Raw genomic sequence first — 1,024,941 nt, 5'->3', positions numbered from 1 at the left:
CGCTGCTCGATGGTGCCAGATGGCTTAGGCCGAAGCAGACACTGCCCGCATGTCCAGGGTGGCACTCGCAGAAGGTACTCCCCAGGGTGGTAGCTTGGTCTGAGAGAGCCCTGCCTCAAGTGCAGCTGCCTGAGGGGTGTACCGGGGCCCAGGAGACGCAGCCCTCAGCGGTGATCACTCAGTCCCCAAAGGAGTCCAACGATGCTAATAAGATTAACACCTTTCAGAAGCTTCTTGGTTTACAGGTCCCGTCATGTCCTCATCCAGTGAGATGTTTACCCAGGAAAGGATTATAGGTGTCCTGGGAGAGGCCAGAGGTGTTTAGAGACCAGTCTTCCAAGGTAGGTGCTCTATCTTGAGTTCGGAGATGGAGAGGTGGATGCTTCTACAGGCAGTGTGCGTACTGGAGTGGGATACCCCAGAATGTGGAAGAAACTGACTGCATGGTGTGGGAAGAAGGGTGTAGCAGACAAGAGCAGCTGCCTCCACAGTTAGCCCAACCAAGAATTTCTGCAGACAGAGGGGGCGGAAGCTGACAGATCAGGGAAGGTTAGAGCAAGGGGGCTCAGGAGCAAAGAGGTGAGTAAGAGCTGGGAGATCCTGAGGAATAGACCACACCCAGGATGTACATTTTGGATAGAGGAATAGTGTGCCACCCAAACTCGATTAAACAAATTTTTATTGAGAGGCTGCTGAGTGCCAGGTGCAGCCCCAGGCACTCCGGGGGACACTGAGAAATCAGACATAGAACCTCTTTCCAGGGAACTCACACAGAAGTGAGTTGTGACTGCAGGAGGGTACACCACACTGTCATCCCTAGGATGAGACAGTGACATCCCTAGGATGAGGACATGACATTGAGTGAAACCTTGGAGGCTGGGTTGGACAATACTATCATACCATATCATATCATTACTGCTTCCTGAGCACCTACTATGTGATACACACACTCTCCATTCCTCACAACAAACCTATGACAAGAGACTATTATTATAGATAGCGACTGAGTGCATGGACTCTGGAGTCAGGTTACCTGAATTCAAATCCCTGTCAAGTCCTAGCTGTGTTACCCTGGGCAATTTACAAAACCACTCTATGCCTCAGTTTGCTTATCTGAAAAATGGGGATAAATAACAGTGCCTGCCTCAAAGTTTATACTGAAAACCAAACGAGTTTAGTCTTGGGCTGGCTGTCTGGCTCCGCTGGTGGAGGGTGCAACTTTTGATCTTGAGATTGTGAGTTCGAGTCCCATGTTGGATGCAGAGATTGCTTAAAAATAAAATCTTTAAAAACAAAAAACAAAAAATGAGTTTGGTCTTTTCAACAAATGGTGCTGGAACAACTGCATATCCGTAGGCAAGAAAACGAATCTAGACAAAGACTTCGCATCTTTTACGAAAATTGAAATGGATCATAGGCCTAGATGTAAAACACAAAACTATAAAACGGATAGACGATAACATAGATGGAAACCTATATGACCTTGGGTATGGTAATGATTTTTAAAAAATTTTAATCCCACCATAGTTAACATACACTGTTATATTAGTTTTGGGTACATAATACAGTGATTCAACAATTCTGTACATTTCTCAGTTCTCTTCATGAGAAGTGTACTTTTAATCCCCATCACATACTTCCCTCACCGCCCTCCCCGCCTCTCGTAACCGTCAGTTTGTTCTCTGTAGTGAAGAGTCTGTTTTTTTGTTTGTCTCTTCTTTTTCTTTGTTTGTTTTGTTTCTTAAATTCCACCTATCAGTGACACCATATGGTATTTGTCTTTCTCTGACTTATTTCACTTAGTATTATGCCCTCTAGATCCATCTGCGTTGTTGCAAATGGCAACATTTAATTTTTTAAGGCTGAGTAATATTCCATTGTACATATGTACCCACCTCTTCTTTATCTATTCATCTATTGATGGATACTGGGACTGCTTCCATAATTTGGCTATTGTCAATAATGCTGCAATAAACATAGGGGACCATACATCTTTTCAAATGAATGTTTTCCTATTGTTTGGGTAAATACCCAATTGTGGAATTACTGGATCATATGGTAGTTCTAGCTTTAATTTTTTGAGGAACCACCATACTGTTTTTCTGGAGTGACTGTACCAGTCTGCTTTCCCACCAACAGTGCGTGAAGATTCCTTTTTCTCCACAACCTTGCCAACACTTGTGTTTTCTATTTTAGCCATTCTGACATGTATGAGGTGGTATCTCATTGTGGTTTTGATTTGTATTTCCCTGATGATGAGTGATGTTGAGCATCTTTTCATGTGTCTGTTGGCCATCTGGATGTCTTCTTTGAAGAAATGTCTGTTCATGTCTTCTGCTCATGTTTGAATTAGATTATTTGGGTTTTTTTGGTGTTGAATTGTATAAGTTCTTTATGTATTTTGGATACTAACCCTTTATTGGATATGTCGTTTGCAAATATATTCTCCCATTTACTAGGTTGTCTTTTAGTTTCAATGATTGTTTGCTTTGCTCTGTAAAACTTTTATTTTGATGTCGTTCCAATAGTTTATTTTTGCTTTTGTTTCCCTTGCCTCAGGAAACACATCTAGAAAAGATGTTGCTACAACCAGTGTCATGGTGATGATTGTTTACATACAACATCAAAGGCATGATTCATGAAAGAAAAAATTGATAAGCTGGACTTCTTAAAAATTAAAAACATCTGTTCTGCAAAAGACAATACTAAGAGATCACAAGCCACAGACTGGGAGAGAAAATTTGCAAAAGACACATCTGATAAAGGACGGTTGTCAGAAATATATGAAGAACTTTTAAATCTCAACAATAAGAAAGCAAACAGTCCTGTTTAAAAATGGTCCAAAGACTCGAACAGACACTTCACCAAAGGAGACGTATCGATGGCAAATAAGCATTTGAAAAGATACTCAACGTCATATGTCATAGGGAAATGCAGATTAAAACAACAGTGAGATATCACTGCACACCTATTAGAATGGCGCAAATCTAGAACAATGACAACACGAAATGCTCACAGGCATGTGGAGCAACAGGAACTCTCATTCATTACTGGTAGGAGTGCAAAATGGTACAATCACTGTGGAAGACAGTTTCGCAGTTTCCTACAAAATTAAATATACTCTTACCATATGATCCAGAGATTTCACTGTTTGTTATTTGCCCACATGGGAACTGAAAACTTCTATCCACACAAAAACCTGCATAGGTGTTTATAACAGCTTTAATATAATTGCCAGTATATAAGCAACCCAGACATCCTTCAGTACCTGAATGGATAAACTGTGGTAGATCCCGACAGTGGAATATCATTCAGCACTAAAAAGAAATGAGCTATCAAGCCATGAAAAGGCAAGGAGGAACCTTAAATAACTATGTGAAAGAAACCAGTCTGAAAAGGCTACATACTGTATGATTGCAACTCTATGACATTCTGGAAAAGGCAAAACTATGGAGACAATAATAAGATCAGGGGTTGTCAGGGGCTGGAGGAAGGGAGAGATGAATAGGCAGAGCACAGAGGATTTTTCGGGCAGTGAAACGATATGATATGGATACATGTCATTACACATTTGTCCAAACCTGTGGAATGTACAACACCAAGAGTGAACCGTAATGTAAGCTATAGACTTTGGGTGATGATGGTGTGCCAATATCAGGTCATCAGCTACAACAAATGTGGTGCAAGATGTTGATGGCACGCGGTGGGGGGGAGGGGGCTGTGCCTGTGTTGGGGCAGAGGGTATATGGGAACTCTGCACTTTCAACCCCATTTTGCTGTAAACCTAAAATTACTTTTAAAAATAAAGCTTCTTGGGGGCGCCTGGGTATCTCAGTCAGTTGAACATCCAACTCTTGATCTTGGCTCAGGTCATAATCCCAGGATCATGGAATAGAGCCCCACACTGGGCTCCGTGCTAGGTGTGGAGCCTGCTTAGAAGTCTGTCTCTCTCTCTCTGTCTCTCTCTCTGCCCCTCTACCCACCCTGCTCTCTCTCTCTCTCTCTCTCTCTCTCTCTCTCTCTCAAATAAAAATAAAAATGAAATGTCTTAAGTTTGAAATAATGAAATGAGCCAATATATAAAAAGAAGAGTGCCCAGCACATAGTAAGCATTCTATAACTATTAGCTTTACTATTCACATCTGTCCTAACTCATAGCTATCGAAACTGAAGCACAGACAGATTTGTGACTTGTACACAGCCTGCAAGTGGCAGAGTCAGGATTCAAGCTGAGGTCCCCAAGGCTCCAAAGCTCATGTTCTTCCCCCTACAACATGACAGTGAATGAATAGGCATATTAACATGTATCTTTTGGGGGCACCTGGGTGGTTCAGTTGGTTGAGCGATTGACTCTTGATTTCTCAGGTCATGATCTCGAGGTTCGTGAGTTCAAACCCTGCACTGTCAGTGCAAAGCCTGCTTGGGATTCTCTCTCCCTCTCTGCCCCTCCCACCCCATAAATAAACAAACTTAAAAAAAAATGTTTTGTTTATGTGTGTCCACATCTAGGCACTGTTGGGGTAGTATAGAGTATTTTTTTTTTAATGTTTATTTATTTTTGAGGGACAGAGCACAAGCAGGGGAGTGGCAGAGGGAGGGAGACACAGAATCCAAAGCGGGCTCCAGGCCGTCAGCACAGAGCCTGAGGCAGGGCTTGAACTCACAAACTGTGAGATCGTGACCTGAGCCAAAGGCTGACGCCCAACTGACCGAGCCACCCAAGCACCCCCTAGCACTGGGTATTCTTAAGAGCTCCTCTAGCCTGACCCAGGAAGCAGTTTCAGAGACGGGGTAGGTTTGAAACACCAAGGTAACATCCACAATGACTGGTGGGCTCATGGTCTCGTGGTTTTTAGTCTTTTACTTCCCAAAGAAGTAATCCCTGTCTGGGCTCTGTGTGAAAGTAAAGCACCTCTCTCCCCCTTGTAGAAAAATGTCAGAGGGGTGTCCACATAAAATAGCCCAGATGACCGTGGAAAGGCCAGTTGTTTTTTTTTTTCCCCAGAAGATTCCTGAGCTTCTAAAGCAATCTGACTTTAATCAAGGATCCCCCTCAGAGAGAAAACCTGGTGATAACAGTCGCTTACGTCAGCGGAGCCCTTACTATGCAGTCGGTGCTGTTATTACCCCCATTTTACAGATTAGAAACCAGGCTTAGGAAGGTGAAATAATCTGCCCAAGGCCACGTGACTAATACATAGCAGAGCCCGGAATGCTTGCTCTGATCACACTCTGTTGGGCTGTGTCCCGGGTGCAGTGGAAAGCGCATGGGCTTTGGAGCCACACGGCCGGAGAGGACACTTGGTCTAGCAGCTGCTAGCAAATTCCTTAGCCTCCTTACGCCTCAATTTCCTCCTCTATAAAAAGGGGATAATAACAATGCCTGCCTCACAAGGGTATGAGAGGATAAAACAAGCAAATTCGTTTAAAGCAATTAACCCAGTACTTGATACATAGTAAGTGGTTAACAGATGTTAGCCCTTATTAATCTCTCTGAACCTTTAGTTCCTCATCTGTAAAATGGGGGCTGATAATAGCATGTAGGTCACAGAGTTATTGTGAGGCTTACGAGAAATGGCAAATGATACGTGAGATGAGACTGTTATGGTGGCAAACTACCATACCATGGCCGTCCAAAAAGGGTCGCAGATAAGCAAGCCAGCTTTTTTAAAAAGCCCACAGAATTACAAATCTGCCTGATAACAAGTGCTATTCAGATGACAAAGGCACACCTTGAATATTTTCCCTCAAAACGCATTTATTAGCTTAAGATCCTTTATTTCTTTGCTTCAAGGCTTGGAGTGTGGGTGGAGAATGCTCTCCAGGAAACTTAAGTCTAAATTCTTTTTCCTTTTTTTTTTGAGAGAGGGGCACAGGGAGAGAGGGAGAGAGAGGGAAGCGGGGCTCACCTGAAGCCAGGTTCAACCTGAAGTGGGGCTCACCGGAAGGGGGCTTGAACTCACCAACTGTGAGCTCATGACCTGAGCCAAAGGCAGATGCATAACAACTGAGCCACCCAGGCGCCCCTTAAATCTAAATTCTTAGAAGACAGTACTTGCAGAAGTTCAGTCCAAAATAAAGGAGCACATCTCTGATATGACACGCAAATGTTTTATTTGAGGAAAGTTCAAGCATACGAAACTAAACAATAATATAACACACACCATCCCCGCCCCCCCCAGCCCCGCCCCAAGTATCCATTGCACAACTTCAATAGCTTCCAACTCAAGGAAAATTTGTTTCAACTATACTCCCTCCTACCCAGTAGAGATTTTTTTTAATGTTTATTTTATTTTTGAGGAGGAGGGGGCAGACAGAGAGGGGGACAGAAGATCTGAAGCAGACTCTGTGCTTATAGCAGACAGCCCTATGCGGGGCTTGAACTCAGGAACCTTGAGATCATAACCTGAGCCCAGGCATCCCTACCCAGTAGAGTTTTGAAGCAATTCCCAGATATCATATCATTTCATCTGAAAAGATTTTAGCATAAATCTCTAAAAGATAAGGATTATTTTAAAAACAAAACCACAATACCATTATCACACCTAAAGATTTTAAACAATAATCACCTAAAGGGTGACTGGGTGGCTCAGTGGTTAAGAAACTGACTTCTGCTCAGGTCATGATCTCGAAGTTTGTGAGTTTGAGCCCCACATCGGGCTTTCTCCTGTCAGCATGGAGCCCACTTAGGAACCTCTGTCTCCCTCTCTCTGCCCCTCCCCCACTTGTGCATGCACACTCTCTCTCTCGAAATAAATAAATGTTAAAAAATTATTTATTTTATTTTTTTAATCTTTTAATGTTTATTTTTGAGAGAAAGAGTGACAGAGAGAGTGAGACAGAGAGCGACAGAGAGAGCATGAGCAGGGAAGGGGCAGAGAGAAAGGGAGACGCAGAATCCAGAAGCAGGCTCCAGGCTCTGAGCTGTCAGCACAGAGCCTGACGTGGGGCTCAAACCCATGAATCGTGAGATCATGACCTGAGCCAGAGTCAAGCGTCAGACGCTCAACCAACTGAGCCACCCAGGGATGCCCTCCAAAAGGGACGCCTTTTTTAATTTTTTTAAATGTTTTTATTTATTTTTGAAGGAGAGAGAGAGACAGAGCATAAGCAGGGGAGGAGCAGAGAGAGAGGGAGACAAAGAATCTGAATCAGGCTCCAGGCTCTGAGCTGTCAGCACAGAGCCTGATGTGGGGCTCGAACTCAGGAACTGTGAGATTAGGACCTGAGCCGAAGCTGGACGCTCAACCGGCTGAGCCACCCAGGCGCACCCCCCCCCCCGCCCAAATTTTTTTAAATAAATGAACAATAATTGCTTAGTATTGTCAAATAATCAGTGTTCAAATTTCTAATTGTCTCCATTAATGTCTTTTTTAAAAAACTGCTTGTTTGTTTGTTTGTTTGAATCAAGATCCACATGTTTCAGTAAGCTGAAAACTTTTAAGTATCTTTTAATCTAAACTTTTCTCTTTTCTTTCTTTTTTCTTCCTGCAATTTATTTGTTGAAGAAACTAGGTCATTTATCCTATAAATTTTTCACAGTCTGGACTTTGCTGATTGAATCCCCATAGGATAGTTTAATATGATGCTCTGATCTCTGTATTTCCTCTAAATTGGTAGGTACATCTAGAGGCTTGGACAGATTTGAATTTAATTTTTTTGGCAAGAATACTTCATAGGTGGTATAATCTTCTTTTCACAGGAGGCACATAGTGTCCCGTTGTCTCTAAAATGACACTTTAAGACATCAGAAATATGATTGTCTTTACTAGAAGTGTAAGAATATAAAAAGAACCCACCCATCCATAGACGAATGGATAAACAAAATGTGACATTTACATACAATGGGATATTATTCAGCCATATGTAATTGAACTTTGAGGACATTATGCTAAGTGAAAGAAGTCAGACACGGGGGACAAATACTGTATGATTCCACTTACATGAGGTATATAGAATATGCAAATTCATAGAGACAGAGAGTAGAATAGAGGTTACCAGGGGCTGAGGGAGGGAAAGAATGGTGAGTAGTTATTTAATGGGTACAGTGTTTTGGTTGGGGATGATGAAAAAGTTCTGGAAATGGAGAGTGGTGATGTTTGTACAATATCTTAATGCCATGGAATTGTACACTTAAAAATGGTTAAAATGGCGGGTGCCTGGTTAGCTCAGTTGGCTGAGTGTCTGACTTCAGCTCAGGTCTTGATCTCGCTCATGAGTTCGAGTCCCACATCTGGCTCTGTGCCGACAGCTCAGAGCCTGAAACCTGCTTCGGATTCTGTGCCTCCCTCTCTCTCTCTGCCCCTCTCCCACTCATGCTCTGTCTCTCTCTGACTCTCTCTCTCTCTCTCTCCAAAATAAATAAACATTAAAGAAAAAAATGTTTTTAATGGTTCAAATGGTAAATATTATGTTATTCATATTTTACCACAATAAACACTCCCACACAACAGATAAGTCTCAAATGTCCACGGCAGACATCACTCTAGAGGCTAGCCTGGAGCTTTCACCGTCTCGTGCAAATATCCCAAATGAATCATGTCCAGAGCCAGATGTACGACCTTCCTCGATGACTCCTACCTTCAGCTGATGACCCTAATCCTTGGTAGGGGAGCCAACAGTGCGTTCTCCTTGCCTCCTCCTCCCTCTGCCCCCATCCACTCAGGCATCCAGATCTATCGGTTCTACTCCACAAATAGCTCTCCAATCTGCACTGTTTATCTCCACTGCCTTCGTCTTAGTTCAGGCCTCGTCAGCTGTCGTCTGGACAATTGCAACAGCTTTCTCATTCCAACCTGTCTTCCATATGCCTGGCTGCCAGAAGGATCCTTCTAAAATACACATACGATCCTGTCACTCCCTCCCTGGCTTGGAATTCTTCAGAGGCTCCCAATGATGGCCTAGCACAGGGACCAGCAAACTTTTTCTGTGGAGGGCCTGATAGCGGATATTTTAGGCTTTACCCTCAACTGCTCAACTCCACGACTATAGCACAAAAGCAGCCACAGACGATATAAAGACAAATAGGTATGACTGTGTTCCAATACAAATTTATTTATAAAAACAGGTGGTGAACCAGATTGGGGCCCGAGGGCTATAGTTTGCTGAGCCCTGGCCTAGAGGATAGAACCCAGGCTTCTCTGCATCACCCAAAAGGCTACTGGCTACCTCTCCTCTCAGGACCTCGGCATCAATGGCCCGAGGCCCGAGGAAAACAGCTTCCACGACAGCAAGCAGGACTCTAATTAGACTTTGGGAAGAAGTTAGCTATTGAAGGATTGTTAAGATTGGCCCAAGTTGTGGAGGGAGGTGGAGGAAGGCCCATCTCTCCTGGTTTTCCGACACGCCCTGTCTGGACCCACGCCTCATTCTGTCCTAAAGATCAAAACAAAATTAAATTGGTGTGTATGAGGGAGCCCCCATTCCATACAAAGCACCCCATTGCTATCCTGTCTGCCACGGAGGTGCAAACCCCAGCTGGAGACACTTGCAAAGTTGCAGCAGGATGGATTTAAATAACAGCTCCAGGCGGCAGTAAAGGGAAGTCACAAAACAGTGCATGACTAAGTATCAGATGGAGTCTTCAAGGAGGCTCAGAGGAGCGAAAAACAAAACAAAACAGAGGCGGGGTCGAGGAAGGCTTCATAGAAAGAAGGTAGGGTTTGAGTCCATAATTGTAGAATTTATGATAATCACGGCATCCACTGCTTGCTGAGGGACACTGTGTGCCCAGTACTTTATTTATATTGTCTCGTTGAATCCTCACAACAACCTAGTACGTAGGTATTATTAGTCCCTTTTGTTTTGAGAGAGAGAGAGAGAGAGAGAGAGAGAGAGAGAGAGAATGTTAAGCAGGTTCCACGCTCAGCAAGGAGCCCAACACGGGGCTCCATCCCACGGCCCTGGGATCATGACCTGAGCTGAAAGCAAGAGTCAGATGCTCAACCGACTGAGCCACCCAGGCACCCCTATTAGTCCTTTTTTTTTTTTTTATACGGAAGGAAATTGGACTTCAAAACACCAAGCAGCTTGCCCAAGGTCACATAGCTGAGCAGGATTAGTTTGGCTCTGAAGCCTACCAGGTTGGAGCTGCCCAGGAGGGGCAGAGGGTGGGAGGGATCTGGTGCAGGTCTGGGGCACAGGTCCTGATGTGGCTGGCCTGGGAAAGGGCAATGACCAGGTTGGAAAGGGAGGTCTGGGCTGGCTCATGGAAGGCGCTGGATGCCAAGCTCAGGAGCTTCAGGTGGTAATCACGTACGGGTTGCAATGGAGGGAGGGGGCAGCGCGGGCACATTCAGCAGCAGCAGGGCAGTGAGCACGCAAGTCTGTGCCAGACGGATGCTGTCGGGACCAGCAGGAGGGGACAGGTATAGGAGAGACACAGAAGGAAAGACTCATGTGGGGACACAGCTACCAACAGCTGTAGGAGCAGGTGAGGAAGGAGTTGCCCATTCATCCAGTTCTGGGTGGACCGGGCAGCAAGCAATGCCCTAGACTGCTAAGGTTAACATGGTGGCCGAGGTTCCCTATGACTCTCTACTACTACTGGTAAGCCCTTTACATGTACAAATTCATCTCATCCTCACAGCGTTCTTACGAGGCAGGATCTATTATTATTCCCATTTTCCAGGTAAAGGAACTGAGGCACAGAGGGGTTAAGCAACTCATCCCAAATTACACAGCAATGGCAGAGCTGGGATTCGAACTTGGGCAGCCTGCCTCCAGTCGCCTTGCTCCTGATCCTTTCATTATACTGTGTCTATTGAGGTAATGCCTTCAGGAGGAAGCAGGGTTCCCCACTCCCCTCCACGTTCCCCACCCTCAAGGATCAAGCAGGAGAGGGACGTCAATGGCAGGATTTTTCACTAGGTGGCCCTTCCCAGTAAGATCTCAGGTCTCTGCTGCTACCTTGAGCCAGGTGTCACTCACCGTTGGGCAGAGGTCTGTGCTGGGGCCTGAACTGTCCAGGCACCGACCGGCTGGAGGGAACATGGAGCCCAGTCCTGTCCTCATCAGAGTAGAGCAGGGGAGGATGGGCAGGCCACCCCCAGGAGTGGCAGCTGCTGAGCCACAAACAGGGGAAGGAGCCCAAGTGGTGCAGCTCCACCGGGTTCAGGAGGAAGTATCCCACCCCCACCCTGAACTTGAAGTTCAAGTACATCATCTTCTCCCTGGCCCTGGAAACACGGTGGTCAGTGCTGGTGGGCCAGGGGTAGGAATGTCAGTGAAACTAAGGAGCATCAAACCTACACAGACGGTATGGCCCCACCAGGAGGGCCAGCCCCACAAAGGTCCTCAGCACATTGTGACAACGGAGATGGAGATAACCCTGTCTGACCTCAGCGTTGGAGTCTGGGCTGCAGCCCCAAGGCATTTGGGGAGATTCCTCTCTGCCACCAAGAACTGTCCCTCTAGGAAGTGAGAACACCCGAGGAGCCGCAGCCTGGGTCCCTGTGGCCAGGGGGCCAATGAGCCACCTTAAACAATTAATGGATGTCGGGCTAGGAATAGGGAAGGAAAGGGGTAAAGACATAGAGCCCCAGCAGCCAGACATTTGCATGACTATTTCTGGATCACAGCAGAGAGCTCCGGTTCCATCTGTGCCTGCCGCCCAGGCGTGCCACTCGCTGCCTGACAAGGACAAGAAGACGAGCTGGCAGAGAAAAGGACACTGAGGAAGAAAGGACGGAAGCAGCGACTCTCACAAGGAGCCCTGATGCAACCCCACATTAACCAAGACCATCTGCACGCTTACGCTGCAATCGGGCTTCCGCTGAAAGGTTCCTAACTAAATGGGCTTTTGAACCTTCCAGGGCATTTTTTTCAGACCTACGTAGCACGAGGCATGTTTCCCCCAAGGTGCCACAGCAGACTATTCTTGGCTTAGATTGCTTTTCCTCCAGGTTCCAGGGTAACCTGTGACTTTTGGTCACCATGCCAGGGGTTGGAAGAGAGAGGTCTTACAGCCCCTGGCCTTGCCCAATGGATGTTCCTTAAAGGCATCGTGTTGCAAAAATCTCATCTCAGTTTACATTTCTGTTACTTCTTTTTTTCTTTTAATTTCTTTTTAAAGTTTATTTCTTTATTTTGAGAGAGAGAGAGCACAAGCAGGGAGGAATAGAGAAGAGGAGAGAGCAAGAATCCCAAGCAGGCTCCCTGAAGAGCCCGAAGCAGGGCGCAAACCCACGAACTGTGAGATCATGACCTGAGCCGAAATCAAGAGTTGGACGCTTAACCTACTGAACTACCCAGGCGCCCCTATATTTCTGTTGCTTCTGATCTCGGGAATTACTGCAAATATTTCCAAGGCATAGTTTGGAGGGCATTTACACCCACTACCTCCGTCAGCACCGTCTTTCAGCCTCCCAAATACATATACAACCTAAATAGAGCAGTGGCATGCTTATGGTGTAAACCCAGGGTCAAGACAAGACCCCAGCCTTTGCCACTGACTTGATTGACTTCCCTAATCTCCTCCTAAACAGATTCCTGGAGCTGCCACTGGAACACCCCCCCCCCCCCGCCTCCCCTTAAATTTCAAAGAACCAGACCCTCTTGATTCTTATCTCCCTGGCTGGTCAACTTGCCTGTTCCTCAACTCTCCTGGAGGTAATTTCAACCTCTTGCTGATCCTGGAGGAAGTGGTCTCTTAGAATAGCCACAAGCATCTCCAACTCAGCATGTCTGGATTAAACTTGTTCCCTCGGGAAGGAGTGGTATTGTGGCCACAGCACTGTTTTGGATTTAGATGTCCCCAGAACTGTGTGATCTTGGGCAAGTTGCTTAATCTCTCTCTGCTTCTGTTTCCTCATTTGCATAATGGGGACAGTAACAGTATTTACCTCATGGAGTTGTATGGGTTTTCTGAGTTAATATATGCAAAGGACTAAGAGAAGTGTGCATACTGTTTCATGAGTATTACATTGTGTGTGTGTGTGTGTGTGTGTGTGTGTTTAAGATTTTATTTTTGAATAATCTCTACACCCAACGTGGGGCTCAAACTCACAACTCTGAGATCAATAGCTTCATGCTCTACGGACTGAGCCGGTGAGGTGCCGGGAATGTTGGGTATCTTTATCTTTCCCCCAAACCTACTCTTCTTCCTGTCTTGGTGAATAGCACCATTACCCAAGTCAGAATCCTGGTTGTTACCCATAATTCCTCCCTTTTGCTTCCTATCCACTTAACTTTTTTCTTTCTTTCTTTCTTTTTTTTTTTTTTTTTTTTTTTTGAGAGAGAGAGAGAGAAGACACGAGTTGGGGAGGGGCAGAGGGAAAGGGAGAGAGAATCTCAAGCAGGCCCTGCGCTGAGGTGGGCTCAATCCCACAACTCTGGGATCATGACCTGAGCTGAAATCAGGAGTCAAATGCTCAACCAACTGAGCCACCCAGGCACCCCTCCTATCCACTTCTAACTGCTGACTGAATCCCCTAAAAGCTACCTCCTTAATATCTCCCACATCCATTGTCTTCTCATTAGTCCATGGCATAGCCTTAGTCCAGACTTTATCTGGACTTTTTCTCTCCCCAGAATTGTTATAGTCCTAGAGATCCTCTCTGCCTCCAGTTTTGGCCCTCTGGTCTACCCACTCAATGGCTGCATTTCTAAAATTTTTTTTTTCAACGTTTATTTATTTTTGGGACAGAGAGAGACAGAGCATGAACGGGGGAGGGGCAGAGAGAGAGGGAGACACAGAATCGGAAACAGGCTCCAGGCTCTGAGCCATCAGCCCAGAGCCCGACGCGGGGCTCGAACTCCCGGACCGCGAGATCGTGACCTGGCTGAAGTCAGACGCTTAACCGACTGCGCCACCCAGGCGCCCCAATGGCTGCATTTCTAAATGGTCATTTCATTTCCCTGCTTAAAACCCTCCAAGCCACCCATTGCCCTCAGGATAAAGCCCGCCTCCCCTGGGATGGCATAGACCCTCCCTGATAAGGCCTTTGTCTACACCTCCAACCCCATCTGGGCCCTTCCTACCCTTCAGCCCTCAGAATTCCTGGAAATCTAACACATCCAGGCAGCTTCATGCTTCTGAGCAATTACTCACCCTGTTCCTTCTGCCTCTCCAGCCCCACTGCCCTTCCAGCTAATTCTTATCTTTCAACATTCAGCTCAAGCAGTACCTTCACTAAGAAATTTACCTGACCTTATCCCGGGAAGGACTGACTACACTCTGGTCTCATACTCAGTGCATTGACTGCTGTACATAATGTCTGTCATTTCCATTTATTTACATAAAATCACATTTATTTACATAAAAACTTATCTCAATTACTAGATGGGAATCATTTGGTGACAGGGTCAATATCTTATTTGTCACTGCTCCTCTGCTCAACACGAATTAGGTGCTTGATGTATGTTTATTGGATGAATGAGAGCGAGGTCTGGGTTTAAACCCTGTCTCTGTCGTTTGCTAATTATGCAAGTGTGATGCAGCTTACTTACCTTCGGGGGCAGTCCTCCCATCTGTGAAGTAGAGATTGCAGATTACGGAATTGCAGAGACATAGTGATGCTTGGTAGATTATATATTCAAAAAGCTGCATGGGGCACCTGGCTGGCTCAGTCGGTTAAGCGTCTGACTCTTGCTTTCAGCTCAGGTCATGAATTCATGGGTTGTGAGTTTGAGCCCCAAAGTATAATCTGTGCTGACAGCTCAGAGTCTGCTTGGGATTTTCTGTCTCTCTCTATCTCTCTGACCCTCCACTCATGCTCTCTCTCTCTCTCTCTCAGAATAAATAAAAATTTTCAATAAACAAATAAAAATAAAAAGCTGCTTGCCCAAAATTCCCAGAGGCAGAAATCAGAATGGATTCCAGGGCCTAGGGGAGGGATGAATGGGGAATTATTGTTTAATGGGTACAGAGTTACTGTGTGGGATCAAGCAAATGTTCTGGAAACGGACAGCCGTGCTGGTTGCACAACATTGTGAATATACTTAATGCCACTGAAGTGTAAACTTCTAAATGGTTAAAATGGTAAACTGTATGTTATATTTTACCACAAAAATATTTAGATCTCCGGACGCCTGGGTGACTCAGTCGTTTAAACATCTGACTCTTGGTTTTAACTCAGGTCATGATCTAGTAGTTGATGAGTTTAAGCCCCTCATCGGGCTCCAAGCTGTCAATGCAGAGCCTGCTTGGGATTCTATCTCTCTCTCTTTCTCTCTGCCCTTCCCCTGCTCATGCTCACTCTCTCTCTCTCTCAAAATAAATAAATAAACTTAAAAAAATTAGATAAACAAAGGGAGCTAAAACACCCTTACTTAGTACCTGTCACCTGGTAGGTACTCAGTATAAATAGAAGAAGATACAGGGCACCTGGGTGGCTCAGTCAGTTGAGCGACCGAGTTTGGCTCAGGTCATGATCTCACGGTTCATGGGTTCGAGCCCCGAGTCGGGATCTGTGCTGACAGCTCAGAGCCTGGAGCCTACTTCGGATTCTGTGTCTCCCTCTCTCTCTGCCCCTCCCCTGCTCATGCCGTGTCTCTCTCTGTCTCTCAAAAATAAATAAATATAGGGGCGCCTGGGTGGCTCAGTCGGTTAAGCGGCTGACTTCAGCTCAGGTCATAATCTCGCGGTCCGTGAGTTCGAGCCCCGAGTCGGGATCTGTGCTGACAGCTCAGAGCCTGGAGCCTGCTTCCGATTCTGTGTCTCCCTCTCTCTCTGGCCCTCCCCCGTTCATGCTCTGTCTCTCTCTGTCTCAAAAATAAATAAACGTTAAAAAAAAAAGTTTAAAAAATAAATAAATGTAAAAAAAAAAAAAAAAAAAAAAAAAAGATACTGGAAACTCCCAGTCGGGCTATTCAAACTCCCTCCAGGAAATAGGTGCCGCCATGCAACTGGCAAATGTCTGCCTCCTCGGTCAGGAGGAGGCACCTGGGAGACAGAAGTGTCTGGAAAGTGTCTTCTCCTGTTGACAGCATAGTCAGGATTTGGTAGCAAGAGGAAACCATCTGTCCTCCCATCTTCAAATCCAAGAGATGAGAACTGAGCTCCATCCCTTTGGTTTGAACCCTGGCGGGAGAAGGGTGGAAGAGAAAGAAATCAATGAGACATAGAAATAATGAGGGGGGGGGGGAATGCCAGCCAGCCCAAGAAGAGTGTGGGGACTGAGAAACTTATTTTCTATCTCCCTTAAAAGCTAGAGGGGGGGGAAATAGTTTCCCAATAGCAATATGGGTGAATGAAGTGAGATGTTTCTGGTTGCCAGGGCTTTAAGGCAATGGATGAAAACGTAGTCTCTCGGGAGAGCTTGAAAATGGAGCAGAGATCTCTCTGTGCAGGCCAGGATTTCTCAACCTCAGCAATGACATTTTGGACAGGATAATTCTACATTATCGGGGACTGTGCTGTGCATTGTAGGAGGTTTAGCAACCTCTCTGGCCTCTATTCACTGGATGCCAGGGGCATCCAACCGCCCTAGTCATGACAATCAAAAATGTCTCCATTGTCGCACACTCTCTCTCCCTCTCTCTAAAAAATAAATAAACAAACATTTAAAAAATTTGGGAGGGTTGGTGCCTTGGTGGCTCAGTTGATTGGGGGTCTGACTCTTGATTTCGGCTCAGGTCACAATCTCACAGGTTGTGGGATCGAGCCCCGCGTCGGTCTCTGCACCGACAGAGCTCCTAAATGGAACCTGCTTAGGATTCTTTCCCCCTCTCTCCGCCCCGCTTCCCAGTAAATAAATAAATAAATAAATAGTAAGTAAACAAACATTTAAAAAAATGTCTCCATTGCCAAATGTCCTCTGGAGGACAAAACTGCCCCCCCACCCTGTTGAGAACCACTGGTCTAAGGTAAGCAGAGTATTTTCCTGCTTGGAGGCAGAGGATGAAGGAGTTGACATGGAGATTCTAGGATCCAAAAAGGAAAAACTCCAAAAAGGATAAACAAGGTGCTGTGACTGGCTAGCAGTCAGGGAGAAGACCGTAGACCCCCTGTATCATAGGAAATTGAGATGCGCTCCAGCCAGGCACCAAGGTCATGCAGCAAAGACCTTGCAGGGGCAGGAGTAGTGAATCCTCAGGTTTTCAGCAGCCACAGGCCTTATGCCAATCAGGTCCTGCTCCTCCGTTGAGCTCAGATCTTCTGGGATTGAGGTAGACCGTTAGGGAGACTTCTCTGGGCCTTCCTTGAAGCCACACAGATCATAAAAACCTGCAAGAAAAGCCAAGGCCTGGAAATACTTTCAGCTCCAAATCTCACAGTATCCCCACCCTCCCTAGAGCCCCAGAACACAGCCAGAGAGAGGAACCGATAGCAGCTTCCTTAAGTTCCTCTGGTCCCACATCAATATTACGGACTTTTCCTTTTGTCTCAGGCTCCAAGGTGGCCGGGCACAACACTGTTACTTACCTGACTTTACAGAACACATTATTTTGTTCAACATAGACTTTTTTTGGCGTTAGTTTTAATTTTTAAAACATTGCATTAAGATATTCTTTAGCTTGATTACTGGCTGTGAAATCTCTTAAATTTTGTGTCTGGGGCTAGTGCCTCACTCACCTCACTCTCTCTTCCTGGCCCTGCTCATGGGGTTCCCAAAAGGACAGCCCATGAGGCACATTGTGAAGGCACAGGTCACAAATGAGAGCCCATAGGCCGAATTTGCACCTAAATGTGTTTTGTTTGGCTAGCTCTGTATTTTTTAAAGTGTCTTGATTTGTTGCCAATTTTTTTTAACATTTATTTATTTTTGAGACAGAGAGAGACAGAGCATGAATGGGGGAGGGTCAGAGAGAGAGGGAGACACAGAATCCAAAACAGGCTCCAGGCTCCGAGCGGTCAGCACAGTGCCCGACGCGGGGCTCGAACTCACAGACCGCGAGATCATGACCTGAGCTGAAGTGGGACGCTTAACCGACTGAGCCACCCAGGCACCCCGATTGTTGCCAATTTTTTAAAGTCAAAAGAATCACATAAAAATCGGATGATCTGACAACACTCCATACCACGCACATGAACTGCCAGGATCTGGTGAGTGGTTTCCCGTTTAGGGTAGGGGTGATGTCGCTCAGCCACACCTAGCCCACTTCTCCCGATTACGAGGACCGCCTGATGTCCTGTGCAGCCAGCATGGCTGGTTCCAGCTCACAAGAGCTGACTATCAAGTTTCCAGAGTGAGTTGTTGAGCGCAGCCATTATTAAAAAAATTGAATTATCTAAGCTTAAAATTAAATAGATTATATTCAAATTTTTAAAATGCTTATTCATTTTAAAGAGACAGAGCATGAGTGGGGGAGGGCAGAGAGAGAGGGAGACACAGAATCTGAAACAGGCTCCAGGCTCTGAGCTGTCAGCACAGAGCGCGACCCGGGGCTCGAACTCACAAACCGTGAGATCATGACCTGAGCCGACGTCCGACGCTTAACCAACTGAGCCACCCAGGTGCCCGCCCCTTTAAAAAAATTTTTTTTAAATAATTAAATAGATTATATCCAAAACAAAACTCCCAATTTCCTAATTATTTTCTTTTAATATTTATTTACTTTTGAGAGAGAGAGAGAGAGAGAGAGAGAGTGAGAGTGGGAGGCAGGGGTGGGTGGGGCAGAGAGAGAGGGAGACACAGCATCTGAAGTAGGCTCCAGGCTCCCAGCTGTCAGCACAGAGCCCAACTTGGGGCTCAAAGTCCTGAATCATGAGATCATGGCCTGAGCCGAAATTGGATGCTCAACCGAGCCACCCAGCTGCACCCCCAACTTCCTAATTATTTTACCCCGTGTTACTATCATCTGTGCTCTTGAGGTTATATACAGCCGTTGCACCGTAGGGTGGAAACGCGCATACGGATTGGTGTGCTGCGGCATGTCCCGTCTCAACTCTGTGTTCAGTTATGTCACACTGGTCCCACCGCAGAAGTCAGCAAATGCTGCAAAACAGGGCTTGCTCTGTTGTTTGGTTGATGGTCTAGACCTGAGGTATTGAAGGAGAAAATGTTAATAATGCAGATTAAACTCGATAGCGTGTCATGTCTACAGCAGTTACATTGTGAAAAGCACGACAATCTGGAGAAATAGCCTTCCAGTATTTGACAACTACAACGCAATTCAGCAAAGAAATTGACTAACTGACGAAATCACTGACTAATGCCTGAGGTTCAGACAAGAACCTTCATTGTTCTGCTTTCATCTTATGCCTTAACTTAAAAACGTCAACCAGGGGCACCTGGCTGGCTCAGTCAGTGGAGCCTGCAACTCTTGATCATGGGGTCATGAGTTTGAGCCCCACACTGGGTGTAGAGATTACTTAAAAATCAAATCTTGAAAAAAAAATTAACCAACTTTCATGTCAAAACTATATTTATCATCTGTGGCCTAAGGTTGGTTTCTTTCTTTCTCTCCTTTTTTTTTTAATTTTTTAATGTTTATTTATCTTTGAGAGAGAGAGCATGAGCAGGGGAGGAGAAGAGAGAGAGGGAGACACAGAATCCAAAGCAGGCTCTGATCTATCAGCAGAGAGCCTGATGAGGAGTTTCAACCCACAAACTGCGAAATCGTGACCTGAGCCGAAGTCAGATGCTTAACCGACTGAGCCACCCAGGCTCCCCTAAGGTTGGTTTCTGATGCAGGGATCCTCAAAAACCAATGAAAGCATTTTGTAGATATTAATTGGCTCTATGGAACTTACATTAAAGGTTATTATATTTTTATTATTAGCTGTAAGTTATGTGCTACACATTCTTTATTCAAATAAAAAAAGTGTAATAAACTATGCATGTATTCGTCTTTCCAGGGAGCCAGTTTTTGAACATTTGCCAGCACGCTGCTGCCTGTTTGCATCCATGTTGGTACTCCTACTCTAAAGTTTCTGGACTAAAAATACAGTAACGGGGGTGCCTGGGTGATTCAGTCGGTTAAGCGTCCGACCTTGGCTCAGGTCATGATCTCGCAGTTCCTGATTTAAATCCCCACGTCAGGCTCTGTGCTGACAGCTCAGAGCCTGGAGCCTTCTTCAAAGTCTGTGTCTCCCTCTCTCTCTCTGCCCCTTGCACTCTGTCTCTCTCTCTCTCTCAAAAATAAATATTAAGATAGATAGATAAATAAATAAATAAATAAATAGGTAGTATGTTTCTCTTCTGTTTCTCCCCAAATTCCTGTGCCACATAGTCCCAGGATGGGTCCCCAGGAGTTCCTCAACCAACAGAAAATCTCTCAGAATCTACCCTCCTTCCAGGAAAGGAGGGGCAGCAACCACCTGTCCCATGCCAGGCCATTCACACACATTCATACTTAAGTCCTTCTTCCCAACAGCTCATTAAGGGAGATGTGATTATACCCATTCTGCAAATGAGAAAACTGAACCACAGAGCCAGGATGTCAGTCTAGGTCTGTTGCCCCCAAAGCTTGTGCCCTTTTTGCTGTGCTGCCCCTAAAGGAGACACAAGCATGGTTCAGGGGTGGAAAAACACAGGAGAAAAGCCTGTACATCTCTCTGATTCCAGGGGGAAAATACCATTGAATCAGTCCTTATAGAAAAGGCCTGCTCTGTGGGAAAAAGGGGCAGAACGTCTATTTGAACAAATTATAGCTGAGAACTTCCCTAATCTGGGGGAGGAAACACATTCAAGTCTAAGAGGCACAGAGAACTCCCCTCAAAATTGACAAAAACATACATGACATAGCATAGTGAAACTTGCAAAATACAAAGATAAAGAGGGAATTCTGAAAGCAGCTAGGGACAAAAGGTTAACCTACAAGGGTAGACACATAAGGTTAGCAGCAGAGACCTGTCCACTGAAACTTGGCAGGTCAGAAGGGAGTAGCAGGAGATATCCAACGTGCTGAATGGGAAAAATATGCTGCCAAGAATTCTTTATCCAGCAAGGCTGTCATTCAGAATAGAAAGAGAGATAAAGAGTTTCCCAGACAAACAAAAAATAAAGGAGTTTGTGACAAAACCAGCCTGCAAGAAATTTTAAGGGGAAATGTCTGAGTGGAGAAAACAAACAAACAAACAAACAACAAAGCAACAAAGACTACAAAGACCAGAGAATATCACCAGAAACACCGACTCTACAGATAAAACAATAGCATTAAATTCATATCTTTCAATAATCACTCAGGATGTAAATGGACTAAATGGTCCAATCAAAAGATATAGGGTATCTAAATGGATTCAAAAAACAAGATCCGTCTATATGCTGTCTATAAGAGACTTGTTTTAGACTTAAACACACCTGCAGATTGAAAGTGAGGGGATGGAGAATGCTCTATCATGTTAATGGATGTCAAAAGAAAGTCAGGGTAGACATACTTATATCAGACAAACCGAATTAAATTTTTTTAAAAACATTTATTCATTTTTGAGAGAGCACGAGCTGGGGAGAAGCAGAGAGGGAGACAGAGAATCTGAAGCAGGCTCCGCACTGTCTGTGCAAAGCCTGGCATAGGGCTCGAATCCACGAACCACGAGATCATGACCCGAGCTGAAGTTGGATGCTCAACCAACTGAGCCACCCAGGCGCCCTGAGACAAACTCAATTTTAAAACAAAAACCAAAATAAGAGATGAAGAAAGACATTATACCATAATTAAGGGGTCTATCCATCAAGAAGATCTAACAACTGTAAATATTTATGCCCTCAACTTGAGAGCACTCAAATATATAAATCAATTAATCACAAACATAAAAAAATTCATTGATAATAATAGCATAATAGTAGGAGACTTTAATACCCCACTTATAACAATGGACAGATCACCTAAGCTGAAAATCAACATGGAAACAACGGCCTTGAATGACACATTGGACCAGGTGGACTTAACAGATATATTCAGAACATTTCATTCTAAAGCAGGAGAATACACATTCTTCCTGAGGACACATGGAACATTCTCTAGAATAGATCACATACTGGGTCACAAATCAGCCCTCAACAGGTACAAAAAGATCAAGAACATATCACGCATATTTTCAGATCACAACACTATGAAACTTGAAATCAACCACAAGAAAAAATTTGGAAAGCCCTCAAGTACATAGAGGTTAAAAAACATCCTACTATGGGGCACCTGGATGGTTCAGTCGGTTAAGCTTCAGCTTTGGCTCAGGTCATGATCTCACAGTTCATGAGTTCGAGCCCCGTGTCGGGCTCTGTGCTGACTGCTCAGAGCCTGGAGCCTGCTTTAGATTCTGTGTCTCCCTCTCTCTCTGCCCCTCCCTTGCTTACTCTCTCTCTCTCTCTCTCTCTCTCTCTCAAAATAAAAACATTTAAAAGATCCTACTAAAGAATGAATGGATTAACCAGGAAATTAAAGAAGAAATAAAACAATACATGGGAGCAAGTAAAAATGAAAACATGACAGTCCAAGCCCTTTGGGATACAGCAAAGGCAGCCCTAAGAGGAAAGTACATTGCAATTCAGACCTATCTCAAGAAGAAAGAAAGGTCCCAAATACATAGCCTAACTTTATACCTAAAGGAGCTAGAGAAGGAGCAGCAAATAAAGCCTCAAGCCAGCAGAAGAAGTGAAATAATAAAGATTAGAGCAGAAATCAATGATATAGAAACAAACAAGCAAAAACAGTAGAACAGACCAATGAAATTAAATTCTGGTTCTTTCAAAGAATAAACAAAATTGATAAACCTCTAGCCAGACTTATCAAAAAGAAAATAGAGAGGACCCAAATAGATAAAATCACAAATGAAAGAGGAGAGATCACAATCAACATTACAGAAATACAAACAATTATAAAAGAATATTATGAAAAATTATATGCCAACACACTGGGCAATCTGGAAGAAATGGACAAATTCCTAGAAATTCATGTACTACCAAAATTGAAATAGGAAGAAATAGAAAATTTGAACAGTCCCATAACCAGCAAAGAAATTGAATCAGTTATCAAAAATCTCCCAACAAACAAGAGTCCTGGGCCAGATGGCTTCCCAGGGGAATTCTACCAGACATTTAAAGCAGAGTTAATACCTATTCTTCTCAAACTGTTCCAAAAAATAAAATTGGAGGGGCACCTGGGTGACTCAGTCAGTTGAGCGTTCAATTTCAGCTTAGATCATGATCTCATGGCTCATGAGTTCAAGCCCCATATCGGGCTCACTGCTGTCAGTGCAGAGCCTGCTTGGGATCCTCTGTCCTCTTCTCTCTCTGCCCCTCCCCCACTCATACTCTCTCAAATTAAATAAACATTAAAAAAATTTAATATTAAAAAAATAGAAATGGAAGGAAAGCTCATTCTATGAAGCCAGCATTACCTTGATTCCAAAACTAAAGACCCAAGTAAAAAGGAGAATTACAGGCCAATATCCCTGATGAAACTGGATGCAAAAATTCTCAACAAGATACTAGCAAATCAAATTCAACGGTACATTAAAAGAATTATTCACCATAATCAAGTGGGATTCATCCCTGGGCTGCAGGGCTGGTTCAATAGTCACAAATCAATCAGTGTGATTCACCACATTAGTAAAAGAAAGGATAACAATCATATGATCCTGTCAATAGGTGCAGAAAAAGCATTTGACAAAATACAGCATCCTTTCTTGATAAAAACCCTTAAGAAAGTAGGGACAGAAGGAACTTACTTCAACATCATAGAGGCCATATATGAAAGATCAATGGGGAGAAACTGAGAGCTTTCCCCCTAAGGTCAGGAAGATAACAGGGATGTCCACTCTCACCACTGATGTTCAACATAGTACTGGAAGTTCTAGCCTCAGCAATCAGATAACAAAAAGAAATAAAAGGCATACAAATCAGCAAGGAGAAAGTCAAACTTTCACTCTTTGCAGATGACATGATACTTTACATGGAAAACCCAAAAGACTCCACCAAAAAACTGCTAGAACTGATCCATGAATTCAGCAAAGTCACAGGATATAAAATCAATGTACAGAAATCAGTTGCATATCTATACACCAATAACAAGGCAGCAGAAAGAGAAATCAAGGAATTGATCTCATTTACAATTGCAAAAAACCATAAGATACCTAGGAATAAACCTAACCAAGGAGGTAAAAGATCTGTATACTGAAAACTATAGAGAGCTTATGAAAGAAATTGAAGAAGACACAAAGAAATGGAAAAACATTCCATGCTCATGGATTGGAAGAAAAAATATCGTTAAAATGTCTATATTACCCAAAGCAATCTACACATTCAATGCAATCCCTGTCAAAATAACACTAGCATTCTTCACAGAAGAGAACAAACAATTCTAAAATTTGTATGGAACCAGAAAAGACCCCAAATAGCCAAAGTAATATTGAAAAGGAAACCCAAACAAAGCTGGAGGCATCACAATTCTGGACTTTAAGCTGTTACAAAGCTGTAGTTATCAAGACAGTATGGTACCAGCACACACACACACACACACACACCAGACATAGATCAGTGGAACAGAATAGAGAACCCACAAATGGATCCACAAATGTATGCCCAACTAATCTTTGACAAAGCAGGAAAGAATATCCAATGGAATAAAGACAGTCTCTTCAGCAAGTGGTGCTGGGAAAACTGGACAGCGACATGCAGAAGAATGAACCTGGACCACTTACACCATACACAAAAATAAGTTCAAAATGGATGAAAGACCTAAATGTGAGACAGGAAACCATCAAAATCCTATAAGAGAAAACAGGCAGCAACCTCTTTGACCTTGGCCACAGCAACTTCTTCCTAGACATGTCTTCGGAGGCAAGAGAAATAAAAGCAAAAATGAACTATTGGGACTTCATCAAGATAAAAAGCTTCTGCAGAGTGAAGGAAACAATGAACAAAACTAAAAGGCAGCCAACAGAATGGGAGAAGATATTTGCAAATGACATATCAGATAAAGGGTTAGTATCCAAAATCTATAAAAATCTTACCAGACTCAACACCCAAAAAACAAATCATCCAGTGAAGTGGGCAGAAGACATAAAGAGACACTTTTCCAAAGAAGACATCCGAACGGCTAACGGACACATGAAAAGATGCTCAGTATCACTCCTCACCAGAGAAATATAAATCAAAACCATGAGATACCGCCTCACACCTGTCAGAATGGCTAAAATTAACAACACAGGAGGGGTGCCTGGGCAGCTCTTACTACACTTGATCTTAGCCGAAAGGCTAAGAAGCGATTGGGTGGCTCTTGATTGAGCACCCAACTTCAGCTCAGGTCATGATCTCCAGGTTCAAGAGTTCAAGCCCCATGTCAGGTTCTCTGCTATCAGTGCGGAGCCTGCTTTGGATCCTCTGTCCCCCCCACCCCCCGTCCCTTTTCCACTTGTGCTTTCTCTCTCTCTCTCTCTCAAAAATAAATTTTTTAAAAAAAGGAAAAATTAACAATTCCAGAAACAATATATGTTGGCAAGGATGTGGAGAAAGGGGAATACTTTTACACTGTTGGTGGGAATGCAAACTGGTGCAGCCACTCTGGAAAACAGTATGGGGTTTCCTCAAAAAGTTGGAAAATAGGGGCGCCTGGGAGGCTCAGTAGGTTGAGCATCCGACTTCGGCTCAGGTCATGATCTCGCAGTTCATGAGTTAGAGCCCCGCGTCAGGCTCTGTGCTGACACCTCAGAGCCTGGAGCCTGCTTCAGATTCTGTGTCTCCCCACTCATGCTCTGTCTCTCTCTGTCTCTCAAAAATGAATAAACGTTAAAAAAATTTTTTTTTAAAGTTGGAAAATAGAACTACCCTACAACCCAGCAATTGCACTCCTAGGTATTTATCTAAAGGGTACAAGAATGCTGATTCAAAGGGGCACGTGCACCCCAATGTTTATAGCAGTGCTATCAACAACAGCCAAATTATCGAAAGAGCCCAAATGTCCATCGATGGATGAATAGATAGAGAAGAAGTGATATATATATATATATATATATATATATATATATATATATACAATGAAATGTTACTTGGGGATCAAAAAGAACGAAATCTTGCCATTTGCAACAAAGTGGGTGGAACTAGAGTGTATTGTGCTAAGCAAAATAAGTCAGTCAAAGAAAGACAAATGTCGTATGATTTCACTCATACTTGGAATTTAAGAAACACAACAGATGAACATAGGGGAAGGAAAAATAAGATAAAAACAGAGAGGGAGGCAAACCATAAGAGACTCTTAAATACAGAGAACAAACTAAGGGTTGATGGAGGGAGGTTGGTGGGGGATGGACTAAATGGGTGATGGGTCTTGAGGAGGGCACTTGTTGGGATGAGCACTGGGTGTTATATGTAAGTGATGAATCACAGGGTTCTACTCCTGAAACCAATACTACACTGTATGTTAACTAACTTGAATTTAAAAAAATACATTAAAAAAAAAAGAAAAAGAAAGAAAAGGCTTGCTTTGGAGTCTTATCCTTCTCCCCGTCAACAAGGGATTCCTTCAGTCTATTTGAAATCCCTCCTATCATGGCTCTGGATTCTGGAGACCCTCAGAGCCAGGACCACCACCCTTTAATCTGGAAAGGAATAATTGTCACCAGGATATGGAAGCAAAAAGAAATCTGCCTCCTGCTCAGGGATGCACACCAGGAAATACACAGAACAGTGCTGTTTATCCCCAGCCTTGGGGCCTTGCAGGAGGAAGTCAGAATAATCTGGGGGACACAATGGGCATCCCTCATTCAGAGCTTAGCATAATAGAAGCAGCAAGAATCCCCTCACTCTCCAACATTCAGGAGCTAGTGGTGGGCCTAGCCTTCTAGATTGGGGAGAAATTCCCTCCCCAGGTGTGGATGCCCTGAGGGTCCTACCTCCTCATTCATATGCAGGGGTGAGGTGAGACCTGGCCTGGAAACCACTAGGAAGCTTCTCTAGTTTCTGGGGGGAGCCCCACCCTCCTAAACTTACCCCACCCACTCAGTTGGTTAAGAGTCTGACTTTGGCTCACATCATGATCTCATGGTTCGTGAGTTCGAGCCCGGCGTCAGGCTCTGAGTTGATAGTGCAGAACCTGCCTGGGATTCTCTCTCTCTCCCCCCTTCTCTCCGCCCCTGCCCCACTTGCTTGCTCTATCTCTCACTCTCAAAATAAATAAACACATTTTAAAAATAAACAAACTTACCCCACCCAGCTATCACTTAGGATATTTTCCTCGAATTGCCAGTCTCTGCTCAGAGGACTTTCTATTCCCCGGGAAGCCAAGGTTTCTGGAGAGTTAGGCCAGAAAGCAACTTTATTTCAGAGGGATCATCCCCTGAGGCAATGAGCACAGGACACCCAGCTCCTTGAAAAGAAGGTAGTGGTGGGGATGAGGTGTTAAACTGCCAGTAGAAAAAAAAATGGGTAAGGGCCTAAAAATTTACATCAAGGGGCACCTGGGTGGCTCAGTTGGTTAAGCATCCAACTTTGACTCAGGTCATGATCTCGAGGTTCTTGAGTTCAAGCCCCATGTCGGGCTCTCTGCTGCCAGCACAGAGCCTGCTTTGAATCCTCTGTCCCACTCTCCCTGCCCCTCCTCCACAGGTTCTCTCTCTCTCTCTCTCAAATCAATAAATAAAAACTTAAAACTTTTACATCAATAATCATGTACAAACTTATTACTATTCTTTTTCCCAATTCTTCTTCCCCTGGGGGCAGAGATGTTTTAGTCTTGCAAGGCTTGGTTGTAGTAATAGCAACAATAAACAAACAAACAAACAACAATAATAATAATAGCTACTATATGTAGAGTAGTTATTATGGGTCAAGCACTGTGATAAGTGCTATCCTTATTTCACTTAATTATCATAAAAATCCTACGAGGCCGTTCTTATTATCCCCATTTTACACACAAGGAAACTGACCCTCAGAGAGCCTTGCCCCCAGGATCACACAGCTTACAGGTAGAGAGCCTGATTCTCACCCAGTTTTCTGACTCCAAAGCCTGTGCAGCAACCACTGAGACACATTGTCCAGATGCACCCTAAAGACTCGCTAGCAGGAGGACCAGTGTCACTCAGGCTGCCCCTTCACCAGCACTGAGAAATGTTGTACATGAACAAGTGCCACAGGCACCTCCTGCGCGAGGACGTGATGGAACGTTGGTGTGAACTAGTTTCATTATGCAGAAGGAGGAAGTTGGCTTGGAAGGAGGTTACTCCCAAGTACCAAAAGACCAGACTGTAGGTCTTGGCCCCCCTGGCACGGGCTCCCCAGGCCAGGCTCGGAAGCATTGCCCCGTGTTCCAGGCTGGAGCCACCTCCTGCTGTCTTCCCTCTTGTCTGGAGGATGCTGGGAAATCACCGCCCTATCCAGGTCCCCTCATCCACCCAGGATTGAAGGTAGGTACCAGGAAATAGGTATTAGGGGAAACAGGTGCCAGCAGCCTGGCCCTGGAAGGCAACAGGTCAGGTGGGACCAAAGCTGAACATTCCAAGCCCAGCTGCTTCCTGGATATGGGTGTGCGCGCGCACACACACACACACACACACACTCAGTGACAGAGACTGCTAACCTTCTCCTACTATGAGATTGCATCTTTCCTATAGTGATAGAAGTTTTTATTTATAGTTGGGCAACTTCCACCCAGAATAAAGACCTCTTTCCCAGCCTTCTTTTCAGGAGGGGTGACTATGTTCTGATTAATGTATATGAAGCAACTTCGAAGCCGGGCTCAGGTGGGCAATTTTTTTCCCCTTGTGCCATTGACCGAAGTCGCCCGGCGGTTTTCAGTCGGTGCACGGGTTGACTTGGAGGGTCCAACACGGCTCCGTTCACATGTCTGGCATTTTGGTAGGAACAGCTGAAAGGCTCAGCTGGGACTGTCAGCTGGAGCACCCACCAGATGCCAAGCTTGTGGCCTCTCCAGCATGATGGCCTCAGGAGAGTTGGATTTCTTATATGACAGCTCAGGGCTCCAAGAGCAAATGATCCAGGGATCAAGACAGACACTCCAAGGCCTTTTGTAACTGAGCCTCAGAAGTCACTCGACATCACTTCTGCCTACTCCGTTGGTCAAAGCCCAACCAGATTGAAGGAGAACTTTTCGATGGAAGGAGTGTCGAGGAATCTGCAGCCTTGTTTTAAAAACACAGCGCCAGCCTGGGGGCCACTTAGGTCTGGACTTGAAGTCTGAGAAAAAAAGACACTTCTGTCTTATTTAAGCCACTACTATTTTGGTTATCTGCCACTCACAGCTGAATCCAATCCTAACAGACACACACATGTACACAGACACGCTCACAATATGCGGTGCACATACAGCCCACAAGACACAGGGGTAGGTGGATACTGAAATCACACAGGATTAGGCGTACTCACCCAGAGGCACTCATTTAACGCACCAAGTTCATGGCTGTCTTTCTCTGAAGTTCTTACCTCACTCCGTTCTTCCCTGTCATAACATTTACCATGATCTATTGTAATTACCCATTTACCTGTCCATATCACCCTGGCTCTGCTCATCTCTTGGCCATGTCTGTCTCATTCATCGTCATTCACTTACAATTGAGCAGAGGACCTCAATGAATATTTGACCAGTTTGCACCTTGCAGCCTGCAGGTGACGCTTAGGACTGCTGGGGACGAGATTGAGCAGAGAGCAGTGAGACTGCAGTCTGTAAGTCACCTGAACAGGATGAGTCCCTGGACTGAAGTGCCAGTGATGGGAACAGGGATGGAATGGAGAGAGAGCAGGAGATGGGATTGTCAGGCTTTGGTGATGATGGGTGAGAGAGAGGCCGGAGTCAAGAATGGCATCCAGATTTCCAATCTGAGTAATGGAATAACAAATAGCGGCACCAAAAATATTAATTGATTGATTGATTGACTGATTGAATCAGCAAATAGTGGCACCATTTGCTGCAAGAGAAAACAGAAAAAGAAAGCCGACGACCCGGACGAGGGTAATGAGCTCAGTTTTGGCTGTCTGCATTCCAGATGCCTGGGGGACATCCAGGTGGAGTAGCTGGAGGTAGCTGTGAGCTCATAGTCCGTGAGTTCCAGCCCCGCGTCGGGCTCTGTGCTGACAGCTCAGAGCCTGGAGCCTGCTTTGGATTCTGTGTCCACCTCTCTCTGCCCCTCCCCCACTCATGCTCTGTCTGTCTGTCTCTCTGTCTCAAAAATAAATAAACTTAAAAAACATGTTGGATGCTAACTGACTTGGATGTAAATTTAAAAAATACATTAAATAAAAAATTTTAAAAATAAATAAATAAATGCTCCCACCTCCAAAACAAAGAAACAAACAAAACAAGTGTTGGAAGAAGCGGGGCCAAGGTGGGGCGCTGGGGTGGAAGCTGGCAGACCATATTCCCATCTCCACCACCACCTGATTGTTGTCTTGAGCAAGAGACTCTGCCTTTCTGGCTCGTAATTTTCTGCTTTTGTTGTAAAGATGAAAGGAATGCCTTGGACCTGTTTCCTTCCAGCTCTCACGTGCCATGATTCTTCATTAAATACTTGAAATAGGGGCGCCTGGGTGGCGCAGTCGGTTAAGCGTCCGACTTCAGCCAGGTCACGATCTCGCCGTCCGTGAGTTCGAGCCCCGCGTCGGGCTCTGGGCTGATGGCTCAGAGCCTGGAGCCTGTTTCCGATTCTGTGTCTCCCTCTCTCTGCCCCTCCCCCGTTCATGCTCTGTCTCTCTCTGTCCCAAAAATAAATAAACGTTGAAAAAAAAATTTAAATACTTGAAATATTTGAAGTTCCACCCTGGACGGCACATCACTATGCTAGACACCGACCCCATTCGGCTCTACCCCCAGCAGCCATTTTCTTAAAGACCCACCAGGAATAGAAATGATCTTCATCGCTTACACCTGTGTCACACTTTGCATTTCTACTTCCTCCAGTAGAAATGACATGTATTGCACAGGCACCACGTGGTAGGCAGTGGGCCAGGCTCTGAAGCCCTGGGGGGAAGAAGGCATGGCCCTGCCCTCCTCACAGAAAGCAGGGAAGAGAATTAGCAATGCAATCCGTGAGACCCACTGGCGCTGTGGAGGCGGAGTGTGTGTGTGTCTGCGTGTTCAAGAGGATCTTCAGACGCTGTGAAGTTTTCATGAAGGGATCTGACAGACCAGTTAGCTCCACTCCCTCGTTATGTATGTGTAGACAGGCCCAGGGAAGTGAAGTCACTTGCCCAACGACACATAGCAAAGCCTAGCCTGAGATCGTATCCCAAACTTCCTCCAGTTCGCATCCATCATGTTCTTGCCACCTCACCATACTCCCCCCGGGTGATTCAATAATCATGGTCTATTAAGCTTCACAAGTGCCAAGATACCATCAGGCGCCATGCTGAGCTCTCTACGTGGATTGTCTCATTTATTACTTCCAGCAGTTCTGAGAGTTAAGTGTGCTTTTATGATCTCCTATTATGATAACATTGAGGCTTAGATTAACTGACTTGCTCGAGGTCACCCAGATAACATGTGACAAAGTCAATATTTGAACACAGGTAGTCTGAATAGAAAGCTATGTGCATGGGGGGGGGGCGGGGAGAGAAAAAGAAAAGAAATCACCTTGCAACCTTGTTTACCATACAATTCCCAGACTCTACCCCCAGAAAGTCTGATTCTATAGGTCTAGGGTGAACAACCCGGAGCCTATATTTTAACCACGCACACTAGGGAATTATGATTTGGTGGTCATCGGACCACATCCCCAACAACCCAATTCCCTTGCTTCTTTTTTTCTAAATTCAGCGTTTTCTGGCAGAGCCCGTCCTTTCCTTAGGACCCTAGGAAGTGTCCCCCAGGAACTGGCTTTGGGAGAGTAGGAGTAAGGGTGCTCTAGGGACGGGCGTGTGCCCCCTGGTGGTCAGACATTAGAGGTCCGGAGCCGCACTCCAGAGGCCCCTGGTCAAAAACCACAGATGTGAATTTTTCTACAATTCTGTTGAGCCAGTATTACTGGGGCACCGCTATGCGCCAGCACTGAGCCAGTGGAGCCCAGGGCAGACTGGAAAGAAACAAGACTTTTGGGAGAATTCTTCAAGGTGACTGACACAAAGGCATTCATTTCAAGCTACAGTTGGGCGAATTTCATCTGGGCCGAGTAGTCCTATTTGACGATACACGGCTCTGCGGTTTAGGTCTTTAGAAAGGCTGCAGAAGAGTTTTTTGAAAAAGGCTGAGCCCGCACTCTGGAACGAGAACACAGACACGTATTTGCAGCGCAGCGTGAAGAGCCTAGGCTTTGTAGTCAGGCTGCTGCAGCTCTGGCTTCTGGCTCTGGGGCCCCGGGGACAGTTATTTCGTCTTTCTGAGTAGCAGGTGCCTCACCTGAAACCTGAAACAATGCGAATACCTCCCTCATAGGCTTGTAATGAGGGTGAAATGGCCTCTGAGAACAGTGCCTGGCACATGGCAAAAGCTCAAAAAATTGAAGCGTTTTTGATATACTTAGCAGTGATATATCATGAAGTATAAAAGATACAAGCCAGGAGTTCTGATATCAGTCTTGATTTAGTCTTTGAAAGGAAACGGTGATAATTCTCAATCCCGTGGAGTTGAGGGACAGAAATCTCTTTCCGAATTCTCTACTATGTGTGTGGACTTGTGAAGACGTGAAGTCCGCTCCAGACCTGGTGGGGGCATAAATTAGGATGACAACTTTGGGAAACTGTTTGAAGGTGACTGACAGCACTGAGCATAGTATGACGCAGCACTTCTACCCCTGAGTAGATTCCCCCAAAGAAATGCACTTATACCTTGGGGAGCCTGCGTGGCTTAGTCGGTTAAGCATCTGACTCTTGATTTCAGTTCAGGTCGCGATTTCCTGGTTCGGTTCGTGTTGGACTCTGCTGAGCATGGAGCTTGCTTGGGATCTTCTCTCTCTCCGCCCCTCCCCCACTCATGCTTTCTCTCTCTCAAAATAAATAAATAAGCTTTAAAAAAAAGAGGGGAGCCTGGGTGGCTGACTCTTGACCTGGCTCAGGTCATGATCTCGCGGTTTGTGAGATCAGGCCCTGCATCGAGCTCTGCACTGACAGCATGGAGCCTGCTTGGGATTCTCTCTCTCTCTCTCTCTCTCTCTGCCCCTCTCTCTCTCCTTCTCAAAAATAAATAAATAAACTTCAAATATAAAATTAAAAATAAAATTAAACCAATAAAAAAACAAATGAGTATATACATTAACCAAACACCTATGTAAGAATGGTCATAACAACACTATTTATAATAACCCTCAAGTGGAAACTACACAAGTGTCTGCTAATACTAGAATGAATTTGGGGAGCCTGGGTGGCTCAGTCGGTTAAGTGTCAGCTTGGGCTCAGGTCACGATCTCATGGTTCGCTGTGCTGACCTCTCAGAGCCTGGAGGCTGCTTGGGATTCTGCCTCCTTCTCTCTCTGCCCCTCCCCTGCTCGCGTTCTGTCTTTCTCGCTCTCTCTCAAAAATAAGTAAATATTAAAAAAAATTTTTAATACTAGAATGACTTTTCAAAATGCGATATTTTCATAGAATAGACTATCATACAATGAGAGCTACAAATACACGCGATGACGTAGGAGAATCTCACAAACATAATGATGAGAGAAAAAGCCAGACACTGAGGAATACGTGCCGTATGATTCCGTGTATATGGAGTACAAAATGGTCAAAATGAACCTAATGCTGTTAGAAATTGGAATCGTAGTTACCTTTCAGAGGAGAGTAGTGTTGTGCCCAGAGTGGTTATGACGAGGCTTTGGTGGAGTCTGCCAATAAGTTCTATATCTTGATCTGTGTGGCAATTATCTGTGTGGCAATTATACAATTATACAAGACTGTGTGCACAGTCTATAAAAACTCATCAGGCACTTCCCTCCTGATTTGGGTGCTTTTCTGTAAGTATGTGGGATTTCGATGAAAAGTTTACCTAAAAAATTCTTGATGGTCCCTCATGACCAGTCACAGAATACACTCAGCCCTCGCTTATCACAAGTGGAAGTCCAGTGTTCTATAGGGTATCAGAATCAGGACTAGCATGTCCCTCTGGGGATGTGAGATGTGGCCTTAGTCCCATGAGCCTGAACCAGGTTTCTATTCACAGCCAAGAACAAAAGAGCTGTCTTACAGATAAACGGTTTCTTCTCTTTTTTTAAACATGTTTGTTTATTTTTGAGAGAGAGACAGACAGACACAGCATGCGTGGGGGAGGGGCAGAGAGAGAGAGGGAGACACAGAATCCAAAGCAGGCTCCAGGCTCTGAGCTGTCAGCACAGAGACCGACGCGGGGCTCGAACTCACAGACCATGAGATCATGACCTGAGCCGAAGTCAGATGCTTAACCGACTGAGCCACCCAGGTGCCCCCAGATAAAACTGTTTCTAAGAACACTGCACGATGGGGCCATGGAACACAGCGAGATCACTGTGTGGGTGGAAAATCAGAGCTCTAACACTGCCAATGTCAGAGCTAGCACCTGAGGACATGCTACATGCTTGCTGGGTGGGAACCCCAGTCCAAGAAATTAACAAAAATTGGTCTGGAAGTAGTGAAACTAGCATAGAGAAACACAAAATAACCCCTACTGGAATTCCTCCAAAGCTAGAGAATGAACAAGACCGTGCCCCCTTAAGAAATAAGTAAAAAAGTAAATGTCATGATAGAGAGATGACGGATGCAATGAATGAGAAAATTCGTAACCCAGGATTTACAGGTAAAAGGACAATCTGAAAAAAATTGTTTCAATTCATGAAACATGAAAGCTAAATTAAAATAAATATGTTTAAAATGTTCAAATAAGTAAAGGAAGAAGTAGAATCCATTTGATAAGTGAGATATGGAAGGAAAGGTAGGTTAGAAAAAGAACCAAATAGGAATTCTAGAAATGAAAACCATGTAGACATTGAGGCTTTGAAAAAGAATTTAATAGATTAAGCAGTTAACTAGATCCTGCTAGAGAGTGAATGAATGAATTGGAAGACAAATGTGGGGAAATCATTCAGGATGTGGCACAAGGAGATATGGAAATGGAAAATAAGAGAGAATATGGGGCACTTGGCTGGTTCTGTTGGTAGAGCATGTGACTTTGGATCTCAAGATTGTGAGTTTGAGCCCCACATTTGGGTGTGGAGCCTATGAAAGAAAGAAAGAAAGAAAGAAAGAAAGAAAGAAAGAAAGAAAGAAAGAAAGAAAGAAAGAAAGAGGAAGGAAGGAAGGAAGGAAGGAAAGAGAATAAAAGGCATGGGGTATAGCGGCACCTGGCTGACTCAGTCAATGGAGTGTACAACTCTTGTTCTCATGAGTTCGAACCCCATTTTGGGTGTGGAGATTACTTAAAAATAAAATATGTAAAATAAAATAAAATAAAATAAAATAAAATAAAATAAAATAAAATACATAGGGTATTAGAATGAGAAACTCCAAATAGGAGTTCAGAGGGGAAAAATAGAAAATAATGGAAGAGAGAAGAAGTACACAAACCAGTAGCAGTGGAGAAGATTCATGAACTGAAGAAAGACCTGAGTTCACACCAATTGAAGGAGCATAAGTCCGGAACAGATGTTTTGAGTCCATATCTAATACAGCCTGGAATTGTGGAACATCAAAGATGAACAGAAAATCTTAAAAGCTACAAAAGGGAACAGACTACTTACATAAGAACAAGAATCAGATGGTGGATTTCTCATCATTGCTGATGTTTCCAGAACACAATAACATAAAATTATCAAAATACTGAGGGAAACAACTGTCAATCAAGAATTTTATTCCCAGCTATCCTTACATTCAAAAGTAAGGGTGATGGGGTGCCTGGTTGTTCCAGTTGGTGGAGCATGCAACTCTTGATCTCAGGGTCATGAATTCGAGCCCCCCATTGAATGAAGAGATTACTTAAAAATAAAACCTAAAAAAAAAATTAAGAGTGTAAAATAAAAAGTTAAAAAAAAAACTGTTTTGGAGGCACCTGGGTGGGTCAGTCGGTTAAGTGTCTGATTTCTGCTCAGGTCATGATCCCACAGTTTGTGAGTTTGAGCCCTGCATCGGGCTCTGTGCTGGCAGCTCAGAGCCTGGAGCCTGCTTAGAATTCTGTGTCTCCTTTTCTCTCTGCTCCCCCCTGCTCACACTCTGTCTCTCTCTCCTTCAAAAATAAATGAATAAACATTCAAAAAAATTTTAATATGCTGTTTTAGACATACAAAGATTTTTAAAATTTATTAGTTATAGCAATTTGCTGACAGAACAATTAAAGGATCACTTTAGTAACAAGGAAGAGAAATCCAGAAGGAAAGAGTAAAATGCAAAAAGATGTGATAGTAAATAAATTGGTAAATCTAAATAAGCATCTATTACTAAAACAGTAAAATAAGGAACTAAACAGTAACATAGAAGATGGGAATGAAAAGTTTAGAATGAAGATCTTTATCTTATTCAGAAGGATAGAGAAGCTGGATACATTTAAGATTAAAATATAGGGGTGCCTGGGTGGCTCAGTCAGTTGAGTGTCTGACTTCCAATCAGGTCATGATCTCACAGTTTGCGAGTTCGAGCCCCGCGTCGGGCTCTGTGCTGACAGCTCAGAGCCTGGAGCCTGCTTCCGATTCTGTGTCTCCCTCTCTCTCTGCCCCTCCCCCACTCATGCTCTATCTCTCTCTGTCTCAAAAATAAATACACATTAAAAAAATTTTTTTTAAAGATTAAAATATAATTATAGGGGCACCACCATAGGGGCACCATTGGGTATAGGGATTACTTCAATAAAAATAAAACTTTAAAAAGTGTAATTATAGGGGTGCCTGGGTGGCTCACTTGGCTGAGCATTTGACTTCAGCTCAGGTCGTGATATCGCGGTCTGTGAGTTCGAGGCCCGCATCAAGCTCTGTGTTGACAGCTCAGAGCCTGGAGCCTGCTTCAGATTCTGTGTCTCCCTCTCTCTCTGCCCCTCCCCCGGCTCATGCTCTCTCTCTGTGTCAAAAATAAATTAACATTAAAAAAAATTTTAAGTGTAATTATAAAAATACTAAAAATAGAATGCATACTTTTCAAACCAGTGGAGAGAAAAAAAGATGATTTGAAAAAGTCAGTCAGAAGGTAGGAGTGAGGGTAGTGGGAAGAAGCACAGAAAATCATGATAAATAGAAAACACAAAGACACAAAGTCAGAATAAATAAATAGCACAAAGTAAAATTGTAAGTTGTTGTACTTTCTTACCATGGAATATTATACAGTGCATAAAATGAGCGAACAGGATTTACATGTCTCAACATGGACAGATTTCAAAAATATATAAGGTCGAAAGGAGAAGGTGATTTGCAGGGATGCCTGGGTGGCTCAGTCAGTTAAGCGTCCGACTCTTGGTTTTCAGCTCAGGTCATGATCTCACTCGTGGGTTCCAGCCCTGCATCGGGCTCTGCACTGCTGGAAGTACAGAGTCCGCTTGGGATTCTCTCTCACCCTCTCTGTCTGCCCCTCCCCTTCTTGTGCTGTCTCTGTCTCTCTCAAAATAAATAAATAAATTAAAAAATTTTTTTTAACGTTTTATTTATTTTTGAGACAGAGAGAGACAGAGCATGAACAGGGGAGGGTCAGCGAGAGGGAGACACAGAATCTGAAACAGGCTCCAGGCTCTGAGCTGTCAGCACAGAGCCCGACGCAGGGCTCGAACTCACGGACGGCGAGATCATGACCTGAGCCGAAGTCGGCCGCTCAACCGACTGAGCCACCCAGGCGCCCCAATAAATAAATAAATTTTAAAAAAAAAGAAGGTGCTTTGCAGAATTTATGTCATGCACATTTACATGTATACAATTTGCCTGTATATTATTTATATATATTTTTTTTACAAAATACACACACAAAAACTATGCATATGTTTTATAAGTATGTAGGAAAAATAGACAAACATAGATGGGAGGCATACAGACTGGCTTCAGGATAGTAGTTGCCTCTGAGGCGAGGAAGGGAGAATAAAACTGGGGAGAGGAACAAAGAAATCTTCCATTTTATTTGTAAGGTTTATTTCAAAATGAAAAAGATCTGAAGGAAATATGACAAATTGTTAACTCTTGTTAATTCTGGCTCATAAGTCATGAGATTTGGATACTGGAGGCTACTGGAAAAATTCTTCCTTGCCTTTCAGAAAGCCACAGGAAGCCACTCTGTCTCTCTCTCTCTCCTGATGGATGTGAACAATGAAGCACACAGCCCCAATTGCTACTGGAAAACATCCAACAATCATGAAAGCAAGCAGGCTTAGAATGAAGCCAGCACTGAAATCAGTAGAACAGAGATGGAAAAAACCCAGGCTATTGAAACATCACTGGGTTAACCAAGCCTGAAGATTACCTTACCGCATTGTTGTCTGCTAAGTAAACTAAATAATTTTCTTATTGTGCAAGACAGTTTGCATTATTAGGGTTTTCCATTACTTGCAGACAAACTTAGAGTAACTGATACAATGGGGATGGTGAAGCAGGGATTTATAGAACTATTAGGGAGGTAGAATTAGCGAGATTCAGCCAAAGGCTGGATATGAGGGTAAGAACGAGAGAGAAGACAAGATCAATTACCAAATTTTTGACGTGGACAAGTGTGGGTGGTGGTACCATCTGTGAGACAGGGAAGAACAGAGGAAGATCAGGTTGAGGGTAGGGGTGACAGTAGAGGTCATCTGTACAGCTTGGTTACATTGGGTTTGAGGGATTGGTTGGAAGCCATCTAACTGGAGATGTCTAGGAGGCACCAAATACTCAATACTGGAGTTGAGTAATGAATAGTGTCTTTCCAGAATTCATGTCCACCCGGAATCTCAGAAGTGTGAGATTTGGAAAGAGTCATTACAGATGGAATTACATAAATTAAGATGAGATCATATTGGATTAGAGTGGACCCTTAACCCAATGATTGGCATCCTTATCAGAAGGCCATCTGAAGACACAGAGAGACACATAAAGGAGAACAGACGGAGGCAGAGCCTGAAGCGATACACCTACAAGCCAAGCCAATGACTGCTACGAATTGCTAGCAACTACCAGAAGCTCTGAGACAGGCATAGGACAGTTTCTATTTCAGAGACTCTGGAAGGAACCAACCGTATTGACATCTTGATTTTTTTTTAAACATTTATTTTTGAGAGACAGAGAGAGACAGAGCACGAGTGGGGGAGGAGCAGAGAGAGAGGGAAACACAGAATCCAAAGCAGGCTCCAGGCTCTGAGCCACCTGCAGAGAGCAGGGACTCAGAAGAGAAGTGAAAAGAGAGTTTCTAAAGAAGGATATGCTTTTTTTTAAGATTAATTTGTAAGGTTTTATTTATTTCTTTGTAAGTTTTATAATGAGCTTTACTATCAGTAGTGTATCTATGTAAAACTAGAGCTTTCCCCCTTAAAATTATTAAGTTCCTTGGGTTCGTACTTTGCCCTAAAGAAAGATATGCCTAACGGGATGGATAGTGTAGAGAAAAAACAAGTCCATTGGGTGTGACAGTACGGAAGTCCCTGGTCTCCCTGGCCAAAGCAGTTTTGGAAGAGTGGCATGGACAGAAATAAACATTGCTGTTATTGAAAGTGAGAGGGGTGAAGATGTTGAAATAATCACTACTTCTTTAAGGCCTCTGGCCATGGTGGGAGCAAGGGGTGATGTCCAGAAGGGCAAGCGGAGTCTTGGATGGTCTTGGGGTTTTGTTTTGAGATGAAGTCTTAAGCGTATTTATAGGCGGAGGAAAAAGAATCAGGAGGAGAAGGGTTAAAAATTATAGGACCAGAAGGGTGCCTGAGTGGCTCAGTCAGTTGAGCATCCGACTTCAGCTCAGGTCATGATCTCACGGTTCGGTTCGTGTCAGGCTCTGTGCTGACATCTCAGAGCCTAGAGCCTGCTTCAGATTCTGTATCTGCCTCTCCTCCTCTCTCTCTCAAAAATAAACACACATTTTTTTTTAATTAAAAAAAAACCTGACCCCTACTTACTCCTCAAAACTGTCAAGGTCATCAGAAGTAAGGAATGTCTGAGGAACTGTCACACACACAAAAAAAGGAGCCTAAGGAGACATGACGACTAAACGTAATAAGGTATCTATGCTGGAATCTTGGAACAGAAAAAGGACATTAGGGAAAAACTGAGGAAATCTATGTAAGTATAGACTTTAGTTAATAATAATGTGTTACTACTTGTTCATTATTGTGACAAATGGACTATACTGACGTAAGATGTTAATAATAGGGAAACTGGGTTTGGGGCATATGAGAATTCTCTCTACTGTCCTCACAATAATTCTGTAAATCTAAAACTATTCTGATATTTTTTTGAAGTTTACTTTATTTTTTTAAAGTTTATTTATTTATTTTGAGAGAGAGAAAGAGAGCGCATGTGAGCAGAGGGGGGGGGGCAGAGGGAGAGAGAGGGGAGAGAGAATCCCAAGCAGGCTCCACACTGTCAGCGTGGAGCCTGACTCAGGGCTCAAACTCACAAACTGTGAGATCATGACCTGAGCCGAAATCAAGAGTCAGACACTGAACCAACTGAACCATCCAGGTGCCCCTCCTTTTTTCTTTTTTTAACGTTTATTTATTTTTGAGAGAGAGAGAGAGAGAGAGAGAGAAAGCAGGAGAGGGGCAGAGAGAGGGAGACACAGAATCTGAAGTGGGCTCCACTCTTGGAGCTGACAGCACAAAGCCCGACGTGGGGCTTGAACTCATGAACTGCGAGATCCTGACCTGAGCTGAAGTCAGAAGCTTAACTGACTGAGCCACCTAGGTGCCCCTACTTTACTATTTTTTTAAATTTTTTTTTCAACGTTTATTTATTTTTGGGACAGAGAGAGACAGAGCATGAACGGGGGAGGGGCAGAGAGAGAGGGAGACACAGAATCGGAAACAGGCTCCAGGCTCTGAGCCATCAGCCCAGAGCCCGACGCGGGGCTCGAACTCACAGACCGCGAGATCGTGACCTGGCTGAAGTCGGACGCTTAACCGACTGCGCCACCCAGGCGCCCCTTACTATTTTTTTAAAGTAGGAACTTTATTCTGTTCTTTGCTGTATACCTACAATTTGTCTTGGTTTTGTTTTGTTTTTCTTTTTTTGAAAGAGAGAGTGAGTGAGAATGGGGGAGAAGTGCAGAGTGAGAGAGAGAAAGAAAATCTTAAGCAGTCTCCACGCTCAGTGAGGGGCTCAATCCCATGACCCTGGGATCATTATCTAAGCTGAAATCAAGAGCCAGATGCTCAACAGACTGAGCCACCCAGGTGCCCCTAAAAAGTTTACTTTAAAAAAAGGGAATGGGGGCACCTGCCTGGCTCACTCTGTAGAGCATACGACTCTTGATCTCAGGGTCATGAGTTTGAGCCTCATGTTGTGTGTGGAGCCTACTTAAAAAAAAAAAAGTGAATGGAAAATGGTAAATATCGCAACAAAAAGGACAGTCAACTCTAAGTGAGGGCAGTGAGCAGAAGCTTTGAAAAGGGCCTGGAATTGGAGGCACCAAATACCCACAGGAGGCTGGGTTCTACAAGGAGGCTCAAAGCAGGACTTTGTGATGATCTATAGAAAGAGTAGCTAGGTTTCAGTTCCCCCACCTTCCCACTCACAGCACGGTTAAAACCCTTCAGGAGATAAGACCGTCTGGACTTTGAATCCGAGGGACTGCAGGAGACAACGCACTAGGCACGGAGGGTGGAAGTGAGCCGCTGAGCTGACATCAGTAAGAGGAAGTGAGAGTTCATTCTACACCTGACCCCTTGCACCTGGCTCCAGAAAACGAACAGCCAGAGAGATCATCATTCTCAGCAGAAACTGAAGCACCCCAAGGAAAACACCTGTAGATACTGATCCCAACAAAAGAGCCAGTTGGCCACCTCTTGTCCTATAATGAAACCCACCGGCTGACGATCTTCACTCAAACATCCAGCACTTCTAATCCGTTTTTCGCAATCCGCTTCCAGCCAGCTTTTTCTTTTCTTTTTTTTTTTAACTTTTTTTTTTTAACGTGTATTTATTTTTGAGACAGAGAGAGACAGAGCATGAACGGGGGAGGGGCAGAGAGAGGGAGACACAGAATCTGAAACAGGCTCCAGGCTCTGAGCTGTCAGCACAGAGCCCGTCGCGGGGCTTGAACTCACGGACCGCGAGATCATGACTTGAGCCGAGTCGGCCGCTCAACCGACTGAGCCACCCAGGTGCCCCAGCCAGCTTTTTCTTTCATAAGAAAGGACATCCACAGATCATAACACATTTGAGAAGAACCTCCAACATAAAGTAAAATCAAAACACACAAACAGAAGGAAAGGAACCCAAAAGGAGCAGAGATAATGTAGAGAGAAGAAGAAAACTTCAAAGAAGGTACAATGTCCTCAGAGAAATAAATGAAAATATTGCATCTATGAAACAAGAATAGAATGCTTTTATTTTACTTTTTTTTATTTATTTTGAGCGAGAGAGAAAGAGAGCAAGCACACATAGGGGAGGGGCAGAAAAAGAGAGAGAGAGAGAGAGAGAGAGAGAGAGAATCCCAAGCAGGCTCTGCACTGTCAGCACAGAGCCTGACTGGGCGCTTGAACTCATGAACCATGAGATCATGACCTGAGCCAAAATCAAGAGTCAGATGCTTAACCAACTGAGCCACCCAGGCACTCCTGCCTGCCTTCTTTTTTTTTTTTTTAAGATTTTTTTTTTAAGGTTTATTTATTTTTGAGAGAGAAAGAGTGAGCAGGAGAGAGGCAGAGAGAGAGGGGGACAGAGGATCAAGCAGACTCCATGCTGACAGCAGAGAGCCTGATGTGGGGCTCAAACTCGCAAACTGTCAGATCATGATCTGAGCCAAAGTTGGATGCTTAACCAACTGAGCCATCCAGGCCCCTCTAAGACTTTATTTTTAAGTAATCTCTACACCCAACATGGGGCAAGAACTCACAACCCCAAGTCCAAGAGTCACAAGCTCCACCGAGGCAGCCAGCCACCCCAAGAATGGAATGCTTTTAAAATGAAACAATCAGAGATAACAAAATTGGCTCCTGGACATTAAAAATGTAATAGTGAGGGATGCCTGGGTGGTTCAGTCCATTAAGCATCAGACTTCAGCTCAGGTCATGATCTCGCAGTTCGTGAGTTCGAGCCTCACGTCAGGCTCTGTGCTGACAGCTCGGAGCCTAGACCCTGCTTCGGATTCTGTGTCTCCCTCTGTCTTTCTGCCCCTACCCCACTCGCACTCTGTCTCTCTCTCCCTCTCAAAAATAAATAAACATTAAAAATTTTTTTCAAACAAAACAAAAAATATATAAATAAAAATGTGATAGTGAAAATGATAGATTTGATAAAAGAGTTTGTGGTAGAAAAAATGATAGCCCTCCAAAGATGTTCCCCCTCTAGCCCCCAGTGATCCTACATGGCAAAGAGACTTTGCACATATGATAAAGGAACTTGAGATGGGGAGAGCAGGCTGGATTGTCTGGGTCTGTAGTCACAGCGTCCTTGTGAGAGAGGCAGGCCAGAACATCAGAGGCAGAGACAGAGAGAGAAGGAGAGAGAGAGATCTGAAGATCCTATGCTATTGGCTCTGAAGTTAGAGGAAGGAACCCTGAGCCAAGAAGTGCAGGCGGGCTCTAATTGCTGGAAGAGGCAAAGAGACACATTCTCCCCGAGTCTACAGAAGGAACACGGCCCCACACAGAACTGTGAGGTCCTAAGTTCTCTCCTTTGAAGCCACCGTGTTTGTGGTAATTTGCAATAACAGCGATGGGAAACGAATACAGGATTAAAAGCTAAAATCAAGGAAATCTCTTAGAGGTCAGAACAAAAACACGAAGGGACAAAAATAGAATAGATCTATCAGAAAACCGGAGTATCAGTTCAGGAGGTCCAACATCCAACCAATAGAAGTTGCAGACAAAGAGACATTTGAAACAGATGTGAGAAAATGATCAAAGAAATAATACAGGAACGTTTCTAATAATTGAAGGACATACGTTTCCTGAAGGTGGAATCTACCAAATGGGAAAAAAAGGAGAAAGATTTTCATCAAGGCACAGTCTCAAGAAATTCAGATTACTAGGGATTTTTAAAAAAAGTCTCCAGGGGCGCCTGGGTGGCTCAGTCGGTTGGGCATCCGACTTCGGCTCAGGTCATGATCTCGCGGTCCGTGAGTTCGAGCCCCGCGTTGGGCTCTGTGCTGACAGCTCAGAGCCTGGAGCCTGTTTCGGATTCTGTGTCTCCCTCTCTCTCTGACCCTCCCCCGTTCATGCTGTCTCTCCCTGTCTCAAAAATAAATAAACGTTAAAAAAAAATTAAAAAAAAAAAGGCTCCAAAAGCTTCTAGAGAGAAAATAAAAATTCTCATATAAAGGATCAGGAATCAAAATGGCATCACACATGGGGCGCCTGGGTGGCTCAGTCAGTTAAGTGTCCAACTCTTGGTTTTGGCTCATGTCGTGATCTCACGGTTTCATGAGTTCAAGCGTCAGGCTCCATGTTGATAGTGTGGAGCCTGCTTGGGATTATTGGTCTCCCTCTCTCTGTCCCTCCCCCACTTATGCTGTCTCTCTGTCTCAAAATAAATAAGTAAACTAAAAAAAAAAAAAAGGCATCACACATAAAAGACAAAGGAGAAATGCCCTCTCAATTTATAGAGAACTAGTACTCCAACATTCAGCCAAACCTTCAACCAAATGTGACTATATAAAAATACAGTTTTAGACATTTTGATCTTAAAACGTTCATTATTTCTCAGAATGATATTGGTGAATGTGCTTTACCCACTCAAAAAGGTAAACCATGAAGTTTGCCCATCTGGCTCCGTTGGTAGAGCATGAGCCTCTAGATCTAGGGTCATGAGTTCAAGTTGGGTGTGGAGCTTACCTAAAAAAAAATGAAAACAAAACAAAACAAAACAAAACAAAACACAAAGTAATCGATGAGAGAGAAAGATACAGAATTCAATCCCAGAGCATAGCACAGGAAATTCCCAGGATGTTTGCCAAGAGAAGTCTCTGGGCAGTACCTGTGCAGTAGCATAGAAAGAAATTTCTTGGGGCACCTGGGTGGCTCAGTCGGTTGAGCGTCCAACTTCAGCTCCGGTCATGGTCTCACCGTTTGTGAGCTCAAGCCCCACATCGGGCTTGTGGCTGTTAGCCTGTCAGCACAGAGCCTGCTTTGGATCCTCTGTCCCTCTCTCTCTGCCCCTCCCCTGCTTATGTTCTCTCTCTCAACATAAATAAATAAATAAATAAATAAATAAATAAATAAAACGAAGAAGAAGAAGAAGAAGAAGAAGAAGAAGAAGAAGAAGAAGAAGAAGAAGAAAGAAAGCCCTTCGTACTGGAGCAGGACAACAGAGGCTTCCAGGGGAAGAGATGGAGCCAGTTGATTATCTGACAGGGTTGAGCAGAATATTGTATTAAGAGGTATTTCATGAAGATGCTGGAAAACTGAATCTATGAAAAAACGGAAAAGCAAAACACGGTTCAAAAAGAAAACGTTATCATGCGTTACTTGGTCCAGTACTAAACAACATCTACAAAGTCACAGAAACAGATTCACGGAATATGGATGCAAGCAGAATTTGTAATATATCTATAGAAGGATGGGGAGGGGAAAAGAGCTAAAATCCTCTCTGCCAATGTAGGAAATCTGTATATAACATCTAAAATCAATGAAAGAAAAACTAAAAGAGTTGACAATGAGAGCCTCTGGGGAGTAGGGCTTGTGAGTTTGTAAAAACAAACAAACAAACAAACGTGTATTATATATCTTTTATTAATATATGACTTCTTAAGTTACATATACTTCTATAATAAAATATAGAAGTTACTTTTTAAAATACTATAGGGGTGCCTGGATGGCTCAGTTGGTTAAGCATCCAACTCTTGATTTCAGTTCAGGTTATGATCTTACAGTTTGTGAGTTCGAGCCCCGTGTGGGGCTCTGTGCTGACAGTGCAGAGCCTGCTTGGGATTCTCTCTCTCTCTCTGCCCCTCCCCTACTCATGCTCTCTCTGTGTCTCTCTCAAAATAAATAAACTTTAAAAGGAAGATAAATTTAAAAAATAAAAATAAATAAAATACTATAGGGGTGCCTGGGTGGTTCAGTCAGTTAAGCAGCCGACTTCAGCTGAGGTCATGATCTCGCGGTCTATGGGTTCGAGCCCCACGTTGGGCTCTGTGCTGGCAGCTCAGAGCCTGGAGCCTGCTTCGGATTTTACATCTCATTCTCTTTCTCTCTCTGCCCCTCCCCTATTCATGCTCTCTGTCTCTCTGTCTCTCTCTCAAATAATAAACATTAAAAAAATTTTTTTTAATTAAAAAAAATACTATAGACAAGAAGGGACTAATTGACTACATGAAGTCCTTAAGAAGGGTGAAAGTATGTTACCCGGGACAGGAAGCAGTGAGCAGCCGGGGCGGGTAGTGAAGAGGTGAGAGCTATGGAAATAGTGGTGTTATAGGTACTGCAGGTTCCAGGGGCAGGAAGTGAAGAAAGGTCATGGCTGATGAAACAGGATGTAAGATGTCCCGCTGGGAGGAAAGGGAGTACAGGTGGGCGAACAGCATGAGGAGAGCACAGAACAGAATGCACAGATGTGGACATTTGGGCTGAGACGTTAAAGTAGTAGTCGTATGTGACAGTTATGGGACCGACCACTCCGCAGACATTTTGAAGGTGTTTGAGAACTGATTTGGTGGCTCTTAGCCCTCCCTTTTTACCGTGAGGATGTATAGAGTCGGAGAGATTAGAGACAGAACTTGGAGACAGTGTTGGGAGTAAGCTGTGCTGTGAACCCCACCACCCTTCAGGGGAAGGAGTCAAAGAGTTTCACCTCAAGAAAAGGAGAGGGCTCCAAGATCCACTTGGAAAGCTTGCTGTGTGTCCCTCCAGTTCAAAATCCAATGGTTAGACGTTGGGCTGGACAACCACTGAGGGATGAGACAAAGCAGGGAAGGCTGAATACGAATCCACCTACACACCAGAATTTTCCCAGGCAGAGTACGCACAAGTGTTTGGCGTGGCCCAAAAGTGGGTCATGCCTCACAAAGATCTGGCATGGGGCCAGAGCAGATTTAGTCTGATAGAAGTCCTGGAGGATCAATGAGTCCTTGTCAGAGTGGATCTAGGGCCGTAGTGGAGATGCATAGACCTAGGTCAAGGCTACTACAGGTGGGGGCCCTCCCAAGAACCACTACGTGCCCACCAGCCAAGCAGCTTTGAAGAGTTTCCGGGTACGGAATGTGAAGCCATCTTACCCCAGGACCATCAAGGAAGAAGTGTCCTGTTCTCCTTCCTCTCCCATTCCCTCTAACCCTGAGAGGATCAGAAACCAGTGCGTAAGTGGAAGAAGAAAAAGAATGTACTTTCCCTGGTTGCAGGCTTTCTGCCTAAAGCAGGTCCTAGCTAGGGTGGCAGAGAGAAGACTTTCCTCTGAAAGGAGATTGAAGTTTTGGTTACCGTGGTGGACGGAATATTCTAGTTGAAAATCAAGACTGTCTTTGGTGATTGAAAGTAACCATCCATGTTTTTATTACCTAAAAGTGACCAGAAAATTCATGAGACTGCCCAAGTTTACGTCCAGGACAGGGGAGGGAAACCTGTGCCGCTGAAGGAACGTACAGGAGCAGAGGAGATGGAAATAAAGTTGCTTCTGTGGCTCTTCCCCATGAGCCATGCTTGTTCACACAAGTGAAAGGTAACATGGTAAGAGCAACATGGTAAAGAGTATAGATTTTGGTACCAAAGAGAATTGAGTTTGAATCTGGCTGAGCCACCTCCTAGCTATGTGACCTTGGGTAAGAAACATGACCTCTCTGAGTCTGTTTTTTCTATTATAAAAATAGTTGAGCATATCTCACAGGGTTATTTGGGAAGATTAAATAAGATAACATTTGGAAAGAGGGGCCTGGGTGACTCAGTTGAGCGTCCCACTCTTGATTTCAGCTCAGGTCATGGCCTCATGGTTCCTGGGATCGAGCCCCGTGTCGGGCTCTGTGCTGTCAGCACAGAGCCCGCTTGGGATTTTCTCTCTCTCCTCTCTCTCTGCCCCTCCCCGCTCATGCTCTTTCTCTCTCTCTCTCAAAATAAATAAATAAGCTTTAAAAAAAGAAAAAAGATAACATTTGGGAAAATGCTTAAAGACATACTTTCTTCCATTCTCCTCTTTGTTATGAGATGTGGGTCTGGGGGATGCCAGGGAAGGTTCCCTGAAGACAGTGAGATTTTGCACTGGCTGTCTTCTCCAGAGAACGAAAGAGACACAGAGAGGCAGAGGGGTGCTCCAGACCGAGGTGGAAGGAGACTGGGTTTGGTAGATAAAATGCAGGACGTCTGGTTAAATTTGAATTTCAGATAAACAACAAATAACTTTTAGTATTAAAAAAATGTTCGGGGCGCCTGGGTGGCTCAGTCCCTTAAGACTCTGACTTTGGCTCAGGTCATGATCTCACAGTTCGTGGGTTCAAGCCCCGCATCGGGCTCTGTGCTGACAACTCAGAGCCTGGAGCCTGCTTCGGATTCTGTGTCTCCCTCTCTCTGCCCCTCCCTCGCTCATGCTCCGTGTCTCTCTCAGAAATAAATTAACATTTTTAAAAAATGTTCGGAACCTATTTATACTCCAAAATATTCACTGCTTCTCTGGAATTCATATTTAACTGGGCATCCTATACTTTGATTTGCTAAATCTGGCCACCCTCAATGGGACAGGGTTGGACCACTGGGCTGTGGTGAACAGGGGGGCTAGGTGTCCCCCAGCAGGATGAGGCCCATCCTCGTACATATTTTCTACGTGTTGTAGGGTTTCGGTTGAGAGGAAAAGACTTGACCGGCAGCCTCCAGAACTTGAGTGAGACTGAACGGAACTGAAAGGCCGTCAAGCCAGCTCCACGCCCTGGCCCTCAGCACAACAGCATCCCGAGCAGGTGGGTGTCTTTTACTCCTGGCCGCAGAGGAACGGATGCCCAAAGCAAGGGCTTGGAAAGAATTGGAGGCTCAGGATGTCCCCAAGTTCTCTCCCAGCACTTGGGCCTTCCCAGGCCCAGCCAGGCCCTGGCTCTCCTGCTGGGGCTGGGGTAAAACAGGTCCCCCAGAAGCAGCCCCTTGTGGGGGAGGTAGGTGCTGGCCGAACGCTGACTGGGCCCTTTGCTTTGTACCCATCCTGCTTATTCCCAAACAACAGAAGTGCTGCTCAGCCGCCTGGTCAGCCCCATTATGCTCTTGCCACAAAGTGCTGAGTCCAGGGGCTGCCCGGGCCCCATGACCTCACCCCTCCTGCACTGGGCCTCATCCTGTGAGGCTCCCTGGGCCTAGAGGGAAGGCCAGGGGGCCAAGCCATCCATAAGATTCTCCTGAGCATCCACCGTGCTTGGCAAGTAGCCCTAGTCTTGAGGAGGTCAAAGTTCAAACTGACCAGGTGACACGCAGGGGGGCTGCCTCGTTCCCCCCCAAGGGCCATCATCGCCTCCAAATCGACAGCCCGTTCCTCCATTTCCCCACCAGCTTGTGCAAGGAGTATGTGGGCTGAGAACAGAGTTCACAATCCACGTCCACCGTAGATCAGCGGTGCCCTCAGAGGATTTGACGGACTGTACTGCTAACATCAAATAAAGAAAAATAGTGGGAAAAAAGAAAAACTGAATGAACGTGGGCTTTTCCAAATTCAAAGAAAGCCTTTTTTTATCGGATAAATTTTTCTAAGATCTTTGCAGCTTGGTCCCACTTGTCTCTATGAGAATCTGGCACGAGACGGTATCTGCTTTGGAACAATCAATAACGTAGATGCCATTTATTGAGCTGAATCCCTAACGCTGCCCTGAAACTTACATCTACCTCCGTCTGACAGCAGTGAGTCAGATAGGTAGTATCATCCTACTGTAGGCCAGAGATGCAGGGCTGCCCAGAGGAAGGAATATGGTCTTTGGAGTCAGACAGACATGCATTCAAAAAGCTGCTGGGTTCCCTGGGCCAGAACGTGGCCCCTCAGAACCTCAGTAAACTCGTCGGTAAAATGGGTATTATAATAATCTGCTTCATGGGTTATTGCGAAGATAAGGGAAGTGCTATCTGGTTCACAGTAAATGCTCGGTAAACTGCAGTTATTATTAAGGATGAACAGGAGAGGGGCGCCTGGGTGGTTCGGTCAGTTTGACGTCTGACTCTTGATTTCAGCTCAGGTCATGATCTCACAGTTTGTGGGATCAAACCCCATGTCAGGCTCTGTGCTGACAGCATGGACCCTGCTTGGGATTCTCTCTGTCCCTCCCTCTCTGCTCCTCCCCTGCTCATGCTCACTCTCTCTCAAAATAAATACATAGACTTAAAAAAAAAAGGATGAACAGGAGAGACCCAATCCCAGCTTGGGAGAAAGAATTACAAACTAAGTGCTCCCTCATTTCCACTCCTGGAGTGGCTCTTCCCTGACTTTCCTGGAAAGAGACGGTGGTGGGGGCCAAAGTGCCCATGCTGTAACCATCATGGGGCATGTGAAGCCACAGTGCCAAGCAATGCCAGAGGGAGACTTCTCTAGAACGTGGTTAAAAATCATAATAGGGTGATATTTGGAAAGCATACCAGTTAGTTGGATTCCTGGTAATTCTTCTCCAGCTTTCTCGGATTTTAGGTAGTTGAGGAAAGCAGAGAGAAGACAGGCTAGGGCTGCTCATGACTCCAAGAATATTGAATGGATATTTGTAAACTGTTTGCACAGTAACCCTGGTCCCCCTTCCATACACACGTGATAGTTTTGTGCGTGTGGGTTTGAGCTTCTTGACCAAACATAAAAGCCCACTTTTCTGTAAAAATTAAAAACGGGCTCAATCAGTCTTCATTATACTAACACTTAAATAGGGTGTAAAACTCCCACATTGAGGTGCTGAGAGCATATGAAGCACAAAGACAACATATGCAGGTCGTTTGTCGCTCGGGTAAGGACTATATCAGAATTACCTCTGTGCCTCCAGAGTTGCAAAACCTCATCAGAGGATGTCATTCATTTATTTATCCGATCACTCAAAATGTATTTATTGAGCTAGGAGTTATGCCCAGAACTGAAGATACAATGACAAACAAGACGGATGAAGCCCCTGCCCTCATAGAGCATGAAATCTAATAGAAGAAGCAGATACTTAAACAATCAGCTTTTTTATTTTCAAAAATAGCTTTAATTATCTTGATAGAAATTGTGTCCACATTGTTCGAAACCCAAGAAGTACAGAAAAATATACTGTGAAAAGTTTTGTCCTCTACTTGAGCCCTGAGTGCCTCAGTTTCCCTCCTTGGAGCCCAATATTTCTAGTATCTAAAGTAATTCCTACAGCATTATCAATGCAATACTTAGAGAAGTACAGGGTGCATGAGGGACCACTGCAGGGTCCCTAAGCCAGTCCAGGGGGTAGGGAATGAATGAATGAATGAATGAATGAACAGATGACCAAGTAGGTATTTCCCTAAGACCCCAATTCCGCGGAGGAAGAGAAGGAAAAGTGAGGAAGGACCACCAGCCATGGACAGTGGGTTCCATAAGCCCTTGCATGGTCACCAGCTGGCCAGAACCTACCATGATCCCCAAGTCAACTCTGTCCCTTGCCAGCCCCTGATCCAGACATCACCAATTAATCCAGCAGCAGAAACATTCAGGGTGGCACATTGTGTTTAGCATCAGACCTGTATGTTTGGAATGTTCTACCCAAATCTGCACATACTTGTGTATATATCACAACTTGTTCCCTGGTTTTTGGTTCTAAGATAAAGCGGCTCCAAAGAACCTTGAGTCACAGACTAGAGAGATTGGCAGAGGGATTGGGAGAACTTTACTGGGAAGAGGTCCTTCCTCTCTCCAAGCTGCCATGGAATTTTTCTCCAGTATCTGTCACCAGAAAGAGAGTAGAGTAATAAGCAATAATAACCCCATAACGTGTCAGGTAGATACTATCTCCTTTTGGGGGGTTGAGAGACACTGAGTGACTTTGCCCAGAATCACCTAGCCAACAGAGCTGGGATTTGAACCTGTGTCTGCCTGCCTCAAAGCCCTCCTCACCCACTGCAAGCCTCTGCTCCTCAGAGCAGCTGTGCTATTTGAGCCACACATCCTCCCCTCAGGGCTTCTGGGGAAGCCAATGATTCCCCTACACTAATCTCACCAAATACCCCGAACTTCCAGAGAGAAATCATTTGAATCTTTAGGATATTATAGGCATAGTACCTCGGGCCTGTGAGGTTTCCAAGGTCCTGAAACAACGTAGTCACAGCCCAGAAAGATATACTGGCTCCAAATTTTTAAAACAAAAGCACAAAATTAAAAGGAATATTTAATAAAATAGCTATGGAGAGATTCCTGTCTACGAGTCAACCATAACTGAATCCAGCCCTTACATATTTATACATAGATCTAGTATAAGAAAGATTCCTGAGAACACAGTGAACCTTCTTTTCTTTGTCTTAATGAAGTTCAGAACTGTTATAGGCCTTTCCTATTTTTTAACAACAAAAATGTATATCCTGTATGGGAAGTGAGGTGCGTTTTGATGTGTCAGGTACGACCTGGGTCTTAGGAAGTTCCCAGGGTAGCGTGAGGAGCCTGGAGAGGGGTTAGGGGACAAGCACTCACACGGGGGCCTGTCCTCACCTCACAGCTGTTCTGAGATCAAGACCACGGCAGCCAAGGTCTGCAGCCCCCAGCCTTGCCCTCAGCAGCAGGGCCTCTCTGGATTTCTGTTTCCCCAGTTTAAACAAAAGCCTGAGGGATGCCTGCCCAGCAGGCTGAAGCACCAAAGCTCTGGGGATCAGGGGGAACAAAAGCAGAGGGAAAGCAGAGTGCTGACAGGGCCAGAGGCCATCGGCCACAGGGCTATAAAGGGCAGGGCTGCAGAGGAAGTGGCACCAGATGGAGACCCAGACTGTGCAGCAGGAGCTGGGTGAGTAAGGCCCTGCAGGTGTCCTGGCCCTTCCATTCCTTCCCCTGCAGAGACATGCCCAGGAGGGGCCCTGCTTTTTCTGTCTTGTGGTCAGAGCCTCGGAGGATGGCTAGAGGAGAGTAGGGAACACGGGGAGTGGGGAGGCAGCCTGCTCTCGCCACCCCAAGAGGAGTGGCAAGTGCCATTTATATGGCAATAACCACTGGCCTAGCAGTTATGGCTGGGAGGGGGCATGGGGCTCCAAGAAATGAGCAGCTTCCTGAGGCACAGGGAGAAGCCATGGGGGGCAGGAGCTGGGAAATACTTACTCAGAGGTTCAGAATGGAAAGATAGATCACAGAGTTTACATGCATCAGTCCCTGGGCCTAACACTGGCCCCAAAGAAGGGCCGTGAATGGCTGTTCTGAGCCATGAAAGCTGCCTGTCTCGTTCCCTCCTCCCCTCCCTCCTATCTTTCCTTCCTTTTACACTTCCTACCATCTTTTCTGTCGACCTAACCTCTATGAGCCTCAGTATCCTCATCTGTAAAATGGGGATAATGATAGTACCTCCCTCATAGGCCTGGTGCAAAGCTCAAATGTATTCATGCATATCAAGCATTTAGAACAGAGCCTGGCATAGAGTGAGCCACTGTTGGCTATCATTACCCCCTTTTCTTGCTCACTTTCCTTCGGTAAGTCTTTTTCTTTTTTTTTAAGTGTTTATTTATTTTTGAGTGAGAGAGAGAAAGGGAAAGAGAGCATGCGCCGGGGAGGGGCAGAGAGAGAGGGAGACAGAAGATCCCAAGCCGGCTCTGCACTGAGAGCAGACAGCCCGATGTGGGGCTCGAACTCACAAACCCCGAGATCATGACCTGAACTGAAGTCAGACGCTCAATTGACTGAGCCACCCAGGCGCCCCTCAATAAGTCTTTTCCGATGCCACCCATCCTCCCCCACAACCCCGTACTGCCCGGACTTGGGGCTCAGCACGGTACCACATCGATCAGTCAGAGGAGACCCAGACCCTGCCATTGAGATGTTCACCCAGGACACATTCGATAGAAAGGTCGGTATTCTTATGAGTGCCAGAAATCAGGAAAGAAAGCAATTCACCACAGGCTGGAAAAGCAGCAATGTCTCTCTGAGGAGGCCAGGCCAAGGCCAGGGAGGCCTAGAAGACAGAGACGGAGGGAGGGAATGGTGGCCTGGTCATGCATGGCTGGTTGGCTGGAGGCTGTGTGGAGCCAGGTGGGAGGGGACCACACATTGGTAATATGAGGGTCTGGGCTAGATGCTTGCCAAGGAGTTTATACTGGGGTGCTTGAGACCTAGGCAATGCTGCTCCCCATAGGGGGGTTCCTGGAGGCAGTCAAGAGGGCGACAGCCACACTAATCAAGAGGTCATGTCACCTGTGCGGTGTTTCACCTGTATTACTGCTAATCCTTTCAATAACTGCACACAGAAGCTTTACTGATGGAAAACAACTAGTGAGAGGCAGAGCCAGGATCCTAACCAAAGTCTATCTGTTGGACCTGATGCCCCCTTTCCTTTTCCTGTGCTCTATCACCTCATCCTCTCCCCATGAGGTCAAGTCACTGATTGTGTTTTGTCTTCCAGAAGCCCTTCCAACCACCAAGATGGCTCAAACCAACCCCATGCCGGGGTCCGTGGGGCCATGGAAGGTAAGCTCCCTGCCATCACATGGAATATTGAGTAGTTCCACAGAGCAGAGTATGAGATCCTGCCACAGAGCAGGCCCCAGGGCTGTGTTTTTTCCACGCAACAATGACCGATCAATAAAATGCCAGTTTTAGGGGAAGGGCCTACCCACCGTTGAGATGCTGTCTCAGGATGGATCTTTCAGAATACCCCATTTAGACAGAAGGATGATCCTGGAAGCCCAAATGATACCTAGTTTTCTAGGTCACCTCTCCACCACACTACTAAAGTCATCTTAAAATAGAGCAGCCCAGAGTGGATTATGATGCCATGCAGAAACCGGGGGCCCAGAAATGAAGAGATCCCACCAGATCCCAAACCAGGACTCCTGACTCCCAACCTGAACTTGATTGCAACCATTTCCTGAAGTGGCTGAAACTCAGCTTTTCACTGTTTTCCTCAACATCCCTTCAACTGGGTCAACTCTGAGGACAGCTCACAGCTTTGAGGGTCGTCCTCTAGCCAAGGTTCAAGAGCCGAGTTCTAGTACAAGGTATAAAAGGGGTTTATCACAACTCTCTCTTTATACCTTCCATTTCTGTCGAGGATGTGGCTGGAGAAGATAAGAAATAATCCACAGGAAGGCCTGGGACCCAGAATCCTTGCCTCTGGGCCACACTTCTGCAGGGAGCATGGTGGAATGACTCCACAAGGCCTTGGTCTGTCCACTGGGCTAGCTATTGTCCCTGGCAAACCATTCCCATCATAAGCAAAACCCCACAGTACATCCCTGGGCATGTAAACACCACCAACCAATGGTATTAACTCAAATTCCTTCCTATCCTGTCTATACCAGAAGAGACCCTACCAGGCATCCTGGGCTATAGCTAGTGATGGAAAACAAAGGGTCAGACAGAAGTTAAGCTCTTGACCTGGGCCTCTGTTCTTCCTGAGGTACCATATTCTAGCTCTTTCCCTTTCAATTCCATTCAGATAACCATCTATGACCAGGAGAATTTCCAGGGCAAGAGGATGGAGTTCACCAGCTCCTGCCCAAATGTCTCTGAGCGCAGTTTTGATAATGTCCGGTCTCTCAAGGTGGAATGTGGCGCGTGAGTATGGACCCCATAGTCCTTATTTGTGGTCTCTGCAGATGGGGTGTGGAAAGATGTTCACCCAGACTCTAGTCATTTCTTGGAGACAGGCCTCCCTATGGAAGTAATCTCAAAAGAAATCACTACATGTGTAATTTAGTAACGCAAAGCTAGAAGGAACAGGAGGTTCCTAGTTGCTTGCTAGATTGGAGAGGGGGTAAAAACATGCAGACCATGCGGTGGGGCAGTGACAGTCGTTAGATCTGTGCCTCTAGAGCCCATAGGCTGCTACCCAGGATTTTCTCAGAATAGCCACAAGACCCTTTAGTTTTTCTTGTCTACAGAAAATAGAGAGGAAACTGTCAAGCTCTTTACAGCTAACTCCTTTCCTGCATGTCCCAGGGCAGCCACTACTGGCTAATTTCTCTATGTGCGAAGGAACTCAACCCCAGAACATGAGAGCCATATGAGTTCCCAGTGAGTCTTTAGGAGTTTCTTGTTGATGATTAATATCTTTGGCAAGTTAGACTCTTACTTCCGGACTCTTGGCAGGGAGGTTGAGGCCTTTACCATCAGCCTGAAAACATGAGGAAAGGGCTCTCCTTTGGCCTAAGCAAAACTGGCTCTGCAGTGGATAGGCTTCCACAAGTTGCTCACCACCAAATTGAGTTAACCCTTTAAAGGGAGTAAAATACTTTAAGGTATCATCGGTAACAAAATTGATCTGAGGTGTTTTAATAAACAAGGTATAGGTGTGTGACGGTAGGAGAAAACCCACAAAGTTAAAAGGAAACAAGAGACTAGTAATCCATCAGCTGCCTGTTCATCCCTTTGCTTCCTTAGGAAGAAGCCAATAGGTTTGGCTGGAGCCAAAGCAATAGTCAGTCACTAGATCCTGAACCTGGAGCTCCAAGTAGAGAATAAGGTAACCTGGAGAGAAAGGAAATAAAACTTGAGACTGACTTTGCTAATACACATTTCTCAGGTCAGTGAAGTAGACCCTTTCAGTGGAGAATCCCAAAACAAATAGTCCATCTACAAACTTGCTTAATGCAGCTGCCAAGCTCACTCCCCGCCTCTTGTGATAAATATTATCACTTCGTCGTATGGCTCTATTGGAATTGGCTTGATAGTTTACCCCACGGTTGACACCTAAAACAAAAGATGCCTTCTCCCTGAGGCCATGCAGGCTCTGAACACCATGATCAAACGTCACTACTTGTCTTTGGCAGCTGGGTTGGTTATGAGCACACCAGCTTCTGTGGGCAACAGTTTATCCTGGAGAGAGGAGAATACCCTCGCTGGGATGCCTGGAGCGGGAGTAATGCCTACCACATTGAGCGCCTCATGTCCTTCCGCCCCATCTGTTCAGCTGTGAGTCTCTGAAATGTTCACTTCTGTGCATGTTGGGGGGACGCGGTAAGAGAGGGTATACAGATGGATTGACATTTAGTATTACTTCTCATCAGTTATGCTGAAATGCAGCAGGAAGGATAAAAGTATAAAAGAGAAGACACTGGTCCAAGTTTGCCATTTGTTTTTTTCCCCACTAAGAGGCATTTTCATTAAGCTAAAAGCAAGGGTGGCAGGAAGTGGATACTCAAGAGCTCAGATCTTCTACAGCGCAGTAGGATAACTGACAGCTAGTTATGCCTGTGTACTTCATACGGGATAGTCTCAGCCTTAATGTTTGTGTAGTGTTTATATCCCCTACTGGACTTTAGGTTATTTCCAACACCATACACACACAGGCTTACTTGTTCTATTAATTTCTGTGATCTTTTCTCACATTAGTGAATATTAATCCCTTGGTTGGCTGTTTGCTGCAAGTACTTTTTTCCCTGCTCTTATTATATTTTCTTCATGTCTTTTGTTGTCCCAAAGTATCACATCAGTTATTTGTACATTTTTTTTTTAATGTTTATTTTTGAGAGAGAGAGTGCGAGCAGGGGAGGGGCAGAGGGAGAGGGAGACAGAGAATCTGAAGCAGGCTCCACATTGTCAAACTCAGGTACCTTGAGATCATGACCCGAGCCGAAGTTGGAAGCTCAACCGACGGAGCCACCCAGATGCCCATTATTTGTACATTTTAAATATTATGGTATTAAACTGGATCGGGCAGGATTCTTACCACCATATTGCCTGCAATATTCTTACAATCAATGATCATGTACTTCCTTCTGTAAACCAGAAGTGTTTTGAATTTGAAAAATATGGTAATTAAAGAATTAAGATGACAGCCATAACGCTTATGCCAAATGGTTTTTAAAAATTTCTGGGTTACAGAATCATAAGGAGTCGAAGATTACCATCTTTGAGAAGGAAAACTTCATTGGACGCCAATGGGAGATCTGTGATGACTACCCCTCCTTGCAAGCCATGGGTTGGCTCAACAACGAAGTTGGTTCCATGAAGATACAATGTGGGGCGTAAGTGCAAAAACAGGGTTGGGGTACATTTCAAAGTAACTCTTGCAACTGTAAGCCTTGTGAATATTAATACATCTATGGTTACATCTTATCAGATTTCATACATTAGATCATAATTGGTATGGATGGCACATTGTAGTTATTACTAATATTCAAATTTCAAGTTGTTGGCCCTCTCAAATATTCCTCTGTGGAAGCACTTATGCTGACTACTCTTTTGCGTTTTTTCATGATCAAGGTTCATTTTCAACTAGCTGTAGCCATATTATGCTCATGAACAGTGCCTGGCACATTTAGGATGCCTATTGTTTTCTTAACCTACAAGCATTCTCAATCAGTTGTGTTGAGAAAAGAGGCTCCTGGCCAGGTATTGACCAGGTTCCTAATTTTATTTTATTTTTTAATTAAAAAAAAAAAATTTTTTTTCAACGTTTTTTATTTATTTTTGGGACAGAGAGAGACAGAGCATGAACGGGGGAGGGGCAGAGAGAGAGGGAGACACAGAATCGGAAACAGGCTCCAGGCTCTGAGCCACCAGCCCAGAGCCTGACGCGGGGCTCGAACTCACGGAACGCAAGATCATGACCTGGCTGAAGTCGGACGCTTAACCGACTGCGCCACCCAGGCGCCCCCCTAATTTTAATAACCTAATGTGCTTTGGATTTTCTAGCTGGGTCTGCTACCAGTATCCTGGATACCGTGGGTATCAATATATCTTGGAATGTGACCACCACGGAGGAGACTATAAACACTGGAGAGAGTGGGGTTCTCACGCCCAGACTTCCCAGATTCAATCGATTCGCCGTATCCAACAGTAGTGGATTAAAAGCCCCAAAGTAAGAGAAACCTTGCTAAGCAATCTAGAATGAGTTTTATGTTAGCTGCTGAAATCCACAATAAATGTCATTAAAAACAACAACTGTGTAGACTGAACTACCATACTTTTATATAAATCACGCTCGTGGGGCTGAGAATTTATAAAGACAAGCTTCGGTAAAACTCCGAATTCCCTTTTGTATCCTTGCAGGTCACTCACCAGACCAGATACAATTATCCTAACTCAAAGAACATAAAAACATATGAAGTCTATCAGTCTACATAGTGACAGACACACTTGTAAATGTTCTCACATCTCTTCTCATTAGCTACTCTAATATGTTGGTGTCAGCATTGATTTTTTTCAACTTGTGACAAATCAATGCTAAACAAACTCAGGAAGTTTCTCAAGTAGGCATTGCCATATATTTCTACATAAAGTTACAAATAAACCCAGAATCTTGGCAACTTATTCTAGTTGCTTAATTGCTGAGCTCAATTTTGGCTTATTTCGATTAGAACATATGGCTCAATGGCATGCAAAAAAACCAGGACAGCTGTTCTCACGGCTGATTTTTCAGTAAATACGCCAATTCTAAGCACTTTGATAACCTGTATGATTTGTTTTAAAGCCATGACATACGGTCATGGTACACTTAAGATGTACATCTGACCCTTTGAAAAAATTGTCATTATCAAGGCAATAATCTTAAAGTACACAAAAGATAACGCAAACACCACTGAAACTTTAAAATTTTTTATTCAACAATGTACACTTATTGTCTCTTAATTTGATCTACAAATTTCTCAAGTTTTTTTTTTCTGATAAAATAAGTAAATCTGGGTATGGATGTAGAGTGTTTGTAATTTATATTTTTAAAACACTGAACATGGAGTAAGACATCAATAAAGGAAGATCATAGTGTAACTGACACTTCCTCAGATTCCATGACATCAGAAACAGCTATGGCAAATACCTAAGCAATTAGCAAAGGGGTAAATTTCTGGCCACTGTTCTTTTATCTAGAAAAGGCCTATCTTTTTTGACTGGGCAAAACAAACACTGAAAAAAAGTCTTAATTGGGAGAGGGAAGGAAAAACACCCTCCAACATAACTGTAGTCCACTAAGTATCCTTTCCCCCATATCAAGAAGAGGTAACTCAGCTCGTTAAGTGCTGATGCACACAAGACACAGAAATTATTTTGCTCCTTCAGTACATACTGAACATAAGTGAACTAGTGACAGATGCTGAGGAGTAGCCATATCATCTAAGATGATGCTACACTTCCCCCATTTATGCCTTTTAAGGCCAGCCATCATGGGTTACTTTTCCAATCTTGACTACTAGATTTAGTTTTTAACTGTCACTTTCAGAAGGATGGATTTTGCGGTTTTCAAAGTCAACAACATACAGTAAGAGCATACTTGATGACAGAGAAGTAACCCTCCTCTACAGGTAGGAAAACCCTTACAAATCAGAAATATTTCTTTTATATTGAGGAGCATGGGGAAAATACCACTAGCATTATCTTCTACTTAAGCTTATTAGCCTCTTCTATAAAAGCCCTAAGGAGATTACAAAACAATGTTTTAAAAGATGATTTGACAAACCTGGCCAGTACATCTACACAATCTTTTAAGTACACATACATGTGAAGTAAAGCTATTTAGTACATGCAGACTGCAGCAATTTAACCAAATTCGCCCAATTCCTAAACTTATTCTAATCAGCTTGGGCAATTTTTAAAAGATACACATTATCTTTAAAACAACCTGTGCTTTGAACTTTAAACAGTTGAATGATTCTAATCTCAAGTCATTCACTCAGTAAAACCAAACGTGCTAAAGCAATAAAGGTAAAAAGGCTATCCTACCTTTAAACCAGGCTTAAGACAGAACTGTCACAGAACTCCATGTGGCAAAGGTCCTTCCCTCTTATTTGTTTGAATTACCTTCCATTTCTGTTTGACCAAATAAACCAAAATTTCCACGAGGAAGAGCATCCAAAAGTTTGTAAAGCTGATAAAACTGCCCTGTTTCAAGAAAAGCCCTTTAGTAGATACAAGTCCAGCTCTCATTCAAACTGGAGTTTATTAAAATAGGTGCCAGTTTTCCTCTCTTCTAGTTCCGCTGATGAGCTAGCCCAGAACTATTACTTTGAGCCATGTTTCTAAGGATGGTAAAGCTAAGAACAGCAAAGTAATAAGGACAGGTCACTTCTGGTAATGACACACAAATTAAACTTTCAAAACATGTGCATAGCTTTATTCATCTACTTAGATCTAACCTTTTCATGGAGCTTCAGCAGAATCCGAGTGTGCAAAATGCATTTCTAAAACGTAATGCAAGCAAAGCTTTTCACATTTACACTGGCAGGAAATACAGAGAAACTAACAAGTCACATTAGGGAGAGTTCAGATTTTTTTTTTTTTTTTTTTAATGACAAGAATTGCACAGTTCATTATTTTGAGACAATTGTTGCAGACATAAATATTTAAAATTTTCTAAGCCAAGGTGCTTTAACAATAAAAATTTTTAAGTTGGAAAGAGCCAATAACTTGGATCATAGCTCACATAGAATTCCAAATTAAAGTGGACTCCATTATCTCCCTAGATTTTGCAAACAATGCTTTTCATAACACTTTTTTTTTTTTTATAACACTAAAGGAGACAGCAAGCTGAAACTTTTTTCAAAGCACACAAGAAATGGTGTCATCACATTACTTGAAGAAGGTGCTGAGGGGGTAAAGGGAGTGAAGAATCCTTTTTACTATTTCCCACTACAGAACAGCCACTAACAGATTAAGAAAAAGAAACAACAAAAAGTAAATTAAATCACTTCCCCAGTTTATAAAACAGTTCCAGTTTGTGACAAGATCTATAACTTTAAACAGAGAGCACCAGTTGGGCAATAGAATGAGCATTTCATACTGCATAAAAATTAGTGAGGTGGTGGTAAGAACCATCAACTATCTCAGGCATTACTACATGGCCTTTCCAAACTTTTTTAATATACATGCAAGGCACATTGATATAAAAATAGATCTCTGGCCAACAAATATATTAAATAAGCAAATTAAAATTTTGGCTTGGCAATATTGGCAACATCAAAATATAACCAGATAGCTTTGGACCACATATCTCATATTCCTCCACCCCATTTGGTGTTTCTTCCTCCATTATTTTGGGTTCAGTCTCCTCCAAGTCTAGGTATGTGCTTGAGAAATGACTTTTCCTCTTGTCAAGTAGCATTCCTACTATATGTAAGTTTATCTTTGCTAAGTAAAAATATACTAGAGAAGCAGAATAGCTGAGTTTTGATGGATTTGATTACACGAAATCTGATTGGCTCGGGATGGCATTATTTCTCCTCTGAATACAAACAAAAAATAAGTCCCCAGCTTATGTAGTAAACAATTGTTTTCTTCCTAAAAGATAAATCAGCAACAACCAATGAAACTTCTTTTAAGCTACTCTTCCCAAACCCTCTTTTTGAGGCAGAGAGAGGGAATAATAGAAACAAAACTAAGATTTAAAAGATTTTCAGTAGTAGAAGACATTTTAAGGCCAAAAAGCGTAATACTAACAGAATTTTTATTTTCCTAAGTTACTGCCCTTCATAGGCCAATACCATAAATAGTTATTTGTACTGATTCCCTCCTGAAGAAAAATTCTAAATTCATTCACTTTTGTTAGTGGCTGTGCTACAGGAAAGGTATTCAAAGCAACTTAGAAAGGTATGGTATATAGTAATGTAAAAAGTGCATCACATTCTTGATTTTCAGTTTCTCATAGCAGCAGCAGGATTAATCCAAGACAGAAAACAGTTGTATTTCCACTCTAAAAATGCAACAATTCCTAATGAAATGTATTCAAGGTTATGAAAGGATCCTCCTCTACAGACGATAATTGAAACAAGACTAATATGACAAACAGGGGCAAACTAAAGGCATTCATTCATATTTACATATTAAAACCATTTTTGTTAACAGCAAATCTTTATGTCTAGCAAAAGAAATGTTTACGAATAAAAGACATTACTAAAGCAGTATCCGTTTTTTGGAGCCTTTGTTTAGCACCTGAGGAAAAAAGGATATATGGAAAGCTATATAATTTACCTCAAGTTGGTTTCTTGGTCTGTAGAGTGTAACTTTGATATACAACAAAAGTGAAACTGAACTGGAAAATGTTTGTAGCTATTTTAATAAGGCTGTAGAAAAGGGATACTGCATTGGAATATGTTTGTAGCTATTTTAGTAAGGCTGTAGAAAAGGGATACTGCAGTATTATAAAATGGCTTTAGAACTCTGGACATAAGCAAAATTGTATGGATAAATAGAGAAGTTTGAATCAGCAATCCCATCGCATGTGAGGATGGCTGTTCCATAGGTGTCTTGCCCATAACTGCTATTGGACACTCCCAGTAATGCAGAAGCAACATACCGCTCATGTTTCCCTGGGTGTTTCTATTATGCAGACAACTTAAAATTCTATTTATTCATATGGAGTAGCAAAACAGTGTGAAATTTAAAACTCAGTAAAGCAGTGCATTTGAGGGGGGCCAATGATTTATCATTCTTTAAAACCAGCCCAGGGGGGTCCTGGCTCTCAAACATGTGAACACATTTAAGTATATTTAAAAAGAGACATTTTAAGATATTCGAAGTATAAGCCCATCTTTCTCACCATAAAATAATCCTGGTGCTCTGCTGATTAATCACATTAATAAAAATAACATCAGCATTAAGAACTAATGATACCCCATGTATCTGCAAACTTCGAGCAGCTATCATACATACTTCTAGTCTTGTCCTCTGCCCCTCTAATCTTGGGGGGAAAAACAGATGAGCAAATCCTACCCTCTTTCAAAACCTAGCAGGTTAAGTTATGGGTAGGACTGCTAAAGAACACAGCCCACCCGAAGAATCTAATTCAACTAGTACCACATCAACAGACCTGATCACAAAAATTATTGTTCATAACATGCATCTGTCCTGCTACAGCCTGTTGTGCAGTTAGCATAGGTATACAAGAATCATGTGTTGATATGGCCCAATGGCATAAACTATACTCCTAATCCTTGGAAATGGGACTTTTATTAATTTAGTTCTCTGAAGAAAGCCTTGACTGAATGATTCTCTCCTTATTTAGAATTTAAAATCAAAGTCCTCTTCCAGTTTTCCTTGCCTGTGGCCACTGGGTAGGACACAAAATTTCACACTAAATGGCTTTCCTGTGTTTAAAAGTTTTCATTAAAAGATAGACCACTAGATGCCTCCAATTGGGTTAGTCACAAGATTAACAACCAAGTATGAAACTACCGCTGCTATGTAGTGTTTTGTGAAAAAACACATTTTGTACTGTGGACAATACTCCTAACTGAGGTTTGCCAGATTTTGCCTAGAAACTGTTATTTGAAAAACCAATGCAGCACTTTTTTTTCTTTATAAAGTTTTTGCAGATTTTGAATGACTGTGTAAGCAGATGATTAGGGGAACAGCAAAATTCTACAATGGAGAGAACTTCTCCAGCCATTTATTCCGAGAGAAAACAAACTGGCATTAACAAATTTCCTAATTATTGTCTATCCCCTCCCAGAAAGGAGGAGGAAGGGCTAACTACAGATGCTGTAAATATACTTCATGTGAAAGTTCATTACTAAGAAAGTCAGAGGAAAGGCTATGCAATTAACTTCAGTTCAGCAAAGTGGGGGCGAATAAAGAGAAAGATAAATACACCCTGTCTTTTGTGGGGAAGGGGAATTATTCAAGACATCTACAAGAGAGTGGTATGTGACACAAAAGCCTACAATCAAGACAGATTTAAAAAGAAATCTTCACCCATAATTAGTATCTTCATAGCTATTAAAAAAATAGGTCATGATTTCATTCTTAGTGCCATTTTTCAAATACTACCCTTTTTAAGATTAAAACCACCTGACTTTTAAATTCTGTGTAATGAAAACAAATGGCACAAAATAAATACAAGTTCATTCTCTGAATACTAATATAATGTCTTACACACATTCATTTACTAATTTTTACTATCTCCATCTGTCCCTCATACACACACACACACACACACACACACACACACGCACGCACGCACGTGCACGCGCGCGCGCACACACACACACACACACACTCCTTTTTCAGTCTTTATAATGGAGGGATGTTAAAAATCCCCTCTAGACTGTATTTGGTTTATGCTACAGTACTAATACTCTGAGTTGAAGGAAAATTCTGTATACCAAACAATAACACATTAATGTTATTTAAATGTGCTAAATTAATCACAGCTGAAGTTTGTTTAGAAGCTTACACAAAAATAATCAGAAAACAAATCAACTCTTAAGATTTTTTTTTTTTTAATAAGTGCTCTGTAAGGAATTGTGTGAGGACCTAAGGAGAAAGACTGCGACAAGTAGAGTTAAGTGTTACCAAACAGCACAAAGGAGATTTGTCCCAAAGTCCTGCTTGTACCTAGGCAATTAAGTCCATTACCCAATGCCCAAAAATACTGACAATATGATGGGGCACTAGGGTTCCCAGAAAGAGACATTCCTAACTATATATCTCTAACCATATAATCAAGGAAATTTCAGTGGAGAAAATCAGGGTGAAATGTTGCATTGTTTCATTTAGAAGTGAGACTCTCAAAAACCTTTGGACAAACAGATAAGGGATACATTCTTTTTGGCTTCTCTAAACATGGAGGCCTGAGGGCTATGGGAAGGGAAGTAGAAAAGCAACAAGAGATTTCTAAAGATATTTTTTAAGTAAGTGTTGCCTCTAAATTAAAAAGCCCAATTTAGACAGGGACTGTTTTGTTTTCTTTTTTAAATATATATTCATTCAACCTCTATGTCACAAACCCAGAAAGTTTCTTGTGAGTTGTGAGACAGAAGAGCTTTTAAATTCCAGGCAAGCAAAATGGACATTTTAAAAAAAGAAGGGGGGTGCAGGGGAATCTGGCCCTAAGGCGACAAGTGGTTACACAAGGCAATTGAACACACAGCAGAACTTTAAAACCTATAAAACAAACTGGAGTCTTTTTTTGTCCTTTAATCAACCTTATATCTTTTTTTTATAACTTTTTGAAAATTTTTATTTAAAAAAAAAAAAAACACAAAAACACAGACTTCTTTCACTTCAGTATGTGGTATGTTGCATTTTCCAGTTTGTTCAATGCTTTAAAGCTCAAGGATGCCTCTGCTTTCAATTGTACATGGGCCTGAAGCATCCTAGCTTTTGGCAAGCAGGCAGGAGACTCAACAAAAATCAAAATAGGAACAAGGCAGACTAAATGCAGGGCACATCTGTAAACATATTATACATTTGAAAATTACAATATCAGTAAAAGTGATACAGTTTACAGGTGAAATGAAACTATCTGGAACTGGCCTACCACAAGTTTCTGAACCTGGACTGATACAATAAGTTATTATATATATATATATTATGTATAAAAAGTTTTGTTTACATCAAGTGGAATTGGCAATCCATGCTTATACTTTTAAAATCTAAGCAGGGCAGAAATCCAGACTAAAGATATTTTCTCTACTCTAAGTTGAGTCCAACAGCTTCTTTCACAACTACTTGTTAAAAGTCTCAAATAATCAACAAAACAAGAAAACTCATCCATACTACAGTCGCTCAAAACTGGACATTTCTTAAGCAAAGGGTTTGAGCAAAAGTAGTTACCTTCTCCCCCAAATACCCCAGGGGATCCAGTCTACTTTTATTAGAAGACTACACCTCTCTCTATATAAACGCCCTGCTTTTTTTAACCTGTATTTGACATACATGGATATACTAATTTCTGTGTGTGTGTGATGTGATGCTATGTCAGGCCAGAGAACTTGTTTTTATGCCACTAACATCACCCAATCTTAAATTGGACCCTTAGTTTCTGCACACACACAAAAAAAATTTATTTTAGCATGCTATATACAAGCTGCAGTGCAACAGGATGGCAATGTGATGATAAGACAGGGCTAATGCTCTTCTCTGCCCAAAAGAAAATTTCCAGAATTTCACATTATTTTCCTTAAAAAACCCATTTTGCTCTAGTAATAAAATATATTTATTAAGATATAATTAGAAGCTAATAAGCTCAGAAGTATAGTTTGCATGGAAACACACCTTCTGCAGGCAGGGTTTATCACCTCCTCACTGGCTAAAAACATGAAAAGTCTTCTAGTTTTCATGGAGTTTTTTCTTCCCCTTTTAGATATTTCTGAGAAATTAAAAGAGAATTTACAGAAAGGTACAGAAGTTTCTCTTTCGATGTTCAATGAAAAACAAGGAAAACAGCACATTTAGTGTTAGTGACAGAGAGCAAGTCTGGAGCACCTACAGTTGAAAAGCAGAGTATATTTTTGCTCCCACTTATACAATTACATTAAAATATGGGCAAAGGAATATTTTTCCATATTAAATATCTAAAGCCAATTGTTTGTTCTGTAACTTTTCTTTAAATGACACTCATGGATTCTTCACTTGTTAAAGTCCAATATGTAACCAAAGCCAAGTGAACTATGTACCACCAACTATTCCAGAATTATAGAACTTCAATGCCCTCCCCTATCCCCACCCCACAAAAAATAAAAGGAAAGAAAGAAAATTTTCCCCAACACCCCACAGAGGCTGCTTAACTCCTGGCAAGACATGCAAATCATATTCGCTAAAAAAAATACACCCCTGCAAACTTCAAGGCATTTATCCAGCATTCTCGCAGGGCTCAAAGTATAACCAAAAGATCAAAGGAGTGGGGGAAATGTTGAATCATTCTGGGTTCCCCGTGATTAGTGTATCACTTTAGTCACAGAACAAGATACAGAGATCTTTTAAGTGGATTTGCCTTTCCAGTGGGTCATTTGTTGCCCAAGTTGATGACAGCAGGAACTTTAGAACCACGCTTGGTAATAAGTCTGTATTCATTAATCACTTGCATTCACACTTAAAAACAAAAACTAACAAAAGAAAAAAGAAAAAAAAAACAACAAAAAACTATTCAGTACCGGAGATTAAATAACCATGTGTAGTCTCTTGAAATAAATTTTGATTCCTTATGAAGTCTAATTACTTTCAGTTGCCTTTTTTTAAATAACTATATATATATATGTATATATATATATTTGTATATATTATCCTGTGATTCTACTTATGGTTCCTCTGCTGCGTTGAAGATCTAGGAGCATAAAAGCCTTGTGTCCCCCATGAACGGTGGCTCTAATGCTGCAGAAAGGTTACAAATAGGCAGTCTGGTCCTTCATTGATCTGGACTATCCATGGCTTCATTGTAAGTGATTATCCTTTTGGGATCTGGAAGGAAGGTTAAAAAATAAATACATAAATATAAGGTTTGGAATCCCAAAATGCCCATGTTCCACAACAAATTCCAAATAACCATCATCATTTTAGCTGCCTCTTTTTTTTTATGAAAACAATTTAAAGACCACTTCTTTGTAGTAACACATGTGTGATCACAACCCAATAGTCTGGCATATCCAGCAACAGGGTCCTCTAACCAGTGAGGGCTTCAACTCCTACAGATTAGAGAGGGGTTGAGTTCAGTTAACAAGGGTTATTTCAATGTGTTTCTCCCAATTATAAAAGCAGTACATTTGAAAAAAGCAAAAAACAAAAAACAAAAACAAAAAAAAGCTTCAATAATCAATAATCTAATACTAAAATAAACACTTGGATTTACTTATTTTTGTTCTTAGCAAAATGAGGCCAAAATTTATTTTAACCATAGTGGACTGTCTACTAAGGAACTGTTCCAGTTGGTATCTAGCATGAAAAACTTCAGGTTAAGTTTGGCAAAACTATCCGTTCAGTTCTAAACATGACTTATTTCTTCCTTCCTCCAAATTTCACATAGAACCACCAGTCTTTATTCTTACCAGTAGCAAAAACCTGTGATCACCTGGGTTCAAAGTATAAAATAGTCAGAATATGTCTAGGCAAAAATTCCACTGTTCTTCTGAATTCCAATTATTTAGCTGTATGCCACACCCTCTTCTGGAGAGGCAATGATTCTATTGCACACCATTTCTGCCTATCATATGAATTTTTAAAAGTATACATACTTTTAATAAAAATTAGGAAACCAATAAAACATGTCACCTAACGGAAAAGTATATAAAGACCCAAAAATAATATTAAAGATCTCAAGCTCACCTCAGCTTAAGAGTCAATCTAATTTAGTGCAGAGATAATACAATATCCTTTTTAGGACTGCAACAGCCATGCTCTAGCATCCTGCCATGAATATAATGCTCATTCTTAATAGTTAATAGCCATCTTACAGTCAATATAGGTAGGTCTACTTTTGCCGACTGTATTTTCTAGTTCTACCTTTTTTTCACTTGTATTTGAACAAGAAAGCACACAGAAAGCAACTCAAAATAATTTAAGAGCTTGCTAGTTATATTCAGGCCACAGCTGTGTTAGACAAAAGACCTGGCCTAAGTACAAGAGAGAGGTGGAAGGAGGAACAATGCTGGGGGGAAATCAGGGAAACCTACGTTTAATCTTGCCACTTTCTAGCTTACATAATAACATCTCTCACTTATATTAACTAGCAAAGTAGATGGGAAATAGGATGCAATTCAGCTACAGGGTTCTGAAAGCCCAAATGTATTAGCTATTAGTTCTCCAGACTAAAACTTACTTTATTTCAGGTATTCCAAAGCTACCACATTTTAATATTTGGAAAAGCACACAATAATTATAACCAATTTAAAATTTTTGAAAATTCCAAATATTCCAGATGTGGATTATTCAGTCCCTTTGCCTTCTTGCTATTCACATCTTATACTTGTAGTTTATAAAGGAAGCTAATTTGCTATTCTTAAGATTTTTTTTTTTAACGTTTATTTATTTTTGAGACAGAGAGAGACAGCATGAACGGGGGAGGGGCAGAGAGAGAGGGAGACACAGAATCGGAAGCAGGCTCCAGGCTCTGAGCCATTAGCCCAGAGCCCAACGCAGGGCTCGAACTCACGGACCGCGAGATCGAGCCCAACGCGGGGCTCGAACTCACAGACCGTGAGATCGTGACCTGAGCTGAAACCGACTAAGCCACCCAGGCGCCCCAAGATTTTTAACCATCTATTATTTCAGAGAATATACAGACCAAATAAGGTTTCTAAGACACCTAGTATTTTTCTGAACCATGAATTTCAGTTCTTGGGCTACCACTTGTCTACCACACAAAACAGATAAAGACTGGCTATACGTGGAAACACTTATTCATGTTGGTTTCCTAGATTAAAAATATTTATGTTCTTACTTTCACAGGAGGGAACAATGTAGTTTCTTCACCTAACAAGTAAAGAGTATTTTCATATATTCTTGTTTCACTTATAGTGTTTCCCCAGATATAAATAATTCAAAATACAAAGACTGTTCACTTGGTAGGTGAGCTATTCCATGTTATTACCACCCAAACATAACCCAATTAGTCATTAGTACTAACATTTTAGGTAATCTAACTATTCTTACCTTGCTTCTGCAAATTCCAAACAGATTCCATTTCTGCAAAGAAAAAAAAAAAACAAAACAGGCAGGTTATTTTATACAGTACGTTTTACAAAGCAAAGTTTAAAGCTATGCTTTCCACTTTAAACCTAAAAAATCTAGACTGGTTATTGCCGAGATAGAGGTAGGGTTGAAATAGCACAGTTCTGCTAAATCTCAGACATGACATTCTTATTCTCTTGGAATTCTCAAGAAGTATTCTTCAGATTACCTTAAGGGTTGATTATAGATAGTCAATAATTATCTGAAATCAAACTACCAAGAGAGCAATTCTGTCTACACAAAGAGCAAAGATATGCAGAAGAATTCTATAGATAAAATATTTCCTACAATAGCTCATTATTACTAAAAACGAGGTTAAAAAAATTTTTTTTAATGTTTACTTATTTTGGGGAGAGGAGAGACAGAGTATGAATGGGGGAGGGGTAGAGAGAGGGAGACACAGAATCTTAAGCAGGCTCCAAGCTCCAAGCTGTCAGCACAGAGCCCAACATGGGGCTTGAACCCATGAACCATGAGATCATGACCTGAGCTTAAGTCGGATGCTTAACCGAGTGAGCCACCCAGGTGCCCTTGAAGTATTTTTTGGCAACCCTTCATAACCCAATGAGCTACCCAAGTCTTCTGAATGAAGCATCCAAATTTAATTAAGTATGATGCTTAAAACACCTTATTAAAATTTTACCTAACTCTTTGCTATAGGCAAGTGGTTCTGTTCTTCAAACTACACCTACTCTTATTTTCTTTTTTAATTTTTTTTTAAGTTTATTTGAGAAAGTGAGCGAGCATGAGCAGGGGACAGAGAGAAAGAGAAAGAATCACAAGCATGCTCCACGTTGTCAGCACAGAGCCCAACACGGAGCTTGAACTCACAAACCCTGAGATCATGACCCAAGTTGAAACCAACAGTCAAAAGCTCAACTGACTGTGCCACCCAGGCGCTCCTACCCCTACTCTTATTTTTAACCCATAAGGTCAAAATGCTAATCCATACTCCTTTATTAGTAACACACAATCCTCATTTGCTCCAATTCCATTCAAATATGATTATCTACAAAGTGCTTATTACTTTGATATCCCACAGCAAAGAAAATATGTACATGACCAAACTGTAGTGACAGAAAAAGCAAGAAAAATTGTATCTGGAAGCATACCAGAAAGCTTCACAGATGGCTTATTTGAAGGCTTGATGCATAAGACAGAAGATGACTATTATACCACAAGCACCTAAGAATTGGGACTTTGAAAGGAAATACCCTATTAAGAGATTTACAATGTAAACAAAGACAACTTAGTAGTAAGAATGAACTATAACTATGACTGAGAATAAGTGCTCTTCCCATGGCCATACAACTACCATTTTAAAAGACAAAAAAGTGACTTTATTCTCTATTACTGGATTCTGTGTAATTGTTTTCTATACAATTTATCAGTAACCAATTACAGTTAAAGAAAAATAAAACTGAAGCTCATTAAGATAGGATATATCTGGACATAGGTTACAGTTAAGGTACAACATAATCCCTCCCCAGGGCTAAAAGTATATAAATCTAAAATTATTTTTTTATTTTATGTTTACGGTTGGAGGCAAAGAATGGTAGAGTCACATTCTCCCTACTTCCCTGTACTCCTCATCATATTCACTCCTAAAAACACTTTTAAAGTTTTGAAAATTTATCAGAATTGGATGTTTGGACTAATAGGTTAATTATTCAAAAAAGTCAAAGTAATTATCCAGATAAAATTGCATTCAAATTATAGGGGCGCCTGGGTGGCGCAGTTGGTTAAGCGTCCGACTTCAGCCAGGTCACGATCTCGTGGTCCGGGAGTTCGAGCCCCGCGTCGGGCTCTGGGCTGATGGCTCAGAGCCTGGAGCCTGTTTCCGATTCTGTGTCTCCCTCTCTCTCTGCCCCTCCCCTGTTCATGCTCTGTCTCTCTCTGTCCCAAATATAAATAAACGTTGAAAAAAAAATTTTTTTTAAAAATAAAAAAAATAATAATAAATAAATAAATAAAAAAAAATTATCACAAGTGCCTGATAAAACAAAAACCGGGAAGTACTTCACTAGTTGTCACTTGGTCCAAGAGCTTAGATGGATGTTATGGGCTTTAAATCGCTGGGCAGAGGCCCATCCAAAGATTGGCAGGAAAAATCTCCTAGGTCTAAGGAGAGAGAATTGTAATCAATCTAATCAGGAAAAAAGAACATAAATCAGAAAAGGCTATTCGAGTCATGGCACTCATATCTATCACTTTAATATAATTTATAATTCTATTAGTGTCAGACAATTAGGAATAGTTGAAATGGTCATTAGAGCTGTTATCCTACAAATTTCTGTACCTCAGAAGAGCTTTAAGTCCAAAGACAAGTAAGCCTTTCCTTTGTTGACCTATCTTCAAAAAAACTAATTCAACAAACATATTTTTTAGTGAAAGTACAGAAATCTCACATTTTGCAACAAATTCCCAAGTTCTGTATGCATCAGTTACCTGATGCTCATTGTTAAGTTTGCTTAATGTAAAAATATATTATTTAGTTGTATGTTTAGAAAAACAAAAACTTTTCATTTTAGCCCCCTAAGCTGTAAAATATGCTTTTCTCTTCCCCACCACAAACCTCAACCTGCCCCTTCCCCTCCCATCTTTTTTTTGGGGGGGGGAAGGGGACAACACTCAAGATTGTCACAGTAACAACTATACTACTTTAAAGGCAAGCATATAAATGTTAGAGTAAAAATGAAAATAACTATTTGCAGTCACCCAATTTCTTTATTGGATTGAAGACGTTTCCTTAGCTTAAACCAGAACATTCAGCTTTAGGTTTTAAATATATAGATTTTAAATGATTTCTGGTAAGAAAGTTTTATTACCTTCAAACAGGGCTCTGGAATAGTGAATTTGATTATGCCTTTTGAGAAGAGGAAAGAGCCATATGACCTAGCTAAAAATTAGCCATGGGCCAACTTAGCTTCTGGCCAAGAAATAAATCAGCATTATCTTAAGTGTTGAACTGAAAAATGAATGCAATTCCCCTTCTAGTTATTTAATATTAAATACTTCTATAACAAGTAGCAACTTGATTTCCTTGATTAGAATTACAAGTTTCCATGAATCAAAAAGAAAGGGAAATAAATCAAATACTATTTGCATGTTTACTTGCTACCCTTAAACAACCTTACTAAGGCTAACAAGAAGCTAGTAAGAGAATATATAGGAAAGAAGTAAATTACATTTTGCCCTCTTTTAAATTACAAGTCTTAATGCAGATTCTAAGTATAAAATGAGTTATTCTGTGTAACTGTTTTAATTACCCCAACAGAAAGAAGTTGAAGAATAAGATACATCCAACTATACAAAATCATTACACAGTAATTAATCTTTCTACTTTTAATAATGCTCCCCACCCCTGGTCTTTAACTTCCCAGTTTTTGTTAGAGTTGGATCCCAGTACCCAATTATGCATATAGTTACTGAAGAAAATTTAACATTCAACTTTCTAAAGCAGATTACTTTCTACAGAGCTCCCTACCATAAATGTCCAATAACCTAAAAATCCTAAATTCTAAGTGGATTAAAAAGTACTATTTAGGGGCTAGGAATATAGACGCAAAAACAAAGGCTCTGCCTCTGTAAACTTCGTAGAATATACAACTTTTCTAGGTAGAAGCATCAGCATGGACAAAGCTTGGTGATATTGAAGTATGAGGTGTGCTAAAAGCAGGGGGTCAGCAAAACTGACTTCTGTCTTTGCAAATGAAGTTTTATGGAAGAGAGCCACCTCCATTTTATATATTACCCATGACTGTTTTTGTGTACAAGGCAGAATTAAGTAACCAGAATTCCAAGGAGAGACCCTATGGCTCACAAAGCCTAAAATATTTACTACCTGATCACTCACATAAAAAGTTTACTGATCTATGCTTTAGTGGTCACAATTAATTTAGTAAGGCTGAAGTCACTAAGACAAAAAGATTTAGAAAAAACACTATTCAGGAGCAGAGCTGAAAGTCACTAAGAATGAAAGATTTACACACAGATAAATGCTATTCTGCTATTCGGGGGACAGCACAAAGGCACAAATGAAGGAAAGTTTACTGTTTAATCATATAGGTGAAGGAAGTCACTGAAGAGATCTGAGATTATTGTATTAAATATTAGTAATGACTGAAGTTTCAACTAGAGAGTATGGATGAAATGACAATACAGTAGTCCTCTCCCTTATCTGCAGGAGATACATTAAGACCCTCCCCTCCAGTGGATGCCTAAAACTGCAAATAGTATCACACGCTATATATACTAAGTTTTTTCCTATACCTACATACCACATGCCTATGATAAAGTTTAATTTATAAATTAGGCACAGTGAGAGATTAACAGTAAAATAGAACCATTATAACAATACACTGTAAAAAAAGGTTATATTGAGTGTGGGCTCTCTCTCAAACATTGTACTGTACTTACATTCTTCTTGTGATGATGTGAGATGAAAAAATGCCTACATGATGAGATGAAGTGAGATGAATGACAATAGGCACTGTGATGTAGCATTAGACTACTACTGACCTTCTGACGATTCAGAAGGATCATCTGCTTCCAGACCACAGTTGACCGTGGGCAACTGAAACCGCGGAAAGCAAAACCACGGATAAGGTGGGACTACTGTACAGAAAAAGAGCCCAGTAAATGTTACTGCAAAAGTGAAGAAATTAGGACAGCTGTATTAGAGATGGAAAGGAAAAAATGGGTATGTTAGAGACAGGATCTATATAACCTAACAATCAGGGTTTGGAATTCCATTTCATATACAAAGAATTGGGAGCGGTGATGCTGAATATACATGGTCTGAACTCAGAGTAAAAGCAATTGAAGTTTCGAGCTTAACACACAGCAGCAGAATTGGATGAGATTACCCAGGAGTTTGAGTAGCATGAAAAGGAGACCAAAAGAACATAAACCTTTGAGGAAAAGAGAATGATATAAGGAAGGTTATGCTGAAGATGTACAAAGTAGGAAAGTGGGTTGTTAAGGAAATGCAAATTAGAGAATTTAGGGAGGGAGTGTTCAACTACTGCAATCCTTACTCAAAGTTAAGACACTTAACTTTCTAGTCACCCTCTTTTTTTCTAGCCAGATGTCACTGCCTGGTTCAAGCAACGGTATCTTACAGAACATTTCTGCAGTGTAATCTTTTAACAGGCCTCTCTTGCCCTTAATTGGGCCTTACCTTCTATCTTCTACACCATGGCTAACATTCTTTTCCTCTAAAACTACAAACCTGAGGGGCACCTGGGTGGCTCAACTGGTTGAGCGACTGACTTTGGCTCAGGTCATGATCTCACAGTTCATGAGTTCAAGCCCTGCATCATGCTCTGTGCTGACAGCTCAGAGCCTACAGCCTGCTTCAGATTCTGTCTCTCCCCCTCTCTGTGCCCCACCCATGCTCATGCTCTGTCTCTCAATAATAAATAAACATTAAAAAATTTTTTTTAAATAAATAAAAATACAAACCTGAAAGTGACCAAAACACTTCAGTGGATTCTCACTGCCTACCGGGAGAATGAATCTGTTTGTCTTGTATTACATTTCTAGCACTGGACACAGGTGTACATCAATAAATTGGTTCCACTTCTTCTGAGTCTTGACTAGCCTACCCTGACCCCACCACCCACCTTAAGGGTTTCTCTATGTTCCAAATGTATTTTATATATTTTTTCTACAGAGCCATCACACTAGTAATATATTTCTTTCCATGTATGTTTCCCTATTAGACCTTAATGACATGAATCCTTATTTCATCTAATTATCACGATTGCTTTGCACAGAGCGTGGTGCCATATGTGAATATTGATTTTGAATGAAATACCACTTGTAAATCAGTCATCAGGAAGTAATAATAGAACAAAGTAGTATTAGGTAGGCCCATTTGAAACTGATATTCAACCTTCTGTGACCTACAAAAACAGTCATTTCATATGGTCCAGTCAAAATTTCAGCTTTTAATTCTTCAAAGAAAAAAGACAAGCTAAGAGGGTTAAAGCCAACTTGAGGCTTATTATTATTTTTACTTTTAAAAAGCACAGGTTCCCCCTCACACACACCAAAAAAACAAACAAACAAACAAACAAACAAAATATATAAGGTCAAAAAGAAGACTCCCATAATTAAGTATCCCCAGATCAATTTACTATGGATCTTGCCTTCCAATCCTTATTCAAGCCATTTAGATCAAATTCTGTAAAATTCAGCAGGGGTAGGGACATTATTAAATTCTACTTTTCCCCCTTCTATTCCAGATTTACCCAATTTTTGATGATTACTGGCTATCTCACCACGTTTTTTGCTCTTCTGATTTCCTTTCCCAACCAGTCCACTGTACCTCCCTATTCTTTTGCAAAGAAGGCTGCCAGAAACTTCTCACCCTTTCCTTTTCCATTTTGACTATACCCATAGAGAATTAACAGCTTATTTTCTTTTTTAAAATAAATTTTAGAGGTGCCTGGGTGGCTAAGTCAGTTGGGCCTCCACACTGACAGCAGAGAGCCTGCTTGGGATTTTCTCTCCTCTCCCCAACTCACATGGGATCTCTCAAAATAAATAAATGTTTAAAAACTTAAGTAAGGGGCACCAAGGTGACTCAGTTGTTTAATCGTCGACTTCAGCTCTCAGATCATGATCTCAGTTTTTTAAGTTTGAACCCCACATCAGGCTCTGTGCCAATAGCACTGAGCCTGGAGCCTGCTTCAGATTCTGTGTCTCCCTCTCTCTGCCCCTCCCCCGTTTGCACTCTGTCTTTCAAAAATAAACAATTTTTTTTAATAAAATAAACTTTAAGTAACTTCTATTCCCAACATGGGGCTCCAACTCATGACCCTAAGGACTGAGGTGCATGCTCTACCAACTGAACCAGCCAGGCACTCTGGTAACAGCTTATTTTCAAGTAAATTTGACTCAAGTACTTAGTTAGAAGTCATCACCTTTTCAGGAGATGCTTAATGAACTCTTCACCCCATCAATTTCAATCTTACATTCCCAATTTGGAGCTAAAGACTAAACAGAACTGTCTTGACCACCTCTAAATACATACGTTAGAAACTTGGAGCTTGAGGGGTTTTGTTCATTTCTACTGCTATACTTATGCTAATCCAGTTTACTTTTAAGGTAAAATATCAAATTCAAGTTGCTTGGAATGAAACTGCTACTACTAAGATACTAATAGACAATTTCTGCTGTTATAGCATGGATGGTTACTTCCCTCACCTTCAGGAGGTAAGCTACTAAAATCTGAGGATTAAATTTTACCTTCCATAAATTCCTGGTAAGCTACCTTTTTGACTAATACCAAAGTAAATTCATAATTATTAGTCATAAAACACACTTAATGAGAAATCAAGCATCTTATATAGATACTAAAATGGTTAAGTCACTGGCAAAAGAAAGGATCTCACAACCATATTAAATTACTTGTTACAAACATTCCTATATGTCCCATATTAGAGAGAGGACAGAAAAAAGGATCCTTCCCCAATCTAGGAAATTGAACTAGGGCTGAAACCAAAGTCAAATCTGCAGGCAATTGTTAGTAAGATTGTAAGATAGCTGTGATGCCATAAGCAATCATGGAGCAAAATGCAGTAAAGGTGAAAATATTTCTTCAGCATTGTGTTTAAAGGAGAAAATTTAGTATTCAGATTCTATGAACAAAAGTCTAAACTGTATACATAATCCCCCTCTCCCTTTTATGGACTAACCATAACTTGTCTCCTGTCTCATCACACCCTGTACATATAAGAGGTATTTACCAGTTTCTTCATTCATAAACCCAAAAACCTTCTTTTTAAAAAGTGAATGTTTATTTTCAGGTAAATAATACATTCACATTGACTGCAAATACAAAAGGGAAAACCTTTTGTCATTTCTCTGCCTGAACTATTTATTCCAAGAGTTCATCAGAAAAATGACTTTCAATATACCCAACAAATTGGCCACAATAACCTACCAAAAGCAGATCTGTAAGTCAATTACTTAATACTAACTCAACTTTTATTTTTATTTCTTAAAGTTTACTTTTTATTTTGAGAGAGTAAGGGAGTAAGCAGGGGAGGGGCAGAGAGAGGGAGAGACCGAATCCCAAGCAGGCTCTGTGCTATCAGCAAGGACTCCAGTGCAAGGCTCAAACTCATGAACCGTGAGATCATGACCTGAGAGTCGGATGCTTAACCCACTGAGCCACCCAGGTGCCCCTCAACTCAATTTCTGAAACACTGTAGTACAATCTGATAGAATAAAACAAAGACTGATATACTTATAAATTAGGAAACCCAGGCTTAAAAATGACAACTGATCTTTTCAGGTACACAGGAAGTGGGAATAGCAGTGTTAAAATCCCTGTGTTTAAGTTACTTCCATCTCACCAGCCTATCACTGATATTGAGCAGCTCCCCCACTGCCTCCAGACTGATCTGATGATCTGGCAGCAACTTACCTTCCTTCTCTTTTCTATTTCCTCACCACATCCAAAGCGGATCCCTTCCAATATTTACATCTACTCAGGTTCTCCAACTTATCTATTATCTTCCTCTTCTTTGCATTTCCCCACCCATCAAAACCCAGTTTAAATGATGCTGCGTCAATGAAAACATACCCTGCCTGCACTTACTCTTCCCACCTTTATTCCATTAGAAATTCTCCCTCCATTGAAAGCTTCAGTTATTTATATCCATGACACTCAAATCTTGCCTTATAAACTTGTGTATTGTTTTCTCCTCTACTTAAGCTCTTCAAAGAAAAAGACTCACCCTGTCAAAATCTTCCTCAACTAAGCAAAGTACTTTGCCTATAATAAGTACATCTTAAGGGAAAGGAAAACACACACACACACACACACACACACACACACACACACACAATTATTACTGCACAACTGTGGCAGAGAAAAGAAAAAAAGGATTAAGCTGATGAAAGCTCTCTAGACTCAGGAGTTCCCAATCCTAGCAGGCAATTAGAACCACCTAGAGTTAAAATACATTTTTATTCCAGGGTGTAGCCTAGATCTAGTGAATCAAATAATTTATGCCAATAACCTATGGAAGTAACAGAGAAATAAATTTTTAAAATTTCATGTAGTAGCTTAGTGTTACCTCAGGGATATTTTATACTAGATAACTTTGATGTTAACTCACCTCAACTATCAAGAATTATATCTTACCATATTCATCTCCCTCGCATCTCTATATGCTGGGTATAATTTACCTATCAAATTATCTTTTTTTTTTAAGTTTGTTTATTTATTTTGAGAGAAAGAGCAAGCACGAGCAGGGGAAGGGCAAAGAGAGTGGGAGAGAATCCCAAGCAGGCTCTGCACTGACAGACCAGAGCCCAACACAGATCCTGAACTCAGGAAAAGCGAGATCATGACCTGAGCCGAAACCAAGAGTCAGACACTTAACCCAGTGAGCCACCCAGACGACCCTCAAATTATTTTTTAATGAATATTCCAAAATAGCAAGATGTTAACATAAATACACACACACACACACACACACACACACACACACACACAAATAAATGCTTTTTGAATGCTTGATAACCTTCAGTGCAGTATTAGGCATGATAAATCAACCCGTTTAAACGAACACTTTGACCAAACACACAACTCACATCAACCTACCTTATTTCAACAGACTTGGCTTCAAATGACTTTTTCAAATCAATGACTTCAAATGATTATTTCAAAATCAAAGATTCACCTCAAAAAGTTAGGGTCTAATGTTAGAAGCCTTTGAAAGTAAATGTTTTAAAGAAGGCAACAGTTCTGTCTTGGGTATGTGCATTAAAAGCCATCACTCTAACATAACTAAAGTGTCAACTAGCAAAATGTTAGGATACCGGGAATTTGTTTTTGAAACTCCTACCAAAAGAAGTGTGAAGGTAGATAGGTGAAACAAGAATGACAATGCTATTTAAATGTTCAGGCTGGATGAGGAGTCCACTGGGGTTCGTTACAGGTTCCACTTTAGAGTACAAATCTTTTATAATCAATTTAAAACTTAGAATATAATTTTTTTCATAATCAACTTAAAAAGGTATCACTTTAAAGTTTGCCTCTTAAGTGCCACTTGAAATCAAAAGAAAATAGGACCTACATCTCACAGTCAATATTAATACTGCTATGTAATGGTACACTATTCCCCCAGCTAATAGAAAGATTAACCCTCTTGTTTCTTAAAACTTTATACCATAACGTGTCAAAAGGTAAAAGAAAAATCCCAAGAACTAGAATTCTCATCAATCCCTTTTTTATGCCTCATTGTATCTTTTTTTCATCTCCTCAATTATACTGAACAGATTTTTTAAAAATCTGCAGTACTTCTAAGGCTGCAAATAATGTTTAACCTAAAAAATGCAGTATTCCTACAGAACTGATACCAAGCACGTTCTTACCTATTTCCAAATAAAATTGAAGGACTTATTTTTGAAGTTGGGAAGTATGCAGAGAACTTCCATTTCTAAGCTTAACTTTAACCAAGAGATTACTTTTGAACATTTAAAGAAAAGACTACACTGAAGGTACAAGAAAATACAGGTGGCCCTTTTACAGGATATTCCAATAAGCCCAACTGATTATTACCTCCTTTAGAGTTTAAGACAACTTAAAAATAATAAGCCAGCCTTCACTTATGAAAAAGATCTTCAGATCTTCAAAAGGTTGTGATTTAAAACAAATTCAAAGAAAAGAGAAATTAATGACCTAATGAACCATCCACATTTGGCAGTAATTCAAAGAACCTGCCACTTTGGGACCTAACTGAACTGAACATTATTTGTTGGGGGTGGGGGGGAGGCTGGGCAATCAATATCAATTTAATTTCAATATCCAAATATAAAAGTCAAATTGATGCACTCAACTAAAGCAAGTATTTCAGTAATGCCAGCAAAACTAAATATAAACTGCATCCACGTTGAGGCATTTAGCTTATCCAAATACCACTGATTTCACATCTAGTTAGCCCATCTATAGGGAAAACGCACACAGAATACCTAGTAATAAATAGAAATTAATTTCCCATTTAAAAAGGCCTGCAATTCTTCACAATAAAAATCCATATAAAACCACCAACCAACCATTTAAGGGAACCTGTCCCAGAATTTTTCGCATGTTGTGGAAGAACGTAACCAGATATCCTCTCAGGTTCACACAATGACCACCAGTACAAAATACACAGGTAAAATTTCCCAATGGTCTCTGGAGGGCAGATGGCACGGAAAATAACACCAAAAACACCAACTCCCCCAGCAGGATTTAACTTATAATTAACCACGAGTCTTAAGAAACTAAGCAATTGTTTTGCCTTAACTTTCCTAAAAACATCCATTTCCTGGTTAACTCATTTACTTCCAAACAGCAGTGCTGGAGAAAAAAGTTAAGACAGGTAATTTCATCTGCCAGGATTTCTGCCCCTAAACTGCCACAAGGCAATACTACTACTTACTCCCATTTTTTAAAGGAAGAAAAATAGAAAAAGTACATCTGTTCATTTTACTAAATGTCTTCCAGTCTGCAGATAAGGAAAGGTATGAAGAGAGGTAATTTGCTTAAAAGTCACATAAATAGCTTTGTTATTCATCTCTGAGGCAGTGATTCTTCCAGGGAAAATATGGGAATTACCTCATCTCCACTTAGCTGATATGCTGCCCCTTCCCTGCAGTTCCAAGTCACTGCCTAAATGAGCCACTGTTAAAAATTGGAATGTGCAGCATGTATTAGGTGTGTGTCTGCACGCGTGGGGTATAGATTTCTATTAGAAGAGGGAGAGATGAAAGTGTTCCCAATAGCACTGAGGTTTTAAACATCATTCATTAAACCTCATTATTTGCTGTAGGGATTTAAATAAGTTATACCATACAGCAAATCTTTAAGATACAAATAAACCATATTCTAAAAAACGTATTCGCATGGAACTTGAAAGATACCGGATTCCTTTAACATAGGCTTGGGGCTATGAAAAGTACATACCCCAAGAGCCTGGTTCCTACAATGCTCATTGGGCTTGCCACTGCAGTTGTCTAAATTATTTTCTAGTTCCCATTCAGCACCCAGAAAAAATAGTTTGACACTCCATCTTTTTGGACTCCTCCTCATTTTACACAAATTAGAAAAATCAAATGAGCTAATAAAGAAGTGTATGATATAAAAAGCAAAAAAGAGGGGACATCTGTTCAAAGAAGTTTTAAAAATAACAAGAGAATATATAATGTCCTCCCTTTAGGCACCACCCCATTCCTCTTCACTATTTGAAACAGGTAGGAAGTCAACTATACTTGTAAATATGAAAAGAAATGTTTTAAGTCGAAAAAGTGAACATTCCTTCTAAATAGTACTATTTCCAAAGACCCTGAATAGTTTATCAACTGCTTATCCATGGTTATTCTTAATTTAGTTCTAAGTCTTGAAGAATCTCATAGTAATTTCCAAAATGCACCCTTAACACAATAGCTTATAAATGTATACTAAATTGAGCAGTAAGAATCTTCATATAGGAACAAATGAGTTACCTTTAGTGTGATATACAATAGCAGCCCTCAGGTCAAAAGAACCCCAGCTATCATTTCTTTCTAGGCCTCTCTGGTATCTCTGTTCTTTGGCGGAGCCTAACAAAGTGTTCGTAGGAGACGCCAGAGGATTTTGATTTTCTATCTCGTAGTCCTTTGAGAGAAACACTAAAGCACCTTGACTACTGGTGTCTGCTTTTTGCAGATCACCTATATGACTGGGTTCCAAGGATAAGGCTCCACTCTCATTAGTAGTCCCAGATTTTAAAATGCTACCCAGAACTTGAGGACTAGTCCGTTTTTCCAGCTCATAAGCCTTGGGAAACACAGGATGCTCAGTTCCTGAGGGGATTATTTCAGCACCCTGTGAAACCAAAGTGGCAGGATATTCCCCTTGAAATGTCACCTCCATCACTTTATGATCTGATGATTTCCCAATAACAGTCTCAGGGCCAGCACTGGGCTCATTTATAAAAGATAAACCCCACTGATTCTGGAAGATATCCCCCAGGTTTTGCTGATCTGTCTGAGAGGGTAGATCCACTTGTGCTGTGCTCAACAGCACAGTTTGCATATTTGAAGGATAGATGAAAAGGCTAGATTTAATTTGTTCAACAGCTGCTGAAGTCAGACTCATGTCCTGGAGAACTGAATCAGTCCCAGAAGAGATGGGTGTTAGAGTATTAGCAGCAGTAGTTAACAGTGGCTGACCCCCTGGAGAATACACACTTGCATCAGTCCCTGCTAAAACAGGCCCATTAGAAAAGTTGGCCGAAGTAACAGATTTCAGCGCTGACATTGGGACCTGGGATAACCGACTTGAAGACTGGGTCTGAGTTTCCCCAGCAGATGACGAAGAGGATGAAGATGAAGATGGTGACACAGAAGAGTTCTGTACAGTTTTGTTGAGGTTTTCCTTAACTTTGCTTGCATAACTTATTTTAGGAACTATTTTAGCACTGCTATTGTCCACTGGAAAAACTGGGGGTGGTTTAAATAGGGTCCAAGAGTCCTCTTTGGAGGTAACAGCAGAAGCGTGTTTTCCTTTGGGCCGATCATCAAACTTTTTGCCGCTCACACCGGGTTTAATATCAGAGCTTTTCCGCAGCATATCACCCACAGCAGGTTTTCCTCGATTTGTTCCTCCAGGCCCAGTTTCATACTTCCAAATGGGCTTCGAACTATCTACTCGATTTCCCTTTTGTTCACTGTAGTCAGGCTTGAAAGTTTCAAGTCCCTGTTTTAAGGTTGGGACACTGGTCTCTTGTTGCATTATTTTGTCCTGCACTAAATTAAGGTTTTCACATCCCTTGGCACTATTGCGCCTAGCTTTCCTTTTTTTAGGAGTGGTATATCCGCTCTCAGATCCACTACCATCATTATCTGCTCCTTTGCCCATATAACCATTAGTAATATAGCCAGAATTACTTGTTACAACACCATTTGGAATTGCTACAGTATCGGTCTTCTCTACAGACTGGTTCTCTCCAGATTTATTTTCGTAAGACTTCCCATTCTTTTTGTCCATACTGTTCTTCTGAATGAAATTCCTGGTTTTAATTCCTGCTTTCCCAAAGGTGTTGGCCTTTACAGTCTGCTTCAGATTAGTGTCTACAATTTGTTGGTTGCCATTGAGGACCCTGGAAATAGGGTTGGTAGCTTCATCAGAACCCAGGCTCTTTAAAGATATTTCTCTTTCTCCAGCATTACCATTTAGTTCACCATAGCCTAGAAAAGGGGAAAAAGAAAGGTTTTGATTTACAATTACAAAACATAAATTACAGTACTACCTGACATTTAAAGACTATTTACTATGTGCTAGACACTATGCTATGAGCATTGGCTTTACTATGTTTATTATTTCACAACTATGAGAACACTTGTCACCCCATATTACCGATTAGAAGTCTGCCAAGCAAGAAACTGAACCAGCTGGGATTCAAACCGAAGTCTGAGGTCAGAAAGAACAAGACCTCTTAAGCAGTATGCCATAATATCTCTCACCTAACAAAATCAACTTCCCCACTGTTCTCACAAGGCTGCTATAAAAATTCCTTTACAATTAACATCAGAGCTACCCTCTGGGCACAAATCAAGTTATACTGATACAGTAACTGTATGTATTTCAGGGAAATTAAAGAATCCCTTTCTATGAAACCACAAATGACTGGCAGTCACCACAAGCAGTTTCTACTGCATTCTGCTGAACAAAAATCTAACAATTGTGAACTTTTTCTAAAGTAGTCTTGAATCTATTTTGACAATTCCCAGACATTAGATCATACTGTTAATGTATGAAACTAGACCACCTATGTACCAATATTTCTAACTCCTCTAAGATATATTTTCTTCATTTTACATCTGGGTAAAAAAACTCTCAGAGAAATTAACTTGCCTAAGTCAGATAACTGGAAACCTGAACTCCAGTCAGCCTGGAACATGGTTTTCTATCACTAAGTAATACTTCCTACACAAGTGATGCTGTAATAATTACTAACAAAACTACAATGAAAGGTATCTAATTTAAAAACTGCTACGTGTTCAAGCGTAATTTAAGACCTTCAATGGCCATAAACAGTTCATCACTCTACATTATTCAATTGGTAACAACCATTCCCATTTCCCTACCAGTAAAATAGAGATATTACTTATCTACCTTTTTATGAAATGTTCCCAAAAGCATTTTGAGGTCATTAGAAACAGATAAATAGAAGGATACATATTCATTTAAGGCAGCTTTCAGAAGGGTGTCCAATAAGACCAAGTTAATTTACATTTGTCACTTTCATTCATCCTTGTGGTCCTTTAGCCTATGAAGGCTAAAAGGCATGTGAACTTGTATAGTCTTATTTTGAAATTTTGTTTTAATTCCCAATTTGGTATAGATATAACCCATAAAAGCTCTTTGTGCATTTTAAAAGCATAAGGGATCTAGGGGCGCCTGGGTGGCTCAGTCAGTTTAGTGTCTGACTCTTGGTTTCAGCTCAGGTCATGAGCTCACAATTTGTGAATTCAAGCCCCAAGTTGGGCTCTGCACTGAGCACGAAGCCTGCTTGGGATTCTCTCTCTTCCTCTCTCTGTTCCTCCCCGGCTTGTGCTTGCACCCTGTGTGCTCCTTCTCTCACTTTCAAAATAAATAAATGTAAATTTGAAAATAAAGGGAAAAAAAGCATAAGGAATCTAAGATTTTTTTTTTTTTTTAAGTTTCAGAATCACTGCTTCAAAAGAATGTGATAAGGAACAGAACATAGTCTGGGAAGATTCACAACAGGATTTACTATTAATTTTAAGGCACTCATTTTGTATCAGAGAAAGGACACTAAAAATGAACAAATAAAGGCATTTTATTCCACTGTATTAACTTTCAGAAAATAATTCAAGAAAATATACTTAAGGCATAATCATTCCTAAGTCTGAACCATATAAAACTTGTACCATAAAATAATTTTGTTTTAAAATTTGTTTTAGAGACAGGGAGCATGCGCAAGAGAGCAAGCGCTCGCATGGTGGAGTTGGCCAAGGGAAAGAGAGAATCTTAAGCAGGCTCCGCCCTCAGAGTGGAGCCCCCATGAGGGGCTGATCCCACAACCCTGAGATCCTGACCCAAGCTGAAATTAAGAGTCAGACACTCAACTGACTGAGTCACCCAGGCACCCCCACCCCCGCCAAATATAATAGAATAGAATATAATAGAATATAATGGCTGCTGAAAAGAGCTTTGACAGTCAATCAAGTCAAACTTTTGGTGGAAAAATTCTAACCACACAACTACTGAAGAAAGAAACTACTAAAGAAGAAATCTCTGCTTAGGTAGGATGTTTTCTGAAAGGTTCTTTTTTCTTTAGAGAAGCAGCAAGTTCCTAAACAGGAGCTCTCAACGTTAACATATACAAGTTTACCTGTACACAACTCTAGACCAAAAAGAAAAACATACCATTTAACATGCTAACAAGCTAAACAAAGTTTTGTACTCTTGAGCCCATTAGTCATAACTTTCTCAAAGGTAAGTAAACAGTCTTAAACACAAAAAAATTCAATGTCCAAACTGACTTGGACCAAAGCCAAGATTTTTAAGTGAACCAGGATATTCTTTCCTAAAATTACTAGTATTTAGTGGCTCCGATATCAGAAATCACCAATTTTGTAACAGCTCAGAGCCACTATACTCCCAAGTTTTTTTTTTTTTTTTTTTTTTTTTTTGACGTCTGATCTTATTTATTTGTTCCGACAGAGCATGAACGGGGGAGGGGCAGAGAGAGAGGGAGACACAGAATCGGAAACAGGCTCCAGGCTCTGAGCCATCAGCCCAGAGCCCGACGCGGGGCTCGAACTCCCGGACCGCGAGATCGTGACCTGGCTGAAGTCGGACGCTTAACCGACTGCGCCACCCAGGCGCCCCTATACTCCCAAGTTTTAATAACAAAAAAACATTTTTTCATTTAACTACTTAAAATTTTCTCCATGGCAACTTTGTTGGTATGCAAAAAGTGTACCAGAGACATTTTCTTTTTAAAACTTAGGTATTTAAGAGAAATGCGACCACCACAGAATTACTGAGAGAAATCACAGGGCTCTTTGCACTTTTATTATTTAGGTTTGCCATGCTAATACTACTTCAAATGGACTGTGCAAAACTTGAGTCCTGAAAAATCTCGCTTTTGGATTAGAAACCGAAATTAGTGAACACATTTGGCCCTCTCTTGCGCCCTCTTCTGGATAAAGAAAACAGGTTCCTCTTTATAGGTTTGTGGGTAATGGGTCATAAAAGCCCACTTCAACATACAACAGATATATTTCAAAAACGCTCCTAAGTTTTCTTAGTAAATTAGCATCATACATGTTGAAGCAACAGTATTGTGACCAGGCCACACATAAAAAACTGTTCATCCCAAATGGTTTACATTCTCTCAAAACTGCTAAGCCCAGTTTCCCCTCTTTATTCTCTTCCAGGACAAGACCTACTGATTTGAAGGATGCCACCTTGAATGGTTCAGGGGCTGCTTCTATACGTAGAGACAACAAAATAAAATTTTCGAATCTGAACAGTAATACTGTTTGATCTTCCAAGCAACGATAATAAAGTAAGATTTTCTTATCTCTAAGTTGAAAAAGACCTAGAGTTAAAAGATTTAGTGTTGTACACTTTCTAATAGTTTTTAAACTGTTCCAAATCCGTTAAGATTAAATACTGAATATATTTACATGTTCATTGCTACAGCACGCCATCATCAGTCCCTACCCCCCAAAGTGGAAAGTCTGATATTCCAATTTCAGTCTTTAAATTAAAGCAATTTTCCTCCAGCTCTCAGTAACTGCTTGCATTAAATTTGATAGCCTGGGTTTAACATCCATTTTCTTATTACTCCCTTCATTTTTATAAAGAACCTTCAATTTGGTAAAAATCTGCCTGGCAACAAACTTTTAAGTTCATTTCTTCTCAGATGTTTTCTAAAATGACTTTCACCCTCAATTTAACATTTGTTAGAACCAAGCATTTGGGGTTCGGTATCAGTTTAAAAATAGAAAAACACCTTTCCTTTTAACATGGAAAAAAAAGCCTCGTCCGAGACAAGATGGTAGTGAACCAACCTCATGGATGGGCCACCGCGGTTCTTCCTTAAGGACAAGAAATAGGGGTCAAAAAACACCTCGCCCTCTTCCCCTATCCAATCATTTTCCTAATCGCTCTCCCTGAAAGACTACTTAGGCCCAGAGGGTAAATGCTTGGGGGCTGGAGGCCGCCGGAACAAGCCTTTTTTTTTTTTCTTTTTTTTGTAAAAATGAGCTGCTAGAAGGAAAGGGCCCAAGTGAAAGCCTGAGAGGCGGAGTCGTGAGCGAACCTGGCAGGAGACGAGGTTCCTGTGGCAGAGAAACTCGTGACCGGGGAGCCTGGTTCCCGCTGGGTACCCCACCCGGCCTTCAGGCACCGCCTCTACCCAAAATGTATCCCCCCCCACCCCACCCCCAGCCCTCCTGCCCCACGGAGCGCCGCGGCCACCGCCCGCGGCCTCCTCCTCCCGCGGCTCCACTTCGAGGCCGGCTCCCCGCCCGGACCGCCCGCGCCTCCCGCCGCACCGGGAGCGGGAAACGCGGCCGCCGGCGCGCGGGGCCCGGTGCAGGCCGCTCCCCTCGTGGCCGCTTCCCTCCCCCACCCCAACCGCCCCCGCCCCTCACCCCAGGGACCCGCCCGGGGCCGCGCGGCCGCCACCGGGTTACACAACCCGGCCGGCGGCGGGGGGAGGGGCGGCCGCGGGCCGGGGGCGACTGCGCCCCCGCAATGCGGGGGGCAAGGCGACCGCCGGTGGGGATCCCGAGCCCCCCAGCTCCGCCAAGCCGAGCGCCCCTCGACACCCTTCCCCCTCCGTTCTTCAGTGGGCCGGAGTCGGTGACAGGAATCGGCTTCCAACATGGCGGACAGGAAGCGGCCCCGCGAGGAGGAGAGAACATTCCAGCCGCGCCGGCTCTGGGGGGAGCGGGCCCGGGGCGCCGGCCTCGGGAGGAGGCGCGAGGGCACACTGCCAGATCCGGTGCCCAAAAGGGGCGTCTAGAGGTGGAAATAACCCAAGAAACGGGGGGTCCCGGCCACCCCCCCCCCCAGACGGGGAACCCCAAGGCCACAGGTGGGCTTGGGGTGGCGGGTGAGGGAGGACACTTCCTCAACTCTGCCCACCTACCCTCGCCTCGCCGCCTGCAAAAGGGTCTCGCGACACCACCCGAGTCGGAATTAGGTAGGCCTTCTTGAGAAACACCCCGAAGGCTTTTTGGTGGGGGGGGGGGAAAGCTATGTTCACCCCAACTCAGGGCCACCAAATTTAGGTTCCTCCAGGGCCTCACGAAGGTAAACGAGAAAGGAATAATGAGGCCAGATTTCCAAGGCCGACCCTCCGGGTCTCCCTCTGGCCCGGGCGGGGGCCGGGAAGGTCATACTGGCCTGGTTGGGCCTCTCCCATGCTGAGGGGAAGGAGAGGGCGCTGCAAATCCCGCGGCCTGGCTCGGGCTTTGGGAGAATGGAAGGGGGCTTCCCCAGACCCGCAGGGCACAGACATACACACACACATACACTCCGACCGCGTCCGCGCTTTCCAGATCCAGCCCCACCCCCATCTTCTCTACCCCCCACCCCCATTCCCCTTCCCCCACTCGTCCTCCCTCCCAGACCTGTTTTCTTCTTCGGCGTTTCCTGGTGCTGCTGGAGGGCGTGTTTCTGCTCATGTTTCAGCGCCTTTGGCTGGGCCTTGGGGCTGCCCTCGGCTCCATGCTGCAGGTACTGGTGAGGCTGCTGGTGATGGTGGTGGTGATGGTGGTTGTGGCTGTGGTTGTAGAAATAATAATGGTGGTGGTGGTGCGGCTGCTGTTGCTGCTGCTGCTGCTGCTGCTGCTGCTGCTGCTGCTGCTGGGGGTGATGGTGCGGATGGTGGTGGCTGTGATGGTGCTGAGGCTGTGGCTGGCCGGGCTTCTCCTCCATTGAAAGCGGCTGGGACTCCCTGGCTGAGGCTGCGGGCTGCTGCACCGTCAGGATCTGAGACTGCTTCTCAGGGCACACTCAGTATATCTGAGCGCGTCTAGCCAGCGCACTGGTTAACCGAGCGATTCTGCGAGATTGGCAGCGGCGCTCCAGCAATCAGGAGACAGGCTGCGCCGCAGGCCCCGCCCCTAGCCCAAATCCTCTTTCCTTCCCCTTCGCCACTGCCTCCTGGCCAACGCCACTTACCCTGTGCAACCTCACAGGGCCGGGCTTTCAACGTCAGCACTATGGCTCTCTCTTCTGTCGCTTTCTCTCCTTCACCGCGCATTCTGCGAACAGCACTTTCTACACTCCTCGCCCGCAAGCAAACTCACGTCGAGTGTAGCAGATTCCACTGGCGATTCCACTGGCAATTCCACTGGCTCTGGGAGTCATCTGTTGGTTTTGCAGCTCCTGGAATCTGTTGGCTTTTTTTTTTTTTTTTTTTTACCCTTTTCCGGGTAACCAGAGGGGAAGCTCAGTTCCCTTAACCCTGAGACCACTAAAGGGGCAATACAAAAAGAGGAAATAAATGCATTTAAAAAAAAAAAAGAAAGAATACAAGAGCTTCACAATCCAGTAGATCATTTTGTATTCTGGATTCATTTTGCTTTGTATTCATATGCTAATCTCTTCCTTTCCACGAAGGGATTATAGGGTTCCACAATGGGGTATCTGTGTAATTTTCTAAAAGGGCACAAAGGGTTTAAATCATTGTTTCTTTGTAGTTGGAGGCAAGGGAGAGCGGGAGGAATGAAAATCTAAAATCTACAGTGAAGTAGTTTTGTTGTTGTTGTTGTTGTTGTTGTTGTTGTTGTTGTTGTTTTTAACTCTGCAGGTGAGGTCAACTGTAGAACCAAGATAAGTTTTAGAATATGTGGTTTCAAGAGCGAAAGACAGGGGAAAGGGCACTTTAAACGTTATTGAGTTAAAAATAATTGCATGTATGGAAAATATTGGAATTTTAAAAAAATACTCTATTGCTTTTGTAATGTTGATTTAATTTATCCTGCATTATTACATCACAGCCTGATTTTTTTTAAAGCAAATGTTAGTCCGGAACATTGTGACAGTGATTACTCAGGAAGAAAAGGGTTTTGTTGGGAAGGGGCACACTGGTACCCTTTGATAATATTTTATTTCTTGACCTCGATGGCGATGATCCATATACTTGCTTCATAATTATTTCTTAAACTGAACATATATATATATATATATATATATATACATACGTATATGTATAATACGCTATTCTCAGTGTATGTTCTTTGAGCGCATTTTTTTTATTTAGCATAAAATGTGTATGATTTACCATTTTAACCATTTTTAAGTTCACTAGAAGTAGGTATATTCGCATTGTTGTGCAACCATCACAACTGTCCATCACCAGAACTTTTTCAACATCCCAAACTGAAACTCTGCACCCATAAAACAACAATTCCTCCACTCTCCTCCCCCATTCCCTTTTAACCAATATTTCATTTTCTGTGTCCGTGATACCTTATACCACAGACAAGTGGAACCACACAATATTTATCCTCTTGTGTCTGGATTATTTCACTTAATATGTCTTTGATGTTCATCTCTGTTGTGGTATGAATCAAATTTTCCTTCCTTTTCAATGCTGAATGATACCCCATTGTATGTATATGCCACATTGTGTTTATCCATTCATTTGGCAATGGGCACATGGATAGTTTCCTCAATGTATATTTTACAGTTTTTAAAACTGGCTTAGGGGGCAAGTGGCTGGCTCAGTCAATGGAGCATGCAACTCTTGACCTTGGGGTTGTGAGTTGGAAACCCACATTGGCTGTGGAAATTACTTAAAAATATAAATAAATACTGGGGTGCCTGAGTGGCTCAGTCGGTTAAGCATCTGACTTTGGCTCAGATCCTGATCTCACAGCTCTTGAGTTTGAGCTTCGCGTCCAGCTCTGTGCTAACAGCCTGGAGCCTGCTTTGGATTCTGTGTCTCCATCTCTCTCTGCCTCTCCCCACTCATGCTCTGCCTCTCTCTTTCTCTCAAAAGTAAGTGAACATTAAAATATAAATAAATAAATAAATAAATAAATAAATAAATAAATAAAGTGGCTCGACTTCCCATAGCAGGACAATATTAAAGGAGTAAAGAGGGGTGCCTCGGTGGCTCAGTTGGTTAAGCATCTGACTTCAGCTCAGGTCATGATCTCACGGTTTGTGGGTTTGTGGGTTTGTGGGTTTGTGAGTTCGAGCCCCACGTTTGGCTCTGTGCTGACAGCTCAGAGCCTGGAGCCTGCCTCAGATTTTGTGCCCCTCTCTCCCTCTGCCCCTCTCCCACTTGCACTCTGTCTTTTTCTCAAAAATACATAAACATAAAAAAAAATTTTTTTAGGGGCACCTGGGTTGACTTCGGCTCAGGTCATGATCTCACAGTTTGTGGGTTTGAGCCCTGCGTCGGGCTCTGTGCTGACAGCTCAGAGCCTGGAGCCTGCTTGGGATTCTGTGTCTCCCTCTCTCTCTGCCCCTCCCCTGCTCATGCTGTGTGTCTCTCTCTGTCTCAGAAATAAATAAACATTTAAAAAAAATTTTTTTTAAATAAAGGCATAAAGAAGCTTTAAAGGAAAAATTTGTGCTCTGAAATTAATGAATGTCAGCACAAAAGCATAATTAGAAGGTAAAAGCCTTTTTACAACAGCATATGTCACTGAATCCAACCATGACCAGCTCTTGACTTTACAGTAAGGATTGGCTTTGCCTTGCAAAATTTTGAAGAAAGACCCCTTTGGGGTGTGGTGGGGAGTACATTTACCCAAATTTGAGAGCTAAAACCCCAATAATAACATCATAACAAATAAGTCTTTGCCATTGAGCAATATTCCACCACTTTCTCATCTATTAAAGAAGAAATAAAAAGAATTATGTATATAAAAAGTATTATATATAAGTATATGTGTGTGTATATATATATATATATGTAAAAAGTGTATATAAAAAGAATTATGTTGATAGGGCTTTACATTCTTTGCTAACTTAGACTTTTAGTTGGAAGGCCAGAATTCCTGAGTTCTAACTTCTCTTTCTACATTTTCCACATTACAGTTGCAGGCAAACCAAAAGCATTTATTCTGACTTATCACACCTTAGCTGGACTTACTTTCTTCACATACACTGTATGAATTTTCGGAAATTAAGTCTTGCTTTCAGGTGCTTTAGTTACTGTGAATGTTGCCTTAGTGGCATGTAGTAGTATGGAGAAAGGCTTGTGATATAATGTAAGAAAAAATGCAGAATATTAAATTCTATGTACACTAGCATCATAACCTTGTAAAAACATGAATATTTTAAAATAAGTATGGAAGGGGCACCTGGGTGACTCAGTCGGTTAAGTGTCTGACTTCAGCCCAGGTCATGATCTCATGGTTAGGTTCATGAGTTGAAGCCCTGCATCGGACTCACTGCTGTCAGTGCAGAGCCTGCTGGGGATCCTCTGTCCCCCTCTCTCACTGCACCCCCCGAACTGCTCACACTGTCTCTCTCAAAAATAAATAAACATTAAAAATATAAAGTATGGAAATATAACAGGAGAATGTGTACCTTCTCTTCCACCTGATTTTTCTAAAAGTTTTATGTGAAATATTTGAGATTTGACATGTATTTGAAAACAATAATGCCATAATATCAAAGAGAATAATTGTAGGGCTAACCTCAGTCAGTTGAGCATCTGACTCTTGATTTTGGATCCTATGCCCCTCTCCCCAGCTAACACACTCTCTCTCTCTCTCTCTAAAATAAAACATAAAAAAAAGAGTATACTTAATTCATTTTTTCAATAAAATGCTTCTGCATTAAGGAAGAAAATATACCAAGTCTGGTAAAATTATGGATGCTTCTTTTTCCTTTTCTCTATTTTCCAAATGTTCTGTTATGTAGTTATTACTTTTCATAATAGCATTATTTTTATTTATTTTTGTTTTTTCAATGTTTATTTTTGAGAGAGAGAGAGAGAGAGACAGACAGACAGACAGAGCATGAGTGGGGGAAGGGCAGAAAGAGAGAGATACACAGAATCTGAAGCAGGCTCCAGACTCTGAGCTGCCAGCACAGAGCCTGATATGGGGCTTGAACTCACAAACCCATGAGATCATGACCTGAGCTGAAGTTGGATGCTTAACCAACTGAGCCACCTAGGCACCCCGCATAATAACATTATTTTTAAAAATTAAAGTAATAAAAAATTGAATCTGCACCATCCTTTGAAATTCATTTTACAGTATATTGTACCTACAGTCAATGTGGGAAGTTGTAAGGAGATAGGAGGTTCCTATGTGTGGTAGGTTAATGTTTTAACTATTGATATAATCACAGTTGCTAATATTTATTGAGCATTTACTATGTGCCAGGAACTGTACCAAGTATTTATCTTGGTGTTCATTGTAAGTCTTAAGGTAGATATTAAGCCCATTCTACAGATGAGGAATTTGAGGCCTGAAGACATTAAGAGACTTGCTTATAATTAAAAGCTACCAAATTTATAGCAGGGACTGAAATAGCTTCCAGGTTGGCTGGATAGAAAGAATATCTAACCCTATCAAAGTGTGATGTACATTTCTAAAATTTTAGTACGTCTCTGAAAAACATTCAAGTTATATCATAACCACCACGAAGATGGTATCTGGTTAACAGAGGCAGATCCATACTGCAAAGCTAATGAAGATTCACAGCCCTTCAATGCACAGGCCCATCTAAGGCCCTGGAGGGGGCCCTAGAAATGGCCTTTTGAAAGAGCTAGATATTTTTTCATTATTTTGTAAAATTTGTTAAAGCAATATATTTTTGTATTTTATTCCTTAATGAGGAAGGGCTCCCCAAACCCAGGAGTACCCAGGTTAACAGTCATTTGGGAATCTGACTCAGAAGTGTTGTAACTTCAGAGGTATTTTGAAAGATTATAGTCATATTTTATAACAATATGGAGAAATGTTGGCAGTATAACTCAAGTGCAAAAAGCAAAGTAACAAATTATATGTACACATTATTATTGCATATAAAATATGAATTCAAGGACTATCAGAGAACTTGAAAAATGAAAGCAAAAAGCCTTTTATTCATTTGTTCATTCGCAAATATTTATTCATTGCGCAAATATCGCAAACATTATTATTGCATATAAAATATGAATTCAAGGACTATCAGAGAACTTGAAAAATGAAAGCAAAAAGCCTTTTATTCATTTGTTCATTCGCAAATATTTATTAGGCACTTTTTTTAAAAGTTTGTTTATTTTGAGAGGTGGGGGGAGCGGGAGAGAGAGAATCCCAAGCAGTCTCCACGCTGTCAGCACAGAACCTGATGTGGTGCTCAGTCTCATGAACTGTCAGATCACGACCTGAGCCAAAATTGACAGTCAGATGCTTAACCAACTGAGCCACCCAGGTGCCCCCAATTAGGCACTTTTGAGGTACCAGGAATTATGCTTTTTGTTATTTGGGTGTTGTTTGCTTTGTTTCGTTTCATTTTGCTTTGTTTAAATGTTTATTTATTTTGAGACAGAGAGCACGAAAGAGCAAGCTACAGGCCAGGGGGAAGGGGGGAGAGGTGGGCAGAGAGTGAAGGAGAGAGAGAAAGAATCCCAAGCAGGCTCCACACTGTCAGCATGGAGCCTAATGTGGAGCTCCATCTCACACATGGTGAGATCAAGACCTGAGCCAAAATCAAGAGTCGGACACTTAACCCATTGAACCACCCAGGCACCCCTCATTCTGTTTTTTTTTAAGTTTATTTATTTATATATTTAACTAATATCTGCACCCAAAGTGGGGCTCGAACTCATGATCCCCAAGATGAAGGGCCACATGCTCCTCTGACTGAGCCAGCCAGGTGCCCCTTGTTTTGTGTTTTCAATCCATTTCTCTTATTAACACAGTTTTGCATCTTGGTTAAATATATTTGCAAGCCTGTCTTAATTGTCAAATGGAAACCACTTTTTACATACCTTTAATCTTACATTTTGTGTGCTATGACAACTTTAAGAGATACAGAAATATTTAAGTCTCTGGACCTCAGTTTTTTCCTGTCTAAATTATGGAGAATGGGTAAAGAGGCCTCCAAATTTCTTCCCACTCTAACATGTCATGATCATAACTCTGCACTTTCTTCCCAGATTATCCCTTTATTTCATTATAATAAAACTATACAACAGCAGGAAATTTAGCTGATAAAAGTTAAGTTTTCAACTGTAACAATTGATTATAACTTTACAGAAATTATAATCAGAAACAATATTATGTCATTTTATATAAATGGAAATTGGCTCTCTGATGATAGTTCCAGTTTCAAAATGGGGCAAATCACTGGTAACATCCACTGTTTTATTTCAGCAGGGAAAGAATTTTATTCATGTATATTTCCTTTAGATCTTAATATTTTTGCCTAGAGACACTAACTTCAAAAAACTTTCAAAGGAATTGAACAGAGGTATGGGTAAATTAGGTTAGTCTTTTAATAACTGGAATATGACAACTTTTCCAAATATGAAAGTTTTCAAAAATGACAGTTTGCTTTTATGAAGAGTATTATGAGAAAAGTTTGAGGGAGAAGCTATAGCAGAGTGGTATAAGTTTTGTAGTCAGAAATGAGATAGGATCCCTATTCTGAAACTGCTTAGATTAGTGACCTTGTTTGGGCAAATTATTTAACCTCTTTAAACCTTAGTTTACTCAGCTGAAAAATGGAAGTAATATTAATGCCTAACTCACAAAATGTAGTGAACTTTAAGTAAGATAATATAAACAAAGTTGTTGAGTATAGTGTTTATAATATTAGTAAGTGGTACTAAATATTAAATGTTACTGATACTAAATTATTAAATATTCGATATATAAAGGTAAACTCTCAGATATATTTCGTTAAAGAAACTGATTTTCAGAGAATTCAGTTAGCAAGTTAACCAAGAATAGAGTGTTTTCCCCAATTTTTGAAAGGATAGGCAAATAGCCCTGTTGGCTCTCTGAGCAACACCATGGCAGTAGGCAAGAATAAGCACTTTAAGAAAGGCAGCAAAAAGGTTGCCAAGAAGAAAGTGGCTAATCCATTTTCTAGAAATATTGGTATGATGTGAAAGCACCAGCTGTGTTCAATATAAGAAATAAAAAACACTGGTCTTGAGAACTCAAGGAATGAAAATTGCATTTCATGGCCTCAAGGGTCGAGTTTTTGAAGGAAGCCTTGCTGATCTGCAGAATGATGAAGTTGCATTTAGAAAATCCAAGCTAATTACTAGGATGTTCAGGGCAGAAACTGCCTTACTTCCATGGCATGGATTTTACCAGTGCCAAATGTGCTCCGTGGTCAAAAAATGGCAGACCATAACTGAAGCTCAGGTTGATGTCAAGACTATCGATGGTTATTTTCTCTGTCTATTCAGTTGGTGGTTTTACTTAAAAACTCAATAATCAGATTTGGAAGACCTCTCCCGCTAAGCACCAATAGGTTTGCCAAATCCAGAAGAAGGCGATGAAAGTCATGACCTGAGAGGTGCAGACAAATGACTTGAAAGAAGTGGTTAATAAACTGATTCTAGGGGCACTGGGTGGCTTAGTCAGTTAAGTGTCCAGCTCTTGACTTCGGCTCAGGTCATGATCTTGCAGTTGGTGAGTTCGAGCCCCACACCGGGCTCTGCGCTGACAGCCAGGAGCCTGCTTGGGGTTCTCTCTCTCTCCCCCTCTCTCTCTCTGCCCCTCATCCTCTTGTATGGTCCGTTTCTCTCTCTCAAAATAAATAAATAAACTTGAAAAAAATATTGATTCCAGACAGCATTGGGAAAGACATAGAAAAAACTTCCCAATTGTTTTTTCCACTCCATGATACATTTGTTAGAAAAGTGAAAATGTTGAAAACCCTAAAGTTGTACTGGGAAAACTCATGGGGCTTCATGATGAAGGTGGTAGTTCTGAAAAAGCTGCTTCAGATGAGACAGATGCTGAAGTTGAACAAGCTAATAGCAATAAGCCACCAGTCCAAGAAGCTGTTTAAAATTCAGACTTTTGGGGCACCTGGCTCAGTCCATAGAGCATTTGACTCTTGATCTCAGGGTCGTGAGTTCAAGCCCCACATTGGATGTGGAGCCTACTTTAAAAAAAATTGTTAAAAAAAAAACATTAAAATTCAGACTTTTAATGTGACAAAAGTCATTAGTAATGTTAAAACAATAGATAGGCAAATGCTGTCAACTAAAAGTAGTAGTATATTCAGTCTCAATAGCAGTCCTCTCTGAGCAGCAGGCTCAGAACTGACTTTCATTTTCTTCTCTTTTGCTTCGCTATTTTCTCTAAATGTTATATGTTGAGCATTTATCCCTTTTGTGAAAAGAAGAAAGTGTCTTTAAAAAATTAATGAATTCAACATCCAACGATAATGAACATTAATCCCCCCCAAAAGACCAAGAGAATTGATATGCCATTTTGGATTCCTTTTTGAGTCCCCAGTAGATGAAACGAATTTAAGTTTGAAATAATCAATACATCTGCAGTTGTCAGTATGTATACTCAGTTTGTTGGAGTCCATAATTAGATGCATCCAGAAGTTGTATAAAAGGTCACTCCCTAGGGGAGCCTGGGTGGCTCAGTCGGTTAAGTGTCTGACTTCAGCTTGGGTCATGAACTCACGGTTTGTGAGTTTGAGCCCTGCATCAGGCTCTGTGCTGACAGCTTGGAGCCTGCTTTGGATTCTGTGTCTGCCTCTCTCTCTGCACCTCCCCTGCTCATGCGCTGTCTCTCTAAAATAAATAAATGTTAAAAAATAAAAATAAATATGGGCACCTGAGTGGCTCAGTCAGTTAAGCGTCCTACTTTGGCTCAGGTCATGATCTCACAGCCCGTGAGTTTGAGCCCCGTGTCGGGCTCTGTGCTGACAGCTCAGAGCCTGGAGCCTGCTTCAGATTTTGTCTCCCTTTCTCTCTGCCCCTCTCCCATTCTCCCCCCCACCCCTCTCTCTTTCTTTCTCAAAAATAAATATTAAAAATCGGGGTGCCTGGGTGGCTCAGTCGGTTGAGCATCCGACTTCAGCTCAGGTCATGATTTCACCCTCTGTGAGTTCGAGCCCCGCGTTGGGCTCTGTGCTGACAGCTCAGAGCCTGGAGCCTGTTTCAGATTCTGTGTCCCCCTCTCTCTCTGACCCTTCCCCATTCATGCTCTCTCTCTGTCTCAAAAATAAATAAACATTAAAAAAATAAATAAAAATAAAATTTTAAAAAGGTCACTCCCTGAGAAAAAACAACTGGTAAGACTCTGCATAAATTGGATGAAATTAACCACTAATAGGGAATCTAGTCAGCATGATTAGAATGTCTAAGAAGCTATAAGAAAATAAATAGAATAGACATGAAAACTACAACATATCAATTTTATTCCCCCCACCCCATTCTCTTTTGGTGTTTTAAAATTAGTATTTCAGAAGTTATATAATTGGTATTGTGTTAGTTACATATTGCTGTGTAACAATTTACCCAAAACCTAGTCGTCTTAAAACAGGCATTTATTATCTCATCATTTCTGAGGGTCAGGAAATCAGGTGCTGCTTAGCTGAGCGCCGGCTCACGGCCTCTCCTGAAATTGCTGGGAGGTTCTGCTTCCAAGCTCACTTACGTGGTTCTTGGTAGTATTCAGTTCCTCAGGATGTGTTGGACTGAGGACCTCAGTTCCTCACTGGCTGTTGCCTCTCCATAGGCAGCTCAGGACATAGCAATTGTCTTCCCTCAGAATCAACAATAGGGGGCGCCTGGGTGGCTCAGTCCGTTAAGCGTCTGACTTCAGCTCAGGTCATGATCCCACGGTCAGTGAGTTCCAGCCCCGCGTAGGACTCCGTGCTGACAGCCCAGAGCCTGGAGCCTGCTTAGGATTCTGTGTTACCTCGCTCTCTGTTCCTCCCCGGCTCATGCTCTGTCTCTCTGTCTCAAAAATAAAATAAAACATTAAAAAAAATAAAAAATAAATAAAAAGAATCAACAATAGAACAAGAGGGAGCCCTCCAGATGAAGCCACAGTCTTTTTGTAACCTATTCTCAGAAGGGACATCCCATCACTTCTGCTTCATTTTATTCATTCGACGTGAGTTCAACCTACACAGAAGCGGGGAGGAACACAGGAGGGTATGAATACCACACTCTCATTGAAGGTCATCTCAGAGCCTGCCTACTGCAGAGATAAAAACATCCATCAAACTTATTCTGCTTGCTTTGATGTCATCACCTAGCTATATTCTGAATATAATCTCATATTATATATGACTTGCCTTTAAGGTGAGAAAGTACACTAATAGCACACACAAGTTCCTCATTATCTTTACATTAGTAAATATTCTTTCTTTTTTTTTTCAGTTTATTCATTTTGGGGGGGGGGGAGAGAGAGAGGGGGAGAGGCAGGGAGAGAGAGAATCCCAAGCAGGCTCTGCCCTGTCAGTGTAGAACCTGATGTGTGGGGCTCCATCTCATGAATCGTGAGCTCATGACCTGTGCAGAAACCGAGAGTCAGATGCCCACCAACTAAGCCACCCAGGCGCCCTAGGTATATATTTTAATAGAGCTATCACTGTAGAATTTGATGCTGTGTTGGGAGAAATGTTTCCTATATCTAAGTTTGCTGACACCCAAGTAACTCAACCCAAGTTAAGTTACCTGCCTGGCCCATGAAGGCATTTTATATTTGCATTCCTATTTTCCAAGGAGGCTTCCTTCCTGGCAGCTTACATTGGCCCTCTCAAGACAGGACTATAGCCCTGGGCCTGGTCACAAGTTTTGGTTCAGTACTTAGTAAATTAGTAAATATTCTTAACCACTTGAATTTTGTCATTTGCTCAGGTCAGGAGCTCACAGTTTGTGAGTTCAAGCCCCACACTGGACTGTCTGCTTTCAGCGCAGAGCCCAGTTCGGGTCCTCTGTCCCCCTTTCTCTCTGCCCCTACCCCTCTCACACATACACGTTCTCTCTCTCTCTCTCTTTCAAAAATAAACATAAAATATATATATATATATATATATATATATATATATATATATACATACACCTATTTACCTTAAGAACTGGGGAACTTAATTTCTCAGTCTAATATCTGCCTTCAGTTTAACTAAAAGATAATCTGATATACACTCTCAATCCTCAATCCTATCTTTTCACATAAGGTAATCTTTACTCTTTTGCCAGGTAAGATGCTATTCATAGGTTCCAGGGATTAGGACATGTACACATCTTTTTGGAGACGACCATTCATCCCACAACAGGACATTGTAAAGAATTTTAAAATAATAGTAAAACTGACTAAATGTCAGTCTACTTTTTATTATTACCATGTGCAGGCAATTTCAAGCAATGTCAGTGATAAAATACTCCCCATGGGAGCAGCCCACTCCCCATACCCCCCTACTTTTGGTGGGCCACCATTGAATAGTTCAATGTAAGCTATTCAGCCTGCCTTAACTTTTCAGGACCAAGCACCGCATAAAACCATTTGGTGGATCATCAGTGGCCAGTCGCACCCCCTCATCTTGGTATGACTGACTTAGGAATCAACTTAAGCAAATGTCACCTACTCAAGGAACATCTCCCTAAATATCTAGACTCGAAGTACCACCTCCCACTTATTTCCTGTATTTGTTCCTTTCACAGCACTTGCCACACTTTGTAGTTATTTCGTTTGTAGATTAATTTTTTTTTCCATCTCCTTTATTAGTCTGTAAGCCCCAAGTCCTGTATGTCTTATTCTTTGAGTTATCCCCAGAGCCTAACACATTGGTAGGTGCTCAATATATGTGTAGTTACCACTGCATTCTCCCCAGCTCGTGGGCTACCAGTAAAGCGGACTCGCTAAACATTGAACAAATTATTCTTTCTTCATTTCACGCCCATTACTAAAAAGAAATAGCCACTTGTCTAAGACTCGTGACATAGAGAACTATTTATCTCCATAATTCAGAAACAGCTGCAGCGTCATGGATCTTAGTAGAGTTTTCTCCTCTTCCAAACTCGAATTCAGGCGTGATTAGGAATGTTTTATTCTGAAAAATTCAGAGTTATCCTAAGACTGAATCATAGAATAAGATACAAATACAGCACTAACATTATGAAGGGGACCTACACATTTTGTCCCAGCGGCACACTAGAAATGACAAGAATCCAGCTAGTAGCCCAAACTTACCAAGTTCCACAGATAAAGCATCCATTTCCTCTTCAAACCACTTGCTCCTCTCAATCTCCTTCAGTATTTCTTTTAGTAGCACAACTATTCACCTGGCTAGTTCTCCAGGCTTAATCTTCAGCTCTCTTTTCTTCTCTCTTTACACTGTCTTCCTAGGAGATCTCACCCATCTCCAAGACTTAAACAATAACCATCAGGGTTATTCCTGATGTATGGCCTCAGTCCTCTCCCCTGAGCTCCAGACACACAACTGCCTACTTGTTATACCTTCTTCATTATACCACAGGCATTTCAAGCTTATCATGTCCAAAAGCAAACTCTTATTTTTTCCTCCAAGCCCCTTTCTCTCTGAGCTTCTCCATCTGTAGTGACACTGCCATTCACCAGTGGCTGAGTCCAGAAACCCAGGCGTTTCTGGGTTCTTTGACTCCTCTCTTTCTCTAATCCCCCACAGTTAGATCATTCACAAGTCCTATGAACTCTGCCTACAAATATATTTGAATTGCATTTACTTCTTTCCATCTGTACTACTTCCTAGTCTAAGCTACTGGTCTCTCTACTTCCATTCTTAGCAAAATAGGTGGGGTAATCTTAACATATAAATCCCATCATGGCATTTCTTTCCAAACTCATGTTATGTCATTCTCTGCTCAACCACTGTATTATAACCATCCATTGTGCCTTTCAGTTCTTTGCACAAGTCAGGAACCTCAGCACATTCTGTTTCTTCTGGTGTAATTATTTCTCCTCCAGCTTTTCCCATAGCAGGTTCCTTCTCATTCTAAAGCTGAATGTCAGCATCACTTCATAGATTCCCTTCCTGGCCTATTGAAGCAGATCTTTCCTCCTCTACTCTTATTTGTGTTTACTTTATCCCATACATTTCCTTCCTGGCACCTTCTCCCAATTAAAATACTTTATTAGAGGGGTGCCTGGGTGGCTCAGTCGGTTAAGCATCCGACTTCGGCTCAGGTCATGATCTCATGGTTCGTGAGTTCGAGCCCCGCGTGGGGCTCTGTGCTGACAGCTCAGAGCCTGGAGCCTGCTTTGGATTCTGTGTCTCCCTCTCTCTCTGCTCCTCCCCAGCTTACGCTCTCTCTCTCTCCTTCAAAAATAAGTAAAAACATTAAAAAAAAAATACTTGATTAGAGAAAAGTGGGGGGGGGGGGTCCCTGGGTGGCTCAGTGGGTTAAGCTTCCGACTCTTGGTTTTGGCTGAGGTCATGATCTCTGTTGGTGAGTTTGAGCCCCGCATCATGTTCTGTGCTGACAGCATGGAGTCTGCTTGGGATTTCTCTGTCCCTCTTTCTCTACCTGTCCTCAGCTTGCTCTCTCTCAAAAAATAAATATGGAAACACAATTTTTAAAATTAAAAAAATAAATAAAATAAAATAAACTTAAAAAAATAAAAAAAAGGGGCGCCTGCGTGGCTCGGTTGGTTAAGCGTCCGACTTCGGCTCAGGTCATGATCTCACTGTCCGTGCGTTCGAGCCCTGCGTCGGGCTCTGTGCTGACAGCTCAGAGCCTGGAGCCTGTTTCAGATTCTGTGTCTCCCTCTCTCTGTGACCCTCCCCCGTTCATGCTCCGTCTCTCTCTGTCTCAAAAATAAATAAACGTTAAAAAAAAATTTAATAAAAAAAATAAATAAAATAAAAAATAAAATACTTGATTAGTCTTCCCCACTAGATTTGACACTACATGAGGACAGGAACTGTGTCTTGTTTACTGATGTATCTCTAGCTCCTAGTGCAGTGTCTGGGACGTGGCAGGAGATGAACCAATTGTTGAATAAATTAAGGTGTCCTATTCTATTTTGGTCTCTGTGTTACAAGTGTTATTTTGCACAATGTTGCCCAGAAGGGAGAAATTCTTATCCTTCCATTTCATGTCCATTACTTAAAAAAAGAAAATGACAAATGACACAGAAGGCCATTTATCTCCATAGTGCAGAAACAGCTGCAGTGTTATGGATCTTAGTAATGACAATATTTTTTCCCATGATTAGGAAATTTCATACTGAATTTTACAGGAATTGCATAAAGAAATTGAATCAGAGAGGCGCCTGGGTGGCTCACTCGGTTAAACATCTGACTGTGGCTCAGGTCATGATCTTACGGTTGGCGAGTTCGAGCCCCGCGTTGGGCTCTGAGCTGTCCTCACAGTTGTGCGGACAGCTCAGAGCCTGGAGTCTGCTTCAGATTCTGTGTCTCCCTCTCTCTCTGCCCCTCCCCCCGCTCACACTCCGTCTCTCTCTCTCTCTCTCTCTCTCTCTCTCTCTCTCTCTCTCTCCGTCTCTTAAAAACAAGCATTTAGGGGCGCCTGGGTGGCGCAGTCGGTTAAGCATCCGACTTCAGCCAGGTCACGATCTCGCGGTCCGTGAGTTCGAGCCCCGCGTCAGGCTCTGGGCTGATGGCTCGGAGCCTGGAGCCTGTTTCCGATTCTGTGTCTCCCTCTCTCTCTGCCCCTCCCCCGTTCATGCTCTGTCTCTCTCTGTCCCAAAAATAAATAAAAAACGTTGAAAAAAATTTTTTTAAAAAAACAAACAAAAAAAAAACACAAGCATTTAAAAAAACTTAAAAAAAAAAGAAATTGAATCATAAAATACAGAAAGAATTAATAGTGTAAACAGGTAGAAGCCGGAAAGTTTGGCCTGGGGCAACAAGATATTTTCTTTAAGCTTCTGAGGTAACTGTACCGATGTTTCCTTTTGCACACTTCCAAATCATCTCGGAAAGATAGACAACACGTGCTGTCTATTCTGGCCAGAAGTACTAAAGTCATTTATTAAGGCATGATTCACCCACCAAGAGGCCTTCATTTTCGTGAAGAGGAAGGGCAAACTAATTTCAGATAAGTCTTGAATAGTAATTTGACCTAACAGAAGTGTGGGTCCACATTTACCACTCTCTTGGGGCTTACACTACATGACAGCGTCCAAAGCAGTGTTCGTTCCTTCCCAGCTACACTTCAGAAATGCTTTTCATATCTGAGCTTCCCAGCAACCAGTTCTCATTTGCTATCCCTCCCCCAGACACTCTTTGGGCTAGCTTGAAAGTGCTCAAAACTATAATAGCATTGAAACAGCAACAAACAATCAGATTTCCTTAGTGTCTGTCTTTGAGCAGTTCATTCCACATTTGTTTTTTTTTTTTTTTCTGGTGCTTTCCCTGTCACACTATGACGTAAGGAGATCTGAGATTAGAGAACCTGACGTTCAAATAGTTTGTTCAAAGCCACAAGTGAAATTACCTATCACAATCATCAAATTCCATCCTCCTGACTCCCACACGGGGTTTGAGACCCTTTACTAAAACTTTCAAGACTACGTACAATTATGAGTCTTGAGCATTTTTTTATCACCCTCTTCACATAAAGAAAAAATATTATTTTGTGGTTTCTTTAATAAAATGTCTTTATGAGGACAAGGCTTCTAAATCACCTCATTTTAAGTTTACGTAGAAAAGATCGAAGGAATAAACATAGAAGAAAAGTCTTCCACGTGCCAAAAACTTTGAGGAACTTCTGCTAGTTAGAATATAAAAGGACTCAATTACAAGGAAGGGCCAGTTCAAGATTCCACTTCTGTAAAATGTACTATCACCCCAATAGAAGTCCATGAGCATTCCCTTATTTAGGATTGAAGGCCAGGTGAGGGCAGGTGGAGACACAGTCAAGCCTTACGCTCAGACCCATTTCAATCTCTAACTGAACCCACTGCAATTCCTACTTAAATATTAACCAAAGCTAGACACACATAGACCTCTCTATGTTAAGATGAGCAAATGGAGAAAAACCAAAGGACTATTCAAAGATGTCTCAGTTTGGGGTGCCTGGCTGGGTCAGTTGGTAGAGCATGTGACTTTGATATCTGGGTCGTGAGTTCAAGCCCCACACTGGGGGCACAGTTTACTTAAAAAACACATATACAAAGATGCCACAGTTCAAAGTATGAGGTTCCCTTGAAAAAAAACAGAACAGGGACGCCTGGGTGGCTCAGTCAGTTAAGCATCTGCCTTTGGCGTGGGTCATGATCTCGCGGTTTGTGAGTTCGAGCCCCGCATCGGTCTCTGTGTTACAGCTCAGAGCCTGGAGCCTGCTTCGGATTCTGTGTCTCCTTCTCTCTCTGCCCCTCCCATGCTCATGCTCTGTCTTTCTCTGTCTCTCAATAATAAATAAATGTTAAAAACAATTTTTTTTAAAAAAAGAAAAATCAGAACAAAAGCGGGTAATATATAGAGCAGATTCAGGAAATCCAATCAACAAAAATGTAAGCATTTGCATTCCCTAATAATATTTCCCCACTACTGAAAATTGTGTCTAGGGGCGCCTGGGTGGCTCAGTGGATTAAGCGGCCGACTTCAGCTCAGGTCATGATCTTGCAGTTCATGAGTTCAAGCCCTGCTTCAGGCTGTGAACTGTCAGCACAGATTCTGTGTTTCTGTCTCTCTCTGCCCCTCCCCTGCTCACGCTCTGTCTCTCTCTCTCGAAAATAAATAAAAAAGCATTTAAGAAAATTAAAAAAAAAAAGAAAATAGTGCCTACCATTAAGTAGTTGCTCAATAAATCTTTGTTGAATAAGCTGACTGATTACATTAGGAATCTGGTGGAGGGGAGGTGTGGGGGGATGCTGGCTGGCTCATTTGGTGGAGCATGCGATTCTTGACCTTGGGGTCATGAGTTCAAGCCCCACGTGGAGGGTAGAGATTACATTTAAAAAAAGATCTAAAAAAAAAAAAAAAAAGAATCTCAGAAGGGGGAAACAGGGCAGGAATAGAAACAATAATTAAATAATTGTCCCCAGACTTAAGCCTGCTGGTAAAATGAATGAAAAGAAACCAACATCTAGACTAACCAGGTGACATTATTAAATATTTCAAGGATAAAGAAAAAAGCCTTCAAGAATCCAGCCAGGGAAAAACAAAAACAAAACAGTTTATCTCCAAAGGAACTGAACTCAAGCTGGCCTCAGAATTCTGCAACGCTGTAGGACACAAGTCAAAGCATATCCCACAGAATTCTCAGGGTAAATGTTTATAATTTAAGAATTAAGTGTAGATTTAGCCAAGTTGTCATGCAGTTGTGAGAGCCTCAAAAATAAGTGCTTGGGCTTAAAGTCTCAAAAATTAAACCACCCAGATTATCTGTTCTGAAAGAAAAAATGGCTCAAACACATACTGCTGAATTAGAACTCAAGAAGAGAGAAGAAAGTCATGGCATGAAAGGACTTATGCTTAAAAGATCTTTGAATGTCAGGGGCGTCTGTGTGGCTCAGTTGGTTGGGCGTCTGACTTTGGTTCAGGTCATGATCTGTGAGTTTGAGCTCTTCATTGGGCTCTGTGCTGACAGTTCAGAACCTGGAGCCTGCTTTGGATTCTGTCACCTTTCCCTCTGCCCCTCCCCTCCTCGTGCTCTGTCTCTCTCTCTCAGAAATAAACATTAAAAAATTAAAAAAAAAAAGATCTTTGAGTGTCTAAAATGAGAGAAAATACAGAATATAAGAAAAAAGAAATTTGTTTTTCCAAGAAGAATAATCAAGGTAGAAAGGGCCAGGTTGCACTAAAATCAAGCTGGGAGAGGTGGAGAATGGGAGGTAAAGAATGAGGGGAGGACACCTGGCTGTCTCAGTCAGTAAAGCATGAGATGTCTGATCTCGGGATCAGGAGTTCAAGCCCCATGTTGGGCATAGACCTTACATACAGGAAGGAAAGAAGGAAGGAAGGAAGGAGGAGGGATGGAGGGAGGGAGGGAGGAAGGAAGGAAAGAAGGAAGGAAGGAAGGAAGGAAGGAGGGAGGGAGGGAGGGAAGGAGGGAGGAAGGGAGGAAGTAATAAAAAGAAAGAAAGAAAGAAAGAAAAAGAATCGGGGGGATGCACCTGGGTGGCTCAGTCGGTTGGGCGTCCAACTTCAGATCATGTTGTGATCTCACGGTTTGTGAGTTCGAGCCCCGTGTCGGGCTTTGTGCTGACAGCTCACAGCCTGGAGCCTGCCTCAGATTCTGTGTCTCCCTCTCTCTGTTCCTCCCCTGCTGTGCTCTCTCTCTCTCTCTCTCAAGAATAAATAAAGATTTAAAAAATTTAATAAAAAAAAGAATGAGGGGGAATAAAGTGTGCTAAATACTGCATCTTACACTGGAGAAATCAAGAGCTGTGATTTCACTGTGATATTGAAAAGAAGTCGTTTTCTTTAATTTAAAGGTAGGCAAAAAAAAATAATAATAAAGTAAAAATAAGTGTAGATAATTTTAGAATAAAAACAGGATATATAACTTCCAAATCATTAAACAGACTTTAAAAAGCAAAGAAGGGCACCTGGGTGGCTCAGTCAGTTAAGCGCTCAACTCTCGATTTCGGCTCAAGTCATGATCTCGCAGTTTGTGGGATGGAGCCCTTCCACAGGGCTCTGTGCTGACAGTGTGGAGGTGTGAAGCTGACTTGGGCTTGTTGTCTCTCTCCTTCTCTCTCTGCCCCTCCCCCTCAAAATAAATACACTTTTAAAAAATTAAAAATTAGAAAATAAAATAAAAAGCAAAGAATACATAGTCCAGACAGTAAGAGACAAGAAAAAGAGAAAATTATGCAGAATATGAAAAAAAAAAGATTAAGAAAATAAGATGAGGGGCGCCTGGGTAGCTCAGTCAGTTAAGTGTCTGACTTCAGCTCAGGTCATGATCTCACAGTTTGTGAGTTCGAGCCCCGCATCGGGGCTCTGGGTTGTCAGCTCAGAGCCTGGAGCCTGTTTCAGATTCTGTCTCCCACTCTCTCTGCCCCTCCACTGCTCACTCTCTGTCTCTGTCTCTCTCTCTCTCAAAAATAAATAAACATTAAAAAATATTTTTTTAAAAGAAAATAAGATGACAGAAAAATTCTAAAACATCAAAGTATTTATCCAATCTATCCTTGACTGTTTATGATAAACAGTATTTCATTTATTCACTTATTATTTCAGTAATCTTATGGAATATCATAAAGCCATTAAAATTAGGTTAGTAAAGGGGTACCTAGGTGGCTCAGTCAGTTAGGCATCTGACTTTGGCTCAGGTCATGATCTCACCTTTCCTGAGTTCGAGCTGACAGCTCAGAATCTGGAGCCTGGTTTGGATTCTGTGTCTCCCTCTCTCTCTGCCCCTCCCCTGCTAGTGCTCTCCCTCCCTCTCTCTCTCAGATATGAATAAACATTAAAAAATAAATGCACAAACATTAAAAAATAAATAAATAAAAATTAGGTTAGCAAAGTATATGGAATGTTATACAAAATATAACAAAAAGCAAGATCAACATTATTTCTTTTTTTTTTTTAAGATCAACATTATTTCTACAGTAATTCCAATTTAATTGAAGATATAGAAATAGACAGGCAGTCCTGCAGCATAATGGTTGATTATAGACTTTAGAATTGGATCTAGATTTGTGTCTCAGATCTACCATTTACTAACTGATGACCTTAGGCCAACAATTAACTCTCATCCTCAATTTACTCACCTGTAAAGTGAGAATGATAGTATCTTCTTGGAGAACTACTGAGAAGATTACAAGAGATAAATGTATAAAAAGGAAATCGAAGTAACTGGCATACTCAGTAAATGATAACTAATATATACATGTGTGTGTGTGTTATATAGAGACAGAGATTATACAGTATACAGATTATACATGTATGTATGTACATATATTGCATATGTACACTAATATATAGTTTATATCATGTGTTTATATGTTATGTATAATAAGTCATATATAATATCTGTGTGTGTCATGTTAACAATGGTTATCTCTAGGTGGTAGAATTTGGGGTGATTTTTATTTGTTTCTTTATACTTTTTATTTCCTCTTCCTGCTTTTCTGCATTTTCCAAAATTTCTACAGAGAATATGCTTGCTTTTGCAATTAGAAAAAAGTTATCATTTATAATTATAATATATAATAAAAAGTTTGTAGGGTATCAGTACAAGTAGAAAGAATATATTATAACCATCCAAAAGCAATATCCATTCTTAGATACCTAAAATGCACAAAATTATCTGTAAATGCAGCAGTGTCTCTCAAATAGTCTGAGTTCAGTTTTAGCAAAACAAAACAAATGTCTTTTTCTCTGAATGGTGAATGCCTTGGAGTTACTCCAGAATAATATTGAATTATTCACATTGAATGGTGAATGCCTGGAGTTACTCCAAAATAATATGAAATCGAACTTTATTTCAGAAAGGATTTTTAAGCCTAAAATCCTACAAATTGAATCAGTCCTGGTATGTGTATCTGTTCCAAAAACCAGTCTCCAAATTTACAGAGACTAGGTCTGGCACTAGGAGATTAAGATGTACTAGACAAATACTACTTGACGGTGAGGGTAGAGGTTTGGGGGGCAGGGAGAGTAGAGAATGTTGAAGCCCACCACCAATCATTAAAGTGTTATTAGTAACATCCATTTCCACTCCAAGCGATCTTTACCAGGTAGTGTGTGAAACACGACATTTCATTCATTCATTTAGTCTTTCAGTTAATTTTTATTTCTGAGCCTATTGTTATACATGCGGCACTGTACTAGGGAGTGGATTTGCAGTGGAGAACGGGGTCCCTGCTCGCATAGGGCCAAGAGCCTAGTGGAGAAGACAAATACTTATACAAATGGACATATAGTTGCAAATTGTGATGAGGATTACAGAGAAGAGTACAGAATATTATGAAAGATAATTGGGGGAGGGGATATTTTAGGGTAGGAGAAGGGAGTGGTTCAACATGACCTCTCTGAGTAAGTGACGTTTCAGCCGGAACCCAGATGAGTAAGAGTTAGGGGAAAAGATGGGGAAGAGTGTTCCAGGAAAAGAAAATGGCATATGCAGAGCCCATAAGGTAGGGAAAAAAAAGTTTGGAGCCTTGGGGTAATTGAGAGAGGATCAGTGCAATCTCTTACGGAAAGGCATGTCTAGGCTCCACTGTTTCTAATCTCAGTAATTGCAGAGCACAGTGCAGGATACGAGGCACAGGTCTTACTCAGATCTGTCACTTAGCTGCTCAACTTTATTGCTGAGCCTTGTTTCGACATCCTTGAAATGAGAATTATGAGTTTCCTTCTGGAGCTTCTTGTGAAAGTGCAATATATTTCATCTGTAAAATACTTGCCCTTTTTATTGTATTACTTAAGCGTATTTATAATGGAATCATCAACAAAATGTGGCATTTTCACTCTTAAAATGCCCATTCTGAGAAAAAGGAGTAGGAACTCTCCAGCAGTTTAGGAAAGTGAGAAGAAGGAACAATAGTCACTCATTTGCAATTGTCATTCAATTCCAGAAGGCTAATTATGATCATGAGCTAGGTCATCTATTTTTGTAAAAGTAAACTGTTGTTTACAAGGAAATGGTCTATTTGAACCTTAAGGGGAATCCGGTGGCTTAGCCTGAGAGTTTCATTGTGAAATTTCTAGATCTTCATGGTTTTCACTCAAATATATTCCTGCTTTTAACCATGTGGTACTTAGATACGTGTCACAATCAAAATGACAAAAATCTATCCAAAGTCTTCCCCTCCATCTTACACTTGTCCTAACTTCCATGTGCCAGGCATAATGCTGAACGCTTGCACGCAATAGTTCAGTTAAGCCTTGCCGTAACAGCCTTATGAAATCCAGTCTCATTATTTAATTATATAGTTATTATAAATAACAATTCTCATTATTTACAGTAGTTATTCTATAATGTGGAAACCATTGCTACTAAGGTAGATACCAGATTAGGTTCCTGTGAACCTCTGGTCATAATATTTTTTTCAGCTGATCAACAATACATAACTTTGTTTTCTGTGTATTTCTGCTTAAAGATACCATATTTAATATATACTGACTCCTTAACATTGCAATCCTAACCAACAGCACTATAATTCGCGCCTGAATGAAGCTTATCCAATACGTGTATTTTCTCCATCGTCTCCTTGGCAGCCTTTTTGTACTTGGGAACAGTAGACAGCACTTCCCCAATATGCTTGGAGGCCATCTAATTGGTAAAATCAACAGAAGGCATAAAATGCAAAAAAATGTAACACTATTTAGTGTTAGACCACACTATTTAGACCCCAAAAAGGACACATGTTTACAGTGTGAGAGCTGAAGCAAGAAGGCAGATCTCAAGCTGGGAACTTGCAAGGTGGACAACTCAAAATTTTCACTGCCCTGGGAGCGACTGGGTGGCTCAGTCGGTTAATCATTTGACTCTTGATTTCAGCTCAAATCAGGATCTCTCAGTTTGTAAGTTCAAGCCCCACATTGACAGTGCAGAGCCTGCTTGGTATTCTTTCTGCCCTTCCCCTTCCCTTTCTCTCTCTCTCTCTCAAAAATAAATACATTTTTTTTATTTTTAATTTTTTTTCAACGTTTATTTATTTTTGGGACAGAGAGAGACAGAGCATGAACGGGGGAGGGGCAGAGAGAGAGGGAGACACAGAATCGGAAACAGGCTCCAGGCTCTGAGCCGTCAGCACAGAGCCCGACGCGGGGCTCGAACTCACGGACCGCGAGATCGTGACCTGACTGAAGTCGGACGCTTAACCGACTGCGCCACCCAGGCGCCCCTAAATACATTTTTTTAAAAATTAAAAATAAATAAAAAATAAATTTTCACTGTTCTGCACGTGTCCACAAAGAGGCACAAAAGCACCACAAGTACTGATTTGGGAATTACAAAGAAATTTTAGCAACCAGGCAAATTTACAAATACAGAATCTATAAATAATGTGGATCGACTGTAGGTTTATGATCTTCATTATTCAGATGAAGAAACTGAAGATCAGAGAGGTGAAGTCACTTTCCCAAGATCATTCTAATAAAAAGTGTTAGGGGTGCCTGGCTGGCTCAGTCAGTGGAGCATGCAACTCTGATCTCAGGGTTGTGAGTTCAAGCCCCATGTTGGGTATAGAGATTACCTAAAATAAAATCTTAAGTAAGTAAGTAAATAAATAAATAAATATATAAATAAATAGCGGTAAATATAGGATTCAACAGTTCTGCTCAACTCCAAAGCCAAATGCTTCCAACCACTATTATCTCCTAAAGTCTATTAATAGGGAAACAGTTAAACAAATTATAATAGTAAAATCCTACAGAAAGTTATGTAAGGTGATGTATAGGTGATACCTTAGTACTACATTCCTATTATTTAATGAGTTACCAAATGAAATAGTAGATGTTCTACAAAGATCTTTCTATTCATTTTCTCACTTGATTCTAATAATCACCCTGTGAGGTAGGTGCTGTCTGAATCCCCATTTGATGGATTTGAAAATTGAGACCCAGAAGAGTTATGTAAGTTGTTTAAGATCATACAGCAAATAAGAAAAGCCTATCTCAAGCTTTTAACCACCATATTATTCTAAATCCAAGAATGAGCACGTGACCAAAAGAGCAACAAAAAGACAGAAATTGAACATTGGGAAAAATCTGATAAAACAAGTAAAGATTAGGGGCACTTGGGCGGCTCAGTTGGTTGAGCGTCCAATTCTTGATTTCGGCTCAGGTCATGATCTCATGGTTTTATGGGTTTGAGCCCTGCATCCAGCTCTGCGCTGACAGTGGAGAACCTGCCTGGGAGTCTCCCTCTCTCTCCCTCTCACTCTGCACCTTCCCTGCTCATGCTTTCTCTGTCTCTTTCAAAATAAATAAATCAACTAAAAATTTATTTTAATTTATTTAAAAATAATTTTTTTAACGTTTATTTATTTTTGAGACAGAGAGAGACAGAGCATGAGCAGGGAAGGGGCAGAGAGAGAGGGAGACACAGAATCTGAAGCAGGCTCCAGGCTCTGAGCCATCAGCACAGAGCCCGACGCGGGGCTTGAACTCACGGACCGCGAGATCGTGACCTGAGCTGAAGCCAGACGCTTAACCGACTGAGCCACCCAGGCGCCCCTATTTTATTTTATTTAAAAACATTTTTTAACATTTATTTATTTTTGAGATACATAGAGAGACAGAGCATGAACAGGGGAGGAACAGAGAGAGGGGGAGGCATAGAATCTGAAGCAGGCTCCAGGCTCTGAGCTGACAACACAGAGCTTGATGTGGGGCTCGAACTCACGGACTGCAAGATCGTGACGTAGGCTGAAGTCAGTGCTCAATAAACTGAGCCACCCAGGCACCCCTAAACTCAAACATTCTTTTAAAAAAAAATAAGTGAAGATTATTAAAAAAAATAAGACAGAAACACAAAACTTTTTCAAGCACTCATAGTATATGACTACGAAGGAAGGGTAAGAGAAAGATGTGCTTATTCAATGAGAATCTATTTAGTATGCAGTTAACAGAAATTTTTACAAAATTTTAATTTCTGACCCTTACATAAAATTTTATCAACAGATTAAGGGATGAGAAAGAATAAACAATAGCATATATCATTGGGAATATGCTAAAGAATGGAATGTTCCATATAAATCTTTACAGAAACTTTTGTTGTCTAGTAAGCAAAACAGTCCAGATTGTGGGAAGTGTTAAATCAAAAGCTTATATTCCAGCCAGTGCAACGCCATTAGGTTTTCAGAAACAGCATGTCAGGTTTCATGTGTGAGCTACATAAGTGTTCAGGTAACTGTCTTTTTCCGTGAGGGGTCTTCAAACTCCATTCAAATTTGTGGGAATGGGGTACATGTTAGTTTACCTAACCAGAGGGCAACGAGGTCTATCTTGGAAAATCTGGGGACTAAAAATTCCTCTGGGCTGTCTTTCTCAATTAAGCTGCTTTTGGTTGCAAGCAACAGAAAACTCCAGCTCAAATGATTTAAGTAAGGAAAATTTAGGGGCGCCTGGCTGGCTCAGTCAGTAAAGCGTGCAACTCTTGATCTCAGAACCTTGAGTTCAAGCCCTACGTTAGGGGTTGGAGTTTACTTAAAATAATAATGATAATAATAATAATAATATTAAATAAGAAAAGTTATTATCTCACATAATAGACGGGAGGTAGTGTAGTTACTAAGATGTTTAATTTAGCAGCAGATGACATTATCATGGATATAGGAGGTTTGATGGGTTTTTTTTTTGTTTGTTTTTTTCTCCCTTCCTTCTCTGTCATCTTTAGTGTGTTGGCTTTTATCCTCAGGGTTATCTCCTCATGGTTGTGTGATGGCTGCTGCAGTTCTAGGGTATCACATGTAGACATGGCCACATCAAAAGAAACTTTTCATTCTGTATGTCTGTATCTTTCCCTAAGGGTCTCTCACCCCAAAATACCTGTTTCATGCATCATTGATTAGAATTATATTACATGCCCATGCCTAAACCATGATTGGCTTAGACCAAATAAAAATTCACCTCCTGGAGATAGGAAGGACCAAGGTGTCCATATCTCAATAAAGTTGGGGTTCTGTTAGCAATAAAAAATAGAAGGGAGCAGCAGTTGGGAAGGCAACAAACAGGGTCAACCACACTACTAAATAGTGATTATTTAATGTCATCACACCCATAGGCTACAGCCAGAAAATATACTGTTTGGATAATAATATCCTGTATACTTAGGTGTTATTAATTGAGCTCTTTAATAAGTCACTTCAACATCCTAAGTATACTTTTTTTTTTTTTGGTAAGAATAATATGAGTAACTCCTCCCCCACCCCAATTCATTTGGGTGAAAGTTGCCAACATGATGTCCCATTATCCACAAATACTTTAGAATGTAATTCCTACAAACATGGATGTTCTCCTACATAACTACAATCCATCATCAAAACTGATACGTGACTACCACCTAATACTCAGAATCTATTCATATTGTCCCAATAATGTCCTTTGTAGCTACGGATTAGATCTAAGGTTTTATGTTGCCTTTAGTTGTGACCTTTAATCTGGAATAGTAGTTCTTTAATCTTTCCTTGACTTTTAATATCTTACACGTTTGAAGACTGTTGGCCAATGATTTTGTAGACCGCCTCTTAAGTTGGGTTTGACTGATGTTTCCTAATGATTAGATTCAGGTAAGGCAGGGATACCTGGGTGGCTCAGTTGGCTAAGCATCCAACTTTGGCTCAGGTCATGTTCTCACAGTTCATAGATTTGCGCCCCGCATCAGGCTCTGTGCTGTCAACTCAGAGCCTGGAGCCTGTTTTGGATTCTGTGTCTCTCTGTCCCTCCTCTGCTCACACTCTCTGTCTCTCAAAATAAATAAACAATTAAAAAATTAGATTCAGGTAGTGCATTTTTGGTAGAATTTTCACAGAAGTAACATTGTATTTTTCTCATCGCATCCTATCAAAAGGTACGCAATTTCAATTTGTGCCATTACTGGTGATGGTAACTTTGATCACTTGATTAATGTTGTATCTGCCAGGTTTCTCCACCCTAAAGTTTCTCTTTTTCACTTTGTAATTAAGTATTTTATGGGGAAGTATTTTGAGACTATGTGAAAATTCTGTTCCTCATCAAATTTTCACCCATTAATTTTAGTATTCACGATGTTTCCTGGCTGAATTAACTATGGCTACAATGGTTGCCAAATGGTGATTTTCTCATTCTAGTCTTCTTTCTGTGGTTATTAGTTAGCATTTGAATGTAAAGAAAATCTTTCTAGTCCTCCGGTTGGTTTATTCATCTATTTATTTATATCAATATGGACTTATAGATTTCTGTATAATACATTACTGTCATTATTTGTTTTATTTATTTAGTCCCTTTGAGCTGATTTCTGTGTCCTTTTGACATACCCTATCATTCTTTTGAGTACTTTTTTTTTTTTTTTGCCAGAGTAAGATGTTCCAAGCTTATTTTATATTTTCCATATCCCAGCCTTGGAATAAGCTATTTCTCCCAGCATCCCTGATATCTTTTAACAGAGAGTACTATTTAGAAACCAAGATATGGGTACTGTGTGCTCATTGCTATTGGGTTTTTGCTGTTCCCAGACCCTCTAGAAGCTAAGGGTTGTTTATACATATATATGTATAGAATTTATGCTGTGTACAATATATAATATTGTTTACATGTATATATTGTGTACATATATGTGTATGTACATACACAGATATTTGCATCTATAATATTTGTTTTTATGTCCGTTTCTATACACGTTAAACCTTGAGTTCACACTGTAAGTCCAATTCTAATATAATATTAGAGGGCCATTCTAGTTTTCTCCCTTTCTGTATCTGTGACTCCCACAGCGAAATATCCTCGATATTTACTTATTGAATTAATTCTCCCTCATTTTGCAAAGTGGCTAATCACCCATATCCATGATGCCTCCTCCCCAGGCAAACACTCTCCCCACCCCACTCCCACTGCAGCAATGTTCACCCAGTTGACACTGCCCTTTATGTGGACACCTGCTTTGCTCAGCGCCACCAAATGGCTTTTGGACTGGGTTATTTAGGAAGAGAGGGAGTCAGGAGGACAGGAAGGCAAGCAAGAAGACAGGGAGGCACGTTTGCCTTTTTTTTTTTTTTTTAGATTTTTTTTTTAAGTTTACTTATTATTTTTGAGAGAGAGAGAGCTCATGTGCACCCGCAAGCCAGGGAGAGGGGTAGAGGGAGAGAAAGAGAATCCCAATTCATGCTCAGCGTGGAGCCCGACACAGGGCTGGATCCCACAAACCTGGAATCATGACCTGAGTCGAAATCAAGAGTTGGACACTCAACTGACTGAGCCACCCAGGTGCCTCTAAGATTTGATTGTTTAAGTAATCTCTACACCCAACGTGGGGCTCAAACCCACAACCCCAAGATCAAGAGTCACACACTCCACCGATGGAGCCACCCAGGCACCCCCATATGTTTGCCTTTGAATAAAACTTTTAGGAGACATATTTTAACCCAAAGGAGAACTATAGTGAAAAATGTTGGATGCTCTGACAGGCCAGTGGAAATTTTATTTTGGAGGAAGCAGATCCTCATGGCAATCATTAAGTAATAAGGTAAGTATAAATACAGTTTAATGTGAATTCGGTTTTTTTCTCTTCTACAGATTTATGTTCATCATTTTTACATGAAAATAAATCATACCACTTAAGCTAGAGCGTTGCTGCTCAGTGTGACCCACAAACAGTTGCATCAGCGTCTTCTAAACACAGAATCGCAACCCTGCCCTGGAGGACTCAATCAGCATCTGCATTTAACAGGATCCTCCAGGTGATTCATCTGTACATTAAAATTTGAAAAGCACTGAGTTTGAACACTCACCAGTTAGTAGCAAAATCCATCCTGGTCTCATCTTACAAAATGTACATAGTAAAAGTCGATCTTCACTAGCTCCAGAAGTTAAAGATAAAAATACTGTATCTTGCCTCCTATACTATTATTTTTATTCCCTTACTTCTTTCCTCTCTTCCTATCTGCCTGTCTGCCTCCCTCCCTTCCTCCTTTCCTTCTCTCCTTTTTGAAGTCTATTTCCCCTAAATAGTTGGTAAACACCTTTAGAATAGGAAGCATTTGCCCTGTAAGTTTACAGTTTAGTAGCCAGATACCAAAAAGTCTGGCTAGTGATTCACCAACTAACTTCTGAGGGAACTTTATTTATTTATTTATTTATTTATTTATTTATTAAATGTTTATTCTTGAGACAGAGAGAGACAAAGAGTGCGAGTAGGGGAGGGGCAGAGAATGAGAGGCAGACACAGAATCCAAAGCAGGCTCCACTCCAGGCTCTGAGCTGTCAGCACAGATCCTGACACGGGGCTCAAACTCACAGACCATGAGATCATGACCTGAGCCAAAGTGGACGCTTAACTGACTGAGCCATCCAGGTGCCCCAGAGGGAACTATATTTAAAGACTATAGTGGAATCAAACCCAGTTAGATGGCTCTGCTCTCAGAGTTAGCTTCAAACGAAAGAACTGAATTATTTGCTATTATCTTCCTTATTGTGAAATGTCAGCATTTCAACTGTGGAATCAACCTGGATTCAGTCTGAGACTTGCTGGCTGTGTAAACTTGGGCAAGACTTTTAAACTCTCTGAACTTCCATTTCTATTTTTGGAGAGCTTAAGCTCATGGGCTTTGGAATAAGAAAGCCTAGCTTTGAATCTTGCTTCTTCCCATTCTGCCCTATATAGACTAGGGCAAGCTATTTAACCTCCTTGATCCTCAGTAAAATATAGAACCACTTTGCCACAGGAAAATGCATGCCAAATGCTTACCCAGTACCTTGGCATGTTATCTGTATCCAATAATTAAGTCTATGTTATTTTTCAATTTTGAAATAATGATAATCATCTGCAACAAAGGTTGTTGGGATAGCTTAGATGAGATAACACAGGGTCTGAAGAGTGTCCGGCACAAAGTAAGCACTCAGTAAATATTACCTACAATCGGTTCACAGGGTTGTTGGGAGGACCCAGGGGAATAAGACAATGTGACTCGTAACCCTTATTGTTTCCTCCAATAAGGGATAATTCTTCTTCTGGGTCTTATTTTATTTTATTTCTTTAAAAATTTTTTTAAGTTTTATCTACTTAAGTAATGTTTACACCCAACATGGGGCTCGAACTCACAACCCCAAGATCAAGAGTCACATGCATGCTCTTCAGACTGAGCCAGCCACGCACCTCTTACTCTGGGTTTTAGAGCGTTGTGGTTTTTGCTTTTGTTTTTTGTTTTTAAATTTTTTTTAATGTTTATTTATTTTTGAGAGAGAGACAGAGACAGAGCACGAGAGGGGGAAGGGCAGAGAGAGAGGGAGACGCAGAATCTGAAGCAGGCTCCAGGCTCTGAGCTGTCAGCACAGAGCCCAACGTGGGGCTCGACCTGAGCAGAAGTCAGACGCTTAACCAACTGAACCACCCAGGCACCCTTGGGTTTTAGAGAGTTTTGACTATAGTGTCTATAACCTGCAAGTTGTGTGTATGTGTATATGTGTGTGTGTTTCTCAAGCCATGCCACATTTTACTTAGTCCCTATACTTACCACTTATTTATACACTGGGATGCTACAGAAGGCAGCAGCTGGGCATTTCCACTAGGATCTGGCTGAGTAAACCTCCTCTGTACTGAAGATCCTTCTCCTGAAATGGCCAGTACCATCCAGTTCTTCCCAGATGAGTGGCTGGATTTGGACTGCTAAAAGGGAAAGGGGAAAGCAGGAGGCAAGAAATGACCCCAAATCTTTAAGATAAACGGCAAGGACTACATCCGCCTAGGAAATGACTTCTTTAAAGGCCCTGCAAAGGATAAAAGGAGGAACAGTGGGAAGAACAGCATCCAATTGCTATGGCAACTGGAATTTTGCAAATAAATACTTCAGCATAGCTTGTTTCTCAAACAAACTGACCTATTCTTTCCGTTATTGGGTCCCCCTCCTGTTTCCTTATCCTTCCTTCATTAGTGTACACCCATTCCTATCTTACCTCAGAATTAAAGGAAAAATAATACTCGTTTTTGAGCCTATTTATCTACCCCCCTGCCAAATTCAATCTGGCAATACATTGTTTATACACTGAGACAGGAAGTGTCCTTATTATAAATCAGGAGCTCTGTCCCTTCACATGTGTCATCATACCAAGGTCCTGGGAGCGATGGTAAACCAGGAACCTCCCCCAAATCCTGACAGTCAAAACAATAAAGGTCTACTAATGACTTGTGAGTCACCCGATTTCTCTAAGCTTCCCTTTCCCGGTGTGCATGAAGGAAATGCTGCTCTGAAATAGCGGAAATGTGGGCAAGATCTGGGTCATTTGTATTCATAGTCAATTGACCCAGTTTGGACCCAGATTCCCTTTCCAGCCTTAGCTCTCACTGGTCTCCTGTGCTTTAGCCAAGCACGTCTACTTGTTCCTGGCGCACACGCTTCTGTGCCTTGGCTCATGCTATTCTCTCTGCCTGGAATGCCCTCTCCCCTTTTCTCCATTTCCTCCTTCTATTTTATCAACCTCTCATCTGTTTTATATGTCTCAAATCAAATAACACCTCTTCCGCAAAGCCTTCTCTGATTTCCATAGCTGGTATGGATCTTGCTTTTCTTGTTTGTGTTCTTTTCTGATATCTGTAGTTGTTTATTTCATCTGTATCTTTCATTCCACAGCCCCGCCCTTGGAAGAAATGAAGCCTGTTGAGAGCAGAGACCATATATTCCCCTTAATTCCCCACAGTCCCAAACTATAAATGGACTTTTTACTTATATGTAACCCTCCCCAGCCAGTGCTTGACTTATAAGTTCTTTAAGACCAAGGGCCATGTCTTATTCCCTATTATAGATCCAGCATCTAGCTTCTTACTTGGCACATAGTTGGTACTCAGAACAAAATAATGGTTGAATTAATGAATAAAAGTAGATGCTTTTTTGGTAATGAATTAGATTAATTTGTAAAATAAAATTTTAAATTATTGGGGAAACTGGTTCATGGAATTCATTCATTCATTTAGTCAGCAGTGATGAAAGCAAATGAGGATCTGGACATCATGGAGTTCATGTTTTAATGGAACATGCAGAGAATTAACACACAAAGAAATAAGATAAATTCATATTATGGTAAGTACTGTGAAGGAAATAAACATGGCAATGAAATAAAGCCACTTTAAACAGGTAATAATAACAGGATGTTATTTGTAGGGTTTCTCAACCTCTGCACTATTGTCATTTTGGACTGGATAATTCTTTCTTTCAGGGGGCCGTCCTGTACATTCTAGAATGTTTAGTAGCATCCTTGGCTTGTACCCACTAGATAACAGTAACATACAACCCCTCCAGTTGCAACAGTCAAAATGTCTCTGGAAGGGTTCTGGGTGGCTCAGTCGGTCGAACTTCCAACTGTTGATTTTGGCTCAGGTCATGATCCCAGGGTGGTGGGATTAAGCCCTGCATCTGGTTCTGTGCTGAGCATAGAGCCTGCTTAAGATTCTCTCTACCCCTGCCCCTCTGGAGTGCCTGGGTGGCTCAGTCAATTAAGCCTGGGACTCTTGATTTCAGTTCAGGTCCTGATCTCACAGCTCATGGGATGGAGCCCTGCATTGGGCTCTGTGCTGACAGTGTAGAGCCTGCTTAAGAGTCTCTCTCTTTCCCTCTCTCTCTCTCTGCCCCTCCCCTGCTCACACGTGCTCTCTAAGGAAGAAAGAAAGAAAGAAGGTAAAAAGAAAAAAAGAAGTAAGTTTGAACAGAAGAATGGGTTGAAATCGAAGTTCAACCTAGAACATGGGACCAGAAACTAAAATAGCTTGGAGTAGCCACTAAGTGAAAGGAGCGGATGGCAAGTGGGCAAATATTCTGACTCCTAATTCCTGAAGATCTTAATTGTATTTCTGGAAATATTATTTTGCCTGCTTTTTAAAAAATGAGATACAATTGACATATGACATTAATTTTAGGTGCACAACATGACTCAATATATGTCTATATTGCAATGTGATCATCACAATAACTCTAGTTAACGTCCACCATCACACATTCTTACAATTCTTTTTCTTCTGGTGAGAATGTTTTATTTTTTTTTATTTTTTTTAACGTTTATTTATTTTTGAGACAGAGAGAGACAGAGCATGAACGGGGGAGGGGCGGAGAGAGAGAGGGAGACACAGAATCGGAAGCAGGCTCCAGGCTCCGAGCCGTCAGCCCAGAGCCCGACACGGGACTTGAACTCATGGGCCGCGGGATCGTGACCTGAGCTGAAGTCGGACGCTTAACTGACTGAGCCACCCGGGCGCCCCTCTTCTGGTGAGAATGTTTAAGTGATCTACTCTCTTAGCAACTTTCTGGTATACAGTAGAGCATTATTAACGGTAGTCACCATGCTGCACATCACAACCTAATAAGGACTTACTTATTTTATTTCTATGGGTTTTGTTTTGTTTGTTTGTTTTAGATTCCATATATAAATGAGGGCATACAGTATTTGTCTTTCTCTGATTTATTTCACTTAGCATAATACCATCAAAGTCCTTCCACATTGCTGCAAAGGGCAAGATTCCTTTCTTATGGCTGAATGATATCCCATTGTGTGTGTGTGCATGTGTGTGCATGCGTGCACCTGTGTCACGTTGTCTTTATCTATTAATACATAATGGACACTTAGGTTGCTTCCATCTCTTGACTATTGTAAGTAATGCTGCAGTGAACATGGGGGTGCAGATATCTCTTCAAGCTAGTGATTTCCTTTCTTCTGGATGAATACTCAGAAGTAGAATTGCTGGTACATGGTAGTTCTATTTTTAATTTTTTGAGGAACTTCCATACTTCCACACTACTTTCCAAAGTGGCTACACCAGTTTACATTCCCACCAACAATGCACATGTGGGTTCCCTTTTCTTCACATCCTCACCAACACTTGTTACTTCTTTTCTTTTTGGTAATAGCCATTCTTTTTTTAAAAATGTATTTAATGTTTGGGGCACCTGGGTGGCTCAGTCAGTTAAGTATCTGACTTCGGCTCAGGTCATGATCTCGCGGTTCGTGGGTTTGAGCCCCGCGTCGGGCTCTGTGCTAACAGCTCAGAGCCTGGAGCTTGCTTCGGATTCTGTGTCTCCTTCTCCTCTGTTCCTCCCCTGCTCATGCTCTGTCTCTCTCTCTCTCAAAAATAAAGATTAAAATTTTTTTTTTAATTATTTAATGTTTATTTATATTTGAGAGAGAGAGAAACAGCGTGAGCAGGGGAGGAGCAGAGAGAGAGGGAGACAGAATCTGAAGCACATTCCAGGCTCTGAGCTGTCTGCACAGACCTCGATGCCGAGCTCAAACTCATGAACCGTGAGATCATGACCTGAGCTGAAGTCGGACACTTAACTGACTGAGCCACCCAGGCTCCCCAGTAACAGCCATTCTAACAGTTGTGAGGTGATATCTCATTGTGGTTTTGATTGGCATTTCCTGGATGATTAGTGATATTGAGCACCTTTTCAGGTACCTGTTGGCTATCCGTATGTCTTCTTTGGAAAAATGTTTATTTAGAACTTCTGCTTATTTTTTATTGGATTGTTTGCCTGTTTGTTTTGTTTTGTGGCTATTGAGTTTTATGAGTTCTTGATATATTTTGAATATTAACCCTTTATTAGATATATGGCTTGCAAATATTTTCTTCCATTTCATAGATGGCTTTTTTGTTTTGTATATGGTTTTCTTTGCTATGCAAAAGCTTTTTAGTTTGATGTAGTTCCACTTGTTTAGTTTTGTTTTTGCTGCCTTCGCTTTTGGTGTCAAATCCAGAAAATCATCACAAAGACTAATGTCAAAGGGCTTACCATCCACATTTTCTTCTAGGGATTTAAAAATTTTTTTGTAATTGTTTATTTTTGCAAGACAGAGACAGAGCACAAGAGGGGGAAGGGCAGACAGAGAGGGAGACACAGATTCCAAAGCATTCCAAGGCCCCAGGCTCTGAGCTGTCAGCACAGAGCCTGACATGGGGCTTGAACGCACAAACTGTGAGATCATGACCTGAGCCAAAGTTGGATGCTTAACCAACTGAGCCACCCAGGCATCCCTCTTCTAGGGATTTTATAGTTTCAGGTCTTACTTTACAAGTCTTTAATCCATTTTGAGTTGATTTTTTGTCTATAGGGTGAGATAGCAGTCCAGTTTCATTCTTTTCTGTGGCTGTCCAGTTTTTCCAACACCATTTATTGAAGGAACTACCTTTTCCCATTTAATATTCTTGGTTCCTCTGTCATAAATTGATTTACTATATATGTGTGGGTTTATTTCTATGCTCTCTATTCTGATCCATTGATCTATGTGTCTTTTTATGCCAATACCATAGTGTTTTGATGAATATAGCTTTGTAATATAGTTTGAAATCAGGAACTGTGATGCCTTTGTTCTTCTTTCTCAAAATTGCTTTGGCTATTCAGGATCTTTTGTAGTTCCATGCAAATTTTAGGATTGTTTGTTCTGTTTCTGTGAAAAATACCATTGGGATTTTGATAGTGACTGCATTGAATCTGCATATTGCATTGGGTAATATGGACATTTTAGGTATATTAATTCTTCCTATCCATGGGCAGGGAATATTTTTCCATTTATTTGTGCCTTCCTTATTTCTTTCATCAGTGTTTTATTGTTTTCCATGTACAGGTCTTTCACTTTCTTGATTAAATTTATTACTAGGTATTTTACTCTTTTTATTCCATTCGCAAATGGGATTATTTTCTTAGTTTCCTTTTGTTTTTTTTTTAATTTTTAAAATGTTTTTATTTATTTTTGAGAGAGAGACAGAACATAAGTAGGGGAGGGGCAGAGAGAGACACACACAAAGAATCTGAAGCAGGCTTCAAACTTTGAGCTGTCAGTACAGAACCTGATGTGGGGCTTGAACTTGTGAACTGCAAGATCATGACCTGAGCCAAAGTTGGATGCTTAACCGACTGAGCCACCCAGGTGCCCCTCTTAGTTTCTTTTCTGATAGTGTGTTATTAATATATAGAAATGCAACTGATTTTTGTACATTGATTTTGTATCTTGCAACTTTACTGAATTCATTTTCTAGTTCTGATGGGTTTTTTTTTTTTTTTTTTTTTGGTGAAGTCTTTAGGGTTTTGAAACATAATACATAAATTGACACCAAATGACTGATGAAAGTGGACACTCCAGAGGCTTTGGGTTTGTAACTTTTGAGAATTTTGAAAATGCTCAGAAAGCCGTCAGAGGCAAACACTGAAAAATCCTTAATAGAAACCCGTTTATGCCGGTAGGGCACAGAACGAAGCAGAGAGACAATCTGAATTAAAGCACAAATTTGAGCAAATAAAACGGTAAACCCACCAGGTGCAAGGGTGCTAATCTTTATGTGAAAGTTGTTGAAGATGCTATTGTTAATCAATGGCTAAGAAGAGAATTCTCCCACTTTGGCACAATCACTAGTGCCAAGGTCACTAGAGAGGCTGGCTGCAGCCAAGGCTTCAGCTTCACTTGCTTTACATCTCCCGAGGAAGCAAACGAGCCATCATGGGAATGGATGGAAGAACTCTGAGCACCAAACCACTGCATGTGGCCATTGCACAAAGCAAGGAGGAGTGCCAGGCTCTCACCAAGCACTAAATGGAGAAAATGGAGACTATAGGAATTGGAGGTAATGCTATCATCAACTCTCACGGGCAGCAGCAACATCAAGTAACTTCATGCCAATTGTCCTTCAGACAACACGGAAGTGCACAACTCTGCAAGCCTGTGGTCAGGGCCAAACCTCATCTATCCCAATATATGCAGTGTTATCCCCTCAGCAGCAGCAGCAGCAGCAGCACCTAAATCATCATTTAGCACCTGCAGACCACCGCAAGTTCTAGCAGTCAAGCCAGCCTATCAGATCACCAGTCCAACAACCCAGACCTTGGCTATTCACCTTCTAACTTCTGCCTCAAGACCATGTCTGACTCAAGGATTCAAAAAAGTTGCAGGTGTTTCAGGTGTTCACAGGCCTCTAAAGTTTAAAGTAGAAAGACCATCATCCATCCAGAAGCCTAACCCTGTTTGTAGACAAGGTCATGATATGTTGAATGTATCTGTGTTAGCATCAGCTATTACTCAGAAGATCTTGGGTGAGAAGCTGGTTCCTCTGATTCAATCTGTTCACCCAACTCCGGCTAGAGAAAACTCTGGCATATTATTGGAGATGGATGATGCTGAAGTTCTTCATATGCTCAAATGTCCTGAGTCTCTCCATGCCCGAGTTGATGAAGCCATCCTTATTCTACAATCCAACCGAACTCAAAATACTGCCCTGAAATCTACTAACAGCACTCCCAGTATTCGACCTGTGTAAGATGAAATTCCTGCTGGCAGAAATGAAAATTCCAAACAACGAAAAAACAGAAAGATTGGAGGAAATGATGAGAACAAAATATTTTTTAAAGAAAAATAATTTTACACTTTACCAAGAAATATCAAGACAATTATTGATTGTCTTTTTTTTCCTTAATAAATTTCCTGTAGCAAGCAAGCAGAAGCAATAAAAATCAGTCTAATGACCTTCAAGCTGTTTCTAAAATTAGAAGCTCCATAAATATTGTGGTTGATGACTATGGCATTTCTCCTATGGAAAGCATATTTTAAAATAATGGCTGATCCAATATTTTCCCTTTCACTTTCCTCTTTCTGTGCATATGCAACTCTTGGATAACAACTCATGCCAATTACCATATCTCATATTCCCCTTAACTCCCCTAACGCCCAAATTGGTTCAGGAATGGGCATATGTCCCAAGACAGGATATGCAGGGCTAATAAGACCTAAGTTTTGGGACTGTTGTTCCAGCTATCAGGGAAATCTTTTCTGCCAGATAGATGTACATAACTCCAGGACCTGTTAACAGCTGGCTTGGCACCAAGAAGAGAGAGCCTGCCTGAAAATGGAGTCATCACCAAGGAAGTAGACATTGTTTGAGTCCTGGATCAAACTCTATCAGAAGCAAGAAACCGTTTGAGTGGTATGTGAACCAATAAATTTTTGTTGTTTTGTTTTATATTTTTGTTTAGGCAGTTCTGGTTGAATTTTCTAACATTTGCAACATAGAGTCCTGTCTGACACAGACAAATTCTAGCATACAAAACTACAGTAACCATGTTTCTTTTTTTTTTTTTAAGTTTATTTATTTTCGAGAGAGAGAGAGTGAGCCCGGAGGGGCAGAGAGAGAGAGAGAGAGAGAGAGAGAGAGAGAGAGAATCTCAAGCAGCCTCTACACTCTCCGCACGCAGAGCCCGACGCAGGGCTCCATCCCACAAACTGTGAGATCATGACCTGAGCTGAAATCAAGAATCCAGCCAGGCGCCTCCAGTAACCATGTTTTATAATCTAAAAACCTATACTGCAACTAGGTATAGAAAGATACAATTTTAGGGGCCCCTGGGTGGCTCAGTCAGTTAAGCATCTGACCCCTGATTTCAGCTCAGGTCACAATCTCACTGATCTCACTGTTTATGAGATCAAACCCCATGTCAGGCTCTGTGCTTGGGATTCTCTCTCTCCCTCTCCTCTCTCTGCCCCTCCAACACTCTCTGTCTCTCTCTCTCTATCTCAATAAATAAATAAACTTAGAAAAAGATATATTTTTACCCTATGACCCAGCAATTGCACTACTAGGTATTTATCCAAGGGATACAGGTGTGCTGATTTGAAGAATCACATGCACCCCAATGTTTATAGCAGCACTATCAACAATAGCCAAAGTATGGAAAGAGCCCAAATGTCCATTAACGGATGAATGGATAAAGAAGATGTGGTATATATATACAATGGGTATTACTCAACAATCAAAAAGAATGAAATCTTGCCATTTGCAACTACGTGGATGGACTAGAGGGTATTATGCTTAGTGAAATTAGTCAGAGAAAGACAAATATCATATGACTTCACTCATATGAGGACTTTAAGATATAAAACAGATGAACATAAGGGAAGGGACACAAAAATAATATAAAAACAGGGAGAGGGACAAAACATAAGAGACTCTTAAATATGGAGAACAAACAGAGGGTTACTGGAGGGGTTGTGGGATGGGGGATGAGCTAAATGGGGAAGGGGCACTAAGGAATCTACTCCTGAAATCATTGTTGCACTATATGCTAACTAACTTGGGTGTAAATTTTAAAAAATAAATAAAAAAAGAGAAAGGGGAAAAAAAAAGAAAGAGGAAGCAGGGAATGCACATATATTAAAAAAGAGAAACAAAGAATAAACATATACGAAAAGAAGAACACGTCTTGTAAAAATATAAACAGTTGAAAAGCCAAATGAAATCATCTTTAGCTGCCATAGACCAAAATAATATATATATATTTTTAAACATTAACTCATAGAATTCTTGATACTTTTTTGACGTGCCATCACTCCACACTTTGATGAAAAACTATCAAAAAATTTTCCATGTCATAAATACAGATTTTAAATATCTACTCAAAAAAATCTATTCAAAAACAATTTTGCCTTGGGGCACCTGGCTGGCTCAGTTGGTGGAGTATATGACTCTTAATCTCAGTATTGTGAGTTTGAGCCTCACGTTGAATTTAGAGGTTACTGAAAAATAAGGTCTTTGAAACAAAACAAAACAAAACAAAACAAAACAAAACAAAACAAAACAAAAAAACAATTTGGCCTTAATAAAACTAAATAACAGAGCTCCTGGCTGGCTCAGTCAGAAGAGCATGCGACTCTTGATCTCAGGGTCATGAGTTCAAACCCATGTTGGGTATAGAGATTATTTCTATTTTTTAAAGTTTATCTATTTATCTTGAGAGAAAGAGAAAAAGGATGAGATGGGGAGGGGCAGAGAGAGAGGGAGGGAGAGAGACTCTCAAGCAGGCTCCACACTCAATATAGAGCCCAACATGGAGCTTGAACTCACAAACCGTGAGATCATGACTTGAACTGAAATCAAGAGTTGGATGCTTAACTGGGCTTGAACCCACCAACTGCGAGATCATGACTTGAACCAAAGTCAGTCTCTTAACTGACTGAGCCACCCAGACACCCCTAGAGATTACTTTAAAACACACACATGCACACACAAACCAAACAAAAAAACCCAAAATGACTATATCCCAGAGTCAATTAAATAATTGCGAAAGATAAGAGATTTCCTTCCATTTTCTGTGCTTTGCTTTCAACCCCAACTCAATTCAAATATAAACATGGATATTTTAGGGGAACCTGGCTGGCTCAGTTGGTAGAATGTGCCACTCTTGATCTTAGGGTTATGAGTTTGAGCCCCACCCTGGGCATAGAGCTTACTTTTAAAAAAAGAACGTGGGGGTGCCTGGGTGGCTCAGTGGGTTAAGCATCTGACTTCAGGTCATGATCTTGCAGTTCATGAGTTCGAGCCCTGCATTGGGGTCTGTGCTGATAGCTCAGAGCCTGGAGTCTGCTTTGAATTCTGTGTGTATCTCTCTCTCTCTCTCTGTTCCTCCCCTGCTCATGCCCTGTCTCTCTCTCTCTCTCAAAAATAAATAAACATTTTTTTAAAAGGACATAGAGAGGCACCTGGGTAGCTCAGTCGGTTAAGCCTCCTACTTCGGCTCAGGTCATGATCCCATAGTTCATGAGTTGAGCCCCAAGTTGGGGTCTGTGCTGAGAGAGAGCTCAGAGCCTGGAGCCTGTTTCAGATTCTTTGTCTCCCTCTCTCTCTCTGCCCCTCCCCCACTAGCTCTCTGTCTCTGTCTCTCTCAAAAATAAACATTAGAAATTTTAAAAAAATTTTTTTTTTCAATGTTTTTTTAATTTATTTTTGGGACAGAGAGAGACAGAGCATGAACGGGGGAGGGGCAGAGAGAGAGGGAGACACAGAATCGGAAACAGGCTCCAGGCTCTGAGCCATCAGCCCAGAGCCCGACGCGGGGCTCGAACTCACGGACCGCGAGATCGTGACCTGGCTGAAGTCGGACGCGTAACCGACTGCGCCACCCAGGCGCCCCAAACATTAGAAATTTTTAATAAAAAAGAACATACATATTTTAAATGGTACATTAAAACATTTGCTAAGATTAATATAAAATGGGTGTCTGACTTCCCATATAGTATTGTGCTTCCTTCTAGAAACAAAGAAGTAAAAAGTTAAAAAAAAAAAAGGGAGGTAAAGATAATTCTTAGATAATAAGCATTGTTAAACTGGGTGGTATAATATAATAAGTGTCATAAAAGGAGTTTGGGCAAAGAGCTTTTGGAAGCACAAAGGGTACAGTAATTTTGGCAGACTCAGAGAGGAAGTGACATTTGAGCTGTGTTTAAAAATGAGATGGAGGGGCTCCTGGGTAGCTCAGTCTGTTGGGTGACCGACCCTTGGTTTCAGCTCTGGTCATGGTCTTGCAGTTTGTGAGTTTGAGCTCCACGTCAGGTTCTGTGCTGACAGTGCAGAGCCTGCTTGAGATTCTCTCTCTCCCTCTCTCTCTCTCTGCCCCTCCCCCCTCTCAAAAATAAACATTAAAAAAAACCCTTTTTTAAAATGTTTATTTATCTGTTTTGAGAGAGAGACAGAGAGAGAGAGAGATAGCACAAGTGCGGGAGGGGTGGGCGGAGGGGGGGGACAGAGGATCCAAAGCTGTGTTGACAGCAAAGAGTCCAACAAGGGGCTCAAACTCACAAACCATGAGAGATCATGACCTGAGGTGAAGTTGGATGCCCAACCAACTGACCCACCCATGTGGCCCTAAAAAAAGTGTTTTTTAATGGGATGGAATTGGGGTGCCTCAGTGGCTCAGTCGCTTGAGCATCCAATTTCAGCTAAGGTCATGATCTCATGGTTTGTGAGTTGGAGCCCCGCATCCTGGCTCACTGCTGTCAACCAAAGCCCACTTTGGATCCTCTCTGTCTCCCCTTTCTCTGCCTCTCCCCCAACTCACACACTCTCTCTCAAAAATGAAGACACCTTAAAACAATGAGATGGAACTTGTCAGGCAAAGGAGAAAAAAAAAACACAGTATTACTAGGTATAAGTAAAGTCATGTCATTTTGAGAGTCTATTATGTGGTTAAACTTTCTCCTGTAGGTCTTAGAAGCAAACAGCAGAAAAATTATTTATTATTACGAGAGTCTAGGGTTGATATCTATGGCAGCGATGTGGAAGATGGGTTGGAGGACGGAGATTCTAAAATCCTGGAGATCTGTGATGATATTGTGGTCGTCTGGGCAAGAGGCACTAGGAATCTGTTGAGCAGCGGGAAGAGAACAAAGCGATGGAAGAAGTTGCCTATGGGCTGTAGCTGTGAGCAGTGGAGACTGGTTAAAGATAACTCTCTGGTCTCTGGCTTTGCAACTGAATGGATGGTACTGCCTGCCATTCTCCAAGCTAAAGAATATAAGAGAAGCAAGTCTGTGGACAATGAAGAGAATATATCCATTTCTTTTGTTTTTCAGCCTATATCTAGGAAAATGAGTATTGCCCTGCAAGTATTACCTATAGTTTAGAAAGTTGACTTTATCTATAATATAAAATTTAAACTTTACCTCTTCTTTTTGAAAATGTTTAATTGGTGCATGATGTTCCATTGTATGGATGTTCCCTAACTCATTTCACAAGTTCCTTATTTACAGTTATTCATACTGTTGTTGAAAGATAATTTTAAGGGGCTCCTGGCTGGCCCAGTGAGTGGAGCATACAACTCTTCATCTTAGGGATGTGAGTTCGAGCCCTACGTTGAGTGCAGATTACTTAAAAAAATAAAATCTTAAAAAAAAAAGATAATTTTAAATTTTAAAAAATAGTTGCTTGCCCACATTTTCTGCAATAGACATATAGCACTAATTTAGTTTTTAATGATTTTGTTTTTGGGGGTGCCTGGCTGGCTTTGGTTTGTGACTCTTGATCTTGAGGGTTCAAGCCCCACACTGGGTATAGAGATTGCTTAAAAATAAAATATTTTAAAAAATTTTTTATGTTTATTTATTTTTGAGAGGGAGACAGAGAGACAGAGTGTAAGCTGGGGAGGAGCAGAGAGAGAGGGAGACACAGAATGCAAAGCAGGCTCCAGGCTCCGAGCTGTCAGCACGGAGCCAGATTCAAAGCTCAAACTCACAAACTGTGAGATCATGACCTGAGCTGAAGTCAGATGCTTAACCGACTGAACCACCCAGGTCCCCCCACCACCAATTTTTTTAATTTTTATTTATTTTTGAGAGAGAGCACGTGTGCAAGCAGGGGAGGGGCAGAGAGAGAGGAGGACAGAAGATTCAAAGTGGGCTCTGTGCTGACAACCCAGAGCCCAATGTGGGGCTTGAACACATGAATCGTGAGATCACGACCTGAGCTGAAGTTGGACACTTAACTGACTGAGCCACCTATGCACCCCAAAAATAAAATCTTTTAAAAAAAAAGGAAAGAGGAAGTCAGAATGATGAACCCTTTTATTTTGGACGGGCTGAGAGATGCTGGATTAGGAACTAATGTCTTCGGTTTGGAATAGGTTAAGTTTTGTTTTGTTTTGCTTTTATTTGTTAATTTTGAGAGAGAGTGTGTGTGTGAGCAGGAAAGGGGCAGAGAGAGAAAGGGAGGGAGAGAATCCCAAGTAGGCCCCACACTGTCAGCAAAGACCCCGATGCAGGACTTGATCTCAGGAAACGTGAAATCATGACCTGAGCTGAAATCCAAGAGTCAGACACTTAAATGACTGAGTCACCCAGACACCCTGAACAGGTTAAGTTTTGTACACTCAGAAAAATCAAAACATAAAACGAGACTTCAGGAGAGACTTAAATGAAATATACAGATTTGGGGTCATCCACAGAGCAAGAGTTGCAATTATAGAAAGGAGAGAGTTGTATGGAGGGGAAGAAGAGAGGGTAAAGGAAAAGAGAGAACACACACACACACACACATGGAAGGCAAGGAAACAACATGAGAGTTGTTGCTAGTGTGAGTTCAAATCTAGTTCCATAAATTACCATCTGTTCCAAAAATCACTAGCTAAGAGTCTTTGGACAAATCAGTTAACGTTTTATTCCTTCACTTTTTATTTGACCTCTTCACTGTAGCCTCCTCTCTACATTCAGCTATAGAGAATCTGTTGTGCCAGTCTTTGGGTTATTCTCTGGTTATCTACCCTGATGTGGGTGCCTCCTAGTTGTATCCAGGGGATGAGGTGAGCCCAGAATGCCCCGTATTCCGTCATCCTCCCAGTTAATATTTCCAAACCTCAGTTCTCTCTTTGGTAGAATGGGTGTAAATAATACCATTTACCTGAGTGCTGTAAAAAACAGAGGAAATATAGGCAAAGTATTTTACTAGCTATTTTTTGTTGGTCAACAAACTGCCCCAAAATTTGGTAGCTGAAACCAACTATCTATTATTTCACGGTTTCTGAGGGTCAGGAATATGAAAGTGAGTTGCTTAACTGGCTCAGAGTCTCTTGTGAAGTTGAGACCAAGATGTCAGTAAGGGCTATAGTTCCCTGAAGGCTGTGGGAACTGCTAACAAGAGGGTTCATTCATATGGCTGATAGCAGAAGGCTATCAGGTTCCTCCTCAAGTCAAGTTCTCCATAGGGCTGTTTTGTGTGCCACCTCCCACAAATGCTTCCTCAAGTGATCTGAGAGAGAGCAAGGAGGAAGCTGTAATGTCCTTCATGATCTAGTCTCTGAAGTCAAACACCATCACTCCTGCTATATTCTGTTCAATAAAAGCGAGCCACTAAGTCCAGCCCACATTCAAAGGGAAACGGATCAAGCTTGAAGAGAGGAGTATCAAAGATTTTGTGCATATATACATATATATATTTTTAAGTTTATTTATTTATTTTGACAGAGACAGAGGGACAGCAGAAGCAGGGGAAGGGCAGAGAAAGAGGGGGACAGAGGATCCAAAGCGGGCTCTATGCTGACAGCAGAGAACTTGATGCAGGACTCAAACTCACCAAACATGAGATTGTGACCTGAGCCGAAGCCAGAAGTGTAACCGACTGAGCCAACCAGGGGCCACTGTGGATATATTTAAAAAACACGACAAATATCTAGCACACTGTTGCTTCCTGAGGCTTGGTCCTGGACCTTCTTTTCTTTTCTATCAGTCTTGATTTTCTTCCAAGTCTGACCTTCCCAGAGCTTGTCCCTTCTTAGTAAATGACACTACCATCCGCTCAGTTACTAAAAGCCTGAGTCATTCTTGATTCTTTTCTTCCTCTGAGCTTCCACCCCTAAGAAATTCATCAAAAATTCTACTTCTACTTCTAAGGTAATGTATATATAAACTTCTAAGGTTCTATTTCTAAGGTAATGTATATATAAAAGTTAGGAAATTGAGGTAGCAGGGATCTACTTGAAGGACAGGGGAACAGAGGTTGGGTATGGCTCTCCTGCCTTCCCTAAGGCAGCTCTGTAAATGTACAAGTGTCTGTTAAAGTGTGAGTGTGAAGGATTGGGAGAGAGGGGGAGATCAGCATTGCAGAGGTGTGGATTGCTTGCTAGCATAAGACCAGCCACCTTTTTCCTCCATCCGTATTGAAATACAATTGGCAAATGCATTATGTAAGTTTAAGGTACACTGCGATGATTTGATATACACATATATTGTTAGATGTTCACCACAATAAAGTTAGTTAACCCCTTCCCCCCCCCTCCCGCTTCACATAATTGCCATTTTGTTGTGGTGGTGGTGGTAAGAACAATTACGATTTAGTCTCTTCATAACTTTCGAGTATACATGACAGTATTGTAATTATGGTCACCATACTATACCTTAGATTCTCAGGACTTATTCCTCTTATAACTAGAAGTTTATGCCCTATGACCACCTTCACCCATTCCCGCCCCCCCCCTCCCCCTGGCTACCACCAATCTACTCTCTGTTTTTGAGTTCAGCTTTTTTAGATTCCACATGTAAGTGGGACCATACAGTATTTGCATTTCTCTGTTTAACTTATTTCACATACCATAATGTCCTAAGTTTCCATGTTGTCACCAATGATGGGAATTCATTCTCTTTCTATGGCCAAATAATATTCCATATCTATATCTATATCTATATCTATAATCTCACATTTTCTTTATCCATTTATCTGTCAATGGATATTTAGGTGGTTTCAATGTCTTGACTGTTGTAAATAATGCTGAAATGCACAAATAGCTCTACAAGATAGCAATTTCATTTCCTTGGGATAAATATCCAGGAGTGGGATTCCTGGATCATATGGTAGTTCTATTTTTAATTTTTTGAAGAACCTCCATGCTGTTTTCCACAGTTTACATTCCCACCAGCAGTGCACAAGGGTTCCATTTTCCTCACATCATCGACAGCATTTCTTACATCTTTTCTTTTTAGGAAGAACCATTCTAACAAGTGTGAGGTGATACCTCATTGTGGTTTTGATTTACATTTCCCTGATGATTAGTAAAATTAAGCATCTTTTTAGGGCTCCTAGCTGACTCAGTCAGTAGAGTATGTGACAGTTTTTTTCTAATCTTTTTTTTTTTTTAAGTTTTATGCATTTAAGTAATCTCTAAACCCAACGTGGGGCTTGAACTCATGACCCCAAGATCAAGAGTCATATGCTCCTCCAAATGAGCCAGCCAGACACCAGGAGCATGCAACTCTTGATCTTGGTGTCATGAATCTGAGTCCCATGTTGGGCATAGAGATAACTTAAAACTAAAGTATATTTTTTATACCTAAGCATATTTTCATGGTTTTTTGTTTTTTGTTTTTTGGGGTGGTTTTTTTTGCCATTTGCATGTCTTCTTTGGTAAAATGTCTATTCCTGTTCTCTGCCCATTTATAAATCAGATTATTTGGGGGTTTTTTGCTACTGAATTTTATGTCTTCCTTATATATTTTGGGCATTAACCCTTTATCTTACATATGATTTGCAAATATTTTCTCCCATTCCATAGGTTGCCTCTTTATTTTATTGACTGTTCCTTTTGCTGTGCAGAAGCTTTTTAGTTCAATGTCATCCTACTGGTTTACTTTTGCTTTTGTTGTTTGTGCTTTTAGTGTCATATCCAAAAAATCATTGCCAAGACCAATGTCAAGGACATCTTTCCCTATGTTTTCTTCTGGGAACTATATGGTGCCAGGTCTTACATTTGGAGTCCTTAATCCATTTCAAATTAATTTTTGCAACTGGCATGAGATAGGGGTCCAATTTTATTCTTTTCCATATGAATATCCAGTTTTCCCAACACTATTTATTGAAGTGACTATTCTTCCTTCGTGGTGTATTCTTGACACCTTGTCAAATATTAGTTGACTATATATGCCAGGCATCTTTTATGAAGCATTTATTTTTTGCCTTGCACTACACCAAGTAGTTTGCGTGCATTTTCTTATTTAATTATCACACCTTTCTAAGAAGTAGCTGTTACTATTGCCCATCTGACACCCTTGCTTAAAAACCTATTTTTCACTATGATAAAGATAATCCGCCTTCACATATATACTTTTTTATTCTTCTGTTGAATTATTTTCATAGGAAAATTTTCAGAAGCAGAATTACCAGGTCAAAGAATATAAAGATTTTTAAATCATCAATAACTTTTTTCTATTCTCACTTGGAGGACTTGTCTACTCCCTCCCTTCTATTTAGCTTTTCTATTACAAAAGAAAAGCTGGGGGCGCCTGGGTGGCTCAGTCCGTTAAGCGTCTGACGTTGGCTCAGGTCATGATCTCACGGTTCGTGAGTTAAAGCCCCGCGTCAGGCTCTGTGCTGACAGCTCAGAGCCTGGAGCCTGCTTCAGATTGTTTGTCTCCCTCTCTCTGTCCTCCTCTGCTTGTGTTCTGTCTCTCTGTCTCTCAAAAATAAATAAACATTAAAAAGAAAGAAAGAAAAGCGGGTGCTTACAGGGCAGAATAAACATCTTGTTTTCTAGGGCAAAAAAGAAAAGTGGGCTCCTTTACTTCTTGATGAGTTGCCCAGCCTAGAGCCTGACAGAAAGTAGATAATAAATATTTATTTCATGACTATTAAATACATTTAGAGTATCTGATCTAAAAGCCCATCTAGGGGCGCCTGGGTGGTGCAGTCGGTTAAGCATCCGACTTCAGCTCAGGTCACGATCTCACGGTCCGTGAGTTCGAGCCCCGCGTCGGGCTCCGTGCTGACAGCTCAGAGCCTGGAGCCTGCTTCCGATTCTGTGTCTCCCTCTCTCTCTGCCCCTCCCCCGTTCATGCTCTGTTTCTCTCTGTCCCAAAAATAAATAAAAAACGTTGAAAAAAAAAATTAAAAATAAATAAATAAATAAATAAATAAATAAATAAATAAAAGCCCATCTAAGAAAAATGACTAGCTCTGTCTTTAATGGAGATTCCAGGATGGGGCTTTATGGAATCACCTTATTTTATAATTGAACTCAATTCATTCATCTATAGTTTGTCTTATTGCAAAGAGAACTTAAGGTGGCTTAGAAAGTTGTGAAAGCCAAGAGCAAGACAAAATATATTATATATAAGGGGCACCTGGGTAGCTCAGTCAGTTAAGCCTCCAACTCTTGATTTCAGCTCATGTCTCGATCTTATGGTTTGTGGGTTCGAGCCCCATGTCAGGCTCCGCGCTAGCAGCATGGAGCCTGTTTGGGATTCTCTCTCCCTCTCTGCCCCTCCCCTGCTCACGATCTCTGTCTCTTTCTCTCAAAATAAATACATAAACTTAAATATATACATATATATATGTAAAGTATATATAAGAAAGGTGAAGCAAAGGGCATATAAGGGGAGGCAAGTAAAATAGAGCCAAGAATGAGGGAATTACAAAAACATGCATACCATGAAGTTCTATGTGCTTGCTAATAAGGTCAAAAACAACTTTTACTTTAAGCTCCTTGGCAACTAACAAAAAGATGAAAATGTGATAAGTTACAACAGTACTGGCAGTGTTCACAGGCAAAAGCAGCCTTGTTTTTAGGAAAATCACTACTTTTCCTGAAGATAAGGCTTGACATCAATTTTTCCTGTGTCTTCTCTGATTGCAAATCTTGTGAGCAATGTCACCTTCAACAGCATCCTCCTTATGGTAAGCATGGAGATCAATTTTGAAGGGCTGTTTCTTACAGTGCCTCTAATAAAAGCTGAAAACATTACAGCCATATACCATTCAGTAAAAGCAAATAATAATAATAATTTTAATTATTAGTATAATTTAATAATTATTGTATTAATTACTACATTATTATTATTATTATTATTATTATTATTATTTTATTTTTATTCTGCTGCCCAGAAGATAAGCAACTCTCTTCTGGTTTTATTAGATCAACGCTTCTTTAGTTTAAAGGATTAGTGTAAAAGTTCTTGAACTGGGGTTCATGAGCAACATTTAAGGTATTCTAAATTCTCTAGAATTGTATACAAAAATACTGTGTCACTTTGAAGGTTTATGATGTGTCAGTGTGGATTCAATTGCAACATATGTACCACTGTGGTGGGGATGTTGGTAATGGGAGAAGCTACGTGTGTGGGGGCAGGAAGTATATGGGAAACCTCTGTATCCTCCATTCAATTTTCCTGTGAACCTAAAACTGCTCTAAAAAAAAAAGTCTTTTTTTTTTTTAATTTTTTAACATTTAATTATTACTTCTTAGAGACAGAGCATGAGCGGGGAAGGGGCAGAAAGTGAGAAAGGGAGACACAGAATTGGAAGCAGGCTGTAGGCTCTGAGCTGTCAGCACAGAGCCCAATGCAGGGCTTGAACTTGCAAACTGGTGAGATCATGACCTGAGCGGAAGTTGGACACTTAACCAACTGAGCCACCCAGGCGCCCAAAGAAAGTCTTTTTTAAACAGGGGGAAAATGTGTCCATGAGTAGATGTATTTTTCTGTGAGGGGAAAGTCTAGAGCAGTAGTCCTCAAATTTAACCACACATTAGAATAACCTGAGGAGCTTTTAAAAAATACCAATGCCAGGGTCTCCAGACATCCTGATTTAGTCAGTCTTAGGGAGCCTGGATATGGCAATGTTTTAAAAGTTCACAAGGTAGTTCTATTTTTTTTTTAATTTTTTAATGTTTATTTATTTTTGAGAAAGAGAGAGACAGAGACAGAGTGCAAGCAGGGAGGGGCAGAGAGAGAGGAAGACACAGAATTTGAAGCAGGCCCCAGGCTCTGAGCTGTCAGCACAGAGCCCGATGCAGGGCTCAAACCCACGAACCGTGAGATCATGACCTGAGCTGAAGTTGGACACTTAACTGACTGAGCCACCCAGGTGCCGTTATGAGGTGATTCTAATGTGCAAAGTTAATACGATACCAAACACCTAAGGATTTTGTTAAAATGCAGATATTGATTCAGTATAACTGGGGTTAGGCCTGAGAGTCTGCCCTTCTGACGCCACTGCTGATCTTCAGAAAATACTTTGGGTAGAAAGCCTTCGGAACAGTAATATTCAAAGTGTGATCTGGGAATCTTTGGGGTAGGGGAGAATGGTTTCTATGCATATATTAACACCAAGATGTTGCCATTTGCACAAATGGTGGGTAAAATTGCAAATGCCTGGCACCTGGCTGGCTCATTCAGTTAAGCATCTGACTCTTGGTATCTCAGGTCGTGATCTCCTGAACGGTGCGATGGAGTCCCCTGTCAGGCTGTGCATCTCTCTCTCTCTCTCTCTCTCTCTCTCTCTGCCCCTCACCCCACCCTCAAAATAAATAAATAAACTTAAAAAAAATTGCAAATGCTTTAACACAAATCAAGTGGTGACACCAAACCATACTAGGGCTCATTGTATTCTTTACTGCCATCTACTTGCAATTTTTAAAAAAAGGATGCTGTTTTACTTAAGAATATCCTCTATGAAGCAGTGAAACTTATTAATTTTATTCAGTCTTGACCCTTCAGGAACTGTGCCTTTAACTGGTCTGTATGACGAATGGGAAGGATTTATGAGGCACTTGCGCTGCATGTGTAAGAGCAACTGATGGCTGGTCTGGAGGAAAAATAGTTAAGTGATTCATTGAGTCGTGACCTGAGGTAGCTGCTTTTCCTATTGACTACCATTTTTACTTGAGACAATGACTAACAAACTATGGCTGCGCAGACTTGGACACTTGGCTGAAATTTTCTCAGAAGCGAACAAAGTGAGCCTGAACTTCCCGAAAAATCATTGACAGCCTTTCCTGTCAATGATAAAATTTGAGTTTTCAAACCAAGATTAGAATTTTAGAAAACTTATTTCGACCACCATGAGCTCAACAGCTTCCCCGTACTTAAAAGATTTTTCTGATGATGATACATTTGTTTTTAAAATATTGTGTGGGGCACCTGCGTGGCTCCGTCAGTGAAGCCTCTGACTCTCAATTTTGGCTCTGGTCATGATCTCGCAGTTTGTGGGTTCAAGCCCCACGTTGGGCTCTGTGCTGACAGTGTGGGGCCTGCTTGGGATTCTCTGTATCTCTCTCTCTGCACCTCCCTTAGTCTCTCTGTCTCTCTCTTTTTCTCAAAATAAATAAAAACTTAGGGGCGCCTGAGTGGCTCAGTTGGTTAGGCATCCGACTTTTGATTTTGGCTCAGGTCACGATCTCACAGTTCGTGAGTTGGAGGCCCGCTTCGGGCTCTGCACTGACAGTATGGAGCCTTCCTGGGAATCTCACTCTCCCTCCCTCTCTCTGCCCCTTCTTTACTCGTGCTGTCGCTCAAAAATAAATAAACTTTAAAAAATGAATAAAAACTTTAAAAAAATACTGTATAATGAAGGGGAGCCTAGCTGGCTCAGTTGGTAAAGCATGTGACTCTTGATCTTGGCGTCATGAGTTCGAGCCCCACATTAGGTGTGCAGATTACTTAAAAATAGAATCTTAAAAAAAATAGGAGCACCTGGGTGGCTCAATTGGTTAAGCGTCCAGCTCTTGACTTCAGATCAGGTCATGATCTCACGGGTAGTGAGTTGGAGCCCTGCATCCGGCTCTGAGCTGACAGCGCACGGCCTGCTTGGGATTCTGAGTTCCTCTCTCTCTGCGCCTCCCCCGTTTGCTTTCTATCTCTCTCTCAAAATAAATAAAAATAAACTTTAATAAAAATAAATAAATAAACAAGCAAATAAATAAATTAATTAATTAATTAAATAAAATATGGTATGATGAAATGTGTCAGCATTTGGAAGCTCTTCATAACCCAGTGAACTCATATTTTCAAATGACCAATTAAGGTGTAAAAGATCCATTCAAAGAACAAGAAAGACCAGTGGATTTTAATGAAACAGAAAAAACAAAAAGCTCATTGATATGATGGTTTCAGATTCTACACTGCCACTAAACTTCGAGAAATTACCACCTGTTGGGGCACGTGGGTGGCTTAGTCAGTTGAATGTCTGACTCTTGGTTTCAGCTCAGTTCTTGGTCTCACAGTTTGTAAGATGGAGCCCCACGTGGGGCCCTGGGCTGACAGCACGGAGCCTGCTTGGGATTCTCTCTCTCCCCCTCTTTCTGCCCCTCCCCAACTGCACTCTCTCCGCCTCTCAAAATAAATAAATAAACATTAAATAAAAAGAAATTACCACTTGTTAAGTTTCCATGTAGTATCAAAGAATAACCACAATTTTCTGAAAAATCTATTAAAATAATTCCTCCTTTTCCAAATGCATATCTATATGAGGCCATATTTTCTTCATATACCTCAGCTAAAAACAACATATTGCAACAGACTGAATGTGGAGGCACATATGAAAATCTAGCTAAAGCAGACATTAAAGAACTTGGTAAAAATATAAAACATTGACACTGTTTTTATTACATTTTTTTGTTGTTTTGGAAAATATAGCTACATTTCATAAAAAATATGTTATTTCTGTCAACAAGCAATTCGTTTATTCTTATTTTAAAATAAAATAATTATTTCTTTATTTTAATTTCTAATATAGTAATTATTGGTAGATATAACCCACATAAACAAAAGCTCATTGATTTTTAAGACTTTTTGGATTGAGAACTCCTGCTTTCATTAAATTTCAAAGAGATCCAAGACCTCAAAAAGTCCTCAAAATGATAAATGGATAAACTTGTATATTCTCCACAAAGGTTATTTTTCCCAGCTAAGCTTTTGAAAAGTATGGAATGGCAGTGAGTTCTAGACTATATTTCTAACAAGAACATGGAATACAACAGCTCTGGGTTGCCAGTTAACTAGTGAGCCTTAATATAAACAGGTTGAAAACAACTCTTAGAAGCTCAGATCTAATTCCCTAATAGGATGTGCAAAAGCAACTTTATGAACTGTGCTTTACAGGAATTAATCCATTTAATTCATGACAACTCTATATGGTAGGCACTCTTATTGTCTCTGGTGTGTACATTTTGTTGAATAAATGAATGTGTGAATGAGCAAATACATGAGTAAATAAAATTAAGAGTTTGTTTTGTTTGCTTTTTAAAGATTTGTCAATTTATTTTTAAATATTTATTTATTTTGAGAGAGAGAGAGTGCGCGTATGTGCGTGCGCAGGAGAGAGGCAAAGACAGAGGGAAAGAGAGAATCTCAAACAGGCTTCATATTGTTAGCACAGAGCCTGACACGGGACTCAATCACACACCCGTGAGATCACGACCTGAGCCAAATCAAGAGTCAGATGCTTAACTGACTGAGCCACCTAGGCGACCCAAGAATTTATTTTTATGCCATCTCTACATCCAACACAAAGCTCGAATTTACAGCCCTGAGATCAAGAGTTGTATGATCTACCGACTGAGCCAGCCAGGCTCCCCTAAAATTAAGGTTTATTACCCATATACAAATCCAATTTAGAAAAGAGAAGTGTTCTCAATACAGCTAGAATCTAGAATCAATACAGCTATCATCATCCAACTAGTGCTCATTTCCTATCTTTTTTTAGTCAACAATTTGCCTATCTGCAGTTTCCTTCTGTGTTTTTATTGCCACCTAGCTGTTGTGTTTGATCTCAAAAATCCCACAGTTAATTCCTTTCCTTCTTGGGGTTGGAGATCTTCTCTTCCCTCTAAATCTCCATGTACCTTTTGAAAATAAATACAAATACCACAGTCTCTATCAATTTGCCCCACCTCACTTACTGCACTCCAGCCTTCAGGCCCCCGATGTGGACCATGTGTTCATCCTATCAGGCAGATCTCCTCACACCATCTTCTGATAACACTAATAATAACAAGAACTAACATTCACTGAATAATCACTATGTGCTCTGTGCTTTATTGCATGACCTTACTTAGTCTTCATTGGGTAGCTACAGTAAGTACTATTTTTATCATCCCTATTTTAGAGATGGGAAAATAAAGGTTTATGCTATGCAGTTGGAATAACTTGTCTACGTCTCACAGCTAGAATCTAGAAGAGCCAGGGCTTGATTTAAACATCTTTTTTTTTTAAACATTTTTTTTTTATTTTTTTTCAACGTTTTTTATTTATTTTTGGGACAGAGAGAGACAGAGCATGAACGGGGGAGGGGCAGAGAGAAAGGGAGACACAGAGTCGGAAACAGGCTCCAGGCTCCGAGCCATCAGCCCAGAGCCTGACGCGGGGCTCGAACTCACGGAGCGCGAGATCGTGACCTGGCTGAAGTCGGACGCTTAACCGACTGCGCCACCCAGGAGCCCCCCAGGGCTTGATTTAAACCTCTGCCCTGCCGAGGGCACCTGGGTGGCTCAGTCTGTGAAGCATCCAACTCCTGACTTTGGCTCAGGTTATGATCTCACGGTTCCTGAAATTGAGCCCTGCCTCGGACTCCACACTGACAGTGCAAAGCCTGCTTGGGACTGTCTCTCCCTTCCTCTCTGTGCCCTTCCCCCACTTGCTCACACACATGCACTCTCTCTCTCTCCCTCAAAAATAAACATTAAAAAATTTTTTCTAATTAAATTAAAAAAAAACATATTTCTTGAAAACTGATGCTGTGGAAGATATAAAGATGAATAGGGCAAACTGAAGTTTATCATCTAGTTAATCATGTAGTATGATACAAAGATACAGGTCCAAATAATGCAAAAGTATATCCTCTGCAACTGTGCATTTTTTTAAATGTTTATTTATTTTGTGAGAGAGAGAGAGGGGGAGAAAGAGGATCCCAAGCAGGCTCCCTGCGGTCAGCATAGAGCCTGACTCCGGGCTGGAACTCACAAACCGTAAGATCGTGACCTGAGCTAAAATCAAGAGTGGACGCTTAACTGACTGAGCCATCCAGGCATCCCCTGTGCATCAATTTGTTTAGCTATCATTTCTTGATCATCTCCAATGTATCAACCACTCTGTAATTGCTACTGTTAGAGGGAGAATAGAGATAAATTTCTATTTCCTCATAGCAAAATGAAGGGGAGCAACAGGTAATCAAACATTTTTAATACAGGGGCGCCTGGGTTGTTCAATTGGTTAAGTGTCCTACTTCGGCTCAAGTCATGATCTCCCTGCCCATGAGTTTAAGTCCAATGTCAGGCTCTGTACTGACAGCTTAGAGCCTGGAGCCTGCTTCAGATTCTGTGTCTCCCTCTCTCTCTGCCCCTCACCTGCTTATGTTCTCTCTGTCTCTCTCTGTCTTTCTCAAAAATGAAAATAAACATTTAAAAAGTAATACAATAACAAATGCTGTAACAAAGGTAGTTCCAAGGTGAGGATCACAGAGAAAAATGTTAACATTATGTCACCAAAGAGAGGACTTTGATTCGGTTCTTTATGAAAGAATATTAGCCAAGTGAAATGTAGGGCTTCCTGGCAGGAATCTGGCCCATCTCTGGGTTTTTCTCTCATCAAAAGGAAGTCAGACTGTCAAAAACCTGATCCAGTTTTGGACAGAGTAAAATAATTAGGGCACCAAAAATGTCCTGGTCTGACCTGGGTTTCTGGGAATATTGGGATAATGTCAACAATAGCACTTCTCCTCACTTTTTCCCATCTTCTGGACCCGTTTCCGAGCTTTATCCTCTGAGTTTTTAGAAAATGAACAGTTAGTAGAAAATAAGGAGGGTAGAAGGGCATGAGTACCGGATAAGAAATGAACCTCTAGAAAAAGGCTCTTTAGCAATCTGATTTCTTCAAGCCTCAAGGGGTAGCGTATGAGCCTGAGGCTCTGTGTTGTTTTTGGGTTTTTTTGGTTGTTTTTTTTTTGTTTGTTTGTTTTTAAAAAAAATTTTTTTTAACGTTTATTTATTTTTGAGACAGAGAGAGACAGAGCATGAACGGCGGAGGGGCAGAGAGAGAGGAGACACAGAATCGGAAGCAGGCTCCAGGCTCTGAGCCATCAGCCCAGAGCCCGACGCGGGGCTCGAACTCACGGACCGCGAGATTGTGACCTGAGCTGAAGTAGGACGCTTAACTGACTGAGCCACCCAGGCGCCCCTGTTTTTGTTTTTTTTTTTTAATGTTTATTTATTTTTGAGAGGGAGACAGAGACAGAATGTGAGTGGGGGAGGGGCAGAGAGAGAGGAAGACAGAATCCGAAGCAGGCTCCAGGTTTCGAGCTGTCAGCACAGAGCCGGAGGCAGGTCTGGAACTCAGGACTGGCGAGATCATGACCTAAACTGAAGTCAGATGCTTAGCCAACTGAACCACCCAGGCACCGGAGGAGGTTCTGTATTGTAAATAAGGTTAATTGTCAAATTTTTATTTCAATTCTAGTTAGTTAACATATATGGTAAAACTGGTTTCAGGTGTAGAAGAAGTTAGTGATTCATCACTTACATATAACACCCGGTGCTCATCCCAACAAGTCCTCCTTAATGCCCATCCCCCATGTAGCCCATCCCCCAACCCACCTCCCCTTCAGCAACCCTCAGTTTGTTCTCCGTATTTAAGAGTCTCTTATAGGTTGCAAGGTTAATTGTTACCAGGTGTGGCCATTAGGGTTTTCTTTTTCTTTTTTTTTATTTTTTTTTAACGTTTTTTATTTATTTTTGAGACAGAGAGAGACAGAGCATGAACGGGGGAGGGGCAGAGAGAGAGGGAGACAGATTCCGAAGCAGGCTCCAGGCTCTGAGCCACGCGGGGCTCGAACTCCCGGACGGCGAGATCGTGACCTGAGCTGCAGTCGGACGTTTAACCGACTGAGCCACCCAGGCGCCCCGGGTTTTCTTTTTCTTTAACGAAGTATAGTTGAGATACAGTATTATATTAGTTTCCAGTATTCAACATAGTGATTCAGCATTTATATATATTACAAAATGCTCACACGAAGAGTGTAGTTACTGCCTGTCACTCTACAGTTATCACAATATTCTTTACTATATTTCCTACACTGTACTTTACATCCTTTGGCTTGTTTCTTGTATAACTGGAAGTTTGTACCTCTTAATCTCCTGCACCTATATCACCCACCTCCCCATCCCACCTCCCCTCTGGCAATCATGAGTTTGTTCTCTGTATTTGTGGGGCCGTCTCTGTTGTTTTCTTGGTTTGGTTTGGGTTTTAGATTCCACATATAAATGAAATCAGATGGTATTGGTCTCTCTCTGTCTCACTCATTTCACTTAGCATAGTATCCTCTGGGTCCATCCATGTTGTCACAGATGGCAAGATTTCATTCTTTTTTTATGACTGAGTAACAGTCCGTTGTATATATACATACCACATCATTTTTATCCATTCATCTATTGATGGACAGCTAGGTTGCTTTTATATCTTGGCTATTGTAAATAATGCTGCAATGAACATAGGGGTGCATATATCGTTTTTAATTTGTGTTTTTGTCTTCTTTGGATAAATACCAGAAGTGGAATTTTAAAACTGTTAGGTTTTTAGGTCCAAAATGTCTGCCCACCTGTATTTGGTTTTAGCCCATTATGACTTTTATTTTAGCATTGGAGGGCCTAATCTGGAAAAAAAAAAAAAAGTGGCTGATGTCCAAGGAATCAAGTTAAGTATGAATAATAATATTAGTCTTGGGAATTGTTATTCTAAGTAACTAAACAGGAAGCTGTTTCTCCTGCCATTAACATAGTGGAATTAAAAACATTCAGATTTCAGTCATAATTTCAATCCTGAGTCTGAAACTTTGGTCAAACGACTTCACTCTTCTAAGTCTTAATGTCTTTATCAGAAAAAGAATGCATCTTTAATTCATTATTGAAAATTAAAGGAAGTGTCTAACACCCTGTGGTTATCTACTTGATGATGGTGATGATAATGCTAATATTGCTATTACTCCAATAGCTATCATTTATTGAACATTTGCTATGTGCCAGGCAGTGTTAGAAACAGATAATATTGGGGCACCTGACTGGCTCAGTCAGTGGAGCATGTGACTCTTGATCTCAGGGTTGTGGATTCGAGCCCTACGTTGGCTGTAGAGATTACTTAAAAATAAAATCTTTTTTAAAAAGAAAGAAAGAAAGAGGAAAAGAAAGAGGTGGTTTTCACTTTGTAAAAAAAGTAACGAGCACTAATTTTCTTAAAGACTTAGCAGTCAGCTCAAGGAGCCCTGATTTCACCCAATTTTCACTTCATTCCTGGATTTCTCTGTTTTTTCCATATGGGAAGAATATCCAAAGAGAGTCTTCTTGAAGATTTCTGTGGCTTTTGAAGAGAAGAACATACCACCTGCCTTTTCTCAGAATACTATCAAGTGTCTTTTTACTAGTTTCTGGGACAAGCTTTGAATTTCTTTTAGAGGTGTTCTGTTCTGGCTTTATTAATTTGATTACTATATATTGACTGTATACCATGCATCAAAAGCTGTGCTAGACGGTGAGGATTTAAAGAAAACAGGGGCACCTGGCTGGCTCACTCAATGGGACATGTGATTCTTTGTCTCAGGGTCATGAGTTTGAGCTCCACGTTGGGTGTAGAGATGACTTTAAAAAATAAGAAAGAAGAAACAAATCCTTTATCTCTAAATAATTCACTCTCCATGGTAAGAGACCCACACAAGCAACAGATAAAATGTGGAAACTTCTTTATTTTTATCTTTTTTTAAATATTTTTTTAAGTCTTAAAGAGAGAGAGAGAGAACACACATATGTGCACACATGCACGGGAGAGGGGCAGGGAGAGAAGGAGAAAGAATCCTAAGCAGACTCCCTCACTGTCAGCACAGAGCCCGATATGGAGTCCCAACTCACAAACCATGAGATCATGACCTGAGTCGAAATCAAGAGTCAGAGGCTTAACTGACTGAGCCACCCAGGTGCCCCAAATGTGGGAACTTTTATGTAAAAATATTGTGAAAGGCTTTGAGAATGCTTACAAGGGAGTGGGTTATTATAGGCTATTAGGAAAAGTGGAAGAGGAAATGTGCCATTTGCACTGGCAATATGATAACAAGGGCTGGGAAGTGGGTAGAGAGTAGGTATTTCTGGCAGAGAAATAGCATGAACAATGAACAGAAGGTGTGATAGTTGAGTGTTCCAGGGGCACTCAAATGTAGGGCATTTAAGGAAATTATGAGAATTTTCCTCATTAAGGAAGTGAGACTAGGATGGCAATTTGTGGTCAGATTTTAAGGAGGTGGAGATTAGAGGGGCACCTGAGTGGCTTGTCAGTTAAGCATCCAACTCTCGATTTCAGCTCTTGTCATAATCCCAGGGTAATGGGATGGAGCTCCTTGTTGGGCTGTGCTCTGAGTGTGAAGCCTGCTCAGGATTCTCATTCTCTCTCTCTCTCTCCCTCTCCCTCCCTCCCTCCCTCAAAATAAATAAATAAACAAAGAAAAAGAGGTGGAGATTAGAGAAGGTAGTTTAAAGAGAATCTGAAGCAGCCATTTTACAGAATGAGAAAGGGAGTTCACTAGAAATTATATCAGTTACCAGTTATGAGCACTTACTATATACCAGGCACTCTGCTAAATGCAGGACATGCATTGATGAACTAAGCAGACATGGTCCCTGCCTTCATGGAGCCTCCAGTCCAGGTAGAGAAGTCAGACCACAAATAGGTATATTCTAAAAATATGTAACATTATTGGGGCACCTGGGTGGCTCAGTTGGTTAAGTGGCCGACTTTGACTCAGGTCATGATCTTCCCCTTCATGAGTTCAAGCCCCAGGTTGGGCTCTGTGCTGACAGCTCAGAGCCTGGAGCTTGCTTCAGATTCTATATTTCTGTCTCTCTCTGCCCCTCCCCTGCTCACACTCTGTCTCTCAAAAATAAATTTAAAAACATTAAAAAATTTTTTCAAATAATAAAAATGTATATATAACGTTATAATTTGGGATACATGCCATGAGGAAACAAATGGAGCCATGACAAAGAATAATGGTTGGAGGCCAGGTTGGAGAAGGGAAATAGCTTCAAACCAAGACTCAAAGGATAAGAAAGAGACCATGACAAGAGCAGAAGGAAGAGCTTTTGCTAAAACCTCACAGCAAGAGTTTTGCATTTTCCAGGAATTGAAAAGAGGCCAGTGTGGCTGGAGCACAGCAAGAGGAGTGGCGTAAGATGAGAGTAGATATGTGGGTAGAGGCCAGATCACTCAGGGGTTCTTCTAAGCCCCGGTAAGGAATTTGAAGTATATTCTTAGAGCAAAGGGAAGTTAAGGGCTGGTTTTAAGCAGGGGAATAACATGATTTGCTTTGCGTTTAACATTATCTTAGTTACTAAATGGGGATGGATTGCATCAGGGCAATCAGGAGGTCTAGGGAAATTTCAGACAAATAGTGCTTCTACCAAATAGAATACTGAAGGAAATTAAGAACACAGTGGGGTTTGGTGAAGAAGGTGACAACATCGGTTTAGATTTTATTGACTTTGGGGTGATAACACTAGTTACTTCTACCAAGGCTCTAAGTTGGACTGAGGTAAAGAAGATTTACAGATTGAGTGCAGAGAATTCCAGAGACTGTGGGTATCTCTAATGCAAGGATAAGGAGGGTCAGAGAGGTCACGCCAAGAGTGGAGTACAGAGAAGCCAAGGTACGTTCTTTACACGGATCAACTTCTACAGGGGTATCACCTCACGTCATCCTGTCGAAAAAACGTTCCACAGATATCTGGACTGGAGTTTAGGATAGATGTCTGACTGGACCAGTGCGATACACATCGTAGCACACAGCAAGAAGTTAATTAATATTTATTGAACAAATACGATTGATGTGGTAGGTGTTTTTTTTTTTAATGTTTATTTATTTTTGAGAGAGAGACAGACAGAATGTGAGCAGGGGAGGGGCAGAGAGAAAGGGAGACACATAATCTGAAGCTGGCTCCAGGCTCTGAGCTGTCAGCACAGAGCCTAACATGGGGCTCGAACTTACAAACTGTGAGATCACAAACCGTGAGCCCAAGTCAGAGGCTTAACCGACTGAGCCACCCAGGCACCTCTGATGTGGTAGTTTTCTATCTAGCAGAGATTGTTGGAGGTACAGGAATGGATGAAATTACTGAGGGAGATGGGTCGCCTGGGTGGCTCAGTCGGTTAAGCCTCTGACTTGGGCTCAGGTCACGATCTCACAATTTGTGAGTTCGAGCCCATGTTGGGCTCTGTGCTGACAGCTCAGAGCCTGGAGCCTGCTTCAGATTATGTGTTTCCCTCTCTCTCTGCCCCTTTCCCATTTGCATTCTGTCTCTCTCTCTCTCTTTCTCTCAAAAATAAATAAACAATAAACATTAAAAGCAAAAAAAGGAAGAAATTACTGAGGGAGAAAAGAGAGAATAGGAAAAGAGAAAAACCAAGAACAACTAATTTTGGATTGAAACTGATCTGATAGAAAATAAATGGTGTGACTATAAGAGAAATTTGGGTTGGACTCTGAAGATCCTAAAGCTGAAATTTTTGATAAGAATGGAAGAATATCAGGGCGCCTGGGTGGCTCAGTCGGTTAAGCCTCCAACTTCAGCTCAGGTCACGATCTCACGGTCCATGAGTTCAAGCCCCGCGTCGGGCTCTGGGCTGATGGCTCAGAGCCTGGAGCCTGCTTCCGATTCTGTGTTTCCCTCTCTCTCTGCCCCTCCCCCGTTCATGCTCTGTCTCTCTCTGTCTCAAAAATAAATAAATGTTAATAAAAAGAATGGAAGAATATCTATTAAAGAAAAATGATTTGGGGCGCCTGGGTGGCTCAGTCAGTTAAGTGTCTGACTCTTGATTTCAGCTCAGGTCATGATCTCGTGGTTTGCGGGTTTGAGCCCTGCGTCAAGCTCTGTGCTGATAGCACAGCCTGCTCAGGATTCTCTCTCTCTCTCTCTCTCTCTCTCTATCTCTCTCTGCCCCTCCCCTGGTCTCTCTTTCAAATAAACATTTTTTTTAAATGTTTAATTTCTGTCTCTTATGCCCAAGGAGATTTTAAAGAATAGATAATCAGATAAGTAGGATCTCAAGAATTTTGTGTTGATTTCAAGAGATTAGTATATTTTACATAGGTCTCACCACGACCAACTAGGAGTTTAGAAACAACAGGATATTGAATAAAACGGCATTCATTCATTGAGAAATTGTTTCTTGTACAAAATGGCTAAGTAGTGTCTCTGTAAAGAACTGTAATTAAAGGGGAGTGAGAACAAATTATTTGCTTACAGTTTCAGTGGCTTTAATTATAATGTATTTAGATGGATGAGCCAGGCCATTTCACATGCAATATGTATCTAATGTATTTGAATTTCGAGTTCCAGCAAACAAATCCAAAGATACTAGAATAGCTCAGTTATTCCTCTGCTTTTCTGTAGGAGAGACAGTATAACTTTATGGTTAAGATTCAGAGCATTAATGTTATGCAGACCTGGTTTTGATTCTTGCTAGCCCTGTGACCTTATGTAAGTTACTCAACATCCCTAGGCCTAGTTTTCTCATCAGTGCTACATAGAAAGTGAAAGGGCCTACTTCAAAGAGTTATTGTGAAAATCAAATGAAAAAAAAAGAAAGCCTTTTAATTTTTTTTAATGTTTATTTTTGAGAGGGGGCAGAGAGAGAGGGGGACAGAGGAAACGAAGCTGTCAGCACAGAGCCCAATGCGGGACTCGAACTCACGAACTGTGAGATCATGACCTGAATCGAAGTAGGATGCTTAACCAAGTGAGCCACCCAGGCACCCCCAAAATTAAAGCTTTCAGGGCAATCCCTGACATATTCCATTAGAAAGACATAGTAGAAATAATATAATACCCAACGCTTATTATATGGCAGCTACTGTACCTAAGTGCTTTCAATACATTACCTCAATCCTTTGAGATAGGTATTATTTCTTATCTGAATTTCACTCCTGAGGACACCGAGGCTTAAGGAATTCCATGTAATCAGACAGTTATACAAATACCTAGTTAGCACAATCACTTACTTCTAGGTATGCACAAGTAATTTGGTGCAAGAATACACATGCATACACATGCAAGGATATTTACGAGCCACCGTTGCCAGTCCCACAGTTCCTGGCACTTTTCTCTGGAATTGGTGGTGCTGGAATAGCACAGTGGCACGAGTGGGAACGGCTGGCGGAACACCCGTCCAACCAGCATGAGTGTTTTAATGAAAAGGGTGACGCATTGCAAAGAGCACCACTCTGACGCTAACTTGCCCTTGGACCTTCCATTAAGTTATTTAACTTAAGTCTTTGGGCCTCAAATTCCTCATTGGCAAAGTGAGAGGGGTTGGCTCAGTTCTAGAATCCTCTGAATCTAAGCGGCCCTCAAGGCCACCACCTCGTATAGGCAGTTCTGTACAAACACTGGCCCCCATGGCAACGGCCACTCAGCTCTCAGCAGCACTGGTATGTGCTCTACTCTAGCCAGCAGTACTATTTCCATCGCAAATTCCTGGATGAATAGAGGGCTTGAATGGGGGAGGGAATCTGTCGGTCAGAAATCTTAAAGCCCCTGGCTTTAAAAGAAATTCTGGAATAAATTATCTGTGGGTGGTGTGTATCTGCTAGATCAGAAAAACAGCATCAACGTTTAATTCACAAAATCACCCTTTTAGCAGGTAGAGGAGCTGTCTTAGCTGAGATGAGACTTAAAAGGGTCGCTTTGCCACTAAGTGCTGAGTCAATGAGTGGAGGAGACTGTGGCCCGATTCGTTAGCACATTGGCAAGGATGCCAAAGGAACATTGCCAGAGAGTGTTTAAAATCAATCTGGATTTTTGAGAAGTGATTCCAGTTTTTATTTCTAAGGTCCATAGACTAATAAGACTGCCTTATATTGTGATGGTCATTATCAGAACCTCATCTTAGAAGCACAGGGATCCTAGGGCAAAGAGACAAGGATATAGATATGAGAGAAGGAGAATATCTCTTTTCAAGGAAAGCAGATGTCCTTGAAAAGGCTACCCTATATCTGCCCTACTCTCTGTTCTCAAGACTGTGAAGAGTTGTTTTCCGGGGCCTGTTGCTGGTAATGGTGATGATGACAATGCTGGATTCATGGGGAGGAGGAGTTCCTGCTTTTTCTTCCTCCACATTTCTTCCTTAGATTTGAACCAGAGAGTAGAAGGGGGTACTATCCTTTTTTTTTTTAAGTGTTTATTTATTTTGAGAGAGAGAGAGAGAGAGTAAGCATGAGCTGGGGAGGGGCAGAGAGAGAGGGAGAGAGAGAATCCCAAGCTGACTCCAAGCGCTGTCAGCACAGAGCCGGAAGCAGGGCTCCATCTCACGAACAGTGAGATCAAAACCTGAGCCGAAATCAAGAGTCGAATGCTTAACTGACTGAGCTACCCAGGCGCTCGGATCCTTTTATAAGTAGAATGTAAACGAAGTGGATGCTCAATAAAACACCAAGTTTAAAGAACTGACCTTCTGAGAGGGAACGGTTGCAGGGGAAAAGCAATATGCACTTCACTAGGTTGCCACCTGAGGGCAGCAGTGCTGGCCTTTGCCACCTCCATAGGGCTGCTTACTGAGAGAGAGGCAGTGTAGCACCAAGTGCAGCAGTCCGCGTGGGAGCTTGGGGACTAGGCTAGTGAGAGTTCTCAGAAGAGGGTTCTCCGTAGTCGGAGACAGAGTGGTGTCCATGAAGCTGGCGGAATCCTGGAATGAATGGCTGGTCTCTGCTGAAGACTGAGCAACAGAACTTGCTGAGAGGCGCAGGAGCTGTGACACTGAGGGCAGATCGAGGGGGCTGCCCCTTACAAACCTGTGGAGTTGGGACTTGCTGGTTTTCCTCTGGCCACGAGAGGGCAGACTGTGAAAAGAAGATTTGAGCTTTCTCACCCTCTCAAATTAGCTTCCGTAGCCCTGGAGGAATTCGAAGATTCAGAAAGGATAAATCTTGATCTTGCTAACATGTGTATTTGGTCAAGCCATTTTCTTGCTTACACATTTTCAATGGCTCCCTGAAGTCTCCAGAATAGAGTCTGAGCTGAGGAGGATGGCATACCAAAGCTCTTCCTGAGCTGTCATTGGTCTTTTTTTTTTCTTTTAAGTTTATTTATTTATTTTGAGATAGGAGAGAGAACCAGCCGGGAAGGGGCAGAGACAACGGGGGACAGGATCTGAAGCTGGCTCTGTGATGACAGTAGAGAGCCTGATGCGGGGCTTGAACTCTCAAACTGTGAGATCATGACCTGAGCCAAAGCCAAGAGTCAGACACTTAACTGAGCTACCCAAGTGCCCCTGTTGTTGGTCTTCTTTTCTAACTTTACCAGTTAGCACCCCTCCCATACCCCCCTGTCCCCACCCCCACTCCCAGCTCCCCACCTGAACATACACAATCCTAGGAGAGCAATGAGGTGGAAAGGGCGAGGATGTTGGAGCTAACCTCAAGCCAGTAAATCATCCCAGACTCCCCCTTTATCATCACCCTCATATTCAACTCCACTAATTCCTGTCTCTTCTCTCTCTCAGATAGACTCTGAGGGTGGAGACCACATCTACTTTTGTCATTTTTGTGTCCTAGCACTCTTTTAGGAGCTCATTAAACATTTATCGATCAAGATAATAAATGAATGAATTCATCTACCTCACTGTTACCATCCTAGTCCACCAGAAAGGAGTCCATCTCCTTTCTGCTCTGCAGCAGGAACCCAAGTGGTCTCCTTACGTCCCCCTTGGCTCCTTGCAATCTGTTTTATATACTCTGTAGCAGCGAGTGATCTTTCTGAAATGCAAATTTGCTTAAAATTCTTCGTGCTTCCCATTGCTCTTAAAGGCCATAATCCTTAATATGATCCATAAAGGGGGGCACCTGGGTGGCTCAGTCGGTTGAGCGTCTGACGTCGGCTCAGGTCATGATCTCACGGTTCATGGGTTCAAGCCCCGCATCGGGCTCCGTGCTGACAGCTCGGAGCTTCGAGCCTGCTTTGGATTCTGTGTCTCCCTCTCTCCCATCTCCTCCCCTCCTTGTATTCTGTCTCTCAAAAATAAAAAAATAAACATTTAAAAAAATATATGATCCATAAAGGAAGTGTAACTTAGAAGCTTGGGTACCTGCTAGGTAAGGGATCAGAGGAAAGTTACTAAATCTCACTGAGACTTGGTTTCCTCATCTAAAAGATGTGAGCGATAATTACTCCTGCCTCCTAGGGTTGTTGGGAGGATTACATAAGCTACTACACATAAAATAGTACAGTGTTCAGGTCTGTGTTCAATAAATGGTAACTACAATTATTAGGACCTGAATGATGTAGTCCCTGCCTGCCGCTTACTACCTCCTCTCATTGGAAGTCCATTAAGCTACTTTCAGATTCCTGAATGTGCCATACTCCTTTTTATTTCTACTCTTCTTTCTCGTCCCAAAGTTGGGTTTCCTTCCTCTAAGAAAGCTTTCTTGGCACCTCACGTCTGGTTCAGGTGGCCCTGCAATGGGTTCCCACAGCACGCTGTAGAACATGGATCACGGATGTGTTACCTACTCCTGGCATACTGACTGACATTTAACAATGCCTCAATAATTGTGTTGAGTCAATTCCACTGTATTTCTCTTTTCCATGCTCTTTGAATATATTAATACTTCTTTCTGTTCTAAACCTAATGTCATGACTGCTACATCCATATTTCCATTCTTTTTTTATTTTTTTTAATTCTTTTCTTTTTTTAGTTTTTTAACATTTATTTATTTCTGAGAGACAGAGCACGAGCAGGGAGGGGCAGAGAGAGAGGGAGACATAGAATCTGAAGCAGTCTCTAGGCTCTGAGCTGTCAGCACAGAACCCAATGTGGGGCTCGAACTCACGAACTGTGAGATCATGACCTAAGCTCAAGTCGGTCGCTTAACTGACTGAGCCACCCAGGAGCCCCCTTTTTTTTTTAATTTTTAAAAAATGCTTATATTTGAGAGAGAAAGAGAGGGAGAGGGACAGTGCACAAATGGAGGAGGGGAGAGAGACGGAGACAGAATCTGAAGCAGGCTCCAGGCTCTGAGCTGTCAGCATAGAGCCCGACGCGGAACTTGAACTCATGAACAGCGAGATCATGACCTGAGTTGAAGTTGGACACTTAACCGACTTTTGATACCGGCTCAGGTCATGATCTCACAGTTGTGAGATTGAGCCCTACATTGGGCTCCATGCTGACTGCGCAGAGCCTGCTTGGGATTCTCTCTCCTCTGTCTGTCCCTGCCTGTCTTGCACATGCATACTTTCTCTCTCAAAATAAATAAATAAACTTAAAAAAAATATTGAGATAAATGGAATGAGTTGTCCTCTGCCACACAGAGTGCCTAACTGATAAACCATTTCTCTGATTTAGGAAAACCCAGGCATCCTTCAGGGCTGAATTTCTGGCCCCCTTCTCTGTTCCTTTCTCCATTTAGAGAAGCACTTGTCATGTTATCTATAAATATTGGTTTGTCTATCTTTACCATGTGGATATCAGCCTGTGAGCTCTTTGAGGACAAGGTAGCTTCTCCGTGTTTCTCTCCAACGTACTCTGTCTAGGGACACACTTGATATACAAAACCAGGTACTGATCTAAATACTTCACATATTTTAATTTATTTAATCTTCATGAAAGCCCTCTGACGTGGATACTATTATTTTTACCTTTCATGAAGGGGAAAGTGAGACAGAGAAAGCCTCATAGAAGGTAGAGGATAGAGAAGGGATTCAAAACAGGAATTTTGGACCAGAATCCATGAGCTTAACTCCTATGCAATATAGCCTTGAGGTAAAGGGTTTTGTGGACAGGGGATAGTAGTTAATATGAATATCTGAACACTCCTATACAAAGTACTTTCGCCATATTATATGAGAACACCAGGAGTCTTCTCGCCCTTGGTTGGAAACTAGCCAGCAGTTCTAGCCCTGAAATACCAACTACCCAGATACTTCCTACAGGCACAGGAAAATAGAATAAAGAGCACAGGAGTCGTATTTTGTAACCATGAACCCTTAGAGATGCTAATACCCAGTAGGTTGTTCTGATTACTGGGCTAGTGTGTAAAGAAAGGATTGCATTAAAATATGAAAACCTTTCGTGGGGGCAAAACAGCCACTGTCTTAGCTATTCCAAGAACTAAATCACTCCATAAAACTGACAATTGGCGGTAGGGACCAATTGGTGTCACCAGTTGGTGACAATTGGGTACGTAGTGTGGTGGGGAGGGGAGATAGTGGTGATCCCACTTCCTACTATTGTTTTTAAGAGTCTGAGATTAGGGAGCTCTTGCAAACGCCTTTGTTGGCAGCTTCAGCCTGTTCTCCCAGGTTGCCATGACAACAAGAAGCCAAACTTTGGGGGCTGTTTATCGGTGAGAAGGAGCCAACTGAAAGGAAAAGTCTTTGAGGAAGCCTGGGGTTGTTTGGAGTTGGAGGTAGAGCAAGGTGTCTATGTGTTGGTCTGGGGTAAATCCAGGTGACTCCCGACATGATGCACGAGTAGCTTCCTCCTAATTGCCTGTATCTCAGAGATCTGAACAAGTAACCAGGGGAGAGTAACCAGGGGAGCAACGGTTCAGTCAGTATTCATGGTATCATGTCAGCACAGGAAGTCTGGTTTTCTCCCAAGTGAGGGAACAGCGGGAGATGCTTGTACCTGAGTAAAATTCACCAGGGAAGTGAGTGATATTTGTGTTTAGGCTGAATTCCTGGTGACACAGCCATATGGCTTTTGCTGACTGCCATCCTCCAGACGGTATATTCCTTTTGTGGAGCAGCTAAAGTATATAAAGGACTGTGACTTCCTGTTGCCTTTAATCCCTCCCCCATCATCAGCCAGAACGCTTAAATAAAGACTCAGGAGCCCCTACCTATCTCTGTATCCTGAATTCCTGCCCAAGATCAAGGATCTTGATACTTCTCCACATCTCTGATTTTGTCCCTAGAGTAGGAGGCTCCAGGGGACCACAGCTGACTCCGCCAGGCACAGAGGGTTGAGTCATCCTGCAGGCGTCAGAGCTGTTAGCAACAGCTCTGCTGATCCGTACACAGCTCCGACTCCCTCTCCAGTTCAGAGTTTTGGAGCCGTCTTGTTCGAAAGTAAAGAACAGAACACAGATGGCTGGTAACAGGATCCCACAGGGGCCTCCTTTCCCACTGAGCCCATCCTGCTAATCCTTTTGTAGAAGAAGAGAGCATAAATGGTGAATGGAGCAAAAAAGGAGTATCAGCTTCTGCACCGTTCTTTGGGTGTAGGTGGAAGGCCTCTGAGAACAACCTCCAGCTACCCATTACATTTCCCAGGAAACTTCTCTTCCTGTTCCTCCTTTCTTCTTCCACTTCTTTTCCCCTCCTTTCTTCCAATTTCCACCCGGGGTCCCTTTTCTCTGTAGGGGCTTGGAACCTGATGGAGTGTTTTGCTGAATGCCTTGTACTTAATTCTAATCCATACATGTGTAAGAAAGTCAAATGCACTAGAAGTTCAGAGTGGCTGATTGTATCACCTTTATCTCTTGGGAATCCCTTTAGTTTTTTCTCTTCTGAGGTAGAATAATGCATTACAAAGAACACAGACCTTGAAGCCTGAAAGAAGCAGGTGCCAAGCTCTGTCCTAAAAAATAAATAAATAAATACATTTACAATTTTTTAGGGTAGGGATCCTGGTTGGCTCAGCCGGTTGAACGTCCAACTTCTGCTTAGGTCATTTGTGGGTGCGAGCTGTCAGTGCGGAACCTGCTTCAGATCCTCTGTCCCCCTCTCTCTCTGCCCCTCCCCCTCTCAAAAATAAACATTAAAACCATTGTTAAATACATTTTTTGAAGATTTTTAAAAATTGGGGGGGCACCTGGGTGGCTCAGTTGGTTAAGTGTCCGACTTTGGCTCAGGTCATGATCTCCCAGTTTGTGAGTTTGAGCCCTGCATGGAGGCATCTGGTGTCAGCACAGCGTCCACTTTGGAACCCCTGTCCCCCCCCTTCTCTCTCTGCCCCTCTCCTCTCTCAAAAAACATAAACTTAATTTTAAAAATTTAAAATTGTTTATTTTTAAGTAATCTCTACACCCTCTGGAGGGTTCGAATTTACAACTCTGAGATCAAGAGTCACAGCTCTACCAACTGGCCTAACCAGGCGCCCGCCCCCCGCCCCCAATTTTTTTAAATCCGCTTTATCATTTACTAGCTGTGTCATCTTGGGCAGTTTACCTAACCTCTCTGAGCTCCGGGTATGGCATCTGAAGTTGTATATAGTAATATCTACTTTGTCAGTTGGTTTGTAGATTAAATTAGAGGCAAAACACAGTATCTAGAATGTAACAGTTGTATCCAGTAAATGTTAACTCTCTTTCCTCCCATCTCCAGAGGCTACAAGTACCAGGTCCTTTATTTTCAAGATTTTGGGGGAAAAAAATTCCCATTGAGAAATTTAGCATCCTTGCTCAGGTGCTGCTGATACAATTGAAGCAAGTGGGAAGTGTGAGTGAGTGTTTTGCAAAAGTAGAGGACCAAGATTTGGTAAAAACTGGCATGTGAATACTCTAATGTTGCTTTTCCCCAATTTAGGGATTCTTGGTGAAGATTGCTGGTTTCCTCACATTGCCACTACAGCATGGTTGCTACAAATTTATTTTCCTTGGAAGATAAGATGCCGGGTTGCTGATTGGCCGTGTGACTTTGGGTAAGTTATCGTCCCTTTCTAGGTCTCACGAGAACAAAGGATCACTGTTCCTCTTCGCTCCAGGAAAGGAGGAGGATTGTTTGAAGTTTGTGTAAATTCCAGGAGAAAAGTGAACATGGTCTGGTAGTATCCTTGGCACTGAGAAGATCGGAAGTGCTCATACAATCAGGTCAAATGCCACTGTTCAATTTCTGTGATTACCAAAGACTCAGCTGACACAGGGCTGTGGTTTGACATGGTTCCTTTGTTCCAGATAATAAACATGTGTAATGTCAATTATACTAATGTGCTTTGCTCCAGTTGAAACAAGAAGGAGGTTGATGACGGGGCAGGACACTGTACTTCATTCTCTCAGACGGGGAGCTCTCTGACAACATGTTTTTCCTGTCTCTCTTTGTAACTGCTAATTAGGTTCTCAGCTGGGCTGTCAGAGCCTTGACAGGTTTCACAGGCAGTCACCACCTGACAATTTACAACTATGGGCTTTCCACAGCCGGCATGTTCCCTCGCAGGGAGCCAAAGTTGCTCAGTCCTAGGTTCCTCCTATCATTCAAAGAGTCTGATCTGAGAGGAAAGCTAGCTTTCACGGTACATTATCCAATTCCAAAGCAGAACGTAGTGGCCAGTGGTGGTGATGGGAAAACCTCTGGATTCGTGTCTGTCCTTAATGGTAAGGGCTGACTCTTTGTTTTGGAAGTAGAGTGGGAATGATCCAAGCCAGAAGTGGCATGGGACTATGGGAATTTAACGTAGCCTTAAAAAATGTTATTACTATTATTATTTTTAGAGAGAAGGTGAGAGAGAGAGAGAGCACATGCTAGAGAGCACATGTGTGTGTGCATGTGAGAAGGGGAGGGGTAGAGAGAGGGGGAAAGAGAGAATCCCAAGCAGGCTGAATGCTCAGCACAGAGCTGGACACTGAGCTCGAGCCCACGAGCCATGAGATCATGACCTGAGATGAGATCAAGAGTTGGACGCTGGGGGCACCTGGGTGGCTCAGTCGGTTAAGTGTCTGACTTCAGCTCAGGTCATGATCTTGCAGTTCATGAGTTCGAGTCCTGCATCGGCCTTTTTAAGGCCAGGCCAGAGCCTGGAGCCTGCTTCACATTCTGTGTCTCCCTCTGTCTCTGCCCCTCTCCCGCACTGTGTGTGTGTGTGTGTGTGTGTCTCAAAAATAAATAAAACGTTAAAAAAACAAAACAAAACTAGATTGTCTTGACCAGACTCTTAATAGATCTGTAGCTGTTACCTGCTGATGAGGGCACTGAGGAAAAAAAGCATATTAAAAAAAAAAAAAAGATGGGGCGCCTGGGTGGCGCAGTCGGTTAAGCGTCCGACTTCAGCCAGGTCACGATCTCGCGGTCCGTGAGTTCGAGCCCCGCGTCAGGCTCTGGGCTGATGGCTCGGAGCCTGGAGCCTGTTTCCGATTCTGTGTCTCCCTCTCTCTCTGCCCCTCCCCCGTTCATGCTCTGTCTCTCTCTGTCCCAAAAATAAATAAACGTTGAAAAAAAAAATTAAAAAAAAAAAAAGAGTTGGACGCTCAACCCACCGAGCCACCCAGGTGCCTCCAACACAGCCTTTAATAAAGTTGCTATTTATTTTGTTCTTAAAACGATTACTCCCTCGGGGCATGTGGGTGCCTCAGTAGGTTAAGCCTCTGACTCTAGATTTCGGCTAAGGTCATGATCTCATGCTTCCTGGGATTGAGCCCTGCATTGAACCCTGCCCTGACAATGCAGAACCTGCTTGGGATTCTCTCTCTTTCTCTGCCCCTCCCCTGCTTGTGCTCTCTCTCTCTCTCAAAAATAAGTAAATATTAAGTAAATAATAATAATAAATAAAAAGCTCAACCTCTATACATCCAAAACATGGAAAGCAGGGACTCAGACACTCCCATGTTCACAGCAGCAGCATTCACAGTAGCCAAAGGTGGAAACAACCCAAATGTTCATTGGCAGACAAATGGCTAAGCAAAATATGGTATATACATGCAACGGAATATTATGCATCCATAAAAAGGAATGAAATTCTGACACCTACTGCAACATGGATGAACCTTGAAGACATTATGCTAAGTGACATAAGGCAGTCATAAAAGGACAAACACGGTGTGATTCCTCTTGTATGAGGTTCCTAGAGTAGTCAAATTCATAGAGACAGAAAGTGCAATGGAGAATAGCAGGGACTGGGGAGGTGAAGGTAGGATGGGAAGGCGTTGTTTAATAGGTACAGGGTTTGCATTTTGGAAGATGAGAAAAGTCCTGGAGATAGAGAGCAGTGATGGTTGCACCACAGTGTGCATATACTTAATGCCACTGAACTACACTTGAACATGGTTAAAATGGGGGACACCTGGGTGGCTTAGTCGGCTAAGTGTCTGACTCTTCATCTCAGCTCAGGTCTTGATCTCGGGGTCATGAGCTCAAGCCCTATGCTGGGCTCTGTGCTGGGTATGAAGCCTACTGAGGAAGGAAGGAAGGAAGGAAGGAAGGAAGGAAGGAAGGAAGGAAGGAAGGAAGGAAGAAAGAAAGAAAGAAAGAAAGAAAATGGTTAAATGGTAAATTTTGTTATGTGGATTTTACCACAACCACCTTTGGATGAGGGAGCCTAGGTAGTTGAGGCAATACAGTGGAAGACCTGAAGATGAAATCAGAGCCTTTATGGGCATGGAACTAACTCTGCCCGAAGCCAATCTTAACTCTGGACTGTTTAGCTTGTGCGAACCAAAATATTCTCATTTTTCTTAAACTACTTTGGGTCTGGTTCTCTGCCATTTGGGACCAAAGAGTCGTAAATGACGTAGAACTGTTTATGTGTTGGTATTTTCCATTAGGCGATGATCTCAAGAATGGGAATGGTATCTTATTCATCTGTATTTCCACAGAGCCTAGTATAATCCGCGTAATTGACATCCAATAAATGTTTGCTATCTTATCAATTCAGTATTCCATAAACATTTATTGTGAGTCGTCTATATGTCAGAAATTGGTTTAGGTGTGGGAGATGGAAATCAGAATGAGTGAATACGGATGCCTGGCTAGCTCAGTCGGTAGAGCATGTGACTCTTGACCTTGGGGCTCTGAGTTCAAGCCTCATGGTGAGCATAGAGCTTACTTTAAAAAAAAAGAATGAGGGGCATCTGGGTGGCTCAGTTGCTTGAGTGTCTGACCTCAGCTCATGTCATCATCTCATGGTTCAGGAGTTCAAGCCCCACATCAGGCTCACTGCTGTCAGCGCAGAGCTTGCTTCAGATCATCTGCCCCTCTCTCTCTATCTGCCCCTCCCCTTCTTGAGCTCTCTCAAAAATAAATACAACATTTAAAAAAAAGAATGAGTGAATAAAAACTGTTATCAGGGAGTATGTGGAAGAATAGCTAACTACAAAGGCTGGTGTGATAGAGAACTCTAGGAAAAGATGCATACATATGCTGTGTTCCCAGGAAGTTGCTGTCACCTTGGTACCAAGTGCCTGACTGATGGGCATCTCCTGGGCTCCTGCACATGCCAGATATTTTCAGGATTGTCTAAGGCTTTGAGAATGTCTGGAAGGCACCTGCCTCCCAAACTGGTGTACATGTAAGATTTATACCTGATCCTGTCCTGTGAACCATGTTTCTTTCTTTTTTTTTTTTTTTTAATTTTAACGTTTATTTATTTTTGAGACAGAGAGAGAGAGAGCATGAACAGGGAAGGGGCAGAGAGAGAGGGAGACACAGAATCTGAAACAGGCTCCAGGCTCTGAGTGGTCAGCACAGAGCCCGACACGGGGCTCGAACTCACGGACTGTGAGATCATGACCTGAGCCGAAGTCGGATGCTTAACCGACCGAGCCACTCAGGCGCCCCGAACCATGTTTCTTTCTGCTGTGCTTCTTAGTGTTGCCTGAGTCTCAACAATATATTCTGTAAAATGAGTGTGCCCTGTCCATTTCTCAGACTTATGGTAAAGGTCAGAAGACCTCATAGATATGGAAGTTCATTGTATCTAGGTGATGGTTGCTTTCTTGTACCTGACCGTAGCAAGGGTTAACACATTCTACTCTAGCATCCTCACAGAGCCATATCGTTTGGCCTCACCAGCAGTTCTATTCTACTTGTAGTGAACATCTGTTGTTTTTGTCTGTCCATAATTGCTCCCTCTTCTTCTGGCAAAAGGTACCCTACATTCCTTGGGGAATTTCCTCTCTATCTATTCCATTCCAACCACATCAATTCTATGTTGTTCTTGTGGAGCTGTTACTCTGAGCCTCACGCCACTGGGTGGACACAGAATCCCAGCTAGGGCAATCAGAATGTCTCATCCTTTGGTGAAGCTACTAGCCCACAAAAGAGCCCAAGCTGGGCCGCCTGGAGCTGTTCCTTATATTTTATGTACTCTGAGAGAGCAAGAAGCTTCCCTTTGCCTTTGAGGTCATTTCCCTTTGCTTCTGTGGCCATTTCTCCCACTCCACTCTGCCCCCTCTCCTGGTCCAGCATCCTTCTGCTGTATGACATAAACTAGGATGGAAATCGACCTTAGTAGGATCTATGTGAATCTTGCTTAAACTTCTCGTGGAAACATGTGTGTGACACATAAGCCCCATATTCTGATCTGTTCATCCTCACAAAGTCCCAAATGCCTTCAATGTCTACATTTGCCATATCGTAACATTTCAGTATTGAGAATATTTATGAAGAGGAGAAAGAAAGGCTGAGGTTCACGATAGCCATTGTATGGTGCCATGTGATAAGTAGACTAGACCTCTGTCCCCTGCTCAGGGGTTTTTGACAGCTTATGTAGGAAAGATCACACAGCAGGCAAGTTTGAGTGAATGTATACACCTGAACTTTGGGACAGGGATTCCTGTCACTAGTGATCATAATACAACCTATCAGTAAGGGAAGCATCTAGTTAAAACCAATGTTAGAAAACTCCTTGATTCATTTCCTGTGTGTTGACAGTAGCAATGGCAGCATTCAGTGCTGGGGTATTTTAAACTAGGTGGCAGCAGTGGAGAGCACCTGAACCATCAGCTCTACTGCTCCCAAAACAAACACAGACACCCTTATGACAAAATCCAGCCTGTAGAGAAAAACAGGCAAACAATTGGGAGCTGGGATGATGTGTGGAGACACAGAAAAGGGGGGGGGGGGGAGGCCAGGCACCTAACAAAATTCTTTTAATTCCTGAGACACTGGACCTTTCAGTTATAGGGTCTAATAAATTTCCTTTTCCCCCCCTTCTGAAACTGATTTAAACAGTCACTTTAAACCAAAAGACTTCTTACTAGTATAGTATTACTACCTAGTAAAGAGAAGGCTAGAGAGGAGACACAAAGACAATCCCAAGCCAATAAAGCAGCAACTCCTTTTATATTTTGATTGCCAGCTGTTTGTTTTAATGTTTTTAATGTTTATTTATTTTTGAGAGACAGAGCATGAGCCGGGGAGGGGCGGCGAGAGAGGGAGACACAGAATCTGAAGCAGGCTCCAGGCTCTGAGCTGTCGGCACAGAGCCCAAAGCAGGGCTGGAACTCAGGAACCGCGAGATCATGACCTGAGCCAAAGTCACTTAACCGACTGAGCCACCAAGGCGCCCCTACCAGCTGTTTGTTTTATATCCTATGTGGCACGACACTGGTAGGAAATAGTGTAGTGGGTTTTTTTTGTTTTGTTTTGTGTTGTTTTGTTTTTAATCTTGGCAGATGTCAGCCAAAGAGAAGGGCATGACAAAATCACCAATTGGTCCTGAAGATAAATTCCAAAAACCTCTCAGTCCACAAACATGCTGCCCAACCCTTCCTACATTCACAGATGTCCCAGACAATCATGATGCACTGATCATGGGGTGCCTGCCAGAGGGTGGCGTCACAGCAGTGGGTTGAATATTTACGTCCTTAGGCATATGTAATAAGAGCTAACACTTGAACAAACAAGCTAATGCACACAACTCAAAACGTGTGTTTTGTTTGTTACTTAAAAAAATCTAACTACATCACCCTTTTCAGAAAGATCCTAAGCATGGTCACCTATCAGACTGCATTCAACCGTCTAATTAAAAAAAATTTTTTTTTAATTTTTAAAAATTTTTAAAAATTTCCTTATTTGATTATTTATTTTTGAGAGAGAGAGACAGAGAGCAAGTAGGGGACAGGCAGAGAGAGACAGAGACACAGAATCCAAAGCAGGCTCCAGGCTCTGAGCTGTCGGCACAGAGCCGAATGCGGGGCTCGAACCCGTGAACCACGAGATCATGACCTGAACCGAAGTTGGACACTTAACTGTCTGAGCCACCCAGTTGCCCTCAACCTTCTAATTGTTAATTTCCAGGAATTCTCCCAGGGAACATCTGAGTCCCCACCCTATTTACTCAGTTCATGAAAATTGTATGTTTGTCTCTTTGGTTTTTTCCTTTTCTTTTCACCTCTACCTCCAGTCCCAGAAATATGTTTTGTAATTCCATGTGGTATAAAACTGAAAGTAATCAAATAATGAATTCTTGTTATATCTCCCACTTAGACATCACCTAGGTAAATAATTTACAGTTCAACCTCCCCGAGAAAGGTAGGAGAAGTACAACACTGATACTGCCTCCTCTAAGGAAGCCTTCCCTGAGTGTCTCCCCCACGTTGGGGCTGGATTGGGAGAGATTTCATGTACTCCCAAAGCATCCTGAGCTCACTCCTGCTGTAGTACTTAGAACACAATATTTTTTTAATGTGATTTTTTTTTCTTCAACTTTTTTTTTTTTTTTTTTTGGGACAGAGAGAGACAGAGCATGAACGGGGGAGGGGCAGAGAGAGAGGGAGACACAGAATCGGAAACAGGCTCCAGGCTCCGAGCCATCAGCCCAGAGCCTGACGCGGGGCTCGAACTCACGGACCGCGAGATCGTGACCTGGCTGAAGTCGGACGCTTAACCGACTGCGCCACCCAGGCGCCCCTAGAACACAATATTTTAATTGTCTGCTTACTTGCCTATTTCTCCCAATAAAATCTGATCTCTTTGAGGAAAAAAAAAAGAGCTAACCCTTTAAATGGGCTAGGAACTTTTCATGTTATATTTAATCCTCACACAACCCTCTGAGGAGGGTAATTTTTTATTTATTTATTAAATGATTTTATTATTTTTAAGTAAGCTCTATACCAACATGGGGCTCGAAACTCACAACCGTGAGATCAAGAGTCACAGGTTCCTGGTGCCTGGGTGGCTCAGTCAGTTAAGCGTCCAACTCTTGATTTCTGCTCAGGTCATGATCTCAGGGTTTGTGAGTTTGAGCCCTGCACTGGGCTCAGTGCTGACAGTGCTGAGCCTGCTTGGGGTTCTCTATCTCCCTGTCTCTCTCTGCCCCTCCCCTGGCTAATGTCTTTGTCTCTCTCAAAGAAATAAACTTAAAAAAAAAAAAAAAGAGTCACAGGTTCTACCAACTGAGCCAGTCAGGCTCCCTTGAGGAAGATAATGTTAACCCCATTTTACAGATAAGGAAAGGAATACTCAGTCTGGTTATGACACTGATGCAAAGTAGCATAGTTTTGACACTAGTAAGTGATGGAGGTGGGACTCCACAGTCAGTGTTTACTGCTGCTGTATCTTCCCATCCTCTGTTTGACACCTTCAGGGTTGGACTTCTTTTCTTTAATTTTTAAAAAATATTTATTTTGAGGGGCGCCTGGGTGGCTCAGTCGGTTGAGCATCCGACGTTGGCTCAGGTCATGATCTCACGGTTCCTGAGTTCAAGCCCTGCGTTGGGCTCTGTGCTGACAGATCAGAGCCTGGAGCCTGCTTCGGATTCTGTGTCTCCCTCCCTCTCCATTCCTCACCTGCTCATGCTCTGTCTCTCTCCCTCAAAAATAAACAAAGTTTAAAAAAATTTTAAAATATATATTTATTTTGAGAGAGGGAATGTGTGCATGCATGCGTGCATGGAGGAGGGGCAGAGAGAGAGGGAAAGAGAGAATCCCAAGTTGGCTCCACGTGCAGAGCCCATTGCGGGGCTTGATCCCCTGACCTAGAGATCATGACCTGAGTTGACATCTAAGATGTTGGACACTCAACCAGCTAAGCCACTGAGGCACCCCAGGGTTGGACTTCTTTGAGACTCTGGAGCAGCTGATTTAACTTATTCATGGCTTGCTTCAGATGCTTATCTGATAGTTACCTGAGACCGAAAGGTTTCTAGGTCAGGACTTTATGGAACTGAGTTATATTCTACTATCCTTAAGGGTACCTTGGCCCAGCATTTATCTATTCCTGTGGGTTAAAATGGAAGAACCAGCTGTCTCCACATGCAGGGCATTTTCAAAAGATTGGCATTTTTCAACGATGTTCACAAAATGAACCCAACTGTATGGGAGTGAAGAGCTCAAGAAACCACTTTACACATGATGAGGTTTATTTTCCAGCCTATATCAGACAGCCTTATGTAGATAGGTCTGAGTGAGGTATGAAAACCAGACTTAAACCTGCTTTAGTTGGTTGGTCTTAGAACCTAAAGACAAAATCTGTGGATGAACCAATAGGCCAGGATGCACTGAATGGGCTTCCAGTAACATACTTATTTATTGATTTGTTGATTATCAGTTTCATGGAGTGTCTCACTACAGGTTTCTACAATGGAAATTCTAAGACACATCCTTCTCACCAACTACCCTCTCATGCACTCAGCTTTAATGTTTTTTGCCGTCTACTATAAGGAAATAGAGGTTTCCATAAATAATCACAATGTAATTGCAAAACATGTATACACTAGTTAAAGTTGGTGGAGATATCATCATGACTAATGCAATTCCCCCCCAAATTTTAGTAGGAGTCTGGTAAAACACCCAAAGAAGCTTTTTTCCTTTCTTCTTCTAAATATGCATATGTGCACATGCGCGCGCACACACACACACACACGCACACACTTTGGAATTCAAATTATCTGTACATATTATTTGCATCATTCCTATAATTATAGATTTTTGAACTAAAAGAATTCCAGAGATCATTTTAGTCTATTGCAGTTAGATAGGAAGTTGAAGCCCAGAAAAGCATAAATTAAGGTCTGGCTCAGTGTATCATTTGCTTACAGGTTGTTTTGCATTGGTATTTAAATGTTTTGTGCAAGCAGATCTCATCTCTCTAATAGGATTTTGAGTTCCTAGTCTGGAAAGAGATTTGAGAAAGGGGACCAAAAGGCAGTGAGAAAAAAGGGGGCTCATGTTGAACCTGTAGTGTAATTTTAGCTCTCCACTTAACAGCTAAGTGATGTTGCACAAAGTTATTTAATTTTTCTCAACTTTCTTCTTCTGTATTGGGAGTCATCACAATCATTATCATCATCATCATCATTCTTCTTTCAGGGCTGTTGGAAAGATTAAAAGGATAATGAGGGGCGCCTGGGTGGCGCAGTCGGTTAGGCGTCCGACTTCAGCCAGGTCACAATCTCGCGGTCCGTGAGTTCGAGCCCCGCGTCAGGCTCTGGGCTGATGGCTCAGAGCCTGGAGCCTGTTTCCGATTCTGTGTCTCCCTCTCTCTCTGCCCCTCCCCCGTTCATGCTCTGTCTCTCTCTGTCCCAAAAATAAATAAAACGTTGAAAAAAAAATTTTAAAAGGATAATGAATGTAAAACACTTGCTTCATACAGTTTTTGGCACAGAGTAACTTTATAAACATTAGTTCCATTTGCCCCTTCTGTATTTTATTTAAGGCTAACATCATACAGTAGGAATTCAGCAAGTATTTGTTGTTTATTTGTTTTTTTTTTTAATAGGCTCTACATGCAACACGGGGCTTGAACTCATGACCCTGAGATCAAGAGTCTCATGCCCTACTGACTGAGCCAGCCGGCTGCCCCCAACAAGTATTTGTTAAATTGAGTTGAATATGACTTGGTCTTTTACTGAGTGACAACACTGAAAAGACAGTTTAATTGGATAGACACCAGATCAGTCAGTGTACTCACCTACACATTGTCAAGGTGCCTTTACACACAAAGATACATGCATGACAAGAAATACACTGACATTACAGATGGTCAGGCATGTCTTACACATATTAAAAATATGTGCATGGCATCAAGCTGTCCTCGGTTGATGGTGCCAGGAGTACAATATGTTGGAAAGAGAGTGTGGTTGAGATTCACTCACAAGTGGGTTCAAATTCTAGCTCATAACTTCTTAGTTGTGTGATCATGGGCAAGTGACATAGCTCTCTGAACTGTAGTTTCCTTACCTATAATATGGAGGTAATAATAATAATCGAACCTATCTCACAAGTTTGTTGTGAGGATTAAATAAGACAGTGTATGGAAAGAGCTTATTCTTGGTTTTGCCACTGCTTGGGTAACTTTTCTAACAAGGTCGAGACATGGTTGGTACCCATTCTTTACCCTGTAACTTTCTTTCCTTTATTTATTTATTTTTTTTGGGTTTTTATTTTAAGTAATCTCTATGCCCAACATGGGGCTTGAACTCAATGACCCCAAGATCAAGAGTGGCATGCTTGGGGCACCTGAGTGGCTCAGTTGGTTAAGCATCCACTTCTTGGTTTTGGCTCAGGACATGATCTTACGGCCTGTGAGTTTGAGCCCTACATCAGGCTCTGTACTGATAGTGCAGAGCCTGCATGAGACTCTCTCTCTCCCTCTCTCTCTCTGCTCCTCCCCTGCTCACTTGTGCTTTCTCTCAAAATAAATAAATAAACTTAAAAATTTTTTTTAACTTTTTTAAAATTTATTTTTGACAGACAGAGAGACAGAGCACAAGCAGGGGAGGGGCAGAGAGGGAGACACAGAACCTGAAGCAGGCTCCAGGCTCTGAGATGTCAGCCCAGAGCCCAACGCAGGGCTTGAAACCAAGAAACATGAGATCATAACCTGAGCCAAAGTTGGATGCTTAACCTACTGAGTCACCCAGGCACCCCACTTAAAAAATATTTTTTTAATATTTTTTAATACTCTTCACAGCATATTAGCAGTTAGCAGAAGAGTGAATAATAGTTCAAGATAGTGCAAACATCCTAAATAAAGCTAGAGAGGTATGCAGGGTTTTGTCTGGATTTTATCTGGAGGGCTTTGAGGAGCCATGGAAGAGTTTTAAGCAGAGAAATGATACATTCAGCTTTTAGAAATGATACATTCATCTTAGGAAGATTGAAACCACTCACCTCAATATAGAGAATGGGGCATCCTGGGGGATGAGGAGAGTAGTTGGAAGGCAATTATAGTACCCTAAGTTAGAAACTGAGTTATGGGGGCGCCTGGGTGGCTCAGTTGGTTGAGCGTCTGACTTTGGCTCAGGTCATGATCTCATGGTTTGTGGGTTCGAGCCCCACGTAGGGCTCTGTGCCGACAGCTCAGAGCCTGGAGCCTGCTTTGGATTCTGTGTCTCCCCCTCTCTCTGCCCTTCCTCTGCTTGCATTCTCTCTTTCTCTCTCTCTCAAAAAATAAATAAAAACATTAAAAAAGAGAGAGAGAAACTGAGTTATGGGGGCGTCTGGGTGGTCAGTAGGTTAAGCATCCAACTTTGGCTCAGGTCATGATCTTACGGTCTATGAGATCCATGTCAGGCTCGCTGCTGTCAGCACAGAGCCCACTTTGGATCCTCTGTCCCCCTCTCTCTGCCCCCCCTCCACTCTCACATGCTCTATCTTTCTCTCAAAAATAAGTAAACGTTGGGGCTCCTGGGTGGCTCAGTCGGTTGGGCGGCCGACTTGGGCTCAGGTCATGATCTCGCGGTATGTGAGTTCGAGCCCCGTGTCGGGCTCTGTGCTGACAGCTTGGAGCCTGAAGCCTGTTTCAGATTCTGTGTCTCCCTCTCTCTGACCCTCCCCCGTTCATGCTCTGTCTCTCTCTGTCTTAAAAATAAATAAACGTTAAAAAAAAATAAGTAAATGTTAAAAAAGAAAAAGAAACTCAGTTATGAACCACCATAGCAGAGGCAGTGGGGATGAAGAAAGAGATGGATTAGAGAAATGTTTAGGAGTTAAATCACATAAAGTGCAACATCTGCACTTATTCTAAGTATTAACTTATTTTCCCACCATTGATGAGTGTAATTCTCTTGTTTGCATACAATCTTAGAAATTAAACAACTGATACGTTTTGCAGTATCAAAACTGTTAATAAGCCCATGTGTATGTACACAGATTTTGCAACTGGCCAAGTCCAGAATGTGGAAAGTTCTACAGGTATCTGATTTCATAGCCAAATAAACTGCGTACAAAAAAGAAAGAAAGAAGGAAGGGAAAAGGAAGGGGAACCGTTATACAAGAAAAGAGACATGAAAGACATCGCAATAAATCAAATGCAGAGTGCAGAACTTCAGATCCTGGTTCAGATAAATGGACTGTAAGAAGACATTTTGGAAACTATAGGAAAAACTGAACATGGATTGGGTATTAAATAATAAGAAGTTATTGTAAAGGTGTTCTAATGATATTGTGGTTATGTTTACAACAAAGGTATTTGTTAGAGACACATATTGAAGTATTTACAGGTAAAATGCTATGATGGTTTACTACAGATTTACTTAAAAATACATTGGCGGGAAAAGGTAGTGGGAGAATAGGTGAAACAAAAATGATAAAGTGGTGTTAATAGTTGAAGCTAGGTGATGGACACATGGAGGTTTATTATTACATCCCACTCCTTTTGTGTATGTTTGAAATTTTCTATACAAAGTTAAGAACAAATGTTATATAGAAAAGCCTGTTTCCATTCCTAAATGTATGAAATAACTAGAACATTCTTGCTGTAAATTTCAGAAGAAGGGATCAGGTTTGGAAGGGGATCATTTGAGGGTAGGTGGAGGAAGAAGGGCCCTAAGGACAAGAAGGTATTAAGAAAACTGGTTTTGAGTTGTGTTGAAAAACCAAGGAGGAACACAGTTTCAAGATGGAAGGAGTATCAACTATGTCAAATATTGCAGATGTCAAGAAGGAAAGGATTAAAATAAACTCCACTAGACACAGCAAGTAGGTCATTCTTGACCTTGGTAAGATCAGCTGCAGTGAAGGTGGGAAGACACAACTTTTCCAAGAAGCTTGGCTGTGAAGGGGAGGAGAGATGAAGATCCTAATCCTTCTTTTCCTCCCAAAGAAACTAGGGCATGTTTTTATGTTGAGGGGAGGTTGCCACTTAATAGCTGTTGACAATATAGGTGAAAAGAGTAATGACTGACTGACAGAGCAAAACCCCTTACTCCAAGAAAGCATATTTGGAATAAATTATATGTATAACACACTAAAGTGGATGTCTTGTTTTTCTGATCATAGCCAGTTTACTTTCCTAGTTTGCTGTAACTTCTAGTAATTGTTCTGGAGTACATTTTTATGCATAAGTCTCACATATTTGTCTCACTGCTTACTAGTTGAAGAATCAAGATTTTTTTTTTAAGTTTACTTATTTATTTATTTTGAGATTTTTGAGATAGAACCAGTGGGGAAAGGGCGGGGAGGGGTTGGAGAAGATCAGAAGAGGGCTCTGTGCTGACAGTAGAGCGCTCTCTTGGATCTAGAACTCACTAACCATGAGATCATGACCTAAGCCCAAGGAGGCTTAACCTACTGAGCCACCCAGGTGCCCCAAGAACCAAGATTTTTTTTTTTTTTATAACTGCACTTCAGGCACACTTTTTGGTTCTTGAATAAAACTGCTCTCTTTATAGCCCACTGAAAGGAGTTCCTCTAAAAAATTTTTTCACCACACAAAAAATTAAAAGCTCTATTCGTTTCTTGCATCAGGACCCGTAGGACTCTTTGTTTACTGCTCACGTTTCAACAACTTACCTTCACTCAACCTACTAAAAACTTCTCAAGAATTTGTCTCTTTCCTACCATTACCAACATACAGGGTGGTTTAATCTGTATTCGCAACTCTTATTACCGTTCCAAAAATTACTGTAAACTTTTAGACTCTCAAATACTAAACTATATACTGATGACGCTGACCAGTTTACCTCTGCATTCCACGGAGGGGTTGAATTAAGATGTGTAAGAATGGGATGTTCTACATGTCAGGGCAAGCTTCTTATTCGTAAGGTTATGGCGGGGGGGGGCGGATGTTTTTGGAAGAGAGGAGAAGGTGAGCAGATAAGCTCTTCTTAGATTTCAGGGTGAAATGAATGCACCTGACACCCGCGTGGCAGAAGAGTTCAGCCAGCTGAGCGAGACAGGGCTGGACTAAGGCTGGGACTCTGGGCCACCCGGGAAGACTCCGCCCAGTGCAAGCACTCGCGCGCTCCCGAGAGGGCGCGCACGCGTACGCAGTCGTGTCTCGCGCAGGGTCGGGCCTGTCAGGCGGGAAATCTCGCGAGATCGGAGACTGGGATGACTGTCGGGAGGAGGGGAGTGGTGTCGGGGAAGGGGGGGGAACCTGGGCAGCGGCCGGGCTCTGTGGCTTCAGGGCTTGGAGAGAGAGAGAGGGAGGGTGGCAAAGGTAGTGAGTTGGTGCCGCCGCCTGTCTAAGGAGAGAGGAGGGGTCCCGCTTGCCTGCGCCCTTCACGGGCCGAGAGCGCGAGGCACCGGCGAACCTCTGAGGCCTCCCGGCCCCTGGGGACCCCGCCCCGCCGCCGGCCGGCCGGCCCGCGGCCTCTCTTCCCTTTGTGAGCGCCCCCTTCCCAGGGGTGGTGGTGGTGGCGGAGGGCTGTGCGTGGGCCCGCCCGCCGAGGGGCCGCGGCGGGGGACGAGGGGGCCTCGGCTGTGTGAGGACGGAAGGCGGCCGAGGCCCGGGCCGGTTCCCCCGAGGCGGCGGCGGCGGCGGCTCCCAGCACTTCCCCGCGCCATCTTAGCTGAGCCCAAGCGCTGAGGGCGCCTCCTCGACCCCGGTCGTCCCCTCGCCCCCTCCCCCCCTGCCCCTTGTCGCAGAGCTTGGGCTGGGCGGCTTGCTGGGGCTCCGGGGGGGGGGGGCGGCGGTCGGTCGCCAGGCCCCCTCCTCCTCACTCCTCGCCCTCCAGCGTAGCGGCTACCCGAGCGCTGCAGGGGGCTGCGCTTGCCTACTCCGCCCAGACCTGTCGGCGAAAGGGTAAGGGCACCTCTGCTTTGGGAAAGGGAGACATGGAGGGGGCGGGGAAATTCGGCCCACTCGGGCCTCTCCGAGTAGAAGGGATGTGGGGGTGGGGTAGGGAGAGAGACAAGGAGGGTCTGTGATTCTGTGGGTGGGGTGAAGAAGCTGGTGAGCTGGGCGCCCTCCCGTTTTGAGGGGCAAGAGCAATTACATTTCTCTTTCCTGAGGGTCACCGGAAGGGGTGGTGGAAGGGGATGTCTCGAGGAAGGTGTGGCTCTCATGGGGAGACTGGGTTGCTGTGCACCCCGATTTAAAGGCGCGAGGTCCCTTTCCTTCTCTTCTGATCCCTCTGCTCCTCCCTCTCCTCCTTTGTAGTGTCTGTATTCTTGGGAAGGGTAGCCTGCTGGATGGATTCCACCCCCGCTCAGGAAATCTATACTCCTGTAGGGGTGATGGAAGCGTTTCTCCCCCCTACCCTTCCCCCTTCCCCATCCTTTAGTCTACTGCAATGCTGCAGAAGTCCAAGGCAGTTTCTTCATACACAGGCCCGTGTATACACTGAAGGGAGGGGGAACAGGAGTGGGAAGTAATGGCGCTTCCCTTGGAAAGGTTACCCTTTTCCCTTGGTTTTAAATCGATAACAGTACCGGTTTAATATTCTTCCCCTGAGATCTGTCCCTGGGAAGTATATCTGTTCCTGTTGTTATTGTTGAGAAATATGGTCTCTGGAGAGGGACCCTGCCATGTTTGAACAGTTTTGATGTCTCTCTCTCGCTTTCTTTTTAAACACTAGATTGACATTCTGTGTGTGTGTGTGTGTGTGTGTGTGTGTGAACACATTGGGTTTTCACTGGGATTCAGATGAAATAATTTTGTACTCTTTCATGTCCCTCTCTTTTTTTCTTTTGTGACTTTTGTAGTTTTTGAAGAATTATTAAAGATTAATGCATACAGGCAGGCCGTTTAATGGACCTTCGTTCTCTTTGAGCTGTGAATTTTTAGGGTTAATGCTATTTGTATAACATTGAAATTGGAATTTTCTGAAAATGATTAGGTTACAAACCTTTCTGTGGAGATGCTTTGTTAAGGAAATGAAAAAGAAGACATTAATTTGCCTAATTATTCTGTGAGAGGATCTGTGTTATGTAGTCATTTTCCACTTCTTTTGCTTCATGTCATATTTATTTAAAAGAAATCATCTGGTTTACAGTAGTACTTGTTTTTAGAGTAGAAATAAATAAAAATAAAAATTTTAACATCCTGGAAGTGTGTTGCAAAGTGCTTTTTGTGATCAAAGAATAGTCTTGAACTTTTTTTCTTTAAGTGTTTAGATTTACTGATGAAATGATTTAAAAATGTCTCATATATAAAAGTTCGTAGAATTACTTTTTTTTCCCAAAGCAGTGAAGACTAAAATATGTACAGATATGAGTTGTTTTGATATTTTACTAACAAGTTGCATTTGGTGTTTAAGCTTTGCTTAGTGGGTGACTTATTTTAAAATACCTCTGGATGTCATCTACATTTAATGTTACCCATCAGACTTTTTTGGTGTGTTTGTTGCATTTTGAAACCTGTTTTAAGACAGGGATTTAAAGATGTTAGTAGTAGTAGTTTTAGGCAACAATTTAGTTTCTGTCATTTCATGATTTTGATATGAGGCACATTAATGATATGTTAAATCAGTTTTATTATTTTTCTTCGGAAAATGGCATTCTCCTTGCTTTCTTTATTTCGTTCTGATTTTTATCTAAATTTATTTTGACTTAAACAGCACTTCTCATTTGAATTTTTATTTCATGGCACAAAGCTGCCATGTGTGTAGAGTTTTGGTGTATAGAGTTTCTCCCTATATGGGAAATTATGCCGTAAAGTTTAATTCTGTATGTTGTTGATAATTCATATATATTGTCACGTATAAACCCAAGCATAATGCTCAGCAGAGAATGATTATGTTTTCGTCTTGGAAAGATGCAGGCAGAGAAGATTTGTCAGTGAAGGCTACAAAACTTAGAGAATATACACAGAATGAACGTAAACTTCTTGCTATACTTCAGCATGCTAGAACTAAGAGAGACTCTTAAGAACAAGTAAAAAGAAACCCCGTTTTCCATAGCTGGTAGGAATTCTAAAAGTGGTAAAAGTATCTTCTTTACCAATTAGATAAGTTCATTATTAAGGAAAAACTGCCTGAGGGTTATTTCGGCTGACCTCTGATGCCACTGTCAGAGAATACTGAGAGCTGGGTTTGGTTGATTCCAGTTTAGTATGGTACTTAGGTTTCTAAATAGTTCATCTACAAAATGGCAGTGTACATCACTTCCTGTTCTTTCACAACTGACTCTTTCTCTGGATTCCCTTTTAATGACTTAACTTTTGGCATTCTGATATCTGATTTGTTAATTTCGTTATAATTCTCATGTTTTATAGATGGAAGAATTTCTAAGAATCAACTGGGTTTAATAGTCTAATATTATCTTGACAGTAACCTACCTTCCAAACTAAAAGATAGTTTCTCAAACATATTTAAACTCTGAGAGGTTTTAGAGAAATAGAACAATGTACAGAACAAAAGTATGAGTGAACTGAATAGAAAATTATTACTGTATTTTCTATAGTATAGATTTGAGGAGAACTATGGATATGGCAGTTACTTGAATGTGTGTTAATATTAAACAACCTTTCTGTATATCGAGGCACATACATATTTGGTCCCATGTTATGTCAGTCCATTAATAAGAAAGAAGCTGATTAGTTATAGAACAGCAGGAAGACTAAATGCTGTTATTAACCATAAAGAGAATAATTTATTTTAGTAATTTGCTCATACTTAGTGGATATAAATACTTAGTAACTTCAGAAATTTTCTAGGGGCCAACAGTTGGCATTGAAATTAGATTTGAGATTAATCTGTTATTCACATTACCAGGAAATAAATTCTGGGTTTTTCATCTGACTGATTTGTGTATTAAAATCAGTTAATTTTTTCTTTGTATCACTTTTGGTTATCAGTAGTCTCTATTATAATAATTGCATTCATACTAGTTTAACCTTTTAGAAATTAGGAGGTTTTGGGGCGCCTGGGTGGCTCAGTAGGTTAAGCCTAGAGGCTTAACTCTTAACTCCTGATTTCGGCTCAGGTCATAATTCTCACTCCCCTTCTCTCTGCCTGCCCCCCCCCCCCCAAACTAAATAAACTTAAAAAAAAAAAGAAATTAGGAGGGTTTTTTGGTATGTATTAACTGATGTTCAGAATCATGTATGAATGAGTCTTTTCTTAAAAGTGTTATTTCTGTAGTCAACTTCTTGCGAAAAATTGAGATTGATCTGTTAAACAGAGTGCCAACGTTACATTTATCTGCTTTTAGGTTTTTATACTTGTTATGGCTGGATTTTAAAAAATATTCTTCAAGATTTCTGGGGCGCCTGGGTGGCTCAGTTGGTTAAGCATCTGATTTTGGCTCAGGTCGTGATCTCACGGTTCGTGAGTTTGAGCCCCACATCGGGCTCTGTGTTGACCGCTCGGAGCCTGGAGCCTGTTTCGGGTTCTGTGTCTCCTATTCTCTCTGCCCTCTCCTGCTCACGCTCTGTCTCTCTTACTCTCAAGAATAAATAAACATTAATTAAAAAAAAATATTCTTCAAGATTTGAAATTCTAAGATGTGAGAAAGATACAAACCTGTATTATTCCATTCCATTCCATTGTTGGGTTGAAATATTTTAATTTTTAGTGGTAAAAATTGATGTTTAATTTCATTAAAGATGTCTCAGACCTTCTAAAAAGTCCACATGAATTAAAAAGTTGTATGGAGGGACTAGAAACAGTTCTTAAGAAGAAAAAAATTTTTTGACATTGTATTTTATTGTTTTGAGAGACAGATTGCTGAGTAGGGAAGAGGCAGGGAGAGAGGGGGAGAATCCAAAGCAGGCTGTGGGCTTTGAGCGGTCAGCATAGAGCCCCATGCGGGGCTCGAACCTATGAGCACAAGATCATGACCTGAGCCGAAGTTTGACGTTTAACCTACTGAGCGACCTAGGCACCTTATTTTTTTTTTAAGTTTATTTATTTAGAGAGAGAGCACACTTGTGTGCACATGCACACCAGTGGGGGAGGGGCAGAGAGAGGGAGAGAGAATCCTAAGCTGTCTCCACACTGTAGTGTAGAGCCCAATGTGGGCTTGAACTCACATAAATACCTGGCATGTAAATAAAAGTATAGATATATAGCCTATTAAAAATGCCAATGTCAGTGTAAACAACTCATTCTTTTTAGAGTTGTATATTTAAAATTTTTTCCAATGTTTATTTTTTACTTCTTTTAAATATTTATTTTTGAGAGAGAGAGACACACACACAGCACAAGTAGGGGAGGGGCAGAGAGAGAGGGAGACACAGAATTTGAAGCAGGCTCCAGGCTCTGCACTGTCAGCACAGAGCCTGACATGGGACTTGAACTCATGAACCCTTAGATCATGACCTGAGCTGAAGTTGGATACTTAACTGACTGAACCACTTAGGAGTCCCAACGTTTATTTTTGAGAGAGAGAGAACAGGGAAGAGTCAGAGAGAGATGGAGACACAGAATCTGTAGCAGGCTCCAGGCTCTGAGCTGTCAGCACAGAGCCTGATGCAGGGCTTGAACTCACAAACTGGGAGATGATGACCTGAGTCGCAGTTGGCTGCTTAACCAACTGAGCTACCCAGGCGCCCCTAAACATAACTACTTTTAAGTGGCCTCTAACATCTTTAAAGTTGAAAAGGAGCTGATTTTTCCTTTTGACAAAATGCAGAGTTAGAAGAAGGTGAATTATTCTATTTAGAAAGACATGCGCGGGGGGTCTGGGTGGCTCATTCGGTTAAGTGTAGGATTCTTGATTTTGGCTCAGGTCATGATCCTGTGGTTTGTGGGCTTGAGCCCTGCCTTGGACTCTGCACTGATGGGTTGAGCCTGCTTGGGATTCTCTCTCTCTGCCCACCACCCTGCTCGTGCTCCTCATGCTGTCTCTCTCTCTCAAAATAAATAAACTTTAAAATAAAAAAGAACTCTTAGAAAGATATGCAAAATTTAGTTTCTGAGAAAAGCAGTGACAAATAATGGAATGGAACAAAATATTCTGATTTGCAACCACTGATAATGATAAAACTGGCACGTAATATATCTTAATTTCACTTAATAATATTAGCTGTGTAATTACTTTATGTAACTTAAAAAAAGTTTATTTATTTTGAGAGAGAAAGGGGAGGAGGGGCAGAGAGAGAATCCCAACAGGCTCTACACTGTCAGTGTAGCACCTGATGCGGGGCTCAAACCGGGAGATTGTGACCTGAGCCAAAATCAAGAGTTGGTCACTTCCAACTAAGCTACCCAGGTCCCCCCCCCCACCTTTATGTGACTTTTTAAGCCTTACTTTCTTCATCTATAAAATGAATATAGAACCTGCTTTACAAGGTTGTTAGGTTTAAATGGGATAACTTGTTAAGTACTTAGCATATTGCCTGATACATAGTAAGTGCCCAGTAAGTTGTTGGCTATCACACACTAGCTGTTTAATAAATGTTTGCAAATGAATACAGGGAGTCTAATATTTAACACTGAAGTGCATTCCATAATTTTGATTTGGATTAATACATTTGGAGCTGGACATACCTTTTTGAAAGAAATGATTAGAATTTTTCTTTTAAGTCAGCTCCACACTGAGCCTCGAGCCCAACTCAGGACTTGAACTCAAGCCTGAGCTTCAGAGTCGGATGCCTAACTGACTGAGCCAACCCAGGCGCCCCTAAATTATTAGAATTTCTAATTCTAAGAGTAGCTTACAAACTTTTTATACCTATAGTGGACTACTAGCTAGTTCTACAAGAGATATTCTTTTTCCTTTGTGGATAAACCTTTCCTAAATAATGAAATTTTTTTTCCCTTTTCTACTTCATTTGTTTATTTAAGAGTCATTTCATGTCACTCTTCCACATCCTGGAGCTCTTTTCACCTTCCTAGCTTTGAAGGCATCCAAAGTACTCCTGCTCTCCTAAGCTTATCTTTATATGTTCCCTTTGTACATCCTTACCTTGAAAGTGGTTTGTATTCCACAATATATTAATTAACAGACATTAAATGATGATCATATGCCAGTAAGACATGATACCTGCCCTGGAGGAATTCTGTCTTTCATTTTTTTCCACCTCCTGAATATTTTCTTAAACTAGATACTCATGAAAGCAAGGAATTGTCAGTTCCTTGGGATTGTCAGTTCCTCTAAGCTAGTGTTTTTCAAACTTTAGGTTGTGACTTAATAATGGCTAGTGAATTCAATTTAGTAAGTTACAATAACAGTTTTTTTAAATGAAAAATAATAGGAAATAATCAGAATGTGGTATGTAAGGGTAAGCATTCTAATGAGAAACTTTTTTTTAGTGTTTATTGATTTATTTTTAGAGAGAGAGAGAGAGAAAGTGTACTCACACGGGGCAAGGGGGGCAGAGAGAGAGGAAGAAAATTTCAAGCAGGCTCTGCAGGGCTCAAGCTTACCAACCATGAGATCAGGACCTGAGCCAAAATCAAGAGTCAGATGCTTAAGAAACTTCAGAGTTGGGCATCCCAACAAACTTTTTTTTTTTTGGCTGTATCTTTATGTGCTCTGGATAACCAGTTACATTTTTAAAATATGTACATTCAAGTTAGTTACCCAGTTACATTTTTTAAAAATTTCTTTTTCAACTCATCCTTTCTACCTTTTTTTAATGTTTACTTTTTTTGAGAGAGCGTATTTGGGGGAGAGGTAGAAAGGGGGGGCAGAGGATAGGAAGCAGGTTCTGCACTGATAGTGAGCGTGATGTGGTGTTTGAACCCACAAACCATGAGATCATGACCTGAGCCAGAGTTGTATGCTCAACCAACTGAGCCATACAGGCACACCCCCTCCCCCCCTTTTTTAAAGTGTATATTTATTTATTTATTTATTTTCTGTAATCTCTACAGCCAAGGTGGGGCTCAAATTCATGACTCTGAGATCGGGAGTCACATGGTCTTCTGACTGAGCTAGCCAGGCGCTACATCATCTTTTTATGCCTTTACTTTATGTATTTACTTTTAATGCCTCTGAAGTATAATATACTTGTTTTTTCTTTTAATAAGTCTACTTCCAGTGTTTCCTGATTCTAGTCTCTATGCATATTTACCTTTATTAGGCTGCACATCTTGTTAGGGTACTAAGGACTCTGTCTAAAAGATCCTGGTAAGGGTACCAGCCATTTTGGGTGTGATGGTAACTTTTGAGGTGTTTATATTGGGGAACCTATGTTATTACATATCTAGAGTCATAGCCTGTGTGTATGAGTGCAGTTTCTTAGGAATTGCAAAATTTATTTTTTAAGGAAGGAAAACTTTTTATTTGGAGCATATTGAGAAAATGTCTTTTATTTTTATTTGGGGTATATGTGGATTTTAAAAATATTGCAGCATATATTTTAACAGGATTTGTAAGGTGACTATTTAAATATATTAGATAAGTATATCAAGTATATTTTTAAAATTTCAGTGTGCTTCAGTGCATGACATTTTACCATATCCTTATGTTTTGGTTGATGTTTTTAGTCCACTTGTGGTAGCAGTTATGAGTCTCTAGGCTGTATTTTTTACTGATTTCTTCAAATTTATTTCCACTGAGACTGAGAAAGAAATTTCAGAAAAACTTGATGAACAGCATTGCTAAACAAGGGGAAGGCTTTTCCTTTGGGAAAGCTTTCTCTCTTTGCTAAAAGCATCTATATTGTTGATTGGAAAGACTAAAGTTACTTATTTACCTGTGATTATACTTGATAAGGAAACTTTATTGTTGCATAGAAACTCTGTATGGTATGTGTGATAGTATTTAACATGTAGTGTTTCAGTAATCTCATGCTATGTAAATGATAGATGATGACTGTGATGTTTTATAATAATGGATCATCACATTATAGGAATATGGTGTTTGTTGGTTTTGTTCCTTAGAATTTAAGGGTTCTGAGTCCCAGAGGAACAATATAATGTGCTTGTTTTCAAATTCTTTACTTTGACATATATAGTTGTTAGTGCTGATTTTTCCATTATTGAGAAAATAGAGTAATGAAAAGATCCTTCCTTTTATCTTCATTTTAGGTACTGACAAAATGTTTTTGTGTATTATGTGTGAATATTCAAGTTCTGTAAAATAATGCTGTGAAACTTTAGAGTAAAAGGACTTCAAGAAGGAAAAGATGTGAAAGTTTTCTATTTAGAAAAGGAATGTCCTATAATAGACTTGGTTGCTAGCGATGGAAAGTATAGAATTTGGGTATCTCTTCGTTTATGTGACATTTTGGTTGAACTAATTACACATCTACATACAAATATATAGTGAATTGGTCGAAGAGAACCACTATATTCAAGAATAGCATGGTTTTAGAAGAAAATAAAAATATTGATATGTGAATTTTGTTTTTGTAATATGTATTAGATAATACAGTAAATTAGAAGAATAAGTTTTGCAAGAGAGGCTTATAACTATAGTAAAAGTTGTTATCCCAAAATCCTAAATAAAGGATTGTTACCAAATGAAATTTTTTCTGTCACTGGTTGAATATATAGGAAGTAAGTGCTATTTATTATTTAATAAAAAATAAATGATAAGGGGGATGGGAGTATTTTGGTTTGTATTTTACTTTGTTTTTGCATTTGGTAGTTTTAGTATTGGAATTGAATTAGATTTTGTGCCTGTAAGGAGGGCCAAAATGACATTTGAAAAAAACATGTTTTTAATCCACAAGAATGGACCTACTTTGAAAGTTGTATGTTTTGAGAACTTTGAGTAGGAATCAAAGAACTTTTATTTACCATATTTGGAATGTAGATACTTCAATAATGTATCATTCTTTCAAAAATTTACCTTCAGTAGGATAATTAGCCTCCTGATATTTTACTCTAAACAACTAAATTTAACAGGTCATCTGATTCATTTAAAAGTCTTGAAAGTGCAGATCTTCATTCAACCTTCTACGTGATGGTGTGGAATATATTAGGGTAGGAATGGTAAAACAGGTACAGTAAGCAAACACCTAAAATATGTCTTATGACTCTTTGAGGTGGTACATCCAGTCATTAACAATAAAATTCTGTTTTTGAGATATGAAATGTTTATTAAATAATAAAAATGTCTATTTTTGACATTAATTTAAGGTGCACTGTTACTCTGTTAATATAAATTATATTGGATTAAAGTTAGGATTCTGGAATGGTATCCTTAAATTTTAGTATTAAATTTTTTATTTATATTTTTAAAATGTTTTATGTTTATTTTTAAGAGAGAGCGAGGCGGGGGAGGGACAGAGAGAGAGGGAGACCGAGAATCTGAAGCAGGCTCAGGCTCTGAGCTGTCAGCATAGAGACTGATGTGGGGCTCAAACTCACAGACTCTGAGATCATGACCTAAGCTGAAGTCAAGATGCTTAACCGACTGTGCCACTCAGGCGCCGCTTTTATTTTTATTTTTAAGTAATCTCTACAACCAGCATTCAGGCTTGAACTCCCAACCCCGAGATCAAGAGTTGCATGCTCCACCAACTGAGCCAGCCAGTTGCTCTGGTATTCTAAATTTTAGTATCCATTATTTTACTTTGTCTTAGGTGGTACTGTGTGATAAGATGAAAACATTTTTTTGAAACAGTGTTTTTTTTTATTCCTTTTGATGCATAGTGATTAAGCTATTTGGTATACTCATGCTTATCTTAGTATGGAAATCAATTTTCACTTAACACTTTTGAGATACTCAGGTTATAACTTTTGATTTGTTGATATATACTACGAAAACACCAAATCAAAATAGTAATTGATGAAATTTGAATTTAAAGACTACCAGCTTAGGGCACCTGGCTGACTCAGTTGGTAGAGCATGCAACTCTTGATCTCAGGGTTGTGAGTTTGAGCCTGTGCTGGGTGTGGAGCCCACTTTAAATAAATGAAAAAATATCTTTAAAAGAAAAAAATAAATAAAGACTACCAGTTTAGCTTTAGGTTTATTTTAATTAAAATGAGATTCATTAATAACACATGTATTTATTATATATTTTGAGTCCTATATTCTAGGCACTGTGTTTATCATAATGACATCTATTTATTATACATTCAAGTGCTATTTGCTAGGTGCTGTGCCAGGATACAAAAAATGAGTTAAGACTGGATTCCTCCTGTAGTTCAGTTTAGTTAGGGATATAGACTTGCAAATAGGTATATACAATAATTCAGTGCAAGATTTCTCAACCATGGCAGTATTGACATGTTAGGGAGGATAATTAATTGTTATGGGGGGGGATCTGTGCTGTGTATTATGATATTTTGCAGCATTTCTGGCCTTTACCCATTAGATGCCAGTAGCACTCCCTGCCACATGTGACAATCAAAAATGTCTAGACATTGCTAGATGTCCCCTGGGGAACAAAATCACTTCTGATTGAGATGCACTGGTTTAGTCAATGCTAAGGTTATGGGAAGTGGAATGTACAAAGAGCTGTTATAGCAAAAGTAAAGGTAGAGTTTAATGATGTTCAGAAAGCTGGAATGAGCCCTGAGGGAGTGTGATTTTATCTAGGTCTTAAAGAAAAGTAGGACTGGAAAGGATATCGAATACCTGAGAGTATGAAAGATCAATATCTAAGAAAGGGATTCATAGTTTGTGGCTATAGGTTATTTATAGGGTTAGGGATGGATATTTGGTAAAAAATTACTTTGGGGCCATCTTAGTTCTTTTAACTGTTTAATTGAGGCATAATTAATGCACCAGACTGCATAAATATGAAGTGTAACATTGTTGAATTTTTGCAAATGTATACAGTCATGTAATCACCATGCAGAATATGAAACATTTCTAGCAGTTCTTATAGTTATTTTTTGAAGGACCATTTTTGCTGATGTGAGAATCATATAAAAGCAGGAGTGTATTAATCAGATTTGTGTTTTGAAAAGATTACTCTGAAGGTATTATGGAGAATAAATGGGCAGAAATTATATGTAGGAAGATTGGTTAGAAGGTTATTACAGAAGTCTAAATAAGGAGAGCTGACATGATGGATTTGAGAGACATTAAGGCAGAAAAATTGATAGGATAGGGGTTTACTAGAGGTAAGGGAAAGGATGTGTTGAGGAAGACTTTGTTTTGTAAGCAAACAAGAAAGAGTGATTTTGGCTTTGGTTGTGTATTAGGAGAGACTAGGTTATGTTGTGGTAACAAACAGTTCAGAACTTTTAGTGGCTTTTAACAGGACATTTTTTTGCTTGACATGCTGTATGTATAGTGTGGGTTGGTGGGGGCTTCTGCTTGTTCTTGCTATGCAGGGTCTCAGACTGATAGAGGCTCCATTTTAACACATTGTTCACGATCTCCATGGCAATAGAAAGGAAACTTGCTAATAACTCACTGGCTCTTAAAGTGTCTAGAAGAGGGTCATGTCATTTTGGCTTATTCATTGGCCAAAACAAATCCTATGGTCTTAACAGATTACACAGAAGAGGTAAGGAAGTGCAGTCATACTGTGCATTCTGAAGAAGAGAACTGAAATATTTCAGCCATAGTAAATATTTGCCATATGTTGAGTTACAGCTTATTTAGTCTTTTAAATAGTTAATTATGTTGAAATTTATGATAAGAGTTTTAGTAGTAGTAGAGCTGCCAGTTACTGAACATTTATTTGTGTGTGTGATACTTTAAGATATATTTTTGTTTTAATCTTTTACAACATTTCTGCAAGGTAGGTGGCAGCCCCATTATATAGTGGGGAAACCGATGCTTGAGGTTAAAGAACTTACGATTGTGTAGCCAGTAAGTAATGGAGCCAGGAGTATGTCTGTAAAACCTGAGCTAGTTGTACTCTACCAGGTTAAGTAGAATCTACATGGCAGTAAGGTAAAGGGAGGAAAAAAACTTTTTGACTAATCAATCACATATTGCTAATTAGACTTAATTTTTGGAAAAGATTTTGCTTTTAAGTAATCTCTACACCCAGTGTGGGGCTCAAATTCACAACCCTGAGATCAAGAGTTTCACGCTCCACTAGCTGAGCCAGCCAGGCAGGCACCCCTAGACTTAATATTGTTAATTAGACTGAAGTGAATTAGCAGTGGTGTTCTTCCTGTAAATGACATTTCTCCAGAATGTTACTGAGATTTCACAAGTTTAGAGTATTTCACTACATTTTAAAGATTCAAAGATTAAAAGCTGCTGTTTTGTATTCATTAATTCTCTCTTTTTACCACCTTCTGATATCTGCCTATATCATAACAGTTATTAATGTTTGAATATGAAAATTTTTCATCACTTCTTGTACGTGAAATACTAGTGTATGCAGTTTATTTCTCTATTTCTCTTCCTTAGTGAGAATTTCCTTTCAGGTATGGGAATTACTAGTCTTGGGGTCCTGATAATTAGAATTAGAGGGAATGTGGCTGTTGGGAATAGAAAAGTCAAGGAGAAGGCTGAGTCAGGATTTTATAAAAAAAACTTTAGTAAAGATTAAAGGAAATAAATCTGATTTGTAAAACTGTCTTCCAGCTTCTAATGAGGCAAAGAAAGAGCTTATCTTTTAGAGGCTAATAGTACTTTTACATGAAGTTAATGGACAGAGCTAAGAGCTAAGGCTCTCTATAATGGCAAAGGCCTGTGAGAAGTAAATTAGTCAAAGTATTTCCATCATACTTGCATCTTGGCACCACGGTTGTCTTTGGGAAATCATCAGCTTTTGCCTTAAAGTTGGAAAAGGCCTTAAATAATGGAAAGAGGTTAAGTTATTTAGAATAAGTTATAAATGTTCATGGTATAAAATTTAGAATATACAGGGGTGCCTGAGTGGCTCAGTCGGTTGAGTCCGACTTCGGCTCATGTCGTGATTTCACAGTTCGTGAGTTCAAGCCCCACATCGGTCTCTGTGCTGACGGTTCAGAGCCTGGAGCCTGCTTGAGATTCTGTGTCTCCATCTCTCTCTCTTCCCCTCCCCTGCTCACGCTCTGTCTCTCTCAAAAATAAACATTGAAAAATTAAAAAATAAATATACAAAAAAGATATACCATGGAAAGTAAGTTATCCTTCCATGTCTATCCCCTTCCCACACTGTACCCCTTTGTACAAGCAATCATAATTTCTTATCTATCCTTTCAAAGATGGTTGGTATTAAACATTTGAATGGTGGATTAAGCAGGAGGAGAAAAACCTCCTAGTATGCATGTCTGCAGAACAGCAGTACACATTTACAAGCACTTCAAGTGAGAGACATGAAAAATTTAGAGTTTAGGAGCATCTGGCTGGTTCAGTCGGTAGAACATGCAACTCTTGGTCTTGTGACTATAAGTTCCAGCCCCATGTTGGGTGTGGAGACTACTTAAAAGTAAAATATCTTAAAAAAAAATTTGTAGTTAGTAAATTACCTGTATGGTACACATGGGAAATATAGGATATGTAAATGTTATTGGTATTTTTTAGCAATTTAGTGTGTGCAAAAATATGCAAAAAATTTTCTAAGAGCATAAATATACCGGTGATCTTAGTCCTCCTGATCTTGTTTGCTTTTTTAATATTTTAAGTGCCAAAAAAACATCAATTTTTTTATTAGGTCGATTTTCAGGGAGCAGGACTTTGAGTTTAGAGAGAGACTCGGGGTGCCTGGGTGGCTCATTCGGTTAAGCATCCGACTCTTGGCTTTGGCTCAGGTCATTATTTCACGGTTCATGGGTTTGAGCCCCTTGTCCAGCTCTGCTCTGACAGAGTGGAGCCTGCTTGGGAGTATTTCTCTCTCCCCTCCTCTCTCTCCCCCCTTCCCCCTCTCTGCCCCTCCACCCCCAATAAATAAATAAACTTAGAAAAATGTTTTTGAGAAGTCTCAAGGAGAATAAATATTCATGTGTGGTTCTAAATGTCTTCCTTGTAATGCTTAGTGCTATTTATTGTCCCCTTCTTAAAAATTTTATTTTACTGGCCCCTTACTCTAAATGTCTCCAAATGCCTGCCTGAGATGTCTTGTATTTCTTCGATATTCATAGATATGCTAGTTTCAACACATATAAATGAACTCATCTTTTTCATTTCCCCTTGCAAAAGGTTCCCCTTATTTACCAGTTTCAAAGTTAATAATGTTTTTTAATCAGCGTTACCAAAGTATAATTTACTTGCAGTAAAATTCACAAATTTTTAGTGTTCAGGTAACCGTCACCCTAGTGACAACAAAGAGCATTTTTCTGTTCCCTGGAAATTCCCTATAACCCTTTGCAATCACTCACTCTATTCCTAGGCAGCCACTGATGTGATTTCTATTACTATGAATTAGGTTTGTCTTTTCTAGTTTCATAGAAATGTAATCATACAGTGTGTATTGCTGTTGTTGTTTGTATTCTTTTGGCATAATGTCTGTGGTATTTATGTTGTTGCATGTATTATGGTTCATTTCTTGTATTCCTTAGTACTATTCCATTGTTTTGTTATACCATAATTTTATTTATCTGTTTACTTATTGGTATTTGAATCATTTCCAGATTTTAGCTGTTACAAGTAAAGCTGTTATGAACATTTGTGTGCAAGACTTTTATGGCCATTTATTTTTATTTCTGTTAACCTTTCTAAAACCTTGCAAGCTAGAAACTTTGGGATTGTTTTTGATTCTTTTAACCTCTATTCTCACCTGTATTCATCCAGTAGATTATGAAGTTATGGATTTTTTTCCTTTGGAATATGTTTTATTCTTCGTTCTCTTTTCCAAGTATCTTTAACATTCTTGTGAGAAAGTAAGTACTTTTTATTTTGTGAAGCCTTATTTCAGAGTAGAAGATCAAGGGTGATATAGATGGTGCCTTTCTGGGTGAGGTTTATAGTTAGGTAAGATTGCAGACTGAAATTGGTGAGAGGATGATGCTGACTTTGAAGTTTCATGATGGGGCAAAGAAATGTTACTGTTGGTCTCTGGTTTTGTAGAAACCAAAGAGAATGCCAGTTGTGAGAATGCCAGTTTTAGTGAGAATGCCAGTTGTGAGAATGCAAGTTTTAGTTTGTCTTCGTTTTTGTTTTGTTGTATATTCATAGGTATGTATGTTATGGTAAAAAAAAATAAGTTTATTATCATGGGGAAAGTTCTCATTGCTGTGTGACCTTGAGCAAATTACTTAACCTTTTTGGGCTTAAGTTTCATCATCTGTAAAATGAGGATAATAATAATACCTGTCATGTAGAGTTATGAGAAGGATTAGATGCATTATTATATGTATAGTTAGTTCTTAGAACAGTACTTGGTATAAAGTGTTAGTATTATTACCTTGAGTCCAAGTTACTTTATTATTTTATTTTAGAGAGCGCACGAGCAGGGGAGTGGGGCAGAGGGGGGAGAGAGAGAGAGAGACAGAGAGAGAGAGAATCTTAGGCCCCATGCTCAGCGTAGAGCCTGACGTGGGGCTTGATCCCATCCCTTTGGGATCAAGACCTAAGCCGAAATCAAGAGTTGGATGCTTAACTGACTGAGCCACCCAGGTGCTCCAATTCTAAATTACTTTAAGGGCTATTTTTTCCTTTCCCATTTCAGTTCCTCTTACATATTAGTGTGATTTATCTCCTGACAGACCACTCTTCTGTTAACTGTTCAAACCTACAAAGGCACTGTATTATGTGGCAACTATTTGTGGGTCTTTCTTTCAATTGTGGTAGAATATACAAATGGTTAGTTATACAAATGAAGTTTTACAGATGTACCTATCACTCAGATTAAGCTAGAAAAAGTTTCTAACATTCCAGATTATCATAAATTACTTTTGCAAATATATCTTTTTTTAAAAATTGAAGTATAATTGACATATAACATTATACTAATTTCAGTTATACAACATAATGACTTAATATTTATATAGCAAAATGATCACCACAATAAGTCTGGTTAACATCTGTCACCATACAAAGTTACAAATACTTTTTTGTTGTGATGAGAATTTTTAAGGTCTGGTGTCTTAGCAACTTTTAGATATGCAATACAATATTATTAACTATAGTATGCTGCCTTGATAACCACCAATCTGTGCTCTGTCTCTGTAGATTTATCTGTTCTGGATATTTCATATAAATGGAATCATATAAAACCTTTGTATCTGGCCTTTTTCATTTAATATTATTTATTTAAAATTTTTTAAGTGTTTATTTATTTATTTTTTTAATTTTCTTTTTTTTTTTTATTTTTTATTTTTGGGACAGAGAGAGACAGAGCATGAACGGGGGAGGGGCAGAGAGAGAGGGAGACACAGAATCAGAAACAGGCTCCAGGCTCCGAGCCATCAGCCCAGAGCCTGACGCGGGGTTCGAACTCACGGACCGCGAGATCGTGACCTGGCTGAAGTCGGACGCTTAACCGACTGCGCCACCCAGGCGCCCCTTAAGTGTTTATTTTTGAGAGAAAAAGAGAGCACAATCAGGGGAGGGGCAGAGAGAGAAGGGGACAGGGTATCCTAAGTGGGCTCTGCACTGACAGCAGAGAGCCTGATGCAGGGTTTGAACTCATAAATCGTGAAATCATGACCTGAGCTGAAGTTGGACACTTAACCAAATGGGCCACCCAGGTTCCTCTTTCACTTAATGTTTTAGAGGTTCATCCACACTGTAGTTTGTATTAGTACTTTATTCCTTTTTATGGCTTAATTCTACTCGATTGTATGTACATACTACAGTTTGTTTATTCATTCATTTGTTGGACGTTTGGGCGATTTTTACCTTTGGTTGTTGTGAATAGTGCTACAATGAACATGTGTGTGTGCACATGTACTTCTTTGAGTACCTGTTTTCAGTTCTTGTGGGTATATACCTAGGCGTGAAATTGCTAGGTCATATGGTAATTCTGTGTTTTAACTTTGAGGAACTGCCAGGTGTTTTTCACAGAGACTAAACTACTTTATGTTTCCACTAGCAATGCACAGGGATTTTGGTTTGTCCACATGCATTCCAACAGTTATTTTCCGTTAAAAATTAAAAAAAAATTATAAGCCATCCTACTGTGTGTGAGTGCTACCTCTTTGTGGTTTTGATTTGCATTTTCCTACTAAGGACATTAACCATCTTTTCATTTGCTTATTGGCCGTTTGTATATCTTCTATGGAAAAATATAAAACTTTTGATTCTCAAAGAGGTATGCTTAAGTTACCAAAAAAAAAAAAAAAAAAAAAGTCTGGGAAGATACAAAATATTTGGTGTTACTATGTAATTAAGTGCCAAACTGTTTGGTACAAATACAAAGTACTATGGGTAGTTAAAAAGAAGAGATAGTAAAACAAAAAAGAAGGGATATGGTGACACTAGTTTAAATTTTCTTAAGAGTATGACTCCTTCCAACATTATATATAATTAGAAATGTTATCATATTTTATTTTTAATTTAAATTTAGGTAACGTACAGTGCAATATTGGTTTCAGGAGTAGAATTCAGTGATTCATCACTTACATGCAATACCCAGTGCTCATCACAACAAATGCCCTCCTTAGTACCCATCACCCGTCTAGCCCATCTCCCACCCACCCACCTCCCTCTGTCAGCCCATAGTTAGTTCTCTATCATTAAGAGTCTTTTGTGGTTTGTTTCCCCCTCTTTTTATTTTCCTCCCCTTCCCATGTATTCATCTGTTTTGTTTCTTAAATCCTACATATGAGTGAAATTATATGGTATTTGTCTTTCCTCTGACTTATTTCACTTAGCATAATACATTCTAGCTCTGAGCACGTCATTGCAATGACAAGATTTCATTCTTTTTGATGGCTGAGTAATATTCCATTGTGTATATACCACATCTTCTTTATCATTCATCAGTTGATGGATATTTGGGCTCTCTCCATAGTTTGACTATAGTTGCTAATGCTGCTATAAACATTGGTGTGCATGTACCCCTTTAAATCTGTATTTTTGTATCCTTTGGGTAAATACCTAATAGTCTAATTGCTGGGTCCTAGGGTATTTCTATTTTTAGTTTCTTGAGAACCTCCATACTGTTCTCTAGAGGGGCTGCACCAGTTTGCATTCCCACCAACAGTGCAAGAGGGTTCACCTTTCACCATATCCTTACCAACACCTGTTGTTTCTTGTGTTGTTAACTTCAGCCATTCCGACAGGTGTGGGGTGGTATCTCATTGTGGTTTTGATTTATATTTCCCTGATGATAAGTAATGTTGAGCATCTTTTCATGTATCTGTTAGACATCTGGATGCCTTCTTTGGAAGAGTGTCTATTCATGTCTTTTGCCCATTTCTTGACTGGGTTATTTGTTTTTTGGGTGTTGAATTTGATAAGTTCTTTATAGATTTTGAATACTAACCCTTTATCAGATATGTCATTAGTAAATATCTTTCTCCCATTCCGCAAGCTGCCTTTTAGTTTTGCTGATTGTTTCCTTTGCTGTGCAGAAGCTTTTTATCTTGATGAAGTCCCAGTAGTTCATGTTTGCTTTTGTTTCCTTTGCCTTTGGCAACGTGTCTAGTAAGAAGTTGCTGTGGCTGAGGTCAAAGAGGTTGCTGCCTGTGTTCTCCTGTAGGATTTTCATAGTTTCCTGTCTCACATTTAGGTCTTACATCCATTTTGAATTATTTTTGTGTATGGTGTAAGAAAGTGGTCCAGTGTCATTCTTCTACATGTTGCTGTCCAGTTTTCCCAACACCATTTGTTGAAGGGACTGTCTTTTTTCCATTGGATATTCTTTCCTGCTTTGTTTGAAGATTAGTTACCATATAGTTGTGGGTCCATTTCTGGGTTTTCTGTTCTGTTCCATTGATCTGTGTGTCTGTTTTTGTGCCAGTACCATACTGTCTTGATGACTACAGGTTCGTGATATAGCTTGAAATCTGGAATTGTGATGTCTTTTTCAGGATTACTTGGCTATTCGAAGTCTTTTGTGGTTCCACGCTATCTCAGGATTCTTTGTTCTAGCTCTGAAAAAATGCTGGTGGTATTTTGATAGGGATTGCATTAAATGTGTAGATTGCTTTGGGTAATATAGACATTTTAACTATGTTTATTCTTCTAGTCCATGAGCATGGAATGTTTTTCCATTTCTTTGTGTCTTTTTCACTTTCTATCATAAGTGTTCTAGGGACATCTGGGTGGCTCAGTAGGTTAAGCGTTTAACTCTAGATTTCAGCTCGGGTCATAATATCACAGTTCATGGGTTCAAGCCCCGCGTGAGGCTCCCTACTGTCAGTGCAAGAGCCGGCTTGGGATTCTTTCTCCCTCTCTCTGTCCCTTCCCTGTGCTCGCTTGCTCTCTCAAAAAATAAACTTAAAAAAAAAGGGGGGGGAGTCTATAGTTTTCTGAGTATTATAATTAGAAATTAAATTTTTTAAAATGTTTTATTTATTTTTGAGAGAGAGAGACAGAACATGAACAGGGGAGGAGCAGAGAGAGAGGGAGACACAAATCCGAAGCAGGCTCCAGGTTCTGAGCTGTCAGCACAGAGCCCAATGAGGGGCTCGAACCATGAACTGCTAGATCATGACCTGAGCTGAAGTTGGACGTTTTTAACTGATTGAGCCATCCAGCCGCCTCTTTAAATTTCATTTAAATCCAAGTTAATTAACATGTTAGGTATGTGTTTTGCAAATCTTTTCTCTCAGGCTTGTTTTTTATTAATATTACCTTTCAGAGAACAGAAGTTTTCAATTTTGATGAAGTGTAGTTATCAGTTCCTTTTTTTTTTTTTTATTAAAAACTTTTTTTGAGGGGCGCCTGGGTGGCTCAGTTGGTTGAGCATCCAGCTTCAGCTCAGGTCATGATCTCGCAATTCGTGAGGTCGAGCCCTGTGTCGGGCTCTGTGCTAACAGATCAGATCCCAGAGCCTGCTTCGGATTCTGTGTCCCCCTCTCTCTCTGCCCGACCCCTGCTTGTGCTCTGTCTCTGTCTTTCAAAACTGAATAAACATAAAAAATTAATAAAAAACTTTTTTTTTAAGTTTATTTATTTATTTTGAGAGAGAGAGAGAGAGAGCACGAGCAGGGGAGGGGCAGAGAGAGAGAGAGGGAGAGAGAAAGAATGCCAAGGAGGCTCTGAACTGTCAGCGTGGAGCCCAGTGCGGGGCTGGAACCCATGAACTGCTCGTGACCTGAGCTGAAATCAAAGTCAGATGCTTAACCAACTGAGCCGCCCAGGTGCCCCTTGATTTCTTTCTTTCTTTCTTTTTTTTTTTAAATGTTTGTTTATTTTTGAGAGACAGAAACAGAGTGTGAGTGGGGGAGGGGCAGAGAGAGAGGGAGACTCCAGAGAGCATAATTAGCACAGAGCCTGACGTTGGGCTTGAACCCACGGAACCACGAGATCATGACAGAGGCGACGTCGGACTCTTAGCTGAGTGAGCACCCACGTGCCCCTAGGTGCTTTTCTTTTTAATTGTAAGTTTTAGAATACGTTTGTCAGTTTCTTAAAAAAAAAAAAAAAAGACCATTAGTCTTTGAGATTGTATGGCATCATGGAAAGCGTTTTGGAGAGCATGAACACCTTAACAATATTGAGTCTTCCGGTCTACCAGTAGAGTGTATCTCTCTGTTTATTTAGGTTATCTATGATTTCTGTCATCAGTGCTTTGTAGTTATCAGCATACAAATTTTGCACATATTTGTTAGATTTATTCCTAAGTAATGATTTTTGATGTTATTGTAAATGTTTACTTTTTCCTCCAAACTTCTGTTTGCTACTACTGTGTAAAAATACGTTGATTTTTGTGTATTGGACTTTGTATTGTACAACCTTAAGAAATCACTTACTAGTAAGTTTGAGAAGCTATTTTATAGATTATTTGGGATTTCTAAGTAGACAGTTTTGTTTATGATTAAAGATAATTTTATTTCTTCCTTTCCAATGTGAATGCTTGCTTATTTATTTATTTATTTATGCATGCATGCATGCATGCCTTATTGCACTGACTAGATCCTTCAGGTACAATCTGGAATAGGTGTGGTGAGAGTGGATATCCTTGCCTTGTTCCCCATCTTATGGGAAAAGTACTTAGTCTTCATCATTACATATGATGTTAACTGTAGGGTTCTTGTGTCTTATAGATATTCTTTATCAAGTTCAGGAAGTTCCTTCTATTTTCAGTTTTGCTGAGTTTCTGCCATGAATGAATTGAACTTTGTCAATTTTTTTTTTTTTGCTCTACCGAAATCATATATTATACTTTTTAAGTCTATATAGTGAGTTATATTAGGTTGATTTTTCACTCCAGGGATGAACTCCAGCTTGGTGATGATACATTATATTTTCATAAGTTGCTAGGTCTGTTTACTAATACTTTGTCAGAGTTTTTGCATTGATATCTAAGGGAGATACTGGTCTGTAGATTTCTTGTTCGTATCTGATTTTGGTATCATGGTATTGTTGACTTCTTAAGTTAAATAGCTAAGTGTTTATATGCTAGAACTGTTTATTTATAACTGATGTGATTTTTTTTTTTTAATGTTTATTTTGAGGACAGTACATGCAAGCATGAGCAGGGGAGGGGCAGAGAAAGAGGGAAAGAGAAGAATCTCAAGCAGGTTCTGCACTGTAAGCACAGAGCCTGACCAGGACTGGATCCCATGAACATTGAGATCATTACCTGAGCAGAGATCAAGAGTTAGATTGCTTAACTGAGCCACTCAGGTGCCCTGATGTTATTTCTTTCTTAAATATTTGGTAGAATTACCAGTGAACCATTTGGGTTCAATTTTATTTGTGACAAGGCATTTAAATTCAGTTTATTTAGGAGCACCTGAGTGGCACAGTTAGTTAAGCATCTGACTCTTGATTTGGTTCAGGTCATGATCTCATGACCTTACATCCGGCTCTGTACTTCTAGCATGGAGCCTGCTTGAGATTCTCTCTCTTCACTCACTCTCACGCTTGTGCTGCACACACACACTGTCTCTCTCAAAATAAATAAATAAACATTAAAAAATGCAACTTATTTATTTATTATTTATTTATTTTTAAATATTTTCTCTCATTCCTTTCATTCTCTTTTTTTAATTTTTTTTAACATTTTCTATTTATTTTTGAGACAGAGAGAGACAGAGCATGAACGGGGCAGGGGCAGAGAGAGAGGGAGACACAGAATTGGAAGCAGGCTCCAGCTCTGAGCCATCAGCCCAGAGCCCAACGCGGGGCTCGAACTCACGGACCGCGAGATCGTGACCTGAGCTGAAGTCAGACGTTTTAAACCAACTGAGCCACCCAGGTGCCCCGTAAAAAATGCAATTTATTAAAACAAACATAGTTAGGTGGCACCTGGCTGGCTCAGCCAAAGAGCATGTGACTCTTGATCTTGGGGGTCATAAGTTCAAGCCTCACATTTGGTAAAGAGATTACCAAAAAAGTAAATAAACTTAAAAAAAAAAAAAGTAAAACAGTTATTTAGGGTGTCTATTTATTCTTGAGTTAACTTTGATAGTTGTTTTTATCCAATTAACGATAAAATTATACATAATATTCTCTTATAATTTTATTTAAAGTATATTTTTGAGTGAGTGACGAGCATGTGTGAGTGCGAGAGTGGTGGGGAGGTGGGGGACAGAGGATCTGAAGCAGGCTCTGCAATGACAGCAGAGAGCCTGATGTGGGGCTTGTACTTAGGAAACCATGAAGATCATCATCTGAGCCGAAGTTTGACGCTTAACTGACTGAGCCACCCAGGAGCCCTGTCTGTAGGGTCTGTAAGTATAGCCCCTTTTTAATGCCTGATCCTAGTAATTTGTATCCTTTCTCTTTCTTTTTGGATCACCTTGGCTTGAGATTTATCTATTTTACCTTATTCAAAGAACTGGATTTTGGTGAAATTGATTTTTCTCTTGGTTTGTTTTGTTTTCAATTTCATTGGGTTTTACTCTTTATTATTTTCCTCCTTCTGCTTTTATTGTATTTTAATTTGCTTTTTTTTCGTTTGTTTTTGTTTATTTACCTAAGCTGGATGCTTATGGTGTGACTTTACATCGTTCTTGTTTTCTAATGCAGGGAGTTAATGTTACAAAATTTCCTTTTAATACTTGTTTAGTTCTGAACCACAAAGTTTATCCTGTTTCACTTTTTATTCAATTCAAAATATTTCTTATTTTCCCATATGCTTCTCTTTGACCTACCACATGTTTTTTGTTTATTTGTTTGTTTATTTTTTACTGTTCAAGTTTATTTGGTATTTAATTGGTATGACTCTGGATGTTGGTTGCATTGTTTACATGTAGATCTTTTTTTGTTTGTTTTGTTACAGTATGGCAATGTATACTATTCTGATATATGTAGTACACAAGATCTGTTGGAACAGTTTCTGCACAATATATGCAATATTGAATGTATACTTTGGATCCCAGGATGTGGTTAACTGGAAAAAAAAAGTTGTATGAGGCATGTTGGGTGAAGAACCAGGAATCATATATCACACACAGTAAATACATATGTGATTTGAAGAACAACTGTAACATATGCAGCAATGTCACTGGTGCCTCTGAGGTGGTAGGAACTATTTTATATTTTACATTAACCAATTTAGGACTACACAAGATAGGTATCATCCAGTATCAGCATATGCTGCAGGGTTTTATGAGCTATTCTGTTTGCAACTTGAGGAAACTGAGTTTTTCCTAGATCATTTAATAATTACTAGAGTAACATAATAAGGACAATATATACACCTCCAACTAAAATCCTGTTGTAGCCTAAACAGTGAAGTGGTACAATAGTAGAAAAACTTTAAAACTGCAGTTCTTTTTGGATCCCCCTGAAGTGTATCTGTACTCTTCTTCAGTAGGCCTCTTCCTCAGGAGTCAGATTCACCTTCACAACATCTGAGATTCCATTTCTGTCTCAAGGAACACAGAGGAGGACATCATGTTCATTCCATAGAATCCCTTAATCATGGTGGAAATTGGATGCACCCACCTAAGATTCTCCATTATACTTTCTGCCAAATCTGCCACAGGAGTGTAGTCTTTCCGTTTGATGACCTTATACGCACTGTCAACACCTGTTTCTAAGCCTCTTTCCACTGTTACTTATCTGCATTAGTGTCTCTGTCAGGGTGCAGATACTTCTGGGAGACACCAGCAACATTTGCTCCATGCAGGTACACTAGAGTCCTCCATGCTCACCAAGGACCCACCCATGACAGCTTAATGGCTGAACTCCCAGCCTTTCCCCCATTAGGTAATGGAGCCAGACTGAATCCAGATTGCAACCACTTCCAATAACACAGTGTTTTTGGAAAGGTGCTATCTTCCAAGCCACACGTGTCAAGATATCCACAGGATTGGAAACAACAAGCACTTGCAGTTTAGGCTCTATTTTACAATAATTAGAAATGATGAATTTAAATATGTTTGCTTTACGCTGGACAGTCTCTTGCTAATAGGCCCCAGCTGTGATAATAACCAACTTGGAGTTTGCAGTCATGTTACAGTCTTTACCAGAGGCAGTTTTTGGTGTTCTAAGGAAAAGGCTGCCATGTTGGAGATCCATCATCTGTCCCTTCAGTTTGTCTTTCATGATATCAGTAAGAGCAAGTTCATTTCCAAGTCCTTCATTGAGAGACTCATGGCAGGACCCTGGTTAAATTCTTGGTTTCTGCTCAGGTCATGATCTTCCAGTTGTGAGATAGATCCCCTTGTGGGGCTCCGTGCTGAGAGTGGAGCCTGCTTAAGATTCTCTTCTCTTCCCTCTGCCCCTCTACCTGTTCACAAACTCTATCTCTCTAAAATAGAAAAGAGACTGATGGCACAGGCCTGCCAACAGCACCAACTCAAAAAACTGTAATCTTACTCTTGGGGTTATGGCCTGCCTTCCTTCCTTCCTTCCTTCCTTCCTCCTTCCTTCCTTCCTTCCTTCCTTCCTCCCTCCCTCCCTCCCTCCCTCCCTCCCTCCCAAGCTGATCCTTGAGAATTGCCACATTGGATTTAGAAACCAAAAGGAAATTGAGGGTTCTTGTTAGGCCAGGTGGGTGTGCACATGTGTGGCATTGGATCTAGACTTGGTGACAGTGGCTTCAGTACCCCCGCTATATGTTATTTAGAATTGTGTTGTTTTGGGGCACCTGGGTGGCTCAGTCGGTTAGCGTCTGACTTCGGCTCAGGTCACGATCTCGCGGTCCGTGAGTTCGAGCCTCGCGTGGGCTCTGGGCTGACAGCTCAGAACCTGGAGCCTGCTTCCGATTCTGTGTCTACCCTCTCTCTCTGCCCCTCTCCCGTTCATGCTCTGTCTCTCTCTGTCTCAAAAATCAATAAACGTTAAAAAAAAAAATTAGAATTGTGTTGTTTAATTTCCAAATATTTAGGAACGTTCCTGATTTAGTTTCTAATTCTGTGTGGTCAGAGAATACACTCTGTATGAATTTAATTCTTTTGTATTTGTTGAGACTTTTTTTCCTTAAAATTATTTTTAATGTTTTTATTTTTGAGAGAGAGAGCACAAGTGGGGAAGGGGGCAGAGAGAGAGGGAGGCACAGAATCCAAGCAGGCTCCAGACTCTGAGCTGTCAGCACAGAGCCTCACATGGGGCTCTAACTCATGGACTGTGGGATCCTGACCTGAGCTGAAGTTGGATGCTTAACTGACTGAGCCACCCAGGTACTCCTGTTGAGACTTTTTTTTTTTTAAAGGTTTGTTTTTAAGTTATCTCTACACCTAATAGGGGGCTGAAACTCAACCCCAAGGTCAAGAGCTGCAAGCTTCACTGATTAAGCCAACCAGGCACCTTGTTTTGACTTGTTTTATGGCTGGGTGTATGTCTGGTTTGGTTAATGTTACATAAGCATTTGAGAAGAATGTGCATTCTTTGTTAGATGGAGTGCTTTATAAATGTGAATTAGGTCAAATTATTTGAGTGTTAAGTTTCTGTATCCTTATTGATTTTCTGTACTTGTTTGTTTCAGTTATAGAGAGTAATTTTGGAATGTTAAGTATAATTTTTCATTTGTCTTTTTATGTTCTTAATTAAAAAAATTTTTTTTAAATGTTTATTTACTTTTGAGAGACAGAGACAGAGCACAAGCAGGGGAGGGGCAAAGAGAGAGGGAGATACAGCATCCCAAGCAGGCTCCATGCTGTCAGCAGGAAGCCTGATGCGGAGCTCGAACCCACAAACTATGAGATCATGACCTGAGTCAAAGTCAGACCACTCAACCAACTGAGCCAGGTGCCCCTCATTTGTCTTTTTAAAGTTTTGTCTGTTTTTCTTCATGTATTTTGAAGTTTTATCAGGTGCATATGCATTTAGGATTGTGGTATATGTTTTAATGTTTATTTTTTGAGGGAGAGAGTGTGCATGCAAGCCAAGGAAGGACAGAGAGAAGGGGGCGGGGGTGGACAGAGGATCCGAAGTGGGCTCTGTGCTGACAGCAGCGAGCCCATTGCCGGGGCTTAAACCTACGAACCCTGAGATCCTGACCTGAGCTGAAGTTGGAAGCTCAACTGACTGAGCCACCGAGGCACCCCCATGCTGATATGTTTTTGACATGACAGTTTTAGATGTGAATTCTACATTCTTCTTATTTTTTTTCTGTAGGAAATATGTCTTTTCTCTGACTAGTCGTAAAGCTTTTTATTATTGGTTTTTCAATAAATTGACTATAGTGTACCTTCATCTTGATTTGAGGTTATCCTGGAGGTGTTTATTGAGTTTCTTGAATCTGTGGGATTAAAGTTTCCATCAAAATTAAGAAATTTTTGGTCATTATTCTTCTAATAATTTTTTAGTTCATCTTCTTATGTGGTACTCCAGTTGCATATATGTTAGACCATTTAATATTGTCCCACAGTCACTGTGATCCTACACATTTTTCTTTTTTAATTGTGCTGTTATATGGTTTTTTATTTTCATGTCTCCATATTAGTAGATCTTTTAAAAATTTATGTGTTTTCTTCACTGTCCTATGTCATATTAATCCCGTCTAGTGTATTTTTTGATTTCTGAATTGTATTTTTTCATCTTTTGAAGTTCCATTTTGCTCTGTTTTGTTTTTTTTCCTTTCTCCTTTCTCTCTTTGTTTTGTATATGTTTTTATTTAAATAATTGTAGATATTTAGAATAACTAATGCTCTTTTTTGCTAATTTCTCTTTCATTCTGAGATCTGTTTTTGTTGACCAAGTTTTCTGTTGGTTATGGATAGCATTTCTTGGGTTTTTTTGGTATGTCTTTTTCTTTTTTAAAAGATTCTATTTTATTTTAATTTTTTTAAGTTTATTTATTTGAGAGAGCATGTGTGTGAGAGTGGGGAAAGGGCAGAGAGAGAGCGGGGGGGAGAGAGAGAATCCAAAGCAAGCTCTGCACAGTCAGCATGGGGCCTGACATCAGGCTTGAACCCACAAACGGTGAGATCATAACCTGAGCTGAAATCAAAAGTTGGACACTCAACTGACTCAGCCACCCAGGCTTGCCTAAAATATTTTATTTTTAAGTAATCTTTACATCCAATATGGGGCTTGAATTTACAACCCCAAGATCAAGAATCACATGCTCCACCGACTGAGCCAGTCAGATGTCCCTGCAGTTTTTCCTTTTTTTAAAAATATGGAACACTTCACAAATTTACATGTTCATCCTTGCATATGAACCTTACTAATCTCCATGTCATTCTAGTTTTAGTATATGTACTGCTGAAGTCAGGCAGTTTTTGGTATATCTTTTAATTTTTGATTGAGTTTAGTATGTTCTCCCCCTCTTTTTTTTTTTATTCTGAATTTTTTGCTTATCTTTTTTTTTTTATTTTTTTTTTTCAACGTTTATTCATTTTTGGGACAGAGAGAGACAGAGCATGAATGGGGAGGGGCAGAGAGAGAGGGAGACACAGAATCGGAAACAGGCTCCAGGCTCTGAGCCATCAGCCCAGAGCCCGACACGGGGCTCGAAACTCACGGACCGCGAGATCGTGACCTGGCTGAAGTCGGAACGCTTAACCGACTGCGCCACCCAGGCGCCCCGTTATCTTTTAAAGACCATTACACTTTGTCCTTGATGGGCACTTGCTTGTGGATTGCCTTAATCCCTTCAGGAATGCTAATTTAGCTCTGCTGGTAAGTTATGACCCTTTTGGGGACTCTACTGAGTTCTCTAAGTCTCTAAGGATTCTCCACCATGGTTGAGTTGGAACTGAGACCATCTTCTAGCCTGTGTGACCTCTGGGAGTTTAGCTCCCCGTAGGTTGTTCTTTGCCTGGCCTTACGGAGTTTCAGGAAACCTGTGCATGTGCAGCTTTGTATTCAGCCAGAGATACTGGGAGGCATCTGCTGAACAGTTCTGAAATTCTTTCTCCAGAAAGTCTACTTTCTCTATTTCAGTTGGCTTGGACTTCCTAAACTCTGATCTGTCTTTTTTTTTTTTTTTAATAACTTTAAAATTTATTTATTTTGAGAGAGGGAGAGAGACTGTGAGCAGGGGAGGGGCAGAAGAGAGAGGAGAGAGAGAATCCCAAGTAGGCTCCACACTGTCAGCACTGAGCCCAGTATGGGACCCGAACTCAAGAACCATGAGGTTATGACCTGTGCCAAAACCACGAGTTGAATGCTTAACCAGTCGAGCCATCCAGGTACCCCTGATATTTGTCTTCTTTGCTCAGAGACTGCTGTGCTTTTCTTGGAATCTCTTTGCCTATACTGCATTCTAGAAAGTGTTTCTAGGTAGAAAGCAGTAACCCTAGAACTTACCTTGTTTCACTTCTAGCAGAGATTGTGGTCATGTACTGCCTCTTGTGCAGTGTCTAAAAAGGAATTTTATATTTTTCCAGCTTTTCAGACCTTATGACAGGAATATAAATCCTGTCCCAATTACTCTATCATCACTCAGAAACAGAAGTTGATCCTGAAATTGCATATACCAAGTTTCAAAACAGTTTGATTGGCTTAAATTTTGTCATAATATGAATAGCCAATATTGTGATATTCTTTTTTTTTTTTTTTAAGTTTTATTTATTTAAGTAATGTCCTACATCCAACATGGGGCTCGAACTCATGACCGTGAGACTAAGAGTTGTGTGCCCCTCTGATTGTGGCAGCCAGGTGTCCCTGGTGGTATTATTTTTGATTGAATTGTGTCAGCACATACTTGACGTATTTCCACTCTTTCTTTTGCCTTTGGAAGAGTTAGTGGGGTCAGTGGAAGAATAACTCATACAGTAGTAAGTGAATGCAGAATATGTAATAAAATAGATACAAGTTGCATGAGGATTTTTCTACAGTATCTATTGTGTTAGTGGAATTGATGAAGACTTACATACAAGATAATAATTGAAGTATATTTGGAAGGGTGGATAAGATTTATAGGCAGAGATGGTGCGGATAGCATTCCAAGTGAAGAAAATAGCCCTAATATACATGATGTCATGGTGAGAAATAAGCTCACAATATCAATTGGACCCAAGTTGGGAGAACTGTGAAAAGTCACTCTGGAGAAGATTATAATAGTGAAAATTTGTGGGTTCATTTTAAGTTTTTGAACAGGAGGATTGAGTGATACTTTCGAGGTGCTTTAGAGATCTGAATGAATCAAGAGTGCTGTATTCATTATGGTCTTTGTTTGCAAGCAGAAAAGTGATGGTGACTATCTTATGGAGAAATGAAAGTCATTGTAAGGCTACTAAATTGCTCATAGACTCAAAAGGAAGGCTAGAGAGCCAGTCTGGGACATTTCTTGGGATCTTGATATCAGGAATGAATTGACATTCTAAACAGGAGGCCACCAGAATAAATTAGTGCCATCCATTTTCCCCCCAAACTTTTTTCATTTTGCTCAGATTCCAGACTCTGAAAACAGAGAGTGGGGTTGGCTTAGCTTGGTTCATGTCCAATCATCTGTAAGAGCAGAAGTAGCATATTATTTCTTTTGGATTTAATTTTTTAAGTTCTCACTACACCCAGCATGGGCTCAAACTCACAACCTCGAGATCAAGAGTCGCAACATTCCACTGACCTGAGCAGCCAGGCGCTCCAGAGTAGGCCTATTTATACATAGTTTTGTCTAGGCAGAGGAGAGGTTATTTCCCAGAAGGAAATCCGTACCTTTACTAAAATGTGGGTATACATTCTGGAGGCCCATATGACTATGGGTGTATGTCATAATGGATTAAGGGGGAAAGACGAGATTAGAATGCTTGTTTGGGAGGCTTTTTTCTCTAGACCAGACAAGAGGTGACCAGAGACCTAAACAAAAGGTAGTGGCTATGTGATTGGCAGTAAGGGTTTGGAAATGAAGAACACTGTGGAGGTAGAATTTTTAAAATTTAGTAACAAATGCTACTTACTCATTCAATACACATGAATCCCTAAAAGTACCTAGGTGATTGGCAAAAGTCAATGATGAGGTATAGTGAAAACCATGTGATAGGCAAATTACTTCGCTTTTCTGAACCTCAGGTATAATTTAGGTTGATAATTATTTTAGGACAGTTGTGACAATTCAATAAAATAAGGCAAATGCCTGGAATATAACAAGATTTTCTGTTAAGCAGAAAAACAGGGAGGATTTCTTTTGATTGTATTTGGTTGGGAAGTGCTTATATGTTGTTATAAGCTATAAGGAGGTGCTATATGTTGTTCCTCTGAATACACAGTATTAGAATCTAATGCCTTTATGTTTAGCGAATTTTATGCAAACAGAAAGGAAGCATCTGGATTAGAAGTTAGTTTTAGATTTAGGGGTTCCTGGGTTGCTCAGTCGGTTTGAAGCTCCAACTCTTGATTTCGGCTCAGGTCATGGTCTCAGAGTTCATGGGATCGAGTCCCAAGTCAGGCTCTGTGCTGACACCACGGAGCCTGCTTGGGATTCTCTCTTTCCCTCTCTCTTTCCTCTTCCCCTGCTTGTGGGCATGCTCTCTCTCAAAATAAATAAATCTAAAAAAAAAAAGAAATAGTTTTAGATTAGAGTTTTTTTAAAGTAAGCCCTTTTATATTTATTTTATAATTTTAGACTTACAGAAAAATTATAGCTAGTGCGGGTTCTCATGTACCTTTCACCCAACTTCCTCTAATGTTAACATTTATGTAAGAGTGGTCTATTTGTCAGAATTACCAAAGTTAATATTAATACTGATATGAAACTGTAAATTATTGACTTTATTCAGATTTATCCAGATTTTCCCACTGAAGTCATTTTTCCTATTCCAGGATCCAATTCAGGATATTACCATGCATTAGTAAATTTAGATTTTTAATTCCATGTCTGTATTAAGTGGTGACCTTAGGCAACCACTGAACCCTTCAGGCCTCCTCCATAATGTAAATATTGACTTAAAGGATATCTAATTTTAATTTTGTAGTTTTAATTTCTGAGTCTGTTTATATCTGTCATACAGTATACTTTTTATTTTGAAAGAGATTTTTAAGATCTGATCAATTACACCAGATCTTGTTGACAGTAAAAAAAATTCAATTTTTATCTTGTAACTTTAGCATTAAAGGAAAACTATATATTGAGATTTGGGAGGAAACTCACAAGAGCTTTTTCTTCTATTTGAACAAAAATGACCCAAAAAGGTAGGGTTTGTGTTTTGACTCATTTTTCTCTGTAAATACTAGTTAACAGATTCTTTATTTAGTATGTACTGATTGAGAAAGGAAAGTCCAAAAACATTTGTATTGTTAAACTGTCTCATTTTGGGAATATTAGGGAGGACACAAAGCTAGAAATGTACCTTGAAGTAGATCTAATAATATAGTAGAATTTATGATGAAGATAATTGAGAACAGATATATCCTAAATACAGTTAAACTTTGGATTGCAATAACTTGTCGGTGAGTGTTCTGAAAGACGAGCAAGCATTTCTAATAAATTTTAACTCAATAAACAAGCAATGTCTTGCAATTCGAGTAGTAAGTATGCAGTGCTGAATGTCACATGATCACAGCTGAGCCAGTGGTTCTTCTATCTCTCTCTCTCTCTCTCTCTCCTCCCTCTCTCTCTTCTCTCTGTCTCTTGCTGTGGGATCATGGGTGATTGTCTCCCATTTTTGGATGCTTGGTCTCAGGCTGCGGTGTTTGACAGAAATCAGTGATTTTTCAGAACTTTGGAAGGTGCCCACAACTGGCACTAGTGTATTTTTTGTAACTTCAAAGCACCTACGGACAGACAGTCCTTTGCATTTGCATACAGGAGTAAGCTTAGGAATGTTTGCTTCATTCTAGGTCAGGCTGCCTACACATATAGACCCTTTCCTCTACTGCCTTATTGCCAGTTACATTAAATACAGTATATAACAAGTTTATTAATACTGTACTATATGAACATCCATGCGAGTGTATACAATGGCCCCTGTGCAGAGAAAGATTCTACTGAACCAATAGATAGCAGTGATTCTGTCAGTGATAGTGAAAGTCGTCTTACACAGTAACCCTTCTCTCCCGTGCTACCTCACACCAGCCATGGAGGTTTTCAAATATAAGTGCAGGTTAATTTGTTTATTTTTCTTTATATTTTGTATTTTATTATTTTGTATTATAGTGTTGGAAATCATTTTTATATGAGTATTTTTGGGTTGTGGAGTTTCCATTATTTCTTATGGGGAAATTTTTTTTGATATACCTAAGTGCTTTGGATTAAAAGCATATTTCTTTTTTTTTTTTTAATGTTTATTTATTTTTGAGGGAGGGAGGGAGAGACAGAGACAGAGACAGAGTGTGAGCTGGGGAAGGGGCAGAGAGAGGGAGACACAGAATCCTAAGCAGGCTCCAGGCTCTGAGCTGTCAGCACAGAGCCCGATGTGGGGCTCGAACTCACAAGCCGTATGATCATGACCTGAGCTGAAGTAGGTCGCTTAATCTGAGCCACCCAGGTGCCCCTTAAAAGCATATTTCCAGAGTTAATTATACTCTTAAACTAAAATTTTACTCTAAGTAGTTCATTTTTTGTTGCTTATTAGTGCTTCTCAGGTTTGGGCATGATTTGAAAAATGTTAAATTGTTTATATTTTTAAGTTGTTGCCCCTTTTCACTTCCATACTAGGTTAAGGAGAATATCCTATTGGAAATAATCTTAAGACAGTTGTATTTTATCTCTTGGATTCTCCTATTCAGAAATGTTGAACACAATGTACCAGTGGCCTTGACTTACAAATAATTGACTCTGATTCAAAAGTAGGTTCTATTAAATGACTTCATTACTTTTAAGGACCTTGAATTGTAATATTTGACTATTGTATTATTCATTTTCTTTTTTTTTTGTATTATTCATTTTCTTAAATTTACATTTAGTAATTGTGTAAGGTCTCATTATTTATTCTAATCCAACAATTCCCAACCTTTGGTTTACCAAAAAATGTATATGAAAATTGTAGATAATATAGGTTTGATGAAGGGCCCGGGAGTATGCATTTAAAAAAAAACTAGGCAGTTTTTTGCAGGTGGCTGTGGACTACACTTTGAAAAAACATAACTGTACATAAAGAGTTTTTATTTACTGTCACAATTCTTGTATTAAAACCATATTTTTTCATTGTTTACCTGATTTCTGTATTGACTCTTACATTTCTTGAATGCCTGCTATGAGAGATGTTGTATTAGGTATATCAGATCAAAGATTAATAAGATAGCTTCTGCCTTTAAGGAACTCAGTAAGTCGTTGGGTGAGATTGGTAAACAATTCAGAGCAGTCAGATGAGTGCTAACTGGGTATAAGCAAACCTTATGGAAGCATCTCACACACACACACACACACACACACACACACACACACACACACACTTTGCCTGGAAGAATTAGGGTGGGAAAAGTTTCCCAGTGGAGATGATAACCAGAGATTGAAGAAAGTAGAGGAGTTTAGATAACATCAAAATAAAAAGCTTCTGCACAGCAAAGGAAACAATCAACAAAACTAAAAGGCAGCCTACTGAATGGGAAAAGATATTTGCATATGACATATCTGATAAAGAGTATCCAAAAATGTATAAAGCACTGATACAACTCAATACCCCAAAACCAAATAATCCAATTCAAAAATAGGTGGAAGAGGGGTGCCTGGTGGGCTCAGTTGGTAGAGCTTACAGCTCTTGATCTCGGTCATGAGTTTAAGTCCGATGTTTGGTGTAGAGCTTACAAAAAAAAAAAAAAAAATGGGCAGAAGACATGAACAGACATTTCTCCAAAGAAGACATACAGATGGTCAACAGACACATAAAAAGATGCTCAACATCACTTGTCATCAGGGAAATGCAAATCAGAACTACAATGAGATAGCACCTCACACCTGTCAGAATGGCTAAAATCAAAAAGACAACAAGTGTCGTCAAGGATGTGGAGGAAAAGGAACCCTAGTGCACTGTTGGTGGTAATGCAAACTGGTGCAGCAGCTGTGGAAAATAGTACACAGGTTTCTCAAAGAGTTAAAAATAGGGGTGCCTGACTGGCTCAGTTGGAAGAGCACATGACTCATGATCTCGGGGTCGTGAATTCAAGCCCCATATTGGGCATAGAGATTACTTAAATAAAGCTTAAAAAAAAAAAGTTAGAAGTACCCTATGATCCAGTAATCGCACTACTGGATATTTGCCCCCAAAACACAAAAGCACTAATTCAGACTAATGCACCCCTAGGTTTATTGCAGCATTATTTATATATTTATTTTAAAAAAAAGTTTATATTTTGAGAGAGCAAGCACGGGTAAGGGAGGGACAGAGAGGACAGAGTGAGAATCCCAAGCCGACTTTGGACTGTCAGCACAGAGTCTGATGCAGGGCTTGAACTCACAATCTGTGAGGCCATGACCTGAGTCAAAGTCAGGTGCTTAACTGACTAATGCTGCCCCTATTGCAGCATTATTTATAATAGCTAAATTATGGAAGCAGCTTATGTGTTCATTGATAGATGAATAGATAAAAAAGAGGTGGTATATATATACAATGGAATATTATTCAGCAGTGAAAAGGAATGAAATCTTGCCATTTGCAACAACATGGTTGGAGCTAGAGAGTATAACGCTAAGTGAAATAAATCAGAGAAAGACAAATAACATGATTTCATTCATATGTGAAATTTAAGGAACAAAATAAGCAAAGGAAAAAAAAGTAGAGACACAAACCAAGAGACAGACTTTTTAAAAAAATTTTTTTAATGTTTTTATTTTATTTTGAGAGACAGTGTGAGCGGGGAAGGGGCAGAGAGAGGGAGACACAATTAAAAATTTTAAGTAAATAAAAATAGTAAGAAAAAAAAGGGGGCACCTGGGTGGCTCAGTTGGTTTAAGTGTCTGACTCTTGATTTCAGCTCAGGTCATGATCTCATGGTTCCTGGGATTAAGCTCTGAGTCAGGCTCTATGCTGACAGCATGGAGCCTGCTTGGGATTCTCCCTTTCTCTCTGCCCCTCTCCCATACATATGTTTCTCTTTCTCAAAATAAATAAACATTAAAAAAAAGTAGAGGAATTTGGCATGAAATGCTTACTGGTTATGAGCACTATGTTCTCCACACAAAATTCATTTAACCCTCACAAAATGACATAGGTATTACCATTTCCCCTGTTGTAGAGTTGTGAAAAATTTGAGGTCAGAGAAATTAAGTTGCTTGCCCAATAAGTTACTGCCAAGAGTTGGTATGTTGGCAGATCCAGTTTTGGGATTTAGATATTATAATTCTAGAACCTGTGTTTTTAGTTACTGTGTGTTCAAGGCTCTGTGATAAAAGGAGCATGGCAATAAACTGAGAGGTCTGTGTCATCAGAGCACAGGAAGTAGGAGTTGAGACTAACGAGGTAGGGTGGGACCAGATAATGTAATTCCTTTAATGTTAATGATTTTTGTTCCAACTGAAATACAATGTAAAGGGATCGAACACTTAAGTAGAGGGAATGACATAATCAGATTTGCATTTTGAAAGGTCATTCTAGTTGTAGTAGACCAAATGGATTGGAGAAGGGCCACGAGTGGATCCCATGGCACTATTTAGGAAGTTGTTATAGTAAGGCAGCCCAAATGAGATAAAGTAGTAGCCTAGGTGGAATAAGGAGGAAATTGTGGAGATGTAGGAAAGTGGGTCAATTTGAGAAAGATTTAGGAGGACAGATCTACAAAATGTGATGATGGATTAGGTTATGGGTGAAGGAAAGGGAGTTGTTGAAAAATAACTCTTAGGTTTCTGAACTGCTGAATTGAATATATTAGGTTGGCTCACTGTTTTATATAGTCACAGAATGATTAGTTTGAGTGATTAGACTATGTTGAGTTAGAAGTGCCTTTGAAATATTAAAGTGGAGATGTCAAATACATAGCTTTATACCTTTGAACTTTCTGTATAGTAAATAAATGAGGTGTCCGTTATTTTGTCCCTAATAGCATAGCTGATTGGTACTTTTTCAGGGCTTTATCATAGTTGTTATCTCTTGAATCACTGGTAATAAAAAAGAATGTAAATAGGGGCGCCTGGGTGGCACAGTCGGTTAAGCGTCCGACTTCAGCCAGGTCACGATCTCGCGGTCCGGGAGTTCGAGCCCCGCGTCAGGCTCTGGGCTGATGGCTCAGAGCCTGGAGCCTGTTTCCGATTCTGTGTCTCCCTCTCTCTCTGGCCCTCCCCCGTTCATACTCTTTCTCTCTCTGTCCCAAAAATAAATAAACGTTGAAAAAAAAAAAAAGAATGTAAATAGAGTTTGGCTGTCAGTAGAGCTAATAAAAGAATGTGAAAAGATTCTTCAATCTAGAAAGCAATTAAGACAAGTATGTTAGGACAGTTCTCCTTTGGATAATGGCAGAACTAAGAATATACCCTGATAAGAGACGAGGGAAAAAGAGGGCCAAAAAAGGCTAATCTAAACCTAAAATGACAATTTAAGAGCAATCTAGTTTGAATATTGAAGTTACATATTTCCTTCCTTTTGTTAATAACGGAATTATTCTTGACTTACCTAAACTACAATTACCCAAGTTACTGTAGATGTACAGTGGGAATAGTTATACCAGAAGCGAAATGTTTTTTTTCTTCATTTCTCCATCATAGTCATTTGATGCTGTGCTGATAAATCAGCATAGCATTACTTTATACATTCAGGCATATTGTATATTTTAACTATTCACTTTAAATTTTCTTGAAAAACAAGAGGTCTGACTAATATTTCTTTAAGTTAAAGCTATTCTCAGATTATTAGATTTTGTTTATTGAGTTTAGAGCAGTAGTTTCCCTTTATCAGAAAATATTGCCACTCTTAAAAGTATTGTGATACTGGACAAGACTAAGCTTTTGATGAAGATTTTTATCTTGTAGGTATTGTAATGTGGGTTTCTGTGTTACTAATATTTTATTTATTTTGTAAGTTTTTTTTTTTTTTTTTTAAGATTTTTCTTTCTAAGTAATCCCTATACCTAAAGTGGGGTCAGACTTAACAACCCTGAGATCAAGAGTTGCATGTTTCACCAACTGAGCCAGCTAGCCAGGTGCTGTTTTACTGTTATTTTAAAGTTCTCTGGAAAAAATAGTTTTAAAGGTAATTCATATATAGATATAGAATATTTGGAAGATAAAAGCCATCACTGAATTTACCACCTAGAGATATCACTGTTTTGGTGTATTTCCTTTACTGTTACTTCTCTGTATTTATTTTTATTTTTTTATTGTTAAAAAAATTTTTTTTGTTAACGTCTGTTCATTTTTTTTTTTCAACGTTTATTTATTTTTGGGACAGAGAGAGACAGAGCATGAACAGGGGAGGGGCAGAGAGAGAGGGAGACACAGAATCGGAAACAGGCTCCAGGCTCCGAGCCATCAGCCCAGAGCCTGACGCGGGGCTCGAACTCCCGGACCGCGAGATCGTGACCTGGCTGAAGTCGGACGCTTAACCGACTGCGCCACCCAGGCGCCCCTCGTCTGTTCATTTTTGAGAGAGAGAGTGTAAGCAGGGGAGGGGCAGAGAGAGAGGGAGACACAGAACTCAAAGCAGGCTCCAGACTCCACACTGTCAGCACAGAGACAGATGTGGCTCTCAGACTCAAGATCTGTGAGATCATGACCTGAGCTGAAGTAGGACCCTTAACTGACTGAGCCACACAGGTGCCGCTACTTCTCTGTATTTTAATGTACAGACCATGTAGAGTGTAGTAGTTAAGAATGGAAAGATTCTAGAATTAAATCCCATAGGTTCAGATTTCTGTCCCACCACTTATTAGCTATGTGATTTTAGCAAATTTATTTCTCTGAATCTTGAGTTTCAAAATTTGTAATATGAGGATATAAAAGTAAATACTACTGTTTGCTGTGTGCCAGTTGCTTTACTAAGTGAAAAATCTGAATCTTCATAACATCTCTATTTAAGAGCCACTTAATAGTGCCTTTATAGGGCGTCTGGGTGGGTCAGTCAACGACTTCAGCTCAGGTCATGATCTCAGGGTTCATGGATACGTGCCCTGAGTCAGGCTCTGTGCTGACAGCTCAGAGCCAAGAGCCTGCTTCAGATTGTGTCTCCCTTGCTCTCTGCCCCTCTCCTGCTTGCTGTCTCTGTCCCTCTCTCAAAAATAAACAAATGCCTAGGGGCGCCTGGGTGGCGCAGTCGGTTAAGCGTCCGACTTCAGCCAGGTCACGATCTCGCGGTCCGTGAGTTCGAGCCCCGCGTCAGGCTCTGGGCTGATGGCTCAGAGCCTGGAGCCTGTTTCCGATTCTGTGTCTCCCTCTCTCTCTGCCCCTCCCCCGTTCATGCTCTGTCTGTCTCTGTCCCAAAAATAATAAACGTTGAAAAAAATTAAAAAAAAAAAAACAAAACAAATGCCTATAGAGGATAAATTAAATAATGGATGTAATGTACTTAATATAGTGCTTAGATAAGAGACTCTTAAAACTGAGAACAAACTGAAGGTTGATGGGAGGTGGGAGGGAGGGGAGGGGAGGTGATGGGCATTGAAGAGGGCATCTTTTGGGATGAGCACTGGGTGTTGTATGGAAACCAATTTGACAATAATTTCATATATTAAGAAAAAAATAAAGAATGTTAACCCCCCCATAAATAAAAATAAAAATAGTTCCTCCAGTGTGTATATCTTTGACAAGAAAAAAATAATATAGTACTTAGGACATAATAAATGTCACTTATGTATATTTTGAAAATTGCATTGTACAGTTTATTAAAGCTTTTATTGTGGCCACCTTCTCATGCCATTAATACTCCTTGAATGAAACTGGAATTTTTAAAATGGCTTACAGAAATTCATCAAATGGATTCATTTACTCATTTCTCTAGCAATAGACCTTTAGATTGTTTCTAGCTGTTTAGCTCTTAATGCTATTATGAACATATTTGTTATGATCTTTTTTTAGTTTCCAGAGGTAGAGTTGAGTTAAAGGGCGGGAGTATATTTTTATATTGATATCTAGCCCTGCATTGCTTTCCTGAAATGCAGATTGGTGTACATTCTTTTTCATGTTGTTTAAATAGTTATTAGCTTTTCTTTCTTCCTCTATTTTTTTTTTTTTGAGAGAGTGTGCGTGGAGGAGGGGCAAAAGGAGAGGGAGAAAGAGAATCTTTCTGAAAATTATTATTTATTTATTTTTTATGTTTATTTTTGATAGAGAGAGAGAGACAGAGCATGAGCAGGTGAGGGAGAGAGAGGGAGACACAGAATCTGAAGCAGGCTCCAGTCTCCAGTCTCCAAACTCCAGGCTGTCAAGCAAAGAGCCCGACTTGGGGCTTGAACTCCTGAACCATGAGATCATGACCTGAGCCAAAGCCAAGAAATCAGACCAACTGACTGAGCCACCCAGGCGCCCCGGGAGAAAGAGAATCTTAAACAGGCTCCATGCCCACTCAATGCCGAATCCTTTGGAACTGTTTGCGCTGGGCTTAATCCCACAACTGTGAGATCATGACCTGAGCCGAAATCAAGAATAGGCCACTTAACTGACTCAACCACCCAGGCACCCCTAAGATTGTAAGTAATCTCTACACCCACCCTGAGGCTCATACTTCCAACCCTGAGATCAGCAGTGGCATGCTCCACTGCCTGAGCCAGCCAATTGTCCCTGGAGTATAAAGTCTTTGTTGGGCTTATCACCCTGAGCTCCATAGAGGTGGGCCGCAGCTTTAAGCACAGAACTGTCATTTTTACCTCCTGCGCTTTTCAGATCCTCCGGAGTGGGCAGCTCTGGTATGATAGTGGTAGTCTGCATCCCTAGGAGGCGCCCCAGCTGCGTTGCCCCCATCTCCTAACTTTTTTATTTTGAGAAATATAAGATAGATTGGAAAGTTGCTAGAATTGTGCAGTGAATACCCAATGTACTCCTTATGAACATTCACCAGTTGTTAACGTATATAACTATTTTCACCAGTTGTTAACGTATATAACTATTGCTGTATTACATAGATACTGACTTGATTCCCCTGAACTATTTGAGTTCATTGCAGACGTGATTGTAAATACTTACGCGTTTATTGCATAAGAACAAGGTCATTGTCTCACTAAACACAATAAAAGTGCCACAGTCAGGAATTTTAACAGTACAATACTCTTATCAAATATACAGCCCATATTCAGGTTTTTCTAGTTTGTCACAATGATGTCTTTTAAGGATGGATTTTTCCCCCCAATCGAGGACCTACATTGCATTTATTTGTCATATGTCTTTGGTTTTCTTTAACTTCTGGAACATTTCCCTGGTCTTTTTGGTCTTTCATGATATTTTGAAGAATGCAGGTTAGTTTTTCAACTAATTTCCATTTTGACAGATTATCATCTTTGTGAGATTTTAAAATTTGTTAATATGGAATTGTAGATATCTAAATAGTTTGGTAGTCTTTTTTTCTTCCCTCCAAATCTTGACCCAGTAATTTTTTATAAGAATGTTTTTCACGGGTGCCTGGGGGCTCAGTCAGTTGAGCATCTGCCTCTTGATTTCAATTCAGGTCATGATCCCAGGGTTGTGAGATCGAGCCCCGCGTCTCCCCATCTCCCCTGTGCACACTCTGTCTCTGCCTCAAAAAAAGAAAAAAAAGAATGGTTTTCAGTGTATGCAAGAAATTTTGAAAAATCTAAATGAAAATAAATCTCCTTTGCAAAGTTGTAACACTTGTAGATTTTGAGTTATACTAAAACTTAAATTTCTGCATCATTCCTACCTGGCAAGTTTCTAGCACTTTGAAGAATCATTGAAATTCTAATGTTTTTTATTTGCATTGTAAAAATTCTTACAAACTGCATTTGTTGAAAGAACTAACTAAAAATGAAGAAAGCAAAATGAAGAAAATAAGTGTATACGTTCTAGGACTCATATGTAATAGCTGTCAACATTTTAGTCTATACGCTTCCAGTCTTTAGGGAATCAAAGTGTATGTGTGAGAGACATTAAAAGAATTTTGTATCAGGGTGTCTGGCTGGCTCAGTTGGTAGATCACGCAACTCTTGATCCTGGGCTTGTAAATTCAGCTCCCACATTGGATGTAGAGATTACTTAAAAATAAAATCTTGGGGCGCCTGGGTGGCACAGTCGGTTAAGCGTCCGACTTCAGCCAGGTCACAATCTCGCGGTCCGTGAGTTCGAGCCCTGGGCTGATGGCTCAGAGCCTGGAGCCTGTTTCCGATTCTGTGTCTCCCTCTCTCTCTGCCCCTCCCCTGTTCATGCTCTGTCTCTCTCTGTCCCAAAAATAAATAAACGTTGAAAAAAAAATTAAAAAAAAAATTAAATCTTAAAAAAAATTTTTTTTTGTATTGTAACACGGTGCTGTAATTTGCTTTGCCCTTCCTTACTAGTGGTTGCATTATTTTTTTTTCTTTTTTTTCAACGTTTATTTATTTTGGGACAGAGAGAGACAGAGCATGAATGGGGGAGGGGCAAGAGAGAGGGAGACACAGAATCGGAAACAGGCTCCAGGCTCTGAGCCATCAGCCCAGAGCCTGACGCGGGGCTCGAACTCCCGGACCGCGAGATCGTGACCTGGCTGAAGTCGGACGCTTAACCGACTGCGCCACCCAGGCGCCCCTACTAGTGGTTGCATTATTAATGAAAGAATGGACAAGTAGAAGTGTTATATGATCTTATTAATGGGAAATAACTGGAAAGAGCGGCTCTTATCAGTCAGCATTTAGATTCTTCCTAAGTACTGTAAATAATTCTTAATGGTTGTATCATACAGTTGTTTTTCTAGTTCTCAGAATATCTGTTGATTGGGGATGAGGGGACATTAGAGAGGTGAGTGCTTGTGGAATTGCAAATTATGAAAATCTTAAACTTTATTTGGAACTTTCATGTAAGTGCTATGGCCAGAAAATGAATTTCTTACCTTAATTTTTTTTCAAAAATTTTTTAACGTTTATTTATTTTTGAGACAGAGAGAGGCAGAGCATGAACGGGGGAGGGGCAGAGAGAGGGAGACACAGAATCCGAAACAGGAGTCTGAGCTGTCAGCACAGAGCCCGATGAAGGGCTCAAACTCACAGACTGCGAGATCATGACCTGAGCTGAAGTCGGAAGCACAACCAACTGAACCACCCAGGTGTCCCTCTTACCTTAATTTTTAACATTTGTTTTTAAATAGGTAAAACATTCACCATTCAAAAAATACAAAATAGTGAAAAGTCTTCCTCTCATTTTTGTGTCTCAGGCTTTTGAGTCTCTTCCTTACATTGGCCACCAATGTTACCAGTTTCCAAGTATCTTTCCGGAGATAGTTTTTGTATGTACAAGAAAATTTGTATATGTCACAAGATACATTTGAAATGATTTGATTATTTTAGTCTAATTTCCTTTAATAGTACTAACATTTATGCAGCATTACCTCAGAGATATTGTGGGCTTGGTTTGGATCACCACAGTGAAATGAGTATTGAAATCAAATGAGTCAAATGAATTTTTTGGCTTCCCTGTGCATATAAAATATACTTAACTATTTTGTAGTCTACTACATATTGCAATAGCATTATGTCTTAAAAATGTACATACCTTAATTAAAAAATACCTTGTTGCTAAAAAATGCTAACCACTATTTGACCTTTCAGTAAATTGTAATCTTTTTGCTAGTGGAGGATCTTGCCTCTATGTAGATGACTGCTGATTGATCAGGGTGGTGGTTGCTGAAGGTTAGGGGGACTGTGACATTTTATTAAAATAAGACAACAATGAAGTTTGCCACGTTGATGGACTCTTCCTTTCATAAACATTTCTCTGTTGTATGCAGTACTGTTTGATAGCATTGTACCCAGAGTAGAAATTTTTCAAAACTAATTTTTCAAAACTCTAAAGTCAGTCTTGTCAAAAGTCTAAAGTCTTGTCAAACCCTGCTACTCCTTTTTCAGAGAAATCTGTGGAAAATTTTAAATCCTTTGTTGTCATTTCAACAGTCTTCTTAGCATCTTCCATAGGAGTAGATTCCATCTCAAGAACTACTTTCTTTGCTCAGCCATAAGAAAGGAACTCCTCAACCATTAAAATTTTATCATGTGATTGTAGCAACTTAATTATATCTTTAGGCTCCACTTCAAAATTTAAATCTCTTGCTATTTTCATCACATCTGCCATTACTTCCTTCTCTGAAGCCTTGAACACCTCAAAGTCGTTCATGAGGATTGAAATCTACTTCTTCCAGTCTCCTGTTAATGTTGATATTTTGACTTCTTCCCATGAATCGTAAATGTTGTTAATGGCATCTACAATGATGAATCCTTTTCAGAAAGTTTTGTTTACTTTGCCTAGATCCATCAGGCACTGTCCATGGCAGTTATAGCTTTACAAATTGTATATTTATTTATTAAAGATTTTATTTATTTTATTAAACAAATTTTTTTTAATGTTTTATTTATTATTGAGAGACAGATATAGAGCATGAGCATGGGAGGGGCAGAGAGAGTGGAGACACAGAATCCAAAGCAGGCTCCAGGCTCCGAGCTTTCAGCACAGAGCCCAACACGGGGCTCGAACTCACGAACTGTGAGATCATGACCTGGGCCAAAGTCAGTCACCCAACCAATTAAGCCACCCAGGTGCCCCTATTTATTTTTTTAAGTTCATTTATTTATTTTGAGAGAAAGTGTGAGCAGGGCAGGGGCAGAGAGAGAAGGAGAGAGAATCCCAAGCAGGCTCTGCACCACCAGAGCAGAGCCTGGTCCGGGGCTCGAACTCACTTGCCATGAGATCATACCTGAGTGGAGATCAAGAGTCAGATGCTTAGGAGCGCCTGGGTGTTTCAATCAGTTAAGCGTCCATCCTCGGCTCAGGTCATGATCTCATGGTTTGTGAGTTTGAGCCCTGCATTGGGCTCTGTGTTGACAGTGTGAAGCCTGGAGTCTGCTTTAGATTCTGTGTCTCCCTGTCTCTGCCACTTCTCTGCTCATGCTGTGTCTCTCCATCTCTCAAAAATAAACAAACGTTTTTTAAAAATCAAAAACAAAAAGACGCTTAACCTACTGAGTCACCCAGGTACCCCTAAAGATTTAATTTTTATTTTTTAATTTTTGTTTTTTAATTAAAAAACCATTTTTTTAAAGTTTTTTTATTTGAGAGAGAGAGAGCACAAGCAGGATAGGGGCAGAGAGAGAAGGAGAAAGAGAATCCCAAGCAGGCTCCACACCATCACCACAGAGCCCCATGTGGGGCTTGGACTCAGGACTGTGAGATCATGACCTGATCCAAATCAAGAGTCAGATGCTTAACCACCTGAGCCACCCAGGTGCCCCAAATTTTTATTTTTAATCCAGCGTGGGGCTAAAACCTGCAGACCCTTGATCAAGAGTCACATACTTCGCTGACTGAGCCATCCATGCACCCCTCAAATTTATTTCAAATCTAAGACTCAAAAGTTGAAATTACCTTTTGGTCCATGGGGCTGCAGAATGGATGTTGTATTAGCAGATATGAAAACAACATTAATCTCATTGTACATCTCCATGTACTTGGGTGACCGATGCATTGTCAATGAGCAGTAATATTTGAAAGGAATCTTGTTTTTCCCCCCTTGAGCAATAGATCTCAACAATGTGCTAAAAGTACTCAGTAAATCATGTTGTAAACAGATGTGCTGTCATCCAGGCTTTGTTCCATTTATAGATGACAGGCAGAGTAGGTTTAGCATACTTCTTAAAGGCATTAGGATTTTCAGAACAGTCCATGAGCATTGCCTCAACTTATAGTCACCAGCTTCAACAGTCCCTAAACAAGAAAGTTAGCCTGCCCTTTGAAGCTTTGAAGCCAGGCATTGACTTCTCCTAAGTATGAAAGTCCTAGAAGACATTATCTTCCAATATAAGACTGTTTACTTGACACTGAAAATCCGTTGTTTTTAGTGTAGCCACCTTTATTAATTATCTTAGCTAGATCTTCTGAATAACTTGCTGCAGCTTCTACATCAGCAGTTGCTGCTTCACCTTGTACTTTTATGTTATGGAGATGGCTTCTTTCCTTAAACATCATGAACCAACCTCTGCTTGTTTCAAACTTGTCTTCGGCAGCCGCCTCAACTCTCAGACTCTACAATTGAAGAGAGGTAGGGTCTTGCTCTGGATTAGACTTTTGCTTAAGGGGATGTTGTTGCTGGTTTGATCTTCTATCCAAACCACTAAAACTTTCTCCATGTCAGGTTAATATCCAAAATATATAAAGAATTTATACAACTCAACGCAAAAAATCCCAAATAATCTGATTTAAAATGGGCAGAGGAACTGAATAGACATTTTTCCAAGGAAGGCATGCATACTCATGCCAATAGACACGTGAAAAGATGCTCAACATCACTTATCATCAGGGAAATGCAAATCAAAATTATAATGAGATATCACCTCACACCTGTCAGAATGGCTAGCATCAAAAAGACAAGAAATTGGGGCACCTGGCTGGCTCAGTTGGTGGAGCATATGACCTTTGATCTCCGGGTTGTAAGTTTGAGCCCCACGCTGGGTGTAGAGATGACTAAAAATTAAAAAAAAAAAATGAAAAAAGGCAAGAAATAACGAGCGTTGGTGAGGATGTGGAGAAAAAGGAAGTCTTGTGCAGTTGGTGGGAATGTAAACTGGTACAACCACTGTGGAAAACAGTGTGGAGGTTCCTAAAAAAATTAAAACTAGAAATACCATATGATCCAGTAATTCCACTACTGGGTATTTACCCAGAGGAAATGAAAACACTAATTTGAAAAGATATATGCACCCCTATGATTATTACAGCGTTATTTACAATAGCCAAGATATGAAAGCAATCCAGGTGTCTGTTGATAGATGCATGGATAAAGAAGATTTGGTATACAATAGGATATTACTCAGCCTCAAAAAAGAGTAAGAGCTTGTTCTTTGTGACATCATAGGTGGACCTAGAAGGTATAATGCTATGTGAAATAAGAGAAAGACAAATACCATATGATTTAACTTGTATGTGGAATCTAAAACATAAAACAAATGAATAGATAAGTAAACACAAAGCAGAAACAAGCCCATAAATACAGAGAACAAACTGGCGGTTGCCAGAGGGAGGGGGTGATGGGTTAGACAAAATGGGTGAACCAGAGTGGGAGATACAGGCTTCGAATTATGGAATGAGTAAGTCATAGGGATCAAGGATGTTACGTAGAGGATACAGTCAGTGGTGTTGTAATAATGTTCTTTGGTGACAGATGGTAGCTACACTTGTGGTAAGTATAGATTAATGTATAGACTTGTTGAATCACTATGTTGTACACCTGAAACTTGTGTAAGTATGTTAACTGTACTTAAAAAAAAAAGAGCAAAAATAGTATACAAAAAAACCCAAACCACCTTTCTTCATATCAGCAATAAAGCAGTTTCTCTTTCTTATCATTCATGTGTTCACTGGAGTAACAATTTCCTTCAAGAACTTTTCCTTTGCTCTTATAACTTGGCTGTTTGACACAAGGTCTCACTGTTAACATTTCTTTCAACATGCCTTCCTCACTAAACTTAATGATTTCCAGCTTTTGATTTAAAGTCAGAGAAGTGTAATTTTTTCACTTGAACACTTAGAGGCCCATTGTAGGGTTATTAACAATCACACCCAGGTAATCTATGCAAGGATACATAGAAATAGGTGTACTTGGGAGACTTAGTTTTTCTTGTTAATTCTTTCTACCTTTCAAAATTTTTGTTCCCCAAATACATATATTCCTTTTTTTTTTAATTTTTAAAGAGAGATAATGTTATGTTCTTTTCAAGAAGGTCCTTAGTTATGCAACCTTATCAGTTACCATTTCATTTTATGTATGTGTTCATGTTCCAATTAGACTGAGTAAGGGGGCAATTTTTCTCTCTCTAAAGGGATTGAATGTTTGACTGAGTTGGCTGTTTTCTAAGCCTGAGCCCTCTGATTAACAGATGTAGGGAAAAGGGCTTTATGGTATTGAAGCAGTTGCTTAAGACCAACAATGTCCTTTTTGTGAAAATCTGAAGGTTCTTAAAAGATGGAATAGCATGACATCATCACTGTTCATCCAAGGAGCATTCCTCAAGTAATACTGAATATGCTTTGATTATCAGTACCCTTCCCCCATCTTCTTTCTCTTGCTTTGACTGATGTTATTGTCAGCTATTTGACTATATTTTACAAATGTGGAACAGTTACTTAATTCTCAAATCCTAATTAGGTCTGAGATTTTAAAATAAATTATATTGGATTTTTTATTCTAGTTTAATCAGCTTTCTTAGATGTATGTTTTAGGATTAACAGACTGGTACCACCTACAAAAATTGTTTGTCTTTTACATTCAACCCTAAATAATCTAATAAATGATAGGCTTCCTTGGCCTATTTTTGTAGAACCAGGCACAAATTAGATCTCAATTGCTGTTTATAAGACTGTTAATTTCATTTTACTGTTCTCTTTTAGTAAGAAGGATATCAGTTACTCTAACGATATTTATGCTCTGAGAATAGATATTTAAAAAATATAACCTAACAGCCTGTTTTTTTTTAAAGTGTATTTATTTTGAGAGCGAGAGAGAGAGAGAGCGAGAGAGCAGAAGGGGGTAGGGGCAGAGAGAGAGGGGAGAGAGAGAATCCCAAGCAGGTACCGCAGTGTCAGCACAGAACCTGGTGCTGGGCCCGAACTCACAAACTGTAAGATCATGATCTGAGATGAAACCAAGAGTGGAATACTTTTAACCAACTGAGCCACGGAGGCGCCCCTGGTTTTTTTGTTTGTTTGTTTTGTTTTTTATTTAATTAAAAAATTTATTTTAAATATTTATTTTTGAGACAATGCTAGAGACAGTGTAAGCAGCGGAGGGTCAGGCAGAGGGAGACACAGAATCTGAAGTGGGCTCCAGGCTCTGAGCTGTCAGCCCAGAGCCCGACACAGGGCTGGAACTCACAAACCATGAGATCATGACCTGAGCCGAAGTCTGATGCTTAACCGACTGAGCCACTCAGGTGCGCCCCACCCCCCGCCTTTTTTTAAAAGAAGATTGCATGTACAGTTTAATAATACCTTTAAGAACTTATTGTAGATATTTATATCTTTTAAGCCTGACTTGTAGTTTATCTAGCTATATTAGTCCTCTATGTTAGTTATTCATGTGCCTAATATTCATTTTTAGCATTCTGCAGAAATTATGGAGTTTATGAGTAGGGTTGCTGTGAAAGCGCCTCTGTGCTGTTTATTTTCTATAGTTATTCCTGACAGATTTTTAAAATGGACAAGACTCAAATCAAATGTCTTTGTCAGTTTTAACATTGATGACTCTGTTGTAGCAATATTCTGAATGTGTGCAAGGCAACCAAGATGGTGCTCATTTTTATAATATACTTTACTTTTGGGAATTTAAGGATGTATAGAAAAGCAGTTATGCAATGTATACTGTAAACTCTAGCCTAACAGTATAATGGAGTGTTTCAGGGATTTTTAACATTTGTATTTATTTTAATTTTCATTTTTTTCTATCTTCTAACAGCCCAAAGAACGTGCACACATGTTAGATATTTTTTTGTTATCTTTTTTCCTGGTTGTGGAAGTTGAATGTATGATTATTGTTGATAATTAGAACATAAGGAAAGTATTGTCTTGTGAATGTTGTCTGTAATACTGGCCATAACTACCTAAATATAATTCATACCACTTTGTTGTATTGCCTTCTTTGCAAAAACTACAGTATATAATTTCTGTTTTCATTCTTTTTTATTATAAAATCAAACAGATGGAGAAAATTCACAAAACAAACATATAGGTTAATTTATTATTAGAAATAAAATTCCCATGTAATCACTAAGGCAAGAATAGAACTTCACCAGTCATTCTAGAAGTTCCTCCTTATGTCTCACCCCAATCACAATCACTCTTTTTTCCTAAAGTAACTACTATCCGGCGTTTACTATGGTAATAACTTCTGGGAAATTTTTTTATAGTTTCATCATCCAAGTGTGCATTCCTGTATCCCATTATTGAGTTTTGAGAGTTCTTTATATATTTTGGATACAAATCCTTTTTCAGGTACATGATTTGAAAATAATTTTTAGCAGCCTGTGGCTTATTTTTTATTTTTTTAAGGTTTTATTTTTAAGTAATCTCTACACCGATTATGGGGCTTGAACTCACAGCCTTGAGATCAAGAGTTGCATGCTACACCGACTGAGCCAGCTAGGTGCCCCTTGATTTCATTATTTAAAAGTCTTATTTGCAAGAGTAAAGGCTTTTAATTTTGGTGAAGTTCAAATTATTAATTTTGCCTTTTTTTTATGGATAACACTTTCGGTTTGTATCTGAGAACTCTTTGACTAACCGAGGTTGCAACAGTTTTCTCCTGTGGTTTCATCTGAATGTTTTAACATAAAGTGTTACTTTTTCATTGAGATAATGGACTATTTTGAATTAATTTTTCTTAAAAAAATTTTTTTTTGTTTATTTATTTTGAGATAGAGAACACGCATGTACCAGTGTGGGGAGGGCAGAGAGAGGAGAGAGAAGAGAGAAATCCCAAGTAGGCTCTGCACTGGTAGCAGGGCTATCAGTGTGGTCTTGATCTCAACAAACCACGTTATCATGACCTGACTGAGATCAAGGCCATACACTTAACTGAGCCACCCAGGCTCCCCTGAATTAATTTTTCTATAAGGTATGAGCAAAGTTCACTTTTAATTTTTATTTTATTATTATTTTTATGTTTATTTTTTCTTTTCTTTTTTTTTAAGGAGTTTATTTGTAAGTAATCTCTACAACCCATCATAGGCCTCAAACTCAGCCCTGAGATCAAGAGTTGCATGCTGTACCAATAGAGCCAGCAAGGCACCCCTCGTTTTTTTTTTTTTTAATTTATTTATTTATTTTGAGAAGAGCGAGAGAGCAAGCAGGAGGAAGGGCAAGAAGGAGTGAGAGAATCCTAAGCAGGCTTTGCACTGTCAGTGCAGAGCCGGATGCAGGGCTTGAACTCGTGAACCATGAGATTATGACCTGAGTCTAAATCAAGAGTCAGACACTAACTGACTGAGCCACCCAGGCCCCCCGTATATAAATTCTATTCAGAATATTAACATTTTTTAAAATGTTTATTTAAATTTTTAAATGTTTATTCTTGAGAGAGAGAAGACAGAGCAACGAGAGTGGGAGGGGCAAAGAGGGAGGGAGACAAACAATGCAAAGCAGGCTCCAGTCTCTGAGCTGTCAGCACAGAGCCTGATGCTGGGCTTGAAACCCATGGACCTTGAGATCATGATCTGAGCCAAAGTTGGACACTTAACTGACCTGAGGCCACCCATGTGCCCCATAATGTTTGTTTGTGAGTGGGAGAGAGAGAGAGAGCGGGAACAGGGTAAGGGCAGAGAGAGAGACATAGAGAGACCAGAGAGAGAGACAGAGAAAGAACCCCAAACAGGCTCTGCACAGTCAGCACAGAGCCTGACTTGGGACTTCATCTGAGGAACCATGAGATCATGACCTTTGTTGAAATCAAGGATGGGATGTTTAACCGAGCACCAGGCGCCCCCTCAAATATTTTTAGATATATCTGAATATTTTTTTCGTCTTTTACTGTTTTGTATATTCCTTGGGGTTTTTCAAATACACAGTAATGTCAGCAACTAGTTTTATTTCTTCCTTTCTATTATGTATTTCTTTGCTTTGCTTTTTTATTGTATGGGTTGGAACCTCTAGTACAGTGTTTAAGAGGAGTGTTAGACAACCGTACTTAGTTTCTAATCATAAGGGGAAAGCTTTTAGTCTTTAATCATTATGATGTTAGCTGTAGGTTTTTTGTAGATACCCTTAGCAGGTTAATGATGTTCCCTTCTATTCTTAGTATTTTGACCATTTTTATCATAATGGATGTTGAATTTGTCAAATCTTTTTCTGCCTCTGTTATATGATCATGTGTTTCTTTTATCTTTAGCCCATATAGAATGGTGACTTAAATTCAGGAACTTAAAGCTGGTTTTCTTTCAGTTTTCTAAGAGTACGTAGTAATATTTTCCTTTTGATTTGTGTTTTTGCTAATTATGGTCTGGTTCTTATTTTCCTTGGTTAGTTTGGCAGAAGTGTTTCAGTTTTGTTGACTTTTTTTTTAACCCAAGGAACCATCTTTTGGTTTTATTGAGTTGTCTCCATTGGCTTTTTGTTTTCTAATTTCATTGATTTCTACTCTGTTTCTTTAATATTTACTTTTTTATATTATTTTTGGCTTTAGTTTACTTTTCTATTTCTAGTTTTTTTTGTTTTGTTTTGTTTTGTTTTTAATTTTGTATTAGAGAGCATGAGCAGGGGAGGGGCAGAGGGAGAGAGAGAATCACAAGCGGCCTCCACACTGAGCATGGATCCCAGACCTTGGGATCATTACCTGAGCTGACACCAAGAGTTGGTCAACCGAATGAGACACCCCTGTTTCTAGATTCTTAAGATAGAAGCTTAGATTATTTATTTGAAATCTAGCCTTTTTTTTCTAATACAGATTTAGGTGCCTTAATTCTTGTTTTAAAATTTTTTGTTAAGTTTGGGGGCACCTGGGTGGCTCAGTCAGTTTGAGCATCCAACTTCGGCTCAGGTCATGATGTCTCTTGCGTTAATGGGTTTGAGCCCCACGTCAGGCTCTGTGCTGGCAGCTCGGAGCCTGGAGCCTGCTTCCGATTCTGTGTCTCCCCTCTCTCTCTCTACCCATGCCCTGCTCGCGCTCTGTCTCTGTCTCTCAAAAAGTGAAAAAAAGATTAATAAAAAAATTTTTTAAGTTTATTTATTTTGAGAGAGAGAAAGAGCAAGCACAAGTTGGGGAGGAGCAGAGAGAAAGAGAGACAGAATCCCAAGCAGGCTCCGCACCATCCGTGAGGGGTCTGATGTGGGGCTCAAACTCACAAACCATGAGATCATGACCTGAGCCAAGATCAAGAGACTGACACTTAACCAACTATACCACCCAGGCACCCCGAGTGCCTTGAATTTCTATGTAAGCACTGCATTAGTTGTACCTTACAAATTTTGTGTTGCATTTTATTTTCATTCAATTGTATTCTTTTCTAATTTCTAATTTCCCTTGAAGCTCCTTTATCGGCCCATGGAATTACTTAGAAGTGTGGTGTTTAATTTTCACATTTTGTGGGTTTTATAGATATATTTCGGTTACTGATTTTAAATACACTATGGTCCAGATATCATTAGTTTGTATGAGTGAAATTTTTTACACTTGTTAAGATTTTTTTATGTCCTAGAATATAATGGCGTTGTGGGAATATCATATGTGTTTCTTGTAAAGAATGTATATCTGTTTTGTCAGATAGAGTATTCTAGAAATGTCATTAGATAAGTTGGTTGATAGTGTTGTGTTATATATTTTCAGACTACTTTTCTTTGAATTTCTGAGAGAGGAGTATTGGGAGTCCTCCCAGTATAATTATAGACTTGTTATTTCTCTTTTCTCTTGCATCAATTTTGTTTCATGAATTTGAAGCTCTTTTGCCCGTGAAGACAAATTTGGATTTGGTAAAAGTAATCGTATCATTAGTAATATTCGTCTTTATCACTTGTGATTTCCTTATTCTGAAAGTCTATTTTGTCTGATATTAATGTAGCTACTCTACTTTCTTTTGGTTAATATTTGCATTTCTTTGGGATAAGTCCTGCTGGCAACAGATTCTTTTTGTTTCTACCATTTAAGATCCCCCCCCCCCCCCCGGCCGCCCTTCATTCCTGTAGAAGATTTCTACTAGATAAAGAATTCTGTTCAGGGTTGGTAGTTCTTTTCTCTTTTATTGCCTTAAAGATATTTCACTTTCTGTGGACTCCAGTGTCTTTTATTCAGAATCTGTTGTCATTTACATTGAGTTTATTTCGTTTATTAGAATTTTGACTAGGTGTGTCTACCTGATTTTCTTTGAATTGTCCTGTTTGGGGTTGGTTGAGCTTGGTTGAATCTCTAAATTTATGTTTTTGTCAAATCTGGACGTTTCAGAAATTACTAAAACAGTTTTTTTGTCTCCCAATTTATTTTTTCCTCTCCTTAACAATACCAGTGATTTGAAATGTAGACAATTTGATACTGTCCGAGAAGTCACCAAGGGCTCTTATTTTTTCAATCTTTTTCCCTCTCTTTTCTTTAGTTTCAGTAATTGCTGTTGCTCTGTCGTAAAGTTTACTCCGTTCCTCTACATTTCTGTTGTGCACTTAAGGCCATGCAAGGAGGTGTTTGTTTGTTTTAAGTAAACTCTAGTGTGCAATGTGGGGGTTTGAACTCAAAACTCCAAGATGGAGAGTTACATGCTCTACAAGACTGAGCCCAGGCAGGTGCCCCTCATTTCCTGATACGTATTTTCAGTTTTGAATTTTTCATGTTTTAAAAAATATTTTGTATTTCTCTACTAAGAACTGATGTCTTTTCAGTTGTTTTGCAAGTGTTACCATTACCTCATTTAGTATGATTATGATAACTGCTTTCCAAGTCTGTGTGGATTATTCTAAACATAGTCATCTCAAAAATAGGCATCTGTTGGTCCTCTCTTCCCTTGAATAATTTGTCACATTTACCAGTTTTGTGTGTGTGTGTTTATTTATTTTGCATGTAGGATAATTTTGGATTTTACCCTGGACATTGTGAATATTTCTGAATCATATGAATATCCTCTAGAGAATGTTGATTTGTTTTCTTGTGTTTTAGTAGGACCACCAACTGGTTTAAAATGGAAGTTCTGTCTCACTTTCTGTTGGTGGTAGTTCCAGTAGCAGTTCTATTTTCAAAATCTTGACTGTGCTCTTTGGATTTGCCCTGTGCTATGCCTCTCAGTGTTGTATGAGACTGGCAGTGGTGTATAATATAGATTATTTCCCTTTAGTATAGTCCTTTGCTCTGCTTCTTTAAGGTGTATTTTACACAGTGCAAATACAGTATTTGTTTTGGCTTATACCAAAACAAAAGAATTAGGGATCTCTTTTCCAGCTCTCTCTTCTCCATGATTGTCCTCCATTCTTTTCAGTTTCCAATGGTTTTTCTCGGTTCGTCGTCGTCTTTTTTTAATGTTTATTCTTGAGAGAGAGACAGGGTCAAGTGGGGGGGGGGGGCGGAGAGAGAGGGAGAGGGAGGGAGGGAGACACAGAATCCGAAAGCCGGCTCCAAGCTCTGAGCTCTCAGCACAGAGCCCGACACATGGACTTGAATTCATTGAACCGTGAGATCATGACTTGACTGAAGTTGGACGCTTAACCACTGAGCCACCCAGGCGCATATTCTTTTTTTTTTTTTTAATGTTTATTCTTTTTGAGAGATAGGAGAGACAGAGAGAGAAGGAACACAGAAATCTAAAACTCCCTGTTATTTTGATCAGAAAGACAGGTTTTCTATGAGCTTTAGACCTGTGCATTGTACAGTTCTCATCACTGGGGCTACTCTAAGTGAAGTGGGGAAAGGAGAGAGGGGTTTAAAAAAATAATGGGAATTCCCCCTCATACTTTTGGACCAACAGTGGCCCCTGTTTCCATTTTTTCTGTTCAGAGAGAGGTTTTCTCACAGTTTTTTTCTTTCCTTCCCTTCCCTTCCCTTCCCGCCTTCCCCCTTTCCACCTTCCCTTCCCCTCTTTCTTTCTCTTTTTTTTTTCTTTTTTTTTTCTGTTGCTAGGGCAGTGCATTTCTGTGACTGAGGACGAGAAAAGAAAATGGCTTTCCCCCCTATAGTCTTTAGGTTACGGATTTCCTTTTTCTGCTCCTTTGGGCAGAAAGAGGGGATTTCTTTAGAGTTTCCTTGTCAGCACCCTCAACATAGTTCTGTAACTCAGGCCATTCTTAGTCAAAGCCAGGAGTTAAAGGAGGAAAACAGAATTAGGGAAACTCATGGCTATTCCCATCTTCTTCACTTTTAACTTTTCTCCCCAGTAATTTTTATTACCTAAACTGTTTATGGAATGCTGATGTATATCCTCTGGTGAGTTAGCTACTTTTCTCTGATATCTGTGTATTTAAGGATATTAATTCTTAATTGTGTTTTCTCTGGATGTTTCAGTTTTTGTGTTTGACTCATTTTTTTTGACATACAAAATTTTAAAATGTATTAGTCTTGGGGTACCTGGGTGACTTAGTCGGTTAAATGTCCGACTTTGCTCAGGTCATGATCTCAGGGTTGTGGGTTTGAGGCCCACGTCAGACTCTGTCCTGACAGCTCAGAACCTTGAGCCTGCTTCGGATTCTGTGTCTCCCTCTCCTCTCTGCCCCTCGCCTGCTCACACTCTGTCTTTCCTCTCTCTCAAAATAAGTAAACATTTTAAAAAAATGGCTTAGTCGTTTGTGAATTAAAAAAAAAATGCTAATAGCCTTTTCGATGTTCTTCTGTTCAGAAATATGTAGTATCGAGTTGTAAAAAATGTTCTATTTTATTTTTCTCTAATTTGAAGTACAGTGTAAAGGTAAAATTTCTTAAAATTATAAAAACAATTACTATAAAAATTCGATATATGGATTCTAGATTAGCAAGTGATGTTTTTCTTCTTCTTCCTGTTTTTTTTTGTTTGTTTTTTTTTCTTTTAAATTTAAATTCAATTTAGCATACAGTGTAGTCCTTGGTTTCAGGAGTAGAACCCAGTGATCGTCTCTTACATACCACATACTCCCCCATACCCATCCCAGTACCATGGATCTATTACTTTAGACTAGTTTTGCCTATTGAGAATGTATCAGGGGAATCATCAAGTATGTATCTTTGTTTCTGGCTTCTTTGCTGAGTGAGCATAATGCTTTTGATGCTCATCTGTAGTGATTGCTACAGGTATTGTTAGTTTATTTCCTTTTATTGCTGTGATAGTATTTCATTGTGTGAATTACCACAATTCTATTCTACATTTATTTGTTGATAGACCTTTGTATTATTGTGCAGTTTTGGACTGTTATGAATAAAGCTACTAGTACAAAGTTTTTTGTGTGCCTGTGTTTTCTTATGACTGAATAAAATGACAGCTAGTTCAGGAATTGCTCCTTCATATAGTAAATACTTATTTTCGTGATATGCATCTGCTAAACAATTTCCAAAATGGTTGTAACTATTTTAACACTCCCATGAGCACTGTAATGATTTCCATTCCTGACCTTGTACATTTATCATTTCTGAATGTTTCTAGAAGTACCTTTGGTATAGATTCCGTAGAGTGTATTTTGTTTGAAAATGGTCAGTGCATGTTTTTGCTAGATTTTCCTCCATAGGTTTATATTGTTTTTTTTCATTACCACTGCTAATGGATGAGTGCATACATACTTCCCTTCTAACCCCACCATCAACAGGTGGTCAATTTTTGCCTTTCTGATTACAAATGAAATCTTAGTATAGTTTTAATTTGTCTTCTTTTACTTGGAGTGATTTTGAACATATTTTCATATATTTAGTGGTTGTTTCCTTTTTTTTTTCTTCTGTGAATTACACATATCTGCTGGATTCTTTTCTATTTGCTGTTTTCAGAAACTTTTCAGATATTAAGTATATCAGATTGTTGTCTTTTTTCTTTCCTTTTTTTTTTAATGTTTATTTATTTATTTTGAGAGAGAAAAAACGTGAGTGGGGAGGGGCACATACTGATGGTGTGGAGCCAGACACAGGGCTTGAATCCATGAACAGTGAGATCGTGACCTGAGTTCCAAGTCTGACGCTTAACCAACTGAGCTACGCAGGCACCTCTCCCCACTCCCGACACACACTTTTTTTTAAAAGCTCTTTACATATTAGGGATATTAACATTTGTAAACATAAGTTTCAAACTTTTTTCCAAGTTTATTTTTTGTCTTTTTGTTTAGGTGCGTCTTTTTCCGTGGCTTCTCCTCCCAAGTTGTCTTTTATATTGTTAAATATGTATTAGTCTTTGTCATTATTGTTTTGGATTTGGAACAGTTAGGAAAGTTTCCTCAGTTCCTGATTATGGAGGAACTTAACCTGTTTCCTTCTACTACTTGTATAGTTTCATTTTTTAAAATTGTACTTATTTTACGTAATCTCTACATACACCCAGTGTAGGGCTCAAACTCACAACTCCAAGATCAAGGGTCACATGCTCTTTCAACTGAGCCAGCCAGGTGCCCCAGTTTCATTTTTTATGTTTGTATTTCCCATATGTCATTGCCATATGTTGTATTTATGTTTGTATTGCCTGTGTGTGATTCTGTTTAGTTTGAAGAACAGGTGTTATTTTATTTTTTTTACCAAATAGTTACTGGAGTCTCCAAACATCACTTGTATATATCCGATTCCTTTTTTCCTCATTTACTTGGGATACCTCTATAGGCCAGTAATGTTTATGTAAGATATGTGATAGGGTTATAATTTTTATATATTTTTTCTGAATGTGTTCTCAGTTTTCTCTGCATTTATTTCTTTTTATAATTGTATGCTAAATTCCAAGGTACACATACATTGGTTTGTTTCTTGACTATCTTTTAGATTATTAATTTGCTTGTCCTATTTTTAGTATTCTAATGATGCCATTGTTTTGGCATTCTGTTTTGATATTGGCAGAGGAAATGTCCCTCATTAGTTCTGATTTCTCTGATTTCCCTGAGGGATGCTATCCTATGAAGTATGTTATTTCATTGTACAGATGAGGAAAATGAGGGTACCAAAGTCCACAGTTTGTAAATAGTGTTGTCAGGATTCATGTCCAGGCAGTGTCATTCCAGAACCCAGAGGTTCTGAAGCTTCTCAGTTTTTAAATTTTTATTTAAAAAAGTCTATATTTTAAAAAATATCTATATTATCTATAATCTGTATATGTCATACTCTGGTATAAAGGAACTGATAACAGAACACCAGGGAATTACTGGTTGCTGTAATATCTACTTATCTAATGATACAGATTTGATGAAGGCCATATTTTAATGTGAATCAGATTTATGAGGGAAACAGTTGTCTGTGTGAAATTCATTACTTTCTCCCATTGTGTTTTTTCTTGGAATGTCTGTATCAGAGTTGATTAAACAATGGTAAATGGTATCTTTTCAGATTTAGGAACTACTGTACTAGTAGACCACACCTCCATCTCAGTGAAATTCTAGGCCGCAGATAATTTGTATATGCTGTCAGAAAATGATCTTGTAATTATTCTTAGTGTTTTTTCCTGACTTTTTTTTCTCTTATTTCTCTTCAATAGTTATGCCAGCGTGGCTTCATTCATACAGATGAACCAGGGATTGGGATAGCAGTATAAAATTAGAATCAGAGAACTGATTGCCCAGCAGGATGCCATCAACCAACCGAGCGGGCAGTCTGAAGGACCCTGAAATTGCAGAGCTCTTCTTCAAAGAAGACCCAGAGAAGCTCTTCACAGATCTCAGAGAAATTGGCCATGGAAGCTTTGGAGCAGTATATTTTGTAAAGTGTTAAAGGCTTATATGTCAGTGACCGGCATTTACTTAATATCTAGTCTGGCAGAGTAAAAAAAAAAAAATAATAATATAAAGAAACATAGGCAATAGTCCATTTTATAATCACTTACATAGATATATTGTTAATGTAAAGTAGATAGTTTTATTTATTGAGCTTCTTGGATTATTAAAAAAATGGGAAAACAATATTATTTTGCTTTAACTTACATGTTTAGCATTTTAGTACAGTGGTTTGAAGAGTCTATGACTTGCATTACTACAGAATTAAATAGTGCAGAAGAACTCTGATTTCTGTTAAGGTCTCATACACAGTCAATTTTAGTGTTTTAGAAATCTAGGATTATTATTTGACAGAAAGGATATGTACCAGTCTTTTTTTCTTGTGTGTATATGTGTGTGTGTGTTATGCTAAAATATCATCAAATTTGCCATTTTAACCATTTTTAAGTGTACAATTTGTGGCGTTTAATTACGTGCACAATGTTGTGCAACCAGTACCATTATCTAATTTCAAAACTTTTTCATCACCCCAAGCAGAAACTATGTATTTATTAGCAGTAACTCCTTCCCCCTCTACCCAATCTCTAATCTACTTTTGTTTATGAATTTGCCTATTTTAGATATATCATATAAAGGGAATCATGCAATATTTGTACTTTTGTGTATAGCTTGTATCACTTAGCATAATGTATAGCATAATCACTTTGCAGGTCAACCATGTTGTAGCATGTATCAGTACTTCATTCCTTTTTAGAGATGAATGAATATCCCATTGTATGTGCCATGGTTTGGTTTGTCCATTCATCTGCTGATGGATACTAGATTGTGTCCTCCATCTTCTGGCTATTGTGAATAAATGCTACGATGAACATTGGTGTACAAATATCTGTTTGAGTCAGTGTTTTCAAATTTGGGGTGTGTACCTAAGAGTGAAAGTACTAGATCACATGGTAATTTTATGTTTAACTTTTTGAGGACTGCCAAACTGCTCCATAGTGGCTGTACTGTTTTCCATTCTCACCAGTAATTTACTGGAGTTCCAATTACTCCACATCCTCACAAATGCCTGTAATTTTTTGTTATTTTGATTATAGCCATCCTGCTAGGTGTGAAGTAGTATCTTGATGTTTTGGTTTGTATTTCTCTATTGACTAACAATGTTGAGCATCTTTTCATGTGCTTATTGGCCATTTGTATATCTTGTTGGAGAAATGTCTATTCAAGTCCTTTGCCTCTTTTAAAATTTGGGTTGTCTCTTTGTTGTTGAGTTATAAGGGATCTTTATGTATTCTGAATATGAAGTCCTTGTCAGATACATGATTTGCAAATATTTTCTCCCATTCTGTAGTTTGTCTTTCACTTTCTTGATGATGACCTTTGATATACGAAAGTTTTAAATTTGGATGAAGTCCAATTGGTCTATTTTTTGTTATTGTTGCTTATACTTTTGGTGTCATGTCTCATTATCCATTGCCAAATCCAAGGTTGTGAATAGTTACCCTTATGTTTTCTTCTGAGAGTTTTATGGTCTTAGCTCTTATATACAAGTCACCGATTCATTTTGAGTTGATTTTTGGATATGTTGTGAGGTAGAGGTCCAACTTTACTCTTTTGTGTGTGGAAATCTAGTTGTTCAGTGTTCCAGTGCCCTCTATTGAAGAGACTGTTTCTTTCTCTGTTGAATTGTCTTGACATCTTTGTGAAGTCAATTGATCATATTGTATAGGTTTGTTTCTGAACTCTCAGTTCTGTTCCTTTGTCTATATATCTATCTTTATGCTAGTATCATACTGTTTTGATTACTGTATTGTCGTACTAAGTTTGAGATCAGGGACAACTTTATTATTCTTTTTAAGGATCGCTGTGGCTGTTTGGGGCCCCTTGCCATTCCATATGAATCTGAGGATTAGCTTTTCCATTTCTGCTGGTGAAATTTGTTAGGGATGTTTAAATTTGTTGATCATGCTTGGTAGTATTGGCATCTGACCAATATTGAGTCTTAATCCATGAATGCAGTATGTCTTTCTAAACATTTATTTAGGTCTTCTTTAATTTTGTTTAGCAATGTTTTGTAGTTTTCAGTATACAAGGGTTCTAATTCATTGCTTAAATTAAGTCATCAATATTTATTCTTTAGATGCTATTGTAAATGGAATTATTTTCTTAATTTCCTCTTGAATTTATTCATTGCTGGTATATAGGAACAGCTAATTTATGTGTGTTGGTTTTACACTACAATTTTGCTAAATTTATTAGCTGTAGTATCTTTTATGTGGATACTGTGGACTTCTGTATATAAGATCATGTCACCTATAAACAAGATAGTTTTACTTCTTTCCAATTTGGATGTCTTTTTTTTTTCTTATCTATTTGCTCTAATTGTAACTTTGATGGCAGTGATGAAAATGAGCATCCTTGTTCCTTATCTTAGGGAAAAACTTTTTCAGTTTTTCATAATTGAGGATGATGTTAGCTGTGGGATTTTCATAAATGCCCCTTATCATATTGAGGAAGTTTTTTCTGTTTCTAATTTTTTGAGGTGGTTTTTGTTTGTTTGTTTTGTTTTTCATGAAAGGTTGTTTGCATTCTGTTATATACCTTTGGATGTCAGTTAAGGTGATCATAATGGTTTTCTCCTTCATTCTGTTAATGGAGTATATTGCATTACTGATTTTGTTACATTGAACCACTCTTGCATTTCTGGGATAAATCACACTTTGTCATGGTTTATAATCATTACAATCTCTATTCATAAGGGACACTGTAATTTGTGTGTGTGGTGTGGGTGTGTGTGTGTGTGTGTGTGTGTGATTTTCTTGGTGTGGTGTTGGTATCAGGCTAATACTGGCTTCATAGAGTCAGTTAGGAAGTGTTCTTTTTAGTTTTTGGAAGAGTTAGTGAAGAATTGGTATTAATTCTTCTTTAAATGTTCGGTAGAATTCACCAGTGAAGGCTTCTGGTTCTGGACTTTGTTTTTGATTACTTGTTCATGTTTACTTGTTATAGGTCTGTTAATATTTTCTTTCTTTCTTTTTTAGTGTTTTTAAATTTATTTGAGAGAGAGAAAAAAAATAGCATGAGCAGGGGGAAGGGCAGAGAGAGAGAGGGAGAGAGAGAATCCCAGGCAGGCTCCATGCTGCCAGCACACAGCTGGTTGTGGGGCTCAAACCCATGAACCATGAGATAATAACCTGAGGTCAAAATCAAAAGTCCAATGTTTAACTGAATGAGCCACCCAGGTGCCCCCATCTTTTGATGTTTTTCCTTAAGTTACTTTTATTTGTGGGTTCTAGGAATTTGTTTCATCTCGGTTGTCTAATTTATTGTATACAGTTGAAAATAGTATGCTCATATGACCCTTTTATTTCTGTAGGTTGTTTGTAATAGTCCCTGTTTCTTTTCCTGGTTTTAGTTATTTGGCTTTCTCTCTTTTCTTTTTATTGGTATAAGCTCAGTCTGTTTTCCCGCCTGAATTTTAACTATAATTCTATTTTGAGATTTTCAATAAAAGACTCTTTGTAAACTTTCCTTGTTCATAGAAGATGTATCATATCACCTTTAACACTGAAAAAAGAAAAGTGTACAGGAAACCATTACTTACAACTATTTTCCCTTCAGATAACCCACTGATATTATTTCATTACATCTGTTCAGCCTTCAAGAATGTACATATATCTAGGATTACTGTTACCGTCAATTGAGCCAGGACTTTTCCAGTTTCAGTGGTGAAAGTCCCATGTCCTAGAAACCCCATAGCCCAGGTCAGATGAGATGATTATTCATCCTACATATATCTGTACCACATAATATTTATAACCTGAGCCACCCAGGCACCCTGCCATTTAATTTTTAAAATTAAAGTGTATAGTTTGTTTTCATAAATTTTGCAGTACTGCTTATTTTTCTTATGAATAAGTGTACATGTATAACAATGGCTATGTCACATTTTTGTCATGTATCTATTTGATATATCATAATTCACTTTATCATTCCACATAATTAGATATTAAGGTTTTCAACCCTGCCTGGTTTTTTTGCTGTTAAAAATAATGCTGTAATGAACATCATTATGTTTCCTCTTAATGGACATGTTTGCCAGTTTGGAGGGAAAAGAAGGAGAATAAAGCAATGTGAATAGCCTAGAAAATAAAAAGAATATCCGGAGACTAGTGAAGGGATCCCTGAAGTACCAAATTTTTAAAAGTTTAGTTATTTATTTTGGGAGGGGAGGGGCAGAGAGAGAGGGAGAGAGAATCCTAAACAGGCACTGGGCTATCAGTGCAGAGTCTGATACAGGGCTCCTGAACCGTGAGATCGTTACCTGAGCCAAAAGCAGGAGTTGGGCACTTAACCAACTGAGCCACTCAGGTGCCCCAAATTGTCAGTTATTAAAAAACTATGACACAGGGGTGCCTGGGTAGCTCAGTGGTTAAGCGTCCTGATTTCAGCTCCTGTCATGAATCTTGTGGTCAGTGAGTTTGAGCCCCGTGTTGGTCTCTGTGCTGACAGCTCAGAGCCTGGAGTCTGCTTCAGAATCTGTCTCCCTCTCTCTCTGCCCCTCCCCTGCTCGCTCTCTCTCTCGCTCTCTCATCCTCTCTCTCTCAAAAATGGATAAACATTAATTTTTTTTAAAAAACAACTATTTTTCTAAAGCAGTTATAGTTAGGCTCACAACAAAATTGAAAGGAAGGTACAGAGAGATCTCATAAATTCTTATCCCTTGTACATGCATAGCCTCCCCCATTATCACAATCCTCCACAGAATACGACTGATGAACCTGCACTGACATAATCACCATAGTTTACATTAGGGTTCATCCTTGTACATTCCATGGGTTTAGTGTAATGTATAATTGACGAATTCCCATCATCATACAGAGTATTTTCACTGGCCTTGAAAAAAACCTCTATGCAGCTTTTTGGTGTTTTTTTGTTTGTTTGTTTTTTTTAAATTTTATTTATTTTTTGAGAGAGAGAGAGTGAGAGTAGGGGAGGGCAGAGAGAGAGGAAGACAGAATCGGAAAGCAGGCTCCAGGCTCTGAGTTGTTAGCACAGAGCCTGATGCAGGATTTGAGCTCACAAACCTGTAGGATCATAACCTGAGCCAAAGTCAGATGCTTAACTGACTGAGCCACCCAGGTGCCCGTGTGGATATGTTTTTAAACTCCTTTGAGTAAATACCAGGGAGTACCATTACTGGATTGTATGGTAAACTATACTTAATTTTGTAAGAAACGACCAAACTATCTTCCAAAGGGGCTGTACCATTTTCCATTCCCACTACAATGATGAGAGTTCTTTTTGCTCCACATTGTCAGCAGTACCAAAGGGTACTGTCAGTGTTCTACATTTTGGCCATTCTAATTGTAATTTAATAGTATCTTATTGTTTTAATTTCTATTTCCCTGATATTGTGAACCATCTTTATATCAGCCTATTTGCCATCTGTATATTTTCTTTGGTAAAGTGTTAGGGTGTTTGGCCCATTTTAAAATCAGGCTGTTTGTTATTGTTGAATTTTAAGAGCCCATTGGGTTCCAAAGCTTTGCTTTATTGGGAAAATTTTATTACTGATTCAATCTAGTTACTACTTACAGTAAGTAATAAGTAATAGTATTCAAATTTTCTATTTTTTCATTATATAGTCTTGGTAGGTTTGGTATTTTTAGGAATTTGCCCTTCTCATCTAATTTGTTGGCATATAGTTTTTCATACTACACTTATAATCCTGTTTGTTTCTGTAGAAATCAGTAGTACTGTCCCCTTTTAATTTCTGATTTTAGTAATTTAGTAATCTTTTCTCCTTATCCACCTACCTAAAGGTTTGTCGATTTTGTTGTCTTTTTGAAGAACCAACTTTCGATTTCATTGATTTTCTCTATTGTTTTTGTGTTCGCTGTTTGATCTCGCCTTAATCTTTATTATTTCCTTCCTTCTGCTAACTTTGGGTTTAGTTCTTCTTTTTCTAGTTCCTTAAGTTGTAAAGTTAGGTTGTTAATTTGAGATTTTTTTTCCTTCCTTATTATTTTTTTTAATGTGTTTATAGCTATAAATTTCCTCCTGAGCTCTTCTTTACTTGGTCCCGTAGTTTGATCTGCTGTATTTTTGTTTCATTCAACTCTAGGTATTTCTAATGTTCATTGTGATTTCTTCTTTGATCTGTTGGTTGTTTAGAAGTATATTGTTTATAATTAACACAACTTTGTGAATATCTAGTTTTCCTTTTTTGTTACTGATATCTAACTTTATCCTGTTGAGATCAGAGAAGATTCTTTGTATGATACCTATCTTTTAAATTTATTGAGTTGATTTGTGGCCTAACATATGGTCTAATCCTGGCAAATGTCCCATGTACCATTGAGAAGAATGTATATTCTGTTGTTGGGTAGAGTGTTCTTTATATGTTTATTAATTTTAATTGGTTAATTGTATTAAGTTCTCTGTTTCCTTGCTCATCTTCTGTCTGGTTGTTCTCACCATTATTATGAATGGGGTACTAAAGTCTCCAGCTATTGTAGAACTGTTAATATCTCTCTTCAATTCTGTCAATCTTTGGCTTCATTCATTTTAATGATCTGCCGTTAGGTATTGTAAATGTTTATAATTGTTAAATCTTCTTGCTGTATTGAACCTTTATTAATATATAATATCTTTGTCTCTTGTAACTTTTTTGACCTAAAGTCTTTTGATTTACAAGTCTTTTTGTGGACCCAGTTTTTCATTTCTTTTAAGTAAATACCTTGGATGGAACTGTTGGATCATGGGGCAGGTACATGTTTAGTTTTTATGACCAGTTGTCAGACTTCTTCATTAAGAAGTAGAAATTTTATACTTTCATCAACAGTATATGAAATTCTCTTTTCTTCATATCCTTTCCAACATTAGGTGTGACAGTCATTTTAATTTGAGTCATTCTGGTAGATGTGTAATAGTATTTCAGTAAGGGTTTAACATACATTTCCCTGATGATTGGTACTTTTCATAGATTTAAAGGCCATTCACGTATCTTTGGGAAGTTTTTATTCAAGTGTTTTGCCCATTTAAAAAAAATGGGATGTTTTCTTTTTGTTGAGTTGTAAGTTCTTTGTACATACTGGATACTTACCCGTATTATGTATTTGTGAATATTTTCTCCTGGAACTGGAAAATTACATATATTGTGGTCTTTGTTGGGTATAATGATCTATGCATGTCAAGTTGATAACATGCATTGATTATGTTCTTCAGATCTTTTGCATCCTTTCTCATTTCATTTGTTTTGGTGTGCATGTCTGTCAGTAACTCAAAGATGTATACTGATTGTGAATTTATCTGCTTTTCCTTTTAGCTCTCTCTTGTTTTACTTTATGCATTTCTAAGCTGAATTACTAAGAAGATACAAATTTTGGATTGTATCTTCTTGAATTGTCCATTATCATTACAAATTTCACTGTTTATCTTTCATAGTATTTCTTGCTTTAAAATCTACTTTGGCGTGTGCTTGCGTGGCTCATTCAGTTACGCTTATGACTCCTGATTTTGGCTCACAGTTTGTGGGATTGAATCCCGCTCCCGTGATGACCCCTTGGAGCCTACATCAGACTCTCTCTCTCCCCCTCTTTTTCTCTGTCCCTCTCACAGATATGCACACACCCTCTCGCTCTCAAAATAAACAAACATTAAAAACAAATCTACTTTGATGTTAGTCAGACATCTTTCTTTGGCTAATGCTTGCATGGTATTTCTTTTCCATCCCTTTTTTAAATTTTTTTTTTCAACGTTTATTTATTTTTGGGACAGAGAGAGACAGAGCATGAACGGGGGAGGGTCAGAGAGAGAGGGAGACACAGAATCGGAAACAGGCTCCAGGCTCCGAGCCATCAGCCCAGAGCCCGACGCGGGGCTCGAACTCACGACCGCGAGATTGTGACCTGGCTGAAGTCGGACGCTTAACCGACTGCGCCACCCAGGCGCCCCTTTCCATCCCTTTTTAAAAAAAATTTTATTTATTTATTTTGAGAGAGAGAGTTCATGTGTGATCAAGAGAGGGAGGGAGAGAGAATCCCATGCAGACTCTGCACAGTAGTGCAGAGCCCCATATGGGCTTGAACCCATGAACTGCGAGAGCATGACCCCGAGCCAAAACCAAGAGTCGTACACTCAACCAGCTGAGCCATCCAGGCATGCCTCCATCCTTTTTCATTTATTATTTCTGGAACCTTATATCTAAAGTGTTTCTTGTTTTTGTTGTCTTTTCTCCCCCAAATTTCTTTCCCACCTTTATTGTGATATGATATGATATATATATGTTATCATATATATATTGCGATATGATATCATGATATATCATATAATAAAATATATTTATATGACATTGTGTAAGTTTAAGGTGTACGGTGTGTTGATTTGATACATTTATATATTACAAAATGATAACCACTACATCATCAGCTAATACCTCTTTCCTGTCACATATTATCATTTCCTTTTGTAGTGAGAACATTTAAGATCTACTCTGTTAGCAACTTCCAAGTATATAATATAGTATTATTAGCTATAACCATCATGCTGTACATTAATTCCCAGAACTTGATAACCTTATAACTGAAGTTTGTACCCTTGACTGGTATCTCCCCATTTTCCCCACCTCCCAACCCCTGGTAATCACTACTCTACTCTTTTTCTGAGGTTTTCTTTAGATTCCATATATAAGCAATAATATATAGTATTTGCCTCTTTTCTTTTCCTTTTAAGTTTATTTAAGCAATTTCTACACTCATCGTGGGGCTTGAACTTATGACCCTAAGATCAAGAGTCACTCGCTCTTCCAACTGAGCCCGTCAGAGCCCTGTATTTGTCCTTTTCTATCTGATTTATTTCACTTAGCATAATGCCCTCAAGTTTCATCCAAGTTGTTTGCAAATGGAAAGATTTCCTTCTTCCTCATGGGTAAATTAATATTCCATTGTATTTCTGTGTATGTGTGTGTACATCATATTTCTATCCATTCATCCTTTGGCAAACACTTTAAGATATGATTGTTTCCATATCTTGACTATTGTGAATAATACTGTGGAGGCATCTGGGTGACTCAGTTGGTTAAGTGTCCTACTCTCAATCTCAGCTCAGGTCTTGACCTCAAGGTTGTGAGTTCAAGCCCTGCACTGGTCTCCACACTGGGTGTGGAGCCTACTTATGGTGATGATGATGATGATGATGATGATAATGTTGCAGTGAACATAGGGTGCACGTATCTTTTCAAGATCCTGAATTCAGTTCTTTTATATATGTACCCAGAAATGGCATTGCTGGATCATACAGGCATTCTATTTTTAATTTTTTGAGGACTCTCCATTTGTTTTCCTTAGTGGTTGTACCAATTTACATTCCCACCAGCAGTGCACAGAGTTCCTTTTTCTGCATACCCTTGCCAACACTTATCACTTTTTAATTAGAAGCCATTCTGACAGGTATGAAGTGTTATCTCATTGTAGTTTTGATTTGAATTTTCCTGATGATTAGTGATATTGAGTACCTTTTCATTTACCTATTGTCTTTTTGGAAAAATGTCTATTCAGGTACTCTTCATTTTTAATCGGGTTATTTTTAGCTAAAACTGTTAAATGTTTTGGATATTAACCCCTTATCAGATACATGATTTACAAATATTTTCTTCCATTTCATAGATTGCCTTTTCATTTTGTTGATTGTTTTGCTGTGCAGAGCTTTTTAATTTGATTAGTCCCACTTACTTATTTTTGCATTTGTTGCTTGCACTTGGGTGTCCTATCCAGAAAATTTCTGCCAGAGCAAAGCAAGGAGATTTTTCTCTATTTCATCTTAGTTTTAATTGAGGTGTTTTGCCCACTTATATTGATGCAGTTACTATTTATAGTTGGGCATAAATCTGGTTTTTTTTTCTTATATGATTTCTATTTATCCTATCTGTTCTTTGATATTCTTTGTTCTTGCCATCTTTTTTTTTTTTTTAAGTGAGCTCCATGCCCAGTGTGGGGCTTAAACTCATGACCTCAACAAGATCAAGAGTCACATGTTCTATTGACTGAGCCAACCAGGCACTCCTCTTCTTATCATCTTTTAATTAGTGAAGAGTTTATTGTTGCTGTTATTGTTTTAAATATAGGTTTTACTCAGGCATGGGGAGGCCAACAGATCAGGTAAGAATGGCCACTGGAAAGGTGGTTTGTTATACTGAATAGATCCAAGTGAGAGGGGCATGCCACGCCAAAGTGGGGCACATGGGGAAGTGTTGGTGTCAGTGAGGAGGCAGAAGAAGCAAGGGAAAAACATGGGCAGGAGCATTATTGTGGTTTCTATGGGAAGAAGCAAGTGAGGCAAGGTAAGCAAGTTAAGATTATCTAGGGTTTTATTTTGTTTTGTTTAGATTTTATTTTTAAGTACTGGGGCTTGAATTTACAACCAAGAGATCAGAGTCACATGCTCTGTTTATGAGTTAGCCAGGAACCCATAGGATTACTCAGTTTATACGTTTTCACTAGGCTCTGGGATACAGGAGTTATCCCTAATTGTCTAGTGTTTGGCCCTGTGGTAATTAAAGCAGAGAATAGGGAACCTAGACTGTGAGGTTGTTGGAGGTAAGGGCTCTGGATTAGTGATTTGTTTGTGAAAGATGTGCTTGTTTGCTGTCTCTGTGAATTAGCTAACTCTGGGAGTGGCAGTCCCTTCATGTTAGCAAGGCCCCAGACAACAGAACTTCAAATTACAGCAAATAAAAAGACATGAATATACATTTTCCCCCACCATGGAAAGATACATATATGTATATGTGTGTATATGTATATATCTATATCTATATATAATTTTCCCTTGTAATAACATTTTAGTCATGCATTCTTTTATTATTTAATTGTCACCCCAGTATAATTCTTATTATAGTTAACTTAGCACTTTTGCCACTATACAATGTGAAAACTTTATACTATTTCAGCTGTTTCGTGTTCTTTGTGCAATTTTTCCAAATGTCCATTTGATTCTTTTATTTATTGATTGATTTAAAAATTTTTCTTTAAATGTTATTTATGGAGAGAGAGAAAAGAGTGTGAGCAGGTGAGGAGCAGAGAGGGCAGGAGGCACAGAATCTGAAGCAAGCTCTAGGCTCTGAGCTGTCAGCACAGAACCTGACACGGGGCTTGAACCCATGAACCGTGAGATCATGACCTGAGCCAAAGTCATATGCTTAACTGACTGAGTCACCCAGGTACCCCTGATTCTTTTTTTGTTTTAAGATTTTATTTATTTTTAAGTAATTTCTACACCAAACCTGAGGCTCAAACTCAACAGCCCCAAGATCAAGAGTTGCACGCTCTAAACCACTGAGCCAGTCAGGTGCCCTTTGATTTTCTTGTGTGTGTGTGTTTTAGTTTTTTTTTAATGTTTATTTACTTTTATTTTGAGAAAGAGAGGGAGGGGGAGACACAGAATCCGAAGCAGGCTCCAGGCTATGAGCTGTCAGCACAGAACCTGATGTGGGGCTCAAACCCACAAACTATGAGATCATGACCTGAGCCAACCAGGCGCCCCTTTTGTGTATGTTTAATCTCTGTCTGGTAATCCCAGTATTTGAGTCCTCATTGGGTCTGTTTGTAGTTTCTTTGCTCTTCAGTATTTGATCTACTTTTATCAGGCTTTATAATTTTTGATTGGTCACTCTATATCATAGAGGACAATTTATAGATATTTTGGGTGATGTTATTTTCTTCAAAGACAGTTGCATTTTCCTTTTTTTTTAAATTTTTTAAATGTTTATTTTTGAGAGAGAGAGAGAGAGACAAAGCACGAGCTGGGGAGGGGCAGAGAGAGGGATAGAGAGAGAGAGAGAGAGAGACAGAATCCAAAGCAGGCTCCAGGTTCTAAGCTGTCAGCACGGAGCCTGATGAGGGGCTTGAACTCAGAGTCTGTGAGATCATGACCTGAGCTGAAGTCAGACACTTAACTGACTGAGCCACCTAGGTGTTCCCAGTTGGATTTTCTTTTGGCCAGCTAATGGTATATTGGTGAATCACCTTGAGGTTTGGTTTTAGGCTTTGTTAAGACTAGTTGGTATCAGTTTTGCCTTTGTTACTAGGCCTGATTCTTACTCTTAAAGCAAGGCCCTTCTGGGATTCCAACTGAATGTTTGGGTGTTTATCAAGGCTCAGTCATTTTGGTGGGGTTTGAATTCCAATCTCCATCTCTCCAGCACTTCTTGTGTTTTGACAGCTTTGCTGATTAGTCTTCCAGCTGCTATTTTCTGCTGGGTTTCTGGGAGCCTTATGCAGCTATGTGCTTAGAAATTGATTATTTACTTGAGGATAATTTGCAGATTTTTGATAATTTGCTGCTGCTTTTCAGCTTTGTTTTCTGAGATGATGCTTTGTAAAGTCTTACATTTTGGAAACTCTTATTCTCTGGCCTCTGTCTCCGCCTTAGCTTTCTTCTTGGACTCTATTTTCCTGTACCACGTGTTCAGGGATGAAGCTGGAGTAAATTTACATCTCACTTTGTATTTTATTCTTCTCGCAAGCATTCTAATTCTCGTCTCTAAAGCCTTGCCTGCATTTGTTGCTCTTTAAACAGTTTCATACAATTGCTTTGCATATACTTCCTGTTTTTATGGTTGTTTGGGCAAGAAGTAGTAGTGAGATTTTCCTAGGTTAAATTTTGATATTATTTGTACTTGTTTGGGCTTTTCATATATCATTCTGTAAATATATGTGTTTTTGGAGCAATTGGTATTTCATTGTTAATAATGAAAAGTATAGAATTTCCGTAGATTTTCTCTTTTCTTTAGACCTGCCTGTATGATCTATCCATTGGGGGAAGTAATGTTATTATCCTTTTCTTACATTAAAGGGACTGAGTTAAATCACATATTAGCAAAATATCAACGATTTAAAAATTTTAAATCTATAAAATTGTATTACCCCAATCCATAACTTGTCAGTAGTCTTTGTTGAAGTAAGTGAAGCAAGTAGGTTTTGAATTAAGGTTGCAGTCGGGACTTGAGGATGTATCAGAGGAAGGTAAAAAGGAAAGGCAAGCAAAGGCTTTTGAAGACAGCCCCCTACCCTGTACTCAGAAATGTAGGCTAGGGGCACCTGGGTGGCTCAGTAGGTTAAGCGTCCAACGTCGACTCAGCTCATGATCTCAGGGTCTTGAGTTTGAGCCCCACATTGGGTTCTCTGCTGTCAGCACAGTCCACTTCAGATTCTCTGTTGTCCCCCCCCCCCCCCCCCCCCGCCCCCACCCTGCTCACGTTTCTCTCTCTCTCTCTCTCTCAAAAATAAAGAAACACTAAAGAAATGTAGGCTTTATTCTGAAGTTCTGAGGGAACCACTGAAGTGCAAGAGAAATATTGCATTTCCATTTGTTATAAAAAGTGTGGAGGAAAGATTGGCATTGTCAAAGATCAAAGAAGAGAAGCTTTTGTAGTAATGAAGCTTTTATAATAATTTATGAAATACTGAGAGCTTAAACTAGATAGTGGCACTGAGGGTAGAGAGGTGAATACACTTTTTTTTTAATTAAGTAAGCTCTACACCCAATGTGGGACTTGAACTCATGACCCTGAGATCAAGAGTTGCCTGCCCTACTGACTGAGCCAGCCAGGTGCCCCATGAATACATATTTTTGAGCTCAAGTTTAAATTGATAGAATAAGAGAACTTGTTTTCTGATAAGAGGGTACACATTGTAGTGCCTCACCCATGGAAAAGAATTTTGTGTGTGTATGGGGGTGATTCTCTAGTGCTTAGACTTCCTTATGCAATAGTTTTTGGGATTGTCCTAGGCAGGCTAGAACATTTCAGAGAGCTGTGTTTGGGAGAGAAAGTTGCATAGTTCCCAAAGTAAGGATCTCATGGGACCAACTAAAGCAAATTGGTTTAAGCTGGATATCAGGAGCTGGCTTAGAAGAGACCCAGTTAAACACAATATGTGATCAGAGATTGGAAAATAATTCCTATAGAGGACATTACTAAGATAGTTGGTGAAATTTGATATGGACTATATATGCACTAGATAATAGTATTCTATCAATACTAAATTTTCTAAATTTGATAATGTATTGGGGTTATTCAAGAGAATGTTTTTGTTCTCAGGAGATATATGAAGAAGTACTTTGGAACCAAGGGTGAGAATATGTATTCTCAAATCCTTTTCAATGATAAGTAATGACAATATGGTGATAATATGTATTTTAGAAAGTTTCAAACCAAAATGTGGAAAAGTGTTAACTAAGGATTAATCTATAGTAGTGTCTGGGAAACGATAGCCCATGGGCCAAATAAATCCAGCCTATGAACCACTTTTGCTCAACTTCCAAGTTAAGAATGGTTTTTACAGGGACTCCTGGCTGGCTCAGTCAGTAGAGCATGCCACATTTGATTTTGGGGTTATAAAGTTTGAGCCCCATGTTGGATGTAGAGATTACTTAAAAAAAAAGGAAGAAGAAGATGCAACAGAAAAAGGATAATATATGTATTTGGCTCAGAAAGCCTAAAATACTGATAACTAATATTTCTTTATAGAAAATGTGTGCTGACTTCTGACTTATTGGAAGGCATAACAAAGATTCACTGACCTATACTAACTTTACTGTGTGTGTGAGGGAGGGAAACCAGAAAAATGCTGTTTTAGGAAGTCAGGAAACCTAGGTTCAGATTAGGACCACCCATCAGGAAATGCATGGGTACATGCATGAAAGCCTCAAGGAGTCAAGGGCAACTACTCATATCAGTGTTCTTTTCTTTTCTTTTCTTCTCTTTTCTTTTCTTTTCTTTTCTTTTCTTTTTTCTTTTTCCTTTCCTTTCCTTCCTTCCTTTCCTTTCCTTTCCTTTTTCCTTCCTCCCTCCTTCCTTTCTTTCCTTTCCTTTCCTTTCTTCCCTTTCCTTTCCTTTTTCCTTTTTTTTTTCCTTTCCTTTTCCTTTCCTTTCCTTTCCTCCTTTTTCCTTTCCTTTCCTTTCTTTCCTTTTCTTTTCTTTCCTTTTCTCTTCTTTTCTTTCCTTTTTCTTTCCTTTCCTTTCCTTTTCTTCTTTCCTTTCCTTTCTTTCCTTTCTCCTTCTCCTTTCCTTCCTTTCCCTTTCCTTCCTTTCCTTCCTTTCTCCCTTCCCTTCCTTCCCTTCCTTCCCTTCCCTTCCCTTCCCTTCCCTTCCCTTCCCTTCCCTTTCCTTTTCCTTCCCTTACTTCCTTTCCTTCCTTCCCTTCCCTTCCCTTTCCCTTCCCTTCCTTCCCTTCCTTTCCTTCCCTTCCCTTTCTTCCCTTCCCTTCCTTCCCTTCCCTTCCCTTCCTTCCTTCCTTCCCTTCCCTTCCCTTCCTTCCCTTCCTTCTTCCCTTCCTTCCCTTCCCTTCCCTTCCCCTTCCCTTCCCTCCCTCCCTTCCTCCCTCCCCTCCCCTCCCCTCCCCTCCCCTCTCCTTTCCTTCCCTTTCCTTTCCATTTGTTTTGAGAGAGAAAGAGGGTGAGTGGGGCATGGGTAGAAAAAGAGGGAGAGCAAGAATCCCAAGCAGGCTCTGTACAGTCAGCATGGAGCCCGATGGCAGGGCTCCATCCCATGAACCATGAGATCATGACCTGAGCCGAGATCAAGTTTGATGCTTAACGGGACTGAGCCATCCAGTGGCCCCAAAGCAGGTGTTTTCTGTTAAATGTCTTGATGTATGGGAAACATGTATCAGAGTAAATGAGCAAAGTTTGAATATAGCCCAGAATTGAATATTTTTGCCACAGTTACATTTCTAGGTTACTAACGTTCATATTTCGTGGTATCAAATAAACCTGTGTATGTGTATATGTAGCATGTGTGTGTACACATGAATGCATGCTTTGGTTTTTGTTTCCTGTCACTCCTACCCCATGACAGAGCTTAATGTGTGGTGTCTATCTATAGGGTATATAGAGGAAGGACCCTCTCATCAAATTTTTTTTAGATGACTAAAAGTACTTTGTATAATATTTCTGAATTTTCATTAATTGACCATAAGGATCATCTTAAGTTTAAATATACTCTGATTGAGCTAGCTGTGCTAGCTGTCTCATCAGGCAGGTTAATCAAGGGCTGGTATCTTAAGTATTTGAAACCAAGCCAAAGAGTCAGATGTCCAAAAGGACTATCTCTGCATTGCCAGGAAGATAAAAATGTCTTGGGCACCTGCATGGCTCAGTCAGTTAAGCATCCAACCTGAGACAGATCTCAGGTGATGATCTCACAGTTCTTGAGTTTGAGCCCTGAATCAGGCTCTCTGCTGTCAGCAAAGAGTCCACTTCGGATCCTCTGTCCCCCTTTCTCTCTGCCCCTCCCCCGCTCACACTTTCTCTCTCTCTGTCTCTCTCAAAAATAAACATTTAAAAAAATATTTTCTCTTTTAGTTTCCAGTATCTTAAATATAAACAGCATGATGTCAGTAGATGGGCTACATTGCACTGGCTTAGGAGCCAACTAACTTGCCAACAAATAGGGCAGACCATGTATGATTCTAGCAAATTCATTTATTTATTTTTAAGTATGTTCTTTGTTTTAAAAAATGAGATGTAATGTTTACCTCTTTTTTCTAGTGTAAGGTTTTGTGAATATATATTCTTTTAGGAGCTTGGCAAGTTTTATATTTTCAGTGGCTATAGCAAATTGTTTAATGTTAATGAAAGATATAAATATACAAAAAAGATATAGAAAGACTATTTACACTTGGTGGTGATTTCAGATCATTGTTAATTGGTTCATTAAAATGGCTCCCAAGTGGATCTTCACAGTTTTATGGCTTCAAACAAAATGATTAGTTGTATATATTTTTTGTTGTATATATATTATATATACATACATATGTATATATATATATAGTATATATATATTAGTTGTATATATATATTTAAATATATATATTAGTTGTATATATTTTTTTCCTACTTTTTTTTTCTCTCTTTACAGCATTATCTTGTCTTTAGGCCTATAACCAGTTTTGTCTTTACCTTTATTCTCAGGCGGTGAGAATAGATGACATGAAGTATTGTACTCTTTTTTTTTTTAATTTTTTTTTTAACATTTATTTATTATTGAGAGACAGACACAGAGTGTGAGCAGGGGAGGGGACAGAGAGAGGGAGAGACACAGAATCCAAAGCAGGCTCTGGGCTCTGAGCTGTCAGTACAGAGCCTGACGCGGGGCTTGAATTCACAAACTGTGAGATCATGACCTAAACCGAAATCAGTTGCCCAACCAACTGAGGCCACCCAGGCGCCCCAGTATTGTACTCTTTAATTACTTACAGTTCATTTATTTCTGTTCTACATAGCATTTGGTTATGTGTATATACAAACACTTAAAACTTTTCTATTATTTTCTTTTTTTTTTAATGTTTGTTTGGAGAGAGATAGAGGGAAGGAAGGAGGGAAGGAGAGAGAATCCCAAGCAGGCTCCTTGCTATCAGTGCAGAGCCTAGTGGGAGGGGAGGGGCTCAATCTCAAGAACTGTGAGTTCATGACCCTAGCCAAAATCAAGAGTTGGACACTTAACCAACTGAGCCACTCAGGTGTTCCTCTATTATTATCTTATTCTCTACAAGAAGAATATCCCATCTTCTTTTCAGTTTATTTGTTAATATTAATCACTTCAAGGAAAATGTAGAAATTATGTACTCCTCCCTATATCCTTTTTGTAGGGGCACCTGGGTGGCTCAGTTGGTTAAGCGTCCAACTTTGGCTCAGGTCATGATCTCATAGTTTGTGAGTTCAAGCCCCACGTCGGGTTCTGTACTGACAGCTCAGAGCCTAGATCCTGCTTCAGATTCTGTGTTTCCTTCTCCCTCTGCCCCTCCCCGGCTTGTGCTCTGTCTCTCTCAAAAATAAACAAATGTAAAAAATATATATATATATGTATATATATGTATACATGTATATTTATATAATATATATTTTACATACACAGTGTATATATATGTGTATAAATATATATATTTATATATACAAATATATATATATTTTTTTTTTTTTTTTTTTTTGAGAGAGAGAAAAACCCAAGCAGGCTCTGAGCTGTCAGCGCAGAGCCCAATGCAGGGCTCGATCTCACGAACGAGGAAGTCATGACCTGAGCTGAAATCAAGAATCAGGCACTTAACCAACTGAGTCACCCAAATACACCAAGTAATCTCTATACCCCATGTGGTGCTCAAACTCACCACCCAAGATCAAGAGTTGTACAATCCACCAACTAAGCCCACCAGGCACCCCACATTTGCATGCATTATAAATCTAGAATTCAGTGTTAACAATTTTTGCTTTAGTCCTATATATTTTAAAGAATCTAAGAGAAAAAATAGTTTTAAAATTTATCCACATATTTACCGGGTTACATACAACATGATTATTTACTTTGGAAATTCCCAAACAGTTTACAAAAGGATGCCCGGAATTAATAGGTGGGTTTAGCAAAGTTGCAGGATACAAGCTCAATATACGAAAACCTATTGTATTTCTGTATGTCTGCAGTGAACAACTGGAACTTGTTTTATTCTAGAAGTACTGTCTGTAATACCCAGAAAATGAAATAACTTCAGTTTAAATTCAACAAAAAATGGACAAGATTTGTATTCTGAAAACCATAAAACATTGAAAAAATTCCAAGGAAACCTAAATAACTGAAGAGATATACTGTGTTGATAGATTGGAAGACTAAATAATGTTATGCTGTCAGCTGTTTCCAGATTGATGTATAGATTCAATGCATTCCCAATAAAAATCCCAGCAGGCTTTTAAAATAGATATTGACAAGCATATTCTAAAATTTGGGCGAAAGCAAAGGAACTAGAATAGCCAAAGCAATTCTGAAAAGTGAATAAGTTCAAGAACTCAAACCATCTGATTTCAAAAACCTACAGTAATCAAGATAATATGATATTGTTGAAAGGATAAATTCATAAACAAAAACCTAGAGTCCAGACATAGACCCATACAAATGTAGTGAACAGATTCCTGGCAAGGGTGCAATGGCAGATCAATGAAGAAAGGATAGATTTTTCAACAAATAGTGCCAGAGCATTGGACATGCATGTGCATAAAATAAACTTTGAGGGACACCTGGCTGACTCAATTGGTGGAGCATGCGACTCTTGATCCCAGGATTGTGAGTTTCAGTCCCATGATGGGTGTAGAGATTACTTAAAAATAAAATCTAGGGGTGCCTCAGTGGCTCAGTCAGTTAAGCGTCCAACTTTGGCTCAGGTCATGATCTCACAGTTTTGGGGCTCTGCTTGGACATAGAGCCTGCTTCAGATCCTCTCCACCACCACCCCCAAGCTCTCGTGTCTGTGCTCTCTCTCTCAAAAATAAGTAAACATTAAAATAATGACAAAATCTTAAAAGAAAAAGAAAAATAAACTTCGACTTACACCTTACATAAAAATTAATGCAAAATGGATTGTATTGCTACATTTAAAGCCTATGAAACTTCTTAGAATAAAATATAGGAGAAAGTTGTTAACACGAAAAGCATTATCCATCCAAACAGATAAAACTTATAAATTGAGCTTTATCAAAATTAAAAACTTTTGGTTTTTGAAAGATGCTTTAAGAGATGAAAAGGAAAGCCACAGACTATCAGAAAGTGTGTTCATGTTACATATATGACAAAGGATTAGTATCCAGAACAAACAGAGAAGACAACTTAATAAAGGTTGTTAAAGCCCCTAATAAACATAGATAAGAAAACAACCTAATAACATTGAGCAAAAGTCTAAACAGACACATTACCAAAAAGAAAAAAACAAAAAAAAAAAACAGATGGTTAATAAAAATATAAAAAGAAACTTAGCATCATTAGTTTTAAAGGAAATACAAGTTAAGACCACAGTGAGATATCACTGCATGCCTGTTAGAATGACTTAGAAATAAAGATGAGATGAAAGAAATATATGCCAAGTACTGGTGAACATGTCAAGCAATTAGAAATCTCATTTATTGCTGGTAGGAATGTAAAATGGTCTAGCCATTGTGGAAAACAGTTTGGCAGTTCTTTCTTTTTTTTTTTTTTTTAAACATTTATTTATTTTTGAGACCGAGAGAGACAGAGCATGAGCCGGGGGGGGGGGGGGGGGGGGAGGGGGGGTGTCAGAGACAGAGAGGGAGACACAGAATCCGAAGCAGGCTCCAGGCTCCAAGCTGTCAGCACAGAGCCCGAGGCGGGACTTGAACTCACAGACCGTGAGATCATTACCTGAGCCAAAGTTGGATGCTTTAAACAGACTGAGCCACCCAGGCGCCCCAACAGTTTGGCAGTTCTTAAAAAAAAGTTAAACATACTATTGTGTTTAACAATCTCACTCCTAAATATTAATCCATGAGAAATGAAAACTCAAGTTCACACAAAAAACTTTAAATGGGGTGCCTGGGTGACTGAGTTGGTTAAGCCTCTAACTTTGGTTCTTGTGATTTGTGGGTCTAAGCCCCACATCAGGCTCTCTGCTGTCAGTACAGAGCCCGCTTTGGATCCTCTGTTCCCCTCTCTCTGCCCCCACCTGCTCACTCTCAAAAATAAATAAACATTAAAAATATTTTTAAAAACTATAAATGAATGTTTAATGGTAGTTTTGTTGATAATTGCCAAAAATTGTAATCTACTTCACAGTGCATGCCACAAAGAGTGAATTTACCAGTTTATTAAATGTTCATTAATGTTGATTTAAAAAAAAAAAAAAACTATGTTATGGGGAAACATAAATGGACTACAGACTATAGCAAATGATCCTTACTGTATTATAAAGTTTGTTTTTGAGAGACAGAGACAGACATCCATGAGCAGGGGAGGGGCAGAGAGAGAGAGGAAGACACAGAATTTGAAGCAGGTTCCAGGCTCTGAGCTGTCAGCACAGAGCCCAGTTCGGGGCTCAAACGGATAGACCGTGAGGTCATGACCTGAGTCGAAGTCAGACGCTTACTGACTGAGCCATCCAGGTGCCCTGAACCTTAACTGTATTATAAATGAATAACATAAACACACAGAAGTGGGTGGGAAAGAAAAGAACCTACTCTTAAATGATTTTGGAAACAGTATTTTGGCTGAATAAGACTAAAGGCAAAAGGAACTCTAGTTTCTAGTTTCTCACAGGGTGTATGGTTTGGCAATTCTGAAACTATATTGTAGATTTGAATAAGTAAATGTATTATAATATTATAGGTAATGAAAACCAGTTTTCTTACTGAGAAGTTACAAATAAAGGGGGGAGGCTAGGTATAACCTTTTGGCGTTGGATTGGAATTGTGAAGGTATTAGTATTTCTGTCTCACACAACACAAAGGTGTGTGTGTGTGTGTGTGTGTGTGTGTGTGTGTGTGTGTGATGTACACACACACACACACACATAATGAAAATTCCTGTTATTAAATGTAATATGACTAAGGGAAATAATTGTTGCAACCAGGATCCACTGATAGATGCAAAAATTAATGGATTAAAGTCTGAGGAGGAACAGGATATATGCATAATCTCAAGTATGGTCCCAAAGATATTTATTAATTGAAATGGGAAAATCAGTGGATAAATCTGACAGACTGCCTTAACTAAGTGATCAAGGTTAATATCACAGTGTTCACATCATGTACTTCCGTCTCTTGACATGACACTGAGGACACATCATTTCTGTGTTGTTCTTATTAATCTAATCGTGAGGAAGTAAACTCAGTTTGGGCACTGGTAACAAAATACCAATAGTCTTTCAAAAGTGTCAAAGTCATGAAAGACAAAGAAAGGTTGAGGAATTGTCACAGGCTGAAAGACACTAAGGCAACATGATATCCAAGCAATGTAGGATCCTGAAACAGAAAAAAAGGTTTTAGTGGAAAAATTGGTGAACTTCAAATAAAGTCTTAGTTTAGTTAATAGTTAATAACTTGTTAATTTCCTAGTTTTGATAATTGTACTGTACTATGAAAGATATTAACATTATGGAAGCAGGGTGAAGGATATATGGTAACTGTACTATTTTTGCAACACTTCTATAAGTCTGTAATTATTCAACGTGAAAAAAAATTTTAAGGCTCATTTGTAACCAGAAATTGACTTTTTCTAAAAAAGAAAAGGAAGTTTCTCTTGACTTCAGAGAAATAATGTACGCTTCATAAATAAAAGATTCCAGGTGATAAAATTGGTAGCTAAAGAAACATGTTTATTATTTTTAAGATTGTTATTTTATTTTATGAGTGAGCATGAGCAGGGCAGTGGGTTAGAGGAGGGAGAGAGGGAGAGACAGAGACAAAGAAAGAATCTTAAGCAGGCTCCAGGCTCAGCACAGAGCCAGATGTGGGGCTCAATCTCATGACCCTGGGATCATGATCTAAGCCAAAATAAAGAGTAGGATGCTTGGGACACCTGGGTGGCTCAGTCAGTTAGGGCATCTGACCCTTGATTTTGGCTCAAGTCATGATCTCCCAGTTTGTGAGTTTGAGCCCCGCAGCAGGCTCTTTGTTAGTTTGTGGCAAAGAGCCTGCTGGGATTCTCCCTCACTCTTTGCCCCTGTGATCTCTGTCTCTCTCAGAATAAATAAACTTAACAAAAAAAAGAGTATGATGCTCTCAACCAGCTGAGCCACCCAAGGCACCCCTAAAAATTGTAATTTTAAAAGCAAACCAATGGGGGCACCTGGGTGCTCAGTGGTTAAGTGCCCAACTCTTGATTTTGGCTCAGGTCATGATCTCGTGGTTTGTGGGGGTCGAGCCCTGTGTTAGGCTCTGCTGACAGAGTGGAGCCTACTTGGGATTCTCTCTCCCCTTCTCTCTCTGCCCCTCCCCTGCTCATGCTGAGCTCGCACACGTCGCTCTCCTCTCAAATGATAACAAATAAATAAATAAAAGCAAACCAATGAACTACTACTCTAAAGCCATAATAAAACATCTCTAAGAATTCCTTTCTTAATCTGTAGGGGGAAAAACTCCATTCACATTCTTTATTTCTTCTTCCTATTAAAATTGCTTATTTTCCCCTCAAGCAACAAATGTTATATAGATGTTTAACATTTTGACAGTTATTATGGATTTAATTTTTTTTAATGGGCACCTTTGGAATAAAATCACAATTTAAAATATTATTCCCCTAGAGAAAATTTGTTTCAAATTCTTAACAATTTGAACTTTTGATTTATATCCCATTTGTAAGTTGGACACAAAAAGAGTAAAGAATAAAAACTCCATCTATAATTTCACTACCCAAGGACAGCTATTATTAACAGTTAGGTATATATCCTTGAAGAATCTTGTTATGTACACATGTCATAAGTGTGCATTTGATGTTGATCCCATTTGTTTACTTTCCAGATTGGACACTAGTTGAAGGAAGAGGGACCTAGAAAACAGATTATTTCAAAACAAGCTTTTTTTGTATTATATTTTGTCTGATTTATGCTTGTTCCTCCATATACACTAGTGTGGAGAAATACAGAACACAGGAAAAATACACATAGAACTTAGAATTGGGCCCAGTAAAAGAACCACACGGAGAAAAACCCTGACTTGTGGACATTCATGTGCCAGTAGTATTTTTTAAATTGACTGTTTTTATTGAGTACAATTTATGTACATAAATACAGATATTAATTGTATATAGTTTGATGAAATTAACAAATTATGCCCCTATACAACCAACAATTCAAGATATAGAATGGTGACAGTTGTGGGGGAATAGAATGGAAGAGATAGAGGATGGAATGATCCTTGTTTGAATTCACCTCTTTGGGTAATAAATGTTTTACATATTTAAAAATTAAAATTTACTCAGTATGTGAGGGGGGGGGCATGTCATTGAAATCAAAGGAAAACAAGAACAATGAATCCAACTGTATTTCAGGTATAACCACATTGGAGGACAGAATAGAACTAATGCACGTAACTTTTGTACACAGTATTTTAACTATATACCCTCAGTCTTGGGAGAAGGAAACTGGAGACAATTTTCAACTCTTAATACATTTCTTACATATTCAGATGGATGTGACAGTTTCTGAAACTATGTGTTAAAGGATTGAGCAGTGAATAATACTGATATTATTTAAAATTTTTTTAACGTTTATTTTTGAGAGAGAGCGAGCACTTGGGAGCTGGGAAGGGGCAGAGAGAGGAAGATAGGATCTGAAGCAGGCTCCAAGCTGTGAGCATAGAGCTCGAGGTGGGCCTTGAACTCACGACCGTGAGATCATGAAGAGTCAGCCACTTAACAGACTGAGCCACCGAGGGGCCCCAATATTGATGTTATTTAGAGTCAGGATCCTAACTTTGAAAGAAGAGAGAAATATGGAATCAGGGGAAAGTAAGGAAGAACCCTGTGGGATTTGATAGGATATATCTTCTTTGTCTGTCTGTCTGTCTGTCTGTCTGTCTGTCTCTACCTACCTACCTACCTACCTACATACCTATCTACCTATCTATCTGCTGCAAGAAGGTCACCACAGTGATACCTCAGTACCAGAGAATATTCGGATCTTGAATTCCTCACTAAACCGAACAGAGCTCCTTGGAGTAATGGCTCATTCTGTTTCAGGGCTAGAACATTAAAAGATAAGCCTTAGAAAATCCTGTGCCAGAAAGTTAAAAAGTGCTTTAGAAAAAAAAAGATGGGGCCTGGCAAAAGGACATGAAACCAGAGTGAGGGGGGCTCCCACTGGCCAAATCTGGAATTATTTGAGCATCAATATAAAATGGTAAGGATTGGAGTACCTGGTGGCTCAGTCGGTTAAGCAACTGACTTCAGCCCAAGTCATGATCTCGCAGTTTGTGAGTTCAAACCCAGCAGCAGGCTCTGTGCTTACAGCTCAGAACCTGAAACCTGCTTCGGATTCTGTCTCCCTCTCTCTACCACTTGTCTGCTCACTCTGTATCTCTCTCTCTCTCTCTCTCTTCTCTTCTCTCTCTCTCTCTCAATAGTAAATAAACATTAAAAAAAAATTGTAATGGTAATCGATTATAGCCTATTGAATAAAAATAGGAATCCATCATTTCCATGACAGATAATAGGTGGATGAATAAAAAGGGAGGGCTTTTCCCTATGTCTCTCTCAAAATAAACAACATTAAAAATTAAAAAAAAAAAAAAAGGAGGGCTTTTCCTTATAACAGAATGCTAACTGTTAAATGTGAAGGGAATGGTAGAGTTGGAAAAAATCAGCATTTTGTAATCATCATAGTGAAGATTGTTTGGGGCTAGAAACTTCAGTGGTTGGTAATCTAGGGGAAAAGTTTTTGGAGCAGGATGTTTACGTGATTTAAAAGTATCTCTCCACAGTGGTGCCTGGGTGCTCAGTAGTTAAAGCCTTTGACTTTTGATTTGGCTCAGATCATGATCCCACAGCGGGCCCCTCCCTGACAGTGCGGAACCTGCTTGGGATTCTCTCTCTGCCCCTCCCTGCTTGTGCTCAGTCTCTCAAAATAAATAAATAAACTTAAAAAAAAAAATCTCTTCACAAATTCCTTGTTAGATACAAGGTAGAAAATAGTAACTCTAACTGTATACATTGGAAAAGAAGAGACAGTGCTTGAGTGGGTTATAAAAATTAGTAACATCAAGGAGGAACAGACAGACCTTGTATACCTACAGATATGAAACCCTGAAAATCAGGACACGATATTACTCTTGTAGTATTTTGGCCAAGGACGTATAACCAGAATCTAATCTTGAAGAAATGCCAGACAAGCACAAATTTAATAACATTCTATAAAATATCACTGCATATTTTTAAAAAAAATGACAGTGTCATAAAAGACAAAGGTTGAGGAATTGTTCTAGATTAGAGGAGACTAATAAGGCATGATGAGGAAGCACAACATGTGGTCCCAAAGGAGAGAAAACATTTGTAGACATTACATATTTTTATTTTTAGACATAATAGGCAAAGGATCTCATTTTGTCATTTAATTTTAATGTAATCATTACTAATAAGTTTGTATTTTAATAAATTATACTCATTTTTTAATTTATTTAAGAAACTTTTTAACATTATTGAGAGACAGACACAGAGGCGTGAGCAGGGGAGGGGCAGAGAGAGAGGGAGACACAGAATGCAAAGCAGGTTTCAGGCTCTGAGCTGTCAACACAGAGCCCGATGCAGGGCTCAAACTCACAAACCACAAGATCGTGATCTGAGCCGAAGTTGGATGATTGAGTGAGCCACCTAGTAGCCCCTTTAATTTACTATTATAAAATATCTTAGCATTGCAGAAGATTTGCAGTTACAGTAAAGAGTTTTTCCCTGTAATTTTCTTTTTTTTTTTTTTAATTTAAAAAAATTTTTTTAACATTCATTTTTGAGAGTGAGAGAGATCATGAGCAGGGGAGGGGCAGAGAGAGAGGGAGACACAGAATCCAAAGCAGGCTCCAGCTCTGAGCTGTCGGCACAAGGGCCCTACGTGGGCTTGAACTCACGGAGTGTGAGATCATGACCTGAGCTGAAGTCAGATGCTTAACCGACTGAGCCACCCAAGAGCCCCTTTCCATGTAATTTTCACCCATTTCTCTTAATGTTAACATGTTATATAATGTTTTATCAACATTACCTTTATCACAACTAAGAATCAATATTGATCAAATGATACTATAAACCAGATACTCAGAGTTTTCCAGTTTTTAAAACTACTGTCTCTTCTGTTTTTGGAATCTGATCCAGAATATTGATTTGCATTTGGTATACCCTCTTTTATTTTTTAATGTTTACTTATTTTTGAGAGAGAGAGAGAGAGAGAGAGAGAGAGAGAAAGAGAACAAGCAGGGGAGGAGCAAAGAGACAGGGAGACATAGAATCTGAAGCAGGCTCCAGGCTCTGAGCTGTCAGCACACAGCCCATTGCGGGGCTTGAACCATGAACTATGAGATCATGACCTGAGCTGAAGTCATATATTCAACCTACTGAGGCCATCTAAGCGCCCCTAGTATACCCACTTTAAATCAAGCTTTATCTTAGGTTAATTAAAAAGTGCAGCTGTTTAATGCAAAACAGTGAGATTGGATCCTTCATACCATATGTAAAAATTCAAAATGGATCAAAGAGGGGCGCCTGGGTGGCTCAGTCGGTTAAGCCTCTGACTTTGGCTCAGGTCATGATCTCTCGGTCTGTGAGTTCTAGCCCCATGTCAGGCTTCGTGCTGACAGCTCAGAGCCTAGAGCCTGTTTCAGATTCTGTGTCTCCCTCTCTCTCTGACCCTCCCCCATTCATGCTCTCTTTCTGTCTCAAAATAAAAAATACACCTTAAAAAAAAATTTTTTTTCCAAAATGGATCAAAGACCTATATGTAATAGTTAAAACTATAACACTTTAGAAGAAAACATAGGGTAAATCTGCACAATCTTGGTTTTGGCAAAGGATTCTTAGATATGACACCAAAAGCAATGAGCGACAAAAAAAAAGTAGATAGGGCCGCTGGGTGGCTCAGTCAGTTAAGCGTCTTGACTTCAGCTCAGGTCATGATCTCATGGTTCATGGGTCAAGTCCCACATTGAGCTCTTTGCTGTCTACACAGAGTCCACTTCCGATTCTCCTGTCCCCCTCTGTCTCTCCCCTGCTCACATTCTCTCTTTTCAAAAATAAATAAAACATTAAAAAATGTTTAAATACAAAAACTGGACTTCATCAAAATAAAAAAAAAACTTCTGTGTTTCAAAACTTTGAAAGACAATCTACAAAACAGGAGAAAATATTTTTAAATCACATATCTGATAAGGGATTTGTCTAGAATATAAAGAACTCTTATAACTCAGCCATGAAAAGACAATTTAAAAATGGGTAAAGGATCTGAATTAACATTTCTCCAAAGAAGATACGCAAATGGCCACGAAGCACAAAAAATGATGCTTAACATCATTAGTCATGAATCTTGAAAACATTATGCTAAATGAAAGCAAACACAAAAGACCACATATAGTTCCATTAAAAAAGTTAAAAAAAATTTTTTTAATGTTTATTTTTGAGAGAGAGAGAGAGACCAGGGAGGGGCAGAGAGAGAGAGGGAGACACAGAATCCGAAGCAGGCTCCAGGCTCCCAGATGTCAGCACAGAGCCCAACACAGGGCTTGAATTTAGGAATCATGAGATCATGACCTGAGCCGAAGTTGGACACTTAATCGACTGAGCCACCAGGCGCCCCCCAAACAGTGTCTTTTTTAAAAAGTTTTTAAAGCAATGCTGTAGAGGTATAATTTCCATATGTGCTATTTATTTTTTTAACAAGTTTGAGGCATGAATTACATACCGTAAGTTCACCAACTTTAATTGTGCATTCCAATGATTTTAGCAAATAGGAGTTATAGCTGTCATCATAATTAATTTTAGAGTATTTTGACCTTTTGGAATTTTAAAGTCTAAATGAAGATCATTTCTTCCACAGGTGATTTGAGATGGTCTTGACCCTTTTATGAACTCAATCTGTGTGTGTGTATATACATATAGTAAGAGTTTGGCCTTCCTTTCCAAGAGTTAAAAATTGTCTTTCTATTACATTTTTATTACTTTTTCAGAAGTTCCATAAGAATGGTAAATAATTGTGATATCATTGTAGCATTCTAATTCTGATTAGCAGTTGTTTACAATAGACATGATTTGTCATGTTGAGGAATTACCTTTCTCATCTGGGTTTTCTAGGAATTTTACCTTTCCTGCAGCTGAGTACATTTAGCATTCGGCCTTTCCTGCATTTCTAGCATTTATTGAGCATTTACATAATATTTTTCCCCTTTAACTTAAAAAAAATTGAAATGATGAAGTGTTTTCCTATTACCAGAGTCTTTTGCATTTATATGATTGTAGTATATTTATCCAAATGAAAATTTCTTTTAATGCCATGTAATATTTGGTTTCTAAATTTTATTTAGAGCTTTTATCTATATTTTCAAACAAAATTGGTACTCTATTTTGTGCTATTTGTGAGGTTTTAGTTATTGGGTTATACTGCCTTCATAAAACTAATGGGATATCTTTTCCTTTGTTCCCACTTATATCTTGGAAATTTCCCCTGGTAAAACTATTTTCCACTTAAGGCTATTTTAAAGATAATTAATTGGTATTCAATCTGCCACCATTGTTTTTTTTTTACATTTTTCTTTAGATCAGTTTTATTCTTACCTAGAAAACTGTCCATTTCATTGAGATTTCAAAATTGATTAGCATAGACTTACATATACTAACTAGTCTTGTTTTCTTTCTGTTTATAGTACTATTAAAATTTCTATATTTTTTCTCTCAAGTAGGTCACTAAAAATAAACTTGCTTTATTTTTCTTTCCAAAGTATGAGCTCCTGGATAATTTGATAAGTTTTCATATATATTTATTATTTTTTAAGGTATTTGAAAGCACTTTTGATGTCATTTTTGACATGATAGGTTATAAATGCTTTATGCTCAGAGAGATAAATAATTGCCCAGATTTATTGTGTTCATTTTCACAACGGTCCTTTATTTTTTTAGGCACGAGATGTGCGCACCAATGAAGTGGTGGCTATCAAGAAAATGTCTTACAGTGGGAAGCAGTCTACTGAGGTGGGTGAAATATATACATTCTTACTGGTATGTTAGAGAATGACATACTGGTTTTAATTAGGGGTAGATGGGAATTCTTTCAGACACGTAAAACGTACCTAAAGAAAAGTGTAAATATTAAGTGTGTATCGCAGTGAATTTTCTTTCAGAAACTAAATATACCCATTAAAATTGTGCCTAGGGGGCGCCTGGGTGGCGCATTCGGTTAAGCGTCCGACTTCAGCCAGGTCACGATCTCGCCGTCCGTGAGTTCGAGCCCCGCGTCGGGCTCTGGGCTGATGGCTCAGAGCCTGGAGCCTGTTTCCGATTCTGTGTCTCCCTCTCTCTGCCCCTCCCCCGTTCATGCTCTGTCTCTCTCTGTCCCAAAAATAAATAAACGTTGAAAAAAAAAATTTTTTTTAAATTGTGCCTAGAACCTTAAACAGGACATTTGTGGCATGCCAAAAGCCTTCCAGCTTGTGTCCCTTGCTTTTAATTTTTTAGTATATGTGCTGCTGAAGTGAGCTTATTACTTTTTTAAACTGTGGTTTAATACATAACTCTATCATAGACAAATTACCAGTTTCTGAGGAGGTAAACTAGAGTAAGATACATTTAACAATAAATTATATTGAGTATAATTTTTTAGTGGTTTAGAAATTGTGTAAGACTTATTTTAAACAAACTTTAATAATCAACAGGCAGTATAGTCTGAAAAATGGGCAGTGTGTAATAATTTGAGAAACAAAAAAATAAAATTACTGATTCTACATTGATACCACTTTAGTTCTCTATTACTCAATTAGTTCTTGTCAGATTGTATTTATTCTATTTATTATATGAATTCATTTTATAACATGTAGTTTTTTAAATACAGAATCTTTAGGCTTTAATTTTTAAATTTAGTTATTGTAATTGCGATACAATACATTTAACAAAATTTAACATTTTAACCATTTTTAAATGTACAGTTCAGTGGCATTGAAGACATTCACATTGTCATGCAGTCATCATGGCCATTCTTCTCCAGAACTCTTTTCATCTTGGAAAACTGAAATTCTGTACCCACGAAACAATAATTCCCCATTCTCTCCTTCCCTTGGAAATCATTACTCTACTTTCTGTCTCTAGGAATTTGACTACTTTAGGTGTCTCACATCAGTGAAATCATGCAGTATTTGCCCTTTTGTGAGTGGCTTATTTCACTTAACATAACGTTCTCAAAGTTAATCCTTGTTATAATATGTGTCAGAATTGCTTCCTTTTTAAGGTTGGATAGTTGTCTGTATGTGTGTATAAACGACCACATTTTGTTTATCCATCCATTCATTTGTCAGTGGAAACTTAGGTTGCTTCCACCACTTAGTTATTGTGCTGCTATGAACCTGGATATACAAATACTTCTGTGAATCTCTGCTTTCCGTAATTTCAGGTGTATGCCCAGAGGTGGAATTGCTGGGTTAGTCTTCACTTTTTAAACATTTTGGTTTTCTATACCTTTGGAATCTCTATTTTATGGTAAATCAGGGTTTTGTGAAGATCGTACAATGGGTGTGGTAACACTACTGATTATTTCATTCTTCCATTATTTTGATACCAAAAAAAAATCTTCTAAAAATTCCTAAAACTCCTAAAAAAATTCCATTTCTTATAAGTTCAGTCTAATTTTATTTGCCATTTCTATAGCACAACTTCAGAAGTAGTTTTCACAGCAGACTGGTACTGTGTTGGAGTCTGTTTGATTAGTTACACCTAGAAGAAAGAATCATTTTAGTGTATCATCTTTTCACATCTAATACTCCTTCAAGAATGTTAGGAATAGTCCTCATGAAAGTCTTTTCTCTTTACAAATACAGGCTTTGTTGTGTTCTGAATTTGTGTTCCAGAGCATTCAAATATGAAATTTAAAGCCCATGAAATATTTTCTGAATTGAGAATCTTGTATCATACACATTTTATATAAAACACTGTACATATTTCACTGTATTTTGTTGAGGACTTGTGAAATAAAATAGGAAATACATGATCTTAAATTTTAGTACAAAACATTCCTTAAAGTTTTCTATTATGCTAGTTTCCCTGCCTTAAGAAATGTGGCCTGTTAGTGAAAAACCTTGAACAAGAGCCGAAAGCAGATTCCTAGTTTCCTTCCCACATCTACTAAACCCTTAGATTCTTTGATTTTTGGACCCAAGGACCTGTTTTTTCAGAGTTGTCTGGTTGCTTCTTAAGAGTAAGTATGTTTAGGATATGATGAAAGTGTCTAAGGTTGTCTTGGAGTAGCTTATGTCCAAAGATTTATCTGTATTTCCTCATAGCTGTCAGTGAAGAAGGCTCTTAAGTAAAATTTGTAAGAAAATGTTTTCATACAGCTTGCTTTTTCTGTGAACTTTCCTACATAATAACAATTGTTTGCTAGCATTTAGCAAGTATACATTTAGGAATTTAAATAGAACAGTAATTATTTGAGTTTTAAAAACAAACAATCTTAATATTTGGTACAAGACATAAGCCAGAAACACAATAGATCACCTTTATGAGATGTAAATTATATGTTAGTAAAGCTGCAAATAAGAAAGGGGAAGCTGAACTGAAGAAAAATCACTAAATATAGCATGTAATTTTTATCAACATCCTTGGTGTGTGGTTGTAAAATTTTAATGATACTCATTGATGATAAATTTTATCAAATTAAAATTTGTTCTACCTTGAATAAAATACTTTTATAAATTATATAATTGAGTTTAAAGTATACAAATGTGATTTCTTTTAAATTTGTTAGTTTGATATTTAAATATTACAAATAAAGCATTAACCCTGCTTACTCTAGTTATTCCTTTTTTTCTTATATAGCTTTCTAAAGGAAAGCAACTTTTCATAATTCTTTCTTTTATTCCTTTTTTTCCCCCAGAAATGGCAGGATATTATTAAGGAAGTCAAGTTTCTACAAAGAATAAAACATCCCAACAGTATAGAATACAAAGGCTGCTATTTACGTGAGCACACAGCATGGGTAGGTGTTTTCTCCCCTTGCTGTAATTTAGTTGGTTTTGGTTTAGAATTAATTCAAGAATGTTTCAAAATGGTTGTGTAAAGCCATGCAAAAACACCTTGAAATGTTAGTTCATTCTGAGAGAGGAAGAGCAGCTTTTCTTAGAACTCCTTGGCAATAAGAGATATAGAACTTTTGCAAGTTTACTACAGGGATTTAACTGACCTTTATGTGCATGGTAAACTGCTCTCTGACATTTTTTAGTAGCATCATTTTTCAAATGGTTTATCAAACATTGTAAAAACAATCCTATTATTCAATGATGAAAGTTAGCATACCTTTTTGACATAAATATTGTAATCTATTTAACCACAAATATCTTGGTGAAGTCTTAGTGACTCTTGGTGAAGTATGAACTGATTATAATTCCTTGGCTGAATAATACTAACTGTAGAGAATTGAGACACTTTATTACAAAGGGTAGAGATTAATTTTGTGTTGTTACCATTGAGGTGACAAAGCAGTAATCCAGCAGTGATATAGGCATAGTAACTGCATCTTTAAAGAGGAAAAGGCCACATTTTCTTTTAACAGAAATGATCCCCAAGGGTAATAATAGGGCCTACCTTATAAGGTGGTTGTGAGGATTAAATTAGTTAGTGTACGTAAGATACCTGACCCACAGGAGGTGCTCTGCGTTTGCTTTAAAGAAACATTTAAACTGTAACCTAAACTTTGTGCATATAGATCCAGAGGACAGTTTTCCATTTCCTAACAGTAATTCCTAACAAGTAACTATATTCCTTTATAGTTTTAGTTAGTAAGTATGAATGAAATACACATCTTATACATGTGATTATATGTTGGCATAAAAAAATTAATGTATCGTTGGCTTAACTCTATCATTTAACAAATTGTTAAATGTATAAATTTTTGTTTTTTAAGGTAAATGATGACTAGTGTTTGCTTGACATCAAACCATGTTCTTGATCTCCTTGGTGAATTTTTTTATCTCAAATAGAATCTTTTTACTAATTTAATGCTTTTATAATTTTTCTTCCTATGTAGCTGGTAATGGAATATTGCTTAGGATCTGCTTCAGATTTACTGGAAGGTAGGTTTCCTTTAATTATTAAGGGTAAAAATTATTAACAAAATAAAATGAGAATTCCATATGATTTTATTAAATACTATAAAAGCTTTCCACAAAGAGTAAGAACCTTAGCCTTCTGTAGGTTCTTAGCATGGTATGCACTATTCTGTAGTAGCAAAACTAGGTGAGTTTTCTTACATTATGACTTTGTAACAAGCATTTTTCTTCCTTCTTTGTCATTTAGCTTAATCTGTCCCTTCTGTTCAGAATGAAGATGTGTGAGAATAAAGGGAGAACTTCTCTTCTGTTACTTTTGTTTTTGTAATCAACTAATTCTTACATGTTGTTAGCTTAGGGGAAAATTGGCTGTGAACTATTTACTTAACAGCTAAGCACAACTGTAATACTAATTATAAAGTTCAATAGCCTTGTTTTATTGTCTTGGGAAGTAAATCTTCTTGTTAAATGTTAGTTTTCAAAAATAGCCACATATATTAGATATGTTTATCTTTTTGAACAAAAATATTCTGTATAGTAATTATTTTCCAATAAATTCTTATTTTAAGTTCACAAAAAGCCATTACAAGAAGTGGAAATAGCAGCAATTACACATGGTGCTCTCCAGGGATTAGCCTACTTACATTCTCATACCATGATCCATAGGTAAGCACTTTAAAAATTATTATGTATTAGCAGCAAATGGCTTATTGCGTTTATCAACCCTGTAAGTTGTGTTGGTTGTAGCCAAATACAAGCATTTCAGAATCTTAAAAACATATGTTTTTTAGGTTGTCCTACAAACATTTGATCTCCCTTTAGGTTTATTTTTATCTTTGTCTGCATGTGTTACTGGGTTTTCGGACATATGTGCACTTTATAGATTGTGGTAGGAATTTAATTGTAGCATCATTTAATTTGTAAAATGGAAAAGACATTGGGGATTATATAGTCTTACCTTTTTTGATTTTACAAATAAAGGAATTGAAGCCCCAATTCGTGACTACTTTTTCCGAAGTGCTTACAAAGCCAAATAAACTAGACTAGAACTAAATCTAGGTGTTTTGTCCTTCCAGTAACTGATAATGCTAGAGTTGTGCCATTGATCCCACAACATAGACTGAACACTCTTTATGCTGTTGAGCGTTAATCCTTGATAATCCATAATCATGGGTAATACTTTAAGATTAAACAAACTATTTTAGGGCAGTCTGGGTGGCTCAGTCAGTTAAGTATCTGACTCTTTTGGCCCAGGTCATGATCCCACGGTTCGTGGCATCCACCTTCGTGTCAGGCTCGAGCTTCCATCGTACCACCGGGCTTGTGCTGGCACTGGGGAGTCTGCTTGGGATTCTTTGTCACCTCTCTTTCTGTCCTTCCATCCACTCACATGCTGTCTCACTCTTGCTGTCTCAAAAAAAAAAAAAAAAAAAAAAAACAACTTTTATAGTATTTTTAGCATTGATTTAGGTTTTGTCTATTTTAGAAGGAAACTAGCTCTTTTTTTCATATATGTGAACCAGACAATACATATTAAACTATATAGTAGAGTCACTGTGAGTTAAATGGCTTATCATTTTTTAGATGAGGATAGTAAGGTCCAAGAGAAATCCACATGCTAATAAATAAGTGAATGGAAGAGTTGGAATTAGAAACTAAGGTCTTATCAACATCAAAGTACCTCTCCTCTTTCAAGAAACAAGTGGAAGGATGGTGTACTGGGGTGGTTCAGTTGGTTAAGTGTCCAACTCTTGATTTTGGCTCAGGTTATGATCTTCAAGTTCTTGGGTTCCGAGCCCCATGTCCTGACAGCATAGAGCCTGCTTGGGATTCTCCTTCGCCTCTCTCTCTCTGCCCATCCCCTGCGTGTGCATGCTATCTCAAAAATAAATAAATAAACTTTAGGGGCGCCTGGGTGGCTCAGTCGGTTGGGCGTCCGACTTCAGCTCAGGTCACGATCTCGCGGTCCGTGAGTTCGAGCCCCGCGTCAGGCTCTGTGCTGACGACTCAGAGCCTGGAGCCTGCTTCCGATTCTGTGTCTCCCTCTCTCTCTGCCCCTCTCCCGTTCATGCTCTGTCTCTCTCTGTCTCAAAAATAAATAAACGTTAAAAAAATAATAATAAATAAATAAACTTTAAAAAATAAGTGGAAGGAAAAAGATTTATTAATATTATCCATTACAATACTATAGTAAGAATTGACAAGTGCTTGGAATTTTTTTTGAAAGGTTAAATGTATGTTATGGTGCCAGTTGGACATATAATCCCATTATAAATACTCATAATTTTCTTATTTTGCATGAACAGTATGTTTGCTGACTTTAAAAAGTAAGCTTGGAAATAAATTTGGGATCTTTGGATACTATATTATCTGTGTGCTTCAGTTTTCATTTCATGTTTAGTTAGGAGAACTGCTAAGGTTTGGAAATGAGAAGAATAACCTTTAAAAAAATTTTGGGTGTGAAATTTTCTTTCGTTCATTAAATGGTGTACTCAAATTATATTATTATATTATATTATATTATACTATACTGTACTATACTATATATGTATAGTATATATTATTATGGAGTGGTCAGCTAATTAAATTCCATTTTTAAAACCACTATTTGCAACAATAAACGGGAACTCAAATATAAACTATGCTCTAATTACTTGATTTTTCTGTCTTGTTTTTACTGCCATTTGTGTTCTCTTTTAGAAAATGTTACTGTATATTTATTACTTCCGTATTTCTTGTTTTCTAATGTGGATCTTACATCTCCTTGTCCTAATTGAGAGATTATCCAAGGACTTAATTATTTTGATTTCCCTTCCCTATTTTAAAAACTTTTATTTGATTTTTATCATCTCAACATAATCTAATGAAGGAAAGAGAAATAATTTTCTGTGTTCCTTAAACCCAGAGATATCAAAGCAGGAAATATCCTTCTGACAGAACCAGGCCAGGTGAAACTTGCTGACTTTGGATCAGCTTCCATGGCATCTCCTGCCAATTCTTTTGTGGGAACGCCATATTGGTAAGAATAATCCTATTTGCTATTGATCCTCATAATTGAAATAGGCGATGTGTGGTGATACTTTTCAGATGTCTTATCTTTTTCCTGGTAATATGTTATTTTGGACATCTTAACTTTAAACCTAGTTAGTTTCAAATACAGATTTGGAGTGCTGCCCTTGGATCTCCTGTTTTTTCATTTGTCCTCTTGATATTTTCTTCCATATTATAACCTGCATCATATTTTGGGTGTGGGAGTGAAAAAATTCAATGAAATCCAAGTGAGGAGAAGATAGAAATGCTAAGTGGAAATTTCTGTGTGTTCTTTAGATTGATACTTACTGTGTCTTCAGACTAGGAGTATCTGAAGGCTGATAGCTGATTTGGAGTTTTTTGGTTTTATTTTTAATTATGAAGAATTTCACATACTCATTAAAGTAGACAAAAGTGTAATGAAGCCTCACATACCAGTCACCCAACCCAATAAAAGTCCTGCCCTATGTACTCATTTCTCTCTCCTTCCTCCCCACCTCCCCCCCCTCCAGTTATTATGAAGCAAATTCTAGGCATCATCTATTTTATCCGTAAATAATTCGTTATTAATGTCAGCAAGTTTGAAGGAAATAATTGTCCAGATCTTCAACTCCCACATGTTCTCTGTGTATGGTGAGAGTGATGTCTTAGGTCCACTACATCTTCTTTACCACCCACTTTCCAAATCTCCCTCTCTCACTTTATAAAGGAAGGACTTTTTACCCATCCTGAATATTACAATGATGCGTTGGTCTGGGATGTAATAGCCTCAAAGCAATAGCAGAAGTACAATTTGAGAGAATGTATAGTAATTATCAGAAATACTGAAGAGTCAGGATACAAAGTCTTAGCAAGCCCTTGTCCCTTTCGAGTCCTCTTCCTCCCCTTCCTTTTACTCCTTGCTTTTTCTCTCTCCCCAGTTATCTTCTCTCCCTTCTTTTTTTCTAGTGTAAAATTCATAACTGAGATGGCTGTCATAGGGACACATTAACATGTTGGCATTGAAAATGAAGTCAGACTTTTTGACAGAAAGTGATTCTGATTTGACTGATTGATAGGACAGTGAAGACTGGTATTGGTAATTTGGCCACACAGCAGTGTGTTGTTGTTACTGCTTTTTAATAAAACAACTCTGTAACTCCACGTTTTAAATATCTTTAAATCACATATACAATAAAAGATATACATAAGCTGCACATTATATCCTTTGTAGCTATTAAATTATAAAATATAGAGAATGTAAAAGTATACAAGGGGATAATAGATTTCATAATTCATTGGAGGAAACAAATTAAAAACTTGAAGAGTTTGCTCTTCCACTGCTCTAGATGATCAAAAATTTCTTATGTAGAACTCTAGTTTAGATAGAGTCCATTTCCCTTCTATAAAAAAGGGTTCTGTGAGCAAATAATATTTCTTAATGATTCTGTTTAGAAATTAATGATGAATATTAGATACTAAAAAAGCCCTGAAAAGTTCTACAAATAAAAAACAAAATTACCCTGTTTAGCTCTCCTTAACTTAGTAATTTCCCAGACTTACTTCAACATTTTAAAGAACACCTTGGAAACACTCTTCTATTGACCATTGAAAATTTACTTTATTACATACTTGTTAATTTGTATATAGAGAATTTGAGAAGAGGAAAGACACCACCAAATTTCTTCCCCTCTCGCCGCCGCGGTACATATTTGGATGTCTTTACACTTACACGCAGACACACTCTCACATACACTGGGGTGTCTGGTGACAATCCTACTGAACATTAGCAACTGTTCTAAGGGTCAGTCTGTGCTTAACACCAAAAACAGATGAAGTATAATACCATCAAAAAAGTTTAGACTCTAAGGGCGCCTGGGTGGCTCGGTCAGGTAAGCGTCTGACTTCCGCTCAGGTCATGATCTCACAGTTTGCAAGTTCAAGCTCTGCCTCAGGCTCTGTGCTGAAAGCTCAGAGCCTGGAGCCTGCTTTGGATTCTGTGTCTCCCTCTCTCTCTCTCTCTGCCCTTCCCCACTCACACTGTCTCTCCCGCTCTCTCTCAAAAATAAACATTAAAAAACAGTTTAAAAAAAGTGTCTAATTGAAAACATGAATTAATGTTCCATTTTATAACCAAGACACCTACCTGTAAGGTTGATAATTGTGTAATTGTCTTCGTTATGAGCTACTCTAGCCATGTGTATCATGGAGCACTGTTCCTATTTAAAAGGAAGACTGACAAACTATTGTTATTCGGTGTTGGTTATTGTGGCAGATATTTTCTTAAATGCATGGAGTGAGCTTGTCACATGAAGGAAAACAACTGACAGTATTGTCAATGATGAAATTCCATCTTTCAAGCATAAATCAGACTTTTGTAGTGGGATCCTGAGGTCAAAATAGTTAAGACTTACTAGCCCAAGAATTATACAATGTTACAGTATGCAGCCCTGCTCTGGGGCATCCTTTCTTTAGGATGCTGTTACATGATCATGACAAATGGGGAGAGTGAGTCTCACATATATGCAATGGTAAAATTTACCTGACAGCCTGTGGTGCATTTATTTCTCATTATAAAAATTCTTACATCCAGACATAATGTCTAGAATTCGTCTAGAATTCACACAGGTGTTCTCTATGTAGATGGTCATTATATTTTAAAGAATACATATGGGGCACCTGGGTGGCTCAGCCAGTTAAGTGTCAGACTCTTGATTTCGGCTTGATGACAAACTGTGATGACAACTCGGAGCCTGCTTGAGATTCTCTCTCATCCTCTCTCTCTGCCCCTCCCCTGCTCGTTGGCTCTATCTCTCTAAATAATAAATAAACATTAAAAAAAAAGCATAGTATACCTTTTTTTGCTTTTAATTTAAATGTCATTTTATGTTTTAGGATGGCCCCAGAAGTAATTTTAGCCATGGATGAAGGACAGTATGATGGCAAAGTAGATGTATGGTCTCTTGGAATAACATGTATTGAACTAGGTAAGCATTGTTCCTTAGGTATATTATATTGCTTTGTTAAATTGCCTAAAATAATTTTGCACTGTGATGCTAATTTTCAGGTATCTATGTCCAATATTTAATGAGTATTTGTTAAACATGTAAAATATGTCTGATTACTATATTTACCTTAGGTAGAAAGTGTCTAAAGCATTTATGAATTACTTACCTCTGCCTAGGATACTTCTTACTTTGAATTAAGTATGAGGGTTAGATATTGGACCTCATGCCATATTGTAACAGTTTGATTTTCTGCACACATTTTATTCTGTTGCCCATAAAGGGAGCTATGCTAAAGGTAGTGTACCATCATTCCCAGGGTGGGACCTAACATTCCCAGTGTAAGTGAGCCAGGTAGATAATTGAACTGTGACTGTAATTGATGATGATGTCCATCTTCTTGCTCTTGATTCTCCATGCTTCTCCCCTTCCAGTCCAATTTCTTTCCTTTTTTTCTTCTTATAAAAGTATTCCAGTTAACTTTAAAAAGTGGGAAGGGGCACCTGCGTGTCTCAGTTGGTTAAGTGTCAGACTCTTGATCTTGGCTCAGGTTATGATCTCCTGCTTGATGAGATTGAGCCCCGCACTGGGGTGTGTGCTGACAGCTCAAAGCCTGTTTGGGATTCTGTCTCTGCCCCTCCCTGCTCACGTGCGTGCTCGCTCACTCTCAAAATAATATATAAATTTAATATAATGGAATCATTCAAAATCATGCACCACCTCTTGAGAAAATGTAACAATGATAAAAATATGTTTTACTTCTTGATATTCCTGCCAAAGATGTATAACTCAAATTTAATCATAGGACAAATTCAAATTGAGGAACATTCAAGAGTCTTGTACACTTCAAAATTGTCAAGGTTGTGACTTCAGCTATTACCTTAAGAAACCAGAAAAAGAGGAGCAAGGTGCACCTGGCTCAGTCAGTAGAGCATGCGACTCTAGATCTTGGGGTCATCAGTTCAAACCCCATGTTGAGTGTGGAGCCTACTTTAAAAAAAAAGAAAGAAAAGAAACAGAGTAAATTCAACCCAAAATAAGCAGAAGAAAGAGAATGTAAAAAATCAAAGCAAGAATCAATTAAATAAAGTCTCTAGCCAGACTGATCAGGAAAAAAGAAGACACAAATTACCAATATCAAGAATGAGAAGTGACATCACTACTACAGGTATTAAAAGGATTATAGGAAGGTATTATGAACAATTTTATGTTAATTTAACAATTTAGATAAGACTCACCCATTCCTTGATGCAAATGATCAAGGCTTGCTTTTGCTACAGAGGACATTATTGGAACTTTGATTGAAATTTGAACGGGGGTTGAGGATTAGAGGATAGTCCTGTATCAGTATTAATGGTCTGATTTAATTGTGGTGCTTTAGTGGAATGTTCTTATTTATAGAAAGTATACACTGAAGTATTTAGGGGTGGTAGGGCATTAAGCCAGCAACTTAGTATTAAGCCAGCAACGTAGTGTAAATTGACTCACTTGAAAAAGTTCTTTGAGGGGCGCTTGGGTGGCTCAGTCGGTTAAGCCTCTGACTTTGGCTCAGGTCATGATCTCGCAGTTCATGGGTTCAAACCCCACATCAGGCTCTGTGCTGACAGCTCAGACAGACACTGGAGCCTTCTTTGGATTCTGTGTCTCCATTTCTCTCTGCTCCTCCCTCGTTCATGCTCTGTCTCTCAAAAATAAATAAAAGTTAAAAAAAATTTTTTAAAAAGAAAACAGAAAAGAAGAGCTTCTTTGAGCTCTACTTGGAAATTTTTTTGCTAAGTTTGAGACTATTTCCAAAAAAAAAATTTTTTTTAACAGTATCTGCAAGCATGCCTCTATATAACAGGCTCATATTTATTTTTTTATTTTATTTTATTTTATTTTATTTTATTTTATTTATTATTTTTTTTCTTTTTAATAGGCTCATATTTTAACAGGAAAATTTTCTTTCTTTACAGCGGAAAGGAAGCCTCCTTTATTTAATATGAATGCAATGAGTGCCTTATATCACATAGCCCAAAATGAATCCCCTACATTACAGTCTAATGAATGGTGAGTATTGCTTGGACATATGTTACTCAACATTGTATAAATTAAATACTTTTTAAATAATGTTATCAAATGATTTAATTCAATTAGGTAAAGTGTATTACTTGAAGAGATATTAAATTGGTTTGTTTTACCCTTACATCATGTTTATCCTCTATATATTCTGCTTTTGTAACTTATGTGTAACTCAGTTCAGAAATAAAGGATAGATGAGGCCACAGAGAAGCAAAAAGTATTGCTTTTTATAAAATTTTAAATTTTATTTTTTTCTTTGAACTTTTGGAACACATATAACCCTGATTATATAATAAATAGCTTAATTTAAACAGTATTTTATAACTAAAATACATAGATTGCCACAACTTATAGTGGTATTTTGGGGGGAATGGTTTATAATTTATGAGGTTTAAAGCATAGATAAAATGATTTATCAAAATTATCAGATAATTCATAACTTTGCGATTGTTCTAATTGTTACTATGATATTTATATTTAGAATGGTTTGTTATTCCATGTTCTAGTGCTTCCTTGATTTGATAAAATTAGCTCATTCATGTAAAGAACTTTATAAAGGACAGATTGACAGTTTTAGAAAACTAGAATTTTTACCATTGATAGAAAATTTTAGTGTATGTATCTAAGTATATTCAAGTATATCTAGCATTTAAAAACTTCTGGGGAGATATCTAAAATGCTAAATACTTTTAAATTCGCAAGTAGTTACATAAATTAGTGAAACTTTATTTTTTTTAAGATTATATATTTAAGGCAGATTTGTAGATCATTGTTACCTGTTTAGAGATATGTAGAAGGAATCTTCTGGCACAGAGTTTACCATCATGGTATATGTTAGTAATAAATATATTGAACACAGACTATCGTTACACTCTTTGATACATAGGAATTCAAAAAATTCTTGCCTTCAAGGAATTTAAAATCTTATGTGAATATGGAAAGACAAACATTGATTAAGTAATTATTACTACCTTCCTCACCCTCATCAGTAACATTGTATAATAATATGTTGCAGACTTCTAGAGCACCTGGGTGGCTCAGTCAGTTATCATGTCTCGAGCTCATGGTTCGTGACCTCATTTAATCCCTGTGATGTTAGCATGGAGCCTGCTTGGGATTCTTTCTCCTCTCTGCCCTCCCCGGCTCCACCTCCTCCCTCTCTTTTTCTCTCTGTCAGAACAGTAAGCATTTTTTAAAAATACATTGCAGACTTTTGATGTTTTACAAAATATCTAAATTGATTTTCTGGGCTTAATGGAAGTTTATGCACTTATTTAGGAATACTAAATACTTAGGTGTAAAACTGCTCCCTCCAAAACAAATAGATTGATGTTCTAAAGTTGCAATAGAGAAGATGATCCAAGAGGCAAACAAGAAAGAGAGATGGCAGGGCGCCTGGGTGGCTCAGTCGTTGAGTGTCCGACTTCAGCTCAGGTCACAATCTCACGGTCCGTGGGTTCAAGCCCCGCGTCAGGCTCTGGGCTGATGGCCCGGGGCCTGGAGCCTGTTTCCGATTCTGTGTCTCCCTCTCTCTCTGCTCCTCCCTCGTTCATGCTCTGTCTCTCTCTGTCTCAAAAAAAATAAACGTTAAAAAATTTTTAAAAAAAGAAAAAAAAAAGAGAGATGGCTTAGAGAAAAGAAACAAAAAATTGAAAAGAATGTTATCTTAAATTTGAATGCAAAGAAGAAAGATTGGCTTCCCTAATTTTGCCTCAATATAGAACAAGTTATGATATTTAAATATGTGGGAGTAGGATTTTTTTTAAGTTTTATTTAAATTCCAGTTAACATACTGTGTAATGTAAGTTTCAGGTGTACAATATAGTGATTGAGCATTTCATACATCACCCTGTGGCTCATCATGACAAGTACACTCCTTAATCCTCATCACTTATTTAACCCATCCCCCCACACACCCCCCTTTTGTCAACCATCAGTTCTCTATAGTTAAGAGTCCATTTCTTGGTTTGAGCCTCTCTCTCCCCCCTCCCCCCACTCCTTCCCTCTCTGCCCCCCTTTGCTCGTTTGTTTTGTTTCTTAACTTGTGGGAGCAGGATTTTTTAAATAATCTGTGTAAATTTGTCCTTGGAAAATGGTAAAGATTCATTGGTTGCTTTAAATAGATTTTCATAGGGGTGCCTGGGTGGCTTAGTCGGTTAAGTGTCTGACGTCGGCTCAGGTCATGATCTCATGGTCTGTGGGTTTGAGCCCCGCGTCGGGCTCTGTGCTGACAGCTCAGAGCCTGGAGCCTGCTTCAGATTCTGTGTCTCCTTCTCTCTGACCCTCCCCCATTCATGCTCTGTCTCTTCTGTCTCAAAAATAAATAAACATTAAAAAAAATTAAATAGATTTTCATAGATTTATAAAATATACAATATATTTTATCTGCTTTTTTTTTGATAATTCCTTTTCCATTCCCCCTCCCACCAGTAGGCACATGCCTTGATTTGTGGATGTTTTTCTTTAATTAAGTTTTCATTTAAATTCCAGTTAACATATCGTGTAAAATTAGTTCCAGGTGTAGAATTTAGTAATTTGACACTTACATACAACACCTATTGCTCAGAAATATGGAATACTTCATGAATTTGCATGTCGTCTTTGCACAGGGACTATGCTGATCTTCTCTGTATGGTTTGTGGATGTGTTTAAAAGGAAATAGCAATATGTTCACTTGATACTTTCCTTTACAATAGGTCTGATTATTTTCGCAACTTTGTAGATTCTTGCCTCCAGAAAATCCCTCAAGATCGCCCTACATCAGAGGAACTTTTAAAGGTCAGTTTTACTTGGTCTTTTCTACCCTTAAGAAATTAAATACTTTAAAGAAGGTTTTATTCTTTTTTGATTTTGTGTCAGTATAAAGTATGCTCTACTAATTTTTTACTAAAATGCTCATTTTATATACTCTTCTCTTTTGGAACTTTTCTTAGAGTTTTTTCATTTGTTTTTCCAAAATTAATTAACTGCTGTACCGTGTCTGAATAGAATATATAGTTGTATATTCCAAATACTACCAACTGGCCATTTGTAAGTGCAAGAATATATTCATGAGTTATAACTCCATATTTTAATTCATGTGGAACAATGTCATTTCAAAGTTAGTAAAACAAAGTTTAACTTTGGATTTAATTTAAAAAAAATTTTTAATGTTTATTTATTTTTGAGAAAGAGAGAGGGTGTGAGTGGGGCAGGGGCAGAGAGAGGGAGACACAGAATCCGAAGCAGGTTCTGGGCTCTGAGCTGTCAGCACAAAGTCCAACACAGGACTCGAACCCATTAACCTTGAAATCATAACCTGAGTAGAAGTCAGATGCTTAACTGACTGAGCCACCCAGGTGCTCTCATTTAAGTTTTATGTCTGCCACACTTTATATATTTATCAGTTGTATATTAAAATAATATGAAAGAAAGAGAAATGGTGTATAATATATCTGTATAATTATTGTGGGAGAAAAGAGCTTTTAAAAGAAACTGTTAAAAATGCATATCATGTTTCTGTTTCCTTTTTGGAAATAATTTTTCTTTTCTTTTTTTTTTTTAAATTTTTTTTTTTTCAACGTTTATTTATTTTTGGGACAGAGAGAGACAGAGCATGAAGGGGGAGGGTCAGAGAGAGAGGGAGACACAGAATCGGAAACAGGCTCCAGGCTCTGAGCCATCAGCCCAGAGCCCGACGCGGGGCTCGAACTCACGGACTGCGAGATCGTGACCTGGCTGAAGTCGGACGCTTAACCGACTGCGCCACCCAGGCGCCCCGGAAATAATTTTTCTAACTTGGCAATGAAAATATTCTAAGAATCATGTAAATTCTATTCGGTTTTCAATGTGTTGGTTACTTAGTTTAAACACATGATTAGTGTATGCTCTTTATTCTCAAAAATTGATTATTTTATTTGGAGGTTGGCCATGTTATTAATAGCAATAATAACGTTGTTGAACTTAATATAGTTCCTAAAACATCTAGATAAAGCAGTAGTAGATAAACATCTAGATAAAGCAGGATTTGACTTTCTTGTGCCCCTAAAGGATATTGTTGATTTTTCACTATAAGATTTAAGTAGACCATTTTTACATGAATGTTCTATAATTTCAGAGAGGTTTAATTTATTTTCACTAACACACATCAAAGATACAAAGAAACTGAAATTTGATTGTATTATTTAGAACCACAGTATGTAGAAGAACAATATAGTTTCAGTAATGATTGTGGCATTTGAGGCAGTAAGTTCATTCATAGTCTCAGAAATGAAAGCCTAGGTAAATAGGTATTTATAATAGTAACAAAAGGCTTAGTATAGCTAGAAATTATGTTAGTGATAAATAAGCAAGATTTAACATTTATTTATTTTTGGGAGAAAGAGAGCATGAGTGGGAGAGGGGCAGAGAGAGAGGGAGACACAGAATTGGAAGCAGGCTCTAGGCTCTGAGCTGTCAGCACAGAGCCCGATGCAGGGCTCGAACCCACGAGCAGTGAGATCATAACCTGAACTGAAGTTGCATGCCCAACCGACTGAGCCACCCAGGTGCCCCTAAATAAGCAAGGTTTATATGTAGAAAACTATTAAACTTAGAAATTTAAGATTATTATTTTTGGATAAGAAGACCAAATATTGTAAATCATGATACCTTAACCTTTCTAAGGCTCAGGAAAAAGAATCTGACTGTCTTCTTATACTATATGCAAAGAAGTGATTTGGTGATGATAACCCAACCCATGAGATGAGACCTGGATATTTGGTGGTTAGATCCCAAGTCTGCATACAGTATTCATTTTGCTAGTTCATAGCATGTATTGGCACAGCCTTACTGAAAATGATAGGAATTATCTATTTGGTACTTTCCCTTTGGTCTAATTATATTCTGTTACAGTTCATCATAAAAAGAGCTAATAGAAAAAAATTTTAATGTATGAAGCTATCTCAGAATTAAAAATCTATAGGCCTCGTGTTTATGAGTTTGAAATAATACTTACGACAGTGAAAGTAGAATAAAATATCATATAATTAAAATTCTTTACAGAAACTTTTTCCTCCTCTGGGGATGGTGTCTTTAGGCATTCAGAATGGTCCAGCATTTGACATACTGTCATAGGCTGTCCTACATACAATATAGGTTCTAACAAAACTAGGCTGTCCTGAACCCCTGGTAATAGAATCTTCTTTATACAAAGAAGGGTGCGAAAGCACCAAAATCCCCATGTGATGTGTGCCCAGACTGACTTTGAGGAGTTTATGCTGTGACACTTACAGTTCTTATGAGATTATCTAAAACGAAAAATACATCAGCAGGGCCTATGGTGTGCTATATGTGTTTGGGACAGGATCAAGTGTGCTCTCCTGTTGAGGAGCAGAAAATCGTTAAAGTGTTGAAGGCATAAGCACAGAATCAGAAAGCTAAATAAAAAAAATGAAGTTTTTTGAGTAATAAAAAAATCAAAAGGCAAAATTCTTTAAAGAAGAAATGCTTTTGAACTAACGAAGGTAAAAAGTATTACAAGAATTCAAGGACATTTCACAGAACTCAAGGCAAAAGGTGTCTTTCTGCAGTCTGTATGCTGTGTTTCTTTTTTTTTTTTTTTTTTTTAATTTTTTTTTTTAACATTTATTTATTTTTGAGACAGAGAGAGACAGAGCATGAACGGGGGGGGCAGAGAGAGAGGGAGACACAGAATCAGAAGCAGGCTCCAGGCTCCAGGCCCCAGAGCCTGACACGGGGCTTGAACTCACGGACCGTGAGATCGTGATCTGAGCTGAAGTCGGACGCTTAACCGACTGAGCCACCCAGGCGCCCCTGTATGCTGTGTTTCTATAAATCAAAATTTATACATAGAAAATTTCTGAAGAAATATATCAAAATGTAACAGTGATAATGATAGAATTGTTCTTTGTACTTTTCTGTATTTGATAAGGTTAAATTTATTAAATGTTAGTGGTAAAAATCACTATACAATGGCTTTTAATCAACTGCTAGTGTTTTATGCAGTGTTGTTTATACAGCATATAAAGAAACTCATACTATCCAAGTTTATGTTACTATAAAATCATTTTTTATTTTAACCATAATTTACCATAAAATCGTTTCTGTTGAAACTTAATACAGCTTAGAACTGTACATGCCTTTTCTATGAAATCGGTTTTAAGAATATGTAAACCTTTTTTAGCCTTTATTTAGGGCTCTGTTGAACTTAATTCTTAGTGTTTAATTGGACTTTTTGTTTATTTCAACTCTGCATTTTCATTTAGCCAACAAAGGTATCATGTTTCTATTAAATGCACAGAGGTAGTTAAGTATGCATAGAGTGTGTGTGTGTGTATGTAGAAGACAATTTCGTAAATTAAGAAGCCAAAAATGTAGTAGAATTAGATAGCTATAGATTATATGCATTATCTCTTATGATTAATTACGATAGTAACTACTGTTTGAGAAGGGGGTACATTTGTACGCATTAAAAATATATATATAAATTTCAACCTGACTTTCACCTTCTGCTTTTATCCAGCACATGTTTGTTCTTCGGGAGCGCCCTGAAACAGTGTTAATAGATCTCATTCAAAGGACAAAGGATGCAGTAAGAGAGCTGGACAATCTGCAGTATCGAAAGATGAAGAAACTCCTTTTCCAGGAGGCACATAACGGACCAGCAGTAGAAGCACAGGAAGAAGAAGAGGTAATAACTTAGAAATGACTCAAATATTGAGCCCTCTTTATTGGCTTCTTTCCTTATGCACCTAGTCTTGCCATGAATGTTTTATATTAGTGGTTCCCAGATTGTGTTTTTTAATATTGGTCCTGTAAGAGGAGGGAAAAAAGGTTTTGCATTCTTTAAACCTAACCCCTTCGTAGTACACAATGACCTGATAAAGCTCTGCAAAGTCTTTTATTAAAGAAACTTATTCAACTTTAATCTAGACTCCATCAAATTTTTTGGCTACTGAACCCTGTTTGCCTTATTACCTGATTCCATGGGACATGCTTTTGGAAGTATTTGAAATTATAGACTCTAGAAATTGACAGTACTCATTCAGAAGTCGTTAGAATTACAAAGCATTGTGCTCTGTCACCAGGGATACTTGAATCAGAAGTTCTATATAATTTTCATTCCATCTGCACAGTTCTAAAGTACCAATTTTACAGATGAGTAAAGCAAAGCTCAGTGGTTAATTTCTCATAGGTTCATATGGGTTCAAATTCACGTATCTCTCACTCTCAAGGCCAAGTTCTTTCCATGTTGCCTTTTGTAGGGTATGGAAATATAAATTTGCAATAGAAATGTTATAGAACTTCCTCACAAGGAAATCTACATATTTGTGGAGCTATCTTTTTTTACTCTAAATATTTTCATTTTTCTTTGTTCCTGTCAGAATTTGTTGATTCTTTTTTACTACTTTTCAGAGAGATCAGTTTGCATTCTGAAACCAGGAGCAATAGTTACTTACTTTACTTTTTCTTTTTTAATAGTGCTACATAATTAATGAACTAGAAAATACAAGACTTTCTTAACTTACAGTTTTGGTGTTGTTCATTTTGTTTTTTAGTTCATGCAGTGATCACTAGAAGATTATTTTGAGCTTTTTTAGATATCTGAAATATTTGAGTAAAGTTGTAAAATTAATAAAATTCTAATGTAGTTAAATCTATAACAGCATCTCTTTTAGGCTGGGGATATATATATATATGTATATATATATATAATCATATGTCTGTGTTAAATTTTGCGTATCTTACAGAATTTTGGTGCCCAGATAACATGGCTTGCCTGGTTACTTCATAAAACATTCTTACGAATGTGATTAAATGTATAGGTAATACATAATTTTTAATTTACAAAAAATAGATGGGAATTAATACTAAATTGATGAAAGAAGGATAGGCTAGATAATATATTCTGAGGAAGGAAAATATACTTAAAAGGCTTCCTTAAAAATAACTAAAAGGGGTTATTTATAAAATTAAAAATGATTGGTGCGTATTTTAAGTATGGGAGTTATTGAGAAATGAGCAAAATTTTCTCTATACCCCATGAGATGTGTGGTAGAAATAGATTTCAAAAGTGACAAATTAGAGAAAATGCTACACTGTGGAAATAACCCATAAATGATTAACTGAATTTTTGACATGGTTGGGCTTTTTGTTATTTAGGTGTTGGTCATTTTTATTTTGTTTGTTTTTCAGCTGCTAAACTTCCTTCCTGGTCTTGGCAAATACAGGGAATTTCTCACAATAGACCTCTAACTTTCTTTTAAAGATTGTGTGCCAAGCACTGTGATAAGTGATTATAAGTAGCAATTCAAAAGAGATAAAGATACTTGAACCTAATGCTTTTTTCCCTTAGGAACAAGATCATGGTGTTGGCCGGACAGGAACAGTGAATAGTGTTGGAAGTAATCAGTCTATTCCCAGTATGTCCATCAGTGCCAGTAGCCAAAGTAGTAGTGTTAACAGTCTTCCAGATGCCTCAGATGACAAGAGTGAGCTAGATATGATGGAGGGAGACCACACAGTGATGTCTAATAGTTCTGTCATCCATTTAAAACCTGTGAGTATTTGGGTTTCAGTGAAAAAAAATTTCAGCTTTGGTAAATAATTTTCTTTATCTGATTAGTTTAATAAGGAGCTTGTCTTGGATGTTTCAGAACTTTGGAACATTTTTCGGTAACGTATTTTAAAGTGACATTAGGCTTGTTAATTCCCAGTATAATATCTGCATTTGGGAACCTATTGTTTTGAGAATACAAAAAGAATATTTTAAAAATCTTAGAAGAAAGACATATATAGAAGCACGAGGTAATATATAATTTGAAGTTAGTTTCATGAAAAATAAAGTATTTAAAATATTTACAAATAGTAAGTATACACTTGAAAGTCATGATAATGGTTGTCTTTGGGGAGTAGGAAAAAGGATTGCAGTGGGTAATGATCAAAAGTGACTTGCATTGTCTGTAATGTTTACATCTTTAAAATAAAGATGTGGTTCATATATACAATGGAATACTACTTGGCAGTGAGAAATACTACTTGGCAATGTTGCCATTTGCAGCAATGTGGATGGAACTGGAGGGTATTATGCTAAGTGAAATAAGTCAGTCAGAGAAAGACAGATACCATGTTTTCACTCATATGTGGGATTTGAGAAACTTAGCAGAAGACCATGGGGGAAGGGAAGGAGAAAACAATAGTTTCAAACAGAGAGGAAGGCAAACCATAAGAGACTTAAATACAGAGAACAAACTAAGGCTTGAAGGAGGGGGCAGGGCGGGGGGAATGGGTGATGGGCATTGAGAAGGGCATTTGTTGAGATGAGCACTGGGTGTTGTATGTAAGCGATGAATCATGGGAACCTACTCCTGAAACCAAGAGCACATTGTATATACTGTATGTTAGCTAACTTGACAATAAATTATATTTAGAAAAAAAGGAAATATGATTTTTGCTACATTATTCTTCATACTTTTGAGTGCAAAATTTTTAATTTTCTTGAAAACATTTGAAAGTCAGGTAACTTGTTTTTAGTAACTAATAGGAATACTTCCTTTTTAACTTCACAGCTTATAGTATTACCTAGAAGCTTATTAGGCACAAGAACTAAAAGGTAGAACTAACCCAAGTATTCATCAACAGATGAATACATAAATAAACCATGGTATATACATACAATGGAATATTATTCGGCCATAAAGAAGAATGAAATTCTGATATGCTACAACGCAAGTAAACCTTGAAATGTTAACATTAAGGGGTATTAAGCCAGATGCAAAAGGAAATATTGCATAATTCCACTTACATAAAATATCTAGAATAAGCAAATTCGTAGAGACACAAAGTAGATGAGTGGTTACCAGGGACTTGAGTGGAGGATAAAATGGAGAGTTTTTGTTAATAGATACAATTTCCATTTGGGGTGATGGAAAAGTTTTGGAAATGGTGGTAGTTGTGTAACATTGAGAATATAATTATTGCCACTGAATTGTACATCTAAACATGGTTAAAATGGCAAATTTTATATATATTTACTACACTTACACAAATAGTGCTTAGGAATGATTTAGTTGAGTGGTGGTATTATTCAGGACAAACTCATGTTTAATTTTTGCATCCTTAGGCAGTAGAATCAGCAGTAAAATAAGATTATTCCCACAATTAGTTGGTTGCTACTTAATTTACTTCCTCTTCAGTTAATGAACTAAGCTATATATAAGGAAAGACATCATTTCTTAAAATATTTACAGTTACTTTTTGATTACTTACTTTGGACAGAAGGCAGAAGTATTATAAAAGTATTTTTAAGATATATTATTGTTTTCAAAACAAAAAAGATGTATTATTGTTTTCAAAACCCAAGAGCCTTAGAGTAATTAATTTTTGACTGCTGTTTAAAATTATTAAACCTTTTCCATTTTATATATAATAATTAGGATATAAATCTAACCTCATATTTCCTTATCCTAAATCTGTGTGCTGTTTCATACACTCAGGGAATAATGTTTCCTGATTCTAATTATATTGAAAATAAAATGTCAGCATTCTCAATTTTTGTTTTTACTTTTTAAAATTATTTCTTTAAGATAAATTGATCACGTGGTCTCTAAATTTTCTTGAAAGTTCAAGTGAACTGTATTTGTTCACCTCAAATAGTATTGTCTCCTTCTTTGCTTAGGAGGAAGAAAATTACAGAGAAGAGGGAGATCCTAGAACAAGAGCATCAGATCCACAATCTCCACCTCAAGTGTCTCGTCATAAATCACACTATCGTAATCGGGAACACTTTGCTACTATACGGACAGCATCACTGGTATGTTCTTCCTTGAATTAGAAATACATTTCTCAGGGACGCCTGGGTGGCTCAGTAGGTTAAGCATCCAACTCTTGGTTTTGGCTCAGATCTTGATCTCACGGTTCATGAGATCAAGCTCCATGTTGGGCTCTGCACTGACAGCAAGGAGCCTGCTAGGGATTCTCTCTCATCCTCTCTCTCTATGCCCCTCCCCTGTTCATGCTTGCATGTTTGCTCTCTCTCAAAATAAATAAATATTTTTTAAGAAGAAATATATTTTTCATTTTGGATTGTGGCACCTATACTCAGGTTATGACTATGTCTTATTTTTTTGTATCTGAGGATTATTTTATAAAATACCCATTCAACATTTAAGTGCCTTTTATAAGATACTATATAGAATACTCTGAGAGACATTAAACTAGTAATGTCTTCACGGTGTACAGAAATAACTAATATTAGAATATATCAAATGCTTAAGAGGGCTAGAAGGTACTAAATAGGAATTCAGATTATTTTTGGTTTGTGGCATAAAGGAAGTATTTATAAAAGAAATTGTTTGAGATTTTAATAATTAGTTGGTTTTAGGCACAGAGAGGAAGAAAAAGTTATTTCTACAATATAAGAATTAACAGTAAGGAAATAACTGAGGCTAACCAAAATGGGGGAATGTTTGCGAAATGGCAAGTAATTCAGTTTGATGTATTCAAAATATAGTTCTGATTTCCCAATAACAATAAAAAGTGGATTATGGGGGTGCCTGACTGGCTCAGTTGGTTAAGTGTCCCAACTCTTGATTTTGGCTCAGGTCATGATCACAAGGTCCGTGAGCTTGACCTCTTCATTGGGCTCTGCACTGACAGTGTGGAGACTGCTTGGGATTCTCTCCCTCCTCTGCCCTGTCTTTCTCTCTCTCAAAATAATTAAATGAACTTAAAAAAACTTAAAAAAAGGATCATATATCAACAAGGATGTTGTTGTAGTGGGGTGCTTATTACCCTTATCAGTCAGATTAAGTAGGACCAAAACATGATAAAGGATACACTGGATAAAAAGAAATTACATTAAGATATCATATGAAAAGTAGGCTGTTAGAAAATATGACAGGAAGTAAAAAAAGATGTATCTGAGGAAAAAAGTTATCTGAGTTATCAGCTACATAAGCAGACTTTATAAATCCCATGCAGTGGCCCATGAATCTGTATGACATGTGGGGTCAAGAATGCCATCACCCACACTGAGTGTAGAGATTACTTACAAATAAAGAAAATTTTAAAAATGATTAATTTTATACTATGTGAATTTTTAGCTCAATTTAAAAATCCAATTTATACATTTTTTTCTTTATAATCAGTACCTTTTGTATCCTGTCCAGGAAATATTTGTTACCCAAGTAATGATGGTTAGTCCCATGTTCTTTGCTTTATGATTCTGAGTTTTATGTTAGGTCACATGCTTCTTTTCAAAGTAATTTTTGTATATGGAATGATATATGAGCCAAGGTTTATTTCTTTATTTTTATACAAATAACCAGTATGTTTCAGCAGGATTTTTTTTTTTTTAGAGAGTGTGAGCTAGGGAGGGCAGAGAGGTGAGAATCCTAAGCCGGCTCTGTGCCCAGCACCAGAGTCTAACTCGGGGATCGATCTCCCAAACTGAACCGTGCAATCATGACTTAAGCCGAAATCAAGAGTCTGAAGGCTTAACTGACTGAGCCTCCCAGGTGCCCTTTTTTTTTTTTTTTTTTTCCCGTTTATTTATTTTTGGGACAGAGAGAGACAGAGCATGAACGGGGGAGGGGCAGAGAGAGAGGGAGACAAAGAATTCGGAAACAGGCTCCAGGCTCTGAGCCATCAGCCCAGAGCCCAACGCGGGGCTCGAACTCACGGACCGTGAGATCGTGACCTGGCTGAAGCCGGACGCTTAACCGACTGCGCCACCCAGGCGCCCCCCAGGTGCCCTTTTTTAATTAACTTGACTCCTTGGTAGAAAATCCAATTAACTATGTGTGGCTCTGTTTCTGGATTTTATTCTGTTCCTTTGGTCTATTCAGCCTGTCCTTATACCAGTACCACACTGTTTTGGTTGCTGAAGTGTATGCCTTCCAATTTTTGTATGCTCCTCAAGATTGTTTTGGCTAAATGGGATCTTTTACATTAATTGCCTGCTTAGTTAATAGCAGAGTGGTCTTAAAATGCTTTTGAAAGAAATTGTTGCTTTATTTTATTTCTTTTTTCGCTATTGTTTGTATGTCTAGGTTACAAGGCAAATGCAAAGAACATGAGCAGGACTCTGAGCTTAGAGAACAGATGTCTGGCTATAAGAGAATGAGGCGGCAACATCAAAGCAACTGATGACTCTGGAAAATAAGCTAAAGGCTGAGATGGATGAACATCGCCTCAGATTTAGACAAAGATCTTGAACTCAGCGTAACAATTTTGCTGCAGAGATGGAGAAACTTATCAAAAAACATCAGGCTGCTATGGAAAAAGAGGTGACTGATTCAGTATTATTAATTTGTGACCATCCCAGAATTAACCAAGATAACATTTTGATATTAGAGTATCTTTTCCTCAGAACCAAACAAATCGATTGGAGAAAGGGAGGGACATTTATATAAACTGTATAGTATGAAGTACTGTTCTGGGAACCAGTAGACATGGGATTGTTTCCTGATACTTGATAGGTTTATAGTGTCACGGTGGGTAAATCATTCAACCTTTCTGGCCCTCAGGTACTCTGGTTATCTGAAGAGTTTTGATAAATCACCTATCAATAAGGTGGCTCAGGTCTCAAAAAAAATCATTCATGATTCTCTTCCCTTGTGATTTTTTTGGAAATCTTCCTTAAATTTAGACCAGAATTTTTATATCAGACAATAATTAAAGATTAAGAGATTCAGATTAAGGTTTAGCCCATTTGTTTATTTACAAATAAGTGTCATTCTACTATATGATAAAAGTACATTTTTTAGTATTAATGTTTTGTGAAACCTTTTCTTCTAAAGGTTTTTGTTGTCCCATCAGTTTCATTTTATTTGATAGTCAAATTTGTCAAGTACAATGTAAGCTTCTCAGTAAATTCAACAGAATACCTTCGGATATGTCTGATAGTCCACATTGAGGCATTATTTATCATAGCTACCCTATTCACCCTTCTTCTCCCCCCAAAAAGAACCACTATCTCTTTATCGTAGTGGCTTATAAATAGAAATTTATTAATTTCCATATTAATAAATATTTATCAAAGTAACTATTGATTTTGAATAATTTGGTGAAAGAAAACTATCCTATGGGCGTTGGGTAGTATTTTCAATAACTTAGGAAGAGGTAGATTCTAACATACTTATTAGGAAAGCAATTTATGAAACAGGATGTAGAATATGATTACAAATTTGTTTTAAAAATATATATGCTTAGAAAAAGTTAGGAATATGTACCAAAATGTTTATATTGGTTACTCTGGGTGCTAAAATCATGGAAGATTTTCCTTCTTTGTGTTTTTCTGTACTTCATAAATGTTCTACAATGTTTATGCATTGCATATATAATCAGAAATAAGGTGTGCACATCAGTCATTAGAGCGTGCAACTCTTGTTATAAGTTGTAAGTTTGAACCCCATGTTGGGTGTAGAGATCACTTACAAATAAAATCTTTAAAAAAAAGAAAGATAACAATATGATGCATATATCTGATATTTAATATTTTCATATTATTTAATATATAAATAAAAGGTCAAGGTTTAACTTGAAGAAGTCAACCAACCTAAGAAGTCATGATTTTTGGTCACACAAAGTCACACATTTGTAGATAAGTGATATATAAATGTGTGTTTTGTTTTACTGGGGGGAGAACACACTCCTGTTAAATGGGGGGGAAAAGGTATAAACATTAATCAACATTTTATTTATTTTTTACTTTTATTTTTATTTTAGAGAAAGCATGTGAGCGGGGGATGAGAGACAGAGAGAGAGAGAGAGAGAGAGAGAGACGAGAGAGAAGAGAGATAGAATATTAAGTAGGCTCCATGCTCAGCACAGAGCCTGCCATGGGGCTCCATCCCATGACCCTGGGATCATGACCTGAGCCAAAATCAAAAAGTTGGATGCTCAACAGCTGAGCCATCCAGGCGCCCCAAAGATCATCTTAAAGACAGATTCCATTTTATGGTTCTCTGAAATTCAAATATGGATGCTGAGTAACAATTATGAATAATTGGTGGGGAGGATGCTGGGTGGCTCACTCAGTTAAGTGTCTGACTCTTAATTCGGCTCAGGTCATGATCTCATGGTTAGTGAAATAAACCCCATTTGGGGCTCCTGTGCTGAGCATAGAGTCTGCTTGGGATTTCCCTCTTTCTCTTGCCCCTTCTTCGTTTGTGTGCATTTTCTCTCTCTCTTTCTCTCTCAATCTCTCTCTCTCTCTCAAATAAATAAACTTTAAAAAATTAATTTGTTGGGTATTCTCAATTTTGGTAATACTTAATGCTGATTTTCTACACTTGATCTTAGCCAAAAGGCCGAGAAAGCAATGTTGATTTTCTATTTTTGGTTGAAAATTACCTCCTTGGTAATGTCTTATTAAACTGTTGCTTTGAATGTATCAACTTAACTAATTCGATCCATTTTCTAAATTTCTATAGGCTAAGTGATGGCCAATGAGGAGAAAAAATTTCAGCAACATATTCAGGCTCAACAGAAGAAAGAACTAAATAGTTTTTTGGAGTCCCAGAAAAGAGAATATAAACTTCGAAAGGAACAGCTTAAGGAGGGTACTTATTTTATAAACTTTTTCAAGCCAGTTGTCTGCTTACTGATTGTATGTGATGTTGATCAACTCATAGAGCCTCTAAGATAAAATTTTTGTTTGTTTTTTGTCACCAATAAAATGTATATCAGTTTGAATGAAGACATTGATTATAATCAATTACTCTTCAGTGGATTGAGATTCTCAGTTGAGTAGGGTCTAAAAAGAATCGTCTCCTGCCACAGAAGTTATTTTATTTATAATAGCTTTTGTAAGCACTTATTAAGTAACTGAATGATTAGAAATAAAAATATGTGAGCTGTGAAACAAAAAGCCGCACATTACTTTCTGTGTAACAGGAGTCAAACTCTGTACTAGAACATTGGGTTTGAAAAGATTATAAATAGGATTCCCAATTGTAAATAAATATCCAACAGCATGCAGTTTCCCAGTGCAGTAAGAGTTGAATGTTAATGGATATATTAGTTTAAATAATCTTTTAGGTGTATAACTTGTGTATGTATGCCTGTGTGTGTTGTGTGTGTGTGTGTGTGTGTGTGTTCATTTGGAATAGTGATTCTCAGTGTAGAGGAAGGGACATACTAGAGTTTTGGTGGGGAAGTTTCCTGGCAGAAGATTTTGAGAAAGACACCCTTGGTATAATGTGGCCCGTGTTCTCCTTGTCTCTTTCTATACTGTGTGTGTATATATGTCCTCTTTGGAGAACTACTAATTTATGTGTTGTTTTTATGTGTTTGAATATCTTGTGAACTAAAGTTAGAAAGAATTGGTCTCTTTCTTGAATAACAGGGGAAGGACCATAAGGTTAGTAGTCTCTGAAAAATCAACTTACACTTAGGAATGATGGCTGATTTGTATTCTCTGCAATATTGATGTTTTTTTAGGTTGAAAATATGCTAGTATTAACATCCTAGGGTTTGTCTCATTGAGTGTATCATGAATGTTCTCATCTTGCCCAATATAAATGCAATTTCATTTAGATAGTTTCTAAGATGATATTTTAAAATGCTATAGAGGGACACTTGGGTGGCTCAGTCGGTTAAGTGTTCTGACTCTTGATTTCAGCTCAGGTCATGATCTCACTGTTCATGAGTTCAAGCCCTGCATCAGGCTCTGTACTGACAGTGCGGAGCCGGCCTGGGATTCTCCCTTTCTTTCCCTCTTTCTCTCTGCCCCACTCCCTCACGTGCACAAGTGTGTTCTTTCTGTCTCTCAAAAATAAATAAATTTTAAAAATAAATACAGTGCTGTAGAAAAGCCTTGGTTTTTATTTGTTTAGTGGTATTATAATGCCAATATTAAATACCTACTCATAAAGAATGTCTCTGTTCTCCCCTGGTTTTGTTGATTTTCCATTTAATTTCCAAGTCTTTTTATATTGAGTACATCCGTAATCTTGCCAAAAGCTTGATATTTAGAATGTCAAAAACCAACTGAGACATAACTGTATTGTAGCCCTAACTTTAATTTACATTTGATTTTCCCCTGAAAGCACCACCTTCTGTCTATTCTTGGGATGGATTTAAAGAAAGATATGTTTTACCTTCATTTACCAATTATTATGTACTTTTGAGTCATCATACTTGTAATTATGCAAAACCAAAAGGTATGCATGTTTTCTAATGTATTTTTCTCTTTTCCTGTCCTAATTCACCGGTAACTCAAGAAAAAGGAAACTATTTACCTAACTCCTTAAGGTCATTGCCCTGTTTGAGCATTAGAGAGAACACAAATTCAGTACTTTTATTTAAATTTACCAGCTACCAAATATTACATTAACTACTTTCATGTAGTTAAGTTTTATGTTTTTTTCTCTTTCTTTCTTTTCTTTCTTTCTTTCTTTCTTTCTTTCTTTCTTTTTAATATTTGTTTATTTTGGGAGAGTGCATGTGAGGGAGGGGCAGAGGAGAGAGGAGGACAGGATCCAAATGGGTTCTGCTCACAGGCTGACAGCAGCAAGCCCAATGTGGGGCCTCAAACTCACAAACCACTAGATCATGACCTGAGCCGAAGTCGGATGCTCAACTGACTGAGCCACCCAGCTACCCCAATTTTTATGTATTTTGAACTGAGTTGTTTTTTTGTTGCCAGGAACTGAATGAAACCAGAGCAACCCCAAAAAAGGAAAAACAAGAATGGCTTTCAAAGCAGAAGGAGAATATACAACATTTCCAAGCAGAGGAAGAGGCTAAATCTTCTTCGACGACAGAGGCAATACCTAGAGCTGGAGTGCCGTCGCTTCAAGCGAAGATGTTACTGGACGCCATAACTTGGAGCAGGACCTTGTCAGGGAGGTATGTTTGAATGATATGAAATCAGAAATAAGTCCCATCACATCTCAGTTATAAGGCCTTTGCACTCATTAATTCTCTCTGCCTAAATCCCTTCTTCCCCAGATACCCCAATCTATATAGCTAGCTCTCTCTCCTCTCCCTTCTTTAAAATGTTCTTCTTTGTACTTTTTTCTCTTACACATACACTTTTTGGGGGAAGTCTCTCTTCCCAGCTAGAATGGAAATTATGTGAGTCATAGGTTTTGTACAGGTCTTTGTATCCCTAGGTCTGGCCCATAGTAGGCATTCAATAAATATTTATTAAATAAATACTATTTATTATTTATCCATGATGAAGTATTAATTTTTAAATATGAGAAAATTAATTGGATGATTTTATGCCTTTTGATCTGAAATGAGTGCCATGAATTGTGTGTTACCACTTAGCACATGTTATAATCATACATTTATTAACTGGTCAAGTGTAGAAAACTCTTATCAAAATGAAAACAATTTTTTTTTCTTATCAGGGATAACTGTGAACATAGATAAATTTATTTCCAAGATGGCTTAAAATAAGCTTCAAGTATAGCATAACTGTTCAAATTCAGTAATAATTAAAGAAATTGAAATTAAAACAGTTGCATCAATTAGATAAGAACAATTAAAAAGACTGGTAACATGGGGAAATGGACAGTATTGGTAAGTATAAGTATAAACTGATACTGCCCTTTTGGAGTATAATTCAGCAATAGGTTTTAAAATTTATATGCATCTATATTTTTACCAAATCTACTTCTGGGACTGTATCCTAAAGAAATAATAACATTGGGCTCCTGGGTGGCTCAGTCGGTTAAGCGTCTGACTTCGGCTCAGGTCATGAATCTCGTGGTTTGCGAGTTCGAGCCCCACATCGGGCTCTGTGCTGGCAGCTGGAGCCTGAACCTGCTTCAAATTGTGTCTTCCTCTCTCCCTGCTCCTCCACTGCTCATGCTCTGCCTCTCTCTCTGTCTCTCAATAATAAATAAACGTTAAAAAAATTTTTTTTTAAAAGAACAGTAACATGGTTATATGATGTATCTGTCATGCCATGGATATTTATTGAAAATTTGTTTAAAGCAGAAAAATGGGAAAATTAGGAATTGCAAAGCAGTAGCTTACTTTGAAACTTAAAAAATTTTTTTTAATGTTTATTTATTTTGAGAGAGACGAACGTGGAGTGGGGAGGGGCAGAGAGAGAGGGAGACACAGAATCTGAAGCAGGCTCCAGGCTCTGAGGCTGTCAGCACAGAGCCTGATGGCGGGGGCTCTAACTCATGAGCCGTGAGATCATGACCTGAGCCGAAGTTGGACGCTTAACCAGCTGAGCCACCCAGGCATCCCTTACCATTGAAACTTAAAAAAAAAAAGATCTTATGTACTGATCTGGTCAAGATGTATGTCCCATTATATTTTTAGGTGAAGAAAGCACATTACAGGCCTATAATGTATATTGGTATTCAGTTTTAAAACTGTAGGTTTTGTATAACAGATGTGTCATGATAAGCATGGGGGATATTTCGGAAACATTTGCACCAAACTGTGGCTTCTGGAGAAAGGGCAAAGGAGGCAAGTTTCACTTCTACGCTTCTACAGTGGTGTGGGTGTGGGTGTGTCTGTTGTATGTGATACACTTGTTCCTTTTATTCTGAAAAAAATTTATTGAGCATGATGTGCAGGTATTATTCTGAGGACTTCGCATTTATGAACTTGTTTCATCCTCGCATTAAATCTACGAAATTGCTATATTATCTTCGTTTGAGAAGTGATGAAGCTGAAGCCAAGAGTTTAAATAACTAACCCAAAGACTTACTGCTCATCAGTAGCAGAGCTATGATTTAAAATACAGGCAGCCTAGCTCTACAGTCCATGTTTTAACCACTACACTACATTGGGTATACTGCATGTAATAGACTTGAATAGCATACTCTGAAAAAATACACTGGATGACTTGTGAACCCTCTTCAAATATAAACTAGAAACAATAAAGAAAGGAAAGAGGGGAGGACATTAAACCTCTTGAGATAGATTGGTACCTTTTAAACTCACTGCATGAAGTAGTGTTAATGAATAGTAAATGAACAGTGTAAGGAAATGTGCTAATTGTTTATTTACTACAACAATATTATAAAACTCTAATACGATGCAGCCATTATTACATCAGAGGATTACATCTATTTCTTGGTTATTCTGTTTCTTAGGATTTTTTTTTTCCAGGCATCATACAGCAGTAAATTATCCTTTTGCTTTTTGTGTTGTGGATTAGGAGTTAATAAAAGGCAGACTCAAAGGACTTAGAGCATGCCATGCTACTGCGACAACATGAATCCATGCAAGAACTGGAGTCCGTCACCCTCAACACAATTCAGAAGATGCGCTGTGAGTTGATCAGATTGCAGCATCAGACTGAGCTCACAAACCAGCTGGAATATAACAAGCGAAGAGAACGAGAACTAAGGCGAAAGCATGTCATGGAGGTTCGACAACCAGCCTAAGAGTCTGAAGGTACCCCTTTAACCTAAGCTTTCTTGATAAAGGGGGGAAAAGAGATAAAATGCATCCATGTAAACTGTAAAAGTCTAAGAGGTCTGGCATAAAGAATTTGAATAAACTTTTTTCTTTTCATTTTAAGAATGTTTGGTTAGTTTTAATGTGGAGTGTCCATAGCTGTAGACTTTTTGCTTATGTATTTTCAGCAGCGTACCAAAACTTTTGACTGTGGGAAGTACCATAACATGAATCAAAATTCTTATTTTAAATGTACGCAAAATGTGCAATGCTGATATTACAGTCTACATGTCAACATTGGTAACCTGTTGTCTTCTCACTGTTGTCCCAAAGTAATACAGTTTTGGAATCTTATTTCCTCTAAATATGATTTGTTTCCAGAAAAGGCACTAAGTTCTTAATCAGCACAAAAGCAATGAATGAAAACTGCTTTTTTATCCCCTCTCCCTTCATTATCTATACTTACTGTAAGAGGAACAAGGGAATCATCACAGTGTTACCCCCAGTCTGCTTGCTTGCTTCTTTGCTTGGTAGTGTAGGTAAAACCATGGCATAGGTAGTTGAGGTATAATATTTTTTTTTAATTGGCACATCAGGGTAAAGCAAATTGTTATATGCCTCCCTCTCCAAAATAAGGAAAAACAAGTGTTGGTGATATATAATACAAAGGACTTTAAATTTTGTATTTATTTTGAATACAGGAACTCATTCATATAATATGAAATTCAAAATATACCAAAGTATATTATAAAGATTTCCCCCTCTCTGCCTCTCCAGCCAGTTGATCTAGCCCTGAATCAACCAGAGTTAACAATTCTAGGATGTTTTCAATTTTGTAACTTGTAATAAATACTTTAAAGAATATAATCAATCACATTAATCTTAATGAGCAAAAACAAAACCATCTACTACATAAGCTGTTGTCTATAGTAGTACCTCAGTTAATTTTATTTACATCCATTAAGGCCTACATCCCACAGTATTTCCTTTTTAAACTTTACCCTGACCCCTTTTATTTGATAATTTAACTATAGAACTGTTCTTTGTCTTACCTGAGTAACTGTCCTGGAGTGAAGTGCAGTTCATTCACAGAGGTAATCTATGTTAAAATCTATACCCAATCATAACTCTGATTCCCACCCAACTCCATTCTAATAGGCTGTCTTGAATGAGATATAGAAGCAGATTAAAGGTTTTACCCTTTCCTTGTGAAGGATAAAATTTCACTTTGCTATGTCTTCAAAATAACTAACATCAATTAAAGAGTAACTTGTGTTGACTACCCATATAACCTTCATTAGTCATTGCTTAGAAAAACTGGAATTCATAATGATTTTTCAGCTTGTTTTGTCTTTGTAATGAAGACCTTTGTCTTCAGAACAATTTCCCACCAAAAGATTTTTAAAACATGTCTGTAAAATTAGTTTACCATTTATTTAGTTATTTTAAATGTTTATTTATTTTGAGAGAGAGAGACAGAGACAAGCAAGGGAGGGGCAGAGAGAGACAGGGAGACACAGAATCCAAAACAGGCTCCAGGCTCTGCGATGCGTGGGGCTAGAACTCATGAACCACGAGATTATGACCGGAGCCAAAGTCGGACACCCAACCAACCGACTGAGCCACCCAGGCAGGCACCCCAGTTATCATTTTAAAGTCAGCCGCAGTACCCAAAAAGTAAACCAAACTGAAAGCTTGTGAGTTTTCTATAGTCATACCATAAATCTGTTATGACTGCATTTCATTGAGACTTGGAATAGGTAGTTGTTTGATATTTAACCCTTCCTTTCTGTTTCCTCTTGTTGGAGCCTTTTCAGTTTGAAAGCTTATAAACACTAGATTTGATTTTTACAGATACTGTACAAAAAGTGAGGAAAAAGTTAGTATTCATAGTCATGGACTTTGAATAGAAAGCCTCCTTTTCTTTATTTTTTAGAGTTAACAAACTTGTGTGCAAGCAGGGGAGGGGCAGAGAGAGAGAGGGAAAGAGAGAATCCGAGCAGGCTCCACACTCAGCACCAGAGCCCGATGTGGGGCTCAGTCTCATAACCGAGAGATCATGACCGGAGTCGAAATCCAGAGTTGGACACTTAACTGACTGAGCCATCCAGGCATCACTAGAATGATTCCTTTAAGACCAGTGAGCTCAAGATTTTCCATAAAGGAAATCATTCTGTTACATAGTAGGGAAGAAAATCACGATACTTTCTTAGTTATATATATCTATCTACTTGCTCAATTTGAACAAATCAGACTAGATTTTAACACTAAGTCATTCCAATTTTATTTGACTAAATCATAACAGTTGTCTCTTTCAGCTTTCTTCAAGACTTTAATGGGGGACTAGGGGGACTTTAGTTTGAGTACTTATGTAAGTTGGAGTTGGGGTACCATTTCTGTAAAATGGATTGGGTAAACAATTGCCTACTCGGCTGTTTCTTCATCTGTCATCCAGATGATAGTGTTAAATGATTAGAAACAACTGTAACTATGTTCTAGTTTTCATTTGAGTTTAGTATTGAGGGATACGTTATTCTTGGTATAAGTATTAGTATTATTCATGTGAAAAAATTTTCAAGTTCTTTTTTCTTATTAGGCTAATATAGAATGATAATTTTCTTGATATAATATTTTAAAACTAAAAACTTTTAAAAGAACGAATGTTATACAGAGGCAGGAGAGAATGTCTAAATTGTATGTTTGATTCCTAGCTAAGTTGGAAGAATTTTGTTAACCAACGACAGCATTTAAGTGTGGTTACTACCAAGCATAGAGTTTTGCTTGGTCTCTACTAAGCAAGAGTTTTGCTTTCTAGCTAGACAATTCTTGACCCTTCACAGAATAAAGTATATGGAATGACATAGTGCCTCAGTTGGTGTGAAATATGGAAAAGGTCCTGTTTGAGGTTTGTAGTATTACAAGGGGTGGTGAATAGTTCCTTGACAAGTGTTTTACTTTGGTGTAATACGTGCATTTGTTGCACACTGAATCAACCAATCAATATCTAGCAGTATTTATATTTAGGTAAAATAATTTGAAGTGTAGTTTCTGCCTTAGTGTAGTAATGAATATATTCTCATTTACAGGCTTACTCAGTATACTTTACAGAATTATATCTCATCTTGTTAAATCTTATTAAACCTGAGTTCAGTGATTAGCAAAAACTAAAGCCAAAACTCTCTGTCTCCGAGCTCAATTATTTTATCTCAGAAATATTTATGTAGCCTCATGGCTCTTATCACTCCAAGAAAGGATGTCCTCTCCCTTGCCCCATGACTTTATTTTTTTAATTATTTTTTAAAATTTTAAAATTTTATTTAAATCCAAATTAGTTAACATATAGTGTAATAATGACTTCAGGAGTAGAATTTAGTGATTCGTCACTTACATATAACACCTAGTGCTCATCCCAACAAGCGCTTTCCTTAATGCCCATCACCCATTTGGCCCAGTCCCCCCCCCCCAACACCTCATCCCATAACTTTTGTTTGACCTTTAAAAGGTTAGTTAACTTGACTGACTTTCAAGTTTTTGCTAAGGATGTTTCTACCTAGTTTATTTCCTTAAGGAAAAGAATTGTATGAAGCATATTAGTCTGTTACTAATACCCTGCTTTTGTGGAATCTGTCATACGCTATGTAGTTAGAGTTGAGGTTGTTATTAAAAGAAATTGAAGCAAAGTGTTTCAGATATGGAAGAGAGTAAATATGCTTATTTTCTGCTCAGAGATTTGATAAAATATTGTCTGGCCAATAAAATACTTTGCTACATGTAATCAATGAGAAGAAATTTGATTTTCTGTCATTAATATATACCATAATCAAAGCTAATTTTAATACCTGCTCATCACTAAATTACTAACAAAATAATGACTATTGCTTGAAGTCCTGTGATAAATGAGGTTCTTGATATTTTAATGTTTTAAATTAGAGCTTTTGTTATAAAAATGCATAGAATCCAGTGGTTTGACCCAATAGCCAAGTGTAAAAGTACCTGCAACGTTATGATCTGACCTTTTTGTTTTCTCCCTTTCTCCTACTAGCCTTTCTTTTAATGAAAACCTAAGGTATACCAGATGCCAAATGTTAAAATATATGCATCTATTTTTTTCTTCCCAGTCTAAAGAACTCCAAATAAAAAGCAGTTTCAGGATACCTGTAAATCCAAACCAGACAGTACAAAGCATTAAGAATCACCTACTGGAGACTACACCAAAGAGCGAGCACAAAGCTGTTCTGAAACGGCCTCAAGGAGGAGCAGACCCGGAAGTTAGCCATCTTGGCTGAGCAGTATGACCACAGCATTAATGAAATTGCTCTCCACACAAGCTGTGAGTTTGTTTTATTTAGACAAAATAAATTTAGTGCTCCTTTCTTTCTACCAGCAATGAAATCCCAGCAATTAAATACTAGTTAGAAATGATACTTCTCCTGCAGCTTGGGAAATAATGGTGATGGTCCATATTCTTCCTTCTCTGAGCATTGCTTGGAAGTATGCATGATGTATGCAGAATTCTTATTGATACATTCAGACATGAAGTTTTATTTATTTATTTTTAAATCTTTCCAGGAGGGGTGCCTGGGTGGCTCAGTCAGTTAAGTGTCTGACTTCGGTCTGGGTCATGATCTTACCATTCCTGTTCCTGAGTTCAAGCCCCGCATCAGGCTCTGTGCTGACCTGAGTTCAAGCCCTGCTTCGGCTCTGTGCTGACAGCTCAGAGCCTGGAGCCTGTTTCAGATCCTTTGTCTTCCTATCTCTCTGCTTCTCCCCTATTCATGCCCTGTGTGTGTCTCTCTCAAAAATAAACAAACATTAAGGGGGCGCCTGGGGTGGCTCAGTCAGTTGGGCATCTGACTTCAGCTCAGGTCATGGTCTCACGGTTCATCAGTTTAGGCTCCGCATCGGGCTCTGTGCTGACAGCTCAGAGCCTGGAGCCTGCTTCAGATTCTCTCTGCCCCTCCCCAGCTCATAGTCTGTCTATCTGTCTCTCTCTCTCAAAAATACATAAACATTTTAAAAAAATTTTTTTAATTAAAGTCTTCCCAGAGAAGTTTCTCTTTTTTTAAATTTTATTTTGAGAGAGTCAAAGAGAGAGTACATATGCGCATGCGCATGCAGACACACACACACAACACACACACACACACACGCACGCACGCACGCACGCACACACGCAAGTTGGGGAGGGGCAGAGAGAGAATCCCAAGCAGGCTCTGAGATTTCAGCAGATCCACCCCCCTCAGAGCTGGAACTAAGGAACTGTGAGATCATAACCTGAGCTGAAATCAAGAGTCAGAGGCTTAACCAGCTGAGCCACCCAGGTGCCCCAGACATAAAATTTTTTTGTTTTGTTTTTAAGTTTATTATTTATTTTGAGAGAGAGAAAGCACAAGCATGAGTGGGGAAGGAGCAGAGAGAGAGAGAGAGAGAGAGAGATAGAGAATCCCAAGCAGGCTCTGCGCTATGGGCACAGATGCTGATTTGGGGCTCAAACTCACAACCCGTGAGTTCATGACCTGAGCCGAAGTCAAGACTTGAATGCTCTATTGACTGAGCAACCCAGGTGCCCCTAGACACTAAGTTTTAAAGAAGCTCTCTGCCAGTGCCTCTTAGCACATGCCTGTTGAGGCTTATCCAAAAAGCATATCAAGATTGGAACAGCAGCTTTGTTAAGTAGTGGGCAAAAAGTAGTACTATATTTGGAATCCAAATGGTAACATTTGAATAGAAATGTAAAATATTTTCTATATAAGTTTTATAAACATGTTTTTTTTTTGGTATTTTAGAGTCTGTAGGTCAGGAAGCAAAATTGAGGATATTATGTGGATACTTATATAGCTATTTAAAATGTAACTACTTCAAATGTAAAAACCATTCTTAACTAGTGGAGTATATAAAAAAATGAAAGCAAAAAAACCCAGCTGCTGCCCAGATTTGGCCAGTAAGCTGTTTGCTGGTCCCTATGCTGTAGTTATTTTCATTGGAGAGAAAACATTCAGAGTCATACATATTACCTGATCAGATTCTAGATTTTTCTTAAGAAAACTATGGTTATTTAGCCATCTTCCAAAGAGCTGATGATAGCTTAACCTTCCTAAAGATAAAGGTTACTAGACCTTCCTTTTTCAGAGATGTTCATTCCACGACATGAGAGAGAACAATTGTATATCCTACAAAAGAGTAGTCTGTCTTCTTTCACACCTCCTTTCCATAGGTCAGGAATAGAGAGCTCACAGTTGGATATATTTGTTTTCCTTCTCTCTTTCAGCTACGTTTGGATGAAGCACAGGAAGCAGAATGCCAGGTTTTAAAGATGCAGCTGCAGCAGGAACTGGAGCTATTGAATGCATATCAGAGCAAAATCAAGATGCAAGCCGAGGCACAACATGATCGGGAGCTTCGAGAGCTTGAACAGAGGGTCTCCCTCCGCAGGGCACTCTTAGAACAAAAGGTATAAGTAATATGAGGAAGGTAATTGTGCTAGTGTTTGCTTTTTAGCAAAAGCATTTTATACATATTTTTCATATTGACAGAGGTGGCATTGGATTGTTTTCATAATACCACATTTCCTTAATTCTAGTTTTGGTAGCGTTTTGCTTTTTCTTTAAAATTATTGATTTGGGTGCTTGGATGGCTCAGTTCGTTAAGTGTCTGACTCTCGGTTTTGGCTAAGGTCATGATCTCAGGGTTTGGAGTTTGAGCCCTGCGTTGGACTCTGCTCTGAAAGCGTGGAGCCTGCTTGGGATTTCTCTCTGCCCTCCGTGGTTTGCTCTCTCTCTCTCTTAAAAAATAAACACTTAAAAATTAAAAATAGGGGCGCCTGGGTGGCGCAGTCGGTTTAAGCGTCCGACTTCAGCCAGGTCACGATCTCGCGGTCCGTGAGTTCGAGCCCCGCGTCGGGCTCTGGGCTGACGGCTCAGAGCCTGGAGCCTGTTTCCGATTCTGTGTCTCCCTCTCTCTCTGCCCCTCCCCCGTTCATGCTCTGTCTCTCTCTGTCCCAAAAATAAATAAACGTTGAAAAAAAAATTTTTTTTTAAAAATTAAAAATAAATAAAATTATTGATCCCATAATTAACCTTATAATTATTGAGTTCTAAACATCAAGGAAATATAATTAAGTAGTAATTGCTAGAAAAAGGAATATGGGGTTCTGTGAAGACAGTTGAATTGGGAGAGAGTAGTTCCGGCTCCGTGTTCCTCACTTCTTTGTGTACCTTCTCTCGTTAAGGAGATTGGTGAAAAAGGAGATTGGAGAAAAACTTGGATAGTGAAGAAACAGAACATTAGTAATTGCCTGGGAGAAGCAGGAATGAAGCATCAGGAATATATACTTGTATATCTTGGGCCTGTAACTATACAGATTGGTGGAAGATTATTAGAGGGCAGGAGGTAAAACCAGTTCCACACAGGTGAAAAATCAGGCTGAAAATGTTTACTTCTAGATGTATCTTCACTTACTTATTTTTTATTTATTCTTTGTCAGGTATATTAAAGAACAGAACTATAATCTCCAAATTCATTTCATCCTTTAAGGTAGTAGAGCTGTGTGTGAGTATTATGTATGTTTTAGGGAAAGGGTGATGGGCAGAATTTTGAGAGGAAAAGTATTTGTTTTTAGAAGTATAGTTAACCCTTACGCAGGGGTTAGGGGTTGTGACAACCCATGAAGTTGAAAATTGTGTATAACTTTTCTTACACATTATAAAATTGACCGGAAGCTTTACCGATAACATAGTCGATTAACACATATTTGTATGTTATATGTATTATATACTGTATTCTTACAGTAAAGTAAGCTAGAGAAAAATAAAATATATATTTTTTTAATGTTTATTTTTGAGAGAGCGCAAATGGGGGAAGGGCAGAGAGAGAGGAGACAATGGATCCGAAATGGGCTCTGTGCTGACAGCAGCAAGCCCGAGGTGGGCTTGAACTCATGAACCAGTGAGATCATGACCTGAGCCAAAGTTGGAAGCTCAACCACCTGAGAGCCACCCAGGTTCCCCGAGAAAAAAAATATTATTGAGAAATACATTTACAGTACTGTACTATATTTACTGAAAAAAACCCACATGTAAGAGGATCCATGTCATCCAAACTTGTGTTGTTTAAGGGGCAACTGTAGTAGAATATCAGTTATATCTAGGATTCAGAGCTATGTTCAAGAATTCCTGGGCCATAAGCTCCCAACAGCTGGTAGAGTCTTAGGTCCATTGTAAGTGAATACTTTTCTAATGGTCTTGCCTAATGAAAGTTGTCATTGTTTCTGGATAAAAATACAATGCCTTCTTATGTTAAAAAATAATAGTCTCAAAAAATCCACTAAGATGTTACTATTTCCCTGGTACAGCTGTCTTTATTGCTGGCTTCTTTGAGAGGTATTTGCTTCTATAAATTATCTCAGTTATGTTTCTCACTCAAGATGAGAAACATAGAACACATATAAAATTTGAGAAGAATCTAGTTTGGGGATAAGCAGGTGGCTCTGTTCGTTAAGTGTCTAACTCTGGATTTTTGCTCGGGTCATGATCTCACAGTTTGTGGGTTTGAGCCCCACATCAAGCTCTGCTCTGGATTCTCTCTCTCACCTCTCTCTGCCCCTCCCTGCTTGTGCTTTCTTTCTCTCTCAAATAAATAAACTTCAAAAGAAAAAAGAAAAATCTAGTTTGTACTATGTACAGATTTCATAAATATGATTCCAATTTGAATATTTAAAATTCACTGTAAAGTTCTGTCTCTTATGCTTCAAAATTATCACTAAAAGGAAAACTTCTATAGTATTGTAGAAATAGTGTTGTGAGAGAAATATAGGTACTATTATAATATATTTGTGTTTTTATAGCTCCACCTAGTGGTTGAGAGTTAAACAGTGCTAATTAGTATCTTACTTAGGTACAGTCTTATTTCAATATATGAACCAAAGTTTACATGTTCTGCAAAGCCTGGTGTAAAACTGTACCCACTGGTAAAGACACAGTGGTACTCTCCTACTGCGTAGGAGTACTGCTCCTACTGCGTAGGGGGACTGTTAGTCCATTTTGAAAAGCAGTTTGGATGTATATGTTGAGCTTTAGAATTATTAAGTATTTAATATTTTAAGAATTTAGTCTAAGGAAAAGAAATCCAAAATATAGGGGGGAATATACATAAAAATTATCACTATAACATACTTGATAATGGTTTAAAACACCTAACCATCTAGGTTACTGGAAGGATGGGGGCTCAGGCAGGGGTGGAGGCTGGATTAAATGGGTGATGGAGATTAAGGATGGCACGTGTTGTGATAAATCACTAAATCCTACATCTGAAACTAATACACTGTATGTTAACTAATTGGAATTTAAATAAAAACATGGGAAAAAAAAGAAAAAAATAAAACACTTAACCATCTGAAGTAGAGATATAATTAAGTAATTATGGCCAAGCCAATGAAATCTTCTTACTCAGCCATTTAAATGATGGCTACAAAGACAGTATTAATATGGGGAAATGCTATGATATGTGAATGAAATAAAAATGACAAATTATACTTAAAGTTAATTGAAAGAATGCTAGTAGTGGCAATATTAATACAGAGATTTGAGTGATTCTTCTTTTTTTTATTATTTGAGAGAGAGTGCCCGCAAGCGAGTGGGGGAGGGACAGAGAGAGAAGGAGATAGAAAATCCCAACCAAGCAGGCTCAGCACTGTCAGTGCAGAGCCGATGAGGGCTCGAACCCACCAACCGTGAGGTCATGACCATGAGCCAAAATCAAGAGTCAGACACTAAACCAGCTGAGCCACCCAGGTGCCCCAATTGGTTGTTTTTTATTTTTAAAATATTAACTTTGATAATGGAAAGTGCTTATGATAATTTAGTATTAATAATAAAAGAACAATAGGGTGATAAATAGTGCTTTGAGTTGCTGCTTGATTTTTAGGGCTAATGTTTACATTTCAAGTGAAGTGCATGACTATAAAGTAGTTGGGTCATTTGGCAACTACCAAGTCCATGTACCTTCTCTACAAAAACTTTGAAAATTTTTAACAGCTATTTTTCTGCACTTTGTACCTACTGGTTGTACAGATAAGAAACAGTCATCTGAGAATAGAGGTGAAATCAGAGTTGTTCATAGATGAATAACAATTCTCTTTGAAGATTGCTTTCAGCCTCCAAATGAACCAAAAATTGTTCCTTTAGGTTGTTGAGACACCAACAATGTAAGCTGCACTTGACTCACATGAGGTCTTATTACAACTTTTCTTGCTCTTCCTTTACATAAACAGCAAGATAACATAACTATAAATGTTAAATTCCATGTGAATTTTATACATGCATGAAAAGTGGCAGTGTCTCTGAAGTATAAATGGGCTTTTTTATTATCATTGAATTTTCTTTCAGTATTTCACAGCATCAACAACATGGTTGGTAGGTGTTTTTTTTGTTTGTTTGTTTTGTTGTTGTTATTGTTGTTTTTGTTTTTATAATTTTTTGAGGGGGAGGGCAGAAGGAGAGGGAGAATCTTAGGCTTCACACCCCAGTGCAGAGCCAGACGTGGGGCTCGATCTCGTGACTGTGAGATCATGACCTGAGTGGAAACCAAGAGTTGGAGTTCAACCAACTGAGCCACCCAGGCACCCCTCAGTATGTCACAGCACCAACAACATGGTTAGTAGTTTTTTAAGTAAGAATCGACAATTGGAATATTTTATAGGACCTTTCTTGTGGAACATAAAAATAATCACATTTAATTTCAAAGGAGATGGGTTGGAAGAGCCTTCAAAAGTCTTAATTATGGTAATCTTATCTACCCAGTGAAACCACCTTTCTAATTTTCAGAAATAACTAACATCTTTTTTTTTTTTTTTTTTTTTAATTTTTTTTTTCAACGTTTATTATTTTTTGGGACAGAGAGAGACAGAGCATGAACGGGGGAGGGGCAGAGAGAGAGGGAGACACAGAATCGGAAACAGGCTCCAGGCTCTGAGCATCAGCCCAGAGCCCGACGCGGGGCTCGAACTCACGGACCGCGAGATCGTGACCTGGTGAAGTCGGACGCTTAACCGACCTGCGCCACCCAGGCGCCCCAATAACTAACATCTTTTAAAAGAAATGGGAATTAATATAGCCCATCACAAATCTTAGTTTTCATTTTTGTTGAAAAATGTTCTAAGTGACAAAACTAATCAAAATTAAAACTGTGCTTACTAGATAAAAGATTGAGAAACATTAATGTGTAAAATATATATGTATATATGTATCTGGTTGCTGTACCCCAACCAGACACATAGATACGTATATATTTTTAAGTAGGCTTCACACCCAGCACAGAGCCCAGTGTGGGGCTTGAACTCATGACTGTGAGATCAAGACCTGAGCTGAGACCAAGAGTCAGATGCCTAATGAACTGAGCTGCCCAGGTACTCCAGTGTGTTTAATGCTTTTGTCATGAGTTTCCTTCATAATATGCAAGACATCTGGTCAGTTATATACTTAGCACATTCTCATCATTTATTAGATCCCTTGAATTAAAATAAATGCTTTTAGCAAATGGATTTTTGAAAGTTTTACATAAAAATATTTAAAAGAAAAATTTGAAGTTCTTTGAATCCTTAGAGATATGTAAATTCTATATGAATCGGGTATTTTATATAAAGAGAGTAAAAGTGGAAAATTATTTTACAAATTCACAATCATTTTTCTTAAAACTTGACAAGCTTAGGGGCACCTGGCTGACTCAGTAGATCATGCGACTCTTGATCTCGGGGTTGTGTGTGAGTCCAAGCCCCATGTTGGGTGCAGAGATTACTTAAAAATAAAACCTTAAAAAAAAACTTAAAAAAACAACTTGACAATTTTAGGAAAACATAAATAGAAATTAAGATGTCTTTAGTCCCACCATTCAAATCACCACAGTTAACAATTTGATGTCTTTCCCTCAGAAAAAGCATTCATGTGTAATCTTAAGTTCTTCTTCAGCCTTGGTATGAAATGCTTACTGTAAAACTTTGTAACACTTTAGTACTTAGAATGTTCAATCATTTTCATACTCTTCTTACTAGAATCCATCTGGCCATAATAATTATTATTTTATCATTTTCTCGTGCCCTTACACGTGTTCCTTCTGCTGAAAATATCTTTTCCTCCCCTTTGTCTTCCTGGTAAATCTGTTTTCTTCCTTCAGAATCCAGTTTCTGCCACCTCCTCTGAGAATACTTTGCGCTCGTCTCTCTCCCTTATAGAGTGAATCACTCCATCCCTTTTTATTTTTGTACCTTATAAATTCGTTATTATGTCTTACCACATTCTATTGAGATTTTGTATTTGCATGTGTCTCCCATGCTAAACTTCATATTCTTTATAAAGGGTACTTCTGAAAACTTGATACATAAGAACTAAACATTTGTTGAATTAAAGTTCTGCAGAGAAGTGACTATTGGCTTAAATCATCAAATACCTTGATATCTGATTTAATGCTCCTTTATCTCTTTTTATCTTTTAAAAACTGTTTATGGAAATTTTCAAACATACACAAGTAGGAATTAGTACAATGAAATCCCCAAGTACTCACCACCCAGCTTCAACAGTTATTGATATTTTGCTAATTTTTTCTTATCTATCCCCCTGCTCCACACGCACAGCTTTATGTGGTGGAGGCAGGAGGTGGGGAAGAATGTCTGGAGTATTTTAAAGCAAATTTCAGCATACCATCATTTGACTCCTAAATATAGGTAAAGACTTTTTGAATTTAACGTAATGATAATTCCATTGTGATATCTAAGAAAATTCATAAAAAATTTTAATATTGTTTAATACTCAGTCCATGCCTAAGTTTCCCCTTTTATCTCAAAAATGTCTTAAGTTGGTTTATTTGGATTGGGGCCCAGACAGAGTCTACACATTGCATTTGGTTAATTTTTTTTTTTAAGTTTTTAAAATTTATTTAGAGAGAGAGAGAGTGAGCTGGGGAGGGGCAGAGAGAGGGAGAGACAGAATCCCAAGCAGGCTCTGTGCCACTAGTGCAGAGCCTGACATGGAATTTGAACTCCTGAACTGTGAGATCATGACCTGAGCCAAGACCAAGAGTTGACTGCTTAACCAACTGAGCCATCCAGGCACCTCTGGTTAATTATCTTTTAAGACTTTTAGTCTGTAACCACTCCTGCCCCCCCCCCTTTTTTTTTTTTACTGAGGATTGGATCATTTACTCTGTAGGAATTCTCACATATGAATTTGACTTATTTCATTTTTGTGGTGTCATTTAATGTATTCCTGTCTCCTTTACTTCATATTTCCTGTAAACTGGTAATTAAATCTGGAGGCATGATAATATTTAGATTAAACTTTCTTTTCTTTCAAAAAATTTTGCAGGTAATTTTCATAAGGGTTACTGTGTACTTCCTTTTGCATCACATCAAGAGATACATAATGTCTAGTTGTCTCACTTTTAAGTGATATTAATATTGATCAGTGGGTTCAGGTTTTGTCCATCTGATCATTCAAGAGTTCTCTATCAACCTTTTTTTTTTTCATTATCTATGGACTATTATGTATTTTTTAATATTAAAAAAAATCATATACAGCCAACTATCTTTATTTGTAATACCTTCCAGTTTTTCAGAACTGATGATGATGGCTACCCAGCTATGAATCTTTAGCTACATAGAATCTTCTAACTTTTTAATGAAAACTTTTTAGGTTTTTTGGTTTGTTTGTGTTCACTTAAAGTTTTGGTCTGTCTAGAATATGGTATTAAGATGGGGTTCCATTTCCTTCTAGATAATAGCCAATTGTGCTTGCATTATTTTTTTTCCCATTAAATTAAGTACTGCTTTTGTCTTGCATTAAAAGCCTGCAAACTGAGATCTTCATTCTATTTTACTAATTATCTGTTTCACACCAATACCATATTTTATTAGAGTGACATATGGGATGTCTGATAGGGCTAGTTTCCCCCTTACCCACGTTTTTTTTCATTCATTTTTTTACCTAATGAATTTAATAGCCATTTATGATAATTACCTTGATTTATTTTCTTAAAGTAGTGTCTGCACCCAGCATGGGGCTTGAACTCAAGAGTCACCTGCTGTACTAACTGAGCCAGCCAGGCACCCCTGCCTTTGCTTTTAAGAATTTGACTTTGGGGTGTCTGGGTGGCTCAGTCAGTGAAGTGTCTGACTTTAGCTCAGGTCATGATCTCATGGCTCATGAGTTTGAGCCTTCATCGGGCTCTGTGCTGACAGGTCAGAGCCTGGAGCCTGCTTTGGATTCTATATCTCCCTCTCTCTGCCCCTCCCCTGCTCACACTCTGTCTCTCTCTCTCTCAAAAATAAATAAACATTAAAAACCAAATTAAAAAAAAAAAAAGAACTTGATTTTAACCTGAAACTAATGTAACATCAACTATATTAAATATAAAATCATCTAATTTAATTAAAAAATGTTTTTTGAATGTTTATTCAACATTCAACAGGCTCCAGTCTCTGAGCTGTCAGCACAGAGCCCAACACGAGGCTGAACCCATGAACCGTAAGGTCATTACCTGAGCTGAAGTCAGACACTTAATCCGACTAAACCACCCAGGCACCCCTAATTTAATTTTTAAAAAAGAACATGATCTTACACATTAAAAAAAATAATTGTACATGATTCCTAGAGTACATTTCTTTAATTTCTTTATAGAATTTTGTTTTAAGTTTTTATTTATTTATTTTTAATCTCTACATTCAGTGTGGGTCTGGAACTCATGACCCTGAGATCAGGAATTACATACTCTTCAAACTGAACTAGCCAGGTGCCCCACATCTCTTTAAATTCTTAAATGTGCAGGGCATCTGGGTGTCTCAGTTGGTTAAAAATCTGACTCTTGGTTTCAGCTCAGGTCATGATCTCACCATGACCTCATGAGATCGAGCCCTGCATTGGGCTCTGTGCTGACAGCGTGGAGCCTGCTTGGGATTCTCTCTCCCTTGCTTTTTGTCCCTCCCCCACTCACATGCATGCTTGCTTGCACTCTCTCTCAAAAAAAAAAACAAAAAAACTTTAGGGTGGCTCAGTCAGTTGGGCATCCGACTTCAGCTCAGGTCATGATCTCGCGGCTCGTGAGTTCAAGCCCCACATCGGGCTCTGTGCTGACAGCTCGGAGCCTGAAGCCTGCTTCAGATTCTGTGTCTCCCTCTCTCTCTGCCCCTCCCCCACTCACACTCTCTCTTTCCCTCAAGGATAAATAAATGTTAAAATTTTTTTAACTTTAAACATACATCCATAAAATAGAATGAACTATTTTATGATTCACTTCAAAGCTGAGTAATTACTGTTTCCTCAATTTATAGATTTTCTTTTAAATAAATCACCTTTTTTTTTTTTTTTTTCTTTCCTCCCCAACCCCAAACAGATTGAGGAAGAGATGTTGGCTTTGCAGAATGAACGCACAGAACGAATAAGAAGTCTGTTGGAGCGCCAAGCCAGAGAAATTGAAGCTTTTGACTCTGAAAGCATGAGACTAGGTTTTAGTAACATGGTCCTTTCCAATCTTTCCCCTGAGGCATTTAGCCACAGCTACCCGGGAGCTTCTGGTTGGTCTCATAATCCTACTGGGGGTCCAGGACCTCACTGGGGTCATCCCATGGGTGGCCCACCACAGGCTTGGGGCCATCCAATGCAAGGTGGACCCCAACCATGGGGTCACCCTTCAGGGCCAATGCAAGGGGTACCCCGAGGTAGCAGTATGGGAGTCCGCAATAGCCCTCAGGCTCTGAGGCGGACAGCTTCTGGGGGACGGACAGAGCAGGGCATGAGCAGAAGCACGAGTGTCACTTCACAAATATCCAATGGGTCACACATGTCTTATACATAACTTAATAATTGAGAGTGGCAATTCCGCTGGAGCTGTCTGCCAAAAGAAACTGCCTACAGACATCATCACAGCAGCCTCCTCACTTGGGTACTACAGTGTGGACGCTGAGTGCATATGGTATATTTTATTCATTTTTGTAAAGCATTCTGTTTTGTGTTTACTAATTGAGATGTCATAGCATTTGGCTGCCGGGTTTTGTTTTGTTCTTTAACTTCTGGAAAAATTTTGAAAGGGGAATTGTGTGTATGTAAAAAGAAATTGGCTAGATTGGGGGTAATTTTTGAACACTGCAAAAATAGAATACAACATAGTGGCGTGAGTCATCACTTTGGGGCTACTGTATTCTAAGAAATTTGTGAAAAGATCTAAAGCCTTCCCCACACCCCAAATTCTTATGAGCCACTCACAGCAGGCAGGCAGCATATGTTGAGCCAAGTGATTATGGAAACACACCTGTATCCCCTCACCAGTGTATTTTCTTTATTAAATTGGTCTGACTTCTCGGCCTCATTTGGAGTAAAAGAGTAGAAATTCACGAACACTAAAGAGTTGCATTGACTTTTACAGAGAGTAGAAAACAACTTAGTTCTTTTTCTGAATGCTGCATAGGTTTGTCAGTTTTTGTTTTTGTTTTGTCCGTTCAATTGTGCCTTCTTTGTGGCATGGTGAGATGGAGGTGCTTCAGGAGATCACAAGTTGTGTGGGAATTGCATCAACAAACCTGTGAGCCTTCAAAGGGGAGACTGGAAGGTGAGAGAGGCCCCTGAAAGTTCATGTGGTGGGTATGTTCAGCAGCAGAGTGAGGAGATGAAGCCTATATATCCTAATGTTTTATTGCTTTTACTGTGATATCTCATCCTAGCTAAGCTCTATAACTCCCAAGACCCCAAACAGTACTTTTACTTTGTACAAAAACAGACATATAGCCAATATAAATCAAATGCCAGAGGTATTTGAAGGATGCCATATTTGCAAACTGCCATCCATTGGAATTCTCATTACACTACATAGACATAATTTGATTATCCTCCCCCTTTTGGCTTATGGGATTTCCTGTTTACAAGTAGAATAGCCAATTATTTAAATATTTAGTTGCCATAGTGAACCAGGAGTCACTGAGCCAATGACTTTACCAGCTGCTGACTAATCCTCATCACCACTGTAGATTTTGCTGCATGTGCAGGTCCTTTTTTTTTCTTTTCTCTCTCTCTCTCTCTCTTTTTTTTTTTTTTTTTTTTTTTTTGGCTGTTTTTGTTGCTGCAGTACTTTACAAACTTTTAGTTCCTTGAGACTTAGTGACTATTTGGCATCATGTTAACATCACACAGTAGGAAACACCACTTCCAGAAGTCTCTAGCCTCAGTGCTAAAGTACTACTGAAAAGGAACTATCAAGTTTGGCAAATTAAAAAAGACAAAAAAAAAGGTTAAGTAAGTTATAGTGGTCAGGGAATCTCTTAATGAAAGCTAACTTTTTTTTTTTCCCCAGAGAGGGGCATGTTTTGTTTTGTTTTATGTTTTGCAATGAAGGATCAACCCAACGCTAAAAGTCAGATGTTCCTTGGCATTCCACACCCAGTGTGGAAATTGAGTTGAAGGTGGTTAAGGAGCTATGAGTATGACTTGAAGGAAAAAAAATGTCCTTCCCAGTGACAGATCAGAGTTTCTTACAAGTTATTGCCCTGCCCCCTCCCCAGTTGTCTTGAAGAACCCTTGCTACTAACTCTGGGTCCTCATTTTCATGTGGTCAGAGGACTCCAAGTTAGAATTCCCTAAGTCTCACTCAGTGACACCTAGACCTGAGTGATGACCAAACAGTAATCTATCACTGTTGAAATCTTGGTTTTTCTCAACCAAATTTAAGTCTTCCCCAGGTATGTCAGCCCAATCTCCATGAAGCCTCCCCTTTAGGAGTTTCTGGCATTCATTTAAAGGTAACTGGAAGAAAAATTAATATTTCAATGTAAATTTTTAAAAAACCAAGGTAACAGTAGAATTCACACTCAGTTTAGGCAGTGTTTCAGATAACACTATGATACATTGTCCTTTTGACCATGCTCATGATCACTAGTTATTAGGTGAATATAACATGCACTTGTCCTAGCTAATGAAAGGGGCTTCTGATTTTCTGAATCTCTCTTTTCTGGCATTAAAATATTACCATATTTCAAACAAACTGAGATATATACCTGTTTGGAGGAAAATGATAGGAGAGCTCTTTAGAATTAATTAAATGTCCAAAAATGTAATGGAATTTTATATATTTCAAAAAACTATCATTCAGTCTGGCCAATCTGTACTACTGGAGGGGGTGGAATATGGAAGCAGATCAGTTTTGCGTACGAAACTCTTTAAAATCCAAAATACTACCCGTGATACATGCTAGAGTCTACTTGTGGACTTAGTCAAATCGAGTTATTGAGTTCATATATACTTTTAAAATCGTGATTGAGTACTGACTCCGCATGTCTGTCCAGTAGGGCTTTGTATCTATCTGATTGAATTGCATGACAGCCAGTTTCACATGTAGGTCATGACTATACCTGGATTATTCCATTAAGTTAATTTAATTAAAATATTTATAGTTTGCAAAAATAATTTCACTTAATTGGTTTGTGTGATCTGACTTCTGAGGAATCTCATACATGGTAGGACTCATCAAAGAGTAAAGCTTGTAGCAGGAAAATATGAAAAGTTTTGAGAGATCCTAAAGAAAGAAGCAGGCACTTTCTGAGTCAGTGTACAAATGTCAACATTTGATCAAATTAATACTACCTCCTCCCCAGTGTTGGTGTTCACTTGGTATATATGTATTTAAGAAAATAAAAAGTATGGGAAATTTGTCCAGCATATCAGAACGTTGTAAATGCTATATCTGGTATCCAGAGCTTGGCAGTAAAAAGTTTCTTGTGTTCACTGTCTCTCCCATTTTTTAAGTTAGCATTTTAAAAATGCAAAACCTCATACCTTGAAATATATTATTCCTAATTGGGTTTCCTTCCTTTTGCACATACTTTTTCTCTTCTTATTAAAGTTAGCTCTAACCCCAAATTATAGGATCTGAAAGTATTTTCATGATATAGAGAATGTTAGCTGGAAAATGTGTTTATATTGTTTTTACTTAGAGCTGCCAGTCCTTTTAGTCCTTTCTATGCCTAGAGATGAATAGTCCTGCGTTTGAACCACCCCCAGGTATAATATGCTTGGTACCCAAGGCCAAGGGTTTATTGATAAATTGAACTTTTTAGCAAAGTCATTATGATTTTCAGCTACCTAGACATCAAGGCCATTCAGTACACTAAAACTGTCCTTGACACTCCTCCCTATTTTTCCTCACCCCCCATCCCCAAATCGAAAACTCTATGAGTATCTTTCTCAGACCGTAAGGCTGACTTTAGTAACTTTCTACTTCTTTAAGTACTAAATGTCTGGCATTTTAAACTTTTATAGAATACATTGTGTTGGACACTGGAATAATACTGTTTATTTTCACCTGTGAAAAAATGACTATTGTACTTGAAACACCTCCTTTGCATTTCTCCATTTGTGCCATTCACTAGTGGAAATAAATTGTATTATACCATGATCTACTGGCTTTTTAAAACTGTGTTAAATATGCACATTTTGGTATAGTTATTATCATTTGTATGTATATACTGTATATACATATGAGTGTCTATATGTGTGTATAGATAGATGGATGTAATTCATACTGTACATTTCCATCAGGGTGCTTAAGGTTCTGTTATTTTGTTATTTCAGTCCTCAGTTAAGGCAAGAATGCATGTGTTTCTTAAGAATGAGTATTCTGGGTTGATATTTATGAGAAGGTGGTCATTAGATGCAATCTTTTCTTTTTTACTCCCTTCTTAGCACTTGTGTGGGTGGAAAGAAAGTTAAGTAAATGTGGAACCATAAGTTGCAATGCAGTAAAATAATGCCAGGGGAGGAGCCAGTTAGTGTCTCTGTGAGTTTGTGTTGTGATGCAATAAACGATAAGTGGTGCAGAGAGAAATGAACCGTGGAAATTACAAACACTGGTGGTGATTCCTCTGCCAAGATGATGAAAAGAACCAGTAAGTCACAGTCTCCATGTGCGCGATCTCGGTGTATTTCTTAGTAGTGATGCCATTGATCCTCTTGCTCTTTTTACTCCATTGATACTAACACTTACACATTTTGCTAAGGACCAAAACAGCCAAGAAAGGAATTACTGCTAAAGCATCTAAGGTTCTCCTAAACAGTGAGATCAACAGGAAATGGCCACTGGGAGAGAAGGATATGGTATTGGTGTGGGGCTTTCTCCCTTGAGCTGCCTCTTCTTGCTTGCCAATAGTTAAGTTCTTCATGCACCTTCCAGCTCTTCTGAGCCACTACTATTCAAGCACAGATTTGGCCCAACACAGCAACCCTTTCCTGGGAGGTTTATATGGTCCTGCATTCTGTCCCATGCTTACAATGTGAAGTGTGTAGTGTGTATTCAAGTCAGAAAATAATATATTTAAGGTATAGAAGTGTGAATCTCCTATAATGATGGAAGAAGAGGTTCTTGTTTCTTAGATAGAAAACTGCCTTCTCTAAGGAACAAAGCCAAAACTTGGGCTGTCATCTTTGAGCTGCTTACCAAAATACAGATCATTATTAAAGAGAGACAAAGTTTCTCTTCTTTTCCCTCACCTAACATGATAGTGCCCCTGAGGTTGTAGCATTGCCTTTGAGAAGGCGCTCACTTACTCTTAAGTTGAGAACTGGAAATTTCCCATCCTCAGATTCCCTAAAGGATGAAGGCTGTGCTGTACACTTAGCAGACTTGCCTCTTGTATGCAAGGACTACTGATTGAAGTCTGTCTTGCTGTGTGTGTGGTTATGTTGTCTGCACTTTTATGAAATCACCACAATAGGTGCATTGGAAATGACTATTAATTTGTAAGGAAGTAAGTTTTATTTAAACATTGTCTAGAAAAAGAAAGTGAAGCTGAGAACTCTTCCGTTATTGTGCATTTATATTTTTCTGCTGAATTCCGGTAGCCCCCTTTAAAGTCACGTTGACTAAGTTTTCCCTCGTTTATATTCAAATTTCCAAAATTTCACTCACACAAAGGAAGAGAACCTGTTTGGCCTAATGACAGTCTTCAGATTACAAGAAATATAAATTAATATGCACCTTATCTGCCTCTTGTGGGTTTCTTAAACTTGCACTTCCCTCCCACCCACCCAAAAATAGATATCTTTAAAGAAAATACAGGCGGAGAATTAAAACTGGGGAGCCATTTACTATGTCACCATCACTGTTAACTGTTTCCCAGCAATCCTAACTTTTTGAAGTTGCGGAGAGATTTTTTTGCGTGTATGTATGTGTCTGTCTGTGTCGGGTTTATTTTTTGATTTTAAATATACAAGAAATTCTTCTTTAATGTAGACAAAAGTGAATCCTCTCTGAAACAGGATGCCCACTGGATATACCAACCTGGACATCTGTAGGTAGTTTGCCATGGAAAAGTGGAGAGAAGATGAGATTTCTGAATGAATGAAAAGGGTGTCTTGATGCCCAAGGAGCCCTCCCCCCGCCCCCCAAGTACGGGTAATTCAGCCTGCACAGTTTCCTTTTCACTCATAGTTTTTATCAATTATGAGTGAAAAATCATGTAATTATCTGTAAATATGTAGCTAACAAATTGACCTAGTTTCTGTATTTTTTTGTTTTTGTACTAAAGTTTATAAGTCTGTGCCAGCTAGAGAGGAGTTGCTGTCATTGCCAGTTGTGGTCCTAGCATCTAATCCTGAAACCATCCTAGGTGACATTTTTAGAATTAATGCTTAACTGTTGTTGAACAGGGGAAAGTGAAGCTTAATCGGTCAGGTTTTACATCTTTTGAAGCAAAGTCATTTTATTTAATATAATGATTACATGTTTTCGATCATGAATGAGGTAGGGAGCCTCCCTCCCCCAGTGGCCATGTTTACAGACGTGTGTTTTGTCTATAAAGTGCAAGAGTTTTAATGTTTATGTAAATTATGCAGGTGATAACATTATGGCTTGGAACTGTTTATTGGGCTCTGTAGCTGAACTTTCAGTGAAATGAACTATGTGAATTGCTGGCACATTGATCCCATTTCTGGAGTATTTTTCTATTTCCAGAATTGCATATGTTCCTTTGTCATTATCCCCACTAAACCTTTCTCTGAAATGCCTTGTAGCCTAAGGTATTACAGGCTGGTAAATATAGACGAGGGAAATGCATTTTAAAAAACCCGTGAACCGTCGTTTGTATGCATTCAGTACTGATATGTTTCAGTGGCAACTCTGAGGTCAGTGGAGTTTAGCAAAATGAGATACCAATGTTAATGAAAAGTGTGTACTCTTTGCTTTTGCATGGCTTGGCTTAGCTTCAAAGGTGTATTAGGGCCACTTGAAAGCATGAAAACCAGTTGTATGGGAACAGGTTTCTCTCAGTGGCACATTTTGCTTTTTCTGAGCCCTCAAGTACATTGCCTCAGCATGAACATTATTGTTACTATAAGTTGCACATGGTCATGGAGTGAATTACGTGATTTAAAAAGATGTAACTGCTTAATGTTTTCAGATTCTGGCTGGTCCATGTGACTATTTGGCACATATCAAACAGTGGGAGAGGGGTGTCCTGGACCCTTCTAACCCCCTTGTTGTCATAGACAACTATATTTAGTTTATTAAGATGTTGGCTGCCCCTGGTGTGTTGCCAGATAGCTCTTTTTTGGTGCCCATTCCAAATGTGCTTCCTTGCATTTCATAATATCAAAGAAACCACCACCCTTCTCCCTAACATTTTATGTGTTACACATTTTCTTCCACATTAAATGGGAATTGTGCCTACTTAGAGTGCCCCTCCAATTAATTACATGTATGTGTCCTAAAATAATCCAAGCCAGAGACACAAGGTGGAAGAATTTTTTTAAAAAGTCCACTTGAGGCCAGTAATTTATCTGACAAGATATTTTACCACATTGTCTTGACACTTGATATATGAGCCTATTAGGAGTTGCAGGTGGTTTCATAGGGCAAAATCCAAGTGGAGAGGATATGTGGGGTTTCTATTAGAAGATAATTTTCTTCGTATTTTACCTTTCCTTTTATGATCCTTCTGTGCTAGGTTAGAATAGGTTAATGCTCCAAATTTATTGAGTTTTGTTTTTTATCTTTTAGAGAAATTTTTACAAAAGCAATGGTCTGATGTAAATAACATTTTAAAGTAATAGTGCACATACCTTTCCCAGACTGTTCCAACCAGATAATTTGTAAATGCTTTAGAGTTTTTTAAATTAACACTTGTGTTGCTAAATCCTATTTATGTAAGTCTGCTAAAATTTTTAACCCATTTAAAACTTAAAACGAACATTTAAATAATGGATGGGTTACTCTGAGCAACCTAGCTTTCAGAACCCCCTTGTTTTAGTGTATGAAAAAGCCTAATGCGCATTAATGAGGTTGGAGAGACTTTGAGAAATATGTATAGTGTATATTTTAAAACAGCTTTGCTTGTATTGTGAAGATTTAAAAACAAACTTGAGATTTTTAACGTAACTATTAACACAGTTTTAACGTAAGTTATCCCACTGGGTTTAAGAGCATCTTGAATGTATAATCCTTTTGGTAACCCAGGTTGGTTTCTGCTTTCACCAGTCATCCAAACATATTATTTATGTTTTTAGTTTTATATACTCATTTCCCTTTGTTTTCCTCAACCAGCATGATTTTTTTGCACATGTATTGTAGAAATTTTTAAGAAAAGTTAAAATACGTCGTTTTCTCTGAATTTCCTTCACTTCTCTCTTCCTTTCTACTAACCCCTTACCTTACAGGCCACATCGCTCCATTTGCATCATTTGTGCAAATGCCAGGGTTGGTTTTTATTTTTATTTTTGCTATTTACCTAAAAAAAGAAAAAAAAAGAAAAAGAAAAATGCTTCAGTCAATTGCTTTTTTATTTAAAAAAGAAAAAAGAAAAGAAAAAAAGCTGTAACCTTATCATTTCCGAGTAGACCATTGAGAGATGAATGCACACCTGTAATGGCCCAGGACCAGCTCTGGTGGCTAAAGGGAATATGTTAACTAAGCAAGAAGTTCTTTTCTAAAAGTGGTTTATATTATTCACGATCTCTTTCCGTTATTCCCACAAGTCAGGGGTCCAGATAAAATGAGGGTTATCAGCTAACTGATATGTTATCATTGAGGTTCATCAATGAATTTGTACATTTCTACTTCCCTTTGGTGAAGGGAAAAATGATGATTTTGCAAGACCTAGATTTTGGCTTGGTTTCTTGCCTCCTTTTTTGGCAGCCTTCATCTTCTCATCTCCCAAAGCCCTTGAGCCTGTAGGGTTTTCGCGGTAGACAAAGGACTTGTGGTCTTTTAAAACTAGGACTGATTTTTTTGGTGAGAGATTATCATGTTGAAAGTGATGTTCTGCCACTTTACTGATGACTAATTTTAAATATACACAGTCCTCTCAATTTTCGGACCAAACAGATGCCCACAGTGGAGGCTTATCAAGGGTTGCAATGGGGAAGAAGCCTCTCCCTCACTGTCAGCACCAGCTGGTAAAGGTGACTGTACAGATGTGCATTTTCCTTTTGGTAGAAATGGTCCGCAGCACTAACTGGTAAGGCTTATTGTACAGTATATTGTCAGTATTCTTCTGGTTCAACATACCTTATAGTTCATATATAACCTGTATTAATTGTATAGATTGTGCATTTAAAGCTGTTACCAAGTTGTCAGAACATAAGAGCGAAAACAAGGTCATATGTAATATTTTGTTTGTAAGTATCCTTTGTATCATAGCAAAGGAAATGTTTAAAAAAATCAACTGTAATAAAGTAATTTTAGTACACAGAGTGTCTGCTTAGTTTTTTAAAGTAATTTTATTTCCAAAAGATCAAGTATATTTCAATTAAGTGACTGTTAATCTCAGGCACAGTGCTAGATGTTGGGGCTATTACAAAAATGTGTAAGATACAGGGAAGAGTGAACTCCCTGATACAGACATAAACCCTCCAGTCTAATGGCCTCAGATTCTCTTTGCCCAGAGAATGAAGTCGCTGATTGTGTTGTGGGTGTGAGGTGGTCCTCATTTAGGTTCTGATGGTTCAGTGCAGGTTCTGCGGTTTTATACAGACCCATGTTCTAGTCTGTGTAACTGCAGCTCCTCCCACCACACACAGACACATGAATGTATGTGGTTCATGGACCTTGTACAGAACTTCAAAAGGTCATTTCATCTGGGTGGTTTTACCTTCCCTAATTTGAAAATTCATATTTTCTGCCCCTGTTTGGGGCAAATTTCTAATCTAGCCCCATTGCTTAAAACACTGTTAAAGTGACTATTTTTGCCAGAGGCTAATTTGGGGAGAGGGAGTTTCATGTTTTTTAGTTAGAAAACATTTTTTTAAATGTTTATTTTGAGAGAGAGTGAGTGAGCAGGGGAGGTGCAGAGAGAAGGAAAGAGAGAGCATCCCAAGCAGAGTCTGCGCTGACAGTGCAGAGCCTGACACGAAGCTTGAACCCACAAACCGTGAGATCATGACCTGAGCTGAAACCAAGAGACGCTTAACCCGATGAGCCACCCAGGTGCCCCTAACTAGAAACTTTTAAGTGTCATTTTAAAAAGTAGAATTGTAACCTGCTTTATTGAAGAGAATACTGTCTGAAAAGTACTTTTAACTTTTTAACACAGCTTTTTAACTTCTAGTGTGTTGATACTGAGCTATTTCTACATTAACATTTTATGTAGTGTAATTATGCAGGAGATCCAAGATTAGATCCCAGATCTCTTATGGCCAGCATTTCCAACCTCCTACTTAGAATTTGGAGGAACTCAAAAAAGGTTTAAGAAACAAGAGTTCTAGGGTGCCTGGGTGGCTCAGTAGGTTAAATGTCCGACTTAAGCCCAGGTCATGATCTCGCAGTCCTTGAGTGCAAGCTCTGCATCAGGGTCTGTGCGGACAGCTCAGAGCCTGGAGCCTGCTTCAGTTTCTGTGTCTTCCTCTCTCTCCCTTCCCCACTCACACTCTGTCAAAAATAAACATTAAAAAACATTAAGGAAAAAAAAATTCTTCATTCTCCCCACATTTGGGCTCTTCAAACTGTAGTGGAAAGAGAGTACTGTAAAACTTGTAGCTTATGTATCCCCTGTCAACAGCCCAAATGTCTAATTTGTCATTGTCTAAACACATCAGAGATGCTCTAAGCTATGCTTTAGCTGTCAAAACCTATCCTGACTGTAAAAGAATTTTGAACATAAATAAAAATTTGCCATAGCGTTTGGCTAGCTCCACAGCCACAGTGGCAATAAGCTAAGGCTATCACTTGCATCTCAGAGATACCAGCTGGAAAATGAGGGTCTCTGTATGTGTAGTGGCCAATTAGTGACTTTAATTGCTACTATATCTGCAGATACTTGTTCTTAATGGTAGAGGAAAACAGAGTTGCTGAGGGCGTTGAGGGTGTTGAGGCTGTGCAGGCTATGCAATAAACAACCTTACGGGTGCCATTTATAGATTAACGTGTGTGGTTTCCCCGCAGAGCTGTGCACTAAGCAGCTCTGAAGACGAATTATTTCCCCTTTCGTTACCATGCTTTATGAAGTCTAAAATGGGCATTATTTACTGTCATCTCAGCCAGTGATAGACTAGAAAAGGCAAAGTATGGCATAAACAGCACTGATTTGGGGTCTGGGCTTTAGCCCCATAACCAGTAATGATGAGATCTTAAAGCCACGTCTTTTCTGACCATTTATAAGAACTAGGAAAACAGTTTTGGGCTGGAACAAATGAACCAATGTGCAACCTGTTAGCTATAACATGGTTATCAGAGAATGTGTGTGTGCACTCGTTGTTTGGGCAAGGGGTGGGGAGAGTTTGCCCTCAATTGAGCAGCCCAGGACCCAGCTCATGCAGGCCTTCCTAGCTTTACCATGAAATTAATAACTGGAACTTCTTGGCCTTGTAAGAATTGGAGAACACATCCCGTCTGAAGGCAAATGCCACCTCATCCTAGAGGTAGAGGTCTTTGAGCTCTGGTTGACAAACTAAGTAGACTTGGACAAGGGGACCTACCTACTTTTATTATTTTATTCTATCCCAACAGACCTTCTGAATTAAGGCCTATTTACAGTCTCAATCTCTTTATGTGGAACAACTTGTAAAATAACTTTCCCAAAGTCCTATGAGTCACAGATAAAGTAGAAAATAGAACCCACATCTCCAAGCTACCTCTTCAGTACTCTATTCCAAGTTAACTAATTGCTCACTGGAAAATATCTCTTTGTGTAGGTATCATTGATTGGGGAATTTTGAGTTTGCTGGGAAATTATTAGCCCAGAGCAGGAGGCCTGGTTTTTGATTAAACAGAGCTGCCACTGGATGTGCCTGAGAACACAAAGCTAGATGTACAGAAGTGAAGCAACCGCCAGCAAACAGAATGTGCAGCGAGGCTCTGTTAACTCTGCAGGTGGGTAAGCAGGCATGGCTCAGTACACACAGGACTTCAGAAGACAAACAGAGCCTTTGTTTCTGGAGATTTAAAAAATAATGACATTCCATTGTTGCAGGGAGACTGCAATTTATTATTCAGACGCAAACAAGTTAGAAGTTTTTGTTCGGCCACAATGGTGATAAGTACTAGGGTATTACGTCATTACACAGGAAGGCTGGACACGGAGGGGTTAGAGACATTTATTTTTGATGTGTTAGTGTCTTGTGTTTCTTTTAATGAAATTCCATTTTTCTTTCAAACTCTTAGTGCTTCCTGGATACTTTAGAGTATAATTGTTGGGTATCTGAAAAACATCCTCGGTCACTTTGGCAAGGTTATTATTTTTTTAAGATTTTATTTATAAGTAATCTTTACACCCAACATGGGGCTCAAATTCACAACCCTGAGATCAAGAGTTACATGCTCCACCAACAGAGCCAGCCAGGTGTCCCTTGGCAAGGTTATTTTCATTAAAATCTTTATGTCCTTTTACAATTCCCAGAATCTGGAACAGGTCTGTGATCTTGATTCCAACCAACAAAAAGTCTTTGCAACTTACCGAGCTCATTACCATTATTTCAATTCACCACCTGTCAGATGAGAAGAGACTTTATATCTAATCTAGACCACCCTTGGGCCACCTGGCTGGCTTGGGGCAAAGTCGGTAGAGCAGGCAACTCTTGATCTTGGGGCTGTGAGTTCAAGTCCCACATTGGGTGTAGGGCTTACTTTAAAAAAAAAAAAAAGTGGGTCACCTGGGTGGCCCAGTCATTTAAGCATCCGACTCTTGATTTCGACTAAGGTCATGATCTCACGTTTTAGAGATCTCACATATTCTGCTGTCAGCACAGAGCCTGCTTGGGAGTTTCTCTCTACCCCTCCCCTGCTTGTTGTCTCTATCTCAGAATAAATAAACATTAAAAGAAAAAAAAAAGAAAACTAATTTAGGCCCCCCCTTATTTCTCAGCACATGTCCCCTCTCTGATGTGTGCCAAATGGCAGTCCAGCTTGCATGTCCCACCAGTTTCGTGGGACTTGCTGCTTCCTGAGGCATTCATTCCATCTCCAGGCCCTCCCTACATATAACTTGTCAATCTTGTCTCAAAAACTGTGATAACTAGGGAAGGTTTCTTATGCCATCCATTGTGGCTTGACTATAGAATCACAAATACTCATTGGCATTGTTACCAAGTCTTACCAAAGTGGCCAATTGTGTCTGCTTGTTTAAGCAGAGAGAGGAATGCAGGCTAAAGTTCATTTCTAAAGGAAGATACCTTAGCGTTACTAAGGGTGGCTGACTGAAAAAGGCTCTTGTGGTCTGGGTGGAAAGTAAGTACAGAGGAGATCCTGACTCTGGGGTAATTTTGAGGTTATATATAAGGCCAAAATGATACTTCCTGTGTCATGACTTTTTCTAACAGTACTCAAATCTTAGAAAGGATACCTTCACCCAAAACAGAGATGATATCTCCTCAAAGTGAGGATTTGGTGCTTTGTTTTTCATACTGTCTCTGGCCAAGCCCCCCTAGACACCTACGTATAAATACATAAAATACTAACTCTTTAAGAGAATCAAGTTCTAGCTAGCACAGTCTTAGGTATCAGAGATCATAACTCACTACTGAGAACTCAACCTTCCGAGTCAACTGTTTGCTTCCTGGCACTCTGATCCAATGTGAGGAGACAGAGGACTCAGTCTACTTCTGAGATCGTGCCTCCTTTAAGCCATGGGGTTTTGGGGAATTTTTTGTTTCTTTGTTTTCTCTTACCATTTGAAGGTGTTAATAAATAATGAAGAGACCAAAAGGAAGGCAAGCAAGTGAATGAGGGCCTGAGAGGATCATGTAAGACTTGAGACCTGGAAAACTCCCAACTCAGAGGTACTTCCTTGGGTTGTCTCAGTTTTTTTTGTTTGTTTTTGTTTTTGTTCTGGTGCCCTCTCTGAGGCTAGTTTTGTTTTGTTGTTTGGTTTTTCCTTCCTCAACCTCATAACTTGGTATTTTGTTCAAGGATCACATATTCTCTCTGGGGTTCTTCTGGCTGGTTTCATGTAATTAGCTATTAACCAAAGCAGAGCCAATATGGGCGATTCCTTCATTGTTACACTGAAGGACAGGGTCACCCAAACCTGCCCCGATAGGGGCTGCACATTCTTGGCAAAATGAGCTGAAAAAGCCGTGATGGGAAGATGAGAAAGAAGTAGCTTCCTGAGATAGGTTATAAGCACGTGGGGCGCAAGGGACACGGAGGAGAAATACCTTAGGGTTTAGGTATTAGGGCCCTGGGTCGAAGGGAATTAATGAAGCCTGGGCTACAACTGAAAGGAAATTTTTATATGTATGTACATGCACCCCACCCCCACAAACTTGTTTTCTTTTCCTTTATTATAAGAAAGTAAACTACAATTTCTCCAAAAGCTATTGTCTTAAAGAACCAGAGTCCCATGGCCAGATACCAGATATCAGAAACAATCCAGAGTTCAGCCCTTGGGGGCTCTGGAAGCCGTGGGCTTAAAAACCACTGGGCTGCTTCCCATTTTGCAGGCAGTTCTGAATGATCCTAGGTCCTGCATATGGGACTGCAGGACCCTGACTAATTGAAATCCCCACTATACCAGATGCTGGGGGAGAGGGGTGGCCAGATGTCAGTAATTCTTGCTCAGCAAGCCCTGTGCCGAGGCTGATAACCAGCAGTAGGACGGCTCCTTTAGATTTCAGTTCCTTGCTATTTCTCCTGCTCAAAAATGGTGAAAGAATGTTAGATGAGGAATGTGGAGGAGGAGGAGCAAGAAATGAGAAAGAAGGGAAGACATTTTTTCATGACAGGATAATGTGCTTTCGATACAATTGAGTGTTGTCTGCATTTCGGGTGAGATTCTTGGATAGTTCAGAGTTTCTTCCTATTTGATCTAGAAGAAGAAGGCTGGACTAAGATCTTCTAAACCTGAAAATTACGGCCCCAGGAATTCCTCATATCAAGCCTTAAACATCTCTCCTCTTTAAAATTGCTTTGCTATTTGTGAGGCCAGGACGGAGCTTCGGGTCAAAGCAGGTGTCTTCTTTCTTGATGACAAAATAAAACTTCAGGGCAAAGCTCTTAGCAACACATAGAACTAGATGCCTGCCCTATTGTTTAATGGCCTAATCCAAACCAGGATGTGTGGATCAATCTGTACGATGCCTTAGTTTACTCTGATCTTCAGCATTATTCCTCATGAAACCAAACACCATAAAACCAGTCACTGAGTGGCCAGATCCAGGAGGAAGTTTTTTCTACATCTAGACGGATGGCCTTTTGAATAAATTGACCAGAAAAACTTGGTAATGGGAAATATTCATAAATCACTGGGTCAGCACCAGCCAACCTCTTGGAACTTTTGCTTTCCCTGGCCCCAGGTGTCTCTCCAGGCTCTGGAGAGGAAGAGACTAGTAGTAGGGTCAGAAAAGAGGGCAACTAACCAAAAAATACCAAAGATACAAGATTTATACTTTTTGCCACTTAGAGAAAGCCCACGTGGCAGAAGAAAAGTAGCTCTGGCTAAGGTTTTCCGGAATAACCTCCAGGAACGGTACTGGAGGGAGCAGCTAGAGTACCTAAGTGTCTGGCTCTTTGAACCATGGTCTGGCAGACTGTGTGTGAGGACTTCCTCTTCCTAGAATCATCGATCTCTCTAGGCTTGAGGTCCTCGCCTGAAGCCCCAGATCTGCCCAACCAAGATTTGCAGAACTAGTCCGGAAGACAGGACCTCAGTCTTCCAGGCACAGACACATTCACTCCATAACTTAACCTCACCACCCCAGCCTCAGCAAGCATTCACTGCCTCTGCCGCCTTTCTCACACTCACGCAAGACTGACGCAGCCACACCGCTCTAGGAGCTTCCACAGCTGCCACAGCATGAAGTCAGCAGAGAGCCACAACCACAGAACCGAATGAGGGAAGTGGGACTAAGACACAAACATCCTGTCCTCACTGCAGTGAGTGGCTCCAGATCAAGAATCAGGGTCACAGAGCCGATTATTTATGTGGGACACAGCTCCCCGATGACATACATAAACCCATTTTCTCTGTAGTCCTTTTGAGTGAGAGAGTATTTTCTCCTGAATCCATGGCTTACATGGTGCTATTCTTTGGTTTAGGAGGTTGATGACAGGAGACAGTGACAGCCCAGCTGCTGACCAGGAAGAGCCAGGATGTGTTGAGCAAAGCCTGGGGCGGGAGTGTTCTCCGGGTAAAGTGAGCACCAGCTTGCTGGAAGTCCCATGTCTTCCCACGGACCAGTTCAAGAGAGAAGGGGCTGAATCAGTGATCAAGAGCTGGGACCGCCTGCCGCCTTCAGTCCTCACTACCTTTTCAGGACTCTGGCGTGCCCAGCCCTGCTCTTCTGTGCAGGACTAGGGATGTTCCTGGGCCAGGTCTCACCTTGTGTACGATCGCTTCCAGCTAAAGATCTCCTCCAGATGGGAAGAGGGAGAGACCTCCTGCTTCTGCAGGGTTCCCCAGCGACGGCGGCCCCCTAGGAATGAAGCTCGGCGCCTGCTCAGCCCCTTCATCCTCTCTTCCATTCGGAAGAACTCAGTCAAGGCCCGGAAGTACTCCAAGATGACCTCATGGCTCCAGGCTGGCAAGGGCTCCTGGCGCAGGAAGCCACAGTGGCCTCCGTGGTGACTGAGCAGGAGGAAGAAGTAGGGGTTGCTGTGAAAGAGTTCGGTGGGCAGAAAGTGGTCTGGGGGCCCACACACGGGGTCATCAGCACTACAGATACACAACACGGGCACGGCGGCCTCGTCCACATCCCGGAGGGGGTCGTTGTGGTCCCAATAGGTGTCCCAGCTGATGGGGAAACTCTTGGTGTGGCAGAAGAGGGTCTCCTCAAACTCTCTCAGGGAGCGGCTCCTGAACAGTTTGTGGGTGTCCACTGTGTCCTGCAGGGCCGAGGCGTACCTGGCAGCAAGAAGGTGAACGGGGAAGGTAGGAAGGAGAGGGAAGAATGAGAAAACAAATTGATAGCAGAAGTAATGGGGAGGCGGGGGAGGGGGGGGAGTTCACAGGCCAGATTCTGGCCACAGAAACCTTCTTTGGCCATATAATATTTTTTAAAACTTGCATTTCATTGTCATCATTTAAAGATTTTTTTTTCTTTAAAGTTTTATTTAAGTAATCTCTACACCCACTATACGAGTGGGGCTTGAACTCATGACCCCGAGATGAAGACTCCTGTGCTCTTCCAACTGAGCCAGCCAGGCACCCCTAAAGATTTTATTTTTTTAAGTAAACTCTACACCCCAATGTGGGGCTCAAACTTTACAACCCCGAGATCAAGAGTCACGTGCTCTGCCGACTGACTAAGCCAGGTGCCTCATCATTGTTTAAAACCAGGAGGTTTTACATAAAAGGCAGCTACTTGGGTTCTCGAGGGAAATGGAAAGGTCTGGCAACGTGGGCTGGCATTCCTCAGGGCAACAAGCAGTGCATCTCTTCCCTTTTTCCTGTGTCACAGTTCCTACCAGGCCTGCCACTCTTGACGTTACCTGCCCAGCCCTGGGGCAGCAAATGACTTTACAGCCAATGATCCATAGTGTGACAGCTCTCCTCCTGATCACAACTTCTGATCCTCTGTAGGGAACTTGCTTTGAATTCTCACCTCCTGAACCCCTGCTAGAGCTCCCTGGCTCAGACTATCCAAACCAGCAGGTGACATCCCCCATCGTTAACATTTTACTTTAGGTTATATTAGCCTTTTTTTTTTTTTTTTTTAAGCTAATATGCTGGGGGCGCCTGGGTAGCTCAGTCTGTTGAGAGTCAGACTCTTTTTTTTTTCAACGTTTATTTATTTTTGGGACAGAGAGAGACAGAGCATGAACGGGCGAGGGGCAGAGAGAGAGGGAGACACAGAATCGGAAACAGGCTCCAGGCTCTGAGCCATCAGCCCAGAGCCCGACGCGGGGCTCGAACTCACGGACTGCGAGATCGTGACCTGGCTGAAGTCGGACGCTTAACCGACTGCGCCACCCAGGCGCCCCGAGAGTCAAACTCTTGATCTGAGCTCAGGTCATGATCTCACGTGAGTTTGAGCCCCGCCTCGAGCTTGGGATTCTGTCTCTTCCTCTCTCCACCCCATTCCCCTCAAAATAAATAAACTTTAAAAAAAAAAAAAAAGCCTAATATGGTGCCCAGATAATGGCAAATAAATGTGACCTTGAGCAGTGATGCAGGTATTCCTAGAGAGGGCCCAGCAGCAGAGGAAGTGGCTGGGAGTATCATTACTTTACAGGGTAAGCTCCCACAAGGGAGCCTGAGAGCTACTGCTCTGGGGAAGAGGGACATTTTTGCTGCTTCCACCTCCATGGAGACAGCCCAGCACCCTGACAAGGGGGCCAGGACAGGCAGCTCAGTCTTTTGGGTGGTTCAGTCCAAACTTAAGCCAGTTGAATTTGGATGTGCGTCTCCTACAAACATTCAAAAAGATTTGCCCTTTTTTTCAATCCCAAATTTCCATGGGCAGGGCAGATCCTAAAGGCCCAGACTTCCTCTCCACTTCTCTCACCTTACTCCAGCTGGTGCCCAGAGTCGGCACTGGTGGTGGTCATTTGGGGATGGAAATTGGCAATTAAGCCATATAAGAACACCTTACCCTTGGACTCCTCACAAGTTCTGGGTTGCCATGACAGCATTGGGCCATTGTGGAGCTCAGGGATTGGCCTTCTCACAACAAAATGGGGCAAGGAAAGAAAGAGGGGGCACCTGGGTGGCTCAGTTGGTTAAGTATTTGACTGCAGCAAATTCAAGCCCTGCATTGGGCTCTCCGCTGTCAGCTCACAGAGCCTGCTTCAGAACCTCTGTTTCTCCCCCCACACATATATTTCTGCCCCTCCCCTGCTTGTGCTTTCTCTCTCTCTCTCTCTCAAAAATAAACATTTAAAAAATCTATTTAGGGGTGCCTGGGTGGTTCAGTGGGTTGAGTGTCCGACTTCAGCTCAGGTCATGATGTCGAGGTTCATGAGTTCAAGCCCCGTGCTGGGCTCTGTGCTGACAACTCAGAGGCTGGAGCCCACTTGGGATTCTGGGTCTCCCTCTCTCTCTCTCTCTGCCCCTTCCCTGCTCGTTTTCTCTCTTTCTCTCTCTCTCAAAAATAAATAAAAACGTTAAAAAAATTTTTAAACTAATAAAAATTAAGAAAAAAAAAAAAAAGAGGAAAGAGAAATCACAATTGCCACCACTTTTTGAGCACCTACCCAGTGCTAGGATTTGAACCCCAGTAGTTCTGACTGCAAATCCCAGGTCTTTCTGCACACCACACTTTCTGCTATAATGTCTTTGATCTCATTTTGCCATTTCCTAGGAAAGCAACGGTGCATGCTGAGATGTGGTTATTTGCTGTGGGAACATCGATCAGGCCTTCTCAGTGCCAAAGTCTCACCTGTCACAATAATGGTAGATTGCTCTCCTTTTGGAGACTTTTTTTAAAAACTATGTTGACATATTCTTTAAATTTTGGGATTCAATATACCTAGGAATATGCAAAACATTTGTCAAGTCCAAAGAATGTTAAAAATCACGTAACACCAAATTTGTGATTCCTATCACCTCCAGTCTCAGACACTGGAAGGAAACATTCTAGATAATCATTTGTAATTGCTTCCAGAGGCCTCTTTGCTGATTTGACAAACTGTGTGAATTAAGTGGTAAATGTCAGGTGCTGCCTCTGCTACAGGTGGGGCAGGTGATCAGGTTGCTAGGACACGCTGGGGCTGAGGTGAGGCCACTCGCTCTAGGCCAGGAGTCCCTATTTTAGCATAACGATGCGAGCCCATCTATGGCTTTTAAACCTGCTTCCCTGGTTCTGTGTAGACCAGAGGGTTAGGGCAGCTTCAGAAATTGTGTGAGGAGAACTTTGCTCAAACTGCCCTAAACCTATTTGATTCAATACTAGGCAGAGATGTTTCTTGGTCAGCCTAAGACCTCTATTGCCCCCTTGCCCGGCTGGGGCCTCCGTTACCCACCTGCTGAGGGTGATCTTCTGGTGGAGCAGAAAGCCCCGCTCGTAGGGCCAGGGCAGGCCGGCCTCAAACCACTCGCGGCAGCGTAGCACCGGCGAGATGCAGGCGGCGCCGGTCACATAGCTGGAGGAGCCGCACTCGCCCAGGTAGGAGAGCAGGAGCGCTGAGCCTGAGCCCTCGCTCACCGCGAACAGAGGGGCCGCCGGGTGTCGGAAGCGGATGTAAGTGACCGCCTCCTTGAGGTCGGACGGGTCCCCAAAAGGCTGCAGCCGGGGACTGACCAGCGGGCAGCCGTGGTGACCGCGGCGGTGGAAGATGACCGGGTAGTAGCCGCGCTCCAGGGCGAGCAGGCAGAGGCCGAGCACGTTGCGAGTGAGGCGCCCCCATGCATTGGGGATCACCAGCAGCACCGCGGGAAGGCCCCCGGCGTTGGTGACCCGCCGACCCCGGGGGCAAGGTCCCACGACCCAGTCTAGGGCCACCAGCCCGTCGTCCGCCAACTGCAGGTACTCTCGGGCCAGCTCAGGCCCCGGCCCCACCGGCAGCACAAAGTGGCAGAGGGTCTGCAGGTGGGGCCCGGAGAGCCAGGAACGCGGGCGCGGCTCCAGAGCTGCTGAATGTCGTAAGGCGCTCAGCAGGCACTGGGCCAGCGCCGACGGCTTACAGATGAGCCTGCACCCTCCGGGCAGCGGCTCACGCCCGTCGCTGAACTCGTCCGCGGCGCCTCTGCCGTCCACCTCCTCCTCGTGGTCCCGGCCGCGAGGCCCGGGCAGAGTCCTCGCTCCGACGGCGCGCCGCAGCCGCGGGGCGAGCAGGCCGAGCAGGGCGAGCGCGGCCAGAAGCAGGGCGAGGGCGGCGCCCCACGGCGGCATGGCAAGGCGGGAGAGCCCCCGGCGGATAGCGGGCGGCGGGTGGAAGGCAGCGGGGCCGTCCCCTCGGCGAGCTCCCCGCTCTGCCCGCGGCTCCGCCCGGCGGCGGGCAGCTGCCCCAGGCTCTCCTGCGCGGAGGTGGGGGGTGGACGCTCCGGATTGGCCGTGGCCCCGCAGAGGCAGCCAGTTCGGGCCCGGCTCCCCTCGCCCGCCCCCCACTCCCGCCCCTGGCCCTTTGTACAGCGATTGCGACAAGCTGAAGCAGAGGGTGAAAGGAGCCTAGGCCACAAAAAGGGAGTGAGGACGCGCCAGAGGGCCGGAAGGGAGTGGGGAGGGCAGCGAGCCGAGGAGTGGGGTGTTGTCGGCAGACAGTGGGGAGACTCGGAGACCGAGGATCCGGACTCAGGGATGAGCATCAGAGTCCGCGCCGACCCCTCCCCTCTGCCCCGCTTGGTGTGTAGCTGCGAGGGTAGACCCTGAGTCGCTGCGCCCTCAGGGGCCGCAGTTGAGAAGTAGCAAAAGGGAGAAGTGCATAAACCACAGCTCGGGGCGCGGGCTCTCCCGTTCCCGCGGGGCGGCTGCAGCCTGAGCCACCAGCCGCGCCTCCCTCCCGAGGCTCGGCCGCGCTCTCTGACCTGTGTGTTCGTCTCGGCCCCGCGGGCACCCTCAACTGCGCGAGAGCCCAGTTGGGCGGGGGTCCGGCTCAGCGCCAGCGAGGGCTGGGCCGGCGTCCCTCCCAACAGCTGGTTTGCTGCAAGGGGCTCGTTCCCTTGCCTGCATCAGCGTGCGGTCTCTATCCCGCCCCCGCCCCCACCGGGAGCATAGGGTTCCCCAGGAGCCTGGCTTCAGATAGAAGAAATCCTCAACACCGCTCCCTGAAAAAGACCTCCCCAGAAGCAACAGCCCCAAACTCGGGGAAAAGACGCACTCGGGTGCCTTGCGAGAAGGATGCCTGTCACCCTACGATGGGGCCATGGCAGGGGATAGATTGCAGGCCCTTCATCGGTTCAGTAACTGGCAACTGGGGGGGGGGGGGACGAGGGATGGGTAAGAAATCCCCCTGTAGGTCACGTTCTTGCTCTATTTAGAAATAACCCGTTCTCGCCCTACTTCTAATTTGAGGCTGGGCAGTTCAACCCTCATCCTCCACCCACGTTCCCTTCTTTCGTCAAAATTCTGAGTCGGGCCAAGGAGAAGGGCATTGGAAAGAAGACAGCAGAACCGGCGCCCCCCTGCAGGGGAGGTCCGGCCAGCGCTCCATGCTGGGGGCGAAGCCTGTGACTCCATCTCACGGTGACAGATGTCTCCCTGGGCACATGCCAGCCATCGGTGAACTAACGACGACAAGAGCGGAGGCGGGCATGGGGGAAACAAAGCAGCCCCAGGCCCGGCTTCAGCGTCCACGGACTTCTGGGCCTAGGGAGGGTGGTGGCCTGAGACCCTCCGAAGCTCCTCTGGGTTCGGGCCCTATTTGCGAGGGCACGAGTGGAATGGGCTGAAGGTGAAGCTCTAGAGCGGGGACGCTCTTCCTCCCGCAGCTCGGACTTCGTGATTCTGCCCCTCTTCTAGTTGCAGGTCACACTGACGTGTATGAAGCGGGTTTGCGGGAGGAGCGTACCCGTCTTCCCTCCTGGGCCACTCGGTCCACTGGGATCCCACTTCCCGCCCTTCGCCTGGCTCCATGATCCCACCCAAGCACTGAAGCTGCCCTCCGCAGGCCGTGGAGACGCGCTGGGACTGAAGCGCGGGTGAAGGAGAGGTCCCCGCCTGTGCTGCAGCGCTGTGCGCCTGGGCAGGGTTCCTACGCAAAACTTTTCCGGCTTCGGGCTTACGACGCGTGCGCGCAAGGTCGGTGGTTGTGGGCGGGTATTGGGGCGGGGCGGAGGCGGGGCGAGAGTAGTACGCAGCTGCGGGGGCGGGGCGAGGCGGGAGGCGCGCGATCTTGGGAGTCGTGTGCGGGTGGGGGCGGGAGGGTGCGCGCGCGCGATCCCGGGATCTACGTGGGCGCGCGCGGGGGCGCGGGGAGGGAGGGGGCGCGCGTTCCCTGGCTTGTGGGACTTCGGGCCGAGCCCCGGGCCGCCGGGATGGCGCCTCAGCCGCCTTCGCCCCAGCTGCTGCTTCTGGCAGCCCTTGCGGGACTCCTAGGTCCCAGTGAGGTAAGGCGACCCGATCTTGAGCAGGCTTCGGCCTGAGATCTCAAAGCGCTTTGTTGAAAGTTGGTCCTGGAAGGAGTGGCGCGTGGAGGGGGAACTAGGAGTCCTCCCCTGACTGGCTGGGCCTGGGAGGGAGAGGGCAGGGCCCACACCGAGGCTAGTTCTCCCGGTTCTGTGCCTTGGACCCACAGGTGGTAGCTGAGCCAGAGGAGGAAGCGGGGGCCAGTTGTCCCGAGGGCCCGTGGCCTCTGCCCCCACAGGTAGGAGCTTGGCGGGGGATGGGAGAGAGGGGTGTGAAGGGGTAGTCCAGCCCCGCTCTGGCCTCGCTGCACCCTCCACCGTCACCCTCTGAGGACCTCTGCCGGTTCCTCTGGCCCTCAGTTGCCAGCGTCTCCATCCCAGCCTGGCCGGATGGGGCCTGCTGTCCCCTCCCCACCCGCAGGCGGAGCCCCAGCTGCTCTAAGCCCTCCTTTTCCCCTCGTGCATAGGTGTCACCAAGAGTGACCTACACGCGGATGAGCCCATGGCCGGTAAGTACAAGCAGGGAGCCATCCTTGGTGTCTGCCCCCGGAACAGCGAGCTCCTTGCAGGCTTCCTCCGCTTTTTCTGCTCACCAGCTCCATTCTTCACCAGTTCCCTCAGTGTTCGTAGGCCCGGGACAGTGAGCCACAAGCCTCTGTCGTCTGCAGTGCTGTGTCAGGAATGCTGTCCAGTAGCTGTCTGCCCGTGGGCAGGAGGCTGCAGGGGGAACTCTGGCCCTAGTGGCAAAAAAACAACCCATGCCCCAACTCTGCTGTGTGACTGTGGAGAGTCTCCTGACTTCTCTGAGCCCCAGTTTTCTTAAGAGGGGCTGTTAATAATGTCCCACCTCCCCAGGACTAAATGAAATGTGTGTGATAGCACTTTGAGAAGTAGGAAGCTGTATGAGGTAAAGAGTGTGCCTCAGTTACTGGGCACCAGACCGTGGCTTCACCTTGCGTGGCTGCCTCTCTGTTTTCGAGGCCAGTGGTCAGATACCTTCCCTGTCCCTTTGGTTTTCCTTTTGAAATATCTAACTTTAAAAAAAAAATTTTTTTTTTAATGTTTTTATTTTTGAGACAGAGCATGAGCAGGGGAGAGGCAGAGAGAGAGGGAGACACAGAATCTGAAGCAGGCTCCAGGCTCTGAGCTGTCAGCACAGAGCCCGATGCGGGGCTCGAACTCACAGACTGTGAGATCGTGACCTGAGCTGAAGTCGGAGGCTTAACTGACTGAGCCACCCAGGCGCCCCTAACTTTTTTTTTAAAACCTTGTAATAGCTTCTGGCCAAGAAACCTCATGCCACCCACCTGATTCCTTCCCTCAAACAGCCCTTTCATTAAGTCATTCCACTGTTTGGAAACCTTCAATATCTTATTTCTCGTCTTATCATGGTCATACCCAACCGACCCCTCGCTCCCACCCCCAGCTTTTCAGGCCTTGTCTGACCTCCCCAAATCTTTGGTTCTTCTCCAGTCATCTTGGTCTATCCACCACACGTGTGAGTGTCAGGCTTATTCCCACTGCTGTACCTTTAATGCCACTTAGTCTCCACACCTGGCCTATCCTGACTAGAAGCTGGAGTGGGCAGCTCCCTGCCCTCCTGCCATCCATCCCATCCACCTCCAAAGCCCAGTGCAAGAGTCAGCTCTTTCTTGAGAACTTGCCTGATCGCATCAGCCCGTATTCATCACCTTCTCCAAATTCATGTAATGCTTACAACTTCTCTCTTACAACTTAATGGCTAATCACTTTGAGTTCTATTAGTTCTTTCATTTGCATTAGTTCTATTGCCCTGAGTTTCCTCTACATTTCCCGCAAGCAGAGTCCAGGTGTTGTCTTTTGGCATCTCCTGTAACATCTGGCACAGTGTGGAGCATTAGGTCAGCACAATCAAAAATAATTAGCAATTGATGAAGTGTTTGCATCGTGGAACCGTGCACCTGCTGCCTGAGTGCCCTGCATTTGGATGTTTGGGGAAGATTGAATATATAGGTAGATCAGTAGATAGGAGACCTGTTCTCCATTTGGGGGATGCTTACAGTCTAGACTGGGGACCCGTAGAGCCACTGTCACAGGTGCAGAGAGATACAGCTGAAGAGTGTGTTCTGACAGCGTTAACCAGGCTTGCTGTCATGGAAGCTGTGAGCTTTGAGGTGTGGCATTTGAGGGAGAGGAGGGGTGAAAATGCTCAGAGGCAGAAGGGAATGCTCACCAGTACCCAGGGCTCTTTGTCCTTTCCTGAGCCCTGAAGGTGGGTCATCTGGCTGCCTTGGAAATCCCTTTAATAAAGCTGGTCTCCAGGACGGGAGAACTTGGGATTCTCAGAGAGTCATCTGGCCTGGCTTAATGTCTCCATGCCATTACTCCAGGCTGAGGATGTCACCTTCCTCTACCACCCCTGTGCCCACCCTTGGCTGAAGCTCCAGCTTGCCCTCCTGGCCCACGTTTGTGTGGCCCAGCCCTCACTGGCCCCGGACTCCAGCCTTACTCAGGAGCGGGTAAGCAGTTGATGAAAGGTCGTTGTTTCGCACTGGCAGAGGCTGCAGCCCCATGTGCAGGAAAGGAAAATTCAGGGACTTCCTCTTGCTGGCTCCCCACCTTCAACTTAGTTCTCCTTTCCTAGCCCTTGGTGCTGGCAGCATGTGGGGTGGTGCTGGAGATGGCATGGATAGAGCCAGCCTGGGCTGCCCACTGGCTGAAGAGGCGGCGGCGGCGGCGGAGGAGGCTGAGGAAGGAGAAGGCATGGTTCTGCTCTGACGGTCTTTCTGGGTCTTCTCCCTTGGTGCCAAGACCAGGTAGAGGGAGGCTGTGCCGGAGAGGGTGTCTGCAGGTGAGGGGTGCTGGGCTTGGTTGGTGGTGGGGTCCTTGGGTTATCTGGGCAGGAAAAGGGTGACTGCTGTCTCTCTCCCCAAAGGCCCCAGCTTTGGCTTTTACCCTGCGGAGCTGGCGGCCCCCAGGTGTGGAGGAGGCAGCTGGAGGGTCCGGGCACCTCTCTGCTGGCGGTGCCAAGAGGCGTGGGCCGCGGGCCGCTCTCGGTCTCCAGCCCACGCCCTCAGCCCTGAGGCTCCCCCCTGCCTCTCCACGGAGCTTGGAGGCCAAGCAGCCCATGCCGGCAGCCCGGGGTGAGGGGAGTGATGCCCCATCTGTGCCCACTCTCCCCTTGATGCATGAGGGGCCCAGAGGCAATGCCAGCTCCAGGATAGAGGCTCAAGTGCTCAAAGGGCAAAGCAGCCCAGGGGACTGTACCTGTCCAAGTGAGGCTTCCCCAGCCCCTCGGGCAGCAGTGCCCCCGCGGGTAGCCCGGGGCCCTACCCCGCGCACGGAGGAGGCTGCTTGGGCGGCCATGGCCCTGACCTTCCTGTTAGTGCTGCTCACTCTGGCCACGCTCTGCACACGGCTGCACCGAAACTTCCGACGGGGGGATAGCATCTACTGGGAGCCCACAGGGGACAGCCAGGACACGGTGGCTGGTGAGAAGTTAACCCTCCTTACCCACCCAACCCAGCCCTGGACCTCCAGGGCATCCCTGCCGATCACCGACCCTTCCCCACCCTGCCCGTAGCTGTGCTGAAGCGGAGGCTACTGATGCCCCCGCGCCGGGTCAAGCGCTCCCGCCGGAGACCCCTCCTCCCGCCCACGCCGGACAGCGGCCCGGATGGGGATAGCTCCGACTGACTTGACCCGAGCCCTGCCACTTTGGCGGATTTGGTTTCGCCGCGCCTGGTGAGGCCGCGACCTCTGCCACGTGGACCCTGCGCAGGACCGCCCCCTGGTGGCCGGATGGAGCAGTCCTGCCTAAGCATTGCAAACGGGCTTGTTCTTAAGGTGTGGTTGGCTGGGGGCGGCGGGGGTGGGGGAGGGATGGGCTGTGTTTCTAATTAAATTATTTTGGTAGAGTTTGGAGTTGAGCTTGTGTCTCTGCCACACAGACACTCCCAGCCAGGACACTGTCCTCGGCCACTTAGGTTTTGTTTGAAGTGGGTGCTTACAAAATCAAGTTAGGCACCCACCAGCCTGCCTCCTCCAGCCTTCCTGGCCTCAGCCAAAGTTTTAGGAGTGTGGTAGGACCAACGGTGGGGAGGGAGAAAGTGGTGGTGGTGGTAGTTACTGACACTTTTATTTCCCAGCTTCTTTTCTAGAACACAAGGGCTTTCCTTGCAAGTTCCAGGTCTGGAGCAGCTGTAGTCTTCATTTGTTTCATGCTCTTGCCAGGTCTGTCTTTGTCCCTTTCATGCCTGTCACCTCCCCACCCCCAAATTCTTTCAACACTAGCAACAGCACATGGTCACTTATTTATTTTTGATACAAATGTACATGACACACGTCTTGACAGCCCACCCACCACCACCACACAGGTACAGCCTGGCCCCTAGGGCAGAGGCAGGACAGAGAGAAGGGCTGGTAGGCACCGCCATCTGCCTCTCCAGCCTTCCCAGGCTGCTGCCCAGATTCCAGATACCCAGAGACTGCAGGGCAGGTGCTGGCCTCTCAGAGGTTATAGGAGGGGGCTCTCAGCTGAGTCAGGGACCCCGGGGAGCCAGCCCCAGGCTCAGGTGCTCAGTTCTCTGCCCCAGCCAGCACAGCCCCCTCCACAAGGGAGGGGGGGGGAGGAGAGATGCAGGGAAGTGTTTTTTTTTTTTTTGTTTTTTTTTTTTGTAAGTTCATAGAGAAGGGGACCGATGGGGGAAGGCAACGGGTAGGACCCCAGATGATTTACCAGCAGTCCCTGGCCCCAGGATGGGAGAGTGGGGGACTGACCCCTAACTCTGGTCCTGCTGCCCTGGTCCCCTCACCCTTCACAAAACTCCAGATGGGCCAGGCCTCCGGAACGGCACTGCCGCCCCGCACACGCACACACAGGCACGCAGGGACACTCAGTTACCACAATGTTAAAATTAAGGGGTGGAAGAGGAGAGAAAAAAAAAAAAAGATTTTCCAGTGTTTGCTGCTAGGGACCCTGGGAACACAGGTTTGGGGCCTGTGCCCTAGGCAGGGGCCGTTTGGCATTAAAGGAGAGCAGCAGGGGGGTTGGTGGCTACAGGGCAGGGGACATCCACAGAGATTATGTACAAAGGAGGGGATGCCCCCGGCTCAGCCCCCAACAGGGCTGAACTGGCTCATGGGGGTGGGGTGCCTGTAGGGGGAACTGGCCTCACTTGGAGTGTCCCCACCCGACCCTTTGCTGAGGGTGCCCCAGAGGGGAAGGGGCTGGGAGTGATGCCTTAGAGGCCCCTGCACACTAGAAGGGGGGGATGCTATGTACAGGGGGAGGTGCATGGAATGTGGGGGACAGAAGCTCCTGCCACCCCACCTCCCCATCCTTGGGGACTTGAGGGGGGCGGGCACCAGGGCGCCTGGCTGCCAGGGGACAGTGGCAGCACTAAGGGCACTTGTGCCAGCGGCTCCGTTGGGGTGGGGATTAGTGTCTGGAGTGGCCCAGCTCCCATGGCCAGTGAGGTCCCAGTGCAGGTGAGGGTGCAGGGAGAGTGGTCACTGCTTCTTTTCTCGGGTGGTGATGGTGACCAGCTGCTTGGCAGCCTTGGCGATGTCATAGGCGCACTGGATCACCTGCTGAGTCAGCAGCTGGAAGTCCACAGGGGCGCCAGGCTCCGGGGGCACTGTCTTCCGGCACTCACTCTGCAGCCGGTAGGCGCTGGCATTGAGCAGCCGCAGTGAGCTGCGCACAGGCTCCAGGGCTGGCCTCTGGAGGGAGGGAGGAGGGAGTTGGGCCTTGGACTTCAAACCATGAGCCATGAACATGGCCCAGTGTGTCCTCCCTTGTCTCCACCCAGGTAGTGGTCACATTCCCTACACCTGCCCCACCCTGAGAGCCTTCCATTCCTGCTCTTCTCTCTGGCCCCTGTACCTTTGGGAAGAGAGAGGCCATCTCCGTCACAGCCAAATGGATCTTCTCCGAGCAGGGCACGAAGCTGTGGGGGCAGGGGAGGGGAAATATCGGCAGGGTTTGCAGGGACAGAACATTGGTCACCCCCCACCCCCTTGCCCTCTGCAACACCCAGGGGCTGCTGTGAGCCCTTTACCTGTCATGCTTGAATTCTTGGGCAGCCCGCAACAATTCCTGGATGTTCTTGGTGACCTGTTCCGTCTTCAGGATGACATCCTCTGTGCTGGGAAGCCCAGGGTCAAGGTCTCCATCCAGGCTTTCCAACTCTGGGTGGAAGTCTTCTTCCTTGCCCAGCTCAAGAAACCTCTTCCCCTCCAGTCTGAGGTCAGGGTTAGAAAGAGACATTCCAGTGGTAAGCCGCTTGCCTGTACCCTCACAGATCCTCCAGAGCCCAGTCAGCCTTCTTCCCTGGGGTGTCTCACCCAAGCAGTGGGTCCCCGCTTTGCGTGTTCTCATAGTCACTGTCAGCACCACTGCCGTGGCGGGAAAGCTTGCTCTGGAGGATCAGGGAAGGGGTAGTGGGTGAGGTTCACATTCACAGACCCACACAGCCCATCACCTGTCCCCTTGGGCCCTTGGGGATTGGAACATTACCGTATGGCGGCTTCCTTCCTGGGAGCAGGACAGTAGTGGGGAGGAGGGAGTGAAGGGCACGGCTGAGGCTGACACCCCCTTCCGGATCTGAAACCCAGGAAGACTGGAGTCAGTCTCTCCTCCCTGCCACCCGCCTTCCAGCTTCCCGGCAGTGAGGGTAGGGACCACGTATATCTAGTCATTCCTGTGCCCAGCAGCAGCACAAAGCCTGACACCCACTGGGGCTCAAGACCTATCTGCGGAAATGGATCTGCTTCCTCCAGGCCCTACTTACCCGGTAAAGGCCAGCAGGGACATGCACTGAATAGACAGCATCATCCTCCAGCTCCTGGGGATTGGCACAGGTGTCACGGAGGGCCCTGCGGCAGCCCCAGCCCTCTGTTCCCCCCAATCCTTGAGACCCACAGGCAACTCACAGTGCTGTGGAAAGGCTGTAGCCGGGTAGAGAGCTCATCCCCAGGCGGGGCCCCAAAGGGCTTCAGGGCAGAGCCTGGTTCATACATGGAGAAGGCCTGGCGGTCCCTGCGATGGGCACTCCCGCCAGGCCCCATGGGTGTGTGTTCTGCCCGCTCGCTGGGCAGTGGGGGTGTGGGCACTGGCCCGGGTGGCTGCCGGATCTGCAAGTTCTCTGCCTGCAGCTTGTGGATCTGAGAGTGGACAGTGATGTCAGAAACTCCAGAGGATCCAGGCAGCACCCCACCTCTGGGAGCGGAGGATCCTCTCCGACCTGGGCACTCCCACCAATGCTGCAGCCCTTACCTCCCTCTGCAGCCTCCGGAGCTCATCACTCAAGCTGCTGTTGACCTTCATGAGCTGTTGCACCTTTGCCTCGGAGGTAGCCAGAGCCTTCTTCAGCTCCAGATATTCCTGCAGCGTCACGGCCCCATCGGACAGGTCTGAGGAGTCCATGCTCTGCAGAGTGAGACAGAAGCTGGTTAGCCATCAGGGGCAGGGGGTGAATGCCCACAGAAGACTGTTCTCGAGGCCATAACCAGCCCACTAGTCCCTGAAGCCCTGGGCTACAAGGGGATAGAGCCGGGCCTTAATGGAGGCCCGGGGAGGGGCAGTGCTCAGACCCGGGCACGGTTGTTCCTAGTGGCACCGGCGCTGCGCAGGGGCTCCTGGTCCGTGTCCTCGTCTGAGGCCACACTGTCGTAATCGTGCTGGTCGTCGAGGTCACTCTGGCTCCGCGCGGACAGCTCAAGGTTGTCTGAGGACATAGTCCAGTTACTCGGTATTCTGCCACACGACCCTTCCATCATGCCACCCCAAAAGGGAGCCATGAAAGAATATACTAGAAAAACGCCCACTGCCCTCAGCCCTAGCCACACCCTTCCCACCTGTGGGGCTGCTCAGGCTCTTGCCCTGCTGTCTCCGCTTGGCCTCGCTGAGAATGTCAATGATCAAGGTGGCAAACTCTCGGGCATTGAAGCGGGCCAACTTCTGTCGCCCCTGGTAGGCAGAAAGAACCCAGCCTGCATGACGGGCCCCCTTACAGCTGATAGATGGGTGTGGGAACAAAGCAAGGCCGTCCCCTGCTACCTGGCTCACCCGGCCAGATTCTGGGTGCCTGGGGAGCTCCCAAGAAGAGGCTGGAATGTCCCCCAGAAGCTGCTCACGAAGAGCTTAAAAAAAACCTTTCCCCCAAATCCCAAATCCCAGTGCTAGCAGGGCCCTGAGAGAGGCCTAGGCCAGGGGAGGAGAAGAGCAGGCCCAGGCAGAAGCCCACACAACAGCCGGTGAGGAAGGGCAGGGCCCGCGAAGCTGGCGACCCCAGCAGGGGAGGAGAGGCCCCTGTCCGGCCCCCTCACCTGATTCCGCGTGGCCGAGTACTCGGGGTTCACAGGCAGGAAGGGCACAGCGCTGCGCTCCGTCACCAGGGTGCTGTGGTTCTGGGTAGCCAGCCACACTGGGGGAGGAGGAGGAGGGGGGGAGGAGCAGGGAGCAGATCATCCAGAGCGTCCACGGTGGCCAGGCCCACGGGGTGGAGGTGGGGATGTGCTGAGCACAGCCTTCCTCAATCCTCCCCACGTCCACCAAGTGCTGGTGTTCAAACCAGGGGTGGTCTTCAGACACCGGAGGCAAGGTTGGGTCAGGGCAGGGCTGGGCGAGGCCAGCAAGACTGGCCAGGCCGATGACGACGAACAGAATGAGGCGACTCCTCCTTGCCAGGCCCAGCCCAGGGTTTGGGCTGGAATCTGGCTGTGGCCAGGAAGGAGTGATGTGGGGGGGGGGGGGGGGTGGAGTGGGACTGGGGAGTGAGCCAAAGTGGGAGGCAGCCAGAGCAGAGATGAGCCCCAGTCCAGGGGTGGGGGCGGAGGAGCAGGCTGGCTGCCTCCAGCTCAGCACGCTCCGCCTGGCTGGGGAGGCTGCCCGGGCTGCTCACAGCCAGCAGGGGTGGAGAGGCAGACCTGCCGAGCAGACCAACCTCAGGCCTCCCTTCTTAGTCCCAGCAAAAGGCCCCAAGAGCCACACCAGGTCCCAGCCCTTCCCCAGCAGGTGGGTAGGTACCCGTGTCTCATCCACCCTCAGCCTCAGATGCCCTCTTGGCTCACCAGCGTCATTTTCTCTTCTGTCTACCTCGTCGTACACATCCATGGCAAGTTCCTCAAAAAGCCTGTTGCTGAGCTAGAGACAAAAGGGGGACCCAGTCTTTGTCAAATCAGTTGGTCCCCAGTGCTGACAAGGCCAGGTCAACCAGGATGTCCTAAGATGTGGGAAGTGGCTTGTGTCCTTTATGCTGCCCAGCCCCCACAATCTCAGAACTGGAAACTGGGGCAGGGGTCTCTCTGCCAAGCTCCAAGGTAGGAGAGGATGGAAGGGAGACCAGATCAGACCAGTTAGTGCCCTGGTAGGTCAGAGGTGGAGCTAGGGCCCAGGGAGCCTACGGAGGGCAGAGCCAGGGTCAAAGACCAGGGGTGGGGAGGTGGGGGAAAGAGAGCAGGGAAGACAGAGTGAGGGGCAGGTCAAACCCTTGGAAAAGGAGACCATCAGAGGAAGGAGGAGCAATCTTAGAGGTCGAGGCTCAGAGGTGAGGACAGCTCCAAGTAGTAGGAGCCCATCCAAGTGGACTCACCGCCTGCAGCTTCTTCTTGGCAGCTTTGGCCAGCTCGGACAGGTCTAGGCTGTGGAAGGAGGAGGGAGATGAGAATGGGCAGACAGGAGGGGTGACCAGGCCCCCACTTGTGACTCCCAAACATGCAGGGATCCCAGGAAGACAACATCCCAGATGCTGCACACCAGATGCCGCCCCCCACCCTGCCCCCAACCTCCAGAGCCTGCTCCCGAGGCAGGCACCATATACCTCTGAGACATGCACTTTTGCCGAGATCTAAGTCCAGAGAAAGGCAGCAGAGGAAAGAATAGGACAGAGGCAGCGATTACCCAGGAGCAGGGCCCCACGTGCCTTCCACGGCAAGCTCAGACCCATCTCCGTGTATACGCCAGACCCGGAGGGTGCAAAACGAACTCCTCTCCCCTCCCAACCTGCTCCTAGACCAGCCTGCTCTCTCCCTCTGTGACCCACTCACCCAGCACCAGCGTCTGCTTCTAGGAGTCACCAGAAACCTCCCTCACCCTCAGGCCCCAGCCAAGCTTTCTCTGGTTCTGCCATCGATCCCTCTTTGCCTGGGCCTTTGCAAGTTTCTTCATCCATCTTCCCACTTCCAGTCTTGCCCCTACAACCCTTTTTTTCCACCCAGCAGCCTGGGTCATCTCTTTGACACGTTGGGCCACACTACCCCTGGCCTTAAAAACATCTTAATGACAAAACACATGTATGGATACTTCAACCGTACTTTAATAAAAAACTTCCTTAAAAAATATACTACGTGTTTAGTGTGCATTATCTTATTTTAATCCTGTCAACAGCCCAGAAAACGTAGGTACTGTTGCCTTTACTCCCAGGAGGTAACTAAGCCTCAGAGAGGTTAAGTAGCCTGCCTGAAGTCACACAGCCAGTAAATGGCAGAGCTGACATATCCGGGCTTGGAACCTCTCTGCTCTTCTTGGGGCTCACAGGACTCGCCATTCTCTCGCCTGTTTCCAGTCCAGTGCTGCTCCTGGGATTCCCTGCTTCTCACACTATGCTCCAGCCACATGACTCCCTGCAGGTCCTGGCACAGCATTTCTCACTTATACCATTTATGCCTTTACTTCTGCTGTACTCCCCACACTGAACTACAGCTATCTGACCAGGCTGCCTCCTTCCCTGGACTGTGAGCTCCTGAAGGGCAGAGATCATATCTGAGTTACCCGTGTGTCTCAGGGCCAAGAACGGCAGCTGGCACCGGGCAGGTGCTCGGTTAGCCCTTTATTGAGTCCATGCCCATATGTGTTTAAACACATACACCAGACACATGCAGGTACACACACCCCGCAGAATAAGACCAGAGAAGTAGGAGGGAATCTTGGAGTCTCAGAACAGAGTAAGTCTGGGTTCAAGGATTCAAGACGCCTAGGCCTGGCAATCCCTGTCTGCCCACACTGGTCTTTGGAGAGGGAGGGAGCCTCCTCTCTCGGATCCAGGCCAGCAGGCACAGGTTGGAAAAATGGCCTTCAGATGTGGCCACCAGGTGGCGCCAGCATCCATCTTGTGAACTGGGTACGTGTCCCCCCACAGCCTAGGCGCGCTGAGGCTTTTCAGGTCAGAGGCAGAAACACCTCAGCTGTGACGGGCCCTGTCCCCACCTCCCACCCCTCCCCAATTTCTGAGCACACCACGGAGGCCCAAAGTTAGTCAAATCCCTGGAGCCCACCATCTTTTCAATGAAGAGCAGAGGCTCGTCTTAAGATTTTACAGTGGGGTGAGTGCCACTGGAGCAGAGCCCAGTGAGCCACCCCTCCTGGGGCAGGTGTTTCTTGTACTCAGGCCTATGTGTGATGGCCTGGGGCTCAGGCGGTGCTTGGCCATGTGCTGAGCTGACATCCCTTCCCTGCCATAGGGCCCAGCATTAGGGAGTGAGGATCTGACTGAAATGTTTGTACACCAGACCTGGGGTGGGGTCCCTAAAGCCCAGGGACTGGGAGGGGTAGAGGTTCTGGGGTTCAGGCACCCACATGGTGTCCAAAAGCCCCTGGGAAGGGGCATCAGGTGGGCACTCACCTGTCAGCCATCTGTGGGATGATGTAATGCCCATTCTTGTGATCTGAACAAAAATAAAAATGCCAAGTCACTGGTGCTGGGTGGCCTTAGCAGCTGGGAGCCCACCTCACTGCCACGAGCAGACCTTGGCACCCAGAAGTGTCAGGGGACAGGGATGAGGGCAGGCCACCCCCAAGAGCCCTGGGAGCTGACTGGAAGCGATGCCCACCCCCCACTCCCTACCCCAGTGTGCTGTAGCCCAGAGCCGTCATCAATTTCACGGGAGCCAGTTGCCTAGCAACACTGTTCCCCAGCCGGCTCGGTCACCATGGCACCTGCTGCTGGGGTGTGTCTGGGTCCCACCTGCCTGGCCGAGCCAGGCCCACCCCGCGTTCTGCTCACCCGGCTTGCGTCCACAGAGATAGAAGGCCAGCCGGTCAGTGAGCTCATACTGGCATTCGACTAGCCTTTCCGCCAGCTCATGGTGCCCCGCCTGCCTGTGGGGAGGGGGCATGGCTCAGCCCTGCCGCAGCAGTCCACTCCCCCCACCCGCCCAAGCCTCACCCATCATCCGACCCTCACCTGGCATAGTCAATGGGCGTACGGCCATTAACATCAGGGGAGCCAGGATCAGCCCCATACACTACAAGAAGCTCAGCCTGCAGTGTCTGCCCCGCCTTGGCAGCCACATGCAGAGGTGTGGTGCCCTTCTCTGGATGGAAGAAGTTGGCCTGGGCACCCAGGGACAGCAGGCGCAGACATGTCTCCAAGTTGCCCGTCCGCACGCTTGAGTGCAGTTGCTGCAAGGAGCAGAATGTGCAGCGAGTGTGTGTGAGCACCCCCACCCCCCCACCCCCAAGCCGTACCAAGTTAGGCAGCTGCTGGGACTCCTACCAGCTCCAAGGGCCCGGCTGAAGTTGGGTTGTCAGGGAGGACAGAGGCTTTAGCGCCAAATACTAACAGCTGCTATCAGTCACCATCTACCTGTGCTATGGGCTCTGCTTGAAACAGGCATTATCTATGAGGGAGATGCTGTTGCTTCTTTCCCATTTTACAGAGGAGGAAACTGAGGCTCTGAGTGGCTAAGAAACCACCTCAAGTTTTCCCGGCTTTTGGATGGCAGCCTGTTGTGTCCACCTAGAGGCGGAGGGGCCTTGGCCACATGCAGCTGACCACGCAATCCCCATCCCCTGCTGTGCCCAGGATCCTTGCCTGACCCGGCTGGCTGCCTTTGGGGCCTAGGGCTCGGTGGTGATGGAGAAGCCCTCGGGGTGCTGTGGGCAACAGGAGGGGAGGCCCACCCATCTGTCCACCATGGGGCCCCTCTAACCTTGCTGAGGTCTTTGGCAGTGACCCCGTCATCTTCCCGGCAAGGAAGCTTGTGCACAAATGCCAGCATCTGGTACTTGGCCCTGATGAACTCTGACTTGATGGGGCTGGATGGGGCACAGAGGATGAAATGGGTGGGGGGCAGAGTGGGAGAGGCTATTCCCCCCGCCACCTCTCAGACCCACGTCCCACACCACGCAGCCCCTGTCACCACCCCTCCGGCACAACTCACTGGACTTTGTCTTGGGGGTTGGCTTTGCGCCGGCCGCTCTGTACTTGCGCGGGGTCCAGCAGGGAATGCTCCCAGATGGAGTTGGCCCCGTTGCTGGCGAGCGTGTGCACCATCTGCAGAGAAGAAGTGCCAAGTGAGAGTGCCCACTGTGCACTGGGGGAAACACCTCCAAGCGCTGGCCGCAGCCGGTGTGGCTGCAACCAGTACCAAGGGGCCTGTTGTGTGCCTGCCACCATCACACCTCCATCCAGCCGGGCCGCCCAAGCACATGGGTCCTGGTCAGCACCTCAGGTTGTATGGCGAGTGTGCCAAGGCTCAGAGAGATAAAGCAACTTGCTCAGTGCTATGTGGCCAAGCTAGTAAGTGGCGGAGCTGCGGAGAGAGCCCCAGTCTGCGAGCCCCCCCCCCCCCCCCGCCATCTGCATGGCAAACACAATGGATGGAAAGGGTCAGGGTTAGGTTCTGCCCCAGGTGGGTGCTGCCCTCTGGAAGCCGCAGAATCCAGAGCAGCGTGTGTGGGTACGGGGGAAGTGTGCCCACGCGGCCTGGCCCCGTACCTGCAGCAGCGTAGGAGGCCAGGCGCTGTGGCGGAGGTGCTTGACAATGGAGATGTGGCGGCCCAGGCTCCGGTGCACACTGCAGCACTCGTCACACACCAGCACCCCCCTGCTGATGGAGGCCCAGCCAGGGTCTGCCAAAGGGGGAAGCCACAGTCAGCGGAGGCCAGGTCGTCGGCAGTGCGTGCCGGGCACCTACTCCGGGCCCACACTAGCACTTTGCTCACACACTTCAAATACCTAGAAGCTGGGACCGCCGGGACACAGGTTGCTGAGGAGGAAGCTGAGCTATGGCGTAGGAGGGATTTCCCCAAAGGCTCGCAGCAGGTGACTGACAGCTGGGCCCCTTCCTACACATCTTTGCCTGTCTGGGGGGTGAGGGGGTGGGGGGAGGAATGTGTGGTCCCCAGGGCCTACTCAGCGGGTATGTCCTGCAGTCTTTCCCAGGGAACAAGACAGTTGGCCCAGGCCTTCCCCAGGGAGGCAGGAATCCTCTGGGGGATGTGACACCGATGCTACATGCCAGACATCCTAGACACTCCTGTGTCTGGGTCAGTGCCACATCTCTCCTGCACCCAGGCTTCTACTGGAACCACTGGCCACCCGCCTGACCCACCATATCCTCCATGGGCTCCTCCCTTTGCCCTCATCTTGGCAGGCAAGAGGCTGTTTCATGCTGAGCCTCCTGCCACCATCACTGATGGGCTGAGCTGGAGCCCCTCTTAACAGGGATGGAGAGGGCAAAGGAACTAACATTGGATACCCACTGTGTACTAGATAGACCTGTATGTACGAGGTCTCCCACAACTGTCAGACAAGGCAGGAAATGCTATCCCTGCTTTACCAATGAGGAAATGGTGGCTCAGAGAGGTTAGAGCAGTTGCTCAAGGTCACACAGCTGATGAGCAGGATTGTTGGGATGTGGACCCAGGCACTTTAGACACCAGAAGCCACGCCATGTTCATACTCACTGCTTTTCCTCCGTTCTTGCCTGGAAGGGGTCAGGCCCAAGTGGGCAAGGGCCCTGGAAGCCACTCTTTACTCCCTGGGGAGCAGCAAACTTTGGAAACAAGAAGCGGGGCCAGGATAGGGTGGGAGCTCCTTGGGTGCTTCTCAAGGGCAGGGGAGATGCCACCCATCCCAGGCCCCTTGGGAGAGGGGGAGGAGACAGCTGCACACAGCTTAAGCTGTGGAAAGGTCACGGGGGAGAAAGCAGCCATTGTGTGCCTCCAGAGAGTGGGGGCAGGGAGCTTCTCTCCCAGGACACTGTGCTCTGCCCCGGGCCCCCCACCCCAGTCTCAGGAATCCCTGTGCTGGGTGGGGGAGCAGGGACTGGCTATCTTCCTTGCCTGGGAGTGCTTAGGGAGTCCAGAAGTGGGCCCCCCAGGGGAGGGACAGGCTTGGGGTAATGAGAGCCTCTCCAACCAGAAGGCAATTCTCAGGCCCTTCCCCACAAGGACTTCCATCAAAGTTTCCAGGAGAATTGTAAGGAGACCGAGTCAGGGTGCAGCCTTTGTTCTGCCTACAGCAAGTGTCCCCTCCATAGGGGACAGGAAGAAACAAAAAGTGAAAGAGGGGGTTCAGCTCTTTGGGTCTGAGCTTCTTTAGGCATCTACCCAAAAACAGGGCAACAAGATGCCTGCCATACACCTTCCTGGGAGCTGATTCCAGGGGCCCACGAGGAAGGGATCCACCATCTGTGCCAAGAGGGGGAGCCCAAGGACACTCTTTAGTACTGGCTTTACCCAAACAGTGAGGCACCCCAGTGAGGCACATGGAAAGCTCCCTCCCCCCACTCCCAAATCACTGGGGTTAGGGGTCTGCCAGCCACCAGCCACCTCCGGCAGCCCAAGCAGGAAGCTGGAAATGACGCAGCCTAAATTCCTCTTGTTGAAACGGTGGGGTTTCCTGTAAATGGGGAGCCGCCCAGGCCAGGATCATAAATGGGCCGCCTTGAGGCCTCCAGCCCAGGCCCATGGCTCTACCGGAGAAGCAGGGCCTGGGAAAACTGCACATATATCGAGAGCCAGACCAGACATGGTGAGACTCTGAACATGGCAATGACCAAGAAGAGATCAGGATTTGGGGAATGTAGTCCAAGGCTTTGCTAGCCACTCAGCCTGGGGGAGGGGTCCTCCCTCTCCTCCACAATGACCTGAAACAGGAAGGTTGAGCAGGGGGCACTGTCCTGGCCTGGGGAACGCTGGTGTCAGCTCACTGGGCTACACAGATGAGAAGCCCACTACCTACTTCTTACATGCCCGAGGGGCCTTGCGTCTACCCAAGCAGGAGCCCCCAAGCCCCACTTAGGCCACTTCCTAAGGCCAGGTAGAGTTTCTGAAAAGTCAAATGGCTACTGTAGCTGAAGGTTAAGGGACTCTTGCCCCCAAGAGGCTCCCTAGACTAAACTTGGGGTGGAAGGGACAGGGACATAAGGAGTTTTTTGTTTTAACAGGCTCCATGCCCAACTGCCAAGTGTGGGGCTTGATCTCATGAGATCAAGAGTAGTATGCTCTACTGACTGAGCCAGCCAGGAGAGAAGATGCGGTGACCTCCTCAGTATCCTGCCAACACTCCTGGCAGCTTCTGCTTCAGGGTGGGGGTCTGGGAAGTGTGGGCAAGTGGTAGGAGGGATCCTGGGATAATGTTAACCATGCAGGCCTCTACTAAGATGAATTCATGTCATCACCCAAAGCCATTAGTAGCCTCTAGGTCTGCTCTAAGGGCCAGTGTCTCCTGAGCAAATTGTCACTAGGCACGAGGGAGAAGCCCACCATCTTGAAAGCAGCTAAGAGTAATTAATCCAAGGGGATAAAGGTCAGAATGGCGGTTACTTTTGGGGGCTGTTGAGTGGGAGGGGGCAGAAGAAAGGTCCAGAGAGTGATGGAAATGCTCTACCTCTTGACTGGAGTGGTGGTTACGCAGGTATATAGACATGTAAAAACTCAACAGGCTAAACAGTAAGGTGCAGGAACTCTGCTGTACCTAAATTAAACCTCAGTAAAAGAGGAAGAGAGCCCACCATTCACCCTACCCAACAATCTACATTGTGAAGAAACAAATGCGCCTGCAGGTTTCCAAATGTCCCCAGCCAGTGGCCATCCATGCTCATCCAAGGTGCCACCCGAGGCACTCCTGTGCCACCAAAGTGGAAAGGTTGAGATAGAGGCCCATGGTATGAGGAGCAGGCTCTTGAGCTGGGCCAGGACTGTGTGGCAGAGTGAATGGAGGGGGACGTGGGAGGAACACATTCTCCAGGGTTCCTGACTGCTGCCCCTCCCTTGCCTCCATGGCAGGCAGGTACACATGTGGGGCCTGATGAGGTAGTACCACAGCAGCCAAGCCATGCCCAGCTGTCTTACAAAATCCACCTGTCACTTATATGCCCAGGCCTGGGAGCAGAGGGAGGATGAAGACCTTTGGGGTCAGCCTGCACTTCACCTTTCACCTCTTTAACCTCCCCAAATTAACCAACCACAAAAAGGCCACGGCCCCACCCCTAGGGCTGGACCCCCCCCCCCCCTTTCACAGTGAGAGAAGCCTATGACTAGGTAGGAGGCATACACCAATGGAGTCCAGACTGTTGTTTACCCTCGAGCCTCATACCTGGACTGCTACAGTCCCACACCGGGGATGCCCCTCCCTGCATCCTACAGTGGGGAAATGGGGTAGCCAGCTGGGTTCCTGACAAGCATCCAAACACTCAGGGAGTGCCTGCTGCCAGGTGCTGGGGTAGGGTGATGTGTAAAGACTTTGTCAGCACCCTGCCCACCTCACTCCTCACCTTCTCACCACCTGCCTCTGCTGACCTGTATTCTGGATCAGGGGAAAAGGAGGTACCTGGGGCAAAAATGCCTCTGTGGGACAATGACTATGGATAGGAACCAGACAGTCCCAAGATATCAGATACATACCACTCCTTCCTGAACCCACTGGGCACCCAGAGGCTTCACACAGCCAAACGCAATGAAAGAAGGACAACTGCCTTGCTGATTCTGCCCTATGTCCCTCTGGCTGAGAATCAGGACCACAGACTTCAAGATGGGATGGTCCTCAAAAACCATTTTTATTCCAACTTCTTTACCTCACAATTGAGGAAACTGAGGCCCAGAGTGAGGAAAGTCTTGCCATGGTTCACAGGGTAAGCTGATAGGGTGTCTGCTAATCACTCCCCACCCCCATGCTATGCCTGCCCCACATAGGTATAGACCAGCCTGGGAGAGGCATAGAAGGCAAGCTATCCTCTTAGCCCTTCCATCCCCAGACGTGCATGTGGTTGGGGGAAGGAGATCACAGTTTCCAGCTCACTAGGGTAAGGACACATAAGCCCAGATAGCTTCTTCAGGGTCCTCTAGACCTGAGAGGAGTCACAGGGTCACAACCACCCACAGAGTACCATGTCTCTTCCAGGCATCCACAGTGCCAAACTCTCTAGCCTGGAGGCATCAGAACCACCAGAGTATCTGTGGGTCCCAACCTGTTGGGGCCCCGGGCCTGTCCAAAGGGTAGCTAGAAGTTATGGGCCCATGAAACAGTACTTCACACTCTCACACTTAATTGTGCCCACAGTCCCCCTGGAGTTCACAGACACACTGAGCCTTCCCAGAGGTCTCCCAGGGAGATAGCTCCTTTTTAAAAGAGAGGATGGACAAGAGCCAGGGCTTCCTTCCCCAGGCCAGCTGCTGAGCCCCATCACTGGCAGTGTCCTCCCACATCATAAGATAGCAGCCTCTCAGGTCACTGCTCCTCACTTCCTCAGGTCAGGGGTGGGGGCTTCGCATCAGCCTGGATCTGACTGTGCTGGGAAGAAACACCACGGTAAATACAGCCAGGAGGCAGGCGAGGAAGCCAGATCCTGAGAACCTAGGCGCCCTTGGGTACTGTTCCCTACCCATTTCTGGTCAGACTGGGCTAGAGGGCTAGGAGGGGTCTGTGCCCAAGCTGGGTCAATGCTAAGCCCCCTTCCCAAGCAGGCCTTACTGGTGCATAGGAAAAGCCGAGCTAGTTGCTCCCAGGGATGCCTCAGAGGAAGATGCCCAGACTGTACTGGCCCTCAGCACCAGGCCCTGCAAGGAGCCCCCGCCTTGGGAAGTAGGGGCAGGGAGTCCTAGGAGGAGCCACCCCCTCGTCTGCTCACGAGGAAACACTATCCAGGCCTTCCCTGGCCCATCTGCCCGGTTCTCTGCCCCTTGACCTCCGCCACCTCAGCGGGCGCGCAGACCATGCGAGCAGCAGGTGCAAGACGCGGGGGTGGCACTGAGATGACACAAAACCACACTCACCCCCACTTCCTAAACCTTGCTGGCCTCTGCCACAGCCCTCCTGCCACCCCACCACCCCAGGCTGGCGCTTCCGTTGGGATACAGAGATGGAAGGTGGTGGCGGGCGGGGGGTGGGGGGGGGAGGGCAGCTAGCTGCCTGCCTCTCTCAGACTGAGGGGTGGGATGTGGCGCCGGGAATGTCCTTCCTTGCTCGTCCACGGACGCGAGGGACTGGGGCCCCCAGCCGGCCCTCCCGCCAAGGACGCGGCTCCGCAGTGGCCCGGGCGGGGGCCGAGGCCGGAGGCCGCAGCCCCCAGCCCCGCCCCGCCCTCCGGCCCCGCACCGCGCTCCCGCCAGGCCCCGGCGCCTGCCCGGCGGCCTCGCTGCGCGGTCCCGCCCCCGGCCCGGCCCCGCTTACCCGGGGCGCTGCAGTCCGCACACACCTCCGCCCGCGGCCCCTTCCGGGACATCCTCAGCGGCGACGCGGCCGCAGCCCTCTGGGCCAGCGTGGGGGGCGCGGGCGGCGGGCCCGGGCGGCGGCGGCCCCTGCTGCCCGGCCCCGCTCCGGCAAGGCCCCGGCTAGGCTCCGCGCGCCCGGCCAACCGTCCGCCCCCGGGGCTGGCCCGGAACCCGCCGTGCCCGCCTGCCCGCTCGCCCTCCGGCGCCCTCCGCCCCGCGCCGCCCCGCGCCGCCCCGCCGCCGCTCGCCGCTCGCTCTCTCCGCCCCCTGCGCGGCTCCGGGCCGCTCCTGCAGGAAGCGGCGCAGGCCCTGCCCACCGGGGGAGGGGCAGCCTGCACTCCCGCCCCGCCGCCCGGCCCTGCGGGCCGCGCCTCCCAGAGAAAGGAAGCCGGGAGCGCGGGCGGGAGGGGGCGGGGGTGCTTAAAGGGGCCGCGCGGCCTCCGCTAGACAGGCCGGAGAGGGCAGCATCGCCTTCGGCCTTGGCCTCTGCTCTGGCACTCTCCGGCCCCGCGGCAGTGTGAGTTACCCTCACAGCCCCATCCGCTTCGCTTTCCAGGTAGAGGGTGGTCCAGGGGGCTCGGCCCCGGGGACAGTGACCCTTGGGGAACAGGGAAGAGAGTAAGGAGCTGGAGGCCCAGGCCCCCTTCCCCGTCAAGAGGCTGTTTGGGGTACCCGCCTATGTCTGGCTGGGGTAGCATGTGTGTCCTGGTCCCCCATGTGTCCTCATCTGTGGGTCCAGGTGTGTGTGTGTGGTCACACCCTTGTTGATTATGCACGACACCAACAATATGGACGCCCAGGTGTTCCCCTGCCTCCCAACTAAAAATACATCTGTACCTCATCCATGCTTCCATCCCAGGAGGAAAGAATCTGGGCACTTTTAAGGACCTCCCGAGGAGTGACCACTGTGCCTGTGTGCAGTAATATCCACTTGGCATTTCGTCTTGTATATGTCCACGGTGTTTCTGGGCCACCGCAGGTTTGTGTGTCCAGGGCGTGTGCACATAACACACAGGGACCTTTTCTTGTGGTGGCCTTTCTTCCTGGACTTCACACAGAGACTTGGCGTAGGTGGGGGGGACAGGAAGCGGAGGCGCGGGCCGCACGTGGGTGCACCCCTGCACTGAGCATGCTCCCCCATACACGTGTGCCCCGCGTGCACCCAACCCCCATCCCTGCAGCAGCAAAATGCCAGAGCACTTTGCTTGTGGGGACAGGGCACGGGTGGCCAGGACGAGGCCTGGGGGCCAGGTCGGTGGTGACAGAATTAAGGGAAGATTCCCAAGGGGGTAGGGGGTACTGCTCAGTAACAAGGAGGGAGGAGGGAAAGTCCTTGGGCAGGGGTTCGGGGTTGGTCGATTTTATCCCAGCGGTGCCAGAGCAGCAGTGACTTGTGGGTGGGCAGGCTGCTTCCCTGGGGGAGACAAGTAATGCTCATGAGTCACACCACCCGAAATACAAGCAAAGCTGCCTCCATCGCCTTTTGCTGCAGCCCAGATTGACAAGTTTGTTTGAAATCGCGATCCACGGGGTATATTTATAATCGCACCTTAAAAAATTTTTTTTTGCAGGCTTCCCCTCCCCCCACAGCCAGCCGCTCAGCTGGCGGGGTTTCTGCAAGCAAAGGTACCTCGCTGTGGGGGTGGGGGTCGGCGGCGGGGGGAGCACCACCTGCCGCCCCATGCTGCACCCGCACCAAGCAGTCAGTCTGTGGGCTTGATGGCCCTAGGCTGGGCGATGAAAAGGAGCGGCTTGGCCGCTCTTTACCGGGCGCACAGCCCACGAGCGGTGGCCGCCCATTCACCCCCGATCGACCCCCAGCTATGGAATTTCATTTATTAAATGTCGAGGCGGCTACTGGCAGCCCCATCGCTCGGCTGTCTTTGTTTCTCTGCTGTGTGGGCGCGTCTCGAGCACGTGGCAGCTGGAGCGCGCAGACCGGAGGAAGAGCGACCCGGGTTTAGGCTATGGCCGCCTGGCAAAAAGAGGCCCGGCTACTAAGGGGATAGGTCCCCCAATCCAGGCTGAGCTCCCCCTCTCCCAGAGCTACAACGCTTTTCAGGATGATTCACCCCACTGCCCCCTCCCGCCCGCCAGCTCCACCTCTCGGTGGCCCAGGGACTACCTGGGCGTGGCCTAGGCTGAGAGGCACTGTCCAAACTTTGTTCCGGAAGCCCCCAGACCCACCACTGCAGACCTTCTGGGCCTGGGACTAGGGATAAAAGGTTTTCAGGATTTCCCTTGGGAGATGTCGCCAACTCAGGGAGCAGGACAGTAAAAAAGAAATCTCAGACAAGGTTCTAAAAACAGTTTAATGAGGAAATGTACACGCATTCTCCCGGCCACTCCTAGCCGTCCCTACCCCGCTCCAGCCCCCTCCCCAACTCTGGCCGCGGCCACAACACTCTGCTGACCCCTCGCGGTAGAGGTGGGCAGCGGTCCTCGGTTGCCCGAGGTGCCAGCTGGCTCCTCCCAGGCTGGAGAAAGGGGCGAGGCAGTCCACTCCTCCCTTATCCTTTCCCGCCTAGGCCTGGCACCGCAGGGTGTGGAGGAGGAAGGAGAGAAGACCACACAAAGAAACCTGAGAGAGGCGCAGAGAGTTTGCAAGCTTTTGCTAGCACCTCCCACACAAACACTTTTTGGATTGTTCTATCATGAGCTGGTATGGAATCCCTAATTCCTGTCCTGTTCTAGGGTGGACTCAAGAAGGCGCTGTGCCTGGTCCCGCCACCTGTCTAAGTCCGCCTGATTGGGGGCGGGACGCGCCGTTTCCAGGGTAGTTACTATCCTTAGCTCACCCCAGTAGGTAGTATTTCGAGTCTCATTTTAGAGGTGAGTGGTCTGAGGAAGCAGAAAATTTAAGCAATTTGCTTCTGGTCAGGTGGTTAGTAAGGGGGAATTCAGACTGCTCTAAAATCCCAGTCCCCTCTCCTTCAGGTCTGGGCCACGCCTCTAGATCCTTCCAGCCCTTGCAATAGGCAGCCCCAGAGGTCAATTCCATTTTTACCACAGCGTCTGCAGGGACCCTTCTGGAAGGACCTTTGTGCCCGGGGGTTATTCGGGAAGGAGACAGTCTCTGGAATCAGTCACTTCCTCTCTTGAGGGGACCGCATTGGGTGGAGGTGGGGAACTGCCACCTGCTGCTTTCTCTGCCCAGCCCCACTCTGGTCCTTGCAGAGGACAGCAAATGGGGGGGGGGGGAAGGGGGGAAGGGACTGTACTCCCAGCCTTAGTGGTCATTCCCTTTCTAATGTCAAGTGTGGAAGATGGAATTTAATAAGAGCGCGGGGAAGACTCCTACATAATATTTCACGTGACAGATCCCTGGTTGCGCCAACGACCACTGGTCCTAATGCCCCGAACCTTTCTCGGGATTCTCCCCCATCAGCCACTCTAGGAATCTGGATCCCATCTCACGTTCCACTGGGACCCAAACTCAATCCTGAAAGCCACGCTGTCCTGTGCCCCCAATGGTGGAGCAAGGCCTGTAGCCCCCTCCCTCACCAGCAAAAGGCAAAACGCCGGTGGGTGGGGGTGCGCCCCAGCCCACCTGGCGTCAGGACACTGTCTCCATTCCTGTCAGGCCTGACTCCCTCCCCATCCTCTCAGGGGATCAGGGGGACAGAGTGGGGCACTCTCCGGCCGCCCGCCACCCCCAGTTCTACGAGACGGACTACATGCCCCATGATGCCGCGGGGCCGAGCTACAACAAGCTCTGCCCCGGGCACCCGGGTCCCCCTCCCCTCTTCCCCGCATCCCCGCATCTCTCGCCGGCCGCTCGGGCTGAGGGCCGGGCAATGCAGCTGCGGGGAGCCGGGGGCTGCGGGCGCGCGTCCCTGCGGCGGCGTCCCCGGGGTTCGCGCCCCGTGCGCCCCCGCTGCGGGAGCCTGCTCCCTTCGCCGAGAGGCGTCTTTGTGTGCGGGGGTGTGGGAGGTGAGGCGCGAGTCCGCGCCGCGCCGCCGAGCGCCCGCTCCCTCCCCGGGCGGGTGGGGGCCTCTCCGCGCCGCCCGCCGCCGCCTCGCGAGGACGCCCGCGGCCCGCGCCTCCCGCACAGCGCCGGGCGCGCCGCCCCCGCCCGCCGGCGCCGCTCGCACATGCCCGAGCCGCAGCCCTGCGAGCAGGCAGCGCCGGCCCCCCGCCCCGCGGCCCCGGGCCCCGGCTCCGGCGCCGTCCCCCCTCCCCGGCCGGGCGCCGCGGCCCTGGCATGAGGAGCGGGCGATGATCCCAGCCAACGCCTCCGTCAGGAAGGGGCCCGAGGGCAAGTATCCGCTGCACTACCTCGTGTGGCACAACCGCCACCGCGAGCTGGAGAAAGAGGTCCGCGCCGGCCAGGTAAGAGCGCCGTCGGGGCGCCGCGGGGACCCCACGGCCGGGCACGCCCGCTGGGTGTGGGGAGGGGGCGCGGCGCGGGCTGTCCCGCCTCCCCGGCGAGTTTGCAGCGCTTCTTTGTTCGCAGCGGCGGCTTTTGTGCTTGTTGACCGGGAGAGGGTGATGGGAGCGGTCCCCGGCCGCTCCCCTCCGGCTCGGACGGACGGCCCACACGTGTTCTGGACCCTCCCAGGTTGGGGTAGGGGACGCTGTGCCCCTCCTCGGCCGGGGCGGATGGCTGCGGGGAGGGGCTGACGGGTCGGTCTGTGCTCCATGTGGTGAGAGAGTCCGCGGAGCAGCAGAGCAGCGACACCTCCCGCGTGAGTGTGCGGAGGTGGGCAAGGCCTGCGTCGGGAGGGGGTCACAGGTCAAGGATCAGAGAATGGGCTGTGGCACTCCAAGGCATCCCAGCCCCACCCAGTGCCCTCTACCCTCCCGCTGAGCTCTTCATCTATTTGCTCAGATTGAGCAGAGCCCCCGGGTCCCACAGACCTCAGCGCCCGCTCTGGAATGGAGAGTGGGGAGAGACTCCCTGTGGGGAAGCCCTGAAGGGCCTTGTCCAGGTGCTGAAAGGAACTCTCCTGCCCTCTGGGGTTGGGGCCTGGCTTCTTGGGCGCTGAGGAAGCTAGGGGCCGCTGGCCTCAGGATTTGGGGTTCTGTACACAAAGTGGGCCCCCTGGTTGCTGCTAGTCTGTGAGAATGAGTGGGTCAGCCAGCTTTGGCTGGGCAGTAGCCTCCAAGAAGACCAGGTAAGGGATGGGGTCTCCTGGTCATTCTTCAGGACCAAGGCAGGCACAGGTCACAGGTAGCTCCGACTCTGCCCTTAGTCCTCAGGCCACAGATGGGCCCTTGGGGTGTGGACAACTCACCCTCCAGGGTGGGGAAGCATGAGCTAGTGCTGGGCCCAGCCTGCTCTGGTTTGCCTCGGGTTGAGGCCTGCAGACTTGGCCCGGATCTGAGACCCCAGGGCCATGGGAGTGGTTTGCTCAGGAGTGGTCCCCTTTGGGAATATGCCTTTGGAGGGCCACTTCCTGAGTCACAGGAAGTTCATTTTGAGGAGCTGCCTGCTTCCCAAAGGACGAGTGAGGGGGGGAGCAAGGTGAGGGTTGGGGAGTCTCTGAAGTCCACTACTGAGCCCTCAGAGTAGCAAGGCATCTGCCTCTGCAGAGCAGTCCTAGGAAATGTTGGGGTGACCTGAGCCTCCAAGCTTCTGGGCTGGTTGGGGTGTCCACTTACTTTCCATCTCTGCTTAAACAAGGGCACTTCAAGTTGCTCCTCAGACCATGCCTCTGTTTTATCCATCATAAAGGACGTGGTTTGCAACCAGAGAGCCCTGGTAAAGGAAGCGAGGCCTGAGTGGTAGGTCCTGGGGGACAAAGATGAACAAACCAGTCACATCCCCCGCTCTCAAGGAGACCCCGTTCTGGTGCTGTGAGTGTGAACCAGGAAATAGAGTATGCTGTGCTGGGTGCTAAGACAGCTCAGTCTCTTCTGACTCTTCTGTTTTCCTCCCCTGAGGGCAAAAGAAGACAAGCTTCTGACGGAGGTTAAGGCTGGAGGGATTTAAATCTGATCTGAGAGGAACTTCCTGATGGGGTGATAGATGATTGGTCCAAGGATTGTTAGGCAGAAGGCTAGTGGCTGAATCTCCAGAATGTCTCAGTTGTACTCCCTTGCCTGAGGGGTGGGTGGTTCTTTTCTTGCTGAGATTGGAGAGAGGCAAAATGCCCTGGAAGAAAAGACTCTCACCTAGGTCTCTCTGATTGATAGTACTCCAGTCAGCAGCCATCTTGCTGAAGTGAGGTCGAGGTGGGGAGCATTGGAACCCGCTGCAGGTAGGGGTACTTTGGGGCTGATGAGTGTGTTCCTCTTTCCCCTCAGGCTGCCACAGAAACTAGGCACCAGGTTCACCAGTATCTCCAGCCTCCCATCCCTCCCACTTCCCTGGTGTGTTTGTGTCTCCTTGAAATGGACACTGCCTACCCTGATCCAGGGTAGCAGGAATATAGGGCAATGGTTGAAGTTAACCCTTGTTCAACCACAAAGGAGTCAGGCCAGTCCTCTGCCTTGCTCCAGGGTTGCCAAGAAGGGGAATGCCAATCCTGCATGGAAGAGGCCCCTGGCTGTATCTCCACATTAGGGCTGATGCAGAGTGGTCCTTGCGTCCAAATAGGCACTGCTCAGTCCTCCAGGCATCAGGGTCCCAGGGGGAGCTGAGGGTGCCCAACCCAGCCCTTTACTGCTGGGGATAATACTGGGGGCAGCGTTCTAACATCATAACGAAACCCCATAGACCCTAAGCATTTCCATCCAGCGGGGGTTCCCTGACCTCTGGTTCTCCTGGCACCAACTGTCACAGAAAACACCCAGGCTTTGCTCAAGCACATACCAGCTGGGTTTCCCTGGTCTTCACCTGGCATAGCTGCCTGTTCTTCGCTCCAAGAAAGCCCCGCAGAGGCCCTCCCATGGGCAGCCTTGGCAATGCTGGCAGGCTGGGGAGGGAGATGGAATGGCAGGTTTCAGAGCAGGTTCATTGGCTTTGCTTAGGGCCACCACCCCCATAGCTCTGTTGGGGGCTGGAATCAGGGAGTGGTGGGGAGACTGGAGGTGCTCATCAGGTGTTTTGGTGACGGGAAGGATCTATGACCACCCCTAGTTGGCACCCAGCAGTATGATGGTTGCTGGGTGCCCTTCTTCCTGCTATGCACACACCCTGCCAGGTTGGGAGGGGGCAGGGGGCTGTATGCCAGTGGATGTGCTAGTTTCCCCTTGGCTAACAACGCCCTGAGGTTGGCACAGCCAGCTGAGCACAGCCCGGGTTCCTGAGTCAGAAGTCCCTGGTGTTCCCTGCGGGGCAGGAGGTGGAGGTTCGGCTGTGTGGCTCCCTGTGGGAGGGCCAAGGGGGGCAGGGTTCTTTCCTGGCAACAGAGACTCTGGAGGGGGCCAGACTGTTCCCAAGGAAACATTTCTTTCTTCCTGGGGCTGCCTCCATCATGGTCTTCCTTCCTGCTTTCCTCAGTTCATCCTTCTAACCTAGAGGCAGGCAAGATGGGACTGTGGGGACTCAGACAGAGGTTACCCCACCCAAGATACCTGGTGTGTCCCAGAACACCTGTGATCCCCTGTCGCCTAACATAGGCAGCCCTAGGTGTGGGCCATCACTACATCTGGTGAGTGGGGAAGCTCAGGAGAGGGACCCACAAACCCCAGAAACCCCAAATCAATGTGTCTGAGAAGCAGATGGGGAGGGGCTGCGTGGGGTAGGGTGGGAGGAGAGTGAGCAGGTGCCACCCTCTCCTATCCAACTCAGCTTGAGGAAGCATCCAGCCTCCCTGCCCCTTGAGTGAGCTCAGGCCTACCTGGTGGAGGCTGGGGGGCTCGGAAGTAGTGACCACACCAGACACCGGTTGTCCTCTTTCTGGCTGGGGGAGGCGAGGGAGCAGGGAAAGGAGATCAAGGCTGAGCATGCATGGCTCTATGCGCTGGGCCCTTCACCTTTCTTTTCCGGCTCTATACATTTGGTGTGCCCTTGTAAGGTTTCATCTAACAAAAGGATTCTGCTAATGCTAAATAAGTTTGAAAAATAACCTGCTAGTGCCTGTGGGTTCAAGGGGTATGCATGTGCCAATAAGCTGGCAGCAAACTTAGGTGTGACCCCTACAGATCCAGAAGGCAACTGAGCTTGCAGATGTTGGTACACTTATGGGAGCACATGGACCCTCAGTGTGGGGGCAAAAGGAGTGGATTCTTGTGGATTCCTATGGTACCTGTTCACGTGTGCGTGTGTGTAGGTGTGTGCCTGAGTGGAAGCAGGGAGTCTCTCTGCCCAGGGAACCTCAGCCCCTGAGCTCAAAAGACCCCTGCTTTTGACTCCAGCTGAGGCCTGCTGGGGTGCAGAGTTTCATTCTCTTGGTGGTGAGGTCTGGGTGTTAGGTTTCACAGGAAACCTTTTCATTCTAGCAATTAAATAGCTGCAGGCCTTTGCTGAGGAAATTAATGAATTCTTCCACCTGGGCCTGGGGCAAGGTGCCACTTTCACTGCAGGCCATGCTTTGAGCAGGTGTGGGGAGCTTCTTTGAGGGGTTGGCTGGGTGTATGTGGGGGGGGGGGGGGGGGGGGGGTGTGTTAGCCCTGGAAAACAACAGGGCCCTGGGGACCCTGGGGAGAGCTCCCAAGGAGTGGAGGTGGGGAGGGGCAGCCAGGCCCAGCTAGCAGCACCAGCCTCTCTCTGGGTCCTGGAGGTGAGGCACCTGAGGGGGAGGGTGGCAGGCAGCATCTGGATCTCTGGGGCTGGGCGGGGTGCCCTGTCAGCTCCCTGGGGCCTTGTTAGCAGCGCAGCAGTAGTAGCATCTGGGACAGGGCTGGTGGGACGCATAGACACATAGACTTTCAGCTGCTGCCCCATGGGAAGGCTCCTCCTGACTTCCCTGGGCTCAGGGTCTGTGGATCCTGCACTCCCACCCCCAGACTCAGGGCCCCACTTAGGCTGGACGCAGAGGGGCTCAGCCCATCCCATAATAGATGAAGAGTAAAGAACGCAGTCCTTGTTGTAGGGGAGCCAATGTAGAGGAGCGTAAGATGGGGTGGGGAGAGGGGCGCTTGGATCTCTAAGCCACAGCTCAGAACGCCACGTGGGCTAGGTACATTTTTTTTTTTGAGGTTCTTAATATATTTAAAAATGAAGAAATGGGGGCGCCTGGCTGGTTCAGTCATTAGAGCACGTGACTCTTCATCTCAGGGTCGTGAGTTCAAGCCCCATGTTGGGCATGGGGCCTACTTAAAAAATTAAAAATAAAGAATGAATAAATGCCAACACAGGGTTATTAAAATCGTATAAGTTACTTAAATTATTCAAAATGTCTTGTTTCTGACAAAGGAGCTAATTCTCATGTTTTAAAAAATATTTAGCTGTTGCTAGAAGAATTATAATGAAAAGCTGTAGTCCTCACTTGCCGCCCTCATTCCCTGGAGGCGACCAGTTTGGACTTTAGGCTGTTCTGTTATTTACCTCCAAGATTACAAACAATATACATCTAGAACTACCTCTTGGCTTATCAGTTTTACATTGTATTGCTTTCCCCTCCCCAGGTCCCTTAAATATAGTCATTTATGCATCTGTTGAACAAATATTTATTAAGCACCAGTTATGTGCCAGGCACTGTCTAGAGACTGGGGATGTAGCATTGAACAAAACACAAGGACCCTCCCTTTGTGGGGCTTACAGTCTAGATGAGGGAGACAACGAACAAATGAACAAGTAATTTAATGTTGGAAGAGAACTAAAGCAGGATCAGGGGCAACAGATAGACAAATAGCAAGTGTCATTTAAGATGGATGGTAAGGGCAGGCCTTTTTAAGGAGGTGATATTTGAGCAGCCACCTGAATGAAGTGAGGGAGAAAGTGCTGTGGCTATCTAGGGTATCCAGCAGAGTGGAATTTGGAGGAGAGGTGGGAGAGCACATGAGTTCAAGGAGACATCCAGGGCTGCTGGATTCTATTCTAAACAGGATGGGAGGCCTTGGGAAAGTTTTGAGCTAAAGAATGTCAGGACCTGAGGGACATTTCACAGGATGATGGAGGCTACGATGGGTCATGTGGAGACTAGACCTAAGAAGCCAAGAGAGGAGTGAAGAAACCAGTGAGGGGCCCACAAGGCCACCAGGTGAGATAGGATGGCTGCCACCAGAATGGTAGCCTGAAGGTGATGAAAACAGAGAACAGTCTGGATCTGTTTTGAAGGTAGAGCCTTCAAAAGGCTCATAAGAGCCTTCATAAGGTCAGCCTTGCTGATGGATTTGATATAGAGGGTGAGAGAAAAGGAAGAGGTAAAGACAGTTACAAAGTGTTTTTTTTTTGGGGCGCCTGGGTGGCGCAGTCGGTTAAGCGTCCGACTTCAGCCAGGTCACGATCTCGCAGTCCGTGAGTTCGAGCCCCGCGTCGGGCTCTGGGCTGATGGCTCAGAGCCTGGAGCCTGTTTCCGATTCTGTGTCTCCCTCTCTCTCTGCCCCTCCCCCATTCATGCTCTGTCTCTCTCTGTCCCAAAAATAAATAAACGTTGAAAAAAAAATTTTTTTTTAAAATAAAAACAAAGTGGTTTTTTTTTGTTTTGTTTTGTTTTGTTTCTTTTTACCAGGGTGCCTGGCTGGCTTAGAGCATGACTCTTGATCTTCGGGTCATGAGTTTGAGCCCCACATTGGGGGTAGAGATTACCTAAAATAAATAAATAATTTAAAATAAAGTTTTATTTTATTTTATTTTTTTACCAAAAGGGGGAGAGAATTGAGGTAATGTTTCCTTTTAGGGGAGAATTGGGGCAGGTGTAGCTGTCCAGGAATGGCTGGGAAGAAGGCAAAGGGAAAGACAAGAAGTCATGGGAAGTCAAGGTGTCTCTTCTTGTTTCATGAATTCAGTTATCTTTTCATATATTTCTGAGGATATGAATTACTGTTCCCCCCTCCCCAAAAGTGTTCTTGTATTTCCTGCATTGACAGTGTATCCTCTAGGTTTTTAGCATCTATCTGCATGTTTTGGTCTCTTTCATATTGGCAGCTTTCCTCAAATGTCCAGGCACCCTTGGCTGTCGGGGCATATTTAAGAATGTGGGTGTAGAGCTCATTGATGCATGGGTGGTATTACTGTCAAACGATGGGTGCAAGCTGGCCTGCTTATTGGAGGGTCCCCAGAGGTCCGTACCCAGAGGTTTTCGGTGCCTCTAGTTTCTCCAAGAAGAATTCTCCAGTCTGCTGCTGGGGTGGGATGGGGCAGTTGCGTGTACTGTCAGGCTGTTAGTGGTTCAGGACCTGAGGCAGGAAGGGACTGGGCTTTCACCGTTCACTAGTTTTCAGCCCCATGACCTCGTCTTCAGACCAGTGTCCCCAAGTCCAGTGGGTCTCAGGCTCAGTTTATACAGAGAATAAATTTCTGGCATCCTATGGAGGGGAAGGGGGACATCTCCCAGCTTTATAAGATTGGGGAGGGGGCCAAGGGTTCTCAATTTTAACCAGCCTCCCCCACCCCCCTGGATTTAGCTCTGAGCCTCACTCATACCTCTGCCATTCCCACTGCCTTCATGTTCTGGACATTTCAAGGGTGGTCTGGCTTGACACTCACTGGGGTTCCCCTATGAGTGTTTGGGTTCTAGTACCCTCTGCTCCACTGAGTCGGTTGTAATGCCCCAGCCACTTTCTATGTTCTAAAGATGTGTTAACATTTCTCATCTGCTAGCATCTCTTCTCTTTACTCTTGTGGGTTTTAAATATTTTACTGACATTCTTACACTTACTCACAAATTTTCCTTTTGAGGTACGCTTCATTCCTTTGTACAGATCTAAGTTTCCATTGGTTAACATTTTCCTTCCACCTAAATAACTTCCTTTAACATTTCTTGCATGTCTTCTGGTGATAAATTCTCTTAGCTTTTTTTGTTTGTCCACAAAAGTCTTCATTTCCCCTTCATTTTTGAAGGATATTTTTTCACAGGACAGAGAATTCTAGGTCAACATTTTTCCCCCCAGCACTTTAAACATTTCATTCGATTGTTTTCTAACTTGCATGATTTCTGTTGAGAAGTATGCAGTATTTCCTGTATTTGTTCTTCTAGACATAGTGTGTCTCATTTCTCAAAATGATTTTATTATTGTTTTTTTAAGATTTATTTATTTTTGAGAGAAAGAGCGAGAGAGCACGTGCACGCAAGTAGAGGAGGGGTGGAGAGACGGGACAGAGGATCCAAGGTGGGCTTCATGCTTACAGCAGCGAGACCCATGCGGGGCTCGAACCCACGACTAGTGAGATCATAACCTGAACTGCAGTCTCACCGCTCAACCAACTGAGCCACCCAGGCGCCCCTCAAAATGATTTTAAGATTTTCTTTTTATCACTAAGCTTTCAGCAGTTGATTATGATGGGCCTGGGTGTAGTTTTCTTGGTGTTTGTCTTGGTTGGGATTCATTGAGTTTCTTGGTTCTGTAGGTTTATCATTGTGTTAGCTTGTGCAGAAAATTACCACAGATTGGGTAATTTTATTCTTTCATTCTTTTGGAGTTTGGAAGTCCAAAGTCAAGGAGTCAGCAGGGCTCCACTCCTTCCAAATGCTTAAGGGGAGAATCCTTCCTTGCCTCTTCCAGCTTCTGGTATCTCCAGGCATTTTTTGGCTTGTGGCTGCATAACTCCAGTCTCTGCCTCCTCTTTACATGGAACTTCTCCTCTCTCCATGGATCTCTCCTTTGTAGGTCTTATAAAGGCAGGTCATTGGATTTAGTTAGGGCCCACCTGCAAAATCCAGGCTGATCTCATCTTGAGATCCTTACCTTAATTTCACCCACAAATACCCATCACTCACAGGTTCTGGGGGTTAGAGTATAAACATATATTTTGGGGGGACACCACCATTTAACCCCCTATAGTAGCTTTTTTAAAACAACAAATTTGGAAAAATGTTGGTTGTTATCTCTTTAAATGTCTTATTTCTCCCACTTTCTTAGCCTAGCCTCTGGGACTCCAATTACATATATGTTAAAATGCCTTATAGTGTCTCACATATTGTTGAGGCTCTTTGAATGTTTTTCAGTACTTTTTCCCTCTTCTGTGCTCCATTTCTGTTCTCTGTGCTATAGTTCTATTGTTATGTCTTCAAACTCACTGATTTTTTTTTTATTCTTTAGTGTCTAATCTTTAAAAAAATTTTCTTTAGATGTTTATTTATTTTTGAGAGAGAGAGAGATAGAGTGTGAGCGAGGGAGGGGCAGAGAGAGAGGGAGACACAGAATCCAAAGCGGGCTCCAGGATCTGAGCTGTCAGCACAGAGCTCGATGTGGGGCTCAAACTCATGAACCATGAGAGCATGACCTGAACCAGTCAGACATTTAACCGACTGAGCCACCCAGGTGCCCCTATAGTGTCTAACCTATTTTTTTTTTTTAATGTTTTACTTATTTTTGAGAGACAGAGAGAGAGAGTGTGAGTAGGGGAGGGGCAGAGAGAGAGGGAGACACAGAATCTGAAGCAGGCTCCGGGCTCCGAGCTGTCAGCACAGAGCCCAACATGGGGCTCAAACCCACGAACGGCAAGATCGTGACCTGAGCCGACGTCTGATGCTCAACTGACTGAGCCACCCAGGTGCCCTGTCTAATCTATTCTTAATTCCATCCTATGAATTTTTCATTTCAGATATTGTACATATCTCTCATTTCTTTCCCCATGAACATTGTGTTCATGTTTTTCTTTCAACTCTTGAGCACATTAAACTATTCATCATCTTTATCATTTCTGACTATGTTTCTGTTAAATGATTTTTCTCCTGATTAAGTGTCATATTTTCCTATTTCTTTGCATGTCTGATAATTTTTTTCTAGTAATTTGTAACTGGATGTTAGATACTGCAAACATTGTAATGTTAAGCATCTGGATTTTATTGTCTTTCTTTAAAGAGTGTAAGGCTTCGTTCTGACAGACTGAGTTAAGTTACTTGTAAATCAGTTTGATCCTTTTGAGGTTATTTTTAATCGTTATTAGATTGGGTTTAGGTGAGCCTTTTCTCTAGGGATAGTTTAATCCTACTACAAAGGCATCACCATTCTTGGGTCTCTGTTGAATACCTTGTGCAAACAACAAAGACCTTCTATTCTAGCGGGTTGGAGTTTGAATGTCTCCCTGCCCTGAGACATGAGTGCTGGAAATTTACCAGCTTATTGCTCCTCTTCTGTCTAGTATTGCTGAGTTTCACTCTACATAGGTGAGGTTTGGTATTCTGCAAAGACTCAGAGGAACCCCATGCAGATTTTCTGGAGTCCCTTGTTTGCATATCTCACTCCTTCCTGGAACTTGGTCCTGCAACTTCTTGCTACCTCAGCCTCCCTGAACTCCTCTGTCTCCTCAACTCCTCAGCAAGACTACCATGCTCTGCTAGGGATTCCCTGCCTCCTGCATTGCTGTCTGGAATGATACTCCCAGGTAGAAATCTAGGCAATCATAGGGCCTACCTTATTTGTTTCTCTTATTTCAGGGATCATAGTCCTGGACTACTTGTTGCCTAATGTCTGAAAACAATTATTTCATGTATTTTGAAGTATTTTTATCTGTTATAATGGGAGGGTGGTTTCAGGTATCTCACTATAGTTGGAATAGAAGCCATTTACTGGCATTTTAATCAAGTTTGGGGAAGGAGAAGAGGAGTTACATGCATGTGGTCAGTTCATTGTATTTAGCTAGAGGTCTTAGACTCCTGAAATATATTTAAATATTTATGTTTTTATCACACAACAAAAATCTTATGCAATATAATTATGCTATCCACAAAACAATAATAGGATTTGTAAAAAAAAAAAAAAAAAAAAAAGTGTTAATACATAGTGTCCCACATATAAAGGACATGGGTTTGAAGTTGTACCATATTCTTTCATTCCTATCAATGTATTACAGCAATTGTTTGTTAAACCTCACTCAGTGATAATGTCAATGATCTAAATTGATAGCCCTTCCTGAAAGTGTGGTCTTGGACCTGTAGGATAAATCTAGTCTCAAGTGCTCTCCTTGGCCAACAGCCTGTCTCGACCACCCTTCAGCTCTGGGATTATTCTTCAAAGTTAGCCCACTGGGCCTTGGAAGAGTGAACCCAGTCAGGGGACCGAGGTGGACAGGAAAGGAGGAAGGTCCTTCCTTTCTCAGGGCTACTTCCTGCCCTGTCCTACAAGCCTCTTTTTACCCACCTGACCCCAGCTCATTGTGTCTGTCTTTTCCATTGCCTTGTAAGGTGAGCAAGGCAGGGCAGCCAGGTGGTTGCTGCTTCCCTAGAGGCTGTTGGGCTCAGATGGGCTGCCTCAGAAGTGACCAGGGATACGTCTTCACCTCCTTCTCCAGGTGGACATCGAGCAGCTGGATCCCCGTGGGCGGACGCCCCTGCACCTGGCCACCACACTGGGACACCTCGAGTGTGCCCGTGTGCTCCTGGCACACGGTGCAGATGTGGGCAGGGAGAATCGCAGCGGCTGGACAGGTGGGCACCCCTGCTCACCCCAGCCCCACAGCCAGCGTCTCCCAGCTTCATATCCTCACCCTTGGTTTGCTGACGGGGGCCACAGGCAGGGTCCTGACCTGTGACTTTGCCTCTTCCCCCCACCTCCAGTGCTTCAGGAGGCTGTGAGTACCCGGGACCTGGAGCTGGTGCAGCTGGTGCTGAGGTACCGGGACTACCAGCGGGTGGTGAAGCGGTTGGCGGGCATCCCCGTGCTCCTGGAAAAGCTGCGCAAGGTGAGGGCCAGCCTCTCAGCCTCCCCACAATGCATTTGAACCCTGTCTCTAGCACAGGCTTAGCTACTCTCTTTTTCATCCTCCAGGCCCAGGACTTCTATGTGGAGATGAAATGGGAGTTCACTAGCTGGGGTAAGGGGGCCGATGGGGGCCTCTCTGGGCATTCTCCCACCTCAGGGCTTTTGTACCTGCTGCTCCCCTGCCTGGAGCTCTATTGCCACAGCTCTTCCTGTGGCTCCTTCTCATCTTTTAGTTCCCACCTCAGTGCCAACTCCTTGGCTAGGCTTTTCCACACTGCCTCAGACACTGTCTTGATTCCATGATTATTATTTCCTTCACTTTGTAATGATTTGCTCATTTGTTTGTCACTTGTCACTCCTTGCCAGAAGGTAAGCTCCAAGAGAGCATGTTCAGTGTTCTATCCTCATTGACTAGAACAGTGCCTGGTACACAGTAGGTATTCAATAAATATTTGTTGGGAGATTGAAAGGTTGAGTGAATGAATTAACAAATGGTGGCTGTTAGGGACTTGATAGCGGCTGAGACGTGCTCATCTTCAACTTCAGGTTGCTTACATCTGAGTGACGGGTCTCCATTCACGTGGGGGGAGTTCGGAAAGGGGCTGCTCTCCCACTAGCTCTGTTATCCTTGCCTAGCCACAACACCGACCCTGACCCCTATTGCCCTGAGGTGGCCCAGGTTGGGTGGACCAGGCAAATTGAAGCCACTCTGACCTTCCCTTCCACCTAGTGCCCTTGGTGTCCAAGATCTGCCCTAGTGACACCTACAAAGTGTGGAAGAGTGGGCAAAACCTGCGGGTAGATACCACGCTCTTGGGCTTTGACCACATGACGTGGCAGCGAGGGAACCGCAGCTTCGTCTTCAGGGGCCAAGGTCAGGCAGGGCAGGAGGTGGGGCAAGGTGGGAAGGCTGGCGACAGCTCCACGCCACCCCTGACCCCCCCTGTGCTATTCTGTGGCTGGCAGACACAAGCGCCGTGGTCATGGAGATTGACCACGACCGCCGGGTGGTGTACACAGAGACTCTGGCACTGGCTGGGCAGGACCGTGAGCTGCTGCTGGCTGCTGCCCAGCCCACTGAGGAGCAGGTGCTGAGCCGGCTTACCGCGCCCGTTGTCACCACGCAGCTTGACACCAAGAACATCTCCTTTGAGAGGTGAGTGGGCGCAGCCCTCGTAGCCTAGAGCCAGGCTGCTGGATGCCCCCTCACCTGGACCACTCTGCTTCCCCAGGAACAAGACTGGCATCCTGGGCTGGCGCAGTGAGAAGACAGAGATGGTGAATGGGTATGAAGCCAAGGTGAGGCCACCGCTCCCTGGTACCAGAACTCTTGCCTGCAGTGCCCTGGGCAGGGGTTTCCTGACCACTCTTTTTCAGCCTTGGAGGTGCAGAGGCAATGCAGCAAGGAGGGAAGGGCACTAGACTAAGGAGGCAACTGATGAGAATGGCCCGAGTTCAAGTGCTTACTATACTCATGTTCGAGACTGTGTTCTGATGTTTTGTATGTATGTGTGAATACATATGTACACACACACACATACTCATTTAATCCCAACAACCTTTTTGGGTAGGTGTATTATTATTCCCATTTTACAGGTGTTTGTTGAGCCTTTCCAACAGGAACCTTCTGTGGGGTTGGGTATTGGCCCATTCTGTGATGAGGAAGGAGGCTTGGAGTGGTTCCATGACCTGTCCAGGGTCACACAGCTACAGGTGACAAAGCCAAGGTTTAGACCTTGGCTGCCTAACTCCAAAGCCCGACCTTTACTCCTAAGAATACCGTGTTGGTCACGCTGGGACCCCTACATCACCCTTGTGGGGCCACATGGTGCCGCTGGTAAAGGAAGGAACTAACAAATACTGCCAGGCTCTGCATTGTGTCCTGGAAGCCTTCCCTGGCCCTGCAGACTGCGTTAAGGCCTCTGCTTTTTGTTCCCAAAGCCCTCTGCAACCTTCACCAGAGTGAATCACACTATATTATAACTGCCCATTTCCTTATCTCTTCAAATAGTGTGTGAGCCTCAAAAGGGTGGGGATTGTCTCTAGTAGTGCTTGTTCACCACTGAGTGGTGCACGTTCATCACTGTCCCTGATGCCTGCCTCAGTGCCTGGCACATAAAGTCTCCTCACAGAATGTTTGTTCAATGAATAAGAGAATGGATGAATGACTTCAGATATTTACTTGCCCAAAGGCTGGGAGATGGAGCAAACAGCTCCCCCATCCCCCAATGGACCCTTCCTTGCAGGAAGTGTTCATAAGGCCCTTGGCGGCTGGGAATAGGGTACTGGAATTGTCTTTGAGCCCTTTCCTTATCTGTCGCCAGGTATACGGGGCATCCAATGTGGAGCTCATCACCCGGACACGGACAGAGCATCTTTCAGAACAGCACAAGGGCAAGGTCAAAGGTAATGAAGCAGTGGTGGAGTGGCAGGGGAGGGGTGGTGTAAGGAAGCAGCTCCCACTTGAGTACCTCCATCAGTATTCCCTGTGACATCCCAGCAAAAGCCAGGATAGTTTATTCACGTAAATAGGTTTCAGTTCAAGTGCCAAGTGCTAATAATTGGGAGTGACTGTCTGGAGTGCAGCTAGGAAGATTCTAAGGCAACATCTGGGCTCAGTGGGAAGGAATTCTACAACTGGTAACTGACGTCTGCCTTGGATTTGGGAGTGGAAATGTCATGTATGCTACTTATTGGCCATTCCAGTCTAGTGGAACATACCCTAAGCAGAAAGTCAGGGGGTGTGTCACTGATGCTTTGTGCCTCTTGATACTACACCTGACTCTCTGGGCACTGGTTAGGCTGCCTAAGGTAGGAAGACAATTCCTACCTCACAGGGGAACAAAATGAGGTAATTAAGATGGAAGTGCTTGAAGGAAAACACACACATACACATACATCCCCTAAAACTGCTCACCGAAAGCAGGTATTTTTCGTCCAGTGTCACCAACCTGGACACTTTTGGAAGTTTCTCCTAAGCCCCAGGCCTACTTTTATTCCCACTGTGCCTGTAGTGTTCCTCGCCCCGGCCTTTGGAGTCCTCAGTCACCTTCAGATGAAGGTGCCTGAGAGTTTGGTGTGGGTGAGCAATCCTCCCTACCTGCCAGGAACCAGCCTCCTCCTTAGATCGGGGGTGCGTCACTTCTGAGGGTTGCAGTGTCCTCTGAGATGCTACATTTCTTGTAGGCTGTAAGACACCTCTGCAGTCGTTCCTGGGAATTGCTGAACAGCATGGGGGCCCCCAAAATGGGGTGAGTATGTGCCAGGGGTGCCCTTGTGTGGAAGGGTGTGGATGTGGCTCAGGAGACCTGGGAGGCGTCCTGCCTAGCATGGCCTGAGTGGAACTACCTTCCACAATGCCCGAGGCCGTGTCAGCTCCACAGTGGCAGGGGGGATAGCTCTGGGGCCCATGATACCAAATGGCTGGCCTGGCATCAGAGACTGACAGGCTCATGGGCACTTCCTCATGTGGTACAGACCCTGATCACTCAGACTCTGAGCCAAGCCAACCCCACTGCCATCACTGCAGAAGAATACTTCAACCCCAACTTTGAGCTTGGCAACCGGGACATGGGCCGCCCCATGGAACTGACCACCAAGACACAGAAGTGAGGCCCCCTGCCGGTGCTGGGGAGGGGTGGGTAGGCCAGGGCTGGACGGGGTCTCCAGAATGTACTGGGTGGGAGGCCATGGCTTCTACTATGTCCCTCACCCCTTGGGATCTGGGGGGGGCAGGTTCAAGGCCAAGCTGTGGCTGTGTGAGGAGCATCCCCTGTCCCTGTGTGAGCAGGTGGCCCCCATCATTGACCTCATGGCTGTCAGCAATGCACTTTTCGCCAAGCTCCGGGATTTCATTACCCTGCGCCTGCCCCCTGGTTTTCCTGTCAAGATTGGTGAGACCCCACCCCCATTTCTCTTCAGCCGCTGTTGGCTGGGGGGGGTGGGGGGGGGTGGGTAGGGCTTAGATGAGGTAAAGATTGGGGATGCCTAAGGTGTGAGAAGGTGGGTGGTGGCACCTGACAGTTTCTTCATCCTCAGAAATCCCAATCTTCCACATCCTCAACGCTCGCATTACCTTCGGGAACCTCAATGGCTGTGACGAGCCAGTGCCATCGGTGCGAGGCAGCCCCAGCAGTGAGACCCCTTCCCCAGGCAGCGACTCCTCCAGCGTCAGCAGCTCCAGTTCCACGAGTGAGACCCCACCCTCTGCACGCTGCCCTTACGTCCCTCCCCGCCCTTGCCCACGCCCTTTCCAGGTGGGCCGAGGGTGGGGCCGCCCGCGCTCTGACGCCCAGCCTGGCACCCTCAGCCTCCTGCCGCGGCTGCGAGATCTCCCCCGCGTTGTTCGAGGCCCCGCGCGGCTACAGCGTGCTGGGCGGCCAGAGGGAGGCGGCCACACGCGATGACGACGATGACCTGCTTCAGTTTGCCATCCAGCAGAGCCTGCTTGAGGCGGGTAGTGAGTATGATCAGGTGCGTCCCTGCCACCGCGCCACCCCTGCCCGGCTGCAGCGCCACCCTGGCTGACTGGCCCACGTCCCTCCCTCCAGGTCACTATCTGGGAGGCGCTAACCAACAGCAAGCCGGGCACTCACCCCATGTCCTACGACGCTCGCCGACAGGACAGGTCAGTTCCGCCAGTCCTGACTTGTCCTACCTCCCCCGAAATAACACATGCACATGTACCATGGTGCCCTGTCCCAGAGGGTGAGGATACTGCTGGCTGGGCAGCTCTTCTTGGCCCCAGGAAACCATGGTACCCTCTGTTGGGCCCCTGCTGGTTTCCAGAAGGCTTCAATCCCCACCCTTTCCTCACTCTGAGTAGTACTCCAAAAGCAGCCAGGGAGCAGGGGACAGGCCTCAAAGGCCTTCAGACCCTTACCAGGCAGGATGTCGGGGCTAGGGTTCTAGAAGATGCATGCCCACATGTGCTGGTCCACCGTCAACTGGGAGGATGGGCTTTGTAGGGGCTGAGATTTGTCACATCTGGGTGGGAGCCAGGGAGGTGATGCAGGATTCATCGCTTCCACCGGCGGGTGACGAGCCCTACTCTTTCTTCGGGCCTCCACGCTGTCTCCTGGCCCCGCTTACGGGCAGGTGCGCCCGGAACCCTCGACGTATCTTACCCGCCCCCAGGAGCGCCCCGCCTACGCCGCAGCGCCAGCCTGCGCCCCCCGCGGCCCTGGCGTCGGTGCCCAGCCCTCGGCCCAGCCCGCGCCCCGGCCCAGGTGGCCATGTGTTCCGGAGCTACGACGAGCAGCTGCGGCTGGCCATGGAGCTGTCGGCGCAGGAGCAGGAGGAGCGGCGGCGGCGCGCGCGCCTGGAGGAGGAGGAGCTGGAGCACATCCTGCGGCTCTCACTGACGGAGCAGTAGCGCCCACTGCCGGGCCCTTCGGCCACGCCCCGCGTGACCCGCCTCGGAGCGAGACTCGCGCGCGCCCGCGCGCCCGCGCGCCCGCCGGGCTGCGGCCGGAGACTGACTGGAGCCGCAGCCTCGGGGGCATAGAGGCGCATCCGGCACCATGCGGGGAGGGGGTTCGGGGGACCGCGCGTTACCTGTCCCGGCCAGGGCCCTGTAGGCAGCTCGCACGGCCCGGTCCCCTGCTTTGCTATATCCTGACGCCCACCACTCTATCCTGGGCTCAGACTTGTCCAAGGGGGCCAGGCCGTCCTAAGGGGGAGCCGGGTCCTTAAAGGAGCATTGTCCCCATCCCTTGCTCCTTCTGGTCGGTCCTCCTTTTCTGCTCACAGAACCCACTGTAGGACACTGTCCGTGAAGCCTTTGCATCTCCGCTCTTCACCCCTGGGGGGCAGCTGAGCTCCCCACGTGCTGTGTTGCTGCTTTGTCCCAGACACAAACCAGCACGTCAAGGGCCCAGCTCCTCCTTCACCCCGGCATTTCAGCGTCAAGTGCACTTAGCGGGGTGCCCGGCTTCCCCAGCCCCCCACACCCCTCCCGGGTCTCAGGGTGGTCCCAGTTTCTCCTTGGGCGGCCAGAGGTTGTAGTCCCTATCCCCAAGGCACGCTTTTTGTGATCAGGAAGGGTGCCCAAAGTGGCCCCCCGGCCTGGGCAAGGCCTGGTTCCTTCATGATGTCTTGGCAAATGGGGGGCATATTTGGGCTGGGGGCAAGCACTAGACCCTGTCCCCCGGCCCCGCTTATGGGCAGGTGCACCATGGAGCCCTCTCACCCGCTCAGGGCCCTGGCACCACCACCCACCCCTTCCCACCAGCTGCTGCTAGCCCTCTGTGGTCGTGTGTCCCACCTGCCCCCACCCAGGGGCTGACTCTAAAACCCTTCATCCAATGGTGCTAACCCCCGGCTCTCCCCTGCCCCACCCCACCCACCCAGAGAAGCACAGACCCCGCTAGGGGCAGGGGCCCACTGCACACCCTTGTCCACCTTCTCAGGCTGGCCTTCCTGGCTCAGCCAGTGAGGCTCAGTAGGGACACAAAAGGGATGGAAGAAAAGAACAAAGAGAAACTGTTCCTCTCACCTCCTTCCCTGATGCCAGGGGCACCAGACTGACTCTGAGGCACAAATAAAAGAGGCTTCAAACCCAAGGCTTTTCCTAGCTGGCTTTACTGGGGAAGAACGCCCACCTACGGGTTAGGGGTTCTTTCTGAAACTCAGTGTGGGAGGGTTTTGAGGTAAAAGAATGCCTAGTGGGTCCTGAGCATTTGTCAGCACTGCCCCCCCCCCCAAGCCTGGGGACAGCATTTACAGAGGCTTGGGTCTCGCCCCCCTCATCCCCACCCATGCAGGAGGCACAGACTGAGCACTTAGTAAAGTATTTCATTCCGTACGTCTTGTTTTCCTCCTAGGGTCAAGGCCACAGCAGAAGGCTGGGGGCAGTGGGGGGCGGGTAACGGGGGGCGGGGGGGGGGACGTGAAGGAGGGTGTGAACCTGCTTCCATGCCAGTTTTCTGATTAGTTCTCCGGCGGGGGTGCAGTGAGGAAGCCGCCCTCTCCCCTGTGGGTGAAAAGAAGGAAGAGAGCCCTCTGCCATAGACTGCTGGGTGTAGCCGGTGGATTCGGCTCCACAGCCAACAGGTTGTGTATGTCTGTAGAACTGGGGTGACACCCATACGTTTTACCACTTAGGGTAGTGAAATCAAGTGAACTGATTAGAAAGAGAAGCGTAACTCAACCCCAGTCGGTCTGGGGAGACCCATCGAATCGCCGCCACCCCTTTGAGGTCAAGCCCAAGCTCCCAGATATCCCCAAGAATAGCGCTAATACTAAGCACTTCCCCTGCCCTGACCGGGGGACAGAGGGGACACCGCTTCGCCGTGCAGCACCATTGCTGAGGTCCCTGTCACCCCGGGTCTCCCAAGGCCAGCTCCTGCTGAGTCTCGGACGAGGCACGCAGCCTGGCGGGTGCCAGGCAGACTCGAGTCTCTGCGACGCTCCATTTGTCCAGGACTCCCGCGAGGGGCGGAGTTCCCTTCCCAGTCCCGCCCCCGGCCCCAGCCCAGAGAGGCGGGGTCCGAGTTCCAGACCAAGAACCAGGGCGGGGCCAAGGGTGCTCCCGGTCCGGCAGGGCCCCCCAGGCTCGGAGCGTCCCCCCCGCGCGCTGCACTAGTCCGTGCCGTCCACCAGCTCGCACAGCATGTTCTCCAGAGCCGTGATGCGCTGCTCCTGGGCCTGCACCTGCTCACGAAGGGCTTTGATCTCCTCCAGCAGCGTCTCTAGAGTGTGCTGCTGCTGGGGCAGAGGAGAGAAGAGGCTGTGTCTGGAAGGGATCGGTAGTGGGGGATGTGTTGACTGGGCCGGAGTGGAGCTAGGCCGCATCTTACCGACAATGGGGCATCGCTGGCCGACTGGCTGCGGCGGGGGCCTGAGGGAGGGCGCACGTCCAGAATATTGCGCTTGGTGACCCGAAGCTCGCGGTGCTTGGGAGGTATGTAACCGTCCCTCAATGAGATGAGCACGGGTTCCGCGTCCTGGCCAGATAGCCATTCGTCAGCTTCTAGGGCTGGCTCAGGGCCAGGCGTATCTGGGTATAGATCGTCCTGGAACAAGTCTGACTGCGGGCAGCGTGGGGAGAGAGGAGGCCTAGTGTTAGCAGAGTGCCTGGCCTGCTCCACTCCCTTCCTCCTCGGAGCCTTCGCTCAACCCCTCTTCCAGCCTCCTCACCTTGCGGGGCACAGTCATGATGATGGGCTCACATTTTCTTTCGTGCAACTTGTAGAACCTGGAAGGGAGTGGGGTTCAACACCCCCGCAGGCTCCCACCCCCTTTTCTGCCTGGGATCAATGGGTTGGAGACCAACACTTGCTGAGCCCCTATCATGCTCTGTACTTCAAAACACATTATTGGCCCAGCTTGTAAAACATCTCTGATGGGGTGTTTATATTATTTTACAGATGAGGAAACTGAAGTTTAGAGAGTGTTAAGCTAGTTAATGCTGAGACTGGCACCGAAACAAGCCTGTTTGACACCCCCCCCCCCCAAGTCCCTGTGTCTTCCTCAATGGCTAGTGGGGACAGACATGGCAAGCGAGAAGGCTGCTGACCGGGCGATCTCACACTTGTTGACTTCCAGTCCCCGCTTGGGCATGAAACCCATGCCCCTCTGAGGCTCCTTGCTGCTGAACGTGTTCAGGTAATGCACGAAAGGTGGTTCGTCTGTAATCTCAAAGTACCGAATGCTGCTGTCGCCCTGCAAAACCAGTCGGGTCAGAGACTCTCCCAGGCAGAATTTCAACATCTCGGTCAAGCCCTTGTACTTCCCTCCCGGCCGCAAGCACCTTGCCGCATAGGTAGACGATGCTGGAGTCGGGATCGTAGAAGGGCAGTAGGACCCCGTTGCTTGTGTCCATCTCCTGCAGTGCCACTGGTTCCTCGAAATTGTTCTGCCCGAGCACAGGAGGCGTGACCAGCCCTGCCCTGGCCACGTGCCATTTCTGGATCCCCTGAAAGCCCCTTTAAGCTTCCTACCCGCTCCAAACTCCAAGCGTTCCCAAGGCAGCTCTGGAGAACGCAGCGCCCCCCCCACCGCCCCCGCCCGCACATATACCCCTGCGCCGCATGCAGTCACCGCAAACCACCCCCAGGGACTCGGCATCACCAGGTGGAGGTGCCAGCGTGGGCTCCTTCAGGCGACGCAGCAAAACTGGGCAGAGGGGTGGGTGTGGGGATGGCAGGCGCTGCAAAGGGGGCAGCAGCCTCCAGCCCAGTCCAGGTGGGCATGCCCTGCGGGTGGGGGGCGCCTGGCCCCTCTCCCGTGATGCCAGTCCCCGGGGCACACACCCCAAGCTTCCAGCTGCGTTACCGGGTCCCACAGGCCCAGCTCTCGCTGGCTCATGCGGGTGAAGCCCGTGGTGAAGATATGACCCTGGCGCGTGAAGACGGCCCGCATGGGCCTCATTCCCTCGTGGGCCGCAAACCTCTCCTGGGGGAAGGGGGGAAACAGGGAGAGGCGTCACCCAGTTGCCTGCTCTGGAGAGCCTGGAGGGCCGAGCAACCAGCTTGCTGATTTTGGTGGGGAAGAGACAGGGTAGGGGTGGGGGTTGGAGACATAAGAGGGCCTAACTACTCAGCTTCCTGGGGGGGCCCTGGCTGGCCGCTGGCCTGAAGAGAGTCTGGGCCCAGAGAGAGAGGGAGGCGCGGGCCTCTCAGCAGATCCCGAGCCCTTAAGCGCCCTCAGAGGCTGATCCCTAGAGCAGGGGATGTCTGCCGGCTCCCCGGGTCGCAGCGAGGCTTTTCCCAGACAGGAGCTCCTCGCTCCGCTTCCGCCTTCTTGGGCACCGGCCGCGGCCTGGGAGGGCGCTCCTGGCAGGCCCAGCGAAGGAGCGAGCGCGTGTGCCCAGCGCGGCCTGGCCTACCGGGTCCCAGAGCGCGAGTTGCCGCTCACTCATCCTGCTGAAGCCGGTGCTGAGTAGCTTCCCGTCTGCAGTGAAGACGGCCCGCAGCGGGCGGGCGCCCTCGTGAGGCCGGGCTCGCTCCTGCTCGCGGGGTTAGTGGGTTAGAGCGCCCGCCGGCCCGCCCCCGCCCCGGCCGCGCCCTCCGCGCTCACTCCGCGCAGACATGCACGTGCCCCACGCACCCGCACCCCGCGTAAAATTGAGGCTGGTGAGGCAGGTGCCGCCGCCCTGCCAGGGTACCGAGCTGGGACTAATGAGGCACGAGGGTTGTCCCCTCTCTCCCTGCCGCCCAGTGGGTTGACTAGGGCAGAAAGGGGCCTGCCAGAGAGCCCCTGTAGGGCTCCAAACCCTGGAAGATGGCGCTGGGTGCCAGCTGAGAGGAGAGGGGTGAGGGAGGTTTCATGCAGGTTCTGGTGGAGGGATAGAGTTGGCAGCTTCTCGCTCAATTACAACTGAAAGAGCACTGCTCTGAGCTTCTGAGATGCAGGGGAGTGGAGGGAACAGGAGCGGGGCAGAAAATTGTGGACTGTGGGCTTACTTAGGGCTGGGAGCAGTGGTTGCAGACACTGGAAGGAGGGTGGCCTTGGGTTGGGGTGGGGAGGCGAGAGCTGGGACTAGGGGCTCAGAGGATTAAGGGTACAGGGGCCTGACAGCTGGTTGGGGGATGGCCACGCCAAGCACTCACCGCCACCACCTGGCCCTTGCGGGGGTCTATAATGCGCAGGGTCTTGTCCTTGCAGGTTGTGGCTAGCAGGCTACCATTGCTGTTCCAGCAAACACTGTGGATGACGTCCGGGTGCATGTCATCTAGACTCAGGAGCACCTCCCCAGTGCCCACATTCCAGATGATGATCACATTGTCACCACCTGTCCAGAGCAGCCAGTCACCATTACTTGAGTCCTGCCTTTGCTTGCCCCCCCACAATCTACAGTAGGGACCCCTCCCCCAGGCCCCAGACCTGCACTGAGCAGAACATTCCGGGCAGTAGGGTGCCAGCAGAGGATGCCCACACGTTTGGAGTGGCCCTCGAGTGTAATGATGGATTCTGTGATGTTGCGCATAGGGGTATAGTCTGGAATTTGCCACACCTAGGTGGGGAGGAAAAGGCATAGGGTAAGTGGGATGAGGGGCCTGCTTTGTCCCTCTACTCCTCCCTTATTCCGCACCCCAACCCTACAGGCTCTCTTGAGTGGTAAAAATCAAATGCAGGGCAAGATGTAATGGCGCCTGCCCCAGGCAGAAGCAGCTGGGAGCCAGGAGGGGGCACTGCCAGCTCTCCAGAGACCTCTCTATACACCCCAGCAGGGAGACTTCAGAGCACTGCCCCCTTGCTCTTCAGGCCTCAAGTTGGCCATGGCTATAATTAGTCCTAAGAAGTGCATCCTGGGAGCCGGTGGGCATGTGGCTAAATATAGCCTGGGAGCTGGGTAGGGTAGGGCCCTAGGACCTAGCACCTCTTTTACCACCTTCCCTAACACAGGTGAGGCAGCCCTCCCCCCTTCCCCTGCCCAACTGCCCTGAAGCATCCACTTGGCTCCTACCATGACCGTGGTGTCGTCTGAGGCACTGGCGATGACGTTGTCATTATGTGGGCACCAGTCGATGTCCAGCACTGGAGCAGTGTGCCCAGTGACCAGAGGGTAGTTCTTATCCACTCGTCCTGTCTGGAGGGGTCAGAGAGGGAGCTATAGGGTCACTTTCCTGTGTGTTTTTTGGGGGTAGGCAGTGGACCTGTTTACATCTCAGTACTCTATCACCTATTTTCTCTTTGCAAACCCCTTTCTGCACCTTCAGCCCCATCCAACTACTTCCTGTACTTCACTGAAGGCAGAGTTGAAGTCATTTAATATCTCAGACACAGAGAGGTAATGACTTAGCCAAAGACACAGAGCAAGATACTGGTTGAGTCAGTACTTGAACTCTCAGTCCAGAGCTCTTGCAAAAATACCTATTAGGAGGAGGCTGTTCTTGGGCCTGTTCTCCCAGTGAGAATGTCTATAGGAAGCCCCTGGTAGAAGAGGTCAAGGTGAGGTAATATGGAATGCAGTGGCCAATAGCCCTTTCTTTGTCCCCCTTGGCAAGTCTCCCCCTTGTCACTGGTTTGACCTTGGAACCACAAGCAGCAGTTACTCCTAGTGCCTGAGCTGGCGCTCATCTACTTTGGTCCTTATGGGCTTTTTATGGGGGCTCTGAAGCCTTTGCAGGGGCTGGAGTCAGTCCAGACCAGGCAGTAGGGGAGTGGGGTGGCTGTGTAGCATTGGAATGGCAGTTGTACTGGGTGAGGAAGTGGCTCCAGCTTGAAATTTGAGCCCTGGGGATGGTGTCCTTAGATGATGTCTGCATTGTCCCCAAGTGAGTCACTGGCTATTGTCAGGCCTCTTTCTGACCCTGCCACCTGTGGAGCCTCCCTTAACAAGGTAGAGGGGCCAGATCCAGGTCAAGGTCATGACTTCAGGTGGCCATCCTGGGGGGTGGAGATTTCTAAGAGGCTTGAGGCCACTCATCAAAGGTGGCAGTCACTGCTGGCCTCCATCCCTGGGGTAGGGAGGGCTTTGGCCTTATGTGTCATGGCCCCTGCCCTTCGTTCTCATTCTATCCCACTGTAAGAACCACGGTGGGGAGGTGGCCAGGGACTCTTTGGAAAGAGCTTGACTCTGTCCTCAGTGTGCTGCTCTGGGGTGTGATTTAATCCAATGATCACCCTGCTCTGGGGAGAAAGATCCCACGCCCAAAACATGAGGAGGCGTGGCATTAGGAGAGATGGGGACAGAGTCTGGGCCAGGCTCTGGCTCCACTGCTTCCCAACTATCTTCATAATACTCTTCTGGTCCCTGCTGGCAACAGGGTGCTGCATGGAGTGAGGGATGGGCTATGAGTGGGTGCAGGGCACTGTGATGCTGCTGCTCTGTGAAGGGTGAGGGAGCCTCCCACTTGGTCCCCAAGGGCTTGGGGAACAGGGAGCAGCCAGTGGATACAAACTGCCCTCCTGACTGAAGGAGGGGTCCCCAGGAGCTACAGCCAGTGTCTTCCCCACTGCTTTCTTCCCTTCATCCCTCACCTTGGCCAGAGGCAGGACAATGAAGGCACCTCCACCTCCAGCCTCCACAATAATGGCCAGGAATTTGGGGTTGACAGCACAGAAGGAGCTGTCCCACGTGACCTTGGACACACGGATATCCTCGTAGGACTGGTCAGCCTTTGCTGCCTGCCCAAACACATGGCGGAACTTGCTCTGCCGAACCACACGCCGGCTCATAGCTGTGGGTAGAAGTGGAGGATCTCAGTGCCCAGAAATGCCTTTGGTCCTTAGTCCTGTGAGCTGTGGGAGGAAGGAAGAGTAGGGAGAGGATGGCAAGTGAGAAGGGTTATCTGGCCACAAGTCAGGTCCTAGAAGCAGGGAGCTTTCTTCCAGGTGATTAAAGTATGGGAGAGATCTTTGCCACCTATAAAGTGCTGCTTAATTCAAGAGGTTAGGATTTGGGGACTGACTTTTTTGAGACCCAGGTAGGAGACAGTGGAGTTTGGGACTGAAAGCTTCCTGGAAGTTGAAGTGATTTTGGGAGGAATGTCCATGCCAGGCTGCCCTCCTGCTGTCAGCCTTGGCTGAGCATCTCTTCAGGAAGTGTTTATCTCCCAGCAGCACCTTGTCCAGAATCAGAGGCCCTGGTTGTGGGATCTTGGCTCAAGGCCAGCTATGGGGCTAAGATTGTAGCCCCCCCCAAGATCCCCAAACCTGTATGTCTAACAGTTCAGGCAGAGGGACTTTTGCCTGTTTCTAAAAATATGCCAAGGAGAAGTTCCTCCTGTCAGCTAACCTGAGCCTTTCCTGCTACTATTTTCATCAATTTCCTCTCATCCTGTTGGGGGACACAGTGTAAGTGGATCTCTCCTCTTTCCACGCTTCTCTTCACTGGCTTCTCTAAGAGGTTTTAACTATGGTCTGGCTTTTGCCTACCACACTTTGGTCCCGTTCTTCTATGCGTCCTCTCTCCTACTCAACTTTCCTGGGGTGGGGTCCTCAACGCCCAGGCTATGGCCAGATTTGCAGGAGTGGGGTGGGTGAAGTGGGGAGGGTGAAGATCCTTTTCTTCAAACAGGGTTTGTGTTGTGCTCTTCCCCAGGGGGCTCACCGAGCTTTTCCAAAGCCCCAGCCACGGACTCCTGCCCCTCCCCAGCCCCAGGCTTCCCCGTGCCCTTCACGCCGCTTCTATGGCCCCAGGCCTGACGCCCGGCCTCGGCCTCCCCGCACCCTCCTCGGGCCTCCTGCCCCAGCACTGCGTTCTTGGGAGACGAGGTGTCAGTGCCCTGCAGGCGCGCGGGCCGCTGTCCGGCCAAATATAGACACCAAGTCCGCCCCGCCCGGGACCGAATTTGGCGGCGCGGGGGAGGGGGCGCAGACCTCTGCTTCTCCGGAGACCCCGCCCGCTCCGCTGGCTGCGGTGGCAGCGTGTGTGTGGGGGGGTACCTGGTCCTGAGTGGGCCGAGGGGCGCTCACGCTGCGACTCCTCTGCAGTGGGGGCTAGGGGTGCGCTGGGGGCCGAGGGAGGCGTCAGGGCGCCGGAACTGCTTCTCCGGGTGTCCGCGGCGTCTGGGGCCCGGGTGTTCGTCTGAGCGCTCCAGCCACTGCTTGCGGCTCTCTGAGGCCCGGCGTCGCTGCAGTCCCAGCTGCCGCTGCCATCAACCTGCGGAGGCGGGGCCTGTGGCGGGGGCGGGGCCAGAGCTGCCCCGCCCCTCCAGCGGCGGGAAAGTTGAGCGCAGTGGACTCCGCGCCACCGTAGCCAGTCCACTGGCCAAAGAAAACTGTCAAAAGTAATTGAGGGGCGCCTGGGTGGCGCAGTCGGTTAAGCGTCCGACTTCAGCCAGGTCACGATCTCGCGGTCCGTGAGTTCGAGCCCCGCGTCGGGCTCTGGGCTGATGGCTCAGAGCCTGGAGCCTGTTTCCGATTCTGTGTCTCCCTCTCTCTCTGCCCCTCCCCCGTTCATGCTCTGTCTCTCTCTGTCCCAAAAATAAAAAAAAAAAAAAAAAAAAAAGTAATTGAATGTGTACACGCGGGTTGTGCGCACTCCTTCCCGCCCTCCGTGCCTCCTGGGTGGGCTGGGCATACCGCGCAAGATTAGGTGCTTTCGCGCCGCATTTCTGCTGCAATCGCACTCCCAATTTAGCCTGTCCCGGCTGGCGGTCCCGGTCTTCGGGACTGAACGCCCAGACCCTCCTGGGGAGAGGTCCCACAAACTGCTTTGAGGGAGTCATTTCAACCCTTGGATGAGGGCCTAGGCTGGCCCAGGGCAGCTCCAGAGTACCTGACAGGGGGCACTGATATTACTGTCATTGTTGTTATTAATGGCTGTAACAACCACTTGAGAACCTAACACGTTGGCACTGTAGGCATTTCACCCTTTTAGAGAGGATTCCATGGAGCAAGGCAGAACACAGCCTAAAGACTGGGTGGGGGAGTGAATCCACCTTGACCCCATGGGAACACCAGAGGCAAGGAGAAGCAGCTGCCACAGGCCTTCAACAACCAAATTTTAGACGCCCAACCTGACTCCTAAGTCTTCCGGGATTTGTTTGAATTGATGGCCAGCTGTGTTCCAGGGAAGTCCCAGCCCTCATTCACTCCCGCTGGGATCCATGGATCTGAGTACGGATCAAGATTAAGAAGGAAATAGGGGTGCCTGGGTGGCTCAGTAGGTTAAGCATCCACTTGGCTCAGGTTATGATCTCACGGTTGGTGGGTTCAGCCCCAAGTCGGGCTCTCTGTGCCCACGGCTGAGAGTCTGCTTCGGATTCTCTCTCTCTGCCCCTCCCCTGAACATGCGAGCGCGCTGTCTCACTCACAAATAAATAAATAAACATTAACAACAACAACAACAACAAAAAGATTAAAAGGGGCATCTGGGTGGCTCATTAGGTTAAGCATCCAATTCTTGGTTTCAGCTCAGGTCATGATCTCATGGCTCATGAGTTTGAGCCCCCTGTTGGGCCCTGCGCTGTTGGTGCAGAGCCTGGTTGGGATTCTCTCTCTCTCTTTCTTTCTGCCCCTCCCTCTGCTTATGCTCTCTCTCTCTCTCTCAAAATAAACAAGTTAAAAAAAAAAAAAAAAGACTAAGGAGGAAATAAAAAGAAACCTAATCAAAATACAGCCAGTGAAAAACAACTAGTCCCTGAAGCTGCTGTACACCCAGTATCCACCCACTGCCTGGATTTCTTGCTCTGGATCATAAGGCCCTTGGAGGCCAGCATGAGGCCAGGTATTACCTCTTCTTCTCTAGGCACACCTGGAGATCAATGGAACAGCCCTGGGGAGGGAAGATGGTGGAAAGCTCAAAGGCCCACACAAGGGTCCTTCTCAGGAAGATTCCAAGTATCCAGTGGCTTGTAGGGTAACAGAACCAGAAACTGTTACAGGTGCTCCAGAAAGAATTCGTGGCATGGAGGGCCTTAAGGGCAATGAGTCTCCCTTTTACCTAAAGATTCCAGGTACATGATTAGGAGGAAAAGACCTGAGTGAGTCAGTTGCTCCTTAATAACAATAGCTCACACCTATTGTGTGCCAGACACTGTTCTAAGGTCTTTACACATATTAATTACATTCTGATAACAGTCTTCTGTGATAGCTATTATTATTATCCCTATGTTAGAGGTGAGGAAACTAAGGTACAAAGAGATTAAGTAGCTTACCCATCAGTCAACTGGTAGTTGGTGGAGCTGAAACTTTTATCCAGTGGTCTGGCATCTGGGTCCATGCTTTTCAGCACCATACATTTCTGCCTCCTCTTGAAGGATAATGCTACTTTATCTCACAAGTGCTGATCCTGAGAGATACTCTCTGTGGCACAAAGGATGCTTGGACTAACTAGAAAACTGGAGCTCTAGCCCTGGCTCAATCACCCCATTTGTGCAGTTCTCTGAGCTGTAAAACAAAGAGAGCTGGGTCAGGTTCTTTCCAACTCTGCACGACCTGTTGGCAGAGAAGGGATTTGATATGTCACCTTCTACCTTGAAGTGACCTTTTCTTCCCTTTCCTTTCCTCTTTAAAGAGCACTCCATTCTAAAGCCCCCTCCCCTTTTTTCAAGTTTATTTATTCTGAGAGAAAGAGAGAGCAAGCAGGGGAGGGGCAGAGAGAAGGAGAGAACCCCAAGCAGGCTCCACGCCAAACTTGCAGAGCCAAACAAGGGGCTCCATCTCACAAACTGTGAGATCATGACCTGAGTGGAAGTCAAGAGTCAGATGCTTAACCGACTGAGCCATCCAGGTGCTGGGAGCACTGCATTCTAGACACAAGAGTTTGAGACTAGGAAGCAGGATTCTTTTAATCCATCCTGCCTTCAGTTCTATCATCTGAGAGGAGGGGTGCTCTCCAGGTACAGGAGCAGGGAGTTGCAATAATTACCTGGACCAGGCATGTGTCAGCCCTGCCCTCTGGCTTTCTTCAGAGTGCCAAAGACTGACAGAGAGCTGGGTGGGTGGAGCCAAGGCATAAAGAACTAATTAGCAGGAGAAGCCACTGGGTTTGGTGCTTTCCTGTGTGGTTAACCATTTGAACTATTAGCTGAGCTCTGAACTACAATCTGTAGAAGACAAGCATGGATTCCATTTTTCATAAAGCCATTTTCTGGGAGAGGTGGCCTGGGAACTTAGACATGATTTGGTTCGTTTGCTTTGGCCAGAAAGACTGAGCTTATCTAGACAGGTTGGTGACTCTGGGAACCCCTAGAAAATCTGTGAAATGACCTTGCCTCCATTATCATGCATTCTGGCACTCCAGCCAGAGCCCAGTGATGTGCCCTTTCTACTTGATTTGGATAATTCAGAAAGCAGCAGGCAGACTTCATCTTAGTTCAAGGCAGTGTTTCCTCTGGAAACTTCAGTACATTGTTAGCAATTTGGAAACTGAGCTTTCCCTAGACAGTAGTGCTTCCTTGTATATGATGACTGGCACCACTAAATAGCTCCTGAAGGGTCTATGGAGGAGTGGGATTAGTGGAGAATCTCTCCTCCCACACCCTGCCTGTTTTAGAGAACTGCCAGTTAACCTCATCTCCCTTCCTCCACTATTGACATTCAATGCTTCTAATTGCAGGAGGGGGTTAAGAGCTTGTACTTCGTTAGAAAGTCATACCTCATTTCTGGAAACCACTCAGTGAGCTGAGGTGGCTTGTGCTCAAAGTCTGTGAGCTCTATCTCACTAATGTCCAGCGGTCAGCCACCCAGAAAATCTAGTCCCTGATGGGGCAGGTCACAGCAGCTGTCCCAGAGCAGTCGCTCTGTACCACACATGGCAGAGGAATTTTTGGTTCCTTTGCTTATTCATTCTCCTAACATTCAGGTGACCAGGCCAAGTTCCCGCTTGGTCACTTGATTGGAGGCACAATGTCTGAAATAATCTTTAGTGATTCTATTGCCCATCCAGTCTTTACTTTGTGGGAGGTAGAAAGTTAAGATCCATACCCTCCCCCCCCCCCACCACTGAGTTCAGCTGTTAAGGATGTGCATGATGGAGATCAGTGAGAATCGTTCCATGTTTATCATCAGTGTTCTCTTCCAATCCCTTCACCTGCTCCAGCACCACCCCACTTTTGTTGATCAAGTACACATTTCATCTTCAAAATAAAAATTTATTTAATCTGTAACAAGAACATTGAATCTGCACATTTGCGCACAAGTTCACATTTAAAAACAGCAGAGCACATCAGTAATAAAAAAAATCTATAATACAAGTGGAACATCCCAACCACCAGGAAGATTAAGGAAGGAGATGAGACCACTCTATATTCTGCTTCAAATGCCTCAGAAAGGTCCCAGAGATTCCAGGGAGCACCTGCTTTATTTAATAAAATGTGAGCATAAAAGTTTGGACTGGCCTGGGGCAAAGGTAACAGTCAGTGGGAGAGTCTTTTGGACTTATTTCCTACATTTAAAACAAGTCCTACCAAATAAAGTACAAAGAAAGAAAAAAAAGGCACCTCAAGCTATGCCAGGCAAACCAAAATCCAATAAAACATAAAAACCAAACAATTCCCTGTGGGCCTGTTGATTGAGAATCATTTCAGGGCCAGTTACCCAGTTTCCAGATTGGGTCATCAGCTTGAAGTAAGCCCTGGGTATTAGCTCTGCATGTGTAGAGGACACTGCCACCAGTGTCGCTGTGAGGACACAGATGGCAGCACTAGTCATATACCCTCTGAGGCATCTTGAAGCCAATGAGGGATGATTCCAGTTTAGAAATCCTGTCCTAGATCTCTGGGGCACTGAGAAAGTGAGGCTGGTTTTCTTTTCATAGCAGGAGCCAGGCCCGGTCACCCTCCACTTCCAGGCTGGAAAAGTACAGAAGCACCTTGCAATAGCTCTCCATGGCATCAAGGAACCCCAAAGCCCTGGGACAGGGTTAGGAGTGTGCAGCTTCCTGCTCTGGTGGCAGGCTTTTCCTAATGTGGGTGTTAGAGGAGTTGAGGCAGCAAATACATTTATGCCTAATACATGCCTTGACCTTTTAGTCTGGAAGGGAAAACAAGGTCCAAGATACTTTCAAGTTGGACTGGTGCTGAAAGAGCTACAATTTCACCTACCATCAAAAAAAAAAAAAAAAAAAGGCAAAACAAAACTGGACAAAAATGACACTAGCCATTCACTGTTATAACCATCACTGTAAGACACACCATCACTGACTGAGGAAATGACGATTTCCATACAGAGTGTTAAACAGGAGTGTGGGACACAGATGGAAAAATTAGCTCCAGGTCCTCCCCATGTACCAACCAGTGGGCTGACCACTCTGGCCTTGCTTTGTGTGAGGACTCACAGGACAGCCAGGGCTGGGTGCCTGGAGGAGGATACTGAGTGGCTATCAAGCTGATGCATGTTTTAATTATCGCAATGTAAACAAAGTATCCACAAATAGTTGTCAAAAAGAGCCAAAGAATGGCTTTATTTAAAAAATTTTTCAATGCCCTTAAAAGTGACCCTCTTTGCATAATGCTTTCTTAAAAGAAAACAACTCCCACAAAAACATCTTTACCAAACATGCTTAGATCACTTTAAACTGAAATCCTCAGATGGAACGGGTGAAGATTTCTGTGAGCTGCTGTCTCAGAAACTTCAGGTCTATCCAAAAGTAACTGTCTGGGGTCTTTCAGCAGGAGTGGACCTCAGAGCCTGGGCTGTCTTCCTCAGGCTGTCCTTGGAGTGCTTGGTAGTTCCCCAAATGAGAAAGAATTGGGATAAAGGTATAGAATCAGGAAAATGATAAAGAGCCTGAAGAGCCCGGGATGCTAAGAATGATCCCGAACATTAAGAATCTGAAAGGCAACCAAAATGAGATGATGATTACTCCACTACAGTACTATAGTTCTACTATAGTATATACCACTCCTAAGTGTTTCTAAAATCCAGAACGGGTTGGGGTTTCTCTCCTTCCTACTGACCAGGTAACCCTCCAGATTACAGCTCTAAAGTGTGCTCCTGGGGCTTTTGCCCCCTGCACCAAAATGTTATTTTATATTTGCACGTGTGCACGCACATACACACTTACTCTCTCCTCCAGAGTAACTTGAGAGCCAGACTATGGTGGCTTTCAAAATAAAGAGAGCAAGAGGTCAAGACTTTTCCTACTCCTGTCCATCTACCAGACCTGCTGTTCCAGGTCTGAGTTTTCCATGAACGGAAAAGAGAAATAGGCCACCCAAGACTATCAGAAAGTTTGAAGACAAGAAAGTCCGAGAAGTCCTTGAGAGCGCTCATCATGTACTTCCCCTGGACCTCGCTCAGCTATGCAAATAACACAAGAACACTCAGTTGTGGGAGTTTTGAGAGGGCTGGCAAAACCCCATGGCAAGGTTGAATTACAGGCCCTGTGTAGAAGATGTTTATTTAAGCAGGTAAATTAAATGATTAAAAAAAAAAAAAAAAAGGAAGGCAGAGCAAGACTATTTCCTTTTCCTTTTCTAAAAAGACATCTTCACAGCATTAGAGGATCTCTTCCCCATCTTTGTTCTTACTTAATGCAGGGATAGTGATCGTTCAACACGACTGCAGGGGAGTAGAGAGAACAGTGCAATACTGTTGATCCTGCTTGTACTTAATGTGAGGGATGTCACCATTTCAAAGGGTTAATGAGCGGGCGCCACTCTCTTCACCTCTCACCCCACCACAATTTTCTGTCTTTTCTCCATCAATAATGGCGGTGGTGGAAGTGCCTCAACAAGACAGGGCCGTTTAGATGGATGAGCCCTGGAAATTCATAACCCTGTCTTGCAAGCCTCCTCACACTGGTACATACCACCTAAAAAAACGCTTCATAACATATTAAATATCCAGGAACCACAAAGCCATGTGGATGATACATGTGAACATGTAAGGAAACTATTTAGGGACAGCACAGGTACACAAAATTACTACATCATAAAGACACTAGAGCGGGAGGCTTCTGTCCAATCCACCTCCTGGCAGCGATGTCAGACCCAACCATGGCTTCCACACAGCGACTGGATTCACAGCTCACCTGGAGCATCTGTGAATGGCCTCAGTCCACCTCTCTGTAGCAGGTCACCCTGCTACCTGCCCCCACCAAACTCCAGCCTCTGACATTCCCTTGACAGTCTAGGTATCCACCTTTTCCTCTCAGTGCTGTGATGAACCAAAAAACCAAAACTCAACTCTGTACTTGGTCAATCTCTCAGCAAGGTGGACATCAACCAGAGCCAACAGAAGCAAATGTGCAAACCTCTTCAGTTCTGATGAGCTGCAGAGGGTGTTTCATTCCAGGCTAAATGCTTCTTGCAAGCAGCTGAAATAAGCTTGTTTATGGCAAGTGCTCCTGTGTTAAGGATCTCCACAATAGCAGCAAAGCAACGGCATCCTAAATGGAGTCATAATGGGTGCCTGCCCTTGACAGGGGGTGGGGGGGCCTCCCCACAACCTTTCAGCCCAATCCACATGAGAAGCTTCCACCCTGGGCCAGCAGTAACACTCATAGACTCCTTGGCTGTGGTTCAGCTACTAGCAAACAACCTACCCTGGGATTTCAGTCTCAAAGAGAAATCAGACTTCAGTCAAACTGTGATCTAATGGGAGCCTTTAGGGGTTTCTCTGAGGAGGAAGTTACTAACACATAATTTGGCAGGAGCTGGCGATTAGAAGTCTCCATTTAAACAATTAAAACCACCATCAACATATTCTGCAGATTCCTACCAACACCCATCAGTTTTATTTCTGTGCTGTGTGTTTTCTCCAGTTGCAGCTTTACTTCTTCTTAAAAAGAATAAATCAAAAAGATCCTATGACATCAACAACAAAACACTGTAAGAAAGTGACAACATTATGTACATAAATACTGTGTATAAGCTAGAGAAATGACAAATCTTTCAGGAAAATAAAAAAAACAACAACCCATGTCAAGTGTTAACAGTGATAACATTGGTAAGAAAACTTTGCATTCAATGGAGGTTATACATAGGTAATGTAACAATTCAAATATCATCTATGAAAAAAAAAAGGCAGCATTGAAGAAACAGCATGAAGGAGGAAAGTAAACTGGAAAAAAATATGGCCATTAAACTCAGAAGGCCCACAGAATTATTCAAGTAATGGAAGTGTTAAAACCCTATGTAATGTATTCATTTTACAAGAACACACTGACTTCCAATTGCTGTTTTTCAAACCTGTCCCTATTACGTTTTGGTTGAAAGGATCTTGCATTTCCTGGCAGGGAGGGCCAGGATGACCACCTAGGTGGAGCCCACTGATCCAGCCTCTCCAGACTGCGCCTCCTCCTTCTCGTATGCGTTCCTCTACACAGGACCCCTCGGGTTTCATTTGGGGTTCACTTTGAATTTAAAAATTATGTGTTTGGGGGGAAAAACCCTATTTGCTTGCTAAGTTTACAAAGCCAGCCACTATTGTGCCTTTCTGTGATGATATACTCTGGAATACCAGAAGAAGTGGATTCTGGAAGACCCCTTCGAAAGCACAGCGGAATTTGCCAACTTGGGGAATTCCTGGTGGGCGGGGGCCCAAGGCTCAGAGACTTGTGGCTGCCCTTCGGCCCAATCTCAGGCTTTGGGTCTGAAGACCAAACCATCATCACACAGGCCCAGGGGAAGAGGAGCATTTCCAATTCCCAGCTTCCTCCCCACCCTCCCCATCTGCTTCCTTCTGCAAGCAAGCAAGCAAGCAAGCAAGCAAGCAAGCAAGCAAGCAAGCAAGCAAGAGTGCTTTTTCTCAGAGGGCAAAAATGAGGAGCCGATGGGAGCTGATTGAAAAACAGCAATTTGCCTTTGATAAAGGTGCTCTTTGAAAATGAGTATTTTTTGAGGTTTGATTTTTCGAAAAATAAAAAAATGATAAAATGGTCTTGCTGTCCAAATCAATCTCTCACGCACACATACACAGAGAAAAAAACCCTAACCCTGCATGCGCCAGGAACAGTAAAATGACCAAAATATTATAAAATTAACCAATAAAGTGCATGTTCTTTACATATTACACCTGCCCCTTTTACAAACATTTCTTTTAGAAAGTCACATGTGTAGGCTCAGAATCACATGGTATTATAGAAGGGGTTGGTTGTCCGTTTTTTATCATTTGCTTTTTTCAGTCTCCTAAGGGGGTGAGTTCTGCCGTGCTGCTGACGGGGCGCCACAGCCAGCTCGGGAGCCGGGCCTGCACGCTGAAGTCCCTGGGGTTGTAGCAAAGGAAGGCCTCCTTCAGAACTAGTCAATTTGGGTTCTGCCCTGGGGAGCAAACACTGCTGACCGTAACCAAATTCTTTGGCATACTGTACGATAGGCTTCTCCACTGGCTTGCTCTGAGCGATACACTCTGTTGTTTTGAGTTGCTCTATAGAATACTTGGTGGGCTCTAGGTTCTGGGGGGCATCTGGGTTTTCTGAGGACTCCTGGGCCTCCATGGCATGCATGCCTGAGTCTGTTCTGATGAAGGGCTGAAGCAGTTTGAGATGAGAGGGCTCAGAGGAGACAGGCTCTCTATCTGATAAACAGTCTTTACAGAGGTCCAAGTAACCTAACTTGGCAAGGGAAGCTGAATGCCGCATTTGGGCTGTTTTGGTGAGTCCTGCCTGGCAGATCGCTCGGGACTCGATGTCTTTAGTACGCTCTTTCACCACACTGAGGCTATGGCTGACACTCTTCATACTGTCACTACTAGAGCTATGTGGGGGTTGACAGGCTGCAGGTAATGGGTCCAGTTTTTCTTGTAACTCCCCAATATTATCACCAAGTTTGCTTAGGTCTTCACTCCTTAACAGAGAGCCCTCATACGGCACTTCACTGCCACTGGAGAGTGCACCATCCAGACCTTCTTCCCAGCCGCCCAGCTCCAAAGAGGGCTCGTTGTCTGTGGTGCTGCTTTGCTCTGTGAAGCCTTCCAGGTGAACTACGGTCCGGGAATGTGCGTAATCCAAGTTGGCAGATGGTACATGGGTTGTGTGACTGACAAAAGGTGTTCCTGTCTCCAGTGCCACTGACAGGCTGTTGTCCCAGTCTTCAGGGCTGCTCAGGGTAGAGGTCAGGTTGGTGGGACTGTCGTGCTCAGGAGAGGAAGAATGAGGCAGAGGTAGCAGTGTGGGGTGTAGAGCAGGCTGGTCGGGGCCCAGAGTCCTGTTCAGATTTTCATCCAGTGTACAGAGGACGGTGATGGAATTCTCCCTTTTCACGCTCCTCAGTCCTTGCTCCCCACTCTTTTCGCTGGTGGCTCTTTCACCCCCTTGCTCAGTGTGACTGGGTGACATAATGATTTCGATCTTCTTGGGAAGGGAAAGAGGGACCGACTGTGTCTCAGATCCCTGGCATGAAACCACAGTCCTCGGATCCTTCAGGACTCCTTCCAGCTTTGTTCTAATATCTGACCCTGGGTACTCTTGAAACTCCAGCGGCTCAGGTGCTGGAACAATGGCATTTTGCTCGGAATGGGGCAGCAGGCCAGCCTCAGACCCACTGCATTTCCCTTTGCCCTTGTTAATCTCTGGTTCCTTGGGGACAAAAGAATGTTCTAGGGTAGCTTCATCACTCTTCCCTTTTGGTGCTAGGTCTGCCACAGAAGACTCATTCTTGGAATTCTTGCGGATGGACAATGAGGTACCACCAGGGGCAGCACCATGGTGCTCTTGCTCCTGTCGCAAGCGTTCTTCAAACTCCAAGGTGGCTCGCCTCACAGACCCAGGGAACCACTTGGCACCCGGGTGCATCCCTGGGCCCCAGAGTTCTTGTTCCTCCTCAGCTGGTTCTTCTTCTTCCAACTCTGTGGTGAATGAGTGTGTAGTCAGGCAGCCTTCTAGGTCCCACTTCCCTGAGTCTTTGGCTAGTTCAGGCTGGGCTGTGTAGGAACCTTCATTCTGCTCCAGATTTCCAGGTTTGTTCTCCAGGGCCTGGGCCCTCTCCAGGGGCAGCTCATGGATGGTGTGCTTCTTTGGTGTATGGCATGGGTTGGATAGGATGTCTCCTTTCAGCTGAATCTGTCCAACTCCTTGACTGATGGATTCGATCTCAGTGACGATTTCTTTGACTGAAATTGCATTTTCTGAGTGAGATTGCATGAAGATATCTGGGCTGACCAGCTCTGAGATTGCCTAGGGAGAAACAGTGAGATGGTTATGGCAAAGTGCAGTCTAATTAAAAATGCCAGATGTTGTGCTTATTAATCTTCTAATCCAGGAGAACCTTCTGGCTATGAGGACACAAATCACAGAGTGCCTGGGACTGTCCTCTGGCCATCTGTTTTGTCATACAAGAAAAAAACAGACTCATTAAAGGCAGAGATACAAAATTAGTTACAGGTTGAATCACTGCCTACTAAACTTTTGTTCTGTTTACTCAGACAGAATTCTGACCCAATATCTTGTTCCAAAAATGAACAGCAGATAGCCTTGGAGGTTCCTATAATCCTTACTTTCCTAAGATTATTAGCGTTCAGGATTTAGGCCATATTGGGGTAGATGAGATTTTTCTTTTCTGGCCTAGCAACTTCCAGTTGGTTCTTTTTTTTTTTTTTTTTAATGTTTATTTATTTATTTAGAGAGAGAGAGAGAGAGAGCGCGCGAGCTAGCGAGTGCGGGGGAGGGCAGAGAGGAAGACACAGAATCTGAAGCAGGCTCCAGGCTCTGAGTTGTCAGCACAGAGCCCAACACGGGGCTTGAACTCATGCACCATGAGATCATGACCTAAGCCGAAGTCAGAAACTTAACCGACTGACCCACCCAGGCGCCCCTCAACTTCCACTTTGATTCTAACCTTATTTAAGAAAAGGAGTTCCATTCAAGGGCTCAGTGGCCACCTTCAACATGCCCAGTGATAGGGCGAGATGGATGAGGTTATCATCTAATGCCTGATTTGGAGACTCACTGCTCCCTTCTCTCCTCTGTCTTGCCAGCTTTCCTCCTGATCCTCCCGCTGCACCTCCTGGCAGTAGCATTCCAGCACACGAGGGCAGTCTGCACCTGATCACACAATTTCCAAGTTTGACATGGCTCCTTCTGGGAAAGGTTTACTTGGCTTATGCAGCCATATGCCTGAGCAACTTAGAAACTGTGACTCTCTGACATTTTACTGTTCTACCAGTTACAATTCCTAGATGGATTTAGAACAAGGCAAAAGAAAACTGGCCAATTCAAAATCAAGTCCTATGGGGGGGGGGGGGAAGATAAGGATTTCAAAATCTGGAAATGGCCATTGGACATCTCTTAAAGTGGCATCATGATAGCCATCAATCTGCTTTGTTAACATTTTTATAAGTCTTCAACATATAATATTTCCATAGGAATTGTTTTGGTCTTTCTCCTTCAAGAGAAAGTCAGAACTAGTACAAACTAACAAGGTCAGTTATGCCTTTGGGAGAAATCTCCTGGGACATTAGGCAGAGGTAAACTAGCCAAGACTGGGAGAGAAGCCACAGTGAGCCCAGTGTGTGCATGGGCTGTGGAGAGTGCTCATATGACTAGGGACTCTGCAGAAAAGCTATTTCTGTCAGAGCTGCTACACCCACTGGTCCAAAGGAGAGCTCAAGCATTCTGATTTTCCAGTAGAGAGAAGACAGCAGCAGAGGCAATGAATGTCCTGGGATAGCTGAGATAGAGAAAAGATAAGTAATGGACAAGGTGGTAAATATAAGTAGATAGATATCAGGAGATATCAAAATGTAGTCACTCCCACTGAAACCATTAAGTGAAATTTGGCAGGTGAGAGTAAATCTGTCATCATTTACTTCCCAACTACTGTATTATATTGATCTAAGATACCATTATTGTTTTTAAGATGCATCCCAATTTCAGAAGTGTCAAAATGAGAATAAGTGTGAGTCTTAGCATTGATGATACACAGTAATTCTTTCCCTGGGCTCCTAAGAGTTCATATGCTACAGAGAAGAATCCAGGGATTCTGTCTGCTCTCAATCATTTCCTCAAACCATCCCCCAAGTCTTGGATACTACAGGGTCTGAGATGAGGAACAATCCAGAAACATTATTAATAGCATCATCATCAAGAACTCAGCATTGGTTCCTACTCTAACAACTATTCACACATATCTAGTCTTTGCATTTTCTGAGACAGAAAGAATTTCCCAAACAAATCCATCTCCACAAAAAGGCCTTACTCATTATCCCAGACACTTCATTATTGGTGAGATCTGGTCTGAACTGCAGAGGATCAGGGAAGGGACCTCTCCTTGTGCAGGCAGGACATTCATTTTGACTAATCCCTTCTTCCCACATCCCCTCTCAGAAGTGCTTCTAAAAACACCAAAAATCTGGAAAGGTAAGTTTCTCAAAAGGCAATGGATTAAAAAAATTTTTTAATCCTAAGTTTTTAAGGCAAGTCTCGGCTATAGTCTCTCTCCCGTACTGCCTTCCTAAATCTTTAGCAACGTCAAAAACACAATGAACAGAGCAGACTCCCAACTATTTTATCTTCAAAGAGAACTTCATTAGGTAGAAAACTATAAAGACAGTTTTTACCTTTGACTGTTCCTCATCTATTGAAGATTCTTCAGATGCATGGGGAGTATTACTCAAAGAGCTGCTTCTCTGGTCGTCGGCTGTCACTTCAGAAGGGGTTACATCTACCACTGAGAGTCGACAGGTCTCACCCCTTCCTCCACCCAGTTCTTCCATCCTTGAGTGAGAAAAAGATCGAGACCGGGTTTCTTGGGAAAGCTCTACAAACTTCTCTAGGGCGCTAAAAAAATCAATGCGATCTGTACTGAAATCTGAGACTTCAGCCTGGCAAGTGGTTTGGGGGCTCGGTGATTCAGGATCAGGGGACATGGGAAGGTCTTTCAGGCGAGATGTCAATTCTTCCAGAGGCAGTAAGTGGACGTTCACATCTGTTTTCAGCGCATCTGTCTCCAGATCTTCCACTGTTAAGTCTGGGAACTTGTTGGCAATTTCTGGGGCCTGTCCAGGTTGGATTAAGGCTTTGGATGCATGGCAGTTGTCAAGAGGGAATTTTGATTCATTGAGACAACACCCTGATGAGCATCCATTGATGTCATTTAGGTTTAATTCATCTTCAATCTGTCCGGCATGAAATTCCCTAGAAGTAAACTCCAAGCAGATCATTCTTTCTTTGGTACACAGGCCCTTCTGATTTTCATCTTGTGGGACAACATGTTCCACAAAGACGGGAGGTATGGGTGGGTGACTCTCCATGGTCTTCACCTCGGCAATCTGGTCTGCTGAGGTGGTGATCTCCTTCTTGTTGAGTTCTAGCCCTGGTTTGCAGATAGGTTCGTGGTGGTCTGAGAGGTCGCTATCTGAATGAGATCTCCAGAGCTTGTTATGTCGCTGTTTGCTGTGGAGGACATACACAGGAAATGCCTCACTCTGGTTTGTGAAATCAACCAACACCCCCCCAGGAAATCGCTCCCAGATAATATTAAATCTTAACCTGCAAAATGCTTTGTTAATACCCAGTGGAAGAAGTAGGCAATAAACATTTGTAAAGATGCTCAATTTGGGGCACCTGGGTGATTCAGTTGGTTGAGGATTCGACTCTTGATTTTGGCTCTGGTCATGATCTCATGGTTTGTGAGATCGGGCCGCAAGTCAGGTTTGTGTGTACAGCCCGGAACTTGCTTGGGATTCTGTCTCCCTCTCTGCCCCTCCCTAACTTGTATCTGTCTCTCTCAAAATAAATAAATAAAGTTTAAAAAAAGATGCTCTATTTAACTAGTAGCAAAATACAAAAACAAAACAACAAAAATCAATATGATATCTGATTTTTTACCTATCAGACTGACAAGAGCTAAAATGGTTAACAGCTAGTGTTGATGATGGCATAGCCAGACAAGCCCTCTCACATACAGTTGGTAGGAATGGGAACTGTAAAATCTTGAGTACAATCTGACAATAGCTCTCAAAATTTAACCCTTTACCCAACAATCAATTCTTTTAAGGATTTTTCTTGGAGAAATACAACTACAGGTGCACAAAGATACAAAGATGTTTACTATATAATACTATGGTACTAAAGGATCAGACACGAAAAAGAAAGGATTTATTAAAAAAACTTTTTTTAATGTTTATTTATTGATAGATTTTTTAAGAGAGAGACAGAAAGACAGACAGACAGACAGACACAGAGAGACAGAGTGAGACAGAGTACGAGCAGGGGAGGGGCAGGGAGAGAAAGAGGCACAGAATCCGAAGAAGGCTCCAGGCTCCAAGCTGTCAGCACAGAGCCTGACGCAGGTTTCAAACCCATGAACCGTGAGATCATGACCTGAGCTGAAGTTGGATGCCCAACCAACTGAGCCACCCAGGCCTCAAAAAGAGGATTTATTTGAATTACAGTCCATATACCCACATGCTACAGGTACTTTAGTAGAATGTTGTCCAAGATGAGTGAAAGAGCATGCTGACCACATTTGGAATGGTCAGTTCCCAGGTTAGTAAGTACAGGAAAATATTTGGAGGTACATCATCAAATTGGTAACAGGGTTTCTTTCAAGGAAGGCAGAATACTTTTGGAGAGGGCTTTACTGTCTTTACTCTGTATTTCTATAAGTTTTAAAATTTAAAAATGAGCATGTTTAACATTAATAACCGGGGAGGGGGAAACTAAAACAAAATAGCACCTAAACAATACAAAGAGAAATATTCTATTGGAGCTCATTCCAAGTTCTCATAATTTGGATAAAGAGCTGATACACAGTTAATCACTGAAGTAGAAATGTGAGGAGGGTGGTAATCTTTCTTGAATTAGAAATCAAAGATGAGGCTAATAAATCCACAAAGGTTGGTAACAGAATGGAAGAGGATATGCATAAAGTATAGGCTTCTTCCATAAGGATCTCTGGATAAAAACCATCAAGCTGAGGTGACACCTGGAAAAGCAGGTGGCCCAAAGGAAGATCACACACACAGATCCATCCTTTAGCTCATTTTACAGAGAGAAGGTCTGATGGGATGAAATTTTAGTTGATACCATATTCTCTAACAAGGGAGCAGTTTCCAAAGCCCTAGCCAAAAAGAAAAAGGTGATGGCCCTGTGGCTGGTCAGAATCACCTGCCCAGGAAACAGGTCCCTTATTTAGGGGTGTGGTTTCCATGACTTACAAGTTGATGAAGAATTACCTAACTGCAGGGTGGAATGGGAAACAGCCCAAAACAATTTACCGCCTGCTCAGGGCCACGCCTGCCTATGAATCTCTGCCGAGTCATGCGCCTGCACTAATGTGAACCCCTGTTTGTTCTCAGCTCTGCACCTGCTCTCAGCTCCCCCTGTCTGGCTGTGGCTTGGGTGGGGCTCTGACTCAGGCCTGCACAGCAGAAGAGTGCTTTTCTGAGTAGGGAACAGGTCATTCTGTTTATGAAGACAAGCTATAATCAATAGCAGGGAGAAAGATAGGGTTTTCACCCTTTCCAAGCTGCATGAACTCTAGCCACCCCTAGGAGGAGACAACATATCACACTTCCCAAACAAGTGAGTGACTGTGGGAGGGGCAAGCTGAATGGTTGGATAGGTGGGGCTTAAATTGTACATTGTGATCAACAGAGGCCAATGTGCTTCCCTTTAAAGTTTCCTTTGTATCTGGACACTCTTGTTTCCTGACCTACATATGGCTCTGTTCTCCAATTTCTATCCCTCACCCATCATGATGATGTTCAAACCTGCACCAAGACCACTCAGCCCCCATGGCAGGACAATTCCTGTGATGCAGATGACTGGGAAGACAGGGAGTAGCTGTTCTCACCTTTCTAAGAACAGCTTATCTTATCAGTCAACAGGCAAATGGGATTTTTCTCATGATCCCAAGAACCTTCCAAAGTATGATTTTTTTGAAACTGCCTGCAAATCACTAATCAATCAGGAGGGAATGAAACTAAAATTACACTAATAGGTACCAACAGCGTATGTTTCAGAGGAAGTGGCTGATGTTACAGCTGCTTTCTTTGCCCAGCAGGGATTTCATTCTCTTCCTGGGGGGGATAATCATCAGAAAATATTAGGTCAGGGCTCTGGAATTAAACTGACACCTTCTTGTAAAGGAGAAAGAAAAATCCCAATCCAAAGATAGGTCTGATTCCACTGCCTTTTTCACTTTTGCAATAGCACCTGCAGGGAGAGTGGTGGGCAGCTCTTTGATACAAACAAGGCACTCATTACCATGGCCTTTGGAGCACTGCTACTCCAGGGCCCCTTCCTGCTCCCCTCCCTCCTCCTCCTCCCACCTCAGAGGTTAGTAAACTCTGTCCTGAATTTTGTACTTATCATCTTCTTTCTTTATAGTGTCGACATGTTGTGTTTTTGTAAAAATTTTTTAATGTTCATTTATTTTGGGGGGGGGCGGAGAATGAACACCTGAAGTTGGAAGGGGCAGAGAGAGGGAGACACAGAATCTGAAGTAGGTTCCAGGATCTGAGCTGTCAGCACAGAGCCTGATGCGAGGCTTGAACCCACAGAATGGCGAGATCATGACCTGAACTGAAGTCAGACGCTTAACCGCTGAGCCACCCAGGTGCCCCGACAGGTTGTGTTCTTAATACACTGCCTGGTTTTGTATGTTGTAAACTTATATAATGAAATCATACTCTATGGATTCTTCTGTAACTGCTTTTTGCCTACACTGTTTCTAAGATTCATCAGGAGCGCCAGGGTGACTCAGTGGGTTGAGCTCAGCTCAGCTCATGATCTTGTGGTTTGTGAGTTAGAGCCCCGCGTCGGGCTCTGTGCGGATAGCTCAGAGGCTGGAGCCTGCTTCAGATTGTGTCTCCCTCTCTCTCTGCCCCTCCCCGGCTCCCACTCAGTCTCTCTGTCTCTAAAAGAAATAAACATTAAAAAAACAAGATTCATCAGTGTGTATAGCTATAATTTCAGCGAGTATGATGAATATGCCACGGTTTATGTATCATCTGTTGCTGAACAGTTTTGGCTACTACAAGTAGCACTGTCATGGACATTCCTGTACTTGATGCATACTTTGGTTTCTAAAAGATGCTATATATATGAGAAGAAAAGGTGGGTCATAGGGCATATGTGCATCATCAGTTTTACTCAGTAACACCAAACTGTTTTCCAGTGCTGCTTTTTCCAAGCCAGCTTATTCTGATGCTCCATCACTGGTAGGATAGATGTAAGACATTAGATTGTATTTATTATTTTAAACTGTTAATGTTTAAATTCAGCTGACTCCTTCCATCTATTTCAGGTAGGCACCAAGTAAACAAGTTGTCAAAAGGAACTTCAGAGTTGGTTTGTGGCCTGGATGATGCAAAGAAGTCTCAGGTTCTTTTCTCCCCTGAGTGACCGTGGGCCTAAATTTGTATTCACATAAACATACTGACACACACATAAGATGACTGGGTCATTCTGGGCAAGAATTTGGCCTTTTACTTCATAAATGAATAGTAAGGAAATCTAATGACTGGACGCATATGATATCCCATTCTCTTGCCTCTAATTTGCTTTCTTCTTGTTACATGTTTGGTAAAGCACTAACCTACCTTGTTTGAGAAAGGTATATAGAAGAAAATACTGCTAAAAATGGGGTATCGGTTATAGTAAAATCAGAGTGTTTATGGTTACTTTTTAGGGCATGAGGCAGCCTGAAGAAAGGAGGAAGAAGAAAGAGAAAAAGCACCAACCGAGCACGTTCTGTGTGGTGTGCATGGTCGTAAATGCTTTAAGATTATTTCACTGAAGGGGCACCTGGGTGGCTCAGTTGGTTAAGCATCTGACTCTTGATTTCAACTCAGAACATGATCTCATGGTTTGTGAGTTTGAGCCCTGCACTGGGCTCTGTGCTGACAGCGCAGAGCCTGCCTGGGACTCTCTCTTTCTCTCTCTCTGCATTTCCCGCTTGTGCTCTCTCTCAAAAATAAAACAAAAACCTAAAAGATTATTTCACTAAAAAGCTATTAAGAAAATCCTTTAAATCTCAATTGTGAATTGGGTGCATTTTTGGGTTCCCTTCTGCTGACTGACCACTGTGCACCAGCTAACTAGACTTCAATGTGTCCACCAGCAAAGCTGGGGAGTGTAAAAGACACCTCTGCCTCTTCTGGCCCTGGTGACAGGGGCGTTCAAAGAATCAGAACTGACATCCATGAAGACATGTGGCATGAACTCTCCCTGGCTATAACCCAGTGTTTCTTCTCTGCTCTTTGTACACAGGAACCTAATCTCATAGACACATGGTCCAGCTTGCAAATGACTGAAATCTGAACTTGTCTAACGGAACATAAATCTGCCAGATACCTGCATGATCAGAGTACAGAATAACAAACAGGGATGTTGGCAGTTTAATGGAGGGTTTCAACACACACGTATACACATACACACATGCGCATGCGTGCACACACACACAGCCTCTTCCTGTCTCACTCTCATCCCCCAGCTATAATAACAGAAAAAATAAAGTTAGATATAAACAGTTACCAGTGGCCTTATGATACCCTCACTTTTAGGTCTAAAGGATTATATTAAATATTAGTCTTCCCTAGGCTCTTAAAGACATACTGAAATATGCAAAAAGTCCCTTGCATTTCAGACAGGTGGTCACTGTTAGTCCCATACCCTCACATCTGATCAAGAGACTATAACCAATTCATAAGTCACTTACCGGGGCCTGGCATCACTTTGGTAAACTTCACTTCTACCAAGACATCAAAGTACTGAGAGCTAATACACCCTCAAACAGAAGGCTGCCACCTCAAGCTAAGTACCCAGTGCCTCCCTAGACAACCATGGGGCTAGAGAATGCTAGGATCAGGGCTCTATCTTTTTGGGAAAACCACCACGTACTTCCTGGGAGAAGATATGGAATACAAGATCAAATCCACAGGAAATGGATTTCTTTGCAAACACAATGAATGGAATTTTTCGAAGGACTTTCCTCTTCTGGCTACCTAAGCTGCCAGGTAACTGATAGAGCTTCAGGCAGTTCCAGGAGTCTGGGGCTTTTCTCTCTTTGCTCTTCTAAGCAGGCAGGTCCTAGAGTAGCACTTTACAGCTGGGCAAGAGTCTGCTGGGCCCAATTCACTTGGCAGCTAGCTCAGCAGTAGTCTACAAGTGCTGTTTCTTAACAACACACCAGAGACTGCAGACCCTAATGGCTGTACACCCAGCAGGCACTCCCACTTTTTCCTAACTTGCAGAGGCCTGATTTGGTTTGGGTATTCACTGTTCCATGGGAGCCCCAGCAGGAGACAGTCTGGAGGGAGAAGAGTAGGGACAGGCCACTTATTCCCCTAGCTCCCTCCCCACAGGGCCACTTCAGGCTGGTGTGTCCCTTGACTGAAGGTTATTTCTCCTCTCTGAAGGTACCTCTTTTTTCAGGAGTCTCCTTCTAGGTTCTAGTAACTGCTCCCTCCCTCTTTGGGCCTAGCAGCTATTACCAAACAGCTCTGCTGATCCAAGTCCCTTGATTCCACCACAACCCCACACCTCTGTAAAAAGTAGCTTTATAAAAAGCCCTTCTCAAACAATCCTAATCCGAGTATGTGGTTTCTTGTTGAAATCCCAAGTGACGGAGGTATTTCACTACTTGCAGCTAAAAGCAATTTGTATGATATTCCTAGAACTAAGATTCTAGTTCTTAAAATCCAGGAAATATCACAATATAGGAAATTCCATGACCGCTTCCTAATCTAGTTTTTTTTTTTTTAATGTTTAATTTTATTTATTTTGGCGGGGGGAGGGGCAGGGAGAGTGGGAGAGAGAATCCAAAGCAGGTTCCTCGCTGCCAGCACAGAGCCTGATGTGGGGCTGGAACCCATGAACCATGAGATCATGACCTGAGCCGAAATCAAGAGCTGGATGCTTAACCAGCTGAGCCACCCAGGCGCCCTCCTATTCTAGTTTCTAATGGACTTACTGTGTCTGTGGGTGGTAGAAGGAGGATGAAATAAATGGCACATGTATATGTCTGTTTTCTGGGAGCCTTGGAGAAAGGAGATGATGGGAATCCCATCAGAATAACCCTTACCAGCATAGAGTATACATTTATACATGTTTTTATTTACAAAAACCTTGTGAGATAGGGTTCTTGATTTTCATTTTGTAGATGGGGTCAGGTGAGGATCACGACTGTGAAGTAACTTCTCAAAGTTCCAGCAAGGGGATGAACCAGAGATGGAAACCAGATCTACTGACTCAAATTCTGTGGTTTTCTCATTCCTCAGGGCTTGCCTCTCCCTCCATGAATCAAGCCCAGAAAGGCAGGATGGGAGAGAAATGGAAAGGAAGAGGCAGTTGTGATTTGTGGATTTATGCTGCCCTTCTTATCCTCATCTAAGATTTTTCTGAAGTTCCTTTAACATCTAAGAAAAACCACATATGCTAAAAAAACCCAACCCAACAGCTTGCAGTAGCCTGGGATTCCAGAATAAATACTGAAATTGGCAGGACACATAGTATCCTTGCTCTTGATGGGTCACGTGAGGACACTGCCTAACATCCGTCATGTGTGTGTCTGGGAACATACAATATTTATGTCTCATCCAGCACTCAGATGCCTCCTTCTTGTGCCAAAAAGAACTGCTGTGTCCTACCTTCTGATCTAATCTAAAAATGTCATCAAAATCTGGCCCCAAAGACCTATAAATTCTTTTTAAGTGGAGGAGACTTGAGTATCCTCCCAGCCTCCTAAAAGAATGGCTCAGATGAAATCATGCCAAGTACTGAGTAAACGGGAGGGGTTTTTTAGTGGAAACCATAATGCTACGCTGTGGCTGCATTTTCACAATACTTCGGGGGTGGGAGGGTGGTCCCTCTGCCTGGATAGGCTGGAAGGCTATTTAACATTTTGTTCAGGGGAAACACAGCCCAGATTCAACAGTCAAGACCAAGTCATGAGACTCACTAGAGGCAAACTCTGGCACCAGCCCCAACTGCTTCTAGGCAGCTGTGCCTTCATTTGAACAAAACCACCTAGAACATGCCCACATGGAAAAAACAAAGCAAAATCTAGCACTGCACAGAACTTTAGCATGTGGCATCTCAGGAAACTGATGCTTAAATCCAGTTTAATACATGAATCTTTTTCTCTGAAAGCAATGAAGATGGTATCACTTAGATGTGTAATCTAAAAAAGCCAAACAGAGAAAGAGAGAATAGAGTGGCGGTATATTAGGGGGTAGAGGATGGGGGAAATGGGGTGATGCTGGTCAAAGGGTACAAACTTCCAGTTATAAGAGTAACAAATTCTGGGGATCTAATGTACAGCCTGGAGATTATAGCTCATAACACTGTATCATATACTCCAGCGTTGCTAAGAGAGATCCTAAATATTTTCACCACACACAAAAAATGGTAATTATGTTAAAGGGATGGAGATGTTAGCTAATGGTACGGTGATAATTAGTTTGCAATATATAAGTGTATCAAATCAACACAGTGGACACCTTAAACTTACACAATGTTATAGGTCAATTCCATCTCAATAAAGCTAGGGTAGGGGTTAAATGATGGCTAAGCAGTATAACTGTTGAATATGTGTTGCTATAGTTATAAAAAAAAAAAAAAAAAAAAAAAAGAAAAAGAAAAAAAAGACCGGTTATTAGGTGAAGAGGTAGACTGAAGAATAGCTTTTGTGAGAAAATATCCATCAATATATGTGGTAAGACTTGGAGAACACGTAAGATAATGTTGATTGCTGTATGTGGATATTGAATTTATAAATGATTTTTCTCTTTGTATTGTCTGCATTTTTGCAAAGCATATATATAAAAGCAGAGGAAAGATTTTTAAAAAGAAAACAAGAGAGCTATTTCTGGGAAGTGCCTTCATACCCCAAATCAGATTTGTCACGTGACCAAAATTTTGAAGACGACTCACTGAAACCAAGCACTGAAAAAAATAATGCCAAAAATTTCTAAGAATTTCATCTATGCTTAGCACTTCTTTGGGAGCAAGAAGTACCCATTTTGATAAGGTAGCTGTATCTGGCCTTAGATGATGTTGAGAAATGTTTATGATAATCAGCACCTAGTTGAGAACTAAAGTAAGAGAACAGTATTTCCACCTTTCAGTTTAAAAGTCTTTAAACACCCAATCTTCCATACTAATCTTAAATGCTTGTACTTATTTTTTAAAAACTAGATTGAGAGAAGTTTCAATTTTCAAAATGTATCACATATCCAAATTAGGTTGAAAACTAGCTGCAGGGAAGGACATTTTACCTTGGTCCAAGGAGTATAACAGAGGGAAGATCTGAGAAAGTCACTGCAGGACTCACCTGGCCAGCAAGATGCCCTGGTACTCTTCCAGTTGTCTCATGAAGCTGGGGTTGGGCTTGGTCACTGTTCGCCTTTCCTTCACGTAGTCATAGGCTCGGTCCAGATTCCAGCCATATTCCTTCATTGCGTACGCAATCACAGTGGAGGCTGAGCGACTCACCCCCATTTTGCAGTGCACAAGGCATTTAGATCCATGTTTCCTAGGTTGGGGGATTGAGGTACACAGAAAAACACTATAGTGAGTACATTTTAAAAGCTAGGTTCTAAATGTTTCCAAGTCTCCTGTCGCCCTTCCATTTTCTTTCAATCCATCCTACCTTAGTGTACTTGTATACATGTATAGTCAAATGTGCAGGGAGGGTAGGCAATTCTAGTGTACTCAAACAATATTCAATGTTAATATTAATTTTTAATTTATTCAAGCAAACATTTACCAGGCAACCATCATATGTAAGACAATGTACAAGGTCCTGGGATGCAAAGATAAGTAAATCTTCTAAAGGGTAGGGGGTTCAGTGGGAGAAACAGATAATTAAAATGGTAACTGCAATGACAGTTGATCACAGATTGTGAGGGGAAGAATTTTCAATTTAGAGACTGGACTCCACTTTATGTGTTTGGAGGCCAGTCCCTGCACCGCCTCAGGGACATGTTTCAAGGCTGGCACACTCTTGAGTTAAAAGTGTGACAGTGATTCATCTAATTCATCCAAATGTTCGGAGTTGCTTCTAGTTCAAGTTCCAGTAAAGGTTCTGCCCCTGGAGGAAAGTACAAAACAAACGAAACTAACCCTCCTCTTTACTCAGATGTAGCCCTAGATATTATTTTTCACCACACTACCACCCTGTTCGGCCTAGGGGCTGGCTAGACAATCTGTGAGGTTAGATGGGACCATGTGATGCCCTATGTGACTTTCTTAGTGAGGAGGGTGGAATGATTAACTACCTGTTGTTTTAATGGAGTGGAAGACAAAACAAAGTTACCATAAAGGACACTAACAAACAAACAAAACCCTTTAGTCTTAACATGCCAGAGCTCATTACGCTGGATATGAACATTACTCAGTTATGCTACTTCTCTAATAACACAATGTGTGACACAGAGTAAGTCTTCAAATATTTACCAAATATATGAACAAACTTAGGGGTGGTCTGCTGTTAGAGCTGTCAGCTGTTAAGTAAAAATATTTTAAAATATGGAAAAAAGAATGGTTACTCTTTTTACCGGTATACATGGGCTAAAAAAATCCTTCCCAAGTGGCTATTCCAATAAGTTAAAAAAAAAAAAAAAAAAAATAGTTTCACTAAAAGGACCAATTTAAAGATGACATCAACAGAAGGGCCAGAGAAAAATTTCACTGTTTAGAGTACCATAAAAGTAAAGTAAAAGAATGAGAAGGCTTCCAAACCCCACTACATGTCTCCTCGTCTTCAGGAAGAAGAGCTCTCTGTGCTCCGCCCATGTGGGGCAATTTCTATTACACAACTTTCAAATGTCCACCTTGACAACTTAAGCATTTCATTCAGAACTTCTTCCTTCTCTTATTATTATTTCTTTTGCAGCAGCTTAGGTTTATTTTCCCTAATTTTGTGCTCAATGGAAACAGTCAACATGAGGTGATCTTCTTCCAGGGGCTTCATCTACTTACAGGAAAAGAATGAAGTCTCTAGTCAACTCTTCCCTAGGATTAAGGAATCTCAGTGTCCTTTTTCTCTTTACTTCCTTCTCCCTGAGTATAGTCAAGCAGGTTATCTATAGCTTTAGGCCTCACCCATGGATGGTGCACAAGGAACACAGGTCAGAATATGTGTGTGGGACCATTACTCACTTTGCTTTAGAGATGAATTTGTAAGTGTCATTCCAGTAAGCCAGGAGATCCGTTGCCTCTTCGTCATATACGCGGATGTTATGATACTCAAAGACTCCTGGGAAGAAGTTATCTATCTCTCGAGTGACATTCAAGATATAGCGCACCCTGTGAGGAAACCAAGGGAGAATATGGGCTCTACTACTAGGTTCCTCTTGAGTTGTTAAAATTACCAGAAACATAGTTTATTCTTTGGAAGTCATTTGTATTAAATCAGGACTATTAACATCTACCTCAAGGAAAAAAAAAAAAAACAGGAAAGGGAAAAATCTCCTTTACCTTTCTAAATGTCAGATTTTGCTCTATTACTCTCTCTAAACTACAAGAAAGGCAAAAAGAGTTGAGGGATGGGAGGGTCAGAGGAAAGTTGGACCTGAAACTCTCTTAACTCTCTAAGCTGCATTCCTGGCCACGACAGCAGGTGATGTGTCTGAGTTCTCCCATACCGAGAGGCTTGCAGAAAAGGGTTTCTGTATCATAAATTTCTTCTGCTCTCTCTCTCACTGCACAACTTCAATAAATGCTTGGGTCTAGTTTGCCACAGGGTTATCTTTTCTCAGTGCTGTGTGGACTTAAACATCACTGGAGTTTACTCCAGCAACACAACACAGACTTACTTATTTCTCTCTGTAGAAGCTGCTTCCTTCTTAGAACTACACATGGGTTCTTACAAACCCAATCTCTGAAGTCAGAGAAATGACTACAGAGAGAGAGAGAGTCATAGTTAACCAATTCTGTGGTTAAGTTCCAGAGATCAAAATTTTTCTGAAACATTTGAATCTTGGCATCAAAGTCCATTACTACAAAGAATTTTTTTCCTTTTTAATTTAAAAAGCAAGCATATGCTATTGTGGAAAACAGTATGTAGAGTTACTCTACAGCATATTCCTCTCTGAGGTATAAATCCAAAAGAAATGAAAACATAAGTCTACCCCAAAATTTGTGTGTGAATGGTCACAACATTCATACATTAATAGCTAAAAAGTGGCAACAACTCAAATGTCCATCAACTGACAAATGTGGTATTTCCAAACAATGGAACATTACTTGGCAATAAAAAAGGGAACGAAGTTACTAATACATGTTTGAACATTGATAGATCTTGAAAATATAATGTTAAGTGGAAGATACTATTCTTAAAAAACCACATATTATATGATTCCATTTAAATGGAATGTCCAGAATAGGTAAACGTATAGAGACAGAAAGTAGACTGATTAGTAGTTTCTAGAAGCTGGGGGAAAAAGGGTACAGGATTTCTTTTTTGGGTTGAAAAACTGTAAATTAATACCATGGTAATAAATACCATTTAAGTGTACATTTTAAAGTATATTTATTTGAGAGAGGGATGACAGAAGGCAGGGGAGGGAGGGAGGGAGGGAGGGAGAGAGAGAGAGTGAGTGTGAGAGAGAGCATGTGCAAGCTGGGGAGGGGTAGAGAGAATCCCAGGCAAGCTTCTCAGTGTCAGCCTGGAGCTTGATGTGGGGCTCGAACCCATGAACCATGAGATCATAACCTCAGTTGAAATCAAGAGTTGGACACCTAACCAACTGAGCCACCCAGGTGCCCCAAAGTATACATTTTAAATGAGTGAACTATATGTGAATTTTATCTCAATATCATGGTCAGAAAAAAAAAAAAAGGAAAGCACACTTATCTTATTTAAAATAAAAATGGAACCACCTCCCACCTCTAATCCCATACTTTAGTAATAGATTACGGCAGTACAAGGTTTCCCAATCCTATTCATTACAGAACTCTACACAGCCACTACCAATTGAGAACAGCACCCCCTGAAATTTGTTTGCCACCTCTATATGGAGTAGCACTTTACTTGGGGTTCTGAAGTCAGTAAGATTGGGTGAAAATATGTCAAAATTAAACTCGAATATCCCTTAAATCATCCACAAGGGGCAGTATACATGTTTTGTAACTAATTCTTAATCCACAAGAGTTTAAGAACCAGTGAATTTATGAAACAAGATCTAAGTAGATGTCTAAGCATCTAACTATACTGTTTTTTAAGATAGATACATCTGTGTTTTATAATTTAGCATTTTAAGCAGTAAATGAGATGAATAGGTATCATCTCCATTGATCTTGTCAAAGTGTATTCTAAACTCAAAGATGTATGCATGATGTAATTTCAATGCATTTGCCAGGCAACAGCTGCATCAAGTCTCAGATTCCATATTAAATACTGTATCTCTGTGCTAGTTTCTGGCAAGTCAGTCAATTTTTCTATTATTCCTTCACATTTACTGAGCACCCTCTTGGTATAAAGCTCTGAGTAAGGTAGACGTACGTTTTACACAAAACTAAGATACAGTCTCTATTTTCAAGAACTCTAGACTCAATTCTAATCAATTTAAAATTTCTAAGTTCTCTTTATTTTCATATCTTAAATTAAGTAATAACCAGATTCACAGGCCCCCTTCTCTAAACCCAAGAACTCTTTGTATAATTCTTTGGCTTAAGTCTTGTCCCAAATTCACTTTAACAATTAGGATATATCTTTCTTTTGAGGGAGAAGTAGGGAGAATGTATCTAATCATGTTAAAGATAACCAGAAGGCTGACTTACAGCTGAGAAAACAGGCAGCCATCACTACTTCTGGGTTTCAGTAGGTCTGATCGCTGTCCACAAATCAAGTTACATGTGGCCGATTTTCAGACATGACTTTCTCTTCTTTTACTGGGATAATTTGGCCTCCTAAGGCCAAGTTCAATGAAACATTTAGGTATTAGCTAAGAAGTAAAAAGGTTAGAAGAATGGCAGCTTTTTGGTTGCTGAATGTTCATGGTCGTCTCAACAGCTACAATCAAACTCAATAACCATGCTGCTCAGGGGCACATTTCTTAATACAAGGTAGAATGTATTCTTGTTCAATTTCAGAAGCTTGTCCACTTTATATTTAAAACCTACTTAGGGGCACTTGGCTGGCTCAGTCTGTGGAACATGCAATGCCTGATCTTGGGGTTGTGGGTTTGACCCCACATTGGGTATGGAGATTGCTTAAAAGTAAAATCTTAAAAACAAACAAACAAAAAACTACTTAGACTTCAAGCACCTTACTAAAAAAGGATGGGACTGAGTCTTATTTTTCTTTGGATTCCTAGTATCTAGCACTGTACCTAGTCCACAGAAAATGATCAATAAATGTTGATGAGTAGCTGTGAACCCAACATATGCAGTTCTGTGTACTCTTACATAAAAAATAGGAACCAAAGGTAAAACTATGAAGTAAAAAGATCAGTGGTTGCCAGAAGTGGGAGTGGGAATAAATGGTCAGAACAGAGGATTTTTAGGGCATTGAAAATACTCTGTATGATACCATAATGATGGATGCACGATATTATACATCTGTCCAAAGCCACAGAATGTACACCACCACCAGTGAACTGTAAAGTAAATACGGCCTTTGGGTGATTATAATGTATCAATGTAAGTTCATCAATTGTTATTAACACATGCAACCCCTTTGGTGGGGATGGTGTTAATGGGAGAGGCTATGCATGTATGGGGGCAGGGGAATATGGGAAATCTCTGTACCTTTCCCTCAATTTTGCTGTGAACCTTAAACTGTTCTAAAAACAAACAAAAGGGACCAATAACTACATTTGGTTTTAAAACAGTGCAAAAGACATGCACATCTGTTTTGGAAAGCCTTTCCATTGAAACAGAAGATCTTTCTTAGGAGGTGTTGGACGAAACAGTGGGATAACAGCCACTTAAATTTTTATTAGATTCCACCTGATTAGAATCAACTGGAAGCAACTCTTAAGCTTAAAGTTACTCATTGACACCATATTTAACAGGAAAAAGTAAAGAACAAACAGCGATTTCAGTCATGGGGTTGAAAGCAATTGCTGTGTGTGCTTACCCTCGGTTTTGTAAATCCTCTAAATTTGAGGCATTCCATTCAGAGCCCTGTGGAACCAAAAAAACAAGGTTAGGGAGTATTAGCAAATGAACAAAATACAATATTTGAAAAGGTGTCCTATGAGGGAAGAAGCAGATCCAATAACATCTATCGCATTTCCTCTCTGTAACTCAGGTACTCCGTATGTTATAACAATTAGTTTTCACAAATGAAAGTGTAAAAAAGTTATCTTCATTTTTACAGATAAGAAAACCAACTCCCATAGAATTCAAATAATTTTTGCTCAAGATCATACTCTGGAAAGCTGTCTTTGATCATACTCCAATTAAGTTAAATGTCATCTGTTTTGCTGGTTTATAGTATTCTGATTTCTTTCAAAGGTATGTATCACAATTTCTACTTGTATATTTATTAGTTTCTTTACTACCTCTCTCCTCCACTATAATATAAGCTTCCTGAGGACAGCTTGTTGCCTATGGAAACCCCTGAACAGTGAGTGCCTGGTACCTGGTAGGTACTGAATAAACATGTGTTAAATGAACAAAGTGGCATTATTATGAATTAAACCTAGATTTCATTCTAAAGCCCACATTCTTTCTAGTGTATTATATTACATCAAAGGACAGCTAAATAGTAGCTTCTGTTAAATGAGGGAAACATGATAATGCAAAACTTAAAAAAGGGAGGGTTGTACAGATTTGGAGATCAATTTTTCATATTTTACCACATTTGCTTTCTCTCTTCCCTTCCCTTTCTTTCAGTATATATCATACTTTTTTCTCCTGAACCATTTGAAAGTAATTTGAGCATTCATGACACTTCAATACTTGACCATGTATTGCTTATGAACAAGAACATTTTCCTATTCCCATTTTTACAACTAAGACAGAGAACACTAACACAATGATATTCTAATACATTATATTTGAATTTCAAAAATTGACCTCTCAAACTATCCTTTATATTCATCCAATCAAGAATCATACTTTACAGGGGGTGCCTGGGTGGCTCAGTTGGTTGAGTGTCTGGCTTTGGCTCAGGTCATGATCTCCTGGTTTGAGCACCGTGTCGGGGTCTGTGCTGACAGCTCAGAGCCTGGAGCTTGCTTCAGATTCTGGGTCTCCCGCTCTCTCTGCCCCTCCCCCGCTCATACTTGTCTCTCTCAAAAATAAATAAAACATTAAAAAAATTATACTTTGCATTTCGTTGCCATGTCTCTTTCTCATTTAATCTGGCCTTGGACAGTCCACCCGGACTTTGTTTTTCATGATGACATTTTTGTAGACTACAGGTCTGTAATCTTGGAGAACTCTTCACAATCTGGATTTGTCTGATTTGTTTCCTGCTGATTAGATTCAGGTCAAACATTCTTGGCAAGAATATTACAAGGATGATGCTATGTATTTCCTATTGCATGAAATCTTGAGGCACACAATGTCAGTTTGTCTCATTATTTGTCATGCTGAGTTTGAATTCTTGCTAGGTTCCTTTGTATCTGCCACACCCCACTATTGTAAAGCTTCCTTTACAATTACTAGTTATCTATAGGTATTAATGATCTTTTTTTTTTTTAATGTTTATTTTTGAGAGAGAGAGAGAACAAGCGAGTGAGTGAGCATGAGTCGGGGAGGGACAGAGAGAGAGGGAGACACAGAATCCGAAGCAGGCTCCAGGCTCTGAGCTGTCAGCACAGAGCCTGACGTGGGGCTTGAACCCACAAACTGCGAGATCATGACCTAAGCTGAAGTCTGATGCCTCACCAACTGAGACACCCAGGTGCCCCAGTATTAGTGATTTTTGAAGTCATGTGAATATCCTGTTTCACAATAATCTCTTACTCTATAGTTTTGGCATCAGCTGCTGACCTTGCCCAAATTACTTTACTGGAGGTTTACAAAATGGTGGTTTTCTAATTTTATCATTCCTTCTGCATTCTTCTGTAAAGGAGAGCTTCACCTAATCATTCCTTCCACACTCAGAACTCTTGAATTCTTTTTGCATTTAGAATGTTTTTATCCATTGCCATTTTTTTTGACACTCAAATTGTCTTGAATTGGCCAGTGGGAATCTCTTCAAGTAAGCAAGCTCCTTCTGATATTGACCCCACTAGTCTTTGACCCCACTACTTCCTTGCTTCCTAGTTTAAGAGTTGTTCCAGAATCACTCTGTGAGTGGAATTAGCCATTTCCCCGAGGAGTCCTGGTTTTAGCAAAGAAGGGTATTTTGTAATCAAGATCTGGACATTAATTAGATATGTTTAGAAGTATGGATCATTGCTTCTAAACTTTCCAGTGGACAGATCTAGGAAATATTTTTAAAAAAAATATTGAATTTACATTGGTACCTCCAGTTCAAATTTAACACCACAAGGTACTTCCTTTCTTTCTTGCCCCTTTGCCATCATTTATAGCTCCCTATTCCACTGGGATAACCTTGGTTTCCAACAACTCATTTGCTCTATTTACAAAATAGTTTCAACATTATTTTTCCAATACCAATTACACCAATTACAAACCCATTAAGTTCAAATTTTCTGGGGTGTCTGGGTGAATTGGTTGAGTAAGCATCTGACTTCAGCTTAGGTCATGACCTCATGGTTCGTGAGTTCAAGTCCTGCATTGGGCTCTGCAATGACGGTGTGGAACCTGCTTGTGACTCTTTCTCCCTCTCTCTCTCTGCCCCACACGGACTCGTGCTCTCTCAAAAATTTTTTTCTTTCTTTGCAGTTTTTTTTTTTCCTCTTCCCATGAAGAGGTTAAGTCAGAATATTATGCTGAAAGTTACTTGAATTAATTTCTTTCTGTGAAGTTACCCGTTTGATATACATTTGGATTCATTTGCTCCTGTTTGTATTCAATTTTAGGGTGTGATTTTTCCATTCTTTTCCATTTGATTTTGAATATGCAAAACTTTCATAAGACTGCAAGTCAAAAGTTTATTAAAAGGTAAACTTGAACCCTCACTCCTACTCCAATCTCCCCAAGAGAAACCACTGTAACTAGTTTCTGGTTTATTCTACCTATGTTCTAAGCAAATACGCCCTTATCATCACTTGTTCCTTATGTAAAAGTAGTATACAATACATATGTTTGTTCTTTGCTTGCTTCACTTGACAATATAGCCTCAGAACCACTCCACAGCACAGTTCAGAGACCTTCCTTACTCTTTCTTACACCTACATAGCACTTCATTGGATAGTCATAGAATAGTTGATTCACCTAGTCTCCTGTGAATGATGTTTCATATCTGTGGAAGTGAGACTGTTGAGCCAATGAGCAGTTTTGTTGGGCATTGCTCAATTCCTCTCCACAGAGAGGCTGAGACAATCTGCATTCCCACAGCAATGTAGGGAGAGTGCCCCTTTTTTCCCCCAGAGCCTTGCCAACAAAACCTGTGGTTAGGCTTCTGAATTTCTGCCAATCTGACAGGTGTGAAATGTTACCTCAGTGTAATTTCAATTTGGATTTCTCTCAAAAGTGAGCAACTTTTCAACGTTTCAGGCTCATTTTCTATCTTTGGACTATCTGTTCATCTCTTTTGAAAAGGCAAACATTTAAAATAATTTACCTATTTTCGAATTATGTATTAAATGGAATTTAGCATTAGAAGACTCAGGTTCAAATCTCAACTCCCCATTCTACTGTGGGGCACTGAGCAAACTGCTTAACCTGTCTTCACTTTCCTTATCCATAAAATGGAACATTCCTCCCACCCTAGTCCTATATACCTAATGGGTACATTCTCAAATTATAAAGTTTTTCCTAATTCCTTCTGCCATGTGAGAACACACAGAGAAGTCAATGACCCAGAAGATGGCTGTCGCCTGACCATGCAGGTGCCCTGATCTCAGACTTTAGCTTACAGAACTTTGAGAAGTTTCTATTGTTTATAAGCCCCTGTTCCCCCCCATCCTTGTCAAAACAAAACAAACCCAAAACGTTTCGCCCATATTAAAATGGAAAAACTCTCTTTCCATCATGAATTCTTTTCTAGACACTGTCCTTTTTTCCCTTCCCTTGCCAAGATTCATAGAAATCTAATCCCTTGCCAACATTCATAGAAATATAATCTAATACCTTCTTTGATTACTCATTTCCCATAAGTCTCAACCCACAGCACTGTGGCTTTTGCCCTCACTACTGTTGCTAATGCTACTAATGACCTCTTCTAATTGTCTAACCCAGGGGTCACTTTTGTGTCTTTATCTCATTGGCCTTCCATGAATATCTATCTGATAGGATTCATTACTCCCTCCTTGTAGAATTAAAAAAAAAAATTTTTTTTTAATGTTTATTTATTTTTGAGACAGAGAGAGAGACAGAGCATGAACGGGGGAGGGGCAGAGAGAGAGGGAGACACAGAATCGGAAACAGGCTCCAGGCTCTGGGCCATCAGAGGCTGTAGGTGTCATGTAGGTGTCAGCCCAGAGCCTGACGCAGGGCTCGAACTCACGGACCATGAGATCGTGACCTGAGCTGAAGTCGGGTGCTTAACCGACTGAGCCACCCAGGCGCCCCTCTCCTTGTAGAATTAGATCAGACTGCACAAATATCTAGCCTCTTGTCTGGTACAAAAGAGAGGGTCAACAAATATTTGTTGAATGAATGATCAAATAAGACAAATAAATGAAACACCCTGAAACTGTAAAGTGTTATGCAAGCACTATCATTGTATTACAAGTGATATGTAATTTAATTTGGCTGTTGAACTGGGAGACAGATCAAGGAGGCTGTGAAGGTGCATTTAGGTAAATGCATTTAGGTCTACAGACCAGGGCTCAGCTGACTTGCCTTAAAAAAATATGGGAGATTCTGAAGGCTCTGTGCTCAACCTTAGGAAATAAGCTCCCACACCAAAGAAAGAGGTTAAGAACTATAAAGGATTCAAGGAGACAGAAGCAAGCCATGAGGGTTGAGTGGCTAAACGGTAGCCAGGGAAATGTGACCACTTCACTTCTTAATTTAGAAATCTAAATCCTCTGTGGAACTCTGTCCAGCTAGATGGAAATAACCCTTACGTGATGGGAAAAGTCCATGGTTTTCATCTACCTGTCCAGAGAAAATTCAATCTGACAATCTGAAATGGCACATATCCAGAAACAAAAGAAATTAAAAGCTTTGGCTACTGACTGACTCAGTGAAGTCCATATAATGTGACTTGGGTTGTGCTTAGGGTTGCTTCAGGTTCAACCTGAAAGAAAGAACTGGAGTCTATGTGGTGTAATTACTTTTCTGTCCTCAATATAAATGCCATGCATATTAGCCACCTGGGGCCCTCCACAGACTCCATCTATTTTTTTCCTCCATGCTTCTCAGGGTTACAATGACACAATTCCAAGGGGTTTTTCCACTATGTTCTATGTAATTATGCAAAGTATATTCTAATCTTACTGAAGTGTAAGATGAAATCTTGGGACTATAATACATTCTTAAGTAAGTTCATTTCCATCTTTCACTCTTGTTCCCCTATACTGTGCCATTCCCAAAGACCCAAGTGATTAATTCCTTTCTTTCTTTCTAAAAATATGTATTTTTTAAGGAGGCTTCACGCCCAATGTAGGACTCGAACGCATGACCTGAGATCAAGTTGCACGCTCTACCAACTGAGCTAGCCAGGCGCCCCCAAGTGATTAATTTCTTCTCAAATGTCATCCTCAGGAAATAGCCTTGTGAGGGTCCAAATGTTCCAAGCAAAATAGAAGAGAGCACATTTATAGCACCAAAAGGAAGACTGTATTGGGGTTCTGCTAGGATCAGTATAACTTGATATCATCTCCAGGGATTGGTATCCTGTCCATATCTTCTCTTCATCACATGACACCTACAGCCTCAATATTGTGAATCAAATTGTTGAGACAACCAGGCACAACATCTCTATTAATTTTTCCTTCTGAGAAAAGTTTATGCTATACATCTTCAGGTGAGGGACAAAATCATGAAGGATTAAAACAGCCCATCTGTTTTAAGTTCTGTTCATATACCCTCCATTTCTCTGCACCTACAGAAGTAACTACAATTTGAGGCTTAATTTTTCTTTGGAAATGAAACATTATTTTAAAAGGAGCTGTAATGTCAAATATTGAAAAATATTACGATCAGCAATAAAAATCGACTAGTTTTTTATTCATGAACAAAATTATTGGTTGTGCCCAATATTCCTGTTTCCCTTGTTCAACTAAGAAAGCTGCCTGCCTTTCAGCAAAGGCTCTCTGTTCACATTTAGCTTTTTCTCAGCCAATGGGACAACATCCAGGAGAGCTGTTGATATTAAGACTTGATTGGGCAAAGGCTTCCAGCTCAGAGAAGTGGTACACTCTTAAGGATGTGGAAGAACTTTTTCTGGAAATACCCTGGCTTCCAACCAATCAATCCTCTCTTCTTGCGGAAGGTTTTCTTTAAACTATGCTCTATACTTTTCTCCATACCAGCTGGACACCTTTCTAAATAAACATCTCTGTGCAGTGCACTGCAGAGCTGAGCATTCTTTTGAAGGGAGGGGAAAAATCCTGCTGCCTCCCTTCACACAATCTGCTTTGCACTCCAGGCATGGCAACTAAGCACAAGATGAAATGACTTTGCAGAAAACTAACACCACCACTTGCAGCTTGGATAAGACCTTTTTCCGTGTCAATTGCTGGAAAAGCCAGCAGAGCACAGACTCACTGGAGAAGAGAGAGGGGTTTGGATATAGGATATGGTGGTTCAAACAAGGGGAGGAAGCCATTGGGGAAGAAGTGTTCATGTACCCATTTTGTGCATAACAGTTAAATTTCAGAATTCTCCAGTTGAAAGTTTTTCCCAAATAAGAGGAATATTCAGAATGGAGAGAACATGTCCATTTTCTAGAAAATGGAATTATATGTGAAGCTGAGTAGATTTTCCCTTTTTCAAAAATCTATAGATACATATTAAAAAAATAAAAAAAAGACTAATATAACAAAAGATATCAGTGCTTACCTCTTTTGGTGATGAGCAAATGTTACGTTATTTATAGCTTTCTGAAATTGTCTAACTTTTCTACAATGAACGTGAATTATTTTTGTAATGAATAAAAAATCCAAGACAGAAGAATATGCCAATAATCATGCTAAGTGAAATAAGTCAGAGAAAGACAAGTATCATATGATTTCACTTATATGTGGAATATAAAAAGCAAACAAATAAAACCCAACTCAAATACAGAGAACAAACTGGTGGTTGCCAGAGGAAAGCTGGATGGGGGGATGGGTGAAACAGATAAAGGGGATCAAGAGTTACAAACTTCTGCACCTGGGTGGCTCAGCTGGTTAAGCGTCTGACTTCAGCTCAGGTCAGGATCTCATGGTTTGTGAGTTCGAGCCCCATAGGTTCTCTACTGTCAGCACAGAGCCTGCTTCAGATCTTCTGTCCCCCTCTCTCTGCCCCTCCCCTGCTTGCTTTTCCTCTCTCTCAAAATAAATTAATAAGCTTAAAAAAATAGTTCAAGAGTTACAACTTCCAGTCATAAATTACAGACATGAAAATGTACAGGATAGGAAATACAGTCAATAATATTGTAATAATGTCATATGGTGACAGATGGTGACTGCAGTTATTGTGGTGAGCACTGAGTAATGTATAAAACTGTCGAATCAACAATGTTGTACACCTGAAACATTACATTGTATGGTAATTAAATTATACTTCAATAAAAAAATAAATAGAAAAGAATGGACTTTGTGTAGCTCACTAATAAGCAGTCTAAGCTTTCTATAATGATCATGAATCATTTTTATAATAAGTAAAAACACCCAAGACAGAAAGATATGCCAATAATCACGAAATAACAGGATCAATATACTGGTAGAAATACTGAAATGCATTTGTACTTGACTAGGGACTCTAATCTGGGAAGAACTGGATTGTTTTTTCTGCTAAGAGTACTATTAAATTTTCTCTATTTGTCCTAAAATAAGCCAAGGAGAAGGTAGTTCTTGAGCGGGTGGCATCAGAGACACAGGGAAGTATACCTGAAGTTAAACAGGTTGAATAGTCAGATATTAATTATATTTCATAGTCATCATGTCTACATCCTTTTGGTATTAAAATATAAGCTAATGGAAAAGTGACTTCCAAGTTTATAGCTCTGGTCACTTTCTAACATGAGCTATTTTTGGCTACAGGCACTTGCCCTTCATAAAAATTAGTCATGTTACATAGACACAGTCAGGGGCAGGGTCCATTTGAATGAGTGACTCATAAGTTTTCTATAGAGAACACAAAAATTCTTTCCAATAATACAACAGCAGGGAACCCTTGTGGAGGTACACACAAAAGACAACAAAGTCAAGTGCTTTGCAAATGGAAAGGTCAATGACAGCTTTGTAGTATGATCTACACTTAGACATGGCAACACACATTGGTCAAGTTAAAGTAATGGAAAAAAGTTCCTTTTCCAGCTCACAGCTTTTCATGAGTAATTTCATAGCTATACACCACTGTGAATCACTCTACAAGCACACACAGAGCGTCAAAAAGTTAATTCAGGGCACAAGCCTTCAATGGCATAAAATCTGACTGCTTGGTGACATAAACTCTTGAATATTCAGGGTGAGATGATCCAATTTAGCCAGTTGCTGTGCATTTATTCCTCTTATCTCCTGTTTCTCAGCTTCTAGTCATTTCACAAATGTCCTTACTGGAGAAAGGAAGTGAAATGCAAACCAAATCAATTTAGTTTCTGGTTATTAGCATTTTTGGTCAAAGTGTGTGGGAAGTGGAAACAAAACAAAGTTTTGACGTTCCCCACTGATTTTAATGACCCTTCTAACCTCATTCCCACTACCATGTATAGATGAAAACTAAAACTCTTAACATTTGGGAGGAAAATGGGTCTTAGGATTGTAGAAGGTTTCCCAATCCATCAGTCAGAAAGGTGTCCTTGGGCTAACTGCAGGTCATTAAATGTTCAGGAACCACGAAAACCAATTTTAAGTCACTGAAATTTTAGCAATCACAAAAGTATTTGGCGAACTCAAAATGTGGCTATAAGGTTCCAAATGTTTAAAAGTCCAAATAGCATCTCAGTTATAAGTAGTTCCCACCTGCTCTGCTCAGATATATTAGACCTTAGGCAAATTTGGCAGATTTGAAAGAGTGATGACCTCAAAGGATCATTCTATTTGGATACATTGTATAAAACTATTATGGACTATTTTTTTTTTTTTTTTTGAGAGAGAGAGAGAGAGAGAAACAGTGCGCAAGTGGGGGAGAGGGGCAGAAGGATAGAGAGAGAGAGAATTTCAAGCAGGCTCCACCCTAAGGCTCCATCTCATGACCCTGGGATCATGACCTGAGCCAAAATCAAGAGTTGGATGCTCAACCGACTGAGCCACCCAGGCTCCCGTTTTGGACTTTTGACTGTCATGAAAAACAGACGAGATACTTAACAATCGATGGGTGGAAGAAGGGCATGATTTATAGCATTTGCCTACTTCCTTGGTCTAAATTTTTCCACCCATTTAAAAAAATTTTTTTTAGTGTGTATTTACTTTTGAGAGAAAGAGACAGAGTGTGAGTGGGAGATGGACAGAGAGAGAGGGAGACACAGAATCGGAAGCAGGCTCCAGGCTCTGAGCTGTCAGTACAGAGCCCGACACGGGGCTTGAACTCACATGTGAGATCATGACCTGAGCTGAAGTCGTACACTTAACGGACTGAGCCACCCAGGCGCCCCTCCCACCCATCATTTAAAAGATTTATTTATTTTAAGAGAGAGAGAGGGAAAGCATGCACATGAGCAGGGGAGGCACAGAGAGAGAGGGAGAGAGAAAATCCAAAGCAGGCTCAGCGCTATCAGTGCAGAGGTGATGAGTGGCTCAATCTCACAACTGGGAGATCATGACCTGAACTGAGAAATCAAGACTTGGACGCTTAACTAACTGAACCACCCAGGCACCCCCTGACCAGTCAATTTTAATCCACCAGCTTGATGTCACTGAATGAGGAACTGGGAAGAGATGAGCACAAGCACACTACTAGATAACATTTCCACCATACAACAGATGTAAATAATCTAAGAGCACAGATAACAGTAAAATGTAGCAAAAAACTAGGAAGTAATGAAGTTTGAGTATTTATTACCTTTGTTTTAAATTTAAGTTACATTTTATTTAAATATAATATGGACTAGATTCAGCACATCACTTAAAGCAGCCTGAGACTTACCAAGAATACATGCTCAAATATCTGTGTAGGACTATCCATCTGACCAAGGATCACTATCATTTCATTATCTATAAATTCCTTGAATTCTCGCAAGTTACACACCATTTGCATTTCCAACTCAGTTCGTATCTGAAACAAAGAGGACATATTTTACTTCTCTGGAAAGTGCCTCTGTACTTCCAACCACTATTTCTTTTTTTTTTTTTTAATTTTCTTTTTTTATTTTTGAGAGAGAGGCAGAGTGCGAGCAGGGGAGGGGCAGAGTGAGAGGGAGACACAGAATTGGAAGCAGGCTCCAGGCTCTGAGCTGTCAGCACAGAGCCCAATGCGGGGCCTGAACCCATGAGCTGTGAGATCATGACCTGAGCCGAAGTTGGACGCTTAACTGACTGAGTCACCCAGGCACCCCAGTCATTCACTATTTCTAACCCCACACCTGCTATTCCATTGCTAGCCTTGGAACAGGAGTTCAAGGTTTCTTACCTCTTTGGATGTGATATTCTCCAAATCCTTCTGCATCATTATCTCCCTTAATTTGGTTTTAATTAATCTTTCTGTTCGCTCACGTTCAGTTGGTCTGAGAAGAGAGAAATGGTGATTTTTTTCTTAGGCAGGCATTTGACTAGCTTAATGAACATACCATTTGATTACGTTTCCCAACTGGCAGACCTTCCCTCTATTACCCTCAAAAATTTATATTCTGAAGGTATGGTAAAAAAAAAATGTAATTGAGGAAACTTTCTTTGCACAATGTATAGAATGTAAACATGTATAGAGAGGCTGTACATGTAAAAGCCCTTAAATATATTCATAATCATCTATGAAGGAGTAAAGACAAATAGGCTATGCTGTGTATGCTACTTTAACACAGAACCACAGCCATACTTCTCCATCAAGTACCCCTGGCTACCGCCTGCTGTGCTAGAATACCAAGCTGGGTAGAACAATGCTGTGACCCACTATGGAACTGGGTCTTCTGTAGGTTAAAATGCCACCTAATGCTGATCATTCACTGCTTGTTGTTCTAGAAAACAGGAAAGACAAAAGAATGATTTCTGCCTTATTCAATGAGGCAAATTCTTTCCAAAATGGGTTTCCAAGAATTAACTACCCAGAGGACTTCCATCCAAAATGCATTCCTTTTCATGAAGGTTCTCATAACATCTCTGTGAAATTATTATCCCCATTTTACAGATGAAGGAAGCAAACACAGTTGAAAGGTTAAATGACATATCACAGATCACACACCCTGGCAGTTGAACCAGCACTCTCAGCCCAGCCTAACACCCTACCTGCAGGATTATGTTACTTCCCTTAATCTTCTGACTCTCAAAAATAAAATTACCCCAGGAACTAAAGGAAATTAAACTAGGAAGCTGACTCTCCAATTACTAGAAAGACATTGGTTCAATGTAACTGGATGCTTCTCTCTAAAAGCACTATTTCATATTATGCAGAATTTGAGTGAGGCTGACAAAGAGCACTTTCCATCTCATCTTTCCCTCTTACCTACTCAAGAAGGTATCTGCTCTGTACGTCCTTATTTGGAGATGGAAATGGACTAAGCCTTCAGGCATCCTGCCTGCCTTTGCTGCCTAAAGCCTTATCACTGGCTGCAAAAATAGCTTCGGTAATCTCCAAAGATGGATGCTCTGACCTCACAACCTTGGGGCTCCCTACCACTTGGACTCTTAGTTTCTCATGAGCCCTGCAGAATACAGATAATACTGGTGCCATTTCCCTATCCATCAAGGCATCCCTGTCTTGACCAGGATTAAAATTCTTAATCATGCTCCCCACGATTTTTCCTAGACACAGCTAATGGTAGGAACTTATATATTTCAGTCTTTTATTAAAAAATATTGATAAAAACAAATTTTACCACCTATGTTCATGAGTTAGATTCCCTAGTTTAGTAATCTTTCTCCTAATCCTTCACAACACTTGGATCAGAGTGGTTTGGGAGCAGATACACCTGGGTTTTAATCCCAGCCCTGCTACTTACCAGTGGTACAACGTTGAACAAATTCCTTCCCTTTTCTCAGCAGGTTTCCTTTTCTATAAAATGAGGACAATATCTGCCTCATGAGATTCTTGAGGATTAAATGAGGTACCATGTATGAAGTGGCTGGCATAATATTTGATATACACTGGAGGTACTACACACGTATGTTCCCTTCTTCCCCTTCCTTGGATTTCAAAATATAAACTGTATTTGCACTAGAGCACTTCAATCTATTTTGGCACACATTCTCCCTGTATGCTCAGCATTCTTTTTTAGGCTTTTCTAGTCAATTTAGGGAGGAGGGAATGGAAGAAACATGACAACACAGATACAATTTCTTGCTCAATTTCACTAGAGAAAAATTTGGAAAATACATAAAAATGCAAAGAAAAATAAAAATCACTAAAAATCCCTGCATCAGAGATAATCATCAATACTCTGACCTATAGCTTTCAGTCTCTTTCTAAGGCAGATATATAAATATATCTTAAAATTGGGGTTACGTTGTACATACCAAGAACTAACATTTAATGAGCCTCTACCATGTGCCAGGGACTACACTTTACATTATTCTTTTTGCTTGGGGATATATATAGATGGAAAATGGCCAATTTCCTTTCCTTCTCTTTCTCTCTGCTCTAATACCCAAATTTTCTCCAATAAATCATGAGAAATGAGAAGGGTTTTCTCTCTCTCATGCAAGTCTGCTTTAGAATGTCCAGTTTTGAGGGGCACCTGGGTGGCTCAGTTGGCTGTCTGACTTCGGCTCAGGTGATGATCTCGTGGTTTGTGGGTACGTGTCCTATGTTGGGCTCTGTGCTGACAGCTCGGAGGCTGCTTGGGATTCTCTCTCTCTCTGCTGTCCCCGCCACCTCTCTCAAAATAAACTTAAAAAAATAGAATGTCCGTTTTTGAGTCAGATGAGACATCCATCCCTTTGATACCCATCAACCAGCTATAAAGCATGAAATCAGTAACATTTTCCAAGATTCTGAAAGCCAGACTAATCCTTATTTTTTCAGTTACTGTGGGATCGTCAAAGGATTAGGGATAATGAAAAAGGAGGTCCTATTATCAGTAACACCCTAGGCAAAAGAGCTTCCACCGCTTTTTTGACTGATCTGTTCACACAATTCTTGGATATTTTACCTTTTCTAGTAAAAATAAGTTCACATTATTATCTAAATTAAGCATTTTCTTAAAAAACAAAAGAACTCCACCCCCCTGAACTATTTTGATAGGACTTTAGGAATCTGAAGGTGAAGGTTTATATGATCAGACAGTAAGTGACTACTCTTTTTTCCTAGCTGTAGAATACCTTGGAAGTGCTGAGATCAGTTCAGAGCAAAATAAACACCTTTTTTAATTTCCAAAATAGTCACATAAGTTTCAACACATAGACCTAAAAAGGAAATAAACATCACCTCCACCTCAGGCCTTTATCCAACTCAACAGTACACCAGGGAAATTTAATAAAATCTCCCTGACAAAGACCCAAAAAGGCAAAGGTGGGGCTGATTCCAACACTTGAATTATAAATTATTTTTTGACAAACGTGAACAGAAATCAGTTTAAAATTAGCATAACAACCTAGGCAGTCTTTTAAATTGACTGGAAACATTAGAAACATCCCTTTAAAAGCTTCTCTATGTCATTAATTTGCTTACCAAATGCTTCTTTCACAGATAATGCAAAGGCAGACTTCAGCCTACCTCCCTTTACATTTTTTTATTTAAAAAAAATTTTTATTTTAGAGAGACAGCGAGCAAGCACGTGGGAGCCAGGCAGAGGGAGACAGAGAGAATCTTAATCAGGCTCCACTCTGAGCGATCCACTGAGTGTGGAGCCTGACATGGGACTTGATCTCATGACCGTGAGATCATGACCTGAGCAGAGTTGGATGCTCAACTGACTAAGCCACCCAGGCGTCCCAGCCTAACTCCCTTTAAATTCAAATTTCAAATTAGTGGAATCTGAATGGGATTTTATGGTATTGCAGTTTTTTACTATGGAGATTCCAGTGTGCCCAGGAGTGAAACTCCTAAAGCCTTTGCAGATGGAAAGAATAGGGTTCTTTGTATGGCAGATGTGTAGTGTAGACAATGACTAATATCACTGGTAAGATTAATTCTCCAAGAGGAGAGATTAGGGAGGAACATGTTGCTTACGACACTTTGGACACAGTACAGAAAAATTCTGTGATCCTAAGTAAACTGACTTACATGTCTGTGAAGAGAGCTGGAGAGTCGGGCCGGTGGGACTGCACATCCTGCATAGCATTCCATTCATTGACTGATGACTGATCTGAGTTGATATGGCTCTCGTAATAACTCACCCAGGTGAGAAACAGACTGCCTGGATAGTAGTTATGCATTCTGGCCACCTCACAAGCCTTGTGTAAACTCTGTAATGCAGACCTGAAAGATACATTGGGAAATAAACACTGTAGAACTGTGGGGATACCAAAAAGCCAATAATCCATGTGTACCCAGAATTCTTTCAATTTTTAGATCCTATAGAATTTGGCCTCTGCAGAATCTATTCCCTGGAATTTAAGATTCTCTGATTCTGATTATACTATATTACCTATTCATAGCATTCGGCTAGATACTTCTTGCTGAAAGATATGATGCATTATTAAGGTTGGGTTAGAGATGGGGGTAGGAGAACTGACAACCCATCAGTGAAAAACAAGTACCTATGGAGCTCATGACCCTGTGGTTGGAACATGCTATCTATGGGTGTACTATGTCACTACAGAACTAAAGATCTCAACCATTTACTACATTAACTATATAAAGATTGGTTTCCTTTGGTGCAGAATCATCTTACAGCATATATTCCCTATGATTCTCAGAGGGTCCACAAAGAACACATAGCTAGATGTCCCTAAGCCTTGAGGACATGTCCTTTCATGCCCAGGAAGGACTAATCTAATGACATTTATCATTCTTTTTTTTTTTTTTAAGGTGTTAGAACCTTTATTTTTTATTTTTAAATATTTAATTTTAATTTTTGTTTTAAATTTACTCCAAATTAGTTAGTATATAGTGCAACAATGATTTCAGGAGTAGATTCCTTAGTGCCCCTTACCCATTTAGCCCATGCCCCCTCCCACAACCCCTCCAGTAACCCTCAGTTTGTTCTCCATATTTATGAGTCTCTTCTGTTTTGTCTCCCTCCCTGTTTTTTATATTATTTTTGTTTTCCTTTCCTTATGTTCATCTGTTTTGTCTCTTAAAGTCCTCATATGAGTGAAATCATATGATTTTTCTTTCTCTGATTGACTAATTTCACTTAGCATAATACCCTCCAGTTCCATCCACATAGTTGCAAATGGCAAGATTTCATTCTTTTTGATTGCTGAGTAATACTCTATACACACACACACACACCCCACATCTTCTTTATCCATTCATCCATTGATGGACATTTGGGCTCTTTCCATACTTTGGCTATTGTTGATGGTGCTGCTGCTATAAACATGGGGGTGCATGTGTCCCTTCGAAACAGCACACCTGTATCCCTTGGATAAATGCCTGGTAGTGCAATTCCTGGGTCGTAGGGTAGTTCTATTTTTAGTTTTTTGAGGAACCTCCATACTGTTTTTCAGAGTGGCTGCACCAGCTTGTATTCCCATAATGACATTTATCATTCTTGCTGCATAAGTTTCCCAGTCTCTTTAAACCATTTATTCATATGCTTGAGCTACTTTCTAAGAATAGCTCTGGTTATACTAAGACTAATTAAATCTCTGACTCTGAACTTAGGAACCCAAGGGTAAACAAAACTGAAAAGTACCTTTTTTTTTTTTTTAACTTTTATTTTTTTATTTGAAAAGTACCTTTTTGGTTATATACTTGGGAAAAGCTAAAGCCAGAAATGCTAGGAAGTCAGTTACATAAAAGCAGGGATCTTTCTACATTTTGTTTACTGACATATTTCAAGTACCTAAAAGAATGTCTAGTTTATGGTTGGAGCACAGTATTTGCTAGAAGAAATGTCTTATTAGCTGTTAGCTAATGCTGGTCTCCTGTGGGAAGAGGGCAGTATGAGAAAATTCTATAGGCAATCTATTTACATCTTACTTCTAAAATTTTGCCTCAAAACAGAAGTGATCCATGTTAACTTTAGAAAATTTAGGGATCTTAAGTATAAGGCAGAAATAGCCTATAATCTGGCCACCTAGAAATAACCACTGTTAAGGTTTTAGTATAGATCTTTTCAGTTTTTTTGTTTATGCATAGATCTATAATAAAGATATGATCACATTCTATATACCTTTTAACTTGATTTTACTTTGTACCTTCTTACCAACGTCTATGTCAATATTCTTCAACCAGATTCTTTTTTAATTTTCAAAAATATTTATTTATTTTTTGAAAGACAGACAGAGTGCAAGTGGGGAAAGAGCAGAGAGAGAGGGAGACACAGAATCAGAAGCAGGCTCCAGGCTCTGAGCTGTCAGCACAGAGCCCGACACGGGGCTTGAACTCACAAACTGCGAGATCATGACCTGAGCCGAAGTCGGACACTCAACCAACTAAACCACCTAGGTGTCCCATCAACCAGATTATTCTTAATGGTTGCATTATATGTAGTAACATGGAGGCACCATAATTTAATTCCTCCTTTTCAGACATTTAAATTGTTTTCCATTTTTTGCTATTATTACAACACTTATGGTTAAAATTTTTGTACATGCCCATGGTTATCACCTTAGGATAAATTCTTAGAAGAAGAATTACTAGGTTAAAAGGGCATGCAAAATGGTAAGGCATATTGGCAAATCATCCTTAAGAAAGGCTGTTCCAGTTTATTCTTCCACCAATAGTAAATGACAACGTCTGTTCCTTAAGTCCTTGTCAACCCCATATAATGTAAGTTAAAAAAGAAAATAGTTGCCAATTTAATAAAGGAAAAACATTTCAGTCCATTTTTATCAGGGAAACAAATTTTTCCCAAAAACAAAGTTGCAGAATCTTTTAAAATGCTTCCTATTACTCAAAGTAAGCCAAATTCTCAAGAGAAGTTTGTCAGATTCTGATAATTCTCAGTGAATTTCAGTGTCATTACATAGATTGGAAGGTAAGGGCCAGCTGGGTGCAATGTACAGGATATTCAACACATGTTTTCTTTATCCAGGAAACATGTGCTTCAAAAGCATATGCCACAAGTGTCTGGGGCAAGTGCCCTAAAATACACTCAAGGCTTATTAGCCACCTCAGTTATTTTAGCTGCATACAGGATTGGGAGGCTGCAGTAACCATCTTCTCTATGAAGGAAACACCTGGTCTAAATGCTGCTTTGATCCATACATCTTTTTTTTTTTTTTTCCTGTGACTTTCAGTTCACTACTCCCCATGTGGTACACCGAAAACTTTATTCTACAACGAGCTAACAGAAGTAGGACTAGTCAATTTGCTTTAGAACATCCCAGATTGAACTAGGTTATTACTTGAATCTTCACTGTCTTATGAATTAAGACTGCTTTGTACTCCTTTTCAAAATATAACTAAAAACACTGTCATTTTTGGGACTTACACTGTTTGGTTTTACTTGGGACCTAGGAACAGATATAGGTCAATTGCCTTTAAAGGAGCCTTCGTCAGAGAAGGTAAGTTTTCCGTGAGAGATTTATCTGTGAAATGTGCCCTAAATCTAAAAATCTGGCTTAAACACATAACTCTGTTCTACCTCAATTACTGCATGAAATGGTGACTCTTAAGCTCATTTGACTCTGTTTTATCCACCTCGAGTCTATCAATCCTGTTATTCAGGGGCAAATGAGCTCTCTGGAATCTTTTTTCAGGCTCCTTTATTTCCTGTTGGCTTTCATTCTGTCCATTCTGTTCCTCAGGGGGACTTCTACTACAGAACAGGCAGCTGAATGAGAAACTAAAATTCAAACCCCTGAACTCGGGGACAGACTAAATCTTAGAGTCACACCATTCCCTAGTTATATGAGATCATTTTTCTACATAATCGAGAATAAGTAAGAGTCGATTCTGTCTAAATAGAACAGATACTCTCAGGCCAGTTATGTAACCTTTCCAAAACCTCAGTTTTCTCATCCATAAAAAGGAGCCACTAATATTATTTTGGGGAGTTGGTGTGATGACTAGATATAATCCACATAAAGCACACTGTCTGACACATAGTTAAGTAGCTCCAAAGCATCAGTACACCAGCTGATGGTTATTGACAACTATAATGTGTAGGCTTTATTTGTATTATGCAGTCTTGCAAACAGTCACCAGCAATTTAAATGGAAACTTATCTACCTATAACTCCATCAATAATATCCCTGATTACCTTAAGAAATTCAACACTAATGCATTGTAGTACTGCAATGTTGTAGATTTGGCTCTAGACTGTTACTAACTTAAGTCAATGTGTCCCTGTAAAACTCTGTTCCAATTGGCAATCTAATCCATTAAGTGTCTTCCAGAGTCTAAGAACATCTCTGAATTTTACTTGTTTACCAATGCTTAAGGCCTTCCACTATGATAATTTGAAAACTGAACTCTTAGGTCATCTTTAACTATGAGGACCACATGAACAGATCACACAAAATCTTAAACACACAGATCATATAGCATTTTCATAGAGAACTGTGCTATTTCAAATACTACTACTCACAAAATATTGCCCTAATTCTATATTTAAAAACTTTCATAGAGACATTAAAAGTCCTCTTACCACATTGCCTGTACAGATACAGGTTTGAATATGTGCACTCTGTTATCCGTTGATACACTGAACCCACTAAGGAAAAAAATGAGACAAAAATCCACAAATGAGAGTAGGTTATTTCAGTTTTGAGTTTTTGAGGTCATTTCCCAGGCTCACAACTGCTGGCTTGGTAGAAGAAATCACCAGGTTCATGTAGAAGTTAACTGGAGTATAGTTAACTTGACTTGAAAAGCTTGACTGAAAAGCTTCAACAAATTGTCTGATTTTATCTACCAAGCAAAACGAATGGACTCCCACACTGGAGTTAGGAAATTGCATATAGTTTCCCAGCTGTAGCTACAGACAAACTGTTCTGCTGTATATTTCTATTTGGAAGTCTCGTGGGTTCTTAGCAAACCTGACCTGGGTTTTATAAACTGGAGCAAACATCTTGGTCTCTTGGGGACACATTCTAAAAACACCAGGAGGTGGGGGTGGAGGGTCACTGGAAGGAATTGGCACAGGAAAGGGGTTATACTGTAGGCTGACAGCTGGCAGAGGCAGCAAGAGGTTATTTGAAACAGAACATATCATCCTCTGGGAGAGCATTGCAACAGTCCCACATGCTCAGATGAAAGAGTGAGCCAACAAACTAGTTTTTCTTTGTTTGGATTCTTACCGTAGCCAGCCTAGAAGAACAGAAGTGAGAGGCCCTGGCAAGTTGTATTTTTACTCCACTTTACAAAACAGAAGTTTAAAAGGACTCACTGAGTTGCTGACATGACAGTTCACTTGGGCACACTGGGCCTCCCATTCAGCTGAATGAATGGGCACTAAGATGGAACCCATCCCTTGGCTTTCTGTAGGAGAATAAAAAGGGAAAGCTCTTACCCATCACCATCCAAATGAATTAGGGTGTCACTCCAGAGAGGCAGGACTAAGCCCATGGTACAAGTGCTGCTGCAAGACAAGAAACAGTCCACAGGTTAATAATGCCTATTATTCTAGGAAGCAGTTCTTTATTAACTCTTTCAACACAAAGGATAAAGCCCCTCAACTCTAAATTCTGGCGTGTTAGGAGTGGAGGAATTTCTATCATATTACTATCAACCTAATGCATGTGCTCTGGAGCTGTATCAAACAGGTGGTTAGTTAGGTCCTTACATATTTAACAAAGAAAACTTATTGACTGAGCAACTTGTATTGCAATCTCGAAAGTGGCCACTGTCTAAAAATCCACATGCTGACTTGTGATTGGCAGGTTTCACCCCAAAGTCACAACACCTAACACAATAACAAAAAAATTTCTTTTAATATTTATTTTTGGGGGGGGGGCAGAGAGAGAGAGAGAGAGAGAGAGAGAGAGAGAGAGAGAGAGAGAATGAATCTGAAGCAGGCTCCAGGCTCTGACCTGTGAGTATAGAGCCTGACAAGGGGCCCGAACCCATGAAATTTGAGATCATGACCTGAGCTGAAGCTGGACGCTTAACTGACTGAGCCACTCAGGCACCCTCCAAAATTTTTTCTAATGCCAAGAACTACTGCTGGTTGCTGAAGACCTCTGAATATATAATTTGCTCAAATTTAATTCTGAAGTTTATGTAGATTTACTAAACATCAGAACACATTCAATTGTCTAAAAGAGAAAGGGAATTAAAATATGTAAAAAAGTAATTGTTAATGGTTTGTGATCAAGTTAGAGAGAAAAAATAGACACAATACAACTTAAATAAAACAGAGCCTGGTGACAGTGCACTGAACTAGACCAGTGCTGCTGAAATGCAGAGCGAATAGGAATGTTAACAAACCAACAAAAGGACAGCCCTAGTATACTGAAATCCTATTTAAGTCACATATTAACTCAGGGAGGAAATTAGCTTTAAGTTAAGGGAATAGGTTGGGATAGAAAGCCATAGGTTCTCGGGGTGCCTGGGTGGCCCAGGTGGCTGAGTATCCGACTCTGGCTCAGGTCATGATCTCACAGTTTGTGAGTTTGAGCCCCATGTTGGGCTCTGTGCTGACAGCTGAGGGCCTGGAGCCTGCTACGGATTCTGTGTCTCCCTCTCTCTCTGCCTCTCCCCCACTTGCGCTCTGTCTCTCTGTCTCTCTCTCTCAAAAAAATAAAATGTAAAAAAAGAAAAAATTAAAAAAAAAAAAAAAAGAGGGGCACCTGGGTGGCTCAGTCGGTTAAGCGTCCGACTTCAGCCAGGTCACGATCTCGCGGTCCGGGAGTTCGAGCCCCGCGTCAGGCTCTGGGCTGACAGCTCAGAGCCTGGAGCCTGCTTCCGATTCTGTGTCTCCCTCTCTCTCTGCCCCTCCCCCGTTCATGCTCTGTCTCTCTCTGTCCCAAAAATAAATAAAAAACGCTGAAAAAAAAATTAAAAAAAAAAAAAAAAAAGAAAGAAAGCCATGGGTTCTCAATTGTGTCTCTATTGCAACACTTCTCTGTAGTCTTCCCCAGACCTCTGCCACTTTTTCTCCTTAAGGTTGCCATAAGCCAACTTCCCCTTCCATCCAGTCTCCCAAAGGCTTTGACGCCCTCTCTCTGCCAATGTATCTAGAAGAGCAGCATGGTATAGAAGGAACCGTACACATGGGAGGCAGAACAGCAAATTATGGTTGAGAGCACGGGCTCTGGAGTCACATGGGCTCTGGAACCTAGATTCTGGCACTAACTGTATAATTTTAGACAAATTATTTAATTGCTTTATGCTCCAGTTTTCTCATCTATAAAACCAAAAACACCTTCTTTTGAAGATTAAATAACACACTAAAAATGTGTATCACAGTACCAAAACATAACAAAACACTTACACTGTATCAAAATATCTGGATTTGATCTCCTTCGGTATTTCAATTCTTTTTGGTAAGTTATTTACCCTCTCTCAGTCTTAATTCCTTCATCTTAAAATGCAGGTAACAAAACCTACTTTCATAGAGTTATCATAAATATTTTAAATATTTAAAGTGAAACAATACATATGAATAGTCACATAAAACAAATGTTGAGTATGAATTTTTGGTGAGTGTTCTAATACAACTGAAAGTGGGGGCATGGAGAGACAGGAAACATCACAAAGATGCAGTGAAAACAACATGAAGAATATCAAGCTTTGACTGTCGGGAGTCAGTGCAGGGCTGACCAAGGCCATTCCCTAGGTGGGCTGTGTCTAATGCTTTGCACTGTGCTTGCTGGTCTGTGTTACTCAATGCTCCCTCCACTAATGATTCCAGAGTTCAGGAGAGTCAAATCAAGATTGCAACAGCTTATCCACATTGGAAGGCTGGGCCTGAACTCCAGACACACAGCTATCATGCTAGAGTCCGGGGGGAGGAAGACAACTCTACCACTCTTTTCATTGAGAAGATGAGATGAGCACAAGTAAAACTTGTTTTGAAAATGGTGTCCTCAGATGGAGTGGGGTTATTTTCAGAGTAGTTCCTTTTTCCTTCTTTTCTTTTTCTTTTTGAAGTGAGTGCCTAGCCAGGTTCTCAGCAACAAGTATAGTTTGGGTATAAACACAAAACGTTTATAGCCTAGTGACAAATCTTGACATTAAGTAACTACAGAAGAAGATGCAGAGGTCTAAAAGAGTGTGATATATGAGCTTGTGATCAAACACCAGTTAAACTTTGGACAAGAGGCAGTGATATGTAGGAATCAAACATCACATTTTCAGCTTATACTCAGGCCAGGCTCCTTCTTTACATTAAGAAATAGCTTTTTCACATGATAGGAAAGACGGGCCTGGATTAGGCACACCTAGTATTTTTTATCTAGTTTACCTTGAGTTTCATGAGATTTTTCTCCTTTAGAGTATAGGTACTTATTTTAGTACTCATCCCATTCAACAAATATTTATTGAGTGCCTATTTGTAGCAGACATTTCAAGGTGTTGGGGGTTCAAAGAAAAATTACAAAATGACACCAAAAAGCTCTATTATTTTATAATTTGAAATATATTCAATGCAATTTGGAAACCCAGGTTACCTGTATATTAAATATTTGTTATGTTTTCACTCTTTTGTGGATCCTGAGAAACTTAACAGAAGACCATGGGGGAGGGGAAGGAAAAAAAAAGAGAGAGGGAGAGAGCCAAACCATAAGAGACTCTTAAAAACTGAGAATAAACTGAGGGTTGATGGGGGATGGGAGGGAGGGGAGGGTGGGTGATGGGCATTGAGGAAGGCACCTTTTGGGATGAGCACTGGGTGTTGTATGGAAACCAGTTTGACAATAAATTTCATATTAAATAAAAATGTCTTCCTTAAAATATAACACAAGACTCAAAGAACTTGTAAACAGGCTAAATGAATTGGCATATCATATCTTGGGAACTATTTGGGAAGATATGTCTGTCATAAACAATCTGGGTTCTACTTTCGTTTAGTGCTATTTTGAAACATGAACTTTTTATATTCTCTGATATAAAATGATACAAATTCCTTCAACAGCAGTTGAGCTAGAAATGATACTAGATTACCTGAGTGCCAGTATTCTGAAGTGGGCAGCACTTTTTTTTATTATCCAAGGAGATTAATCAAACAGAAGATGGGAATTCATAATACTGAGGTTACCAAACAGAATGAAAACTAGTTTCTATAGCTTTTCACATCACATTCTGTCTTCCATAAAATAAAATTTTCTTTTGTTAGATGTGATTCAGGCAGGACCATTACTGAAGACAGATGAAATTCACTGAGGATAAATTATTGGGCACCCATATTAATAAGCATTCTTTATGATTTCTGGGAACATTTGGAACAAAGTAAAAGAGATAAGATTACACAGCTCATTTCTCACATGCTGAGTCAGGAGAATCTGAAGTTGTTGCCTTGTATCCCTAGGGGAAGACTCAAGTATAAGTTTCCACGCAATCCCAGTTCCTGTTTTATGGGGTTTCTAAGAGAAGAATCAGGAAGAACCAAAGGAAATAAGATACAGAGTAGCACTGCCCAACTGAACTTTCTGCCACAATGGAAATGTTCTGTACATGTACTGTCCAATATGGCAGCCACTAGCCACATAATAGCCAAAGTACTTGAAATGTGGCTAGTTGTGACTGAGGGACTGACATTTAAATTTTGTTTAATTTTAACTTATTTAAATGGTCACAAAGTGGTTAGTGGCTACTGTATGGGACAGCACAGATCTAGAGAGAGAAAAGTCCAAATCAGAGGTCTTAAAATACTAATGATGTAGGCAAGGTAGGTAGTTAAAAGGATAAATGCTTACTTTCTGAAAGGTCTATTGCTTAGCTAATACCAGAGGTTAAATCCATGCAGGAGAAAACCGAAATGTGGTTTATAAACCTGTGTAATTTCAGAGCATACAATTAAAGGCTGTAAGAGTTATACAAGGTAACAACTCTGGCCTCGTGAAACCACAAATAACTTTCAGGTTGACTGTACAAGTGTAGGTAAACACTTGTTTGGGAAACCTAATGACAAATGTGATTTTTTTCTTCCCAACATCAGGACAATTAGAATCACTCCCTGTCTTCTCTTTGTGGCTAAATTCTCCCAGGCCCGGATCACACTGCCAGCTACTGCACAGTTCCATTCTAGTCCTGAACCAGGAAGTCAATGCTTTGAGACATCTGGCAGGATTTCCTGAGGCTTATTATCTGGAGTGCAAAGATCTGCTTAGCCACATTCCACAGTCTTCTCAAGGTTTCTCCAGAAGAAGTGGGAAAATAAAAAAGGAAAGCAATAAACCTTACGGACACAAAAGAGCCAGGTTCTGAGTGGTGTATGGTATCTTTAAATGAAGGATGCAAAGTACTGCTAAAGCCAAAGGTGCAAGATTATAAAAGGTTCTGTTCTGAGTTTAAAGAATCAATTCCTCCCAACCCTGCCCTTCTACCTCAGAAGCAGGAAAAAGGAAGTAAAACATTTGGTAAAAGCAAGGTGTAAGGCCAAGAATAAATAGAAGAGATTGCAGTTAAAGTGGGCTCTCTTTGAACCCAAGACCCACTGGTGCACTATATTAAAGGGTGCGTGCCCTAGAATCAGCAATGTGAATCATTACTGCTTAAAATAAAGTTAACTACAAAGAAAAGGTAGCTTTTTATTCCTGGAGACTGAAGTTTAAATCATTTGCTTTATATTTATTACCACCTAAGGGTAGAGGAAGGTGAGGAATAGGTGATAAATTAGGAACACAATCAAAGACATTCACTAATCATTTTCATCCCTCAAAATTGTATGGCTAAGATAACTTTTGTGCTCCCTAGTTTTAGGCATTGACCTTTAAGAATAGAATTGGCAAAAGATGTTTTTGTAATAACTCAAAAGGCAACCGGAATAGGTTATTTAAAAAGGAGTCTTCTCATCCTCCCTTTTGGGATACTGTACCTGTCATTAGAAGAGAAATCCATTCCTAGGACGATGCTTTCTTCAGTGTCTTGTCTACCATTAGTTGAAACCACTACCATATAGCGTGTTCTATTCTGGTAAGTACTTTCTAGTCTTACAGCCTGGAAGATAACAAACAACAGATATGTTAGGAAATTTAGAAGGTTAGTTGTAGATCATTCAACCTTTTTTATATCAGCATCTTACAGCATGCTCAGGAAGACTTAAATTCACATCCCAGCTCATGTATTAACTATGAAACCTTCAGTAAGTTACTAAATTAATTGGAGGGAGATATAATAATACCTACCCCCATTGGATCATAAGAATCACATGAAATAATGCATGTAAAACACAGTGCTTGGCATAGAGTAAAAGCTCTATAAATACTTGCTACTAGCATTTATAATAACAACTACCAGGGCATGTTCTAAAGATCGAAGAGGGAAATGTGAGTTGTATGAATGTGAGCACCGGACTCATAGATGCAAGTTGCAGAAACAATTTCAATACAAAGCAAGCTATTAATATATAAGAGGAGTGTACTCAATTGAAAGATTATACACTATGAGATTTCCTTCTTTAGTTTTAGTGATAAAGACATTGCTTTTTCAGAGGCTTATATTATTTTTTTTGTCAAAAATTTTATTTATTGCTTGTTTATAGTACTTTATTTATTTATTTATAATTTTTTTTTCTTTTTTAACATTTTTATTTATTTTTGAGACAGAGAGAGACAGAGCATGAATGGGGGAGGGGCAGAGAGAGAAGGAGACACAGAATCGGAAGCAGGCTCCAGGCTCTGAGCCATCAGCCCAGAGCCTGATGTGGGGCTCGAACCCACAGACCGTGAGATCGTGACCTGAGCTGAAGTCGGACGCTTAACCGACTGAGCCACCCAGGCGCCCCTATAGTACTTTAAAAGGGCCTTCCAAAAATTTGAATATGGACAGGATATTAAATGATATTAAGGATTTACTGTTAGTGTGATAATGGCACTGTGGTTATGCTTTTTTCTTAAGTATCTAGAGTAAAATGACATGGTGTCCAAGTTTTACTTTAAAATGTTCCAACAATGGGAAGCAACCAAGATGTCCTTCAGTAGGTGAATAAACTAAATACGTGCAGACAATGGAATATTATTCAGCACTAAAAAGAAATGAGCTATAAAGTCATGAAAAGACATGGAGGAATCTTAAATGCATATTACTTTGTGTGAGGAGTCAATCTAAAGAGGCTACATATTATATGATTCGAACTATATGACATTCTGTAAAGGGCAAAACTATGGAGTCAGTAAAAAGATATGTAGTTGCCAGAGTGTAGGGGAGTACAGAAGTTTTTAGAGCCATGAAACTACTCTGTAGGATACCAAAGTGATGGATACATGTCATTACACATTTGTCAAAACCCATAGAATGTACAACACCAAGACTGAACCCTAAGGTAAACTTTGACTTTGAGTAATAATGATGTGTCAATCAATGTAGGTCCATCAATTGTAACAAATGGGGCAGGCTATGAAAGAATGGAGACAGAGAATATATGGGAAATCTCTACCTTCTGTTCAATTTTCCTAAAACTGCTAAAAAAAAAAAAAAAAAAGGCCATTAAAATTTTTGTTAAGAGGGCACTTCTTGGGGCGCCTGGGTGGCGCAGTCGGTTAAGCGTCCGACTTCAGCCAGGTCACGATCTCGCGGTCCGGGAGTTCGAGCCCTGCGTCAGGCTCTGGGCTGATGGCTCAGAGCCTGGAGCCTGTTTCCGATTCTGTGTCTCCCTCTCTCTCTGCCCCTCCCCCGTTCATGCTCTGTCTCTCTCTGTCCGAAAAATAAATAAACGTTGAAAAAAAAAATTTTTTTAAAAAAAAGAGGGCACTTCTTGGGGCACCTGGGTGGCTCAGTCAGTTGAGCATCCGACTACGGCTCAGGTCATGATCTCACAGTCTGTGAGTTTGAGCCCTGCATCGGGCTCCGTGCTGACAGCTCAGAGCCTGGAGCCTGTTTCAGATTCTGTGTCTCCCTCTCTCTCTGACCCTCCCCCGTTCATGCTCTGTCTCTCTCTGTCTCAAAAATAAATAAATGTTAAAAAAAAAAAAAGAGGGCATATCTTATGTTATAACAATAAATAATAACAATTATTATAATAAAAAGGGTTGGGGGAGACTTTGGGAAATGACAGAGATGTTTATGGCATAGATTGGGGTATTGGTTTCATGGATGTATACTTATCTCCAAACTCACCCAGCTGTACATATTAAATATGCACAACTTTTTGAAGATCAATTATGCCTCAATAAAGCAATTTAACAAAATTTTCTAATAAAGATGGAGGCCTGGCTGGCTCAGTCAGTAGAGCATGTGACTCTAGATCTCAGGGTCATGAGTTCAAACCCATGTTGGGTACAGAGTTGAAGCTTAAAAAATAAAAATTCCAACAAAGAAAGAAAAAAATGTGGGGGTGAGGTGGGAAACAGATGAAAAAAATGGCTTCCAGTTAACATCCATTCAAATATTACTGTACATTTACTGCATATATAATCAGAGCCAAGTGCTGAAGATTCAATGGTAGAAGAAAGATACCGTCCTTGCCCTTGCCGAGTGCACAGTCTAGTCTGCTCTTCTCTTTATCTGTTTTAATAAAAAACCAGGAAACTGCACTGGAGGCAATTTACTCTGTATAAAATACCCACCATTCCTTATCTTTCCTTATCTCATAAGAGACACAGAGTTCCAATCCCATCAACTAGCTCAAGATATCTGTCAGAAATTTGACAGAAATTTCTATTTGGGATTCTTTCAGTGCTTCTCTTGGAGTTTCCTTTCCCTCAATTCTGTCACTAATCCAAAAGTAGCCATGCAAAGAGAAAAAGAAATGCAGTCACACAGCTTAAGTGAGCCATTTAGCAAGGCAGAGAGAGGTAAGACTCACTGCCATTGGCTATCTTTTTGTCTCTAATCCGATACAACTAGGAAAAGTTAGGGAAGCACAAATGGCAAAAGTGGCCATATTAAAGCTTGTTTCTAATAAGAGCTGATACAACAAGAATGTAACGTCCACCATTCTGATTCCAAGTATGCAAGGTTGAGAGAGCTGTACTGCTAACTTTATGTTCCACAAAGCAACAGAGCATTTCAAATCAAATTCATTTGTGAGAAGCTAAGAACTAATACTTAAATGGACAAAGGTCTAACAGAGAGCTGGGCCAAACGAGCATTATACACATATAGCTATGGATAGGAGTAAATGCACATGAGGAGACTGGAAGGCAGCATCAACACTCTGATTCTAGGAACACAACACAGAATATTAAACTAATCAGAAACCAGGTGCAGGTAAACTAGAATTTTTTATCAACAAGAGCTCACATATTATTACATACCTAAACTTGGGCTTGCCTTGGCAAGCTCTGAGCTAACTGTTCAGTTTCCTGAATATGTTAGAGGCTCTTTCATCCTCTGTCAAGGCTCAAATACATACAGAATGGGAACAACTGAACTGTGCTCCTGAAATTTATCCACAGCTTCTACACCAACCAGTGGCTAAGCTGAAACAAATAAAAGGAAAAAACAAATAACCTCCACAAACATTACCTATCATACAAGTTATGAGACTAAGTTAGCAGGTGGGCAGCAAGAGTTTCTTTGGGATATTCAGGGTAAACATTAGTTGTCTTAAAAAAAATTTTTTTTAATGTTTATTTTTTGAAAGAGAGAGAGAGAGAGAGAGAGAGAGAGAGAGAGAAAACACACAGGCTGGGGAGGAAGGGAGGGAGGCACAGAATCTAAAGCAGGCTCCAGGCTCTGAGTTGTCAGCACAGAGCCCGACAAGGGGCTCAAACCCACGAGAAACAAGGTCATGACCTGAGCTGAAGTCGGACACCTAACCAACTGAGCAACCCAGGTACCCCATTAGTTCTCTTTTGTAAATGTGAGGGGTTTATTTATTCATAACATCAAGAGCATTTCAAACATTTGGCCTTCCCTTGCTTATTAATATAATCATAACATCAGACCCCAAAACTAATGGGAAATGCTGATTTCCCATTTTATACTGATTTAGGATTAAGTAATAGGTACATCTCAGATTTCTTCAATTCTAGGCTTTTTAGATGGCAGAAAGGCACTTAGAGGCCTTAGGGTTTGATCTCGGACCTCTAGAGAGTACCTGTGTAATTGCTAATACGTTTTTGTTTGTTTTTTATTTTTTTGAGATCTACTTTTAGGCAATCTCTACACCCAATGTGGGGTTCAAACTTACAACCCTGAGACCAAGGGTTGCATGCTCTATCGACTGCGCCAGCCAGGTGCCCCAACTAATTCTTACTAAAAGGAAGTGGTGCTTTAATCAGGAAGTCAGAAGCCATTAACACTTATATACTCAAGAAGGTTGAGATGAAAGCTTTTATAGAAAAAACTGCAATGCAAGGTTTTAAATTTCCTTTCAAAGTTCAAGATTCTAGGTTATGGAATTAAAAATTTAAGAGCCACAGCATAAAGAAAAACCCAATACCCACCTGGGTTTGAAGTTTATTTCATATTCTTCTGTTGGGAAGAAGATTGACAAAATCTAATAATCTAATTTAACCCAACAAGTTAATCAGAGAAATGTAATTTAAAATGGCAGTTTTTTACATAATTCCTTAATATTGGAATCGGCAGTAATTCCCACATTTCCTTAGTTTCCAACATTTACATAGAATAGATGACTAGAATAAGACAACAATTCAGATGCATTTGATCAACTAAAGTTCTCACTGAAAAGAATACCACTGAAATTTATTCTAATTGTCCAGCCAAAACAATATTTAAAATTTCGAAACGTGGCAATAGTAGCAACTGAGAAAATTATTCCAAGAAACTCCATTTATTGCCTAAAGTTGAAATCTTGTTACAAGTTTCAGGTGAACTGGATTCAGCAATCTGAGGACTGGGGTAGGTCTGAGAAGTCACCTGCCTCTGCTTTATTTCTGAGAGATAAGAACTCAACCTGTTTGCAAAGCTCATCTATCAAAGAATGATGTTAAAATTTCTCTCAGTAACTAATTTAAATTTTTTTTTTTTATTTTTTTTTAATTTTTTTTTTTTCAACGTTTATTTATTTTTGGGACAGAGAGAGACAGAGCATGAACGGGGGAGGGGCAGAGAGAGAGGGAGACACAGAATCGGAAACAGGCTCCAGGCTCTGAGCCATCAGCCCAGAGCCTGACGCGGGGCTCAAACTCACGGACCGCGAGATCGTGACCTGGCTGAAGTCGGACGCTTAACCGACTGCGCCACCCAGGCGCCCCTAAATTTTTAATCTCATTATAAGCAGTTCACAAACACCACCTGGTAAAATACTTCTGTCCTCAGTATCATCCAACATCAAGAAATACTATTCCTTAAGCTTATACTGCACCTTTGCCTTTAATTTCTTTTTACTAAGAGTCTTACATCATGCCACTGCATGCAATGTTTATCCTCAAGGAAGCCACATTATAAAGTCCCAATGTCTAGACAGGCAGCTCACCCAATCCATCAGAGAGAAAGGTTTCAAAAGTATGTAAATATTAAATTCTAGCCAAAAGAACAAAGCAAAGTCAATATATAAAATTAAAACAGACTTCAGATGTGATACTAATAAACTAAAGAACACTGTTTTCAAAAGAAACAGAGCTTGAGGGAGTCTCAGGATTTTATTCCTTCAGTCTATCTCTATGAAATTCTTCAATTAAAAAAATCTATGTATTATATTCTTTGTAGCCATTAAAAACAGATTTATTTGCTGACACGGAAAGATATCCATAATAAAGTGTGAAGAAAGCAGGTTATAAGACAGCATTTATATTTTTTCTATTTCATCTTTAAAAATGTTTATTTATTGATTTTGAGAGAGAAAGAACGCAAGCAGAGAAGGGGCAGAGAGAGAATCCCAAGCAGGCTTGGCACTGACAACACAGAGCCCAATGCAGGGCTCGATCTCACAAACTGAGATCACGACCTGAGCTGAAATCAAGAGTTGGATGCTTGACCGAGTGAGCCACCCAAGGAGCCCCTTATCTCATTTTTGTAAAAAAAAAAAAAAAAAAAAAAAAAAAGGTGCTTTGACATACACTCTTTTCTCCTTTTATTATTATTGTTTTTTAATGTTTATTTTTGAGAGAGGGAGACAGAGTGCAAGAGAGGGAAGGGCAGAGAGAGAGTGAGACACAGACTCCGAAGCAGGCTCCAGGCTCCAAGATGTTAGCACAGAGCCTGCTGCGGGGCTCCAACTCACAAACCATGAGATCATGACCTGAGCTGAAGTGAGATACTTAACCAACTGAGCCACTCAGGCACCCCTCTCTTTTCCTTTTAATTCTAAGCTCAGATCAAGTGTAAGAAGCCTTCATTGTTTGTTTGTTTGGTTTTTTAATAGTTTTCTTTTATTTATTTTGAGAGAGAGAGAGAGAGAGCGCACGTGCACAAGGGAGGGGCAGAGATAGGTGGGGAGAGAGAGAATCCCAAGCAGGCTTCATACTGTCAGCATGGAGATGGAGCCTGATGCAGGGCTCGAACTCATGAATCGTGAGATCATGAGTCAGATGCTTAGCTGACTGAGCCACCCAGGCCCCCCGAAACCTTCATAGTTATAAAGATCAGTAGTAAAACCTTTTCATTGCTCAAAACTGATTAGCCTTTCATATACACACATTTCCCCTAATTTCCTTCATCCATGAGCAAGTTGTCAGTTATTCAGTCACTTTTTTTTCAAATGTATTTATTTTGAGAAAGAGAGAGAGACAGCATGAGCAGGGGAGGGGCGGGGCAGAGAGGCAGAGAGGCAGAGAGGCAGAGAGGCAGAGAGAGAGAGAGAGAGAGAGAGAGAGAGAGAGAGAGAGAGAGAATGAATGAGAACAAATGAATCCCAAGCAGGCTCCGTGCTGCCAGTGCAGAGCCTGACTCGGGGCTCAAACTCACAAACTGTGAGATCATGACCTAAGCTGAAACCAAGATCACATATCAGGGAGACTTGTAGGTTTTCTGATACTCAGATTTGGCTATTTTTATCATTGATCCACTTCAGCAAGAGCAGAGTCAGAGAATCTGACACATACTTTTATATATACACATAAGACTGGAAGGATGCTTATCCAAATTACTAAGAATTGTTTTTTCAGAGTGTAAGATACAAAGTGATTTTTACTTTCTTCCTTATACCTTTCTGTTTGTATGATTTTTAAAACTTTTGTATTTAGAAAAAATAAACCCATTTTCATTTTGAGCAACTATCAATGAACTATAAAAAACAAAACCAAAAAACTCCTTATTTTCTTAAACTCTTCTACAAAGTGAAAAGTACTAAAAAACATCTCCCTGTTATCTTATGAGCACCTTACCTCTAGTAAAGAACATTGAACTTACTTCAAATGTTAAGAAAGTTTTTTATTTCCCAGTCTGTTTTTTTTTTTTTTTTTTAACGTTTATTTATTATTGACAGACAGAGAGACACACAGAGTGTGAGCAGGAGAGGGGTAGAGAGAGGAGGAGACACGGAATCTGAAGCAGGCTCCAGGCTCTGAGCTGTCGGCACAGAGCCTGATGTGGGGCTTGAACCCACAAATGTGAGATCACAACTTAAGCCTAAGGCAGATACTTAACTGAGCCCCCCAGGTACCCCCTGCTCCAGTCCATTTTATGTTAAATGGGTCTTTGATAATGTGCAAGAATACCAAAAAACCCACTGTCTTTATTTTATCAGCTACAGTTTTCCTAAGTACTGAAGTTAATGCTTGAGACTGTATTTGGAATGCAGAGCTTCCCTGAAGGAAAAACTGGTTCAGTCTTATTTTCAATGCTAAAGCAAAATGTGGGATTTGGTGCCTCTATTTGTTGTTTGGTTACTGAAAAAATAAAGGCAGGGCTTTCAGTTGACTATCAAACTTTTAACCTTATGTACAAGTCCCAGGATGAGAATTTTAGCATTCCAAATTTAACTCAAAACAAAAGGCCTTGCTTTGAGTCTACAAATGCTCCTTTCAGTTAGAAAAGTGCTAATTTGTCCAAAGTCACACAATGTATTCACTCATTTTCTTGAAGATGACTCACTCAATAATCTGAAACATAATGACTATGTGTTTGTAACAATTCAAAACAACTGTAAAATGGCTGGTCATTTAAACTGAATTAATTCAGAGGCATCAGTTACATTTTCTGAATTTGTATTTTATAAATGTAAAGCAGCTGAAGTTGCACATTTTAGCAGGGGAAGAAAAACAGTTAATTGCCAACTCTGCCTTCCTAACTGCTTCCTTAATGCTCTCCTGTGGTTAAAATCATTTTAACATTTAGAGGTACATTCTAAACTCCAGAAGGTTATCAAAGAGAAAAAGATAAAGTAAGTGCTGACAGACCTCAACTTTGGCTCTACCAAATCACACAAGTTTTGGAAACTATAAACAAATATATCTAATGGACATCTAGTACGCGCAAGTGACCATTATTATGGGTTCTAGAGGAGGTGTTCTCAAAGTGTGACTCCTGGATCAGCAGCATCAACATCGCTCGAAAACTTGTTAAAAATGCAAATTATCACTGCCTACCCCTTCCCAAATCAAACACTGTGGGTGGAGTCCAGCAAATGGCAGGTCAACAAAGCTTTGCAGGTGATTCTGATGGGCTCCAAGGTTTGAGTATCTGCTTTCAAGCATTTAAAAAATTTTGTTTTTACATTTATTTATTTTTGATAGAGACAGAGCACAAATCGGGGAGGGGCAGAGACAGAAGGAAACACAGAATCCGAAGCAGGCTCCAGGCTCCGAGCCATCAGCACAAGCCTGACATAGGGCTCGAACTCAAACCACAAGACCATGACCTGAGCCGAGGTTGGACGCTTAACTGACTGAGCCACCCAGGTGCCCCTGCTTTAGAGCATTTAAAAGTATATAAAAATATAGACAGGATTTACGTAAGTGTATCATGTGATTTTCAGATTAGGATATAAAATAATGATGTAAGGATTTATTTCATATTCTTTAAATTTCAAAGGAAGTTTCTCAAAAAAATTGGTGGTCATTTTAAGAAGGTGACAGAGGTAGCATCTGAGAGGACAAAATGACCTAATTTAAACACAGAACAAATAAGTGAATGAAAAATCAGTTAATCACTATAGAGTTCAGAGATCTGATCATCAATTTTCCATTTACTCTTGTATTCTACTTATTATCTCTCTCCCCGTTCAGACAGCAGAGATCAACTATTTGAACTGAACGTGCCAGTAGAAACCCACTTTCCAAGTTACCACCCAACCTAGAAAGGCCCATCATCACATGCTTGGATTACTGCAATAACTGCTTAGTGGCCCCCCCATGACTTAAATGGCTTCCTCCTCCCACTATTCTGTATTAGATTCTGAGGAATCTCTCTCTCTCTCTCTCTCTCTCTCTCTTTTTTAGATGTAATCTCTACACCCAATGTAGGGCTCAAACTCAAAACCCAGAGATCAAGAGTCAGATACTTTACTGACTGAGCCAGCCAGGCACCCCTCTCAAATACTATAGCTGTTCCATCGAATTCCTTGCTCAGAACCCTGTAATGTTTCATTACTGCTTACTGAGGTACTACCTCCAAGTATTAATCTAGACAGTCAGATAGGGAATGTAAATGAGAGAAGGAGGCCACATGAAAACTAAATGGGTAAAAATGCTCTTCACTTTTCTTTTTTTTTTTTTTTTTTTAATTTTTTTTTTTCAACGTTTATTTATTTTTGGGACAGAGAGAGACAGAGCATGAACGGGCGAGGGGCAGAGAGAGAGGGAGACACAGAATCGGAAACAGGCTCCAGGCTCTGAGCCATCAGCCCAGAGCCCGACGCGGGGCTCGAACTCACGGACCGCGAGATCGTGACCTGGCTGAAGTCGGACGCTTAACCGACTGCGCCACCCAGGCGCCCCATCTCTTCACTTTTCTTAAAGAAACATACTCATCCCATTTTTGTTTTCCTACTTGAATTAAAGTTCTACACTACAAGAAAACAGTGAAGATATGATGACAAATGGAGACACCTGGCTTCAGTGTCTAGAAGACCACAGGATATGTGGGGATTCGGTAAATTAAGAGCCTGGGCCATACCAATGCCTGCTCCTCCAGGTCTAGCAAGTTTTGTCATGTGAGAATAAGGTTCCAGTGTTGCCAGATTTTTAGATTTTTGAGGACAAGCTTCAAGTATTGATTTTTATGTGAAATCATTCAACTTTAAAATTCTGGCTTGGAGTCAAAAACACTACCCCTGTGGTCCAAACAAAACATATCTGCCAGTTTGAGACCTCTAGTATGGAGCATTAAGGTCCTATTTGCCTGCCTTTTTTCTGGTATCTTATCTTCCTTTTATAGTAACAATAATCCCCAGATTTAGGCAGCAATAAGCTTTCACGTCTACTTGGTCCTCTTAACTGTGAGAGGCAGAAAGGAGATGGACTCAAACAAGCTAAGTAACTTGTCCAACATCACGTGATTAGTAACAGCCGAAGCCCAGGTCTCCTGACTCAGAGACCAGCACAAATCCCTGGTCCTTTTACTCTCTCCTTGTCCCTTCTTAACACGTGTGCTTTTGCTTTGTCATGTCCTCATCTAGAAGGACTGTCTTCTTTTCTGCTAATGTAAATCCATCATCATTCAAGACCCAGCTCAAGCTTTACTGTATATGTAACCCCCCCTCTTTTTTTAATGTTTAATTATTTGAGAGTGACCGAGAGAGAGAGTGAGCAAGAGAGTGAGCGAGAGCAAGCACAGCCAGGGAAGGGGCAGAGAGAGGAGAGAGAGAGAATCCCAAGCAGGCTCCACGCCCAGCACAGAGCCTGACGTGGGGCTTGATCTTACAACCATGAGATCATGGCCTGAGCCGAAATCAAGAGTTAGACACTTAACCAACTGAACCACCTGGGCACCCCTACATAAAAACCTTTCTAACTAAGCCAAGTCTCCAAGTATTCTTTCTTCTGAAATTCAGTTGTTATGGTCAATAACTCACAAACTGGTGCTTATCAACAGCTCTGACTCATCAAATTATTTTGCATCATTTCACCTTAACTCCTATCCCCAATTATATTCTAAGCTTGCTGATAGTGCAGACATGTTATTCTTTTTTTTGTTCCACATAGTTCCCAGCACTCTGCTGGTACATAAAAATGACTGTTTAATGTTTGCTATCTTGGAAAGTCTTTTGAGGAAGAGTTTTAGTAATGATAACACTAACTTACCAGCCTGATGTTGTCTTCTGGGCGCAGTAATATGAACATTGCTTGGAGATGCTGTTGGAGATCACCTGGTTAAATTGGTAAAACAAAACAATAATTATTCCTCATTGTAATGTCAACAGAGAGGATTCCTTCTACCTTAATAACCTGTGTAAAAGAAAGTTCTGGGTCACTCAAGGACTGTAATTAGAAATTAAGTGAATGTCTTAATATGATTAACTTCTTTTTAAGTGAAAAGACAGAATGGCAGACTGCATCTCTATATATTTACTTTTAGCCTGTACTATATTAAAATTTGCTTTGTGTCTGTCCAACGGAAAGTGCACTTGAGAGCAACCTCTGTTCCATACTGCAGTGGGTGCTGAAAAGAGCAACAGTGATATATGTCCAGGCACAGACACCACTGGCTGTGCTCTCAGGCACACTGAAGGTAGCAAGGAAGGAATCCTGAAAATGAGGTGTGTGACTGAGGTTAGAATTATCCCTAACTTTAAAAAAAGCTAGCCATTTTGCCATTCTTATTCCTGTAAATCTTCTGTTGCATTTAACCTAAGAAGATTTTTAGATTTCCCATAAAATAATATCAATAGTTAATGATTTCCATATTAGTGGCTGATATTAAAATAAGAGTTCTCATTAAATATAGCAGATCCCAAGAAATAAATATTCCACTGAACCTATTATTAGGTACTTTAACACAGCCAATCAGTATTTGAAAACATACTTGTTCCTATACATTCTATAAAACTAAGTTGAAATTTTTTTGTATTAAAGTATTAGAAAACCTGAGGCTTTCGCTAGTAGAAGATAATTAGATAACATACTGGTTTTTTTTAAATTTTTTTTTTTTAACGTTTATTTATTTTTGAGACAGAGACAGAGCATGGACGGGGGAGGGTCAGAGAGAGAGAGGGAGGCACAGAATCTGAAACAGGCTCCAGGCTCTGAGCTGTCAGCACAGAGCCTGACGCGGGGCTCGAACTCACGAACCGTGAGATCATGACCTGAGCCGAACTCGGACGCTTAACCGACTGAGCCACCCAGGCGCCCCGATAACATACTGTTATAAATAATGACAATCAGAGAACAAAAAACTTCATTCGTGCCCATCCAGATCTGTCTCTTTTTTAAGAGTCTAAAGATTCTGATGTTCTCACATTATCTTGAAATCTGCATACAAAATTTTCCTCCAGGTTAACTTCAACTCTTAACTATGAGATGAAATACTGATATATGCAAGAAGTGGTGAGGGGGAAGAAGGAAAAAGTAGGTTAGCAAACAGGTATTTGTCTAAAAGGTCAGCAAGTCTGGGGCAACCAGGTGGCTCGGTTGGTTAAGTGTCTGACTCGTGACTTTGGCTTAGGTCATGGTCTCACAGTCATGGGATCAAGCCCTGTGTCAGGTTCTGCACCAGGCATGAAGCCTGCTTAAGATTCTCTCTTTCTCTCCCTCTGTCCCTCTCATGCTCTCTCTCTCTTTCTAAATAAATAAATAAATAAATAAATAAATAAATAAATAAATAAATAAATAAAGGTCGGCAAGTCTGAAAGACTTTCCTTTTTCTTTCCTTTTCTTAAAGAATAGTTTTCTTGCCTCACTCCCACCCCACCCCTATTTCAGTGCTGGCTTCTGACCAATTCCAGTATTGCAGAATCTTTTAACTTTCAAAATTAAAAAACAGAGTCATTATGTTTGGCCAGGTCTGTTCTGCTACATTTCAAACCCAGAGACACAATCTAAGTCTCATGTGTAAGAACCAATATGGGCTCATAGGTATAAAACCAAGAGAAATTAAAACATGTCCACACAAGAGCTTATACATATATATTCATAGCGGCATTACTCATCACAGCCAAAAATGGAAACTCAACTGTCTATCAACTGGTGAATGGAAAAATAAAATATAGTATATCCATACACTAGAATATTATTTGGTCATAAAAAGGAATAAAGTAGTGATACACAGTATAATGTAAATGACCCCTGGGCACCTGGGTGGCTCAGTCCGGTTAAGCATCCAACTTTGGCTCAGGTCATGATCTCATGGTTTGTGAGTTTGAGCCCCATTTTGGGCTCTGTGCTGACAGCTCAGTCTGCTTTGGATTCTGTGTCTCCCTCTCTCTCTCTGCCCCTCCCCTGCTCACACTCTGTCTCTCCCTCTCAAAAATAAATAAGCACTAAAAAAAATTAATATAAATGATGCTTGAAAACATTATGCTAAGTGAAAGGAGCCTGTTTCCAAAGAGCATTTATATAATTACACTTATATGGAACACCCAGAACAGGCAGATCTATATATAGAGAAAGTAGATCAGTGGTTGTTTAGGATTGGCAGGGAAGGTGGGGAATATAGGGAATGACTGCTAATGGATAACTGGGTTTCTTTTGGGGGTGATGAAAACATTCTAAAATTAGAGCGATGGTTGCACAACTCTGTACATATGAAAAAAAAAAATCACTGAATGTATACTTTAAATGAGTAAATAGAGTGAATTATATGGTATGTGAATTATATCTCACTAAAAGTGTTTAAAAAAAAAAAAGAACCAGTGTGGGGAGAAGACAAAGTGTTAGGAATAAACAATGAAGAGTGACTTAAGTTTCATGTTACAATTGAGTTAAGCAGCTGAGGCTTTTTAAAAATTAAGATTTATTCTGTTCTATCAGGACAAATAGCCTGAGGAAAGGATTTTTAGGATGGAGAACTTGTAGAGGAGAACCATTTCTGGGCAATAGTGGGCCTAAGTCCCTACTCTAAGTGCTACTGGCCCCAAGATCCAGATGGCTTCTTTGAAGGTCAGGCAAAAGTCAGGGAGCCCTATCCCCACTGTAAGGCTTCTTATGTGAGCTGGGTATATGGAAGTTCAGGTGTGTTAGCAGTGAAAAGTACTGCCAGTAAGTAAACTGGGTGTATTCTACCGGGAACCTTCATTGCTAAATCATAGAAAAATTCATTAGAGTATATTTGTACCTCAGTATTTGTCCAACAAAAATTTACTGAATACCTACTACATATATAAGGCATTCTGCTAAGTGCCAGAAAAATAGTGAGAATGAAGGAAAAGTGATTATAGCACAGTACAATTCTTTCCTTCACTATCACAAAACTGTTGGAGAAATGGGAATGGGATAGTCAGCCTTGTAGAACAAAACAAAAGGCTAAGAAACCAAGAAAGGAATGGTATACATGGAACTTTACCTGCATGCTTGTTGCGTCTGTGGCTGATTCTTGGTGTGGATGAGCCATTTCCCCGTGGCAGAAAAAGGGCAGCACCTTTGACAGTTAGAAAGCTCTCGCTGATGCTGTCAGGAAAAAGTCAAAACAAAACGAATTATTTAAGGAAGGAAATCAGAGTATGATGGAGATCCATTTTGGGATTATTCTCTCTCCCATCTTCCAAAGTCCCAATTTCAAGGGATGAAGTAAAAATAAAATCAAAAGAGACCTTGATTATTTGCAAAGTCATTTCTACTCTAGACAATTTTTCTGAAACATAACTTACAATACTCTCTACATATTACATGGTAGTAGTTAAGAGTGAAGGTTCTGGAAACAAAAAAGAGGGTGAAGGCTCTGGTGCCAGATTGCCTGGGTTTAAATCCTGGCTCTGCTACTTCTTACCTGAGTGAATTTTGGGGGCCCTAAATTTCCGTATCTGTAAAAACAAAGCTGTCATGAGGAGCCAATATAAATACAGTTTCTTACAGTGGTACCCTTAACAAATATTAGGTATTGTTATTAGATCTATGATTACCAATACGTGTTTGATGAGTGTCCTAATCAGATGTAAAGTATAATACTTTAACAGGCTCAAAGTTTGCCAAAAAAAATTATTATTTTTTGTTTGTTTGTTTAAAATACACCTACACTGGGGCGCCTGGGTGGTTCAGTAAGTTAAGTGTCTGACTCTTGATTTCAGCTCAGGTCATGATCTCATGGTTCGTGGGTTTGAGCCTCACATTGGGCTCCACACTGGCGGTGTGGAGCCTGCTTGGGATTTTCTCCTTCTTTTCTCCCTCTCTCTGCCCCTCCCCTGCTCTCTTTGTCTCAAAATAAGTAAATAAAAAACTTAAAAAAAAAAAAAACTTAAAAAAAATACACATACACCACACTAAAGTGTTACTCAAGATTTTACTTTTACAGACTTGTATTCCCATATGCCTGAAAGGAGTAAGGCACAGGAAATGTGTTTAACCTATGGAGCTGGCCATGTTAACACCATCCTTCATGTAAATGACAGTTCAACGGAGGTGGAGAATTACTACTCAGGATAGCAGTAATATAATCACTAGTGAATATCCGCAGAAAACAAAATATATCCAAACTATTTCATATCAACAGACTAAGACTTTTAACGTTACCCACAAATCTGAAAAGGTCTAATAGAACTTTTAAAACACTAATGGCAAAATTCAGAATGGAGGGTTCCAAGTTTGCTTATAAGCATGTTATGCAGAGTTAGGTAATGTATTGTGAATTACACTCCCTACTCAACATTTCCACTTGGAAATCCAACTGGCATCGCAAATTTGCATTGCCAAAACAAAGCTCCTGCGTCCCTGCAAACCTGATCCCTATTCTCATCCACCCAAACTGTTTGGGCCAAATACTTAGCAGTCATCCTTGGTTCCTCTTTTTCCCTGCAACAACATGTATCCTAATCCATCAGTAAGACCTAGGGGTTTTACTTTCAAATATATCTTGAATCTGCCCACTTATCTCCATTACCACTTTGACAATGTCCATAGCACCACCATTTTTCATTTAGACCACTATTAAAGTTTTTTTTTTTAGCTTTTTATTATGGAAAATTAAGGGCATAATATAATGAACCCCCATGTTCTCATCATTTCAGCTTTAACTGAAGGCCAATCTTTGTTTCTTCTACATCCTTACTCTATTCACCTGGTCCCTGAAGTGAAACTAAATCCCAGACATTCTATCAGCAAAAAATTTCTTAACTGGTCTGTCTGCAACCACTTCTGCACCACTGCTATCCACTTACCAAAGAGTAACCAGAGTGATTTTACGTATATAAAATACACATATATATCACATAATGCCACTTCCCTCCTTAAAACTCTCCAACGGTTTCCCTTTGTACTGAACAAATAAAAGCTGAAGTCTTCAGACTTCAAGGCCCTGTAACATCCGATAATACATTGCTTCTCTAATTTTGCACTATCTCCCCTTTTGTTCACTGTGGTCTGGCTGCACTGGTCTTTTTTGTTTCTTCTATATTTTAGGCCCCTTCTCAGGGTCTTTGTGCTTTTTGTTTTCTACTTGGGACACATTTCTCCTGCCCTGCCGCTATTTAAGTCACAGCTCCAAATAGATCACCTCTCACCCATCCCAATCATACTCTGTCCTGTTGTTTTATTTCCTTCAGGATATTTATCATATACTAAAATTACATTTACTTACTTTGTATACTTAATGTGGTTATCTCCTTATGACAGAATATATAAGCTCAATGAAGAGCAAGGATTTTATTTTGCTCTGCACTATATCCTCAACATTGGAAATAGTGTCAAGCACACATTAGATGTTCAATAGATATTTGACAAATGAATGAGTTCATCTCAGGGTTTTTTCCACACTGTTTTATCTGTCCTGTCATTGCAGCAGGAACTATAATTTAGGACAAGAACACAAATTCTGTAATTTCACATGCAAAAAATAATTGTTACAGAACTGAACAGATTTGGCAAATTAATGGATTGTAACTACAAATGTTTGACGATAAATTAATTGGCAAACAATTAAATCACCTTTATAATGTCACTTGTTGACTCAGTTTTATTCTTTAATTAAGTGGCATGAAGCTGATAAACTTTTGAGCTAACTTGCTAAATAGATTGGAACATGTCTTCTAAAAACAAACAGAAGAATCCACAGATGCCACTTTAAAAAAAATCTGCATGCTGGCTAGGAGGGACTGCCTTTATTTTGTTTTGTTTCCATCTTTAAATAAAGCGTTGCGCTCTTGTGGTCTATTGCACAAGTCTTGTCTCTTGTTACATTCGTGGCATGCACATGTCACCCTGCTGTGGGTCACTGTGTTTCACTCACATTACGGGAACAACCTCAAACAAAATGTCTTGAGTGACAGGATGAGTGGGGTACACCACAGACAGGAAATGAAATTCACACTTCTGCCAACACAGCAAGTCTGCTTTATCAAATGAAAATATTTTAAAAATATAGGCTAATATTCTACCTAACCCAGACAAAGTTACAGGTGTGGGCACTTTGGTTTCCAGTAAACAAAGTGGTTTCAGTATCTTCAAAAGAAGTATATGTAGAGAGCTTAAAACAACAAAGCATATTTCAGTTGTTCCTTTTGAGACAGAGGTAGTTTCTCTTTGACAAACACTAATCTAAGAACTAACTTCCTCGTTTGATACATTTATTGCTGCTTATGCTTTAAAGCAAATCTAAGTGTGCTCTTTAAAATGTAGGTAGTGATGGGCACCTGGGTGGCTCTTGGTTGAGCGTCCGACTTGGGCTCAGGTCATGATCTCACCGTTTGTGAGTTTGAGTCCCAGGTCAGGCTCTGTGCTGACAGTGCAGAGCCTGCTCCGGATTCTGCGTCTCCCTCTCTCTCTATCCCTCCCCTGCTTGCGCTCTATCTCTTTCTCTCTCAAAAATAAACATTAAAAATTTTTTTTAAATGTAGGTAGTGCTTTTCACTAGGGGAGGGTTGGGGTAGGGGGCAAGGGCCCTTGGTTAATTCAAAGCTACTTGGAAAATTCCTTATTATAAAATAAAAGAAAGACCAGGAGTCAAACTTACATCTAGTATAAGAGAAAAGATGCCTTTCTATTTAAATCATTTACACAAATCTCAATGAACTTTTCAGAACAAAATGCAGAGCAGAAACAGCTGGGCCAGGAGACTACCATACTAGGTGCAGCACAGAATCCCAGAGAGTCATGGCAGACACGCGCTGGATGGTACAGTCAATCCTCTTTATGCTGTGGTCCCAGATTGTGACCCCCCAGTTAACACAAAAGTGGCATATATTGTTGGTCACTGGAGATCCGGAATAAAAGTGTGGATGATTACAAAAATCCTTTATCATCACTGAACAAAAGTCAAAGCTCTGTAAGTGCTATCAAAGACGGGATGGCAGTATGATGGCACAGAAGTGAAAAAATAAAATTCACAACCAACAGGATTTAGGTGGTTCAAATTCAACTTGAAAATTAAATGCCTTATTTACATATGAATAAAATTATATGTAAATTTAATCACAGGTACTTCAGTGTAAGGTAAAAGCTTAGTATATTTTGCTACAACAGCAAGAAATTCATTGCTCTTTTTGAAAAGCTTCCTGAAGATTCAATCAACATAGAGTTCATTTCTACTTAAAAATTTAGACAGGCAGGTGAAACCTTTTACACATTTTCTGAGTTGACCAATTCTGGACCAGACACAGGACTTCTCCAATAAATCTTACGGAGCCATCCATAGGTAATTACAGATGCCTAAGGTAAACACAAACCCAAAAGGACTCCAGAACCTCTATATTAAGGAAAACACAAGATAAAGAGAATACCATTCTCTCGATCTAAAGACGGATTGTGATTAGGAAGTGATTAGGTGCTTGATAAGAAAATGACACAGTATCATGTTTCTAACAGAGTGACCATGAAGTTCTCCAGTCTATCAGAACACAGTTGAAGTTCATCTATTCTTCACTTGCTCAACAAAGAGAAGATCATTCCTAGTTAGACACGAATAGCTAAGAATAACTAATGTGACTAGAAGCCTAGTGTGTGTGCAAGGCACTAAGCTAAGCACGGGACATTATTTCATTTAATCTTCATAACAACTCTATGAAGTAGGTACTATTTTTTACCCCCAATTTACATGTAAGAGACTGATGGACTCAAGAGATTCTAAGTTATTTGCCCAAGATCACACAGCTAGTAATACTCAGAGCAAGAATTCAAACCAAGATTTCACTTGGAAGTTCATGCTCTGAATTACTACTCTCTCCATTAGGCTGTTCTAGTTTTACGATATTATGTAGGATGAAATATAATGTTTTCCCACAGAGTTTTCAACAGAATAGAATTTAAAATAGAGTACAGGAGTGAAAGAAAAGACTGAAATAAATCCAGATCTCAACTCTTCTCATGCCTTTTTTGTTTCCCTTATCAAGGCCAGGAGCAGAAAGACTATACTGAGGGGAATCAAGAACATCTGGCTGAGAGAGATGAATCCAAATGGGATGGACAGTAGAGAAGAGAACTCTAACTTCTGTTGGGAATGGCAGTAGCATTTCAAAAGTCTCGAAAATGTAGGAAAGACTATTCTGCTTTAAACAGATTTGGGAAGCACTCCATACCACTACCTCCTGATCAAAGTCACTTCCTAAAGCATGAAATTTGTTAACCGGCAGTTAATTTTCAGGCAAAGTATAGAGAAAAAGGTCAACTAATGGAAGAAAATACTTAACTCTTCTAAGGCTGGAATGATTTCTGAAGAATGTGGCCAGGGCGATCATCCATGACCAGGAGAAAGGCCAAGGAAGCAAAACAAAGCAACACACCTGGCCAAATTGCAGGATATCGGCTGGACACATATTCTTCTGTTTTATATACAATACACACGAAGAACTGGATTATTTACTATGGGAAACTGGGTTTCAGAAAGTGGATGTAATACTTGTATTTCAACATTAAAATGAAGGAAGGAGATTTTCGTGTTTATAGTGTTTGTAATGTTTGGTATGTCTGTATAACGCTAAAATTTAAAGGTAAATTATATTTTACCTATAAATTGCACAAAGTGAGATGGTTAGCATTTACATAAAATTAAAATACACATAATCTAAACTGTTATATTTTTGTCTTGAGGAAGATTCATCTACTGGAAAGTTTCAAATATATTCTACCCTAATATTCTCCCTTTCCTGGTAAGTGTTCTCCGCTTATTTTAAAGTTGTTTAATTTTCAGATTCAGGGCAGTAGGGTAGCTTCTATAAGTTTCTTAGGTGGAAAAGAATTCATGTCCCTGTTTAGCATGACCATTATCAAACAGAAAGGAAATTTCATAATAAAAAGCTTCAAATATCAGACGAGAGGTCAAAAACCAAAGAGCTACCAAAAACTACAGAGCTCCCACTGCCTCCTCAAAAGTTTGGCTAAATCCAAAAAACAGGAAGGAAAAAGTCATTGTGCTTTCATGTTGAAACATGGCTGCAAAAAGTCAAAGCATACTTCTAGGCAGTTGAGAAAAAGTTTGATTCTGTAATCCTCAAGGAATTTAGGGACTACACTACAATGGGAGAAAGTCTTAAATCCAAATATCATATGTAGTCTTCTCTGTAATTAAACATTTCCCAATCCCATCCCCACCCCCACCATACATGGCCATATGTTCAAATGATAGTATTAGGACAGCAATCACTATCTGTTGGAACCCTCTCCCTCCAAGGTATAAATTCCAGACACATGCCTATGAATGCAGGCAGCAGGATTATTTCTCTCATCAGCAGACAAGTAGAGGTTGGGTACATTTCTAGACCAATTATTGGCAAGGTGAAGAAGAACTTAGGACTCCTGTTCTTACTCATTAACTATAACCATCAGATCATTTTAGTTCCAGCAAATCTTCCACTTAAACTCTCTTGCACAATATCCAGCACAACTACCCTCAGATGCAGCTATTTGTTTTACCTTTTTCCTACTTTTCCACAATCTAAGAAGAAAAGAAAGGGTCTGTTTAAGACTGAGGAACAAATTCCTTCAGGACTATCCTCCTGGTCTTTTCCCTATAAATCATAAATGGGAGAAGAAACAAACCCAGAAAATTCCTTTTATTTTGTTCATTTTGAATGTTCACTTACTTGGTAAGATCTTGTAACAATTCCATTTTGCCTCAAACATGTGCATCTCAGAAATGTTCAGACAGAGACATAACATAGGATCAATAATTTTGCCACTGACCATACAACTCAACCTTCTAACTTCTGTAGACTGGAGTACATCTAAATTGACATCTGTTATTTTTGGCTGTCTGGAAATAGATCTATCCTTCCTAATCTCACTCTAGTCTCCAAATGTGCATGGTCTTGGTGGCCTCTAGCTCTGGAACTGTAAGGGGCTTGCAGGAACCTGGCATGTGGTCTAGGCTTGGCGAGTTGGAAATTCTCCCTGGATCTTAGGCAAGTGACCCAAGGGAGCAAGAATAGTGGGGAATGGTCACATTCACTATGGGGAGAATGGCAAGGTATAGACCAGACTACTCCTACTCCCTGGCCTTCCTTTAATGCCTTTGGCTCCTGCCTGTTCTCTAAGCCTCCCTGTCCATATGGTGAGCTCTGACCTCCTTCAAACAAAAATTTTGTTTAAGATAGTTAAAATTAATTTCTGAGCTTGCAATAGAGAATCTGATATATCAGTTGAAGTTCAAAGAATTTAATGACTGGGATGCCTGGGTGGCTCAGTTGCTTAAGCATCCGACTTCAGCTCAGGTCATGATCTCACAGTTCGTGGGTTCGAGCCCCATGTCGGGCTTTGTGCTGATAGCCTGGAGCCTGCTTCAGATTCTGTGTCTCCCTCTCTCTCTCTGTTCCTCTCCTGCTCGCACTCTGTCTCTCTCTCAAAAATAAATAAACATTAGAAAAATTAAAAAAAAAAAGAATTTAATGACTTGTTGCAAGTCACACAGCTAGTTAGTACTGGAACCTAAATTAGGCCCCATGTCATCTGACACCCTGGGCAGCACTTTAACCCTTTATCCAGAGTTCGATGTTCCTACATGTTGTGGACCTAATAATTTGAAGCAACCAGCAGTTAAAAACACATCTGGTCAGTTCATCTAAAGAGAACAAAGACAGGATTTTAATGCAAAGCCTGGTGTGATATTTGTTCTATTTTTCACAGCATCCTGAAGACAAAGTTGAGGTTCGAGTGAGGAAAAGCTTAGACATATTCCCATGAGGCAAATACTTTCATGCTGTTTCTTAAAGTTGTTTCTTTTCTTTTTTGTTTAGTAAGTTTGTTGACTATTAAATATTGCTTTAAAAATATCAAAAACTAGATGCCAAAAACAAAGACTATGGGACCTAGGAAGGAGGGCAAGAAAGACTACTTGACAAAAGAAGTGGATGCAAAAGCAAAAGAGGGAGGACTCAATAAATCAGAAATGAAAGAGGGGAAGTAACAACCAACACCACAGAAATATAAAGAAAAGGATTATATGAAACTAGTATGAAAAACTATGTGCCAACAAATTGGAAAGCCTAGAAGAAATGGGTAAATTCCTAGAAACATACAATCTTCCCAAACTGAACCAGGGAGAAATAGAAAATCTTAACAGACCAATTACTAGTAACAAAACTGAATTAGTAATCAAAACACTTCCAACAAACATAAGTCCAGGACCAGATGGTTTCACAGGTAAATTCTACAAAACATTTAAAGAGTTAATGCCTATTTTCTCAAACTATTCCAAAACACAGCAGAGGAAGGTAAGCTTCTAAATTTACTCTAGGAGGCCAACATTACCTTGATACCAAAACCAGACAGAGACATTACAAAAAAAGATAACTACAGGCCAATATCCCCAATGAACATTGATGCAAAAATCCTCAACAAAATACTGGCAAACTGAATTCAACAACACATTAAGGGGATCATTCACCATGATCAAGTGGGATTTCTTCCAGGATGGTTCAACATCTGCAAATCAATGTGATACATCACATTAACAAAATGATGGGTAAAAACTGTATGATCATCTCAACAGATGCAGAAAAAGCATATGACAAAATTCACCATCTCTTCATGATAAAAAATATCAATAAAGTGGGTGTAGAGGGAACATACCTCAATATAATAAAGGCCATATATGAGTGGGAGTCTTATTCTCGAGAAGGTTCTCCTCTAAGGAGAGGAGAAAACTGCCTCAGCTCAAAGGAGCCCATTCCCTTTACAGGCCGAATTATCAAAGCTCCTCGGTCCTGTGGCTCTAAACTCTAGGCTTAAATACTTTTTTTTTCTAAAAAGGTTAAGTTTTAAAAGCTGTTTGGACCAAAAAGTAAATGACCTGAACAGTTCTTTCTCAGTATTCAAATTGCCAGGTGTACTGGTTACCAAGATATGACCAGTATTACTTGGGACCAAATTTAAAATAGTTGGTGGGAATAGATAAAACAAAAGGATAGTAACTCAGAAAAACTGTTCAGCATTTGAAAAATAATTTCATCTGCATGATTCAACAAATGCCTTTCCAGGTATTTAAAACACACCTGCAGAAGGAATGCAAGCTGGCTCTTAAGCACTTGGCCAAATGTCCAACCCTGTTTTCAGATTTCTCTTTCGCTCTAATGCAAAGGAGGCTCAGGTCATCTTCTATTCTTTGCTTGCTGTCACCTTCTGACACCCTTGTCACCATCTTTTATTTAATCTAGCTCAATCATCTCTCTTTTCACTTATTTACTTAAAATGTATTTATTTTTGAGAGACAGAGAGAAAGAGAGAGAGGGAGAGAGGGAGGGGAGGGAGGGAGAGAGCACAAGAGGGAGGAAGGGCAGAGAGAGAGGGAGACAGAGGATCTCTGTGGATAGCAAAGAGCCTGATGCGGGGCTCAAACTCACAATCTGTGAGCTCATGACCTGAGGTGAAGTCAGATGCTTAATCAACTGAGCCACCCAGGCTCCCAGTAAGGCATCAGATCTTGATGGACTTAACTTCAGAAACAAAACTCCCACTTCTCGACTACGATCCCCACTCTTATGACTCTCATGTGTTTACTCTCTTCACCACACTCATGGCCATTCTGTCCTATATACAGATGACTTCTGACTACTTATCTATTGCTGAATAACAAATTACTCTAAAATGTAGAAGCTTAAAACAATAAAGAACATTCATTATCTCCCAGTTTCTGTGGGTTAGGAATTCAGGAGCAACTTAGAGGGGTGGTTCTGGCTCAGAGTGTCTTATCAGGATGCAGCAGACATCTGAAGCCCCGACTAGGGCTGAAAGATCTGCTTCTAAAAAGGCTCCCTCAGGATATGGAGAAAGGGGAACTCTCTTGCCCTGTTGGTGGGAATGCAAACTGGTGCAGCCACTCTGGAAAACAGTATGGGTTCCTCAAAAAGTTAAAAATACAAAGAACTACTGTAGATCTGGCAATTGCACTACTAGGTATTTACCCCAAAGATACAAAAATACAGATCTGAGGGGCACCTGGGTGGCTGTCAGTTAAGTATCTGACCTTGGCTCAGGTCATGAACTCAGTTCGTGGGTTCGAGCCCTGCATCGGGCTCTGTGCTGACAGCTTGGAGCCTGGAGCCTGCTTTGGATTCTGTGTCTCCCTCTCTCTTTGACCCTCACACTCGCTCTCTCTCTCAAAAATAAACATTAAAAAATAAAAAAAAATACAGATTCAAAGGGAATCTGCTAGGGAAAGAGCCCAAATATCCATCGACTGATGAATGGATAAAGATGTGGTACACACACACACACACACACACACACAATGGAGTATTATTCAGTCATTAAAAAGGATGAAATCTTCCCATTTGTAATGATGTGGATGGAACTACAGTGTATTAAGCTAAGCGAAACAAGTCAGAGAAAGACAAATACCATTATGATTTCACTCATATGTCGAATTTAAGAAACAAAACAGCTGAACATATCGGGGGGGGGGGGGAAGAGAGGGAAACAAACCATAAGAGATTCTTAATGAGAAGAGAAAAAACTGAGGATTGATGGAGGGAGGTTGGGTGAGGGATGGGCTAGATGGATAATGGGTATTAAGGAGAACACTTGTTATGATGAGCACTGGGTGTTGTATGTAAGTGATGAACTACTGAATTCTACGTCTTTTTTATTAAAAAAAATTTTTTTTTCAACGTTTATTTATTTTTTTGGGGACAGAGAGAGACAGAGCATGAACGGGGGAGGGGCAGAGAGAGAGGGAGACACAGAGTCGGAAACAGGCTCCAGGCTCTGAGCCATCAGCCCAGAGCCCGACGCGGGGCTTGAACTCCCGGACCGCGAGATCGTGACCTGGCTGAAGTCGGACGCTTAACTGACTGCGCCACCCAGGCGCCCCTGAATTCTACTTCTGAAACCAACATTGCACTGTAAGTTCACTGACAAGAATTTAAATAAAAATTTGAAGAAAATAAAAAAGATAAAAATTAAAATAAACAAAATGGCTCCCTCAGATGGCTATCGACAGGAGGCCTCAGTTCTCTGCTATGTATACTTCTGCACTGTCCTACTTGAGAACTCTTGTGACATGGCAGCTGTTCTTCCCCAGAGTGACCCCAGAGAGAACAAGGCAGGAGTGCAAGGTTTTAGGACTTAATCTTGGAAGTTCACCATAATTTCTGCAACATACTATTATACAGGTCAACCTTATTTAAAAAGATTTTTTTAATGTTTATTTTTGAGAGAGACGGAGCATGAGTGGGGGAGGGGCAGAAAGACAGAGGGAGACACAGAATCTGAAACAGGCTTCAGGCTCTGAGCTGTGAGCACAGAGCCTGCCACAGTGCTCAAACTCGGGAATGGTGAGATCATCATGTAGGCCAAAGTTGGAGAAGTTGGATGCTTAACTGACTGAGCGCCCAGGTGCCCCTTATTTAAATAAGGTCATCCTTATTTAACATAGGATGAGACTACATAGGGATGTAAACACTGGAAGTCAAGCATCAATGGGAACCATCACAAAAGCTGGCTGCTACAACTTCCACAATGGTTCTGGAGCTCAGATCCATCATCAGAGCCCTAAACCTGTACAATCAGCTGTCTACTGGATAGCTTTTTGTTGATAATAATGCCAATAGCTTTACAAGTATTTCACATACTTTTATTTGTGAAAACTTGCAATCTGGTACAATGACATATCCATCAAAATGTTCTCTTTGGGAATTGTGTCATGGTGGTAGAAGTGGTTAGGTGTTGCTTCTGAGCACTATCAAACAAGCTTAAGGAGGATGTTGTAATTATCATTTATTGAATACCCACCCTGTGTCAGACATGATGTTTAGTGCTTCATATCACTATCTCACAACACCTCTATGAAAGGAAGGCATTCTTCCCATTTCATAAAGAAACACAGATGAGAGAGATGAGAGTAACTTGTCTAAACTTACCAATTACACAATCAGTATGATAGAGCAGGAATAAAAATTTAGGCCTATTTCTTTTTTTTTTTTTTTTTAAATTCCATTCCATGGCTTCTTTAGCAGTTTGAACTTTGTGTACCCTACCCACCAGGGTATCTTTACTCTCTAAAGGAGAATTCTCAAATATCAGAAAACTCAGGGTCTGGTCTGGTCTTGTCCATCTGTCTGTTCTTTTCTTTTTTCTTTTCTTTCTATATGAGTCAGTTCAGTGCTACATTATTGTATGTAGTCTTAGAAGTAATTTTCAAAACTCACTGGCCATAGACATTTAATACAGTTGGTAAAACACTAGTCTGTCAATTTTCCTTATCAAATCATTTCTCCTAGAGTTGTTTTCTACCTTACTAGGCTAAGAAAATGAAATAATTTGCTAACAAGTATTCTTAAAAAAGTCCCTCAAAATGCTAATTCTTAAATATCAAAAATACAAATTCTTTTTTATTACTTTAAAAAAATTTTTATTTATTTTTGAGACAGAGAGAGACAGAGCGTGAATGGGGGAGGGTCAGAGAGAGAGGGAGACACAGAATCTGAAGCAGGCTCCAGGCTCTGAGCTGTCAGCACAGAGCCCAAAGCGGGGCTCGAACTCACAGACCGTGAGATCATGACCTGAGCTGAAGTCGGAAGCTCAACCCACTGAGCCACCCAGGCACCCCCCAAATACTAATTCTTAAATATCAAAAAAAGGGGAATAGAGAAAGGCATGGCAAGGTATGTTGAATATCTTCTGCCTGGTTTTCTTTACCATCACCTTACTGTCTTTTTATAGTCCTTGGGCAAACCCTTATTCTCATAACTGTTTTGATGCATATTACAGATCCCCTTGGCCCTGTACTGATTCACAATGAAATCTAGGAGGAACAGGGTTGCCACTGCTTAGGTTCTGACACTTAACAAAAACAGCGAACTTTTGTAAAATAGTGATGATGATGGAGGAAGAGGAGAAGGAAGAGAAAAGAAAACTAGCTAAAGGCAAAGTTCAAAGGGCAATTTAAGGAGTTGCCAAAGGAAAAAGAGAAAGCAAGTGGCAGTCTCAGGCCTTAAATAGCTCACAGTTTTTAACCAATTCCAGTGTTCCTTGCTTCCTACTCTCTTCCTTCTTAATCATTACTGACTCATTGTAGACTTGTACCACCAGTACAGATGAAAAGTTTACTCCACTGGTTTCTTGAAAATTTAATTTATTGAATTTTCTTGATGCCTGATGTAATGTTTATTTTTCAAATTTACTAAATGCACATTTTAGATAAATTTATGAAGAAGCAATGACCCAAAGCACTTTCTTCCCTATTTTCCAAATACTATTCATAAGAAATCAGAGAGCTAGAGACAAAGAGATCATACAGTAGTATTTTGCAACACTCTAGAGTGCAATGTGAAGCAATGAGAATTCCAAACATTTTAGTTAGGATTTGGATACAAAAAAAATATTCCAATCAAACTGATCCAAGAGTAAATTTAAATTTCATATGTGTTTACAGGGCTCTTGGGTGGCTCAGTTGGTTAAGTGTCACACTCTTGATCTTGGCTCAGGTCATGATCTCTCAGTTCATGAGATTGAGCCCCACATGGGGCTCTGTGCTGACAGCGTGGAGTCTGCTTGGGATTCTCCCTCTCTCTGCCCCTCTCCTGCTTATGCTTGCTCTTTGTCTCCCTCTCAAAATAAGTAAACTTAAAAAAAGTTTTTTTAACTTAAAAAAAACTTTTTTTTTTTCTTTAAAACACATACGAAACATTTTTAAAAAGTTAAAACATCACATATTTTCAGGGCACCTGACTGGCTCAGTCAGTGGAGCATGTGGCTCTTGATCTTGGGGGTGTGAGTTTGAGCTCCACGTTGAGTGTAGAGATTACTCAAAAATAAATATCTTGAAAAAAAAAAAAAGTCACATATTTGCTCCAGTGTAGGAGAAGACAATCCTGTACAATCCCATACCTAGAATGGTTTTAGGTTCTGTTGAGCTAGGTCCTATAAACTCACAAATGGCAACTCAAGACATAGGAAAACGTAAACAACAAAAGGAAATGATTTTAACTGTCAAAGGCAAAATTTTTGTACAATGACTCTAAGGAAAGCTGCAATCCTAAAGAGCGTCTTTCATTTTTTCACATGGTAGCAGACAGCTGGCATGGCTCTATCTGAGTTTGGCAGACTTGCTTAGTCATCATCAGAGGACCCTACACACCCCAGAGATTCATCCTTTAAACATCTAAGCACAGGGCACACAGTTTCTAAAAGGAAGGTGGCTGAAGATATTCCATTTTACCAAAACAAGAAGATATGGCCCATTTCATTCTTTTTCATCAAAAAAGAAAGGAAGAATAATGAGAGACATGGATATGGCCTCACTCACCATTAGAGAACAAAGGGGGAGATGTACAGACGGCTCTTGATAAGGTTACAAGTGAAGCATGGCCACCAAATAAGACTAGTGAGGTACTGGGAGAGTTGAGGCTTGTAACACACACGGGACAAAAGATACAGACTTTTTTTTTTTTTTTTTTGGCTGTATGAATTGGTAAGTTTATTTATATTTGCTGTGAATACTGACATGTGGACTAATTTGTGTTTTCTATTTACTTGATTTTTCTCATATATTTTCTTTTATCTATTTTCTTGCATATTATCTTTTATCTATTCGTGTATGTTAAACTTTATTCTGTTTAGTGAGATGAATACTCCTAGGTCTACACTATTTGCTTTTTGTGTCAGGCAATGAAAGGAGAGTGCACTTTATTAGGGTAAAAAATAATATATATTCTATTTCTACCTTTACATGCATATCTTAAAACTTTAATAAGTATATTTAATGCAGCAAATCAACAGTTCTACATTGTAGACACGTTTTTTTTCTAAATAAGGCTGTTCTGGAGTGGGCCTAGTAACGTGCCTTGAAAAATCAATGTAATTTAAAATACCAGTTTTTAAGTGTTAAAGAAATTAAAAATCCTACACATAAATGTCTTACTTTTAAAATTAAAGGTTGGTGGGGCGCCTGGGTGGCGCAGTCGGTTAAGCGTCCGACTTCAGCCAGGTCACGATCTCGCGGTCTGTGAGTTCGAGCCCCGCGTCAGGCTCTGGGCTGATGGCTCAGAGCCTGGAGCCTGTTTCCGATTCTGTGTCTCCTTCTCTCTCTGCCCCTCCCCCATTCATGCTCTGTCTCTCTCTGTCCCAAAAATAAATAAACGTTGGAAAAAAAAAAAATTTAAAAAAATAAAATTAAAGGTTGGGTCTCAGCCATACTCTAAAAACTAGAATACTTGGGTCTATGAAAGGAAAATAAAAACTAGAACTCACTGACAAAATAGTGATAAAGTTGCAATGCCCTTTTGGTAACTCAAGACCAAAAATCAAATGAGGCTAGAATCAGGAAGAAAATAGGGAAGTGACTGTATAACAAAGTACCTGAACTTCTGCTTAAGAAAAAGGACATAATCAGGCAAAAAGCTATGCATGTGAAGAATGGGAAAGTAATATGGCAGGAATGGAAATGGCTATTAGCAAAGGAAGGTGGCATTGTGGGTGATAGTTTTCTGTTTTGCAAATTTCTCTTTAACGATGTTGTTACACTGGGTTTTCATTTTTTTAAAAAAGGACAAAAAAAAAAAAAAAAAGCCTAACAGTACAGGAAAACACACCGTGGGAACAGAGTCAAGCACACAGATGTTTTGCGTAAGCTGCATTTTCAGAGACATCTGCCTTTGTGCAAGACTTGAAAAAGTAAAGCTGTTGTCAACAAGTTCTCCAAAGTGAGGGGTGGGGCCTGAGAGAAAGTGAGCTGTGAAGAAACCAACAATTAGAACCCTGAGGGCTGAGAAACACATAGTTTCTTAGACTAAGTTCCTCATTTATGAGCCACCTCTCTGCCCAAAATGCTTTGCCATCAGCAATGTCTCCTACTGAAACAAAGAGGACTCAAGCTGCCCATGTCTCTACTCAAGTGACTGAGGTTCTCTGTTAGCAGTGCCACTCAGCTCTTTGCAGTGGTTGCCTAACTCTGTGGTAGGAGAGATAAGGCAGAGTCTCCTATGTAAAAATCTGAGCGGGAAGCAAGATGCCCCACTCCTCCTTTCTTGTTCCAACTCCAAATAAAAACACTTATTATGTATGAAAAAATTCATGTAAAAGCAAAGACAATAAATACGTTCATCTGTTCTATTGCCTTGCTTTCGTGTAAGTTAAACTTTATTCTGTTTAGTGAGATGAATACTCCTAGGTCTACAGCGTTTGCTTTTTCGTGCCAGGCAACGAAAGGAGAGTGCGTTTGCACTTGCTTTACGTACTGCCCAGTCTAACACCACGTACAGAATGTTTAATAAATGTGATCGGAAAATGATAACAGGGATGATGCTGAAGACTCAAGCATACTTCGGAGGATAATAAAGGAGGAAAATCACTGTATGAAACCTCTTCTCTGCTGTTCATGTAGGAAGTGCCTAAGCCCATATGTCTGCAACACAGACCACAGGGAAAAGCTGCCTTACTTGTTCTTGTTTGCAGCCTTCCATCATGCCTGATGTGAGTGGGGAACTTCTACTCAACAAAAGAACTTTCAACTTACTTGCAAAGTTCTTACAAAGTTCTATGTAACGTTCGGTCTTGAACTTCCCTTTTCTGAGAAGTTGGGTGGGTTGTATGGGTTATTGTCCTACATTTGCCTTCTGGGCAAGTTGACTGCAAAAGATTTTAGACACCTCTTGTTCAGGCACAGGAGCTTCTTCTAGGTCCTATAAAAGCTCCACTTACTGTTAACATGACAATGTCGCTAATAATCTGTAGGTTTATACAAATTTGTTAGGATAAAGCTACCCAAACTGCTAATATAATCTCATTATATTGTGAAAGAGTGGTGGCAGGTCTGCAGTAAAGACGGGGAGTGGTAAGCTGGGCACAGATCTGAAAGGTCTTATACAACTTGCCAAAGGATTTGGATTTCACTCTGATAACACAGATCCAAAGTTAGCATTTCCAGAAAGATTTCTCCAACTACAAATGCAGAATGGATTGGAAGGGGTTAACACTTAGAAAAAAAGGAAGATAGATGTTATGTTAGTATTCCAGGCAAGAAAGAAGGGTGGTCTGATCTGAGCTGATGGGAATGAAGAGGACATGGATATCTTGGGGATATTTGTCTGGTTTACTTTCTGGTAAGATGGAAAATATGTCCATAAATAAATTCAAATTGTAAGAAAAATCCGAGAGAAAAGCTTTGATATGTGCAAATTTCTTGCACTCAAAGAACGTCTTTTTCTGTGTACCTCCTGACTTTCCAGACTGATCATCTTTTCCCTTTAATAAATTCCAATTGTGACTCTCACCCAGGAGGGTCAAAGAAAGAAGCATATTTACATGGCTAACAGCCTTCATACCACCTGCTTTGTCCAAACTTTTCTCAAAATAGGTTTCTTTCTCTTAAGTTATACTTTGTTAATCCTCAGATTTCGACGTAAAATCTGTTTTACTCTGCCAGCTGACAGCCAATCATCCTGGACAAGTCAGGGAACCTTACAGGCAATTTTTGTTCATGTCACTTTGTTATCACACATGTCTATATCATTTCCTGCCAGGCACCAAACTTCCAGCATCAAGGAAGAACAGCGGAGGAGAATGCTTTTACACAAAGGATTTCCCTCCTTCCTTATCCCCTATTCAACGGATATGACAATATACTGAATGATACAGTGAGGGCTCAAATGAAATGAAAGATAATGCAGCTAAGTTCTGAAATGACCATTTTAAAGCACTCAAAGACAGAAAACTTAGTTGTCTGAAAGTAATAGCAAGCAAGATGAATCAAAACCTGAAGGTACTTCCATCAAAGGAAAGCAAATGAATTTTATAAATTCATTTGTATTACATTAGAATAGGACATGTAGGGAGGAACTGCTAGGCAGGTAGTACCAAATCTCTTTGGCTCTCCATTTTTAATAACAGATATTTTAATTTAGCTATCTATTAGAAGACAGTTCTCATAGATAATTTCTCCGTCTCTAAAATCAGTAGTTGTGCAAAATGCAGCTGTTTGAGAATTTTAAAAGAATTTATTTTACAGATGAACCACAGGCTATCCAGATGAAAGGACTGGAGCAAGTCTGGGGAATAAGATTTGATTCAATACACATCTATGATTTTTTTTTGTAAAGTAGACTTCATGCCCTACGTAGAGCCCAATGAGGGGCTTGAACTCATGACCCTGAGATCAAGACTTGAGCTGAGATCAAGAGTCGGACGCTTAACCAACTTAGCCACCCAGGTGCCCCTCAGTATATATCTAAATTACAGTACAGTTGCCATGCTATAATAGGCAACTATCTTTGCTTCTTCTCTTCTACAAATGAGATCATAACACTAAACAAGATGTTTGAGTGAAACAGGATGAGAAGTATAAGGTGGCTACATCAAACCTTTCCACAAATAGACTTCCAGTTCTCAGATCACGTTTTCCCTGACTTAGGGGAAGCAGTAAACAGTAGGTGCACATTTGGCTAGGATTCACCTGACCCGTGTTTTCTTTTTTTTTTTTTAATTTTTTTTTCAACGTTTTTATTTTTATTTTTGGGACAGAGAGAGACAGAGCATGAACGGGGGAGGGGCAGAGAGAGAGGGAGACACAGAATCGGAAACAGGCTCCAGGCTCTGAGCCATCAGCCCAGAGCCTGACGCGGGGCTCGAACTCCCGGACCGCGAGATCGTGACCTGGCTGAAGTCGGACGCTTAACCGACTGCGCCACCCAGGCGCCCCAACCTGACCCGTGTTTTCTAATCTCACTTTACCTATGGCTGGATGCTTCTGAGTCAGTTTTAACATGCAGGCAGATTCTCTATTTACAAAAGAGAAGGTTAGTATCTCACTTCTTGCAGGGAAACACAAAGGTAGGGAGAAAAGCATGGAACTGACAGGTGACCTGGAATTCTTGTCTGTCACTAATGAATCATATAAAATGAGGTGAGACAATTAGATCTCAATTTTCTGATAGAACATTATAAACTCTCCAAGTTTATGATTTTTAAAAGATTACCACTAGGAACCTTAAAAGCACTCCACTAGTTCAAGATGAAATCATCACCATATTTTAAGAGTATTAAAAAACAATGAAAAAATACAACCAGGTTTCTCACAGAAGAGACGAACTCTCAACGCTCCCAAAAGTTATGTCACAATGGGATGGACTATTCTGTAAATATGACTTCAATCCTATAGGTTTCTGTTCAGTTAATTTGTTTACTAGATTCCAGCTTCCACTGGAAAGTTTTTCTACAAGTGGAATCTCATCCCTCCCCAACCCCAGTGTTGGTTAATTAAGAAAAAAAGGGATGGGAAGATCATATGGGTAGTTTTACACTCAAAAAAGAGGGTAATAGATGGCTGTTTAAGCTAAAGGGTAGTATATTGGAATTACCTAAACTGGCCATATTACCGATTCATTTAGCCCTCTAGAAAATCATTATATCTTGCTTTATCTGAATTTCTTCATCTGTAAAACAGGAGATCAGATTGATCTACCCTGTCCTGCATGCTTAGGGATAAAATATCCTTTTTTCTTGGTAGACAAAAGCTGGTGTAAGCTTTCTAAAATGCAGCAAGTATTGGGACTATATAAATGCAAGTTATTATTCTAAAGTACATAAAGCTTAGGCTTTACCATTTACATCTTGAATAACCGTTTTTTTAAATTAAAAAAATTTTTTTACATTTATTTATTTTTGAGAGACAAAGCACAAGTGGGCGAGGGGCAGAGAGTGAATGAGAATCTGAAGCAGGCTCCAGGCTCTGAGCTGTCAGCACAGAGCCCGATGGGGGCTCGAATTCATAAACCATGAGATCATGACCTGAGCCAAAGTTGGACACTTAACTGACTGAGCCACCCAGGCGCCCCCTGAATAAATGTTAAGTTTAGGTCAATTAAATGGAAAAAGAAATCACCCTCTAGGCATGTTTTCATATGGAATTAACTCTCTGAAGGGACTCATGTTAGCTTTTAAAACAATTTATTGGTTTGGTACAGAAAGCTTTTTACCTAAGGAAGCTGAGCAGTTGGAAAGAACATCTAAGCCTATAAGCAAAACTAGAACACTGTCCCTATTTCTTTAAATTTAGTTGTTAACACTAGTAATGAAGACCAGCTAAGGTCATTCTTCTGTCTCTTACCATATCAGCCAAGTCCACACCTTGCTATATTTAGATAAGTTATGCCTATCCCATTAAAGACAGGAGATTCAGATCTACGCATAGGATCACAGCAGTGGGGTTTTACCTCAGCTTAGGGGGGAAAGACGCTAACAAAAAAACTGTATAATGATGTATTCCTTGGCAACCAAGAGAACAACCAATGCTCAATTTTATTTCATTCTTAACAGACATATAATCTCTAGGATGCATACAGCAATCTCTACCACAAACTCTGGCATAGTCATGACTAAAGCAGAACCGTGAATATCTTTTGGGTAACTCTCTTGCCATGACTGCCTGTCATGTCTTAGCCAGAGACAAGGAACTGCCCAGGTTAACAGGGTAAAACATTTCAACAGTCTGGTCTCCTGGGAATTGGAACAAACAGGTTTACAACTCAGGAATCACCATTATTTTAAAACATCAGGGTCTGGCTGGGTACAGCCCTGTAGCAGTGTCCAGCTGACAGCCAATAGGACCCAGCATTCAAAAAAGGAAGAACCGGGGCACCTGGGTGGCTCGGTCAGTTAAGCGTCCGACTTCGGCTCAGGTCGTGATCTCACGGTCCGTGAGCTCGAGCCCCGCGTTGGGCTCTGTGCTGACCGCTCAGAGCCTGGAGCCTGTTTCAGATTCTGTGTCTCCCTCTCTCTCTCTGCCCCTCCCCTGTTCATGCTCTGTCTCTGTCTCAAAAATAAATAAACGTTTAAAAAAAAAAAAAAAGGAAGAACCAAATGGAGACAAAGCTGACTTATGTATTTATAAAAAAAAAAAAAAGTTATGGAACATGGATTTTATAGTAAAGGATGTGATGAAGTGAGTCAGAGACATGGTAGTGCAGGTAATGGGGAACCTGCTTGGATGAACATATTTCCTTAAGTGGCCTCTAAATCTGGAATCAAAAGAATGTATCTTAGGAAAATTTCTGAGGAAAATATCTTAAAGAAAAATAAAATTGCCCTCAAGAGAAAGCTAAGAAAACTCCAGTAACAATCAGATGTTTTGGTACCTCCCCAACTGTTGGGGTGGGGGGGGGGATTAAATACATTTAAAGAATGTAGGAAACATACTTCTGAAACATAAGTATAACAAACAGAAATCTGTTTATCTTTATTCAAAGGAAACTGCAATTGCAGTTATGAACATTTCCACTGTAGGTAAGATAAGCAGATGTTGGATGTTTTCCCAAAGTTTCTCTAGTGTCACTGAAGAGGTTTATGAAATCTGCTTTACATTTTTTCAGTTAACAGTTAATGCTAAAAAGGCAACATTCTGAATGTTGTTTTTCTCTTCATATTTTATCATTTCTACAGAGACATAGTTAAACAATAGTTACCAAAAAGAAAACAAAACATATAGTTAGACATTATACTTGTATCTTCATTTTCCAATATTTACTTCTAAACTAAAAGTTACATAAATAGTTCAATATTTCAAATAGAGTGAATTTTTAAAATCCCCATTTTCTGCTTCCTCTGCCTCAAACCCCACTTAAAGAAAAATACCTATGTCTAAGTATTCTCAATTGACACTGAAAACTGAAGTAATCCTCTTAGGGGAAAAAGTCCTAAGACAGATAAATAAAGCTGTTTTTTTTTTTTTTTTTAATTTTACTTTTTTTTTTTTCTTTATAAGGTGTTTAATTTCTAAGAGAGCTAAACTGGTCTGAGTTTTCTCAAGTCTTTATATGCAAAACCCAGATTTTTTTGCCACAGCAAATAGGTATTGGATTAATGCCTAAATAAATAATGTGAGATGGCAAGAAAGCAAAAATGGCACCTAAAACTTGACTGGTCACACTTCTGAAAATTTATAACTATATGTGGTAGGCTGTAGAAATTGGTCTTAACAGCAAAGAATGGTTTAATAGCTTAGAGAATCCTTGACCTTCAGTGCACAACTGAGTTCGATAGCACATTCATTCCACTAAATGTCTAAGCCCCGGGCAGTGTCTCCCAAACCTCCCAACAAGCCCTTTATAATTAATTTACTAAGTATCTGGATTAAATGAAATTAGAAATTCTAATTCCTCTCATAACTTTTTCTTCAAAGTAACAACTTTAAGTCATTTTTGCCTTCTAGGATATAGTTCAAAGCACCAGAAATACTTTACCCAATATTGCTTCTCTTTACACTCATCACATAGGTTGTGACTATTCGTTGAAGAACACACAATATTCAGCCTTTACAGTAATATTCCTAGTTTTTCTTAAGCAAATTCCATTTCTGGAATATCTACTCCAAGATTATTATGAGAGTGAGAGAGATGGGGGGGGAGAGAGAGAGAGAGAATGAGAATTCAAGAGGCTGCACAATCCTTCTCAATAGTGAGAAAATGTTAGCTCAGGATCTTTCAGAGTTGGGAAATCATGAGTGATTGTTTAAAAATGGATAAATGAATCTCACTGGTAAGGTCAAAAAGCTTAAAAAGAGTTCTGACTTGGGGTGCCTGGGTGGCTCAGCTGGTTAAGCGTCTGACTTCGGCTCAGGTCATGATCTCTCAATTCATGAGTTTGAGCCCTGCATCCCGGCTCTGTGCTGACAGCTCAGAGCCTGGAGCCTGCTTTGGATTCTGTCTTCCCTCTTTCTGTCCCTCTCCCACTCCCACTTGGTCTCTCTCAAAAATAAACATAAAAAATTTTTTTTTAATTAAGAAAAAAAGAGTTTTGACTTAATTTCTAAGTCAAATGCCTGAGACAGTCTATTCCAGGTTCTTAATTTGGGGCATGAGAAGGGATTGGGAGGGAATGTCACTAGATTCCTTTGACAGTTTGATGAAAGCTATGGCCTCTCCTGCAGAAAAATAAGTGTATTAATCATATACAGACCCACTTTTGCATGTGATTTCGAAGTATCCATGAATTTCTTAGTCTAAAACTCTGGATTAAAGGAACCTGGTAATTGCTTTAAAAAAACTATGGGCAGCTGAGAATTAACAGCCTCCCCACTATTACCCCTCATCTTTTAGCAGCTAACAACTCCACTTTAACAAGAGGCAAACACTGATGATCAATGCTTGGATTTAACTTTGAAACCAAAGGAAACACACATCAATAGATAAAGTTTGGGACTTTCTAAGGGTCTTTTTTTATTAATACTTTGGACTCTTTCAATTCTAAAGCACACAACAGGCAAATCGAATGAAAAGATCCTCTCTCTCTCCCCACTATGCTGCCCCCATTTCTCCCCATTTCTGAAAAATCCCTCTCCGACAAACACATTTAAATTACAAAGATCCCCAAGCATTAGGTGAAACTTCACTCACTGAACCCCTGAAGTACTAGATATAACAGAATTTCAGTACAATAAAAAATTCTGGACAAGATTTTGAAATTCATTAAAGTTGAATCAGACCAGCAAATGAGACTTTACATTTCTTTTTTTTTTTTTTTTTAATTTTTTTTTTTCAACGTTTATTTATTTTTTGGGACAGAGAGAGACAGAGCATGAACGGGGGAGGGACAGAGAGAGAGGGAGACACAGAATCGGAAACAGGCTCCAGGCTCTGAGCAGTCAGCCCAGAGCCCGACGCGGGGCTCGAACTCACGGACCGCGAGATCGTGACCTGGCTGAAGTCGGACGCTTAACCGACTGCGCCACCCAGGCGCCCCGAGACTTTACATTTCTTAAACCTGATGGATGCTCCAGAAATTTTAACAGCTACCCAGAGCATGCCATTCCATGTACCATGCTGCTACAGTACTTATTTTCGAGGAGTGTGAGAAATCTAGTATCACTAATACATTAAACATTGCTTTATTATGGTAAGTGATTCATCATGAAGGAAATGACTAGGTTTCGAACTTTATTGATCTTATGATTTTATAATCCATGTTACACGGGAAAGGAGATTAAATGCAAAGTGTAACTGTTACTATAAAGGTTAATGTTTATCACAGTTAACAATCCTCCTCTATTGCCGTTATGTTCATAAATGCAGTGGCCTCATATTGTTTAGGTGATTTTTTTATACCTAGAAATTGATTTATACAATACACCAAATATTTACACTTCAGTCTGTGGCTCAAACAATGATTTATTGGGTTGCTGACCATTTTTTCTAAAATAGGATCGCCTACTCCCAGCTTACTTTTCATCTCTTTGTACTGCTTTTTCTTTACAGCTAATTTATTATTTTTTTTAATTTAATTCCAAGTTAGTTATCATATAGTGTAATAATGATTTCAGGAATACAATTTAGTGATTCATCACTTACATATAATGCCTAGTGCTCATCCCAACAAGTGTCCTCCTTAATGCCCACAGCCTATTTAGTCCATCCCCCCCACCCAAAACCCCTACAGCAACCCTCAGTTTGTTCTTTGTATTTAAGAGTATCTAATGGTTTGTCTCCCTGTTTTTATCTTATTTTTGCTTCACTTCCCTATGTTCATCTGTTTTATTTCTTAAATTCCATACACGAGTGAATCATTTTGTCTTTCCCTGACTTCTTCTGCCTTGCATAACACACTCTAGTTTCATCTACGTTGTTGCAAATGGCAAGATTTCATTCTTTTTGATCGCTGAGAAATACTCCATTGCGTGCGCACGCGCGCACACACACACCCCACATCTTTATCCATTCATCAGTGGATAGACATTTGGACTCTTTCCATAATTTGGCTATTGTTGATAGTTATAGCTAATTATTAATAACAATTTATTTATATGAAGGAATGTAAGCTGTAAGAGCTGAGACTTGAGTCTTTTTGGATCACTGATGCATTCCCAGTGCCTAAAACATTATAGGTCATCAATAAATGAATGAAAAGATATTTACTAAGTACAGATTTGAAACAGAGCCAACCATGGCACAGCACAAAAGCATGGGATATGAAGTTACAAGATTTGGATTTCAGTCACTGCTATTGCACTTATTGTTTATAGAACCTTGAACAAGTCACTTATCTCTTTGAATCTCAATCTCTTTCCTTTAAGATGATGCTAAAATATTACTGCACAGGGTTACTGCAAGTATTACAGAAAATAACAGAAGTAAAAATGTGTTGCAAATATTCGTGATTGTATCTAAGAAGTTATTCTTGGAAAACTGGCAGAAAATTCTGTAAAACAGATCAATCTCGAGAAAGCAAGTTATCTCAGGTCACCTTATCCTTGGTCTTGCAGAACTGTAGAGGGAGAATGAAGTAGTGAGAAAGCCCTGAGTTAGAAAAGATGGGCTTGAACTTCACTTACCAGCTGGCTGACCTTGAGAAAATCTCTTAACCTAAGGCTTAATTTTCTAATCTATAAAATGAGGGAAAAATACTGCCTCAAAAGTGTAATTGTTTTATTCAAACGTTCCATTATGAAAGCACTTTTAGAATATAATGCAGAATATGTGTTTTTATTAAAATCAATTAACTGGCATTCCTTAAAGAAAATCCTAATCTTATTTGTTCCACCAGTCAAATAGAAGGTTGTGTTATTCAAGAATGTGATCACATAGACTACAGGCAGAAGTATACCTACTCCCAATTCTTGCTGCAGGCTCTCCAACTTTGGTGAGAGGATGGAACACAAAAGATAATGATAGAATAGGAAGATAGAGAATGGGAAGAGAAAACAGAGATTCAGAAAGACGTGAATAAGTAGCAAAGCTCTGATCAACTACAGGTCTATTTAATTTCACATCCCACAGGCAGGGCCAACTTCAGGGATGTGTGATCTGTGCAGCTGCACAGGGTAGGAGCTCGCAGGGGCCCTGTACTCGGTTTAATGCTGTTGTCGCTGTCTTGAAATTCTCAGTTCTTTTTGAACAAGTGGTACCACATTTTCATTCTGCACTAGGCCCTGCAAATTATGTGGCTGGTCCTGCCCATAATCTTTCCACTAGAGGACAAGAACAAGAGCTTAGTCTCAATGACTCTGTATACAGGAATCACTGCTAACTTAAAGGGCATTCACTAAAAAGGAGACCTTAAAACATGTTGGTGATCACGCATTTATAATACTTGAAGTATTTTGAAGTGAGCAAAATACTTCTTAGAAGCCAATTTAATTAAAAAGCATTAGCCCCAATTAGAAATACAAACGCCATATGCCTTTCCTATTTTTGTGCTCCATCACATCCTAATAATGAGCCAAAATGTGATGAGTAAATGGAATACCTGAATCTAATCAAATTGACTTTCCATTCTGAAATCCAACAAAAGACCCTATAATGTGGATTGTCTTTGGTTTTGATTTGATATCTGCTATCTCACAGTAAGCCAAGTAACATTACCACAGAAATCATCTCTGGAATGATATCCTTAACACAACCCAATTCAATGAAATCACACCCTTTAAATAATGTTTTGTTTATTTCTGCTCCTGCTGACTACAGACAGTTGGTGACTGTTTTTCCTTGACTGAAACGGAAAGGCTGAAGCTGATGAACTGAACATTTCCCAGGCTGCAATTCAGTTTTTGATGTCTGCAGGCCAAAAACATGCCTTTTCCTCTGAAATCCAGACTGAGCCTATACTAGTCCATTTTGACCTTTAGATTCCTTATCAGTCACCTTTGGTCTCTGACAGTGGTTGGACAGGCCAATCAACAGAGGTCCACTCTCCATGAACAAAGGCTGGTTATGTAAAAGAGGTGAGCTGTGGGCAGAGATACGATCTGAAGAGAAGGTGCTGAACTCATCCTCTGTGTTCCAGCAGCATGTCCAGGACTGCTGTCACTACAAAAAGTGAAACTTCACCCAAAAACATTTTCTCTGCTGGTGATTTAAACCCACACCTTCATTAAGGAAGCAGCTGGATTTCAGAGAGAGGCAGGCAACCACCAATACTGAAACCAGCATGCAACTGTGGTCTGTACTCTTAACATTCCTTTCTCTTTCCTTTTTTTTTTTTCCCCCGTTAAGTCTGCCAGAGGACCCCTTGGTTACTATATATATACACATATAGATATGCTGGTGACATTTCAAGGTTAAGATTTTTTTTTTTTAAGTTTATTCATTTATTTTGAGAGAGAGAGAAGGCACAAATTGGGGAGGGGTGGTGGGGGAGGGGGGAGGGTGGGAGGGGGGAGAGAGAGAGAGAGAGAGAGAGTGGGAGGGAGAGAATGAATCACAAGCAGGCTTCACACCATCAACACTGAGTTCAACGTGGGACCGGCACCCATGGACCCTGAGATCATGACCTGAGCTGAAGCCGGATGCTTCATTGACTGAAACACCCAGGCACCCCATCAAGGTAAGATGCTTTAAAAGCTTTAGGAAATACACCTTTCTCCTTTCTCCATTACTCAATACTCATAGAGACTCTAAGATGAAAACTTTTATTCCAAGAATTTAGCAGTTTGTTCCCTAAAAACGTTAACCTCCCCAACTCTGAGAAATACATCCACTGCTTCCTATAGATAGAATCTGGAAATTCTAACTTCATCAGTTAGAACTGTTTACAAACTAATGTGTTTGATCATCTTTTTAAATTTCACTATCCTTAGAGTAAAATGGTACTACTGGAAATCTCAATGCTGTTTAACATTTCCTAAACAGAAAACAACGAAATGTTGCTCAAGGTCTGAATTAATTTGCTGCAGGATTCTAGGTAAGCTGGATTTCTCTGAAATCCAGCTGCTTCCTGTAAGTTTATATTTGGGGTCTAAAATTCTCTAAGTCAAAAATGGTGATGATTTTAGAATAAAATGAAAAAGTGGGGAGCCAACTAAAATTCGCAAATGCTACATATATACTCAACAACAGCTCAGGATAATTAGTTTATTTTGACCTCTGACCAACAATAATGTATTGATAATACATTATTATTTCATCTTCCTATTAGTTCTACTCAAGTAGTTCACAAATTAAAGCATTTTCCATTAGTGTTTAGGTATGAAATAGCTTCCTGATAGAAAAAGGCAAATGAGGATCAGTTTTTCTAGGTCTCTAAGTAGTTCAGATGAATTAATGAATAAAATTCTATTTATCTCAATTTCACTTATCATTTCAGGAGTGCTATGAAAATGAATTACCAAAACTGCTGGTGGCAGTGAGACTGGTATATTTCTGGTAAGCAAACTAGCAATCTATCAAAAGTCCTAGAAATAGGTATACACTTTGGTCTAGCAACCCTACAATTGAGCTTTAGGATAGTTCTTTTATGCAAAGATTGCATAAGACATGTGCAAAGATTTAGGCACAAGGATATTCATTCAGTGAGGCTTTGTTTATAACTGAAAAAAACTGGACATAATCAAAATGTGCAACAATAGGACAGAATTTGAATCAGTTCTATGGAAAACAAACAACTCTGAACAAGGATATGAGAGAAATGAGTTTGAGGACAATGGCAGGATGTTCGCAATATGCTAAGTGAAAAAATCAGATTACAAAGCAGTAGATAGAGGACAATCCCATTTTTAAAAGTATATACATATATAGAAAAAGCCTGGATGATGTTAATAGTAAGATCTTTAGGAGATAAGAATGAGTGTAATGCTTTTTGTGGGGGAAAAGGAGTGCTTTAGTATTTTCTGTTTTTTATATAATAAATGTACATTATCTGCAAATATTAAAAAAAAATAACTGGGGCACCTGGTGGGTATCTGACTTAGAAACTAAGAAGCTGAACATTGTTTATAGAACACTAAATAAGTTGAGCCATTAATAGGCAACCAGGCCATTAAACTGGTAACCAAGCCAATAAGAACAAGGGCAAATAGTTATCAGCACACTCCACCCCTTATAGCTCACTCTACTGTAAATATTACAAGCGCTCTGTGCCATGGGAACCACCTTGCCTACCACATGATGCTGATGTAATAATATCCAGAGCTAAGCACCTGGAGGAAGCAGAGAAAGGTTTTGCTTTGAATTACTTGAATGCATTTTTCTTTTTCTTTTCTCTTCTCTCTCTCCCCCCCTTTTTAAACCATAAAGCTTCCACTAGCAGATAGTGTAATGATTTCTATTCTTATGCTGCCTGTGGGGATTTCACATTATGCTCCCAGCCACCGGTACTGATTCATTAACAGCCTTGTAAAATTGGCAGCCTTCCTAAATAAGCTATGTAAAGTCTGCAAATGTTACTGAGCTGTGTACTCAGTGGGTACTCAATAAAACTTGATAAATTCTGCCCATGATAGATCCAAAATAGTCTCATAGCAATATCCCAAAGAAAATCATCAGTCTATACAAAAGCCTTTCTGGATTCTTCTGCTAACTACAAATCATTAATAGCAGTCCTTCACTGAAAAGTAACTATTGTAATATGGTGATAACATCCGCCACATTCATCTTCCTTTTCTCTCACCACTCAAGTCCTTTACCTCTGTTTATACAAATCAAGACATTTAAGACAGCAAGAAATAAAGGTCAGAGCCCCAGCTCAAATCCTACTGTAATGCCTTTGCTAACTGGCTCATTGATGATACCTTTCTGTCCTCTGAATACTTAACATTTGTACCATTCATCTGACACTTAGCACCTGTTAAATTGTTTTCTTAGTTATCCTTTTATTGACCAGTTCCTATATCTTCAACAGACTGAGCATCCTGACTGCAGAAGAACCATGTCTTGTGTTTCTTTGTATCTCCCACCCTTTGCCCAGAATAGGTGCAGTTATTACAATGATGCAAATGATAGGATTTTACCATCAGGCAGGCTCACCACTCTGTGTTCTAATTCTTACTCTTATATTTCAGCTTATGTCAAAAGAGCAAAAATATTAGCTACCATTTACTGAGTGCTTACTATTAGTAGTACTTCACACATATCACATTTAATCCAAATAGGTATTACAAGCTCCATTTTATTAATGAGGAAAATAAGGCTTACAGTGGTTATATAATACATTCAAGGTCACACAGCTCATAGGTGATGAAACTCTGAATGGGACTCACTATTAGCAACAAGAACAAATGGCAAGTAAAATCCTGAACATGTGACCAAGAGACCTTTTGAGACTTTTTAAAGAGAATATTTAAGGAATGGGATACTTTAAGAATTGACTGTGAGGGATGCCTGGGTGGTTCAGTTGGTTAAGTGTCCAACTGAGGCTCAGGTCATGATCTCGCAGTTCGTGGGCTTGAGCCCTGCATCAGGCTCTGTGCTGACAGCTGGAGCCTGCTTCAGATTCTGTGTCTCCCTCACTCTCTGCCCTTCCCCTGCTCACGCTCTTGTCTTTCTCAAAAATAAATAAACATTAAAAAAAAAAAAAGAATGAAATTTTATTGGGGATGGATAAACATCACAGAGGTGGGATGTCAAAGAAGTTCAGTTTCACATACTGTTTGTCCTATTCCATTCATCTCCTAGGAACAGAAATATACACTGAGAATTTATATTCTCCACAGATGCTGCAACTTTTCAAACTAAAGCGCTCCACAATAGAAAATAAAAAATTAATAATAATAGAAATTAAAATATTTTTGGTGTTGTGGGAATTTGGTATATCAACCTTAGGAGAAACATTGTACAGGTGACCAGTATGAACAGTATGGGTCTGAACTGCCTAAGTCCACTTATGTGCAGATTTTTTCAGCAAATATATTGGAAGGTATTTCAGAAAGCTGCAGCAACTTGAAAAAATTAACAGATGAACCATGCAGCACAGAAAAAGTCAGAAGTTATTATAAGAATATAGTATATAATACATATGACATACAAAATATATATTAATTGGCTGTTTATTTTATTAGCAAGGTTTCTAGTCAACAGCAGACTATTAGTAGTTAAATTCCGGGGGAGTTAAGTTATACACAGATTTTTCTATGAACAAGAGGGTCAATGCCCCAAACTCCTGCTTCGTTCATTCAAAGGTCAACTGTAATTCTAAGTCTTCTACATTTAAAAACTAAACTGTTACAACTAAACAAAACAAACAAACAAAATCAAAAAACAACCCTAACACTCTAAAATACACTAACCCAGAGGTTTCTCTTAATTTGAAAGTAATTCGAGCCACTGGATTCTGTTGCTTTAACAGACATAACTAATGCCCAATCCCTCAGGTTACTAAAATAAGGATCACAATCCTCTAGAAACAGATTAATGCAGAAAACAAGAGTTGCTCAATTTGCACAAACCTGCAAAAAATGAAGTGGGCCCATATTTGCCCTTTGGTGTGTAACACTAGCAATCTATTTATAAATAATTTGCTACATCCTTTCCAAATCACAGGAACACCCAGAAGTCCTTGATGTTCTTAGCACATTTCTTCAGGTTAAACCTAATTACATTACTGGCAGCAACATCCTGCACCATTCAACAAAGCAAAGTTAATTTTAACCCTGTCTTTTTTTTTTTTTTTAATTTTTTTTTTCTCAACGTTTTTATTTATTTTTGGGACAGAGAGAGACAGAGCATGAACGGGGGAGGGGCAGAGAGAGAGGGAGACACAGAATCGGAAACAGGCTCCAGGCTCCGAGCCATCAGCCCAGAGCCCGACGCGGGGCTCGAACTCACGGACCGCGAGATCGTGACCTGGCTGAAGTCGGACGCTTAACCGACTGCGCCACCCAGGCGCCCCTTAACCCTGTCTTAAAGTAGTTAGGATACCAATTTTTTTTTCTTTCACCTTAGAAATTCAGAAACATTATGGGATAGCATCTACACCACTACTCTTTAGCACCAAGGCAGTTTAACATAATTAAGAGGACTCACAGTTACTGGAAAGACCCAAGAAGAGATGTGAGCAACATGATACATAGAAGTTTGGACCCTTCTATTACTCTGAGGTCCAACAGCTCTTGGAAACAGAGAATGACAACATCCTTAATTACTTAGCTTTGGGCAGTGGTTTCTCAGTGTTAGTCAAAAGGAATTGCTCAATTTCAGGAGTGATTACACATAAGCACACAAACAAAAAGCAGTAATTTAGGGGAAAAAATCCACTCTAGATTTATCAAAAAGAAATTTTGACTTGAATGTATTACAACCTCACCATTCCTGTTCATCTTCATTGTGCAGATTTACTCTTTAGTTAACCTGCTTAAGTAAGCAAGGTTCCAGTAAAACCAAAGTTGAGAGCTCTCTGTTTTTTTTCTCCTTGGTTCCTAGCCAATTATTGCTCTGGCTTCAAACACACACAAGTGTGGATAAAGTCACATAAAATTATCACCACCAATGAAAACATAAATATACCTTTATACTGTGACAGATCATTAACCTTTCCTTCATATTTGAAGGCCAGAACACCTAGAAGATTCACTAGATGTAAATTTACTTGATCATCTTTTAAAGGCATTACACTTTTTAAAAAATTTTTATTTTTTGTTTGTTTTATATTAGAGAGTGAGTGGGGGACAGGGTACAGAGAGTGAGAGAAGGAGAATCCTAAGCAGGCTCCACGCTCAGTAAAGAGCCTGATGTCGGGCTTGATCCCACAACCCTGGGATCATGAACTGAGCCAAAATCAAGAGCCAGACGCTCAACTGACTTGAGCTACACAGATGCCCCAAACAATCCGCTTTTTGAGGCTATCTTCTCTGCATAAGAATCTGATAACTACAAAAAACAGTCGGTAGTAATTTAAAATCAAAGAAAAAGAAACATCCTATGCTTCTTTTAACTATATTAGTTTCTTTACCCACCAAAGAGAGAAAAAAAAAGACCTTAAATTGCAAATAAATGCCTGGTTTCAACCCATTATCAATAATCAATTATTCTAATTATGTTTGTCCATTTCTGTAAAATACACGATTTAGATTTAAAAAATATCACGGAGGAGCACCTGGATGGCTCAGTCGGTTTAACATAATTGGCCAACTTTAAGTTGCCAACTTTAAGTGGCCAACTTTAGCTCAGGTTGTGATCTTATGGTTTGTGAGTTTGAGCCCCACATTGGGCTGTGCACAAAGCCCACCTTGGATCTCTGCACAAAGCCCACCTTGGATCCTCTGTCCCCCCATCTCTCTGCCTATCCCCACTCATGTTCTCTCTCAAAAATAAATAAAACATTACAAAAAAATAAAAAAATAAAAAAACATCATGGATGAGGGGTGCCTGGATGGCTCAGTCTGTTAAGCGACTGACTCTTGATTTCGGCTCAGGTCATGATCTCAGGGTTTGTGAGTTCGAGCCCTGCATTGGGCTCTGCTTTGACAGTGTGGAGCCTGCGAAGGATTCATTCATTCATTCATTCATTCATTCATTCATTCTCTCTCTCTCTCTCTCAAAATAAATAAACTTAAAAAAATATCATGGATGATAACTATACTTATGCAATGAGAACAAAGAAATTTAAAAACTTGAAAGGCAAAAAAAAAATTCATAAAATTATAACAGAGAGTAGGACTTCTTGGTTCCAGGCTTGTCAAATACAGGTAATTTTTGCTAAAGAACTGTTTCAGAGCTAGAAAAAGATGGAAGGCTACACCTAAATTATTCTACAAATCAGACATAAGATGGACAAAGACTGTATCAAAGATTCAACAAATACTCAAAAGCAAAAATCGTAAACAATAGTAAACCAAATCCAGCAATCTCTTAACAAATAATGCAAATAGCATGTAAGGATGATTTAACTTAGTAACTCAATATAAGTTGCTGCACTACTGGCAAATGGGGGGAAATATTATCATTCCAATAGATGTCCAAAAATCACTTAAAAAATTCAATAACTATACCTAAAAATCTTTGATTGGATATACAGCTGACCCTTGAACAATGTGGGGGTCAGGAGAACTGAGCCCCCATGCATTTGAAAATCTGCAAATAACTTCTGGCTCTCTGAAAACTTAATGTCTACTGTTGACTAGAAGCCTTACCAGTAGCATAAATAATCGATAATACATATTTTGTATACATATTCTATAGTGTGTTCTTACAATAAAGTAATCTAGACAAAAGAATGTATTAAGAAAATCCTAAGAAAATATATTTATAGTATTGATTATAAAAAAATCCATGTATAAGTGGACCTACAAAGATAAAATCCATAAAGTTCAATCCTCAACTTGAGAAATGGCCTATGCCAGAACCTACAGCACACAATACATCTGCTAACAAAACATAAGAAGCATTCCTTTCACAGTGGAAAACAAGATAAAACCATTAGCACTGCTATTATTTAACATTCCACTAAAGCCCTAGCCAAAGCAATGTTTCAAATAAAACTCATTTACAGATGATATAATGATGCATGGAGAAAAGTAAAGAAAATCAACTTAAAAATCTATTGGATATTAGGACCAAGCAAGAGTTCAGCAAGGTGGTCTGATATAAAAGCAAATATAGAAATTTTTATTACACAGTTACAGTGACTAATTAGAAAGTGTCATGGGAGAGAGCTCAAGAAATACATTAAAACAAGAGCAACAAAAACTTTAAGAAACACCCATGAATATACCTAATAAGACACGTGTAACTACTATATGAGGAAAAGTAAAATTTAAATGAAAAGCATTTAAAATATAGTAAACACACACACCACATTACTCACTGGAAAGGCTCATTTCATAAAGCTGTTAATTCTCTCCAAAACCAGTTCAGTGCAATTTCAGTCAAAATCCAAATAGGACTTTTGTTTGTTTATTTATTTGGGGGAGAGAGAAAGAGTCCCCCGGGTGTATGCAAATGAGCAGGGGAAAGGGGGAGAGAGACTCCCAAGTAGGCTCCAATAGAGGAGAGCCCCATGCAAGGCTTCACCTCAGTAACTGTGAGATCATGACCTGAGCTGAAATCATCAAGATACTTAACCAACTGAGCCACCCAGGAGCCCCCTTAACAGGATTTTTTTTAAAGTGGAAATTGACAAGGTGTTTCTAAGACATTTGGAAATAAAATAAGAATAGCTGATACATTAAAACATAATAATGAGGCAAGCCTTGCCATACAAGATATCAAAATACCCACTAAATTCCTATAGTAAGTACACAATGTGGTATTGGTGTATGAATAGAAAAACTATCAATAGGACTTAATTGTACAGAATCAACTCCAAATATCTATTAGAATTTAATATACAATAACTGTAGTGTTTCAAATCAGCAAAGTGAGAATGGACTAAATAAATGATACTGGGATAAATGACTATCCATTTGAAAAAAAGGTAAAGTCAACACCCCTATCTCACATTATAAATTCCAGATATTTTAAAGAGTGAAATACTTAAGTATGGACTTATTAGAAAAAACATAAAAGAATACTTTTATAATCCTGAAAGTGGGTGGGAAGGGTTTTTTAAACAAGATACAAAACTCTGAAATCCTAAGAGAAAATATCAGATTTTATTAAATAAATATTAAAAACTTTTAGGAGCACTTGGCTGGCTCTTTTAGAGCATGCAGCTCTTTTTTTAATTGTATTTTTGAGAGAGAGGGAGAGAGAGGGAGAGAGAGAACGAATGAACAAGCCAGGGGAGGGGCAGAGAGAGAAAGAGATGGAATCTGAAGCAGGCTCTAGGTTATGAGCTGCCAACGCAGAGCCCTGTGCCTTGCTCGAAATCACAACCCATGAGATCTTGACCTGAGCAGAAGTCAGATGCTTAACTAAGCCACCCAGGTTCCCCTGAGCATGCAACTCTTGATCTCAGGGTCACAAGTTCAAGCCCCCTCTTGGGTGTGGAGATTACTTAAAAATAAAATCTTAAGAAAAAAAATTAAAAACTTTCATTTTTTAAGTTTTTAATGTTTTTATTTTATTTTTGAGAGAGAGACAAGAGTGCAAACAGGGGAGGGGCAGAGAGAGAGGGAGACACAGAATCTGAAGCAGGCTCCAGGCTCTGAGCTGTCGGATCAGAGCCTGACGTGGGGTTAGAACTCACAGACCGTGAAATCATGACCTGAGCCAAAGTTGGACGCTTAACCGACTGAGCCACCCAGGCGCCCCTAAAAACTTTTATAACAAGATGAAAAATTAAAAGACACATAATAAACTGGTAGAAAGGGTTTTGGGTTCTTTTTTTTTTTTTTTTTGGGCTACATATTAAGATTATGTAGAGTACATCAAAAAGAAACAAATACCAACAGAAAAATAGTCATAAGTACAAACATGCCAATTACAGAAGAAAAGTGAAAAAGACCAAAAAAAAAATATAAAAGGATACTTAAACCTCTATAGTAATAAAGGAATTGCGAATAGAGAAATATTTAAGAGCAGGCCCTGGAGTCTGAATGCCTATGTTTGCACCCTGGCTATATAATATTATACAAGTAACTCAACATCTCTGTGCCTCTCATCTGTAACTGAGGAGAATATCTAACTCATAAGAAAAAAGAAAGATAATATGAATAGTATTCAAAATAATGCCTAGTACATAGTAAGAGTTCAATAACATGCTATTTAATGTTATTATTAGTATTACCAGGATTGGTGAAGGTCTATTCCTACAGCTGGTAAAAGCAAATTAGCAAAGCCTTTTTTGAAGGCAATTTGGCAGTATGTATCAAATTTTTAACATATACATACCATTAGACCCAGAAATTCCACTGCTACAGATTTATCTAAAGAAATGTTTCCATATGTATACAAAGATAGCAGTCCAGTACAGCAGTGTAGGAGCTCTGTGTTTTGAGACAGGAAATGCTGGTTCTAGTTTCAGTTCTGCCAATAACAAATCATGTAACTGCTATGCAAAAATCACTGCACCATTTCAATTTTTTTTTAGTTTATTACTTCATAAAATGTGGATGAGGACTTGCTCAATCTACCTCAGAGGAATACTTTAAGGATGTTGTTGCCAAGTGCAGCCCCTGGACCAGCATCATCTAGGAACTTGTTAGAGATACAAAACACCTTTCAGTTTCACAAAAAGTTACATTTTGGATAATTATCTGGATATGCTCTCCTGTTGTTAAACTTGAGCTTTAGAAAGCATCCATGTATAGCTTCGAAATCAAACTCATATATGAAATCAAATACTAAATACAAGTATTTTAGGTCAAGGATAAAAAGCTCAAGGTAACCCATTTCACAATCAAGCAATGTTTCAAGCACTTAAGTTCCAAGATTTCTGATCAGAGGTTTTCATAATGGGAATACTGTTTTAATGGTAGCCTCTGTCAGCATTTTGTCTAATAATTCTTGATCTTTTTCTGATCTTTTTTTGGTAGGCACAAAAATAGCCACCTATTTGATACGTTGTTTGGCATATACCAATAATGCTAGAAGACCCCTTGCTTAGTGGCCACCTCTCAGGGATTGAATGTTGGCTCTCGAAACATAACATAGGCTCCCATATTTTTCAGAAATTCTAATTTCTCTTTTATTAAAAAAGTATGTATAGACTCTTAAAGGGCATGTAACTTCTCATGATTATTTGAGAAGTCTGATTTAAGACTCCTGAAATTTGATCCTATGATGCTCTGGGTTGCTCACATATTTTTTTCTAGTAGGATTTAAGCTTATGGCAGGGACTATTCTTAGTTTCTGGAGTGAATTTAATCACTTCTTAATGTTCTTCATTGATACTTCAAAATTAACCCCCTATTTGGTGAGTTTTATGCAATGACAAAGGGAGACCATAATCTAATAATGATGATATAATTTCCAGTAAAATACAGTAATACCCTAGTTATTCTCTAATTTCATCTATATATAACAGTTGAAACTCAAGAAATTAGTATGAACCTGTGAAATCACCAAAAAGGTATCTAAACACCATACTCCAAAGGTCATGAACTTTCTCCATTGGACAGCCCCAAGGATCTCAGTCTGTTATGCTAGCCTTTTTCCTCTGACACAATTCTCATAGCATTTGTTACTTGGTTTCTAAACCCACAGCAAATCCCAGGCAGCAAATAAGAACAGAATAAAAATTCATGAGTGGGTTCTCAGCAGTGACAAGAGAATTTCCTGGCTAAGAGTACACTTGTGTCAAGGTATCCCCTTCCCCAAACATACACTTCAAATTTTTTTTTGAGTCAGTCTCCACTTATGATCCTAAATCTTAATCTTTTAGTTACTCCCACTAGTCGCTATTTATATATCTGGCACCACCAGGGAAATGCTCACACCAATTGAGCTTTACATTATCAAGCCTTAGAAATAATACTTCCCTTTAGGAAAGAGATTAACTTTTTATAAGATCACATTAGAGAATCTAATTTTAAAAATATATTTATCTATACAACATTTTCATATGACCTTAAGGAGTTCACTTTTTTTAAGTCTATTTATTTATTTTGAGAGAGACAGCACAAATGGGAGAGAGCGGAGGGAGGGAGGGGAGGAGGGAGGGAGGGATGGGGGAGAGCTTTCTTCCCTCTGTTTCTTTCTTTCCCTCTTTTTCTCGTTTTTTTCTTTCTTTTTTTTCTCTTTTTTTCTTCTTTTTCTGTCTCTTTCTGTATATGCGAAATAGAGGATATAGAGAATAGATAGGATAATAATAAATAGAGATTTAATATCCCCATCGCTTCATTCCACCACGCAGAGCCCCACGCAGGACTCAAACTCACCTGCTCATCTGCTCAAATGACCTGAGCAGAAACCAAGATCCAGACACTCAACCAACTGAGCCACCCAGGTGGCCCTAGGAGTTCAGTGACCTTCTAAAGCCAATCCATAAAACTCTAGGTGACCATGGATCCCAAATTAAGACCTTCTACATTACATGCCAAAAATGTGTGTTTCAACAGAATTTTTGGTGTGTTTCAACAGAATGACCTCTAAAGATTCTTAAATAATGATGAACTGGGGAACACTATAAATGCAAAATAAAAATGATGGCTGGTGTAATCCTAATGAATATACTTTAGATGAAGTGAATTTGGATATTACATCTCTTATAAGAAAAAAGGGTAGCAAAAGACAAAAATTAAAGAGATATTCTGCAAATTCTTTAAAAGACTGTCTACGTTAGCAGCAAATCTTAGTGTAGCAAATACATTTTTTTATTGCTAAGTTGAAGATGTCAGCAGTTAAAGACAATTCGTAAGATTAAGTCTCAAAAGTGACCTTGCAACTCCTCAGAATATAATTTTTATAGTGGTTGAAAGCACCAGTCTAGGAAACGGCTCTGGATTCTAACGACAGTTTTATCATTTACTAGCTACATGGCCTTGAGCAATTAACATCGCTGAGTCTCAGTTTCATTGTCTGTAAATAGAACAAATTGGTTCATAGAGTTGCTGTTATGATTATATGAGACAATACACGTTAAACTCTTAGCACGGTGACAAGAGGTCAACAAATGGCAGGCATTAGTTATTAATTTCAATTAACTCATTTTTAATGTAGGTATTTATGGTTTGCAAAGTGTTACTGGCACATATGATCTCTTTTGATCCAACCTGGGGGTAGGAGCCTCATTTTACAGTGGAAGAAACTGAAGTCAAATGATTTACTCAAAGGCAATAATAAGTAGGAAAAGAAATTTGGGCTTAATTTGATTATACTAGGAACTAAAGTGCAAAAGCTGAGAAGCTCTGCCTTTTAATGTTTTTTAAAAGTGTAGTTCAATATAATAAAATTTGCCATTTCAACCATGTTCAGTGGCATTAAATACATTCACATTGTTGCGTAATCATCATTCATCCCTAGAACTTTTTCTTCTTTAAAAAAAATTTTTTTTAATGTTTATTTATTTGTGAGACAGAGAGAGACAGAGCATGAGTGGGGGAGGGTCAGAGAGAGAGGGAGACACAGAATCTAAGCAGGTTCCAGGCTCTGAGCGGTCAGCACAGAGCCCAACGCGGGGCTCGAACTCACAGACCCTGAGATCATGACCTGAGCTGAAGTCGGTTGCTCCACCGACTGAGCCACCCTAGTGCCCCTTTTTCTTCTTTTTAAATGAAATTCTATCAAACACAAACTCTCCATTCCCCCTCCCCCAAACTCCTGGGGATTTCTTTAGGTGCCTCAAGTGGAATCATGTGGTATTTGTCCTTTGTCATCGGCTTATTTCATTTAGAATAATATCTTCAAAATTCATTCTTGTTGCAGCATTTGTCAGAATTTCCTCCTTTTTTAAGGTTGAATAATACTCAGTTGTACTGCATACCACATTTTGTTTTATCCATTTATCTACTGACGGACATGTGGGTTGCTCCCCATGTTGTTTTGTTTTTTTCAAAATATTGTCAACACTATTGATACAGGTTATCCAGTTTCTGATTATTCCCTCCTTTCCTTCTCTTTTATTCCATTTCTTTTTTTAAGAAAAAAATGCAAGTAAGTGGCTGATTTAATTCTGTAGAGTTGATATACACACCACTAAAACCACTTTATTTTGTGGCTATTTTTTGTAGGAGCTCCACCATGAATCAACACAAAGAAAAAACCTGAAACTCAAATGAGCTTAATTTGATTTGGTAGGAGAGCAAACCATCAATTAAAATAATAAATTATGTGTAACATTATAAATCACTTCACATGCTATTTTAGGACTTTTAATAAGAGATAGTGGAAAGTTTCTGTTGTTGGACATTAAAAAAAGTTTTTCAGGGTTGACCTGGGAGGGAGAAAGAAACATTCCCTAAGTATCCAAAAGTGGAAAAACCTCAGTAGCTGACTCTCTTGAAGCCACTCCGGAGTGAGTGCTAACACGCTACGAAGACCAAACTGCTGCTACACAAAGTAACCCTCGCCTTAACTGTGAGGCGAGATTAACCACAAGCTTCGGCACACAGTTCTCAGAAATAGCTCAACCACAATGGAAGGGAAGGACGACAACTCTAGAGACTTCAAAAAAACAGCGACGATTTAAGATGCGTTGAATCTTGTACTTTCGTGAATGAAGGTGTGCATGCAGGCTTGGATTTTGAGTACGTACTGGTACAAGGAGGAGATTAAAGGAAAAACAGCCAAATTACCGAAATCCAATTTTCTTAAATAATTCCAGACTACATACAGCCAGCGGGAGCGAAGAATGGACAGCCTTCTTTTGTGTGAACGGCTTTCGAAAAGAAACCTATAGTCACACGCAAATTTATTTGAAACAGCAACCCCAAAACAACAAACACGGGAGCTTGATCTCCAGCAGGACCCGCGAGGGAGTCCAAGCGTTTCCGGGCGACGGTTCAGAAGCTACAGACCGCCCTTCACCCAGAGCCTCCCGGCTCGGCTGTCACTCGGTCACCATAGACAGCTTCCAAGGGAGGACTGCACTTTCAGCTTCCCTCAAAGTTTACCAGAAATTCTCGCAAAGGGTTCTTTAATCCGCCCAACCCCCAGGGACACTTTCTGCCTCCAAGAACTGCTCCACAGCTTCACCCCACTATATCCCCGGACACTTCGAGACCTCCAAGCACGCAGGGCGCGATTTCGCCCTCGCTTGCTTGCTTGCTCCCCAGGATGCTGGGGAAAGCGGCTCCGGAAAAGCAAACTTTCCGAGCTTTCGCGGAGGGCGGGAGGGCGCGCCGCGAACTCACAGCTGGTTGATGGCGTTCTGAGAGATGACCGCGTTGGCGGAGAAGTAAGGGATCATGTCGGGGCTACCGAGGTTGCAGGTGCAGGCGGGAGACGCCTTCCTCTCGCGGGCCAACGTGCTCAGGGTCATGAGGCCAGCTCAAGGCGCACAGCTCCGCATCCTGGCCCCTCCCGGCTCGGGCACGAGGCGATCGCGTAGGGCTCCGCTGGGCCAGAGGCGCGGGCAGCTCGGGATCCCCGCGTCCAAACTGGGCCCGCCGGGTCGCGCGGAGGCAGTCGCCGCAGCCCTAGGGCTCGGCTGTGGAGTCCCGGCGGCCGGGCGCCACCAACATCCCACCCCAACCCGCGTCCGGGGCGGGGCGCTGCGGCGGGGCGGGCCGAGCCGAGCGGGCGGGGAGAGTCCTAAGAGCAGAGAGGGTCGGCCCTTTCGGGCGCTCCGCCCCTGAGCTCGTGGCACCCACCGGATCACGCTGCGTGCCTCTCGGCGGGGGGAGTGAGAGAGGGTCGGCACGAAGACATCGCGGCTCGTGTGAAGGAGTGAAGCGAGCCTGGGGTGAGCAAGAAAGGCTCGCGTTTCTTGGGAATGTTTCCACAGAAAAGTCCTGCTTATCTTGAACGGCTCTATACATTGAACCTCAAATCCCATTTTTCAAATGATCTTAAAACTTTAATAAAAGGTCGTACATTAACAAATGTAACGAATACTTACCAGCGGTTTTCTAGGTGTTAAGGGCTAGGGAAATTCGGTAATAAACTAAATCTTTTTTTAAAGCAAAACATCTGAAGTTATAATGGGGAAAAAAACCTATTTACATTGTCGATTACATCTGCTAACCCTTGTAAATAAATTTATAAAAGGCTTTCCTAACCATCCTCCAAACCAAGGACTCATAGCGTTAGCTGCACATACGAATCACCTGTGGGGATTTTAAACACTCCAATACCTGGCTACACCACAGACCAATCAAATCAGAGTCTCCTGAAGTTGGGATCCTAAACATCAATATTTTTTCAAAGCTCCCTGGGTGATTCCAATACGCAGCTGTGGTAGATAGCTATTGTGCCAGATGATCTAGGAGAGGGAGACAGGCTAGAGAATATAACCTTACTTTACAGATGTGGAAATAAATATAAAGGGTCTAGCCAGATAACCTCATTTGTAAGTGACATCACTTAGATAGGAACCCTAGTTTTATGACTTCTGATCTAGGTTGGGCTTTTCCCACCAACCCTATATACCCTGATGCCTTCATGAATTTAATCCTTTATCAATGTTGCTAACAACTCACTGAGCAATGCCTTTCACCTGACCAGGAACCAACTCTCTGAAAATCTCTTTTCTCTCCTGCATGCTATATAGTGGTTTACAAAAGGGGCTGACCTGGTGTGGGCACTCAGTGAAGTTAGCTCCCTCACCTCTTGCCCTTCCAGTCTCATCAGAACAAATAGTTTCAGGTATGAGCATTTTGTGCTTTTTGAATACTTGACTAAACTATATATCAATAGAACTGTCAGGAGTTTTAGAGCTGGAAATTAATAATTTTAAAAAATGATTTCACTATTCTATTACCAGACAAAGAGACTAAAATGAGGAAGAAGTCACTTTAAGACTCAACATATGCTAGAATCAAGAAGAAATATGTCTTTAATTTTTATTTTTAATGTTTATTTTAGAGAGAGAGACAGAGCAAGCAGGGAGGGCAGAGAGAGGGAGACACAGAATCAGAAGCAGGCTCCAGGCTCTGAGCTGTCAGGACAGAGCCCAACCTGGAGCTCGAATCCACGAACCAAGAGATCATGACCTGAGCTGATGTTGGTCGCTTGACCTGAGCCACTCAGGCGCCCCTTAATTTTTTTTTAATGTTTACTTATTTTTGAGAGAGAGAGAGAGAGAGAGACACAGAGCACGAGCAGGGGAGGGGCAGAGAGAGATGGAAACACAGAATCCAAAGCAGGTTCTAGGCTCTAAGCTGTCAGCACAGAGACCAACGTGGGGCTGGAACTCAAGAACTGTGAGGCACCCCAAAATGTGTCTTTGTTTATATATACAATTTTCAGATCTCTTTTTCTATTGGGAGGTTTGGCAATTTTCTAAATACTAGTAATTAAATAATCAATCTAAATTATACATTCTGTGCCTAAAACCAGAAACTCTTTTGTTAGTTTATCCTTCCATAAAACTTAAAAGTTGGTGGGGTGCCTGAGTAGCTCAGATGGTTAAGTGTCCAACTCTTGATTCCGGCTCAGGTCATGATCTCATGGTTGGTGGGATCAAGTTCCTAGTCAGGCTCTGAGCTGACAGCGCAAAGCCTGCTTGGGATTCTCTGTCTCTTTCTCTTTCTCTGCTGGTCCCCAGCTTGTGCCAATGTGGGCGCGCATGCTTGCACTCTTTCTCAAAATAAATAAAGATTTTTTTAAAAAAACCTTAAAGTTGTTGCCCAGGGATTTGAAATATTGCAAACTCATACTGGAAATAGGATCTAAGTTTCCTATGGATCTGATAATAGGAAAGAACCAGTTGGCAAGTGAAGAGTTAATGAAAGGTCTGGAGTCCAGTGCATCATCGTCTTCATCCATCTCTAGTAAGGAAAATGTTTGAAAGATTTATTCAGGCTGTGTCAGCAGGCACCCAAATGGCAGTGTAAGAAAAAAAAAAATCTGCTGATACACCCCAAAATAAATTGCTTTAAATATCTGGCAAAGTTGCCAGTTTGAAACTTCTTCCAGGCTGTAATTTATTATAGCCTCCTGGCAGTGATCAAAAAAAAAAAAAAAAACGCAGCAGGCTCTTTAGAAGAGCACTGTTAAGGTGAGTCCAGTTCCTTTCATGACAGCAGAGATGGGATTTTATGGAAGTCAATACTAACTGATGCTGCTTACGGAAGACGATGGAATGTCATCTGTATCTGTCTGAAAAAGAAGTCAGCAGGAAATGTATCTTACTCAATTCACACTTAATATCTCTGGCATTTAAAAAACGCTAAAGATAAGGATTTCATAAATATGTATATCTGTCTTTTATAGATAGGTTCCTATAGTGACACTCCAGAAGTGCATAGTCCTTTGTTTCCCCTCAAAAGACCTCTGCCAGTGCCTTTTCAGCGAAGTCTATTTTAACACCCCCATCTAGGCCTTTTCAAAAGCTTTCAAAGTTAAATTCTTGCTTTGAACTGTAATATAGGAAATTGGGAAAGTGCTACAACGTGCCTCATAGGTTTTTAAGAAAAAAATGGAATCATCTTTGCAAAGTGAGGTACCTTTAAGGGAATAGATCTTTCTGCTACTGTTTTTAAAAGTTTAACAAATTCCTTTTCTTTTCACAATCTGCAGAGTGTCAAAATGTCAATCAATTTAGTTTCAGCTCAATTTAATCCTTTACTCTACACTGTCAGAAAACAAGGCTCTAGGGAGCAAGCTCTCTGTACCCAAGCTTCTAGGAATTCAAAAATGATTCTAAATTAGACTGAGCGACGTGAAATAAATGAAGCTAGTTTTCTACTCCATATGAAGTCCAAAGGGGCTTTTAAAAATGTGCACAAAGGCCCCGAAGAAAAATTGTTGCATTTCTTCACACTCTTGTTTGAGTTAGAAGATTTAAAATAAATTTTGTCATGTCATTTGCTGACCGTTTCAAGGCTCAGAAATATGAATATTCTATAATGTTAATCTGGCTCTTGATAGCATCAGCTATGACCAGATTAAATTTTTATAGAATTATATGTTAAAAGCATTAACAAAATTTTAAAGTAATAGATGTCTCTTGTATCCATCGGTACTTCCATTACTATGCCTTCATGTGTCTCTCCATAAGATACAAACGCTGTAAAACTGTAAAACCAGAGACTTACTTGTTGATCAATCGGTATTCCAGGACAGATATGAAAGTGCACTTAAGTGTGAGTGAAGGATGTAGGCATGTTTTTGCTGCTGTAACAAAATTTCATCATGGGTGGATCACTTGAAGGGAAGGTAGCTAATGAACTAAAAAGTGACAGTGTAAAGTGCCAAAAGCAGTAGGCCAGAAGCCAGAGAGGACCTAAGTTCTAGTTCTAACATGGCCACTTAATAAACTAAGATTTTGGCTAAGTCACTTATTTTCATCTGTAAAATGGGATAATAAAACCCTAAGGAAAGGTCCCCAAATCTGTTTTTGTGAGAGTTAGGAACCTTAGGAAAGGAATATCATTCAGCTTAGAAGTCCTGAAAAATACATTTAATCCACTTAAGATAAACAGTCATCTAGATGAAAGCAGTAGAGCCCAGCAGTTAAAAATCTCAATCTTGGTTTTATATATAAAATGGAATATTACTCAATCATAAAAAAGAATGAAATCTTGCCATGTGCCAACATAGACAGAGCTAGAGGGAATAAGACTGAGAAACAAGTCAGAGAGAGACAAATATCATGGTTTCACTCATGTGAATTTAATTTATGTGGAATTTAAGAAACAAAACAAATGAACAAAGAAAAAAGAGACAAAAAACCAGACTCTTAAATAAACTGGTGGTTGCCAGAAGGCAGGTGGGTGGGGGAGGATGGGTGAAATAAAGGGGATTAACAATACACTTATCTTGATGAACCTTGAGAAATTTAAAGAATTGTTGAATCATTATATTGTACACCTGAAACTAATATAAAACTATGTTAATTATACTTGGGAAAAAATCCTAGCCTTGGAATTAATTGGATGGGTTTGAATCCTAGTGTCACCATTAGCTGTGTATTTTGGATAGTTATTTAATCTATGGCTCAGTATTAGTCCCTAATTTATGAAGTTACTGCGAGGATTAATTTACTCGCAGATTAACATGTAAGTGTAAAAGAGTGGCACAAAAATCTACTCTTTGGACTTAAGGGCTCTATAAACTTAAGAGAGCTAAGAGAAAGGTTAAGGAGGAGACTGCCCTTCAGGAATAAAATCAGAGAGTTGGAATCTCCAAAGAACAATCTTAGATCAGAGTGCATGGCTGTAATAAATCTTTTATTTTATTTTTTAAAGATTTTATTTTTTTAATGGTTTTTTTTTTTAACGTTTATTTATTTTTGAGACAGAGAGAGAGCATGAACGGGGAGGGTCAGAGAGAGAGGGAGACACAGAATCTGAAACAGGCTCCAGGCTCTGAGCTGTCAGCACAGAGCCCTACGTGGGGCTCGAACTCATGGACCACGAGATCATGACCTGAGCCGAAGTTGGACGCTCAGCTGACTGAGCCACCCAGGAGCCCCTAAAGATTTTATTTTTAAAGTAATCTCTACACCCAATGTGGGGCTTGAACTCACAACCCCAAGATCAAAGGCACATGTTGTACCACTGAGCCAGGCAGGCACCCCTAAATCTTTTTATTTTTAAGTTTCTTTGCTTCTCTAACTCCTCCATTTATCTGATCTTTTGGTTGTTTCTCTGAGGTAAAAATTCTTAATAGGGAAAAGACCTATGTGCCTTTCTTCAGGTCATTAAGAAAGCTGTGTGTTGTGTGTTGTGTGTGTGCGTGTTGGGAGTGGGCAGGGGGACTCTGAAGTCTGTCTGGCAGCCTTGAGGTAAAGTTGACTGTACATTTTAATTTATGCACTGACGAAATTAAGATGTTGACTAGAAATAATCTTCTATGCTCTTTTCCACCAATCTGAAAAATAGCTAAAGCGGGGCGGGCAGCATTAAAATGTCAGTGAGTCTGATGTCAGAGTTATAGATTCTAGTGACTTTATCCAATGGGCTAACAGAAAGCTAGTTGTATTTGTTTGTATTTGGGATGAGAAGTTGAAGAATGAATGAAAATTAACATACATACAGATTTCGCCAGTGTACCACACCATTTCTTCCAGGAGTCTTCACTATTATTGTTTGCTAGGTAGCTAATTACATTAACTTAATATTGCATTCTGTAGTAATGTGAGATCTGCAGTGTTCACTACATTTTTGTATTTATAACCTTTGAAATAATAGTATTACCTTATATAACTTTATTTAAAAAATACCTAGTCATAAGAAATATGATTATACCTGTCAGAAGACCTATTTGTATTTTTATGTTTTCTCTAAGGGCGTATCTACAGAAATAAATAGTAAATTAATCCCCTGAGTGTCAAAAGGGAGAAAACCAACACTTTAAAGAGTTACAAAACAAAAAGCCTGTTACCTGGAGTAGCACAACATTCTGTCTCCTGTTAATCTGTAAAACGCTAGGATAAAACTCTCAAGATAATACACACAAGTTCCAAACTTGTTGCCCAGACAGCACCAAGAGGTATCTCACTACACTTAGTCAAAGGCACTCTTCATACAATACAATAAACTAAACTCTGTAAACAAAGGCTCTTAAAAGCAATCATTTTGCAATCACCATGTGGCTAATAGTTTTATTTAAAAGAGTATCTGACAATAGTTTTAAACACTGGATAGAGCAATGTCACTGAACCCTTCTAGTCCTTTCCATGGAACTTTCCACCATAAGAGCAATGGGAATACTGAAAAGATCTGCATATCAACTCCATGAGAGGCAATCTCTAAGGCATTCACACCCCATGGTCTTAACCACCATATGCTCCAGTAGGAAAAGATGCTGAATGCTGCTTTCTTCAGGTTACAAAAGCCCCACATGCTATTGTTTAGTAAAAATAATAGGCATTTATAGATCACTTTTCACATCCAACACACCTTATAAAACATTTAACCATTTCATCCCCATTCTATCTCTTCAGTTTGTTTTTAAAAACTAGTTAAAAAAGTAAAAGTAATACATGCTGAATTATTAAAACTTTTTTCAGTATTCGGAAAGGTAAAATAAAAGTCACTCTTTCATTCCCATCTTCCTACTCCCAGGGATTGCTGTTAATATTTCCAGAAATGTTCTTGCATATGCAAACGTTAATATATTGAAGCGCTGTTTTAGAAACACACATGCACACAAGCATAGAATTATATATATTATACATATTATTCTGCTTCTTGCTCCCCCCCCCCAAACTTATCCCTATATCTTAGATATTTTTCTGTTTATATAGATTTGCCTCATTCTTTTAAAGGAGTTCATAGTGTTTTATTTTATAATTATATATAATTTATTTAAACAGTCCACTACTGATGGACATTTAGGTTGTTTACAATTTTTACTATTACATACAATATCACCATGAACATGTCTTTATGCATACATGTGAATATATTTCTTGGATTTACATCTAGAGGTGGAATTGGCAGTTAAAATATTTTAAACATCTTAGGAATTGGTAGATATGATCAAATTGCCCTCCTAAAAGGTTTAGTTTTTTATTTTCCCATAGAACCTTAGCGCCTTCTGTCCTGTGAGCTATTAAATTAACTCAGGGTCCAAGATCCTCTTCTACGTCCATGTTTTATATACTACATTAAGAAAAACCATATATATACATATATGTATATATGCATACATATATGTATATATATATATATATGACACATGCTTAAAGAGAGAAACTAGAAAAATAGAGTAAATTATAAAGAAAAATATGTTAATTTTTAAAATTTACATAATTTAATAATTTAAAAAATGTTAAAGAAAATATAAAGAAAAACTATGTTAAGGATCATTGATTTCAAAGAAGTACTTAGACTATAATAAATATAGGTAATACTTAAACTATTTTGAGATAATATAATTTTAAATTCAGAAGATATTTAAGGATCTTGTTGATGCTAATGCTGTAGAACATACTGTAGGCAAATGAGCCAAATGTGGCCTTCAGTGTCCTGGAATGGGGTGAAACAAGAGATAGAAAAATAGAAAGTGAATCGGGGAATAACAAAAAATGGAGGCTAGACGAGTTGAGGAGGTCTTGAAAATAAAAACATTAATTGACATTTGTTGAGCTAACATTCACTGTGTACCAGATCCTCTATTAAGAGTTTACATGCAGTATCTCACTTAATTCTCTCAAACAACTCTATGATTCTATTCTTATCTTTATGAGGCTCAGAGAGATTGAATAATTTGCTTACTGTTAGATAGCAGTATTTTGACCCCAGCCAGTTATTCTGGTTCCAAAACCTGTTTCCTTAAACCAGTATTCTACACTGTCTCCATGATGATGGAGGTTCACTACAGAACAGGTTAAGTCTGAAAAGTTCTACTGCCAACAGGAAGGACTCCTGGAGACCTTACTTACCTGACTGCACTTGGTATTTTCTCCTCTATTTGATCCTAGCTATGTCTAGCAGGTCCTGACAATAATAGGAACCTAACCTAATATTAAATATAGTACATCTTTTGGCTGTTGTATACCATCCTCTTGCTACCAAATTCCTCACAATTCTGAATTTCAAACTAATATTCATCACAAGATTCTCTAAGGGCATTCATATCTACATTTTGTTTCCCTCGTTTCTTTACTTGGTATCCTACGTGAAGGAGGCATTTAATGTATTTGTGGATAATAATGGCATCGTCATCTTATTTGATGTTTGAAATAAACCTACTAGCTAGGCAGGTATTATCATTCGTTGTGACAGTTAAAGAAAAACATGAACCAGACTAATATCTAGGTGATAAGAAGCTTAGACTCTAGGTGCAAATGTGTCTAATTCATCCTATATGTAGTTGATAGACTGACTGAATTCAGTTGGACTAATCCTGAATAGCTGTATGTCAGGCACTTTCCTAAGATACTATCAAAATGACTTAAGAGTTAAGTACTTTTATAATAGTTTCCTTACTCAGAATCCCCAAATAGTTCCTTATTCCCTTTCAGAACAAGTCCAAACTCTTCCTTCGGGCCTCCAGATCCTCCTTAATTTAAATCCTACCATAATTCAGTCATTATGGCATGTTACCCACAATTCCATTCCTTCTCAGACACAATCAGTGTAACTATTTTTTACCCATTCTCCCAAAATAAATCTTTGCTATTATTAGGTGGTTTCTATCCTGTCCTCCTGTATCTGAGTCTCATTCTCTTCTCTGTTCAAGTTGTCCCTCTCTGAGACCACTTTCATCTAGTCTTTCAAATTATCCATATAAACCTATTTCTCAGATCTAGTTTCAATTCTCAGCTTTTTCAATAATTAGAAACTCTACAGGGTTTTCACATTTATCCTCACTTGATTCTCATTACAATCCTGTGTATAGGTAAGCAGAGCTAGCTGGGATTATCAGCTTCATTTACAGATGAGGAAACTGAAGCTCAGAAATTAGGGGACCCGCCCAAGTTACATAGCACGTGTCAGAGCTTGGATTTGAACTTAGCTCTTCTAGGGGCACCTGGGTGGCCTCAGTCAGTTAAGTGTCCAACTCGATTTCGGCTCAGGTCATGATCTCATGGTTTGAGAGATCAAGCCCCACGTTGGACACTCTGCTGACAGCACACAGCCTGTTTGGGATTCTTTCTCCCTCTCTCTGCCTTTCCCCTGCCCCTTGCTTGCATGTGCGTGCTCTCTCTCTACAAACAAACAAACAAACAAACAAACATTTAAAAAAATGAACTTAGGTCTTCTGGTTAAGTCCAATGATCAATTCCTAGTTTATAGTATGCTATGACACTTTTCTAGTTTCTTTGGAATTTATAATCTATATCATTATTCAAGGTTTTTACTCTCTCTTTTATGCCATATAGCTTATCTTTGTGGAGCAAATCAGACACAGTAACTCTCTCTAGTGGTCTTCATAGAGCCTAGTACAGTGCTAGTTGGTTGGTTGATCCAACCTTATACCACACCCTGCTGTAGTTTTCTTAGGGCTCTAGATAAACATTTCCTGAAGGAATCATACATTAGTGATCTCCCTCACAGCTGGTATAGGTATAAACTGGTATAAGACTCCTTTTCACTGCATCATTTTTCTCCTGCTGTCGTTCTTTTCTGATAGGTAGATGCTTCCTTCATCGAGAATCCAGTAGAGGGCCTGGAACACAACCCAGTTAGGTAAGGGCTTTATTTTTATTTTCAGGCTTGTCCTAGACTTTCAGGAGCCAAAAGTTCAAATCGCAGCAGATTGATTCAGCCCTTTCACAAGCAATTTAGTACTATGCAGTTTGTTTAGACTGGTCAAGTTTCTAGGCCCTGGCTGAGCAGCATCATTATCTTTTCAAGCTTTCATGTATCAGCTTCCCTGGCCATATTCACTTTCCATGTCTTTTCTTTTCTAAAATCAGGTGAACATGCAAAATCACATACTGATACAATTATACGCTTTTCAAAAACCATGTCAAATATCTTCAAGGAATTAAATACAATACAGGAAGTTTTTTTTTTTTTCTCTTTGGGTTAGTCAAACCAAGAAGTATGCAAAAGTTATACTCCTTAATCCTTAGTAGAAAGGGGGTACATTGTATCATTCTTTAGCTAGTGCATCAACTGAGAAAAGATATGGGGTTGTCAGATTCTATTCAATCCACCTCAGCTGGAAGGCCAACTGGACAATGGATCTTAAGTGAAGGGAAAAATACTTTGCCAGGGGAAACAAAACTAAGTAGCAAATCTTTTAATTTTAATTGTGAAATATTTCAAACATACAGCAAAGAACGGAGAGGATAACAAGCAGCCAGATACTCAATAGATAGTACTATCACATTCTAACATTTTACTCTTCAGAATTTAAGAAATAAAACATCACAACTGCAGCCCCCTGTAAACTTCTCAATGAGCCCTTTCCCCTTTCTCTGTTTATATAGCTCCTCTTCCTGAATTTGGTGTTCATCTTTCCATTCATGTTTTTATATTATGCATATGGCATATTTTTAAATGTAAAATTAATTCAGAAAAGTGTAGCTTGTAAAGTCTTGAACTTTTAAAACATTTCTTATATATTGCTACATAAAACACATATAAAAGAATAAATAAAACATTTTTCCTGTTTAAAACTTCTAGTCCAGGGTGGATAGGTGAGTAGAAACATGATAAAGCCAATAGAGCAAAGTGCTAATTGTGAAGCCAGGAGCGGTGTATATTTCGGTGTTTACCGTTCTTTCAATTTGTCTGCACATTTACTTTCTTAAATAATAAAATGTTGGAAAAATGAAACAAAAATCTCTAGTTCATATTTTGTGTAAAAATCTCAGTGAAGAGGAGCCTGGATGGCTCAGTTGGTTGAGCGTCCAGTCCAATTCTTGATTTTGGCCCAGATCATGATCCTAGGGTCACGGGATTGAGCCCTGCGTCAGGCTCCAAGCTGAGCGTGGAGCCTGCTTAAGACTTTCTCTCTCTCTCTCTCTCTCTCTCACCCACCCTCTCCCCCAGCCCCCACTCATGTGCTCTTTCTCACATAAAAAAAAAGTCTCAGTGAAGAATAATATCAACTGGTTTCAGATACTTAAGAATCTAGTATAGTTATAGAAAACAGTAATTAGGCTTGCTAGTCTAATTACTGTTTAAGCTCTTGCTTTATGGTATCTAACAAAAAAAAAAAAAAAAAAGAAAAGACCAGTCCCGCTAAGATTTATCTTCACATAGCCACTTCTCGTAAAGCAGTTATTTCAGCTTTGGCTTTTCCATCCTTTACTGGGGAGTTCATGAAATGATCTGAAATGATTTTATAATCCCTTTCTCACCATGATTTAAGCCCAGAGCTGGAAAACTACTTATGATTGATAAGCATCCCTAATAAAATGAGTATATTAATAATTAGAAGAGAAATACTTTTAAAAGTTTTTAAAAGATTTTTGTAGTCCCCCTTTATAAACCTTCTAAATGAACTCTTACTTTAGGAAAATGCTCTGTTACAAACTGACCACAGGAAGACTATAACAAATGATTCATTAATGATAAAAATACCACTGTGATAGAACATGCAGTGCTTTGCCTGTTTGATGTATTTTCATATTTGTATATTACTTATGCCCCATAATAAGCATGCTAATTTTTTTTAAGGAAGAAGAAATTAAGTCTCAAGGAATGAATCTAAGGTCATGCAACCAATACAAACACATCTCCTAACTCCAATACCAGTGCTTTTTTCACATAACTGCAAACAATGGGATATAAACCTTTTGGTTTGGGTGTCATTCTAAAATGCCAGAAATTGCATTATTTATTATTTGTTTGTGGGGTACTTCACTTTAAGTGGGCTAATTTTAATAGTAATTGCTCCTTGAGGCTAATGTTTTCATAATTTTATAGGTAAAGTAATAGATTCAAAGAAAACTAAGCTTGAATGTGGACTGTTTCAATTGTAGAATGCTACCTTTCAAAAGGAAGGTCTTTAAGGAAAAGGATTGTGTTGAGTTAAAAATAGCAATTCAGTTTTGGGAAATGAGAGATATTACTGCCTTAACCCAAACTCTAACAAACACTTTTTTAATGTTTTATTTATTTTTGAGAGAGAGTGTAAGCAGGGGAGGAGCAGAGGCGGGGGTGCGGGGGACAGAGGATCCAAAGCAGGCTCCATGCTGACCGCAGAGAGCCTGATGTAGGCTCGAACTCACAAACCAGGAGATCATGACCTGAGCCGAAGTTGAACGCTTAACCGACTGAGCCACCCAGGCGTTCCTCTAACAACAACAACAAAAATTTTTAATTACTTTTTGCAATTAATCATTTAGGTTAAAATTAAATTTAAAAATATGTCCAAGCTGATTTTTTAAATTGAGCAAATAGGAAGATATAATAAGTGGCTGTTAAAATAAAGTCCTTAGTGTAATTTATTGATTGCTGAAAACCACTTATAATTATAGTCCCTTTAATGTCATAGAAAATAAATTTGGCGGGGCGCCTGGGTGGCGCAGTCGGTTAGGCGTCCGACTTCAGCCAGGTCACGATCTCGCGGTCCGTGAGTTCGAGCCCCGCGTCAGGCTCTGGGCTGATGGCTCAGAGCCTGGAGCCTGTTTCCGATTCTGTGTCTCCCTCTCTCTCTGCCCCTCCCCCGTTCATGCTCTGTCTCTCTCTGTCCCAAAAATAAATAAAACGTTGAAAAAAAAATTAAAAAAAAAAAAAAGAAAATAAATTTGGGGCTTTGAGTGAGAGTGTGGTGACGGATTTAGCTAACACTGAATGAATTACAATTAAGGAAAGATTTTTTTTCTTATATTATTACCATGAGTAATTTATTCTAGATATTACTGGAACAGAGGTGGATGATTAAACAGTCAGTTAAATTATAACAAAAACATAGCTCCCAAACTCTTCATTTGAAACTCTTCATAGTTGAATGGAATCCAAAGTGGCACCTAAATACACATTTAAAACTTAATTCCTCTAAGAAGAAATCCCATCACTAAAAAAAGAACAAAAGCACACAAATACCCACCTTTGTGGGCAGTTAAATTTCATCTTTGTCTAATGCAATCCCTGCTTACAGGCATTTTAGTTCCACATAGCCACCCATCTCCAAAGGGCCATACTGATGATATTGGACTATTTTGGGTGATACTGCTTGAACGATGGATGTGTTCAACCAAACATTAAGTTCACATTTTTCAAAGAGTTCAAATTTTGTTCTGCATCCCAAAAAACATAAGAGGTAGCCATTGTTTGCTCCGAGGACCTTTTCTTAAAAAATCTCACAAGTGGGGTGCCTGGGTGGCTCAGTCCACCCTTGATCTTGGCTTAGGTCATGATCTCACAGGTTTGTGAGATCAAGCCCTGCATTGAGCCCTGAGTCAAGTTCTGCGCTGACAGTGTGGAGCCTGCTTAGGATTCTCTCTCCATCTCTCTCTCTCTGTCCCTCCCCTGCTGTCTCTCTTTCAAAATAGATAAGCATTGACAAAATAATTTAAAAAATGTCACAAGAAAGAGGCTTGAGTCAGTCAAACTAAAGCATTCTCTACAGAAGAACTGCTGCTTACACTTTTACATGGGCATACTAGTAAGTAGTGAAATGGTAAGTGCTGATACTTTAGAGAAAAACTCTATAATAATAAAAACAGAACACTGGGAGACAGAATATTAAATTTCTTATACTGAATCTTCACAACAGGGCTTTCAAAGTCCTTTCAAATAGTAATTCATGTTTGAACATATACTATAATTACTGCTCATATTTTACAGATGGATAAACAGAGGCATACCAAAATATGAAAACCAACTCTGCCAGGCACCGTTAATGCTAAGCATTCAAAAAAAAAAAATGAGGATATATAATTATATACCAAACAGTTCACAGTAAAAAAGCAGGGGAGACAGATGAGATACATGAAAAATTGGCCCTCAGCTCACCAAACTACTCAATGTTCTCCCTGAATGCTGTTCTCGTTACTGGTCTGCATTTGCAGATGTTGTCCACCCAAATTGAAAAGCCTATTCCTCCCCTCCACTCATCACCACCCAATGCTGTCTGGTTAGTACTTTACTTAAGACCCCTTCTATAAAGGTTATAATGGGTCTTAGTAATAGTAAATAACATTTATTGAACATTTACTGCCAAACTATGTAAATGGATTCTGTCACATTTCATCATCACAGCAATCTGTGAGAATTGCTAACCAGCTTTTTTTTTTCCTTAAAAATTTTTTTTTTTCTTAATGTTTATTTATTTTTGAGAGAAAGAGAGAGAGCGCAAGCAGGGGAGGGGCAGAGAGAGGGGGAGACACAGAATCCGAAGCAGGCTCCAGGCTCTGAGCTGTCAGAACAGAGCCCAAAGCAGGGCTCAAACCCACGAACTTCAAGATCATGACCTGAGCTGAAGTTGGAAGCTTAACTGACTGAGCTGCCCAGGCACCCCCCAAACAGCTTCTACTTTTAAAGGACTTGCTGGACTGACAGTCTCCATTCTCTCTATAAAGCACACTGTCATAGTAGCAGAGATGCTCCTGCTTAGCAGGCTACTCCTCTCTAGTGATGCCCATTCACTTCTACTTTTACCAGTTAAGCTGCATGCTTATCAAGAATCTGCGTGTTTGTTTTAAAAATGGTTGTATCCATTGCATTTCTTATCATAATTGTATAATTTAATTAAGTATTATGTAAACTAACTACATACGTGTACAGAAATAAAAAGTTGTTATTTCTAAGAATATAAACTCGAATGTTTTTGACAAGCCTAATCAATAAAGGAGACTTACTTTAACAACTGCTGTTAATTAGGTGTGGCTAAGGGGGCTGTAAGAGACTGAAAGAAAGTGCTAAATTTCTAGTAGAATTCTGTACTTAACTCTTGCCACAATTATATATTCTCTAAAGAAACCAAAACAGGAAACTAAAAACAATGCTTGTGTTATGGGTTGGATTATACAAGAAAAACTACAAATCACACGATCAGAAAACCAGGACAATCCACATCTCATCTAATTCTAAAATCCAGGTTCTTAACCAACACTCAAAAAGTGCTCAGTAAAAGTTCACAAGATAAATGAATGAAAAGAGAAAACTCTCCATGGGAGGCGATATGAGATATAGACTTTAACGGATGAATGGAATATTACTAGACATTAAAAGGATGGGAAAAGGCATTCCAGAAGAGAGTAGGAAAGGCATTAATTAGTTAGAGTGAAGATATACTGAGTTTGAATTGGAGTTTGGTACTGTATGATTTGAGCAAGTAACTAATCTCTTTGGGTTTCCTCTTTCTCACCTGAAGAATAGACAATAATAATTCCCTGGGATTGACAGCAGTACTGAATGAGATAATAAATACAAAGCATTAATTTGGTGCTTGAAGGCATATACTAGTTAGCTTTGAGAGGATAAAAGGCATGTTTAGGGAAAGCACCTAATTCTTTAAGGCCTGAATAAAGGGTGTAAGGTTGAATGGCAATAGGTAAAGCTGGAAAGTTGAACGGGGGTCAGTTTTTAAAATATCATAAACAAAGTCTAGACCATTCTTTTTTTTTTTTTTTTTCAACGTTTATTTATTTTTGGGACAGAGAGAGACAGAGCATGAGCGGGCGAGGGGCAGAGAGAGAGGGAGACACAGAATCGGAAACAGGCTCCAGGCTCCGAGCCATCAGCCCAGAGCCCGACGCGGGGCTCGAACTCACGGACCGCGAGATCGTGACCTGGCTGAAGTCGGACGCTTAACCGACTGCGCCACCCAGGCGCCCCAGTCTAGACCATTCTATAGGCAATGGGGAATATTGGGAGACTTTAAGTTGGAAAGAGACATGAATAAATCTGAATCATGCCTTAGGGTGGGTGAAGGATGTATCAGCATGAGGATCAGTTAGATGCAAAGAGATGATGTTAGAAGGCAATAATTCAAGCAAGAAAAGGCCTAGACTATAGTGAAGGCAGAGGTTGTAAAAAGAAAAGGAAAAGTCTGATATAAAAACACATATATGTACTTTAAGTAACCCCTTCTGCCTTTAATGATTCTATAAATACAGAGTTAAAGTCCTTTATAAAGCTAATAACATAGGGTGCCTGGGTGGCTCAGTAAGTTAAGCATCCTGATTTTAGCTCAGATCATGATCTCAGGGTTGTGAGATTGAGCCCTGGGTTGGGCTCTGTAGCAGGCATGGAGCCTGCTTAAAATTCTCTCTCTTTCTCCCCCTAGCCCCCTGCTCTCGTGCACTGTCTCTAAAAACAAAATTTTTTTAAAAAAGGATTTTTTTATTAACATAAATCCTGCCAGTAAAATAAACTCTATATTGTTATGTAAGCTTTTAAAATTTGATTAAAATAGATTTTGCCAAATGGTAATGAATACCCAGATAATAAAGCTTATAGCATCACCACAGAATAAAAGGATTGGTCTGTCCAAATCCACCTTAAACCTGTGCTTACTATTCTTACTTGGATATTTGTTCAAGAAGTTATTTTTGCGGTGATTGGGGAAATGGGTAAAATAGGTAAAGGGGATTAAAAGTACACTCACCATGATGAACACTGAATAATGTATAGAATTGTTGACTTACTATATTGTACACCTGTAACTAATACAACACTGTACATTAATGATACTGGAATTAAAAAAAAGGAATTATTTTCACTAATTTAAAATGATTCTGTCTGTACTAATTCTTTATTTCAGTCTATAACCTTTTCATATTTGTGCTTTCATCAGTAAGCAGTTAGGAGGTAGAAGTAACAGACACAGGGATTTATTGAATATGGGGGGTAGGGAAGAGTCAGGGATAAATATGAAGTTTCTTAGACTAGTAAGTGGATGGTGGGGTCCTTAATAAGAAGAGAAAGAAACTTTGTACGAGAAATAGATTTCGTAAATACAATAAGGACAATCAGAAGATATACGAGAGATTGTAGGCAGTTAGAAATAAGGGTTTAAAGCACCAAAAAGAGATCTGAGGTGAATACAGAGATGTGAAAGTTCTTGGCACATGGGCATGAATAATAGGGTGGATAAGGTCACCAAAGGACAACATACAGAGCAGAGAATGGGATACCATCAACACTCTTGAAACTGTATGCAAAATTAAGTTGTATGCACACATTTTTCTTTTGAAAAGATTTAGCTTTTTTTTTTTTTTAAAGCTTATTTATTTTGAGAGACAAAGAGAAGAAAGTGTGAGCAGGGAGGGGCAGAGAGAGAGAGAGAGAGAGAGAGAGAGAGAGAGAGAATCCCAAGCAGGCTCCACACTGTCAGCATGGAATCCAATGTGGGGCTTGAACTCACAAACCATGAGATCATGACCTGAGCTGAAACCAAGAGTCGGTCACTCAACCAACTGAGCCACCCAGGTGCCTCACGTCTAGTGTTTTAACTAGCTTTTCAAATGATTCCATGTTTTCCAAAAGGTTGAAAATGTCACTCTATACTATAAAATAAAAGAGAGGTAAGGATGATTTCTGGGGAAAAATTAACTTTTAAGAGATGAGCAGGGGCAGACTTGCTGGTGAAACCAATTGGGAAGCTATGTGCAGAGGATATAAGGGGAACCAGCAATGAATGATGGTAAAAAGCCAAAGGAGGTGAGAACCTGCAGAGAAGAAAGGTCAATAGTGCCATTTAAAATGGGAATCAAAAAGTATTCACTAGTGTTTTGTTTTTTTTTTTTTTTTTTTTGAGAGTGAGCAAGTGTACATGTGAGCAGGGGAAGGGGAGATGGAGAGGGAGAGAGAGAATCTCAAGCAGGCTCATGATTGTGAGTTCATGACCTGAGACTAAATCAAGAGTCTGATTCTTAACCAACTTGAGCCACCCAGGTGCCCCTTCACTGGTGATCTTAACAAGAGCAGCAGTTTGAGTCGGTAGAGGGGATAGAAGCTAGATTTCATGAATTGAAGAGTGAATGAGAGTAGACAAAGGAGGTAATAAATACAGATGGTCCTTTCAAGAAATCAAAATTGTAGTTTGAAGTGAAAGCAAAGTTATGGAATGGTACTTTATTTTTTTTAATTTCAACTTGTTTTATTTTTTATTTTTTAATTTACATCCAAATTAGTTAGCATATAGTGAAACAATGATTTCAGGAGTAGATTCCTTAGTGCCCCTTACCCATTTAGTCCATCCCCCCTCCCACACTCCCTCCAGTAACCCTCTGTTTGTTCTCCATATTTATGAGTCTCTTATGCTTTGTATCCCTCCCCGTTTTTATATTATTTTTGTTTTCCTTTCCTTATGTTCATCTGTTTTGTCTCTTAAAGTCCTCATATGAGTGAAGTCATATGATTTTTGTCTCTCTCTGACTGACTAATTTCACTTAGCATAATACCCTCCAGTTCCATCCACGTAGTTGCAAATGGCGAGATTTCATTCTTTTTGAGTGCCGAGTAATACTCCATTATATATATATACACCACATCTTCTTTTTTTTTTTTTTTTTTTTTTTTTTTTTTCACCACATCTTCTTTATCCATTCATCCATTGATGGACATTTGGGCTTTTTCCATACTTTGGCTATTGTTGATAGTGCTGCTATAAACATGGGGGGGGGCATGTGTCCCTTCGAAACAGCACACCTAGATCCCTTGGATAAATGCCTAGTAGTGCAATTGCTGGGTCATAGGGTAGTTCTATTTTTAGTTTTTTGAGGAACCTCCATACTGTTTTCCAGAGTGGCTGCACCAGCTTGGATTCCCATGGAATGGTATTTTAAAATATATTTGATTTCTTTTAGTCCGATAGAGACCTGACCACATTGATGTCCGATAAAGACCTGACCACATTGATAAAATGAGGGAAACAAGCCAGTAAAGATAAAATTATACTTAATCCAATGACTAAGTAGAACATTATCAGAATAATTGATCTTGATATGCAAACATTTTTAACTTAAAGGATATAATATTTATAGAGTCTAAACTCCAAGAAACCATTAGAATGTTTTTAAGGCTATTAGAATATTTTGCAGATTCAAACTTTTCAAAATGTATTCACACACTTGAACCTCAAAGATCCACATCATGTTGGCTTGTCAGCCATTTTCCAGAAATTTCTAGAGTGACAGAAAAATGTAATCATGTGTGTTTTAAGGATAATTTAAGTTTTCATTCTTGACATATGCTTCACATATAAAGATATCTGTATAGGCTCATTTTCTGCCCCTCCCCCCTTTTGCCTAAGAGCAGATACACAATCAGTGGTAATTGTATTAAAATAATGGCTAACCGTCTTCCTGGGCAATCTCAACTAATCTCATAGTTTCCATTATTATTGCAATGCTGCTGAGTAATCCTGACCTTCTCAATTCCAGGCCAGTTCCTAAACTCCATAGGACAATCCTACCTGCATACTACATGGCATTTAGAGTTCAATACACCCCCAAATAAACTACAGTATATATAAAAAACCAAAACAGTATGTGTGGGGCAGACAGAATTCAGTTAATAAGCTCTGCATGATAGAACCTGGTACTCTATAAAAATTGAGCTCTTGCATAGATACCTTATCTCAGTTAAGGAACTTGGAGTTTCATAACTTCTAGCCAATAGGTTATTTAAAACAACAACGACTGTTTCCTTTTCTCAGTCACAGATAAAATCTCCAACTTAAAAATAGTAACACACATGAACTTCCTATTGGGATAATATTTTTACATGTAAGTATTTGCAATCTTCCCAAATATGCCATTCTTATCTTCTATATGGCCTATATTTTCCTGTTCCAGAGGATATAAATGTTTCATGTGGCTAAAGATGCAGCAGCAATGTATGTATATATAATGTGTGTGTAATGTATATGTTATAAAGCATCTTTTAAACAGAAAGCCCAAAGTTTGGTTTTCTTAAAACTAAGTCATTTGCTATTCTATAAGATTCATATACCAACCTATCTAAGACAATCATTACTTAACTCAGTTGAATATTAAAAGTGATTTCATGGGGTGCCTGGGTGGCTCAGTCAGTTGAGTGTCCGACTGCAGCTCAGGTCATGATCTCACAGTCCATGGGTTCGACCCCGTGTCGGGCTCTGTGCTGACAGCTTAGAACCTGAAGCCTGCTTCAGGCTCCCTCTTCTCTCCCTCTCTCTCTGCCCCTCCCCCACTCACGCTCTATCTCCGCCTCTCAAAAATGAATAAACATTAAAAACAATTTTTAAAAAAGTGATTTCATGGATTATATGTTCCAGTTGTTATGAGGAGGGACAGTTAAGCAAAACAGAACAGAACAAAACAACTTCGGCCTGCCAGGTATATTTTAACTTATTTGAAAACAACTTTAACCTTAAAATCAACTGCTTTCTCCCTGCTTTGAGGAACTAGGCTGTAGTGATTTTGAAGGTTTCCGAAATATGTATTGTGAAGATTATTTATTATGGACAAAAAATTATGATCCTAGTTTTAGAAGAACTTAGTTTATAATGATAAAAAGGAAACATAGTAAAAATAATAATAGTCACTACTTCTTGAGGTCCTATTACTGTGATAGGCACTTTTATATTTTATAAAAATCCTTAAGAAAAACTGTAAAATATTATTTTTATTACAGAATTGAGGAAATGGGCTCAAAGAAGCTAAATATCTTTTCCCAAAGCATGAAAATAGATGAAAAGTATGGGTCTTTATTTATTCCGTCTACAGAAAGTAACTGATACCTTCTATGTGCCAGAATTCAAGGATACAATCAGAACCTTGCTGTCCTCACTTAGTTTTAAGTGGCAAGAACAGACAATAAATAATGTGTAACACCAGTGTTGGAAGTGTTGTATAAGGAAAGCAGGGCATGGAAAGCGGGAAAGGTTAGAGCATGAAGTGAGAATTTTTCTACTGAAAAGTATGGATTTTTGTAAGCAAAGATGGCTCATAACCAATCATTTGTTTTAAACAGTTTCTAAATTTCCCGACCTTTTGTTTGGTGTTTCAGCAGAATAGCTGTTTTAGGGCGGGGCTAGGTAATCAATAACAGGTCCTTTCTTCTCTCTCCAAATCACTGCTTGGCTTGGGGAAATTCCCAGTGAATAATTAACACCACGATAGTCTGCCAGTTATGTTTATTAATATATTCTTTCTGCCCCAGGACAGTGGAATAGTAGTGAGTCAGAGAAGCAAGTAGATGAGTCTTTGCTTAATATTCATTGAATGAATAAAACAAGATGATCAGTACCTTTAAACAGGAATTTCCAAATAGCATCCAATGGCTTTAACTTTAGGTTATCATCCAGACTGAATCAGATCTGAACTACTGACCTAGAGATGGGAAGCTCCCGTTTCTAATTCAATACTAGATTTGTACTAAATAAGAATTATATTGGTATCTAGAAAGTCTCAACTTCTCTTGTTATTTTTTCTCAATAAATAATCTTAATACTACATAATATAAAAAGGTGTCAGCCAAAACAAAATTTGATAAATTAGGCCTGTGAGTTTGTGAAATTAATATGGGAAAGAATTTATTTATTTATTTTTAAAGTTTATGTATTTATTTTAAGAGAGAGGGAGTGGGGTGGGGGGAGAGGGAGAGAGACAGAATCCCAAGCAGGCTCCACACTGTCAGCTTAGAGCCCCCAAGTGGGGCTGGAACTCCCAAACCCTGAGATCATGACCTGAGCTAAAATCAAGAGTCAGATGCTTAACCAACTAAGTCACCCAGGCACCCCAAAATGGAAAAGAATTTAGATAAGTACTAGTGAAAGTACCACCAGTTTACATTTTGCTATAACATAGGATGCTTAACATTAAGGCTTTCCTATAGGCTATTTTGCTTTTTCAACAAACCTATAGGATAGATGGGTGGATGTTATCCTCTTTTTACAGATGAGGAAACTGAGGCTTAGCACAGAAATGGCGAGACAGAATTAAAATTAGGTCTTCTTAGTCTTACTTCACACTCTTTCCCTCTATTACACTGCTGGATATCCACACTACCCTTGATGACCCCTTTGTATATATAAAAAGAAAATCAAATTAGCTGTAGACTTAGAATCTTAGCTAACGAGACAGGAAGGCTAAAACAAACGTTTATAGAAATACTACAGTTAAGATTGAAAAAATAATAATGTCCAATTCCCTGTTATTAAATAGGTGTGATAGAAATTGTAGGCCCATAATTTATCTACATTTCTGCTTTAATTTAATTTGAAGAACAGATGCTGCTCTGGAATAAATTTTTACTTTTACCTGGAAAATTTTTTGTTTTTCAGAAATCTTAATCTCTAAGATGAAAATATGGGAAACATTTTAAACTACCTTTTCAGAAGACTAATGTTCTATACATAAAACTAATATTCATATTAGTCCTAGTAAGTGCTCTTTATTTTTTATTTATTTATTTTTTGAAAGAGAGGGAGAGAGGGTGAACAAGCAGGGGAGGGGCAAGGAGAGTGGGAGAGAGAGGGGAGACTATCTCTCTCTCTCTCTTTTTTTTATTTAAATTTTAGTTAGTTAACATACAGTGCAATATTGGTCTCAGGAGTAGAATTCAGTGATTCATCATTTACACACAACACCCAGTATTCATCATAACAAATGCTCTCCCTAATACCTATCACCCATCTAGCCCATCTCCCATTCACCCCCTTCCATCAACCCTCAGTTTTCTCTATCATTGAGAGTTTCTTGTGGTTTGTTTCCCTCTCTCCTCTAGTCAGATGAACCCCATATGTTCATCTGTTTTGTTTCTTAAATTCCACATATGAGTGAAATCATATGGTATTTGTCTTTCTCTGATTAACTTATCTCGCTTAGCATAATACACTCTAGCTCCATCCATGTCATTGAAAATGGTAAGATTTCATTCTTTTTTTGAAGGCTGAGTAATAATATTCCATTGTATATTTATACCACATCTTTTTTTATCCATTTATCAGTGGACATTTGGGCTCTCTCCATAGTTTGGCTATTGTTGATAATGCTGCTATAAACATTGGGGTGCATGTGCCCCTTCGAATCTGTACTTTTGTATCCTTTGGGTAAATACCTAATGGTGTAATTGATGGATCGTAGGGTAATTCTATTTTCAGTTTTTTGAGGAAACTCCATACTGTTCTCCAGCATGGATGCACCAGTTTGCATTCCCACCAACAGTGCCCAAGGGTTCCCCTTTCTCCACATCCTTGCCAACACCTGTTGTGTTGTTAATTTTAGCCATTCTGGGGGCGCCTGGGTGGCGCAGTCGGTTAAGCGTCCGACTTCAGCCAGGTCATGATCTCGCGGTCCGGGAGTTCGAGCCCCGCGTCGGGCTCTGGGCTGATGGCTCAGAGCCTGGAGCCTGTTTCCGATTCTGTGTCTCCCTCTCTCTCTGCCCCCTCGCCCGTTCATGCTCTGTCTCTCTCTGTCCCAAAAATAAATAAACGTTGAAAAAAAAATTTAAAAAAAAATTTTAGCCATTCTGACAGGTATGAGGTGGTATCTTACTGTGGTTTTGATTTGTATTTCCCTGATGATGAGTGATGTTGAGCATCTTTTCATGTGTCTGAGCCATCTGGATGTCTTCTTTGGAAAAGTGTCTATTCATGTCTTCCACCCATTTCTTAACTGGGTTGTTTTTTAGGTGTTGAGTTTGATAAGTTCTTTACAGACTTTGGATATTAACCCTTTATTAAATATTCATTTGCAAATATCTTCTCCCATTCCATAGGCTGACTTTAGTTTTGTTGATTGTTTCCTTCACTGTGCAGAAGCTTTTTATCTTGATGAAATCCCAAGAGTTCATGTTTGCTTTTGTGTCCCTCACCTTTGGTAATGCATCTAGTAAGAAGTTACTGTGGCCAAGGTCAAAGAGGTTGCTGCTTGTGTTCTTCTCTGGGATTTTGATAGTTTCCTGTCTCACATTTAGGTCTCGTATCCATTTGAATTTATTTTTGTATATGGTGTAAGAAAGTGGTCCAGTTTCATTCTTCTGCATGTTGCCATCCAGTTTTCCCAAAAGCATTTGCTGAAGAGACTCTCTCTTCTCCATTGGATACTCTTTCCTGCTTTGTCAAAGATTAGTTGACCATATAGTTGTTGGACCATTTCTGGGTTTTCTATTCTGGGTCCATCTATCAGTTCCACTGATCTATGTGTCTGCTTTTGTGCCAGTACCATACTGTCTTGATGACTACAGCTTTGTAATACATCTTGAAATCTGGAACCGTGATGTCTCCATTTTGTCTTCCTTTCTCAGGATTGCTTTAGCTATTCAGGGTCTTTTGTGGTTCCACTCAAATTTTAGGATTCTTTGTTCTAGCTCTGTGAAAAATGCTGGTGATATTTTGACAGGGATTGCATTAAATATGTAGATTGCTTTGGGTAGTATAGACATTTTAACAATGTTTGTTCTTCCAATCCATGAGCATGGAATACTTTTCCATTTCTTTGTGTCCTCTTTAATTTCTTTTATAAGTGTTCTATTGTTTTCAGAGTATAGATCTTTCACCTCTTTAGTTTCGTTTATTCCTAGGTATCTTATTGTTTTTGGTGCAATTGAAAATGGGATTGGGGGCGCCTGGGTGGCTCAGTTGGTTAAGCATCTGACTTTGGCTCAGGTCATGATCTCATGATTCGTGGGTTCAAGCCTGGCATCAGGCTCTGTGCTGACAGCTCGGAGCCTGGAGCCTGCTTTGGATTCTGTGTCTCCCTCTCTCTCTGTTCCTCCCCTGCTCCCACTCTGTCTCTCTCTCTCAAAAATAAAGATTTAAAAAAAAAAAAGAAAATGGGATTGATTCTTTGATTTCTTTTTCTGCTGCACTCTCCCCGTTACTATTTAACATAGAACTGGAAGTCTTATTCTCAGCAATCAGACAACAAAAAGAAAAAAAGGCATCTCAATTGGCAAGGAGTAAGTCATACTTTTCTACTTGCAGACAACATGCTATTCTATGTAGAAAACCCAAAAGACTTCACCAAAAAATTACTAGAATACATAAATTTAGCAAAGTCGCAGGAGATAAAATCAATGTGCAGAAATCTGTTGCGTTTCTATACACCAATAAGGAGAAAGAGAAACTTAAGCAGGCTCCATGCCCAGTGTGGAGCTCAACACAGGGGCTCAATCTCATGACAGTGAGAGCATGACCTCGGCCAAAATCAAGAGTCAGATACTTAACTGACTGAGACACCCAGGCACTTCAGTAAATGCTCCTTAATTTCAATTTCACTTGCAAAAATTCTCCATCAAAGGGTTTACTCCTCTTTTGAAATAATTAAATATGAATATTGAAGTAATATGGAATTTGATGATGATGGCAATTTGAGAGTTCATTTTGGTTATAACAGGAAATCTTTCTGTAGTATCCATTTCCCCTAAAATATATTTAAAACATAAACATACACACAGGTGATATATATATATACATATATATATATATGTATATATGTATATATGTATATATATATAATTTTTCTTACCCTGAAATATATACGTGTGTAGATATGTGTGTGTGTGTGTGGGTGTGTGTGTGTGTAAACACACACCACGCATATATGTATACTTGTTTCAGGGTAAGAAAAATCATGTATATGAGGAGTTCCTACATTTATACTGTTTAAATCCAGAAGCACGAGAGTATCAGAAGAAAAAGCTTGACCTTATACTGAACTCAGCAGTTCTGAATTAAGTATTCAAAATAAACCTTTCCTAATAGCGTCTTATCCTTTCAACCAAAACAACTTGTAGTGAACAAGAAGGAAAGTATATCAACTTTATTAATTTTTTTAAAGTTTCCCTGAATATTTCCTGGAAGAAGATGAGATTCTAATTTGGGGGGTTGGACTAGGAGGGTAGGGAAGTGGGGAAGAAGGATGGGCAAATCGTTGGTTCTTATTTGTAAGCTTTTTTTTTTTTTTTTTAAATGAAGTCAATTACACTTTTCATTCAATTGGGAAAATCATTTTGGGAGAAGGTAATAGCACTATAAAAAGTTAATCATCCAGTCATGAATTACTTTTAAAGCTACAAGATACTTGTTGCCATACAAGCTTCCCTAGGTTCAATTCATACATTTATTATTAATTTACTTAGTAATTGAACAATTAGGTAATGTATGCCTATTAGTTGCTAGGGGTTAGCATGGACCTTGGGAATGCAAAAACGAGGAATGCATGTGAGCTGAGTACCTAAAGGGGAGACAAATAACAGCATGGAACCTGAAGTCCTTTCCTACAGAGAGATCTGTGAATTATGATGAACTTCCATTGCTAAGTTTATTCATCAAATTAATACAGAAGAGACCAGCAAAATTCAACAGTTTTAAAACAGGACTAACACCAAATTCACTAAAATTGTTTCATGAGTGAGTAGAACTATCCTGTGAATATGTCTTTAAAAATATATATAGTTGTCTTTTATTTGTACGTTCCGATTTGTTGTTGTTGTTGATGATGATGGGAAGAAAAGGAAGTCCTTAATATAGTGACTCTCCTGTCCTGGATTCATGCCTTCAAACTCATTTCCTGAGTTTCCCTGGCCATACTGTTTTGTTTGTAGCATAGGGCCTTATCCCGAGACCATTTCACTTGATGGTCTTGCTAAATTGGTAAAGCCAATGCCAACACAAGTTATCAATACTCTGTCTCTGCCCTTTAATTCTTTACAACATGGCTTTAGTTTTAATTTTAAACATAATCTGGAATAGCTCTTCATATGCCTCAAAAACTATGGTAAAGGAAGACAGCAAGTCTAGCAGGACTGTGGATCATGAGCAGCTTCTCAACTCAGGCTCTGGTTAGTAGAATCCACACATTTGCCCCTGCAGATTCCTTCCAGCAACAGCTTGGCAGAGTTTCTGCTGAGATGCCCTGGAAACCAGCTGCCCCTTGACCCTGAGGGTAGAGGGCCAGGTCAGCAATGGGGAAGTTTCCATCGGTGGTCTTAGCAAAGAACAATAGCCCAAAGCTAGAAACTTCCCAAGGTTGGCCCCTTTCCTGTGGTCTGTGTAAAGTACAAAGTTGTTGAAGGTGCTCCTTTAGAGTGCCACAACTTAGTCATCTAAAGCGGTACTCATGGATTACACTATTCCTCTGACACTTGATTCACCTAGGATCTGAGAGATGAATAGGTCTCAAGACCTTCCTTATAGGAGATGAGAAAAACACTTCTAGGAGTCATGCCTCAGTGCACAGTCCTCAAACTCAAAAGATTCACTATCAATTTCAAACTGTTTCTGTAGAGGGCTGTTGTCATAAAGAGCCAAGCAAAAAAGGTTTTCCAGGTAATAGCCACTATTGTGACAGACACTCCAGTTGTGTTCTATAGACCCACCACAGAAAGGCATACATAGCCGATAATAAAAGATCACTCTAATTCGGCTCATTTCCAATTTGAGAATCAATAATTGTTTTTGTCTACCATTATGACACTGACTTCAAAATCTCTGGGCCTGGGTTGTGGTCTTTGGCCTGGATCTTTTGGATCTTGATGGAATGGACAGACACTGACACAAAAGTTGTAGCCCACACAGCTGAAGAAGCACATCTGGATTGTCATGTGGGTGCCATGGAGGTACTGTACCCACATATAGAGCACTGGAGATAGTAATAGTGGCTGTGGCTTCAACTCTCTCTTACAGCTCTCTGAAAATGCCTTTTTTAAAAGGATTAACTTTAAAAGAATATTTGTATAAAACTATGCTATTACTGAAAGAAGACTTTTAATTCAAAAATACAGAAAAAATACAGAAACCTCATACTGGATAGTGGCTGAAATTAAAAATTCATTGCTATTCTCATTAAATATTTAATTATTTTATAAATTAAGATAGTTATTTATTCATTAGATATTATAACTTACAGCATCTATCCAGCTCTGATAGGGAGATGCCCCTTGGTTCTAGTAGTTAGCACATATATACTTGATAGTTATTGAAAATTACTTATTTTGCTAGAGGCATAATCATACATTTTTTAGCCACTGGACCTTCTGCTTAAGGACTCAAACTTTACCTATAAAATGTAATTCTATATTTGTCAATTATTTCTCAATAAAACTAAAAAAAGAGTATTACTCAAGGACAATCTAATAAGGCAACATATAGTATACTGCCATATTGTAAAGCACAATCCCCTGGCACCTATGTTCATTTTACAAAGGGTAAGAATGGAAAGGGAATCTTCCAATCACTAACCTTTGTCTTTAGAAAATTTGAATTATGAACAATTCTTTCTATTGCTACTGGTTGATCTGGAAGGTCTCTATGCCAGAGGCCACATTGCCATACCTTTCTCTGACTTGTAATCTGTCCAGCTTGCCAGGGAGAGGAGACAACAAGTAGGAACAGTATCCTCTCAACTGCTCAAGAGTTCTTGACTATCAGCTCTTTCCTCTACTCCTGAAAGGGACTCTTTCCTCTTCTGATGTGATTGTACTGTTGTTCTTCCCCATTTGCCCTCTCCCCAGCAGAAAAAAAATAAACACTGAATTGACTAAGAGATTATTTATTCTAACACTTTTCAGTGCTTTGATGAGAACTGAATTATGGAATGTATAATGCTTTGAATGGTGGGAAAAAGGTAGAGGCCACATTCCCAGAGCTGCCTACCTCTTATTTCCCTTCTAGTGGAGGAATTTTACCTCAGACCTTTTCAGTCTAGAATATAGAATTTCTGCTAAATATTGGCCCTGGTAATAAGAGAAATAGTCCAGCCAAAAAGAAAATATCAAATTCACTCATTTCCAGGATATAGTCCACAGGAATCTATAGTCACAAGTCATGTAGCTAAAAATATTTTGTTACTACTAAATAATCAGCACTGATAGGTATTTTTTTTTTGTCTTTTCGTAATTGTGGTAAAATACACATAACATTTATGATCTTACCTATTTTTTAGGTATACAGTTCAGTGGTATGAAATACATGTAACCATTACCACCATCCATCCTCATAACTCCTTTTCTTATAAAACTGAAACTCTATACCCATTAAACAATAACTCCTTTTTTCCCCTCTCTAGCAAACACCATTATACTTTCTGTCTTTATGATTTTGACTATTCTAAATATCTCATATAAGTGGAATCATATAGTATTTGTCTTTTTTGTGACTGGTTTATTTTACTTAGCATACTGTCTTCATGGTTTATCTGTGTATAGCATATTGCATAATTTCCTTCCTTTGTAAGGCTGAATAATATTCCACTGTATGTATGTATACCTACACACACACACACACACACACACACACACATATATGTATGTATATACACACACAATAAAATATATATGACAAATATATATTTATGATCTTACAGTTTGTGAGTTCAAGCCCTGCATCAGGCTCTGTGCTGACAACTCAGATCCCAGAGCCTGCTTTGGTTTCTGTGTCTCCCTCTCTCTCTGTCCCTCCCCCACTCATGCTGTATCTCTCTCTGTCTCTCAAAAATAAATAAATGTTAAAAATTTTTTAAAGTTTTAAATGTTTATTTATTCTGAGAGAGGAGAGTGTGCATGCATGCTAGTGGGGGAGGGGCAAAGAGAGAGGGAGGGAGAAAGAATCCCAAGCAGGCTCCTCCCCTAACCGACTGAGCCACCCAGGTGCGCCAATTTATAGTTTTCTTTGTGCAAAGCCTTTCATCTCTTTGTTAAATTAATTCCAAAGTATTTATCCTTTTTGATGCATTATAAATGGAATTGTTTTTATAATTTTCTCTTTAGGTTGTTCATTGTTTGTGTACAGAAATGTAACTGACTTGTGTGTTGACTTAGTATGTTGCTACTTTACTAAATTCATTTATTAGTTCTAGCAGGTGTACGTGTGTATAATCTTCAGAGTTTTCTCTATATATCGTATCACCTGCAAGCACAAAAATTTTACTTCTTCTTTTCCAATTTGGATATTCTTTTATTTCTTTTTCTTCCCTAATTGCTGTGGCTAGAACTTCCACTCCTATGTTGAACAGAAGTAGTGAAAGTAGGCATCCTTGTCTTGTTCTTGATCTTAGAGGAAAAGCTTTCAGTCTTTCACCTTTCACATCAAAGAGTACTGAATTATGCTAAATGTGCTTTCTGCATCAAATGACGTGATCATGTGTTTTTTCCCTTTATTCTGTTAATGGGGCATATTACATTGATTGATTTTCATATGTGAACCATCCTTGCATTCAAGGAATAAATCCCACTTGGTTATAGTGTATAGTCCTTTTAATATGCTTGTGAATTCTGTTTGCTAATAATTTGTTAGAAATTTCTGCATCAATATTTATAAGAAATATTGGGTTGTTTTTTTTTATAGTGTCTTTGTCTGGCTTTGGTTTAAGGTTAATACTGGCCTCATAGAATGAATTAGAAGATGTTTTGTCCTCCTCAATTTTTTTGAAGTTTGAGAAGGATTGGTATTAGTTCTTTAAATGTTTGGTAGCAAAGGGGCGCCTGAGTGGCTCAGTTGGGTTAAGCGTCCAACTTCAGCTCAGGTCATGATCTCATGATTTGTGAGTTCAAGTCCCGCATCAGGCTCTGTGCTGACAGCTCAGAGTCTGGAGCCTGCTTTGGATTCTGTGTCTCCCTCTCTCTGCCCCTCCCCCATTCACACTCTGTCTCTCTCTTTCAAAAATAAATATTTTTATTTTATTTTATTTTTTAAAATTTACATCCAAATTAGTTAGCATATAGTGAAACAATGATTTCAGGAGTAGATTTGTTAATGCCCCTTACCCATTTAGCCCATCCCTTCTCCCACAACCCCTCCAGTAACCCTCAGTTTGTTCTCCATGAGTCTCTTCTGTTTTGTCTCCCTCCCTGTTTGTATATTATTTTTGTTTCCCTTCCCTTATGTTCATCTGTTTTGTCTCTTAAAGTCCTCATATGAGTGAAGTCATATGATTTTTGTCTCTCTCTGACTGACTAATTTCACTTAGCATAATACCCTCCAGTTCCATTCACATAGTTGCAAATGGCAAGATTTCATTCTTCTTGATTGCCGAGTAATACTCCATTGTATATATACACCACATCTTCTTTGTCCATTCATCCATCGATGGACATTTAGGCTCTTTCCATACTTTGGCTATTGTTGATAGTGCTGCTATAAACATGGGGGTGCATGTGTCCCTTCAAAACAGCACACCTGTATTCCTTGGATAAATGCCTAGTAGTGCAATTGCTGGGTCATAGGGTAGTTCTATTTTTAGTTTTTTGAGGAACCTTCATACTGTTTTCCAGAGTAGCTGCACCAGCTTGCATTCCCAAAAAATGAATAAATTTTTTAAATTATTTTTTAACACTTATTCATTTTTGAGAGTGAGAGAGACAGAGCATGAACAGGGGAGGGGCAGGGAGAGAGGGAGACACAGAATCCGAAGCAGGCTCCAGGCTCTAAGCTGTCAGCACAGGGCCCGATGCGAGGCTCGAACTCACGGACTGTGAGATCATGATCTGAGCTGAAGTCAGACACTTAACCGACTGAGCTACTCAGGCGCCCCAATGAATAAATGTTAAAAAAAAAAAAAACTTAAATGTTTGGTAGCACTCACCACTGAAGCCACTGGGTTCAAGCTTTTCTTTGTTGAGAGATTTCTTTTTTTTTAATGTTTATTATTCAGTTTTTGAGAGACAGAGCGTGCGCACAAGCAGGGGGGGCAGAAAGAGAGGAGAGAGAGAGACAGACAGACGAGAAGAGAGACAGAGAGAGAGAATCTGAAGCAGGCTCTAGGCTCTGAGCTGTTGAACCCACAAACTGTGAGATCATGACCTAAGCCAAAGTCGGACACCCAATTGACTGAGCCACCCAGGAGCCCCTGTTGGGAGATTTCTGATCACTGATTCAATCTTCTTAATAGTTATAGGTCTATTCAGATTTTCTATTTCTTTGTGACTTAGTCTTGGAAGATTTTGTTTTTCTGGAAATTAAAAAAATTTTTTTAAATGTTTATTTATTTTTGAGACAGAGAGAGACAGAGCATGAACAGGGAAGGTTAGAGAAAGGGAGACACAGAATCTGAAGCAGGCTCCAGGCTCTGAGCTGTCAGCACAGAGTCTGACGTGTGGCTCAAACTCACGGACTGTGAGAACATGACCTGAGCCGAAGTCGGATGCTTAACCTACTGAGCCACCCAGGCGCCCCTGTTTTTCTGGAAATTTATCCATGTCATCTACGTTGTCCAATTTGTTCATAGTACTCTCTTATAATCTTTCATTTCTGTAGAATCAGTAATGTCTCCACTTTCTAGTTTTAGTAGTTTGAGTCTCTTTTCTTTTTTTCTTAGTTTATCTAACAAAAGGTTTGTCATCAGCTTTATCGATCTTTTTAAAGAACCAAATTTTTGTTTCACTGATTTTCTCTATTGTTTTTTAGTCTCTATTTCACTAATCTCTGCTCTAATTTTTATTATTCCCTCCCCTCTGGTAGTTACGGATTTGGTTTGGTCTTTTGAGTTGTAAAGTGGGCTGCTAGTTTGAGATGTTGGGTATTTTTTTTTAACTTTTTAAAATAAGATTTTATTTTTAAGTAATCTCTACACCCAGTGTGGGACACGAACTCACAACCCTGAGATCAAGAGTCACATGCTCTAACGACTGAGCCAGCCAGGTGCCCCGAGATCTCGTTTTTTTAATGTAAGCATTTATAGCTATAAAATTTTCCCCTTAGCACTGCTTTTGCTGCATCCCATAAGATTTGGTATGCTGTGTTTTGTTTTCATTTGTCTCTAAGTATTTTCTAATTTCTCTTGTGGTTTCTTCTTTGATGCATTGGTTGTTTAAAAGTATGCTCTTTAATTTCCACTATTTTGTGAGTTTTCCAGTTTTCCTTTTCTTACTACTGTCTTCACTCCATTGTGGTCAGAGAAGATATCTTGTATGAGATCTACCTTTCAAAATCTATTGAAACTTAATTTGTTGCCTAACATATGTTCTATCCTATAAAGTGTCTCATGTGTACTTGAGAGGGATATATATTCTGGTGTTGTTGGATGGTGTTCTGCATATGTCTGTTAAATCTAGTTAGTTTAAGTCTTCTAATTTTTTACTTATCTTTTGTCTGGTTGTTCTATCCATTATTGTGAGTGTAATACTGAAGTCTCTAACTGTTATTATACAAATATCTATTTCTCCCTTCAATTATGTTAGTTTTTGCTTCATACATTTAAAAACGTTTTTAAAGCTTATTTATTTTGAAAGGGAGAGAGAGAGAGAAGGGGAGAGAGAGAGAAAGTGAGGGAGAGAGTGTGTGTGCTTGAATGGGGTAGGGCAGAGAGAGAGAAGAGGAGAGAGTGAATCCCAAGTAGGCTCCACACTGTCAGCACAGAGCCCAAGACAGGGCTCAAACTCACGAATCATGAGATCATGACCTGAGCCAAAATCAAGAGTCAGACACTTAACCAACTGAGCCACCCAGGTGCCCCTCATACATTTTGATGGTCTGACATTAGGTGCATAAATATATACAATTGTTCTATCTTCTTGCTGTATGCAATCTTTTTTTTTTTTTAATTTTAATGTTTATTTATTTATTTATTTTTTCAATGTTTATTTATTTTTGGGACAGAGAGAGACAGAGCATGAACGGGGGAGGGGCAGAGAGAGAGGGAGACACAGAATCGGAAACAGGCTCCAGGCTCTGAGCCATCAGCCCGGAGCCTGACGCGGGGCTCGAACTCACGGACCGCGAGATCGTGACCTGGCTGAAGTCGGACGCTCAACCGACTGCGCCACCCAGGCGCCCCAATGTTTATTTATTTTTGAGACAGAGAGAGACAGAGCATGAACGGGAGAGGGTCAGAGAGAGAGGGAGACACGCTCCAGGCTCTGAGCGGTCAGCACAGAGCCTGACGCGGGGCTCGAACTCACAGACCGTGAGATCATGACCTGAGCCGTAGTTGGACGCTTAACCAACGAGCCACCCAGGCGCCCCTGCAATCTTCTTTTAAAATTGAAGTGTAAGGAACATACAGTGTTATATTACTTCCTGTATTAATATAAAAATTCAACAATTCTATGTATTTACCTAAGAAAATAACTTTTCCAAAACATAGTTTAGAAAAGTCAATAAGTGAGGGGAAATTTACTTTACATTTTTGTTGTTGTTGTTAATGCCATGAAGAACATCTGGAAAAAAGGTAAAACTATTTACCTACCTTTAAAAGATATGCATAATTTCATCCTGGCTGCAATAATCAGATTTGCTTTTCAAATTAGATTTAAGAAGAATGCCTTTCATAGCTACCAGAAGCAGAACATGCCAGATAAATGCAAAATACCTGTGACTACATTCTTCAGAAACAAAGAATGCTTCAGTGAAATGAAAATTCTCACTCTTGTCAACAAATGCAAAGAGCCTTTAAAAGTGTGCACTTAACAATTTGAAGAGGCAACTCAATACAGTGGCAGAATTCAATAGAATAAGAAGCCAGCTCACTACACCCTGTGTTGGCCAGACCCAAATGTTTATAGACAGTTGATAGTTCTCTGGATTAGAAGAATAACCTGCATGGTGGGAGGCAGAGACTGAGACCTCAGAAGGGCCAACAGCAGAAGATGTATACTTCAATGTGATCAGTTAGAAACAGTTTTTTTTTTTTTAATTTTTAAGTTTATTTATTTATTTTGAGAGAGAGCATGAGCAGAGGAGGGACAGACAGAGGGAAAGATAGAGAACCCCAAGCAAGCTCTGCACTGTCAGTATGGAGGCCAATGTGGGGCTCAAACCCACAAACTGCGAGATCGTAATCTGAGTTGAAATCGAGAGTCAGATGCTTAACCGACTGAGCCACCTAGGCACCCCTAGAACCAGTTTTTAATTTATGGAAAGCTCTAATTTTGTAAGCAAACAACAGATCACACACACACACACACACACACACACACACACTGAACTTACAGCAGTAAGTTCAATAAATATTCAGTTCATCTTTGAAATGTTAATGCCATCATTCTATTTCTTAAAACAGAAAAGCAAGGTGATAGAGCATCTTACTATCACATGGCTGAGGAAAAAAATGCCTTGTATTTGCAACTTTTGTAAATATAAGATTGTTTCAAAATTTTAAAAGAGATAAAAATTAGGATTAAATCATCAGCTCACATTTACAATTGACTTCTATCTTGTTTCTCGTTTTTTTATTTAATACTCTTATTCTCTAGGACAATATGTTCTTTAACTAGAACGTACACTGAGGTAGAAGTGTATGTGTCCTTTTCTTATAGTCAAAAGATGGGCAATGCATAATGACATTTATTGTCATTATGATATTTAAATCCATACTAAAGTTATTTTACCAAATAAATGGAAGACATATCTCGAAAGTACAAATAACAGAATGAATACAAGATGAAAAAAAAAAACAAAACACAACAACTTGATGAGGTACCAGAGAGGAAAGATTTGGCCACAAATTGAATGAACTCATAATAAAATGCCATTGTGAAACTATATCTCACACAAAGACATGTCTGATTCTGTTTTCTTCCAACTGTCTTCAAGCAGTCTACTTGACTATCACACTGGTATTTCACATGTTCAAAGGTGAACTCCTCATACAAGTTCTGTTTTTCAACTACATCATTTCTAGTAGAGATATCAACACTCTCCTATTTTCATTTATTCATTCAACAAGCATTTACTGAGTACCAACACATGCTAATTGCTGTGGATACTGAGATAAAGATGTAACGCTTGCCCTCACAGGGCTGTCAGATGGAAGAAGATTGCCCACCTCTAGCCACTTGCCTGAAACAGCTTCCTGGATAGTTTTCTTGCCTCTTCTCATACTGCTTAACACTGCCATACTCTTTTCTGGCAATCATGTCATTCTTCTAGACAAAGATCTATCAAATAGAAACTCTGCTTTTAAGATATAGGCAATTATCCTCTTACTATCACTGAAACACATCACCTACTTCTAGACTTCTGAGGGTATCTTTCCATTCTCTCCATCCTCCTATATTTGGAATGCTCTTCTGTTCTCCTATCTAAATCCCATTCATTCAAGATCCAGCTCTTCCAAGAGATTTCCCGAGAGTACTTTGGCCCTCACTGCTCTCTTTACCCCATCTGCTGCAAACTTTGTTTTCATTGCTAGGTTTGAGGTATCATGGGGAAAAAACATGTTTTCAATGGTAAAGAACTTTCTCAGTAGATGGTGAGTAATTCTTCATGTCTATGAAAGACTAAAAAGGAAGAAACCAGGCTTAAAACAGGAGAGGTTTTGGATTGAACATGGAAACTAACTTCACAGAGGCAACTGGCTGGCTCAGTCAGTGGAGCATGCAACTCTTGACTTCAGGGTTGTGAGTTCAAGCCCTACATTGGGCAAAGAGCTTGCTTTAAAAAGTAAATAAATAAATAAATTAAAAAGAAAAATAACTTCACATTGAGTAATTTAAAAACAAGGTTCAGTACTTCCAGCCCCCATTATTTTGGATTCCTCTAGAGGGTAACAGATTCCTGCTGGTCATATTTTGGATATAACCGGCATCCACTAATAGCTATGTAACCTTAGAAGTCACCTTCTGGAGGTGGGATCAAGATGGTAAAGTAAGAGGATCCTGAGCTCACCTCTTCCCACAGACACACCAAAATCTACAACTATATATAAAACAATTATCTCTGAGAACAAACTGAAGGCAAGCAGAATAGATCATATACAACTAAGGATATAAACAAAAAGCCACATTAAGACATGTAGCACAGGTGGAGACTCAGTTTAGTTAGGACCCACACTCCCACCAGTGGAAGGAATATTGCAACCATAGAGGCTCTTCCTAAGGAAGAAGAAATCTGAGCCACACATCTGGCTCCATAGTCCAGGTGACCTGCACTGGGAAGACACACACCCATAAACTCTGGCTTTCAAAATCAATGGGACTAATGTCTGGGAGAGCTGGAAGGCAGTAGGAAACCGAGGCTCTGCTCTTAAAGGGCAAGTGCACATTCTTGCTCTTAGTCCCAACGCAGAAGCAGCAGTTTGAAAGTGCCTGGGTTACACATGAAGGAGATCCATTGACTAGTTTTATGGTGTGTGCTGGAGGGGCAGTGATCTGTTGGAATGTTCTCTGAAGATAGAAACACCGGTGGGCACTTTTAATTTTTTTACTTCCCTTCTTGCCTGGCTTGCCTGGCCATAGCAGGTGCCATTTCTGACGCTCTCCATCTACTGTACTAGTACAGCTAGCCCCATCCAACCTGCCCACCCTGGCCTGGAGTCCCTCCCACGTGGCTCCCTGATCCACCACATCCCACAGTCATACTCAGCACCAGAGCCATTCCCAAGTGCTCCTGCCGTGGAGTGCCAGCCCTGCATTTAGAATGCTTGCAATAGTCATAGCCAACCTGGCAGTCAGCTCTGCCAGAGGCCTGCCCAGCCCACTAGCATGCTCACAGCTGCTGCAGCTGCCCCACAGACCCATGAGATTGCACTGATCATGACCAGACCACAACAGGAAGGTGCATGTAGCCCATACAAGAAATATCTCTGAGGCACCTGAGCCAGGTGCCTCAGGGATGTTCGCACTACTGGGCCCCAGGATGCCTTCTGCATAAAGATACTCTGCCAAGACTGGTACATGTAACTGATCTAATATATAAAAACAAACAGAGAGTCACATAAAATAAAAAGGCAGGAATATGTTCCAAATGAAAGAATGTGATAAAATCTCAGAAAAAGAACTGAACGAAATGGAAATAATCAGATAAAAAGTTCAAAGTAATAGCCATAAAACAATCTCACTGTACTCAAGTGAAGAATGCATGAACACAGCAAGAACTTCAACAAAGAAACAGAAAATATTAAAAAAAAAACCAATCAGAGATGAAGAATTCAGTAAGTGAAATGAAAAATATACTAGAGGGAATCAACAGCAGATCAGAATGCAGAAGAATGGATCAGCGATCTGGAAGACAGGGTAGTAGAGATCACCCACTCAGAAGAGAAAAAAAAAAAAAAAATTTTAATGAGGATAGTTTAAGGGACGCTGGGACAACATTAAGCATACTAACATTTCCATTATAGGGCTCCCAAAAGGAGAAAAGAGGGAGAGAAAGGTACAGAAAAACTATTTGAAGAAATATTGCTGAAAACTTCCCTAACCTGGTGAGGGAAACAGACACCCAAGTCCAGGAAGCAAAAGATTCCCAAATAAGATGCACCCAAAGAGACCCATACCAACACACATTATCACCAAAGTGTCATCAATTTAAAGATAAAGAGATAATCTTAAAAGCAGCAAGAGAAAAAAATTCTGTTTATGTACAAAGGAACTCCCATAAGACTATAATTGATTTTTTCAGCAGAAACTTTACAGGCCAGAAGGGAGTAGCACAATATATTCAAAATGCTAAAAGGAAACAACTTTCAACCAAAATACTCCACCCAGCAAGGTTATCACTCAGAATTGAAGGAGACTTCTGCTTTTCCCAGAAAAGCAAAAGTCAAAGGAGACACCAAAGTGGCCCTATAGTAAATATTAAAGGGATTTCTTTAAGTGGAAAAGTACAAAATTAGAAATAAGAAAATTATGCCTTTTTAAAAGTTTATTTATTTTGAGAGTGAGTAAGAGCAAGTGAGCATGGGAGGGAGGGGCAGAGAGGAGAGAGAGAGGGAGAGAGGGAATCCTAAGCAGCTCTGTGCTGACAGTAGAGAACCTGATGCAGGGCTTGAACCCAAGAACTGTGAGATCATGACCTGAGCCAAAATCAAGAGTCAGATGCTTAACTGACTGAGTCACTTAGGTGCCCCAAGAAACTTATGAAAGAAACAAATCTCAATGATAAAAGTAACATAAAGGTGGTGGATCAACCACCTACTTTAACTAGTCTGTAATCAAAATACAAAATTAGTAAAATCATCAGGACCTACAATAGTCAAAGAATATACAAAATAGTAAGATGTAAAACATGACATAAAAACATAAATGTGGGAGAGGAAGTAACAGTATAGTGCTTTTAGAATGCATGAATTGAAGCAATCATTGACTTAAAATAGGCTGCTATATACATAAGATGTTATGTATGAACCACATGGTAACTACAAACCAAATACCTATAACTGATACACAAAAAATAAAGAGAAAGGAAAATAAACATAACACTAAGGAAATTCACCAAATCACAAGGGAAAAGAGCAAGAGAAGAAAAAAGGAACACAGAAGAACTACAAAAACCAACCAGAAGGCAACCAACAAAATGGCATAAGTACGTATCTATCAATAATTCCTTTAAATGTAAGTGGACTAAATGCTCCAATCAAAAGACATAGGGTGACTTAATGGATAAAAAACAAGACCCATGTGTATGCTGCCTACAAGAGACTCACTTCATATCTAAAGACACACACAGATTGAAAGTAAAGGGATGAGAAAAGATATTCCATGTAAATGGAAATGAAAAGAAAGCTGGGGTAACAATATTTTACATGTGTAAAATATTTATATCAGACAAAATAGACTTTATTATTAGTTTTTAAGTATTTATTTTTAAGTAAGCCCTACACCCAGCGAGGGCCTCAAACTCACAACCCCAAGATCAAGAGTCCTATGCTCTGCTGAGACAGCCAGGTGCTCCAAGACAAGATAGACTTTAAAGCAAAGACTGTAAGAACAGACAAGGACATTACATAATGATAAAAAGATCAAGAAGAGGATATATTTTTACATGTGTAAATATCTATACACCCAACATAGAAGTGCCTAAATACAGAAAGCAAGTATTATCAGACATAAAAGAAGAAACCGACAGTAATACAATAATAGTAGGGAACTTTAACACTCTACCACTTCCATCAGTGGGTAGATCACCCAGACAGAAAATCAATACAGAAACATTGGCCTTAAATCACACATTAGACAAGATGAACTTCATAGATATTTGCAAAACATTCCATCCAAAAACAGAATAGATTTTTTTTCTCAAATACACATGGAATATCTCCAGAATAGATCACATGTTAGGTCACAAAACAAGACTCAATAAATTTAGTAAGACTGAAATCATATCACGCATCTTTCTAACTATAACAGTATGAAACTTGAAATCAATTACAAGAAGAAAATCAGGAAAAACACAAACATGCGGCTGAACAACATGTTATTAATAACTAATCAATGAAGAAATCAAAAGGAAATAAAATACTTTGAGACAAACTGAAATAAAAACACAAAATCTATGGGACACAAAGGTAGTTTTAAGACAGAAGTTTACAATGACACAGGCCCACCTCAAGAAACAAGAAAAATCTCAAAACAACAATGTAACCTTACACCTAAAGGAACTAGAGAAAGAACAAAGCCCAAAGTTAGTACAAGGAAGGAAATAATAAAGGTTAAAATGAAAATGATATAGACACTAAAATAAAAAATAGAAAACATCAATATAACTAGGAGCCAGTTCTTTGAAAAAAGAAATAAAATTCATAAGCCTTTAGTCAGACTCATCAAGAAAAAAAGAGGGAAGGCCCAAATAAATAAAATCAGAAATGAAAGAGAAGTTACAACTGATACCACAGAAATACAAAAAATCATAAACAAATAATTATTTGACAATAAATGCGACACCTAGAAAAACAGATAAATTCCTAGAAACATACAATCTTTCAAGACTGAATCAAGAAGAAATAGAAAATCTGACTAGACTGATTACTAGTAATGAAATTGAAGCAGTAATTTAAAAATTCCCAGCAAACAAAAGTCCACAACCAGACAACTTCACAGGTGAATTCTACCAAACATTTATGGAACTGTTAACACCTATCCTTCTCAAACTATTCCAAAAACTAAAGAGGAAGGAATGCTTCCAAAATCATTCTAAAAGGCCAGCACTACCCCAATATAAAAAAAAAAAAAAATCAAAGACACCACAAAGAAAGAAAATTACAAGCTAATACCCTGATGAATATAGATGCAGAAATTCTCAACAAAATATTAGCAAATCAAATTCAACAACACATTAAGAAAATCATACACCATGATCAAGTGGGATTTATTTCAAGGATGCAAGGATGGTTCAGTATCTGCAAATCAATCAGTATGATACACCACATTAACAAAAAGAAGGATAAAAATCAGTTGATTATGTCAATAGATGCAGAAAAAGCATCTGATAAAACTCAATATCCATTTATAATAAAAATTCTCAACAAAGTGGGTATAGAGGGCACATACTTCAACATAATAAAGGGCACCTATGACAAACCCACAGCTAACATCATACCTAATGGTGAAAAGCGAAAAGCTTTTTCTCTGAGATCAGGAATGAGGGGGCCCCTCTTGCCACTACTAGACACGTCAGACAAGAAAAAGTGACAAAAGATATCCAAACTGGAAAAGAAGAAGTAAAACTGTCATTATTTGTAGATTAAATGGTACCATATATAGAAAACCATAAAGACTTCACCAAAAAATTATTAAAATAAATTAATTCAGCAAAGTTGCAGGATATGAAATCTGTATACATAAGTCTGATCCATTTCTATACACTAATAATGAACTATTAGTGAAATTAAGAAAACAATCCCATTTACAATTGTATTAATAAGAATAAAATGCCCAGGAATAAATTTAACAAAGGAGGTAAAAGACCTATACTCTGAAAAATGTAAGACAATGATGAAAGAAATTAAAGTTGACACAAATAAATGAAAAGGTAAACAATGCTTATGGACTGGAAAAATTAATATTGTTAAAAGGTCTATACCACTCAAAGCAATTTACAGATTAATATAATCTCTATCAAAATACAATGGCAATTTTTCACAGAACTAGTACAAGTAATCCTAAAATTTGTGTAGCCACAGAAGACTGAATAGTCAAAGCAATCTTGAGAAAGAGTAAAGCTGAGGTATAATGCTCTTTGATTTCAAACCATACTACAAAGCTATAGCAATCAAAACAGTAATAATATTGGCATAAAAACAGACACATACTTCAATGGAACAGAAGAGAGTCTAGAAATAAATCTATAATTATACAATTAATTTTTGACAAAGGAGACAAGAATATGCAATAAAAAATGACAGTCTTTTTAATAAATAGTATTGGGAAAACTGGACAGCTACATGCAAAAGAATGAAACTGAACCATTTTTTTTTTACACCATATACAAAAATAAACTCAAAATGGATTATACACCTAAATGTGAGACCTGCTCTCACCAGGAACTGAATCTCCCAGCACATTGATCTTGGATTTCCCTGCCTCCAGAATTGTAAGAAATAAATTCCTTCTGTTTAAGCCACTCAGTCTATGGTATTTTGTTATAGGAGCCTGAGCTGAAGAAGACAGGTTGTTTTTGTTGTGGTGGTGGTGGTGGTGGTGGTGGTTGAGTTGTAAGAGTTCTTTATATATTCTGGACATTGACTCCTTATCAGCTATATGATTTTGCAAAAATTTTGATGTAGCTTAATTATCTGTTTTTGTTGTTGTCTGTGAACACTGGTTTATAAGCCTTCATAGTTTGGGTTGGTTATATTAAACTACTACTTTTAACTTATGAATTTCCCAATAAATGGCATTTGGATAAAATAAGAGATAATTAGGGGCACCTGGGAGGCTCAGTTGGTTGAGTGTCTGACTCTCGATTTCAGCTCAGGTCATGATCCCAGAGTTGTGGGATTGAGCCCATGTCAGGCTCCATGCTCAGCGTGGAGATTCTCTCTCTCTCTCTCTTCTCTGCCCCCCCCTCACATGTGCTCCTTCTCTCTCTCTAAAATAAAAATAAATAAATAAAAGAGATAATGAATACAACATCTTTGTTTATTACCTGGAGCTGCATTAGTTTTAATAATATGCTGCTTACTATTCAATTCTCTACTACAAACCAGAATTGAATCTGCAAACTTGTAAAGATGAGTTCAGGTGTGCTCAGTGAAATGATGCTAACTCAATGCTGGTTTATTCTGTGGTAAGTGGTGAAAAATGCCAGAATAATCTGTAGTGGTCAAGCATACAAAAAAATCAACTTTTTACAACACCTCTAGCTATAAGGGGCATTCAGTGCACTTAAAAAGTTTCTTTTCTTTGAGTAAGACTAAAGCAATTAGATTTAGAAATAGCCTCGGAAACATACTGAATGTAAGAAATTATAATAACAAGTAAATTTTTATTTTTAAAAATGGGTGCTACCAGGTTTTCTTCATTTATGTATTTCTATTTCTTATTTCATTCATTTCTTATTATTTGTATTTGTATCATTTCTTTTTTTTAATATATGAAATTTATTGTCAAATTGGTTTCCATACAACACCCAGTGCTCATCCCAAAGATGCCCTCTTCAATACCCATCACCCACCCTCCCCTCCCCCCCCCCCCCCAACAACTCTCAGTTTGTTCTCAGTCTCTTATGCTTTGGCTCTCTCCCACTCTAACCTCTTTTTTTTTTTTCCTTCCCCTCCCCCATGGGTTTCTGTTAAGTTTCTCAGGATCCACCTAAGAGTGAAAACATATGGTATCTGTCTTTCTCTGTATGGCTTCTTTTACTTAGCATAACACTCTCCAGTTCCATCCATGTTGCTACAAAGGGCCATATTTCATTCTTTCTCCTTGCCACATAGTACTCCATTGTGTCTATAAACCACAATTTCTTTATCCATTCATCAGTTGATGGACATTTAGACTCTTTCCATAATTTGGCTATTGTTGAGAGTGCTGCTATAAACATTGGGGTACAAGGGCCCCTATGCATCAGTACTCCTGTATCCTTTGGGTAAATTCCTAGCAGTGTTACTGCTGGGTCATAGCGTAGGTCTATTTTAATTTTTTGAGGAACCTCACACTGTTTTTGTATCATTTCTTAAATGATCTTTTTTCTTATTAATAGAAGTCTACAAAAACCCTCTGCTAGTCATATTAATGATTTATTGCCAACAACTTTAAAAACAGTGGTCTATATGGTTCCTAATGGCTTGACAATTCAGTGTTGTGAATGAGAATAAACTTGCATCGCCTCATCATTATGTAATTTTTGGAACAACAATTATCCCCGTAGATGCCAAGTCGATACGTAAAGCTGAAAATTAACCCAAAGATCTTTACATTTGGCCTACTAGAAAATTTCAGAATCTTTTGGAATCTTTTTTTAACTCTAATGGGAATAAGCTTATGATGCCTCTGTAGTGCCTCTGGTAATTTCAGCTAAAATTTTTTCTGGGTTTGTATCCCTTAGCCCTATGCAAAAGAGTGACACATCACTGTCAGATTTTCCCTAAGAGAAAGTAAGAAATTAAGCTTCAAGCCAAATTTTTTTATGCTAACCAAGACAGAAAAATATTGTCAATAAACCTCGGTTACTGATGAAAAGAAACTTTTTATATAAAGTTATAGTTTACAAGAGTGGTAAACATCAACAAACCCCTGATAATTCATCATTAAGGAAGCATTCCCTTTAGCCAGTTTCTCCACATTGAGCATGCTTATTGTATCCATTCTCTGTATTGTGCAGAATGGTTCATGTGATTGAGTTCAGAGGATACAAGTTTGGTAACATTTATTTTTTTTTATTTTAATTTTTTTAATGTTTTATTTTATTTTTGAGAGAGAGAGAGAGAGAGAGAGAGAGCGTGTGTGCACGTGAGTGAGCAGGGGAGGGGCAGAGAGAGAGGGAGACACAGATCTGAAGCAGGCTCCAGGCTCTGAGCTGTCAGCACCGAGCCCAATGTGGGGCTCAAACCCACAAACTGCGAGATTGTGACTGGAGCTGAAGTTGGAAACCTAACCAATTGAGTCACCCAGGTGCCCCAAGTTTGATAAACATTTAGAACTTACCAGGACTATTTCTTGTGGAAAAAAGTTGTTCTATAAAACCATTTAAAGGAGATAACAATCTCTCATAATTTTTTTCTTTTAATGGCAGTAGGTATTGGTACCCTTTTAACCACATGCCCGCTACTCCGTGAGTATTCATTATATTCATTGTATTTAAACTTTGTATTTAGGAAGTGAAATATTGACCAATCTATAAGAATTCAAATTACCTATCAAAATGAATGACAAACCTAAGTACAAAACTGAAGGCTGAAATGTTCAGTTGATAGTGTCCTAAAAGGCAATAAAAACGTACTTTTTTATTACTCAAGATAGTTCTGGAGACTTGAGTCAAAACTGGGCTAATATTGGCATATCTGCACTTTCTTAAAGCAATCTACCATTGTATGTATGTACGTATCATTGACATACAACATTCTATCAGATTCATGTATACAACATAATACAATCTGCCATTTTATTTTATTTTTTTAACGTTTATTTATTTTTGAGACAGAGAGAGACAAAGCATGAACGGGGGAGGGTCAGAGAGAGAGGGAGACACAGAATCTGAAACAGGCTCCAGGCTCTGGGCGGTCAGCACAGAGCCTGACGCGGGGCTGGAACTCACTGACCGCGAGATCATGACCTGAGCTGAAGTCGGCCACTTAACCGACTGAGCCACCCAGGCGCCCCACAATCTGCCATTTTAAATCTTTGAGTCGGTAACTGGATTCTTTTTTTTAGTGTTTATTTAATTAAGTAGAGAATTAATTTAAATAAGTACAGAAATGCTATAGAATATAATAAACAAACATACCTCCTGGGCTGTGACCGGCATTCCTCCTCCCCACTGTCTGCCTCCTGCATATCAGGAAAAATGATAAAAAAATTATTTAAAACCTGAGGTCTCATATCATAATATCAACAATGCAATTTTACTAAGCTTTGTATGTAGGAGCATCTCATTCACCTTGTGCACTTGAACGAATTCTCTCCATAAATAGCAACTTCAACCACCCCAGAAGGTTGATATGTATCAGAATTTATTTCTGGAGGAAACTTCAACAAAAGTTTTACAAACAAATTTCATTGATAACAAAATACTAACAATTAAAAGAACTATACCTCTGAAAAACAACTAAAGATATTATGCAATTGTTATGTTACTTCAAATTCAAAGTAAGTGGGCATTCTGATTACTATCAGCAAATCTCATCAAGATGACCTATTAATAATTCTGATCCCTAAAGAACAACCTAAACAATGAGCACCACTTCACAAAATGCTCATGATCAAATCACCAACAGTATCACCATCAACACAATGGCTACTACTTATTGAGTATTTATCATGTGCCAGGCACCTTGCTCAACACTTTAAGTATATTGTCTTATTTATAAGTTCTAGAAGGTTGATGGTACTATATTTCTCATGAATTCTACAACACACACACACACACACACACACACACACAGCTTAGGATAAGTATCTTCAATCAATAAAACCGTACTGAATCATTGTTTAATTACAATGTTTAGTTTTCCTAGTAGCACATAAAATAATTGAGGGTGTTATAACATGGCAATTAGACTCAATGAAATATGGATTTTACAGATGAAGAAAATGAAATCCAGAAAGTAGAAATAAATAAGTTGTTTAAGGAAATTCACATGGTGAAGTAGAATTAAAACTAATAAAAATACTGCCTCCCAACACATTGTAAAAGCTTACCCCTCCCTGGCCTAGGTCAGGACTTACAAGTTATTATACAGATTTTCATGGACACAAGAATATTGACATAAAGGAAAAGTGAGAAAAGATGTAAGAAATAATAATACTAAGGCGCTAAATGTTTCTTTAAATTTGCTCCCTGAGCAAATTTACATTTTACATTTGTTTTTTGGTCACTTTTGCTCTATTTGGCAAACATAAAAAAAAATTCACTTTTGCTGAATTTCAAGCAGTATGTGTACTGTCTGCCAATGAGCCACCTACATTTTTGAGTTTATGGAACTATCTCCATTCACCTCTGTTATCATTCTGTCTCCATTCCTGAGCAGCTACTATAATTTAAAACTCTACAATTTTTATTCCCATTTTATTTTCATTATTGATTTCAGGCATGCCTATTATTTTCCACAAAGGGAAGAACACAGCAAAGAGGGAAGACAGATTAAATGTCATGGTGTGCTCAACTATTTGCTGTAGGGGAGGTTTTAGGTTCAGAAGTATTCCCTTTAGGGATTGAAAAGAAAGGTGTCACAGGAAAAGAACTGATTATCTCTAGAGTCAATAGTCAGAACCCAGAAGTTTGCAAGAAACCAAGTGAAAAGATTCAGATAAGCAAATGTAAATGTTAGATTTTGACTCCCGAAGGAACTATAATCAATCAATAGAAATGATTTCCTGTAATCTCATTTTTCAAATAGTGCTTCATTATTATTACTGGTTAATAGAGCTCAACTTCTGATATATTGTCATATTTTTAATTATATGAACAATTATACAAAGGTTATATTTAAGATAAATGTAAGTTACGAGGTGCAATAAGATAATGAATACCTGTGAATACCATTCCACTTAAGAGCTAAAACAGTATCAATCCCTTTGCATCTCTGTGCTTATTAGCTATCTCCCATTCCTATCCTCTCCCGATGTGACTACTATCTTGAATTTTAATTATCATTTTCTTGCTCTCACTCTACTATAAAAAAATTCAAACATACAGAAAGGTTGAAAGTCCTTGTAGTGAATCTGTATATTAATCATATATATATATTCTACCATTAATATTTTATATACTTGCTTTATTACATATTATTTTTCTGCCCATCCATCAATCCATCTTCAAAGCAGGATACAGACATCAGTATATTTGTCCTTAAATGTGTATAATTAATTAGAATTCAGTATTATAGTTTTTTTTTTCTTTTACGGTAAAATTTATACACAATGAAATGCACAAATCTTAAGTGCATCATTCAATGAATTTTGAAAATTTATGTATCTGTGTAACCCAAACTTCTATCAAGAAATGAAACATTTTTATCACTTCAGAAATTTTTCTTGGGCCTCTTCTCAGTCAACACCTGGTACCACCTACTCCTAGAGGCAACTACTCTTCTGATTTTTCTACAAACTTTTCCCCCCAAATTAGTACATAGCATATGAGTCCATTTATATGATTCCACTGTTCATATAAATAAAATCATATAGTATGTACTGTCTTGTGTGAGGCTTCTTTTATGCAGCATTATGTTTTAAGATTCATCCATGTTGCATTTAACAGGAGTTCATTTCTTTTTACTCCTGAGGATTCCATGAATTCACCAGTTTGTTTATTCATCTCCTATTGATACATATGCTTCGGGTGTTTGAATTTTTGTCCATTATGAATAAAGCTACTATATGCATTCCTTTGTGGGGTTTTGGTAGAAATATGTTTTTGTTTCTCCTGGGTAATGGGATAGATGCATGCACAGTTTTATAGGAAAGTGCAGGCCTTTTCCCAAAGAGATTCTAACACTTTACACTTATCAACAACGTATGAAAGTAGCAATTACAGTTTAATTAGCAATTTTCTTCTCCAATGGTTATTGTTTTCCATGTCCTTAGAAACTTTTGCTTAGCCTTTAGTCACAAAAATACTCTACCATATTTTTTTTAAGATTAAAAAAATTTTTAAGTCATCTCTCCACCCAACATGGAGCTTGAACTCATAAACCTGAGATCAAGAGCCATGCGCTCTACTGACTGAGCAATCCAGGTGCCACTCTACCATATTTTTTAAATAAAAGCTTTATGGTTTTATATATAAGGTCTATAACTCATGCTGAAATAAATATTTGTATATGGTGTGAGGTAGAGGTGAGGAGTGAGGTTCATATTTTTCCACATGGATATCCAGTTTTAAGTACCATTTGTTTATGACTTTCCTTTCCCATGGATTACTTGGCTCCTTTGTAAAAAATCAAATGACTGTACAGGTGATCTCTACTTCTGGGTTCTTTATTCTGTTCCATTGATCTATTTGTCAATGTTTATGCCAGGACCACATTATCCTGATTACTGTACTTTATAGTACGTTTTGAAGGAAATATAAATCCTCTAACTTGATTCTTCTTTTTCAAGATGGCTTTATTTTCTATAAGATTTTTTGTCTTGAAAGCTATTTTATCTGATATTAATAGAGCCACTACAGACTTATTTATGCTCATTATGTTGAGCACATTTATGCTCACTTATTTATGCTCTATGTTTGCAAGACATATTTTTCAATCACTTTATATTTTAATGAATGTCTCATAAAATATAGTTGTATCTTGCTTTATTTTTATTTTATTCATTGTGACAATCTTTGCCTTTTATTTTTTCTTAAAAACTTTTTTTTAATGTTTATTTATTTTTGAGAGACAGAGAGGTAGAGCACAAGTGTGAAAGGGACAGAGAGACAGGGAGACAAAGAATGCAAAGCAGGTTCCATGCTCCAAGCTGTCAGCACAGTGCCTAATGTGGGGCAAAACTCACAAACTATGAGATCATGACCTGAGCCAAAGTGAGACACTTAACCGACTGAGCCACCTGGGTGCCCCTTTGCCTTTTAATTGTAGTGTTTTGTTCATTTACATTTAATATAATTTGATATAGTTAGATTTGGGTCTACAATGTTACTATTTATTTTGTTTGTCATCTACCTTTTTATTCCTTTGTTACTTTTTCTGTCTTCTTTTATGTTATTTGAATATTTTTTAGAATTTCATTTTAATTTACTGTATTTTTATTTATTTTTAAATTTTTTTTAATGTTTATTTATTTTTGACAGAGAGAGAGAGAGAGAGAGAGAGACGAAGCATGAGCGGGGGAGGGGCAGAGAGAGAGGGAGACACAGAATCCGAAAGAGGCTCCAGGCTCTGAGCTGTCAGCACAGAGCCTGACGCGGGGCTCGAACTCACAGACCGCGAGATCATGACCTGAGCTGAAGTTGGACGCTCAACCAACTGATCCACCCAGGCGCCCCTTAATTTACTTTATTGGTTCTACCTCTTTTCATTATTTTTTTTATTCCATTGTTTTTTTAAATTACATGTCTGTATTCATTCTTTTTCAAGATTTTTTAATTTTTATTTTCTAATATAATTTATTGTCAAGTTGGCTAACATACAGTGTATACAGTGTGCTCCTGGTTTTGGGGGAAGATTCCCATGATTCATCGCTTACATACAACACCCAGTGCTCATCCCAATAAGTGCCCTCCTTGATGCCCATCACCCATTTTCCCCTCTCCCCTGCCACACCTCCATCAACCCTCAGTTCTCTATATTTAAGAGTCTCTTATGGTTTGCCTCCCTCCCTCTCTGTAACTATTTATTTCTCCTTCCCTTTCCCCATGGTCTTCTGTTAAGTTTCTCAAGTTCCATATAGGAGTTAAAACATATGATATCTTTCTTCCACTAACTTGTTTCACTTAGCATAATACCCTCCAGTTCCATCCACGTTGCTGCAAATGGCAGGATTTCATTCTTTCTCATTGCCAAGTAGTATTCCATTGTATTCAAGATTTTATTTTTTTTATTTTATTTTTTTTTAATTTTTTTAACGTTTATTTATTTTTGAGACAGAGAGAGACAGAGCATGAACGGGGGGAGGGGCAGAGAGAGAGGGAGACACAGAATCAGAAACAGGCTCCAGGCTCTGAGCCATCAGCCCAGAGCCTGACGCGGGGCTCGAACTCACGGACCGCGAGATCGTGACCTGGCTGAAGTCGGACGCTTAACCGACTGCGCCACCCAGGCGCCCCCAAGATTTTATTTTTAAGTAATCTCTACACCCAACGTGGGGCTTGAACTCACAACCCTGAGATCAAAGTCACATGCTCCAAAGACTGAGCCAGCCAGGTGCCCCATGTCTATATTCTTAAACAATGTATTATTTAGTTTTGATTAAGAGATTTAAAAATTGGCCCCAATGTTTAAATTTTTAAACTGAGCCTGGGTGGCTCAGTTGGTTAAGCATCTGACTCTTGATTTTGGCTCAGGTCATGATCTCATAGTTAATGTGTTTGAGCCCTGCATCAGGCTCTGCTCTGACAGTGTAGAGCCTGCCTGGGATTCTCTGTCATCCTGTCTCTCTGCCCGTCCCCCTGCTCATGTGCACAAGCACTCTCTCTCAAAATAAATAAATAAATACACATTTAAAAAAGAGACCTTTAAATATTGTATTATATGTATGTGGTCTTCCCAATATGCTTTTTAACACTAAGTATTATGCTAACAAGATTCATTTACTTATTACATATAGCCATAGTTCATTTTTACTGGTGTAAAATACTTAGATAGATTGTTTCCAATTTTTGGTGACATCAACCATGCCGCTATAAACATTCTTGCAAATGTCTTTTGGTCTACATGTATAGGAGTGTACCAGGGATTGGAATTGCAGGGTCACATAGTAAACAAAGGTTAACATTTACAAGATACTGCCAAATTATTTTCCAAGATGGTTGTGCTGATTTATACTCTTACCAGGAGTGTATTACTAGCCTATTGCTAGCTTCACACTCTTATCCTTATACCTAAAATGAGCAGACCAATAGGGAGATAATTCAAATTATTTTCAGTTCTTTGGTGGATTTTTCTAAGGGAATTTTTGTGAAAGTATGTGGAGAAGTAAAAAACAAAAATACCCTTGGTGCTTCTTAGGGGGCACACACAGCCAAAACCAGTTACATTTGCAGAGGAGAACTAGCATTTTTTGAGCATCACTATGGCTCAAGTGCTTTATATGTTATTTTATTTAATATGCACCATAGTGGGACTTGTTCAAAGTCACGATGCCAATAAATGGTATAGTTAGGATTTGAACTCACGTCTATCTTTCTGTTACAACCAAGCTTCCTCTAACCTACATCCAGAGTCAGGGGTTAGGGAGTGAGCCATAAAAGAAAGCATTTCTTTTTTCAGGACTTAAAATAAAATAATATCCTCTGTCATTTTTCTATGACTTCAACACTTTAAAATAGTGCCAAAGGAGTGGAAAATTTCTTTTGGCACACACAAAAAAGCAAGTCAGAGTAGTATTTCTTTTGTTTCGTTTTTTTTTTTTTTTTAAGTTTAGTTTTGAGAGAGAGAGAGAGAGAGAGAGAGGGAGAGGGAGAACACATGAGTGGGGGAGGGGCAGAGAGAGAGAGAGAGAGAGAAGGAGACACAGGATCTGAAGCAGGCTCCAGGTTGCAAGCTGTCAGCACCGAGTTTGACTTGGGTTTTGAACCCACGAACTATGAGATCATGACCCAAGCTGAAGTAAGATGCTCAACCAACTGAGCCACCCAGCTGCCCCCAGGGTAGTGTTTCTAACACAAGATCCTCAACGTTTTTTCTTTCTTTTTTAGATTAATATTACAATCATCATGGCAGTGAATGATGAGCCAGTTGTTAGATTTTTAGGAATCTTGTGACACTCACACTGGTAGCCTGAAATTAACCATGGTGGGAGTATTTACCAGGAAAATCAGCAAGTGCTGCAAGTCAGCCCCCACCCAGAGAAAAGTTTTTTAAACAATTACCAGTACATCATGAGGTGTGGGACCTAAGAATGTATACATTCTATTTATTTTTTTAATGTTTGGTTGAGAGTGCGGGGGCGCAAGTGGGGAAGGGGCAGAGAGACGGGGACAGAGGATCTGAAGCAGGCTCTGCACTAACAGCAGCGAGCCCGATGTGGGGCTCGAACTCATGGACCATGAGATCATGACCTGAGCCGAAGTCTGATGCTCAACTGACTGAACCACCCAGGTACCCCAGAATCTGTACATTTTAAAAGCTTCATAGATAACTAACAAACAGTTAAGATTGAAAACCTTTGTCTTAAACAATTGGAAAAACATTTTAAAGCCTGGGATACACATAGCTACTACTCTCTCAAGGTAACTGTGCTAGTTACAAGGGAGATCAGTGGTGATGGGCACTTAGCTCTCCAACAGGATCTATTGTCCTCCTTCCTAGACTGAAAGTCTGCAAGGGCAGGACTGTATTTGCATAGTGGCAGTCATATGCTTAGCAGATATTATATGAATTAATAAATATTGCCCAAGGTATCATAACCACTAAGTGGCAGAATTAGGAATGAGCCTTGGGGCTAACTTCAATATATTATGTGCTTCATCTCCATTAAATTATTGGTCATATCCTTGGTTTGTCAATCCAAGATGAGTACTTAAAATTGGGTAGAGATCAAGCAGTATCTGATCTCAAACTATACTACAATGCTATAGTAATCAAAACGGTATGGTACTGGCATAAAAACAGACACATAGATCACTGGAAAAGAACTGATAACCCAGAAATAAACCCACACTTTATGCTCAATGTACTCCTACAACAAAGGAGGCAACAATATACAATGGGGAAAAGACAGTCCCTTCAATAAATGGTATTGGCAAAACTGAACAGCTACATGCAAAATAATGAAACTAGAGCTTTCCTGCACCATACACAAAAATATTTCAAAATGGATTAAAGACTTAAATGTAAGACCTGACCTGAAACCATAAAACTCCTAAAAGAGGCAATAATCTCTAAGATATCAACCTTAGCAATATTTTTCTAGATATGTCATCCAATGCAAGGAAAATAAACAAAAATAAACAATTGGGACTATATAAAACTAAAAGGCTTTTGCACAGCAAAGGAAATCATCAACAAAATGAAAAGGCAACCTCCTGAATGGAAGAAGATACTTGTAAATAATATAACCAATAAGGGGTTAATATCCAAAATACATAAATAACTCACAGAACTCAACACTCCAAACTAATATGATTAAAAAATGGGCAGAGGACCTGAATAGACATTTTTCTAAAGACTTATAGATGGCCAACAGATACATGAAAAGATGCTCAACGTCACTTATCATCAGGGAATTGCAAATCACAACCACAATGAGATATCACCTCACGCCCGTCAGAATGGCTAGTACCAAAAAGATAAGAAATACATGTTAGCAAGGATGTGTAGAAAAGGGAACCCTCATGCACTGTTGGTAGGAATGTCAACTGATGCAACCACTGAAAAACAGTATCGAGGTTCCTCAAAAAACTACAAATATAAGTACTATATAATCCAGTAATCCCACTTTTGGGCATTTATCCAAAAAAATGAAAACACTAATTCAAAAAGATAAATGCAGCCCTATGTGTATTGCAGTGCTATTTATAATAACCAAGATATGGAAGCAACCTAAGTGTCCAAAAGTAGACAAATAAAGAAGATGTGATATAAATGGAAAATGGAGTATTACTCAGCCCCAACAAAGGAGATCTTGCCATTTGCAACAACATGGATGGACCTAGAGGGTATTATGCTAAATAAATCAGGCAGAGAAAGATAAATACCATATGATTTCACTTATATGAGGAATATAAAAAACAAAACAAAACAAACAAATAAGCAACAACAGCAACAACAAAAAACCAAAAAGAGAAATAGACTCATAAATATAGAAAAAAACCCTAGTGGTTGCCAGAGGGATGGGGGGGGGGTGGGTGATTCATGAAATAGGTGAAGAGAATTAAGAAGTACAAACTTCTAGTTATAAAATAAATCACAGGGATGTAAAGTACGGCATAGGGAACATAGTCAATAACATTGTAATAACCTTGTATGGTGACAAATGGTAACTACACTTATCTGGTGAGCATTTCATAATGTATATAACTGTGGAATCATTATGTTATATATCTGAAAGTAATAAAATATGCCAACTATACTTCAAAAAAGCAAGCAAGCTAGCAAGCAAGCTGTCCAAAAACACAGGCAGAAGGGTAATGAAGGAACATGGATTACCTGCCAAATATTACTAAACTAACAGCATAATTATTTCAAATTTTCCAAAGTCATTTTCGAACTGAGGAGTTGATAAATACAGTTAATGGCTCTGACCAAAAAGAAACAAGAATTTTTTTAAATATGAAATTTATTGTCAAATTGGTTTCCATACAACACCCAGTGCTAGAAATTGGAATATTTAAGACATTGATGTACTGCTAAGACTAGTTTGATAGGGTAAAATGCATTACTATTTTCCGAGTATTCATATTTAAATCTAGACAATTAGCTATTCAGCCATCAATAGGGGAAGGGATAGAGTGAGGATCTGGGATATCTTCGGGGAAATAAATAATCAACATATTCACTAAAAGCTGCTGGAGTCCACAGGAGACAAAAGGAAGTGTGAGACAGTACCATAGTCAAGGAGTTTATCTTCCTGAAGAGATAAGGCTATTATTATATTTGAAGAGTGGATCCAACAATTACAGTATAAATGCATGGCACAGTGAGTACATTTCACAGAAGTTCAGGAGATATGGTGGTATACTGTTCATAGGAACAAGTGAGCTATGAGTCCAATATTGAAGGAAGCGTAAGATCTGAAGAGGTACAGAGACTGACAGGGCATCTGAGACATGAGCAAAAGGAAGGAAAGCAGGAATATGTCTGACACATTGGGGTGCTGGTGAGCTGACCAGCTGAGTTGAAACCCAGGACTTGCCTTGATGTGAGTTGCAAAGTTGCAAAGGGCAGGGATCAAGCTGGGGAAGCTAGGGAAGGTATTTATCAGCAACTTAGAAAACGGAACAAAATCCTAAATACGTTGCTTTGGTGGTAATAAAATTCTTTTAAGGAAACAGGCTAAAATTTGGAAAGCCAATTACAAAAAATGAGGTCCTTTTCCTAAAGCCAGAAGACACTGCTCAGTTTAACCACAGATCTCCACTAGAGGGCAGACAAGTCAAAGCTTATTCTGTGGTTAACTGGCAAAATTGCCTCCACAGAAAATACTAAGAGAAAATGTCTTGTGTTGTGTAAAGACCATTTTCAGTGCTTTTAACCTTGAACAGAGCCTTTAGCTAGCATATAAATGTTTCACAGAATATTTTTCTGTGGTGTGAAATGCTTCTTAATTGCAAATTGGATCAGTGGAAAAGTTCTACCTTGGGAATCTAGCTTAGGTGACAGGCGCATGTGCTCATCATACATTGTAACGTAACTGGAATGCCAACAGCAGGACTCATCACTGACTACCTTACTTCGATCTTCCCCTCCCATCTCAGGCACATCCTAACCACCGCTCAAGCCAATGCCCAACAATGTGTATATTATCTGGACCGTGATTTCAATCTAGGTTCTCTTTTTGGTCAACTGGGGATGTGCTTGGTTTTAGGGACTCATTCCTTTGAAGTCAGAGTGAGGTGAGGTCACCAGATAGAGGATCTTTTATGTACATTTGACTCAGCAGGCTGAGTAGCTGTCATATAGGGATGTTAGTGGGAGTCCTCAGGTCTCACTAACATAGCATGAATGTTAACATCTAAATAAAAGGGTTGAGAATTCCATCAAACTTTTTAGATGCTAAGGCTAGATTCTGCAAAGTACATAAACATTTTTTCTGTTTTTTTTCTATTATTTTTTCAATTTTTTATTTAAATTATAGTTAACATACAGTACACTATTGATTTCAGGAGTAGAATTCAGTGATTCATCACTTACATACAATACCCAGTGCTCACCACAAATGCCTTCCTTAATACCCATCACCCATCTAGCCCATCCCCCACCCCCAAACATTTGTCTGGTTCTCCATAACTATGTGTCATACGTATGCATTATCTGATCATTTAAAAAAAAAAAAAAGAGCAAGATGTTAGTTGAAAGATGCTTTCTTTGTATACACATACCACTTCCATGACAGACGAAGCTAGAGTAGTATTATGCTAAGTGAAATAAGTCAGTCAGAGAAAGACAAATACCACATGATTTCATTCATATGTGGAATTAAGGAACAGAACATATGGAAGGGGGAAAAAAAGGGAAACTTTTTTCTGTTTTGATCTCTTGCAAAATATCTGTCATTAAAGAAATGAGGGCGGTAGTAGGTCAATTTTCTGTTATTAGCTGGAAGTAGTTTTCTTCCACTCTTTTTTAATTTTTTTTTTAAATTTTAACTAGGTTCCACACCCAATGAGGGGCTTGAACTCACGACCCAAAGATCAAGGGTCCATTGACTGAGCCAGACAAGGTGCCCCAATTTTCTTCCACTTTTGATCAATGCTATTATCAGAAATATTTTCTTTCTCCTTGAAAAATGACATTTGGTTTCAGGTATTAGGTATTTCAACTGCAGGTAAATTTTACTATACTCAAATTCTGGTGTTATCTTCAACAAGCCAGGCCATCTTGAAACTCAGACTTTGCTATACTGTTCCTTTTGCCTATGATATACTTCATTCCCCTCTTTGCTTGCCTACTGCTACTCAAGTATAGTGGAACAGACCCTTCAACCAAGGTGTCCCATTTTCTATAATGTAGATTCAGTCTTCAAACATTATTTACTATTTTAATTTAAATACAAAAATGTAGTAGTAATTCCTAGCACAAGAATATTCATAGCCATACTTATTGTACATTTTCACATGGCCAATCATTTTAGAGGCTTGCATAACAGAATTCTGATAGAAACAAAGATGAATGGGGGCAATGTTGGCAATAACAGTTAGGAATCAGTGACCTAATCATCACCCTCTTCTTTTAGAAATGCATTCTATTTATTTTATTTTAAATCATCATATCCAACAATCTTTTTCGTTATAGATTCTCTAATATTACTTAAATATTTAATGAGTTCCCTAAAAATTTAGCTCATTAATTCAAACTATCATTTCTTGTGGTGTATGGTTTAATATATAGCAATATAACTTCATTTTTCCCCAAAATAGTTAATCAGTTATTTCGGTACTATCTGGTTATTGGCCAATTTCCCCCCACTGACTAGAAATCCTATCTTAATTAAAAAAAATTTTTTTTAATTGTTTGTTTATTTTTGAAAGACAGAGAGATGGGGCGTGAGTGGGGGAGGGGCAGAGAGAGAGGGAGACACAGAATCTGAAGCAGGCTCCAGGTTCTGAGCTGTCAGCACAGAGCCCAATGCAGGGCTCGAACTCACAATCCGTGAGATCATGACCTGAGCTGGAGTGGGATGCCCAACCTACTGAGCCACCCAGATGCCCCCCTTAATTATACATTAAATATTTTCATGTACTTGGGTCTATTTATGGGAGTGGTAATACCTATACTACCCTTGCAGAAAATAAAAGTATAGAAAGTATAGAAAGACCCACTAAACTGTGAGCTTTTTGAAGGCAGGGACTATGTTTTACCTTTATATCCAAGTACCTGGCACACAGTATGTGTCTTGGGGTTTTTTTTTGGTTAAACATCTTTATTGATACATATGAATTATGTCTCATAAAATTTACCTATTAATTTTTTAGTATCTTCACGTGGTTAAATATGTGTTCCTAAGTATGTGGTCATGCATTTTATTTATTATTATTTTTTAAAAAGATTTTAAGTAATTTCTACACCCAACATGGGGCTCAAACTCATGACCTAGAGATCAAGAGTTGCATGCTCTCCTGACTAAGCCAGCCAGGCACCCTTTGTGGTCACACATTTTAAAACCATGCCATATATTCAAATATAAAAAAAATCTATGTACAGAGGAAAGCAGTAAATTAAAAAAAGAAAAGTCTAATGATAAACTGAAAAATATTTTCACCATATATAAAACAATGGATTAACAGTTTCAATAAACAAAGAATTCTAATGAATCAATAAAAAGACAAAGATAATTCACAAATGAGATACAAAGGGGCTGGAAAGGAAGTTAAAATATGATTAGCTTGAATTTTTTTTTTTTGAGAGTGCAAGAGGGGGAGGGGCAGAGAGAGAGAGAGGGAGAGAGAGAATCTCAAGCAGGCTCCTCACCCAGTGTGGAGCCTGATGAGAAGCTCGATCTCATGACCCTGACACCATGACCAAAGCTGAAACCAAGAGTTGGGTGCTCAACCAACTGAGCCACCCAGAAGCCCAAGGTTAGCATGAAATTAAACACACACACACACACACACACACACACACACACACACACACAAATTCAAATAAAGATGCTGTCCCATATTTTCCCTATTAAATTATTTAAGATAAAATAAATAATAATGCACAAAACAGTCAAGAATTCATGAAAATGGGCATTCTTTCTAGCAATCTATATTGCCAGCTTTAGAATGGGTCATATTTTTTACCTTATAATTTCATGTCTAGAAATGTATTCTAGTGAAAAAAAAATCAGAAATATCCCCAAAGGTTTATTTATATACAAGGAAACCAAATGCAGACTACTCATTTTAACAAACAAGTTGTAAGCCACTTTAATGTACCAAGACAGGAGAAGTTGAGTAAATTAAGAGACTGCTAAACAACAGAATTTTATTAAGCCATTAGTTTATACTATTTAAAATGAGAACATGATCAGAATGTAACGATTACTGAAAAAAAGGCAGGTTTATTATGGGATGTGGTTATGAGTGGTAACCTTCTTCTTGATGATCATTTATATTCTCTAAACTTTCTACAATGATCATGTATTATAATCAGAAAAAACTTTAAAAAATGTGGAGTAGAACATGGGAGAAATGTACAGATTCCTATTCTTTTTCGTTTCTTAATTAGATGTCTTCTGATATATTAGGTAGAAGATTACACATATCATCTATAACCACTGTTTTAAAAGAGACATAATTAATAAGTTGGAAGATCATCAGCTAGTAAAAGCCTCTGTTGGCAGGTGGCTACCTGAATAAATGATATGCTCCGTTTCCTTCCTCTTTGAACAGTAGCTTCTAAACTCTTGCTACAGCCATGTGAACTCAACTCAAGTTCACAACTTTTCCTATTCAACGTCCTTTTTCTCTAGAGCCATGCTTTTTAAACGGGAGAGAAGTACCCCAGGGTCATGCCTCAACGTGGTAGGAATTACTGAAATCAAAGGATGAATATAAATCATACTCCCAGAGCATCAGTTTTCCCTGATGGGAAGTAATGTTTTTATGCTAACAAAGACACAGATATATAAATGTGAAGTTTGAAGTAGACCATAACAATCCAAATAAATCTCAGGCTTATAAAGACTCCTTTAAACTCTATATACCCAGACAGCTAGGGGTTTCCTATTCACTCCCCTCTGCTGTTAGAGAAACTTCTGGTGGAAAAATTTGAGGAGCACTGCAGAGGACTGCTGTGTGTAACTTTATGTATGTATGTATGTATGTATGTATGTATGTATGTATATATGTATGTAATGTATTATTATTATTTTTTTGTTTTTACATAGGTTCTACACCCAATGTAGGGCTTGAACTCCTGACCCCAAGATCAAGAGTCACGTGCTCTACCAACTGAGCCAGCCAGGCAACGTTTGCTGCGTTTAACTCTAAAATAAAGCTTGTGGGGCACCTGGGTGGCTCAGTCAAGTGCCTGATTCTTGACATGGGTTCAGGTCATGATCCTAGGGTTGTGAGACAGAGCCCTGTGAAGGGCTCTGTGCTGAGTGTGGAGCCTGCTTAAGATTCTCCCTCTCGCTCCCTCTCCCCCCACCCGCCACTCATGCTCTCTCTCTCTCAAAATAAAATAAATCTTTAAAAATAAAATAGGGGTGCCTGGGTGGCTCAGTCAGTTAAGTGGCCGACTTTGGCTCAGGTCATGGTCTCACTGTTCATAAGTTCAAGCCTCGCGTCAGGCCCTGTGCTGATGACTCAGCGACTAGAGCCTGCTTCGAATTCTGTGTCTCCCACTCTCTTGGCCCCTCCCCTGCTGCTGCAACTCTGTCTCTGTCTCTCTCTCTCTCTCAAAAATAAATAAACACTAAAAAATTTTAAAAAATAAAATAAGATAAAATAAAATAAAGCTTGTGCCTAATATTGAACAATTAATATATAAGTTAAATTCTGGGTAGTATGGTCAGTTAATAAATATGAAAAGATCAGATCAGATTTCTTGATCTACCTCTAAGACTACAGGCAGGACACTTAACTTTATTTGGTTTCCATAAAAAAGGCTTGAAAAACAAAAGTGGTGAAAAAGTTGATTGAGTACTTTAACCAACAAACCTAAAGCCTCCAAGCTTACTTGAAGTGAAACAGAGATACTGAAATGAAGAAAAAATATGAAGTTATAAATCAGAATGTAATCTAATTCCTAATATAAGTTAGGCCTAGCTAGTGAACCTTGCTAACACAGTGAACATCATAAGAAATCCAATTATTAATAGTCTTCCACAGTTAAAACACTCCTGGCTTTATTTTATTAATGGGAATAAATGACAGAGGAAAAAAAAATTGGCGACTTATTGCAGGAAACTTTTAATTACACTCACAGTCCCCATTAACCTTGACAACCTACCAACTCAACTATAACAAGAGTGCCTCCCCCACTAATATAAGTCTAACTAGATAGAACTGCATGATTACAAAACACTGTTTAAGAAAAAGGTAAAATCTTGTGAGAGAGAAGCACTCAGTCACCTGAATTTCCCCACCAATTTGTTAAACATCAGAATCATGTATTGTCAATTTTTAGATTACCTAACCCACCTCAGAAGCTTCTTGGCTACTCACTCTTATGTATCTATTGTTTTTCATTAAATACTTCCACAATGTCTCCCCATTTTCTCCTCCAGCCTCACTTTTACTTCCCTAAGGCTCCTATCCACCTTTCCCTTCCATTTTGCACAAATCTCAAAAAGTTTTCTCCTTGGTCTTTTTATACCTTGAGATAACTTTAGAAAATGTTTAGACTCTAAAGTTTGGGGAAATACTGATGCATCTCTCCCACCACTCACTCACTAGTTAACAGTCTAGGACAGAAGAAACTATTAAAACTAACTTTTCAATGCAATCCTTTTCTTCTTCCATCTGCAGGGAGTTCAAAATGTACCTCATTAGTGATGCTTTGGATCGTCAGAATTCTGAAAATCAAGACAAGTAACCACAGGAAGCCTCTGATGATAGTTTGCTAATTATCCTATGTTATCTATTAGTAACTTATTCTTTGATCTAGATTTTGCCCCCAAACTGAATAGAGCTGGGGAGGAAAAGGGAGAAAAAAAAGGTAAACATTAAAAGGCAAGATGGGTATACCTGATAGGAAGCCCCTTTCCCTATTTACAGATTCTAGTACAAATAAGTTTAACTGAAAGCATTTATCTCTCAATGTCATTAGTTAGATATTTCTTCTTGAGAAACTAGCACAGTCCCAATAGAGATTTTTGCTATAGGCAAAAATCCAAAGGACAAAATAAAAGCACCAGCAATTCCATAAGAACAATTCCTGGAAGCAAAAATAGTTTTAAAAAGACATTTGCCAGCAGTATCTTGGTCAGTAAACACTTTGAAGCAACTACCAAGAAATATTTATTGCTTTCCTAATTTCTTGAAAACATAAATTTCCTGATAAGCAATGCCTTAAATATCCTATGAAAAGAGTACTGAAGGCTACGAACTAAGTGTTGGTAAAATGAAACATTACACACTACTATCATACAACTTAGAGTCAACTGAAACTATGGAATAAAATAGTAGCTATAAAGTATTTTGTAGATTAAAAAAAAAAAAAACCCTCGGGGCACCTGGGTGACTCAGTCGGTTAAGCGTCCGACTTTGACTCAGGTCATGATCTCGCAGTTTGTGAGTTTGAGCCCCGCGTAGGGCTCTGTGCTGACAGCTCAGAGCCTGGAGCCTTCTTCGGATTTGGTGTCTCCTCCTCGCTCTGCCCCTCCCATGCTCATGCTCTGTCTCTCTCTCTCAATAATAAATAAATAAACGTTAAAAAAAATTAAAAAAAAAAAAACCTCCAGGGGCACCTGGGTGGCTCAAGTCAGTTAAGCATCTGACTCTTGATTTCAGCTCAGGTCACAATCTTATTATGGTTCGTGGGTTCAGGCCCTGTGTCAGGCTCTACACTGACAGTGGGGAACCTGCTTCGGATTCTCTCTCTCTCTTTCTTTCTATCTCTCTCCTGCTTGCTTGCTCTCTCTCTCTCAAAATAAACTTAAAAAAAAAAAAAAACTCTCAAACTATCAAAGTAAATTGAGATGGCAGACAAAATGCTTTCATGCTGTATTTCCTGAAAGATCTAAGAGACCAACAATAAGAAAACCTGGGCCTTGAAGAAAATCAATAGTGGCTTACAGTTGTATCTCTGTGTATGATGTGAACACATGTACACAGGCATCATCAGTCTTAAGTAAGTGCTTCCACAGACTGCACCATCGAACTGAATTTTATAAATTTTTATAAATTTCCAATTTTAATAGCTTTGTGGAATCACATAACTGAATACTCAGTATGCACAATCCAATAGCAAGTAAGCAGTCATTAATAGTTACCTGTGACAATTATGAAAGCTATGTAATATACTCAGATCTGATCCTCAGCCTTTAGAGCAACTACACTGCATAGATAATTTAACAACAATGCTGGGTTCACAAATACTTATTTCTTGACCTGTATAAGTCAAGGGTTTAAAACAACATCACATAAGTAAAATATTAAAAATATTTCTCTAGTGAAGTAAAACAAATCCACTTTTTAAACATTCTATTTTATATGAACTAGTCCCATGACATTTTCATACTGGGATGCTGGGCAAACTAATTCAAAAGTCATGGTTCTTCCCCTTATATTGGTTAAAATAAAGGCCAATGCCAACAATAGTTATGGTAATAATATAAAGGGCAAAATAAATGTAAACTAAAGGGTATACCACAGGCTGTGCATATTCAACTTTTGTTCTAGACTTCAAAAAGCTTATGTGAGAAAAGCAAATATAGGATTTTTTACATTCTTAGATTCAAAATGAATCCACCACAGAAATATGGGACATGATCCTTCAGACCTACATGCCCATGTATTCAGAAAATGTCTCATAAGTCACTCCAGTCTCCAAGTACTGTGCTAGGTGTTGGAGGTAAGACAGATATAGTCCCTGCTTCAGTCTGATAAAGGAAGCAATAAAATAATCATAAGCAAATAAGCAAAAATAAATTGTTAACTACAAACAGTTGGGAAATAAAATAGTATTACTGGTCTTTATCACACATACATACTATGCACCCCAGGTCCCAGTTTTTATGCTGTCTACAGTAAAAATCCTAACTCCCTTCTAGAAGTTATTCCTCACGATTTCTTTTCATTCTTCATCATTCATTTACAAAAGAAAACAAATTTAAATAAACCATTTCTATTGAATTTCTGACCCGAGTGCTGCCATGGAGACTACCTCACAGGCTATTAATGTAGGCTTTGGATTTTAAATCATAAAGGACCCTACTAGAAAACTAGCTAGAAAAATTTTAAGAATTACAATAGATATGAAATTCAGATTAGATTGAATTCAGCCCGTTGCCTCCTCTCTCTTGCCCCTGGTCCTTCGACTGTGCAGCAATTTCTGACTCTGCTATTTGGGGGCACCGTCAGCCATGAGAACTCAAGGCACTTTCATTTCTCTCTTCTCCTATACCGCCTACAAGCATCAGAAAGATGTCCATTCAAAATTCAGACCACTGCAAGTTATTCTTAGCACCACATCCCAGAGAAATGCTTCAGTCAAAAACATATTTTACTTTGACCTTCCTTCATCAAGGACTTGGCTCCTGCTTTTCAGGAAGAAAACTCCTGCAAATTTCTAAAGTCTCTGATCTCCCCAGATTGGGTATGAGCCCCGCTTTCCTAAAGTCCTATTCTTTCTTCTTGCATTTATGTACTTTTTAAAATTATAATTACATGTAATCATGACATCCTTATTTATTAAAAAAATTTTTTTTTAACATTTATTTATTTTTGAGAGAGAGAGAGAGAGAGAGAGAGAGAGAGAGCGTGAGCCGAGAAGGGGCAGAGAGAGAGGGAGACACAGAATCTGAAGCAGTCTCTAGGCTCTGAGCTGTCAGCACAGAGCCCGACATGGGGCTCGAACCCATGAATCATGAGATCACGACCTGAGCGGAAATCCAGCACTTAACCAACGGAGTCACCCAGGCGCCCTGACTTATCAAGAGCAAAGCACCTAATAAGTGCTCTTTAAATATTTACTGAATGAGTGAGTCATTGGAGCAAATTATGAAAAAAAAGTTTCTAAGTCAGGGAAAGGCAAATGAGTAAAACAGACTTCATAATAATGAAAAAAACCATGGACGTTATGAAAAAACCATGGAGGGGGTACATTCTGGTCTACTACATAGCAATAAGGACTTAAGTTATCAGTCAACCAAGGCAATAAGTAAAGAATATCTAATGTGTTATACCTAATAAAACTTGGAATTCATGGTAATAAGAGACTGGAAAAGAAACTAAATAACAACCTGGGTCAAATTTGTAGCTAAGTTAGGGCAAAGGCTGCACTTTATATGATCACAGTTAGAACCAGAATCACCAACGCAATCTCATTCAATGCATCTTGTCATCTGAATTCATCGACGCTGCTACCTCCATATACGCTGACTTACCCCTTTAGCATTTCCAGTGATGGATAACCTACCAGCTCAGTTATCTGAGACTGACAATTAGTTAATAAGTATTGCACTTCCTCAATCTCATGAAACTAAGCAAATTTTAAGTGGTATATATTTCTAGCTATGAAAAGATTTTGCTAAAATGATGTACAAAAACTGAAGAAATACTTCTTATGAGCCAGGTACTTGTTTTTCCTTCCCTTTATTCTGGCCCTAGTTTTCCCCAATCCTCATTTCCATAAAGCACCTTTAATAGACAGTTAATAGCTCTTAGTTTGAGGAAAATTAACCTAGTTGTAGTTCTTCCTGAAGATCACAGTGGGACCTACGTTGGCCATATTTACCACTAATAAAATGAGGCTACTCTTGACTACCTGATCACATTTGTAAAAGAATCGCAACCATATTGTGCTGTTGTGTTGGTAACAAGGGTGAGCTGAAGTTTTTGCTTATAAAAATCAAAGAGCTTGGAACATCAGTAAGGTTAATTTTTTTTCCTCAAAAGACAATTTCTATCAGGTTTCCTTTGAAACTTTTTAGAAGTGCCAAAGTACAATTGTGAAAAAGTTAGTTTTACTCCACTGAACACTAAAATGAAAAATATTTTCTATGTAGATGAGATGCAGATTATAATTAATGAAATTTATGCATTATAGAAAATAAGCTGATTTGCTGGGAAGGTGAAGACACTTAAATAGAAGGGCTTCAAGGAATTTCATGTGATATATTAAAATAAACAATAGTTTCATATTTTGAAAAGGGGCATTGGAAAAGTTAATTTTGTGATGTTTTCATTAAAAAAATGAAAATTAAAAAATGAAACGAGGTGCATTTGAGGCACAGATGATTACAAAATTACAGTAAAGTTTCCAAAACAGTGTAAGCAGATATCTTTCTCATCCCACTCAGGATCTCACACCTTGCAATGGGTCAATGTCCCTCTGTATAGAAGCCTTCTTCATGTTCCTCAGGCTCTAACACCCCCGTATTAGGACATACAATCCTTGCTTCCCACAGAGACTCCCTCCTCACCGTATTCAGGTTCCAGCAATCCACTTCAGGGTTGCAATATCCCACTCACACGGGGCCTTGGTGCCTGAAGACACCTAGCATGCTTAGTCCCATCTAATGGCTTTTGTACTAAATTGTTAGAAGAAAAGTCTTTTATTCTTTTAGTGCTTTTTTCATAAACACAAATAAATACAACCACATTCCTCTAAAAAGTATTTACTGTGTTTCAACTATGTGCAAGGCATATACTAGGTCCAATGGAACTATGTAGCTCTCCAAGAACTTCTTTTCTGAGGAGCCCACAATATCTCTACTTATTACTCAGGATGTTTTTCAGTCTCAAGTAATTAAAAAAGCCACCCCAAAATGGCCTAAACAATAAAGAAAAGTTTCATTTTAATTCTGTAGCTGAACTTTATCAACAATGCAGTTTTTCCCATCTTTTGGCTCTGCCATCCTGATTGTAGCAGCATTTCTCTCAGGCTAATATGGTCCCAAGATAACTGCCACATTCAAGGTTCATCACATATATATCCAGCAACAGTCAGCTGAAGAAAACAGCTCTTTTCCTGTGTCTCTTCAGTACAAGGAAAATTGTCCCAGAAGCCTCCCTGCAACCCTCCTCCAGCTTCCCCTCTCATCTCACTGCTTTGACCTGGATCACATGGTTAAGCCAACCATTAGCAAAGGGATGGCACCCTCAGACTGGCTGCTAATGAAACAACAAATAATTTTATTTTCAACAATAAATAGCCTTTATTTGCCTACTTAAACCAGTTTTCTATTACTCTAAACCAAGAATCCTGACAAATACATTATGCACCACATTTTCCCATGTGCACAATCAAGGAGAAGAATGGGAAAATTTGTTTCTTTCCATTTTACAGGTAGAATTACCCAATGTGCTCTGCCCATGAGAATATGCTGCCCTTCACACAAACTGGACAATCCAACACAGATACTGAAGATTACAATAAATAAATAAAAAGAATAGGTGTGTATCATTGTCTGTGTGTGTATGATTTTTTCTTACAATAAAATATTCCCCAAAATTTTGGTGAAAAATTTTATACATCTGCCTTTAAAGTCTAGCACTGGGGGCATGTTTTGTGTGGCATGAACAAATGACACTGCCTCAAAGAGGCGTGGCTCAAAGCGGATGTTCATGCCCATAGAGCTCATTGCTGCCTATATTACACACACACTCACTCTGCAACGACAGCAGCTTCCTTGATGGTTATCTGCCAAGGGTTCTGTTAATTCCAAGGCTTCCCGACTGATACTACATGACTGCAAATCAGGCTTTTGTTCAATCTGTCCTTAAACCATTCTCTCCTACCTGTCTGGTTTCTCTATTTTCAGAGAGCAAGGCCTAGTTAAGGAGATACCCCACTGTCCAGGCCACATAAGAGAAGCTGTCATGGGCAAGGCCAGAATGCTTACATAGTGTCTGAGTTTTAAACACCTGTCATTATAGACTTTGTCCTGCCACATAATATGAAACAAGGCAACTGTAATTTGGTCAGGGGTCACAGTCCTAAAAGCAGGTTTAATTCCTGTATAGTAGACAAGGAAACACTGCTGTTTACTTCTAGTCTGTACATTAATATGGAACTAAGATAACTATTTATACTAAATATTTTAAGAATCTCATTCTGAGGACACTGGTATTTTGAGATGTTATATACCAAAATATTTCTTCACCTGAAATAGAGAATTTTAATATAGAAAAATGTATTCCATATGAATATCAAATCAGATCAGCTAGAAAAACATATAGCATCAAAGTCTTAGTGGCTTAAAATAATAACAGTTTCTCATTTATGCTATATGTCAATCTTAGATTAGTGGAGATTCTACTCCATGTTACCCTCACTCACCAAGGACATGACTGGTCACTATGGCAGGGAGAATGGAATATAACAAATCATTCATCAGCTCTTAAGACTTAAAGACTTCCACCTAGAAGTGACAAAAGTCACTAATTTCATTTGCCAAAGTATTTCACAGTCACCGTGGCTGTATAATTCCACCGTTATCTGGAATAAGGAGAACCGGAAATACTAGCAAACACAAATGACTACCCCAGTAACAGATAAGGATACGGTATTATACAAGATGCTTTTGGTTACAGGCAATCTGACTTAAAAACAAAAAACAAAAAAGTAGTAGTTAGGTAGTGGTTCGCATCACTGGTAAATGTAAGGGGGATTCAGAAATGCAATGATGTTATTAGATCTCCATCTTCCCCTCTCTCCCTTTGGACTCTGTCTTCTTATTCTTAGGCAGACTCCATGTGGTAGTAAGATGACCATAAACCACACCAAGCATGTATCACTCTCTTAATCAGAAAGTCCAGAAAAAAAGAACTAAACCTTTTTTACCACCAGCATCTGTATCTGTCTCTTAACATACTCTGATGGGCCCAGCTTGGGTCATATGCTACTCTGAACCAACCATGGAATCTAGGGAAAATGGGTACTTTGACCAGCTTGACATGGGTCTACAGACATATGGCTGTCCTAATGGTAGCAAAGTAGGGCCAAGGGATTGTCAGCCCCCCCCCCCCCCCAGAATCACACAGAATAGAACAGACAAGCTACTAAAAGGAAAGCAGACCATACCAAAAAGCAGCAGCTATCTAACTAGAGCACTCTGTTATTTCATTTCCTTCATCATTTCCTGCAACTGTGATGACATATGTGAGATTAATTCTATAAACATAAACTCGTGGTCTTGGCTTTCATATTACAAATTGTTGCTGATGTTAAGCCAGATCCGTTGTAAAAACATAGGAGGGAACATACACAGGTAAATCCGAGGACAAAATTTCTTTAAGTTATTTTGTATAAGGCTCCTCTGAGTATAAATCCAAGCAGTTAACAAGGAAATTTCCTCTTACACAACCAACACCAACACAATGGACGTTTTTTGAGATAACCGGATAAATAACATGACAACACGATTATTACGCTTACAAGTAAGAGGAGCAAAGATGGGAAGCAGCCTCCCAAGGTCACAGACAACATGCAGTCATACTAGGATTTGAACTCAGCACTTCTCTTGGCAGAGGCAGAATGTGAAATGGTAACAGGCATCAGACTATAAGCTTTATAGGGCAGAGCTTTTGGTTTGGTTCACAGATGTCTCTAGAGCAAGTACAACAGTGTGTGGCACACACTAAGTGGTTGATAACAAAGCGTAAGGATTAAGTTCCTTTTCTTATTTTAAGAAACAGTCAACGGCAATAAGATAAACTTGGTTTTCTCACATTGTTATTCTTCTAAAATTTGAGTAAACAGATTTCTACAGAAATAAAATGTCCAGCTCCCAGGAAGTTCCAGGTAACACAAACTGTGACTTGGTACTTTCCTCAGTGTTGCTTCTTGAAGCTGAGCAGGACAAACACAAAACAATGAAAAAGAAAAAGAAAACAGAATGAAAGGGAACATTTAAAAAATCAACATGGTTATAACATCTGTATATGAACATTTTTCTAGATCGACATAAGTCCACACTACTTTAGGTTTTAGTAGTAATGCTATATAACGTGTTACTTAATAATTTTAAAGAAGGTAGTTACATATGGTAAAACCTCCGTTTATCTTCTTGCAACAGCTGGTAAAGCCCTGTTTTTGGCCAATTCTTTCTCACTCAACACCCTTTCCACTGCCAGAACAATTTAGCTGATTCTTTTGGGTATTCCCTTAGAGCACAGAGCGACAGAAAAAACAGCTATACAGGTGGAGCCATCATGTTGGACAAGAGAAGGAACAAGACACAAAGCTCACTTTCATTTTTAAAATGGAATTATTCACCATCTGTGAACCATTTCACCACAGGAAGTCTCTGACAAATTCAGTAAGTAAACGTGATTGCAGTGAACTCTCATTGACTACATGAGAAATGTTAAATTTTTTCTTTTGTAGCACTTGGCAGCAAAACTCCCTTCAAAATCTTGCCCTCTTATGTTCTCAAGCTAGAAGACAATTTTTAAAAACAAAACAAAGGATTTCTGGGCAGGGTCTGAATCCACTGCAAACTTTCGGAATAGATTCCCACCTACCCAAAACCCCCAGGACCCTCATGAAAGATGACATACTTCAGCCACTCTCTCCAGTTCCACAAAATGGATCAAAGGATAAATGTATAATTTTAGAGAACAGGCTAAAGATAGCAAAAGTCAGGCGGTGAGAATTTCTGTAGGCATGTGATATGGCAAACTTTAAAGTGAAAGAGAAAACACATTTTCTGTGTATTAATTTCTCAGAAACTATTAAATTGAAAGATCCCAGTTTTCAGGCCTAGAATTATATCTCACTGAATGAAGAAATCAAAGGCATTTAATCTTTTGTGGAGCTGGAACAATCTATTTTGGAAAGGCAGCTTTTGGGGGAGACATTATTAACATTTCAAATACTGTCAACAATTAACCTCTATCAACCTGAAGCTTTGCTCAGCAGTATAATTACACACATTAGTTACCTAGTATTGTGGGAAACAAAGAAATACAGATGTTTCCAAGCAACTAACTACATTCTGTTGGGCTTCCTGTGTCAGACCTTCACATTGGTGTTTAAAAAATCAGCTTTAAAATTTTTTTTAATGTTTATTTTTGAGAGAGAGGGAGAGAGAGAGAGCGAGCGTGAGCAGGGGAGGAGCAGAGAGAGAAAGGGGGACAGAGGATCTGAACCAGGCTCCAGGCTCTGAGCTGACAGCAGAGAGCCTGACAGGGCTCAAACTCACGAGCCGAGCCGGGAGATCATGACCTGAGCCAAAGTCGGTCACTTACCCGACTGAACCACCTAGTCACCCCTGTAAAAAGCCAGCTTTAAAGCAAAACCATAGCTAGGGTTCAAGGGAACAACCATTCCTCAGCTTCTATTTCCATCTTCAAATGACATTTGTAAAAGTAAACCAAAAGCATGATGTTTCCTTATCAGTTGACGACACTAGATTCCTACAGTCCAGTGGTGGTAGCTAGGCAAATCCACACATGACCTCCAGATGGAAAGCTACTCCATCGACCACCAAGAATGGGTGGTTCTCAGAGGAACAGATGAACCCTTTGTGAGACTGTTAGATTATAACAGTGGCTAACATTTATTATAGGCTTATAATAAACCAGGCCTTAATCTAAGCGTTTGCAGGCATTATTTCATTTAATCTTCACAATAATCCCATAAGGCAAGTATGTTCTTTATTATTTCCATTCTTTGGATGAGCAAATTAAGACTTATAGATGGAAAGTAACTTATCCAGGGTCATACACTTTTCACCACCACACCATACTGACTTTTTGGTCAATTTCCCTCTTATTAAGCATGCCATCCTCCAACAAATTAGTTAATCAAATCAAATCACAAAACAGCAAAAAGCCATAGACAGTTGGGGCTTTGTTTTTCTGCACATTCTCCAGAGTAAAACCAGGTAGATCTTTTTAAAATGTTAACTGGTTCACTCCCCAGCTCTTCAATGGCTTCTTATTGTTTAAGGAATAAAGACCAAGATCCTTAATTTAGTTTACAAGAGTCTTCACCATCTGGCCTTTGCGGACCTCACTAGCATCATCTTGCATTATTTCCTCCCTTATTTTCTATTTTCCAACCTCTCTGGCCTCCTTTTGGTTCCTTGAATATGCCATAGGTTTCCTGACCTGTATTTCTTTCCCCACTCTCTCCACCCAGTTTTCTAGTTGACTTTGACTCATCTTTCAGTGTACCACTCAAAACACTAGTTCTCCAAGGAAGCTCTCTTTTTGACCACTAACCCTTAAGGAAGTCAGGTTCAGCTTGCTATAATCTCATAGTATGGTGTACTTTCCCCTTTTCAGAATCCATCACGATTATAATTTAAATATTCAATGTAGAATTAGTTGCTTAATGCCACTTTTTCTACTAGAATATAAGTTTCAAAGGGAGGAACCATGTTTGCCATAAGCATCATTATATCCCAGCAACCAGAACAGTGTCCAGCACATAGGAGGTACTCTGCACATTTACTGGCTGAAAGAATAATGAGTGAAAGGTAACCATATACACAAGAAATAGAAACTAAGGTCATGCCCTTAAGGCACAGGGGTCAGGCAAAGAAGTGTGACTATAGTCAATGAAGGAAGTACCAAGGCCAGTTCTGCTCCACTTTTGGTATTGTGCCTAGTGCTGCTCCCTGTTGAGCCGGTTTAAATAGTTCAAGATACAGCCATAGAACCAGACCAGTGGAAACCATGAATGGAGAAGGAAATGAAATGGTAGGGCTTTAAAATATAACTTAGGGGCGCCTGGGTGGCTGAGTCAGTTAAGCGTCCGACTTCAGCTCAGGTCATGATCTCGTAGTTCGTGGGTTCAAGCCCCACGTCAGGCTCTGTGCTGACAGCTCAGAGCCTGGAGTTTGTTTCGGATCCTGTGTCTCCTTCTCTCTCTGCCTCCCCTCTGCTTGTGCTCTGTTTCTCTCTGTCTTTCAAAAATGAATAAACATTATAAAAAAATTAAAAAATATATATATATATATAACTTAATGAGAGAGCTGATCATAAGACCCGGAACTAACTCATATGGTAGAATTTAAATTATTATGACACAACATCACAGTGGGTTTTAATTGGTGTTTACTTGTTATATGTAGCTCATAACAGGAAGGCCATAAATTCTGAGTGTCAGAATTGTTCAAAATAGTCCTGGCTGTTCTGTAGCTCACTTTTTTTTTTTTTTTTTTTTTTTATTTTTGGGACAGAGAGAGACAGAGCATGAACGGGGGAGAGGCAGAGAGAGAGGGAGACACAGAATCGGAAACAGGCTCCAGGCTCTGAGCCATCAGCCCAGAGCCCGACGCGGGGCTCGAACTCACGGACCGCGAGATCGTGACCTGGCTGAAGTCGGACGCTTAACCGACTGCGCCACCCAGGCGCCCCTGTAGCTCACTTTTAAGACATCTAAAAATGGCCCTGGTAAAGGTCTGCTAGTGTTAAAGAAGCTCTTTGAGAAGGGAAAAAACTGTTATATACCAAAAATTGAAAAGACGCCCCACCTCCCATGAAGATCACTGAGCACTTCTACAGATATAACTTGTACACTAATTAGTTCCAAGGCTCTTCACAGTAACCTGGAGAGATTCAGGCTTAAATTGTGTAGGTAAAAGTAAAGAGTTATCTGTGATAAAGAGACTGTTTACTCCGTATATTAACTTAGGGCAAACACAGTACTTCTTACCCTCTCATCTTTAAGACTATGAGTAGGGGACTCTAGGGACTCTGGCTTAGCTGAGTCCTGATTACTTGATTTTTAAAAAATGTTAATTTATTTATTTTTGAGACAGAACATGTGGGAGAGAGGCAGAAATAGGGGGAGACAGAGGATCAGAAGCAGGCTCTGCACTGTTTGATGTGGGGCCCAATCATGAACTGTGAGATCATGACCTGAGCCGAAGTCAGATGCTTAACCAACTGAGCCACCCAGGCGCCCCTGGATAACTTGATTTTTAAAAATCTAAATTAAAAAAAAAAAAAAAGCACTGTCTTTAAAATATGAATAAGACAACTCTGATATTCCAAAAGCCCTTCACATCCTCACCATTTGAATGAAACTTCTTATATTTAAGACTTCTTCTGTGTTTCCTCTTTTTGTTATTTATTTATATAGTTTTATTTATTTTTTTTTTAAATTTTTTTTTCAACGTTTTTTATTTTATTTTTGGGACAGAGAGAGACAGAGCATGAACGGGGGAGGGGCAGAGAGAGAGGGAGACACAGAATCGGAAACAGGCTCCAGGCTCCGAGCCATCAGCCCAGAGCCCGACGCGGGGCTCGAACCCACGGACCGCGAGATCGTGACCTGGCTGAAGTCGGAAGCTTAACCGACTGCGCCACCCAGGCGCCCCTATTTATATAGTTTTAATGTAGTTATAATCAGAGTATACATGTAAATTTTGTTCATTTTTATTTCTTTTAATATAAATTTTATTTAAAAAATGTTTATTGAGAGGGAGAGAGAGAGAGAGAGAGAGAGAGAGCAAGCATGCAAGTGGGGGAGATGCAGAGAGAAAGGGAGAGAGAGAATCCCAAGCAGGATCCTGACATGGGGCTCAATCTCACTAAGATCACTACCTGAGCTGAAGTCAAGAATCAGATACTTAACTGACTGAGCCACCCAAAGCCCCAAGATTTTTTTTTTTTTTTAATTTTTAAGTTATCCCTACACCCAGTGTGGGGCTCAAACTTACAACCCTGAGATCAAGAGTTGTACGCTCTACTGACTAAGCCAGCCAGGCATCCCAAATTTTGTTCATTAAAAAAAAATTTTTTTTAACATTTATGTATTTTTGAGAGACAGAGTGTGAGTGGGGAGGGACAGAGAGAGAGAGGGAGACTCTAGAGCTGACCCTAGGATCTGAGCTGTTAGCACAGAGCACAGAGCCCAAAGCAAGGGCTTGAACTCACAAACTACAAGATCATGACCTGAGCCGAAGTCAGACACTTAACTGACTGAGCCACCCAGGCGCCCCCAAATTTTGTTCATTTGTAAACTTGACATATCAAGTAAGTAATGAATTATTCTCTTCTTGTGCCACATTGTACTTAGTACACACATCTACTCCATTATTGTACTTACCATACTATATTTTAATAATCTTATTTAGGAATCTCTTTTTCTAGGCTGTGGGTATTTAAGGAAAAGAGATGTCTTCTTATTTCTTTTAAAATAATATTTGTAAGGGGTGCCTGGGTGGCTCAGTTGAGCATTTGACTTCAGCTCAGGTTATGATCTCATGGTTTGTGAATTCAAGTCCCGCATTGGGTTGTGTGCTGACAGCTCAGAGCCTGGAGCCTGCTTCAGATTCTGTCTCCTTCTTCTGCCCCTCCTCTGCTCACGCTGTCTTTCTTTCAAAAATAAACATTAAAAAAAATTTTTTTAAGAAAATAAATAAAATAATATTTGTGGGATGAATGAATGAATGAATGGCGTCTATGAAATTCTGTTCTACTCCTTTTTTTCAATTATTTTAGCATTTTTTAAAATGTTTATTTTTGAGAGAGACAGAGCACCAAGTGGGGGAGGGGCAGAGAGAGGGAGACACAGAATCCAAAGCAGGCTCCAGGTTCTGAGCTGTCAGCATAAAGTCTGATGCAGGGCTCAAACCCATGAGCCTCGAGATCTTGACCTGAACCAAAGTTGGACACTTAACCAACTAAGCCACCCAGGTGTCCCTTATTTTAGTATTTTTTAAAAGTAGGTATCATTTGCACATGGTACACAATTAAAAAAAACAGCAACATGATGAACATTAAATAGGTCTCCATCTCACGTCCATTCCTTGAGCCAACAGGTTCTTCTCCCTAAACACAATTGCCGTTTTTAAAATTATTTTTAAAGTTATTTTTATTTATTTTGAGAGAGAGATAGAGAGCAAGCAGGGGAGGGGCAGAGAGAGAGGGAGACAGAATCCCAGGCAGGCTTGAAGGCGATGTTCTCAATGCAGGGCTCAAACTCATGAACGCGAGATCATGACCTGAGCTGAAATTGAGTCAGATCCTTAATAGACTGAGCCACAGGCACCCCACTGTTTTAAATTTTTATATATATTACCAGATACAATCTATGCATATTTAAGGATCTAAATATATTCTTTTTCCTCTAATTGTTTTTTACACAAATGAAACACACACACTGCTTTGCATTTTGGTATTTCAACAACAGAAGACAATTCCATATTAGCTGATATGGAAACACCTTGATAGACATCTAGGATATTTCAAATTTTTTGTCATTACAAATAGCAAATTTATATCCAAATTTGTCAAATTCATTTACATTGCAATGAATATCCTTCAATATATGAAATTTCACATATATAGGAATATTTCTGGAGGATAAATTCCTAATGAAATTTCTAGAGTAAATGCTATTGGCATACAGAATTTTAATAAATATTTCCAAAATGTCCTCTTATTCTAATTTAGAGTCCACCAACAATATACAGCATTGCTATTTCCCCTAAGTCCCTGCCAACACAATGCAATATCATACTTATATGACCTTTGCTGATCTGATTGGTATATAATTGGTTATGAGGACTACTGAATGTTTTCTCATATGGTGAAGAGCCATTTATATATCTTTCTGTGAAACTCTGTTAATTTCTTTTGCACATGTTCTATTGTGTGTCTGATCTTAAAAAAATTATATAACACATTACATATTATAGAAATTAGCTCTTTTGTCATATGTGTTGAAAATCTTTTTCCAACGTGTTGTCTTGTGATTTTATTTATAGGATCTTCTAATGTAGAATTTTTGGCTTTATGTATTTGAATTTATCAATGTTTTATGGTCCCTGGGTTTTGTGTCTAATATTAACCACAGTTTACTTAACCATTCCCTTTCTCCTATTATTAAATATAGTCACTAAAATTTTAGTACTACGCTATTTAAATAATTTCTTCAGAGGAAGTTTTCAAGAATTAGATTTCAGGGTCATAGAGTTTCAACGTAATTATAACTTTTGACTGAACTGTCAGATTGCCAGGATTTACAATCTTTACCAGTATAATCATCAAGTTAAGATATAGACATGAATATCATGCACAGACCTTTTCCAAACATAAATTTATACTAAGCACTATTCAAATCTACAGTTAGGTTCATAATCCAGGGTTTAAAAACTTGTATTACACTTCTACAGAATCTAAACAGCTTAAGAACTACTGTTATTTCCTGGGAGGAAAAAGATTAAGTGGACAAATTCTTCTGGAGCAAAGGGGGAGTTCAGAGGACTCTGCTGGAAAATCCTAAGAAAGTAACTTGGCAAATTAAGCATTGCAGTAAAGTCAAAAGAAGACCGCAGCATTTAAATGCAAGGCTATATTTCACTGTTCACTTCGTTCTTTCCCTTCCCAAGAGCAGTTTCCCTGCCTTCAACATTCTTTCCAAGTATCCTGAGGTTCTAGCCACCACGTAACACTCCTCAGTCAGCTTCTTCCATTAGACGTCTTCTGCTTGGCTCCTGGATCAGCACCTTCAAGTTCAAGTTCAAGTAAGGCCAGGAAATAAGATGTTGATCCAAAGTGGAACACCCAGTCCCAGCCCATGCATGCCAAGAGAGCACTTCCTCATGCAAATGTACCTGGTGCAATTATAGCAGAGATTTCCAGCTTCTCTGGAGCTATGTCTATCATTTGCTGAAATTCATATACAGCTTGCAATATTTTTTGCTATCCCTTCTCCTTGCTGCCTCCTAGGGCTCTCTTTAAAGAAGTATTTTAGGAGGCAGATTTCTTTGGAAAGAAACATTATTATAATTTCTTATTTATAAATTTTATGATGCCCTTCTGGAAATTTGGTACGGTGTCATGATAGGAATGCTTGTCAGACCAGATAGGAGAGTCTGGCAGATTCCAAGCACATGTCTGACAGGCAGTATAGCTTAGTGAGCATAGCCTTGGAAATCAGACTTGAACTTTATCACTTCCTAAATGTGTGACACTAAGCAAATCCCTGAACAATTCTGAACTAAAATATCACCATGTTAGGGAGGCCCTTCTTGACCACCCTTTATCTAACTGGCTATGCTGCTTTGTTATTCTTTATTATTATTTTCCCATTTGTATTTTCCATTGCACTACCAAATTTTATAATTGAATATTTATTTGTTTTTTATTATGTGTCTTCCCCTGTAAGTTCCATTAGGGAAAGGGTTTGGTTTGTTCACCACTGGATACTCATTGCCTAGCATGGTACCTGCCACAGAGGAGACTCAAATAACTGTAGAATAAATGGGCTCAGTTTTATTATTCCTAAAACATTGCCCACATCAGAGATGCAATATGAGATAATACATGTAAAAACATTCCTACAGAGCCAGGAACATGGTTAGTGTTCAACAAATGTTAGCCACTTTTTTACTTATAGTTCTCAGCAAGTCCTGGCCTTTGTAACTCAAGCTTCCTAATTGTAAAGTGAAAGGAAAAATTACTAACCCTTCCCTATTGCCAAAGTATACTGTGAGATTACAAAAAATAAACAGAAGGTATTAGGAGGGACTCAGAAGACAGGATCCATTAAGATTAAGAATCTGTTAAATTTACATTCTCCCATCACATTTGTCTTAATCACTGCCATCCACTGCTCTCTTCAGAGTTAGCAGTTCTTGCCTAATAGTCTGAAATTGCAAATTCACTAGAACTTCACCCCAACCACTGGGTAAAATGATATCTGGGAGAGCAAAGGTTGAGAAGGACTGTGCTTAAGTACAATAGTGGCAGCACTCTAGAGATTCACAGAAAGAATGGAGAATTAATCTGGCTATAAAATAACCTGGTGATATATCCAATTTCTGATGACACATACTATTCTACCTCTTGAAACATGAAACTTTATTATTATTAAGCTACCTCTTTTTCCCCTATACTTCTATCAATGGTGTGTCTTTACAATATCCCAAATTCAGTCTTCAGATGCCCCCAGATCTGTAATCTTATAATTCCTCCCTACGGAATTTCTAAGAACCATGATTCTTAACATTGGCTGTGTGAAGTAACCACCTACGTACCTTGTAAAGAATACAGATGTCCAAGACCCACTGAATGAGAAAGTCGTTAAGGTAAGATTTGAGTCTCTATTTTTTGGAAGATCCATAGATTACTCTGGTGCAAAAACAGAGCTGAGAACCACTATTCCATTTGCCCTAACCCCCTAGCACTAGAATAACAATATTCCATTCAAAGGCAAAGGTAATCCAGCATAAGATGAAAAGCTCAAATAAGTGTCAGGCAGACCTGGCTGTCACTACCAGCATGGTACATACCTCACACAAGCCTCTTTTTCTTTAGCTTTAAATGGGAAATACTAAAAGTCCTTAACCTCAAAAATTTGGATTCAACACTAATGTGTATGATAATCACTTAGCGTGTCTGGCAAATAGTAATTGCTAAATAGATTGCTTACCTTCCAAAGGGTAACTCATTTCCAAACTGTAATCTAAAAAAACCCTGTATAATTTTATTAATGAAAAATCCTACAAGTCATGCCATCTTCTGCTTTTCTTGCTTTCCTAAACCAAAATAAGGAACAAGTACACCCGAACAGGCCCTGCCTCAGATTATGGAAGCAGGATAACTCAGCTAGTTGGAGCTTTTATTTGGTTGATTTTATAAATCAGGTCAAGCTCTTGGTGTCTGCCTACAATTATTTCACTGCTACATTCTATATCCTTGTGCCAGATGTCGCCAAAATATGTCTCTGGTCAAAAGAAGGGCCAGAAGTCAGACCAATATAAAACCAGTACAGGGGAAAGCCTGGTGTGCCTGAAGCATCATTTTGAGATTCCATTACCCAAGGCATTCCATATATGTATGCAACTTGCAAATCACTATGGTAGGCACTGTGGCAAATATAAAGAAGAATAAAAGAAAGCTTCTGGCCCTTCAATAATCATTTTACAAATTTAAATAATATATTTTAGAAATTGCCACAAGTTATTCGGACCACAAGCCAAATCAAGGGTGGTGAAGAAAAATAAAAATGGTCAAGATGTCCACTTTTTCCTCTTCCCTCACAGCACTGGATGGACTACAAACTTAAATTGTGCCCACAGACAACAGTGGCACCGTCCTGACTCTGTGGAAGACATGGTGACATCAGGGAATCCTACATCTGTCCTTGCTCTCTACTTAGCACAGAAAATGTGCCAGACCCTCTAAGTACCTTACATAAATCTTATTTAATTCTAACAACACTCTGAGACAGGTACTATTATTAATCCCATTTTACAGATGGGAGAAAGGAGGCTTAGAGAAGTGACATCATGAGCCAGGAAGTAGAGTTGCGACTCTGACCCAGGTTGTCTGAATCTTGAGCTGTAATAAAACTCACATCTCTTTGGCAACAAATTTTCTTATTTTTATCCTTTTTATATTTGTGTATGTTGTCTAGTGAAATGGTATCTCTGTAAATCAGCCTGCAAAAATGGAAAAAAATACAATACCGAGAGCTAAAAGAAAAAAGGTAAATACAAACCATCAGAAATGACTAGGTGCACATACTATCAGCCTACACCATCACCACCTTCCAGCCAACTACTTTGGTTATCATTGTATCTCTGAGTTTATCTACGATCTACTGTTTAGTGTGTCTGCTCACAATATCTAGAGTCTTACAAAAGTAGATTTAATGACAATAGCAGTTCTCCCCCCTTTCCAAAAAAAATTTTTTTAACGTTATTTATTTATTTTGAGAGAGACAGAGACAGCGCAAATGGGGTGGGGCAGAGAGAGAGGGAGAGAGAAACCCAAGCAGGCTCCACACTGTCAGCGCAGAGCCTGATGTGGGGCTTGAACTCACGAACCTTGAGATCATGACCTGAGCCAAAACTGAGTCAGGCGCTTAACCGACTGAGCCATCCAGGTGCCCCAATTTTCCCCCCTTAAATATAGTTTTACTTTCTAAGCTGACAAATAATTCATTGTTTTGATCATCCCATATACCACATTCTAAAACTTAAAACATACAAGAAAAACAAGATGCTTCAGAAGAATCCTAAAGATTAAAGTGCCTTCTGTTCTCAACCCATAGGCTGACTACTCAATAGCAGGCCTTGAATTAGGGCTTGCTTATCTTAATGCTAATAACTTTTTACAATTCTTAAATTTATCTTAAACATAGGTTAAACATTCTCTCTCTCCAAAGCCATTTCTCCCACAAAATGACTACACATGAAAACCTCCATAGAAGTTGCCATCTAGAAGGATACTGCTATATTCTGAGACACCTGGCCTGCCCTAAAAAAGAATGCAAATCTACAGTTTAAAAATGTAAAGTATGCTACACCAAATAATTCTTACATTTTAGATTTCCCTTTTTGTCTGCCTTTTCCACATTTGATTCAAGGGTAACATTTTCTTTTCTTCTTTCTTTAATAACAGAAGGCTAACACTTCTTCCTTTCACTGGGCTAATCAAACAAAATGCTGTTTTGATTGTAGGGAAGGGAATTGCATTCCCTACAAAGATATAATATCCAAGCATAGGAATGAAATAGACCATAAAAATAGTATGACCACCCATATGTGTCCCTCCTCCTGTTTGGTAGAGTGGGAGTGGGGTCAGAAGACCAGGGGAAGGAGAGAAAGAAAGAAATTGTATCCTGAGGAAAAAAACTAACATAACAAGCATTTTCCTGACCTCCAGGCTGGGGAAGATATAACCCTGCAATAGTAATGAATCTGCTTGGTTCTAGCTGAACCCCAACAAACATGGTAATTGGAATTCCAGCTTACATAGAGCTTTTTCTCCTTTAAGGCAGGAAAGCAAGGTATGGGGATGAGGAATAGAGAGGACTCTCAGGAATCTCGGTGGCTACTGTGGCTAACAGTACCCCAACCTGCTTTAGTCACTGCCTACATTCTTTCCTATCTGAAGCCAAAGTGAAACTCCTGCAGCTAAGGCCAGTATCTTCTCCTCTGCTACCTTTTCCAGTCACACTGTCAAGCCTGCTCTGGGGGCAGGCAGTCCCTCTTTCCATTATGGAGACCTCCAACAACCCTGTACACAGCAAAGGGAACAAGAAGCTGCTTCTACCCTTTATCTACTTCCCCAGAGGCTGAATAGGACCAGAGAAGAGGGAGAAGCTTTTCTACACTCCTCCCTTCTCTTCTAAGAAAGCCCCAAGAGATCTAAGGCAGCCATCCCCTCTTTGCCTCCAGCCAAGTTTCTTTCCACTCATCCACATATTTCTTTTCTTCTCCCCATGTACTGCATATGAATGATTTTCTCCTCTCCTTTTCATGGCTTTCCATAAAAATCCATAAAACTAAGCTGTTGAAGCATAGTTATACATTCTCCTAGGGTAGATTTTTTTAAATTCAGTTTTATTAAGGTAAAATTGACAAATAAAACTGTAAGATTCTAAGGTATATATCATGGTGCTTTGATATACATATACATTGTGAAAAGATCCCCCCCCCATCTTCAGATATTTATCTTCTCTGTGAGAACATTTAAGTTCTGCTTTTTTAGCCATGTCAAATTATCAAATGCAATGTTATCAACTATAGTCACCATGTTTTACATTAGATCTTCAGAACTTATTCATCTTATAGCTGAAAGTTTGCTCTTAGGGTAGATTCTATATTTTATGCCTAACTTCCATGGCCCTGGGCCCAGTGATTAGTACAACATAGTCAATCAGTGCTTGGAGATGAATGAATACATGCATGCATGCATGCATGAATGAATATAGATAACGAAAGTTCATAATTCTGTTATCCCGAGATTGAAGAGAAAGTTCTTCAGTGATTGACTTTATGTGCTACTCTTCTATACAATAGTTAACTTCTATTTCAAATAGTTATCAAGATCCCACGCAATTTCCTTTGAAGAAAATTCAAAGTGGAGATTTCAATCAGTTTGTTCTCCAAACAATTTTGTTTTCAAGTTTAAGGCATCAAACTGGGAAGGAGATCTTCAACCTCCTTTGACATGAGGGTGGGAATGGGAGCTGAGGACAGGGGGAAAACATATAGGAAATACTTCCTAAGCAATCAAATAGGAGGATAATTCAATACTTTTTAAGAGCCAGCCAAATACATGTAACCACTTTTGCCTTATAAAGAGGAAAAGATAACAAACCTGACTGAAATGAATGAAATCTGGCAATAAAATAAAGCGATCCAGAATAATCTGCAAATATACATACCCAATTAATTGTTTCTCAGAGAACCATTAAAACTAGAGTCATCTTTTCCCCACATGTGCACAACTTCATAAAAATTTTCTTCATATAGATTGCCATGCATTGGTCTCTTTAAGACAAAGTCAGCCAAAAAATAAGGCAGTCTAATCCAGAAGATGCCACTGCAGACTGAGCAAAGTAAATCTTGAGGAAACTATATAAACAGCCTTGGTACATATTCCATCAATGATGCTGCTGCCTGCTGATAATGAGATCACTGATGACAGCACTGATGGGTGCTGAGATCTGACATCAGCGCTGCCCCTGCTTATCACACAACACTGGGCAAAGAATACAACCTTTCTACCCTCAGTTTGTCATCTGCAAAATGTTGATAATAAATGAGTGTTCATGTGAATTCATCAATGTTTTCAAGCACTAGGGAATGAGCACAGCTCCAGCTATTAGTGAGTCACAATAACTAACTTAATGCCATTTCAGACTCATCATCAACGCTGAAGGAAGTGCAACTGGGTCAGTCAATATAATAGTTGGATGAAGTCCTGAAATAGCGATCACCTTCTCTGTGAAGTGAAGGTGAAGTAAAGAAGACAGTTTAAGAGCAGGCTAGGCTGTACTATGGTGATATACTTAAGAGGCCCTACTTACTTCGAGAATTTCAATTGGTGAAACTTTAACATTTATAGAGTGCCTACTATATACAATAAACATCCTAAAATAGACAGGATCCAGATTTTATCATCAAGGTTTGTAGAACCTAGCATTAGCCATGGCTAGCAAAGGCAGTTATCCTGTTACAAGAGATATTTAAATTTTTTAAAAGTCAATTTGAGTCCTTCTCTAACTAACTTCAGCCTGATTCAGCCTGGGCAATTTGTGGTAATTAAGCAACTATTTTGGGGGTCCAGTGAGATAAATAAATTTATAACATCTCATGAAATGTATTTAGTTAGATAGCATGATCCAGTAATTAAAACATTATTTGGCTTAACATTCTCAACAGCCAGGATGTGTTAGGTCTACGTCTATGGGGCATAAAGGTCCAGTGGAGCACAATACCAAGCAGTTGCCACAGGGAAAAGGAAACTACTGACCATTAAAAAATGTAAGGGGGCGCGTGGGTGGCTTACTTGGCTGAGCGTCTGACTTCAGCTCATGTCATGATCTTATGGTTCATGAGTTCAAGCTCCACATTGGGCTCAATGCTGTCAGCGTAGAGCCCACTTTGGATTTTCTGTCCCCCTCTCTCTGCCTCACCCCTGCTTGTGCTCTCTCTCTCAAAAATAAAATAAACATTAAAAAAATTTTTTTTAATGTAAAAAGCCCACTAAAACAATCATCTTTACTGAGGGAGAACTCACTCAAAGTTTCAGGTTACAACATTTTTCTACTTTGGTAAATACACCTTGAATGGAGATTATTATGCATACAAATATACTCATATTTATATTTATAAATATAATGCTTATATTTATATATATATGCTCATTCCAAGTCCCTTATTTGCTTTCACAGACTATGTATTTTGCTGAGTGAGGCCAAACAGATGAAACAATAGGTACTATATCTCAGTTGCATTTGAAAGCCAAGTTTACCCAAAAAGCTTTCACTTGGAATTACCAAAGGCTGTATAAAAACATATACCTACGTACATTGGAACCACTAAAGATATCTGATTCTTCACATTCACAGGAAAGTAACACTGCTGATTCACTGTCTTCCAAATGAGAACTCTGTAATACAAACAAGATCATTTCACAGATCCAGATGAATGGGGCCATAAGCCTGAGGGAAAAGCCAGCAGACATCACCGAGTCATGTTAGCTCATACGTGAGAAGCTGAAATTCTGATTAGTGATGGCTATTTTGGAGAGAATAAAGCCAACAAGTTGATTGGTTAGGTGACCAGAAAATTGATTGAGGCATGTTTGATTAGCTGAAGCATTTTCTATGGTTTCCAATTTGGGCAATGGGGTGTCCCTTTTCTGTAAAGATGGTATTACTAACTGTTTATAGTATGTACTCTGGACTATTCCCAGAGGGTAGGTTTGTGTTCATTTATCCTCATATCCAAAGGTACATATTTAATATGACTGTTTAGAGTCAGGCTTCAGAATATAACATAGGACATGACTGGAGGTATCTAACTACTAGCCTCATCAGCCATCTTCTAACAAGTGTTTATAAGAACAGCCAAAAGATATGCCCTACCCAAGTCCACCTGACGGATGCCAGAAAACAATTTAAAACCTTTCTTCCACTGTCCAATCTCTTTTTCAAAATCTGTCTAGGAGACAGATAAGGAAAACGAGACAAAAGAGTGAAATAATTAGCTGGTAACACAAGAATATTCTTCCCTTATGACTAACAACACCACAAAAAAGAGAAGAAGAAAAAAAGCTCCAACTCTCACCCATTAAGTTCCACCCAAATGTTTGCTGTTTGAGTAAAAGCTACTGGAAACTGAGCTATCCCTACATAAAGATGTAAATGCTTATGTCATCAAAACTTCTCACTATTGTATTATCAAGCAATTCCACTTCTGGGTATAAATCCAAAAGAGCTGAAATCAGGATCTGGAAGAGGTGTCTGCACTACCATGTTCATGGCAGCACTATACACAATAGCCAAGATGACGGAATCAATCCAAATGTCCTACAACAGACAAATGGTTAAAGAAAAAGTGATATATACATACAATGGATATTATTCAGCCTGAAAAAAAGGAAATCCTAAGTGAAATAAGCCAGTAACAGAAAGACAAATATTACACGATTCCACTTATTTGAGGTATCCAAAATAATCAAATTCACAGTAGCACAAAGCAGAATGGTGGTTTCCAGGGCCTAAGGGGGAAGGAGTATTGAGAGTTCTTCTTTAAAGAGTACAAAGTTTCGGTTTAGTGAGCTAAAAAAGTTATAGAGGTCTGCTATATGACAGAATGCCTACTGTTAACAATATTCCATTGTGTATTTAAATTTTTGGTAGGAGGGCATACCTCATGCTTAAATGTTCTTACCACAAAACAAATAAACAACAACAAAAAAATGCAAAGAGGCATGAGGAAACTTTGGGAGGTGACAGATAGGTTTAGAGATGGTTATAGTGATGGGTTTCACAGGTGTATGCATGTGTCCAAACTCATCAAATTGTACACATTAACAATGTCTGTCTTTTGTATATCAGTTATATCTCAATAAAGCTCTCAAATGACAAAAAAAAAAAAACAAAAAAAAAACCCACCTTGCTACCAGTGGCTGAAACTTAATCTTATATTAACTACTCTGTGGCTATCCTAGTTGACTCTTACTTTGACTTTTCAAAGCTGAAACTACATTTAAACCTACTTAATACCTGTAGAGATTGAGTTTTGGAGTGCAAATAAACTGAAAAAAAAAAAAAAAAGTAAAGCTCAGAGCTATTATTTCTGGTAAGTGCCTTCTCCTGGTTTATCTTCTTTTTTCCTACCCTGATCTTTTGCCTACTTTAGTTTTCCCTCTTACAACCAAGTCTCATCTTCCATTTTCCCTCCCTCTTCCTCTTTTAGAAAATAAACAGAAACAACCAAACATTTAAAATCACTTTTTAAATCCTACAAATGCAAAATCTCTTTTTTTTTTTTTTAAATTTTTTTTTTCAACGTTTTTATTTATTTTTGGGACAGAGAGAGACAGAGCATGAACGGGGGAGGGGCAGAGAGAGAGGGAGACACAGAATCGGAAACAGGCTCCAGGCTCTGAGCCATCAGCCCAGAGCCTGATGCGGGGCTCGAACTCACGGACCGCGAGATCGTGACCTGGCTGAAGTCGGACGCTTAACCGACTGCGCCACCCAGGCGCCCCGCAAAATCTCTTTATTCCTCACTCCCTTGAATTTTGGAGGGGGGAATAATAAGAACATTTACTTTCCACTTGTCTTTTAAAAAAAAAATTCAGACTACAAAATACTTGAAGACTTCTAAAAGTCATATTAGAAAAGCTAAAGGCATAATTAAAAAAAACTAAAATATTTGAAGAAATTAATAAGGTAGAGATCAAAACTGCTTTCAATTCTCCCAAATTCTCAGATCACAACAGATGACAACATAAGTAATATTAAGCATATCAATAGTGGCTTGTCACTGCCACAGTGTACAATTAATCCAAATTACACTAAGATTTTGAAAATTTTCATTCTTAAAAATATTTCAGCATGTTTACATGATTTCTTTTAAAATATCTTCCAAGAAGGTGGTTCTGTGATGACTTACACTCCTAAAGTTATTTTAAGACTTTACTGCATACGTATTAATTGTAATTTAATTCATTAAGTTACAAGGTATCAATTTAAGTGTGTTGGCAGCATTAAAAATGATTGGTTCACGGAACAAGTATTTACCAGCAAACAACATATTTAGTTCCAAATTAAAATCTAATCCTAAAGGAAGACAAAGGATATTTCAAGTTCTTTCCTCTGCTTTCTGGGGTACTTGGTAATTCCAGTTCCTGAGTTGTTCCTGGGTTCTGCAGAGTGAACTGTCTTGCTTATAACTATAAAGGACTTATTCCAAGAATGAATGAATATTTAGGAATTCTATTAATATAATTTAGCATATTAGGTCAAATGAGGAAAACTATAAGATTTATCTAAATAGATGCTAAAAAGTACTTGATAAAATTAACATTAGTAAACTGGGAATAAAAGATGCTACCTTGATCCACTCCCAGGTGGACTTTTATATATACATAGTACTTCTCAAGTTGGCAGGCTCTTCCCCAACTTGGCCTTGCCTGAATTTCATATTGAACAAAATCCTCCAGTGTTTTTCTAGCATGAGGATAGTGATCATGCCCAGTTTGTAGTGCAGATGTCAATTCTCTTTTCTTTTCCTTCTTTCTCCTCCTTCCCTTCTTAAATGTCCCTTTGGCCAATTTTGAAGTGGATAATGTCAAATTCATATTTTTGCATTAGAAGTGCCAAGTCCAAATCTTAACTAAACTAAATTGAGTTCATACCCTGGTTCTGACACCTACTAGCCATGGGATGGTGAACACATTACTTAATCACTCTGAGCTCAATTTCCTCATCCATAAATATAGGCACGAAAATAGCATTTATCTAATAGGGGCATTGGAAATATTGCATGAGAGATAATACAGGAAAAGCACGCAGCATGACTTAGTTACTGATGTCACTACTATTGCTCCTGCTGTTGCTGCTGCTGTTAATGATGATAATAATAATAGAGTAATAATCTCCCTATTAGATGTAAAAGGCTTATAAATTTGCATTAAATTCCCTTTCAAGGAAACTTTTACTATATAGGGGAATTTTGCTTCTATAAAATTATAGGTGTTGGGGTGCCTGGGTGGCTCAGTAGGTTGAATGACCAACTCTTGGTTTCGATTCAGGTCATGATTTTGTGGTTTGTGGGTTTGAGCCCTGCGTTGGGCTCTGCGCTAACAGCGCGGAACCTGCTTGGTATCCTCGTGCCCCTCTTTTTTTCCTGTCCCTCCCCACTCACTCTTTCTCTCAAAATAAATAAATAAACTTTAAAAATATATAGGAGTTTCACTTCTAAATACAGACAACTTTGTATACCCTATATAACCCTGAAGTTTTGAGTTCACAATGAGTCATTCATTACCATTTATTGTACCCCTACTATGTACTAAGCAATTTTCTGGGTGCTATATTAGCTACAGGAAAATTCTAAACAAAAAGGGAAAGATAACTGAACAGGCTCCAGAATTAGTTTTTTGTTTTTTATGAAGATGAAAAACTACAAAAAGAAGTATATGGCTCTATGGAAATATGCTTTGGCTAAGCATTTGAGAAAAACAAGGGCCAAGATTGTTGGTAAGGAAAACACATCCGTATATAACAAGAAGTTTCAATCCAGAATAGCTTCTAAGCAACAATTATAGTAATGAAATGTTGCAATCTTTATATGGAATGCATGATGCAAGGACTCATGTACTAAGAAGGATGTTTTGAAGAATGTTAAAATCTAACTTGTCCAGTTACCTAACAATTTGTAAGCAGAAGTCTTAAGAAATAATCCCACAAGAGTCAAAACCTGTTTCTACTGTTAAGTGTCTTTTATTCTATTCTTGTTGTATACAGGTTATGTGATTTTTAAGAAGCAGAAAATATTGGCTATTATATTTCTTTTGTCTTTTCTATTTTCATTTATATTTTCTCCCCCAACTTTTTTCGGAGGTTCTAAGTGAACACACTGCACTTATTCTTAAAGAAACTAGAGATTTTAAAAATATACTATTAGATACCAAACCATAACATATATGTGTACCTTAAAGCCTAATGACCACTTTGAAACTAAGTTTTTAACTCTTTAAAGGCCAAAGCAAGAAGGTCTTATTTATCCTGACACTTAGACATAGCTGGATTGACAAAGCGATTTCACAGTCTAAACATGACCCAAGTGAGAAAACCCTCTCTGCAGTCCCTAACCCCAAATTACAGATTTAAAAACCTTATGACTTCCTCTCTCCCTTCCTCCTTCCATTTCCTTCTCCCTTCCTTTCTTCCTTCCTCTCTCTCTTTCTCTCTTTCTTTCATTATATTTCCATTACTTACTTTATAACTAGAAGTTTGTGTCTTTTGACTGCCTTTATCCATTTTGCCCAGTCTTTCCCCAACCTCTCGCAGTCACCAATCCGTTCTCTGTGTCTCTGGTTCTCTGTGTCTATGAGCTCAAAATTATTGTAAATTACGGTAAAAAATCATGACTTCAATATGTAATATATGCATGTGGCCAATAAAATTCAGAAGCTGTCAAGGAGTATGTAAGTTTTCCTCCCATCCCTGTCCTCCCACTTCCTAATTCTCTACAATCCCATTCTCATAAGTAATCACTATGTGAGTTTCTTGGGATTTTTTCAGAGATATTGTGTGTGTGTGTGTGTGTGTGTGTGTATACTTTCTCTAAAAATACACAATGAAAGCACACTACACCTATTTTTCTGTCATTGCCTTTTAAACTTGTCTTTGGTTTCACTATTTTTAAAACTTCGAATTGTGGTAAAATAATATAACATAAAATTTACCATCTTGACCATTTTCAAGTAAAGAGTTCATTAGTATTAGGTATATTCACATTGTTGTTCAACCAATCTCTAGAACTTTTTCATCCTGCAAAACGAAAATTCTATATCCATTAAAAAACGAATTTCCCCTTCCCATAGCCCCTGGCAACCACTATTCTGTTTTTTTATTTTTATGAGTTTGATTTCTCTGAATACCACAGGTAAGTGATATTATACAGTATTTCTCTTTTTGTGACTGGCTTATTTCACTTAGCATGTGTCAGAATTCCTTTCCTTTTAAGGCTGAATAATATTCCATTGTATATATATCACATTTTTTAATCTATTTATTGGTCAGTGGATATTTATTTCAGTATTTTTTTATCACTGCTATTTCATTGTGTAGATATTCCAAAATACATTTAATCACTCTCCTATTAATGGACTCAGATTACTTGTAACTGTATTCATTTTTCTAATTTGCTGTAACAAAATACCACAAACTTAACAGTTTAAACAACACAAAATTTATTATCTTTATAGCTCTAGAGGTCAGTAGTCCTAAAATCAAAGTGGTGGCAGACCCATGTTCCTTCTGGAGGCTCTAGGGGAGTATTACAGGCTGAATTGTGTTCTCTCCACCCCGCCCCCATTTATATGTTGAACTCCTAATCCCTAGGACCTCATAATGTGACTCTATCTGGAGATATGGTCTTTAAAGAGGTAATTAAATTAAAATAAGGTTTATTAGGGTGGGTCCTAATACAATATGACTGGCGGCCTTGTAAGAGGAGGAGATCAGGACACAGACACTGAGAGGAAAGACAATGTGAAGACAGAGACAAGACAGACACCTACCAGCCAAGGAGAGAGATATTAGGGGGGAAAAAATCAACCCTAGCAACACCTTGAATTCTGACTTCTAGCTTCCAGAACTGTGAGAAAATTAATGTTGTTTAAGCCACTAGTCTATGGTACTTGTTTTGGCAGCCCTAACAAACTAATACAGGCAGAATCCGTTTCCCTGCCTTTTCCAGTAACTAGAGGCCACCTACACTCCTTGGCTTGTGGCTCCCTTCCTGCATCTTTAAAGTCAGCAAAGGTAGGGTGAGTTTTTCTTATATTTTATCAATACAACCTCTTCTCTGTCTCCATCTTTCACTTTCAAAGGCCCTTATAATTATATTTCCCCTTATTCCAATAATCCAGGATACTCTGCCTATTTTAAAGTCATCTAATTAGCAAACAATTCCATCTGCAACCTTAATCCGCCCCCTGCCCCAACCATGTAACATGATATATTTGCAGGTTCACAGGGGATTAAGATGAGGAGACTCTTTGGGTGGGAGGAGGACATGTTCTCCCTACCACAGAATCTTCTTTTCTGCAAGTTTTACTGGGGAAAATAATTGTTTTATAGAACCCAGTATTCATACCTAGTATAGCAGGAACCACAAAATTAAGTAAATAACACTACAGACATATACTTTGTACATAAAGAGGATCCTAAACACCTAACAGCAGCAGTAGAATGTTTGAAATTGCTTTTTCTGGATGATGATTTGGATTTGATTCAACCACAGTATTTCACATAGGCCTGTTTGTAATCAATGGTACAGATCTGTAAGAAAACTGGCTAGTATTAAGGATGGTGCAGCCATTGTGGAAAACAGTATGGAGGTTCCTCAAAAAGTTAAAAATAGAACTAACCTATGATCCAGCAATTATACTACTAAGCATTTACCTAAAGGATACAAAAATACAGACTTGAAGGGGTACACGCACCCTGATGTTTATAGCAGCATTATCAATAATAGCCAAACTATGGAAAGAGCACAAATGTCCATCGATGAATGAATGGATAAAGAAGATGTGGTATATGGGGCGCCTGGGTGGCGCAGTCGGTTGAGCATCCGACTTCAGCCAGGTCACGATCTCGCGGTCCGTGAGTTCGAGCCCCGCGTCGGGCTCTGGGCTGATGGCTCAGAGCCTGGAGCCTGTTTCCGATTCTGTGTCTCCCTCTCTCTCTGCCCCTCCCCCGTTCATGCTCTGTCTCTCTCTGTCCCAAAAATAAATAAACGTTGAAAAAAAAAAAAATTTAAAGAAGATGTGGTATATATACACAATGGAGTTATTACTCAGCAATCAAAAAGAATGAAATCTTGCCATTTGCAACTACGTGGATGGAACTGGAAGGTATTATGCTAAGTGAAATTAGTTAGAGAAAGACAAATATCATATAACTTCATTCATATGAGGACTTTAAGAGACAAAACAGATGAACATAAGGGAAGGGACACAAAAATAATATAAAAACAGGGAGGGGGACAAAACAGAAGAGACTCATAAATATGGAGAACAAACTGAGGGTTACTGGAGGGGTTGTGGGAGGGGGGATGGGCTAAATGGGTAAGGGGCACTAAGGAATCTACTCCTGAAATCATTGTTGCACTATAGGCTAATTTAGATGTAAATTTTAAAAAAATGAAAAATAAAATAAAAAATAAATAAATAAAAGCCTTTCTAGACTTGGAAAAAAAAAAAGAAGATGTGGTATATATACACGATGGAATATTACTCAGCCACCAAAAAGAATGAAATCTTGCCATTTGTAACCATGTAGATGAACCTAGAATGTATTATTTTAAGCAAAATAAGTCAGTCACAGAAAGACAAATACCATATGATTTCACTCATATGTGAAATTTAAGAAACAAAACAGATGAACATATGGGAAGGGGGAAAAAAGAGAGAGGGAAACAAACCATAAGAAACTCTTAACCATAGAGAACAAACTGAGGGTTGATGGAAGGATTGGGTGGGGTATGGGCTAGATGGGTGATGGGTATTAAGGAGGGCACTTGTTATGATGAGCACTGGGTGTTACATGTGATGAATCACTAAATTCTGCTCCTGAAACCAATGTTACATTATATGTTAACTAATTAAATTTAAATAAAAATTAAAAAAAAAAAAAGAAAAAAAAGGATATAATCTATGTCCACTGAAGGACAGCAATAATTAGACTGAGTCACCTAGAGTTTAAATCAGGATTAACTAACTGATGGTTCCTTCTTCTAGGCATTCACAGTTCCTTGTACATATATTTTCTAATCCTTATTTCATTCTACTATAAGTATCTCTCTATATATTGTTTCCCTCCCTCTAGACTATAAGTTTTCAACTTATATCTTTAGGGCCTGGCATACACTCAGCATTCAATAAATGTTCAGTGAATGAGTGACTTAGCATTAGTTGATGCAATTCTTCCTTGTTGTCAACAACAACAGTACAAATTGAAGATGAGTTATGATCTTTGTGTATAGCTATGGTTAAGACACCAAGAATCTTCTCCAAACACAAGATGTTTGTCCTTTAATTAGTCATAGTAGCAACAGCTCCTACTGAAGAGCCAACTGTTACATGAGACACTGCCTTCCTTGGGCTCCAAGTCAACATGGAGGCTTTAAGCCAAAAGAGCATCTTTATTTCTTAGAGATACTTAGAAGGTTGGCTTGTCAGTGGCTGAGGCAGTCCAGGTATTCAGCACTCCCTAACTTTCATGTGCAATTTAGCCCATTTCACCTGCAGAGGTATTGCTGCTTTTCACTCTTTGCAGGTAACATGTAGCTATTTTCTGGTAAGCATAATAGGCATGTTTCCCCACCCACTGCTCCCTTCAGAAGTTACAGAATCTCTCAATGTAAATCTTACCCATCCTTCAAAGACCACTCAAATCTCAGAATTTCAGGGAGTTTCAAAATGATGACTTCAGCCTCAGTCATCTCCCTCTCCTCTGAGCCTTCATAACTTTGGCAGGGTTGGCAAACTATAGCCTATTTTCATATGGCCAGCAAACTAAGAATGTTTTTCACATTTTTAAAGGGTTGTGTTTTTTTTTTGTTTTTTAAAGAAGAAGAAGAAGAAGAAGAAGAAGAAGAAGAAGAAGAAGAAGAAGCAGCAGCAGCAGCAGCAGCAGCAGCAGCAGCAGCAGCAGAAGCAGCAAGGAAGAAGATGCAAGAGACCATTTGTGGCCAGCAAAACCTAAAATATTTACTATCAGGCTTTTAACATGAAAAGGTTGCCAACCTCTACCCTAGAGCATACAATTTTGCCTAATGAGAAAGTGCCTAGAACTGTCATCTTTACAGATCACAGTCTTAGCTCCCCTTAGTAGACTCTCCCTGTTGTCTACCAACAGTCATCTCTCAACTCTGTCATCTATTAGTCCTACCATCTGTCATTTTAGCCTTCCTGCAGGCTAGCGCACAGTATCCTAATCCCGGTCAACAAAAGCTAAGGCAAGTCTGCTTGAGGGAAAGATTTTCCACCCTGATAAAGGAGAACTGAGAAAAACAACAATAAAAACCCTGCCCTTTTTCTGCCTTTGGATGCAGTGGTGCAAAGATATGAGGTCTACAGCTGTGACAAGTCATTTTGTGACCTGGAAAGGGGAGGCTCAAGAACAGAAGGCAACATGCTAAGGATGACAGAGCACAAAAGATGAAAAGAATCCAGAACCTTGATAACTGCATTGAGCCACTGCCTTACCTCTGACCTTTTTATGTTTAAAAGGTCACAGTTTATCCCATTTTTCATATAGTAGTTTGGTACTTTTTGTTTGTTTAAGTTTATTTATTTGAGAGACAGAGAGCACAAGCAGGGGAGGGGCAGAGAGAGACAGAATCCAAAGCAGGTTCCACACTGTCAGCATGGAGCCCATGCAGGCCTCAAACTCACAAACCATGAGAATATAACCTGAGCCAAAACCAAGAGTTGGATGTTCACTGACTGAGGCACCCAGACACCGCAGTAGTTTGGTAGTTTCAATGGAAAGGATCCTAACTCTCTAAGCAGATTTTACGTAGTTCGAGAACAGGGTCCATCTTCTGTGTCTGCATTTCTATAGCATCCACAGGGCTGCAAATGTTGGGATCCAATTATAAGTAATGACTTTGGATAAAACTTATCACACAGAGTTTGAAAAGATTCCTGAGTATACAAAAGCAACAGAGGAGGCCAGCTTCTATGAAAATAACCGATGGACAACGATAAGCAGAGCATTTCATATTTGTTATCTTATTTAATACTAAACAACCTAGTAAAGTTACACACTCCTAAATCATTCATTAAATGTAAGTGGCAGAACAAGGATTTTAACTGATGTCTCCTAGATACCAACATTCCTACTCTTTCATTATACCTCCTCTCCCCAAGTCTTTAATCACAAATAACAGTGATAAGAAGTCCCCCCCCATTTTATTGAGATAAAATTGATATATAACATGTATTATTAGTTTAAGGTCTACAACATGATAACTTGATATATGAATATTTTGTAGATTTGGAGATTCCACTTTTTAATTCTTTGAATGTTCACTTAGGATACTATCTCAGATCGTATACAAATGCCACATTACTTGTAATAGCAAATTCACATCTTCACACAGAGATCATTTGAATATATATATTTTAAAGCCCACCAAACTCTGTCATCTTCTTGAGGTTTGGGCTTTTTTTTCCTTCTCTTTTTTTGATATAACCATCTGTCCTATGAGGCCATGTTTCTGAAATAGGAGAAAAATCCCTAAGCAGTGATTCTTTTTGGTTTTTTTTTTTTTTTTAAGATTTTATTTTTGGGGATGCCTGGAGGGCTCAGTTGGCTGAACATATGACTTTTGGTTTCAGCTCAGGTCATGATCCTAGGGTCATGGGACTGAGCCTTGTGTTGGGCTCCATGCTGAGCCTGGAGCCTGCTTAAGATATTCTCTCTTTCTCTCATTCTCTCTCTCTCTCTCTCTCTCTCTCTCTCTCTCTCTATCTCTGTCCCCTCTCCCCAGCTCACAAACAAAACAAAACAAAAACAACCCAGCATGGGGCTTAAACTCACAACCCTGAGATCAAGAGTCACACACTCTACTGACTGAGCCAGCCAGGCACACCCTGCCTGCCCCAAGCAGTGATTTCTTAAAAGTGTGGTCCCCAGGTCAACAGAAACAGCATCACCTGGGAACTTGTTAGAAATGCAAATTCTTAGGCTCTGCCCTGGATCTAACAAATCAGAAAATCTGGGGGTAGGGCCCAGAAATGTGTTTTTAACAAGCCCTCCAGGTGATTCTGATAAACATTGAGGTTTGAAATACACTGGTCTAAAGTATTTGCATCTACAGAGAACACTTAAGTCACTGCTTTAGAATCAGAATGGTGCAATCATATCAGTCCTGAACTAGTTCTCTATAGCAAAACCAACAAAAGGAAAGTGGTGAATCACCAGTGAGATATAAAAGCAGCCATTCATATACAGACTATTCAATTTACAAAAAGGGGCACTACCCGTATTTATTGAATGCCTACATAGGTAACTAGGGTACCATGGTGGATTTTGAAAAGCAATCATCCACAGAAGAACAAATTAATAAGCAAGTAACAAGTAAGCTCATAAATACGTGAAAAAGCAAAGAAGCCAGTGGTAGATGTTCAACCTTCACTGAAATCTCATTAAAAAAAAAAAAAAAAAAAAAAAAAAAAAAAAAAAGCAGCACTAACTCAGAACTTCTAGATCTGTAATCTCAAAATAAAAAAGAAAATTTTTGGATTTATGTCTCTAGTTGCTAATTAAGTGGCTCAAAATTGATATATAATCCATAGAGAGATAGATTTGTTTTAATTTAGGCAAACCAAATAATCTATTATTTTCCATTTTGGGTTAGGCTTCTGCTATTAACAAGTTAGCTGATTACTTCCCTCCTGTTCTGTGTAGGAGTCTGGGGGGAAAAAAATGTTCTGTCAACTTCATGAGCTGACAGCAGGCTAGCAAAACAAGGAGATACAGAAAGTTTAACTCCCAACATGTGCTGAAAGCATACAATTCTTGTTGTCCCCTTTTTATTTAGTAAATCATCTTATATACTGTTTTTATGGTCTTTAAAACCTGAGACTTCTAATTCTTTATTTCCCTCTTCAGACCAACGCATGAGAGCTACCTGTGGTTTAAACACAGCCATCGACTCGTGCCCCACAAACACCTTAATATTTTTTTGTGTGTAGCTTGATTTGGAACCTGGGCTATGAAAGTGAGTTGGGTTTTAGAGATGCTAACGCATATACCATGTAACATGACCACCGTATGCTTCTGTAGAATGTGCAAAGAAGCAAAGCTCTGTTATTCCTCTGGGGAATGCAGGTTTGAAGAGCAAAGAGAAGGCTATTTTAGAGAAACTGGGAGAATTCAGAAAACAAGAAGAATTTGAAGACAAGAAGACACTGAGTACGAAAGAAGAGAAAAGCCTCCCTTGGACAAAGGTCTGGGTATGTGTGCCAGGAAAGAAAGACAAGTGCAGAAAGATTGCTCTTACTGAGATAGAGTCCCAAGACATTATCAAGTCAGGTTTCAGATGATTGTGAAAAGAGCAGTTTTTACTTAGGACCAAGGATTAGGCCTATTTCTCAGTAAAGAGCTTGATTCCCTCTTCAATTAAGTAAGAGAACTGAAAGACTGAACTCTAGTACCAGAGAAGGATCCAGGCTGATTAGCAAGGAAGGCTAGAGATACTTAAAATTAAGGACTAACAAGCTGAACTGGGAATAAAGTGAGTGATGATTTTGTACTTGTAATTAATTTCCTATTATTTTAATGTGTATTTATTTTTGAGACAGACAGACACAGAGCATGAGTGGAGGAGGGGCAGAGAGAGAGGGAGACAGAGAATCTGAAGCAGGCTCCAGGCTCTGAGCTGTCAGCACAGAGCCCAACGTGGGGCTCGAACTCACAAACTGTGAGATCATGACCTGAGCCAAAGTCTGAAACTTAACCGACTGAGCCACCCAGGCGTCTCTTTATTTCCTATTTTGGCCACAAGATCTCTTCATACTGCAGAAAGGTCATTTTTATATTCTAATTAATTAACTGAACCTGACGAAAGAAGCTGCCCAGAAGGAGTTGTAAGGTTGTAAACTTCAGATAAAATCTTTCTAGAAAATTCACTCCCTATTCTTTGGAGAAAGAGTTATACCAACCTAAAACTATCTGAGGTGAACATCACCTGAATACCTCTCCAGAGCTCTCCTTCCCCGATTTGACTCTCAACATGTACTAAAAATCACATTCGGTTTTGGATCTGGTAGAGATAGGGCTTACTACTCAAGATCCTTGAATTCATAAAACTGTTAATGGTGAGAGAAGCCCAATTACAAAATCTGCCCAAGTCTGCCTTTTTTTTTTTCCTGCAGTCACCCACAATTTAGCAGGTGACACCATGGTGAGATTGCTAAACTCCTGGGGAAACTCTCATGCTGGTAGGAGACAACGTGACCACATAAAATTCAGTTTCCGCCAGAGAATTCTGAGAAAGGTCCCTCAAACATCGGTCATGGGTCTGAGGAGTTCTTCCTGCTACCCTCAAGAGGAGAAAAACAGACTTTTCAGCCTGTCTCATCCAGCATTATAGAAAATAACCTGGAAAAGCGGGTCTTTGTTGAGGGCTAACAGCAGCTCAGAGCTGACTACAAATTGAGCAATGTCAGGAAATGAGCCCAGGATGAGAGGGGAAGTGTCTCAAGAGATCCCAGACATAAAACAGCAACACCCCACAGCCAGAGAACAGAGGAGCAAGAGACTAGAGAAAATAACCCACGAAAGAAGGGGAGCATTTCTCTAAGTTTAGTTCCACTTTAGAGAAAGGATTTGGGAGATGAATTCAGAAATTACTTCAAGGGCCAGAGATTCCAGGTGGATAGTCAATACCAAGGAGTCTTACCTCCTAAACCACAACTCGGAGACATCATAAGAGCCACTACGGTGAGAAAAATCCCCAAAACTAGTCTAGGGGTTCCAGTGATAAAGGAGTCCCTCCTGCAATCAAGAATATTGGTTGTGGGTGCCTGGGTGGCTCAGTTGGTTGAGCATCCGACTTCGGCTCAGGTCATGATCTCGCAGTTCGTGAGTTCCAGCCCTGCGTCAGGCTCTGTGCTGACAGCTCGGAGCCTGGAGCCTGCTTTGGATTCTGTGTCTCCCTCTCTCTGCCCCTTCCCCGCTCATGCTCTGTCTCTCTCTGTCTCTCAAAAATGAGTAAACATGAAAAAAAAATTTTTTTAAGAATATTAGTTGCCCCAAATCCAAGCTAACAATGCCTCGAAGAAAAGCTTGCTGGTGAGTCAAAGCTCAAATTTGAGATAGGGCTCCAGTGCCAACCATAGGTCTGTCCCCATGCAGTGCTCCTTGACTCCGGTTGGCTTCTAAGGTCTCCTAGTTCCATCTCCTGAATGTTTCCACTGGGGCCAGGGCAGCTTTCCAGGTGCTGTGTGTCCTTATGGAGGCCAAAGGGAAACACCTTGGGGCCCTAAGCTTCAGGCCAAAAAAAAAAAAAAGAGCCAGACAAAGATGCATCCCCAACTGATAATAGCAAGGATACTAGAGACCCCAAAGAAGAGAGCATCAAGGAGGATGCAGAATCAGGGAGCTCACAAGGGAAGAGTCACTCTGCTCAGGCCAGGGGTCAGCAGAAACCTTTGTGAACAAGGCCCCCTGATTACTGCCACAGAAAGGAGTTCCTTTGAAAAGAAACTTGCATAAAAAGATGAACTGCTTTTGACAGTGGCTTCTTCTCAAGAGCAGAGGCAAAATGCAGGAAGGTCCTCTGCAGAAATCAAAACCCATGTCAGTAGAAATCAGAGCTCTTTTCATGAGAAGCAGAGAAAGACACTAAAGCACAGGAGTTTATGGTTGCTACTATCTTGATCCTAGAAAAAACTTGGGGCTTACACATGGCTTTCCTGCATTGGACATTAGTCAGCACAAGGATGAACTCCAGGCCCAGGCAATGCCCCTGAGGAAGCAGTGATAAGTGCCAAGTCCTATAGACATCAGTCAGGTTTTGAAAGGCAGAGCTGTCTGAGCATGGGCAGGATTGTCAGAAACCAGAATATTCTAGCAAAAAATCCCCTCCTGGGAGGATAATTTCTCTGAAAGAAAATGTTCATTCCATGTAGAGAAAAATCTTAGTTCTTTCTCATGTTAACATATCCTCTGAAAAGGATGGTCTCTGTTTCTCATAACCAAGAAAATTCTTCCCAAATATACTAGTTTCTTCTAACTGGGGAAAAAGAAGAAAGCAAAACAAAATATGAGAAGCCATTGACTTGGGAGTTGTCCTAGCTCATTTTGTTATTCTCACTATTTCCAGTGTCTAGATGGAGAACAAATATTGGCATGAGAACAACACTGGTATTCTTAGTTGGTAATTAAGCCATGTCCATCTTAGAAAATTATTGTCTAAAATACAGTAATTTACTATCATCCCTTTGCCACAATAATTTCATTAGGAATTGTAATGTAATTTCCATAAGGAAATGCACGGAAATACATTTCCATCAGGAAATGTAATGAAACCCTACACCCTCCAGAAACTTTAAATCTGGAACATATTTTCTGTAAGTTCAGATCATTGTCATTGGCTCATGTGGATTTATCAAAGGAAGGTGGTTATTAGAAAAATCAAAGTAAAAATCACTCTACTATAATAGTTATGCTCCCATTGGGGTAGAAAACAAAAACCTCCACTACCAAAATGCCAAGTTTTGGATCCAATTTGGGTAGAAATCAGACCATACAGTGCCACAGAATAAAACTTCCTCAGATTAAAAGTTCTAATTTCAAATTTCTGAAGCAATATCCCTTTTTCTCTAATCTTCAAATAACTGCAAATTGAGATGAATGGATAGACCCCTCTTGTGTTTCTAAGCTCTGAACTGTCTTCTGTAAAGGATAAGAAACAGTTCCATATTTTGACAAAAAGATCACTTGTGAGGTTAGGGATCATAAAAGTCCTCTCCGCAAGCATTGTTCATAGTTTACTTCCAGTCAAGTAATACTACTAAGTATACCCAGTTTCCTCAATTCCAAATAATCAAATGAAGAAAGATACTTTCTAAACTTCTTACTGAAAGTTTTCAGGTTTTCTGTGTATGTTTTGGCATTAGCCTTCGATAAATTTCCTTAGCTAGTTATTTCCCACTTATTCCTAAATCTAAACAGCTCTGATCATTTTGAGAATAAGAAGCATGGTCCTTTCCAGACCTATAGAATCTTATGAAGTTAGCACTGCCTTTGAAATTTTGAAAGTTTTGGTGTATTTGGGAGGAATATGTAGTTATATTCTCTGTTCCATCTGAGCAATGGGCAGCTGGGAATCTCAAAAGGCAGACACCATATTCATGCCCTCCTAGCAAGCCCCTTGGCAACAAACCATGTGTTTGAAAATCTCCCCCCAAAGCAGTAATCAACCAGCTTCTACTCATCAAACTGCAGTAATCAAACTTCAGACTGAGACTCATTAATAGCTTGTGAAATCAATTTAGTGGTTTGCAGCAACATAGCTTTAAAAAAAAAAAAAAAACAAATAGAAAATATCAGAGCACCCTGCATAAAAAGGAAGAACTGTTTCATGAAACTTCTGTTTTAGATATGTATGTGTAAGAGCACTATACAAGTGTAACAAGTCATAATGTAAAATGTATTTCTTACTGTGGATCTCCATCATAAGAATGGAGATCTTCCATTCTTAAGAATGAAAGCTACTCCTCTAGACTACAAGTTTCAAGAGGAAGAAGATCAAGTGTACCTGATTCACTCATTACTGTTTAGCCAGCAACTACACACAGTGCCTGCCACTTATAATAGGCACTCAAACACTTTTTGGCTGATTATTCAATATGCATTCTTAAATCATTAATACTGTGGTCCATAAATAAAAATTTGGATTGAATCCAAGTAATTAGAAAATATCTTCTATGAAGGCACTAAAAAATAACATTTGATTACTAAATTTAATTTAATTCCTCTTTCACTTGCCATCTAATTGATGTGCTAAATAAATGGTAGATCCCAGGTGCCTGGGTGGCTCAGTCTGTTGAGCGTCCGACTTCAGCTCAGGTCATGATCTCACGGTTCATGGGTTCTAGCCCCACATCGGGCTCTGTGCTGACAGCTCGGAGTCTGGAGCTTGCTTGACATTCTGTGTCTCCTTCTCTCTCTGCCCCTCCCCTGCTTGCACTCTATCTCTCTTTCTCTCTCTCTCTCTCGAAAATCAATAAATTATTATTAAAAAAAAATAAATGGTAGATCCCAGCAGGAAATAAGAGAAGGCAAGACCTTGGGAAATGACAAACTAAATGATAATTCCCAGGATATATTAGATCTACATGGGCCTATGATCTTACTATATATGTATATATTCTGGCATAATATGCACAGTGGGAAAAGCACTTTGGAATCAGAACACACAGTGACAACTCACAGCTCAATGACCTTTGACAAATTGTTTCAACCTCACTGAGCCTAGTTTCCTCAACTGTGAAGACTAGTTGTGAGAACTATAAATGGTTACCAAAAAAATAGGTGTAACTTCCAGAATACAGGAACAAATCTTTGTGGCAATGTGTTAGGCAAAGATTTCTTTTTTTTTTTTTTTTTAAAAGACTATCTTTTCAACGTTTTTATTTATTTATTTATTTATTTTTGGGACAGAGAGAGACAGAACATGAACGGGGGAGGGGCAGAGAGAGAGGGAGACACAGAATCGGAAACAGGCTCCAGGCTCTGAGCCATCAGCCCAGAGCCTGACGCGGGGCTCGAACTCATGGACCGCGAGATCGTGACCTGGCTGAAGTCGGACGCTTAACCGACTGCGCCACCCAGGCGCCCCAGGCAAAGATTTCTTAATGGCACCAAAAGCACGAACCATAAAAGAAAAAATTTATAAGATAGATTTTAACAAAATTAAAAACTTGCTCTCAAGAGACACACTTAAGAAAATAAAAAAGTAAGCTACAGACTAGGAGAAATATCTGCAAAATATGTCTGACAAAGTATTTGTATACAGAATATATAAAGAATTCTTACAACTAAATAAGACCAGAATAAAAGACAAAAGATTTGAACAGATCCTTCACCAAGAAAAGATACAGACAGCAAATAAGCACATGAAAAGATGTAGCCAGGTGTACCATTTATTGAAGGAAAAATAAAGAAACAAATTATAGACCATGATATAACATTAAAAAAATGAAAAGCATCCTTTCTGAATTTTTGCCCAGATTGTGAACTACTAATTTGGTCAACTTTTTGAGGGCAAGGACAATGTCTTCATAGAATAAGAACTTAATAAATGTTTAAACCTGCTGCAATGTGAATGAGTTTAAAATCATGATGCTATTTAAAATACCAAACATTAATGTTTTAAAAAGTGCACAGCAGTATTTAGGACAGTAGCAAGTTGAATAAATGAACTCCTTAGAATTATGTAATTGCCTTGAAATACCCATGGCAAAATATTTTAAAACGCTGAATTAAAGTTATTGGTCATCACTGAATCATTACTAGAAAGTAATCATTTGGGGCACTTGGGTGGCTCAGTGGGTTAAGGGTCCGACTTCAGCACAGGTCATGATCTCACTATTCGTGGGTTCGAGCCCTGCCTCAGGCTCTGTGCTGACAGCTCAGAGCCTGGAGCCTGCTTCCGATTCTGTCTCCCTCTCTCTTTGCCCTTCCCCCGCTCATGCTTTGTATCTCTCACTCTCAAAAATAAATAAACATTTAAAAAAAGAAATCATTTAGCATTTTCACTGCCATTTTTACTTACATAAAGAAAAATATTTTAAAATCATCTTATTAAATGACACAAATCAGAATCCCTGGTCAGCTAACTATGACCTCTATTTCTTTTCAGGTTTGGTTTTTAAGGGTGAACCCTTGGGTCTCATCCTAGCTTTATGTCTACTTAAAATAAAACTGTATTTTCTCTTTGGCCCAGCAACTCTGTTTCTAGAAATTTATTGTAATTATATGAGATGACATTTTTCTAATGTTATTTATTGCAGCATTTATTCTAATAACAAAAGCCTGGACACCAGTTAATTAGTCACTGAACACCTATGCAATGAAATCCCATCCAGGAATAATAAAAACAAGGGAGCTTTTTATGTATTAATATGGAATATTTCTAAGTTAGACTATGTGAAAAAAAGCAAAGATATTATGTATAGTGTGGTACCACTAGTGTGAAAGTGGGGAAAGGCATACACACACATGCACGTGCACACACACACACGCACAGCTTGTATATGCATAGAGTATGTCTAGAAGGAATCACAGAAAACTAGTAGCATTAGTTAAGTAGTTGTATGTTAAGAGTAGAATTGGATGGCTGGGAAACAGAAAGAGAAAGAACTTTTTGAATTTTGAATCTTATGAATGTTTAAGAAATGCATCCACTTTAAGAAATTAAATTTTAAAAACTTAAATCAAACAACAATGAAAATATTTACTTATTAGCCTTTCAGCATAAGCAAACTCCAGAAAAAAAACCAGATTTGATTAAACTCTGATGCATGAGTGAAGATACTGACAAATGTCACAAAGCACCTATCTGTGCCTGTGTGAACTCCTTTACAACCTGGAATATTGGTATCATAAACCCCAAATCTGTATGTGCCATCATTCAGGCGATGATTAGCAAATTCCTACTAGAATTACCATGTCTTCATTGCCCATTTGATAAACAAAAATAATAGTTTTCTCTTAAAGTTTCTCTTCATTCCCTGTAAATTTTACCTCAATACGAAATGAAGAAATAGGCTTTCTTATGATGGATATAATATAAATGAAGTCTGGGTATATCATTCCATGGGTAAACCCTAATTATATACAGGCTTCTAGATATGACAACATCGTAGGGGGCCAATTAAAGCAGTATCAAGACCTTCTGAAATTGTGAAATTCCCTTCAGCTTTCTAAATCTTCTCACATGAGAAAGAAGGGAAGCAAAATATGGAATTTTAGGAATGAAACTCTGGCTAACAGGGTTATGGGGCATCTGAGAAGTCACGGGATAGGTCTGACTTTCTCAGAGGGGAGCTGCTTTTTTTTTTTTTTTAATATTTCCAACATCTGCTATTAAAATTAGTTCTGCACAAATGTTTGCAGATGCAGAGCAGCTGGCAGTCTTGCTTGCATTTTGCCCATTGGTGGATCATAAGCAAGTCACTGAAGTAGGGCTCTTGAATTTTCCATTTGTGTTCTACTGTTTTCAGAGAACTGGCAAATTTGTGTTCTGGAATACTGGATTCAGAATGTTAATATTCTGCATACTGGTTATAGCCTGAGATATGCTAGCAGAATTGAAAGTTTACATCTATTCTCTCAAGATAACAAGATTTGAAAATATACTCTCTTGCAGCCATTTGTAAGCAAATCTTTTTCACACCAGTGTGGAATAAAGATACACTATTCTATTTACACTAGTGCTTTCTGATTCATTTGATTTTTTTCAGAGAAATCTGAAAATAAATATGTCCTACTCCATTAGTAATCAAAAATGCAACACAGAAAAGGATATAATTTTTATCCTTCAGACTGGCAAAGATAAGAGACTATAAATGTTTCCAAAGCTATTGAAGAAAAAGAGGAACTTGCCCAACAATGGCTGGGAGTATAAACTGGTAGAGTTTTTCTGAAAAGTGATATGACATTGTATCAAAAATCTTGAAAACATTCATTGTCTTGAACTCAGTAAATTCCAGAATTAATTTTAAAGAGACAATCAGAGATGTATATAAAGATTTATGTACAAAATAATCCCTACAGAATTATATATAATGAAACCCAAATATCCAACAGGTAAATAGCTAAATTATAGCATGTTGAAATGACTATCTTAGTAAAACACAGGGAGACCCTTATTTCAAATCTTTTAATAAGCCTGAATTATTTTTTAAAAACAGAAAAAACAGTGACTAAAGTGATAGCCTACCGGACATGCTTGCTTTTGGCTTTTAAAGTTATGGAAGGGTAAAATTATTTCTTTTGAATTATGTAATGTTGGCTTTAGACTAATTCCAGCTTTGATTCTTGAAAACTGAGAGTTTACAGCTTTACGTTTGTTTTAGCATCTCACAAATGTAATTGGTGACTATTAGTACTCACTGGACATAACCACACAGTACAACATTAGCATGAAGTATTGGCTCCCCTCCAATAAACAACACAATAGCAACAATAAAAATCAGTGTGTATTCCTTTGCCGAGATCCTACAAGGAAAAAGAAAGGCCAAATCTCTCTCTCACCCAAAAAAGCTTAATGATATTTACATAAGGTTAGGTGGGTACAGGAACAACTAAAGGGGGAGGGGGGCGGCTAGTGTTCTTATAACATGATGATACTGAGCTCAGGAGGGCTTACAATGGCAACGAAAACCAACGAAAATTCTTGGTAGCCTAAAAGGTATTTCTTTGGCACAATAAGGTGCAAGTAACAAGGCTCTGAAATGTGTAATGCTTGAAAGAAGAATTTGAATAATTCTGGCGAGCTTCAGAGCTACAGGGTTAATAAAACAAGGAAGCAAGTCCATATGCAAGCAAAACAAAATATCCATACTTACTAATGGGTTACCTAAAAAACCCCAAGAGAAATGAAAGTGAGTAGGATAGCTTTTAACATAATTTTTTAAATGAATAGGCTTTAGAATGTATAACTGGCTCAAAAACCTCTAAAGAAACATTTGGAACAAACAGAGACAAGAAATATATTTAAAGAAAGAAAAGAAAAACCAAGGCCACATACCCAGAAGAAAAGCTGGGCTTTTTCATCATTACTTACTGAGGCAAACAGTATAAGACATGTAATCTGAATGGAGCAAATTTATTATTTTAACTGGAAATTTCAAGGGAAGGTTCTCTCCACCCCATCCCCTTTGTGTTCCAGTTTTATAAGAACACAAATGGACTGGCTGATTTACAAACAAGCTAGGAAAACTTCAGAGATTTGATATTTGGCCCACTTTCCAAATCTATACTCCCTCTAAAGAGAAGTGTTGAAAATAATGGCTGCTTTCCAGAAAAGTTTATGAATATACTAAAGAAAGATATTTAATTAAAAGGAGTTTTCAGATTAACACTTAAAAAAAAATTTCACAGTTGGGTTTATATTAATTGGCTTTATGAGTTGTGAAAGAGAACACAGAGATACAGAATTCTCATTGTCAGATAACATGTAACTGGGCCAGAAAATGAAGCTAACTAGAATGTTGCAGACTCTCAAAAGATAGAGGACTTGGTCTTTTAAAAAAAAAATGTTTTTAATGTTTTTATTTTGAGGGTGGGGGCAGAGAGAGAGGGAGACAGAATCCAAAGCAGGCTCCGGGCTCTGAGTGGAAGGATTTGGTCTTGAGCTTTCTTTTCTTTCTCTATAACTCTCCCCCCGCCAAGTGATTTCATTAGTCACAGGATTTTATTTTATTTTATTTTATTTTTTTTCAACGTTTATTTATTTTTGGGACAGAGAGAGACAGAGCATGAACGGGGGAGGGGCAGAGAGAGAGGGAGACACAGAATTGGAAACAGGCTGCAGGCTCCGAGCCATCAGCCCAGAGCCTGACGCGGGGCTCGAACTCCCGGACCGCGAGATCGTGACCTGGCTGAAGTCGGACGCTTAACCGACTGCGCCACCCAGGCGCCCCTAATAAGTCTTTTTATAAGCCAAAGTTACTCTAGCCAATCTAATGAATAAAACTAAGATAATTCCATAAAGTATCAGAGAATCCTTTTTTCTCCTCCAGTCTATGTCCTAACCTTACTAAACTAACAACAGAGGTTAAGACACAGCACCTGCTTGGGAGGTGAAATAGTGAGACAGAAAATACACTCAGATGAATTAGTTTGCTGCCACCAGAATATAAGCTTCTTAACATAAAAGAAAGTAATTCTCAGGCAGTGTAAGGGTCATTACACATGGATTTAGTTCAACTTACAGATGAGGGAATGGAGGCTGAGAGAGTTCTAATGACCTACTCAAGACTTCCCATTTAGTCAATGGCAGACCCAGGACTTTTCATATCTGGTTCAGCATCCTTTCCTTTACACCAGAGGCTCTCAGAAAGAATCCTGCCTGAAAAACGGCTTGGCGTAGCCCTCACAGTATTTTCTTTGTTAATCTGAATTTTTAAAGCAATAGGTACATAAAGACTGACTCCAAATATCACAGATTCCAAATATTTCCTGTCTTATACAGTCCTAATTCACATATTCATGCTACCTGCCTGGTCTGGCAGAATGAGTTCTGTGTTGCTGTTTTACTCTGTGCTGCCTTCTCTAATAGAACATACTGAATGTATTTAATTTTTAATTTTTTTAATGTTTATTTATTTTTGAGAGAGAGACAGAGAGACAGAGTGTGAGCAGGGGAGGGGCAGAGACAGAGACACATACACAGAATCTGAAGGAGGCTCCAGGCTCTGAGCTGTCAGCACAGAGTCGGATGTGGGACTTGAACCCACAAACCGCAAGATCATGACCTGAGCCGAAGTCAGACACTCAACCGACTGAGCCACGCAGGTGCCCCAGGACATACTGAATTTAATCAAGTTATTTCTCTACCATCCCAAATCTTAAATGCCAAAGTTTTTTCTTCTCCCTAATAATATTACCTCATATTTGAGTAATATTAATTATATTCTTTGTGTAAGACATTTTATAAAAATACAGAGATAAGTCATATGTTCGAGGTTACAAAGCTAATTAGTGACAGAGCCAGGGCTAGATCCCAGGATTCCTGGCTCAGTTCAGGGGTCTTTTTACTAAGCCTTGAGCCCATAGGACCAGACACCATATGCCAAAACAATTCATCTATAGCTCAATTATTTCCTTCCAGAAAAACATTTATATCAAACTAAAAGTGAACCTACTGCACTCTAAATAATATATTTCACTAGGTATAGGGAATCTAAAAGATAAAGAGTAGTATCTGTATGCCCATTATATATCCCAAACCATGCTAATGTCTACAAATACAAATATATAACCAATGATCGCAAATGGAATGTAAGATGAACAAAGTGTTAAATGGCTAAGCATTTTTTTAAAGAACTAAAGACAGAAACTATAATTTAATAATAAACTGCCAAAATGTACACATATGCAAAGTGCTAACGATTTCCCAAACCTTAGTTATAGTAGCTACAAAATACATTTATTATCACTCAGCTACCAAAGAGTAGTAGGATGGTTTTAAAATGAAAAAGAGAGGGGTGCCTGGGTGGCTCAGTCAGTTGAGCATCCGACTTCGGCTCAGGTCATGATCTCACGGTCTGTGGGTTCGAGCCCTGCGTCGGGCTCTGTGCTAACAGCTCAGAGCCTGGAGCCTGCTTCCAATCCTGTGTCTCCCTCTCTCTTTGCCCTTCCCCCGCTCTCACTTTGTCTCACTCTGTCTCTCAAAAAATAAATAAAAATGTAAAAAAAAAAAAATAAAATGAAAAAGAGAAATAAAATCCTTATATTAAATGGAATTAGGGAATCATAAACCATCTATAGGCCCTATTTTCCCAATTTCTTTGTTAATAACAAAATAATTATGAAAAGTACACCAGGGAGATGAAATTAGAACCTGAAATTCCCTAAGAACTGAAAAAGGAACTCAAACTTTTAAAGGCTTCAATGAAGAAAAAATATTAAATATCTCCACTGAAAAACAAATTACATAATTGGCTTCTCAAGATGTGTACAATGTGGTTTGGTTATGGAACTCAATAGCTGGGAGCTTCCAGAACATCCATAGCTTGGTACATAGCTATCAACTCTGCCTGCCACCTGAATAGCTATACAATGTCAATTTTCTCAACTTTTCCTAAAATGAGAATATAATTTTTAATTTTTGGAAAATGATGTTTGGGGCATACTCACTGTCATTGCTGTTGGAAATGTAAACATTACTTTTCTAGAAAGCAATTTGGCACACTTGCCAGAATTCTTTAAAAAGTTCACTGCCTGTTTTCTAGTAAATCCATTTTGTTATGCCATGTTTCTTTCTCCTACTATTATTACCATCAAATGAAGATAACAAATTTGAAATCATCAAGGATTTACAACTGGCCTTAAGGATCTAGAGAAAGAACAAGTCTGACTTTTTTTCTTCTTCATTGTATACTCAATGTATCTGAGTATACATTGGAGTAAATGTATTGGAGTAAAACATACGGATTTATCCCATTCTTCTTAAGCACTGCATGGTGTTCCAAAGTTTATGTAAGCATTCCCCTATTGCTGGATATTTAGGGTTTTTGGTTTTATTTTGTCTTGTTTTGCTATTACAAACAACACTACAATGATCATTCTTGTGGCACATGCTTGCATTACACGGAAGGAAGTTTTTCTAGGGTAAATACCAAGAAAGGGAACTGCTGAATCATGAGGTACAGGTATTTTTAAGTTTTAAGAGATATTGCCAAATTGCCCTCCAAAGCACCTGTATCAATTTATATGTCCACAGTTTATGAAGATATGTCTTTCCCTATTTCCTCATCATACTTGATATTTTCTCATTAAATATTTTTCTTAACCCAATGAGTGAAAATTTTATCTTATTTTTAAATCTCTCTAATTATTAATGAAGTTGAACATATTTTCTTATTGGTCATTTTTATTCTTTCTTCTATGAATTTATTTTTCCTATTAGGTAGTTTTAAATTATTTGTAGGAATTCTTCATATATCATGAACACAAAGCATTTGCTATACATATTACAAATATTTCTCAATTATTGCTTGTCTTCTAGTGTAATTACACTATCTTGTATTACATTAAAATTTACATTTTGATATAGTCAAATTTATTAATCTTTTTTAGGGTTTTTGAGTTTTGTGACTTGAGAATATCTTTTCTTGGGGCACCTGGGTAGCTCAGTCAGTTAAGCATCTGACTCTGGATTTCAGTTCAGGTCATGACCTCAGGGTCTTGAGATCAAGCCCCACATTGAGCTCTGTGCTGGGTGTGGAGCCTGCTTAAGATTCTCTCTCTCCCTTGGGGCGCCTGGGTGGCTCAGTCGGTTAAGCGTCTGAATTCAATTCAGGTCATGATCTCACAGTTCATGAGTTCCAGCCCCGCATCGGACTCTGTGCTGATAGCTCAGAGCCTGGAGCCTGCTTCGGATTCTGTGTCCCTCTCTCTTTCTCTACCTCTCCCCCACTTGTACTCTGTCTCTCTCTCTCTCAAAGATAAATAAACATTAAAAAAATTAAAAAAAAAAAAAAAGATTCTCTCTCTCCCTCTTCCTCTGTCCCCCCCTCAAAAAAAAACTTTCCTTTCTCAACATCATAAACATACTTTCCTATATTTTTCTAATAACTTTATATACTTAAAAACCGTCAGGCCTATAATCCATCTGGGATTATTTTTGAGATTGAGATAATGTGGGGCTCTACTTTTTTACTTATCAAGAGCTTATTACCAACTCCAGTTGTAGTGTTTCCTATCCCCACTGACTTGAAACATCACTTCTAACATGTAGTAAATTTCCAGATATATTCATGGATCTGTATCTATTCCATTAATTGATATTGCTTTAGTAATGGCTAATAATACATTTTGACATCTGCTAAAGTACGTCTTCTCTCACTCTCTTATTTAAAAATATTTTGCTATTCTTGAGCATTTTCTCTTCCACAAGAATTTTAGAATCAGCTTATCGAGTTCCAAGAGAAAGTCTTTTGGGATACTGACTGGAACTTCACTGGTTATAAATTAGGGGTAGTGGGCTGGCCCAGTAGGTAGAACATGCAATTCTTTATCTCAGCATCGTGAGTTCAAGCCCCATGTTAGATGTAGAACATACTTAAAAAAATTAATAAATAAAATTATATTTTTAAAAAGATATAAATTAATTTGGGTAGAAACAACATCTTTGCAATATTAAGTCTTCTTTTTAAGGAACATGCATAAATATCTACTCAGGTTTTCTTTTATATCCTTCAATAGGTTTCATATATGTCTTACAGATTTCTTGTCAATGCTGTCACACACAGTAGGAACTCTGTAAGTGGTAGTTACTATTAAAGGCTTATTGGCTACAGTATATTGAAAAATAAACAAGGAAGCATATTCTAGAAACCACTGTCAGTTTCCCAGGCCAAAACTAAATCTGGATCCTATTCTTTATCTCATTATCTCCCTTCCTATTCCTACACCTCTACCAAAAGATACATTTTCAAAAATTATTTAAAAAAAATTTTTTAACGTTTATTTATTTTTGAGACAGAGAGAGACAGAGCATGAACAGGGGAGGGTCAGAGAGAGGGAGACACAGAATCTGAAACAGGCTCCAGGCTCTGAGCTGTCAGCACAGAGCCCGACGCGGGGCTCGAACTCACAGACCGCGAGATCATGACCTGAGCCGAAGTCGGCCACTTAACCGACTGAGCCACCCAGGCGCCCCTTAAAAATTATTTTGGAGTCAAGTTTTAAAAACTCTTAGTTACTAATGTATGAACTCATTAGAGAATATATTTGAGCCTTTTAACAGTCTTTGGGCAGATCTTTTTTTTTTTTTTTTAATGTTTATTTATTTTTGAGAGAGAGAGAGAGAGAGAGAGAGAGAGAGAGAGAGAGAGAGAATGGGAGGGGCAGAGAGAGAGGGAGACAGAATCTGAAGCAGGTTCCAGGCTCTGAGCTGTCAGCACAGAGCCTGATATGGTGCTCAAGCTCACAAACTGTGGCATCATTACCTGAGCTGAAGTCAGACACTTAACCAACTGAGCCACCCAGGTGTCCCTAGGCAGATCCTTAATAAAACACTAGGAGCATCTAGGGGCACCTGGATGGCTCAGTTGGTTAAACATCCGACTCTGGATTTCGACTCAGATCATGATCTCACAGTTTGGGGGTTTGAATGCCATATCTGGCTCTGCAATGTCAGTGCAGAGCCTGCTTGGTATTCTCTCACTGCCCCTCCCCCACTCACACTCTCTCTCAAAACACTAAGAACATCTAAAAATACACTTCTAAGACATAGTATATAAATCACATTTCCTGTGCAGGGACAGGGGTTTCTACTCCATGGATCCAGAGGTCAACTAAGAGAATTATCTCTCGGTCTATTCTGCATGCCCACCAATAATTACCTTAAAATCCAAGGAATAAAACCCAATTATGGTACTCTTTCAACTTCTCTTCCATGGGCCTGAAGGCACTTTACCAAGAGTATGTAGTATCTCTGAATGCTAAAACTGAACAGGACCTTAGAGATTCATTCAACTTTTATTTCTCACATGAGAAAACTATGGCCAGACAGATGAAGAGACTAGCCAGGGCCATAGAGTTAAATGGCAGCAAAGCCAGATGAATGGCTCTCCTATCAGGCCAATGTTACTTCTTCTACATTGTGCAGTTAATGTTACTTTGAGGCTACCTGTTTACTTGGTAACATCCCTATGGATGATATTTCAGTAACAATATAATACCCAGGAGCAGTAATTAATTAATATTACAAAAGCTATAAGTAATTAATTAATTAATTATATTACTATAAGCTATAATTAATTAATTAACTAATATTACAAAAGCTATGTTCATACATAGACTATGATGTTCATCATCATAGACTTGTTTAATGAGGATTAATGGAGAAAAAGCTTCAGCTTTAGTAAAAAACAAACAAAAGGCACTTCTGGTGTATTTCCTAGATCCTCTTTCCTAGACCCATCAAAAATGACATGAAATTCAAGACTGGAGTTTAAGACAAGAAAGATAAGGTAGGCCAATCCTTGGCATGAGCTGTTAAGGTTCTGAAAGACTGCCTGAATTCTGACCCTGTTCTATCCCTTATTGATGCCTCAATCTCTTCATCTGTAAAATAGGGTGATTAACAGTACCTATCCCCAGAAGGTTGTTGTGAGGACAACACACTTACAAAGAGCTCAGTGCCTGGAAGAGAGTAAGTGCTCAGTAAATGTTCATCATTCTTACTTCTTTCTCTTTGGAGAGAAGAAACTTTATGGTCATCATAGCACAGGGAATAAGACCTATTTTTAAATGGTCATCTATACTGGAGGCCATAGGATTCTATTACTAAATAGGAATTTTAGGAAAGAAAGAAAGAATTTGTGATTTAATGTGAAGAAAACATTTCCTCCCTCATCTTTTATAAACATTAGGATGATCTTACAAAAGGTATAATAGCTTTATAGGCTAGTATATGTGAAGTTAATAAAGGAAGCTGATTAGAGATTGCACTTGATCCCACCATAGAGATGGGTAGATACCAGCAAGAAAAAGCCTACTTCCGCAAAGCTCAAGAGTGGGAAGTCTTCATGGTCCCATGGAATGACTAGAAAGGCCTTTGAAGAGAATCAGACTTTAAGCATATTCCTTTCCTTCCAAAATCCAAGAAAACAAGAGTTGGAACTTTATACATGAGATTCGGTTCCATGGCAGAGACAAGTTGAAAATTAGGCAACACTCTGGGTTGGGATCTATACGAATGCAAAATAAAAATTGAGTAATTTTTACAAACCAAATATTTTAATGGTTTATATTTCTATAGTCTTAACTGCAACCTTAACGACATAAATAGAAAAAGTCACTATAAAGAGGGGTGCCTGGGTGGCTCAGTCAGTTAAGCATCCAACTTTGGCTCAGGTCATGATCTTGAGGTTTGTGAGTTCTAGCCCCACATCTGTGCTGACAGCTGGGAGCCTGGAGCCTGCTTCAGATTCTGTGTCTCCCTCTCTCTCTGCCCCTCCCCCACTCACACTGTCTCTCTCTCTCTCTCTCCTTCAAAAATAAGTAAGCATTAAAAAAAAAGTCACTCTAAAGAAAGAAAATTGATATAATTCATATATATTCTTTCATAGGTAACTTCTATCCTTCTAATTTAAAATAATGAAAAGCATTTTATATAAAAATCAAGTCTAGTTTTTTAAAAAGAATGAACAAATGGTACTGAGACAAATGGACAGCTACATGCAAATGAAGGAAGCTGGATCCTTACCTCACGCCATATACAAAAATTAACTCAAAATGGATCAAAGAACTAAAAGTAAAAGAAAAACTCTTAGAAAAAAACATAGGAGTAAATCTTCATGACATAGGGTTTGGCAAAGGATTCTTAGAAGTGACATTAAAAGCTGAGCAACGAAAGAAAAAATAGAGAAATTACACACCATCAAAATAAAAATATTTGTTTCAAAGGATACCCTAAAGAAAGTGAAAAGGCAACCCACAGAATGGGAGAAAATATCTGCAAATCATATATCTGACAAGGTATTTGTATCTACAATATATAAAGAACTCTTACAACTCAAAAATGAAAAGACAACCCAAAAATAGTGAATAGACATTTCTCCAAAGAAGATATAAAAATGGCCAAGAAGCACATGAAAAGATGTTCAGTATCATTAGCCATCAGAGAAATGCAAACTAAACCCAGCATGAGATAGCACTTCATACTTAAAAAGATTGCTAGACTCAGAGTCAGATAACAAGTGTTAACGTGGATATGGAGTAATCAGAACCCTCTACACTTAAGTTCCTTTACAGGGAATGTAAGATGGTGCAGCTGCTTTGGGAAACTTGTCCAGCAGTTCCTCAATTAAACAGAGTTACCTAGCAATTCTGCTCCTTATGTAAATACCTAAGAGAAATGAAAATATATCTCCAAAACATAAATGATTATAGCAACCTTATTCATAATAGTCAAAAGATGGAAACAACTTAAATGCCCATCAGTGGAAGAAAGGATAAATAAAATGTGCTACATCCATGTAATGAAATATTATTCTATAAAAAGGAATGAAGTACTGATACATGATACAATATGGAGAAACCTTGAAACTATTATGCTAAGTGAAAGAAGCCAGCCACAGAAAACAAAATAGTGTATGATTACATACATATGAAAGTCCATAACAGGGAAATCTATAGAGACAGAAAGTAGATTAATGGTTGCTTGGATGATGAAAGGGAAAGAGAGGGTGGTGATAATTAAAGGGGAGAAGGTTTCTTTCTGAGCTGTTGAAATTGTTCAAAAATTGACTGTGGTGATAGGTGCACTTATCTACAAATATACCAAAAAACAGTGAATACTTCCAATGTGTTAACTATAGAGTATGAATTGTATTTCAGTAAAGCTGTTTAAAAATAACAAGTCTCAACAAAATTTAAAAAGATCATCCTATGAAAAACACCTGGTCATGTACTCATTTGATTCAGGTCCTGACCATGGACACTTTTGTCACATTCAATGGAAGAATCAGGCTGGGTCAGACTTAATCACAGGCTAGATCCCTGGTACCAGTAGTTTTTCATACTTTAGTGCCTACCAGAATCACCCAAGAGCAGTTTAACAACTCACAGTCCTAAACCTCATTAAAAGAGATTTGGTGGGACAGAGATGAAGCCTACGAATCTATGTTGCTACGTTCCCATGTGTTTAATGCAGATGGTTAGTGACTACATTTAATTACAAACACTTCCCTGCACTATGTTATCTGGATGAAACCCACCAGATTGAATACATTTCTAAATAAATTCTAAAATGTCAAACAGGTACCCTAGTCATAGAAAAAAAAATAGCCTCCAAACTTATGACTTGTGAAAAGCATTCCGAAGGTTAACTACAGATTTTCCAGACTTCTCATTTGAATGAAAGGGATGTCCAGCTGCAGACAAAAGAACCATATATAGCTATAAAAGCACAGAACAGGACTGCATTGTTATATGGTGACCCACTTAAATCAAAAGTCCTCAGTATAGACCACACCACAAATACTTGGTAGTATTAACTGAAAAATATTTACTCTTGCACGTTTTTTTTAGAGAAGGCTTCACGCCCAGTGTGGAGCCCAATGCAGGGCTGGAACTCACAACCCTGAGATCAAGACCTGAGCTGAGATCAAGAGTTGGAGGCTTAACTGACTGAGCCACCTGGGCGCTCCTACTCTTGCATATTTTAATGGTTATTATTCAATACTTTTGTCCTGTTTGTCCCATTACTTTTCTAGATTCTAGTTTAAAAATATCCTTAAACTGAAGAGATTTTATATGAACAACATATAGCTTAAGATATCTACCATCAAGAAGCTTTTCAAAATGAGAAAAATGGCTTTTAGAATTTTAAAAAGTAGAGAAATGAAGAGATAGTAGACATATGTATATATAAACTTCTAGTAGTTCCTTATCTGGTATTTCTATCTGGAAAATATAGAAATTTGAAAGCAACTCCAATCTAACACCTCCCCTAAAGAAAAGGGGATTCTAAATACAGAAAAGACATATCCCAAAGCTTATAAACTCCATCTCTTGGGGCTTTAGGGTTGCATGCCTTTTAAACCTTCAGTTTATTTATTCTTACTTCCTATTCAACTCTGCAAAGCTTGGTTTCCTTGTTTTCTAGTTGGAAGTGGACATAAAGCAACAAATGTTTTGTTTTGTTTTGTTTTGTTTTGTTTTGTTTTGTTTTGTAAAGCAGCAAATTAGTAGAAGTAAAGAGCTACTAGAGAAAGACACAATGACAGCAGGAAGTAACAGCTGACACTATGACAGTAAGGAAGAAGATTCAGTAAAGCTATAAAAAGTAGCCACAAACACAAACACCAAGAGCACAATCCTACTTGGAAAAGATGCCCCTAAGGGCATTACTGTATTAGAGCTCAGTTTAATACTTCCACCCCTCCAAAGCTAATCTCTCCATCTGTCCTCTGGAACCTCTCTCCTCCCATTTCCTCTGGAATGTTATTCCATGAATCATCTGTTCTTCCCTACTACATCTTGACCCCTTTTCTTGCCTAAGGACTCCTTCCTCTCAGCAGAGAAATATTCTCAAATCTCTCCCAAATAACACACACACAAAAGCCCTTCTTTTACCTGAAACTCTCCTCTAGTTACTTTTTTCTCCTTTCCTTCAGAGACAACGTTTTGGAAAGGGCAATCTCTGCTTGCTTCCTCCCCTTCCTCACCATTCATTTATCTTTTAACCTGCTGCAACAGAATGGTCTTCTGACCACCAACTGCACCATAGCTGCTCTCTTATAGGTCACTAGCGCCCTAACTACCAGGGTCAACTGACTGCCTACTCTTTCTACTCTGTTGACCTCTCCAAGATATATGATCCAACAGTGACCACTTCCTTCCTGAAACTCCCTTTTTGCTTAGAGTCTGTGATGCCATACTCACTTGAATTCTTCAGTTCTGGGATGTCAATGAAATGTACGCCAAAAAAAAAAAAAAAAAAAAAAAAAGGTGGTGGGGGAGGAGACTCATGATGAAACAGGTTTGGGAAATGTGGTATTAAGTTAAACAAGTTTCCTTACTACAGGATTTCTCAGATTTCTCATATCAATACCTGAGTTCATTGTCACTGTACAAGATGGGGTTTTGCAGTGTCTCCCAAACTTACTTGACTCTAGAACACTTCTCTCCCTTTTAAAGAACCATCTTATATGACAAATTAATTGAGGAACATAATTTGAGTAACATTGCTCTTGATGTTCTTTTCAGTCTTTTTTTTTTTAATTTTTTTTTTTCAACGTTTATTCATTTTTGGGACAGAGAGAGACAGAGCATGAACGGGGGAGGGGCAGAGAGAGAAGGAGACACAGAATCGGAAACAGGCTCCAGGCTCTGAGCCATCAGCCCAGAGCCTGACGCGGGGCTCGAACTCACAGACCGCGAGATCGTGACCTGGCTGAAGTCGGACGCTTAACCGACTGCGCCACCCAGGCGCCCCAGTTCTTTCAGTCTTATCTGTAAGATCTTCTTCCTCCACTAGCCTCTCAAATGTCCAAGTTCCTCAAAAGTCCACTTTTAGTGCTTCACTCATTCCATACCTTAGTCACCTCTCAGTCTTCCACTTGTCTCCACCGTATATATTCATCCTAACCACTCAGTCATATTCTCATGCTTTTAACCTGCCTTAGAGTCAGTAAGTGACTGCCACTTACTAACTGTGTAACCTTGGATCTTGGTTTCCTAATCTATAAAATGAGAATAACGATGCCTATGCATAAGGATTAAATGACATAATATATACAAAGTATTTACCACAGATATTTACACATATACAAAATATATACACATTTAAGAAATATTTTCTCTGTCCCCAGCCTAGATCTTCTTGATGAGCAGCAAATATATCTATCCAACTTAGGAATTTCCCTTGGTTGTTTCATATATACCTCCAATTCAAGATGCTCACCTCTCATCTTATCATCTAAATGGCTCCTGTACTCTCCAGCTGGGTGAATAGCACTACTCTCTACCCAGCTGCCCAAACCTGAAACACTGAAGCAATACTCATTCACATTCATACACATTCTTCTCTCTGCCCACCAATTTAGTAACTAAATATATCTGACTTCCCTCCAATACATTTTCAGATAGCTATCTTTCTAAAGTGCAAAATCTGATCACATCACCCCTCTGTTTAAAATTCCTCAATATTTCCTCAAGGTTTTCAGGATAAAGTTCAACCTCCTAACATATCATGTAAGGCTCCTAATGATCTGGCCTCTTATGTCTCATCTCCCTCTATGTCCAATCCTAACATATACTCTCCACTCCTGTCAACTCAAATCACGTGTATTTCTACAAATGGTCATTACTGTCTTGTCTTTGCACATCGTATTCTTCTGTTCATAAAGTCAATTCAACCACACTCCTACCCACTTTACTGCTGGTTAATTCCAAATGGTCTTTTTCATGAATTTAATTATATGTTATTTCATTCCCAGCCTTTAAATTTTCTCTATAACAAATGTAAAACACAGCCTATAAATGTAAATATTCATTCTCAACCTATTTAATACTATAAAATACAAGCAGTACATTCAACCTGGTTAGGTAAAATTATCAGCCCCAGAACCATCTTATTTTAGTGATTAGGAAGCCTATAATTAAGATTAACATTCCTTCGCTGACATATGTTTACTACATATTTTTAATATTCCAGATACTAAGGAGGTCACAAAAATGAACGAGAAAATCTCTTGACCTCAGTCTAATGAGGGAGGCTGACCCTTAACCAAATAACCCCAATATAATTCTATAAAGATGTAGGGGCGCCTGGGTGGCGCAGTCGGTTAAGCGTCTGACTTCAGCCAGGTCACGATCTCGCGGTCCGTGAGTTCGAGCCCCGCGTCAGGCTCTGGGCTGATGGCTCAGAGCCCGGAACCTGTTTCCGATTGTGTCTCCCTCTCTCTCTGCCCCTCCCCCGTTCATGCTCTGTCTCTCTCTGTCCCAAAAATAAATAAACGTTGAAAAAAAAAATTAATTCTATAAAGATGTATATGTGTATAAAATGTTTAAGAGAAAACAAAGAAATGACTAACTCAGGTGCTGTGATTTCAAAATAATATAATAAGAACATATTCCAAATAAATGTTCTCCCCCTCTGTGAAAACTCACCCAATAAATACGAAGATAAATTCTAGCTTTATCACTAGGGTCACCATGTGTCCCCATTTGTATATCTTCATTAACAGCTATTGCACAGTGAAATAATTACTAGCATCCCTTTCATTCTCATTATTTGATAATAAATTATAAATTTGGACAATAAATTGTAAGTTCACCTTATTTATCATCCACTTCCTGTTCCCCTAAAAACAACTTCAATAATTTGTTCTTTTCACTCTGAAGGCTATCTATCATTTAACATCTTTAGGAGGGGAAAGTATCTAATTTTAACTACCCTGTCTCTGAGTAGATCAGCTCAAAATATTTTTCAGTTTTACTACCTCTTTCTCCTTCCCTCCCCTTCATATTTGCTGGGAAAGAAGACTGTCTTTTTTAGCCTAGAAAAAAAAAAGTAAGTGGTAGAGGCATCTAGGAGAGGCAGGAAACAATAGACAAAATCTATGTTAATTTACAGGGCAAATACTTAAAAAGTATATATGTATATATATATATTTAATATACATTTATTTTAAATATACATTTAAAATACATTTATACATTACTTTTAAATATACATTTATTTATTTATTTTGAAGGACAGTGTACCAGCAGGCTTGAGCAGAGGAGGGGCAGAGAGACAGAATCCCAAGCAGGCTCCATGTCAGTGCAGAGCCCAACTCAGGGCACAATCCCACAACCCTGGGATCATGACCTGACCTGAACGGAAATCAAGAGTTGGACTTTTTTAACTTACTAAGCCACCCAGGCGCCCCATACATGGTGATACTTTTTGAGAATGTCTCTCAAGGTAAAAATATTCAATTTAAACATATGAAATAATAAACTAATGAAAGTTTCTTTTTTTAACCAACAAAACAGAATGTATATTTTTAAATGAATATTCTCTTCAAATAGTCATCTTGAGAGGTTCTATGATTTCTCACTACTTGAAACATTTTGGGAATATCTGCTTGGAAACTGTGTTTAAGCCAGTTCTGGATTCACAGAAATTTATCTTGTACACAAGGCTTTTTTTTTTTTTTTTTTTTTAACTCTAAACTCACAACCCTGAGATCAAGACGTGAGCTGAGATCAAGAATCCGACGCTTAACTGACTGAGCCATCCAGGTGCCCCATTTTCATTTCCTTTACTTCTTTTACTGAAATTATTAATTTTGTGACTTAGGTTCTATGACTTAGGGCCCCTTCCCTGTTCTTATCTCTCTGCCAAAACCCTTAGACAAGTTTTTAGATGTGGTTTCTCCCCCAAGATTATGCACCATCCACATCCACCAAAGTCCCACAGCTTTGAAAGCAGGGACAAATTATTTCAGACATTCTTGTACCCATAGAGCCTGAAATATAAAAGACACTCAATTAAGAAGTTTTGGTTTGGTTAATTACTAATCATCAGACATGGATACAAATTTTTCTGGCTATTGCGAATAATCAAATTTACCTTCAAAGGAAGGTTTGCTTCCTTGGAGATATTTAGAAGAGCTAAGGGCAAAGCCAAGAACAGGAGCTCCAAAGATGCTAAGCAAATGTTTCATCTTTTGCACAAGTATGTTATCTAGTTTCTTTAGGGACTAGACAACAGTGTTTCAAACATACAAGCTCTGTTATGTCTGTCAAAAGAACTAGTCTTACTATCCTATATCCTAGAACTCCTTAACTAATTGAAATAAAGAAAAAACTAAGGTCCAAAACCAAATTGGCTATTTTTCATCAACATCTGGCCTTAAACACTTTGTTACTTTAAAAACTCTCTGATTATCTCCAAGACCGCCAATCAATCAGAGTCAAAATGCATCAATCCTGCCAAAATCTTAATCATGTTTCAATCCTTTTCCAAAGGTTTTCATTGAGTTTCTCTAAGCCTCTCTTAGTTATAGAAGATTATTAAAAACTATATTCTTCATTACTGTAAAAATGGCTTGAGTTTAAGTTTCAATACAATTTCTCTTACAGGAAATCATAAAAATCTCTTAAATCTCTGTAACTAGGAAAATAAATGTCTATGTATATTTCCAGTTATCCATACCTGTCCCCTTTTTACTAGCAAACAGTATTTCCAGGTATCATGGCAATATCTGTATAGCTATAAAGATATCAAAATCAAGTTTCCATTAGGCCTAGTTCCATAACCACAGTAAGATTAAAAAAAAAAAAAAAAACATAAATAAGACTCAGAAGCTGAATTTAATTAACTGTAAATGGATAAATCAGCCAATCATAAATGAATGAGTCTCAAAGGACAGCAGGAAAAAAATAATCACAGATAAGAGAGACTGAGAGATATTTGAAGTTTTAGAAGTATAAGCTAATTATAACTCATATATTATAAACGTCACACCTTAAATTCCCATGGTCACATAGCAGTCATACTTAACCATTCTTACTATTAAGACTTTCTGGAACCAGGTCCCTGTACACTCAGATTCCTAAGAATTCCCAAATATGAATTAAATTCTATGGGAAACTTGCCAGTGTCTGTTATTACTAATGCTCATACTGAGCAAAGAAACACCACCCTGTTACTAATGTACTACATCACTATATGAGTCACCTTAAAACAAGATTTTCCTCCTTTGTTTAAAAACAAGACAACCCTATACCAAGCAACAAGTGATAAGGTACAAGTTTAGACAACTTTACATTCAGTGGAAAACACTTGGATAACTCTTGAAAAAAAAGCACACTACTGCTCTTAAGAGTTTTACTATCACTCTTAAGCTTATTTTAAAATTTTAGATCTTCAAGAAAAACATTCAGAGGCTGCACCCCTGCCCATTGTAACCTGCAAAGTAAATACTTCTCAGAAAAGGGGGTGTCCTATTTGTCTTCCTATATGGCAATTTCTTAAGCTATATTTATACCTTACCCTATATATGATTCATCATATTTGAGCACTCCAATATGACCCAAGCAACTTAAGTCCTAAGTATTTTAAGCTACAAATGTAAGTACAAAAAAGTACTTTTTGTCAGTGGTACAAGATCTTGTTGGACATATGTGTCAACACTGTAAAACAGATCACCAGTAGCTATTTTATGGCTCAGTATAGCTTTAATTGAAAATGGTTAACATCCTTGATGAATGAGTCCCAGATGAATTTTATCATTAGGGTTTCCTAACCCTAACATCTTGCACTCCACTTAATATCACTTTGTCCTTTGAAAACCTTTACATCATAAATTTGAAAGGAAGCAAAAAAAAAATTTGCATTAAAATCAAAATATTCTTTAAAAATATTCTTCTGTATAGGGGTGCCTGGGTGGCTCAGTCGGTCAAGCATCTGACTTCGGCTCAGGTCATGATCTCTTGGTTTGTGAGTTTGAGCCCCGTGTCAGGCTCTGTGCTGACAGCTCAGAGCCTGGAGCCTGCTTCAGATTCCGTGTCTCCCCCTCTCTCTGCCCCTCCCCTGCTCATGCTCTGTTTCTCTCTGTCTCTCAATAATAAATAAAATGTTAAAAAATAATAAAATAAAAATATTCTTCTGTATAAATGATACACTTAAAAATTTAAACAATAAAAATATAGGGGCGCCTGGGTGGCTCAGTCGGTTAAGCGTCCGACTTCGGCTCAGCTCGTGATCTCGTGGTCCGTGAGTTCGAGCCCCGCGTCGGGCTCTGTGTTGACAGCTCAGAGCCTGGAGCCTGTTTCAGATTCTGTGTCTCCCTCTCTCTGACCCTCCCCCGTTCATGCTCTGTCTCTCTCTGTCTCAAAAATAAATAAACGTTAAAAAAAATAAATTAAAAATATATATATATAAAAGAAAATTAGCATATTTTCTTCAGATCATATTAACTTTGGCCTATATATTTGGAGGCAGTTATGTTAGAATTTTCCCTTGATATACAATTGATAATCTTTGTCCTAATCCCTCAACAGTGACATTATCACTTGTCTAAGTTTTGGCTAGTGTGACAGAAAAAAACCCATATTTGGTCCATATTGCACATCAGGAGTCCAGATGAGCCCTAGACAACTTAAATTTCATCATCCTCACACATCATGTGCTATACCTATGGTAAAAATAACAGCTACCATTATGGGAGACTTAAAAGGCCCAGGTTCTATGACAAGTACCTCATAATAACTCTGGAGTTGCAACAATTGTGCATTTCATTTATGCTAATTTGATTACATGTGCTTGGAAGAGAGTAAATACGAATGAAAATATAAGTTATCCTACAGTGCACATGATTTTACCTGCAATTACATTCAACAAGTGCATGTAACGAAGTGAGCATGAGATGAAAGAAACCACATCCCCTCAGACAGTCTCAGTTACAAAGTTTTATGCCCAAAACCATATATATTGTTCTTTATGGGTGGTTTAAGAGATATTTTTCAGGGATAATTTTGACTATAATTTGATTTTTGCCTTATATGTTAACTTTAGAACTCTGGAGGACAGGACTTCCTCTGTGTCTGTGATAGGACTTCACTGTGTGTCTCATGGGTTTTCATAAAGACTCTGTGAGGTAGGTACAACTATTAACCCTGTTTTACAAAAGAATTAACAGGCAGAGAGATCGTGCAACTTGCTTGGCAGAGGTAAGATTCCAACTTGGGTTTTTCTGATTCCAAAGCCTCTGCATTCAACTACTATGCTCTACTGCAATATGCCCATTTTCCAGATGGGAAATGAGAAGTTCAGAAAGATTAAGCAAACTTGTCCAGTATTACTCTGCCAGTAAGTCTTTATACCAGTACTTAAACTCAAGTTTTCTCATTTCAAGTTCAACACTCTTTCCACATTACAAAAAGATGCTTCTTTTCCACCAAGTTATCCTAGAAACCTAATAAAATAACTAACTGAGGTAAGTCAGGAGTGAGTAGTAAATGGGGAAAAAAAAATACTGTTATGAAGTATTCACAAACTGGTGGCCCACAAGATAAATCTGGGGCCACAGATAAGCTCTCTTTAGCCCTCAGGATACATTCCTTTAAATCTTCATTAGTTGTGGGGCGCCTGGGTGGCTCAGTCAGTAAAGCGTCTGACTTTGGCCCAGGTCATGATCTCACGGTTCGTGAGTTTGAACTCCACTTTGGGCTCTGTGCTGACAGCTCAGAGCCTGGAGCTTGCTTTGAATTCTGTGTCTCACTGTCTCTCTCTGCCCCTCCCCCACCTACACTCTATCTATCTCTGTCTCAAAAATAATCATTAAAAAAAATTAAATCTTCATTAGTTGTTATGATAGACAAAGTCTGAAACAGCTGTTGCAAATATCCTTCTCCCTTCCTGCCACTCAATGATTAAGCTGGAAAGTCACATACTTGCCTTCCCAGGCTCTCTTGCACCTAGGTAATCATGTAACCTAGTTTTGGCCAGAGACTAAAAGAGAAGTCGGCTAGGAATGGGGGGTTTGTTTGAGAGAAAATTTATACTTTCCTAATCAATCAATCAATCAATCAGTGAAATGCTGGCAGTGTACCGTTTTACGTCTTCTTGCATCAAACATGGATGTACTGCCTGGGCTGCCTGGAGCTACAACAGATACTTTTTTAATGTGCATTAAAATGGGAATCAGTATACTATTAATGGCAGAACATAAAGTTATAAAGGACTTGGATCCTTATGACATTGTTCAGCTGCTGAGTAGTCCTGGACTATCTATCTTGGACTTTCTGTCACATAAACCAAAAATATTCTTATGATTTAAACTTGGTCTTTTGTTACTTGCAGCCAAAATCATTTCCAGCCAATTCAGTTGCTAACATTTAAAAATCAGGAGATTTCGGGGCGCCTGGGTGGCGCAGTCGGTTAAGCGTCCGACTTCAGCCGGGTCACGATCTCGCGGTCCGTGAGTTCGAGCCCCGCGTCAGGCTCTGGGCTGATGGCTCAGAGCCTGGAGCCTGTTTCCGATTCTGTGTCTCCCTCTCTCTCTGCCCCTCCCCCATTCATGCTCTGTCTCTCTCTGTCCCAAAAATAATAAACGTTGAAAAAAAAATTAAAAAAAATAAATAAATAAAAATCAGGAGATTTCACATAACAATCTGCACTACTAGTATTTCTTGAACTAGAAGACTTTTCTGGAAACACTGTATCTACACTCTCACTTCGTTACAACTGCCAGCCCCTGATAATAGAGCTCTTACTCTCCAAATTATCACAGGCCCCATTTGGCCAGCTTCACTAATTTTGTTCATCTGCCTAATCCCACTGCCATATTTAAATATGTGACCTTCTATATTACATTTCAATGTATGTCTAGCCTAGAACCCAGGTGGCCACTTGAATGCCTAGCATTCTAGAAAACCTCCAATCAATTCCTACCTAAGACAAAGTGTAGGGTTTTTAGTATAGCAAAAACTCTCCTAAAACTGCTCAAGAAAGGAGTTATTCTAAACTTTATTCCTGAGGCCAAACTCTGGAAACTAACAGTAAAAGAGTCAGAGTAGTCAATTTTCCAGTTCTGAAATTCTGTGAAACCCTAGGAGGCAATATTTATAAATAAACACTAAGATTTTGACAGTAATCAAAGGTTTCAAGAAACTTCCTGCATTTCCCTCATAGAAGTAGCAAGGAAATATAAAAATTATTGTATCCAAGATCCCCAAAACAAGAAATTTGGGTTGTGATTTTGTAGTCTTAGCAAGGTAAGCTTACACCACTACTGCACATTACTGGTAAAAGGTTTGGGGTTCTGATAGCCAAAGCTATTAAAGCCAGAATTTCACAAAAATCTCATTAGTCACAGGTGGGGGATGATGTTGTGGGCTCTTTCAAGATGGCTGTCATTTAGAATTGCTAAATAATGTAGACTTTCACTAGAAGCAGTTCCAAGAAATGACACACATCTCAACTACCAGAAGACTATTTCTCGTGAATTCCTTGGAAAATAATATAAACGAAGGGCTGAATTATCTTAAATATCACCCATTTGTGCCCACTGAACATTATATTTGGACATACACTCAGTGCAAAAGTTCACCCTATCTTTATCTGAAAAGAATTTTAATAGCTCTAATGGTAGTTGTAGGTAACCACAAACTACAGTTCTCACCATCTTCAAATATACTTCAATTACACATTACTTCATTACCATTACAAAGATGGCTGTGTCCATTTTAATCCAGGGTATACAACTTCTCATAAAGTAACACATCTGAGAATACAACATACTGGACACAATTCAGTAAAGACCCAAATATATCACCTAAAATAAATATGCTTTGGTAGCCAAGCTATCATAATCTCTTAAAATTAAGTATGTATGTAATACTGTGCAAAAAGCAAAGAATTAAATCTACTTAACGACAGTAATCACGAGCAGTTACTGAACACTCATTATGCTATAATGCTAAACACTGTGCTAAGCAGTCATTCAGTTATTTCATGAAAGCCAACAGTAATTCTATAAGATAAGGAAGCGAAGCTTAGAAAGGTGATTTGCCCAAAGTCAGTACTTAGTAAGTGGGAGAGCTGGGATTTTAACTTCAGAATCTGAGTCCAGAACCTAAAGCCAATCTAATCACTATACTATAATGCAGCCTACTTCCTTGAGAACAAGTTCTTAAGACATAAAATCATTATTAAATTAGCCAGAGAGGGAAACTGTCCTTTTGGATCCGGATGTGGCAGGGAGAAAAGTATACTGAATGAGGGCCAGTGTATAAAATACTTTTTCTTCAGAGGAATATAATCAAGAAAGGTTTAGCAGCATTAAAACAAAACAAAACAAAACAAAAAAACTCATTATTTCAATATCACTGTCACATTACCTAATAATCTTAAAAAAATTCTGCTCTCAACTTCCAAAATTATATTTCAGAAAGTCAGTAACAAATCAAGTACAGTAGGTAAAAAGCAAAATGAGGAAAGAGAACTTTCTAACTTTAGGGAGGGGTTAAGAAATAACTATCTCATAAGGCATTTTCTCTACTATTGACCCATACATTTTCCAAGAACATTTGTGTGTGTTCAAATATTCTCCAAAGGCAACTGTCCGTTTCAATAATTTTTCCTTCCTCTTTGAATGCAGGACCATATATGATCTAATTCTATATAAGGTTTCACTTTGGAGTCCACACAACTATTGCAGAAAAGAGAATCACTAATTAGAGAATTTCTAATTAGAGAATCACTATCATGGTTACTTCCGAAATGTGAGCCACAAATAAAATACAGAATAAAAAAGTACAAAATGAAATGGGACATTTCAGTACATCAGCAGAATGAAGAGAATAAAACACAGAATCTCAATCATCTAATTTTCTAGATCACATACTTAAGATAAGGCAAGTTGTTTTAAAAAGGTAGACTAGGGGCGCCTGGGTGGCGCAGTCGGTTAAGCGTCCGACTTCAGCCAGGTCACGATCTCGAGGTCCGGGAGTTCGAGCCCCGTGTCAGGCTCTGGGCTGATGGCTCAGAGCCTGGAGCCTGTTTCCAATTCTGTGTCTCCCTCTCTCTCTGCCCCTCCCCCCGTTCATGCTCTGTCTCTCTCTGTCCCAAAAATAAATAAACGTTAGAAAAAAAAAATTAAAAAAAAATAAATAAAAAGGTAGACTACTAGTAGCTTAAATGACACAAAGTCTTGTGCACAGTACACTTAAATGTTTTGCAAATGAGTGCAATCCAATAAACTGAAAAAAAATCTATGAGAAAAAGAAAGAAAAAGGCTGGGACCTGTAAAACACAGTCTTCCTCTGAGTGCCTTGAATCACCTGAAAGGACAGCTGGAAGCAAAGGAAAGACTAATTTGGTGAGCGATATCCCTATTTCTAACTTTTGGCAGACTGGCATTCTAACAAGCTCACCCAGTACAGAGGTTCAAATCATCCTTGTGCCTTTAATGATTTTCATTTTGTGCCATAACTACAGTCTTCTATAAGACATTTTCAGAAACAAAATAAGACTTATGGTTTACTTAATAAAACTCTCTTAATTTTTAAATCTTTGGATTAAAGCTCCATAAAACAGTGCTTAAATGGAAATCTTCTAAGAATATCTTCTTTCTCCTAAAAGCCCTATATTTAATTTCAAGATTCTATACCCTGCAAAAAATGTTTGTAAGCAAGTGGAGGAGTTCCTGGATTTTTTGGCCACATCTTGCCTAACCAGACTTCCTTTACAGTCAGTATAGTTTCCTTTGAAGTTTAATTGAAAACCACAGAATCAGCATAAAAAATGCTCACAGTTGATAAGTTGCAGCTTATATAAGATAGATCAAGAAGAAGAATCAAAATATTGTGCTCATAGAAAACTTAGTGCAATTTTTAAAGTACTCTCTCAAAGAAGAAATAGGTTGTCTTATTTTCTAACAGGGTTCAATAATAAAACTATAATCAAAATGCAGCCAAAGCCTGAACCAAAGACCTCTTGTTGTATCACCATTCAGTTGCTTTAGAAATACATCTTCTAAAAGCTGCATTCAATTTCAACTCCAACTGTTTGGTATAGCTGAATTAGACAGATCATTCTTCTCACCTATTGTTTCTTTGTACAAAGATATATTTAAACCCATGAATACATTCAGTGTCCTCAGATTCTGCATATTTAAAAAATATGTGTAAATTTCTGTTCTACTTTGCCACATGATTTATAGCCTCAATCATTAAAAACACCAACACAGCCTATTATTTGACTATCCAAACTAAGATGACCACTTCCAATGATCCATCCTACCATATAGCAGAACATCTAATAAATTCATATGCTGCTAAGCATGGCCTAGTAAATTGATAAGCTCTCAAGGGAAGGATAGTTTTAAAGATTACAGTTGCATTAATGATTCTGTATGGTGCTCCAGGGTCATTACAAAATCACACACAACATACTCTGCCGGGAGACCTGGCAACTAGAGCAGAGACTCCCTGATTTAAAAAATAAAGCTATTGGTAAGTAAAAAATAATTAAACAGAAAGAAAAAAGATATAGAGAAACTAACCCCTGAAACGGGCTATTTGTTTGAATTCTATTGTCATAAAGAAAGTATCTTCTCCACTGAATGTGTACTCTAATGAAAGATTGCTTAATAAACAAATAGCCATCCTAAATCACCATCATTGTAAAACAACTAATACTCCATGAATGTATGCTTATTTGGTGCCAGACATGGTACTAAGGCATTCTCTCATTTAATGCTTATTCTATGAAAGAGTACTATTATTACTCCTATTTTACAGATGGGCAAACTGAAGCATAGAACACTGAAGTGACTTATTTATTAAGTCTAGTAAATTGTAAAGTCAGGATTCAGATTCAGGCAGATATTTCCAGACCCTACACTATTAACCACTACAGTGGACTGCTTCATGTTGCTATAGGTATTTTTGAAGCTTAAGAAGAGAGAAATGAAAATACTATTAGGGCTTCCCCATCACATGGTATATATTAGAATCATAGATACTATTTTATTCTAAACCACAATCTCTTTCTCAAACCCCAAAGAATCAATGACTTCCTTAACAGATAAGATGCGTCATGAGATGCTACATGTGGTTTACTTTAATTTTGCTTGAGACATGCTAAGTATCATAACTGTGAAAAAAAAAAAGGCTCTCCCAAGGTTGTTGCTGTTTCTATAAAAATGTCTGAAGTAATAATTGGAAAATCATTGCTCCAATGAGCAAGTTGCACAAAGACGTCTTTCCTTAAACTTCAATAAATATAATTTCATATATCCCCCCATCTGTCTGAAGCAGTGAAAAAGAAGTTGTTAGATTTTTCTTTCACTAGGGGAAGGTATAGAGTTGGGAGAGGAAGAGTAGGTAAGAGGCAAGGTAACACTCAGAAATACACATTTTCCAAAGATAGAAGCTTGATTATCAGGCTACTATGCCTTAGACAGCAATATCTCACAATAACCACCCTGTAGGAAAATTAAAAAACAAAAACAAAAAAACTTGCTTCTAATTATGGATGGAACTGGAAGGGATTAATATTTAGAAGTAAATAGCATATCTTTCATTTGCTTAGTCGCAAAGATCTTTTGTTCCTCCATCTTTTCCAATTACTGTTTCACATTCCCTATCCATTATTCCTTTGGAACTGGTATCTTCTTCCTTGTACACACTTGGTTTTTGCCTCTCCCATTGCCCTCACTATACTACTTTTTCTGGTTATGCTGCCTTCCCCCACTAGACCTGAAAATTCTAAGACAAAGATAATGCTTTATATCATTCCACAGTGCCTGAGAAGGCTCTCAAATGAGTTTATCAACTACCAAGGAAGGCATAAGCAGGAAAATGACACAAGTCACAGTGATTCAAACTAACACAGGGCAAACATGAAACAAAATGAGTTTAAAAAAAGGGAGGGGGGAAGAAATCAAACAGCACCTGGGAAGAGAGACTAACGCTAATATCCAGAAGATGATTTAGTCTAGTAGTTTGTTTCTGAGTATGATAAGCAAAGTTTAAATCCCAGCTCTGCCACTCCATGCTGGGGGAATGTAGACATCTCTCTGAAAATCAGTTTATCTGTAAAATAGAAACGATAATGGTACTCCTTCGAATGGTTGTTGTGATGCCTGTTTAGCACTGAAACTAGTTTCTACAGCACAGCAGACGCTTGAAACATGGTAGCTATTAGGACAGTTATACTTGCCCCTAATCACAAATTTTAACAAACTCGCTTTACAGGAAAGTCAAGAGAACAGACATACTATATGAAAGGTAAAAGTAACAGCACAGATGTTATAGTTCAGAAGAAATTATGTTTACTTCTCCAGCCCTATTTTCTGCACTTTGCAAGACATCAGCACTTGTACTTGTGGTTCCCAGCGTACATCTGCCATTTCTACCCTTGTGCTTTAAGTTCATGCTTGAGAATGCTTCCCTCCCTCCTGCTACTCACCCCTAACCCTCTGTCTGCTAAGCCAAGTCCCACTCACTATTGAAGCCTCAACTAAGAAACCCTTGGTGGCCTTCTTTCTCTTCCTCAAGGCTTATATCATCTATGATTACTACACTATTTACTTAATACCAATCTCTCTACTTATACTCTAAAAGCTTCCTGAAGCCAGGGACTAACGGGTTGCTGGATCCTTGACACTGGCATGAATGAGTAAATAGATAACTCTAGAACTGAGTATAGCCCAGGGTACAAAAAGGTACTAAATTACCTTTAAAAAAAAAAATTAAATTAAACAGCTTCATGAAAACTAGGCTGGAACATAGTATGCTACTTCTCCCCCATTTGTTTCTAAGCATATCCTCTCTCATTCAGCAAGTGAAATATTTCCCGTCTTTCAGGAAATCTAGGGAACCATGGGACCTCTCACTACATTTCAGAGCCAAGATCACCTCACAGGACTTTCTCTTGACAAACAGGAAAATGAAGGGCACTGTGAACAGCAGCTGTGCTGCTCAGCTGGACAAGAAAATGGAGGGCAGTTTGTAAAAGAATCTGAAAAGGACTCAGCGCTAAGAACCAGAGGAAGAGAATGGATGGGGTTACTTGAACAAAATAGCACTCATTAAATATTTGCTGATTAACAAGCTTCCTTAGGTCTCTCCATGTATACTTGAGCTCTGGCATATTTCAGATTGGATAAAGGGTCTTATCAATAATCACACTATTATTATCTATTATTATTATTATTATTATTATTAGAAAGAGTTCCTTTACTATAGCTAAGATTTTTGAATGAATGAGCAAATAGGTGAAAAAAAAATGGACACGTGAATGCCTACGATGGGCCAGGCAATGTGTAGCCAGCAAAACAGCAGGCATTAATGAAAAAACAGTAAAGCTGTTTTTCCAAGCTGCTGGTACTAGAATGATATTTAATGGTGCTATATAGGAAGCAGTATGGGCTCTGCATGGTACCTTTTTCAGACTGCACATAATTTAGAATTTGTTCCCTCTCACTTAAAGCCAGAAGAAAGGACAAGAAACCTGAAGATACCTTTTGATTACCAAAGGCATGCTCTTGCTCTGGACTTCGCAAGGCACCTGAGTCAAAATTTTCAAATCTACGCTAGTTTAAGTTTATTGTCTGTCCATCCAACTCTTAATGAATACTAAGTAGTATGTGCTAAACTAAACTCCTGTGGGAATAGCAATGGAACACATTCTAGCTTATACTCCAATTTAGTATTTCCCATAGGTAGAATTATACACCATTAGAAAAAGAAGTGATTGGGGAACATCTGAGTGGCTCAGTTGGTTAAGTGTCCGACTCTTGATTTTGGCTCAGTTCATGATCTCACAGTTCGTGAGGGGCTCTGCGCTGTCAACACTTGGGATTCTCTCTCTCTCCTTGCTCTCTGCCCCCTGCCCTGCTCGTGCTCTCTCTCAAAATAAATAAACATTAAAAAAAAAAAAAAAGAAAAAAAGGTGATTGTTTCATAAAATGCACTGAGACAAGTTGTTATCTATTTGGGACAAAATAAGTTTAATATTTACCTCATACCATGTAGTAAAATTAATTTCAGGTGATAAAAGTTAAACATAAAAATAAACTATTAAAAAACTTAATACAGGTGAATATTTCTCTAATGATGGAAAATTGAACTAAGCAGAAAAACAATGGAAAAACATATACACATAGACTTTAGATTGATGGCATTAAAATTTTTAAATGTCTACACATCGAAATGAATAAACAAAGTGGCAAATGAAAAACCAAGGCAAATGTCCACCATAACAGAAAAAGGTTAATATTCTTAGTGTATAAAAAATATTTACAAATCAGGAGAGCTCCGCTGGCTCAGTCGGTACAGCATGCAACTCTTGATCTTGGTGTCATGAGTTCAAGCCCTACATTGGGTGTAGAGATTACTTTAAAATTCTTTACAAATCATATGGCAAAAATAACTATCCATGGAGAAAGCTGGGCTAATCGCGTGAGTGACTTACCAAACAGGGAATATAAAACATATAATAGCAAATATTTGAAAAAAAAATGTTTACCTCTGAAAAAAATGTAAGCAATAAAACAGCAGAGGTTAAGAGGAAATGTCTGGGGTCAGACATCAGGCCTATCACTCATTTTACGTGGGCAACTCATTTTACTTCTCTGAGCATCAATTTTCCTTGTAAAATAGGGATAATAATATCTAAACCACAGGAGTGATGTAAAAATTAAGTAACAATGCATGTAAAGTACTCAGCATAGTGCCTGGTACAGAGTAAGTGTTCAATAAACAACAGCACTTATTATAATAAAGAAAATGGATGATGATGATGATGATACTCAGGGCTAACGAGGGAACAGCAGAGCCAACATTTTATGCACCTGACCTCTGGCATATTTCACAGTTTGTCTACAAAGTTTGATTCAGCCTTTCTAGAGGACAATTTAGCAATATGTACCCAAAGTCTTAAAAGGCTTCTGGAAACAGAAATGCTTAAAAACAATGGAAGAACTCAAAATGGAAAAGACTGCTGAATAATACTATATCCATCGAGTCATCCATCCACTGATACACATGTCCAATATTTTTGACCCTAATGATACAAAATTATGAAAACAGACCTAGTCCCTGGCTTAAAGGTTAGTTGGGGAGATAAGTAGTCAAACATCAAGTATGTTAAGGAGATAAGAGCCACGATGGGTAAGTATAAGGTACTACGGTGCACATAGAAGGAGCACCTACCATAGTCTGGGAGTGGAGCCAGGGAAGCTTCCCAGAAGAAGTGACATTTAAGCTGGGACCTGAAGGATGAGTAGGAATTCGTCAGGTAAAGAGATGAAGAAAGTGTTCCAGGTAAAGGAAACAGCATGTGCAAAAGCCTAGAGATCAAAGGGAGCATGGCATGTCAGCTTGACTGAGCAGTGTGCAAGGCAGGAACTTGGGAAGATACAGGGCTGAAGAGGTAAAAGCAAGGTTAGCTCATTAGAAGTCTTGCTAGCAGAACTCTGGAGTGTAGACTTTATTCTAAGGGCAATACAAACAATTCCAAGCAAATAGTGCTAATAAATGAAGAGTTAATATTCATAATATATCAAGAGGGTACACAGGTTGAAAAGAATGACCAAATAGCTCATATAATGGAAATAAGGGATTATAGTGAAGGTTGTACAACTCTGTAACTTTACTAAAAATCACTGAATTATAAAATTATTAAAACGGGTCTATTTTATGCTTTGGAGACGATACCTCAATAAAACTATCTTTTAAAAAAGTTAACAGAAACGCCTAATAAAGATTTGAAAAATACTCAACCTGTCTAGTAATAAGATATACATAAAACCAACGAGCTACTATTCTTTATCTTTGAAAATTACTAATGATTAAATGTGAAATGAGAATATCCAGTGTTAATAAGGTTAGGATAAATGAGTATTCTTACACTATGCTGGTCTGTGATCCAGTAATTCTATTTCTTGAAATTTTAGTAAGGTCCAAAATGCTGTCAAATATTTATGCCCAATGATGTTCACTGCAATGTGATTTAAAATAGCAATAAAAAAAATTTGGAAAAAATCAGATGTTTACTAATAATGGAATGGTTAGAATGAGTTATAATATAACTGCTCAATGCAGCCATTTAAGTGATATGGTACTACATCTATGATTTATTTCAAACTTAAAAATATAATATATATGAAGTTACATACACAGCAGCATTTCAGCTATGTTATATATATATACAGATATAACACATATATAAATAGGTAGATAGATAGAACACATATATTTTATTATCTTTTCTGTGCTTTTCTATATTTTCTAAAATTTCCTACACTGCCCATGTATTATTCTACAGTGTAAGAAAGTTTCTAAAGCGTTTAAAAATTTAAAGGCATCACTTTTAAGTATTTATACTTCAGATAAATCAATTTCATATTTGCTATGGTTTTATTTTCTCTGGGGAAAGATGCAGTCATATTTGAATATATATATAATAATAAGTAATTCAATAGTATCTTATTTATCAAGTATCATATATGTAAATAAATTTCCTGATTAATTAAAATGTACATTATAAACATCAAAACTTCAGTGAGAATTGGATGGATGTCTATCTAAAAGTACAATTCACTCAATCCTGACTGCTTAAATGAAGAGAAAATAAGATGAAGCTTTATTATGATTATTCAGGGTCATCTTAGAGAGGGATTTGTCCTCACATTAAGTAGTTCATAACTGGCCAAATTTTTTCTTATGCAGTTATTTAGAAATCATCTTCTTCTCCCTTGCTATAAAACCATCAGCTATCATTTCCCAGAACTATTAGCAGCCTGTCTTTAGCAGCACTTGCCACACTTTCCATTCCTTTTTGCTGTTGATAATCTTCTAAGAATAAGAAAACTAAATATCCAAGTTTTAGGAATTATGTATAAACTAAGAGATAATAGGCTTCAAATAAGGGTATCACCTAAAAATGATTGCACAGACCTAGATGATTCTGTTCTAGTTAAGCTTACAATATAAATGAACTGCAAAGAGGAGTTCTTGATTGTATCTTAAGTCCTGATTTCTTTACTATACTGGCAGTCAAGTTCTCAGGATCAGAAACTCATATGCTGTTTCACACCATGGAAAGAAATGTGGACTAGGAGCCAGGAACTTAGTTCTAGTACAGGTTCTTACACCAACCAGTGTGTAACCTTCAGTAAGTCTTTTAACCTTGGTACCTGTCCTGCATAACTTATAAGGCCGCTCTAGACTTAAAGTAGATCACAGACACAAAAACACTCTGAAAAGTATAAAGCACTACACAAAAGTAAAATATTTTTATAGTATTTCATTGTGTTTATATGACCCTGGATCAACACAAGGTATCCACTCAAAATTCATACCAGAAAGAAGTAAAGAGATAATTCTTAAATTGCCTATTAATTAGGAAACATTTATTATCTTAGAAGAAACAATACATTCCAAGAGTTGGCATCTCTGATTCCTCCTCCCCTATATCCAGTCAGTTCCCAGGCCCTTTGTGTTTTCTCCATAATCCCTCACATCTGTCCCTTTCTTTCCACTACCAGTTCACATCCCCAGTTTAGGCCTTTTTATCTTACACCTGAGCTACCACAATAGCCTCTAACTGGTTCCACTCATGGCCTTCCTTTGCCTCTCTCAAATCCCTCTGGCCAACAGCTGCCAGATCAATTTTCTTAAAACACCACTGTGATTATATCTGTTCAAAACCTCTGAAGACTCTCCATTACCTTCCCCATCAAGTTCAACCTCCTAAGCTCAGGAGTCTATGCAGTCCAGCTTCCTCTTCACCTTTATCTCTCACTACTCTTCCAAAGAAATCCTTCTTCAAACTGGTCTAGTTAAGTCCTTCAGATATGCCTTGTACTTTTCTGCTGTAAGTGTCGGGAATATAGCTTCTCTCTCCACCTGGAATACTCTCTACTTCCCAGCTTCTATCCCAGCCTATACATATTCTACCCATCCTTAAAGGCCTAGTTTGAGATCCACCTACTATGTGTACTTTTCTTTGATTACCAGATGGAAAATTCTAAAGTTAGACAAATCTTCAACAGCTAAGTGACACTGGGCACATTCCTTAATGGCTCTTTGCTTCAGTTTCTTCATCTGTAAGATAGGGATAATAGCAATTTCCTTTGGACATATTGTGAGGAGTAAATGAGTTAATCCACATAAAGCACTTGGCATGATGCCTGGCACAGACCAAAAACCCAAGAGATGTGAGATACTGTTACTTCTACTATTGCCAGTAGTGAATTTATCTTAATCTGAATTCAGACAAATACTGGCCATTACAAACCAGCTATTCATATACATGTGGTATCATTTCCCTCGCTCTCCTTTTCTACCCTCTCATCTCACATTTGTTCTTTCTGCCCCCTCCAAGATTACATGATCCTGATAGACAGGGTCAATGTCTTATGCATGTTAGTATCTATAACAGCCACACATACCCAGTAGATGATCATTAGATTTTTTTAATCCCCAAAATGAATATTGAAAAGCTGACAGTATTAAAATGTCCTACACCTCCCACAGTGAAAAAGTAAAATGAAATGCTTAAAATTATTAATTAAAAAATCTAAATCTCCAGTCTCACAAAATTAAATCTCTACTTTCATGGTTCTCTAGATTCTTTTTGCTCTCTTTTACTTTTAAAACAAACAACTTAACCTATTCATGCAGCAAGAGATGCAAGAGCAAATATATGCAGGTCAGACAGCAGCCAAATATCGGAACACAAGAACCACAAGACAACTCTGCTGAACACAGCGCTGGATGAAGTGAAATAGGAAGACAATTTAAAGGGAAAGGTAACTGGCTTATCAGTCATACAAACATTATTGAGTGTTACACACACACACGTCCCAGGATTCCGAGGGCCATGCATACACAACTGAAATAACCAAGTTACCATGGTAAGTAGACATAGAAATATCAGCTCAACAACTGAGCTTACCACATGATCAATTTAATTACCTATCTCAAAAGTGACTATTACTATACCTCAATATTCTAATAACTAAGTTTTGGCTAATTAAGTCATATCAAGTAGATATGGCCTTATTGTATACTAATCATTCACCTCAAGGAACTTAGTATGATAACTTGATATATGTATGTATGTTATTATTATAGCATAAACTGTTTTAAACAATGCCAGAGGAAATGATGTTACTATAATACTGGTTTATAGTGTATTTATTTGCATGACTCTACTAACTTTCAGTTGCTTTCTCAGCCAAAATCACACCTGGTGACCACTATCCTCAAAGGGTTTACTAGTAAAGAGAAGTAAAATGGTCTGATGGAATGTTAACTTTCCAAAATCTAGCATAAAGTACTACATATAAATAAATTTTACTAAATTTCTATCCTATGATACTTGTCTTCAGAGGACCTTAAAAACGTTTTACCACCTTTGAAGTGCAACTATTCTCAAATCACAAAATCTTAAGAGTTGGAAAAGGCCTTAGAAGTCCCTCACTGCAGGAATTCTTTATACTAACTTCCAGGCAAAAGGTCCTCCAGCTTTTCTTTTAATACTTTAAGCAACGGACATTCACTATTTTTGCAAGGCAGTCCACTCCACTGTTACAAGATTCTTCTTCCTTACAATCATTGAAAATCTGCCTCCCTGAACTTCTACCCAAGGATCCTAGTTCTGCTCTCTGCAACAATACAAGTTAACCCCCGAAATATAATCACTTCTAGAATTAGGATATAATTGTCAATTTGGCCACACAAAATTCACAAGAAAGCTCAGGGGAAAAAAAAAAAAGAAACCACCACTATACTGAATTTTGAAATTCAGGAAACTATGTTGAAATCACAAGTCACTGTATTTTCAAGATATCAAAGCCCACGGCTCAGTGAACATATAAATATAAAGAATAACCTGATGTTTACAGTGAAGGGTGGTACAGTGTTTAGTGAATACCTTTTGGCAACTTCAAACTACTAAATCCACCAACACAGTTTTAAAAATTACAATTCTGTAGGAAGTTCAAGATGGCTTTTCCAGTTGCTCATTATTTTCATTCTATTTCCTTCTACAACATTTGCATGTTTTAAAGATCCCATTTCGCCCCACTGATGCAATATTTTATTTTTTAAGTAAGGATTTTCAAGAATAAAGCCTAAAAGAGTGGGGTGTAAAGGGATGGAGGTGGGGCTAGGAGCCAAGTCAAAGAAGGGCCCAGCAGGAAAAGGCTGGTTATTGGGTATTTTCCTTCTGGAAGCATGCTTCACTGGCATACGCATCTGAAGCATACAAACACGACCCAAGAACAAGAATGATCATGAGCAATGAGTGCAAGGCATTAATACCTGTAAGATGTAAATGAATTGGCTCTGGTTATCAAACAGCGCCAGATGCTTCAGGACTACTTAGAGAAAAGGTAAGAGGTCCAAGAAAGAGACCTCTCTGCTGGAGAGGAGGGAAGAAACCAAGGAGTAACTACCAGCTCAGCAATCCAATGAAGCCCAAACAGTACCAGAGCCCAAGAAAGACAGCAAGTGACTAGAGGGAAGGCACATACCCCAGAGAGCCTGAAGAAGGGGTTGCAGGGTGGGAATACTGAACGAGTCCATGAAATGGGTGTGGGTATAGGGATGTGGTGTGTGTTAGGGGCAACGCATGAGTCCCATGGTCCTCTCCCTGCAGCAGAGCAACAGAGGGTACAAGGAAGGGGGAGGGTGAAAAGCAAGAATGACTCATTCGCGAAAGGAAGTGTTCAAGCCGTAGGAAAGCATGCCACGGGGGTGGGGGGGGGGTGGTTCGGGGCGAGGACTGTGAGAGCCAGGGGTTCAGAGTGATGGGGGCAAAAACCAACGTCCCGTGGGTCCCGCAGCTCGTCTTAAAGATGGGGGGTGTGGGGGGTTCGCGGCAGCCGAGTGCCAAGGCCTGGGAAGCGGCGCGGCGCGTGCGCAGTGGCGCTCGGCGGGACCCGCTGAGGCAAAGCGGAGCCGCAGTGACAGAAGCGAGCGGAGCGGCCGCCGGGTGGGACTCACCGAGGCGCAGGGGCTGGAGGTGGTGCTGGGGGTAGGCGACCGCTGGACCGTGACCAAAGCCATCTAGGCGCTGCTAGGTTGTTCCGGGCAGGGCATTCTTGTCCTGAGTATGGGGGGCGGGAGGGTGACGGAGCCGGGATGGGGAAAGGGGTGTGGGAGGGGGGTGAGGGGAACGGGGAGGAGGAAGAGGCCGAGGGAACGGCCGCAGGCTCCGCACCCACCACCGGACTCTCGCCGACTGACGCGCCGAACGGGCGGCGGGCGGGCGGGCGGGCGGGCGGGCGGTTCGGCAGCAGCGGGGCACAATGAGCGCTCCCAGTGCGCAGGCGCCACCTGTCAGCAACCGCCTCTCCCCTCGGCGCGCGCCGCCGCCTCGCCGTAACCCTTGAGTTGCCGGAAGCCGGCCGGTTGTTTGCGCCTCTGACCGCCGCCCCTTCCTGGGTTTCCTCCTTTGCTCTGGAATCGCGCGGTTTGCCCGCGCCCGGAGGCTGTGAACTGGGATGGGGGGAGGGGCCCCGGTTCTGGGAGCCTTTGGAGTCCCCACTCCTGAGAGACGACCATTTCATGAGGTGGGGGCGCACAGCTTAACCGATCTTAGAGAAAGGAAACTGAGGTGAAAATCCTGAGGCAAACACGTTGTCTGGTGGGAAAGGGCTCCGCGGGGCTTCAAAGGCTTTCGCTAGGCGGGAGTGAGACTTACTGGACTAGAGACCCTCGTGGCGCGACCAGGAGACGAGTTTATCCCCCTTTGACCCGGCTCTCGAGGGCTTTTTCTAAGCTGTACCACCCTCTATCTCAGAGTCCATGTTTTATGATGCGACTTCGTGAAAGAAAGAAAGCTTTTTCATATTATACCCTGAGAAGCTTCATGGTAGGTACCCTCCCACTTCCTCTATTACCCTGGCCCCTAAGGACTCACTCATTCATTATTCCTAAGGTGAGAGAGACTGTATGAGCCCGGGAGGCCGAGAAAGCAGGGCTCACAGAGTTATAAGGGTCCAACCTGCTATTTACCTCCCACTTGCTTCCCGATGGGAAGAAATTCTCTTAAATAGCATTTGCTCTTTGAGATTTTTTTTTCCTCCTTCGGCTCTAGATTTCATTATTTCATAGACAGAATGTGAAATGTAGGTTATTAAATATTTTAAAGGAACAATCTAAAAGATAAACCGTCAGCATGGGGCGCTTGGGTGGCTTAGTCGGTTAAGCATCGGACTTGAGCTTGGGTCATGATCTCACAGTTCATGAGTTTCAGCCCCACATAGGGCTCTGTGCTGACAGCTCAGAGCCTGGAGCCTGCTTGGGATTCTGTGTCTCCCTTTCTCTCTGCCCCTCCCCTGCTCTCGCTCTCTCAAAAATGAATAAACGTTAAAAAATTAAAAAAAAAAAAAGATAAACCATTAGCAGACCATAAGCGAAGAAAGTAATGAAAAATCAAGATTTAAAAAGGGGGGAAATCTCACTATGCAAATATCATTGATTGTTTACACAGAGAAAGAGAGTTGACAAAGCTATTTCTCAATTTGAGTGGACGCTCTGGAATATACCATCATATGTATCAAAACTGAGGAAACACACACATTAAGGAGTTTGCAGTTATTAAAGCCACCTCCTCCTGTTTGTCACTCAAACTCTCTTGGATTTCATTGCTTCCTTTAAACTGACAGGACTGTCATGTGCTCCTTCTGGCTGCTGTATGGTTAAGTGCCACTAGAGCCCTCTGTGCTGAGCCTTTGTTCTCTCCCTGGGGCCCTGCGGTTGAAATAATTAGCAGGGAGGTTCCATCAAGAATCAGACACTGAGGGTCCCTGTACTTTACAGTCCTGTGTAGAATGAATTGCTGAGAAGCCAGCTGGTAGGCTTTTGCCCCCTGGTGGTGGTCAAGAGTGCCTGCGAGACAAAAATTAAACAAAGATGTATGGTTCACAGATTAAACAATCTGTGTTTTTCCCAGAGCTGCGAAGTAAACAGGAAAAGACAAGACAAAGTTCAGAAGTAAGAACTTTGAACCAATGCTTAGGAGACCACACAGGAAGCTGTATGCATAGGTAAGAAATATACACAGCTGAAAGCTGAATGAACTCAAATGAAACACGTGGTTTATAAGCCAAAGTATTGTTCTAGAAAAAAATATTATACAGATCAATAGGTCTTAATGTACTTGTATGTTGATTTTCTTACTGACTCAGGATAGCAACACTGCCTATCTAGTTTTGTGTCAACATAATATTAAGAAATTCTTTTGGCAGATGAGAGAATTCCATTAATCTCCCAGTGGGAAAGATCACTACTGTAGGAGTCAGAAGACCTGGCTTCTAGTTCCAATTTGTAAAACCTTATGCAAATGGCTTAAACTTTTTAAGCGTTGGTTTCTACAATGGAGCTCTAACTCACAGGATTCTTGTGATCAAATGAGATAATGTATGGTAAAGTCCTATATAATCTGTAAAGCCTTGTATGTAATTAAGATAACTTTATTATTCTTTGAAGTTTGTTCCAAGTTCAGTCAGCTTTTGCTGAGTGTACCCTATGTGTAGAAAATAGCATCAAGCAAAAAGGGACTAAAAAGGGCTAAAAAGACGTATGATTCATGCCTTTCTCAACAGTGAGAGAAGTAGATCAGTGGTCAAGAGATGTGTCATCTGTAGGAAGATTATAGAACATCTCTATTAACATATCTGAGAAGATAAAATCCTGGTCAAATTGGGATTATAAAAAGTTGGGATTATAAAGTACCCAGATTCACATTAAGTTTATTTGTATCAGGAAATTAATTTATTAATTTACAGAGGAAGTATCTCTTCCTGGCATATAACCTTTTAAGGAAACTAAGATTTGGAAATTAATAGTGCGTGTTCATTAATTTATTTGTCATTAATTGAGAAAACACTGAGTGTATATTTTATACTAGAGACTGTTTTATTTTATTTTTTTTTCAACGTTTTTATTTATTTTTGGGACAGAGAGAGACAGAGCATGAATGGGGGAGGGGCAGAGAGAGAGGGAGACACAGAATCGAAACAGGCTCCAGGCTCCAAGCCATCCGCCCAGAGCCTGACGCGGGGCTCGAACTCACGGACCGCGAGATCGTGACCTGGCTGAAGTCGGACGCTTAACCGACTGCGCCACCCAGGCGCCCCGTACTAGAGACTGTTTTAAAAACAAAATAAAAGTCTATCTCTCAGGGGTTCAAAACCTGTTAGGGAAAAACATACCAAATAATGACAGTATGGCAGAGTGGCACTGTGGATTTTGTCACCTCTGCTAGGCCCCCAAGGGAGACACATATATAGGAGAAGTCTAGTTATGTGCAAAGTGCTTTAGAAACACAGAGGAAGAGGTCTGGGCAAATATACATTTTACAATATTGCCTTTCAGGCTTTGGCTGCAGAGCTAGATCAAATGTGAGCATTTGAAATCTATACTGTCTTCCCTGGATTCCACCCTGGTTTGTACTTTCTGGTGATCTGAGGAAGTATTTACTTCTAACAGAGAAAAGACCCTAGAATCCTCTTAATATGTTAGTTGAATTTAAGAAGAGAGAGGCCAGGAGCAGGAGTCCCAAAAGAGGGAGCCAGAGACAGAAGTCCTCCTAGTTCTATTTATAGCACCTTTATTCTTCCCACCTGTGATAATGGAGACCTAGTTGTGCTATTGGAATTCCTTTAACCCTTAACTTGTAACATCACTTCTTTGGGGATGAAATTATAGGGGAACTTTTGAAATTCTTGAGTCACTTGGTTCTTAAGCTTTGAGAACTTATGAAAAGTATTAACTATCTCTCAAGAAAGATATATGTGTGCATTTCACACACCCACTGAAATCCATTGAGAGGCCCCAGGTAAAGAGTCCTATCTAAAGCTAAAGCAGTGCTTCTGAACCTTTTTTCATATCATGACATGCATAGAAATAATAGTTGTATAGCACACTGGGATAAATTTAAAGGAGATTTGGAGGCAACTATAATGGGGCATGGTGAAAATACTTGTATTTATATAATATAATGAGGAAAAGAAAACATATTCAGGATATTAAATATTGAATTTGTGTAAACTTCCAAATAAAGTTTCTCAAAAATTTAATGAAAAACTTGAGATTGCTTCTTTAAGCATAATGTTTTTTATGTAGGGTTTTTAAAAACATTATTACAATATGATTGATTATACTCTCTATGCTATACTTTTCATCTCCATGACTTATTAATTTTGTAACTGGAAGTTTCTTAATCCCTTTCACCTATTTCACCTGAACCCCTATTTCCCTCCCTTTTGGCACCCATCACTTTGTTTTCCATATTTATGAATCTATTTCTGCTTTTTGTTTTGTTCTGTTTTTTGGATTCCACATATAAGTGAAATCATGTGGTGTTTGTCTTTCTCTGTCTGACTTATTTCACTTAACATAATACTCTTCAGGTCTATCCAGGTTGTTGCAAGTGGCAAGATTCCATTCTTTTTTTTATGACTGAATAATAAATATGTATATGTATATGTGTATATATATATATATATCACATCTTTTTTATTCATCTATCTATAGATGGATACTTGGATTGCTTCCATATCTTAGGTATTGTAAATACTGCAATAAACATAGGGGTGCTTATATCTTTTCAAATTGGTGTCTTCACTTTTTTTAGGTAAATGCCCACTAGTAGAATTACTGGATCATATGGTAGTTCTATTTTTAATTCTTTGAGGAATCTCTGTAATATTTTCCATAGTGGTTGCACCAATTTACGTTCCCACCAACAGTGCACAAGGGTTCCCTTTTCTCCACGTCCTCACCAACACTTGTTATTTCTTGTCTTTTGATACTATCCATTAAGACTGATGTGAGACAATATCTCACTGTAGTTTTGATTTGTCTTCACCTGATGATTAGTGATGATGAGCATATTTTCATGTGTCTGTTGGCCATCTGTATGTCTTTGGAAAAATGTCTAGTCAGGTCCTCTGCTTATTTTTTTTTTAATTTTTAAATGTTTATTTATTTTGAGAGAGAGAGTGCAAGTGGGGGAGGGGCAGAGAGAGAGGGAGACACAGAATCTGAAGCAGGCTCCAGGCTCTGAGCTGTCAGCACAGAGCCTGATGTGGGGCTTGAACTCAAGAACCATGAGATCATGACCTGAGCTGAAGATGGACACTTAACTGACTGAGTCACCCAGGTGCCCCTACCTATTTTTTAATCAGAGTATAATTTTGTTAGCGTTGGCTTATATAAGTTCTTTGTATAATTTAGATATTAACTCTTTATTGGTTATATTGTTTGCAAATATCTTCTCCCATTCAGTGGGTTGCCTCTCTGGTTTGTTGATGGCTTCCTTTGCTGTGCAAAAGGTTTTTATTTTGTTTTAGACCCAATAGTTTACTTTTGCTTTTGATTCCCTTGTTTGAAGAGACATATCCATAAATATGTTGCTAAGGCCAATGTCTAAGAGTCTATTACTTATGTTTTCTTTTAGGAATTTATGGTGTCAGGTCTCACATTTAGGTTTTTAATCCATTTTGAGTTTATTTTTGTGAATGGGATAAGAAAGTGATCCAGTTTCTTTCTTTTGCAAGTAGCTGTCCAGTTTCCCCAGCACCATATATCGAAGAGACTGTCTTCATTGCATATTCTTGCCTCCTTTGTCAAAAATTAATTGACCATATAAGTGTGGGTCTGTTTCTGGGTTCTCTGTTTTGTTCTGTTGATCTCTATGTATGTTTTTGTGCCAGTACTATACTGTTTTGATTATTATAGTTTTGTAATATATACTGTAATCTGGGATTGTGATACCTGCAGCCTTTGCTCTTCTTTCTCAGGATAGCTTTGGCTTTTCAGGGTCTTTTGTGGTTCCATACAAATTCTAGGATTATTTGTTCAAATTCTGTGAAAAATGACATTGGTATTTTGGTAAGGATTATGTTGAATTTGTAGATTGCTTCTTCCAATCCATGAATATGGTATATCTTTCCATTTGTTTGTGTTATCTTCAGTTTATTTCAACAGTGTCTTATATTTTCAGAGTATAGGTCTTTCACCTTCTTGGTTAAATTTATTCTTAGGTATTTTATTCTTTTTGCTGCAATTATGAATGGGAGTATTTTTTTTATTTGTCTTTCTGCTACTTTCTTATTAGTTTATAGAAATGCAACAGGTTTCTGTATATTAATTATGTACCCTACAACTTTACTGAATTCATTTATTACTTCTAATGGTTTTTTGGTCGAGTCTTTAGGGTTTTCTATATAAAGTATCATGTCATCTGAAAATAGGGATAGTTTTACTTCCTTACCAATTTGGATGCGTTTTATTTCTTTTGTCTGATTGTTGTGGCCAGGACTTCCAGTATTATGTTGAATAAAAGTAGTGAGAATGGACATCCTTATTCCTGATCTTATAGGGAAAGCTTTCAGTTTCACCATTAAATATAATGTCAGCTGTGGGTTTTTCATTTATGACCTTTATTATGTTGAGATGTGTTCTCTCTAATCTACTTTGTTGAGAGTTTTTATCATGAACAGATATTGTATTTTATCAAACGCTTTTCTGCATCTATTGAAATGATCACATGGTTTTTATCCTTCCTCTTGTTAATGTGATATATCACATGGATTGGTTTGTGAATATTGAACCATCCTGGAATAAATCCAACTCGACTGTGGTGAATAATCCTTTCAATGCATTGTTGAATTTGGTTTTGGTTTGCTAGTATTTTGTTGAGGATTTTTGCATCTATGTTCATTGGGGATATTGGCCTGTAGTTTTTTTACAGTGTCTTTAAAAAATTTTTTTTTCAATGTTTATTTATTTTGGGGAGAGAGAGATAGAACGTGCAAGTGTGATTAGGGTAGGGGCAGAGAGAGACAGAGACAGAGGATCTGAAGAAGGCTGTGCTGTGTCAGCACAAATCCTGATACGGGGCTTGAACTCACAAGCTCTGAGATCATGACCTGAGCAAAAGTCAGACACTTAACCAACTGAGCCACCCAGGCACAGTGTCTTTTTGTGGTTTGATATCAGGGTACTTCTGTCCACATAGAATGTATTTGGAAGTTTTCTTCCCTGTTCATTTTTTGGAATAGTTTTAGGAGAATGGGTATTAACTCTTCTTTAAATATTATATAATATTAATATTATGTATAATAATTATAAATTATATTATTTATAATATATTATATAATAAATATATAAAATATAATGTATTTAATATATAATAATATAACAACATTAAATATTTTATATATTATATAAGATATACATATATATATTTACTATCTATCTATCTATTTTGAGAGAAAGAGTGAGCAGGGGAGGGACAGAAAGAGAGAGGGAGAGAGAGAATCCCAAGCCAGCTGTGCGCTGTCAGAACCGTGAGATCATGGTCTGAGCCTAAATCAAGAGTCTGATGCTTAACCAACTGAGCCACCTGAGGGCCCCAGTATTAACTCTTCTTTAAATGTTTGGTAGAATTCAGCTGTGGAGCCATCAGGTCCTGGACTTGTGTTTGTTGGGAGTTTTTTGATGACCTATTCAGTTTCATTACTAGAAATTGGTCTGTTCAAATTTTCTATTTCTTCCTGATTCCATGTGGAAGATTGTATGTTTCTAGGAATTTATCCATTTCTTCTAGGTTGTCCAACTTGTTGGCATATTATTTTTCATAGTTTTATTTTATAATCCCTTGTATTTCTGTAGTGTAGGTTGTTATTTCTCCTCTTTCATTTCTGATCTTATTTATTTGAATCCTCTCTTTTTTTCTTTCTTAATGGATTTGTATAAGTTTATCCAATTCTATTTATCTCTTCAAAGAACCAGCCATTGGTTTCACTGATCTTTTCTATTGATTTTTTTCATTTCTCTTTCATTTATTTTCACTCTAGTCTTTATAATTTTCTTTCTTCTACTAGCTTCGGGCTTTGCTTGTTCTTTTCCTAGTTCCTTTACTTGTAAGTTTATATCATTGTTTTGAGCTTTTTCTTGTGTCTCAAGGTAGACTATAAACTTTCTTCTTAGAACTGCTTTTGCTGTGTCCCAAAGATTTTGGACCATTGTGTTTCCATTTTCATTTGCCCCCATGTACTGTAGTTGTTGTTGTTGTTGTTTAGTTTTTATTTCATAATCATAAGCTTAACTCTGCAATCCAGCTAGACTTGGAGGGGAGTAAGGAAAATATGGAACCCATAGAACTACAGTGAGAGCACAGATTATAGGATATTTCAAGCAGATAGGGGTGAAGGGATGTACTCTTGAGCTATAAAGGAATGGTTTGGTAGTTAAATAAAACACAAGTCAAATTTATTAGATTTGTCCAGTCAGCATTGGTGATCTTCTTGCTGATCTTCATTCCTATACCCAAGGTGCTCCATGGCTTCCACAATATTCATGCCCTCTTTCACCTTGCCAAAGACCACATCCTTGCCATCGAACCACTGAGATGAAAAACTGGGAACCATTTGTGTTGCATCCAGCACTTGCCATGGATAAGATGCCAGGACCTATGTGTGTCAGAATGAAATTCTCATCAAATTTCTCCCCATAGATGGACTTGGATCCAGTGCCATTATGGCATGTAAAGTCACCACCCTGGCACATAAAACTTGGAATAATCCTGTCAAAGCAGGAAACTTTATAACCAAATCCTCTGTCCCCAGTGCTCAGAGCATGAAAGTTTTCTGCTGTTTTTGGAATTTGTCTGCAAACAACTCAAAGGAAACACGGCCCAAGGGCTCATCATCCACAGCAATGTCAAAGGACACAGTGGGGTTGACCATGACTGGGTGGCATGGGTAACTCTGGGATGGTGGCACCTGCAAGTCTGTCTCCGTGTATTTTTTGATTTCCTCTTTGATTTCTTTGTTAACCATTGGTTGTTTAGTAGCATGTAGTTTAGCTTCAATGTGTTTGTGTTTTTTCCAGTTTTTTTTCCTTGTTTCTAGTTTCATATTGTTGTGGTCAGAAAGATACTTGATAGGATTTCAATCTTTTTATTGAGACTTGTTTTGTGGACTAATATGTGATGCTGGAGACTGTTCCGTGTGCATATGAAACAATGTCTATTTCACTGTTTGGGGATGAGATGCTCTGTACATATCTGTTAATCCATCTGATCTAATGGGTTATTCAAAGCCACTCCTTCCTTATTGATTTTCTGTCTAGATGATATATTCATTGGTGTAAGTGGGGTATTTAAGTCCCCTACTATTATTGTGTTACTGTCAATTTCTCCCTTTATTAATATTTGCTTGTATTTAGGTGCTTCCATGTTGGGTGCATAGATATTTACAGTGTCAATCCTGTTTTTACATTGATTCCTTTTTATCATTATGTAATGCCCTTCTTTTTCTCTTGTTACAGTCTTTGTTTTAAGTCTGTTTGTCTGATGTAAATATTGCTACCTTTTTTCCACCTTCATTGCATGGAATATCATTATTTTATCCCTTCACTTTCAATTTGTATGTGTCTTTTGGTCTGAAGTATCATAGACAACGTATAGGTGCATTTTGGTTTTTTACCCATTAAGTGACCTGATGTCTTTTGATTGGAGCATTTACATTTAAAGTGATTATTGATAGGTATGTACTTATTGCCATTTGTTGTTTTCTGGTTGTTTTTTAGTTCTTTGTTCCTTTCTTATCCTCTTGTCCTCCTTACTTTTCCTTCTGGTTTCATGACTTACTTTCGTGTTATGCTCAGGTTTATTTTTTTATTTTGTGTATAATAAGTTTTTAATTTGTGGTTACATATGGGGTTCATATATAACATGTGTATTAGCGGTCTATATTAAGTTGGTCACTTGTGTTCACGTGTATGCTGAAGAATACATTCTAAAGGCACTAAATTTTTACTCCCCCTGCATGTTTTATGTATGTGATATCATATCTTACATCTTTATTTTGTGTATCCCTTGACTACTTTTTTGTAGATATAATTGATTTTATTATTTTTGTGTTTTAGCCTCCTTACTGACTTTATAAGTGATTAATCTGTTACCTTTATTATATGTTTGCTTTTACTAGTGAAGTTTTTTCTTAATTTTCTTCCATTTATGTTCTTTTCATTTAAATAATTCCCTTTATTTTATTTTTTCAATTAAATATTTATTGAACAAATGCAGAATAAATTAAGTGGGGTGTGGGGAGATAACCTGAAGATACAATGAACATCTCCAAATATTCAGAGGGCATCACACAAAAACTGAAAGACTTGTTCACTATTTTTCCAAAAGGCAGAACTTGAACCAAAGGATAAGTATAAGCAACCAGTAGGCTGCAGGCCAGTTGGGCAAAGTGTATCACTTATCTTAATAACTTTGCCAATATAATGCTTTCCACCCTACATTTCCCTGCTCCTAAAAGGAATATTACATCTAATATGTCTCCTGAGGGTCTTAAATAGTCACATTTTCATGACAAACCCTCCACTGCCAGTACACTGGATGTACTAACACTACCAGGAAAAGATGTGAAGTTAACACACTGCTTTACTGAGGAAATGGTCTTTTGTTCCTCATCTACATTTCAGGATTCTGTGTGTGATATTCAGGAGGTGAGGAGAAAGGAGAGCACATTCTCTGAAGAGGGTGGATAGGAATCCTCAGCAGCTCAGATACTGCCTCTGGGGACAGTCTTTCTCAAATCCCACATGAACCACTGTAACTCTTAACCATCGGTGCAGACTGGGGGGTGTGCTGTGCCACGGCAGGAACAAACAATTGACAACCACTGTCCCACATGAAGCAGGAAATCTGTGTTTTATAGTCACTAGGAATATAAACTGCATGATACTGACGGGTTCCATCCAAATTGTCAAATATTACAAAACAAAAATTGCTTCAACAACTATTCAGCATAATGTTTAAGGACAAAATACATATAATATACTATATATATGTATTTTATCGCATACTCAGTAGGGAATGCTGGGGTGCTAATCCATCCAATAAATTGAAAATAAAAATTTTACATTTCTATATTTGTCAGTATACAGGATTCTGAAGGTGGATCTTGAATTCAGAATGATATATCAGCTTTTGATGAAAGCCACATAATTGGTCAGTCTGGCTAACTGCTGCTTGTTGGGGATTGGTGGAATTGGGGCAGGTTCTGATGAGGGAATGATCCAGTTGAAGGAAACATCCAGGGCCCCTGCAACTGGTTTTTTGGGCATAACATTCTTGCGGTGAAGTGGGCTTGCCATCCTTGTTCTAATGTACCTTTCACAGCCTCTTCCACAGGAGCCTGACAACGGCTGCAAAGTCGTTGGCTCTTTATGGAGGTGTAGGCTTGAGAGACTAGGGTGAAGGCTCTTCTCTTTGTGGCATCTCTAAGTGCTTCTATGATTGGCCAGACCATCTCAGACCACTGGTGTGCGTTGAAGGTCATGTAGATTCCAGGAAAATCTCTCTCCAGATTCTTTGTCCTACTGACCAAATTCCCCCAAGTTCAGAATTTACAGATTCTATAGTATCCTTTTCCAAAGATATCTTCCATTATTCATGTCATTATAAAGCCTAACAGCTGACCATACACTGGGGGTGTAGCAATTCCTCTAGGACCCTTGAGTTCCTGGTTCCCACACTGATCCAGCAACTTACTGAAATTAAGGCACTTTCTGTCATAAAACCATCACTGGCATCTTCCCAGCCAGTCCCACCTCAGGACCTTCCCAAAAGTAGACCCCAGACAGCCCCTTGGCCATCGCACCCACAGTGAAGTACTAAAAAATTCCCTGTAAACAAAAATCAAAAACAAATAGAAAGAGGAATTCCATTTAACATTTCAGGTCATCATTCAGAATTTAAGAAGAGATAAAGATTTTCCCAGATAAACAAAAGTTAAGGAGTTGCTCACCACTAAACTAGTCTCACAAGAAATGTAGAGTCTTATGATTGAAATGACTGCACATAATTCCTGAACAAGACAATTCAACAATGATCACTTGTTAGTCATTATTGATGAGAATATAATTCATGCAACTAAGTGATAAATTTAAAATAATTTTCACAATTAAAAAGTTACAAGTATAAATTATATTTGACTCTAATCACTCTTGCTTTTTTCCTAGTGGCAAATGTAAGGTGGCAATATCTTATGATAACATGACTGGTTTCATAATCCACTTTTTCATATCAGTTATATATTACAAAATAATGGTCAAACTCTAATTTGCAGAGTATGACTATGTTATTAAAATGAAAATCCTGCAGTTAATTTGTATGTAACTAAAAGGGCATATCAGCCATGAAGAAAAGGAAGAATTCAATATATAGGAAGAGAGATATTGGGGGTTGAGTCCATAAGGAGTATCTTGCAGGCCTCCCTGTGTTCCTGGCCACACCTTAGGCTGTGAGTCCTGCCCCTTGGATACCTGGAACATGCACTCTTCCAGCAGCTCTAAGGCTCAGTGTTTATGACAAGCAGCAATACTCTGCAACTGGCTTTGGAAGGTGATGCCCTGGTAGTAGAATACTCCTTGGCTTTGCTCTTTTATTAAAGGATACTTGCTTTAATAAAGCAAATTCTTTATTATGCTTGCCTCCTATGGGACCATGGGGGACACTAGAGTGGATCATCAGTCTCTGATTATTTTGGGCTACTCTCTGAGAATCCTTCGAACAAGTTGCTTTCGGCCAGGGGTGAATTATGTAGAGGCACCAATGACTCCAGTCCTTTCAGGCCCTCATAGGGCTGGATAGGTAACTATCTTGCGGTACACCTGTAACTCATTTATTATGTACTAAATGAAGTGTGTCACTTAAAAGACTATGGTTTATATAGCTAAGCTGGTTAAAACGGGGAAAAAGAAATCATACTTTCTGTTTTTAATAATTCAATTCCTTACATTTGAAGTGATTATATTACAAAGTAACATGACTATAAATTAATTAGTACAGGTGGAATATATAATAGCTAGAGTATGAACGAGTCATGTATTGCCTTCACCTGGTTGTAATTTTTCTTAAACTTATTTGTACTAACTTCAATAGTGTCCATATAGGAAATGGAAATCATACCAGTTATTTGAATAGATAATTTTTTAATTTATTTTTTTAATTTACATCTAAATTAGTTAGCATATAGTGCAACAGTGATTTCAGGAGTAGATTCCTTAATGCTTCTTACCCATTTAGCCTATCACCCCTCCCTACTACCCCTCCAATACCCTATGTTTTGTTCCTAATATTTAAGAGTCTCTTATGTTTTGTCCCCCTCCCTGTTTTTATATTATTTTTGCTTCCCTTCCCTTATGTTCATCTGTTCGTGTCTTAAAGTCCTCATATGAGTGAAGTCGTATGATTGTCTTTCTCTGATAATTTCACTTAGCATAAACCCTCTAGTTCCATCCACATAGTTGCAAATGCAAGATTCCATTCTTTTGATTGCTGAGTAATACTCTATTGTATATATATACCACATCTTCTTTATCCATTCATCCACTGATGGATATTTGGGCTCTTTCCATACTTTGGCTATTGTTGATAGTGCTGCTATAAACATGGGGGTGCATGTGTCCCTTCGAAACAGCACACCTGTATCCCTTGGATAAATGCCTAGTAGTGCAATTGCTGGGTTGTAGGGTAGTTCTATTTTTAGTTTTTTGAGGCACCTCCATACTGTTTTCCAGAGTGGCTGCACCAGCCTGCATTGCCACCAACAATGCAAAAGAGATCCTCCTTCACCGCATCCTCGCCAACATCTGTTGTTGCCTGAGTTGTTGATGTTAGCCATTCTGACAGTTGTTAATGTTAGCCGTTCTGACAGTTGTTAATGTTAGCCATTCTGAAGGGGGTAATCTCATTTGATTTGGATTTCCCTGATGATGAGTGATGTTGAGCATGTTTTCATGTGTCGGTTGGCCATCTGGATGTCTTCTTTGGAGAAGTGTCTATTCATGTCTTTTGCCCATTTCTTCACTGGATTATTTGTTTTTTGGGTGTTGAATTTGATAAGTTCTTTATAGATTCTGGATACTAACCCTTTTTCTGATATGTCATTTGCAAATATCTTCTCCCATTCTGTCGGTTGCCTTTTAGTTCTGCTGATTGTTTCTTCTCTGTGCAGAAGCTTTTTATTTTGATGAGGTCCCACTAGTTCATTTTTGCTTTTGTTTCCCTCGCCTCTGGAGGTGTGTTGAGTAAGAAGCTGCTGCGGCCAAGATCAAAGAGGTTTTTGCCTGCATTCTCCTTGAGGATTTTGATGGCTTCCTGTCTTACATTTAGGTCTTTCATCCATTTTGAGTTTATTTTTGTGTATGGTGTAAGAAAGTGATCTGAGTTCATTCTTCTGCATGACACTGTCCAGTTTTCCCCGCACCACTTGCTGAAGAGACTGTCTTTATTCCATTGGATGTTCTTTCCTACTTTGTCAGAGATTAGTTGGCCATATGTTTGTGGGTCCATTTCTGTGTTCTCTATTCTGTTCCATTGATCTGAGTGTCTGTTTTTGTGCCATGAATACATAATTCAACAAGAATTGTTACCCAGATATAAAGTGAAGGAAGTGACTACAAAGCTAAAAAGAGAAATCCAAGGTATTATAGAGGGAGCAAATGTTACCACATCTAGAGCTGGGGGAAAAAAAATGAAGCAAAGGAAGAAACTTACAAACAGAGGAGTGACCCCTCAGTTGAAACTCAGATGTATGAGAAGATGCTGCTCAGTTGGTGTCGGTGTCCCTGACCTCAGAGAAGGGATTCTGTGGGACCCAGACCTCTAAGGCAGGAACAATGGCTGGCTGGTGTTGATGTCTTTGAGTCGATGAAATGTACAAAACTGTAGAAAAACTACAAACTGGATTCAGTTGTTGCTGCAGAAAGGGCCTGCTGCTACCAGGATGAAGAACCATTGCTGGCATAAAGCACACAGAAACCAAAAGGCTATAGGAGGCAGTCTTGAGGTAGACAGGAAGGAACAATTCTCTTGCCCCCCCACAGTCTCGGGTTCTCCCTCTGGTGCCACCAGTTAACAGAGCTTAACAGGACCACGTGGCAAGGCAAAGAAATGTGGTTTTCAGAGTCCCAGCTCCAGCATCAAAGAATAACACAAAAGGGTGAGTTGAGAGCTGAGATAATGATGTAGTAACTGGATTTTGACTGATGTGAAAACTGGTACCAGAAATGGGGTTTATCTTTCATCCTCTGGTTTGCATATATCTCATAAAGATAGTTAAAGACCTTGCTTCTTCCTGCGCCTCATATCCAATGAGTATAATGTCATCAATGTAGTGGACCAAGTCAATGCCGATTGGAAGGTCAAGATGCTCAAAATCTCTGTGGACTACATCATGGTAGAGAGAAGGAGAACTGTCATAGCCCTGGGGCAAGACAGTGAAGTTACATTGTTGGCTTTGCCTAGTAAAAGCCAATAGCTTCTGGTGTTCTCTACCAATTTGTATGGAGAAATAAGCATTTGCTAGGTCAATAGCTGCATACCAGGTAGCAGGGGGTATGTTGATTTGCTCCAGTAAAGATACTACATGCAGAAAGCAGCTGCAATTGCAGGCAGACATCACCTGATTAAATTTATAATAATCTACATTCTCCAAAATCCATCCACCTTCTTCACAGACCGAACGGGCAAGTTAAGTTGGCATGAGATAGGTTTCATCACTCCCTGCTGCTTTCAAATCTTTATTGGTGTTACTAATCTCTGTAAATCCCCATTCTGTCATCCCAGGAAAACAATATTTTTTGTTTACTCTCCTGGTATATGTATATGTGGGGGAGGGGAATTTCCAAGGGCTACAACTTGACCCTTCATACTATAAGCCTCCTTATTTCACGATCAGAAATTCTGATCTGGAATTCTAAACTGAAAATTCTGCCAGTTACCATGTATCTATTCTAATTATACACACAGGAACTTATGAAATCACTATAGAGTGGTTCTGTGGATTTACTTAATCCACTGATTCAAACTTGAGTTAAGACTCAATTTCTCGGGGGGATTGTGGGGTGGGGAATGGGTTAAATAGGTGATAGGGATTAAGGAATGCACTTGTCGTGATGAGTACTGGGTGATGTATGGAATTGTTGATTCATTTTATTGTACACCTGAAACTAAAATCACACTGTGAACTAACTGGAATTAAAAACTTTTAAAAAATAAAAGGGAGGTACAAGGACTAAGCTCTGGAGGAACTCCAATATTAGAACTCTAAGAAAAGAAGAGTAACCAACAGGAGAGACATAAAAAACGACTAGGGAAGTGAAAGAAAAACTCAAGTATTGTTATCTTGGAAGCCAAGTGAAGAAAGTACAGGTTTTCCCCACCGTCTGAAAGTATGACATTCCTGTGAAACCTTCTGCAAGCCAGAATGACATAAAGCAAAGAAGCAATTACCATTTATTTATATGGCAAAAAATTTTGAACATTCCTAGACCCCAAAAAATCAACTCTTTTAGGCTTTTCTGTTTCCTCAGGACACATCTTGTTAATTGATGCACAATATATGTCGAGATAAAGCACAGATGCTTCAGACACAGTTCAAAGCTACAGTTGCTGAATGCTGAGCTGCTGAGTGTGGCTCCTGGGAAGGAGCTTAGGATGCATGCTGCCTCTATAATGACTTGCCTCAAAACAAACACTGAATGCTATTTTTACTTTCTGCCTTTTTTTGTAAAGGCAAAAATCCCTTTAGATTTCTTTCCCTTAGGGAAACCAGGTGGTGGTCAATGCATCATCAAGATTAATACTCAGCTACGACCTCAAAGACCTAACTCACCAATTGACCCCAATTCAACTGTGTTCAAACTCCTCGTCACCACTGGGAGAAATCGTGCTAATCTTAAAGGACCCCAAGTCAGGCCATGGGCATTGCAGCAATACTTCTTCCTGAGACCCTCATGTTGGGCCATGTGCAGTTCAGTATTACTTTGCTAGACATCCCAGCAAGCAAAGTCTTCCATGTCCATGCAGATGTCAGAATGGAGAAAGATCAGTGTGAAGATTCGGGTGTCCTCCAGAAGTTTCTGGGTTCTCACCAGACCATCCTCTTTACCCTCTTTGTGGTGCTATTGTAACATTTTTTTTTTGTCTTCTAGCATACAATGCCTTCTTAAACAAGATACAGGCAATTACAGTTGTTTATGTAGCAACTCTAGGAATACCACAGCCATGTTCTTAGACCCCCACATATTCCTCCCCACTCTTTCATGACTCTACAACCCCCACCAGCCCAGAGTCAGCTACAACATTGGCTGTGGAGTATGAGGCACTAACCTCCACTTGGACAAGTCCCCTTAACTGTAGAGGACTGGAGATTTCTAGCAACCAGGAACTAGCAGCAACCTCTATACTCATAAGCCCCTAAACAAGGGTTCTGAGAACTGTAATTAAATGATCCTAAGCTGTTCCATAAAGAGAGAGAGAGACACAGTTTCTCACCTGTGCACCACAAAGCCCACACTTAAACTGGTGGGCTGCAGTGGCATTTAGAGTCCCCAGGAATTAACATCAATTTAGTGCCAATGTTTAGAAATCCCTGAAAAACCTGAATATTTCTTTTTCCCTGGCACACAGTCATTTTAGGAGATGGCCACAGCTCCTTGTAAAGAAGACTTGGAGGAAGATTTTCAGTATATACTAATGGCAGTGCTACAGTAGCCTCCTTTAAGGGGATGCAACCTTGCCTTCAGTTATGGGGCTTAGGCCTGGTAACTGGTAAGAGGTCAGAACTCTCTACTGTGGTGACTAAAGTCATATTTTTGGCCACCATATATGGATTTTTTATACTAAATGTTGGTGACCAACATTTCAGTAGGCTGGTCATCTATTTTATTCCTACAACCATCATAATCATTTAGCCACAAAGATCGGTGAGGGTCAAAAAAGCATCTGATTACCACTATATTTCTACTTCTCTCTTTTAAAAAATGTTTACTTAGTTTTGAGAGAGAGAGAGAAAGAGAGAGAGAGAGAGAGAGAGACAACATGAGCAGGGGAGGGGCAGGGAGAGGGAGACACAGAATCTTTAGCAGGCTCCAGGCTCTGAGCTGTTAACACAGAGCCCGATGCGGAACTCGAACTCACGTACTGTCAGATCATGACCTGAGCTGAATCGGATGCCCAACTGACTGAGCCACACAGGTGCCCCTATATTTCTACTTCTCTTTATAGTAAATGTGCCTGCTTTGTCTTTGGTGGTTAAACAGTAATGTTTAACTTCTGCTACTCGGAAATGGGTCATCCCACATGCCTAACCTACAGAAGAAAGCCACTATAGAGCTTTTCAAAGATGTAAATACTCCCACTCACTAATATAATTTTCAGTGCGTTGGTAAGGGGATGTTCCCAGAATCCTCACAGAGGATATACTTGGAGGGAGTGAATGTGCAAGCCAATATGTGATAAATATACTCCAACATTCCTGTCTTCCTAAGTCTTTGGATTTCTTCCTACACGATGCCAGGGATGTTCCAGTATCTCAATTTAAAACACAGGCCACTGTGGAGTCCAAGTTTCAGTGAGTTTACCAAATAAATGGTTAGCATCACTTACAGCTGTAGATGCTAGAACATTAAATCCTTAATGTCTGATAAGTGTACCCATATTAATAAATTCTAAGCAACTCAACATTATATTCTGTGCTCCTTGCTTTAACTCCCTTATAGTATACTCTCACATATTCCCTGGATTTTGTCACTATATATGCAAATCCTGAGAGTCTTTTGCTGTAAAAGCTATTTCCTCCTGGTCAGACTTTGTATTTGCCCTGCTGGGGCATTTGAACATCTGACTGTAGTTATGAGTCTACTAGAAGTAAGAGGTGGTTGTGGTGAATCTTCAGGAAAATGGGAGTCCCTACCAAGGCAGTTGACTCAGATGAGATTTTACAAGGTTTTCAATTTAGTGAAGGCTAGTCTCCACAAATACAGGAGGACAAACTGCCTCCATTTGCAAGAGAGGCTAGAGTGACTCAGGAGTTTGAGATTATTAGTCTCCTAGTTCCACTAAATCTTGGAAATTTGGAATGAGGTCCTTCTTCCCAATCAGTGCCCCAATTTTCACATGAGCAACTTGGCTGGGATGTGAATTCAGTTAACACCGAAACCCATAATTCTTGATGAATTGACCCCTTTATCATTCTATAATGACTTTCTTTGTTTCTTGTTGCAGCTTCTGGCTTAAAGTCTATTTTGTCTGATGTAAATATAGCTACCTCTCCTCTATTTGGTTTCACTTGCATGTGATATCTTTTCTATCCCTTCACTTTGAGCCTATGTGTGTCCTTAAAGCTGATGTGAGTCTCTTGTTTAGGCAGCACATAGTTGGGTCTTGTTTTTCATCCATCCAGCCACTCTGCATTTTGATGGAAAATTTAATCCATATGAATTTAGAGTAATTATTGATAGGGAAGAACTTAATCATGTCATCTTGTTAATTGTTTTCTGGCTGTTTCATAGTTCTTTGTTGCCTTCTTCCTCTCTTACCACCTTCCTTTGTGAGCTGATGATTTTCCATAGTGGTATGCTTTGATTGCATTCTTTTTATCTTTTGTGCATCTACTGTGGATTTTTGCTTTGTGGTTACCATGGGGCTTACATAAAACATCTTATAGGGGCGCCTGGGTGGCGCAGTCGGTTAAGCGTCCGACTTCAGCCAGGTCACGATCTCGCGGTCCGTGAGTTCGAGCCCCGCGTCGGGCTCTGGGCTGATGGCTCAGAGCCTGGAGCCTGTTTCCGATTCTGTGTCTCCCTCTCTCTCTGCCCCTCCCCCGTTCATGCTCTGTCTCTCTCTGTCCCAAAAATAAATAAACGTTGAAAAAAAAAAATTTAAAAAAAAAAAAAACATCTTATAGATTCAACAGTGTATTTTAAGCAGATAACAATTTAATTTCAGTTACAGACAAAGAGTCTACCCTTTTACCCTCCCATTTAAAAAAATTTATTTATTTGGGCAGGGGCGCAGAGAGAGACAGAGAGAGAGAATCCCAAGCAGGCTCCACGCTGTCAGCACAGAGCCCGATGTGAGGCTTGATTTCATGAACCATGAGATCATGACCTGAGCCAAAATCAAGAGTCTGACATTTAACTGAGTGAGCCACCCAGGCACCCCTCCCATTTTGTTTTTGAGGCCACAATTTACATCTTCTTATATTATATATCCATTAGCAAATATTGTAGCCATAGTTATTTATAATACTTGTGTCCTTTAACCTTTATACTAGAATTAACTGATTAACACACTACCAGATTACAGTATTGGAATATTCTGAATTTGACTATATAATTAAATTTATCAATATGTTTTATATTTTCATGTTTCCATGTTACTAATTAGTGTCTCTTCATGCCTGCTTGAAGAACTCCTTTCATCATTTCTTATAAGGCAGTTCTAGTGGTGGTGAACTAACCTCAGCTTTTGTTTGACTGGGAAAGACTTTGTCTCTCCTTCATTTCTGAAAACTTTACCAGATAGAGTATTCTTGGTTACTTAAAGTATATCACCCCACTCTCTCCTGGCCTTTAAGTCTTCTGCTAAGAAATCCACTGATAGTCTAATGGAGTTCCTTTGTAAGTAGCACACTTCTTTTTATTGCTGCTTTCAAGATTTATCTTTGTCTTTGATTTTTGAAAGTTTTATTATAACGTGTCCTGGGGAAGATCTCTTTGGGTTGAATTTGTTTGCAACTTCATGAACTTGAATGTGCAAATATGCCCCCAGATTTGGGAAGTTCTCAGGCATATTTTTTTTAAATAAGCTTTCTGCCCCTTTCTATCCTTAGATTCTCATAATACATAGGTTGTTTCTCTTAATGGTGTCCCATCAATCCCATAGGATTTCTTCATTCCCCTTCATTTTTTTCCCTTTTGCTTTTCTCTGACTGGATCATTTCAAATGATCTGTGTTCCTACTGAGTATTTACACAAAGAAAATGAAAACACTAATTCAAGGAGAAGTATGCACCCCTATGTTTATTGCAGCATTATATACAAAAGCCAAGGTGTGAAAGCAACCCAAGCACCCATTGACAGATGAATGGACAAAGATGTCCATACACACACACACACACACACACACCACACACACGAATATCATTCAGCCATAAAAAAGAATGAGGTCTTGCCATATGTGACAACATGGATGGACCTGGAGGATATTACACTAAATGAAGTAAGTCAGAGAAAGACAGATACCGTATGATTTTACTTATACGTGGAATCTAAAAAACAAACAAACAAACAACCCCAAACAAACAAGAAGTAGAAACAACTAATAAATATAGAGAACAAAGAGATGGTTTTCAGGGGGAGGATATTGAGGGATGGGCAAAATAGGTGAAGGGAGTGGGAAATACAGGCTTCCGGTTAGGGAATGAATAAGTCACAGGAATTAAAGGTACAACATAGAGAATATAGTCAGTGGTATTGTGATAGCATTTTATGGTAACAGATGATAGCTATACCTGTGGTGAGCATAGCATAATGTACAGACTTGTCAAATTACTATGTTGTACACTTGAAACTAATGTCACATTGTGTGTCAACTATACTTCAATAAAATAATCTGTATTCAGATTTACTAACTTTCTTCTGCTTGGTCTCATCTGCTATTGAAGCTCTTTTTTGAATTCTTCATTTCAGTCCTTGTATTCTCCAGCTCTGAAATTTCTGGTGTTCTTTTTATATTTTCTCTTTGTGGAATTTATCATTTCATTCTTCTATTGTTTTTCTTATTTCATCAAATTGTTTATCTGTGTTCTCTGTTAGCACTCTGAGCATCTTTAATACAATTATTTTGAATTCTTTGTTAGGTAGTTTATGAATCTTTACTTCTTTGGGGTCCATTACTAGAAGTTTACTACATTCCTTTAGTGGTGTCATGTTTCCCTGATTCTTTGTGATCCCTGTCACCTTCATAGGTGTTTGTGCATTTGAAAAAGCAGTTGTCTCTTCCAGATTTTATGGAATGAGTTTGGTGAGGAAAGACTTTCACCTGTGGTTGGGGGCATTTTGGCACATGCTGTGACCCATGGTCTAGTACTGCAGGATACCAAGTGTGAGGGCAGGTAGCATCTGTAGATGGGGATGGGTGGAGGTGGCATGGTGTCTCATTGGCTCCAAAAGCTGTGGTCCATAATGTCAGTTACATTATCCTTTGTGAGAGCTGTAGGCAGTCCACAGTGTCTGCAAGGACTGTTGGATTCTTTAATGGCATCTCCAGTCTAGTGGCTAGGGACATGCCAGACAGTGATGGTGACCATAGCCAGTGGTGTGCACCCTCCTAGCTATGGGGCTAGTTGAGGGGGGTGGCTGCAGGGGCCAGTTGCAGGCAGATGTGCAGTGGTGAAGGCTAGGTCCTTCAGCAGAGGCTGGGGCCAACTGCAGGCACACAGGCACCTGCAGGGGCCCTGGTTGTCAGTGTGTACATGTGTAACCATTTGGGCCAGCTGTAGGCATGCATTTGTCAGGGGAGGCCAGTGATGGGAGTTGAGGCTGGTGTCTTGCAGATGTACAACCATAGGGTTAACTGCAAGTGAGAGGGGCTGTTCAGACCAATGACAGGGGTTAGGGTTCAGTTCAGACCCATCAACAGCTATACAGATGTTGGCTGTTGGCATATACCTGTGGGACTGCAGGAGCTTGCCATGGCATATGCCCAGCAGTAGAGGCTGGTAATGAGAGTCAAGCCCGCAGCATGCAGGTCAATAGCTGCAGGGGTCTCCTGCCATTCTCAGCAGTTATCTCTATCTTACACTAGCTTTTCTTCTTAGCCTTACCTTTAAGTGTTCATCAGCAAGGGTTTATCCTTAGCTTTTTTTTTTTCATCTCCTAGAAGATACTCTTATTGGGTGAGCTCCACTAGCATCTTCCTGCAAATGCATCTTTCTGTCAGTACCCAAGGATTTAAGACTCATGAAATCCAGCTATATGATACTGCTTATCTTCTATTAGTCTGACAAATCAGAATTGTGTATGATTACTTTCTTATACTGAGAAACCTCTTCCCCAAGGATAACTAGCTACCCTTTCATCTATGACTGACAGTCTTGCCAATCAAGATGTCAAATGCTGCAATTCACCAATTTATAAATCTATTGGGAGTGCATGTGAAAGGCCCTTACCAGATTCACAAAAACCCAGCCTCAGAGCTGACAATCTAAGTAGGATGACTCTGGAATCTCATGAGTCGGGTGTGTGAGGTGTGAATAATGCTGTGCACTGTGGGTAACTAAAATGCAAATTAATACTTCAGACTGGATAGTGCTTCTATCATTATCCAATGGACTTGATTCTGCATAACGTCCTACAATATATTTCAGTCACAATATATTTCAGTGGCATTAAGATTCTTACTGCCTGCAAACTTCTATCAGACTATTGAGCAGGTATCTTAAATGTGTTAACACCTACAAACTCAAACTCTTATCATTCCTCTAACCTGTTTTCCTCTCCTTTCCATATTTCATTTAATGGCATCATGATCCATTCAGCCTTATAAATATGAAAAAACACTCAGTGAACCTTAACTATTTCTCTTTTTCTCTTTAGATCCAACTTTGCCCCCAATCCTGATGATCATATCTGTTTTAGTTTAGGTTCCTTCAGAACAGACCTTGATCCAAGGAGTTAAATGTAAGTTCATTTGGGAGGTGGTTCCAGGAAACAATGGCAAGGGAGTAGGGAAGTAATACAGGAAAGTGAGGGAAGCCTGCACTATTAGGCAGGTTTCACTGAGGCAACTGAGGCTCTATCCCATTGGGGAACTCTGGGAGACAGAAATGTTCCACCCATGGGACTCTATGCAGCTTCCTATTCATCACTGGCTGAGGGCTTCTCCTAGAAGATATCAACTCTCAGGCACTTCTTGCCATCCCACATTTGGACTGGCACAAGCCCTCAGACAGAATTGCAGGTGCTTGCAGTCAGAGACCATTCATATGTACTGAAAAGTGAAGCTGAAGGGATGTAGTTGGGTATTGGCAATGTCTAGCAGAAAGTAGATTAGAGTGAGGGGCATTGAAACGTGCAACATTTACGGGTGCAAAATTTACCTTCATTCTGTGCACCCTCCCCCCATCCTTCATAATTATAGTCATTGCTGGCAGAGTTAACTTTTTAAAAACACCAATTTGATCACATCTGTCCTGTGCTTAAAAAGCACAGAGTAGGGGCGCCTGGGTGGCGCAGTCGGTTAAGCGTCCGACTTCAGCCAGGTCACGATCTCGCGGTCCATGAGTTCCAGCCCCGCGTCGGGCTCTGGGCTGATGGCTCGGAGCCTGGAGCCTGTTTCCGATTCTGTGTCTCCCTCTCTCTCTGCCCCTCCCCCGTTCATGCTCTGTCTCTCTCTGTCCCAAAAAAAAAAAAAAAAAAAAAAAAAAAGCACAGAGTAAAGTCCATCCTCCTTGATTTCACATGAATAAACATTATAGACTGAAAAGTTACCTTAACAATTTTTTTAAAAACATTTATTGAGAGACAGAGTGTGAGTGGGGGAGGGGCAGAGAGAGAGGGAGACACAGAATCGGAAGCAGGCTCCAGGCTCTGAGCTGTCAGCACAGAGCTCAAAGCAGGGCTCGAACTCATGCACCATGAGATCTTGACCTGAGCTGAAGTTGAATGCTTAACCAACTGAGCCATCCAGGTGCCCCAAAAGTTACCTCTTTAGCCTCATCTTCTGCTATTTTCTTTTATATAACTAAGCTCTGTACATGAATGCTTCACTTCCTGAACTTTTATACCCTAGTGTGTATTGTTCCTTCTGCCTCAAATACCCTTCCCCACTCCTTTACACAAAAATTTCTTACTAGTCCTTTAAAATCCAGTTTAGAAATATTTCTATGAAAACTTCCCTGAACTCCCTGGGAAAATTAATTGCTTACTCCTATGTGTTCCTTAACACCTCTGCTTTTGCACTGTGCAGATTGAACTGCACCTGTAAATCCTTTTTTTCATCACTAAACTAGGAACTCTTCAAAGGAAGTTTTCCTGTCTCCCTGAGCACAGGTCTCATTTATCTTTTTTAACCCCAATGCTTGCATATAGAAGGCACCCAATAAAGGTTTATCGCATTGAATTTATCTGGGTGCATCAAAAAAAACCCTGATTTTAAAAGAAATGGAAGGGAGCTTCTAGTAATTTCAGGAGATGGACACCATAAGCAAAGAAAGCAGGCTGTGAGAATGTACAATTGGGACCTACCAAAGAAATCTATTTTATATTACTTATTTATGAACTGCTTCAAAAAGGCTTTGAGGCAGCTATTCTTAAGTGCTGGAATCTGTTGTCTCCAAAGGCAGTACTTCTGGTTTATTCTGCTAGAACATGTGTTGATAAAAAGACATGCAAATACTCTAGCATAGTTTAAAGAAACCATTTTAAATTAAATAGTCCCTAGATTGTAACTGTCCTAGAGGCAAAGGCCGTGTATATAAAATTTACTTTTTATATAGCACCTAGCCTAAATATACACAAATTCTTAAATGATTTTTGGCACAGCAGTAATTTTGATTACTGTAGTCATTTGCAATGAAGTAAGCATCAGATAATTATCCACTTTAATTTCTTAATATGAATAAATAAGCAAGATAAATCACATTCCTCTCAGAACTCCCCACTCAGAAAAATGCTTTGTAGTGAGATTATTATTCTAATATCTGTATGCCTTTCATACATGATGAGTTGGGTAGCCATCAGAGTTTCACTTCACCTAATCTTGTTATTTCAAAAATTATTAAGGATGATAATATTTAAAAAAAATTTTTTAATTTTTGTGTTTATTTATTTATTTTTTTTGAGAGAGAGGAAGACAGAATGTGAGCAGGCGAGGGACAGAGAAAGAGGGAGATACAGAATCTGAAACAGGCTCCAGGCTCTGAATGTCAGCACAGAGCTGAACATGGGGCTCGATCTCACAAGCCGTGAGATCGTGACCTGAGCCGAAGTCGGGACGCTTAACCGACTGACCCACCCAGGTGCCCCATGATGATAATAATGTTTTTAAAACTTCACTTGCATTACTGTTGCTGCTGCTGCTGTGTGTGTGTGTGTGTTTCTTTCTTAAAATGATAATGGTGGTGATTGTTATGGTTAAGCTTTCCTGTCTCCCTGGGCACTAGCCTAGCATTAATCTAGGTTTGGGCAGTAACAACAGCAGTAACAGTAGTACAGTTTGAAAAGTTTAGCAGTTGAGAACTTAGTACCATTCAATAGAATGGTGGGATGCAGTGGGGGTTGGGAGTGACTTTGGTCTCCCACAGTACTTTTTGTTGTTTAATATTTTCTTTCTGTTATTAATATTGGTCTGATAATAGTGTTCCCTACTATTTGATGATACCTTTTAGTGGTCCAGATGAGTGAGCCAGCATCTCAAGAGGGATCCAAACCTGTTCAGGTACTTGGCTTACATAGATTTCTAGCCATTTAATTATAAGAGGATTTGAGATTTAACATTCTTGAGAAAATTGAGATGCAAGATCATATTTTGTCATTTACTTACTTCTCTTTTTAGTTGAAGTATTCTGCCTCAGGTCATGACAAAAGTGCTGGAAAAAGGGGTTCAAATAATAGTTGGGTTACAGTAACCTTCTAGTTGGTTGGCATTTATAACATGTCTGTTATTGTTTGAAATTTTTTTTTAATTTTTTAGCGTTTATTTATTTTTGAGACAGGGAGAGACAGAGCATGAACAGGGGAGGGTCAGAGAGAGGGAGACACAGAATCTGAAACAGGCTCCAGGCTCTGAGCTGTCAGCACAGAGCCCGACGTGGGGCTCGAACTCACAGACCACGAGATCCTGACCTGAGCCAAAGTCGGCCCGCTTAACCGACTGAGCCACCCAGGCACCCCTTGTTTGAATTTTTAATATGGCTACTTTGTGTGATTTCATTTGGTATGATGCTTGCCCATTATGTAAATTTTTTTACATAAAAAGTTTGCTATACTAGAGTATAAGATGTTAGTTTTATCTTTCGCTTCTTTTGGATCCCACTTACTAATACTGTTTCCATTTCAGGAAAAGGAAAAGAAGAGAAAGAAAGGAAAACAGGAAGCAACTGAAGTGAAAGTTCCTACTGATGTAGAGTTTTCATAAATAATCAGATGTTAATGCTTGGAGAATACACTGGTCAATTAATTTTCTTACTGAAAAAGGAAAAGAGGGGTGCCTGGGTGCTCAGTCAGTTAAGCATCAGACTCTATTTCACCTCAGGTCATGATCTCAGTTGAGAGACTGAGCTCTGCATCAGGCTCGCACTGTGCATGAAGCCTCCTAAGATTCTCTTGCCCTCTTCCTCTGCCACTCCCCCCACTCATCCTCTTGCTCTCTCAAAAAAATTTTTTTTTACAAAGGAGGAAAAGATGTGGATGTCCAATAGGATAAATAAAATGCCAAATGGAAATGAGCAAATCATGGTAACCATTAAGCTGACTCATCTGAGACCGTTGCAGGAAGTGTCTGTGGACAGATAATTATTGTGAAAAGCTATTAACAAGTTATAGATAACTAAAGGTTGCATTCTAAGGTCAGAACCATTACCCCAAGTACAAAATCCACCAGGTTTTTAGGATAACTTCATTATTCATTCTGAAAATATAATTTCCATATTAATAATTTAAGTAACTTTGTGTTTATTTGAATACAAGACTTCAATGAGGAAGAAATATTCTATAGAAAAAGGGATGCGAATCAAAAACAGTTATATGGGGCTCCTGGGTGACTCAGTTGGTTAAGCCTCTGACTCTTGATTTCGGGCTCAGGTCATGATTTCATGGTTCATGAGTTGGAGCCCTGCATCTGACTGTGCTGACTGCAGATTCTGCTTGGGATTCCTCTCTCTCCTCTCTGCCCCTTTCTCTCTCTCTCCTCTCTCTCTCTTCTCTCTGTCTCAAAAATAATAAACTTTAAAAAATCTTAAAAAAAAAAGAAATAGTTTATATAGATTCACCATTAAGTTCAATAATATGAGTCTTAAAATATATCATCGTTCCTTTTAACACTACATCAACATGAGTACAAAAAATGATTTTTCCAACCATTATTCATAAAACTAACCTTTAATTTCAATTAAGATGAAATATTTTTCTTTCTACCACAAACATAGAAGATGATTCTAATAGTAGAAGAAAACAGTAGCATTTTTCAAAAGTCCACTTTCATCTTGCAGTGGTCTCAAATATTGTTTCTAGAAAGTAGTGTATAATTTGAAGATTAATGTACGTCTGAAATAATATTCTTTGCATATCACTTTGTTAGCCATAGAAGGTATGGGATGACATGTTGAACCAATGTATTTTATCTTATCAATGCAGTAAGCAGTCTTTGCTTCTAATACACAGCATTAAATCCTAGAAAAATCAAACAATATGTCTGGTAACTCCTATAAGTCATTTATCTGCATTCTTTAATTGGGAGGGTTGATGCAACTTTGAAGAAAAGTAACTCATTTTACAATTGGGATTTCTTTTCTCTTTTCAGAGTTCACAGAGCGTACCAAGCAGCTCTGCATTAGACACCAGCAGCAATGTGCCAGAAACAGCAACAGATGAAATCAAATCCCAAGGTATAGAACTAGCCTTTCCCCTACTCAATGGAATTTAAAACAATTGTGTTTTCACTGGGGATCATTCCTTAAGATTTTGCCTTAAAAAAAATATAGTCTCAGAGGTATTTTAAACACAATTTGGGAAATAGTTTAAAATGTATTTCCTTCATCATCTATTAATATTTTGAAGCAACTTTATGACTATTCATCCTGTGCTTAAAGAGAAAATTTAGCTGAGATCTGACTGATACATAGCAGGCAACCCATTAATGAAAACATTAAATGAAGAACACAAATGATTTGGCCTGCTTATTGTTTTTTGTTTGTTTGTTTGTTTCTCCTTTTACCTCTGTACTTGACCACACATTTATTGTGTTTGATTTCTAGCCCCATCCTTAACCCATATCCCACATAATTATGCATCTTGGAAGTGTATCAGATCAAAGACAAAACACAAGTGGGAAAGACAGTCATCCCTTTCATTGCAGTTCTTCAAACTTTAGATACTTAGTGAAATCCTGTACCAAAAAAATTCTTTACAATATTTGAAATTTAACAATTTTAATTAATTGAAATGTGCTTCTGTTCAGTTTCAAGTATTAAGTGTTAAGTATGTGCTAGGCAGTGCTAGGCCAAGTTACCATAGTAATTATTTAAAGCATTTTCTAAAGTATAAATTGTTATATGGGTGCTACTTACCGCTTTTAGGTACTTAACTTTTCTCCAAAGGGTTTTCTGTCTCTTAAACCAATTAAAAGCAGTTATTTACTATTTCTGCTTATCAACACACATTATAATACATACACATTAAGAACCAAATTTTCCAACACTTACTCTGTTTTTATTATAAACTTGTACTATTTTCATAGCTTCACTAACTTTTAAAAAGTTTCTCAGAAAGTCCCTCTCCACCTGCCTCTCCACCCACCCCAATTTCTTGATTTTACTTCTTCCTCACTCCCACCCTCCATCACCATTGCTGCATACATATACTTTGCCTTTACCTTAATCATTTCAGCCATGTTTTTTTTTTAAGTTTATTTATTTATTTTAGTAATCTCTAACACTCAAGGTGGGGCTCAAATTTACAACCCCAAGATCAAGAGTCACATACTCTTCTGACTGAGCCAGCCAGGTGCTCCTCAGCCAGGTTTTTAAATGACTCTTTCATTTTAAATATGCCAAACAGAATTGGGATCTTGGTAATTTGTTATAAATTTATTAGATGTTCACTTTAATCAGTTTGTGCCCAAATTTGCACATGCAACACTCACGCATGCATTCCATCATGTAATTTATTACCTCTCTAGAAAACGTTATCAATCAAGAGTTTGTGTTATTTCTTGTTCCTGTATTTTCAATTTCTGTTATAGCTTTTCAGTTTGTGCTATAGGGACGTGTGTTTTGTTTAAATCTGTGCATCCCAGTATGTGTTATATACTGAAAACATTGCAGTTGCTTATTACAATATCAGTTGCAAGGCAATGTACTTATTTATTTGGTGACCAGGCACTATTAAGCCTAATATTCTAAATCTCCCTTTGTAAATGTGTGTGTGTGTGTGTGTGTGTGTGTGTGTGTGAAGTGGGAAGAGGAACTGTTAATGCAATTTCAATATATCAAAGGAAGTGTCTTTATTCTTGTTATATATTTTCAAAATTAAAATGATGTTATCATGTCAGGCAGCTCTCAGAACGCACTCAAGTATGTATCTTTGCAAAGAAAATATTGTGTTTAAATGTACCATGAAAATTCCTCATTTCTTTACCCTAGTCATCATACATTTCAGGGTATGAACTTAACTTGCATTTTGAGAAATCTTTTTTTGAAAATGTGTTTGCTCAGGGCACCTGGCTGGCTCAGTCAGTGGAACATGTGACTCTTGATCTTGCAGTTATGAGTTTAAGCACCATGTCGGGTGTAGAGGTTACTTTAAAATAAAATAGTAAAAGAAAAGAAAGAAAGTATATTTTCTCAACTCTGTTCTTATTTCACAGCCCTAAGATTAACAATTTTGTAGGAAAATACATTTCCTATAGTTATTGAATCCTAATTCCAATAGTATTTAATAGTGGTTCTTTTCCTCCTTGTTTCTTTATAATCATTCTACCTTATGTACAAATGTTAAGAATCAAGCCAGGTGGAAAAAAATCAAGCCAGCTGAGTTTCAGACAGGACCTATATTTAAGGAGAACATCACACATGTAGTTGAGTAGCCCTGCTGGGTCAATTTGCACCAGTTTAATCAGCTGACAGTTCTACTAATGTTATAAGCCCTCTTGTGAAGAAAGAGTCTGCTAAAGCTTATAATGTGGATTATAATTCATTCCTATATATGTCCTTAAATAGGGTGGTACTGAGGCCATGCCTAGCAGGGGGCCATGAACTAAGTGCTGGAAATGGTAAAAGTCACTTTGAAGGCTGGGCATTTCAAAATATGAACAAGGAATTCTTTTATGTCCCTACTTATTTATTTGAAAGCATTTATGCCCAAAGTACCTGAATAGTCTTTGCATGTTAGAAGGTAGATTAATACAGGGTTGAAGGTATACATGTCGAGGAAGAATGTGAAAGGCTCTTAATGCTATGAAGAGTTTAGGAAGATAATCCTGAAAAAGAATTCCAGGGCTTAGCATAGTTCCTGGCACAAAGTGAGACATCTATAAATATTTATTAGAGTGAATGTATAAACGAATCAGTCAGTCTGTGAAAGGGTTAGGAATGTCCACGCATAGACCTGCTAAAAAACCCTATACCTGTTTTTGGGGCGCCTGGGTGGCGCAGTCGGTTAAGCGTCCGACTTCAGCCAGGTCACGATCTCGCGGTCCGTGAGTTCGAGCCCCGCGTCGGGCTCTGGGCTGATGGCTCAGAGCCTGGAGCCTGTTTCCGATTCTGTGTCTCCCTCTCTCTCTGCCCCTCCCCCGTCATCTCTGTCTCTCTCTGTCCCAAAATAAATAAACGTTGAAAAAAAAATAAAAACAAAAAACAAAAAAAAAAAAAACCCTATACCTGTTTGAAACTATATTCAACTGAACCTCAGAATTAATTTGCCCTTGGGGCAGTTGGGGCTGTAATTTATGAACCTTGAATTCAGAGGTTGCTCAATCAAAAGGGAACTGCAGTTAGGCTTGCTTAGAATCCTGATTTATAACCCTGCTATTGCTGTGCCTCCTCTTTTCTTGGTTTTATGGCTCTAAGAGAGAAGTGTTTGACTAGAGTTGTAACCAAACACACATCTTCTATTCTACATATCAGTGCAAACACTAGATATTGCTTAGCAACCTATTAATATCCAAGCACACTAGAGAAGCACTAGCAGTCTGCAGCAAGATGACAGAATGTCCTAATTCATGTGTGAGTGTACAAATGAGCCATGGCAGATGGTAGATATCAAGTTGCTGTACATCTGTAGCAGTATCTTTAAAACAGGAGAGGATCCTCTTTGTGGTTAGTCCGAGAGAGAAAAAGCAAAGAGAGTAACATTAGAATCTGCAGGCTTTAAAAGTTTTTTTAAATTATTTTTTCAATTTACTTCAATTTTATTTCAATTATTTATTTATTTATTTATTATTTATTTATTTATTTATTATTTTGAGAGAGAGAGACAGAGAAGAATGAGAGAGGGAGGGGGCAGAGAGAGAAGGAGAGAGAGATCCCAAGCAGGCTCCGCACTGTCAGCTGAAGCCTGATGTGGGCTCAAACTCATGAACCGTGAGATCATGACCTGAGCCAAAACCCAAGAATTGGATGCTTAACTGAGTAGCCCAGGCATCCCTAAAAATTTGTTTAATATTTATTTATTTTTGACAGAGACAGAGTGTGAGCAGGGAGGGGCTGAGAGGGAGAGGAGATACAGAATCTGAAATCAGGCTCCATGCTGTTTGCTGTCAGCACAGAACCTGACATGGGGCTTGAAACCACAAAAGATGAGATCATGACCTGAGCCAAAGTCGGACCCGTAACTGACTGAGCCACCCAGGTGCCCCAGAACCTGTAGACTTTAAAGAATTGCTCTCTTTCACACTTAGTAAGCGTTGTACCCAACCAGAGTGTAAACATCCCTTCACACTCAAAAAAGTGGTTAATTTGTTTGCAAATCCAACTGAGAGATTAGGGAGAGCATTATACTGCCCTCCTCACTTCCCCCATATTGGATAAAAGAATTAGCCAAAGAGCAAATCAAAAATTGGGAGGAGGTTCATAAATACTATTTACTATTGGACATAAGACATTCTTCAGATGAAATGTTGGCTTTTCAAGAGTTTCTTATAGACTACTTATTTTTTTCCTGGGAAGAAAGAGGGATACTATCTAGCTAGGTAGGATTTAAAAGTATTCTTCAGAGTATTCTCAATTAAGCTAGGGGAAATTTTAAATAAATTAATTAAACGAATTTGAAATATTTGTGGATAGCTCCCCACCGAAAATGAGAATGAATAAATACATTGTAATACAGTCATATATGAAATACTATGAAGCAGTGAAAAATGAATGAAGTTCATTACAAGTGTACCAAAAAAACAAACAACAACAACAACAACAACAACAACAACAACAACAAAACCTAGGAATGAACCTAACCAAAGAGGTGTAAGACCTGTACTCTGAAAAATTTAAAACGCTGATGAAAGAAATTGAAGATGATACAAAGAAATAGAAAAGACATTCCATGCTCATGGAGTGGAAGAACAAATATTGTTAAAATATCTATCTTACCCAGAGCAATCTACACATTCAATACAATCACTACCAAAATACCACAGCATTTTATCCACAGAAGTGGAACAAACAATCCTAAAAATTTGTATGGAACCACAAAGGACTCCAAATAGCCAAAGAAATCTTGAAAAAAGAAAAGCAAAGCTAGAGGCATCACAATTCTAGACTTCAAGTTATATTACAAATTGTAGCAATCAAAACAAAAATGGATACATAGATCAATGGAACAGAATAGAATATCCAGAATAAACAATTAAATGGTAAATTAATCTCCAATAAAGCAGGAAAGAATATCCAATGGGAAAAGTCTCCAGCAAATGGTGTTGGGAAACTGGACACCAATATGCAAAAGAATGAAGCTGGACCATGTTTTTACACCATACACAAAAATAAACTCAAAATGGATTAAAAAGACCTAAATGTGGGACCAGAAAACCATAAAAATCCTAGAAGAGAGCGCAGGCAGTAATTTCTCTGACATTGGCTGTAGCAACTTTTTTCTAGATAGATGCCCTGAGGCAAAGGAAACAAAAGCAAAAATAAACTATTAGGACTATAAATAATAAAAAGCTTCTGCATTGTGAAGGAAATTATCCATAAAACTAAAAGGCAACCTATGGAATGGGAGAAGATATTTGCAAATGACATACCCAATAAAGGGTCATATCCAAAATATAAGAAGAACTTATAAAACTCAACACCCCAAAACTAAATAATCCAATTAAAAAATGTCAGAAGACATGAACAGACATCTCCAAAGAAGACTCCAGATGGCCAACAGACACATGAAAAGATGTTCAACATCACTCATCATCAGGGAAATGCAAATTAAAACTACAATAAGATACCACCTCACACCTGTCAGAGTGGCTAAAATTAACAACACAGAAAACAACAGGTATTGGTGAGGATATGGAGGAAAAAGGGAACCTGTGTGCACTGTTGGTGGGAATGCAAACTGGTGCAACCACTGTAGAAAGCAGCATGGAGGTTCCTCAAAAAAGTTAAAAGGAGAATTACCCTATGATTTAGCAATAGCAGTGCTGGGTATTACCCTGAATAAAAAAACAATGATTCAAAGGGATACATGACGTGTGCATCACATTATTTACAGCAGCCAAACTATGGAAGCAGCCTAAGTGTCCATCGACAGATGAATGGAATAGAGAAGATGTGTTATCAGTATACAATGAAATATTCTTCAGTGGGTAAAAAATAATGAAATCTTTCCATTTGCAACAACATGGGTGGAACTAGAGTGTATTATTATATAATATTATTAATATAAGGGGATATAATAAGTGAATACTGTATTTCACTTATTAGTGACAGAAGCCAGAGAAAGATAAAATACATATGATTTCACTCATGAGGAATTTAAGAAACAAAACAGATGAGGAAAGGGTGGGATGATGGAGTTAAACAGGGTGATGGAGATTAAGGCGTGCACTTGCCATGATGAGCACCAGGTGATGTATGGAATAGTTGAATCACTATATTGTACACCTAAAACTAATGTAACACTGTATGTTAACTAACTGGAATTAAAATAAAAACTTAAAAAAAATCATGAACTAGAGTTGCACTGAATGATGAATTTCCAGATGAATTTACAAACATAATATTAAGTATTAAAAAGTTGCAGAAAACACATGGTATGAAAATAATTTTTATAAGGTTTAAAAACAAGAAGAACAATATTATATTGTTTAGATACAATATAAACAATTGCAGAGAAATGATAAACATGAAATTCAGAATAGAGTTTCTATCAAAGTAGGGGATATGGGAGGCTTTAATATTTAGGTAATTTTTTTCTTTTTTCTTTTTTAGGTAATTTTTTTCTTTTTTTTTTTATATATATGAAAATTTTTGACAAATTGGTTTCTTTTTTTTTTTTAATTTTTTTTTTTTCAAACGTTTATTATTTTTGGGACAGAGAGAGACAGAGCATGAACGGGGGAGGGCAGAGAGAGAGGGAGACACAGAATCGGAAACAGGCTCCAGGCTCTGGGCCATCAGCCCAGAGCCCGACGCGGGGCTCGAACTCACGGACCGCGAGATCGTGACCTGGCTGAAGTCGGACACTTAACCGACTGCGCCACCCAGGCGCCCCGACAAATTGGTTTCCATACAACACCCAGTGCTCATCCCAAAAGGTGCCCTCCTCAATACCCATCACCCACCTTCCCCTCCCTCCCACCCCCCATCAACCCTCAGTTTGTTCTCAGTTTTTAACAGTCTCTTATGCTTTGGCTCTCTCCCACTCTAACCTCTTTTTTTTTTTTTCCTTCCCCTCCCCCATGGGTTCCTGTTAAGTTTCTCAGGATCCACATAAGAGTGAAACCATATGGTATCTGTCTTTCTCTGTATGGCTTATTTCACTTAGCATTACACTCTCCAGTTCCATCCACGTTGCTACAAAAGGCCATATTTCATTTTTTTCATTGCCACGTAGTATTCCATTGTGTATATATACCACAATTTCTTTATCCATTCATCAGTTGATGGACATTTAGGCTCTTTCCATCATTTGGCTATTGTTGAGAGTGCTGCTATAAACATTGGGGTATAAGTGCCCCTATGCATCAGTACTCCTGTATCCCTTGGATAAATTCCTAGCAGTGCTATTGCTGGGTCATAGGGTAGGTCTATTTTTAATTTTCTGAGGAACCTCCACACTGCTTTCTAGAGCGGCTGCACCAATTTGCATTCCCACCAACAGTGCAAGAGGGTTCCCGTTTCTCCACATCCTCTCCAGCATCTATAGTCTCCTGATTTGTTCATTTTGGCCACTCTGACTGGCGTGAGGTGATACCTGAGTGTGGTTTTGATTTGTATTTCCCTGATAAGGAGCGACGCTGAACATCTTTTCATGTGCCTGTTGGCCATCTGGATGTCTTCTTTAGAGAAGTGTCTATTCATGTTTTCTGCCCATTTCTTCACTGGGTTATTTGTTTTTCGGGTGTGGAGTTTGGTGAGCTCTTTATAGATTTTAGATACTAGCCCTTTGTCCGATATGTCATTTGCAAATATCTTTTCCCATTCCGTTGGTTGCCTTTTAGTTTTGTTGGTTGTTTCCTTTGCTGTGCAGAAGCTTTTTATCTTCATAAGGTCCCAGTAATTCACTTTTGCTTTTAATTCCCTTGCCTTTGGGGATGTGTCGAGTAAGAGATTGCTGCGGCTGAGGTCAGAGAGGTCTTTTCCTGCTTTCTCCTCTAAGGTTCTGATGGTTTCCTGTCTCACATTTAGGTCCTTTATCCATTTTGAGTTTATTTTTGTAAATGGTGTGAGAAAGTGGTCTAGTTTCAACCTTCTGCATGTTGCTGTCCAGTTCTCCCAGCACCATTTGTTAAAGAGGCTGTCTTTTTTCCATTGGATGTTCTTTCCTGCTTTGTCAAAGATGAGTTGGCCATACGTTTGTGGGTCTAGTTCTGGGGTTTCTATTCTATTCCATTGGTCTGTGTGTCTGTTTTTGTGCCAATACCATGCTGTCTTGATGATGACAGCTTTGTAGTAGAGGCTGAAGTCTGGGATTGTGATGCCTCCTGCTTTGGTCTTCTTCAAAATTCCTTTGGCTATTCGGGACCTTTTGTGGTTCCATATGTAGGTAATTTTTTTCTTAAGCTAAGAGTAGATATATGGCTACTTATTATATCATTATACTTATAGGTCTTAAATATTTAATATTAAGATAAAAAAACACTGCTCTATGTTATGGAGGTTCTGGTCTCTTGCCCTTTCATTGCACTACTAATATTTTGAGAGTTATTAATGATTGAGGCATGAATCAGTAACTACTTTCTGATTATCTTAAAAATAATGAGTATAAAAATAATTTTCATATTTATTTCTTCTTTTGTCCTGCATCAAAAACAAAAGACTTTAACAATAAATGGCCCTGATCCTATTGTGGTTCAGCTGGGCACTAATATTCTTTTCCAGCACACAGAAGCAAACTGACTAGTGGTAATGTTTGAAAAGGCCTGAAATAACTTCATCTCCATGACCATGTCAGAAAAAACTTAAGATTCCCATTAACTTTTTCATTCCAGTCACCTCGGCATCCATAAACAAAACAAACAAAACAAAACAAAACAAAACAAAAAACAAAACAAACAAACCATCTGATAGCTTATTGTTCAGAGCCTGAGCTAGCTAGGTCCTGGGAACCCAGAGCCCAGCTAGCCAGTTAATGCTAGGAAAAAGTCATACAATTCTATGTCCTGACACCAATAAAGATATAGTCTTCCATCTCAGATGGACATTCTGTATTACTTGGAAATCCATTTAGGTGTTTGTTTTCTGCTCCTTTCCACTTCCACAAAAATTATTTCAAACTTTTATCATGCACAAACCTATGATCCCACCATTTGTTGGTTTTAGCAATATTTTTTTATTCCACAAAAAATAGAGGCTATTAGAGGGAATGTCCTCAGTATAGTGTAGGAAACACCTCATCCAAATTTACTCTATATTCTTGACCTCAATCTCTCATATCTCCTCAGACCCTAAGGACCATTATCTAATCTCCCGTCTGTAGCTTCTGTTTTCCTTTCTACATTGGCTCCTTTCTTTCACTCTCTCTATATAGTCAAGACTATCCCACCTTTAAAGAAAATCCTTCTCTTCACAGTCCGATTCCTTGAAATAATTGTCCACTTGTTTAGTCTACACTTCATCCCTAAGTCCCTCCTCAACCCACTGAAGTCCTGGTTCCATTCTTATCACAGAAATTGCCCTCTCTAAGGTCAGTGAAGAACAACCTGATGCTAAATCCAATGTATACTTTCTACTTCTTTTCTTTAAATGTTTATTTATCTGTCTTGAGAGAGAGAGAAAGAGAGAGCAGGGGTGAAGCAGCAGAAAGAGAGGAGAGAGAGAATCCCAAGCAGGCTCTGCGATGTCAGTGCAGAGCCCGATGGAGGGCTCGAACTCACCAACTGCAAGAGCATGACCTGAGCCTAAATCAAGAGTTGGTCGCTCAACCAACTGAGCCACCCAGGCACCCCAGTATATTTTCTACTTCTTATATCATTTGATTTTTCTGCAGTATTTGACACTGTTGGCCACTTCCTCTGCAGTGATAATTTTTTTTGTCTGTCCAATGTCTCTTTGGGAAACTATCATCCTGTCCTTCTTAATCCCTTTGGCTTAGATGGGGCTGACTCCACCCCTTTATTTCCAGGGATGGGTGGTAATCCAAACCTGATCAATCAGAATACTTACTACCCCTTCAATGCTGTGGATGGTTCAGAAATAGGCATATAATTTATACCAAGTAAAACTTTTCCCAGATTTTTACCACTGGAATTTTAATGGCAGATTTTTTAAGTCAATGATTATAAAGATTATGCAAATCTAAAGCTGCTGTTGATCATTTTTAACAACATGTGAGGACAACCTGCCTAAAAATTAATTCAGTAGAGCAAATTAGAAATTAGAAGTGGATTTCAGCTATGCCTGAGAACAGTCATATTCCTGGATTTTCCAGCTATAGAAGCTAATACATTCCATTTTTTTATATATATGAAATTTATTGACAAATTGGTTTCCATACAACACCCAGTGCTCATCCCAAAAGGTGCCCTCCTCAATACCCATCACCCACCCTCCCCTCCCTCCCACCCCCCATCAACCCTCAGTTTGTTCTCAGTTTTTAACAGTCTCTTATGCTTTGGCTCTCTCCCACTCTAACCTCTTTTTTTTTTTTCCTTCCCCTCCCCCATGGGTTTCTGTTAAGTTTCTCAGGATCCACATAAGAGTGAAACCATATGGTATCTGTCTTTCTCTGTATGGCTTATTTCACTTAGCATCACACTCTCCAGTTCCATCCACGTTGCTACAAAGGGCCATATTTCGTTCTTTCTCATTGCCATGTAGTACTCCATTTTGTATATAAACCACAATTTCTTTATCCATTCATCAGTTGATGGACATTTCAGCTCTTTCCATAATTTGGCTATTGTTGAGAGTGCTGCTATAAACATTGGGGTACAAGTGCCCCTATGCATCAGTACTCCTGTATCCCTTGGGTAAATTCCTAGCAGTGCTATTGCTGGGTCATAGCGTAGGTCTATTTTTAATTTTCTGAGGAACCTCCACACTGTTTTCCAGAGTGGCTGCACCAGTTTGCATTCCCACCAACAGTGCAAGAGGGTTCCCGTTTCTCCACATCCTCTCCAGCATCTATAGTCTCCTGATTTGTTCATTTTGGCCACTCTGACTGGCGTGAGGTGATATCTGAGTGTGGTTTTGATTTGTATTTCCCTGATGACGAGCGATGTTGAGCATCTTTTCATGTGCCTGTTGGCCATCTGGATGTCTTCTTTAGAGAAGTGTCTATTCATGTTTTCTGCCCATTTCTTCACTGGGTTATTTGTTTTTCGGGTGTGGAGTTTGGTGAGCTCTTTATAGATTTTGGATACTAGCCCTTTGTCCGATATGTCATTTGCAAATATTAAAGGGCACTTTAAAAGTGGTTATTGGGCAAAGGAGAGGAGTTAAGATGACAGAGCAGCATGGAGACCCTGAGCTTGTCTTATCCCTGAAGTGCAGCTAGATCAGCACCAAACCATTTTGAACACCTAGGAAATTGATCTGAGGATTAACACAACAATATACATAACTTGAGCCACAGAACTCAGCAGGTATGCGGTGAGGAGAGGTAAACTGGGGGAGACAAAAGCTGAGGAAGGTAAGGAGCTGTTTTTGCGGAGAGAGGACAGAGAAAGAGAAAGGGGAGAGTGCACCCGTAGGGATAGCACAAGAAAAGCACTTCCCTGAAAGTAGCTGGAGAGAAAGAGAGAGAAAGAGTGAAAACACTCACAGGGGACTGAACAGGAAATCTGTCTGCAAAACCATTGCTAGAAGAAGAGAGGGTTTCAATACCACCTGGATTCTATAAACAGTGGAGCACAGAGTCTGAAGGTTCGGAGCTCAGTGCCTGGTGGTGCTCTGGTGAGGAACTAGGGCAAATCCCTAGGAGCAGGCAGTGGTCTGAGGGGTCCACATGCCACATGGAGAGAAGTGGTCCCCCTGCTTGGAGTACATTTGGTAGAGGCCACACGGCCTCCCCACAGGCAAAGGTCCAGCAGACCCTGGAGAACAGCCACATTTGCTGGTATTGGGACAAAGACGGCAGAGTGTGGTGAAGCCTGGCACTGGCTGTGTGCTGTTATCTGCCATAATCTCTGAAACTCTGCTACTGTGTGATTACATGAAAGTTTTCTGGGGGCAAGCCCAGGCATTACTCAGTGATACACTCCCCCCAAAGAGTTGGCTCATGTCCAAGCCACAGGGGTCTCTGAAGTGTGGGGTTTTGAAACACTCCCCCACCTGAAATAGAACTCTGGAGGGAGGTGTCACCTGGAAGGTGGACAGCTTGGACATGGACAAAGTAGAGGTGGGAATGGATGGGGGCCTGAGAGAAGTTCCTGCTCCAAAACTAGAGGGCAGGGTGAAGCCATTTCCACCTCTACTGCAGGCACACTCATGCACACCACACTGATCCACCCAGGTAAGCTAATCAGCGCCACCTAGGGGAGAATGGAGCCATTACACCAAGCCCCTCTCAACTGCGCCCTCTAAGCACACTCCCCACAAGACCAACACAAGTCACTTCACCTGCTTAGTGTATGGAATATAGAGGGCTTCATAGTTTCAGTTCTAGGCAAAACTGGGTGTAACTTTATTTGGGTTTCATTAGTTTGCTGGTTCAGTTATTTGTTCGTTTTCTTTGCTTCTGTTTTTGCTTAAATTATTTTTTTTCTTTCTTTCTCTTTCTTATATACATGAAGAGAAAATTTTATTTTTTTTTTTACTTTAAAAAATTTTAAAATTCCATTTCATTTTCTTTATTTCATTTATTCTATTTCATTATATAATATTTTAATTTGTAAATTTTTTCTTACTTTTATTTTATTTTTCCTTTTCCTTCCTTTTTTCTCTATTCTATCAAGCATCTTTCAACAAGCAGACCAAAATACACCTAGGATCTAGCTTCCTTTATTTGATTTTTTGTTTTGTTTTTCATTTTTTAATTTTAATTTTTAATTTTAATTTTTTTCTTCCTCCAAATGACAAAATGAAGGAATTCACCCCACAGACAGAACAAAAGAAATGACAGCCAGGGGCTTAATCAACACAAATATAAGCAAGATGTCTGAACTAGAATTGAGAACCACTAGCTGGGGTTGAAAAAAGCATAGAATCCCTTTCTGTGGAGATAAAAGAATAAACCATAGTCAGAATGAAATTACAAATGCCATAATTGGGATGCAATCTCAAATGGATGCCATGATAGCAAGGATGAAGCAGAGCAGCAAATCAGCGATATAGAAGATAAAATTATGAAGAATAATGAAGCAGAAAAAAGAGGGAAACAAAGGCAAAAGATCACTATACAAAACTTAGAGAACTCAGTACTTATTGAAAAGGAATAACATCTTAATCATAGGAGTCCCAGAACATGAAAAGAGAGAAAAAGGGGCAGAAGGTTTATGTGAGCAAATTATTGCAGAAAACTTTCCTAATCTGGGGAAGGACACAGACATCAAAATCCAAGAAGCATAGAGAACTCCCATTAGATTCAACAAAAATCAACCATCACGAGGCACATCACAGTCAAATTCACAAAATACACAGACAAGGAAAGAATTATGAAAGAAGCAAGGGGAAAAAATCCTTAACCTATAAAAGAAGACAGATCAGGTTCACAGCAGACCTATCCACAGAAACTTGGCAGGCCAGAAGAGTGACAGAATATATTTGACATGCTGAATCAGAAAAATATGCAGCCAAGAATTCTTTATCCAGCAAGACTATCATTCAGAATAGGAGAGATAAAGAGTTTCCTAGACAAAAACTAAAGGAGTTCGTGACCACTATACCAGCCCTGCAAGAAATTTTAAGGGGACTCTTTGAGTGGAGAAAAGACAAAACAAAACAAAACAGACCAAAAGCAACAAAGACTAGAAAGGACCAGAGAACATCAACAGAAACACTAACTCTACAGGCAACAAAATGGCACTAAATTCATATCTTTCACTATTCACTCTAAATGGACTAAACCCTCCAATCAAAAGACATAGGGTATCAGAATGGATAAGAAAACAAGATCCATCTATATGCTGCTTACAAGAGACTCATTTTATACTTAACGATGGCTTCAGATTGAAAGCAAGGGGATGGAGAACCATCTATCATGCTAAAGGACATCAAAAGAAAGCCAAAGTAGCCATTCTTATATCAGACACACTAGATATTAAAATAAAGACTAACCATAGATGAAAAGACATTATATCATAATTAAGGGGTCTATCCACCAAGAAGATCTAACAACTATAAATATTATGCCCCCAACTTGAGGTCCCCAAATATATAAATCAATTAATCACAAATATGAAGAAACTCATCAATAATAATACCATAATAATAGGGAACTTCAACACCCCACTTACATCAATGGACAGGTCATCTAAGCACAAAAGCAGCAAGGAAACAATGGCTTTGAATGACACACTGTACTGGATGGACTTAACAGATATATTCAGAACATTTCATCCTAAAGCAGCAGAATACACATTCTTCCTGAGTGCACAGGTAAAATTCTCCAGAAAAGATCACATACTGGGTCACAAATCACCCTCAACAAGTACAAAAAGATTGAGATCAGGGGCACCTGGGTGGTGCAGTCGGTTAAGCGTCTGACTTCAGCCAGGTCACGATCTCGCGGTCCGTGAGTTCGAGCCCCGCGTCAGGCTCTGGGCTGATGGCTCAGAGCCTGGAGCCTGTTTCCGATTCTGTGTCTCCCTCTCTCTCTGCCCCTCCCCCGTTCATGCTCTGTCTCTCTCTGTCCCAAAAATAAATAAACGTTGAAAAAAAAAAAAAACCAACAAAAAGATTGAGATCATACCATGCATATTTTCAGACCACAACCCTATGAAATTCAAAATCAACCACAAGAAAAAAACTGGAAAGACCATGAATACTTGGAGATTACAGAACATCCTACTGAAGAATGAATGGGTTAACCAAAAAATTAAAGAGAAAATGAAAATAGGACAGCCCAAAACCTCTGGGATGCAGCAAAGGTGGTCATAAGAGGGAAGTGTATAGCAATCTAGGCCTTCCTAAAGAAGGAAGAAAGGTCTCAGAAACTCAACCTAATGTTACACCTTAAGGAGATGGAAAAAGAACAGAAAATAAAGCCCAAAACCAGCAGAAGGAGGGAAATAATAAAAATTAGGGCAGAAGTCAATGATTTGGAAATTAAAACAACAAAACAACAAAACAACAACAACAACAACAACAACAACAACAACAGTAGAACAGATCAGTGAAACCAGGAGCTGGTTCTTTGAAATAATTAACAAAATTGATAAACTCCTAGCCATATTGATCAAAAAGAAAAACAAGAGGACCCAAATAAATAAAATCACGAATGAAAAGGAGAGATCACAACCAACACTACAGAAATACAAACAATAATAAGAGAATATTATGCCCAATTATATGCCAACAAATTGGGCAATCTGGAAGAAATGGACATATTCCTAGCAACATATCAACTACCAAAACTGTAACAAGAAGATATGGAACATATGAACAGACCCATAACCAGTAAAGAAAATGAATCAGTAATCAAAAATCTCCCAAAACATAAGAGTCCAGGGCCAGATGGCTTTCTAGGGGAATTCTACCAAACATTAAAGAAGAGTTGACACCTATTCTTTTGAAACTGTTCCAAAAAGTAGAAATGGAAGGAAAACTTTGAAACTCATTCTTTTTTTATTTTAATTTTATTTTTTTAAATTTACATCCAAATTAGCATATAGTGCAACAATGATTTCAGGAGTAGATTCCTTAATGCCCCTTACCCATTTAGCCCATACCCCCTCCCACACCCCCTCCAGTAACCCTCTGTTTGTTCTCCATATTTATGAGTCTCTTCTGTTTTGTCCCCCTCTCCTGTTTTTATATTATTTTTTGTGTACCTTCCCTTATGTTCATCTGTTTTGTCTCTTAAAGTTCTCATATGAATAAAGTCAGATGCTTTTTGTCTTTCTCTGACTAATTTCACTTAGCATAATACCCTCCAGTTCCATCCACGTAGTTGCAAATGGCAAGATTTCATTCTTTTTGATTGTTGAGTAATACTCCATTGTATAGATACACCACATCTTCTTTATCCATTCATCCATCGATGGACATTTGAGCTCTTTCCATACTTTGGCTATTGTTGATACTGCTGCTATAAACATGGGGGTTCATGTGTCCCTTTGAAACAGCACACCTGTATCCCTTGGGTAAATACCTAGTAGTGCAATTGCTGGGTTGTAGGGTAGTTCTATTTTTAGTTTTTTAAGGAACCTCCATACTGTTTCCCAGACTGACTGCACCAGCTTGCATTCCCATTCAAAACTCATTCTATGAGGTCCGCATTACCTTGATTCCAAAACCAGACAAAGACTAAAACGGAGAACTACGGACCACTAAAAAGGAGAACTATGGATCAATTTCCCTGATGAACATGGATGCAAAAATTCTCAACAAGATACTAGCAAACTGGATCCAACAATACATTAAAAAATTATTCACCACACACACAAAAAAGGACAAGACTCACATGATCCTCTCAATAGCTGCAGAAAAAGCATTTGACAAAATACAGTATCATTTCTTGATAAAAACCCTTAAGAAAGTAGGAATGGAAGGACCATACCTCAAGATCATAAAGGCCATATATGAAAGACCCACTGCTAATATCACCCTCAATGGAGAAAACCTGAGAGCTTTCCCCCTAAGGTCAGAACACAAGGATGTCCACTTTCACCACTGCTATACAACACAGTGTTGGAAGTCCTTAGCCTCAGCAATCAGACCATTCAAAGAAATAAAAGGTATCCACATCAGCAAGGAGGAAGTCAAACTTTCACTTTATGCAGATGACATGAACTGTACGTGGAAAACCCAAAAGACTCTGCCAAAAAACTGCTAGAACTGATAGATGAACTCAGCAAACTTACGGGATATAAAGTCAATGTACAGAAATCATTTGCATTTCTATATACCAATAATGAAGCAGCAGAAAGAGAAATCAAGGAATGATTTGTAAATAATCCCACTTATAATTTCACCAAAAACCATAAAATACATAGGAAGATACTTAGCCAAAGAAGTGAAAAATCTATACACTGAAAACTATAGAAAGTTCATGAAAGAAATTGAAGAAGACACACAAAAAATGGAAAAATATTCCATGCTTAACAGATTGGAAGAATAAATATTGTTAAAATGTCAATGCTACCCAAAGCAATATACATATTCAATATAATTTCTATCAAAATAACACCAGCATTCTTCACAGAGCTAGAATAAACAATCTTAAAATTTGTATGGAACCAGAAAAGACCCAGAATAGCCAAAGCAATCCTGAAAAAGAAAACCAAAGCTGGAGGCATCACAATTCTTGACTTCAAGCTGTACTACAGAGCTATAATCATCAAGATAGTATGGTACTGGCACAAAATCAGACACTCAGATCAATGGAACAGAATAGAGACCCAGAAATGGACCCACAAATGTTATGGCCAACTAATCTTTGACAAAGGAGGAAAGAATATCCAATGGAAAAAAAGACAGTCTCTTCAGCAAATGGTGTTGGACAGCGATATGCAGAAGAATGAATCTGTACCACTTTCATACACGATACACAAAAATAAATTCAAAATGGATGAAAGACCTAAACATAAGACAGGAAACCGTCAAAATCCTAGAGGAGAAAACAGGCAAAAGCTTCTTTGTCCTGGGCCACAGCAACTGCTTACTTGACATGTCTCCAGAGGCAAGAGAAACAAAAGCAAAAATGAACTATTGGGACCTCATCAAGATAAAAAACTTCTGCACAGAGACGGAAACAATTAGCAAAACTAAAAGGCAACCGATGGAATGGGAGAAGATATTTGCAAGTGACATATCAGATAAAGGGTTAGTATCCAAAATCTATAAAGAACTTATCAAACTCAACACCCAAAAAGCAAATAATCTAGTGAAGAAATGGGTGGAAGACATGAATAGACACTTTTCCAAAGAAGACATCCAGATGGCTAACAGACTCATGAAAACATGCTCAACATCACTCATCATCAGGGTAATACAAATGAAAACCACAATGAGATAACCACCTCACACCTGTCAGAATGGCTAACATTAACAACATTAGGCAACAACAGATTTTGGCAAAGATGCAGAGAAAGAGGAACTTTCTTATTGTATCTTTTGATGGGTAAAAGTTACTAATTTTGATGAAGTTCAGCTTATCTATTTTTTCTTTTGTTTAGTATGCTTTTGATGTCCTATCCATGAAGTCATTGTCAAATCCAGTGTAATAAAGATTTTCCGCAAGTTTTCATCTGACAGTTTTATAGTTTCAGCTCCTAAATTTAAATCTTTAATTAAATTTGTGTTCATTTTTGTATATGGTGTAAAGGTCCAGCTTTCCACCTCCTTTGCATGGGATATCCAGTTATCCTAGCATCATTTGTTGAAAAACTGTTCTTCCCTCATTGAATGGGCTTAGAACCTATTGAATATATATACATACACATATTTACTTACATATAAATATATATATGTAGATTTATTTCTGGGCTGCCTATTCAATTCAGCCAGTCTAGGTCTGTCCTTATGCCTCTACCATACTGTTTTATTTTTTATTTAAAAAATTTTTTTAACGTTTATTTTTTTTGAGACAGAGAGCATGAACGGGGAAGGGTCAGAAGAGAGAGAGGGAGACACAGAATCTGAAACGGGCTCCAGGCTCTGAGCTGTCAGCACAGAGCCTGACACGGGGCTTTAACTCACGAACTGCGAGATCATGACCTGAGCCAAAGTTGGACACTTAACCTACTGAGCCACCCAGATGCCCCTCTACCATACTGTTTTAACTACTTTAGCTTTGTAGTATGTTTCAAAATTGAGTAATGTGAATCTTCCAAGTTTATTCTTTTTAAAGACTCTTTTGGCTATTCAGGGTCATTTGCAACTCCATATGAATACAAGGACCAACTTATCCATTTCTTTGAAAGAGACAATTGGAATTTTGATAAAATTGCATTGAATCTATAGATCCCTTTGAGTAGTATTTATATCTTTACATGTTAAGTCTTCCTATCCATGAACACGGGATTCTTTTCATTTCTGTATGTCTATAATTTTTTTCAGCAATGGTTTGTAGTTTTCAGCATTCAAGTCTTTCATCTCTTGGTTAGATTTATTCCTAAGTCTATAATTCTTTTAGATGCTACTGAAAAAGGAGTTGCTTTCCTAAACACAGAAACACAACTGACTTTGTGTGTTGGTATTGTATCTTGCAAACTTGCCAAATTCATGTTATTAGCTCTAGTAGCTTTTTTTTCAAGATATTCTATATATAGGGTCATCTCATCTGTAAATATAGGGTTTTTTTTCTTTCTGACTTGGATGCCTTTTAATTTATTTTTCTTTTAATATCTCTCTAATATATCTGTCTAGAACTTCCAGGACAATGTTGAATAGCAGCCGTGAAAGTAGGTATCCTTGTCTTTTTCCTGATCTTAATTAAGTCTTCCACCACTGAGTATGATGTTAACTGTGGGTTTTTAAATAAATATCATTTATTATTTTGAGGAATTTCCCGTCTGTTCCTAGTTTTCTGAGAAGTTTATTTTATTTTATTTATTTATTTTATTTTATTTTATTTTATTTATTATCTTATTTTTAAATCATGAAATGGTGTTGGGTTCTGTCAAATACCTTTTCTACATCAATTGAGATGATTATGTGTTTTTTCTTCCCCCTTCATTCTATTTACTTTTCTTGTGATGTCTTTATCTGCTTTTGGTATCAGAATAATGCTGGCCTCATAGAATGAGTTAGAAATTATTCTGTCCCCTTCAATTCTTTGGGAAGATCTTGGTAAGGATTGATTTTAATTCTTTAAATGTTTGATTGCACTGGCGAAGCAATATGGTCCAGACCTTTTCTTTGTTGGCAGAGTTTTGATTCCTAATTCAATCTCTTTACTTGCTAAAGTATGTTGAGATTTTCTATTTCTTTTGAGTCAGTTTAGATAACTTTTGCGTTTCAAGGAATTTGTCCATTTATTCTAGGTTATTCTTTTTATCTCTGTGAGATTGGTGATAATGTTTCCATTTTCATTTCTTAATTAATTATTTATTGAAGAGAGAGCACCCATGAGTTGGGGAGAGGGACAGAGGGGCAGAGGGAGAGGAGAGAGAGAATCTTAAGCAGGCTCCAAGCTCAGCACAGAGTCTGACACGGGGCTTGATCCTACAATCCTGGGATCATGACCTGAGCCCAAATCAAGAATTGGACACTCACCTGACTGAGCCACCCAGGCACCAATTTCATTTTTTGTTTTAGTTATTTGTGTCTCTTTTATTCTTTGCCAGTCTAGCTAAAGGTTTGTCAATTATGTTGATCTTTCCAAAGAACTAACTTCTGATTTTATTGATTTTCTCTACTGTTTCTCTATTCTCTATTTTGTTTATCTCCACTCTAATCTTTATTATTTCTTTCCTTCTGCTTCAGTTCTGAGTTTATTTTGCTCTTCTTTTTTTAGTCCCATAAGATATAAAGTTAGGTTATTGATTTTGATGTTGTTTTTTTTTTAATGTAGTCACTTACACCTATAAATTTCCCTTTGAGCACTGCATTCACTGCATCCTGTAAGTTTTGGTATGTTGTGTTTTCATTTTCATTCATCTCTAAGAATTCTCTATTTCCCTTCTGATTTCTTCTTTGGCTCATTTGTGTTTAAGAGTGTATGTTTTAATTACCACAGATTTGTGATTTTTCCAGGTTTTCTTTTGTTATTGATTTCTAACTTCATCCTGCTTTGGTCAAAGAAGATGCTTTATGTGATATCTGTGTTTTTAAGTTTATTGAGATTTGCTTTATGGCCTAACATATGGTCTATCTGAAGGATATCCCATGTGCATTTGAGGAGAATGTGAATTCTGCTTTGTTGGGTAAAATGTTCTCTATATGTCTGTTAGGGATAGCTAGTTAATTTTTGTATATGATGTGAGGTAGAGGTCCAACTTAATTTTTTCCCCATGTGGATGGCTAGTTGTTATAGGCATCATTTGCTGAAGAGAAAAAATTTTCCATATTGAATGACCTTGGCACCTCTGTCGAAAATTAGTTGGTCATGGACATATGGGTTTAGTTCTGGACTTGTAATTCTTTTTAAAAAAAATTTTTTAATGTTTATTTTTGAGAGAGAGACACAGCATGAGTGGGGGAGGGGCAGAGAGAGAGGGAGACACAGAATCCAAAGCAGACTCCAGGCTCTGAGCTTTCAGGACAGAGCCCGATGTGGGGCTCGAACCCACAAACTCTGAGATCATGACCTGAATCAAAGTTGGACACTCAACCGACTGAGACACCCAGGCGCCCCTGGACTTTTAATTCTATTACATTTACTTATGCCTATCATTATTCCAGTGCCAAAATTTTTATAGTTTTCTTCATATTGGTCTTAACACATTTTTTGTTAGGTTTATCTCTAGATATTTTCAAGTTTTGTTGCTATTATAAGAAGAAATTTTGAAAAATTATATTTTTAATCAGTTATTGCTAGTACCCAGGATATCTCTGTCCCTATCATCTATCTATCTATCTATCTATCTATCTACTATCTATCTAACAAATGATAAACAATTTCTTAAAAATGTTGATTTAAGCATATGCAAAGGTGACTTCAACCTCAACTGGCTCAATACTGATGGAACTAATTTGTTTAATGATATCAGAAGGCCTGTGCAAATCAATGAGTTGCTTATGGATCCTCATCTGAAAATGATCCCAAGTCTTAGAACCTTCGTCACAAAGAGTTTTTCTTACAGTTATTCTCAAAGTTTTGGTAGGCATCTGAACTGGTCCTTTCACTTTGCAATTCTTTACTTTTGCTCTTCTGATCAAGTAAGCCAGCACATACCTTCTCCAAAGATTTTACACTGTGGTTTGTTAGAGTATTCTAATTTGGTGAATTGCCACCTCTGGTTCCATGGGTGTCTTCCCAGCATCTTTAAAAGCCATGGCTGCAGTGGATTTCCTGATCAACTTGTTCCTCTGAGACAGTCAACAGCAGTGAGTCAGGAGCAGGAGCCAGATGTCCAGAGCTTTACTATAGTGCCGACTGCATCTTCCTCAAAAGACTTTTGTATTTTAATCATGTATCTTGCATTGATTATTTGGTGCTTAAAAAAAAATTGTGATAAAATGCACATAATATAAAATTTACCATTTAAACTATGTTGGGGTGTACAGTTCAGTGTCGTTAAGTAAATTCACATGTTGTACAATCATCACCACTATCTAGTTCCAGCAATTTTTCATCATTCCAAACAGAAATTCCATTTGGTAAGCCTTTAAAGTGCAAGATTTGTTTCTTTCTTCAGGGTTACAAGATTTTCTTGCATTATCTCTTTGAATATTTCCTTGTCTCTATACTCTTGACTCACTCCATTTAACACTTGTATAAGATGAATATTAAAAGTTCTGAATCTATCCTCCTTTCTCTTTGCCTTTTTTATCTGCTTTGGCTTAGCATTCCAGTTTGCTCGTTAGTTGTTCAGTATTTTCTGATCTTCAAGTCAATGTATTGATGGTTTTGTTGGCAACAGTAATTCTCTTTCATTCCCAAGTGATTTCTCTTTTTTTTGGTTCATTTAGTTTCTTTTTTAAAGATCATGACCTGAGCCTAAGTCAGATGCTTAATGGACTGAGCCACCCAGACACCCCTAGTTTCTTTTTTAAAATAAACTATTATTGTTTATTTTTAAATAGTGAAGTCTGTCAGCAATTCATTTTGTCTCTATGTAGAGGCATTATCCTGCCTCTCTAGCCCAAACCCGCTTGTCCCAATACAGGGGTGAACACCTCTGATGCCTGATGGTTAGCTCAAATGGGGATGAAGGTACACAAATGGTCAGTGATTCCCCTGCTACCCATATCCACATCCTTTAAACTTGGGGTGCCTCAAAGTTGCCCCCCAATTTCACAGTGATTTTCTCTTGTTTTTTTTTAATCCTATAGTTTTATCAATCAATCTGATTCTCCCTATCTTACATTTTTCAGAAAAGTTCAAAAGTTCTGACTACTGAAGACCCCCTTCATAATTGCCATGATTGACAGTTTTCTCATGTTTATATCACACACACACACACACACACACACACACACACACACACACACTTTTTAGTCATTTCTAGGTATTTTAGTAGATAGGGAATGTAAGTGCCTGTTCTTACTCTACTCTCTTGGTCTAATATCTCCATGTTGCATTTAAAGATTTAAAAAAATGTTTATTTATTTTGAGAGAGGAGAGCGAGAGAGCAGCAGCAGCAGCAGCAGAGAGAGGGAGCAGCAGAGAGAGAGGGAGACAGAAGATCCAAAGCAGGCTGTCTGCTGTCAGTGCAGAGACGGATGCAGGGCTCAAACTCATGAACCGTGAGATGATGACCTGAGCCAAAGTTGGACACTTAACCACTAAGCCACCCAGGTGCCCACTCCATATTGCATTAAAATTTTTTTTAAATATTTATTTAGTTTTGGGAGACAGAGAGACAGAGTGCAAGCAGGGGAGGGGCAGAGAGAGAGGGAAACACAGAATCTGAAGCAGGCTCCAGGCTCCAAGTTGTCAGCATAGAGCCTGACGCTGGGCCTGAATCCTTGAAGTGCGGGATCATGACGTGGGCCAAAGTCAGACGCTTAAGCGACTGAAGCACCCAGGCACCCATATTGCATTTTTAAAATGAAAATCTGGAAGAGGCTGGAAATAACAAGCCTCTCTTCAAGAGAGAGTAGACTCTCTTCACTGCCTACTCGGCAGAAATTTACTCACCTTTTTGCCTGACAACTAAACCTCAATTCTGTAGCAGGTGGAAATCACTTGATACCATAGAACTTGTTCTTTTTTTAAATTAATTAATTTATTTTGAAAGAGAGAGAAGAGAGAGAGAGAGAGAGAGAGAGAGACAGAGAGAGAGAGAATCCCAAGCAGGCTCTGCACAGTGCAGAGCCCAAATTCACGCACACGGTAAGCTGAAACCAAGAGTCAGGCGCTTAACCAACTGAACCACCCAAGTGCCCCCAGAGAACTTGTTCTAACCCCTAACATGAAGGAATAACTTATGATTAGTCAAAATTATTCATAGTAATTCTCTTTCCCTTTACCAGTTGCTGGTCTAGGGGTAGACATGCAACTTAATAAGGCCAATGAAATGTAAAGGAAAATCTTAGAGTAGCAAGTCTGAGGTATTCTATTCTTATATAATAAAACAGAACCATAAGAGGAAAAATCCCCTTTGTTCTCAAATCTCTTCCTTTAAAAGGATGCTGGGAGCTACAATAGCTATCTCGTGAGCCTCAGGTACAAGCACAAAAAATTAATAAAGAACAATTGAAGCAGGCTATGTACTTAATGAAAAACAGTGAGCTGCTGAATGACATCTGATTAAGTCAACAATTAATGTCCTTATGCTTAAAGTCACAGTTACCTGATTTTCTGTTATGTTCAGTTGTGTTTGAATACACCATGTAAATAGATGTAAAAAAAACTTTTTAAAAATAATATTCTAAAGTAACATAGATTAAAATCTACTTCTAGTATTTCTTACATTTCACTTTTTTTTCCTCCTCAGAAATACACTTGGAAGAGCAAACAAAAGCCTCAACTGATTTAATAAAGGACTCTGACACTAATGTCTCAAAGAATTTTGTGGTTAGAAAACCTGCCAAAGTGATTTTCAACTTAGATCCAGATGTACTGAATTCAAAGCTAGAACAGCCCTGGAAGAAAAATTTTTACGAAAGAATGGAGGCAAGAGCCCAGGCAATGCAGCAGAAAATAATAAATAAGGATAATCTGAAGAAAGAACTAGAAAAAAAGGCTGAAAAAAAATTCCCTAGGAATAATTTGGCCAAAGAGTGGTTTAATACTGAAAACATGACACTTAAAACTCGTGCATATTTGCTTGACAAACTTCTACCCACCTTAGTTCCTGGAGTGGAAAAAATGTTAATGCAAGTGGAAAAGAAGAAACTTTGGGCAGAAGTTGATATTACAACCAAGTTTGATCCAATTAATCATTTGGGGGAATATTTAATGAGAAACAATCCTTATTATATCAAAGACTCAGGAATGTCTGGTTATCAGAGGGTGATGAGGGATGTCACGGAAGAACTGAAGATACATGTTCCCAATACTATTGGCAACAGGTACAGTTTGATATATGTAATTTTTTTTTTTTGAGAGAGAGACAGAGCAAGCATGAGAAGGGAGGGGCAGAGAGAGAGAGAAGGGGACAGAGAAAGCGCAGAGAAAGGCGCTGACAGCAGAAAGCCCAATGTGGGGTTTGAACTTACAAACCATGAGTTCATAACCTGAGCTGAAGTCAGTTGCTTAACTGAGCCACCCAGGCTCCCCATAATTTGTTATATTTTCAGTTGATGATCTAGGTCCTTTCGTTGAAAGGAAGTAGAATAATAACATAATCATACAAATAGGACTTAAATATTCAAAAAGTATTTATTGAGCTGCTAGTATGTGCTTCACTATTTATGAGGCACTATGAAGATTAATGAAGCATATTAAATAAATTCCTTGAATTTGCGGATTTAGTTATCTTACTATGATCCAAAGTGTATATTTATTTGTTTACCATCTGTCTCCCTGCACTGGAAAGTAAGTTACATGAGAGCAGGGACTTCTTAAAAATTTAACTTTTCAGATAGGCAGCATATTCACCTGGTTTAAATTCAAAATGTATTAATAGTTATACAGTGAAAAGTTTCTCATCCATTCTTATCCTCCTTGTACCCAATACTCCACCTCTGCCATAAATAACTAGTGTTCTTAATTTTCAGTGGATTTTTTTCCAGTTTCTTTATACATACAGAAGCAAATGCAAATTTGGATTCTAAATTTTCTTCCTTTATATAAGAGCATCTGAGTTACAAATATTTTCTTCTGTTTTTATTTATCTTTTGTCATGCGGAAGACATTATTACTATGTGGTTGAATTTATTTACTTTCATTTTATGACTTAGAGTCATTGTTACATTTCAAGATATTAAAAGAATCCTCCCATGTTTTCTTCTGGAGTTTTAATATTTTAGTTTCCATTTTAAGTATTGATCCATATGGAATTTATCCTAATATAAGATGTAGATATGAATCCAACTTTTTGCTTTTCCAAATGGTTACATAGTGATCCCAACAACAGTCGAATAGTGTATTTTGCCCCACTGTTTTGAGATGAAATTTTATTACTAAATTCCTGTATATTTTGGAGTGTATTTCTGGGTTTTTCTATCCTATCCCTCTGACTATCTCTCTGTTCATGCACCACACCACACCACACTTAAAAGTCATTGAGACTTTTAAGTATACAGACAGCCCCCAATTTACACTTAGGATTTTTTGACTTTACAATGGTGCGTAAGTGGTATGTGTTCAGTAGAAACTGTACTTTGAATTTTGAATTTTGATCTTTTCCTGGACTAGCAATATGCAGTATGATGCTCTCTCATGATGCTGGGCAATAGCACTGAGCCACTACTCCCAGTCAGCCATGTAACCCTGATACCCTTCATGGTATCATACACTTACATACATTACATACATATATATCATAGACTTAACATACGTTACATACACACATATCATACACTTACATACATTACATTACATGCATTACATACATACACTTATAACCATTCTGTACCCATACAACCATTCTGTTACTCGCTTTCAGTACAGTATTCAATTATATGAGATAATGAATATGTTTTTAAAGTTTATTTATTTTGAGAGAGAGAGAGAGCATGAGCAGGGGAGGGGCAGAGAAAGAGACAGAGAGAGAAAGAGAATCCTAAGTAGGCTCTGCACTGACAGTGTGGGGCTCGAACTCACAAACTGCAGATCATGACCTGAGCCAAAAACAAGAGTTAGACACCCAACTGACTGAGTCACCCAGGTGCCCCAAGATATTCAACACTTTATGAGATAGGCTTTGTGTTAGATGATTTTGCCCAAGTGTAGACTAATGTAAGTGTTCTGAGCACATTTAAGGTGGGCTTAGGCTAAGCTGTGATGGTGGGTAGTTTAGGTGTATTAAACACATTTTCAACTTAGGATATTTTCAACTTATGATGGGTTTATGTGACAAAACCTTATCATAAGTCAAGGAAGATCTGTATTTCAATAAATCTGACTGTGCTGGTCCTTATTATTTATTCTTCTTTATTCTAGTGTTTTTACTTTTAAAAACATTTTTTTAATGTTTATTTTTGAGAGAGACAGAGACAGAGCTTGAGCGGGGAAGGGGCAGAGAGAGAGGGAGACACAGAACCCGAAGCCGGCTCCAGGCTCCGAGCTGTCAGCACAGAGCCTGATACGGGGCTTGAACCCACGAGCTGTGAGATCATGACCTGAGCCAAAGTCAGACACCCAACCGACTGAGCCACCCAGGCGCCCCTCTAGTGTTTTTACTTTTCAATATGAACTTTAGGGTTGATTCACCTACTTGAAAAAAAAAAAAGAACAGAAAAACAACCTTATAGGAATGTTTATTGAAATGTTTAAATTTATTTATTAACTTAGGGGAAATCAATGTCTTTAATAATGATGTGTTTCTGAAAACACATGTCTTTTCATTTGCTCATCTTATTTTGTATCTATCATTGTTGTCTTAAAGTTTTGGTTTTTTTCATTTAGGCTTACATCTCTTGTTAAATTTATTACTAGTTATTTTATTATTTTTTATTCCCATTGTAAATGGGAATTTTTATTTTATTACATTTTCTATTTATATGTAGTTTCTATTTATATCTATTAAATTCTGTATATTTTTATACACTACTACCTTACTGAGTGTAACTGTTTATAGAATAATTTTAGTTGATTATTTGGGTTTTCTAGTGAGGCAACCATATTATCTGCAAATAATAGGAGTTTTCCTTCTTTTCCAATTTTTATACTTGTATACATTTAATATCTTCCTCTTAGCTTGTTATGTTGGCTATTATTTTCAATACAATGTTAAATAATTGTGATGATATGGGCATCCTTGTCTTGTGTATGACTTTGGTAAGGATGATTTTTATGTCACTACCTCACCATGAACAGTTTTTTAAAACTATATATTAATGTCATAACTCTACTCCATTTGGATCCGAAAAAGATATATTTTATTACATTAGAAAAGTGTGCCTAATTCCTACATTATAGAGTGATTATTTTATTTTATTTTATTTTTATTTTATTATTTATAAGTGTATCTACCTCCCCTCTGGTAACTATTAATTTGTTCTCTATAGTTAAGAGTCTGTTTGTTGGTTTGTCTCTCTCTCTCTCTCTTTTTTCTTTGCTTATTTTTCTCTTAAATTCCACATATGAGTGAGATCATATGGAATATGTCCTTCTCCCACTGACTTATTTGCTTAGCACTATACTCTCTAGCTCTATCAACATCATTGCAAATGGCAAGATTTCGTTCTTTTTTATGGCTGAAGAATATTTCATTCTATATAATACACATCTTCTTTATCCATTCATCAATTGATGGATGCTTGGGCTGCTTCCATAATTTGGCTATTGCAAATAATACCGCAATAGACATTGGGGTGCATGTATCCCTTTGAATTAGGGTTTCTGTATTCTTTGGGTAAATACTCAGTAGTGTAATTTGTGGGTTGTAGGGTAGTTCTATCTTTCACTTTTTGAGGAACCTCTATACTGTTTTCTACAGTGGCTGCACCAGTTTGCATTCCCACCAACAGTGCACACAGGTTCCCTTTTCTCCATATCCTCATTGTTTCCATATCCTGTTGTTTCTGGTGTTGTTAATTTTAGCCTTTGTGACAGGTGTGAGGTGATATCTCATTGTAGTTTTAATTTGCATTTCCGTGATGATGAGTGATGGTGAGCATCTTTTCTTGTGTCTGTTGGCCATCTAGATATCTTCTTTGGAGAAATGTCTGGTCACCTCTTCTGCCCATTTTTAATTGTATTATTTATTTTTTAGGTGTTGAGTTTTATAAGTTTTTTTATGTATTTTGGATATTAACTCTTTATTGGATATGTCACTTGCAAAGATCTTCTCCCATTCCATAGGTTGCCTTTTAGTTTTGTTGATTGTTTCTTTTGTTGTGTAGAAGCTTTTTTAGTGTATTTTTTGTTGTTGTTTCCCGTGCCTCAGGAGACATATCTAGAAAGAAGATGCTACAGTTGATGTCAAAGAAGTTATGGCCTGTGTTCTCTTCTAGGATTTTTATGGTTTCTAGGTCTCACATTTAGGGTTTTAATCCATTTTGAATTTATTTTTGTGCGTGGTGTAAGAAAGTGGTCCAGTTTCATTCTTTTGCATGTTGCTGTCTAGTTTTCCCAACACCATTTGTTGAAAAGACAGTCTTGTTCTCATTGGATATTCTTAACTCCTTTTTAAACGTTTGGTAGAATTAACCTGTGATGCCATTTAGTTCTGGACTTTTGGTTTGGGAGAGTTTTTTGATTACTGATTCAATTTCATTACTGGTGATTGGTCTGTTCAATTTTTCCATTTCTTCCTGCTTTGGTTTTGGTAAGTTTTATGTTTCTAGGAATTTATCCATTTCTTCCAGTTGTCTAATTGTTGACAAATAGGTTTTCATAATATTCTGTTAGAATTGTTTGTATTTCTTTTTTTTTTTTTTAATTTTTTTTTTCAACGTTTATTTATTTTGGGACAGAGAGAGACAGAGCAATGAACGGGGGAGGGGCAGAGAGAGAGGGAGACACAGAATCGGAAGCAGGCTCCAGGCTCTGAGCCATCAGCACAGAGCCCGATGTGGGGCTCGAACTCACGGACCGCGAGATCGTGACCTGGCTGAAGTCGGACGCCTAACCGACTGCGCCACCCAGGCGCCCCCAAGAATTGTTTGTATTTCTGTGGTGTTGGTTGTTATTTCTCCTCTTTCATTAGTAATTTTGTTTATTTGTGTCCTCTCTTTTTAAAATGAGAGGAGTATCAATTTTGTTGACATCTTCTTTTTTTATTATGAAAATCTCTGTGGGTTTATCTATTTTATTGTTATTTTTAAAATTAAAAACATTTTTTTGATTTCAGGAATAGAATTTAGTTATTCATCACTTTATATAACACCTAATGCTTACCCCAACAAGTGGCCCTCTTAATGCCCATCACCCATTTAGCCCACCCGCGCACCCAATATGCCTCCAGCAACTCAGTTTGTTCTCTGTATTTGAGAGTCTCTTATGGTTTCTCTCTCTCTGTGTTATTATATTAGTTTTGCTTCTTTTCCCCTAGGTTCATCTATTTTGTTTTTTAAATAACACATATGAGTGAAATTATATGATATTTGTCTCTCTCTGACTGACTTATTTTGCTTAGCATTTTACCCTCCAATTCCACCCATGTTGTTGCAAATGGCAAGATTTAATTATTTTTGATCACTGAGAAATATTTCATTATATATATATATATATATATATTATATATATATATATTATATACCATATCTTCTTTATCCACTCATCATTCACTGGACATTTGGGCTCTCTCCATACTTTGGCTATTGTTGATAGTGCTGCTATAAACATTGGGGTGCATGTGCTCCTTTGAATCAGCATTCTTGTATCCTTTGGGTAAATACCTAGTAGTGTAATTGATGGGTTATAGGCTAGTTCTATAGGTCATAGGTCTATAGGTCTATAGGTCATAGGCTAGTTCTATTTTCAACTTTTGAGGAACCTCCATACTGTTTTCCAGAGTGGCTGCACCAGTTTGCATACCCACCAGCAGTGAAAAAGGGTTCCGCTTTTTCTGCATCCTCACCAACATTTGTTGTTCCGAGTTGTTAATTTCAGTCATTCTGACAGGTGTGAGGTGGTATCTCATTGTGGTTCTGATTTGTATTTCCCCGATGATGAGTGATGTTGAGCATCTTTTCATGTGTCTGTTAGCCATCTGGATATCTTCTTTGGAAAAGTGTCTATTCATGTCTTCCACCTATTTCTTTTTTTTTTTTATTTTTTATTTTTTTTAATTTTTTTTTCAACGTTTTTTATTTATTTTTGGGACAGAGAGAGACAGAGCATGAACGGGGGAGGGGCAGAGAGAGAGGGAGACACAGAATCGGAAACAGGCTCCAGGCTCTGAGCCATCAGCCCAGAGCCTGACGCGGGGCTCGAACTCCCAGACCGCGAGATCGTGACCTGGCTGAAGTCGGACGCTTAACCGACTGCGCCACCCAGGCGCCCCCGTCCTATTTCTTAACTGAGTTGTTTTTTTGGGTGTTGAGTTTGATAAGTTCTTTATAGATTTTGGATTGCTAACCCTTTATCTGATATGTCATTTGCAAATATCCTCTCATTCCGTCGGTTGCCTTTAGTTTTGCTGATTGTTTCCTTTGCTGTGCAGAAGCTTTTTATCTTGATGAGGTCCCAATGGTTCATTTTTGCTTTTATTTCCCTTGCCTCTGGAGACATGTTGAGTAAGAAGTTGCTGTGGCTGAGATCAAAGAGATTGCTTCCTGTTTTCTCCTCAAGGATTTGATGGTTTCCTGTCTTACATTTAGGTCTTTCATCCATTTGGAGTTATTTTTGTGTATGGTGTAAGAAAGTGGTCTGGGTTCATTCTGCATGTGGCTGTCCAGTTTTCCCAACATCATTTGCTAAAGAGGCTGTCTTTTTTTCCATTGGATATTCTTTCCCACTTTGTCAAAGATTAGTTGGCCATATATTTGTGGTCCATTTCTGGATTCTCTATTCTGTTCCATTGATTATGTGTCTGATTTTGTGCCAGTACCATACTGTATTGATGATTACAGCTTTGTAATACAGCTTAAAGTCTGAATTGTGATGCCTCCAGCTTTGGTTTTCTTTTTCAGGATTGCTTTGGCTATTCTGGGTCTTTTCTGGCTCCATACAAATTTAAGATTGTTTGCTCTAGCTCTGTGAGGAATGCTAGTGTTATTTTGATAGGGATTGCATTGAATTGCATGTAGATAGCTTAGGTGGTATCAATATTTTAACAATATTGTTTTTCCAGTCCATGAGCATGGAATGTTGTTCCATTTCTTTGTGTCTTCTTCAATTTCTTTCCTAAGCTTTTTATAGTTTTCAGTGTATAGACCTTTTACCTCTTTTGTTAGGGTTATTCCCAGGTATCTAATGGTTTTTGGTGCAATTGTAACTGGATCAAGTCCTTGATTTCTCTTTCTGCTGTTTCATTATTGGTGTATATAAATGCAACTGATTTCTGTATGTTGATTTATATCCTGTGATTTGCTGAATTCATGGATCAGTTTTTGCAGTTTTTTGGTGGAGTATTTTGGGTTTTCCACATACAGTATCATGTCATCTGTAAAGAGTAAAAGTTTGACTTCCTCCTTGCTGATATGGATGCCTTTTATTTCTTTGCATTGTCTGATTGCTGAGGCTAGGACTTCCAACACTATGTTGAATAGTAGTGGTGAGAGTGGACATCCTTGTCATGTTCCTGACCTTAGGGGGAAAGCTCTCAGGTTTTCTCCATTGAGGATGGTATTAGTGACGGGTCTTTCATATATGGCCTTTATGATCTTGAGGTATGATCCTTCTATCCCTACTTTCTTGAGGGTTTTTTTCAAGAAAGGATGCTGTATTTTGTTTAAATGCTTTTCCTTCATCTATTGAGAGGATCATGTGATTCTTATCCTTTTCTTTTTTTTATTAATGTGACGTATCACATTGATTTACAGATATTGAACCAGCCCTGCATCCCAGGAATAAAATCCCAGTTGATTATGGTGAATAATTCTTTTAATGTATTGCTGGATCTGGTTTGTAGTATCTTGTTGAGAATTTTTGCATCCATGTTCATCAGGGAAATTGGTCTGTAATTCTCCTTTGTAGTGGGGTCTTTGTTTGGTTTTGGAATCAAGGTATTGCTGGCCTCATAGAATGAATTTGGAAGTTTTCCTTCCATTTCTACTTTTTGGAACAGTTTCAAAAGAATTAGGTGTTGACTCTTCTTTAAATGTTTGGTAGAATTCCCATGGAAAGCCATCTGGCCCTCGACTTTTGTTTGTTGGGAGATTTTTGATTACTGATTCGATTTCTTTACTGGTTATGAGTCTGTTCAAATGGTCTATTTCTTCCTGTTTCAGTTTTGGTAGTTTATATGTTTCTAGCAATATGTCCATTTCTTCTAGATTTCCCAATTTGTTGGTCTATAATTGCGCATAATATTCTCTTTTTATTGTTTGTATTTCTGTGGTGTTTGTTGTGATCTATCCTCTTTTATTTGTGATTTTATTTATTTGGGTTCTTTCCTTTTTCTTTTTGATTAATCTGGCTAGGGAATTATCAATTTTGTTAATTCTTTCAAAGAACCAGCTCCTGGTTTCATTGATCTGTTCTACTGTTTTGTTTTGTTTTATATGATTGATTTCTGCTCTGATCTTTATTATTTCCCTTCTTCTGCTGGTTTTGGGCTTTATTTTCTGTTCTTTCCCCACTTCTTTTAGGTGTAATTTTAGGTTGTGTAGGCCTTCTTTAAGAAGGCCTAGATTGCTATACACCACCCTCTTATGACCGCCTTTGCTGCATCCCAGAGGTTTTGGGCTGTCCTGTCTTAATTTTCATTGGCTTCCATGTACTTTTTAATTTCCTCTTTAATTTCTTGTTAACCCATTCATTCTTTAGTAGGATGTTCTATAATCTCCAGGTATTCATGGTCTATCCAAATTTTTTCTTGTGGTTGATTTCAAGTTTCATAGTGTTGTGTTTGGAAAATATGAATGGTATGATCTTAATCTTTTTGTACTTGTTGAGGGCTGATTTGTGATCCAGTATGTGGTTTATGATGGAGAATGTTCCATGTGCACTCAGGAAGACTGTGTATTCTGCTGCTTTAGGATGAAATGTTCTGAATATATCTGTTAAGTCCATTTGGTCCAGTGTGTCATTCAAAGCCATTGTTTCCTTGTTGATTTTGTGTTTAGATGATCTGTACATTGCTGTAAGTGGGGTGTTGAAATCCCCTACTATTATGATATTATTATTATTGAAGAATTTCTTCATGTTTGTGATTAATTGATTTATATATTTGGGGACCTCAAGTTGGGGGCATAAGTATTTACAGTTGTTAGATCTTCTTGGTGGATAGACCCCTTAATTATGATATAATGCCCTTCTTCATTTCATGTTAGTCTTTATTTTAAAATCTAGTTTGTCTGATATAAGTATGGCAACTCTGGCTTTCTTTTGATGTCCATTAGAATGAAAGATGGTTCTCTATCCCCTTACTTTGAATCTATAGGTGTCTTTAGGTGTAAAATGAGTCTCTTTAAATTTTTTTTTATTTATTTTTGAAAGAGGGAGAGACAGAGCATGAGCAAAGGAGGGCAGAGGGAGAGGGAGACACAGAATCCAAAGCAGGTTCCAGGCTCTGAGGTGTCAGCACAGAGCCTGATGTGGAGCACAAACTCATGAACCATGAGATCATGACCTCAGCCAAAGTCAGATGCTTAACCGAGTGAGCCACCCAGGCATCCCTAAAGTGAGTCTCTTGTAAGCAGCATATAGATGAGTCTTATTTTCTTATCCCTTCTAATATCATATGTCTTTTGATTGATTGCATTTAGAGTGAGTACTGAAAGATATGAATATAGTGAAATTGTGTTACCCGTAGAGTTGCTGTTTCTGGTGATGTTCTCAGTCCTTTCTAGTCTTTGTTGCTTTTGGTCTCTTTTGTTTTGTTTTGTCTTTTCTCCACTCAAAGTCTCCCCTTTAAAATTTCTTGCAGGGCTGGTTTAGTGGTCACCACTCCTTTAGTTTTTGCTTGTCTAGGAAACTCTTTATCTCTCCTTCTATTTTGAATGACAATCTTGCTGGGTAAAGAATTCTTGGCTGCATATTTTTCTGATTCAGCATGTTGAATATATCCTGACATTCCTTTCTGGCCTGCCAAATTTCTGTGGACAGATCTGTTGTGAACAAGATCTGTCTTCCCTTGTAGGTTAAGGACTTTTTTCTCCTTGCTGCTTTCATATTCTTTCATTGCCTGTGTATTTTGTGAATTGACAATGATACACCTTGGTGATGGTCAGTTTTTGTTGAATCTAATGAGCATTTTCTGTGCTTCTTGGATTTTGATGTCTGTGTCCTCCCCCAGATTAGGAAAGTTTTCTGCTATAATTTGCTCACATAAGCCTTCTGCCACTTTTTCTCTCTCTCTTCATGTTCTGGGGCTCCTATGATTCTGATGTTATTCCTTAAAAAAAATTTTTTTTTAATGTTTATTCTTGACAGAGAGAGAATGAGAGAGCATGAATAGGGGAGGGGCAGAGTGAGACAGGGACACAGAATCCGAAGCAGGCTCCAGGCTCGGATGCGGGGCTCAAACTAACGAGCCGTGAGATCATGACCTGAGCTGAAGTCAGACGCTTAACTGACTGAGCCACCCAGGCACCCCATGGGTGTTGTTCCTTTTTAATAAGTACTGAGTTCTCTAAGTTTTGTATTGTAATCTTTTGCCTTTTTTTCCCTCTTTTTTTCTGTCTCATTATTCTCCATAATTTTATCTTCTATATCACTGATTCACTGCTCTGCCTCATCCATCCTTGCTTACACGACATCTATTCAAGACTGGTCTTGGTTATTCCATTTTTAATTTTGGCCTCCCTTGATTTTAGTTATTTTATTTCTGTAGAAAGGGATTATATGGTATATTCTATTCTTTTTTCAACCCTAGCTAGTATTCTTATAATTGTGGTTTTAAATTCTAGTTTAGACATCTTACTTATATCTGTGTTCATTAAATTTTTTGCCATCATTTCTTCCTATTCTTTCTATTGGGGTGAATTCCTTCTTCTTGTCATTCTGGAGGGCAGAAGAATTAATAAAATAAAAAATTAAAGCTAAAAAACAAAACAAATAAATCAAATAAAGGTAGCTAGACCCTAGGTGTGTTTCCATCTGCTTGTTGAAAGAAGCTTGATAGAATAGAGAAAAAAGGGAAAGGTAAGAAAAAAAGTTAAGAAAATTTTTAAAAATTAAAAAATATATAGAATAAAATGAAATAAAGAAAATAGAATAAAAATTTTTTTAAATAAAATATAAAATAAAATAAATAAAAAATAACATGTTCTTTCTGAATCCAAGAAAGAGAAAGAAAATAAAGAAAAAAAAAACAATTTAAGCAAAAACAGAAGCAAAGAAAACGAACAAATAACTGAACCAGGAAACAGAATGAAACCCAAATGAAGTTGTATCTAGTTTCCTCTAGAACTGATATGAAGCCCTCTATAGTCCATACACTAAGCAGGTGGAGTGACTTGTGCTGGTCTTGTGGGGCATGTGCTTGGAGGGCACAGTGGAGTGGTACTTAGTGTAATGGCTCTGTTCTCCACTAGGTGGCGCTGCTTAGCTTACTGGGGTGGATCAGTGCAGTAGGCATGTGCATGCGCAGAAGTAGAAATGGCTTCAGCCAACCCCAAAGTCTCTGGTACAGGAACTTGACATTCTCACTGACCCAAGATCAAGCACCCCTCCTTTGTCTCAGGCCTCCATCCATTCCGCACCTCTACCCTATCTGTGTCCAAGCTGTCACCAGCCAGGTGACACCTCCCTCCAGAGTTTTATCTCAGATGGGGAAGTGTTTCAAAACCCCACACTTCAGAGACCCCTGTGGCTTGGACATGAGCCAGCTCTTTGAGGGAGGGTCTCACTGAGCAATGGCTGGATGCTGGCTTGCCCCAGAAAACGTTCATGTGATCACACAGCGGCAGAGTTTCAGAGAGTATGGTAAATCACAACACACAGCCAGTGCCAGGTTTCACCACACTCTGGCATCTTTCTTCCAATACCAGCAAATGTGGCTGCTTTCTGTTGTCTGCTGGGACCTTTGCCCACAGGGTGGCTGTATCCTCTCTACCAAATTCACTCCAAGCAGGGGAACCACTCCTCCCCGTGTGGCACATGGACCCCCGCAGACCACACTGCCTGCTCCTGGGGATTCACCCTACTTCCTCACCAGAGCACCACCAGGCACTGAGCTCCCAACCTTCAGACTCTGTGCTCCACTGTTTATAGAATCCAGGTAGTATTGAAACCCTCTCTTTTCTCCCCATCAAAGGTTTTGGGGCACAGATTTCTTGTTCAGTCCCCTGTCAGTGTTTTCACTCTTTCTCTCTCTCCAGCTACTTTTGGGGAGAGTGCTTTTCCTGCATGACACTGTTGTGCTGCACTCTCCCCAATTCTCTTTCTCTCTCTGCCCTCTCTCCACAAAAATGGCTCCCTACACTCCACAGCTTTTCTCTCCCACAATTTACCTCTCTGTACCGTGTACCTGCCAAGTTCTGTGGCTCAAGTTATGCAGATTGTTGTGTTAGTCCTCAGGTCAATATCCTAGGTGTTCAAATGGTTTTGTGCTGACTAGCTGCATTTCAGGGATGAGACAAGCTCAGAGTTTCCATACTGCTCTACCATCTTAACTCCTCCCCCACCCCCAATTTTGTTGACCTTTTCGAAGAACCAGCTCCTGGTTTCATCTGTTATATTGTTTTTAAATTTTAAAAATTCATTTATTGTTTCAAACCGAGGTCTCACATATTTATTACCGAAGCAACCTACTGAAGCATAGTAAGAGAAATTCATTTCCCTGGATAAAACACGTCTGTTGTTTAGGTAGCAGCAATGTTTACAGAGTCCCAAGATACAAGTACATGCCCTTCATGTAGCATAACTATGTGTGCCATCTCATGTGTGATCCCTTATAGTCCCAGCTTGGTTATTCTCCAATGCCTCCTCTTGAAGTTGTACATGATTTTATTACCAGTTTTCATCTGATTCCACTGAAGAATGGGAAGATTCTGCGTTGTTTCTTGGCCAAGAATTGCTTGATCCTGAAAGTCTTGTGAGAAGACATGGAAAGAACACTCAACTGCACACACCATTATGGCAGAGAAAAGAAAAGCTTTTCTTTTTCTTTTTTTTAGCTTCTATATTATTTATTTCTGCTCCAATCTTTATTATTTCCTTCCTTTTGCTGGGTTTGTGTTTTGATTGTTCTTCTCTTTCTAACTCCTTTATAGAGTGATTTTTAAAGCTCAAGATTGTTAATTTTGTCAAACACTTTTTCAACACCTGTGAAGATAATCATTTGATTTTCACCCTAGACCTGTTAATGATGAATTTTATTAATAGGTTTCCTAATTTTGAGCCATTGGAATCCCTACAATAAGTCACATTTGATTGCTATGTATTTGGTTACATTGAAATATGCTTCCTACTAGTAAGACAAAATTAATGTTTAATTCTTTCCTTTTAATTACAGATTTTCAGAGTATTGTATATTGTATCTCTGTGTATCTATGTGTCTACTTATTTATCTATCAATAGTCACCTGGAGGGGCAAATTTGAAAGATTGTTTTCCCTTTTGGGGGAAAGGTTCCTTTTGAGTATCATAATGGACACATTGATTTTAATATATATTCAATGTATTTTAATCCATTATAGTTAATTTTTTATTTTGTTTTGATGTTTATTTACTTTTGAGACGGAGAGAGAGACAGACAGACAGACAGAGAGCAAGTGCAGGAAGGGCAGGGAGAGAGGGAGACACAGAAGCTGAACCAGACTCCAGGCTCTGAGCTGTCAGCACAGAGCCCCACATGAGGCTTAAACTCATGGACCATGAGATCATGACTTGAGCTGAAGTCAGACACTTTACCGACTTGATCCTCAGCTTGACCCAACTTTGGCCCCTGTGTTCTTCCAACATTACTCCTTTAGTCTTTGGAAGCTTCATGCATTTTTTAAAAGGATTCTTAGTTCCTTTTAATGGGGATCACTCATCTGAGAGCTAGGAATGCTCAAAAATATTGTATCATATTGCTTTAGGCTCTTTTAGGGTTAACAAGTATAATTTTTTTAAATAATGAGTAAATATTGATCATTTCATATCAAATATAATATTGCAGGGTTGTTGGTTTTTTTTTTACCTATCCTTGAGTTTATATTTGTAGCTCTCTTTTTTTTTTCTTACTGACAATCTTGGCTCCTAACAACATTGACAGAATTAGTTGTCTTATCCTACAATTTACGTAAAATAACTTAAAAATAACAATGGTAATAATCCTACTAATAATAGAGCTACTAAATGATGTTTAAAAATGTTTTTTAATGTTTATTATTATTTATTTTTGAGAGAGAGAGAGAGTGGAGTAAGGGCAGAGAGTGGGGTAAGGGCACAGAGAGAGGGAAATACAGAATCTGACGCAGGCTCCAGGCTCTGAGCCATCAGCACAGAGCCTGACGTGGGGCTCAAACCCACAATCCACGAGATCATGACCTGAGCTGAAGTTGGACACTTAACGGACTGAACCAACCAGGCGTCCTTACTAAATGATGTTTTAGATTTATTTGCAGCTTTTTTATCCATAGAACATATCCTACTAAGTATATGTATGTGAAAAATGAAACCATACAAAAACTAGAAGAAACCAGGGGTTAAATCCCTTTATTACCAGAGAAAAACCTTTTTCACCACGACTCAAGATTGTGAAATTATTTTTTTAATGTTTATTTATTATTGAGAGAAAGAGAGAGAGCATAAGTGGGGGAAGAGCGGAGAGAGAGGGAGACACAGAAGCCGAAGCAGGCTCCAGGCTCCAAGCTGTCAGCACAGAGCCTGATGCGGAGCTCGAACCTACGGACTGTGAGATCATGACCTGAGCTGAAGTCAGACATTTAACTGACTGAGCCACCCAGGCACCCCAAAATTGTGAAATTATTGATAAATTTGATTACATAAAAATTAAAAGCTTTTTGCCTGGAAACTTTAGTCACAACTACTCAATTTTGCTGTCGTAGTACAAAAGTAGCTATACACAATAGGTAAATGAGTAAGCATGGCTATATTCCAAGAAAACTTTATTTATGAATACCAAATGTGAATTTCATAGATTTTCTACCATTTTACAACACATTATTCTTATTTTGATTTTTAAAAACTATTTTAAAATGTAACAGCCCATCTTAGCTTTTGAGTGATACAATAGCAGGCAGCAGACCAGATTTGGGCACTAGGCTTGGTTTGCTGACCCCTGGTCTAGATAACATCTAGCTCTCTTCCAGATCTGAAAAAACAAAGAACAACAACAAACAAATAAGACACTCTGATTCTCTTCCTAAATCTTCATATTTTTCTCTGAATGTCTTCTGGCATGCCTATACTTAAATATACATAATATACTTAATATACATATATATGTAAAATAATATAATGTATTTAATATATTTTAATTAATTTTAATTTAATTTAAATTTAATATAATTATAATATATAATAATTATATAATATATAATAACACATATTACATATATAATATAATAAATAATATAAAAACATAAAATAAATATATATTTATTTATATTTTAATAATTTATTTATTTTCACATTTACATCCAAGTTAGTTAGCATATAGTGCAACAATGATTTCAGGAGTAGATTTCTAAATGCCCCTTACCCATTTAGCCTATCGCCCTCCCACAACCCCTCCAGTTACCCTCTGGTTGTTCTCTGTATAAGAGTCTCTTATGTGTTGTCCCCCTCCCTGTTTTTATATTATTATTTTTGCTTCCTTTCCCTTATGTTCATCTATTTGTATCTTAAATTCCTCATATGAGTGAAGTCATATGATATTTGTCTTTCTCTGATTGACTCATTTCGCTCAGCATAATACGTTCTAGTTCCATCCATGTTGTTGCAAATGGCAAAATTTCATTCTTTTTGATCACTGATACCACATCTTCTTTATGCCTTCATTCGACCATGGACATTTGTGTTCTTTCCATACTTTGGCTATTGTCGATAGCACTGCTGTAAACACTGGGGGGCATGTGCCCCTTCGAAAAAGCACACCTATATCCCTTTGATAGATACCTAGTAGTGCAATTCCTGGGTCGTAGGGTAGTTCTATTTTTAATTTTTTGAGAAACCTCCACACTGGTTTCCAGAATGTCTGCACCAGTTTGCACTCCCACCAACAGTGCAAGAATGTTCCCCTTCCTCCTCATCCTTGCCAACATTTGTTGTTTCCTGAGTTGTTAATTCTAGCCATTCTGACAGGTGTGAGGTGGTATCTCATTGTGGTTTTAATTTATATTTCCCTAATGATGAGTGATGTTGAGCATTTTTTCATGTGTCGGTTGGCCATCTGGATATTTTCTTTGGCCATCTGGTTATCTATCTTCAATAAACTTTCAAGTGTCTATTCATGTCTTTTGCCCATTTCTTCACTGGATTATTTGTTTTTTGGGTGTTGAGTTTGAAAAGTTCTTTATAGATTTTGGATACTAACCTTTATCTGATATGTCATTTGCAAATATCTTCTCCCATTATGTCGGTTGCCTTTTAGGTTTGTTGATTGTTTCCTTCGCTGTACAGAAGCTTTTTTTTTTTATATGAAATTTATTGTCAAATTGGTTTCCGTGCAACACCCAGTGCTCATCCTAACAGGTGCCTCCTCAATATCCATCACCCACTCTCCCCTCCCTCCCACCCCCCATCAACCCTCAGTTTATTCTCAGTTTTTAAGAGTCTCTTATGGTTTGGCTCCCTCCCTCTCTAACTTTTTTTTTCCTTCCCCTCCCCCCATGGTCTTCTGTTAAGTTTCTCAGGATCCACATAAGAGTGAAAACATATGGGATCTGTCTTTCTCTGTATGACTTATTTCACTTAGTATAACACTCTCCAGTTCCATCCACATTGCTACAAAAAGCCATATTTCATTCTTTCTCATTGCCACGTAGTATTCCATTGTGTATATAAACCACAATTTCTTTAACCATTCATCAGTTGATGGACATTTAGGCTCTTTCCATAATTTGGCTATTGTTGAAAGTGCTGCTATAAACATTGGGGTACAAGTGCCCCTATGCATCAACACTCCTGCATCCCTTGGGTAAATTCCTAGCAGTGCTATTGCTGGGTCATAGGGTAGATCTATTTTTAATTTTTTTAGCAACCTCCACATTGTTTTCCAGAGAGGCTGCACCAGTTTGCATTCCCACAAACAGTGCAAGAGGGTTCCTGTTCCTCCACATCCTCTCCAGCATCTATGGTCTCCGGATTTGTTCATTTTAGCCACTCTGACTGGCATGAGGTGGTATCTGAGTGTGGTTCTGATAAGGAGGGACATTGAGCATCTTTTCATGTGCCTGTTGGCCATCCGGATGTCTTCTTTAGAGAAGTGTCTATTCTTGTTTTCTGCCTATTTCTTCACTGGATTATTTGGGTTTTGGGTGTGGAGTTTGGTGAGATCTTTATAGATTTTGGATACTAGGCTTTTGTCTGATATGTCATTTGCAAATATCTTTTCCCATTCCATTGGTTGCCTTTCAGTTTTGTTGATTGTTTCCTTTGCAGTGCAGAAGCTCTTTATCTTCATGAGGTCTCAATAGTTCATTTTTGCTTTTAATTCCCTTTTCTTTGGAGATGTGTCAAGTAAGAAATTGCTGCGGCTGAGGTCAGAGAGGTTTTTTCCTGCTTTTTCCTCTAGGGTTTTGATGGTTTTCTGTCTCACATTCAGGTCCTTTATCTATTTTGAGTTTATTTTTGTGAGTGGTATAAGAAAGTGGTCTAGTTTCATTCTTCTGCATGTTGCTGTCCAGGTCTCCCAGCACCATTTGTTAAAGAGACTGTCTTTTTTCCATTGGATATTCTTTCCTGCTTTGTCAAAGATTAGTTGGCCATACTTTTGTGGGTCCAATTCTGGAGTCTCCATTCTATTCCATTGGTCTGTGTGTCTGTTTTTGTGCCGATACCATGCTGTCTTGATTATTACAGCTTTGTAATACAGCTTGAAGTCTGGGATTGTGATGTCTCCAGCTTTGGTTTTCTTTTCAAGATTGCTTTGGCTATTCTGGGTCTTTTCTGATTCCATACAAATTTTAGGATTGTTTGTTCTAGCTCTGTGAAGAATGCTAGTGTTATTTTGATAGGGATTGCTTAAAATTTATAAAAGAATCTAAAATTCCTTGTGATTTGTTTTAGTATTCTTCCTACAGGGTAAGGAACTAATCAGAAGCTTTAGAATAACAATTCTTTTGAAATTGGGTACATATATTCCTCTAGAATAAAGTAAGAGATATGTACAGAACTCTTCTTTTGTTTTATTTTATAGGTGGACATGGCATTTTATTTTATTTTTTATTTTTTGCAATGTTTATTTTATTTTATTTTTTTATATATATATGAAATTTATTGACAAATTGGTTTCCATACAACACCCAGTGCTCATCCCAAAAGGTGCCCTCCTCCATACCCATCACCCACCCTCCCCTCCCTCCCACCCCCCATCAACCCTCAGTTTGTTCTCAGTTTTTAACAGTCTCTTATGCTTTGGCTCTCTCCCACTCTAACCTCTTTTTTTTTTTTTTCCTTCCCCTCCCCCATGGGTTCCTGTTAAGTTTCTCAGGATCCACATAAGAGTGAAACCATATGGTATCTGTCTTTCTCTGTATGGCTTATTTCACTTAGCATTACACTCTCCAGTTCCATCCACGTTGCTACAAAAGGCCATATTTCATTTTTTCTCATTGCCACGTAGTATTCCATTGTGTATATATACCACAATTTCTTTATCCATTCATCAGTTGATGGACATTTAGGCTCTTTCCATCATTTGGCTATTGTTGAGAGTGCTGCTATGAACATTGGGGTACAAGTGCCCCTATGCATCAGTACTCCTGTATCCCTTGGATAAATTCCTAGCAGTGCTATTGCTGGGTCATAGGGTAGGTCTATTTTTAATTTTCTGAGGAACCTCCACACTGCTTTCTAGAGCGGCTGCACCAATTTGCATTCCCACCAACAGTGCAAGAGGGTTCCCGTTTCTCCACATCCTCTCCAGCATCTATAGTCTCCTGATTTGTTCGTTTTGGCCACTCTGACTGGCGTGAGGTGATACCTGAGTGTGGTTTTGATTTGTATTTCCCTGATAAGGAGCGACGCTGAACATCTTTTCATGTGCCTGTTGGCCATCTGGATGTCTTCTTTAGAGAAGTGTCTATTCATGTTTTCTGCCCATTTCTTCACTGGGTTATTTGTTTTTCGGGTGTGGAGTTTGGTGAGCTCTTTATAGATTTTAGATACTAGCCCTTTGTCCGATATGTCATTTGCAAATATCTTTTCCCATTCCATTGGTTGCCTTTTAGTTTTGTTGGTTGTTTCCTTTGCTGTGCAGAAGCTTTTTATCTTCATAAGGTCCCAGTAATTCACTTTTGCTTTTAATTCCCTTGCCTTTGGGGATGTGTCGAGTAAGAGATTGCTACAGCTGAGGTCAGAGAGGTCTTTTCCTGCTTTCTCCTCTAAGGTTTTGATGGTTTCCTGTCTCACATTCAGGTCCTTTATCCATTTTGAGTTTATTTTTGTAAATGGTGTGAGAAAGTGGTGTAGTTTCAACCTTCTGCATGTTGCTGTCCAGTTCTCCCAGCACCATTTGTTAAAGAGGCTGTCTTTTTTCCATTGGATGTTCTTTCCTGCTTTGTCAAAGATGAGTTGGCCATACGTTTGTGGGTCTAGTTCTGGGGTTTCTATTCTATTCCATTGGTCTGTGTGTCTGTTTTTGTGCCAATACCATGCTGTCTTGATGATTACAGCTTTGTAGTAGAGGCTAAAGTCTGGGATTGTGATGCCTCCTGCTTTGGTCTTCTTCTTCAAAATTCCTTTGGCTATTCGGGGCCTTTTGTGGTTCCATATGAATTTTAGGATTGCTTGTTCTAATTTCGAGAAGAATGCTGGTGCAATTTTGATTGGGATTGCATTGAATGTGTAGATAGCTTTGGGTAGTATTGACATTTTGACAATATTTATTCTTCCAATCCATGAGCAGGGAATGTCTTTCCATTTCTTTATATCTTCTTCAATTACCTTCATAAGCTTTCTATAGTTTTCAGCATACAGATCCTTTACATCTTTGGTTAGATTTATTCCTAGGTATTTTATGCTTCTTGGTGCAATTGTGAATGGGATCAGTTTCTTTATTTGTCTTTCTGTTGCTTCATTGTTAGTGTATAAGAATGCAACTGATTTCTGTACATTGATTTTGTATCCTGCAACTTTGCTGAATTCATGTATCAGTTCTAGCAGACTTTTGGTGGAGTCTATCGGATTTTCCATGTATAATATCATGTCATCTGCAAAAAGCGAAAGCTTGACTTCATCTTTGCCAATTTTGATGCCTTTGATTTCCTTTTGTTGTCTGATTGCTGATGCTAGAACTCCCAGCACTATGTTAAACAACAGCGGTGAGAGTGGGCATCCCTGTCGTGTTCCTGATCTCAGGGAAAAAGCTCTCAGTTTTTCCCCGTTGAGGATGATGTTAGCTGTGGGATTTTCATAAATGGCTTTGATGATCTTTAAGTATGTTCCTTCTATCCCGACTTTCTCAAGGGTTTTTATTAAGAAAGGGTGCTGGATTTTGTCAAAGGCCTTTTTTGCATCGATTGACAGGATCATATGGTTCTTCTCTTTTTTTTTGTTAATGTGATGCATCACGTTGATTGATTTGCGAATGTTGAACCAGCCCTGCATCCCAGGAATGAATCCCACTTGATCATGGTGAATAATTCTTTTTATATGCTGTTGAATTCGATTTGCTAGTATCTTATTGAGAATTTTTGCATCCATATTCATCAGGGATATTGGCCTGTAGTTCTCTTTTTTTACTGGGTCTTTGTCTGGTTTAGGAATCAAAGTAATACTGGCTTCATAGAATGAGTCTGGAAGTTTTCCTTCCCTTTCTATTTCTTGGAATAGCTTGAGAAGGATAGGTATTATCTCTGCTTTAAATGTCTGGTAGAATTTTTGCATCCATATTCATCAGGGATATTGGCCTGTAGTTCTCTTTTTTTACTGGGTCTCTGTCTGGTTTAGGAATCAAAGTAATACTGGCTTCATAGAAGGAGTCTGGAAGTTTTCCTTCCCTTTATATTTCTTGGAATAGCTTGAGAAGGATAGGTATTATCTCTGCTTTAAGTGTCTGGTAGAACTCCCCTGGGAAGCCATCTGGTCCTGGACTCTTATTTGTTGGGAGATTTTTGATAACCGATTCAATTTCTTCGCTGGTTATGGGTCTGTTCAAGCTTTCTATTTCCTCCTGATTGAGTTTTGGAAGAGTGTGGGTGTTCAGGAATTTGTCCATTTCTTCCAGGTTGTCCAATTTGTTGGCATATAATTTTTCATAGTATTCCCTGATAATTGTTTGTATCTCTGAGGGATTGGTTGTAATAATTCCATTTTCATTCATGATTTTATCCATTTGGGTCATCTCCCTTTTCTTTTTGAGAAGCCTGGCTAGAGGTTTGTCAATTTTGTTTATTTTTTCAAAAAACCAACTGTTGGTTTCGTTGATCTGCTCTACAGTTTTTTTAGATTCTATATTGTTTATTTCTGCTCTGATCTTTATTATTTCTCTTCTTCTGCTGGGTTTAGGCTGCCTTTGCTGTTCTGCTTCTATTTCCTTTAGGTGTGCTGTTAGATTTTGTATTTGGGATTTTTCTTGTTTCTTGAGATAGGCCTGGATTGCAATGTATTTTCCTCTCAGGACTGCCTTCGCTGCGTCCCAAAGCGTTTGGATTGTTGTATTTTCATTTTCGTTTGTTTCCATATATTTTTTGATTTCTTCTCTAATTGCCTGGTTGACCCACTCATTCGTTAGTAGGGTGTTCTTTAACCTCCATGCTTTTGGAGGTTTTCCAGACTTTTTCCTGTGGTTGATTTCAAGCTTCATAGCATTGTGGTCTGAAAGTATGCATGGTATAATTTCAATTCTTGTAAACTTATGAAGGGCTATTTTGTGACCCAGTATATGATCTATCTTGGAGAATGTTCCATGTGCACTCGAGAAGAAAGTATATTGTTGCTTTGGGATGCAGAGTTCTAAATATATCTGTCAAGTCCATCTGATCCAATGTCTCATTCAGGGCCCTTGTTTCTTTATTGACCATGTGTCTAGATGATCTATCCATTTCTGTAAGTGGGGTGTTAAAGTCCCCATCAATTACCACATTCTTATCAATAAGGTTGCTTATGTTTATGAGTAATTGTTTTATATACTTGGGGGCTCCGGTATTTGGTGCATAGACATTTATAATTGTTAGCTCTTCCTGATGGATAGACCCTGTAACTATTATATAATGTCCTTCTTCATCTCTTGTTACGGCCTTTAATTTAAAGTCTAGTTTGTCTGATATAAGTATGGCTACTCCAGCTTTCTTTTGGCTTCCAGTAGCATGATAAATAGTTCTCCATCCCCTCACTCTCAATCTAAAGGTGTCCTCAGGTCTAAAATGAGTCTCTTGTAGACAGCAAATAGATGGGTCTTGTTTTTTTATCCATTCTGATACCCTATGTCTTTTGGTTGGCACATTTAATCCATTTACATTCAGTGTTATTATAGAAAGATACGGGTTTAGAGTCATTGTGATGTCTGTATGTTTTATGCTTGTAGTGATGTCTCTGGTACTTTGTCTCACAGGGTCCCCCTTAGGATCTCTTGTAGGGCTGGTTTAGTGGTAATAAATTCCTTCAGTTTTTGTTTGTTTGGGAAGACCTTTATCTCTCCTTCTATTCTAAATGACAGACTTGCTGGATAAAGGATTCTCGGCTGCATATTTTTTCTGTCTAGCACACTGAAAATCTCGTGCCAATTCTTTCTGGCCTGCCAAGTTTCAAAAGAGAGATCAGTCACGAGTCTTATAGGTCTCCCTTTATATGTGAGGGCACGTTTACCCCTTGCTGCTTTCAGAATTTTCTCTTTATCCTTGTATTTTGCCAGTTTCACTATGATATGTCGTGCAGAAGATCGATTCAAGTTACGTCTGAAGGGAGTTCTCTGTGCCTCTTGGATTTCAATGCCTTTTTCCTTCCCCAGTTCAGGGAAGTTCTCAGCTATTATTTCTTCAAGTACACCTTCAGCACCTTTCCCTCTCTCTTCCTCCTCTGGGACACCAATTATGCATATATTATTTCTTTTTAGTGTATCACTTAGTTCTCTAATTTTCCCCTCATACTCCTGGATTTTTTTATCTCTCTTTTTCTCAGCTTCCTCTTTTTCCATAACTTTATCTTCTAGTTCACCTATTCTCTCCTCTGCCTCTTCCATCCGAGCCGTGGTGGTTTGCATTTTGTTTTGCATTTCATTTAAAGCGTTTTTCAGCTCCTCGTGACTGTTCCTTAGTCCCTTGATCTCTGTAGCAAGAGATTCTCTGCTGTCCTGTATACTGTTTTCCAGCCCAGCGATTAATTTTATGACTATTATTCTAAATTCACTTTCTGTTATATTATTTAAATCCTTTTTGATCAGCTCATTAGCTGTTGTTATTTCCTGGAGATTCTTCTGAGGGGAATTCTTCCGCTTGGTCATTTTGGATAGTCCCTGGTGTGGTGAGGACCTGCAGGGCACTTCCCCTGTGCTGTGGTGTATAACTGGAGTTGGTGGGCGGGGCCGCAGTCAGTCCTGATGTCTGCCCCCAGCCCCCCACTGGGGCCACAGTCAGACTGGTGTGTGCCTTCTCTTCCCCTCTCCTAGGGGCGGGATTCACTGTGGGGTGGCGTGGCCCGTCTGGGCTACTTGCACACTGCCAGGCTTGTGATGCTGGGGATCTGGCGTATTAGCTGGGGTGGGAAGGCAAGGTGCACGGCGGCAGGGGGGGCAGGCTTAGCTCGCTTCTCCTTAGGTGATCCACTTCAGGAGGGGCCCTATGGCAGCCGGAGGGAGTCAGATCCGCTGCCGGAGGTTTGGCTCCGCAGAAGCACAGAGTTGGGTGTTTGCGCGGAGCGAGCAATTTCCCTGGCCGGAACCGGTTCCCTTTGGGATTTTGGCTGGGGGATGGGCGGGGGAGATGGCGCTGGCTAGCGCCTTTGTTCCCCGCCAAACTGAGCTCTGTCGTCCGGGGGCTCCGCAGCTCACCCTCCTTTTGTCCTCCAGCCTTCCCGCTTTCCGAGCAGAGCTGTTAACTTATGACCTCCCAGAGGCTAAGTCGCGCTTGCTGTCGGAACACAGTCCGTCAGGCCCCTCCGCTTTTGCAAGCTGGACTCGGCGGCTCTGCTTGGCTGGCGAGCCGCCCCTCTGCCCCGGCTCCCTCCCGCCAGTCCGTGGAGCGCGCACCGCCTCGCCGCCCTTCCTACCCTCTTCCGTGGGCCTCTCGTCTGCACTTGGGTCTGGTGACTCCGTTCTGCTAATCCTCTGGCGGTTTTCTGGGTTATTTAGGCAGGTGTAGGTGGAATCTAAGTGATCAGCAGGACGCGTGGTGAGCCCAGCGTCCTCCTACGCCGCCATCTTCCTGTCGACTCTCTGGACATGGCATTTTAAATTTCAGTTCAAACAGTCTTTCTCAGAGTGTTGTTGCCTAAGAATGACATCAGGATTACCTGGATGCTTGGTCAAAAAGTGCAGATTCCTAGCTTCTTCCTCAGATCTTCTGAACCAGAACCTTTAGGGATGCATTGAAAACAAGTTCCACAGAAGGTCATTCTACACACTGACAAAAGTTTCAAAACCAATTATGTAGAGAAACCAAATTAAGGGAATTTTAGTACGAGTGAAAACTTCCAACAGCAGCAGGGGGCAGTGTCATTAAATTTAATAAATAGCTTAAAGAACATTTCTGTTCACCATCTGTTCTTGCAAAGCAATAAATTAGATTTGTATTTAGATCAATTACCATGAAAAATACTTAAAATCTGAGAGCTGGTGTCAAGGCTGTAAGTCAATACATTGACAAATCCTTCTTCCTGTTAGGGATATGTAAATCTCAATCAGTACATAAAACTAGTCATTTATCAATATCTATAATAAGAATAGTAATGGGCGCACTTGGACACTGGCCTAGGTCTCATTGCCAACAAATGACACAACACAACAGAGTTTATTTCGGTGATGCTTCTTGAATTGAGAGTTTGAATATTTAGGGTCATTTGAAGGTTGATAAGAGCCCTAGTTTCTATTGGAGCAATACTGTAGGAATTTCATGAAAGAGTTAAAGTAATCATAGATGCTTTGTTTGCCTAGATTGTCAGGAGTAGGGCTTTATCTCTTTCTGCAAAAATTCAAGATCTATGTGCCAACATATGACAGTGTCAGGCATCTGCAGAATATTCAGAAATCCTTGACATACGTTTACAACACCACAATATCTATTCATTAAAGCTTGGAAACACAGGAATCTTAGCTAAAACAGTCTTGCTTTTAAATTCTCTAAACTATATCATTGTTTGGGTCATCTTACAGAGTTTTGGAGAACTCCATTTATTTTAGGAATGAGAGTTTTTCTTACTTATATTCAAGAAAAAAGACAAATAAAATTTTTGTTTGGTTTGTCAAGACTCTATCTTCTGGTGATGATGTTAAAGCATTCATTTGCCTCAACTAGATCCAAAATTTTTTTCATCTCACTACTTCCCTGGGTAAAAAGGGATTCGTCTCTGTTTGGTGCCCAAGAACAACAGATAGAGAAGACGCTCCTTACTGACTTGGAACAATTTTTTTTTTAATTTTTTTTTTCAACGTTTATTTATTTTTGGGACAGAGAGAGACAGAGCATGAACGGGGGAGGGGCAGAGAGAGAGGGAGACACAGAATCGGAAACAGGCTCCAGGCTCTGAGCCATCAGCCCAGAGCCTGACGCGGGGCTCGAACTCCGGGACCGCGAGATCGTGACCTGGCTGAAGTCGGACGCTTAACCGACTGCGCCACCCAGGCGCCCCAGGAACAATTTTTATAGTGGTAGCCACTTAACTAAAAAATAAAATATCACTGTTGTTTGTAAGTTTTACATATGCAATATACCCTTATTGCTTTTCATCAGGGTTTCTGAACAACAGATAAAGAATTGAAGTGGACTTTAATTCTTGTGTGTAATTTTGCAAAATTGATGTTAGGTTTCTGTCCTTTTGCTTTCCTTCAGATTTTCTTTTCTTTTAACATCTTTCTTTCAGCATCTTTTCCCTCTGACTCTTGATTCCTCCTGTGCTTGTGAATGCATATTTTATAAGTCACGACTGCCTTATTGTGAACTGATAATGAAAAGCATTTGCTTTTAAAATAGGATTATGAACTTCCAATAGCCTGATTATAGTGATGGTTACACATTTATGTATGTGTTTAAATTTATAAAACTATGTACCAAAAAAGGTCAATTTTACTATATCATATTTCTACAAATAAAAAAATTTAAACAGTAAAAGAATATTACAGAGATGTATATTAACTAACTGGAATTTAAAAAAAAAAACTTTAAAAATTACAGAGAGACTATTAATGCTAGAATTTTACTATTCCAGAGAAGCAGGGCCTATTATACTGTAAATGTCCTCACTTTTCTCTACCAGTCCTGATATATAGTCCTGAGCGTAGATGAGAATTCAAATGAAATAGGAAGTAGATATAAGAAACCCAAGGCAAAAAGTTGGATCTTTTCCTGTGTGGCAATTATAGTGATGCCTACCAGGTTCTGGCTTGGTAACAATCTTAGATTCCTACATCCTTTGCTTATTGCATAATCAGTGTGGGGTCTGTGCAGCACCTTGAGATACCTTTTGTGCATTTTCCCTTTGACAACTCTTTATTAGCCTTATGAAGTAACAATGGAACATTTAACGCACAAAGAGAAGAATCATGACAAACTATTTCATAGAATTACTTTCTCCACCACAGCTACATAAAGGAGAAAAATAAGTCAGGATAAATGCTCAAGCATCAAGGATACATATAAGCCAAGTAAAAACTAAAAGGAAAAGAGACAGCACTCTTTATTTTACTTAATAATTTAAAAAATGTTTTACTCAGTAATTCCCTGAGAATTAACTCGTCGTATAGTGTTCAAAGAACTTATGCAGACCATATGACAGCACCCATTGTGTATGTTTCTATTAGAATTTGGTATCTGCAAAGGTTTGATGGTTTACTTCAAAGTACTTACTTTTTGTGTTTCAAAAAAACCCCCAAAATGTCTAACTCATGCTTACAATACACCAGTCACTAGGACTTGGCAAGACTAAAGGAATGATATGGATCTTCTTTGGTTGCCAGGAGACAGTGACTTCCTAGACAGATGTCTGTCTGCTCATACGCCACACCAGCTGTCACCTCTTTACCCAGCCAAACTCTTATGGTTATATTAAGCTAGGAAATCCCATGGGCGCTTCTCCCACAAGTGATATTATTAATATCAATCATTTTGTCAATTCATACTGAATATCATAGTTTATCAATCCAGTAAAACAGATTATGCCAAAAGTGAATGGATAGATAGGGATGTGTTTTTATAGCATTTGAATGACTATTATAGCCAATGGTGTGTGGTAGGACTTTATCAAGTAGGTTCTACTTTTGTTCAACCCGAAGCATAATAACAATGTTTATATATTACTAGTTTCCTATCCATCTCTAGGCCACACTTTGTTGCATATGTATATATCCCCTTATTAAGTACTTAGAAATTTAAGTTCTTACAGACTGAGAAATCATGGTCTCCTTGAATGTTATCCTAATATCCTTCAAACACACACCCTGAAACTTGATGGTGAATGAGTCTGTGGTCCTACTTCAGTGGCACAGACATTCCTGATGTTAAAAAGACTGAAGTTCCTACGTCAAGTTCACTCCAGCTGGGGCTGGATATCTGTCACAATGCATGACAAGGTGTGGTGGTCCTGGAATAAGACTATCCAGGATATCCAGAAATTCCTAGGATTTGCCAGATAAAGCTATTGATTCATTTAAAAAAATTTTGTAATGTTTATTTTTTTTTTTTTGAAAGAGAGACAGAGTGCAAGTGGGGAAAGGTCAGAGAGAGAGGAAGACACAGAATCCGAAGCAGGCTCTGGCTTCAAGTTCCAAGCTGTCAGCACAGAGCCCGATGTGGGGCTCAAACCCACCAATGGTGAGATCATGACCTGAGCCAAAGTCGGACGCTTAACCCATTGAGCCACCCAGGTGCCCCAACTATTGATTCATTTTAAACTATCCAGTAACTGATATCCTCAGAAGAAAATAGGATTTTTTTTCTATTTATAGTAGAGAACAGATGGAAGACCTTATGTGCTACCACACTGGTTTATATATCCTCTACCCAACCTCAGTCCTACACCATCAAAATAGATGCTTTCCAGGACTCCCATGGGAAATATCCAGTGGGAAATGTCCTCTGCCTTGCTCATATGCTTCCAAGAAGGCGGTTTAGTTGGAGTTCAACCACCTGATTTGGAAATAGAAATCTTGACCACTCTTCAATTACTGTTGCTAAAAAAAGGTGGGGGGGAGGGAAATAGAAATCTTCACCATCAAGTCCAGCTTAAAACTTGCAGACACTAGATATGAGGTACCCAGCATGTAGTGAGATTGCACTCAGATCATAAAGCCCTGACTTCACTCATCTGGGCTAGATAGGCTACATTCTTTATGCACATCAATTTTATTATCTCTTACATATCAACTAAAGAAAACCACTAGCCAGATGTCCTTTCCTCTAATCCAGAGTGCCAGCTTTCTCCATCTAGAATATCCTTCCCCTCCTTTCTCTTGCTGGACAATTTTTCCTTGTGCTTCAGGAATCAGCCCAAGTATGACTTCCTCTGCATACCTTCTGTCTCACCTTCTCTGGGTTAGGTACTCTTTCTTTATATTCCTGAAGCACCTGTAGGCTCATGTCAGCATTTAGCACATTTTTTAATGTAATTGTTGATTTACCTCCCTATAATCTCTTTGAAGACAAGGACTATTTTCTATCATATCTGTATTTTTAATACTGAGCACAGTACTTGACATGAGTTGGGGCTCAATAAATATGTGTCAGATAAATTAATAATTTATTAAGGAGTCTCAGTTAATCAGTATTAAGATAATAAATTATTAATTATTAATCTTATAAATTAAGATTTATTGAGGAGTCTCAGTTAATCAGTATTTATTGCATAACTATCAAGTACTCAATGTTGAGCCATACCTTATAGGGAAAAAATTCAAAATTTGGTTCTTGTTGTGAGGAATTTATACCCTCAAGTTGAAGAAATGTAACTAAAACATAGCTAACTTTATCAAAGCAGTTGTCCATATACATTTTCCCCACTCCCAACACATTTCTCAACCTGTTATATCTGGCTTTCATTCCAGGCTGTCTTTCATAAATGTCACTTACTGAGATCACAATGTTCTCCATTTTTCCAAGCCCAGTGGAAAGTTTGCAATCCTCATCTTACTTGGCCTCTTAGCAATATTCAATAATGTTGACCATTTCCTCCTTGAGATACTCTTTTCTTACCCTTCCATGATATTATTCTTTACTTTTTTTCCTTCTACCTCATTTTAGTTCTTCTCAGTATCCTGTGCTGGCTCATTCTCTGCCATCTGATCTTCAAATATTAAGGTTCCTTAAGTTGTGGTTGTCCTGTCACCCAAGATCATTGCTGAGTGCACTCATTCCAACACATGACTTCAGTTACCATCTGTACCTTCATGACTCTTAGATTTATATCTCTAGCCCAAACATCTTTTGGAGCTTCAGACCAGTATATGCATCTACTCAATATCTGTACTTGGATGTTTCATAAGCACTTCATCTTCCACAAGTCATTTTCTTATTTCGTTTTGCGTCAAGATTTTCAAGCCCAAACCCAAGAGATGCAACTTGACACCTTCTACTTTCTGACTGTGTGCTTTTCATCAATCATTAAGTCCTATTCGTTTTACCTTCTTCTCTCAAATCTGTTCGTTTCTGACCTTCCCTGCTGCTGCCACCCTAGTCTAAACTACCATCAGCTCTCACCTGCATTATTACAGCAGGCTCCTGATTGGTATACTTATATCCACTCTTACCCTCTTGCAACCCATTCTTTACTTGTAACAGAAGTTATTATTTTTTTAAAAAGGTTAATCTTATCCCATTTTCCCCCAGTATGGAACCTTTCAATAGTCTCCACTTACTCTTAAGATAAAGACCAAAATCCCTAAATAGGCCTATAAGACTTTCCTTGTATGACCCATTTGGTCCCTCTCTTTGTTTGGCTAGATCCCCCACAAGCTTTAGGTCTCAGCTCAGACATCATTTCATCCCTCTTTTTAATAAAGAAACAAAACCTAGTCTGTATTTCCAGGCCATTGAACACGAGACTCCAAATATAATCCAAATGGGTTAACTGGATCCTGGTAACGTCATCACCATCCAATCAAGCTAGCATAGGACTTACTTTCTAGCCTTCACTGCTGCCTCTCTTCTTCTCACACTCTATGCTTACTCCAGGCACACAGGATTACTTTCAGGTCTTCAAACATATTATGCTTCTTTTCACCTCAGGGTCTTGTCGTTTGCCATTCCCTCTGTATCATTCTTCTCCTTCTTCTTTATCTTATCCTACCAATCCTTTAGAGTTTAGCTCACATACCACTTCATTGTGAAATTCTTCCCTTATATGATCTCTTATTGCACCCTGTGTTTCTCTTTTACTGCATTTATGACCATTGTAATGGTTGTTTCCCCTGCTATAATGTAAGCAGGAACTGTCTGTAGTATTCATCTTCACATCCCCAGTCTCTAACACTGTGTTGTATAAGTAATGCTCAATAAGTATTTGTTAAATGAATTAACTAACTTATTCTAATCCTGCTTTTGTTTTCATGATGAAAGTTTTCTTGTGTGAGTTTTGGGTTTGTTTGGGGTTTTTTTGTTTTGTTTTGTTTTTTGTGGGTTTTTTTTTTTTTGCCTTTTTGTTCTTGTTTTTAGGCACATATGATTATTACAAGATATGTCTTAATTTGGGGTAATTATTTAATTTTGTAATATCAGAATTAATTTTCAGTATTTAATAAGGAAGCTATGATAACTGTTTTTAATCATTTTATAAAATTCTAGATAAGCCTAATTATTCATCTATTCAAATATTTGATTATCCAGTAACTTAGACTTTGCTTCAGTCATTATACCTTTCATAATAAGATATGGGTGAATAAACAAAAATAAGAATTAAGTAAGTATAATAATAAAGTAGACACATGTCATATGTGGATTTTTATAGGAATACTCATCACAGAAATAATATGGACATGCTCCAGGGATGCCAAGAAGTCCAGTTTAGCTTTGTGAAACTAAGACCTCCATAGCTTAAAAAGAAACAAGCAAAAACTTAATTTATTAACTTGCCAGGCAAAGGAAGATACAGCAGTGAAGAATTCACTAACTACTTCACAGAAGGGGAAAATATAGGAGTTTCAAAAAGTTTATAATGGTTATAGTTATAACAACTGAAAACTATCACACTGTATGGGACAGAGGGAATCCATAGGTTTGTACATGATTGATTAAAACAACTCCCATTGTTCAGCAGTCCAGAGTCTTCAGTTAGGCCCAGCAATGGTCTGGTACACTGTGGTCACTCAAAGTTTATAGCCAGTTCTCAATATAAGCTGATTAGAATTGGTTTTGATGAAATAAAACATTCAATTTTAATGTAGGCAAATGATGCTGTAAGAGGAAGATGTTCCTTGCACTGCTTGAATGAATGGATAGAATTTGAGTGGTCACAAAAATTTTGAAGGCCTTATATGAGCATAAAGCAATGACTTAGGTTTCGATTAATTCTTTTGGATTATTAGAGGTATCCAATTTACCAGTCTTAATTGTAAATTCTTTTGCGTTTCCAAATCTATCAGATCAGATTGGAAGACCTTAGTCTTTCTTTTTTAAAACAAGAAGACCTGGCTCAAGCAAATTGTATTTGAAACCAGCAGATATTTTGATTACTTTGAGACATTTTGGTGTTTCAATCCAAACCAGTTTGGGGTTTTAGAGTCCTAATAGGGATGACAAATATGGGAACAATCAAAATCACAATTCTTCTCCCATTCCCAACATGGATAATGTAACTCTCTTTGAATATAAGGATAACTATGATGCTCAGGGATTGTCAAAGTATTTGACTCTAGATGTTTAAAGGAAATTGGCAATATATATTCCTAGACAGAAATCAAAAGTTTGGTCCAAGACATTAGAACTACCTAAGATGCTTATTATAAATGCAGCTTCTATACTTCCACCGTAGACCGGAAATCAGAATCTTTCCAGATGATTTCTGTATCCAGAGAAGAGAGAGCCCCACCACTGTAAGGCTTTAGTGCATTCAGCTTTGCTTCTAGGTATATGTGGCAGCCTCTAGGGCTATTTTAGTATTTCTTAAGTATGATATTTTCTTGGGCAAAATAAGGCCCACCTCTATAAAAACTCAAATAATACTAGAAGACAGCCTGTGATCAGTGCCAAATTCAGTAAGTGCTGGAGGGAGAGGGGGTCACCTCAGGCCTAAATCAAGAAGATTTCATGGAGTAAAGACAGGAACAAATTTTAAATGAGGCTCTGAATTCTTGTTTTCTGCCATTTGAACAATCTGAATCAAACCCAACAGTCTTAACTCAACCTGTCTTTTATTTTGACCTCCTTCAGAGTATCCAAGATGAAGGAGAGTATTAAACAGAAACGAGAAGAAAGAGAATACATAAATGAAGTCAAAATCAAGGTGGCCAATACACGGAAACAGGCTCTGCAGGAGCAGTTCAGTGAATGGATTCTAGACCCCAAAGGAATGATTCCTGTGGTAGTGGTAAGAAAGGAGGATATCTGTGAAGGGGAGGTAGGTGGGTGATAAGTGGATGATTGTTGGAATATTGAGTGGAGTGCCAGAAACCTACCTCTAAATTTTCAGTGTTACTGAGGTAAGCTGATTCTTGACCTGTTTGGTCCATGAGAGCCAATTTCTTCAATTTTCTCTTGAGCATTTTAAAAAAATTCTAGCTAGCTATTTCTAAAATATTGACTCTGGCTGAGGTTCCCAAACTCTTCATTAAGGACAGACATTTTCCAAAGAAGACATCCAGATGGCTAACAGACTCATGAAAACATGCTCAACATCACTCATCATCAGGGACATACAAATCAAAACCACAATGAGATACCACCTCACACCTGTCAGAATGGCTAAAATTAATAACTCAGGAAACAAAAAATGCTGGCTAGGATGAGGAGAAAGGAAACATTTTTGCACTGTTGGTGGGAATGCAAATTGTGTAGCCACTCTGGAAAACAGCATGGAGATTCCTCAAAAAATTAAAAATAGAACTAGCCTATGACTCAGCAATTGCACTACTCGGTATTTATCCAAAGGATACAGGTGTGTTGTTTCAAAGGGGCACATGCGCCCCAGTGTTTATAGCAGCACTATCAACAATAACCAAAGTATATAAAAAGCCCAATGTCCATCGAAATATTATTCGGCAATCAAAAAGAATGAAATTTTGCCATTTGCAACAATGTGGATGGAACTAGAGTGTATTATGCTAAGCGAAATTAGTCAGTCAGAGAAAGACAAATATCATATGACTTCACTCAAATGTGGAATTTAAGATACGAAACAGATGAACATAAGGGAAGGGAAGCAAAAATAATTTAAAAACAGAGAGGGGAGCAAAACATAAGAGACTCTTAAATATATAGAACAAACTGAGGATTGCTGAAGGAGTTGTGGCAGGGGGGGATGGTCTAAATGGGCAAGGGGCATTAAGGAGGACATTTGTTGGGATGAGCACTGGGTATTATATGTAGGGGATGAATCACTGGATTCATATTCTTGCACCATATGCTAACTAACTTGGATGTAAATTTAAAAAAGAAAGATATAAGCGGAGAGGGAGACTCTGTATATAAAAACAGGGAGGGGGACAAACTATAAGAGACTCTTAAATACAAAGAACAAACTGAGGGGTTCTAGAGGGGTGTTGTGTAGAGGGATGGGCTAAGTGGGTAATGGGCATTAAGGAGGGCACTTGTTGGGTTCAGCACTGGGTGTTAAATGTAAGTGATGAATCACTAAATTCTACTCCTGAAACCATTACTACACTATATGTTAACTAGCTTGGATTTAAATCTAAAAAAAAAAAAAAGGACAGACATTGTTTTCATTTTTCTCTTTGTTTATTGTATGTGTGTGACTAATTACTTCTGTAGATTAAGAGCCTGTGTCTTTTACCTTTAGAAAACAACTGTACTCTAACAGTTAAACATAATTCTTTTAGGTGTACATAAGTGTGAAAACATTTCTTGGCTAGATACATGGCCAAGCATATTTTTAATTCAAAGTGAATTATTAAAAATAGACCAAGGAAGGTAGGCCACAGACTGGAAGAAAATATTTCAAAAGAGACATCTGATAACAGACTATTATCCAAAATATACAAAGAACTCTTCTACAATAAGAAAACAAACAACTGACTTAAAAATGGGCAAAAGACCTAAACAGACATTTCACCAAAGACATGTAGATGGCAAATAAGCATATGAAAATATGCTCCACACATGACATCAAGGAAATGCAAAATAAAACAATGAGATACCACTACACACCTATCAGGATAGTTAAAATCTGGAACCTTGACAACATAAAATGCTGCCAAAAGTGTGCAGCAGTTGGTGGGAATTGTTGGTGATAATGCAAAATGGTACAGCCACTTTGGCAGTTTCTTGTAAAACCAGACACAGTCTTATCATATGATCCAGCCATAATGCTTATTGTATTTACCCAAAAGGAGCTGAAAACTTATGTTCCCAGAAAAATCTGCATGTGGATGTTTACAGCAGCTTTTTTCATAATTGCCAAAACTTAGAAACAGCCGAGATTTCCCTCCGTGGTTAAATGGATAAATAAACTGTGGTACACCTAAACAATGTAATATTACTCAGCACTAAAAAGAAATGAGCTATCAAGCCACGAAAAGACATGGAAGAACTTTAAATGTGTATTACTAAGTGAAAGGGGCCAATCTGGAAGAATATCTACTGTATGACTCCAATTTTATGATATTCAGGAAAAGGTAAAACTATGGAGAGAGTAAAAAGATCAGTGGTTTCCAGGAATGAAGGCAGACGGAGGGATGGATAAGCAGAGCACAGAAGATTTTTAGTGTGATGAAACAATTCTGTATAATACCAAAATGATGGATACACATCATGATACATTTGCCAAAACTCATAAAATGTACATCAAACAGTGATTCTTAATGTAAACTATGGACTTTGGGTGGTGATGTTTCATGTAGGTTCATCAGTTGTAACAAATGTGCCACTGTGGTGCGGAATGTTGATAGCAGGGGAAGCTGTGTATGTGGTGGCAGGAGGCAGGGAGTATAAGGAAACTCTGCACTTTCTGCTCAATTTTTCTGTGAATGTAAAGTTGACCTAAAAAATCAAGTCTACTTTTTTTTTTTTTTTAAAGTAAGCTCTACTCCCAATGTGGGACTTGAACTCAGGACTTGGAGATCAAGAATTGCATGTTATACTGACTGAGCCAGCCAGGGGCCCCTCAAGTCTATTTTTAAAAAATGGACCAACGCCACCTGGGTGGCCCAGTCGGTTAAGCGTCCAGCTTTGGCTCAGGTCATGATCTCACGGTTTTGTGAATTCAAACCCCACGTGGGGCTCTGTGCTCTCAGTTCAGACCCTGGAGCCTGCTTTGGATTCTTTATCTCCCTCTCTCTCTGCCCTTCCCCCCATCATGCTGCCTCTCTCTCTCTCTCTCTTTCAAAAATAAACATTAAAAAAATTTTAATGGACCAAGAAGAACTCTGAAATTTTGTTTTTTAGTAATTGAAGAATGAATTATAGAGGATTCTTTGGATTGCTAAACTGGTTGCCAAAGGTGCCTAGTGTCTGAGGGTTGCTAGAAATGTCATTGGAGGGGACAAAATAGGATCACTCTGGGCATCCTAGTTCTCAACAAAATGTTCTCAATGGGAGTCATTGAGGATATATATGAAAAAGCATTTGATATACCTTGAAGTAGTATATAAACTAAATGTTAATTATTACTGTTTCTGTCCCTGAGTTAGAAAGGTTACCCAAGACTTAAATTGAAAGTTCCTACATGGATTTTAGTCTAAAATACTAAATGTATGATAACTGAAGTAATATATAGTCTACTTTCTTTAATTTGCAGATTCAGAATGTCCTTCATGAATTTTTTCAAAATCCAGATTTCCAGCTTGGTAAGCCTGCCTATTCCTGTGGTATTTCTACTTGTCCCTCTTTTGCAGGGGAGCAGTGAGGGGAGGGATGCTGGATTACGATGAAAAGTCAATATTGAGGTATATGTTATTCAAAGCTCTTATAAATGTACTTAAGTTCTTTTGCTCTTTCCAGATGGAGAATGTAGAAAAACAGAAAAGCAATCAGCAATTTTCAATTCTTTTGAAATGCTGTTTTATTATAAATATTCTGTATTATCTCTTTATCATCCTATCAAGTTCCTAGAAAATATTACTTACATACACAGTATTTTAAAAGAGAGTTATAATGTCTGAACTATAATATAAAATAGAAATACAAGGAAAGACATAAGAAAATTATATGCATTGCATTAAAAGAATTATTCACCATGAACAAGTGGGATTTATTCCTGGGCTGTAGGGCTGGTTCAATATTCACAAATCAATCAACATGATACACCACATTAGTAAAAGAAAGGATAAGAACTATATGATACTTTCAATAGATGCAGAAAAAGCATTTGACAAAGCACAGCATCCTTTCTGGATAAAAACCCTCAAGAATGTAGGGATAGAAGGAACATACCTCAACATCATAAAAGCCAAATATTCAAGGCCCACAGCTAATACCATCCTCAATGGGGAAAAACTGAGAGCTTTCCCCCTAAGATCAGGAACACAACAGGCATGTCTACTCTCACCACTGTTGTTCAACATAGTACTAGAGGTCCTAGCCTCAATAATCAGACAACAAAAAGAAACAAAAGGCATCCAAATAGGCAAGGAAGAAGTCAAACTTTCACTATTTGCAGATGACATGATATTCTACATGGAAAACCTGAAAGATTACACTGGTAAACTAGAACTGATACATGAATTCAGCAAAGTTGCAGGCTATAAAATCAATGTACAGAAATTGGTTGTGTTTCTATACACCAATAATGAAGCAGTGGAAAGAGAAATCAAATAATTGATCCCAGTTACAATTGCACCAAAAAACGTAAGATTCCTAGGAATAAACCTAACAAAATAGGTAAAAGATCTGTGTGCTGAAGACTATAGAAAGCTTGGAAAGAAAGTGAAGAAGACAGAAAGAAATGGAAAAACAATCCATGCACATGGATTGGAAGAATAAATATTGTTACAATGTTGATACTACCCAAAGCAATCTACATGTTCAATGAAATCCCCATCAAAATAACACTAGCATTCTTTACAGAGCTAGAACAAACAATCCTAAAATATGTATGGAACCAGAAAAGACCCAGAATAGCCAAAGAAATCCTGAGAAAGAAAACCAAAGCAGGAAGCATCACAATTCCAGACTTTAAGCTGTATTACAAAGCAGTAATCATCAAAACAATATGGTACTGGCACAAGAACAGATACTCAGATCAATGGAACAGAATAGAGAACACAGAAATGGACCCACAAATGTATGGCCAACTGATCTTTGACAAAGCAGGAAAGAATATCCAATGGAATAAAGACAGGCTCTTCAGCAAGTGGTGTGGGGAAAACTGGACAGCGACATGAAGAAGAATGAACCTGGACCACTTTCTTACACCATACACAAAAATAAACTCAAAATAGATGAAAGACATCAATGTAAGACAGGAAGCCATCAAAATCCTCAAGGAGAAAACTGGCAAAAACCTCTTTGATCTTGGCCGCAGCAACTTCTTACTCAACACGTCTCCAGAGGTGAGGGAAACAAAAGCAAAAATGAACTACTGGGACCTCATCAAAATAAGGAGCTTCTGCACAGCGAAGGAAAGGGAGAAGATATTTGCAAACGACATATCAGATAAAGGGTTAGTATCCAGAATCTATAAAGAACTTATCAAACTCAACACCCAAACCACAAATAATCCAGTGAAGAAATGGGCAAAAGACATGAATAGACACTTCTCCAAAAAAGACATCCAGATGGCCAACCGACACATGAAAACATATTCCATATCACTCATCATCAGGGAAATCCAAATCAAAACCACAATGAGATACCCCCTTCACCTGTCAGAACGGCTAACATTAACAACTCAGGCAACAACAGATGTTGGCGAGGATGCAGAGAAAGAGGATCTCTTTTGCATTGTTGGTGGCAATGCAAGCTGGTGCAGTCACTCTGGAAAACAGTATGGAGGTGCCTCAAAAAACTAAAAATAGAACTACCCTACGACCCAGCAATTGCACTACTAGACATTTATCCGAGGGATACAGGTGTGCTGTTTCGAAGGGACACATGCACCCCCGTGTTTATGGCAGCACTATCAACAACAGCCACAGTATGGAAAGAACCCAAATGTCCATGGATGGATGAATGGATAAAGAAGATGTGGTGTATATATACAATGGAGTATTACTCAACAATCAAAAAGAATCAAAAGAAATCTTGCCATTTGCAACTACATGGATGGAACTGGAGGGTATTATGCTAAGTGAAATTAGTCAGAGAAAGACAAAAATCATATGACTTCACTCATATGAGGACTTTAAGAGACAAAACAGATGAACATAAGGGAAGTGACACAAAAAATAATATAAAAATAGGGAGGGGGACAAAACAGAAGAGACTCATAAATATGGAGAACAAACTGAGGGTTACTGGAGGGGATTGTGGGAGGGGGGATGGGCTAAATAGGTAAGGGACACTAAAAAATCTACTCCTGAAATTATTGCTGCACTATATGCTAACTAATTTGGATGTAAATTAAAAAAAATAAGAAATAAAATAAAAAAATAGTTTCTAGACTCAAATTTATTCTAAGGAAGTTTTTTACCTACTTGAATATTTGGCTGAATGGAAAAAGTCTTCATTGTGCAGGAATTGCAGGATTTCTGACCTGACTCTAATTCGTCATCATTGTGGCAACAAAAACGTAAACTGCGGATTTCCGCCATGGTCACAAGAGGCAGAAAGAGACAGTACTATAACTACAGAAAAACATAGATTTTGATGCTTTTGTTTTCAGAATCGTTTCCTCATATGAGATTAAGCAAAACATTCTGATTTGTAGGCACGCCTGGCTGGCTCAGTCAGAAGAGCATGTGACTCTTAATCTTGGGGTTTTGAGTTGGAGTCCTATGTTGGGTGTAGAGATTACTAAGAAACAAAAAAAATTAAAAATAATTCTGACTTGTAGAATAAAGCACTAGAGTTTGGGTCCTGAGATTTACATTATTTATATCAAGTTGCTTTTTTTTTTCAATTGATTTTTGACTGCTATTACATTGATAACAATAGATTGTCTGAAATCTATTCTCATATTTCATTTAAAAAATAAAATATGCTTCCCATCTTCCTGATAACTGGTCCCCAAACATGATTGGGGCCTTGCTGACAACTCTTTCTCCTACCTTTTCACAGCCTATCCAAAATATAGAATTTTCCATGGTTAGAACAACCTCAACTTCTCCTTCAGAAAAATCTGTGAATAACTTCTTTTATTTTTATTTATTTAGTTTTTGATAAGTATACAGAAGGAATGAGTGAAGAGGGCTCTATTTGAAATTGTGATAAAATTAGATAAATTCCAGACCATTCTAATTGACAGTGATTGTTTTCTCTTCTTACCTCCTATACTATCTAGTATTTTCTGTACCATTCATTCATTCATTCATTCAGTAGTTATTAAGCTCTCAACTAGTTCCAGATACTGCGATGAGGTAGAGGAGGCAGACAGGACTAAGACATGTTTCCTCTCAAGTTTCTCAAAGTCTAGCCAGGAGACAGACACATACACTTAATAACAGCTATTATCATTAAAAACCAGTCTGGACTGCATAATCATCCAGAGCTTGGGAGGAAGTTTAGGATGAGGCTAACAGCATCTAATGCCTAAGCTTATACTAACATTTATACAATCTTCTTATGACAATAACTGATATAATAAATCGTTACAAAAATCAAGAGTATTAAAGAATCTTTTATGTACCAGACTATGATAGGCAGGAGAAGTTGCTGCTAGAAGTAGGAGAGGAAGCCAGTGCTTTCATCATGAACTTCTAAACAGTTTGTGTGTTTGTGTTTTGGTAAGGTCAATAAAGGTTTCATAATTTTATATCAAAAGGAGGTTTAAAAAAATCTTTATTTGAACTAACTGCCACATTTACCATTATTGATCATTCTGTTATTCATGAAACTCTTTTTTCCTTGGCTTTTGTGATATCATTCTATCTTGATTTTTCATCTATCATTGATCACCTCTTAGCATTTTTGTTTCTCGGTTCTTCTTTTATTTGTACCTCAAATGTGGCTTTCCGAGTTTCCTTTTTGGCTCTATTATCACTTTACATACTATACACCCTCCTTGGATTTTCTTATTTAAACCCATGACTTTAGCTAATGACCCATCCGTATATCTACATTCCCATCCCAAACCTTCTCCCTGAGTTCCAGATCCTATTTGAAAAGATCTACAAGATGAGTAAGTGAAAAAAGCAAGTTGCAGATCAATGTAACCATATTTATGTGTAGGAAAACAAAAGGTGTCTAATATATATGAAAATGCTTAGAGAAGTTGCTTGAAAGGTGGCAACAACTGTTGAAAAACAGTGGTTCCTTCTGGGGCAGAGGGGAATGAGAATGCTGGCAGTGGGGAGAGGGAAAAGGTAGATATTCATGTTTTACTGCTTATGTTTTTGTATTATTTGAATCTTTTACTAAAAGAACATATTCATATATTTTTTATTTAATTTAAGAAACATTAAAGACATAATATTTGAAAAGAAAGTTTGTAGAAGTGTGTTTTAGGACCTGCTTCCTTAAATGCTAGCATAAGCCAACACAGTTGTTTTTGTAATCTTTATGCTATTGACATGCATATTTGTTTTTACTTTATCTCAGGCTGGTCATTAAAAATGTAGGCACGTTTATTTCAGTGTTTGAGTTGCTCAGTTAAATAAAAGCCAGGAAAAATAATCATTTTGTAGGAATTGGAGTGTTACTCAACTATATATCATTTACTTGTAAAAACTGATGGACATTAATTAAGAAATAATTTTATGTTGTTTTTTTTATGTTCTTTTAAAGAGCTATAAAATGAATATGAAATCTGACTGTATTACAACCAAACTAACTAGCAAATAACATTTTTTTCCATAATTAGAAGCATGTTGCAAACAATTGGATATTGCTGACTCAATGGGACCAAGACTGAACAAAATGGAATTTACAGAAGTAAGAAATTATATTATTTGTTACTTGAATCAAATTTTTTTGCCAGTTTCTCTTCTGGGGGATGTCACACATACATTAACTTATAATTAAATTAAATTAAAGCATACTAACTTACTTTGATTCTAAGATGCAATATTATTTTAACTCCTCTGAAGTTAGGGTACATTTTATGATCAAAGACATTTTACAATTTCTTTCAGTTAGTGGTACTCATGATGTGAAAGTGAAAAACTTCGACTCACACCTTCAGTTAGGATCAAGAAAAACCAGCTTCTTTTTTTTTTTTTCAGTGAAATCTAGTTATACAAATAATAATGAAATCTAATAATGGAAAGACATCTCTTATAGGCCAGGCATTGTCCTAAGCTATCCATGTATTAACTCAGCAACCCTCTCCGCAATCTTTATTCCTGCTTTTATAGAGGAAGACACTTAAGGTGCAAAATGGTTAAGTAATTTGCACAAGGTCTCAAAATTAGTGAAGCTGGGGAAATTTGTACTTAGGCAGTTTAGTTTCAAAGTCTACATAATATTTCATCTGTGAAAGTATGGGATTACTTTTGTATTGATATTGTATTGGGATAAGCAAAAGAAACAATGTAATAGTATCAGAGTCATGTCTTTTACAGGCTGCTTTTTTTATTTGTTCATGTCTTTCCTCTAATTTCCCTTGTTTTTCTCTGAGTCCCAGAGTCAAAATAACTTTTTCTTTCTCCCGCCTCATCCTTGCTCCATTGTAGATGATGACTACGTACTATATACAATTTCAAGGTTCTATGTGAAGGATTCTTGAATCCTTCTTGAAATCAGGAGATAAGTTGGAAATGTCAGGAAAACTAATATTAATAGTTCAAACCCCCCATTAAAACAAATTTGTATACGTGTACACACACACACACACACACACACACACACACACACAAAGGTATTATGTAGAATGCTAATGATTTTGTATCAAGTATTATTGGGTATACATCACCCATACCCATTTCCTCATTTTAAATGTGTAGATATGTATACACACACACACACACACACACACATATGTGTTTTATATGTGGATATATATGTATTTGTATATGATTTGTGTGTATGAATGCATGTATGTGTGTATATGTATATATTTGTTGAATTAATTAAATGAAGGGAGAAAAACAGTAAGACTGACATCAGACTTCACAACATTCAATTCCAGAAAACAAGCAATGTCTATATTGTTCTGAGGTAAAAAGAAAAGAAAATGTGACCTAATTACACTATAATCCATCCATGGTATAGTTTAGAGGCAATATGCAGACATTTTCAACACAAAAGAACTCAGAAAATATAATACCCATGTGACCTTCCTGAAAAAAGAAAACTGCTTTGTAATAAATTCAGCCAATTAATTGATGAATCAAAATAAATGTTTCAGGAATAGCGAAGCCATTGTAAAAGAACAGGAAGTGCTTTTTATTGTGGTGTAGTCCCAATAGCTTAATTTTGCTTGAGGAGACATATCTAGAAAAATGTTTTGACAGCCAATGTCAGAGACATCACTGCATGTTTTCTTCTATGCGTTTTATGGTTCAGGTCTCACATTTATTATTTTTTTTTTCAATATATGAAGTTTATTGTCAAATTGGTTTCCATAAAACACCCAGTGCTCATCCCAAAAGGTGCCCTCCTCAATACCCATCACCCACCCTCCCCTCCCTCCCACCCTCCATCACCCCTCAGTTTGTTCTCAGTTTTAAAGAGTCTCTTATGCTTTGGCTCTCTTCCACTCTACAGGTCTCACATTTAGGTCTTTAATCCGTTTAGAGTTTATGTCTGTGTATAGTGTAAGAAAGTGTAGCTGTCTAGTTTTCCATTTGTTGAAGTACCATTCTAGTACCATTTGTTGAAGAGACTGTCTTTTCCCCATTGTATATTCTTGCCTCATTTGTTGAAGATTAATTGACCATACAGTTGTGGGTTTATTTCTGGACTCTTTATTCTGTTCCATTGATCTAGATCTCTCTTTTTGTGCCAGTACCATATTGTTTTGATTACTACAGCTTTTAGTATATCTTGAAACCTGGAATTTTGATATCTACAGCTTAGTTCTTTCTCAAAATTGTTTTAGCTATTTGGGGTCTTTTGTGGTTCCATACAAATTTTTGGACTATTTGTTCTAGCTTTTATTTTTTTTTTTTTTTAATTTTTTTTTTTCAACGTTTATTTATTTTTGGGACAGAGAGAGACAGAGCATGAACGGGGGAGGGGCAGAGAGAGAGGGAGACACAGAATCGGAAACAGGCTCCAGGCTCTGAGCCATCAGCCCAGAGCCTGACGCGGGGCTCGAACTCACGGACCGCAAGATCGTGACCTGGCTGAAGTCGGACGCTTAACCGACTGCGCCACCCAGGCGCCCCTGTTCTAGCTTTTACATAACAAAGGAAAGCATCAACAAAACAAGTAGGCAACCTATTGAATAAGAGAAGATATTTGCCAATGATATATCCAATAAGGAGTTAATATCCAAAACATATAAAGAACTTATATAACTTAATACCAAAAAACAATCCAATTTAAAAATGGGCAGAACACTGAATAGAATAGATATTTTTCGATTTCTAATTTTAATGGGTGTTTTGAGCCATTGATATTAGTTTTCCCGACATTTCCAACTTCAGCCCATATTAAGGTACTTTCATTATAGAGAAGAGCTGTTACATCAACAGAAACCAAGAAAATATTTCTTGTATAGAAATATTTATTGAAAATATTTAATTATCTGATCAATAAATCATTGAACCATTCTGTATAACATATGACATAGAAGTAGTGTTTGGAACAGTGCCTTTTTTTTTGGTGGAGGGGGTGGACACTTGCTTTTAAAGAGATTTGCTTTGGGGTGCCTGGGTGGTTCAGTCAGTTAAGCACCCAGCACCCGACTTGATTTCGGCTCAGGTCGTGATCTCACGGTTGGTGAGTCCGAGCCCCAGGGTGGAGCACTGCATTGAGTGGCACGCTGACAGTGCAGATCCTGCTTGGGATTCTCTCTCTCCCTCTTTCGCTGCCCCTCCCCCACTTGTGCACTCGCTCATGCTCGCTCTCTCTCAAAAAAATAAACTTTAAAAAAAGATAAAGAGATTTGCTTTCAGGCTATTTTGTCAGCACTCATTTAATGACACTGGAAGACAATAAAATTGTAAATGTTGGGTTTAAAGGCAAGATATTACACACATCTGCCATCCAGTGAAGATACTATGCCATGAAATTACCCCTCTGATCATTTGTAATGAGCCGAGTGATTAGCATTCAGGATGGAGCGTGTTTGGAGAAAGTGGAATCATTGAGTAATAATTAATATAGAGAAAAAGACAAATGGAGAGAATGAAAGGTCACAGATACTTCTATATACATATCATTTTTCTAGGTTTCTGTTTTCTGATGGATAAATGAACAGGTGACAATATTTTTGTTGAGTGTAACCTCTCTCACTTTCCATCTGTTTTACTCTAGTAAATGAAGATCAAAAGTAACTGTTTTTAGAAGAATATTTTCTATTCTTTATAATATATTATGTAAGAATATTTATGTCTAGTCTCTTAGTTATTAAGTATATACTGAATATTTATTTACTCTCTGGTAGGAGAGATGTCAAAATAGGAAGTTGTATTTCTTACCCTTAAGGACCAAATAATGCCTTGTTGTGTGGGAGTGTGCCTATGAGTATATATGTCATATGCGTGTGTGTGTGCGCACGTGTGTGTGTGTGTATGTATGGGCATGCATGCCTACACATGCTGGGTGGAACTGGAGTAGGATCCAGGGAATAGAAGGGTCAAAATATAAGCACATTAAGGACACACACTACAAGATAATTACAAAGCAACAAACAGGTTCAAACCATTATGATTACTATATTCATCACTGCCAAAGGATTCATTGTAAAAGAAAAATGAGGCTTCAGTGGGACAGGTTTCATGTAGGAAACTCATCTGGTGGTCATGAGGTTTGAATTTTTTCCACCTGCCATACCTGTAGCCCCTTACTTTGAAAGGAACCTTAATAACAGTGCTTTAAACATTAATATATTGACAAGAACAATTTAAAATGTAGAATGTGCTGGTTTATCTGGGATTCTTGTTTTGTTTTGTAAGTTGGATATTTAGACACAAAAGAAATATGTTTTTGGAGAGTGTCAGGCTTGTTTTGAATTCTCAGAACACTCTGGTTTCCAAAAGACAACTCATTCCAGGAGACAAAGCTTAGCATTTGTATCATTTTAACACTGGTGTTCAGTTGTCCAAGTCGATATTGAATATAAGTTTAAAAAGGAACAGAAGTCTTAACCCTTAGATTTCACTGTGTCCCCTTTAGCATAGTAACTGCATTACTGTGTTCAGGCCAGAAGTAAGCAGTTCCTGATAGGTGTATCCTTCCTGAAATTTCCAGATTTCAATCCTTCAGAGGACAAATCTTTCATTTCACCTTTCATCTGATTAGTTAATTTGTTTATCAGCAGAGGAAAATCACCATTAATGTGATTATAGAGAATTTAGTTAACTTTTTTAGGTAGGAAGTTTCTTTTTTCATTTCCTGGACTCTTTGAGCTCTACAAATTTCATTTGCTTCAATAAAGAATTTTTTACTAATTTGCTTCCAGAGAAGTCTGAGAGTTGGACATGTTTAAATTTTTCTTGGTACATTTCAAAGCAAAATTTACTGTGAGTTGTTAAAGTGCCCATACTTTTAATTTTATTTTTTAAGTGTTTTAATTTTTATTCTTGAGAGAGAGAGACAGAGCATGAGTGGGGAGGGGCAGAGAGAGAGGGAGACACAAATCTGAAGCAGGCTCTGGGCTGTCAGTTGTTAGCACAGAGTCCAACACAGGGTTGAATTCCAGGAGGTCATGACCTGAGCCGAAATCCAACGCTTAACAGACTGAGCCACCCAGGTGCCCCTAAAGTGCCCATAATTTTTAAATAACAGTCCCACAAGTGGCTGTATGCCCTCCCTCCAAAGAAAAAGGTTTCCGTAGGTTGTTTGGAACTTCGAACCCATTTCCTAAATAGAAGCAATATTTTGTGTAGTGGCTGGAGTCTGTGGTTTGAATGTGCCTGAAATGGAGTTCTTTTTTTTTTTTTAATATGAAATTTATTGACAAATTGGTTTCCATACAACACCCAGTGCTCATCCCAAAAGGTGCCCTCCTCAATACCCATCACCCATCCTCCCCTCCCTCCCACCCTCCATCAACCCTCAGTTTGTTCTCAGTTTTTAACAGTCTCTTATGCTTTGGCTCTCTCCCACTCTAATCTCTTTTTTTTTTTGTTCCTTCCCCTCCCCCATGGGTTCCTGTTAAGTTTCTCAGGATCCACATAAGAGTGAAACCATATGGTATCTGTCTTTCTCTGTATGGCTTATTTCACTTAGCATTACACTCTCCAGTTCCATCCACGTTGCTACAAAAGGCCATATTTCATTCTTTCTCATTGCCACATAGTATTCCATTGTATACAAATCAAAACCACACTCAGGTATCACCTCACGCCAGTCAGAGTGGCCAAAATGAACAAATCAGGAGACTATAGATGCTGGAGAGGATGTGGAGAAACGGGAACCCTCTTGCACTGTTGGTGGGAATGCAAATTGGTGCAGCCGCTCTGGAAAGCAGTGTGGAGGTTCCTCAGAAAATTAAAAATAGACCTACCCTATGACCCAGCAATAGCACTGCTAGGAATTTATCCAAGGGATACAGGAGTACTGATGCATAGGGGCACTTGTACCCCAATGTTCATAGCAGCACTCTCAACAATAGCCAAATTATGGAAAGAGCCTAAATGTCCATCAACTGATGAATGGATAAAGAAATTGTGGTATATATACACAATGGAATGGAGTTCTTAATAAAAGTGACAATTTCTGTGGGGAAAATGCTACCTGAAGAAGGCATCACCATGCACTACCAGGGAAAGGAAATTTGTTATCTCTAAATCATTAGTGATGGCCACATACAAGACTTTTAGTATGACAAGAGTTCATGGAATGAGGGGTAAGGATGGCCTCAGGTAGAGGAGAATCTTCTAAGATCCCAGAGTGAGGAACTGAGGGAGGCTGACCTCTTATCACTGCAGATCCTCCTTCCCTACCTCTGGGGGCTCCAGAGATTGACATACTTCTGTTTCTACTGATTGTATCAGCTGGCTCTGGCCTGGGTTATATTCCTTCCCTAGTATAATTTCAAAGTTAGTCCCCTGAACTCTCGCCTTCAAAGTAGTACAAAGTATGGCCTTCTCAAACAAGAGTGAAGTCTTCTAAAGCATTATTCTCTAGGGGAGTGTGACCTGCTTATCATTTCTGCTCATTCTAGGCACCAGACTCCTGACTCAAATTGTCATTTGTGTTCTTCATCCTTCCCAGTTATCTATAACAAATACATATTCTTTATCTTGTGATTACATAAATACAACAAATGGATTGAGAATGGATGAATGCATACCATAGAATAAGAACTCTCTGTACAGCTTGTCCTATGTGTGGTTGTCCAATGGGATGGTAATGGAAAGATGCTTCACACACAGTTAAAGGCTGTAAAATTTCTTTTATAGCAAAGGATTCAGGTATTAACAGAGATGGTTTGTTATATAAAGCAGGATACAACACAGTATGCTTCCAAACAGAGGTTCCTCCAGAGTTTCCCACAGGAATTAGACCATTGGCATGGATCAATGTTTAGAGTTTCAAACCATTCTGATTTGCTTGGAAGTGAGGGGTTTCTTAGAACATGGGACTCTCAGTGCTAAAACTAGGGAAGTCCCAGGCAAACTGAGGCAGTCAACCACTCTGAGTTTGCTTTGCTTTGATCCTATCTCCTACCTGGTCATTGTGGAAACTCTGGCTGCACCTACCTGCTCACCAGAGACAAGTGAAAACAATCTAGCATCTTGTTTTTGTGGGACTGGGTAAAGTGAGGGTCAGTTTCCTGGGAGCATCCTTCAGTAGGCCTGGACTTCAAACAGTCTGAGATCTGCACCTGAATTATATAATAGGCTTGAGAAGAATTCTATGCAAAAACTACAAATACTATACAGTGGGATTCAGATATTAACTTCTGATTTTGTGACACTAAGAAACTAGGGAGTTAAAGAGGAGTAAATAAAGGCCACATCTCTGCCTGAATTCTCTTCTCTGGGGCTTAGTCTGTTCTTGCTCTGTAGTGGTCTGCTTTGAGATAGCCACTTTCTTAGGCTCAGTTGTTTTGTACCAATCACACAGCCTTCAAGCTGATGTGACTCAAAGTTTAAATTTTAAAATAGAGAGGTTTCATCAAATTACTCAAAGACTGTATCTTTCCTTTAACATATTCTACTAAATCCAGGCTGTGCATTTTCCCCAAAATGGTATGTATCTGAGTGACTCTCTATTCTGTTATTTATAATTTTGCATTTTGTAATTTGTGTTGTTTTGTTCTGTTTATTTTGTGTTTCATATGCTTTGAGTTATGGCAGGGAAGGACAGAAGAAGGAAGAATGATGGCTTTTTGTGTGTGTGTGTGTGTGTTTTCTTTTTACCATTTAATTTAATTTATTTTTTAAATTTACATCCAAGTTAATTAGCATATAGTGCAACAATGATTTCAGGAGCATATTTCTTAATTCCCGTTACCCATTTAGCCCATCCCCCCTCCCACAACCCCTCCAGTAACCCTCTTTTTGTTCTCCACATTTTAAGTCTCTTATGTTTTGTGTCCCTCCCTGTTTTTATATTATTTTTGCTTCCCTTCCCTTATGTTCATCTGTTTTGTATCATATGAGTGAAGTCATATGATATTTGTCTTTTTCTGACTGAAGGAATGATGGCTTTGGTGGAGGTAGAGGTAGGAGTAGCAATATCTTGTGAAAACTGCATGAGGAAAATGAGGGAGAAATGAGGGAATTTTAAGCCCAGGAAATGGGACGGTCTATGGTAAACTGTCCTCCCAGGTGTGTGTCTTCCTACGTGGTCTTCAACTGTAAGAAATACATAAATCAAGGAATTTGCTGATCAGTAATTTCTTATTGTTTGTATCAGTTTTCTAGGACTACCATAACAAAGTACTGGGTGACTTAAACATCAGAAATTTAATTTCTCATGGTTCTGAAGGCTGGAAGTCCAAGACAAGGTATTGGCAGGGTTAGTTTCTTTTGAGGGTCTCTCTCCTTGGCTTGTAGATAGATGGTCATCTTCTCCCCGTGCCTTCTCATGGTCTTTCCTCTGCACATGTCTGTGTCCAAATTTCCTCTTCTTATTAGGACACTGGTCATATTAGCTTTTGGCCCACCTTAATGACCTCATTTTAATTTAATTACCTCTTTATTTTTTTTTATTATTTTTTTAACATTTTTAAAATTTTTGAGACAGAGAGAGACAGAGCATGAACGGGGGAGGGGCAGAGAGAGAGGGAGACACAGAATCGGAAGCAGGCTCCAGGCTCTGAGCCATCAGCCCAGAGCCCGACGCGGGGCTCGAACTCACAGACCGTGAGATCGTGACCTGAGCTGAAGTCGGACGCTTAACCGACTGAGCCACCCAGGCGCCCCTTAATTACCTCTTTAAAGATCCTATCTCAAAACACAGTCACAATCTGGGGTACTAAGGGTTAGGCCTTCAATGTATGAACTTTGGGGGGACACAACCTAACCCATAATATTGCCTAAGCTGCCTTTTACCAATAGGGGGAAAATCGTGTGTTTCAGTCTATTACTTTTATTATTTTTATTTTATTTATTTATTATTTTATTTTATTACTTTTGTTATTATTGGATAATTATATATAATATGTATTATATATAATATGTACTATATTATGTATTATTATTATTGGATAATTGAATAAAGCCTTTGTTGAAATTCATTTGTTAAGCAAATGATTCTGATTTTCAAAAATTGGAAAAGTTAAAGTATATTTCTGTTTTGTTGGGCATATTAATTAGCATTAATTGTTTTTAAAAATTCCCTCTCTGAGACTGGAAAGCTAATTTTCTGTCCAAATCCTATATGAACACACCACTTCTTCAATAATAGATAGCCAATATAATCTGTGTATTTCAATATTTTATAGTCCTCATCTGCAGGCATTTCTGAAAATGTTATATGCTACCAGGACTTACATATATAGTTTGGAAGTTAATGCCTAAAACAGCTTCCAAATATAGTTTTCTTTCCATCACTCTTATATTACCCACTTCATCAACTCTCCAGTATGTCTACAGTTAAATAAATATGAATCCTAATGGCCCAGAGTTGTAGAATTTAACAGTAGCTATCAGTCTGTTAATTGTGACTTTCACTATATTCTCAACATTTTGGTTTTCAAGTCAGAAAGAAAAAGTCCAGAATTCATCACACTGGGACCCAGCACATGAAGATAACTTGATTAAGTACAATTCAAGTGTTTATCAGCTCACAGAGCTATTAAACTGAAGGATATTAGTAGTTCATTATATTCTTAAATTAAACTAGGCAATCATTTCAGGATTGGCAGGTATTCATTGTTTTATTCCTTGGGAGGCTATGAAAACACAAAGGCCATGTGTTTTTGCTTTCTCTGTTTTTAGAAGAGATACCGACAAACTTCTGTAATTGTTCTGTTTGGAATTTGTAGTTAGTTGGCAATTGCTAGTCTTTACGTCATATAGCCCACACTTACAGAACACACTCACTCAGAAAACCCATACTCTATAAATCCAGAATGTTGAAGTGTCTCTTGGAGAGGCAGTTAAACTAAGCCGTGGTTTAATAGGATTACCGCATCCAGAAAACTCAAATGTCTTTGAGGTCAATTCCCAAAAGGTTAATTTATATATTAAACAACATTAGGATTCTGGAATAATTAGGACCAGTCGCCCGCATGTCATATATTTCAATGGTTCTCAGCCTTTAGTAAACATAAAAATAGCCCAGAGGGTTTATTTTTATATTTTATTTTATTTTTTTCACTCCAGAGTGGACTTTTTATTTCAAGTTACCATGTGTAAAGTTGGAGGAAAAAGACCCAAGGACCCAGTCTCCTTGACGGGCCCACTTAGATTTCTATACATAGTTTACACAACCACATGCCCCCCACTGGCTAATGTCACAGGATTTCTGAGTGTTGAGATACAAGGAAAGAATAACAGTGGAAAAGTGTTTGGGTCCGTCCGTATTTTAAGAGGGGGAAAGAAAGATGATTTCCCTTCTCCAAGAACTCTGGGGGCAGCTAGTCTGGTCATGTGACATTAACTCATATTATTTCTGTTCTGACTCTGCACACTTGTGACAGGAAGGAGCCTGTTTAAGAGCTAGAAGTGTATTTTGCTCCCAGAGGGCTTTTAAAAACACAGATTCTGGATCCCACTCCCCTCTGAGTTTCTGATTCAGTAGATCTGGAGTAGGGTCCCCAAATTTACATTTCTTCTTCCTTTTTTTTTTTTTTTTGGAGAAAAGTGTTTGTTTCTTTAAATGCATTTTGCTTTAATAGCCACCCAAAGGATTGTGTTTCTTTCTTTTTTTTTAAAGTTAAGTTTCTTTTTATTTCCAGTTAACATACAGTATCATATTAGTTTCAGGTATACAATATAGTAACAACACTTCCATATATCATCACCCTGTTCTCATCACAAGTGCTCTCTTTAATCCCCATCACCTATTTAACTCATCCTACTCACCTCTTCCCTCTGGTAGCCATCAATTTGTTCTCTATAGTTAAGAGTCAGTTTCTTGATTTGTTTCTCTCTCTTTGTCTTATTTTTTCCCCTTTACTTTTTTGTTTTGTTTCTTAAATTCCACATATGAGTGAAATCATATGATATATGTCTTTCTCCTACTGACTTATTTCACTTAGCATTATACTCCCTAGCTCCATCCCTGTTGTTGCAAATGGCAAGATTTCATTCTTTTTTTATGGATGAGTAATATTCTATTGTATATATCCCACATCTTATTTTTTTCCCCAATATATGAAATTTATTGTCAAATTGGTTTCCATACAACACCCAGTGCTCATCCCAAAAGATGCCCTCTTCAATACCCATCACCCACCCTCCTCTCCTCCCCACCCCCCATCAACCCTCAGTTTGTTCTCAGTTTTTAAGAGTCTCTTATGCTTTGGGTCTCTCCCACTCTAACCTCTTTTTTTTTTTTTTTTCCCTTTCCCTCCCCCACGGGTTTCTGGTAAGTTTCTCAGGATCCACATAAGAGTGAAAACATATGGTATCTGTCTTTCTCTGTATGGCTTATTTCACTTGGCATAACACTCTCCAGTTCCATCCACGTTGCTACAAAGGGCCATATTTCATTCTTTCTCCTTGCCACGTAGTACTCCATTGTGTATATAAACCACAATTTCTTTATCCATTCATCAGTTGATGGACATTTAGGCTCTTTCCATAATTTATATCCCACATCTTCTTTATCTATTCATCAATCGATGGACACTGAGGCTACTTCCATATCTTAGCTATTATAAATAATGCTTCTGTAAAAGAAACACTCATGCACTGTTGGTGGGAGAGCAAACTGGTGCAGCCACTGTGGAAAACAGTATGGAGGTTCCTCAAAAAGTTAAAAATAGAACTACCTTATGATCCAGCAATCACACTACTGGGTATTTACCCAAAGAATACGAGAATACTAATTCAAAGGGATACATGCACCCCTAAGTTTATACCAAATTTTCATTTCTAACAAGCTCTGAGGTGATGCCCTCAGAGGTTCTAACAAGCTCTCAGGAGTTGTAGTCAAGGGGCAACATTTTGAGAATCCCTGATCTCATTGGATTTTTCCTTCTAAATAGATATGTCTACTGAGAAGACTTTTATTCTTTTTCTTGGTCAATTTTTTTACCTACCTCAAAAGGAAGCAGGAGCAATGGCTACAGAGAACTTATTACATGAAATACTTACACTCTGTACATACACTCTTCATGACTCAGTGAGAAAGCTACTGTGGTACACATTTTATAAATTAAGAAACTGGGAAGTTCAGTGACTCAGCCAAGGTTACTCAGCCAGTAAATATGGGAACTGGGATTTGAACTCAGATAGGTTCCAAAATGTGAGGGTTTTTTTTTTGTCTCCACCTTCTGGAAATGTTTAGAATCTGATGTCTTCTCACCACCTGCACTCTGTTATAAGCCATCACCATCTCACAACTGCCTTATTTCATTAGCTTTCTGACTGACACCCTTATTTTCACTCTTGCCTTTTTTTTTAATATATGAAATTTATTGTCAAATTGGTTTCCATACAACACCCAGTGCTCATCCCAAAAGATGCCCTCTTCAATGCCCATCACCTACCCTCCCCTCCCTCCCACCCCCCCATCAACCCTCAGTTTGTTCTCAGTTTTTAAGAGTCTCTTATGCTTTTCACTCTTGCCTTTTAAAATGGAAGGTAGGGGTGCCTAGCTCTCTCAGTTGGAAGAGGATGCAACTCTTGATCTCTGAGTCATGAGTTCCAGCCCCACATTTGGTGCAGAGATTACTGAAAAATAAATAAACTTTTAAAAAAAGAAATATAGGTAAATTAAGCCAGTCTTCTGCTCAAAACCCTCCAAGGGCTTCCCATCTTACTTAAAGTAAAAACCAAAGCCCTTAACATGACCCCAGGGCTTGACCTGGACTGTCTGATGACCCCTGTCTTCACCTCTCTCTCTGTACTCCTCACTCATTCTGCCTCAGTCACATTAGCTACCTTGCCATTACTAGACACCCCCAAGTATGTTCTCACCTCAGGGCCTTACCACTTTTCTAGGACAGTGCTCCTCACATATTTCCACATGGTTTACTCCCTCTTCTCCTTCTTGACTCAAATGTCACTTTCCCCATGAGGCAGATGCTGAGACGGATCCTGGTACACAGGTTATTTATTAGGGATCAATAGTTGTGAAGGGAGGGAAGTGTAACAGGATTAGGCAGAAGTCAGCTGCAATACAGGCCTGGTAAAGCCTCATAGATTCTGTATATAAGTGAAATCATAAGTATTTGTCTTTCTCTGTCTGGCTTATTTCACTTATCATAGTACCTTCTGGGTCCATCCATGTTGTCGCAAATGGCAATCTCCTTTTGTACGGTGGAGTAACATTCCACTGTATACATATACCACATCTTTTTTGTCCATTCTTCTATCGATGACACTTAAATTGTTTTCATATCTTGGCTATTGTAAATAATGCTTCAATGAACATAGGGGTACATGTATCAAATTGGTGTTTTCATTTTCTCTAGATCCAGAAGTAGAATTGCATGTAACTGTCCTGTTTTTCCAACACTGTTTATTGAAGAAACTGTCTTTTCCTCATTGTATGTTCTTGCCTCCTTTGTCATAGGTTAGTTGACCATACATGCATAGGTTTATTTCTGGGGTCTCTATTCTATTCCATGGATCTATGTGTCTATGTTTATGCCAGTACCATGCTGTTTTGCTAACTCTAGTCTTGCAGTATAGCTTGAAATCAGGAAGCGTGATGTCTCCAGCTTGATTCTACTTTCTCAAGGTTGCTTGTGTTATTTGAAGTCTTTTATGGTCCCATACAAATTTTGGGATTCTTTGTTCCATTTCTGTGAAAAATGCCATTGGTATTTTGATGAGGCAAAATGTGAGTTCTTAACCATTACACTATTATGCATCCCAAGGGAACACATAAGAACTTAACTGTACTCATTGATCCATCAGAAATAATGACAATTAGAAGGTTTCGGCTGCCAATGAAACGAAATATTTAGAAAACCTCTCTTACACTGCTTTAAATTTCCTCTTTTGATCTCTAAGTCAATTGAATATGGTTTATGATTCATTTGCATGGATTCAAGCCTAATGTATCTCTTATATAGTACATTCTAAATTTGCCTAGATGATATTAGTGAGGAAGTGAAATGTCTACTACATTCTTCATTTCAAAAATTATGCCAATGAAATATGCCAATAAAACATTCCATTTTAGGCAAGCTATATTAGTCTCCTTTAATTGTAAGAAACAGAAGCCAACCTGAGTTAATGTAGATGAAAATGAAATGTATGGAGTCCAAGAGCAAGAATATGGTCTGACTTCTGGAAGTCAGGGACTTGGAAAAATCAAGACTCTTCTTTCTGCTTTCTGTTTCATCTGTCTCTATATACTGACTTATCCTGCATCCTCCATTTACCTGGAGGAATCTGGCCACCCAAAACTCTTAAGTTTACATTCACAAGTCCAGCCCCTCTCAGAGGACAACCAACCATTTCCCAGTCCTAATTCCCAATTTCTAGTGGAAAGAATCTGAATGGCTTTGTTTATATCAGGGATCATCCCCTGCTCCAATCATTTATGGCTATGGAAGTAGGGCGATTTGATCCAAATTGGACTCCCAGTACAAATTTGGCTACCACTGTGCTGGGACAGACAAGGAAATCATTTACTTATGAGTTGGGCTAACACTTCAAGAAAGGTTCCCTCAGAAACTCTTCCAGCACTAGATCCATTTGTCCCTTAACATAAGATCTTTATAGTCAAGTATAGATCAAGAATGTTATGTTCCTGACCCATAAAATGAGGGAAAATCCAGAAGCCAATACACACTGGTGGTGAGGCTGAAGAGGAATGGTATTCATTAGTTTTGGAAGAACAAAAAAGCCCAAGCCTGATGTAAAATCCTACCCAAAAAACAGATGCATTTACCTTCTAAGCTAACAATCCCACTTCCAGGAATCTGTTCAATAGGAACCAAGAGAAATGGCCCATAAGCATAGATGTCTTCAGACTCTATACTTTCAAAAAAAAAATAGACAAAGGATACCTTATTATAATATCAGAAGATGCAGAAACTTTGCACAATCCCCATTCTTTATACTCCAATAATTAAATGTAGCCAGTCTCGGAAAACACATGGTTTTATATGCCATTCATCAAAAGAAAACTGCATCCAATTTTTAGAACTATTAACTTACAGGCAATGTTTTATAACTGCTGCTATTTCATGCCGGGAGGTAAAAAGTGTGCTCTATATAATGCTGTTGTGGTCTAGAGGGGAGTTGCTCCAAAAATATTTAGTCTCACTGGTGTATGGTTTTGTATTAATTACCTCTGTCTGCAGCACAGCTGAAGAATAGTACTAACATGAAAATGCTTTATTCACGTGACAAGCAAATGATATGGAAAAAATTGTAGCCAATAATTTCATACGCATCAACTGAATCCCAGGGAAAATCCAAGTAAAGAGCCCTGTTTTATTTTTTTTTTTTTTTATTTTTTTTTTTATTTTTTTTTTTTCAACGTTTATTTATTTTTGGGACAGAGAGAGACAGAGCATGAACGGGGGAGGGGCAGAGAGAGAGGGAGACACAGAATCGGAAACAGGCTCCAGGCTCTGAGCCATCAGCCCAGAGCCCGACGCGGGGCTCGAACTCACGGACCGCGAGATCGTGACCTGGCTGAAGTCGGACGCTTAACCGACTGCGCCACCCAGGCGCCCCTAAAGAGCCCTGTTTTAAATCAATCATTTATCTTCTTTTTCCTCTGCAGTACATCTCCTCATACATTGCAGACTTTAAAAGTGAAATGTTTGAGAAACTCCTTAAGCACCTCTGTCATTGTGCAGATGAATTCCGGGAGATCATAAAAACGGATATGCGGAGGCAGATGTTTGCTGAACTCTTCCTGTGTTGTGACCGTGGGAAGGTAGGATAAGACCTTAAAGCAATACTTCTCAAACTATTTTTTTGTGAAGGACTGGATTTTAGGTTGTTGTGGATGGTGATGTTTTTAACTGCTAAACCATTGTGGACTAACACTCAATGAAAATGGATTGCTGGGGGGGAAAAATGCATGTACAAAAGACAATCCACATTTTTTATTATTAGATTCAAATATGATTTATCTGTTACTTTCTCAAATTGCTATACAATTTTTTAGATACTATCCTCAATTTCTATACCTTTCTTGTCACAGACTGGTACCAGCCTATAGACCATGTCTTCAATGGCACTGCCATTTTACAATGTACAACTTGTCTCTTTCCATCTTAAGAATGTATTTTTTTAAGATTGTTTTTGCTTACTCTCTTTGCTGCTGGCTTCCTATAGAAAATAAATTGTTGGGAATAGGAAGCTTACCACATTGTATTATGCTGCTTCTTAAAATAAGAAAAGTTTATATCAAAAAGTATTTCAGGAGACCGGCAGAAGATGGCGGCATAGGAGGACGCTGGGCTCACCGCGCGTCATGCTGATCACTTAGATTCCACCTACACCTGCCTAAATAACCCAGAAAACCACCAGAAGACTAGCAGAATGGAGTCTCCAGAGCCAAGCGCAGACGAGAGGCCCACGGAAGAGGGTAGGAAAGGCGGAGAGGCGGTGCGTGCTCCACAGACTGGCAGGAGAGAGCCGGGGTGGAGGGGCAGCCCGCTGGCCAGGCAGAGCCCCGGAGTCTGGCTTGCAAAAGCGGAGGGGCCGGACGGAGTGTGTTCTGACAGCAAGCGGGACTTGACATCTGGAAGGTTATAAGCTAACAGCTCTGCTCGGAAAGCAGGAAGGCTGGAGGACAAAGGGAGGGAGAGTTGCTGAGCCCCTGGACGACAGAGCTCAGTTTGGCGGGGAACAAAGGCGCTAGCCAGCGCCATCGCCCTCGCCCATCCCCCAGCCAAAATCCCAAAGGGAACCAGTTCCTGCCAGGGAACTTGCTTGCTCCGGGCAAACACCCAACACTGTGCTTCTGCGGAGCCACCCCTCCGGCAGCGGGTCTGACTCCCGCTGCCACAGGGCCCCTCCTGAAGTGGATCACCGAAGGAGGAGCAGCTAAGCCTGTCCCTCCTGCCCCCGTGCACCTTGCCTACCCACCCCAGCTAATACGCCAGATCCCCAGCACCACAAGCCTGGCAGTGTGCAAGTAGCCCAGACGGGCCACCCCACCCCACAGTGAATCCCGCCCCTAGGAGAGGGGAAGAGATGGCACACACCAGTCTGTGGCCCCAGTGGTGGGCTGGGGGCAGACATCAGGTCCGACTGTGGCCCCGCCCACGAACTCCAGTTATACACCACAGCACAGGGGAAGTGCCCAGCAGGTCCGCACCACTCCAGGGACTATTCAAAATGACCAAGCGGAAGAATTCCCCTCAAAAGAATCTCCAGGAAATAACAACAGCTAATGAACTGATCAAAAAGGATTTAAATAATATAACAGAAAGTGAATTTAGAATAATAGTCATAAAATTAATCGCTGGGCTTGAAAACAATATAGGGGACAGCAGAGAATCTCTTGCTACAGAGATCAAAGGACTACAGAACAGTCAGGAGGAGCTGAAAAACGCTTTAAACGAGATGCAAAATAAATGGAAACGACCACGGCTCGGATGGAAGAGGCAGAGGAGAGAATAGGTGAACTAGAAGATAAAGTTATGGAAAAAGAGGAAGCTGAGAAAAAGAGAGATAAAAAAATCCAGGAGTATGAGGGGAAAATTAGAGAACTAAGTGATACACTAAAAAGAAATAATATATGTATAATTGGTGTCCCAGAGGAGGAAGAGAGAGGGAAAGGTGCTGAAGGTGTACTTGAAGAAATAATAGCTGAGAACTTCCCTGAACTGGGGAAGGAAAAAGGCATTGAAATCCAAGAGGCACAGAGAACTCCCTTCAGACGTAACTTGAATCGATCTTCTGCACGACATATCATAGTGAAACTGGCAAAATACAAGGATAAAGAGAAAATTCTGAAAGCAGCAAGGGATAAACGTGCCCTAACATATAAAGGGAGACCTATAAGATTCGTGACTGATCTCTCTTTTGAAACTTGGCAGGCCAGAAAGGATTGGCACGAGATCTTCAATGTGTTGAACAGAAAAAAATATGCAGCTGAGAATCCTTTATCCAGCAAGTCTGTCATTTAGAATAGAAGGAGAGATAAAGGTCTTCCCAAACAAACAAAAACTGAAGGAATTTGTCACCACTAAACCAGCCCTACAAGAGATCCTAAGGGGGATCCTGTGAGACAAAGTACCAGAGACATCACTACAAGCATAAAACATACAGACATCACAATGACTCAAAACCCATATCTTTCTATAATAACACTGAATGTAAATGGATTAAATGCGCCAACCAAAAGACATAGGGTGTTAGAATGAATAAAAAAACAAGACCCATCTATTTGCTGTCTACAAGAGACTCATTTTAGACCTGAGGACACCTTTAGATTGAGAGTGAGGGGATGGAGAACTATTTACCATGCTACTGGAAGCCAAAAAAAAGCTGGAGTAGCCATACTTATATCAGACAAACTAGACTTTAAATGAAAGGCTGTAACAAGAGATGAAGAAGGGCATTATATAATAATTACAGGGTCTATCCACCAGGAAGAGCTAACAATTATAAATGTCTATGCGCCGAATACCGGAGCCCCCAAATATATAAAACAATTACCCATAAACATAAGCAACTTTATTGATAAGAATGTGGTAATTTCAGGGGACTTTAACACTCCACTTACAGAAATGGATAGATCATCTAGACACATGGTCAATAAAGAAACAAGGGCCCTGAATGATACATTGGATCAGATGGACTTGACAGATATATTTAGAACTGCATCCCAAAGCAACAGAATATACTTTCTTCTCGAGTGCACATGGAACATTCTCCAAGATAGATCATATGCTGGGTCACAAAACAGCCCTTCATAAGTATACAAGAATTGAAATTATACCATGCATACTTTCAGACCACAATGCTATGAAGCTTGAAATCAACCACAGGAAAAAGTCTGGAAAACCTCCAAAAGCATGGAGGTTAAAGAACACCCTACTAACGAATGAGTGGGTCAACCAGGCAATTAGAGAAGAAATTAAAAAATATATGGAAACAAACGAAAATGAAAATACAACAATCCAAACGCTTTGGGATGCAGCGAAGGCAGTCCTGAGAGGAAAATACATCGCAATCCAGGCCTATCTCAAGAAACAAGAAAAATCCCAAATACAAAATCTAACAGCACACCTAAAGGAAATAGAAGCAGAACAGCAAAGGCAGCCTAAACCCAGCAGAAGAAGAGAAATAATAAAGATCAGAGCAGAAATAAACAATATAGAATCTAAAAAAACTGTAGAGCAGGTCAACGAAACCAAGAGTTGGTTTTTTGAAAAATAAACAAAATTGACAAACCTCTAGCCAGGCTTCTCAAAAAGAAAAGGGAGATGACCCAAATGGATAAAATCATGAATGAAAATGGAATTATTACAACCAATCCCTCAGAGATACAAACAATTATCAGGGAATACTATGAAAAATTATATGCCAACAAATTGGACAACCTGGAAGAAATGGACAAATTCCTAAACACCCACACTCTTCCAAAACTCAATCAGGAGGAAATAGAAAGCTTGAACAGACCCATAACCAGCGAAGAAATTGAATCGGTTATCAAAAATCTCCCAACAAATAAGAGTCCAGGACCAGATGGCTTCCCAGGGGAGTTCTACCAGACGTTTAAAGCAGAGATAATACTTACCCTTCTCAAGCTATTCCAAGAAATAGAAAGGGAAGGAAAACTTCCAGACTCATTCTATGAAGCCAGTATTACTTTGATTCCTAAACCAGATAGAGACCCAGTAAAAAAAGAGAACTACAGGCCAATATCCCTGATGAATATGGATGCAAAAATTCTCAATAAGATACTAGCAAATCGAATTCAACAGCATATAAAAAGAATTATTCACCATGATCAAGTGGGATTCATTCCTGGGATGCAGGGCTGGTTCAACATTCGCAAATCAATCAACGTGATGCATCACATTAACAAAAAAAAAGAGAAGAACCATATGATCCTGTCAATCGATGCAAAAAAGGCCTTTGACAAAATCCAGCACCCTTTCTTAATAAAAACCCTTGAGAAAGTCGGGATAGAAGGAACATACTTAAAGATCATCAAAGCCATTTATGAAAAGCCCACAGCTAACATCATCCTCAACGGGGAAAAACTGAGAGCTTTTTCCCTGAGATCAGGAACACAACAGGGATGCCCACTCTCACCGCTGTTGTTTAACATAGTGTTGGAAGTTCTAGCATCAGCAATCAGACAACAAAAGGAAATCAAAGGCATCAAAATTGGCAAAGATGAAGTCAAGCTTTCGCTTTTTGCAGATGACATATTATACATGGAAAATCCGATAGACTCCACCAAAAGTCTGCTAGAACTGATACATGAATTCAGCAAAGTTGCAGGATACAAAATCAATGTACAGAAATCAGTTGCATTCTTATACACTAACAATGAAGCAACAGAAAGACAAATAAAGAAACTGATCCCATTCACAATTGCACCAAGAAGCATAAAATACCTAGGAATAAATCTAACCAAAGATGTAAAAGATCTGTATGCTGAAAACTATAGAAAGCTTATGAAGGTAATTGAAGAAGATATAAAGAAATGGAAAGACATTCCCTGCTCATGGATTGGAAGAATAAATATTGTCAAAATGTCAATACTACCCAAAGCTATCTACACATTCAATGCAATCCCAATCAAAATTGCACCAGCATTCTTCTCGAAATTAGAACAAGCAATTCTAAAATTCATATGGAACCACAAAAGGCCCCGAATAGCCAAAGTAATTTTGAAGAAGAAGACCAAAGCAGGAGGCATCACAATCCCAGACTTTAGCCTCTACTACAAAGCTGTAATCATCAAGACAGCATGGTATTGGCACAAAAACAGACACATAGACCAATGGAATAGAATAGAAACCCCAGAACTAGACCCACAAACGTATGGCCAACTCATCTTTGACAAAGCAGGAAAGAACATCCAATGGAAAAAAGACAGCCTCTTTAACAAATGGTGCTGGGAGAACTGGACAGCAACATGCAGAAGGTTGAAACTAGACCACTTTCTCACACCATTCACAAAAATAAACTCAAAATGGATAAAGGACCTGAATGTGAGACAGGAAACCATCAAAACCCTAGAGGAGAAAGCAGGAAAAGACCTCTCTGACCTCAGCCGTAGCAATCTCTTACTCGACACATCCCCAAAGGCAAGGGAATTAAAAGCAAAAATGAATTACTGGGACCTTATGAAGATAAAAAGCTTCTGCACAGCAAAGGAAGCATCCAACAAAACTAAAAGGCAACCAACGGAATGGGAAAAGATATTTGCAAATGACATATCGGACAAAGGGCTAGTATCCAAAATCTATAAAGAGCTCACCAAACTCCACACCCAAAAAACAAATAACCCAGTGAAGAAATGGGCAGAAAACATGAATAGACACTTCTCTAAAGAAGACATCCGGATGGCCAACAGGCACATGAAAAGATGCTCAACGTCGCTCCTTATCAGGGAAATACAAATCAAAACCACACTCAGATATCACCTCATGCCAGTCAGAGTGGCCAAAATGAACAAATCAGGAGACTATGGATGCTGGAGAGGATGTGGAGAAACGGGAACCCTCTTGCACTGTTGGTGGGAATGCAAATTGGTGCAGCCGCTCTAGAAAGCAGTGTGGAGGTTCCTCAGAAAATTAAAAATAGACCTACCCTATGACCCAGCAATAGCACTGCTAGGAATTTACCCAAGGGATACAGGAGTACTGATGCATAGGGGCACTTATACCCCAATGTTTATAGCAGCACTCTCAACAATAGCCAAATGATGGAAAGAGCCTAAATGTCCATCAACTGATGAATGGATAAAGAAATTGTGGTTTATATACACAATGGAGTACTACATGGCAATGAGAAAGAATGAAATATGGCTCTTTGTAGCAACGTGGATGGAACTGGAGAGTGTGATGCTAAGTGAAATAAGCCATACAGAGAAAGACAGATACCATATGTTTTCACTCTTATGTGGATCCTGAGAAACTTAACAGAAACCCATGGGGGAGGGGAAGGAAAAAAAAAAGAGGTTAGAGTGGGAGAGACCCAAAGCATAAGAGACTCTTAAAAACTGAGAACAAACTGAGGGTTGATGGGGGGTGGGAGGGAGGGTAGGGTGGGTGATGGGTATTGAGGAGGGCACATTTTGGGATGAGCACTGGGTGTTGTATGGAAACCAATTTGACAATAAATTTCATATATTGAAAAAAAATAAAAATAAATTAAAATTAAAAAAAAAGTATTTCTAAGAATGGCGTTTGGAAGAATACTAGTATGCTAGGATACCAAATGGATTTGCAAAAATTAGGTACAAACTTTATTGAAAGACATTTGTTTATGAACTTTATATTTGTTTATAACCCCATGTTCCAGAAAAGATTTAAGGAAGCTTATGCAAATAGATAAAATGCAACAAAGGAACATAATTGAAAAGTTGGATGAAAGAAGAAATAAATGAGAAGATACTAAATGAAGCTGGAAACAAAGCCTAAATTGCATACTGTAATGACCTAAATATTTGTTCTGGGTCATCTACAAATTTGAATCTAAGCTTCTGGCAGTGAATGTGAAAAGGGAAACGTAACCAAATACTCTATTGATGATGTTTGTAAGATAAATACAAACTGGTGTTAAGAAGAAGTCACAAACATTGAACAACCCTTGCAGCCCAGGAATAAATCCCACTTGAGTGGTGAATGATTCTTTTAAGGTACTTTAGGATTCAGTTACTAGTATGTAATTGAGAATTTTTGCATCCATGTTCATTAGGGATATTTAGTTCTCTTTTTTTAGTGGAGTCTTTATCTAGATAGTTTTGGTATCAGGGTAATGCTGGCCTCATAGAATTAATTTGAAGTTTTCCTTCCATTTCTATTTTTTGGAAGAGTTTGAGAAAAATAAGTATTAACTCTTCTTTAAATGTTTGGTAGAATTCCCCTGGGAAGGCTATCTGGCCCTGGACTTTTGTTTGTTGGGAGATTTTTGATCACTGATTTAATTTCTGGTTTTTTTTTTTAATTTTTTTAAAGTTTTTATTTATGTATTTGAGAGAGAGAGAGAGAGAGAGAGAGAGAGAGAGAGAGAGAGAATGCGAAGGGGAGGAGCAGAGAGAAAGGGGGCAGAAGATCCAAAGGGTGTTCTGTGCTAACAGCAGAGAGTCCAATGTGGGGCTTGAACCATGAACTGTGAGATCACGACCTGAGCCAAAGTCAGATGCTTAACTGACTGAGACACCCGGTACCTCTCAATTTCTTTACTTGTTATTGGTCTGCTCAAGTTTTCAACTTCTTCATGTTTCAGTTTTGGTAGTTTATATGTTTGTAGGAATTTATTCATTTTTGTCCAAATTGTTGGCATATGTAGTTTTTCATAATATTATCTTATAATTACTTATATTTCTGTGGTTTTGGTTATTAGTTCTCTCTCATTTGTGATTTTATTTATTTGGGTCCTTTCTCTTTTTTGATAAGTCTGGCTAGGGGTTTATCAATTTTATTAATTTTTTCAAAGAGCCAGCTCCTGGTTTCATTGATCTATTTTTTGTTTTTGTTTTTGTTTTGTTTTTGTTTTGAGAGAGAGAGAGAGAGAGAATGCAAGTGGAAGAAAGGAGCAGAGGAAGAGAGAGAGAGAGAGTGTGTCTTTTTTTTTTTTAACACTTATTCATTTGTGAGAGACAGAATGTGAGTGGTAGAGGGGCAGAGAGAGAGGGAGACACAGAATCTGAAGCAGTCTCCAGGCTCTGAGCTGTCAGCACAGGGCTTGAACTCAAGAACTGTGAGATCATGACCTGAGCCGAAGTCGGATGCTCAACCTACTGAGCCACCCTGGTGCCCTGAGAGAGAGAATCTTAAGCAGGCTTCATGCTCAGCATGAGCCTGATGCAGGGATCAATCCCATGACCCTGAGATCATGACCTGAGCCAAAATCAAGAGTCAGACACTCAATGGACTTAGCCACCCAGGCACCCCTCATTGATCTGTTCCATTTTTTTTTTTTTTTGGTTTCTATATCATCTATTTCTGCTCTAATCTTTATTATTTCCCTTCTTCTGCTGGCTTCAGACTTCATCTGCCATTCTTTTTCTAGCTTCTTTAGGTGTAAGGTTAGCTTGTTTATTTGAGATTTTTCTTGCTTCTTGAGGTAGGCCTAAGGCAGCCACTCTGGAAAAGACTATGCAGGTTCCTCAAAAAGTCAAAAATAGAACTACCCTATGATCCAGCAATTACACTAGGTATTTACCCAAACAAAAATACTAATTCAAAGGGATGCATGCACCCCGATGTTTATAGCAGTGTTATCAACAATAGCCAAATTATGGAAAGAACCCAAATGTACATCACACAAAATACACTTTTAAATAAAGACTGTAACAAGAGACAAAGAAAGACCCTATATAATAATAAAGGGACAATCCAACAAGAAGATATAACAACTGAAAATATGTACCCAACATAGAAGCACCCAAATACATAAAGCAGTTAATAACAAACATAAGGAAACTAACTGATAATAATACCATAATAGTAGGGACTTTAAAACCCACTCACATCTATGGACAGATCGTCTAAACAGAAAATCAACAAGGATATAATGGCTTCAAATGACATACTAGAACAGATGGGTTTTACAGATATATTCAGAATATTCTATCCTAAAAGAGCAGAATACACATTCTTTTCAAGGGCACATGGAACATTCTCCAGAGTAGATTATGTATTAGCTCACAAAACCAGCCTCGACATTTCAAGAATATCAAAGTCATACCATGCATCTTTTCTGACCACAATGCTATGTAACTAAAAGTGAACCACTAGAAAAAATTTGGAAAGTCCACAAATACATGGAAGTTAAATAACACGTTACTGAACAATTAATGGGCCAACGAGGAATTAAAAGAAGAAATTAAAAAGTGTATGGAAAACAAATGAAAATGAGAACACAACAGTCCAAAAACTTTGGGATACAGTAGAAGTGGTTCTAAGAGGAAAGTTTATAGCAATTCAGGCCTTTCTCAAGAAGCAAGAAAAATCTCAAATACACAACCTAACCTTACACCTAAAAGGGCTAGAAAAAGTAGACTAAACAAAACCTAAAGCTAGCAGAAGGAAGGAAATAATAAAGATTAGAGAAGAAATAAATGATATAGAAACTAAAAAACAAAACACAACACAGTGAAGCCGATCAATAACACCAGAAGCTGGTTCTTTGAAAAAAAATCAATAAAATTGATAAATTTTCAATTTTACTTTGAGACATTCACCAAAATGATCAAATGATATACCATGAAAGTGGTCTCAATAAACTTAAAAGAATTGAAATCATATTGTATATGTTCTTTGGCTACAGCAGAATCAATTAGAAACCAATAACAGAAAGATACTTGGAAAATGCCCAAATATTTAAAAATTAAAAACACACTTCCAACTAACCAATGGACAAAAAAATATCATCAGAGAAATTAGGAAATAGTTTAAAATATTAAACTAATTAAATAATGATAATTCAAACTAATAATTTAATGATAATTAAACTAATTAAATAGTGATAATTAAAACACAATGCATTATAATTGGAGCAATACAGTGGTGCTTAGAAATTTATAGCTTAGAATGCTTTTATAAAGAAAATAAAAGACCATATTTCATTTTTTCTCATTGCCACGTAGTATTCCATTGTGTATATAAACCACAATTTCTTTATCCATTCATCAGTTGATGGACATTTAGGCTCTTTCCATAATTTGGCTATTGTTGACAGTGCTGCTATGAACATTGGGGTACAAGTGCCCCTATGCATCAATACTCCTGTATCCCTTGGATAAATTCCTAGCAGTGTTATTGCTGGGTCATAGGGTAGGTCTATTTTTAATTTTCTGAGGAACCTCCACACTGCTTTCCAGAGCGGCTGCACCAATTTGCATTCCCACCAACAGTGCAAGAGGGTTCACTGGGTGTTGTATGGAAACCAATTTGTCAATAAATTTCATATATACAAAAAATAAATAAATAAATAAATAAATAAATAAATAAATAAATACTAGCTTAAGCTGCCAAAAAAAAAAAAAAAAGAAAGAAAAGAAAAGAGGTCCAAAATCAGTGATCTAGGCTTCCATCTCAAAAACTAGAAAAGTAAAGCAAGACCAAATAAATAACAACTAAGTAGAAAGAAGGGCATGATAAAGAAATGGGCAGAAATTAATGACATAGAAAAAAATACAATAGTAAAAATCAAAATAAAAAGCTGGTTCTTTGAAAAGATTAATATAATTGATGAATCTCTAGGTAGACTAATCAAAGAAAAAAAGGGAAGATACAAATTACTGATATCAAGAAAGAAAAAGGGGACATCACTACAGAGACTGAAAACATTAAAAGAACAATGAGAGAGCATTATGAACAACTTTTTGTCAGTAAATTTGCAAATTAGATTAAATGGACAAGTTTCCTGGAAGACACAAATTACCAAGTCTGACTCAAGAGGAAATAGAAAACCTAGATACTCTTATATGTATAAAGAAATTAATTCATGCCATTAAAACATTTCCACAAACAAAACTCCAGGCCCAGATGGCTTCACTGATTAATTCTATCAAACATTTAAGGAAGAACTAATTCCAAACCCATGCAGTCTTTCAGAGTATAGAAGAGGGAATACATCCTACTGGTTTTATGTGGCCAGCATTATTCTTAAATCAAAACCAGACAAAACTCTTCCAAGACAAAAAACTATACACTAATATCTCCCCTGAACAAGATACAAAAATCTTTGAGTTAGTTCAGTAATATATTAAAAAAGTAATATATCAGTATCAAATGAAGCTTAATCTAGGGATGCAAGGTTGATTAATGGTAAAAATTCAATCAAGTCAACTCACCACATTAAGAAATTAAAAAAAGAAAAGCTGTATGATCATCTGACAAAATTCAACATCTATTCATCATTTAAAAAACAAAAACAATAAATCTCTTGGCAAATAGAAATAGAATTTCTTCAACCTGATAAAGAGCATCTATAAAAAAAACTTACGGTTATACTTAATGGTAAAAATTTTAATGATTTCCTCCTTATATCAGGTGTCCACTTTCACCACTTTTATTTAACATTGTCCTGGAAGTAATAGCCAGTGAAATAAGGCATGAAAAGAAAAAGAAAACTCCTTCAGGAATTACATAATCTTCTATGTATAAAATCCTAAGAAATCTTTGAAATAAAAATTTTTATCTTTGAAATAAAATCTTTGAAATAAAATCTTTGAAATATCCACCAGAACATATACATGATTTAGTAAGGCTTCAGGACATACAGTCAATACACAAAGATCAATTTATTTCTATATATTAGCAATGAACAATTGGAAGATGAAATTTTAAAATGCCATTTGCCTGGGGTGCCTGAGTGGCTCAGTCAGTTAAGCATCTGACTTTGACTCAGGTCATGATCTCACGAGTCATGGGTTCGAGCCCCACATCAGGCCCTGTGCTGACAGCTCAGAGCCTGGAGCCTGCTTTGGATTTTGTGTCTCCCCCTCTCCCTGCCCCTCCCCTGCTCACTCACTCACTCTCTCTCAAAAATAAATACAACATTAAAATTTTTTTAAATAGATAAAATAAAATGCCATTTGCATTAATATCACACACATGAAATAGAGATATATTGAACAAAATACTTGCAATGCCTATAGACTAAAAACTAAAAAACACTGTTGAGAGAAATTTTAAAAACCTAAAAAACAGAGAGAGCATTTCTCATTTGTCTCAAAGACTATAATTCATAAATCAAAAGGCTAAATATTATTCGTTCCCAAACTGACCTATAAATTTAACACAGTTCCAACCGAAATCTCAGTGAACTTATTTGTAGAAATCAACAGGACTAGTTTTACATTTTACATTTTTTTAATGTTTATTTATTGTTGAGAGAGAGAGTGATAGATAGAGTGTGAGTGGAGTGGGGTAGAGAGAGAGGGAGACACAGAATCCAAAGCAGGCTCCAGGCTCTGAGCTGTCTGCACAGAGCCTGACGAGGGGCTCGAACCCACGAACCATGAGATCATGACCTGGGCCAAAGTTGTTGGGCCAAAGTTGGATACTTAACTGACTGAGCCACCCAGGAGCCCCTGACAGGACTGGTTTTAAAATCTATATGGCATTTCAAAGGATAGCCAAAATAATTTTGAAAAAGAACAAAGTTGGAGGAGTCGCACTACCTGATTTAAGGATTTACTATATATCAACAGAAGTCAAGAACACACAGTATTGGTGTAAGGATAGACAAACAGACTAATGGAACCAGGTAGAGTCAGACATAAAACCACATGTGCACAGGCAATTGCTTTTCAACAAAAAGTGGTGCCTAGCATAATCTTTTGAAATAAAGGTTCTGGAAAAACTGGCTACCAACTCTAGGGGGAAATAAAAGTACCTCAAGCTTTACCTCACATGATACAAAAAAAAAAAAAAAAAAAAGCTTGAAATAAACTTTAGACCTAAATGTTTAAGGTAAAATCAAATTTCCAGAAGAAAACATGAACCTTAAAAGAAAATTTGATAAAAAGCAATTTTAAAATTCCATTTTTGGAAAGACACTATGAAGAAAATGAAAAGGAAGCTATAGACTGGGAGAAAATATTTGCAATACACTTAATGACAAAAAAATTTGAATCCAGAACCCATAAAGAACTCCTATAACTTAATGAAATAATTCAGTTAAAAATGCCATGGACATGTCAGAAGAGAAAATATATGTATGCTCAATACATGGAAATATTTCAGTGTCAGTCATCAGAGAAATGCAAATTAAAACCATGAGCTAAAAATTACACCCACTTAGAATAGCTAGAGTTAAAAAGACTGCCAGTGCCAGTACAGCATCTATTCATGATTAAAAACCTTCAACATGGAAGGTTTAGAGGAAACATACTTAATAAAGGCCATATATGAAAAACCCACAACTAATATCATACCCAATGGTGAAAAACTAAGAATTTTCTTCTAAGACTTAGAGCATAACAAGGATGTCCACTCTCACCACTTTTATTCCACATAGTATTGAAAGTCATAGCCATAGCAATCAGACAACAAAAAGAAATGAAAAGAATCCAAATTGGTAAGGAAGAAGTAAAACTTTCACTATTTGCAGATGACATGATACTCTCTATAGAAAACCCTAAAGACTCCACCAAAAAATGACTAGAACTGATAAATGAATTCAGTGAGGGCAGCATACAAAATCAATATGCAGAAACCCATTGCATTTCTGTACACTAATAATGAAGTAGAAAAAGAAGAAATCAAGAAAACAGTCCCATTTACAATTGCACCAAAAATAATAAAATACCTAGGAACAAACTTAACCAAGTCGGTAAATAACCTATACTCTGAAAACTGTAAAACACTGATGAAGGAAAATGAAGACGACAGAAACAAATGGAAAGATATCCCATGCTTATGGGCTGGAAGAACCAATATTGTTAAAATGTGCATACTACCCAAAGCAATCTACAGATTTAATGTAATCACTATCAAAAACCAACATAATTTTTCACAGAACTAGCACAAATAATCTTAAAATTTGCATGGGACCACAGAGACCTTAAAGCCAAAGCAATCTTGACGTTTATTTATTTTTTGGGGGGGGGGACAGAGAGAGACAAAGCATGAACAGGGGAGGGGCAGAGAGAGAGGGAGACACAGAATCAGAAACAGGCTCCAGGCTCTGAGCCATCAGCCCAGAGCCTGATGCGGGGCTCGAACTCACAGACCGCGAGATCGTGACCTGGCTGAAGTCGGACGCTTAACCGACTGCGCCACCCAGACGCCCCAGCCAAAGCAATCTTGAAAAAGAATAAAACTGGAGGTATCACAGTCCCAAATGTCAAGATATTAATACAAAGCTATACTAATCAAAACAGTATGGTACTGGCACAAATATAGACACAGAGATGAATGGAATAGAATACAGACTCAAGAAATAGCCCCTTGTTGATATGGTAAATTAATTTTCAACAAAGGAGGCAAGAATATGTATTGGAGAAAAGATAGTCTCTTCAACAAATGGTATTGGGAAAACTGGACAGCTATAAGCAGAAGAATGACACTGGATCATTTTCTTACACCATGCACAAAAATAAACTCAGAATGGACTAAACACCTAAATGTGAGACCTGAAACCAGAAAAATCCTGTAAGAGAGCACAGGCAGTTATTTCTCTGACATCAGCCATAGCAACATTTTTCTAGATATGTCTTCTGAAGCAAGGGAAACAAAACCAAAAATAAACTATTGGGACTGCATCAAAATAAAATCTTCTGCACAACAAAGGAAACAATTCACAAAACTAAAAGACAACCTACTTGAATGGGAGAAGATATTTGCAAATGACATATCCAATAAAGGGTTAGTATCCAAAATGTATTAAGAACTTATAAAACTTAACACCCCCAAGACCAAATAATCCAATTAAAAAATGGGCAGGAGACATGAACAGACATTTCTCCAAAGAAGACATTGAGATGACCAAAATACAAATGAAAAATGCTCAACATCATTCATCATCAGGGAATTGCAAATCAAAACTAAGATGAGATATCACCTCACACCTGTCAGAATGGTTAAAATCAAAAACAAGAAACAAGTGTTAGCAAGGATGTGGAGAAAAAGGAGTGCTCAGACACTGCTGGTGGGAATGCAAACTGGTGGAAAACAGTATGGAGGTTCCTCAAAAAATTAAAAATAGAATTACCATATGATCAAGTAATTCCACTACTGGGTATTTACACAAACAACACAAAAACACTAATTCAAAATGATATATGTACCCCTATGTTTACTGTAGCATTATTTATAATAGCCAAATTATGGAAGCAGCCCAAGTATCCATTGATAGATGAATGGATAAAGAAGAGGTGGTATATGTATACAATGGAATATTACTCAGCCAAAAAAGGAATGAAATCTTACCATTTGCAACAACATGGATCAATCAGGAGGGTATAATGCTAAGTGAAGTAAGTCAGTCAGAGAAAGACAAATATCATATGGTCTCACTCATCTGTGGAATTTAAGAAACAAAACAAGTGAACAAAGAAAAAAAAAGACAAACCAGAAAATAGACTCTTGGCTATAGAGAACAAAGTGATGGTTACCAGAGGAGAGGTGGATGGGGAGATGGGTGATATAGGTGGAAGAAATTAAGAGTCACTTATGATGAGTACTGAGTAACATATAGAATTGTTCCATCACTCCATTGCATACCCAAAATTAATATAACACTGTAAACTATACTGGAATTAAAAAAAAAAAACAACAAGACTGACAATGCCAAATATTGGCAAAGATATGAAGCAACTAGAATTCTCATATATTGCTGATAGGAATGGAACAAACACTTTGGAAAACATTTTGGCAGTCTCTTAAAAAGTTAAACATATAAGGACACCTGGGTGGCTCAGTTTGTTACAGCTGGACTTTGACTCAGGTCATGATCTCACAGTTCGTGGGTTTGAGCCCATGTCCAGCTCTGTGCAGACAGTGAAGAGCCTGCTTGGGATTCTCTCTCTCTCTCTCTCTCTCTCTCTCTGCCCCTCTGCAACTCTCTCTCTCTCAAAATAAATAACTTTAAAAAATTTTAATAGAGAAAAAGTAAACATATATTTACCATATGAGCCAGCAACCAGCAGTTCCACTCCTAGCTATTTATCAAGAAGAAATGAAATAAATTTAGAAAAAATGAAAAATATGAATATTCAAAGACTTGTTTGCCAATGCTCTTAGCAGTGTAATTCACACCTCCAAACTGGAAACAACCCAAGTGTCCATCAACTTGTGGATAAACACATTGTATTATATCCTTACAATGGAATACTACTTTGCGATAAAAGGAGATGAAGTACTGATACACACAATAACATTGATGAATTTCAAAAATATTATACTAAGTGAAAGAAAGAAGACATAAAAGAATGCATACTACATGATTTCGTTTATATGAAAATCTAGAAAAAGGAAAACTAATCTATAGCAGTAGAAAGCAGAATGATAGTTTTCTGGGGCCATGAGTACAAAGGGGCACAAGGGAACTTTTTGATTAAATGAAAAAATCTATATCTTCATTTTGGTGGTAGTCATGTGGGTGTATACATTGTCACAAGTCATTGAACTCTATGCTTAAAATTGGCTCATTTTATTGGATGTAAATTATACTTCTTTGAGGTTGATAAAAAAACAAGAATGCTCATAGTATTATTTATAATAGTAAAAAACTAAAAGTAGTACAAATGTTTATCAATAATGGTACGATTAAATAAATCTTTATATATTAATTAATATATATTAATAAATCTATATATATTAAAGATTTTAATAATAAATCTTTATATATATTAGTGGATTATTATGTAGCAATGAAAAAAATTACAGAAAAATTAACCATGAATAAAATTTATGGATATAATATTGAACAAAAAAGATAAAAAAGGGTATATACTATATAATTTCATTTATATGAAATACAAAAATAAGCAAACTAATCTATAGTGAAAACATCATAATAATAATTACCTTTGGAGGAATTATTGACTAAGAGATGCCATGAAGGAGCCTTCGGGCAATTATGAAAATGTTCTATATCTTTATCTGAGTGGTACTTATATAGAGTATACAGTATAGTATAGTATAGGTAAACATTCACTGAAATAAACATTTGGTATTTGCACACCTTGTTACGTATTTATTATTCCTCAATGAAAAAATATTTTTAAATTGTCACTGTGGTTGCTTGGGATGAAGTGTCTTTTGAAGGAAGGGCTTTAAGAGACCAAGTGGCTGTTGCATTTAACCATAATTACAGTAAGTGTTGACTACAAGTCAGTGGATGGGCTTCATTTCATTACATTGGAGATATTGTAGAAAGTAAAAGACAAGCTCAGGGCTTTAAATTCTTGCTCAAGTTGCAGTCAGAAAACGATAAAATTTTCATAATGGCTCTGAAGGAATCTCTATTTCTTTTATTTTTAGGGCAGATGTGGATGAAAAATCAGCTCTAAATTTAATGTAACAGGATTAAAATGCAAGTTGAATTCACAGAGTTGTCAAGTCTCTTATAGGAAAGTCAGCATGCTGCTTGGACAATAGAGGGACCTTGAGACTTGGAATGTTTACGTTTGGATGGAAGCTAAGACTTGAAGTACAAATCTCTCTAAGCCTTCCTTGGCAGCAGAAGCAATCCCTTCTCTCCTGTTTGAGAATATTAGCTTTTCTTTCCTTATAGCCCCTATAATAACTTCACTTAAGGCACTTAGCTTGCAGGGGGATGTCTATTTTCCTTAAGGCCCACCTGTCCAACATTCATTGCCATTAGACCCAAAGTTGGAGTCAGATCTCAGCGTGTCCCAACAGAACTAGTCAAATCTGTACTGAGAGGTGATTGTTGGTACTCTAAGGGAATAGTAAGTTTTTACTAATTCATAGCAGCAAAAACCTAGAGAATATGTGTGGGGATTGACTATAAAACTTTTAGACTAGGAAGGATAGATATAAGTTTGGATTGGCTCAAACTTGTCAATATTGTTATACTTAGAAAATTTACTTAGCAATAATATTTTGAGTATCTGTGAATGGTTTTAACAGTTTTCTTGGTAGGTAAATTGAAACCTTGACTCAAATATGGCTTATGTTCAATGAGATTGAGATGCCAGAGTCTTCTTGGAATACTATAGAGGAAGAAATCCAAAAGCTTATAAGGTTGTTAAAGTTGATTTCTCTTATGTAGCCTGCCCATTATGCACCTTTACCATATCCCCCCAGAGGGCACAGATGACACTTTCTTGAGAAGTACATTAATGAGGAGAAGACTAGTATCTCCAAAAAAATCTCTTTGGTAGCTGTCCTCTGTAGGCTGAAGTTGATGGCAGTAGATAGTGCCATTGAAATTATGGGATTCCAGAATGATAGAAGACATGGTATTTAACTGCCAGAGACAAGAGCTACTGGTCAAAGTCAGTGCTCATAGATATCATAGATAAATGGCATTTTAACTCAATGCCCAATGTCAAGGTCCATATTATAATGAATTCATTTTGTCTGGGACTTACACTGTGGTTATTTACCTACTTACTGAATGTATAATTGGAATTACCACAATGAACAATAAGAATTAAAGTAGCCATCTGAAAATTTTGACCAGTTTCCTTAGAGTTACATAGATAGGATGTCTATTAAATTATTACTAGAGTTATTCACAGAAAAGCTCTAACTATGAGGCTAAAAACATGAGTTGAGACACCTCAAGGGAGAATCTTGGCTTCTCATCCACTTTCCAGACTTAAGCCAATTTATACACCCAGAATTCTTTGATTGAACAGGAGTCTGGCTCTCTTGAGAAAGAATCCTACAAGACTGCCTCAAACATATACTGTAGATCTTACTGCAAGCATTCCTCAAAATACCTGTAGCCATTTACTAGGGTGATATACATTGGAAAAAGGAAAATATCCCAGACTTTCAGAGATTACCAGACACTGACTGCAAGTTAATACTAATTCCTAAGATCTCAAAATCCCCCAGTGGACCACTGGTTAAAATTAGAGCTTATAGGTGTCAAGTGATAAATGCTATTTTGGTCCCCCAATTAATCTTTGGATTTAGCTCTGTTTGTTTCTGGTTCCTGAATGTATAATTAGAATAGACATACTCAGTGACTAGCAGCATCCTCACAAATTAGGGACTAAAAGGATGTCATGGTAGGAAGGACCACATAGAAACTCCTGAACTTTCTCAGTCTGCCAGAATGGTAAAAATAAACAAAAATAACAAAAACAAAGTCATTCCACAGAAATTAGATATAAAAACACATGAATGAAGGTTCAGAAGAAGTAACCCTATCACATTCTTGTCTAATTCTCCTGTTTTGCCTATGCAGAAGATAGATCTTAAAGAATGTTTGTAGACTACTACGACTCCATTTGCAGTTGTTATCCACTGTGTGGAATCTTTATTGAACCAAACTGACACAACCTCCTCATTTACAACTATTGGTTTGTCAAATACTATTCTCTCTAGAGCAGTTTACAAGGACCAACAGAAGTTTGATTTAACCTGTCAGCACTATACTTTTACTGCCTTGCCAGAGCAATAAGCAGCCCTCTTTCTTTCTATTAAAATCTATTATGCAGACATTTCACAGAATGTCAGATCTACTAACCACGATGATTTCCACCATGGTGATTGGATCTGCTGAGCATGATGCTTTAGATGCTTTGGTACAACCCATATGTGTCAGAGGGTGAGAGATAAAAACCATACAAATTCAGGGTTTACTACCATGGCAATATTTTTAGCATATCCTGAAACATGACAGGATATCTCAAATATGAAGCAAATATGTCGCCTGCCACTAAAAAAGAGGAACAATGCTTATTGGACCTTTTTACATTTTAGGAACAACCTTTACTCTTATATTCTGTTGTTACACATTAAATGAGCTGTTAGCTACTAAAGTCCTAGAGAAAGAAAAGGCTTTGTAGGTTTTGTACTCTACAGTGCAAAAACTCTTCTTTACTTTATACCTTAACACCTAGATTATCCTACAGTATTTGAAGTGGGGCAAATTGGAATGTTATGGCAAGTTGCAATAGAAGAATTACAGTGTAGATTACTTGAGTTTTGGAGCAAAATTATACCCTCTACTAATGTTAACTATTCTCCTTTGAGAAACAGCTCCTGTGTGTGATTATACTGTGATAAAACCATATGCTTATTATTTGTATACTTTTCTGTATGTATGTTGTACTATAAAAAAAGGTTTACTTTTTAAAAGCTATATGGAAATTAAGGTCCAAATATAGCAAAAACAATTATGAAAAGAAGAGCAAGCTGGGGAGGATTTCCCGGGTTTTTCAAAATAAAGCTGTATTTACAGAATATTGGACCTGACATTAGATTTATGAGTATGTGAGAATTTAGCATATGACATAGGTAGCAATAGAAATCAGTAAGAAGAGCCTAATCAATAAATGCTAAGTTGGAACAACTGGGAAAAAGTTAAAATTAGATTTGAGCCTCCATAATGAGGAAAAATAGGTCCTATCTAATCAAAGACCTAGATATGGAAAACAAAATTATAAACATTTTAGAAGCCCATATAAAGTATAGAGCATGCCTTTAAACCTCAGGTAGGTAATATTCTTAAAGAATACCTCTAGTAAGCACAAATCATAAAAGAAATAATCAATATATTTGCCTCAAAATTAAAAACTATGATATGACTAAACTCACCAAAAGTTAAATTAAAAAATAAGAGATAAACTGGGAAAGGGTATTTGCTATATAGATCACAGAATGATCATTGTCAAAAATTTACAAATTAGTAAGAAATAGGCAACTCTTTCTAACTGAAGAAAGGAAAAGGACGTAAAAAAGCCATTCATAGATGAGGGAACGCAAATACATAGTAAACAAATGAAAATATTTAATGTCACTAAGAATCAGGGAAATGCAAATTAAAATAACTAGATACCATTTTTTATCCATCAGATTGAAAAAAATTGTAACCTTTAACAATATCTAGTATTGGCATGGATATGGAGAAATTACATTCTTATTCAGTAATGGTGAGAAGTAAATTGGTATAGGTGTTTTGTTGAACATTTAGCAATAACTACTAATGGTGAAAATGCACATAGTATACAATCCATTAATTACACTTTTAATTATTCCCCTAAGGAAATGTTTACAGGTGTACTCAAGGAGATGTGTATAAGGAAATTCATTGCAGCATTATTTGAGTATCAAAACACTGGAAATGATTGAAATGCCAATCAGTAAATGGACTTAAAAAAATTACAGTGTTTTCATATTATAGAATAGAAAACAGCAGCTAAAAGGAATAAAGTATATTTCTTTACATACATGAATTGATCTCAATGTTGAGTAAGTAAAAGCAATTTTAAGAAGTACACATGTTTTATGATGTCAACAATATATTTTAAAGTACATAAACAAAATGTTGATAATCATCATTTCTGGGTGTTGGGAACACAAGTGTTAGTTTTATCATTTTCTCTATTTTTCTATAATTAAAATGTTTCTCAAAATAAAAACAATGCGAAAAATAGAACAAGAAGGGAGCAGTTAATTGTTTCAAGTGTCATACTCAGATCAAATTAGATAAGAACTGAGCATTGTACATTGGATTTAACAATTAAGTCAGTAACTATTTGTTAAGCATCTATATATTTAAGTGCAAGGTATTTTGACATGTCACAGGATGGGGAAGTAGAATATAAGCCTGAAGACAAGGTATAACTTTCCTGACTTTGACTCCTCAGCTTTTATTTACGTAATGATGGTAGTAGTGGTGATGATAAAAGCTTCAATAAGCCATATTACATTTACACAAAAATCTCAAATTTTCTGTGACAACTAATTGCAAACTTTCTGCTTAGGTAGGGTTTTTGGGTCGGCAGAGGACATTGGCCTTGCTGGAAACATTCTATGACCAAAGTTCGAAAATGCTCAGAAGTTTGCTGCGAAACCCAAGACAATGTAAGTGCCACTCAAAGGGAGTGTGCTCAAGCTGGAATGATGTAATACACCGGCATAATAAAAGCCATTCTATTCCCATGGAATCCCTTCACATGACATCTCCCTTAGATCATGATAGCTATATCTAACTGTTCATTCCCCACACAATTCACTCATCACAACTAGATGTATTTTTCACTATAGTGCGATACTAAAGTTGTCAAGTTAGAACTCAATTTTTTTTTTATTTTACAAAATCAACATCTTTTATTTTATTTTATTTTATTTTATTTTTTTAATATATGAAATTTATTGTCAAATTGGTTTCCATACAACACCCAGTGCTCATCCCAAAAGGTGCCCTCCTCCATACCCATCACCCACCCTCCCCTCCCTCCCACCCCCCATCAACCCTCAGTTTGTTCTCAGTTTTTAACAGTCTCTTATGTTTTGGCTCTCTCCCACTCTAACTTCTTTTTTTTTTTTTTTTCCTTCCCTTCCCCCATGGGTTTCTGTTAAGTTTCTTAGGATCCACATAAGAGTGAAACCATATGGTATCTGTCTTTCTCTGTATGGCTTATTTCACTTAGCATCACACTCTCCAGTTCCATCCACGTTGCTACAAAAGGCCATATTTCATTCTTTCTCATTGCCACGTAGTATTCCATTGTGTATATAAACCACAATTTCTTTATCCATTCATCAGTTGATGGACATTTAGGCTCTTTCCATCATTTGGCTATTGTTGAGAGTGCTGCTATAAACATTGGGGTATAAGTGCCCCTGTGCATCAGTACTCCTGTATCCCTTGGGTTAATTCCTAGCAGTGCTATTGCTGGGTCATAGGGTAGATCTATTTTTAATTTTCTGAGGAACCTCCACACTGCTTTCCAGAGCGGCTGCACCAATTTGCATTCCCACCAACAGTGCGAGAGGGTTCCCGTTTCTCCACATCCTCTCCAGCATCTATAGTCTCCTGATTTGTTCATTTTAGCCACTCTGACTGGCATGAGGTGATATCTGAGTGTGGTTTTGATTTGTATTTCCCTGATAAGGAGCGACGTTGAACATCTTTTCATGTGCCTATTGGCCATCCGGATGTCTTCTTTAGAGAAGTGTCTATTCATGTTTTCTGCCCATTTCTTCACTGGGTTATTTGTTTTTCGGGTGTGGAGTTTGGTGAGCTCTTTATAGATTTTGGATACTAGCCCTTTGTCCGATATGTCATTTGCAAATATCTTTTCCCATTCCGTTGGTTGCCTTTTAGTTTTGTTGGTTGTTTCCTTTGCTGTGCAGAAGCTTTTTATCTTCATAAGGTCCCAGTAATTCACTTTTGCTTTTAATTCCTTTGCCTTTGGGGATGTGTCGAGTAAGAGATTGCTGCGGCTGAGGTCAGAGAGGTCTTTTCCTGCTTTCTCCTCTAAGGTTTTGATGGTTTCCTGTCTCACATTCAGGTCCTTTATCCATTTTGAGTTTATTTTTGTGAATGGTGTGAGAAAGTGGTCTAGTTTCAACCTTCTGCATGTAGAACTCAATTTTAAGTTCATTCAAATGAAGAGGTGCTTGAGTGATAATCTGAATATTTTGGAAATTAAGTTGGTAATGGTTATTCTAGTTTTAATATCTAACTTAGAATTCTAACATTTCTAGGTTTTCTTCTCCCAAGCATTTTTACTTGTATGCCTTTATTGAAATAATACAGTAAAATATGTTTTTTATGTTACTACCAAAACAAATAGAATTATGGGTTTTATTTTTATTTTTTAAAGAAAAAAAAAGGCTCTAAATTGATGGGTTTTCCAAAGAATGTCAATATTTTAGTTCTATGTAAAACTAGTCGGATACTTAAAAATCTATGGGTGATATAGAGTAATCCTGAAAACTGTGGGAATCATACTTTTATAGCGTGGCTACTAAATGTTTTGGGTGAGAAAGGAACAGTTTTGTGTCATGAATCCCACTACAGAGAGTGGTCCTGGACACCAGGCTTGTTTTGTTGTTGTTGTTGTTGGTGGTGGTGGTGGTGGTGGTGGTGGTGGTGTTTAAGTGGAGTTCTGGTGAATGCTATCTAATCTTTCCCTAGATTCATGAAACAGGTGTTCATATAAGTTGAGGAGGAAAGGAATTAAGGAATGAAAAAGAAAGAAAGGTGGAGAATAAGAAAGGGGGGAAATTAATATTGGGAAAACATAGTCCAGGGAATGATAGTCATGGATAGAGACTTGCCTTATTTTGATATTGCAGATATTGAAAAGGTATTTGAGGTGGAAGACATGTGTCCTCCCCCTAATCCCTATGCTGTGCTTATTGTGGGAGGACCAAGAGTAGATAAATTCTTTTTTAATTTTTATTAAAATTTAGTTAACAAGCAGTGTAATATTGGTTTCATCACTTACACCGTGCACTCCTTAACACCCATCATCCATCTAGCCCATCCCCTGCCTTCCATCAACAAACCCTCAGTTTGTTCTCTATAGTTAAGAGTCTCCTGTGATTTGTTTCCCTCTTTCCTTTTCTTTCCCCCCCTTCCCATGTGTTCATCTGTTTTGTTTCTTAAATTCCCCATATGAATGAAATCATGTAATATTTGTCTTTATCTGGTTGACTTATTTTGCTTAGCATAATACATTCTAGCTCCATCCAAGTCATTGCAAATGGCAAGATTTCATCCTTTTGATGGCTGAGTAATATTCCATCGTAAATATACCACATCTTCTTTATCCATTCATCAGTCAATGGACATTTGGGCTCTTTTCATAGTTTGGCTATTGTTGATAATGCTGCTATAAACATTGGTGTGTGTGTACCCCTTCAAATCTGGATACATTCTATTTGTCTTGGCAGTTTTAAGCAACTCTGCAAGTAGAAAAAGAAGAATCATGTTCATTTCCAAAGCCACACCTTTTAGGAAGGGATGATTTCTAACTTACAGTAGTGAGCATCTTTTATGTTCCTTTGAATATCTTTTTGCCTCTTGTGTTGGAGGGAAAGCTGTTATTTATTTAAAACAATAAGCCTATGTTATAATCACTGTCATCAATGCTGTTTTGCATTAATTTACTGGCTCTGATTCTGCATTATAAGATCAATTGTTTAAGTAAATATTTTGTTTTCTGCATTAGGGCCATTCATTGAATTTGAAGAGATAGACTTGCCTGAGTTCTGGGGAGACATGGATAATCAGAAACATATTTATGAAGACTTTGACAAAGTGCTCTTAGAGATAAATGCATTACATGCTAGCAAAACCCAAAGCAAATTGTTAGAAACTCCAGAAGATCAACATAAACATGATGAACTTACAGAATCAACACCACCAGAACAACAGAGAGGGATGACAGCAGAACAAGAACCAAACAGAATTTCAACCAAAGAACAAGAACAAGACAAAGAGTCTACTGGAAAAAAAGAACTATACAGAGAAATAATAACAAAACAAACCCACACAGGGTCAACTCCAGAACAAGGATCAAGTAGAGAGTTAATAACAGAACAAAGACGACATAGTGATTCAGTAACAGGACAAGGACCACCACAAAGAGTATCATCTTCAAAACAAGGAGTCCACATGGAATCAACTGCAGAACAAGGACACCACAGAGAATCAATAGCAGCACAAGGACCACACAGAGGGTCAATCTCAGAACAAGAATCACACAGAGAGTCAGTAACAGAACAAGGACCACACAAAGGGTCACGTGCGGAACAAGAACCATCTGGAGAGATAATTCCAGAAAAACAACAGGACATAGATTCAACTTTACAGTCAGGAAGAGGTAGTATCTTTAGAGAAAGTAGAAAATCTAGGGAGTCTGCTTCCTTTGAACATACTGAAATCCTCCCACAGGAAAAGAAGACTCAGGAGCAAATATATGAAGAGGAACTATTTGTGAGTCCTGAACTGCAAGAGGAGGTTCCAATATCAAGAAGAAAATATCATCTTTCAGGTAGTAATGCAGTTTTTCTATGACATTGGCTCTCTGTTTTGTGGAATGATTGTTAAAGTCTTTTCAGAAAATAATCATTTCAATTAGCATTTTTTTCTGGCATATCAGATCAATCAAACCTTAGACATATTTTGCTACTGAATATGCATCTAGGCCTTGAACAATCAATTAAATGCAAACCAGAATGTTTCTGTTTTCAATTTACCTAGAATTCCTTTTGCACAGGAAGCCCATTCATAAAGAAGTAATCTGGTGATGTTACATATAGAAAGCTTCACTGGACTCCTGAAAAGGCAGTAGAAGCCCTTTAGTTTTAAATGTAGCGTGTAATATTAGAAGCCACTTTAAAAAATGTCTTTTATTTATTTTTTTAAATTTTTTTCTAGAGAGAAAGTGTGTGTGAGCAGGGGAGAGGGGAAGAAGGAGAGAGAGAATTCCAAGCAGGTTCCATGCTCAGTGCAGAGCTCAACACAGGGCTCCATCCTATGACCCTGGGATCATGACCTGAGCAGAAATCAAGAGAAGAATCAGACACTCAACCAACTGAGCCACCTAGACACCCCTAAAATTTTTTTGTTTCGACTATAAAATGGGTCTTGCTTTTTTCAGTTATATAAGATATATGTTCTAGAAACATTTCTGAAGGTTACATTGAAGACAGAAAGCACCCTGAATTTCAAATATTTATTCTGCAAAAGACTTTTCCTCTGAATTACCTATTCAAATGTATGTCTTTTTTTTTTTAAATCTAACTTAGAGAGCCAAACTCAATACCGCTTAAGACCTCAGTTAGGCACGAATATTTTTAAAGTTCTGCTCTTTAATTTTAAAGTCCCACAGTCCCAAAGAAAATCCTTATTTAAAACACCTAAGAAATGAGTAACCTGTGTTGTAGTTTCTACATTATCATTAACTAATTTGAAATCTCTCATTTTTTCAGCATGATGTTTATTTCTTCACAAAAAGGGCCACTAATTTCTGGCTCTCCTTATGTAGGAGGGATGCAGCTAGAAAAATTGTGAAGTTACTATTCAATTAGATGTTATTGGTGATGACTTGATTTTGGCTATGTGTAGCAGTGATTCAAAATGACAGTGTCTAAAAAAAACATAAAAATAAAACAAAATAGCAATGTATAAACTGCATAGAAGTTTCTTTCCTTCTGATATAAAAGTCATGTGACAGCTCAGTCTCATGAAATCAGCAATGGCTCAAGTCCTATCTTGTGTCTCCCCTAACCACATAGTCCAGGATGGCTCACTAACATATCCACATTCTGACCAGAAGGTAAGGAGAAAGAAGAAGGGATAGGCATTACATCACTTGCTTACACATGGCACTGGTCAGAATTTAGGCATTTGATGACACCTAGCTGTGACAGAGACTAGGAAATGTAGCCCTCATATTGAGTGGCCAGATTTGGGTACCAGGAATAGCTTTTGTCATAGAGCTTCTCTCAACAACTAGAGTTATTAAGTGATATCATTATGGTTGAGTGTGATATAAAATATGTGGGAAATTATCTGATAGAAAGTTTTTAGTGTTCTGTATGCAAAGCATTTTTCTCATTTATTAACTTAGGAATTTATCATAGAATATATAATGTCCAATTCAAAGGCCTTTTATTTTTTTTTCAAGTTTTTATTTAAGTTCCAGTTCATTATGGTACTTTCTCTTATACCTTTTAGAAACTACAAAAAAGGAAGTTCAGAAAGATCCATCTTGTGAAAAGTCCCAAAAAATAGAAGGAAAGTCATGGTCAGGTGACTCCTTATTTAATCCTCCTTTCATTTATACTCTAGAACAAAAACATTATGAAAGTGAAATTAAATTGTCCATGTTATGGAATGTATATTTTTAGGTGAACTTTTGACATGTAACTGGAATATGGATTATATCAAATGCGAAGAAGAAGAACAAGCAAACTTACTCTACGGTAGCTCCAGGTTCACAGGTACATGTCAGCAACCAAATTAGGAAGGATAGATGGCAGTCCAGTTGATGAATTTAATTTACTGTGGTACCCCATGAACTTAGCCAAGACACAATGGCAGGATGATCCTTGCATTATTTTGTCACTGAATTGATGGATCTAAATATATACAAGGTGGATGTTTTTAGTGGTAGTGTACATGTAGGCATGTGCTATTGATGAATGCTTTTCTGCCTTAAGTCATATGCATTAGTATATAATTTGTTTTGACCATTACATGGCCCTACAACTTCTTTGAAGCTATGATACAGGTGTACAAAAGGAATCAGATATTGGATATTAGAACTCAATGGAAATCATTCCAGCTATTCCTCTCCCTGGTAGTCCCATAACTCAACATGTCAGACAGGTGAGAATATGTCATGGTTTTGAAGACTTATAAAGAAAGATCTCCTCAACAACAGAGAGCACAAAGAGTAACTTTTAGCTCTCAAATAAACCATGTATTAAACAATGATTATTCCAACCAGTACTCATATTACTACAATACTATTTTATCATTTTATCTTTCATCAACAAGCAGTATATTTGATTACTAATTATATTAAGATTGTTTTCTTCCTATCAGCAAATTTTTTTCTCATTTAAGCCTGGGTCAAATAACAAACTTCCTATCCTCAAAATATTTTGGTAAAAATGCATGGCATTGGTCAAGGTCTTGTGGCCTATACTAGTTCATATTCTTCTTCTGGTCTTACTTCTTTATTTCAGTTTTGCTTTACGACCTAAAAAATTGCATTGGTGATTATTTTCAAGTCAAGTCAATCTCATATGGAAGGCATGAGGGCATGAATGATTGAATTGATGAATAAATCAAACACAAGTCACTGGGCTGATATTTTATGAAATATGCTTCATAACATTGAGCTTGAAGATAAATATATTAGTCAAGACTCTTTGGGGGAGAGGTTGCAATGGTATTTATAGATTTGTTTAACTGTGAAGTCCAGACTACAGCTGGCTTCAGACACAAATGAATCCAAGGGCTCAATAATAGCAGCGAGACACCATCTTTGCTTCTCAGCCCCGTTCCTCTCTGTGTAACTTTCAGTTTTAGGTAGTTTTCTTCATGTTGTGGCAGATATATTTATAAGAGTATTGCTAAGCCTATATCCTACTAGTTCAGGAATCAGAATACAAAAAGAATGATTCTTCCCCAATAGTTCCCAAAAAAAGTTCTGGGGCTCATTCTCATTGGCATATGTAGTGGATTACATTGCTGTCATATAGAAATCATTGGCCAGACCTATGTCACGTAGTCATTCTTGTCACGAGGGTGGGGGAGGCTGAGTGCCACCTGATTAATCTAAACTGACAGTGGGGAAGAGATGTTTTCCTCATGAAGGGAGCATGGATTCCTAACAGGAAAAAAGTAGCAGATGTTTATTACAATAAGTACTCGTATATTTTCTCTAAGCTTTAAGAAATTGTTCACTTTACTGTTTGTTGTATGTTTCTTGCTTAATAGACCTACATGCAATTATCAGAAATATTCAGTCTTACAAGGAAGTAAAAGGTGGGAGTGCTTTCAATGGAGTTTCTTTCAATCTGCTCCAGTTTGTGCAACTTCTGGAGACATTTGTTGGTGAAGATGCCCCCCTGAGTGTCAGTGAGACCCTCACATCCTTTTTTAAGAGGGGCTATGTTGAAACAAAAGAGGAGAAAATAAGTGGCTTAGAACAGGTGAGTAATATTATTTGCCAATAAAACAGGTGAGGTCGGAACGACAACAGCCTTGTGAGTTGACTAGACAAACATCCCTGCAGATGAGAAATTAAAGCAGAGTAGAATGGTCAAGGTCACACCCTAAATAAGCAATTAAGGGGGCTCGAACACAGGTCCCACAATCCCTGGGTCAGAGAAGCCTAGGGCTACACACACATAGACAGACCCCAGGCTCTAGCTTCTTCAGGCTGAAGTTGTCTTGACCTCTGATGGAGTCAGTGTCTACTGCCAATGATCTTAAATGCAGATTTGTCTCTGTGTTAGAGGTGGAAGTCTTGCAGTTGAGTGGGGGAGCTCCTCCTAAGAAATTCAGAAAATTTCACTGAGTGAGCGAATTCTTTCTTGCAACAGGGACTGCTTCATGCATACTGTAATATGGTTCTGGATTTTGGAAATAAAAAGTCCTGTGTAAATCCAATGTAACAGCACTAATACATTAAGGGTCCCTTTGGAATTGCTCCTCAGCCTTCTCTACTCTGATTTAGGCCTTTTATCCTGCACATGGCCTCTTACTGTTTTTCCCACTTAATCCTCCTAGCACTCACTCCCAGCTGGCCTTGACTAAGGAGAGACTGGATAGGGCAGTGGTTGGGAGTATGGCTTCTGGAGGCAGAGCACCTAGACTCAAACCATGGTTCTGCTGCCTTTTTGCTGTGTGACCTTGTGCCAGAGCCTTAACAGCAATGCTGGCTCAGTTGCCTTATTTTCAAATGAAGATATAATCGTCCTGACCTCACCAGGTTGATAGGAGAATTAAATGTGTTAATTCAAGTACTTAAACAGTGCCTGACCCATAATAAACCTTAACTATTATCATCTTCTTCAATTCTCTTGTCAGAAACCCTAAATAGTTATAGAACTGAGAACAGTGTTTAACCTGAAATAGACTTTCTTGGCCTCTTTTAACCCATGCACTCCAGCTCAGTTTCCCAAACCTGCCCTCCTGACTTGGCTCATGCTGACCCAGTACTACCATCAGTTGAAGTCACTGCTGCCCCTCAAAGGCAGGCTCTCTGGTCAGAGAGAGCCTTTGAGCTCCTTTGAGCCATTCTAAGTATCTCAGTATCCAAGTTCCTCTAAAGTTGTAGAGGAGGGGCACCAGGGTGGCTCAGACAGTTCAGGGTCTGACTCTTGATTTCGGGTCAGGTCGTGATCTCACAGTTCATGAGTTTGAGCCCCACAACAGGCTCTGCACTGACAGTGCAGACCCTGCTTGGGATTCTCTCTCTCTCCTTCACTCTCTTCCCCTGCTGTGTGCTCTCTTCTCTCTCTCTCTCAAAATAAATAAAATAAACTTTAAAAAATTATTATTTTAGGGGCCCCTGGCTGGCGCAGTCGGTTAAGCGTCCGACTTCAGCCAGGTCACGATCTCGCGGTCCGTGAGTTCGAGCCCCGCGTCAGGCTCTGGGCTGATGGCTCGGAGCCTGGAGCCTGTTTCCGATTCTGTGTCTCCCTCTCTCTCTGCCCCTCCCCCGTTCTTGCTCTGTCTCTCTTTGTCCCAAAAATAAATAAACGTTGAAAAAAATTTTTTTAATTATTTTAAAAAATAATAAAGTTGTAGAGGAAAGCTAAAGTCATCAGACATGAAAATTTAGAAAATTACTTTCCACATAGACATTATTAAACAACAAAAATTCAACTGAGTAACTTTAAAGATCAAATTGGTTTGATTCAACAACTCATGAGTTCAGCAACATCTCATCCAGCAATAGAAAGGAGCTCTGAAGGGCTGCAAGGTTTTTTAAAAGGCAGAAATGGGGCTGGGAAGGCAAATTATTACTAAAGAATGCATTATTCCAGGAAGGTCGCCTTTCTAACAGGAAGAGAAGGGGTCTATCAAGTGGATTATCTCACTAGTGCTGACTGGGTATTTCCATGATGACTGGTTAAAGGTTATGCCTGGAGAGCCGAAGGTGCACTTAGGTTAATTATTAAGCCATGATTTACTGAGATGGGGCTTAGAACAAGCCTAGTGTCTCTTTTTTAACATCTCCCTACCTAACACCATCCATCCATCATAGCCCATTTCATACTTACGACTGTGGGATGTTGTAAACTTCTGATATTGACAATGCAACAAAATGGTGTCAAAGTAAAATTTAAGTTTTAAAACCTAGAATTTCATAAAGCCATGAAAGTGTTATTGCAAAACTGCTCAAAATGATTGCAGTCATTGGCAAATGAGGATCTGAGAGTCAGGTCCATTAACAAATGAAGAGCTTCATGGAACCAAGTAGGTACTTCATGGGGGTGATTTGAGTATCAATGAGATAATGGATAAAGAGAGGCCTTCAGATGTGGTATATATACACAGTGGAATACTACTCAACAATGAAAAAATAAAGAAATCTTGCCATTTGCAACAGTGTGGATGGAACTGGATGGTATTATGCTAAGCAAAGTAAGTCAGAGAAAGATACCATGATTTCACTCATGTGGAATTTGAGAAACTCAACAGATGAACATAGGGGAAGGGAAGGAAAAATAAGATAAAAACAGGGAGGGAAACCATAAGAGACTGTTAAATACAAAGAACAAACTGAGGGTTGCTGGAGTGGGGGGCCGGGGGTGTGGGTTAAATGGGTGACAAGCGTTAAGGAGGGCACTTTCTGGGATGAGCACTGGGTGTCATATGCAAGAGATGAATCACTGGGTTCTTTCTATTCCTGAAGCCAGACTACACTTCATGTTAACTAACTTAAATGTAAATAACAAAAAGAGAGAGAGAGAGAGGGCTTCAGGAAAACTGAGGAAGCCCTTGACTAACTTTTGCAAAAATGACTGATTGCCCTATGGAAATGGTGTCCTATTGGGCAATCATATAATTTTACGTAGGAAATATACTTAAAATAATTTTGTTCTACGAATTATCCCATAGTTGCAATTACATTTTGTTAAGCGATACTAGGTTTAGTAGTAGTTGTATTTTGCAAGAAGTTCCAATCAAACCTTTTCTACCATTTATTATATGCCACTCTGGTCTCCATTTTAAGTAGGTTGACTCAGAGAAGCCTTTTCAGGTCTCAGTTCTTTTTGGATAATGAGCGCCTTTTAACTTATTTTTATCTGCCCCATCTTCCCTAACAGACAGCACACTCCTAGAGCATACGGTGCTGAGACAAACAGAAATGCCATGTCATCATCTCATGGGACAGTGGGGGCAGATATGCATGAGTCACCGATGAAGCCTGTGCAGACCCATAGCCCTTGTTAAATGAATGAGTTCTGGTGTATTCAGAGCTGTTGGAAGCAAAGACAGTGAGGGTCCCCACCAATGAGAGGTGACTAGATGACCTCAGATACCCAGGCTCTTGTCTTCAGTTCTGTCTGGGCGTTTCAAGCATTGGCAGTGATCTCCAAAAGTCTGGAATGCTTTGCAGGGCAGGGCTGGGTGAAGGACATGAGAGTGGTAAGGGTGATCAGGGATGCCCTTGTAAGGAGAGGCAGAGGTCCCTGCTGCCACTCCTCTGACCACCCCTCCAGTAGCATACAGAAGTTGTGTAAAGTGGCTTTATGTGCTCTGGTTCATTCCTGCCTGTTATGGTTCAGAACTTTTTAAAACTGAGCTTCATAACCAGACTGAATGATGGAGTTTTCCCAGTCCCAGTCCCCGGGAAGGTGCCTGGAAAGAGGAAGTTACCTTCCTACTTGGGAGTAGAGGTGAGAAGGGCTAACTGGCACCAATGATCACCCCAGCTGCAAGCAGTGACTGCTTGGTAAGGGACCACCAAACCTAGCAGAGGACAAAAAACAAGGCCAGGTGCTGCAGGCCTTTCTGTTCAGCCCTATTTTTTTTTAAGATTTATTTATTTTTGAGAGAGAGAGCACAAGCAGGGAAGGGGCAGAGCTGGGGGGAGGGGGGTGGACAGAAAATCCAAAGTGGGCTCTGCACTGACATCAGTGAACTCGATGCAGAGCTCGAACTCATGCACCATGAGATCATGGCCCAAACTGAAGTTGGACACCCAACTGACTGAGCCACCCAGGTGCTCCCAGCCCTCCTTTTGCCTGACAAAATTGGGTTAGCCCTCAGGCCCATGAGACAGTCCCTGAGTTAATGCCTCAGAACTGCGTGGGAGCAGGTGGAGGAGGTGTATACATGAGGCACGACCTTGAAAACTGTCTCTAGCAGGAACACCTGATGCTCTAGCAGCTTCCCCAAGCTCCTGGGAAAGATTGCCTTTGTTGCATCCCTGGTAGACTCATAAGGAACTGTTGTTAATAAAATGTCCCCATTTTAAATACCTTGATTTATAAGTCTCTGAGGAAGCATGCATGAAAGGAGGGCAGCGAACTGAGCCTCAGGAATACGAATATTTAGGAAGCAGGGAAAGGACTGTCAGACAAAGCCCCTGAGAGCCAATTGTAGAGGTGTAAGAGCCAGCAGGAGGTTTGTCATGCTATGAAGTGCTTTGAGAAGGAATGCTTTGGAACAGGGGCTGGAGTACCTGGCTAGTCCTTGGGGACATCTGAGGACAGTGTCAGCAGGGCAGAAGGAACTTCTAAGACAGCAGCTGGTTTATCAAGTCAGATGAAAGAATCAGACCCCTGAGGTGCCAGGGGACCGAGGTCATGTCCCAAGGGCTGACAGAGACCTCAAGAGTGGATGCCCTCCCAGTAAACAATGTATGCTAGCTGATACCAGCACCTTCTTGGTGACCTGAAAGAATCTCCAGTTCTAGGGATTGACCTTCCAAATGGCAAAGTACAGTAGAGGAACCATTTATAACTAACATTCATCTGTTTAAACTTGGGTGACAAAGTCTTAAATATGTTCAGCTACCTTGGGTCCCTTTGGCATTGGAGATGGCAGAGAGGATCATATGAATGCAAGGTCTTCACTTCCTTTTACAACCTTGGGCTCTAGGATCCTCATGGAGACTTTCTTACTAGATAGAGCACACAGCCCAGGCCCTGGCCTCTGCCTTAGACATCTATACCGAAGAGGTCAGGGCCACCTGGCCCTGCCTCCCCTGCTCCTCAGCCTGGAGAGCTGGTCTACATTTTACAGTTCAGTCTGTAGTCAGGATCCTCAGCAAAGTGACGTTACATCAGTCTCCACAGGGCTCAGGAGTTCTTTGATGCTGCCTCTACCCCAATAAGCAGTTCTTCTGTTGGCCCCCTTCCCATTGCTTTTATACAACTTTAAAGCATCAATACACCTGATGCATCTGTTTAAAAATTTTTAATTCTTTAGTAATATATATCTATATCTATATATATATATATATATATATATAAACTTAAAATTTTTAACCTGTATCCATTAAAAAATTTTAATTCTTTAATAAAATATATACATGAACTTAAAAAATAAAATAAAACAGGTGAGGTTACTATTATTAGTAAATCTCTAACCTCAGTTACTCCTAATGTGGCTTTTTAAAAATTTACAATCAAACTTACCATCTTATTTCAATGAGCATAGCCATTAAATATTTTATTTTATTGTCAAATGGTCCAAGATCACACTCCAGAGAATTCATTCCCCTAATAGTAACATGATTGCTGGTGTCAAGAGATGGTTTATTGTACAGCTTTGTTTTTCCTCCTCTGAAGCTTGCAGAGCAGATTCTGAGGACCACATATGTGTATGTGCAAAAATGTGTGTGTGTGTGTGTGTGTGTGTGCACTGTTTATCTGCTTTGTGAATGCATTTACAAGTGCACATACCTAGAAGTACAATTATGATTTGAATATATATTTTTATTCATGTGAATCCAGGTATTACATATTTCCTAAAAACTTACTACTTACTTGAGTGATAGATAAATGCATACATGTTAGCTGATATAAACAATTTATGTGCTCTTTTGTGAAATATGTAAATTACATTCTCCAGGCATATCCATCAGCCTCATGAGTCTTCTCAACCTAATTCTAGAGTTGATATCCCTTTTGCCTCCTCAATTGCAGTTCCCCCTTTTAAACAAATTCTATATATTCACTTTCTTTTAGTGATTAAATCTAGATAATAGTTACTATTTTTTTTTAAGTTTATTTATTTATGTTGAGAGAGAGCACACAAGTTGGGGAGGAGCAGAGAGAGAGAGGGACAGAGAGAGAATCCCAAGCAAGCTCTGCACGGTCGAGAGGCTCAAACTCATGAACCATGAGAGATCATGACGTGAGCAGAAGTTGGATGCTTAACAGACTGAGCCACCCAGGCACCCCGATAATAGTTACCATCCGACTGATATTATAATTAATCTAGTAAAAAATCTAAAAGGTAAATAAAACCAATGTCCAGTTAGGTCAATGTTAAATATAAAAAGTAATTTTTGAACATGGTTGTTTTTCATTTTTTGAACACTGCCACTCATCCTCCTTAACTACATAGCATATCCCCCTCCCCACCCCGCAAGAAGCCAGGTCAAGCATACCATATGTTTATCACATTCCTGAGCAAACAGCAAGGGAGTGGAAAGGAATGAATCAAAGGTTCTTAAGGAGTGTGGCTCCCTTTCTATGTTAATGTGTTTTAGTCCAATGCAGAGTATGCCTGTTTTTGTTTTTGTTTTTGTTTTTGGTCTAGAGGTGAAACAGAGAAATAGTATTTAGAGTATTAACATTAAATGCTTCATTTTACCATTAATATCATGCTTAGTCCAAGTTTTTTCAATAAAGCTGTTTTTAGAAATAGTGCTTCACTTTGGGGGGAATAAACCTAGGATGGCAGCTAGCACAATAAATAGTGTGTCTTCTGTGCTTTGTTATCCGGTTTCTATCCTAGATTAGACATAATGCTTCCAGAGTCCGACGGGAACTTCTCCTAGAAGCCCTGTTTCAGAAGTGGGACAGTGATGGCTCAGGCTTCCTGGATCTGAATGAAGTTGATGAACTCTTGTACACATACAAGGAGGGAATGGAAAAAGAATCTATGAAGAAAGGTAAAAAGATAAGAATTTTCTCATTAAAACTGTGGTAACAACTTGGTTTCAAGTTTTCCAGTACTATGTCATACATAGTTAAAACTCTCATTTTGAAGCCGCAAGACACCACTTCACGGCTATTAGAATGGCTATAATTTTTTCAGTTTTATTGAGATAAAATTAACATATAACATTGTGTAAGTTTCAAGTGTACATGTGTTGATCTGATATCTTTATATACTCTGAAATGATTACCACAGCAGCATTAGTTAACACCTCTATCACTTCACATAATTACCATTTCTTTTTTGTGGTGAGACCATGTAAGATCTCTTCTCTTAGCAAATTTAAGTATATAATATTGTTAACTATAATCACCATGCTGTACATTAGATCCACAGAACTTATTCATCTTATAACAAGTTTATACCCTTTGACCAACAATCCCCCATTTCCCCCAACCCCATCCCCTAAGAACCACCATTTTACATTCTCAGTTTGGCTTTTTTAGATTCCACATATAAGTGATATCATACAGTATTTGTCTTTCTTTGTCTGATTTCACTCAGCATAATGTTTTCAAGATCCATCCATGGCAGCACTCTATCTTTTTCATGGATGACTAATACTCCTGTGTGTGTGTGTGTGTGTGTGTGTGTGAGAATCACATTTTCTTTATCCATTCATTCACTGATGGTTAGTTTTTTTTCATACCTTGGCTATTGTGAATAATTTTGCAATGAACATGGTGATTCAGGTATCTCTTCGAGATAGTGATTTCATCTCTTTCCATTAGATACTCAGAAGTGGAATTGCTGGACAATACGATAACTCTATTTTGTTAATGTTTTTTATTTGTTTGTTTTGAGAGAGAAAGAGAGAGGGCACAAGTGAGGGAGAGGGGCAGAGGGAGAGAGAGAGAATCTTAAGCAGGCTCCATGCTCAGCACTCAGCATGGAACTCAACGCAGATTCGATCCCACAGCCATGGAATCGCAACCTGAGCCAAAATCAAGAGTCAGATGCTCAACTGACTTGAGCCACCCAGACACCTCTATTTTTAATGTTTTGAGAAACGTCCATACTGTCTTTTATAGTAGTTGTACCAATTTACATTCCCACCGACAGTGCACACTGGGTCCCTTTTCTCCACATCTTTGCCAACACTTGTTATCTCTTGTCTTTTTGATAACAACAACTCTGACAGGTGTGATATGACATCTCATTGTGACTTTGATTTGCATTTCTCTAATTGTTAGTGATGTTGAGCATCTTTTCATGCACTTTTTGGTTATCTGCATGTCTCTGGAAAATTCAGTTTCTTTGCCCATTTTTAAATTTTTTTTTCTGTTTAGGTGCATGAGTTCCTTATATATTTTGGATTTTCACCCCTTATCAGTATAGGATTTGCAAAAATCTTCTATTCTGTAGGTTTCCTTTTCATTTTGTTGATTGCTTCTTTTGCTGTGTAGAATCCTCTTCGTTCAATGTACTTCACTTATTTACTTTCGCTTTTGTTACTTATGTTGTGTGGCTATACTTTAAAAATAGAAAAATAGCAAGTGTTGACAAGGATGTAGAGAAGTTGCAACCCTCGTACCTTGTTGGTGGGAAGTGTAGAAAATGTCAGAGCTATCAGGAGTGTATTATGTTGTAGAGTGCTTTGTCCAAGACCTTAACTCTTATCTAGTTAGATTCCTTCCATGTGCCTAGCTACCCTCACTCTTGGGGTTAAAAAAATCCAAAGCATTCCTCAATTCTGCCTATTTTCTCTTCTTGTTTTATCTTTCTGCCTCTACAAGGTCCGATTCACCTCTCAAGTCGGTCTGGCTTGCAAGTTTCTCCTGAATTTACTAACTTAACCACTAAATTCTCCTTAATGACTTTTCTTGTCCTATACTACATTTTTCTCTTCTGATCAAACTTCCCAATAAAAAGTTACTAAAATTCTTATTCTAGTATAATAAGTTTCCTCATCCATTTGATTAGATTCTAGTATAAATGATTTTGCATTTTACTGGGTTTAAGGATTTATCTGGTGACTCTTGCATATTAGATTTCCAATTCTTAAAGTGTATAGTAAGTGAAAGAAAGAATGATCAGGGTTATTTAAGTCTTCAACCTTTTAAAAAATTATTGTATTCGTTTATCTTCAAATGTACCTAAGTTTATCAATTGTCGTGTGTTCTTCATTCACTACATGTTCTGCAAACTTGACATTAAACTACACTACTTGTCTTAGACTGCATCCAAAGAATGGAATTTCAAAGGGCACAATGAGATGGTTTCCACTTATAAAGTGGGAAAATTTTATAATATAAAATCATGTTCTATAGAGGAAAAACCACACAATGGTCAGGAGAGCTGGGTTCCAATACTGGATCTTTCACTTAATGGTCACAGGACCAAAGACAAGTTACTGAACCTCAATAGATTCAGGGGTCCTCATTTGTAAAATGAAGGAGTTAGACGTGATAATTTCTAGAATTTAAGAAACCTGAGGATGACATTATAAGGAAGTTCCAATATATATGAGTGAAGTACAGCAATAGGGATAGGTAGAAAGTATAAAATGTAATGGGTTAAGCCCAGCAAATGAGAATGAGGAAAGTAATGAGGAGGCAGAAACTGCTGCCAGAAATAAATTTCTGCAAGCAGGAAGAACAAATTATTCTCTGCAAGGGTAGGCTTATACAAAATGACTCTCTCTGAACACATGTTGGTAGCCACCTGGCCTGAGGAGATGATTGCTGAGCTGATGGCCATATGGAAGAAGAAAGGCAGATTTAGCTTCTTTTAAAAAGGGAGAAAATTCTAAATTCAAACATTAGCTAATAACTGATCAGCAAATCTTCAAATAGCTCTTTGTTTCATTTTGTTTTGTTTTGCTCTACCCTTCTTATCTATTTCTGTGTCCAAGATTAAAAATTGGATAAAAATTGGAGAAATAGGTTAAAGCCACAGAATTAGAAGTGTCTATAAATGTTTCTGCTGGTATTCTCAAAATGGAAGTTGTCTATATAGAGGGGGCAACTCGAAACTTTTAGCTGGTAATTTCCCTGTTTATTCTTGTCTAATACAGCTCAATCTTTAGAGGAGAAATATTACATATAAAATCTGTAAAACATGTGACCTGTCTACACTGTAGAACTTAATGGAATAGATCACTCTTTCCCCATTACTTCCCATGGAATAGCTATTAACACTTCTGGATATATATACCCTCTAATTTCCTATTAAATGATAAAATTTACTTTAATATAAAAATTTCTATATAAGTAGGACATTTACCTCTCTTAAAGTTATGAAATTTTGTCCATTCATCAGTGGATCCTGAGAAACTTAACAGAAGACCATGGGGGAGGGAAAGGAAAAAAAAAAGGTTAGAGAGGGAGGGAGCCAAAACATAAGAGACTCTTAAAAACTGAGAACAAACTGAGGGTTGATGGGGAGTGGGAGGGTGGGGTGGGTGGGTGATGGGTATGGAGGAGGGCACCTGTTGGGATGAGCACTGGGTGTTGTATGGAAACCAATTTGACAATAAATTTCATATTTAAAAAAAATAATAAAATAAAATAAAATGTTATGAAATTTTTGTGATGTATTTTGTAACCAAATTCCAGAAATCTTGAACACTTATGAACCATGTTTATTTAGAAAATCTCATTGAAAAACTCACATAGTGGTTTTTTATTTTTTTAAAAATTTTTTTTCAACGTTTATTTATTTTTGGGACAGAGAGAGACAGAGCATGAACGGGGGAGGGGCAGAGAGAGAGGGAGACACAGAATCGGAAACAGGCTCCAGGCTCCGAGCCATCAGCCCAGAGCCCGACGCGGGGCTCGAACTCACGGACCGCGAGATCGTGACCTGGCTGAAGTCGGACGCTCCACCGACTGCGCCACCCAGGCGCCCCAGATAGTGGTTTTTTAAAAACCAAAATTGCACCAGCATTCTTCTCGAAACTAGAACAAGCAATCCTAAAATTCATATGGAACCACAAAAGGCCCCGAATAGCCAAAGGAATTCTGAAGAAGAAGACCAAAGCAGGAGGCATCACAATCCCAGACTTCAGCCTCTACTACAAAGCTGTCATCATCAAGACAGCATGGTATTGGCACAAAAACAGACACACAGACCAATGGAATAGAATAGAAACCCCAGAACTAGACCCACAAACGTATGGCCAACTCATCTTTGACAAAGCAGGAAAGAACATCCAATGGAAAAAAGACAGCCTCTTTAACAAATGGTGCTGGGAGAACTGGACAGCAACATGCAGAAGGTTGAAACTAGACCACTTTCTCACACCATTTACAAAAATAAACTCAAAATGGATAAAGGACCTAAATGTGAGACAGGAAACCATCAAAACCTTAGAGGAGAAAGCAGGAAAAGACCTCTCTGACCTCAGCCGCAGCAATCTCTTACTCGACACATCCCCAAAGGCAAAGGAATTAAAAGCAAAAGTGAATTACTGGGACCTTATGAAGATAAAAAGCTTCTGCACAGCAAAGGAAACAACCAACAAAACTAAAAGGCAACCAACGGAATGGGAAAAGATATTTGCAAATGACATATCGGACAAAGGGCTAGTATCTAAAATCTATAAAGAGCTCACCAAACTCCACACCTGAAAAACAAATAACCCAGTGAAGAAATGGGCAGAAAACATGAATAGACACTTCTCTAAAGAAGACATCCAGATGGCCAACAGGCACATGAAAAGATGTTCAGCGTCGCTCCTCATCAGGGAAATACAAATCAAAATCACACTCAGGTATCACCTCACACCAGTCAGAGTGGCCAAAATGAACAAATCAGGAGACTATAGATGCTGGAGAGGATGTGGAGAAACGGGAACCCTCTTGCACTGTTGGTGGGAATGCAAATTGGTGCAGCCGCTCTGGAAAGCAGTGTGGAGGTTCCTCAGAAAATTAAAAATAGACCTACCCTATGACCCAGCAATAGCACTGCTAGGAATTTATCCAAGGGATACAGGAGTACTGATGCATAGGGGCACTTGTACCCCAATGTTTATAGCAGCACTGTCAACAATAGCCAAATTATGGAAAAATATTTATTTATTTTTGAGAGAAAGAGCAAGCAGGGGAGGGGCAGAGGGAGAGAAAGAGAATCCCAAGCAGGCTCCACACTGTCAGCGCAGAGCCCAATGAGGGGCTCAAACCCACCAACTGTGAGATCATAACCTGAGCTGAAATTGAGAGTCGGACGCTTAACCGACTGATCCACCCAGGCATCCCACATAGTGTTTTGTTTTTTTTTTTTCAACGTTTATTTATTTTTGGGACAGAGAGAGACAGAGCGTGAACGGGGAAGGGGCAGAGAGAGAGGGAGACACAGAATCGGAAACAGGCTCCAGGCTCTGAGCCATCAGCCCAGAGCCCGACGCGGGGCTCGAACTCCCGGACCGCGAGATCGTGACCTGGCTGAAGTCGGACGCTTAACCGACTGCGCCACCCAGGCGCCCCTCCCACATAGTGTTTTTTAAAGAAACTGAAAACCGGACAAGTAGTTAGTGTAAAACAACTGCTGTTTCTTTACTCTGCAACAAGGGATCTTTAAGAAACTCTTCAGTCTTTCCTTGATTGTCGTGTCTTTGACAATTTGAAGATTATAGGCTGTTTCTTTATGGTATGTCCTCCTTTTAGGTTGGTCTAATGTTTCCTTATGATTAAATTCAGATTATTCATCTTTACCAGGAATGTCACGTAAGTGATGCTATGTTCTTCTCATTGAATCCTAGCAGAAGTCCCATGATAATAACATGATGTCTGTGGAGGTTCTTCAAAAAATTAAAAATAGGACTACCCTATAATCCAGTAGTCAAACTACTGGGTATTTACCCAAAGAATACAAAAACACTATTTCAAAAAGGTACATGCACCCCTATGTTTATTGCAGCATTATTACAAAAGCCAAACTATGGAAGCAGCACAAGTGTCCATGATAGATGAATGGATAAACAAGTGAAATCTTATGGTATTTGTCTTTGACGGGCTTATTTCACTTGGCATTATACTTTCTAGCTCCATCCATGTTGTTGCAAATGGTAAGATTTCATTCTTTAATATAGCTGAATAATTCAGCCATAATTTTTAAGAAACAAAACAAACAAGCAAAGGGGAGAAAAGAGAGAGAGAGACAAGCCGAAAAACAGACTCTTAACTATAGAGAACAAATAGATGGTTGGGGAGGTGGGGGGGAGGGTGGCGTGGCTAGGTGAAATAGTAGCTGAAGGGCATCAAAGACTAACTTATCTTGGGGCGCCTGGGTGGCTCAGTCGGTTAAGTGGCCGACTTCAGCTCAGGTCATGATTTCGCGGTCCGTGAGTTCGAGCCCCATGTAGGGCTCTGTGCTGACAGCTCAGAGCCTGGAGCCTGTTTCAGATTCTGTGTCTCCCTCTCTCTGACCCTCCCCCGTTCATACTCTGTCTCTCTCTGTCTCAAAAATAAATAAATGTTAAAAAAAATTAAAAAAAAAAGACTAACTTATCTTGATGAGCACTGAGTAACATATGGAATTGTTTAATCACTATGTTGCACCTGAAACCAATGTAACACTGTATGCTAACTATACTAGAATTAAAAAAAATTTTTAAAGATGATATCTATCAGTCCCTTCCATTTAAAAATTACTCTTTCTCCCTTTGTAATTAATAGATTTTTTTTGTGGTTGTACTTTGAAATCATAGAAACATTCCCTTTTTTTTTTAATATTTTATTTTTAAGTAATCTCTACACCCAATGTGGGGTTTGAATTTACAACCCCGAGATTAAGAATCCCACACTCTACTGACTGAGCCAGCCAGGTGCCCCAGAAACATTCTCTTCCTTATCAAACTTTTTATTTATTTGTTATAACAATATGTATTCATGGTTTCCTATTTTATTCAACATGTTGTAATCCAACACTATCATTATTTATTTAAAAAAAATTTTTTAACGTTTATTTATTTTTGGGACAGAGAGAGACAGAGCATGAACGGGGGAGGGGCAGAGAGAGAGGGAGACACAGAATCGGAAGCAGGCTCCAGGCTCTGAGCTATCAGCACAGAACCCGACGCAGGGCTCGAACCCACGGACTGTGAGATCGTGACCTGAGCTGAAGTCAGACACCTAACCGACTGAGCCACCCAGGCGCCCCATCATTATTTATTTTAATGTTCCTATTGTCTCAGATTTGACCAATGGGAGTCCTTTCAGTCTGAATTTTATGTCTTCCCCTTCCCTCCAATATTCTATTATGAAAAATTTCAAACATACAGCAAAGCTGAGAGAATTTTATAGTGAACACCTATATATCCATCACCTAGATTCTATCATTAACATTTTATTACACTTTTAAAAATTATTTATTCATCTCTTTATCCCTCCATTTCTCTTATTTTTTTATACATTTCAAAATAAATTGCTGACCCCAATACACTCCTCCCTAAACACTTCGGCATGTGTATCTTTAATTAGAATTCAATATATGTTAACAGCTTTTTTTCTTTTGAGGTAAAATTAAACAAATGAAACACAAATTTTAAGTGTACATTCACTGAGTTTTGGCAAATACATAGATTGTGTATCTAATACCCCTATTAAGATATAGAACACTAAGTTCCCTCATGCCTCTTTCTCACTCAATCCCCACCACCCAGTCCCCAAGACAACCACCCTTCTGGTTGTTTTCCACTACAAATATGTTTTATCTCTCTGAGTTCATATATATGGAATCATTTGTATGTACCCTTTTGTGTAAGGCTTCTTTCACTCAGCACATTTTTTTTCTTGAGATTCTTACATGTTGTTTTGTGTACCAACAATTTCCTTATTTTGTTTGTTTGTTTGTTGAGTAGTATTCTGTTGTATGAATAAACTATAGGTTGTTAGTCCATTCTTCAACTGGTAGTCATTTAGACTGATTTCATTTCTCGGTTATTATGAATAAAGATGCTATAAACAATCTTGCACAAATCTTTTGTGCAGATACATGTTTTTATTTCTTTTATAATAAATACCAAGTGGTATGATTTATGGGCTATAGGGTAGATATATTTTTAGTTATATTAAGAAACTGACAGAATATTTCCTGTGTCCTTTTAACATGTATCCATCATTCTTTGAGTACTTCCTTGCTTTGCACAATGAGATGTTCTAGATTCATCTTATACTTTCCTACTACCAGCATGGAATCACCCATTTCTCTAAGGAACCTTGGTTTGTTTTAGTGGAGAATTGTATTTAGAAGCCGAGATCTTGGTTCTTTTTTTTTTTAATGTACAATTTTAATGATTTTAAAAATTTATTTATTTATGTATTTATTTGTTTATTTTTGAGAGAGTGAGTGTGAGTGAGGGGCAGACAGAGGGAGAGAAAGAGAATCCCATGAGGTGCACAGAGAAAGGGAGAGAGAGTGCAGAGCCCAGAGCAGGGCTCCAGCTTACCCAATGTGGGGGCTTGAACTCACAAATCATAAGATCATGATCTGAGCCGAAATTGGATGCTTAACTGACTGAGCCACCCAGACATCCCAAGATCTTGGTTCTATACATGCTCATTGCTTCCAGGTCCCTGCTCCCAAGTTTCTCATAGGGAGTGTGTGTGTGTGTGTGTGTGTGTGTACACAAAAATTTACATCTGTACATATCTCCGTAAATATCTATTAATATTAAAAGCTGTAAGTTCAAGGCACCTGCCTGGCTCAGTTGGTGGAGCATGTGGCTCTTGACCTCAGGGCTGTGGGTTTGGGGCCCATATTGGGTGTAGAGATTACTTAAAAGTAAAATCTGTAAAGAAAAAAATAACTGTAAGTTCACACTCATACCTCCAAGTCCAAAATAGTAACAGAGTTCATTCTAGTTTTCTCCCTTTTTGTAGCTCTCTTCTTCTCTCTTGCTTGTATTATCCTAAATTTGTTTATTTATCTAATCAGTCCTCTTGTATGGAACTAATCTCCCATCACACTGTCCTCTCCCCCACACTGATGTTCTTTCCTTCTCACTACACTTAAGTCTCAACACCCTGTATTAATCTCCCTTCCCCCAGTTGCCCTCCTTACTCTGCTCAGGCTCTAACATCCCACAACAGATTCCCCCCACACACACCTCACGTGGATGCCTCTCATACATCCCCTTAAGTTCTGGCATTCTGTGACAAGGGACCTTTTCATGTAGATGCTCTCCTTAATCAAACTTCTGATTCCTCATGCTGAGCTAAGTCCTACCTGGAAGACCTCATTTTGCTTGGGTCCTGATTCCCCATGCTGGCTGTCCCTATACACAGACACCCTCCTCACTCTGTTTATGTTCTGACTTCCAAAATCAAACTGTCCTTCCATTTGGATGCCCTTCTCACTCTTCTCAGGCCTAATACCCCATGTTGGGCATCTACCCCATGTGGGTATCCTCTTCATCCTGCTTGGGTTCTCATACCCCAAGCCAAACCACCTCTGCAGGGCCACCCTCTTCACTCACATAGGCTGAGATTGCCCTTGCACCTGGGTAACATCCTCACCTGCTCAGGCTCTGACAACCCATGCCTATCACTTCCTGAATAATGCCCTCCTTACCCCACTGGATTTCTGCTACCCTATTCTGGGCCACTGGACTTACTTTGACCAGGAGCAAATGCTTACCATGCCTTACCTCACCAATGGCTTTAGGACCTAATTGTTCAAGAAGGGAAAAGAATAAAAAGAGGAGGAGGAGGAGGAAGAGGAAGAGGAAGAAGAAATGGAAGAGGAAGAACCCACAAGTTAATTTAATTCAAGACTATATCAGTTAGGACCCTTTGAGTTCAATTAATAGGAAGCCCAGCCTAGAGTGGTTAAACAAAAAAAAACTTTATTGGTTCATATGATAGAAAAGTCCAGGGCTAGTTCAGAACACAGATTTGGGAGTTCAAATAATGACATGAGGACAAGTGTCTGCTTCTTTCTTTTTCTTTTTCAGTCTGATCTTGCTCTTTTCTATGTTTTGACTCATCTTCATACAGCCTTCCCCCTTGTCGAGTCCAGGTACAATCTCACATCCTCCAGTCCAGTGGGAATAAAAAGGAAAATATCCTCTTGCTAGCAAAGAGTTTGGCATTAGTCTGGACTAAACCAACCACTCTGCCTGAAGGAATAGAATGTCCTGACTGGTTTAGGCCTGAGATGCATGCTACATCTCTAGAACCATGATTGGAATCCTACTCAAACAAACGAAGTGAGATGAGAATGGAGTAGTTTCCCCAAAACAAAATTTGGGATACTAGTAATAGAAAGACGAATGGATGTGATAGAGCAAAAATTAACAAAAGTTCACACTAGAGGGGAGAAGTTAAGATGACGGAGAAGTAGGGGGACCTTGGGCCTTCTTCATTCCTCAAACACAGCTGTATTGAGGTCAGGTCATTTGGAGCACCCAGGAAATCGATCTGTGGACTGGCAGAAGGATCTCCCTGTTTGGAAGGAGATAGTGTGGCAGGTGCGAGGCTCATTTTAACAGACAAATCAAAGCATGCCTAGTTGAATATCCAAACACTCCCAACTGTAAGCAAGGAGGAGCTCTGTAGAGGACTGACAAGTGGGAAAGAGCAGCCAAAATGCAACAGCAGAGTGTAAACAGCATACATCAAAAAAACTTCCTAAAGTGCCAGGCCCTTGACAGTGTATGACCCCTTTTTAATACAGTATTATTCTCAGGTGAAGGAAACATAGCAAGCTTTCAAAACATGCAAAAGACAGAAACTTAGCCAAAATGACAAGTGGGAGGAATTCTCCTCAAAAGAAAAGTCAAGAAGAAATCACAGCCAGGGACTTGCTTAAAATAGATATAAGCAATATATCTGAAAAAGAATTTAGAGCAATAGTCATAAGACTACTAGCTGGGCTTGAAAAAAACATAGAAGACACCAGAGAAACCCTTCCTGCAGAGCTCAAAGATCTGAAAACTAGTCAGGCTGAAATTAAAAATGCTATAACGGGGTTGCAAAACCAACTGGATATATTCACAATGAGGATTGAAGAAGCAGAGGAGAGAATAAGTGATATAGAAGATAAATTTATGGAAAATAATTAAGTTGGAAAGAAGAGGGAAAGAAAACTAATAGATTACTAAGGGAAACTTAGGGAACTCAGTGATTCTAGAAAGCAAAAACAATATCCATATCATAGGAGTCCCAGAAGAAGAAGAGTGGGAAAAAGAGGCAGAAGGTTTATTTGAACAAATTTTAGCTGAGAACTTCCCTAATTTGGGGAAGGAGATAGGCATTCAAGTCCAAGAAGCACAGAGAATGCCACTCAAAATCAACAAAAATAGATCAATACCATGGCATATTATAGTGAAATTTGAAAATACAAAGACAAAGAGAGAATTCTGAAAGCAGCTAGGGACAAAAGTTCCTTAACCTACAAGGGTAGACACATAAGGTTAGAGGCAGACCTGTCCACTGAAACTTGGCATGCCAGAAGGGAGTGGGAGGAAATCTTCAACGTGCTGAATGGGAAAAATATGCAACCAGGAATTCTTTATCCGGCAAGGCTGACATTCAGAATAGGAGAAATAAAAAGAGTTTCCCAGACAAACAAAAACTAAAGGAGTTCATGACCACTAAACCAGCCCTGCAAGAAATTTTAAGGCGGACTCCACAACTCTACAGGTAAAATAATGGCACTAAATTCATGTCTTTCAAAAATCACTATGAGTGTAAATGGACTAAATGCTCCAATCAAAAGACAGAGGGTATCAGCATTGATAAAAACAAGACTCATCTATATGTTTCCTACAAGAGCCTCATTTTAGACCTAAAGACACCTTCAGATTGAAAGTGAGGAGATGGAGAACCATCTATCATGCTAATGGACATCAAAAGAAAGCCAGAGTAGCCATACTTATATCAGAAAAACTGGATTTTAAAACAAAGACAATAACAAGAGACGAATAAGGACATTATATCATAATTACGGGGCATATTGATCAAGAAGTACTAACAATTATAGGGGTGTCTAGGTGACTCAGTCGGTTAAGTGTCCAAGTCTTCATTTTGGCTCAGGTCATGATCTCACACTTTGTGAGTTCAAGCCCTGCATCAGGCTCTATGCTGACAGTGTGGAACCTGCTTGGGATTATTGGTCTCCTTCTCTCTCTACCCCTCCCCCAATCTCACACACACACACACACACACACACACACACACACTTTCTCTCTCTCTTTCTCTCAAAATAAATAAATAAACATTTAAAAAAATTTTAAAGACAAAGTACTAACAATTGTAAATATTTCTGCCTCCAACTTGATACACCCAAATATATAAATTAATTAATTAAAAACATAAAGAAACTCATTGATAATAATACTAAGAGACTTTAACACTCCACTTACAGAAATGGGCAGATCATCTGAGCAGAAAATCAACAAGGAAACAATGGCTGTGAATGACATTCTGAACCAGATGGACTTAACAGATATATTCAGAACATTTTATCCAAAAGCAGCAGAATACACATTCTTCTCTAGTGCACATGGGACATTCTCCAGAATAAATCACATACTGGGTCACAAACCAGTCCTCAACAAGTACAAAAAGATTGAGATCATACCGTGCATATTTTCAGATCACAACACTATGAAACTTGAAATCAACCACAAGAAAAAATTTGAAAAGCCCTCAAATACATGGAGGTTAAAGAACATCCTACTAAAGAATGAATGCATTAACCAGGAAATTAAAGAAGAAATAAAGAAATACATGGATGCCAATGAAAATGAAAACATGACAGTCCAAACCCTTTGGGATGCAGCAAAGGCAGTCCTAAGAAGAAAGTATATTACAATTCAGGCCTATCTCAAGATGCAAGAAAGGTCCCAAATCAACAATATAACCTTGCACCTAATTGCTATAAAAGGAAGAGCAAATAAAGTCTAAAGCCAGCAGAAGAGAAATAATAAAGATTAGAGCAGAAATAAATGATGTAGAAACAGACAAACAAGAAAGTAGAACAGATCAACAAAACTAAGAGCTGGTTCTTTGAAAGAATAAACAAAGTTGATAACCCCCTAGCCAGACCTATCAAAAAGAAAAGAGAAAGGACCCAAATAGATAAAATCACAAACAAAAGAGGAGAGATCACAACCAACACCACAGAAATACAATTATAAGAGAATAAAAGAACACTATGAAAAACTATATGCCAACGAACTGGACAATAGGGAATAAATGGATAAATTCCTAGAAATTCACAAACTACCAGAACTGAAACAGAAAGAAATACAAAATTTGAACAGACCCATAACCAGCAAAGAAATTGAACCAGTAATCAAAAATGTCCCAACAAACAAGTCCTGGGCTAGATACCTTCCCAGGGGAATCCTATCAGACATTTAAAGAAGAGTTAATACCTATTCTTCTCAAACTGTTCCAAAAAATAGAAATGGGAGAAAAACTTTCCAAATTCATTCTCTGAGGCCAATATTACCCTGATTCCAAAACTAGACAAAGACGCACTAAAAAGGAGAATTACAGGCCAATTTTCCTGATGAACACGAATGCAAAAATTCTCAACAAGATACTAGCAAACTGGACCCAACAATACATTAAAAGACTTATTCACCATGATCAACTGGGATTTATTTCTGTGATGCAGGGCTGGTTCAATATTTGCAAATCAATCAACATGATACACCACACTAATAAAAGAAAGGATAAGAACCACATGATCCTGTCAACAGATGCAGAAAAAGCATTTGACAAAATATACCATCCATGCTTGATAAAAACCCTCAACAAAGTAGGGATAGATGGAACATGGCTCAACATCATCAAAGCCACGTATGAAAGACCCACAGCTAATATAATCCTCAATGAGAAAAACTTTCCCCTATGGTCAGGAACAAGACAAGGATGTCCACTCTCACCATTACTATTTAACATAGTACTGGGAGTCTTAGCCTCAGCAATGAGACAACAAAAAGAAATAAAGAGCATAAAAATTGCAAGGAAGAAGTCAGACATTCACTATTTGCAGATAATATGATACTCTGTGTAGAAAACCTGAAAGGGGCACCTGGGTGGCTCAGTCAATTGGGTGTCCGACTTCGGCTCAGGTCATGATCTCGCGGTTCGTGAGTTCGAGCCCCGCGTCAGGCTCTGTGCTGACAGCTCAGATCCTGGAGCCTGCTTCCGATTCTGTGTCTCCGTCTCTCTCTGCCCCTTCCCTACTCGCACCCTGTCTCTCTCTGTCTCAAAAATAAATAAACATTTAAAAAAAAAAAGAAAACCTGAAAGACTCCACCAAAAATTGCTAGAACTAATACAGGAATATAGCAAAGTCGTGGGATATAAAATCAACATGCAGAAATCTGTTGCATTTCTATATGCCAATAATGAAGCAGCAGAAAAAGAAATAGAGGAATCTATTCCATTTGCAATTGCATCAAAAACAATGTTACCTACGAATAAACCTAACTAAAGAGGTAAAAGATCTGTACTCTGAAAAGTATAAAGAAATTGAAAGGGACACAAAGAAATGGAAAAGAATTCCATGCTCATGGATTGGAAGAACATCGTTAAAATGTCTATACTACCCAAAGCAATCTACACTTGTAATGCAATCCCTATAAAAATTACATTATTAGGTATTTACCCAAAGGATACAAAAATACAGATTTGAAAGGGTGCATACACACCAATGTTTATAGCAGCATTATCAACAATAGCCAAACTATGGAGAGTGCCCAATGTCCACTGACTGATGAATGGAAAAAGAAGATGTGGTGTATATCTATACAATGTAATATTAGTCATGAGAAGGAATGACATCTTGCCATTTGCAAAGATGTGGATGAAGCTAGAATGTATTATGCTAAATGAAATAACTCAATCAGAGAAAGACAAATACCGTATGATTGCACTCATTTGTGGAATTTAAGAAACAAAGCAGATGAACATATGGAAAGAGGAGGAAAAAAAGAGAAGAGAGGGGAAACAAAACCACAAAAGACTCTTAATGATAGAGAACAAACTGAAAGTTGATGGAGGGAAGTGAGTGGGAGATTGACTCGATGGGTGATGGGCATTAAGGAGGGAACTTGTTTTGATGAGAGCACTGAGTGTTGTATGTAAGTGATGAATTACTGAATTCCACTCCTGAAACTAAATTGCACTGTATGTTAACTAAAATTTAAATAAATTTATAAATAAATAAATAGTATAAACTCAGAAAAAAATCAACAAAAGTCCAACCACAAAAATGAGAAACCTTCATCAGTAGGAGGACCAAAAGTAATAGGCAGTATTTGTTAATTGTCAAACATATGGTATAGAATAGATGCTTGTCTTCCAAAGGAAGGAGATATCATGGTGGAAGCCTTCTTCAGGAAGGCGAGATTTTGAAATGTAAACAAGAAGGGTACATACCCTATGACTTATTAATTTATAATGAATGTCAAAGAAACTTGCACATGCATACCGGAAGACATGTATAGCAAAACACTGGAGACAACCTACATGCCCACTGACAGGAGAATAAATCAATGGTGGTATACACACAGAATGACATAGTATACAGTGGTGAAAATGAATGAATCACAGCTACAGGAACAACATGGATGGATATGGTAGCATGATGTGGAATAAAAAAGTAAGTCCTGGGGCGCCTGGGTGGCTCAGTCGGTTAAGCGTCTGACTTTGGCTCAGGTCATGATCTCGCGATTCATGAGTTCGAGCCCTGCATCAGGCTCTGTGCTGACAGCTCAGAGCCTGGAGCCTGTTTCAGATTCTATGTCTCCCTCTCTCTCTGCCCCTCCCCTACTCATGCTCTGTCTCTCTCTGTCTCAAAAATAAATAAAAACATTTTTAAAAAATAAGTCCCATAAAACTATATGTATACATACACACATACACGCACGCACACATATATATATGAACACTCAGTGCTCATCAAAACAAGCGCCCTCCTGGGGCGCCTGGGTGGCTCAGTCGGTTAAGCGGCTGACTTCGGCTCAGGTCACGATCTCACGGTCTGTGAGTTTGAGCCCCGTGTTGGGCTCTGTGCTGACGGCTCAGAGCCTGGAACCTGTTTCAGATTCTGTGTCTCCCTCTCTCTGACCCTCCCCTGTTCATGCTCTGTCTCTCCCTGTCTCAAAAATAAATAAAATGTTAAAAAAAATTAAAAAAAAAAAACAAGTGCCCTCCTTAATGCCCATCACCCATTGAGCCAATCTCCCACCCACTTCCCTCCATCAACTTTCAGTTTGTTTTCTATCATGAAGAGTCTCCTGTGGCTTTCAAAAATGAACTACTGGGACCTCATCAAAATAAGGAGCTTCTGCACAGCAAAGGAAAAAATCAGCAAAACTAAAAGGCAATCGACAGAATGGGAGAAGATATTTGCAAACGACGTATCAGATAAAGGGTTAGTATCCAGAATCTATAAAGAACTTATCAAACTCAACACCCAAAACACAAATAATCCAGTGAAGAAATGGGCAAAAGACATGAATAGACACTTCTCCAAAGAAGACATCCAGATGGCCAACCGACACATGAAAACATGCTCAACATCACTCATCATCAGGGAAATCCAAATCAAAACCACAATGAGATACCACCTTACACCTGTCAGAATGGCTCACATTAACAACTCAGGCAACAACAGATGTTGGCGAGGATGCAGAGAAAGAGGATCTCTTTTGCATTGTTGGTGGTAGTGCAAGCTGGTGCAGTCACTCTGGAAAACAGTATGGAGGTGCCTCAAAAAACTAAAGATAGAACTACCCTACGACCCAGCAATTGCACTACTAGGCATTTATCCATGGGATACAGGCGTGCTGTTTCGAAGGGACACATGCACGCCCGTGTTTATAGCAGCACTATCAACAACAGCCACAGTATGGAAAGAACCCAAATGTCCATGGATGGATGAATGGATAAAGAAGATGTGGTGTATGTATACAATGGAGTATTACTCAGCAATCAAAAAGAATCAAAAGAAATCTTGCCATTTGCAACTACGTGGATGGAACTGGAGGGTATTATGCTAAGTGAAATTAGTCAGTCAGAGAAAGACAAAAATCATATGACTTCACTCATATGAGGACTTTAAGAGACAAAACAGATGAACATAAGGGAAGGGACACAAAAATAATATAAAAATAGGGAGGGGGACAAAACAGAAGAGACTCATAAATATGGAGAACAAACAGAGGGTTGCTGGAGGGGTTGTGGGAGGGGGGGATGAACTAAATGGGTAAGGGGCACTAAGGAATCTACTCCTGAAATCATTGTTGCACTATATGCTAACTAATTTGGATGTAAATTTTAAAAAATAAAAATAAAATCAAATAAATAAAATAAATAAATAAAATAGTATTAAAAAAAAAGAGTCTCGTGGTTTTGTTTCCCTCTCTTCTCTTTTTTCCTCCTCTTCCCATATGTTCATCTGCTTTGTTTCTTAAATTCCACATATAAGTGTAATCATATGGTATTTGTCTTTCTCTGATTGAGTTATTTCACTTAGCATAATACATTCTAGCTTCATCCACATCTATGTACATATATATGTGTGTATATGTATGTATGTATGTGTGTGTATATATATATATATATATATATATATGTATATATATGTATATGTATATAGTATGATGTCCTTTTCCTGAAATTTACAAATAGGCCAAACTAAACTACATGTTGTTTAGAAGTGCACACACAAACACACACACAATAACACTACTGGGAAAATAAAAGGAAGGGAAAGATAATGCAAAAGCAAAATCGCAGGTTATTGGTGGGGCTGTGGGGGGGCAGGGGATGAAACAGGGTAGGAGCATGGAGTAAGATATGTTATTGCAAGTGCTTAAGTTTGGTAGCAAATTCATAATTGTACAATTAAAAAAATAGAAGATATGTGGATGCAGAAGTGTGTAAGGCATTGTCAGGACCATGAGTAGAATGGAGATACTAGGGCAAATCATTTCTATATGGTGTTATGGGTAAATATTATTGGAAAATGAACTGGATCTGTATATGGTAGGACTTTTCCCCCATCTCTTAATTTTTATTTATCTTTAATTTTTAAATTTCAGCATAGTTAACATACTATGTTACATGAGGTTCAGGTGTACAACATAGTGATTCAACTTCTCAATATATTGTGCTATGCTTACCTCAAGTATATCGTCATCTGTCACTGAATATGGTAGGACTTTGAACCAGGGAATTGCATACTGCAAATTGTGTTTATTTTTCATTTTAGTTTTTGTTTTTGCATGTTGATATATTTTTATTCTTTAGAATAATTGGGGAGTGTGTTTATGATTATTTAAATACCATGATTAATAAAAGCCATAAATTTGTCTTAGTGCCTTTGAGGTTCATTCCAGTTGTGTGATATGTATATATGTATGTATGCATGTATGTATTTATTAATTTTTTTATTTAAGTATAACCAACACACAACGTTACATTAGATTTAGGTGTACAACATAGTGATTCAACTTTTCTATCTGTTATGCTATGCTCCCCTCAAGTGTAGATACCATCTGTCACCATACAAAGCTATTACAATATTATTGACTATATCCCCTATGCTATGTCTTTTATTCCTGTGACTTATTCATTCTATAACAAGAAGCCTGTATCTCCCACTCCCCTTCACCCTTTTTGTCCATCTCCCCACCCACCTTCCCTCAGGCAACCATCAGTTTGCTCTCTGTATTTATAGGCCTGATTCTGCTTTTTGTTGTAAGTTGTTTTAATTTAATTTTATAAATATGTATTGAGACTTACTATTGGTAATCTAATTATGTATAAAATGACTAACACTGGTTTGGGATTATGGAATTAGGAATGGAGAGGAGTGGCAAAAAGATATATTGCCAAAGGCTAACAGGATAGGATTAAGTGGCCTATTGGATACGGAAGGTAAAAAGTAGGGAGGAGTCAGAGTTGACCCTGGAGTTTCAGCTGGCTGAGTGGTGGAGTTAAAAAAACAAAACAGAAACAGGGAAGATGACACAGGATATTGTGAGTTCAATACAGGAAGTCACTGTAAGATGTTTCATTAGGCTTTGAGATGCCTTTGATATACCTGGTTTTCCATGGGGAGCAGTTGTCAGGGGCTTCAGTCTGCTATAAAAGGGGAATGAAAATTTCCCCCATAGATAAATGAACTTTTGATTAGTTCTTCATTTTGTGTTTATGTCTTTTAGCTAAACTACACATCCAATTTCCAAAGCCACACCCTGGTCAAGAAGTGAGGATGTCTTCAAAACAATTTCAGAAATACATACAGTTGGTTGTATCTGAACTCAGGGGCAATGAAGATCATGTTCTGGAAACTGTTGTGGAGTTTCTGATGAATACTTTAGAAAGGAGCCCTACTGAGAACCTGAGGAATTGTGCCAGGCGGAAGTGGCTATACCGAATCCAACATGCTGCAGAGACAAGTGGGGTATCTTTGGAGCCAGTGTACACTGAGACCTTTAAGGCCCTCACCCAGGTATGTTTTTCTAAAGTGAAATATAAGAGGAAAAATTTCGTCCTAGTATGTGATGTTCAATGGTTGCAAAGAGGGAGCACACTAAATTCTCTTGAAAAATTACTGAGTACTGCTATAGATGTTTTGTTCATTCCAAAACATTACAGTGACCCAAAGCCTAGGAAAGACACACCTGGAATGATTGCAGGTTGGGAAGGTAGCAGTAGAGAGGAAAGGTATAAGAGACAGAATTGTGTCTTGGGATTTCTAATTTCATTTGTGCTGAGAGTCAATAAGCTTAGAGAAGACAATAGGCTAATATTGAAAAATACCAGTAAGGAGATGGTGCACGCAGTTCAAGCTACATTTCCCTTGAAAAATGTTTTAGGAGTCAGTTTAAAAAGGAGCTATTTAGGGTCGTCTGGGTGGCTCAGTCAGTTGAGCATCCAACTCCTGATTTTGGCTTAGGTCATGATCCCAAGGTCATGGGATCGGACCCTGTGTGGGGTTCTCGCTGAGTATGGAGCCTGGTTAAGACTCTCTCTTTCTCGCTCTCCCTCTGCCCCTCTCCCCTGCTTGCACACTGTCTCTCTCTTCCTCTAAAATGAAAAAAATTTTAAAGGAACAATTTAAGGGGCACCTAGTTGGCTCAGTCAGTTAAGTGTCTGACTCTTGGTTTCCACTCAGGTCATGATCTCATGGTTCATCAAATCGAGCCCCATGTTGGACTCTGTGCTGACAGCATGGAGCCTGCTTAGGATTCTCTCTCTCCTCTCTCTCTGCCCCTCCCCCCACTTGCTGACTCTCTGTCTCAAAATAAACATTAAAATTTTTAAAAGAAACTATTTAAATCATAAGGTCATTAGGAAGTAGGATCCAATATCACACAATATTTCATTGCACTGCCTAGAAACAAGCTGATACTATTATAGAATCATGTCACTTAAAACACATGACTCTGATGGACCACTGCCCACAGCTTTGCCACCCCCTCAGGCACTCCCAGCTTGCTGCCCCTCCCGGACAGAAACAGCCAGCATGGCTGCGATAGATAGATAGATAGATAGATAGATATAGATATAGATATATAGATATATAGACATATAGAGATAGATAGATAGATAGATAGATAGATAGATAGATAGATAGATATCACAGATTCCACTAGTCCAGGGAACTTGGAGCCATTCAGCTCAATTAAATAGCAACACTTAATTAATGGATTCATCAACTGAATGGCTGAATTTTCCAATGTACTTTGAAATGGTGTGACCAGGAGCAGAAGACCAATCTAGAAAAACAAGTATTACTCCAACTTGTTTCAGAGGTCTGTGGTACCCTAAGAGAAATCTTACTACATTTGCTAGTTACTCTATAGATCTTTTATGTAGAAAAGGAAGAATAAAGGCAAAAGAAAAAAAATACATTAAAAGTAAACCCAGTGCTTGCTTCAGCAGCACATACACTAAAATTGGAACAATACAGAGAAGATTAGCATGGCCCCTGCTCAAGGATGTCATGCTAATTTGTGAAGCATTCAATATTTTTCCAAAAATGAAAAGAAAAAAAAAAGCAAACCCAAATATATAGAAAGGGAAGGCAAAAATCAAGGAAAACATTTTTCATGTCCCCAAATTATGGACATGCTCAATAATGTGTCAACACAATATTGTTAATAACATAATAATATTTTAGGTACAGAGAATTTTCTGTTATTTTAGTTAGAAATAGTAGTTGCATAAACTCTGAAATCTGAGACCCCAAGAAATTTTTTCCTGGCATAAATCAAATATCATAGCCAAACTATGTTAAGAATTCCCTGAGAGCATTTTTTCCTACATTCACTGCAGAGTAGATGGTGAAAATGTACTCAAGAAATATGAGTTAAATGAAGCCATATTCTTGCCCTGGCCCTCTAAGATAAATACTTTTAACTGAAGCTGAGACAATATGACTATAGTCCAAAGGGATCCAAGTTTTAAACCTCTAAATTTGAGAAGACTTCAGAGATTTTTTTTTTTTTTTAGTCTAGTTGACATAAAGTAAATCCATTCCATTCATTAAAACTCAGATTTGGGGGGCATTTGGGTGGCTCAGTTGGTTAGGCGTCCAACTTTTGATTTTACCTCAGGTCATGATCTCACAGTTGTAGAATCTAGCCCCTCATCAGGCTCCACACTCACTGCGGAGATTCTCTCTCTCTCTCTCTCTCTCTCTCTCTCTCTCTCTCTCTCCCTCCCTCCTTCTCTCTCTCTCTCTCTCTCTCTCTCTCTCTCTCTCTCTTTCTGTCTCTCTCAAATAAAAAACAAAACCAAAAACTCAGGTTTAGGAGACAGCTGTGGTGTCAGCCTTTTCCCTGCTGCCCATGAATGGTAATTATTGTGGTCAGATGCACAAACTGGCTAATGATGGGAGACGTGATTAAGAGAATAACTCTTAATCACCAAATACATCATCAGAAACATTTTGACATAGGATGCTGAATCCCATGGAAATAAGAAGATCAGTGCTCACATTTCCCTCTTAGAAGAAAACAGACTACTGCCTGATAGAGGGAATGTTCTATTGAGGAACGTAGCTTCTACTTTAGATGATGCTCCATTTGTACTGAACAGGGTACTCTACAGGGACATGAAGGGAATCAGGTAAGAATTTCTTGAAGAGGTTGGTTTTACACTTCTAAAAAAAATAGTTCCCTTTCTGAAATAAACTAGTATAGAAATCCCAGTTAACTTCCCGAGAGAGAAAGACCTCAGGCCACCAATGCTTCTGGAGTGGGAGGTGATGGGTTTCCAGTCTTAAATAATTTCACCTGGTCAATTCTAGAGCTGACTCCTAGGCAGTGATTTGCCATGTTGGAACTCTGCCTCACAACATCAGCTCAATTATTTCTGCCTGCTTTATAAGTTATGTCTCCAGCATCCTGTTCATATATGTTTTCTCTGGTATGAGCTAAGCTTGTTTTTTAATCTTTTTCTAAAGTCAGACTCTCCAAACTAGTAATCTCATGAGTCCACTTCTCTGACATATAATGACAATAACTATGAATGGAGAATTGATCTAATTTCCTGCACGGTTTCATCTAAAGCCTTCTCCCGTGCCTTTCTACCACCTTCTAATTCCTATTCCTCAGCTTTACAGTAGTGGATGAAGGGAAGCCAATACATGTCCCCCAGGTTCAGCACCATGGGAACGTCTTCTTCTGGAACAATTCCATCAAGAAGAGTGATCAAAATGGTTCATTCCTGGCTCTGCCTCTTCAGGATGCATATATGAGGGTCTTTGGGGTCATGGCTGTTGACACCCTACGAGATCCCCAAAAAATAAACGTCTTTGTGCCTCATGAGATCAGATTCTATCAGGTAAGTCATGGAGGAATTCTTCAAGAGCAATGGTAAGATGGCCTCTCCTTCTATACTTTTTAAAAAGCAAAACCTAAAACCAGATGAAAATAGATAGTGTCATCATACTTGTTCCTGTTTACTGTGTATGTCTAACAGTCTTTGGAGAGGTTCTCCATTACACATAGAAGGACTCTCAGCCTCATCTATGCTTTAGCTTCTGGGAAGATTGTTAATATGTGTCCTATTGCATTAATTATAGGAACAGCATTTTATGCTGTAGCACTGAAATCCAACCATTAGACTACTAACTAAGACCCACAAAGTAGGAATGAATCTTTAGAAGGGAGATATTTATGTTTTATTAGTAGGGGGAACCTAGAAATCTTTTACTCTTTCCACAAATGCATTCCCATGACTCTTGGTTTCAGTGTCATGATTTTTAAGGATGAAGAATGTAGGAAGAAACCTAAATGTTTCTTGCGTATTCGTGTTTTCAAATTAGATCACAAAAAAGATGGGCACTTAAAATTTTTTTCAATGTTTATTTATTTTTGAGAGTATGAGCAGGGAAGGGGCAGAGAGAGGGGGAGACACAGAATCCGAAGCAGGCTCCAGGCTCTGAGCTGTCAGCACAGAGCCCGACATGGGGCTTGAATCTATGAACCAGGAGATTATGACCTGAGCTAAAGTTGGATGCTTAACCGACTGAGCCACCCAGGTGCTCCAAAAGATAAGCACTTTTAAGACTATAACTGGATCATTTATTTCTACAAGCATTTTAATTTGATTTTATGAATAGTAATTGCAATGAAGAAAGATTGAAAGCCTTTATGGAGGCGATGGACTGGGATGTAGCAACAATCAGGAACTTGCTATGCCTTTACCACGTATTCCCCTCTAAGCGTCTGGCTCTTTATGTTTATTTACCACAATTTAAAAATTTTCTCTTCTTAGGGCACCTGGGTGACTCAGTCAGGTAGATTAAACTCTTGATTTCAGCTCAGGTCATGATCTCACAGTTTGTGAGTTCGAGCCCCTCATTGGGCTCTGTGCTGTCAGCACAGAGCACTGTGCTTGGGAATCTCTCTCCCTCTCTCTTTGCCTCTCCCACTCTCTCTATCTCTCTCTCAAAATAAATAAACTTAAAAAATTTTTTTCTCTTCCCATTTATTGGATGTATAACTGAGGAAAGTGGTGGAATCTTTTTCTCTGGACATTTAAAAAAAATATTTAGTTATTTTGAGGGAGAGAGAGCCCAATGTGGGGCTCAAACTCACAAACTGTGAGATCATGACCTGAGCCGAAATCAAGAGCTGGACCCTTAACTGACTGAGTCACCTAGGTGCCCCTGGACATCTTCTTAACAATGTGATTCACTCTTATCTGATATAAGAATGATATAAAGATATCAAGAAGAAAATGGAGGAGTATGGAGTTAACAGTAGGTGAATTATATATAATCTTATTAGAGACGATGTCAAAATGAACTTTATTTTTTATTTTTTAAGTTTATTTATTTTGAGAGAAGGAGAAAGCATGCTCAAGTGGGGAAAGGGCAGAGAGAGAGAGAGAGAGAGAGAGAGAGAGAGAGAGAGAGAGAATCCCAAGCAGACCCTCTGCTGTCAGCACAGAGCCTGACGTGGGGCTCAAACCCTCGAACCGTGAGATCATGACCTGAGCTGAAGTTGGACACTTAACCACCGAGGTGCCCCTCAATATGAACTTTAAATAGATTCTCCAGGACCTAGAGGTAAAGTGTCCTGAGTTACCCTTAGATGCCTCGGGTTGTATTATAAAATTCATATAGTCTTGAAGAATTTGTGGTTCCTAGAGTCTCTTGACAACAAGACAACAGATGCGTTCTAAGGACTTCATCCCCCTTTTCTGTGTAACAGCCTCTCTCAATGCCTATAAGAAGACTGTGTTATCTAGCATGTTGCAGGCCTTGGATCAGAGTACAACCTGTACTGATCTGATGAAAAAAAGGACAGAAAGATCCAGAAATTGAAATTGCATCATATCAGGGCAGCTCCTACCCATCTGCCCAAGGCTGTCATTAGCTCCTGGCTTTTAAATATTTTTTCTCATTTCAAACTTTATCTTGTTCTTCTGACTCTATTCTCTGATAGCACATATCACAAATTTCACTGGATGATTATCAGGAAACATAATAAAGTTATGCGGATCTTGTAGTAGATATCTCCTTACATCTTTGATTTCTTGAGATCTTTTTTTTCATAGTAGAACCTGGAACACTGCCTTTTGAGAACTGATGAATACTTTGTCTGAAGTAGGTCATCATTAATTTAAAAAGATAATCCGGGGCACCTGAATGGCTCAGTGGTTGAGCATCAGACTTCAGCTCAGGTCACGATCTCAGGGATCGTGAGTTTGATCCCCACATCGGGATCGCTGCTGTCAGCACACAGCGTGCTTCAGATCCTCTGTCCCCCTCTCTCTGCCCCTCCCCCACTTGTGCTTTCTCTGAAAAATAAACATTAAAAAAAGATAAGCCAATTGGTGCATTATTCTGCTATTTTAAAAAGAAAAGACAGTTGGGGTGCCAGGGTGACTCAGTTAAGTGTCCGACTTTGGCTCAGGTCATGATCTCACAGCTTGTGGGTTCAAGTCCCATGTTGGGCTCTGTGCTGACAGCTCAGAGTCTGGAGCTGCTTAGGATTCTATGTCTCCCTGTTTCTGCTTCTTCCCTGCTCACACTCTTTCTCTCTTCTCTCTCAAAAATAAACATTAAAAACAATTTTTTCAAAAGACAATTAAAATTTTCTGTCTCTACAGGGTGTTGCCAATGTCTTTAGCACTGCCTATCACTACGTCCACAGCAGAGAGCACATCCTGCATGTTGTGATCACTGGCATCGCCTGGCTCTGTGAGATCACATCTGACATCACCACCATCACTACATACTTCATCGAGCCTGGCCCAAAGCAGGTAGGCAAGGTGGGGCAATGTTAGACCTCTAACAGAGTTTCTAGATAGTATTGTCTTGCTAATATGCTAAAAGTATATTTAGTTAGCTATTAGGCCAACTGGGGACGTACTTCCCATGATCCCAACTCAAGATCCTTGGTTGTGAGTGGCAAAAGTCCATCTCAAACTGCCTTAGGCAAAAAAGGGAATTGATTGACTTGTGTGATGAAAATGAAGAATGGACAGGAGTCAGGCTGGCTTCCAGGATGACCAGAAAGAACCAGGAATTCGATATCGTCAGCACTCTCTCATGTTCTTTCTCTCTGAAAGTCTCATGTGTGCTTCCCTCTACACTTTAGCTTGGTCCTTCCAGTTTAAGATAGGCTTTCTCCATAGGGCAAGCCAGATGCTTAGTGACTAAAAAAGAATCCTCTTGTTTCAATTTGGAAAACCCAAGAGAGCATTTTTAGTCTATCCTGAGACATGGTCCCCATCCAGGGGTGGGGCTGGCGGAGTTTACAGTAAATGACAGCCCCCACCAGAATCGTATGGGTGAAATAGGAAGGAATGAGGCACTACTCTTTTGGAAAGACATGATTACATCACACCAGTTAAAGAAAAAAGGCCCATCTATAATGTAATGAGTTTTTGCTGAATGTTTGTTGTGCTTCTTTACACTCCCCCCCACCACCAAGTTTTTATTTAAATTTCAGCTAGTTAATGTACAGTGAAATATTAGTTTCAGGTGTAGAATTTAGTGATTCATCACTTACATACAGCACCTGGTGCTCATCACAACCAGTGCCCTCCTTAATCTCCATCACCTATGTAACCGATCCCCCCCCCCCACCTTCATCCACCTCCTCTCCAGTAACCATCAGTTTGTTCTCTATAGTTAAGAGTCTGTTTCTTGGTTTGCCTCTCTCTCCTTTTTTTTTTTTTTACACTTAATTTTAATGTTAAGATTTTGCATGTAGTGAGAATGGGTGGAAAGGTGTCTGTCTTCCTTTTAAGAAAGGGGTGCCTGGAGAGCTCAGTTGATTAAGCATCTGACTCTTGGTTTTTGTCATAATCTTGCAGTTCATGGGATCGAGCCCCATGTCGGGTTCTACATTGACAACATGGAGCCTGCTTGGGATTCCCTCTCTCTCTCTCTCTCTCTCTCTCTCTGGGCCTCTCCTGCTCTCTCCTTCTCAATAAATAAATAAACATTAAAAAAGAAAAAAGAAGGGTGCTTGGGTAGCTTGGTCAGTTAAGCATCTGGCTCTTGGTTTTGGCTCGGGTCATGATCTCAAAATTCATGAGTTTTCAGAGCCCTGCATTGGGCTCTGCTCTGGGTGTGGAGCCTGCTTGGGATTCTCTCTCTGGCCCTCCTGCTCTCTCTGTCTCTCTCAAAATAAATCAATAAACAAACAAACAAACAAACAAACAAACAAAAAAAGGCTAAACAATCCTGCGTGGTGCCTGATCAGGTGATAGCATCACCTTGGTGCTCTCTCAGTCCCTCGGCTAGCCCTCCACATGTGTCTCTCCCCTTCTCTCCAGGCTTCTTCTTTCTTCTCTCAGTGGCTGGACCAAGCTGATGAGGCCTTAGCCAAAGAGCGGAATCACAGAGCTCTCTGATGGAGCAAACAGACCGAGGAGGTGGAGAACCCTAGTCCTGGGTGCTGCTCCTGGGGGTGGGGTAGGAATGGGAACCTCCAAGTACCCTCAGAAGGGGGGTGGACAACTCAGTGGGGGGTGAGGTGGGTGAGGACCATTTGGTGTGGGGGACAGACCACCAGGTCTGATGGGCCACAGTCATAGTGTGGGATCTGGGGAGGATTTGACTTGGCCAGTGTCCACACCTAAGGAGACCCCTGTTTGGGCCTTAAGGGAAATGATATCTAGGGCCCTGTGAAGAAAGTTAAAATCACCCACAGCAGTCAACAAAAAGTGTGCCTTCAGGGGCATGTAGTTTTCACAATCACAATGCTGTGGACAAGATCACAAGGGTCACTGTCCATCTAAGTCATGTTATGGAGTGAAAAAGATCATCCCCAGAATGAGGAGGAGGACCACTCAGCAGCCCAGGGTCTGGGTGAGGCCACAGCTGGGCAGAGACCAGTGCACCTGTCCAAGGGTGTAGTCAGGGGTTTGTCCTAAGTGGAAGATAGGTGAGGTTTTGGTGTTAAAAATGGCTGTGGGTGGCAGTAGGGATACTTTTTCCAATCACTTAATTCTACTAACTTCCTAAACCTCCTCCTTCCTCATCTGCAGCTTCTCCAGTCTATTCTGCTCTCTTCTCCAGCCTGCTCTGCTTCAAAAAGTAGACAGTATCAATAGGCTCCTTGGCTTCTGTTTAGGTTTGTCCGATGAGACATACCAATAGGAGATGCAGGACACACGGAGAGTGAGGCTGGGGTAATTTGCTTCTGGCAATCTCTCTGCCACGTTGCTGTAGATTGGCTGTACTCTTCTACTAAAGGCCACTACACCTTCAGTCAGATGACTCTCTCCATACAGCTGTCCTCTCCAGGTTCTAGTAGTCACTTTCTTCCCTTGCCTCTTCAGGCTAAGTGTGGTAACAATTCCCTATTGTTACTAGGCCTGGGATTCTATATACTACCCAGGCCTTTACAAATAGTCCCTGATTGGGGCTCCTGGGTGGCTCAGTCAGTGGAGCATTTGGTCCTTGATTTCTTGATTTTGGCTCAGGTCATGATCTCAGGGTCGTGGGATGGAGCCCTGGGTTGGGCTCTGAGCTGAGCTTGGAGCCTGCTTAGGATTCTCTCTCTCTCCCTCTGCCCCTTCCCCGCTCACTCCCTCTCTCTCTCTTTCTAAAATATATATAATTTCTTCCAAAAAACTCTAAGAAAAATCCCCCAATTTTTTAAGTTGACCAAATGATTTTAATTTTCATTCGGAGAAAGAATAAATAAGTGCATGAGCATTGCTAAGAAAATGCAGGATGAGAGGGAATTTACCATCTTTGGGGAAGAATGGCTAACCCTACACCAAAGGCTGAAACAATTAAAGTGAGGCTGATACATTGATGGCATAATAATGTGCAACTTCCTTGCACCAAAATTATAGACAAAATAAGTTGCTTTAGGCGAATCGGGGGAAATTGCCACATATTTAACAAAGGGTTAACACTGCTCTACACAAATCAATAAGATTTTTTTAAAAATCCAAAAGAAAAAAAGCAAAAGACAAGTCTACTAAAAAAAAATTTAAAAAAAAAAAACATGCTCAATAAACATACGGAAAAAATGTTACCTAATAAATTGAAAAATATTTTTTAACTATAACTTAAAATGCCTGTTAGACATCTAAGTGGAGATATTAAAAAGACAGTTGAATATATGAGCTAGTATTGGGGGAAAAAATCCAGTCTAGCAAATAAATGGTACTGAAAACTATGAGACTGGGTTATACAACATCATTAATGCATTTCATGCTACCAAATTGTACACCTTTGAATGGTTAAAGTAATAATATTATGCTATGTATATTTTACCATAATAACCTAAAACAAAACAAAAACCATGAAACTAGAGGGAGTGACCAAGAGAATGAGTGAGGATAGAAAAAAAGTCTGAGGTCCAAGCCCTGAGGTACTCCCAAGTGTTTGGAATCATTGTGGCTCAAAATTATATTGACTTTGACCTATCATATGAAAACCACTTTATGTCCTGACCCCTTACAGACACACACACATACACACACACTTAAGACTGAAGTTTCACAAAACAATACCTACTTTTACTATGTGATGTTTTCTGCTATTTTCTATATATTTCATTCTTTCTTTAAAAAATGTTTTTCACAAGAAAAACAAAGCAGAGGAGGGTAAATACTAAATGATGTGTAATATATAAGGTGAGAATGAACAGATGCTATTATTCCCACCTTCCAGAAGTTCATGTTAGCCCACTTCTGTTTTCCAAAGGCCCTCAGTAGTATCTGTTTTTGCTAACTGAAAGAAATCCGAAGAGGATTTTGCTTTTATGAGAAAAGGTAAAAAGTGAAAATAGCATTCGGTGTTTGTTTGGCAGTTAGCCCCCAGAGCAGCAAGGGTGTCCCCACCAAGACCTCCTTCCCCCCAGCTGCACTCAGCAAAACCACCACATCTTTGAATTGTGTCTGTGAGCATCTGTGCTTTATCTCAATTTATTTTGTGCATCCGTTAGCAAGGTGCATTCTAAGGTATCAGAAAAACCTAAGAATCGTTATTTCAGGGGTCTGGGAATGCTCAAAAATTTTTCTGTATGAGTTAATAGTAATTGCTTCTTCACATTATGCCAGTCCAGCTTATGAAAGGTTTCATAGGAATGCTCTACTTTCATATAGTGGGGCAAAGCTGTATTGGAAAGGTAAGGGGGGAAATAACAAGCCAGTAGCAGAAGAAAGAAAATGGGGGAAAATATCGTTGCAGCTCTTTCTCTAAACCGTTTCCTAGAAATTTTTAACTATGGTAGTTATCTCACTACTGAATAATTACTGAGGCACTTGCTGAATTTATAGTTTCTTGCTCCAAGTAAAATTAAATGAAAAGCTTGTTTTTAGGCATATTATTTTACCAACCCCTTATTTTCTATAGTATGCTTCCAGTCTTTTTTTTTTACCATAAAATCTTTTTCTTAATTAATTTTATTTTTTATTTTTTAAAATTTACATCCAAATTAGTTAGCATATAGTGCAACAATGATTTCAGGAGTAGATTCCTTAGTGCCCCTTACCCATTTAGTTCATCCCCCCCTCCCACAACCCCTCCAGCAACCCTCTGTTTGTTCTCCATATTTATGAGTCTCTTCTGTTTTGTCCCCCTCCCTATTTTTATATTATTTTTGTGTCCCTTCCCTTATGTTCATCTGTTTTGTCTCTTAAAGTCCTCATATGAATGAAGTCATATGATTTTTGTCTTTCTCTGACTGACTAATTTCACTTAGCATAATACCCTCCAGTTCCATCCACGTAGTTGCAAATGGCAAGATTTCTTTTGATTCTTTTTGATTGCTGAGTAATACTCCATTGTATACATACACCACATCTTCTTTATCCATTCATCCATCCATGGACATTTGGGTTCTTTCCATACTGTGGCTGTTGTTGATAGTGCTGCTATAAACACGGGCGTGCATGTGTCCCTTCGAAACAGCACGCCTGTATCCCATGGATAAATGCCTAGTAGTGCAATTGCTGGGTCGTAGGGTAGTTCTATCTTTAGTTTTTTGAGGCACCTCCATACTGTTTTCCAGAGTGACTGCACCAGCTTGCACTACCACCAACAATGCAAAAGAGATCCTCTTTCTCTGCATCCTCGCCAACATCTGTTGTTGCCTGAGTTGTTAATGTGAGCCATTCTGACAGGTGTAAGGTGGTATCTCATTGTGGTTTTGATTTGGATTTCCCTGATGATGAGTGATGTTGAGCATGTTTTCATGTGTCGGTTGGCCATCTGGATGTCTTCTTTGGAGAAGTGTCTATTCATGTCTTTTGCCCATTTCTTCACTGGATTATTTGTGGTTTGGGTGTTGAGTTTGATATGTTCTTTATAGATTCTGGATACTAACCCTTTATCTGATACGTCGTTTGCAAATATCTTCTCCCATTCTGTCGATTGCCTTTTAGTTTTGCTGATTGTTTCCCTTGCTGTGCAGAAGCTTTTTGTTTTGATGAGGTCCCAGTAGTTCATTTTTGCTTTTGTTTCCCTCACCTCTGGAGACGTGTTGAGTAAGAAGTTGGTGCGGCCAAAATCAAAGAGGGTTTTGCCTGCTTTCCCCTTGAGAATTTTGATGGCTTCCTGTCTTATATTGAGGTCTTTCATTCATTTTGAGTTTATTTTTGTGTATGGTGTAAGGAAGTGGTCCAGGTTCATTCTTCTGCATGTCACTGTCCAGTTTTCCCAGCACCACTTGCTGAAGAGACTGTCTTTATTCCATTGGATATTCTTTCCTGCTTTTCAAAGATTAGTTGGCGATACGTTTGTGGGTCCATTTCTGGGTTTTCTATTCTGTTCCATTGATCTGAGCGTCTGTTCTTGTGCCAGTACCATACTGTCTTGATGGTTACAGCTTTGTAGTATAGCTTGAAGACTGGGATTGTGATGCCTCCTGCTTTGGTTTTCTTTTTCAAGATTACTTTGGCTATTCGGGGTCTTTTCTTGTTCCATACAAATTTTAGGATTATTTGTTGTAGCTCTGTGAAGAATGCTGGTGTTATTTTGATAGGGATTGCATTGAATATGTACATTGCTTTGGGTAGTGTCGACATTTTAACAATATTTGTTCTTCCTATCTAGGAGAATGGAATCTTTTTCCCTTTTTTTGTGTCTTCTTCAATTTCTTTCATAAGCTTTCTATAGTTTTCAGCCTACAGATTTTTCACCTGTTTGGTTAGATTTATTCCTAGGTATTTTATGGTTTTTTGTGCAATCTTCTTTTTAAATTTTTTTTTAACATTTACGCATTTTTGAGAGACAGAGACAGAGCACAAGCGGGGGAAGGGCAGAGAGAGACGGAGACACAGAATCTGAAGCAGCTGACAGCACAGAGCCCAACGTGGGACTCAAACCCACGAACTATGAGAACTATGAGATCATGACCTGAGCCTAAGTCAGACATTTAACTGACTGAGCCACCCAGGCACCCCAGTATGGTTCCAATCTTAACAGAAGTGGCCAAATTGACACAATTTTGAGGGGAGAGGTGGGAACAGAAGAGGAATTGTTTAGTTTGGGCTAAAGATTTAAACCTAGAAACACAGACACAGTGAGATTCTAACCATGGAATTAGATGGATTCAAACCATGGAAGAAATATATTAGGAAAAGCTAGATGCTCCATTGCCAGCATCAGAGAATCTTTACAGTTTGCTAAACATTCTATTGAAAACATTTTTCATCTAAAGGGTTTGGGAAAACACTTGAGGTCATGGCAAGTAAACGTTCCACACCACAAAACAGTTGTTCTTCTCCCAGGCACCATTCATCATGCTGCCCCTATTGATCCTATTATCAAGGTTCCCTCTTAATCAAAGAACTTTTTTATTTATTTTTAAATGTTTATTTATCTTTGAGAGGGTGTGAGTGGGGGAGGTGCAGAGAGAAAGGGGGACAGATGATCTGAAGCAGGCTCCACGCTGACAGCAGAAAGCCCCACGTGGAGCTCGAACTCATGGGTGAGATCTTACCTGAATGGAAGTCTGATGCTCAACCAACTGAGCTACCCAGGTGCTCCAATCAAAGAACTTTTTTTTTTAATGTTTATTTATTTTTGATAGACAGAGAGAGACAGAGTGTGAGTGGAGGAGGGGCAGAGAGAGAGAGAAAGACACAGAATCCAAAGCAGGCTCCAGGCTCTGAGCTGTCAGCACAGAGCCCGATGTGGGGCTCGAACTCACAAGCCATGAGATCATGACCTGAGCCGAAATCAGAGTCTTAACTGACTGAGCCACCCAGGCACCCCTCAAAGAACTTTTTAAAGGCAGACATAAAAACCCCTTTTTACTTCTTCCAATTGAATTAGTCTTTTCTATAGTCATATATTATACAGTCATAAGATATATCCTGCATATTTTACAAGATATGTTAATATTACTTTCTTATAAGTAAATCAGTCTCCACCAAAAAATAAATGAATAAATAAAAAGTTGGTCAAGACTCAGTCCAAACTCTTCAAATTGTATACACTAAATATGTGCAGTTTTTTGTATATCAATGATACCTCAATAAAACTGGTTTTAAAAGGCATTAAGGGGTGCCTGGGTGGCTCAGTCAGTTGAGCATCTGACTCTTGATTTCAGCTCAGGTCATGATCCTAGGTTCGTGGGATTGAGCCCCATCCAGGCTCTGCACTAAGCATGGAAACTGCTTAAGATTCTCTTTCTCTCCCTCTCTCTCTCTCTCTCTCTCAAATAATAAAATAAAATAAAGGCATTAAAACATTTTCACAGCCCATAGGTAGGTTATGGCCTACAGCTTGAAAACCTCTTAGAGGTGAGGAAGACAAAGAAGCAGCAAGAAATATGAGTGATTTGTAGGAATACTAGAGAGAGTGTTGTCCCAAAAGCCAAGTGAAGAAAGTATGTCAAGAAGGGAGTTGTTCATTCTTTCTCATTGCCAAGTAGTATTTTATTGTGTATATAAACCACAATTTCTTTAACCATTCATCAGTTGATGGACATTTAGGCTCTTTCCATAATTTGGCTATTGTTGAAAGTGCTGCTATAAACATTGGGGTACAGGTGCCCCTATGCATCAACACTCCTGTATCCCTTGGGTAAATTCCTAGCAGTGCTATTGCTGGGTCATAGGGTAGATCTATTTTTAATTTTTTGAGCAACTTCCACACTGTTTTCCAGAGAGGCTGCACCAGTTTGCATTCCCACAAACAGTGCAAGAGGGTTTCTGTTCCTCCACATCCTCTCCAGCATCTATGGTCTCCGGATTTGTTCATTTTAGCCACTCTGACTGGTGTGAGGTGGTATCTGAGTGTGGTTTTGATTTGTATTTCCCTGATGAGGAGCAACATTGAGCGTCTTTTCATGTGCCTGTTGGCCATCCGGATGTCTTCTTTAGAGAAGTGTCTATTCTTGTTTTCTGCCTATTTCTTCACTGGATTATTTGGGTTTTGGGTGTGGAGTTTGGTGAGATCTTTATAGATTTTGGATACTAGCCTTTTGTCTGATATGTCATTTGCAAATATCTTTTCCCATTCCGTTGGTTCCTTTTAGTTTTGTTGATTGTTTCCTTTGCAGTGCAGAAGCTCTTTATCTTCATGAGGTCCCAATAGTTCATTTTTGCTTTTAATTCCCTTTTCTTTGGAGATGTGTCAAGTAAGAAATTGCTGCAGCTGAGGTCAGAGAGGTTTTTTCCTGCTTTCTCCTCTAGGGTTTTGATGGTATTCTGTCTCACATTCAGGTCCTTTATCTATTTTGAGTTTATTTTTGTGAGTGGTATAAGAAAGTGGTCTAGTTTCATTCTTCTGCATGTTGCTGTCCAGGTCTCTCAGCACCGTTTGTTAAAGAGACTGTCTTTTTTCCCTTGGATATTCTTTCCTGCTTTGTCAAAGATTAGTTGGCCATACTTTTGTGGGTCCAATTCTGGAGTCTCCATTCTATTCCATTGGTCTGTGTGTCTGTTTTTGTGCCGAATACCATGCTGTCTTGATGATTACAACTTTGTAGTAGAGGCTAAAGTCCGGGATTGTGATGCCTACTGCTTTGGTCTTCTTCTTCAATATTACTTTGGCTATTCAGGATCTTTTGTGGTTACATACAAATTTTAGGATTCCTTGTTCTAACTTCGAGAAGAATGCTGGTGCAATTTTGATTGAGATTGCACTGAATGTGTAGATAGCTTTGGGTAGTATTGACATTTTAACAATATTTATTCTTCCAACCCATGAGCACGGAATGTTTTTCCATTTCTTTATATCTCCTTCAATTTCCTTAACTTTCTATAAACTTTCTATAGTTTTCTATAACTTTCTATAAATAGTTTCCATAAACTTTCTATAGTTTTCAGTATACAGATCTTTTAAATCTTTGGTTAGGTTTATTCCTAGGTATTTTATGTTACTTGGCAATGAGAAAGAATGAAATATGGCCTTTTGTAGCAATGTGGATGGAACTGGAGAGTGTTATGCTAAGTGAAATAAGTCATACAGAGAAAGACAGATACCATATGTTTTCACTCTTATGTGGATCCTGAGAAATTTAACAGAAGACCATGGGGGAGGGGAAGGGAAAAAAAAGTTAGAGAGGGAGGGAGCCAAACCATAAGAGATTCTTAAAAACTGAGAATAAACTGAGGGTTGATAGGGGGTGGAGGGAGGGGGAAGTGGGTGATGGGCATTGAGGAGGGCACCTGTTGGGATGAGCACTGGATGTTTTATGGAAAGCAATTTGACAATAAATTTCATTTAAAAAAAAGAAATAAAGGAACTAAAATACTTATAAAAAATAAACATTAATAAAAATTAAAAAAATACAGCCCATCTCTTTTAAAAAAATAAATAAATAAAAATTAAAAATTAAAAAAGAAAAAGAAGGGAGTTGTTCACTGAGTCAAGTGCTGCTATAGAGAAAGATGATGATTGGGGGTAGATCAGTGGATAATACAATGACAGAGCAACTAGTAACCTTGACCAGAACAGTTTTTGTTGAAGTTTTGGTGAAGACAAAGACCTCAATGGAGAATATTTTTTATTGTCTTATTTTCTTTGGACTTTTCTGTATTTTCCAAATGTTCTACAATGCAATTTGAACATCAAAAAAAAATAATAATATAAACACACAGTTTTATCACAATTGTAAAAAATAAGTGTGTTTATTTAAAAGAATGTCGTAATTTGAATTTTTTCTCTTGTGAGCACCTCATTCTCTTTTTTTTTTTTAATTTTTTTTTCAACGTTTTTTATTTATTTTTGGGACAGAGAGAGACAGAGCATGAACGGGGGAGGGGCAGAGAGAGAGAGGGAGACACAGAATCAGAAACAGGCTCCAGGCTCTGAGCCATCAGCCCAGAGCCCGACGCGGGGCTCGAACCCACGGACCGCGAGATCGTGACCTGGCTGAAGTCGGACGCTTAACCAACTGCGCCACCCAGGCGCCCCTACTCATTCTCTTTTTTAAAAATGTTTATTTTTGGGGCTCCTGGGTGGCTCAGTTGGTTGGGCGTCCAACTTCGGCTCAGGTCATGATCTCGCGGTCCCTGAGTTTGAGCCCCGCGTCAGGCTCTGTGCTGACAGCTCAGAGCCTGGAACCTGTTTCGGATTCTGTGTCTCCCTCTCTCTCTGACCTTCCCCCATTCATGCTCTGTCTCTCTCTGTCTCAACAATGAGTAAACGTTAAAAAAAAATTAAAAAAAATAAAAATAAATAAATAAATAAATATGTTTATTTTTGAGAGAGAGAGAAAGAGAGACACACACCCATGAGCAGGGGGTGAGAATGGGGATAGGGGTGTGGGGGAGGGGCAGAGAGAAAGGAAGAGAGAATCCCAAGCAGACTCCACACTGTCAGCTCAGAGGCCAATGCAGGGCTCAGTCCCCCAAACACAAGATCATGACCTGAGCCAATGTCAAGAGTCAGACACTTAACCGACTGAGCCACCCAGGTGCCCCGTGAATACCTCATTCTTAATAGTACTAAGTAAAATGTACTGATACTTCAAGCTAGACATCATCTAAACTTTCCTAAAATTTTTCCTCTATTTTTCTGTTCCCCAGACTTCTCTAAAGGGAAAGTAAGGTTTAATTATTTCTCTCTGTGTTGAAATCTCTTCCTGTTTTCAAGGATTCAGACTATGTTTTACGCAATATGATGGTTACAAGGCACCTGGGTCTAACAAAAATCCACAGGAATCCCCCTATCATCTTCAGGAAGACATGCATCTTCAGGTATGAGAAGCATTTTCATGTTTGTTTTGCTCAGCTGCCAAAACACATTCCCCTACTGTGATAGTAGATCTGAGAGACACAGCTTTTGTCCATTATTAGTATACTTAAATCTTACCCTGATAGGTTTTAAAGAAAAATTCCTGTTTGCGTGGGACATGTTAACTCCTTTCCCCTTCAAGTACTTTTTAAAACAGATTTCATTGGTATTTTATATTAAAATTGCATGTTTTAAAGCATGATAGTGTTTTATTTTTCTGTGATGTTTTTTCAAACATGGAATTCAACAAAAATCCACCATGATTGTGAAAAATACATCCATGTCACTTACCAGAGCTCATCATGTTAATGTTAGCTAGCCTGTGGACGTGTATTTTTTTATTTGAAGAAAACAGGCCAGGCAAAGGTGGGGAGGAAGCAGAGAACATTGTCTTTAATAAGTACTCAGCTCTGGGTTACTTTGCATGCCTTTCATCTGTGGGATGCCAGGAACACAAACCGGACAGATGCAAAACTGATCTCAACCAGGGATGCACCTATCACAAAAGGGACTGACTGCTTGTTAGAGGTCAGTGTGGTTGAGTAGGCAGTAATCTATCCCAGTCCGGTAGGCTAATTTGACATTTAAGTACATGTGTTAATTAAATTTTAGTTTGGCCTCATATCTGAATGTTCATTCAGTTTCAACCTCTTTTCCACAGTTATTCCTTGTGCTGGTCGAATTTTATGAGAGTCCTTGCACACCCAGACTCAATCTGGACTCCTGTGTGTAACTTACAACAGGTGCCTCTTGAGGAACTTTGTTGACCAATCAGCTTTATCTTTATGCCTGGAAAGTTTGGCATGATGCTTCATGACTGTGGTTATCATAAAGACACAAAGTGGTGGCTCAGCAGCAGGAAGGAGTGGGAACAGCAAAAAAAAAAAAAAAAAAAGAAAGACACAAAGGACATAATCTTCCCTGGCATTATAGGATTGGTATTATGAGTCATAAATGTGCTTTTTGAGGCTAGGCAAAGCACCAACATTTTTACAAATACCTCAAAAGAATGACATCTGAATGTCAACATAGACTGGAAAGGGGGAAAGAGATGTGTCTATACCTCACTAGAGAAAGAAACCACTACTACATTTCAATGAAAATCTCAGGTCCCTCCAGGGAGCAGTGCTGCTGAGGCCCTACCCAGATCCCTAATATACATTCTGCTAGGGGCTGCACACTGTAGCTTCCTCTGGAGCAGTGCCCTTGAGTGATGGGAGCCCCTTACCTGGCTGTGCATCACAGTTAGGTAAACACTCATCTTACAACACACACCCAAAGATGCATGGTGGAGCCAATGACTGATAAAAGACCTCTCCAAGGTGGGGCAGATTCTTGGCACCATTTGCCTTCCAGAGTACCCCTTAGGATGAGGCTGAGGCTAGCCTTCACATTCTTTTTAAAATTTTTATAAGTTTACTTATTTTTGAGAGAGAGAGAGAGAGCAAGCAGGGGAGGGGCAGAGAGAGAGGGAGACACAGAATCTGAAGGAGGCTCCAGGCTCCGAGCCTGATGCAGGGCTTGAACTCACATTTGAACCCACAAGCAGTAAGATCATGACGCCCAAGGTTGGATGCTTAACCAACTGAGTCGCCCAAGCAGCCCTAGCCTTCACATTCTTAATTAGCTTCTTCTTCCCTCTTCTGCTTTCCTCAGACCCTTACAGGTTTCTGTGGAAAGCACTCCCTCTATAAATCCTTGGCAGAAGCATTCATGTCTCGGTCTCTGCTTCTAGGGAACCTGACCTAACATACTCATCAGTTCTTTCAGGCATTCAACTGGTACTTATTGGACAATATGTAAACAAAAACCAAATACCTTCAGACAAGTAGAAGTATAGCAAAAGATAATAAAACAGAGTAGCAGATGGACAGCGACCTGGGCGCTGCTACTTTATTTAGATTGCTTGGTCAGAGAAGGCTTCTCTCTCTAATGAGTGAGCTGAGAGAGAGAGCTCTGTGAAAGAAAGGGGGGAGCGGTCCAGGCAGATGAAACAAGGGCTGGTGTGGCTGGAGCATCGCTGGCACAAAAGAGCGATTCAGTATGTTTGGGTGGAATGTTACGAGACTGCTGATGTCTTATATCCTTATGCTTATTTGGTTTTGGTTTCAGAGACTTCCTCTTTAAGTGTACAGACACTTCAGAAGTCATTTTGGCCTCTGTCTGTGGAGAGAACCACATAGTAATTCCACTCCGTGAGAGAACGGGAAAGGCCTTAGGAGTTCTTGATTTTAACATTGGAAGGAATAAGATGCTACTGTATCGAGAATTTAAAGATCTGCAGAAAATGATAAAGGTGGTCCAAGCTGCCTGCTACGAAATATTGGGAGAAATATCTGGAGAAATAAAGAAAAACTATATCCTAGGTATTGTGAATGTAAATGTTCTGGATTCATGGGTTTAATAAATTTGGGGGAGGGGCGCCTGGGTGGCGCAGTCGGTTAAGCGTCCGACTTCAGCCAGGTCACGATCTCGCGGTCCGTGAGTTCGAGCCCCGCGTCAGGCTCTGGGCTGATGGCTCGGAGCCTGGAGCCTGTTTCTGATTCTGTGTCTCCCTCTCTCTCTGCCCCTCCCCTGTTCATGCTCTGTCTCTCTCTGTCCCAAAAAAAAAAAAAAAAAAAAAAAAAAAAAAAACGTTGAAAAAAAAATAAATTTGGGGGAATCACAGATTGCAATGAAGGATGCACTTTCTAAAAGGAATTGTTACAGGGGCGCCTGGGTGGCGCAGTCGGTTAAGCGTCCGACTTCAGCCAGGTCACGATCTCACGGTCCGTGAGTTCGAGCCCCGCGTCAGGCTCTGGGCTGATGGCTCGGAGCCTGGAGCCTGTTTCCCATTCTGTGTCTCCCTCTCTCTCTGCCCCTCCCCCGTTCATGCTCTGTCTCTGTCTGTCCCAAAAATAAATAAAAACGTTGAGAAAAAAAAATTTAAAAGGAATTGTTACAATATACAGCAATATACAGCATAAAAGGAATTCCCTCATGCAGTCTTGGGCTGATGAGTGTGGTCTATAAATTAGAGGAAAGGGTATTAAGTCTCATTTTCTTGGCTAGAATCATATGGTTTAGAACTGGAAGGACTCACAAAGGCAATATAGAACTAGCATTTATTAAATGCCTCATCATGTATCAAGCACTTTAAATATGTAATTTCAATTAGTCCTTACCCTAACTCTGTGAGGTGAATGGTGATACCTCATTTCACAGGTGAGGAAAGTGAAGCTCAGAGAAACTAAACAACTCACACCAAATCACACAGTTAGCAAGTGATGAAACCTGGATTTGCACCCCAGTCTGGTGCTCTTTCCACTAGATTACACAGTATTCATTTGCTGGGACAAGTGAATCTTATCTTGTTTTACAGATAAAGAAGCTAAAAACCATCAGAGTTAAGGTCCAATAGGAGCTTAGTGGCAGAACCCAAGACTAGACCCCAGTGCTTGTGATTCCACATCCAATAGGCTGCTCTTAGTACAAAATCAGTTTGGCCATAAGGGAAGGAAGAAGGAAACATGGAGACCTTTGGCTATCTAGAATGGAGTAAATAGAGTAACACTACGTGGGATTAATCTGAGAGGTTTCTTGCCACCAGGTAGGGTGGAGTAGGTAGAAAAAAGAAGAAAATTTATGTTTTTTTGAGCATCCACTATGTACTTACCACTAAGCACTTTTACTTATATCATCTTATTCAATTCCCAGATCACCAGGGAAGTAGGGATCAGCCTATGCTCACAGAAAGGAAAAGGAGGTTCAGAGAGACAAACCTAAGAGTGGGTATTCAACCTGAGGTCCAACTCCAAAACCTGAGTTTTTACCTTTCCTCAAAGCCTCTTCCTGTGAGCTTCACCAGTGTAATTCCATTTCTGCATATTAATTTCATGACTAGAGAAATGAAGATTGTTTTTTTTTTTTTTAATTTTTTTTTTCAACGTTTATTTATTTTTGGGACAGAGAGAGACAGAGCATGAACGGGGGAGGGGCAGAGAGAGAGGGAGACACAGAATCGGAAACAGGCTCCAGGCTCCGAGCCATCAGCCCAGAGCCCGACGCGGGGCTCGAACTCCCGGACCGCGAGATCGTGACCTGGCTGAAGTCGGACGCTTAACCGACTGCGCCACCCAGGCGCCCCTGAAGATTGTTTAAAAGCATAGGATATAGCTGTCTTTTTCCTGGAAAAAAAAAAGTTTACTGTATTATGTTCAGAATGCTATGAAAAACCAATATATGTACTGAACAACAGTGTGAGATGTTACTCTGTTGTTTCAGAGATTGAAAATGTAGGTGAAGTCCAGCGGGCAGGAATTCTCTTTTTCCGAATCATGCTGCAAGAGCTGCAGGAAAGCCTCCAACTGCTTACCTCCTTAGACTTTGTATCACTGTTACTCTATGACTATCATCCTTCGGTAGAGCCCACATACCTGCCAGACACCAAGTCCCAGGAGGTGGAGGCCAACACAAAACTAGTACATGACATCCTGTTAGCAGTTATCTTGTTCATTCATCCAGAGCTGGAATTATCAAGTGACTTCGGAAATTGGGACAAGTGTAAAATGGTAAGTTTTTTTTTTTTTTAAACATTCTTTTTGTTGAAGAATAACCCACACAAGTTTAGGTATACAAATCATAATTGCACAAATCCTAAGAGTAAAAATGCAAGATTTTTTACACAATAAACATTTGTAACCAGCACCTAGCTCAAGAAACAACATTAATGGCACCCCCAAAGCCTTTCTTTGTACCCTCTCCTATCACTTACCCCCCCAAACACACGCACATTTTCTCACTCACCCCAAGAGTGACCAGAATCCTGACTCCTAACACTGTAGATTGGTTTTGCCTGTTTTAAAATTTACATTAATGGGGGCTCCTGGGTGGCTCAGTCAGTCGAGCATCTGACGACTTCAGCTCAGGTCATGATCTCACGGCTTGTGGATTCAAGCCTTGCATCTGGCTCTGTGCTGACAGCTTAGAGCCTGGAGCCTGCTTTGGATTCTGTGTCTCTCTCTGCCCTCCCCTGCTCACACTCTGGGTGTGTCTCTCTCCCAAAAATAAACATTAAAAATTTTTTTTTAATTTACAGAAATGGAATTATGTAAACTCATGAATTGGATACTCTCACTTGCTGATGCTCCCATAACTTTTATTCTTTTGTTCACAGTATGTTAACAGACACTTTGTCGCGAACATTTGTGCCTTTGATCCAACTGCTAGGCATGTGGAAGTTAATTTAAAGCTCATTGGTGAATATATCAGAGGTAAATTTACACTTCATTGTGTTCGAAATCTAACAGCAATAAAACATAGTTACAATTCAAATATTCAGATATTTTTATCACAATAAAGCAAGTGCCTCATAAGTTCAATTTTTAGGAAAAATAGTTCTGATGGTAATCCTCTACAGGGAGGAACACTATAATCGAGTGCATTACCCAAAGTCACTGTCTATGCCACACGTTTGAGAATTCAGAATCATGTTCATCTCCCACTTTATTGACTACATGTGCATTATTTACTAAAAAACAATAGAGGATATGGGCTGCAGTGAGGAAAAGAAACAAGTACATTAAGGAAAAAGGCTATTACTATCTTTGGGTTTCAATGAAGAACCAAAGAAAATGATAGATCATGAGACTTTATACGCGAGTAATGTAGACTTTTTGGAGAAGCAGAATCACCAGAAATCAGAGTAGGGGAGCTCCCAGGTTGGAAAAGGTGATGAACTCTTTGGCCACAGAGAACTGACCACATATAAGAGTAAATATCCAGAGTGAAATAGGTGAAGGGATTTTCTTTATTTCAAATTTGTACTGAAATTCTAGTTGGTTCACATATTTGGTAAAATTGGTTTCAGGTGTAGAAGTTAGTGATTCATCACTTACCTATCACATCCAGTGCTCCTCACAAGTGCCCTCCTTAATACCCATTAGGTGAAGGGGCTGAGGAGTGTATAAAATTGTGGAATCACTATATGGCGCACTTGAAACTAATACAACACCATATATTAGCTACACTGGAATTAAAATTAAAAAAAATATATCTATACATATATAGGCATACATTCTTCCATGGGTGTATGTTATCCCACCAGAGACCTCAGGCCATTTGTGCGAATGTACCAGTTAGGAAGAAATTTAAAGTTTGTATCTATTTTGTTACTGATGAAAAACTAACCATCAGTTGGGAAAATGGCTCTGTAGAAGTTTTTTACTAAACCTGTCCCTTTCCTCCCCTTCCACCTTTCCAACTCTCTGTAGAGACTCTGGACTAAGTCAGAAGGGTTTCTAGACTTTTGTGATGTGCATATTATGCCAAGAGGCTGAGAACCAAAGAAAGTCTGAGAAGAGGAAGGAAACCACACTCCTCAGGGTGTCTCTGGCAGTGGAAGCATGTAGCAGTGAGCCAGGGCAGATAGATGAAGGGGAGAGATCGAATCACCTAGGAAAGCAAGATACTCTCAGAAGTTTGGGAATGCTAGAGAACAGGAGAGAACATGACATTCAAATAAAAGTTAAGATTAGAATTTCTGGGGTGCCTGTGTGGCTCAGTCAGTTAAGCATCTGTAAGCATCTGACTCTTGATCTGGGCTCAGGTCATGATCTCATGGGTTTGTGAGTCTGAGCCCTGCATCAAGCTCTGGGCTGAAGGTGTGGAGCCTGCTTGGGATTCTCTCTCCCTCTCTCTCTGCCCTTTCTCTCTCTCTCTCTCTCTCTCAGAATAAATAAATCAACTTAAAAAAATAAAGATTAGAATGTGTATTTGGAATGGCTTCTGTAGCCTCATGACTCTGGGCTGATTCATGGGAGCCTCTGAATTTATAGATGTCACAGGTATCACTTCTTTTAAGGTGCTATTCAAGAGAAATTATAATAAGAGCAAAACCAAAGATTAAAACTTGTTTAACTCTATCCTTGTCTACACTTGTTCCATACTTGTTCACTCACTGTTCACTGAAGACTTAAAAATCCAGAAGAAACATCTCTGTGTCAGTGCCTGCTTGCTGCTTCTCCCTTTAAGGTAGATTTAGTCCCCACCATGAGCACCAGTAGGCCCTTCCCCTCCACGTGCGACCTGAGTCCCTGCTCCACTTCGTAGACCCCAACATGCCAGCCCCTTGGCCTAGAGCCAGACCCTGCTAGTAGGGTCACTGGTGTCCTCTCAGACTGCTGTTTCACCTTCTCGGGCAAGGACACAGGCGCTCACCACTGAAAAATCTAGTCCTTTTGTCAGATGGGAGCTGGGGATGAGGAGCAAGCCCCACAACTCCCCATCTTGCAAGTGTGTTCAGGATTTGGCTCTCACCCTCAATTAGCTCATCTCCAGACAAAGACATCTTCTGTAACATTGTCCCAATGCTTTATGGGAATCTTTTCAGTTCAGGTTCCACCTCTGATTTGCCTACCAGAACTAACTCCTATAGTCATATGCAGCTCCTTTGTTTGGGTAAACATGCAAATTTCTGCCTCCTCTCCTCTCCTTTCAACTGTGCTAGCCAATTCCTGAGCAGCCTTGATCGCCAAAGCTTCCACCACTTTCTCTTTTCCAACAGTGTCCTCAGGTGGCAGGAATTCCAACTGCAGTTAACACAGCTGGATTCAGCCAGAACCCTAATAGCCCTCAGGCCCCCCTTCTACCACCACTGCCAAACATTTAGCATTATAGCAGTCTCTGCTGCAATCAAGAAAGTTCATAGGCCACCCAGACACCAACTCTCTCTCCTTCAGATGCAACTGTATTAGGAAATTGTAAGCTCTCCATTTAGGGAAAGAAGGGGAACTCACGGGGGCACCTTTCTGTTTGTGCCTGAAAGAGAAGAGCCTCTGGCAGGGCAATTTGTGGCTCAAAATTTATCTGAGCCTTCTAGCAGTGTTAACTAAAGCCCCAGTCAACAACACTACCTAGCATGAAATACCACCAACAGTGGTCATTTCTGCCCAGGTTGGGGAGGGACTGTTAACACAGCTCCTAACCCACCAAGCCTTTCAAACTAATGATTTTGCCAAGAAGATAAAATCAGGGCTGGTGATGTGTCTACACTTTCTTAGGACTTCTGCTGTCAACTATCACCCTACTTCATCCTAGTTCTAGAAAGGAATATATATTTTTTTAATGTCTTAGAAAAGGTACACTTTATTTTTTATTTTTTTTAATTTTCCCCAGTTATTATTGAGATATAATGACATATAACATTGTATTAGTTTAAGGTATGCAACATAATGATTTGATATATCTACATATTGAGAAATGGTCACCACCAGTAGGTTTAGTCAACATCCATTACCTCACATAATTAAAAGATTTGGGGGGGGCGGCACCTGGGTGGCTCATTTGGTTAAGCGTCTGCCTCTTGATTTTGGCTCAGGCCATGATCTCCCAGTTCATGAGATTGAGCCCCGCTGATATTCTTTCCCTCTCCCTCTGCTTCTCCCCTGTTCCTTCTCTCTCTCTCTCTCTCTCCCTTCCCCCCCCCCCCAAGTAAATAAACATTTTTTTAATTAAAAGATTTTTTTCTTGTGATGAGAACCTTTAAAATGTACTCTCTTAGAAACTTTCATATATACAGTATAGTATTGTTCACTATAATCACAAGGCTGTACATTACATTCCCAGAATTTATTTATCTTATAACTGGCAGTTTGTACCTTTTGACCACCTTTGCACATAGCCCCTGTCTCTGGTAACCACCAATTCATGCTCTGTTTCTGAGTTCAGTTTTTTTAGATTCCACATGCAAGTGAGATCGTACAGTACTTGACTTTGTCTGACTTTTTTTCACTCATCATAATGACTTCAGGGCCATCCATGTTGCAAATGACAGGATTTCCTTATTTTTATGGCTGAATAATATTCGTTGTATATATGTACACCACATTTTCTTCATCCATCCAAGTCTTGGATGTTTTCATGTCTTGGATATTATAAATAATACTGCAATAAACATGGGGGTGCAGATATCCCTTTGAGACAGTGATTTCTTTTCCTTCAGATATATACCCAAAAGTGGAATTGCTGGATCATATGGTAGTTCTATTTTTAGTATTTTGAGGAACCTCCATATTGTTTTTTACAATGGTTCTACCAATTTACCTTCCCTACAGTGTGCAAGGGTTCTATTTTCTCCATATCCTCATCAATATTTGTCATTTCTTGAATTTTTGATAACAGCCATTCTAACAGGTGTGATATGATATCTCATTGTGGTTTTGATTTGCATCAAAAGGGGTATTTTATATTCTGGTGGAATTCCAGGCAGCTGAATCCCACCTTTAGATTGAGGCTGTCATCTATGAAGGAGTATTGGACAGCTTTGTTCAGCAAGCTTGGCGTCCTAAGGCTGTGCCATTCATTGCATGTGAATGTTGCTGACATACTTTCCTGTAAGGGAACCCAGTGCCTCCAGTGACCCCTGGACCAGGACCCAGACAGCTGTGCATGCAGTAGTGCACCAACAACCTCTGTCACTCTGCCTAAAGCACTTCCAGTAGTTGTCCTCTTCTTCCTGAAGACCCATGACCTGACCACCTTCTCAAGGATCTATTTTCCCCACTCCACTTTGGACCTATGCTGCCAACTTTGCCTGCTCTTTCTGTAGGGTGTCCCATACCTGTCCCATGTCCCCATCCCAGGGGGTTAGACACATGTTATCTACCGGGAAATGTTATCAGACTTGGAAGCAAGAAGAATGATCTCTCATTTCAAGTGTGACCAGAATCACTTTGCTCTCTAGAGCCTGTATTTCTGCCAAGTGGCCATACTTCCTCCCCAAGCCTAAATCCAAGGGTCTCTAAGTCTATAGATGCTGGTCTCTGCAGGAGTTCCCCTGCAGGAGCCCTAGAGCTCCTCCTCTGCCAAAGCAGCCAGATAGATGTGCTATTACCATCTATAAAGAAATTCACCAGCTTCCTCAAAAAAAAACACCACCGTGATCCACCAGAGATGGCAATGGAGGGAGATGACCCACCATCATGGGGGAAGGACTGCTGGACTCACAACCCTGATTAACTGTCTTCAAGATTCACCTTCCCCAGGCAATCTTTCCCTAAGCACTACTGCCACCATCGTGGTGGCTCTAGCAATTGCTATTCTCTATCTCCCTCCATTGCAAGAGTGGGACAAGCCTCTCCTTCATTCCTCATGGCACAGCTGAAGATGAGATAGGAACCTTTAATAAGACACTACCAACTTTCCACAAATAAGAAATGTGAACACAGCACTGAACTGAATATGCAACTGTGATCATATGCCTGGTTCTTTTAAACAAGTCAAAGTAAAATGAACAAGATACCAAGAATATTGTTTTGTCCTATTAATTTGGACCCTCTATATACCCTCATTGGTTTGGATTTAGTTACAGTTCTCTACCACCTTCTTAGACTTGGTTTCTTGGGTGGTGATTCCTTCTGAGATTTGTTGTTTTCCCACCTGCAATCACAGTTAGACCTGGGTTAAACAGGGAGCCTTGAGGGTGCCTTTTATGAGATGCTCACCAGATTTCAGGCTCTAGAGGAGGAAACATCCATTTAGTTTCAGAATAGATTCCTTTTGTTCTGGCAAATACCTCTTAAAAGGCGTTGTATGAAAGATATTGGAGAAGCACTCAACTCACACACTGTCTGGGAAACTAGTTTAGGGTTCAGTAAAGACCTGGGGCCTGGATGCTTGACCCATTTCCCATGCATGCAGACCCTTTCCATCTCTAGTCCAAGTCATCCTGGGGGAAAAAAGAAAGAAAAAAAATCAAATCATCAATTCTCTTTTTGCTTTTGGTTTTAAATTTTGAAGTTTTCCAACAGTTGTTATTGAAATTAGAGAAACAACATGGTTTTATTTATCTAGGTACCATCACTGATGCTTTAATATCCAATAAGTTCTGTTAAAAATCAGTTTAATGAGAACCTTTTTCTATTTAAGGCTAAGATATTTTTCCAGATTTCCTTGACACAGTTTTTTTTTTTTTCATTTTAGTGGATGTTAAATAATCTTTTATCTCAAAGGAGTATAAAAATTATATTTTTTTAAAGTATTTTAAAAGGTCAACTGGAACTAAAAGCCTTCTAACAAAAGAGTCATTAGCCCATCCCTCTTCTCTCTTCTCAGTCTCCCCAGGTCCCCTCATCAGAGGCCATTCTTTTTGACTCTTTTGACTATTTCTTCTGGCATGTGCACATTTCTGTCTTTTTAATACTGTAGAGCATTGCTATCTTTTCATTCCTCAATTTTAAACCTCGTCAACTGATTTCCTCTTATTATAGATGAAAGTTGAGTTCTGTTGTACCACCATTCTCTTATCCTGTCCTCCCAATGTAATTATAATATCATTTGGAGTTAAATCAAAATGCATTGTTTACATGATTTTGCCTATGCAAATATGATCCACAGCTGAACATATAACATATTTTGGTTGCTCCTTTTTCACTCTTTGTCTTTCCTGAAGTAAATAATTCACTTTTATTTTTTTTTTATTTATTTAAAAAGTTTTTTTAATGTCTATTCATTTTTGAGAGACAGAGACAGAGCGTGAGCCGGGGGAGGGGCAGAGAGAGATGGAGACACAGAATCCGAAGCAGCCTCCAGGCTCTGAGCTGTCAGCACAGAGCCCGACGCGGGGCTGAAACCCACGAACTGTGAGATCAGGACCTGAGCCGAAGTCGGAAGCTTAACCAACTGAGCCCCCAGGGGCCCCTTAGTTTTATTATTTTTTTTTTAATTTTTTTTTCAACGTTTTTTAATTTATTTTGGGACAGAGAGAGACAGAGCATGAACGTGGGAGGGGCAGAGAGAGAGGGAGACACAGAATCGGAAACAGGCTCCAGGCTCCGAGCCATCAGCCCAGAGCCTGACGCGGGGCTCGAACTCACGGACCGCGAGATCGTGACCTGGCTGAAGTCGGACGCTTAACCGACTGCGCCACCCAGGCGCCCCAGTTTTATTTTTTAAATTCCTAAATTTTCTTTGTATTTCTTGACAATCCCCACCCCATCCATTTTGTCTCTCCATATAATTTCCCTTGGGGGAAGTTTTATCAGGTAATTTTTTTTAGTTCCATTTTTTTTTTTTTTTTTTTTTTTTTGCCTTGAAGCCATCCCTTCTAGAGATCTTGATTCTCCTTCTATCTGGGGTCTTCCCCCACCCAGATCTGCTACTCAGTTGCCTTCCTGAAATCCATTTTGCTGCTATCATAGGAAATTACTTTGCCTTGCTCTGAGGTAGCGTATCTCTTGTAGTTTTCTGAGAAAGAGTGTGTGAATGGTAAATTTTTTGAGACTTTCATGTCTGAAAATGTTTTTATTCAACCCTCATATTTGATTTTTAGTTTCCCAGGGAACATAATCTTGAAGACAATGACCCGTTGTCTTTTTTGAGAAACTGAGATTATAATTCATATACCACAAATTTCACCAATTTATCCTGTACCATTCAGTAGTTTTTAGTATATTCATAAAGTTTTGCAAACATCACCACTAATTTTGGAATATTTTCATCACTTGGAAAAGAAACCCAGCACCCATTAGCTGTTCTATTCTTTGCCCCTCCCTACCCCTACCCCTGGCAACCACTAATCTACTTTCTGTCTCTAGGATTTGCCTATTCTAGACATTGCATATAAATGGAGTCATACAAGGTGGATTCTTTCACTTAGCATAATGTTTCAAGGTTCATCTTTGGTCTATGTATCAATACTTCATTCTTTTATTATGGCTGAATAATACTCTATTATATGGATATAGCACATTTTATTTATCCATTTATCAGTTGATGGAGACATGTGGTTTGTTCCTACTTTTTGGCTATTGTATATAATGCTGCTATGAACATTTGTTTACAAGTTTTTGTGTGAGCATATGCTTTATTTTGAGAGACAGGGAGGAAGGGAGGGTGTGAGTGGGGGAGGCAGAGAGAGAGGGAGAGAGAGAGAATCCTAAGTGGGCTCCGTGCTGTCAGCACAGAGCCGGATGCAGGGACTGAACCCACAAACCGTGAGATCATGACCTGAGCCGAAATTGAGTCTGACACTTAACTCATTGAGCCACCTGGGCACCCCAACAATAATTATTTTTTGAAGTTTTTTCTTCCCTGTTGTTTCTCCTTTCTTTCTGTTTTTAGTGTTTTTGTCTGTATCTCATTTCTACATCACACCACTGGGCAACTTCCTCTCCCCAACACTAGAAATTTATTTCTCAAAGGGGATAACATAGAAGGTCTCTGGACTGGGGGACATCAGACACAGTTGAGAGGGAGAGAACCAGAGTGAAAACTGGGAGATTATGAGTGTGTTTACTGAATATAGAGCCCTCTGTAAGCTTCCTCGACAAAGCTCCAAACAAAAAGGAGGAAACAAAAGGATAAACAGCTGATACCTGTACTTATGGGGTGTAAGAAAAATACTATAGGACTTTTGTTTGTAATTATTGCCTATTGCCCATCACTGCCTACTTTGTTTTAAAATGAATGATTTATAAATAAATATACATGTATTGGGGCTCATGCTCAATATTTGTTACTGATGAAAGTACATAATTAGAGTTCAGAGTCTACTGCATTAAACTATGAATTTTTGTAAAGCAAATTGCATTGATTTCAATTCTCACATTAAAAAAAAAGTTTATTTATTTTGAGAGAAAGAGAGGGAGAGAATGAGGTCGGGAGGAGCAGAGAGAGAGTGGGAGAATCCCAAGTGGGGCTCATACCCATGAACGGTGAGGTTATGACTGGGCAGAAACCAAGAGTCAGATGCTCAACCAACTGAGCCACCCAGGCGCCCCTCTCATATTTGATTTATAGATATATCATGAAAAAAAAGCGCCAATACAATGTGATATTGTAAGGAAATTATACCAACAGAAATGAAACTAATATGCCTGCAAGAACACAATGTTCAGTCTGGAACAAACTTCTACCCAACTTTGGATAATTTGAGAAAAAAATGTGTTTTTACCTCCCCATTTAACATTGATCCTAGAAGCAGCACTCTACAGTACATTTTGGATCACTTTAAGTTAATGATAACATAGTAAGTGCCTGAAAGCCATGGCCAATATGGGTGTTCTGACCTACTTAAGAACTGACTGAAACATGCACACACATGATCTTTTAGCTATAGGATGTTGTAGGACATTCAGCCCATTGCATGTGGCAGTAATGTTAAAAGGTGGCACAAGGTATACAAAACAATAGAAATAAAGGAACTAAAACTAAGAACTAAGGCCAAGGAGAGAAGCATTCAAGAAATACTTGGGTTATTAGTTGAAAGGAGCAGTTATACTTTGACTTTTGAACTTGATGCTTAAGTACTTCATTATTTTTGCTTTGCCCATCTTTCTAATTGCCTATAATTCCCAAAAGGGGATTTTACTAATCTAGTGTTAAAACAGAGATCTGTAAAGGGAGTTTGAATTAGAAATATCCTGGACTATCCCACAGCTTTCAGCAAAATCAATTCCTTATGTAATTAAAAGTTTGATTAAACTAGAACCTACAAAAATACCATTAAATGTTTTTGAGTTAATAGGTTTATAAACAGATTCAAGGGTTTGACCCAGCAATTCTTTTAGCTCAGATTTCCTCCAATAATTTACTATAAGCTTTACCAAGGCAAAGCAAAACAAAAAACAAAAAACAAAAAAACAAAACAAAACAAAAACCCATAATTTCTAACTAGTTAGAAAAGAAACAAATTGGTCTGTTTGAAAGAATTACCAAACCTGTGCAATCTGGCTCTTGTCATCTGCCAAGCGGCAAAATCTGGCGTCCATCCACCACGAGAGGGCAGTAGCGCTCAACCGTTGTTAATGGGAACCCAACAGAGCCAAGGAGGCTTCCTTAGAGAAATCATTACAGCTGTTGTTAACACATCACTCACTGGAAAACGCAGGCAAACAGGAACCACAACCCAGATAGGTTCAGAGCTTCTGTCCTGGGTAACAATAAGACAGGAAATAAGCAACAGGGGCTTGTGAAAGGGAGAGGCCTCCCTCCCCCTCCTCATGTCCTTGAGTCACCGTGGAGATGGCCGACTAGCTTAATAATGGCTGCAGATAGGGGTCTGTTTCATTTGGATGTTGAGATAAAAACGCTGTGGCAGGCAGGCAGGCATCAATGGAACAGAGCTCTTAATGGGGATTTGGAAAGGGCAGAAAGAATAAAAACTGTGGGGTGCAGCAGAGCCGGTATCTCAGAAAATGAATTAGGTTTGGTTTTAGGTGTGTTCTAGGATGAACTTTAGATTCATAACACTGGAACGTTAAGATAATCAAAGTAATCTTTCCAGCCTATAGCATTACTTTGTAAAGTTTCCAGGAAGTGAATTAATAAAAAAAGGAATCAATTACAACTAGTGCACCTCAATATTTTAAGTATGTATGTGGATTGGTCTGGGATTGCCCAGAACTTGAGATAAATCAGATATTTGTACTATGCTCTCATGACCACCATCTGTTTTTGTTTTATTCATTTGTTACTGAGCTATAATCTGAAAAGACTTTTAATATTTGAAAGACCTAATTTAACCATTCTGTAATTTAATGTTGTTTCAACATTTACTGAACAGTTACAACCGAGAGAAAAGACAGTGCCTCTGTGTGTGTTGAAAGAAAAAGTTTTAGAAAATTGTACCTCCATGTTTTAAATCAGCCTCAAATAAAAATTGAGACTTGTGAATGTTTCCCAGTTTTTACGTGCCTTTCATATCTTGTATTGTACTTTTGTTGAAGTCAAAACTTTGAAATCATAGAAAGGCTAAATCTAATTCAGGGAATCTTGTTCCTTCATAGAAAGAAAGGATAGAATATAGGGAAATAAAATGTTCTGTCATTCTTTTTTTTTAAGTTTATTTATTTATTTTGAGAGAGAGGAGGGGAGGGGCAGAGAGAGGAGAGAGAGAATCCCAAGCAGGCTCTGCATTGCCAGCGCTGAGCCCGATACAGGGCTCGAACTCATGAACTGTGAGATCATGATCTGAGCCAAAATCAAGAGTTGGATGCTTAACCGACTGAACCACTCAGGTGTCCCTGTTATCCTTTTTTTAAAATTTTATTTTAGAGAGAGAGAGTGCAAGCAGGGGGAAAGGTGCAGATGGAGAGAGAGAGAGAGAGAGAGAGAGAGAGAGAGAGAGAGAGAGAGAGAATTCTAAGCAGGCTCCATGCTCAGCACAGAGCCAGACACAAGACTTGATCCCAAGATCCTGGATCATGACCTGAGCTGAAATAAAGATTCAGATACTTAACCAACTGAGCACCCAGGCACCCCGTTCTGTCATTCTAATACAGATCCATGAAGGACATACTTGTCATTAATGAGCCATTGGATATAAGATGACATTTAAAAACTCTTATTCAATTATAAGTATCACTTAATGGTTTATTCAACTCAAATTAGCAAACATTTATTGGATTAGTCACTGTGGTAGACATAAGAAGTAACAAAAATGAATAAAACATCGAGCTAATGGTGAGAGGCACCTGAAAGAAATATTGTTTTAGCAGCTACTCTGTGACAGATTTTTAAATATCTTTTCTTATTAATCCTCATAACAGTTCTGAGGTGTTATCCCTGTTTTGTAGAAGAAGAAACAGGCTAACACCAATTAAGTGGCCTGCTGAAGGTCACAGAACTAGTTGGGGTAGTGCCAAGATTGAAACCCAGATATGTTCAATTTTAAAGTATATTCTCTTTTCATTGGACCATTCTATCTGGATATTAGTCACTGACTCCTGGGAAAAAGTAACTTTTATGAATGGCAGTTTAATAGTTTACAATTTAACAAATGAAACATATGGTGTGCAGTTATTACATATTTTAAAATAAATTTTAATTAGGAAAAAGTTTAAACATAGAAATTACAGGGGTGCCTGGCTGGCTCAGTTGGAAGAGCATGAGACTCTTGATCTCTGGGTCCTGAGTTCCAGCCCCACGTTGGGTGTAGAGTTTACAAACCAAAGTTAGAGACTAACACCTGTGTAGTCATTACAGAGCCATATTCTGTATCCAATCTGAATGTTATACATGTTTGAGTCAGACTTTTTTTTTTTTAATTTTAATGTTTATTTTTTGAGAGTGAGACAGAGCACAAGCAGGGTGGGGAGGAGGGAGCAGAGAGACACAGAATCTGAAGCTGGCTCCAGGCTCTAAGCTGCTAATGCAGAGCCCCATGCAGGGCTCAAACCCACAAACCATGAGATTGTGACCTGAGCCAAAGTCAGATACTTAACCAACTGAGCCACCCAGCTGCCCTGAGTCAGACATTTTTAAAGAAATAAAACATTAGAGAAATAGTTGAGACTTTCTACCTCTCCTTGATCCCTCCCATTCTCTTTTTTTCCTCTCTAGAGCTAAGACTATTATGAATTTGATGTTTATCAGTTTTATGCATGATTCCTTACTTTTACTTACATGTTTATGAATCCATAAACAATACAAAATTATTTTGCAGTGTTTTAAATTATATTTTAATTGTATCCAAAAGAACATATTATTCTACAACTTGCTTTTTGTGATAATACGTTCTGAGATTTATCCACAATGGAATGTGTAGCTTTAGTTCTTTATTCATTAAATGCTATGCAATATTCTCTTATATGAATGTATCAAAATTTATTTATCCATTTTCTTATAATTATACATTTAAACAAAATTCTGCCATGGTTTTGATTCAAAGCATATCTGATGAACTTTCATCATAATACTGGAACTTATATATTTTAATAATAAAGGTACAAAACTATCCATACTAACTTTTTTTTTTCTTGGTATAGATCATTCTCGAATTGAAGTATGGAAGTTTGGTAATAGTGTCATCGAATACCTATACCACTGGGCACACATCTGTTTAACTCTCATGGAGCTAAGCAAAAAAACAAGTAGTGCTATTGCACCCCCATTGCCCTCCAAAACGGACTCCTATGTGTATGCAAAAATGCCAAAGGGAAGCTTGCCAGGGAAATGCTAATGAATTGGTACTGTATTCAGGCTATTTTTGTCATGTTCAGTTTTGCTTGTTAACTATAAAATATCTTCAATTGGAAAGGAGTGTCGCATAGACATATTTTGCTCCTAGACATTGACCTCAGCATTTTCCAAAACGAAAATGCTACCTAAGGAGAAATTTGATCTAAAAAATATCCAGTTAAGGTAGCCATAACCAAATGCATGTTATAGGATATATTGAAAAGTTTCCTTTTAGTTTTAGCTTTGTATCTGCCGTGGGACTATTGTGGTTACTTGGGTAGAATTATTTCAACTCTTTAAAGGTGCAAAGTAAAGACTGAGGATTTATGGAAAAATGGCTATTTTTACATTAAAGGAGTACCAAATAATAAAGATTTTAAGACATGAACTGGGAATTGTTTTTCTAATTTTTTCAGAGACTTAAATTTGCACCATCTTTTCCCCCTCCCCAACGATCACTACTCCTCCCTACTGACTTTAACAACTTACGTTACTTCAATAAATAGAAATTCTTGTAGGAAAATGTCCATGACTCATGGAAAAAAGAAAACACCTTTTTCTAATAACAGAAACCTCTCAAGTTAAAGAACTGCAAAAAGAGTTTATATTTATTTAAAGCTTATTATTACAGCAAACTTTACTGCTCTTTTGTGAGATTTCATCTTTGCAATAACATATCTGATGAGAGTCCATTTTTAATAAAAATTTGGGAAATTAAACTTCATTTTCTTTATTTGGTTGACAAAATGTGATGTGTTGCAAACATCTTATAATTTGAGGTTGGAGGTCCCTTCTTAACCTTCTCTGATAAAGTGGCAGCAGTGTTATTACCAGTTCTCATCTCTTGGATGATCGCATGCCCAGTCTTAACCTATAAGCCTATTTCATATTTGGAAGAGGGCTTTTCAGGGCATTTGCAACAACATTTCTAGGAACAATGTTCTTGAAGATATTAAACTGATAGCCACATATCCTGATGGCTGCAGAACAAGCTTATAGAGTTCACTGTGCATACAAATGGCATTTTAGGCAGCGAGCAGAGGACTTTTTTGCAGAACGCTATCTTATTAACCATAATCATGGGAATTAAGTTAACTAAATGACATCTAGCTTAATGAGAACAGGTATCATACACTTGCATGGAGTTTAACTTGTTTGAAGTATTTTCACACACAAGCTTATAACCTCCCAATAACCTGTAAGGGAGGCAGTCTAATACCATTATCCTCACTTTATAAATGAGGACATAGGCTCAATGCGTGAGTTACCTACGTCACAACAGCTGGTAAGAAGCCAGGGGACCTAGCTTCCATCTATCCTACCTTTTGCCAGCACTCAGACATCTCACTGACACTTTTCAACCTTTACCAGAGAAATGATTATGCTATCAGTCTTTTAGAAACTACTTTAAAATTAAGCAACCAGGGATGCCTGGGTGGCTGGTGGTTGAGTGTCCTACTTTGGCTCAGGTCATGATCTTGCGTTTCATGAGTTTGAGCCACACATTGAGCTTGCTGCTGTTAGCACAGATCCTCTGTTCCCTTCTCTCTCTGCCCCTCCCCTGCTCACACACACATTCTCTCTCTCAAAAATAAATAACACATTAAAAAAATAAGTAAAATTAAGCAACCAACAAGAAAGATTAATTGAATTTATTTAATGATCATTCAAGTAAAATACTATCCCTTAACACTAGGAGCTTACTTTTTTAGTGACGAGGATGTTATTTATACTTGACAAAATTTACATACAGATTTATATTTAAATCTATTTATTGAATACATTGCTTTACTTATAGTTATATATACTTCAGAAGCTTGGACTTGATTAGTTTTTTGTTGGCTTTCTTTACTGTAGCTTATACATAACATGGACACGGTATGGTGCTGACCATCCAATTTTCCCTTTATTTTTTTTAAGTTTATTTATTTTGAGAGAGAGAGAGAGAGAGAGAGAGAGCGCGCACGCATGAGCAGGGGAGGGGCAGAGAAAGGGAGAAAAGAGAATCTCAAGCAGGCTCTGCGCTGTCAGTGCAGAGACTGACACAGGGCTCGATCCACAAACCATGAGATCGTGACCTGAGCTGAAATCAAGATCCAGATACTTAACCAACTGAGCCACGCCTCCCCCCCCCCCCCTTTTTCAAAGGAGACAGATGTTTTTTGAAAACACTGTAAGGGAGCAGTGGCATGCAGGACAGCAAAGGATAGGCTGTCTGCCAGGAGGCGGTGGGGGGGGGTGCTATAGTTATGGGGTGAAATGAGGAGGTGTGGGAACCTATGGAATTTTCCTTTTTTGGTAACAGTGCCTGGTTGTAAGTAGGCCATTGGGCAGCTGGGGGCTATGGCTATTTTGAGGTGGGTCATTTAATGCACCTGTTTGCATGCAGCCTGGTTATCACTCTGGGCCCTTTTGCCTTACTCAGGTTTCCATTGCTCAAACCTGTTGCGTAAAACAGCCTCTGGATTCCACCCTGACAGATCAACAATGACAAATCTTTGGTATTTGAGTAGAGGTCTCATCTTCAGTAGCTGCTTCTTGCTAGACAGGGTGGGTGCATGTCTCTACCTCAACTTGTGGGTCCATCAGGGGTTCTGTGCAGTTATAGACCAGAACATGGTATTATTTAATGTGCTGAAAGGAGATTGGAGTGAAATTCACTGGTAGCCAGGTCCATGGGATTTAGGGAGAGGGGACCCTCTGATGGCATGGGCTGGAATCCTTATTGAATAATCATTCCTATACATAATTGTTGGATTCACTCAGACAGGTAGGAATGTATTTTGCCTGTAGATCAAGATGGTGTTGGATCTGAGGGAACAAAGGAAAAAAGCGTGCAGGGGAGAAGGAAGCAAGGCAGCTGAGCGTCAGCCAGCATCAGAAAGAGTCCCAACTGAGTCTGTAATGTGTGCAGATTTGCCCTGGATGAGCTTCTGCTGCCAAATGTGCTGCAAATTGGTAAGAGACCTCAGGGGGATGGAGTGGGAGAGGAGAGGAAAGCAGTCTTCGCCCTCACAGGCATGAGGTGTCGAACCTGTTTGCCCTTGGACCTTCAGACCACATGGGGATAGCTGCCCTGGCCAGAAAGCTTCAGTTGTGGAGGAGTACTAGGGTTAGACTGCCAAAGGGCTGAAAAGAGAAAGGTGAGGGAAGAAAGGATTCCTCTGAAGGTCAAGAGGGGAAATCCCTCACCCTTTCAGGCAAGGGCAGTCTGGCAATTTCCCTCTGGGGCCTTTGGCTCCTTACCAAGGAGTGACCTCAGCCAAGGTCATCAGTTCCTCAAGGACTACTAGAGATGGTTCTCTGAGGAAAAGTCCTGAGAAATTCCTGGAGAATCCAGGGAGAGTCTGGGCCCAGCAGAGATTCCCCATATGGGCCACAAAATGCCAGGTCATCCAGATTGGGTGGAGAATGGTGGCAGGGGCAGTGAAAGAATTCACCCAGGGCAGAACAAAGGAGATAGAAGTTTACTGAATACACCACAAGGGAGCAGTGGGCAGGACAGCAAAGGAGAGACTGTTTGCCCAGACCATTTTCCTTTTTAATTATGGCTTTCCATGGTCCAGCAACAACTTAAGATTTCAAGACAATGATACTGGAATCTCAGGAAAGCTTCTACTGCCTCTTTTCAAGCTTTATGGAAATATAACTTACATGATATATAATTCATCTACTTAACAGGTACAGTGCAATGCTTTTTACTGTATTCAGAGAGTTTTGCAACCATTACAACAATCAATTTTAGAACATTTTCATCACCCCCGTGAGAAACCCCATACCCATTAGTAGTCACTGTCCATTTTCCCCCACCTAAGCCCTAAACAACTATTCATCTTTCTTTTTCTATGGATTTGCCTATTCTAGACACTTCATATAAATGGAATCGTACAATATGTTGGTCTCTTGTGACTCACTTCCCATTCCCTCTTTATCTAAGTATGTTTAAGCAACCAGCTACCCTTAACTTCCACAGACATCTCCAATCCAGACTCAGAAGATCTTCTGCAGGTAATTTAGGGAATTTTCATTCTTCTCATGTAGGTTTTATGCAATGCCACTCCCACCTAACCCCACCCTACATCATTAACTCTGTGTTCTTACTCTCCCCTGTATGATTTTATTATAAAGACCTCCCTTAATAGATATCAATTAAATATTGCCTATTTCTTTGTCCTTAGGCATAGTAATTACCCTCAGTAGCTGTTCCATCTCTTAATCATTAGCTCTATTTTACCTCTCTTTGACTGTCCCTTCCATAGACCACAACTAGGAGGGAACCTCTTGGTGGCCATATTCTGTTCTATGTGACCCTGACTCTGTAGCCACAGCGTTTTGAACTGGGGTTGACCCCTTGCCAAAGGAAGACCAATTTGTGAAAAGGCCTAATATAGAAAGTAACCAAACCATGGATAATCCAAACTAGGAAACAGCAATAAGAGCAGTGTCTAGAAGGACAGTAAAGAGTTTAGAGAGGCCAAAAGTGTCATGTCAGGCCTTAAACAAATTAAAGGATACTGCCTTCCAGACACTACAAGTTGGCAGCGAGAAAGTTTAAAAAATGCGTAGTTGGTTAGGGACAAGAATGCACAAAAAGGCAGAGGGCACAAAAAGAAGCAGAGACTGAAAGAGTAGGGAAGTGACATCAGTAACATTAATGTCAAAAGATTAAATGGAAGATCCATTAGTTTGGGTGCTGAGGTCCCTACAGTTGCCTTGGATCCAATGCTAGTCAACTGTTCTGTTCTTGAGGTCTTATTGGGAAGTCTAAGACAGTTGGAATTCTCTGTTGTGTAATAGGAGTATGGTAGTAATGATACCATCTTTTATTGGTTCACTCTGCTTCTGTTCTTACACCATCTTCAATTAAAGTTCCCAAACTTGGGTTCAAAATGTTAGGAGTCTTTTCCGTGTCTCTGATTCACTGCTGCAGGTATCACCATTGCTGCAAACTCTGCCAAGTGATTGAAGAATTTGAACTCTCTGAAACAATGCATCAGAGAAATCAGCCTTCTACCTTTAGGAAAATCTCACAACTGCTTCATTACGACATCCCAAAGGCAATGGGAGGATACAGGATTCAATACACCAATTCAAAAGCTCACATTATATATAGGATATTGAGCTGGGTAATTTTGTGTAACTAATTCCCCATTCAGTCTCTTTAAGCAAGAGGCAGACAGTCTTGGCAGGGGGCTTTATTTTTACCCTCTATTGATTCTTTTTATTTTAAGCAAAATAACACATACTCATAATTTAAAGAGTCATCTTGTTATACAAGGTCTTTTAAGACCACAACATTTCCCAGCCCCACCTCACCCCTGTTTTTCTTACCTCCGAGTCAACTACTTTCAATTCCTTTAGGTCAGGAATTAATAAACAGCTCAGGCCTATTACGATAAAGTTTTATTAGAAAAGCCATGCCCAGGGGTGCCTGGCTGGCTGAGTCCATGGAGCAAGTGACTCTTGATCTCAGGGTCATGAGTTCAAGCCCCACATATGATGTAGAGTTTACTTTAAAAAAAAAAAAAGAAAGAAAGAAAAGGATGCCCATATTGTTTATGACTGCTTTCATACTGCAAGGGCATAGTTGAGTAGCTGCCATAGCTACTAAGACCCCAAGACCCACAACCCCTAAATATTTACTATCTGACCCTTTGCATAGTTTCCCAACCCCTTGATTTTGACACGTACCTCCATATTGTGAAATAACATGTGGTGTGGCTACATTTTTTTCCCCTGATTTAAGCAATATTTATTAACCTCTCAGTATGCATTACAAAGATTCAGCTTCTTCCTCAGTATGTGCGTCCACACACACACAAACATTTCCCATTCCTCCATCCTTTTCAATATATTGCACTGGAATTTAAATTAGAATAGATTGATATTCAGCATTTGCATTATCATGACTATGTATGCTATTTAGGGCTTAGCCATGTAGTAAATTACAATCATTTTCCTTTTCTGAACATCTTTTCACTTTCCCTGGAGTTAATGTTTGGAGTTAAAGTTTCTTTTGGAGTCAATGTCAAGAGTGGCTGGAGTGACTATAATAATAACACACAAAGTAGATTTCAGAGCAAAGAATATTACCATGATAAAGAAGGTCATTTCATAATGAAAAATAGGTCAATTAATTAAGAAACCATAACAATCTTAAATATTTATACATCTAATAACAGAGTTTCAAAGCATATGAAGCAAAAACTGAGAGAACTGCATCCATGGAGACACAAGTAGATAACTAGTTACCTAGGGTCAAAGGGTTTGTGCAGAAATGAGTGACTAATGTGTATATGCTTTCTTTTTTGGACATTAAAATTATTCTAAAATTGATTATGGTGATGGTAGCCCAGCTCCTTGAATATATTAAAAACCATTGAATTATATACACTTTAAATTGGTGAATTACATGGTATCTGAATTATAGCTCTATAAAACTGTTTAAAAAAGAATGGCTGTGGGGCGCCTGGGTGGGTCAGTCAGTTGAGCATCTGACTCCTGATTTCAGTTCAGGTCATGTTCTCAGGGTTGTGGGATTGAGCTCTGTGCTGACAGCATGGGGCCTGCTTGGGATTCTCTCTCTCCCTCTCTCTCTCTGCTCCTCCCTTGCTTACACTTTCTCTCTCTCTCAAATAAGCATAAAAAAAAAGAATGTCTGTATTAGATAGAAATCTGATCTACATAGAAATAGTAAATGTGTGCATAAACATTTTTCTTATTTTAAAAATAGCTTTGAAAGATAATTGCTTGAAGCAAAAATAACAATTTATTGTGTGCTTGTAACATAGGTAGAAGTAAAATGTGTGAAAATAATAGCACAAAACCTAAGTGAGGGAAAATGGAAGTATATTTTTGTAAGGTTTTTTTTTTTTAACGTTTATTTATTTTTGAGAGAGAGAGAGACAGAATGCAAACAGAGGAGGGGAAGAGAGAGAGGGAGACACAAAACCCAAAGTAGGCTCCAGGTTCCGAGCTGTCAGCACAGAGCTGGACACGGGGCTTGAACTCATGAACTGTGAGATCATGACATGAGCTGAAGCCAGACGCCCAACCAACTGAGCCATCGAGGTGCTCCATAAGGTTTTTTAACTATACATAAAGAGGTATATTCTTTACTTGAAGACAGACTGAGATAAATTAAAGATGTATACAAGAAACCCTAAAGCAATACCTTAAAAAACAATAAGCAAAGAAGTATGGCTAATAAGTCAACAAAGAGGTTGCATCATAAAAATTGTAAGCTGAAACACAAAAATTTCTTGATTAATCCAAAAGAGGGCAAAAAAAAAAAAAAAAAGCAGGGAGGGTTAGAGAACAAAGAACAGATAGGAAAATAGAAAAACTGCAGCCATACTCATACTCACTTTAATGAAAACGTTCTAGGGGTGCCTGGGTGGCTCAGTTGGTTAAGTGTCCAACTCTTGATTTCAACTCAGGTCATGATCTTGCAATTCCTGAGTTCCAGCACTGCACTGCCAGTGCGGAGCCTGCTTGGGGTTCTCTCTCTCAGAATAAATAATAAACTTAAAAAAAACAAAAGAAAATGTTCTAAACACGCTAATAAAAGAAATCATCAGATTAGATTAAAAAAAAAAGCAAGACCCAAATACAGTAAAATCTTGGATTGCAAGTAATTTGTTCTGTGAGTATTCTGCAAGACAAGCAAACATTTCTAATAAACATTTCTAATAAATTTTAACTTGATAAATGAGCAATGTCTTGCAAATACGAGTAGTATGTGATGCCAAAGGTCACACAATCACCACAACTGAGCCAATGGTTCTTCTCTCTCTCTCTCTGTCTGCAGGATTGTGGGTGATCACCTCCCATGCTCAGATGCTCAGTCTCAGACCATGGTGTTTGGCAGAAATCAGTGATTTTTCTGAACTTTGGAAGTGCCCATAACTGGCACTAGTGTATTTTTTGTCACTTCAAAGCACCTATGGACAGTCTTTTGCTTTTCCATACAAGAGTAAGCTTAGGAATGCTTTGATTCATTCTAAGTCAGGCTGCCTACAGATATAGACCTTTTCCTCTGCTGCTTTATTGCCAAGTTACATTAAATACAGTATATGGGAATGCAAACTGGTGTAGCCACTCTGAAAAATGGTAGTATGGAGATTCCTTAAAAAGTTAAAAATAGAGCTACCCTATGACCCAGCAATTGTACTACTAGATATACCCAAAGGATACAAAAATACAGATTTGAAGGGAACATGTACCCCAATATCCATAGCAGTATTATCAATAGCCAAATTATGGAAAGAGCCCAAATGTCCATCAAAAGATGAATGGATAAAGATGTGTATAATACATATATAGATTACATATATACATATGTATATATGTATATATAGATTACATATATACATATATATGTAATCTTATGTGTGTATATATATGTATATATGTGTGTATATATATGTATATATATATATATATACACACACAATGGAATATATATACATATATACACACACACACACACACACACACACACACAATGGAATATTACTCAGCAATCAAAAAAGAATGAAATCTTGCCATTTGCAACTCTGTGGATGGAACTAGAAGGTACTGTGCTAAGTGCAATTAGTCAGAGAAAGACAAATATTATATGACTTCATTCTTATGAGGAATTTAAGATACAAAACAGACGAACTTAAGGAAATGGAAGCACAAATAATATAAAAACAGGGAGGGGGAAAACATAAGAGACTCTTAAATACAGAGAACAAACTGAGGGTTGCTGGAGGGGTTGTGGGTGGGAGGATGAGTGAAATGGGTAAGGGGCATTAAGGAAGACACTTGATAGGATGAGCACTGAGTGTGATAGGGGATGAATCACTGGAATCTACTCCTGAAATCATTATTGTACTATATGCTAATTAGGATACAAATTAAAAACAATAATATACAAATAAAATACAGTATATGACAAGTTTATTAATATTGTACTGTAGTCAACATCCCTGTGAGCATATACAATGGCCCCCATGCAGAAGATCCCATTGAGCCAATAGACAGCCGTGACCCCGTTAGCGATAGTGAAAGTTGTCCTACACAATAACCCTCCTCTCTCTCTTGTCTCCCTCACACCAGCCACAAAGGTTTTCAAAGGTTAAGTGCAGGTTAATTTATTTTTCTTTATATTTTATATTATTTTGTATTTTATTACGGTATTATAATCATTTTTATATGAGTATTTTGGGTTATGGAACAAATCGTCTGAGTTTCCATTATTTCTTATGGGGAAATTCACTTTCATATACATATGCTTTGGATTAAAAGCATGTTTCCAGAATGAATTATACTCACAAAGGTTTTATTGTATATACTATCAACATGAGATCCACTTTTAATATAAAGACACAAGTAGATTAAAATAGGTTAGAAGTATGGAAAAAGATAAACTATGCTAACAATAAAAACTGTCTATATTAAAATCAGATAAAGTACAGAAAGAGAAAAAAAGACAGGGTCATTTCTTAATGGTATCATGGTCAATGCAAGAGGACCTAACAATCCTAAATGTTTAAATACCTAAATAATAGGATTTCAAAATCGGTGAGACAAAAACTGACAGAATTAAAAGGAGAAATAAACAAATCCACAATTACAGTTGGAGATTTTAACATCCTTTTGTCAGTAACTGAAAAGATCTCTTTGGCTGCTAGAAAACTAGTTTTGAACAGGTCAAGAGCTAGTGGATGAACAGACGAAAAGCGACTAGAATTTAAAAACAAAACAAAACAAAATATATATATATATAACATATAATTTTGATTCCTATATCCAGTATTACCACGATGCTGTTATTAATAATTTCGTCTATGAGCATAGGTCCTATATTAACATACAGATTTTCAGTTGCCAAGTTACCCTGAGCCAGGTATACTCACACTGAAGTCTCGGTGGAAAAAAAAAAAATCGATAGCTTTACGGCAGTGTTTTTCAAACTTGACTATCAAAGCTACCTGCAGGGCTCTGTAAAATTCAGATTGCTGGGCCCCATCCGGGAGTTTCAAATGCAGTAAGTCTGGGAAACCGCCAGAGAATTTGCATTTTAACAAATTCCTGGTGATGCTCCTGGGACCACACTTTGGGAATTGCTGGCCTAGAATTTTGTCATTCCTTTCTTCCCAAAACGTCCAGGCAGCCAGTTGGTTTCCAAACAAAGCCAAAGGCCGTAGGACTCGTGCCCTTGCAAGAGGGAAGCAGCTCAAGGGAGGGATTCAGCCGCTAAAAGTGTTTCAGGCCGCCCAGATCCGCGCGAGAGTGTACGTGATGACGTTGACGTCTGCGTGAGCGTCACGTAGCCGTCGGCCACGTTCAGCGGAGACGGGAGCAAGATGGCGATTCCGGGCAGGCAGTGAGTGATCCGGGAGTTAGGGTTAGGCTGGGAATGAAAGATCACGGCGACTTAGTCTTTGACCGACGAGTAAAAGTGCGCTGGAAGTGAAGGGGCTTTGTCGTCAGGGATAGAGGCGGGGAAAAGCGAGAAATCCTGAGGAACATATTCCCCTCCCCCCCACATTTTCCAGGATGGAAGTCCGAAGTTTGAGGGAGAAACTTGTGAGGAAATAAAGGAAGTTAGGCTGAGGGGCAGAGAGCGAGACTTTTCTATTTTCCAAAAGCTCGGTCTGAGGCCCCTCAGTCTTGCTTCCTACCCCGCGCTTGAGTTTCTCCCTGGTTGGATGCTTTCAGGGGCAATGAGAAGAGACAATTCCTGGCTTCCTTAGAGGGCCTTGTTCTCCTTGGCTGCTCAAGTCCTGATTCCCGCCCTCCCTCCTTGTTTTAGGAATGTTGTGCTGAGAAGTCACAAAAGGGTAGGCATAATAGGGACCTGGGGTATACGTTGCCGCAAGAGAGACAAATATTGTATGTTCTTGAAAGTTTTACCTTTGATGTATAATTCTTACTTTCGATGGAGTTTCCCGTCATCTCGGCATTTTAAAGGCCAAAGCGTGAGAAACTAAATGAGTTGGACCTGATGGGATGGTTTTCTGAGATGCTCCAAGACAGAGCAAATGAGCGCAATAGAATATAATGGGCATTTGTCCCGTGACTTCTTGAGTTTCTCAGTTACTGTAATCTTTTAAAAATTTTTCGTGGGTCACATTACCCAATAACTTATTTTAAACTATGTAAGTACCCAGTAGAAAAAAAAAACAACAAACAGCTATTTTCTTGTTCGACCACAAGGATAATTTAGAGTGTTTTAAAATTTTTAGTAGGCATGAAACGAGCGTTCCACTAACATGTTCTTTCTAAAACATTATTTCATCATCTAAAACATTTCTGAACTCTTCAGTTATTTCTCTTTTTTTATTAAAATGGTATTTGAATTTGGCCCGTGTCAGCAAATAATTACTTAGAAGAGTAATTATAAAATCTTAACACACATTAGAACTTTGAGATCATTGGAAAGCGGAAACCCTGTTCTGTGTTCATAAGCTGTGTGATATGTTTTGACTTGGTAGCTTCATCTGGAAGAAGTAGTGGATGTATTATTTTTTAACATTTAAATATAATGGTGTAATTTCTATTTCAAAAACAAAATGCAGGTATGGGCTTATTTTGCCAAAGAAAGCACAGCAGTTGCACCCTGTTTTGCAAAAACCATCAGTGTTTGGGAATGATTCTGATGATGATGATGAGGTAAGGGAACCTATGTTTTTCTATTGCATTATTGGAAATAGAATTTTTTAAATCGAACTTGTGAATTTGATGTCTTTGCTTGCCTTAGTTGTTTGTCATTACAGTGTATCTGGAGTATATTATTTACAGAATCATCAAAAGGAATATTTAAAGAAATTCTTTTCACTGATTTTTTTTTCCTTCACTAATGTTACATGGGTAATCTAAGATTTTTTTCAGAAGTTGTGATTTTCAGTTATTTCTAAGTAGTTACACAAAGCTGTTTTAGACAGCTAATACTAAAGTAACAAAATTATTAGTGTAAAGATCCCTGAAAATGAGGTATTAATATGTCACCAATTTCCTAGAAATTTTTATTAGCAAAGTAGTTTCTTTTAAGACTACTTTTGTGATTATTAATTGTCTGCTAAATGTAGTTGTTCAGTTTTGTAATTATGGTAGTGCATGAAGTTACAATTGATTGTTCTACAATAATAACACCTAATATGAATATTTTCTATTTTAGCAGCCGAAACTATGTTTTCCTGTGAAATCTACAGCTTATAGCAGAAACAACCTCAAATGTATGCTTATGTCTTGAGTCATTTTCTGTATTTCTGAAAGACCTTTGCATCAGTTAGTCTGATAGTTCCTTTGGTCTGGCAGAAAGATAGCTTCTCTTTTTACTCATTTTATAATGACATAGGTAGGTAATTGAACATATTTGATACTTCTTTGCTTTTGCTTTCTTTCTGTTGAAGAAATTGGCTCCAGACACTGTCTACTTCCCTACATTCTGCCCCAGGCAACTATCTCATTGTGATTTTGATTTGCATTTCTCTGATGGCCAGGGATGTTGGCCATTCATGTATCATCTTTGGAGAAATGTCTATTCATATCATTTATGTATTTTAAAATTGAATTATTGCCCTTTTATGAGTTACAAGATTTCTTTATATATTCTAGATATAAACAAGTCCCTTGTTAGATATAATTTAAATATTTTTTCCCATTCTTTTGTCTTTTCACTTTCTTGATAGGATCCTTTGAAGCACAAAAGTTCAATTTTGAGAAAGTCCAATTTATTTTTTTTATAGGTTTCTATTGCTTTGGTGTCATACCTAATAAACCGCTTAATCCATTGTGATGAAGATTTATACTCGTGTTGTAGTTTTACCTCTTAAATTTAGGTCTGTGATCCATTTTGAGTTAATTTTTGTATATGGTATGAGGTAGGGGTCCTACTATTAGGACCTAGGTCCTAATAGTAATAATACTATTATTTGCATATGGATATCCAATTGTCCCAGTAGCATTTGTTGAAGGCTATCTTCCATTGAATTGATAGCACCCTTGTAGTTTGTTTTAATGTGCCTTTTCTTTTCTTTTCGTTTTAATTTTAGAGGATGGGAGGCACCTGGGTGGCTTAGTTGGTTAAGTGTCTGACTCTTGATCTTGGCTTGGGTTGTGATCTCAAAGTTCCTGAGTTTGAGCCATTGTCAGGCTCTGTGCTGACAGTGTGGAACCTGCTTGGGGTTCTTCCTCTTCCCCTATCTCTGCCCCTCCCTCCACACCCCCCCCCAAATAAATAAACTTAAAAAAAGAATTCAAAGAAGAAAGAAAAAAAAAACCTGAAAAATAGCGGTGGGGGGAGGGAGGGATGAGAGAGAGGAAGAGAGAGAATCCTAAGCAGGCTCCATCTCCATGATTTGGGGCTTGCTCCCACAACCCTGGATCATGACCTGAGCCAAAATCAAGAGTTGGTCGCTCAACCAGCTGAGCCACCCAGCCCCACAAATATTTTTTTAAGTCATCCTACCATGGATATGCTTATTCTAATGTTTCATATAAATCGTCTTGGCACACCATATAATACAAAGCAAAATATTTGAGAAGGATGGATGTACACAAGTGATCTAGAAAGTATAGTCATATTACTGCTCTTTCTTTTCCATTGTGAAATGAGGCTGGTGTACAGTGACGCTAGAGCTAGAGAAAGCTAGGGCTAAGCCATTTTGCTCTTTCTTCATTCTGTCCCTCCCTGCCTCCTCCCATTCTTTTACATAAAGGGACTTTAATGCAGAGAACTGGTTACATAAGTAATGGAAGACTTAAGCCAAAAAGAATAGATGGTGAGGCAACCCAGAGATGAGCCAGTGGTGATAAATGGAGGGATACAGGTAGAATACAGGTCCTGGAGGCCAAGGGCTAGGGTTATCTGGTGGGAACTAGACTCTTCCCGAAGGAGCTGAAGCCACTTAGGGAGATTCAGTTTTAGGTAGAGAAAAAGGCAGGGTGGAATTCCTTGTTTTTTCCCTTTCTTCTACCTGCCAATAGATCATTGTTGTCTTCCATTGGTAGAGCTCAGCCAGAAGCCAACTGACAAGCTGCAGCTTAGTTCTTAATGAACAGGATATAAAACTTTTCTTCAGTATGCCTTACCAATAAGATCAGTCTAATGAATTCCAGCTTATTCTTATACTGAGAAATTAATTTCTTAGTTAAGTATTTTTAAATATTTGTGAGGTTTGAATACAAAATCTCTTATTTAAAAAATCAACAGTTTAAGCAACAATAAAGTTTTTCGTGCTTTATAAAATATAAAGGTAAATTTTATGGTTCTTTTCCTAAAGAAGGCATTTGGTATACCAGGAGAAGAGCTGCTGTAATGCACATCCTTTTATTGTTATTTATAGCAATTTAGCAGAAGCATTTATGAGCCCAAATTTAAGATCAGACTTTTCCTTCCACAGGTCCAGCAGATGGGGCCCTAGTAAATGAATTCAGTATTAATATATGCTTATATCCAGAGTAAGTTTAAAAACTGGAAAGTGGTAGCCCAGCACTTTAAATTACTATTTAAATAGTTTTAAATTATCAGAACTAATTAGAAATAATATTTTGTTCAAAGGTAGGGGAGATAGAGTTTTTTACCCCTTATGAGTAAGAGGTTTATATTGTATCCAAATGCAACTGTCTGATCATAAGTATTTGAGTGATTTTGCTATTATAGTAATGTGTTTATTCCATTTTATCCAGTGTATCCTTTTTTCCAGTGCCATTGCCACCACCTTCATTACTTATTTTAATACTTTGTAATTAGTTTCCTTATCACCTGTCTCCTTAAATTCGTTTGAAATACTGTTGACAGATTGATCGTTCTAAAGCACAGTTGTATTCACTTAAAACCTCCTTGCTTTTGAACCTGAGTGTATTTAAAATCTAAACTACTAATCCTGACATTGGAAGTCTTCCCTATGCTTTGGCTTCAAAATGCTTATTAGCATTTTTTACTAACTGTCCTCCTCTATGCAAAGTACACTGTCATGTTTGTAATTTTTCACAGCTCTGCTTTTCTTCACACTGGAAGTCTCCCCATCCTACGTGTCTATATTATAGCCATCCTTCAAAACCCATTGCAAAAGCTGCTTCCTTCAAGATTTCATACAGTGGGTGCAATCTCATCCTTTTTATGTCACTCTACTTATCTTAGCACTTAGCTTTTCATACTTTGTGTTGTAAGTTATTTGCATACATCATGTCACTATCTCGGAGTATGAGCTCCATAAGTTAGGATCTGGATATCTATGCTGATACATTTTTTTTAATGTTTATTTATTTATTTTGAGAGAGAGAGCGAAAGCGTGAGCACATGCACATGCCCATGAGCAGGGGAGGAGTAGAGAGAGGACAAGCTCCATGCTCTTAGCTCAGTGCCCACTGTGGGGCTCAAACTCACAAACTGTGAGATCATGACCTGCATTGAAATCTAAATCAAGAGTCAGAGGCTTAACTAGTAGCCACCAAGGTGCCCCATGCTGGTACTTTTACTACAAGTACAGTTATTTACTTAGATGTTTTAGCTGTCTATATTGTAAAGAGACAGGTAGTAGAGCAAGCCCACTACAGAACTTTGCTTTCATAGTGTGAAAGCAGCCATTAGACAATGTATGAATGAATGAGCATGACTAATAAATATATTCTAATAAAACTTTATTTACAAAAGGAGGGGTGGCTGGATTTGGTTGTAACTTACTGATCCCTGGTCTACACAATTATTCTCAAGAGTACTTGTGATAACCAGTAGTATTTCACAAATTTTATAAGATAGTCTCTGACCAAAATTGATGTTGCATGACAGGTTCAACAAGGAACTTCCTTTTAGATATTTCTCAGTAATGGATGCTTGTTCATTTTGTGTAGCATAGTGACTTTTCCTTTTAATCTTGGCAATTGAAATGCTTATTTCTAGACAATATTCTTGCAAGATCCTATTTTGCACAGTATTTCATAATGCCATGAAGAAGTATCCATACAACCTGAAAGTTGTTGCAGTTTTGTATCTTTATCCTTTAAGAGGATAAGTTAAATAATGTATATAATGTACTTAATATAATGTTTAGGACATAATAAACGTTACATGTATTTTAAAAATTGCATTTGTACAGTTTATTAAAGCTCTTACTGTGGCCATGTTCTCATGCCATTAATATTCCTTGAAACTGGAATTTTTAAAATGGCTTATGGAAATTTGTCATATGGATTGTATGTCTCTCTCAAAAATAAATAAACATTAAAAAAATAATTTAAGGGGTGCCTGGGTGGCTCGGTCGGTTGAGTGTCCGACTTTGGCTCAGGTCACGATCTCGTGGTTTGTGAGTTCAAGCTCCACGTCAGGATCTGTGCTGACAGCTCAGAGCCTGGAGCCTGCTTCGGATTCTGTGTCTCCCTCTCTCTCTGCCCCTCCCCTGCTCATGCTCTGTCTCTCTCTGTCTCAAAAATAAATAAAACATTAAAAAAAATTTTTTAAATAAATAATTTAAATAAACTTAAAGCATGAGGTAAGGTGAAATAAACAGAATACAAAATTGAATATGTATGATTGTACAAAGCTATATGTACATGTATAGATAGAAAAATGAAAACTATTATTTTGGATGACAGGATTTGGTTTTTTTATTTAAAAAAATTTTGTTTATATTTGTTTATTTTTGAGAAACAGTGAGACAAAGTGTGAGCGGGGGAGGGGCAGAGAGAGAAGGAGACACCGAATCTGAAGCAGGCTCCAGGCTGTGAGCAAGAGGTCAGCACAGAGCCTGATGTGGAGCTCGAACCCACAGACTAAGATCATGACCTGAGCCGAAGTCAGACGCTCAACCGACTGAGCCACCCAGGCACCCCTGGTTTTTTTATTTAAAAAATTATTATTGTAATTTTGAAGAATAGAAGGAAATGAGTACTTAAGAAAAAGATAATAATTGTATATTCTTGAAGTTAGAAACATTAGCAAGTAACGGGGTTACATAGTACACTTTCATTGCTTTCATTATTGCTTGATCTTTCTCCACTTTAATTCTCATCATTTATTTATTTATTTAAATTTAACTGCATTTATTTTTTTTTTAATTATTTTATTTATTTTGAGAGAGAGAGAGAGACAGAGAATCCCAAGCAGTCTCCACACTGTTATCGTGGAGCCTGACACGGGGATCGAACTCAGGAACCATGAGATCATGACCTGAGCCAAATCAAGAGTTGGACGCTTAACCAACTGAGCCACACAGGTGCCCCTAATTCTAATCTTTTAAAAACATTGTCTTGAAAAGTAGTCTTCATAGTTCTGTTTTTCCTAATGAAAAACTGTTCTTAGTTGGAAGCCTGTTTGGCTTGCTGATGGTAAGAAAAAGTTAAAATACTAATCTATCTGAACCAATAAATTTTCAGTTGTGTTTTTTTTTAATCACTTATATGATTTTCTATTCCTCTGGATATAGTTTGGTACAGTTAAAATAACAGTTTTATATACACATGACAAAGCGTGTGATGTATGGAAATGGCGGGAAATTTAGGTTATTTTAATGGTAACTAAGAATTTTTTACACTTTTCTCATGCTATTAAAATGAATTCCTGGTAAATTTATGATACTGAATGTATCTAACAGCAGTATAGGCAGTGAGGAATTTAAAGTTATTGTGCAGTTTTGCTAAAAATGCATCCCCTGATTTGCTGTCCAGGAGTGAAACAGAAACAAAATGTAAGAGGGGAGAAAAGGACAGCACTAAATGAAATGATAGAATTCTGTTAAGAGTGGGAGAGATGACAAGAGAATTCTATTCTTATTTTTTAAGTAAGCTCTATGCACAGTGTGGGGCTTGAACTCATGACCCTGAGATCAAGAGTCATGCTCTATGGACTGAACCAGTCAGGTGCCCTGAGAATTCTATTCTTATTTTATCTCCCAGTAGGATGGAAATATTAGAGAAGTAGCTGAGAGAACCCAGATTATGAAGATGAGATAAAGTAGGAGTTTTTGGGGTTTTTTTAGGAAGGAAATGATGTATAATCATGAGTCCTTGAAGATAAGTAAAGTTGATTTGTGAATCTCTGTTTAAATCTGTGCATTTTTAGCCAAATTTACTTACATTGGCACATGGGCAACTTATTTTTTAAAAATCTTTTTTGGTTTGAAATATAATGCATAAGCATTATTTTATTTTTCAACTCCAGAGTTTTGGTTTCTTTTATAATTTCTGTCACTTTATTGATACTCTCTATTTGATGACACATTGTTCTCATACTTTAGTTATTTAGACATGGTTTTCTTTATTTGAAATCATTCTGTGTATGGATCATACTTTTCTCGTTTCTTTGCATGTCTCTTAATTTTCGGTTTGGAACTGAAAGTTTAAAATAATATAATATGGCAACTCTGGAAACCAGAGCCTTTCTTCTTCCCAAGGTTTATTGGAATTTTTTGTTGTTTTTTGTTGTTTTTGTCTTTTACACAGAGACTTTTCTGAACTAATTTTTAAAGTTTATATTTTTTTGTGTGTGTGGCCACTGAAGTCTCTGCTTGGTTAGCTTGGTGGTTAGCTAATGATTTGACAGAGCTAGCTTTTTTTTTTTTATTTTTTTAATATTTATTTATTTATTGAGAGACAGAGAGAGACAGAGCTTGAGCAGGAGAGGGGCAGAGAGAGAGGGAGTCGCAGATTCCAAAGCAGGCTTCAGGCTCTAAGCTCTCAGCACAGAGACGTGGGGCTCGAACTCACGAACCACAAGATCATGACCTAAGCCAAATGGGATGCTCAGTCGGACTGAGCCACCCTGGTGCCCCTGACAGACCTTTCTTTAAATACTTGTAACTAAGTCTCTAGTCTGCCAGGAGGCTCTATGTGCGTGCTGGGCAGGTGTATAGTATACCACTAGGCATTTTACAACTTTGCTTTAGCCTTCACTTCTTGCTTGTGCAGTCTCAGGGTCAGTTGTGAGAGTTTAGGACCTTCTCAGGTTTTTCCTGATCAGGCACAAATGTCTTTGTACGTATGTGGGCTTCATGATCCCCAGGAATATGTTGGAACTTTCAAATCCCCCTATTGAACATCCTATTTCTCAACGTTTCTTTTTAAGCTTTTTGGTTAGCCTATTGTTTACCCCAACTGTTATGCACTGCGCACTGCCGCAGGCAGCCCTGAAGTTCAGCAGTTGTCTTTGATTGTTTTTGACAGACACCCCCAGGGAAAAAGCTGTTTTACTTTGGCACTCTGTCACGTCAAATAAAGACTGCCTACTGAGTGGTGTCTTCAGGGAACCACCAGACAGGTCCAATAATAATTCTCTGGAATAGGGGTTTTGAAGGAGCTCTAACCCATTCTGCCTCCTCTAGTGGCTGCCAGATTGCTGGTTTCTGCCATGACTGTGGGCTGTTGTTTTAGGCTACCATGGCACTAGGGAGGGGATGATGGAAATAGGGAAAGTTAAAACACCACAAAGTTCTTAGTGAAATTCAGCTATTCTTGAATAAATGCTCCCTGAGCTCCTGTAAGCCTTTGGTTAATTTCCAGAGTTCGGAAAAAAAAACTGATTCTGACATTTTTGCCAGTGTTAAAGAGTTTTGTTGGTCCATCCTCTGTCATTTTCAGTGACTGTGACTCTCCAGGTTATCTTTTAAGCTTCTCCAATGCATTTTCGAACACTTCAGACAAAGTCATCTTCTTGGTTTTAAAATCACTATTGACTTCTCCTTGCTTTTAGAATTAAGACCAGCATCTTATTTTTTACCTGCAAAGCTATGCATTATCTTGCTGTTCTCTTTAGCTCTTTTCCACTGCCCTGCCCTATTTTATTCTTTAAAATTGCCTTAGGTCATCTAAGTGAACTTTAGTGTCACTTTCAAGGTACACATTGAAAAAACTAGAAATTTTGATTGGACTTGTATTGGATTTATAGGTACTATAGAAGAGAATTGATATTTTAATATTTTAGTCTTCATTTATTCAGGTATTTTATATATCCTTTAGTACAATTTGAAAATTTCCTCAATTAAGGTCACACCCATCTTTTTTGAGTTTCTTTGTGTCTTTAGTTCTTTTATCTGATATTTATTATTTCTCTGTGTCATGTGTGTGCATGTTATTGCATTCCCTGGAAACTAAATATGGTGATAAACAGAAACTGATAGAAACATTCTTTAATGTTTCTTTAATGAGAGTTGCTTATAAAATTTTATAATTAAATCTGATGTTTGGGCTGTTGGCTTTTGGTACTGTTTCTAGTTTACTAAGAATTTTTATCAAATGAATATTAAATTTTAATCTTTTTAACATCTATTAATATGAGTTTATATTAATTTTTTGAAGTTAAACCATCCTTGTATTCCTAGAATATTTGATTTATTATTTACTTTGATTTGGGGCACTGCACTGATCTTTTTACCAGTGATTTCCATTTCTGAGGTCTTTGACTTAATTTCATTGTTGAGTACTTTTTCGGCATGTGCTTATAAGGGCATTGTTTCCTAAGTTCTTAATTATTAAGGAATGATTGCTTATTGCTTTTGTCACCTAATATCTACTTGAATGTGTGTAGTATTTCTAACGAATAATAAATTATTTCAAAATCCTGTAGATGTTATTTTCCCTAGTATTGAATGTTCTTGTGAGGAAGTACAATACTGTGTTTTATTTTTTTTGTAAATCTCCAAGATGACTTACTTTTTCATTGGCTTGGACAATTAGTATTTTCTTTATTTCTTTAAGTTCAGTGTGTTGTCATGCAAATCATTTTGAATTTTTTCCTGGAATGAATGCATTGTTGTTTTTTACCTAAATATTTTTTTCTTCATTTCACAGAAATTTACTGTCATTGTATCAGAGTATTTTTTCTGATTCACTTGCTAGGTTATCTTTTTGGAAGATTATCTTTGCCTTTCATATTTTTGTGTATTTATTCATTATTTCACTCAGTAAATCTTTAGTGATTCCTGTTCTGTGCCAGTGAAACAAAGCCATGGCCCTTGTGGAACTTACATTCTAGTGGGAGGAACAGAGGTGATAAATAGTTAACCTAACAGATAAGTAAATTACATGGTAATTTAGAAGATGTCAAAGACTGAGCTTCTGACTTTTGATTTCAACTCAGGTCATGATCCCAGGGTCGTGGGATCGAGCCCCGTGTTGGGCTCCATGCTGAGCATAGAGCCTGCTTGGGATTCTCTCTCTCTGTCTCTTTCTCTCTCTCTTTCTCTTTTGTCTCTGTCTCTTTCTTTCTCTTTCTCCTGCCCCTCCCTCACTTGTACACTCTCTCTAAAATTAAAAAAAATAATAATAATAATAATAATAAAGAAGGTGTCAAGGACTAAGAAAATGTAAAGCCAGGTAGGATGAGAGAGTTAAATAGATATTTGGGGAAATTACTTGATTTTTGTCTTTTTCTCTGCATTAACCATTATTATCTTAAACCTTTGTCAGTATTTCAATTATATCTTTTTTTTCAGTTATATGTTTTTTGCTCTTTTTAATTTATTTATTAGCTTTAATGGTGGTGTTTCAGTCCTCAATATGTTAGCTCTGCAGTCTCCTTTCTATCCCTTTTATTGTTTTATTATCTGACCATTAACTCATTTGGTTTAATTTGATCTTATTTTCAAAGAATTTTACAGAGAAGAGAGGAGATGGAGATGATAACTTGAAGGAATAATAGAGTTGGTGGAATTTTCCTTTTTGTGGTTTTCTTAGGATAGAGGTGAATTATGGATGTTTAGGCTGGAAGGGAAGAATCTGAAGGAAAAAGATTATACAGCTACGGACGCTAAGGTGTCAAGGAAGTAAATTGGCATATATCACACACAGAGTCCTTTGGTAATAGTTAGATTTTGAATCCAGAAGATCTGCCTGATTCCAAAGTCCATGCTTTTAACATTGTAATGTACTCCCTATGAAAAGTAGTTTGTTTATAGTGGAATTTAAAATTTTTTTTAATGTTTATTTACTTTTGAGACAGAGAGAGGCAGAGCGCGAGTGAGGGAGGGGCAGAGAGAGGGGGAGACACATAATCCGAAATACGCTCCTGGCTCTGAGCTGGCAGCACAGAACCCGATGTGGGGATCGAACCCACAAACCTTGAGATCATGACCTGAGCCGAAGTTGGACACTCAACTGACTGAGCCACCCAGGCGCCCCTATAGTGGAATTTTAAAACTTTGAGAGAATGGATTTCAGAAGCAATAGAAAAAGGGTTAGTCAGGGGACTGGCAGAGATCAGATAGACTTCAAAGAGTGCATCTTGTTTACTAGTTGGAAAAGGAACACAAATAGAAGTTATGTTGAGACATGGTTTTTACCATGTGAGATTACACAACTCTGCCTTCTGGTGACTTAGGAATATTTTGAGGAGATGGGGCTATTAATTTTCAACAAAGTGGGTATCCAGTTGCCCAGAATATTTAAAAAAAAATTTTTTTTTAACGTTTATTTTTGAGAGAGAGAGACAGAGTGCAAGCAGGGGAGGGGCAGAGAGAGGAGACAGAATCCGAAGCAGACTCCAGGCTCTGAGCTGTCAGTATAGAGCCTGAACGCGGGGCTCGAACCCATCAGCCATGAGATCATGACCTGAGCTGAAGTTGGACGCTTAACTGACTGAGCCAGCCAGGTGCCCCCAGAATTTTTTTTTTGATGAGTCTATTCCAGGGGTTTTAGTGGAAGTGTTACTACTTCCAGAGGGGCGTTAAGAAATTTTTGGAGTGGCTTTTGCTTATTGTAGTATTGAAAGTATTACACCATTTTTTTTAAAATCCAAGTTAGTTAACAAATAGTGTAATAATGATTTCAGGAGTAGAATTCAGTGATTTCATCACTTACATGTAACACCCAGTGCTCCTCCCAACAGGTACCTTCCTTAATGCCCATCACCCCTCAGCCCTCCAGCAACCCTCAGTTTGTTGTCTGTATTTGAGTTTCTTATGGTTTGTCTCCCTCTCTCTTTTTATCTTATTTTTCCTCTCCCCACCCATCTGTTTTTCATGTAGACCAGGCAAGATAGATATTCTGCATTTCATGACCCCCATCCATATAGGTTAAATCCCTCTGAACATTTATATAGATGAAAAACTATAATTTTATGAGCCTAGACCTAAGTTCTTTTTACACATAAACACAAAATAAGTTTTGTACATTTTATTTTTATTAAATAAATTTTAATAAAATAAAATTTTAAATACTTTTTAATTAAAAAGTATTGATTTTGCACGGTATAGTGTATGCTAACATTTCCCCTAATTTGACCATTTTGTAGATTGAGGGAAGATTATATCTTATTTTGTTTAAAACTTTACAAAAAAAAACTTTACAGAGAGTTCCCCATTTAAGAAAATCAGGTCACTTGTCACCAGTGTCACTTGTGGTGTTTGAGTCACCAGTTCTGCAGTCAGCATTTGTATCTGTAGCATTAATAGTGATTACAGTGAGTCTACATAGTAGAAGCTTTTGATAACTACTGTCTTCTGATGTGCTTATGCATTTACATTTTGAAATAGTTTATGTTTTTCCATTATAAGTTACTTCCCTTTATTCTGTATAGTTCCTTATGGATGTATATATGTGTATCCAAAACTGCACAAGAAAGAAGAAATATGTATATAGTTTTTAAAAATTACATGTAGAGAGTTACGTGTGTTTCATTTCAGTATAAAGGGCCCTATAAAAGGGTATTGAGTATAACAGGACTTAGAAATACTGTTCTGTGCTTTCCCAATGATGTAAAAGGACTCATTTATTATATATTAAATTCCCATACATATGTGGGTCTGTTCTCTAGACTGTTCTCTTCCATTAATTTCTTTCTCTAATGATGTTCTGTAATGCAGTTTTACTTCAATTTAGCATTATAATCTGGTTTGATATACAGTAGTACAAAGAATAAGAAAAAGTAGTATTTATTGAGCACTTGCTATTTGTTAGCCATTGTTCTGTTTTATATGAATAAATTCATACAGTCATCACAATAACACTAAATATTACCGTATTTTGTTAAATCTAAGATGCTTTGTTAGTGATGCTTTCTTGATGTTACCAGAAAGTGTCAGTAGAAAGCTTTCATTTGGCACAGCATTATTGCCTTCTGGGTGACAGCTGTTATTTTAAGACATCATCAATTTCTGATACATTAAAATATGAAAAAATATGTTGTAGAATCATTGAAATAGGGTGTTGTCATCTTCATTTTACAGTTGAGGAAGCAGGCAAAGAGAGTTTAACTTGCCTAATATCACGTAGTCACTTGATTTCATAGCGCATATGCTTGATTGGGATTTTTTAAATTTATTGATACATTTTCCAAGCATTTATTGCTGATATATAGCAATAGTTGTTTTTGCTCTAGGTTTATGTTAAATACCCTTTTTCAAGTTAGAGGAGTTGCCCTCTGTTGTAGATTATTCATTCCCAAATCTTCTTATTTATAATTATTGGGTAATCCTGTCTACTGGGTCCATCTCTAGAGAGTTCTCCTATCAGATGCTTCTCCTGGTATATACTTTCTGCCTTGATACTAAGCTTATCCATGAATCTTGCTTTAACCACTGGAATGTGAGTGAAACTGATAAGCTATATCTGAGCAGAAGCTTTCAAAGCCATCTTGTGATTGAGCCATTGCTTTTCTGCCCTGCCATAGGAACAGCATGTTGTAGATAGGGACTGCCTTCAGCCTGAAATGAAGACAGTATGGACCTACAAACCATCTACAGTGGACACACATCATGAGCAACAGATAGACGTTTATGTTGTAAGGCTTGAGATTTTAATGTTGTTTGTTAACACAGGCTAAATTAGTGGAAGTTGACCAATAATCTAGATTGCTAAAAAATTTTATTAGGCATTTGGATCGAGTTTTATCACATTTTTTTGACATCTGTTACTATGGTGAATTATATTGATAATTTTTCTAAAAAGTGAAACTATTTAAATACTAGAATAAACCCTGCTTAGTCTTCTATTCTTTTATATGTGCAGCTGGATTTTATTTGCTATTTTTTTTTATTGTGGAAAAATATATATAACATAAAATTTACCATTTAACCATTTTTAGGTGTGACATTAGGTACATTCACGTTGTGCAATCATCACCACCACTCTCCAGAACTTTCTTTTTTAATTTTTTAAGTTTATTTATTTATTTATTATTTTTTTAATGTTTATTTTGAGAGAAACAAGGTGCTAGTGGGGGAGGAACAGAGAGAGAAGGAGACCCAGAATCCAAAGCAGGCTCTGAGCTGTCAGCACAGAGCTCGACATGGGGCTCAACCTCATGAACCATGAGATCATGACCTGAGCCAAAGTTGGAAGCTTAACCGTCTGAGCCACCCAGGCACCCCTAAGTTTATTTATTTTTGAGAGAGACAGAGACAGAGCATGAGGGGGGGAACGGCAGAGAGTGAGGGAGACACAGAATCCAAAGCAGGCTCCAGGCTCTGAGCTGTCAGCACAGAGCGTGATGTGGGGCTTGAACCCATGAAGCGTGAGATCATGACCTGAGCTGAAGTTGGACACTTAACTGACTGAGCCACCCAGATGCCCCAAAACTTTTTTTTTTTTTTAATTTTTTTTTTTTCAACGTTTATTTATTTTTGGGACAGAGAGAGACAGAGCATGAACGGGGGAGGGGCAGAGAGAGAGGGAGACACAGAATCGGAAACAGGCTCCAGGCTCCGAGCCATCAGCCCAGAGCCTGACGCGGGGCTCGAACTCACGGACCGCGAGATCGTGACCTGGCTGAAGTCGGACGCTTAACCGACTGCGCCACCCAGGCGCCCTGCCCCAAAACTTTTTAAGTTGTAATATGGAAGTTCCAGTGACCCCCAAGATCCTTTCATGAGGTCTGTAAATTCAAGACTATTTTCATTAGACATTTGGCTTTTTTTTTTTTAGTTTTTTTTTTAATTTTATTTTTTAAAATTTACATCCACATTAGTTAACATATAGTACAACAGTGATTTCAGGAGTAGATTCCTTAGTGCCCCTTACCCATTTAGCCCATCCCCTTTCCCACAACCCCTCCAGTAACCCTCAGTTTGTTCTCCATATTTATGAGTCTCTTCTGTTTTGTCCCCCTCCCTGTTTTTATATTATTTTTGTGTCCCTTCCCTTATGTTCATCTGTTTTGTCTCTTAAAGTCCTCATATGAGTGAAGTCATATGATTTTTGTCTTTCTCTGACTAATTTCACTTAGCATAATACCCTCCAGTTCCATCCACGTAGTTGCAAATGGCAAGATTTCATTCTTTTTGATTGCTGAGTAATACTCCATTGTAAATACATACCACATCTTCTTTATCCATTCATCCACTGATGGACATTTGGGCTCTTTCCATACTTTGGCTATTGTTGATAGTGCTGCTATAAACATGAGGATGCATGTGTCCCTTCGAAACAGCATGCCTGTATCCCATGGATAAATGCCTAGTAGTGCAATTGTGGGTCGTAGGGTAGTTCTATCTTTAGTTTTTTGAGGCACCTCCATACTGTTTTCCAGAGTGGCTGCACCAGCTTGCACTGCCACCAACAATGCAAAAGAGATCCTCTTTCTCTGCATCCTTGCCAACATCTGTTGTTGCCTAAGTTGTTAATGTGAGCCATTCTGACAGGTGTAAGGTGGTATCTCATTGTGGTTTTGATTTGGATTTCCCTGATGATGAGTGATGTTGAGCATGTTTTCATGTGTCGGTTGGCCATCTGGATGTCTTCTTTGGAGAAGTGTCTATTCATGTCTTTTGCCCATTTCTTCACTGGATTATTTGTGTTTTGGGTGTTGAGTTTGATAAGTTCTTTATAGATTCTGGATACTAACCCTTTATCTGATACGTCGTTTGCAATTATCTTCTCCCATTCTGTCGATTGCCTTTTAGTTTTGCTGATTGTTTCTCTTGCTGTGCAGAAGCTCCTTATTTTGATGAGGTCCCAGTAGTTCATTTTTGCTTTTGTTTCCCTCCCTTCTGGAGACATGTTGAGTAAGAAGTTGGTGCGGCCAAGATCAAAGAGGTTTTTGCCTGCTTTCTCCTCGAGAATTTTGATGGCTTCCTGTCTTATTTTTAGGTCTTTCATCCATTTTGAGTTTATTTTTGTGTATGGTTTAAGAAAGTGGTCCAGGTTCATTCTTCTGCATGTCGCTGTCCAGTTTTCCCAGCACCACTTGCTGAAGAGACTGTCTTTATTCCATTGGATATTCTTTCCTGCTTTGTCAAAGATCAGTTGGCCATATGTTTGTGGGTCTATTTCTGGGTTCTCTATTCTGTTCCATTGATCTGAGTGTCTGTTCTTGTGCCAGTACCATACTGTCTTGATGATTACAGCTTTGTAGTATAGCTTGAAGTCTGGGATTGTGATGCCTCCTGCTTTGGTTTTCTTTTTCAAGATTGCTTTGGCTATTCTGGGTCTTTTCTGTTTCCATACAAATTTTAGGATTATTTGTTCTAGTTCTGTGAAGAATGCTAGTGTTATTTTGATAGGGATTGCATTGAATATGTAGATTGCTTTGGGTAATATCGGCATTTTAACAATATCTGTTCTTCCTATCCAGGAGCATGGAGTCTTTTTCCATTTTTTTGTGTCTTCTTCAGTTTCTTTCATAAGCTTTCTATAGTTTTCAGCATATAGATTTTTCACCTCTTTGGTTAGATACATTCCTAAGTATTTTATGATTTTTTGTGCAACTGTAAATGGGATCGATTCCTTGATTTCTCTTTCTGTCACTTCATTGTTGGTATATAGGAATGCAACCGATTTCTGTGCATTGATTTTGTATCTTGCAACTTTGCGGATTTCATGAATCAATTCTAGCAGTTTTTTGGTGGAATCTTTTGGGTTTTCCATATAGAATATCATGTCATCTGCAAAGAGTGAAAGTTTGACCTCCTCCTGGCCGATTTGGATGCCTTTTATTTCTTTGTGTTGTCTGATTGCAGAGGCTAAGACTTCCAATACTATGTTGAATAACAGTGGTGACCGTGGACATCCCTATCTTGTTCCTGACCTTAGGGGGAAAGCTCTCAGTTTTTCCCCATTGAGGATGATATTAGTGTCGGGTCATTCATATATGGCTTCTATAATCCCAAGATATGCCCCTTCTATCCCTACTTTCTTGAGGGTTTTTATTAAGAAAGGATGCTGTATTTTGTCAAATGCTTTCTCTGCATCTATTGAGAGGATCATATGGTCCTTGTCCTTTCTTTTATTGATGTGATGAATCACGTTAATTGTTTTACGGATATTGAACCAGCCCTGCATCCCAGGTATAAATCCCACTTGGTTGTGGTGAATAATTTTTTTAATGTATTGTTGGATCTGGCTGGCTAATATCTTGTTGAGGATTTTTGCATCCATGTTCATCAGGGAAATTGGTCTATAGTTCTCCTTTTTAGTGGGGTCTTTGTCTGGTTTTGGAATCAAGGTAATGCTGGCTTCGTAGAAAGAGTTTGGAAGTTTTCTTTCCATTTCTATTTTTTGGAACAGCTTCAAGAGAATCGGTGTTAACTCTTCCTTAAATGTTTTGTAGAATTCCCCTGGAAAGCCATCTGGCCCTGGACTCTTGTTTTATTATTGTTTTTATTTCTGCTGTGTTAGTTGTGATCTCTCCTCTTTCATTCTTGATTTTATTTATTTGGGTCCTTTCCTTTTTCTTCTTGATCAAACTGGCTAGTGGTTTATCAATTTTGTTAATTCTTTCAAAGAACCAGCTCCTGGTTTCATTGATCTGTTCTGTTTTTTTTTGGTTTCAATAGCATTAATTTCTGCTCTAATCTTTGTTAATTCCTGTCCTCTGCTAATTTCTGGTTTTATTTGCTGTTCTTTTTTCCACCTCCTTGAGGCATAAGGTTAGGTTGTGTATCAGATCTTTCTTCCTTCTTTAGGAAGGCCTGGATTGCTATATACTTTACTCTTATGACGGCCTTTGCTGAATCCCAGAGGTTTTGGGTTGTGGTGTTATTATTTTCATTGACTTCCATATACTTTTTAATTTCTTCTTTAACTTCTTGGTTAGCCCATTCATTCTTTAGTAGGATGTTCTTCCGTCTCCAAGTATTTGTTACCTTTCCAAATTTTTTCTTGTGGTTGATTTCGAGTTTCATAGCGTTGTGGTCTGAAAGTATGCATGGTATGATCTCAGTCTTTTTGTACTTACTTAGGGCTGATTTGTGTCCCAGTGTATGATCTATTCTGGAGAAGGTTCCATGTGCACTGGAGAAGAATGTATATTCTGCTGCTTTAGGACGAAATGTTCTGAATATATCTGTTAAGTCCATCTGGTCCAGTGTGTCATTCAAAGCCATTGTTTCATTGTTGATTTTTTGATTAGATGATCTGTCCATTGCTGTGAGTGTGGTGTTGAAGTCTCCTACTATTATGGTATTACCATCGAAGAATTTCTTTATGTTTGTGATTAATTGATATATATATTGGGGTGCTTCCACATTTGGTGCATAAATGTTTACAATTGTTAGGTCTTCTTGGAGGATAGACCCCTTGATTATGATATAATGCCCTTCTGCATCTCTTGATACAGTCTTTATTTTAAAGTCTAGATTGTCTGATATAAGTATGGCTACTCCAGCTTTCTTTTATTGACCATTGGCATGATAGATGGTTCTCCATCCCCTTATTTTCAATCTGAAGGTGTCTTTAGGTTTAAAGTGGGTCTCTTGTGGGGCACCTGGGTGGCTCAGTCTGTTAAGCAACTGACTTCATCTCAGGTCATGATCTCACGGTTTGTGGTTTTGAGCCCTGCATTGGGCTCTGTGCTGATAGCTCTGAGCCTGGAGCCTACTTCGGATTCTGTGTCTCCCTCTCTCTGCCCCTCCCCCGCTCGTGCTCTGTCTCTCTCTTTCTCTCTCAAAAATAAATAAAATGTAAAAAAAAATTCTTTTTGTTTTAAAGTGGGTCTCTTGTAAACAGCATATAAATGAATCTTGCTTTCTTACCCATTCTGTTACCCTATGTCTTTTGATTGGAGCATTGAGTTCATTGACGTTTAGAGTGAGTACTGAAACATCTGAATTTATTGCCATTATGATGCTTGTAGAGTTGGAGTTTCTGGTGGTGTTCTCTTGTCCTTTCTAATCTTTGTTGCTTTTGGTATTTATATATATATGTATTTTCTCCCCTCAGAGAGTCCCCCCCCCCCTTAAAATTTCTTACAGGGCTGGTTTAGTGGTCGCAAATTCCTTTAATTTTTGTTTGTCTGGGATATTTTATATCTCTCCTTCTGTTTTGAATGACAGCTTTGCTGGATAAAGAATTCTTGGCTGCATATTTTTCTGATTCAGCACACTGAATATATCCTGCCACTCCTTTCTGGCCTGCCAAGTTTCTGTGGATAGGTCTGCTGCAAACCTGATCTGTCTTCCTTGTAGGTTAGGGACTCCCCCCCCCCCCCCCCCATGCTGCTTTCCTGATTCTCTCCTTGCCTGAGTATCTTGTGAATTTGACTATGATATATGCCTTGTTGATGGTTGGTTTTTGTTGAATCTAATGGGGGTCCTCTGTGCTTCCTGGATTTTGATGCCTGTGTCTTTCCCCAGGTTGGGAAAGTTTTCTGCTATGATTTGCTCACATAACCCTTCTTACCCCTATTTCTCCCTCTTCTGGGACCCCTAGGATTCTGATGTTGTTCCTTTTAATGAGTCACTGATTTCTCTAATTCTTAAATCGTGCTCTTTTGCCTTCATCTCCCTCTTTTTTTCTGCTTCACTATTCTCTATGTTTGTCCTCTATATTGCTGATTCTCTGTACTGCTTCATCCATCCTTATTGCCGCTGCATCCATCCGTGATTGCAGCTCAGTTATAGCATTTTTAATTTCATTCTGGCTATTTTTTACTTCTCTTATCTCTGCAGAAAGGGATTCTAATCTATTTTCGACTCCAGCTAGTATTCTTACTATATCGTGATTCTAAATTTTGGTTCAGACATCTTGTTTGTATCTGTGTTGGTTAAATCCCTGGCTGTCATTTCATCGTGCTCTTTCTTTTGGGGTGAATTCCTTCGTTTTGTCATTTTGAAGGGAGAAAAGAATTAACGAGGCAGAAAAATTAAAATTAAAAAAATTAAAATCAAAAAAATTTTAAAATTAAAAAATTTAAAACACACACAAAAATCAAATAAATGATGCTAAATCCTAGGTGTGTTTTGGTCTGGGTGTTGAATGTGGTTTGACAGATTAGAGAAAAAAAAGGAGGGGGAAAAGGAAAAAAAGGAAATCATTTGAGAATTTGAAAAAATGAATACACTGGAGTAGACTAAAATGAGATGGTGGAAGTAATATCGAATTTGAAAAAATATACACAGAAGTAAAGAATATAGTAGAAAAAAATTAAAGGAAAATATTTTTAATGAAAAAAATAAAAATGAATTTTTTCTTTTTCTATATTCAAGAAAAAGAAAAATAAAGAAAAGAAAGGAAATCGTTTGAAAATTTGAAAAAGTGAATACACTGTAGTAGACTAAAATAAAATGATGGAAGTAAAATAGAATTTGAAAAAATTTACATCAAAGCAAAAAATATAGTAAAAAATCAAAGAAGAATATTTTTAATAGAAATTAAAAATGAAAATGAAGTTTTTCACTTTCTGCATTCAAGAAAAAGAAAAATGAAAAAGAAAAAAAGGAAGATTGTTTGAAAATTTGAAAAGGTGAATACACTGAAGGAGACTAAAATAAAATGATGTAAGTAAAATAAAACTTGAAAAAATTTACACAAAAGTAAAAAATCTAATAAAAATTAAATAAAAATATTTATTTTATTTTATTTATTTATTTTTTTTTTAATTTTTTTTTCAACGTTTTTTATTTATTTTTGGGACAGAGAGACAAAGCATGAACGGGGGAGGGGCAGAGAGAGAGGGAGACACAGAATCGGAAACAGGCTCCAGGCTCCGAGCCATCAGCCTAGAGCCTGACGCGGGGCTCGAACTCACGGACCGCGAGATCGTGACCTGGCTGAAGTCGGACGCTTAACCGACTGCGCCACCCAGGCGCCCCTAAATAAAAATATTTTTAATAAAAATTGAAAATAAAAATGAATTTTTTCTCTTTCTGTATTCAAGAAAAAGAAGTGTAAAAGAGAAAAAAAAAAGAAAATTGAATAGATGAACCTACTACCAGATTGAAGTAGAACTGAAATTACTTCATTTTCCCCTAGAAGTCAGTCTATGTAGCGCTTTAGAGTCCATAAACTAAGCTGGCAGTGAGACTTGTGTTCTTGAAGAGCGAAGTTGGCCCAGTTGGGTGGGGCTCAGTGTAATGGCTCTGCTCTCCACTAGATGGCACTGCTAGCCTAGTGGGGTGAAGGGTTGGCCTCGTGGTAGGTGTGTATGCGCATGCGCGGGAGCAGTGAAAATGGCACCACCCAGCCACCCAGTCTGTTCTCCTGGATCAGCAATCGCGCACCCGTCCTCTGTCTTCAGCCTTCGTCCACTCCCCGCTTTTTCACTCTTCGTGACCAGGCTCCAGGGAGTACCTCTCTCCCAAGTTTTGACTCAGATGCGGCTGTTTTCCCCAACCCCTTACTTCTGAAGGACTGCAGCTTTGACCTGTTCTGCCCCTCTGTGGGAGGGTCTCACTGAGCAATGGCTGAATGGGCAATGGCTGAATGTCGGCCACACACAGGAACGCTTGCTGGACCCTGCTGCTGCCAGTGCCCTGAGACTATGGCCAGGTGCCAGCCCGCCCCAGAAAAAGTTGGTGAGATAGTGTGGCAGTAGCTTTTCAGGGATTATAGAAAATCACAACACACATCTGGCACCAGGCTTCACCCTTAACGACCTTGTTCCAGCACCAGCGAATGTGGCTGTTTTCTGGGGTCTGCTGGGACCAGGTGGCTTCAACAGTCTCTACCAAATGTCCTTCCAGCAGTAGAACCGCTTTTCCCCGTGTGGCCCAAGATCCTCCCGGACCCCACTCTGTTCCTGGGGATTCGCCCTTCCCCCCAGAGCACTGCCAGGTATTGAGCTGCGGAGTTGCAGACTGCACTTCCCTTGTTAACAGTCTTAATGGAATTTAAACCGTCTCCTTTATCCTTTCTCCCTTTTTAGTTTAGTCCCTGCAGCTGTTTCCAATTTTCCACTTTCTCTCTAGCTGCTTTTGGGGAGGGGTGCTTTTCCCTGTATTCTCCCCCACCCCCCGTCTCCGTCCTCTCTCTGCTGGCAGAAGCACCTCCCTTCCTGCACCTTCTCGCTCCCCAAGTTCACTTCTCTGCACCACGTACCTGCTGAATTCTGTGGTTCAGGTTGTATGATTGTTGTATTAATCCTCCAGTCAGTTTTCTAGGTGTGTAGGGTGGTTTAGTGTTGGTCTGGCTGTATTTCATGGACACCAGACACACAAAAAACTTCCATGCTGTTCCACCATATTGGCTCTTCCCTTGACATTGGCTTTTTTACCGTTTTTCTCAGAAGTGTCCAGTGGGGTTTTCCAGAGGCTGCATTACATGTGAATTGCAACAAATTGAATACAGCAAATTTGAGAATCTAGCAATTCTATTACAGAGATAACGTGGTCAGTATTGATAGGATAACACATGAAAGCAAAAGTTCTGTGGGTCCTCAGTAATTTTATTTTATTTTTTAAGTTTATTTTGAGAGAGAAAGCACAAGTCAGGGAGGGGCAGAGAGAGAGGGAGAAAGAGAGAGGATACCAAGCAGACTCCACATTGTCAGTGTAGAGTGCAGAGCCTGACACAGGGCTGGAACCCACAAACTGTGAGATCATGACCTGAGCCAAAGTCAGACACTTAACCAACTGAGCCACCCATGTGCCCCTGGGTCCTCAGTAATTTTAAGAAGTATTAAAAAAGGTCCTGAGAAGTGCCTGGGTGGCTCAGTCAGTTGAGCGTCTGACTCGGTTTCAGTTCAGGTCATGATCTCACATTTCATGAGTTCGAGCCCCACATCGGGCTCTGAGCTGACAGCATGGAGCCTGCTTGGGTTTCTCTCTCCCTTTTTCTCTGTCCCTCCCCCGCTTGTGCTGTCTCTGTCTCTCTCAAAATAAGTAAATAAACTTAAAAAAAAAAAAAGGTCCTGAAACCAAAATATTTAACAACCTCTGCCCTAGAATAGTAAAAAAGGAAAGTATTTTCCTTTAAAATATGTTAAAATGCAAAGTAATTTATTTGCATTTTGTCCTTCACTATTTTGATTTCTTCTTTTTTTTAAATCTGTTCACATTTCTACTTTTTCAGCTAATGTTGGCCATTTAAATTTTCTTAAGTAATCTTTTTTTTTTTTTTTAGGGATTCAAATCATATTTGTAGAGAATTTCAGTAGTAGCTAAAATGTCTTCTGAAATCTCTTCTGGATTTGTAATTGTCTGCTTTTTATTCCTGATGTTTGCTTTCTCTCCTTTTTCTTAGGCCTGATAAAAGTTTGCCTATATTATTTACTACCTTTTTCAAGAATCAGCTTTTTTGATTATTGATTATCTGCTATTTTTTAGTTTTTTAGTCTTCTATTTTATGATACTTTATTACTTTGTTATTTTCTTGTAATTTTTTTTTAAGATTTTATTTTTAAGTAATCTCTACACTCAACATAGGGCTCGAATTTATAGCCCTGAGAATTAAGAGTCACACGTTTTATGGATTGAGCCAGCTAGGCATATTTGAAAGAGTTTGGTTTTGTATAGAATTCCAAGTTCAAAATTATTTTCCTTCAGAACTTTTACTTTTTTATTTTTTTAAAATTATTTATTTATTTATTTATTTATTTAGAGAGAAGGGGAGGGGCAGAGAGAAGGAGAGAGAGAAAATCCCAAGCAGGCTCCACACTATCAGCATGGAGCCAATATGGGGCTCAAACTCACAAACTGTTAGGTTATGACCTAAGCCAAAACCAAGCTGGCTGCTCGACCGACTGAGCCATCCTGGTGCCCCCTTTCCTTCAGAACTTTTAAATATAATACTTTGTTTTGCTTTTATATCCACTCTTTCCAAATGGAGGTGTGTGGTATCAATCTAATTCTTTGTAAGTAATTTGTACTCCCAACTTCCTTCACCAGTTGTTTTTAAGGATTTTTCTCTTTATCCTTGGTGTTCTAAAATTTTACCAGGCTAACTCAAGTTCCTGTGTTCTCACTTTCCAACTAAGGGCAGAAATGAAATCTCTGTTATTTGCCTTTTCCAGAAAATGAGTTAATCTGTCTTCTGTCTTTTCCTGCTCTTTGCATCCCTTATCTCAGAATTTGTAGCACCCTGGGAACCACTCCCACCTTTTCTAGCATTCAGTCTCTTTGAGCAGTTTGCTTTCTTGCCTTTTATATTCTTCAAGTTTCCAGTCCGTTGAAGGTATCCCTTCTTGTTTTCTAGCATGATTATGGATTTCTTTTCTGTCATTTCGAAGGTTTGGATTAGGAGGAAAAGGAGGCTGCAGCATGTATTAATTTGCCATGTTACGCCAGAAGCTTTGCATTGTTTTCCTAGCTTTAAGATCTTGGGCAAATTGTTTTATCTCTCTGAGATTCAGTTCCACGTTAAAAACACACAAACCTGGGGCGCCTGGGTGGCGCAGTCGGTTAAGCGTCCGACTTCAGCCAGGTCACGATCTCGCGGTCCGTGAGTTCGAGCCCCGCGTCAGGCTCTGGGCTGATGGCTCAGAGCCTGGAGCCTGTTTCCGATTCTGTGTCTCCCTCTCTCTCTGCCCCTCCCCCATTCATGCTCTGTCTCTCTCTGTCCCAAAAATAAATAAACGTTGGAAAAAAAAAAAACAAAACAAAAAAAAACACAAACAAACCTGTTTTATAATACTGCCTACTAAAAGTTTATTTTAAGGCTTAGAGTATATCTTAAATGCCTAGTACAGTGTATGGTATAGAGTAGATGTGTAATTGTGCCTTTTAATATTAAATGCCTAGTACATTGCATGGCACAGAGTAGAAGTGCAATATATAGTGCCCACATTGCTACAGTAAATCTAATGCGTTGTCTGTGTGCAGTAACTATATCATCATTAATCATTAGTCATCTGAAATTTTCTTGTTCTGTCTCCATCCTACTTTGTGTTTGACAGTCATAATTTTGGTAGCCTGGCTTTTTTTTTTTTTTTTTTTTTGGCTTTTTAATAGAATCTTGATCTTCATGTTGGGTTGTAGCCATTAGCTAAGGGCCATTATGTTAGAAAAATTCCATAAAGAAGGCAATAATAACCATAATTATATTTTTGAATTATTTTTTTTTATTGCGTACAGTCTTACTGCACTCTTTTTGCTCATTTTTTTTAAACCGACAACTGACAGTTTCTAATTAGAAGACAGTAAAAGCTTTACTTCCAAATTTGCTTTTAAATAACAAAATTAACTTTTTATTTTTCCAAAACTGTACACATCTTCCTCATCTATTGACAGCCTTTGATACTGCCTATTCCAACTTTACCATAAAAAATTATTAACAATTTTTTTTCCTTTATTTTCTTGTTGTGTTTCAGTGTGTATAGTGAGACAAAAAGTAATAATCCCTCATCTCATTCTTGGATTTATCAAAAGCTGAAAATAAAATAGATCAGATCATTTTCTGGAACAAAATTACTTTATTAGTTTAGTAATAATTTGAGGTTACTTTAAAGATAAGAAGCAGCATTTGGGAGGAGATTCATTTCCTGCCTTTGGGCATTATCTGTAAGAACTACATCTTCAGTGTCAAGAGACTGTGTATGTATAACTGAACTCTAATAAAGTCTGTACTGGGGATGCTGCACACCTGACTTGGTCATTGTGATTATATATTAGGTGCCAAACTGTTGCTTGTCTTTTGAAAAAAAAAAAAATACATTGCCAAGTGTATTTTATTAAAATTTGCCCTGTGGGGAGGACTACAAGACCTTTGTTTATAAGTGTTCTAGTTATTTCCAACATAGTTAATGATGTTCCTTTGGAAAATAAGCTTGTGTTTCTCTTTTCTTTCTTTCTTTCTTTCTTTCTTTCTTTCTTTCTTTCTTTCTTTAGTTTTTAAAAATGTTTTTATTTTTGAGAGAGAGAGACAGAGTGCAAGTGGGGGAGGGCCAGAGAGAGAGAGAGATGCAAAATCCAAAGTAGGCTGTCTCCAGGCAACAGCTGTCAACACAGAGCCCGATGCAGGGCTCTAACGAACTGTGAGATTATGACCTGACCCGAAGTCAGATGCTTAACCAACCAGGCACACCAATAAGTTTGTGTTTCTAAGCGGAATAAAATGTAGTTTTCCTTTTATTGGTAAATTAAGTTAATAATTGGAAGAGGTCATAAATTATAGTAAATATGTTTTAACTAAATCTCACAAAGTTTTCACAACTCTTTTTGACCGATGACAACATAGAATATTGACTGGTAGGAACCTCTGGTTGCTGATACCTGACTCTTAGTGCTTAGGACTGAGAAATAGTACCTCCTGGAGTATAAGACCCAGATAAAGGAGATGATTCAGAGTATGGGTTCTAGGTTGGTTAATTTACATGTGAAAGATATATTCCTGGGTGAACCCTTCACTCTCTCTCAACAAATGGCCAACCCTGGGAGAGACAGTTTCTCTGCCAGGTTGCAAATGCCAGAGCATCAAGAATACAGAAAATATGGTTAATGTAATTGGCCTTGTGGTGGATGGATGCCAAATAGACAAATACAGAATCTAAGAAAACAAAATAGCTATCTGTTCTTTTCTTGTTACCATCTAGTTTAGAAATCAGTATGATGTTAGCCATATAAAACACGTTAGATATTTCCCTCTTTGTATTCTATTATCTGTAACAAATTGTAAAAAATAGGGATTATTTGCTCCTTGAAAATTGGGGAGAATTCAGCTTGTATAACTGTCAGGGTTTACAGCTCTTTGGGAGAGGATGTCTTTGTGGTTATTGGTCTATTCAGGTTCTTTAACCATTTAAGAAAGTATATCCATTCTGCTTCGATTTTCAGATTTATTAACAAATATTATAATCTCATATAACAATGTAAACATAGTATTATCATAATAGTACTTTTAAATCTTTCATTTATCACACTTGCATCCCTTTTCACTTTTCTTGATTAATCTTGCCAGAAGTTTGTCATATTAATCTTTTCAAAGAACCAGCATTTGATTTTATTCATTTTTTTTTAATTAAAAAAAATTTTTTAATGTTGAATTATTGAGAGCATGAGCGTGGGAGGGGCAGAGAGAGGGGGAGACACAAAATCTGAAGTAGGCTCCAGGCTCTGAGCTGTCATTACAGAGCCTTACACAGCTCAAACTCACAAATCACGAGATCATGACCTGAGCTGAAGTCAGACGGTTAACTGACTGAGCCACCCAGGCGCCCCTGATTTTATTCATCTTTTGCATTTTGTTGATTTATACTTTATTTGATTGATTCCTGCCCATATCTTTGTTTCCTTTGGTTTTTTTTTTTTTTTTTTTTTTTTTAGTTCTTCTATGATCTTTTTCAACTTGAGTTCTTCTGTGATCTTTTTCAACTTGAACTTTAATCTTTCTTATATAAGCATATAAATGTATTTGATTTTTTTGAGTATTCTGTCTCACAGATTTTGTCATTTAGTGTTTTTGTACTTTTTAAAAAATTATTTTGTAATTTCCTTTATAATTTCTTTGTTAACCTGAGGATTTAGAGCTACGGCTTTGAGTTTCTAGACATATGGGTGGAGGTTTTGTTCTGTTTTGTTTTTTAATGTTTGTTGCTGGGTTTTGTTTTGTTTTTAATACAGATTTTTAGTTTTTTTGTTAGGACCAAAGAACATACATTATATAATGTTTGTTTGGAGGGGAAGTTGTTGACTTTGTGGTCAGCACATAGTTGGTTTTTGCAAATGCTTCTTGTGTCTTTGAAAACCATGTGTACTTTCCACAGTATGTAAGTTTTATATATATTTGTTAGTTTGAGCTTACTTGTATTTTCTGTAATTAATCTTTTCCTATTGATCTATTAGTTTCAGAGAAGAGTAAGTTAAAATTGCCATCTAAAATTGTTGATGTCCCTATACTTGTGAGAGTTGTTGCTTTGTGTATATATGTGTATTTGTAACATTATTGCGATAAAACTCACATGCCATAAAGTTCACTGGTTGTTAATATATTCACAGGGTGCAGTCATTATTATTACCTAATTTTAGAATATTTTTGTCACCCCCAAAGAAACTTGTCTGTTAGCAGTCACTCCCCGTTGCCCCTTTCCCCAGATCCTGGAAATCACTGATTGCCTTTCTGTCTCCTACTCAATGGGTTTACCTATTCTGAACATTTCAAGTAAGTGGAGTCATATAATATGTGGCCTTTTATAGTCACAAAACATGGCTTCTTTCACATAACATAATGCTTTCAGAGTTTATCTGTATTGTAGCACATGTCAATACTTCATTCCTTCCTGTGGCCAAATAATATTTTGTTGTTGGATATATATTATTGTATTTTGTTTATCCATTCATCAGTTGATGGGCATTTGCGTTGTTTCCACTTTTTGGTTATTAAGAATAATGCTGCCGGGCGCGTGGGTGGCTCAGTCAGTTAGGGGCCAACTTTGGCTCAGGTCATGATCTCACAGTTCATGAGTTTGAGCCCCACATCTCTGTGCTGACAGCTCACAGCCTGGAACTTGTTTCAGATTCTGTGTCTCCCTGTCTCTGCCCCTCCCCCTTTTCCCATTGAATAGATTGAATTTTCTTTTCATAGTTTGGAAAGTTACACATTTCACTTCTTTTTTTTTTTTCTTTAAATGTTTATTTTTGAGAGAGAAAGCATGGGGGAGGGGCAGGTGCCCCTGTTCTGTTCTTTTTTAAAAATAATAATAAGTTTTACCAAATTATTTGTTGACTTTCACGTATGTCACAACATCATTCTTGTTGGAAATAGTTCCTTTAATGAGTATTTTCAAAGAGGGCCTTTAATACAGGAAATCTTCTAAGACTTCGTGTGCCTGAGGTCTTTACTTTTGATGATAGTTTATCTGTATATAAACTTTTTGGTTCAAAAGTCTATCAACATTTAAAAATTATTCCACACAGTAACTTTGTGTTGCTGATGAGATATCTGATGTCATTTTGATCTTATTCCTCTATAAGTGAACTCTATCTTGTTAGAAGCTTTTAGAATTTTCTTTTTGTCTTTGATTCTCTTAATATTTCATTGTATATATCAAAGTGTTATTTATGTATGTCTGTCTGTATGTTTTACTTATACATAAATGTCAGTTTAACATTTTTTAATTCTAGAAAATTCTTGGTCATTCATGTATTCCTGTTTAATTTATACATCTTTTTTAAAATCTATTTTTATTTTTTGAGCGAGAGCAAGAGGGGGAGGGGTAGAGGGAGAGAATCTTCCTTTTTAAATGTTTATTTTGTGAGAGAGATCATGACCTGAACTGAAGTCAGATGGTTAACCGGCTGAGCCACCCAGGCATCCCTTGTTTCTTTTTTAAAAAACTATTTATACTTCATGTTACCCATATCCTCTCATTTCTGAGGCTATGTATTAGGGTCATTTAAAATTTATATTCTGGGGCCACCTGGGTGACTCAGTCAGTTAAGCATCCAACTCTTGATTTTAGCTCAGGTCATGATCCCATAGTCATGGGATCAAGCCCTGTGTCAGGCTCCACGCTGGGCATGGGGCCCGCTTGGGATTCTCTCTCTCATCCCCTGCGCTCTCTAAAATTAAAAAAAAATTATATTCTGGGGTGCCTGGGTGGCTCATCAGTTAAGCATCTGACTTCACCTCAGGTCATGATATCACAGTTTTTGAGGTTGAGCCCTGTGTCAGGCTATGTGCTGACAGCTCAGCCTGGAGCCTGCTATGGATTCTGTGTCTCCCTCTCTCTGCCCCTCCCCTGCTTGCATATTCATTCTCTCTCTCTCTCTCTCTCTCTCTCTCTCTCTCTCTCTCTCCCTCTCTCTCCCTCAAAAATAAATATACATTTTAAAAAATAAATTCTGTCTGGGTCATTAACTTTTTTTTAATGTATGTACAATTTTTTGTACTTTTTTAATGTTTATTTTGAGCAAGAGAGAGCATGAGTGGGGGATAGCAGCGAGCCTGATGCCGGGCTTTAACCCACAAGCTGAGAAATCATGACCTGAGCTGAAGTCAGTTGCTTAATGGACTGAGCCATCTAGGTGCCCCTATATTTTGTTTTTAATCTTTAAAAAGGTTTTAATTGTCCTTATACTTCTTTAATGCTTGAATTTTTTTTTGTTTTCTTTTCTTCTCCATGAACACATTTTCCATTGAGATTTTCAGCTACATTAAGTTAACTGGTATTGTTTGAGAGGAGTGGTAAGGTTGTCAGGAGGAAGAAGAAACTCAGGGCAGAGAGCCCTACTGTGTTAGTCTGGACTTCCCATTTGCATCATCTACCTAGTAACTATATCCCTCAGGGTAGTAACTCCATCAGAGAGTTGCTCTTTATCAAGACCAAGCTCCCAAGGAAGTTTGTTCAGCAAACAGAGATCAGGTCTGCTGCCCCAGGCAAACTGGAGTACTAGCCTGACATTACCTCAGAGCAATTGCTTTTTTTTACCTGAGGAGACTGGAGAGAGACATTTCTGAAAAGCTGTCCCATCATCCAGCCTCATCCCCCAAAGTTGTTCAGCTCTGGGTTGCTACTTTTCCCTCCCTTTGTCCTGATAAGCCAGCATTTGTTTCCCAGGGATTTTTCAGTTTTTTGTTTGTTTGTTTTGGTTTGTTTTTTTTTTTGTTTTTTTCTTATATTCAGTCTCTCACTTGTAGAACAACTTCAAAGGGAGGGAGCTTGGCTCAGTATCTTACCAAGAACTGTAAGCTGAGTATGACTAATTTAAAAAATTATGTATGTTTGACTTTGGATTACATGAGATTTTTTTTTTTTTTTTTTGCCACAAATTTTTCTAATTATCATTTCCAATTATTTAAGCTTTTACTGGTTGTTTTCCATTTAGGGATCACATATTTTCTTGACAGTGGGAAAGGAAAAAAGAGATGTCCTGAGCAATGGAAGGAAACTGGTTTAGGAATATTAAGTGATAATTCAGAAAGTGGATAATGTAGGGGCACCTGGGTGACTTAGTTGGCTAAGCGTCCAACTTTGGTTCAAGTCATGAGCTCACGGTTCGTGGGTTCTGCACTGACAGTGCAGATCCTGCTTGGGATTCTCTCTCTCTCTCTCTGACTCTTCCTCCCTTGTGGCATTCTCTCTCAAAATAAACTTAAAATATATATTAAAAAATTTTTTAATTGAAAAAAGTAGGTGGATAATCTAGATTTCAGTGCACATTTTTTTTTTTTTGATGGTTTTGTTGTTCAAAACTTTTAAGTATCATTTAAGCATGTGATGTGTAGAAGACATAATACTGGGTGTTACTGATAAAAGTTTGAATAAGATAAGATCTCTGCTTTCAAGGAGCTTTTTTTTTTTTTAATACTTTATGAAAGTGAATTTATGTATAATTCAAGTTAAAACTAAAATATCTTCACTTCTGAGAGAAGTTAAAATTTCAGAAGCTACTAAGGGTGTTTTGTTGGGATTAGGGCCATTTCTCTTTGAGCAACCAGGAGTGAAAGCCAGATGGAGCAGCCATCCTTACTTTGAGGAGAATTTTTTTTTGCGGGCTCCTATTTTTTGTGCACAGCTACACTGCTTTTGTTCATTCTGCACTCTACTTGACTATGACCCATTTTTAGCTACACACTCTCTAGCTGCACCTGATTTGGGCCACCCTGCTTTCTGTTCTTAAAATCAGTCTCATATCTTAGTGTTTTTAAGCATTCCAGGAATGATTTGCTTCATATACTTGGACCATGTTCCTTAGCTTGTCTCTGTCAGTCTGTTCATCTGTTGCATTATAATTTGCTTCTGCTACTAGATTCCTGCCTTTGAATTTGCTCTGTACCTGTCCTCGTATGTACTTGGTTTGACATATTTTGGCTCTTGGCTTTATTTTTAAATATGTTCTTCTGTTCTTCCTGAGGTAATTCATTGAGGTGTTCTTTTCTAAAACACTGTTCAGTCCTGTCACTGGTTCAAATCCTCTCTTCTTCCAAGTTTTTGAATTGTAATACCACAGCTCATTTTATTAAAATTGTTACTATTATTTAATTTTTTATTTAAAATTACCCACCATGAAAGATAAATAAACATAAAATTACGCACCACAGGTAAAAATAGTCTATAGTTTTTTTGTGTATGGCCTGATGTTATTTTACTTTTTAAAAACAGCTTTTTTGAGGGGTGCCTGGGTGGCTCAGTTGGTTAAATTTCCAACTTCGGCTTGGGTCATGATATTGCAGTTTCTGAGTAAGTTCAAGCCCTGTGTCAGGCTCTGTTGACCGCTCAAAGCTTGGAGCCTGTTTCAGACTCTGTGTCTCCCTCTCTCTCTGCCCCTCCCCTGCTTGCACTCTCTTTCTCTCTCTAAGACAAATAAACATTTTAAAAAGCTTTATTGAGGTAAAATTGATATATACATGCACCTATTTACAGTGTACAGTTTGCTAAGTATAAGTAAATATCATGAAACTATCACTGCAGTAAAGGTAATGAACATACCCATCACACCCCAGAATTTTCTCATGTCCCTTTGTAGTTCCTCCTTCTTGCCCCTTCCCATCCCCTCTCCAGCCCCTGGCAACTACTGATCTGATTTCTGTAACTATAATTTTCATTTTGAGGAATTTATTTAAATGGAATCATGCACTATGTACTGTGGTTGAGGGGTGTGGATGGCTTCTTTCAGCATAATTACTTTGAGGTTAATTCACACTGTGTGTTTTAGTAGTCTACTCTTTTTTCTTGCTGAGTAATATTCTATTCTATAAATACATGACAGCTTGTCTGTTCACCTGTTGATCATTTGGATTGTTTCCCATTTTTGACTGTTAAAAGTAAAATGGCTGTGAACATTTGTGTATGAGTCTTTGTATGGATATATACTTTTATTTCTCTTGGATGAATACCTAGGCATGGAGTAGCTGGGTTGCATGTTAGGTGTATGTGTAACTCTTTAAGAAACTGCTAAATTCTTCTCCAAAGTTGGTGCACCATTTTATATTTCCACTATTGATGTATGAGAGTCTTAGTTGCTCTAAGTCATTTGTATAGACATACTGTCATTTTACCTTTTAATAAAAAAAAACATTTTCTTCTCTTAATGTTCTACAACTTGTATTTACCTTTAAATGTTTAGTAAGGCCTGGAATGTATTTTGGTGTTTGTTATAAAGAATGAGGTGAGGTAAGAAAACAGTTTTAATTTTTCCTTCAGAAGGCTGGACAGTTGTCTCCACCTCATTTTATTAAATAATGTGTATCATATTTCCACTGATTTAAAACTTGCCTTCCTAAGGAATTGTTTCAAATGAATACATTTCTAGGTTCTTTGCCTATTCTTTAAAATCTAAATGTATAGATACTAGAGAATAACGTAGAATAAATAAATTCTCCATTTATGATGTGATAAAGCATTTTAAGGAGGTAAAATTGAGGATCATGTCCTGTATAGGAGGTATAATTGAGTTCTCAATGGAGAACTATTATGTAAGTTTTAAAAAAAATGTACATTCATATCTTTTTTGGATAAGGAGTTTAACTTTTCATTTTGTAACCATTCTAAACACACTGCTCTGGATGAAATGATCTCTGTAACATATGTGTCATTTTATCTCTGATTACTATTTCTGCAGTTTCCTAGCTTAGAAACTTTAATACAAGTTTGACCCTGTTTTCTGCATTCATTCTGTCCATCTATTTCCAAGTTGTTTATATTTTGGACCTAGTTTATCCCATTTATCTGTTCCCATGTGCCATAGTCTTATAACTTCTCTGCCCCTAGTCTAACTTCCTATTATCCATATTACATTGATTCCAGATCATTTTTCTAAATGACTTTTCATTAAGTTAAAAAAATTTAAAAATTCTTTTTTGTCTTTGCATCGCTCTTACGGTTCTTGTTTTTATGATATAGTCTGAGTCCAATTTTAGCCCTTAGCACCCATGCAGAAGTCATTTGCTATAATCATGTTCATCTCTTCATTCTTTCTTGCTATGTTTATGTCATGATATATCTTTATAGGGTTTCCTTTATATAATACAACCTTTTTTTCTATGTTACCCATCTTTCTAAATTTGTCTTAGGCTTTCCTCCTCCATAGATTCTTCTTTGATTCTCTCAGACCATGATTTCCCCTCCTCTGAATTCTTAATACTGGTAGTATTTTTTCCATTCACTGTATTCCATCCATGCCCACTTCTTTGGACATGTTAGCCATGCTTTTGCTTATTCTCAATGCCTGAAAAGCTGTTCTCTAGATCTCATTATGACTTGTTTTCTTAACTTTACAGGTCTTGATTCAAATGGCACCTTCTCATTGAAACCTTCCTTGAGTGTCCTGTTTTAAATTCAGTCCTCTCCTTAGTCTCTGTACCTTTCTTTGATTGTTTTTCTGCATAGAGTGCAATATATCTGACATAAATTTTACTAGTCTGTTATTGTTCCTTATAAGTTCATTGGGGACAGGGGCTTTATTTTATTGTTTTTTCATCAGTACCTTGAATAGTGCCTTGCACGTGGTATGTGTTCAGAAAGTACTTCAGTAAATGAATAAATGCTGTTAGGTTGGTGTTAATTGCTCTTTAGTTACATAAAAGTATTGTTTAGTTGTCTCCTTAACTAGACAAGAAGTTCTCTGAAGCCTAGAGTGTACTCTCAATTCTCTCTTTGACATAGAGTGACCTAGCAACATTAAGTACTTACTGAAGGTGTAGAATTAGAAACTGACCACACAAAGGCAGATGGCACTTTATATTCCACAACTGGTGGATACTAAGCATAATTAACTTTAAGTTCTGAGTAGGATCTTAAAGTTGCTTTTGTTACTTAATAAATTAGAATAACTTCTGGTTTCATAATAATTATAGTCACTCCTGGTTACATAAAAAATACATATTCCTTTAGACCATTTAGAAATATAGAAAAATATGGACAGTATAAAATGTTCGCAAAAATAAAGTAATGGGAATTTACACACTGTAAGTGGAAGCTTGAATTGGTTAGGCCACTTTGGAGAACAATTTGTCAGCATTTAGTGAAATTGAAGATCCATGCCCTACAACATGCTGTACATGGTAGCAGTTCTCCTAAATGGTTACACATGTGTATCAGGACACATGGACAACAATGTTCATAGCTGCTTTCTTTGAAGGGGGTGGGAAATAACCCAAATGTTCATCAGCAGGAGAATGTATAAAAGCTCAGATCATGCAAAATCAGCATCATTTAGAGATATGCTGAAAGGGAGGTAAACTATTACTCTACTATCATAGAGTCTCTGGACACAAGACAGATTAACAGGAGAAAAGCAAAGTTCACAAGAAAAATGAAGACCCAAAGAAGTGATTAGGCCTAAGTGCTTATATACTAGGTTGAACAAAGTAGAAATTGTGGGAAAGTAACCAAAATAAGTGGGTAGACTAAAGGAAGATAGTTATTTTAACAAGATATGTTTATGTAGATGTCTCTTGACCTTGACTCCCCATCTTGGGTGATAAGTGTGCTTCTTCCTTCTAGTACAGAGAAGGCACCTTTCACATGGGAATTTTATCTCCTGCTTTTAGGAAGAAAAAGGAAGGTCATAGTGTTCTTGCATTGGCTGTTTTTCAAGTGTCTTCAACTCAAAATAATCAATATGCCAAAGCAGCATATTTTGGGGTGGCCTTGTCCTGATCTCCTTAAATACATATGTAGCAAAACTAACAAAAAGCAAGGAGATGATATAAAAATTTAGGGTGGAAAGGGTGGGAAATGAGATTAGGGAAGGATATATAATGACTTTACTGATAATGTTCCATTTCTTAGGCTGGGTAATGAATTCACAGATGTGTTATTTTTTGCACATAATGATTTTTCTTAATTTTTAAAGGTAGTGTTGTCATGTATAGGGAAAGTTGACAGAGTATAGGAGGTTTAAAAAGAGAAGAGACCTGAATATAGTTGGTAGAGAAAGAAGAGAGACTTGATAACTGAAAAAGGAGAAGTGGTAAATAGCATGAGGGCTCAGTTACAATTGGAAGCTAAGAAATTATGTTTTCTAGGAATGCTTGGTTGCCTTACTGTAGACAGCAGATGGTTGCATGCATTCAAGATTTGTGATTATCAAGTAGGTGCAGAAGATGGGCAGTGTTGCAAGGGAGTTAAGATTATTGGCAAGAGTAAACTTCAAAAACAAAGAAGGGGCATCTGGGTGGCTCAGTTGGTTAAGTATGACTCTTGGTTTCAGCTCAGGTCATAATCTCATCGTTCATGAGTTTGAGCCCTGCATCAGGCTCTGTGCTGACAGTGTGGATTTTGCTTGGGATTCTCTCTCCCTCTCTCTGACCCTTCCATGGCTCTCTCATTCTCTCAAAATAAATAAGTAAACTTAAAAAAAAATAAAATCGAAAAATCAAGGGATTAAGGGCATCCATAAGATCAAAGAAAAGATACAGTGGAAATAAATGAGCAAGAGAGCTATCTATTTTATTGAAATCTGAAACATTGTAAGTTGTGCTTTTATGCATCATTAAGAAAACACTACCAATTAAACTATGATAGTCTTTCTTATGAATTAGAGTTCTAACTATATATTTAGTATGCAATATAATATTGAAAGAATTCTTTTAGTCTTAATCAGATGTAAATCTTTATCTTCGCTTACTCTTATATAAAAAGCAAAATGTGAATTAAAATAATTGGTTAAGGAATCTCTAAAACTTCTTCAGATCGAGGGTTTTTTGTTTATTTTTTTCTTAATGGTAGTGAGTTGTCATTTTGTTCAGATTTTCCATGGAATGAATGTGAGTGAGTCATCATCAGTCTTTTTTGAACTTACTTTTTCATTCAGACTCCTTGATGACTATTTTTCCAAATTTATCACTCTTTCTGACATCAAGCTTAGTGGTCATAAAGAGGGTGTTTGGAGATGGTGAAGAAGGCCTGTTAAATAATAATCCCAAGTGGGAGTCCAAAGTAAATTATCTCTACATAATTGCATAATTTTAAGAAATGCTACATCACCAACACTTGATGGTACTCATTCTGAAGGTTTTGATGCTGACACTTTTATATTCACACATATGTAGGCAATACCAAGTATATTAAGAATACCTTTTGGTCAGTAGCAATTAGATGATGCCACTGATTACAAGGTGTATCCCAATTTCAGAGATGTAACAATGTGAAATAATGTACATCTTATATTCAGTGAAATTTGGTAGAAGAATAGTGGTTGTTGTCGGGTTGGTTTTCCAGATTTACAGTTTCAAATCAGAGCTTCAGCAGTCGCAGATAATGATGAGAGTGACCATGATAGGGTGACTAAGTAGAGAGGAAACGAAACCATCATCATTACTGGAGCTGAGGAAAACAAGGTCAGGTCAGGATGTTGTATGGAGGATGGCATGATGTAGAGTAGAGAGGAAAACTGAAATCAAGATGTCAGAGATAGTAAGTAATAAAGGTTCACAAATCGAGAGAAGAAAAGGATAAAGGTAACAGTCATATGGCATGAAGTTCAAAGGAGTAGGGGTTTTACCTGTAGCGTATGACACAGTGTTTTCCTAATTTGAAGAATGTGAGCCATGAACAGCCTCAGAAGAAAGGGGATTATTAGGGAAAAGCTGGTTTCAATCAAGGAATTTAAAGTTCATCAAAGGGAATGAGGATGTGGGGATTGTTGGACTTCTCATCATGAGAAGGTTTTAATCAAGGTAAAAGACACAAGAAACAGTGTGGCCATAGTATGAGAGGGGATGATTATTAGAGCAGAGCTTCTTGAGTAGTGAATGTGGACCAATAAGGGTAAAGCATTAAAGTTTGCACATACCATTAAATGTTGTTGAAACCAAATCTTTAAGTGTCTGCAGAACTGTAGAAGGATATACAACTTAACTGATCTTCTGATGTTGAAAGTTAGGTTGCATCAAGGTTTTCACAAGTGTGAGTAGATACCCCATTATATAATACAGTGAATATCCTAGCACCTAAATCTTTTTGTACATCTTTTGTTTTTTTTCTTTTTATCCATAGAATGAACTTCTGAAAATGGAATTACTGGGTCAAAAGAAATAGATATTTTTTCAGGCTTTTAATAGATTTTGCCAAATTGGGAACTATTTCACATTTTCACAATGTGGGAGTATATATTTGCTTTTGCCAACATTGGATGATAAAATGTTTAAAATCTCTTATTAATTTGATGATAAAAGTTAATGTTTTCATTTTTATCTCCTTAGTTATTGATAAGATTTAACTTTATTCATATAGCTAATGGTCATTCATATTTTCTCTTTTATAAATTTTCTGTTGATAGCCATATCCATGTTTTCTGTCAGAGCTTATATAATAAAAATTTTGTCTATTTTTTACATCTCTTAAATAGGCTTTTGTACTTACAAAAGAGTTATATGAATGTGGACAAATAAAGCTCATAATAGAGATTGCAGAGTTGCAGGCCCTTTATTAAATGATCTCGTTAAGTTTAAAAAAAATGGCGCACCTGGGTGGCTCAGTTGGTTAAGCATCTGACTTCGGCTCAGGGCATGATCTTGCAGTTTGTGAGTTCGAGCCCCGCAGTGGGCTCTGTGCTTACAGCTCAGAGCCTGGAGCCTGCTTGAGATTCTGTGTCTCCCTCTATCTCTGCCCCTCCCCACTCATGCTCTGTCTCTGTCTCTCAATAATAAATAAATGTTAAAAAAAGAAAACATAGTTTAAAAAATGAAGAACAGGAAGTTATCATTTCTAAGTTTTCAGAGCACAATTGAAAATTGTAGCGATAAGCCACTTGAAGAAGGATTGATTCTTGGGGCACCTGGGTGGCTCAGTCAGTTGGGCGTCCGACTTTGGCTCAGGTCATGATCGCGCAGTTCGGGAGTTCCAGCCCCACTTCGCGAGTTCCAGCCCCACTTCGCACTCTGTGCTGACAGCTCAGAGCCTGGAGCCTGCTTCAGATTCTGTGTCTCCCTCTCTCTCTGCTCCTCCCTGCTCACACGCTCTCTCTCAAAAATAAATGAAGATTTTTAAAAAATGTGTTTAAAAAGAAGGATTGATTCTTGAACTGTTTTTTCTTTAGCTGAGAACTATTTGGATAAGTGGATAGGTAAACCTCTTATTTCATAAAGAAGTCCATATGTGATTTTTAAATTGTGATTTATTACTTATGGAAAAATAGATTGATTTCTCCCCCCAAAAAAGAAAAAGTCAGAACACTTTTCTGAATTTTTAATTTTTAAAAATTTTGTGACTGAAGAAAGGTAATTCAATAATATAAATTAATGTGTCCAGTATCTTATTTCTTTCTCAGTGTCATTAAACCATAGTATAAAGCTATTTCTCTTCTGGTAGTTCTCACAGCCCAGGAGACAAACCATCTAAACATGTGTAGTGATCTAAGAAAGGCACAGACATACGGTTTCTTTTGCATTTATCTTTATTGTCTTCATGTTCATTTCTTAATTTCTTACTTGGAATTAAAGTTAATAGGAACCTACTAACTCTTAGATTAGACATAAAAAACTAAGGTGTTAACCAAATATGGCTCCTCTCTCACTTTCAGTGCTATATACCTAGTAGGCTCTCAAAACATGTTTGTCGAATTAAGTGAAACATTTGCAAGGAACTATTAACTTCAGGTTTTCTGAAAAGTTATTTCTCTGAGATTTTTGGTATAAAACCTATTTTGAAAGATTGTGGTACAGTGGCAGTTTTTACACTTTTAGGAACAGTTGGAGTGTTTACATTTGAGCCAATTTATAACTTGAGTTATTTTTTCTTTAAGATAAAAGCCCTTACAGGCAGTAATTTTTATCTTCCTACATTTAAAACTAATGGTAATTGTGGTTTTATTAGGAGACACTATTAAGGAATACTCTCATTTTATAAACTAATTTGGTGTTCAGACATGAAATTAGAATAATTGCCTGCCTGCTAATTTTGAAACTAATCAATCAGTGATTGTGTTGTGTGGTTTGGTCACATTCAGCTTTAATCATTTTATTTAACAGCTATTTTTCCTTAGGCCAGTTGTAGGCTAGAATATTTTGAGGCAAGAACTAAAGTGTTTTGTGATATCTGTACTAAGCAATATATATTCCTTTAAAATAATGCTGAGTGAAAAAAGCCAGGTTCAAAATGATTCCATTTATTTAACATTCATGAAGTAACATATAGGGATAGGGAACAGTTTAGTGGTGCCAGGGATTAGGGGTGGGGAAAAGAGGTGAGTATGGCTGTATAGGGGTAGCACAAAAGGAATATTGTGGTGATGGTACAGTTAAATATCTTGGTTGTGGTGGTAGTCACATGAAGCTATACATTTCATAAAATAGCATAGAACTATACACATACTGTCATAAATATATACACATATAACTGGTAAAATATGAATAAGCTCTGTGGTTTGTACCAATGTCTGTTTCCTGGTATTGATATTGTACTATAGTTATTTAAGATGTTAATATTGGGGGAAGCTGGGCAAACGACCTTCCTGTACATTTTTTTGCAGCTACCTGTGAATTTGCAATTACTGGAAAACAAAGCTTTAGAAAATATACTTCAACGAGAACTCCACCCTAAACCAGAGCAATTATTAAAGGCAGATATCCCAGATCAAGTCCCACTATCCAGTTATTACTATAGCAGCACAGTAGAGGACTCCCTCAAAGAGGGGTTCTTTCTGATCTACTCATGCTTGGAGAGGTATATTTTCATTTATAAGTAGTTCCTAATAAAGCCACTATCAGTTCTAAAAAAACCCATTCCTTAGCTATGCCATAGATCCCATGGCTAGCAATGGACTTGAATGTATGCATCCTCCATTTTCCTGTTGATTGGTATACTGGATATAAAACCTTAAGGCATCTTAACACAAAACACATGTACAGCCTTTTAAATATTCTACAGAATAGATTTTTCTATTTTAGTAGATGTAAATTGAATCATACTATATGTATTTAGAGTTCTAATTAAATAACAATCTTGTGTTTTATTAAGCATAGCAATAAATATAAGGTGAGACAGAGTTTACATGCTTTTCTGGTGAGCACATTGGTTTAACTGTAACTGTTTTCCCATAACTTCATTTGTTTAAATATAAACATTTCTTCAGTCTCATGTTCTTAAACATGAACATAGTAATAATAATGGTAATAATGATGGCTACCCCTTATTGAGTACTTCTTTGAGCCAGAAACTTGCTGAGCACTTTTTATATTTTATTTTCATTTAATCCTTGTGAGGATTAAAGGACCTTTGAGGTAGGTACTATTATATAGATGAGTAACATACCTGAAATAACACAGCTAGTAAGGGAAAGAACAGTTTGAACTCGGTCAGAGTCCCAAGCCTACACTTGTAACTATTATTCTGTACTTCCTTTTTATACCATACAATATAGGAACTCTGAAGTTAGAGGCTGATATTTTGGTGATTATTATATATCTAAGTTTTTTTTAATTCATAAGGCATATACATGAAATCTATTCTCTTACTGAGTTCAGTAAGATGAAGCCTTCCTTGATTTATGCAGGAGGACTTGTTTTTGTCTTTTTAATCTTCTCTCACTTATCCTTCCTTTTTCTTTTCTTTTCTTTTTTTTAATTAAATAAGCTCTATGCCCAGAGTGGGGCTTGAACTCACAATCCCAAGCTCAAGAGTTGAGTGCTCTACCAACTGAGCTAGCCAGGCGCTGCTCCTTTCTTTTTATAGAAACCACAGACAGTCCCTGACTTTGGATAGTTTGATGTAGGATTTTTCAGCTTTATAATGATACAGAAGTGATACGCATTCAATAGAAATTGTATGTCAAATTTTGATCTTATCCTGGGCTAATGATATGCAGTACTCTTGTCATGATGCTGGGCTCTGGCCATGAACCACAGCTCACAGTCAGCCATGTGATCACAAGAGTAAACAACCCATACACTTAAAATTATCCTGTACCCAAACAACCATTCTGTTACTGACTTTCAGTACAGTATTCAGTAAATTATGCGAGATATTCAGCACCTTTATAAAGTAGGCTTTGTGTTAGATCATTTTGCCCAACTGTAGGCTAATGTGAGTGTTCTGAACATGTTTAAGGTAGACTGGCCTAAGCCATGATGTTGGATAGGTCATGTGTATTAAATGCATTTCAGCTTAAAATATTTTCAATTTATGATGGGATTATTAGGACATACCTTGTCGTAAGTTGAGAAAGAGCCGTGAATTAAAAGTTGAGTCTTAACATTCATATTTTAATTCAAGGATATCTCTAAAGACTTAGAAAAACTTGACCTTTAAAATAGAAAATTTTATTGATCCTGCTTTTAATTTGGCTGGTTTTTTATCTCCAGGATGGATCTAGACTTGAATTTCTTATGTTTGTTATACAGAAAATTTTAAATGATCATTAATGCATTTATTGATTTTTTATATATTGATTTAAAATTGTTCAGTACATTCACTGATTTTTATGTGAGGTCACAATTATAGAAACAACTAAAGGTTCTACTGCACTCTTTATTTTTAACTTTTTGTGTGTATGTGTTTAAACAAATTATTGGCTTTTTTTTTTTAAGTAAACTGTACCCCCAACATGGGGCTCAAACTCATGACCCCAAGATCAAGAGTCATGTGCTTTACTCACTGAGCCAGTCAGAGGCCCTCAGTTGTTAACGTTTTAGTTATTACCTTTAATAGTCACTGTCAGAGTTCGTTTAGTTAGAAAACTGAGAATCAGGGGCTCCTGGGTGGCTCAGTCACTTAAGCCTCCAACTCTTGATTTTGGCTCAAGTCATGATTTCATGGTTTGTGAGTGGTTTGGGTTCAGCAGTGCAGAGCCTGCTTGGGATTCTTTCTCCGCCTCTCTCTCTGCCCTTCCCCTCGTGTGCGCACGTGTGTTTGCTCTCTCTCAAAATAAATAAACTTTAAAAAAAATTTAAACTGAAAATTGAAGAAGCTTCAAAAGGAGGTACTCTTCCCTGACTTTCTCAGCTTAGGTTCAGAGCTGCCTCTTTATTCCACTGATGATGCTGTTGGAATTCCAGGGTTATAAGTCTTTGAATAGAATGTGTAAAATACTGTACTCCTTCCATTCTGTTAACACCCTTTAAGTAAGAACATCTGATGTTTTTCAAAAGTCAGACAGAAATCATCCTTCAGAACAGCTAGAAACATGGGAACAAAACCTCTTGTTATGTCTCAGAGTATATATACTTTACATTAGCAAGGCCCTTCCCAGTCTCCTTGTTCTATATTACATGAGTCTAAAAAGTACTGGCTCTGTGTTTTACTTTTCTAACTTCAGTAGTTTAGGTTGAAGCAACCACACTGAAAGCGACAGCAGATGAGTTGTAACCGGCTGGAGGAGAGATAAGAAAAAATAATATAATAAAAGCAATCAAAGAAGTTGATTGCATTTGGACACTTAATCTTCTAGTCAATCCTAAAGACATTACTAAGTCAATGATTAAGAAACATTTAATTTACACTTAGAAAGACTGAGACATTAAAAATAGATTGGAAAGAATTTATGAGTTATGCTTATTAGTACATTTAACATTTTAATATTTAACATTGGTATTCTAATGAGTAAAAATGTGTTGTATCACATAACAAATTTGTATTAAATTAATAATACATGTAATACACAAGTAATCCACCTAGCATGGCACCTGGCTCGGTAAATGTTAGCTACTATTGTTTTTGTTATTGATATCTTTTTCTCTAGTTGTAGTCAATTCACCGTCACCTAAAATGTCCTTAGTTCTTTGCCTGTACAATTCTTTTAATAAGTGTGTGTTCTATTACTTGTATGGCATTTGTGTATTAACTTTATTTATCTCCATGGCTTTAGGGAACTAGAATTAGGTTTATTTATTTTGTTCTGTTTGTTGCCATGGTAAACAAAGGAGGCACCAACTGATACTACACAGCTGAAAGCAGCAAATGTCAATATGCTAGAGAAGTATAGTCCTGAGGCTGGGGGTTATACTTTTCATTAAGAGATAAACTCAATCAGTAGCCTTATTTTTTTTTTATTTTTTATTTTTTTTACATTTATTTATTTTTGAGAGAGAGAGAGACAGAGCACGAGTGGGGGAGGGGCATAGAGAGAAGGAGACACAGAATCCAAAGCAGGCTCCAGGCTCCGAGCTGTCAGCACAGAGCCCAATGTGGGGCTCGAACTCATGAACTCATGAGATCATGACCTGAGCCGAAGTTGGACACTTAATCGACTGAGCCACCCAGCCTTATTTTAATATAAAATTCACATACCATAAAACTCACACTTTTAAAGTGTACATTTCAAAGTTGGTTAGTATATTTACAAAGCCTTATCCTTTTAAGAAAACATTTTTTAAGTATTTTAATTATATTTCCTTTCTTAGCTGTAAATGTTTGCTTTTGCCCATGTGATTACTAAATACCTCTTGCCTTCTCTTAAATTCTTTTTTGGTTCAGGTTTAATGTCCTGTCTCTTTTAGGAAGGCTTTCTTGATTCTGTGCTCCCACAGGCTTTTTTTTTAGTCACTTTATAGCTTATCACATCTATGTTCTAATTATCTCTTTAGTCACTTTTTCTTCCCTTTCAAACCATTTATCTCTCAGAGATAGAGACTGTTCTTGTTTTCCTTGCTATCTGCAGAAGCTAGAACAGTGTCTGATATGTAGGCTTTTCAGTACATAGTTATTGAATGATTATAGCCACAGATAGTTCTGGCAGCCCCTAAGCCTTAACATATGCCAAGAACTTGATACTATTATTCAATGGTGAATATTAAAAGAATGTGCTTTTTGTTGCTGGGAATCATACCACTTTCGTGTTGCAAGGGACCAGTGTTCCCCTACCCAATGCATGCACACTCAACACACACTCACATGTACAGACAAAATAAATTGAAATCTGTTAGAGATTGAATGCCTTAGTGGTGAAGTTGGGAATAAAAAGCCATGTTACCTCATTTTTTCCTGTACCACTCTATTTTCTCTTACATGTTACAGCCTGTTCTCATAATTTATAATTCATTTGTTTCCTAAGGTTTAGGTAAAAGACCTTGAAAATGTTAATTTAGTTCATAATATTTTTTCATAATTTTTTCTGTTTTTAACTATAGGTAAGGAACTGGCTGCCAACCAGAATACTAGAAACGAAATTTTAAATTAGTTTTAAACAATGACAGTGTTTTTTATGTTTTATAGACCTCCGTGAGTGAAAGCCTTCAGAGGGAAGCTGCTAAGAAGCAAGCAATGAAACAGGTAAGGTGACTGAGTGAATTAAATGTGTTTGGTGAAGTATTTCAGCTCATGTTTTTTTTTTAAGTATAAGTTCTGGTTATCTAGGTCTTGAGACTGAACATATATAAAGAAATAATTTTATGTAGGGGCACCTGGGTGGCTCAGTCGATTAAGCATCCGACTTCAGCTCAGGTCATGATCTCACAGTTCGTGAGTTTGAGCCCCACGTCAGGGTTCTGTGCTGACAGCTCAGAACCTGGAGCCTGCTTCGGATTGTGTCTCCCTCTCTCTGCCCCTCCCCTGCTCGTCGTGCTCTGTCTCTCTCTCTCTCTCTCAAAAATAAGTAAATGTTTAAAAAAATTTTTATCTTGACCCTTGTTTTCTGAAAATGTTTAGGATGTTTCTTGATTCATAATAGATTTCAGGTTTTTGTGATAAATCTTAAAGGCAAAGCACAGTGAAGAATTAGCTCTTCATTGCTGTGTTGTAGATTAAATCCATTTCTGCTTTCAGATGACTCAGTAGTCTTATAGTGGATTATGTGGTTTAATAATTCTTATTAATGAGCTTACTTGCTTAAAAAAAGTCTTTTCACACTGAAGTAATTTCATGATTTTATAATCTGAAATTCTCTAAGAATGGGGAATATCTAGTAATTTTCAATAGACTTGCCTAGAGCCTTATATTTATATGGCATTCTATAGTATTTATTTACAAGGACTTTTTTTTAATACATACATTATATTTTTAAAATTCTCGCAAACTTGCCTGTGGTCCTGATTAAGAAATCTGAAACTTCAGGTGCGCCAAGGTGGTTCAGTCAGTTAAGTGTCTGACTGATTTCGGCTCAACTCATGATCCCAGGGTTGTGGGATCAAGCCCTTCATTCGGCTCTGCACTGAGCATGGAGCCTGCTGCTTAAGATATTTTCCCTTTCTCTCTCTTCCTCTGCCTCTTTCCCCCATTCCTGTGCTCTCTCTCAAAAAAAAAAATTATTTTTATTCTACATGTGTAGTACATTGGGGGTTATATTATTGATTTAAGAGACTGTCATATATATATATATTTTTTTTTAATCCATTGTTATAGTTTAGTCATGTGGTATTCATTATAACGTACATGTGGAACTGTAAAATTGTAAGGAATAGGGTTCAATTTGCTCCATCCACTTGACAATTTCTCATATTTTGCAATGTCAGTAGTAACATTTGAATCAAAATTGATTAAATCTCCTTGAATGACAAGTACTCATCTAAATGTATTTGTTCCAGGGGTGCCTGGGTGGCTCGATCATTTAAACGTCCTACTTCAGCTAAGGTCATGGTCTCTCAGTCTGTGAGTTCAAGCCCTGTGACAGGCTCTGTGCTGACAGCTCATAGCCTAGAGCCTGCTTCAGATTCTGTCTCTCTCTCTCTCTCTGTCTCTCTCTCTCTCTCTGCCCCTCCACCCCCGTACTCTGTCTCTCAAAAATGAATAAATGTTAAAAAAAAAATTTGTTTTCATGTATTTGTTCCATATCAATACAGGAGAAAACATAACACCCTCTAGTCAATATTTGTTGGTTATTTTAGCAGTTTCAACCTGCATACATCAAATATCAGCTCTTGTATGTATAATATTAGCAACCATTTTATACCATTGTTTATTATCCCTGTAAAATTTTTAGTAGTTCAGTACTAGTAAGTAAATCTTTTAGTGAATTAATAGCTATTTATATATGGTTATATAGGTGAGAAACTGTAACGGTTTTTTGTTTGTTTTTTTAGTGTTTATTTATTTTTGAGAGAGAGAGTGCGAGTGGGAGAGGAACGGGGGTGGGTGGGGGGCACAGAATCTGAAGCAGGCTACAGGCTCTGAGCTGTTAGCACAGAGCCTGACGTGGGGCTCGAACTCACAACCCGTGAGATCATGACTGAACCAAAGTTGGATGCTCAACCAACTAAGATACCCAAGTGCCCCTCTGTGACAGTTCTTTAGCTATATCTTGTTGCAACAAAATTTATATATTTATTTTAAATTTTTATTTAAATTCCAGTTAGTTAATATAGTGTAAAGTTATTTTCAGGAGTAGACTTCAGTGACTCATCACTTACATATAACACCCAGTGCTCAAAATGATTAGCTCTTTCCTTAATACCCATCACCCATTTAGCCCATTCCCCCACCCATCATCCTCCATCAACCCTCAGTTCTGTATCATAGAGTCTGTTATGGTATGTTTCCCTTTCTTTTGTTTTTCCCCCTTCCATGTGTTCATCTGTTTTTTGTTTTTGTTTTTTCTTAAATTCCACATATGAGTGAAATCATGGTACTCTGAGTGACTTATTTCGCTTAGGATAATACACTTTAGTTCCATCCACATCATTGCAAATGGCAAGATTTCATTCCTTTTGATGGCTGAGTAATACTCCATTGTATATGTATATACCACATGTTTATCCATTCATCAGTCGATAGACATTTGGGCTCTTTCCATAATTTGGCTGTTGATAATGCTATGGACATTGGGGTGCACGTACCCCTTCAAATCTGTAGTTTTGTATCCTTTGGGTAAATACCTAGTAGTACAATTGCTGGGTCACAGAGTAGTTCTATTTTTAACTTTTTAAGGAACCTTCATACTGTGTTCCAGAGTGGCTGCACCAGTTTGCATTCCTACCAGCAGTGCAAGATGAACCCTTACTCTGCATCCTCACCAACTCTTATTGTTTCCTGTGTTGTTAATTGTAGCCATTCTCATAGGTGTGAGGTGGTATCTCATTGTGGTTTTTGATTTGTATTTCTCTGATAATGAGTGATGTTGAGCATCTTTTCATGTGTCAACCATTTGGATATCTTTGGAAAAATGTCTATTCGTGTCTTCTGCCCATTTCTTAAATGGATTATTTGTTTTTTAAGTGTTGAGTTTGATAAGTTCTTTATAGACTTTGAATATTAACCTTATATTAGATATGTCTTCACCCATTCTTCAGGTTGCCTTTTAAGTTTTGTTGATTGTTTTCCTTCACTGTGCAGAAGCTTTTTATTTTGATGAAGTCTCAGTAGTTCATTTTTGATTTTGTTTCCCTTGCCTTTGGCAACTTCTAGTAAGAAGTTGCTCTGGCTGAGGTCAAAGAGGTTGCTGACTGTGTTCTCCTGTAGGATTTTGATGGTTTTCTGTCTCACATTTAGGTCTTTCATCCATTTGAATTTATTTTTGTGTATGGTGTAAGAAGTGGTCCAGTTTCATTCTTCTGCCAGTCACCATCCAGTTTTCACAACACCATTTATTGAGGAGACCTTTTTCCATTGGATATTCTTCCCTGCTTTATGAAAAAATTAGTTGACCATGTAGTTGTGGATCCATTTCTGGGTCTTATTTTCATTGATCTATGTGTTTGTTTTTGTGTTTGTGTTGTGTGTACTGCCTTGATGACTGTAGCTTTGTAATGTAGCTTGAAGTCCAGAATTATGATACCTCCAGCTTTGCTTTTCTTTTTCAGGATTGCTTTGGCTATTCAGGGTCTTTTGTGGTTCCATACAAATTTTAGGATTGTTTGTTCTAGCTCTGTGAAAAATGCTGGTAGTATTTTGATAGGGATTGTATTAAATGTGTAGATTGCATTGGGTAGTATAGACATTTTAACAGTGTTTGTTTTTTCAATCCATGAGCATGGAATGTTTTTCCATTTCTTTGTGTCATCTTCAATTTCTTTTACAAGTATTCTATGGTTCCAGAGTAGAGATCTTTTACTTCTCTGGTTAGGTATATTCCAAAATATTCCTTATTGGTTTTGGTGCAATTATAGAAGGGACCAATTCCTTGATATCTCTTTATGTTGCTTCATTATTGGTATATAGAAATGCAACTGAATTCTGTTCATTGATTTTATATCCTGCAACGTTGCTGAATTCACATATTAGTTCTAGCAATTTTTTTGTTGGAGTCTTTCAGGTTTTCTACATAGAGTATCATGTCATCTGCGAATAGTGAAACTTTGACTTCTTCCTTGCCTGTTTGGATGCCTTTTATTTCTTTTTGTTGTCTGGTTGCCAAGGCTAAGACTTCCAGTACTATGTTAAATAGTAATGGTGAGAGTGGACATCCCTGTCTTGTTCTGATCATAGGGGAAAAGCTCTCAGTTTTTCCCCATTGAAGATGGGGTAACTGTGGGTCTTTTGTATATGGCTTTTATGATGTTTGCATATGTTCCATCTATGCCTACTTTCTTGAGGGTTTTTATCAAGAATGAGTGCTTTTTCTGCATCTATTGACAGGATCATATAGTTCCTATCCTTTTATTAATGTATCACATTGATTGATTTGCAAATACTGATGGATTCGATTTGCTAGTATCTTATTAAGAACTTTTACATCCATGTTCATCAGAAATATTGACCTGTAATTCGTCTTTTTAGTGGGGTCTTTGTCTGATTTTGGAGTCAAGGTAATGCTGGCCTTGTAGAATGAGTTTGGAAGTTTCTTTTCATTGTTATATTTTTGGAACAGTTTGAGAAGAATAGGTATTAACTCTTTAAATGTTTGGTAGAATTCCCCTGGGAAGCCATCTGGCCCTGGACTTTAGTTGGGAGATTTCTGATTACTGATTCCACTTCTTTGCTAGTCATGGGTCTATTCAAATTGTCTATTTCTTGTTTCAATTCTGGTAGTTTATATGTTTCTAGGAGCTTCTCCAGTTCTCCAGATTGCCCAGTTTGTTGGCATATGATTTTTCATGGTATATTCTTAAAATCTATGGTATTTCTGTGGAGTTGGTTGTGATCTCTCCCTCTTTCATTTGTGATTTTATCTATATGGTTCCTTTCTCTTTTCTTTTTATTAAGTCTGGCTAGAGGTTTATCAATTTTATTCTCCAAAGAACCAGTTCTTAGCTTTGTTGATCTGTTCTCCTGTTTTATTTTTGTTTCATTTATTTCTGCTCTAATCTTTATTATTTCCCTTCTTCTGCTGGCTTTAGGCTTTATTTGCTGTTCCTTTTCTAGTTCCTTTAGGTGTGAAGTTAGGTTATGTATTTAAGACTTTTCTTGCTTCTTGAGATAGGCCTGTGTTGCAATATACTTCCCTCTTAGGATTGCCTTTGTTGTATTCCAAAGGTTTTGGACTATCATGTTTTCATTTTCATTTGCTTGCATGTACTTTTTAATTTCTTCTTTAATTTCCTGGTTAACCCATTCATTCTTTTTTTTTTTTTTTAATTTTTTAAATGTTTATTTTTGAGAGAGAGAGAGAGACAGAGCATGAGTGGGGGAGGGGCAGAGAGAGAGGGAGACACAGAATCCGAAGCAGGCTCCAGGCTCTGAGCTATCTGCACAGAGCCTGATGTGGGGCTCGAACTCATGAGCTATGAGATCATGACCTGAGCTGAAGTCAGACACTCAACAGCCTGAGCCATCCAGACCCCCCACCATCCACTCCCCCTCCCTCCCCCCTGCATTCATTCATTAGTAGAATGTTCTTTAACCTCCATGTATTTGTGGTTTTTCCAGATTTTTCTTGTGGTTGACTTCAAGTTTCATAGTGTTGTGGTCCGAAAATATACATGGTATGATCTCAATCTTTTTGTGCTTGTTGAGGCCTGATTCATGACCCAGTATGTGATGTTCTGTGTTCTTTTCTAGTCTTTATTGCTTTTTCCCCCCTCAAGGAATCCCAACCTTTAATATTTTCTTGCAGGGCTGTTTTTGTGGTCATGGACTCCATGAGTTTTTGTTTGTCTGGGAACCTGTTTATGTCTCATTCTATTCTGAATGGCACCCTCCTTGGATAAAGTATTCTTGGCTACATATTTTTCCCATTCAGCACATTAAATATATCATGCCACTGCCTTCTGGCCTACCGAGCTTCTGTGGACAGATCTGCTATGAAACTTATCTGTCTTCCCTCATAGGTTAAGAACTTTTTTGCCCTTGTTGCTTTTAGGATTCTTCACTTGTCTGTGTATTTTGTGAATTTGACTATGATATGCCTTAGTGATGGTTGGCTTTTGTTGAATTTAATGGGAGTTCTTTTTGCTTTTTGAATTTCTATGTCTGTTTCCTTTGCCAGGTTAGGGAAATTTTCAGCTCTAATTTGCTCAAATAAACCTGCCCCTTTTTCTCTTTCTTTATCTTCTGGGACTCCTATGATAGGAATCTTATTAAGCTTTAAGGAGTCCTTGAGTACCCTAAGTCAATATTTGTGATCCAATACCTTTCTTTCCCTCTTCAGCTTCATTATATTCCATAATTTTATCTTTTATGTCACTGATTCGTTCCTCTGCTTCATCCATCCTCATTGTCATGGCATCCATTCAGGTTTGCATCTTGGTTATAGCATTTTTAATTTCAGCCTCACCAGTTTTTAGTTCTTTTGTCTCTGCAGTAAGGGATTCTCTAGTGTCTTCTATGCTTTTTCAAGCCCAGCTAGTATCCTTATAATTATTGTTTTAAATTCTAGTTCAGACATCTTACTTGTATCTGTATTGATTGAATCCCTGGCTGTTATTTCTTCCTGTTCCTTCTTTTGGGGTGAATTCCTCTGTGTTGTCATATTGTCAAGGACAAAAAGAAGAAAAAAAGCTGGATCGTAGATATGTTTTGATCTCTCTCTGCATTCAGGGCTCCCTCCCCATCACAGCACCCACAGCTCTTCTGTCCCCCAAATCAACTCTCCACAGCTCCTAACTTCAACATTGTGGCAATTTTTTCATGTCTAGTGCATTTTTTCTTAGTCCTCAGATTCATCTCTTGGGTGTTCAAAATGATTTGATATTTATCTAGCTGTGTTCAGGGATGAGGCAAGCCTAGCAGAAGAGAAGTCTCTAGTAGTAGGAGTAGTAGAAGTCTCTTCTCCTTCACATTTCCTTTAATGTTTGTCATCTGTTTGTTCCTTGTCCAACTGGAATTCTGCATAACGATAAATTTGTTAAGCACTTTTTAATGTGCCAGACATTATAGCAACCACTTCTTGAGAATTCTCTTTAATTCTTAAAATAATCCTATGAGATAAATGCTCTTATAATCTCCATTTTGTAGTTGATGGACATGAAGGCAAAAAGATATATGTGACTTTTATGAGGTCTCATAGTTAGTTCAAACCCAGGCATTGAAATTGCAGAGCCCATGCTTTTAGCCACTATGTTTACTGCCACCCTGGGGAATGGGCACAGAATTATGTATTTAGTAATATTAAGGTAATATCTTAGTTTCATAGTGGAAACGTAACTCAGCATCCTCAAGATGGTTTAATGCACACATAAAAAACTGATTGTTTTTTAAACATAAATGCTGAGGTGCTTTGAGTTAGAATTTTAGAGTTCAACTTCTTCACCATATCAATGAGAGAATTAGTTCCAGAGAATCTGATGACTTCTCCCACATAATGTAGGCATCTAGTGTTCTGGTGTTCTTTAAAATTTTGAGGGGGGCACCTGGGTGGCTCAGTCGGTTAAGCATCCGACTTTGGCTTAGGTCATGATCTCACGGTTCATGGGTTCGAGCCCCACATCGGGCTCTGTGCTGACAGCTCAGAGCCTGGAGCCTGCTTCAGATTCTGTGTCTCCTTCTCTCTCTGCTCCTCCCCTGCTCATGGTCTGCCTCGCTCTCTCTCCTTCAAAAATAAAATATTAAAAAAAATTTTTTTTTTCACGTTTATTTATTTATTTTGAAAGAGAGAGTGTGTAAGCAGTGTAGGGGCAGAGAGAGAGGGAGAAAGAGAATCCCAAGCAGGCTCAGCACTGTTGGCACAGAGCCTATTGCAGGGCTCTATCCCATGAACCGTGAGATCATGACCTGAGCCAACATCAAAAGACAGATGCTTAACCCACTGAGTCCGGTGCCCCTTGTGTTCTTTTGACATTTTTGTGTTATCTTTTCTTACTTAAAGCATAAATCTCAAATCTACTTTCATTTTTAACCCTAGCTGTCCAGAACCACTTTTTTCTTTTTTTTTTTTTTTAATGTCTATTTGTGAGAAAGAGCTCTTGTGTTCTGCTTTAATACAAAAACTAACTTTTATTGTAAAGAATACTAACTTAATTATATTTACTAAATCTAAGGTAAAATGCTCTTAGAAATGGGATATTTTATTTATTTATTTATTTATTTATTTATTTTTAAATGTTTATTTATTTTGAGAGAGAGTACGTGCTCAAGCAGGGGAAGGACTGAGAGAGAGAGAGAGAGAGAGAGAGAGAGAGAATCCCAACTAGGCTCTGCACTGTCATTACAGAGCCTGACATGGGGCTTAAACTCAAACTGTGAGATCGTGACCTGAGCCACCAGAAATGGCATATTTTTAATAGCTCGACAACATTTTTTTCTTTTTCTTTCTGTTCTTTTATCTGAACCTCAGGTGCACAGAACTGATGATAACAACATTATTTTACTCCCTATTTCATTGAAAAAGCTATTAAATGTTACCATTAAATGCAATATTTGATAGGTATCTATCGTCAAGCCAAAACCTCTTGGTTTGAGGTTTCGTTTGTTGTTTGTTTTTAAAAATTCTATATGAATGAATTATATAAAATAGATAATACAACAACTTGGAAGGTAGATACAATTATTATCCTCAATTTTTTTTGATGAAAACTGAGGCACAAAAAGATTACACATACTTTCCCAGAGTAGCTAAGTATAGAGCCTGGGATTCAAACCCAAGCAGCCTGGCTTCAGACTGATGTTTATTTTTTCAGTCTAAAATGTGATTGATAGAATTTTTATGATCTATATATGATTCATGATCCTCTCTGAGAAAAATTACTTAAGACTTTCTTTGGTATGTATTAACTGGCTCATTTTTTAAATGTGTTTGTTTGTTTTAGACCAAACTAGAAATCCAGAAGGCCCTTGCAGAAGATTCCACTGTATATGAATATGACAGTATTTATGATGAAATGCAGAAAAAAAGGGAGGAAAATAATCCCAAATTGCTTTTGGGAAAAGACCGAAAGGTTTGTAGCTGAAAAGTATAAATTTCTTTGACCTTGACTTGTATTTTATATCTTAATCTTATTTTAGCATGAGGATGATCTGAGAAAAAGCTTTTAGGTATTTGAAATGTGAAGAAGAGCCCCTAGTTGCAGATAATATAGGTTTGATTTAGAACCCAGGAAACCCTACTAAAAGTATCCTAACAGGAGTGAGTAAATTATCTAACAATAAAAACAACAAGTTGTGTTTTTTGCTTTAAAACCTTCACACATTTTGGAAATTTTTTTCTTAGAAAGTCTCTGTACTAGTAACTCCTGTTCCTGTTCATATTTTTGTGTTTTATCATTCACTCATTTTTTTATTGCATTCTAGCTGGTAACAGAATCATCTGCACATGTGATCATATTTTTAGTTTGAAAAAAATACTTGAGAGTGGGAGCTTGAAATACGTTCACATTTTCTATCACTTTTTGTCTTTCATAAGCACAGACAGATATCTTTGCTTCTTATAGTATGTGCAGGTAGAGTGGTAGTATAAAATTAAAGCTATTCTTTTAAATAAGCATATTTCACCTAATAGGAAAAGTAGTAGGAACCTTCTGAATCACTTACTTGAAGTATTGAGACAATACCTGTGAAAAGGGTGAAAACACAGTGGAAAAATGAATTTGAAATAAAAAAAAAGTAAAATAGCAGTTTGAATAATTTGTTTTACACTTAAATTTTTATTGTAAAGAATTTTAGTTTTACTCTTGCTAGTAAATTTATATTGAATTTTGAGAGGATGACAGTCCCGCCTATTTGGACTAGCCATTTTTGTCTTAATAAATTCATGACAAAAACAATATTCTTAATTTTTATTTTTGATTCTTCCCTAAATAATCTTATTTTTCCTCCTAGCCCAAGTATATTCACAACTTACTAAAAGCAGTTGAGATCAGAAAAAAGGAACAGGAAAAGAGAATGGAAAAGAAAATACAGAGAGAACGAGAGATGGAGAAGGGAGAGTTTGATGATAAGGAGGCATTTGTGACATCTGCTTATAAGAAAAAACTGCAAGAGAGAGCTGAAGAGGAAGAAAGAGAAAAAAGGGCTGCTGCACTTGAAGGTGAAATAGAAGAGGGAGAAGGGTAGAAGGAAACCGAAGCAGCAAATTGGTTTAGCCGTTTGCTCTGTCCGTGAACTTCTAGGTTATAATGTGGTGGTCCTAATTTACGTATATAGATTTAAGATATAAGATATGATGTTTTGTAGTATTATAAAATGTTGAAGAGATTATGAGTAAAAACACAGTTGTACTCTCAGTAACTTATTTCTACTGGACTTTTCATATATCTCATTTTGTTGTTTAAAACTATGACCATTACGAGTCATTGCCATAGAAAAATTCTAAATGTAAGAACTTTTATTACAAATCATAACACCATAATCTTGGTCAGAAGCAATATAAACTGAGATTTAAATCCTAGTTATATTTTCTGGCTTTAGAAAACTAGAGTAATACCACTCAAGGAATATTAACTGGGTGGGCATTTAGAAAAAGCATAACATTAATTCAAAAAAGAAAAAGATGTGCAGGAGCCAAAGAATGTCTTAGTGCTTTACTTCAGTCCTTTCTACTCATGGTCATTTCTCAAGGTCTAAGTAAAATGTATACATATAAATAGCTTAATTGACAAGTGCTCATCAACTTTAAATAGAAGAAAATCAAGTCTAATGTTCTAAGGATGTATTAAGTATTCATCTAGAGTATCAGTTGGCAGATTTTCTGTGAAGGACCAGATAAGTAAATATTTTAGGTTTTGTGTACCATATGATCTCTGTTGGAGCTCCTCAGTTCTGCCTTTTAATACAAAAGCAGCCTTAATAAACAAATGAACAAGGCTACATTCCAATAAAAATATATTTACGAAAACAGTAGGCCACATTTGGTCTGCAGGCTATAGTTTGCCAACTCTGTCTACAGTTTATATACTGTATGTTACATACTCTACACCTGTAAAACAGAACTGTGTTGTGCCTTGTTGAATATATTCCTCTCATGTTTGCTTTCCCTCTCAGCCCGTTTGGATGTAACCAAGCAGAAAGATCTCAGTGGATTTTATAGACACCTATTAAATCAAGCAGTTGGTGAAGAGGAAGTACCTACATGCAGCTTTCGTGAAGCCAGGTGAGACATGGCATATGGAATATTTAGAAGAAAAATTCTGTTCATGATCTGTGGTTGTAGGATTATTTTAACCCTCTGAAAGATAGAAGATTGTAGCATTGCATGTTGTGTTGTAAGCCAAACCTGACCTGATTGAATTGCAAAAGATTTACACTTTCTTAATTAAAAACTTACAGATTTAGTTCAAGATTGTTTCTATTCTTCAGGATTCCTACATGTATGTTCATAAGTAGTAGTTTATTTTCATAAATAGGACATGGCCTCCAGAAAATGTAAGATTCACATATTTAGGGCTAGAAATGCACTCTCTAATATGTAGCTAGTAGTCACATGTGGCTATTTAAATAAAATCTAGGGGCGCCTTGGTGGCTCAGTCAGTTAAGTGTCTGACTTTGGCTCACGTTCATGAGTTTGAGCCTTACATGTGGCTCACTGCTATCAGCTTTCAGCGTGGAGCCTGCTTCAGATCCTCTGTCCTCTTTGGTCCTCCCCTGCTTGCACTCTTACTCTGAAAAAAGAAATAAAACATTAAAAATATATGTATTATAACTAAAATATAAAATTTTGGTTATAATAGCCACATTTCAAATACAGTTGCCACATATGGCTAGTGGCTACCACAGATGGCACAAATATGGACATTACTATTTCTGTACATATTTCCATTAGCACTGGTATAAAAAGAAAGTATTGGAGGGTTTTTAAAATAAAATTATAAAGTATTGTAGGAATGGTTAAATGACTCTCATAAGTATATAGCTGAAGGTAAAAGAAAGAATTTGTCCTAAGCTTGTATCTGAGTAAATGGTTTTTGGAACAGAGACATTCAGATTAGAGGATCTGTGTCTGTGTTGCTGGGAAAAGGAGAGAGGCAGGAGAATGGGAGTAAAGGTGAAGAGAAGGAATTAGATTTATACTTCCACCCCTACCTCCTTTGCTGCCAACTGCTAGGTTTGATTACAAAATTGGTGAAAATTGGGGCGCCTGGGTGGCGCAGTCGGTTAAGCGTCCGACTTCAGCCAGGTCACAATCTTGCGGTCTGTGAGTTCGAGCCCCGCATCGGGCTCTGGGCTGATGGCTCAGAGCCTGGAGCCTGTTTCCGATTCTGTGTCTCCCTCTCTCTCTGCCCCTCCCCCATTCATGCTCTGTCTCTCTCTGTCCCAAAAATAAATAAACGTTGAAAAAAAAAATTAAAAAAAAAAAAAAACAAAATTGATGAAAATTATGAGTCTAAGAAAGTATATTTGAAGAGAGATTTTGAATGGAGAATTAGAATTTCTGTTAGAGTTTCATCTGGAACAGTTGTGAGGCCAGCCATGAAACTCCATAATGTCATTTAATATTGTACTTTTCTCAGAGTCTAATAGTAGAATTCCTGTTAATCCTTTAGAAGATAGTTCTGCTGCCAATTCCCAAAGAACCACTGTTGTTCTATTAGTATAATTATTAAGTGATTAGTAAGAATAAATGTGTGAGTAATGTAGATAAATTAACCACATTTATCAGCTGGGAAAATGTAGGTGATATGAACAATTTTTAGTGTTATTGATTGTAATTGAGTAGATTCATATATTCCCATTTTGTTGTGATAGGTGCCAAGGGAGAGGTGCTCATGCCTTTTTAATCATAAGACAAATTATTTAGTGATACTTAAGAATTAGATTTTGCCAGCATTTTGCTATAAAAAAAATTATCTTCATCTATTCCCAGGACTATTATTAAATTTTTTAAAAAGAGAAAAATCCAACAAAGAGCTGTAACTTGAACTTCATATTATGAAAATAGTACTTAGATACAGAATATATCTTACTTTTCCCAATTATTGGCATGCTTAACAAAAACAAAAACCTTGTACAGACTCCTGTCTGAAGGTTCTAGTGGTCCAATACAGCAATCTAATTTTCTCTATTTCACTTCTACCTTTTTCTGAAAATATCCTGAATGGTTAGAAAATACTAGTTTACAATATTCATAAGGTAAATAGCACCTTTTTCACATTTAGTAGTTAAATTTAAGTATTGAGAAAAATTATATGAACATTTCATGTGCTTACTACAATTGATAATGTGGCATTTTTTAAATGTTACTTTTTTTAAGGTCTGGAATAAAGGAAGAGAAATCAAGGGGTTATTCTGATGAAGTAAGTTCAGAGAACAGAATACCACATGAGAAATGCATTCTCCAAACTGTTGTGCAAGTAGAGGAAAACCCAGATGCAGATAGCGACTTTGATGCTAATAGCAGTGAGGATGATGAAATGGAAGAAAATAAAAAAGCAAACGCAAGAAGGGAGAGGGTCACAGAGACCTCCAAGAGTGACTCTAAACATCAGAAGAATCAAATCCATTCACGGTCTTCTAGTGAAGAAAGAGAGCATGGTACCAAATGCCACACAAAAAGGTCCAAGTCAAGAGTTCATGAGAAAAGGGAAGATCAGCACCAAGAAAGACAATCCAGGGATCATGAGAACTATTACAATGACCGTGATTACCGAAAAGAAAAGAAGGATTCCCATAGGCACCGAGAAGCCAGCCATAGAGATTCCCACTGGAAGAGGCATGAACAAGAAGATAAACTGAGGGGAAGAGACCAAAGAGAAAGAAATGACAGAGATTGGAAAAGGGAGAAAGACAGGGAGAAATATTCCCCAAGAGAACAAGAAAGAGAGAGACAACGAAATAATCATGATCGATACAGTGAGAAAGGAGGAGAGAAGGAAGAGAAAAGCAAAGAAGAGCATGTGAAAGCAAGGAAAGAAAGATATGAAAACAGTGATAAGTACAGACATAGAGAACAACGAGAAATAAGTGTTCAGTCGTCAGAAAGAAACCGAGAGAAAAAAGAAAGCAGCCCAAATTCTAGGGCAAAGGATAGGTTTCTTGACCAGGAAAAATCCAATAAAATGAGAAACATGGACAAAGAAAGAAACCCAGAGAAACCCTCCAGTTCTGAAACATCAGTAGGAGCAAAACATAGACTCACAGAGGAATACCAAGAGATGGGCAAAGAACAAGAGGGACCACATGAAGTGGGGAACAAGTTTGCAAAGCGAAATAATGAAGAAACTGTAATGTCGGCTAGAGATAGGTACCTGGCCAGGCAGATGGCACGGGTTAATGCAAAGACATATATTGAGAAAGAAGATGATTGATAACTGCCCCAGTAAAAAGACCTGTGGAGCCACAGAAAATGAAAACTCCTGAAACATGCTGTGTGAAAGCATAAACGAGTGTGTTAACAGTGGTTGGGAGGGTATTTTTTAATATATTTTCAAAATTCATTATTGGCTTAAGTAAAAATAAGTCCTTTTGTCTTGAATGTTTGAATTGATATGTATTTTATTATCATTACCACATTCTTGGTTGGTGGTAAATCCCTGTACAGGTTCTTAATGAGGAAAATTGTCTGCACTCTAACCATTAAAAAATAACTCCTCAAACAACTCTCCTAATAATGTTGGCTTTGTTGCAGGAGGTGTTAGTTTTATAAATAGTGTATTCTAGATAAAAAATTTGTGGATTTGAGTAACAGAATATTGCTATACTTTGTTTTGATATTTATCTTAATATATAAAATATAGATCATACATTGTCTGACTTTCTAGCTCACAGAATATTTGGCTTAAATGCAAATAAAAATAGTGATATGTTTGTACATTTAATTCAGTCTCATATTTTAAAAGTAATGTCATTTATGCCACGATTCCTTTTTTTTTTAATTTTTTTTAATGTTTATTTATTTATTTTTTTGGAGAGAGACAGAGACAGAGTGCGAGCTGGGGAGGAGCAGAGAGAGAGGGAGACACAGAATCTGAAGCAGCCTCCAGGCTCTGAGTGGTCAGCACAGAGCCAGACATGGGACTCAAACCCACAAACCCATGACCTGAGCCAAAGTTGTACACTTCACTGACTTAGCCACCCAAGTGCCCCACCTCTTTGTTTTCTTATTTAAAAATCACTTTAATTCTGAAACCTTAGCAAGGTAGTGAATTGGTTATTTCAGTCAGTTTTAGCTAAGGTGAAAGATGGAGACATTTAGCCTAAATGCGGTTAAAGATCCAGGTAGCTTATGTATGACCCTGACTTCTTTTATATACTCCAATAAAGAAACAGCATTTGAAATTAAATAATTCATTCATGGGTAAAAAATGAATGACATGGAGAAAGTAGTTCTAACAGAAAGTAGTTTATATCTCTCATACTTCATCATGAAGTTACATTGTCTTATTTTCAGAAGGATAAACTTAGTTTAATAATATTGACTTTTAGGGGCGCCTGGGTGGCTCAGCCAGTTAAGCGTCTGGAACTCTGGGGTGCCTGGGTGGCTCATTTGGTTAAGCATCTAACTTCAGCTCAGGTCATGATCACAGTTCGTGGGTTCAAGCCTCGCATCAGGCCATGTGCAGACAGCTCAGCCTGGAGCCTGTTTCAGATTCTGTATCTCCCTCTCTCTCTGCCCCTCCCCTGATCATGATCTGTCTGTCTGTCTCTCTGTCTCTCTCACAAATAAATAAACATTTAAAAAAATTAAAAAAAAAAAAGCGTCTGACTCGACTTCGGCTTGGGTCATGATCTCACAGTTCGTGAGTTTGAGGCCTGCATCAGGCTCTGTGCTGGCAGCATGGAGCCTGCTTGAGATTCTGTCTCCCTCTCTCTCTGCCTCTCCCCAGCTTGCTCTCTATCTCCCTCTCGAATTAAATAAAAATAAACTTAATAATATTGACTTTTAGAAAAGACATTATATATTTAGGATCAAATTTAGTATTCATAAGTAATTTTTATTATACCTTTAAAGCCAGAAAGGGAAAGTAAGAAATCTAATGCCATTATCTCTTGATGGACACATTAAATGTCAGTTGCATCCTAATACTTTAACATAGATCAGTGACAGTGACAAACACTTAAGAGCACTGGCTACATGTACACAGAGGGAGTCGTGTAATGTAACTGAAAAAGTTCAGGTGAGATGATGGAAGACCATGAGTGGTAGGCTAAAAATCTTCCCCTTCAGTTGGGAATGTGGTTTCTTTGCTGGAGTTACTAGTGCCATATAGTGGAAAGATTTATTTGACCATAGTATGCAAGATACAGTCAAGGAGGGAGAGACTGGAGTCAGATTTGATAAGAAATTTGATTTCCCTCCCCCAGTAGTTCAGAAATTTTCACAAAGCAGCTTGGATGCTTTGGATAGGAAAAACAATATAGTACCTTTATTAACAAAGTTTCGACATAACTCAGGAACAAACTACAAATTAAGGTGTTTTTTTTTTTCTTTTCTATCTCCTCCAAATATATAGATGTTTTTGCCTCTCTTGCATTCATTTTACCCTCATCTAGGACCAGTGCCTTGGTTTTCTTTCAGGAAAAGTACCCCTTCACTACTTAGTCCATTGGTTCAAATGGGGTTGAATAGGCTCCAGGAAAGGTTTGCGACTTAACCTAGGTCAATTCTGACACTGTCAGACTTAAAGAGATAAAAGTTTTCCGCTACCATTGCTGACTTCAAAGATGAGGTAAGTCCAGAGTTGCATGGGAAAATGACTGCCTCAGTGCCTGACAGAATAAAGCTCACACAAAGAGCAGAAATGAGGAGAGAGAGGGACAAACACCTGATGATTGCTTTTGTCTCTCCGGCTCTCCTGGGCATGTATTTTTTAGATATTTAAACCAATACTTTTCCTGTCTTTTACTTAAGACAGTTTCAATTGGATTTCTGCCACTATAGTCAGAAAAGCCCTATTTGATAGAAGGTTCTACCTATGATGTCTATGCCAGAAGTTACTGGAACATTTTTAATAAACTTTAAAAAATTATAGCATAATAAGCATTTTTAAATAGTGCATATATCTTGAGTATGTAGTTTAGTGGATTTACCCAGAGTGAACACATCCAGTGTGAAAACATTACCTGACCCACAAGAAGTTCTCTTCACACCCCTTCCTGACCTCCTTACTACCCCTTCCCCCTTTGACTTTCAACTCCACAAATTGGGTTTTTTGTTTTCTAGATTTTATAGTATTTATTCATTCCATTAAATGAATAAACATTATTTCCTGAATGGGATTATTACAAATAATACTTCCATGAGCATTCTGGTACTTGTCTTCTAGTGTGTGCATATATGTTTTGGCGGGGGGGGGGGGGGGGGGGGGTATTCCTAGGGATGGAATTGCTGATCCATAGGTTATACATGTGTTCAGCTTTAATAGATACTGTCAGTCAGTTATCCAAAACTACTCTAGCAATTTGTGAGGGTTCCAGTTGCTCCATCTTCTTGCTTAAGCTTGGTAATTGTTTCTCTTTTGTCTTTTGAGTTTAGTCATTCTGTTGGGTATGATGATCTCTCATGGTTTCGTGGTTCCCTACAGGCTGTCATATAGTTACTAGCATTAGAATATTTCCCTTTTGAAGAATATGTTTCTTTTGCCTATCTTAGAGGGGATGGGGATGGGGGGTGGGGGATATTATCTGCCTTGTTTTCATGACCTAAATGATTCTTTATATATTCTGGGTAGGAGTTGTCTTTTGTCTTTGTAAGCAACCTCTCTTCCTCAATGGCTTGCCTTTTCCCTCTCACTCATAATGGTATCTTTTAATGAACAGAGGTCTTGCATTGTTATAAAGTTAAACAATCAAAAGTTAGATAAAATTTAAAGTTCACTTCCTCACTTGCACTAGACATTTGAAGTGCTCAACAGCCACATGTATCTAGCAGCTACCATATAGGAAAGTGCAGATTTATAGAACACTTCTGTTGCAGAAAGTTCTGGACAACACTCTTCTAGAAGCATTATTGTTTACTTTTCACAATTAGATTTACCATGCATCTGGAATGAAATTTTTATATGTAGTATAATATGGAGATGAAGATTTATTGTTTCCCATCTGGGCATCAAATAGGACTCATCAGTGAATGAAAACTTTGTTCAAAGTAAAACCATAATGAATACCATTGAACATCCACCAGGAATGGCAAAAATGTTTAGACACACTACCAAGTGTTGGTGAGGATGTGGAGCCAAGGTAAGTCATGTATGCTACCAGTGGCAGATGACTGGTACAACAATTTAATTTTACCTAGGAATATTGATGCTGCACCTTATCTATAACTTGTGTTCTTCCACAGATGAACCAGGAATTTTCATAATAGTGTTTTTCATCAAGCTGGAAACAGCCTCTAATGTCTATCAGCAGTAAGTGAATCTGGTATGTATATATACACAATACAGTGAAAACACTAGAGCTATAGGATGAATATAGTGTGAATATATACAATTATGATGAATTTCAGAATATTGTAAGTAACAAAAAGTAATTATCATAGTTTAAAAAAAAAAAAGCAAAATAGCGGCTCCTGGGTGGCTCAGTTGGTTAAGTCTTAGACTTCAGCTCAGGTCATAATCTCACAGTTTGTGAGTTTGAGCACCATTTCAGGCTCTGCTGACAGTGCGGAGCCTGCTTCGGATCCTCTGTGTCCCTCTGTCTCTCTGTCCCTCCCCAGCTTGCATGCACGTGTTCTTTCTCTCTCTCTTTCAAAAATAAACATTTAAAAAAATTAAACAAAACAAGCAAGGTGTGCCAAGGTGGCTCAGTCAGTTAGTGTCCAACTCTTGGTTTCAGCTCAGGTCACGATCTCACAGTTTGTGAGCTTGCAGAGCCCGCATCAGGTTCTGCACTGACAGCTCAGGGTATGCTTAGGATTGTCTCTCTCTTTCTCTCTGCCCCTCCCCCACTTGCTCTCTTTTTGTCAAAAAATAAACTTTAAAAAATTAAAAAAAAAAACAAAATGATACTGTATAGAGATACTTGGGTAGGTAATAAAACTAAGAAAAAACAAGGAAATGATGGTTAAAGTCAAGATTTGTGATACAGGAGGGGTACACATGGGGCTTCTAGATATTGGCAATATTTCATTTCTTGATGTGGATGGTTGTTACTTGGCTGTTTGCTCTATTCTTTCAATTGTAAATATGTTTTATATATTCTGTATGCATAATACATCTCACAGTAAACACTTTTGTAAAAAATTTCTAATATATGAATCAGAGGAACTATTGGCCATCCTGGTTAATCTTAGTCATTTTTACAGGAAGAGTCTATATAGATGTTGCTTAATCGAATGGCTTATGCACAGGGCCGCAGTATTTGATAATGTATTATTTGGGCTAGTATGAATAAGAGATTCATTAAATTTTTTACTAGATATGTTCTTTTAAATATGTAAGTTCCAAAACAGTATACTTAAATTTTGTGAATTGATGAATAGCTGTTCCTCAAACTCAATTTTTTTTCTCAATTTTTTTTTTAAATTTGTTTTTACATTTATTTATTTTTGAGAAACAAAGTGAGACAAAGCGTGAGCAGGGGAGGGGCAGAGAGAGAGGGAGACACAGAATCTAAAGCAGGCTCCAGGCTCTGAGCAAGAGGTCAGCACAGAGCCTGATGCGGGGCTCGAACCCACGAACTGTGAGATCATGACCTGAGCCGAAAGTCGGATGCTCAACCGACTGAGCCACCCAGGCGCCTCTCTCAATTTTTAACAATACATAAATAACTCAAGATGTTTTCATTTTCCTTCTCCCTCCTCCTGTTTACTCTTACTCCAATCATACCAAATACATAGTACTGTTTCATGATAACTATGCCTTCTCACAGACTTGTTGCTTTGCCTAGAATGCTACCTATATTTCTACATATTTTTATTTATTTAAAAAAATTTTTTTTAACATTTATTTATGTTTGAGAGAGACAGAGCACAAGCAGTGGAGGGGCAGAGAGAGAGGGAGATACAGAATCCAAAGCAGGCTCCAGGTTCTGACCACAGAGCCTGATGCAGGGCTCGGAACCATGAACTGTGAGATCATGACCTACCTGAGCTGAAGTCTGATGCTTAACCGACTGAGCCACCCAGGAGCCCCACTACATAACTTTTTTTTTTTTTAATTAAAAAAAAAATTTTTTTTTAACGTTTATTTATTTTTGAGACAGACCATGAACAGGGGAGGGGCAGAGAGAGAGGGAGACACAGAATCTGAAACAGGCTCCAGGCTCTGAGCAGTCAGCACAGAGCCCGACGCGGAGCTCGAACTCATGGACCGTGAGATCATGACCTGAGCCGAAGTCGAACGCTTAACCGACCGAGCCACCCAGGCGCCCCCATAACTTCTTTTTAAAACTAACCTGAGGTGGCATTGCCTCCAGAAAGCCTCTCTTAATACCCCTCATCACTTCAACAACACCTCTGTTTCCTTCACGTGCTGATGATAGGATGTTAGTTGTCTGAGGACAAAGATCTAAACTCAACTTTATATGCCTAGTGCCTACTATAATGCAAAGTTTTTGTTTCATATACCTTAAGCATTTCTTAAAATCAGAATTTTAAAACTGGAATGACCTAACATCTAACATAACTCCTGCAATTTAAAATGTCTGTAAGGCACAGGGCACCTGAGTGGCTCAGTCATTTGAGCATCTGACTCTTGATTTCAGCTTAGGTCATGATCTCACGGTTTGTGAGTTCGAGCCCTACTTAGGGCACTGCTTGGGATTCCCTCTCCCTCTCTCCCTCTGCCCTTCTGGAGCATGTGTGCACTCTTCCCCCCCCCCCCCCTGCCACCACCACTGCCCTTCCTGTGCACTCACTCTCTCAAAATAAATAAACTTAAGAAAACTTTTTTTTTTTTTTAATGTCTTTAAGGCATCATGTTTAAGAGCTGAGACTTGGAGGTCTAGGGTCTACTATTTATTAGCTGCATAACCTTGGACAAGTTTAAGTTCTCTAAGCTTCAGTCTCTTCATTTGTAAAATGGGGATAATAAAAGTGTGTCTTTCTTAAGACTGATATAAAGATTATTTGAAACAGTGCATATAATGCTGTGCCTGATATTAGTAAGCACACAGTAAATATTCATAATCAGTTATGTTATGACAACCCATGAGGAGTTGGGGCCAGTGAAGTTGAGTGACTTATATAAGGTTACTTAGTTTGGTGGTTGCTGAGAAGAACTTGAGCCCTGTCTCCTCAATCCTATCTGGTTCTTTCCACCAGTGCAGGAAAGTTTCTTGCTTTTGGCAAAATATATGACACCTGTCATCCTTATGATGAAGGGAAAATAGGCCAGATGAATGACATGAAATATGATATGTTTTCATGCATCTAGCAAATTGAGGCCTTTTGCCAGGTGTACTAGATTCTTGTTCATTGTGTTAAGATAAAGTCTAAAAGAAGAAATAAGGAATAATTAACAGGAAAGGTTGTGGGTTGGGAAAAAGTTTAGAAATATACTTTATCACTGAAGTGTCTCCCGTGGAAGATGCTTTCTTTTTCCAAGCCCTGACCATCCCATTATACTGCTAATCCCTTTCCCTTTCCTCACTTTGTCACTTAAGAAAATACGATGAAAAAAAAAAATACGATGGCTTTCTTAGGCTATAATTTTAACTATTAATGCAAATTGATACTCTCCCCTTTTGATCATCCCTTCCCTAACTAGTCAATCCATTAAGTGGTACTCTGAAAGGTAAAAGCTCTCATGGCCCAGAGCTGGGGGTCACTCCCAACACAGCGAAGAAAAGAACTATGTAGGAGTGGCCTACACTTTGTGTCAGACCAAATGAGGGTGAGGGGTAATTGTGCAGAGAGGAGACCCCTGCAAGAGGTTGAGCCCAGGTATGGTAGGGAAGGCATCCACTGAGTGGGTGGCAGTGGTGACTGCCCAATAAGCGTTGTCAGCCTGAGCAAGGTGAGAAGGACATTAGTCCAGAGGACATCCCATCATGAGGTGTCAGAACTTGAATGGGATAAGGGGAGCAGCAGCAGTAGAATAGTGCTCATGTTCAGGGATACTGATCAAATAAGTAAATATATTCAGGATAATGGGAGCCATTGTTTCTCATTGTCCTAGAAGGGGTTATAAATACAGAGAAAACTAGAGAGAACTTTGCAGTGTTGGGTTAGAGTTGGAAATACTGGGTGTGAACTCATAGTTTTCACAGTACAGATCAAGAAATAATTATGGATGCAAATGTGTGTGTGCACAGATATACACACATTTACACACATACTTTCATTCTGTCCAATGAGAGGACTTGGGATCAGTGACAAGCCATTAGTAGTGATCATGCCTACCCCCTAAATCTTGGTTTCTAAATACATTCTTCACTAAAAGGAACCAGGGCTTCTTAGAGAAAAAGCTGTGGCAGGGAAAGTACAAGATGATCCTGGAACATCTTACTCCAGAAAGTAAGGAAGTGTTCTAAATGATAGGCACATGTCATAAGGATAGGAGCCAGCTTGCCAGGACTCTCACTGGCTAAATGTGGGATAATTTGAGCATCAAAATTAATGATTATAGTCCACTGAACAAAATAAGAATCCATGAAAAATAAATGAATAAATGTTAGAAGAGGAAGAGGGTATTTGCACAGTCTCAGAGTTACATACTCCCTACAAAATATTAATTACAAAAGAAAAGAAACTTTACAGTGGAAAATCTGGTAGACACCACCTTATTTGGGTAACTGATGTTAACATCACTAATATGGGACAGATCAAATTGTGTTTCACCCGATAGAGGAGCATCAGGTGAAGATAGAGGAGCATGAGCACCATTCCTGTTATATTTGCCAAAAATACTTAGCCTGAATCTAATCATGAGAAATCAATCATCATCAAACATCAAACTGAGGGACATTCTGCCAAATATCTGACTTATAATCTTCAGAAGTATTGAGGTCATGAAAGTCAAGGGAAGACTGGGAAACTTCCAGCCTGAAGGAAACAAAAGAGGCATGAAACTAAATGAAAACTGTGATTCTGGACTGGATCCTTTTGCTAAAAGGATGTCATTAAATGAGGCCTGAGACTAAATGGCACTAATGTATCAATGTCACTTCCCTGATTTTGATGGTTGTAATGTGGTTATGTAGGAGAATGTCCTTATTTTTTGAAAATACATCCCCCATGATTTTCATTTTTGAATTTAGATCTATGTATGTAGGCTTCTATGGATGATTTTAAAGATAGCATGCGAATAACCTTTGGCCTGGAATCAGAAAGCCTAGGTGCATGTTCTGTCCTGGAACTTGTCAGCTGTGAACTTGGGCAAATTAATTAACTTCTTTGAGCCTCAGGCTCCTCATCTGCAACACTAGGGAAATAACAGCTGCCACCCAGAGCTCTGATGATCATGTGAAATGATAGATGTGGAAATATATATCATAAACTAAAGTTCTGCACAAAACACAAAGAATTGTCATAATTTAGCTTTACCGAAATTTAGTATTTCTAATTGTAGGTAGTTTCGATACTAAATATTTGCAAATAACATGCAGTAGTGTTTGGGAATTGTATAAATGTTTTGTACAGTTAAGACTGAGATTAAAAAAAAATTTTTTTTAATGTTTATTTTTGGGAGAGAGAGAGAAAGAGGGAGTGTGTTGTGTGTGTGTGTGTGTGTGTGTGTGTGAGCAAGGGAGGGGCAGAGAGAGAGAGGGAGACACAGAATCTGAAGCAGACTCCAGGCTCTGAGCTGTCAGCACAGAGCCCAATGTGGGCTCGAACTCACAAACCACAAGATCAAGACCTGAGCTGAAGTCAGATGCTCAACCAGCTGAGCCACCCAGATGCCCAAGATTAAGATTTTTTTTTTTTTAATGTGTATTTTTGAGAGACAGAGCAAAAGCACAGGGAGGGGCAGAGAGAGAGGGAGACAGAAGATCCAAAATCAGACTCTGTGCTGATAGCAGAGAGCCCAGCATGGGGGCTCAAACTCACAAGCCTCGAGACCATGACCTGAACCAAAGTCAGATGCTTAACTGAGTCATGCAGACACCCTAAGATAAAGATTTTTATCTTAACCTTAAAAGTTTGTAAGTTTTGTTTCTATTTTGAGACAAAACAAATCTATATATCGTAATGTGAAAAGTTATTACAGTTGACAGTTCACAACATAATGCATTTGCTGACATCTCACATTTAACTTGGACCATTTACAACTAAACTGCATAAATGAATACAGGGGCATGCTATGAATCTTTAAGAGGAAACTACTTTTAAACAAATAAAATGTAGTTTAGTTCTGGGGTTCCTGGCTGGCTCAATTGGAAGAGCATGTGACTTGATCTCGGGGTTGTGAGTTTGAGCCCTACATTGGGTATAGAGATTGCTTAAATAAAACTTAAAAAAAATTAGTTCTGCCACTAAGTTTTAAAATAATTATGTTTCATGTAAAAAAGAACAGTGAGAAATTTCATATTACCACTGTTGACAGAAGTGAGGAAGAAATTTACTTAATTGTAATATTTATTTATTTATCTTTGAGAGAGAGAAAGGCAGTGAGTGAGCAGGGAAGGGGCAGAGAGAGAGGATCCCAAGCAACCTCTGTGCTGTCAGTGCGGAGTCCGATGTGGGGCTCGATCTTACAAACTGTGAGATCATGACCTGAGCTGAAATCAAGAATCACACACTTAACTGACTGAGCCACCCAGGTGCTCCAAAATTTGCTTAATTTTTGCTGTAGGTAATGTGGGAGGTGAAGTAAAGATGAGGGGGAAGAAATACCATTTGTATATAACTCAACCATAATCTAGAATTTGAAACACCTCGCTGATATGTCCAACACACAAAGTATCCTGAAATTTTGTGAATTAAATCATATTTACACTTGATCTTAGCCAAAGGCCGAGAAGCAATAATCAAATCATATTTTAAATAACATTGGAGAAATAACTAAATTCTTAAGTCCCTAATTTTATCTTTTAAAATATGCATTTTCCATATATCAACTTTTCTTAAAATAAGGTGTACCTGTAGATTAGAGTTTGAATAAGAATGTTTCTTTTTCAAATACCTTTTTTTTCTTTTTAAGATTTTATTCTTGGGGTATCTGGGTGGCTCAGTCAGTTAGATGTCCAGCTTTGGCTCAGGTCATGATCTCATGGTTCGAGTTTGAGCCACTGCATCGGGCTCTCTGCTGTCAGCAGCACAGGGCCCGCTTTGGATTCTCTGTCCTCCTTTCTGCCCCTCCCCCATGTGCAGTCTCTCTCTCTCTCTCTCTCTCTCTCTCAAAAAAAAAAAAAAAAAAACATTTAAAAAAATATTTTATTTTTAAGTAATCTCTACACATAACGTGGGACTCAAACTTACAACCCTGAGATCAAGAGTCTCATGCTCTACTGACTGACCCAGATAGGCACTCCCAAAATGACATTTTTTTACAAAAGAAAAAAAAAAAAAACAGAAATGCTGTTATTTGCTTATAGTATTTTAGGTATTTTAGCATAAAGGTGAGATAACTTTTCCTCCCCAAATATTTGTTGTTTGGGCTGTCACTGGTTACTAACTCTTAGAAATAAATTACTATAATTGGAGTCTTCAATTTTAGAATTGAAGGACTGCTATAATCTATTCTTTCCCATAAATGATAAGATTTAGCAGACATTAAAACTTTTTTCTGATGAGGTATTCAAACAAATACAGAGTTTCCAAATTGGAGTTGGCCAGTGAAGACAATCTATTGTGATGGCTTGAAACAAAACAAAACACTAAAGACGAACTTGCACTGGTGTTAGAGCAATTTGGCATGGATATTGTGATGTGTAGGTAAGAGAAACACCATCTGAAATTCCAACTGAAATATTTTGTGAATTATTGTTTTTAAAGTCTTCTCTTGAAAAGGTGAGTTGTTTTGAAACACCTAATTTAGAAATACTAAGTAGATCCCAGTTATATGAATCCAAAGGAGAGACAATATTTAAGATTCCATCCTAAGACGTTTATCTTTTCCATTGTGGTAAATGCCCACTAAAACAACTGAGAGGAGTATTGTTTCATTCTAGCAGAGGAAATAACCTCACCTTCATTTAGAAACTTCCAGAACCCAGGGCACCCGGGTGGCTCAATCGGTTAAGTGTCCAACTTTGGCTCAGGTCATGATCTCACGGTTTGTGAGTTTGACCCCCGCATCGGGGCTCTGTGCTGATGTCTCGGAGCCTGGAGGCTGCTTTGGATTCTGTCTCCCTCTCTCTCTGCCTCTCCCCTGCTCATACTCTCTCAAGAATAAATAAAACATTTTTAAAAATTTAATAAAAAAAGAAATTTCCAGAGCCCAAAAAGAGCAGAGAAATTAGGTAGATCACCAGGTTTGCTCTGCCTGTACTGTGGTTACCTAAACCTTAAAATATTGTTGTCATTAAAATTTAGAGAAAGGTAAGCAATGAAGGGAAAGTAAGAAAAGAAAAAGTTAAGAGATTTGAAATACTCCATCCATGGAACTAATCATGACAAATTGTAATAAAGATCATTTACTTATCTCTGATACTGGAAAAAAAAAGTCAAAAACTAAAATATTTCATGTGAACCAGGACAGCTTTCTACAATTTAGGGATATTCTCTGTTGTAATGTTTCTTTTTCCCACACTTGGATTTATAAATTTCATTTGCTAGCATCCTTCTCAAATAAGCACTTTATAAGCTCAACTTTTTAGTTAAGAGCCTTTTGTGTAACTCACCTTGTGTTTTATTATTATTTTTTTTAATGTTTATTATTGAAGAGATTGTGCACATGCACAGGAGAGAGGCAGAGAGAGAGGGAGACCAAGGATCTGAAGTGAGCTCTGCGCTGACAGCAGAGAGCCCCATACAGGGCTCGAACTCACGAACCATGAGATCATGACCTGAGCTGAAGTCAGATGTTTAGCTGACTGAGCCACTCAGGTGCCCCTCACCTTGTGTGAGTTCCATGATGACTTTAAACTATATATCTCTTCCCACTTAGCATAAGACTATTTTGCTTTTATTGCATTACTTATGGGATAACAGGTTGCAGCATAGTCTCTCTGAGGAAACTACTGCTTCTCTTCCCCACCCTTCCCTAACCAAAAAAAAAAAAAAAAAAAAAAAAAAAAAGAAAAAAGGGATGGTGGAAAATGTCCTCTGGTTACTGCTGTTTAATGAAGACAACCATTCTGAACAATTCTGGTGTCTTAAGCATCAGTTGTTGATTTATGAGTAAAGAGACTTGCTAAGAAAGGAACCAGGCTTCAACTGTATGATTTTGTAGCTAAGCACTAAGATATGTGTAAGAACACCACAGTGAAGCCATTGCATTCCATAGTTTTAAGCTTTGCTTTGACAGTGAATCCCAAATCAATTATACAACAAGTAGAACATATCAGGTCACTCTTTCCTACTTAATAGGGAGAATATGATCCTAATTCTAGGAGAATAATCTCCCTTTTAAGGCTTGGGGGGTGGGGTGGATAAGTTAAATGGAAATTCATATTTAAGCTTAAATTTTGAGATTAGTGTCATCAAATTAACAAGCCTAGTAAAAAGGATGGCGAGGAGTGATTCATCTCACCAAAGAACTTTTTTTGCCTTATTTTGAGATTTCATTATTTGATTCGATTTTCACGATTTGATTTTGGAGCTATTATATAGACTTTGTGCTTGTCAGGTTCTTGCATCCATCTCCAGATGGGGCAGCCAGGGCAATGAATTTAGGTTAAAAGTCATATGCAGTCTGCACAACAAATGGAACAAATTTTAAATGGGTTGTTAAGTTTTCTGGAAGAGTGATGAATTCTTTGGCTTCATTACTTATCAATATAGGAAACAACTTTAATCAGTTGAATTGCCTCCATGCCTTTGTCTTGTGTCTTGCCTATTTCTTGGGTATTTCTTACTAATAAAATCACAGCAAAAAAAAAAAAATTAACGTCAGTACTTAACTTTACAATTCAATTCCATTTTTATTTTTACTTTTATGTAAATACTACATTAAATGTAAAAGATCTTTAAAAGATTGTTTTAAAGTCCATCTCCCTACCTCTACGTTTTCCTTTAAAAAAAATCCATAGTAGTGCTGATAAATAGGGATCAAGGAAATGCACACTATGCAGAACAGAGTTTTGTTTTTTTTTTTTTTAAGTCAAGTGAAGTCTGACAACATTTCAAAATGCCTATATAATTCCCTCAATACTTGGCTTGGCCAACTCTAATTCTGTTTGAAAAAGTGCTTTTTAAAAAATAATATCTTTGAAGCATGTATAAGTGTGTGTGGGATGGAAAGAATCCATATCTGAATATCTTTATAAAGTAGTTCTTAAAATTTGCAAAGCTATTTACCACTGAATACGCTGCCACTTATACAATCCCTCTCCTTTCAGCTTGAAAGAAAGCAAAGAAAATGGAAATACGGTATCATGAAGGAAGGAAAAGAGTGAAGATAATGAAGGTAGGTCAGTGAGGGACATTTTTTAATCCCTCTTCTCTTTTCCTCTAATATTTCGGGAAACTTCTCAGCAGCTCACATCTATAAGGAAAATATCCCGCTGAGAAAGGCAGAGAATCAGAAATAGAAGGATGTAGGGGGAACACAGGAAGATGGCTGAGGCAGAGATTGTTGGGGAAAGGAAGCCAAGAGAGGAAGATCTATAATTGGATAAAACCAGGCCTCTGCTATATGGGTCTTCTTTCTATAAGGTTAGAATCAAATTTGATTTATATAGAGGAGTGAAGTGATATGGGGCTAGATGAGTGAGTCCTTTTATCATTGACTAGGCTTTATTCCCTTTAAGATTTTGATGAGGAAATCTTATACAAGGTGAATTTGCTTCTTACACATCTGAGAGTCACAAGCCACAAAAGGTCAAATTTACTTGATATGTATTAAAGGTTTTATGTGAAATGAAAAGCTACTCATTTAACTGACCCTTTTCCAATCAGCCTTACTTAGTTTAGACTCAATCTTGGGAAATTATCTGGAGGACTCACAGTCCTGATTGTCACCAGGAAGGGTTGGGGGAGTTCCATTTAAGGCTAACCCAAAGTCTCCAATTACTTCTGGACTAAGGATGACCTTGGTTATAGTCAGGGTGCCAGACCTATATATCCTATAAGCAAGAATTGGACTTATCCTCTTCACAGAGCAAAGTAACCCAGTCATTTGAAACAGAGCTTAAACCAGATAGTTAACTGAGCACTGAAGATGCATTTGTCAGTATCCATCTTCAAAGCAGTTCACGGCCAAGCCACAGTCACTGATGAAATAGGCCAGATTTGCCTGTGGAATGTTATCCTGAATGTTTAGCTGGCAGAGACAGGAAGATGGCAATGAAGTGCAGCAGACGCTGAACACTGACCCATAAAGGAAGGCGTGTGGCTACAGTAGTGTCATAGGAAAAGGAGAAGGTGACAGAACATGTGTAGCAGCTATACCCTTATAATAACATACATACACATTTGAGTAGGTGGAATTTGTTAATGTAAGAAAAATTAAAGGAAATTCATATAGTTTGGAATGGGCCCAAAGTATTGGAATAGAGATAAGGATACACTGAAACAACAGTATACACAGACACACATGCTCACATGTATACATTATTTTTCAGTTTAGTTTCTACATCTTCCTCTCTTGACTCCACAGCAGCACACAGGTTAAAGGGTTCTAGTAGATTCCAGCTACAGAATTCTATGCTATTCAGAAAATATATGGCTAGCAAAACAGCATCCCTGTTTTCTCCTACGTGGTTTATGCATTCATGACAGTGAAACCTTTAGAAGCAAATGGATGTCAGATACCAATGATAATAACAAGAAATGATACATGAGACTTTTACAAACTTGATTCTAAACCTAATCCTAACTGACTAGATGGTGGTTTTCATCACCTCCATACACACCCTCGCACATCCAAAATAGTCCAGTTCAGCTGTGTCACAGAGCTAACGTAATATGTCGGGGAGATTTCACAGAAAGAAGTAGCTGGAGGCCATTACAGTCTGGGCACCATAGTCTTTGGGACTCTCTCTCCATGAAGAAGGCCCTTCCATTGTCAGGCTTAGCTGGAAGCTCTGACTCAGAGGGGAGAAGGCGAGGCATGACTAGTCAGAACCAGAGGACAGGTTGTTGGGAAGCCATTTTCCTCTCATTGAAGTGTTTTATATGGCGTTCAAGTGGACGTCCCCATAGGGAATTTCTGTTGGTGTTTCAGGAGTGATACCTTTAATGATACGCTGTTGAGAAGAAAATATGATGTTATAAACATTCTTATAATTTAACAGTATTGCAAAAATATTTCAACCTTAGTATTGAAACATTTAAATAGCATGTTAATGGCATTTAATAGTAAGTTGGAATAGTCTCATTGACTTTCCTTAAGAAAGAAATTCCCAGGGCGCCTGGGTGGCTCAGTTGGTTAAGTGTCTAACTCTTGATGTCAGCTCAGGTCATGATCTCATGGTTCATGAGTTGAGTCCCATGTCGGGCTCTGCGCCTGACAGTGTGGAGCCTACTTGAGATTCTGTCTCACCCTTTCTGCCCCTCTCCCACTTTCTCTCTCTTCAAAATAAATAAACATTAAATTTTTTTTTTAAACAAAGGTATTCCCAATTTGCTCTCAAATATAGATAAAAATGATACATTCAGGGAGCAACTGGCTGACTCAGTCGGAAAGTATGCAACTCTTGGTCTTGGAATCTTAAGTTTGAGACCCATGTTGGGTATAGAGATCACATACATACATACATACATACATACATACAACTTTAAAAAATGACATATTCAGGAACTATAACCGTCTGTAAACTAAGAATATCACTGTAACACTAATGGGAGAAAATAATGAGCTTTCAACAGAACCCTCCACTGGCCTATAACATGCTTTTGATGACCTGGGTAAGGGCATCTTTTTCTCTGGACAAAGGAGGCCTGCTGTGGCCACACAGGGCCTGGGGAGCAGAGTGAGTGCTGGCCTCTGTCCCCCAGCTCCCCCACCCCTCAGCCAGGCTCCTTGTGCCCGGCATATACACCCCAGGCATGGTGCACAGTGCCAGCAGTCACTGTAATGGCTGGGCTGTTACTGATTTAATGAATCTACCTGTGAAGGAGTACTGGTTAATTCATACAAGGGTACAAATTATCATAACTAAGTTGAAAAAGATGTGACCATTTAAGTCATTACTCCTAAAGCAAACTCATGTTGACATAGAACTCACTATGGGGAAAAGATTGAGAGTCTTTAGCTTAGAAACAGCTGAAGTACACAGAAGCTTTAAGACAGATCTAAAATATGTTTGGGCTTGGGTATTAAATATACAGCCCACCTTTTAAAACTTAGCATCAAGGTGACATGAAGCAGCTCAGGGTTGTGAAGAAGGAAAAACAGCACCACTTCAGAGGCTTAGAAAAATCTTTACTGAGTGGCTTAGTAAAATTTTTGATGGCCAAAAGTCTGTATGTATAGGAAGTGGGCAAAATTGGATCTGAAAGTAGTTTTTGATTTACGGATTTTAGGTGAAGCTCTGCTTCTTGTCCTTGAGATTTTGGGTTGAAAAAGTATGTAGTCCCCTCTGATCTTTTTTTCTTTTTTGAGTATAGTTGATACACAATGTTACATTAGTTTCAGTCCTTCAATCTTTTTTATTCTTATTTATTTATTGAGAGAGAGAGAGAGAGAGAGAGAGAGAATGCACACAAGCAGGTGAGGGGCAGCAGGAGAGAGAAAGAATCTCAAGAAGGCTCCACATGGAGCCCGACAGGGGTGGGGAGCAAGGGGCTCCATCTCAGGACCATGGGATCATGACCTGAGCCCAAATCAAGAGTGGGGCACCTAACTGACTGAGCCAACCAGGCACACCCCCCCCCCCATTCAATCTTTTTATTTCCTGGTTCTGGGAGTTCTTTAAGGAGCCCGGCCTATAAAATCCAAACAGTTCTAGCCGCACCATTAATGAAATTAATAAAATTATGTATTTTGTGTTTCTAATGACCTTACCATTCAAGCACTGAAATCTCGCACTAGAAATCCCCTTAAAAAGGAGTTGCTCCAGTCCTCATCAGCTACCGGGACGTGTCAAGCCATAGAAAGTGAAGTTTCACAAACCATCCTTCCCCATAAACGAGTATGTAAATCATAACTGATTAAACAGAATTATGTCTTGGTAATTTGGAACTGGACACAGATAATTCTAACTACTCTTTAAAAATTTTTTTTAATTATTGTGAGAGAGAGAGTGCAAGTCGGGTAGAGAGAGAGGGAGGGAAAGAATCCCAAGCAGGCTCTGCACTGTCAGCACAGAACCCAACACGGGGCTCGAACTCACAGTGAGATCATGACCTGAGCTGAGATTGAAGTCTGTTGTTTAACGGACTGAGCCATCCAGGTGCCCCAATAATTCTAACTACCCTTAAGTGGAGCTATGTTGTGCAGGGAGAGAAGGTATATGGTATATACTAAGGTGTTTGGTAGAATGGTGGAATGAACAGCATTGTAAAGTAGAATTTTGGCTTTTGTATTCTAGTCCCTAGCCACCCATTCTGCTGCCCTTCTGGTTGCTGATATCCCAAAATGCCAGGTCTGCTTTTTGCCATATTTTGGCAGCATTCTAGTTGCTGGACTACCATTGCTCTCAAAACTTGCCAGGCCCTGGCCTTTTAAAAGATGATGATCTAAGAAAACAGATCACTATTGACGTCTTCATGAATGCTTACTTATTAGGGGACATCTTCCCAGGATCTTTGTGTAGTTTACTGGAGGTTTTTACAATGACCTAATCTAGTTGAATGACTCCAAACTTGAGACTTCCAGGATGCAGGTGCATATGCTATCCTCCAAATTCCAGGTGAACAGGTGGTAGACTTTCCACATAAAAGTCCAACTTTTGATCTGCCTAGGGCCCTAAAGAGTTAAGAAATTTACCTTTCTCTCTTTTTTTTTTTTTTTTCTTAACTATACCAAAATTGCAAATGAGGCCTCCCTCCCTTACAGGTAGAATGTTATGGACCAAGGTATTTTGGTAGCATAATGAGATAATATACATGAAGACGCTTTGAAAAATATACAATCTTATACAAACTGTAAGGTTCTATGATTAAAATTAATTTTATCTTTTTTTTTAAGTAGGCTCCACCCCTATGTGGGGCTTGAACTCACAACCCTGAGATCAAGTCACAACCCTGAGATCAAGAGTCAGATGCTCTACCAACTGAGCCTCCCAGGTGTCCCTAAAATTTTAGAGCACATTATTCATTACTGTATTAATATTACTATAATGGTAAGTTGTTTTTACTCTAATGCCTTAAGCTAAAACTACTACATCCTTATTTAGTGATGATTTTCAAAATAGCACTTGTCATACTGCTGTTAGAAAAATGGCCATGGACATTTTCCACCATCCTCTCTACTTAAAATTCACATACTGCTTCAGACATGACAGATCTGATGTCCATGCCCAATGGCAAGCAGAAGGCAGAGGAGTTATCTGATGAGTATAGAATGCTATACACACCTCAAGCTGTGTGCTGTGGCACATGCAAATAACCAGCTCACTCTTTTGCCACTGTATCTGAGGCTTATGGGGATGCCTTTAAGGTGACAGAGGCAGCCGTCACAGGTCTGCACCATGGTGTAGGTGAGCTTCATGTGGTGGACTCATCTCTTTCGAACAGAGCATAACAAGAAGACCCTTTTCTCCCAAAACGATTTAACTACTCTGAACACACACACTAGCACCTACCTCTTTAAATGTCCCTGGAGTGATGATCAGCCGATATGTTATATATGTGGGGATGCAGATAAAAGACGAGGTTCCTATGCAGTAACCCAGGATGATACTCCACTGAGGATAATTATATTGGAAAAGTCGTAGCTGTGGTGGGCTCATCAAAAAACTGCAAATGATGAACTAAAACAGAAATACCAAAAAACATTCAAAATCTTAACAATATCTGTGCAGACAGGGACAGTTCTGATACCATGAACACCAAACGCTAAGGCTGAGATCCTCTTGGGAAATTCCCCAGATGTGAGCTATCCTGGACTGAGCTCTGACACATGGGATCCACAAATTTCTGTGCCTAAGCAGCAACAATAAAACAGGTGCTTCTATTGATTTTCCTTTCCACCCCCCACCTTAACCCTTAGAGCAGGGACACCAAGCCTCAGAAAGTTGTTTCTGGGGGAATTACAGCAACCCCTTCAGGGCAAAGGGGAAGAGACCAGCATCTACTAAGAGTGGTTTGGGGCCTGTCCTCCCAGATAGTGAAGACTAAACTGGATGACCTCTCCATGGCTCCTGCCAGTCCTAAGGCTTCATACTTCTCTGCTTTATTCTCTTTTCCTCCTTCATTTCTCAGCTGTGATTATTTTTGGTCAGATGGAAGTTAGCTTTGTCCAGGAGAGATACTAAGGTTCTCAAGTCCTGTAGAGGACTTGGGCTCCTGGGTACATGTTCCTACTTTTCCCTTTTTTTGAGCTCTCTGCTTTCTGCATTGAGCACCTCAGCCTGGGGTTTCAACAAGGATGGCTTGAGGCATCTGAACAGTGGGTGCCCACCTGCCCCAGGCCCTCATCACGAAAGGAATAATGGAAGGAAAAAGTAGCTTAATATACTTTTTACTTGAAAACTCAGTGAAAATTTCTCCCAAGAAAAATTCTACAGTGTGTTCCCAATACTCCGTTTATAAGTTTTCTTATTTCAGTTTGGTTTCCAGAGAGAGCAGAAATACCAGTTTTTGCCCAGTAACCACTGGGCCGAAATCGTTATTGCTCTTGATTTAATTTTATTTTATTACTTCATAGTCATAAAGAAGACAGTAATGTAAATTATTTGTGTGGTTAAACATCTATTTGTATCTTTTTTTCTTTGTCTGCAGGTAATAAAATGGGAAGCTGTTAAACACATATCCATCTTTCCAACAGTGTTGTCCTTAGTCCAGGAGGAAGCTTTCAAAACAGGAGCCTGGCCAATTGCAAACCTTTCTCTGGACTTACTCCCTCACCCCAGACCCAGCTACTAAGGAAGCCAGTTTTGGAACATGGAAAGATGGATTGGATGCAGTTAGGAGCCCTGATCTCATCTTGATGTCAGGTGTGTGAAATCCAGCACAGTTCAGAGGGGCCTCAAGCTCTTGGGGCAGAGCCAGTAAGTGTTGCTCCAGACACGCCTTTGCAGAGCCCTCTCTCCTTGCTCATATATAATATTTTCTCTTTTTGTAACTTGGCCTCAGTGAAAAAGAATATTTTTAGTAAGCTACTCATTGTTTACTGAAAGCAGCCTTAAAAAGCCCAGGGCAAGGGCTCTGTTAAGTAAACCCAGAAGTGGAAAACAGATTTGCCTCCTCTTAATTGGGCACTGGAGTACTTGCCTTTAGAGGAAGTGAGTAAAGCAAACATCACAGGAATTATGAGTGATGTGCCTGAACACAGATCTGTGCAGGGGTTTTGCTGGGCACCGAAACTCACTGACTGTACACTAAGTATTCACCCAGTCTGTTAGACGACCAGAGGTTCAGAGAAATTACAAGTACTAAGAACCCAGAGCCAGGACTAGGGTGGAACATGTGAGGCACTCACCTTGGGCACAACATGCAAGTAAATTTTAGCAATCAAGAAATAATACTATGGTGCAATAGTTTAAATAGACAAGATCTGACAGGGCCAGATTAGGGTAAGGTGGGTGAGGTGAGACATGCAAGCACAGGGTCAGATCTTGTGTTTATTTGAAATGAAATCTGTTGATTAGGGACTTTTTTTTTTTTAATGTTTATTCATGAGAGGGAGAGAGACAGAGCATGAGCCGGGGAGGGGCAGAGAGAGGGAGACACAGAATCTGAAGCAGGTTCTAGACTCTGAGCTGTCAACACTGAGCCCAACGCGGGGCTCAAACTCACAAACCGTGAGATCATGACCTGAGCTGAAGTCAGATGCTTAACCGACTGAGTCATCCAGGTACCCCAAATGGAGACTTTTTTTGCATTAATTTTGGTTTTTTAGAAAATATTACATTAAAATGGTCTTTATCTTGATTACTGAGTTTTTCGGCACCTCCCCTGCTGAATTTTATGCCTGTGGTGAGTGCCTCACTTTCCTCTCCCAAATCTCAGCTCTGGACATCATCTCCTCACTGTGTAGGAAATACTAAAGTAAACAAACAAACAGACATGGCTTCTTCCCTCAAGGAAATAATGCAATGTCTCCAATTGCTTTGAAAAACAAATGAAAGGATTTAAGTAGATTATCTGAAAGCATTGGTAATAATATAAATTAATAATCCACTTATGTCAGAGTTTATGCTTCTAGTAATGGCAGGCTAGGTGGTTCATGCCAACACCCTCACTGAAAACAACTGAAATTTCTGACTTTAAAAAAAAAAAAAAAAAAAAAAAATTATATATATGTTTTTAATCTACCAAAAAGCACCAGTGAGCTGATAAGGTAATAAGGAACTACCAGGCCAAGATCTAGGGGAACATACCAGAGCCGCTGGGCCCTGAGAATTATCTGCTGCCTGGGACAATAGTTGGCTTTGGTTTTAGAAAACTTCAGGGTCCAGGGGAATGGAAGTCAGGAAGGGATTCTGGGGTAGAGAGACACATAGGCAGCATCGCAGAGGCAAGAATGAACATTCATCTTATATGTTACTGTCCAGATGTATGGGTATAAAATACCAAACAAAGGACTGCCCAGAGAAAGTCAAAAGAGAATACAAAATGGTTTTTTGTTTTGTTTTTGTTTTTAAAGACAGGAAGTAACAGCTATATGCCAAAGGCAGAGATGTCCCAGACACTCCTAACAAGCTGGAGCTGGATGGAAGGACCAGTCCAACAAACTTTCTTGGCTCTAAAAGATTTTAAAATTTTCCTCCAAAATAAAGTTACAGATAAATGAAAGAACTGGAGAGTAATTTGTGCTGATGTGCACAGAGTCACTTTACCCCACACTACCTCAGAGCACACTGGGGATGTCAGCAGGGCGCTTATCCTCCTTTGAGCAAGTTACCTCCTTCAGAGGGATGCCAGGAGGAAAAGCAGAGGCACGTGCTATAAGGAAGGAGTGAGTGCTGAATGCATCCTGGCAAGTAGGTAACCCTTGGAACTGAATGTTCTCACCCAGGTCCTTTAGCAATAAATGTATTCTACTTCTGACTCAGGTCCATGCTTGAGGACTTGCAGGGGTATTTTTAAGAAAATGAGCCACCTGGGTGGCTCAATGGGTTAAGCGTCTGACTTCGGCTCAGGTCCTGATCTCACAGGTTCGTGTGTTTGAGCCCCACATCAGGCTCTGTGCTGATGGCTCAGGGCCTGGAGCCTGCTTCAGGTTCTGTGTCTCCCTCTCTCTGTGTCCCTCCCCCGCTCGCATTCAGTCTCTCTCTCTCTCTCTCTCTCTCTCTCAAAAATACATAAACATTGAAAAAAAAATGAATACAAAATTACAAGGACCCCTCCCAGGACCTTCAAGAGCAGCTCAGTAAATCTTTCCCAGGTCTTGAACAGGTCTTACTTGTCATGTGACCTGGGACCCTTTAAGGCTTCAATTTCCTTAAATGTAAAATGGAGCATTAGAACTATTACTACTTCGTAGAATTGCTTGTAAGGATTAATAGAGCAATGGGTGTAAGTTTAGCACAAAGTCTGGCCTGGCACTTAATGTTCAATAAATGTTATTTATCATTATCACTGAGTTGGGGAATGATATAATAATACATGCAGTAGGGACCGAAGCCCAGACTCCTCTACAGTGTTAGAAGTCAGAAGAGGGGGCGGGGAAGTGTGGGGAGCACAGTGACTGGGAGGGGGCATCAGAGGGGCTTCTAGAGTGCTGGTTGTGTTTTTGTTAGCACAGTTTTGGCTACAAAAGTGTGCTCCATTATAAAATTTCAATGAGATGTACATTTAAGATTGGCACACTTTTCCATGTATCTGTTACACTTCAATAAAATTTACTTTTTATAAGTGTTTGAGTGGGCCATTCTTCAGGGCCAGAAGGAGAGGGAAATGACAACTCACCAGGAGAAACAGAGGGCTGATGGCTACCCAGCAGATCTTCCAAAACCATCCAGGGCTGAAGCCAAGCATTTCTTTCACATCACTGCAGAACTGAGTGATGCCTAAAATCACCCAAAAGAAAAAGAGATTGACTGAGGGAGGACATGGGCTGTTCTGTCCCTTGATTCTCAGAGACAGTAGCAGCTCTGGAATTTCTCCACAGCAGGAGCTTAGGGGCACCCATCTAGTCTGAAAGTGGGACAGAAGACTTGTCACAAAACTGCATTTGATAGCAAGCAACTTTCTTTCTACACAGAGTGGGAGTGGGAGGATAGGTGGACATTTGGGGGGGACCTAAAACCCCCCCACTGGTGCCTCCCCGCTTGGTACCCACACTGCTTTTCTAAGATCTCAGCATATATTTGATTTTACTGTAGAAAAGAATTTTCTAGGAGGGGCGCCTGGGTGGCTCAGTTGGTTAAATGTCCAACCTTGGCTCAGGTCGTGATCTCACGGTTTGTGAGTTTGAGTCGCCCCTCATCGGGGTCTGTGCTCTCAGTTCAGAGCCTGGGGCCTGCTTCAGTTTTTGTGTCTCCCTCTCTCTCTGCCCCTCCCCCACGCATGCTCTGTCTCTCAAAAAATGAATAAATGGTAAAAAAAAAAAAAAAAAAAAAAAAAATTTCTAGGAATTGTGAACCCATTTGACAGAGGCTGACTTCAACCCTTTGTTGGAAACTTCCAAGAGAAAATTTTAACCACGTATTGCCCATCTCCTATGCCAGATCAAGATCAAGATTCTTCCATAAAAAGTATGTGAAAGTGAGTATTGGTAAGACATCAAGAGGGGCAAGGCAGTTGCTTCCCTGAGAGACCCAGCAATACCTGGGGCAGGTCTACTGCAATTCACATACTCTGAATCACTGAGGAGGTAGGGAGGGCTTCTGTTTTAAAAACTGGGCTCGGGGCGCCTGGGTGGCTCAGTCGGTTGGGCGGCCGACTTCAGCTCAGGTCACGATCTCACGGTCCGTGAGTTCGAGCCCTGCATCGGGCTCTGGGCTGATGGCTCAGAGCCTGGAGCCTGCTTCCAATTCTGTGTCTCCCTCTCTCTCTGCCCCTCCCCCGTTCATGCTCTGTCTCTGTCTGTCTCAAAAATGAATAAAACGTTAAAAAAAAACTTTTTTTTTAATAAAAATTAAAAAATAAATAAAAACTGGGCTCATGTTTAAAAACTGGGCTGGAAATTTGGGGCCTCCCCTTCTTCATATTATGTGTAACAACAAACATGCCAAAGCTGTTTTGTTACCATAGAAATTAGAGGGAAAAGTCAATACATTTTCAGAATAAAATAATCATTTCTTAATTTTATAAAGATGAAGAGTGGTATCTCTGAACCTGGTTTCCTTCATGTCAACTCCTAGGTTATCCCAACCCCCACCCATGGATTCTTAGAACCCATGTTAGCCCACTCTCTGTGCTCCTGCTAGTTTCACCCTTATCAGAATCCATCCCAGGATCAGAGGGGGTGAAGTGGGGATTTCACCAAGGCAGATAATACAAACAGGAACATTCTTGCCTCTTCTCTGGAAAATAATCTCCTGAACTCTATCTCAGGGCTTTGCAAGGAGCTCTTGCTTGCAAAATTTAAACTTGGGGCTACTCTATAAAACAGTGGGATACTGTATACTCTACAAATGCACTCACTATGCACTAGTCCATTGTTCAATTCTTAGACACAATCAGTATTTGAAGCCTCCACTATGGATGAGCTATATGGAACTGCTTCAGCCTGTCTCCACTGGGTGAACATTTAAACTCAGAAGGGAAAAAAAAACCAAAACATCCTCCCAAGAGTAAGGGGAATCAGTGTGGAGGAAATGGTGACCTGTTTCTGAAGAAGGCACTCCACTGAGGTTATTTTACAGACCCACTGGGAGGTGATGTACCCTGCCCTGACTTTCTTCAATGAAATCAGCCCTTCTCTACTCTGGTGGCTGCAGGCTGGTGTAGATCATGAGTGTGGAAGGAAGCATCTTACCGTAAAACCAATAGACAGCAACTGCTTCTATAAGTACAACGGTGAGCACTGCAGGGCCTGTGGCATATTCCTCCAGCAGCTTTACCACGTACGCCCCTCCCTGGAAACGACATCATGATCCTGAGTGCGGGCCCTCTGAGGCACTACCTTCTCTTTATGATTAAAGCCAAAAGCAGCTTCTTAACTTAGGATAATTCTAGAAAATTCCCACCTTGGACCTAATATAAATATCCCAGAGCCTGCCTCTTGGACTGACCCTCACTGTATGGGCCAGATTTCATCCCATCAGACGCCTCTTCCTGTCCTATGGAGCACTCTCTCCTTGTTTTTTATCTCACTAAGTTTTAAGAGACAAACTCAAGAGAGTCCCTGGATCTTTTTTTCAACTTTCTTCAATTTACTGAACACCTACTGTGTACTCTACACTAAAGAATCCTCATCCCTCAGGGCGCCTGGGTGGCAAGTGACCAACTATTGATTTTGGCTCAGGTCATGATCTCACGGTTCATGAATTTGAGCCCGAGGTCACTGCCACTGACAATGCAGAGCCTACTTGGAATTCTCCCTCTCTTCCTCTCTCTCTCTCTGCCCCTCCCATAGACTCACTCTCTCTAAGTAAAATAAATTTTTAAAAAATCTAAAAAAAAAAGAATCTTGGTCCCTGAAGACTGAACCTGGGAGAGTTTGTAATACCAGACCCACTGAACACAGTGGCCATGGCTTTGCCTTCTAACTTAACTCACAAATCCTTTGGATCCTCCTCAGGGCCCCACCACCCTGACAAAGCTACCAGAGCCACTGGGGTCATAGCTTGAAGATTCAGATCTTCAAAATCTGCCTTATGTCGGGAGGACACAAGCCTAGGATGCCTGTGGGCCCTGATTACATTTTACAGTATGTGCTTCAGCTACAAAAAAGAAAAAAAAAATCATAGGAGAGAGGGTCTGACTTCCTCACCACTGCAAATTCCCTGGAGGAGACAGGGTGACATGACAAACATGAGATGCCAGCCTTCAGATATTCTGCATATGAGGACATCACGGCAATAATCCCATGAAAGCAGCCCTAAAGACTGGAAGAACAAATCTTAGTTTTTCTCCAGATACCCTGCCAAGCCTGAAATCTAAATTGGGTCTAATGTAAAATGCTAAGACCTCCAGATACCATGCACAGATTCTACAAACAGATGCTGCCAGAAACAACTTTTCTTCTTATCCTTGGTGACATTTTAACAGCAGTGACAACCCCTCTTACTTTAGCCCCAAAGCCAGGGCACCATGTGGGGTGGAAGGAAAGGAATAGCTTCTTGTGCTGTTCCACTGCCCCAGGGTAGGCTGGCTCACAGCTGAGGGCTGTGGTACTCACAAAAGTCAGGGTGACCAGGGATCCGAAGAAGCAGGTAATGACCACACCAAGCACAAACCACTCTCGGCGCTCGGACCAGATGTGCGGAAACTCGTCTATCACAGCTGTGATCACCCCCTCCAAGCCTGCAAACTGAAAGGGACACACAAGCAGTCACAGGGGAAGCTCAGGACAAGTCTGTCACCTTCGAGGACAAGTCTGTCACCTTCGAGGACAGTGAACAGGAGGGAGTGACCGTCAAGCTGGTCATGACCAGTTCCCCACCATACACCAGATCTCACTGGAAATATATACCCTGTTTCACAATTTCATTTAGAACCCAACCCTAATGACATCAAGGAAAGAAAATATAGGGCCTGGACAGGACTTCTTTATGTGACATCTCTTGGGCGAGACGCTGGTTGCACCAGAAAGGCCAACTCAAAGCTGAGACTCATTCCACCCTAATAAGTACAAGGTGCTGAGCCGAATGTGGGGCAGCAGGGCACTGAGACAAAAGAGTGACCTTGCTCTCACCTTAAATACTGCCATCTGGTCAAGGGACGGTACCCAGTAATAACAGGTCACATATGCTGAGCCCTGGCCTGTGCAGACACCTTACCCTCATTAGCCCATTATGACCCTCTAACACACTTAGAGGGCCGTGAGCACCAGCAGTGAGGACTGAACAGGGGCTGAGAAAGCACCGGGAGGGAGCAGCCAAGACCGCCTGGGGTGGCCAGGATGGGAGGGGTGGGGGATAGGTGCAGCTCCCCCTCCCTCCTGCTCCCCTTCCCCCCTCCCCTTCCTCCCACTCCCCATTCCCCTCCTCCTGTTCCTCTTCCTCCTCCTTAGAGCCAGGTTTCCCTCTCCATCCACTCACGGTGCTGTCCAGGCCCAGTGTGATTAGCATCAGGAAGAAGATGATGGCAAAGAATGTGGACGCTGGCATGTTGGCTATGGCTTCTGCATATGTGATGAAGAGGAGGCTGGGGCCTGAGATAGAGAGGGAGAGAGGAGGAGGTAGTCCCTGGGACCTGCTCTGCAAAGATGTCTCAGGGGAAAACTCAGCCATACCAGCAATTACAATTCTTTTTTTATTTTTTATGTTTGTTTATTTCAAGAGAGAGAGGGGAAGGAGCAGAGAGAAGGAGAGACAGAATCTCAAGAAGGCTCTGAACCACCAGTGCAGAGCCCGATGTGGGGCTTGAACTCACAAACTGCGAGATCATGACCCAAGATCAAGAGGCGGACGCTTAACGGACTGAGCCACACAGGCGCCCCAACAATTACAATTCTTGTCACAAGACCTTACATGTGAATTAGGCTTGGACACCTACCAAATACTTCCTTACACTCCACACCAGCTCACCAACCCATGCTGACATCCTGGGAGGCAGGCAGGGAATAGTATCCATCTTGGAAAGTGTGAACTCTCAACTAATGTGGGGAATGGAAACAAACCCAAGACCCTAAGACTAGCAAAACTGCACACAAGAATAAGTTTCCACCATATAACAACTCAGAGCTTTTTTCAGGGCCAGGACTGATATCTCTAACATTTCACAACATTTAGCTCTCTCTGATCACTTTAGCTCCAAAACAGTCGGAGACGTGAAACTGATTTCAGAAGAGTCATAGAAGCTTTGGAATAAAGGCCTCCCGCTATTTTAAAGTCCCTTTTGATAGTGTGAGGGACTTGTCCTCAACCTCTCACAAGCTAGATAGGGGTGCCTTAGTTTGGGGTACAGGCATGATCAGAGCTATGCATCAGGCCAGAGACAGAAGCATGTTGGTGAGCATGTTGGGATTCCATCCACGAGATCCCATTGTCACTTTTTCAATATCTGTCACTCCTTTTCCATGAAAGCCTCATAATACAATAGAGTGACTTGTCATCTACATTTTATTTTTCTCCAAGGGGAAATTCTAAGGATCATTTGCTTACTAGACTTGTACCCATCACTGGATCCAAACCTACTGGTTTAAAAAGCCCTCATCTAAGTCATATTTCAAGCCCATGTGTGTTGAAGGCCCCAGAACTGGGTGCCAGGGGAGCTACCCCATCCCCACCAGGGTGGAGCACATGGAAGGCAATAAGTTTCCCTAAAACTTTGGAAAAATTTTAAAGGAACACTTAGAAATAATTTAAAAGTTAGATATTTGTAAAGATCCACAGAGCAGCCAAGCAGTTCAGTGAAAAGTAAGGGACGTAAGTGGAACCCACATTCCCACCTGCATCTTTAGCCACCTCAGACACCTCTTCATTCCTCATCTCTGCCATATACCCGAGCACCGTGAAGATGACAAATCCGGAAACGAAGCTCGTTATGCAGTTCACCCCACTGGTCACCAGGGCGTCTCTGGAACAGAAAACCCAAATGAACCTCAGTTCACCAAGCAGAGGGTCTAAAGAGCATCTGTCACCAGCCAAGGCAAGGACGAGCAGGCTGAGTTCACAGGGACCTCAGGCCAATCCTGGTGTCCCCTCCGCTCCTCCCAGGCCCAGCCTCTCAGACGGGAAGGTGGCTCGAAGCACAAGCTGCCGATACCACCATGCACGGCGTGGTAGAGCAGCAGGTCAGGACTGGTTTGAAGAGATGGTGCTGTTGTGAACGGGAATAACACAGACCTTTTGATTTCAAACAAGAATTGCTCGGAAACAGGGCCTGGATCGGAGTGGCGGCCAGGAGGGGGCCTTGGCCTCACATTTGCGAAGCCCTCAGATTCAGACTTTTGAAATTATGTGCAAATGAGGTTACAAGAGTGTCACAGAGATATCCTGACACTTTTAAATTAAAAAAAAATTTTTAACACTTACTTACTTTTGAGAGATATAGAGCCCAAGTGGGGGAGGGGCAGAGAGAGACAGAGACACAGAATCTGGAGCAGGCTCCAGGCTCTGAGCTGGGGCCCGACTTGGGGCTCAAACTCACAAACCATGAGCCAAAGTCAGATGCCACTGAGGCGCCCCAATATCTTGACACTTTTAAAAGAACACCTCATCATACAACTTCAGGCAGGGGTCCCGATGCAATGCCACATTGCTTAGGGTACTTGTGAATTCCTTTTTAAGAATAAAAGAATTCATTAATTATCTTATGAACAAGCACAATTAGAGTGCTGGACACTGCCATCTGTGGTGGAACATTAAAAAAAAAGTTAACTCTAAAGATGATGAGTGGGGCGCCTGGGTGGCTCAGTCAGTTGAGCATCTGACTCTTGGTTTTTGGCTCAGGTCATGATCTCACAGTTTGTGGGATGGAGCCCTGTGTCGGGCTCTGCACTGACAGCATGGAGCCTGCTTGGGATTCTCTCTCCCTCTCACTCTACTCCCCTGCTCATCTCTCTCTCTCTCAAAAAAAAGTAAATAAACATTAAAAAATAAATAAATAGGGGCGCCTGGGTGGTGCAGTCGGTTAAGCGTCCGACTTCAGCCAGGTCACGATCTCGCGCTCCGTGAGTTCGAGCCCCGCGTCGGGCTCTGGGCTGATGGCTCAGAGCCTGGAGCCTGTTTCCGATTCTGTGTCTCCCTCTCTCTCTGCCCCTCCCCCGTTCATGCTCTATCTCTGTCCCAAAAAATAAATAAACGTTGAAAAAAATAATAAATAAATAAATAAATAAATAAAGATGATGAGTGATACCGAAATCATAATTGGTACAACACTCACTGTTTCGTCCAAATTTCTGATCTTGCCCCCAAAATTATGGCATTTTGTATTGGTCAAAATAGTCCAATCATCATACTTTTGTGCATATGTACATAAGGAAATTATCACATTACAACTGTTGTTCAACACATCAATAAGTGAAATCTAAATATTTAATATATGTTGCAATTTTTGTAAACCTGCTTTGGCATTTATTTATTTTTTTTTTTTTGATATACAGAGACTTAAAAAACGGAAGTGGCCTGGGGCTCCTCTCAATCTCTGAATGGTCTGGGTGAGGCTTCGACCCCAGGGGGTGCTCTGGCCACGAGGGAACTGGTCAGGGATCTGTGACACACCTGAGTCCAGCCAGGCTTGAGGCCATTAGTTCGATCCCCTTCCTCCTGGCCAGCTGACTTATGCTCACCCCACTTTCAGGCTTTACTTGGGGTGGGGGCAGATACTCACTGGTAACAGTTGTTGTTGAATTTGTTGTAGCTAGCAAAAGCCAGTAAGACCCCAAAGCCAGGACCAAGAGAGAAGAAGATCTGTGCGGCAGCATCCACCCACACCTGGAAGGCAGCAGAGATGGGGGTGAGGACTGGGCCCCGGGCCTGCACTCTGGCTTCCAGGTGGCTACGTGCAAAGTGAAAACCCAGCTCTCAAAGCTCATGCCAGGGATGACCACATACCAAGTGCCAACAAATGTGGTTTCTCCTCCTAACATTGAAGCACAAACCAATCTACTGGTCTCAACTCTACTTTTCATGCTTCTATTTCTGACTTAAAGCACGACTGCAGACTTGCCATTGAACCCAAATTTCAATAGTTGTCCCTACTCGGGGGGACTAGCTTCAGTTAGTAAAATGACAGACAGGGGCACATCGTTTTCCTCATGATCTTACCCCTGTCTCCAGAAGTTTCTGCCAGTTGGGTTTCAAGTAGAAGAGAATACCCCTCCAGGCTCCGGGGAGGGTGGCACCTCTTACCAGCAGGACTGAAAGGATGATGTAAGGGAAGGTGGCTGTCACCCACACCACCTGTAAAGAAAGGGGTAGAAACACAGGTTGTCAGCATGTGGATGTTTGCATCTTTTATTCTTGAAAGTCTCCAAGGAAGGAGATGTACCTCTTCTTTTCTGTAACTATAGAAGGCAGGGTGGCGTTGCAGAAATATCAGCGGCTTTAGAATTGGTCAGGGATCTGACTCACAGCTTGCCAATACTACCACAAACCCACTTCCCAGCCGTCATATGGGAAAACACCTAGCAAAAGATGATAAAGTAGCCAGTGTACATAAAGCACTGATCATGGCTCATCATGGGTTTTCAATAAATTATTGTCACTATTAAGAATTGTGACACTACCAGTGGGTTAAAGGAATTTTTTAAAAATCACATAATGGTTCCTGGGATTGGCCCGTTTATGGAAATTTTTTTAACACATATCTGGTAAAGAGAAACTGAGCCTCATAAATTGTGTTTGGTGTTGAAGGAAACATTGTCCTTCTGTCTATAGCTGTCCAGGCTACTGAGTTCTGAGTTTGAATCCTCTGGAGCCCCTGGGCAGGCCTGGGTCAGCAGCCAGAGTCCTCCTCACCTTGCCAGACGTTTTGACACCTTTCCAGATGCTGAAGTAGATCACAGTGAAGATCAGCATGATGCAGAGAGCGAGCTGCCAGCTGATGCCCCCCAGGTCCTGAAGTCCCTTAGACCGATGGATCTGCAGGATGTGGCGCCTGGAGACAGCAAGAAAGAAAGGCCCATGAAACGGCCTGAGCAGTAAGCTGAGGATACCATCTGCGACACCTCCAGGGGAGTCCAGAGAAGAAACAGACACCACTCTGCAAGGACCAAGCAGTCGCTAGGCTTCAGGAAGCGCTGGGTCTGCGGGTCCTGACGGACAGGGCAGTACATTCAGCCCACAGACCCTAGAAGAGCACGCAGCTCCCAAGGCGGACTTCCAGGCTGGGGCAGCATCTGTATGTGTGGGTAGCATCTTCTCTACCCCAAAATTACTCTCTCCTGGGCCGCAGCTGCCTGAAATTCCAGCATTAAAGAATACTACCCACCCCAGGCATCTTCTTCCAAAGGATAGATTCCACTTGTGAAGTGAACACATGAAACCAGAAACCCTGGATGGTTTTAAACTACTGAAGCAACGGGAGGCTCTGATTCCATGACAACAGAATGAGAGCAGGGCCCAGGAGGAAGGGCGGTTTTGACACAGGCGAGTAAGTTTGTAATGTGAATGAAGGAATCACCCTGGGCACATTGGGACCGCCTGGCCTGGCACATCAGGAAGGAGGGGGCAGGGTTGCTTGGGTGGCTCAGTCTGTTATATGTCTGACTCTTGGTTTCGGCTCAGGTCATGATCTTACAGTGGAGCCCACATCGGGCTCTGTGCTGAGTGTGCATTCTCTCTCTCTCACTCTCCCTCTGCCCCTCCCCTGTGCTCACTTTCTCTCTCTCTCTCTCTCTCTCTCTCTCTCTCTCTCTCTCTCTCAAAATAAATAAATAGGGGTGCCTGGGTAGCTCAGTCTGTTTTGTGTCCAACTCTTGGTTTCCTCTCAGGTCATGATCTCATGGCTCATTGGTTCAAGCCCCGAGTCAGACTCTGTGCTGATAGCGTGGAGCCTGCTTGGGATTCTCTGTCTCCCTCTCTCTCTGCCCCTCCCCTGCTCTCTCTCTCCCCTTCTCTCTTTCAAAATAAACATTTAAAAATCAATAAACATTTAAAAAAGCGTTTAAAAAAAGAAAAAAAAAAGAAAGGAGGGGGATATCACAAAGGGCCAGATTAGGGAGCACTCAAAGCAGAGTCTCCCAGCTCCAAACCTGCCCGGGCCGCCCTGCCACTCCCTCACTTACATTTACTCACCCCGCCCTAAGAGCTTCATCCCTCAGAAATCTGTCAGGAAAGAGGTGAAGCACCCCTGGCCCCTGCCTCCCTCCTAAGAGGCCAACCCCCAGGGGTGTGGCCTGCTTCTAACAGACCACCCCCTCACTTACATGCACTTACGTGTAAAATTCTTCTGCAGGGGACGTTGAGTGGAGCGTCCAGGTGACGTTGTCCTCGGAGAAGTAGTTGGTGCAGTTGCCAGTGTTCCAGGAGTTCTTGCAGCTGGTCCAGGGCAGCTGGTCCGTGAAGGAGGAGATGAGGTAGTAGAGCGCCCAGGCCATGATGGTGTTGTAGTAGGAAGCGATGTAGAAGGCAATGATGCAGATGGCATACCCGATCCCTGGGAGAGACGGGAAGGGAGGCCAAGTCTCAAGGACAGCCCAACAGTGAAAGATGGCCCCGGGTCGCCGGAGGGCCCTGCAGCTCAGGTGAGGGAGAAAGGTGGGGCTGCCATTCACTTCATTCCCCAAGACTCTGGGAGGCGGCGGAAAGGAAAGGTGGCAATGTGGTAAATTCCTTAGATGTTTTTTGCAAGATTACACATTTTATTTTATTTTTTTTTTTCAACGTTTATTTATTTTTGGGACAGAGAGAGACAGAGCATGAACGGGGGAGGGGCAGAGAGAGAGGGAGACACAGAATCGGAAACAGGCTCCAGGCTCGGAGCCATCAGCCCAGAGCCCGACGCGGGGCTCGAACTCCCGGACCGCGAGATCGTGACCTGGCTGAAGTCGGACGCTTAACCGACCGCGCCACCCAGGCGCCCCTACACATTTTAGAAACTAGGTGCGTGTGCTGTTAATGCTTTAAACTTTTTTTTCTATTTCGTTTGCCTGAAAAAATATTTTTATTTCAGTGTAGTTGACACACAATGTTACATTAGTTTCAGATGTACAACAGAATGACTGGACAAATCTGTATGTTATACTGTGCCCAGCACAAGTGTAGCTGCCGCCTGTCACCACACGATGCGATTATAGCACCGTTGCCTGTACTCCCTATGCTGTGTCTTTTATCCCTGTGACTTACTCTTTCCGTAACTGGAAGCCTGTATCTCCCACTCCCCTTCACCCATTTGGCCCATCCCCCCACCCCCTTTCCTTCTGGCAACCATCAGTTTATTCTCTTTACTTACAGGTCTGTTAGGTTTACTTTTGTTTATTTATAAGTTTACTTTTATTTATTGATAAGTAAAATGTTTACTTTACTTTTATTATTTTTTTAAGTTTATTTTTTTTAGTAATCTCTACAACCAATGTGGGGCTGGAACTCATGACCCTGAGATCAAGTGTCACATGCTCCACCAGACACCCAGGTTTACTTTTTTTATATAACATTTTTGAAAGTTTATTTATTTATTTTGAGAGAGAGAGAGTGCACGTGAGCAGGGGAGGGGCAGAGAGAGAGGGTGAGAGAGAGAATCCCAAGCAGGTTCCACATAGAGAGCCCCATGTGGGACTCAAACTCACGAACCATGAGATCACAACCTGAGCCGAAACCAAGAGTCACTTAACTGACTGAGTCACCCAGGTGACCCCTCCAGGTATACTTTTAATTGCCATTTATTGCTTCCCTTTAACAATCTCATACCACTTAAATAGTCAAAAACTTCATTACTCAACTTATCTCCCAGATACCTGAAGGCCTAATTGATTCCAGAAGAGGGTCCCTAGCTTCCATATGTGGACAGAAATCACCTCTGCCCTGCAGGACCACTCATCCACCCACCCACTTAAGCCTTCCAGTTACCTTTGAAAATTGGGCAGATTTTCCTCCATATCGAAATGCATCCATTTCGGTGGTATTGGCCTAATGCGAGCTCCATGTAGAAGAGCGGGATCCCCCCAAAAACAGCCATGATGGTGTAGGGTAGGAGGAACGCTCCTGCGACAGATGAAAGACAATTTTATTCCCTGCCCACATCCCTCCCAGGACAGCCCGACTGACTGGGCTCACACCAAGATTTACAGGGCCACCTGAGGCTTGAGTGTCATGAAGCCACGGTGTGCCGAGGGACCTCACGTTGTGCCCCCCTGCTCTTAGTGCTCTACCAGAGCGCCACAGTGAATGGGGGTTTCAGGGAGTGCACAAAGGAGGCAGAGAGTGCGTGGAAAGGAAGCTGGACTTGGGACTCAACAGACCAGTTCCCAGAATCAGTCCCACTTCTAACCACTGGGAGGACCCTGAGCCACCTCTCCCCTCTGAACCTCTATTTTCCCTCCCCTATAAAAATGACAGAGTCGAGGGGTGCCTGGGTGGCTCAGTCAGTTGAGCGTCCGATTTCAGCTCAGGTCATGATCTCACAGTTTGTGAGTTCGAGCCCAGCATCAGGCTCTGTGCTGACAGCTCAGAGCCTGGAGCCTGCTTCGAATTCTGTGTCTCCCTCTCTCTGCCCCACCTCCATTCACACTCTGTGTGTGTGTGTGTCTTTCTCAAAAATAAATAAAAACATTAAAAAAATTTTTTTTTAAATGACAGGGTTCAGGTGGGCTGAGCTTCCCCAACCCAGCCACACGTAATAATCACTGGTGAGCTTAAGAACACACACCCACCATCCCCCTGAAGCAGAAATTCCAGACAAAAACTCTTAAGCTGCTCCAGTGATTCTGATGCAGCTGGTACACAGAGTGGAGTTCGAGACCCTTGGGACAGATCCCCCATGACAACCCGTACAACAGTGGCAACAATCACCAAATTAGTATTTTTGTTCATCCGTACGTACTATCCCTGGCTCCAGATACTTGCTATTGATATTTGGTTGTATTTCCATAATTCTGCTGCGCCGGAATGCTCCCCTCCAGGCCACCTTTGCAGATGTGGCTGAAAAGGGTAGTTCGTCACAGAATGAGGAAGTGTGGGGTTGTTGTGTCACGGGAGGTGCTGGTGTGTCTTGGTTCTCATGGCTGAGGCAGAATGTGGAAAACCTAGGTGGCGACTGCTCACCTGCAGCCTGAGTTTTAGCCCACAGGGTGGGTCAGCGGTGATTTTCCCTGATAATGTTCTCTCCCGTAAAGTGCTCTGAACTCAGAAACCTGAAGTCAGTGCAACTCACAAAGGTCCCACCTGACTTGGAATCATGCTGGGTAAATCTGGCTTGAGAATAAGAAGCACGTTGTGTTCTCAGGATGGCATCTGTCCAGCTTTATAGTGGGGAATTGGTGTAGAAGAAACGTCACCAGTGACCCAACCCCTTATATAAAGCTGAGGCTAAAGGTGAGCCCTTGCAGGCTGGAGATAAGGTGACTCCAACTTCTGCTCCTCCCAGGCAGGGGGTGCTGGGCTTCCCCAGCCCCCACCCCAACCCTAACCCCTGAACTGCCTTTGCAGCTGCAAGGACCAAGGTCCTTAAAAAATGTGGCAAATCCTGGCCACTCTGCGTCAGGCCATCAAGGAAATGAGGAAGGACACTAATGAATTCTCCCCCAAACCTCGTTTTAGCTGCCCTACCAAATCAGTGTCCAGAGCTTCTGTCAAAATAAATATTGACTGATTTGACCTCCATTTCTCATCCTTTTCCCACTTTGATAGCAAGTCCATTGTCAACACAGAGGCCCCATACCTACTCACTCTTCTCCACTCTCCTCTTTGGGGCTCCCACATCCATGCCTCCAGTCAGCTACTGGTTTTGATAATCTACAAGTTAACTGCTCTGAAGGTAGAAGGAGGAATAAGAAGTAGTCTCTAGCCTCAAAAATGTAGCACAAAAATGTAGACATATCCATGTATGGTTTAGGTTAGCAGCAATGCCGTGCTGTGGCTGGGTTCAGCTCTAGATCATGCTCAGATTCTAACTCCAGACTCTGGACCTGGGCTGACACCCTTCTCTGACCTGGGAGGGCCTGGGACCCTGGAGCCACTTCCCAACGTTTCCTTACACAGACGTAACCTCTCTGGACTCGCTGCAAGAGTGCAGCTTGGATGATGCAGGGATGAGAAGGGAGCTCTGCCACAAACGACGCACTAAGGAGGCTGAAAGCCTGGCGAGGTTGGGTTTGGGAGAGCTTTTACCCAACTTCATAACCCAGAGAGCCCCAGACATGCTGACTTAGCATTTTGGCTTCCTGGGGACTTGTCTTTTGGACTAGCTTGAAAGTCTGAGCAATCATGTTCCCAGATTCCTCAGTTAAGACAGAAAAGACATGATTTCTGTTCTGGCCTCCCAAGAGGATTTACAGACCATCTCTCGGACACAGCCTCTGCTCGTAGCCCATGATACTGACCCCCTCCATTCTGGTAACATATGTAAGGAAAGCGCCAGACGTTGCCCAGGTCCACAGCATAGCCAATGACCGAGAGGAGGAAATCCATCTTCTTGCCCCAGGTCTCCCGTTCCCCTCGATGAGCCTCAGCCACTAGGGAGGTGGTGGCAGCCGGAATGGAGTGCTGAGTGTCATCTTCTGCACCAGGGCTTGGAACTGCTGAGTACCCATTGGAGATTTGGCCAGACTCCACCTTATCCTCGGGGACAGGCACACCCTTCTGTAGAACTCCATTTTCCTGACAATCGTCTTTATCCTTACAGGCTGACAGCTCCTTCTGGGAATTTAAGGGCGTGGTATCCATCCTGCTGGCTAGGAGATGATACTGACACCCATCTGCCGAGGACCCGAACCGAATCCTCAGTGCTCAGATGCGTGGGTCTCCTCAGAGCTTTATACCAATGGGATTGAGAGCTCTGTTGGAAAGGCACAGACAGCACGGAATTATGCATTTTACTCATCTTTGGTATTAACATCAACAAACATCTTAAACCACATTAATCAATGGGATTACAAATGCCGCTGTCAAGCATGAAACATTCTGTCTGCTGTATGATAGTCAATAAAATCAACTACAGTTTTCAACCTACATGAGGTATCAAAGCACAATCAAGTAATTTGGGAAGGAAAAACCAAAACAACAAACAAAATAGACAGCAAGTCACCAAGGTCTTGCACAGGCTCTATTTAAGAACAAAGTACTGACATCACTCTGAGGGGCTGGAATTGCATCCTGGGGTTTACCAGTAACTCGGAAGAGTGTAAGAAGAGGGCTTGCTTCAACAAAGCTTCGCAGAGCACTTACCTTGTCCTGGACGCTGCGCTGGGAAAAGAATAACAAAGAAAGAAGCGGTTTTTGCCTGCAAATAGGTTAGGACAATCCTCTCCATCTTTTAAGCTGAACATGCCATATGTTTTATATAAATTGCAAGTATGACTTTGAAAGGAAAAGAGCAAAGGCACGAGGTGAAAAGGCCACCCTGTGGGAGGCACCACTAGCTCCTTAGCTCTGGGCTTGTTCACTCTTCCTGCAACCCAGCTCTTAGAGATGCCAGCTGCTTCTGGCTGTGTCCAGTCCATCAGCGCTCCGCTGTTCACGTTGTGCCTCTACAAGTCCGACAGGCTTGAAGCAGCGCCACTGCTCACTATTTATTCTGCCTGCCTCTCCTAAGGTGAGTCCACCTGTTACTTCGCAGCAGTGGGCAGGTGGGATCACTTCTCCCCTAGGCCGGAAGAGCCAGGGAGAAGAGCATGCAGGGTAGAGATGCCAGCATGACTGGTGTCTCTGTCCCTAAGCGCCTCGGTGGAGAGGGCTGGCCGGGGACTCGGCACCACCATATCCCTGCCGGGGGCTGAGGTGCAGAGAAGTCAGCTCGGCAATCCAGATCGAGGCCTCACACGTCAAACATGGGGTAGAAATCTGAGTCCTTTTGGACTTTAAACCTATGACCTGTTATAAAGTAGTATGGAGCCAAGACCTTCCATCTAACTTCATTTCATCTGGGCCTGAACTTTTCAAGCTCTTGAAATGGTCTGGGACTTGAAACACATTTCTGCTTAGCTCAGGTCACTTTCTACCTTTCTAGATGCCTGGTATCACTATTCACAACTGAAAAGATCTGATATTACCCCTTCAGAGCCAACAGTTGGAGGATGGCTAGAAATTGGTAACTAATAAAAATGGCTGAGTATGTCTCCTACCTACTTGGGGCTTTCAGGGACTAGAACTTAACTATCCACATGTGGGAACATGAAGACGAAAATGTAGTGAAAAATTAGAACACAAAGTAGTAGATTCACACTGATGACAACATACCTAAATACTGGCAAGGATTAGAAATGAACACGAGAGGATGCAAGTAATTAGCGTTTTGTGTTCATTGGGTTCTTTTTTCTGTAAAGTAGAAAATTTTAAAGGGACTGATTGTTGCCAAAAATATTACAGCAACAAGAGAGAAACCAGCTCCATAGATCTAGGGTGTGTGTGTGTGTGTGTGTGTGTGTGTGTGTGTATGGGGATGGGTGTCTTGGGTTCTCCCCTATCCAGCTACTTGGTCCCCACCCCCTGACCCTATCTGGGGCTCACGGATGCAAACACCACTCACCGAAGAACATGAATTTCTGACCAAGAGTGTTCTAGGTAAAACCCCATTTGGCTCATCTTGACGCTGTTCTCCAGCCTCTCCCTGTCCGCTTCTCTGGACTTTTAAAATTAACCACACATTCTCTCATCCACCATAAGTAACCATGTACCAGGCTGAGGGATTTTTTTAAGGTTCATTTTTTTCCCCAGGTTGCCTGGTTGGCTCAGTTATTTAAGTGTCCAACTCTTGGTTTTGGCTCAGGTCATGATCTTACAGTTCATCGGATCAAGCCCCACATCAGGCTCTGCACTGACAATGTGGAGCCTGCTTGAGATTTTCTCTCTACCTCTCTTTCTGCCCTTCCCCACTTCCGTCCCCCCACCCCTCTCTCTCTCAAAAATAAATAAGTAAATAAACTTATTTAAAAAAATAAAGTTCTTGGGGCACCTGGGTGGCTCAGTCGGTTAAGTGTCTAACTTTGGCTCAGGTCATGATCTCACGGTCCGTGGGTTTGAGCCCCGCGTTGGGCTTTGTGCTGACAGCTCAGAGCCTGGAGACTGCTTTGGATTCTGGGTCTCCCTCTCTCTCTGCTCTTCCACCACTCATGCTCTGTCTCTGTCTCAAAAATAAATAAACATTAAAAAAAATTTTTTTTAATAAAAAAATAAAGTTCTTTTTTTTTTCAAGAGAAAGATGATGAGGTGTCAGTGTATTTAAACACACAGCTAAATTAAACCTGAACTTTGTGGTCCCTGGCTGTGTTGTTTGAAGAAGGTCTCTGTACTTCCCTTTGGCCTATATCAGTGATATGTTCTCCACATTAAACACTGAAGACCTTGAAGATCAGATGACAGAGATAAAGAACTTTACCATGTGCAGCCAGATGATACTCAACAAACAAAGCCAGCCCATCACTGAGATTCCTTTTTCCCCCAACTTCAAAATCGTACCGCAAATTTTCTGCAGGAACTTCTTCCTATCTTTAATACTCCTCTAGTTTCAATGCTCCTCTAGTTTAAACTGCCACTCATGGCACCTGGCCGGCTCAGTCGGTAGAGTGTGTGACTCTTGATCTTGGGGTCATGAGTTTGAGCCCTACCATTGGGTGGAGAGATTACTTAAAACAAAACAAAACAAAACAAAACAAAAAACTGCAGCTCAAAGATCTTCCTCTGGCGCATCCACCACGGTCTATGGGACGGAAACATCACCCATCTCCGAAGAATACAGTGGCAGAGGGAATACACACTTTGCCATCCTAGCAACTCTGTCACCTTTCTGATGGGAGAGTCAATTGATTTGTTCTAGATTTCATGTAATCTCTCCCTTGGGGCATTCTGCAGGGGAGCTGAAAGATGTGTGTGTGTTAGTGAACTTTTTTGGACAATGTATGTTCTTCAGTACCTTCCCCTAAGGCAACCAATCTTGATTTCTTGGCATCTGTAATGAGCAGCTTCTAGACAAATAACGTGCTCTCTATTTTTGTTCTGAGCATTACAAAGATCTTGTTTCCTGAAATATCCCCCAGCACTTTTTTTTAATTGCATCAACAGCCTGAAATGGTTCAAGTTGTAAGAAAGCCTGTTAAGAGCAATCCATGACTTCAGGTGGTCTCTCTGTCCACCCAGCTCTGCTTTCTAGGGTTCTTCTATTGTGCTTGCACCCCCAATCACTTATGTGCAAACATAAGTTACAGCCACCCAAAGCCACCAGACAGGTGGGAGATGCACATCCCCTTTTCTTCAATTCATTCCTCTGCCTCTCCCAATTGGAAGAAGCTCCTCCCAGTTACTCACCCAGTTGGCCCGGAGAAGATGGCCTGGCCTGGACCCCCTTCTGCCTGCAGGATGCTCCTACTTGTGGGTCCCACTCTCCCTTCCTACTTTTCTGATTCGACAGAGCACTGGCCACCCTTTTCTACTGAGATCAGCAGGTAACAGTTGAGAGCAAGCCACCCGGGAACACAGAAGTAAGAGTTAAGAATATTGGTTTCTAAGAATGTTCCCTTAAAAGCTTTCTTTTTACAAGATATTTTTATCCTGCTGGGTAGAGATTGCAAACGAGGTCAATATGACAGCTGTGACCTCCACTCAGTAGCCTTTGAGTTTCTCCGTGGCCAGAAAAAGCCCCCGAAGCCCTTCCTCTGCACCTCGAATGTGTGCCCTTGTGCCAGGCTGAGCAGGTGACAGGCTGTGGGTGGTGCCACATAACCCCGGTCCTCAGTGGGATGACAACCTCACATGCAGGACTCTCATCCCCCACATCTCTGCACACGGGCAGCACAGCAGTGTCATTGACAGGCTGGCAGTCAACTTTCTGCTCACACCCTGCTTCCTCCCAGCCTAGAGGGGGGGCTAATTCACTCCACCTCCCCAACTCTACCCCAGTAAAAGGGATTGTTTCCATTTAAACTTCTTCTGATCAAATCTCTATTCCTCTTTTCACAAACTCTGTCTCTGTAGCCAGGGGAACCAGTATGTGAACAAGTGTGTAATTACAGTGATTAGTCATGAAACCACCCAGACCTTTGGAAATGTCCATGACCCTACTTGTCTGTTTGACACACATCAGCACATTCTAAGCAGAAACACTATAGAAATGTTGTACTTTGACTTCACTTGTGAAGATCAAAGTGAGTTCATTTCTCAGGACGCTCAGTTTTCATTTCCAAAAACAAAACAAAACAAAACCCAACGTGAATTATGGGTTTACCACTGAGATAAGATTAATTATAGGTCATATAGCCAAGTGGCAATTTGCATTCACTATTCAGAGAGAGAGTCTGAAGTTCCCAAGACACCTCCCGAGGGTGACAAGAAAGCTCTGGTGTCTACTTACACGGTGAGCATGGAGCCGGGCCCTCTGCCACACAGCAGCACTAATTCTACAAAGACACACCGTGTGCCTAGTACATGCTAGGCTCTTGGAGGCAAGGCAGCCACTGTCCTGCCTTCACGGAGCTCACGGCACAAGGCCAAAATCTGACTGTGGGAGAAACGGTACTTCTGTCTAAGGAGGGAGAGGCGGGCGCTGCTCCACAGTGCTGCTGTGCACCCTTCTGTAAACGGAGGTTTCTGCCGACCTGATGCAGCATGTTGAGATGCCTCACACTGCCAGCTCCAAGGTGCCCTCAGATTTTCAAAGCCCTTCTTTTGTTCCTTTGTGCTTCTGTCCCAGAACCCCAGACTGTAGTCAGTTCTGGCTCACACTCTCCACAGTGTAAGACGGTGGTTTGTATTTGTATCTGCGGGGACTCCTGGCTCACCTTACAAACAAAACAGACTTCAGGATGTGAATGGAGACAGCAGGGAAAACCTGCTTGTTTCTGGACAAAGGGGGTAGACATGAACTCCACTATCCCAACCAAAGAATTCCTTATGTGAGACAGTCAGACAGTTTAATTTTCTGGAGAGGAATTAAATAGTCTAAAACCAGGGTGCCTGGGTGGCTCAGTTGGTTAAGCCTCCGACTTTGGCTCAGGTCATGATCTTGCAGTTCATGAGTTCAAGCCCCACATCAGGCCGTCTGCTCTCAGAGCAGAGCCTGGAACCTGCTTCAGATTCTGTGTGTGTGTGTCTCTCTCTCTGCCCCTACCCTGCTGGCTCTCTCTCTCTCTCTCTCAAAAATAAATAAACATTTAATAAATAGTCTAAAATCCTTAGGGCTGTTTGGGCCAGTTACCATGAGAAAGGACAAGGGTCTCTGTCCAGAACTTTCCCTGCCTGGGACAGAGTAGCTGTGAACTTCTCTTTAATAAAAGAAATGGATTTGGCATAGGTAGGCATAAATAGCCCTCCTTTAGTGAATATGAGTGGCTGAGCCTAGACTAACCACCATCATGAGGCATCACATAACATTTCTTGTGTCTACACCTCATGGCTCTCCTGTGGAATCTGCAGTGGAATCCCAGATCCACCACTTACTGGCAATGTGACTTGGGGCAGGTCACTTAACCTCTCTGAGCTTTCATGTCCTTATGTGTAAAAGCAGGCTATTAAAATTCTCACTTCCTAAAGGCTGTTGTGGGAAATGAGGTATGACAAATGTTTAACTCAGTGTCCAGTGCATGGAAAGCATCAATAAATGAGAGTGAATTGATGGTCACAATGCCACCACATATATGCAACCCATTTTACTTTTCAGCTTCACACCCCAGTCAAGGGAACTGAGGCCTAAAGGCTAAGTGACTCCTAGCCCACAGCACAATGGAAGGAAAGGCTTCCGGCCCCTTCCACACCTCCCTGGTTTGTGCTTGCTCCTCTCCATCAGTTACTCTCCTTGGGGTCTCTGGGAAACTGGCAAACAGCAGATTCTTAGGCTGCTGTCCCAGAGATTATAATTCAAGAGATCCATGTGGGTGCTGCATGTTTTACAAGCACCCAGGTTATCAGGGGCAGGTGGGCCACCGAGCATGCCCAGTGCATCCCTACCTTGCACCCTTGCTCCCCCCCAATTATGCTGCATCCCTTGAGGCCTGGATTAAGTTTCTATCTACACCCTCCATGAAGCTTTGCTCACCACCCCAGCCCAATTACTGCACAATTACCAATGTGTCGTTTATCAATGGTTGTTATGGACCATTAGTTATCCTTCTATGTCTATTTGCTTTGCATGCCCTGGAACCAAGGGCCATGGCTTACACATCTCTGTGCTCAAATACTCACTGACTGGTGTGCGCACTGCGCAGCTCCCAGCGAGGAGGCGCTATTTCGGGTTTCCTGGGCGCAGGCCCTAGGGAGCCACAGCCTCCATGCCGGCAGTTTTGAGCCTCAGGCGAGACACTCCTCTTTCTTGCCCCTCTGGGGCCCATTCTCAGGGGACTTGCCCCTCCTCACCGTCAGGAAGATATGCTGTGCATCTTGGGGGCAGAAGGAAGACTGTCACAACAATCGTTTTAATGGACTATGGACTAGAAAAGACTGACATGTCTGGGATTAAAGAAGAGCCTGGGTTGTGCTTTTAGACTTTGAAACAAGTACCAGCAGGCACGCCCGTCAATGGTCTGTGTTCCAAACACTCACTTGTGCCTTGCTTGTTTGGAACTTGCAATGTATTTTCTACCTACAGAAATAAATCTTGTTAAGTGGTGGTTAGCCTCCTGAACTAGCTTACAAAATCCTAGTTTAACTGTCAAATACTGAAACACCTAAAATGTAAGCTATGGAACACAGCCCTGTCAAGTCTTACAGAATGGGGTGGGGGGACAGTGAAAGTGATTATGAATTACTGGTCATCTATCACCTATCTATCTTTTTTAAAATTTAATTAAAACAATTTTTTAATGTTTATTTATTTTTGAGGGAGAGAGAGACAGGGCATGAGTGGGGAAGGGGCAGAGAGAGAGAGACAGACAGACAGACAGCAGACAGAATCCGAAGTAGGCTCCAGGCTCTGAGCTGTCAGCACAGAGCCCAATGTGGGGCTTGAACCCACAAACCTCAAGATCATGACCTAAGCTGAAGTCAGATGCTTAACTTTTTTTTTTTTTTTTTTTTTAATTTTGAGAGAGAGAGAGAGCCATGGAAAGGGACAGGGGACAGGGAGAGAGAATCCACACTCACTGCAGAGCCTGATGCGGGGCTTGTTCCCACAACTCTGGGATCACGACCTGAGCCGAAATCAAGTCAGATGCTCAGTCGACTGAACCACCCAGGCGCCCCGATCATCTTTCTTAACATTCTTTCTGATTCTTAAGAAACTCTAAATGTAAGGACAGGACAAGGAAGTACAGAGACTCCCATGCAGATTCTGTGGAGGTGTTTTTCAGGCTCCTTTATTAGAGCTGTGGAAGGTGATGACACAAATTTGTTATTACATTTAACTTCACAATTTACAACTTCTTGTGGAAAACAAAATTGCTGCCACGGTGTTGCAGTGTGACCTAGGCTGGGAAAGGAGTTGGGAAACTCAAACAGGTGATGTGGTTAGGAGGGATTAGGAGTGTTGCTGACACCTTTATTGTTGTCATAATGCAATTTATGCAATAAGTAGAAATCAAGATTAAAAAAACATTTCCAAACGCAGGTTTTCTCTTCCTTGATATGAAGTCTTGCGTTAAAACTACTTTCATGTAAAACAGACATGATTAGACCCACAAAGAGAGCCAAGAGAGAGACTGGCGGGAGAGAGAGAAAACCAGCCCCAGGGAGGGGGTATTATGAAAGGAGGGTGGATTTACCTGTGGCAGCTGAACGAAGTGGAGAGAGAAGGCAGGAGAAAGGGATCTGAAGTGGAATTAAGTACAGTGTGAGTGATGGAGGCAAGAGGGAAGGAAGAGCTGGGCCCATTTCTTTGGGTGGGGCAGGGAGCGGCGGTGGGGGGGACACACAGGGGAGAGAGATGGGGTCAAGCAGCAGAGTAGAGGGGGCCGTAGAGGCCACAAGATGTTTGTGACTCAGGTAACGCTGCTTGAAGGGGCCTTTACTCTTAGGTCAAGAAGTTCTGAAATGCGCTTTACAATGTGTCACACACAGTTTGCATTCATGAAAATCCGTTCAGCATTACACAGCACTGATCCAGTCCTCAGATGCACTGAGATGAGGGCAAGAGGTTCCAAACCCTAGGAGTTTGTGGTTTCAAGACGTAACCCTCTGCACTTCCCTTACTACTGAGATAAGGGAAACTTAAATATGGGCTGTATAATTTGCAAGGACATCTATGGAGCTAGAGTGTATTTGATAAGCAATATGATTTCACTCCTCTGTGGAACTGAAGAAACACAACAGATGAACATATGCAAAGGCGGGGAAAGAGAAGAGAGGGAAGCAAAACAGAAGAGACCCAACTACAGAGAACAAACTGAGCGTTGCTGGAGGGGTGTTGGGTAGGGGATGGACTAAATGGGGGATGGGCATTAAGGAGGGTACTTGTGAGGAGCACTGGGTATTGTATGTAAGTGATGAATCACTAAATCCTACACCTGAAACCAATATTACTCTATATGTTAACTACCTAGAATTTAAGTAAAAACTTGAAAAAAAAAGAGGAAAAAAATAAACTGAAATTAAAATAAATAAATAAGGGCTATATATTTGATAAAAATAGTTTATCAACGTTGTTTCCCAAATGTGATAATAATGGGGCTCTTCTTATGTAGGAGAATGTCCTTGTCCTTAGCAGACAAGAGAGGACATATTTAGATGTCTGCAAATTCTCAGAGATTCAACCAAAAAATTATATAATATACAGACTGTATAATTATTACATGAATTATATCACATATTACAGAAAGTGTATGGAACTATATTACACATGCAAAAATTAGAGAGCGTGCATGCACAAATGTGACAATATGTTAATAGCCAGTGACTCTGGGTGAAGTTTCACTGGATCATTTCCCTGACTTTTCAGTTGAAATTTTTCAACTGGGGGGAGGAAAGAAGTTCTAGCCCTGGGAGGGCTGGGGAACCTCTGGTCAGTCAAACCTCCCTGCGGGCCGGGCTGGAGCACCCAGAATAGCTTATCTCCACTCTCCCGGCAGTGCCTACCCGCCCCTTTCCTCCGGCCCAGCTCCTTTCCTCTGAAGCGAGGAAAAGAGCCAGCTAACTTGATTAGTGTTTAAAAACAACACACCCAGGGGGAAAGGAGAGAACAGAAGTACAGGAGACTCAAGTTCCTGGATGGGCTTGAATAAGCCATGGGGGACCTGGAGCACCTCCAGCTCTGCCCCTCCCTAAATTCGAGGGAGTCCCTTAGTTAGAGGGAAAAAGTCTGTTTAGTTTATTTTCATTCAGCAGCTTAGTAGTAACGGAAATAAAATGTTCTTTTTCCTTGAATAGGCCCAGAAAAATCACACAAAACTGCAAGAAGGCAAAGGTCTGCTGACTTGCTCCCTCCTATCCAGCCCACCTACCAGCCACCCCCCACCCCACCCCCCTCTGGCACAGCACACAACTGACTTTTCCAGATTTGCCACTTGGCCTTGTCACAACCTCCCCCAGGCACCCACCTCACCTCTTCCCTCCCTATCTCAAAAAAGGACATAAAGAACTGGACCTCAGGATCCCGGGAGACCTTCCCCATGCCATCAACCACCTGGCAGTGCCTGGGGCCCAGGCCACTGGGCTGGCCCTGGGACATTGCCTCCTTGTCTCCACATTGCTGGGGTTCATCTCTGTTCTGCAGGCTAGGGGGCTCCAGGGTTAATGAAAGGATATCCACTCCTAGCTTTTAAAATGCCTATGGCTTAGGGGCACCTGGCTGGCTCAGTCGGTGGGGTGTGTGACTCTTGATCTTGGGGTTGTGAGTTCGAGCCCCGCAATGGGCGTAGGGATTATTTAAACATTCGCTCTTAGGGGCGCCTGGGTGGCTCAGTGGGTTGAGCATCCGACTTTAGCTCAGGTCATGATTTCTTGGTTTGTGAGTTCGAGACCCACATCGGGCTTGCTGCTATGGTCAACCTGTCAGCCCACAGCCAGCCTCAGATCCTCTGTCCCCCTCTCTCTGCCCCTCCCCCGCTTGCACTCTCTCAAAAATAAACATTTAAAAAATAAATAAAATCTTAAAGATAAAAATCAAATAAATTAATTTTTAAAAAAGCCCTATGATTAAATACCCACTAACAAGTACCCTAGGCCCAAGGTTGGGGTGGCAGAAGGAAGCTGCTGCCAGGTGCCAGGGGAGCCAAAAGGAAGGAGAAAATGAGGCAGACTGCCCCACACTGGCCTTCTCTCTACTCACTCTGTCACCACATAGATACAGGGCTGAGGAATCACTCGCTTGCCTTAAAAACATGCTATTGACATCAGTAAATGAGCATTCATCCTCCCATTCACCAACAGCCAACGGAGGTCAAGCTTGAGGGAATGTCCCTGCACAGAGACATTCCTCAGAGATGGTTTCTGCAAGCGGGCCCAAGTCAGTACCATGAGCTCTGCCTAGAAATAAGGGGGCCGTGTCAGCCTGTGGTGGGTCTTGTGCCCACCCCAGAAAAGCAGTTCACCCTCTGCCTAGGTTTCTTCTCAAGGCTGGTTTCATCTATTTTCCAGCTGGGTCCCTCCTAGGATGAGTTTTCTTTCCTTAGTGTGCCCGTTAAGGTTAAGCCCAGAAACGGATTCACCACAGGAGTGGGGTGAGTCAGTTTCACTTGCCCCAGGAATGGAGACATGGGGTGACTTATTGTATCTTTGACTCCACACCCAAGCCTGTTACTGTTACATGGGATACCGCAAACCTCAGAGGCGTACAGCCGACTGTCCACAGCTCCGTGACTGGAAAGAAAATCGGCACAGCCCAAATCTGTACTGCCGAGAAGCTGTCTCCACCACACCGCGCCCTGGGCGTATTGCAAAAGGGAGGTGGGGAGCTGGGAAACTCTGGCTTGTTTGTCATTGAGGTCTGGGACTTGGCTCGTGCACGGCAGCATGTGCCTTAGAGTGAAACCTGAGGTGTCCCCAGTGGGCCCCGATTTGACTGCAACATCTGGGTAGAGTCCCAGCACTCCGGGCATTTCCCACTATCGTTTCAAGTCATGTTTGCTTAAAGCAGAGACATTAGGGTCACAGTCACAGAATGAGTTGGAAGGGACTCGGACCTCATGTTAGGCAGGGCGCCCCCTCCAGCCCCTCACTTAGAGCTGAGGACTGTGACACCCAGAAGGGCTGATCTTCATCAGGAAGCACGAAGTCTGAGGTACCTCCTTGGACAGAAAAATTACTGCATCATTTTCCCTTTGGCTACACAGACATCTTTTTTTAAAAAGTCAAATCATGACCATATCCCACTGATTCATTAAAACCAAGTGAAAATTAAACGTCTTCAGGCAGCCCTGCCTTTGTTCTCTCAAATAAAACCATTTGATGACTATGAAGGAGAAGGACCGGCCACTTAGTGGCTGAATTTCTGGAATTACCTGTGTTTCTCTTTGGAAGGGGACATCAGGGATGTTTCTGCAAGCCTGCCATTGGAGACAACCGCCTCCAGCCAAGCACCCCTCTTCCGAGGCCACATTGCCCATTAGTGAACTCTTTGACATGCCTCTCCGGGTTTCATCAAAATGCTCAGACGACTCTAAAAAGCCCCCAAAGAGGAATTTCTGAGGTTTTGCTAAGTCCGTTAAAACTGCAACATTATTCTGTCTTCATCCTCACCCCTCTGCCCACCCTCAGTGTATGTTTCTTAAGCAAGAGGCTGAAAGAAACAGGTTTGAGTATCTGTGCTGCTGTTACATTCCTGAAATGTCCCACATGGATCACCAAAGTGCTGAGGGGACTTTTGATTAATTGCGAAGCAGTCTCAATCTGCTCTTATTCAGCTTTCGTGAAAAAACAAAACCAAACAAAACAAAAAACCATGCATGAAAAGGCTTGCTTAATTTGCAAAAGCCCCTTACGAACCAGACTCTCATAGGCGCCCGGAAGCAGCCACCCCCACCCCAGGTAGGAAAACCACCTTTGGGCATCAGTGGCCACACAAAAGCAAGGAATGTGACAGAGTCAAAGCTGTGTGTTTCCCTCCACTCCTAAAAACCCTAACATGAATGCTGCCATAGTGCCCCTCCGTTTAATTAAACACAAATCCCAACGTTGCTTTCTTAGACATTTTTCCTATGTAACTGAAGGCAAAACACATTAAATATTTGATCTAGTCTTACCATGATGAGAGCTAGCAGGCTCATAAATAATCCATTGACCTGGTTCATTTTTCTGAGCAAACTGATCACAAAATACATACACACAAGCGTTTGTCAAGTCTGACTCTTAGAAATTCTACCCCTCTCAAGTTCTTCAGAACCCCAGCGGAAAAAGAAATTCTTTATGCAAAAGACCCAAAAAGGAAACTGCTCCTCGGGGTTCTTTAGCTCCAGAGAGTGTTTTCACTTAGTTAAATGTACAGTTATTTTTTTTTTAAAGCAATTGATGGTTACACCTTTCAACCATGTAAAACAGCTCGTTGGCGGTTGAGTTTCCCATACATTCTGAATGGCCTGTGAGCTGTCTGAGCGTGCATCAGCTCTGCCAGTTAAACAACCCAAGCGCAGGGAGACTCATCCCACTTAAGAGTCATTCAGAGATTTCTCTAGATGTTTGGGCATTTATGTCAACCAGAACTCACCCTGCCGAAATGCCTTTGCAGAAAGCCACCTGCACACCACAGCGGTAAGTAAGGATCAAACAGAAGCCGTGGGTTCAAACTAAAGCAACTTTTCCCAACGCGCAGGACAGCACTTAGCTTAATACGGTCTTTACAGGATCTTGCTCTGGTGCTCAGGACATCAAAAAAGCCGCCTGCGTCCGTAGACAAAGGAGCCCTCCAGGTCCCCTCGTCCGCTCGGCGCTCGCTAGTCCCGGGCGCGCCGGCTATTCCCACCCGTCCTCCCGGCAAGGGCAGCGGCAGGGCAAGGAGCCCACCCCGCGGCGCACGCCCTCGCCCTCGCCCCGGGAGGCACCGCGGGCTGGCGTGCGAGTTCGCAGAGAGGAAAGGCGAACCCACCTGCCGGGAGACCGTGGGGAGGCTGGTCCGGGGCTCTCCGAGGCGGGGCAACCCTCGCGCCCTCGAGGCACCAGGGGCGCCGCTGCCTGTACCGGAGCTGGCGCCCAAGCGGCCGTATTTGTACTCTCGTTCCCTCACATGGTCTGATCTCTAGATATCCGCCGCCAAAGAGCTCTTTAAGAATTTTTGCGTCACTTTGAGCCGCAGAAACTTTACGGGTGTCCCCGGTCGTGCCTAGGCCTCCCACCCGGGGTAGGGGTGGCCGCCCGGGGGCTCGCCGAGGGTGGGGGGCTGCGCCGTACGGGGGAGGGGCAGCAGGGGGCGGGGCCCCGGGGGACGACGTGAGGGGGACACGCTTCCTAGGGGGACGGTGCTCTAGGAGGCGGGGAAACCCTGGGGTGGTGGGGGGCTGGCAGAAGGCCGAGCAGAGCAGAGATTCCCAACTTGCTGGCTCTAACATTTCGGGGGAGGGGGCTGCTCCACAACCGACAGGTGTATTTCCTTCTCCACCAACTTCTCCCCGAACTGGGTTTAGGTTTCTGCTTAAAGTCACTTATTCAGAGCAATCTTTCTAGACCACGGACACCTCCCCATCACCCACGTCCCAAATCCTGCTCTGTTTTTCTTTCCTAGGACTTGGCACCTGGCATTCCCGAGTTTATCTGGCTCCACTGTGGGATGTGCGCTTGGCCAGAAAGGCCCTTGTCTAATTTCTGGCTATCTCCAAGAACCCCAGCAGTGCCCAGCCTGGTGGCTCACACTAAATCCTGGCAGACAGAATGAATGAATTCTTTCTTGTTTTGCTAACCCGCCACACATCAGAGCTGTCTCAGAACAGATAGTATGGGTGGTGATCTGCAGAAGTGGATATGCCTGTGGTGTTGCTGGGGTGGATAAATTACTACAATATCTTAATTATCTCAAGAGGTTCAACAGGAGCTTATTGTTTTGAATCATATGAATATACTACTTTGATAACTTTTTTTTTTTTAAGTTTAAAAATGAATTTCAGGGGTGATGGGTGGCTCAGTTGGTTAAGCCTCCAACTTCAGCTCTGGTCATGATCTCGCTTTGTGGGTTTGAGCCCTACATCAGGCTCTGTGCTAACAGCTCAGACAGAGACTAGAGCCTGCTTCAGTTTCTGTGTCTCCCTCTCCCTCTGCTCCTCATCCCCCTCTCAAAAATAAATAAAACAAAAAAATTTTTTTAAATGAAATTCATGTTATTGGCTGTATTGTCTTTTCAGCAAAATTATATTTTACATTTGAAAAGAACAGACGGAGTACTTGCTTTGGGATGTCCCTGAGGAAGAGATGAGAGGGAAGGGGAAACCACCTCCCTCCTCCCAAAGGGGGCCAGGGATGGGGCAGAGTAGAAGGAAGAAAGGAATTACAAGCTTGCAGCCCCTATGTGCATGGAGGCACTGAACCCACAAAGCAGAGCGCGCACTGAGCTGAGTGGAGCCAGTGTCAGCGGGAGCAGGCGGGGTCCCCAACCTGGGAGGAATCAGTGTGAGGCTTTGGTGCCACCTAGACGTCAGGGTGGCGATTGCAAGGGGCCGGGGCTGCTCTGGTGAGCCAGCTGGCATCCAGGGCGGCAGAGCCAGGCTGGTGATTCCTGCTCAAGATTGGGAATTTCACCTCAGGCCAAATCCCCAGGAGGCAGGGGCCCATGTGGGCACCTGCCCCTTTCAGATGAACAAGTTGATGCACCCAGGGCTCTGCTTGGCCTTCTTAAACTCATGTGTAAGCGCAGTATGAACAAGGGGCTACACAAAAGTAGGGCGCCCGTCTGAGGAGGGGGAGGGGCAGAGCTAAGGAAGGAGGAGACCAAGAGTGGGACCACAGGCTGTAGGAAGCAGTGGGGGTGACTTCAGCCCTTGGCTAAGGCTCTACCCGATCTGTCCTCCACCTTGGTTCCAACGTGGCTTTTTAAGACCACTTGACAGTCTCGCGATCCTGTTGACCCCACCACTCCTGGCCTTTTTTCTAGATCCTAATACCCATTTCTGCTCAGCCACTCCAGGCCCCTCTTGGTACTGCCTTCTTTGGTGCTATGCTGGCCTAGAGAGTGGGAATCCCATAGATCTGGGTTAAATCTCGGCTCTGACCCTCTACTGCCTTTGTGGGTTTGTTCCCATGCAGGGTAAGTTCCTTTACTTCAACCTTCTGGCCTTTGAGTCCCTGGTCTGTAAAATAGGGATTCTGTGAGTGGTGGGCACCACCCACTGGGGGGTGTGAAGGGGGGAAGGATGCCTCCCACTCTGCACTTCTCCTCCCCAGGGAGACTTCCCCCATCTCCTCTCTGGCCTTGGACCACCTTGGACCACCCAGGCCTGACGTCTCTCTTCTTGCTCCCTGCCTGACGGTGCTACCAGAAAAAGCTATTAGACTTACAAAGACTGCACCCTTTCCTCGTTCCTTCACTGCCTCCCTGGCAGAGTCCATACAAAATGTCCCAGATGGTCCATCTTCTCTCTAAACACGTGCTTTCTCTTCCTCTTGTCTCTGTGGGTGCCACCAATGAAACATCACTTAGCCTCAGCTGCCCCACCTTCACCTCAACGAATCTGAATCCAGCCCCTCTCTCTTCCCTAAAGCGAACTCTTCCCTGTCCTGCTTCTCACCCTCACTGCCACAACTGCCCAGTCATCCCCAGAAGCTGACTCTCCCCTGTGAAGATCTCCCAGTTCTGGCACCCTATTCCCTCTACCTGTGGAGCTCCACTCCACTGCCCATCCTCCTTGCATATCAGGGCGAGTGGACAGATGTCATGGTCTATTGCCAAGCCAGGGCAGCCTGTACCCTTCCCCATCGTCCATCTCCATCACACAGCACCTTCCTGACCTGGGCACCTGCTCCGTGCCAGGCAGAGGAAGACAGGATCCCATGGCTCCTCCAACCTGGGCTAGAGGACCAGCGGGGCAATGGGGGTGCTGGAGGCAGACAGGTTCCTTAGCAAGTAAGGAGTGAGGCCGGGAGGTACTAGTACAGACAGGGAGGAGGTGGAAGTGAGAAATCAGGAGAACCTGTGAAGCCCAGCCACCGGTTGCCCTGTTGCGAAAGCGATGGGGCTGTCAAAGACTCTGTGAACCTGGGTGAACTTGGGTGACTGGGTGAGGAGCCCTGCCAGGCAATTGTGGTTCAGCAAGAATTTCTCTTACTTCCGCTAGCACTAGCCTAGAGATAGCGGGGCCTCCACAGAATAAACACAGCCCCCTCTCCCTCCCCACACATAAACACTGCTACCAAGAAGACCCACTTTCTGGGTGTCTCAAGGCTCAGCAAACCGTTCCCCTGTGGAGCCAGACCAGAAGAAACCCTGTAAGTCCAATCCTCTCCCTCCAGAACGCCAAGTGCCCTCTGTGTGCCTGCTCTGTTCTGGTTAACACAGTAACGGAAGATGAGGCCCGCCCCTTCTTGTGGGCCTTTCCCCAGCCTTTCTAGCCTTTACGGTGTCTGTCTGCTCCATCCCTTCCAAAGCACCCCACCCCTTGATTTTCCAGGGAGGTGACACAGTTTTGGAGACTCTGTTCATGTTCAAGCATGTGCAGAAGACAGCACCTGCAGGGCAGGATTTGCTGCTACTGTGAACCCACAGAGGGCTGGGCAGGCATTCCCCTGCACCAGGGCCTCCTGGATCCAGATGAAACAAGGAAAGAGGATGGGAGGGGCAGCCCCATCCGGAGTGCCAGGAGGGTGACCTCGCCAGGGCTCGGGCAGGAATGGAAGGCTGTGTCAGGCTCAGTCCTGATAAAGATGCTTTGGTTACCTTTCCTGGCCCCATTCTCTTTCATTCCTTTTGAGCCTCCTGCCTTTGCTAAACCACCCTCTTCCCCCACAGTTTACAGTGATGGTGACTACCCCATGCTCTATCTGTAATATCTTTGAAGCAGGGTTTTGATGTTTACTTCCTTCCTACAGAATTTCCTCCTCTGACTGGGGACACCCTTAGCCAGGGCCACATTCTGGAGGACAGCTGTTTTTTCGCCTTCTACCTTGGCAGAGAAGTGTCAGCCGGGAGAAGGGCAGAGTCCCAAGGGAGGGCCCCCACAGCCCTGTGTGCACCTGGGATATAGCCCTTTGACCTCTCCGACATGCCCACCTCCTCCGCGAGGCTCTGAGTTCCCAAGGGAAGGGCCTTTCTACCTCTCTCCATGTCTCAGCACACAGGAGGCCCCGCGAGCACAGGTACTGCCAGTGAATGACAAGGAAATGCTTTTTACTCTTGACAGACTCGGACGTGCCATTAAAACCAGGGCCCTGGCAGCTGGCAAGGAAATCCTGACACACCCAACAACAGAGTGCCCCCCAGCTGGTGGAAAGGGTGAGGCAGATTTGTCTGGGCTGTTTGCGGAGGTTCACAAGATTTATTGTTCAATGAGAAAAAAAGCAAACCACCGAACAGGTGTTAGTTTGCCGAGCAGGGGGAGGCTGATGAGGTACATTGAAATCTAAGTATATACCACTGAAAAAGAAGAACAGGAGGAGAGGGAGAAAAGAGAGAAGGAAGGAAGAAAAAAGACAGACAGAAAGAACGCAGGAAGACATTCTAGAAGCCCCAAGCCTTATCACAGAGCAGGGCAGAACCTGAAGGCTTTCTCAGGGGCGCGGCTGCACCTCACCGGGTATAGATGGTAACTTCCAGGCCAAGTTGCTCAGCGCCATTGTACTTTAGTCTGTTCCCTCAGGAAGGGGGCATCTATTTGCACTAATTTACTAGCAAGGATGCGGTGAGCCGAGAAGTGAAGTTTAGGGCTTCTCTCAGGATCAGATGAAGAGGGACAGAATTGTTTTTAGAACTCCTGTCCTGTGCATCAAGCCCATGAGGTCAGTCCTCTCGCCTGGAGTCCTACTGTCAGTGCCCCTTTGCCAGCTCAAGATTATGAAACACTCACCCTTCCTTTGGCTTTTCTTCCCTTCCAGGAGCTTCAAGATAACGTGTGCCTCTTTGTAGTGGGAGGTTTCCCCTCAGTCTCCTCTTGGTGTGCTCATCACCCTCATCCTTGAGGTCTGTGGTCACTGTGGTTTTAATTTAAAACCAGTCAGTATTTCTTTTCTTTCTCCAACTTCAAGCCCTTTTATAACTGTTCTGGCACTTACCAAAAGAAAGACCTCATTCATAGAAAGTCACCTTCTTTTTCCACTGGCTCATGTATATCCATCTTACTGTCCCAGCAAAATGATACACTCCTAGAGGGGAGGGAACTGTTTGGACCCCAGACGGCCAGGCACAATACTGGACATGGAGAGGCTCTGTCAGAAGTAGTTATTAATAAAAGCTACCATTTATGGAACATCTATCATCTACCAGAGTCATTCTACACATTGTCTTTTGTCCTTCTCCTACTGTAGGTAATACACAGGAAAACTCTTTGGCTGTATTTTGCTGTAAATGGTTTTAAAAATAAATGACAGACTCCCTCCTTTTCAAGTTGTGAGTCTGCATATTTAATACATTTTAAAAACTTTTTAATTAAAATTTTTAAAGTGTATTTATTTTGAGAGAGTGACAGAGGAGGGGGAGGGGTAGAGAGAGAGGGAGAGAGAGAATCCCAAGCAGCCTCTGCACTGTCAGCACAGAGCCCTATGCAGGGCTCAAACCCACGAACTGTGAGATCATGACCTGAGCTGAAACCAAGAGTCAGACACTTAACTGACTGAGCTGTCCAGGTGCCCTTCATATTTAATACATTTAAAAATGATTTTTCAATAAAAGTGCTATGGATACTGAGGCTCAAAGAGGCTCAGTAACTTGTCCATGGTTATGCAGACTCCAAGCAGCAAAACCAGCCTGCCTGTCTGAGTCCAAAAGCCCTGCACATCCCGCTGTGCTGGGCTGGTTTGAAATGAGGAAGGTACAAGCAGTGAGAAAAGCAAACTAAACTGTGTGGGTTTTCCTTCTTTTTTCGACTCCCCTTAAGTAAGTCACCTTCATGAAGTCTGGACCTTTCTGTTAAGCACTAAAATGAGGGTCACAGAGGCTTTGTTCTCCTGCTACTCGTCCCTATTGAGCAAGTTACAGGAAAGGAGACTTCAGATCTATGTATAAACTTTTAATTGAGCATTGCTGTCGGAATGTAGGGCACTTTCAATCAGCCAGCCAATCAGTATTTATCGTGAGCCAGGCTTGTGAACACTGCGGTGAGCAAGACAAAGCCCCTGCCCTTGGGGAGCTGACAGTGAGTATTGACTTTGGGGAAAACAGACAAATACATATAAATAAATAGGATAATTTCAGAAAGTGATAAGTGCGGTGAAGAAAATAGACCCCGGTCACAGTAGAGAGGGATGGGTGTGGAAAAGGTAGAGGCAGTCAGGGGGTGGGGTGGGGGGAAGCTGGCTACCTAGGTGAGGTGCTCAGCCATGACCTGAGTCATGAGAAGCCAGCCATGCAAAGACCTGCGGGAAGAGCTTTAGGAAGAGGGAACAGCAAAGAGGCAGGAGTGAACTTGGTGTGTTGGAGGGACAAAGGAAGAAGAGAGCAGTTAGCAGGAGCAGAGCAAACAAGAAGGAAAGGGAGGAAGTTGAGACTGCGGAGGTAGGCATAGGCCACAAGACTCCTGTCACTGAATGTTCCAAGTAAAACTCCAAGGATTTCTTAACTGTTTTGGACAAGTTTGGATGAGTTAACGTTTATGGTCCCCGGCCGGATGAGATGCAGGGAGGCTAAGCTGTAAGTCAAACACATGCTGCCTCAGCTCCCTGTTCTGCTGAACTGCAGCTGATTTTAAAAAATAAAATAAAAATGGGGCACATGGGTGGCTCAATTGGTTAAGCATCTGACTCTTGATTTCGGTTCAGGTCATGATCTTGCACTTTGTGAGACTGAGCCCCGTATTGGGCTCTGCGTTGACAGTGCAGAACGTGTTTGAGATTCTCTCTCTCTGCCCCGCCCCTGCTCACATTGTTTCTCTCTCTGTCTCTCAAAACAAACAAACAAACAAACAAACAAAAAAATAACTTTGAAAAAACAAAAATACCGTCATGGGGCAGCCTGAGAAATGGTTCCAGAGAGTGCTCCGTCACATCAAGAGGAGTTATGGAACTAGAGGTTTTCTTTTTCTTTTTTCTTGGAACTAGAGTTGTTCTAGAGGAGTAAGCAAAGTGAAAAAGAGCAATTAGTATTCAAACTGCACTGAGAGAGAGGAGCACAGATGGGCTCACCACCTCCACAGTCCTGTTCCCAAATAACTGCAGCTGGTAGGAATTGAACATTTGCTCACTCCCTTTCTTCTTTTCCCTTTGTGGTAATGCGGAGAAGGCTAGGAGTTTGAAAAGGGAAACAAAAACAACTCTGGCTGGTTTATTCCTAGGTTTCAATCAAATTGTATCACGGGCCACAGGGAGGAAGAGTCAGCGTCAAGAGCAGCAACAATGGTTCAGACAAGTTGTCCTAAACATGGGAATGCTCATCTGGAATTACTTAAAGAAGTCCCACTTGACCGAGGCCTACGGCTGGAGTCAGCAGCAATGCTCACACACACCATGTGACTGAAGGAATTAGAGCACAAGGGCCCTGGCTCTGCCAGCAGCAAATTAAAATTAAGCTGCTCTTTAAGGACAAGCTGGATCAAGCAGATGGGTCCACAACCACATCCTGAAGGCATGTCTCATTATCAGGTCTTGGCTTCTTGGAAGTGTAGGGTCAGCATGACTCTACATGTCTCCAGAGTCATCCTGGCTGGCAAAGACTTTCCAGAGGTCAGAGTATCAGTTAAAGAGTTCCCAGTCACACCTTCCTATTTCTGTGCTCAGTGGTCACCCAAACATTAGCAAGTTCCTCCAATTCAGGTCTCTGGTTAAACCTTTGGCTCATTTCCCTTTATCTCCAGCAGAGAAGACATATGCAATGCTGTTTGTTTCACCCCACTTGATCCTGATTTTATTTGGGAAATCGCTTTTATTAAATATGTTGTTATGAAGATTATTCTTTCATATATTGCAGATTTGGTTTATAATTTGTTTAGGACTTTCGCATCTATGCTTATGGGTGTGATTCACATGTAATTTTTTCTCTTACTATCCTTGACAGAGTTATGCCAGTCTCATAAAATGATGCTTTATGTCATAAAATACTTCTTTACGTCTTTCCTTTTGGGCTAATCAAGATTCCCCAGAGAAGATTTCCAATCTCCTGGGTGCTAGAGTTCTAGGAGCCCAAGATGGCAGAGAACATTCAGAATGTAACTACTCACTTAATCCCCTTATGGTACTTTCATCCTCAGTTATGTTTCTGACTTCCAGAGCATAAACCGTTTTTCTCTCTTGAGAATAAATCTTGAATGGGCTGAGAGAGCAAGGGAGGGACAGTCACCAGCTGCCCAAAGTAGGGAGGGGATCTAACAGACACACCCAACCTTCAGTAACCCTTCTTTCACTCCCAATTCCCTTAATGGTCATCTGGAACTACCATATTGGGGAATTACACAATGTAAATTGGTTTGCTTAGCACTGGCTGTCTCCACCATTGGCTCAGGATTCAACTTTTTCAGCTCTGCTGAATTGTTCAGTGCCTCTGTGGGCTTTCCAGCTTATTGTTTCTCCTCTTCTGTTGCTCCCAAGTTGTGGATTTAGGTCTTCTAAACAAATCCCTCTACTGTCACATTTAACAAAGTTAAGTGTATCTTCTAATTTTTAAATATCTGCAGTATCTATCATGGTATCTTCCTTTTGATTTCTTGTGTATGTGTTTTAATTAGTCTTGCCAAGATCTGTTAATTTTTTTGTTGTTGTTAAGACTTAACTTACAGCTTTGTTGATCCTATCTTTAATTTCTGCACATTTTTTTAATGTTTACTTTTTGAGACAGCACAAGTTGGGGAGGGATAGAGAGAGGGGGGACAGAGGATCTGAAGTGGGCTCTGTAATGACAGCAGCAAGCCCGAAGTGGGGCTCAAACCCACAAACCGTGAGATGACCTGAGCTGAAGTCGGACGCTCAAGCAACTGAGCAACCCAGGTTCCCCAATTTCTGCACATACATTTTATTTCCTTCTATTTTTAGATTTATTTTGCAGTTCTAATTTCTTGACATAGATGCTTAGCTCAATTCTCAGTCTTTCTTCCATTCTAATAAAATTTTAATACTATAAAATTTAAGTACTGTTTTAGCTGTATCTGTCATTTTGATATGCAGTATTTATCATTGTTTAGGTTAAATTTCCTTTATGATTTCTTCTTGGACCTAGGAGCTAATTTCTAAACATATAGGAACCTTCTAGTTATCTCTTTAGTTTCTAACTTAACTGCTTGGAAATTTGGTGAGGTTGACTCTACTTTCCAGCGTATAGTTAATTTTTGAAAAAGTTCCATGTGTGCTCAAAAAGAATGGGCAGTTATTCGATGCAGTGTTCTAAATAGATGTCCATTACACCAACCTTACTAAACGCTTAAACCTTTCACTTGAGTTTTTGGTTACTTGACCTATCAACAATTAAAATCTTCCATTATAATACTGGCTTATTTTTCCATATAGGTATGTTTTTGCTTTATATTTTTTGAGGTTATGTTATTAGGTACATACTAATTTATAATTTAGAATCTTCATATTTTTCCAGAGAATCAAGTAAACATATAATTATGTAGTGACTCTATCTCTAGTAATGCTTTTTGTTTTAAAGCCTACTTCCAGGGCCATCGTGTTGTACAACTCCAGGGAGGCTGTGAATAACATACTCTGGAATCAGTCTGGTTACTCAGAGTAGCCCTAATTTGGTAATTATTAGTATAGCCACACCAGATTTATTCTGGTTAGTATCTGCCTGATATATCTTTCCTATCCTTTCTTATATCCCAGGGTTGCTGATGTCTCTTATAATCAGCTTATGGCTGAATTATTTTTTTAAAACTCCAGTTTGACAGTGTCTTTTTTCTGGGACATTTAACACATTTATATATAATTATTGACACATTTAGATTTATCTCTTATTTTGGACACTTTCTTGGTCCTGCATTTTTTTTCTCTCACCATGTTGTCTCTTTATGGATTGATTATATTCTTGCTTAGAAACTATATCCTGCTTATTTTTTAGTAGTAATGTAGAAATATAGATATATTAAATAGGTATATAAGATATATAAATTTAGAGGGGCACCTGGGTGGCTCAGTCGGTTAAGCATCCGACTTCGGCTCTGGTCATGATCTTGTGGTTGATGAGTTCGAGCCCCGCGTCAGGCTCTATGCTGACAGCTCGGAGCCTGGAGCCTGCTTCGGATTCTGTGTCTCCCTCTCTCTCTGCCCCTCCCCCACTCATGCTTTGTCTGTCTCAAAAATAAATATAAACATTAAAAAGATATATAAATTTAGATAAACATTTTATACATCTAGATACAGATATTTTTATATGTTTTATATAACTAAAAATAGATATACATATCTAGAAATCTAGGATAGGTTATTAACATATCAAAGTCTAAAGTTAATCAATATACTTATTTTCTACCTGAATGATATAAAGAATATGTTTAGTCCAATCACCTCCCTAATTACAATTATCTGCTTTCATGTATTTTAGTTTTGTCTTTCTCTGAACCCTATTAGACTTACCTACACGTACTTTTTGTTTAGATGATGCACATATTTATCATACTTCAGATCTTTCATACTGGAACACTTTCCTTCTCCTTGGGCAAGTTTTTGACTGAAAATGTATTTTATTTCATCTTTGGAAGACAGTTTCATGGAGTATAGAATTCTAGGCTCACAGTTAACTTCTCATAGCACCTTGAAGAAATATTTCTCTTTCTTCTTGCTTATATAGTTGCTGATGAGAAGTTAGTTGTCAATCTAATTGTCTTTTCTTTGGAGGGAGGTAATCAGTGTTCCTGGATGCTTTTAAGATCTGTTCTAGGGTTTTGCCATGATGTGTCTAGAAATGGATTTATTTATCTTGCTTGGAACAGGAATACTAGAATATTATAAACATTTTGATTCAAACTTGAGCCTTTATCTAATGTTATCTTGGAAAGTACTGTGACAGACAACATCCCCTGCTAGGACCGAGAAGATTCTTAGAAAGTCAGAAAGGCAGGGGGCTCAGGCACTGATGGAAATGTTGATTAGGATGCTACACTTTTTGCTTTCAGTGAAAGGGATGTCCAGTCTCAGTGAAATACATAGTCTTCAGCCAATTCCGAGGCTGGACCTAGCAGAAGCCAGTGAGGATCAGCGTAGACTGGGAAGGATCATCTATTCCATACAGAAGCTGAAGAAGGGAAGCCCTGAACTATCTTGCTGTTTTCTATTTTGAAGAACATGGGTCACCTGGCTGCTTTCCTTTGTTGCTAAAGAAACTCTTAGATCAAATAAGCCACTTACTCTCATTTAGCAAAGTGTTTTATTCAAAAGCTTCTCAGCACCATCTAGTTGTCAGAAAGAATGGTATCACTTTTTCCTGCCCACCCAACTCCCAATTCCAGAGGCAGAAGGTAAGCCATTTGGCCAAGCTCCCCTTAATGATTAGAATTCAGATCATGATATGGTTTTGGCTGTTTTCACACTCCTCTTTTTCTCTAAGCCTCTACTTAACCCTGACTTGAGTAGAGCTGTGCCGCCCCCCCCCACAGTTCCAAACAACAGGAAGGAATCATGTCAGATCTGATCAACCTCCCATTCCTGGGCTATTAGAGGCATATAAAATTACCTTGAAAAAACCTGAATTCAGTGACTGCCATCTAGGAGGGACAGTGATACTGTCAGGCAGCATGCAGTTTGAAAGCTCAAATCTTAGGACAACCCTCCCCCAACTCTACTCTAGAAACACGGAGCATCAGGTCCATTTTCTCTCCATATTCTACAATTGCTCATCCTCTCCTGTCTTATTAAAACAGACACTAAACCAAACCTTTTTGACAGACTTAAGACACACAATTACATCTGATTAAAATGCTAAGAGATCCTGAGCTGTTGGAGATGAAGAGAGTACATAGTGTGACCTGATCTTTCCCTTTAAGAATATTTTGTTTCATCATAAAGCACACTTCTCCAAGAGGTTCCTGGAAGAGCAATCCAAGTATCTGACTGTGTCCTGTGGGAACCCGTGTAACTTTGGCTTCAGTCCCTGGGTCTGTCCTTTGTAGTCACTTCAGGTCCCATGGGAGGAGGAAAGAGCTGCAGGCAGCATCACTTCGCCAAAGCCCCCATGGGGTCCCACGCTGGCAGGACAATGGGTTCCTGCTCTAACACAGCTAGCACCTCTTCAGGGACATGCTTCCTGTCCACAACCACTTCGTAGACATATTCAGAGAACCATTCATCTGTCATGCACAGGTAACCTGGAGAAAAGAACAAAAGCCTCATGAATCCAGAGGGCAAGGGGAAAAGAGCAGAAACCCCACAGGCACTATAAAGAAGTTTGCTACAAAACTAGTATTTGCACATGTTTTTCAGCTTTCTAATCTATAACCTCACTTAATCTAAGTCTTACTAACTATTCTGTGAAGCAGATAAGCCAGGCAAGGCTATAGTTTTATCAGTTAGAAAACTGGGGCTCAGAGTAACTAAGTGACATGTCCCAGTCACACAGGTGAGGTTCAGACCTGGGCCTTAAACCTAAGACTGTTACCAGATCCCATGCTGTTCCATTGCCCAGGCCGTCAGGGCTAAAGAGAGCATGACCCTGAAAGATAGGTGGAAACGCTTCTTGTTCATACAGCCACACCACAGGGATTAATCTCCATCTAGGGTCAGAAGGGCAAGCACACAGGGTCCATTCTTACCTACCTTCTCACCATCACTGGCTGTTCTCCTACCTTTCTCGCTACTGTAAATTCCTACAACTAGCTAAGCTGGAGAGCTGAGAGGAGACCCGAGGGGGCCATGTCGTCATTCCCAGGAGCCCCCTTTAGCAGATGATACTGTATAGGTCAAATGATAACAGTCTTTGTTGGCCTCGTGGGAAATCTGATGTGAGATCAGGTAGAACTGGAAGACTGAGACAGCATCCTGACCTCTCTTCCTCAGGAAGGCCCAAGCGTTTCTGGACCTCCAGTGAGCGGACTGGAGACCAGCACAGCTGTACCGGCACCCAGGCGGGGAGCTCAGCTGAGAGAAAACATGGCGTCATCAGCTATCCAGCCATCTTAGAAATCTGCCCTTTCCCATTGGGAAGATTAACCCATATCTTGGGCTCCACTAGAATGAAGCAAATTCCCCTTCAGGAACGTATTCCAACACACTTAAACAGCAGGAAAACTGCTTCACTTGAGTCACTGATAATATAAAGAGCAAAATTAAAGCGAGAGACTACAGTGTGTGTATTTGAAACAAGAATCAGCCAAGGAGAGAGCAGAGAGCACAGAACTGTGAATATACACAGGGGTCCTGCTCCTCCCATGCAAGGACTCACAGGGACTAGCGATCATCTTTGTCATCATCACTATCATCACCATCGCCCATCTTCCCACGGCACCTGTTCTATACCAGACACTTGAGCCATTTTTCTCTCAAAGTGTTTGTGCAAATCTATATGCTGTATCCCTTCTCACTACAAAGAACCAAGAGAAGTAAAGCAGATGTAGGTATTTCTCTCAAGGCGGTCCTCTGGTGTGGCAGTTATCAAACTTCTCAGCCCTGGACACAAACTGTATATATTCTCTTAAAATTACTGAGGACCATGAAAAGTTGTTTATGTGGGTAATACCTACTGATACCTACCGTATTTGAAATTAAAACCTTAAGTTAAAAATACTAATTCATAAGAATCAAAAAACATGAATGTAAATAACATATTTTTAGGAAAAAATAATTATATTCTCCAAAACAAACTAAACTTCAGTTAGAAAAGTGGTTTTGTTTTACAATTTAATGTCTGGCTTCATGGAAGACAGACGAATTCTTGTATCTGCTTCTGTCTGCAATCTGTTGTTCTGGCTGAAGTAGAGAAAAGTAAAATCTGGCCTTATACAGATAGGCTGCTGGAGAAGGGAAGACCCTGCAACCTCCCTCAAAGGGAGGTTGACAACTTTGACAACTGCTGCTCTAAATGCCACACTGATTTAAGTAATTAAAATGCAACACGAAGGTAAGCTAAATGGTGCAACAGAGGACATTATCTGACATAAAACCACAACTATTTTGGTGAGGTCACCCTGCGCCCAATTCTCCTCTTCACCTCTGACAGAAGCCAAAGACAGCTCGCTCTGATGTGGCACAGGGTATCTGTTCTCATAAGAAAACACCCCAGAGAAGTGCCCAAGGGCTCCTTCCAAGTCACGTGAGGGAACACATCTTTGTCCGTGGATGTAAGCCTCCTGATCCGGCTCTCTTCTTCTCGGCAGGGGAGACAGGAGAGGGGAACACAGACAAACGCTGTAGCCTGTGCTGTTTCTGGTTTCTGTCTTAATTATATTCTCCAAAGGCCCTGCTTTGCTTGCGTCAGCCAGTCAAGGACCTGGCCCTTACTGTCACCTGCACCACTGCCAGTAAGTTCTATCAACGGATAGATAGTTCTATCAACTGACATCAACTCTCAACTTGGTCAGCTGAAGGGCCAGTACTTGCTGCATACTAAGTAACTGCTTCCTGAGAAATTCATCATCTGCCCTCCCCAAAAGGAGTTTTCAGTGGACATGGAGACCAGACTACTGAATACCACACCATTTGAGACATCAGTCATCCTCCCGCCCCCACATAATGCAGGCTAAATCAATCCCTAGCATAGCTCTGGACAGTGAGGCAGGTGAAGGACAGGGGCAGATTCATGTAATAAAGTTCTGTGTCCTTATGACAATACTATCATCACACAATCAAATGAGTCTTCAAAGAATGCACAGAGAAAATGGACAATAAGTACATCTACACTATCTTGTTCCAAAAGCAGATCAGATTAAGTCCTCACAAATTAAAACTCCTATCAATTGCAATCCACCCTTTTAGGACCTGCCTGATTAGTCTCTCTCTTCAGGATATGAATTCTCTGGGGGCCTACAAAAACCTCACAGTCTAGGTGGCCTCCAAGTAATTGCACCCTGAGTAGATAATGAACTTGGGGCTGCTCTAACTGTTGTATACTGTGTGTCTTGGGAGTTTGAGATTAGGATCAGTATGTCTGAAACCCAAGTGAGTGCTGTGTAAGGAAGCAGCAAAGTACCCATTCAGGCAGGTTTAAAGTGGCCATTTTGACTTGAACAAAGTTGCAGCTTCTAGCCCTTAAGCACTTCAGCAACTAGAACAGGCGTTCCCCAGGGAAAACGGAACAGAAAAATCTGCAACAAGGATCCCAAGGTTATATTTTGGGAAACAGGTAAATAGATAAAGTCAGCTTTAGGAACGAAGGTGAAATTAAATTTTGCTTAAACTTTAAAGTGGTTGTTTATATGCAGTGAGAAAGAAATAAAATAAGTTAGTCCCTCAAAAAAACTGGCAATGTTTCTGTATTTGTTAAGAAAAAGGGTAGTGTTGGTCTGTAAAGAGAAAAACGGTGTCTGTTGATACAGCTCTAGACGGATTAGGCCAGATTCACTCAGAAACAGAAGAGGTGTGAATAGGTTAGTTTAAGGGAAAGAAGATCTTTACCTGAGAAAACAGTTTTCTGAAATTCTACCAGAAATCTAACATTTAACCTCTCAGACTTGATTAAGGGGATAAATACACCATCATTCATGATTAGGTCAATTTTCTATCTTGTGCTGTCTTTGGTCTACGAGGTACTTCACCTCACGAACAAATGATTTGTGGTTAACATGGGGTGGGTTTTTTAGAGCTATTTTTGAAAAGAATGTGACAAAATCAAGTTTCTGTTCTGCTCTGATGGATGTGTCTGGCAGCATGGACCTAAGGAGGCTGGACTGTCAAGGCCTCATTAAATCACTGCCAATCTTTCACCTGATGGTGATAATGCAAGGTTGAAGAAAGCCTCTGAGAAAGGAAAGCAAAACCTCACTGGCATTGTTCTATTTCCAACTTCCTAATAAATAGTGAGAAACAGCTTCATGGAACATAGCCAGTCATTTAAAATGAAGTTGCAAAGGCTATGTAGCAACATGGGAAATATTTAAGTGATAAAAGTAAAGTATATTAAAAATGATATACCCTATATAATTACAACCATGTTACAAATCCAGATACACAGGTGAAAAAAACTTACAAAAAATAACAAAATGATAATTTTATACAACAGGGTAGGTGATTTTCCTATCAAAATTTCTGAATTCTTATATTGGTTTTTGACTTCAAATACTAAAGATTACCCAAATAATTAACGCATATTAGAACAGATTTTGGAAGCATGGGAGGAGGAGGAACAACACAAGGAGGAAGAGGAAGAGGTGGATGAGGAGCAGAAGAGAATAAATTTAAAAACAGCCTACAATCCCACCACCTTGGGATAAGCCCTGTCCACGTTTTACATATAGCCTTTGATAGTTACTGCGGTAGACTCTATACATTTAATAAAATGAGACATCATACACACTCTTTTATTACAAAGTAGCACACAAGCTGTTTTCCAATGCATCTCTTTCCATATTGATTAAAAAAAAAATACATCTATCTACACCATAATTTTTAAGCGCTGAATTTGTATGAGTAAACCAATTATGATCAATCCCCTACTGTTGAAGTCTGGATTGTGTTTTCATGCTTAGAAACAACATTGCTATAAATATTTTTGCAACTAAATCTTTGTACACATCCTTAATTATTTAATTTTCCTATGTGTGTTTGCTTGCTATTTACAGTTTTCTTTTGTAAAGTGCCTGTCTGGCACCTCTGCCTATCTCACCTGGTGTGTTTGCCTTTTTCATAGTGATCAGTAATAACACACTATATATTTATATATTATAATGGTGGCATACATTTTTTCCTATCATATAATTTTCACTCTAATTTAGTCTAGGATGCTTTCTAGTCAACAAAAACTTTTTATTTTCATGAAATCAAATTTATTAATCTTTTCCTTTATGATTTCTAGCTTTGGTGCTATGCTTAATAAACATTTTTCTACTATTACAATAAAAAATAAGAGAAAAAAAGAACGATGAATGGTAAGAAAACATTGTAAGCATAGTCTAAATGAAAACCCACCACTCACTAAGGCCTTGGCACAGTCTAGTCTCAAATTAGGAACATATACAATTTCAACAGATAATTAAATGGTGATAATCTGTCAACCACTTTTGTTGGGTACCCACCGTATAAAGCCGTTGTAATACCTTACATTTCTATTGAGTGTGCTGCAAATGTGCAAAATGACACAATCCCTTGAAATGGAATTTGGCAATATCTAGACAAATTTCAAATGCATTCACCGCCTTCACTAATGCCATTTCTGGGACTTTATCCCACAGACACACAATACTTGCATGAACATAGTATGTATTTATGCACAATAACTAATACTTTTTTAGCACTTACTATATGCCAAGCACTGCTCTAAGCATTGTGCATATACTAACTCACTGCAATACTGTTTGTAATAGCAAAAAAACTGGAAGTACCCCAAGTTCCGTTAGTAAGGGAACTGATTGAATAAACTATGGTACATTCAGACAATGGAAAATAATGAAGCTGTCTCGATATGGAAACATACTGATATGAAATGCCTCCAAGACATGCTGTTTAGAGGAGTGAGAGGAAGAGGCAGAGCAGGGTAATACGGCGTGTTACCTCTGCTGCACTAAACCACACTGCAAACATACAACGAAACTAACAGAAATGGTAACCTGAAAGAAGGGAAGGGGAAGGGAGTGGAGAGGGACAGAAATGGGAAAAAAGCCTTCTCTTTATATGCTTTCTGGTAATTTGATTTTGGAACAATGTGATTTTATCATTTGCCAAAAGAATTACACTTTCAAAAGCAAAACAAAACAAAGGCATATGCATAAATCTGTAGGAAGCTTCACTTCACAATGCAGTTTCACATCCACTGCCCTTGTTTTGATTTTAATCCTACAACAATGCTACAAGGCAGGATGGGTTGGTATGAATTGTCTAAAGTCGTGTAGCCAGTAAGTAAAGCCCGCATTCAAACCTCCGTCTTCAAATTCAGAGTCTTTTCCATGAGGTTCAGCTTCCTTCTAGAGAGTGCTCAGAGGCTAGGTAGTTATGGCTTAGGCAATAAATAACAGCACGTAATCTAGTTCAGGCAACTGAACTTCACCTGCTCACACATTCCACATCAGCAGTCATGTGCCCAGTTTTTGTGAGGTTTGCTTATAAGGTATTTTGTATCTTTAAATCAGAGATGCCACGTGTTCCAAGGGCATGCATTGAGAAGACAGAGAACAGGTTGGGGTGGATGTTTCAAAAACAAAAGAGAGAGAGAGAGAGAGAAAGAAAGGGAACCGCAAGTGCCATTTATGAGACAAACATTGGACACTGATATGAGAAGAGGCTTCTTTTCCTTCCAGAGTTAACACAAAAGTTTGGCTATACGGTGAGTTTGACTATTCAATTTCCTGAACCTTTCACTGATAAGAGAAAGGATACTCTTATAGCTTGGTATTACCTGTGGCTTTTTTTTTTTTTTTTCCTTTCCAGAAACAAAAGCTAGAGAACTTACAGAGTGAAAGATACGGTAGGGAAAGAGGGCTGTTTTGGCTTGTGGGTTGTGTTTCTTTAAACCATCAAATCACAACCAAATTTAGTTATAGCAGAAGCACAGGCTACTGAAGAAGTGTCCTCTGCTAAGGAGTCCAGAAGAAGCCTGTCTACCTCAGGGCTGAGGAGAAATGGCAATGTACCAACCAGTCTGATTTCTCCTTTTCCTGGACCCGTGAGCACGACCCAGGCGAGCCTGAGAGCACACACAATTCTGCCAGATCTTGAACGATGGACAGGAGAGGCAAGTACAGATTTAGGTGTCATCCAAGGGTCTATTTTCTCACTGAAACTCAATGACTTCTCTCTGACCCCAAAACTATCATGACTCCTGTTTCAGGCAAAGCTTGCTTTTCAATCTCGAAAGCTCACACTATTTCTTGGCCTCATTCCTCAGATGTGCTGAAGCACGCTCCACATGCCAAGACCCCTCCTCAGCTACCCTTTCTCTGGCTGGCCTCCCACTTCCTTTCCAAAAAAAGTCGCAACCCTAACACCTTTCTTCAGACTCCACTCACCCTTGAAGACTCACTAAGGAGCCTTCACAGTTCAGTCACTCACCAGCTACCTTACAGTTTACCCCTATAGTAAGCTGCACTTCATCCCTATAATTAAAAACTACATGTGCGGCAAGATTTACAACCTCAACCGTCCCAGCTTCAATCCTGCCCTCTCACTGCACCTAGCATTTGAAGGGATTAGTCCTGCTGATGTGACAGAACAGCATCCCCATCCCTCGTACAGTTTCCAAAACCTGCCTAAACGCCTTTTCCCTGGACGCATCTTCTGACTGCTCTGCCGCAGCACGATTTACCACCATGTTCTCCCGGATGCCATCTAGTCCCTTGACTCCTTGCTAACCCCTCACCCACCTCAGCTTCAGTGTCTTCCTCCTGTCTCCCCTTTGTGGGGGCCCTCCCCAGTTCCCATTTCTCCGTCATCTGCCCCTCTTGGAGAAATCATCTCCTTTTCCTTTTCTGGGTCTACTTATCCTATATCTTACAGTCTGAGGAGCACACCATGAGTGCCGCTTCTGTCACATCATGGCCCTCTTCAAATCCCCTTCCTGCATCCCTGATGAAGAAGTATAAATTCCTTGGTGGGCCAGACATTCACTCCACCGTGGTCTGCGCACGGTTCCCTGCACCCCATCAATAAATGTGAGGTGATGCTCCTGCTAATGGTTTTTCCACAGCACTAGGTTTATTCACCTCCACTGCTTTCTCTCACGAAACTAAGCCCACAAGATGAGTTACTCATCCGGTAAACTGGTGATGTAGCACGATGGTTGCACTACAGTCCTGAATTCTTAAGAGGTCTGAAACTGGAAGCGAGGGCAGGTTAAACAGCTCTCCTCTAGAAGAGAAAGTTTAAGGGGCCTTCTTCTTGTTCTGCCTTCATTTGTCCATAGGTAATACTAGCGACAGTCACAATGACAGCTAATATTCCGAACACTTCTTATATGCCTGGTACAGTTGTCGCGACAACCCGAGGTAGGTATGGTTATTATCCCCACTTTATAGATGAGAAGCATAAGGCTTAGGTAGGATAAATACCATGACCAAGGTTATACCGCCAATAGGTGGGACTGCCAGGACCTGGGCGGTCTGGCGCTGGGTTCTGTGCTTCACCTTTATCCTTCTGAAACTAATGCAAATACACCTGGGAGACGATCAGGTGAAAACAGTAGAAAGCAAACACATGGCACAAAACTCTACGATGAATATGAGGATATTTGTCCCTGAAACTTACGCCTGGTTACAGGTCAAGAGGAGCCACTGTCCCATAGTTTGTCCCCTCTAACAAACGGTAGCCCTTCTTAGTCATACACTTTGATAAGGAAGCAGCGGTCGATCCGAGATCACAAGCTTCCTTTGTTTCACTCACTCACATGTACTATTTTTTAGCCCAAGTCATGCAGCCTCTTTGGTTAATAAAGATAGAGGATGAGAAGTCCCTTTGAAAGAACTCTGATACTTGGTAACAGCAGCACTTTTCCCAAGCTAGAAGAGACATGAAAACCCTGCAGTGCAATAACAAATTTGTATCTTGCCCCCTTCCAGAAAGTCAGAAGCCTCTGTTTTTAGCTCATATAATTTTCTCATTTCAGTATATTCAGCTCAATATTGTCTATAATTTACATTACTTGTGCCAGAAATACAAAACTGAATTTCAAATAGGTCTGCAAATAACAGGTTACCTTTTATAGGTAATAAACATTTTTAGGGAAGCTGCCTCTGTCAAACTAAGAAATCTGAGTCCGAATTCTATCTCTGACACAGTGCAATCCAAGTAAATCAAAGCCTCTCAACAAGTTTCAGTTTTTTCACATAAAACGTGGGCATAATCACCCATACTCCTATCCTGAGTTACTCTACCTTGATACCAGGAGGAAAAATAAATACAAACGCATCAGCAAATTTTGAATTCTTATGAAGCAAGATGCTATGAGCTATATATACTGAGTACCTCTGACAGAAATACAGAATACCCATTAAACTCTTCAGAGTTATGTAATAGCATACAGTTTGAAAAATGCTTTCATACATTATTTCATTTGATGGGTATATACAAACTGTAGGACATCATAAGGAAACAGAAATTACATGTTACTGATAGAGGAATGTGAAACCGTAAGGACTTAAATTACTTTCCAGGATCTACAATCAAGAAAGTAGTCACTGTCTCTCCTGGTTCCACAATATGATATTAGATGAAGGATATGAGGACTTTTTTTTTGCCTAGCTTTGGACATACTGTCTCCAAAATCATATGGGATAGTTTGGCTGGTGAGGCTGTTTTCCGGAAGTAGGAGAAGTCCAGATATAATCTGAATCAGCCACATAAATTTCTTTCTAGAGTAATCTCTAATATGCCGAAGTCTCTTTAATTGAAATCACCAAGAGACTCTCTTTTAGGAGAAAGTCTGAAAATTCCATTAAAATGAAATCAGGAACAGAGAGAGAGGCTACTTGTAAGAAAAGATGAAGAATATAGGTTAAAAACAAATTCAAATGTTCATGTATCTGAAAGGCACAACAGGAATTTGAAAAATGAAAAACTAATCTTGGTTCAAAGTGAAAACTAGGAGAGACAAAATTTAAAAAAAAATTTTTTTTAACGTTTATTTATTATTGAGAGACAGAGAGAGACAGAGCATGAGCATGGGAGGGGCAGAGAGAGGGGGAGAACCAGAATCCAAAGCAGGCTCCAGGCTCCGAGCTGTCAGCACAGAGCCCAATGAGGGGCTCAAACCCACAAACTGAGATTATGACCTGAGCCAAAGTCAGACGCTTAACCGACTGAGCCACCCAGGCGCCCGAGGAGAGACAAAATTTTTAAAAGAAATATTTTCTTTCAGTGACCACTGCAGGATGAAAATAATATTCTCCCTACCCTCACTTAAAGACTGTGTTATTTAATATATTGAGAAACTAAATAAGAACTATGTTATGACAACTCCATGTTCAGAGCTCTGCTGTATCAGATTTTAAAACTAGAATACCATCTCATGACTAAGTGAATGCATTGGAGAAGTAAAGTTCCATAATAAGACTGGTTCATTAGGAGGAACATCCAAGAATTCGATTTATTGATGATCAGAAACACCTTGTTATATGCATGACAGAATGCCAATAATTATTGAAGCTGGGTGATGGGCACATGGAAGTTCCTTAGTACTATTCTGTTTATATGTGCTTAAAATTATCCATGATAAAAAAATAAGAAAAACAAACAAACAAACACATTATAAAGCAGCATGGGCAAAATAACTCTGGGAAATTTGGGATATTTACATAGTTTTTTACTTGCTCAACTCACAACGTGCTAAATTTGAACATAAAACTTCACAAGATACCCCACGCCGCTCCCTTATTATTCACATTCCCAGCCATAAATGGTGCTCTAGGAGCCCAGTTTCCCGGCATCAGCCATTTACACGATGTCTCCAATCCTTTATAGTTTTATATGTTCCCTCAACCACTAGTTTCCAATCACCAAAGATCATGAATTGTTCTGTTGTTCTGTTATTCCATGAGTGGAATAGAAGCTACAAGAACAGAGAAACTGAGAGGAAGTAGAGTTCAGTGGTTAAGAAAACTGGCTCTAGTGTCAGACTTTCTGGGTATAATTCTGGTTCTATCACTTATTATCTAGATGACCTGCAGGTTATTTTGGCTTGAAGAGTGTCCTCTTTTCAAGTGATTTTCTGACTAAGAGAAACACCAAAGGTTATTTCCTCTATTTTAAATTCTTAAATACTTTACAAACCATTTTACTCTAATAAGTCTACCAACTTCTCCAAATGGTAGGCAGTGTAACAAGTCCCAAGGTCTGTTCCCTTATCCAGTTGTGAAATTCATTTCTTTTTTTTTTTTTAAGATTTTAATTTTTTTAAGTAAACGCTACACTCAACGTGGGGCTTGAACTCACAACCTTAAGATCAAGAGTCACATGCTCTACTGACTGAGCCAGCTAGGCACGCCCCCCCCCCCTTTTCTGATTCGATCCATAAACGTACAAAACACACAGCTAAGTATTTTAAGAAGCAGGTGCAAAAAGAAAGCCTTGTTGGTAATACAACATGTTAGATATGCATCCAATTTTCAGTCCAGCTGACTAAGAATACTGGAATTCACCAACATGAAGTAACCCAATGGGCCCAGTAAGACAAGAATGAATTTCTCTTTTTATATCTCTTGTGGTCAGAAAGTACTTTTGTTCACTTGGGGAAACAGGACGGATGGGGAAGACCAAAGCCAGGACTGAGGAGAGGGCAAGGGCAACATGCCTAAGTATCTCTGCTCTGTTTACATCTGGCTTGTATTATCAACACTGCTTTTTCAGAAACCATCCATCTTAACAGGCAGAAATCCCAAAGAGAATAGTAACAAACTGTTAACAATGTTATCTACAGAAACAAAATCCCAGCATTGCTGTTTAAGGCTGTCATGTCTCCAGAGGGAGCACAAACAGAGCTTCTGCTTCGCACATGCCAACCAATGCCCACCAGGATGCCAGACAGGAGGGCCTCACTGGGGTAAACACATATTGCCAGCATAACAACATACTACACACACTCTCCTAAGGTCAGGCCAAGTATGCTAATGAAATTAGATTTATGTTTTCTTTCCTTCCTTCCTGTTAAGTAAAAAAGAACATCACTAAGAAACACATGAAAATAATTTATTTATTTTGGCTTTGAATGAACTATTCCTTATTCCCCACTCCTCAATTTCTTAGCTTTTAGTTCTCCACTGAAATGCTTTGCTCTGCATAATCTCAGGCATTTTAGTTATTCAAGAACAACAACAAAAAAGTTAGTTTAATCTTAACTAGATAGCTGAAGATTTCACCAAGGATTACAGGCAGATCACAAGGATCAAGACCTCAGTTCTCTCAACATAATGGAATAAGTTAGCAAAAATAAAACTTTTATTGAGTAAGTAAAGAGGTATAGTTGAATGGGAAAAAAATAATAGTGGCCCAGAATCCTCTTTAAGAGTATTTAGGTCCAAATAAAGGCAATAACTCACACTACACAAAAAGAGCACTTGTCTGACTTTATGTGTTTATTCTCTCTTAAATGGATACTACCATGTAGTGTAAACCCTGAGAGGTTTGTTGTTGTTGTTGTTGTTGTTGTTGTTGTTTTGTAATGCAAGGGCCTGACTTAGGCTTTGACTGCAATGGCATCCACTGCCAAGATGTTTATCTCAAATGAACACATTGTCAGCCACATGACTAGAGAAAGAGCCAGGCCACCTCCCCCAACTGAGGCTCCTTTGTTTTAGAAATCCTAGTTGATTTCAATAACTGACCATTTAGGCCACTTGCTTCTTCTCTTCCCACGCTTTAAGTTCCTGCTCTTATGTTTTAAATTCACCAATAAACAGTGAGGCTGCAAAACCCTAGTTTCCCATCCTCAATTCTATTTAAAGCAGAACCTCAGGTATGTGCATGCTCTCTGTCTACCTGTGACCTCAATGTCTGGCCCCACGTGAGCTGTGTAATTTCCAGGTTCTGTAAGCAATAAACTTTTACTTTTTCAAAGTTTCCTGATGGTTACCACTTAAGGGTATCCTGTAATCATAGTAAAAACCACAAGGGCGGTCAAGCCACGACACCGGCTATGGACAGGCTGAGACCAACAAAAAACACTACTATCTATAAATTGAGTGACTGTGACAGATGGAAAAACATCACAGAAGCAAGCCAACAGGTCCAGGCTCATCTAAACAAACCATAACTTTAGTCCACTTCCTAGACACTAACCATTATGGACACAAGCCCAATTACAAGGGACCAAATTAGACCAAAAATGAAACAGAAGCTACAGAGGTCCATCTGAAGCAGTATCTTATGTTGTAAAATGTTACAAATATCAAATCCTTCCAAATTAAGACAAGCTATTCCTCTGCATCCATTTCTTAACTACTACCAATTTGCAGATGTAACTGAATTATGAGTGTCCGTTACTTTCTGCTAGGTTTGTTAAGGTTTCTACTCCTCTCCACCTGATCCCTATGTGTATTTGTCTTAAAACAAAATTCATCATATAAGGAATCACCAATTTTAAAATATGCTGCACTTGGGGGGGGGGTACCCAGGTGGCTCAGTCAGGTAAGCGTCTAATTTTTGATTTCGGCTCAGGTCATGATCTTGCGGTTCATGGGTTTGAGCTCCGCATTGGGCTCTGCGCTGATGCTGATGGTATGGAGACTGCTTGGGATTCTGTCTCCCTCTCTCTCTGCCCCTCCTCTAATGTGCATGCTCTCTCTCTCTCTCTCAAAAATAAACATTGAAATATATTATACTTTACTTCACACCAGTTAATTTAATTAATACGTGCCCACAATCACAGAATAACAGCAGGGAGATATGCAACTATCTGATGATGAACTGCACTAACAGCCCTGGTATTTGTTTACATATAAACACCGAGCTGCTGAGTTTCACAGCAGATCCTGGGGATGGTTAGTCAAAATCTACCAATGATCCTATCACGGGGAGATGAAAAGACTTGGAATGGCAAATTAAATGGCTTCCAGGTTTTGGCTGTCATGTATGGGCCCATGCTGCTGAATCACAGCACACTCAAGTTTAAAACTCAGGTTAACAGACTCTTCTAAGACAGTAGTTTGCAAATATAAATGACGCCCCATCTACTCACTTCCAAGCCTCCACACCCTTTCTTCTCCATCTTTTACCCTTGGAAATCCTACGGCTCTGAAAAACATAGCTGGGAAATCACTATCTAAACATACAGGGAGGCAACAGGCAAAGAGCTGCTGAGATCTCTATTTTCTTTTTCAATAAGGATGTTTCCGGCTGATTCCTGATTGGTGGGATGTATGCTGAAGTTTGATTCTAAGTGTTTGGGTATCTACTGGATTTCCTACCTACTTCTTCTCAGTCTCCTAACTGGTCTAGTAAGCTGTGGTTATGGTGTTTTTCCTAACCAGAATCCACTGACTAATGTTAAGAATATGGGCTGTGGGGGGCGCCTGGGTGGCTCAGTCGGTTAGACGTCCGACTTCAGCCCAGGTCACGATCTCGCGGTCCATGAGTTCGAGCCCCGCGTCGGGCTCTGGGCTGATGGCTCAGAGCCTGGAGCCTGCTTCTGATTCTGTGTCTCCCTCTCTCTCTGCCCCTCCCCTGTTCATGCTCTGTCTCTGTCTCAAAAATAAATAAACGTTAAAAAAAAAAATTTTTTTTTTAAAAGAATATGTGCTGTGGGAAAGAGTGGCTACAAAATGCCACCAGCACACACGTACAATACTCTATGGTGGTTGCCACTTTGGGTTTGAAACCCTAAAAATTAAAGCATAAAAACACCTTAGAAGGCTTTGATCTACTATGAAAAACTGTCTTGAAATATATGGTCTCAAAAATTTGCAAGGATATACCCTAAACTGTTAGTCAATGGTGATCTCTGGCTGATATCACTATTAGAAATTTTTATTTTCTTCACATTGCTTATATATCTATTTATTTTTCTCCAACTCATATTACCTATTACCTGTTAGCTTTTAGCCTAATTACTATAATGTCCCTATGACTTCTGCCTGGGTTTTGATTTGTCAGAATAGAGCAGTTCTAAACGGTTACCAGAGCGCTCCTCTGCTCTTTGGACTTCCAAGGACTCCCCAATAAATGCCTAAAGTTTCTTGCCAATCCTATTCTCCCACTCAGAAGGCTTTAACTTTCTAGAGAGCGCAGTAGGTGAAAATACACCAAATAGCATTTGGTCATTGGTCAAGTGATTCTGGTACAAGATCTAGAAGGGTCAGCATGGTTTAGAATGAATGCTAGCACATATTGGTGTCAGAGATAAACTGCGGGTTCTGGCACACCATGCTGGTCACAGGGATCGTGGGGGCACACCAGATCCTTAGATTTTCCATAGAATAATCTAGCTAATAGACTAATTACTGAAAAATACTCCACACTAGTGCAGCTTTTTACTCATATGTCTTAGGAGGCAGAGTAGCACCGACTCCAGTCAACCCCGAGTTAGTATTATCAGATTAAGCTCACCTTTGTGGCCATGATCTTCACCCCATGAATTCTCCACTCTCCATTTCACAAATGTACCATCCTGATCATCCTGCAAAAAAAAAAAAAAAAAAAAAAAAGTGGATAACAGTGTATGGTCTGAAACTAGATCCCTCCTGCTGAGGTGTCACATAATTTTAGCTCTTCTTCAGCCACTTAGAAGAAACAGCCTTCTCTATACAGCCATGATCTACATGACGAGGGCCAAATATTCTCTACTATAACTAAAGGGATACTCTAATAGAAATGGGGTTTAACTCTCGAGGTAAAAACGCAATAACTCTAATAAATACTATTTTCTCCATTACACTGTAGTCTATACTAAAAATAAGCATAATAAAATGCTCCTTGGCTGAAAATATAAAATATTAAATTACTAAAAGTGGTGAATACCATCTGAAGACGGGGACCCTTGCTTTTAATCAATTAGCATTCTTTGAAAAGGCTTCCCACTATATTGATTATAGAAATGATTCTAAGACCTAGTCAGAGTTTTAAAAAGAAAACAAATACATTCTCATCATACAGCCTAATTTTCTCCTTAGGGGAACCAAGTAATGATACTCTCCAAATGTGCACTTTTATTGATTCAGTTACACAAGTATTGAATTTAATACAATACAGATTGAATGGCAAAGCAAAAGGACTATTTTCATAAAACAAAATCCAGATGGTTCTACCGTTCTCCCTCCTCTATCTTCATTAATAAAATAAACTCAATTATAATCTTCTTAAAGGAACAATGACACTTATCATGATAACCTTCATTTATAACCTTTACTATAGTGACACAGAAAGGGATAAGAGGAAGGCTCCATTTGGGAAAAGACTTTATTCTTTTATGTTTACCCAGGGCATTTGCTGATGTCAAAACAACTTAAATCTTTGTAGCATGAGAAGAAGAGTTGGCTACTGCATTATCTCCTAATGATTTCATCTGTCAACTCCCACTTGCATATAACTGCATGAGTCTCAGCTACATGGGATTTGACTCTACTCTTGGCAGTTTTCTTAGATCTCAGTAATTTCCAGTCTCAGAAATAGCCAAAAATCAAATCAACAAGTTTCAAACACCCTTATCTGTACTACCCCTGCATCGCAGCCCTAGGTACCTTCAAAACCACATAATTAAACTCTACATTCTGGGGCTCGCCTATTAGATGTGTGTTCTGGTTTTCTACCCCCCTCACTGTAGAATATATTTATTTTCCTTTTAAATATCTGTATTAGATCTGTTAGAATCTGTATTACCTAGGGTCATTTATTACAATGAGTCTGCAAATGTTTCCTCTCCTTTCCTTTGCCAATGAATTCCTGCATGGCCTACATACAGCTGTTCTCTATGCCATCTACAAATATAGAATAATACCTGGACCTCCCTCATAGGGATTCCAAGAAATCAGCAACAAGAAAGAATATCCCAGAGTGTAGCTACTAGCGCTTACTTTTGTATAACCGTTCAAATGCAGTGCAAACTAGTTTTGGCAGTCAAACCCCAAATTGGAGGGAAGAGAGAAATCGCAATATAAAATTTCAGTTATGATAATATAAATTCTGCTTTATACTATTAGCACATAAAGTGGCTCCATTTCCCTGAGGAAAAAATGACATCTTAATAAACCATACCAATCAAAGAATGGAAGTTCCACAGAAAATGACATAGTATGTATGATTTTTATTTCTGAGTAAGTATGTATGATTCTTAGTTCTGAAAAACAGGAATATCACACAGATGGAAAATGATAAAAAGCTGAACCTCTCCTGGAAATTACAGGCTTTTTCATTTATTTTTGTCCTTTAATAATCCTCTAAAAAATTTAAAAATTTAATTTAAGGAGCTTCACTAAATCCACCTTTAGTTATAAATCCACTAAATTTTACAATATAGCAGTCCAAACATACAAATATGAACAACTCAATGTTTTATTCTAAGTATTTTAGTATTTTATTTAATTTTGTATTTCATCCTATTTTTTATAGTATTTTATGAAAAGTTCCTTCTAATGTTTTGCTTCTAATGTCAAGGTAGTTATTCTGTGACTTTCCAGTGATTTGGCTACAAAAAGAACATTTCTGCTATGATGGTAAAGAATTAAAGTAGTTTGAAGCCTTTTTTTCCTTTGATCACTAGCACAGGGGTAAAATATACACTTTACAGCCTAGAAATGGGTGAGCTTATTCGTGAAAGATAAAATTTCAGTTACTGTTTCCAACACTGTGTCCTAGAAATAGTGACACTACTTTTCACAGTATTTCATAGGAAATTCTAAATACTTTATATTTACATTTTCCTGAATAGCTGTGCATAAATCCAGTAATGGGCACAAAATCCTCAAATTACTGTTCCTGAAATTTTACTGCAGAAGAATCTGAATGACAAATGAAAAGAAGGTAAGTCTAAAAACATAAGTCATCAAGATATGAACATAATTTAATTCCTTATAAATAGAAGTTATTTTATTTATAAGTTAATTCCTTATAAATAGAAGCTATCTTCTCCCCCAGGTTCTCTTGCTGATTTCTCTTCACACTAAGAACTTCCAAAGTCACAAAAAAGCTGTTCCTTCCCTACTCTCTTTGACCCAAATTCTGCTCCTCATGGAAAGTTCCTATTTTTATTACCTCTGAGCAGGCAGCCAAACCCCAAGTGACGCGAGTACAATGTTTTACTTGGAAGTTAACTTTTAACAGAAATCACATGAATGAAGCTCTCTTGGATAACAGTCTACAAGAGAATGTAGGTCCATCTGTGCAAACACTGCAGTAGGCATGCTGAGGGTCATACCTTTTCTGAGACAGCAGTGAAGGTCATGGCGTGGGTCATAAGTGACTCACCAAAAGTCAACCTCTCAGCTTTATTCATGTTCTTCAAGGAGACACCAAACACTAACTCATGATCATAGCTGTAAAAAGAATGGTAGTACAGATTAAAGACAGTACAATCAAGGGGGAAAACCAGCTTCGGGATTTAAAGGAATATAGAAGAAACTGAAGGGGCTCAACAGTTCCAAATAAATATGGGCTGTAGCATTTCAGAGAATACACATGCAGAATTTAGTCTCTCGAGGGGATTCCATTCTCTATGTGTCACAAGAGTGCTGAGAAAAATATGAAGTAACTAAACATATTACTTCAATATGCTGATATTAAAATATGAAGTAATTAAACATATTACTTCAATATGTTGATATAAACATTCCCCATATCAAAAAGCTGACAAGATGAGTTTGTAATGGTCATTTTGGCAAGAAAAACTGTAAAAAAGCCTTTTTTTTTTTTTTTTTAAGTGTTTATTTTTGAGAGAGTGCGAGCAGGGGAGGGGCAGAGAGAGAGGGAGTCAGAGGATCCGAAGTGGGCTCAGCGCTGACAGCAGAGAGCCAGATGCGGGGCTCAAACCCACAAACCAGGAGATCATGAACCTGAGCATAAGTCAGATGCTCAACCGACTGAGCCACCCAGGAGCCCCTCCCCACCAAGAAGAAACAAAAAAACAAACTTTTGAAGTAACTTAAAAAAATAAAAAAGATCTCTTCTGAGCTGAATTCATTCAGTTTCTGAATTCATTTAGATCACTGTTGATGGTGAAATTTAAATAAACAATGTCAAAAATATTGAAGAATATTGTCAAAGTTAAAAAAAAAAAACATGAATTCTCTCTTTTAGCAGATTTCTTTCCTCTGTTGTTAACTGTCAGCTAATTTCTCAACTTTTTATAAGTAACAATAAGAAAGCATAAAGGGGTGTATTTTATAATAGTCAAGGAATTTTGTATGATTTAGTTAGCAAATGAATCTTCACTGTCATAAACAACCAGGAAAATGCTTTAAAGCATACATGGAAATTAGTCCTAGTTGTCATAAAGACAAAATACATAAGGCATCAAATAGAAGTAGTTAAGGATGAAATAGCGAATAAGAAATCTAAAAAACCTTTCATTACATCTTAAATGCACTGAGCAGACTTACAGAGCAACTATTTTTAAAAATGCTTTTCTCATATAGGATGGCTTTTCAGGAACATGCAACAATTTCAACTTAGTATGAAGTATGATCTTGACTTCCCAGGTTAGAGCATGTATGTACGTGGAGGTTCTGCTATGAGTCCTCAAACTCTACAAGATGGAAAGAGAGAGATCCACCCTTGACCCTTAATCTTTCGGTGAACCTCAGCTGAGTCATTTCGTACCAAGAGTACACTCCAATAGCAACAACCCACAAAGGATTTTTTATTTTAAATTTCTTGTACTCACACGTTCATGTCACTGAGGCCCAGCTTGCCACTGAAGTGTTTTCCAACATCGCAGCCGAACCACACAGCCTAGAAATGGAGAAAGAGGAAAAAAAGAAAGTCAACATAAATCCTATTTTCCTAATACACCAAACAAGCGGAGGTTTTAACCCCCATGTGGAAGACACAGAAACAACACCAACCTCTCCATCTTTGATGGAGGCTGCAACCATCTTCTTCAAGAAGTCAATGGGCTGGTTGTTATATAGAGTTTTTCTCCCGCCAACCATATTGCTTAAGTAGTCCACTGTGTAAACTCTGTTGTACTTGTGCTGGGGCCGAGGGTCATTCACTAAACAAATCTATTGAGATCAATACCACATTGATTAGAACATAAAACCAGGAATGTGAAACAAGACACACACACACCTCTCCTCTAAGTTCATATGTGGGCATCAAACTCATCACCTCTGCCTACAAGAAAAAAACATTACAAATACCTTGTTAAATAACAAAGAAACAAAAAATGAGTCATGTGAGAGAGATTCTTGCAGAATCCAGTTGGGGACACCCTTTGGGAGCTACATCTACTTGTTTTTCCTACTGGCAAGAATTGCCCCAAAACTAATTCTGAAGAACTGTATGCATGGAGTATCAAGGCAAGATAGAGATGACATCTCTACAAGATCCTTGCTCTCAAGTTACAAGACAAGCTCAACTCCTGGCAATACAGCAACCAAGCTGGGATTCCACTGATAATGTCATTTGCTTATAAGAGGGTCAAGATACCAACAAAGTAAGAGGCTCTGGTCATCTTGCTAAATTGGTGGAGAAGACATGAAGAGAGCAGAAAAAACTAGGAGAGGACAGTGCTCCCTTCCACAAGAGGGTTCCTAATGAGCCCACAGTACAGAGGTGCTCTGAACCCACAGTGAGAAACACCTAATCTCCTTTTATGGTCTTGCACTTGAGATTGATTCTGGGCCCAAATCATGGAAGCATGTGCGAGTTAAACTGACTGCTGGCCTAAAGTTAGAAAAGTCTCTGAAGAGGAGCACTGAGGAAAGGTGACAGATCCTGAGATGATCGACTTTATAATTAAGTACATAAAATATGTCAGAGGAAGGGGGAAAAAAGTGTGTTTAGTGTCTTGTTTGATGATCGCATGTTAACCCAAGAATCTTATGCCCTTCCCTGTAGTCAACAGGTATCTGAAAGTAAACAGCCAGTGGCTGCCAGTGCCTGTCTCCAACCTTATTTTCCATATTGAAGAGTGGCTTGACATGTTCCCTGTAAAACTCCAACGGTGTTATGGGGCCAATCTTCTGATAATTTTTATCTTTGTCTCGATACTCCCAGGTAAATGTCTCTGGTGGATTACCCAAACAAATGCACACCACTCGGAATATCTGGAAGAAAGGAGGACAAATGAGCAATGGCTAGGGAAAAGTGTTACCTCGTCATTTTCTTCAAGCTTGGGAAACACAAGAAATCAGCAGCTTATTCAAGCCTGAAGTTTCACAGGAAATCTAGTACTTCCAAAAATTTGAAGGCTGATGTCTAGGACTTGAGATCATTCAACTTGTGAGTTCATAAACACTCTGAACAATACAATTCTGAAATGTTAATAGTTAGTGCTTAGGATTTTCCCTGCAAATTATATTTCTTTAGCCAAGAAACCGCTCACCACTGATACCCAATAAGATCTGGGTTGCTACTCTGGTGATTATATTTTAAGTGACAAATAATGATGTATTTTATAAATGGATTTCCTTCCCTTTAGGCATCTAGGTTCTCCATTGATTATGACAGGGATCTCCACTAACAGAAAAGGCATTAACTTTTCAGTTGGAGCTTGGATGATAATGCCTATTAAAAGTATTATTAGAACAAAAATAATGGTACCTTCTAGTGGAAGGTACCATTTTTGGGGTCACGAGACCCTAACATATTTTCTAATGATGTCACACCTTTCAAGTTATCATTATAATCCAAGGATATATTTTGCATTATTTTCATCTTATAAAAAGACAAAAATAGAAGCATAAAGAAATATCTTATATAAGGTCTGCTCTATCAAATTTGCTATATCTTTTTAAAAATATAACATAATCTCTACCCCACAGTTACCACCCTGATCCAATTTCATCAGTTATTATCTGCATTCTTTGTACTACACGTTTGTATACTCCATTACATTCCAGAGAAATGAATATTTATTGAATGTGCCTATTTTATGCTAGATACTAGGTATCTGCTAGGCTTTGTTAATTCTCATAACACTCTCTCAAGGTATAATTTCCCCTCTCTCTTTTTTTTCCCCCCAAGAGATTGAGACTCGAAGAAATTAAGATCTACTTAAGGTCACATAGCCAATAAATGCCAGAACCATGGTCTGAACTAAGGTCATACATTGTTTTGTTTTTTTTTTTTTTTTTTAAAAAAAAAAGCTCTATGGGTACAGGGTTTAAGAAAAGGGAACATTTACTGAATGTCATGCTGTACTATAGTCTTTGAATACCACATCTCTAAATCTTCTAAACAAAAGTAGTATGTTATTTCCATTTTACAAATAGAGAAACCAATACTCAAGGGAAAACTAATAAGGGAAAACTTCAAGGGAAAACTAACAGAAAACTAATAAATGGCAGAATTAGGATTTGCATTCAGATCTGATTTCAGTGCTGTTTCCATACCACCACGAATCAAGCATTTAACACTGTAACTTTCTCGGTTTCATATAATTTGTCTCCTCAAAAGACCATAAACTTCTTAAGGATAAGGACCAGGTCATGGATATTTGGTCTCTCCTACAGCATAGCATGTAGCACTATATCTGATCTAGATATAATAGCTGATCTGAACACTGTTCTATTCTCCACATCATTAGAGGATGAGTAATTTTAGAAACATTAGTTTCTTCAAGTCATTTCCCTGTTGAAGATTTCATAATGCTTCCCTATTACCTCCCACAACAAATCTAAATTCCATGACCTTATTTACTATTCTCACTTTTTTTACTGAGACATAACATATATTCAGTAAGTATATAAAGTACACTAATCTGAAATATATAGCTCTATTCAACTTTTTACATACACACATACCAATGTAACTACCATTTATATCAATACACAGAACATTTTCGGGGCTTCAAAAGTTCCCCAGTCCCTTGGCAATCAATAACCCACACCTCCCCCACGGTAAGTACCATTTTGACTTATATAACCATTGATTAATTTTGCCTGTTCTCTAACTTCATATAAATGGAATCATATAGCATATTTTCTTTTGTGTCTGATTCTTTTGTTGACATAATGCCTGTGAGATTCACTGGCTGTGCTGTGGGTATTACTAATTTGTTCTTTATTGCTGTATAGTAGTCCACTGTGTAAACATATTATAGTTTACTCTCTTACAATTTGAGACATGTTGCTTTGTTTTATATTATTTGTTTACAGTGATTATAAATTATCCAAGCCAGTTTGTAACACTTCCAAGTCAGTTTGTAATACTTTGGAAAGAATAGTTGGCTCCAAGCAAACTAACAATAGTTACACAAGCTCTAACTTAAAAAAAAAATATTTCCAAAGTATAATCTCCAGAGTCTCTGACACTGTATCTTCTTGATAAGAGGCTCTGCTGTTCTGAAATAACATTCCCTGTTCTCAAAGGTATGACTGACAGAGAGCTTTAGATAGCCAAGTCTGCTCTCTGGTGGTCAACCTGGGAATGTCACCTGCTTCTCACAAGACGCACTTGGCATTCAGGACAAAAGAAAAATACTAGTCATCGAATAAAGTAAGACTATAACCATATACCTCAGATTATAAGTACATATGAAAAACCGTAATTATCCATTTAGGAAAATATATTTGTGACTTCAATTGAAATTATCCACTCCCCATCCCAGCACTTGCTATCTTTCCTTTATTTTCCTCCATAGCACTAACCTTCTAACATATTATACTTTTTATATATTTTATTCATCTCTATTAGAAAGTAAACTAGGGGCGCCTGGGAGGCTCAGTCGGTTAAGCATCCGACTTCGGCTCAGGTCACGATCTCGCGATTCGGGAATTCTAGCCCCATTTCAAGCTCTGTGCTGACAGCTTGGAGCCTAGAGCCTGCTTCAGATTCTGTGTCTCCCTTTCTGTCTCTCTGCCTCTCCCCCGCCCACATTCTGTCTCTCTCTCAAGAATAAATAAACATGAAAAAAAATTTTTTTAAAAAGAACGTAAACTATATGAAGGCAAGGATTCCTGTCTGTGTTGTTCACTGCTACATCCCAATGCCTAGATAGTACCAGGGATATGTGTTAAAGAAATACCTACTGAATAAATAATTTGTAAATGTGATTTTAGACTAAACTTAGTATAAGAACCAACCCGATAAAAAGGTGTTAAAGAGAGCCAAGGGAGTGGATTCAGGGAATATGGGCTCTCTAAAACACTAAAATACTGAAGGCAGAGAAATATGGGTCTCAATGACACATGGGAACTGAAAGTGCTTTTTCTCTAACTTCCCAAACTAATAATAAGGTGACCCTGCTGACTCTGAATATAGTTTAAAAACTAAACAACAACAAACCCCAGAGGAATCCAATGTTTGTAATTATTCCTTAAATAGAGATCACCAGAGAATGTTGTCTTAAAATTGTGACATGAGCCAAATATAAGAGGGCAATGGTATGCCAAAAATTTATCTCAGTGAAGGATTCACCGAGATCCTTCCCTTGCATACTTTGGGGAGCAAAGGGAAGCTATGCTGAGACATGCTGCATCTATACCTGCCTCTTGTGGCCAGCTGGCTTCTATGATTTTATATCCTTGGCTAATTAAAATTATTGGGAGCTTATGGAGTGCCTGGCTGGCTCAGTCAGCAGAGCATGCAACACTTGATCTCGCGAGTTCAAGCCCCACAGTGGGCACAAGGCCAATAAATAAATAAACAGGGAGTTTAAACTAACCTCAAGGGGTGCCTGGGTGGCTCAGTCAGTTGAGCGACCAACTTCGGCTCAGGTCATGATCTCACAGTTTGTGAGTTCGAGCCCTGCGTCGGGCTCTGTGCTGACAACTCAGAGCCTGGAGCCTGCTTCAGATTCTGTGTCTCCCTCTCTCTCTGCCCCTCCCCCACTCATACTGTCTCTGTCTCAGAAATAAACATAAAAAAAATTTTAAACTAACCTCAAAATGCGGATATGTGTACCAACCTATAATCTATCAGAAAAGCTTCGACTGGTGTCAGAATGGCCCACGTCCTATTTCCAGTTTATATCCATTTTGTACTATTGCCTATGTTTCTTATTATATTGTCTACAAGTAGGAAGAATGTAAATTATAAAGGGTTTTGCCTCTTAAGTCTAATTTTATAAAAAAAAAAGATCCATTATAATGGGTCTCTAGAAAAATTTCTCCAGAGAGATCTGTTCATTTTCAATGATCTGCTGAAGTCTACATGGCGAATGATAAAATCAATAAAGGGAATGGAAAAAAGAAAAAAGGACAAAGAAAGCATGAGGCATGCAACATGGAACAAGGGAATGTGTGGATCTCACTTCAAAGACAAATGATGTGGGACTGAATCAATTCCCATAGCCCTGGCTCAATGGGAGACAGACATCAAGTGAGAGGAGGAAGGGAGGATGTAATAGTTGACAATCAGCCATGAACACTTACCAGGGCAAGAGTTTAAAGCCGGCTACAGGCAGACACAGGATGGAGGAAACCATGGTAATTCGAAGGGTTAGAATGGAAGGTAGTTCAAAGATATCAACCTAACTACACTAAATGGAGAAAACTGGTAAAGCTAAACGATTTTGGTGTCTAGAACCACTATAGAAGTGACAGAATCTTCATTTGCTTTTACAACACTGGGTTGCTGGGAGAGTGGACAATAAAGTCTAATGAACTATAGAAATATTAGTTGCTTACTGCTATAAAAAATGCAAAGCTACAGTGCCCTTAAGAGATGATCTACTCCAACTTACTGATTGAGGAATTAGGCTCAAAGGTAAAATGACCTATTGATCACAGAGTAGAATGGCCACAAGGACACAAAAGGGGTCACCGAAAATAGCTGAACTTTGAAGAAAGTTCAGGGTGGAGGGTAAATAAGCTATTTATAAGAGGGAAGGAGCAGGGCCTTGGGGACTGCTGATAATGCCAAGAAGACAGCTGTCTACTGCTTTCTAGTGGGGAATGAAAGAAGGGCAACAATCTGTTAAAAAGAAAATCAAAAACACTCACCTGTGCCTGCAAGAGCAGACAGAGGAGATACTTTCTGGAGGCACTGAATATGTTTTCAGGCAGAGAAAGACATTAAAAAGTACCCTGAGGGGCGCCTGGGTGGCTCAGTTGGTTAAGCGTCTAACTTCGGTTCAGGTCATGATCTCACAGTTCGTGAGTTTGAGCCCCAAGTCGGGCTCTGTGCTGACAGCTCAGAGCCTGGAGCCTGGTTCGGATTTTGTGTCTCCCTCTCGCTCTCTACCCCTCCCCATGCTTGCTCTCTGTCAGTCTCTCTCAAAAATAATAAACATTAAAAAAAAAAAAAAAAAGTACCCTTAAAAGGTATGTGCCTTTTCTGTGATGTTAAAGGAAATGAGCTCATACAGAGAGCTGATAACTAATAGTCAAATGATGATTTTGAGGTGACTTCTAGAGCAGTGTTTGAATCAAAGAAATAGTTAGAAATGCAGACTCTCCAGCTGCATCCAGACCTGAATCGATCTGCATTTTAATAAGATCTCCAGTGGATTCATAAGTACATTAAAGTTTGAAAGCACATTTATTCTTTCCCTCCTTCAAACCCTTATCCAATTATTATTTATTATTTTTCTCATTTGCATCTGCTATCCTTTTTGACATGCTGGTTCCCTCACACTGCCCTAACTGCCAAAAGACCGTTGCTCACATCTGCAAGCCCTCTGCTTCAAGGTACCGTGACATCACCTGATTCTTCCTTTTTCATTGTCCTCCACATGAGCAAGTCCTGACAGCTTCACTTCTGAAATGTATTCCAAAATGTATTTATTTCTCTTCAGCTTCAGTGTCACCAGCCTGGTCCAAATCACTATAACCTCTCATTTACATGACCACAATAGCCTCCTAATGGTTTTACAATCCATTCTCAAAGCACTCAGAAGGATTTTTTTTTTTAATTCTTTTTTGAATGTTTATTTATTTTTGAGAGAGTGAGAGACAGAGCATGAGCAGGGGAGGGGCAGAGAGAGAGGGAGACACAGAATCTGAAGCAGGCTCCAGGCTCTGAGCTGTCAGCACAGAGCCAGACACGGGGCTCGAACTCACAGACCATGAGATCATGACCTGAGCCGAAGTCGGACGCTCAAGCGACTGAGTCACCCAGGCGCTCCAACAGAGGGATTTTTTTTTTTTAATTGAAATGTTACCTCACAATAAAATGCAAAATTACCACCATGGCCATATATAAGCCAGTTCTCAATTCATCTCTACAAGACCCATTCCACAACCATTCCCACCTTTGCTCAGCTCAAGCCGCATTGCTTTCCTTTGTTCCTCAAAAGTACCAAGCTTTCTCCCATCTTAGGGCTTTTGCACGTACTGTCTTCTCTGCCTGGCATGCTCTGTGTCCACTTCTCTGCATGGTTGGTCTTCCTGTTACTCCTGGCTCAGCTCAAATTTGACCTCAGGAAGGCTTTCCCTGACCACCTCATTAATCACCATATTATATGTTCTTCCAAGTACATATCACATTAGATAGTTTCTTGTTCATTTATTTGTGTATTGTCTGTCTTCCTCCACTAGTATGTAAAGTCCATGAGAGCAGGGACCCTATCTGTCTTGGTCATCACTATACTCCTAGTGCCTAGAAATGCTTAATATTTGTAGGTACTCCATAAATACTTGTGGAATTAATGAGTATCAATTTTTCTCCTTCTCTTCATTGCCAAGCTTCTTGAAACTACCTTCCTTTTCTTGCCATGGTCTGACTCCTCTCCATCTAGCTCCTTCCCTCCTCCTTTCTACTAACACTATTCTATACACCCGTTCAGGAAATCAGCAGCCTTTTCTCAGTCCTCATATTCTCTGACCTGTCTACAACATCTGACCTGATGATTGGTGCCTACATCACAACATAGTTCTGGCATTCACTTTTATAGAAATAGGTATCTTCCAGAATTCTCTATTCAGATCTATTCTATCCCCATGTAGATAGCTAGATTGAGTCACTCATGTCAAGCAGGGACTTATGTCAAGCAGTGTCATGAGGAGTCAAGGGGGTTGCAGCTAAGACCAGATATTGCCAAAACCAGCACTGGTTTCTGATGACACCCAGAACTGATAGGCAGCAGAATCAGAGGAAGCCTGCAAAGGCCCACGGCTGATTAAACTCTAAAAAGGAAGATTTTTGCAGCAAACTGTCAGACCCTCCAGATGCTGACCTTTTCACATCTCACCACATCAAAAAGGCAGTGCCACTGAAGGCTCTGCCTGACTGATCGCTGAACATAACAGATTCTCCACTGCTTGAACATAACAAGCAGCACATGCTCAGAACTTCATCTCAACTATGTGCCCATGGACTGGCTTTGCATTTGTTAACTTCTTACCTTGTTGTATCTTGTTTAATGTATGACTTTGTATTCTGCTTTGTTTTCTGTGTCACGTATGAAGCCAAGTTAAACGTGCGGAGAAATGTCACTGAATTTGGAATCCTGAACCTGCTTTACAGTTATTTTAACATTGATTTATGATTGAATAAAGCTTGATATTGTAGACACAACTTGTGCGTGTCTTTGTAGCGCGCTCACACCTTCTATTCTCCTTCAAGGATTTCAATCATCCCCAAGGCTTCGGCCATTTGTACTATCATCACTATCACTTTTCTAGATTATTCTCCTTCTTGAGTTCCAGAATTGCTCCCATGTGCTTGAAACCCATTTCCAACTGGACAGTGCCTTGAGACTAGGCACTTTAAAGCCAATGTTTCTCCTCCTCACAGTGGTCTCTGAAAATAATTTCTCTGACTTATATGAACCACAGCAGCATTCGCCCAGGTACCAGGCTTAAAACCTTATTACTTTTTTATTTTTATTATTTTTTTAAATGTTTATTTATTCCTGAGAGACAGAGTGCAAGCGGGGGAGGGGCAAAGAGAGACGGAGACAGAATCTGAAGTAGGGTCCAGGCTTGGAGTTGTCAGCACAGAGCCTGATGTGGGGCTGGAACTCATGAACCGCAAGGTCATGACCTGAGCCAAAGTCAGATGCTTAACCAACTGAGCCACCCAGGCACCCCTAATCTTACCATTTTTTAAAAATTTTTATTTGAATATAATTGTAACCATAACACAATGTTACATTAGTTTCATGTGTACAACACAGTGATCCAATACCTCTGTATGTTATGCTATGCTCACTGCAAGTGTAGCTACCCTCTGTCACCACACAACGCTATTACAGTATCACTGACTACACTCCCTAACTGTACTTTTTATTCCCGTGACTTACACATTCCATAACTGGACGCCTGTACCTCCCACTCCCCTTCACCCAATTTGCCTATCCCACCAACCCCCTCCCTCTGGCAATCATCAGTTTGTTGTCTGTATTTATAGACCTGATTCTGCTTATCTTAATTCATTTCCTTAACATAATTTTTACAATGGATAGTTGGCAGATAAGCTGCCAAGTCATACAGATTTTTCCTCTAAGATCTCTCTCAATTTCTCCCCTCTTTTCCATTTCTATTGTCACTATTCTTGTTCAGACCAAGTTACTACACCCTGAACTGCTACAGCTTCATAATTGATCTTCCTAACTCTCCTCCTTCCAGCTTCACCTAACTAAATTAATCTCCTAAAGTGCAGTTGTATTTTAATTACATCTCAAAAATCTTCCTAACTTCTCATTTCCTGCTAAATTAAAATGAACTCTCATCCTAATATTCAAAACTCTTACAATGTTAGGTCTAATTCTAACTTTCCACTTATTCTAGCTTCAAACTTCAATATACCTCATATCATTAATTTAATGCAGATTATAGGGGCCAGCCCTAGAGATTCAGATTCAGTATATTTGCAGTGGGACCCAGAAATTTGTATTTTTTGACAAGCTTTTGATGAGTCTTTCTTGTCTTTTTAAAAAAAAAATTTTATACATTGAAAGTTTATTTATTTATATTTGAGAGTGAGTGTATGCACACACACAAGCAGGGGAGAGGCAGAGAGAAAGGGAGAGAATCTGAAGCAGGCTCCATGTTGTCAGTGGGGAGCCCAACAGGAGGCTGGACATCACAAACCATGAGCTGAAATCAAGGGTCAGAAGCTCAACCGAGTCACCCAGAGGCCCCCAAGCTGCTGATGCTTCTAACGCAGATAGACTTCAGACTAGTTTTTGAGACATACCATTCTAGCTCTTCCCTAAGACTCTAGGTACTACCCCACTCATCACCCAACAAATCTGCCTTGAGCATGTCTAGAATGCTTTTCACTCCAAACTCACTTCATTCAAACCACATCTCAAATGCAACTTTCTCCAGGAAACCTTTCTTGATCTCCCAAATAAGACACAGCAATTCTATCTTTGGAGTTAGATATGTTTGCATATCTCTTAAGACATTTAGTTTGCTTTGCTTTGTAATTTATTTTATTCCCCTACTAAACGTAAGCCACTTAACATGTATTATCTGTAACTCCTTCCACATACCAGGCACTGAGAAATATTTGACTGAATGCTGTGTAGCTCCAGAATGCTTCACACAATATGCCTCCTGGGTGCTACTATCAGAAAGAGAACCTTGGGGCGTCTGGGTGGCTCAGTTGGTTAAGCATCCGACTCTTGGTTTCAGCTCACATCATGATCTCATGGTTCCCTGAGTATGAGACCCATGTCAGGCTCTGTGCTGAGAGTGTGGAGCCTGCTTGGGATTCTCCCTGTCTCTCTCTCTCTGCCCCTCTCCCATTCATGCTGCCTTTGTCTCTCTCTAAATTAATTAATTAAAAAGAAAGAAAGAAAGAAAGAAAGAAAGAAAGAAAGAAAGAAAGAAAGAAAGAAAAAGAAAGAAAGAAAGAGAAAGAAAGAAAGAAAGAAAGAAAGAAAGAAAGAAAGAAAGAAAGAAAAATAGAACCTTGAACCAGATGGATCGAAGTCTGACTCAGCAAGCAATTTCGAACATTCTTTCAAGTGAAGAGGAGGACTAAAAGTTTTTTGATCTACTTTAAAAAGAAGAAAGCATGTTCCCGGGCTTTTGTCCTTCTTTTTATGATATCCACTAACTAAGATAGAAGAAATGAAGGTTTATTTTCAAAATAATTCTGATCCTCATTGGGCTAAAAAAGAGAAATGTGACTTGAGATCCAATAAAGATATTTAAATGATGACAGTTCACAAGCTAAGGAATAAGTCATTATATTTGATTTTCATGATAGATAAGGTTGTAAAAATGTATTTAGGGTTGTAAGCAAACATGATACACAGTTAATCTCCATTTTAACTAAGGATTTTATATTGTTTGGAGATGTGAAATTATCACCTCTAAAGAAATATAGTCAACTGACTTTCAGCTCAGAATACTTAAAAGAGACTGCCTGAATTTACATATTTAGTTAATATTACTTGAGAATTTTAACTATTAGAGTCTTTATTTTTATTTTTTTTAATGTTTATTTATTTTTGAGAGAGAGAGCGAGAGAGAGACTGTGAGCGGAGAAGGGGCAGAGACAGAGGGAGACAGAATCCAAAGTAGGCATGATGCTGTCAGTGCAGATCCTGACATGGGGCTTGAACTCACAAACTGTAAGATCATGACCTGAGCCCAAGTTGGACGCTTAACTGACTGAGCCACCCAGGTGCCCTAGAGTCTTCGGTTTAAGTACTTATTGGTTTTCCTGATTATGTCTATTTAGTAAAAAGGGACACACAGTATGTGAACATTATCTGTTTCCTTTAAGAACCTTTAAGAACTAATGGGAGGTTAGTCCCTTATTCAGTGTTAGAGATGTCCTCCACGGCCATCAAAAGAATAATTCCCTTTTCTCTTCCAGAACCCAGAAGAGAAGGCCATACTAGAAAATGTTATTTCTTTGCAGCAGTGGATCTTAACCAGAAGCTTTTAAAAGTACAGATGCCTAGGGGCACCTGGGTGACTCAGTTAGTTGAGTGTCTGACTTCAGCTCAGGTCATGGTCTCGCAGTCTGTGAGTCTGAGCCCCACATCAGGCTCTGTGCTGACAGCTCAGAGCTTGGAGCCTGCTTCCGATTCTGTCTCTCCCCCTCTCTATGCCCCCCCCCCCAGCTCATGCTCTCTTTGTCAAAAATAAACATTAAAAAAAAAATTTAAGGTACAGATGCCTTAATTAGATACCAAATCAAAATTAGCCAGAGAACAATAAGAATGAGATGGAACTAGCTTCGCAAATATTACAACACTATTAAGAAGCTTCAGTAACTAAAACACAGAGTTATTAGCAAATGAATAAACAGACTAATAGAACAGAACTTAAAGTCCAGAGGCTTTAGAACGATAAAGCATCTCAAATTAAGGGGTATTTTCAGGAAAAACGTGGGGAAAAAAGTTAGATCCATACCTCATACCCCACACCAGGATAAGTTCTAAATGGATTAGAGATTCAAATACAAAAATCAAAACCCCATAAATATTAGAAGAAAAATGGAAGAATTCTTTTATAATTAGAGTGAGAAAAGCCTTTTTTAAAAATGTTTTATTTATTTTTGAGAGAAAGGGAGACAGAGTACAAGCAGGGGAGGGGCAGAGAGAGAGGGAGACAGAATCCATGAAGCAGGTTCCAGGCTCTGAGATGTCAGCACAGAGCCTGACAAGGAGCCCAAACCTGTGAATCATGAGATCATGACCTGAGCTGAAATTGGACGCTTAACCGACTGAGCCACCCAGGCACCCCAAGAAAAGCCTTTCTAATTAAAAACGTAAAAGCTTTCAAATTTGATTATATACAAGTAAAAAATTCTGCATAACAAAAAAGCATATCATACATAAACAACTAGGAAAAAAATTACAATTCATATCAAAAAGGGCTAATTTCTATAACATGTAAAGAGTATCTAGAAATTGACAAAAGACAAAGAAAACAAGTTAAAGATATGAATTGACAGTTCACAGAAATGATGCTTAGCTCCATTCAGAGTAAGAAAATATAAATTAAAACTACAATGAGATAAATATAAATTAAAACTCCTTTTACCTATCAGATTGTTTACCTATCAACTACTTACCTATCAGAGTGGTAAGTATTCAATTGATAGATATATTGCCTTGATCTAACTAAAGGGAAATAAGTTCTATCAGATATTGCTGATGAGAGTATAAACTGGTATAATCCCAAAGAGGATAATTTGGCATATTCAAATTACAAACAAATGTGTATTTTTTCTGACTCAAAAATTATTCTTGGGGCACCTGGCTGGCTCAGCTGGTAGAGCATACAACTCCTGATCTCAGGGTCATGAGTTCAAGCACACATTGGGTGTAAAGTTATCTTTAAAAAAAATTCTAGGGGCACCTGGGTGACTCAGTTTGTTAAGCATCTGACTTCGGCTCAGGTCATGGATCTCAGTTCATGGGTTCAAGCCCCACATCGGGCTCCATTGAAGTGCGGAGCCTGCTTGGGATTCTCTCTCTCTGCCTCTCCTGCGCTTGCTCTCTTTCTCTTTCTTTCTCAGATAAATAAACTTTAAAAACAAAACAAAAAAATTCTACTTCTAGAAATATAATCTACAAGTATACATGCATATATGCAAAATTATGTAAGCACAAGATCATTTACTGTATTTTTAATAGAAGCTTGAAAAATCAGAGCGTCCATTACTAAGGACCAAATTAATTATGGTACATCTATTCAATAGAATTCTATGCAAATACTTTTTAAAATGTAGAAACTCTTTATGTATCAATATAGAAAGATTACCAAGACGTATTCTTAAAAAACAACAAACAACTGTGTAGAACAATATGAGTAATATACTAACATCTCTACAAGGAGGAGGAAAATAATATAAATTCAGATTGGATTGTAAAAAAAAAAAAAAAAAGATCTCAGTCAGGAAGGATAACTGACAGCTAATATAATAACAGAAACTAATAAAACTGGTTGGGAGGTGTGTGGGAACTAAAAGGACGGAGAACAGAATGGGAAGAAGACTTTTCACTGTACACCTTTTTATATTTCTGATTTAAAAAAATACTTTTTGGGGCACCTGGGTAGCTCTGTGAGTTGAAATTCTGACTCTTGATTTTGGCTCAGGTCATGATCCCAGGGTCATGGGATAGAGCCCCATGTTGGGCTCCACACTGAACATGGAGCCTGCTTAAGATTCTCTCTACCCCCACCTCTCTCTTCCCTCTCCTCCACTAACACTCTCTCTCTCAAAATAATAATAAAATAGTAAAAGACTAATAAAAAACGTTTTTATTCAAAGTAGTCTTTAAAATAAAAAAATAAAAATGTAGATAATTAGGCTCCAGTCTCAGGGAAACTGATCTCTTGCACATCTGGAGCAAGCCCAGGCCTATATTCTATTTTTTTCTTCAAAAAAAAAAAAATTTTTTTTTAATGTTTACTTATTTCTGAGACAGAGAGAGACAGAGCATGAGTGTGGGAGGGGCAGAGAGAGAGAGAGAGAGGGAAACACAGAATCCGAAGCAGGCTCCAGGCTCCGAGCTGTCAGCACAGAGCCCGACGCGGGGCTCGAACTCACAGACCGTGAGATCAAGACCTGAGCCGAAGTCGGACGCTCAAACAACTTAGCCACCCAGGCACCCCAACCTACATTCTGTTTTTAAGAGCTGAGAGCCACTGCTATAGAATTTCTTAGGTGAATCATAATGGCTTCCTGTCTCTTTTCATGGCATTGATAAATACTGTTTCTAGTCTTTGTTTTATGTTTTATTTTAAACAGAATTTTGGTGAAGAGTACGTTAATAATCCTTAGGATATCTAGAGGCTAAAAGAATAAGTAGACACACCAAGAAAACATTGCAATGAAGGTGACTACGTTTCCAAAATGGGTCTGCCTTGTTTGTCATCACAACAAGCAACCTGCACTTCTCTAAATAATGCATTTAGCATAAAAACATTTCATTCAAAGCTATCTGAGCTTCATGGTTGTTGATTAAGTCATTATTTTGATGTGCCTACAAGGCTAGGCAAATCATAGGTACTAATTTGTGGTTTTAAAATCATAGCTAGACTCTTCATTACCAAAGAGTCAGGATCAATAAAATGGGGGTTGGGGGATTGTAAAAATCTAAAGACCTACTACAGAGAATTCTGTAGTCAACAGTTTACGTAGAATCATGAGGTAAATAATCTTATAAAACATCCACACTCAGGACTCAGTAAGGTGGTATTTTACTCATTTTTTGAGGTAGGAGCAGGGAAAGAAAGATATGTGAAATATATCTGCCCTAATTCTTATCAGCCAATCTCAGGGTCATGACATGAATCTTAGATACATTATTTAGAAGATCATTAATACAAACAACAAAAGCCAATAGGTTGCTTATGATCTATAAGAAATATTATCTGGGCTCTTTTCCGTAACTATTTACAGAATTTTCATTCTTACTATACCCCACCATTTTACTATAATCATAAATGGAAAGCAATTTATGCAGGAAATATGGCCTCAACAAGAGAGATCATTCTAAGCTGGAAGAGAACTAACACTTACTGGACAACCGCTGTGTGCCAGGCACTATACCTTGCATTCTTGTATTTAATTCCTTATTTGATCCCCACAAAAATCCAATGAGGAATACATTTTGAATCCCAAACTGAACCTAAGACAGGTTACTGCGTTAAGCATTGGGTTAGACATTTTACACCTGAACAGATTTGAGAGCTAAAGGAACCTGTTCCAGGTCACACATCTGTTAAATAATGAAAAGATTAGAACTCAGACAATCTGACTCCAGAGACCATACTCTCAACTATACTTTTCCGCCTAAAATTCAAAGGAGGGGTGCCTGGGTGGCTACGTCAGTTGAATGTCTTGATTTTGGCTTGGGTTGCGATCCCAGGGTTGTGGGATGGAGCCCCCCCCCCCCCCGTCAGGCTCCACATCGAGTGTGGAGACTGCTTGGGAATGTCTCTCTCTCCCTCTGCCCTTCTCCCCAGCTCGTGCTCTCACTCTCTAACATAAAATTAAAAAATAAACAAACAAATAAATAAAATTCAAAAAAAACCACAAGTGAAGTATTAGTTTTATCCATGGCAGTGAAAAAATAAGGCCATTTTAATTCTACATAAAGTTTTGAAGAGACTATTAGTTGAGTGATTCCTAGTAATGTTTGTTCTTTTCTCAAAGTAATTCATACTTTTACACATATCCAGCTGCATTATGTAATTAAAGATTAACATTAAGTAGTAAAGATTAACTCTCTTGACAGTATTACCACCTAATATTCATTTCGTGCTTTTTAAGTTTACTAAAACGTTTACACATACATTATTTTAACTGATATAAGCATCAAGAGTTTCCCATCTTTACTCTTACAAAGTAAAGCCAAAAGCCTGGCATCTACCTAAGATCCCTCATAGCTATGCCTTTCTAGCTTAATTTACTACCAATCACACTCACAAAAGGTTATGTTTCAGCTATGCTACTCTTTGAAGATTCTACTTCTGTTCATGCCACCGTACATGCAATCCTCTTTGTCTGGAATGGTCTTCCCAATTATCCATCCAGTAAATTCCTACAGCTCTTTCAAGAGCTGGTTCAAGTATTTTCCCCATGAAACCTTCTGCTCACTGAATTAGTCACTCCCTCATTTAGGACCACCAAATCCTTTTTTACACACCTCTAGCATAAGATTTACCATAACTATTCATGTGTTTCTTTTTCTAACAGATTGAGCTTTTTGTACAGACTATGTCTTCTCTATTTTTGTATCCCTAGTGCCTTAGGAAATGAGTAAAAGAATTATAAAGAATATTAAATTGAGAATTAGAAGATATAAGTGCAAGTCTCATATTAAAATGCAAAGTTTACACCTCAGTTTTTTCAGCCGTAAAATAAGCAATTTTCTATTCAATTCTACATTTACTGCAACGGTTATGCTTCCTCATCAGTTTAACAGATGGAAATATTCTGAGAGCTCTTTAGAATGGTACAAAAAATCCAAATAATTGTTTTTACCTCCTCCATCATGACATCCTGCGTGGCTGAGATTTCTCCTTTGGTTGCTCCACTGTGTACCAGGTTCCGTAGTCGTATACAGAATTCTCTCATCTATGACAGAAACTTATTCAGTACTCCAAATCGTTACCCAACTTCAACTGTGAATGCGCCTAGCAGATCACTGCTAGTTCTTTTAAAGCGTAAATAGGCCAAGCCCCAGAGCAAAGTTCATAAACATATATATTTTTCCCCAACCGGTCCACTTAAAACACATAGCCAAAAACACTATCCCTAAAGGGTAAAAAAACATTGATTATTCCCAAAGAATTCTAGATGCAACCGTTCCTGCTATGCAACTGATGGTACCCTCTGTGACAGTATGTGCCTGGATGAGGAACACATCTGATTCCATAGCACCTATCACCCTTAGGAAAAGCAGGAGACTTAAGATGATTATGCTACTCAGTCACTTCAGTAGATTTTTATTTAGAATTTTACAGATTATTCACTTCTCTTTCTCTGCCAAACTATTATAACAATGGCTATGCCAACCACCCGATAGTTTTCATTTTTGTTGTTTTCAATTTTGAAAGTACCTAAGATAGAGGTGAGTCTGAAATCTTATCAGTGCTAAAGAGGATCTTGCTCTCCCCTAAAATGAAATTCAATGATATACTATTAAGGATCTTTTAGCCTGTGTAAGAATCCTCAGTTTCCTGGGTGGAAAATAACCTACTTCTAATATTGGGGAAACACATCTATATTTTAAAACGTCATCTTTCTCCCAGGGGTGACAAATCCAATTTCGGCCTCGTAGATCAAGAGAACAGATTCTTGTGACTCCCAGTCGTCAAAAAATGATGACGGGGCGCCTGGGTGGCGCAGTCGGTTAAGCGTCCGACTTCAGCCAGGTCACGATCTCGCGGTCCGGGAGTTCGAGCCCCGCGTCAGGCTCTGGGCTGATGGCTCAGAGCCTGGAGCCTGTTTCCGATTCTGTGTCTCCCTCTCTCTCTGCCCCTCCCCCGTTCATGCTCTGTCTCTCTCTGTCCCCAAAATAAATAAACGTTGGAAAAAAAAAAAATTTTAAAAAAAAATGATGTCTGGTAGAGTAGCATCCCTGTAAGATTTATAACCATCCTTGGTGGGGGGGGGGGGGGGGTGCCTCGCTGGCTTGGTCAGCAGAGCATGCGACTCTTGATCTCAGGGTTGTGAGTTTACTCAAACGTATATGTATGTGTATGTGTAGGTATATATGTATATATATAAAACCCACCTTGGGAAAATGGGTTATGTAGAGAAGAAAATGATTCATTAAGATAACTCATGCAATAAAAAGCAGTTCAATGACTACATAAAATCTTTAGTGAGTAAATACACTGATGTGGTTTGGGGATGCCTCAGGACTCCACATACTCTTTAAGAAAAGTCTCACAAATACTTTTTTGTCCCAGCCTACCTCGAATAGAACCCAGTGGACTTACAGCCATATTAAGCATGGATTTTCTTTCCTCAGTACCCATGAGAAAATATTTAAATCAATGGAAATAAAAGTAGAAGGTTTTTAAAAAGAAAAAAATAAATAAAACAAAACATTCTAAACTCAATTATTTTTAAGTTAACATGTAGCTACGTTGCCTTTGACAGACACAGAATAGCTCCCTGTACACAAACTGTGTACACTGAAATGCCCAGGAATCGCCCTGGAAAATTAGTTAAGAGCTTTAAGGTATGTGCACTAAATTCAATCCCACCCTGCTCCATATGTTGCACCTTGTGATTCAGAATGTCATTCATCCTTCTGGTTGCCTCTGTTGTATAAGATTCAGGGAAGCACTTCTTAGGGACAACACCATATTTTTCTAAAAGAAAACAAATTTTGGTGTTCAGTAAGGTAAAAGCATACTACAGCATTAGAAACCTTGGCAAAAATAACCAATGCTTTAAAGAATAGGCCATTCTAAATCAGAAAACTTAATTTTATACTTCATATTAATAAACAGGACATTAAATCTGCATATTTATCCATATATCTGAGACTGAATTGTTCTTTTTACCTATACTTTGTAAAACACTCAGCATGATGAGGTTTTCCCAAAAGACAACTTTTTGAACGAGAATACTTTCTAAATTTTTTTTTTTAACGTTTATTTATTTTTGAGACAGAGAGAGACAGAGCATGAATGGGGGAGGGTCAGAGAGAGAGGGAAACACAGAATCCGAAACAGGCTCCAGGCTCCGAGCGGTCAGCACAGAGCCCGACGCAGGGCGCGAACTCACGGACCGCGAGATCATGACCTGAGCTGAATTCGGACGCTTAACCGACTGAGCCACCCAGGCGCCCCAAACGAGAATACTTTCAAACAGTTGCAGTTTCAAAGTTTTATGATCACATCAATGGACAAGAGATAAACTTTTTCATAGAAAGTCAGTTCTACTTAATACAACCATTCCATCTCCAACCAGCTCTTCACAGTACCTACCTCCTTACCTCTCATTTAAGAAAAGTACTTAATAGGTGAGAGTGTAAGATAAAGGTTCTTAAGCTAACTGTATACCCTTCTGGGAGACTAATTCTACTCTGTACGTAACCACCAAAGAAATGGCCCACGCCCAACTACAGAGCCTTGCTTGATCATACGGACTTTCAGTTCCATTAGAGAAATGCTCTTACCAACAATATTGACAAGCATATCCCACTGTCCACCATCATTTGCGGGATTCATAAGCAAATACTGCACCAGCCTACCATCCTCGGGCTCTTTTTTCTGGGCTGTGTCCACAAAAGCATTTAAGAAGAAATAACAACGTTCAACCTGGAGTAAAAGAAGATAAATAAAATTAAAGGAAAAGAGAGCTAATACTTTTATTGACATTATCAACACAACAGGATTTTTGGACCTAACACCATAATAGGTATTTTTAAACTAAAGTTGGTAATTAAGTATCAGTATCTGGCTTCATATTTAAAGTTTCTTCATATATTTCTGTAGATACGTTCAATAGTTTATCCAAAATAATGCACTATTCTATTTAGACACAAAATCTGAAACAAAGTCTTAGTCAATAAACATCTCATGGATGCTTATGTAACATACACTTTAAAAATTAAAAAATGAAATGAAATTTTTATTTACTGTTTTTCTAACAAGTATTACCTGGATGGGAAATTAGGCCGTAGAAAGCCCAAAGAACCTAAATAAAGATGCTCAAAGGGGAAATTATTAAAAACAAAATAAAAAATTTTAAATAAGCTAAGAAAGAAACAAGGAAGCATCAGGGTGAGTCAGTAGACTTATTATTTCATTGCAAAGAGTAGCCACCTACCAACCAAAAGCAGTTCTGTGTTTGAAGAGAGTCAACCTTTGATACTTTGGAAATCAGAATAAATGGTGTCCCATCTATAATGGAAGGCAGACTATAACTGGAAAAGCAAGAAATGAAGAGATAGTCCCTACCAACACTGATACTGAAAAAAAAAAGCCTTGTAAGATCAATCCCATACCTTGTCCCAGAAAAAGAGATAAGATTGACTAAACTCAAATTCTTCAATATTTAATTTTTTCATGAATGGAAGTCTCATAACATTCAGACAAGAAAAGATCCAGCATCGCCCTGTAACAAGAAAGCAAACCAAGAAATTAGAATGAGTGTTCACATAGATTACATTGTTCTATCCCTGTTTCCTAAAACTGAATGCATGACAAGATCTTCGACGATTTAAAACTAAATCAGAAAGAACAGAAAGATTAAAACAAGGGGCGCCTGGCTGGCTCGGTTGGAAGAGTATGTGACTCTTGATCTTAGGGTTGTGAGTTCAAACCCCACATTGGGTGTAGAGTTTACTTAAATAAATCAACTTAAAAAAAAAAAAAACACAAGAAAGGTCGGAATTAGTATTTCAAATATATACGCAAAGGCTTAAAGTCCTTAACATATGAAAAAAACTCTTTACATATCATTTAAAGAACCCAATACAAATCGCCTAAGAAAATCACATTAGAAAAAGAAAATACTGCTAGAGAGATGTGAGCAGAGATCATGAATAGATAGATAACTTAATGGCCGAAAAAGATATAAAGGGCAAAGAAACATTTTTTGAAGTTTATCATAAGATACCTGTTAAGTTGGGATACATTATTTTTTAATTACTAATGCCCAATATTGAGAAGGATTTGGGAAACAGCATTATTGTACACTCTGGATATAGACCTAAACAGGTACAAAATATCTGACAGCAAATTGGCAATATATGGCAAAAATTTTAAAAAGTCCCTACCTTTTTTTAATGTTTTATTTATTTTTGTGAGAGAGAAAGAGAGAGCAAGTGCTAGAGAGGGCGTGTGCGTGGACACGAGTGACCAGGGGGCAGAGAGAGAATGAGACAGAGAATCCAAAGCAGGCTCTACCAGGATACACGTTGTCAGTGTGGAGCTCAAACCCACGAACCATGAGATCATGACCTGGGCCGAAGTCAGATGCTCAACCAACTGAGCCACCTGGGTGCCGCAAAAAGTTCCTACCCTTTAATCTGGAACACGTAGTGCATGCTTCAATATAAGGTGACCCTAACATAAGTCAATCCCCATTCTCCCAAATTAAAAAAAGGTTGTTGGGACACCTGACTGGCTCAGTTGGTAGAGTGTGCAACTCTTGATCTCAGAGTTGTGAGTTTAAGCCCCACGTCGGGTATAGAGATTACTTAAAATCTTCAGGAAAAAAAGAAAAAGTTGTTTGGCTAACTGGATCATACAGACACTGAAAAATATAGACGAAATAGTAACTGTCCACCTATAATATTTAATTTAGTAATTTAAATATATACAGATATTTAATAAATTGACATAGAAACACTGTTTCTTCCACTTTCACATATGTCATTTTCACATTGATTCATATCTTCACTTGCATTTTGGTATCAGTGCTTTTGCCATCATTAGATGTACTCTTTCAATGGAACACTTCATCTTTCTTCCATCTAGTATGTTTGAGTCACAGCAATGTTTTAAATCTATCCTTCATGCTATCCCTGAAAACCGTATGCCAGCATCAATTATACAATCACATTTCTCATTTGTTCAGTAAGTAGATAATCACAAACTTTACAATGTCACCATTTCCTTAATGATTTAAGTGATCTTTAAAAGATCTATTTACAATGATATCCAACACTTCCATGTGAGGTCACATCCTAGGAATATATTATGTTCAAATTTTTCGCATTTTTAAAAAACTGATTCAATCAAATGATCTCTACACGCATCCCAAACTAACACAGATTGAGGCCATTTCAGAGTTAAGTGCTTACCAAATTGTATTTTACTTCAAAATAAATTAACCACAAGTGTTCATTATGAGGATCTCTGTAAGGCCTCAAATATAAGGTAACTCTCTTTACTAAAGGAAAATTCAGGGGGAAAAACCCCTGACCTTTATTTGGCATAACTTTTTTTTTTTTTTAAGAGAGAGAGAGAGAGAGAGAGAGAGAGAGCTTGCGAGTGAGTGCACACAAGTGAGAGGGGGAGGGGGCAGAGGGAGAGAGACAGAATGTTAAGAAGGCTCCATACGCAGGGTGGAGCCGGATGCAGGGCTCAATCCCACAACCCTGGCATCATGACCTGAGCTGAAATCAAGAGTTGGACGGATACTCGCAGTGCCTGGGTGGCTCAGTTAAGCATCTGACTTCAGTTTAGGTCATGATCTCACGGTTAATGAGTTCAAGCCCCACATTGGGCTTTGCGCTGACAGCTCAGAGGCTGGAACCTGCTTCAGATTCAGATTGTCTTTCTCGCTCTCTGCCCCTCCCCCACTCACTCATTTTCTCTCTCTCTCTCTCTCTCATAAATAAATAAACATTAAAAAAAATTAAAGAAAAAAAAAGAGATGGGACGGTTAACTGACTGAACCACCCAGGCACTCCTGGGCGTAATCTTTTTACTGCTATAAACGCATGTTCCCGCTATATTGGTAAATGAAAAAGGTAGATAGGTTACCTAACAATATGTAAAGTATCCACCTATATTAAACACACACACACACACACACACACACACACACACACACACACACACATATATACACACACACAGAATAAAGACCTGACTTTAAAAATATGTACCTGTTGGTATTTTGCAAATATTCTACATCGAAGAACAATAATTTTGTAACAAGAAAAAACAATTAAAAATAAATGACAATAGGGGCACCTGGGTGGCTCAGTTGGACGTCTGACTCTTGATTTTAGCTCAGGTCATGATCTCACAGTTTGTGAGATTGAGCCCTGAGTCTGAGTTTGTGCTGACAGCACAGAGCCTGCCTGGGATTCTCTCTCTGTCCCTCCCCTGCTCACTCATGCTCTCGCTAATAAACATTTTTTTAAAAAAAGAAAAAAAATAAGCAACTATAGTATTTTTCAAAAACCACTAATTACTTAGCTCATTTTTACCTTGGGTCTGTCTGTATGCCACCTCTCTCATATATACTGTATTATTTCCCAGTAAAAAAAAAAACCCGTATGTACTGTTACTGTGAAAACTACATAGCTCATATGCTATTTGTAGCTCTTGTAAATAAAAGTGATACTATAAAATATATGACTTGATCTATTCCAGAGGCACATTTCCAGGCTTTTCTCTAAGAGGTCACTGCAATCTAAACTGTGTAGGACCACTGTGACATTACTAACTGGATCACTTGCATCCCAAGCACTTCTTACTATAGCAAAATATTAATTATGGCAAGGTCATGGCCTTAACATCTAAAAATCACGGAGTTATGATTTCCATACAAGAAAATATATCCATGTTAAACATACACTTTGAGTTCTAACTGGCTCTCACCAAGCACTGATCTGCTTTCTGTCAAAATACACTGGAAGTAGTTTTTATTTTTTACTTATTTTTTAAATGTTTGTTTATTTTTGAGAGAGAGGGAGACAGAGTGCAAAGGGGCAGAGAGAGAGGGAGACACAGAATCCAAAGCAGGCTCCAGGCTCTGAGCTATCAGCACAGTCTGACACGGGGCTCAAACTTGTGAACCGGGAGATCATGACCTGAGCCGACGTAAGACGCTTAACTCACTGAGCCCCAGACGCCCGACTGGGACTAGTTTTTAAATGGATAGACTTTTAAAAGTCCTTTTAGTACAGTTCTGCCATAAGAATGTCCTCCTTATTTAGATTCCTGGTTAACCAATCTTTCACATTGCTGCTTTTCAAACAATCATGCTAGACAGCAAAACAAGAGCTCTTGACCAGTAAGGCAGGAGAACTGAGTATTTTTCTGTATTACAAACCCGTCTATTGGTGGAAATTGAGCCCATTAGCACATTTGCTCAAACTGTAACTTTTGGCCTATTTAAACACTTGATGATATTTTGATACAATTACCTGTGTCTTTTCCACTCCATACATTTGTATATGGCCTTCAGGGCAAGAACATTTTGGAGAGTTTTCTAGAGCATGAACATTTTTGCATGGTCTGTTTCGTACTAAAAACATGTATCTCCAAGACACTGGGCCACAATCACATAACTTCAGGACAGAATACAGTGAATTACATTCAAACACATGACTTGTCACTTTAATGCTCAACGCCAAGTACACCATCAAGCCACAGAGGACCAAAGTAAGTCACAAGGTAATGTTCTTGGACCTGCCTTTCCCTGTGCCGGTTCCCTGGAAATTTACAAGTTCTTTCAATGCAAACTTCTTCTACTCAGTACCATTCTTAAGACCTCAAAATGGGGCACTGTCAGGAAGGTTAAGTAAAGTGTGCAAGGAGTTTTGAGACCTCACCTGAGCTCTTTTGGTTGGTGACTGGCTTGCCTTCCTGAGTCACAGCGTGCTGGAACACATGCTGAGCACCCTGTACCGTGGCCCTCTTCAGGCAGATGTCCAGCAGGTCGTGGGTGGTCCCAACATTCTGGGCAAGTACGAACTGAGGGTCGGAGTTCAGTTTCTGAATCAGAGCAGCTACCTTCTCCGAATTCAGTCCTGTTGGAACACCAAATGGTATTGATAGTATCAAAAGGGGGCTCAAGAGGGCTGATCCGGAGCTCCCACAGCTTGGCTCTAACTTCGGAAGACCAGCCGGAGGTGACCCTTGCGGCGGAGAGGCCCCTTACCGGCGACCTCCTCCAAGTGCTGTCTCCCTCCAAGGCCGCTCCAGCCCGCCTAGAACGCTCCATTCCCGCCATCGCCCCCGGTCCCCGGCCCGGTTCTCTCCGCCGCCGGGCCTCTGGGGCCCAGCTGAGCCCCCCCGAGAGGACCCCGGCAGGGCCTCGGCGGGAAAGAGCGGCGCCTCACCCGCGTTGTTCATGGTGGCCACACCGCCCGGCTGGGGGAACGGTAGTTTTGGGGTTCTCAGGGGAACGCCGGGGTTACACTGTGGCTCGCTGCCTCAGCTGCCGGACCTGCCACTCACACACCGAACGCCAGAAAGAGGGAACCGGCCCGGTGGCGGAGGAGGGCTGAAGCCCAGAGAAACGGGGTCCGCGGAGGGACAAAACTCCCCCTCGCGTTGCTGAGTCAGCGCCGTCTGGGCAGGCCCCGCCCGGGGGAGGGACGACCGGGCGGGCTCCCGACGAGCTCCATCCCGCTCGCGCCCCCGCCCCACCTCCGCGCGGCCCGGGGTCGGCCCACGCGGCGCCGGCGCCCTAGCGCGTCCGGCTCGCGCTTCCTAGCCCTCGGGGCGCCCCAGCCGTTCCGTGCTGGATCCGGAGCCCGAATACTCTGGCCTTGGGGAATGGACCCATTAAGCGTTACCGGAAGCCTAAAGGGCGCTCGAGGCAGTAAGGCGGAGCTGAGGGGCCGCATCATTAAGCCCAGGGCTTAGGGTGGGTGGGCTCGTGCAGACACACACACAAAATGTTCCCAAAGGCTCTACCCGGAGGCATCCTTAGCTGACCATTCACTGCGTTTTCGATGGCAACTTGTTGCTTGGATTCTAGTCAGGACCAAGTTCTTGTATTTGAGGGGAATTTGGAACCACGCTCTTTCCCACCCACTCAGAAGCTACTACCACGGTTCTACAAATAAGACATCTGCTCGTTCAAAGAAAACTATCTATTCTGGGCTTCGTGGAGTCAGTGAGTGTTTCCTGCTTAGCCCAGCATGTACTGTGGGCTTAACTAAGGGGGATGACTGAGGTCAGTCTTATGCACCAACACTGTTTTGCCAGGCCCTCTACAAAACTGCAAATGAACTGCCCCCCTCCTCTCTGCAGGCTTTCAAGATAACTCAGCGATTTTCCATGGTTTTGAGATTGTGATGCCCTTTAATATTGTTTTTCGCGCTATGAAATCTAAACCCACTGGGATGCGACCCACAGATGATAAAGCAAATACAAATATATCTGCCTTATCGCTGAAAATCCCGACTCTGCTGCTGAGAACACTGAGAGTCTATTGTGGAACCTGGACTCTAGGAGCTATATTGAAAATCATCACTGGTTCTACAGAATTCTATTATCTGGAAAAATCCACACTCAGATACTAGTCATTTGAGAAAGCACAATCTCTTATGTCCCTACGGAGACCTAGCTAACATTTTGGGGATAGGATATTAACTATCTCCAAAAGGGCCCATGGACTATCCTGTTTTGAGATTCTTCTGATGGCTGAAGAAAGGGAACAGGTGGAAATTATGCTGAAAAAAGTACTTTCACAAAATGATGCCCAAGCATCTTGCCCAATTCAACTCAAAATTTTATTCATTATCTACAAGGTACCAGGCACGAAGCAAGCTGCTGATGATATGGAGACCAATAAAGCTTCAACTTCCCCTTAAGAAACTCACAGTGTAGTGGGGAAGATGCAAAATAACTTTTAGACAGTCGATAGTAGCATACCAATAGTACTGCAGAAACAGTGATGAGAGAGCTGTTAATTAGGGCCAGAAGCTCCTGAAAAAAGAGGTGACAGGTGAGCATAATCTTAGAATGGATGGGATTTTATAAGGCAAAAAAGAGGAAGGGCACGCAAGGCAGCAGCAAAGGCACAGAGCATTAAGGCACACAGCAAAATCATGTTGAAGAAACTGCATCAGAGTCTGATGTGGTTAAGAGCAAGGAAGGGTTTGAGATCAGGGGCGAGGTATAGAACTGGAAAGGTAGCTTTGGTCAGGATATGAAGGGTTTATATGCCATGCCCCAGCATCTGTAGTTTAACCTATGAGTAATTAGATGCCAAAATTGATTTTTAAACAAAGGAACGATGTGCTCAATTCTGTGTAAAGAAAGAAACCCAACGGCACTGAGGAGGGCGACTTAGAGGGGAGAGATTCTGGAGATAGAGAAACTAGTTAGAAGACTGTTCCAGTAGTGTCTTTAGAAAATGATCCTTAAATTGAGGAAAGGGAAGAGACACAGATAATCTGGAAGTTTTCAGCTGAGCGAGAAACTGGATCGTGGTGTCATTAACCAAGAGAGGGAGTACAGAAAAATAGGTATTTGGGAGTATGCAAGTAAGCAGGTAATGAATTCAGTTTGGGCCTTGGCAAGTTTGGGGCACCCACAGGACCCCCAAGAAGAGAAATACAGGAAGCAGATGAAAGGATGTCTAGAGATTAAGTAAGACATGCAAGTCTTGGAACCATGAAAGTCAACAGGTTGCAGAGGAAAAGAGAGTAAAGCAAAGAAGGGATGAGGACTGAGGATAGTACCCTGGGTGGCAGCATGCGGTTTTATAGGGTGTTTTCCAAGCTCTGCTTGCCAAGCCACGCGCTCTGGCCCGTGGCTGTCTTCAATCAGAGCATGCTGCATCTTTTACAGGTCATTACAAGGAAGCCATATGGAAGTGCCATTAACTCCAGTAACAGCAACATTTCAGGAATGATTAAAGACCGGGGAGCCAGCAGGAAAGGACAGAAAAGAGCAGACAGAGGTAAGAGACTTGGAGTGTTACGTCTTGGAATCCCAGGAAGGCAAGGAGAAGACAGTGAAAAGACTGAAAGCTACAGAAGAGTTTGGCAATTGGATCAGGGGCAGCCTTAGAGAGGGCAGCTTAGTGGAAGGGTGCAGCAGGCAGAAGCCACGTTACAGTAAGTTGAGAGGGAAGAAATGTTAGGGAAGCTCCTTCGGGAGGAAAGGAAAACTTATGTCTACCAGGAGGATGAAAGGCAGGAACCAGATGCCAGAAGGGTATAGTTGCTAAGATAAGGGCCTAGAAAAAGAGGAGTGATGGAATCAACAGGGTAGGTGGAGGGGACCAGTTTTACAGCTACTGCCACCCTTTTCATACCAATAATTACATTTCCCCACCCCATGCTCAGAGATTCCTATCGTCACTTTGCCAGGTCTCCTACTCTGCCCACATTGTCAGGGTGACACCCTTAAGTGCCAGCTTTCCACCCAGCAACTCACGCCCATACAGTCAGCCCCCATATGAGCACAGACAAGAGGTGTGGAAGAAAACTGGCTTCCCAGTGGGCTCACCCCAAATGACCTAGCCAGGAAGACATACATGTCCCCAAAAATACAATTCTTAGGATCTACCCCCTCTAGCTCCATCCAGAAGAGATGTTGTTGGGCCCAGTGACACCTCATGGAATGAAGCAACTAGAAACAATTCCAGTATGAAGTCCACAATATTAGAAAAGGAAATCTTTATAAACCCTGTGAAGTGGCATCACCTGCTGTTGCGGGTGTGCCTACTGCCTGTTGCTTCCATGGGCTGTACCCAGTTAAAGCCAACAGGACAAGTCTCTGAGCAAATTCTGCATCCGGGTTCCCCTTCTGCACTGTCCACCAGTCTTTGACAAGTGTCGGTTACCTGCTTCTACTTTGGCGGAAAAGACCAGGTTTTTATGTTGGATGGAAGTCTGGATTATTATCTAACACAAATATTTTGCATATAAATGTTGCCTTAACACTGAGGTTTGCTTTGGTCAGAAAGCCTCCTGGTATTGGGGTGCCTGGGTGGCTCAGTTGGTTGGGCAGCCAACTTCAGCTCAGGTCATGATCTCGCAGTTCGTGAGTTCGAATCCCACATTGGGCTCTGTGCTGGCAGTTCAGAGCCTGGAGCCTGCTTCGGATTCTGTGTCTCCATCTCTCTCTGCCCCTTCCCCAGTCCTGCTCAGTGTCTCTCTCTCTCTCTCAAAATTAAATAAACATTTAAAAAATTTAAGAAAAAAGGAGAAAGCCTCCTGGTATTTCATTACACCTGACAGTAAACTTCAGATGTCACATATTGGTGTCCTGCTGGGCCAAATTCAGCTCCTAGATGTATCGTTTGGCCTACATGGTGTTTTAAAATTGTTGAGCCAATATTTAGGATTGGGACATTTTGTATACAAATCTGGGTTACTGGCTTCTCTTGAAAATATTGTTTCAAAAAAAGTTCTTTTCCCCCACAATAGTCATTTCTCCATCAAAAGTGAAAAAAACAAAAAACAAGTTAAGGGGGCCCACATAATTTTCTTTTTTTAAATTTTTTTTTTAATTTATTTTTGAGACAGAGAGAGAGACAGAGCATGAGCAGGGGAGGGGCAGAGAGAGAGGGAGACACAGAATCTGAAGCAGACTCCAGGCCCTGAGCTGTCAACACAGAGCCCGATGCGGGGCTCAAACTCATGGACTATGAGATCATGACCCGAGCCGAAGTTGGACACTCAACTGACTGAGCCACCCAGGCATCCCCCATATAATTTTCTTTATATTGAGCTTTCTTGTTTCACTCATTTCCATTTATTACATTTATTTATATTTGAGTTTTTCATCCCCTGATTTCGGGTGGCCTAGGTGGAGTTTGGGAAGACTACTTCTCTCCTATACTCATCCCTACCCATAACCTCCAAATTCCTTCCTCCCTGAGATGTGCAAAGTCTGCAGGAGCTGACTTGGATAAGGCTTTGGATAAGATCAGATACTGGATCTTGGGACTTTTGGGGGCCCAGAGAAGCCCATATCCCTTCACTACACTTTTCCTCCAGATGAACCCATCTGAGTACAGGTAACTGGCAACTTCAGGACTTCTATCTTCCCTACTATTCCTAAACCCCATGTAGGCTTAATCCAACCCTGTTACCCCTCCTTCAGATTCAGATTTTAAGGATTTGACATATTTGACATCAATTGTAAATCATGTCTTTTTTTTTTTTTTTGAAACATTGTCCAATGTTCTAGAATGACATCGATATATCAGCAATATTATTCCTACTTCTGGATATGACATTTCTGCAACTCACTCACTGTTCTGGGTGCTAGCAATTCACAGAATATACAGGTAGAGGAACCAGCATATGCAAAGGCAAAGAGGCACAAATGAGCTTGAGTGTGATTCAGGAAAAGTAAGAAAGTCTGGACAAGTTTTACGAATATTTTAATTATACAAATTTGAAGTAGTTCATCATAAACTATTTTTTAAAGTTTATTTTATTTATTTTGAGAAAGGGAGATAAAGAGCAGGTGGGGAGGGGCAGAGAGAGAAAGAGAGAAAATTCCAAGCAGGCTCCCCAGTGTCAGTGCAGAGCCCCATGTAGAGCTTGAACTCATGAACCATGAGATCGTGACCTGAGCTGAAATCAAGAGTTGGGCACTTAACCAACTGAGCCTCCCAGGCACCCCAATTATAAACCTTTTTTTTTTTTTTTGAGAGAGAGAGAGTGAGAGAGGTCACGAGTGAGCGAGGGTGGGGAGAGGAGGAAGAGAGAGAAAGAAGCAGGGCTCACCAAAGGGGGCTTGAGCTCACCTGAAGCAGGGCTCATGCTCACCCAATGCGGGGCATAAGCTCTCCTGATGTGGGACTTGAAGTCATGAACCGTAAGATCATGACCTGAGCCGAAGTCAGATGCTTAACTTGCTGAGCCACCCAGGCACCATTATAAACTATTAATAACACCTTAGTGTACGCACAAAATTTGAAGCAATGTGAAGCCTTCACATGTTTAACATTTGTCAGAAATGGCATATTTTCAAAGCTGGTGGTGGCTCAGTGAATCAGAAACTACTTATGCTATTGCCACATGGCGGAGCCATTTTAGCTAGTAAAATAGTATCTTCCCTTCAATAAATTTACATTTATCACTAAATAGTCTTGCTAAATAGTCTTGAATTATAGATGTTTTAAATTTTGTGTAAAGTTTTCAGGTATGTATCCCTTCTCTAAAATTCAACTGCACTGGAATTTGGTGTGGCAAGACTAAACTACGGGGGTGGGGGGAGAAGATATATAGGTGGTAAGAAATAAGGTTTAAAAGACTTTATATTCATATTGTGAAGCATTTGGAAGATGATGTGTCTTTTATTCATGGGGATATTACTATATCCACAAAATTCCCCCATAGGTGGTAAGGAGAGAAAATCATCTTCAAGTGATATTGCCCATAAAGGCAATAGGTTAGTGTTTTATTTCTCCCAAATATTTCATTTCCCCCTCCCTTTCTTCCTTTCCTTTTTTCTTTCTTTTAGTCAATGGCTTGTTGAACATCTGCTGTTTGTCAGCAACTGTACCAGGCACTTGAAATACAAAAATGGACAAGACCTTGGTCCCTGACCTCAAGGAGCTTCAATCTAGTAGAGAAAATGAAAAATGAAAGTAATCATTATTTTTTGATTAATGCAAAAAATATGCATTGAGTACATACTATGTGTCAGGTGGGGCACCTGGGTGGCTCAGTCAGTTAAGCGTTCAACTCTTGATTTCTACTCAGGTCATGATCTTGTGATCCTGAGATTGAGCCCCTAATTGACAGAGTGTAGAGCTTGCTTGGGATTCTCTCTCTCTCTCTCTCTCTCTCTCTCTCTCTCTCTCTCTGCCCCTCTCCTGCTTGTGCATTCTCTGTCTCTCTCTGTCTCTCTCTCTCAAAATAAATAAACGTAAGAAACAAAAAACAAAACAAAACAAAAAATTACGTGTCAGGCACTGTATTAGATACAGAAATACACAGGAAAGCCAGACAGACAAAGTTCCTGCCCTCCTGGTGCTTACATTCTAGTGGGCGAGAGAATAAACAAATGCAGATGATTCCAACAGTGACATAAAGAAAATAAGACAGCATGACTTGATAGTGACTGGTCAGAGATGGCAGTAGCATAAAAAGCCCCTCCGAGGAAGTGACTAATACTGAATGGCAGTAAAGATCTGGCCATGGGAGGATCTCTGGGGAAAAATAGCAAGAAAAGGGGAAAGCAAGGGCAAGGGCCTCGGGAGGGAAACAAGCAGTGGCCAGCAAGGTCATAAAGAACCCAGCTTCTTTCCATCACCAGGATCTGCCATCCACAGTGTTACTACCATTCTTGGGCTTGTTCCCCTTGTGTTCCTTCTTCAAGTCTAGTGGGGGGGAAAATCTGGCTTTTTTTCACTTCCTTCTAGGAACTTCATTCACTTCCTTCTAAGAGTTAAGACCACCAGAAGCTTCCAGCAGATTTCATCCTGAATTGTATTGTCCACAATGAGGTCACATGTCTGTTCCCAAAACAGTCATTGGCTAGGGGAATGGAATTACCCCTACATCAGTCAGGCCTATCCTCATGCAATAGTTAATTCCCCAAACATCATTGCTTCTCCTGAGTGCAGGATGGGTGGGATGGCTGTTGGGCATCAAACACAATGTTCACTACATCATAGTAAGATGTTTAGATTTTATTCTAAGTGCGATGGAAAGGAGTGAGGGGACATGTTCTTGTTTATGTGGGTTTTTTTTATCTTTATTTATTTTTGAGAGAGAGACAGAGACAGAGCACGAGCAGGGGAGGGGCAGAGAAAGAAGGAGACACAGAATCCGAAGCAGGCTCCAGGCTCCGAGCCGTCAGCACAGAGCCAGATGCGGAGCTCGAACTCACAAACCGCGAGATCATGACCTGAGCCGAAGTCAGACGCTCAACTGACTGAGCCATCCAGGCGCCCCTGTGGTTTTTTTTAAATGTTTGTTTTTGAGAGAGAGAGAGACTGAGCACAAGTTGGGGAGGGACACAGAGAGAGAGAGAGAGGGAGACACAGAATCTGAAGCAGGCTCCAGGTTTTGAGCTGTCAACGCAGAGATGGATGCGGGGGCTCAAACTCACCAACTGTGAGATCGTGACCTGAGCCGAAGTCGGTCGCTGAACCGACTGAGCCACCCAGGCGTCCCCTGGTTTATGTTAAGGATACACTGAAGATATTTGTAACATATTTTATTAGGAAAAATAGTATTAAAAATATACACAGGGGCGCCTGGATGGCTCCGTTGGTTAAGCATCCAACTCTTGATTTCAGCTCAGGTCATGATTTCACGGTTCATGGGATTGAGCCCCACATCCCCTGGTGATGCGCGCGCTCTCTCTCTCTCTCTCTCTCTCTCTCTCTCTCAAAATAAATAAACAAAACAAACAAAACAAAAAATATATGTGTATATACAAAGAAGGGCACATGGTTGGCTCCGTCAGTGGGTCATGTGCCTCTTGATCTCAAGGTTGTAAGCCCCAAGTTGAGCATAGAGATTACTTAAAAAAAAATCTTTAAAAAATAAAAAATAATAAAATTAAATATATACAAAGAATTCCTAAACATAAATAGTAAAAAGACAAACAACTCAGTACAAAACAGGCTTTTTACAAAGGATAGTGGCATTTCACCAGGCACTTCACAAAAAAAGAAGCATGACTAGCAAACAGTCATGATGGAAATGCAAAAGAAAATTGTGATAAGATGCCATTTAATATCTACACAGGTAAAAATTTTACTTAAGAAATTTTTTTTAATATTTACTTATTTTTGAGAGACAGAACATGAGTGAGAGGGGCAGAGAGAGAGAGGGAGACACAGAATCCGAAGCAGGCTCCAGGCTCCGAGCTGTCAGCACAGAGCCTGATGCAGGGCTCAAAGCCAAGAACAGGAGGGAGATCATGACCTGAGCCGGAGTCCGATGCTCAACCGACTAAGCCACCCACGCACCCCAGACAGGTAAAAATTTTAAAGGCAGACATTAAAAAGTACTGTTGATAATTCTTTAAATACTGCTTGTAGAAGTATAAATTAATATTGCCACTTTGGAAAACATTTGTTAATATTTGTAAAATTGAAGTCCCACATACCCTGTAACCCAGCGACTGTTTTTTTTTTAATATATTTTTTTAACGTTTTATTTATTTTTGAGACAGAGAGAGACAGAAAATGAACAGGGGAGGGGCAGAGAGAGAGGGAGACACAGAATTGGAAGCAGGCTCCAGGCTCTGAGCCATCAGCCCAGAGCCTGACGCGGGGCTCGAACTCACGGACCACGAGATCGTGACCTGAGCCGAAGTCGGCTGCCCAACCGACTGAGCCACCCAGGCGCCCCCAGCGACTGTTTTTTAATGGTTCTTCTTCTTCTTTTTTTTTTTTTGAGAGGGAGAGAGAGTGCAAGTTGGGGGTGGGTCAGAGAAAAAGGGTGAGAGAGAATCCCAAGCAGGGTCCGAGCTGTCAGTCCAGAGTCCAACATGGGGCAAGATCATGACCTGAGTGTACATTAAGAATAGGACATTCAACCAACCGAGCCATCCAGGTGCCCCTATAATCCAGCAACTTTATTCTTGGGTGTATATTCCAATTTTTTTAAATGTTTATTTATTTTTTGAGAGAGAGAGAGAGAAACAGAGTGTGAGCGGGGGAGGAGCAGAGAGAGAGAGGGAGACACAGAAGCCGAAGCAGGCTCCAGGCTCCGAGCTGTCAGCACAGAGCCTGATGCGGGGCTCGAACTCACAAGCTGAGAGATCATGACCTGAGCCGAAGTTAGACACTTAACTGACTGAACCACCCAGGCGTGCCTTTGGGTATATATTCTAAAGCTACTCTGTTCAGTATGGTAGCCACTAGCCATTTGTGGCTATTTAATTTTAAATTAATTAAAATAAAAAAATTAAAAATCCACTTTCTCAATTGTAGTAGTCACATTCCAAGTGCTCAGTAGCTACACATGCAACCAGATTGGGTGGCATAGATATAGAACATTTTCATCATCATGGTAAGTAGTATTGGACAGCCAGCCCTGCCCTGGAGAAATTCTTGCATACGTGCACTGGAAGTCATAGTCAAAACTGTTTATCTGAGCATTTTTTGTGATTGCATAGCACCTGGAAGAATTCCAATAGTGAATCAACAAGAATTTAAATGAATTGTGACATAGTCATACAATGGAATATTACACAGAAGTGAAAATCAACATGGATGAATTTCAGAAACATAATGTTGAATGCAAAAAGCAAGTTGCAAAGCAAATGGCATTCAACTATTTTCTAAAATTTCAAAAACAAGCAAATTTGAATAATGTATTGTTTAGAGATGCCTACATGGTAAAAGAAATTTTTTTTAAATTTTATTTATTTACGTAATCTCTAGAGCCAACATGAGGCTTGAACTCTCAAGATCCCAAGATTAAGAGTGACATGCTCTTCTGACTAAGCCACCAGGTGCCCCCCCACCCTTTTTTAAGGGAGGCTCCATGCCCAATGTGGGGCTTGCACTCACTACCCTGAGATCAAAAGTTATAAGCTCTGCTGACTGAGCCAGCCAGATGCTCCAAGAATTAAAAAACAAAAACAAAAACAAAAAAACAAGGGAATGGGTGCCTGGCTGGCTCAGTCGGTAGAGCATGTGACTCTTGATTGGTTGTGAGTTGAAGCCCCACATTGGATGTAGAGATTACTTAAAATAAAATCTTAAAAAAAAAAAAAAAAAAAAAGAAAATTAAACACATTCAGGATGGTGTTTACCTTTGGGAAAGAGACACAGTCAACTTCAAAGGTATGGGCAGTGTTTTATTTTTTAAACTGGTGGTTGTTCACTTTATGGTTATACCTAATTTTGTGTATTTTTGTATATATGAAATATTTCTTCTTAAAAAGATTATTCTGGCTGTAGTGTAAATTATGGACTGAAGAGAGACATGAACATAAGCAGGAGACCTGTTAGGAGACAAGAATTTGCTCAGGCAAAAGGTGAATGGTGACCTGGATCCAGAAGGCAGCACTG

The 1,024,941-nt window shown here is 40.1% G+C and overlaps 13 protein-coding genes, 2 long non-coding RNA genes, 3 other non-coding genes and 6 pseudogenes across 31 annotated transcripts; 11 read left to right on the top strand and 13 right to left on the bottom strand.

Moving 5' to 3' along the window:
• Positions 1 to 52,651: 52,651 nt before the first annotated feature.
• Positions 52,652 to 58,664, top strand: CRYBA1 (crystallin beta A1). Its single transcript, XM_030296945.1, has 6 exons — positions 52,652 to 52,682; positions 54,282 to 54,346; positions 55,317 to 55,435; positions 56,650 to 56,791; positions 57,704 to 57,846; positions 58,517 to 58,664. Exons 1-6 carry the CDS (start codon positions 52,652 to 52,654, stop codon positions 58,662 to 58,664), a joined length of 648 nt encoding a protein of 215 aa, XP_030152805.1.
• Positions 58,665 to 59,403: 739 nt separating this feature from the next.
• Positions 59,404 to 90,347, bottom strand: NUFIP2 (nuclear FMR1 interacting protein 2). The gene is made up of 4 exons (XM_030296944.1): positions 89,921 to 90,347; positions 82,766 to 84,490; positions 70,178 to 70,210; positions 59,404 to 67,990 (listed from the first exon to the last, which is right to left on the bottom strand). Exons 1-4 carry the CDS (start codon positions 90,225 to 90,227, stop codon positions 67,938 to 67,940), a joined length of 2,118 nt encoding a protein of 705 aa, XP_030152804.1. The 5' UTR covers positions 90,228 to 90,347; the 3' UTR covers positions 59,404 to 67,937.
• Positions 90,348 to 97,176: 6,829 nt separating this feature from the next.
• On the top strand, positions 97,177 to 98,280 carry LOC115501535 (annotated as a pseudogene).
• A 76,537-nt stretch (positions 98,281 to 174,817) lies between these two features.
• TAOK1 (TAO kinase 1) lies at positions 174,818 to 320,807 on the top strand. Its single transcript, XM_030295661.1, is given in 28 exon segments — positions 174,818 to 175,480; positions 233,878 to 234,098; positions 263,529 to 263,600; positions 266,491 to 266,592; positions 267,640 to 267,685; positions 268,231 to 268,327; positions 270,567 to 270,680; positions 273,566 to 273,657; positions 275,631 to 275,724; positions 278,433 to 278,514; positions 282,239 to 282,406; positions 284,072 to 284,275; positions 286,394 to 286,528; positions 288,768 to 288,785; positions 288,787 to 288,850; positions 288,853 to 289,029; positions 291,159 to 291,281; positions 293,370 to 293,467; positions 293,469 to 293,527; positions 293,529 to 293,575; positions 295,859 to 295,873; positions 295,876 to 296,075; positions 296,077 to 296,094; positions 300,216 to 300,341; positions 300,343 to 300,408; positions 300,410 to 300,427; positions 302,366 to 302,548; positions 311,473 to 320,807. Coding segments are annotated over 27 exon segments (3,012 nt in total). The 5' UTR covers positions 174,818 to 175,480; positions 233,878 to 233,966; the 3' UTR covers positions 311,935 to 320,807.
• On the bottom strand, positions 199,226 to 215,569 carry LOC115501361 (annotated as a pseudogene).
• Positions 278,301 to 278,408, bottom strand: LOC115501871. Its single transcript, XR_003964931.1, has one exon. It is a non-coding gene; the product is annotated as a U6 spliceosomal RNA (small nuclear RNA).
• LOC115500903 lies at positions 280,327 to 281,140 on the top strand (annotated as a pseudogene).
• Positions 320,808 to 327,442: 6,635 nt separating the features above from the next.
• ABHD15 (abhydrolase domain containing 15) lies at positions 327,443 to 334,148 on the bottom strand. The gene is made up of 2 exons (XM_030295656.1): positions 331,447 to 334,148; positions 327,443 to 328,387 (listed from the first exon to the last, which is right to left on the bottom strand). The coding sequence occupies exons 1-2, from the start codon at positions 332,313 to 332,315 to the stop codon at positions 327,862 to 327,864; spliced, it is 1,395 nt and encodes a 464-aa protein (XP_030151516.1). The 5' UTR covers positions 332,316 to 334,148; the 3' UTR covers positions 327,443 to 327,861.
• A 202-nt stretch (positions 334,149 to 334,350) lies between these two features.
• Positions 334,351 to 338,353, top strand: TP53I13 (tumor protein p53 inducible protein 13). 3 transcript variants are annotated; one of them, XM_030295658.1, is made up of 7 exons: positions 334,351 to 334,468; positions 334,657 to 334,725; positions 334,954 to 334,995; positions 336,856 to 336,984; positions 337,110 to 337,316; positions 337,401 to 337,956; positions 338,049 to 338,352. In XM_030295658.1, the coding sequence occupies exons 1-7, from the start codon at positions 334,397 to 334,399 to the stop codon at positions 338,159 to 338,161; spliced, it is 1,188 nt and encodes a 395-aa protein (XP_030151518.1). In that variant the 5' UTR covers positions 334,351 to 334,396; the 3' UTR covers positions 338,162 to 338,352. The 3 variants fall into 3 exon arrangements, with proteins under 3 accessions (XP_030151518.1, XP_030151520.1, XP_030151519.1); XM_030295660.1 differs by lacking the exon at positions 336,856 to 336,984 and having other exon boundaries at positions 338,049 to 338,353; XM_030295659.1 differs by lacking the exon at positions 334,954 to 334,995.
• Positions 338,354 to 338,763: 410 nt separating this feature from the next.
• On the bottom strand, positions 338,764 to 353,972 carry GIT1 (GIT ArfGAP 1). 2 transcript variants are annotated; one of them, XM_030295651.1, is made up of 21 exons: positions 353,866 to 353,972; positions 348,187 to 348,320; positions 347,630 to 347,742; positions 347,399 to 347,504; positions 346,651 to 346,868; positions 346,471 to 346,565; positions 346,090 to 346,132; positions 344,290 to 344,316; positions 344,062 to 344,110; positions 343,541 to 343,613; positions 342,797 to 342,894; positions 342,326 to 342,437; positions 342,062 to 342,195; positions 341,745 to 341,897; positions 341,402 to 341,632; positions 341,260 to 341,313; positions 340,986 to 341,072; positions 340,814 to 340,887; positions 340,528 to 340,710; positions 340,353 to 340,416; positions 338,764 to 340,189 (listed from the first exon to the last, which is right to left on the bottom strand). In XM_030295651.1, the coding sequence occupies exons 1-21, from the start codon at positions 353,915 to 353,917 to the stop codon at positions 339,977 to 339,979; spliced, it is 2,313 nt and encodes a 770-aa protein (XP_030151511.1). In that variant the 5' UTR covers positions 353,918 to 353,972; the 3' UTR covers positions 338,764 to 339,976. The 2 variants fall into 2 exon arrangements, with proteins under 2 accessions (XP_030151511.1, XP_030151512.1); XM_030295652.1 differs by lacking the exon at positions 344,290 to 344,316.
• Positions 353,973 to 358,124: 4,152 nt separating this feature from the next.
• ANKRD13B (ankyrin repeat domain 13B) lies at positions 358,125 to 376,064 on the top strand. 2 transcript variants are annotated; one of them, XM_030295654.1, is made up of 15 exons: positions 358,125 to 358,238; positions 369,133 to 369,268; positions 369,398 to 369,522; positions 369,609 to 369,654; positions 370,273 to 370,416; positions 370,509 to 370,698; positions 370,775 to 370,841; positions 371,867 to 371,948; positions 372,729 to 372,793; positions 373,020 to 373,150; positions 373,278 to 373,435; positions 373,581 to 373,733; positions 373,852 to 374,015; positions 374,093 to 374,169; positions 374,679 to 376,064. In XM_030295654.1, the coding sequence occupies exons 1-15, from the start codon at positions 358,125 to 358,127 to the stop codon at positions 374,914 to 374,916; spliced, it is 1,890 nt and encodes a 629-aa protein (XP_030151514.1). In that variant the 3' UTR covers positions 374,917 to 376,064. The 2 variants fall into 2 exon arrangements, with proteins under 2 accessions (XP_030151514.1, XP_032447034.1); XM_032591143.1 differs by lacking the exon at positions 374,679 to 376,064 and having other exon boundaries at positions 374,093 to 374,571.
• A 44-nt stretch (positions 376,065 to 376,108) lies between these two features.
• Positions 376,109 to 384,201, bottom strand: CORO6 (coronin 6). Of its 4 annotated transcripts, none has more exons than XM_032591144.1 (11): positions 383,877 to 384,201; positions 382,470 to 382,730; positions 380,953 to 381,075; positions 380,370 to 380,499; positions 380,096 to 380,277; positions 378,819 to 378,938; positions 378,295 to 378,450; positions 378,061 to 378,206; positions 377,682 to 377,739; positions 377,342 to 377,572; positions 376,109 to 377,246 (listed from the first exon to the last, which is right to left on the bottom strand). In XM_032591144.1, the coding sequence occupies exons 2-11, from the start codon at positions 382,665 to 382,667 to the stop codon at positions 377,124 to 377,126; spliced, it is 1,467 nt and encodes a 488-aa protein (XP_032447035.1). In that variant the 5' UTR covers positions 382,668 to 382,730; positions 383,877 to 384,201; the 3' UTR covers positions 376,109 to 377,123. The 4 variants fall into 4 exon arrangements, with proteins under 4 accessions (XP_032447035.1, XP_032447036.1, XP_032447037.1 ...); XM_032591145.1 differs by having other exon boundaries at positions 376,109 to 377,249; positions 378,295 to 378,399; positions 383,877 to 384,200; XM_032591146.1 differs by having other exon boundaries at positions 378,295 to 378,399; positions 383,877 to 384,200.
• A 3,808-nt stretch (positions 384,202 to 388,009) lies between these two features.
• SSH2 (slingshot protein phosphatase 2) lies at positions 388,010 to 634,604 on the bottom strand. Of its 6 annotated transcripts, none has more exons than XM_030295813.1 (16): positions 634,365 to 634,604; positions 578,420 to 578,500; positions 539,495 to 539,538; positions 452,482 to 452,585; positions 449,286 to 449,350; positions 438,071 to 438,192; positions 432,605 to 432,673; positions 431,741 to 431,806; positions 427,261 to 427,455; positions 423,517 to 423,610; positions 423,034 to 423,162; positions 412,850 to 412,896; positions 408,928 to 409,074; positions 407,099 to 407,299; positions 397,377 to 398,211; positions 388,010 to 394,995 (listed from the first exon to the last, which is right to left on the bottom strand). In XM_030295813.1, exons 1-16 carry the CDS (start codon positions 634,425 to 634,427, stop codon positions 392,950 to 392,952), a joined length of 4,308 nt encoding a protein of 1,435 aa, XP_030151673.1. In that variant the 5' UTR covers positions 634,428 to 634,604; the 3' UTR covers positions 388,010 to 392,949. The 6 variants fall into 6 exon arrangements, with proteins under 6 accessions (XP_030151673.1, XP_032446978.1, XP_032446979.1 ...); XM_032591087.1 differs by having other exon boundaries at positions 432,605 to 432,670; XM_032591088.1 differs by lacking the exon at positions 431,741 to 431,806.
• On the bottom strand, positions 445,026 to 445,106 carry LOC115501908. The gene has a single exon (XR_003964959.1). It is a non-coding gene; the product is annotated as a small nucleolar RNA U2-19 (small nucleolar RNA).
• Positions 466,542 to 468,853, top strand: LOC115501007. The gene is made up of 2 exons (XR_003964701.1): positions 466,542 to 466,965; positions 468,755 to 468,853. It is a non-coding gene; the product is annotated as an uncharacterized LOC115501007 (long non-coding RNA).
• On the top strand, positions 467,381 to 468,602 carry LOC115501008. The gene is made up of 2 exons (XR_003964702.1): positions 467,381 to 467,429; positions 467,673 to 468,602. It is a non-coding gene; the product is annotated as an uncharacterized LOC115501008 (long non-coding RNA).
• A 278-nt stretch (positions 634,605 to 634,882) lies between the features above and the next one.
• EFCAB5 (EF-hand calcium binding domain 5) lies at positions 634,883 to 835,875 on the top strand. Its single transcript, XM_030295821.2, has 26 exons — positions 634,883 to 635,235; positions 636,319 to 636,412; positions 657,890 to 657,926; positions 660,635 to 660,684; positions 661,306 to 661,368; positions 662,767 to 662,851; positions 687,265 to 687,841; positions 720,109 to 720,265; positions 723,650 to 723,698; positions 728,810 to 728,880; positions 744,370 to 744,525; positions 766,159 to 766,258; positions 769,360 to 770,184; positions 771,873 to 771,947; positions 772,046 to 772,138; positions 773,646 to 773,860; positions 780,636 to 780,792; positions 799,975 to 800,264; positions 802,719 to 802,888; positions 803,377 to 803,605; positions 806,384 to 806,536; positions 817,797 to 817,900; positions 820,050 to 820,303; positions 822,201 to 822,487; positions 823,093 to 823,189; positions 835,682 to 835,875. Exons 4-26 carry the CDS (start codon positions 660,643 to 660,645, stop codon positions 835,873 to 835,875), a joined length of 4,443 nt encoding a protein of 1,480 aa, XP_030151681.1. The 5' UTR covers positions 634,883 to 635,235; positions 636,319 to 636,412; positions 657,890 to 657,926; positions 660,635 to 660,642.
• LOC115501359 lies at positions 642,604 to 643,123 on the bottom strand (annotated as a pseudogene).
• Positions 645,375 to 645,863, bottom strand: LOC115501005 (annotated as a pseudogene).
• LOC115501004 lies at positions 684,299 to 684,658 on the bottom strand (annotated as a pseudogene).
• LOC115501952 lies at positions 801,685 to 801,791 on the top strand. Its single transcript, XR_003964992.1, has one exon. It is a non-coding gene; the product is annotated as a U6 spliceosomal RNA (small nuclear RNA).
• Positions 835,876 to 846,203: 10,328 nt separating the features above from the next.
• NSRP1 (nuclear speckle splicing regulatory protein 1) lies at positions 846,204 to 906,755 on the top strand. Of its 2 annotated transcripts, XM_030295676.1 has the most exons (7): positions 846,204 to 846,249; positions 847,445 to 847,538; positions 891,976 to 892,032; positions 900,816 to 900,944; positions 901,825 to 902,032; positions 902,986 to 903,094; positions 905,192 to 906,755. In XM_030295676.1, exons 1-7 carry the CDS (start codon positions 846,230 to 846,232, stop codon positions 906,243 to 906,245), a joined length of 1,671 nt encoding a protein of 556 aa, XP_030151536.1. In that variant the 5' UTR covers positions 846,204 to 846,229; the 3' UTR covers positions 906,246 to 906,755. The 2 variants fall into 2 exon arrangements, with proteins under 2 accessions (XP_030151536.1, XP_030151537.1); XM_030295677.1 differs by lacking the exons at positions 846,204 to 846,249; positions 847,445 to 847,538 and adding an exon at positions 887,467 to 887,490.
• Positions 906,756 to 920,640: 13,885 nt separating this feature from the next.
• On the bottom strand, positions 920,641 to 962,797 carry SLC6A4 (solute carrier family 6 member 4). The gene is made up of 15 exons (XM_030295147.1): positions 962,662 to 962,797; positions 962,457 to 962,580; positions 944,007 to 944,461; positions 941,536 to 941,670; positions 939,907 to 940,126; positions 938,488 to 938,626; positions 937,795 to 937,929; positions 937,358 to 937,461; positions 935,475 to 935,602; positions 934,123 to 934,235; positions 933,261 to 933,392; positions 931,896 to 931,995; positions 929,882 to 929,982; positions 925,612 to 925,779; positions 920,641 to 922,110 (listed from the first exon to the last, which is right to left on the bottom strand). The coding sequence occupies exons 3-15, from the start codon at positions 944,347 to 944,349 to the stop codon at positions 922,036 to 922,038; spliced, it is 1,893 nt and encodes a 630-aa protein (XP_030151007.1). The 5' UTR covers positions 944,350 to 944,461; positions 962,457 to 962,580; positions 962,662 to 962,797; the 3' UTR covers positions 920,641 to 922,035.
• A 6,076-nt stretch (positions 962,798 to 968,873) lies between these two features.
• BLMH (bleomycin hydrolase) lies at positions 968,874 to 1,014,557 on the bottom strand. Its single transcript, XM_030295148.2, has 12 exons — positions 1,014,323 to 1,014,557; positions 1,013,813 to 1,014,010; positions 1,009,523 to 1,009,632; positions 1,008,692 to 1,008,833; positions 1,007,791 to 1,007,879; positions 1,006,039 to 1,006,131; positions 990,138 to 990,293; positions 989,088 to 989,246; positions 988,907 to 988,974; positions 987,443 to 987,560; positions 984,640 to 984,709; positions 968,874 to 969,833 (listed from the first exon to the last, which is right to left on the bottom strand). The coding sequence occupies exons 1-12, from the start codon at positions 1,014,333 to 1,014,335 to the stop codon at positions 969,682 to 969,684; spliced, it is 1,368 nt and encodes a 455-aa protein (XP_030151008.1). The 5' UTR covers positions 1,014,336 to 1,014,557; the 3' UTR covers positions 968,874 to 969,681.
• Between the last annotated feature and the right edge of the window lie 10,384 nt (positions 1,014,558 to 1,024,941).

The sequence above is a fragment of the Lynx canadensis genome, chromosome E1 (genome assembly GCF_007474595.2).
Source record: "Lynx canadensis isolate LIC74 chromosome E1, mLynCan4.pri.v2, whole genome shotgun sequence".
Taxonomy (NCBI): Eukaryota; Metazoa; Chordata; class Mammalia; order Carnivora; family Felidae; genus Lynx; species Lynx canadensis.
This window is presented reverse-complemented; position numbering and strand designations above follow the sequence as displayed.

Excerpts from the sequence above, each read along its gene's own strand:
- CRYBA1 (XM_030296945.1), top strand. The coding sequence starts at position 52,652 with ATGGAGACCCAGACTGTGCAGCAGGAGCTGG. Across the intron at positions 52,683-54,281 it reads GACTGTGCAGCAGGAGCTGG|AAGCCCTTCCAACCACCAAG; the intron begins GTGAGTAAGGCC and ends TTTGTCTTCCAG. Across the intron at positions 57,847-58,516 it reads ATGAAGATACAATGTGGGGC|CTGGGTCTGCTACCAGTATC; the intron begins GTAAGTGCAAAA and ends TGGATTTTCTAG.
- NUFIP2 (XM_030296944.1), bottom strand. The coding sequence starts at position 90,227 with ATGGAGGAGAAGCCCGGCCAGCCACAGCCTCAGCACCATCACAGCCAC. Across the intron at positions 84,491-89,920 it reads AACGCCGAAGAAGAAAACAG|GCTATGGTGAACTAAATGGT; the intron begins GTCTGGGAGGGA and ends CCCCTTTTCTAG. Across the intron at positions 70,211-82,765 it reads TATTGTATATCACACTAAAG|AAATGGAATCTGTTTGGAAT; the intron begins GTAACTCATTTG and ends TTTTCTTTGCAG.
- ABHD15 (XM_030295656.1), bottom strand. The coding sequence starts at position 332,315 with ATGCCGCCGTGGGGCGCCGCCCTCGCCCTGCTTCTGGCCGCGCTCGCC. Across the intron at positions 328,388-331,446 it reads CAGAAGATCACCCTCAGCAG|GTACGCCTCGGCCCTGCAGG; the intron begins GTGGGTAACGGA and ends TCTTGCTGCCAG.
- TP53I13 (XM_030295658.1), top strand. The coding sequence starts at position 334,397 with ATGGCGCCTCAGCCGCCTTCGCCCCAGCTGCTGCTTCTGGCAGCCCTT. Across the intron at positions 334,726-334,953 it reads CGTGGCCTCTGCCCCCACAG|GTGTCACCAAGAGTGACCTA; the intron begins GTAGGAGCTTGG and ends CCTCGTGCATAG. Across the intron at positions 337,957-338,048 it reads CAGCCAGGACACGGTGGCTG|CTGTGCTGAAGCGGAGGCTA; the intron begins GTGAGAAGTTAA and ends CCCTGCCCGTAG.
- GIT1 (XM_030295651.1), bottom strand. The coding sequence starts at position 353,917 with ATGTCCCGGAAGGGGCCGCGGGCGGAGGTGTGTGCGGACTGCAGCGCC. Across the intron at positions 344,317-346,089 it reads ATCCCACAGATGGCTGACAG|ATCTCGGCAAAAGTGCATGT; the intron begins GTGAGTGCCCAC and ends CTCTGGACTTAG. Across the intron at positions 342,438-342,796 it reads ACTCGGCCACGCGGAATCAG|GGGCGACAGAAGTTGGCCCG; the intron begins GTGAGGGGGCCG and ends TCTGCCTACCAG.
- ANKRD13B (XM_032591143.1), top strand. The coding sequence starts at position 358,125 with ATGATCCCAGCCAACGCCTCCGTCAGGAAGGGGCCCGAGGGCAAGTAT. Across the intron at positions 372,794-373,019 it reads ATGGGGGCCCCCAAAATGGG|ACCCTGATCACTCAGACTCT; the intron begins GTGAGTATGTGC and ends CATGTGGTACAG. Across the intron at positions 373,151-373,277 it reads CTGACCACCAAGACACAGAA|GTTCAAGGCCAAGCTGTGGC; the intron begins GTGAGGCCCCCT and ends TGGGGGGGGCAG.
- CORO6 (XM_032591144.1), bottom strand. The coding sequence starts at position 382,667 with ATGAGCCGGCGTGTGGTTCGGCAGAGCAAGTTCCGCCATGTGTTTGGG. Across the intron at positions 377,740-378,060 it reads AACAAGTGTGAGATCGCCCG|GTTCTACAAGTTGCACGAAA; the intron begins GTCAGCAGCCTT and ends ACTCCCTTCCAG. Across the intron at positions 377,573-377,681 it reads TCATGACTGTGCCCCGCAAG|TCAGACTTGTTCCAGGACGA; the intron begins GTGAGGAGGCTG and ends CGCTGCCCGCAG.
- SSH2 (XM_030295813.1), bottom strand. The coding sequence starts at position 634,427 with ATGGCTTTGGTCACGGTCCAGCGGTCGCCTACCCCCAGCACCACCTCC. Across the intron at positions 412,897-423,033 it reads TATTTGAGCATGTATTCTTG|GGCTCTGAATGGAATGCCTC; the intron begins GTAAGTCTCAGG and ends TTGGTTCCACAG. Across the intron at positions 409,075-412,849 it reads GAGGATTTACAAAACCGAGG|GGTGCGCTATATCTTGAATG; the intron begins GTAAGCACACAC and ends GTTTCCTCACAG.
- EFCAB5 (XM_030295821.2), top strand. The coding sequence starts at position 660,643 with ATGAGTGAGCCAGCATCTCAAGAGGGATCCAAACCTGTTCAG. Across the intron at positions 771,948-772,045 it reads AGAAGGAAAGTCATGGTCAG|GTGAACTTTTGACATGTAAC; the intron begins GTGACTCCTTAT and ends GTATATTTTTAG. Across the intron at positions 780,793-799,974 it reads AAAAGAATCTATGAAGAAAG|CTAAACTACACATCCAATTT; the intron begins GTAAAAAGATAA and ends TATGTCTTTTAG.
- NSRP1 (XM_030295676.1), top strand. The coding sequence starts at position 846,230 with ATGGCGATTCCGGGCAGGCA. Across the intron at positions 847,539-891,975 it reads ATTCTGATGATGATGATGAG|ACCTCCGTGAGTGAAAGCCT; the intron begins GTAAGGGAACCT and ends TATGTTTTATAG. Across the intron at positions 903,095-905,191 it reads TGCAGCTTTCGTGAAGCCAG|GTCTGGAATAAAGGAAGAGA; the intron begins GTGAGACATGGC and ends ACTTTTTTTAAG.
- SLC6A4 (XM_030295147.1), bottom strand. The coding sequence starts at position 944,349 with ATGGATACCACGCCCTTAAATTCCCAGAAGGAGCTGTCAGCCTGTAAG. Across the intron at positions 931,996-933,260 it reads CCCTGGTCACCCTGACTTTT|GGAGGGGCGTACGTGGTAAA; the intron begins GTGAGTACCACA and ends TGTCGTTTCCAG. Across the intron at positions 922,111-925,611 it reads CTCCAGGGACATTTAAAGAG|CGTATCATTAAAGGTATCAC; the intron begins GTAGGTGCTAGT and ends TCTTCTCAACAG.
- BLMH (XM_030295148.2), bottom strand. Across the intron at positions 1,008,834-1,009,522 it reads ATCTCTTTTTCTGGGACAAG|GTTGAACGTTGTTATTTCTT; the intron begins GTATGGGATTGA and ends CTTTTACTCCAG. Across the intron at positions 988,975-989,087 it reads CCTCCATCAAAGATGGAGAG|GCTGTGTGGTTCGGCTGCGA; the intron begins GTTGGTGTTGTT and ends CTCCATTTCTAG.